Source organism: Triturus cristatus, chromosome 5_2, assembly GCF_964204655.1.
Source record: "Triturus cristatus chromosome 5_2, aTriCri1.1, whole genome shotgun sequence".
Taxonomy (NCBI): Eukaryota; Metazoa; Chordata; class Amphibia; order Caudata; family Salamandridae; genus Triturus; species Triturus cristatus.
Window position 1 is genome coordinate 882,526,798 of NC_140588.1, and position 1,153,433 is coordinate 883,680,230.

The following is a 1,153,433-nucleotide window of genomic DNA, read 5'->3' on the forward strand; positions in this document are numbered from 1 at the left end:
ATTGCTAATATACATATTTTCATTGCTAAGGTACCTTTATAATTAGGGCTCCCGGTTTTATGGTATTGAACAAGTTACTTACCTTCGGTGACGATATATCTGTAAGAGACCTATATTAGTTATAGATTTCTTACCTTAGAATTACCCACAGGCATCAGACTGGATCCTGGGGATTTTTTCTCTGCAGTACCCCCGTGCGTCGGTAGGTAGCGTTGGTCGACTCCGCGCTTGTCATTGGCGGCCTGATCACCGGAATGACGTTGCGGTATCTACTTGCATGCCGCCCCTGCGCGCTGACGTCTGTTCTTTTACACAACATTCCACGCTAGAAAGGCAAAGACCTCACCCTACCGGCATCTGGGGGCCCGCCAAGTATATCTGCTGGGTACACCTCACCTCCGAATGCGGTGTTTACGCGCGGAGATCGGCCTAGACGGGGGTGGAGGCGTCAGATTACCTCTTCATGCCTGGCCTTCACTGAGACTCCGGAACTCTACGAGGAGGTGGGTGCCATTTACTCCTCTGACTGGGGGCGCGAGGGGGCTCCCAGTGCTACCTGTGCGTCCATGGTCTCCCGCTCCACTTTGTGACTCACGGGGGCTTGGCCTCCGCCCTGTGGCCCCTCAACCCCCACTTTGGCTCTTTACCTACAGACACTGCGTTGGGGACTGGGCCCTCTGGTGAGGACGCGGAGGCGCGGACCGGACGGCTGTTGGTCCTGGCCCTGGGGTGCCCTGTTGGTTGGTACTCGCCCGGTGTTATTGGGCACACCCAACGAGCGGAGGGGGAGCTCCCGGCACCACCCCCCCACTCCTCCGTGACTTGGATGCCTTGATGCTCCTTCTGCGAGGCCCGGTCTGACCCCGCTAACCGGCCGCCGCAGTCCACCTGCCCCTGACTTGGGGAAGCTGTCGTGCGAACCACCTCCATTTTGTGGGTGAACTGGGGGTGGGGCAGAGTCGGCCGCACTCACTGAGCAGCGAGGGGGGGCTCCCCTTTTCTCCCCCCTCCCATCTTGTCTTCCCTTGACCTGGCAGGGTCCGCTCTGGGATTGAACAGTGACGTTCCCCTCCCCCGCCCGATTTGGCCGCCATTTCGGGCAGCGGAAGGACATTGGATCCCCGCATTGTCCTGGCGAGTCCCCTGGTGCTGAGGATTGGTGCCTGGGTGGATTTGACTCCCGGGCCTGAGCACTGACTGCTTGGGTGTTGGATTCCCCCTACCGGAACTCATCGACCTGGACCTGCCCACCCACCGGGGCGCCTAGCTCTTGAACTTGCAGCAGAGATGGGTCACGATCATGCCCCGAAGACTCCCGCCCCGCAAACCCAAACAAAAATGGACCACTACACTACCACTGACCGGAGTCTGGCGGAGGGGGCGACGGGTTGCCCCCCTCGCCGGGGGCGACCTCTCAACCATCTTACAGGCCATTAGCACCTCGCAGGTATCGGTAGAGAGTAAGATTGGCGAGGTATGGGTGGACGTGGCCCTGATCCGCCAGGACCTGCGCAACGCCACAGCGAGAATTTCGGAGACCGAGTCGCGCCTCTCCGTGGCTGAGGACGAGTTGGGTCAGCTGAAAACCCAAGTGGCCCGCCTGCAGACTCAAACCTCTGAATTACATCGACGGGCTCCCGGCGTAACAATCTGCGCCTCATAGCGTTCCCTGAGGGAGTGGAGCTGGGACGGGTGGACACCTTCGTGGAGACCTTGGTGAAGTCATGGATACCCAAAGACGCTCTCTCTGTGTGGTTCGCAATTGAACGCACCCATGGCTCCCTAGCGTCCAGGCCTCCTCCCGGGGCGTCATCTCGCCCCCTAATCATTCGGATCCTCAATTTCCGGGACAGGACTGCAATTCTTCGGGAGGCGTGGGTCCATGGCCCCCTGAAATACCAGAACAATACGATATTATTCTTTCCGGACTACACCAGGGAGGTGCAGGCCCAACAACGCACCTACACGGAGGGTAAACAAAAACTCTGCAACTTGGGACTACGATATGGTCTTCTCTTCCCGGCCCGTCTCCGTGTCGTTTTCTAAGGCGAAGCAATCTTCTTTGAAACTCCGGAGGCGGCCTGGACTTGGCTCACGGAGGAGCACACATTGCGGACCCGGCCCCATTTCCCCATCGCTTTATCGACATCTCCACGGTCGCACTCGTCTCCTCCCAAACCACAGCGAAGGCCTAATCGATCCCACAGGAGGGGGCCTTCACGCTCGCAGGATCCCAATTGCTGATTTCCTCTGAGGTTCCTCCAGCTCTTGATGGCCAAAACTGAGACAATTCCCTGATTGACTTAAACCATGATCATGACCCATCTGAGATGCTGCGCCCAGTCAGACTCCGACCTATACTGACTCGAAGAGGTCTCCCCTTCACCCCAGAACATGTGATGACCGACACACAGGGCCGCTATGTGGCCTTGGCCGGTAGGCTTGAAGGACAGGTTCTTAACCTACTATCCACATACATCCCTCCAGCCACACTACCCTCTACTCTTCAGCATCCAAAAGAGGTAATCTCTCTCCCTCAGGGTCAGACAATAATTGGGGGTGACTTCAACGCGGTTATGCAGCTTTCCCTTGATACGACAGATGACCCCTCCTAATCGCGCCTCGCCTAAACGGCTTTCGGATTGGTTATCTGCCCTGGGCTTGTGCGAGGCCTGGAGGATTTGGAATCCCCGCCTGGTACAATACACTCACACTTCCGCTGCCCATCATACCCACTCCCGCATTGATTTGATCCTGTTGCCAGCTGCCGACTGGTTTCTGGTGTCTCTATTCTCCCCCGTGGAATCTCGGACCACTCCCTTATCTCCCTTCGTTTGGGGCATGCCTCCGGTGGGGTGCGTACGGTCTGGCGGTTAAACGCATGGTTTTTACAAGATGCGGAGATCAAAGGGCAGCACAGGCTGCTCGCCTGACCCAGCTTGAGGCTCGGGCCGCGCGGCTGGAATTGAATCCTGGAGACACGGACAATGCTCATCCCGCTAGACAGCTCGTGATGCTCCGGGAGGAGATCCGCCAGGTCTCCCTAGACTCGGCCAAGACGCTGTGGTGCTCTTCTGTGGCCCGTGTTTATGGGTGGGGTGACAAATATGGTCTCCTATCCCAAGGCCAAACGAATTATCCCTGTAGTATGTGACGCTGCCGGTACCCATCACTGTACCTTGCCAGCTATCGCCCAGGCTTTCGCGGGCTATTATGCCCAGATCTACTCAACCCCCTGGGACCTCTCTGGTTGAACAGTCGGAGCAGGCAGGGGTTCAGCTCCCCCGCCTTGCGCAGGCCGAATCGACGGACCTTGACCTTTCCTTTATCCACGAGGAGATACATGGAGCTATCTCCCTATTGCACTCCGGAAAGACAGGGCCAGACGGCTTCCTGCAGGCATACTAGGCGACATGCCACGACTTACTGGTCCCCCACTTGGTCGACCTCTTCCAGCACGTGGGTGAGACGGGCTCCTTCCCCCCCCAGAGACCGATGTGGTTACTATCGTGGTCATTCCAAAGACCCAGCCACCCTCTCTCTCTCCTGTGCGGACTACCGCCCGATCTCTCTCATCAATACCAAAATGAAAATCTTTGCCACTGCCTTGGCTCAACGCTTTCGTCCCCTGCTGCACGATTTGTTCCACCCGGACCAATGCGGCTTTATGCCTGCCCGCGGCACCCGGCATTGAATAAGAAACCTCCATCTTGCCCTCGCTCACCGCCACCTACTCACCCCGTATCTGGCCCTGCTCCTCATCGATTAAAAAAAATCCTTTGATACGGGTGACTGGAGCTATTTGGAGGACGTTCTCACTACGATGGGATTTGGCCCGAGTTCTGACCAACGGTGCTTTCTCGGAGGAGTTTTCCATCCGGAGAGGCACCCGTCAGGGATGTCCTCTCTCGCCGCTTTTATTCGCGCTGGCGATGGAGCCCCTGGCCTGCCTCGTACGCAATGATCCCCAAATTCGAGGATGGTCTTGGGATCCCCATCAAGTTGATAAAATTGCCCTATACGCAGACGACGTCCTCCTTTTCCTAGCTGACCCGGAGAACTCCGGCCCACGCTGTTTGGAGGTCCTCCGTGCCTTTGAGAATGTCTCGGGCTTACAGCTCAGTCCGGCGAAGTCCCCTCAGGTTCACCTCCATCCATCGAGGGCCTGCTTCAATTGGTAGTCAACCATCCGCTTACGAAGACAATCGTTCAAATACTTGGGGATTTGGGTGACCTTGCTCCCAGAGCTGGAATGGGCTCTCAACCTCACACACCTGGTCATGAAGGATAAGGCCGACCTCAATCGTTGGCACTCTCTCCCACTTAACCCCCTCGGTAGAGGGGCACTTTTTAAAACGATGATTCTCCCCCCGTTTTTTCATACATTCTCCAAAACATCACCTTTCATCTCCCGGGTGGTTGGTTGTGCGAGTGTGATGGAATACTCACTCGGTTCGGGGGTGGGGGAGGAGGCCACGTATAGCCTTGGCTCGCTGCTGGATACCACCCTTCGACGGGGGCATGGGTGTGACTATTACTTGCCCACTAGACTCATTGTTGTTCACGACTGGTTCGCTGGAGGCTGGTCCGACCTGGCTTACCGGACCGGGCTCAGAACTATGGACTTTCCACAACTTCAGGCCTACTCTTATGGGGCCCCCATACCATCCCACCTATCACTAGAGCAATCCTAACGGCCTGGCGCGCTGCTCTGCGCTACACGAGATGGGATAAGAAGCTTACTCAACATACACCCCCGTGGTACAGCACTTGGTTACGTGAGGCATCGATTCTTCAGGGCTTTCGGCAATGGGATCAGATCAGGATTTCACTCCTAGGGGACATTTGGGTAGGGGACCACATCAGAGCCTTCTCTGACCTGAAGCAACGTCACTCCCTTAATACCACCCAATTTAATAAGTATTTGCAGCTCAAAACACGCTCTCACTGCGCACATCCCACCGACCACCTCAATTCCTGAATTCAGTCCGCTAGAGGCCCAGGTCATGATGGGGAACTTGGGGTTTGGGGGGGGGTTCACGGACCTACCGCTCCCTAGTGAACAATAGCCCTGCGAGCCTACACTCACTGCGCACCCGCTGGTAGGGGTGGCTGGGTCCCCTAGACGAAGCAGACTGGCAAGACGCACTCATGGCTCCCAAAACTCTGATGACCTCCTCTAAACTGCGTCTCATCCAACTTTACTATCTCCATGCGGCATACCTTACCCCCGCACGTCTGTACAGGGCAAGACTGCACTCCTCCCCAGCCTGTACACGGTGTGGCCACGCCCCGGCTGATATTTGCCACATGGTCTGGCAGTGCCCTATTCTTGACTCATTCCGGGTGGGTGTGGAATCAGAGCTCATGTAGACCTTGGGATGGCTGGTCCCCCACGACCCCTTGCGTCTTCTCCTGGGAGTATTTGATGGCCTGGGCGGTTCTAGAGCCGACAAACGCTTCTTGGGCACACTGCGGTTGCGGTGGCCAAGCGAGACATTGCGGCGGCCTGGTCTCAGGTCAAACCCCCTACTGTACGTAAATGGCGACGAGGGGTGGACTGATGCGCAGCCCAAGAAGAACCCCTCTTTGAGGCCCGGGGATGTCCTGAAAAGTTTGAAAGGGTTTGGAGCAAGTGGCTAAATTTGTTGTTTTGGTTGTTGTGCAGGTTTCTCTTCTTTCTTGCTACATCCACGAGGTGGCCTGTTCCGGGGTCTTTTACTCCGGTCTACTACCCTGTTGTTTACTGGCGATGGACTCCGATACATTGTGCACGCTCATGCTGTCCTTGTGTGTTTTGTTTTTCTCAAATGCTATTAAATATGATTACCAAAAATAATAAGCGCAAAGCCATGCAATACACTGACCACTGGTGCACAAAACTAGGTCCCTGAAAGGGAGTCCCTTACTTCAGAAGTCAGTTCGCAGAACGGGGAGAATGAGTGGGAGGAGGGGGGTCGGGTAAGGAATCAATACCTAGTATATGTCTCGTACAGATATATATCGTTACCCAAGATAAGTATCTTGTTTATCTGAAAGAGACTATTAGTTCTAGATTCCTTACCTTAGATACCCCCGCAATACCAACCCTGGAGGTGGGTCTGCGTACTAAGTTCACACCAGAAAGTCCTGGAAAACTGAACGGCCAAAGAAGCAGTCTCTCCGGACTTGACTATCCAGGCAATAATGTTTAGTGAACGTGTACAAAGATGTCCACGTAGCTGCATGGCAGATGTCACTGAGGGGGACTCCACGTCCCAAAGCAGTAGTGGCTGCCGTCTCTGGTGGAATGGGTGCACAGCTCTACTAGAGGCTCCTTTTTTGCCAAGGAATAACAGATTTTAATGCAAAGGATGACCCATCGAGAGATGGTTCGTTTTTGCACGGCCCATCCTTTCTTGGCGCCCACATATCCAACAAAGAGTTGATTGTCTACCCGGAATTGTTTTGTGCGATCCAGATAAAATGATTAGGCACATTTTGTATCCAGACGGTGGAGTCTCTCCTCCTCCTTGGAAGGATGCGGGGGGCGTGAAAAAGGTGGGCAAAGGGATGGTCTGTCCTATGTGGAAAGAGGTAACCACTTTGGGTAGAAAAGAAGGCCTAGACCGAAGGACAACCTTGTCCGGATGGACAGCAAGGAAAGGAGGTTTATAAGATAGGGCCTGAAGCTCACTCATCCTGCGAGCGGAGGTGATGGCAACCAGAAAGGCAGTCCTTAAAGTCAGAGTCTGAGAGGACAATTATGTAGTGGCTCGAAAGGAGCACACATCGGGTAAGTCAAGACAAGATTCAAGTCCCACTGGGGCATTAAGAAAGGATAGGAGGAAAAAGGTGAGTAATGCCCTTAAGAAATCTATTTACAATAGGGGAATTGAAATGAGAAGGCTGATCAGGAAGGCGAAGAAAGGCCGAAATGGCCGAAAGATAGCCTTTAAGAGTGCCCATAGCAGAGCCCTGCTGGGCCAAAGAAAGAATGAAGAGGAGAACCTCTGAAAGAGGGACAGAGAGGGGATCCACAGCCTTTTTTGGTGCACCATGTCACAAATTTGTTCCATCTACAGGCGTATACTGTTTTGGTGGAGGGGCGCCTGGCTGCCAAGATAATGTTACAGACTTCGGGAGAAAGGTCCAAAGCTGTCAACTGTCGCCGCTCAATCTCCACGGAGATGGAGGCTGGACAGGTTCGGGTGGGGAACCGTCCCCTGCTGCTGCGACAGAAGATCGTCCAGAAGAGGCAGTTCAATCGGAGGATCAAAGGCTATGTTCTAGTGCTCGGGATACCAGACTCTTCAAGAATGACTTGGGCCCGGTCGCGCTTGATCTTCTTCAGCACTCTGGGCAGAAGTGGTATAGGAGGAAAGGCGTATAGAAGACCCCAACTCCACTCGCGACGAAGAGCGCCGCCGAGCGAGTTCCGCTTTGAAAACTCCAACACGCAGAATTGCTGACATTGTGCCTTCTCTTCGGTGGCAAATAAATCTAACCAAGGCTGTCCCCACTGCTGAAAGAGATCTTGCACCACCTCCGAGTGAAGATGCCATTCGTGATCCATCATGCACCGGCGGCTGAATTTGTCCGCCCTGGTTTCAGGGAACCTGCCAAGGTTTGAACCCTCAAGGACATGCCTTGATGTTCCAGCCACTTCCAGAGGCAAAGGGCCTCTTGACATAGGGTCCACGACCCCACCCCGCCTGGTTTATTGCAGTACCACATGGCTGAGTTGTTGTCCGTGAACACCTGCACTACTCTTCCTTTGACAGAAGGAAGGAATGCCTTCAGTGTAAGACGAATCGCCGGGAGGTCCAGAAGGTTAATGTGGAGTCCAGACTCCGCCTCTGATCTCCCCCTCTCCCATGTGGCCGCCCCATACCAGGAGTGATGCATCCATCACCACTGTGAACTCTGGTTGGGGAAGGGAGAGGGATCTGCCATTGACCCAATCCTGGTTCATGAGCCACCACTGCAACTGGCATGCAGTCCCTTCCGAGATCTTGATGACATCGGAAAGATTGCCCTGATGCTCCACACACTGGAACTTCAAGTCCAACTGCAGAGCCCACGTATGCCACCTGGCATGATCCACCAGCAGGAGGCCATGAGACCCAGCAGCCTTGGGGTCATTCTCACCGAAATCCGGGATCGTGGCTGGAACATCGGTATCAGAGCCCGAATATCACAGACTCACTGCTCGGGAGGAAAAGCCTGAAACTGCGCTGTGTCCAGTCCCACTCTTATGAAAAGGAGCTTCTGAGAGGGGTGGAGGTACGACTTGGGCACGTTGACTGTGAACCCCAGCGAATGCAGGAGGTCTGCCGTAATCTGGAGGTGGGAGACAGCCTGGAGGGGAGCTCGCCTTCAACAGCCAGTCGTTGAGATAGGGGAAGACTGGAACCCCTGATCTGCGCAGATGAGCTGCGACCACCACCATCACTTACATGAACACACGAGTGGCACTGGTAAGGCCGAAAAGGAGCACTGTAAACTGAAAATGCTCATGGCCTACCGTGTACCGTAGGCAACGCCTGTGGGCTGAGTGGACGGGGATGTGGAAGTAAGCGTCCTGCAAGTCCAATGCTACCATCCAGTCTCCATGGTCAAGGGCAGACGGGACCTGAGCTAATGTCAACATTTTTAACTTCTACTTGTGGAGGAAGCGGTTGACGTCCTTGAGATCGAAGATAGGGCGCAGGCCTTTGTCCTTCCAGGAAGTAGTGGGAGTAACAACCACGACCTACTTCTGGTACAGAGACTCACTCGATAGCTCCCTTGGCCAAGAGAGCCATACCTTCCTGACGAAGAAGGGCCAAGTGATCCTCCGACATGCAATGGAGCATTGGTGGCATGGAAGGAGGGTTAGTCTCGAGGGGAGGGAGTAGCCCCTTCGGACTATCTGCAAAACCCACCTGTCCGACGTGATGTGCCAGTGGGGGAGGTGATGGCTGATCCTGCCTCCCACTGGCAACCGGTGGTCCTGAAGGGTCTGACTAGGAAGGTTTGGAGGCTGCTGCAGAGGGGGGACTGGTGGACTGACCCGCCCACTGCCCCCCAGACCCACGGTGCTGGGTCCCACGTCCCCAGCCGCGCAGAGGCTGGGTAGCTTGTGCTGGCCTGTGGCCTGAGTGAAACGTGGTGGGGCACCCCTTCCATAGCCACGAAAGGGGAAAAAGGCAGACTTAACGGGGCGAGAGGTGGCAGCGATTCCCAAGGATCTGGCCATAGCTCCAGAGTTCTTGAAGCGCATTGTCCGCCTTGTCGCCAAATAGGCGACAGCCTTCAAAGGGCATGTCCAAAAGGGTCGATTGAACATCCCCAGAAAAGCCAGTGGACCTCATCCAGGCGTAGTGCCTCAAGGCTTCTGCCGTAGAAATCGTTCTACCCAGTGAGTCGGCGGTATCCAGCCCACATCGAATGGCGAACTTTGCTGCTTCTCTACCCTCTGCGACCGCACTGGACAGTACAGCCCAGGCCTCCTCAGGGCACTGGGGCAGCACTTGCACAACCGTGTCCCACACCGAGTGGGTGTGCTGGCCCAAGAGACATGCAGTGTTCACCGACCGCAGTCCTAAGATGGCGGAAGAAAACATCTTCCCAAGATGGTCCAGCTTCTTATATTCCCTATCTGGGGGAGCAGTAGGGAATGCGCCTTTGGATGTTGAGGCTTGGACCACCAAGCTCTCGGGGGTAGAGTGTTGGGAGAGGAAAGTTGGGTCCCTCGGGCCGGGTAGTGGCTTCGGGCAATCATCCTAGCCACAGGATCCCTTGTGCTTGGCTTGTATGGAGTGCCCAGAAGGATGTCTGTGAGGGCCTCATTGAACGGCAGCAGGGGCTCCAAAGAGGCCGCTGCCTTCTGAAGCACCTCAGTCAGGAGGTTAGTTCTGACTGCCACCGTAGGAAGCTCAAGGCCTCAGCTGCCCTATACACCACAGCGTGGCCACGGTAGGGGGAGAAAGCATGCCAAGGTCTGGGAAGGTATCCAGACCACTGGCCTCACCCAACTCCTCTCTCCAGGCCAGCATAGAACAGTGGTACAAAAGTACAGGTCACCGCCGGTACCGGCATCAGCCGACTCCAGTCTGGCTCTGTGTCCAAGTCGAGGGGGAGGCCAGGGTCGACGCCGGCCTCGGACACAACCGGCGTCGGAGGTGGCGGAGGTATCGTCGTAGGAATCTGTGACATGGGCGGTGTCGTGATGTTGAGCGGCACTGATCTGGGTCTTGGCCTGGATCCAAGGGGGCCCTGCGGCGCCGAGGCCCGAGCCGCCAGCATCGAAGGCTAGAGCCCCCGAAGGCACGCTGGCAGAGTTAGGTGCCCAAAGATGGAGTGGAGGGCTTTGTAAGATGCAGGGGACGCTTTGGCTCACAGGAAGAGAGGGACAGGAGGAGCTGGCCCAGTAGGCTCCGCGGACAGAGCCGAAGGATGACGACCTTCCGTGTCCCGCGTCGGGACGGCCGATGGGCAGGGAGAAGGCAAAGAGACTGTGCTTCTTCTCTTTCTTCTTGTGTTTCGACTTACCCGATGATGAAGACTTCAAGGAGGATCGATGGTCATGACTCGGCGACCGGTCCCACGACCTTCCTCTCAACTGGGACCTCGAGCGGCGCGGAGCTGACTGCCGGGCCTCCAGTAGCTTTCGGGACCGCTCCAGCAAAGACTTTGCGTTCATGGCCTGACAGTCTGAGCACGACTTCGGGTCGTGGTCACGCTCCAGGGGCACACAAGTTGTGGGTCAGTGACCGACATCAACTTCTGACAGGAGTCACAAGACTTGAAGCTGGTCAAAGATGGGACATCCCTATGTGCACTAGGAGTCGAACTACTCGAAAAAGATGTCGTAAAAATTCGAAAAAGTATTAGTCAAAAAATTATTAAGGGTACCGCTCTCTCCGATCTGCGCTGGCTGGTGTGGAAAAAGAAAGAACGGACGTCAGCGCGTAGGGGCGGTGTTTAACTAGATACCACAATGTCTTTCCGGTGATCACGAAGCCAATGACAAACGTGGAATTGACCAGCTCCACCTACCGACGCGCGTGGCACTGCTGAGAAAAATTTCTTGTAATCCAATCATACATCTGGGGGTAATTCTAAGGTAAGCAATCTAGAAGTCTATTTCAGATTTTTTTTTTTTTAACATTTCCATCTGTATTTATCCATATTTATATTTTTTGCTCATTTTATCTGTATCCACTTTTATTTATATAGCAAGCAAAAAAAGACGCTGCAGCTAGTATATTTTCACATTTATTTAAATAGCCAATGCATGCTTGCTCTCGGTTGTTATAGATTTATATATTAAGTATACTTATTTCATTCATCTGAAAACTTTGCCATTGTCGTACAAGCACATGTTCAAGCTCCTAGAGTCAGAGTGCTCGTGAGGACCATATCAGCTGTTTCCCTTTACAACCCGTTGCCAGTTGTGTAGCACTTTTCATGATGTGTGTAATTAGTAGTATACAAAGCAGGATCGATGACAAGTTGTGATCCACTGTTGTATGTGCTTCCCAGGAGCTACTGTACTTAGGTTTTTAAACGATCTTCTGTAAAACACTGAGCAGGATTTCCCTTAATAGCTACAATGTGCAATGTTCCAAAACAATAAAGACAAAATAGACCAACGGTGTCTAATTCTTGAGAAAAGTTATATGTTACCTATTCCGGTCAGGGAAAAGCAACCAGCAGTAATTGTTTGCCACCCACCGCACGCCAGGAAGACATGCCGATCTCGCACCCCATCCTGCCCAGCTATTTATTATTTTGGGAACTTCTCTCTACACACCCTGCTTAGCCTCCCACACCCCCTGCAACTAAAACCTTCAATCTCAAAATCGTGCACTCTGATACCCTGGTTGTTTAGAATGAATGCGCGCTCAAGCTTCAGAAAAGTCAGAAGTTTAAACATCAATAAACAGAGGAAGATAGCATGCAGCACGTAGCGGGGATCTGCACTAGCCCCATCCAGCTGTAGTTTCTCCCTTAACACCAGTCAGGAATGAAACCACAACACCCGCAACAGATGTAGAGCCCAAAACCAGAGTCTCAAGGCAGCACAGAGAAGTGTTATTCAGGAGTGAAGGATCGCTCACCTGTCCACTTAAAGCGAGGTTGATACTACGAAAGACCATTTCCCCTCCCTCGCTTCGCGCTATTCAAATAATAAAACATAGATGTTCACCCTCCCTTTCACTTACATTGGCTTTATACTGGCTGGGGGGCTGACATGCCCACACAGTGACACATGGATCTGACCACGATTGGGTGAAAGAAACGAATTAGGAAATGTCAGCAGGGCTTTGGGGCAGGCAGAGTGCATCCAAAGATCTACATCAGGCAGAGGGGCGTGGCAACCCTGGGCTGTAGCACGGCTGCGCAGCACAAGTCTCTGAATCAGTTTCGCCAGTATTTTACTGTTTCTATTTATATATACAGACAACGGAAATCTAGTTTTGCCATCTGTATTTAAATTAGATATCTGTTTAAACGGAGAACTAGGAGCCTTATTCACAATGTAAATACGAATGGCAAATTACGTTAAACCTTTGCAAACACATTAATTATTTCTCAATACACATTTGTTGCAAAGTCATCCTGTGCCCTGGGTACCCCCATACGTTTTGCTGACTGGTACTGGTGGTAACTGAGACTGACTGACCCTGGGCTCTGCCTAACCAGACCCAGGGCTATGCTGAAATAGACACTTGGAATACATTAAAAACACCTACATACACTAGGGTACACTAAGAGTTGGGGTACCTCTGTGATGGGCATGACCTACTCTATAAGGCCCTAGTACATAATAGGGCAGGGGGATTGTAACTACCTCTAGGTCCCGAGCATATAATAGGGCCTGGCAGTTTAGAGGTCAGAAGCCCTTTCTGCACTTGCATGTGTGCACTGCTGATCCTGAGGTCAGTTTAAAAGTATTCCTCTGTTGCAGGACTGCTTTTTAGAAGTAAATTGTGCTCAAACTCGACTTTGGTGTTTGAGGCACTTAAAAAGGGATAACCTACAATGTTTGGGCATATTAGGTACCGTCATGGTCTCCTCTAGCTGTCACAAGGGTGGGGAGGCTCAGGTATTTATAAGGCGGACCCTAATAAAATGAGTTTTATATGCCCTGAGTTAAGTGAAATTGCTAGTTTCACTCCCCACATTGCGATAAAGTGCTGCACGAAATCGACTTTGGTGCTAGAAGCACTGTGGAGGGAGGATCTGCAATATTTCTACATATTCAAACCCCCTAAAGTCTCCCCTAGGTGTTTCAGGGGTTGGGGGTCATGAAGATATAGGCAGAGTACTTATAAAATATGTTTTTGTTGGCCCTGGTGCTGGAAAATGCCCAAGTCATTTTACCCATTGCAAATCCCCTGCCCCATAGGTTAACATAGCCAGAAGTAATTAACTACTAACTCTTGATATGAGAAGGCTAAAAATACCTTTCAAAGACTTCCCAGAATGGTATTAATAAACGCAACATGATATTGTTGAATTTCTCCTCAAATGTACAGACAAGAAGTTAGAAGACTTTCTTGTCTGTAAGCCCAGATTCAGCCTTCCAGTGGTCTGTCTTGATTGCTCAGAGTTAAGTGGATTAGCCAGGCTTCTTTGAAGAGGTGATTTAGAGCCCCTGGGGTTTACCAGCTCTGCTGGGAGGGAAGTGTTATGTTACACAGGTATGCCAGAGCAGGGGGAGGAGTCGTAAACAATGGAATTCAGATGCTAGGTTTAAGCAAGGAATGAGCAGATGCAAGGGGGAGAGACTATGGAGATTAGCCAACCTAGGGGTGTGTTCAGCCAGCTCTTCACTCCTTGCTGGAAAATCAGCCATTATGAAATTGGAACAGTTGGTGAATTCTGGGACAAAATAGTGCCATACTGCAGGAAGTGGTCATACCTTGGGACGGTACCCTACACCCCATTGGACAGGAGTGACCTCCTGCTTGACCCATAGAACTTGGAATAAGTATCTGAGAGGAGCAGAGCCTCTCAGATCTGCTACTTGATACCTAAGAAAGCAAGAAGGGCCATGCTGAGAAGTTTGATGTGCATTTTCTAAGGCTTGCACTATGAAAATTGCACCATCTGGAACAGCCCTGTGGACTACCTAGCTGTAAAATGACGAAGAGTGGACTCCCTCCAAGCTGCAGGTTAACAGAGCTCACCTGGAACATCACCACCAAGAATCCTCAACCTGAAGCACGACCAGTGAATTGGTAAGGATTTTGTCCAAGTGGATTGTGGGAACTGAAGTCCTCAACTTTCAAGGACCATCTTGGAGCTTCCAGACCCTTGGAGTGAGTTTGAGACACTTTGGGATCCTTTGGGGAACTTCAGGAAGAAGTTCCAGAAGTTTGGAGCAACGTTGGTATAAAGCTCCGTAAGGGGACTGACTCAACCTGGCCAGCCAAGCTACCTGCCTTCAACCGCGAGCCGGCCTGCCGTCCATGTTTGTCCCGCTGAAAAGCTACGTAGGTCCTACTTCCAGAGTTTGACCAGTAGTAGGCGAAATCCAAGGCCGGTGAACCCTTGCCGAATCCTGCCTGGTGAAGAGCATCGAGGGACCCCGCGAGAATAAGCTCCGTAAAAGGTTCTGAGTCCGAACGAACAAAAGGTTGACTAGGAGCAACCGCGTGTTGGCCTGGATCCTTGGTTCATCCACTGGAACATTCTGGAGGTCCGACTTCCATAAGTTTGACCGGTTGCTCGTCGCGAGGCAATCCGGCGAACCCTCACCGAATCCGGACTGGCTGAGAGCTTCAAGAGACCACGGGAAGAAAAGCTCAAGAAAAGTTTCTAAATTCCCTACATTAGGTTTTTGTCATTTTGTTGTCATTTTAAAGATAATTTTTTTTCCTATTTTTAGAACACAAGTTATTGTTGGACCCAATTCCGGTGAAGGCTTTGTCCTGTACATACAAAAAAAAAATGTCAACTCACCGGACGTAATACTCAAGGTGCGAGAGGCGTGGGAATCCGAGGTGGGATTATTAGAGGATGATGATTGGGTGTAGGCAGTGCAGAGTCTCAGAAAAGTGGCAATCCAGGCACGATTCCGACTTGTCCAATTGTGGATACTGCATAGGTCCCACTACACCAGCACACTAATATTTAAATTAGGGCGCATTTTAACCGAGGAGTGTCAGATGGGGTGTACTCTGACGGGAACATTTTTTCACATCCTATGGGACTGCCCGATCATACAAAATTATTGGAAGAAGTTGGTTCGGATTATGTCCGAAGTGTTAGAGCAAGAAGTCCCCATGGATGCCAGGTGGCATATATTGTGTGTGTCGAGGAGCAGAATTGGCCTAATTATCACAGAATCAGGTTACTGGTGGCTGCAATGGTCGCTAAGAGGATTATTGCAGGGGCATGGGGGGCAACTCAGCCGCCAAAAGTCTCTCAGTGGAAAAAGGACATGGATTGATGCTGTGCAGCGGAAAGGACAATATGAAAGCCGGGGATGCCCCAAGATATGGGAGAAAATCTGGCAGCGATGGGGAGATTATAGAGGGTCCAGGGGGCATTGACTAGTTAGATGGAGAGGGTGCCGGGACAGGGGGTTGGGATAGGTGGACTACAAAAGGACTGTTGCTTTTACATCATGTCTTCGTTTAGCAGAATATGTATGCCATTTGAAACGCATGTAACCCTATTTATTATTATGAACAGGTTTGTGAATGCTGACCACTGTTCAATAAAAAGTTTTTTTTTAAATACATATTTCCTATTTTTATATATTAGTGTTCGCATTGTGTCCTAATTATTTACTGAATGGGTGTTTTAAATGCTGGTCTTTGAAGTTAAGCCTGCCTGCTCGCAGCCAAACCACCAAGGGTTGAGCATAGGAATAATTTTCTAAGACCTATTCTGAGTCCTATACTGTGACAGTGGACTTATTGCCAGCGGCAGATATACATTTTCTCCTACTAATAATCCACATTCCAACAACATTCGTAACACATTTTAGCGTTAATTGTATATCAATGTTAAGTGAGTCTTGTATAAAGATGTGGTGTACATGTAATTCTACAATAGTTTAAAATACTGTTCTCTATATTTACTTGTATCATAATATCAGCTTTGTGGGACAAAATGCTCGCTCTGCTTTAATATGGGTAGCTGAACAAATAAAACTTGCTGCTACACGCACCACATGACTTTCATTTTTAATTTAATGTTCTGTGTTTTGACGTAATGATTCAGTAGTTTGTTTCACATATTTTTGAAAAATACTTTGTACCCAAGTAGACAGAGTGTGCAAAATCTTTGAAGAAAGGCTCACCAATGTAATGTGGATCTTGGTACATAATAGAAAGCACAATTTTTTAAAATATCTGATAGAGATGTCTAGCCGCAGATTCCTTACTTTAGACTATTCCCCAGGCATCAGACTGGATCCTGAATTTTTTGGGAGAGCAGTACCCCTGCATGCCGGTAGGTGGCGTAGTTTGGCTCTCGTTGGCGTTGTTGGCATCATCCCCACTAAAAATAATGTGCACCGTGCCTCTAGAGGTGCCACCCCAACGCACTGACGTTAGTTCTTTTCTTTCCGCGCCAGTCAGCGAAGATCCATAGAGAAGCTACACCCAGTCACTTTTTGACTGACCTTTTTTGACCTTTTGTCGAAGAATGTTCAAGACTTGATTTCCTGGTGTGAAGGATGTCCACCAGAAAGGCAGGTTTGAAGCCATGCGATGCATGTCGTCGACAGATGTCTGTGACTGACCCAGATTTGGTTTGTTTCTGGTGTCTTGAGCGAGACCACAATGCCAAGGCATGTGAGGACGCGCCATGCATCCTAAGGCCCTGAGGGAGCTCTCCTTCAAGCTCCTCGCTGCCCTATATTAATTCACTACACGATGCTCCAGGTCTCGGTCACAAGGAAGGTCCAGAGATTGTTTGCAAAGTTATTCTCTGCAATCAACGTCCCACTCCAAATAGTCTGGTAAGTCCCACGAAAAGAAAAATAAGTCGAAGCGTTTTTCTACTTTACAGTGCAAGACTACAGTGCAAGACTTGAGATGACTCGCAGGGCCGGCACTCAAGGCCTAGCTCTTATAGAACCTGTGCCTGGGCCATCGCCTTACCTCCCTGAATTTCCGGGAGCCAGAGTGACTCCGGCCCAACTTAAGGAGATTTATGAGGCCCTGTACCTCATTTTTGGGTAGCCCAAGCCCTCTGGAGCGCTCTTGGGCCCTACGGGTCCGGAAGAGGCCCCTTCTGGTCTTCCACAGGCTGGTTCAACCTCAGTGACTAGTCTGGAGTGGCGTTGGTAGATTGACCTCTACCTTCCCTGGCACTCGCTCCAGTGACATCGCCACCACACCCAGCAGTGCCCCCCCATCATCCCAACTGCGATACGGATCTGGATTGGCGTCAACCAGGGCCAGGCTTCCCATATCGGAATCAGTGTCTTATTTACATGACAGCATGACAGGCCTGTATTAGGAGATGACTGGGAGAGCTCTACGGACACTTACAAATCTCAGTTCTTAGAAGACCTAGAGGACAACTTGTGTGAGGATGTGGTTGATGCCAGTGGACTGGACACCACACCAGACACTGGCTTGGTCTCTACCCTTACCGTGTCTGCGGAGGAGTGTGCCTCATTTGCAGGTGTTGTGCGGAGGTTAGCTAAGGTCCTGGTCCTTACACTACCCACAGTGACAGTCAAGAGAAACGTCTTGATGGAGTTGCTTGAGCTGGGAGTTACCCCTACTGATCCATTTCTCCCATTCAATGAAGCCCTTACTGAAGTCGTTCAAGCCCTGCAACGGGGCTCCTGTGCCTAGGACAGTTGTCCATCGCCCCGTCCCAGGGGCCCCCAGTTTCCTCATCCAGCACCCCATCGCAGAGAGCCTGGTGGACCAGGCCTCCACCCACAAAGTTAACATCATGCATTACCTACCACTTCACCTAATAGAAAATTCAAAAGGCTGTATACCTTTGATAAGAGCATGTTCTCTACTGCCAGACTAGCACTGTGATCAATTGACACCACATGCCTCTTGGGCCGATACTCCCATATAATCTGGGACTCTTTTGCGCAAGTGTTGCCCATAGCCTGGCAGGAGGCCTGAGCCATAGTCTCTCAAGCAATTGCTGATGGGAGAGATGCAGCCATTTTCACCATAAGATGTGGGCTGGACACTACAGACTACTTTGGCAGAGCAATTTTATCGTCCGTGGCCCTTAGGCTTCACGTCTGGTTGAGAACCACTAACTCTCCGGGGGTGTCCAAACTTCGCCCATGGACATGCTCTATGATGGCTCCCGTTTGTATGGAGAGAAGGCGCACACTGCGCTGGAGCACCTTAACGACAGTACGGCTACAACCTGGTCCATGGTCATTTACATCACCTTTCGCCAACCCTAGACTGCCTTCCACCCCTTTTCTGGACACGGAATGGGCTTCCAACCATGTCTTTACACACCTAGCCACTATGGCCAACAAATCACACAATCTGTCTGAGGCCTATGTTCCCACAGACTACCTGAAGAAGGTGGCCAGAATTTGAGTCAGTCCACCACCCACACAGTAGCCGCTGCCTCCAAACTCCTTTAGTTTACCTTTGACCATCATGGGCATCCATTGGGGGGCATGCTAGGCCATCACCTGGGCCACTGGAGTTTAATAACATCCAACCGTTGGGGGTTTTGCATCTTGTCCAATGGGTCTACTCTCTCTCATTTGTGGCCATGTCACCCACTTACCACAGCTGATGGGGTACCACCTCTCCTTGCTCGGTCAGTAAGTGTTAACTCTTTTGACCAAGGAGACTGTAGAGAAAATGCCAGTATCAGAAGTAGGTCTTGGTTGCTATTCCTGCTACTTTATGGTGCCCAAGAAGGACAGAGGCCTTCGTCCTTTCCTAGACCTGTGCCTTCCCAATCTCTTTCTGAAGGAGAAATTCAAAATTCGTAAGCTTGCGCAAGTCCTTTCTGCCCTGGACCCAGCAAACTGGATGGTATTGCTGGGTTTGAAGGATGTATACTTTCACATCCCCATCCTGCCTGCGCACAGGTGTTACCTGTGATTCACGGTCAGCCAAGAGCACTTTCAGTTTGCTGTGCTCCTCTTGGGCATTACCAGCGCGTCTTGGGTGTTCATGGAAGTGATGGTAGTGGTCGCAGCTCACTTCCAGAGATAAGGTTTTCCAGTCTTCCCCTGCCTCGAAGATTGGCTGTTAAAGGTGCGCTCACCTCGTTCAGTCTGTATGTTAGCCCGCTGGACTCTGGTCTCCGGTTGAGACTCGGCTCCATATCAACCTCTTGGAGCTGAGGGCGATCCGACTTGCACTAAAAGCCTTCCTTCCCTCTGTCCAGGGAAGTGTCGTGCATGTGTTTACGGACAACACCACTGCCATGTGGTATTGCAACAAACAGGGCGGGGTGGGGTCCTGGACCCTTTGTCAGGAGGCTCTGCGCCTCTGGACATGGCTGGAACATCAGGGCATCACCCTGGTGGTTCAACATCTAGCGGGCTCTCTGAACGCCAGAGCAGACTAACTCAGCCGCCGGTGCATGATGGATCACGAATGGCATCTGAACTCGGACGTGGCGCAAGGTCTCTTTCTGCAGTGGGGAGAGCCTTGGTTAGATCTATTCGCCACTGAAGAGAACGCTCAATGTCAGCAGTTCTGCGCGTTGGAATTTCCAAGGCGGCACTCGCTCGGAGACTCTTTTCGTCGCGAGTGGAGTTGCAGTCTGTTGTATGCCTTTCCGCCTATACCACTTCTGCCCAGAGTGCTGAAGAAGATCAGGCGCGACCGGGCCCAAGTCATCTTGGTGGCTCCGGATTGGGCACGAAGGTACTGGTATCCCGAGCTACTCAGTATGTCCATCGATCCCCCCCGATACGTCTGCCTCTTCAGGAGGACCTTCTGTCGCAGCAGCAGGGGGCGGTCTTACACCCGAACCTGTCAAGCCTCCACCTCCATGCGTGGTGATTGAGCGACGACAGTTTATGCCATTTGACTTGCCTCCGGAAGTCTGTGATGTCATTCTGGCAGCCAGGCGTCCCTCCACAAAGACGGTATACGCCTGCCGGTGGAACAAATTTGTGGCATGGTGCACAGCAAAGGCTGTGGATCCCCTTTCCGCCCCTCTTTCTGAGGTTCTACTCTTTCTTCTTTCTTTGGCCCAGCAGGGCTCTGCTCTGGGCACCTTGAAGGGTTATCTTGCTGCAATCTCTGCTTTCTTAAGACTTCCTGATCAGCCTTCTCTTTTCAAGTCCCCTGTTGTCTCCCGTTTTCTGAAGGGCATTACTAATATGTTCCCTCCTGTCCCCTTCGTAATGCCTCAGTGGGACTTGAACCTTGTTCTCACTTTTCTGATGTGCGCTCCCTTTGAGCCCCTTCACAACTGTCCACTTCGTCTACTGACTCTGAAAACTGCCTTCCTGGTGGCTATCACCTCCGCTAGGCGGGTGAGTGAGCTCCAGGCTCTGTCAGCTAAGCCTCCCTTCCTTTCGGTTCATCCGGATAAGGTTGTCCTCCGGACATGTCCTTCTTTCCTTCCTAAAGTCGTGACTCCCTTTCACATCGGGCAATCTGTCACGCTGCTCACCCTCTTTCCGCCTCTGCATCCTTCAAAAGATGAAGAGCGGCTCCACCGTCTGGACCCAAAACGTGCGCTGTCCTTTTATTTGGACCGCACACAACAGTTCCGGGTGGACGACCAACTTTTTGTTGGATATGTAGGTGCTAGGAAGGGTAAAGCTGTGCACAAGCGGACCATCTCGCGATGGGTCGTGTTGTGTATTAAGATCTGCTATTCCTTGGCGAAAAAGGTCCCTCCTGTTGGGCTGAGAGCCCATTCCACCCGGGCCACAGCAGCGACAACTGCCCTGGGGCGGGAAGTCCCCTTGCAGGACATCTGTCAGGCGGCAACGTGGGCTTCACTGCACACGTTTGCCAAGCACTATTGCCTGGACAACCAAGTCCGGAGAGATGGCCACTTTGGCCGTTCTGTTCTCCAGGACTTTCTGGTGTGATCTTGGTTCGCAGGCCCACCTCCGGGGTTGGTATTGCTGTGGTATCTATTCTAAGGTGAGGAATCTAACATGTTTCTTTCAGATGAACAAGTTACTTACCTTCGGTAACGATGTATCTGTAAGAAACATTAGTTAGTTAGATTCCTCACCGACCCACCCAGCCTCCCCGTTCTGCGAACCGACATCTAGGGTTAAGGTTCTTCCTTTCAGGGCCCTAGATTTTATGGCACCAGTGTCGGTCTCTTGCGTGGCTCAGCGTCCCTGGTGCGGAAAGCTATGTATAAGAACTGACGTCCGCGCGCGAGGGCGGCGTTTAAGTACTCTGACGTCATTCCGGCGCACGACGACAGACGCGGAGCCGCAGACGATGCCTACCGATGCGCAAGGGGTATTGCTACAAAAATCTTTCCGGATCCAGCCTGACGCCTGGGGATATTCTAAGGTGAGGAATCTAACTAACTAATGTTTCTTACAGATACATCGTTACCGAAGGTAAGTAACATGTTCTTTAATGTGCTTCTAGGCATTGTATGCAAACAACTAATTAGTCCATAAAATAGTGCATAAAAATGTTTTTAAAAAAATGCAAAAATTGTATTTTAAGCTTTAGAAATCTTACCAAAATATGTTTGCATATATAGTTTGAATAACTATGGGTGTCTGAAAGCCATGTAGTTCAGCAAAAAAAGATGTCTATTGTTTAAAAATTCCAAATTTGGTTGTTTTGAAAAAGGCCGATTTTTTTTTTCCCAGCACACGATGAGCCAAATGTTTGTGAGTCCTGGCTGGGAGACGCAACATCACTGTTGCTTGCCATCGCAGACGACGATCCCTGCAACACCTCACAGATCAGGTCAATCGCGCACAGATGACCTTCGGTTCTATCCACAGCTGATGCTAGGGAAGCCTGTGTGACATCCAAGGCCTGAGTACTTGTTGAGGAGCCGGTATCCGTTCTAACAGGAGCTGAAGCATCCTGTGGTGGCTCTAAGAATGCAGACATCAACATGGGAATACACTGAGGACACAGCAGTACATAGGCTGTTATCCGGTCCAGTAAATCATCCACGTCCGGTGGCACAACCAATGAAAGTGTTGGACAGAGATCCGCAGAACCGGCATCGGAGGACAGGCAGAACACAGTCGATCCAGACTGGTCTAAATGACAGGAACCAAGACTCGCTCAGTTCGCGAAAGGAGAGGTGTGCCCAGGTGGAGTACCATGCAATCACGGTATCTCAGCTCCAGGATCGTTTTTTCCATCTTCTTGGTGACTGGGATGTCCATTGCATAGCAGAAAAATTACAATCGGGATTCCTGATAATAGGAACAGGATCAACGGAAGTCCTTCAAAAATGCTTCCAAATGCGGAGTGTATGAAGTTTGGAAACACTACAAAGACTGTCTGAAAGATGCTTAACAGTCCAGAACCTATGTTCTTAAATAGGTGTACTATATCCGTTGTATCAGACATGTTAAAGATCCGTTGTACCATTTCTATGATATGGAAAGGGTGTTTTGTTCGTACTAGTGTCTGTATCTCAGCTGAGAACCTTGCGACCTGGAGATCAAAGGTATCTCCGACAGAGGGTTAAGGGCACAGTTTTCTGTAAAAGCATGGCTTTCATTCGGCTCAGAGTGTCAAACCGTATAAAGGAAACATTCAACGAAGGCCATAACTGCACCTCCCTGACTGTGTGGGTCGGTGGAAACAACGTTTGCCTACAACAAGTAACACTGGAGTCTACAGTGACAAGATATGCGATGCCCGGATGCATCCAACTACACCCTTGATCATTCAACATCAAGTAACTCCCATTTCTGCTGGTAGCAAAACGGCGAGTTTTATTCACATGGGACAGCCGACTGAGCCCGAAGGCGGATCTGTGGCTTAAAGACATGGTTTACTGCCATGAACAACTGGAATACCTTCAGGCACAAAGCGAATATTCACACATGTTCTGGGGTCTTTCTTCTTGGAAAACTACGAAACACTCTGACAACACCATATTAGGAAGTGGTCGTAGTATGCTGTACCTATGTATGTAACACGGAGGACATTTAGGAAAAACGTGTCATTGGCTGTGATGTTTTATTGTATGTACATTGTTCCATTGTTTGATATTGCATCATTGAAGTAGGGGGAGGGAGTACCTGTATAGCGCTCTGTGAAATGTAGATCTTGTACTGTACTGCTTTTACCCAATAAAAGCATGTCCAGGACTACCCACAGCTTCTGAACTAGTGACTCTTTTACTGCCACATGTTGTGAGGCGTCACGGTTTACCACGAACCATCACCTCAGACCATGGCACACAATTCACCTCACGCCTATGGAAAGCTTGATCTACGGCCCTTTATATACAACGCAATCTCTCTACTAGCTTCCATCCCGAATCAGATGGCCAAACAGAGAGGGTGAACCAAGTTCTGAAACAATATTTGAGATGCTATCTGTCAAAATCACAAGGTTCATGGGTCAACTTACTATGGGAAGCTGAATGTACCTATAATAATCTGTCATGCCTCAACTAATATGTCTCTTTTCTTTGCAAATCATGAGTATCATGCTCGATTTTTACCAATCATAACACCAAACACACAGAGCCAGATGCCACGTGTCATCAAAGTTACAAGAAATTACGAATCTGGTGCGCCAACTACATATCAATATCCTTAAAGCAAAAGAAACCTATAAAAAACATGCGGACATCAAACGGAAACCAGCTCCCAATTATAAACCAGGAAAGAAGGTGTGGCTGTCGAACCAAGAACCTAAGGTTAAAAAATAAATACAAATATCATCCTCGTTTTATGGGGCTTTTTAAATAGTAAAGCGTATTAATTCTGTTGAATACAAGTTGAAGCTTCCAAAAAACATGGCTGTACACCCAGTATTTCATACTTCCTTTTTGAAGGCAGCCGAAGATACAATACCTTATCGACCACCTCCCATTCTTGTAGGAGATCAAGAAGAATATGAAGTGGAAAAAATTTTAAACAGTAAACCTTGTAGAGGAAAGTTATGGTACTTAATCTCGTGGAAAAGCTATGGCCCAGAAAAAGATTCCTGGGAACCAAGTAATGCAGTGCATGCTCCATGATTACTCCAGCAATTTTATAAGTTTCATCCTTATGCACCAACTTAACTGAGGGGGTTTCGTTTTGGTGGGAAGGACTGTCCTGGATTCCCATAGTACCTTGTGCCTTCGTATAATATACTATTATGAGTTCCTGATAGTACCATTACGTCATGAAAATGAACATACTGTAATTCAAAAACATATGTGTAGTAAGTCTTAAGCACAGACAGAGGAAATTGGGACATACAACTGTTTGTTGTAGTTTGTATGCTGTGTGTTTTGTTCTCTTTTTCTTTTTTTTCTTTTTTCTCTCTTTGGCCTTTGTTTTCTTTTAGGACCTTCGTGGAGTTTTCTTTTGGGATGTTTGGTTTTTGGCATGCGTAGTTCGACGCATGTGCCTGCACGGCCACTGTACGGCTGTCTCGCGGCTATAAAAGAAGCCACGTCCATCCGCGGATCATTCAGAGTTGGAAAGTGTTTTCCTGCGGCTCCGTGCTGTCATCCTCGAACAGGCTGAGGCTTCGAGAAGAGAAGGGCGTATCATGTCCAGAGTTCCTGCAGCATTCAGAGACTGTTATTTGGTGCGTGGAGCAGGTAGGAGACTCCCTTTTTCATTTTGCACCACAACCAAGCATCGGCTTCATTTGCGAAGGTGTCTCCAGGGGCTCACAAAGAGCAGTTCCTTACATCGCGTCGCTCTTGGTTACTTTATCGTATTGACAGACAATTGTTTTAATACTGCGAACTACGAACTTCAGAGAGCATATCATTTCAAGAGAACTTTTGCAAAGACTAACCAACGAGTCTAGTCCATTATGAGATGATGCCATTTGGTAATTTAAAACAGAGTCTAAAGTGTGGAATGAAACAATAGTATTGATCAAAATTACATAATTCCATCAGTGTGAATTTGCCATAACTTCTGGAATCTGTGCCAACACAGGTGACTTGGAGATATTAAACTAGACTTTGTGCCAGTAACACAGGTGATTAAGGACACCTCTAAGCTACGTGACACTTCATGATATAATTCATTGCTCATTCATGCAACCAAGAATTGGTTTTATTTTGCAGGTAAATCAGACAATACATATTGAGTGTTTCTACTATATGATGCTGCTTGAATAATTGAATTATCATTTAAACATGCTGGATTCTCTTTTCCTGGTCTCCCTAGGCACAGCACCTTTCCTAATTTCACTTCCCCTTGTCTGGCCATTCTGAACCTCTGTTCCTTTTAATCCCAGTCGGAGCTACCAGACGGTGGGCCTCTTGAGAGTATTGCTCCCAAGGAACCCACAAGATTCTTGACATAAATCCACCTCATCCGATTGTAAGGATAACTGGTGTTTCACCTGGAACAGTGTCGAGGTTTTTAGCCAATCGAGGCATAACTTCCCAACACTGTATGATGTCACCACCCCCGGATGTTCTCTTTGTACATAGCGTTGGTCCAGCCTATGGATACTAAACCCTTCGGTGATACCCCTGAATCTTGTTTGACACCTATTTGTGTCATTGGGCCAAACTAACCATCCCTTCCAATTGGGGTCTGATAAATTGTACTGTATGCGGTCATCTACTATATCCCCCACCATGTGTTGTAAAGTTTTGCCACCCCTCAAAGTGTGTTGGTGAGGGTATCTGAGGTGTGTTCAAATCCTTGTTCTTGGCTAATACAAGACCGGAAGTCTGTTGCACAGTGTCATTCAGAAATATTATCTGCTTTGGAATGAGGCACGCTCAAAATAGTGTGTCTGTTCCCTAAACTTGCCATTCCTTTGAACCTCAGACTTATTTTATGTCTATAGTGTCCTTCCATAAATTTAAACCCTGTTCAGACAGTTGGGAAATGTAGGATGCAGAATAAATCTGCTCTGTGTTAGTAAGCATTATTTCTGTGCAGTTGTAGGTGCAACCTTACAATAATATGAGGTCGGGTTAGAAGTGTTAAACCCTGAAAAATAAGTATAGTTCTGTGCAACCGTTTTCGAACTACCTTTTAATGGTGTTGGGCAATGTTGCAATTGGGGGTATGTGAAAACATTACGTGGGATACTGGATTTGTGTAAAAAGTGATGACCATAATGTTGGTAACAGTACATAGTATCAAAATCAGATGTGTCCTCTAACATTTCAGTGGTCGATAGTTCTAAATCAGACAACATATTATTTACAGTTTCAAAATCCCAATCATTAGAAAATGTACTGAAGGTAATCATTTAATTTAGAGAAATGTTAAATACATTAGGTATTTCTAAAAGTTCTGTGGGAGTAAATACACCATAATCAACTCTGTCCCACTGTATAGCATCGGGAATTGGATCAGCTGTAATGGTCCCGAAGGACAGGTCTCTTTGTTCATGATGAGAAGATGTATGAGGTTTCAGGACCAAGTTCACATTTGATACTGCAGAGCATTCTGTTAGATAATTTCCATTCATGAGTAAGCAAAAGACAGTCACTAGGCCGATCCAGAACAGAAAAAACAGTAATCCTGTTATTATCCAGAGCTGGAGCCAAGATGATACCAGGGATGTCTTTTTGATCAAAAATGAAGAAGTCACACATTTGTTGCTTACGGGAAACTGGAGCTGGCGTTGTTTCAGGTTCACTGGGATCCAGAGAGATGGTATAAAAATCGATGAAGTAGCCAGATGCAGGTCGATCTATTTTTGGTAGCTCAGCAGGTTTTGTTGAACTGGCAGACGTCTCCTGTAGAGGCATATTGATGTAGCTATCGGTGTTAGGCTGAATCGATATTTGTCTTTCATTTGTGTTTTGATCTGTTTCAAGAGGAACAAGTTCCATTTCATTGTTGGAAATTCCATCATTCTGTATTGGTGCCTCTTCAAATGTTATGAGTCTTTCTATCTGAACTTCCTGTATGGTAGTGAGAGGAGAGCGTCTGCAATCTAGGAGCCCACAAGGCCAACTATTCAGTATCGGCCACATAGTGTGGTTTGATCAGATCGATGGAGACAAATCTTTAATCTCTTTTGCCAGCAAGAGGCGGAAGAAGCACTGTTCTTGTTCCTTCGACAGTCGGGACAGGTACAGGCTTTCTGTATGATGGCTCAAATTCTTTCTTGTCCACAATCTTTTCTCTGACCAGATCCCCGACTTTAGGGATCCAGGAAGGTCTTGCCGTGAGTGATTTGACTTCCTCAGTGGCTGTTCTTTTTATTTGCACGTTACTTTGTAGTGCCCGGAATTCATTGAGGTCCTGTAAAACAGCCAAACGTTTATTGATGTCAAATGGTTTTTTATCCGCCACTGTGCTTTCATACTCGAGATCAGGTACCCACATTCTCGTCCCAAATAAGACCTTGTAAGGTGTGCCACCTCCTATGGAACTTTTGGCATACTGTTAAGGGCTCTTTGGACCCTGTATAAGTGATTGGCCCAACTACCACCCAAACCTAATACTCTTGCTGTTAAAGATTGCTTTAAGTCTCTTTTCCCTCGCCACAACTGAATTTCACTCGGAATGGTACGGAGAGGAATACCGCAATGCAACACCCAGACATCCCAATGCTTCCTTGCAAGCCCGAGAGCTAAACGCGAAGCCACGGTCAAAATGTAATGTGCCAACTGCATATGTCCCTATGAAGACTCGCACATTTTATAACTGTTTGAGCATCACCCGAGCGCTGAGGCGAACCCACAGGAATATTGAGCATGAATCCTCTGCCCCCAAGATATACTTGAAAGCCCCATCTGATTGTAGGGGGCTAGAGTGGTCCAAATAGACAAAAGCGAGCGGTCTGTCTGATATCAGGAATGGTGTCTGCGCTGGATGTGCTACGGTGGAACCCTTCATCTGCTGACAGATGTCGCACTTTAGGACAACTTTCTTTGTCTGTTTAGTGAATCCTGGCCACCAATAGTGTTGTTTCAGTAAAAGTGTTGCTGTAACTCCTGCGTGTGCAGAACCTAGACCCTCTTGTGTAGCTAGAATTAAACCGAATCTGCGATCCATGTTTGGTATTACTCTGTCCCTGACTCCTGGAATCTGAGCAAACGGAATGTTATTTGCATCTCACTTGTAGGAGTACTTGAGTGGAAAACCTTTCGGTAAGGCTGTGCAGTTTTTGCGTGAAGCAATGACAGCTACCATTATCTGTCTGTCTATTCTTGTTTTAGAACCAGTGATTGCAGCTACAGCAGCAGTTCGTACTGCCCCTTTTGCGGCTTCATTGGCCAATAAAATCTCTTTAACGTGAACGCCATCACGTTAATGACTCAGCGTATCACATGAGCTCTTGGGAGTTCGTTTTTCAACTCAGCTACCTGTTTCCATTGCGTAATTGTGCCACCTTTTGAGTCTTTAAAACCATTTTAACCCCAGTAGTGAAGATATTCATTGTATGACTGGACACTATAAAAAGAATCGCACACAATCAGTGTGGGGAATTCTGTATCTGTATTTCTAAATGCCTGTAACAGTGCTTTTAGTTCTGCCAGCTGTGCTGTGCAGTTTCCTAGAGACTGTCATCATACTGCCAGAATGGAACTTGCCTTCCTGCATACAACCCTTCACAATAGCACCTGCAGTGCTCTATTGTTATTTACTTCCTATGGCCGGCTGAGCAGAACCGTCAGTGTAAATAATATATCTGAAAGAAACAGTTATAGATTCCTTACTTTAGAATTATCCCCAGGCGTCAGACTGGATCCGGAAAGTTTTTTGGCGCAGTACCCCTGAGTGTCGGAAAGTGACGTCAGTCGACTCTGCGTTCATCGTCGGCGTCATTGTCGCTGGGATGACGTCGAAGTAGCTACATAGACGCCTCCTTTGCGCGCTGACGTTGGTTCTTTCTTTTTCAGTGCCAGCAAGTGCTGATCCGGAGAGAGCGGTACCTCGAGTCACTTTTGGATTGACTTTTTTCTCGACTTTTGTCGACTTCGTTTTTTGAGACCATCGACTCCTGGTGCACGAGAGATGCCCAGTTTTAAGGCTTGCGGTTCCTGTAACCGACTGATGTCTGTGACTGATCCGCACCGCGTGTGCCTCTGCTGCCTGGAGCACGACCAGGATCCCAAGTCGTGCTCCGACTGCCAGACCATAGCCTGAAGTCTATGCGGGAGATGTACCGAAAGCTCCTTGAGTTCCGGCAGCTGGCTACGCGTCACTCAAGGTCCCGGTCGCGTAGGAGGTTGAGGGACCGATCGCAGAGCCAACACCATTCTTCCCTTTAAGTCTTTGCACTCGGGGTCTGGTAAGTCGTCGCTTTTCAACCGACTGGGAGAAGTTGGCCGACGCAACGAGGGATGTGGGTGGTGCCCCTCCCCCAGCTCCATGTGCGGAGCCCATAGGATCGGCTCCCGGTTTCCCACCCTTCCTAGGACCGGGAGCGATCATTGCCCAGCTTCGTCAGTTCTACGAAGCGATGCACGCCATCTTTGGGCACCCCAACTCCGCCGGTGCGCCTTCGGGTCCTGCTGACTTGGCTGGGGGCCCTGGGCCTCCAGCATCGGCGGCTTCGGCGCCACAGGGTCCCCTTGAGTCCAGGCCTGGATCCGGTTCGGCGCCTGTTTACCTTATGTCTCCCCCTGCACCAATTCCACCGGCACCACGTCTGCCACCGGCGTCGGTTGCGTCCCCAGCTGACGTCAACCCCGGCCTCCACCTCGAGGTAGACACGAAGTCGGACCGGCATCGACTGACGCCGGATCAGATGCCGATGGATACTTTTGTGCCCCTGTTCTACCCTCGCTCTTTGAGACCAGATTGGCAGCCAGAGGAGGGTGAGGAGTACTGGGAGGGGTCTGAGGACCCTTTAACCGACCGGTTGGTGTATGAGCAGGACTGGAGAGAGGAACTGGGGAAAGCCAGTGGTTTGGATACCTCACCAGACCTTGGCATGTTGTCTCCATCTACTGTGGCTACGGAGGAGGGAGCGTCATACGCAGTGGTGTTGCGTAGGGCGGCCGAGGCTCTCCACCTCGAGCTACCTACGGTGGCAGTCAGGACTAACCTCCTGACAGGTGCTTCAACCGTCCGCGAGCTCTTCGGAGCCCCTGCTGCCGTTTAATGAAGCCCTCACGTACATCCTTTTGGGTACCTGGTCTAGGCCCAACACAGGGGCTCCTGTGGACTGGATGATTGCCCGACGCCACCACCCGGCACCAGGCGACTCCACTTTCCTCTTCAAACACCCCATCCCTGAGAGCTTGGTAGTCCAAGCCTCTGTCCAAGGGCTCATTCCCTACCGCTCCCCTGGACAGGGAATCCAAAAAGCTGGATCACCTTGGGAAGATGTTTTCTTCCTCCAGCTTGGGACTGTGGTCAGTAAACACCGCATGTCTATTGGGCCGTTACACCCACTCCCTGTGGGAAACGGTTGCCCAAGTGCTGCCTCAGTGCCTGGAGAAGGTCCGTACTCTCTGACAGTTGCCGAAGGGAGAGACGCAGCGAAGTTGACCTTCTGCTCTGGGCTGGATACCGCTGACCCGCTGGGCAGGAAGATTTCTACGTCAGTAGCCCTTCGACGCTACTCCTGGTTGAGGTCAACTGGTTTTTCCAGGGATGTCCAATCCACTCTTACAGACATGCCCTTTGATGGCCGTCGCCTTTTCGGTGACAAGGCAGACAGCGCACTGGAGCACTTTAAGGACTCTTGGGCCACGGCTAGGTCCTTGGGCCTCTCCACCTCCCACCCTGTGCAGTCTGCCTTTCACCCCTTTCGTGGCTACAGAAGGGGTGCCCCACCACGTCCCGCCTAGAGCCACAGGCTGGCGCAAGCTGTTAAGCTTCTGCGTGGTCGGGACGTGGGAACCAGCGCTGTGGTTCTGGGGGCCTTCGGATGGGCCAGTCCACCACACCCCCTCTGCAGCAGCCTCCAAACCCTCCTAGTCTGACATTTCAGGGCCACCAAATGCCAGTGGGCGGCAGTATTTACCATCACCTCCCCCACTGGTGCACCATCACGTTGCACAGGTGGGTTTTGCAGATAGTCCGAAGGGACTACTCCCTTCCCTTCGAGACTACCCCTCCATCCATGCCACCTCAGTACCATCGCATGTCAGAGGATCATCTGGCCCTTCTCCAACAGGAAGTTTCTGCACTCTTGGCCAAGGGAGCCATCGACCGCGTTCCTGTCCCAGAAGTAGGCTGTGGTTGCTATTCCCACTACTTTCTGGTGCCCAAGAAGGACAAAGGCCTGCGTCCTATCTTGGATCTCAGGAATTTCAACCGCTCCCTCTGGAAGGAGAAGGTCAAAATGTTGACACTCGCTCAGGTCTTGTCTGTCCTCGACCCTGGAGACTGGATGGTAGCGTTGGACTTGCAGGATTCTTACTTTCTCATCTTGTCCTGCTGGCCCACCGGCGTTACCTGCGGTTCACGGTAGGCCATGAGCACTTTCAGTTTACCGTGCTCCCCTTTGTCCTTATCAGCGCCCCTCGGGTGTTCACCAAAGTGATGGAAGTGGTCGCAGCTCATCTGCGCAGATCAGGGGTTCCAGTCTTCCCGACTGGCTGTTGAAGGCGGGCTTGCCCCAGGCTGTCGTCTCCCACCTCCAGACTATGGCCGACCTCCTGCATTCGCTGGAGTTCTCAATCAACGTGCCAGAGTCACACCTGACCCCCTCTAGGAAGCGCCTCTTCATCGGAGCGGTTCAGGACACAACACAGTTTTGGGTTTATACTCCCAAACAGAGAGTCCGGAATATTCGGGCTTTGATTCATATTTTTCAGCCTCTATCCCGGGTTTCGGTCAGTATGACCCTCCTGCTGCTGGACCTGATAGCCTCCTGCATCCTGCCAGATGGCATATGTGGGCTCTGCAGTGGGACCTGAAGTTCCAGTGGGTACAACATCAGGGAAATTTGTCTGATTGCATCCAGATCTCCGAGGGCACTGCACACCAATTACAGTGATGGCTAACGAACCAGGATTAGGTCAAAGGCAGATCCCTCTCCCTTCCTCAACCAGAGTTAACCGTGGTGATCGACGCATCACTTCTGGGATGGGGCAGCCACATGGGGGAGGTGAAGATCAGAGGCCTCTGGTCTCCGGCAAAGTCCGGGTTCCACATCAACCTTCTGGAGCTTCGGGCGATTCATCTTGCACTCAAAGCATTCCTTCCCTCTGTCCAGGGAAGAGAAGTGCCGGTGTTCACGGACAACACCACTGCCATGTGGTACTGCAACAAACAAGGCAGGGTGGGGTTGTGGACCCTATGTCAGGAGGCCCTCTACCTCTGGACATGGCTGGAACATCTTGGAATACCCCTGGTGGTTCAAGACCTGACAGGTTCCCTGAACGCCAGGGCTGACAAACTCAGCTGCAGGTGCATGGTGGATCACGAATGGCGTCTTCACTCGGAGGTCGTGCAAGGACTTTTTCAGCAGTGGGGAGAGCCTTAGTTAGATCTATTTGCCACCGAAGAGAACGCGCAATGTCAGCAGTTCTGCGTGTTGGAATTTCCAAGGCAGCACTCGCTTGGCGACGCTTTTCGGCGTGAGTGGAGTTGCTGTCTTGTATACGCCTTTCCGCCTATACCACTTCTGCCCAGAGTGTAGAAGAAGATCAAGCGCGACCGGGCCCAAGTCATTCTTGTGGCTCTGGATTGGGCACGAGCAGTCTGGTATCCCAAGCTGCTCAACATGGCCATTGATCCTCCGATCCGACTGCCTCTTCAAGAGGATCTTCTGTCGCAGCAGCAGGGAACGGTCTTCCACCCGAACCTGTCCAGCCTTCACCTCCTTGTTTGGAGATTGAGTGGCAACAGTTGACGTTGTTTGACCTGCCTCCCGAAGTCTGCAATGTTATTTTGGCAGCCATGCGTCTCTCCTCTAAGACAGTATACGCCTGCCGATGAAACAGATTTGTGGCATGGTGCACAGCAAAGGCTGTGGATCCCCTTTCCGCCTCTCTTTCTGAGCTCCTCTTGTTCCTCCTTTCTTTGGCCCAGCAGGGCTATACTCTAGGCACTCGTAGGCTACCTCTCAGCCATTTAAGCCTTCCTTAGTTTTCCTGATCAGCCTTCTCTTTTCAAGTCCCCTGTTGTAAATAGATTTCTTAAGGGTATTACTCATCTTTTTCCTTCTATTCCCTTCGTAATGCCCCGTGGGACTTGAAGTTGGTTCTTACCTATCTTATGCCTGCTCCCTTTGAGCCACTACATAACTGTCCTCTATGGCTTCTCGCTTTAAAAATTGCCTTTCTGGTGGCCATCACCTCTGCTCGCAGGGTGAGTGAGCTACAAGCTCTTTCTTACAAGCCTCCCTTTCTGACTGTCTATCCGGACAAGGTCATCCTATGAACTAGACCTTCCTTTCTTCCAAAGGTGGTTACTTCTTTCCACATTGGCCAAACCATTACTTTGCTTACCTTCTGCCTCTGCATCCTTCAAAAGAGGAAGAGAGGCTCCACCGTCTAGATCCAAAATGTGCGCTTTCCTTTTACTTGGATCGGCCAAAACAATTCTGGGTGGACGACCAGCTCTTTGTGGGTTATGTGGGCGCTAAGAAGTGTCGGGCCGTGCACAAACAGACCATCTCAAGGTGGGTTGTTTTGTGCATCAAGCCTTGCTATTCTTTGGCAAAGAAGGAGCCTCCAGTGGGACTGCGCGCCCATTCCACCAGGACGACGACAGCCACCACTGCTTTGGAACGGGAAGTCTCCCTTAATGACATCTGTCAGGCAGCTACGTGGGCATCGTTGCACAGGTTCATCAAACACTACTGCATGGGCAGCCAAGTCCGGAGGGACGGGTTCTTTGGCCGTTCTTTTCTCCAGGACTTTCTGTTGTGAACTTAGGTCGCAGACCATCTATTCTAAGGTAAGGAATCTATAACTGACTGTTTCTTTCAGGTGAACAAGTTACTTACCTTCGGTAACGATATATGTGTAAGAAACATAGGTTAGTTATAGATTCCTTACCGCCCCACCTATCCTCCCCGTTCTGCGAACTTACTTCTAGAGTTGGGGACATACTTTCAGGGCCCATATTTTTGTGCACCAGTGGTCAGTGTCTTGCATGGCTCTGCGCTTCTGGCGTGGAAAAACGTGTACAGAACTGACGTCAGCGAGCGAGGGCGGAGTCTATGTAACTACTGCAATGTCATCCCGATGACCCCGACACAGACGAACGCGGAGTCGACCGACGCCACCTTCCGACGTGCAGGGATACTGCTGACAAAAAACTTTCCGGATCCAGTCTGACGCCTTGGGGTCATTCTAAGGTAAGGAATCTATAACTAACCTATGTTTCTTACAGATATATTGTTACCGAAGGTAAGGAACTTGTTCATTCATACTGATCTAGAGGCATTATTTCATTCGGGAGATCAAATGTGTAATCTACATCTGTTGCAGTGCGAGAATTGGCCCATTGTATCCATCTTGGATGTAAGGCTGTAGAATTTGGAACGCTTGCCTTTGTAACAGCCTCTAAGGCTGGGACTGGAGTTACGACAATTATTAGTTTCCCCTGAGCCTGTGCTCTTTCTCTTACTACAGCGGTCTGTACTGCTGTCAGAGTGTTTTCTGTAGAAGCAAAACGTATTTCAGCGTTTGTGTACAAGTGTGATTTGTATGCTATGGGTTCTGTTTCGCCTTCATTGAAGGTTAGGTAGGTATACCCAGATTGACCCGCTATAACACAGATCACCAAATGTGTGGTGTTTAAACGTGTGTGTAGGTGTTTTAAAGCTATAATGTCAGCTTGTACGGAACGAAGAATATCTGTGTATTCCTGTGTCCAATGCCTAACTGAAAAATCAGGTCTTATTAGGTCGTAGAATGGTTTAACTTTTTCTGCGTAATCCAAAATGTAAGAATCCCAATATGGACTAAGTTTTTCAGCAATTTAGGAGGTTGGAGCAATGCACACTTTTCTAAAAAGTTAGCTGCCTGGCTTTTCCATTCACTTGAAAGGTCATATCCCAAAAATAGGACATTGAGGTGGGCTACTTTTGATTTTTTAAAGTTGAATATGTAGCCCTCAGAGGCGAACCCCAAAATTATGTTGCTCACCCTGGTCAAGTGATCCTTTATATCATCATCCGTCAGATAAATATCATCTACATAGGACATTGCCTCATCATCCAAATTCTGAAGTAACTTCGTTACCCTAGCGGAGAACAACCTAGGGCTATTCTTATACCCTTGGGGGAGTCGACAACATTGACATGGACATCCGAGTGCTGAGAATACTGTCATATACCTGGTCTCCGGCGCTATATTTAGGCAGAAAAATCCGTTTGAGATATCTAATGTGGTTTTGTATTTCTTCTGCACAATGTTATTCATTAATGCGGCACTGTGTGCATTCTGTACTGCAAATATTTTAGTGCGTGTGTTCAGATGTCTGTAGTCTAAAACTAGACGGTATGAATTATCGACTTTCATCATGGGAAACAAAGGATTATTCATTGAAGAGGTGCAAGTTTCTATTACACCTTGATATTCAAGTTGATCGAAGATCTCCCTGACCTGTTTTTTCGCTTCTTGTTTTATTGGGTATTGTCTGTGGAGTTGGAGTAGTTTTTACTGGGATTGTATGGTGAGGTGACTCAGCATCCCACCCAACATGGTTGCAATATAATGCTGAGCAAGTGCTACCACCCACTTCTGCGCATATGTATGTTTTAAGTATATTGGAACGAGGTCGGAAAAAGCTAGTAAAATTACTGTTTTTCCCTTTGGGCAATCCATAACAATTTTTAGGCGGCCAATCTTTTTCAGCTAAATGGATTTCATAGCCATAAGTCAGGTTCTCACAAAAGAGACCTTTAATTTTTCAGGGTTTGTCCCCCTCCATTGGGAGCGTTATTTCATGTAACCTATGTTGGACACTTCTCCTCGTATCAGGGGTGTCCACCGTGATATGTTCATTCTACTCCACTGTCACCAGAAATTCCATCAGGTTCTGGCGAGCTATTATTACTTCTGATGCACTGTCTAGCATCGTCAGAGCCCATTCCCCATTCAGAAGTTGGGCATGTCTAACTTTAAGACCTGCTACCTTCTTATTTTTAAATTGAGGTTTTGATTTTGGCTTCTCTTCTTTTGGAAGTATAGTCTGAAGTGATTTATGTGTCTCTAGACTTTGTATGCTCTTCTTGTCTGTGTTCTGACCGTCCTTACCTCTCGGAGTTTTTTGATGAACCCTGAAAGGTAGGAGAGGACCGTGTATTAGTATCCCGATACCTGTCAGGTTTTTTAATGTTTTCACGATTTCTAAGGTAGTACCTCCTTTCGGAGGGCTCCTGTTGAGGAGACCCACCCCTGGATTGTGATCTATTCTCTCTAGTCTTTTGTGTTTTTTACTGTTATCCTATTTATTCTTAGAAGAATCAGGTGCTTGCTTGGTGTTCTCCTTTTCAGGACCACCTGTGAGTTGAGGTTTTGTTGCTCTAGCTCCCAAACTATCTCTACCTAATTCAACATAGGTGTCTTCAATAATTTTAGGTAATTCACGTTCCTGTTGTAAAGGAGTGAAGTCCCTCAGGCCACTGCCGCTACCTCCCCTTTTATGTTTGCTAATATAATAGCTGATACCTGGGCAAAATTACCTAACAATTTCACCCCTTAGTTCAGAGCAGGTTCTGCTCCATACTCATTCTGTATTTGTCTTAATACATCTGGTATTGCTGTAAATGAAGGGATACCATGAGGCCTGGTATATATGGCAGCGAAAATTGTACCCCAAGTGGTACAATCCTCTATCTGAGGAGCTATCTCCATTGGCAAGCAGATTGTTAACATTCTGTGTTTTTCCTGAGGGCTTATTTGCATAAATACTGCCTCTAGCTGTGTTATTTTTTGAGCTATCCAGAATGGCATTTGCTCACGTCTAGTGGGTATTTTACCCATAACGGCGTGTAGCGTTTGTGGTGTTATTTTAGTTGTAGATCCCTGAATTTGTCCTGCTGGTGTAGCCCTTGCTGGCTGTGTGAGTGTTCTCATCACGACCTGTGTCAGGTTTCTGTAAAGTTTTATTATTTCTTTATAAAGTGGACGTAAATCTGCTACTTGTATTGTCAGTGTCTGGGTGTGGTGTGTAGTCCGCTAGGACTGGCCAAGTTGCTCCATCTCTTCCGAGCAGACCGAGTCTCACTTTTATTTTTTGTGAGTAGGAGGGTGCCTTTAAACCGAGTTTATGTGCTCCTGGTAAGTGAGCGGAATTTCAATGTCCTCATACGAACAGTATTCATTTGGTGTTTCATCTTCAATATAAAAATGAAATGTATGTGTTTGTGCATCTGCGTGTGAGAATTTAACCCATGAATAGAACACCTCTGTTCTGTATGATTTGAGTGCCTCAATCTCAAACGTTACTATCCCATCCCTAGCTGTGACTACATAGTCTGCTAGTTTTAAAGTAAGGGCAGTTCTGACATTTTCTGAAATGTTTATTTCATCATCTTCTTTCTCCCTTGCTGCAACCGCATGTTGTGCTGCTGCATTGGCGTCTTCGTTAGCCATTATTTTGAAGGAAAAAAGTTTCAAGGAAACTGAGATAAGGCTTTATGAACAATAGGAACTATTTGTTCTTCGTGCTTGATAAACCTACCGCCAATACATAGGATAAGCCTACTCAGCTGTGGCGGATAGTTCCTTTCCCACTCCAGACGTCGCTGGGGAAAATGTGAGTAAGGGTCTCTGAGAATAGCTTGACTGAACTAATCAGATTTGCCCGTTAAGTAATTACCAAACAAACATTGGCGGTGCCATGTCGTGTAGTTCCTGTAAACCAATATAGGATCTGCACGTTTAGACAAGATAGACTGTGGGATTGGTGTACAGACTGATTCCAGCCACCTCCGCCGGGTATGTTTGCCTGTATACCAGCTAGCTCACAGTGCCACTAGAAACCCCTCTTACCAAGGAGAGAATAGTTCTTGGCAACTATCCAACATGACAGCTCTGTCCCATCAGGGATTGTGGAAACAGTGCAATACTTTTCGCTCAGTCACTCGAGTTCACTTTGTCTCAGAGAGATACACAGAATAAACGGTGGAGACCTTTTTCAATAGGCATTTATTGAACCAGCGTCATTCTAGTATAAAGTGGGTGTGCTGAAACAACCATAAGACAGAAACAGATATAAATGATTATAAGCACCAACAGAGTAAAAGGATGGTAGAGTTCTACCATAGTGCTAAAACGATGAATACAGGCAGGTATAAAAATACATGACCATAAAATGCGTACTCCTACGATGCGACCCTAACTAAATGTACCTAAGTGTACCTAGCATGTATCTAGGTGTAAAACCAAGACTCCCTCAAGGATAAAGTCAAACCCATTACCTGAAGTGAGAGAGACTGTGGGACCCCATCTTGGTCTCGAGATGGACACCCTGCGAGGGATGTCGGACCACTGCGAGCTAGAGGGTCTGCATGCAGGAACCTCAGCGTCATGCATCAGTGTGTCAGCATGGAAGTCCTTTTTCTCCTCTCCTTGCCTCAGCAAAGATATGGTGTTTATATACCCAAAGTGGTACAGGGGATCTACCTTGCTGTGTCATGTCGGATTTAGGATGATGGAAAGAATGACCCTTACGCATAGTTATGATGTAGGTGATGGTGGTCCTGCTGAGTTTCCAAGAATCCTCATGTATAATGGATGAGGCTAGTTTTCAGGGAAAACCCCATGTCATTTGGTCATTACCGTAACTAAGTAAAAGGTCAGTACTAAGAACAGTTATGAAGTGTAATGGCAGGGGAAATATAGGCAAGAGGTTAGGTTGCTACCTGAGCCTATATTGGGGTACCTATATTAAACGTAACAAGTGGAGAGGTAGAGGATTTGTCTTTGGGGCAGCTAAAACCTGGAATGCCCTTCATTTAAATATTAAAGCCATTCCCGATCTGCTTGCTATAAGAAATCTCTTAAAACTTAGATTTTTGCTTCTTGATCATTTTTTCTTCTACTCTATTCTTATACATCTCTCAGCTAGCACAAAGATGCCCCATGGGTATGCGAGCGCTCTACATGATTCATTAACATAACTACAGGGAACCATCTGCACTCGCTGGGCTTCACACTATCAACGTGCCAAAATCACACCTGATTAGCCCACTGAGAAGCAAGTTCAGGCTGTGATACTGACGTTTCATCCTCTGTGCTGGATTCCTGTGAGGCTGACTGAGGCTGCTGGACCTCATGGCCTCCTGCACCCTGCTAGTTACACGTGCTGATGACATTATGAGTACTCTGCAGTGGGACCTGAAGTTCCAGTGGGCACAGCATCAGGGGAATCTCTCCGACATGGTCCAGATCTCAGAGAGCACTGCAAAAGACCTGCAGTGGTGGCTAACGAATTGCAATTTGGTCAGTGGCAGACTCCTTTCCCTTCCCCAACCAGAGCTGTCTGAAGTGACAGGATGCTTCATTCCTGGGCTGGCGTGGCCATCTGGGAGAGGTGGAGATCAGAGGACTCTGGTCTCTGGTGGAATCCGTGCTCCATATCAATCTGTTGGGGTTTTGTGCAATCCAGTTGGTAATTAAAGCCTTTCTTTCTCTTAGGGGAAGAATCATCCAGGGATTTATGGACAACACCACCACAATCAGGTACTGCAACAAACAGGGCAGGGTGGGGTCATGGACCATTTGGCAAGAGGCACTCCACCTCTGGACTTGGCTAAAACACCAGAACTTAACCTAAGTGGTTCAACACCTGGCGGGCTCCCTGAACTCCAGAGCGAATGTACACAGCCATCGATGCCTAGCAGATTGTAAACGGCGTCTACATCCAGAGTTGGCGCATGGTCTCTTCCAAAAGTGGGGAAAGCCTTGGTTAGATATCTTCGACTCTGCCGAGATCGCGCAATGTCAGCAGTTCTGTGTGTTGGATTTTCCAAAGCTGCTCTCGCTCTGAGACACTTTTTGTCTTGAGTTGAGCTCTGACCTCCTGTACGCCTTACCTCCAATACAACTCCTGCCCAGAGTTCTCAAGATCAGGAACAATCGGGCCCAAGTCATTCTAGTGGCTCCGAAAAGGGCACAGAGAATCTGGTATCCCGAGCTGTTGAGCATGAGCACATGTCCTCCGACCACGCTGCCTCTTCGGGAGGCTCTTATGTTGCAGCAGCAGGGCAGGGTTCTGCACCTGAACCTGAAAACGCTTTGCCTTCTGATTGAGCGCCTACGGTTGACAGCTTTAGACCTTCTACTCAGAAGTCTGCAATGTTATTTTGGCAGCCAGGCCTCCCGCCACCAAGACAGTATACGCCTGCTGTTGAAGCAAATTGGTGGCATGGTGTACAGATAAAAATGTTGACCCTCTATCTGAAACCCTTTCCCAGATTATTTTGTTTATTTTCATTAGCCCAGCCAGGGCTCTGCTTTGGGCACATTAAAAGGTTATCTTTCGGCCATTTCTGTGGTTGCCAGATCAGCCATCCCTTTTCATGTCCCCTATTGTATATAGGTTTCTACATGGTCTTCAACATATGTTCCCACCAGCACCTTTCATTATGCCGCAATGGGACTTCAACCTTGTTCTCAAATTGTTTTTTTTTTGTAAATTCTTTTTATGAAACCAATTCAACTGAGATACATCAAGTACATCTTAGCAGGCGACTTCATTCACGGTTTCCGGCAATAAATTCTTATTACAGTATATCATACAAGCAATGTTTTTCTGCGGCTAGGGAGTCACACAAGCCTTGTCCTCCGCCTGCTGGCTGGGTGGGGACCACACATCCCCTCTGTATTTGTTCCAGGCTCCCCACACCCTTTTCCACTTCCCGGGACATCCCCTGGTAATAAACACCGACTTTTCCCTAAACATGCACCAATCTAAATCCTCCTTCCATCTTTCCAGGAGGGGCAGCTGGACTGCACCCCACAATTGCGCAATGTTTCTCTTAGCAATCATGAACGCCAGTGTAGCCCACTGCTTAGTGCATGCGTTGAGGTCAGTCGGCTCCCAGACATTCAGCAAGCACCGTCGCGCCTCTGGCTGCATCTCCACCCCTAATACTGTACGCATGGTATAATGTATATCCCTCCAATACGCCTCTATCCGCTGACAGTTCCACAGTATGTGCATGAAGGTCCCAGTGTCCCCACTTCCCCTCCTACACTCTCCACTCTCCGCCTGTCCCATGCGTACCAACCCGGGGCCCGTTACATAAGTCCTATGCAATATTTTTAGCTGCACTAATCTAAGCCTGGCTGGGGCTGCCACCACCCGCGTGGAGGAGACCGCTTCCTGCCAGTCTTCATCGTCCAATTCCAGGCCTTCACTATTCCACTTGCTCTTAAGCAACTGCAGGGGGTCCTCCATATTATTGATTAACTTCCTATAGATTAGGGAGATAGTCCTCTCTGGGATGTGCCCGTCCAACACCCTGGTCTCAAGCGGGGAGGCCTCAGGCAGTGCATCATCGCTAGGGACCTGCGCCAGCAACACGTGACGAATCTGGAGATACCGATAATATTCAGTGTCCGTCATGCTGTACTGTTTTTTAAGGGATGCAAATGGTAATATAGTGTCCCTCTCCCACACATCTTTGATCCGTGTGATCCCGATGAGATCCCACTTATCAAAGCCTTTGGATTTCCAGAGGATCCCCAGCTTCTCCGAGCTCCATAGCGGCGTGGCCAGCGTAAGCTTACCGTCCCAACCCAAATGTTTATTGACGACGTGCCACACCTGGACTGCATGTGCAGTGGGGCCAGTCAGTGGGAACCTGCCGGGCTTGGCATAGAGAGCCCTAGTATAGTCGCCCCCCGGAAGCAACCACCTATCCATGGCGTACCCGGGATCCTCCGGGCTGCAGTAGATCCCGTGGTTGATCGCCGCCAGCTGGGATGCCCAGTAGTACTTTTTAAGGTCGGGGAGACCAATACCCCCATCATACCAGTGCAGGGTCAGCTTTGTGTATGCGATCCGGGGTCTACCATCCCAGAGAAGGCTCCGTTGGAGACTTTCAATTTCCTTAAAGTAGGACATCGGAACTGGATCCAGGGTGTTCTGGAGAGTGTACAGGAAACGTGGGAGGGCCATCATCTTGAAGAGGACCGCCCGCCCCAGCATGGAGAGAGGGAGGGATCTCCAACGCGCCACATCAGTCTTAAGGCGCTGCAGGGGCGGGCACAAATTCCGAGTAAAGCGCAATTTGGGATCCAGGGTCACATAAATCCCGAGATATCGGAAGCCCTCCGAAGCAATCATTATTGGGCAACTCTGCGGTATCTCTGGCGGATCGCCCGCCAGGACAAAGATCGATGACTTCGACCAATTAACTGTAAAACCCGAGTATCTACCGAGAATGGTTAGTATGTCCAAGAGGCAGATCAGAGACGCCCTTGGGGCTGCGAAATAGAGTAGGATATCGTCAGCGTAGAGGGAGATCTTATCCTCGCAGTCATTGGTCCACCGCAGCCCCCTGATAGAGCGGTCCTGCCTGACCCAAGCTGCCAGCGGCTCTAATGCCAACGCGAATAGAAGCGGTGACAGGGGGCATCCCTGACGAGTGCCCCTGCTCAGCGAGAAGTCCCCGGACTTTCGATTATTCACAATTACCCGAGCCATCGGGCCGGCGTACAGGAGACGGATCCAGCCGAGGAATTTCGGACCGAACCCGAATTTCCCCAACACCGCAAACAGATAGGGCCATTCAACCATGTCAAATGCCATGGTGGCATCCAATGAAACTAGGGCCGCCGGCTCCCGTAAAGAGGAGACTCTACCCAGCACGCCATGAAGGCGGCGCAAGTTGAGGGCTGTGTTGCGACGTGGCATGAAACCTGATTGATCTGGGTGGACCAGGGTATTAAGTACTTTAAACAACCGGGTGGCCAGCAGTTTCGCCAGGATCTTAGGCTCCGCGTTGAGGAGCGAAATCGGTCTGTACGATGCACAATTCGTTCTGGGCTTGCCCTCTTTATGGATGACTACTATATTGGCCACTCGCTGATCATACGGTAGCATTCCGAGCTCCCTACTCTCCTCCAGCATCGCCCGGAGGCGGGGGGCAAGCTTATTTACCGAAAGCTTATATAGCTCCACGGGAATTCCGTTGGGACCCGTGGCTTTCCCGAACCGCACCCCTCTGATAGCTTGCGCCACCTCGTCATCCGTCAGCGGGGACTCCAGATATGCCCCGAGTTCCTCCGAGAGTGCAGGGAGACGTATGTCCGCAATCATGGCGCTATTCTCTTCCTCCGAGTAGACCCCGGAGGATCTATAGCCCGATTGGTAGTAGTTGGCAAATGCGTCTGCTATGGCCTGCGGATCAGTGATAGGGAGCGAATCGTCTCCCTGTATCTCGGGTACCAAACGCGAGGCCCACTCCCTCCCTATCTAGCCACGCTATCAATTTCCCGGCCTTATCACCCAGTTCGTACACTCTGCTCTGAACCTCCCTACACTGCGTCCACGCACTATCTCTGGCAACCCTATTAAACTCCTCCTGCCGCAGCTTCAGCCTGTGGAGGCCCTCCGTGGTCACCCCCCGGGCTATCTCCTCCTCCGACTGCAACACATCCTCCTCCGCTCGCACCAGATCCGCGTGTCTCTCCCTCTTTTTTCCCGCTATCAAAGAGACCACTTCCCCCCTAATGACTGTTTTGTAAGCCTCCCACAGCGTCTGCGCTGAATCAACCGAGCCCCCGTTTTCTTGAAAGTAACTGTCAGTAGCCGTAACAGTTTTCTTTCGGATATTCGGATCCCTCAGGAACCACGGGTTTATCGGAGCTATCTTGCCCACCGTGATGCGTCCTAACTCCAAGTGGAGCAACACGGGGGAGTGATCTGAGATTCCTCGCCCCAGGTGGCGAATCACTTGAAGGGTATGGGACTGCGCTGCTGGGACAAGGATATAATCAATGCGCGACAAACTGCGATGCACACTTGAGACATTGGTGTACTGTGTCCTATCCGGGTTGAGAGTCCGCCACCCATCCATCAACCCCATTGTGTCCAGAAAGGTTGCCAGCCACCTCTGAGATGGTTGCAATTTTCGCGGCGGGTGCCTGTCCATCTCTCCAGCTACCACTGCATTAAAATCTCCCCCCATGACAAGAATACCCAGCGGGAATGTTAAAAAAATGGAGCCCAGATCCTTGAAAGTGTCTGCTTGCAAGCCGGGTGGGACATACACGGAGACCAACGTAGCCGTCCTCCCCTCCCACTGGCCCGAGACCCCGACATATCTACCACGGACATCCGTCCAGGAGGCCTTGATTGTAAAGGGGAAAGAATTCCTGAGTAGTATGCCCACCCCTCTGGATCCCGAAGTGAATCCCGAGTGCGCCACCATCTTGTACCCTCCCCTATGCAGGGCCATGCAGTTATTCCCCACTAGGTGTGTTTCCTGTAAGAGGACTACATCCGGGGTGTGTCTCCTGATGAACTGGTTCACCATCCCCCTCTTTAATTTGTCCCCCAACCCGTTTACGTTCCAGCTGAGGACCTTGACTCCCAAACCCCGCTCACTACTCATCACCATTGCGTTGAGGAAGTCGCTCTCGCTCTGCCAAGCATTCTGACGTCGTCGAAAAACACATTGCAACAAACACAACCATAACACAAATCCCCCACCCACCCCCTCTCCCCCCCTCCCTGCACCCCTGCTGATCGGGTCTCCCCATAACTAACTGGCAGAGTGCCTGTCGCCCCATTCCCCCTCCCCACCAAGAACTAAATGTAGTAACGAGGAGAGAGCCCGCCCACCCACCGCCCCCAGGACCCCAATCTCTAACGGGAGTGCAGCCTGAATGTCCCCCAGTTGTCCATTGCTGCAATGCCATGTTTCCTTTGGTTATGTCTCTGTCCAGTGTCCGTACCCACCTACCTGACCACCAGCACTCTGTCCCTTAGTCCGCTCTCTGACTTCAAGCCTGTTGCTGCAGCTCTTCTTCCTCCCCGCCACGGTGACCTCCAGTTCCACGAGCACGCAGACCGTCAACCCAGTCTGCTGCCACCTCAGGGGCGTCGAAGAACCACACCCTCCCCTCGCTCTCCACCCGCAAACGCGCCGGGAACATCATAGAATACCTAACTCCTTTGTCCCTGAGTTGCTTCTTAACAGCGAGAAATGTCTTACGTTGTTTCTGTACCAGCTGAGTGAAGTCCGGGAAGAAGGAGAGGGTGACATTCTCGTAGCGCAAAGGGGCCGACACCCGGGCCGCCTGCAGGATAGCGTCTCTATCTCGAAAATTGAGGACTCGCGCAATCAGCGGGCGTGGGGGCGCCCCGGGCCTAGGCCGCCCACCCGGGACCCGGTGCGCCCGCTTGATGGTAAAGAATTTCCCGAGACCCTTGGGCTTAAGATGATTAAGAACCAAGTCCTCCACAAAGAGGTCCGGCGCGGGCCTCTCCGATTTTTCGGGTGCCCCCAAAATGCGGACGTTGTTCCGTCGAGACCTCCCTTCATAATCGTCCAACTTGCGTTCTGCCAGGACGCGGAAGCTTTTGAGGTCCTGGACCTCACGCTTGAGCTGTGTCACTTCCTCCGCCAGTTCGGTCGCGTTACTCTCAAGCGGTTTAACCCTCTCATTTACTTTATTGAGGTCTGTCCGGATGAGGTTGACTTCGATGGAGACCGTGTCCAGCTTGTGCTCCACGGACTCCAACTTATGTTGAGGGAGGACTTGACCCCTCCTATGGCGGCCATTACATCCTGCAGAGTCAGCTCCAGAGGGGGGCCCACGGAGTCCCTGCCGGTACTTAGGCCCTGTCTCTGATCCGACGACGGGTCCTTCGGCAACGTGTAGCGGTCTAATTTATTAGACTGAATCTGCCTGGTCACCTTGTTGACCCTTGGCTGGGACTCCTCGGATTCCGCCTTGCTCCCCATGTCGCCGGCCGGCCTGCGACTGATTATGTTGCCACCGGTACCTGCCCTCCCGTGGCTAGGGTGATCTCTCTGTAGCCCCCTCAGGGCCTCAATCCTGATGGTACCTCTCAGTGCGCGCCCCCGGCTGAAGGGATCCCCACCGGTATGCCGGCAGCACGCCGCGGTGTCTGACTGATGTAGTCACCCCCTGCCCGAGTTCCTGGGCGCAAGGGGTCCCCGCTGCGCCCCGTCGTCGCTCAGTCTCCGTGGTGTGTCACCTTGTCTCAACGCTCCCGTGGAAGGCCTCGGGGTAGTCCCAGCGCAGGGGGGGCGGCCGCCGAATTCCCGAACGCCCCCCACCGCCGCCCGCGGTGCCCTTCTGTGTGTCGTGCTAGGCACCAGGACCGGCGACCTCCGGCCCGAAACCAAAGCGCAGCCTCACCTCTCTGGCGCAGCCACTGCTCTCCGGTCCCTCTTGTGATGCTCGCCGGCAGATTTGGCCCCCCAGCAGTTCAGGGGGAGGCCACAGCAAGTCTATATCCCAGCCCCGGCACGCCCCTGCAGAGTCACCAGCTGTGTAGTGGGAAGGCTTCACCAGCACTCTGTATCATCCCCCGGCGTATATCCTGCCACGTCTCCGATGCCCCCGGGGGGAACGCACACTCCACCTCCGCAGCGGGAGAGAGGGGAAGAGACCTTCCACATGCCCCCGAGCTCCGACCGCCCGCCACGGAGCGGCGCCCCTCCGACCGGCGACCTCCGGTCCGCGTCACTGCCGCCACCACACTTCCGCGCAGCTACCTCAGCACTCCGGTCCCCGGCTCAGGAGCTTCGACCAGGCCCCAGCCCACCGCACCGGGAACTCGGCCCCGGAGCATTCGGACTTCGGCACCGCTTTTCAGGTCCGCCCCAGACACGGGCATTACAGGACAGGATCTTGGCAGGATATTGGGTCCCAGGGGTGGCGGCTACGGAGCCCGGAGATCAAGCGTCCATCTTGCTCCGGCGCTTGGCTCCTCCATCTGTTCTTACATTTTTGATGTGTGCTCCCTTCGAGCCACTACATTCCCGTCCAATCAAAACAGCCTTCCTAGTGGCAATAACATTTGCCCGGAGCGTCAGAGTGTCACAGGCTCTGTCAGCACATGTTCTATTCCTCAGCGCCTATCCATACAAGCTTGTCCTTCGGACTAAAGCATCCATTCTACCAAAGGTGGTAACTCCCTTTCAAGTAGGCAAGACTATCACTCTGCCTACCTTGTAAGCTCTGCCTCACCATTCTAAAGAAGAGGAGAGACTCCATCATCTGAACCCAAAAAGGGCATTGTTGCACAAAGAGTTCTGGGTGGACAATCAACTGTTCGTGGGGTACTTCGGAGCAAAGAAAGGAAAGGTGGTGCAGAAACAAACCATCTCACCATGGATAGTGCTCCTGAAGGTTTGCAAGCTCATTCTGGAACAAAACAATACGATACACAACAGTTGACCAAGGTCAAGCACCTCAATTCAAAAATAGTTTTTTGCATGTATCAGAGACAAGTGCAACAACTCCCCGCATCCACTGTTGAAAGATGCCAGTCAATAAGTCGATCCAAGCAAAAATGGAAGGTGCACTCTGAAGAGAGTCAAGCTGGAAACGTGTTTAAAGTTCAGATCAATTCTTCTTTTATTCAAAAAAATGTTGTAAAAACAAGGCACACAGCCAACGCGTTTCGTTCCCTAGTGCCACGGGAACTTCATCAGGGCTGCAACAATTATAAAAACATTTTTCACATAAATATACATATATATACATTGAAAAATACAAAACACAAAGGGTTAATTCATAAATTAATATACTAGACAGAAAATAATACAAAAATCATGAACACATTAATAATAACCATATACAAAAGATACAAGAAAAGTAGAAAACCCAGAAACAACACAAGACTAATATTAATAATAACACAAAAAAACACAATATAGCATATACCAGTCAGAAATGATACAAATATAAAAGGACTTTCAATAACATTTAAATTGATCAAATGCTAGTATGCATAAGATGTTATCGAACGAGGAGAAAAGAAACAAAAAGAATGAGAGGGGAGACAGTAGTTCCTTTGGGAAACATCAAACTATATGCATAGTAGTGAGATTCAATTGTGAGCAGATACAAGTGACAAATAGTAAATACGCCACCCAGAAATTATATATAACCATCCAGATCTGTGCAAATATAGTGAAGTTTAAAAGAGATAAGGATAACAAGAAAATTTTGGACTAAAAGAGAAACCGCCAAAGACCAATAAATAAGCAAGAATATCTCACCTTGCTAAAGATATTGAAACAAGTCTTAAGTGGACTTCAGAGGTCAATTTCAGTGTGTGTGATATATTCAACCACGGCTACGGATAATATGATTCAGTCAGTCCGTGTTTCACTACAAAAATGCATGACAGGAGGTCGTATCACGAAAAGAAAAATATTTCACAATAAAGGAGAGCACAGTATGGAGAACATGTATGTTTCTTGAATTAAGAACAGGATCCCAAAATGCAAGAAAGAAGATCCCCAAAATTGAGTATTCTTGTATAGCACTGAGCAATTATAAAATCTAGTCAGAGATAGTAACTCATAGACAACAGAGCAAAAATGTAACAGACCTAAAGAGGTTAAATAAAACTCTCTAAGCTTGCATGTTTTAATGAAAAATTCATTTTATATGTAATGAGCACCGAACATTGGTTAAACGGCAATGAAAAAAATAGAGTCCAAACGGACAAAAGCACATCCCTCACCTCAATAGAAGGAGAATTGAATACCAGCACAATATATTGAGTGGTAGTAGTAGTAGAAATAACCCGCAGGTAATCAGAAACGAAAGTCAATGGATTCCGTTATCGGATTTCTGAAAGTGCAATGAGACAACATGATAGTTCTACCAAGTCTTAGTTGGACAAATCGTAAGAAACAAAGATGTAAGGTCAAACTAATTTCGTACTTCTCTAATTATGAATGCAGATAAGTGGTGATAGAAAGTCCGCCTAGTGACACTACTTATATGGCTTATCTATTATGCTGTGCCCGTCGTCGTCCATTGGGGTGCGCGGTTTTCGATTGTGGGCATAGTTGCTTACGGGAGTCCGTAGGTGATTGCGTCTGTGGTTGGGGTTTGCGTGGTCCGGGGGATGGTGACGGGTTATGGTTATGATTTTGGATTTTCCTTATGTTATACGTCTTTCCACTATACATGGATTTAGATATAATAATCGTAATAGGCGTGTTCGTTTGGTTGAACAATTCCTTATGCGTATTTGATGTACTTATTATGTATAGACATATATACTACATGATGAGTGTTGCTGTTCAACCACCGCGCGCAAGCTGTGTTATATGATATACATCCTTATTATAAGATTCAAAATCATACATAATAGACAAGCCATATAAGTAGTGTCACTAGGCGGACTTTCTATCACCACTTATCTGCATTCATAATTAGAGAAGTACGAAATTAGTTTGACCTTACATCTTTGTTTCTTACGATTTGTCCAACTAAGACTTGGTAGAACTATCATGTTGTCTCATTGCACTTTCAGAAATCCGATAACGGAATCCATTGACTTTCGTTTCTGATTACCTGCGGGTTATTTCTACTACTACTACCACTCAATATATTGTGCTGGTATTCAATTCTCCTTCTATTGAGGTGAGGGATGTGCTTTTGTCCGTTTGGACTCTATTTTTTTCATTGCCGTTTAACCAATGTTCGGTGCTCATTACATATAAAATGAATTTTTCATTAAAACATGCAAGCTTAGAGAGTTTTATTTAACCTCTTTAGGTCTGTTAAATTTTTGCTCTGTTGTCTATGAGTTACTATCTCTGACTAGATTTTATAATTGCTCAGTGCTATACAAGAATACTCAATTTTGGGGATCTTCTTTCTTGCATTTTGGGATCCTGTTCTTAATTCAAGAAACATACATGTTCTCCATACTGTGCTCTCCTTTATTGTGAAATATTTTTCTTTTCGTGATACGACCTCCTGTCATGCATTTTTGTAGTGAAACACGGACTGACTGAATCATATTATCCGTAGCCGTGGTTGAATATATCACACACACTGAAATTGACCTCTGAAGTCCACTTAAGACTTGTTTCAATATCTTTAGCAAGGTGAGATATTCTTGCTTATTTATTGGTCTTTGGCGGTTTCTCTTTTAGTCCAAAATTTTCTTGTTATCCTTATCTCTTTTAAACTTCACTATATTTGCACAGATCTGGATGGTTATATATAATTTCTGGGTGGCGTATTTACTATTTGTCACTTGTATCTGCTCACAATTGAATCTCACTACTATGCATATAGTTTGATGTTTCCCAAAGGAACTACTGTCTCCCCTCTCATTCTTTTTGTTTCTTTTCTCCTCGTTCGATAACATCTTATGCATACTAGCATTTGATCAATTTAAATGTTATTGAAAGTCCTTTTATATTTGTATCATTTCTGACTGGTATATGCTATATTGTGTTTTTTTGTGTTATTATTAATATTAGTCTTGTGTTGTTTCTGGGTTTTCTACTTTTCTTGTATCTTTTGTATATGGTTATTATTAATGTGTTCATGATTTTTGTATTATTTTCTGTCTAGTATATTAATTTATGAATTAACCCTTTGTGTTTTGTATTTTTCAATGTATATATATGTATATTTATGTGAAAAATGTTTTTATAATTGTTGCAGCCCTGATGAAGTTCCCGTGGCACTAGGGAACGAAACGCGTTGGCTGTGTGCCTTGTTTTTACAACATTTTTTTGAATAAAAGAAGAATTGATCTGAACTTTAAACACGTTTCCAGCTTGACTCTCTTCAGAGTGCACCTTCCATTTTTGCTTGGATTGCAAGCTCATTCTACCTGAGCAAAGCCTTAGCCCCTGGAGGTGGTGGGGCTGTGGCATGGATTCAACTAGGAAATTCTGTGGGACTGAACAGGCAAAGTGCCTGTCACGATGAACCTGACTGTCCAGGCAGTAGTGGTTTGTAAACGTGTGTAGGGAAGCCCATGTTACTGCATGGAAGATACCTGGTAGAGACTCAATGTAGCCACCCATTTTAAGGGACCTAGCTTAACACACCAGTAGTCTTGTTCTTCGTGGGTCTGGCGTGGAAAGTAGTCAGCACACTGGCGCGGCACCACACACGTCACTTCCGGTGCGAACGACACCATGCGGAGTCAACAACGCTGATGAGAAGGACGTGGCAGGGACCCTGCCCAAGTATTGATCCAACCCAGAACCAACGGCAAAAGTACTCTCTGCCAGTACATGGCCCCCCGTGACTTGAAGGTAACTACTTCTTAACCAAAATAGACTGCATCACAAGCTAGATACTGTGACAGTATGACCTTACCAAACGTACCAGCACGATAAAAAGATTCCCCCCCCCCCCCTCCCTGGACCGATCGTCTCATAGAAAATGCTCCTTCACCACGATTGATCTGGGGTAGAAACCAGACAGGCCGCGAGTGTCCTAAGACACACAGACAGGCGTTGGTGAATATCACCCCAATCACAGTTGCTCCAAGTAACGCACACTGTGTCGCGCGACGATGGGAGGCAGGGTCCAACGGGGTATGCAGTACGCAAAACTGGAGAAATATGCCTATACCAAAGCCCAATCTGAATCCACAGATCAAGATCCGACTCAGGCGACAACCCCTACAGCAGCAGAAAAAGCAGACGTCGCGTTACAAGACATCATGCCTACCCTAAAAAACGTGCACACCTCTTTAGATGCACACATAAGCACTATCTCTGTTGAACTTTCATTCATCAGGGCGGATTTCCATAAATTGGCTACTAGAGTGGGAGAGGTCGAAATAACAACATCCACCCTCACCAGTCAACCTGAAGCGGACAATAAGATGATGGCCGCCAAGCTCAACGATCAAGAAGGGCGATCGAGACGTAACAATATAAGACTTATTGGCGTCTTGGAACAACCGGGAGGGACAGCTCTCGACCTGCTAGTCGGAGACCTGATCAAGCACCAACTGCAGCTACGAGGACTCTCAAATTATTTCTCCGTGGAGCAAGCTCATAGTGTCCCAGGAGCGAGACATAAGCCGGGGCCCCCCCCCAAGACCCTTACTAGCTTGAATCTTCAATTTCAGGGATCAGATGTGATATTGCAGGTGGCCCGTATCGCTTCTCCGATACGCTTTGATCACAGCACTGTTACAATCTTCCCGGACTACACAGCGACAGTGACAAAGCAAAGACGTGGAAAGAAGGAGCTCCGAAATTGTGAACTCTAGTATTCAATGCTATTCCCGGTGAAGCTGAGAGTTGAGGCCGAAGGAAAGACATGGTTTTTCATGACTCCCGAAGAGGCGCAGGAATGGCTAGAGGGATGGCGTAAGGCCCCAGTCTCCGTACGATCTGACAGAAGGCACAGACAACGCTTGCAAGATAAATCAGCAGTGCAATCTGACGAGACTAGAACAATGGTAAACACGTCACAACCAAGTGGGGAGGAATGAATACACATACACCTGCATTGGTTCAGGAACTGATTTTAAAGAAGCAAAGGAAACATCGAGCGTAAAGATGACCAAACAGACAGTACCTCCACTATGAAGGACCAACCTTGTGGAACACATCAGTAGAACTTTGCAACAGCTATTTTGCACACAATAATGATGTACTCGGCAGACACTAGTCGAGCATTGTATGATACGGAACTGATTAACTTTGCCCATTTACAATCTGAAACTACACTTTATGAACTATGCTAATGCCAACGAGGTAAACAATAGACGAGGGGAGCTGGAGGCGCCTTTTGGAGACCTATCTCTCCCCCCCCTTTCAAGGTATCGAGTATGGGAACGAAGCACTCTGCAAAGTTGGGGTGGCGGGTAAATTTATGTCCTTCATGCATGGAAGCAGGGATTTGGGTGGGTGAGGCGATTAAGTTAATTTGTTTATATTTTGTGTTGTTTTCATGTTTGCAATGGGTTGCGGTTACACGTCATTACTTCTACACCACATCTCTGACGCATTGTCATTCCAGCTTTCACTACATAGTTACAGGATATGACAGTAATGACTGACTATGACAATATCACATCAAAGCCTTCCCTTGCGCCGGGTGCCCCCCTATCACTGCTCACATGGAATGTTAATGGACTGGGGGATAAAATTAAGAGAGGGCTGGTCCTACAGTATCTAAAATGCCACTCCCCGGCAGTGGCCCGGATTCAAGAAACGCATTTAGTGGGGGCTCCTCCTGTAAAGCTCCAGATAGATGGGGCTTCCAGATGGTGGTGCATTCCGAATTCACTTCAGGTTCCCGAGGGGTGGGTATCCTAGTACGGAAACAATTCCCGCTAGTTAGTAAACGGTCATGGGCAGATGATCAAGGCCGATTCGCTGCCATCTCCTGTCAATGGGAGGGACGTGCATATAATATAGTATCCGTATATATCCCTCCGGCGCTCCAGTCAGTGGCCCTACCGGCCCTTAGTATGTTGATACTCGCTCTCCCAGACGGGGAGCTCCTGATTGGCGGAGATTTTAACGCCACCATTTATGGGGCTCTTGACCGTCAACCCCCCCAGAGATCACAACAATAAGACCTCACGATTTAAGGAGTTCGTTGAGGCACTCGGCCTTATGGATACTTGGCATTTCTGTAATCCCTCCGATCGACAGTTCACCTTCTACTCTGGAGTACACAATAGCCCCTCCCGAATAGACTACGTACTAACACTGGCAGATAGTTTAGGGAGAATAATGGAGCTAACTAACCTACCTAGAGGTATCTCCGACCATTCCCCAATTATACTTAAAAATACATACCAAACGGTGGTTCGTAGCCTTACCTTCCCCATCTATCCCGGATTTCTGCACAACCCTAAAATCCTAAAAGGCATAACTACCACAACACAGCAATACTCCCAAGAAAATGAACACTCCGTCACCTCCCCAGTAACCCTATGGGAGGCCTACAAGACGGTCCTTCGGGGCCAAGCAATCTCGTTAATTACGGGCCATAAAAAAGAAAACAAGAAACAAATAGAGATTCTAGAACACAATATGGCGCACGCAGAAACGCTCTATACCCAAACCCTGACGAGAGATGCCGCCCAGGCCCCTAATTTGAAACAGCAAGAGTATAGGGGGTATCTCTCGGAAGACACGAAGGCCAAGCTTAAGGCTACACAACATAAAATATACAAAGTAGTTGATAAAGCGGGGTGGCTCCTGGCCTGGTTGGACAAGAGAGAGAGAGAGAAAGCTAGTCGATGGATCGCACGGCTACACACAGCTGGTAAGGAAATCATAACTGACCCACAGAAAATAGTAAATGTAGTAGCCGAACACTACAAACACATTTACGCACCGACATCGACTACGAAAATTGGGGGGGCACAAGCTTTCATAAAAGATATCAGAATGCCCACACTAACGACGGAAGCTGCCCTGACACTTGAGGCTGATCTCACAACAGACGAACTACAAATAGCTATAGGTGCCATACAATCAGGGAAGGCGGTGGGACCTAACGGTATACCTATTGAACTCTACAAAAAAACTGCAACCACTATTACTCTGTACCTACTAAATATGTAAGAAGCCAGTTTAAAAGCAGGGGTACTCCCGAGGGACCAATGTACAGTTACGATAGTGGCGATTCATAAACCCGGAAAACCTGCCTGGGAATGCGCGTCCTACCGACCCATATCATTAATGCAGAGGCCAAAATACTCGCTAAACTTCTGGCAGCTAGAATAACTCCCCATCTCACTGCGTTAGTGCATCCGGACCAGTCTGGGTTCATGCCAGGTAGAAATATGGCCCTTAACCTGAGACGTCTCCATGGCGTCATGGCACGTATACCCACAATCCAGGAGGCAGCTGTCATCCTCTCATTGGATGCGCGTATGGCCTTTTCTCTTTGCTATTCCTAAACACCTAGGCTTTGGCCCCAAATTCTGCGCCTGGATACAACTTTTGTACGCAAAACCTCTAGCCCACGTAACTGCAAATGGGCACATTTCAGCTGACTTCCCTTTGGGGCACGGAACACGTCAAGAGTTCCCCCTTATCACCTCTCCTATTTTCCCTTGTACTAGTGCCATTGGCAGCATGGATTAGACGAGACCCGGTTATTCAAGGACTCCATTGGGCGAAGGGATAGGAGGACCGCATATTCCTTTATGTTGATGATGTGTTGCTTTATATGGCATCCCCCAAGCAGTCCATTTACAGACTCTTGGACATCTGTAAACTATATGGTCAATTTTCTGGGTACACCATTAACTGGACCATATCGATCCTCTACATCCTTCATGGCCCCCCACCACAACTCCTGATGGAGTGTAATTTACAAATAACGATGGTAAGTTTTAAATACTTGGGGATCCATATCACACCACTCCCCGAGGAATTCATGGACAAAAACCTAATGCCACCTTTGAAAAGACTGCAACGAGATGCACAACACTGGCAATCCTTGCCATTGACACTGCTTGGAAAAGCTGCACTCTTCAAGATGATGGCACTTCCCAGGTTCCTCTATGCCCTGCAAAATACCCCGTTTTTGGTTCCCCAGCTATTTTAAAGCAATTATGGCAGAAGTATCCAATTTACTGTGGGAAGGAAAACCGGCACGTATCACCATGCATAAACTAGTAAAGAGTTGGTATGATGGGGGGATAGCTCTTCCCAACATACAAATATATTATTGGGCTTCCCAATTGATTGTAATTAATCAATGGCTCCACGCCCCATAAACGGACCCAGCATTTAGCGCTGACAGACATGGGCTGGGGGAAGGAGGAGTAATGAGGGCACTATACACAAGAAAGCGCACTACGCCATTGGAAGGACCCACAGCGCACACTATCCAAATTTGGCACCTATTTCTGAAAAACCTATGATGGGAGGATATTTTAACCCAACTTACCCCACTTTGGGCAACACAACGATTGGGCAGAATCAGATCAGACTTTCTCTCAGGTGGACCAAGTCACCCAGTTCAGGGGGCAGGTTCTGCACACCAACCTCCAGAGCATCTGGAGATTCAGCATGGACACTTGATCTCCTTCCAGCTGCCACCAGAGATGGTTGACTTGATCCTGTCTGCTAGTCACCCCTTCACCAAAACAGTCTGCTCTGGAAGTTGAAATAGATTTGTCACTTTATTGCAAAACATGACTGGATCCCTTGAGAACTTGCCTATCTTAGATGCTTTGTTGTGCGCTCTCTCTGGTGGGCAGTCAACGGATATATTGTAGCCCTGTCAACTTTTCTCTGCTTTCCAGGTCAGCCACCTCGCTCAAATTACCAATCATGATGTTACTGAAGGGAGTGATGGATTGATTTCCTCCTATCATATTTGCCATTCTCCAGTGGGAATTGAGTATTGTTCTGACCTTTTCAATGGGTGCTTAATTTAAGCCCCTTCACAGTTGTGTGTTGAAATTGTCAACTTTTAAAATTGTGTGCCTTATGGCCATTAGATCGGCAAATCGAGTCATTGAGTTGCAAGCACTGAGTGCCCATCCTCCATATACATGCTTTTTTCAGACAACTTCACCCTGTGAACTAAAGCTGCTTTCCTTATCAAGGTGGTAACACCTTCCCATCTGGGCCAATCTATTACCCTACCCTCCTTCTGACTTCCACCCTATCCCACCTAGGATAAAGACAAACTACACCAACTGGACCTCAGCGGGGTGTTCGGTTTCTACATTGACTGCACTACGGGGATCTCAGCTGACAATGACCTGTTTGTGGGGCAGACTGACAAGAAAAAGGGAAAACAGTTCAAAAGAGGACATTATCCAGATGGATAATGTTGTGCATCAAGATAGGCTATGCACTTTTCAAGAAGGAATCACCTGAGCGTATCCAATCCAATTCATCCTAGGCAACATTTTCCACCTCTGCACTAACCAGGGGTGTTTCTGTGGCTTTCATCTGTTGATCAATGACATAAGCTTCCTTTCACTCCCTCACCCAACCAGACTAACTGGATTCAGTGGTGAGAAGGAATGGCCATTTTTCACATTTGGTGCTTCAGGATTTCCTCTCTTGCCCTCTACTTAGACACACCACCTAGGCAAGTATTGTTTTGGAACCTATTCAGCAGGTGAGAAATCTGCAGGTAGAAGTATCTACTAAAAGAAAAAGTAAATTAGGCTGGGTAATCATTGTTCTTGTGAAAACTCTATCAACCTGCAGGTTCCTCATTACTTGGAGATTCCTCACTGATTCAGGCCACCTCTCGGATCTGAAGGATGGTTATTGGCCACAATAAAAAAGGTTCCAATTTAGATTGTTAGACTACACTGTACCATTCAAGGCCATTTCCTTGTCTCTATCTCTGAGGGCACTGGAACAAAATAGACTGGAAACTGATATAGGTGTGCCAAGGTGGGTGTTTTATGGCTCCAGTGACATCACTATTTCCGTCATCAAGCTGAAGCCATTTCCCCATACCAGTGTAGGAGAGCAATGAAAGCTTCCAGATCCATTCGGCGCCTGCTGTTTGTCAACAGATGAGGAATATGCAGGTAGATTATCCACCAGAAAGATTGTTCCAGAGGTTAAGTAAATGTTTGCTCTTCTTATTTTTTTTCACTGTATTTATCTTCAATTACTATAAATGAGAAAAAAATTATCTTTGTTACTTATGCGGAGTGTATTCTTCCACCGTATAGAAGAATTTACAACACCTGTAAGATTAGAGAAGACCAAGCCACAGCAGTCATGATGAATTTGTTGCATCAGACTGATGAGTATTATCTCACTTTCATAACTGGTGGTACAAAAGTGTGTTCCCAAATTACTAAAGCGATCCCCTTTACTGTGGTATCGGCACCTTACAAAATATAACCCAGACATTGGCATTTAGAATAGTCTGTGGTTTAATTATTGTAGTAATCCATGTGGTAAATGTTGAGAAGATTACGTTTATTTCTTCATAAGACGGCAACTGCCAGCCACCTTCTCATCTTTGACCGCTCACCACCACCATTCCTCTTTCCTTAACATACCACAGCATCATCACATATATCTCCACAATGATTTATGATGTTTCCCTGCCACCGAAGTTCATACGCTGGTCTTCCTGTTTGCTGATAGAATCTGGTTGACCATTGCATGTGTCACTGATAACTGCCTGGTTCCCAAAACCCATTGAAATCCAAGGTAATACTCTTCTAATGGCTACTTCTTCCTGCAGATTCCTCATTCTGATGGTTACATTTTCCCACATATTCCTCACCTTGTGAATAATCTGCCATGCAAAAAACTAGTCTAGAAATCTTTTCTCCAGCAATAGCTTTCCAGCGCTTACTGGTGGCGCCATGCGGCTAAGGGAATGATCTCCAAAAAGATATTCCCACAAAAAGTGTCATATGAAGGAGACCTTCTCTTCTTCCTTGAGGCAATGGTCCTGCTCATAGGAAGATATTGTAGTTCCCAGAACTGGACTCTTGGTTGTCATTGAACAAAATCCATGCGTTGAAAGAGGCCGGAGTTATCGGCTCAATCGATCAACCCAGGCTGCACAGGTTGAGGCCTTCCGTCTCGCACTTACACCCAATGGGCCACTCCCCAACACTGAACCCAATACTACTGGTTTAGTGATTGCGACGTTTGTGCCCCTGATGCTTCACGATCCCGCACCTCCCCAAGCCCCAACTCTACAAGGTTCGGCCTGAGTGCCTCAGAAGAAGTCAACCAAAGATAAAAAGGAGTTGGGCCCATATAAAGTGGGGACAAGGCTGGGCCTATCAATAATGTATACTGACAAAAGGGAGGCCTTGTCCACGACTTTCAATAATTGTTCACTGTATACAAACTGAAAAAATCTGTCGGATCCTACTAATAAATTGCTTCACAACCCTAAATACAACAATTATCATATCTTTCTGGATTACACAATTAGTAGTCAGATTACAGCATGACAACAGCATTACATTAAAGTATTGATGATAAAGAAGCATGTGACCTTCATAAATCAAAACTGACCAATTACCAAATAGAATGATATAGATGTGCATCCCAATAAACACCGGTGACAATAGTTTGATATAAACGGAGTGTGCAGAAATGACAATGATTATAATCGAACAAACAAAACAATCTCAATCTTATGGCACACCAGACCATATTATTGAGTTCAACCATGGGTGCGCCAATGCACTGGTTGTCCTAAGAAAATTCCCAGGCAGGTCGGAGGACTTTAAGTCCAGCAGGAATTGACTAAGACATTAAATACGGAAGCAAAAGCGCTGTACTGGTCACCATGCTTTTGTTCAAATCTGTGAATGATTGAACTTTTGAGATGAGTGTTTCTCCTTAACTTTGTTCTTTTGATAGCGAGATGCTGCTGACTCTCATTAACCAGCATTTGCAATGCAATCGGTCTCGCTTTTGGGACCTTATATATACTTAGCTATGCAGCACATTAGCCTGCTGAAACATCTACTGTTCTTTAACATGGAGGGAAAGTAAGCACCAAACTGCGTGACATGCCAAGTATGGGAACATATGGAGATAAATATTGGCTTTCAGCTGGAAATGGTATAGTCCAAAGCTCTGTTTTAATATAAAACCAGGGCCTTCAGTGGTCATATCACTGAAAATATAAGATTTGAAAAAAATATTATTGTCTACGGGTACTCGTGGAAGACCATATTTGTGGACTGGAATCTAGAGAATGCTAAAGAGTCTGGTTTTTTACTGACCTCTGCTGGTCGTTTTCTATCAAGAAAGTTAAATAGAGACAGTTGACCAGAAAAGAAAGACCCTAAGCGGAAGCAAAAAAAGTCCTAGGGCTGATCTCTAGAGCCCACAAAGTATATACACATATAAGTATAAACTAAAGTATATACAAGAGGTCTTGAATGCTCGACCTAAAGAGTGTGCGACTACTGGGGTTGCACGAGTGCACACCAGCACTTTTGCGGCTATATGAGCTATACCAAATCTTGCGCTTCTGTTGTTGTTTCCCATACACAGCATTTGTGGATATTCTCCATGTAACCATGAAGGTACAGCTCGTCATTAAAATGGGCTTTTGCCTATAGGGATTAATATAAAATCCTTTGTCGCACAATTAATTTGGATAGTGTCCCCTCTTTTTTTTTAGTAATTTGTATGGTTGTCTATGAGATAGGTGAGTAAAACAATCTGTTTTGAGCATCTTAAAACATCATGCCTCTCTCCACTAAAACTCAAGGTTCTACATTGCTCTGTAGGACAGCCGTGACAGTGCCACCAGCCCAAGTCCTGAGGTGATTTCTTTTTTTTTTTTTTATTCATATTTAACTTTATTGGTCACATTAACAAAAAATAACAATAGAAAAAAGGATGCATATCATTTTGTCTTTCACAAGCAAAAATAGAACAGATCAAAAAAAAAAAAAAGAAAAACCATTCTTCTATTACATTGAATATAATTACAATACATAGATAAGTAAATACAGATGGATAAATGCACTAAACACTTACATATATGTCATATCAAATCATAACATGTCAAGTTTCACCAATAGTTACAAACAGTACTTTTAATTTTAATCCCACTGCAGGCTAGACCAAAGCCGACCAAATTTAACCAAGGATCTCAGTCCCCTCGCTTTTGCCAGTGCTAGTTCCACTTCGTATACCCCCCTCAGTAACAGCCAAAATTCAATAATGGTGGGGCTGGATTTTTCTATCCACACCCTAGCAATAGTCAGACGAGCACAAACTATAAAAATTAATACAAAAGAATTTGACACATTGCCAGTATCTGGTAGTAGCCCTAATAAGATTTCCTTCTCTGACAAGACCGTTGTTTTGCCAGTTAACTTACTCAGTTCCTGAGCAATCCTACACCAGAAATCGACAAGCTTAGGGCACGTAACAAACATATGTCGTAGATCTGCAGCGAATTCGTTACACTTAGGGCAATATGATTTAATAGAAATAGAAGTGCTTGAGGCAGCCCATTTGGAAATCACTTTTGGAGTGTAATAAAGCATAAATAAAATACGATGCTGTTGTAATTTTAAATTAATAGTAGTGACAGAAGAGTTTATTCTGGCAAGTGAATCTGAGACCTCATCAGAGGTCACCTCTACACCAAACATAGTATTTAATTTAGCTGTAACTTGAACCATATCATCATCAAGTTCATCCATAAAACAGCCATAAACTCTCCCTATAAGGCCACGATTACCATTTTTAAAAATTACACGAAGAACTTCTGTTGTTAAAGGGAGAGCCAACAGTCCTTTCCCTTGCATAAAAAAATTCCTGATTTGTAAATATTTGAAAAATGAGTTATGCGTAAGCCCATATTCCAATACTAATGACTCAAAAGACTTAAAACCATATTCATCATAGAGCTGCCCCAGCTTTATAATTCCCTGTTGTTGCCATAATTGCGTAACTGAATCCGAAAAAATGTCGGGAAGCTTTGGATTGCCCCAGAGATAAGTAAATTCGTGCCAGTCTGGAAGATTAAACTTTTTACAGATGTCTTGCCAGATCTGATAGATATGACGGGTAGTCTTAAATCAAACTGTTTTATAGTAATTGGGGTCTGACATAGACTGCAGTAGGAAGCCAGTATTTGGACCATATGCCAACTGGTATGAAAGCCAGGGTTTCCTCCCCTCAGGTCCCGTTAATAAGGACTGGATTCGACTGACAAAAGCGGCCCAAAAATACATTCTAAAGTCTGTAAGTTTAAAACCTCCCTGCTTGAAAGACAATTTAATGTATCTAAGCGCTCGTCTTGCTCTTCAATAATTCCAGATAAAGCTTCCTACAACACTATCTAAACGCTTAAAAAATGACACTGGGATACTTAAAGGAATGGCACGGAAAAGATAGAGAAATTTGGGCAATATATTCATCTTTACAATATTGCACCTCCTAATGATAGTCAACGGGAGCTTTTGCCACCTACGTAGGTCATTAGTAACCTTTTTCAAAAGCGATGTATAGTTTAAATCAAATATATCATCAATACTTGCGCTGAGGCGGACCCCCAAATATATAGCCGACGTTGTAATACCTAATGAGGATGGGGCAGGTGTCAGTGCATAATTGAGAATATATTGTGTCTTATTCAAATTCAATTTGTAACCAGAGAAAGATCCGAATCTCTGTGCCTCTTGTGTTATTTCTAAGAAAGTTTCTACTGGCCTTGTAGTAAACACAGCAATATCATCCGCATATGCGGTAACTTTCAGAGGAATACCATTAAGAACAATTGGTAATATGGACATATTATTAAGTAAATGTTTAATAAAAGGCTCAATATATAATGCAAATAATAAAGGGGAGAGCGGACACCCTTGCTGTGCACCACGGGCAATACTAAACACAGACGAGGCATAGCCACTATACTTAATCTTGGCAGAGGGTTTATAATAGAGTTTCTGAATAGCCGAGATAAACCTTCGACCGAGGCCGAAAGAGCCCATCGTGCACCACAAAGAGCCCCAGGCCACCCGGCCGAAGGCCTTCTCGGCATCCAACATAATCATCACAATCTGCTGTCCCAAGTGATTTGCAACATCAAATACGGCTATAGCAGTATTAATATGCGCGACAGTATCCCTACCAGGAATAAAGCCGTGTTGTTCTTCGGACACTAAATAATGCATCAAAGGGGCAAAACGGGATGCTAAAAGTTTAGAAAAAATTTTGGCGTCTGAATTAATTAAAGATATCGGTCTATATGAGCCTAAGTTATCAGGTGGCTTGTCTTTTTTGGGGAATACCACAATATTAGTTTTATTCCAAGACGGGGGAGAATCACCACCCGTAAGTATCCCATTAATCAAAACTAGCAAAATTGGAGCTAAAAGATCCCTGAATGTTTTGTAAAATTCGAGTGGTATAGTATGCTCCCCAACTGCTTTACCCGTGGGCAGTGCCCCAATTGCAAGATTGAGTTCTGTAAGATCAGCATTTCTCTCCAAGCTTGAAATCTGAACCGGGTCCAGTCGCGGCAAATCACTCTTGTATGTAAGTACTAGCTAACTGTATTTTGAAACTTGTCGCTTCTCTATACAACTCAGTATAGAATAAACAAAACTGTTCCACAATCTCCTGCGGTTTTGAAAAGACATTACCATTTAACCCAATAACTTTTTTTATATAGACCTTAGCTTTTTGATCTGCTAACTGATGGGCCAGTACTCGTCCAACCCGTTCGCCGTATTCGTACTGCCGAGTTCTATACTTAATAAAATTAGTTGCCACTTTATCTTTAAGTCTTCTGCTAAGCTTTGCAATCATATCTACGACCTGTAAATATATTTGATGCTCCTCCACATCTTTTAAAGCAATGGATTGGGCATGGTGCTGTTCTAGCTCCATATACTTCCTATGCTCACTATCCATTAAATTGAAATGAGACCGATTTTGTTTAATTATATATTGAAGTGTGGCCCCCTTTACATATGCCTTCAAACAATCCCAAACAAATGCAAGAGATGTAGAATGTAAATTATTAGCGATGTATTCCTTAAGGGCTTCTTGCATGAATATAATATAGTCTGAATTATTAAGAAGATGCTTGGGAAATGAAAAATCTCTAAACCTAACACCTTCATCATTATCCAGCATTAATGTAAGCATTATGGGATTATGATCCGAAGTGATCTTAGGGCATACCACCATACTAGATTTCTCCCAAATATTGTATTTAACAAAAATCATATCTATCCGTGAATAATGTTTATGCGGATGAGAGAAGTAAGTAAAACCTGGTTGTGTAGGATATAATACTCTCCAGCCATCCTCTAACTGATGTAAGTAAAGCAGGTCTTGAATTGCTACTCTCACCCGGCTCATTCTACTTCTAACTTTAGTATTCGTAGTATCAATTTTCTTATCCATTATACAGTTTGTCACCCATCACTACAAGATCCCCGGACCAATCTAATAATTCTGAGCTAAGAAAGGTAAAGATATCAGGAGAATCATTATTCGGGCCATATATTGTACTGATTGTCATAATATGATTAAACACAGAAATCTGAGCTATCACCCATCTCCCATTAGAATCAGCCTTAGTTCGCAGAGTTCTGAACATAGAGTGCTTCACTTTCAACAGTACTACCCCCCGGATAGACACCGCCTGTGATGTACAGATAATTATATCATAACCTAGTTGCTTATAATAGTTTCTATCTTTAAAAGCCACATGTGTTTCCACAAGGCCAATGATATCTGGTTTAAAGACTTTCAGCTCTTCCGTAACCAGTCTTCTTTTATTAGCTTGATTCAGTCCACATACATTCCAACTCATAATTTTAAATTTACTACTTGACATAAAATAGATTCATTTTATTTCTACAATTACTTATTCCATCTGTAAATAAACTGACATAATGAATTTACAACCACAATTTTATTACTTTACCCAATGTACCGTGACCCTTTAACCCCCCCTTCTCCCCACCCATCCACCGGACTCTTCCCAACCCACCCAAGGACAACTTCCACCCAGTATCCATGGAAAGGAATCAACCCCCAGACTTAGCTGTCCTAGAAGACAGCAAAAAGAGAGCACCCCCCAACTCCCCCACCGAGACCCGCCACACCCACCGACCCCCCCGACCAGACCAAAAGAAGAATATGAAAAGAAGAACATCAAACCACAAGAAGAACTCTAGATCCATAAGATATAGTATTGAAATAATACAAACATCAAAAAGGGAGAGTAGCAACAGCAATATGCAAAACTCAAACCTTTACTACTAATTGCCATTTGTGAAGAGCTTTTTTTGCATCCTGCTCATTAAAAAAAAAATGAGTGTGTCCATCTTTAATAACTTTCAAACGAGCAGGTTCCTGTAAAATAACCTGAGAGCAAACAGCTTTAAGGGGATCCATAAGTTGCCGTAGGAGCCACCGCCTGTCCATAGTGGGTTTTGAGAGGTCAGAGCGAACAAATATAGCAAAGGAACCCACTTTGACATGAACAGTTGGGCGAGCCTTAAAGAAAATAGCCTGTCGTAACAAAAAATTGCCCAGAGCTACCAATATAGGCCTTGCAAAAATTGTTTTAGATAGGCTACCACTCTTTCTTCCACGAGATAACCAATGTGCTCTTTGGTCTTGAGTGTCCATGTCCCAATCCTCGAAGTCTGGAAATGCTTTTTGAAAAAGACCAACAATGAATGCTCGTGGATCGGTCCCTTCGCTGCCTTCCGGGATCCCAAAGACCGTCAAGTTCATGCGCCGCTGTCTGTTTTCGATATCTTCTAGCTTTAGTTGGACACTGGTCAGCTGCGACTCATGTATACTGACCTGCTTCATAGTGAGAGAGTTATCCTCCTCTATTGCAACCACCCTATCTTGAAGGTCGGAGACCTCTACAACTAAATGAGAAACTTTGGTGGTAACCTCAGCAAGTGATTTTTTAATTTCAGAGCTATCAGCCCTAACTTGTTGATAATGTTGCCGAGCTTCTAATCTTTGAATCTTAAGTGCTTGCATGATCCCAGAGAGAGATTGCTCTTCGTCAGATATTTTATCCTGCAAACAACCCTCAGGACATTTCTCCACCCTAATAGCTCCTGCATCCCCTAGGTCTGATAAGTCACTAAATAAACAAGAATAAACAGGGGTCATGGTTTGGCCAGTAACCACCATTGAAGTTTCCGCTTCGAATCCCATCTCCCGAGATAAAATCTGAGACCTATCCTGAGGGATCACTGCTGCCACACTACCAGGGAGTAAGCCATCTGGTTCCATAATTAACATCCTCTTAGATATGACAGAGGAGAGATCACCTGAAGCAGAGTCAGTTTGGTCATTTAAAACCGGAGTAGTTATAGTTGCGGCAGGGAGGGGAGCAGGAAGTCCTGAATTAGAGAGCCTGGAAACGATTGATCTGACTTCTCCCTTTGTGGAGACCCACTTCCGAAGAGGGCTCAGCTCAAAACTTGATTTTGTAGTATTTGCTACCCCTTTCAGCCGTTCCAGTGTCTCTGATAAATGAGCCTTAGTATTAGTCCATCTCGAACCACCTCGTCCTGTTTGTGAGTTTTCCCTTTCTGAATCCTCCAATTCTCAGTAGTGCTATTAGGAGTGTCAAGACCTGGTTCCTGGGTATCTACGTGATGATTGGGGCTGGAAGACGTCGTAGCTGACTGCCTGGGAGAGCATTTATTAGCCTTCTCCTTTCCATTGACGATGCTATCACCAGCCCTGATTAAATCCACATCAGATAGGGACCCTGGGCTTACAGTAATAGGACCAGAACCAAAACCAGACCGCTGCTGAATGGGGGCAACACTGGCCCGTACTGATGAGGTAGGAATAGTCAGATCTCCGCAGATTACATTGGAAGGAGATGACACTATGCATTCTCGGTTGTAGTTATGACCTCCATTGTGTAGCTCCTTAAATTGCATTTGCGGGAGTGCCTCAGCCAGCGTAAGAATTTCTTTGACCACACCAGGGCTATTACTACTCCCATTAATATTCTCAGCAGAAGAGGAGGTAAATGTTTTAGTTAGATCCTCTGCTTCCCCCCCACCCCTCATTCACTGCAGCGTTAAGCACATCAGCCATTTGATTAACAGGGGCAACCGAGTCCGACCCACAAGAGCGTAATAGTGCAGAAACTTTGCCGGAGCGCAGCAGCTTTAGCATAGGCTTCCCCAACTGGGGGTTAATAGTTACAACTTCCCTTTGTACCCCTTCAGCGTCAAAAGCCGCATCAGACGTATCCCCACATTTTAAACGGTCTAACCTGGCCACCTCTGCTCCTCCTGTGGGACCGGGTGGGGCTGCTGCTGCCTTTGCTGATAGTCCCGCCCGTCCTCGACGGGTCATTCGCGGGGGTGCCACTGCTTTCTGATGTCGATACCAAACCCCCCGACTGTCAGACAAGCTTTTACGGAGGCTGCAACACGCCTCCCGTTTGTGTGCACCTCCGTTCGGTACGACGAAACAGCGCCAGGGAGAAAGTATCGGCGAGGTTGCTCGCGAAGTTCAAACCTAAGCCAGCTAGCTGCGCGGATCCCAAACACCGCGCAGCTGATCTCGGTTACCCGGCACATCGAAGGATAGCAGCTGAGGTGGCAGGGGTGGCTAAAGAGCGATATTCTTAAAGTGAAAAGCCCGTTCTCATTTGCAGTCTTTTTTTGTATAACTCTCCCTTATCTTTCCGCAGTGTTCTTCTCCGACATTCCTTAGTTGGTCAGCAACGGAGGCAAGCAGGAGCCGATAGTGGCGGCCATCAGCTGAGAGTGGGCGGAGGAACTCTCAAAGGCGGAAACGTTCCGCCATCTCCCTTCCCGGGTCCTAAGGTGATTTCTATAGTTCAGAAGTTCAAACGAGTCTACAGCACCGGAGTCAAGGATTTCGGACTTTACATTGCTAAAAATGTGATGGAAGAGCAAAAGTACTGATTAACTGGGCCCTACCACAACTCATTTCTTATTCTTTGCACTAGTGCCCATTCAGAAAGGGATTTCTAGTGTACAAAAGGCTTTCCCACATGTTTTAACTGAGTCATCTGTACTAGTATCCCATAAGAGTGTTATGGTTTTTCAATTGGTTTGAATATAATCGTAATTTCAGCACACTCAGTTAATAACCACAGCATTGTCACTGGGGAGGATGTATCTATTATTCACTTTGGAATTAGCATATATATGTTTTGATTTAAGAAGTTCAAATACCTCTTTATCATCGCTACTTTTAAATAATGTAATGGTATGCTGTACTCTGGTGTATGGTTGCTAAAAGTGCAATATAAAAATATGATTGTACTATTTAAAGTTGCAAAGCAATTTATCTGGCGGATCTGGCTGAATTTTCAAGTCTGAATCTAGTGAATTATTGAAACTTGTCTATAAGAGAGAACCCAATGGTGGACTTATAGATCTGCACCTCATGCTAGTTTCATTAGTATCAAGTCCTGCGCACTGACTCTCCAGCACCAGCTGTTGTGGGGGGTGTCTCTGGGTTCCAGATCCTTCACTGATGAAGCAAATGGGTGCGCCAGGTCATGAAGTCCAAACATTTTCATTAGCACATACAGCTCAGCCTGTATGTGCTAAAGAAAAAAGAAAAAATAATAAGTTCAAAAAAAGGTTTTGAAACTACAAGAGTGTTTGGACGTCATTACCTGGCGCACCCCCATTTGCTTAATCAATTATTGAAACTAGAGGGCAAGGCCTCCCTTTTGTCCGTATACATCACCCACCGAGCCTGCATCTCCCTTTAGGCCAGAGCCTCCTTCAGGGATGACACAAATGCCGCCTTGCCAACTAAGTACTGTGCTGCCATCAAGATGTGCAGAGATTATCCAAGTGGAAAGTAAAGGTATATTTTTACAGATTTTGCCAAAGGCAGAACACCTTTCTAGGGTTTCGATATTGCGCAGATGGAAGATTTGCATGACCTGACATCTATCCCTTCTTAAGAATAACATCTGCACAGAAGGTGATGGCTTTGAGAGTGATAACCTCCTACCCCACTGTAACATTGATGTTGGCTTACATCTTTAATTAAAAGATACAAATGGTACTTTGCTACAAATGATACTCCACCAGAAGAGGACATTAAGTAGAACCCTGGCCCACCTTCAGTTTCTTTATTCACCACTGTGGTACGAAAAGCACCAGCCGTGTTTGAACTGACCTCTTGTTCCCATTTAATGAAACTATTCTACGACCTTCAATGGCTGCATGGGAGCAGTCTTTCTCAGCCTCAGCATCCTGACACCAGAGGTGACATAGACCTGCCCCAGGTGACTCACAATTTCTGTAATCTAATCCTTTGCTACGTCTAGTAGTACAAGCTTCTTCATCGAAACTCAATCCAAATATCTTTTCCACAGCACCTCCAGACAGGGAGTTGAAAAACACTGGAACATGGGCGGTAAGTCTTTTTCTGCTTATATCGAGAGTCCTGATGAAGGTAGAATTGAGCTAAGATGATCCTGATTACACCAAATTTTGACAGAAAGGTCTTGTACACTGATTTGTTGACAGTTTGCATTTAGCCACCTCCTTCTCTACCGCACAAGATGATCTGGCTCTCACTACAGGATGGTAAGTCAATCTCAAATCCTAAACACTGTGACTGCATGTGTTGCCACTTAACAGCTAGAGTCATTTTGCCTTCCCGGTGAGGTTGCAGACGTTATCTTGGCTGCCAGGAAACCCACTATAAAAACCATTTATATGGATCACTGAAACAATTTTTTTTAAAATATATAATAAAATGTAATTGTTTCAAAATCAGTCAGACAACAACATAAACAATAGCATTACTTCCCAATTGGGTCCCGTTATTCCATCTGCCCCAGATCTCCATCAGTTACACAGACATCAAGTTACCTAATGGGGCATTGTCTTATATGGAGGACAAAAACTAATACTCCCATAATTTATGCCAAATCTTGTGGAATTTCCGAGGACAGCCTTTTGTGATGTAAATCAGTTCTTCCTGTTTAGCACACCAATTCATGCTTGATATCCATAGTGCCAGGCTCAGTGGTTGTACTGACTTCCACTTTCTTGCGGTCTCCTTTGGCCACCAACGTTGCCAAGCCAACCTGCTATCATGTGCCCAAGTTTAGCCCGGTAGGAAGAAGTGCCGTTCTTACATGTAGAAGATCCTTTTTTCTAAAGTTGTCTTCTCTTTGCCACATTGACGTTTGACACACATTTACATTTATGACACTTGGACTAGTTTAGTAGAAACACCAACCTTGCTAACACGGGACACTTCATGAAAATACTATCACACTGCCTTGGCATTATGTGCAAGGCCTCTCGCGTGTGTAATACAAATGCATTTATTATTACAAATGCATTTATTATTACATCCATATGGTGACACAGCTATCTGTGAAGCACAAACAATGGTTGCCAAATCACAATCTCGGCCCGAGGCAAGGATGCCATTTTCTATATATATATATATATATATAGCATTTTGTTTCATAGCATAATCAGAGGAGACACTTCTGCTGATCTCAAGTGGTCCCTGCATGCAAAAACTTTCACCTAGCAACTGACTGACATCTCTGTGAGGAGTGTCCGGTTCCTGACCAAGACAAGTTCATACACTTTTACGCAGCAGGTTAAAGGGGTTTGATTATCCAGAAGGGGGTTTTCTTGGCAGATCATATATTCACACCCTAGACACGCAAGTTAGTGTTAGCATCATAGGGGTACACTCAATTATTATAATCTTTTCTATGTATGCAGATATAACCTGTCTGAACAATATGGTGGTCCTCTTTGTTTTATTTAGTAGGTTGACATTTGTCTGCTTCTGTCAATTAATTAATCATCGGAGCCTATATTTTCGATACAAGAATCACTACAGTTCAATAAACATTGAAAACGCCCCTTCATGTATTCTTTGTACATTTCCCAGACCAAAAGAAAGCACAAATGACTGAGCGAAGGTTTGAAGCCTGTCACCCAGGTTCCTGAGGGAATGGAATTTTCATGTTCGTTAGTTGCCAGAACTGTTTGCTCCCTGTTCAGCTTTAGGAGGGCTAACGGTCGCACTGCGAGCTAGCTGGTCCAAGGGACAACATATACTTCCGGGTGCATAGAATCATTCTGGCACCATCCTAAGTTTGTTGTCCGCAAATGCGCAATTTCTACTGATTAGTGAAAACTACACAACACAGCGACCGGTCACCACTGATGCACCAAGTTCGCCAAGAATCCCAAGGAGGTCAAATTGTCGGTGTCAATGTTACAGGTTGAGCTACAACTCTAGATAAGGATCTACCAATTTGGTGCGAATACCGGGTGATCAACAGACATTGCCATACCAATGTTTGCAGGGTTGTAAGTCGGAAGGCCTAGCCATGTCAAATCCTATCTTTCTGACATCATGCTTTTCATACAGCGTCTTGTACAGGAAGTGTTGGCAATGTCTAAAGTTAACGGCTGTCCTGCTCATCTGTGTCTTCCTACTGAGCCATCCATGTCTAAATTGTCACTAGGGGCACATTTACTAAAAGATTTAAGTGTTTCCCTCAGTTCACTGTTCCTCAGTGGCATTTTAATCTTGTGGTGACTTTACTATTGATATCTCCATTCAAGCCAATGCCCAATGGTCCAGTTTGACTTCTCACTTTGAAGACATTATTGTTGGTGGAGATAACTTCATATTGTTGAACCAGAGAACTTCAGGCTCTCTCAGGTCATTCAGATAGTATCTACCTTTCATACGAGTCAGTTTATTACTCTTCCAACTTTTTTACCTCCTCATCATCCATTACAAGAATGGTGAAAAAGATGAATAATTCAACCATTATGAATATTGCAATGATTATATGAATACATATAACTGTATTCCTACATAGCATTACCTATGCTAGAGAGTATTATTCACCCTTTGCTCTCTATGATAGGTGGCTCTACGTAGGAATAAAATTATATGTATTCATATATAAATGCAATAATAATTATGCCAGATACCTTTGAGTGGTCTAACTCTAAATTTACATGTGTGCGTGTTTCCCCCAGAAGCTAGTCTGGTGTAGAATAGGCCGCATTCCCTCTCAGGTTAGTGATGAGATTCAGCTGGACTAGAATTCAGGCAGAGTGACCACGACAATCAATGAAAATGCTCCTCTGCCAAACAAAGGCGTGGGGCAGTTTATATAATAAAAACTGGACCCATTCACACAATGCCTGAGTTCAGATCCAGCTGCCATTGTTGATTTAACCAATTCAGAGATATCTCTGAACAGACAATATGCCAGGGCAGTTTGTGGAGTAAACTTGGTCCTTAGAAAAAATGTTTGATGGTATGATATTGTGTCTACAAAGAAATGCATTTGTCGTTCCCCCACCGGTCCACCGTTGGCGGCTTGGGTGGGAGCTACACACAAATGGGCGGCGGTGGAGGAGGAGACATTGCGGGAGGAGGAGGTGAGAGGGGTCCGCAAGCACCCTATATCTATGGAATGGGCCATGCTATTATATCAGTTCCAGCAGCTAACCCCGGGAGCAGCTCCGAGAGACGGCCCGCCCACACTGTCAGCCCTGCACACGCAGTCACAGACCCTACCCAACCAATCTCTCGAAATACCGACCACATGATCTCATAACCAGCCCCAGCATCAGGTATACTATCGCAGTTTTAGGTCGAACCAAATATGATAGGCAATCGTGAGTCACAGAGGTGCCTTACCCATACGACGTTTCATACCCAGGCTAGAGTAACTCCAGATGTTCTTCCATACCCGTCCCCTAGGTTATATCCCCGTTCCACCCCAGTTCCTGTGCCATATTTGGAACCTGAGACACCAGGGTCTACACATCACGATCTATCTGTACGTTATGCATGCTCCCCGTTGACGTCTCACCAGTATATACAGATGATACGTACCACCATTGGATGTACAGTCTGACATAATTATTCGAAAACTTTGTATGATGTACAATGTGTGAAATATGAAAATGGCAATAAAAATGTTTTAAAAAAAATACAAAGAAATGCATTTGTAAGCCAAACCATTTATGTACTATTGTATGCATGCAAAATGTGCTATAAGTCATCATCTAAAAAATATTTCAACTTTAAATGGGAACATGTCAAAATGGGAGGGTGTGTGTACAGGCCCTATTACCTTCACAACACTCGCCCCGGCTGGGCATGATTGAGGGGTATTTACCACAATCCTAACCTCAGAAGGGAGTATGTGGGGGTAAAAGCCCACTAAGCAACGGGTATTTATTTTTTTGTTTTTAGAAAAAAGGGGATGTAGGTGGGCTGCCTGACAGATCCACTACCGACAAAGATCAAACTGTCTTTCTGCCTGTCCGGGTCCTTGAGCAGTCCCCGTTTCCATAGCAAACGAAGATTGTTTGATTTGGGCATAGTTTCGACATATGGACCAGCATGGTCCCTGCTTTAATCCATTCCTGTTGCGTGCACTGGGATCAGCCAATGGGTACTGTTTTTTTGGGGAGAAGTGTGGGAAAGGAGGGTGGTAGGTATTTTGTGGATTCCCAGAAATTGTGAAAGTTTCTGTAACAGAAATATGAGGGACATGTATGATTTTAGGTAAAGTTTGAGGTTTGTACGGCATTGTGGGTAAGCAAATGTTGTGGGATCCATGCAAGGCACACCACCCTCGACTCACCTGATGTCTAGTTTTCAAAAACATCTGGCTTCGGCCGAGCCCAAGCCCAAATACCTCACGAACCCACATCACCAAAACGGGTCATTTTCTGACAGAAAATGTTGATGCACATTATGTTTTGGAGCTGCTGTGTTGCGAGCAAGAGAACGAGTCACCGATGTGGGGTAGTATATTTATCAGGAGAAGTGTGGGATTACAGAAGACTAAAACATTTGTTATTATGAATTTCTCTCCATTAATGGCTTCCAAATGTAAGCCAGTGTGAAAGAAAGATTACAGTTTGGAAATTGCTCTCCGATTCCCATGATAGTATAAGTAAACCCAAAGTCAGAGGTTCAAATATGCACACATCCTAAATCCAGTATGTTGTGTACATTTAAATAAAATACATAGGTTTCCTTCATACCCATTTTTCTTTAATTAGATTTTACCATATCCCTTGTTGCATGGTCAATACACAATAAATAAGCTGCAGCTCAATTGCTGGCTTTGGGTATTGCATGTTTATAGACAAGCAACTAACACTATATATCCCTGTGGCCACAAGGGTCTGACAGACGTAACGGTATATTACTTTTGTAAATCAGCCATTGGTGCAAACGATTTCAGAATGAAAACTTAACCAATTGCTATTTTTTCCAACTTACTTTCATTTTTTTAAAATTTCAACTATTAGTTTCTTGTGGAAAACCATGAGCAAAATATATAAATGACCCCTTGCTGAATTCACAATTTCTGACGGCTACTTCTACCTGCAGATTAATCACATTTGAATACCCCAGGCACCAGTCTGGATCTGGAATTTCTGATCTAGCTCTCAAGCAGCTATACGAGGGCTGTGACTCCAGCCATCGCCGAATCTGGAGTTGTGGTGATAACACTGGAGCCATATAGCGCCCACCCTAATGCCCTGACGTCAGTCCTGTATTTTTTCCATGCCTTTTGCATGAGGCCAGACCTTTTCTTTTCAACTCTGATGTGAAAAGATTTTCCTCTCCAAATTGTTTTTGTGCAGTGCTACAGTCATGTCATGTCAGAAGTCAGGGTTTAAACCCTGTCATAGGTGCAATGGACAGATGTCCATACCTGATCCACACAAGAACTGCTCATCATGTAAACGTTGCCTCTGAATTAACCCTAAAGCTATCGAAGAGCGACTGGAAATATTTTTCATGGTTTGTTCTAGAGATGATTGTAGTGGGTCAGTAACTGTCCAGGTTGAATTCTAGAACCAGTCCAAGATCCAGGTCACTATCTCAATGATGCCCTTTGTGTAGATCATAGATACTTTCAAATGTATTCCGAGGGGCCACAAAGTATGGTCTGTGGTGAGCCTGAGGGCCGCATTGATGACAGCAGAAAGGGAGTGAGGCTTTGTGAGTGGTTAAATGTTGCAGAATACTTAATTAGAATATTTCATTAGAATATTATGTTCACTTAGCTTGTAATTAAAAGCTTCACCATTTATTTAACACTTTGCTGAATGTTAGTACTCACTGAAGTAAACAGCAGCCCAGGGCTGTCGTTAATCCGGGAGCAAATTGTGAAGATCAGGAGGGCCACATGCGGCCCCCGGGCCGTACTTTGAGTATCACTGGTATAGATCTTCGAGGGAATAGAAAAGCACCATTAAAAGAAGAAACATGCTTCTTCTCCCAAAAGGTTTAGATCAACCGGCAAGTATCTCGCCCATCTGGCATTGCCTTCCTTTCTGGAGCTTGAATTAGTGGTGTCACCACTGGTTTCGCTGCCACGGTCTCCTTCAGTGCAGACCCTGCATCTGTCTCTTCAAGTACAAAGGTCAATACGGACGCCCGCATATCCAGAAGAGGACTGGGTGCTGATCTGGCTTTTTTTCTCCAAGCCATGTTTCTGTGTTTGGGAGAACAGCTGTTCCCTCTGGTGCACCTATTGGCCCCATGGGACTGTTTGTGCACCATCTGGTGCCCATCCCGTGGCACCGAATGTCCCCTTCCAGTGCCACCCAGCCCTAGTTCTGTCAGGTCCCAAGCCACAGCTGTATGCTCCAACGCAGATGGCGACACTGACTCTACCTTTGGTTCCATTTATGGTGCCTCTAGTGCCGCCTACGGCGACATGAACTCTGACACGGCTTGCAGCTTCCTTTATGCTACCGCCGACTTCTCCAGTGGCAGCAATGGGTCCTCCTCCACTACTTCCTCTTGAACCTCATCCAGAAAAGACTAGGAGATCCCCAAACAGAGGTTGTCAGCACCTCTTAGAAGAGTAGCATTACCAGAGTAAAAAAATATGGGGCACAATACTAAGACACTATCCATCATCTTTTTAGATCCGATTCAGTTCAGTAGTCCCCAGATGTCCACAGTGACGGAAATGACACTGACCCTTTGCCTTCCTCCAAAGGTTCAGATTTACGGGCCCTTCAGAACACCAATGGGCTGGATAAGTCGCAGGATATTGACATCCTGCAGAGATTGTGGGCTGTCATGTGGTACTTAAGAAAGAAGCTGGGGGCTTAGGACGCCCTCTTCCTTCAGTGGAGCATTACCCCAACATTTTGCCCAGACATTCTGCGCTCAGCTGCTGCCCCAATGGAACTCTTGTTACCCTTTAATGATGCCCTTATTGAAACACTAAAAAACACATGGTCAAAACCAGCCTCTCCAGGGTCATTCGATCGATGGCCTCCAGCCTCTTGAAGCCCTGCTTTCTGGTCCCTACATCTATCTCCTGAAAGTTGGTGGTTCAGTCATATCACATAGCGAAATTGAATCCTAGAGCTATAGCAACTCACCATTCTGACAGGGAATTTAAGAAACAAAAAGATGTAGGAAAAAAAGTCATTTTCTCTGGGAAGCCTGACGTTACTCCTAATAAATGCAGCATGTATTTTGGGTCGCACCACTCCCGTCCTTTGGACATTATTATCCATTGGTAGTCTCTAATCTACCAGAACATCTAAGAGGCCACTTTAAAGAAGTAATCCGCAATGGACAGGTTGGCTCTTGCCACATCATCAGTGTGGGTCTGAACATGGCATACTGTGTTGCCAAGACCATGAGTTCACCGGTTACCTTCAGACGGTGTAACGCCCTGAACGTCTCAGGATCGTTTAACAGACACGATAATGAGAACGCAACCACTTGTGAAGGTTTAGTTATTTTAATGAAGGCAAAAATAATACAAGGAATAAACAAAGGTTATAGTCACTGGAATCCTCCAGGCTAAGTACGTTACCAGCCCACAGCACGGATGGTCCTAACCGTCCTCTGCATATACGCCGATCCCGGCGTATGCCAACAGAGGGCAGAAATGAAATGGCCGACAATGCCAATCGGTAGGCTGTGAGGGGCACGAAGAGTGTTGGGGAGAATCGAGGAGTCAGGGAAACACCCAGCCGGGGTCTCTACCTGAAGGGAGCAGCCGCTCAACCTCTTCCTCAGACTGCACCGGGACGCGGAGTCACCTCCTGGTGATGCGTCACCGATACCCCAATCACAAGCAAAGAAGACTGAACCGAGAGCAGCCGCTCGATCGATCCTGTGGACTTCCGAGTCTGTAACGCGGCAAACACCTCCTGGTGTGCGTTACAGCTGGCAGTCCCTGTATCTCTGGTCGGGCTGGGAGTTACGACTCCAACCAGCAAAAGCGCCACTGCGCTTTGACTCAGCCGAGTCAAAAAGCGAAGCTCAATGGTTATCCGGTAGAGCTTCCGGGTCCTTCACAGGTGACGATGGGGCAAGACACGGCCCAGGGAGTAACGACTCGACCTACCTCCGTTCTTGCCTTACTGGAGCACCACTCCGGAACACTGCTCTTCACTAAGCAGGTACGTCGGTGTAAACACAATATCCGACAGCGTTGTACCTCCCGGTTCCTCCCTTTATAGGGCGTGTTTTCCTTGAGTTATGTAACAGCTCTCCTGTTTACATAAGGGCGTGTTTTCCTTGAGTTATGTAACAGCTCTCCTGTTTACATAAGGGCGTGTTTTCCTTGAGTTATGTAACAGCTCTCCTGTTTACATAAGGGCGTGTTTTCCTTGAGTTATGTAACAGCTCTCCTGTTTACATAAGGGCGTGTTTTCCTTGAGTTATGTAACAGCTCTCCTGTTTACATAACCTCTCAACCGCTAAGCATCCTGGGAGATGTAGTCCGTTTTCGCTGGTTACCGTTTTCCTCCCCTCGCATGACAGGAATTCTTGACAGACGGCAAGCGTGGTTCTGTTCCGTGGGTTTTTCGTATAGAGTATGACAATCTACACGCCGTTCTATGGTAAAAGACTCTTTGGACAAAAAGGAAATAAAATGCTTAAGAATGAAGACCCATAGCAAAATCTCTTGGACTAAAAACAACATCCTCTGACCTGTGGCTGGGGCCCGGACACTCCTCTGGGTAGTTGTGCGCCTCACAAGTTGTTTCATCATCATCATCATGCAGGTATTTTTCCCTTTTTAAAAAACCCAAGGCCTGTGCCAAAGGATTCTGATACAGATGGAGCTGATCAAATCATCAGGCCAACAACAGCAGACCATTCTGGTCAGTCGGTACAGATGTAGAAGTGAGGTACACAGCCAAAATGTCCAACCTTCTTCCTTCTCCCCTATTCCACCAGGGATGGGATTTCTCTGTGAAAGGAGCATGCGATGCCAGTGAGAAGGTGGGTATCCAAAAGACTGCCTTGAGATCATGCTGCAGGAGGTGGCGGCCCTGCTGCAGAAGGTAGGATTGGAATCGGTGCCAGAGCAAGAAATTGTAACAAAAAATGGGCAACCCAAAAAACCCTTGGAGGCTTGGGTAAATGACAGTAAAAGGTAAGTATGCCAGCAAGGGAATTCTTTTAAACTCTACTTTTTGATGTTCTTGTACATTCAAGAAGTCCTGAATAGTCCCTTCCTATAAACAATTCTTGAATTAAACTTATTTTTACCAACTTGAATAAATCTCAAAAGCAAAAAACAAGACGGGTGTGTACTTTTTTTACAAAAAAATAATATAGATTTATATAGAATAATTCATTAAGGGTACATATTGTATACATAACAGTTATAAAAAGGCGAAAAGAGTACAATTTTACTTTCTGTACAAATCAATCTCTCATTAACACCTTTTGTTGACACCTATTCCAAAATCATGGATAATCTGGACAACGTTATTTGAGGTAGGATCTGTGCTAATACACCATTTATTCATGTATGGAATTAGGTGACCTTGTTGATGTTTCAGTCTATTTGTTTTCATCTCAGACCATCTTCGGGACAAAATTTCATTAAGAGTGTAAAAGAATCTCCTTGTTGGCATACTTACCTTTTAGAGGAAGAAATTGGGCAGAGGTGCTAGTGGCCAAGTGGGGCATCTGTAACAAAGTATTAAATGTGATTATTCCAGTATATTCTAACAACTGGGTGCAATTGAAATTAAACATAGAGGTTACTATGTCCAAAAAGATACCGTTCAATAAAAGCCTTAAGCAAGGCTGCATGCTGGCCTCACTTTTATTTAATTTGTTCATGAATAATATTGAAGCATCACATGTAAATCCTCAAGCATGTCCACCCATGTTTGCGGACAATACCTCTGTAATAGACTATTCTGCTGTAGGGCTACATGACTTGTTAATAACTTTCACAGCTAGTGCTACCAAACTAACCTTAAAATAAATTATGACAAAACAGACGTTTTAACCTTAATAAAAAAATATAAAAAAAGAAAATCATAAGAACCTGGATTTTGGGATGCCAACAGTTCTCAAATACTCTGCCTTAAAAATATATAGGGGTAGCATCGGAATCTAAAGGTCAACACAAAGCCCACATGTCGGAACTGAAAAAGAGGGAAGCAGCCTAAGGTTTGCATTAGCCAAAACTGCACACAATTTGACGGGACCAACAGTGTAATCATTACAAAACGTACTAACTGCGAATTGTTTACCATCACTAACTTGCAAAATAATAGCCTTCCGTCTTATTTCTGACATTGGCTTAACAACATAAAGACGCAATTAGCCTGTCCAATTTTCAAATTACCCAGCTCTATGCCAAGCCCCAATCCCCTTAGAATTCAACCTTGGGGAACAATCATTGAACCAAAAGGCCACACTATTGAGATTTGGGCTCAAACTAAAATAAGCGGATCAAGGTTCTCTTAGATATCATCTCTGCCAAAATCTGGAGGAGGCAAAGAGCACTCACTGTATGGTCAACATATATTAGGTCTATTTTGAACATGCTACAATTGTTACCACCATGAGACTGGAATATATCATACAAAACATTTATAGTGATTCTCAGGAGAGAGATCATTGCAAATCAAGAATAAGGGATGTGTTGGGAGTTTGGATAAAGCAACCTGCACAACTAGAAATGGACACATACATTCATCCAGCCCCCAAATCTATTTGATCATCCCAAATGCATGGACAACGGAAATTAAATGCTTAAGTCTGTGCTGTGGACTGTTTGCAGGTGAAATACCACAAACCTGGAAATACAAAAGAGTAAACCAGGCATGTCTGTTCTGCTAGCCAATGTCCATTGTATATGTCCAGTCTTCGAAAATGAAAGAAAACAGCTTCTATATTACAGATTTCATGAAGCCTGTAAGAACTTGTTCATCAGCAATTTAATTGTGCTTTGGTGGGGTTAATAGCATGCTCATTAGAAGATTTATCAAATTTATGAATATTGTCTCAAAACACACAAACTTTCCTGAACGGCAACCCATGAATTGAAATCAAATCATTTACTTTTGCCACTGAGTGAACAAAATGCCAATTGCACTTTAGGAAAAATGTGTTGCTGTAATGAGGTTTTATGATGACACTGTAATGGAATTGTTTAAATTTCACTAATCTGTAGAATTGTGATTTTTATATTGAATGGTTTCAATTAACTATCAATAAATTATTATTATTACAAGTCCGTGAGAAGGGGCATTGGGATATAGGCTGCGCAAGGTTATGTTGCTGTGTGATCAAAACAATATATTCTTTGTTCTCTATGAGAGTGCTCTAAGGATATTGAACAACGACCACCCCGCATTAACAGTGTGTACACATAGTCCACACACATATAGCAAAAACAAAATCAATTTCCTGAGCCACACTTCTATAGTTTCAGTAACAATTAATCCACGCAGTAGTCTTCTCAGGTATTCTTCTCTGTATTTTAGTCCGAGTCTTGTATAGATCAGCTTGCGCTTCAATTCTTCATCAAAAGGGAAGAGAGGGAATGTATACCCGCTCTTAGAGCAAGAGCAAACAATGATGACTAGCAATGAAAGAGGGATACAGGTGATTAATCTAGCTACTGTTACTTTGTCTGAAGATATGTTATCTGTCCTAAGTAAAGGAATGAACTTCTGCCCTACTTCTAAATGTGACATGTCAGGTGTTCAGATTGATCTGTATAAATTTGTGCGGAGTTTAAAATTAAAAAAGTTATTTGCCTTCAACCCTAACTTAAATAAAAAAGATGCAAAAGATATTATTGTTGGAGATCAATCGATACAGGATGTTCGGGACTCTGCTTTGTTGCTCTAAATCACGGAAAGCGAACATGACCCTGTTACTTTACACCAAGTTCTATTAGATCTGGAATGTTGTACTAATTTGTGTTGATGGTGGTTTAAAACCTAAGTCCAAGTGGACACCACAATTGACAAGTGGTAATAACATTGAGGTCTTTCATAGGATTATCAGTAAACAATTTGACAAATGTGAAGAGACTATGAAGCACAAGTGATTGCTACCACTTTTTAACAACCTCACATTGAAGGAGCAGACCATGTCATGGATGGGGTCATGTATGAAGCAGAAATAATGGGCCAATTCGGGAATGCAAGTTGCTATAAAAAACAGACTTGTAACCCGATATTTGGAATAACTAGAACCATTAATGCAAAGTTGAAAAAATGGAATATAAAGGGCCTACTGAATGATGACAAATATAGATACCTAATGATTTATAAACTGAGATTCCCCTGCTTATACACACACCGTAAGATTCATAAGAATGCCAGGGAGGCCCATAGTGTCGGGAATAGGGGGCCCAACAGAAAAGATCTCCGAATTTGTCAACACTTTTTTGCAGCCTTATGTGACTAACTTGGCTTCTAACATCAGAGATACAAAACCTATTCTGAATATTCTTATGGATATTAATTGGGATGCATCAATGACTCTGGAGACATTAGATGTAGTGTCATTGTACACTAATATTAGGCATAATCCGAGCCTGTTGGCGCTCAAATATTTTTTGTACAAAAGACCTGTTGAATTTCTAGAACATTCAGAAATGTTGATTACGATGTCACGAATGATTTTGGAGCACAATGTGTTTTTATTTAAACAAGACTGGTACCAACAACTATGCGGGACTGCGATGGGTTCTAGATTTGCACTGTCGTTTGCCTGCCTCTTTATGGGGAGATTTTTAGGCGGTGCATGTCTGGGGCCCATCGGGGGCAAAGTGGCAGGAATACATATTGTACTATAGCAGATACATCGATGACTGTTTTCTTATCTGGACATATAGCGAGAAAGATCTACAGGAATTTTTTGATTACATGAACAACAATGTGTTTAACTTGTCATTTACTATGACCTATACCAAAGAGAAAATTGTATTCCTTGATGTGGAATTATATGTGGATGATGGCAAAATAATTGTAAACTGTATAGGAAGAATACGTCTTGTAATTCTATTCTGCATGCAACCAGTGCTCACCCTAAAGCACAAGTTAATGCTATTCCGTATGGTGAACTTTACAGAGCGTGTAGAAACTGCAGTAACAATGTAGATTTTGCAGACTGTGCTAGAGATATGGAATTGAGATTTCTTGCTAGAGGTTACCATACAAATGCTGTATTAAAAGCTAGACAAAGAGCCTCTAAACTGACATGGGATGATACCTTAAAGTCAAGAGTGAAAAAAGACACCGGAGATTCTTCAACATTTAAGACTAGTGACCAGCTACCATCCGTGGTCACACAAGATTTATAACACACTGAAAAGGCACTGGTATCTATTAACATCGGATCCAACTTTATATCGATATATCACTAAATATCCGAACATTGCCTATGGTATGGGTAGAACCCTACAAAATTTAGTTAGTCCTAGTTATCCGAGAATGCAAACATGTGAACTAGCATGGCTACACAAACTCAATATGGGCTCATATAGATGTGGTAACTGTAGTATGTTTAAGTTTGCATTACATGGAACACTTGATTTCCAATACAATGGATCTAATAAGTACCAAATCAAGCAACACATTATTTGTTCGACTAAGTTTGTGGTATATGTTCTCTTGTGGAAATGTTCTAAAATTTATATAGGTAGCGCCACTTATATAAATTTAGGGCACTTAAAAACCTAGATTCCAGATACCCGATTGTGACTAATGCCCTTGAATGTCCAGCACAGAGCACACAGTTGTCACTTTTTTTTCCATAGTATTAAATCAATATCGATTGACATAAGAGGTAGAAATAGATAACTTAAGGTACAGCAATGTGAGGCTCGTTGGATTTTAAAACTGCATGTTGCAGAGATGGGCATCAGTATTGATAATGAGCTACAATATTTCTTGGGATTATAACTGTGATGACTTGTCAACAGAAGATGTATGTTCACAACATCTATTGCTTTCATTGGATTTTAATATTGACATTGTCTTCACATATATAATGTTTGTGTTACAATGTCTATATAAGGTTTACCCTCTGTCCCGGACACTGAGTGGATGGGTTGTCTATTTTGACCTACTTCCGCTTTCCTTCCTCCCTTCTTTGATAGAACTTTATTAAGGTACATATATAGATTATCCTACAATAAAATAAAATGTAGGCTTTTTTTGCTTTTGGTGGTGGGATTTTATAGAAACACGTATTTAATTCCCCTTTTTACATATTGTTTTCAGAGAAACACTCTGGTCGTGTTTTGTTTGTTTTCTGATGCACTGTAATATAGACAACCGTTACTGATTATGGTATAGGGGATTTACTCCACAATACTTGTTGGTAGTATTAGACTCAACCTTGACAGATCACATATATTTGGAGGTTTGTAAGCTTATAAAGATGAGGTTTGGTAACAGTATTAGTCATCACATGATTGGTTACTTATAAATGTAAAGGTTTATAAGCATATAATGTGCGGGTTGCAAACAATACCAGTACTCTCGAGCCTCTGATACTGTGTACTCGCTACCCGGTTGATTTTCATTGGGAATCGGAATTAGGTAATAAGTAATTAGATTTAATCTATTTTCATTTTTAATGATGGTAATAACGATGGTTCATCTGAGTTTTTTATGGATATTCCTGGCAACTTTCCTTTTGATAACTTTATCAAATTGTAGGAGATACTTTCAATATGGCACCCAAGTGGAGCTTTACGTCTCGTTCAGTATATGTGAGTCCTGTTTCCTTGTAAATAGCCACTCCAAGATGGCGCTGATGCAACATGCCAGAAATTGGAGCGACGTACTCTCCGTTTGAGAACAAGATTATTTTAGGTAAGATTCTACATTGATTATATCTGGGTTTGTTTCCTGGAGTTATGTTGCCTGTATGTAGTGCTCACATAAGGTATAGTGTGGTTACATGTAAAAATAGATAGAAATTGAGTTACAAATATAATGGGGTAGTATTTTGTATTAAAATGCATCATTGAGTTAAATAATGTTTTATTCAACAATTTTGACCTCATACTATACAGTTAGTGGTTACATTGGGTGCCCTTTTGAATTAAGTACGTTCGTATTGTGAAATAGAAAGTTATTGATGCTATTTTACATTTGTTTGGATTTGGCTAGATACTGAGTATGTCGATTTACATGATCTTATAGGACGAAACCTGATTTTATGAAAGCTATTATTGGCAAAAGAGAACATACTATTATTCCCCTGACATTGCTTCGAGCAGTGAGTGTGAATTTCGCTGTGGATCTACTTGTTGCATATAACCAATATGAGAAATTACTTGTACACAAGCGTTAATTTGGACAAAAGTAAAATATGTCTTAGTTATACACCGTTATAGGATACAATCTGATTCTTGAACTCTATGAAGGCTGATTTCGGCAGAGGCCATCATTTCCATTACTCTCATAGATATCGTTGTTGGCGGTGAGTGTGTGTTATTTTGGCAAATTAGATATGTGCACGTGGTGTTTAGGTTTTACTCTTTTGTTTCCCCCTATAATAGAAATATTGATGGTGGTGCACTTGGAGTCCGTTAACGCTTTATTTTTTTACCCTAGTTTGGGATTCTCTTTCTTCTAACTTTATTCAACTCATCCCTTCAGGAACTTCTTTAACTTCCTTTTAGTCAAGACACTCCCCTAATTTGGACCAGAGGCTTCTCACTGGATGTACTTTATCTTAAAATTTACTCTGGTGGAGGTCCTTTTTTGATACAGTTTGATTTTGATTTTATGGATTATAATAGAGTTATGTATCTGTTTGTCTTAGCCCTGATGAAGTCTTTGGTTAATTCCAAAAGACGAAACACGTGTTGGCTCAATCTGTGGCTATCTGTTTTTTTTATGAAGAATTGAAGCACAAGTTGATCTATACAAGACTCGGAATAAAATACAGAGAAGAATACCTGAAAAGACTACTGCATGGATTAATTGTTACTGAAACTATATGACTGTAGTTCAGGAAATTGATTTTGTTTTTATTATTGTTATTATTACTCTTGGTACTTTCTGGTTCCCAAAACAGTGCTATCTTCGTCCAATCCTAGACCTCAGAATCCAGAACTGGTACCTGCGCAAGGAGAAGTTCATAATGCTGTCCCTGTTTAAGGTTTAACATTTGCTTTACCAGGAAGACTGGATGCTGTCTCTTGACCTTGCAGATATACATTTTCATCTACCGCTACTAAGATATCACAGAAAGTGTGCTTTGCAGTGGGTTCTGTTCATTATCAATTTGCCGTTCTTCCTTTCGGACTGACACTTTAAGTCTTTACCAAGGTGATGGCAGTGCTCGTAGCCCATCTCAGGAGGTTGAGGATACCAGTGTTCCCATACCTGGGCTAATGGCAGGTGAAGGATTGTTTGCCGCAGATGGTATTGCACCACCTGCAGGTCACAGGTTCACTGCTGTTCAATTCGGAGTTTTCAATCAATGCATCCAAATCTCATCTGGAGCCCTACCAGCATTTCCGGTATCTCCTGGTAGTGACAGTACTGTATACGACCTTGCTCCAAGCTTTCCCTCCTCTACAGAGGATCTGGGACATTCAGGATATGCTTCTGATGTTTCGGCAGGGAACTTAGGCTCCAGTACTGACAGTCAGTTTTTTTTCCTTATTTAACTCATTTTATTAAGTTTCACCCTTATACAAACAAAGAAGTATGATCACTCTTCCTCAGTACTGATACGCCACTGGCACATACCCTCCAAAACAAAAGTCACATAAATCCCCCATATTACCCTTATCTGCACACATCTCCTCTGGTGAACAGTCCTGTTAGTCTTGCATCTGCTTATTGAATTGGCTTCGTGCATCCACCTGGTCACACACAAACACTGGTACTTGAACACCCTGCGGTGGTTCAAGCATCACTGAGCTCTGCTGTCCAAGGATGCTGCAGCAGATTTGGACTAGTCGGTATCAGAAGATAGCCTATCTTGAGGGAGGTCCTTACATCCCCCACCAACGGTGGACACAGTGGTGACAGACGCGTTCACCTTTGGGTAGGGCACGCTTCTGGTGGTTCTGAGATCAGAGACCTCTGGTTACCAGAACTGTAGAGCTCATCCATCGGTCTGCTAGAACTCCAAGTAATCTGGCTGGTACTCAAGGATTTCTTCTGTCCCTTCACAGTGGTCCCAGCTAGATCTTCAGAGACAACATGACCGCAATGTGGTATATCAACAACCACGCAGGAGTTATAACTCACCTATTCTGATGAGAAACACTGAGGATGTGGACTTGGTTGTACCAACACAGGGTGTGGGTGGCAGCTGTAGCGTCCTCCCTAGTCCGGTAGCAGGAAAATGGCCACGCCACACACACACCTCTGTAGTGCACATCTTTATTCTTCAGAGTGTAACCGTAAACTGACTGTACACATTTGGCCATGAATTTTATTAACTACACTAAAACAATTATGTCCTTATTCAATGGAGTCCAACATGGACCAGAAGGGTCCTGCTATATATACTTACAAGGCACTACATCTCCCAAAAAGGAAATGCATATGACACCAATTATAAATAATGTTCTGAGCATGTAAATTGATAAGCATGGTAGAATATACCCATTATGGCTCAAATAAATAAAAAATCAAATAAATATATAAAAATAATCACATGGCTAGAAATTGTGTTTGGTCAGGTTATTAAGCACTTAGAGCTAACATAGAAGACATACAAATCATGTGGGATTTTGTACTTTTGATCAAATATTACACATCTACATCATAGTTCCTTACTGAGTCAGTGAGGTGCTTGAACCAGTCTTCCAGACCTAGTTGTTCGACGCTGATGAAGCGAAGGAGCAAGGATTGCCTCAGACACCAGGGATGCAGAGGTAGGAATAGGAGGTGGGCTCTCTGGACTTGCAGGTCTCACTTCTGACATCTGGAGCCGATGAACATCGAGGTCGGTGCTTGAAGTGTGATGAATCTCTTGTGATGGACTTTCCGGGATGTTGAGCAATCACCATATGTCCTTTGCTCATCACAACCCTCAGGGTCTCAGCATCAGACTTGCATTTCTGTTTTTGCTTGACCAGGACCCAGTCTCTGTTCGTAAAAACCGTGTCCCAAGCACATCGGCATTTATCAGCATAGGTCTTCATTCTGGACTTGTGAAAGGAATCCGTCATATGGATCTCGTCCGCATCTGTCGACCCATGAGTTGTCCAATGCTGCAATTTGGTTCCCATGGCTCTACCAAATATCAAGGGGCAGGGCTTTCATCTGTAGTGGAATGGGGAGTTGAACTATAGGCACAAAGGGCTGAACATAGAGCCAATTTGAGATCATGTCCTTCTAGTTCAGCATACTGAATTACTCTTTTAAAGGTTCCCATGAAGCATTCGACAGCACCATTGGCCTGTGGCCAGAGGGGTACTTTTCTGATGTTTGACATTCATGATAATGAGAAACTCTTTAAACCGTTGGCTGTTGAATGGGGCACCATTGTTGGACTTAAGAATAGAGGGGACACCCCATGTTGCAAAAATGTAATTAAATGTCCCAATGACTTTCTCATGTGTTGTTGACGACAGGTCTTCCACAAAGGGAAATTGTGAGTATTCATTAACAACTACCATTAGATGATGTCCATTGTTAAGGGGTCCAAAGAAATGAACTGCAATCCTCTCCCAAACTGCTTTGGGAGATCAGACATGACTAATGGGTGTTGCTTTGTTTTTGGAGACAAGCAGTTGCACAAATGACAGGCCTTTAATTCTCTTTCAGCTCTTTCGTCAAGGTGAGGAAAGCACACTCTATCTAAGTGGCTCTCTTAGTGGCGACAATGCCGCGATGGCCCTCATGGGCTAGTTCAGTGACTTGTCATAGACTCTGTGGAATGACAATTCTAGAGCCTCTTAAAATAATGCCTTCTTGTGTGACAGAGTTCCTCGCTCACATTTTTTTCACTTTTGGTATCAAGGCCCGATGTATCAAGCCTTTTGGGATGTATCACCCCAAAAGGCCATCGCAAAATAAGGAATCACAAAATTTGCAAATCCCTATTTTGTGAATGCATTTAAGGAATCGCATATTGCAATTCCTTAAATGCAATTCTGGAACCACCCAAAATTTGCAACCTGGCCTTAAGGAATCGCAAATTACCGCCAACTTCAAGTTGGTGGTAATTCGCGATTTCCGAGAAAAATGCACTTTTTTGCATTTTTCAAAGTGCCATGTGGCGCACATATGCATATTTGAGGGGTAAACAGGGTGTCCTTTTGGCACCCTTGAACTTGCATGAACAATTTGCGAGTACCTATTGGATACTCGCAAATTGCGCATGCAACTCCCATTCATTTCTATGGTCCTCTTGGCCCACAGAAATGAATGGGAAGCCAGTCCTTATTTGCGACTCGCAATTTGTGGAGGAGTAGCGGACGATAAAGCTTGTACGTTAGCTGGATCTGGCGTCATCCCCTTTTCATAAAATATGCCCAAAGAATTTGAGTTTTATTTTGTGAAAGTCACACTTTTCTGCATTCAACATGAGACCAACCTCAGCCAGCAAGCGGCATACTTGTGTAAGGGCTTTGTCATGTTCTTTTCGAGTGGCCCCAAATATCAGTATATCATCACTATAGTTAAAAGCATGTGTGAAAGGCTGTATTATGCGGCGAATGACATCCTGAAAAAGTTCTACAGCTGACATCACCCCCAAACTTCGGGGCATATTAACAAGGGCTTTATCTCCGCTTTTTTGGCTTAAAAACCCAAAAAGCCGGGGATAAAACTATCGCCCTATTTACAAGAGGGTGCTAACATGCATAATCGCATGTTAGCACCCTTTTTCCTGACGCCTCCCTTTGCATCTCTAATGAGATGCAAAGTGGGCGTCACTGGGCGTACCCCAGTGGACTCCCTTGTAAAATATCGCTGATGTTCACATTGCGATATTTACAAGGCAGGCCACAGGATTTCAGCTGACGCTGGATTTTGGCGGAAACGGCGGTTTTCGCCAAAAGCTATCGTCTGCTAAAATCCTGACTTAGCTATCCCTAACATAGGGGGTGGATTATGCTGATACGACCACAGGGTCGTATCAGCAAGGTTATCACCATTTTGCAGGGAACATCGCTGGAAAACCAGCGATGTTCCCTGCAAAACTGCGATTTCCCTGCTATCGCAGGAATTTTTATCGCCTTGGAGATGCGCGTTGCTAATAACGCGATTTCTCCGCGATAAAAACCTGCCAAATCCGGCGTTAAAAAATGGGCGCTAAGCGCGCTTTGCGATAGTTATCGCAAAGCGTTGCTAATATGCCCCTTCGTCTTCTATATCTGAACAAACCAATATGGGTTGTAAAGGTGGTAATACCTGCAGTTTTACTGTAGATCAGATCAAGACGAGAAAAGATTTTTGCACCATTCAGCTGTGTAATCATATCTGCAATCTGTGGGCCAGGATGTTGTTCTCTCTCAATTGCCTTGTTAGCTTGGTGCATGCCAACACAGATGTGTATGGCACCTCCAGTGTAATTTTCGGTCACTACCACTATGGCTGAAACCCATGGTGTCGGACCAGTAGAGCGTTCAATGAAATCATGTTTTAACAGTGTTTCCATTTCCTTCTGAACAGCTTCCTGCAAGTGAAAAGCAACCTGATTATGTCTTTGAGCAACAGGGTGAATGTCCTTATTGATATGAAGTTGCACTTTCATGGTGTTAAGCTTTCCTAGTCCATGAAACAATGACGGGAACTGACTTACTATGTCTGCATGTGCATTTATGTTATAGTTGATGGAAATCAGCCCCATGTCTGCTGCAGTACTGAAATTAGGTAAAAATACACTTAACGAGGTACCTTTAAGAACTTGAATCAGTGCTTAGTCTTCTTGTGTCGCTTGGTTGCTACAAATGATCCTTGACTTTGCAATGGTATGGAAGCAGTTTACGTGTATACCTTTGTCTTCGATGGTGTGAGATGGGGCACCGGCGACAGTTCATTGTACTTCTCTGTCGGCATGATATTTATCGATGCACCACTATCGATGATAAAAAGTATGGCACAACCATTTACTTTTAGGGTGATCTTGAGGCAATGTCCAGAGGAACATGCTTGATTTGCATGGTGATCTCTCTTGGACTTGGAATGTTCTCTGAATAAAACCAAGCCCACGTGCTCACATTGTTCACAAGTCGACACCATGAACGCACAGCCAGCTTCTTCACTGTTGCTTGAAAATGATGTAGAAGATCCATTGAAAGATGAATTTGATGACGATCTACTTCACTTAGTTTCCACTTGTCTCGATTGATGTAACCACTTGGTCTTGTGGGCATTGCTAGATGGTTTCTGGAACTTTCAGGCGTCCATTTTCTCTTCTCGACGTGTTGCAGTTGGTTGCTCTTTTTCTTTACAAAATGTTATGAAATATTTTTCTTTTCCGCAACCTTTGCATGTTTGTCCAATGGCAGGACATTTACCTTTGTGTGGAAAGTAAAATCCACATCGGAAAATAAACGTATTTTTTCTTGTAACATCACTTTATTGCCCTCGACCTTGCGTCTCTGCTTACTTTTCATGTTCAATGCTGATTCGCTATGGGCTACTCCAGCTTCCGTATCAGCAGCTTGTCGATCTGCACGATTGCTCCAGACTGTGTGTTTTTCACAGCATACTTCATCTGAACGAGTCAGAAAGGCAACCATCGATGACACTGAGACCAATGGCTTTTTCATCATTAAATTCATTGAACTTGCAATGCTTGATGAGGTCCTCAAGTCCTTCAGCAAACTCATCCATCGTTTCTCCAGCTTACTATCTGGCCTGGTCGAAGATGTACCTTTCATAGATGACGTTCGCCACTGGATTGACCTTAATTCCTAATGCCACCTTAATTTGATGGTAAGACATTTCATCAGCTTGTTGTATTATCTTTATCACTTCTTTCACACCGTCACCTGCAAGGTTCTTTAAATATTTGATGATCTTTTTGTCATTTGTTTCTTCTAGCACATAGATGCAATTGTCGAAATTGTTGATCCAGGCAGTCCATCTGGTACAAATATTCCGCTTTTTTGCGTTCTCAAATGGAAGAGGTGGCTTCAAAAACATGGCAGCCTCATAACCACCTGTGGTACCTCTTGCTGTTGAGAGCAAGGCTTGCTCTGGCTCTGTCGGCTGCCCGCTTGGAACTGCTCCATTCATACTATCTCTCAGCCCCAGCTGTGTGCTTGCATCAGCGTTGTCACGGACGATCTGATGTCGTATGGCCTTTTACATCTTTGGCAGCAATTGTTTCTTCTCCTGTACATGGTTGTCACCACTGTCAACCTTCTGCATCGTATCTGGTTTTCAAAGCAATTGGCATTCCGTGGCGCCTGGATGATTCTGCTTATGGCTCGTTTTTCTGCACCTGGCTGTTGCAGACTTCTGTGCTTCTCTGTACCTGGTTGTCGCTGCCTTTAGCCCTAAAGTACAGTATGTATGTATGCTGGCTCTAAGTTATGTTGCAGTTCAGTACCTCTTCTTTCAGCCTTACCAGCAGGTTCCGGCTCAACTGTATTTCTTCCTAGAAATCCTTGTACCAGCTGGAGTGGCGCTTTGACTCCACATACGCCAACCATTGACTGTTTCACTTCGACTGAAGTGCACGTGGCATGTCCACACAGTTTGGGCATGCCAACTCTGCAAACTCTCAAGGAGAGCACTCTCATTACTTTGTGTTTCAGATCCCCAAACTCGTCGCTAGTTGTAGCGTGCCCCCCCCCCTTTCCTGGTAGCATGCAAATTGCCACGTCATACCCTGAGCTCTGTAATGAACGCCTACATTCTTCAGAGTGCAACCGTAAGCTGACTGTATTGCATTGTGTTATGAACTTTATTAACCACACCCAAATGATTACGCCATTGTTCTACAGAGTCTATCAGGAACCAGAAGGGTCCCGCTATATATATATACAAGACACTACAGCAGCCAACCTTCTGGCTGGCACACTCCGCATCCAAACTAGCAGTCTCATTCATGTTATCTTGCCGATCATGAGTGGCGTCTCCACCCAGAAGTGGTTCAGGACATCTTTGCCATTGGGTCATAACTCAGGTTGCTCTGTTTGGTACTCAAGACAACTCCCATTGCCCACGGTTCTGTGTCCTGCAGTATCCGTTGCAAGGAGGTTTAAGGGATGCATGTTGGTTGGAATCGAAGTGACTGCTACACTAAACATTTCCCTTTACCCATGATTCCTCTGGTTCTGAGGAACATTTGGCAGGGACAGACCAAAGTAATTCTCATCGCCTCGGACTGGCCGAGAAACTACTGAATCTCTCCCTGTGTGTGCCACTTCGTCTCGCGCTCAGAGTGGAACTTTTCTCTCAGTCAGGGGGCCAGGTCCTGCAACCCAGTCTCAAAGAGTTACACCTTCATATATGGATATTGAGCAGGGCAATATCAATTCCTTTCAGCTTCCACCGGTAGTGGTTGACATCAACCTGTCAGCCAGTTGCCCTTCGACTAAGTCGGCCTATTCCGTGAGATGCAATATGTTTATAGCCTGGTGTGCAAGCAGACAGACAGACCCTCTTCAAGAGATGTTAGCTAACATCATCCAATTTGTGTTATCCTTATCTAAACTTCGTTACTCAGTGGAACCAGTCATGGCATACAATGCAGCCTTTTTGGCTTTTTTTTTTAAATATCTCCATGACCAGCCATTTTTATTCAAATCACCAGTGTTTTTGACATTCTTTAAGAGTTTTACTAACATTTCTAGCAGTTCCTCTTGTCAAGCCACAATGGAACCTGAATTTAACATTGAACTTTTATTGGCTGTTATGTTTGAGTCCCTACATAGTTGCCAGTTGAGGATCATATGGCCAAAGACGGTGTTTTTGGTTTTGGTGACCTAAGCTTATGAAGCTAGCGAGTTGCAGACTCCAAGTGTTTGTCCACTCTTCACGTGCTTTTCCCCCCGATAAGCTTATACAGTTAAGAAAAAGGGCCAAATATGATGTTCCCTTTTCATCTTGGTCCACTTGTTATCTGCTGCCCCACCCTCCCAAGGATGAGGAATGGTTGCCTAGTTTGTACCCCAAGCGTATGGTAAGCTTTTATATTAGTCACACGAAGGGCGCCAGTCTGAAAACCAGCTTTTTTTCAGATACACAAGTGTCAAGAATGCTGAGGTGATTCGGAAGAGAACTCTTTCCTACGGGATTGGGCAACACATTGGTGATCAAATGGTCACTCGAAGGAATTTGAGATTATTCCACTAGGGAAAGTCTTTCACTGTGGCCTTAGCTAGGGGTTTACCAGTGGTAGTCATCTGTAAATGGACAATATGTGCTTCCATTCACACTTTCACAAAATACTATTGTTTGGAGTAAGAAGGGCTAGTCACTTGGCCCGCTCACTTTTACAGGATTTCCTTGTTGAAGAAAGTTTCCTTAAAGCCCACTCCCTAGGGGAGTATTACAGGTAAAGTATCCATCAGAAAAAAAAATTACTTCTCTTTGGTAATGCTCTTTCGAGTGGAAACTCTATCTACCCAAGGATTCCTCACCGAAGCCACCTTCCTCCTCTTTTCTGAAGGAAATTTAAAAGTCTTATAAAAAGATGCCAATTTAATTTCTCGCACTGCACCTATTTTCTTATAGACATTAATTTTGTCCCCACCTCAAAAGAAACAGTCAAAAATGGATAAAAACTGATGCCAGGGTGGGCACTATATGGCTTCACTGATGTTAACATGACTCAATTTTTCTTGTCGGGTTTCAGTAGGAGCCAGAACACCCTCTCGGTGCTGGAGAGCTATGTCAGACGTTTCTTGATCCAGACTGGTGCATGGGATATTCTAAGGTGAGGAAGCTATTACATTGGATGTGCACCCAGTTGCCTGCTCACAAGATACTCAAAGCCTACCTTCAGCCAACTACCACACCTACCACCAAGCTATTGCCCAACCGTTATTTATCATCCACAATTTAGTTTGTGGACAGTTTCAGTTTGTTTTTCTCCTACTTTTTGTGGTCGGACTGCAGTTCAGCGGCTAACAGGAAGTTACACTGGGGATTTTTCCTACTCTGGAGTAACAATTTCCTTCCTTCTCCTAGGAGAAATTACACCACATACACTGGCTGGATTTATTCAGTGCAACAAGGGATATCCCTGACCAGAACCTAACACCTGCATCACCACATTATAAATAATAATGGCAAATACCTGTTCACAACTTGAAAAGTACGAGACGCTACAAGGCTCTAGCCCAAGAAAGAGGCCATGGAGCACAAACAGTATTCTTACAGGAGACTCATTTACAGACTGGGAGGACACCAAAATGCAACCCAAATTTTGGGGCAACTCTTTCACACTAACTACTCATTATATGCACGAGGAAAATTAATCTGGTTGAAACTGGGTGTGCCCTTTCAGGTGGAGGAGAATTAGTTGGAGCCGCCGGGTCGATGGGTTCTTTTTAAGGGTCGACTAGGTTTCAACAATTGGATCACCTCCTGGCCTCCCTCAAACACTGCAATACAACAAGATCTTGACCCTGGCCAGTTGGTACACAGAGGAACTCAGACTGCACTGCAAACAACTGGAGCCCAAATGGAGAATAAGCCAGCACAATACAGAAAGGCGCACATTTAAATCCGCCCTGCGATGCTACCACCAAATGATCCGGACCACCAAATACACCATTCAGGCAGGTCGCAGCGATGCTACCACAAACTGAAGCAAAGCAATTTTTGCCATTTTGGAGGGTTTCACCTCACCGGTGGCTGCCTCCAGCTTGATCATCCCCTATGCAACAATCTCTCTCAAAACTTCAGCAACAAAATAACAGCCATTTACAGCAATTTCAACCCGCAAATGGACCCAACAGACCTCGCTAATCATCTGCAGATTGGAGGCGTGTCTAAGATGTCCAAGATTGCAGACAGGATGGTAGCCTGAATCTAAGCTCTGACCCGTCGCCACATTTATTTGTCTGATTCCCCCATTCTGCACATACTGAGCAACTGGGGATCGTTCTCCCAGTGTGGGGATGGCTAGTCTACTCCCATCCTGACCCCAACGCGAGAGATTTCTGCTTGAGGTGGAAATGGCCACAGCGGCGATGTGGAGGCTTACATTTCAAACCGCGGGTGGAGCTTCGTTCGATCCCGGCGTCTGAGTCCAGGGTCCTCGCCACTACGCTAGGAGACTCTACGCCTTCCCTGCCGGACTTGCTACTGGGCCGGCTGGGAACAGCAAGGTGCGTCGGCCCTCTACTTTCCCGCCCGACGCTGGAGTGAGCCGAGTTTGTGCCAGACGCTGGCGACATCACGAAGGATGCACAGTGCTGACGAGGAGTGGCAGGTGATCTCTACGACCGCTGCTGTGATGTCCCCCGACTGTGCCCCTCATGCTTGTCTGTCTCTTTATTAATATAGTGGCCGGCGCATGAGGATCATGATTCTTTTTGCAGCCTACACTCACTGCCACTGGCCCCCAGAACATAACTAAGCCATACCCTTGATGCGGGGCAAGAGCTACAATTGTGAGGCTGAGGCCCTCCCTTCGTGTCGGCTTATTTTTACACGGGGCTGAGGCTGCCTGGAGTGTTGGTGAATGTGGGTGTGCACTGGGTAGATCGGAGAATGATGGCTCTGGAGTGCTATGCCATGGCTCTGGTGATGATGACCGGCTAAGTTGAGCTGTCACCAAAGATACCTTTGATGATTGTGCTGTGATCTCTCATTTTAGCTACACATGGTTGGCTCGTCCTGGGCCTCATTCCACTCTTCAGATAATATCGGATGGGATTTTGTAGTAGTATTATGCTGCAACTATAACAGAAGCTACCATTGTGGCGTTAACATCTGCTGAGGCCCGCTTCTCCCACATTGCTTTCTGATGCCGGAACATGTTATGGCTGCATTGCAGTAGGTCCTGTGCTTCACCAGTGGGCTGACTATTACTTCCCCATACACACTGCATCCCCGAGGGCCTTCACTGTGATGTTGACATTTGCTGAGCTTAAGGAACACATTGAGATGTGCTGACTTACTGCTGCCTCTGCTATAGTTACTGGATCTGTTTCTCGCTCATGTCACTGTGTGAGTACTGCAGTGTACTTCCACTGGGTTCCGACACGTTTGTACCCTTTCACGTACCACGTGGGTGCATCATCTGGGGTGTCAGCACCACCATGTCCAATACGGAAGCTAGTAAGAGTGGCAAAGGAGCTAATTTTGGCACTACCTCTGCCACTGACTCTCAAGCACACCATTCCTCAGTAGAGCAAAGAAATTTACTAACTGTTGTGGCTGTTAACAACCTAAGGTCCACCTTAGAACCTAAATTGGACTCACTGATGATTGACGTAGAGTTTCTTCTTGATCTTCATAAAAAACTCAAAGACAAAGTGAAGGACACTGAGGCGGAGTTAGGAGCATTTCGTCCATCCATGTCGGAACATCAGCAACAGTTTGAAATGATGCAGAAGGAGGTAACTCAACTGCAGGCTTGGGCTGATGATGCAGAGGACGTTCCAGATGGAAAAATATCAGAGTGGTGGGCCTTTCGGAGGACATAGAAGGCCTTTGGACCTTTACCTGGAAACATGGCTAGAGGAGCAGGTCTTGAGCGGGAAGTTCCCCAAGTTCTTCTCTGTAGAGAGAGCGCATAAAGTGCCAGGTCTTTACTCGAACCCAGGAGCCCCTCCGCGACCCATTGTGGCAAGGTTATTCCATTTTCGAGTTAGAGACAACATTTTGCAACTTTCTAGAGCCAAGGGTCCTTGGACTGTAGAAAATGCCACAGTTTTGATTTCCCAAGATTATACAATGGAGATACGGAAGTTACATGATTCGTTCTGTGTGGAGAAACAGTAACTATGCACCGGCGATATCAAATATGCCCTGCTGTTCCCTGTGAAACTTAGTCATTTTGGACAATGGCACACTGTTATTTCACTCTCCGAAGGAGGCGTGGGCCTGGCTGGAAACCAGGGGTGATTTTCAGTGCACGTCCCAACTGACCCGAGACAATGCTTGGAAACCTCAACGAAGTAGGAGATGCTCCACCAGAACTGTTCAAGGCAAACCATTGAAGGTACAGGCAGAGCGGAGGCCCTACTGGCATTGAGTCAAACGTCTTTACCTAACTCAGATAACAGGGCCTCTGTTCATGATGCTGGGTCATTGCCGGAGGCCATCCCAATGGAACTAACAGGTGGTCCCTTGGTCACCCCCATAACTGTGGACTTGCTGCAAAGTACTTTTTTTTATATACAATTTTCATTAAGTTTGTCAATATTTCTTCTGTAGTTACATTTGTATACCTTTTACAAAAGATAACTTATACATGTATAGGAAAATACAAGGCATACAATTATAATGGCATTTGTAATGTTGCTTATGACCTAGTTCAAGAGGACACTATCATAGTCTACATACTATGATTATAATAACAGTTGCAGCCTATTCCATGAATTCTAATTAGTACCCCATATTTTATTGTTACTAATATTTATGAAACAAACCTAAGAAACCCCCCCCCAACACACCAAAAAGTGTGGCAGTCGCTCTCTCCCCTTTGCAGTTCAGGCTCCTGGGAGAGCCTGGAGCCTCTAGCCTTGACTCAACACCGGAGGTCTTCAACACAACAGCTTCGCCAGATCAACCGCATCCGAGGCAGTGGGGTAGTGAGGTTCCAATTCTGCACCTCTGCTTGTGCTGTTCAGCCAGGTCTCACATAACGCAGCGGGGCCCAGTCATTCTGCGTGCCTCTCTCACCGTACATGTCCCGGGGCTCCTAGGGCCTCCGTACCTCTATTACGTTGCCGCCTATTTTTTGCCACATCTGGCAGGATCAATCCTCCAGTCCAAGCCGTCCAACACACACAGTGGCCGGCCAAGTCCGTAGGGTTCTCCGCTTTCACCCAGTCGCAGACCACGCCTGTCCGCAGCTGCAGGCCCAGACTGGCGGCCTCACACAGCAGTCTAGTCCGGCCGGGAGTCTGATCGCAGTTTGTGGTCGTGTCGTTGCCAGTACACAACCGGAAATGGGTCACCACCTGCAGGAGTGCCACGCATGGGTGGTTATATAGGGGATGGAGGAGAATTAACATCCCCAGCCCACGAGCTCCGCGATCAGGCGCCCGCCATCTTCTGTGGCTGGTCACACCCACTTGCTGCAAAGTACTTGATAGAGAAAAAAATCTTTTTTGGTGTTGTGTTTCAGGTGCTTAAAGCTTTCGTGAAAGCCAGGATAGGGAAGATTCGCCCCATGCGGGAGGTGGGACAGGTACTCGTTCACCTGTATTAACAAAGGGGACTCACTAAGTGATCTTGAAGATGGACCATCTTGGATCCCCCTCACTACCGATTAGACCTCTGTTTGGTAGCCCACTCATTGATGGCAGTGTCTGGTCAGGACAGATTGAGGGTGTGGCCTGGGACTGTGATTTTGTTGGGGATTGTTTATTGGAATGTTATTATTGTTTTCTTCCTATATTGTTTGAAACATAGCTCAGCGTATCTGCTGTCCTATCACCCCCCTATAATGCAGTTCGAGTCTGGTGCCTTTTATTACATACTTACTAGATGACTACAAAGGATTATAGCATGCTCAGGTGGAATGTTAGGGGTATGGACACATACAGGAAAAGGCAGGTGATATACTCCTACCCTATACAGCGTCATATTCAATTCACCTGCTTGCAGGAGACACATTTACCTATTGGGGAGCTCCTGAAGCTACACAAACAATGGTGTGGCCTTATGATGGGTACCACTTACTCCGCTCATGCCGGGGAGGGAGGTCCTCTCATGGTTTGCACCAGGAGTGCTGTTTGTACTGGAATGCACTAATATTGACTCCAAAGGCAGATATGAAATCACTGAAGGTGCATTGGATGGGGAATCTCTTACTTTAGTGGCCATTTATGCACCTACTGTTGGTCAGTCGCTTTTCTTTACCTCCCTGCCCCTGCCCCTTCTCCTTTAAGCACACTCACCCACATTATGGTGCGGAGATTTAAATGTTGTTCCCGATCTGGAGCTTGATAGGTCCACACCTCCTCTTCTAGGGGCACAGTCACATACTACCTCCAAACAACTGCACCAGTGGTCACGAAACATACAGGTGTATGATGTTTGGTGCACATTATACCCGCTGAAACTGGAATATTACCATTACTCTGCGATGCATCCTTTCCACACCAGAGTAGATCTCATTTTTGGTACTGGGGCTCTTGTGACTAAATGCAAGCAGGTGGAGTATTTGGGACGGACATTAACTGATCACTGTCCCCCTGCTGGTGACCTTTCAATGGGGGAGACCACGTCTGGAGTCCATGTTTACCACTTGAAGAAGGATTTAGTGGATAGTAATCTTGGCCAGACACTTAAATCCATCTGTCAATCATTGGCCTTCTGGTCGCAATTACCGCTCTCACCCATGGGTAGGATATCCATTGCAAAGATGTTAGTACTCCCACGTCTTCTTTTTTGTGGCACTTCAGCTGATACTGAGGAAGCCCTTTTTTCAAGAACTTGGACTACTTGCATCCTTAATTTATGGCCCCAACAGACATAGAGTTAAGGTCGAAACGATGACCCCTACGTTGGAGATGGGAGGTCTGGGTGTTTACAATCGTGAGCTCTGTTATGCGGCTGCTCAGTTACAATGGCCACTATGGTGGAACCATGCTGTCTCTTGTCCTGAAAGGGAAACACTGGGTCTTGACTGGGGGGGGGGGGGGGGGGGTGGGAGGGGCGCTCCGTTCTTGGGTGGTTACTGATGTGTAGCTTTCACTGAGATGTGTCCATTGTTTTGACAAACATAGCTACATGGTGCTGGTGGAAATCCATTCATAACTGCCCTGTAGGAGTCCTGTATGCCCCTAGCTTACCCTTATGGAAACCACCACTTTGCAGATCCTTATGGATGCTCTACTTAGTGGACAACTGGCGACAGCAGGTTATAGTACTTGAGGAGACGTGATAGTGGGAGGAATTTTACGCATGTTTGAGGACTTAGTGGAGGCCTACCCCGAGGGCAGTTTCGGGAGTACTCAGTCCTACGGGATGTGGCTGGCAAGAGGTGCAATGAGGAGAGAGATCTATATTGGACAGCTGGTCCCCTGGAGCTGATGTTGACTTCTACGATCTGGCATCTGTTCTATATGCTACTCTGAACCGAGATTTGTTTGACCCATGTTCCCATGCCCTTAGATATTGGTGAGCTGAAAAATTGACCACAGGGTGAACGAAACCTGTTTAGCAGTTATGTTTTAGCTCCCTTAAATTTATATTGTGGAACGCTCGATTCCGATTGACGCAATTCAATTACCTGCACCATACATACCTTTCCCCAGATAGAATGGCCAAGATGTACCCTGGTACCATTGCTCAATGTCCCAGATGCAGTCATGATATAGCTGACTTTCTTCACATGGTTTGGACAAGTCCAGTGATCTCGGATTACTGGCATTCGGTGACCTCTTGTATTTCCACCATTATGAACTCCATCCTACCATGTGATCCCACTTGTTGTCTCCTTAATGCAGGGGTGATAATCAAAAAAAAAGAAACAGTTAATGTGTTTCCATAATCTAGCACTGATTATAACAAAGGGACGTATAGCCAGATCTTGAAAAGCATCAGCTGCCTCCTGCCATTCTGACAAGACAGGCGGATGTGGTGCGCTGGGCGTCCACTGAGCTCGTCATTAGAACTGACACACGGGCTAAAGATGAGAGATGCCATCTCAAGGAGCAACGGGTCGATTACATTGACAAACTGAATATTATGTTGTCCCCTAGTGACTGAGATCCTGTGATCAACTACAGGCTGATCTCCCTGCTACCGTTTCCACCAAGGTCTTAAATAAAATCATCAACAGACGTCTCACCGAAAACCTCAACAACCACCAACTCCTCAACACCAATCAGTCTGGGTTCAGACCCAACCACAGCATGGAAACAGCCCTCATTGCCACCATGGATGACAGCCGCATAACTCTCGACAGAGAAGACATGACGTCCCTCATCCTCCTGGACCACTCTGCAGCACTTAACACGATCTCCCACGCACACACAAAATCTGAATCCAGGGACATGTCCTCCCATGAATCATCTTCTTCCTGACTGGAAGGACCTGATTAGTCCATCCCGCACCGTACACCTCAGATGCTAGCGACCTCATCTGCAGAGTCCCGCAAGATCTTCCCTGAGCCTGACCCTCTTCAACACATACATGATCCCTCTAGCCAGCATCATCAGTTCTCACGACATCAACATCCTCTAGTACACTGATGACACGCAATTCATTCTCACTCTCACAGACAAGAAATACCCATTACCTGGATCAAGTTAAATGCTTGCATAACTGAAATGGATGAAGACTAACAGTCTAAAGTTGAACATCACCAACACTGAAATCGTGATCCTCGGGAAGAGCCCTTCAATTTGGGACTCTACTTTGGGGGCAACAGAGCTAGGACTGACCCCCACCACCCACACTAAACACATCTGGATCATCATTAACAGCAAACTCATCATGACCACCCAAGTCACTGACTTTCATACCCTGAAGAGGCTGATTAAGATTTTTAAATGGCTCCCAATCAGCACTCGGAAGACCATCACGCATGCCCTGGTCACAAATAAGCTGGACTACAAGAACACCCTCTATATTGGGATCAACAAAAAAACTCACCAGAAGGCTGCAGACCATTCAGAACTAGGCAGCGAGAATTGTTCTGAATCTTATGAGCTCCACTGGCTCCCCATGCACACAAGAGCACAATTCAAACTCCTCACCCATAATGTCAAGGCTTTACATAACGCTGTCCCAGCATACCTCAAGAATTGCATCTTTTTTTTCACAAACCTTCCAGATGCCTCTGCTCGTCTCGACTCCTAGTTGCTCACATCCGACGCATACAGAAAAACCTCCTCTCTTTTTGAATTCTGGAAGAAGCTGAAAACCTGGCTTTTCAACTAGTCCCACTCAGCCCTATGTTTGGCTAATTTCACATCTGCTCTGCACCAGGATACCATCTCGGGTGATAGGGCACTCCACTCTACAAATTTGCATTACAATCAGTCAATCCATCAGGGTCTTATAGAGCGTGGCTACTCACCTATGAGGGTCTCACTGCGCTGAAGGGGGGAGGGGGAGGAGCTGATCTGTCAGGGTGCTGGGGTTCAGTCGAAGACCCAGGCCTTGAGATCCTTCCTGAATTGGGTTAGCAACGGGGAATTCCTAAGGTGGAGAGGGAGGGTGTTCAAGGTCTTGGCGGCAAGGTAGGAGAAGGATCTATCTCCAGCTATGGTCTTGTGGATCCGAGGGAGGGTGGCCAGAGCCGGTTGGGCAGAGCAAAGGTGTGTGGCGGGTACGTGGAATAAGAGGCAGTGGTTCAGATATGCAGGTCCTTTCGTCGTGAAGGGCTTTGTAGGCATGTGTGAGAAACTTTAAGGTGATACTTTTGTTGACTGGGAGCCAGTGGCATGCTCAAAGGTGTTTGGTGATGTCCCTGTGGCGGGGGATGTTGAGGACCATTCTGAATGTGGTGTTTTGAACGTTCTGTAGTTTTCTGAGGAGTTTCTGGGTGACGCCGGCATAGAATGCGTTGCCGTAGTCGAGTCTGCTGGTGATGAGAGCGTGGGTGACCGTCTTTCTGGATTTGGTGGCCATCCATCTGAATGTCTTTTGAAGCAGGCGGAGCTTGTGGAAGGATGATGAGGATACAGTGTCGATCTGGTGGTTCATTAAAAGGAGTCCAGAATGATACTGAGGTCACATCTGTGGTCCGTGGGGGTTCCCAATGCGATGGGCCACCAGAAGTCGTCCCAAGCTGAGGAGGTGGGTCCCAAGATGAGTACTTCGGTCTTGTCCGAGTTTAGCTTGAGGCAACTTTCTTTTATTCAGGTGGCAACGGCCTTCATTCTGCTGTGAAAGTTGGTTCTGGCGGCTGTGGGTTCGTTGATGAGGGACAGGATCACCTGGGTGTCGTCGGCATAGGAGACTATGTTGAGTCCTTGGTTCCTGGCGATGGCAGTGAGGGGTGCCATGTAAACGTTGAAGAGGGCGGGCCTCAGGGAGGAGCCCTGGGGCACTCCGCAGATGATCTCTGTGGGTTCTGAGAGGAACGGAAGTAGCCTGGCTTGCTCTGTTCGGCCGGTGAGAAAGGAGTGGATCCAGTCCAAGGCCTTGTAGCTGATGCTGGAGTCGTGGAGTCTCGTAATTAGGGTGTGATGGGAGATGGTATCAAAGGCGGCCGAGAAGTCCAACAGGATGATGGCTGCGGTTTCGCCCTGGTTGAGGAGGGAGCGGATGGGGGCGAGGTGTGTGGTCTCGGTGCTGTGGTTGCTTCGGAAGCCGACCGGTAGATGTCCAAGATGTGGTCCTCTTAGATGGGCTCAGAGAGTTGAGCATTGATGGCCTTCTCGATTGACATTGGTTGGGACTCATAAAATAACTAGATGGTCGCCCCATAGTGTCGGGCAGTATATATTTCGCAAATTTTGACCAACCCTCCTTCCCTGGTGAACTCTCCTAGCTAAATGGGTTGGTGTCCCATGGGTTCTGGGAGGGGACTTCAACATGTGCTAGGTGTTAATCTAGACTGCTCACACCCGTTGTTTCCAAACTCGCTGGTTATACGCATCTCTAAGGCATTGGGCCATGGCTTCGAGAATGGCCTCTAACAGGCTCATGGGGAAGAAAGAATGAGGCATGAAAGAATACTTTTTTTCTTCCTCCTATCATGTGTTACAGAACGCTTGACAGTGTTGTATGATCCGACTCATTACTGTTTGCCGTCAACCACACCACATATATTGGGTAGACTCTATCAGACCATAATCCCCTAGGGGTGGGCTACCGCTGGGGAGGGGTACTAACATCAGTCCTGACTTGGAAGTTTCAGCTCCTATGGTTAGAAGATACAGTTACTAAATAGGAGCTGAGAGACACATTGGTAAACTATTTTGTGAAAATTACAGCAACTTCATCCTTAACAGAGTGTGAGGCTTTCAAAGATGTGTTATGTTGTGCTTGTATACATATCACAATGGTAGCTTGCAGCTCCCTCAACTCAGAATTTAATAAGGTTAAAGGTTCCCTGCTGACACTGGAACGGGCGGTAATGGCTGACCTGGTGTATACTACAGCATTGCGAGAGGCTCGGGAAGGACATGCAACACAATGTACATGGCAAAGACACATACAGAAGGGTATAAAGTGGGCAGACTGCTACTATACCATGCAGGAGTCGGAGGTCAGCTCGCTCTGCCTGAGGAGTATGAATGCACAGGCAAGTGTGTCTGTCTGCGTGTGTGTTTGGCATTGTCTGTTTCCCTGATCAAAATGGTGACTCCCTAGAAGCTGTGTCTGGTGTCAAGGTTCACAAAATGTATATGCAGCTCTGCATCATACCGGGTTCATCTCTGGTGCAACTGTGTTCATTCCTGACATAGTGGTGGGCTTGTTTCTCCTGGACATATTCTAGGCAATCTTGGTCTAGGTGTGCATCTTACAGCCATCACTGATATAATGTGAGCATGGCCGGCCTAATTTTGACCACTCCTGGCACATTAAGCCCACGACAATCGTTATGTGTATATCTTGGCAGTCATGACAGACAGCTTTCATCCGGTGGTGCTTCTGGTATAAAGGTGAGCATTAATGGAATACCATAGGAATCCTTGGCATTATGGTGAGCACCCATGGCATGTGGTTGTAGTCCCTGTACATATGAAGCAGATTCTGTCCATGTGAAGCATTTGTACTTGATGAGAATGACAAACTAAAATTAAAATAAAAACTAGTATTTTGATAGAAAAAAAAAAATTTCAGGAAAGAAATTTGGTAGATTGAGTTTGCACAAAATGGAATGGTTTCTCACAGAAATATTTTTATTTTTCTGATATGCTGATGAAGAGAAATGCTGTAGGAGAGATAATAGTTGCACTTCTAAAATCTATTTAAAGCCGATAGCTGAATGTTAATTCAAGCTAAGTTGGAGAGACTTTTTTCTGGGTTATGCCCTTTGTGCCAGAGGGCATGTGATGTTTTGGCTATTTCATTAGTCATGTGGAGGATTTTCATATGGCCTTTCTGTTGGTAACCCTGTCAGATACGGTTGGGTAGTCACTAGTGTATTGTTAACAGGTGTGTCACTATCATACTGTGATAAAATTTGTTAGTAGCTCAAGATGATTTTCCTTGAGCAAACATAGCTCTTCATATAGAAACGGTTGGAGATCTCTGAGAAGCAAATTCATTTCTTCTGGTAACCCTCACTGAAATGTGTGGGTGGTCACTGGTGTATTTCCAACACAATTTGTTAGTAGCTCAGGATAATTGTCCTTGAGCAGAAGTAACTTTTCATATAGGAAAGGTTGGAGACTCCTGCCCTAGAAGCAGACAGGTCATGGAATTAACTGTCAACAAAACAACGAAGAAAGACCACTGGTTGGATCAAGGATAAGCATCCCTGTTACAACTGTGGGCATTGCAATAATATCATTAAATATCCTTAAGTGTACCACTGCCGCAAAGGAGAAAGAATTAACATTAAAGTGAGTGTAATGTGCGATTCCCTTCACTTTTGTGTATGCCTACCTTATGCCATCATTGACATCGGAAAGACTGAAAGGAAATTAAAAACTAGGCTGTCTGAACACAGAAACAACGTAATAATTTATAATCCAAAGTCTTGAATTGCAGTAACCTTCAAGGAAAGTTTTTCCAAAAGCAACCAATTAAGATTTTGAGTCTTGGAAACAATACCTCAGATGCTAATGAGAGGTGACAGATGGGCAAGATTACTGGAAAACCATAGGTTTCAGGGGCGTTGTAGTTAGCTGGACATTTCCCTCGTACAAAACCCTAGAAATTCCCTTGTTATAGTTAGTTCAACTAGCTATAACTTGCGCCCCCGAAATGCACTGCTGATGACATCACATATTACATCACTCATGACCTAGTCAGTGACATCACTGATGACATCATCCAGTGAGTATGTGTTTCTGTACAGTTTTAATATGTTTAATATATATAGGGAAAGGCCTGTTGAAGAATGAGTGGGTGTACAAGTGTGTGAATGGATGATTTTCTAGGTGCGTAACTGACTCTATAAGTGAGTCATTAAATGTATCTTACTGCAGACTAGTGACTAAACTGTGTGAATGTCTGTGTGTTGGTGTATAAGTGGCTGCATGGTTTTGTGAATAGCTATATGAGTGTCTATATGGGTTATTGATTGGTTGTCTGAGTATCTGTATGGGTGCCTGAGTGTTTGTGTGGGTAGGGTGTGTGTGACTGTGCATAGATGTGTGAGTGGGTGATTCTATGGGTGCATGGTTTTGAGAGTGCAACTGTGATGGACTGTATGGTTGGGTGAGTGTATGTATGGGTGTGTTGGTGATTGAATGTATATCTCAGCTGTACATGTGTCAGTAACTACATTTGTGAAACGCAGTGTATATGTGTGTAAGAGTATATAACTATCTATATGTGAGAGTGTGTGATTGCGGGAGTAGCTGTATGGATGAGTGTGTGCTTGTATTAGTAATTGTATAAGAGCGTCTGAATTTGTTAGTATTTTTATGAGTAAGTGAACTTGAGTGTGTTTAACTGTATAGGTGAGTAAATTGCACTGTGTTTAATTATTTGCATGACTGACTAGGCGTGTCAGTACCTCAATGGATGATTGGCAGTGTGTGAGTGTCTATATAGGTGTATAAATGCATACAATAGTCTTGTACGGAGTGACTGTAAGTATGAGTGACTGTACAGGTGAGTGAGTGGAGATGTATGTAGACCTAAGAGTAAATGAGTGGTTATGAAGTTATTGGTATTGGAGTATCTATGGTTTTCAAAATGGCCGTCTGAAATTTTGAGCCGGTGTATCAAAGGTTATATTAGGGTGTGAGAAGATGCACTAATTTATCACATGGATGACGTCATCAGTGATGTCATCAGTGATGTCATTTGAGATGTCATCAGTGATGTCATCAGTGATGTCACTGACCATGTCATGAGTGATGTAATATGTGACGTCATCAGCAGTGCATTGCGGGGGCGCGAGTTATAGTTAGCTGAACTAACTAGAACAGGGGAATTTCTAGGGTTTTGTACGAGGGAAATGTTCAGCTAACTATAACGCCCCTGAAACCTTTGTTTTTTTCAGTGAATTTCAAAGGTTTTTTAAATGCCAATTCCTAACTATAACGTGCATGAAACCTATGGTTTTTCAGTGAATTTCAAAGATTTTTTAAATGCTAATTCCTATCTATAACTTATCTCTAAAGATATCATGTTTAATGATTTTCATTGGATTTCTAAATTTTTCAAATTCAGTGTCAATTTCATTAATTATGTTTTTTATCACCATTTTTTAAACTTATTTTGTCAATTAATTCTTTTAAAAATTAAAAAATATTATTTGTTTTTATTGGGTTTTTCAAACATATTTTTTTATATTTTTAAAAATATTTTTTAACTATATGTACAAAACTTTATTTTATATATTTTTTTCCATGTTTTTTGGATCCGGGCACCCTTTGCGCACCGTTCTCGATCCCTACGCGATAGCATCCGCGCATGGTATGCGTTGGGTACGTGTTTAGTGCGCGATCGCAATGCGACCGGTACACGACTCCCAGCCTATACGCGACACGTTCGATGTACGTAACGCGACGTTTACGCGCATCCGCGATGCGTCCTCTGCGTCTGACGCGGAAGGTGCGCGGATCCCCCGAAATATTTAACATTTAAAAAGACATATATATGTATTTCATGTGAATATTAATCGAAGACAAACTCTAAACTAGTCTTAAAAGTAATATATTTTTACATCTAATCCTATATTTCTTTTTAATTCAATTTTGCGGATGCACGCTGGGTGCGTGATGCGTAAGCGCAGGGTGCGCGGATCCCATGAGACCTGCAAAAAAAGAGATTTGATTGGTTCATTACACTTCCTGTTCTAACTATTGAAAGACCCCCCCCAATTCAATCATTCTTCTTTCACCTTCTTTGGAGGAGCATCTCTTTGCAGAGAAGAAGATTTTTGGGACTAAGATTTCACTTAGCTCTAACTTTTTTCAACCAAAAATGGCTTCAGGGCAGCAGGCATCACCTGCATCTCCTCATACATCTGAGGATGAATTTTTGGAGGAGACACCACGCACACCACGTTTTTCATCTATGGCGTCGAAATTTTTTACTTTTCCCGAGGGGCAAACGAAGGCCAATGCCACCTTGGTCACGTGCAAGATTTGCAAAAGAGTGCTGTCGCGAGGGGATCCTAACAAGAAATACTCGTGCGGCACGGCAAGTATGATGAAGCACCTAAGGACCCTTCATCCGAACAATCTTGCACGAGAAGAATGCCGACGGATGAGAGACACTCCTGCGCCTTTCTGAGTTTCTTTTCTTTTTCTTTTTTTTCTGCCATGATTTCTCTATTTTAACGTTGAAAAACAGTATCTGTAAAAAAGAATCACAAATAAATGTATATTAATAACTTTCAAATGTATACTATTCCATTACTGTACAAACACATTTTATATAAAAACTGACTAAGAAACTATAGCCCTGAACCACAAGTGTGACGATGGTTAAAACACTACATGCATAGTGCATACTACTACGGCGGAGGGTGGCCTTGACTGCTCTGATGCGGCCTAAAATCGAGGGAGGACTGGCGGTCCCTGATTTTGAATTATACTACCTGGCGGCACAGCTACAAGTGCTGACACAGAACGTTGCTAAAGTGTTCAGAGGCCCGGAACAGGAACGGGGACCGGCATCCAGAGGCACATTCTATCTTATATAGTCATGCAACAGAAACTAGACCTGAGAGGCTTATCCATTGAGGAGAGAACTCTTCGGTTATGCTGGCAAAGGAGCATGAAGAGAGCGAAAGCGCTGCGACCTTATGCACCGGAGATCCCTTTGGGGATGCTGACGGCGTTGCTGCATGGAGGCGACTGGTCCCCGTTGGCGGAGTGGGAAGAGCTGGGGCTGCAGATGGTGGGGGACCTCTACGTCGACGGGGCGCTGGCCCCCTTCGAGGTTTTGCAGGGGCAGTTTGGCCTCCCGGATGGGAGTTACCTCCTGCATGCGGCGGTGAGTGCGGCGATACAAAAACATTGGAGGGGAGGGTTGGCGGAACCTACCGCAACCCTGACCTGCCAGTACGTGGTGATGGCGGCGGGAACGATTAAGGCGGTGACCTGCCTCCATTCTAGACTGTTGCAGGAGGGGCTGGAGCCGCTCACGGCATTGAAGGAGCGGTGGGAGGAAAGCATAGGTAAAGCCATTCCGGACACGGTCTGGAGCCACATCATGCGGAGGACTTGGAAGGGTAGTGGGAATGCCCGTTTTCAGCAGGTGCATTTCTTCGTCCTCCACAGGGCATATTTGACCCCGGGAAAGATTAGACGATACTTTAAGATGCGGCTTGCCCGAGATGCTTAGCGCTGGGGGCCGAACTAGACCACCTACTGTGGGGGTGCCCGAAGCTTGGGACGTACTGGGCCGAGGTGGGGGAGCTTTTGAATGCAGTAACTGACCGGGAGGTGGAGTTTGACATGGCGGCATGTTTACTGCTTTGGTTCCCTCACACGGCAAAGACGAAGGTGACGAGCAAATTCATTGACTTAGGTCTCATGTTGGCCCAGAGAGAAATTACATGGCACTGGAAATCCCGGGAGGGCCCATCAGTCGGGCGATGGATATCCGAGCTGCTGAAATGGTCTAGATGCGAGAGTGTGCTTAGAAGGCGGCAGGCCACCAAGGCGGATAACGAGAAGGGGTTGGAGTGGGTAAGGGCTTGGGAGATGATCGTACAAGCTCTGCAAGACCACCGTCTGGAGCGTGCGGAGCGCGAACGTTCGGAGAGCGGAGTTCCTTGAGGCTGGGGAGACTGTATGCAAACCCCGATGACTGGCACGCATTACTGTTAGGAACCACTGGTAGGGCCCACATCAGCAGCAGTGGGGGGGGTGGGGTGGGTGGGGGGGGAGTTACTGGGGTATGGTTGTAGTGTTACGACGAGGGCCGGCAGGAAGGACCCCTGATTGCTGACCACCGGGGAACGGGGCGCATGGGCAGCTCTCCTTGGGCACCTAGAAGGTGCTGAAGGGCAGGCCTTAGGCACTGCTCACAGGGGTGGGCGCAGATGGGGACGGAGGCTGCGGACACGGACAATACTAGTATCAACCGCGTCGAGGGGTTGCTTCAGGCAGGCGGTAGTTGGCTTTGGGGAGAGAATCTGATAGGAATAAATGCAGAGGCTATAATAGGACATGGACCGGGCTTTGCTAGGAGGAGATCATTATGATAATATGAATCACTGTCTTAACACGCCGCCCGGCCCCCGGGATGTGGGCTAAATGGCTGTGTGCATTGCTATAACGAGGGGTGTGATTTGAGTTTATACGCGGGTGCCGGTTGCCCTAATGGATGTTTTGTTTATAATGCTGCAATAAAAACATGTTTTAAAAAAAAAATGCATAGTGCATACTACTTTGAAGCAGTTCATGCCCTGAAGCCTACCTCACTAAAAGACTACATGCTAACTGACTGAATGATTACAATACTATAAGGAGACACACTGGGTGAGTAACAGGGTGTTTGCTAGAAGTGTATGAATACTGACTGGGGAATTGAAGGTGTGAAAGACAACTGTGTCGGTGGTTAAGAGGACTGCATACATAGTGGATAGGCGTTTGAAGCAGTCCATGTGCTAAGGCCTGGCTCACTGCATGAGTACTTGGGTACTGACTGAATGATTAGAGTACAGCAAGGAGAGTGCCTGAATGAATGTATAAGTGGTTGGCTTTTGGCACAGTGAATGGATTAGTACTTGGTACTGAATGGGTCACTAGAGGAGTGCAAAGGGAGTGACAGGATGTTTGCTGGACTGTATGGATACTGACTAGGGAATTGAAGGTGTGAAAGACAAGTGTATAGTATGTTAGAAGACTGCATGCATCCTGCATAGACATTTGAAGCAGTCTATGTGGTAATGTATGCTTCACAACATGAGTACTTGGAAACTGACTAAATCATCAGACTACTGCGAGGACAGTGCATGGGTAAAACTTTTACATTTTTAGTTCTGGCGCAGTGAAGAGAATAGTACATGGTACTGCACTTTAGTGTCAAACCCTGACTCATTTTATCAATGCATAAGCAAAGACTAGCTTCTAATGCTACTAAAACTTGACAACGTGACCGGTTTTAAAACAGTTATCTGTCAGCAAATACACGATGTTACCAAATGCTTCTCTCACAATCTTTACCCAAATGCACACAGACTCAGTGTGATTCTAGACCAGCAACACTATCCTAGGAGTTTACCAAAACTCATTCACTAGTCTAGAAGAGGTAAGGGTACTGCACACAATCTACATATTTAAGTACTGCAATTTAGTGTCAAAGCCTGACTCATTTTATCAATGCATAAGCAAAGACTAGCTTCTAATGCAACTAAAACTTGACAACACCACAGGTTTTAAAACAGTTATCTGTCAGCAAATACACGATGTTACCAAATGCTTCTCTCACAGTGGTTCCCAAATGCACACAGACTCAGTGTGATTCTAGACAACAACCACTATCCCTAAGAGTTTACCAAAACTCATTCACTACTGTGGAAGTGGTAAGGAACTGCACACAATCTACATATTTCAGGACTGCACTTTTGTGTCAAAGCCTAACTCATTTTATGAATGCATAAGCAATGACTGGCTTCTAATGCTACTAAAACTTAACATGACAGGTTTTAAAACAGTTCTCTGTGAGCAAATACACAATGTTTCCAAATGCTTCTCTCACAATGCTTACCCAAATGCAGACAGACTCACAGTGTGATTCTAGACAACAACCACTATCCCCTGAACTTTACCAAAACACATTCACTACTCTGGAAGAGGTAAAGTAACTGCACACATTCTACATATTTCACTACTGCACTTTAGTGTAAAAGCTTGACTCATTTTCCAAATACATAAGCAATAACTGGCTTCTAATTCTACCAAAACTTGAGAACAGGAAAGGTTTTTAAGCAGTTATGTGTATGCAAAGATATGAAGTACCCAAATGCTTCTCTCACAGTGGTTCCCAAATGCACACAGACTCGCAGTGTGATTCTAGACAAGCAACACTCTTCCTTGTACTTTACCAAGACACAATCACTAGTCTAGAAGGGGTAAGGTGACTGCACACATTCTACATATTTCAGTACTGCACACCACTGTGAAAGTCTGACTCATTTTGCAATTGCATAAGCATTGATTGGCCTCTAATGCTACTAAAACTTGACAACAAAACAGGTTTTAAAGCAGTTATCTGCCAGCAAATACATGATATTACCAAATGCTTTTCTCACAATAGTTGCCCAAATGCACACAGACTCAGTGTGATTGCAGACAAACAAATATCCTTTGTACAAAATACATTTACTAGTCTACAAGATGTAAGGTGATTGCACACATTACAGAAAATTTCCGACTACACATTAGTACCAAAATGTTTCTCTCAAAATGATTCCTAAATGCACACAGACTCACTGTGTGATTCTAGGCAAACAACACTATCCCTTGCACTTTACCAAAACACATTTCATAATCTAGGAGTACTGCATTTTAGTGTAGAAACGGGACTCATTTTGCAAATACATAAACAATGACTGGTTTCTAATTCTACCAAAACATGAAAACAGCACAGTTATCTGTCTGCAAACACATGAAAAACACAAATGCTTATCACAGAATGGTTTATAAATGCACACACACTGACAATAAGATTCTAGACCAAAAAAGTACTCCCTGCACTTTAGCAGGAGAAACACATTAGTCTGATTAAAATCAAAATAGACCACATACATCCCCTCACAATTAAAAAAACTCACCTTTCAAGTTGTTTGGAGGATTAAGAAGTATGTCAGTCACACACCGGATTTTCTTATACAGAATATCTGCACTGTGCACCTCTCAGCAGAACCAAAGAATGGCAAAGTTTCCCTCATTTCCCACACATATACATGTAAACATCAAATCACATTCCTTCCCACAAATTCAAAAGCAAACACACATTTCTATTGGTTAAACATTTCAACCCTTTCCAAATGACATAAATTTCAACCCTTCCCCCAATCTGCCTTCTGCCCGTTACCATGGAAACAGATCATGGAACACTGTACTGAGCACATAGGTCACAAGTTCAGCACACAATGTTGCTAATCAAGACAGCAAGTGTGCTTGACTTTTCAACATAACAGCTTATCATATATAATGTTCCTTACAATCAGTTTCTGTTAACCAATAAGAATCATATGTTTAAAAAAAAAGAAATATACACCCTACTTTTCAGTGTAGAAGGTTGTCAAACAACCAATGATTTCTTGTCTTTTTTCAAAACTGCATCTTAGCCACCATTTTAGAAACATCTTACTTTCCAAACTGCCATTTCATTTACAGAGACCATCAGAGTGCATCCAGACCTCCTTTCAAGATGCTTATAGTGTGGATTGTGGAACACAGCTATATTTTCTGGAGCCAAAGGTATGCAGAAAACAAAGGCATTCACAAAGACCTAGGTTTGCCAAATGTAGACATTAAATGGATTGGACAGAGAGGGTTAAAGTGGCACCAATTGATGCCATTGGTGAAATCCTTCATGCATATCCAACATCCTGACCTCAAAATAGTGCACTGTGGTGGCAATGACCTAGGCACTTTGACTGGGGTAGGTCTGGAAATCCTTATGAAGGACACCTTTGCAGAACGGATTTCACTTTTCCCCACAACTGCCTTTGTGTATTCTAACATATGCCAAAGGCAGAAATGGAACTGGTCCGATCATTTTTGTCCACAAACTGAGAAAGCTAGGAAACTTGTGAATAAATCCGTTTCTGCTTTTCTCCGAGACTATAGAACGGGGTCCATTTACATTAACAATCTGCGCTTTCATATGCAAGAGATGTATAGGAGAGATGGAGTACACTTTACTGATGAAGGAAACCGAGTCTTCCTCAACAACTTTAGACTCTGTATAGGTACTTACTTATAAGTACCAAAAACTCTCAATGAACACCACGGCTCTTTTTAGAGCCACTCAAGAACAAAACACTTAAGCTTGATCTTTATCTCCCAAAAATGTAAAAAAAAATTCCTTCGATCCGCGCACCCAACGTGAGATAATCCGTGCACCCAACGCGTTAGGATGCGCACACCCTGCGCGCATTTTGCAGTTTTTCATTTTTTTTAAAAAAAAGGAGGCCCCAGGGGGTCCTTCTGGCACCCCCTAAGCACCTCTAGAGGGTCAGAGTATTTCCACTCTGCCCCCTTTATATGTTTTACACACTTATTCCCATTGCTTCTTCAGCCTCCCTTCTACCGAGGCAGAAAATGGCCGCCAACAGTTTCTGGTTTCGAATGTAGACAGACACTCGACAGCCAATTAGCATTCAGCGAACGATCGGGAGGGTGCGCGCTCGGTTCGGGGAGGATGCGCTTATGGTGCGGGTAGGGTGTGCGGATCCTCCCCGGCCATAGATATCACTAACTTTTTTACCCTCATTTTCTCAGTAACTACTGAACAGATTCACACCATTTATGCAAAAGGCACGAGTCTGAACTGAGGACTACCTCTTTGCAAAATTTGGTGTCATTCCGTTCAGGGGTTCGGGCTGTAGCTGCGACAACAGATCCTATTGGAAATTGCATGGGGAAAACGTGTTTTGGGACCCCCCTTTTTTCTAAGCCCCCGCTTGACGAATCACCACGAAACTTTCAGGGTCGGAGCGGAGCTGGTCAAAAGTTTGGAAAATTTTGTGAAGATTCGTCAACTGGCGCCAGACTTATTGGGAATAGAATGTTGCGGATTTCCTATGGAAAATAGGTCCTAACTATAACTATCTACTGGCGACCGCCAGTAGATAATACATATATACACACAGCAAAACGTCCCGCTCCTTCCAAGATAAAAAGCAGGCACCGGCAACCAGGAAACAGCGAGGTATTTATTGTTGGGCAGAGATGAACGCTGGACGACGCATTTCGGTGGACACAGCCACCTTGTTTACATAGCGCGGCCGCCATTAACAGGCCTTCAAGTACCACTTGAGTTGCCAAATTAAAAGGTGGCCACAGAAAACATACTGTGCTCACTACACCATTAAGAAGTGAAAATTATAAAGACAAAATGCATAATACAACATGGTAAAACGCGAAAATGTCCACATGATTCCTGGAATTATTAGCAATCACAGAACCAAAGGTCAATGAACATTAACAATTAAAAATGACAAAGTAAATGAATTTCCGAGCAGGGCATTGAAAATGGTGTGTATGAAAATATAAATACATACAATCTAAACCACACCTTGCCACTGAATACCAAATAGAGGGCATACTTGGCGGCACAGCCACGACTTAGGTCCCATATACAATACATGATGTAAGAATGGCAATGAAAACACGTAATGACATAACAGCTACATAAACCCGCATTAGACAATGTGTGTCAAAGTGGTAAAGGAAGCTTAAAGGGGGAAGGTACACCATATATATCCTGTGTGGATAAACATTTAGACTTCATCCCCATTGGGCATACACCACCTGTATCAAAAGTAGCTAGCTTGCTGTAACTTGACATGTCATGGACAAGTGTCCCAAAAAACAGCATAATGACAGGAAAAATCCTTTAATGTAAAGAGAGGAGAGGGTTAGTGGCACGCAGGGACCAACTCGCAAACACCTGCACCAGGGCAATATATATATATATATATGTATATGTGATCAAGAAGCTGAGTGCTTTGAAATGTGTAAGGCAAATAAATGCATCTGAAAGTTTCCTTTAAATTCATCTGCTCTTCGAGTGCGTCTTCAAACTGGGGAAGCTTTGTTTGATGATTTATAGCCAGCAATCCAGCAGAAAGACTGCACCACCCCTGAAGGTCAAGGCGAGGGGGCCACGAGGACATGGAACTACTCCTAGTCTTCCTGAGTGGAACAGCAGAAAAAAAGAAAATTAAACTGAACATTTTCATCTCAGAGGCCCACTGGAGGGCTCTTTAATAAAATTAACACTTTGACACAGCACAGAAGCCTACTAAAGGTAAAGGAATTTTGAAAGTGCACTACTGATCCCAGCATGCAACACTTAGTTGCCGTCACCTGTGAGGCCCACTAAGGCCTAATTAAATGGACATGCAGAGGGGGGTGCCTTTTCACCATTTCTGTGCAGTATCATCATGTCTGTGATCAAGAAGCTGAGTGCTTTGAAACGTGTAAGGCAAATAAATGCATCTGAATGAAAATGCTAGTTTCCTTTAAATTCATCTGTTCTTTAAGTGCGTCTTCAAACTGGGTAAGCTTTGTTAGATGAGATATATATATATATATATATATATATATCTCAAAGCTCCATTTCTCCCTCCTTTATGAAGAAATTACCGCACTCAGGGGGGACGTTGAAAGTCGTTCTTTATTCAACGGCAAGTAATGAACAAACGCGTTTCGGCGAAAGCCTTCTTCGGTGTTCACAGCACATCATAGGAGGCATGTTTAAAAGAGTTACCATAGAGCTTCAAAATAAAGAAGGGACCAACATTTAGTGTCCTAACATCAGTGCCATTTTGAAGTGGAGCCTCATGATGTCGATTCTATGCAATTCATCACATATGTTGTGTTATATGGTTATTTTGTATACCAAATTTTTAACATATTCCTCATGCAGACATCATATTACGCCATATATCGGCATACTCATCTGCTTCAAACATAGGTTTCGCTGAACTAGCCATCAGTGTAAAAATCATAATTTTGCACAAAACTTAATTGACGCGCATATCTCTCTTACACATCCATCGGTGCGACATGATTAGATTAAGCCGTGAATCGGCACACTAATATTGCACATTTTGGCCACCCAAAGAGCCGTGAATCGGCACACACGTGTTGCACAATTTAAAACTGATTATAGTTTCAGCTAATCCTTGGCACTCTTGTATAACACCATTCATAATCTCGACGTGTATCGGCTTTTGTCCCTTCATGTAACGCTAATATCAACACAATTCATAATTTCAACTTGAACTCATTGTTACCGGATTCCAAGGATATCAGAATACACAAGGAAACAGTACAGGAATTCATTTTCAGATTAATTACATCACCACACCAGGCAGGTGTGGTGATGTAATCAGTTTTAAATTGTGCAACACGTGTGTGCCGATTCACGGCTCTATGGGTGGCCAAAATGTGCAATATTAGTGTGCCGATTCACGGCTTAATCTAATCATGTCGCACCGATGGATGTGTAAGAGAGATATGCGCGTCAATTAAGTTTTGCGCAAAATGATGATTTTTACACTGATGGCTAGTTCAGCGAAACCTATGTTTGAAGCAGATGAGTATGCCGATATATGGCGTAATATGATGTCTGCATGAGGAATATGTTAAAAATTTGGTATACAAAATAACCATATAACACGACATATGTGATGAATTGCATAGAATCGACATCATGAGGCTCCACTTCAAAATGGCACTGATGTTAGGACACTAAATGTTGGTCCCTTCTTTATTTTGAAGCTCTATGGTAACGCTTTTAAACATGCCTCCTATGATGTGCTGTGAACACCGAAGAAGGCTTTCTCCGAAACGCGTTTGTTCATTACTTGGCGTTGAATAAAGAACGACTTTCAACGTCCCCCCTGAGTGCGGTAATTTCTTCATAAAGGAGGGAGAAATGGAGCTTTGATTGTGAGCGGTGTCCACTACCGCAAACTGCACCCGCCCGCGAGTGCTTCGGAGGAAGTGAAAGTGGAGGTTGAGCGGAAAATATATATATATATATATATATATATATATTACCTACTGGCAGTCGCCAGTAGGTAGTTATAGTTGGGACCTATTTTCCATAGGAAATCTGCAACATTCTATTTGGAATAACGTTGGCGTCGATTGATGAATCTTCGCAAACTTTTCCAAACTTTTGGCCAGTTCCGGTCTGCTCCCATCCTGAAAATTTCACGGTGATTCGTCAAGCGGGGGCCGAGAAAAAAGGGGGGTCCCAAAACGCGTTTTCCCCATGCATTTTCCCATAGGACCTGTTGACGCAGCTACAGCCCGAAGTGCTGAACGGAATTACACCAAATTTGGCAAAGAGGTAGTCCTCAGTTCAGACTTGTGCCTTTTGCTTAAATAGTGTAAATCCGTTCAGTAGTTACTGAGAAAATCAAAAGTAAAATCACATATATATCTGGGCGGAGCCTAACCACACATCTCATCGTGAGATCTGATTGGCTGTCAGCACTTCATCCTAGAAGTGTTGGCAGCCATCTTGGGACCAATATACATGATAGCACCTCATTAAAAAGCATTGCAGTTAATAAAAGGTTTTAAGACTTTAGTTACATTATAAATCATTTGTTGATGGTACCATACTCATTTTAGGAATTGTGGAGTGTTCTAAGGTGATTTTACCATGTGAAAAAGCCGTCTGCTGTGATATCATGAATCATGTTTGAGAGAAAACTATTTTCTCATGATTTTCCCACAGAGGTTTGGAAGGTGATCTGTAAGCTAAACTGAGAGCATATTTTCTGTAAATTCACATTGTCTTTCTAAGTCATGTGAGAATTAAGTCTGACATTCTCAGTAAAACATGTACATCCAACAAGGGCAGAGACTGTCAGTTGATTCCTTTGTGTTTTACTGCAGCTTCCCAGAGTTTTCCAAAGAACAACTTGAGTGCTAACAGTCCTACTTATGACAAACGTATGACACACCTGAAGCCATCTTGGTTGGAATAAAGTGGTAACTCGTAAAGCATTTAATTTAAAAAGGAACAAAATTAGGGGGTTCATTTTGCCATGATTAGTGCTACAGAAATAAAATATTAGGGCACATTTTGAGTGACTTCTCAAATCCTCTTCTATTTCATTAAAAAATTCTGACATGCAGACTGAAACATGCACTTTCAATACTAGCAGCAGACTTCCCTGGTGAGCAGTAGCTTTACTACAGTGATCTAATAAGCAACTAGAGTGCTAACATTCTGAATTTATGGCAAATGTGTGACACATCTGAATGCCTTCTTGATGGAATCAAAGTAAAAAACTGAAATTCTACATCAGGAGCGGAGGCGAGGATTATGCATAACTTTCCTCACTTTTATTATTACAGCAAGTTAGAAGACACGAGAAAAAAACATAAGACCACAACTCCCATGAGGCTCGGGAGTAACCATGGCCACCAATAGTCCAATCATAAGTAACGATGCAGTCCATAACAGTTGCAGTCCCCGTAGTCCTTCCTCTTTCTTCACTGCTGACCTGTCAGTTAAGTCCCTTCTCTCCTTACTGTGGCATATTGGGGTCTTGGCTTGATGGGCTTATTGTATATTTTCAGCACTGTAACGTTTGTCTTGACTGGTATATAGGTCTAGTTACAGTCGGTGAATCTCCCGCTGGCACTCGCGCGGTAGGCTTCGGCCCGAGCGCGTTTCTTTTTTATATGGAGCGGGTCCACTAGGTGGCGCTGTTTCGCGCCGTTAGCGAAATGCTCCGTTTTCGGTGCCTGTGAAGCGCCGTGTGTGAATTTTGGAGCGATCGCTCGTGCCGGAACCTGGCCCCTTCGCCTGACACCGCCTTAGCAGTAAGACTTACGGGCTTAGCCCTTTCTCCTGCACATTTAGGGGCGGTCTCCTCCGCATTGGATCCTCCACAGGGGGTTTCAGCTTCTGGACACTGGCGAGGGGGAGGGCCCCCCTTAACCTAGTTGGGGCGTTTTTTGGTGTCCTCACCTCCTTTTGAGATGAATGCTCCCAGAGAGCACGATTATACCCCATCTTTGTCTTCTAAAGAGGACAGGCTCTCCCAGGCACGCAGACCTGCAGAGATGGACCGGCTCCTCTCTTCGCCCATTTCCTAGGCGCTGGCCCCTTTGCAGGACAGTGTGGACCGTTTGTCCGCCCATGTGTTCAAGGGCACGGGAATACTAGGGGACGGGGGAGCCGGACCTAGCGATGTGACTACTTCTCACCTGCGAAAGGCCCATAAGCGTGACGCGGGGCACCTTGAGGGCTTCAGTCGTCTGGCGGAAATCTTTCAGAAGAGTGCGCGCACGCTTCGTGATGCACCCTACCGGGAGGAGGTCTTACCCGGGGAAACCGGCGACAATGGCGCCACAGATTACGACCCTGAGGAAGGGTTTCCCGAATTGGGGGAGGTGGAATGTGAGGATTAGGGGGATTCCTCGGATGGGTACCAGGAACACGACAGGTCTTGGCGCCCTCAGTCGTCTGCCTCCTCTGTAGGAGAAGGGGAGGGTCCCTCGTCGGATATGTTTAATCCCCTATGTATCTACAGACCCCGATCCACAGAATGGGTACCGGACAAAAAGGTGGCCGATTACGTGGCGGACAAGAACCGGCGACCACTCAATAAAGAAGTTAGGGCCCGACTCCGGTCCGAATGTCCCAGACCGTCTCTCCCCAACGGAGTCACTCTGACCCCCGAGATTGACCCCAGATTATGTAAATTTTTTTCCAAATATATGAAGGACCCTAAGAAGGGGATAGATAGATAATGGCGGGCTTGCCAAGACAAGCTCTTAGATGTGGTGGGACCGCTGACTAAGGTTATTGAATTAGCGGAGAGGTCCCGTGATTCTGGGGTACCCCTGCCTGCAGAGGAGGTGGCGGGTTGGGCGCAGCGCGCTATGTGCGTCCTGGGCAACGCGAATTGCGCCCTTTCGGCCTAGCGCCGCCGTTCTCTGTTGCTGAAGATTGACCCCAAGCTCGGTGAGCTCTCGTCCTCGGAGGCAGGCCCGATAGCCCAGGGTTCCCTGTTTGGCGATCCGTTCGTCAAAGATTTAGGGAGGTTTGTGGCGACTTTTTCGGCCCTTGACAAAGCACAGGCTTCTATAAAGAAAATTTTTCCGGGGAAGGTTTTCGTTGGGGCCGGAAGAGGCAGGGGTCGCTCCTCCGGCCGCCAATCGAATCAAGGCCCTAATAGAGCCCAGGCCAGGCGCAACAATGGATGGCAGGACGGTCGCCAAGGGACCTTCTACCCCTCCCGGGGCGGCAGAGGAAAGCACAACCGAGGCCGGGGAGGCGCTCAGAACACCGCCGGTGGATACAACGGTAAGCGTGACTTTGTTAACCCCGGTTCGGTTGGGGGGGAGAATTGCCCTGTTCTATCACAAGTGGGCGGAGATTACTTCCGATCCTTGGGTACTGGAAACAGTCAGAGGATTTCACATAGAGTTCTACGGAACGCCGGTTCAAGATGTCAGGCCCCGTCCTTTGGTGTTTTCTTCTCGGGACGAGTCTCTCATAGACCAAGAGGTTCAAGAACTTTGGTCCAAAGGGGCAATCGGCTCTTCAGATCTCCATCCCATGGGTTTTCTGAGCAACATTTTCCCGGTAGAAAAAAAGGACAAGGGTTTCCGACCCGTCATCAATCTCAGGGACTTCAACGAGTGGCTAGTATATCGCCACTTCAAAATGGAGGGGATACATCTTCTCAGAGACCTGTTGTTGCAGGACGATTGGCTGGTGCGTCTGGGCCTCAAAGACGCCTACCTCTCGGTCCCCATTTTTCCCCCACATCGCAGGTTCCTCCAGTTTTTGTGGAGGGCACTGGTTTTTGAGTTTCTGACTCTTCCCTTTGGACTGTCTTCGGCTCCGTGGTGCTTCACGAAGCTCCTCAAGCCGGTGATGGAGCATCTCCGGACTCTGGGCATTCGGTTGATCATTTATTTGGACGATATCCTGATAATGGATCAATCCAGGGCGCATCTACTATTCCACTTACAGATTGTAATCTCTCTCCTTCAGGGCCTTTACCATCAACCGGGAAAAGTCTGATTTAATTCTGCGTCAGAGCATGACCTTTCTAGGGTTCAGAATAGATTCCAGGACGGCGACTCTACATCTACCAGAGCAGAAGATTGGGAAGATCAAACAAGAGTTGAAGAAGGTCCTCCGGAGGGACAGGATTTCCTTGCGGCAACTGGCCAGGATTGTGGGCCTGTTATCTCCCTTGATTCAGGCCATCTTTCCGGGCCCTCTGCACTACCGTGCACTGCAGAGACTGAAGGCGTCCCATCCACAGAGGGGCCTTACCTACTCCCAGTTGATCTATCTGAATCAGGAATCCAGGGAGGAACTCCAGTGGTGGATCGACCATATGGAGGCGTGAAATGAAAGAGCGATCTTTGGGTGGCAGTCGGGTTTGGTGATAGAGTCGGACGCCAGTCGCCTCGGATGGGGAGCCCGGTGCGGCTCGACCTCCGTAGGGGGCAGGTGGACGGAAGAGGAGCTTTCTCTTCATATCAACTGTCTGGAACTCCTGGCGGGGTCCTTTGCTATTCGGTCCTTCACGAAGGACAAGGTGTCTTGTTGTGTGCTCCTCCGGATGGACAACACGACGGCGGTGCAATACATCAACCGCTTGGGTGGCACGCGGTCCAGGGCTCTGGTGGAGCTAGCCAAGGACTTCTGGCATTACTGCCTTCAGCGCCAGATTTCGGTAACAGCAGAGTACCTCCCGGGGACTCAAAACTCGGTGGCGGACTGGAACTCCAGACATTTCCGGGATGCCAGCGATTGGAGACTGGATGCGGCAGTCTTCCAATCACTGATGGACTCCTGGGATCCCTGCCAGGTGGATCTCTTCGCATCCAGATGGAACGCCCAGCTTCCCAGATACTTCAGCTGGAAACCGGACCCTGGGGCGGAGGCGGTGGACGCTTTTCTCCAGGACTGGTCAACGATGCAGGCTTATGCCTTTCCACCATTTTTGTTCATTCAGAGAGTGGCGGCTCAGGTTCGGCGGCAGAGGGCCTCCTTGATCCTTATAACCCCGATTTGGCGCTCCCTAGCGTGGTTCCCTTCTCTACTAGAACTGAGCTGGGACATCCCGATACGTCTGCCGTTCTTCGACGACGTCTTGTTAGACCCCCTGGGCAATCCTCATCCCCTGGTACTTCAGGGCCATCTTCGTCTTATGGCGTGGAGGATTTCAGGCGACGATGGTCGGACGGAGCTCTTTCGCGAGAGGCTGAATTCCTCATCCAGCAAGCATGGGCCCGGGGACCATCAAGAGGTACAGATCAGCCTGGAGGCGATGGGTACGTTGGTGTATGGAGAAGCACCTGGATCCCGTGGGCTCCGGAGTTTCGGACGTCATCAACTTCTTAACGGAACTTTTTCAGGAAGGGCTCGCTTATTGCACCATTAACTCCTTTAGGTCCGCCATTTCGGCAGGCCATGTTCCCATTGATAACAATCCTGTGGGGGAACACCCCTGGGTGTGTAAGCTCCTGAAGGGCATTAGAATTTCTCGTCCTCCGGAGCCTCGTTATGCGGGTCTTTGGGATGTCAATCTGGTCTTGCGTTTGCTGCTGTTTTGGTAAGACAATCAGTATCTTTCTAGGAAGGAAATCTCAGCGAAACTGGCAATGTTGCTGTGCCTTATTTCGGGCAAAAGGGCGTCAGACGTCCGAGCTCTGGATTTCTCAGCACGGATCTTTACCCCAGAAGGGGTCACTTTCAACATATCGAGGAGGACCAAGACGAGTACAAGGTCAGTAACTTATCCTGCTTTCCCAGATGCTCCTAAGTTGTGTGTGGTCAAGTGAAGGCCTATGAGGATATGACATTGGAGGTTCGGCCTCCGGGTGAACGGCAACTTCTGATTGCCATTAAGAAACCGTTCAAGGCGGTGTCTTCCCCGACCATTGCAAGATGGGTCAGGTGGATTATGACTGAGGCTGGTATTGACACTAGTGAATTTGGCGCACATTCTACCAGGGGAGCAATGGCTTCTAAGGCCATTCAGGTTGGAGCTAGATTGGAGGACATTATGAATGCGGCGGATTGGTCTTCAGATTCAACTTTTAAAAAGTTCTACTTTAAACCAATCCATGAAGCGGCCGCATTGGTGGTAAGTAGGCTTTGAACATGCATAATCCTCGCCTCCGCTCCTGATGTAGAATGAGAAATTTCTTAGTTAGCACGAAGGAAAGTTTCAATTCTAATAAGGACGCGGAGGCGAGGATTATCCCCCCCGGGCATGTTTCTCTTGTGCCTTCCCACCCATGGTAGTTTTTGGTGGTGAGTTCAGAGTTGCGTATCAGGGAAGTAATCTTTTGAGTTCTTCTATCGTCACTGATTTTGATGTTCAATACTTGACGTGTTTATGTTTTCAAGGCTTTGTGCTAAATCATGCTGTGACATTCTCGTACAATACTTATCTCTGATTGTTTTGGCAAGAGGTGCAATTGTATTGTTATTATGCTTGGTATGTTGGCCTTGGTATCTTATGATTTCGTAAGCAGTCTTCAAGATCTTGTATATATTGTCCTAGGTTCGGACGCCAAGACGGAATAGGACCCACAGGGCTTAACTTCCTGCAGCAGAGAAAGAGGAAGGACTACGGGGAATGCAACTGTTATGGACTGCATCGTTACTTATGATTGGACTATTGGTGGCCATGGTTACTCCCGAGCTTCATGGGAGTTGAGGTCTTATGTTTTTTTCTCGTGTCTTCTAACTTGCTGTAATAATAAAAGTGAGGAAAGTTATGCATAATCCTCGCCTCTGCCTCCTTATTAGAATTGAAACTTTCCTTCGTGCTAACTAGGAAATTTCTCAGTATTTCCTACTGAGGAGACTGTAGTAAATGAGGAAATTAGGAAACATCATAACAAATAAGTCTCCCAAAATGGCCACCAGAGACAAAAGAGCCCAAATGTAGCCCAAATATCACCCAGATGTAGCCCAAGTATAGCCCAATGACAATGTCCCAGAGTGTTCTAACGAACAACTAGAGCGCTAACAGTCTTACTTATGACAAAAGTATGGCACACCTGAAGCCATCTGGATTGGAATAAAGTGGTAACACTTAAAACATTTAATTTACAAAGGAACAAAATGAGGGGGTTCATTTTGCCATAGAAATTATGATTAGTGCTGCAGAAAGAAAAATTAGGGCACATTTTGACTTCTCAATTACTCTTCTATTTCATAAAACAATTCTGACATGCAGACTGAAACATGCACTTTGAATACCAGCAGCAGACTTCCCTGGTGAGCAGTAGCTTTACTACAGTGATGTAATGGGAAACTAGAGTGCTAACATTCAGAATTTATGGCAAATGTGTGACATATCTGAATACCTTCTTGATGGAATCAAAGTAAAAAAACTGAAAGCATTTCCTACTGAGGAGACTGCAGTAAATGAGGAAATTAGGAAACTTCATAACAAATAAATCTCCCAAGATGGCCACCAGATACAAAAGAGCCCAAATGCAGCACAAATATCACCCTGATGTAGCCCACATGTAGCCCAATGACAGAAGTGTGCAAACACTTATTTTTTGTGTATTTGCAGTTTTTGTATAGTGCAGACTTGTCAGGTATTGGAGTGCTTTACATGAGCATTGGTTACATCACACAAGATCAAATTCATTTTGGTTGTAGACATGGGGAGATTAAGTGATTTGACCAGAATCACAGAATGTTGAGCTGAAGCAGAAACTCCAACCTGGTTCCCCAGTTGCAAAGTCTGCAGCTCTGGAAGTAACACCACATCCTCTCCCCTAGGTGCAACATTTAATCAAGTGGTCAACTGGATAAAAAAACATAAAGATTACAAATAATTTAAAAGTTCTTTGTCGCTATTTGAAAACTCAGAAAATATGTCCTCATTTTAGTTTTTTAGAGCCCTAACCATAATTTTGATGCAAATAAGACCCTCTCATATATGTAATTTCTAAAGGAAATACTCTAGGTATTACAGTTTTTTGATTACATCAAGATGACGTCAGGCGTTCCACACTTGTAATAAATATAGAATGTTAGCAATCTAGTTGTTCATTGGGATACTGTTGAGAGGCAGAGGCCAGGGGCACGGACTCTGAAAATTGAAGGCAGGTAGGAGAGTGCAGATGCAACAACTTGACCACGCTGGGCAGGCAGGAAGGGCAGTGGCAGCACAACAGCCTATGTAGGGCAGTGGAAAGGGGGGCAGGGGCAACAAACCAACAATACAGGACTGGCAAGAGAGGCTGTGGCAATATATTAGACCATTGTGGGCAGAAGGAAGAGGCAGTGGTAGTACAACCATACATGCCAACAGACCCGATTCAGCCAGGAAACGTCCAATGTTTTTAAGCTCAAATTGGCTTTATTTGATCTGTCTCTTATCTACAATCTCCTCTTTTCAATGTAACTCAAAGGGGAAAATCAATACCCCAGTTTTTTTCCAAAATCTCCCTCTTACCAAGTTCAAAATGTTCGCAAGTATGGTACATTGAATCATGGTAGGCAGGAGGAATTGGGGTAGGGACATGGACTCTGATAACAGAGGACAGGAGGGACATGGAGAGGTGCACCAAACTGACCCTACAGGGCAGGAATCGGGGTTTGCAGCAGCACAATACACCACACAGCGCATGCGGGATGGGAGTGCAGCACAACAATCCATAGAAAGCAATAGGGCGGGGACAGGACCATGCACATGGACAACAGAGAACAGAGGGGAAAGAGGCAATGGTAGCTAGCTGACCATAATGGACAGACAGGAGAGAAAGCTGCAGCATAACAGACCATAGAGGGCAGGAGGGACGGATCAGGGGCATTACAATGGAACAGACAAGCCAGGCGGGAGGGAATAGGGGTCTGCACATGGAAACAGAGGGCTGGGGGCAAGGGGGCAGGAGCAGCAAGATGACCATGGAGGTCAGGCAGGATGGGCACTAAAAACAAGACACACCATGGAGAGCAACAATGAGACTATGATGGCATACACACAGACCATGGAGGGAAGGTGGGAGGGGGTCAGGGGCAGCTAGATGACCACACAGGGAAGGTGGGAGGGGCCACGGCAGCACAGAAGACCATGCATGGCAAGCGGGAGGGTTAGTGGCAGCACAATGGCTATGATGGGCAAGAAGGAGGGTGCAGGGGCATGCACAAAGGACCATGGAGGATAGAAGGGAGGGTCAGGACCTGGCCACAGACAGAGTTCAGGGGAAGGGGCCTCACAACAGACCGCGCGGGGCAGGCAGGAGGAGCAGTTGCAGCACAACAGACCAGGGAGGGCAGAAGGGTGTGGCAGTAAAATGGACCATGGAGGACAGGAGGAAGGGGATAGGGGCATGGCATGTGGACAGGCAGGGTGGAGGTGGCAGGGACAGGTTACAGTCATCTGACAATGCTAGGCAGGTGGGAGGGGAGTGGCAGCTCAACAGAACCCTCAGAGTAGATAGGAGTGGCAGGACCATGGAACATGGTGCGCAAAAAGGATGGAGCAGGGGCATGCACAAAGACATCGGAGGGCAGGGGGAAGGAGAATAGGGGCAGCAAGCTAAGCACAGAGGCTAAGCAGGAGGTCAATGGTGGGCCATAGAATTGGGCAATGGAGGGCAGGAGGAGTGGACTGGTACATCATGCTAAATGGAGGGCAGTGGCAGCACATCAGACCATGCATGGCAGGAGGGAGGAGGCTAGTCCATGGATTCAGACAACAGAGGATAGGGAGGAGGTGGATGGGGCAGCAAGCTAACTGTTCAGAGAAGGTGGGTATTAGGAACTTTATTGTTTTTAAAATGTGTGTCTGTGCGAACTACTTAAAATTGAACAAGTATGCAGCATAATCTCACTTTTATTCAGGAAGAAGAGGACGTTTGTGACTGTGACTCCGGGCTCACTTGGGAGAAACACCCCCTGACCCTCCACCCCCCATCGCAAAATGTAATGCCCGTGAAAAGGGTAGGTGGACGCAGTGTTATATAGAACATAGTCCTGAGAGCACGATTGAAAATGAAAACTAGATATAGTATATGGTATAAACTATGCACCAAAAAGTGTGATATAAGATGAACCGGGGCGTGAAATATAATATGCAATACATTGTGCGCAATGACCGATTCATTGGCGAGTGCGAGATAGCACAGGCACTAGCGCGTGCTAAGCGATATGAGCCTTGGAGTGTAATATTCACAGGGCAGTGTTGTGTAACCTAACTAGTCTCTAAAGTTGTAATATAAAATATGTGCTGGGGAGTGTAACGTTGCATATGCACTGTGACAAAGATATGGATCCCAGATTGTAATATGTATGGCATAGCACTGTGCGTTATAACATAGGCATCGAGGAAGGCACGTTAGATGGGGCAATATAACCCGTGCGAAGGCAAGTGTGGCATGACATATTCACGGGGTGGTGTTACAGTGCACATGGGCTAGAGAGTGTCATAGCACACGCACTAGTTGGTGGAATACAACACAGAGGTGTGAGGCACTCGGCGGGCACTGGTGAGTGTAACACAGCATTGGGCTCTGCCAGGAGCACGCTGTGACTCTCAAGTGAGGTTCGTCTCCTTTCCAGAGAGTAAAATAAAAAGTATTACACATATGGCGGTGGATGTGTGTTTTATTAACCGTGAGGGGGGTTTTTTGCATAGTTTTGTCGAATTTTTGTCGAATCCCCTTTTAATGGCTTGGTGTGCGTGTATATTAAATGTGCCCGTCAATAGCTACCCATGTTTGTATAAATAAACGACAAGGGTGTCTACTTGGAGAGTACCCACCGGTGGGGGCGCCGGGATTAGGCACGGTAGGGCGTCAGACACGTCAGAGCTTCACTAGCGGTGTAAATACATTCCATGTGGATTCATTCTATGCATAGTCGCCTTTTAATGAATATCACGCAAATCGTCATGGTGATAGGTACATACGGTTTGTCCAGCATGTCCCAGGTTTTTCTATAAATATATATATTTTTTAAATAATAAAAAACAAAGGCCGGCCCCGGGGGATGGGGTCCCCGGGGCCATAAGTGGCCTGAGGAGGGGGGCAACGCAGCCCCCTCCTAAAGAATAAAAAAAAAAAAAGCCCATGATCCGGGGGTTGGGGTCCCCGGGGCCGATTAAGGCCTTGGGAGGGCCAAATTGTTTTATTCAACAGAAAAAATTAGGGTGCAGGCCCTGGGGGATGGGGTCCCCAGGGCCAGTAAATAAGAAAAAGAAGGGGGGCCACACAGCCCTCCTTCTTAAAAAAATAAAATAAATAAAAGACCGGCATCGCGCCGGAGGCCACGCCCCCTCCTTGCAGCACTCTGCAAACGCGCCCCCTGGCCAGTTGTAAGTTGGGGAATTAATTCCCCTTCAATACTGAGGGTTACTGAGGGTCCCTGAGGGCCAACTAGCCCAACAGGTATCTCCAGTACGCGCCAGGGAACTGCGTTGCAGACAGGTGTTCTGAGGCCACGCCCCTTTTTACACCTCTATGCAACGCAGCTCTGTGGCGCTTACTGGAGATACCTAGTGGGCTAGTTTGACCCTAGGGACCCTTAGGATTCAAGGGGACTTAATCTCTCAGTTTAGAACGGCCACAGGGCGCGTTTACACAGTGGTGAAGGGAGGGGATGGGGCCTGAGGTGACGTGTGCAAACACGCCCTGTGGCGCGTTTTAAGTTGGGGAAATAATTCCCTTTCAATCCTGAGGGACCCTGGGGGCCAACTAGCCCACCAGGTGCTTCCAGTAAGCGCCACTGCTCTGCGTTGCAGAGAGGTGGTGCAGGCCGTGCCCCTTTTTACAACTCTCTGCAATGGAGCTTACTGGACGTACCTAGTGGGCTATTTTGCCCCTAGAGATCCTCAGGATTCAAGGGGACTTAATCACACAACTTAAAAACGGCCACAGGGCGTGTTTACACAGTGGGGAAGGGAGGGGATGGGGCCTGAGGTGACGTGTGCAAACACGCCCTATGGCGTGTTTTAAGTTGGGGAAATAATTCCCCTTCAATCCTGAGGGCCCCTGGGACCTAACTAGCCCACCAGGTGCTTTCAGTAAGTGCCACTGAGCTGCGTTGCAGAGGTGGTCCAGGCAGTGCCACTTTTTACACCTCTCTGCAACGCAGCTCTGTGGCGCTTACTGGAGGTACCTAGTGGTCTAGTTCGACCCTAGGGACCCTCAGGAGTCAAGGGGACTTAATCTCCCAACTTATAACGGCCACAGGGCGTGTTTACACAGTGGGGGAGTGAGGGGACGGGGCCTGAGGTGACGTGTGCAAACACGCCCTGTGGCGCGTTTTAAGAGGTAGTTTTAATCCCCTGCCCTATTGTATAGTAGGGGCTTACAGAGGAGGTCATGCTGATCACAGGGGGACCCCAACGCATAGTGTTCTCAAGTGTATGTAGGTGTTTTCACTGTATTCTGAGTGTCTTTTAACATAGCACTGGCTCTAGGACTGGTTAGTCAGACTCACTTACCACCAGTATCCGTCTGAAAAAGTTGAGGGTACAGGATGATTTTGCAACAAGGCTTCTTTCTGCTCTTCTGTTTGTTCTTTCTGCACGTTATCCTTCTTCCTGCACTTTTCTTCGTCTTCGAGGGCTTCTGTTGCTTCTATCTGCATTTCTTTTTTTTCTTTCCGTGCGTTTTTTCTTCTTTCTTCACATGTCCTATCTCTGTAGGCATAGTTAGAAATTAGCATTTAAAAAACCTTTGAAATTCACTGAAAAAACCATAGGTTTCAGGCACGTTGTAGTTAGGAATTAGCATTTAAAAAAACCTTAGAAATTCACTGAAAAAACCATAGGTTTCTGGGGCATTATAGTTAGCTGGACTTTTCACTCGTACAAAACCATTGAAATTCCCACGTTATAGTTAGTTCAGCTAACTATAACTCGCGCGCCCACAATGCACTGCTGATGACGTCACATATTACATCACTCATGACCTGGTCAGTGACATCACTCATGACATCACTGATGACATCTCAAATGACATCACTGATGACATCATCCTTGTGATAGAGTGGCAGACCTCCTTTCCCCCTAATATAACCTTTGATACACACATTCAAAAATAGAAACTAAAATTTTCAAAACAATGGACATACCAATATCAGTTACAACAACCTATTCAGTAATTCTAAGATCCACATACACATCCACTCATTCACCAACAGTCCTATACAGTCACTCATACATGTACTCACTCATCATATGTACTCATACACCTATACATCCTGTTACACAACGCCACTCATCCATAGTTACTCACACACATAGTCACTCATGCTAATAAAGAATCAAACATCCATTTACTTGCATATACAATTATACACACACCACCACACTGACTTCTACAGAAACTTACACATACTTAGTCTTTTAAACAATCACTTATAGAAACACATACTTATTTATACAGGTACTCTTTCAATCTCTCACTCTCACATATACTCACTTATATACACCAATAGTCACATATACTAGTTTAAAACCTATGTAGTTACTCATAAAGACACTATTGAGACAGTCATTCACTCATTAACACACCCATGCACACACTCATCCACCCATACAGTCCTGCACACATGCTGTCTTCAACACATACAAACAGTAAGTCACTCATTCATGCACCTATGCACTACGTAATACCCCCCACCGAACCATACAGACACTCATACTGATACTCAAAAAACCAACTAATAACCTATATAGACACTCATGTAGCTACTCACCAACCCATGCAGCCACTTATACACAAAGTGAGAGACTGATACAGATATTTACATATTTAAACATTACTCACTAAGCCATGTATTCACTAAGATACACTTAATCAGTCAGTTATACAATCAATTTTTCAAAAACAAATCATCCATTTAGACACTTATATACCGATTTATTCTTCCATCGACCTTGAGATCTACATATATAAAACAGATGAAATTTTCTGAAAAACACCCATTCACTGGATGATGTCATCAGTGATGTCATTTGAGATGTCATGAGTGATGTCACTGACCATGTCATGAGTGATGTAATATGTGACGTCATCAGCAGTGCATTGGGGGCGCGCGAGTTATAGTTAGCTGAACTAACTATAACGGGGGAATTTCAATGGTTTTGTACGAGTGAAAAGTCCAGCTAACTATAACGCCCATGAAACCTATGGTTTTTTCAGTGAATATAGATATATATGTATATATATATACACCCACACCCACACGCACACACGCACATGCATACACACACACACACACCCTTACACATCAGTACGTTCAGATGCACGGGATTCTACAACACAAGACTGCATTCTAACACTTCCCCCTTCTTACGCAAAGAAATAATCAATGAAAGTAAGGTAAAGAAACATCTCAGAAGAAAACATAACTCAAAGGATATGAAAGGGTAACATGTAGAACACATTAGGACACGACAAGTAAAAATGTACCTAATAGAAGATAAATTCACAAAGACTTTTCAGAATACAGATCTCTCTTGCCCTACAGGTTATTTTTGCACCTACCCTCTTATCAAAATTACCAGCCATAGCATTGCTACTCACACCACTAAGACTGCCCTATTCTGCACTAGTATTACCAAACGCTTCGATGGAAACCCACTTTTTCATGCCTCTTATCATCAAAACCATCTATCAAGTCACAGCTGGTAGATCGGGAAATGTTATCCTGCAAAAAAAAAAACTATGTTGGACACTTTACACGGTTGTATGACATAATTTCGACAGACAGAAAATCGACCTACAAATATATCGCAACAAAAATATCGATGTCAAGAATATCGACATCCTATCTACAACATGGTAAGTACAAAAATATCGAAAATTAAATATCGATGTCAAAAATATCGTTATTAAAAATATCGTTTTTTTTTTACTTTAAAAATATATGTAAAATAAACCAAATTATACTTAGAAATTAAATAAACATAATTAAATATATTGTATAATATTTAAAATGTATAATTAATATATATAATTTAATAAAACTTTAATTAAACATATACATATAATATATAATATATATACTTACTAATTAATTTTACTAATAATTTCTGTAACGTATAAATTATTAAATGTTTTTAAAAATTACCAATACATCTATACACATAAAAAATAACATTAATAAATATTTAATAATTACATATAGCAAATAATAATCAATATTTTTTTTTTTTTTTTTTTTTTTTTTTTAAACCGTTTATTACAAGTCTCAAGAATATACAAGTATGGGCCTACAACCTTCCGGCCGGCCGCTAGCAATGACAGGAGCATACGACATACATTTATAAAACACGTGGTGTTGCGGAGGAGCATGCTCAGGAGGTAACAACGTCAAAAGCCACATCAGCCAGACCCCACTATACGGTTTCATTTTAAATTAAGAACAACAAGAAAAACCACACCCACAAGGCAACCCACAATCTGAAATAGCAGCACGTGCTCCCCTAGAGGGGGGATCCCAACTATCCACAGGAGTCTAAAGAGGGGGAAGAGAGCAGAGCGAGGACTGGGGGAACCCAATGCCCGGTACCGGGGGAATGAGTCGGCTAAGGGGACGGGGCTGGCGAGGTATCAGGCAGCAACGGTGGTGCACAGATACCCCCGCGGTAGGCGTTCCAGGGGCCCCATACTTTCACCCATGTCCCAGGCTTACCCCTCGCCACATACACCACCTTTTCTCGAAACATGCACCAGTCCATGTGTTCTTTCCAGGCCGAGACCGTCGGGGGCCTCTGGGATCCCCACAGTTGAGCAATATCACGCTTGGCTATCATATATCCCAGAGTCACCCACCACGTCTGCGGCGCCGAGTAATCAGTCGGTTCCCACACATTCAACAGGCATCTCCTCGCTTCAGGCAACAGCGCCACATGCGTAACCAGTCGAAGCACCTCATGTACACCACGCCAGAACCCTTCCACCTCTGGGCACTCCCACAAAATATGCAGAAAGGTCCCCAAAGCACCACACCCACGCTTACACAACCCATCTTCAGCATAGCCCATACGCAGAAGCTTTGGCCCCGTCATGTAGACCCGGTGGAGTATCTTGAGCTGGACGAAGCGAAGGCGAGCCGGTATGGCCACCTCCTTCGGGGAGGCCACCGCGGAGGTCCAGTCCTCGTCGTCCAACTCCAGCCCATCGGCAACCCAAGCCGCACGAAGGGCAGTCAACAGGCCCGAGCGGTCGTTAATCAGATTTTTGTATATCAGTGAGATCGTGCTGTCCGGGACGTGCCCATCCAGCATTCTATCCTCCAGGGGGGGAATATTCCGGGATGGAGGCAACTTCCGAAAAGACGGAGCCCAGCGCATGACGGACCTGCAAATACCGAAAGTATTCACTGCCCTGCAACTGAAATTCCGTCTGCAGCATCTCGAACGTTTTAAATCCTCCCCTCGTCCAGAGATCCCCCACTTTACTAATGCCTATTATGTCCCACTTCTCAAAGCCCTTAGAGGTCCACAGGGAGCCCAACCGCTCAGACGCGTATAGTGGTGACGCCCGGGTCAAACGGTCCTTCCACCCCATAGCTGCATTGGCCGCGTGCCACACTTGCACCATGACACGCGTGGGGCCCGTCAGACGAGCGTCGGGCGCGCTAGAATAGAGCGCTCGATTGTAGTCGCCACCTGGCAGGAGCATCTTGTCCATTTCGAATGCCGGGTTTAAGGCGGGCCCGTATAGGCCATGGTTAATTGCAGCTAGCTGGGAGGCCCAATAGTACCGTTTAATATCCGGGAGGGCAATCCCCCCGTCATACCATGGGAGCGTCAACTTCGCCAGGGCAATACGTGGCCTCCCGTCCCAGAACAGGCGGCGTTGCAGACTCTCCACCTCACGGAAGTAGCGCGCCGGGACTAAGTCCATAGTGTTCTGCAAAGCGTACAGGAAGCGTGGCAACGACATCTTGAACAATGCCGCCCGGCCGAGCGGCGAAAGCGGCAGGCGCCGCCAGCGTGCGACGTCCTCCTTCAGGCGCTGGAGGGGGGGAAGCAAGTTCCGTTCGTAGCAGGCCTCCGGGTCCAGAGTAATGAAGACACCCAGGTACCTGAACCCCCGCGAGGCGATCTGAATCGGACAGCCCCGCGGGAGGATGGGAGCCTCCCCAGAGAGCACATACAAACATGATTTAGCCCAGTTGATGACAAGGCCGGAGTTGCGACCGAATGAATGTAAAACATCAACCAGTACTATTAGTGATTTACGTGGGGAGGCTAGGTACAAGAGGATGTCATCAGCGTATAGGGACACGCGGTCCTCATACTCGGGGGTCCAGCGGAGACCACGGATAGAGGGATGCCACCGCAGCCACTCCGCCAGGGGCTCCAAGGCAAGCGCAAACAGGAGCAGCGACAAGGGGCAGCCCTGTCGCGTGCCCCGGCCCAGCTCGAACGGGGCCGATACTCTTCCGTTCACCACCACCTGCGCCAATGGGCCCGAATACAACAATTTGACCCAACTGATGAACCCTGGGCCAAATCCAAACTTCGCAAGCATCGCCCAGATGTATGGCCACTCAAGCGTATCAAACGCCATGGTGGCGTCTAAGGACGCCAAAATGGCCGGTTCCCGTATAATAATCAATATTTTTAATGTGAATAATTTTTATTATTAATGATATATTACAATAGCAAAAATAATACAAAACATATGAAATATCAGACACAATAAAACTACTAGTCCAACTCCAACAAAAACAAAAGAATGTAAAATATTGGATACCGTAGGGGTAAAAATTACTATTCCAACTCCAAAGAGTGCAACAGTAGGGAAAGCGTTGGATAGCGTAGGGGTAAAAATTACTATTCCAACTCCAAAGAGTGCAACAGTAGGGAAAGCGTTGGATAGCGTAGGGGTAAAAATTTCTATTCCCACTCCAGAGAGTGCAACAGTAGGAAAAGCGCTGGATAGCGTAGGGGTAAAAATTACTATTCCAACTCCAAAGAGTGCAACAGTAGGGAAAGCGTTGGATAGTGTAGGGGTAAAAATTACTATTCCAACTCCAAAGAGTGCAACAGTAGGGAAAGCCTTGGATAGCGTAGGGGTAAAAATTACTATTCCCACTCCAGAGAGTGCAACAGTAGGGAAAGCGTTGGATAGCGTAGGGGTACAAATTACTATTCCCACTCCAGTAAGTGAAACAGTAGGGAAAGCGCTGGATAGCGTAGGGGTAAAAATTACTATTCCAACTCCAGAGAGTGCAATAGTAGGGAAAGCGTTGGATAGCGTAAGGGTAAAAATTACTATTCCCACTCCAGAGAGTGCAACAGTAGGGAAAGTGTTGGATAGCGTAGGGAAAAGAATTACTATTCCAACTCCAGAGAGTGCAATAGTAGGGAAAACGTTGGATAGCGTAGGAGTAAAAATTACTATTCCCACTCCAGTGAGTACAACAGTAGGGAAAGTGTTGGATAGCGTAGGGGTAAAAATTACTATTCCCACTCCAGAGAGTGCAACAGTAGTGAAAACGCTGGATAGCGTAGGGGTAAAAATTACTATTCCAACTCCAGAGAGTGCAACAGTAGGAAAAGCGCTGGATAGCGTAGGGGTAAAAATTACTATTCCAACTCCAGAGAGTGCAACAGTAGGGAAAGCGTTGGATAGCGTAGGGGTACAAATTACTATTCCCACTCCAGTAAGTGAAACAGTAGGGAAAGCGCTGAATAGCGTAGGGGTAAAAATTACTATTCCATCTCCAAAGAGTGCAACAGTAGGGAAAGCGTTGGATAGCGTAGGGGTAAAAATTACTATTCCAACTCCAGAGAGTGCAATAGTAGGGAAAGCGTTGGATAGCGCAAGGGTAAAAATTACTATTCCCACTCCAGTGAGTCCAACAGAAGGGAAAGCGTTGGATAGCGTAGGAGTAAAAATTACTATTCCCACTCCAGAGAGTGCAACAGTAGTGAAAACGCTGGATAGCGTAGGGGTACAAATTACTATTCCCACTCCAGTAAGTGAAACAGTAGGGAAAGCGCTGGATAGCGTAGGGTTAAAAATTACTATTCCAACTCCAGATAGTAAAACAGTTGGGAAAGCACTGGATAGCATAGGGATTCTATAAACATAATAACCAATTAGTTATAAAAAAATAGCATATTAATAATTAATTTACAAAATATGTATTATTAAATACCAATTATTTAAAATAATTATTTATATAAATAACTTTAAATTACATCCCACACTATTCCCCCTTTAACACACAACACACTACACATACAAAATACACAATACATTTAAATATCAGTGTATCTATTATTTACAATTCATAATACATTCTTTATAATTAATATACTTATTATTTATACATATTAACTACCAAATTACAATTATTCACAAATTAATTATTAATTAACAATACATTAATTAGCAATAACAACAAATAACATGGAATAATAAATTATTTATATTTACTATATTTAACGTACTAATAACAATTAAATACCAATTAATAATTATTATTAATTACAAATAAATAAAAATTATCAGTAATTATTTGAATTTAATTACATCCCACCCTATTCCCCTATAAACCCACAACCCACTACACATAAAAATTCACATAATTAATTTAATCATCAATTAATCACTTAATAAAATTAAATCACCAATTAATTAGTAATTAACAATTAATTAAACAATACCAATAAAAACATATTAATATTAAACTAATTATAACTTATATATTTAACCAATTAATAAAATTAATTTACAATTAATAATTAATTAACAATTAATTAATCAATTAATATATTTAACAATTAGTAATTAATTAACAATTAATTAATCATAAATACCAATTAAACAATACATATTAATTAATTATAATTAAATTACTTCCCACCCTATTCCCCTATAAACCCACAACCCGCTCTGATACTAAAACGCTAAATTATATTTTACATAATTATTAATCTCTAAACATTTATTTTTAAATGTATTAAAATACATTACAATAGTCTTTAACATACAAATAAAATACATATTAAAATACATTACACTAATAAAATATCGATATTCTTGACATCGAAATTTTTGATTACGATATTACTTACATCTATATTAATGACTTCGATATTATTAACTTCGATAATACTTACCTTGGGGTCGATATTCTGTCCATCGATATTCTTGACTTCGATATTCTTTACCTACGATATTTCCAACTCGATATACTTGTAGTTCGAAATTTAAAACTCGATATTTAGACTGCTCACCACTTTACACACTATGTTAACATTCCCCTGCCTTCCATTTGCAAAACAAACAGAATGTAATCCAACTTTGATCACTACCATAGGCTCATAGTATTTTGAATACCCTTTCCTATGCATTTTTTGTAATTCTGACCAGATCACCTGGTTGAATGTCAAATGTAAATATTCCAGATTTCCTATCACAGTAGTTTTTATATTTTGTTTGGTTCTGTTTCATGTAATGTTCAATAGTTGTTTTTTCTGTTTGGAATCAATATTCTCCTTACCCAATGTTTACATCCATATGGAACAAAGTGATGAAAACAGCACGCTTTTCCCTCGTCAGTTAGAAAGATGTTTCTTTGGTAACTAAATAGGGAGTATTGCGGTGATCCCAAGTCATGGAAGTTAGAGCTTTAACAACATCCACAATTTATGCTACTGCCTTTGTGTACAATGCTTCAATATGCAATTCACTCATTCTGCTAAGCCATTAGCCTGTGGATGATACAATGAGATCTGCCTGAACTAAATATTACAGTTCTTAAGAAGTCAATTACATTCAAATTATTGACATCATCAACTAACTTTAATTCAAAACTTTTAATATAATAGTCACTTACACAAATTAAATATTTAATCTCTGATCTAAATCTAGAGAACAGACCTGGAAAAATCAGTCCTTAAATTATTCTGTGGCCTCAAAGGAAAATTCACAGGAGGGAAATGGGCCTCATGTGAAAATAAAGATTTGTCAGCTGATACACAAATATCACAACCCTGTACAAAAACTTCTACATCTGCATCCATGCTTGGCCACCAGAACATTTGACGCCACTCTTCTTGGTCAAAGTCCTTCCAATATGTTCTTCATGGGCAAGACACATAACTTTACCTCTTAACACACCAGAAGGTGCCACCTTGTTTTTGCAACACAATAAATCATCCTCTACAAATAACTATTCTCTGAATTTTCTAAATGATTGTAAAGTAAATTAAATGTTATTTTCTTTTGACCAGCCTAGCTCAATACACCTATCTGTGCACCCCCCCCCAACTTCAACACTAGCAATCATGCAATCTCCTAGATCATTTTCCACACACGCTTTGTTAATTTTATCAATTGGTAAACATGACAGAGAGCAAAAACATTCCTTTTAGTTTGCATATGTTCTATATCAAATTGATATTCTTTTACTAGAGCAGTGAGACATCAAATGTGCTGAGCAATTCATACTCTTTTCACCTGATAACATCTGTATGAGGGTTTTGTGGTGGGTATTTTAAACAATGGATTTAGGCCCAGATCTCTGTACTGGGGTGAATGTATGACATTGTTCTGCATTCTGTCCATCAACTGTTGTTTTTGTATTTTAAATCTGACACCATATATAAACTGCTTACATTTAAAACTGCTCATGGGGGGGAGGAGCCTAGCGCGCAACCAAGATGGCCGCGTAGGTGCGAGGCTCCCGAGGACCTCCGCGACCTCCTGAATTAATCCTGGCGATATCCTGTCCTTGTTGAGGGGACTGTGTTGGGGAACCGGAGCTGAGGCGCCACCCGTTTTTTGGGCTCGAATCGGACCCCGGACGCCGGTGGGAGCATCGATCGAAGGTTGTGGCCTTCTCCTCGCCGGCCCCCCGGATTGGAGTAGTGGGGCGATCCGGGGACAAAGTGAATAACAGCGGCGAACGGGGCTGGGCGACTGGCGTACCCCGCACTTTCACTTTCGCTTTTGCGCCCTCCTAGCTCTCAAGCGGGGTCGGACTGCGGAGCGGGGTGTGGTGGTGTGGCCTTGTCCAGGAGCCCGGCTGACCCGCCGGCGGTGGGTTGACCCGCGGTTCGGTGGTCGCCCCTGCCCCCCCCCCCTGGCACCCGTGACTTGGTATAGCGGCCCGTTTGGGGTGCTTGGCACGACGGTGGCAGAGCCAGCATGTCCACCAAACAAGATGGCGACCGGGCGAAGGTGAAGACGACCCGCCGTGGCACGGCGCACCAGGCCAACAGTATGGACCGCTACACGCTCCAGAAGGGTTCTCCGGAGACATCGCGTGCATCCCCGGTGGGCCCGACGGAGGCATCCGCTCATCCGGTGGATCTGACCCTCCGGGACGTCATGGGCGCCATCGCAGAGATGAAGGCCTCGGTGGACCAGCGTTTCGACACCTTAGCGCAAAAAATAGACTCGGTCCTGGTGGATGTGAGCCTTGTGAGGGCAGACTTGTCCAAAACAAACGACCGAGTCGACTCCCTGGCCCACACCACAACGAGCCTCACGACAGACGTGGTGGCCCTCCAGAAGGAGGTGCGCCGGCTTGGCCAGGCGAGCGCCCTGATGGACCGGCGACTGGAGGACTCCGAGGGTCGGGCCCGGAGGAATAATGTCCGTATTGTGGGGGTGCCGGAGGGACGAGAGGCAGAGGCGGCGGATCTTTTCGTGGAAGAGTTGATCCTGACCCACCTCCAGCCCCGGGGGCTGAGTAAGCTTTTTGCGGTGGAGCGTGCTCACCGGGTCCCCGGGGGCAGACCTAAGACTGGTGCCCCGCCGCGGCCTCTCATTGCCCGGATTTTTAATTTCCGGGACAGAGATGCTGACCTCCAGACAACAGGGACCGGTCAAGCTTGACAACATGGAGGTACATTTCTACCCAGACTTTACCCCGGCGGTCCAGAAGCAGCGGCAGAGCTTTCTTGGTGTTAAACGTCGCCTAAGGGACCTGAACCTCAAGTACTCAATGCTCTTTCCAGCTAAGCTGAGGGTAGAGGTGGATGGTCGCACGCACTTCTTTGACCGGCCCGAGGCGGCTGGGGACTGGCTGGACACTCTGCCTGGAGATCGGGGCCGGGGGGGCGGGGGGGGCGCGGCTGGCGAGGAGGGCCCACCGGAGCAGAATTGAGGGGTGACTGCATAGGCCTTGCTCTGGACGTTGTTCCTTCACCATTTATTGATTGCGTATTTTCCCCTCCTATGGAGGTCGTGCGGGGTCTGTTGGGGGCTTCCCTCCTCCTCTGGGGGACTAGTTAGTATTTTAGCTATGGGGCGACAGGCACACTGCACTTTGGGGGGGCTGTCTGGGCTCATGCAGGGGTGCAGGGAGGGGGGAGTTTTGTTGGGACCGGGGGGTGGGGGGGGTGTGTTGTTTGTTAGCACCGCAGGGCAAACCCGCTACTATGTTGTTGTTTCTAGGATGCTCGATGGGGGACGACCGATTGTTTCGACGTATGATGGGGGGTAGGGATTTGGCTGTGTTGTCATGGAATGTTAACGGCCTGGGGGATAGGATTAAGCGTGGTGTGGTCCTGCAGTACTTAAAACGTATTTCACCAGATGTTGTCTTCCTGCAGGAGACGCACCTTATAGGTAACTCCTTTCATGCAATGAACCGGCGGGGATATCGTTTGGCGGCCCATTCTGGCTTCACCTCGGGCTCGCGGGGGGTGGGTATTATGATCAAGAACTCGCTCCCGTTGGAGATTGATGAGGTGCGCCATGATGAGAGGGGACGCTACACGGTCCTGGTGGGAAGAATGGAGGGTAGAGTGTTTATCTTTATATCAGTGTACGTCCCGCCTGGGTTACAAGCCACCACATTTGCGGACCTGGGGCGCCTCCTTCTGGACCTTCCGAGTGGCCTGCTGGTGGTTGGAGGGGATTTTAATGCGGTAGCCTCTGGGTCTATGGATCGCCATCCCCCTAGGGACCTCCCCCGGGCACAGGCGTGGCTGCCCGGCCTTCTGGACACGCTGGGTCTGGTGGATTGCTGGCGATTAAAGCATCCTGCATTGCGACAGTACACCTTCCACTCGGGTGCCCATGGTAGCCTCTCGCGGCTTGATTACATCCTTGTCCCGGCGGCCCACGCAGGGAGGGTGGGGGAGGTGCGCCATCTGGCGCGGGGTATCTCAGACCACTCCCCATTGTTGTTGCATCTCGATGTCTTCCCGAGGGGGGATGGCAGGGTGGCCCCAATCAATGCATGGTATTTGCGCGACCCCACCATTCGTGCTGATTTGATCAAATCCCTACAGCGATATTTCGATGAGAATGTGGGGTCGGTCTCTTCGGCCATCTCCCTGTGGGAGGCATTCAAGGTAGTCCTTAGAGGGGAGGCCCTCTCCTTTATCTCCCATGCCCGGCGGCGCGAGCGGGAGGAGGTGACCCGGGTAGAGGCCGAGATTGCAGAACTGGAGGGTGACCTGGGAAGCGGGGTAACAGACGACAAGTTGCATGTTCTACACCTAAAGCAGGCGGCCTATCGGGCCCTCGTCACGGAGGCGGCCAGGGGCCTCAGTAGAGAGCAGCAGGGGCGATTGTATGATGTGGGTGATAAGGCTGGCAAATTGATTGCGTGGTTGGATAAGAGGGAGAGAGCGAGCCGTGTGGTGCCTTTGATTGAGAGTGTTGATGGTGCGTGTGTCACTGAGCCGGAAGCCATTGTCTCCTGCTTCGCGGATTATTTCCGCGAAGTCTACTCCCCGGTTTCCCCCTGCTCGGAGGCAGACTCCCATGCCCTGCTTCGGGACATCGCACTGCCCTCCCTAACGGTGGAGGACAGGGATTCGCTGGACGCCCCTCCCACCTCGGACGAAATTGCCTTGGCTATTCGCTCGGTTGCATCCGGCAAGGCCATGGGCCCCAATGGTATTCCCATCGAGCTCTACAAGCTACGCCCGGATGTGTTGGCGCCCCACCTGCGCGCGATGTTCCTGGCGGCCCACTCGCGGGGTTCCCTCCCGCCGGACCAGCGTCTAGCCACAATTGTGGTGATCCACAAGGAGGGGAGGCCCCGTGAACGGGTCACATCCTATAGGCCGATTTCGCTTTTGAACGCGGAGCCCAAAATCCTCGCCAAGGTGTTGGCCAACAGGTTGGTTGGCGTGGTGGGCGATTTGGTCCACCAAGACCAATCTGGCTTTATACCGCACCGCAACACGGCGCTCAATTTGCGGCGCTTGCACGGGGTGCTCGCGCGTGTCCCATTTGTGCGGGAGCCGGCCATCCTGGCGTCCTTGGACGCCACCATGGCGTTTGATACGCTTGAATGGCCATACATCTGGGCGATGCTGGCAAAATTCGGGTTTGGCCCGGGTTTCATTAGCTGGGTCAAATTGCTATATTCGGGCCCATTGGCGCAGGTGGTAGTGAATGGGCGAGTCTCGGCCCCATTCGCGCTGGGGAGGGGTACGCGACAGGGCTGCCCCCTGTCGCCTCTCCTGTTTGCCCTGGCCCTGGAGCCCCTGGCGGAGTGGCTGCGGTGGCACCCTTCTATCTGTGGTCTCCGCTGGACCCCCGAGCATGAGGACCGTGTGTCCCTCTATGCTGACGATATCCTTCTGTATCTCGCCTCCCCGCGTAAATCACTGATCGTCCTTGTTGATGTTTTGCGTTCATTCGGTCGCAACTCAGGCCTGGTCATCAACTGGGCGAAATCCTGTGTATATGTGCTTTCCGGGGAGGCTCCGGCCCTACCACGGGACTGTCCGATCCAGATTGCCTCCCAAGGTTTTCGGTACCTGGGTATCTATATCACTCTTGACCCGGAGGCCCGCTATGAGCGGAATTTGTTACCCCCCCTCCGGCGTTTGAGGGAGGACGTGGTGCGCTGGCGGCGTCTGCCGCTCTCGCCGCTCGGCCGAGCGGCCTTGTTTAAAATGATGTCCCTGCCACGCTTCCTCTACGCCCTCCAGAATACTATGGACTTGGTCCCGGCACGCTATTTCCGTGAGGTGGAGGGCCTCCAGCGGCGCCTGTTCTGGGACGGGAGGTCGCGCATTGCTCTGGCTAAATTGACGCTCCCGTGGTACGATGGGGGGGTCGCCCTCCCTGACATTAAACGGTATTACTGGGCCTCCCAACTAGCTGCAATTAATCATGGCCTTTACGGGCCCGCCTTGAACCCGGCATTTGAGATGGATAAGATGCTCCTGCCCGGTGGCGATTACAATCGAGCGCTCTACGCTGGCGTGCCCGACTCCCGTTTGACGGGACCGACGCGTGTTATGGTGCGTGTCTGGCACGCGGCTAATGCAGCTATGGGGTGGAAGGACCGTTTGACCCGGGCGTCACCGCTGTATGCGTCTGAGAGGTTGGGCTCCCTGTGGACGTCGAAGGGCTTCGAGAAGTGGGACACGATCGGAATCAGCACGGTGGGAGATCTCTGGACGAGGGGGGGATTCAAAACTTTTGAGACGCTGCAGGCGGAGTTCCAGCTGCAGGGCAGTGAGTACTTTCGGTACCTACAGGTCCGCCATGCGCTGGGCTACGTCTTCCCGGATGTCGCATCCATTCCGGAGTCTTCCCCCCTGGAGGACAGAGTCCTAGATGGCCATGTCCCGGACAGCACGATCTCCCTCATATACAAAAAACTGATCAACGATAGATCGTGCCTGCTTACTAGTCTCCGCGAGGCTTGGGTTGCCGACGGGCTGGAGCTGGACGATGAGGATTGGATTTCCGCGGTGGCCTCTCCGAAAGAGGTGGCCATCCCGGCTCGCCTTCGTTTCGTCCAGCTCAAGATCCTTCACCGGGTTTACGTGACGGGGCCAAGGCTTCTGCGTATGGGTTTTGCTGGTGACGGAATGTGTAAGCGTGGCTGTGGTGCGTTGGCGACTTTCATGCATATACTGTGGGAGTGCCCGAAGGTGGAGCGATTCTGGCGTGGTGTGCATGAGGTCCTGCGTGTGGTGACGCGTGTTGCGCTGCTGCCTGAAGCGAGGAGATGCTTGCTGAATGTATGGGAACCGAATGACTATTCGGTCCCGCAGACGCGGTGGGTGACTCTGGGATACATGATAGCCAAGCGCGACATTGCTCAATTGTGGGGATCCCAGAGGCCCCCTGCGGTGTCGGCCTGGAAAGAGCATATGGATTGGTGTATGTTTCGTGAAAAGGTGGTGTATGTGGCGAGAGGTAAGCCTGGGGCGTGGGTGAAACTCTGGGGCCCCTGGAACGCCTACCGCGGGGGTATTTGTGAGCCACCACTGCTACCGGCTGCCTCGCCTGCTCCGTCTCCCTAGATGGCCCCCCTCCCTCAGCCGCGGGCGCGCGGTCCCCCAGTCCCTGATCTATTCCCATTCCCCTCTCCAGAGTTCTGCTGCTGGTTTGGTTCCCCCACTTATGGAGCACGTGCTGTTATTTTGGATCGCGGGTTGCCCTGCGGGTGTGGTTTTTTGGTGTTGTTTTGTTTCAAGAAAAGGGAACCGTACTGTGGGCTTGGAGCTGTGTAGCCTGCACCATTGATTACTCCTGTTTCACTGCTCTGCACTGCCTAGAGACTTTTACTGTATGTGTGCAATATGTTTTTGTCATTCTAGCGGCCGGCCGGATGGTTGTAGGCCCATACCTGTAACTTTTACGAACTGCAATAAACGGTTTCAAAAAAAAAAAAAAAAAAAAAAAACTGCTCATGGGCATGCTAACAATTCCTTTTTTGATGATGGACTGTTTTCAATCTGTTGGCTTTAACGTCCTCAGTGCAAATGCTATGGTATTTTCAACACCCTAGTTGTGTTGAGCCAAAATTGCGCCAACACCATACTCACTTGCAGTCACAAAGATATTACAAACTAAATTCAGACTGAAATATTTTAATGCCTGGGCTGTTCCTATATCACTTTTTAACTCTTCAAATACTTTTTATTTGTATTCGTTCCATTCATATTGAGCATGTCTTGTTAATAATTGCATAATAGCAAGCTTTTTTATGAACTTTGTGTAATATTCGCAAAGACCCATGAAAGATAATAGTTGTTTGTTGCAAGTGGGAGCATGAGTTTTTGTGACTGCCTCCATAAGATTATTTTGGGGCAAAATTCCATCACCTGTGATAAGGTGAACTAAGCACTCTATTCCCTTCTTCATAAAAGAGTCCTTCTCTTTTTGTAAAGTTAATGCCATCTCCATCAAAGTAGTCAATGTTTTTCCAAGTGACATGTTATGTTCCTCATCAGTGCTTCAAAACACAAGAATAGTCCTGGAATGCTGTAATGTCTGATGTTATGGAACAAATTGTGCATTAATCTTTAAAATATGGAAGAGGTGGACGCCAACCCGAAGGCCATCCTTTTAAACCAAAAGGCACCATCAAGAGTTACAAAATGTAAGATTTGTGATTCAACTTGATTTATTGGCACACACACTTTTAATCTAAAGTGGGCTCAGTTATGTCCTTTCACACATACTTTTAAGTAAATTGGAGACATTTCATGCAGAGAAGGAAGTGTTACGCACTTTGTTTTGCAGGACAAACATCATCTTTCAGTTTTATGACATGATGAAATCCTTGCCTGGATTTTGAGCAAAAACAGATATACTTGCATAATAGATTCTGTGGCATCATTTAACTCATTAAAAAACTTTTGCCGCATGCCTTAGTGCATATTCCAGCACTACACTAGGCTAGTACACCTGGTGCTGAGGAAAGCCACCGTGACTTAAAAAAGCACTCATAACTGGCTGAATCATGTTGTTCGCACACCGTGATGTGTGAGACCATTTGTTGTGTAATAATCCAGACGCGGATAAGGAAAAGTCTTCTTTACACACACACACACACCCACACGCACACACGCACACGCACACACACGCACACACTTCCTTGTCCAGCAGCAGTAACAGTACTGACTGGAACCAAGGACCAGAACATAGAATGCACACAACAACATTCCACTACATCATTAAACTCTAAGAGAGAATGTAGATACAACACATCCCCCTCTTTATAATGAAAAAAAAAACAAGAGTAAAACTAAATAACTTATCCCCACCTATTTCCTACAGAAAAAAATAATAAGAAGAAGAAGAAATCACCCAACAATGAAATCCTTCAACCAAGTAGGTACATTTCTCTTCCTTCCACCCCTCCCATCCATTACCTCAGTACTCTAACTTCCAAGATCACTGCCAATTGCAGGTACATCAGGATTTTGGCAACTAGGTCCGCTTATATCAGTAGACCAAAGGGAATGAGTAAATTACTTGTTTTTACTTTTGAACCTTAATTTACTTTTTTTTACATATCACAACTCTTTTCAAATTCCACACTTTGCCAATCTCTAAACGAACAGCATTCTTTAAAACTTTGATAACTCTTTTAAGTTAATAAAATCTCCTAATACCTTTTTTAACCACTATTGGTTTTTTGATTCTTACCCAATCACCAATTTTCACATGAACCTTTTTTACATTATTGCGTAAGCTGTATTTTATGCTACAAAGGTGTCTGTCCTTCAACTAACAGTGTCCTGTACTTCCTGGACAGCCTGCAGCCTGGGCATTTGGCATTTCTTTGCTGAGGAGCCTGTCACCTTTTTGTCACCTGCCAAGACTTTTGCCTTTAAACAGCTCCCAAGAGGCGCAACAGGTTTGCACATTTTTCTGTGTTTTCCTACGTCATTTGGGTCCTCAACCTGCGTACGAAGTATTTTAGTTTGACAGCAAGCTTTGTCTATTTACTCCGTGCACAAGGAGTGCAATTTCTACATTCTGGAGAGTCTGGCAGTGAACTTGACTAATCTTTTGGACACTGATGCAGCGACTTTTGTCTGCGTAAAACGGCACCGCTTTTTAGCCTATCTACCTGGAACTGACGGGACGACTTAGTGTGTGTGGAGCGGCATCTTTGATGACCCGTCGCACTTGTTTAAAGAAGCAAGCACCATGGCCTTGTGAAATCCGGTGAGTGGGGGCACTTTATTTTGCCTGTTTGGACGCTTAACTTGTTACCACTGCACCTCAGCAGTATAACTGCTGCCATTCAAACTGTTCACGAGCCCCCACCGTGCGCAAACACTCAACGCGCGCAGCCTTACCGATCTTGTCTCACCTTCTTCCTCGAGCCCTCCAGCGTTCTTTCTGATGCAATGGTATCTAAGGAGTTAGTGACCGCCGATGGACGCTCTGCTGTGTTTACAAGCCGTGAGCCACTTTGCACGGCGTCAATTACGTGCCACCATTTTGTTTTATTCACAAATTTGATCATCATTTTCCTTTTTGACATCTCGGAGACTGGGCTGCCGTGCTGTGTGCATTTTTCTTTATTTATGTCCTCACACGAGCATTTTGTACCACAGACCTTTGTGAACTGCATGGCGTCATGGGTAATCAGAAAACAATATTTTCGTCTACAAACATGTGGTTCCTGGAGCAGCCCGAGGCAAAGTTATTTTCTTTTGTTCAATACAACTCATCGGTGAGGTGAGGTGTTTTACAGCCAGTGTAATCGATCAACTTGAGTGAGTTTTCGCTCACTGGTGATTTTACTAGACATTATTGGCTGTTCTGTTTGGCATTTGCTCTATATTTTGCATTCCTGGCACGAGAATGTTCATTACTGCTTTTCTTTTGCGTCTCTTGTTAGGCCATTGCGGTTTTAACCTTATTTTAATTGCTGTATGCTAATGTGTTCTCTTTTCTTTATGGTTGTGCTATCTTGCTGTCCTGTGAGATTGTGTTTCCTTTAACATTCTGCGGTTTGTGTGTGTGGGGTGCGTGTACCCCAGTACAGCCAGTTCATTTTCTTTTTGTTTCTTGGGTCAGTGCGTCCCAGTACACTTTATTCGTGGGTGAGTGCATCTCTGTACTTCTTCTGCTGTTTTCATGGGTGAGTGTATCCCACTACATTTTATTCTGTTTCATGGGTGAGTGCATCCCAGTACATATTCTGCTGTTTTCATGGGTGAGCTCCATTTGCCACGTATGTACTTTTCTATGTTCTGTGTTTTGGTCCTGTCAGTTTTTTCAGCGCTGGTTCGCTGTTTACTTCACGGCTCATCCTTGTCTACACCTCTTTTTGTGTTGCCGTTGATAGGATCTACGGATTGTAAGGGTGCCTGAGACGTCAGGCGTACGAGTGTTGTACGTGCTTTGCTTGCCTTGCTTTCTTGTTTACCATTTGGTTTTATATGCTTGATTTCATGTAGTTGCTTTTGTGCGTATGTATGTTGCTTTTACTAGTATTTCAGGGCAACGTTCTACTTTATGTGCAGTGTGCTTTACAGCACAGCCTTACGTTTCTACTTGTGGTTTACTTCATGCTTTGCCTGAAACTGTTTGTCCCTTCGGGTGTGCGTATTTCATGGCTTTCGTTTTGTTTTCTGGGTTGTGCCTTTCCTTTGTGAGAAAAGGGGATGGTGTGTGTGCCATTGTATTACTGCAATTTCCTGCTATTGTATTATTGCATTTTCATGTCATTGTATTATTGCATTTTCATGCTATTGTATTTTTGCATTTTCATGCCATTGTATTTTCATTTTCATGCCATTGTACTATTGTATTTTCATGCTGTTGTATTATTGCGGTTAGGATAGTACTTCTTCCTATCTTTTTCCTTTTTTCATTTTCTTTCAATTGTTGAATTTACATCTTTGACTTTCCTCATTCTTTGTTCCTTTCTTCAGTACTCTTCTTTTGTTGATATAAAGAAAGAGGATATGTTATAGTGTGATTTCTCCCCTTCTTTCTTTACATTGGTATTCCCTCTTCTGTTCAGCCTGAATGACTGTAGAATGATGTCACAGAATGTATGAGTGTTTGGTCTTGGTTAGAGTGTCAGTTGGAGGATTGCAGGCTGAGCAGCAGGGAGGCTGCTACTTTTGGGGGTCTATATTATCATCCTACTTCCCATCTTATTTACCATCTTACTTCATTTGTATCTGGAACATAATAAATGAACTACTTGGAACTTACAACCTGTCTTCATGTGGATCTTTTTACTTCAACATTTATAAAAGGAGATCATCCTGCTATGTCATTTTTTGTTGTTCTATATGCCTATACAGCTTTTTTGACAGCTGTAAGAAAGTGGGTTTCTGTTGCAGTAACCCCCCCCCCTTTTTTTGCCTGATAGCTGATGCACTTTTCCTTGTTGTGCCCTGGGCTCCTGCCAATCGGGTGCCCAGGGCCTGTGTTCCTTCCCTAAAAACTGTCTAACAGCCAAAACCCAAATTGCCAAACCCTAGCCACATGTCAGCCCCTGGTAAATGGTACCCTAGGTACCCAGGGCCTTGTGACCAGGGAAGGCCTCTAAGGACTGCAGCACTCATTGTGCCACCCTTAGAGTCCCTGTGTCTGGGAACAAGACAAAACAAAGAGTCGACATGGCACACATCCCTGTGTGCCATGCCCACCACCTACACTGCCCTGTCATACATCAGCCACCCCTCTAGCTGGGTGCCCTATGCCAGTGGTGTGGGCACAGGAGCATGAGCCCTGTGCCCCTACAGTACCCAGGTCCATTCCTGGGCCCTGTAAGCACAGTGCTGCCATTTAAGAGTAAATGGTGCTGGGAGCTTGTCAAACACGAACTCCACAGCACCATACTGGCAACACTGAAGACTGAGAAGTTTGGTATCAAATTGCTCAGCACATTAAACCCACACTGATGCCAGTGTGGGATTTAATATACCAAGCACCACAGAGGGCATTTTAGAGAGGCCCCCTGAAACCTAACCTACAATCCACGTCTGGTCTGAGAGGCTGCCTAGGCTGCCACACAGCAGACATATTGCTGGACCCCCGGGTAGGAGAGCCCCTGCTCTCCTGGGACTGCAACAATGCACATCCTGGGCGAGGTGCTAGATCTCCTCCCCCAGGATGGGCAGGGGGAAGCTTCAAAGGCATGCCGCCTCTGTGAGCTTCCCTAGGCCGCTTGCAACCCCCACTCTGGCGGGAAGCTTGTCCGGAAACCCCAAATAAGGACAGGGGATGTGCCAGCCTGCCAACCCCACCCCTCAGGTGGGGGAGGCGAGGTGAAGCACATATCCGGGCGCTCGCCATCTTGAAGATGGGAGGCCCTACCCAATCAGGACTAGGCTACTGTCCCCCTCCCACAGGAGAGTGGCAGAATAGGGGGGGTACCCACCCCAGGACAGACCCATTGGTCCCTGCCCTTCACCTACCTGTAACACCCCTAAATCTAGTATTTAGGGGCACCCTGAACCTTCCTTCCCCAGATTCCAGATTCCGAAATACAAAGAAGAGCAAGAAGAAAGAAGACCTGCCCTGCAGCTGCTTTGTCCCCAGCCCTACCGGCCTGTCGACCCTCGAACCTGCTCCTGCTACAACCCGGCATCTCTTGTGGCCAGCAACCTCACAAACCCCGGAGGACTTGGCTACCTTTTGGCTCTAAGCACCTGGGACTCCCATGAGTAGAGGCTCGACTCAAAATCAGCTTCTAATCCCTGGCATCAGCCCAGAACTGCGAACCCTGCACACTCTGCACCCGCCAAGCCTGGCCTGTGCCGGAGTAAACAAAGACCACGAGGACGACCCCACGGCGACTGTGACCCAGAGTCCGGCACCCAAGGACTTCCCTCGACGCTCCTGACGATGCCTGCAGCCTCAGAACCAGCTACCCCCCAACCACGATCAACAGAGGGTAAGATTTCCAGACACCAAAAGGCACCCCTGCCCCGGCGCCCTGCGGCCCCCTGTGCCCAACTCCTGGGTACCTACCTATCCTCCAACTACCCAACTTACCTCTCAAAGTGGTGGCGGCACCTGAAGAATCTTCTTCCCGGAGCTTGCAGTCTTTTTCTAAACCGGAGCTTTCCCATTGAAACCAATTGAGCGCCCGAAGACTCAAAAGCACCCTGCACCCAGCCGCCTGAGTGGCCCTGGCAGTGTAAACTTTGCACCTATCTACTTCCCCATTTACCCTGAGCAAGTGACCAGGAGCCCAGCTCCCACAGCCGTGTGGCCTGCTAGTCAGCAGGCACCAACTAAGGCCCCCCTGCCGCCCATAGGATAACATTGGGCCTAACTCACTCTGCACCCGGTTGCCCCTGTGCCGCTGAGGGTGTAACAACTGTACCTACCTGACCCTGGGAGACCCCCGAGTCTGTGCCCAGAACCTTAACTTTGCCAGTCGAGTACTTACCTTAAAGCCGATAACTCAATTTTCTCCATAGGGTAACATTGACTGGTTTCTTCTGAAATTTCTTCTCTAAGTGTGGAGTTTTCAAAACTTAAAATATTCACCAAAAATCAGCCGAGTAACGAAAAAGAAAATACTCACCTATTAGATGAGCTCCCAGTGCTGGAGATTGGTGCCCAGCACTAACCCTGAAAAATATTCACAACTGTACTTACCAGTAACCCAATTTTCTTCCATAGGAAACCATTGACTGTTTTGGGGGGCGTGGCCAAGCCGGCTACCATGGCGGCTGCATCTAGCTAGGGCTCCACGATCGGGCCGGACAAGGGGTCAATTCCAGACGTTGCACCCCCCGGAAAACGCACCCCTGGGCGTCGGAGGGTCCCGGGCATCAGCCGCTCCGCGGAGGTGAAACGCTGAAGGGGAGAAACGGAGTGGCGGCGCAGTACAGCTCCGGACCGGGACCTGGGATCGCAAGATGGCGGCGGGCGGACCCTGAGGTCCGTGATCGAGTGACCGGAGGACCACTGGACCGCGGGTACAGCCGGCAAAACTACCCTGTGAACCCCCACTGAGCCTAGACCAGTACCTGCATGCCGCTGATAGATGGTGGAGCTCCGGAGACAGGTTGTGAACGTGAGCGTCCCCTTACCTGCCCTGACACGAAGAGAGAGAGCAGCCATGACACCTGCAGTGCCCGTCCCACGCAGCAATCGGCCCCGCAGCTGAGAGGACGAGGCACACCGGACAAGAAACGACGCCTTCCCTGGGGGCGCCTGGAGGCTGCGACATCCGCGGTGAGTGCGGAGCTGCGGGGGGAGCCCTGGTGGGTCTGGAGGCAGGATCGGGACGCCTGACCCTAAGATGGCGCCCGACGGGACATCACCACATTGAGGCCTGGAGCCCGTAACTGAGAGCAGGGGACGCCGGTATTGGGGGAGAGCGGCCTCCATTCCTCCCGGATCATACCCGGGATACCCCACTCTGCGTGACGGCATACCCCCGGAAGGCACCCAGAATTCGGACATTACCAGTGAGGTGGCCTGGGGATCTATTGAAGAGTACCGAGCGGTGGAGTGCCCTGCGGGGGCTCGCTTCAAGAGAAGGCACGATACGAGATGACACCTCCCACATGCTCTGAATAACGGTCCCCGGGATCGACGGACGGCGGCCTCCTCATAGCGCACAGACGGGGGCAGGATAGCGGAGGATCTTGTGGAGCTACGGAGGCCTGTGGCGGAGTACGAAGAGCCCTGGTGGGGGCACTAATCATTGGTGGGAGCGAGATCGGAGACGAGACGCGCCCCCCCTGCCTCCTCGGGAAGAGAGGGGGCCCGCATCCCCCAGCAGACGGGCGCGGAGGATCACGTGGAGCTGGGGAGGCCGGTGGCGGAGTACGAGGAGCCCCGGTGGGGACACAAATCATTGGTGAGAGCGAAACCGGCGACGAGACGACCCCCCTGCCTCCCCGGGAAGAGAGGGAGCCCGTGCCCCCCAGCAGACGTACCCTGACCGCAACCATGGGGAAGCCCCGGGGGACCCAACAGACGGCGGTTCCCGAGACGGCCCCAGAGAAGATGCCCAGAGCCCGGACATGGGTGGGCGCGGTGGAGCCGCCGCCTGACTCCTCGGTTTCCGTCAAGTTGGACCAGGTTCTGGCCGCCATAGAGCACTCCCGAGTCTCCATGGAGGAACGGCTCGGGACGCTAGCGACGGACATCAGCCTTATCCGTGATGACCATCGGAAGCTGGTGGATAGAGTAAAGGACGGAGAGAAGAAGATGGAAGACATACAGCCAACGCTCGATAAACACCAGCAGACTCTCTAGGAGGTGCTACATCGCCTAACCATCATGGAGGAGCGGGCGGACGATTTAGAAGGGCGCTCAAGACGCTGCAACATTCGCGTAATAGGGCTACCTGAAGGAATCGAAGGCACAGACCCCCTGCAATACTTAGAGACTTGGGTGAAATCCTTCACCCCGGATAAGGATCGCTCCGCATTCTTCTCTATGGAACGAGCCCACAGGGTCCCGGCCCGCAGACCACCCCCAGGGGCGCCCCCGAGGCCGCTGCTAGCAAAATTCCTCCATTTCCGCGACAGAGATGCGGTGCTACGCGCGGCACGAGTGGCGGGCACCCTGCGGGTCGACAACCAGCGTGTTATGGTGTTCCCCGACTATGCACGGGCAGTTCAACAACAACGGGCCTCCTTTCTGAATGTAAAGAGACGGCTGCGCGAGAACAATATCCACTACTCCTTGCTTTTCCCGGCCCGTCTCAGGGTGGTCTACGCCGACTCTACTGTGTTTTTCACGAACGCCACGGAAGCTCAAGATTGGGCGGACCAGCACTGCACACGACAATCTAGGGCGGAGATCGCAAGAGACCCGCATCCTAAGCCTCCACGATCCGGAAGGCGGTCGCAACGGCGCCCACGCGAGGGCGAGAGTGGCAGAGCTCGTGCACGCACCCAGGACTCTCCTGACCTCGAGCAAATTGTGAAAGAACGGAGGGAGGCCTTGCAAGCAGTGATCAACCTGCAGGCATCTCCTCTACCGGATGACATTGATCGGCCACCGCATATCTTTACCTCGGAGGAGGAGAATGACAGTGATGGAACAGGGACGGGGGAGGACTCCGTGACGCCCCCCGTGGTCACTCCGCAGACGGCGGACCTCATCCTAGATGAACAATCTGGCTCCCATGCGAAATAAGAGGGGACTCCCGGACCTACCATTGAGCCAAATGTACTTTCTTCCCCACCTATTGAACTCCGGCCCTAATCTCGTAGCCTGCTATAGCAGGTGCAACGTCCATTTTTCCTACTAATGGCCCGATTCGTTTCTTGCCCAGTACGCATGCACCGCCGCCCCCTTCTTATATTGTTGTATCCCCCTTAAGTGGGTAAACAGGTTTGGACGCACCGTCCTTGATGATGGGTCCTAGGCATTGGGGATGTTCCCCGACCCCATTGGTTCAGTTGTATACCCCAGTTGCACACTTTTCCCACCCCCCAAATGGAATGAAACCGATCCAGCCATCTCCCACTTATGCTTACGCGGCGTCAAGGGACACAGACACCCTTAGCCACCTGGAGCGACCGAGTTATGCACACCTCATTAGGCGTAGTCCCTGCGCTTGGCGAACAGACACAGACCATGACTCACCACACGCCACACACTGATGTCACCATCCTCACCCTGAATGTTAGGGGGCTTCACACTCCACGCAAACTATATGCGGTGTATTTCTACGCGAAGCGCCACAACACCCCGATAGTCTTTTTACAAGAGACGCATCTCATTGCAAAGGAGGTCGGGAAACTGCAGTTGAAATGGAGGGGTCTCCTGTGTGCCACAACCTATTCTGCGTATGCACGCGGGGCGCTGGTCTGGGTGCGACCGGGAACTCCCTTCCGGGAGCTTCGGAGAGTGGTCGACAAAGAAGGTAGATATGCGCTACTGGAGGGTCTTCTAGACGGACAGGTAGTACTTCTCGGTAGCATTTACGCCCCTAATGTTGACCAAGACAAGTTTTGGGACCATCTCACAGGGGTCCTTGCCCCATTTGCTTCTATACCCTGGGTCCTGGGAGGAGACTATAATTGCTCACTTGACTTGAACCTTGACCGATCGCACCCACCTCCACTGCATTCCCCGGCGCACAAGCAAACTACTAGATTCCGGGCTTGGATTTCGCACTGGTCGCTCACTGATGCCTGGCGGATGCGCCACCCCCTGGTCCGCTTGTATTCCTTTCATTCCATCCCACACAACTTGCGCGTCCGACTTGATCGCTTCTTATGTACGGCGACTATCCTGCCCAGGATCGCCCATACAGACTACCTGGGCAGGATCATATCCGATCATGATGCTCACATTCTCCAGTTACACTGGCGGCCCCCACACCCACCGGTCCCCACGTGGCGCTTACCGCGGGACTGTCTATCAGACCAGATCTTTCGTCACGATCAGGAAGGTAGCATCCAAGACTATTTCACACGCAATTCGGGGACAGCATCATCTAGATTAGTGGAATGGGATGCGTTTAAGGTGGTGGCCCGGGGAGAGTGCCTGAGGCAAATAACGGGCGTTAAGCGCGTATTGGAACGGGCCCTCACCACCGCGGAACACCGCCTGGCGACCCTCACCAAACGGGACGCTACGTCCGAAGAGGAGACGCGGCGTATAGCAGAAGCCAAAACGGCCTATCAAACGGCCTCCGCGGATCTGCGAAGGTGCAACTTCCGATCCTATGCTACACGGATGCATAGAGAGAGGGACAAGACGGGCACTCTACTGGCGTGGTTGGCCAGGCAAGACACGGAAGTCAAGCCCATCACCGAGATACTGGACCCTGGGGGGGTGTTAGTGCGCTCCCAAGCGGAGATTCTGGGGGCTTTCCGCGACTACTATGCCGAGACCTATAGCGACCCCACCTCTACCCCGCAGGATGTAGTGGATCGCTTTCTCGATCCTTTACCTCTCCCAACAATCACGAGGACAGAGAAGGAGGCCTTAGATGCCATACTAGTGTCGGCGGATGTGACGCGGGCCCTGCGTGCCCTGGCCCGAAATAAAGCTCCAGGGCTGGATGGGTTCCCCCTAGAATATTACACGACGTTTTCAGTGCACCTAGTCCCTCGGTTAGTGGAGGTGTTTGCGGCGGCGCTGAAGAAGGGAGAACTGCCGAAATCTATGCGAGAATCCGTAATCGTGACGTTCCTGAAACCACATAGGGACCCACAGCGAATGGCCTCCTACCGTCCAATATCGCTATTGTCAGCCGATTGCAAACTCTTCGGGAAGACCTTGGCGGATAGATATGTCCAAATTATACGCTCTCTGGTTCACCCGGATCAGTGCGGATTTATACCCGGCAGATGTACGTCCCAGAACATACGTCGAGTCTTCCACATTCAGGATCAGGTACGGGGGATACACCACCGAGCGGCCTGTCTCATCTTAGATCTTGAGAAGGCCTTCGATTCCCTCACATGGCAGTTTCTGTTCTCGGTGCTGCAGCGAGTAGGCATAGGGCCCACCCTTCTAGCCTATACGCGCTTACTGTACACCGGACTGACCTCGCGGGTTCGCCTAGGCCGATACATATCGACGGAGTTTGCGGTTCAGAGGGGCACGCGACAGGGCTGCCCGCTGTCCCCTCTGCTATTTGCCCTGGCGGTGGAGCCTTTAGCCATACGACTCCGGCGGGAAGGGGAGAGCTGGGGCATCCCGATAGCAGACACGGTGCATAGTGTTTCCTTATACGCGGATGACCTGCTGATCTATGTGCGGGACATTGCGGACGATCTGACACCCCTCTGGAAAACTTTGCAGGAATTTACTGCGGCCTCAGGACTACGGGTGAATTGGGATAAATCCACAATTTATCCGCTGCATCCGGAACTACCTCCGCAGGAGGTTCACATAGGAACCCAGCGAGTGCCTTGGAGCGCGGAGGCTCCCCGATACCTTGGTATTCGTCTCTACCACTCCTCCACAGATATGTTCGAGGGTAACCATTGCAAGGCACTGGCGAGCATTAGGGCTACGATCGGATTTTGGAAGAGCCTTCCATTAGCTCCAATTGGGAGAGTGGCGTTGGCCAAAATGATCATGGTTCCGAGATTGCTGTATTTTTTTACCAACCTGCCCGTAATCCCGCCCAGAACTTTTTTCCGGGACCTAGACTCCCTTCTTAGTGCCCTCATCTGGGGGTCCACCAGGCACAGAATAGCCCTGACAAAACTACAACTGCCCACCACGCAGGGTGGCTTGGGAGCCCCATCATTCGAAGCCTACTTCTTAGCAGCACAACTGCAATGGCTGTCTCATTGGACAGCAGACAGGTATACTGTGGAAACTCATACCATCGCCGGACAGGTATCGGTTCCGGAGATCCGTCGCTTGCTCCTCCCTGGCACACACCCAAAGCCCACGTACCCCTTACAGGTGTTGGTCGCAAGTAAGTGCATGTTGCGGATACACCGCATGTCCCCGGGGACCCCGTTGTACTCCCCTCTACTCACTCTGGTAGGATGGCCCAACCGGGAACACTACTACACGAATAGCGCGCTTCGCACATGGACGAGGTGTGGCTTAACGGAGGCGGCGTCCCTTTTCGAGGACGGGCAACTAAGACCGTTCCTTAGTTTGGTGGAGGAATACGAGCTTCCCCCAGGGCAATTCCTGCTTCACCGCCAACTCCTAGATAGCTACCGACCGCATCAGGACCTAAGTAAAGGGGAACCACACACACACCCAGTGCTACACACGATCCTACATATGGGAGCAGGACGCCATCTAACTACATGGCTTTACAAAGCCATACGGGAATTGACTAATAAACCATTGGCGACCCTCCGGGCCACCTGGGAGGCGGAAATCGGGCGGGTGCTCCATGAGGGGGAGTGGGAGAAAGCTTTGAGATACCCTAAGAAAGTCTCCAGAAACGCACGTTTTAAAAACATCCAATATTACATCCTACACAGGGCCTATCTCACACCTGCACGCCTCCAACGATTCTACCCTGACACTCAGTTCCTATGCCCCAGATGTCACGAACAAAATGCAGACTTCCGGCATATGTTTTGGAGCTGCTCTGTCATTCAAATCTTCTGGCACCACGTTCACACCGCTATGAGTACCCTCACTGGGCTAACTTGCATGAACACTTGGGAGGCCAGTGCCATAGGCATCTTTCGCGTAAGTAAGCAGCACAAGGTGCAGACTCGCTTCCTCTCCTTAGCGGTGCTCTTGGCCAAACGCAGCATAGCCATGCATCGACGTTCCCCCACCGGTCCTCCGGTGGCGGCGTGGGTGGGAGCTACGTACAAATGGGCGGCGGCGGAGGGGGAGACATTACGGGAGGAGGAGGTGAAAGGGACCCGCAAGCACCCTATATCAATGGAATGGGCCATGTTATTATACCAGTTTAGGCAGCTCTCCCCGGGGGCGGACCCACCAGACAACGCATCTACACAACTAATCCAGAGTACACAGTCACAGGCCCTACCCACCTGAATCAGTAGACTCCCAACCGCGCGAGGTCTTGACACACCCTAGCTCCAGGCACACTATTACGATTCTCGGTCGTACCGACTAGGATAGGCAAACATGAGTATCAGAGGTACCTCACCATCACGACGCTACATTCCCTCACTAATGTAATTGGATATATTCTTCCATATCCATTCCCTAGTTTATGCCTATGTTAAACCCCAGTTCCTTTGCCATATATGAAACCCGAGATCGTAGGATGTGAACGTCACGATAACTGTATGCATTGTTTATGCTTCCTGGTGACGAATCATCAATCAATACAGTTGTTAAGTATCCTTACAGGATGTATGATCGGACACGACCACTTGAAGAATATGAATGATGTACAATGTATGAAATGTGAAAATGGCAATAAAAATAAGTTTTAAAAAAAAAAGGAAACCATTGACTGTTCTGTGAAATTTCTTCTAAGTGTCGATTTTTGCAAACTTTAAATATTCTTTAAAAATCGTATAAATTGTGAAAACGTAATTACCTGTTTTGGATAAAACTCCCTGTACTGAGACTAGGCACCCAGTACTGGATTACAAAAGTAACGAGAACATACTATACCTGCAACTTGAATTTTCTTCCATAGGGAATCATTGACTGTTTTCTATGAAATTTCTTCTAAGTGTCAACTTTTAAAATAATAAAATATTACTTAAAAATCCTAGTAGCAACTAAGTCTACTTTTATCACTTGTTTCTAAGAACTGTCCCAGGACTGAATCTAGGATCCAGTTCTGGAATTACAAAAGTAATGCTGAGAGTAATCTATTGCAAATAATCTGAAACTTCCATTGAACTCAATGCATTATTGTGTTTAACATTGTGTTGCCTTTTGCAACAACCTGTAACTTTCTACAAAAGCCAATTGCATATTACAAAAATATCTATCTAAAGCATCTCATTCTGAGAAAGTATATTTTGATACCTACTGTTGGTTCTAAAATAAAACAAGCATATATTTTTTATATATAAACCATTGGCCTTAGAGTTCATTTATTGAGTGTGTGAGACCATTTTCTGACTGAGTGTTTGCAACAAATGCTTTACACTGTCCTCTGATACTGCCTTACTGCTCGACCAAGCTACCACTTTAGAGAGTAAGGTTATATCTAACTTTAGCCTCTGCCAAACCTCTGGGGACTGTGGACTCTGTACACACTGTACCTATTTTGGAACAGTATATACAGAGCCACTTTCTCACAACAGCTAATCTCCAATCAGTTCCTTCTGAAACTGCACCTTGTATTGTTCCTTTCAACACACGGTTGAATCTTTCAACTGTGCCATTTCCACTTGGATTATAAAGTGCAGTAGTTTTGTGTTGTAAGCCTATTCTAGTAAAATACGTTTCGGCTGCTAAAGAAGTAAATTGAACACCATTATCACTTAAACGAGTGATAGGGATACCTTCAGATAGAAATACACCGTCTAAAAATCCTAAAACTGTGTCAGTGTCTGCCTTACTTACAATATCTATAATGGGCCACTTGGTAAATAAATCATTAAGACGATAACGTACTCTTGTGACTCACCAACAGGACCCATAAGATCAATAGCAATATTTTCCCAAGGTTGATTTGGAATTTCAACGTCAGACATAGGATGCCTCAATGTGTGGAAAGTTTTGTCTGAAGAGGAACGGAAAGTACAGTTGTTTACAAACGTTTTAACAGCCAGAAGGATTAATTAACCATATATTTTGTTCTTACAACACCAAAATGTCCTTCCTGGTATAGACTTAAAATCCAATTCCTCATGCCAGCAGGAGGAATTACTCTGCAACCTCTATAAACTATGTTATTATCTAATGAAAGCTCAGATCTAATTTCCCAAAAGGCTTTACATTCTTTTGACAGCAACTCTCTTTTTGGCCACCCATCTGACATGTACTTGATAATTTCTAGTAGAACTTGATCTTCTGAATGCTTTTCAACCCAATTCTTATGTTCAATAGCAGATGAGCCAGAATCATGCACCAACACAACTCTATAAGTATTCCATGGATCATCCTCACATATTTCTAAAGGATTTGGTAACCTTGACAAGAAATCAGCAATTAAATTCTCTTTGCCTGGGACATAAACCATTTTATAAATATAATCTTTCATGCTCATCGACATTCTAGCTAATCTTGCCGAGGAAGATGAAATTCCTTCAGTAGAAAGTAGTTTTATAAGTGGTTTATGATCACTACGAATGACTGCAGGTGTACCCCAAATGAACTTTCTAAAATGATCAAGTGCCCATGCTAATGCCTCTCCTTCAATTATAGGGTACTTTTCTTACGTGGGTGAAATAGATCTTGATGCAAACAAAATGATGTTTTCCTTCCCCTCTGTATTCTTTTGAGAAAGGACTGCTCCTAGACCTTTATTATTTGCATCCACAGTGATGTAACTATCTGAATTGGGGTAAAAACTTGTCAAATGTGGTACTTTTTCTAAACATTGTTTGATGTATTGGAATTCTTCTTCACATAAAGAATCCCAACAGAATTGTACATGTTTTTAAGAAGTTGTCTAATGTTGAATACTTTCCCTGCAAAGTTTGGAATACAATTTGTACAATATTCCGCCATTCCTATGAAGGATCTTACCTCGTCCTTATTAGTGGGAGACGGAACATTAGCAATGGCATCAATTAGGGCTGGTTTAGGTTTAACACCTTCCTCGCTAATAATATGGCCTAAATAAGACACATATCTTTCAGAAAATTTACATTTGCTTAACTCAATTGTTAATCCCTTGCTTTCTAAAATACTTAATAATTTGTGTAACCTCTCATCATGTTGCCATTTGTTTTCCCCAAAAACCAAAATATCATCCTGAAAGAATAATACACCAAATAAGTTATGCATAAGTCTTTGGAATACGGCCGCAGACTAAGCCAATCCAAATGGCATGCGTTTGTATTGGAAACATCCAAAGGGTGTGATAAAAGCCTTGATTTTCCTAGACTTCTCAGATAGTAAACTCTGGTGATACGCACTTGAGAGATCGATGGTTGAAAACCATGAAGCACCTTTAAGGCAAGAAACCATTTCTGTTATTTTAGGCAATGGAAAGCGATTTAATTAGTATATTATTATTAACATGGCTTAAGTCAACATATAAACTGATTTTTCCTTTGCTTCGTTGAGCTACCACAACCGGAGAAATCCAGTCAGAAGACTCTACAGGTTCTATCACATCCATGTCTTTTAACCTTTCAAGTTCCTTGGCCACTTCTTCCCGTATCATAATAGGTACCATTCTCGTTTTGTGTATTTTAGGAATTGCATCCTGTTTAAGAACAATTTCATGCTCAAATCCATCCAGAATGCCTAATTGTTCTTTAAATACTTTAGGAAATGTCCTTTCCATCTCCTTTCCCATTGATATGCCTTCATCCACAAGTAATACTTTGTCAACGCTATTAGGGTCTAAACTTATATGCAAGTTCCCTTGATCATGCAAGCCCAGTACTGATGGGCTGTTTTTGGTAACGTACAATTTTCCTCTCGCACGTCTGTCTTTGAATGCAAAGGACAACCATCTGTATCCAATAATGTATATTCTTTCACCTGTGAAACTTTCAGGATTAATATCAGATGGTGATAAGTACTCTCCTACTTTTCCTTTGAATTTTTCTCTCCATACATATTCATTCACAATTGTAAAAGGTGAACCAGAATCTGCATATATTTTTATTCTAACACCACCAATAGACATGTTGCATTCAGATTTTCCTTTTGTGCTTTTGTCATCAATGTTGGGTACGACCTTCCTTTCTGTAAGATTTAGTACATTTCCTTGTTTATCATTATCCTCCTCATTCTCACTACTGCTAGAACTTTTAATATTGTGAACACACTTCACTTTAAAATTCTTCTTTCTGCAAACTTTGGCATAATGCCTCATTACACAACAATTCATGCACTTTTGTTTGATAGCAGGGCATGACTTACTGTACGGTAAATGGTCTTTACTACCACAGCGATAGCATTTCCAATCCGTATTAGTTGTTTTCCAATCTGTATTACTTGATTTCCCTTTTGAATCATATTTCTTGTTATGGTCAACTTTCCTACCACCAACTTTACATACACATGAGTCATCCTTCTCTGAGTGTTGTAATTCTGTTTCACACCTCTCAGGCATTTCTGCCTTTCGTACTATATTAACTACGTCCTCTAGAGGTGAATCACCATTAATCCATAAATGATCCTGAATGGTATTGTTATTGCTATGCATCACTAGTTGGTCTCTTATTAAATCATCATGGTTAGCACCAAACTTGCAATCTATGGCTAGCTTTTTAAGTTCAGCTACATAGTCATCCACTGCTTCGCCTTTAAGTTGTTTGCGTTGAAAAATTATATATCTAGTGATACCAATGCAAACTTTTGGTGTGAAATATTTATCCAAATATTGTAATGCTGCTAAAAAATACATTTGCATCACCACCAACAACACTCTTAGGCATTCTGCTATAAGTCTTTAACCCTATTGGACCTAAGGAAAGTAAAAGAATTATTTTGTTCTGCTGACATTTTTTTTTTTTCATCTATTGCTGCAATGTAATTTTCAAAATACTCCTTCCACTCTCACCATTTCATAGTAACTTCATGACCAGTTAACCAAAAATTATGAGGAGGATTAATTGTAAAGTTCTGTTGTGCCATTTTGTTTGAAATAGATTTAAATTGTGAAAATTATATCTGTAGTGTAAATTATACTTTGTCCGTTAGAAATGTTCCTGACTCTTAAACGAACAAATCTGTAAAAATAAGCCGTAAATGAAATATAATAATTTTCCCACCTGTTTCCTGTGTTAAATTAAATCATAATTGTCCAGAAGTCCTTATTTCAGCATGAAGTAGACATCAAAATGGACTAGAAGTCGTAGCGTAGCATTTCGAAGATACTGACACGAAGGAAAACAAAAACAAAAAAAGGCCTCTCTCGGGTCACGTTGCGTGACCCTGATGTCGCTTACGTCGTCAATAGAACACTCCTTTGTTCACCGCACGTTCAGGACAACTCACATCATTGCATTGTGGGACTCCGAATGCAAGATGCGCGAGTCGTTTTGAATGCCGCACTTCTCCGTTGAAAGATGCAGGAGATACGTTTCCCCCAAAGGCATACAACAGTGAAAACACAGCAGATCGGTTATCCCACGCTGTGTAAGAGGTAAAAATAAATTTCCTTTAGGGAGGTTTTACCTAGAAAACAAGCAATCTTTCCGCTGAATATCCAGGTTAACTCCTTGTCTTTGTGACCAAATTCCGTAAAAGTAAATTTCCTCTAAAATTCTTCCTCTTGGAGAAGATCCATGGTCCATTCCGCCAGCCCGTCGCCAAAAATTGTTGTGTAATAATCCAGACAAGGATAAGGAAAAGTCTTCTTTATTCACACACACAGGAAACAGGTGTGCCTTGTCCAGCAGCAGTAACAGTACTGACTGGTACCAAGGACCAGAACATAGAATACACACAACAACATTACACTACATTATAAAACTCTAAGAGAGAATATAGATACAACACCATTATTGTCTCACCCTACATCCACTGCTTTTAATTTACCTAGCCACGGTATCCATTAATAAGAATCTCGATTTGTATGGACAAACGTTTTAAAACCACTCACAAATTCACAACTACTAATAAAAATCTAGCTCCACTGTAATCAGGTGTCGCAGCACACCCATGATGTGCGAAACCTCTTGAGTGGGAACCCAATGATGAAGCATGACATTAACTAGGTTGGTGGGTGAGGGTTCTTTTGAATAACCGAATGGTTCCCCTGGTACATGAGTGAATGACATTCAGGACAATAGGGCCTAAAGATAGCTAGCTCGTTCTTGTTTGTTTTTGATGTATTAAAGAAGAGGAACAATCCCTTTTGCATCTTCTCACTCTCTTTTACTGATTATTCTGCTATTTGTCATGTGACCAGAAAACCAGCAGAGGGACTTGCTAACTAAAACAGCATTCTCTGCCATTTAACTGGTGGTTGGGTTGATGGGAACTTCGTCAATTTGCCCAGCTGTCATCTACTTAAATAACACTAAAATGTAGCTAATGACCGAGTACACAGGAAAATATCTTTGCTACTTGCCCATCTTCCGACCAAATAGTCTCTTGTATTTAGCCGGTGATTGGCTGGTTTGCAGAGAAACATGTGACATCCTTGTTAAGATGCTTCCGGTGTCATGGTAACTGGAAGCATATTACATAGCATCGTTGTTGTTTGACAGGTACCTGCTTGCTCCTGAAGACGTATTCTTCAACCTTCTGTCCAAGACCCATCTATACATTTTGGCGAAGATGGATGGCCAGGACTAGGAGCAAGCACAGGAAGGCAGTCATCATATTTAAAGAAGATTTTGGGTACACTTTTGGATTTCTCGATCTTTCTGGTGATTCGTTATACTACCCAATTCACTTAAATTGAGGAGACCTTCGATGGAAATGCCCCCTTTCTAATTACTCTGAAACCTTGTCAAGTTTATCCCTCGCCGCGTAGGACTATACAATTTAATTGCGGACTTTTGAACTGTGTTACTCATTCCCTGATGACTAGAACACTGGATGGTTTGACTGCTTTGGGTACTTCAAAGTCAGCTAGTTTTAAACTGTGTGCGGATTACAAATTTCGGTACGTTTAAAGAAAGTGAGACTCGTACCTCAAAGAAACTGTTGGAGGAATCCTCGGTCTCTCTGCATCTTTCAAAAGGATACCGGATTCCATCCTTCACGAATTCCGACGGAAGCATCATTCTAGCTGCGAATCTCCTGAGCGGTCTTGTAACGTGAGTTGTACACTCAGAGACGTCTTCATCCGAACGCCACCAGAGCCGCCCTGTGACCAGTGTTGCCAGATTTTTAGACCCGTCCCAAGCCCAATGCAGCTCAAATATAAGCCCAAAATAAGCCCAATCAGACCAGTTGCAGCCCAAAAACCAGCCCAAATTAGCAAGTGTCCAATTAAGTGCAAATCGACATCAGAACCAATTTTAACGACAAATATACATTCTATTCAATATACAGATGGTGGGAGGGTGTTAACTGGGCACCTGCCTTAATGCTACTCATTTTTAAGACCAGTTCTCCCTGTGACTTTGTCATGTGAAACAGGCACTGCTCAGAATACAATAGTAGAAAACAAAGAATAAGCAAGGCATAAATAGTGTTCTGTGCAATTTACAGCTCCCTCTAAATTGGATTTTTAATAGTCTGTAAAACTCAGTGTCATTATTCATTACACATTAAAAAGCTACATTGGAGTAGGTAATCGAATGTATTACTATTTGTTTTTATTTTAAAAATCTGCACAAGCCCAGCAAGGCACATACTTTGCACATGCTTCATTTAAATTGTTTTTATCATTAACATGGCCATGGATGCAAGGCAACAATAAAAAATGTCCAGCGAACTGGTGATTAATGATCCTGCTGGAGAGCAGCCCTTTGCCTATTTGTAGTTTTGAAATGCAGATAGGCTGTATTTTATTTGGATAGCTCAGTGGGTTACTGCCTTTGTCACTGAGATTCTTGTGTTACTTGCAGTTCAGAAATTACAATCCTAACATAGGACAGTGACCTATGAACTGTCATCAAAGAGCTGCATACAAACCTGGATGGTATAGTTAGAACTTTTTTTTGTGTTATTATATAGTTAGAAATTCCCCAGTCTTTCATTATTTTAATGTTGCCCAAATGAGTTTGGGCTGATATACATTTTTATTAGTAAAGCCAACCCCCAACCACTGGGCATGCTTTAAATCCCGAGTTTGTGCTTTCCCAGCCCAAACCCTCTTAAAATATACTGCCCAACAGTATGGATGACATTTAATTCCTACACCATGTAATCCTCATTGACTTATGTGACATTCCCTATAGACTGAATGACATACTGGTATGATTCATTGTCTCTGTATATTGTGTGTGTGATGTAAAGTACTGTGAGTGACACCCTACACTGATATGAATAGCGCTATACAACAAATGAAATGCATATGATAGGGGGCTACAGAGACATGAAGGGCACTGTTGGAGGTTGGTAGCAATGGTATCTGCTGAAAAAGAGGTCATTGATGAGGCGCCAAAAAAGACTTTCGCACTAGCGCTAAACACGGCCCTGTCATTGCCTTTCTGTTTTCATTTAACTATCAGTCAGGTCATTAGGGCAACTGTGCAACATATTTAAGTGCGTGCCAATTATATTTATTGTTATATTCAATGTTTTAAGTTTCAGACATCCCTTTTACTTTCAAATAACTCTCGACATGCTCTGTGTACACACAGAATTGATCCGTTGGATCATGGTGACGGCAAGAAAATATAATGTAATCTAGGGCTTGTAGGCTACCACAAGAAGTGAGAAATTGGGCCCGCAGTGGCCCACCCAAATGCACTCTTGGCCCACCCAACTAAAAATTCCTGGAGCCGGGCCCGATTGTGTCATGATGTCTCACTGTCACTTACCTGGTCGCTGGTGAGTCACGCGGTCACCGGTGGTGGGTGGCTGGCAGACTGTACTGGAAACTAACGCTGCCTGGCAGCAGGCACGGTGGCAGTGGCTTGGCCTGGGCCCGTGGCTGGGCCTGGGCGCTGGCGGGCCTGGGGGCTGGAGTGACTGGGGCTGGAGCGAGGTGAGCCTGGGCCCGGGTGGCTGGGGCTGGGCCGGGGCCTGGGCCTGCTGATGAGTGCACTAGTCGGAGGAGTCTCGGTCTCTCGGAGGAGTCGTTGTCTCTCCAGTCCTACTCCTCCTCAGTCACACACAGTAGACGTGACGTCAAGTCTTCACTGCCTGCGCGCTGCACTGTGTGACTGCTGCCTGTGCTGCACTCCGCACTCGTCATCGTCATCAGCATCAGCAAGCATGAAGCAGACACTGTCACTCACTCATCGATCGCCGCCGTGCCGAAAAAGACCGTGCTCACGTCGTCAGCCCCCGCATTATATGGGATCCGCGGGGGCTGACCTAAAATTAATTCCCAGGGCCGTCATTGGTAGCGTTTTCGCGCACTACAACATGACGGCCCTGGAGACCCCCCACATTGGCTAATTATTTGCCACGGCCCACGAGGGGTACGGCGGTAAAGTTAGGTGGTGCCTGCGTGGTCTGGCTCTTCTCTTGTCGGTGTGACGTCACGTAGAGTGTGTGTGCACTGTGCTGCTGTGCAGACTTGGTGGCAGGCAGGTGCTGCAGCCGGGCCCGGCAGGCAGCAACAATGTAACAACTAGTATTGCTAATGCTGACTGTTGCTGGCCTGGGGCTGGGCCGGGGAGGATTTAACAACTTTGATTGACCGCCGCGATCTCATGCATGTGGCGATGGTGGGCGCCCGCCCCAGGCCAGTATTTCCCGCACAACTCCATTAATCCAGCCCAAAAAGTAGCCCCCCACCAGGCATGGGTTTTTCCCGCACAACTGGGGAAAAAGTCGCCCAATTGTGCGGGAAATAGCCCAATCTGGCAACCTTGCCTGTGACGTGAACTGTGCACTCCTGATCCACGCACGTCCTCACATAAGGTCACGCAACGTGACCCTGCGTGGCGGCCATTTCGGCGCTTGGCTGTTTCTTAGCAACCAGCCGTACGATCTTCTTCCGAAGATAATAAAGCCTTCTTCCACGCCATATAAGAGGGTCTAGCTGCTCGGACATCGTGGGACCTCCATTTTTTCAAGACAGTATTATTTATTCTAACTTGGATAGCATACTTACCATAATTTATTTTTATTTCTTTCTCTTTCGTCGGTGATATGCACACCGCATATTCATTCTAACTATATACAGACAGAGGTTTTCGACCAGTGTTCTCCGACAAACTTTGCACACGGTGATGTGCACACCTTAATATGGCATTTATTATATGTACATTGGTTTTGCTATTATATGTCTTCTTAGAAACTTATTCAGACAACCTTTGCACACGGTGATGTGCACACCTTATTCAAACATTTAGTAAGCTCTATAGCCACTGTGGTCACTATTGGAACTTAAGTATACAGTATAGTACAGACATTTTTACGTGAGATTATAGTTTCATTATATAGTACCTTATAATGGCATCTCAAGGATGTGGGTTAGTTCCACCAGTACCGTTTTTACCGTTTTTACCTCATCCAGGTGAACCACTACTTAAGTGGTCTGACTGGAAAGACTATTTCCTCAATTATATATCTGCTTTAGAGGAGGAAAACGAAGATGAATTTACACCATCTAGGAAGAAAAAAATGTTGTTGCATAGATTAGGCCCAGAAGGTTCTAGAGTTTATTCTCAGATGGAAAAGTAGGTAAGACCCACAGAAAATGCTAATGTTTTTTTAGAAGCTCTTGAAGACTTAGACGCTCCTTATCATCCCAATGTATGTGTTGGTATAAACAGATATGAGTTTTTTCAGAGGAAACAAAACAAAAATGAGTCTGTTGAAGACTATGTTTCCTCTTTAAATAAATTGGCTATAAACTGTGAATTTGGCACCTTACATGATAGTTTTATAAGAGATCAACTTGTCATGCACTCCAACAATTCTTCTATTAAGGAAAAGTTATGGGTGTATGGAGATTCACCATTAAATGAAATTTTCGCCATTATAAAAAAAGCAGAGATGTCTAAAAGGTATGCTAAAGTGGCTTTGAAAAATAATGAAGAGGGACAGGTTGTCAGTAAAATTTCTCACAGAAAAACAGATGCAAAAAAAAAAAATGATAAACGTGCCATCACAGATTTAAGTAAGAAATATACATTGTCTAGCAAAAGTGAAGTAGATAACAAACGTTTTGTTTGTTATAGATGTGGTTACAATGGTCATCTTGCCAATGACGAGAAGTGTCCTGCCTTGAGAGCCAAATGCACTTTCTGCGGAACATTTTGCCATTTTACAAAGGTTTGCAGGAGAAGTTTAAATAGCAGTAATAAAAAGGTTGTTGGATGCGTTGATGAGAAAACTATAGAAGGTGACAACAACACTGACTCATCTAGTGATGATGGCATACTATGCATAGAAGAGGAGTGTGATCCGCAGAGTGTTGTTTTAGATGTAAATGTTAAATCTAAAAAGAAACCCGTGTGTGATATAATAATTGGAGGTGCACTACTACAAATTGTACCCAATTCAGGCTCTCCCTACACCATCATTCAACGCACTGTGTGGGACAACTTATTTGCTAAGACATTAAACAAGAATTTAGAACCACCCGACATACAGCCTGTGACTTTCCAATTTAAGGACAGAAAAACATTAGGCAAGTTATATGTAGCTGAAAAAGGACCCTCCGTTTTAGGTTGGATTGACCAGGGAGCACTAGGAATTATTCTCAATCCTAAAATGAAGATCAGGTAATGTTATTGGATGAAGGTGGCAAGCAATTTGTGGACAACATTGCCAAGCAATTTCCCACAGTCTTCTCTGGAGAAGTTGGGAAATTAGAAGGGTTCACACACAAAATAGTGTTAAAGGACAATGCGGTTCCCGTAAGTCACAAACCAAGGAAATCCCCATTAGCATCAGGGAAGGTGTCATGGCAGACCTTGATGCATTAGAAAAGAAGGGCATAATCAAACCCATAGAAAGTGCGAAATGGTTGGCCTCATTGGTCGTAGCACGCAAACCTGATGGCCGTTTGCGTCTATGTTTTGATTTGAGGGACTTAAATAAGAACATCCTTGTTGAAAAATTCCACTTCTACCAAGAATAGATTAACTTTTAGCTCAATCAAAAGGCATCGAGTGGTTTTCCACAATAGATTTAACCTCTACATACCACCAAATCCAGCTACACGAGTCTAGTAAAAATTGAACTGCCTTCATTACACCCTTTGGATGCTACCGCTTTATTAGAATGCCATTTGGCTTAGCCTCGGCGGCTGCGGTTTTTCAAAGGTTAATGTAAAATCTTTCAAAAATCAGAAGGGGGTAACATATTTTCAAGATGATATTCTAATTATGGGATGTGACAGGAAAGAACATGACGAGAGACTCACTATGGTGTTAGGCATCCTAGCCAAAAAGGGACTAACTGGTGAGTTAAAAGAATTTAAGTTTGGATTGAAGTCTGTTACTTATTTAGGACACGAAGTAAGTGGTGATGGAATTCCTCCAAAGAAGGATCACTGCAATCACCAACGCTCCTGTTCCAAAATCTAAAGATGATATAAGATCTTTCCTTGGCCTAGCGGAGTTTTACTCTAAATATGTACAGAATTTTGCTACTAAAACATATAACATTAGGCAATTACTCAAAGTGAGACAAGAGTTTTATTAGAATGAAGACCTTCAGAAAGATTTTGACATGATCAGAAATTAATTAGTGTCTGGTTTTCCGTTAAAGGTATTCGATAGTCTTGCCCACAGTATCATTACTACAGATGCCAGCGGAAAGGGACTCGGAGCAGTTTTGTCTCGGATTAATGAAGTAGGTGTAGAAGTAACAATTGCTTCTGCATCTCATTCTCTATCTCTTGCTGAGGAGAAATTCTCAGTTATTGAGAAAGAGATATTACCTATGGTTTGTTTGGGAGACAAAATTCACACTGCGCACTGATCACAAACCTTTGCTAAAAGTAATAACATCTGAGGGTATACTCAAAGCTACTCCCAGACTAGCAAGTATGAGTTTAAAGTTGTTAGAATTCAATTACGAAGTTGAATACTTACCAGGGAAAAGGAACCAAGTGGCTGATTATCTCAGCACATCTCCATTACCTGCACAAAATACAGAGTGTTCTGATTGGGATTACTTTAATGTAGCTATTGTGTATGACTCTGCCAATGCCATTACTAAAAAAGAATGGGAGACGGAATATGAACACGACAAATCTTTAAAGGAAGCTGCTAAGTATGTAATCAGTGGTTGGCCTAACAAATGTGATCTACAAGGTGACCTTAGAGCAATGTGGGAAATTAAAGATGAATTGCCCATTGATAATAGTAACTATCTATGTGGAGGTGAAAGAATTGTTGCTTCTTTGTACTTATGTCCCAGAATTTTAGAAATGAATCACGAAGGCCATCTAGGGATCGCTAAACTCAAAAATAAAATAAAAATGTTTTACTGGTGGCCAGGGATTGATAAAGATTCAGAACATTTTGTAAAACGGTGTTCCATTTGCAAAAACTCTGACAAAAGTCAGCATGTATTTAAACCTAGTATTGGCATCAGACATATCCCTGACCATCCTTGGGAAGATTTAAGTATTGATTGGCTGGGTCCTATTGATCCAGCGGGTTACCAACCTCAGGTACTCAACTACCATATACTCACCTGGGCCCATAAACACACACTCATTCATATAGGCTAGTAGATACCGCTGGGGTCTATTTATTGTGCTAATACCTGCAAGACAAATTTATCTAATCATTTCTTACCAAACCTCTTGATCCAATATATTTTTCGCTGGTCAATGGACCTTTTAGTTAACTAAATAGATGAAAATTACATAGAATAAACCTTCTTTAAATAACCACAGACTCTTGAGAGTTTTAAATGTTTATCTTGCAAATTCATGTGGGCCAAAACCAAAATACAGTTAGAACACCATTTTCTCCAAAGAGAGGAAGGGAATTAAATTTGATTATAATAATCGTTAAACAAAGTTATTACGATGACAGAACCTGAATAGGGAAGAAACAGAGAGAGCAGTACAATGAAATACTACACAGAATTATAGTTACCTAGAATGGTGTGAAAACCAACCCCTTGGCCAGGGAATTGGAAGGGGTCCCCTGGGACAGATCAGGTGACAAAGGCTCAGGACAGGATAGATGACCTCTTCTAGATACGACGCCTGCGTCGCACCCCTCTGACACTATCTTCCTCCTCGATTCTTCCACTATCTTCTTCTATTATGTGCCTCCTCGATTCTTCCGCGATGTTCTTCTAATTAATTAGCTCAAAAGTTCTGAGACCTCGTTTGGATCTTCTTCAGTATTCTTCTTAATTCTCGGACAGCATTCTCTGTCTCGCTGTGGCAACGAAACTAACGAAACTACCTCAATTATACCTTTCTAAAGGCATGTGCCACCCCTAAATGTTTCAAATGTATGATACTCCTAACTCTGATTGGACAGGAAAAGGGGAGATGATCATCACACCATGCTTAGTTTAATATTTTTCTTTAAGCTCATTGTTCTATGTTCCCGCCTCTTGATTTACTTTCCCCATGCTTTATTCCGCACCCGAGTTCACATTTTTATCCATCAAAATTATACAATTTAATAACTTCTCCATTCACTGGTCAGGAAGAGGGTTTACCAGGACAAACAGAGGTCGTGGCCTTGGATGAGTTTCAATTCATTCGTCATGGTTCCTGATGGTTTACAAATACGCATGTGCAGAAGACATGGGGCATGGACATCTGTCATCCTTTAAGACCCAAAATACGAACTAATAAAGAAGTCAGAAAGAGATGTATTAAATTCAAATAAAAATGATTTCACTGTATACCACCTATCTGTACTCTAACTCCCTTTACTTATATAAATCTTTCGCATTCGCGTTTTATTAAAATTGCAAGGTTTAGTTTCAGCATAAGCATGTGCATTAACATGTGAGTTCCAAGCGGCCATTTTGAAAGTGAATGCGCAGCTGCAAAGATTTCCCTCCAAAGCATAGGTACGTCATTACTACGTAGATGTAGTTGACGCATGCGCAGTAAAGATTCCCACATTAGCAGCCATTTTAATCACTCTCGGGTTACTTGTTAGTACGACACATAGGCAAGCTTCCCTTAAGCTTAAGTGTACGAATTTTATGATGCATTATTAGTATTTACGAACACAATTATTACGGTATTACGAGTTATTTGAGAAGATTGCTTCTGAGCAAGTCTCTTTTATACGAGTCCTTGCTCCATCACTATCATGGATGATCAGGGTAAAGCTAAACATATCTTGGTTGTTATTGACAACTACTCCAAATGGCCTGAAATTGAGATTACTGAAAACTACGATTCGAAAGAAGTGATACATTTTTGGGAGAAATTGTTTATACGAGAAGGTATACCAAAAAACATCCTTAGTGATAAAGGCCCACAATTTAAGTCAGAAAAATGTATAACGTTTTTAAAAAGGAATGGCATTAGTGAGAGAAAGACCCCTGTATATTATCCAGCCGGTAACAGCATAGTTGAGCGCTTCAACAAGGTGATTATGGGTAGTATACTAGCTTCTCTGAATGCTGGAAAAGATTGGGAAAAAGAATTGTTTAGTACTATCTGGGCATACAGAATTACTCCCACGAGTTACAGTTCATTCAGAATTTTAAGAGGCAGAGAACCCTTTACGAAAGACAATATGGCGTGGAATTGTAAAAGTGTGTGCGGAAAATGGTCACCTGCTGTTGTCCGCTCTAACTTACGCAAAATACACGAATGCTACAGAATCAATTTTGAAATAAAACATTGCACTAAGGAGGTGAATCTGAAAGTTGGAGATTTATTTAAAATAAAGCTTGGTACAAAGGTAAAAAAAAGGGGGAAGCAGATATTCCGCACCTATGAAAGTCCTAGAAACTTATTCTAAATCAGGCAAATTAAATGATAATAAAATATGCATCACAGTAGGATGGCTAAATGTGATAAAGATCACATCTATTCAACTTCTGGCAAGGAAAACAAATCATCATCCATGAATTGGATGTGGGATGATGTTACTGAAATTGAGAAGGCTCATAGTGCCATTATCGGCAACTTTCCCCCACCCACAGTCTGAACATACATGAATAAATAAATACACAAGACAACTTTTGTTATGGGAAATTATTGTTGCAGGTTTATTCCATACAAAAGTATGCAATATGGTGGGTTATCTTACGGGCGATCCAAGGGCCAGCAGCTGTACCAACCTATACTGCCCTCGCCCGCCTGATGAGCCAGCACTGTGGGACACCCAGTCAGTGCTACACCTTTTGGTGATCCTCCTCCAGATCACGTGACATGTTGGTCTCTTATTACTCACGCCCATTTCAGGGTGGAGCATAGCTGGGCAAACCCCCGGTTGGTCAGGCCCCAACCACCCGAAGGACTAACGGGGCGCCGTCGCGGTTTTCCAGGAACCTGCCCTGAGGCTCCTGGTCTTTGGCTGTAGCACCCCTACTGTGTCACACAGAGGTACCCTTACTGTACCCGTCTGCGGCAGAGGTACCCTTACTGTACCCGTCTGCTTCCAGATCGCCCTGTAACTCCGCCTGCAACACAAAAGAAAACATTAAAACATTCCGAGTACCTTGTCCACCAGCCTGTCGGCTGGGTAAGAGGTGGGATGGTAGATGGCGTGACTGGTGCAACAGAGGATGCCAGGATGGGCGGGGGATATATACCCTCCCCCACCTCGGTGCACCGGATGTGACGGTCATATGGCGTCCCGGCGAGCGGACTCCTACAGGAACCCAACCACTAGAGAGGGCAGAGCAGGTGCCCAAATGGCACTAAAGGGCCGCCCTTTTGGAATGGCCCCCTGCAGGGGGCACGGACAGCCGCATAGTGCCATTATTGGCAACTTCCCCCACCCACAGTCTGAGCATGCATGAATAAATAAATACACAAGACAACTTTTGTTATGCGAAAATATTGCTGCAGGTTTATTCCTTCTTCTTTTTTTTTTTTTATAATTCATCACAAGGAGTAAATAACAAAGGAAAAAACAGTAGACGAAAACGAGCTTCTAAAAAGAATCATACTACAGTAAACAAATGAACAAATAAAGGGTAAGCATAAAAACAACAGAGGGGAAAAAGCACACAAAAAAAGAGAAATACAATAGTTTGACATGGGACAATTAGTCAATTTAACATAGGACCCCAAATTTGATGAAACTTCTTTCCAGAACGGATACCTCTACTTTTGGCTATAGCCATCTCCCTTTCGAAGATCTCCCTTAACATTACCCACCATTCATAAGCTTTGGGTGGAAATTTAGATCTCCATGCGTGGGCAATGCAGAGTCTTGCTGTTGCTATAATAATTAAAATAAAAGATCTTAATCCCAGAGCTACGTCTGGCTTGTAGCCAGGTATCAAATCTTTATCCGTTAGATGTATTTAAATTTTTAAGCGGACAGTTATTATAAAGAAGACGTCCTTCCAAAATACAGTCAAGCCAGGACAAGTAATAAACATATGTAGGATATTAGCAGCAACCAGTCCGCATTAGGGCATTTGCATGTGTCATATGAATTGATACTAATGGGGTCTGTCCATTTAGCTATACGTTCTGGGGTATAATAGAGCATATATGCAGTTTTAAATTGTTGGAACTTAAAATTAATAGAACATATCGCAGTATCTAAGCTCTCCAATGATTCTTCAATATCCCCAGGACCTACATCTTGTCTCCATATCTCACTCCTTTAAGACGCTGTTTTAAGGCTGTCGTTCTCCCATATTTGAGATAATAGTTGGTAAGCCTTACTGATGGTCAATTTTCCCTCTGAGTGTAGGTAATTCAGTATATCCGAACATGTAGGGTACCGGATTTCTTTACTCCCACATAGACAGTCTCTAATCTGTAAATATTTGTAAAACATATTTTTGGGGATGCCGTATGACTTCTGAAGGTCTGAGAACGTAAGGAAGCCAGTAGCATTATATAAATGATTGAGTTGATTAATACCATATATGTTCCAAGATTTCGCTTGCATATCATGAAAAATTTCCGGAAGCAAGGGGTTGCTCCATAATGGCATGCAAAAATGCGCCAAAGGTAGATTGCACCTAGCTGTTATATCCCGCCATATGTACGCTATGTCCCTCAGTGTCTTGAATTTTACTCTTTTAAAGTAGTTTGGGTCGTGGATCCTGTATAAAAACATGGTACTATCATTACCAACGGCAAGACTATAGCAACAATGTAGCTTATTAGGAGCGAGGAGATCGCTAAGACGTCCTGCAAAGGAGGCCCAAAAGTATGTTTTAAAATCGGGTAATCGTAATCCTCCATATCTGTAAGGTAGTTTTAAAAATGTTATAGCACGTCTCGATTGTTTATAACTCCAAATAAAACTGCTGATAGCCCCCTCCATTTTTTGTAAGAAATAATTCGGGACACGCAGCGGTATTGCCCTAAATAAATAAAGAAATTTGGGCAAAATAATCATCTTAATGATATTACAACGTCCTATAAAACTGATAGGAAGTTTATGCCATTCCTTCATTTTAGCAACCATATCTTTAAATAAAGGCTCATAGTTCATTTTGATGACCTGTCCTAGGTCTGCGGAAATCTGTACTCCTAGATAGGTTGCTGACGTGACAATCCCAATCATTGCCCTGTTTGCCCGAAAGTTAAAAATAATCTGGGTCTTATTAACATTTAATTTATACCCAGAGAAGTCCCCAAATGTACTGGCTTCGATTTGAATAGCCTCTATAGCCCTGGCTGGGTCCGCAGAGAAAACGGCAATGTCGTCAACGTAGGCCATCACTCTTAATTCTTCAGAGCCTAGTAAGACTGGAAGGATTTGTGGGTTAGTAATTAATGATCTAATAAATGGCTCTATGTATAAGGCAAATAGTAAAGGTGATGGAGGGAAAATATTGCTGCAGGTTTATTCCATACAAAAGTATGCAATATGGTTGGGTATCTTACGGCGATCCAAGGGCAGGCAGCTGTACCAACCTATGCTGCCCCGACCGCCTGATGAGCCAGCACTGTGGGACACCCAGTCAGTGCTACACCTTTTGGTGATCCTCCTCCGGATCACGTGACACGTTGGTCTCTTATTACTCACGCCCTTTTCAGGGTGGAGCGTAGCAGGGCAAACCCCTGGTTGGTCAGGCCCCCAACCGCCCGAAGGACTAACTGGGCGCAGTCGCGGTTTTCCAGGAACCTGCCCTGAGGCTCCTGGTCTTTGGCTATGGCACCCCTACTGTGCCGCGCAGAGGTACCTTTACTGTACCCGTCCGCCATAGAGGTACCCTTACTGTACCCGTCTGCTTCCAGATTGCCCTGTAACTCCGCCACAGCTCTGGAGGCGGCTGCCAGAGCCCCCCCACCAAAATAGCTCATTTCTGACCGGCAACCTGCTTTCTAGGGCCTCTTGTATGTCCAGTGGTACGTGTCCAAGCCCACCTGTGACAAATGCACCCTATGTTTGTCAACCTAACCTTAGGCGTACGCCTGGATGGCAATGGTGACAACGGACCCCTTCTTTGTCAAAGTAGCCTTTAACATTAGCCTGAATCAGCTTGTGTCTGATGAAACCCAGACCCCTCTGGTCTGCAAACTTACGCCATGAACTGTTCACTCTTACAGGGATGTTCAACGGCCTCCTCTGATTTAGCTCTGTGCCACCTCTGCGGGGAATCATCTCAGACCACCAGAGCTCACATTGACCCATGTAATTGCTGATCTCGCCAAAACAGCTCATGTCTCACCCCCTTGACATTAGCCTGGATCAGCTAGTGTCTGATGAGACAAAAGGCCCTTCTGGCCTGTGAACCTATGCCAAGAACTATTCACCCTCCTGCGGGAAAGTTCCACTGCCTCACATGACCCAGCCCCGTGCCAACTCTGTGCGGGACGATTTCAGACACCATGGCTCACATTGCCCCATCTATTTGCTGATCTCACCTAGCTGCCGTCCTTCTAGCACCGTGTATGCTTGAACACCTGTGTCCCCTATCTATGGGACACAAGCCCACTTGTTAGGTAACCGCTCCCACCCCGCCTGCCTACTTTGGCTAATAGGGCGAGGAGGATTACGCTTAACATTTGCACAGTCCCTTTGCTTTCTAAATCATGACGAACAGGAATTTTCATAACTAGAAGTATGTGACAATGAGCAAGGGTGCCCTCCTGCCCTTGCCATGCATCCCTTATTCCTTATGGGAATTTCGCCAGCTCACCTCCCTCCGTAGTGAAACCCTCTAGGCATACCAGCTAAGAGAATCTGTCTGATTTAATACAGTGCGCACTGTTTGCGATATGGTGCCTAACATTAAGGATTGACTAAGTCCTACTTTATCCCCATCCTAGAATATTCCCGAATAGGGGGGCAGGGACGTTCACACTGCCCACCCTTGGGCAACCCCAGCGGTGGAAAATTACCTGCTCCGTTAAATTTTAATTTTTGTTGATCGCTGGACGTGCCAAATATTTTTTTACATAGTAGCCTTTTGTACTTGAGACCCTGTTTCCCCATTTCTTGGGACAGCAGCACACTATGTTGGCTGACAGCATCACCACCCAGCGAGGCTACTATAGCTAACCGAGCGGGCATTTGAGCTTAACTGCAGGAACATGTCGCCTACCCTTGGTTCTGGGGTGCACTTACTTTGCCCCGTTGACTAGACGGTTGCACCAACCCCTTTGATTGCTAAACCCTGGTGAACACCTTAATGGTGTCAAATCTAGTTTGAAACAATATATGTCTTGTGCCCACTATGGGAGACACCTCACCCTTTCGTGCAATTACAACTTACACAGCGCACTTCGCTTACTTACCTGCCGTCGGATCCCAGATGCACAGTACCTACTGTCCATCTCCGACCCTGGATGCTTTAAACCTGCCAAAGTGTCGGAAACCAAGATTTCCAGTTCCCTGTTTAGCTGCAGTACACCTTCAGTGGATCCGCTAGGAGATACCACAAACCGCATTGGTCATGCAAACCTTAAGTACACAATTTTCACCTGGGCGTACCTCTAAATGAGACCTGCTCCACACAGCTGTAAGGCCAGAGACACACATATATTAAACCTATTTACTGTTTTTTGTCACTTGACACCCTTCTGGTTGGTGATGCGGAACCTCCTACCCAGCATAAGCTGACCGTCTAGCGTTGCCGCCACACCACCCATGTCCCTGAAATCACCCTCCACCCCCCTGTGCAATAGTCATATTGCTAAGTGGGCAATAATTCAACATCCCTCCTTTCCTGCCGGACTGTTGGCTGTTCAGTTTGATCTGTGGTGGCTACACCCAGACTTCCCAGGCAGCTTTATTGCTGATAATGTGACCTGTTGACCTTGGGGGAATCTCACGCTTGCAACTTGTAACTATAGCGATTGTTTAAATGAAATGATACTGCGTTTCTGAATGAACTATGCACAGGTAATTGGACTCCCACATGCGCAGTTGTTGTGAACAGCAAAGTGGATGGCCAGGATGTGTTGGGGACCTCCCCCTACCAGTCTCTGCTGTAGTTTTCCCTTAAACAGAACGGCCCGCTGTAGCTCAGCAGCCCCGTGAAATTGTATCCCAAACCTTCCTATGTGTAGTTCACGTGGTGAAAATTGTGTATACTTTTAAAACCACTGGTGGGGGGGGGGGGGGGGAACAGTGAAGTGCTGGGCCTACTGCCAGCATCTCCCCTGCTCCGTCATGGTTTCCTAAGCACCAGTCCCGTACCCTCCTAGTCTACCCTAGGATTTAACAGGGTTGACCCCCCAACCTGGGATGCGATGACCTGGTAGCCACTAGACCAGTATGTGAGTACTATCGGGGACCCAAGCTATCATCTATCTAAAGCAAGGAATGGCCACCTGCAGCGCTCAATTGCTCCCGATAAAATGATCTTTACCGGCAGTTAGCATAGCTCAATTATTGCTTGATGTCCTGTCTGGGTCCAACCCAACACTCAAAGAAGTGCTTGCTTCCTAGGTGAGTTGATGCAGCCTGACATACTATGCTACGAGCAGAGTGCATCTGGCTGCTTGTCTGGCCTTCCTATATGCCCAGGGATACCTAAGGCAATGCTTCAATTCCGAACTGGTGTGACTGTGCAAGAAGTGTAGTGAGCCTTCGCCTGCACGAGTCGCCCAACAGACAAGTTGGCCCTGACTAACCTTGTGTTCTGGTGCCAGATTTGGGAAGGCGTTTCCCATGTTCTATCAACTATTGGGCTGTTGGAATGCTGAATGCAAGGTGGGGATGCTAACCTGCCCCAAACTCTGCGGACACCACAGCTTGCGCAAGCTTGCGAGATACTAGAACATTTTTAGGCGTTCAGTAAATGTGACACATTGGACTTGTCCCTCAAACTTAAGTCAGGCACCTCTAGGAGGTAAGGTCTGGCTCTCCCAAACTTCTGCTAATCTATACCAGGGGGCAGACCAGTCCGTGGGAACAGGGGGCGAACAGTACGTCCAGCTACCTGCCCTTTCTAGGATATGGGAATGTCTTGTGTTCCTTACTACGTTATTGCCCCTTGTGTTTCCCCAACTTTCTAAAAGCCCGCGCACTTGAAAGGTGACAACTCCCCACACCCGCTAGGCTGCCATGGCTAAAGGGCTGGTGATTATAGCTTAATTTAAGCAACATGCCCATCATTAGTTGCATCGACCAGACATTAGCGCAGGCAATTTTGGTGATAAACTACGGTGCCAATTGAATGATGTCACTCTGGCTTGTGAATGTGTGTCTATTGTGCATCAGATCCAGAGTGCCCTGCTTTGTTTAGGCTGGGTGAAACTTGCCTGCGCCACCTGTCCAGCCTATGGCAATTGTGCAGAACTCCCGCTTACGGCGGTCGCTGCATCTGTTAACCTCGCAACATTTGCGTTCATATAATAATGAACATGGCACAATCCCCAACCTTGACTCGCAGTCAAAAGATGGGCTTATCTTGGGACTATTTTGTGCTCATGTTATGCAGAGTAAAGATAACTGACTGAGCCTTAGACCAACGGACCTCTAGACCCATACAAGGTGACCACACCATGAACAGATCCGAACTTTGCCATTATGGTCACCCCGCATTCACCAATCAAAAATTTATGTGAACCAGGATTCATGTGGTCAACAGACGAAAACACCCCCTGAAAAACCGAAGCACTGCTTCCTCCAGTTTGACTGTGTCCACCTCTGTAGCCCAGGGTTTAGGTGGTATGAAAACTGGGGGTCTCTCAAAAAAAGGGGGGGTGGTTGATGTGATGAAGGGCGTGGATTAAACATCCAAGCTGGACATCTTTGCTTAGCATGGTGTGCTGCATAGTTCTGTCTCTTCTATCCTTGTGTCCAGATGTATAATCAACCGTAACATGACCCCTATAACAAGCCAGGACTATTGACTTTCAATGGTTGTTAGTTCCATAAGGTAAAGAAGCAACAACGTATGGCTTTGTTGTAAGAATATTGACCATGACCTGTGCGAGGGTCAGTAGACAACACTGGCCCCCGCTAAACTGCCAGAGTGAGCGCACCATGCGCACAAGAGAGGCCCTTATGTGAAACACGGATGCAGCAGCACGGATGCATACACCTGCAAAAAGAACTATTGATGGACAGAATGCTGAATAATGTCATACATTCACCCCAGTACAGAGATCTGGGCCTAACTCCATCGTTTTTTGCTCACAATGCCATTTCAGTTTGGACCCAGCCTTATGCAAATCAGTCTTGACCCTGTGCCCAATGGGAACACTCCAGCCCGAACTGCCAGGCCAGGTCCTCCCTGGACTGGAAACAAGCATCCTAGGACCGGTTTTGGGGTTTCACCCCTCTTCAGCCAGGATAGCTTGATTCCAGTGGCATGGAGAACACGGGACTCATGTCTGAGCATACCCTTCGACGCCAGCAGCGCAAAGGAAGCCATGGTTAAGCTTCTGGAGTGCTACTCCAACCAGATGCATCCCAAATATTGGGTGCAAAACCGAACATGAGAAACTATAATTAACAGTACCACCAATTAACTACCTGCCCTCAGCACGCTACTCGATTGTTCCCCCTAGCTGAGATCCCCAAGAAATTGGACAATGACCCATGCACGTGTATGTAGTCAGCGCCTTCCCCCGCTACACATCACGAGGGAGGGCGCCATTAAGCCCTTACATGAAACGGATGGTGGTATAGCATCCAAGCATCCCTCGCTCTGCGAGCCAACGTAACTGTCCATGGCACTTTAGCAGCTGTTTGCAGCTCATACCACCCAAATTAAAGAGGGTGAACATGAACAAAGTTCAAATCTAAGCACCATTGGCAGGAACATATTGTATATTATGTAAACGATCCCTTCTAACAAAAAAATATAAATTAAACAAGCATTTTCATCGCAAGTCACTGGACAGCAGAGCTAGTGGACGGCATCGCTCTATTCTGTTATCGACTGGCATAATATTAGTAAAAACAGTGGAGCACTCGAAGGCCATTCATAAATAATATGTTCCCAGTGCTCCACATCCTTCAGTTATAATAACAGTAAAACAGTGCAGCACTGCCTGCCACCCGGTGGCCTACATAGCCTATGGCACCAAGTGCTGTGCTCGACCCATAGGAAAGGAGACGGAACTTGAGTGTTGTTCTTGCCCGCCCACGTTAATAAGGTGCTGAAGGACGAACATGGTGAAGGAGGGCGAGTCTTTGAGCTTGAGCTCGACACGCCATTTAAATAACCAATGGATGCGGTGCCCATGGTAATGGGTGCCAGGCCCGTCGGGAACAGCACCTTGCATGCCCCCCCCCTCCTCCGCCCGGGAATTACCAGCTCTACTGGACTTACCACGGCCGAGAGCCGCGCTTACATTGTCAAACTGCCTCATGCAGCAAAGATGCCCAGCACTCTTGCGGAGCGCCCATGCCTCGGGCTTTGCTACGCCCTGCCTGCCGCAACTCAATCAATGTTGCCCGCGCGTACCGTTGAGCACGTGTAAGCCCTACGCCGTCCTCAGCCCATGAGGGAAGGACACCTGATGGACCCCGTTCCCTGCCCCAACTGCAACCGGATATGCCATCAGGGCAACAGGGCACCGAGGGGCAGCAGGGCCTCTCAAACTTGGACTCTTGCCCTGGGACGGGCTCGCATCCGGAGAGAAACAGAGTGCCAAGACGAAAGCACATGGTAAATGCACTTATACAAGCTCTGAAAACATGTCCATGCAACCCTCGCTTTCAAAAGCTACCCGATGGAATGCCCCCCGCCCCCGAAATGGTGCCACTTCAGGACTCAGACTTCGAATTCTGACCTCAAACCAGAAATCCCAAATCAGAATAGGACATCACACTTAGAAATTGAAAACTGCTTCCAGGCACCTGGAGAATGTATGGTTCTCTTCACCAGGCTGAAAATCGAAAAGGTAACTCTTTTTCACTGAAAAAAAATCACTCCTGGTGGACGAAGTAAACAACTAAAATTAAATAGAAGGAACACACCATTAGAGAATAATGGCACAAAAGAAAACCAGGAAAGGGCATATTTGAAACAAAAGTGGGATTACACTAACACTGTCCTACAAGAGAAACTGCTAACAACCATGGAGCTAGGCTGCCTTTCTCTGATCTCCATATTCGGCAACCTTGTCAATACATAACAACAAAGTACGGGCCTGCCGGCGACAACATTGGACGGGAGATGAGGGGAATGCATCCGCTTTGCTACCCTGGGTGACGGGAATGATGAAATGCGGAGCGTGTCCCCTGTATCACACGCCCTCCGGAAACAGGAAGTCACAAGTGTACCCCAGTCAGATGTTACAGAAACACCTGTGGCAGGGTATTCCGCCCCAGAAAGCATCCCGTGGAAGTACGGAATCACCGGGGAACACCCACCCAGCCTCCATTCGACGCGCAACAATGCCTAAAGTCTCCGTGAATGGTGCTACCGATCACAACACCCTGTTGTGAAATTGCGAATGTTGAGGCCCCACCGGAATACATGAGGAAGTAATTTGCTTACTCCTCCAGGTTCCAACCTGGATGCGGCATGGTAACAGATACTCATGTGTACGGCGTGCATGGTGGTCGCCATCTCGTTGCCCCTCATTCAATCCCTTTTTGCCGGGAGGCCGGGCGACCCACACTCTTGCACCCACTCATGCAGTACTGCTCTACGGGCACCCCAAAGCATCCCCTGTCTCGGACCAACCGGCACACGCCACGCTCCGCGCCACTGCATATCAACCTCCACGTGGTGCGCCGGTTGCAACCAGCCCACGGCACCAGGCTGGGCTGGCGCAGCACCTCGCAGCAAATTGGTAGGGGGGGCCAGGCCACACTCAGACGGCCGAGCGCTCCAACACTTTAATTAACCTCTGAGCAGCATACACATGAAAACAAAGAAGCACCTTGACCCCGGTCCAATGCGGTACCAAGCGCCACCGCAGATCAAAATCTACCGCGGTGCGTTGGGTGAAAACACCACAATGCCTGGCGAGCTGGCAACGCACAACAAAATCACATTCATCGCCCTAGATGGCTGAGGCCGTGTTTTTCCGCCAGCCCGCTCCCCTCCACAAGCTAGTCACAAATTGACTCCTGAGGCTGTGGGACTCTCCTAACGTTTGAGCCGCACCGAACCCCCTTTTGGCCATGGACTCAGTCCAAAGTCTCACATTGATGATGAAACCTCTAGCATCTAAGGACCGCCAATGAAAGGCGCCGAACCGTGAGATCCTGCGCGCTCACGCTCGCATCATGACCCTCAATAAACCCCCACAAGTCATCACATCCTGTGAGCCCCCGCTCAGCAACAGCCCTTTACAACTAGCAACGGGTCACAACCCACTCAATGCAGGGGGACCGCCACGTGGTCAGCCTCCTCCAACTGAGGCATTAAAGAACCAGGGCTGCGACGCTCCATGTGTCGGCTGAGGATATTTGCCGTGGGCCAAACCCCCCCCCCCTAGCACCCGACCCTCCGCCCCATCCACACATGCTTCCCGCTGCCAACTCCCGCCTGGCCCGTCCTCGACTCCTACAGAGCCGGCAGAAGTCAAAGTGTCCAAACGCGGCTAGTGGATGTGGGGCGGGAAGGAGGGGGTGTGCACACTCACCTTAAACCCTGCAACTGACCGACCCCGCGATCCCGATCCCTAAGGCTGCGCCAACGAATTACGGAGACAATGCAAACTACCCTCAGACGGCGGAGACAATGCGAATGACCCTCAGACGGCGTGGCTGGTGCAACAGAGGACGCCAGGAGGGGCAGGGGAGGCATATATACCCTCTCCCCACCTCGGCACACCGGATGTGACGCCCATTGGTGCCCCGGCGGGCGGACTCCTACAGGAGCCCAACCACTAGAGAGGGGTGAGCTGGTGCCCAAATGGCACTAAAGGGCTGCCCGTTTGGAATGGCCCCCTGCGGGGCCCGCGGACAGCCGCATTCTGCTTCTCCACATCCTACTTCCCATAGAGGAAGTACCATTGTAAGTGCTACACAACCTTCTTGTAGTGGAATTAAAAGAACACGTGTGGGGAGAGAAGTGAACTCACCGGTAAAATATAGAAGTTATGTCATGTAATGCCAAATAGTGTATAAGGGGGAGGGAGGGTCACTTATGTTAATTGTGATTATATAATTATATACTTTTTATCTCTATTTTGTGTTCAATTTCGCACCTTGTTCACTCTTTTCGCTATAATGAAATTAATGTATAATAATATTGTTTATTTCTTTGGTTCAATATAAAGAGAGAAGATGTGACATCCTTGCTAATATGCTTCCAGTGTCATGGTAACTGGAAGCATATTACATAGCAGGATTCTGGAATAGGAGGATAGAGTCGGTTGGTGTGGGGCTATCGTTGTTGTATGACAGGGACCTGCTTGCTCCTGAATAAAGACGTCTTCTTCAACCTTGTGTCCAAGGCCCATCTTTAGAACAAGCATTGGCATAGCCAATAGGTCTCGCTTTTGGGACCTTATAAGTATTTAGTTATGCAGCATAATTATCCTTGGTGCAACAACATTAACTGTTGCATAGTTAAATACTTATAAGGTCCCAAAGGCGAGACCTATTGGCTATGCCAATGCTTGTTTAAGTTCTTCCTATAAGTGAAATACAAGAAATACAGGGTTACTCTCTTTCAAAGTGTATTAGTATTTGAGACACATTAAAATATGGGTTTTAAATGCAACGTATGGAATTACTGAAATTCTCAGAACATAGTAGTATTTGCACTGTATACTTCAATATTCTTGAAAGGAAACAAAGATTTGCTTAGCTCCTCAATGTGCATTTGTATGGCCGACCCAGGTGTCAAACACAAGGGACACAGAATAACTTATTTCCTAAGAATGTAGTTGTGCTGACTGTTGTCATCAGAGCCACAAGGAGTGTTCAGTATTTACTAAAAATGCACTTGTGAAGTCAACCCACATGTGATCCAGAAGTCACACAGATAAGTAAGTATCATACAGATAGCGGGTATGTATTTGTGAGAACAGCTTGATTGTGTTTCTTATTATGAATTCAATAACGTCTGAAAAGCAGCAGTTTAGAGTGAAGGGTGGAAGGTCAACTTTTTAAGAACTAAAGGAAGAAAAAGACTAAGAAGGTAACGTAAGGGAGTGGTTGTGCCATTGAAGTAAACCCAGGTGCAATTTAAAACTCCTTCATGGACTTCTTTGTTTCAGTGATGCTACCGTATATGTGTAACCCAAACTGACCCGCACTTAACTTAGGCATCTACTCCATTCTAGTGGAGGAGTGCTTCAGAGAGATCCATGTGGGTTCTTGGAAAAAAGTCATACGGTAAAGACGATTTTTAGATTTGTTAGAGCAATGGAGATGGACCTCATTGTAATTCTCCACTGTCTTCTGTCTGTTTAGAAGGAGTTTCTCCCCAAAAACTCCAATTAAAAGTTTTCTTTTGTTATAATTTCTCCTCCCTTCGGCCGTGAAAGTGAAAGTGATGGCAGGGATGCGCTCTGTGGTGGGGGAGGGGCAGAGCCAGGCGCTTGGGAGAGCAAGGCTTAATGAGCCATTAAAGCCACATGGCGGCTGAGTGCGTGCACGCGCTCGTGAACGCAAGCTTGAGGCCAGGAGAAGATTGTAGTAGCACTTTGAAAAGCCACTAACTAAATGTCTCGCAGGGCAGTGCATACGCTGGCTCAGCGAGACCGAAAAAGTCAGCTACTACACCAACCAGCTTTATTATCCACACCAACACTAACCTAGTTACATTCAAACGTGCTACACACATCCACATAAACTTGCCATTTCAGCAACATACACACTGGCCTGAACCACAACCATAAGCAAAAGGTTATCTTTACAGACACATTCCTCTGCCACACTTTGTAACACGTACAGCAAAACATTATTTTTAGGCAAACAGGACAAAGGCTGACAGACTGCTCCATAGTGTTTCTGCCATAGGATAAAGTGCACCTTATACTGATCTACATATCATCCAATAGAGAGTTTCCTTCCTAACATTTAGGTGCAGGTACAGGAGTGTCACAGACAACAATTTGCACAGTTTGACACACACTGCTCTTTTCTCACATAATGCATGCTACGCATTCAGCCATAAACACAATTGGCTGTTAAAGACATAGGGCACCACACTTGTCCTGGCTGGGAATAACTGGGGGGAGACAAGGCTGGGGGATGGGGCAGAGGGCACAGAGAACAACTCCAAGCTGAGCGCCCATAGTAGTGATACTCAAAGTATGGCCCAGGGGCGGCATGCAGCCCTCCTGACCTTTGCATGCAGCCCCCTGGGCAACAGCAACACTGGGCTGCTTTTTACTTGACTCTACACAAATATTAAAACAATGTTAAATAAACAGCAAGCATTTATTTAAAGGTCAAATATATTTAAAGAAAGGAAGTAACTAGGGTGTACTGCACCCCTTAACTTTAGGAACACCTGTATTTTAAAGACAACAAATATGATAAGACTCTTCAGAATTCAAAAAGTGTATTTCATAAATCTGCAGAACTGTTTCACCTTAGTACATCAGATTTTAGCAGTGCATTAAGAAGTATTTTTTTACGCCCCCACCCTGACGACAATGCCATTAGTGATTAAATCCAAACAAGGGAATAGGTTTTGTACAGCACGCATCCTGAAGTCATGTATTTTGAGCGCCTTTTATGTGCAACAATGAAAGAAAAGGCAGGAAATTGAAATAAAACAATTTCCCAGGATCACCCAATTGGGGAAGCTGGCATTCCTCCCAGGTCTTCTGGTTCTACATTGTGCAATTCAGTTTAGCAACTAGTTGTACATGATTTGCTTCTTCTACACCCACTATAAGCCCTCCACTGCCACCATCAGTGCGGCCCTCGGTCATACCAAACACCAAACTTTTTGGCCCCCCGGGGAAAATGTTTGCAAGTACCCATGGTCTATGAAAACAGAGAGACAGCGTGTGCTGCTGTCAGCTTTAAGAACTCTTTAAAACAAAGGAACTACGGTCAGATGGGGTAATAAAGCCAGCACACAGCGTCCACAGCAGAACAAATTCTGCCATCTCAAGTCACCATGAGCACTGCACGTAGCACGCAGCCAACGCACCGAACTCAGTCGCCCTAGTTTCAAAACACCAATCAGAAGTAGGTCAGGCCGAGGTGCTGTGAGGTGCCACATTCATGATACCGTCGCAAGTCATTGGCTTTTCCTTTCCTTTAAAAAACAAAAACAGAGAAGTATTGAAAGAAGCTTTAAACATGTTATCGGGTTCGCTGGCGATGCTGTCATCTTGGGCTCCTCAAATATATGATGCATCTTCCCCTGCTTAGGCTGCACCTGGCACAGAAGTGGAGAACTTGTACTTTTTAATTCATCAATGCAATCTAGGAAAATTAAAGCTAGTACAGAGCCCGCACGTAATAGGCTGTTTCTATTCTCTCGCTCTTTCACAGTAGAGGTCCGTGGAGAACAGGAGCCCAGGATAATTCCATTGTGGCCAGCTAAAGAGCCAGCAATGCAGCCAACCTTTCTTGTTCCAAATGATTCAATTTTGCCAGCAGGCCGTACCTCCATTGGCAAGGAAATACAGGTATAAGGCATCCCACCCACCGCATCTTGTATGGAATGTCTCATAAAACAATTCACCCGTGCATGGGCAATCCTGCTGGGCTCAATTAAACATCATTAAACAGCTGAACTGAATATCTTGAAAACGTCTGGTTGTGTTGCAAATGAAGGGTGTCTTGCCATCGCCAGAACCATAACATCTTTTGTTAGAGCACACACGCTTGCTCTTTATTTGAGAGGTAAATCACTAAAGCAGACACACATATTTCTCGTTGCTTTAAATTTACGGCTCAAAAAAGCACTGGCTTACTCATCAAAAATGAAAAACATTCTGCAAAGAACCAGAGCAACAACTTGTCTAAGTACTATTGCAGCGTTACTGAAGAGGAAACCATATGAAGCAGGCAGGGAGCAGTAAAGGCCCTTTAAAAGTGGGCAATAAAAGTTTTGAGTTTCATATCATCTTACATAAAAGGAGAATAACAGCAGGGCAGGAAATTTCGGTAGCAGACTCGACAGAGGTCAGGGGGCTCAGACGAAAACACCTCCCCCTTATTGAAAACATTAAGCAGGCTGGCCCGTAGCCAGTAGCCTTCGAGGCAGGAGCTAGGTGGCTCTTGAAAGCCTTCTTACAACAGACTGTTTTGCCTGGTTCGCTCTGATGTTTCTAATTTGTCTCGGTATCTCGGCTTCATGGCGTGGCCGGCTCGTACATCAGCCGCGCTCTGTTTGTGCAAGCCCGTAGGAAGTGTCACTGGTGTGTTTTTTAGGAAGTCGGGGCATTTATTCAGTGCCCACTTAGGCCCCGTCTTGTCACAAGTGGGTGCTGGCAGAGATGCTTCAGTTTCCCTGTACTGAGAAGAGGAAGGAGAAGAAAACAAGCATTGGCCGCACGCGCGCCTCGCGCTTAAAGTAAAAAAAAAAAAAACAAGCATTGAAAGCGTGCGTGCGTCATCGAGGAAGTGTCACTGGTGTTTTTTTTAGGAAGTCGGGGAATTTATTCAGTGCCCACTTAGGCCCCGTCTTGTCACAAGTTGGGGCTGGCAGAGATGCTTCAGTTTCCCTGTACTGAGAAGAGGAAGTAGAAGAAAACAAGCATTGGTCGCACGCGCGCCTCGCACTTAAAGTTAAAAAAAACAAGCATTGAAAGCTTGCGTGTGTCATCGCGATCGCTCTGAAAGCGAAAGTGATCGTGATGATGCACGAGTTTTCAAAGTGCTGCTGAAGGCTAGCGGTTCACGCGTGCACGGTCGCGTGAACGCAAGCGCTAGGCCAGCCAGCAGCACTTTGAAAACTCACATACAAAATGTCTTTCCGAGCCAGCGCATGCACTGGGCTCAGCGAGACCTAAAACAAGCATTGGCATAGCCAATAGGTCTCGCCTATAAGTGTTTAGCCATGCAACAGTTGCATAACTAAATACTAATAAGGTCCCAAAAGCGAGACCTATTGGCTATGCCAAGCGGCCGCGAAAGTGAAAGTAATCGCGGTCAAGCGCGCGCGCCCGCGCACATGCACTTTAGCTCTAGGCTCGCCTGCTAGCACTTTTTGGAGCCCTCTCAAAAAGTCTCGCCAGACCAGCGCATGCACTGGGTCAGGCGAGACCTAAAAACAAGCATTGAAAGCGTGTGTGCGTCATTGCCATCGCTCTGAAAGCGAAAGTGATCGCGATGACGCATGAGTTTTCAAAGTGCTGCTGAAGGCTAGCGGTTCGCGCGTGCACGGTCGCGTGAACGCAAGCGCTAGGCCAGCCAGCAGCACTTTGAAAACTCACATACAAAATGTCTCTCCGAGCCAGTGCATGCACTGGGCTCAGCGAGACCTAAAAAACGCTCCTATTTATCCGGTAATGTCCTACAGTTTGCTGTGCAGGATGACGCCAAGGTTGCGAAGGTCTGTGGGGGTGGGTGAGGGTCCAACAAACCTTGCCCCTCGGGGAGGTGTTGTTCCCGTGGTGCAGTACTTTAATTGTGTCCGTGCTGAGTTTTACACAGGTTTTTATTCATCCACATTGTGATTTCTTGATTATTACGACCACTGAATGAAAAGTGAACACACCTACCAATGCTTTTCTCTTGTTATAAAATATTTAGTCGGGAGAGGTGGTGGGGGGTTCCCCTCAAAAAGTTAAAAAGCTTCCAGCACATATGAGACTAACTGACTACAGTCAATTATTCAAACGAGCGTGTAGGCAATAATGTAGAAGAAACATGGGCATAGAAAAAGGACATAATTATCAAGTACCCAGCAGCTTAGGTTTGTCCACCGACCATTTTCGAGATCGGCATCTCCCTTCGAAAACAGTTAAACCAACATAGATTCGCATGTAATGCTACATTTCTGTAGCTGATATATACCATAATGCCAATACCGCGTGTAAGATATTAAACAACTTTACCTCTACAGTCACCTTCACACTTTTCTTTGTTCTTATATTTTGACGAAATTAGTTTTCCAGCAACTTTGTAAATTATAATAAACTGTATTTTACTGTAACGTTTTAGACGATTTGATTATTTCTCTCACCAATCGGTTTAGAGCTGCCCGTAGCAAGAAGCCGTTTTGGTGACGTCGTTATTTCCTGTACGTTGTTATGGTTGTCCTTCTTCCATGTCGGCGCTAGTGCAGGTCCTGCTGGAGCAGGGAAGTGACAGCGGCTCGGATTCCCAAGCTTGCGCTTCCTGTGCGCTAACTCGGCCAGATAACAGCTTGCAGGAAGCGGAGCGCATCCTGCGGAAGCCATGGACAAACTGCCGCCCTATGAGCCCAGTACAGTGTCTGCAGCATCAGTAACCTCAGCCAGGAAGCCCCCCAGACCTGCCGCCCCACCAGCTGTGCCGGTGGTAGCAGCAACAGCGATCCGTCAGCCTAACATCAGTGTCCGCCAGCCGAGCTTGGAGACCCTAGACAGGTGAAGTGTCCCTGCTTTACTCGGGGGTGGTACCTGAGTGACAGCGTAAAATGAGTATCTTGTTGATCCGTTAGGTGAGTCCAAATGAACAAGCAGCGGATCTGCAAAGAGACGAGCAACCCGGGGACACTATAGCCAGAAAAGCAATGGGAGGTTTGTGAAAATGGACAATCTGGGTGCCCTAGTCCAAAAGTGGGGTTCAGGGAGCACTGCAAAAAGAGTGGTACCCAAATAGTGGTGAGAAAACGGGGCGGCCAGGTGACGTTGAAAAGAAGGGATGCTACGGAGAACTACAAATCGAGTACTTGTACATCTAATCTGGCAAATGAAGCCGTTTTACGTTGTACTGTAATGTACTGAGGATCAGCAAGGTGCATTTCACCTGTTTGTAATTATATATGGCGCTTGCTACCACTGATGGGGGCATTTGGGAGTGGGAGGAGGCAGAGACTCCGAACTCGATGGACCAAACACTCGTCTTTGCGCCGTGAGGCACTTATCATTTGTGCCATTAAGACTGTAATTGGATATTACAGTCTGGGTCCCTTAGAGGGTATAGTTCATACTAAAGAAAACTATACACACACATCAACTGACAATCCGAGCGAAGGTTCGGTCTGGTACTTAGTAGTAGGTGCATCTTTGATACTTGGAAATGTAATTGAAAACAAGGTTACACTGATCAGGGGATACTTCTCTCACATGGAAGATCCAGGGTTAGTGGGTAACTAGAAAGTGCTGCAAGAATAGCTGCTGCCAAGGAACACTGGGTGTGTACAGAGAGAATGGCTACCAGTGGATACTACCCACAGAGGTGGCATCCAGAGAGACTGCATAAACTAGAGGACGTGGGATTCATGGGGCAACGACGTGCTATGACAAACTGGCGATGAAAACCGAGTGAGAGCTTGCAGACGTCCATTTAGAGAGATTTTTAATTGCTCTTCCTTCTCAAGTGCTGATACCAAAGGGAACGTGGCTCCACGAGGAGGATAAACTGTTACCAGACAGCTCATAAAACATTGTGTTAGGTTTGCAGAATGCAGCATTTTAATACGCGATGCATAGCTAGTTTAGAGCTGCACTTTGACTTGTGGGGCCGTTTAAGGAGTATGTGATCCGGGTAAGCGATTCCTAGCACTTCAGCGGACTTGTTAAATTGAGCTAATAGCACGCCTTCCTCAGTGCTATAAAATGCTGCAGAGGGCCTGTAGTATTGACACAAGTTTGACCTTTGTTGTATTCGACGAATAGATCATTTATGACCTTTATTATTCCGGTTCTATCCCACGGTGTTGGCAGTACCAGAGTATGTCAGGGATTTTGAACTCTAGGTCTGATGATATGTTTGGCTGCCATGCTTTCCAAGCTTTTGCAATGAAGGAAAAGCCAGAGAAGTTGGACTTTGTTTCACAACGAGCCTTAACGTGTCTTTTGTACTTGTGACATGACTGTTGCATGTATGAGTTGCGGTCGTACTTCCCTGTAGATAGCAAGATATTAGATAATCTCTTAAGGGGGATGGCCACTATGGACACACTTTATGTTTCGTGTCTTTGTGAGAGGGTGCATTTTTATTTAATGACCATATTATTACCCTGTGTTTGGAGTGGGGTAAATTCAGTAAAAAGCGTTTATTATGGTCGGTGGTACAGCCAGAGAAGCAACAATAGTTATTCCGGTTGTGCATCTAGTCAGTTTGTTTAGAAAAACACACAGTTGTTGCAGACTTCAGTGGAAAAAGGCATTTTTGCTCTGTGCTAATAAAAGGATGCAGTTTTCTTTTAAATCTTTAATAATTAATTTTTAACTTTCACAAATTCTCCCACGTAATTACAGGTGGCCTTTTTGCCTGAAGCATGTTGAATTGCAACTTCGCCAGTAAACCTACAATAGCTCATCCTTTTGTTGAAGTTAGGACCATGCTTTTTTAAGAGCCTTGCCTTTTCATTTAATTAGGAGGCCGTCATTGGTTTACTAGGATGTGAAGAATTGTTCTCTGCCTCTATCCTTCTCTCTATACCTTGTTTTGAATATAATACAGTAGTTGATGAGAGTAGTTCTGATATGGTTGTTGTGTCAGCGAGGGCAAGCAGTTGAACAGGACTGGAGCAGGTCATGGATTTTGAAAGTGTTTTAACGGTGGGTTATGGGTTGAGATGAATGCTCAAAAAGGATTTTTCAGGAAGAAAGGCAGAGGTGAAATCTTGCTTGTCAGTGGAGTCTTCAGTCATTATGGGAGAACATTTAGCGGGGGCAGAGTAATAAGTGAGGGCTTGGGTCTGGAGGGGCAATCCAGGAATTGGAATACAGTGTGATCCGGGAAGTAGGTGGGAGGTGAAAAGGCTCAATTTGACTATGTAAAAAGGACATAGACAAGAAAAAACGTGCTTTTTTATATTAGATAGCTGATTTTGAGATCTTGGCTTGGAAATCACCATGGGTATGTGATTTTTCATTTTGGCGATTTCGTTTAATCTTATTGTATTGAACTATTGATCAAATGCAGCAAGATTGCGACCATGGATTTGCATTGTATTTTTATGGCACTTTTCTTTTATTGTCACTCTAACAAAGATTTCAGACCCCGAGAATATGTTGACAGTTCATAACAATTAAACAACATTAGGTAAATGACATACAGCACATATGAGAACCAAAAACCTTTTCAATCCTCCTTATACCATCTTGCTTGAAATGTGGTCCAGAACGCTTGACCACACGTGGAAAAAATGTGTGCATTTATCTTGAAGATTTATGCTACATGCATACATGCCAACATTTTAGAGAAGGAGATTAAAAAAAAGAATTGGCAGAATACTTTTTCCCTATTGACGTCTGTTGAGGGCAAGGCAATGTAAGACGAGAGAAAGCCAAAATAAAGCCATTTTTTCCTTCAAAAATTGGGAGTCTCCTACCTGAATCGGGTCTGTTGGAATACATGTACAAGTGCAATTCGAACATGCTGATAACTGTTTTGTATTCTGTATTTCAGTTAAAAGGCCAACTTCCAGTAACAATAAAACAAAAAACTTAATGTTCTTGGTAGGGTGCATCATTTAAATATTTTTAATCCCATATGAAGCCTTGATTTATACAAACATTGTAGCATACCTTTATTGGATGAGCATCTCGTGCAAAAGATATCTAATCTATATGTGGCTTTTAAATATTTTCCGACAGTGAAAGCAAATTTCCTATTTTTTGGTTGTTTTTATAGCTAAGTAAAGATTATATCTCTTAGATAATATAATAATACTTCTTGGAATCTTTTAACTATGAAATATACACGCTTAAAATTTTTGTTCAACCACATAGCTATTGAAGGAGCGTTATGGCTCAAGTTCCATATCCCCCTTCTTTGAGACCATCACAAATACGGGTCGTTTTAGTTCGCTTAGCATTTAACCCAAGTTGGACATTCACTTGGGTGTTATTATGTAGAGTTTTAAATATTGACAGAAGGCCATGTGGAATACTAAGTGCATCTAGCTATTTCATAGTGGTGGACCTGTGCTTTTCAAAAACTTTAGAGATGGCATTTATTCAAGAAGTTAACCCATGAGAAGTTGGATATTCCTAATCCCCTCGTTTACATATTGGTTTCATTAATGAGCCCAAGCAGTGTTCCTGTGGCTCACCCTTTCTATTATATATGTAAGTAACTTATAAAGGGGTTGGACCCATAGGTGTGGGTTTAGCTTAAGGCCCAGATTCGATAAATCATCTAGTCTGGGGGCTCAATCATTGCTAATGCCCTTAATTATGCTGCCAGTTTCTGAAGATGCTGTTTTATATCTCCACCAAATATTTCATTCATAGCCCGCATTCCTTTGCTCATTATGAATGAATGAAGCATATAATGTGATGAAATGTTTCACCCACTGCTCTGCAGCAATATATCGGCCAACTTCAACACGCTTCTACCAAACTCTGTCTGAGACCAGCATCCAGAAGTGCTCAGAATCATTTGATTTTGTAGTATTAAAAGTAGTATCCATCCTTGCCTAGGCTTTGAGGCTCCCTTCTTTTTCCTTCTGTTCAAATATGTTTATATTTATTAATTCCCAGCATTTTAATAGGCCAATTCTGCCAGTTTAAGTATTTTTCTAAGTTATTTGCGGTCTCTGTGGCATTCATAATCTAATCAAATATTTACAGTATTCATCCTCCTGTACATGCGTATCATAGTTAACTGTACCAAGACATTAGCCATTAACCTTTCAAAGCTTTCAGTGTTAGTATTTGCACTATGTGTGATGGACCGTTGAGTTTTTTCTGGCTGCTGCCAGTTTCCAACAGTTTCAAATTGTAATGTTCACCTTTGCGGTTTTATATCCTGTCCGTTTATCCTTCTGGCCCTAATAATAATCTAGTTCTCAGAAAAGGGGAAGCAGAATATGAAGATGATCACTTCATAGTAAGAGTCGTCCTATTACATTTTCCCTTTTACACCTTCTAGCAGTTTGAAATTCTGGGTTGCCAGCCTTTCCATCAATCACTTTTTCATCAAGTTTAATTTATTCGTCTATTGAAATCACCTCCTATAATAGTGAAAGAGTTGGGCATAATTCATCTTATGTTTCCTACCTCTCTCAGTTGTGGACAATTCATCTGGAGAGAAGTAAACATTTACAGTTACTATTGAGTCAACATTTGTAACCGTTTTAAAAAGTATCAATAGAATAAGTATTAGTCTATTACTAGTGAAAGTGGTATAATAGCACACACACATATTAATGTAGGGTTAATAAAAAATGCAGGGCACCCTTTTTTACATAAGAAGCTGCACTATGAAAAGTGAGAAAGCAATTCATGTTTGGAGATGTGAGGGACCAAGTCTCTTGCGCTTTTATAAAAGAGCAAGCAATACGTTTTTCATATGTGACAACCTAACTCATCCACCGATTATCCCCAAGTATGTTCTATGACGCAATTGTGAAATTGATATTCTGATATTTCACGCCTTGTTCCTTTCTTCCAGTTTTTCTGAAGCAATCTGTCATGTTTATGTTTTGAATAGAATAATGCTGGCTGCTTACAGTTTTGTCTCCAAAGTAACTTTAATGTTATAATTTGTGGTTCTAGTTCTTTGTGAATGTTGCTAATTAATTCCCTTTCACTCAACTGACGAGCAGTCCTATATATTTGTTCCTCTGGTGAGAGAAAAAGGGCTTACAGCTGCTCCGGGTCTGTTCCTCCACCTTTCCAGTGTAATCATTGGCAAGATTGAGGCTATTAGCATGCCAACACAGCACATTTCTCCCTCCTGTCAGTTGCCATTTCCAGGTCTCGCCTGACCCAGCGCATGCGCTGGTCTGGCGAGACTTATTGAGAGGGCTCCAAAAAGTGCTACTAGGCCAGCCTAGAGCTACAGTGCATGTGCCTGGACACGTGCGCCGCACTTTACCGCGATTACTTTCGCGGCCGCAGGGCCGCTTTGATGTTTGATCGCGATCACTTTCGCGGCCGCACGGCCTCTTGGCATAGCCAATAGGTCTCGCTTTTGGGACCTTATAAGTATTTAGTTATGCAACTGTTGCATGGCTAAATACTTATAAGGTCCCAAAGGCGAGACCTATTGGCTATGCCAATGCTTGTTCACATTATCAGAGAGTAGAAAGCTTCTTGTGTGTTGTGTTATTGGCATTAAACACACACCTGATTGCTTTAATATCCTTTCTTGAAATACCATCCATCTTTGGAATGGTTGCAATGATTTTTTTTCCAGTGTGCTCCTATTTAATGGTTAAGTTCGGGCTGTGAGTAAGATACAGTTACTTGCATTGTTCTTGCAAAACAGTTTTTCCTTTAGCACCTCATTGTTATGGTTAAATTCAGCCTTTGATTCAACATGTTGTTCCTGGCGACCACAGTGTTAAGGGTTCCTTTACTACAGACTCCAACCCCTCTTGCCCTCGTTATGATCGTTTGGCGCTTCTATCTTGGCCATTAAAAACAGATTTTTCTTTCTATTTTTTTAAGGTGTCCTCCATTTTATTGAGATATGGTTGACGTCTTTTACCATCAGCGTTTTTTGATCAGACCCTGTAGACAAAATACATGTACAGTGTGGTCCAGCAGCCTGCTACAATGTAATGAAATAAAGCAGTGACTCATCTGTAGATTTTCTATGGGACCATTAATCTGGTGATAAGTTGCCCTTTTCTCCACTAAGAAGCGGCAGTTCCAGTTACTTAAATCCATCCTGGGCTTCTTTGATGCCCCTACCAGGCAGATCATCATCCAGGCCCTGATTATGTCAAGACTTGACTATGCTAGCTCACTGTATCTGGGAGCGAACCAGTCAGAAATACAGAGGCTACAGAGAGTTCAGAATGCTGCCGCAAGATCTCTTCTCGGTCTGCGTAGAGTCTGCTCAGTGACAAGTGCCATTCGCCCTCTCCACTGGTTGCCTGTGGCTAGGCGTATTGAGTTTAAGGCTCTCTGTATAGCCTTTAAAACCCTGAAACTGGCATCTCCGAAAATCCTGACCGACCTGCTTCTACCCTATGTCCCCTCCTGCCAGCTTCGCTCCATTGGACAATACCTGGTGGTGGTCCTCCGAGTCAGGAGGGTTCGTGCCGGAGGTCGTTCCTTTCGACACAGAATAGCCATCCTTTGGAATTCTTTGCCAGTCCACATTTGGAGGCTTAATAACGACCTCAAATTCAGGAAACCCATTAAAACCTTTCTCTTCCCCACTCCGCAGGTCTCCCTGAGCCCTTTCCGAGTTCTTTCTCCTCACTGCTGTTCAGCGCCGGGACGCCTCTTTGCCGGGGCAGCTGTTGCGCTTTATAAAACCGCTAACATAACATAAACAGTTGCAGCTAACTGCCTTAACAGTACTGTGCATTATCATGTCTTCTGGTATACAGAAAGAATCCACATTAATTGGAAACAGATCACCTCCAGGTATCCTTTTAAGAAAAATGAGATGAGTATCTGGATGTCTCCAATTGACGATTGAGAACACAAATGTCCCTGCACCGTCTTGTGTGATGGTGTTCATGTTATTATAACTATGTGGTTGTCAGGCGTACTCATGTTATACCCGTGGTGCAGGCTCTGGTCCAGTGATGTAACCACTCCTGAGGCTTGAGCCGGGAGTTGGAGGGAGATTGCTGCATTGCGTGGGTGAAAATCAGCTCATTTTAACACTATAACGGTAGTTTTTACTTCTACTCTTGTGTTTTTAACTGCATTTCGTGTGGGGGCAATTTTAATATTGTGATATCTATGGTGCTTTTTAAAAAACAGAGACACTTTTAACTTGGTTTTAACTTGGTTTTAAAGCTCAGGAAACGCTTAGAAAGTGGCGAGGTTACTTACCAAGGAGCCTTTTCGTCGCGCCCGCCATCTTGGGTGTAGCGTGGGGAGCAGTCTAGCGTCTGACTCCCACACGCTATAAACAGGGCGATGGCGCGAGCGCGCTCTGTTACCACTCCTGAGGCTTGAGCCGGGAGTTGGAGGGAGATTGCTGCATTGCGTGGGTTAAAATCAGCTCATTTTAACACTATAACGGTAGTTTTTACTTCTACTCTTGTGTTTTTAACTGCATTTCGTGTGGGGGCAATTTTAATATTGTGATATCTATGGTGCTTTTTAAAAAACAAAGACACCTTTAACTTGGTTTTAACTTTGTTTTAAAGCTCAGGAAACGCTTAGAAAGCGGCGAGGTAACTTACCAAGGAGCCTTTTCGTCACGCCCGCCATCTTGGGTGTAGCGTGGGGAGCAGTCTAGCGTCTGACTCCCACACGCTATAAACAGGGCGATGGCGCGCGCGCCGGTGGCGCGCCAAAGGCAAGCCAGTCTGCGCCCGTCCGCGCCGAGTGCCACAGCCCCTGTGAAACCGGTCATAGGTACTTCCTTTCGGTATGTCTACTCGAAATTGGAACTTATGAGTCTAAGAGGGAGAGGGAGGACACCTAATTGCGAGGTGTGGGCATTCAATACAGAGAAGCCTCTCCAATTGAGGGCTTGTGTCTCCTGCAATTCCAGGCTACCAGACCTGCTATATTTGGCACCGTACAAGGATAACGAGACTGGGCTTTGGCACCGAAATGCCCAGGCCCTGGCTTGCAAATGTGCTTTGGTAAATGCCAGATTCCTGATTAAACACAGCACTGAATGTGCACATTTCATCGAGGATAATTACATCCAGCTGACGTTTATAACTGAGTCCTGGACCGATGATGCCTCAGGCCCGGATCTATTGGAAGCAACACCGCCAGGCTTTGTGTGCCACGTACTGAACAGGGGAGGGGGGAAAAAAGGGGGGGGGTTGGCTATAATCTACCCCAGATCTTTTAAGGCAATCTTTCACCCTATAGCCAACGCGGGATATGAAGCATTGGCCTTTAATTTTAATATATCGAGTCACCACACTTTCAAAGGCATTTTATTATACAGACCCCCGAACAATAAGCAGACATTTGTTTCTGCTATTGGTCACTTGCTGGAAGACAGCATCTGTCAGAGGTCTTATACAGTTTTGGGAGACTTTAATTATCATTTGGAGGTGCTCCTAAACCCTGACACAGCCATGCTTCTAGATATTATGAACAGCATGGAACTTACACAACAGGTTATGGATCCTACTTATTTGGCAGGACACACGCTTGACGACATTTTTTCCAACCACCCCGGCCTGCAGGTCACAGAAGTCAGACCTTTGTTATGGACTGATCACTCGGCCATCTTGTTTGACCTTGCTAGTCAGGGACACGCACTAGGGGGGGCCAAAGAGCAAGAAACTTATTGAGTTCCGACCCTGGAATAGATTAGATACAGGGGAACTCCAAGATCTCCTCTCTGCCTCCATTATTCCTGCAAATTTAGAAGCAGAAGAAGGGGCGATCTCTTATACAAGTTGGGTTAATACTGCCTGTAGCAAACTTGCTCCATCTAGGAGCATTAGACCCAAAAGACTCACTCCGTCGGCCCCCTGGTTTTCAGAAGAACTGAAACAGGGTAAACATACCTGTAAACGGCTGGAGCGTCTATGGAGGAAAAATTATAAGGAATCTGATAAGGTGGCATATAGGAAAGGTTTAGTAAATTACAAACAATTATTGTTTGCCACTAAACAAAAATTCGCTAAAGACTCTGCCAAAGCCCTTTTTAAAACTGTTCTGGACCTGTCCTCCCCGCGTTCTGTCCAATTGCAACCAAGCACAGTACTCTGTGAAAGGATCGCATCCTTTATCTTAAATAAAGTTGAAGTGATCTTCTCGACCCTGAATGGCTCTTCGACAGTGGGGAGTGACGAGGGTGATCAGAGGGGGAACTATGCCCCTAATGTAGTCCTGGAGAAATTTGAGGTTCTACCTCTTGTCCAAGTACGCTCTCTCTTGGAAACAGTTAGATCGGGATCACCCTATGACCCCTGCCCGGTGTCCATCGCGAAGTCAGTAGCCGAACCTTTGAGTAAAGCTCAGACCCCAGTGTTCAATTCTATGATTGAGACCGGATGTTTCCCCAGGCTCTGGAAAAAAGCATCAATCTTACCCCTCCTTAAAAAACCCAACTTATACCCATTGGAACCCTCTAATTTCCGCCCTATATCTAGGCTCCCATTACCAGCCAAAATGGTGGAAAAAGCCCTCAATACACAACTAGCGGCCTTTCTTCTCAGATCTCAGACGTTAGATGAAACGCAGTATGGTTTCCGAAGTGGCCACAGTACAGAATCAGCACTTCTGAAAACCACGGATGAGATCAGAAGAGCGGTAGATTCGGGAGGAAGCGCAGCCTTGATACTATTAGATCTATCTGCTGCCTTTGACACAGTCCACAATAAACGCTTGTTGGATCGGCTCTGGGCATCCGGTATCCAGGGCAAAGCCTGGTACCTCATAAAATCCTTTCTGGCTGACAGATCCCAGGTGGTTTCCATGGGTGACTTCCGTTCAAGACCGTTTATCTTACCGTGCGGAGTCCCCCAGGGTTCGTCCCTGAGCCCGACCCTGTTTAATATCTACGTGTCCTCATTGGCCCCCATTATTAAAACCTTGGGTTTTGACTTAACATCCTACGCAGATGACACTCAAATAGTGGTTCCTTGCAGCCAGGACAGGAGGGCAGCTTGGTAAACAGATTTCACGACTGCATGATGGCAGTGAGCCACTGGATGGCGGAAAACTGCCTAAAGCTGAACTCCGATAAAACAGAGGTCATAGTGTTCGGAAATGCACCAAACTTTTGGAATGCTAAATGGTGGCCTGCTAGTATGGGGAACCTCCCAGTCCCAGTTCAAAAAGTAAAAAATTTGGGAGTAATTGTAGATGACAAGTTGAACCTGGGGGCCCAAATTAATTCAGTCTCTTCTTCTACAACGTTTGTGCTGCGGACAGTGAAAACAATTCTGCCTTTCCTGCCGTCAGGAAGCCAGAAAACAGTGGTCTCTGCCTTGGTGATGTCAAGACTTGACTACTGTAACAGTCTCTATTTAAACATCCAGGAACGTTTTCTGAATAAGCTACAAAGGCTTCAAAACGCAGCGGCCAGTCTACTGACCGGGATCCCCAAATTTGCACCGATCTCCAAAGAAATTCAGAAGCTACACTTGCTTCCAGTCAGGAAATGGATACTCTTCAAAACATTAAGCACGGTTTTTAAGGCTGTCCATTCGACCGGGCCTGACTATTTGCAAAAGCATTTAAAGTAGTACATACCCACTAGAAATCTGTGGTCCTTGGGTGCTAAATTGGCTTCTATCCCCAAGATAAAAAAGCTCTCATGGGGAGGCCGAAGATTTGTCGTGGGGGCAGCTAAAGCCTGGAATGATCTTCCGGCTCAGCTCAGAAATCTGCCTGATCTACTGTCCTTTAGAAAGACATTAAAAACATGGTTATTCATCCTCTAAATCTGCGCACTCCACAGTAAGCTCCTTGGTAATTTAGCTACATAGGATTTGGTAACAGCGCCAGGACACCCCAGGGTAACCGTTGCGCTATATAAATTAATTTAACATAACTGTAGTATGTCCATTGTACCTAGCAACTCAGTTTACTCATTCCTTGTGTTATGTACTCCATTTGCATCTACCTTTCCATTATTGTTATGCTTCACTCCCTATTTCTTAGGCCTGATATTTGCTTGTACTATAACTCCCTACAATATATTTTTTGTTGTTGTTGTTTTTTTTTTGATAATCAATTTTATTAATTTTTGAATGTTACAAGGAAAAGAGCACCATTCAGGACTACATCTTAAAAGGCAAGACCAAGGCAAAATCAATTCACATTGGCATAAAAGGATAGACACACAAGTCCAGTATGGGCATATCTACTTGCAATCTGGAGATCAAATCAATCCACATTAGTCGTCTAGCACTCCAACCTATTTGCACCACATTCGGCGAAATTTCTTAGGACATCCCCAGGCCACATAAAGAGGCCGTTTCTGCGCGGCACACCAGTCCACCCCCCTGCGCCAGCACGCCAATGTGGGCGCGGTGGTATTCAACCAATGAGCAGCAATGTCCCTCTTAGCTACCACCAGTGTTGTATTAAGGAAGAGTTTCTCAGCCCTGTTGCCATCCTGCCCCTCGGTAATGCCCAGGAGAACACGTGTAGGATCAAGAGGAACCTCCCAGCCCAAGACCTCCGTGAGTTCTTCTGTTAAGGACTCCCAGTACCTCTGTATCACAGGACAAAGTCATACCATGTGATAAAAGCCTGCATAGGAGTGGGGGCAGCGGGGACAGAGGGCATCAGATCGAAGCCCCACGCGGTGGAGATGCAGCGGTGTAAAATAGGCAGCGTGTAGGAAGTATATTTGGACCAGCCGAAGCCTCGCTGAGACCGCAATTGTTCTAGGGGCATCAGGGCGTCTCTCCAGTCAGTGTCCTCCAGAGCCCAAAGCCAGTCCTCCCATTTGTCCCGGAGTTGAGAGAGGGAGTTGGGGGTATTATTGGTGAGGGAGCGATAAATGCGGGAGATCCCTCCTCTTCCCAAATCACCGGTCATGACCTGAGCTTCAGGTGGACTATACTCAGGCAAGGAAGTGCCATCTGGGATATCGGAGCAGAGGGCATGGCGCAGCTGCAAATATCGGAAAAATTGAGGAGTAGATGGAGTGTCTGGCCTGCATATCGCAGGACAGCTGCGCGCTTGATCTTGTCTAGCAGGCCATTAACATTCCAGGACATTATATGGAGCGACGACGCCCCGCTAGAGTCGCCGGACAGGGGGAGGCCGTGTAAGAGGCCGGGCCACCGGCCAGCATGGCAGTGGTCGCAGAAGTGAGACAATGTCTAGAGCCAGTGGATATGGTGTCATAGCAGTGTGTGACATGTGTTCACCCAGATGTAAAGGAACAAGGTTGGTGCAGAAGACAAAGAAGATAAAAAACACCCTACAATATTTTTAAGTGCTTCATGTTCTCTTGAAAGTTATGCCACACTGTATGTCTTTGTTCTTTGAGTACCCTTCACTCCTGATCTGTGAACCATGTGGACTTTTACTGTCAACCCCAAAATCCCACTTTAAAGGTGCAAAGCTCCTCTACCAAGAAATAATGTGTGTGCTTATTCCCATCGTTACCTTACTTATTGAGTGACCGATTATTGCTGCACACCTTCTGAGCAACCCTGTCATTTTGTCTGATCATTGCCACGCACTATTAAAATGTTAGACTTCGCTTCAGATACCGCTTGTTGCTTTAAATGATCAATGTCCGTACTGCTACAACTAATTGACACCTTCAATGCACAACTCCACCTATTTTGTTTGAACAATTAGTGTCTTGTACCCCTGAATTGGGAGTGTTACCACCTCATTTAATGAGTGACTAAACCAACCAGCTACCAGACAATACATGTGTTCCTGTACATCCACTAAATGGCAAAAACCTATGATTACAAAGAGAACAAACCTAAATACTTCCCAGTTTCTGTCTATGAAACTCAGTCTGTAACAAGTCACTGTATTCTCAATGTCCCCACTACTTTTTGAAGCTCACATGAGACCTGGATAGTTTCCAAAGATTCTGCCACACTTGCAGCTTTGGACACCAGCCACATTGCCATCTTCCACATACTATCAAGTATCATGTAGGTGTTGAAGAGTAGGCATCCTTGTCAACACCGATAATCTCACTAACTTGAACTGGTGAACCTTTGTTTTAGTGGTTGATCTTGGTCGTATGGGTGCTCCACCTTTTGACATTCTTGAATTTGACCCTCGAGGTTTGGTACCTGTATAGAATGCACTGTGCTAGCCATCAACTGTAATGCCTCATTCGCAACCGGTTATCAATTTGGACTAAAACTAGTCCACAATAAACTCTGAAATTACCCCGAGAAACTCACTAATGGATTTTTGATAACCCATTATTAGGTGACATCAAGACTTTTGGAGGTAGGCCTATTTGCAACCAACTAGGAATAGAAAATGAAACTCAGAAGAGTTTCATACATTAAAAAAAGCGAGTTCCTGATTGCGATTCTCAGGAAATCTCAATTCGGAAATTGCTATTTATCACTTTCATACATATTGTTTCATTCATAATTGCAGTTGCCACATTTGTCTACCTGTGAATGAAATACCTGTTTGTTTTCAAAGTTAAGGGACATTGAGTGTGAGTCTGTTTAGTAGTAGTTCCAAAACATCTGCCCGTTCCTGTACTAAAGCATTAACTGTTCACCGTCACTACCCTCGGAGAGAGTTAACTTTACAAATGAAGTAACTTTGTTTACCAGTTGGAGTAATATAGTAATGGAGAGATTCTTACCAGTGGTAACACCAGTAGTTAATGACAGCAGTACCTTCCATGGGTATTGTCCAGTAATCACGGAGTACATCAGGACAAGGTGAAAGTCCTCATACAGACAACACTTTATTTACCGTTTGTCAACGTATTTGGATTTTTAATGCATTACGAAAGTTCATTTGTGAAAAGTAGGCAGGAGATCACATTTTAAATTCATATTTAACTTCCTTTTAGGTGTATTACAGTTCAGCTTTGGCTTTCTGTGAAAGCTTACACATAAAAACACAGTACATAGAGAAGGGTGCAATGGTTTGCCTCAGTCAGCTGCTGCTTGTTTAATTTGTTATTTGCAGTTTAGTTCAACCCACATTGCAGCCATTGTGTGTTGCAGCAGTGATTCATGATATTGTGCTTTGCCTGGTCCTTTTTTCATAGTCTCTAATTCAGATCTGCCAGTCTGAGAGACTGACTGCACCACTGGTAATCAACTGTGATTTGATGCCACACACAATGGCTCTGGAGTGGATCCACCACTCTGCAGACCCATTTGCTGTTCCTCTTCTGATGGATCGTTTAGATTCTGCTCCTCTCTCAGATGGCTACAGGTAGCAGCACTCGGCAGTGCCCCTCAGGCCAGTTGTTGAGAAAGTCGTGGCTGTGCAGCATGAGCCTGTCTGCATCATAAATGGCTCTCGATAGGCTGAGCTATACGAGAATATAAGGATAAAGGCAGTGCTGAAAGAGGTTCCGATAGCTTCCAGGGCAGTGACCATTAGTGGCAGCGGGAAATGGAGATAGAAGAAAAACAGCAGAAGATCCAATCACCAAAGGCATAGGATAACTCCTCATACCCTCTGTCAGTTATGATGCACACTCCTGTTCTACTTGTGATAATTCTTTGCATATTGTGGATTCTCATGGCTTAATGATCCAACTATTGGCATAATTCTGACCCTGACATTCTAGTGGGTTACTGGCATAATTATGGGAATTCTTAGCAAAATGGGACCATTCTTGGCATGGGGGTGGCCATCTTTGGCACAGCAATGACCCTGGCATAATAGTAGCAACTCTTTGCATAGGGTCGATACCCATGACTTGATTGCACCCACTTCTTGCATAATGCTTGTGGTGACATTGTGGTAATCATTATAATATTGTGGGCATCCATGGCATAATGGCTGTTAATCTTGGTGAGAGGCTGACCCAGATATAATATTTTTAATTCCTTTCATAATGTGCATAGCCCTGACATAATGCAGTCTACCCATGAAGTAATTCTGGTCTTGGCTGACAATGTATTCATGGTGGCTTCTCTTGGCCAATATATGCAAGTTAAGCTGTAGATAGTAGGTTGAAATATTATTTGATTGGGTTAGAGAACAGCGGGCCCTTCATTTACAAGTCCAAGTGTTAGGTTGAGTAACAATTCCCGCTCATCCACTGTAATCAATGTAGCCTTTAATTAATCTATGCTTTCATTCATAAATCCCTTCACCCATCCAGTCATCCATTCAGGCGCCCAATCTTTCAGGCACTCTGTTGAACGGTAAAAAATGTATTCTGTTAAGTTAGCCTCTACTCCTCTTCCATTTTGTCTGCCAGCCCCCATTTTTGTGTTTCTACGGGGACTTTCATAAAGTCAGAAGTTACGTGTTCACTTAAAGCTGGTTATACTGATAATGCTCGCATGTCACAGTAAGCATCCCTGCCCTGCTGAAAGGCCTACGTGCACAGATGTCTAATCTGTTTGCCCACCAACACCTGTAACCTCCCTTGCCTATCTACAAAGATGACGTGGGTAGGGGTTTATCAGGATTCTACAGTTCAGCATGTAAGCATTGTGTAAGGGGTTGTGTAAGCGTTATGTAAAATGCCATAAGAGGGTTATGTAAAGTGTGATGTAACCTTGACAAAGGGGTTTTTGTTGAATTCCTATGGTACCCAAAATGTATAAAAGGCAGGTTTGAAACTGTTCTAGTTCGTTCCCTCTCAGGCACTTGTAGTGTCTGTATGATGGAGCCATCTCATGAGATATAATAAACTTGTGTTTTGTTTCCACTCCAGTGTTGATCCTCATTTTATGAACCCGTAGACAAAAGGGTGGCCCTGCACCAGTGAGGTAGATACGATATCTCACTTCTACAACTCTTTCACTCTGTTCATCTATTATCCATCCACATTATTCACCAAACATCCAATCATCCACCCACCAATCCTTCCATTCTTCCTACCATTGACTCATTTACCTTCTCGCAGAACTATAGACATATACTTGCCAATCCACCAAGGAGATAAAACAGCCAAACCTATTGACCTTGTAGGTGCTTGTTCTTTTATGCTTGTTCTTGCATGTTTCAATGATTTTTGTTTTCTTGCGTGGTTTTTGTAGAGCCAACAAACTGGAATTCTCCAATCCTGACTCCATACCCATGAGAAGTGCCAAACCCCTTCCACCGAAAACTGGCATGATTTTTGAAAAGGATGGAGGGTCCTTTGACACGATAGGGGCTTACATTCTTCTGACAAATTATCTCGAATGGGACACCATATCAAAGAGAAAGTATTCTCTCCTATTAGATGGTCAGTCCTTTGTGGAATGAAAGGGGATCTTGTATAATGACTAACAAGTGGTCTATAAAATACCAATATCATTCTGTCTCTCCGCTTTAGACCATTAAAAAAAATAATCTTTTTTTTTTTTTACAGTGTTTTATGTAGCGCGAACCTGACCCGAATCGGGTATCAGAGCGCTTTACATAGCACCAGTTGCATTACGTGAGGACACATTCATTTTTGTTAGGCACGGGGGGATTAAGTGATTTGCCCAGAATCACAGTATGTTCAGCGTCATTGCCGAGACTCGAACCCAGTTCCCCAGGTTCGAGCTAGACCGCCCTCGCCGTTAGGCCAACTCCTCTCCCCAACTTTCTTAACTGCATAGCTTAGTAGTTAGTGTAAGGTACAATTGGAAATGTCAAATTCTGCATGTCTTATCGAGTTGACACCCAAGTTTGGTTGCGACTCTCAATCTCTTCCCTCCACTGTAAATACAAATATGTTAAAGGTCACTTAGATATTTTGGTTCAACCTGGACAGGCAAGGCCTGAAATAAGTAAAGTACTTTGATAGAATCATAATTTTAATAGTTGCTATATGTACTAGCCAAGTTAAGATTGATTATGCCACGCTGTAGTTCTCTCCTAATTTCCTGAACCAGAGGCATCAGTTCACTGTATAGCTCAGATAGCAAAGCCATAAATTGTATCCCAAGATATTTTATTTTAAACACAGATTTGGCCTGAAGCTAGCTTATATCTTCCCTTTGGATGTAGGTATTTAGGGCCTCAAATATATGCAGTTTGAGTCTAAACCCTGACATGTAGCAGAATCTCTGCAGCTCTTGAATGCTTTAGAGATCGAGTTGATTCTGACCAAGATATCTGCAAACTGGGTCCATTAATCTGTCCTTAGTTTAATCCCCCTGTTATATACTCCCTGCCCTACCCTCTGTGCAAGTGGCTACAGATCAAGAACAAACAACAGGGTAGAGTGCGCAACTGTTCTGGTGCCCTGCTCTACAGCACTCCTTGAGGAGTCCCCTGCTGTTTGTTCTTATATTGGCCTATGGTGCTGCATTTCCCATAGGGCCATGTTTAAGAAATACAGTCCAAAACCCCTGGACCTCACAATGTTTCTGAAAAAGTTCTATCGAACTCTGTTGAATGCTTTCTTAGCATCTAAGGACAGCAATATTACATTTCTTGTCTTTTACTGGTTATATCTAATAGATGCACCTCTTTTTTAGTGTTATCTCCAGCTTGCCTATTTGCTACGAAGCCCCTTGTATTAGCTGCCACTCTAAATCTCTGTTTCTGTGTAGAGGTGCACTTTAGTCAAAATTTTGGTGATCTGTGGATGGAGAAGCAGGCAACGCAGTTCAATGCCTTCTTCAATGTCCTCTGCCATATTTGACTGAAGAACTGATTTATGCACCGTATGGATGTATTACTCAGTATTGTTGACTTCAACTCCCTGGGACCCCCCATCAGATTCTGACAATGTTGCAACAGGGGCTCATCTCTAGGCCTTCTTCATGACCCTGAGAATTACTTTTTGTGCCACTTAGACTTGTGCCTCACTCGATCCTTCCAGTAAAAACACTCATACACGGTGAGTACTTGTGAACCTCCTAAAATTCTCATTTTAATTCCCCTGTCTAGTAGGAGGATTCACCCCCAAATGCCTCGACAGAGTTCCACTATAAATTTCCATTTTATAACTCCGTGGCTATAGCCTATCAAAGCTCGGGTGTTGCCTGAAAATTCCAGTTGTCTAACCTACAAGTGTCTAACCTACGTAGGATGCAGTGGCTCTTTTTCTGCCCGTCTTAATTGACATTGATCCCTCAGCAAAATCTTCTGCTCCTGCTACGTTGCTCTGACATTACAGTGTAAAATGTTCAATCTCCAGATTTCTTGCCTGTTGACCTACTAGGTCAGCTATGTATGTTTTCCTTGTTCGGACCGTAATAGAACTCCTTGCGGGACTGACATGTACTTGAGAATTCAGAATTGCTGGTAAGTAGGCCAGGGGTCAGATGTGAAAATAAACCACATTATATTTTCACAGTTTAAACATTGATATACTTGTGAAGAACTGCACATGTTTAGGTCTTGCCTAGCGGTGCAGCGCATGCGCTGCTCGCTTTGTGAGGCATGCAGTATACACTACAGGTGAGGGAAGCCCCGCCCACTCCCCAGCCCACTTTTTCATTGGCTTGTGGCTTTTTTCTTTCTAAATGCTGCCTTCTGATCGGTTTAGAAGCTGCTAGTCCCGCCTTATGACGGCCATGTCTCCTTCCACGGCTATTGGCCCTTTTACTGCGTGTTTCCTGAGCATTACTTCGCAGCTGATCGGCATTTGGGCTTCTTTTTGGTAGGATGGTAGTTAGTTTTGGCTTTGTTTTAAGGAGGATTGGGCTTGTTCCTCTGGTGAAAGCTGATGCTGCTGCTACAGCGAGCTCTGTGTACAGGCAGCATGCATAAAAGGCACACGCACTGGGCACCTGGTGATTTGTAGCTTTTAATTACTCCTCACGGCGCCCGCTTTCACTTTTAAATATTGAGCGTAAGGGCAGCCTTTACTTTAAAATACTAAGTCTGAGCCCGCCTTTACTTCTACATCTAAGCGCGACGGCCGCCTTAATTTATCACACATTCACTTTGATTTCTAAGCGTCACAGCCGCTTTCACTTTTAATTATTAAGCACGACACACTCCTTCACTTTTAATTTGTTAAAGCATCCGAGGCATTCCGTGGTCTAACTCACATTCCATTCAAACATGGCCGTGAGCTTTGCTGCCTCTAAATCACGCCCCCGTTTGCAGCTCCCCGTTAGTGTGTGCTCCACCCTTGTTTGTGCGCATGCTTAAAATCAAAAGCATGCGCACGAGGTTTGGTCATCCCGAGCCTCAGGGTGCAAACAAGTAAGACACTCCTCCCACAGAAGAGCATTATTACTGCTTTGAAGTGCTTCTCGAGCTTTTTTGTGTTCATTTTTAGGTGCTTCACGCGATTACCCTTCCCAACCTGACAATAACCCTAGCTCTAGGACTGTACCTTGGACAGCTGTGCGTCCTCTGCCCTAGGCTAGGTTTCCAACGAGGCCCTGAGGCGCCTTAATGCTTCCAGACCTGCAGGCAGCGCGCGAACCCGGGGTCTGCACTGTGCAAGGGAGGCATGCATTGCTTCTCAGCATATCGGCTTATGCGATCTCCACGGAGGTAATTAAACGCATGACAGAGGTCCGTTATCACATCCCTGCCTCCAGCACTCTTCACAGGGGGAGTTCAGTCCCGAAGCGTTCGGGGACTCGCGTGCTTCAGTCATTCCACTTGATTGTTGTTTTGCTGCAGGTTGATGGGCAACGCATTCTGTCCTTGCCATGACAACAGCTATTGTGTTTCTTTAGGGCACCATTAATTTTTCAAGACTCGCAGGCAGCGCGCGAACCCGGGGTCTGCACTGTGCGAGGGAGGCATCATTGCTTTTCAGCATATCGGCTTATGCGATCTCCACGGAGGTGATTAAACGCATGACAGAGGTCCGTTATCACACCCCTGCCTCAATCGCTCTTCACAAGAGGAGTTCAGTCCCGAAGCATTCGGGAACTCGGGTGTTCCAGTCATTCCTCTTGCTTGTTGTTTTGCTGCAGGTTGGTGGGCAACGCATTCTGTCCTTGCCATGACAACAGCTATTGTGTTTCCATTAGGGATCTGTTGGGGGTGTTGTAATCTGGCCTTAGCAGTTTGGGCGTGGAGATATGAGACAGCGAGGTTTGAGTGATTTACAACCAGTGTTTGAAGTGGTGAGAACAAGTGTGTCTTCACGGAGTCCACTTCCTAAAGAGAAGTGTATGTAGAGTGTTTGTGTCAGTAAGTATAGCAGCTCATCTGTGATTGGGATGCACTGGCACTGAGGCTGAGAAGTGCCACATAGCGTGCCATTGCATATATAGAGGCACCACTGAGGAATGCTTCTGTACACTTGCACATACATCACTGCTGACAAGTGGCAGTACTGTGCTATTCTTGGTAAGGCAGAACTGCGCAGAAGAGGTGCAAGAATTGTGCAATTATATGTATAACCGCATTGTTGAGAAGTCCATGTACTGTCTGCAATATAGGTGGAGTAATTTATGGTGTTTAGCGTGGTCATTTTGTGACACGGTTGAAGGTACTCCTTCAAGCCCCTTTAAAGCTCTATTATGCTTCTTTTCTATGTGTACTTAGGTACCGTGTATGGCTTGCAGTTTATTTGTGTAGTACCATATATCTTACTATAATTTATTCTATCCTGTACATCGGCACTGTTGTTTTTCGGAATGGCCTAGAAACCTACGTTAGCTGTCGTGCCAGTCTCATGTTTTTCCAAAAAGATCAAAATAAAAATACTAAGAGGATTTCAGTTCAAATACCTGTTGAATTGTCATTCACATGTGGCTTCTGCTCACCGCAGCATGCAACATGGGACAACGGCTCGGCTCACCTCAGGCATTGGGTGTCTCATACTGTTAATGGCAGCACTGATCACATGTGAACAGCAGCCGGAAAACGAGACTGGTGTGTCTGTGCTGCTGAACAACTCCTTTACTCGTCAAACGTGTTAGTGTATTGCATATATTTGCAGTAAATAAATGAATAAATAAATAACACTGCCCAAGGTCAAAATAACTAGCTTTTCTTGGACCCCCTTCTCCCTTGGCGGGTAAAAAAGAAACAACTGGAATACAAAGGGCCCCTCACACTACTGGGCTACGGTGCCACTGTGCCTGTTGAAGTACTTGCAGCTGTTTACGGCTCTCTCCCCGCTTCCAGTCTGTCCCCGCTGACCCCCGATCCGAGGCTCCCCTTCACCTCAGCACCCACCGGCTCCAGCTCACGAGAGGCATTCCATGCAGCGTGAGAATGTGTTTCTAAAAGGAAAGGGGCGCACAGCTTTTCTTGCGCTGTCTGTCCCTGGAAGCCGCATATCACGTTGCACAAACATGCCAGCTCTGTTAATACTTGTAATATCCCAAAGGCGAGACCGATTGGATTGCAAATGCTTGTTTTGAAGAGCCACTAGATACCAAATAATTTTTTACATTCTTCTCGCTGTCCTTCAAACAGAATTAACAGAAAACGTCCTTTGCATGATTGTTTTTAAAAAAAGTAAAAGGGGGGGCAGAGGGGTGGCATTAAGGTTTGACTGCAATAGTGTTAAAAAAAATTACCGTTACATTATATGTGATGTCCAGTAGCACTGGATAGTGTGAAGTTTGATTAATCAAACAAATGGTGTCATAGTGACATTTTTCTCATCTGATCGCTTTACTTTATTCCTACAGCCCTACAGGTTCTCATGTGGAGTGGTGTAAACAACTTATTGCTGCTACAATTTCCAGTCAGCTTCCTGTTCCATCAGAAAATGTTTCCAGAGATTATAGGGTAAGTTTTGTTTTCCTTAATGACCATTCCAGACTCTCCAGGGTATGGTGCCACAATAATTTAATTTTACATCATGAAAAAAGAAAACATGGTAGAAGCACACACACGCCTTCTCTTTCACCATAAATTAATTTTTAATCAAAATATTCAGCATTCAAGCATTTGTAAAGCCAATATATCTGGTGCTGAGCACCAGCCTTTTCGTTTGTCTATGCCCGTTTATTTTTTGCAAAGCATTATTGTTGGGGAAGCTGCTGGGGCCTCATCAATCTGGAAAAAAAGGCTAAAAACAAAAATAATATTTTGGTCTTGAAAATAACACATTTCCATAATAGTCACTTGCACCTAAGGAAACTATTTTGTATATGGACGTGTTCCTTGAGAAAGGGAAGAATACAATTACTCACAGCGAAGCTGGCATTTTGGTAAAGTTTGCTGACCCGCTGACCCATGCTTTATGGTGTAATGGTCAGTTGAAAAATGTGAATGACACAATAACATCCCTGTAACATTTGTTTTTTTCACTGAATATATATACATAACTATATATTCACTGAAAAAAGCCAAAGGTTACAGGCACATTATAGTTAGGATAATATTTCACTCATACAAAACCAGATAAATTCAGCAGTTATAAATAGCTGAACTAACTATGACTCGCGCCCCCGCAGTGCACTGCTTATGACCTCACATAATACATCACTGATGACATCTCAAATGACATAATTGATGACATTATCTGGTGACTGTGAGTGTTTTTAAAAAGTTTGAGTGTTAAATATATATACACCAAGTTGTATTGATGAATCAGTAGGTGAATGAGTGCCTGTATGGATCATTTAGTGGGTGCGTGAGTGACTGTATAAGTGAGTGATTATACATGTCTCTGAATCTAAGGGTGAGTGACTAATCTGTGTGAATGTCTGTATCAGTCTGTCAGTTGGTGTGTAAGTGGCTGCATGGGTTGGTGAGTAGGTACATGAGTGGCTATATGGATTATTGATTGGTTGTCTGATTACCTGTATGGGAGTATGAGTGTCTTTGTAGGTGGGTGAGGGGGTGTGTGACTCCCTGCATGGATGAGTGAGTGGGTGAATCACTGGCTGTATGGGTTCAAGAGTGCGTCTGAGAGGGCCTGTATGGGTGAGTGAGTGTGAATATGGCGGTGGCGATGAGTGAATGGATGTGTCAGTGGTATATGGGTAGCTGTATATGTGAAAGGTAGTATAGGTGAGTGTTGGTGTATGTAAGTGACTATGTGTGAGTGAGTGATTTGTGAGAGTGGCTGTATGGGTGAGTGTGTGCTTGTGTCAGTAACTGTACAGGGGAGTGAGTTAGTATCCGTATGAATAAGTGAGTTGGTGTGTGTATAACTGTATATGTGAGTAAATGGCTGTGTAACTGACTATAGGTGAGTGAGTAGGTGTGTGAGTAGCTCTATGAGTGGCTGTATGTGTGTATGAGTGAACATATCAGTGGGTATATTAGTGAGTGAGGTGTATGAGTGGCTGAATGGGTAACTGAGTGGATGTTTGTGTACACCTATGAATCAGAGAGTGGGTGTGGAAGTACTGGCATGGGTGTGTCAATAGTTTTGAGAATGCTAGTGTAGAAGTTGGAGTGGGTGTATGAAAGGTTATATTGGAGTGTGGGTGGGTGCATCAGAGAATCTATGGATGATGTCATCAGTGATGCCATTTGAGACGTCAAAAGAACAATTGATGGACAGAATTTTGAACAATGTCAAACTTTTACCCCAGTACAGAGATATGGGCCTGAATCCATCGTATGGCTGGGTCTAAAATGGGGTGACATTGTGAGCAAAAGAACAATGGATTTAACCCAGATCTCTTGACTGAGGGTGAATATTTGATTTGCTCTGCATTCTGTCTATCATTTGTGTCTCTTTTGCTTTCTCGCCCTAAGTGCACTGGGTATGCCCAGATGTGGGTCCCAGGCTCACTGTACCACTGGATTCATTTTTGCCTGGCTGATGAGGGGTGATGCCCCGAAACCGGTCCCAGGATGCTTGCTTCCATTCCAGGGAGGACCTAGCTTGGCAGTTCGGGCTGTACTGTTCCCATGAGAAACAGGGTCAATACTGATTTGATTATGGCTGGGAATAAACTGGGGGTGGCATGGCTCTGCATTCAGTCCATCATCTGTGTGTCTTTTGCTTTCTCGCCCTTAGTGCGCCGGGTATGCCCAGACGTGGGTCTCGGGCTCACTGTGCCACTGAAATCAATCTAGCCTGGCTGATGAGGGTAATGCCCCGAAACCAGTCCCAGGAGGCTTGCTTCTGTTCTAGGGAGGACCTGGCTTGGCAGTTCGGGCTGTACTGTTCCCATGAGGAACAGGGTCAAGACTGATATCCATACGGCTGGGTCTAAACTGGGGTGGCATGGTGAGCAAACGAATGATGGATTTAACCCAGATCTCTTGACTGCGGGTGAATGTTTAATTTGCTCTGTATTCCGTCCATCATCTGTATGTCTTTTGCTGTCATTTGAGATGTCAATAGTGATTTGATCAGTGATGTCACTGACCATGTCATGAGTGATGTAATATGTGAGGTCATAAGCAGTGCATTGCGGGGGCGTGAGTTATAGTTATCTGAACTAACTATAACGGGGGAATTTCATTGGTTTTTTACGAGTGAAATATCCACCTAACTACTGAATTTCTCTGGTTTTGTGCATGTGAAATCTGAGCCAAACTTTGGGTTTTTTCAGCGAAAAATATAGTGTGTGTGTGTGTGTGTGTGTGTGTGTGTGTGTGTGTGTATAAGTATATATATATATGTGTGTGTGTGTATAAGTAATATATATGTGTATATATATATATATGTGTGTTGTGTTTGTGTGTGTGTGTGTGTGTGTGTATATATATATATATATTATTTTTCTAATAGGTCCTAAATTATGCTATTGCCTATACATGGCAAAAAAACAAATAATTTGTAACAACCATGTGGTATTTAACATGTATGATTTGACCTGAATATTTATTCCTGGGTTGAATGAATTGAATATAAGGTGTTGTATATATGTAGATATGTATATAACTGATTGCAATTTGTGATTATTTTCGCATCATTGCATCAAATGGTTAATGATAAACTTAAGAGACCTTCAAATATGGCCGCTATGTTGATTTGAAAAACACATTCCCTCGTTTATGTTGCCTTTTCCATGAACTGCGAGTCCTCTCTTGATTTTTATGACTTTGTTGATACATTTTTTTATAAAGTTGCATCACTTTGAAATGAATTTTGTGACCTTAAGGAAGGCGTAGCCGAAACGCGTCTGTCCATACATTCGAGTAACTAAATAAATCTTTAAGAACTTACTGTGTCAGTGTGCGCCTCAATCAGTGACCATTGGATTTGGTCACACACTGGGAATATATATATATATATATATATTACCTACTGGCGGTCGCCAGTAGGTAGTTATAGTTAGGACCCTGTTTCCATAGGAAATCCGCAACATTCTATTTGGAATAACTTTGGCGCCGGTCAACGAATCCTCGCGAAATTTTCAAAATAGGTGGGGCGCTACGCTCCGCTCCTACCCTGAAAGTCTCGGGGGGATTCGTCAAGCAGGGGCCGAGAAAAAAGGGGGGTCCCAAAACGCGTTTTCCCCATGCATTTTTCCATAGGACCTTTAGACACAGCTACAGCCCGAACGGCTGAACAGAATTACTTGAAATTTGGCAGAGAGGTAGCCATAAGGTCAAGGAAGTGCCTTTTGCAGGTCTGGTGTAAATCTGTTCAGTATTTCCTGAGAAAATAGCATTTAAAAGCATATATATATGTGGGCGGAGCCTAACCACACATCTCATCCTGAGATCTGATTGGCTGTCAGCACTTCATCCAAGAAGTGTTGGCAGCCATCTTGGGACCAATATACATGATAGCACCTCATTAAAAAGCATTGCAGTTAATAGAAGGTTTTAAGACTTTAGTTACATTATAAATCATTTGTTGATGGTACCATACTCATTTTAGGAATTGTGGTATGTTCTAAGGTGATTTCACCATGTGAAAAAGCCTTCTGCTGGGATATCATGATTGAGAGAAAAATATTTTCTCATGCTTTTACCACAGAGGTTTGGAAGGTGATCTATAGGCTAAACTGAGAGCTTATTTTCTGTAAATTCACATTATCTTTCTCAGTCATGTGAGAATGAAGTCTGACATTCTCAGTAAAACATGTACATCCAACAAGGGCAGAGACTGTCAGTTGATTCCTTTGTGTTCTACTGCAGCTTCCCAGAGTGTTCCAAAGAACTACTAGAGCGCTAACAGTCCTACTTATGATAAACGTATGGCACACCTGAAGCCATCTTGCTTGGATTAAAGTGGTAACTCTTAAAACATTTAATTTAAAAAGGAACAAAATGAGGGGGTTCATTTTTCCATAAAAAGTATGATTAGTGCTGCAGAAAGAAAAATTAGGGCACATTTTGAGTGACTTCTCAAATCCTCTTCTATTTCATTAAAACATTCTGACATGCAGACTGAAACATGCACTTTCAATACCAGCAGCAGTTTTCCCTGGTGAGCAGTAGCTTTACTACAGTGATCTAATGAGCAAAAAGAGTGCTAACATTCTGAATTTATGGCAAATGTGTGACACATCTGAATGCCTTCTTGATGGAATCAAAGTAAAAAACTGAAAGTATTTCCTACTGAGGAGACTGCAGTAAATGAGGAAATTAGGAAACTTCATAACAAATAAGTCTCCCAAGATGGCCACCAGAGACAAAAGAGCCCAAATGTAGCCCAAATATCACCCAGATGTAGCCCAAGTATAGCCCAATGACAGAATGTCCCAGAATGTTCTTAAAAACAACTAGAGCGCTTACTGTCTTCATTATGACAAAAGTAAGGCACACCTGAAGCCATCTTGATTGGAATAAACTGGTAACACTTAAAACATTTAATTTAAAAAGGAACACAATGAGGAGGTTCATTTTGCCATAGAAATTATGATTAATGCTGAAGAAAGAAAATGAGGGCACATTTTGAGTGACTTCTCAAATCCTCTTCTATTTCATTAAAAAATTCTGACATGCAGACTGAAACATGCACTTTTAATACCAGGAGCAGACTTCCATGGTGCAGTAGTTTTACTACAGTGATCTAATGAGCAACTAGAGTGCTAACATTCAGAATTTATGGCAAATGTGTGACATATCTGAATACCTTCATGATGGAATCAAAGTAAAAAACTGAAAGCATTTCCTACTGAGGAGACTGCAGTACATGAGGAAATTAGGAAACTTCATAACAAATAAATCTCCCAAGATGGCCACCGGAGACAAAAGAGCCCAAATGTAGCCCAAAATCACCCAGATGTAGCCCAAATATAGCCCAATGACAGAAGTGTGCAAAACACTTATTATTTTGTGTTTTTGCAGTGTTATATAGTGCAGACTTGTCAGGTATTGGAGTGCTTTACATGAGCATTGGTTACATCACACAAGAACAAATTCATTTTGGTTGTAGACATGGGGAGACTAAGTGATTTGACCAGAATCACAGAATGTCGAGCTGAAGCAGAAACTTCAACCTGGTTCCCCAGTTGCAGAGTCTGCAGTTCTGGAAGTAACACCACATCCTCTCCCCTAAGTGCAACATTTAATCAAGTGGTCAACTGGATAAAAAAACATAAAGATTACAAATAATTTAAAAGTGCTTTGTCGCTATTTGAAAACTCAGAAAATATGTCCTTATTTTAGTCTTTTAGAGCACTAACCATAATTTTGAAGGCAATAAGACCCTCTCATATATGTAATTTCTAAAGGAAATGCTCTAGGTATTACAGTTTTGATTACATCAAGATGTCAGGCGTTCCACACTTTTGTAATAAATATAGAATGTTAGCAATCTAGTTGTTCATTAGGATACTGTTGAGAGGCAGAGGCCAGGGGCAGGGACTCTGAAAATTGAAGGCAGGTAGGAGGGTGCAAAGGCAACAATTTAACCACACTGAGCAGGCAGGAAGGGCCGTGGAAGCACAACAGACTATGGAGGGCAGTGGAAAGGGGGGCAGGGGCAACAAACCAACAATACAGGACTTGCAAGAGAGGCTGTTGGAGGGAAGATCTATTACGGGTCAAGGAAGCTAGGGGCGGTCCCCAGATCCCCGGGAGCCACCACAGAACTGAGCAGGAGAGTGAGTCAGGGACAAAAGGGGCACCTTAATTTGAGCCGGGGTGCCTAGGAACGCTTGCTCCAAAAATGAAGAAAACAGACATATGAGACATGGAATTGGAGGCAGAATACAATGGCAGTTTAATGAGAAGATGCAACTTCAAAGAAACCGCAGAATAGAGACATAAAGTACAAAATACAGAATCCAGATAATCATACAGCTGTCATAATATTCTCTGTATCTCAATTAATGTACTGACAGAGAGAGAGAGAAAACACATCTATAAATGCATCATGAGAAACAAGTTACACCAAGGAAAATGTTACCTAGGAACACTCACGTTTACTCTTAGAGCAAGCATTCCTGCAATTACAATACAAAATCTTTTAAATGCAAAAGTAAAGAGAACAATGGTTAAACATAACATGACATTTCATATAGGTAAAATAGAATAAGATACTTCAAGCAAAGCAGAGCAAGACATTTTAAGCAAAGGAAGACAAGAGCTCCCAGCTCTTGGGGAAAACCTGCACTGCCTGTTAACCTACATACAGACGGCGAGGTAGTCCGTCGATATCTGTGGGTGCTCCCTTTTTATATCATTTTGTGGGCTCCTTTGCACGCTACATCTACCTACGTATGCTACCCAAAAGCTTCGTCTGCAGATTTTACCAGACATTTCGTCATTTACCCAGTTAATGCTGACAATGGACTGGGTGAAAAGGTCAGTCTCTCAGGCCAATCGCTTATCGTAAGTTCCATAGAGCAAGCAGAAAATAATGGGTATTGTACGGGAATTCAATATATTCATGTATAAAATCTCCTCAGTTCTCCTAACTTGACGCTCTGCGGTTGCCACTTCCTTAAAAGCGGGAAACCTGCCCAGGAAGCAAGTACCAGTCCAGGATGCAGCCTACTGTATGTCGACAGCTTCAGGGGGATGTTGAACTTTGATACCGAGCACGGAGCACTCGGGTAGGGTGGGGGCTACTAGTTTGGATCAGAAGGCCTCGCAGACCTGCCTTCAGACTGCTATACACTAAAATTGCAGAGCTATGGTCAATTTAACAAAGAGGCCTACATATTGAACAGAAGGGCCTACACAGGGGTTTTATGCTGGCTGAGTGGTAAGGATGTCTCAGGATAATTATATAGCAACACAGGACCCGCTGGTCAATTTAATACGGCCTACAAATGCAGCTGGCAGGGCAAGGACAAGGGTCTCATACTTCAGGTGTGGACAGAACGGGCCAGGGGCCCCCTGTGATACAAAATCTACCCTCCTTCAAGGCTGTGGCAATGTAATAGACCATTGTGGGCAGAAGGAAGAGGCAATGGTAGTACAACCATACATGCCAACAGACCCGATTCAGCCAGGAAACGTCCAATGTTTTTAAGCTCAAATGGGCTTTATTTGATCTGTCTCCTGTCTACAATATCCTCTTTTTCAATGTAACTCAAAGGGGAAAATCAATACCCCAGTTTTTTTTTCAAAATCTCCCTCTTACCAAGTTCAAAATGTTCGCAAGTATGGTACATTGGATCATGGAAGGAAATGGGATAGGGACATGGACTTGGATAACAGAGGACAGGAGGGACATGGAGAGGTGCACCAAACTGACCCTGCAGGGCAGGCATCAGGGTTTGCAGCAGCACAATACACCACACAGGGCATGCAGGACGGGAGTGCAGCACAACAATCCATAGAAAGCAAGAGGGAGGGGACAGGACCATGCACATGGACAACAGAGAACAGAGGGGCAAGAGGCAATGGTAGCTAGCTGACCATAATGGACAGACAGGAGAGGAAGCTGCAGTATAACAGACCATAAAGGGCAGGAGGGACGGATCAGGGGCATTACAATGGAACAGACAAGCCAGGAGGGAGGGAGTAGGGCTGGGGGCAAGGGGGCAGGGCAGGAGCAGCAAGATAGCCATGGAGGTCAGGCAGGATGGGCACTAGAAGCAAGACACACCATGAAGAGCAACAGTGAGACTGTGATGGCATACACACAGACCATGGAGGGAAGGTGGGAGGGGGTCAGGGGCAGCTAACTGACCACACAGGGAAGGTGGGAGGGGCCATGGCAGCACAGAAGACCATGCATGGCAAGTGGGAGGGTTAGTGGCAGCACAATGGCTATGATGGGCAAGAAGGAGGGTGGAGGGGCATGCACAAAGGACGATGGAGGATAGAAGGAAGGGTCAGGACCTGTGCACAGACAAGAAAGTTCAGGGGAAGGGACCTCACAACAGACCACACGGGGCAGGCAGGAGGAGCAGTTGCAGCACAACAGACCAGGGAGGGCAGAAGGGTGTGGCAGTACAATGGACCATGTAGGACAGGAGGAAGAGGATAGGGGCATGGCATGTGGACAGGCAGGGTGGAGGTGGCAGGGACAGGTTACAGTCATCTGACAATGCTAGGCAGGTGGGAGGGGAGTGGCAGCTCAACAGAACACTCAGAGTAGATAGGAGTGGCAGGTCCATGGGACATGGTGGGCAAAAAGGATGGAGCAGGGGCATGCACAAAGACATCGGAGGGCAGGGGGAAGGAGAATAGGGGCAGCAAGCTAAGCACAGAGTTTAAGCAGGAGGTCAATGATGGGGCATAGAATTGGGCAATGGAGGGCAGGAGGAGTGGACTGGTACATCATACTAAATTGAGGGCAGTGGCAGCACATCAGACCATGCATGGCAGGAGGGAGGAGGCTAGTCCATGGATTCACACAACAGAGGATAGGGAGGAAGGGGATGGGGCAGCAAGCTAACTGTTCAGAGAAGGCGGGTATTAGGAACTTTATTGTTTTTAAAACATTGTGTCTGTGCGAACTACTTAAAATATGAACAAGTATGCAGCATAATCTCACTTTTATTCAGGAAGAAGAGGACGTTTGTGACTGTGACTCCGGGCTCACTTGGCAGAAACACCCCCTGACCCTCCACCCCCTATCGCAAAATGTAATGCCCGTGAAAAGGGTAGGTGAACACAGTGTTATATAGAATATAGTCCTGAGAGCACGTAATATCTGACGTCATCAGCAGAGGATTGCGGTCGCGTGAGTTTATAGTTGCCTGCACTAACTATAACGGGGGAATTTCAATGGTTTTTCACGAGTGAAATGTCCAGCTAACTATAACATGTTTGGTTTTTTAAGTGAATTTGCAAGGTTTTTTTAAATGCTAATTCCTAACTATAACGTGTGTGAAACCTATGGTTTTTTCAGTGAATTTGTACGGTTTTTTAAATGCTAAGTAATGTATTTTTTTTTTTAAGGTTTTTCACCATGCGCGTACCGTACGACCGCCAGTAGATAATATATATTTATATTATCTACTGGCGGTCGCCAGTAGATAGTTATAGTTAAGATCGTGTTTCCATAGGAAATCTCAAAATTCTATTTTGAATAACTTTGGCGCCGGTTGACGAATCCTCGCGAAATGTTCAAAACAAATGGGCGCTCCGCTCAGCTCCTACCCTGAAAGTCTCGGGGTGATTCGTCAAGCGGGAGCCGAGAAAAAAGGGTGGTCCCAAAACGCGTTTTCTCCATAGGACCTTCAGTCGAAGGTACAGCCCGAACGGCGGAACAGAATTACTTGAAATTTGGCAGAGAGGTAGTCCTCAGGTCAGGGAAGTGCCTTTTGCAGGTCTGGTGTCAATCTGTTCAGTATTTCCTGAGAAAATAGCATTTAAAAGCATATAAATATCTACACGCGCGCACCGTGCGCGCAACGTGCGCGCACGTGCGCACACGGTGCCGTGCGCGAGCGAAATTCTGATTGGTTGTTAGATATCGGTAAACATTCGAATCGTTCGAAATCAGGAAGTGTCGGCTGCCATTTTGTCACTCGCACTGAAAAGGAAAGGGGGAAAAAAGGGGGAAAACGTGAAAAGGGGGCAGGGAAGAGAGTTCCTGACCCCCTAGCCTTCGTCAGGGGGTCACAGAAGGACCCCCAAGGGGAAAAAAAACATTTTATTTTTTTTGAAAAAAAATCGCGGGGTGCGCACACGGTGAAAAACCTTGAAAAAAAAATAAAAATTGATATATACATAACTTAGCATTTAAAAAACCGTACAAATTCACTTAAAAAAACCATAGGTTTCACACACGTTATAGTTAGGAATTAGCATTTAAAAAACCTTGCAAATTCACTTAAAAAACCATAGGTTTCACACAGGTTATAGTTAGGTGGATATTTCACAAACCAATGAAATTCCCCCGTTATAGCTAGTTCAGATAACTATAACTCGCGCGACCGCCACTCTATCACAAGGATGATGTCATCAGTGATGTCATGAGTGATGCCACTGACCATGTCATGAGTGATGTAATATGTGACGTCATCAGCAGTGGATTGCGGTCGCGCGAGTTATAGTTATCTGAACTATCTATAACGGGGGAATTTCATTGGTTTTTTACGAGTGAAATATCCACCTAACTATAACCTGTGTGAAACCTATGGTTTTTTAAGTGAATTTGCAAGGTTTTTTAAATGCTAATTCCTAACTATAACGTGTGTGAAACCTATGGTTTTTTAAGTGAATATATATATGTATATGTGTGTGTGTGTGTGTGTATATATAATATATGTATATATGTATGTATATATATATATATATATATATATATATATATATATATATATATATATATATATATATATATATATATATTTTTATTGTTTACACATTCGCCATGACGCGCTTCGGCCCAGAAAGCCTTGATCACATCACATGACATATTGAAAGGTGTACTGCTATTTAAAGTGACATTGTGCTCATTAATTCAACAAATATAAACAAAAGACTACGTAATAAATTACCACAAATTCAGACTTTTATTGGACTAATAATCTCGATGTCTGTTTCCAAAAGTCTCACAAAAAACACTGAACTCAAAGTGGGTGCATATGTTTTGCAAGCTGGGGACTCTTGTCTTGCAGAACAACTTATTTTAGAATGATTCAGAGCACTTACTGGATTTAAAATATTTATTAACAGCAAATCCGCTCGCTGACGCGTATCGGCGTGTTGCCTTCATCCATGCTTGAAAATACTGTTACCTCATTGCACAGTCTCTGATTGGCTTAAATGTTATATCCACCATTCTCATTGGTAAGTTTATGGCCAATGAGAGGAATGTACTGCTCCCACGATGATTATATGACTTTCGCCATGATTATATGACTGCCATGCTGTTTCTGTATCGCAACCACTTCCGCGATCACATAAGTCTGCATATGGGCTCAAATGTCCTATTAACACTCATCCTCGATGGGCTGACTCGGATATCGGTGGCTGTACCCCACAGACAATACTGGCCGTATAATTTTTACAGTCCCTGGTGCACTATATTTACTTCTCGCCATTGCCGCTGGATGAAACAACCTAATGTGCACGCAGGTGTGCGTCAAATGGCTCGACATCTTCAAGTTTGAATAACTTACGACCTCCATCGGTCAACGGGAAAATCTGTCTGCGACGCTTCTAGTGGTATGCCAATGACCTCTTTTCCAAAGTCCCTAAAAACCGCTGAACTTGAGGCAGGTGCCTCTGTTTCGTGAGGTGGGGATTCGCGTGTTGCCCATGTACTCTTTTTACACTAATTCGGAGCACTCACGGGGTTTAAAAAAAAATATATATATATATACATTATATATATATATATATATATATATATATATATATTACCTACTGGCGGTCGCCAGTAGGTAGTTATAGTTAGGACCCCTTTTCCATAGGAAAACCTCAACATTCTATTTTGAATAACTTTGGCGCCGGTCGATGAATCCTCGCGAATTTCTCAAAATAGGTGGGGCGCTACGCTCCGCTCCTACCCTGAAAGTCTCGGGGGGGATTCGTCAAGCGGGGGCTGAGATAAAAGGGGGGTCCCAAAACGCGTTTTTCCCATGCATTTTTCCATAGGACCTTTAGAACGAGCTACAGCCCGAACGGCTGAACAGAATTACTAGAAATTTGGCAGAGAGGTAGTCCCTAGGTCAAGGAAGTGCCTTTTGTAGGTTTGGTGTAAATCTGTTCAGTAGATTCTGAGAAAATAGCCTTTAAATCAATATATATATCTGAGCCCGCTTACGGTACGCTTACCGTACGCTTACCGTAAGCGTACGGTGGCGTGCGCGAGCGCGATTCTGATTGGCTCTTAGATCTTAGTAAACATTCGAATCGGCCGAAACCAGGAAGCGGCGTCCGCCATTTTGTCTCTCGCACTGAGTGTTGTTTATCAAACATGATGGCCAAAAACATGTTACTGGGCTGTTATGACAACTCCCTCCCACATAGTCATGTTGAGGGAGTCCCCAAACATCCCCCAAGAGCAAAAACGGTTTTATTTTTTTTCCGGCAATTTCGCCGAGTACGCTTACCGTACGCTTACCGTAAGCGTACGGTAAAAAAAAAAAAAAAAAAAAACCACTATCCACACTTACCCCACCCCCTGTGCTTTTGGTGGCCGTAGGCCACCAAATGTACAGGGCTTATTAATAGGTAAAAAAAACTAAATTTTGGCAACATGAAATTATAAAATCGAAATAAAAAAAACACTATCCACATTGACCCCACCCCCTGTGCTTTTGGTGGCCGAAGGCCACCAAATGTACAGGGCTTATTAAAGTTGATAAAAACCGTGCACGGAACGAACTGCGTTAAGTGGGCGCGCACGCCTCGAATGGCGTAAAGTAACTTAGCATTTAAAAAACCGTACAAATTCACTGAAAAAACCATAGGTTTCACACACGTTATAGTTAGGAATTAGCATTTAAAAAACCTTGCAAATTCACTGAAAAAACCATAGGTTTCACACATGTTATAGTTAGCGGAAATTTTACTGATAAAAAACCAGTGAAATTGCCCCGTTATAGTTAGTGCTGGCAACTATAACTCACGCGACCGCAATCTTCTGCTGATGACATATGTGTCTTTATGAAAAAAAAATATTTGTAATATATGTATAGCTAAAAATGTATGGAAGAAGACATGGGCAAATAAGTGTCTAAATACAGTATTAGCATCAGCAGAGGATTGCGGTCGCGTGAGTTATAGTTGCCAGCACTAACTATAACGGGGCAATTTCACTGGTTTTTTATCAGTAAAATTTCCGCTAACTATAACATGTGTGAAACCTATGGTTTTTTCAGTGAATATATATATATATATATATATATATATATATTTTTTTTTTAAACCCCGTGAGTGCTCCGAATTAGTGTAAAAAGAGTACATGGGCAACACGCGAATCCCCACCTCACGAAACAGAGGCACCTGCCTCAAGTTCAGCGGTTTTTAGGGACTTTGGAAAAGAGGTCATTGGCATACCACTAGAAGCGTCGCAGACAGATTTTCCCGTTGACCGATGGAGGTCGTAAGTTATTCAAACTTGAAGATGTCGAGCCATTTGACGCACACCTGCGTGCACATTAGGTTGTTTCATCCAGCGGCAATGGTGAGAAGTAAATATAGTGCACCAGGGACTGTAAAAATTATACGGCCAGTATTGTCTGTGGGGTACAGCCACCGATATCCGAGTCAGCCCATCGAGGATGAGTGTTAATAGGGCATTTGAGCCCATATGCAGACTTATGTGATCGCGGAAGTGGTTGCGATACAGAAACAGCATGGCAGTCATATAATCATGGCGAAAGTCATATAATCATCGTGGGAGCAGTACAGTCCTCTCATTGGCCATAAACTTACCAATGAGAATGGTGGATATAACATTTAAGCCAATCAGAGACTGTGCAATGAGGTAACAGTATTTTCATGCATGGATGAAGGCAACACGCCGATACGCGTCAGCGAGCGGATTTGCTGTTAATAAATATTTTAAATCCAGTAAGTGCTCTGAATCATTCTAAAATAAGTTGTTCTGCAAGACAAGAGTCCCCAGCTTGCAAAACATATGCACCCACTTTGAGTTCAGTGTTTTTTGTGAGACTTTTGGAAACAGACATCGAGATTATTAGTCCAAAAAAAGTCTGAATTTGTGGTAATTTATTACGTAGTCTTTTGTTTATATTTGTTGAATTAATGAGCACAATGTCACTTTAAATAGCAGTACACCTTTCAATATGTCATGTGATGTGATCAAGGCTTTCTGGGCCGAAGCGCGTCATGGCGAATGTGTAAACAATAAAAAAAATATATATATATATATATATATATATATATATATATATATATATATATATATATACATATATATACATATATACATATATTATATATACACACACACACACATATACATATATATATTCACTTAAAAAACCATAGGTTTCACACACGTTATAGTTAGGAATTAGCATTTAAAAAACCTTGCAAATTCACTTAAAAAACCATAGGTTTCACACAGGTTATAGTTAGGTGGATATTTCACTCGTAAAAAACCAATGAAATTCCCCCGTTATAGTTAGTTCAGATAACTATAACTCGCGCGACCGCAATCCACTGCTGATGACGTCACATATTACATCACTCATGACATGGTCAGTGGCATCACTCATGACATCACTGATGACATCATCCTTGTGATAGAGTGGCGGTCGCGCGAGTTATAGTTATCTGAACTAGCTATAACGGGGGAATTTCATTGGTTTGTGAAATATCCACCTAACTATAACCTGTGTGAAACCTATGGTTTTTTAAGTGAATATATATATATATATATATATTCACTGAAAAAACCATAGGTTTCACACATGTTATAGTTAGCGGAAATTTTACTGATAAAAAACCAGTGAAATTGCCCCGTTATAGTTAGTGCTGGCAACTATAACTCACGCGACCGCAATCCTCTGCTGATGCTAATACTGTATTTAGACACTTATTTGCCCATGTCTTCTTCCATACATTTTTAGCTATACATATATTACAAATATTTTTTTTTCATAAAGACACCTATGTCATCAGCAGAAGATTGCGGTCGCGTGAGTTATAGTTGCCAGCACTAACTATAACGGGGCAATTTCACTGGTTTTTTATCAGTAAAATTTCCGCTAACTATAACATGTGTGAAACCTATGGTTTTCAGTGAATTTGCAAGGTTTTTTAAATGCTAATTCCTAACTATAACGTGTGTGAAACCTATGGTTTTTTCAGTGAATTTGTACGGTTTTTTAAATGCTAAGTTACTTTACGCCATTCGAGGCGTGCGCGCCCACTTAACGCAGTTCGTTCCGTGCACGGTTTTTATCAACTTTAATAAGCCCTGTACATTTGGTGGCCTTCGGCCACCAAAAGCACAGGGGGTGGGGTCAATGTGGATAGTGTTTTTTTTATTTCGATTTTATAATTTCATGTTGCCAAAATTTAGTTTTTTTTACCTATTAATAAGCCCTGTACATTTGGTGGCCTACGGCCACCAAAAGCACAGGGGGTGGGGTAAGTGTGGATAGTGTTTTTTTTTTTTTTTTTTTTTTTTTACCGTACGCTTACGGTAAGCGTACGGTAAGCGTACTCGGCGAAATTGCCGAAAAAAAAATAAAACCGTTTTTGCTCTTGGGGGATGTTTGGGGACTCCCTCAACATGACTATGTGGGAGGGAGTTGTCATAACAGCCCAGTAACATGTTTTTGGCCATCATGTTTGATAAACAACACTCAGTGCGAGAGACAAAATGGCGGACGCCGCTTCCTGGTTTCGGCCGATTCGAATGTTTACTAAGATCTAAGAGCCAATCAGAATCGCGCACGCCACCGTACGCTTACGGTAAGCGTACGGTAAGCGTACCGTAAGCGGGCTCAGATATATATATTGATTTAAAGGCTATTTTCTCAGAATCTACTGAACAGATTTACACCAAACCTACAAAAGGCACTTCCTTGACCTAGGGACTACCTCTCTGCCAAATTTCTAGTAATTCTGTTCAGCCGTTCGGGCTGTAGCTCGTTCTAAAGGTCCTATGGAAAAATGCATGGGCAAAACACGTTTTGGGACCCCCCTTTTATCTCAGCCCCCGCTTGACGAATCCCCCCGAGACTTTCAGGGTCGGAGCGTAGCGCCCCACCTATTTTGAGAAATTTGCGAGGATTCATCGACCGGCGCCAAAGTTATTCAAAATAGAATGTTGAGGTTTTCCTATGGAAAAGGGGTCCTAACTATAACTACCTACTGGCGACCGCCAGTAGGTATATATATATATATATATATATATATATATATATATATATATAGATATATAGATATATAGATATATAGATATATAGATATATAGATATATTTCTGCTAAATTCCACCAGACTTTGCTGAACTACCGGGTGGGTGCATCCGTTTGTTGTGCCAGTGGCACTTATGGGAAAATGCAAAGAAAAGACGGGATGGAACACTCCCTGGATCACATATTTCCTGTTTATTCAGCAGACGCTTTTTGTCGAGAATGCCTTACTCAATGCTGATTGCCAAAGTAAAGCCGGCCCCTGTGTCTTTTGTTAGTTTAAAAATCCAAGAAGCTGTTCTTATTGGTGGATGGAGGTGTGGCAAGCAAAGGAGGTCTAATACCATCTGGTCCCAATACTATGTAGACCGCAATGGCTACATGATTTTAGAATCATTCCCACTGGAAGTACCTGCAAATATCACATTAATAATTGATCCCATTGTCCCAATACTGAAATATCGCTGAAACGTGTCTGCTGAGTAGGAAACATTTTATCCCATAGGTGCTCCATGCCGTCTTTTCTTTGAATACATATATACAAACATGCATACACCCTTACCACTCAAATGCCCATGCTAAACCCTAAAATTACCCTTGCGACCCAAAACCCACACCCATCCACCCTAAAAATACCCCTGCCTGCCACTCAAAGCCGATACCCACCCTTGCCACCCAAAAACCCTCATCGACCCTGAACCCTAAAATTACACTTGCCACCAAACCCCCCCCCACCCGCCCCAAAAATACTCTGCCACCCGGAAATACACGCCCACCGTAAACACTAAAATTACTCTGCCACTCAAAAACCCATACCCACCCTAAACCCTAAAATTACCCTTGCCACTCAAAAACCTATACCCACCCTAAACCTTAAAAATAACTTTGCCACCCAAAACCACCCTAAAAATACCCGTGGCACCCAACAACCCATACCCACCGAAACTTTAAAAATACCCTGGCCACCAAAAAGCCCATAACCACCCTAAACCCTCAAAATACCCTTAGCACCCAAACCCATCTGTCATCAGTGATGTCACTGGCCAAGTCATGAGTGATGTAGTATGTGAGGTATAAGTAGTGCATTGCGGGGGCGTACTTTATAGTTATCTCAGATAACTATAACAGTTGAATTTCACTGGATTTGTACGAGTGAAATGTGAACCTAATGATACATCCCTGTAAACTTTGTTTTTTTCAGTGAATATATATATATTATATATAATACACTTATCTGTGAAATACTTACAATTTCGTTGTAAATGCATATTAATTGTAAAAGCCTGCGTGGTAATGGCATGCAGGGTTTAGCCGCCGTTGTAAAGGCTGTTTCACCCTTGATAAGCATATTGTGTAGCGCACACATTTACAGTGTGGGTCTCTTGGCCTTATTTACAGTTTATTTTTATGCATCTTAATGATGGTCATTTTACCAACTATGAAAGGTAAAAAGTCAGTCATAGATTGGTGCGTTGGAGGTATTAGTTCACTGAGCCGCCACCCCCGACTTACTGTAGTCAGTTTGCCAAATTGTAACGTCTTGTCTTAAATTATGATTACAATATATATTTTATGTAAAAAGGTTGAAGGTGAAACCTTTCTAGATCTAGTAGCTTTATTAAGTTACTCACCCTTTCTAGTGGCAGTTTGTATAGTTTTCTTGTATTTCTCTGGGGTTGTAAGAGCTTTGTGACATAGCCGTCTTTCTCTCTCTGCATTCTTAGTTGTGCACTAATAGAATCAGCAAAGTGGCTGGTCTCCTGTGCAAAGTGGGAGTGCGTGCATTTCTGCCTCAATGTTTTGATATTTGTGGGATAGGCTTTGAATATAGAGAGCTCTGTTGAATCTTGGTTTTTTTCCCCACAATGCAAGAGTAACAGAGTCTAAACCAGGCCAGGAAGTCCAGTATGTGGCACCAGTTAAACACATGACCTTCTGTGTTTTTTACTGTGCTGAGGATAATTCCTTCATTGTTTTTAAGTCCCTCAGGGAATCTCACAGCATATTTCAAGTCAACTGTCTCGAGGGATGACATGAAATCTCTCATGGTAGCCTCTGAAGTGAAAGGATAGCTGTTCCCCGACATGTTCTATACTGATTTGAAGGGTAGCTCATTAGAGATGAAGTATTGGGGATGCTGTAAACCTCTCTGATCCAACTAACTTCGGAGCAGTAGCGCTGCGGGAGTTACTTGTTGCAATAGTTCTGTGGTGTGGCACACTCTGGCTTGTTCCACGACTGAAACAGAATTGCACTTATGATACATTACATTGGGACAACATCCTGTGAAAGGTTAAGGTATACATCATGTCAGGATAGCAAAGCTGTTCCACCTAAGGGTAGTTGAACTCTCCAGTAGTTTACAAAGTCACATGATATGTTTTGTCTATTATTATGGCGTGCATATCACCCAGGAGGGTCTTCTGGCACCAGAGAAGGAGCGTGGCTCCCTGCCAGTGCCATATTGGAAGAGCGGAGGTTTTTTTTCAACAAAATGATAGGATTAAACTGGCTGCTGCGACGTGCAGGAAGGGGGGTCATTCTAGGCTTTATAAGCTAGGTGTGAGAAAGCACGTCCACCGGCTCTGGCTCTACGGATGCGGGGAACATAGGTGAGCAGGAATTCGTCGACTAGAGATTTCCGTCAGTGTCTAGATGCTGATGTGGTTGTTCAGATATACAGGGCCTAGATTGTGTAGGGCTTTTTAAGCGTGTGGGAGGAGCAAGAAGAGTGTCCATTTGTGACCTCTGAGTCCGTGGAGGACTTTGAGATGCATGGAGTTACGAGTGCGCGGTGGGTGATTGAGAATGAGTCTGGCTTCAGTCATTTAGATGACCTGAAGTTTCTTGGTAAGTTTTGCGGTGATGCCAACTTAGAGTACATTCCTGTAGTCCAGGCCTTGAGTGACGGTTCTTTATGAGTTGAGTGGGAGCCATCTGAAGATTTTTCTGAGGAGTTTGAGTGTGTGGAAAGATGAGGAGGTGACCAAGTTGATCTGGCTGGTCAGAGAGATTTGATTGTCAAATACTATCCCTAGGATCCCAGGACGGTTCACAGGTTGGACGATGGTACTAGTGCAAATGGCTACCAGGCTGCACTCCAGAGTAAGGTGTCTTTCTCTTAGACCACCACCTCTGTTATGTCTGATTTGAGCTTCAGAAAGTTGGTCTTCATCCAGTTGGCTACTTTGGGTTGTTAATTTCAGCTGAGTGTTGGAGGTCTTATGGGAGAGGGAGAGGCTGATCTGGGTGTCATTGATGTACGAGAGAATGATGAGACTGTGGGCACTGACAATGTTGGCGAGCAGTGCCAAATAGATATTGAAGAGTGTAGGGTTGAGTGACTGGATTCTGCTTACAGTTTGGAAGCTTATAAGTTGTATCGATCCAAGCTGACAGACTAGGGACATCATATGTGGAAGGAGCTGATCCCTCAGAGAGCAGGTCCATGCATGCCAGTTTTGTGAAGGTGTTGTATAAGGATGGGGTGAGAAATAGTGGTGAATGCAGTGGAGTGGTAGAGGAGGATGAGTACCGCTGTCTCTCTCTTTGTCCATGATAAGGTAGATGTCATCAATGGCTGAATGAGGATCATCTTGGTGCTGTGATTGGGCCCTAAATCCAGATTCTGAAGGGTCCAAGAGACGTTTGTCGTTGAAATAGTTTGCCAGTCTTATATATTATAATACTTTTTTGAGTTCTCCTAGTAGAGTAGCAAGGAGATGGATGTTTAGTTGTCCAGAGTCTTTGGCTCCACTTCAGGAACACAAGGTTAGATTATCTACTGTTATCGCTTGCTGAGGACTAGATTGAATGTCTTATTTGTAAAGTGTGCTGTTGCCCAGGAACCGGGTGTTCGTGTGCTGATGGTAAGTAAAGAGAAAAAAAGTTAAACAGAATAAAACAGATCTATTCTTAGGATTTTGCTGGGAGCAGAATTGAGTTTGCTAAACGGATATTTGGAACTAAGGCATTAAGGCTTTAGCTGTTAAGTAAACAAAAGTTATGCCACCTCTCCAAGCCTTGTAGATATTTGAAACCTTCACAATAAAGGAATAGGAGGCATCTGGAAGGATGGTCCTTATGAAAGCAGAGTTGTGAATAGTTTGGATCCACAGATTGAATGCCTCAAAAGTACAGAGTGTTAAAAAAAAATGCTATCACAGATCAATTTGATAGAAATGCTGGGTCTCTGACTTAAGCCTAAAATTAAACGGCCAGCAGCATTTTAAATGATCTGAAGACAGTGAGTCAGATATTGGGGTAGTCCTAAATAAAGTGAGATACAGCAGTCCAGCATTGAAAGCACAAGGAATTGGACAACTGTCTTACTCGAATCAGAGGGAACAAGGGTAAGGAACTTGTGTAGTCTTCTAAGAAATAGCAAACGAGTAGAAGCAACATTCTCTGTTTGTGTGGGCGTTGCTCCAGCAATTGGTTCTTCCAGGCCTAATTCAGCTGACCACCAACTATAGCTTGTTTCGTTTTCCATGAATACAGACATCATTTTAGTCCATCCACGAAGAAATAGCTACCCCAAAGTTGTTGGAGGTGAGATATGCATTAATGTGTAAAAACATAGAATCTTAATAGTTGTCTTCAGCCAAATGTTCATGCAAAAAGCCCTTGTCAACCTCCTCTGAATTGGATTAATGTTGACTCTGGACAGCTTTGTCCACAGCATATTTTGCCTTGATTGAAAGCTGCAGAATCATTTATTAGGCAGTATTTAAAATGTTCTTTGCTCAGGTATTAATCAGAAATACGTTGGCATCACACACACACATCTTGAAAAGCCTGTTGCTCAATGGGTAAAATGCATTAATTGTTTACACATTTTTCAAGATACCCCAGCAAATGATTTGTAAACAGTTTCCCCTCACAATGAATTAGGGTAAAGTTCTTTGGATCATGTGTGGAATCACTCTCGTAGATATGGACTACTGTTCTACCCTGTAAGTATTTTAGTAGCTCACGAAATGAAAAACCCTGCTGGAAAATGAGCAGGAATCCTTTATCCTAAAGTAGTGGATCTATTCATTTATGATCTAAATTCCATTTGGGCTGGGTGTCATGAGTGCTTAACCTCAATCATAAGATTTTGTGTTCTGAGACCCAGAAATCCAGTCATGCACATTTGAATCTATAAGCAAAACGACATAGCAGCTTATGGAGGGGGCTGCTGAGCTCTAAAGGTTGCAAAAAAAAACATTTGAGCCACAGTGATGTACTTAATGCCTCTTTCCCACGGTTGATTACATTGTGTTTTTTTGCCACAACCAGGTTTCCTCTAGAATTGCTGCCCCTTTATCACAGTGGGTGATGATGGGAGTTTAGGGGGTAGCGGGTTGAATGTGGGTGGAGGTGTCCTGTACTTGGCTAATCTAGTGTGTGAGTTTGGCGCTCTTCGGTGCATGCACATGCTCTTTGACACTTTTAAAATGGCCCTGCCTGATGGCAAACCAGCTTTTCGCATCAAACTCCCTGTACCCCAAGTAATCTCTATTGATGAATGGTGCTTTGCTGCACATGCACACCATGGGCAAAAAGGCAGGAGAGCTGGAGTGGCTTTGGGGGTGGTGCACTGGGACTGGCATCGTCCAGTGAGAGAAATTGTTAAAAACTACCGAGGAGCTGTTCATGTGAGGCTGAAAGCAGAGTTTTGGAGCAGAGAGTGAGTTTCTGTAAGGGCTAAGAAGCCTGGCGTAAAGGGGCTGAAATTGTGTTCACAACAGTACATGGTTTGTGGGAGACAGTGGCCATTTTGTGAGGCCTTTGGTGGTTAATGTTAGGACTACAGAGCTCCTCAGGGTCCGGGCGACGTAACAAGGGTCCACCTCCCGATATCCCCGGACCAGAGTGGAGAATACCTTCGTTGACTACGAACCGTTCCACAGATACCGAAGCCCAGAAGGTTACAGAGCCCAGAGACGATCAGGTGAGGGAAAAGGAAAGTGGGAAGGGACAGCAGGGAATAGAACCTGTAAGACAAAAGAAGAACATTCATATAAGAGCAACACTTGATAGCTACTCTCATATAGGTCTCACTAGTGCCATTAATTACCATGGGCTAAATGGGAGTCCTTCCCCGCGATCTCTGAGATGCCTCTCTCAGGGCCACAAAACCATATCACTCCAGTACACAGACCTCTCCTGTGTTTCTCAAATGTCAATCACTCAGTGCCGGCCACGCACCGCAATGGCCCATAACCCCAGTCTTCCTTCAGACTAAGGAGTCCAACTCCAAACTTTATTCCACTGGATTACTCCAAGAACCTCCGGAAGGCTTCCACGGTGTAGCACCGCCGCCGGCGTTCTCACAGTTGTAGCGCTCCCTCACCACATTAGGATCAACACGCTAAGAGCCATTACTCTGTAGTTAATTGTTACCACGGGTACCCCCCGGTTGCGATCACCAGGTGTAGAGCCTTGTAGGGACTCGCGCACTCCGCGCGCCCCCTGAGTACAATGTTAGGTGTAAATACCCTTGAGTTCCTTTTGCCCAGCCGAGCAAGTAATTCTAAGCAATATGCCCCCTCTAGGTTGCCTGGATGGAGCCTGCCCTCCTTGGGGTAATTGCGTGTGTCTCCGGGTTAGTTTGCTCACTCGAGCAGTGAAACAGGAATGTGCACCTCCACGGGTGCTTCAGGGACGTACAGCGCCTCCGCTGCACTCTGACCGTCGTGCTCGTCCGAGCACGGGACTAGGAGCGTGGGTTATTTGGGAGGGAGCCAGGGACGGTTCCTACCTGCTCCGATGCCGATAGTTTTCGCCGCTTGCAGCTGGGACACGCCCACCGCGGACCTTCGTCTGACGGCGGCTTTGGACTCGTTCTTCCCTTCGTAATTCGCAGCGAAGCACTGCTGCTGCGTACTCCGACCTTCCTCCTCCGAAAATGAATAACGCACATCGCCGGCCAGGTTGGACGCCGTTATAAGGGCGTCTACTTCCGGGCCCCGGGTCTGCTGGGAGTTGTAGTCTTAAGCGCTGGGTAGGCGCTTCTGACTACGATTCCTGACAGTTAATTGCTAGTGATGGATAGGGCAAAGGTTTTTGAAAATAAGTAATTGGGCATCCTGGGTCACTCAGAATTGTGGTATCTTCATTAGGGGAGTAAGAGAACTCTGCTTTGGAACAATTACTGAATTGTTGTTTTGAGAGAAAGACTTGTCTGTTTTGAATAAGTGTACAGTAAGACCATAGCTGTGGCCAACAAAAGTTTGAGGCAAGCTCTAAAGCCCATATGGTGGAAAAGCAAAACATCCTACCTTCAGACACCACTAATGGAAGTACTCTCACACTTCTTGCATACAAGTTCTTACACACTAATAACAGAACTTAGACATGTTACAGTTGCAGCCTCACACTACTGGCAGCACTGTCACACCTTTCACGAACTTGACATTTCACGCTTTCAGTAGCACTCGTATCCCTCATCGATCAGTAGTCTCATATCAGAGACCGGTCTCCCACACACCACACAGATTGGCAGTTGCAAACTACCGGAAGCATTCTTACACACCTCACAAACTACAGGAAAGCCAGTCGGCCTGACAGATTACCAACAGTGTCTCTATTAATTGGTGAGTTTGTGTGTTTGCTTTTGTTGATGGATGAATTCAAGAATGAGTCAAAGAGCTGATGAATAGATGCTTGAGTGGTAGGATATGTGAATGAGCTAATGGAGGATAAGTGATTGAGTGTTCAGATGGATAAATGAATGCATGGATGAGAGCATAGTGGCACTTTCAGTTATAAGCTAAATTTATCGGCTTTCCAAATGCTTGTAATATATTTGTTTTTTACTAGAATATTGTATTTTTTTTAAACAGTTTGTTAAAGGAGTGTCTGAAATCTCCTGCTTAAAACCAACATTGTTTTCTTTTCTGGCCAATCCTGGTTATACCATCAATGCAGCATGGATCGAAACTTTAAAACCAGCAGTAGCTGTTTAACTCAGTTCTCCTTAAAAATAATTGCAAAGCTGGCAGACTATCTAAATTCAATTTGTGTAAGTGACTAATAACTCAAAACCCATACAAGATATCAGCAGGTCCGACAAACCATGCTTGAAAGAACCGGTACATTTGAAGATCTTGGCATGGATCTCTGTGGGCCTGATGATCTTAGGCATTCATGGATCTCAACCAAATTGCCTGAATGACCAGTGTTTTTTGTTAGTCCCTTTTCCAAGATAAGGCAAATAACTTGTGCATAATGATTGCTTTCAACCCACAGGTCAAATGTAAAGTTTTGTTACAGTGCGCCTTAGGCAGCACTCGCCATCCACCTCTTCTGCTGCTGCTGGTAGAGCCCTCCTTTCCTGTGGCACTTCATGGTTCCTGCCAAGTGTCCAGGCAGTAATAGAAACAAGAACAAAAAAGGTAGGGGGTTGGACGACAGGGTATCAGATCAGGTCCAGGCAAACGGGAAGAGACAACCTTGGGGCACAAACACACCCAGCCGCATCCGTGGTCGACCAGCAAACTGCATCAAGATCATGTGCAAGTTCCGTTAGTGTCCCGTCTAGGAAGCCTTCAGTTTCCACAGATTCCAGTCTTCAGTTTGTTGGAGCAATTTCAGCATACTAAACCAGTGTTGTTGTGTTCTAATCTGAAGCAGTTTGATTTTTGTTTTCTCGCTCTGTCTTATTCTCGTGTGCTGTTTTAGCACATCGCCTGTCCAGCTGCCAGTGTTTCTGTCATCAGTACTGCATAATGTTACCACAACATAATTCCACCAGAAGTTTTTAAATGAAAATAAAACGTACGAGCCAAGAGCTGAACAATCTTTTCCCATTTCTGTGAAGGTCACTTGTGATTTCGGGGCAGAAAGATAGTTTATACAGCTTCCAGAGAGAACAACACCAGCATTAACAATTTCCTCGGCATTCGACACAGTAAACCATGCAAAAATACTAGATCGCCTGAAAATAAGGATGGGTTTAGAGGGTACCGTCTTAAAGTGGTTTAGTTCGTTCTTAGAGAACAGATTGCAAAAAGTAATAGTGAACCAAACACTATCTGCATCATCCAGCAATTCTATTGAAGTACCACAGGGCTCAACACTATACCTGGCTCTTTTTAATCTGTACGTAGAGCCACTCACAGAAATCTTACGGCAATCAAACATATCATTGCACATGTACCCAGATGATACACAGCTTTACTTCAAAATCTCATGAATCGGACACTAAAGAGACCCGTCCATTGGTTAACTAGTAATCACCTCAAGCTTAACCCGCAAAAAACTGAATTCCTTCTGATTTTCCCCCAGAAAAGCGCTGCAAACTTGTCACGGCGTTAAACTGTACTCCGAAGATAGTTGATTCAACCAAATCTCTTGGAATTATGCTTGACAAAAACCTGAACATGCTAACATATTAACACAATGGCAAAAAAGCGCCCTTTTTCACCATTTAAGCTACCTCAGAAAACTGAAACCTTTCATATATAACTCCGACCTTAAAACAGCAGTCCAGGCACCAGTCATTTCAAGGATCGAGTACGGTTGCACAACACTAGCTCATCTTCCCAAGATTTCAGCAGTACCACTAAAAGCCTGTCTTAATGTGGCCACAAGACTCATAAGGGGCTCTAAAAAATTCGACCACATAACCCCTCATGTGAAAGCGCTCAACTGGCTGCCTTACGAAGAAAGAATTCAACTAAAAATGGCATGTATCACTCACAAAGCGATACACTACAAAACACCAATGTACCTAGTCCAGAAAATCACACTATCAGGTGGATGCCGCGTTTCCCGGAGTCTCGGATATCTATTACTGAAACCAGCCCTCTTCCGAAAGAAAATAACTTATGACCGAGCTTTCTCTGGTGCAGCTCCCAGGATTTGGAATGCTCTCCCCCTAACATTAGAACATTTTTGTCCATTTCTGCCTTCACAAATGAAGCCAAATCCTTTTTTATGAGCAAATTCCTTCCATAATTACAGCAGACTTGACTCTATCAGAGGACCTTCTTGTTCACACACTTTCTACTACACATCGACCATTAACCTCATGTGGATTCTTGTATATATGAATGTTATAGGTCAAACGTTTCCTCTCAAACCATTATACAATCACTTATGATCTCGTAGCATAACTGTGTCTAGCAACTTGATGTACACTGTTGATTTTACAAAATCTGCATTTAATTAGTTTTGTGCTAAGTTTAAAGATATGTAAATGTAAAACGCTCTGACACCCTACTTAGGGTCATGTTCGCGCTATATAAAACACCAAATAAATAAATGATGGTTATTATTCTTCTTCAGCACCCAATGAAATTTCCGCAGGTCCAAAAAGTCAACTGAATACTTACTGCTGTCAGGCAGGGGGCTTTGTCATCTCTTTCATGGCTGTTGAAGACAGACTGCTCTCTGCAGCACTGATTGTCTCGTCGCTCAACATCCTGCTGCTGGTTGGGTGTCCACTTTGTAGACCCTCTACTATATCCGTGCTCAGTTTGGGAACTTACCCAAGCTCAGGATATGGCTTTTGTTCACAGTGGGAACCCATATCCGGCAAAGGACAATGAACCCCTAACATCACTAAGGAGACTTTTAGTGTCATGCTGCTTCTTGGTGGCCGTCTTTCTACCTGATTTCATCTAAATTATTTGTGATTATTTTGCTATAAGCTACTTTACTATTTCTAGTATCAGAAAAGTAATGCACACACCGACTAACCCCATTCTGTTGTATTCTTTCAAATATGTTATTGTTTTCACCATATATCGCAAACGTCGGAGGGTCTATTCCAGTTGCTGCCATTTATTTCCACCACCAATTGTCAGTTTATAATATATTTTTTAAAAGATATCCGAATGTACGAACAGTTTCTGTAGCTAATCAAGTTTGGAAATTAGCCCTTAATAAACATTTTCTATTGTATTTGCTTAAAGTTTTGATACGTTCGCTCTTGTTTTTTTTGTTACTTTTACACACACATACTTTTGTTGTCATCCTTGAGTTTCAGTATTGATGTAATAATCCCTTCAATGCAAATTGAACAAATGTACCTTGGTGACTCAGTGTTAATAAAATATATTTACTAGTAGGCTTTCAGAGGGAATACATTGCATAAAGATCTGCAGTAACTTAGTAGAACAATCCGGTTTCAGTGCCCAGGATTCGTGTCAAGATCTCTCTGTGGGCCCTGTCCAAATCTGCGGCCCCACAAGGTTCCATTCTCGATTCTCTGGTCCTCTCCGCTGTCCAAATGTCATCCACTTTTACTGCAATTTCTTCATGTGATGCCTCTGCTTGCCAACCAGTGGCCCTATATTTTGAAGTGTTCCTGGAGGCAGCAGTGGGCTTTTTATATCAGTATCTCCAGTGCTGCGCATTGATCCGAGTCCGGTGCCCACGTCTCAATTTTCAAGACTTCCCCCCACACCTCAGGTCCCCGTAATGTTCCTCATCACCACGAACACTAAGTTGATCAGAGCCATTTCGTATACGTTGGAGTCGCAGTCTGTTATGTGTAGTAGTACCATTTTGAATTCGGTGCTGAGAACCTCCTTAACATTTTCGTTTAATCTTTGCATTACCTTCCTCCAGTACTGCTGTATTTTAAAGCAGGACCAGATCATGTGTATTAAGTCTCATACATCTTGATGATGTCTGAGTCACTCAGGAGAGTCTATTCTGCCCATCTGGTGCCTCTGCGTTGATTGGTGTATGGTGCTGGCATTGGACCATGGTGTGTATCACGCTGTAGCAGGGGCTGCTCTCCCTCTCAAAGAGATCTGTGTAACAAAAATGCATGGTACATCATTTTTGTGTACAGTTAGGGACTATGTGGACCTACCAATTTTAGATGGTCAGTATATATATATTTTTTGGGGAATATTTTTATTAAGTTTTTGCAAACAAAAAGATGGTCAGTATATTTGTTTTGATTTTGACCAAGTGAAAAGTTGTTGCACAGATTTAATTTTTTACTTCGATTTCTGTTGATATTTTTCTTTGTAACAGATATTCAAATAGAATATAGAAAACACTGGTTCATCAAGTACTTTATTTTCTGACACAAATATTGGGGGAAATGTAAAATAGAAATAAATATAACTAAACAAATGGAAAAAATTGAAAAAAACAGTTTTCAAAATAATAAAATAATACATAAATAAATTAGCATTATATACAGCAACACTTAAGTCTGAGTTTAAAAAAATGTATCCATACATTTACCTATGGGACTTTATATAATACAGCTGTATATATGCTTATTTTCCATATACATGTTTTTATGTAGTTATGTATCTATATATTTATTACTGTATTCCCACTATAGAAGAAGAAACCCTTCAACTTTATCCTATTCACTACTGTCTTTTCAATATACTCAGACTCATCCCAAACCTAATTGTACTTCTGTGATCTCCTAAATAACACTTTCTAGACTCTTACCTCCTTTATTCTGTTCAATCCAACTAACAGACCCACATGTCCACCACTCCAGTTCACTTATATTTCCCTGTACTAATCCACCACTGATCCACTTTAGGTTCTGAAACCTACTCGCTGAAAAGTGCTTTTACGCTTTTTCAGGGGTAGTAAGCGCTATATAAATATCATTACAATTACTATATACAGAATAATGTATTGTTTGTATGTATGATGATTTTTATAGTGGAAACCTACAAAGCAACAGAGCGATGTACAATTAGGAGTATAGAAACAGTGAAATGTATATTGATGAGGGGGTTGGAGGACATAGGAAGACCTAGTTCTGGGGGGTAGAAATCAGAGAGGAGGAAAAGAAGGTAAATCGACTGGAATGTCTCAATCCACCAGGATGTAGGCGTAATAGGAGCAGTGGGTCTGGGGGGAGCAGGAGAAATGCATAGGCATAGCGTCCTTCTGGCAGTTGGACTGAGTGGTTGCAGAGGTAAGAAATGTCTGTGGAAGAGCAAGTTATCCATTATTGGGGTATCTTTCATTGATTCACATGCCTGAATCATTCCCTGTTGCCGAGGCGGGAGTCCCACGGTAAATACAAAAGTAGTGCCAAAAGTAAATAATAGTAGTAGGCTAAAAGAAAAGGCCTAAGGCCTACATCCTAGTAGCCTATCTACATCATTATAGTAAAAGGAACCAAACTTGGTTCTAACCAATCAGCTACCAACACCCTTTAGAACCTTCCCAGCAGAGGCAGTTCTCCTCAGATTTTCACTGCACATCGCGTGGAAGGGAGTCTCCCTGACTGCCACTCAGTTTTTTCTAATTTTTCTTCAGAATGTCTGACAGGAAAGCTCTTCTCAAACTCTGCAGGACCTGTGATAAAAAGAGGGTCCATGTGGATGATCAACATAAGGACTGCATTAATTGCCTTTATTCCAAACATGAGGCAAATAATTGCAAGATTTTCCGTACCTTCCCTACCAAAACTCTTAGGGATAGAGAGACAAGGCTGTTCTTGTGGCTCAAATCTTCTTCGGCTGAAGAGGATGACAGAGCGTCTACTTCCAGCAAGAGAGCCAGGTCCCATGAAAGTTCTTCAAGTGATGCGAGAAAACACTTAAAATCACCCCATGATGTTTCTGACCCTTCACAGAGGTCACCAAAACTTTCCTCTGGGTCAACGCTGTCTCCGTCATCCACAGCAGGCAAGGACTCAAATAAGGCTTCCACTTCAAAAGCTGTAAGTAAAAGCCATATTAAATCTGTCACGGTGACTACTTCATCCACTATCTCTGTGACTTCTTCTTCTGCCTCATCATCTACGGCTACTATTTCAACTACAGCCATTCAATCGCGTATTCTGTCTACAAAGATCTCTATTTCTACTAAAAAAACTGTTTTTGAGGAGTCGTCGACGAGAAAGTTGAAATCACCGTCGACGACCGCTTCGACGTCGAGCTCATTGATAGTACCATCGACGAAGTCTCCATTGTCGACGAAGATTTAATCTTCGACGAAGTCTGCACCGTCGACGTCTGTCTCGTCGACGACGACGGCAACATTAAAGAGCCCGTCGACGACGAGCCCGTCGAAGACGGTTTTACCTGTTCAATCCACAGTTTCTGCTGGTTTAACTCTACCTGCGCAGTCAACGCCTAAGTCATCAGGTTTTTACCAGCTTAAGAATTTCCAAAGACAACCAGATTACAGCAAGATCTCACCACTTATGCCTTCACATCTCCTAGACACTTATACTGAAGAAGATGACTACGAGGATGAAGAGGATGAGGGACCCTTTGGTACGGCTCACCATCTTTCTGAATTAAATATCAAGTTTCAGGATGACGACGAAGATGATGACTACCAGGAGCATTATTATCAAGAAGATATAGTTGTTCCACATCATAGATTCCATCATCGGGAAGGACGCCAGAGGGAAATGAGTCACCTCCCTCCAACTCTCATTCAGGATTTACAAGCCATGCTGGCGGATTACCGACAAAGTTTTCCCCCACAGCAGACAGTTCCGGAGAACCCACCCATACCAGCGGTGGTTCCTGTTCGATTGACTCAACTGGAAGTTCCTGTTGCACCTGTCCCTCCTTCAGATCAAATGGAAGAAGTTCAAAATGACACTACCTCCTCCGAAGAAGGGGTTGGAGAGGGTGAACTACCTGACAATACTAATATTCCGGACCCATGGGATGACTACGTAATTCCAGTGCCTTCTCCACCTCTTCCTCTGCCGTCTGATTCCCCACCTGAGCACACCGGGGGGCTTCCATAATTTGATGCAACGGGCTGCAGCCAGATTTCAATTGCTGGTAACAGTCGAGCAGACAGAATGTTTCCTTCATGATTTCAAGGAAGAGTCTAGGAAAATCACGAGAGCTGTACCTATAATAGATTATATATGGAATGAAGGGGTAAAAATCATGAAAACCCCTGCATCTGTTCCAGCGGTACTTCAGTGCATAGGGAAAAAATATCGTGCTCCTACCAACAGTCCAGCTTGCCTCATTGGTCACCCGCGTCCTGATTCGGTGATTTCACAGGCCGCCCAACAGCGATCTAACAATCCTGCAACACCTATCACCACACCACCTGATAAGGAAGGATGTCGTCTGGACCTTATAGGCAAGAAATTCTCTACCATGGCAGCGGCCTCCATCAGAGCTGCCAATTCTTTAGCTATTATCGATCGTTACGACCGCCAAATGTAGTCAGACATGACTAGTTTCATTGACCTCATTCCAGAAGACCGTAGGCAAGAGGCAAGAAAGATTCTGCAGGAAGGGGAACGTGCCGCATCAGAATCTATAGATTGCACTTTAGACATCGTAAACACCAACTTCCGTCCGCTTGCAGGAGCGGCAGTGCTTCGCCACCTGGGATGGCTGAAGGCCATCACTTTCAGACCTGAGGTGCAAACAAAGATTCTGGGCATGGCTTATGACGGAGAGTCCTTGTTTGGGAAGCACATTGATGAGGCCCTCTTAGCCATAAAAACGGACATGGATACCGCACGATCATTGAGTACCCTTCATTAAAGATGTGGAAATTTTAGAGGAGCAAGAGGGCATGGTTTTTCATCAAGAGGAGGATACCAGAATTAGCAGAACAGGCAGTATCAATCCCATTATAGACAGCCCTACAGCCAGTCCTCATACCGTCAATCGTCCACGGCTAGTTTCTCTCGTCAAGGTGGTCGGAAGAGATCACAAAATCAAGGCAGAGACACTAGCAGGAAGCAGTGATTTCTACAGGGCGCCAGCCATATTACCCTCCTTACCCGTGGGCATGGAGATTTCAGCTTTTGTACACAAGTGGCGAAAAATCACGTCCGATTAATGGGTTCTAGACCTAGTAACCAACGGCCACGCCCTCGAATTCATCAAGCAGCCACCTACTACTCCGCCCAGGGGTCCCCCTCCCCCTCGTCTTCACTTATTATTCAAAGAAGCCTTTACGATGCTCCTCAAAAATGCCATAGAGAAGGTTTCATCATCTCAAAAAGGAGCAGGTTTCTATTCTCGTTTCTTCCTCATCAAAAAGAAGTCAGGGGAATGGCAACCAATTTTGGATCTCCACAAGTTAAACAAGTTGCTCAAGAAACAAAGTTTCCGAATGGTCACGCTTGCCGAGATTTTAAGTTGTCTAAACAAAGGGGATTTTATGGCTTCTCTGGATTTGGAAGACGCTTACTTGCACATACCTATACACCCCAAACATCGCAAAAATCTTCGATTTACTGTGGCTGGCGTCCACTATCAGTTCAAAGTGCTCCCTTTTGGGCTGAAATCGGCCCCAAGAATCTTCACGGAGTGCTTGGCACCAGTAGCGGCAGCATTGAGATCCCGAGGAATGCAAGTATTCCCTTATTTAGACGATTGGCTGATCAAAGGTCCTTCAGAACAAGATACAAAGGTTGCCACAGAAGAATGTTTACATCTTTTCGCTTCTCTGGGGCTGACCCTCAACGAGAGCAAATCACAATTACGCCCTCTCCAAGTCATACCTTTTCTCGGAGCACGGTTAGACACGGTCCAGTGCAAAGCATTCTTGTCACACGACCGCCAGCTGTGTCTTCAGAAATTGGCAAGGCTAATTGCAAAAAGAAAGTCAGTTACAGTCCGAATGTTTGCTTCGCTCCTCGGAATGTGCTCTTCTGCGATACATCTCATTCCCTTAGCACGGCTCAAAATGAGACCTCTTCAGGACGAACTGCATTCCCTTAGCACGGCTCAAAATGAGACCTCTTCAGGACGAACTGCACCTCCAATGGCAGCAGGCCATAGGTTCGTTCGACGATACTATCAGGATCACACAGCGCATAATAACGTTGGTGGTCACAGGCAAAGAATTTAACCCAAGGCCTCTCTTTTCTACAGACCATTCCAGATTTCGTTTTAAGAATCGATGCCTCCATGGAAGGATGGGGAGGTCATTTGCAGTATCTTCAGATTCAAAGGAGATGGTCTCAAGTTCAAAGGCAACAACATATCAAGAGTCTGGAGCTCCGCGCCATCTTTCTGTCTCTCCAAGCGTTTCTCCCAAGGATCGCGGGGTCCTCTGTGCTGGTTCGTACCAACAATACGACCAGCATGTATTACATCAACAAGCAGGGAGGAACAAAATCAGTTACACTCTCGAAGGAGGCTCAGGAACTGTGGGAGTGGGTCACATTCCACAAGATAACACTGAGAGACGAACATGTCAGGGGTCTCCACAATACCCTGGCGGACACGCTGAGCAGGTCTCTAACGGACGGTCACGAGTGGGAGCTAGAACAGGAGCAAGCGAACACAGTGTTCCAGGTTTGGAGCAGGCCTTCGCTGGACCTATACGCAACGAGGGTGAACAAGAAATGCCGATACTATGCCAGCAGGTTCCCTCAAGAGGGAATGCCCTGTCCATGTGATGGTCAGGGATTTGTGCTTACGCTTTTCCCCCAATACCATTGATTCAGAAAGTGCTCCGCAAGATGAGGTTGGAGGGTTGCCGTTTAATACTGATTGCACCCCATTGGCCAAGACAATATTGGTTCCAGGAACTTCTCCTATTGTCCCAAGACAGGCCCATTCGACTAATTCCAACGCCTACAATGTTATCGAGGGACAGGGGGCAAGTACTTCATATGGACCCACAGTCCCTGCACTTGCACACATGGCTCCTGATTTCTTAGAATTTAAGGACCTCAACATGTTCCACAGGACTGTCGTGAGATTTTGGTCAAATCCCGTTCCCAAAGCACAATTAAGACTTATCGCCTCAAGTGGAAGCGATTTTGCTATTGGTGTGAAGTGAATAATATTAATCCAATTCAGGCTCCTGCAGAACAAATACTCCTGTATCTGCTTTCTCTCGCCAAGTCTGGGCTTACTTTTTTATCAATTAAAGTACATCTTGCGGCTCTTTCCAGATTCAGGAAGTGCTCAAAACTTCCTTCTCTTTGCTCGTCCTCACTGATCAAATAATTCATGAAAGGACTTCTCCGAGTTTTCCCTCCAGCGCGAGCACCCCCTCCAGAGTGGGAACATAACACAGTGTTAGCGCAATTAATGAAGCATCCATTTGAAACGATCCATAAAGCGGATCTCAAATTCCTTACTTGGAAGGTCGCCCTTTTATTGGTTCTCACCTCTGCAAGAAGGGTTAGTGAGATCCAAGCTTTCACTATCAAGGAGCCCTTTTTGCAGTTTACTAGTGACTACGTAATCCTTAGAACAAATCCCAAGTTCATACCTAAGGTACCGACACAATTTCACTTGAATGAGCCGATAAGATTTAAAACATTCTTTCCGGATCCATCCACTCCAGCCGAAAGAGCATTGCACTCTCTGGATGTTAAGCCCTGTTTAAAATTCTACCTACAGAAAACTAGGGACATCAGACAGTCTAACCAATTGTTCGTGGCCTATGGTGAAGCAACTCTTGGGAATGCAGTAACAAAGGCAACTATAGCCAGATGGTTAGCATCTGCTATTCATTTCGGCCATGTCAAAGCTAATAAGCTTTTGCAGAGGAAAGTCCAGGCTCATTCGACAAGGACTATTTAAACTTCCACAGCTTTGTTTGCTGGAGTGACTTTGGAAAATATCTGTCGTGCTGCGACATGGAAAAATGTCCACACGTACACAAAACACTACTGCCTTCAATCTTCGCATCAAGAAGATGCAGCGGTGGGACACCATCTCTTTCATTAAGATCAGATTCAGGTACTTTCTTTTTTATGTTTAATCCATTATTTTTAATATTTATGCAAATATACAGGCTGATAAGTCTAAATTTGTGCTTATTTCTATATGTTTATAGGTATATATACGTATATATGTGTGTGTAGATACATATGTTTATGTAATGTCTTTTCTATACTTTTTGCTTATTAAGGAATTTAAAAAAAAAAAAAAAAGGGGGAGGAAGAATATTTATATATGACGTTTTCCAACCTTTCTGGATGTTAATTTATGAGCATGTGTCTCCCACTGTTAGACCTGTCTGCTTCTGGGAAGACTCTAACCAGCATGATTTATTTTTTGTTGTCCCCCTTAGCCTCCCAGGGTTTCTATTTTTTATTTTTACATGTGTCCATCAGGAGTTTTCAATGCTGTCAGGGGGCTAGATGCTCCTTGGCGATGACGCCATTTTTTCCTCATAACCTGTGAGGCCTAGTCAGGCCCCTTGAAAATCTAGGGACATCCAGAAACCTAAAATAGTGGCCACCAACTGCCATAACGGACACTACTGGAAAACAGGCCATAGGCTAACATAGGGAATTTTCTAGAAGCAACCAGTGACTTCTGCAGGTCCCAGGCCACCCTATAAAAGGCCAGTGACCAGCAGCCATTTTGGGCATTTCTTGGAATGACCAGTGTGGAGAGAGGCGACTGGAGGAGGAGGATTGTGCACCAGTTGTGACAAGATCGACCTGCGGGGCCGGCTGTCGCTTTACTGGGAAGTGCCCCCACCTTGGCTGACCAAACCCCACTGTTTCAGCAATCATCTTCAAGTTATCAGAGACTCTGCGACGAGTCTGTTAAGGACTGACATCCCTGAAGTGTGGCTACCAGGGATCTGTTCGACCCGTCCTGAAGGTCGTGGGTATTGAGTACAATTGAGACCCAGCCCAAGCTAACTGACCCTAGATTCAGGGGGTAACAGACAAAGATACGCGTGACTGCAGCGCCCCAGTTCAACACCCTCCCCTGTGGGTGAAAGCGGCAGAACCAGCTGACGTCCCTACCTGGAAGCGACGCTGCCGCCGAGAGCATTTCCTGACGTGAGGGCATCGGAAGAGGGAGAGCCCATCTGTCTTGCCTCGTCATTTGAAGAGCTCCGTTGAGGCGCCGGAAGAGGCGGGAAGCGAAGCAGAGCCCAGCTGATCGCCTGCGAGGTGGTGAGGAACGCCGTCGCATCGGACGAGGTGCGCAGAGCCGGAACCGGCAAGAAGGACCCAGCGCGTCAAAAGAGGCGGGCGCTAGGCGGAGTCAGGAGAGGCCGGTCGCGTCATCGGAGGTGCGTCAAGGCAAAGCTCCAGCCAGCGGTAACATCGAAGAGGCAGAAGCGCCGCATCGGTCACCTCTGTGAAGCGCCTCGGTCTGAGGTAGGCTTCTCTGACACGCCTCGACATCTGCGGGAAGACTTCCCTGGCACCGCGTGACCCGGGCAACACCAGCTGCATTGACCAGAGCCTAAAAGTAAGCCGGGTAGAGAGGGAGCGGGAGGCGGAAGCATCGGGTGTCTAAAGACATCAAAGCGGGGGATTTCAAAACAAGGCAATTGACTTGAAAGCCGCCAGAACTACATACGAGGAACTGAGTTACAGAACTGCCCAGACCACTTAAAATCTATCTCCTAACTAGATAAGAGGGGGAGAGCGGTGTGCAGGGAAAATTACAAGGCTCACTAGTAAAAACCCTTATAGCCTGTTATTAATTGAGGAAGTAGAACCTCCACCAGTAAGGTGCAGCCTGTGAATTGACCAGGGGGGAACCTTGTTGGTTCTGCTTTGTCTTCTTTTAGCCACATGGCTGGGGGTTTATGCTGAGAAGATCCACCCCTGTGGTAGAGGTCTGTTGAGTTGAGAAGAAGGCTAAGAGCGGAGGGGTAATGTACCTGCTTAAGAGTGGTTAAATAACATATTGAAACTGTAGAGTGCAATCTCCTATCTGTAACCTCATAGTGGAGTAGTGTATTGTACCATAGACAGCCACTTATCACAAATGTAATGTACCTTTGAATCTCATATATTGACCGGGAAAAGTATTGAATGTGATTTGAAATCTATGAGAACTGTATAAATGAATTATACACGGCTTTTATTCTAAACAAGAACAAGAAAGTATATTATTTTTATAAAAGGTAACGGTATTTTTCCAAACAGAGGTGTTGTGTCTTTATTTTAGTGGTTCATCACTGTGTTACTGTGGGTAAGACTTGTAAGTACTTAGCCAACGCCTTGAGCTGTAGACCACTACTGTGCCAGGCTACCATATGTGGGCTTGGGTAATCTAGGTCCAACACCCACCATCCGCAAAAAACAGTATATGGGTATACTGCTTGCTATTCTGATTCAGGCATGTGAATTTATGAAATATACCCCAATACTGGATAAGAAAACAAGTTACTTACCTGTAACTACAGTTATCCAGTATTGGTATCTTTCATAGATTCACATGCACGCACCCTCCTCTCCGAGGAGACAGTTCTCTATATCTGGTATACTTATTTCTCACTTGTGCTAGGAAAATCTGAGGAGAACTGCCTCTGCTGGGAAGGTTCTAGAGGGTGCTGGTAGCTGATTGGTTAGAACCAAATGTGGTTCTTTTTACTATAATGATGTAGATGGGCTACTAGGATATGAGCTGTAGGCCTTTTCTTTTAGCCTACTACTATTATTTACTTTTGGCACTACTTTTGTATTTACCGTGGGCCTCCCGCCTTGGCGTCGGGGAATGATTCGGGCATGTGAATCTATGAAAGATACCAATACTGGATAACTGTAGTTAAAGTTAAGTAACTTGTTTTCATCTTGTACTCTTGTATTGTTTTTTAATTGTTTTTTTTAATGGATATTGGTGCTGCTTGATGGCGGAATGGTCCTTGGTGGATCTCAACTCTGTAGGTGTTCCAAATTCTCGAGGCATAACAAGAGCAGACTGATCTCAACTAGCACGAGTTTGATATTCTCAAGGTTCAGCCAGAGAAGGTAGATTTCAACTGAGACTTTTCATATGCTCAAGGTCTAACAAGAGAATGTTTGGTGTCTGGTCTTTTCCTTCCTACCTTACCTGGTCTCCAGAATGGTGGCTCTGTTCTTGCATGTCTAATGTAACCCTTCAGATAGTTTGGTTTGGTCATTATTGACTGTCATGTCGGTGATGCAGCTGGTCTTAAAGACTGTTCTTACAGGCTGAAGGTGGAAGGGGAAATCTCTGAGCATTGGTGTTATCCCTCAATCATCTGGAGACCTTTGAGGTGCTTCAGCATGAAGAATGGCCTACCTGGGAGCCGGGTGGGTTAAGGAATGCTGACTTCTAGAACGTTACCTCTTACAATACGAGCTCAGGACCATAGGCAGCCATTCTAAAGAAGTCACCCGGATGGAATGCCTTCAGTCTGGAGGAGTGAAAGTTAATTGGCAAGTGATCTTGAATTTATACAAATGGTGGATGTCTTAAGTCTGAGGTTATCGATGTAGAAACCAGGGTATCTGGAGCTATTGACAAGTTGTCATACAACAAAGTAATCTAGATTCATCTCGTGTAGTTAAGTACTTAAAATTTAATTTATGATTATTTCTATCATATTTTGCAGTCCATTTAAAACCTGCAGAGAAATATTTGTGTCGCAATGTATTTGCTCTCTTGTTCCAGCTATGCCATTGCAGCTATAGAATAATTAATCGTTGTTCTGACCAGAATGAATCCACCTTCCACTTCCCATAAGTTTTAGGATATTTTTCTTCAGACTTGTATATATCATGGGTAATAAGAAATGTTGTTCCTGCGACCCCACTGGGCATCTACACTAGAATTTGTTTTCCACCATTTAGTTTCAAGTGACATTATAGACCATGAAAGTAAAACTCTCATTGTCTATAATGTCCCTTGGAACCCCTAAATGTCCTCCTTTATTGATAGTTACCTCTCAACCTTTGTATGTTGTGTATTGCAGAAATGTTAATTTGTTTAAAATATCTACGTCGACTAGGTCCTTCAAAAATCGTCTTCTGAAAAACATCCACTTGTCCCAGTTGATAGCATTTAATCAGTTGAAAATATTGGAAGCATTCTCATGATATCCAAACTATGATAATAGCCGATCTGGTTATCCCAGAGCTCAATATGGTCAGGGTTTAGATTCTAGTAAGGCTCTGATCAGATGTTTGTGATTTCATGGAAAAACGAATTCATGGAATACCATTACAAAGAAACCATTTCATCTAAACTGTTTATTGGAAATTTTCTGAGTGAATGGCATTTACCTTTTCATAGAAAGCAATTTATACGCTGTCTTTTTGGTCAAAATTCGGTTTTGAAATCCTATTTTTATAAGTTTAAATGCAATGGTTACATGTCCTATTTTCAGAAACAGTTTTTTCGGTGCTTTACTTCAGGGTGTTTATATCATATTTATATCTTTTACATTGTCAAACAATTACTTGGGGTGGTTTTAATTCGCTGACCCATCACGCCTTTAAACACCATCCATCGCTGACCTCCCACAACCCCTAAAGTTCATCAATCCCTGCCCCCTTTAACCGCTCATCATACGTAAACTATTCTCATCCCTAAAGCCTACAAACACCTTCTACAGCAAAAATCCACCATCCCTGAACCATAAAATCACTCACTACTCAAACTTCACTCATCACTGAATCCTAAAAATAACCCTAACCGCCCTTAAACACTAGCCATCTATGACCCCCTAAGAACTCCTCATCACCCTAAACTACTCATCCCTGAACCCCAAAAATCCCTTTCTACATATAAACTCCACCCATTCCTGAAACCTTACAACCCTTCACCACCCTACACTCCACTTCATTCTAAACCCTAAAATCTCTGCACCACCCCAGCCGCTAGCCATATTTGAACCTTAAAAACCCTCACCAGCCTTAAACCCCGCCCATCTCTGAAATGTAAAATCCACTTTCTGGGCCCTCATCACTCTAAGCATTAGCAGGCCCTGAACCCAAAAACCACACAGTAGTCCCTAACTACACCCAAGTTTAATATATTTTTGAATTTTTCTTTAAAATTATCTTCTTTGGGGCGTGGCTTGATCGCAGCATAGTGAAGCTCCGTTCACCCATGCCATAATCCTTCAATTATCCAGCAATATCCTACTCTGAGATGACTCGCGAGCTTCACTGATTCCCCGAATGGTCCCGGAGCACCGCGATGCCTTCGGCTTAGCGATCGGCTAGGTGGCTGCTGAGATCTTTCCCTTCCGACGTACGGATTATGGCTCTGGCTGCTGCAGCCCGCACGGGGCCTACGGGGTGAGATTAAGGTGCGGACCCCGGGCTTGTCATCCAGCGACAGACCCTAGTGCAGTGGAGCCTGACGCTCTTGACGTGCCGCCCCCGGGGTGAAGAATAGTGCGGGCGTGCAAAGAGCCCAGCCGGACCGTCCCTCCCAGCCTTGCAGCTGCCATCTTGCCGGCGAGGCCCAAGGCGCATTGGCGCCGGCCCTTAGGTGCGGCCCGGATCGCTTGTGGGCGCTGTGCAGTGCCCTGGAGTGAGGCATCGGGGCGGGGCGCCCTCTGTCCCTAACTGGCTGGCTGCGAGCCTGGAGAGCTGCCGAGGCGATTTTTGGGTTGGACCGTGGCCCCCGACGGTGAGTGGCCCGCAGTCCTCTCTTCCTCGCTAGAGACCGGCGTGGGATTGGCCGGGCCTTGGGGCAGAGTCCGAGACCTTCAACGCGCATCGGCGCCCTGAAAATAATCCTGCATCCTGCTGAGCCCACCGGGTGGTGACAATTTCTGCCTCCTACGCGAGGGCCTGGGGGAGGCTGCAACTGAGACTGGGCAAAAACACAGGGCCCTTTACCCTCGAATCTGCGAGCCCTGTGGGTTTGCATTTGCCGCCCGGAGGCCTGTGTGGTGCCCCCCCCCCCTGGATCTGGTGTGTCTGCTTGGTGAGGGAGACCGGAGCGGCTGCTCCCCCTCTGTAACCTGTACTACTCCTCGGCCCGATCTCCTGGCTACGTCACACGCATTTGCGGGGCTGGGCCTCTGCGGTCTTGGTTCTCCTGGTGCTGTCTGGAGGAGCGGCCGCCCGCCTGGTGAGGTGAGCTCTTCGTCCCGGTCCGTTAGATGGCCCACAGTTACACATCAGGATGGGCAAGGGCGGGCCGGGTTGGGCCGGCCCCAAGCAGGGCACCATCAATCAGTTTTCCACGGCTGCCGGAGGTGCCACGGGCGGAGATGGGGGCAGCCCGGCTCCAGATAACGCTGCCCTCCTGGCGTCAATCAACAATGCCTGGGATATGTTGGACGCAAAAATTGGCGCTGTGGGGTCTGAGGTATTCTTTCACCGCCAGGATCTCCGTAAGGCAGTTGATCGGATCACAAAGGAGGAAACAAGGGTCTCGACGGTAGAAGATTCTGTAACTTCCCTTCAAAAGAAAGTCAGCAAGCTGACTGTTGTCACGCAGGAGCTGGCCTCTAGAGTAGAGGACGCGGAGGGCCGCGCCCGGAGGAATAACCTTCGCTTTGTGGGTCTGACAGAGGGCTGCGAAGGAGTATCCATAACAAGCTTTATTACGAAGTGGCTCAAAGATATCCTACCTCTGGATCTGCTATCCTCTGCCTTCATAGTAGAGTGGGCGCACAGGGCCCTGACATGGAAGCCTCCACCAGGTGAGGCCCCAAGGTCTGTTATCGCCAAGATCATGAACTACGCTGACAGGGATGCTGTTCTGCGCTTCGCCAGGACACACAGAGACCGCTTTATATATGAATCCAGCTCCATCTTGGTCTTTCCAGACTACATACGCCTAGTCCAGCAGCAACGCCAATCTTTCATGGCCGCAAAGCGCAGACTTCGAGAATTGAACATACAATTTATGCTGTTATATCCGGCCCGGATTCGGGTAATATAACTCCAAGTCATATTTCTTTGATACCCCAGAGGCGGTCTATGCATGGTCGGATGAGCGCCCACAGCTCCGAGAGAACTCTCCACCAGCCTTGAAATTTGACTCTTCCCGCTGATCCAGAACTCAGCAGCCACGTTGCAATAAGTCCCAGAAGTGACGAAGCCCAGGTTCGGAGAGAGTTTCGCCGAGTCCAGAGAGATTGTCCTGACTGCTCCACTTGCCTAATAATGTTGCATAGAAAATGTGTATATTGAACTTTGTTTTAGTGATGTCGTCCTCTGAGTGGGCATGGGACCCGCTTTGCGGGCTGCTAGACCTAGATCGCTTTGCACTCTCCGTTTCTTTAGGTTGAGAGGGTGGGATGGGAACCTTTGGTATGGTATCTGGGGGCCTCCAGTTGGGGGTCCTCTGCCATGTGCACTGCAACAGATGCTCCTTGTTTTTGGTAGTGTCGGGTGGGGGGGTCCGTGTTCCGGACATGTTGGTTTTTTGGTTTATGTATGGTTAATACGTGCAGATGGTGCGCTCAGGTACGTTTTGTCTCCTATGCAGATCCCCTAGCTGTAGGCAACTTTTTCCTAGAGTCCAATGACATCAGACGAGGTACATCCCCTAGAAGACTTAACAGTGGTCTCCTGGAATGTTCGGGGATTATTGAACAAGATGAAACGGGGGGGGGGTTATCTTGCGACAGGCAAAGAGGTATGGGGCAGACATCCTACTCCTGCAGGAAACCCATCTACTGGGCACGAAGGCCCCTTGCCTCGCCCGTTTTGGATTCCATTACATATATCACGCAGGGTTCACGAGAGGCTCCAGGGGGGTGGCAGTTCTTGTACACCGCAGAGTCCAGTTCCAATATATAGCACATCGAGGGGATCCTGGTGGTCGTTTCCTGTTTGTCACGGGTAAGGTACATGGTGAGCAGATCACGGTTGGGAGCATTTATGCCCCCCACCTTTAGGTGCCAATTTTATCGACACTTTATTAGGGGCCTGGGGATCCCTCCCGACTGGTTTGACCCTGATGGGGGACGACTGGAATGATATCATGGGGCCTTCCGAATGACAACGCACCTCCGACACCCCTGTAACACATGGTCCGACCAAACTGTTTACCTTGGCATCGACATTAGACTGGGCTGACATAAGGCGCGAATTTTACCCTACCGAACATGAATACACATATCTGTCAGCGGTCCATGGGTCACAGTCCCGGTTGGATTACTTTTTTGTTCCCCGGGTTTTTCTCCATAGATTCTCTCAGGTGCAACACCGACCTCGTGGTTTGTCCGGCCATTCCCCAGTCATGCTGCGTTTCCACACGTGCTCACGCAGGCCTCCATTCCGCTGGCGTATGTCCCCTTGGCACCTCCACAGCCCGGCCTATCAGGAAATGCTCGACGCAACGATCACTACATACTTAGCCGACAATGCCCCCTCCGCCCCCTTGAACACGATTCTATGGGAGGGCCCTCAAACCGACCGTCTGGGGTTCTGACATTAGCTATCGCACACAGTAGAAACGTAAGTGACGTGAACACCTCGATACCCTGGATGCGCGCCAGGCGACTGTCTACCCACCTCAGTGCCAATCCCTGTCCCGTTATTCGCCGTAATCTGCTCCTAGCACAACAAGAACTGCGTCTATACCTCCTGGGTGAAGCCAAAGAGTTCTGGGAGGCATCTCAACATCGGATAGATCAGTGGAGGGATAAGTCTAGTAAAATGCTACATAGACTGTGCCAAGCAGACGGCACCCCGGCGGTCATGCTTGCGATCCAAGGTCCAGACGGGTCCCTGTACACGGCGCCGAGAGAGGTAGCGGACAAATTTGCGCAACACTTTCCATCTCTCTATGCCCGCAAGGAGCAGATCTCTGCCGAACTTATAGCAGAGTTTCTCACGGATATTTTGCCTCGCCGGCTCTCAGATTCAGTGCGGGAGACCCTGGAGGCTCCCATCACGTTAGAGGAACTATCTGGCGCGCTCGGTGCGATCCGGCTGGGTCGCGCCCCGGGCCCCAACGGGTTCCCCATGGAATTCCTTCGGTCCCACATGGCCCTGTTGGGACCGTACTTGTTGGCGACCATAGCGGATGCAGCAGACTTGGGAAGTCTGTCCCGGGACTAGCGACATGCGGAAATAGTGCTTTTCTTAAACCTGGCAGACCCCCTGAGGACCCATCCTCCAATCGTCCCATCTCCCTAATTAATTTCGAACCCAAGTTGCGGGGGAAAGTCCTGGCCGATCGCCTGCGGGGGTGCATTACCGATCTGATTCACCCCGATCAGTCTGGCTTTATGCCACAGAGGGCTACGAGACATAATATCAGACGCGTGCACAACGCCATCGCCGCGGCCCCTACTCTAGGTCGCCCTGCCGCCCTGTTACTAGCCGATATTGACAAGGCGTCTGACTCCCTAAGCTGGGTCTATCTTTTTCAGCTGCTTGAAGCAGCCAACTTTGGGCCCCGCTTTCTGGCAAACATACGCCTGTTCTATACGAACCCGACAGCTTCGGTCCGAATTGCAGGACACCGCTCCTGCCCTTTCCTGATCCAAAGGGGCACCCGCCAAGGCTGCCCGCTATCTCTGGTACTGTTCGCCCTGGCGGTAGAGCCCCTGGCGGCCTGGATAAGAAGCGACCCGGTGCCCCGGGGGTTCGATTGGTCCCGATCACAGTCAGACCGTATAGCGCTATACGCGGATGACGTCCTTTTCTTCATGACGGACCCATGGTATTATGGATCTCGCATCCTAGAAATCCTCCGGGTCTTTGGTAGCACTACCTGTTTGCACACCAATCCCGCCAAATCCGTCTTCTTCCCAGTGTGTGGACATCAGGGCTGTGAAACATGGGCAGCGCAGCTGTCCCGGGCCACAGACGGGTTCAAGTACTTTGGGATTTACATCTCCCCAAGTCCCAAGATCTCTTGGGCACACAATATCGCCCCCTTAACGGTTAGCCTCAAGAACGAGACGGCAGTATGGTCTGCTCTCCCATTGTCCCTTTATAGGCGTTCGGCCATTTTCAAAATGGTGTCTTTACCTCGGATTTTGTATCGCCTCCAAAATTTCCCATATCCTATCCCCCGTTCCTGGTTTGCACAAGTGAATGCCATCCAAAATAATTTCCTGTGGGGGGGTGGGTCGGTCCGGGTGGCTTGTACTGTTGTGGGATTGCGGCAGCTGCCATTTATTCCTATTATGTCGCATCCCACATCCTAGCAATCAATGAACTATGGTACATTTCTCCCACAGACCCGGCGTATGCTATAGAACATGCTGCCATGGAACATGTCCCCTTACTCCACTTACTGTACAGCTATACGAGGCTAGATCATCTTCCGCCGGCTGGCAGACTAGCTATTCAGCTGTGGCGGGTTAAGACCAGGCAGATGGGATGGAGGGGGAGACTAACTCGACAAACCCCACTGTGGCAGGGCACATGTCTTAAGATTGCGACCACACTGAGAGGGTTTCGGGGTTGGGACCTGGTAGGGATCTCGACCCTAGGAGATGTCATGAGGGGTCACACATTAATATCATTTCAACAACTACAAACGGAGTGCAGGCGTCATAGGTCGCAATTTTACAAATATTTACAGTTCCGACATGCCCTCTCCCCCCAGATTCATAATGTGGAGACCCTCCCCGAATTCCAGCCCTTGGAGGGCCATCGATTAATGGGGGACCTTGGACTGCACAAAATCAGACAAATCTATTGAACTCTGACGACACCCCCCCCCCCCCCACAACTCTGGACAAGATCCGACTGGCCTGGCAGGCTGATACCCCGGAATTGACGGACGACGACTGGGCCGAGGCGATTGCCAGCCCTAGAAGCGTGGCGATCTCCACACGCTACAGACTCATCCAGTTTAAATATCTGCTCTGCGTTTTCTACACTAGGGTACGTCTGTGGCGGATGGGGGTCATTCAGTCCCGGTGTGCTTGCGGTGTGTCAGCGAAGAGGGGTCCTTCTTCCATACTGTATGGCCTTGCATCCCTTTTGGAACAGTATTCGTTTGTGCCTCACTGAGATATTGGGGTGGGTGCTTCCACTGGACCCACGGCTGTTTCTATTACATTCCATAGATGACATTGGGGGGAACCGCTATAAAAAACATCTACTGTCCCTTGCTCTCACCATTGCCAAAAGAGACATAGCGCAGGGTTGGAAGACGTCATCTCCCCCAATTATAGGTAAATGGAAGGCCGCACTAGACCAGTGTATGGGGCGGAGATAGCTGTGTTTGAAGCCCGGGGCTGTCCCCGGAAACACCGTAAAATATGGACATGCTGGGCAACATTTCGGGGAATAGACTTGCCCCCCCTGCCCGATGATGAAGGCTGCCCCTCGACCCCCGCTCTACAACGCCTCCAACCATTGTGTTTGATTACAGTATTATTTTTTGGGGATGACTCTAGGGAACTTGCTGCATCATGTACTGAATCTGGTGATTTGACTGCTGTCTGCATAATATTTTTATCTTTTGTTTACCTGCATGTTTGGCAGGTGTTGATTATTTTAGTGGTAATAGCTATTGCTCCAAATGTTGTCCACTTATTTGTTTATGCCAATGTGGGGCTTCGGCCCGATTTATTGAAAAATGACCAAATAAAATTTGTTGTTAAAAAAAAAATATATATATCTTCACTTTAAAATGTTTCCTTCAATTTCCATTTTTTTATTTCCTTTAAAACTATCTTTCCTTGAAATTGGTTGGCCATGATTTGATTTCCTCCAATGTGGTTTCTTAGTTTTCGTTTTCCTTTTATTCACAAACATCACACTGATCACACGCCTTTCTTTTTATACTGGACTCTGAACATTATCAGGGCTGGTTTATTTGTCTCTAATCCTTGAATATTTGCAGGATCTGTTTTTTGCGTAGTACAGGGAAAAAGGGTGCACAATATTTTCTCTCTGCTGAAAAAAGAAATAAAATTGTTAAGTGAATTTGCACTCAGCAGAATGTTTTTTTTTTTTTTTTTTTTTGAAACCGTTTATTGCAATCTCAAATATATACAAGTATGGGCCTACAACCTTCCGGCCGGCCGCTAAAGTGACAGAAGCAAATGACATACATACAATGAGGCACTTGGCTTTGCATAGACGATAAAGCAGGAGGTATCAACAACGCGGGCCACATAACTCTGAACCCACAATACGGTTTCGTTTTATACAACACAACAACATAAAACCACACCCGCAAGGCAACCCACGATCGAAAATGACGACACGTGCTCCTCAAGTGGGGGACCCCAACCATCCAAAGAAATCCAGAGAGGGGGAGGGAAACAGATCCGGGACTGGGAGAACAATGTGCCCAGGGCTGAGGGAGGGGGTCAACTATGGGGATGGAGCTGGTGAAGCGGGAGGCAACAACGGCGGCTCGCAAATACCCCCGCGGTAGGCGTTCCAGGGGCCCCATATCTTCACCCATGCCCCAGGCTTACCCCGCGCCACATATACCACCTTTTCTCGGAACATGCACCAATCCATATGTTCTTTCCAGGCCGACACCGCCGGGGGTCTCTGGGATCCCCACAGCTGAGCAATGTCACGTTTAGCTATCATATATCCCAGAGTCACCCATCGCGTCTGCGGAACCGAGTAATCAGTCGGTTCCCACACATTCAGCAGGCATCTCCTCGCTTCAGGCAACAGCGCGACATGTGTAACCGCTCGCAGGACCTCATGCACACCACGCCAGAATCGCTCCACCCTCGGACATTCCCACAGAATGTGTAAAAAGGTCGCCAAAGCACCACACCCACGCTTACACAATCCATCCTCGGCATAGCCCATACGCAGAAGCCTTGGCCCCGTCATATACACCCGGTGGAGTATCTTAAGCTGGACGAAGCGAAGGCGAGCCGGGATGGCCACCTCCTTCGGAGAGGCCACCGCGGAAATCCAGTCCTCGTCGTCCAACTCCAGCCCATCGGCAACCCAAGCCTCGCGGAGGCCAGTCAGTAAGCCCGAGCGGTCATTTATCAATTTCTTGTAAATGAGGGAGATCGTGCTGTCCGGAACGTGGCCATCTAGCACTCTATCCTCCAGGGGGGAGGACTCCGGGATGGAGGCCACGTCTGGGAAGACGGAACCCAGTGCGTGACGGACCTGCAGGTAGCGAAAGTATTCACTGCCCTGCAGCTGAAACTCCGCCTGCAGCGTCTCGAATGTTTTGAATCCTCCCCTCGTCCAGAGATCTCCCACTGTACTGATGCCTATCATGTCCCACCTCTCGAAGCCCTTCGAGGTCCACAAAGAGCCAAGCCTCTCCGACGCATACAACGGTGACGCCCGGGTCAAACGGTCCTTCCATCCCATAGCTGCATTAGCCGCGTGCCATACTCGCACCATGACACGCGTGGGTCCCGTCAAGCGGGAATCGGGCACGCTAGTGTAGAGCGCTCGATTGTAGTCGCCACCGGGCAGGAGCATTTTGTCCATTTCAAATGCCGGGTTTAGGGCGGGCCCATAGAAACCGTGATTAATTGCAGCTAACTGGGAGGCCCAGTAATACCGCTTAATATCCGGGAGGGCAATCCCTCCGTCGTACCACGGGAGCGTCAATTTTGCCAGGGCTATACGCGGCCTCCCGTCCCAAAACAGACGGCGCTGTAAGCTTTCCACCTCACGGAAGTAGCGCGCCGGGACCAAGTCCATAGTGTTCTGGAGAGCGTACAAAAAGCGCGGCAATGACATCATCTTGAACAATGCCGCCCGGCCGAGCGGCGAAAGCGGCAAGCGCCGCCAGCGCGCGACGTCCTCCATTCAAGCGCTGGAGGGGGGGAAGCAAGTTTCGCTCGTAGCGGGCCACCGGGTCCAGCGTAATATAGACCCCCAGGTATCGAAATCCCTGCGAGGCAATCTGGATCGGACAGCCCCGAGGGAGGACAGGAGCCTCCCCGGAAAGCACATAGACACAGGATTTAGCCCAGTTGATGACAAGGCCTGAATTACGGCCAAAGGAGCGCAGAACATCGACCAGGACAATCAGTGATTTGCGCGGGGAGGCTAAGTACAAAAGGATATCGTCAGCGTAGAGGGACACGCGGTCCTCATACTCGGGGGTCCAACGGAGACCTCGGATAGAAGGGTGCCACCGCAGCCACTCCGCCAGGGGTTCCAAGGCCAATGCAAAAAGGAGCGGCGACAGGGGACAACCCTGTCGCGTGCCCCGTCCCAGCACGAATGGGGCCGAGACTCGACCATTCACCACCACCTGTGCCAATGGGTCCGAGTACAACAATTTGACCCAACTGATGAATCCCGGGCCAAATCCAAATTTCGCCAACATCGCCCAGATGTAGGGCCATTCGAGCGTGTCGAACGCCATGGTGGCGTCCAGGGACGCCAAGATGGCCGGCTCCCGCACGAACGGAACACGCGCGAGCACCCCGTGCAAGCGCCGCAGATTAAGGGCCGTATTGCGATGGGGAATAAAGCCGGACTGGTCTTGGTGGACCAAATCGCCCACCACGCCGACCAGCCGGTTGGCGAGCACCTTGGCGAGGATTTTAGGCTCCGCGTTCAAGAGCGAGATAGGCCGGTAGGATGTAACCCGGTCCCGCGGTCTGCCCTCCTTGTGGATAACCACGATGGTAGCCAGACGCTGGTCCGGCGGGAGGGAGCCCCGCGAGTGAGCCGCAAGGAACATTGCGCGGAGGTGGGGTGCCAGTACGTCCGGTCGCAATTTATACAACTCGATAGGAATGCCGTTCGGGCCCATGGCCTTGCCAGAAGCGACCGAGCGGATGGCGAGGGCAATTTCGTCCGAGGTGGGGGCGGCATCCATCAACTCCCTGTCCTCCATTGAGAGGGAGGGCAGCGCGATGTCACGCAGCAGGGCATGGGAATCCTCCTCCGGGCAGGGAGAAACCGGGGAATATACCTCGCGGAAATAATCCGCGAAGCAAGAGACAATGCCTTCCGGCTCAGTAACACGTACACCATCCATTCTTTCAATCAGCGGGACCACACGACTAGCTCTCTCCTTCTTATCCAACCACGCAATCAACTTGCCAGCCTTATCACCCACATCATACAATCGCCCCTGTTGCTCTCTGCTGAGGCCCCTGGCCGCCTCCGTGACGAGGGACCTATAGGCCGCCTGCTTAAGGTGTAGAACGTGCAGCGCAGCGTCAGTCACCCCACTCCCCAGATCACCCTCCAGTTCAGTAATTTCGGCCTCCACCCGGGTCACCTCCTCCTGTGCGCGCCTCCGGGCATGGGAAATAAAGGAGAGGGCCTCCCCTCTAAGCACTGTCTTGAAAGCCTCCCACAGGGAAATGGCCGACGGGACAGACCCCACATTCTCCTCAAAATACCGTTGCAAGGATTTAATCAAGTCAGCACGAATAGTGGGGTCGCGCAGGTACCAGGCATTGATTGGAGCTACCCTGCCCTCCCCCCTCGGGAAGACATCAAAGTGCAACAGGAGTGGGGAATGATCTGAAATACCCCGCGCCAGAAGGCGCACCTCCCCCACTCTCCCGGCATAGGCCGCAGGGACAAGAACATAATCAAGCCGCGAAAGGCTACCATGGGCCCCCGAATGGAAGGTGTATTGCAGCTGAGTGGGATGCTTTAGACGCCAACAGTCCACCAATCCCAGCGTGTCCAAAAGGCCAGACAGCCACGCTTGTGCCCGGGGGAGGTCCCTAGGGGGATAGCGATCCAGAGTCCCAGAAGCCACCGCATTGAAGTCCCCCCCAACCACCAGAAGCCCCCCCGGAAGGTCAAGCAGGAGGCGTCCCAGGTCCGCAAAGGTGGTGGACTGTAACCCCGGTGGGACGTACACTGAGACAAAGACGACTACCTTGCCCTCCATTCTCCCCACCAAGACAGTGTAGCGTCCCCTCTCATCATGGCGCACCTCGTCTATTTCTAGCGGGAGCGAGGTCTTGACCATAATGCCCACCCCTCGTGAGCCTGATGTGAAGCCCGAGTGGGCCACCAAACGATAGCCACGTCGATTCATGGCACAATAGGAGTTACCAATGAGGTGTGTCTCCTGCAAAAAGACCACATCAGGCGAAATCCGTTTCAGATATTGCAGGACCACACCCCGCTTAATCCTATCACCCAGTCCGTTTACGTTCCAGGACAACAAAGTCAGGTCCCTACCCCCCATCACATACAGAAGCCATCATTTGTCCCCCCGAGAGCATCTCAAAAACTCCAATACAATGAAGGGTTTGCCTTGCGGTAGAAACGAACCACACCCCACCCCAACCCACCCATCCCAACAGAACTCCCCCCACCCTGCACCCCTGCATGAGCCCAAACAGCCCCCCCAAAGTGCAGTGTGCCTGTCGCCCCATAGAAAGAAAACGAACTAGTCCCCCAGAGGAGGAGGGAGATCCCCCAAGAGACCCCACACGACCTCCACAGGAGGGGAACTTACCCTAACAGTCAATGGTGACAATAACACAGTCCAGAGCAAGGCCTACCATTAGTCCCTCAGTCCTGATCCGGCGGGCCCTCCCCACCAACCGCTCCCCCCCCGGCCCCAATCTCCGGGCAGAGTGTCCAGCCAGTCCCCGGCCGCCTCGGGACGATCAAAAAAGTGCGTGCGGCCATCCACCTCCACCCTCAGCTTAGCCGGAAAAAGCATCGCATATTTGAGATTCAGGTCCCGTAGGCGACGTTTGACACCGAGAAAACTCAGTCGCTGCTTTTGGACCGCCGGAGTAAAGTCAGGATAGAAATTGATATCCATATTGTCAAGTCTGACCGGCCCTTGTAGCCTGGAGGTCTGCAGGATAGCGTCCCTGTCCCGAAAATTGAAAATCCGGGCGATGAGAGGCCTCGGAGGGGCTCCGGCCTTAGGCCTACCCCCGGGGACCCTGTGGGCACGTTCCACTGCAAAGAATTTACTCAGCCCCCGAGGCTGGAGATGGGTGAGGACCAAGTCCTCCACAAACAGATCCGCTGCCTCTGCCTCGCGTCCCTCCGGCACCCCGATAATGCGGACGTTATTTCTCCGGGCCCGACCCTCGGAATCCTCCAGTCGACGATGCATCAGGGTGCTCGCCTGGCCAAGCCTGCGCACCTCCTGTTGGAGGGCCGCTACGTCAGATGTGAGGCCCGAGGTAGAGTGGGCCAAAGAATCGACCCGGTCATTTGTTTTTGAGAGATCGGCTCTCACGAGGCCCACGTCCACGAGGACCGAGTCGATCTTCTGCGCCAGAGAGTCAAAGCGCTGGTCCACCGAGGCCTTCATCTCGGCGATGGCGCCCATGACGTCTCGGAGGGTCAGGTCCGTGGGCAGAACAGGAGCGTCAGTCGGGCCCGTAGGGGATCTACGCAGCGCCTCTGGAGATCCCTTCTGGAGGGTGTAGCGGTCCATATTGTTGGATTGATGGGCCGCGCCACGACGGGTCGACTTCACCTTAGCCCGGTCGCCATCTTGTTTTGTGGCCATGGTCGCGGTCCCAAATCGAGCCAATCTCCTCAAAAAGGGGGTAGACAATCCCGTTCAAGGGCTCCGGGGGGGGGCGACCACCGCTCCGCAGGACGGACCGCAGCCGGCGGGCCGGCAGGGCACCCCAACGCGGCCACACCACCGCACACCGCTTCGCGACCCTACCTCGCCTAGCAGCAAGGAGGGCGCAAAAGCGAAAGTGAAAGTGCGGGGTGCGCGAGTCGCCCAGCCTTGCCCGCCGCTGTTATTCACTTTGTCGCCGGATCGCCCCACAACTCCAGTACGGGGGGCCGGTGTGGAGAAGGCCGCAAACCTTAATCGGTGCTCCCGCCGGTGTCCGAAGTCCGAATTGAAAACGGAAAACGGGCGTCACCTCAACTCGGGTTCACAAACACAGTCCCCTCATCTAGGACAGGATTCGGTCAGGATTTATGCAGGAGGTCGCGGAGGTCCTCGGGAGCCTCGCACCTACGCGGCCATCTTGGGTGCGCGCTAGGCTCCTCCTCCACTCAGCAGAATGTTGCTTGAGCGGCTATACTCTGGTATACTTACTGATGTGAAAATAGAACTTACAAACGTTTGCAGTAAGTAAGCCTAGAAACCTGCAACAGTAATTTCAACATCTTATATATCTCATATAGATACATCACCTGCCTTGGCAGTAGACAATCCTCTTTCCCACGACTATACCGTGGCACTGTAAACTGGCAAAGGGTTTGTGCTGCAGAAGTTTGAGTCTATCCATCCTGTGGCCAAAATAAACACGCAGACTTGTTGTTCTTGACCCTAAACAATATGTCCTGGCTGTCGGGTAACAGTAATTTCACACTCCTGATATAACCCCTCGCATGAGCACTCACTTTAAGCTGATTCCACGTATCTGTTGTGCAGGAGGAGAATTGCACACAAAATATCTGTTCAGCCTTTCCCCTACCTTCCATGAGCTTCTTCAAATGTATTAAAAGGAACCTGGGATCTGCCACCCACCCATACTTCCCCCTTCCATTAATAAATCTGGAAAGAAAAGAATGCCACCATCATCCAGTTCCCTCAATAAGAAACCTGACAAATATTCTCAAAAAAACCTGGCAGCTTGCCTTTTACCCTAGCCTTCTCTGGCCATTACACCCCACCCGAGAGCTGTGTTCCTTCCTGTTAACGACAGAAAACAGATGAGGTGCTGTGTTGCCAGCTGTGGGCCTGCATTGACCTGTAGATAGGTAGATCGCAGTGCCAGAGCTTCAGCTACTAATCCCCCATCACCTTACATTCTGCAGAGACCCAGTGGAGATGGGCAAGTTGATGATTCATCATATACTCTTCCAAAAACTTTTGTTTCTCCATTGGCAGCATGGACTGCAGAGTAGCACCCTCTCTTATACAGCTGACTCACTGCTCTAATATAAGAGCATTTGAAACTGGGTTTCCCAGTGCTGTTCAGTCAGACCAGGAGATCACCTGTTTCGGATACGGTCTTCTAAGTTGGTGAGGGATCTGTGTACAACATGGAGAACTGAAGACAAGCATCTGTACAGTTTACTCTAATTGTAGGGCAACTCCACACTATATGAAAAAGTAAGCAGTTCCCTTCACTCACATGGACAACTGTTGAATACACCTTTGTATATATTGCTTAATCATTGTCACTTAAAAATCAATTAATCAGTTTTGGGAAAATGTGGCTTATCACCTGTGAGAGGGTATCCAGGCACTGTGCTGCAGGTGTTCAGTCGAAGGGCCAGGTCTTGAGTTCCGTTCCTGAAGTCTGTCAGAGATGGTGCGGTTTGCAGGGGAAAACGTTTTTGGCTTTAGTGGCGAGGTTGGAGAAGGAACGTCCTGTGGTGCGGCAGCGACGGATCCGTGGTGTTTGGGCAAGGGCGACTTGGGCGGTATGGAGGTTTCAGGGCGGCAGGTGGAAATTCAGACACTTGTTCATGTATGCAGGTCCTTGGTCATGGAAGGCTTTGTAGGCATGTATCAGTAGCTTGAAATGGCATCTTTTCTGGACGGGGAGCCAGTGGAGGTCTCTCAGGTCATGAGTGATGTGGGTCGTTTTGGGCAGGTAGAGGATCAGTCTGGCTGCCGTGTTCTGGAACGTATGGAGTCTTCTCATGAGTCCTTTGGTGGTTCCTGCATAAAGTGCATTGCTGTAGTCGAGCATCTGGTGATGAGGGACTACATCAATGTTTTCCTGGTGTTGATTGGTAGCCACTTGAAGATTCTTGGAGCATGTGGAGTGTGAGAAAGCAGGCTCAGGAGATAGTGTTGTTTATTTAGAGTCTGCTGTCTCGGATGATGCCGAGGTTGCGGCCATGGTCTTTCACGTTGGTGTCGGGCCGAGTCCGATGGCCACCAGGAGTCGTTCCAGAGAACGGTGTGTCTGCAGAAGATCAGCACCTCAGTATTGTCCATGTTGAGCTTCAGGCACTTGTCCTTTATCTAGGCTGCAACGCTCCTCATGCAGTTGTGGAAGTTTGCTTTCGTCGTTGTGGGTTCTGCTGAGAGCGAGAGGACGAGCTAGGTGTCATCGGCATAGGGGATGATGTTGATGTCGTGGGCTCTAACTATGTCTACTAACGGCGTCCTGTAGATGTTGAAGAGGGTAGGGCTGAGGAATGCACCTTGAGGGACGCTGCAGATGGTGCACTTGGGCTGTGAGGTGAAAAGAAGAAGGCAGACCCTCTGAGTGCGCCCCGTGAGTACGATGCCATCCATTTGAGCGCGTCATCTGTTTTGGATCACGTTGATGAGTGTGTGGAGGCAGACTGTATCGAAGGCTGCAGAGCGGTCTAGAGGGATTAGGGCAGATAATTCTCCTTTGTCAAGTAGTGTGCAGATGTTATCAGTTGCGGCGATCAGGGCTGTCTCAGTGCTGTGATCGGCTCTGAAACCTGATTGGGAGGGGTAGAGTAGGTTGTTTCTTTCCAAGTGTTTAGTGAGTTGGAGGTTATGGCCTTCTCCAGGACTTTGGCTAGAAACGGGAGCAGTAAGGTGGGGCAGTAGTTCTGGAGATCACTGGGGTTTGCAGAGGGTTACTTGAGGAGGGGTCTGACCTCTGCGTGTTTCCATGCATCAGGAAGGGTGGCTATGGTGTTAGCTGGTGACTGATCTCGTCGATTCCGAGGTAGAAGAGTTGGTGGGGGCAGGGGTCGGTAGGTGCTCCCGAGTGAATGAATTTCATTAAGGCAGTAGTGTCCGGTGTGCTGAGTTGTATGCATGAGGTGAGCAGGTGGTCAGCGGCGGTATTCATGGGAGTGGGAAAGTTTGATGTAAAAAGTTAACTTGCAATAAATCAGTGGAACACTTCTGTGATGTAAGGGAGCCACCCATTCTATCTAACCATGTCTAACCCAAACATCATCCAAGTCCACCTTGGAAATACCTTGCTATACCTGATGTAGTAATATCGCTAATTTCTTTCCGTCCCCCAATGATAATGTTGAGTGTAGTTTTGTATTGATAGTTCTGTGGTACCAAATCCCCTGTGTCAATAGTACTGCTTTCATGATGGAGCCATATGTTTGGAACTGTCCTGACAGTATATTGTATGTGTTTGCCACCCTCATACAAGTTCCCAGGGTGTAAAATCCTTGCTACTGTCAGCCCTTAGAACCAGATGGACAGTCCAGTCTGGTGAAACTAGGTCACCTCCAAAAGTTGTATGTCTTGTTCATATGCCATTTATGTTTTGCTTTGAATTCACCACCTCTTCCAGCAGTGAAGTTTTGCATGCATTAGTTTGGAAAATGTTGAAGGCGTGTTCTTGTCCCTAAGCAGTGCACTGACTGTTGTGTTTCATCACAATTCCAATTCCAAATGACAGATGCCATCTGGTTTTTCATCTGATAACCGCTGGTACAACTATTGTAGCTGTACTGGCAAGTAATGCAGTTCATAACTGGGAACGTCTAGTCCACCTTCCTCAAAAGGGAGCAGAATCTTACCAAGAACGCTTCTGCAAATGCCTCTGATCAAATCAATTAACATAAAAGTGCTTATCCTAAATATAGTGTGCAGTATCATGACTGTTATTTATTTTGAGGAAGTAAAATAATCATGGCAGTATGATCAATCATGGCAGTCAGTATCTCAACTCTGCCCATTAGTGACTGTAGTAGCAGCTTCCAAAAGGAGGCCAATACATGTAATTCCGACAGTCTACAAGTTTGCTCTCCGCGAATGACATATTAATCTCTTTGATAAATTTGAACCCCCACATATACAGAAGTAACTTTGTACAGGGCTATGCAAGTCTCGTGCCAATTTTTGCATCTGTAGAGGGACAAAATCTGCCCATTTGACGTGTAGGCCCAATACTAAACTAAACCTCTCCATCATTTTGATAGTTAATTCTCTGTTATTCGTAGCTGTCCAGTTTCCAATGTGTTCTCTGTTAATGGCCCTTCCTATGAGCACCCCTCTGTAAGCTGTATGCAGGGATCAGTTGTGTAGGGTAGAGATGTCGTAGGGAGTCGCACACTATGGTATTCATCGCCTGCATCACATCCCTCTGGCTTCTTTAAGTAATGTCTAAAACAAAAACTACTCAGGTTATCCTCCATTGCCACCCTCTGGCCACTCAACCCTCCTTTTAACACATTTGGAATAAAGAACACCTGGTGTTATTTCACTCTCCTCCACCTTACCAAAAACTACCCCTACATCCTGCCATTTTCTCCCACCTTCATCTGGTCTTCCCACCGTCGAGGCCCTGCTATATCTCTCAGTAAGATAGTAAGAGTGGTCTCTAGCCCATGGAGATGGCCAGAGTTGCTGTCACTGCATAACGATAACCAGCTCAGGTTTAGGTTTGTGCTAACCAGTGGGAGGCAGTGGAGATGCCAGCTGGCAATTTATACTGAAGTCTCATCACGTACTTAAAATCAAACAAAGCTTTGAAATCCCTGTAAATAAACTCCAAGTGCACGCATAGTTTCCATTAGCATTAATTTTGTGTCTGTTGAGGCCTTAATAATATCTGAATATGTTTGCGCCCACAACAGTGCTCCATTGATTAATTAATGTATTTGTATTTTTCTGTTTGGTATCCTGGTGAACATGTATATTTCTTATTATTGAAGGATTAGTTGGTATTGCAGAAGAGAGCCTTTCCTGAGAAAAATGCAATTCTTTTAATTTTCTGTGATGGGAGTGATTTATTTATTTAGTTTTCTTGGGAAGCAACAGAAACTGTCGAGTATTGCCAGCATGGAAACTCTGCAATCCGAATGAGGCTATACTTTTGGTGACAGGTCATAGGACAACATCTCTAGATGACATGCTACTCAACGACAGTGTTTATATAAATGAAAATAGTCTCCTTGTTATTAACTTTTCAAGGTGCACTACCGAGCTATTGCCTCAGTTTCAATGGAAATATAAATGATTATGACTTCTATATAATTGTAGTCTCTGGTACTTAAAACCCCTGTAAATATTAGCTGTAGATATAATTGGTCTTGGTTTGACCGATCACAAAATGTAGGGCTTCCTGAACACTTTGGATCAGGGTTCCTCCATGCCCTGCGTCAGGATTTCATTGTACTTCACTGTAATTTGAAGGAGGCTGTAATGTGTTTGGCGAGTGTGACCAGATGAATGAATTTTAATCATTATAAATGAGGTTCCTAATCAAATGTTGAGTCAGAGCAACGACGTTTCAGAAACCGATCTTGATGATGAAAATGTATAAAGAGCGAAGTCATTTGAAATCATGATAACCCATTGAAACGCTCCGTCATTTCCAATTTGTTTAATTATTGGAACTCTTAGGAGGCTGCCATAACAACTAAAGTAAAACGTTAAAAAATGTGTACACGTTGCTTATGATGCCCCTATGTATTTTAACAGGTTTACAGGCGGCCACAAATAAGGGTAAGATTACATGTGGCTACCAGCATATTGGCCTTCCGATGTGTCGTCCATGCTGTGATAAGGTCTCTGTGTGCGATGTGTTTTTGCTTACAATCGTTGCATTTTCTGTCCTGCAAAATTGTTTGCAAAGCACAGCAATAATTGTCTTATCTGTATGCAATAGACCTGCTTTGTGTGCAGAAACAACGTCCACGTCCCATATAAATCAAACTTTGTGCAACAGCTGTGGCTTTTCTTTAGTCTTGGGATTACATCTAATCATGTAATGATCAGGATTGCATTACTGTGCCATTGTATGCTGCGTATGTTGTCCACACCTGATCATCTGAGTACCAGCTTGCACACAAAAGAAATCCATTTAATTTTGGTCTTCAATGTCTGATTGCTCGAAAAATCTTGATTTCTCCTCAAGTTTGCGCTTCTGATCCAATGATTAGCGAAGTACTCTAGCAGATGTTTGTACCAAGTGTTGGATGGGCGATATAGCTGACCATTTGTTAACATTGACCAAATTCTGTATTGTGGATTGTAAATAGTGATCCCACATTGAAAAAAGAAACCTCAAAGTAGCTCATTACTCTTTATAATTAAACATTGATAAAATACAGATGGACCACTCTTGTCTTTGCTACAGTAGTGTTGACCATAAAAATATCAGACTGAATAGGACTTTATTTTCAAATACATTCTGATATGTGCTTTTGAGCTGTTTTCCTCCCCACCTTCTCAGATTTTAGAAGGGCTGCCAGCAAAACCTTTGCAGAATCCGTTTCCCCGGAAAAGACTTTCACACATTACTGCTTTACAGATTGAACCACTGCACCGTTTTTGTCACCCTTTCAGATAAATTACCTTTGCTGTGGAGGAAGTTATAGTAAGAAGGTGTTCAAGGGCTTTAGTAAGAGTACCAGAATAACAGATCTTATGGAGACACTTCAGAGTCCCAAACATAATTGAATTCTTTCAGATTTGAAATTATTTGTTCGTTATACCATTCGTTCCTGGATCATATTTTTTAGATTGTTTTTATGCATCACCTTTTTCTCATCAGTCCTTGCCTTTTTAAATCTTTATTTTGACAGTTTATTTTGATGAGTCCATCTAACATTAATCTTCTTTCTTTAGGGTGGGGGCTGATGCCCATAGACAATGTGCATGCAGGATCAGCCAATGTCTCCTACTTCCTCACTACATTTATTAAGTTAATTATGGTGACAGCCACTGAGCTATGGTTTTTGAAATGCGGAGTTGCTCTGGTGGCATACCTGAGAACTACTATGCTGTGTCTTCATTTTTTTCAATTTAAAAAAGTTTAAACTAAAAATATTTAAAAATCACAATGAAAATCGTTACCTTTTTTAAGTGGCTATGTGGTGTTCCATAGATGATGAATTTGATTAATTCAGGCGCAGGGCACAATTGATGAGAGACCGGAGTGGAGATGGGGGTTAGGGGAGTTGCATCTTCAGTGCTAGGAATATTGAACTGGCCTTAGGGAAACTAATCCTTTATTGTTCTTCTCAAAGGGGAATCGCCCACACCACTCAATTGTCACTAAGCAGTTTGTCCACTATCAAATATTAAACAGGTTTTTTTACCGTGGATGGTGGCAGGCACCCCAATTCACTTAGAAGCCACCTTGCTCCACCTGTTATTGACACAATGTCATTGCTCAGGAGTTTGCCCTTTTAAAATCTAACCTAATTTGATGGCTAATCTTTATCTTCCTGCTCTGAAAACGCTAATAACCATTGTCTAGCATGTCTGCCCCCAATTCTTGATGTGCTCACCCTGCTGCTTTTGAGTCCTTGCCTTCTCCAACTATGTACTTCCTCCTCTTCCTCCCGCTACTTTTGCTGCTCATACTCCCTTTGCTCCTGTGATCCAGGACCCTTTGAAATCCCATTTTCTAGCTAGAACGCCCAGTGTTGCGAATTTCATCAACATCGATGTCTCACACAAACGTTCCTGTATGGACACTGAGCGCTTTTCTTTTCTTAAACTCGGTCTTCCAGCAGTAATTAATCCTCTTTGTACACTGGTGGCCCAAACCCTCATGCCATTGTCAAAGAAATTGTTCAGGTCTTTCTCCCTCACCAACTAATTTTATCTTTTAAACTGAGGTTGTACCGAAGTGCCTCAAAGCAGCACATATCAAACACCTTTTAAAAAGAACAAGCAAAATAAACTAAGCTTGATCCATCAAATCGTAAGAAATATTGCATAATCTTTGATCTCACTATTCTTGCTAAGGTTATGGAGAGATGTGATGTATACTTGATTAACCATGTTGTGGAAAATTACCTCTGGTCATGTTTTAGGGCTAGTCACTGTACTGAATCTGAAACATTAATGGTAATTGAAGATATTCTTCACACATTTGAGGAAGGTCATCACTGCTGTCTTACCCTCCGGGATTTTACAGTGGCGTTCAGGACCATAGACCATCAAATTCTCCAGGACATTGTGAATAATCGGACAGGCGTGGAGGAAACCACTTTGAAATATTTTCACTGTTATTTCTCAGAGTTCTTTTATCTGGTTAAAATGTTTTTATCACACCCTTATCTTTTGCGGTGTACATCAACTTTAAATGAATGTTTTAAAGATATTTGTGGCTTGTTTTATGAATATGCAGGTGACACCCACTTGTATCGCAAAGTGGACTCCCTTGGTACTATAACATGGTACAAAGGTAATATATTTGTTGCACAGCATTCACAAGTGGATGGAGCTAAATAGTCATGAATTTGTCTGGCTAATAGCTCCAGTTTCTGCTCTGATCGTGTGATGGAACCAAAAAGCCCAGTCTCAAGTGCAAATAGACGAAGCGCAAGAATAATGCCATAAATTAACTAAGGCAACCAACAGTCAATTTACCAACATGTCAATACTGTTTCTTCAGACAAGAAATTGCCTTAGAGTAAAAAGTCAAGAATTTGTTACTCATTCCCTACATTAATTCTAAGAATGTCATCCGTTTTCCTGAGAGGGAAGAGTAGAATAGAATATCTGTTGCCATGTGTGATAATCCTCACCTCCATGTCTTTAATAGAATTGAAACATTTCTTTGCATTCTCTAGAAAATGTTATATTCTACAAGGCTGGGAGGCGAGGCTTATGCATATTCAAAGATTGCTGTCTACCAATAAAGCCACCCTCATCATCTAAAGTAAAAATCCTTAAATGTGGTGTTGGAAGACCATTTGCTGCATTCATAATGTCTTCGGTTTGACTGCGTAAGGAAAGGCTTGGGATGCCATGGTGCCTCGTTTCAATTTGGCCCTAAAAATGAACACATCAGTATTAGCCTTGGCCATAACCCTTCTACCAAAGGTGGGTGAAGAAAAACTGGCTCCAAAACGTTCTTGATATATAGTGATAAATGCTGAACATGTACATGGCAATACTCACCTGTCATCTTCTTGTATGCTTTGAGGAATTTAAATACACAGAGGTTCTGCTCAGTCTGAAGAACGGGATATAAAGTAGAAAAAGTCTTTAACTTCATTTTCCTGGTAATAATGACCAGTACCTCTTCGGGAATAAACTCACTGCCTGTTAGATCCAGGACCTTAACATCTGAGATCCTCCTGCAAGATACTAGGGAAAGGAGCATTTGCTAAGTAAGCTCCTTTCAATTAGGGATTTTAAAAAGGCAATGAAAAGAAGAAATTCAGTTCAGTATTCATATACCTTAATAAAGAACATTTGGATGTTGTAGGAAAAGCTAATGTAATACCAATCACCAGTCTTCATACTAAAGGGAGTTCACCCCTAGGCATGACTTAGATGGGGACGTGGCCACCCAAAATGGTTGACCTAACTGTGTTAATTGTCCTTTACTCCAGCCTGATTGCCGATTCAGAAACAAATGTCTGCACCCATGGGATCCAGATCCCGTCCCATACACCAGCGGGACTACCATCTCCATGCCAAAGCATAGTGCTTAAGTGTACTCTTTGCTCAAATGCTCAGCCTCGAGCAAAAATCCAGGGATTTCGAAGTGTCTCTGGTAATCCTTCATGCATTTGGATACAAGGACCTCAACTGGTGGAGTGTCCCGTTGCAATCCATCAGAAAATTCAGCAGGATGGAATGAAGGACTAGACAATCCAAGGAATGTTCCAGTAGAACTGAAAACTACAATTGAGGCATCCGTAGTTGACAAGTTGGGTGTGCTGATTTATCTGCACAACCAAGTTGTCCAATTTGTGATTATCACAAAGTGGGATAAGGCATAATTGCAACTCTTACCCCAGTCTTGCAGGAAAATATTTACTGCCTCTGCACCCAGATACGGACTCCTGTTAAAATATCTCAGGAGTTAATGATCCAGTCTCCAAGCAAAGTAGTTTACCTCACACAGCTCCCATCTATCCATCATTTCTTGGGAAACACCTGGATGAAGGTTCTGTGCACCGAAGTCCTGGAAGTATGTGGAATTCGAGTCAACGCCCACCTGCTGTTAACCTGGATGATATTTTGTTCTCACAAAGATTCATATGTCCAAGCAGAAATGCCAGAAATCTCTGCTAGATCCTTCTATGCCTTTGATTGGGCCTCCCAGGCAGTTGCTATATATTACTGCTGATATATTGTTCTATTTTAATCAGCGTGCAACAGGTAACTCTGTCCTTAGATTTGGAATGGCCTCAAAACCGTTCTTCCATTGTGTGGCCTCTTCCATCAAATGTATCCTCACTGAGTGACTCCCCACCTCAAATTCGTGGCTTTGAGTCTTTGAAGTCCTGTGTAGTGAAACAGCCCTTGAAAGTAACCAGGACCGAGGAGTCTGGGAGATTTAAAATCTTGGATCCATACATCTTTTTGACCAACAAATTAGCTTTGTTGAAAGACCCTTTAACAAAAGGATTACCAAATAGGCCACCAACATTTACCTGTTCTGCATCAGATTTGGCCAGTTTTTCACGTTTAGGGTCTACCTTATTGAGGAAGGAGAATTTGAGCACACGGAGAGGGTGCCAATTACATTTCCTAAAAAAGCAATTTACAGGCTTGGCCCAGCAGGATAAAATATTTGGTGAGAATTCTTTTTTCCGACTACTTGGTCTCTTCTGCTGTGTTGTGGGGTTTTGTGTGGAGACAAGAAATGTCAAGGAGCTTATCCTGACTCGCCTGCAAATACCTATCTATACATTATTTGGTGTTCTTTACATATTGGGCCATGAAAGTGGCCATCGTACCATCAGTTGACAGTGTGAGGGCAGTCTTTAACATTTAGGGATGGATGTCTGCATTCTGCCAAAAGGCGCTCCAAGAACCTTATCCAAGATTTCCTCCGTCTGCTCTTAACGTACTATGACCATTTTTAAATATACTGCAGATTCATCATACCAGATCCCTATCTCCTTTATCTGCCCCAGACCCAACAAGACTGGGATGTTCTGAGACACACATTTACCACGAAGGCCTGCTTGGACTGGGTTCCAATTTTGGCCAGTTCTCCTGATCCTCCTCGTAAGACCTACCGACCGCCATTAAATGATGAAAGAGGCTGATAGGCGAATTTAACACGTTTTCCACAGCACAAAGCTCAATAAAAACAAGAGACCAAACTGGAAATCTCCATAAATGTCCCAAGAGGGGCACTTATCTGGCTGCTGTACAGCAACGAAACAGGAAGTGATGATTCGCCTGAGGGAGAATGTTTCTGGGTAGATGACCCACTATTAGTTTATGACTGTTGATATTCTGTGGGTTGCAGTCCCAGAAGATATTGTTGTTGGTTTTATTCAGAGTTTTGGTTGCTGAGAAATAAATAAAGACAGATGTTGCATATTCCACGACTCCAGTTCTGACATAGAATCTATTATGCCCTACTTATTCAACTGAAGAATGGTCATTTTTTTTTATTTTTTTTTTAAGTCTCTTCTTAAAAACATGCTCCTTGGGAAAATCGGTATTTTGATGTTTACTCTCTGCAGTCATGTGTCCCATCTCAATGTCTAGGCACCTGACACTTATTTTCCTATATTAGACTTCTTTCTGAATCGGTTTACCTTTTCATATTCAGACATGTTTTCTTTCTCCAATTAGGTTGAGATGTCTTCCTTTATCTATTTATTTATTTATTTGGTGTCGCTTTCCTTCCTACTAGACTCCCCCGCCACTCGTATTTGCTTCACCAGTATGTCTCTATATGCTAATTGAATATGTGCTTTTTGTGCTGTTTAATGCATTGCTTGCATGGTTGATTTGCTTTTTGTCCTGATTTTAACATTTTTGCACTTGCCTGTCTGCAACCAAAATGTGATTTTTTTTATTTTTTGTATTTTTTATTCAGCTTTTCCAACCGACTTCTATGTTTCTTTTACAACATACAGTATGCTACTGTGATACCGGCTTCCTTCCTTTGTCAGATGCTACTATTGCTACCCTACATGCCTTGTTGTAACTATATTCAGTTGGTTGGCCAGCCCTGCATTCTTGCTGGCCTTCTCAGATTTATGACTAGTCCGAAGTGACACCATGCTGGTGGAGTCTGTGTAACACAATAAATGAAGGCAAATTCACACTTGCGTTCTTAAACTGGTTGCATTTACTTATAATACGAAGAAACAGAGAACTGTTCATTTTGTAATTGTGTTTAGTGTCGAATTCCTGAAACATTCAGACGTGTCACTCAAAAGGGTGCTTTACTCATGCAAAATTCGGCACGTGTTTAATAATGTCCTTCCTGTTTATTTTTACGTTTACCTCCTATTTTCAGTGTATTTTAGTGTGTTTTCTCTGCACGTTTAGATACAGTTTGGATTGATTTTTAAGCATGCTGCACTGGACACTTTGTTATATGTTAATTTGCATGTCCTCTGCTCTAAAATTGCTTGTTTTAAAAAGACAGTACATACTTTGAGTTGTTGTGCCTGCACCAGTAATTGTACATAATGACAGCTTTATTTTTCGCGCATTCAAATGATGCAAAAGGCCATCCGTTAAAAGACCATACATTGCAGTGTTTGCATGCCGCATCATCATGGCCGTGTCTCCCGTTTAGAAAAAACGTTGTTTGTCAGGGTTTGGTGTGAAAGTATTTACTGTCTCTTTAAAAGGAAAATGATTCTCTCCTTTCACCTGTTGTCTGCATGTTTTCCTATTGCTGCCTCATGCTATGCAGGAGATTCAGGACGGACGCAATGGTTATCATTCAGGAGGAGACGCTGATCAGGGGGCAAGTTATTTTGTTTATTAATTGTATAAGGAGTGTGTTTTTGTTTGTTTTACGTATGCCATGCCCACTGTTCTAAAGGTGATGTTGCCATTACTATCAGTGAAACGAATCCTTCCTTGGTTTATGTTTAGCCATATGGTTACATACATCATTTGCACTCTTGATTTTACAGCATTTCAAAAATAGTGTGACCACGAGCTACATAGCGTGTCTCCCCTCCAATTTTAGGGTGGTATTTTCTTAGCCAGATCTCATGCCACGACTGAATTCAGCCAGTGAGATTCAGCGTTGTGGTGTTACATTTGTCAGGGATTGTGGCAAGTAGCTGAGAATGAGGGTTACATGGCACAAGCCGAGGTGAAATGGATATCTGGGTGGTTCTTCCGGTAGAGACATTTTCTATATATGTTCCAAACCCTAAAGCATGTATATAAACTCCAGAGTACTTTTGAGTTTATAAAATCTCTCCTGTGACTTTACAGTACATTGTGAGCTGGCTATCTGAACTCACCTTGGGAATGAATGCACGAAGACTAATGGAGCTGAAGTACTTTCTTGTTTCTATGGAGTACTGTCTTGGAGCTGAAGCAGAAAAAACCTAATGCTCATATATTATATATATATATATATTTGCTACCACACAATGGTGCTTGCTGTAAGGTGTCCTCACAGGTCAATAACATAAGACTGAAATTAATTTCTAATGTTGCAGGTTCTAATGTTGCAGAAAATTGCATTGTATGATTCCCTATCCAGAAATCATGACTCTGCAATGAGCTAGTAGTTTGATCATCTAGCACCGGGATCAGATACCAACAGCAGGCAGAAATAGTCCCGCTCAGCGGGGCAGAAATATAGAAGCAAAACTGGAAGATCTCAAACAAGAATATGATGATAAATAGGACCACAGACCTACCAATAAGGACTAAGACAATTGGTGGTAATAGACCAGACTGACGCAGGGATAACACGGATAGGTGTAGGGACACCCCTTGAGGTCCAATACTGAAACTGAATGGGAAAAAGAACAAGCGGAGTGAACAATAACGGCCCATTTAACGCAACCTAAGGGAAGAAAGCATTTGGTTAGTTAAACAACTTGGAGACCGAGGAAACTAGAGCGTAGTAAAGTTGGAGCATAAGTGATAGTCACTGTATCCTCATGACTGTGTTGACAAAGCAAATCTTGCAAACAATCTGGGGCTTCGAAGGTACACGATTTGTCTTTATAAGTAATTTTGAAAAAAACACGGAGGAACCGTTCAGGGACTTCAACTGAGGACGCATCTCAAGCAAATGTTTCCTGCTTGGCTGCTGACAAGATTTGCATCAAATCAGTAAACTGTAGAAAAAGAATGATGATCCCTCTAGGTCTTGAATTTGAGGAATCTGTTGGTTTGGGGCCTAATCGATGTGCCCTTTGAATGCTAAGAGGTCCTCGGTCTTGCAGATGAACAATTGAGGAATGGCCTTTTACAAGTAATCAATCATATTTGATCCTTCTGACTTTTCCGGTATGCCATAGAGCCAAAGGTAGTTCCTCCAATTCCTATTTTCCAAATCCCCTGTGGTTTTTTAAGGTTTTTTTGAGTTGTTCAATTTCTTTTACCAAGTGATAAACATTTGGGATGGAATCTTCCACATCCCTCATCTGTTGTTCAATGGCAGAAATGTGTTGTCCGCGAGAAGACCATTTTCCCTCAATATGCTGAAATGAAGCACTAGTTTCCATGACACAGGTCTTTAAAGCGTAATTTTCTCCATATAGTTCTCCAAAGAGAATGGTAAAGGTGACTTAGAGGGAGATTCTACGTTTGTTTTGGATGTTTGACCAATCCAGAGGGTTTCTTTGAAATGGCTCCTGATGCAGAGGTAGGTGAGGGCACTTTGTAATCACAGTCCCCCTCCATGATAGCTGAAAGATATTCTGACCCAAGGTCCTTTTGATGAGGAGATTTCCTGATAACAGGTTTGGCTGTAGAGAAGGATGGCTTAGTAACACACTTCAGTCTGCAAGGCTCACCCATGAAAAACCAAAGGACTGTGAAATATCACACCAACCCATAGAAGTGGTTCATCAGTAGTTAAATGAGAGAAATATGGGTGCCAGCATTGACTATTGTGAGCTGAAGCTGAATAAAGATATAAATATAGTAGAAGAAGAAAATACCTCATGAAAGCGAATTGACAACATGCAGGATAGCTGAGGCTGCTATGGTCGAACCTCCATGTGAACTCTCCAGGCTCCAAATTACATGAATAGTGAACCGACATCCAGTAATCATGAGCAGCCCGTGCATGTACCCATGGAGTCCAATCCCCTCACCAGGGAGGGGTACTAGAGCTACATCCACAGAAAAGGACTTCTAAATGTCCATGAGTACAGACTCCTTCATCCTTGAAGGAAAAGAAACTGAAGAGCCTCACCTACAACTGGCAAAATATAATAGTATTAAGAGCTTGGACAATGACCTCACAAGATGCAAGAGTCAAGTAGTCAAAATGGCAGCTTCCGAAAAAGATCGAACAGCCACCATGGGCCCTTTGTATGAAAAAAAACTAAAAAATGAGCAAGGAAGCCTAAAAATATCACCACCCCCTTTTGTACCGCTTTGTTTGCCATAAGTTGTCGGGGTATGCTCAGACGTGAGTCCCTTGCTCACTTTGCCACTGGATTCAAGCAAGCCTGGCTGAAGACGGCTGAAATGCCAGAAACCGGTCCTAGGAAGCTTGTTTCCGGTCAAGGGAAGACATGGCTCGGCAGTTCGGGTTGGACTGTTCCCATGAGGCACAGGGTCAGACTGATTTGCATATGGCCATGTCTGAACTGGGGTGGCAGAGTGGGCTAAAGAACGGTGATGTATCAAACCCAGATCTGTTGACTGGATGTGAGTGTTTGATTGGTTCTGATGCTCCGTCCATCACCACCCCCTTTTGTACCGCTTTGATCACCATAAGTTGGCGGGGTATGCTCAGACGTTGAGTCCCTTGCTCACTTTGCCACCGGATTCAAGCAAGCCTGGCTGAAGACGGCTGAAATGCCAGAAACCGGTCCTAGGAAGCTTGTTTCCGGTCCAGGGAAGACATGGCTTGGCAGTTCGGGCTGGACTGTTCCCATGAGGCACAGGGTCAGACTGATTTGCATATGGCCATGTCTGAACTGGGGTGGCAGAGTGGGCTAAAGAACGGTGATGGATCAAACCCAGATCTGTTGACTGGGTGCGAGTGTTTGATTGGTTCTGATGCTCCATCCATCACCACCCCCCTTAGACACATTGCACCCACCTTCTGAAAGCTGAATCTCTGTCATAATAATGAAAACCTGGACGGAAGGAGCCGCATCTCCGTCCGACCGCCGGTGCTACCTGGGAGCTTAAAGGGAAAGCTGCCCTCTGTATGTGTCCCCAAGTTGCCTGTAATTGTGTCACCCTTCTTAGCCCTGCATTGTGCTAGACCTTACTGTGGTCATATTTTACATAGACTAATGCAGCTTGCATTATGTATGTCTCCTGAAGACATACATGTGTGTTTCTACTAGAAAACAGCAAGAAGCTAAACTCTGGGTTTATTACTTTGATTTAGACTCTGGCAGAGGTATTGCCTCCACCCATGTTTCTGCCATGCCAGGGTGCGGCAAGGAGGTGCCAAAGCAATGATGAACCATAGTATGACAGTAGTGCTACCCCCAGCAGAATAGGGCCGGGAGTGAAGATCCTAGCGGTCATGTCTTGAGCACATGAGTTATAACTAGGATTACCTCCAAGTAGGAGGGGTGGGTGGTTAGTGTCCATCTGCCTGTGTGTCTATCGGTCATGAATTTAAGGAGACTAAGGGGACTTCTCTGAGGCCAGCTGCACACTGCCACCCCCTCCATCATTTTCCCTCCTTGGATGCCTATGTCTGAATTGTGTTCGATCCTGATATTGCATGATAGGTACTCCAGTACAATAATTGGCAAAATCCCAGCTCACCGAATGAAGACAAAAGACACACAATTGATGGACGGAATGCAGAACAAATAAAAACGTTCACCCCCAGTCAAGAGATCTGGGTTAAATCCATCATTCTTTTGCTCACCATGCCACCCCAGTTTAGACCTGGCCATGTGCAAATCAGTCTTGACCCTGTGCCTCATGGGAATAGTCCACCCTGAACTTTCAAGCCAGGTCCTCCCTGGACCGGAAACAAGCATCCTAGGACCGGTTTCGGGGTTTCACCCCTCTTCAGCCAGGATAGCTTGATTCCAGTGGCACAGTGAGCCCAGGACCCACGTCTGGGCATACATGGCGCAATTAGGACGAGAAAGCAAAAGACACACAATTGATGGATGAAATGCAGAACAAATCAAAACATTCACCCCCCAGTCAAGAGATCTGGGTTAAATCCATAATTCTTTTGAAGACAGCACCCTCTGTATTGACCTCTTTATGCCATGGTAAAGTCCTGAAAGAAAAGATTGGGGATATATACCACATACATGACGTCAAGCTAAAAAGAAACCAGAAGAGATCGTTGGTCTTCGGCATGTACTCTAAAATAGTACAATTGTGGAAAAGGGCTCAGCTGTAGAAGGGTAATAGGACATCCTGCGTATCCCTTTTAGCCTACCATACGTCCTAAGAGAGAGAACCATTTCAGTATTATCTGCAGGACCCTAAACCCATCTTCTGGAGATTGGAGAACCCACCCAGGAAAGGAGAACAGTCTTGTGGCCCTAACAGTCTAAGCGCTAGCAGTCCGTGTGATCAACTACTTTGTGCACAGTGTAGTTGAATCGGAAACATAGTCTATAATCATCTTGATAGTATTTTTGCACCGGGATCTTGTCAGAGAGTTTTTTAAAAAAAGCTCAAGTTGACTCTTCCCTGCACCCGGTTGCTGAACTGTAGTTAAAAAAAGAATAAGATTATTTGGGAGTTTATAACATTTAGTACTAATAAAAAAGCGAAGAAATTGTCAGATTTTTGAGCTTTGCCTCGAGGGTGCAACATTTTCCCAGAGGAACCCCCTTGTCTGATTAATCTGTCCAGATTCGCTGCCGATCACTACACCGGTCAGAGGAGGTCCGGGTCTTCCTGGTATACACACTGTCGCATGGGCAGGGGTGCTCTGCCAGCCGACCTATGTCATCTGGTCCAAATTCTGTTCTCTTATCCCGATTTGTTAGTGCCCTGTTAGTCGCCTAGTGTGCCTAATTGTTTTAATTCTCATTTTTCATAATTTCAAATGTGTATGGTGGCAATCTATTTTCTTTGTACTTATTATAGTTTGTAGAATTCGCTTTTGACTAGCAGAACATGAAGCAGAATTAGTTGGAATATGATGTTGATGAAAGAAGTGCACAATTAAAAATTAACAAACATTGGCAAAACCAATAGACCTAGCATTGAGAAATGTGACATATTTTTTGTTTTCATGGTTTTTGTTTTTGTGAGCATAAGCACTATGCAGAAAAGAATGCAGGAATATACAGACTAATAAATGACAGGAGTGATCAAGCAGCCCAGGCACAGCCTTGACAGTGAAGTGCCCTCCTTTTCTGTTGGCTGTCGACATATGATCAGGCACAATATGTTGCTCACAGTGCAAGACTGACCAGAGATGTAGTGTGTTGACCCATTGCCCATGCTCTAGCGAGTAGACGCAAATTGTGAGTGATGCTGCAATAGACCAAAGGATGACGAGAGCTGACTGAAAGCCTCTGTATGTATGTGAATATGTCCTGGATTTTCCAATTCATTTTTTGGAAAGCAGGCTGACAAAACAGCTAACGCTGTGTGTAAGCCATTCCTAAAATAACCCAAAAAACGGAAGTGATTGTTAGTTATTGAAACCTGTCTTACAACTGGAAGGTGAAATATTGAAATTGGATGAGGTGATTGTTTGACTCCTGTCGCTGGATCCTTTTTTATACCTTTTCTCCTTACTTTTGTGGTACAGCACATTTGATTAACTCTATGTATAGATGCTGTTGTATAGAACTTTGTTTGTTAACGTGAAGTTGTATCACTGAAGGTTGTTCGTGTAACTTCAGAATAGTGTGTTACCTACACAGTAGTTACCATCAACATTAGACATCTAGGCCGATAGGCAACACGCAGTATCACTAATACAGCACTTTGTTGGCCGCAACATTCAACACTCCCCGCTTAATCACACTACATTATTTTGTAATAATGTATCCAAACTCAGATTTTTCTTTGCCTTCTCTGCCATTGCTCTGGGTAGTATTACATGTTAATAATAAAAAAAGTAAACGACCCCATCCAATCTAATCCACAACCTTGTTTCCTCTTACTGATACAATTATTAGATAATTGTATTTTTAGTGTTACTTCAATTTTATTTATCCTGTTACTGAAACGTTTGTCATTTCAAAAGATGTACCAAAAATGCCTGAGGTGGCATGAAGGCCTTCTTCGAGTTTATTCACATAATACTGTGTTACCTTTGAGTTACAGCTCTTTTACAACATTGGAATTGAGGGAGCTCCATTGACAGCAATGACGTGGATCAGGACAAATAATGGCTGGTATAAACCTTCTGCTCCAATATTCCAATGTGTGTCTTTCTGTTTTCCCTTTTTAATTAGGACATTCTACACTCTGGGTAGAATGCTCTAATAGTATTGATATCAAGCTTACGGCTCAGATTTATGAGAGCCTTCAACAATCATTATAGCCCCCGGCAGCAGGCCATAATGCTATATTAGAACATTGGAATTTTGAGAGCTCCATTTAAGACATTGGAGTAACAACGGCCTATATGAACTGATATAGGCAAGCTGCTCTCAACATTTCAATGTACTAATAAACAGCCGTTGCCTTTCTCTTGCCACTGCCTTTCCAAAATACATGGAGCTGGCGGGGCAAAGCAAAAGGCAGAGGCTGTGCTGCAGAGCACACCTGGGCCTTCCCCCCTCCTTTCTCCCTAGCTCAGAGTCACTGAAGCCTCGGAGGGAGGAGTAATGCTGCTCAGTCCCTAGGTCACCCTGGGTCAGCTGAATGCAAATAAAAGCAGTTTAGCCAAACCGCGGAGAGGTAGGGGTTAACTTCATCCCCCTTTCATAGCTGTTATGAATTTTCAACAGATAACATCCATGGCCCTGCACGTGTTGAACAATGAAGAGCTGTGAATCAAAGGCGTTGGAGCTGTGGGGATTTCAACTCCCTTGAGTTCCGATGCTTTGTTTTTATAATTAGGACATTCTGCCCTCAAGGGGTGGAATGTTTTAATAACGTTATTGCCTACTATAGCTGGGCTGTACCGGCCATTATAGGCCCGCTCCCTGGTTAACGCTGGAGCAGGCCTTTAATGGTATGTGTAGACCGCTACGGCGGGCTACAAGGCTATAGTATTACACTGGGAGCCTCATATTCTTTTTCTTCAGTGTTGTTGCGTGCTGAGCATGTGCTCAAGGCATTTTTTAGGATGGTCAGCTAAGCATATCTTTTACTTTATTCCTAATCCTGTTTGCCATCTTTGCGAGTGGACATGCATTTAAACTTTTTTTCTCTCTCCTCGCACATTCTCAGCTAAATGTAGCATTTTATTGATGTAAAAAAGCAGTTACCAATGGCAATGACAACTACTATTTTTGCCTCTTGAGTGTTAATGTATCTGTCCCCGAACAATCTTTTAGCAGTCCCATTGTAAGCCGTAGTAATTCAGTGTAATCATGAAGAAACGTAGCGCAAAACTCTCCAATAAACAGTCAACATGTCTGCAAGCTATCCTCATTGCAATACACTCTAAAACAGGGTACATCTTTTCATTTGAGATTTTTTAAGTGTACCCGTGAAAATGAAAAATGTGAAATAATGCTTTCTTTTGATTTTGGTAGGCGCTGAGGGATGGCAATAAGCTAGCACAGATGGAGGAGGCACCACTTTTTCCTGGTGAATCAATCAAAGCAATTGGTAAGTGGAAAGATGCATATGCAGTAAAAATGCTGTCTTACTGCTTTGTATGCACCTGTGTTGTTGGTGCACATGTTACTTTGACGAGTCCTTCTGGCTCTTAGTAATGACGTGACATTGTGAGAAAATCAACAGTGTTTCTTGTAAGATAGCAAATTCTATTTCTTGTTTGAGTTTGCATCCACAGCACTAGAGGAGCAAATATTCTCCCCAGATGTGCACCACCTGATGGAGGGAAAAGCCTGTGCATACAAAAAAGTCTCTGTTTAGGAACAGTGTGGTACAAGAATTTGGGCAATGATCCTAGCATTTAAAAACATATATATATATATATATATATACACCCTAGGTCACGAACGAGCGATCTACCTTGAAGGAAAGGGCACTTCTGAAATTTCCTATGGTGGCCACCATTCTGTATTGAGGAGAGCCTCTTTTAAGAAGCTCATCAGAGCTTGTCAGAGTCACCTGCTTCGGCGGGCAGACAAGCCACAAAGGTGTGCACGTTCTGGAAAATGTACATCATGGCAATCATTTAGAAGACATTGCATCACCTACCTGGGCACAGAATCCTACTCACACCTCCACCTTTGGCAACAGAGCAGTATGGTAGTGGTCTGGAGTAGAGACCAGTGGTCTGGAGTAGAGACCAGTGGTCTGGAGTAGAGGCAACACATTGCATCCAAAGGGTAAATGATACTGGAACTAACTCTTGCGCATGAGCGAGCCAAATAAAATCACCTGATGTGGACCAACCATAACTACATTAAGGGATTTCATAAGAGGATATTGAGAATGTAGAACAGTGTACCATATGTAAAACTTCAACCACAAATTAAATAAAAAGACGTAGAAATAAATGACTTTTCTCTACACTGATATTATTAAGGCATATGTGCGAATTAATCTGTGAGGAGTTTTCATAAATATGGTCCTATGTTTGAAAAGATAATCATTCTGAGAATACGTTTCAAAGGATCAATATTGTCTGAAAATTTAAAGCTAAATCTGTTAACTCGCATTTTGACTTTTTGCAGGTAAATATGATTCTGTGAACCGTATCTCTAATGCTGCAGTGCCCCTAATTTAAAACACAAAATAAATAAGTTTGCCCTGAAAACTGATAAGCTTTTATCTTAAGTCATTCAGTAAGCCATGCAGCTTCTTAGCCCGATGAAGAAGTTGAGCATTAGAGAATTATTTTGTTCCCTAATTTGGGTGAGAGAGGGGTTGGTGTTTTCAGTAAATCTAGCCTGTCAACAGTGAACCTGTATGGATATCTATGTCCTCACATACCTTCAAATGGTCTGATGTTCATCTATACTCCACATGATCCACAAAATCAAGGAATTGCACAGTTATGTACCCACTACCAAAAAAGGCCTGCCTCTCGTATGTGCTCTGTGGGATCTTTAAGAACAAGGAGATTTCTCTCTCTTAATCCAAGTATGAGGCCACGTTAATAGTGCATACTTTTGCACTTAAAAAATTGAGTTTTCTCAGTAGTTTCAGGTGCATCGCACTAGGGCTAGGACAGAAGCTGTAGACATAGTCTAATCTAGAGGACAGAATTGATCACGTGGACACAAGCATCTCTTGAGTAAAAGGGAAACAAATATTCTATTACAAAAAAGTCCTAGGTTGCAGGAAACCTGAACTCTTAATAGCATGACATCAGGAGTTAGATTTAGGAACACGTATGAAGTTATCAATTTTGCTTATTTCCACTTCTGCTTTTTGAGACGTAGGCACATGTTGATGGAAAAGAATTTGAATCTAGTACTAAGCTTTCTGCTTGATAATACATTTATATTCAGTGAATGTTCTCCCAAACAGTGACTTTAATAAACAGCTTGCAAATAAGGTTCACTTATGTCAGATAGGATTCCAAGGTTTCTGATGGATGAAAATTGTGTTGGGCATTTAGCCATTGATAAAGGTCTGAGAGCTTTGGTCAGAGCCTGCGACTGTTGCCTAAGGCAACCTCCTAGCCTTTCACTAAGCTTAGTTTCTGCAATTGTTTGTGCAACTAGGTGTCAGCAAAAGTAAGAGTGGAAATTATTTATTCCTGTAAGTTCGTTTGATTTTTGCTTTTTTAGGTTACAATCAGCCTTTGTCTTTTTCTCCCAAGACCGACGCTGTACATGACTGCCAAAACACCAAAGATTTAAGACCCATTATCATTTAGGTGCCACTCTGAAGCAATGATCTGTATGGCCCCAAGCGCAAGCTCAGTTTCACCTAACAAAACGGCCACTAGATGCCATGTTGTCAATCCAACACCATCTTTTAGCCATGTGTAGCTGTCTTCCAGGAACGGCCTCAAAGTAGCTCTGGCCCTAGTTGGGTATCATTGGTCTGTATGCAAAAGCTAAATCAATGAAAAAGGGAATACAAGAAACTAAGGTCCAAGATGGTTCTAGTGTCCTTCAGTAGCCCTCTCCCTTGGCTTCTAAGCAATCCTGCATCCACTGCCTGCTTTGAGGAGAGCCATATGTTGTTGTGCCCTCCTGAAAGAATGCAAGTGTCTGTCATGTGTAGGGCACAGTCCTGGATGTAATTTGCTCCGACAATCCGCTCCAGAATTTAGCAGCCTCCTCCCTCATCTGCTATCTAAACTAACATCAATATAAAGAATAAATTAAAGAATGCATTGGATTGTTTGGGTTAGTGGTGATATTTTATATACTGTTCATTAGTATATAATCTTAGTTTTTCACGTTTAGTTTTTAAAAATATCTCTAATAACCTAGGCACTTTTGTCTGACGCTGCAGAGAAATTAGCTGAATATTTAATCTTCATCGCATAACCATATCATAATCTCTGCATTAACTCCTGCAAGCTTTGCTTTTCCACAGTGAAAGACGTGATGTATATCTGCCCCTTTATGGGTGCAGTGAGTGGAACACTAACCGTCACTGACTTCAAAATGTACTTCAAGAGCGCTGAAAGGGTGAGTTGTGCAGATTATCTTACCTTTCATTCTTTTTATTTATTTTGTGTATTTGTACAGTGCAACAGGTCACAAAACTATCAAGAGCTTCGAGATGATATGTTGGTATGATTGGCTAAAAGAGGGTTGCACGAGGACAGTTGAGGAAATTGAGATAAACCTTTTCTCCCTTAAGCAGCAGTTGTATGGAAACAGTACTGATTGTTCCAAAGATGTTAAAGCTCTGAATATCGAAATATTAAAGCCCGAATAATTACACCTCCTCAGGCTGCAAAACAAAAAAAAAATGTAGTAACGTGACTCAAAAATGAAATCTTTTCAGACGTAGGTATCCGCCAATATGTTGTGTGAAAGTTTAATTCAAACTATTCAGTGGCAACATAATTTGCACAAGAAAAGTTGGGGTGGAATGCGTTCAATGGAACGGTTTTGGCCTCATTCAAAGAAAAAGGTGGCGATGATGAAAGGGACGTGAACATACCCTCATACGTCATTTGAACTCAGCTGTGCCTTTCGAAAGAGGAGGTTATTGAATTGTTAGTAGGTAGTACAGCAATGTTCATAGCATGCATTTGACAATTGTATGGGTAGTACACAAGAACTACATTTACTGATGGCACTCCGACAACGGACATTTTACACTATATCATTCTGGAACTTGATTAACAATGCGTGATGTATGTGGTTAAATGCTGAAATAACATGAATAAAAACAGAAACATAATCACACCTTATGTCTTTCAAACATGTTCAAAGAACTGAACAATTCATATTAAAAATTGAAATGCCGCTACGGGGGAGATTTGGTGTGGTGAACTGATAGGCGATATTTGCACAGCTGGTTGTATGTGTTGTCCCATTTTAAGTGGAACTAACTGTGTCGGGCTGCAAGAGAATAAATGGCTGCCTTACCATCTCTTCTTTTTAGGTCTCGTCTATGCTGCGTGCATGTGCTGTATAGGAACATTTGGCGATTCCCTTGCGGGAGCGAGCTTTCAAACCATATGTTTGTAATTAACTCGCTCGTTCCCGCAAGGGAAACAGGCCCAGGCTCCCTCCTCTATCCCCTCCCCCTGCTGCTTTTTACTTTCAGCGTGCGCTTGTTATCATTTGGTCTTTTACACGTTCGTCTCCAATGTACACAACGAAAAGCAGAGTGCGCTTTCTCACTTTATGTTTAACTTCCCACCACCTTTGTTGTGAAAGCAGACCCAGCTAACATGTCATGGGGTCACACTCAAGTGCATGGTCCGACACCCTAACATAACGGGCATTTGTAAAGCGCACGTACACTCAAGTGTATCTTGGCACTGAATATCAGATGTTTACTGTTATCCAACTCAATGGTACTCATTGTATCGAACTCAGAAGGATGAAAAGCTAAGTGGACACAAAGCAATCTCTCCACTATTCCGATCCAATAGTGTTGGATAACACTCACTGAGGTATCAGGCGTTACTGTTACCCAACTCACAATTTGTAAATTTGGCTGCGGCATAAGGAAAAAGAAACCCTTGACAATCCGCATCTTGGACACGTTGCAGCGTGATCAGGGTAGATTTCACTGAGGGCAAGGAGAGTTGAGTCCTGGGCAAAACATGAAACTGAACTAGTTTAAATCCGATATCAACTTTACAAGGTTTATTATAACTGACGCAATATTGCATTCTGCCAAAATAAGGGCCTCATTAAGACGTCCTCGTTAACTTCGAGGGCTATACCAGCAGGTCACTCCCCAGGATTTAACAGGGGACACGCAGCCACTGGCAGACATATTCTTATCTGTTCTAGCAGCTGCTGCAGGGGTGCTGGCCCCGTACCCATAACTAAACCAGTGCATACGTGTAGACGAATGTTGTCAGATGACCACCTATACCTCCTGACTTCCCTCAAAGTACGCAGATAGCTTGTCACAACTTGTGCCTTCATAGAATGCCCTGTGATGCCCGAGGGTGCCATGTGCATTCAGCAGTGTAGTTAGAAATGTACTCTGGGCATCACCAGAGGACATGCTTTTGGATTTTTGGGTATAAGAGTAATTATTAATCTTGAGATAACAGTAGGTTAATAAGTTACATTACAGCTTGGCGGAAACCGTTGAACGTATGGGGGTAATGCCAAGTACGTAGCTTTCAATGGTGGAGCACTTGCACTGGGGCAGAAAGGCCTGAGGGGCCCACCACTGAACCCTGTTTATTGTTGTGTTTTAGCCTTCAAACAGCAGACAGGGGGTCCATATCCTTCCTTGCACTCAGGGATCAGTTTGTGTCATTTCAGTCTGTATTTACGTATGCTTGGATTGTCTTTTCTTTACCTAGAAAGGTAGGTCTCTACTGCTCTAGTGTCTTTTTTTAGGTCTTGCCTACGCAGCGCATGCGCTGCATAGGAAAAGACCTTTAGAAATCGGTCCGGTTTTGCAGGCAAAAAAACGTGAACGCGTTGCATTGCATTGCTTTGAATGGCAACGCGTGCACATTTGACGATTTCCTTGCGGGAGCGAGCGGCGCCATGTGTTAGCAATTATCGCGCTCGCTCCCGCAAGGGAAACGCTGATTGCTCTCGGCCGCGCTTTCCCCCACCCCCTACTTGCGCGAGGCGTGCGCGCTTGTTGTGTGTTTGTTTTTGCGTATTCCTTTGGCACCACATCCCTTTTTTTTATTGGCAGCATTTCGGTTTTTTTCTGGACTTGTCTGCGCCTCGGGACATCTTTAGCAGAAGAATGGGGATGTCGGCCGGGAAGGACTATGACCATCTTTTCAAGCTGCTGATAATTGGCGATTCCGGTCAGCCAGACCTTGTAGTTAGACGTTTAATTCCGCACTTTATTTCTGTCCTCTTTCCTCCCGCACCTCCCAGCTCACTTTTTCTTTCATTCTACCTTTTATTCTTTTACTCTAGATCCTCGCTTTTATTCCCCCCCCCTTTCCTGAATGTTATTTCATTTGTCTAGTTAGGAAATAGTATTTTTAAGCCCCCTGTCAATTGAAGGTCTCTTGTGAACTTTGTGTCCTGCGATTAAAAGCTAAAGATCCTGCTGTGTGCTTACGACGAGGGAGGCTCGGTGGGTATGACACGGTCACATGGGGGCAGCAGTTCTAAGCAGAGCAGTCCATTTCCCAGTTCCATGCACGAGTAACCCGCCCATTTCACTTTTGGCTGCCTCACAGTCTGATAGGGGTAGTTTATTGGGACTGCAAATCCCATAATGCAAAGCAAACGTCAGTGCTACTCGCGCTAGGAACTGAAACACTTGTAAGCAATGGTTGAGTAGGGGATGGGTTGGATGCGATTTAGGGTATGTGGGTAAAAAGTTGATGCGAGGGGTACTGACAAGAAGGCTCGTTGGAGTTCTAAAGAGACTGGGGTACCCCCGGGCAGACAGACCGCTACTGCTGTGGAAGTAGTAAAATGTTGCAGACCTCCTGTAAATTATTCTGGTAATCCTCTCCAAACGTATTGCAAGCATCAATCGACATACATTTCACACTTGTGGGGATGGCACCATCGACATTTTCAAGGCTGAATGTATACGGTCATGAAAGTAATTACAAGTATCACAAAATAAACACTCTAAAATAATTACATTGGCGTTTGTACAGCGGTTGTCACTGGTACAGCAAACCATGACATTGCAATTCAGTTTCTGTGGTGTAAGGAAATACCTGGTGAGGTGATGGACTACTACTCGTTTGTTTAAAAAAAATTTGCTCATAAAAAGGGGTGGCATGTCTTTTGAAAACATAAATCAAGACCTGAGTGGGAACAAAGTCAGTGAGAGAGAGCGAGCGACAGAGAGAGAGAGATTTATATATATATATATATATATATATATATATATATATTGAACGTACCTCATCTGCTGGGATGGGTCGGTCGGTGCTCGTGGCTATGAACCCGATTCTTTATCCTCTCCTCCCCTTCCCACTTATTTTGCTCCGTTACTGTGTGTCTTGCCCATCTTATTTTCAACCTCCCCCACATTCTAATAAACATGGTGGCCGGCTGCGCTTTCCCTTTCGTGTCGCTGAAGCCAGCCCTGGATTACTCCCGCCGAGCCGTTTAAGACTAGGGCTGAAATGGACTTGAACAGAGGCAAAGAATACATCAGCGGGAGCCAGTGGAGTTGCACCTCTCTAGTGCACTGACCAGAGAACTTTTATCTACTGGGAGAGCATCAACCATCTGACGGGAAAGAGACCAGTGTCTATCGGCATCCACTCAACAAAGAACTGGCAGTTTCTGAAGTTTTAGAAGGAGGCAGGCCCTACTCTTCTTGCCTTTTGCTCGACATCATCCTCACATCTGCAAGTGCATCAACTACTGGACTGGAAGCATAACAAACTACACGGAGCTGTAACATTTTCCACTTCAAATGTGTCAAGTTTTTAAAGGCATTTGTAATAATCTTGAATTTCATGAACTTTGAGAATTTTTTAAATAAAACAAATAACAGCCGAACTGTTAAAATTTGGTTTGCTTGAGAAAAACTTTTAGCAGGAAAGATCTCTCGCAAAACTTTATTACAAGAATATTCTCCCCCACAACTTTGGTTTGTTTAACTGACATTACCTAAGTAGAGTTTAGAAAAGAATTGTGATTAAACAGCCTGCAGTTGTTTTAGCCCAATTTCGCCAACCACGGTCATGTTGAAACAGGAATACACAGTTTCTTTTCATGACTTTGACTGGCATACAGCGCCGCGCCTTCAGAGAAGCACCGCAAAGGCAGCACACCAAAAACTGTGTAACTTTGCTGTGCAGTCTCCATGTTCAATGCGCCAGCACAACAAAGTTTTTAGTTATACAAACACAAACTCCCATGGCGCCTGTTTGCATTAGTAAAACGAATGTCTTTACATGCTGGGAGTTTTCTACCAGGGTGTGGGGATCATTTTTATGTTCTTCTGTCTTGGCTGCCAGGCTTTCCCCATCTGCCTCAAACATAAACAAGCATTGGCATAGCCAATAGATCTCGGCTTTGGGACATTATAAGTGTTTAGCCATGCAACAGTTGATGTTGCACCAAGGATATTGTGCTGCATAATTAAATACTTATAAGGTCCCAAAGGTGAGACCTATTGGCTATGCCAATACTTGTTGCAAATGTTGTTACCAGTAGTCCACTTATAAGGTCCCAAAGACGAGACCTATTGGCTATGCCAATGCTTGTTCTTTTAGTCCTTGTCAGACTGCATTAATAAGTCCATTACAAGTGTTTCTTTATTCTCAAGGAGGAGTTTTCAATTATCACCTCTGTTCTAGTTGTGCGTTGTATAGAACCAACCATTGTAAGTCATCAGGTGTGTGCTATTTTCTGTAAATAGTGAGCCAATAGATGAGGTCTGTATGGCATCTAATCCTCAATCTGTGCTGCGTGATAATTTTGTGCACCTCTGATGATGGGTAGATCATTTTGGTGGTGTTAATATTTGTAGAAGAAATCTGTAGGATCACAATGATGCCATACTTGAATTTTGCACTTTTCTTGTGAATTGCCAGAAGTGGGAAGTAGCATTTAATTTCTGCCAAATTCCAATTGCTCCAAGTAGAAAATGTTTTGTGGGCATGTATGCACCCAGACCAACTTGTTCCGTAAAGTGTGTCTCTGGTTATAATCAAAAGAAATATTTCTAACTGCGGTTTCAATTAGACTAAAGTATTTTGATTCTGATGTATTATGTTTGTTGATAATATTAGCCTTGGGACAGTACTTTACAGCACACAGTAGGTTTAGAGTAACTTTTGCTTGTTACATAGGTTCACAATAAGTAAATACAGTAATGTTAATCAGTTAATATGGTTAATAGACCATAGGCTGATCCATCTGCCCATCAGTGTAAAACAAATATCCACTGTGGGCCCTTTATAATGCATTCAGAGCTTACCCCCCACACACACCTACCAAACCCTGCCTCACACCCCTCCTTTAATCCAGAATCTCAGACTGTCTCATTTCAGTTTGACAAGAGATGGCACTTCCCACAGCTCAACTTTGTAAAGATTGAAATAATCTATCTTCAAGCCTCATCTGCCTTCTCAACCTTCCCATGCACCATCCAGACACCCTCTCCCAAAGCCCATTCTTTTTATAAACCGTGTGCAGTTAGAATCTTTCCTTACCTCAACTATAAGAGTGACCTGAATAAGACACTCAGTATAAAGAGAATCTGCAGTCACCTGTTCCTCCACACTAACAAATCCCTTGTCAACACTCAATTTATGAGCAGAACAAGCTACTGCATTAGCCTGCTTGTACTCCCCTATCAATATGTCTGCTTCTCTCAGCAGATTCTTCATCTTACTCACTAATGCATAGCGCAAATTAGCCTGAAACTCGCCCATCACTGCAAACTGATCCAAAGCTAGTTACCTGTCTTGCAAAAATGGGGGATGATACAAGTGTCTGACGAGGTTCTTAGAGCTATCCCAAACAGTGCCCCCACTTATCGCTCTCAACTTCTTTGTGATGTCCCTGGACTAGTCTAATTCTTTGCTTATCTGATCCACCTCGCAGTAATGAATTCACTCTGTCAGGCATTGAGAGCCAGATCTTTCCAGGTGATTGGCACTTTCAACTGTAAAAGCCCATATTCTAGATGCAGAGAACAACAGTCCACAATAACAAGTTAATAGATAGCCTAAGACCCACACAGAGTTTATAGTAAAACAATATGTGTTCATGGCATGTGTAGCTGTAGATACACATGCTCTGCATATTCCTTCCATCTAGTTTTGGTCTCAGTTGTGTGCAACAGTTTTTTTCTTCTAAGAGGTCTTTTAAGTCAAGAGGTATAGTGACGCCTAATACTTGTAATGCACATTGGCATCAGCTTCATTGTTAGATTATTTTTCTCTACAGTTATTTGGGTGCGTTTTCACTGAACTCTGGGTCAACACCTCACAGTGTTCGTCGTCGTTTGCTTTAGGATTCTCCATTCCCATTGGTGAAAATAAGAAGTGCTTGTAGTACCTTTCAGTGTCGTCGTGACTTTGGTTGAGCTCTGTGCCATGGTTCTACTCGACACCCTCCTCAGGACCCTTGCCCCTTTCAAGGCTTTCTACTTCGTCTTTTCCCTCGAAAATGTGATGGAAAGAAATCCATTTCAATACTCGCTGTCCCCGGAGCACGAGACCTCCTGCTCCACCTGCCTCACATTCTACTCCAAAAGGACATTGCTCTACCGATACAATCAGCTTGCCCTAAGACCCTTGGCCCTGGTAAGCAGGTCCCCGCTCAGTCAGTGATCCATTGGTGCATTGCCAATTCTGTTGGCCTATTCTCCAGTTATAATCGGGCCCACTGGGACAAGATGGAGGAGCTCCTCCAACATCTCCTGAAACAGTAAGGAAATCTGGTATGAGCTTGTTTCTTAGAGGAAGATCATCTTGAAAACCTTCATTCGGTGTGCCTTGCAGCAAAGGGTATCAACTCCAGAGTGCTTATTCGGCACCATGCCTGGCTGCTTGTCTCTTGCTTCAAGTCAGAAAATACAGCAGTATCTGCTCAACCTGATCTTCGATGGGGAGCAGCTCTTCAGATCACAGGTTGACAAGATGATCAAAAGGCTAAAAAAAAGGACACAGATACGGCTAAGGCAATGGGGGCTCCCCAGACGCCTTCTCCCCGGGGTTCCTTTCGGAGGTCCCAGTATAGCGGGGGTGCCAAGACCGCCTCCTCGTAAGCCACTACCTCCTATCGGAGGCCACAGCAGACTCCCTTCACGGGTCTCTTCAAGGGGGGGCTACAGGGGTAACCACTCCAGGGGCAGGGGAAAAGCCAGTGTGGCTAAGAGAGGTGCCTCTGCCAAACAGTGACTAATTCTTCCGTTACCCCATTCACACTACACCTGTCAGGGGTAGACTGCAGGGTTTCTTGCATAGTGGAAAGCGATCACCTCCGATCCAACCCAACCAAACATACCTTTCCAAGATACCTCACCGCCCCCCAAGAACATCAGCGCCTCTTTCAGGAGGAAGTAGAGGCTCTCATTTGTGAGGGGTCATAGAGCCTGTGTCGCCACATCAACGCGGCAAAGGTACTGCCCTGTACTTATTTATTCCCAAGAGGGACGTGTCACTCTGGCCTATACTCTACCTCAGGCCCCTCAACGAATACATCCTGTCACAGCACTTCCACATGGTCACGCTCCAGGATGTTCTTCCTCTACTACCTCAAGGCAACTTCATGACCGCGCTTGACCTGAAGGACGCCTACTTTCACATCCCGATCCACCTTTCACATCGCCGGTTCGTGGTAAGTGTCCAGCATTTTCAATTCAAAGTGGCAATCTTTGGGGTCAACCCCAGGGTGTTCACAAAGTATCTTGCCGTGGTAGCCGCCCATCTCAGAAGGACCAGCATACACCTTTTCCTTTACTTGGACGACTGGCCGATCAAGGATGCAAACGAATAACCGTGCTTGGCTCATACCCAGACCACCATAGAAATATTGCACAATTTAGAATTCAACTTCAACACAGTAAAGTCCCATCTTCAGCCCTTTCAGGTTTAGCCCTTGTTGGGGCAGTCCTTAGCTCAGTCACCGGAAAAGCTTATCCCAACTAAGCAGTCGTTACTCCCCACTTTTCAGCTAGCTCGCTAAATAACGGACAGTCTTGTGCCGCCTCAGCATGATGACCTCCTGTATTGCCATAGTTCCCCATTCCAGAGTACACATGCGTCCATTGCAACAGTGTCTAGCTGCACAATGCTCACAAGCGGATGGTCAGTGGGAAGATCTTGTGTTGATTTGGGCTAGCACCCACTGCTCTGGGTAGTGGTAGAACAGCAATAATCTGTTGCATATCTGGCCTTTTCTCGACCTAACGTAGACCTCTTCGCTACTACCAAAAACGCGAAATACCCAAGCTTCACCTCCAGGTTCCCACACCCTTGGTCCATGGGCAATGCACTGTAGATAATCTGGTTAAGGATATTTGCTTATGCCTTTCCGCCTCTCCTACTCCTTCCATTCATAGTTTGGAGGCTTCGACAAACCGTCCTCGCTCTCATCCTGGTAGCTTCTATATAGGCCCGGCAACCCTGGTTTACCACTTTCTCCTCCTGTCCTTAGTTCCCAACGAGAAGCTGCCCAACCGGCTAGTCCTTCTCACCCAAAATCAGGGCACAGTCAGGCACCTGAACCCCAGGCAGTTTAATCTCGCGATTTGGCACCTGAAGTCCTAGAGTTTGACTACCTCAATCTGCATCCTGAGTGTATGCCCATTCTCAAGGAAGCCCACAGGCCCACAGTGCGGGCCTGCTGAGCGGTCAAATAGAAAAGATTTGTCCACTACTGTCTCCACAAACACATACCTCTCAAGCTGACAATCCAAGACCTAGTCTGCTACCATCTTCATTTGCAAATGTCATGCCTTGCCTACATTTCTATCGGACTTAATTTAGATGCAGTTTGTGGTAACTCTTTCATTAAATATCTACATGTGCACTGTATTGTAATAGAATGTTGTAGACATTCCAGGTAAGTGATGATCTGACTTGGAAGTTCCAGTCTATGTCGGTTGACCCAGACCTGAAAATGCACAGCTGTGTGGATGAGTTTCTCTATATAAAGAAGATTTGAACCTACACGAGGGCTTTGTGGGTGGATTTTGACAGTAGCAATGACTAGGCAAGAGCACCTTAAAACAACTATTATTCATTCAAGTGGTGAGGGATTTTGCGTGCCACTTCGCTTAGAAGAGTATTTACTGGTCTTATCATAGACTCTGCGCTTAGCATTTTTTTTGCCCTACGTATCAGCGAAAAACTTGTGCGCTCGACTCCTCTGTGGCTGGCTCTGTATCTGCATGCTTTCGTGGATTACTTGAGAGCATATTTTGATAACCTTATTAATTGTGGCTTAACCGCTCCACAGTTTGATTCTCCTATGCATTCCCAGATCTCTAATTAAAAAATGTTGACTCACAATATCGCACGGTTCTCTCACGCTCCCTTGCATGCCTCGTGCGTAACTGCCAATGGTTATATCTTGAGCTGTTGCGCCGGAGCACATTGCTTCGTGCTGGCCTGTGCGCTTCATCAGGCCATGGCTCAGTAAGCACACCACCTGGGGTTCTCACACCACCCAGTGGATTTTACCAGGTGGCATCTCAAAGACACAGTGTTCCTCACGAGGCATCGCAAATTCAGCCGCTCTTCAGCGCTGTCTAAATCTCCATCCTCAAGGATATTGCCTTTGAACTGGAATATCTAGACTGCCTGCCTATTTTTTCATGAACTTTGATTTACTATTGCAGTATGCTTATTGGAAATCTTTTTTCTGTATGGCACAAGTACAAGAGGAAGCCTGATTTTAATGTTACTAATTACATTTTTCAGGACTGGATTGTGTAACGCAGTCTGGTTTGGTTGACTATGTTTAATGTACACAAGTCCATTTACAGCGAATTTAAGTTAAGTTACCTCTGTTTTTCGTCAAGTGCTTAGTCATTATATTTGGTTTTGTTATCCTATTAACCTTCGTTATTTGACAGAATTTGAAAAATGCAGAATGTTGTTCCACCTCCACCTACATGAGGAATTTGTGAGTGGATCTTTACACAGTAGCTGCCTGGCTTCAGAATAGGGAACACACTTCACTGTTCAGGATCCCTGTCATCAAGGCCTTCATGGAAGGACTTAAGCAGATTATTCCACCAAGTGTACTCCCTTCCCCTGTATAGAACCTCAACATTCTTCTCACACGAATCATGGTCCCTCATTTTGAATCACCTCCATTCGTGCTCACTGCAGTTCCTCTTTTGGAAGGTGGCCATAACCTCTCTCAGGCGAGTCAGTGGGCTTCAAGCTCTCACCCTAGAGGAACTCTTTCTTCAGGTGCACAATGACCGGATTGTCCTGTGGACAAATCCAGGTAGTATCTTCTTTACATTTTAATCAAACCATCGAACACCAGGCATTCTTGCCACACTCAAATACCACAGCCAAGAGGGCACTTCACACACTAGACATTAAGAGGGCCTTCATGTGTTACAATGATAGGCCAAAACCCTTCTGCTAAACACAACAGCTTAAGGTCTCTTTCTTAAAACTACGCAAAAGCAGTTTTCTCTCCAAAGCGGGTATAGCCCGGTAATTGGTCAAATGCATCTAAAACCTGTTACTCCAAAGCCAAGAGGCAATTGCTTTCCCCATCCATTCCTCACTCTTTACACAAAAAGGGGGCATCCTTGGTTTTTCTAGGCTCCATCCCTATAGCTGACATGTAAGATAGCTACTTAGTCTACCCCACACACTTTCACCAACCATTACTATGGGATTGTGTTAGCTTTCCAACAAGCTAATGTTGGCCAGGGTGCTCCTTGTATACTTGCCAGTCTTCTGCTGCATCCTATCGGCTAGCTATCGCTTAGGTGAGAGCTGCTTTACAGTCTAAACAGAGCATTTGGATTTAAAGCTACACATGCCGCGAAAAGAAAATGTTACTTACCTTGTAAGGATCTGTTCGTGGCATGTAGTGCTGTAGATTCACATGCGCTCATCCTTCCTCCCCAGAAGCCTCAGGTTGTTGCAGATGGCCATCTTCCTTTGTCTCTCCTTTGCTCCATTTAAACCTCAACCACTGTGCAGGAAAAGACAACGTAACAGTCAAGCTGATGCCCATGAGCATTACTTGAAATAGGAGGAGTTACTATACCTCGTGACTCAAAACACTTCTTTGAAGAAAAACAATTTGCACACATTTGCCCCCAACACTAGATGGAATGAGTATGCAGAACATGTGAATCTACAGTACTAAATGCCATGAATAAATGCTTACAGGGTGAGTACCATTTTCCTTTTTTAAGAAAAAGCAGGAATTCAGTAGATTTCTTACATTATTTCAGTTTTACCGTTCTTTTATATTTACTAAATACTTACTCAGTTATTGACACATAAAGGCAGGCTGTTTTATTTTGGTGACTCTGTCCATAGCATATTTAGATTTTAAAAAGTAATTGAGCAGTTGGTAAATTCATAAAAATTAATAGCATGATGGAGAAAGACATATAATGGACTTGTTTCATGCTGTGGGCTTGCCTCTATATACGTAGCACCCTGTTGCCACTTCTGAGCGTCCATACATCATAAATTAACAAATGACTTGTTTAAGATTAAAGAATTGGCTTTGATGGCTCCTCCACAAAGTACTAAAAGCGTAGTTTTGAGACAAATCTGCTTGGAACCGAGTCACATGACCATGAATGACCATGAACCTAGGTTTAGAGACGAAAATGGCTCCCTTAATGCTTGTCATGTATTCAAAGAGAGTACCTGATTGGCATAATGTGTTGTACTTTTGTGTGAAGGTACACCTCCTCTATGTACAATCATGCAGCAGTAAGCCCCACACAAAGGGTGGGGGGGGGAGTGGTCCAAATTTAAATTTGAGAATTTTATCCAGCAAAAGTCTGGAGTAATTCTCCTTCTTGAGAGGCAAGATAAACTGACTATCCCCAAACTTTGTGGGGGAGTAAGTAAAGGAGTTTCTCTACCTGGTGAAAACTTTTCCCCCCAAATAATAAGATCTGCACAGCTGGTTGGTTTCCCAAAATGCAGAGTTGTACTGTGCCACCAGCGCCACATTGGGATAACATAGTAACTATCAGAATTGTCACATGACTTTCTCAGGAGTATGCCTTGAAACTGGCTCATAAAACAGCTTTCCTAGCCTTATACTGGGAATGTTTTGGAATACCTTAAAGTGCCACATTTAGACTTCTGAGTAGAAGCACATTTATGGGTGTAAATGTCCAACTTTTTTGAGTTCAGCCCGGAATGTTTAGTGTGCTTTGAGGGTTTCATATTAAAACTTGAACTTCCCCCACACCAGATTCCTGTCCCTCCCTCTTGCAAAATAAATGAATTTTGAAGCACCGGGTTCCTGTTAAAAGAAACAAAAAGATGAATACTATATAATTAAACCAAAAAGTGATTTGAACTATTCTAAAGATGTCTCTTTAGATACTACTGGAAGGCACCATTCACCTGTTATCACTGGAGCACTCTCTAAATGAAAGTCAGGATACATATTGGGAATACAGTTTACTTGCATGCATTAAACGTACAGGGTGTGCTCACGTGTGGTTTTGCTTGTTGAATCATATGCTGTCCTGATCTTTATATTTTTTAAAGCAACTCTTTATTGGCTTTATTTAGGGCGCAGAACATTGCAGATCCGCTCCGGGGATTGCATTTACATTCTAGGACAACACCCACATTCAACCCACCGCGGATACACATAGACCTGGTGTTTTATTTTTTTTTTAAACCTATTTATTTGTCAAATGCAAAAGGAGCGTAACCCAGAGGCTTCCATAGTATCAATATACAATATTATGACTTCGACATTTTTCTCATTGAATTAAGAAGAAGAGGAATGTAAGGGCATGCATATAAAATAAATCAAACCCTAACAAATAACATACACCACCCCCCGCCCCCACCCCATCGCACTGTCAACCTTGCAAAAACAACATACGGAGTCGGAGCAACATTCCTACACTCACTGTGATGAGAACACTATGCCACCCGGTACATATATAGTACGGACCCCCCCCCCCAGTGAGGGGAGGAGGAGACTACAACCTATGCGATCCCTGCGCTGTTACAGGCTCCAGTTCCAATCCCCTATAATCTGCCCAGCGCTTCCAGATCTTATAATGTTTATGCGGGCACCCCCTTGCAATAAAAACAGGGGCCTCTAGGCCCATGCAAAAATCCAGTCCTGCCTTCCACACCCAGACGGAGGGTGCAGCTGTCGCCTTCCAGGCTCTAGCTATGTCACGCTTGGCCAGGGTAAAGCCTAGAAGCATGAGGTGTCGTTTGTAGATATTACCACCGATGTCATCCATAACATGCAGGAGCACTAGCCTAGGGAAAGAGGGAGATCCCAACCCAGAAACTCTGAAAGGCATGTCAGCACACCCCGCCAAAATCAAGCTAGCGCAGGGCAACCCCATATGGTATGTAGCAGAGTGCCCTCCTCATGCAGGCAGCGAAGGCACTCCGGGCAAGCCACCACGCCTGGCCTGTATAGCCTGACTCTTGTAAAATAGACCCTATGGAGGTAATTTAAACTGGATGAGTCGAAGGCTCCTAGCTATAGCCGCCCCGCGAGGGGAGGCGAGGGCCTCCGTCCAGTCCTCCTCCTCCTCAAGTGAGCCCACGTCGTCCTCCCATGCCCCACGAAGACGAAGACGTGGAACAGTGCCTAACCAGGGATTGGTAAATTTTTGATATTTTGTGGTCTTGCAGGTCCCCCATGAAAACTTTCGCCTCCACCGGGCTAAAGTCCGCCAACTCCTCCAGTCCCACCAAGCTAGGGGAGAGAGCATGCCGAAATTGAAAATATTTTTCAAATTGTGTATGCGGCATCTGAAAGTCCTTCTGAAGGCCCTGGAACGATTTCACGACCCCCACATTACATCACCCAGGGTAGAGATCCCGATCGCATCCCAATCCCGGAACCCAGGCAAGGCCACCAACTGCGGCAGACGCCATTTTGCCATAGCGGCGTGTCCCTAGTCTGGCGGTTTCACCAACCCATCCTCCGCAACGCCTGCCACCATACCTGGAACACCAACTGTGTCACACTTGGTAAAGAACGCCGCAGGGGCGCAGAATAGAGGAGCGTGTGTAGCGAGTGATTGCCCATCAACCGTCGCTCCACTACATATGCCGGATCCGCCCTATCCCCATACCACCATTCATTAAGGACCAGCAAGTGCGAGGCCATATAATACGAATCCCTCACGATGACCAAACAAGTCAATGCCATCTCATCCTCATGCTTCAACACCCTGCACCTGCTCCGAAAGATCTTCCGATGGATCCCCACCGAAACCAGAAAGACGGTCACCCAGGCCCTCGTCAACAGCCGACTGGACTACGGGAACGCCCTTTACGCAGGAACCACAGCCAAACTTCAGAAACGTCTTCAGCGCATACAGAACGCCTCCGCACGACTCATCCTCGACATCCCTCGCCACAGCCACATATCTGCCCACCTGAGAAACCTGCACTGGCTCCCCGTCAGCAAGAGGATCACATTCAGGCTCCTCACCCACGTACACAAAGCACTCCACGACATGGGCCCCGAATACCTCAACGACCGCCTCTCGTTCTACACTCCTACCCGCCAGCTCCGCTCCGCCAGCCTCGCCCTTGCCACCGTCCAACGGATTCGCAGAACCACCACTGGAGGAAGATCATTCTCCTACCTGGCCGCCAAGACATGGAACTCCCTCCCCGCACACCTACGACTGACCCAGGACCATCTCACCTTCAGGAAACACCTCAAGACCTGACTATTCGAGCAGTAGCGGCCCCCCCTCCCTTCAGCGCCTTGAGACCCTCACGGGTGAGTAGCACGCTTTATAAATGTATTGATTGATTGATTGAAAGAATGTCAGAGGTCGCAAGCCCCCCACAATATGTGGATTGGAAGCAAGTACGGAGAGCCACCCTGGTGACCCCCCCCCACCCCATAAAAAGTGGCTCAGGGCCGCATTGATCTGGCGGAACCATCCCTAAGATATAGGATATGGATGATTTCGTAGCTGGTATAGCAGACGAGGAAGAGAGACCATTTGAAAGAATGACCATATATAGACATGGGCATGTGGGACCAAATTTTGATATCTTCGCGCACCCTGCTCCACACCGGCGCTAGGTTCCTATCCCAGGCTGTCGACCGTAAATCAGAAAGGAACACACCCAGATATTTCAGGCCCCTCGTGCACCACCTGTCCCGCGGAAGCCCAGGTGCCAGGATCAGCCCCACTGCTCAAGACCCACAAAGTAGACTTCCGCTTGTTCATAAAGAGGCCAGCAGTCTCTCCGAACACCTGCATGATGCGCAGCAGACGCGGGCCAGTCCTGTCCAGCGGAGTAAGAAAGAACAGGACATCGTCCGCATATAGAGCTATGCAATCCGACAGTCCCTCAGCCCATTCGAGACCAGCTACTTGCGCATCGATACGTACTCATGCGGCTAGCTGCTCCATCGCCAAGGCGAACAAATATGGTGAGAGGGGGCACCCTTGCCTCGTGCCCCGACCAATAGGGAAGACCGATGAGACAGAACCCGCCACGCGCACAGACGCCGTCCTATCCGTATACAGTAGAGTCAAATAGAACAGGAGGCGAGGTCCTAAGTTTAATCTGCGTAGAAGTGCGAAGAGATACTCCTAGCTCAATGAATCAAGGGCACGATCCATATCGGCAAGCAATAAAGCTACGGGTACCCCCAAACTCCCGGCTGCCGCAATCGCTGTGTGCGCTCTACGGATATTATGGCGGGTCGCCTGCTGGGGCATAAACCCGGCTTGGTTCGAATGAACTATAGACGAGATATGAGGACGGAGACGATTAGCCTGCGCCTTGACCAGAACCTTGGCCTCGATGTTGAGAAAATAAATGGGACGGTAGGATGCATGGTGCTCGGGAGGTCTGCCCGGTTTGTGAAAAACCACAACCTCTGCGTGCTGCCAGTCCCTGGGTAGACGACCAAGCTCCCTGGCCTCCTCCACCACATTACGATAATGAGGACCAAGCTGTAAAAAGTACAGTTTCAAAAACTAATTCGGGAAGCCATTAGGACCCGGCGCCTTGCCGGACCGCAACTCTTGGAGGGCAGCGCCCAGCGCATCCTCCGAGAATGGACGGTCCAGTTCCGCACTAACCTAGTCAGTCAGAGCCCTGGGTGAGAGATCATCTAAAAAACGGCCAATAACCTCTGACGGCAGACATTCCCTAGGAGCATAGAGGTCTGCATAGTATGCCGCAAAACTTTCGGCGATGGCCAACGGGTCCGATCGGTATTCCATCTAATCTACGACACCCGGGAAGGTCAGGGAGCCCGTAGCTCCCTGGCACAATTTATGGAGGAGTTTGCTTGACTTGTCCCCCCCCATTGGTATATTCTGCTCCGGGTTGCCAGCCATGCCTGGCGGGCTTCATCTAGCAAGAGGGACGAATAGTCTTGTTGCGCCAGCAATAGCTGGCGGCGTACCAGCTGCCCTCCTTCGTCGCCACTGCGTGCTTCCAGATCCAGAATTTTAGCTTCCGCCCGAAGACGAGATTCCCTACGGACCGTACGCGCCGCCACGCAGAAGGAGACGTCTACCCCGCGAAGGGTGGGCTTCATCGCCTCCCACAAAGAATCCGCCGTCGGTATCGACCCCACATTATGCAGTAAATACTGATCGATGGCGTCCTCCATATGTTCCCTGTACTCCTCGTTTTGGAGATTCCATGTGAAGAGGCCCCACCGGAAAGGTCCACGTGCCAGTCCAGCACGCAGGGTAATGTTCACCGGCGAATGATCAGATAGCCCCCGAGGAAGAATATCTGCCTCCGCCACCCTGCCAGCATCTCCCCGGGAGAAAAAGATATAATCAGTATGAGAAAAGGAGTCATGAACTGCTGAGACATAGGTGAACCCCTGCGTCCCGCCATGCAGCCTACGCCATGGGTCCCATGGGTCGTCCCAATCCTGGCCCACTACTAGGGAATTAAGCTTGGTAGGGTGGCGAACCGCCAGGGCCCCGCCGGGCCTCCAACGATCAACGACAACATCAAATACGTCGTTCCAATCCCCACCCACCACTGCCAGGCCCACTGGAATATCCGTCCACACAGTCACAAGTTTCTCTACAAATCCCCAAGACAGCGGTGGCGGAGCACAAACACTACCCAGTATCATGGACTCGCCCCTCACCGTGCCCTGTAGAAAAAGGTATCTGCCCTGTGCATCACCCCACGTCCTGTTGTGAATATATGGAACTCGTCTGTGAATCAATACTGCAACTCCCCGGGATCCCCTCACAAAGCCTGCATGAAACACTTGTACATATCCGAAGCGCTGAAAACATAGTGCTTTTGACCCCAGAAGATGTGTCTCCTGCAGCATCAAGATGTTGGCGCCGGCACGCTTAGCCTACTTGAGGATTGCTCCGCGCTTAATTTTATCCAGCGCCCCTCTAACATTCCAGCTCAGTATGCGAAGGGACCCCATGGAGTCCAACCATCTACCCTCTGTGGAGGCCATCTATAGACATCATAAACATAACGAACTCTGGTGGCCCAGAGCATGCAGTGTAGCCAGGCCCCGACATGCAATTGAGCAGTGCGATTAACACATCAACAACCATTCCCCTGAACAACCCAACCAACTCCCCGCCCCCCACCTTATACCTCAAGAACAGTGAAGTATCTGTCGCGGCGGGCATAGCAGGCAGACCCCAACAGGAGGCACCACCCCTCACCTGTCAATGGATCCGCAAACTACAGCCCATTGTCCTCTGGCCCCTATCCCTGCTCGGAAATATCCAACAGAAATACCGGCCCTCTTCGGGTCCCTCTGGCCAATTCTACCCCCCGTAAGAATCATATGGGCACATGCATCAAGCTAAATACCGGTCGCAAACGGGCAGATTCTCAGAATCTGCCCCTTTGCGACCGGTATTTTTGCATTTGGGATGCATCATCCCAAATGCAAAACTCGCAATATAAGGAATCTCTAGATAGCGATTCCTTAAATTGCGATAGCATTTAAGGAATCTCAAATTGAGATTCCTTAAATGCTATGCATGATTGTGAAAATAATAGCGATTTCGCTAATTGCGGGAGCAAATTACCATGAAGTAGGACTTCTTGGTGATTTGCTAAAACTTTGAAAAAAGCACTTTTATGCTTTTTTCAAAGTTTCATGTTGCGCACACACATGCCCTTAGGGCATGTGTGTGTGCAACATGTGTGCACACATCATTTCAGGGGTGCAAAAGGGTGTCATGTTGACACCCTTGCACCCTTGAAATTGCGGGAGCTATTTGCGAGTACCTACTGGTACTAGAAAATAGCGCTCGCAATTTCCTATTCATTCCTATGGGCCTGTAGGCCCATAGGAATGAATGGGAAGCTAATCCTTATTTGCGACTCGCTATTGTGAGTCGCAAATAAGGAATGTGTAGGAATCGCAATTAATATTGCGATTCCTACATGCATAGGAGTTTGCGAGGTTCTTAATAGCGAATCCTTAATATTCGCTATTAAGGACTCGCAAAATCCTATATTGATGCATGTGCCAGATAGTTACAGAATCACAAAAAGCAATCAGTCAGCTGGTGCATCTCGACCCGAGGCAGATCCCACACGTGGTGGGACATCGCCGGACATGGACCGCTTTCTGGACCTGGAGCGTCTGGACCCCTTCCCCCTGACCCCAGGCAAATTTCATAGCGCTCCACTCGAGGACGATTCAGAGTCCCGGGCGGCGAGTGTGGGCGCAGCCGCACCGTCTCTTCCGTCCAATAATGCTCTGTGTTTATTTCCCGTTAGAGTTCAAAAGGCCGCCATACGATCGCAAACATGCTATCCGAGTGCAGTAGCTTTCACCCCGGGCAGCAGGGCAGTATATGGGAGACAAGGGTGGTACTACTGTCAGGCAGCGGCCGCGCAGCCGGTCCTGCTGCCGAGGTGGCCTCTCAGGTGCACTCTCCGATTTTCTCGTACCCCTGGGCGCCAAACAGCTCAGTTCCGCCCCACTTGACAGTGGCCTCCAGGCAGGCAAATCTCGATACCCAGCAGGGCACCTGACATCAAGGGCGTCAATAAGTACAACCCAAGCCCATCACTGTAGGTCCTCAGCGCCAATGGAAGGCGTGCGACATGTTCCATCAGTCCCCGCAGGTCCTCCAGTAAGCCCTACAAATCCATAGATACGAACTTCAGGGCCACCCAGGGGAGCCCAGAACATTCAATGGGCCACAGTCCGCATTTCGCACCCCCCACGAGGTCCGATAGCACCGCCGAACCCCCACACAGATCTGGGGGGGGCAGTGGAGGGAAAGGAAGGCAGATGCCCCGAGAAAGCGCCTCAGCCGGACCCAGGCCCACAAGGAGGAGGCAGCCCTCTGACACCAGGCCTCCGCACTACGTCTCACAGCCCCAGCGGGTGACGCGACCACTCACCACGCATCAGGCAGGCCCTCTCCGAAGCCCAATCCGGCTGCTGAACATGGAGTAACGGTCCTGAGCAGACCGGGAAGCGCCGGGGGTTCTCAGTGGACGAGCGAGACCCCGCCCGCGTCCACCCAGGGGCGGGCCCGCCGCCGCAGCCCCAAAGTCTACCAAATTGCGACTCCAAGCCGCAGTCCACCAGGTGCCAGCGGGACCCAACAGCAATCCAGGGAAGGCCTCCGGTATAGCAGGTACCCTAAATGACCGCACCGCCAACCCCTGCCAGCGTCAAACGCCCTCAGACCGGACACGGGTCCCAACCCGACAACCACAGGATCACCAGTGGGCCGGGTACTCCTCGGCCGGGCGGCCCAAAATGGCGGCGACTGCTGCTAGTGCCTCTGCAAGCGGCATCTCTCTCCCCCTGCGGCCCGATAGACCGCCGGTCAGCGGGGGGGCTTCGTTTGCTCCACGGGGACACCCAAGCACGATCGGGGACCCGCTCCAGCGGCAGAGGGGATCCCGCTCGACGGCCCCGGGGAGATCGAGCCAGCCACAATAGCTCCGCCCCCTCAATCATTAAATCAATCACTGCATTTGTAAAGCGTGCTACATACCCGAGAGGGTCTCAAGGCGCTGGGAAGGGGGGGGGGGGGGGTGGTGGTGCTACTGGTCGAAGAGCCAGGTCTTGAGGAGTCTTCTGAAGGCCAGCAGGTCCTGGGTCTGTCGTAGGATGGTGGGGAGAGTGTTCCAGGTCTTGGCGGCGAGGTAGGAGAAGGATCTGCCACCGGCGGTGGTTTTTCGGATGCGAGGGACTGTGGCGAGGGCGAGGTTGGCTGAGCGGAGGCTTCGGGTGGGGGTGTGGAAGCTGAGTCGGTTGTTGAGGTAGGTGGGTCCGGTGTTGTGCAGTGCTTTGTGTGCGTGGATCAGGAGCTTGAAGGCTCAAAGACCGCCGGCAACGTCTTACTCGAGGCCGCGGTCTCAGCACCGCCCTCAGGCCAGTTCACTGCCAAACCGCCGCCCCAGGATGTAACTCGGGTCAGCCAGTGCCCTCAGTCTGCATCGCCATGTCTCCCAGCCGCCAGACACATTAAGCGGGGGATATCATGGCCAGAGGGGCAGGATCAATGCAGGATAAAAGAAGGGCTGGACGGAGCCGACCTAAAGCATGTCCGCCATGCTGGATAGTTAGGCCACACCCCAAAGACCTGGTGTTTAATGCATAATAAGACCACCATGTCCCCCATATCTCAGAGTGTTTCTTGGGGCATCCTCAGTCCCGGTATATTGGCTCCTCCAACTTTGCGTAGCGGTCCATGCCCGCCCTCCACTTCCTCAATATTGGAGCCACTGGTAACTTCCAGTATTTGGCCACTTCTATTTTGCCAGAAGTGTTCCCAGGCCCACCAGCGTGTGGGCCCTTCTGGCCCCCCACCCCAGGCCCTCCACCAGACACAGCAACGTGACCTTGAGGGATTCTGCGATGTTCTGGTCCAGTACCTCAGACAAAGTCACAAAAATAGGCATCCAGCATTTGTGGATAATGGGACACTTCCAGATTATGTGGTAGAAATCCCCAGAATTCTCCCACATCAAGCGCAGGCAGGGTCGGGAAGCCTCAGAGCTCTCCACGGGCGCTTAGGTGTGCTTCTCTCCACTCCACCTTCTCCAACGGGCCCAACCATCCCTCCTAATGCTCCCTCAAGGGTGATAGTGTACAGGGGGAGTGAGAAGACCAAGGCCCTGTATACCTCAGATATACCCCCTTTAATTAATGGACCTATAAGGAGCCTGACCTCCAGGAGGTTGTAATCAGGGCGGTCCAGCCAGTGCTTACTTTTATCCCGAGAGTGTGTGGAAGAGTTTGAGGTAACAAAAGAACTGTTATTTGTGGAGGGAGACTTCATGTGGTCGCCCTTCTAGATGTCCCTTAGTCGGGAGATGCCAATGTTATTCTATCCCCTAAACCAATCCAGTCTCATCACCTAGTCCAGCCATCTGCTGTTCCACAGTGGAGTCTCTAGTGTCACCCGCTGGTTGCATCCCTCCCATCGCATTGCAGCACTCCAAGTCGGGAAGACCACTTTAGTGATCTCTTGGCGCGAGCGAGGGGTCAGTGTGCCATAGAACACGGCCATAAGATTGTCGTAACCGATTAGGGAGACCTGTAGTTTAAAGGCCAAGTCCTCCCATCCTCCAGTCATTTGCCACAACGGTATGTGCTGCCCAACAATAGAGGCGGATTCTGGCCATTGCCAGGCCACCCTTGTATGCAGAACAGACACATTTGTTGAAGGAAATCCTGGGGGTTTGTTGTCTCATAGGAGTTTCCACGATAGGAAGGTCATGGCTCCGAACCATTGGTCGGGAAAGGGAAAATTCCATAGGATGTAAAGGAGGCGTGGGAGGACCATCATTTTATACGGGTCCACTCTGCCAAGCCCATTAAGTGGAAGTTTGATCCATTTGTTTAGGTCTGCCTGAACGGCCCAGGTAGGGGGACTAAGGTTGAGGGCCAGGTCCAGCTCCTATGTCATGTAAATCCCTAGGTAGCGAAAGCTTAGATGCCATATCGGCAGGACTGCGTGTCAGGTCTCGTCAGCGTTGTCGCCGCTAAGAGGGATCAGCAGAGACTTGGGCCAGTTCATTGGCAGACCTGTTGTGTCCCTGAAGGCGTCACGGATAGAATGAAGGTAGGCTCCTGTTTCAGCTGGACGGGCCACAAACAGAAGAACCTCATTGTAATAGAGGGATATTCTGTCCTCCAGTAGTCAACCCCCTAAACCTGGGCATCACAGCGTCTCAATGAGGTGAGGGGTTTCATGGCTAGGGCAAAAATAAGGGCTGACAGGGGACATCCTTGCCTGGTGCCTCGGTAAATAGGAAATCTGGGAGAGGGTACACCTTCCACCAGCACAAGGTATGGACGTAGGCTCAAAGTGCCCCAGCCGATTTTGGTCGACACCTCCTAGAGAAAGGTCCAGCGTAGGGAATCCAATACCTTCTCAAAATCCAAGAGCATCAGTGCCGTTGCGGAGTGTAGTTCATGGAATCTGGCCAGGGTAAGGTGAACTCTAAGGATGCAGTGTCTAGTTCCTTGGCAGGGGGATGGGTCCACATTGGTCTGGGTGGGCCAGGTGGCCCAACACGTGGGTCAGGTGTTGCATCAGCTATTTAGCGTATATTTTTACTTCGGCGTCCATAAGAGAGATGGACCGGTACAAGGTGCACTGGTCTGGGGGCTTGCATGACTTTCACAGGACCGCAATAGTAGCTAAGTCGATGTCTGGCGAGAGGTGGCCCCACTTGATTACCTCGAGGAGCATATCTAAGAGAGGGGGCAAGAGGGGAGTACGTAACCTGAAGTAGAATTCTATAGTGTATCCGTCTGAGCCCCGGGTTTTGCCTCGATTAAAGGTCCGTGAGGGCATTGCTGAGCTCTTCCACTGTCTGGGGTTGTTCAAGGGCCTCTTTCAGCCGGGGTCAAAGTTGGTAGGGGGATATCCGCAATAAGAGGTTTTTCCTCCTCGCATGGGGGGCTCAGTCTCACAGCTTAGAGGGATCTATAGTAGTTTGCAAATGTGGCCGACACCTCCTGCCCCGATGTGGTCTGTGTACTGTCCGGACCTAGGATACTGGGTACTACCCTCGATGCCCACTCCTTGATAGCTAGCCAGTGCAGAAGTTTGCCCAACTTGTTGCCCCATTTGTACACCCTGATGGCAGAGGCCTCCCAGCATTTATGGGCTTTGTCCAGATAAGGGCAGAGGGTAGCAGGCAGCAGGGCATCTCCTGCATAAAGACAATGCTGAGAGTACAAACCACATAGAAGCAGAGGCCATTCACCCCTGTGTAGTCCTTTGAAGAGGGATGGGGAAGAAGTGAAGGTTTCGGGGTTTGGTTACTTGATACCATTGTAAACACTTCTTGCACCCAGTCTTTCAGAGTATGCGATATGCATGTGCAGGCAGCCAGTACGAGAACGTTGGCCATTTCCTTATGGTGTTTTACTTATCTAGGGAAAAACTAAGGAACTCGAGTCCGACGTACTAAGCCTGGTCAGAAATGAATTTATATTTTTGAACACCAAGTGGTTTGTGACAAGGGCTTCATTTTGCGATAAAACTGATGCACTATTGAGTCTAATTGCAAAACATGAATTTCCAGAAGATCATTAAACCTCCTGCCTGATTGATACTAATGAGCAGGAGGTGTTTTTTGATGCCCCGTGTGAATGCTTGCAGATGCAGAAATGGAGGCCAGTTATACCTCTGTCACTGTTTGCATTCCTTGCATCTGAACTTTTTTCTTAAAGCAGCACTTGCCCCTTAAATGGACAAGGCCTGCTTTAAAATAAAAAGTTTGCATGAAAAGGATGAAAGCTGGGCAAGCCTGCAGTGGTCCTTTCGACCACGGCTTGCTCCCCCCAAGGCCGCCCTCCAGCATTGACTAAGTGGAAGCAGTCCCATGGTGACTGCTTCTACTTTATGAATTTGTTAGAACCCTAAATGAGTTGGCAGCAACATTTGACTGTTTTACAACAGCAGTTACGGTAACAAAGCTTTGATACATAGCTTTGCAACTCACAAATATGAAGGGTATGCTCCTTACATCATCCATTCTATATTAGAATAGGTGTGCCTCGCAAAAGCTGTTTTGTGAGCATGTCAAAAATTTGATTTTTTTGCTGCCAGAAAGCCTGAGATTTTGCAAATTTCAAGCGTTGCGATGAACAAATCCATTCAGAATCTTGGTCTCAGTGTAATTTTCTCATACTAATTTGCTTAAACCCTACTAGCCTTATGTCAGGAGAAGAAGAAAATCTGAAAAAAGGTGTGTAGGATGGTTCATGGCTCAATAAAAATGTTCTGCCCTCAGAAGGACAATACTCTCTCCACCTTTGATCCCACCAACATGTATATTTAAGTTTTTAATGGATGTGGCTTATGAGTAGTTTAAGGAACTGCCTCTTTTTGTATAGTCACCCCTAAAGTTTTGGACTGATGCTACAGTTTATCTTACTCCGAGAGTAAACTAAGGACTGCTAACCAGACCTCAGTGCCTATTCCGTAACCTTAAAATGTGTATGTTTGATTGGCTTACACACAATTGGCATAACTAACTTACCTGTAAGTCCCTAGAATATTGTAACCAGGGCATATAAGTTAGAGGGTCACCCCAGGGACTGCAGCACTGGTTGTGCTACTCTCAGTGTGACAACAGAAAAACATGGCTCCTAGTCTGCCACTGCAGACTAGAAAGGCAGTTTTAAAACTGCTACCCAGACTTTACCATTTAAAGTAATGGCAAAGCCAAGTCCTCCCTTTTTAATATATGTATGCCACCTCCTAAGGAAGGCCTAGCAAGCTCAAACTCAGGGTGCTTTGTATTAAAAAGTGGAACATGTATTTTACATGTACCAACAGTAAAAACCTGCAGTTGTCATTTTTACTGTGTTAAAGACTAGTAGCCCCATTGGCAAGTGCAGAGCTGCCACAACAGCCTTCCAAACTTCAGACTGGTACTACTGAAGTTGATAGTGTAATGTATCGAACAACTTGTTATATTAAGCCCGACTCGATACTTAAGTCGCAATTAATGTAACTTACTGCAATGTACAACTTTGCTACTTTGTTGCCCTAAATCCCCTGAGCCTGTCCACTGTTGCATAAAGACAGCTGTCCCTTGAACAGCTTTCTGCCCTCCTGGATAGACATGCAAGTGACTCTCAGGAAAGGAGATAATAGAAGCCTGCACAGGATAGAGGTGTTACCCCTCCTTGACAAGAAACCACACATGTGTTAGCCCAAAAGGCGAGCTTCAAAGGAGAAGCCGCCTTTGAAGGGCAAATGGTGAACACTTGGGAGAGGGGCTCAGTGGTGGCTGGTGATGTTAGAAAGTGGTGAGACGTATAAGTCCCCTTTGACTTTCACTGAGTGAGCAAAGCAAACACTGGGGGAGTTGAGCTTCTCGTTGCCAAAAAACCCCGAACCTAGAACAACTTTAAACCTCTTGTTAATGTTGAACATCTGAATATGTTAATTTCAAAAGCATTTCTCATGATGCCCCTCCACATGCTCTTTTGACTCAAGGATCTGTCTCAGCTATAGCTACGAAAGAGGTGTGGTGCAACGGCCAGGGCGGCTGACTCCGTAACACGGGGCTCACAGTTCGATCCCCGGCGCCGGCGGCAGGTTAACCCAGCACCTTGTGACTCTGGGCAATAGCTCGCTTAATCTTCATGACGGCCCCCAGCGCCGGGACACCTTGCCTGAGGTGGCTGCGCACTTTACAAATGCTGGTATTATTATTATTATTAATAAAAAAATAACTACTGTGGCTGCAGACAACTTACTTTACTGCAGTGTTATGGATGCACGGTACACAACTCAGCTGTCATCACAGACTTCTTCAGTCTGTATCTTCGCGCTCACAACGGGAGCCCCAGCAGAGAATAATTTATTATTAAGAAGAAAAAAAAAGGCCAATCGTTGTGTGCTTTAAAATAAAGCTGCACCATGATTGCCCATGTGGTAAGTCTTCCTGCCCCCGCATTGTCTGACTCTACTGGAGGGCTCTGTGTGCAAAAGAGCCAATGCTGAAGTAGCTGTCCGGCTACTTATTATTGCTGAGTAAACGCCCTCCAGAAGATTGTTCATATGGCATTCAATAGAGAGTTCATTATATCATATATTGTATTTAACTTAATCTTCCCCAACTTTTAGCCCTTTTATTTTTTGCTATCTCTATCTTTTGTGTTGATCATGACCCCGATAGTGAGTACACCTACTGTTGTTTTTCTCAGAATTGTACAAGTCTCAACCTTTACTCACATTTGTACGAAAACGATTTTATCTCCGCTTCCTGGGTCAACTATACACGAAAGACCTACTTGGACGTAACCTCTACCTTTATTGTTCCTGTGCTCCTTAAGCTCCTTACAAATCAAAGTATCAACATTTTGTGTTTATATTTTTGTTGTTTTGCCTAAAAATTTCAATAAAATATTTAGAACCAAAAGAGAGTACATTATATTGGTTGTTATTCCAGGCACATCTCGTCTCTGAAGGCTCTCCTACACTGAAATATGGCATTAAAAATCTGCCTTGCTCCAATGGCTACCTTATACATGGACGTTTATTTAGCAGAAGCTTTGGGCCGCCTCATGGATGGTTCACGTTCTGGGTGATCATGGTTTGCTCCTCATTCTGCAGCCTTCTCTCTTACAGACTTCCAAAAGTCTTGCTTATATCAGGGTCTGTTTTCGGTCAGACAATAAAATCCTTACAAGAAGTTGCTCTATGGGAGATGAAGTATGCTAATCAGTCCTCAAATGGATGCGCGCTGATATTCAAGCAAAGTTTTCAGCTCGCAATGAGCCCCAGAGAATTTGGCTGCCTTAAATCCAACACCGATGCCCCACATATTGAGCCTCTGATTCAGACACTCGTGGCCCCCTCCTTTCTTGGGGTGGTGCAATTCAGCGGCAGGACGGCCGCTTACAAAATGTGCTGCTCGTGGGGAGAATCCAACGTTTTAAATTGCACTCGGACACAAGTGAGCTTTATCCCCAAAAGCTTTATTTTAAAGGTACAGGCAGTCTTATTCACCGGTTAATTATGCATAGTCCACATTCCCAACATGTTTCGAGTTTACCTCTTCTTCCTGGGGCACTGCAGACACAGAGCGCATGGCATCTTCATCTCATAGTTTAGCAAATATCGTTCACCGTCCTGCCACTGAATTGCACCACCCCAAGAAAGGAGGGGGCCACGAGTGTCTGAATCAGAGGCTCAATATGTGGGGCATCGGTGTTGGATTTAAGGCAGCCAAATTCTCTGGGGCTCATTGCGAGCTGAAAACTTTGCTTGAATATCAGCGCGCATCCATTTGAGGACTGATTAGCATACTTCATCTCCCATAGAGCAACGTAACTCATTCAGAGTCCCAATTCATGGTGAACGATATTTGCTAAACTACGAGATGAAGATGCCATGCGCTCTGTGTCTGCAGTGCCCCAGGAAGAAGAGGTAAACTCGAAACATGTTGGGAATGTGGACTATGCATAATTAACCGGTGAATAAGACTGCCTGTACCTTTTAAAATAAAGCTTTTGGGGATAAAGCTCACCTGTGTCCGAGTGCAATTTAAAACGTTGGATTCTCCCCACGAGCAGCATATATATATATATATATATATATATATATATATTATATATATATATATATATATATATATATATATATATATATATATATATATATTATATATATATATATATATATTACTTGCCTGAAGCCGCATCGCGTTGCGCCTCCTGTTCATGGTCCAGCAGCCCCTGGGACAGACTCCCATCCAGTCCTCGTGCTGCAGAGCAGCCTGGGGATTTGCTTGAGTAGGCAAGAAAGACGATTTGCTCAGACTAGGGAGTCTGTGGGGTTTCTGCAGCCCAGCTGTTCAATGCAGCCGGAGCTGGAGAAACCTAAGTGTGCATGTGTGTTTTAGATGGCCGACCAAACACACATGCACACTTTGGGAGCGCACATAGCACTTCTCCTCCCCCTCCCATGCCTCGGCTCTGCTCCTCTCTACAGCGCTGGCTCAGAGCCGGCAAATGAAAAATTAAACCATGCTAGATCATCGTAATATTTTTTCATTTGCAGGTTCTGAGCAAGGCAGTGGGGCGGCGCTCTTCCACCATTGCGGAGGTGCTGCCTCGGTTTCCAAAGTCCCGTGATCCCGGAGCAAGGGTACTGTGGAGTTACTAGAGAGTCTTCTTTATAGACAATTTAAGAAATGTCTTACATTAAAATAAGGCCAACTCACTATAGTAGACCCATAGCTCAGTTCTTTACAGAGAGACGTTTTCACCCTGAAGCCTATATGCATCCAGAGCCGAAAAAGTCGCACATCCACCCATAACCCGTGAAACACATAGTTGCTACTGTTGTCTGTGCAAACAAACTCATGGACCTAGTTATGTGCTTCTTGCTTATGTGATATGTAAAATGTATGCCCAAATATGTAAAATAATGCACCTGCGCATGGTTTAAGTTGTCTAGCCTAACATTGTTCTAGATCCCTTTTTGATGGTGGAACATCGTTAACTTCATTTCTGGTGTTGGTGTTACAAATCTCATAGCTTCCGCAAGGCACTAGGTGTCTTAGAAACCAATTGAGAGTCTTTATCCAACAACAACATTGCAATTTTCATTCACCCTAGTTTTGGGACATCATTTGTGCAGGCTGCGAAAGTTTCTACTGTCTCATTTATATAAAATGAGAACGGGCATTGGAGGCAGACAGCAACCCTGCCAAATGCCTTACTTTAGAGGGTATAAATTTGTTTTTCCACTACCGTGTCCATCGTACCCTACAATGTTCCCAACATGGAGCCTGGCTAAGATATATAAAAGGCCAGCGGGCTAGACCCTGAGAGTGCAGTAAGGACCATAGATGGTGCTGTGGGACATAGTCAAAAGCACACTTTAAGTCCACAAATACCACATAAAGTGGCTCTCTCATAAACACTGCATACTTTGGCAGGAAAAGATAGAACTAGACTGCCAGTTGGACCGTGTTGGTTTTTCATCTAAAACTAGTTTGGAAGGCACAAGTCGCCTCTCTACCGGCCTCGAAAGCAAAGAAGCTAGACATAGATATTCGCCCGGAAGAAGTCCTTCAAGTGATACAGGGGCTAGCCTCCAGCAAAACACCCGGGGACGATGGCTTTTCAGCGGACTTCTACAAGGCCTTTGCCACTAGCCTTACTCCACTACTTACCTGCCTTTTTAACTTGTTTAGCCACACCGGGCACTGGCTCCTACCATGCACATGTAGGCAGTGATGCCCAAGCCGGGTAAGGACCTGTTAAACTGTTCCTCATACTGCCCTATTTCCCTCCTGAATGTTGAGCTGAAAATATTCACCAGCATCCTTGCCACTCGCCTGGCCCCAGATATGCAAGGTCTGGTGGATCCAGACCAGTCCGGCTTCATACCGGAACGCAACAGCGGCAATGGGACACGCCGAATGTGCCATCTTCTAGACCAGATCCAACGCACCCAGCACCCCACCCTGCTCCTGTCGGTGGACGCAGGGAAAGCTTTCGATAGGGTCCACTGGCCACACCTGCAACTGGTACTCAATAGATTTGGTCTTGGCGAACACTTCTTGAAGTGGGTGGACTGTATATACATCTGCACTGAAGTCCTTCCGGATCACGTGAGGAACCCGTCAAGGGTGCCCATTATCGCCTTTGTTATATGCTCTATATATGGAGCCTTTTGCGGAACTCATTCGCCAACATACCACTATAGCTGGGATCCGGATAGGAGACAGGGAGCATAAAGTCTTGCTGTATGCGTACGACGTGATGCTCTTCCTCACGCAGCCGTTCGCCTTGCCTCCTCTCCTCCAGGAGGTGGCACAGTTTAGCCAAGTCTCTGGCTTTAAAATTAACATTAAAAAACGCAAGCTCTCAGCTTAACCATCCCCGAAGCCGACCAAACACAGCTGGCGGCGAAGTTCCCATTTCTATGGGCATCAGAAGAAGTCTCTTATCTAGAATTCCAGATATTCCCTACGGTAGAAAAGACAGTTCAGGTGAACTATGCAACCCTTTTATCTGAAACTTGGAGGGAACTTCTGACCTGAGGAAACGTTCGATGTCATGGCTGGGCAGAATCGCCACCATCAAAATGATTCTACTGCGACACATCCTATATGTGATGCAAACCCTTCCCCGGCAGCCTCCGCAAATGATGGTGACCAAACTGCAACATCTCATTAGAGATTTTATCTGGGGAGGAAAGAGAGCCAGTATGGCACGTAATCAAATATATCTGAAACAGTAGGATGGAGGGCTGGGTGTCCCACATCTAGATCGCTACTTTCATACTTTCATGCTGCCCAGCTGCGCTATAGGATTGAATGGTATAGACCTGCATCGGGGAGTTTTATTGATCGCGCAATTGCAGGCATACATATCTGGAAGGAGCCTTGGCTACCCAAACGACAATGTCCAATCAGGGTTTATGTCTCCCCAGTTTTGAGGACTACCCTCAACGTGTGGTACAAGGTGCAGGAGCTCTATGCCCTTTCAACCCCCACATCTCCACTGACCCCCTACATAGGACACCCGGAGTTGTCCAACCCCCCGAGAGGCCCCCCCCCACCAGCACGGAAATAGTTGCATCAAATGGCAAGAGGCTAATTGCAAGATAATCAGCGACCTCTTTGATGAGAAGGGAGTAATGGACTTCACTCAACTTGTCTCTGACCTTGGAATTCCCAAGGATGCACACTGGCAATATCTCGCCCTGCGACACTGGGTTACTCAAGCACATATATGGCCTAATGCTAGCTGGCCACTCACCAAGTTCGGAAAATTGTACATACCCGCAGTTCCGACAAACGCGTGATCTCAGACATTTACTCCTTTTTGCTCATACCTAAGCAAAGCATTAAATCCCCAGCACAGCATCGATGGGAGCCTGAACTAGAGCACACATTCTTCCCTAGGGAGTGGCATGACATAATCCATAGGGCAAGAGCTTCCACCTGTGGTACCGCTGGGAAGGAAATGTTCCTCAAAATAGCGCATTATTGATAGTACACTCCAACTAGAGTATCACAGTGGAAGCCTGGAGGGGCCAACCTTTGTTGGCGCCGCGGTGGACAGGTAGGCACTCTCACACCTGTTACGGCACTGCCTGAAGATTCAAATCTTCTAGATCTCAATACTGTTGGACGTTGACATCATTTACTACACAGACATCCCCAGATTCCCTAGCTATATTATACTGGGTCTTCCCAACCCATTGACCTATCCCCTCAAATTGTGCTGGGGGAGAGCAATCACCCTAGCACTGGGCGCCGCCAAACAAGTGTTGCTTTCTAAATGGGTACGGATGGCATCCTAACTAAACTGGAGTGGCTACATAGACTGTGGGAGGCATGGTGAAAATCATAGTAAGCCTCACACTCAAACTTCCCCGCTTCGACAATACCTGGGGTACTACTATAGACTTTATCCACAGAATTTACAGAACTCTTCTGTCCGAAATATCATGGAGTCCTTTGACTCACCAGATGAAGCCCTATCACAGTGGACCGTGGCCACACAAGATAATCTGGCCCCCTGGAGTACATGGACCCCCTACACCGTAACAAAGATGATCCTTCGCTAACCAGCCTCCCCGTCTACTCTTCTCTAGCCCTATCCTCTTTCACACCACCTATGAATAATTAACAACATCATATTGTCTCCCCACCGGCCAGTGGATTTAGGTGGCGTTTTTTGTTATTTATTTATTTTGCAATCTCAAATAAAAAGATTTAAACCATAAAACTAGGTTGGAAAGGTGATTGATCTGCTCATCATTGGCCCACTTTTCTGTACTGCTGAATAATGTGTATACAAAGAATTTTTGGAGATGATCTAAGAGGCTTATCGGACAATAGATTTCCAGGTTATTTCCAGCATCTTTTTTATGAAGGAGTACTATTTCAACTCCCAGCCAGCTTGCAAGAAGGTGTGTTCCACTTAATATAGAGTTGCTCAAAGTGTAACGTACCTGCTAGACCAACTGGGATTTTATCATGACCAGGTGTCTTCCCCCTTTTTGGTTTGTTAGTAGCCTACATATTTTATTTCAGTGTAAACGGGTCCATATGCATCACCTCTTTTGGGTTATCTATAGGGGAAGAGGACTGGTCCATGTGGGCTTCTCATGGTGTAGTATTATACAGTAAAGTGTGCATACCAGCAATTTTCTGTAATATGTAGCTCAGGTCTTGACGATCTGCTTATTACCAATGGGGTAAGTAGCCCTAATATACCTGAATCCTTTGCTCTCACCGCATCAAGGAGGTCTTGCCAGCTAGTGTATTTCTCCACTATATTTTACTCACTCATTATGGTTTTTTAAATGTCCCTTTTTTTTAAAATATCCTCACTCCTGACATATTTGATTGCTATCAGTTGTGAAGCACTTGCTAATGCACACTTTTTTTGAAACCATTGTGTTTCAGATGCTGATTTTTTTATTTTTTTTAAAGGGAAGCTAAGTGATCAACTACCAGGTTGTGTGATTGTGTGCATTGATTTAACTTGAGTGATGCAATGTCTTCTGAGCTCAGAATGGAATTTATAAAGTTAATTACCTTGGGTATAATTGGACCAAATTGCACCTGCTCCCATGTTATTCTCCTGCGGTTATTTGAAACCTGAACGCTGTGCCAGTCTTTGGAGTGAATTAATATGGGTATGAAGACAGATTGTATTAGGCAAATAATGAAGGGACCACGATCACTTTCTGGGTGGAGTCTGTTTTCAAGCCTATTATGGTGTACCAACTAGATTGGCACAGTATGTAATTGGTTATACTTTTATGAACACTGTTGTTGGGTGTGTCTAGGAGAGCTAGATTTAGACCTCCCATTGCAGGCTCGAAGACTTTGGGTAACATCTAGTCGCTGTCATTTTTTAGATAAGATTTAGATATAATAAACCAATGCCTCACCGACCACCTGAGCAACCACCAGCTCCTCAATGCCACGCAGTCCGGATTCAGGCCTAACCACTGCACAGAAAAAGCACTTCTGGCCACCTCAGAAGACATCCCCATGATCCTTGAAAAAGAGACACAACAGCCCTCATTCTCCTGGAACTCTCTGCAGCGTTTGACATGGTCTCACACCCCATCCTCCTTAGGCGTCTGCCAGAAATTGGTATCCAGTGTCGCGCTCTCCGCCAGATATGCTCCATCTTAATAGATAGAACACAGGCTGCTAGCCTGGCACTTTACTGCGTTTAAGCCCGCAAACTCAGTTGCTGAGTGCCTCAAGGTTAAGATACACGATCCCTCTGGCCAGTGACATCTATGCACACAACATAACCGTCTCTCATATGCCATGAAACTCATACTCTCTCTCTCGGACAAAGCCCTAAACACAAGAACAAGTTCACTGCCAGCATGGCAGAAGTCATGAACTGGATGAAAGCCAACTGTCGTAAGCTCAACACTGACCAGACAGAAGTACTGATCTTCGGCAAGAACACCTCACCATGGAACTCTAACTGGTGGCCAGCTGAACTCGGACCCATAACTAGCACCCAAGCGAGGAGCCATAAAATAATCATCAAAAGCAAACTTCACATGACCACACAAGTTAACGCCGTCATTGCATCCTGCTTCCTAACCCCGCAAATGCTGAGGAAGATCATCAAATGGCTCCCAAATAACACTAGATAAACTGTCACTCTAGCCCTAGTCACCAGCAAGTTGGACTACGGGAACACTCTCTACGCTGGGATTGCTAAGCAACTCACCAGAAGACTACAAACCATCCCGAAGTTGGGAACCACACCTCCACACAGAACTCACATCCGCACTACACCTCAGGGAGCTCCACTGGCTCCGGATACACAAATGCGCTCATTTGAAAATCCTCACACACATTCTCGGCACTACACAACTTAGGCCCCACCTACCTGAACAGTTACATCGCCTTCCACCAACCACCCAGACACCTCTGATCCGCAGGACTCTTACTTGCACACATACACAGAATCGGATTAGAAGGATGGGCATCCGTCTCTCCTAAAGCATGGAACAGCCTCCCACTCCACATCAGCACCTCCTCCTCTCTTTTTAAATTCTGCAAGATTCTGAAGACCTGGCTTTTCAGTTAGCCAACCTACCATAAGGAGGGCTAGGCACACATACCTGCTCAGAGACAGGATACACTCGTGGGTGATAGTGGGCTTTACAAATACACACAATATAAAACAACAGTGTCTTGATGTACTTTTTTGATTGACTTGAAGCAGGAAATACTTCTTTAACTCACCAGCTATATGTTATGGATTTATAGCCCAGTTTTCCTGAAAAATTCAGATTACTATTTATGGTAGCTAGGTCACAAGGGTTTCCTCAGTTAGGAGAGGATGTAGCCATAGTTGTTGATGCATAGTACACAAAGACTGACATATCTTTTATCTTGTGTAAGATGTTTAGGGCATCACAATGGCCTGAAGGCAAATATTTCACCAGCCAGTCACCATCCATTCACTCTCCTTTAGCCTTAACAATGCCTCTGTTGTCATCATGCATGTCATAATTTACTGTTACAATTAATCACTCAACTGAGTTACTGGAACCAAGGCCCTTAACATTAATCCGCCTTCCACACTGTAATTCAACCCTGTTGTGGATGGCATCTTTATTTAAAAAAGGTGGATGTCTGGCAGGGTCTTCACAGGAAGAGCTACTTCCCTGATGCTATTTTGGCACATGAACACCCATATTGCCCAACTTTTCATTTGTGGCTAAACAGCAATGCAGCGCTACTTATGCTTTGAGTCGGTCGAAAGAAGTCTGATGCCTACCCCTTCTGCTGATATCCAATGGGTATACACTGTCAGTTATTGGTCTGGGATCATTCTAGGCAGAGTTTAGCTGTACTGCTAAAGCAAAGCAGAGCTATGTTGCACCATAAAACATCTAAAGTAAAGTTACATGCTACTACTCAAAGGTCTTAAGCTGAAGAAGAGCTGAAGCTCTTGTCTATAGGGTGTTATATTGCAAGTAAGAACATCAGTATTCATAACATACAGAACACAATTAAAGGTAATTTATGGTAAACCCTGTAGTATATATACAGCCTTTTTTGCATGCCACTGGCTAAGGAGTGTAATGAGCATGACTGTGACTGTGTAATCAGTTATGGTATGCATAGTGCTTTGCACCCCATAAGTGGTGACATTTCAGGCTTTATTTGTTTTGTGTTTGCTGAACCATAATTTACCTGCCTTTTTTCAGTTACTTTCAGTTTGTTTTTTAATGATGTACCGCATTTGCTTGTCATGTGCCCATTCTGCTCTGTGCACAACCTTCTGCCAGGCCCTACACCCAACCCACTTTGGCTGTGTGCAGCTGGGGTTGGTCGCAGGGCCTGCCTGGCCCTATACTAGGTTTAAATAGCTATCTGTCAAATTTTATCCATATACACCAAACAGCACCTAAGTCACCAGTGGATGAAAATGTTACTACCCTCCATTTATCTTAGCCCACATTTGACAATCTGCTTAAAAGTTGACATGAAAAAAACTGAAATCTAAAGCTTCTAAATGTCTACTAAGTTTAATGCAGATTCATCAAACAGTTTCAAATTTATTATCAAATAAACACTTCTTTCCACTTGAAATCTGCCCGCCTACACCTCTGCTTGGAGGACCTACATGAGAATGTGAAACCCAAGAGTAGGCTAAACTCTAAGTCTCTGCCAAATTTCATGCAGATTTATCAGACGATGCAAATGTTATTATTTAATAAAAAATGATTTTACCAACGGATGAACTTTGGCCCTCTTGTCTGCAAATACGTACCATTGTTATAGTCTAAACCCTGGGGATGGGTAAGAGTGAACGGGACGTTGTCCTCGGCATTCTCAATTAAAAGAAGTCTGAGACAGGGCTGCCCCCTCTTGCCCCATCTCTTTGTTTTAGTCATTGAGGCCAGTTCAGTGGTATGCGGTGGTATGCTCACTTAGAAGGCAGGTTCTCACTTTATGTGGAAAACGTCCTGCTGTACCTTAGTAATCCAGACACTTCCTTGCCCGGACTGATGCAAATACTCCAGATCTTTGCTGGTGAATCCAGCCTGAAAGTCAATTGGACAAGATCCACATACATCCAGGTAAGTGGGATGCATGAAGATATCAGGGAAATGGCCACCCTACAATGGGCAGACCAGCACTTCAAATGCTTAGGTATGCATGTATCACCCATTAGCAACACAGCCTGGGACCTAAATTTAACACCTCTCCTATCCCAACCCTGCCATGACATATCCACTTGGGAGACCCTGCCCCTTGCCATAGCAGGCAGAGGTGCCCTGTTTAAAATGATATCACTCTCTTGCTTGCTCTACGTACTTCAAAATTTCCAGTATGTCATCCCCAAATCCTTCTTTCTAACACTGCAGTCAGCAATCACCAAATTCTTATGGACAGGTAGCCAAACAAGAATCACATTTCTCAAACGTGTGGCTGGTCCTTACGACAGAGGTCTAGGCCGTACAACTCTATTACTGGGCTAGTCAGGCGGTGCCAATCAATTTTTTTGCTGACCGAACCAACCCGGCGATAACCTTCGAATTTCTGTCTACTAAACAACATGGGATACTTAATTTATTATTTGCAAATAAACATATAGGAAACTATGATAAATATGGTAGACTAATAAATGAACAAAAGAATAAAAGTGCATTCAGTAATCAAAATAACCATTAAAATTACAAATTTACATATTTCAGCTCCAATTAAGTTGCCATATGACAACTTAATTGGAGCTGAAATATGTAAATTTGTAAATATTGTATATAATAGTAGACTTTTTCATGATTAATTTTGTCTCGTGCATTTTAGTAAATTGATATTCTTTGAATACACATGAATATTACAGGTTATTGGTTCTCTTTTTCTATTATGTTTCAGGAACTAAAACATCAGGGCTACCTGATGAAGGCAGAATGCCGAAACGCGCGTAGTATGATTAAGTTTAGCCATGTTCGAATAATTAAACCAAATTTATTGTGACCTTATGACCAAATTGGATTAATTATTGGTTATTTTTTTCTCAGTTTTTTCTCCCTTTGCTGATTATCAATTGCAAATGTATGGATACATGACATTTAAAGAATCAAAAGAAGTGTAAATATATACACAATAGAGGTGATATGAATAATTGTATGAAAAGGATATGTATTCAAATAAGATGATGAGAAAAAATTACGGATAAACTGTATATATATGTATAAAAGTGTAGATTTGTATTAATAAATGAAAATATATAATTGTTTTTTTGGTCATTGTTGGTTATTTTGATTACTGAATGCACTTTTATTCTTTTGTTCATTTATTAGTCTACCATATTTATCATAGTTTCCTATATGTTTATTTGCAAATAGTTATTGTAGACCCTGATATGGGAAACTAAATTAGGGGTACCCCTGTTATATTGCATTATATACTTAATTTATTATACAGTCCTCACCTACAGAAATCTCTCCCCACAGCAATACAAAACTTTCTCTGACCTGCTGCCACCAGTGATTGCGGTGGGCCAAATGCCATAGTGTGCTGACTGCAGAAACACCTACATGGCATAGAAATTGGCTTCGCCACATGGCACAGCTAGAGGGGTTCCGCCAATGGGATGCCATTGGAATCTTGAAACTGGTGGACGTTTGGGAGAGCATCGTCATGTGCACATTTTAACAAGTGGCAGCCAGACCTGACACGCACAAAACGCAATTCTTCTGACACTTGCAGCTGCTTCACGCCTTAGAAGCATACCATGAGAAACTGCAACCTCTACCTGCCCACAATCCCATAGATGCATGCAACACTATGGAAAGACACAATGAGAAAGGAATTTCCCCAAATGTACTCCACTTTGGTTAACAACACTCCATACCCCATGATAATTCTCAAGGAACACTGGGAATACACTGTAGGCGCATTGGAGGAAAAAGATTGGGAGGTGGCTAAAACTGCCCCTACAGTATTCGTGGTCTCCATGACACTGAGGCTGTTGCAACTTAAATACCTGCACAGTGTATACTACAGCCCCGGGCATTGAGCAGGGTGAAACCAGGTATGGATCCCTGCTGCCAGCATTGAGATACAGAGCAGGGAACTTTCAAACATATATGGGACTGCCCCAAAATACGAAGGTACTGGCACCAAATCTGTGGCATCCTATTGCAGGTTGTGAACAGACCAATAGAACCGGAACCCAGTATGATGATACTGGGCCTGATGGATGACTGGGGTGGTACGAGGCACACCATTTTGCTGGTGTCCATGGGCTTCCTCTTAGCCAAGAGAGACATGGCAAGACATTGAAGATCTATAATAGTCCCAACACTGACTGAATGGACCCATGGAATGGACTACTGTGGCAAAGCAGAACAATGTGTATATATTGCGAGGGGTGCCCACACAATGCTTACCAAAGTATTGGGGAATTGACTCCATTATTCTGGCTTTGCCATTGATTGAAGTTAGATTCAAGTTCGAAAGACTGAGTATGTATATTTTATATGGGCTTGGTGAGTGCAGAAGTTTTTATCTGACATTTCTTATGCTAATCCTGTAATGAATATGGCTGAAGAGCAAACCAAATGTATAAAAGCAACACACTGTATACAAAAAAATTATTTGACCTTCCTCCCTTTTATCCTGCTCCCAATGGATCTGCACAAAAATTGAAATAACTGCATGGTTTCATCAAACAGCACTAAAGTTCTAAGCAAATGAATATCACAGTGTGGCTCCCCCCAACCCTTTTAATTTTGCCCCACCCTTGATGGATTGGCACAACCCCTAGTATAGCAATTGAAAATGTATCCTTTCAAGCTTCTGCAAAATGTTGTGCAGATCCATCTTAGAATGGCAAACTCATTAGCAAATTAGCTCTTGTTTCCTTTCCTTTCGTTAATAGGGCCCCCTTGATGGATCTGTACGAATAGAAACATACCAAAGTAATCTCGATCTATTTAGTGTCTCGGAAATTTCATACATATTCGTCAAACAATGCAGAAGTTATAGGCAAATCAACAGATGGCTTTTCAAATGCCAAGATATACTAAAGTGTTCATTTTTCTAACGCTGTTATCTAAAACACTACGGCACAAATGTACTCCAAACTAACAAAAGCATGCTTCCACAGTACAACTTTACATTTATGCCAACGTTGGTGTAAATCTGTTCAGTGGTTTTGGCTGTATGCGCAAGCAAAAAATACTCTGAGCTGAAATGAGAAAGTGCATCTTTTGTGCTCCCCCTTAACATTTTTCCCTGCATAGAACTGAATGACTTTTAGTGTGCGAACCTTAATTGACTATGCTAAGTGAGTGCCAAATTAAGTGCAGATCTGTTGGAGTTCAAAGTTAAAAGGAAACCAAAAATGATTTTTCAGTGTAAAGAGCGGCTGAAGCATCAGTACAAACACAGTGCCAACTGCCTCTGTATAAAATATATATTCACTGAAACAGACAAAGGTTAAAGTAAAGTTATGGTTAGCTTTGGTTATAAATCCTCAACATATGTCTGAAAACTTTTCAGAAATTCAAATAAAACACAATAGTTAAAACACAATAGTTAAAATGCAGGTATGTGTACTAAATGAAACCCAAAAACCACAGAAATTAGCAAATTATGGTTTAAACCATACAATCAATAATTTGCATAGCAACAATGCAAACCGTGACTTGCACACCACTGATGCAATTGCAAATGTTGCAAGTAATTTTCCCAATTAGATTGCATCTCACATTACCCTAATCACTTTGAAAGAGATGGCAGTGACTATAGCATTATTTATCGGTTTCAGTTTTTGTTGTTTTTTAATTACATTTTCTATTAGGTGTTGTTGTCGGTGTAACTCTTGTAAGGGCATGACCATTGCATTTGTTGTTTTCCTCTCCTAAACCCATATATATTTTTAAAAATGTATTTAGGTACGTCTTTATATTTTCTTTGTATGATATGTTTTATTTTTATTTGTAATCTATCCCTAGATACTTTTATGTTTTACTTCAATATTGGCATTTGTTATTGTTGTTTTAGAACTGTTAAATTAAATGTTCTTCTATAGCCTATATTGTTAATGTACTCATTGTTTTTTTTTCCTTATTGAATATACATTTATATATATTTACTTTTATACACACCCATTTTTAGTTAAGACCCACACCAGTCCATGCTTTCAGACTGTGCCATGCAAACAGCTTGTGATTCAAGTATTTTCTCTTGTTCATTCTTCCTTTTTCCGTTCATTTTGTTTAACATTTCTCCATGCAAACGGCAGTAGTTACATCACGAGTTCTTGATGTACATATTCACTGATTATAGTGAACATTATTAGCCTTAAGAAACAATGGGAATCACCAATTGAAGTTGTGGGTATTCACATGCAAGTTGTGGTCTATTTAATGTTGAAGTTTGCCACATGGACTTTATATATCCCACCAAAGATAACTTTAATGAAATAATACATTTTTATTGAAATACAGAAATTGCTGAAGCAATTATAAAACTGTGCATGCAGCATTCATCATAATGGACTAGGTTTTCCATTGGGGATATAAGTGAATGATCCTCTTCTACTCTTGAGCCAAATAGCATAGGAGGGTCATTCATTATTTATATTGGTTGCCAGCTACAGTGACTAAGAAAAGTCAGGAAGCATATGGCATGCTTCTTTTAGCAGAACCGTTCAGGAATGCTGTTGTACGACTCAGATTCCCCTGCTGCGATCTGTATTCTCCTTTATTTTTCTCAGTGTTATGTTAGCAGAAGACAAAGTGCCTATCGCCCCTGTAAATCGATTGCATTTAACCTTCAGTCCCATCAAATTGTATCTCCAGCATGATTTTATTTTCAGATTGTCCAGTGCATCGCATAACAAACCTGTATGATATTGCTTCTTTCTGAGTTCCAGTTGTACAATATTAGTCTTAGCGCATCGATTTTACTTATGGAATGCCTTCATCATATAACTAGTTGTACCCTATTCCTGTGAGGAAAAAGATGCTCCAGTCCATACAAGCTCACATGTCAGCTGCTGTCTTGTCAGAATGTCCTGGGAACTGTGGTAGTAGTGGCGACAGTTATGGTGTTAGAACAACCAGTATGATTTGCTCTTGCTTTAAAAGCTCTGTATGAAATCTTGGATTTTCCTTTTTGAAAGCAAGTTGTATTTTGAGCATTCTTTCAGCAATACTTTGCATCTGCAGAGTCACTATTACAGTGTAAAATTTCAAGATCTCCTTTTCATCTGGTCACTGACCCTGCCACACTCTGTTACAGACACCAGTAATTCCTTCGTTGGAGTATTTTGTAGAAAGGCTGAATGAGAACTCATTGTTGCCGTAAAGCAATGGACACCTTCCTCGTTATAGAATTTTAAGCTGTAAGCAGCATTGCACAAGACCAGATGATATTTCCCTTGTTATACTTTATATTACTTTCCATCCATTCAGGCTTCCTGTTTCTTGCTTCTGCATTTAAACCCTTTTTAGTGTCTGTGGCATTTGGTGATTGCTGTCAGGCATGGGGCAATCTGTTCTCTCTCTCTCATGGTTGTATCGGCATCAGAAGGTCACCCAGAGAAGTGTCTGCTACCTGGTTAGAAGATGGAGCAGGAGAATGGGAGAGCACTAAAGAGACCAGCTCAGCAAAGGGTTGTGGGATGAGTGGAGAGTTTACCAGTATTCTTGTCTCCCCATTCCTCCATCTTGGCTTTGGCACTTTTACCTGCCTGCCATTTCTGTTTCCACAGGTGCAACGGACACTCTGCTCTTAGCAGCCCTTCTATAAAACTAGCAGAGCTAAGCAGCGCTAATAGTGTTGTCTTGAAGGCAGAGTATTTCATCTCACACCGTCACCTGTAGCCTCTCACTCCCCCAAGGCAAATGCAACTAAATCCAGGCTATAGAGCAGCCATAGAATTCAATTTAGAAAGGCAGAATGCAGTCTTCTTCCTAATGTTTTAAATGACAAGTGGTCAGTAACCCCAGCCGAGGAGAGATTGGGAAGAGGGCAAAGAACCTGGACCTTGGTGAAGTGCATGTTGGTAAAAACATTGCTCAGTCAGAAGCTAAACCTGGGTTTAAGCCTTGCAAAGTTGTTCATCATCCAGCACTATCCAGAGACTCTGTCAATATGGTCTGTTCCCCCACTGTAATGAGACCTCAACCAAGGGTTTAAAACTTAATCCAGACCTGTTGAGGCTAAGTGTACCCAGAAAAAGCAACAATTAATGAAAGAATTAAGAGTTCAAAATACTGATTCTAACAACGTCCACAACAAGAACATGTAAGGGAACTCGCAGACGAGGACATCCAGGGAGGCTGCCCCTAGAAGATTTATAATGCAGGGAGAGGAGCATGGCCCAGACAGCAGCAAAAGGAGAATACAGAGGCCTTAATTAAAGGTGCACACACCGCGCAGTCTACTCTTGTTGAAAATGGAAAATCCTATTTAGAATCCATATCCCCAGTGCCCATTACAAAAGAGCTTATTGGAGATTCAAATTGGAAATGAAAAAGGCCTTATTCCCTGTAAACAAAAGAAGCAATATGGAAGTTTACCGTGAAAAACCGAGATCAGTATGCCACCAAAAGACAGAAGTACTCACACCGGGGATTGCAGTTTTACCCTGTCACAGAAAAGCACAGCAAGAGTGGTGGAGAAGACAAACAACCATAGCCAAAAATTGTGGAACGCACATGTCCAATCATGCTTTACAGAACTTAGCTGTTAGCCTACTTAGTCCCTTCCACTTCACATGCTCCTTCATAGCAGATATTATCGCCATATTTATACATGGTGCATTAAGAAATGTTCTATTCTGACCCTCTATCCAAAGAAGGTTAACATTGTCAAGTTATGGCTGCATCTGTTTTCAATCCACATTTTCTGTAGTGTTGTAAAATTGTTTACAGCATATCAGGAATACTGCATTCGCATCTTGATCCTCAGTAAGCATCTTACCAAGATCTCAATGCTAACCCTAGAAATATTGTCTAGCTTAATTTCAGACCAAGTCCAGTGTGGCCTGCTTCACTGTACCACTTACCTGCCACTTTTTGGTAAACCAAAATCAGTTCCTGTCTGGCAGCCTTATTAGTGGCATCTAGACTCTCTTTACAATTGTTACACACTTCCTCATATTTAATTTCAAGAGCCTTCAACAATTTCTTTAAATCCCATATTCATTAAATCACTAAAATATATATATGCAAATCTCTCTGATGTACACTTTGAAGGTATCCCACACTAAGGCATTTTCAGGCAGAAATCCCACAGTAAAGGTGTCATCTAGTGAATGATGTCACAAATGGTTTTAAAATCTAATCAGTTGTCATCAAACAAAGAGATATCCTGAAGCCCCTATTGTTATGAATATTGATTATTTAAGATTTGTGTTTGCTTTTCACCTTTCAATGGATGTTCTCTTTAATATCAGCTAACCTTTTAATCAGTATTTCTAGTAGAAGTGGGCAAATCAACAAATTGACAGGGAAAACTGAGCCAAGGATCTGGCTTGGCTCTAAGAGCTTGTGTGTGAGCTAAGCCATAAATATGATTGCTATGTAAATTGTGCAACAAAACTCAGTTCAAAATAATATAAAATCTCTTCAAAATTTATAAAAGTGTTTAATAAGCGGAAGCCTGGTTACCTTAGTGCATCAGATTCTCCTTAGTACATCAGCTTACATCACTGCACTGAGAGGCATTTGTTAAGTGATAGTTTTAAACATGAACTTGCAAATATTCATGCTCCATCCCTCCCTGATGAAAATGGCATTGATGTACTAAGAGGAAAGTCAGGCAGCTGTCATGTGCTCCCTATGTGGGGCCAAGATTTGTATTAACATGGAGCAGCATTCTAGTCTAATAAATAAAAATAGAGGGTTTTGTTCAGTGCACATCCTGAACTCATATATTTCAGGGTGCTCTGTTACGCAATAATGAAGAAAAAGGAGGCATGGTGAAACATTTGCCTAGGATCACACAATTTGCGGGTAAGTTTGTATTGATCCCAGATTTTCTAGTTTCACAATGTGCAATTCAGAAACTATATGGGTATCGCTTACTCTTTGCATTTTTACATGAAAGGTTAATGCTTAGTTTTTTCCCCTTGGTGTATGAGGTTAGAGCATGGGTGACTGGCAAAAGCCACATAAAAGCTTGGCTCAATTTGGGCGCGAGGGTCCTAAAGGACCTCGATGAGAGGCATGATCTGCCTTGATCCTAGCTCGAGCTTTCATAGACTAGCCCCCCTCTGACACATTCCACTCACTTGCAACTTGTATCTGCAAAAACCCTGCTCTCCAGATTTCCAGTTAACTGATACTAGGGAGAGACCACAAAGCGTCCTTTGCAATATCTTGCCATTTTCTACTGTATGCATTCGCTCTTTTATATCAACAACAATTCAGCTCTAGAAGGTGCTTCATGGTCTATAGTGTTTTGTGTACCCACTAGATTTAGGATGCATATGTCACCATAAACACCCAGTTCACAAATATCTCACCATTACGTTACGAGTCTGGTAGATTAACATTTAAGTGCCAAGAGATTGCAGACTCCGTCATTCATTGTTTTGAAGTTACCTATGTAAACAAAATTTAAGAAACTATTTAAATTCATACTACTTCCTCTTCTACTGCGCAGATCGAGAACACAGGATTCATCCTAGGACCTGTTTAACTGAGGACAACGTTTAACTGAATAAGCTTTGCTCTTTCAGTCTTCCTGTGGAAACGTTTTTGCTGAATGTCATTATATGCATCACACCACAACAATGATGTTCCAAAGATTACTAAAGCCTTGAGAAAGCCCCAGGCCTACAAGCCACTGAGGGCGAAACACGTGTCGGCTGCAGAAAGTTACCAACAATGCAAACATTGGAAGTATGATGACAATCCTAACTAGAAAATAAAAGAGAAAATCATTGCAAACAATACAAGACCTAAATTGTCTGTCTATACATGACATCAATACATTGACATTACAAATACAATTTAGGAGGCCACACTCAATTTATTCTTAACTCCACTTCCTTTTAGTCACCTCATCCAATTATTTGTCATCTCACTTTGGGCCACAAGCATATATACATATCTTATCTCTGCATCATCCATTAGTGCGATCTTCATGAATATCAGGTGCTATTTTGTCCATACTCTCATTACAACCATTTATGCCCCAAACTGTTATTTTAATGTGTAAGAGCCCTACTCTCCCCTACATTTACTGTTCACAAAGGTATACACTTACCACTGGCATCTTTTGGGATCTGCTGGTCACAACTTTGAATCCCCTCAAGTGATCCTTCCATACTTCCGAGATCAGTGAATTAAGTGCAAAAAACTGCGTAACAGTGAGACTTGTTTTTTCTGGTGTTAAAATCAGCAGAAATGTTGAATGCATTACTATAGGAAATAGAAGCTATTATTATTTGAAATTCTTAGCTATGACTTAGACTTCTGTCTTTTTTTCACATTAGTATTTCTACTGGCTCTTACTGTCTTTTCTTGTGTTCTTTGTCATTTGTTATATTTATTTATTGTTCCATGTCATTAATTATTTTAAAGCGCTTTGAAAAAAAGTGCTGTAGTAAATTCAATACATAAATGTATTTTTTTTTTATAACCAAATGTTCTTAATTTTAACAAGTACCAGCATCATCCACCAACAATCGATTAACGTCACCACAGTGTGTTTCGTATATTGGAACGTAATATATGCAACTCTAAATACCAACATCATTACTCCAGCAGTCTATGATTTGCCCACCACCACCCCATATCTTATCATGCTTCGGGGGTATCCCTGTGCTTCATAGGTCAGCTTTTTCTGGCGGGCACACCAATCCACCCCTTTCCTCCATACTTCCCATTAGGGGGGCTCCTGCCGCTTCCAGGTGTGGGCAATATCCCTTTTGACCACCAGTGTGGCTACTCCAATAAATGCCTTTTCCAGTCGCGGACCCCTGACTTCCTCTAGTAGACCCAGAAGATCGGCCCGAGGGCCAAGATCAATTAGGCGGCCCAGTACAGCAGAGAGCTCATGTCCTATCTACCCTCCCTCCCCCCCCCCCCTAAAAAACAGATTTGGGCACGACCAACCATATAAAAAAAACGTTCGCTGCAGGTAGGGCGCACCTCTCACATGCTGCCTGACCAGCTCGGCCTGTCCGCTGCATTCAGATACGTCACATGGAAATAGTTAAGCTGGACCATTCGGAGGCGTGAGGAGATTGCCAACTCTCCCGCAATTGGAGGTAAAGATAGAATTGCATGTGGGAAAGCTGGTAAAGATCTCGTTACTCCTGAAACGACATCAAGGTCTCCCCTCATCGAACATCATCCAGATAGGTAACCCCAATTCTGAGCCGCTTTGTAAAACCCTGAAGGTCTAACACCTGCTTGAGCCACGTACCCTGCCACAGTGCCGTCATTCCGGTAAGTCTGCTATCTCAGTGGATAAAACATAGGGCCACTCTCCAGCAGAGTATTGTCACCGCGAAGAGTATGTAGGATCTTGTACCATGGAGTAGTTTAAGGAAACTGTCAAGACCCAGGAGATGTAGTTTGATGCGAAAGGTGGGGACGTCCCAACACCCATAAAACCGGTCATTGATCGTTGCCATTTGTGCAGCAAGATAGTAACTGCCAAGTTCGGCTATTCCAAGGGCCCCGTCATAACGGGGAATTCCACGCAGAGCTGTTAGTCACCCCCCACCCAGAAGAAGGTGGTAATCCTCACTCAACGTGAGTGTTTGAAACTATTTCTGGGGGAATCAGGTAGTTTGCTACGACGTATAGGAAGCTAGGAAGGCTCATCATCTTAAATAAGGCTATGTGCCCATAGGGTTCAGAGGCGGAGGCCCCACAGGGTTCAAAGGCGAGGGTTCCACTTCCACTGATCCTTATTCAAGGCCGTCAAAAGGCAAGGCCGTCATAAGAGGTTGGAAATTAAGGGTCCACACCAGGTCTGGGAGGAATGAGATGCAAATCTCAAGGTATTTAAAGGAAAGATGCCATATCGGCACCTCAGGGCACCAGATGTGGCCGCCTGCATCACCCTCAACCAGCAATATATTATTATTTTTATTTTTATGGTCATTATTACCTCATCACTTCTAATAAATAAGCATTTACCTCCTCAAGTTCCATTGCTGGATACTTATTGACCTTTACAATCTGATTCACCTTCATTCCTCACCATACAAGCTGCTTTGAACATTTTTTGTTATCTCTCTCTTTCTTTTACCCCACACCTTTCTTTCATGGATATTTCTGCCTTCATGTACCACTGCATCCTTTGTTGGGGCTAAAGAAATGAGATCGGCTTCTGGATTCTGCTATTGAAGAGACCATGCGTTCCATGTTACTTCATGTCTTCTTAACTTCCAGGAGTGATTTTAGAACCATTTTGAATGGGGGAGATGAATTCTGATAAAACCATTAATCTGGAGATACTGTGTGCCATGTCCCTATTATCTCTTATCAGTCATAGCGCTGTTACACATTCTTTGTGTTTGAGCAGATGAGCTTTTAGAAAGAACGCCAGGCTTTAGAATCCTCACCAAAGACCTTAATGACCTCTCAGCTTTGAATTGCTTGTGGTAGTGATCGCACCAAAGAACTTAATGACCTCTCAACTTTAAATTTCTTATGGTAGTGATCTTCACTAGAGTTCCTTTAGAGTCACTCCTATCAGTGTCCATTTGGCTTTGCTCAAAATGCATACATTGCACCTTCATTGGTTCTCTAATTCCTCCTCTTTAACCTGCATAGGAGGCATAGCAGATTCCCAGTTTGATATTACCACGGTTTCAGCAATATCTCCCAAGAAGGATAAACTCTTTTCAGAACTAGCCATCTGCCTCCAAGGTTATGCCGTCTGGATTGCATATGTTTAACATTTCAGTGCAGTATATCTAATATCTACAATGGTACTCCAAGCACTCTAGGGGTGCACCTTGTTTTCTGGCTGACTTTAACTCAATCCAGCTAAAGAAACAGCATACTCACACCCCTACCCATAAACGGTATGAACACTTTTCTACAGTACTTAATGAGCAATAATTTACAACAAAAGTGAATCATAAATTACTTGTGCATACTGATTTCATACTGACTATAAAGCATCTTGTCTTATGTCCCCCAATTTAACTGTATTTTCCTGAGAACATTGAACAGTACAGAGACCAGAATCCGTGGGTTGCTAACAGTTGTACCAAATAGACTATGCGGAGTGTGCAGACACAGTCTGTAGCGGCTGTTAAATACCTTTATGGAATCCCCATGGAAAAGTGGACAGAAGCTAGGTGGCAATCCCTGAGGAGAGGAGGAAGGGTGAATACAAGATCTACTGAAGATAGTAAATAGTAAAAACCAAACAAATACATTTTCTAAGCTCTACGTTAATGCAATTGGCTCCTTGGGTGAGCCGGAGGAACAATGAGAAAGGGGTCCAAGCCCATTGAAGACACCCTAGACATAATAAAAAGACACCAATGACAGTGGGCTGCATTAAAAGTTGTCACTAAATTGTATTTATCCTGTGTTTTAAGTTTTTTACTTTAGCTCTTAATCTCCCACCACTCAGTGTGGCTCAGCATTCCTCTTCATAGCTGCAGTTCAGGCGTTGTTGGAGATAATATTTAAGTTGGGACATGCTAACTACATAATCCTAAGAAGGACTTGTTCATTTAATATGATTGAGGCATGAACAGAACATACATGGGGTGTGACCAGAGCATGTGAGAAGGGCATTTATGCCAGTGGTCTCACTGTGTGTAGGTCTAGTCAACTTCTGGTATATACCACGTGTTGGTAGTTTCCACATGTTTAGAAAGGGGAAGCCTAAGGGTTCACATGAGACATTGGCAGGTAAGTAACTTTTTATATGTCGCGCATGTTATCAGGCTACGACTGGCCATTTAAAAAAAAAAATAATTCCTAGTGTGCAGCCCAAATCTATAGTGTCTGCAAGATACTTAATGGGAATCTCATTGAAATAGTGGACAAGGTTCAGATTGCAATGCTTGCGTAGGAGAGAAGTTTATCACTGACATTGGAGTTATTTTGTTCGCTTTTCAGCATAGTACTAATAATAATGAGGAATACATTTCTGCACAAAGTAAATTGTGTTGTATTAGTCTTTAGGCTTTGCCTACAGACCGCTTTCTCTGCCTGTTATTAAACACCATTTTTTGTAATACTAACACTTAGAGTGGGCTTTGGGTCAGCCCTTTACTTATCGTTGGTTGGTCTTCTTGCCAAACTAATTTACGTGCTCCTTATTTGATTTCTTGCTAATGTTGTTCAGTATTGGCAACAACCTTTTTTGGTCTGGTGACCTTTTGAATTTGCTAGAATATGTATATTATACTTACATACAGGAGCTTTCAGCCACCTCTCTTCATCCATTGGTCTGTTATTGTGTTATTCAATCAATCAATCCATCAATAGTTCTTTATTCGGATGTTAAAAACACCATAAAAGCACATGTACACAATACAGAGTCTCCTTCATTTTTTTTTTTTAAAAAGCAATTAAATCAATCAGAAAGAACATTTGATAAAGATAAAACAGTATAAAAAAGTCATATCACCTAACAGATACATCACTTCTAAACGGACGCGGTTTAAACCTGATCTTTAGTTAATCTTAGTCTCAGTGCTACTTTGATAAAGTTCAATATACAACACAGAGTCAGTGGGTCAGCTGCCCTTTGTAAAAACAATAATGCTGAATTCGCCTGAGTCAATTTAGCCCTTTTCAGTATATCAATAAAAAAAGTTTGCCTGGGTGTGGAGTAATAAGAACAGAAAAATACAAAATGAAGGGTGTCCTGCGGAGACCGATTGTCGCAGCCGCAGGCACCCTTCTGCTCAATCGGTACCCTGTACCCTTGTGGGTCCGCCAATAAATAAGGTAAAAGATTGAGCCTAAAACGGGATATTAAAAATCTATCCTGTGCATTATACAATAAACAGAGATAGGGTTCCATTCCCAATGTGCTCTTGATCTGACTGTGCAAATTCACTGACCTCTTGGACCCTTCTTCCATCATTCTGGCTGAGTTCCTTTGGGCCACAAACAGACTTTTTACCATTAGTTTGTCCTGGGCTCTAATCACTGATGGATTGGTGAAAAGTTCTAAGTGACCCAGCTTCTCTAAGGTAACCATTACATATTTAAACCAGGGTATCTTCATACATTGCTCTCTTCCTAGACAGTCGCTCAATATTAGTCTACTTAACTTCGCTTCTGTGTTTAACCAAATATTGAGCCACGCCAGGATCGGTCTGAGCTTGACCGTGTCTTCGATATATGGTCTCCCTAGCTCTCTATGGGCGATGATCGCTGGGGTACTCTGTGGGATTTTAAGTAAGGACCGCAGTATTTTATTTTCCTCCCGCTGTAGTTGTGTGGTGTTAACAAAGCCCCAGACTTCAGCTCCATACAGAACTTTAGAACAACAGATGGAATTATACAAATGCAATACTTGTTCTGGGGACCATCTACCTAGTCTGCGCCCATAGCTGGTCACTGCACCATATGAAGATATCAGTTTCCCACATCTCTCTTCTACCAGGGATGTAAATTTTAATCTCTCATCAAACAATATCCCTAGGTAAGAGAAGAGTTGTACACTTTCCAGTGTGTGAGACCCAATTCTGTGTATAAATGTAGTCCAAGATTTTTTCCCTGCCCTCATCACGAATGATTTGCCCAAATTTACTGAGAGGTCTAGGGATCCCATGAACTTCACGAAGCCATCGATTAAAATCTGTAAGCTTTTCGGGGTACGGGCTAACAATATGGCGTCATCAGCGTATAGTAAAACTGGTATTTGGCGCGTTCCAATTCTCGGGCAGTCAGTGGTTAAAGCAATCAGGGTCTGCTCTAGCTTATTAATATAAAGAGAAATAAAAAGGGCGCAAGAATGCATCCTTGTCTTACCCCGCTTGAGCACCCAAAAGCTTCAGTAAGGCCCCCTTCATTGTTATAGCGTACCCTAGCTGTGGTATCTCTGTGTAGCTCCCTGAGAATGGTGATCAATCCCTGATCGATACCAAGTTGGGTCATCATTAGCCACAATTTCTCCCTATTTACATGATCAAAGGCAGCCGCCAAATCCATGAATCCTAAATAAATGGATTCGTTACTTGTTATGGTATACTTGGCGACTAGCATGTATAAATTAAGACATTGATCACTAGTGGATCTCCCAGATCTAAATCCATATTGAATGTCCGAGACAATATCATTGTCCTCGGTCCATTCAATTAATCGATTAAGGATTACCCTTCCCAAGATCTTTGCGGAGACATCAATGAGAGAAATAGGCCGGTAGCACTGGGGGTTATCCCTATTACCCTTCTTAAAGATGGTAATAATGGTAGCAGTTGACCATGATCGCGGCAGACCAAACATGACTGCTGCATTTATTACCCTGGTCATCAAGGGGGCCCACAACTCCACATTGCTGATAAACAAGTCAGGGGGGACCCCATCGGGGCCTGGAGCCTTATTTTTTGATAGGCCCTCGATTCCTATGGTGATTTCAGCTAGGGTGAACTCAACTATATGGGTCTCTAATGTGACATCCTCCACAATGACAGTGGCCGTCTTCTCGTGATTGTACAGACTCTTAAAGTGTGCGACCCACTGCTCCGGGAGGATGTTTGCACTGATTTCGGGTGTGTTGCTTTCATGAAAGCAGGGTTTGTTAATAATACTCCAAAATTTAGAAAGATCCCTAGATTCAGCCGCTTCCCTTAAATCAGCCCACACTTCTCCCTGTAAAACCAATTTCCTTCTTTTTATTGCAGCCTTGTATTTTGCTCTACACTCAGTAACCCTGTTGTTATTCCTGGGCCTTTGTTTTAAACAGCTTTTTAGCTCTCTGAGTGCACGAGAGCAATCATTATCAAACCATTTCGGTTGAATTGGGGTTCTTTTTACAGATCGAGTGGTCAAAAGCTTATCCACCAGGCTGGTGATCTTCCCGAATGCACACAATAATTGAGAACCCTCAATTGCTAAATCAAGACAATCTTCAATTGGTTGTTTCCCTTGGTCCATCAGATCTCTATAGAATGCTACACCCTCAATCTTGGCCCACTTGAGCCGCCTTCCTTGGTCTGTTGCCCTCTCATGAACTCCAACCACTGTGCCTATCTTGGCTACTGCCTGATACTGTAATTTCATTATTAGGGGATTGTGGTCACTGAATAGATTCCACTCTATTCCAACCGCTATGACCATGCGCTTAAGGGATCTAGACACCAAAAAATAGTCAATAAGTGACGAACACCCTCTGCCTTTAAAGGTAGGGGGAAGGGAGCCATCACTTCCCATAGCCATCATATCCATGGTATGCTCCATGTTGTGGCTAATCAGGAGTTTGCTCAATTCTCTACCTGCTGTTGTGTGGGCAAAATGAGGCCCCTTAACCGAGGGGCAGCGCGACCAGTCTGGATTTATGGGAACCAGGAAGGAGCATAAGTGGGTATTTAGGTCACCCATAATTATATAATGTGGATACATTACTCCATTTGCTTGTGAGTTATCCTTGCTCAATAAGGTGTCTAATATTCCCACAATATCCTCTTCCTCGTTTGTTTCACCCGGGTTATATATGTTGAGTAGTATCAGGCCAAGACCTTGCCCCTCAAACCTTACGGCCTGTATATTGCGAGATGGGCTTAATATATTTGTCCACTTGCCTTTTATCCTTAAATCCACGTATAGGGATAAACCCCCAATGGCTCTGCCAGATCTGGGGTAAAAAAACATTTAAAGCCCTGTATATGGTAAGGGCTATTTTCGGTTACCCAGGTTTCCTGGAGGCCTATTATCTTGAATTCGGTGATATATTCTCTCCACTCCTGGATATGAAACTTGCTTGCCAAGCCAGCCGTGTTCCAGGAAATAACATTTAAACCACGCTCTGGCTTCCTTGCCTGGTCCATTTGTTGGGGAGTGACTTGTAACCTGTCAAAGTCTCCTGTCACCCTTAACTCCTCGCTTATGCCCTCCTGACCCTGAGGTGTCCCACCTTCATCTAACTCCCTTGCCACTTTGTTAATTCCAAGCAAATCACCACTGGTAGCAATTAACTGATCGGCTGGGTCAGCCTCTCTTCTTTCTTGGGGCAATACCAGCGGATCTGAGTGGATCATTTGGGAGTTACCTTCTGTGGGTGCAACCTGTGCAATGATCAGTTCGTCCACCCTATCTCCCAGCTTGTTGACCTTACCCTCCTTACATCTGTGTAACATTGTCGACTCGGAGTGGGTTAGTCAGTCATTAGCTTCTAATGACATAAGGGGGGCATACCTGTTTTCCCACCTGACCTGGTCAGCTTCCCACAGCCTCAGCCTTTCTCCCTGACAATCCAGAGGTTCCTGGGGGTTTAAACGGGTTAACTCCCCTTGGCCACCCTCATGTTGACTTCCTATATGTTGGACATTTGGGCGGGGATAGAAGTAGTCTAAGGGTAATGGTTTTATGATTCTACTGTTAACCCCTATATCCTCTCTGAGAATATGTTTGACTACACTACTATCCCTAAAATTGATAATTATACAGTTTCCTGGGATATCTTTATTCCTATTTCCGAGCCAGTTCACCCTTCTCACTAGAAGAATCTCTCCATCTTTACCGTGTGGCAGGGGTTTATGGCAGCCCAACCAGTGGATAACCTTATTTTTTAATTCCTGATGGGACTCCTTCTGGTCGACTTTAAGTTCTGGTGCCCCAGCCAGGATAACAAACTAGTGGGCATGCTTCTGGTGGTAGATTTAACGTTGGGAGGGAAACTGTGTCAGCTGACCTTAGTACGCTCGTTGATTGTTGACTGATCTGATTCATGTCAGCTGTGCTTAGAGGGTTTGGGTAGTTCCTGGATGGCACATTAGAAACTTGCCCTGGCACTTCCTCTTGTTGAACCTTCCCCTTAAAATTTGTGGGCTTGGTCTGCGGCAATGTGTGAGTCTCACGTGCTAGAATCTGCGTGACTTGGGCTTGGTTCACCTCTGAGTTATTGAATTGTCCCTCATTCGCAGGGACACAACTGATGCCACTTGCACTAGGGATAGAGACTGTTTCTGGAACTGACCTAAATACCCTTTCCCTGCTTTTTATTTCATTAATTATCTTGTCCAGTCTACTGGTAAGTGGTCTAATCTGATTAACTATAAAAGTTTCTAATTGAGATTGGAAGTCTGCCATTATTTGAGATAACCATAATGGTGGGATTGAGTATTGTTTAGGCTCATCATCCCTCCCTGGCCCTTTGTTGGTTATCGTTTTTGGGGGGGCATTGCGGCTTTTTGATTTGATGGGCCTACCTTTCGCTGGGCCGGCTTTACGTTTCCTACCTGTCTCTGGTGGTAAACTCCTGATATGGGCCCCACTATCCCTCTCCACAGACCGCTGAGCACAAGGGAGATCCGAAGCGTTCATTTCTGGAGGTGGGGGAGGGGAAGAATCCAGATTATCACTCACTGTTATTTGGGCCGAGGTTGGTGTGTTTATTAGTGGTGTAAGGGATAAGCCTCTCTCCGTGCGTTCAATCTCGCTAGAAACCGCCCCTATAGCTTTTTGCAGCATTCGGTCAATTGCCGTTGGATGAATCTGCTTTGGCAATAGACCCTCTACCGTAAGGGGCAGATCTGGCTGGGTAGGTTGCCTCAACCTAGATTTGGTTGAGCGTGTTCTAACTGTACCTGCCATACCTCTGCTATCCTTTGGTGAAACTGCCAGGTGACCAAATCAACTTGACACCCACAACTTACTTCACCCTACCCCTTGCCTACACCAACCATTAAAACCTTCTATGCCCCAAGGAGTCACCAGCTCCTTTACTTAATATCTTTAACCCCTTCAAGACAATCCCACAGTACTAGAAAGGACAAATGGGCCCTCGGGGGCTTAATGCGTCCGTAATGTCAATCCAGCCACCTTGCCTCTGGAGTACACTGCCACCGTGTTGACCCCAGTAAACAGAAAACAGTATTGAGTCTCCAAACAGGGGTAATTCCAACTGAGACTGTTCTGCCGCCACAGTACTTACAGTTCTCAGCTTACAGCTGCGCGATGATCGTGCTTTGATTGTCAGTCTTCCTCGTCACGAGAACGATGTGAGGGGGGTGGCCCAGCCCTGCCTCTTCCTGGCGATGACGTGCAAGGACGGGCCCGCCCTTGGCCCGGGCTTCGCACGGGCGCTGCCCGCGCGCGTCCCGCGCTGCGGGAGGCGTGCAGCGAAGAAATAGGCAGGTGACGCCTGCCACTGTCGTCACCTGCTGCGCCGCTCCGGGGGACCTGGGAGATGAAGTATTGCGCCAAGCCGTTGCCCTCACGGCGGACCTGGAGGTCTGATTGCAGGTAAGTTCCCCTAGCTGGTAGCTGCCGTTGCCCTCACGGTGTCGGGAGGAATGTCAGGCTCGCGCCTCCTTGATCTGCGTCCCCTTGATATAACGAATTCATATCGTGTTATTCACATTTTGCTTCTGCCCACTTCACATAGTATGGGGCAGTGGGTCAGCCTACTTAAACCACAGGTTGATTTCACTTTGAGTTTCTCCATTTTGCTCTATCACAGGGAGCACATCATCACACAAACTAGCCCCCTTCAGTGCCAGTGTTTTTATTTCTACTTTAGGATTACTTTGTGTTTAGAACCTGGTATTTTCTTTTGTAAGATATTTTATTGTGTTTTTCATTGCGAACAGCACATGTAACAAGACAAATCGTTGTGGTACATAGTGGGAGTGAAACAATATATTGGAAAGAAACAATATTATAAACATGAATACAAACAAAATCACACTTAGTTGTCAGCTAATGTTTTGGTGGGAGGGATTGGGTGAAAATTAGTGAAGGAGACAGGAGCATGTTGCCGTCATATAAACACTGTTGGGGGGGGTAAACTAGAACTGGGGAAGGGAGGGAAAATGTGCAAGGGTTGGCTCTGGCAACTAGGTAGTTGCAAGGAAGTGTTGCGGAATTTGCTGTTAGGAGCAAGGTTTAAACATGATCAGACGGGCTCATGTGGGTCAAGTGATTGGGTAGGAGGGAGCCGAGGTAGGAGGGAGTATTTTTCCTAGGCTTTTGTTCAAGTGCAAGTCCGGATGTAGGAAATGTGGGTATTCATTGGTCCAAGAAATTTAATTAGTGTTGCAACATCTGGGGGATCTATCATGTCACGGTTATATGCTTAGAGCCTGATGCGATAGCAGGACACTTCTGATGTGATCACTGGGCCCATTCAATCTATATCCGAACCCATATCCTGCCAATGCTGTTGTAAATTCCTTTTGGAGTGCTTTGCTTTTCTTGCTTTTGCTATTTCAAAGCATACCAGATCGTGTCCATTTTAACCTGTTCTGTATTAAGTTAACACAAGGAGATGATGGACAGATTACTGAAACTTTTCAGACACTCACCCCCAGTCACAGATGTGGGTTGAATCCATCATCGTTCTTTAGCTCACTTTGCCACCTCAGTTCGGACTCAGCCATATGCAAATCAGTCTTGACCCTGTGCCTCGTGGGAACAGTCCAGCCCGAACTGCCAAGCCAGGTCTTCCCTGAACAAGAAACAAGCACCCTGGGTCCGGTTTCGGGGTATTAAGTTATCCTCTTTTTCCTTTTTTCTTTTTCCTTCTGTTCTACTTTCTTTTTCTCCTTTCCTTCTTTCTTTTTGTCTTTAGCTTCATTCCTCCTTACTTACTTTCTTTCCTTCTTTCTTGTTTAATTTCCTTCTTTCCTGCCTTCTTTCTTTGTTGTCTTATATTTTTCAGTTTTTTTCTTTCCTTCTTTCTCTCCTTCTTTCTTTCCTTGTTTCTCTCCTTTTCCTTTTTTCTTTCCTTGTTGTATTCCTTTTTTTCTCAGAGGCACAAGGCTTGCAGCCAATTCCAGACATATTGACTTTTTCAAATCTGTGTAGGCCAAGAGCTTTTATATTTTTCTAAAATGATGTGCTAGGAGCTAAGAAAAACAGTGGTATTGGCCCTAGTCCTATCACGCCTAGATTAGTGCAATGCACTATTCATACACATTGACAAGGCGCAGAAGGCTAAATTGCAGTCTATACAAAATGCCGCTGCTCGGATATTCTTTAATAACCCAAAAGGCCACTCTACCTCTGCTGCTATTAAGTCGTTGAATTGGCTCCCAATAGAGCAGCAAATGGAATTCAAATCCCTATGCCTGGTTCACAAGACACTATATGGCGGAGGGGCAGCTGACCTCCGTAAATCTTTCCACTAGTATATCCCTACGAGAAGCTTCAGATCCTCAAACACTGGTCGCATCTTTACCACCAAAGTCTGCAGTGCAAGATGGGGAGGTAGGAGTCTATCGCACTGTGCAGTCAGGCTATGGAACCAACTGGCTACTACTGTGAGACTTCAACCAAACAGGCATATGTTCAGGAAACTGCTAAAAACGTGGCTGTTCCCCGCGGTATAAAACAGCCAGTACAGTTGTTTGCAGTCCTTCTCTTTTCTCACTCATTAGCGCCAAGACGCCTCGGCATTCGAGCGCTTTATAAACTCTATCCGATCCTATCCATACCATAGTTACTATTAGGGGTTTATAGCCAGACCTCATCCATTAGTCTGTGGTTGGTGTCATTTAAATTTTTCTTCTACTCACGCTAGAATGCATTAGGTGCAATGCATCAACCCACTTCAGCCATTGGTTGACTTTACTATGAGTTACAGTATGCCTTCAGTGCCAGGGTGTCCTATGGTAATGTTTGTTTTATTGAGACCAAAAAAACGTTGTTGCCTGTGTAAAAAGATAACTTAGGACCCGGCGTGTTCCCAAATAATAAGGTTTTGCAAAAGCCATGACAAAACAAAATCAGAATTGCCAGAAGGCTGACCACCAATGCCAGTTCTATTGGCTTTACCAGTGCTTGTTTCTGTTTTGCTGTGACTGTTAAGATTAGCAACAAACATTGGCAAAGCCAAAAGGTCAGCTATTGACATATTGGCTGTGCAGTTCTCGCTGTATATCGTAATTCATTTCTGAAGTGGATTATGCATATCCCCCTTCACTGCCTCCCAATAGTTAATGCAGATTGTTTATCTGATTGAATTCAGAATACATCCTGTTCCCTACTGTATATTTCGGTAAAAACAAAAAAAGTAATGGGTGTCGGAAAATAGGAAAAACATCCTGACTTCAGCAATTTGCATTTTGAAGGGTGGCATCCCTAAGTAGCTCACCTGTTATGCAGTGTTTTCTTAGAAAAAACATATTATAACGTAAATCGATATACTTGGCTAAAAATAGGTGTTGTAAATGTAATGTGGAAGTTCAAACTTATAAAACAAGTGTTGATGAAATCTCAGCTTCCCGTCAACAGCATTCCACTGCATTTCGACAAACTCATACATGCATGCACTTCCAAATTGCACTCCCACTAAATTCTTGAATTCTGTGTTAGTCATTTATTTTCCGTAGCTTGTAACCTCTTGAAGGTAATCTAATAACGTATTTACCTGCGCTCCTGTCATTTAGTACATTTTAAGAAAATGTTTATTGCTTTTTTTATGCATCAACTAATGACAAACAATGAGGCATACATACAGAAGATTCCCAAGCTTGTATACTTATTGACTGTTGTGTGATGTTACAACGCATTCTGTTGCAACGCATGCCTTTACCATGTATGCGTTTGGAGAATGCCATAACCACGCATAACCTTTACCAAGAATATACCTTTACCACGCATACCTTTACAACAAATTTAGTTGTAACAGATCCGTGGTTAAGGGTATTTATGGAAACAGCCGCGTTGTAGTTACTGTTTCCCCTTATTGACATCTCTGGGAGACATGATTAGACAATTGTGTGAACGGAGAAAAAATAATGTTAATGGGATTTGTAAAGCGCACAAATACCCGGGGGTATCTTGGCGCTGAGAACACAGTAAGCCCGATCAAGCGTCTAATTCTGGCATAGCCAGGTTTTTAGTCCTTTCCTGAAGATTGTGAGGGAGCTAGTGCTTCTGAGCTCACTCGGAAGAGTGTTCCAGAGTTTAGAGGTGCCATATTGAAAGCTGCGGCCACCCCAGTGAGATGTTCGGATTCTGGGTACTGTCAAGAGTCTGGCCCCTGTAGAACGGAGTTGTCTGGTTGGTTCATACAAGACAAAAAGGTTTTGAAGAAAGGAAGGACCTGTGTGATTCAGTGCTTTATAAGCCAGACACAGGGCCTTAAATCTGATGCGTTGTAGTACAGGGAGCCAGTGCAGGCCGCAAATCTCTTTGGATACAGATTTGTGCCTAGGAATGTTGACCAGTAACCGTGCTGCTGAATTTTGAACGAGGTTTGAACGATCTGAAGCTTTTTTAAACACTGCTTCTGTATGTTCAAATTGAGCCCATTGCAGTGATCCAGTTTAGACTAGATTAGCAATGTTACCAAAGTTTTCCTAGTGTCCGGGGGGATATAAGGAAATATCTTCCTTATTTTCTTAATAAGAAAGTGGTAGGTGGAGATAATTGCATTTTTCTGAAAGTGATTGTTTGCTGTCAAACCACACTCCCAAGTTCTTGGCCTTAGTCGCTGTTTCTGGTGATTCTCCCATCTTTGCCGGCCACCACAGATTGCCCCAGTTTGGCTGCATGTTATCAACAATTAGGACCTCCGTTTTTTTCAGAATTGAGTTTAGGACAATGTCCATCTAATAATTGTGCTCATGCAGTTCTGAAATTGTTGGGTAGGAGGGGCCTGTTTTCTATCTGGGTGTCATCGGCATAAGACGTCAGACTAAACCCAAAGTCCCGGATCAGGGGAGCCAGTTCGGAGATGTAGACATTGAAAAGAGACGGGCTCAAGGAGGAGCCCTGTGGTACACCACACTGGAGGGTATAAGGCTCTGAATGATACCCATCTACTGATACTGTTAATCTCCTGTCCTTGAGAAAGGAGGACAGTAGGGCTAATGCCGTACCCCTGACCCCCAGATGCTCCAGCCGCTGTTGCAGGAGCGAGTGATCAACAGTATTGAAAGCGGCTGACAGACCGAGGAGCACAAGGGCGGCTGTGCCTCCTCCATCCATCACCGCTCTGATCTCCCCTGTGGCTTTAATGAGTGCCGTTTCCGTACTGTGCTCTTGGCGGAATTCAAACTGGGAGTGATCGAGCAGGTTATTTTCGCGAATAAATTGGGCTAATTGAGTATTCATAATTTTTTCAATTATTTTGGCTGGCAGCGGCAACCGGGCTATAGGTCGATAGTTGTGCGTATAAGTCACATCCAGGGAGGATTTTTTTTAGCAGCGGAAGGATGGAGGTATGTTTCCATCTGGAAGGAACATCGCCAGAGTCAAACATAGAGTTGAAGATTTCTGTGAGCTCAGGGCTCATCAATTCTGCCATTTCTTTCAGAAATGCCGGCGGGCATCAGTCGGAGAGGGATTCCGACTTTGCTTCTCTTATATATTTTTCAGATATAAATTCTGAATTGATAGCAATTAGTTACTGTTAAGGAGGTACTTTGTATTCCTCGGGAGACAAAACATTTTGCCAAAATAATATAGCGCCAGGGAACCTAGTCAAGTCAATGTAGATTATTCCAGTATCACCCTATCTTTGTACATTTTCGGAGGCAAATCCTGTTAGAGCATATCAATGTATTTACCATCATACACCAATCTATGTTTCTAGGCCAGGAGGAAAAATTGGGAAATGTCTTGCTGCCCCACAGTTTGCAATGTTTTATCTTGCCATCAATTCTCTGATTTTGTAGAAGTTTCATGTATTTCAATAGCATAGGTCACCCCATATGCCAGCAGCATTTCTCTTGCAATTAAATCTGTGAGGGTATTTAAACCTGCAAAAAAGTGAACTTTGATCTTAATCCATCTACCTGTATCACAGGGCATTGCCATATGTTGTTGAGGAGCGCACCTTGTTCTCCACAGACATTGAAAACACGTAGTATCGGTAATCCTATCAGATTTCACAATGTGTGTGCAAGAACAGGCAATTCCGTGAAAGATTTCCAACTCCACTAGATTGAATTGTTTATTTCAATATGGCATGTGTCAATTACATCTGAAGGCTTGGGAATTCATAAACGCAAATTTGTTGCACAAGCTTTCATTCCTTCTGGACACAACACATTTCCTATCTGCAAGAAGTAAATCATGTGCTATTTACGAACTTTATCCAAACTGCCCACGTCTCTTAGGATATCACGGTAAATTTTACAGTGTTCTTGTTTTTTCTCACTTTTTAAGCTGTAAGATATTATGTTAATATAATTGTGTTTAATTTATTAGGACCCAAATTTTATTCTTGATGTTCCACTTGGAGTGATCAGCAGAGTCGAAAAAATTGGAGTCCAGAGTCATGGAGATAACTCCTGTGGCATCGAAATTGTATGCAAGGTATAGTTCACAATCACACAACTTCTGTATTTTTAACTATTACTTAGCTAAATTGTTGACAATTTAACAAAAGATTTTTAGCTGTAAAAAGTTATGTTAACTAATGTGAAGCATTTGTATAGGCCACATTTGTCCTTAGCATGGGCTTGTCACACTGTGGGCTGCCTTTAATGTATCTCACACTGATGTGGGGATTTCTCGCAGGGTCACGTAATGATGCATTTAGGTTATTTCATTTTGTCCAACCCTAAGACTGTGGCAAGTCCTTTGTGTAACCTGGACATATTGCATTGAGTTCCATAACAAAAAGATTACGAATGGTCATATTAGATGCACAACCACTTGGGCTAATAAATGTGGGAATTAACAGTTTGCAGCTGTGGAAAAGATGTGCATAGTTTTTAATTGAGAGGGTAACGTTTTGAGGCCGTTTTTCAATTCCAAGCAATTCTAGGTATTCATTATACATCACAGAAAAAGTACTAGAATTTTCCTTTCCAAATTTACATTTGTGGGTTGTCAAGCAGGGCAATAATGTTTAAGGATCAAGAAGAAATACAAGTCTGGAAATCAGTTGAAGTAAGAGTTATAGATGAAAGCACGTTGCCAAGTTTAATGTTGTATGGTAAATCCAGGGATTAAATTATTTGATCATATTTTGTGAAGCGAGCAGTCTAAAGACAAGGAAGTGATCCACAAATACATTCAGATCACCCAAGTGCTTCTGCCTTTAAAGGTTTTGCTTTTCTTACATTTGCTCTTAGTAAAGTGGCTCTAAGAATCATCCCAATCCTGCTCCAATTTAGGAAAGAATTGAAGACACACCACTTTAAAGAACACTACATAACAATGTTTTAACAATCCAATAACCAGCTACTCATCCTTTTACTAATTGTCTGTATGATTCCTATGACTGTGTAAAGGGCTCTGCTACCTTTTCAGCTAGTTTCATGCTTGCAAATATCACATGCATAGATATATACTACCAGACTAGAGTTCATACATGAGATTCTCTAGACATCTGGAATGAGTCTATCAAAGACACTGCGTCATTCCACAGATGTTTGAGATACTGTGAAGAAGATGAACATTCTCCTCTGATTGGCCCAAAGAGAAAACCTCCACTAGATGGCACTCACTGAAAATAATAGAACAAAAGTGAAGGAGCCCTATTGAAGAATATACTGGTCCTATGGGAAAAAAACATTACAGACAAACCTGAAAAGAAGCTATTGAAACTTTACAGTTATAGAACAGGTTTGACTCTTGGTGCTTGTATGTATAAACTAAATGAAGGTGTGCTGTAGCAGCATCTCATAATTACAGAAAGGGAATCCTTTGAAAACCCAAATCCTGTAATAGAATTAAGCACTATTTAAAATGCAGAGGATTGGAGACCGATTACGAAATCACATTTGTGATTTAAGAATCAAGTTTGTACAAAATGGGTTGTATAATATTTCATATTGGTTCATATTCTGTATTTAAGATGACTCCAAACCAAAGCAAGTAAGACATAATCTATCTATATGTAATTGGGATAGAGCAGTGCTTCCCAAACGTTTTAGGACCACTACCTAATTTTAGAATAACAATGTTTTGCGACCCACCTAGCTTTAATGGACATGAGGAGGAGTGATTGTTTATTGTAATAGTAGCCATGCTTCCAAAATGCTGTGTAAAAATAGCATACTCTACATTTTTATGTGTTCCTCTCTAACAACAATTGTTTGTAAATGTCACGACCTTGACCATGCCAAGATGTTGATCTGCCCATAAAAGTGGCAAGTGGTGAACTGCACTGGAGCCGGAACGCTTTTCAGAGTGGGTTGCTGGTCTGTGGCATGTGTTCACTAAAATCACAAGGTTTCTGAAAAAAATATGGTGTTTATACCGGTGATTTTAGCCAATTTGAAAAACTCCTATGGCAGAGTACAGAGTACGGGGTAAGGCCTCATATGTGTGTGTATGTACATATATATATATATATATATATATATATATATATATATATATATGTGTGTGTGTATATATGCACAGTCCCCTCCTAATCTGGAATCGTAGTGGTATGTAAGAATGTTTAGCCTCCGAAATACGGTCGCTAAACATTCGCATTTTATCACCTACTTCAAGTAGGTGGTACCTATTAGCAAATGGGAATCCCTTTCTCTTTGTGAATGTTTGTAAAAATGTTTTTTAAGAGCAGGCAGTGGTCTCACAAACCACTTAAAAAAAATGAAAAGAAAACCTTTCATTTTCTGTTTTTAAACGCAACCCGTTTTCTTATAAGGAAATGGGCTGCATTTTTGTATTTATTATTATTGCTTGTATTTAAAAGCAGTCACAGACATGGCGGTCTGCTGACCCCAGCAGGCCACCTTCCCTGTGATTTTAGCGATTCCTAATGGTTCGCAAATTGCGACATACCTCAATAATATTCATGAGGTAGGTAGATTTGTGACCCACTAGGAATCGCCAAATGAAACTCTTGAGTTTCATAGTGTATAATTAGCGATTATCTAATTGTGATTCACAGAAAAGTGCAATTAGGTAATTGCTATTCCCAATATTGATACGTTTGGCCCATAGTTCAGCACCGTTGCCTAAAATGGTGCTAGAACAATTTTCAGAGCCGGGCTGCTGATATCAGTGTTACATCACTGAAGTCATAGGGATTGTGAAACATACTAGCTTCATACAAAGAGTATCAAATGTACTGACCAGGAGAGTGGTATGGGTGTAGTATGTAGCTGGTGGTGCATTTTGGAGCAAATATATTGCTGAAGCATTGTGCTGTAGCACAGTGTCATTTACAGACTGCACACTTTGGCCATTAGAAACAGAGTTCCCTTTAAGAAAACTCTTTGTAGTCATAGAACAAAAAATAAACACCAACCCCTAAGTTAAAAGAATAGGCAGTAATTTGTCAGAAGACATAGCCATACATTTGACCTCTGTCTTTGAAGCACAGCATATGTGATAAGATAAATACAAAAGTTAAAGGCTCTTTATTTATGGCTCTTTCACAACCCACCAGAAATCAGTTGGCAACTCACCAGTAGGTGGCGATCCACAGTTTTAGAAATTATTGCATAGGGTATGACAATCTGCATGAAGTAAGCATTTGCAAATTTGCCTCCCTACATATTTTCAGATATGTAAATATTTCTTGAACCGAAGTGAATCCATATTTGACACTGCATAGGGTGTTGATCCATTTTGTTCCATAATTCTTGATGTCTTTTTTTTTATTTCCACCTCGATTGAATAGTAAGTACTGGATCCTCACCAGTCTAACAAATCACCGACTAGCGTGTATTTCAAAGGTGCGTTGCAGTGGGGTAGATGGCATCCTTTTTGATTAGTGCCTTGATAAGTTCCACCCAACTCTATTTCATGGGTTCTTTTTTTCTGGCCTCTGTGTAAACTTTTTCCACCACGCAGTAATTCATATAGACAAAATAATTTTTGTTTGGTTCATAAATTCTCTGATGATGTATTTCCTAATGCCATCTGCATTGTAAAATGTAGTGCATTTGTCCTTAACATATTTGCAGCAATGTACAAGAAACACATTAGTAGAAACCATTAAACAGCAATAGCTGGCTCCATAAAACACCCAGAGTAGTGAAGTGTGTCACTGCTGCTTAGCTTAGGATGTGATGTGATGTCCCTGCTTCACAAAACGTGTGATCAGCGTTTAATTAGGTAAAACCGTTGCTAAATCAAGGTCTATTTTTGCAATATCCCACTGTTAAGTATAGTATAAACATGATTCTTTTTCATACTATTCTTTGCAATAAAGCGTATGGTAGACCAAGGGAGAATTTGGTTTACCAGGGACATTATTCCAGATGTGCTACTTATTGGTCACAATTTGCAATTAATATTTTTGCAAACCTCCGTAAAGAACTTTTTTTTTTTGATAACCAACTTTATTGATTTTTGTAAGAGACATTCGTGAAAAGACAAGAGACCAACAAGAAGTTCAGATCTCTGCGCATATGAGAAACAGTGTCCTTGCGGCATTATAAATGACCTTGATGAACAATAGGAAGCAGCATAGCACCCACCACATCTCGCAAGTGACGAAAGAGAGCATTAGTCTTCTATCACCCCCACCCATTTACCCCACACCTTGCGATATTTCTTCGGACATCCCCTGGCCTCGTACAGGGGCCACTCCTGCGCCGCGCACCTGTCCACCCCCCTGTGCCACAGTGACTTTGCGGGGGCAGTCACGTACAGCCAGTTCTCTTGGCCACCATCATGGCTGTATTCAGAAAAAGTTTGTTGGCTCTAGAGCCGTCCAGCCCTTCAGTGATTCCCAGGAGTACATTCGTTGGGTTCAGAGGCACTTCCCAGCCTAGAACCTCATTAAGTTCCCCTATCACCGATTCCCAGAAGCGTGTGATCACAGAGCAAAGCCATACCATATGGAAGAAATCGGCCTGTGGGTGGTTACAGCGTGGACAGGATGCCCCGGGGCAGAGCCCAGTGCAGTGGAGGTGCTGCAGTTTGAGATAAGCGGTGTGTAAGTAGTATATTTGGACCACGGGAAGCCGCGCTGAGTCTGTGATTGTTCTGGGGGCCATTAGCTCATCCCTCCAATCTTCATCATCTAAGGACCCAAGCCATGCCTCCCATCTGTCTCTGAGCCGTGATAGCGTATTGGGGGTATTGTTCGTGAGGGAGCGGTAGATACGAGAAATCCCCCTTTTCCCCAGGTTGACAGTCATAACCTGGGCTTCAGGTGGGCTGTGGGCACGTCCCAGTGGGTATAAACGTACCCACTGGGACGTGCAAGTGGAGAGCGTGGCGCAGTTGCAGGTAGCAGAAAAACTGTGAGGGATGCAGGGAGTACAGGTGCTGAAGGTCCTGAAAGGTATGTATATTGTCCTTCTTCCAGACGTCCCCCAGCTGTGAGATCCCAATTAGGTCCCACGCTTAAAGCAAGAGAGGCCGGCGACCTCTCGGATCTGGGTGCCCTGCCAAAGAGGGATGTATTGAGTCAATTTACCCGACCAGTGGGTGTGGCGCAGAGAGGCCCGCCAAGCCAGGAGTACCCCACCCGTGACCTCGGGTAGGGTTCTGGGGACAGTGTTCCCGTATAGCATCCCCTGAATGGTCGGCAGACCTAGAGTGTGCAGTTCCAGTCTATATGCCGGGTCCGACCAGCCACCGTTGAACCAGTCATGCAGAGTAAGGAGCCGAGTGGCTAAATAATAGAGGTACCGGTTAGTCATCCCCAGACCGCTGTCAAAGGGCGGGATCCGTCACTGAGTGAGGGCCAGACGGGGTCTCCGACCCCCCATAGGTACTTGATGGTCAGGCTGTCCATTTCCCTAAACCACGCACGCGAGAAGGGAAGGGGTGTGTTCTGAAGCATGTAGAGGAACCTTGGAAAAATCATAATTTCGAAGAGGGCTATTCTGCCCATTGGGTTCAGCAACAGTGTTTGCCATTGGAGGAGATCAGCCCCGGCTTTCTTCACTAGGGGAGTGACGTTGAGCACCCAGGCGAGGTCTGGGAGGAGGGCTACCCAGATCCCAAGATACTTGAAGGACTGTCATCGAAGGGGTATCGTGGACTGTCATTTAAAGCACTAGAGAGAGTGAGAGAGAAGAAGTGGGACCAGGACGGACTCGGTGGAGTTCAAGCAAAGACCGGAGGTCTTTTCAAAGAGGCTCAGCGCCCGGAGGCACCGGAGTCCAGACTGCGCGGGCTTCGCCAGGTATAAGGGGATGTCGTCCGCGTAGAGAGCGATTTTGTCCTCCTCTAGTCCAGGTCATTTGAAACCCATAATCCGCTCGTCTGAGCGTATGAAACACGCCAGGGGCTCCATTGCCAAAGCAAAGAGGAGGGGCGAGAGGGGGCATCCCTGCCTCGTACCCCTTCTGATGGGGAAGGACTGCAGTAGTGCTCCATTGACCAATACTCGGGCCCTCGGCCGGCAATAGTGTCTTTACTAATTTGCAGAAGTTTGCCAGTCCACTGAATCAAAAGCCTTCTCGAAGTCAACGAGAAGAAGAGACAAATATGGAGTCAAGCGCTGGCGTTTCGCTAGGGCGAGGTGGAGACTCCTGAGGCAGTGTCTGGTGCCCCGCGATGGCATAAAGCCGCATTGGTCAGGATAAACTAATTGGTCAGGCACGGTCGTATACGATTGGCCAAGACGGAGGCAAACACCTTAAGCTCCGAGTTGATGAGCGAAATAGGACGGTAGTTGGAGCAGTGCTTCGAAGGGGGGTTGAGACTTGGGTATCACCACAATGGTGGCCATGTCTGATTCAGTGCGGAACGAGCCTTTATCAGTCGCCTCTTCGTGCAACTCAAGGAGGTGGGGAACCAGCGTGTTCCGATAGGTTACGTAAAACTCCTGTGGGAGTCCATCTGGCCCCGGGGTCTTACCGGAAGCCATGTGAGAAATTGCCTCGTTGACCTCCGGAGTAATTAGGAGGTCCTGCACCTATGCCTCAGGTTCACTAAGTTGCGGGAGGAGGAGGATCCGTTCTCGACGGAGCAGGTCTGAAAGTAAGAGAGTGAGGGGTTGCTCAGCGTAGAGGGCGGCATATTATGCAGGGAATGCACTGGGCCACTGCCACCGGGGATCGCTGGACCTCGCCATCTAGGGATATCACTTCAGGAATGATGCAGTTGGCCATCGGGTATGTGGCCAGCCTGTGGAGGAGCTTCTCATTCTTAGCCTCTCACCCGTAAACTCGCGCCACCGAGGATCTCTATAGCAGTCTGGCAGCCTCCAGGGAGGTCTGCCGGATCTCATCATGCAGGAATGCCAGTCTCCTGTCCAGGGCCTCGGTCCTCTCTTTGGGCGGCTGACTTTCAATCAGGGTGGCTTGGGCTTCTAGGAGGGTAAGCTGGGAGTCCTTGAGTCCTGCGCGGTTTGTTTAAGTTTGAGCTGGCCCTTGGCGAAACTGCGAATGGTGGCCTTACCGGCCTCCCATAGAATACCAGGGGAGGGAATGGAGCCTTGGTTGGCAGTGAAGTAGTGACTGAGCTCGCTGCCCACGAGTCACGAAATTCTTGGTCCTGGAGAAACCAGGCATTCAGCCTCCAAAGCGGGCGCAAAGACCTACCCGCATCGTCACCGGAGAGTGGTCGGATATACCTCTGGGGAGTATGGTCACCTCTGCGATCATCTGACAATCTAGGGCCGGCATAAAAATGTAGTCGAGTCGTGCATGAGTGTGGTGAGCTGCTGAGGTTTGGGTGTAATAATAATAATCCACATTTGTAAAGCGCGAACAATCACCCGTAAGGGTCTCTAGGCGCTGGGTGCCGTTGGGAAGATTAGGCAAGCTATTGCCCAGAGTCACATGGTGCTGTGCTAATCTGCCGCCGGGGATCGAACCGTGACCCCCAGATTCCGGAGTCAGTCGCCCTGGCCGCGGCGCCACACCTCTTCCAGTAGTGTGGTGTAGTGTCGGGCCACGGGGTGCCACAGTCTCCAGGCGTTGCAGAACCCTAGGGCGGTCGCCCAGTTCGATGAAAGCTTGGCCAGGGAAATCCTAGAGGTCCAGCCGCATCGAGGGCAGGGTCCATGACTGCATTGAAGTCTCCCCCTATAATGGTCATACCTGGAGGCAGGGCAGCTATCAACCCTGCAAGTCGTTAGAGTGTGGGAGCCATCAGCGACGGTGGAGAATATACGGACAGCAGGTTCAGAACTCGGTCTCCCACGGTCCCTACCAGGACGACGTAGGTACCTTGAGGATCCACCGTGACCTTACGGAGAGCGAATGGGAGGGCGCGGCGCACAAGAATGGCAACACCTCTCGATCCCCTAGTAAAGCCAGCATGCCAAACCCTATCATAGCCGTAACGTGCCAGGAAGGGGCAGTTGTTGCCTACCAGGTGGGTTTCTTCGAGTAGCAGTACATCAATAGTGCGGCGCTGTGCATATCGCAGGACTGCTGTTTGCTTAACCCTATCTAGCAGCCCGTTGACATTCCAGGACATTACGTGAAGTGACCCCTTCCCTTTGTGGATGTCGGTCATGGGGGATGTGAGCGCTGGAGGATACATCTTGAGTGAGAGATAGGCGCGTGCGAAGTATGCGGCCCAAGTGAGACACCGGGAGAATCCCTGCAGGGCTGACAGTGGGCGCGCGGGGTATGCTGGTGGTCAAGGATGCAAGTGTGGTGTATGACATGTGACAACGAAGAGCCAGGACAACGGTCTCTGCTGTGCGTGCGGTCATTGCGCTGTTGATCAAAGATGCTAGTGTAGCGAACAATATGTGACAAAGAAAAACCAGGAACACGGTCCCCCACCCCCAACTATACCCCCTCCCTATACTTCAGGAACAGAAGCATCTGTCGCCCTAACAAACAAGAACTAAAAGAGAACCAAACTAGAACGCTTGGGAATGGGGAACCGTGAAGGACCTCTCCTCATAGCAGGATGTTCTGTGACAGTGTCCATCGAGAGATAGAAGTGATAATAAGCTGAAGTGCCAGGGCCGCAGAACTGGTTATGGCCGGAAGGTTATGGTGGGATCAAGAGGGCCCCGTGGGAAGGGTCTGGCTTCGAGAGAGGTCTGTGTCCGCTACGTCCGGCAGCGATGGGTGGGGTGAGGCGCCCCCGGGGCGAGGAGCCAGTTCGCCGCACGGCGAGGAGATCACTCTGGGGCGCTCCGGATGCTGGATGACGGAAGGGACCCAGTGGTGAGTCCAAACGGGCCAGTTTCGGGCCCCGCCTCCTGCGTTAGCGGGTGCGCTGCAGCCATGAGCCAGGCAGGCCTCGGCGGGTACCTCCAGTACTGTCTTTGGGAGACGAACTCCGGACGTTGAGCCTTAAGGGGCGCTCCTCTGTCACCCACGTCCAGGCCTCCTCGGGGGAGTCGAAGAAAGGGTTCTGTTCTGGAACACTACCCAGAGGCGGGCCGGGAAGAGGAGCCTGTATTGGATGTTGAAGGCACGCATCTTTTGTTTAACTTCTCCAAACGAGCGACGCTGGCTATGGACCTGCGGGTATAGTCGGGGAAGATCATGATTGTCTGGCCTTGATACTTGAGGTGTTGCTGCTTACGGGCTTCGGCCAGGATGGAATCCCGGTCTCTAAAGTTAAGGATCCACAATATTATTGGTCTATGGGGCGCTCCCGGTGGTGGTTTGGGCACAAGAGATCGGTGCGCCCGCTCAATTGCGAACCATGGGGAGAGGGAGCCCTCGGGCATCCATGAGCGCAGCCAGCGCTCAGTGAAGTCAGCTGTCCGGCCTTGTTCTGCACCCTCCGGTAACCCCACCATGCAGAGGTTGTTTCGCCGCGGCCTGTTTTCCGCATCTTCAACCCGTCTGTGTAGCTCTTGGGTGTGAGTCTGGAGGCGAGCGACCTGGTCTTTAAGTTGTTGGACATCATCCTCTACCGTGGATATATACGGGATTCCGTTTCCTTGTTCCGGGTCGTAGCGTTGTGGAGATATTGCCGGTTAAGAGTCATGTCAACCCGGACTTCCACGATCTTGCCCTCCACCGAGGATTGTGAGGTATGGATGGCTTGAAGGATAGTGGACAGGTCTGTAGCAGAGGGGGTGTCTTTGTCAGCGGTCCCTCTCATCACCCTAGAGTCTGTGGTTGTAAACGGGTCCATTTTAGTCTGTGTGGCGGGGGTTTGCGGTGCCCGGTCTCTGCCCATGGTGGCCGCTCAGCAAGGCTGGAGGTCAATGTAGTCTTCTGGTGTTCCAGTGGGGGGGGAAGGGAGAGAGGAGGAGGAAGATGAGGGGAGGGCCTAGTCCACCTGGCTCCACGACACCCGACCGACGGCTGATGCTCACTCCCAGCAGTCCCCTCCGCGCCCCCAGGCGAGGATTTAGACGTGCGTGTCCCACGGTCGGGCCGGCATCAGCGCCGTGTCCGGGGCGCAGGGACCGGCCGAGTATAAAGTGCAGGGGTAGTGTTTAGAGGAGATGCAGGGGGCAGGCCAACCGGGGGGGAGGAAGTAAGCCCCGCACACCCCGCCGCCCAATGCGGCGGCTGAACCCCTCCGGGAGGTAACTGTCTATTCCGGGGTCGCAGCCGAGTGCCGCAGACTTCACAATGATTCCACAGGGAGTGATGCACCAGCCCGTTGTCACTGTCCGGATTAACAGCCGAGGCGTCCTTCTCACACGGCCGCTGCACCGGGGGAGAGTGGGTGGTGGCAGTCTGCCCGGATCCATGGACCACCACTCAAGCAGGGCGCAGGGGAGCCCCGTGCAGCATGAACCCCAAGCCCCGATGGGGGGGGGGAGGGCAGGACTCCGATTCGTTTATCGCCCGAGCTGACAGCAAACACTCCCTCTTGTCCTCCGCCCACCCCAGGGTCCACGACTAAGCACGGCAGGCGGGTCAGGCTAAGGCAGCACCCCAGCTCCTCACCTCCTTAAATCGGGCTCCTCGATAGATGGCCCTCTGGCTCGCTGTCAGTTCTGCGCAACAGGTTCCTCAGGGCCTCAACCCCAACTCAGGCGCGCCGATCCCTCTTAGGGGGCCATCGCTCACCACGGGGCCCCTGCTGTGCGCAGCCGAGTCCCTGTGTGATGTCGCGGGGGGGAAGAGTCTGTCACCTCCTCCGCCGCTGTCTGGCTGACAGCCGAGGGCTCGCCGCACTCATCGTGGCACCAGGAAAAGTGCGCAGGTCCGGCTGCTCCAGCTGCCGGCAGCAGGCCCAGACTCAGGGCCCAGCACTTGGCCAGTAAACCAGGGCAACTCCGGGCTCCAACGGCTTGGATCACCAGAAGGGCGTTAGGTGGAATGCCAACCCTCTGACCGTCTGATCGACAGCCAATCTCCCACTTCGGCCCTCTGGCACCTCAGGATCAGCCCCAGAGTGTGTGGTTGGCGGGGCCCTCCCAGGCCGCTCTCGGCACCCCTCCCCCATTTTGTTTATGTAAATATTTTTTATTGATTTTCCAAAACACAATCAACATAAAGCAGCAGTGCAAAATCCAATATTGTACATCATAGAGAAACTCAAGCTGCACGCCCCCTTATCCTCATCACCTCCCTACCCCCCGCTACCGGTGTGCCTAAGTTGTCCTCATCATAAACATTAAAGGAACATCCAAGTCTCCTGAGGCAGGAAATTCAACGACAGTAGTGCGGCACAGATATCATACTTCCATTGGATCACATCGCTTGCTACCCCATGCATGCCCATATTTATTCTCCTAGTGCTATGTTGTCATTTGGGCCCTCTTGGCCTTCCAAGGTCGAACCGTCTTCCGAGCCCGTCTCGGGTGTCTGCAGCAGTGCAACTAATACCTCCCACGCCCTCTCTGCTTCCAATGCCTTTTAATTATTAGTTCGCAGGGCCTGTTGCAGTCTTAGTGTTCCTTCGCTCAATGCCCATTTGAGGAATTCCGCCCTCCATCTCCCCATACTGGGCCCTCTCACTGATTTCCAATGCATTGTGATCTCTCTCTTAGCCAATATGAGGCCCAAATCAAAAAATGTGCTCGTCAATTTAGTTTTAGAGGTATGCAGGAACCAGTGTAATAAACAAACACCCAGATCCGGTTCTATACTACGATCAGTTATTCCACACAGCAAATCTAGCACTTCCTCCCAATACGCTCCCAAACAGATACATCCCCACATCATATACTGAAAATCAGCCCCCTCCAAACTACACCTCGGGCATTGAGCAATGGCCACATTAAAGTATTGGCGAAGCTTAGCTGGTGTTAAGTACGCTCTATGCAGCACATAAAATTGCACTAATTGAAACCTGGCATTCCTCGTGCTCTTCCAGGCCCTCCTAATCAGCTGGGTCCACGGCTTCTCTGGAATTTCCCTGCCGAGGTCTGCCTCCCATTTCCCTTGTATATTTAAAAAAGACAAGGGAACGCAAAGGGTAATCAAGGACCTTGGGTAATAGTTAATTACAAGAAACAGTGGTCCTCAAATGATTTGAATAAGGATGAAATAAATATAGTTCAGAATCGATACTATATTCTGGATGTCCAGCCGGACAAACAGTTTAATTCTTCAATAAAACGATGCACATATAAAACAACACAATATTAGTGGGACACAGTCCTGTATCCAATAAGAACAGTGACATTACAAAACGCACAAAGACATTTCAGGCAAGACAAGGAGACGCTTGTTTATATTATCCAATGTTTTAAGCTTTTTCAAAACAGCGAATGCACTTCTTTACACAATGGATTAATGTGCATGCTGTTTGTATAAGGTCGACGACGTTTCGATCCTGTTAAGAAGATACTAGGATCATCATCAGGACAATAATGTGTACATGCCTGATTGTTTAAGGAAATTGCCTGTGGGAAAACAAACAGGGGTGATGTAGAGAAGGAGATAAGAGGTGATTGAAGAAAAAGAGAGAGAAGAAATTAGGGCGGTACGATAGCAACAGTGACAAGGTTCAGTTGTGGTACCAAGGAACCATGCTAATGTGTGAGCATGCATCGAGTTACAGTGAACTAAAGACAACGGAGAGTATACCGCAAGATATGCTGGTGAAGTGCGTACTGACAACAGCTACTCCGTGCGAATGACTAAAAAAGGGGCGCGAAGTTAAGTCGCCGAGGAGGGTCAGGCATTACATGGTGCCTACGAATTGCTAGTTATGTGTTGACTAAAAGATACCGCAAGTAATGTTGGTGAAGTGCGTACTGAAAACAGCTACTCCGTGCGAATGACTAAAAAGGCGCGAAGTTAAGTCGCCGAGGAGGGTCAGGCATTACTTGGTGACTACGAATTGCTAGTTATGTGTTGACTAAAAGGTCCACAAGGACGGGCACTGCAATGGAGAACGCTCACCGTAGTAAAGAGTCCGTATGCACAATGAGACTAATGTCTTGATGTCTTGGAGGTGAGTAACGCGCTAGAGACGTGAATAGGTAAGGTCCGGCAATAGCATCAGCAAAAAGTGGTCTTAGAGTGAAATGCACTGGAATAGAAATTGAACGCGTTAAATAGGAAGGCCGTGAAAATGGTGGATTAAAACGGGGCAGTGAGGGAAACATAGTACCTGAAGTGAAAAGAATCAAAATTGCAGTACAATTGTTGACAATCCAACGGATGTGGTACTGGTTCGTATTCGCGTGACATTGCACTACGGAGGAAACGCTAGATATTAGAAGACGATAAGACAAGGGCGCAGCAGAGACGGTGAAAGAGATCTGCGCTTACCGGAATCAAGCCGGGTCCTCTGATGTGATAATCCGAGTGACGAAGCAGCGGTGAAACGGACGCGTATAAATGCTGCGAAGGTGTGTGAGGGACTAGAGCGTGTGAGCGCGGCGCCATGTTGGGAAAGTAAAATTAGAAAGAGAAAATTGACTTGAAAATAAACAGTGTACTGCAATTTCGATTCTTTTCACTTCAGGTACTATGTTTTCCTCAGTGCCCCATTTTAATCCACCATTTTCACATCCTTCCTACTTAACGCGTTCATTTTCTATTCCAGTGTACTTCACTGTAAGACCACTTTTTGCTAATGCTATTGCCGGTCCTTACCTATTCACGTCTCTAGCGCGTTACTCACCTCCGAGACATTAGTCTCATTGTGCATACGGACTCTTTACTACGGTGAGCGTTCTCCATTGCAGTGCCCGTCCTTGTGAACCTTTTAGTCAACACATAACTAGCAATTCGTAGTCACCAAGTAATGCATGACCCTCCTCGGTGACTTAACTTCGCGCCTTTTTAGTCATTCGCACGGAGTAGCTGTTTTCAGTACGCACTTCACCAGCATTACTTGCGGTATCTTTTAGTCAACACATAGCTAGCAATTCGTAGGCACCATGTAATGCCTGACCCTCCTCGGCGACTTAACTTCGCGCCCCTTTTTTAGTCATTCGCACGGAGTAGCTGTTGTCAGTACGCACTTCACCAGCATATCTTGCGGTATACTCTCCCTTGTCTTTAGTTCACTGTAACTCGACGCATGCTCACACATTAGCATGGTTCCTTGGTACCACAACTGAACCTTGTCACTGTTGCTATCGTACCGCCCTAATTTCTTCTCTCTTTTTCTTCAATCACCTCTTATCTCCTTCTCTACATCACCCCTGTTTGTTTTCCCACAGGCAATTTCCTTAAACAATCAGGCATGTACACATTATTGTCCTGATGATGATCCTAGTATCTTCTTAACTGGATCGATATGTCGTCGACCTTATACAAACAGCATGCACATTAATCCATTGTGTAAAGAAGTGCATTCGCTGTTTTGAAATAGCTTAAAACATTGGATAATGTAAACAAGCTTCTCCTTGTCTTGCCTGAAATGTCTTTGTGTGTTTTGTAATTTCACTGTTCTTATTGGATACAGGACTGTGTCCCACTAATATTGTGTTGTTTTATATGTGCATTGTTTTATTGAAGAATTAAACTGTTTGTCCGGCTGCACATCCAGAATATAGTATCGATTCTGAACTATATTAATTTCCCTTGTAGCATGCGTATTGGGGTCCAGCTTTGATCGGCATGAGGCGAGGGGACCTGGGGATTGAGTTAGGAAGGGGATGAGGGTGGCCCCCAGACAAATGCCAGAGGCCTGGCCACGAGGGACGATTTGCTTCCGTAGAGAGGAGGTGAGCAACTGCAACTGAACTCCAAGGTCGGGGGGCACATCAAGGGTGAAATGGGGGACAGGGGGGCACTGACATGGGGGTGGGAGGGGGGGGACGAGTTGGGATTGGGGATTGGGAGGGGGGCTGCTCTTACGGCACGAGGGAACCCGTGATGTAATGAACAGTTGTTGTTGATTTGGAAACTAATAAAAAATGTTTCAACAAAAAAAAATTGGGGTCCAGCTTTTCAGTCAACATGCGCCTATATAGGCACATGATCGCCTTAAAGGTGCCCGCAGCCATTACCACATACTGGCATGCCATTGAGCTCTGCGGTTCCGACAACCCCACCTTCCAATATCTTTGTATCGCCAAGACTAGTGCTAAATGCAGCAGATAATCCCCTCGAGGGAGACCATGTCTATCCTGCAGAGCCTGAAAGGACAATAGGACTCCGTCTTTATAGAGGTCTCCCAGTACCTGAAGTCCCAGCGCCTCCCATTCGGCTAATGTCATCCAGTCCCCGCCATGCGGTAGGGCCGTGCACATTCCCAGCGGAATCTCCAGGACGTACGGGCGGGCGACCCCTGTTCCGCGCTGGCTTCAGAACCAGCACAATCTCAGAGTCTGCTCTTCATTAGTAAGTGGCTCGAGGCGCATCTTTTGCTGAAGCACTATAAAGCACCCCTCACCCCATCCGGGCGCGATCAGCAGCGGATTGATGTTCGGCTCTCCAGTCTCCTGCCGGGTCGGCACCAGCAGCCCCCCAGCCCCCCGGGGTCTCCCCTCTACGCATGGCACAGCAAGCTGCCCCAGAGCTCGGGGACGTCAGGCGGAGCCGGGAGACCGCTCTGGGCGGGGCCGCCATCTTGGAGTCGCCGCAAGCCGGAACTACTCTTCAAGGGCTGCCTGCGGTGTCCAGACGCCACCCACACCGCCTCCAGGAAGGGATCCGGGCCCAGGACAGCTAGGCAGCAGGATTCCGAGGTGGGCACTCGTCGATGGTGGCAGATAAAGGCGCGGATGACGGAGGGGTCCGGAGCACTTCTAAAGTGCGACCGCTATCTTGACGCTCCTGACCACGCCCCCATGAAGAACTTTAAGAACCGACCTGTGCTCTAATACGTTGACTCTTAAAATTACAAATTGCAATGGGCCTTAATGTGTCCTACCTCATAAATATTAATAAGTTGCAAATTGCGACTCAGTATGATTGAAAGCCATCACAGGTATAGTAGCCTGCTGGGGTCAGTAGACTTTCATGTCTATTATTGCTTTAAAATAAAGCGATCTTTTTAAATGCAGCAAGTTTCCTTTAAATTTGTTTACGAGTTGGCAGTGGACCAGTGCCTGATTGTCAACAAACTTTTTATTTTTTTACATTCAGAAGCGTGTACATTGAAATGTACTACTGTGGCCTTCAATGTGGCCTACTTTCCAACTTGCTGTTGTGATCATACAGTTCAGTATCTAGGAATATGGTATTGCTCCTGGGCGTTTCCGGTGAAGAATTGACATTATAAGAGTTATTGTTCAGGAACGTGTGATAAACGGAAAGGTCTTCAACTCATCCATTCCAAATCTTGAGGTTATCTTTAAGGAAATGACCCTAATATATTATCTTACCGTTGACATTGATACAGAATTTTGTTCTTATTCAAGACAAATTGTCTGAACAAGAAACTGGCAGATTATGTATGCTACTAGTTTTTCAAACTTCGAAATGTATTCATGCTGAATATTAGAATATATGCTCTTAATGTCCATGGAGAATAGTAAATATTTTTTCCAAAGGCATATCATATAGCTGTTTCAATAGGTCCTTGATATCTGTAATGTAAACAGAAAGTGTACGGCCTAAAGGAGCAAGATGTGCATCTAAACTTACTGTTTCTTTCTGTGTGTGATCCTGTGCCCCATATTATGGGGCATCAGGAAGGAAACTTACCATGTTATGCATTTTTTGTCGGGGGGGAAAAAAAGTGTTATTGGAAATGGAGTTGTTCGCTATTTATATTCTTCCTCATCTAAAAGGTTGTTGTGAAAAATGTTTTGATTTCCCTTGCAGACTGCAATGTCCCTTAATTAATCATATGCATGTTTATATTCTAGTTGTTTTTTATCTTCATTATCATAGTCACAAACGTTCATGAACATGACGTTGACTCTGTTGTCTGCTTGTCTGATAATAATCCCAGAATCACATTTTGAACTCCTGAGTGCTTGCATTTTACCTTTATTGAGATTTACACTATTTTGTTTTCACATTTTCAGTACAATACAACATAACAAATTGTCATGCACTCAGTGATTACTTTGCATTGCAAATATATAGAGTGACTTAACTTGTACGTATACATTACTGACAGTGACCCATGCATATTCGAGTATATTACGCATAAAATAGAATTAGTCTTCCCCTTGGCTCCGTAGGTATGCAGTTAGCGTTCCCAGATGTCTTTGGGATGGGAGGCCAGAGGGAGCTCCTCCGCGTAGCCTGTCAGCTGATCCCTACAATACACAAGGTCTAGTAACCAGCGTTCGTGTTTGGGGCTTCCTTTTCCTCCCCAGTGGATCGCTACTCTTCTTTTTGCCACCAGCTTTTGGTTTGTCGGATGATTACCTTTGAGCAACCCGAGCAGACACCGCTGGAGAGCACTCCACCAACTCACCCACCATATCTGATATTGTGTGTGTTACTTTTGTAAAAAAGCAGAAACTTAAAATGTATGATTCTTAAATTGCCTTTTGGTGTTAATCGGCCAGTAAGTGTGCAGCATGCCTGGCAGTCATCCGGTGCGAGTGGTGTAGCAAGTAGATCCCTCCATTTTGTGTATGACGTGTCCTGTGTGAGGGGGCATCTGCCTGGGACGCATTGTATAACCGCGTTACTAATTGCTTGCGGGTGTCTGTCGTAAGTAGCAGCTGAAAAGCCCCTACTGCAGGCGGTTCCACAGGGAACCACAGGTACACGTCATACAGAGCAGCCTTGAAGCTGCAATACAGAAGTGTAAGCATGTGGGGTCTATCTGCTTTGCATTGTAGGTCAGACAGTTTTATGAACTACCCACCCTTGTATGCAATACCCGCCTGTGTATCCCTGCTGCGTTTAGGAGAGCCAGCGAGTGTGTCTCTGTTGCCACCAAGATCCTTGGGTGATATGCAAGCGCAGGCACATATATTGGCTCCACATGCACTAGGGCATGCCAGGCTTGTGAGGTGTAGTGTATGGTTTTTATTTCGTGTTTTTTAATCTCCTTCTGTTCATGTACGATCATGGCCCCTAGTGGTATAGGATGTGCTGCATCTGTCTCAACTGCCATGTGAGGAAGATACCTAGGGGCTTGTATCCAGTAATGTGCGAAATGTGCCTGTGCGCATAAATAGTAGAGTTTGAAATCCGGAGCCGTGAAGTCCCCTTTTGCGAAAGGTAGTGTTAGGGTATCCTATTTTAATCGGGATTGCTTTCCCACCCATGCCAGTCTTATCAGGTGCGTGCGTAGAGTTGTAAAAAATGCTTGAGGGAGTCATATGGGAATGTTTGTGAACAGATATAAAAATGTTGGGAGTATAATCATTTCATGATCGCTATTCTATCCCCGATTGATAGAGGGAGGCGGATCCATCTTAACACCTACTCTTTAAACTGTGTTACCGCTTTACCATAATTATACTGCCATACTAAGTTTGGGTCTCTATGGACCCATATCCCCAGGTACTTTATGGGCTCATCCCCCCACTCCCGGGGAAATTCCAACTGCACCGGAGTCGTGCAGTCAGTTAAAGGGAGTATAGTTGATTTCATCCGGGTGTCTTTCATAGCATATGTATTCCCTAACTAAGTGTTCCAGATTATTCGCAAGATCCCTCACATAGAGGACCATGTCCTCTGCATACATTGAGATCCCCAAGTGCGTTAGCGGAAAGCCAGGGCAGTTTGTGCATGCCGCGGCCATAGAATGCACGCCAGGTGTTCTAATGCAATAGTAAACAGCAGCAGTGACAGCGGGCAGCCCTGTCTTGTGCCCCTCCGTATCCCAAAAGCTTTGGAGGTGTGACTAGTCACGCGTACTTGCGCCGCAGGTTCAGTGTATAACAATTGTATCCAATGTGTGAAGGCCTCAGGGACGCCCATTCGGTGAAGTATGGTGAACAGGAAACACCATTGGATGGAATCAAGCGCCTTAGCGGCGTCCAGCAGGACTGCCGCCGCAGGAAACAATGGATCCAGGTGGTGCAAGACTGCAAACAGAGTCCGCAGACTATGTGCAGTGGAGCGTCCAGTTAGGAAACCAGTTTGGTCCGAAAGGATCATGACCGGTAATTGGAGTCGAAGTCGTGCTCACAAGGATTTTAGCGTCTATGTTTATAAGAGATAGTGGCCGGTAAGATTTACACCGCTGAGCCGGCTTGTCGGGTTTCAACAGTATGACTATTAAGACCGCACTGAGGGTCAGTGGTAGTAACCAATTTTGATAAGCTTCTTCGTACAACGCATGAAGATATGGGGCCAATAGCTGTGCATATTCTTTATAAAATTCCCCCAGCAGTCCATCACTCTCGGCTGCTTTGCTATTTGGAAGTTTAGTTATACCCTCCTTTATTTCTTCACTGGTGAGTTGGTGTGCTAAGAACTCTCTCTGCCCCTGGCAGTTCGTGCTGGACCGTTCCCATGAGGCACAGGGTCAAGACTGATTTGCATATGGCCAGGTTTAAACTGGGGTGGCATGGTGAGCAAAAGAATGATTGATTTAACCCAGATCTCTTGCCTGGGGGTGAATGTTTTGATTTGTTCTGCATTCCGTCCATCAATTGTGTGTCTTTTGCTTTCTCGCCCTAAGTGCGCCAGGTACCCAGACGTGGGTCCTGTGCTCATGGTGCCACTGGAATCAAGCTATCCTGGCTGAAGAGGGGTGAAACCCCGAAACCGGTCCTAGGATGCTTGTTTCCGGTCCAGGAAGGACCTGGCTTGGCAGTTTGGGCTGGACTGTTCCCATGAGGCACAGGGTCAAGACTGATTTGCATATGGCCAGGTCTAAACGGGGGTGGCATGGTGAGCAAAAGAATGATGGATTTAACCCAGATCTCTTGACTGGGGGTTAATGTTTTGATTTGTTCTGCATTCCGTCCATCAATTGTGTGTCTTTTGCTTTCTCGCCCTAAGTGCGGCAGGTATGCCCAGACGTGGGTCCTGAGCTCACTGTGCCACTGGAATCAACCATTCTGGCTGAAGAGGGGTGAAACCCCGAAACCAGTCCTAGGATGCTTGTTTCCGGTCCAGGGAGGGCCTGGCTTGGCAATTCAGGCTGGACTGTTCCCATGAGGCACCGGGTCAAGACTGGGAGAGCCATACCAGCGCAGTGTCCTCTAAATAATGTTGTGTTTCATCTTCGCATGCGGAGGGCCGGTTTTCATACATGCGCTTATAAACCTTAACAACGTTCTTCAGGATGTACAGATGATGTCCCCTTCTGACACCACCTGCACAATATGTGTTTTCGCCCAAGGCTCAGCAATTTTTCTCACAAGTGCACGGCCCGGCCTTCCGCCCTCCCCGTAGCTGTGCGCCGTCCACCTACGCAACATATGTTTAATCTCCTGTTCTGCTGTCTCATTGTATTCTGGTATCCCGGTGCATATCTGTGCTAGTGTATTAGGATCTGGGGTGCATTCATGCAGTCGCTCCAATTCTGAGAGTTTCGCTTCTATCACTCTCAAGCGATTTCGTATCGCTTTCAGCACACCAGCCTGGAGCCCCATACATTCCCCCCGGATTGTCACTTTGAATGCCTTCCAGAGGGTAGCCGCACTTTCCACTGAACCTACATTATTTTCGAAGTATCTGCCTACAGGTTCACGTATGCCCTCATGGAACTCATGGTCTAGCAGAGCTGATGACTGCAGTCGCCACTGAAATTGCAGTGGTTCCCGCACAGGAATATCTATCACCAACTGAACCTGAGCGTGGTCCTAGAGTGTTTTGGGCAGGTGTTGGACACAACAGTTGCATACATTCACCTCCTTAGTACACAACCAGAAGTCCAGTCTGGACCAGGAATTATGTATATATCAACGATATGTCCCCTCCCTTACTTCGGGGTTCCGCACCTGCCATAAATCAATGAGACCATATTCCCGCATCCCCTCTCGAGTTACAGCAGCAGCGCGTCCGCCGGTGGCTGGAGACATTGAGGAGCGATCCTGCAGAGGGCGTAGAGTAGTGTTAAAATTCCTCTCACCCCCGATATAACTGTAGCTGGTTGCAGTGTGTGTAAATGATTCCAGACAGTTGTGAAGAATTTGGGATAATCTATATTAGGGCCGTACACATTGACTATCATTATTACTGTGTTGTGCAGCGTCCCTTGTAGTATTATGTACCGTCCCTGCTCTTCCTTTATCTCCTGTGTGACTACGAATGGTACCTGGCATTTGATAATAATCATCACTCCCCGGGAATTTGAAGAGTATGCAGCTGCAGCTTTTACCCCCGCCCATCTTGCCGCTATCATTGCCTCCATTTGGCTTGTGAGGTGTGTTTCCTGAAGTCGCGAAATTTGGGTGTTGTGGTGGTGTAGGTATGCCAGCACCTGTCTAGTTTTCTTCGGATTATTCAAACCGCTTACATTCCATGTTACCTAAGATATGGTCCCTGATGCTGATCTTACTGTGCTACCTGCTCCCCGGTGTGTCAGTGTGTAACAGTACATCAATTTTAGCTGAGATCACCATCAAGTAACAATTATAATCACATATATTGCACATGGTCAATCAGCAACAGCCCATATCTCCCCCCACCCCCCACCTTGGCGACCCAAACATGCCAAAGGATTTCCCTTGCCCTCTTAACTGAAAAACAAAGAACATGATAGCAATACATACATGCCTATTTATTTCCCATTTTAAAGATTTGTGTAACTTATGGAGCATACTTTCTAGGGCCCCCAGTGTCCCACTTCCCCAGCTGAGCAGGGCTAGCCGGGGTGTAGCTATAAACAGCATGCAATCAAAAAGAACTTGCACAACTTAGCTTGAGTAGTCACTACAGTCTGACCGTATCCCTGCTTACGTGAGTCCGGTTCAGGGAGGATTACGACCCACCATGCCGCAGACAATATTAGCCGTGCCACTCCCATGTGAAAATGATCCCTACCACTTGTGACACTGCGTCTCCAGGAACAGTGTCATCCCGGTCCCAGTCTAGATCTGAAAGCTTTCATGGTCCAGTTTGCCTCCTGGCCGTCCTCAACCTTTATTGTATTGGATTCTTATTCAGCGTCTCGGTTCCAAACTGCATTTTTCTCCATTCACTCTGCCCGTTCCAGCTTTTTTAGGTATGACATTGCGTCCTTCAGGGTCATGAATATTTTTGCTCTACCGTCTTGCTGTATCCACAGTCTGGCCGGGTACAGCATGGCATACTGCAGTATCATGTCTTGCAATTTCCGTTTCACTTGCTGAAATTCATGGCGCACTGCCTGCACTGATGCAGTAAGATCTGGATGTAGCGCTATCTGGTTCTCTTGGTACATTGTAGTAGCTTTTTCATGTGCCAAGCGCAGTGCTGTGTCACGATCTCTTTAATTCAACACCTTAGCGATGATTGCCCGTGGTGTCGCACCGAACAGGGGGCCAATGATCTATGTACGCGCTCCACAATCAGCATAGGGGAAAAATGCTTAGCTCCCAGCATCTCCTTAAGCATGGATTCCACATGTTGCTGAAGTTTGCCCATATTCATGGACTCTAGCACTCCAGTGATGCATAAATTATTTCTCCTTGACCGGGCCTCCAGGTCCTCATTTTTTGCTTGGATGACTGCAAAACTTTTCTCCATCCCCATGCACTTATCGGCCACTGTCGTGAGCCCCTCCTCTGCCATAGATAATCGTTGTTCAGCTTCCTGGATTCTGGCACTATGCTTATCCAGTTTACTTGCTATATTTTCCATTCTCAAGTTCAGTGCGTCAATTTTGTCATCAATGGACTGTATGTAGGCTTTGTTACATTGCCTGCAATCTTTTTTCCAGCGTGGAGCTATTTCCTTCTACCATGTCCTGCTCTGTGTCGGAAGACATGTGAGATGTTGTCTTTGTAGTGTGTCGCCTTTCGAAGTTGAGGGTCGTTTGTTGCTTATCCACTTTGCCCATGTTTCCACCGCACCAGTGTGCTCCACCTTAGATCGAGTGGATCAGGGCCTTTGCACGCTTCTTGCCTTTTTTGCAATGCCCGTTGTGGCCAGAGCTGTTGGTACGTCCGGATCTGCTATCTCACTCTGCCACTCATGTCATCAAATAGCCACGCAGCTCACGCCCATCAACCTGGTCTCTTTTGGGTGTTAGTAGACGCCGGCCGTTTGCAGTTGCAGGCCTCCTACACGGCACTGGTTCGTCTCCAGCCACTATTAGGTATGCGGCTACTGTCGGCGGAGCGGCACCTCTACAGTCCCGCCACAGCCGCCAGAATGCACTGGTACTCCTCTTATCTTCTGAGGCTGTGCCCCCGGGATTATCCCTCTGTCAGGGTCCACCACTGCCTCCACAGCTCTGTGTAGTGCCACTCTAGGTGCTTCCCCTTTTCTTAAGGCGCTCCTCGCTGTCTGCCGCTATTTCACCACTCCACTGTGGTCCAATCAACGCTCTGTGGTCGTCTCAGTTCGCTGCTCCAATCACTTACTTGTGTCCAGGCCTCGCACCCGGTTTCTTTCACAGCACAGTAACTGCGGCCTTGTTGGACTCCACCTCACTTTAGACAGCTATGGATTAGCGCTTGTGGTCGCTGCTGCTGTGTCTTAGCGCCCGGTCCCAGGCATCAACCCGATTCCACCACAACAGCCGGGGCTGTATGTCTCAACTGTCTCCTCGGAAGTCAGTGTTCTGTGTTGTTACCACCTCTCTACGTAGGTCAATGTAGGGGGCTCACCAGGCATTTCCCATGCGCCTTATTGTGCTCCGCACTGCCAATGTGTGCTGTAGCCCTGGATTGCCTTAGTTGCCACCTTACCACATCGACTGAGTCAGGGCCCCGCAGTCCTCCTAAAGAACGATGCTTAGGCCGCCTGTCCTTTCCGGATCTCTTCACGCGGTTCGACACATCTTCAGGGGCGAATTCCCCCAATATGCAGCCACGCGCGCCAGTCTCTCCTTCGAGTCTGCTAGCACCACTAAATGTATCCGCTAGTGTTGGCTCATCGATGCAGCGCACCCCGACACGGACGTCCCGTGCGAGTCCGCTGCTGATACCGCCACGTGATCTCTGCTCTTACGTCGCCGTCATAGCACTATCCCTGCCCCTGGGGTGTTCGCACAGCCGCCGCTGCACAGTACCTCAGCTTTCCACCCAGGGCACCTTGGCCGGGTCTCAAGACGCGATCGCTGTTAGGCAGCTGTCGCAATCGCCATTTTAGTTGGGTCCAGATCACTTCAACGAAGGTTCTGCGCTTCTCAAACACCCAATCCGGCGTCCCCGTGCCCCATCATATTCACAAGCTTGTATTTTGTAAGTGCTTCATTGTTGTGGTTTCGATTGCAGCCGAAAATAAAGTATTTTTAACAGATTGCTTGCCCCGGCCGGCGGAGCCACACTAAAGCGCGGCCATCTTGCTCAGGGCTCACTAGCGCCCCCATTGAGATTTACACTATATCCTGAGTTTTTAGCTCTAGCCAAATCATTTGCAACAATATAAAAAAAAATATAATTTACATTGCCAGATTTAAAAATAAGGATAACATTGATTGCCTTCTTTGAACCTGTTTTCAACATGGCTGAATCAACAATATCAACATTCCTGGCAATTTCCTCATTCTACCTAGGGGAATTGTCACCTAATCCTTCCACATGCTGTATATGCAGAATGTCTTGTGTTTTCAAGGCCAAACCTACAGTTACAAGTGGGTTTCTCTTAATATTTATGAGGAATATTGGCAAAAAAAAATATTTTCCCGTTTTCATTTTCTAGTGAATCATAGTAACTTTAGTTACTTTATTAATGTGTCTGCTGGGACAAAAAGATAAATATTTCCTAAATACACTGTTTGGCAGTAAAGTTCTAGAAGAAATATTTATTACTAGATGTATTGACTGCTATGCCTGTGATCTTGCTCATTTTATGTTACTTCTTTTTTTGCCTCTCTTTCTCTGTCTTTTATATTGTCCCTTTTTCAATTTTGTTGTCGATTCCTTGTTTTTGAGACAAAGGTGTTGTTTGTTAACCTCCTCTTCCTGAATGCCTGTATAAGTGAAGAGACCTTGCATATTTTGTTATGTTCTCTATTCTCTCTAGTAGCACAGGTTTCAGAACTGCTAGAGAAGTCTGACTACGATATGAAAATTGATGTTTGTACAGCAATATTTGAGTTGGTCTTTTTCATACTTTCATCAATTTATTTTGCATAGGAGTATTCTGATCATAGTCTATAGTCCTGTTCATCACATTTGAAATTAGACCATTTTTACTCTTGATTTCCTCTTTATATTTAGAGGGGACTTCCTTCAAGATATTATAGTATTTCTTTGTTTCCACTTTTAGTTTGAGATTATATATTTCTGCTTTACTTTTGTCTTTTTTTTTTTGGTGTAGTTATATTTTGCATTCTGCCTGCGCTCTCAGCATTTAGATTAGATTCCGGAGGCTTCATTAAGACTGCTGTTCCATTTTTCCGCTTGGTCCTTATTAAGTTTCTTACGGCGGAGAATATATTTATCCTAAGATTATGTGATAGGAGGATGCCCACCTTATATTAATGTAGGACATGCATATCCCACTAATTGGATTTGGACAATTCTCTTTTGGATAAATACTCTAATCTAAGAAACCATTCTTTCAATCCTTTTAGTTTGGGTCCTCAGCTAGACCTTTGTTTTAAAAATATAACTTGCCAATTCATCTCTTATCTTTATAACTGTAGATACTTTTTGAATTTTTTTAATACTTTCCTGTTAATTATTGCTAAGTCATTCCCATATATCAAGAACAGGCAATTTGGGGGAGAAAACGGGTCCAGTGCTAGAGGTGCACTCTCATTATACCAGTTTCCACTCTGGTGGAATAAATACAACAGATCAAGGAAGGGTTTTTGAGGCGCAAACTAAAATAACTAATATCACACATATAATTATAAAGATGATTTATGAATGTATTACTACAAAACTATACTTTATCCTAGCCTTTATACTAGTATTATAAACTAAGTTCTGGGGTGTGTTTGATTATGTTAAGTTGCTCTCCCTCTTCAAGGTATTGAGTACAGTGGGCATCGGATCCATTTTCTGGATCCATTTGACCAGAATCTTTGTGGGAAAGGCAGACTAGGTCAGGATGTCCTCTCACCGGTATGCTGTTTGCTTTGGCTGTAGAACCATTGTTTTTTGGATTCACTGAAGGTTCAGAAGATTGTATATCCCAATCCGTGGATCGATGACAATCTCTTTTTTGGCAAGCCTGCATGTTTCCATTCCCAACCTGTTGGAAATGTTGAAAGACTGTGGGTGCTACATAAGTTTTAACTTTATTTGGTGCATGTCCAGTCTTTTCCTGGTGCATCATTGATCATTTGCCTGTCAAGCAGCAGGTTCTTACTTGGGTTTTAAGAAAACTAGGCACCAATATAGCTTCTGTGAAATTAATTGAGCACATTACTGCTGATCTTTAGGGATGACTGATGCCTTGCACAACCACATTTAAGAGGTGTTACTGGGAAGTCCAGCTATACTTACTGAATGAATTGTTCGTAGTCCCCATTGAAGAACCTTCATAAAAGCAGGACAGATTCTCCACAGACACATACCTACACTATATATGTATAAAGGAGAAAACTACCTAAGAGCCTGCCTCAAATGACAATCCGAGCAGTTAAAGCATGTGCCACTGAAAATTGGACAGTGGTTTTGAAAGTCACACTGACAAAAGAAATCCCACTATGGGCAGGTACATCTCTGGGTGAGACAACCAAGTTAACAGGACAAAGTGCATGGAACCTTATAGGTAAAAATTAACTGGGAGTTTGGGTCACATGGAAAACAAGGACAGTGATGAGGCATTATTATATCTAATGGAGATGGTTCTTCAGTCATAATTTAGGCACGTCCTCTTCGAAATAGTACTCTGAATATATTGCCACAGATCAAGACTCCACTCATGGGACTGAAAGAGTCAAAGAGGCTCTGGGCATGTTCTTCCACATGACTATTCTGGTTCACTCATTCTAAGCGAAAGTTCATTTAGTTCTGATCATTCCACCCCTACATAGCAGTATTGTAGATAATAAGAGAACTTGATCTGCCCAAACACAAATTAAACCTGTGCAGTGTTGAAATAATGGCTGCCTGTAACAATATAACCTGGTAATGGAGGAACAACATAACACCCACTCTTCATACTAAGGGAAAGGGCATGGTCTGGTCATTGTTATGCAGAAATTATATTTATGTAAATATTTGAGCTGCTTTGAGAAAATGGAAAAAAAAACATGGGCCCCTAGAAAGTCTTCGGAGCAATGATAGGATCTAGTTTCTGTTGAAAAATATGGAAATAGTGGCTCAGAAATTATGCAGTGTTGAAAAGGGTTAGCTTACCATCTACATTTAAACCTTAAAAAGAAGATAATGGAAGAGCAGCTTACTGCCAATTGAAAGTTTAAAACACATAAATAAAATCATGATTCAACAAAATGTTGGTGGCCATAGTTTATGTTGGCTCAGCAAACCCCAGACGTCTAGCTCAATATGTATAAAGTGTCCCCAATGTGCTCCAAGAAATTGGAAAAGCAGCCACACAAATACCTCTGATATGTTTCTTTATTTCCTTCTTTCTTCCATCTAACCAACAAGTCTGTCATCATCATCTAGACTTCTTCAAGGCTAGAAAACAGTATATACAATAAATATGTTGTCTCAGATAACAAATGATTCCTTCATCAAACATTCCAAATGTGATTCCAGCTTCAGGTTTGAGAAAGTCTAAGCTATGATGCCAGACAAAACATGTGTTGGCTAGATGTTTTAAAAGAAGGAAAGTATTGGAACAGATCTCTGATCTATCGTGCAAGACTCTACGTGTGTTCCTTGCTTGTTCTCACAGACTTAACAGTAATAAAAATCAAGGCTGTCATTTTATAGAAATGCAAGTTAAGTCTAGACTACAGTCCTTTGGTGCTACAGGTTTCACGATGGATACTACTTCTTGCAGATTGTTAATCTCAACCCCATAAATGATTCCATCGGAGTCAACAAGCATTCCAAATGTAACTCTAGCTTCATGTCTGAAGAATTCTAGGCGATGATGCTAAATGAAACATGTGTTGGCTAGATGTTTTAAAGAAGGAAAGGAAGGAAAATAAAGGAACAAATCTTGACTGCAGTGTGCAAGACTCTAGATGTGATTCTTGATTTTGCTAACAAAGACTTAACAGTGACAAAAATCGAGTTCAATCTAGTGACAAAAATCAACTAAAATCTAGATTACAGTCCTTCTGTGCTACAGGATTCACAATGGATACTTCTTCCTGCAGATTCCTCACCGCATTATTATCTCGATGTGTCAAGTTGTATCCAGATTTCTTTCCTCAAGCAATATCTAGCCTGCACCAGGTGGCACCACGCAACACCATTCGCATTTCCACCTTGCTAAAAAGCTATAACACTGCCCTATATGTGGTGCAACCTGGTGCACTAGCGGTAATCCCATACATTTGCTCTACACCCAACTTTGGCTTTCAGAGGAAGCAAAGAGCTGAACTACATTATAGTCTACAGAGAAAGAATAGTCATGGTGTACAGTGAAAACCTATTATGAACTGCACTAACACAGAAGGTAAAGACAGAGGATGGTGATAAATCTGTGGCAAACTGCAGTAACCACCAAAACAAGTGTTATAAAAGGTAAATCATTTCCTGATGGATTCTTCTAACTGCAGATTCCCCACCTTGTGAACAAACCCAGGTGCCAGACTGGATCCGGAAGATTTTTCAATATACCCCTCCTCACTAGTGGATGATGATATGGGCTGTCCATCGACATCTCTATGCCGTAGAAGTGATGCCTGGAGCCATACATAGGTGCTATCCGTACAGGAGACGTCATCTTTTGGTGACCGTCACAAACCAATATCTGTGACAGATCACCATGAGGTACAAGTCTGGTGTCCAGGGTTGGGCCATGACTTCTAGTTGTGCGATTGTGTGCCCTTATGAATCCAAAGGCGATCCGGGACTGTGAAGCCCTATGTCACCGTAAATCGTGTAAAGTCTGCTCCTGCTCAAAGGCTAGGTTTCAGGCCTGGTCGCGTTCTCAGGTTTGTACCTGTGACAGATCTTTTCGCATTCCAAGTCTTTGTGTAAGTGCAAGTCGAAAAAGAAGTAGCACAAGAAGTCTAAGCACGTTGCGTCACAGGTTGCTTCCTCTGAGAAGTCACAAGGCCATCAAGGTGTTCCACTGCCTCATTCCTGGTCCCCTACCAAGAAACTGATCCTGCAACTGATTACGATCTGATTTTCTGGGGCCATCAGCAACACCACAACCGACTGCGGTTAAAGATAGCCATGATTCGCATCTTCGGCACCTTACTGGTTCCCTTTGGCCCCACAAATCTGCGAAGGCCTCCAGCTGGGTTACCACAAGCAGGTCGTCCCTCGGTGTCAGCTATGCCTTCTAACTCTGCTTCAGGTTCAGCTCTGAATCTGGCATCTATTCCACACCCAGCGCCATGTTATATACTGGTTCCTGCCACGTTGACACCGGAGGAGAATGGCAAGCCTATTGTGCTGTCAAACACTGAACTGAGTCCGTCGCGATCTTGGACGATGCTGTTCGTGACTTCAGTGCCTATGTGCCTGATGTCAATCCCTACTGACTCAGATAAGATGATGCTTCTATCGATAAGTCACCCACTTCAGCAACTTTTTGAGTCGTTTTGAGTTTTGTGACCAGAGCCAACCTGTATTTGATGAGGATGGTGGGGAGGATTTTTCCCCGCAATACTATGACAACTTTTAAATGGACCTTCAGGAGGCCAGTGTCCCTTGACAGAGGCTTGGAGTTCCACCCCACAGTCCCTCTACTGAAGAGTCTGCATCCTTCGCCATAGTCATTACACGAGGTGTTTAGTCTGCAACTTCCTTCAGTTGAAGTAAAGATGAACGTGCTAACAGAGGCTCTGCAACTAGGACAATCCTAACTGGAGCCTCTGCTTCTTTTTAATGAGACCTTTACTTGCATCCTCATGGGCACTTCAGTGAAACCTTGCTGTTGCCATCAAGTCAGCAGACAAATGCCACATTGCCACAGGTCAGCTTCAGGCATCCCAGCTTTTCTGATTCAGCATCCTGCCCCAGAGAGCCTAGTGTACAGGCCTCCACCAGCACGGTCAATTCAAATTATTTCCCTATGACTACGCCAAATATGAAGTTGAAGAGAATAGAGGCCTTTGAGAACAGAATGTTCTTTTCTGCCAGCCTTGCTCTTAAACCTGTCATATTTGCGGGACGCTACTGCCATGCATTATGGGGCATTGTGACTGAAAAATTGCTGCCAGTCCCAAAAGAAATCCGGGCAAATTAAGCACAGAATTCAGAACAGCCAGGATGCAGTCAAGTACATCATCTGGACACAACTGAATGCTTAGACTTAGGAAAGTGGGGTGCTGCGGTACCACACATGGATGTGATCAACAGGATTTACTGGTGATGTCAACGCATCACTTACGGCTATGTCCTTCAACTGGTCTTGTCTTTTTGGCATGAAGGATGACTCCACCTTGGAGCAGTTTAGAGTAAGTTGAACAAATACACGTTCTCTCTGCCTTTCCATGCCATTTTAGACCATTTGGAATGGAGGAGTCCAGCTAAGGATTAAATTTGTACATAGAATGAAAAATCTCCTAGCTAACGTAACGGAAAGTTTCAATTCTATTAAGGACTCGGAGGATTATGCGTTAGCTTTCTTCACTTTAATAATAGCAGCCATTCAAAGTCAAAACAAACAAACTACTATTCCCATGCAACATAGGGAATACACATTTTAATCATAGATTGTCCATGGCTAGAGTGCCCTCTTTAATGCACCAATCGGAAGTCCCCCCGGGCTTGACAGTCCTTTGTTTGTGACCACCCTTCCTCTTTCGTCGCTCAGTCAGCCAGGAAATTCACATCAGGAGTCTTGTTTGCTCGAGTCCCCTGGAAAAAATAAAGAAGGCGTAAGCGACAGTCATGGCTAAGGCTTTTCCCTGTGGAGGAAAGTGACAACGCATATACGCAAACAGCATACTAGAATGTCACATAAACACTCTACTTACCCCAGTACGAGGGAGGGAAGACAACGAAGATGTACCCTGGGTGGGAAAATCCTCGCCTCCGAGTCCTTAATAGAATTGAAACTTTCCGTTACGTTAGCTAGGAAATTTTTCGTTCTATGTCAGGACCGGAGGCGAGGATTATGCTCGTTTAAAGCTTGCTCACGACTAGCTGAGCCATGTTAATAACCGGTTTGAAATAAAACCACCTAAAGGTTGAGTCCGAGGACCAGTCCGTGCATTGAGGATGTCCTCTAGATGAGCTCCCGGGGTAAAGGCCTTTGAGGCCATAGCTCCTCTTGTAGAATGAGCACCAAAAATACTCAAGTCTATGCCTGCTTCCTGCATGATCCAATGAACCCAACGTGCAATCTTGGGAGAATAAACCGCCTTATGAGGCTTCTTGAGCGCAATAAGCAACTGGCGCTCACCAGGAGGTCTCAGCTCCTCCGTCATCTCCTCGTAGGCCTTGAGACAGGCCACAACACAGAGCTTGGGAGAATCAGGGAAAGCAGGGTAGGAGACAGTAGTCGTCCCACACTTGGTGCGCCTACGAATGGTGAATGTGACACCGGTGGGAGAAAAAATCCTCCCGGAGACATCCAGAGCTCTGACATCTGAGACCCGTCTGCAAGAAATCAGGCACAGAAGCATAGCCATCTAAGCTGAAAGTTCTTTCCTGGACAGGAACCTATTCGGTTGCCAAGACTGAAAAAGTTTTAACACTCTATTAACATCCCATAACTGGGAATACCGAGGTTCCGGGGGAAGTGACAAGACGTATACCCCTAAGGAGTCTACAAACCAAGGGATGTTCCCCGACAGGTGTACCATCAATTAAAACGTGACCAGCAGAAATGGCAGACCTAAAGGTGTTGATGGTCCTATATGCGAGGCCCTCCTCTGCTAGGGAGGCCCAAAAATTCAAGATGGCGGTGACATCCGCTGCCACAGGATTGAAACTTCGTCGCAGACATCAATGACACCATCGTCTCCAGGAGGAGCGATAACGCTTGAGGGTACTGTCTGCCCAGGCCTTGGACAGGAAAGTCTCTGCCGCTCCCGAAAGCCCCGGGACTGTCCATCGTCCCCTGTAATCCGCTACGCCATTAGCGTTAGGGAACCCTGCTCGATCAATGGGTGAGGGCGTCCGTCCGGACTCAGAAGAAGAGTAGGAAACTGGGGGAGTAGGATCGGAGAATCCCAGGAAACTTCCAGTAGAACCGGAAACCAGACTTGAGACCTCCAGATCGGCGAGATCAGGACAATGGACGCTCCCTGCCGGCGAACCTGGGCCGAAGCCCGGGTTATCATTGCAAACGGGGGAAAGGCGGAGCCCGCGTCGTTACTCCAATCCTGAAGGAAGGCATCTGTCCGCTCTGCTAGGGGGTCCTGCTTCCAACTGTAACAGCGGGAAAGCTGGAAATCCAGACGGGAGGCAAATAGGTCGATTGAAAAAGGACCCCAAAAGTTCTGTAGATCTGCAAACACCCTTGGGTGCAGCTTCCAGAGACTGAGATCGTGAAAGTGGCGCGAATGAAAATCCGCCACCTGGTTGTCCTGGCCGGGCAGGTACTCTGCCGTGACCGAAATCTGACGGTCCAGGCAATACTGCCAGAGATTCGCCGCCAAGTCCGAAAGAGCTCGTGAGCGAGTGCCCCCAAGATGATTGATATATCGGACTGCGGATATGTTGTCCATTTTGAGGAGGACACAAGAACGAACTGACTCTCTGGTCCAACACTTGATGGCGGATGAACCCGCCAAAGCTCCAGACAGTTGATGTGCAACCGCTGTTCCGACGGAGACCAGACACCTCCCGTGGTGAAGTCGCCACACCGCGCGCCCCAGCCTGATCTGCTCGCGCCTGACTCGATAATTATATCAGGCGCCGAACTGAAGATGGCCCGCCCATTCCAAGCTTCCATGTGGGTCAGCCACCATTGCAGTTCCTCCCTAGTTTCCGCTGTCAAGGCCACCTTGAATGAATAAGGGCGACCCCTGCGGAGATGATCCGCCTTGAGGCGTTGTAAGGCTCTGTAGTGAAGTGGCCCAGGAAAGATGGCCTGGAAGGGATGTCGATAGGAGACCCACTATCCGAGCCAATTGTCTGAGGGAGATTCGAGCCAATGTTAAGGCCATCCGAAGTTCGTGGCGAAACTTCGGCAGCTTGCGCACAGGAAGGCTGAGGGTGGACGCCACGAAGTCGATCAGAAAACCTAGGAAAACCACTCTTTGAGAGGGCACCAGAGTAGATTTGCGTTCGTTTATCACAAACCCCAGATTCTGGAGAGGATCTACCGCGGTTTGCAGATGTCAAGACAGGGTGCACGGATCCTGCGCCATCAGCAGGATGTCGTCTAAATAGACAATGAGTCTCAAGCCTGACGCTCGCAGGCGTTCCACTGCCGGCCTCAAGACCTTGGTGAAACACCAGGGAGCGGAGGACAGACTGAAAGGAAGTGTGGTGAACTCGTAGGTGTTGCCGCGCCACTGAAATTGAAGGAACCTGCGATGAGGAGGGAAGACGGGCACCGCTAAATAAGCGTCTTTGAGATCGAGGCGTGCCAACCAGTCCCCTGGGCGCAGGATGTCTTGCAAGAGATGGATCCCCTCCATCTTGAAGTGGCGGTAGACCAACCACTCATTGAACTCCCGCAAGTTGACCCCCATCCACCTTGTCTGCCAGAAAGAGGTTGCTGATAAAACCTCTTGGATGCAACACGGCTTTTTCTATAGTGTCCTTGGAGAGAAGGGCCTGGACCTCGTGGTCGATCAAACTTGCGTCTACCGCTGAAAAACAAAGTGGCCTGGGAGGCACTTCCTGCAACGGGGTGCCCAGGAATTCGATATGAAAACCCCTGACTGTCTGAAGAACCCAAGCGTCCCCCGTGATAGAAGTCCACATTGGGAAAAAAATGCGCCAGACGACCCCCACTTTTAGGCGGGAAGAAGGGAGAACACTCACCGGAAGGAATGGAGCCGCCACCTCCTCCTCTGCCGCCTCTGTTCTTGCCTCGTCTACCCCTGGTGGGGTAGATGTTTCCGAAGCGGGCTTGATCCTGATATTGTCCCTGGTTAGAGCCTTGTCCTCTGGTCTGGTTTGGACGGCCGGACGAGCGGCCCCTACCTCGTCCGGCCCCTCTGAAAACCCGTGGGCGAAAAACTTTCCTGATGGAAAACTGAGCTCTATCTAGGGAGGTGAAGGTGTTTCCAAGAAAGACTGCCACTCTCTGGGCCCATGAGGAGAGATTAAAGAGCCCGAAACTTTGGCTTCCTCCACCATGTCTAAAATTTTGGTAATTGGCCCCAAGATATCCAATAACTTATCTTGGCAGGCACGCCATGATTTGTCTATACCTTTTTTGGGATCTTTAACGAATTTCTGCAGGAATGTCGCCATTCTGATGTCTATTTCGGGGGTCGCAGCCACCTTCCCGTCTAAGGTAGGGCGAGGACACTCTGCCCTAAGGCAATTGCGAGTGGCTGGCTCCAGCGGTCGGCGAATCCTGTTGGCCACATACTGGGCGACTTTTTCAGAGGGTGCCCAGTCAGTAGAGCGTGGATGCAAAACGTCACCTGGGTCCAACATGTCGGCACACAAGCTTGTGTCCGTCGCAGGAGGTTTGGCAGGGAGCCATGGGCGGGACCGCCCCGGAGAAGCGTCCGCATCACCCTGATCTTCAGGGTCCCCTCCTGAGGAGGTAGAAGGTAGTGGAGGAGGAATAGAAGCGGGGTTTATCGGGGTAGTGCAACTAGAAAGGAAAGCTTGCTTAAGGCGAGCAAAAGGGTCAGAACCTGCCCCCGCATCTCTAGCCCGCTTAGGCGGAAGTGAATGGTCATCTGAGTTAGTATCGGTGGCAGACAAACCTTAGGCTGAGGATTGTGCGATCCTGGCTAGTTTTTCACAGGCTTGATCAATTTTTCACGAAAGTCTCTCTTCTAAAGGAGTCATGGCCAATTCCACCGCCTTATGGATGGATTCGTCCACCGCATTATAAAAATCGTCTCCCCAGGTCATAGCCCCCAAGGGGTCTTCATCCCACTGCTCTTCATAGACAGCGTCGTCGTGGGAGGATTCCATAATGTGCGGAAACAAGTCTGGCCACAAATCCTGAAAAGGAGGTTATCCTGAGTAAGGGTGGCTGGGCAGCAACAAAATATGGGCGGGCAAAGCTCGCAATGACAACAGGCTTGAAGCCTAGGACCCAATTCGCCCTGGTGCAGAAGGTATTGTGAGGGCAGTCTGCCTAACAAGGGTCCCTGCAGTAAACTGCGACACTGACTCTGCTCAGAACAAAGTGTAAATGGTCTAAAATTACAGACCCCCACAGCAGGAACACCTCCTGCAGATCTGCTTAATGGCAGTTACAGACCCGAGTCACCGGGCGTTCACGGGGTGTAATATGTGTAAAGAAAAATGCCTAAAGGCAAAGTACAGACCCTTGTCAGGGGCGTATGAGGCAGACTCTGGACAAGGCTCGCTCCCGGCGGTTGCAGCGCTGGGTTCCGATGCAGTTTGGAATGATCGGAATCTCCAGCGCGCCCGCCGCGTCAGAGAACGTCAGAATGCACCCTCTAGTGGCATCGGAAGGCGACCGCAAGCTCGCACCATTCACCGCCGCTTGGGAAGTGACAAGACTCCCGCGGCTGTAGCGAACGCCGAGTAGCGGCGAAACGCTAAAGAAAACAATCCTAAAGCAACACGCAGAAAAGGTTACGATAAACAAGAATCACTAAGTGGAGCGCGCCTACAGAAATGGCGCGCGCGCTCGCTCCACGTAACCGCTCCGTGAGGGAAACGGAAACATCGGAACGTCGCACACAGTAGAGCTGCGCTGACAGCCAGGTAATAAGCTTAAATTCGACAGATAAGCCAAAATGATTGCTTTAACAGTGAATAAACCACCAAACTTAATATAGAGAATAACCCAGTATTGAAGGTAGAGAAAGGTGACTTAACTCGGCTGCAGCAGCGAAGAAAGAGGAAGGGTGGTCACAAACAAAGGACTGTCAAGCCCGGGGAGGACTTCTGATTGGTGCATTAAAGAGGACACTCTAGCCATGGACAATCTATGATTAAAATGTTTATTCCCTATGTTGCATGGGAATAGTAGTTTGTTTGTTTTGACTTTGAAAGGCTACTATTATTAAAGTGAAGAGAGCTAACGCATAATCCTTGCCTCCGGTCCTGACATAGAATTTGAATACACACTATATATGTTTGAGGGCCCTGTTGTTTCCTTGGGTGTGTATCGATATTGGACGACTTTCCGTATGGACTGCCACGGATTATTGAAAACTGCAGCCATATATTTATAAAAAGTGATTGTATATAGAAGAGAAATCTTTTTGCATATTCTATGTGTTGTGTTTTTTTGTTTACTTGTTTAAATGTCTGTTCGCCTGATAAACAATATTTGATACTTGGAATTGGTGTCTGCTCGAGAGTTTGAAATTAAACCAATGTAGATTGGTTGGGACAACAATACCCAGTAATAGAGATTAATTAATTATTCTCTATTATAAAAAGATTTTTCTGAATTTGTTCCTACACATTATTTATTTTATGCAAGCTTTCTATGCCTGCAAGGCAGTGCCCCCAACATGTTTGCCCTTTTGAGGCATGGCTAGGTTTCGCTTGACACAACACCAAGGTCTCCCATAGCAACAGCAGATGGCCCCATCTTTTCGAGGTCCAGCAGGCAACATTTAGGCCACAGGGCAACAAACTTCTCACTCCCCGGCCCCCATGGCAACAGTCTCAAAGCAAGTTTAGTTTGCTTTTAGCAGCATACATCCCCGCTGTGGGAGGCATGGTCACTCATTTTCTCCATGGGCAGCGATTAATAACTTCCAACATCTGGGCCCTGCAGATAGTTCAGCAAGGCTATGTCCTTTTCATCACATTGCCCATTCTACTTAAGTAAATCCAGGCATTTAGGCCAAAGGAGACCTAGGGCCGTATTATAGCAGTGCCCCAGGCGTGCAACGGGCCCGGGGCACTTTGGTGTTACAGAAGGGGCACCAGATGCTTGTGCGTCCCGTTCTGTAATACTGAAAGCGCCGGCACCCATACATCACGATCGCTTCCTCAAGAGGGCGTTCCCTCATTTGCATGTGGGCGTGGCCCCATGCAAAGGAAGGCATCCCTTTTCCTGTGTGCCCGCTCTGTATTACAAACGTGGGCGCAGAGGTAAAGGAGCTCTCAGAAGGCTCACTGACAGTGCACCACCTAAAAGATGGCGCAATGTCAGTGCTCCCCCTGATTGAAGCCCTCTGACGAGGCATCCCATTGAAGGTGGGTGAAGTCACTCACTGCACCCGCATGCAAGGGGAGCTCGGATCTCCTTTAAAATTGCAGGTGGGTTAGCCACCTGCACTGTGAAAACATGGAGCGACTTTAAAGCAGCCGCTCCATTTTTCACTTGAATGCGATGCCCCCAGGGCAGCGTGAGTTCGCGGCTGCCCTGGGGGCAGGGCATTCCTCATAATGAGGCACATTTTCCTTGAACGGTGCACCCAGCGCTAACCAGGAAATTGCACCGCATACATTATACTGCCCTTAGAGGATAGTCCATCCTCAGAAATTTGAACTGATTATTATTATTGTTATTTCCTTGTGCCAAAGAAGGGCAAAGGCTTTCAACCCATATTAGATCTTCTCTTTTGCAACTTCTTACTGCATAAGAACAAATTCAAGATGCTTACCTTAGCCCAAGATCTCTCTTCCCTTGACCCAGAAGACTGGATGGTGATGTTGAACCTGCAAAATGCTTATTTCCATATTCCCATTCTGCAGGCTAACTGATGTTACTGATGGTTCAAGGTGGAACACAAGCATCAGATTTTGCCATGCTTCCTTTTGGTCTCGCCATTGCCTCACAGATGTTCATGAATGCGATGGTAATGGTAATAGGTTATCTTCAGAGGTCAGGAATACCAGTCTTCCCCTACCTCAATGACTTGGCAGGTGAAGGCGGGCTCCCCAAGACAGCTGAAGACCATCTACAGATGACGGTGAACCTCCTTACATCGATGGGGTTCACGATCAACGTTCCAAAGTCACACAACATTCCTTCTCAGAGGCTCCTTTTCATATGAGCCATCATGGATACGGTGTTTTCAGGCCTTCCCTCTGGCCATTCAGGGTATAGCCGGATGTTTTAATCTCAGTCCTGGATCTTTCAGTGAGAGTGGCTCTAAGGCTTCATGGCCTACTGACCTGCTGCATCCTGCTTGCCAATCATGCTAGATGGCATATATGGACTCTGCAGTGGGATCTGAAGTCTCAGTAGGTCTGGAGCTGAGAAAACCTGTCAAATTCCATCCAGGTTTTAGAGAAGACAACAAAAGATCTGCAGTGTTGGCTGCTCAAGTGCAATTGGACCTGGGGCACAAATGGACCAACCCCCTACCCCACCCAGAGCTGATGGTGATGACAGTCGCATCACTAATGCCCTGGAGAGGTAATCTGGAGCAGTGGAGATCAAAGACCTGTGGCCTCTGACAGAGTTCTGCGTCACATCAACCTGCTGGAGCTGTGTCCCATTTACTTGGTGTTGAAGGTCTTGCTGCCATACATGAAAAGGAGGCTGGTTCAGGTTGACCACTGCCAATTGGTATTGCAAGAAGCAGAGTGGTCGGGGGTCATAGGTCCTGTCCAGACGTTCGTCGCTTCTGGAATTGGCTGAATTATCATGGTATTTCCCTGATTGTGAACCACCTGGTGAGATCTTTAATCTTCAGACCAGAGTAACTCAGCAGGTGACACCTAGTGGGCCATGTTGGAATTCCCAAGAAGGCTCTCTCTCAGACTGCTTCTTCTGCCCCGAGTTCTGGATAAGATCAGGAACTACAGGGCCCATGTCATCTGAAAACGAGCATCTATTCTCTAATAAGGCTGCCGCTTTGGGAGCATCTTCTGTCTCTGCAGCAGGCCAGTCTTGCACCCAGGCCTGCAGCACCTACACCTCCATGTGTGGAGGTTAAGCAGCGGCAGTTGAATATTTTTGATCTCCCACCCGAGATAGTAGATGTTATCCTAGCATCCAGACATTCTTTCACAAAATCCGTTTATGCAGGACATTGGGACATGTTTTTGGCTTGGTGTGGTACCAGTCCAAAGTGCCAGATGTGCTACTGTTTGTTTTGTCTTTGGCCCAGCAAGGTTATTTGCCATCCCTGTTGGCTTTCTTGTGCTTGTAGGACCAATCACCCCTCTTCAAATCACACATCTAATGCAGATCCTTAAAATTTTGGTCCATTTTTTTCCTTCAAAACCTTTTGTCGTGACACAGTGGAACATTGACTTGGTCCTTACTTTCCTGATATGCACCTCTTTTCAGCTGGGACAAAGTTGTACACTTTGTCCATGAACGCTTGCTTTCTCATTGCCATAACATCAGCTCTTTGCATGAGTTAGCTTCGAACTCGTCGTTTGAGCCATTTAACACCACTTTCTTTCCGTACAAGCTAGTGCTTAGGACCAAGACTAACTTTCTTTCAAAGGATGCACTGGCTTTCCATGTTGGACAGTGCATCACACTTCTGACATCTTTTGCCAAGCATCATCACTTAAAAATGGAAAAGCCGTTCCATTGTTTGGACTCCAAGAGACTGCTCAGCTTCTGCATAGATTGTACCAAAGACCACAGAGTGGACGCCAGCTCTTTGTGGGGTTCTCGGGGCAAGGAAAGGCAAAGCAATGCAGAAGCGGACTTTATCCAGATTGATAATTCTCTTTATTAAGATCTGATAAGTGATGGCGAAGAAGCATCCTCATGAGGGGTTAAGGGCCCATTCCAACAGGTATCTCATTCACAAAAGGGCAAGTAAGTTGAATAGAATGGGTAAAAGAAGGAAAGGACCACTAAAAAGACCTACTAAAACATCCCAAAAATTTGGAGTAGACCCCTAACACACTAAATAGTGGCATGCTTCAACATATGCGCCCATCCATATCCTGGTAGGGTGGTGCCACCAGGGCAGACTCAAACAAGAACAGGAGTTCTTATATAAAGTATTTCTCTGGACAAAGCAGGGATCCAGTTGAGTGAGAAAGTACTAAAAATGTCTCCCAGTATACCCCAAGAAATTCCCTTTACAGGTTGAGCCTAGCCCAGCGCGCATGCGCTGCTCGACTTTATGTAAGGGCTTTCCGAAAGCTCACCACACGCTCGTGCGTGTGCTTTTGGCTTTGTCCCAGACTATTGGCCTTTGCGTGCGTGTTTTTGACAAAGACTACACGCAATTGGCCAAAGGCTGTTTTTGTCCCACCCATGTTCCCTCCACGGCCTAATGCTTGCGGTTACGCGCAGCAGCAGCATATGTTTCCAATTATCGTGCCCAGACGCGGGCGCGATAATTGCAAACATATGCTGCTGCCCGCAACCGTGCGCACACACCAGCAGCTCCCGCATCTCGTTTCCCCTGGCCGAGACCCTGATGAACAACATGGTGATTCCTGACAGGGTAAAAGCGATGAATGGACATGCGCAGCACTTCATAGACACATTGCCAAAAGAACACAAACACCGGCATTTGAAAAGCAAAAAAGACACCACGCAGCTCGCCTTCTCACTAAGACATTCCGGGTGGGCCGCACTTAAGGACTTCATCAAAAGTGCACCAAGTAAGTACCGGTCATGCTATCAGCCGCCAAGTACAGGTCATGCTATCAGCCGCCGAAGTCTTCTGTATATGCGAACGATTAAGAATCATCTGGAAGGGAGAAGCACATTTTCTTACTCTAAAGCTAGAGAGGACGGGGGCTCAGAGAGGCCCCCTATTCTGTGAGTCTGGCCACTCATTGGTTTATTGTTTCTCGTGTTCCATCAGGCTGCATGCTGCTGTGTTTGCTAGACAGTCTCATCACGGGATTGGGGTTGGCGGTGTTTTCAAGCGGATCTCTGTTCCTGATCACACATAGTTTTTCTGTGCATGAGAGTTTTCTTTGACATCCGTTTTTAGGTCTCGCCTGAGCCAGCGCTTTAGCGCTGCTCTGGCGAGAGCTATAGAAAGCGGGATTTGGAAGTGCAAACGAGTGCTTTTCAGGCCGCCAACTACAGTGCATGTGCACCGGGCGCGCGCACCATTTGGCAGCCTGCTGATCACTTTCGCAGCTGCTTTGATCAGTGAGCCGCGCGGCCACTGAGAACATCAAAGCGGCCGCGAAAGTGCTCACCATATGCCAGCCTTCCCTGTGTTGCTCTAGGCTTTAGCACTCACCGCCCCCCCTCCATGTTCTTTTGTGTCTGCAGTTACTTTTGAAGCTGGAAGCGCTGTAGTGCCTATGCTTGCTAACGGAGCAGTGCTCTTCCACCCTTAAAATCTTCAACTGTAGTGCCTCTATAAACAAGCATTGGCATAGCCAATAGGTCTTGCTTTTGGGACTTTATAAGTATTTAGTTATGCAACTGTTGGATGGCTAAACACTTGTAAGGTCCCAAAAGCGAAACCTATTGGCTATGCCAATGCTTGTTGTTTCAGGGGAGCGTACTTGTTTGTGCCTTGAGTGCGTCTGCAATACAATCTGAAAGGCTATCTCCCGCCCCCCTCTAATTAGTGCGTTCGCTGCGCTCACTCACGCCTGCTCAAATAATGCTGTTACACACACAGCAGTGGCCACTGGCCACATTCGTTTTCATTCAAATAAATCGAAGACACTACAGTTCCCAGAATGCATTTCTTTTTTTAATAAATGACGGCAGGAGACTGGCTCTAGTATGCTAGCCAGGGAAAGGCGGGGGAGGTTCGGAAGTACACAGTACACAGTGATATTTCCACCTCCTTCTCTCTGCAGTAAATTGCAGCCCAAAGAGCTCGTGCCAGTTCTCAGGGCCCTCAAATCCCAGGTCAAACATATTCAAAGGGCTGTTCCATCCCCCCCCCCCCCCCCCCCCCCACGCTTACTCCCTCTCCCCACAGCTATCTTTTATGGGACAATAAGAGTGCAGCCCCCGTCATCCAGATGGGCCCATGGGCAATATTAACGCCATGCAATGCGCATTAAAAGTCTATTATTAACACCGAGTGAAGAGTAAGTGATGAACTAAATAGAGTGTACAGTATCTCCTGCCACTAAAGTTATCAACGCCGTCAGTTTGTGTATCGGTACTGGTGTGCGTTTTTTATCTGAAAAGGTCACATCTTCTGCTCTGTGATATTTACTGTTACTGCCGCATGCCACTGTTGGGGGAAAGCGGGGATATTTTCTCTATCCTCTCCAGTTCTCCGGTAATCCTCTGCAATGACAATCTGTCACTTGTATATTCACACGGTAGCAATGACAGAAATATCGTGTAAAATATGTTCAGAGTCAGTGAAAGTCGTGCTCTATGTTTGGGGCATCATATTGTTACAAGATTCAAAATGATTCATTTGTTTCAGTGTGTCTTCTTCGTGAAAAGGCATGTCTCAAGCATCACTGACAGCCTTGTACAGAGAATCTTCAGACCTCACATCTGCCAGGGGCATGTGAGGGTCTTTTTGTGCTGATTGAGTTAGTGACGGAAGGGGCGCCTATAAATTTTCCTATGACAGAGAAAAGGCTCTTACTAAAGGGACAATCTGGATGAAGGATTTGCCAGAGGACAGACATTCTTTCACTTGAAGCCTATTCTTTAAGGTCAGGTTTTCTTTAGTGGCTTGTATAAAATTGCTAGCCTTTGGTAATCCAGCCCCTTCATGGAAGATCCCGTCACTGTTCTCTTATTCTGAAAGACGATTAACGCATCAGACGCCTTGTATTTTTAAAGACCTCTTTTAACTAGGTTTGAAGTACAGTATGCTACTAATGTGGGTATTTTAAAGAGGCAAGGGAACCCAAGTGGTCTGGAAGCTGTTCCACATTTGCTTTTTAAGCAAGATTTTTCAGCAGCACACAATTCATTACTTTGTAGTAGTGCTTAGAAACATAGTTATGCTATAAAAACATTGCCATAGCCAATACGTCTCGCCTTTCAGAACATACAAGTATTTAGTTATACAGCACAATATCCTTGGTGCAACAATATCAACTGTTGCATGGCTAAACACTTATGAGGTCCCAAAGGCAAGACCTATTGGCTGTGCCAATGCTTGTTAATGAATGGTACCATGGGCATTATTAAAACCAATGCAGGTTATTTAATTGAGCATTAATCTCTCAATTTCCCCTGGTTGTACCAACATGTTTCAGCCATCGCTTCGGCAGCGGTCTGAGTGGCTTACCTGGGTGGAACCGGCCACACTTCGTCCTTGACGCAAGTGTGACTACAGGATGGGTCCCACCACCAGACATGCATCATTCCTGTACCACCCTAAAATAGGGTACTTATAAAACAGAAGATTCCTGCTCAGGTGAAAGCCTTATACCTCATTGAAGTGTATGGAATGCTTGAAAAGATAGGCAGGAACACATATGCAGCCCTAACAAAGGCCCTGGACATGCACAGGCTCTGAGCAAGGGCTGAAACATGTTGGCACAATCGGGGGAAATTGAAAGACTAATGCTCAATTAAATACCCTGTATCAGTTGTATTCATGCCCACGGTACCGTTCATTAAAAAGGGAATCTCTTGGGGTATACTGTGAGGCACTGCAGTAGTGTTGTTGAGATTCTACAACACTGACTTGACTGTGCTAAACAGTGGAGAAGGTGAGTAGAAGAAAAACAAAATCGCAGCTCAGGACTCCTTTATAATTGTAGTCCCTTACATAAAGTGCAACTCAGAATTAATTTATAGATAAGTGGTAGTACTTACAAATGTGGGCCTAATGGCAGTTCAGCCATGTCTCAGCCTAAACAGTGAGGAAGGACTAGCCTGCCGAAAGTATCTGCTTCAATAAGGCATGGCAATTTAGAACAAACCCTACAAGGGACCTATTTGAAGTTAGCGGTGGGCCAACCTAGGTATTTTGATGATTGAGTTAAAACTAAATCGGAAGGTAACCTGTGTACATACAGTAAGTCACAGGGCTGTCAAAAGATTAGGAAAAAGCTGGGATCTGACATATTCACTTTGGAAAGCTTCATCACAATTGAGGTGCTGAAGTGAATTGAGAAGTCTGTTACACGTGTGTTACAATCTTACCAAGAAAATAACCTAAATTGTGAAGGTCAACAATTTAGATGGGGAAGCTGCATTTCTCAATGCTACCTTGACAGCACTATGAGAGTCGGTAATCTGTGTGCCCAAGGCATATTAAGGGGATACGTGGATATGCAGCGCGTTCACACCGCTAATAAGCAAACGTGTTGATACAATCATATAAGTATGTGAGCAGCATCAGGTACAAGATGAGAATAAGTATATTTTAGATAGTCCTCCTGTTGGAAACCGGGCAACCGGGTTAGCAGTCACCAGGTTCCCAGCACAATGGTAGCTTGGCTCGAGCGGTTGGGGTCAGGCACCGTGTGAAGCGTACGTCACACCCTCACAATAACCATGCGTTCATCCGTTCCAAAAACGACACTACACCGTAAAAATAATGCAAGTCAAGTTGAAAATAAATATGTCTTTATCTTATTTTCTCTTAGTTGCAGGTTTCATAACATAAATACAATACAATGGGATTTTCCTTCAAAAGAGCAGGTCAAATAAATAATACCACTTAGGAATTTTCAATAAATAGGTTCAGGTCATCATTACACAAAGAATAAATAGATGTGCAATAAATACAGATGGCAAATAAATACAGTCAGACAATAAATACAGTGCAGGAATAAATTAGTGGATGACAATAAATAAAGCACCTCAATAAATAAGGTAAAACAATCAATGACAGTTACAGTTCAAATCATTTTCATGAGGTCACTTGGTCTTACTTTGCCCATACACAACTTAAGGACACTTGGATGGCATGGGGGTGTCCCACCTAGATTGATCAAGGCTGGGGCCTAAGCTGAGGCAGAACAAGAGTAACCTAAAGATCTGGCCCTCCAAACCACACAACCCTTTATGGAGGTCACTGTACCAGTCTCAGTTCACCCCTGGCACTCCCAGGCTGGTTCTAACACCCTTTTAGCCCCTAGGATGGTCTTTTAGGGCTCCACGGGACCTCAGACGCCCCCTCTACCACTTACTGTCCTTTTCAAAATCATCGGCTCCGCTCGGCACCGTGTCGACGCCGTGAGGCGGCTCCGGATCGATGTCGTTGGGCGGCCTCGACTCGATGTCGCTGGGCGGTCTCGACTCGATGTCGTCGGGCGGTCTCGACTCGATGTCGCTGGACGGCCTCGGCTCGATGTCGCTGGACGGCCTCGTCTCGATGTCGCCTTCCGGCGTCGCAGGGACTCGGACTCCCCACTTCCTGGTGTCTCCGGAGTGCGATCTCCACTCCCGACCTCCGGCGTGCTTCACCTCAGTCTCCGGCGACTCCGGTGGGCGGACTTCACTCCCCCGTCGACGCCTCACCTCGACCTCAGGTGACTCCCGACTCGACCTCCGGCACCTCTCCACGACCTCCGTCGGCGCCCTCACTCGACCTCGGGTGATTCCCGACTCGACCTCCGGCGCCTCTCCACGACTTCCGTCGGCGCCCTCACTCGACCTCGGGTGACTCCTTACTCGACCTCCGGTGCCTCTCCACGACCTCCGTCGGCGCCCTCACTCGACCTCTGGCGGCTCCGGGTACGACGTCTGCTTTCTGTCAGCGCCGCTTCTCTACCTCCGGCCCCAGGTCTCCAGGCTTCTCGACGTCAGGACTCCAGGAGGACACTGCTGAACAGGTCAGGAGCTTGCTGTTCTTCTTCTTTAAGGCCTGTTCCAAATATTCAGTCCTTTAAGATGGTTCTTCTGATCTTGATCCCACACAGGGCTTTAGGTTGGGCTTGGTCAGTAGAGACTAGCATCAAGGGTGGGTTTCTGGACCCCACTCCAAGCACTGGTTTCCACCTCTGCTGCCTTACTCCGACCTCCTTCTATCTCTGTCCTCTCTCTTCTCCAGTCAGTTGCCAACTGCCACTCTGAGATGGCCTCCCAACATTCTAAACTGCCTCCCACTGTCACAGGGTTCTAGAATGTTCCAGGAGGTTCTGGTGATGTCACAGGTGACAATGGATGGCCACCATTTTGTGTCTCAGGCCCTCAGACAGAAGTTCCAGGGGTAGGGAAAATGGCTCCCTGACCCTGCATCAACACTAAAAAGTCTGGTGGTTCCCAAAAAGGAAAAATTATAACAGGGTTTGAGGCAAAAGTGGGACAAAATAAATAATGATGAGGAGGGACCACCCAAAGGGCTGACAGGTCTAACACGTGTCCCCCCCAGCTGAAAGTGGGGAGAGCTACCCAACCCCTTGGGAGTTCTCATCACTAAGGCGGAAATACCTTGAGAGACCGTCTGCATTGGCGTGGTCCACTCCAGGCCGATGTTCCACCTGAAAGTCCATTCCCTGTAGGGAGATAGACCACCTTAGCAACTTGGGATTCTCCCCCTTCATCTGCATCAGCCAACGAAGGGGTCTGTGGTCGGTCTGAACTAGGAAGTGCTAGCCAAACAGGTATGGCCGCAACTTCTTCAGAGCCCATACCACTGCAAAGGCTTCACGCTCTATTGCACTCCACTTCTGTTCCCTGGGAAGTAGTCTCCGGGATAGGAAGACCACGGGTTGATCCAGACCCTCTTCATTGAGTTGCGATAACACTGCCCCAATGCCATGTTCCGATGCATCCGTCTGGACAATGAACTCCTGGGAAAAATCTGGGGCCCTTAAGACCGGGGCCTCGCACATGGCTTGCTTCAGTTTCACAAAGGCCTGCTGGCAAGCCTCCGTCCAGACTACCCGTCGAGGTTGTTTCTTGGACGTAAGCTCCGTGAGGGGGGCCACAATGGTCCCATACCCCTTCACGAAGCGGCGGTAATATCCGGTGAGGCCCAGAAAAGCTCGGACCTCAGTCTGAGTCTTGGGGGGTTCCCAGGCCATGATTGCCTCGATTTTCGCCTGGAGGGGTTGCACCGCTCCCCTACCCACCAAGTGTCCAAGGTACACTACCGACCCCTGCCCGATCTGGCATTTACTGGCCTTGATCGTTAAACCAGTGTGTTTCAGGGCCTGGAGAACAGCTTGCAGGTGACGCAAGTGATCCTCCCAGCTGTTACTGAAGACGGCAATTTCGTCCAGATAAGCAGCAGAGAAACTCTCCATTCCAGTGAGGATCTGGTTCACCAGACGCTGAAACGTGGCAGGTGCGTTATTGAGCCCAAAGGGCATCACGCAGAACTGGTAGTGGCCCTTGGGCGTGGAGAAGGCTGACCTTTCCTTAGCTCCATCAGTCAGAGAGATCTGCCAGTACCCAGAAGTAAGGTCAAAGGTACTCAGATATTGGGCAGCTCCCAGCCGGTCAATCAGTTCATCCGCCCTCGGGATCGGATGAGCATCAGTCTTGGTTACGGAGTTCAGTCCCCGGTAGTCCACACAGAACCTCAGTTCCGGTTGGGCACCCGGTGGTACAGCTTTTGGTACTAATACCACCGGACTGGACCAGGGGCTGCTGGAAGGTTCAATCACTCCTAGCTCCAGCATCTTAGTGACTTCACTGTGAATGCTGGCCTTCACCTTGTCTGTCATCCGGTAGATCTTTGACTTCACAGGTGGGCTGTCTCCTGTGTCCACGTCATGGACGCACAGGTGAGTCCTACCCGGAACAAGGGAGAACAACGAAGAGTACTGCCCCAGGACCTGGCGGCAGTCCTCCTGCTGTTCAGGAGTTAGGGACGGGGAGAGAATCACTCCCTCCACCAACCCATCCTTCTCTTGAGACGCAAATAAGTCGGGGAGAGGCTCGCTTTCCACGTCCTCTGCTCCGTCAGTCACCATTAACAATATGACTTCGGGCCTCTCATGGTGGGGTTTGAGGCGGTTGGCATGCAGCACCCGTAGGGGCTGACGAGGGGTCTTCAGGTCCACCAAGTAGGTAGCCTTACCCTTCTTCTCCAACACCTCAAAGGGTCCTGACCAGCGATCCTGGAGGGCGCTAAGCTCTCCTGGTTCGATCACCCACACCTTCTGGCCAGGCTCCAACTCCACCGGGTGAGCATTGTGGTCATACCACGCCTTCATCACTGCTTGGCTGGCTTCTAAGTTGTCAGAAGCTTGCTTCCACAACTTAGCCATTTGGCTCCGGAAGGCCAGCATGTAGCTCACCACGTCCTGGGGAAGCTTTCTGGGAGTTCTTTCCCATCCGTCTCTCACCAGGCCGAGAGGTCCACGCACAGGGTGCCCATACAAAAGCTCGAAGGGGTTGAAGCCCACTCCCTTCTGTGGCACTTCCCTGTAAGAAAACAATAAACAGGGTAGGAGGACGTCCCATTTCCTCCGCAGGCTTTCAGGCAGACTTCTGATCATGCCTGTCAAGGTTTTATTGAACCTCTCCACCAGACCATTGGTCTGGGGGTGGTAAGGAGTGGTGAACCGGTAGGTCACTCCACACTCCTTCCACATGGCCCGCATGTATGCTGACATGAAGTTGGTCCCCCTGTCGGACACAACTTCCTTGGGAAAACCCACTCGGGTAAAGATTCCCATCAGGGCCCTAGCCACAACAGGTGCAGTAATGGTCCTCAGAGGTATAGCCTCTGGGTACCGTGTGGCATGATCCACCAGAACCAGGATAAACCTGTGACCAGCTGCAGTAGGCGGATCTAACGGACCCACAATGTCGATGCCCACCCTTTCAAAGGGGGTGCTAACGACAGGAAGTGGTTCCAGGGGAGCTTTCAGCTTCACCCCTGTTTTCCCACTGGCTTGACAAGACACACACGTCCGGCAGTAGGTGTCGGACGACACTTTCATTTGAGGCCAATAAAAGTGTGGGACAAGCCGGACAAAGGTCTTGTCTTGCCCCAGGTGTCCTGCCAAGGGGATCTCATGAGCCAATTCCAGAAGGAAGGCTCGGTAACGTTGAGGGACAACCAAGGCCCGTGACGATCCGTGCATGGGTGCCTTGGGTTCACTGTAGAGGAGGCCATCCTCCCAGTAAACATTGTAGTTCCCCTCAACGTTCCCTGCTGCCTGGGCTTCGGCCTGTCGCCTCAGTCCCTCAAGGGTAGGACACTCCCTCTGGCCCTTGCAGAATTCCTCCCTGGTCGGCCCTCCCTCCACGTGCCACTCGGCCGGGATGGGTAGGTTCTCCAGTTCGGTAACATCCCCCTCCGCGGACTCCTGGTCCACCACCTCCGGTGGCCTATCCGTCACACGGGGCGCGGATGCCGAGGTAGGCTCCTCCTGCCCTCGGTTCTTCCCTTGGTCGGCAGCCGGCGGTGCCTTTGTTCCAGGCTCCCGCCTAAACGAACTCCCCCTCCGGGTAGTCGCAGACCTTGTGCTGACACAGGCCCAGTCAGGTGTACCCAGCATCTCAGCATGAGTCCGGTATTCCACCTCCTTCCAAGCATTATGCTCCATGTCATTCCCCAGCAGACAATCGACTGGCACGGCAGGGCTTACGGCAACTCGAAGTAACCCTGCAACCCCTTCCCATTCAAATGGAACCTCGGCCACCGGATAGTGGCCCATTCTGCCGTCAGCCATCGCGGCAGGGTGGAGTGCATCGGTAATCACCTGCTCTGGAGACACCAGTTGGCTACGTACCATAGTCATACTGGCTCCTGTGTCTCTCAGAGCCTCCCCTCTTTGGCCGTTGATGGTGACCCACTGCCCATACTTTGTGGTATTTGCGGGCACCTGGATCTTAGGAACCATCTCCCGTTCTCCCAGGGACACTAAAGTGACACCCACCCACTCCCTTCCCTTATCTAAAGGCATCTCCTCCCCGAGCACTACACTAGCTACTCCGGGGGCCTTTCCTCCGATGGGAGGGGGTGGTCTTTTCGGGCACTTCACATCTCCCTTATAGTGTCCGACACCACCGCACTCGAAGCAATGGACAACCCTTGGCTGCTGACTCTGGCCAGGATTAGGGTTTCTGGGTGGGTTAGCCCTAGGGGTGAATCCCGTTCCCTTCCCTTGGAAACTATTTTGGGGGCCTTTAGAGAACTCCGTTTTCTTTTTCCCTCCCTCTTTCTTCTGGGGGGCGCCCTGTCTGGTCTTTTGAGAGTCCCCTCCAGTCCCCCTTGTGGACACCCGGGTACTAGCCCAAATGTCCGCCGCCTCAGCAAGCTTCCGGGGATTGGTCAGCTTGCTATCCACCAGGTGTTGACGCAGTTCAGGGAAACATTTTTCGAGCAGGTGTTCCTTCAACATCAAATCAAACAACCCCTCGTAGTCCCTCACCTCGCTGCCCTGTATCCAACCCTCTAATGCCTTCTTTGCATAGTCCAGGAAATCCACCCAATTCTGTGTGCCCAGTTTGTGGCTACCCCGGAACTTCTGTCGGTACTTCTCGGGTGTTAGTCCAAACTTCCTCACGAGCGCCACTTTCATGGTGGGGTAGTGGGTCTGCTCATCCTGCTCCAGGGCCAATAATGTATCCCTACCAGCTGGAGGCATGTATCTATACAATCCCCCTCCCCAATATTTCTCTGGAACCCCATGGACTCTTAAAGAGACCTCATAGGCTGCTAACCACCTGGCGATATCATCTCCCGCACTATAGCTAGCTACTATGTCTTTTGGCAAATAGGGTTTGGATTCCCTGGTGATTTCTCTTTCTTCACTGCCACCATTAGGAACAGGGTGTGCCCCGACCCATAGGATCTGGAGATCTATCTCCCTGAGCCTCAACTCGTGAGCCATCCTCCGTTCCTCCTTTTCTTTCTCCAGCTTCGCCAATTCCCATGTGAGCTGTCTTTTCTCCCTCCGGTCAGTGAATTCTGCTTCTAATAAGCCGTTGCTAGAGACACTGCTGCCCTTCCTTGAAAGTGTTCTGGGCCCCGCTACTAGGTCCCCCACCTCAGGTTGGTACAAACCAGCCCCCTCGCTGTCAGGCTCTCCATCCCTGTACTCCTTCTCAACCTTACTTTCTCGCCGTGCCTCCCCCCAAGCCCTCAAGCTGGTCTGGAGTTCACCCTTCTTTGCACCTTGGGGACAAAACACCCCCTGTCGCTGACAAAACTCTCTGAGTTGGGCCACAGTATAAGTTTCCACATCCTCCAACACAAACTCCATTTTGCCCACTCAGGATAGAAGACAGTTGCTTACAGAAACTATGCAGGGGGGTACCTTTTGTAATACCTCCTCCCACCACCAGAAGTAAATTTGGAAAAAACAAAACTCAAAATTAGGAAGTCCGCTTGGAGAAAACTCCCGGTGTAGGCCTATGGACTACCCACAGTTATTGTCGAGTAGACGCAAGCACAGCTCAATCCCACCACTGAACACCAATTTTATGTTGGAAACCGGGCAACCGGGTTAGCAGTCACCAGGTTCCCAGCACAATGGTAGCTTGGCTCGAGCGGTTGGGGTCAGGCACCGTGTGAAGCGTACGTCACACCCTCACAATAACCATGCGTTCATCCGTTCCAAAAACGACACTACACCGTAAAAATAATGCAAGTCAAGTTGAAAATAAATATGTCTTTATCTTATTTTCTCTTAGTTGCAGGTTTCATAACATAAATACAATACAATGGGATTTTCCTTCAAAAGAGCAGGTCAAATAAATAATACCACTTAGGAATTTTCAATAAATAGGTTCAGGTCATCATTACACAAAGAATAAATAGATGTGCAATAAATACAGATGGCAAATAAATACAGTCAGACAATAAATACAGTGCAGGAATAAATTAGTGGATGACAATAAATAAAGCACCTCAATAAATAAGGTAAAACAATCAATGACAGTTACAGTTCAAATCATTTTCATGAGGTCACTTGGTCTTACTTTGCCCATACACAACTTAAGGACACTTGGATGGCATGGGGGTGTCCCACCTAGATTGATCAAGGCTGGGGCCTAAGCTGAGGCAGAACAAGAGTAACCTAAAGATCTGGCCCTCCAAACCACACAACCCTTTATGGAGGTCACTGTACCAGTCTCAGTTCACCCCTGGCACTCCCAGGCTGGTTCTAACACCCTTTTAGCCCCTAGGATGGTCTTTTAGGGCTCCACGGGACCTCAGACGCCCCCTCTACCACTTACTGTCCTTTTCAAAATCATCGGCTCCGCTCGGCACCGTGTCGACGCCGTGAGGCGGCTCCGGATCGATGTCGTTGGGCGGCCTCGACTCGATGTCGCTGGGCGGTCTCGACTCGATGTCGTCGGGCGGTCTCGACTCAATGTCGCTGGACGGCCTCGGCTCGATGTCGCTGGACGGCCTCGTCTCGATGTCGCCTTCCGGCGTCGCAGGGACTCGGACTCCCCACTTCCTGGTGTCTCCGGAGTGCGATCTCCACTCCCGACCTCCGGCGTGCTTCACCTCAGTCTCCGGCGACTCCGGTGGGCGGACTTCACTCCCCCGTCGACGCCTCACCTCGACCTCAGGTGACTCCCGACTCGACCTCCGGCACCTCTCCACGACCTCCGTCGGCGCCCTCACTCGACCTCGGGTGATTCCCGACTCGACCTCCGGCGCCTCTCCACGACTTCCGTCGGCGCCCTCACTCGACCTCGGGTGACTCCTTACTCGACCTCCGGTGCCTCTCCACGACCTCCGTCGGCGCCCTCACTCGACCTCTGGCGGCTCCGGGTACGACGTCTGCTTTCTGTCAGCGCCGCTTCTCTACCTCCGGCCCCAGGTCTCCAGGCTTCTCGACGTCAGGACTCCAGGAGGACACTGCTGAACAGGTCAGGAGCTTGCTGTTCTTCTTCTTTAAGGCCTGTTCCAAATATTCAGTCCTTTAAGATGGTTCTTCTGATCTTGATCCCACACAGGGCTTTAGGTTGGGCTTGGTCAGTAGAGACTAGCATCAAGGGTGGGTTTCTGGACCCCACTCCAAGCACTGGTTTCCACCTCTGCTGCCTTACTCCGACCTCCTTCTATCTCTGTCCTCTCTCTTCTCCAGTCAGTTGCCAACTGCCACTCTGAGATGGCCTCCCAACATTCTAAACTGCCTCCCACTGTCACAGGGTTCTAGAATGTTCCAGGAGGTTCTGGTGATGTCACAGGTGACAATGGATGGCCACCATTTTGTGTCTCAGGCCCTCAGACAGAAGTTCCAGGGGTAGGGAAAATGGCTCCCTGACCCTGCATCAACACTAAAAAGTCTGGTGGTTCCCAAAAAGGAAAAATTATAACAGGGTTTGAGGCAAAAGTGGGACAAAATAAATAATGATGAGGAGGGACCACCCAAAGGGCTGACAGGTCTAACACGCGTCCCCCCCAGCTGAAAGTGGGGAGAGCTACCCAACCCCTTGGGAGTTCTCATCACTAAGGCGGAAATACCTTGAGAGACCGTCTGCATTGGCGTGGTCCACTCCAGGCCGATGTTCCACCTGAAAGTCCATTCCCTGTAGGAAGATAGACCACCTTAGCAACTTGGGATTCTCCCCCTTCATCTGCATCAGCCAACGAAGGGGTCTGTGGTCGGTCTGAACTAGGAAGTGCGAGCCAAACAGGTATGGCCGCAACTTCTTCAGAGCCCATACCACTGCAAAGGCTTCACGCTCTATTGCACTCCACTTCTGTTCCCTGGGAAGTAGTCTCCGGGATAGGAAGACCACGGGTTGATCCAGACCCTCTTCATTGAGTTGCGATAACACTGCCCCAATGCCATGTTCCGATGCATCCGTCTGGACAATGAACTCCTGGGAAAAATCTGGGGCCCTTAAGACCGGGGCCTCGCACATGGCTTGCTTCAGTTTCACAAAGGCCTGCTGGCAAGCCTCCGTCCAGACTACCCGTCGAGGTTGTTTCTTGGACGTAAGCTCCGTGAGGGGGGCCACAATGGTCCCATACCCCTTCACGAAGCGGCGGTAATATCCGGTGAGGCCCAGAAAAGCTCGGACCTCATTCTGAGTCTTGGGGGGTTCCCAGGCCATGATTGCCTCGATTTTCGCCTGGAGGGGTTGCACCGCTCCCCTACCCACCAAGTGTCCAAGGTACACTACCGACCCCTGCCCGATCTGGCATTTACTGGCCTTGATCGTTAAACCAGCGTGTTTCAGGGCCTGGAGAACAGCTTGCAGGTGACGCAAGTGATCCTCCCAGCTGTTACTGAAGACGGCAATTTCGTCCAGATAAGCAGCAGAGAAACTCTCCATTCCAGTGAGGATCTGGTTCACCAGACGCTGAAACGTGGCAGGTGCGTTCTTGAGCCCAAAGGGCATCACGCAGAACTGGTAGTGGCCCTTGGGCGTGGAGAAGGCTGACCTTTCCTTAGCTCCATCAGTCAGAGAGATCTGCCAGTACCCAGAAGTAAGGTCAAAGGTACTCAGATATTGGGCAGCTCCCAGCCGGTCAATCAGTTCATCCGCCCTCGGGATCGGATGAGCATCAGTCTTGGTTACGGAGTTCAGTCCCCGGTAGTCCACACAGAACCTCAGTTCCGGTTGGGCACCCGGTGGTACAGCTTTTGGTACTAATACCACCGGACTGGACCAGGGGCTGCTGGAAGGTTCAATCACTCCTAGCTCCAGCATCTTAGTGACTTCACTGTGAATGCTGGCCTTCACCTTGTCTGTCATCCGGTAGATCTTTGACTTCACAGGTGGGCTGTCTCCTGTGTCCACGTCATGGACGCACAGGTGAGTCCTACCCGGAACAAGGGAGAACAACGAAGAGTACTGCCCCAGGACCTGGCGGCAGTCCTCCTGCTGTTCAGGAGTTAGGGACGGGGAGAGAATCACTCCCTCCACCAACCCATCCTTCTCTTGAGACGCAAATAAGTCGGGGAGAGGCTCGCTTTCCACGTCCTCTGCTCCGTCAGTCACCATTAACAATATGACTTCGGGCCTCTCATGGTGGGGTTTGAGGCGGTTGGCATGCAGCACCCGTAGGGGCTGACGAGGGGTCTTCAGGTCCACCAAGTAGGTAGCCTTACCCTTCTTCTCCAACACCTCAAAGGGTCCTGACCAGCGATCCTGGAGGGCGCTAAGCTCTCCTGGTTCGATCACCCACACCTTCTGGCCAGGCTCCAACTCCACCGGGTGAGCATTGTGGTCATACCACGCCTTCATCACTGCTTGGCTGGCTTCTAAGTTGTCAGAAGCTTGCTTCCACAACTTAGCCATTTGGCTCCGGAAGGCCAGCATGTAGCTCACCACGTCCTGGGGAAGCTTTCTGGGAGTTCTTTCCCATCCGTCTCTCACCAGGCCGAGAGGTCCACGCACAGGGTGCCCATACAAAAGCTCGAAGGGGCTGAAGCCCACTCCCTTCTGTGGCACTTCCCTGTAAGAGAACAATAAACAGGGTAGGAGGACGTCCCATTTCCTCCGCAGGCTTTCAGGCAGACTTCTGATCATGCCTTTCAAGGTTTTATTGAACCTCTCCACCAGACCATTGGTCTGGGGGTGGTAAGGAGTGGTGAACCGGTAGGTCACTCCACACTCCTTCCACATGGCCCGCATGTATGCTGACATGAAGTTGGTCCCCCTGTCGGACACAACTTCCTTGGGAAAACCCACTCGGGTAAAGATTCCCATCAGGGCCCTAGCCACAACAGGTGCAGTAATGGTCCTCAGAGGTATAGCCTCTGGGTACCGTGTGGCATGATCCACCAGAACCAGGATAAACCTGTGAACAGCTGTAGTAGGCGGATCTAACGGACCCACAATGTCGATGCCCACCCTTTCAAAGGGGGTGCTAACGACAGGAAGTGGTTCCAGGGGAGCTTTCAGCTTCACCCCTGTTTTCCCACTGGCTTGACAAGACACACACGTCCGGCAGTAGGTGTCGGACGACACTTTCATTTGAGGCCAATAAAAGTGTGGGACAAGCCGGGCAAAGGTCTTGTCTTGCCCCAGGTGTCCTGCCAAGGGGATCTCATGAGCCAATTCCAGAAGGAAGGCTCGGTAACGTTGAGGGACAACCAAGGCCCGTGACGATCCGTGCATGGGTGCCTTGGGTTCACTGTAGAGGAGGCCATCCTCCCAGTAAACATTGAAGTTCCCCTCAACGTTCCCTGCTGCCTGGGCTTCGGCCTGTCGCCTCAGTCCCTCAAGGGTAGGACACTCCCTCTGGCCCTTGCAGAATTCCTCCCTGGTCGGCCCTCCCTCCACGTGCCACTCGGCCGGGATGGGTAGGTTCTCCAGTTCGGTAACATCCCCCTCCGCGGACTCCTGGTCCACCACATCCGGTGGCCTATCCGTCACACGGGGCGCGGATGCCGAGGTAGGCTCCTCCTGCCCTCGGTTCTTCCCTTGGTCGGCAGCCGGCGGTGCCTTTGTTCCAGGCTCCCGCCTAAACGAACTCCCCCTCCGGGTAGTCGCAGACCTTGTGCTGACACAGGCCCAGTCAGGTGTACCCAGCATCTCAGCATGAGTCCGGTATTCCACGTCCTTCCAAGCATTATGCTCCATGTCATTCCCCAGCAGACAATCGACTGGCACGGCAGGGCTTATGGCAACTCGAAGTAACCCTGCAACCCCTTCCCATTCAAATGGAACCTCGGCCACCGGATAGTGGCCCATTCTGCCGTCAGCCATCGCGGCAGGGTGGAGTGCATCGGTAATCACCTGCTCTGGAGACACCAGTTGGCTACGTACCATAGTCATACTGGCTCCTGTGTCTCTCAGAGCCTCCCCTCTTTCGCCGTTGATGGTGACCCACTGCCCATACTTTGTGGTATTTGCGGGCACCTGGATCTTAGGAACCATCTCCCGTTCTCCCAGGGACACTAAAGTGACACCCACCCACTCCCTTCCCTTATCTAAAGGCATCTCCTCCCCGAGCACTACACTAGCTACTCCGGGGGCCTTTCCTCCGATGGGAGGGGGTGGTCTTTTCGGGCACTTCACATCTCCCTTATAGTGTCCGACACCACCGCACTCGAAGCAATGGACAACCCTTGGCTGCTGACTCTGGCCAGGATTAGGGTTTCTGGGTGGGTTAGCCCTAGGGGTGAATCCCGTTCCCTTCCCTTGGAAACTATTTTGGGGGCCTTTAGAGAACTCCGTTTTCTTTTCCCCTCCCTCTTTCTTCTGGGGGGCGCCCTGTCCGGTCTTTTGAGAGTCCCCTCCAGTCCCCCTTGTGGACACCCGGGTACTAGCCCAAATGTCCGCCGCCTCAGCAAGCTTCCGGGGATTGGTCAGCTTGCTATCCACCAGGTGTTGACGCAGTTCAGGGAAACATTTTTCGAGCAGGTGTTCCTTCAACATCAAATCAAACAACCCCTCGTAGTCCCTCACCTCGCTGCCCTGTATCCAACCCTCTAATGCCTTCTTTGCATAGTCCAGGAAATCCACCCAATTCTGTGTGCCCAGTTTGTGGCTACTCCGGAACTTCTGTCGGTACTTCTCGGGTGTTAGTCCAAACTTCCTCACGAGCGCCACTTTCATGGTGGGGTAGTGGGTCTGCTCATCCTGCTCCAGGGCCAATAATGTATCCCTACCAGCTGGAGGCATGTATCTATACAATCCCCCTCCCCAATATTTCTCTGGAACCCCATGGACTCTTAAAGAGACCTCATAGGCTGCTAACCACCTGGCGATATCATCTCCCGCACTATAGCTAGCTACTATGTCTTTTGGCAAATAGGGTTTGGATTCCCTGGTGATTTCTCTTTCTTCACTGCCACCATTAGGAACAGGGTGTGCCCCGACCCATAGGATCTGGAGATCTATCTCCCTGAGCCTCAACTCGTGAGCCATCCTCCGTTCCTCCTTTTCTTTCTCCAGCTTCGCCAATTCCCATGTGAGCTGTCTTTTCTCCCTCCGGTCAGTGAATTCTGCTTCTAATAAGCCGTTGCTAGAGACACTGCTGCCCTTCCTTGAAAGTGTTCTGGGCCCCGCTACTAGGTCCCCCACCTCAGGTTGGTACAAACCAGCCCCCTCGCTGTCAGGCTCTCCATCCCTGATCTCCTTCTCAACCTTACTTTCTCGCCGTGCCTCCCCCCAAGCCCTCAAGCTGGTCTGGAGTTCACCCTTCTTTGCACCTTGGGGACAAAACACCCCCTCTCGCTGACAAAACTCTCTGAGTTGGGCCACAGTATAAGTTTCCACATCCTCCAACACAAACTCCATTTTGCCCACTCAGGATAGAAGACAGTTGCTTACAGAAACTATGGGGGGGTACCTTTTGTAATACCTCCTCCCACCACCAGAAGTAAATTTGGAAAAAACAAAACTCAAAATTAGGAAGTCCGCTTGGAGAAAACTCCCGGTGTAGGCCTATGGACTACCCACAGTTATTGTCGAGTAGACGCAAGCACAGCTCAATCCCACCACTGAACACCAATTTTATGTTGGAAACCGGGCAACCGGGTTAGCAGTCACCAAGTTCCCAGCACAATGGTAGCTTGGCTCGAGCGGTTGGGGTCAGGCACCGTGTGAAGCGTACGTCACACCCTCACAATAACCATGCGTTCATCCGTTCCAAAAACGACACTACACCGTAAAAATAATGCAAGTCAAGTTGAAAATATATATGTCTTTATCTTATTTTCTCTTAGTTGCAGGTTTCATAACATAAACACAATACAATGGGATTTTCCTTCAAAAGAGCAGGTCAAATAAATAATACCACTTAGGAATTTTCAATAAATAGGTTCAGGTCATCATTACACAAAGAATAAATAGATGTGCAATAAATACAGATGGCAAATAAATACAGTCAGACAATAAATACAGTGCAGGAATAAATTAGTGGATGACAATAAATAAAGCACCTCAATAAATAAGGTAAAACAATCAATGACAGTTACAGTTCAAATCATTTTCATGAGGTCACTTGGTCTTACTTTGCCCATACACAACTTAAGGACACTTGGATGGCATGGGGGTGTCCCACCTAGATTGATCAAGGCTGGGGCCTAAGCTGAGGCAGAACAAGAGTAACCTAAAGATCTGGCCCTCCAAACCACACAACCCTTTATGGAGGTCACTGTACCAGTCTCAGTTCACCCCTGGCACTCCCAGGCTGGTTCTAACACCCTTTTAGCCCCTAGGATGGTCTTTTAGGGCTCCACGGGACCTCAGACGCCCCCTCTACCACTTACTGTCCTTTTCAAAATGATCGGCTCCGCTCGGCACCGTGTCGATGCCGTGAGGCGGCTCCGGATCGATGTCGTTGGGCGGCCTCGACTCGATGTCGCTGGGCGGTCTCGACTCGATGTCGTCGGGCGGTCTCGACTCGATGTCGCTGGACGGCCTCGGCTCGATGTCGCTGGACGGCCTCGGCTCGATGTCGCCTTCCGGCGTCGCAGGGACTCGGACTCCCCACTTCCTGGTGTCTCCGGAGTGCGATCTCCACTCCCGACCTCCGGCGCGCTTCACCTCAGTCTCCGGCGACTCCGGTGGGCGGACTTCACTCCCCCGTCGACGCCTCACCTCGACCTCAGGTGACTCCCGACTCGACCTCCGGCACCTCTCCACGACCTCCGTCGGCGCCCTCACTCGACCTCGGGTGATTCCCGACTCGACCTCCGGCGCCTTTCCACGACTTCCGTCGGCGCCCTCACTCGACCTCGGGTGACTCCTTACTTGACCTCCGGTGCCTCTCCACGACCTCCGTCGGCGCCCTCACTCGACCTCTGGCGGCTCCGGGTACGACGTCTGCTTTCTGTCAGCACCGCTTCTCTACCTCCGGCCCCAGGTCTCCAGGCTTCTCGACGTCAGGACTCCAGGAGGACACTGCTGAACAGGTCAGGAGCTTGCTGTTCTTCTTCTTTAAGGCCTGTTCCAAATATTCAGTCCTTTAAGATGGTTCTTCTGATCTTGATCCCACACAGGGCTTTAGGTTGGGCTTGGTCAGTAGAGACTAGCATCAAGGGTGGGTTTCTGGACCCCACTCCAAGCACTGGTTTCTACCTCTGCTGCCTTACTCCGACCTCCTTCTATCTCTGTCCTCTCTCTTCTCCAGTCAGTTGCCAACTGCCACTCTGAGATGGCCTCCCAACATTCTAAACTGCCTCCCACTGTCACAGGGTTCTAGAATGTTCCAGGAGGTTCTGGTGATGTCACAGGTGACAATGGATGGCCACCATTTTGTGTCTCAGGCCCTCAGACAGAAGTTCCAGGGGTAGGGAAAATGGCTCCCTGACCCTGCATCAACACTAAAAAGTCTGGTGGTTCCCAAAAAGGAAAAATTATAACAGGGTTTGAGGCAAAAGTGGGACAAAATAAATAATGATGAGGAGGGACCACCCAAAGGGCTGACAGGTCTAACACCTCCTAAACTATAATTGTGTGTAAATGACTGTGATTGAGGTCAAACAAACTTGTGAAGGAGCAGGGAGAGAAAACAAGGGTGACTGAGGTTGAGACCAGATCCTGTTGGAGGGAAAGGAACAAATAGGATATAGGCAGCCCGAAAGCAAGTGTTGTGGGATACAGATGTCCGTTGTTGGGTTCTTTGTTACAGTTGAATAGTACTTCTTACAAGGGGCAAGGAACAAAATAGTACCTAAAAAGGTCCTATTCATTAGGCTTGAAAGCATCAAAGTGGAAGTTTCCCATTCAGTTAAGTCGCTCAGTATTGTTAGATGAACAGACATAAATGAAAAACATTTCATTTTTCCAGCTAGAACATATGGATATTATATCAATGTAGTTTTTTATAAGAAATGTATATTTTTATATTTGCATTACACGCACATAACCAATTTCTTCCGAAATTGACATTATTTCTTCATCCTATTCAACTCTTGACTCGGCAGCAGTCCTTAAGACTACCTATCTGGCCTGCCACTGAAATCTTAATGTGTTGCATTTAAGGCAATAAACCTAGACTAATGTCCACACATGTCAGTTCTTAGGGTGTGCAATCAAGTTCAAAGTGTTTTTGCCGTGTTCCCCTAAATGTTCCTACATTTTGCATGGCATTCCCGGTACGCATACTTTACCGTTTCCACTGCTATGCACCAATCCATGCTAATGAGCATAGATAGTCATGTTCATTGTGGGGATCCACCATTTCTCATAAATTTCGCTGTACGCTACTACTATAAATAAACATATAAGCAGTTACCTATATCTGGGAATCTGATTTACCCACACACACCCAAAACCAGTCTTAGCTTGCAATATGGGCGCTCTCCAACATTCCACGTCATACTGGTTTGATTCCCTTCAAGATGAACTGTACCCTCAGATATGTCCTACTGTTCATAGTGTGTGATAGAATGTGCCAGGCTACCTTTCTTAGGTAGCCTAATATTGAGTGAGAAAAAAACTGATTTAGACCAATTGATTCGAAATCTGAAAATGATTTGTGAAGTCGGTGGGCAGAGTAGAGGCGTAGCACAGAGGTATGCTAAGATAGCAGGAAAGTGGGAAGGGTAGGAGGGAGACAAAATGGTTTGGGGAATAAGGAAGGTTATCAGAGTTTGAAAGGTAGGGAAAATAGTTGGTAGGATCGACAATAGGACAGAGTGATGAGAGGGATTATAGGGTTTGGGAGGTAAAGACCTTTCTGGGAAATGGATGAGCTTCCACGCTTATCGAGATGCGGTGCATAGCTTTTGTCCGAGCAGGCTGTCCTCCGTAAGCATCTGTTCAGAAAAAACAGTCTGGGAGTCAATTTTTTCACAGTGAGTAGCAGAAGCCTGATGTCCAAACCCCGAGGTATCTTTGGAGTGTGACGTCCTCCTTATAACTTAATGAAATATTTAATTTCCAACTTCCAGGAATGTAGGTGGACTTTCTAAGTCCACCTAGAAGCGGCAAAGGGACAACACACAGTCAGTTTCAGCTTTCAAAAACCATCAGGTTATTAAAAGTCTGTGGTGTCCACCTGAAGGCAGCAAATTTGAAACCCACAGGATAAATGATATAACAGATCTTAAGCACTGAGCCCAGGCCTTTAAGTGGGCTCGCCTTGCCAGGGCTCACCACCGGCAGTTCTAAAAAGCAGGTGCTGAGACGGGTCTCTATCGGGCTCTACATTTTTACCCTCATGATCTGGGTGAAATAAAATCGTAACTCTGCAGAAGGACCACCCTTCACTGTTTTTGGGATAACTTCAAAGAGACTCCTTATATTTCTTTCACAGTCTCATCATTTCAGAACTGAAGCATTTTCATATTATATGCACTGAAGCCATAGTTGTTACTTATTTAGTTTATGCACTAACAACCATTGACAAAGCCAATAGTCCTGGCTTGTTGTAGGTGTAATGTTACATTTAGTATTATATATTTGGATACAGTGACAGAAGAGGTAAAATACTAGTCCTGTGGCACACTATGCTAAGCACAGATTTCTATCTTACATTTTTTAAACCATGCCCTTAATTACATCGACCACGCCCCTTTGAGAGACCCCTCAATTTTTTCATCCCACTTAAACCCCTGACTGAGCCCTTTCATGAAAACCAGGAACGCTGGAACTAGGAACTCTGATGGTGTTATGGCTGCTTGTGCTCCAATATGTATCCCTATTGATAATTGTTTTGTAGCTTCACATGCTGACAAATCAAAAAGATATTGGACGTCTTGAAGAGTTCCATATAAGGGATGAAGCCCTGTTGCTGGTCTGAGTGCCTTTTTACTTTTGCATCCATGACAAGAATAACCGTGTAATATTTATTTCAATGTAGTGTTTTTCATAATGTGGAGCTTGCCTCAAGAAGCTACAGAGGGCGGTCCTTAGCAACAGAAATCATTGTGCATAGCATTACTCAGATCAAGTATGCCTTTTTAGGTCTCGCCTGACCCAGCGCATGCGCTGGTCTGGCGAGACTTATTGAGAGCGCTCCAAAAAGTGCTACCAGGCCAGCCTAGAGCTACAGTGCATGTGCGCGGGCGCGCGCGCCACTTTTACTGCGATTACTTTCACTTTAGCGGCCGCTTGGCATAGCCAATAGGTCTCACTTTTGGGACCTTATAAGTGTTTAGTTATGCAACTGTTGCATGGCTAAACACTTATAAGGTCCCAAAAGTGAGACCTATTGGCTATGCCAATGCTTGTTTATATGTGAGGGGAGAGCTGTAGACACATCAGGAGAGGGCGTTTTGCAGTTGTGTGGTCACAGTAGTGAAGGCGTGGAGACAATGGTGCGTCAATACACCTGCCTCGTTCTCAATTCAATTGCCTGTTTTGGTTCTGTTGCGTGTCTGCTTTATTAATTGTAAACCACATCAAAGAATTTGACTTGTATGTTGATGTTGTAAAGAAAATAATCTTTTAAAACAAGTATCGATGAGTGTAGTAAATAACAGCAGTTTGCGTATTTGTAAAGTCCTGCCTCCTTGGTGTTGCAGTTCATTAAGTTGATTGTGTCTTTTGGACAGGATATGAGAAACCTGAGGCTTGCCTATAAACAGGAAGAGCAGAGTAAGCTGGAGATATTTGAAAACCTAACAAAGCATGCATTTCCCCTCTCTCATGGTCTGGTAAGTAGCACCCAGCCTTGATGTACTCTGTCCTCAAGTCTGCCGTTCTCATTGTCAAACGTCTATTCAAAAGCATGTATTAAACTGAGGGCTATTGGGTTTGATTGTAAGCGCTGTGATACATTTATAGTCTCTTTATGAACCCTGTTCGAGGTATAGAACCAGGAAACGGTTCAAAAGCTCTGAGTGTCCTTGATGCATTGTGCAGCAGTAGAAATGAATGTCTTTTTGCAAGACCTTTGTCCCTCAGAGTCCATGCATACATGTTCACCTCTTACTCTCCATTAATACAAGTGCTGAAATAAAGGGGCATTTGAGAATTGTAGAATTCCTGTACTTTGATGGACCCTGTGTCTGGGCCTTCATGGATTGTCCTCACCATTAGGAACCCCATAATTCCACTCGCAGTTTAAGGAACTATTTCAAAAGAAGAATATCTTAATGTAAATGCCCCTCTCTCACATACATATCAAGTTCATTTTAGACTGTGCCTTTGAAACAAATCATTCCAGGTGTAGTAGTGCTCCTGGTTTCAATAATGTTTAGTTTTAGATACCTTTTTCCATCTTAATGCACACGATTGAGCATTGGCACACAGGCTTTGCAGCTTCTTTAGGTGTAGGGCGAAGAATCCCCAACGGACAGCAGATGTGAATACTAAGTAGTTGTAGGAAGGGATGCTGCAAGAGGGCTGGGAAGGCTCCACCTGTGCAGATCCATTTGCAATCAGATCTAACACTCTAACAACCTTTGGATGGGTTGCATCCCTCTCATATTGAATGAGAGGGAGCCACCTGTTGAAAGCTCTACTGCAGTTAATGGCCAAGAACCTTACAAGTGATCTTCATAACTCTGCGTCTGTTTTTTTCTTGTTGCTTCCCTTTCTTATTGGAGGGAATCGTAACTTGAGAGAGGAGCAAATCATTTGCTCCCTACAGATGAAAAAATGTTTTCGTAAAAAGTATTTCAGTTCAAATATTATCCTGTGTTCTAAATAATGAACCTCTCCCCTTCCTGTTTTTAAGAACTTAAAGGATTCGCCACTGAATCACAAGGTATCCTGCATGCTAGGAGGAATTAGTACTCTTGGGCGAGGGACACTTAGTTCTCTGGAAAGCAAAAATCCATTGATTGTGATGAGGATCCCTTTGATTCGGATTGTCAAGATTACAGTAGCCACTGATGCCCATTACTACCTTGTCTATCATTTTCACATTCCTTGCTTTTGGAGAATGTACCAATGAGTCCACCTATAAAGCTGGAAATTGAGTTATCACACCCACGGTAGAAACTTATTATTTATTGCGTGCAGTTTCTGTACTTTTTTGTAGGAATATTATATTTAAAGGACATTGAGAATGCAAAAAAATGTTTCTGAGCTCCTACAGTGGGCAACACATAATCCTAAACTTGATATCATTAAGATAGCATCTCATGGACATTCGATCCCACAGATCCCCGAGTAAAACTCTGCCTGACCAATCCTACAAAGGCAGTCTGAAATCTACCTAGTGAACCTCCAGAGGGGAATAACCTCTTGAAATAACTTATAGGCCTAGAGAGAAGCTAGTGCCCTTGTAGATGTTATGGGCTCGAAGGCACTCTTCATGTAGGCAGAAAAATCGAAACAAAAAACACCATTAAGGTAGCACTTATATGAAAGAATGCTACTAAGATATAGAGGTATAGAGCCCCGGTTACCGCTCCAATCTGAAAACTGTTGGACATGGTGGGTCATAGGACTAGATTGTCTATGGGAATGCTTAGGACATGGCTGTTGCAGCCACATGATGTCTAGCTATATTATTAAAATAACATTAATGCGTTCTTGCTCCTAATCTCCAGAAAAATAAAATATATGCCCTCTGAATCAAGTAACCATGGTCTTGCATTCAGAATAATGAGCGCAGATCTACATGATCCACATTCTCAGTCCAGAAGATATTGACAACCGTCAGAGGTGTACAAGCTCAACGTGGTGGTTAACTTAGTCTATGATCCTGATACTTCCTCCTTACCACCCGATCATGAGCCCACATATACCCAGGCAACCTTCTTATATGAAGAGAGCCTTCCTAAGAGATCCCTGCTAGCAAAAAGGGAGCTGAATCACCCCATCATCAGTATTGGAATCATCTATAGTAAGCTCTACAAGGCAGACTGCAAGACTCCTGTCATGTTGTACCTATTACCCTTTCAGAATGTCATTCTATGTGATGCTTTATATCTTACCCACTTCCCTTTCAGAATTTAACTCTATGTGGTGATTAATTCTAACAGTGGGGAGAATGGAAAGCCAAGAGTAGCAAACATGAGAAAATTCGGAAACAGCTGTCATGGCAAAATAGAGTCATGGTCTATGGGACAGGGATAATAAACCAAAGGGCAACCTGCGCCATTTCAGGCTTTCAGTAATTTCCAAGCAAACAGATTGTTATGTGGATAAATGGTGAAGTACCAAGACTGCACTTAGGCCATCAACTTCATAATCCACATATTTTTCCTTTGTAGTATCAATTGCATTTCTTGTCTCGCCCCAATAAATAAGAACAATTAAGATGGGTGAGTTGGTAATTATTTTCACATGCTAGTCTTTGCTGTGTATGCCACTGCTGTGTATGTCTGTGTAAAAAGAAAAATTTTTGCACAGTCATAAAATTGCTAGCTGATCATTCGATAGAATTACTAAAAGACTTTGACTGGGGCACCTCAAGGGAGGCTGCAGAAGAGTAGAACTCCTGTTGTATATTTTATTTTTACAACCAACTTTATTTTGATCATACAGCAAGTACTTTCTAATGTTACAATCAGTGAAAGCTGCACATTCAGAGTCACAACAATGTATGAAACGATTTTGGCGGAGGTCGATATCTTCACACTGACAGTCCATAGTAAGATCACAATTTCCCACATACCCTGTCATGTTTCGGAGGACATCCACGCGCTACATAGATTGACTTTACTTGTTGTGCACACCAGTCAACGTCCCCATGCCACAGCTGGATCCAGGGGGGCATAGGTTGCCTCCACAGGCAGGCAACGTCCCTCTTGGCCACCAGGCATGCCACCCCTATAAAGATTTGTTCAGCATATGGACCTCCAAGCTCCTCCACAAGCCCCAACAGTGCGTTCCGGGGCCACTAGTCAATTGAGCACCCTAACACCTCCCAGATCTCCCGCACCGCCCTATCCCAGTAGGAGCATAGTGGCAGGAAGTCCCACGCCACGTGTAAAAAAAATCAGAGGCAGGGACTGCACAACGTGCGCATGCAGCCTGGGCAGTAGATAACATCTACTGCATGCGACTAGGAGATCTATAAGTCGCATGCAAGTAAATTCACCTGGACCAAACACAGGCACGAGGAGATCGCCAGCTCCCTAGGAGCCCCGTTATATACATTTTATAATTCTTTTTATAGATTTTAAACCTGTGATGAAGAAAAAAATAACAGGCAGTTGTGTGAACTTTAGGAACATAGACCCATGATGAATGTGTGCATTGCATGGCAAGGGGCGTCAGGTATCAACCATACATCATAAAATAAAGTCCTGTTTCACAGTTAACAACGGCATCACTGCAGACCATGAAATCACACAGCAATAGCAGAGTTGAGACATGGGCCCCATATTTTGGCGTGTTTGTCTAGCATGCCACAGGGTTTATACACCATTTCCTCCTGTTTGGCACAGTGATTCATGCCACTGGTCCATTCTATGACTGTTGGGCTGTTGGGGCATATTGATCTTGTTAATGCAGCTAAGTCCCTTTAAGCAACCCGGTATGCAATAGATACAGGGTCTGAGTTCTGTGTGGACCAGCCAGGGTACCCATTATACCAAGGAGTATCATTTTGGGACCCAGGTCTAATGCTCTGTCTACTGCATGTCCTAGGAATCTACAGACGGTTAGCCAATAGGCTTGAATGACAGGACAGTCCCACACTATATGGAAGAGAAAGTACCCGATGTTCAATTTGCACCTTAGACATAATGGTGTTTTTGCCCTTCTCATACACGAAAGTTGTGAGGTAGGAATAATAGTATCTGTGTAGATATTTAAACTTATTAAGGCAAAATGGCAAGTAGTCTGCAGACTATTTTGCCTTCTGTCCAGTCATCCTCGTCACGGTCACTCTAGTCAGATTCCCAGGTTTGCCTTAGTTGTCATATGGGGTCAGGTGATTAAACACAATACATCAGAGCACACCCGATCGTTATATCTATAATCCAACTAGGAGGTCGGAGAAAGAAAAAAACAATGACATTTTTTTTGCCACTCAACGTGTTCCAATTATACTGATCAGGTGTCCTTTCAATTGAATTTCGAGCAAAATCTTGAATCAGGTCTTTCCGTTAACTTTTATTTCCACTTTTCAAAACACGAAGAGCAACAGCAGCCGACGTACGTTTCGTTCCCTGGGCTTTTTCAAGGCTGGCCTCACCTATAGTTTGGGAACTTTCGTGTCCGATTGGTGCTGAAACTGCTGTGTTAAAATAGCCTCCGTATTATTTGTTGCCGAAAAATTTACAGATGAAATCTCACCCAATGACGGGCAATATAGAAGTAATGTCGGGATGTCGAATCCTTAACAAGCGCTGCCTCGCATTACTGAGCACCGCTTCATTCTTTTATAGCTCATGAAATTTTTCAGACCTTTATGTATCTTCCTGTCTATGTCTGTGGTCTTGACTGACAGCTACGAGTTTTTGCCCTTCTCATACACGAAAGTTGTGAGGTAGGAATAATAGTATCTGTGTAGATATTTAAACTTATTAAGGCGAAATAAAGTAAAAATGGCAAGTAGTCTGCGGACTATTTTGCCTTCTGTCCAGTCGTCCTCGTGAAGGTCACTCTAGTCAGATTCCCAGGTTTGCCTTAGTTGTCATATGGGGTCAGGTGAATTCATCACTAGAGCTTTGCATAGTTTTGAGATGCCCCCCTCTACTAGGCCCCTCGATAATCAATTGGGTTTCTAAAGGGTTGTATCCTGGGACTGCTGAGAGCTTGCCAAGATATGCCCTTAATCTGCTTATTCTTTGAATGATTTAACGTGATCCCCCTTTCAAACATCACCAAGATTTGAAATGGCTGCCAACTTCCACTGTGTGAACTTAGTTCGCCTGTCTGTGCACGTTAAGTACCGTGCCAGATGTGAGTTTTTTCCGTGAGCGTAGTGTGCCATGTATTATATTTGAGAGTGGCTTGCCAGCATAGGATGGGAAGCCAAGCTATGGGCTGTAGTCTGCAAGGTGACCCCTGCCATACATCAGGTTCAGTAAACCTTCCTTGTTAACCAAGTCCTGTTCCAGCCTATTAATCGGGTCGCCTCGATCTCTGTAGAGCCAATCATTGTTAGGTAACCATAAGGGCAGCCCAGTCATCTAAGTTCACAACCACTCCTTCTTGTCCTGATTGTTGTCCTTTTTACGAATGAGATACACAGGGGTTTACCAGCCCATAGGCATTCAGATCTTTGAAAAATGTGGGTGGTAATATGTAGAGGCAATTCTGTGTAAAACATAACGAAATTGGGGGAGAGAAATAATTTTTTAAGAATGCACCGCAGCCAGCCATTGTGAGAGGGAGAGATGACTCGCTTTTAGGATTTTTTACTTTAGAAAAGAGAGGTGCAATGTTTAGTTCGCAAAACGTTCTGTCATAAAAGATACCAAAAGTGGGTGGTAGCCACTGGAAGTCCAGTACCGGAGAGGCAAGAGGGCAGACTCTTCTTCACCAATGGGAAAGTAGATTTGTCTCAGTTCAGCTATAAGTCCCGATGCCTCCCCATAGATTTGAAGGACTTCCATAAGGCAAGGGACTGTAATATTGGGTTGCTTTACATAGAGGAGCATATCGACTGTGTATAATGAAACTTTGACCACACAGCCCCCTCACCACTGAAAGCCCCAAACACGGGTATCCCCGCTAATGAATTCCACAAGCGGCTCAACCACTAGGGCGAACACCAAGTGCGAAAGAGGACAGCACTGCTGCATGCCCCGTTCAATCGGAAAAGGAGGAGACAATAGACCATTGACCCTGACTTGGCCCATGTGCCAGTGTGTAACATTTCATCGAGTGTGAGAAAACAGAGACCAAGTTGCAGCTTGTGAAGTATTTGCATCATGATTGGCTTCCGGGCTGAATCGAAGGCACGTTTTATATCCATATGCAAAGGGGCACTATCCTCAGACGTTTCTTCTTTGCGTGCCAGTGCAATATGAAGGCGTTGCAGACAGTGCCATGTACCCTTATTGGGCATAAAGGCATTTTGGTCCTCGTATATCAATAGATGGATAACCTTGACCTGTCCAATGTCCATTACTTTGGAAAGTATTTTTGATTCAATGTTAATTATTAAGATGGGTCGGTAGGAAGTACAGTCTTCTGAAGGTTTGCCGGGCCTCCTACTGTGTTTTTAGTGGACAAATTGAACCAGTGAAAAATTACGCAGGTAAGAGAATGCCCACTTTCTTAGATAGAACGTGTGTCTTCTATTTACACATCCTCTCCACCCTATGCCTGTTTATCTTTGTTTTTCAAAGCATATTTCATAGAATTTCAGTCATCACTGTGCCTAGCGAGTTATTCATATATATGTATAGATATATTTGCAGAAGTTGGCATTATAAAACAAAATAATATTATATGAACTAAACAGTGTAACGAGCTACAGGAAAACTTGTCTGTGCCGCTTTGTTTCAACCCCATGCAGTACCTCCTCCCACCAAACAGCTGACAATACATCATGTTATTTATCTTGACCATAGGACCGAACCTCCGAATCAAGTGTTAGAGTCATCGATAGCAGTGAGTCCAAGGTAAGACCTCTGTAGTCTGCCCAATGCTTCCAAATGTGTAAATACTTCAGGGGACATGCCGTGGCTCGAAATACCGGCATCTCCAAACCCATACAAAAGTCCATGCCCTTCTTCCAGAAACCTATACCTGTTTTTCTACAGCTAACTTTACGTACTTTAGTGAGAATTAAACATATTCTATAAAGCATTCTACATGGTATTTTGTGGGCAGTCTGTTCTTGTCACACTTTGAAGAGGTTGCAGCTACTGCCAGTTGTCCAGGTTGTCATTACAATTTCTATAGTATGTAGCTGCCCCTTAGTTCACCCTGTAGAACTGCTACCTTGTCTAATGGGTAGACAAGTTGGCACTTTTGTGTATCTGGATCGTTTGTATCCTTGGAGGGAAGTGCTGGTGTCATGTGTGAGGGCCTGTCCTATTCCAAAGAACATGGTGCTGCAGCTAGGCTCGGTGATGTCGGGAAGTGTTGTGATAGGGCGGGAATTGTGCCATGCTATAAGGTTGGACGGCCTCAAAGTTGTCGGCTTTCTATGGAAATAGTTTGGCCTCCTATTTGGGGGGCAAAAAAGGGAGCCCAGATTATGTTGTGCCAAACTTGCCACAGCAGCTTACTTTACTAAAATACCAGATAGGTGTATAATACATGTGAAGTTGCCATATCCGTACAAACCGTGGTGATGCAGTATTGACAATTTTGTGGGGACAGAACTCCAGTGTTGATATAATCCTCCAGATTGTGAGGTGGTCCTTGATTTCTTTGGTTGAGGATTTGCAATCTACTCCTCAGGGAATCCCGGGGTTAAAGGGATTGCATGATTGTTCCTCCAAGGAGCACCTTTGTAAATATCAAGACCCTCATAAAGTACAGGGATGTGTTGAAGCTTGTAACCGGCAGAACGGAAAGGTCTGATGATATGTTGATGAAGTTGGATTGCTTCCAGATTAGTTATAAAACATTTAGTTGCCTTCGTTTACAGGTTATGCTATTGATGGCATTCTATGGTTGTTTCTTTAAGAATCCCTTTCAAAAGACATTTCATGTCTTCATAGTTGTCTCCCCGTCTCTTCACGATTATCATATAATCCATTAATAGAGCTATTTTGTAAAAAAGAGTGATCAAGGCCATTGAATGGTCATATGTGAATCTGTGTTACTTTTTTGTTAGTTTAAGAAAGTGAAACTTTGGCCTTCATTGTGCTGTCATAAACCTTGCCCAACCAAGTCTAGTAAGATTTTTAAATGAAATATAGTCGGTGTAAGTACAGATTGGGATAATAGTCAATACAATTTGAAAATGGGACCCCTGACAGGATTAGTATGGAATTGTATGCTCACTTTTCCCCAAACCGGCAGCTAGAATCGTGATAGTAAGCAATTGGTCCCTAATATGCATGTTCTGAGTGATCGCAGCTGTAAGTTATCTGGCATCTTGACATTTTTGTCCCAGCACACATGATAATACTGAGTGATGCCTAGAACCAATCCTAGAGACTGGCTTTTAAATCTGGAAAGACGCAACAAGTATACTCTGTAGGTGACTTGTAACTGTCATCCATGTCCTGGGACATGTACATTAAGCAGTGGTGGCAGTGTGCCATTTCTACATCATAATACTACATGGAACTTTTTTCTGTTTAGGGTTAAGTCTGGTGCCTACAGGCTCACTCAAATAAAGTGTTGCTTGAATGTAATGTCCAGACCCTGCACTGATATCGCAATGTGCGTGTCATATGCATGGTAACTGGTAGCAGGACTCGAACAGAGATCAGCTGGATCCATTTTGGATTCTCCTGGTAAACCAGTGCACAAGAGGGAGGTTCGAGTGCAGCCTCCTCAGATAATGACGGTGTATTGCTTCCATTTCAGTGTGTAGCCTAAGACACTGAAATATTAAACAAGGTGACCGGGCTACTTTACAAATTTTAAATCACTGCATGGGCCTATATGAAGCAGAGGAGAGGCTTGGCCTCAACTAATGTAAATGCAGTGTGCTTCTTATACTGTCACACCGTGTTGACGACATGCTGCTTTGGCTTAGCTTGACAAGGTACAGTTTTGCTTCTTTGTGTGAAATATTTTATTAAATCAAAAAACGTTATTTGTTTAATATTAATTTTGCTTGAAACACTTATTCACTGATGGTGTTATTTTCTCTTCAAATATTACCTGCACGGTGTCATGACCCTGTGACATATTGTGATTAATTAAATTGAAAATAAAGACTATCTGCTCTGCAGAAGGAGAATTTACTTTAGAAAGGGAGCTAATTCAAGCCAGAATGCTGACTGTAGTAAAAGCACACCCTGACTGGACAATTACTATAAAAGTGTGGCACGAACTATCCCATTTGATTCCATTTCTTTTTTTTAATAACCAAAGCTGAGTGCTCCACAGATTACTCAACAAACTACTGAAATCCATGGCTGGTGTCCATGACAGCTAGTTTCCTGTTAGTGGTGAGACATCACTTGAAGTCTGCACCATCTTCCTGGAAGAGCTTTGGGTCTATCTGTTGCCTAGGAGCCTTAGCTGGCCTGCTCAGAGAGGGGGAGGAGTGCCTGACCCTGCAGGGAGATGACTGCCTTAGGAGAAGTCCAGTTGCAATGCGTGAAGCTTGAGATAGCCCAGAAGGGCAGACTGAATCAAGGTAGTGTTACCGGCAACAACTAAAGACGAGTTTTCTGGGCTCCCCGTACGTTTCCTGACCACACTTTGTATGCCTGCACAACCAACAGCCTAAAAGTGTGACCATCTACATAGCTGTGATGCTGCAACCCGCCTACATTAGGGAAATGACTTGTGCTGACTCTGTCGGGAGTTGACACATCAGTCAGAGGACATATAACTGTCAGTGATGAAGAGACTCCTTCTTGTTTGGGTGGTGAGATCACTTGGGCCTGTACTGCTGCTTTTTTAGATCAGCTATGTTCATTTACCAACACCAAGAAAAGGAGGGGGGCTGCACATGTCACTATTGTGAACCGCAAGGAGGACTGCTTGTGCTGCTGTTGTGTGTGGTCCTCAAGCTTGAGATTCCTGAGCGCACAATACGTCCGGTAAACCAGCTAAGTGAATTCAAACACTGACTGTGCATCTACTGCCAAACAGAATGTGTATTTTTTTCCATTTCTCATCGAAGCCCTGGGAGAACGTTTTATTAATGGGACATCATTTACTGGCCTCCTGGTCATAGAACCAGGATGGCTGTTGCATATGCCATAGCCTACTTGTACCTATACCATGATCTTGCCTAGTCGTATTTTGTGTGATTATAATCTCATAGCACTCATATTAGAACCTTGTGTCTGATTGGCATTACTTTATGTAGTAATACATTTTGGTGTGTAATAAAAGTACTTCTCTTTTTTCATAAAGGAAAGCACTAGGCTGCACTTTCATTGTCTCTGTTGCATAGCTGTTTGAGTTCTGAATCTCTACCCTCTCGGAGCAGGACCACAGCTGATAAGCATATGGCTAGTTCTAATCTGAGGTGGCAAGGTGGGCAAAAAAAACGATGGACTGTGATGCAGTCAGAGTGGCTGAAATGAATTCAAGAATTCCATCCACCACTTTTTTGTACTTGAATGGCCCGGGGACATCCGTGGCAAAAGGCTGTAAAATCCACATTTGAGGCTGGGTAACCCCTGGATGCTCGATGACCCTTGAATGGGCTCTGACACCAATATATTCATTATATGACTCTACTTCATTGGGTGAGAGTAGGGAAACAAAGCAATGAAAAATGTTGTCAAAATAATGGCCTGGGTAAAAGAAAATTGAAAGTCGCACTGTATTCAGTTTAAAATGTTAGGGCCTTAGGTTTTTTTTTAACACGCACTCTACCTGAGAGAAGTGTGCTTTCCTTCATGTAATTGCTGGTATTGCTCTCTCTCCAAATCGGTGCAAGAGCATCATGCTCAGAACACTTCTCCTGCACGGCAGTCGAGGGAGACTTGTGCCTGAAAGACAGCACAACCGCAACACGTGAAGGAGAGCGAAAACCGTTCATGGAAGGAATGAGTCCACAGTGGTGCAAGCATAAGACTTAACCATGGACCTACCACAGTGGATACCAGAAACATAGTTTTGGGGTTACACCACACTCCTCATTGTTATTCAGTACCAGCCCAGGTATTTGATAGTGTTAGAAGAGTCTCTAGTTGGCAGTGGTTTGTACCCTCTGCAAGTAGGGGCCCTCACTCTAGTCAGGGCAAGGGAGTCACACAGCTAAGATAGTCCCTGCTCAACCCCTTGGTAGCTTGACATGAGCTTTCAGGCTTATCTGAGAGGCAATGTGTAAAGTATTTGTACACACGCACACAGTAACACAGTGAAAACACTTCAAAAGGAGTCCACACCAGTTTAGAAAAATGATTTCAATAAAACAAGACCAAAACAACAAAAATCCAACATACACAAGTCAAAATATAATTTTTAAAAGGTTAAGCAAGTTTAGTCAATAGAAATTAATGTATGTGTACGTTTTAACACAAAGTACTTTAGATGTGTCAAAAATCGAAAGACGGTGTAAGGTGCAGGGGAGATGAGGCGCCGGGAAAAAAAACAATTTGTTGGTTCCTTAATACATAGGGGAGCTGATGTATCCGTTCCCTACTGGCAGGGAAGGTGGTGTGTCGGCTTCTTACTGGCAGAAGAGGCGATGCGTCGGTTCCTTACCGGCAGGGGAGGTGATGCATTGGTTTCCAGACAAGCGGCCTCGGTTCCTTACTACGGTGCGGTGTTGATAAAGAATCTGGGCCGAGGGATGATGCGTCAAAAATCCACACTCGCTGTGTCAATGGGACAGTGGTGAATCAGGCACTGTGTCACTTTCCCAGCAGCAAAGCAGGCCCTGGGTCGATTCCACAGCCGCGAAGTAGGTGCTGCGTCCGAGCGTTTGCAGTGCAAGCTGTGGTCGGTGCGTCGAGCGGGCACCACACTTCGGTGAAGGCAGTGACGATGCATCAATCTTTTGCAGCGGTGCCTTGATCTTTGTCAGCGATGCGTCGAGGAAACAGGCGCTGGGAGTCGATGCGTGGCGTTTCTTCTTAAGATCACCAGGTTAAACTTCCAAGGGCCCAGCAACAGTATTTGGCACCACTTGCCAAGACAGGACTCTCAGCAGAAGAACCAAGGCACTGGCAGGTGAAGTATTTGATGGCTCTGAGACTTCTTAACAGGAGGCAAGTTCAACACAAGCCCTTGGAGAATCTTGGAAGCAGGATACAGAAAGCAAAGCCCAGTACTTTCACTCCTAGGCCAGAATCAGCAAGCTTCGGGCCAGCACAATAAAGCAACAGGCAGAGTGGCAGTTCCATCCTACAGGATCCAGCTCTTCTTCCTGGCAGAATGTCCTCAGTCCAGAGATGTTCTGATTTTGGAGTGACAGAGGTCCTGTACTTGTATCCCTTTCTGCCTTTGAAGTAGGCAAACTTCAAAGAAATGTCTTTATAGTGCAAAGACCATGCCTTTCCCTGACCTGGCTCCAGACACACTGGAGGGATGGTGGAAACAACTTTGTGTGAGGACAGGCACAGACCTATTCAGGTGTTGGTGACAACTCCTCCCACCGCTCTTGCTCAGAAAGGCCCATCAGACTGGTGATGGCCCTTCAGGATCAGCTACCTTTGTGTGACTGACTACAGTGAATGCACAAGAGCCCAACTGTCAGTCAACCCAGATGTGTATTCTACAGACAGACAGAGGCACAAAGTGCTTGAGCAAGAAAATGCTCACTTCTGAAAGTGGCATTTTCAAACACGCAATTTAAAAAAAAGTCACCAAAAGATGTGTTTTTAAATTGTGAGTTTAGAGACCCCCTAACTCAAAATCTCTATCTGATCCCAATGGAAAATTACACTTAAAAGCTATCACAAGGCAATCCCTATGTTACCTTATGGGAGAGATAGTCCTTGCAATAGTGAAAAACGAAATTAGCAGTATTTCATTAATAGGACATGTAAAACACACTAGTACATGTCCTACCTTTTAAATACACTGCACCCTCCCACAAGGTTGCCTCCGGCCACCTTAAGGGTGACTTGCGTGTAGTAAAACGGAAGGTTTGGGCTGGTAAGTTGGTGCTTTTGTCAGGTCAAAATGGCAGTTTAAAACTGCACTCACATACACTTGAGTGGCAGGTCTGAGACATGTATGCAGGGCTACCCATGTGGGTAGCACAATCAGTGCTGATAGACCACTAGTAGCATTTGATTTAAATGCCCTGGGCATTTCTGGTGCACTTTACTTGGGACTTACTAGTAAATCAAATATGGCAATCATAATTGGTCAAGGTTTAAAAACTCAATAAACTATTTAAAAAATAAAATAAAATATGGCAATCATGGATAAACCAATCACCAATACATTTTAAACCGAGAACATATGCACTTTAGCATTGGTTAGCAGTGGAAAAGTTCCCAGAGTCCTAAAGCCAACAACTGGTCAGAAAAAATAGGAGGAATAAGGCAAAACATTTGGGGATAACCGTGCAAAAAGGGCCAGGTCCAACAAATAGGTTGGAAGGGGGATGAATGGCCCTGGTGGGCTTCTCTGTTTAAGAGTTTTTGTTATCAGAATGCAGTGGACATATCCTTGGATTGTAACTCAAGGTCAAACTAGAAGTATTGCTTAGTGCACCATGAAGTAATTACAGAGGCTAACTATTCTGTGATAGCAAGGAACTGTTTGCCATTGTGAAGGAGTTTTCCAACCCCGTAGCCGCCGGGAACATCATAACCCCCTCCAAAGAACTATGCGACATCCTGACTGACTTCTGCAACAACAAGATCTTAGTCCTCTACGAAAACTACAACCTTAACCGCCGCCAACAGCATCAGCCTGCTCTCACCCAGGAACACAAACCCAGAACACCTGCTCACATATTGGGACCCTCTCACAACTCAAGCCACAATCTCCATCATAAACTCTGTGCGCTCTGAGCACCCATGGACCCCTGTCCCCACAACATCTTCAACCTCGGGAGCAAGAAGATTGGCGACGTGCTCAAGAAAGTCCTGAACAATCCATCACCTCGGCCTCCTTCCCTGAGGACTGGAAACACACCGAAGTGAGACTCCTCCTGAAGAAACTATCCGCTGACCCAGCAGAACCGAAGAACTACCGGCCCATCTCCCTGCTCCCCTTTCCAGGGAAGGTTCCTGAGAAGGCAATCAACCAGTAACTCACCAAACACCTGGAACACACAAATCTCCAGGACCCCTCTCAATCCTGATTCCGGCTGTCTCGAAGCCCTGATCGCAGCCACCAATGACATCAGGGCCCTCCTGGACCACTGTGAAATGGCAGCCCTCATCCTCCTGGACCTGTTAGCAACCTTGAACACCATCTCCCATCACTTCTTGATTAACAGACACCACCACATCGAAATCAAGGGAAATGCACTCAAATGGATTGCCTCAGACCTCACTGGAAGAACCCAGAGAATCAGTCTCCCAACATTTACCTCGGAACCCAAGAAGATCATCTGCGGCATCCCCCAAGGATCGTCCCTCAGCCCCAACCTCCAACACATACATGACCCCCCTGGCCAGCACTGTCAGATCACACGGACTTAACATCATCTCCTACGCCGACAATATCCAGCTCATCCTCTCCCTGTCCGAAGACCCCGCCACCACCATAACCAACTTGCACAGATGTATGATGAACATCACCGATAGGATGAAGGACAACTGTCTCAAGCTCAGCTTGGACAAGACTGAAGTCCTCATCTTTGGGAACAACACCTCTCCATGGAACGACGCATGGTGGCCTGCTGAACTTGGCCCATCCCTAGCCCTGACAGACCTCGCCCACAACTTGGCATTATCTTGGACAGCAAGCTATCTATGAAAAAATAGATAAAGGCAATCTCATCCTGCTTCCACACCCTACTCATGCTCAGCAAAATCTTCAGGTAGCTACCAGTCAACATCAGGTGGTCTCTCAGACAGGCCCTCGTCACCAGCAGGCTGGACTATGGGAACACACTCTATGTAGGGATCACCTCATGCCTCCTGAAGAGACTACAAACAATACAAAACCCAGTGGCTAGTCTCATCCTCAACCGCCCCAGAAGATCCCACATCTCACCACACCTCATGAAGCTACCCTGGCTCCCGATCCAGAAGAAATGCCAGTTCAAGATGTTGACCTCCCCATGCAAAGCCCTGCACCATGAAGGACCAGCTTACATCAACAAACGCATGACCTTCTGCCAACCGACCAGACACCTACCATCCTCCTCTCTCTTCCTTGCAGACTCCCCCTGTATCCGCCAAAGCAACAGCGGGGGACGTTCCTCACACCTGGTGGCCAAATCTTGGAACGACTTTCCCCTGCCCCTCAGGACCACCTCTTTGCTTCTGCACTTCAGCAAAAGGACTCAAGACCTGGCTGTGCCTATGAACAGATCACCATGAGGCTGTTATCAACTCCAGCGCTTTGAGACCGTCACAGGTGATTTGCCACACTCTACAAATCCTTGATTGAGTGATTGATATTCCATTGCCACCATGTCTTTGGAGTGCTCTGTATAAGGGTTGATTTAGACTTTAAACCCTCTGGCATGCGTTTTGGTGGTAGAGAGAGTATTATGCCTAATTACTTCAGGCAAGTACAGTCCCCATGTGAAAACGGACAGTCAGAATGCTTGTGGTCGCAAACATGGCGAACATGCTGTGGGATGCTCTGTGCTTTTCAGGGATGCCCAATCATACTTTGAGCTCTCATCTTGGGCGGAAAGCCGACTGCCTTTCCTTCCCTTTGCATCTGACTTGCAGTTTTCTAGGAAGCAGCCTGATACTCAGATAGGCAGCCACTAACTGTTCATTTGTACCTTGCATGCCCAGTCACTTCTCCTGTTCTCTCTCTTGCAGGTAGTCTCCGTCAGCAAATCTGCAGAATACCTGCAAAGGCACTGTAGAGCCACTGTTACTGCCAAGTACTAGATACAGTAAGATGGGATAGCTCGTCTATTTGTTATGCTTGGTGTTGCATTCCTCTACATCTGTATTAGCATGTACTGAAAGATTTGTAAGCAATCTCAACATCTGTGTGTTGTCATCAACCAGTCACTATCTATTTGTGATAGGTTCCAGGAGGGGTGTTTGGCAGTGCTTTCCCTGCCCACAGAGACGTTCCCTGCATCGGTCTGGGGTGGGACTACGTCCCCCAGACCTCTTTGCTGCAAGCAGGCACCGAGGGGAGGTGACACGCTACGAGAGCGCTTTCCAGTCCCGCAGCGTGGGTGCATGACAGTGGTTTCCCTTCCCTCAAAGATGTTCCCTGCATCGGTTTAGGGTGGAACTAAGCCTCCCGGACCTCTTTGCTGCAAGGTGGGCATAGAGGGGAGGCAACGCGCTACAAGAGCACTCTCCGGACCCACAGCGCAGGACGCATCTGTGGCAAAGACTGGGCCAAGACCGGGCCCGTCTATGCCTGTCGACGCCCGGAGGAAGCTGGGCTGGCCACCACCTTAGATATTTACTTCTTATTGCCAAATAGCTTGCTGGGATATGTACTTTAACCGATTATAACCAGATTCTAACTGGTCAATTTAAGCAGAGTCCAGTGTGAAGAAACAGAAATATATGGCAGGGCTCAATCAACCCCACCCCTAGAAAAGGTCACTACGATTGATAAAATGCTCTTGGGGTTATAGTCACCGAGATAGAGCTGACGTAAAGGAGACTTTCCTTAAGAGGAGGAGAACTTGCTCAGAACATTCCCCCTTCCCTCCTTTCTACATCATCTGTGGTTGTTGCTGAAGCTCCATCCATATCACAGTCAAATGGTGGTCATAACTTTAAAGATATTTCTCCGATGGTTACAGTTGATGCTGGTCCATCCAATGAGGAAACCCAAGAGTAAATACATCAAGAGGGAAAGAAAGCTAAATTGGTTGTTAGGAATAAAGCGAACACCTGTGAGGGCCCAATCGTTTTTGTTTGCCCCAAAATGCCATAAAAGGAATCTTGCAAAATCCTGGTTCTTTGGTGTCCCTGCAGTGTGATGCATCCACAGGACAACTGATACCCTCCATAGACAAAGTAACTGGGAAGAACGAGAGTACTGACTTTAATAACTGGGGGTCTGCCACCTTCCAGTGTTAATCTTGGAAGTTCTAATTTGGATGATCACATAATAGTAGCTATGAGAATTGATTTAGTGAGAGGGGGCAGTATGGAGCCATTTAGTAGCATAGAGCCTCCAAGGGCTGTACCCGATCTTGGGATCAAGCAAAAAAGAAGGGTAGTCTCATGGAACATCACAGGGCTAGGTTCCAAGCTGGATAACCAAAACTGGGGAACGTATATAAATTAATTTGACATTTGTGTTTTTCAAGAAACCTGGCACATTTATAGAGTAACCTTGTTGGCTTTGCCTCATTTAGGGTTGAGGCGAGGTCACGTGCTAGGAGTAGACCCTCTGGGTGATTGATGACATGGATTGGGCCGCATGTGGGTTGTTTAGTGTTGGGGTCTGAAACAATAACAGATGAGAGTCTATGTGTATCCGTTAAATTCCCGACAGGATGTACAATTAGTATCTATAATATTTATTTAAGACCCTCAGCAAATCGACAAGAATCTTTTACTATTGATTTGTTAATCTCTCATATGGCTCGACTTCATCCAGATAGTTTTAAAATTGTGGAGGTGATCTTAATTGTCAGTCTGAGCCTCTTGTCTTAGCTATTCATGCCCCACTGTCTGAAGAGGACACGATTTGGTTAATCCCTAGCCTTAACATTTGTCTGATTAAGAAATGGTCCCCATTGGCAATTCAATTAAATGCTTTATCATTGAACCATAGCAATTGCGCCTGCAATGGGAGGACAAAGTCAGATAGAGATGGGAATCATACTTTCAATATAACGCATAGCGCTAGTTTAATTGATTACATTCTAGTGGATGTTAAGCTATGGCCCTTCCTATTGGACTTTGTTGTGATGCTTAGGCATGATAGTGATCACAACTCACTTGAGATGATCCTGGAATTTCCCATGCTCAATTGCTGGATGGCAGATGGCTGCCAACCCATAATGAGCGTAGAATCCATTGGAGCGCAGTGGTCCGATCCGAAAAGTCCATGAAATCTATTTATAATAAGGTGGAACAGACCCTGGGTGAGCTTTGCAATCTTGACCCGGCTTTGAGCCTGGAGACTGTACTTTCAAAGGTCGGAGAAGTGCACAATGCACTTTTTGAGAGCTTAAAAAAGGAATTTCTTAAAGAAGTGAGAAACCAAGGAATAGTGTATTATCCTGGTTCAGTCGACAGTCTAGTTTGGCCAAATGCACTTTGATTTGTTCCATCAAGAGCAATGTGAAGGGTGAGATAAAAGTCAGGAGAGCTGCCTTTAAAACTGTACTTGTTGAGTTAAAAAGGGATTGGGAACCAAAATTGGGGGCTCTTGCTAGAAGCTGCGAGAGACAATAATCAAAACACTCTTTGGAACCAAACAGCAATAGGTAACAGGGAGGTAATCACCATGATAGATAATAATATTGCTGCAGAGGCCTGGATAGCACATTTTTCCAATTTATACCAAATAATGCCAGGCGAGGAAACATTGTTGGAAATATTAAATATTCCTTCTCATTTTGAGCTGGAGGGGAGCAAGGTGGGTTTCCATCTGATATCACGCTTGGAGGAGGAACAGGCTATTAGAAAGAGTGTACCCCATAAAGCTCCCAGTATCGATAAGATACCTGGGAACTTGTTACGATCAGAAAGTGATATCTGGTGCCCCTATTTTACAGTGTTGTTTAATGCCATCTTAAATGGGCTAAGTATTCCCAAATCGTGGGCAGAGGCTGAGATTTTCCCAGTATATAAGAAGGGGTTTCCTCTGAATCCTGCCAACTATAGGCCCATCAGTTTGATAGACACCACCCAAAAACTTTTTGGTAGGATCATACCCAGTATTGGCTTGACGAGAACGATATAATTTGTCCATTACAAGCGGTTTTCCGTTCTAGCACCTCTACTGTACTTCAGGTGTTCAGGCTGCAGTTGATCTATTGGAAAGCTGTTAATATAGACAAGGGAAGTTTATATGCTGTCTTTGTAGATCTCAGAGCAGCATTTGACTTAGTCCCAACAACCCTACTGTGAAAAACGCTAGTAGAGTTGTGTGGCATCATTGATAGATTACATCAAAATAATTTTACATAAATCCGGTGTTGGAAGTTGGGAGAAGTAACAGAACCTGTTCCTGTAAAGAGGTGTGTAAGACAGGGCTGTGTATTGACCTCTACCCTTTTTACCTTACATCTAAATGATTTAGTAGCTTTTCTCAACAGTTGTGACAATGATGCCCCTAGATTAGCAGACCAGAGGGTTCCGGCCCTCATGTTTGCAGATGACACCTTTCTCGTCAAAACCACTGATGGGGTTACAGAAAACATTTGACTATTTTAGCAGGTTTTGTACGTTGAGGTGTTTGGAAATAAATACCAACAAAACAAATGATATGGTTTTTAATCCATGCCATACCACACACCCCAATCCTATTTCAGAGGATATTCCACTCAAACAAGTTCATCTATTTGATTATTTGGGTATTACCCTAGATGAAAAGATGGACTGGGCTCATATAGCAAAGCAGAGACGTAAATTGGAACAGCATGCTGGGAAGCTGAAGTTACAAAAGGGGTCCCATTATAGATTTGTCTCACCAGCCCTCCAATTACGCTCCTATCAAGCAGAGGTAGCTCTCTATGGTGGTGAGATCTGGGGGCACAATCTTTTTAAAATCTTTCTTATTGGCTGAAAATCGATTCATGAGGCACCTTCTGTATCTACCAGCTAGCAGTCCCTTGATCCCATTGAGGTTGTACGCAGGGTTTAGACCAATTTCAGAAAAGATTGAACTTTGACCCTTGATTGTTTTGGAGACGTTTGTGGGCTATACCCGAATTATCGCTTTATAATTGTGGGTTGGAGGAAATACTTAGACATCCTCTTGCTGCCAATCTACCTTGGATCAAATTTGTTAAAGAACCCTTGGTGGGTATGGGCCTTGCTAATCTTTGAATTGAGCGCATGGGCTATTGTCCAACCATAAGTGTAAAGGAACTAAAAAAATCAATTTGTCTTACAAGTTTAATATTTTTTTTAACTCATGCACAAGGCCCTTAAACAAATTCTTTCTTAGTGGTTAAGGATATTTATCTTATAAAGCTTTTCTTGATGAAATTAAACCTAACCTGGCTTAAAAACTGTATGTCCAGTTTAGATACGGAATATTGCCACTTCGTGTATTGATTTCAGGATGGGTGGGATCCCCAAATCCAAATGAAATGGGCTGCCCCTCATGTGGATGCGAGAAAGAAACTGTACCCTACTTGCTATTTTTTTGCCCGGCATACTGAAGGGCAAGGTCAAAATGGTTGATTCCCATTTGTAGGAATCTTGGTACTACAAAAAATGAGGTGGCCTATAGGTTTCTTCAAACAGACACGGCAAACCATATGGTTTTTGCTGTCTCTAGATTTGTAATGTTTGTGTGGCAGATTAGGAAGACACAGGCCACAACATTCATTTTAACAGATATTAACACCTAAGATTTTGTATGGTACTAAATGTATGATATTGGTTAAGCTCATTTGTGAATTAAGTGGTGGTATTTCCTCTGGTTTGTTGAATTATGCATTATTTTTTAGAAATGATGTAGATGCGTGTTTTTAGTGTCCCTTCCTATTAATTATTTTACACTAATTACTGTATTATGTATCTCTTTTATGTTAATTTACCGAAATAAAGACTTTGATGATAAGTTCCAGGAGGAGGTTATATTTCTGTTGCATGATAATTTAATTTTTAACAATGGGATATTTTTTTTAATTTAACGTGTTTTTTTCCTTTTTATTCGAATGTAAAAACGATATTGTCACACTCCTGCTTGAAGCTCTATTTCCTATGAATCTGAAGATAGAGAATGTGTATGAGTACAACTTAGGTCCCATTTGTTTCTATTAATTTTTATTGACGTCGTACATCTTTTAAAACAACACAATATTTTCTCGAACAGCTCAGAATAAACAACCCTATTATGAAAGTTTATGCCATCACCAGATCGTCCCACTGTGTCACACTTTAACCCACCAATAACCTCAAAAAGAAAGAAATGGGTGGGGTGGGTGATGGGCCAAAACTGGAGGAGAGGAGGAAAATCAGCAATTCCTATTGTAAATACTGTAGCACACCATATGATTAGGAGGTACCTCAGACCCACTAATTGGCCAAAATGTAAGGGGATTCCATGTCTTCCTTCAAACACACAACTTCACAGTTGACCAACACTCCAAAGATGAAAGGAGGAAGAAGAATCCACACTTTAAAATGTCCTCCTTTCCTATTGCCTTAAAATGTTTTTTTGCTGATTGCATCATAGTACAACCATGATAGCTGCAAAATAACTTTTTTGACTGCTGATACTTTTGACAGTGAATATGCATCAAGGCAGTATAGTCCAGAAATATTAAGATGCTTTTGCTCTCAATGGATGCCTCTCATTGCTCAGATTCTCAGAATCCCTTCCATGCTTCCAAGTTCTGCAGTGACGGAACTCCCAGAGTCTTTATCCTAGCTCTTGCCTCTCGACAGTCTGCCTTTCTCACTAAGACTCAGTATATTATCAGCCATTGTCCTCTTAAGGATTTTGAGGACCCTGGACAAGCATTATTTTGGGGACCCCCATACATAACAAATTTGGATTTTATTACCAATTTACTGTTAATCTAATCCTGCATGATCCCAAACAGTACTAAATTATATGTTAAACTTTAACATGGTCACAGAAACAGTTGGAATATGTGTTGGTGGGACCCCAGAAATCCTCACAATGACACTGAGCAGAAAGACAATAAGCGACAGATGTAGCCAGAGATGAAGAAAGGTTTAGATAAAGAATTAAATTAGATGGAGGTCTAATAGAGAGAAAGTTGTGTTATGTTATATTGATTTGTATAGCGTACTAATCACCCAAGAGGGTGTCCAGATGCTTGGGCAAGTGTGTAGGTTTGTGGTCCCCACAGTGCTTATACGAAGAGCCAGGTCTTCAGCTATTTGCAGAACTCAAGAAGTAAGGAGAAGGCTCTGATGAGTTGAGGGAGGTGGTCGTTCCATGTCTAGGGTGTGATGTATGAGAATGAGTTCACTTTCCTAGGAAGCCCTTGGAAAGTTGGGGGCGTGGGCAATTGCCCTCTTTGCCCATGTCTTAAAACATCTCTATTATCAGCATCTCCATTTCTAAAAACCTCTGGATTTCGACACTTAAGGACCCCTCCACTGATAGCTTTCTCAAAACTATAGAATTTGAATATTGCTTGCATGTGACTCTCCTCCACTTGATGGAACTGTGTCTCCATGTGAATCGAAACTGAAATATGTAATTCCTAAAGCTTCGGTGTGTCTTACTGTCATCCTGCAATGATGACATTGAAGCTTCCAACTGTATAATCTTAGCTATGCTTTCTTGTACTTCATCCTCCATTGTAGCTAGTGATTGCTGAAGAGAGACCGTGTTAATGTTGATCAAGGTTACGGTATCCTTGATGTCAGTTGTAGTGTGCTGTAGATCTCTTAAGATTGCTAAGATCAGTGACTTTCCCTGTCTGTCTTAGTTGGCTTAGGCAGCACAGGTGCACTTTCTCTCTGATGTGTCTGGTGCTTGACGAGAAAAAGTAATTTTGTCCCTTTTGTTTTTAACTGCATCATCTTTGGGTGTGGCCTTGGGGAGGAGATAGCTTGAGGTCAAGACTTTCTTTGGAAGTTAACCCTGAGAAGTATTATAACCTAACTGGATTTCTATGGCTAAGATAACCTAGCCAACCAAGCGCCAACGTCCAGTCCCAGGTTCTGTTTGATCCCTTCTTCCCCGCTCTAGAGTTGTCTACTGCCACCTGAGGCTCTCCTGAACTGGTCCGGGGTCTCTAGGTGAGAATTGTGGCCCCTCCTCACATTCATTTAGGGCCCGAGTGGCCCAATCATCAGGTGGCTCTCTTTCGTCCTGCTCTCCCCTTGCCTTGGCCATACTGCGTGGCTGCCGCCATTTTGGTATTCCCTGCTGTAGGATCGCTGACATCCACACTGCCTGTAGCAGCCATACTAGCCGGCACTCTTGCCCAAGAGGCTTCAGAGGCATCAGATCTATGTACCTGTCCTCAAAAGGACTGGGGTGATTGCAGCAGAGGCTAGGGAGAATCAACTTGGAGTTCTAGCATGGCTCCCCTTACCGACAGTACAGTTTTTAATGCAGTAACGAAATCCATTAATAAACATTGGAAAACCTTGCATACTAACAACAGGAGATGGGAAAAACACCCTTTTTCATTCAAAAGAGCCAGAAGTTTGAAGGATTCTCTCATCTCCACTCGCCCAAAGCAAGCGAAGCGAAACCAAAACCCCTCAGTACTAAATGCCTGGGGACTCCCAAACGTGATTGGGCATTTCCCATGCGGAAATTGCAGCGTCTGTCACCTAATGTCACCTGCCAAAATCCTTGAGCTGGAACCAAATAAAACCTGGACGCTTAGATCACACACAAACTGTAATTCAATTAATATAGTGTATCTGATCATGTCCAGGTGTGGTTTAAGATATTTGGGGATGACAAGTATAAAAATCAAGCAATCGGTGTAAAAAGAGCACCACCAGAATGACAGAACATTTTCTGCAAACTAATCATTCTACCAATGAACTAAAGTGGACGATAGTGGAACAGATCAAACCCAGTGCACACACACACAAGCTGCTTTTTGAAAAAGAGCAAAGCTGGATATATAGACTTTCCACTCATAAACAAGGGCTGAATGATAACATCCCTTGGAATTCCCTGAACCGGAAGTAATACCCACTAACCAGGCTATTTGAAATAACATATACCATGAGCCCATTTTGGGAAATAACACATGGCACATGCATTGTAATAACACCACTGACATGTACTTTCAATCGATGCGCAGGTGAATATTCTCCTATGTACTGCCCTACCACCTGCACCCCTTCGAAAAGTACTCACTATACCATACAGCTGTTTCTCTGTAGAAATGTAAAAATTAGAGGTTTCCTGCTCGACCTCAGTGCGGCCTTTGACACTGTGGCCCATAAGATACTGGTCGATCGGCTGAAGAAGGGAGGTGTGTCTGGGAAGGCCTTGGGCTGGCTCACTTCTTTTCTGAACAACCGTAGCTTCCAGGTGAGGCAGGGGAAATTCTACTCCAAAGTGATGGCACTACAGCAGGGAGTCCCCCAGGGCTCTATCCTGAGCCCCACCCTCTTTAATCTTTACGTGGCTCCCTTGGCTGAGATTGCTGAGGGCTTCGGGATCAGAGTGGTGTCCTATGCCGATGACACCCAGCTGGTAGTGTCCCTGACTCAAGACCAACAATCAGCAGCTCCCAACCTGGTGACATGCCTCCAAGAAATTGCAGCCTGGATGGACGTAAACTGCCTAAAACTCAACGGTAAAAAGACCGAGGTGCTGATAGTGGGGAAAGCCCCGTCAGTATGGTCATCTGCGTGGTGGCCACAAGATTTGGGTCCTACCCCCATACCTTGTGCCCAGGCTAAAAACCTAGGGGTCTGGATTGACACCCACCTCTCGTTTGACTACCATACCAGGCGAGTTGCTGGAACATGCTACGGGGTTCTAAAAAGTCTCAGGAAAACCCTTGACATACTGCCCACTGCGGCCAGGAAGACCATGGTCCACGCACTTGTGACGTCCCGTCTTGACTATGGGAACGTCCTCCTGCTGGGGGCTACTGATAGGTGCACTCAGAGACTCCAATGCGTCCAGAACGCAGCGGCTCGATTAGTCCAGAAGCGCCCTAGGAGTGCCCCCTCTAAACCGGCCCTAGCCTCTTTGCACTGGCTCCCTATCCGGGAACGAGCCCGATTTAAGGCATTATGTGTGTGCCACCGCATTTTGCGTGGGACTGCTCCTACCTACCTGCGTAACCTCCTCAATCCCTATAATCCTACCCGTAGCCTCAGGTCTGAGGGACTGGGCCTACTGTGTGTCCCTATGATAAAAAGAGCCAGGATGGGGGGCCGTTCTTTCCGACTTCTGGCTGCTCAATCCTGGAATAAACTTCCTGTATGCCTCCGACTCGAACCCGCTGAAAGTATTTTTAGGAAGAAGCTAAAGACTCTCCTCTTCCCCCTCAAATAGGCCGAGTATCTGCTCTTGCTGCTCCACCGCAGCGCGGGGACACACTGTTTTAGTGTAACCAGGCGCTTTACAAGACCCTTTAACATAACTCCCATTCATATCCAAAAGACCGAAATTCAAACTGGTGTGCTTACTGATGCAGAATATGTATACTTAGTACAGTTACCCTAAAATGGTCCATGGCTCATGCAATCACAGAAGCTTGACCAACTATACAGGCAATCAAATACACATATAAGAGGCTTGGCGGAATTTACCCAATGGTTCGATATAAAGCCATTGCCCCCTTCTAATGGTTGACACTTATTCCATTCTATAGGTCTTGTTGCTCTCAATAAAGCTTGACTTGAAACCGACAGTTGGTGAGGGAGTTTACTATGTTTCCTAGGATATACGCCAACGCCATCATGCATCACGTGTTGACGCCAATGTCACCGCTTCATCGCCTCACCGTGTGACCACGTTAGACGTGGTGACGCGGACGCCAGTCAGCCTGACGATAGCCTTTCAAATACGACCGGCAATGGGACACAGTTATCCACGGGGTCCTTGACCCAGGAGCATACCAGGTGCCAGAAGCGGGCATTTAGTCTTGGTGTAGTGAGTATCTTTCACCGACAACAACCACGAGTTAAACTCTGAACATAATTTAGCCTCCTCTGACGCTTATGCCTTTAATCCTAATCTAGTGTGTGACTACAGATCAACACGCCCCGGTAGGATCCATGGGGTAGGAACCCACTACATCCCATGTAAGCCCTGCTTTCGCCATTTTTCTCCTCCATGCACGTGTGTGCAGGAGCTCCACGGCTGTGTGATGCTCATTGTTTTTAGCCATTCACGTTCGTCTCCTTAGCAAATTGAAAAACATCGACCCGCAAATCACGGTCCGTTGATTGTTTTCTTAAAGGTCTGCTAATATGCACGTGGAAGGTGTAGTTAACTAGAAACCCCTAGTCTTTTGACTCACAATAGTAATCTATACCTTTCAAGTCCACACGATAAATTTCGGTCATATTAGTGTTTAAAACATGCACTTCACTTTAGGCACTATAGATACTAGAGCCTAAATAAACACATTGAACAGCACGTATGGCAGCACAAGGTTGTGTTTGGTGCAATGCATTGACGCAGTTCTATTCTGAAGCAAGAATTTGACCTGGATGTTTGCACATTTCTTTTTTTTTTCTCCCAGAACCGAAATACATTCTCTTTCAGACAACGCTGAGAGTTTAACCGTAAGTTTGCAGTAACAACTGCCACAGGGAAGGGTGCACCTTAGCGTGTGCATACCACCGTGACAGCACTGGTCCTGAAGAAAGCCTCGCAAATTGGCATATTGAGTCTGCAACATGTAGACCGACCACTATCACTTCTATTGCTTGTGGATGCCATTGGTCAATCTAACCATAAAAGACATCTGTTTTCATTTTAATCTTGCCTTACTATTCCAGTATTAAATTTTTTTTAGGACTAGTAAAGGCAATTTTATCATTCACTGGTTCACTCACCTTGCACTTTGAAAAAAACCTGCTCCGCAGTAATCAGACGTGGGAACCCCATGATGAAGCATGTCACCAAGTAGGTTGGTGAGTGAGAGTTCTTTTAAAAATTAAGTGTTATTCCTTTTGCCTTGTTCAATATAGGTATTCGTATTACTCTTTTGTTAATTAAATATAATCCATCACTCTCCCAGCTTTCTTTGCCCATCCTCACCCCTCAAAAGAGGAGGAGAGACTCCATTAGTTCAACCCCAAAGAGAGCTTTAAGCTTTTACATCTATCTCACCAAGGACCATAGGTTGAACAATCAGTTTTTTGTTTAGTTCTCCTGATTAGGATTATACATCAGAAGGACAAGTAACCCTCAGTAATTCAATTCTGGTGGCTACTTTAACCACAGATTCCTTATCGCTCTGCCATCTCCCAATTCTGTGGAGTGGCCTCTTTTTACTATTTAACAAGGCCCCAAGTTATAGATCAGCACACTGGTACTATCAGTTGTTTTATGCTCCACATCTGAGCATGTGGAAAGAATCAATAGAAACCCATGTTAGCATGCACGGGTGATGGTTATATGCAGCTTTACAATTTCTGGGTTAGTACGGAGCTATCGCCACCTTGCAGTGTCCAGAAGTATTGCTGAAATAGCTTTCAGATCCAGTCTGGCACCTGGAGAAAGTTTTAAAAGTGAAGAATCTGTAGTTCGATGGAGTATCCTTCAGAAACAGTGTTTCTGGAGATAAGTGACTTGTTGGTCTTTATTAACACCTATATTGTTGGCTCACTCTCAAACTCCTTAAGAATATGCATTAATATCAGACAATCATGAAACTGAAAATTCAAGTACATTACTTTGGAAACTGTAGTCTCTTTTAAAATCCAACAGAGTGTTATAAGAACTAAACCTGTTGAAGACATTGTTACATGTAGCTTTTTCATTTTTAAGCCTGGCATTAGCCAAAACCTTTGGATTTTACTAAAATATGTACAATATATCAGCCACCTCTCCATCTATTGGTTGGCTGTTGTCTTTCACATTTCGCTTCCGCCACTACAGCATATAACATAGGACAGTGGGTCAGCCTACTTAATCCACTGGTTAACTTCACTTTGAATGACCACATTTTGCTCTTTCACAAGTAGCACGTACGTCTGCACACAAGCTAGTTCCCTTCAGTGCCAGTGCTTTTGTTTTGACTTTAGAGTTACTTTAGTGTTGCTTTTGTGTTAAGAGCCTAGACACTTCTGATCAAATCCCTTCATTTTGGAGTATTTTGCTTTTCTGACTACTGCTATTTTACAGCAAACCAGATTGTGTCAATTTGAAACTGTTCTGTATTAAGTTATCCTTTTTTTCTTTTTTTTAATCGTTGTCCTTCTTTCTTTCTTGCCTTTTTTCATTCTTGCCTTCTTTCCTTCTCTCCTTTCTGTTTTTCTTCCTTTTTGACTTCCTTCTTTCTTTCTTGCATTTTTGCCTTCTTTCCTTTTCTTTTTTCTTACTTCCCATCTTTCTTGCCACCATTTCTTTCTTTCTCTTTGTTTGTTTGTTTATTTTGTTCTTTATTTCTTTCTCTCTCAAAGGAAAGTGACTTGCATCCAATGCCAGACTGATTTACTTTTTTAGGTCTGTGTTTTCCAAGACATTTTGATTTTGCTAAAAGTATATGTATAACATAGTTACTTATAGGGGTTTCAGCCAGGCCTCATCTACTAGTGTGGGGAGTCTCATTTACATTCTTCCACCCACTCCAGCATGCATTAAGGGGCAATTTGTCAGCCCACTTCAGCTATTGGCTGACTTCACTGCAAGTTACAACATGCTACTCTTTCACAGGTAACACATCCACACACAAACTAGTTACCTTCGGTTCCCAGGAAGTACTATGGTAATGTGTTGGCTTTTTAGACCCCAAAAGGTTTTTGCTTGTACCAAATGTTTTTTTAGATTGGTGACAGCCCTCCATTTCCCCAAACATTATTTTGCAGAAACCATGACAAAACAAAACAAAAATTGTCTGAAGGCTGGCAGCCAAAGCCAGACCCATTGGCTTTGCCAATGTTGTTTTTAAGTGTTACCATGTTTAACAAAGCAAACTGGAAACAGAAAACAATTATGACTCCAGGGAAATTGTTATATGAACATCTTTGTTTTACATCATTTTCATTCTTCCCAAAGCCAGTTGATGACATTACCTCAGGCAGGCGCTAAGTTTCCTAATTTAGAGGCAAGGACATGTGACTTAATAAGTCAGTGGAAGAATAAGTAACATCAAAAAAGGAAGACAAAAGCCCCTGGAAACCCACAGGGGTTTCCAATTGTGGATCCGATCATGCATGTAGATATGAAATTATCAAGTGACTGTTCTCATTCAATGACTACAGAATGGCCAGGTTAACAAACCTGCGAGTAAAAATGTAAAAAAATATACTCCATTTTGCTTATGCTTGTTTATGAGGTAGTTTTTGGAGTTTTGGGAAATCTCAAAGTTTTCATGCTGTTCTCCTGAGAATTAGTAACAGTATAGAAAATGTGCGAATTGTTGTAGCGAATCATCATAAGGAACCAATTGTGCTTATGTTTGCAGTATCTTTAGAACTTAAATTCACATTTCATTATTAAGAATTGTATTGATTTCATTATTCAATTAACTTTGCGACACTACTTTCAGCCTTCATCTGAAACATTGTTTTATGTAGATAGGTAACTCTTTATTTTTAGACCTCTGGTTCATGTTGATATTTGTGTGGAACCCAAGTGCATTTCGAGTAATCTAGGCTCTTCTTCAGAGTACATTAAATAAAGGAAAGCTTCCACTGCGAAAGCCCCCCTCCACCCCAATTCTTTTGATCCTCCAGATCAATGGTGTAAGGAGGACTTGGAAGCTTTAAGTATGTAAACTTACCAATATAATGCAAAGGGTCATTTGCACCTGCAACTTTTCCCCTTGTTTTCCACTGGGAAAGAAAAAACCTCTCCTGAAATGTCATCAGTTTTGGTGGTGTTCCCTCCTCAGTCCTGTCCCAAAAACATATTAACTCCTGTCTTTCATGAGCACATGTCTCAACGTGTTTGTGATGTTAGAAAGCAGAGCAGACATAGGCCTACAAATTTCCACGTCTTACCTGACTCCAACAAGTTTACATACTTTAAGACAGAAATACTTAACAGGTGCCCCAGATACATTTGTAATGAGCAGACAGCAGTCAAGTGTTGTGTGACTCTGCAGTAGTACATGTTTTCTGGTAACAATTAAAAGATAAAAGACTAGAACAGAGTTTAGGCATGGTTAACATGATTGCATGCTCAATTCTCCAATAGAAAATAGAGAAGCAGCCAGGGAAGCTCATAGGCCTCATTGTAGTTTTGGTTACACCGCCCTTACTGATGGGGAATGGACGCCTGCAGAGAACAGTTTTCAACAAAGGTATTTGGACGAACTCCTCTGCAATGTCAGTGACTTACTAGGGGATTGTTGCAGATGCCTTGCTACAACACCTCCCTACCCCAGGCAGATGCCTCCATTATACTTCATCCTGTAAAAAGACGCACTACAATACTGTTTGAGGGTGCAAGGGCAGTTAGTAGGTGATGGGATGGGAAGACGCAGATGGGAAAGGAGCCTGATGATATCATTGTAGCCCACTTTTAGGGATTATTTCGGTCGTTAAAGGCCCCCTGCCACAGTTACAGGTGATGGTTTTAACAACTAAAAGTAAAATATTCAAAACAAGGAGAAGCAAAATGACAAACATTTCAATGTTGGAACTGTAGGCTTATACCAAACATTAATTGCCCCCTGCCACTCTGTCCTGTATGCTGCTCCCAACATTCCAAAGTTCTAAAGTACTCGTGTTGTCCCGCAGCGTGTTAATGAACTCTGATGTGAAGGATGCTGTACTATTCGGCATCTGTCATTTTTCTTTGAAACTTAATATATAAAAAAGTTTTAAATAAGAACTAAAGACACCCAAATTGATCTACTCTAAGGATAAAGCTTAGTCCTCAGTCCTAAAGTGATGTGATCTTTCATACTGCTTACAAGGTTCAATAGGTACTCTACGCGATTTTGGTTATGGGTCATTAAAAGGGTTAATGGCTGAACATTTCTTTTATGACTGCTCCAGTGAAATTTAATGTGTGTTTCTGTTCCATTAATAATGTCTGTATGAAACTTTGCTGTTGTGTTTGTGGAGAACATCCTGACTGATTACATTTATAAAATCATGATTTTAATTTTAACGTTTCTGTACGTTTTGAGCACTAGGATGCACTTAATAATGTAGTATACGTATTTTTTCTTTAAAGCCTCTGTTTGCCTTCAGCTATAAAGAAAAATTCCCTCTGAATGGTTGGAAAGTGTATGATCCAGTTGCAGAATATAAGCGGCAGGTGAGTTGTGCCATCAGTATATGATGCTTGCTTTTTTCATATGATATGTTGAAGTAGAAGTTTTACTGCCCCAGGCTCTTGTTCAGATTGCCAGTTAATCCTTTAAGAAGACACTTTTCCTTCTATCAAGGTGTTGGGTAGCTTGGTTTTTACATGAGTATGTCAGTAATCAAATGGGCAATGTAGGTGACTCAACGGCAAGGATTCGGGCACTTGATGGGCCTTGTTGCGTGTTGGGGAGCCTATGTGTCTGCCGAAGACACATTCTCTAGGGTTTACCTATGATTTCCACCATGTCCACAGTATTGTTGCTTTCTTGGAGGTTTTTTAAATCTCTATAGCCACAGCCATGTCATCTTTTCAGGAAAATACCTTGCTGTAGCAGTAATATTATGAGTACGGCACTACATCTCCCTATCATATGAATTATGATTTTGTTAGTTGCCACATAGTTTTTTTTCTGGCATTCACTGATGGTGTGTAGAGCAGTGTAAGAGGACATTTGCTACTATGGTGGATGTTTTTAGGTCTCGCCTAGCATTGCAGCGTATGCGCTGCTCGCTCGGACAGACCTAAAGTGAGAGAGGAGATTTCAGAAGGGGACTTGAAGCCCCGCCCATACTTTTTATTGGGTTGCGTCAGCGTTTACGCTAAACGCTGGCTTCCCATTGAAAAGGATGCTTTTGGGCCACTGCCCTTTCTCCCTTTAGATGGTCCATCCGGACTGGGTTGTCTGCTTCACGGCTGTCGTGAAGCACTTTCTTATCTTTAGGGGGGGCATCTGTTTCTAATTAGCATGGCCTTAGTGTAGCCATGCTAATTAGAAACAGATGACCCCCCCCCAAAGATAAGAAAGTCTGCAGGCACTACCTCGGGATCTTGTCCCTGAAGTGCAAACATGCCTCCGAACTGGGATTTTGCAAGTTTGCACAAATTCACATTTCATGATATCTCAAACTGTTGTTCCGTTTGTTTCTAAGAGCTCCCAACTTTGGCACAAAGGGGACCAAAGTACAGGAATATAAACCAATGTGTCTAGGAGCGCACGCAGATAATCAAAACATTCTTCATAGACAGCGCTTCATACTGCTGTATCACCATTCCAAAGTGCTTTACATAACAGATGTTATTTTTAGGTATTCGAACAGCACCCAATGTATCAACCTCAGATCACAGAAGGTCGAGTCTGTTTTAGGGGGATTCGATCTTCAAACATTGCAGCGCACAGCCGCCTTTCATTGTCGCACAGAGACTGTAAGTAAATGCAGCCCCACTTACCTATCATTTTTTTGGGTCATATGTGTCAGGGAATTTTTGGGTATCGGAAGAGCCATTTTTAGTACTTTTGGAAATTCCAGGTAAGGGAAGCGGGAGAAGGAGGAGGCTGTAACATCCGCAGGGTAGAAAACAAGCATTTGCAATGCAATAGGTCTCGCATTTACGCGACTTTAAGCTATTGACATTGTGTAAATTACTATGCATTTTATTTGTTTTTAGAACGAAAACACAAAAAAGGCATTCTCATTTGCAATGTCAATAGCTCAAACTAGCGTAAATGCGACACCTATAGCATTGCAAATGCTTCACGTATGGCGGCCACGGGCTGTGCATTTTTTTTGTTCTGGACGGCTGCCTCCTCTCCAGCTCTGCATACTCGTTAAAGTCTACTTAGATTGCTAGCTACACCAAACGTCCGTTAAATCAGACCAATATCGGAGTTCTCCGTTATTTATCTTTTAAGGGATGACATTTGTTAGTAATTGAATTCTAGGTTATGTGAAAGCCAATCCTATATCTACACATAGCTATGAAGTGACCGGCAATACGTATCAAAACGTGTAAAATGCCATGGAATTGCACCATTGGCAGCACTTAATCCGTTCCCAATGCTCAGTACAAAATTAAAAAGAGCTCATTAGCTGTGGAGTCCGCAGTTGCATCTGTTAAATCTTTCATTTCAATGAGGGTGCCCACCCTCGCTCTCTGTCGAGTGCATTTTTTTTCTTCCTAAAACGAGGAGCATGATTTTCTTCGTAAGCACGAAGCCTCCCAGCTCTGTGTACACTTTTCATATGGCATAAGACAAGACCAGCCCTCCGTGTGCACACTTCTATGAGGGAAGACTACCGTACTCAAGTTTCTCGAGAACAGACATCTTACCCCTGTGCACACACCTCTCATCAGATGCCGTGCTCCTGTGTTCATGACACATCTCGCTGCTCATTCATCTCTCATCCTAACAGATTATAGCTCCGTCTTCATTCACATTTCACATCAGAGATTGAGTCTCTGCTTCCACTTCACATCTCTCTCCACATACATCACGCATCAAAGGCTTAGTCCCTGTCTTAATTGAACGTCTCTTTCTGCATTCACCTCTCAAAGTCTATCTCACCCTGCCTTCTCTTCACGTCTCTCCGAGCATACCTGTACTATTAAAGGCTGTGCCTGTTTGTGTCCACTTCACATCGCTGAAATCAAAGGCTATGTCTCCCCTGATCACTTCAGTCACTGCGCACACAGCTTGTCGTTCCTTGACCGAGATCAGCGATTCCGAGGTGGGGGTAACATCTAACCAAGACAGTGGTGTGGGAGGCCCTATGGGGTTGGTAATTTTCTTATTTGCACATTACGATTTATCAGCTCAGCAAAGTTACTGCAGACCAGCAAGACAGCCCACAGATATTTCAACTTCTCAAAGTAGCACAAATCCTGCAAGGAAACTGCGTAGGAGAAACGGCAAAACTGTCCCTAAAAAAGCTATAATTGTACTTACTGCTATTCATGTATGAATTAGGGAGTTAAATTTAGCCCCAATATATTACGTTGGCTTACAGTAGTTAGTTCCTCACTGACATCAAAACATGATTCTCAGGTCTCGCTTAGGCACGCATGCGCTGTCTTCCAGATGTGGAATTCAGTCTACATTTTTTAGGTCTCGCCTGGTGTAGGCTGCGCGCATGCGCAGTCTCGCTGGCGAGATTTAATGAGATGTGGGTATTTTCTGTAAGGGGCATTAGGCCCCTCCCCTCTTTTCCATTGGCTGGCGTCACCGTTTATGCTAAACGGTGGCCAGCCATTGGAAAAGAGGTGTTGGTGACGTATTTGCTTGGCTTTCTGAGCCGTCCCATTTGGACGGCCTGGCCTGCTTTGCGTCCGTCACAAAAGGTTTCTTATCTTTATGGGGCCAATCACATGGCCCCATAAAGACAAGAAACCCATTAACAGGCGAGGCCGTCCAAGTGGCTCAGCAGAAAAAGCCGATCAAATAAGTCATGGCGATCTGCTCCGTACCCGCGGTCGACACCCGCCACCAAACCGCCACAAACCGCCGCCGCCATGTTAAACAGCAGCTGCCTTCTTGGAGGAGCGAAGAGGAGCGCCGTGCTGCAGCTGAACGTGTGCTGCGGAGGGCCACGCCCCCTGCTCGGGGAAGCGGACTGCGGGTGTAGCGACGGCTACAGCTCGGACTCCACTTCCAGCCCCTGCAGCCCGACTGCGCAGTCCCCGCGCTTCCTGGTACCGGAAGCCTCCCCGCCTGCCACCGTGGACAAACTCTATCGCCGCACCCTGGAACTGCTTCAGGACTACTACCACGAATGCGCAGAGGTGAAGAAGTCCAAGGGAGCCACTGACCCCGCCCTTAGCACTCTGCGGAGGGTAGGGTGTTCCGTCGTGGACAAGCACCGGATTGCCTTCGATGGTGAGAAATGGGGGAAGGGTTTGTACAAAGATACATTGACCAGTTAAAATGTTATGGTTCAAATCCTATGGTTGGTTTATTGAAAATAGCAAGAACCCAGGAACAAGTATTGAACCATAGAAAGGTCTCCATTATTTTCCGGTAGCAGTGGCCATGAAAAGCAGGTGGGGCTGTTCAAAGGGTAGTCAGATCTCCAAGCTATTCGATGCTTTTACCCATGAATAGCTCTGGTTATATTGTAGGCTTCCGGCTTCTGCCCCTAGTGGGGCAATGGGGAGCTGCATACAGGTTTGACAAGAAGCGAAGCACACGCCCCCTATGGTCTACACTGAGCCATCCGGCTCTCTCTGGTAACAGATGGCCTGCACAAAGCTGAATAATTGAGGATTGCTAGCAGCTGCTCACATTAATGTTTTTAATCTATTGTTTATTGCTAACTAAACCATATGTGGTCTCAGATCTCCATTTAGCGCTGCCCCTAAACTCTTGTCGATTTAATTGCGCTGTCATGAGTTGCTTTCATTGTTAAACTGGACTACTTTCTGGCCTTACAGCTTCTGTCAATGAAGCCATATAGGTAGCAATCTTTTTAAGAGGTTGCAGTAAATTGTCACCTCCCAAGGCATGTTTGGGTCCTGAGCTCCTTCATTTTCTGCACCTTCACTGGGTAGAGTACGACTTCACCTAATGGTTTGCCCCCTTCCCTCCCTCCTTTAATGTGCCTGTTGGTGGGGAGTTTGGTGTCCGGCTTAATTTCATACTGTGCCTTTCAGTATCACTGTGGGAAGCTAGCTCCTCACTGGGCCAGTATGGCACCTACGAGTTCATTGCCCCCTTCTGGTCAGTTAGTGAGCGCAGGGCTATTCACCTCTCCACCCGGCCCGCGGGATCATCAGCAGACCCGTGGGAGACCGTTGGGTACAACAGCGCTGGTTCTCCGCTCCCCTCCTCCCAGCGGCGCTCCAGCCCAGAGTTTCCATCTCGACACCTCCTCATTCACTATTTATTGTTCCAGAGAATCCTGCCTGCTATAAATAGCCGAGCCCCATATTTCCGGTTATTAATAATTCTTTACTGTCCTAGTCGCTCACTCAGTGTATTAGAAGCTCCTTGGGTGTGTTTTGGGCTCATTCTGGAGTTATCCGCTTTATCGTGTTATTGATGCCACTAGTCGTTGCTCACTTTAGCGCCAGATGGCAATCGACGGATTGGGTGTGTTTCTAGTTGGTGTTCTTTGTATATTCTCTCTGGTCACTGCTCGACATAGCCTTTGTTGCAAGAGCTGTGTTGTGTAGGCTGAATCTCCCTTGGGCCTGGCGGCTTTCTGCGCATTGCTCTGCTAAAGCTTCCTTACGGTTGGCATCCGTCTGGTCTGGTGGTCACTGAACTCTCTCTGGTTGTAAAGAGCCTGAGAGTTGCATGGTCCCACTGGACATTGTGCCCTGACCTTAGGGTGTATTATGAAAATTGAAGCTCCCTTAATGCGCACATTTGTTCACTCATCATTCGGAATGGTTTGCTCAGGGTATAAGTAGCCTGAAGGTTTCTAGCTTTATCTGCAGGTTTACAAGGTCTGTGTTTTATAAAGCTGCCTAGCCGTGTTTCTTGGTCAAACTTTCTGTCCTGTGGATCCATGATAGTGGCTGAATCTGTCTCAGACTGGAGGATTCAAAGAGGACAGCTGTATTTAGTGTCTGGAACTCGGGGTTTATTAGGATCTTAGAAACTGTGATTGTTGGAATCACCCCATACCCCTCTCCTTGCATTGCGCTAAACCTCACATCTCCATAATGTGAGATGATGGGATTTAGGGTGATTCTGATCATTGCCCACCTCTATATTGGCCGGTGGCACTCATAAGCCTTTGGTTCCTGTAGTCTCCTGTGTGAGGTGATGACTGTAGCTTTGAGTCTCCATGCTTCCCCCTTATTTTTGCAGTGCCTTGATAGCTCCTCAGTTTGGGTCTCCCTTAAATATTAACTGCTTGTGTTCGTGCTGTTCTTTCATGGTGTCAGAAGCTTACTTTGGACCAGCGTCCCTGGTGCGGTCCCTGTCTGACCATGTCATTCTTCCCGATTAGTATCTCCTACTTCATTAATATAAGTAATGTTCTCTTTTGTTCTGCGAGATGCTCTCTCAATCCAAGTAATTGTTTCTTTTTTTGCAAGAATCTCCTCATGGTTAAAATCTCCCTGGATCATATGCCCTGAATAATTCAGGTGCATGAGGCGTAGCATGGTGTCTGCCTAATTGGCTGAGAGCTGGCACCTCCATTGTCATTAATTAGTTAGTAGCTGGTTGGGGCCTACCATACTATCGTTCTGAAAAACAGAATTATACTTAATATTGAACTTTCCTGTTTTTGGTTTGCCCTGTTAAGACTTCGTAGTGGCAGAACATTTTTCTTGGACCAAATCATTAATATGCCACACATCTTGAGAATGTTTCTGGAAGAATGAACACTTAATATTTCCTGACTCCACAATCTTCCTTGAGGACTACTAGTCTGTACGTTCCTACTTTGCTATGCGATGACTCCATGTGAGCGAATGTTGTGGTCTACAGAAATATAATAGGACGTTCCAAAGTAGTGCTCTTGTGTGAGACCAGAAACCTGGCGATTGATTTGGTCTTCATGTTTGGGTTCAGTGTATTCCACAGTCTAGGGTCTTCTACTCCCAGTAACCCTACCCAATATTGCAGCTGTTTGGAAGTTTGAGGGTGATGCACTGGGCTGTTGGTGAGTGAATGTTTCTGCTAGGGACATTGTAGGAGAGCTAGTCTTTTCACCAATAGGCCTTGTGGACAGGGTACAGGACCCATTCAAGGGAGCTTAACAGAGGGCTTTCTAGTGCTGCTTTAATATGGTCATCCTTGGAAAGGTTGAGGTACATTCTGACTAATTGTACCTTTCTCGAGTTTTTGTTCACCTTGCATAGATAACACCTCAAACATTTATCCAAGAGTGATGTTTTGTGTCCTCTTCTGTTATCAGTTTAGTGTAAACCTAAATTTTCGAAACAAATGATTGCTTGTTGATCCTTCAGCCAGTGCCTGACCTGTAGTGCAATCAAAGGTTGGGCATTAAAGGTGATCCCAGTTTCTTCCTTACGGATATCTATTTTAATGCTCGAGCTCCTGCATTAATGTGGCTTGAACCTCATGGTATTTCGCGTTTTCCATATTGGCAAGCATCTTCTGTCCTTTTAAAGAAGATGAACTTTAATACTCATTATAATTAAGGTGAACATTTTTGGTCGTTTTTTTGATCGGATGGTTTCTTCAGGTCAAGCAGAACCATGTATAGATTTTCTCCCTTGTTTATAAAAGCTGAAGTATTGTGCAACTCACTGTCTTGTTTTGTCTCATTTGATCAATATTATATATTTGCCATTTTGCATTGAAAAAGCTGAGCAAAAGGTGCATTTCAAGAGAAAAAGGTCTCCATACATTTCCTGTCTTGTTTGGGTTTGATTAGATAAAAAAAGACATGCATTTGCAATGCAATAGGTCTCGCATTTACGGGAGTTTGAGCTATTGACATTGTAAATGACAATGCCTTTTATCTATGTTGTAAAAACCAAAACATAAATAAAAGGCATTGTCATTTACAATGCCAATAGCTCAAACTCGTGTAAATGCGAGACCTATTGCATTGCAAATGCTTGTTTTTATAGCCGCAGATTTGCTGTAGATTGCACTGGCAGCAGTACGGTGCAGAACGAGTGAAGTCACTGTAACTGAGTTGTCACTCGCCGCTGATATCTGGAGCGATCTAAAGGTTATGGCTCATTAACCTTGTACGGTCTTAGCGGCCTTCTGTAGTTCTGTAATCCTTAAACCTGGAGATAAAAAAATCTTGTCCACACTAGGAGTGTTGCGTGAGGCGCTATGCCACATTATTAATTTGAGGGAAACAGCACAAGTATGAAGTGTGCTTTTCCATTAAAATCCCCACCTCTCCCCAAATATAGAATCGTCTTTAGGAAAAACTAAACTAATGAACATCATTGAAAATTCACCTCATTTCGGAGCCAAATCGCTTTCTGTTAGTTGTGGCCTAGTTTTAGTACATTTTGAATAGGTGCTTTTGAGGAGAAACTACATAATTATTTTTTTAATTCATTGAATATAGTTGAGTCACTTGAGCGTTGTATTTACTCTATAAGCCACACATTGAAGGCCTGCCATCAACTGCAATAGAGCCAGGCCTTCATTTGTCTTTAAAAGGCTATTTTATGCAGCACCACAGTCCCGCGTGTAAACATGCTTTTTAGGTAAAACAAAAATAGGCAGCAATTGAGATTGGACCCTGTCCATTCTGCCCCTCCATGTTGTGGTCTAAATATGTTTTTCCTAAATCGGAGTTCACTATGTGCCCAAGGGACTCTGGAAACACCCATGGATAACATGAAACAGCCTAGCATAAAAGTATTGTACATTATAAACTTATTGCATTAAGCAACCGCCTAGGAAACGTACTAGCATTAATGACCTCAGACCTTGAAAACGATGCCAACATAGGGAGGGGATGTGGCATAGAGTCACAGTTCCTAAAATGTACCCTATGCCTTCTACTGCGTCCTTGGATGCTTGCAAAAATAAACATCAATGGATTACCTGTTTATTTCCCTATTATGTGTATGCTCAACTGAATCACCCTGGTCTATTTTTGAAGCAGGTTATATTCAGATGTTGCCCTGTCGGGAGGTGTCCCTACTTTTCTGTGCTTAAACCCTGCTACATTTCCCATTATTAAACCTCCGTAGCTGGGTAATCAGGCTCCCAAATCAAATCCCCCAGCTTTCTCTTTAGTCCATTCTTCTCTAGTCTCCTCCGCCCAAATTTCTTTTTTCTCTGAGTTTTGTATAGTGTTCACTTGACCCGAAGGTATCAGAGCGCTTTACTTGAGCACCAGCTACGCTACACGAGGACACATTCAGTTTTGTTAGGCACAGGGAGTTTAAGTGATTTGCCCGGAATCGCAGGATGTTGAGCGCCATTGCCGATACTTGACCCTGGTTCCCCAGATTGGAGATCGACCACCCTAGCCCGTTAGGCCACATCCTCTCCCCAAACTTCCAACTGCTTTCTGTTTCCCAGTCCCTCTCATATTCCTTCTCCTCTACCCCATTCTTCTCTAACCATCCCTTTCTCCCTGTCACTCATGCACACTTCTTCCTAAACCCTCTTTCGCTCTGTCTGTTTCTTACGCACATATCCTGCTGTGGTATCACACTCTCTCCAGTCATGCATCAACCCCAATCCTTTACAGCAACTCCTTCCCTATTTTACAAATTCCTTTTTCCAAAATATTGTTGTCATTTATTTTCCACCTCCCCTCCTTCCTAACCTATTTTCACTTTTCTGGTTCTGCAAATATAATCACATCACTACAAACAAAAAAGTAAAAAACATAGTAATTTAAACCTCCAATAGCTCTAATTTTCACAAATGCGAGATGTTGCATTGCAAATGCTTGTTGAATTAATGGTTTCTTTTATTCTGGGCGTTTACCACAGTCCTTACTGTGTTAGTCACATGACTCCTGTGACTAGTGTGATATTTCTTCTACAGTTCTGAGAAACCTTAAAGTGACTGTCCAAGACGGGTACATTGTAGCTTTAAGACATTCCGAGGGCATTCGATTTGAAATGAAATGAAATGAAACGTGGATTTATAAAGTGCGAATTGATGCCCTGAGGCGTCCAAGCGCTGCCTGAAGAGTGAGGTAGGAGTATCCGAGTCGGTCCACAAGAGTTAGTTTTGGGGGGAGAAAAGAAAAGTCTTTAGTTGTTTTCGAAAAGAGGGTAAGTTGGGATTGGATCTTAGCTGAGGGGGCAGGAGGTTCCACAGCTTGGCGGCGTTGTACGAGAACATCCTGCCGCCCGCTCTCGTTCTCCTGATTCTAGGGACTATTGCTAGGAAAGCCTGGCCTGAGCGAAGTTGTTTCCTAGGGTGGTATTGAGTGGTAAGATTACGGCAGATTGCCGGTCCTTTGTCCCAGAAGGCCTGGTGGGCAATACACATTAGCAAAACAAAATGGACAAGTTTTTTGGTGATTTAGAGCAAACGTTTTTCGCTATCACCTTATGGGAAACTTGAAAGGAGAGTACACAACGGTTGTAGAAAAACCCCTCACCCACCTACCTAGTAGGTGGCATGCTTCATCATTGGGGCCCAACTGGGTTGCCTAGTACAACCCAGCTGTGCTACGACGCCTGAGTTACAGCGGAGCTGTATTTTTGTATTTGAACAGAAAGTGACGTGCTATGTGAGGTGTAGCTATGGGTTAAAAATGTCTCTAAGGAATGCCCTTTTAGAAAAAGTTTTATTAGAAGGGTCCCAGGACAAGTGTTAAAAAATTATTCGGGATCTCTAATAAGGAATATTATTTTCCTTGGTATCCCTTGTAAATAAGGTCTACTAGTTTCAGCCTACTAGATGGTTCTGGAGGCTTTCGTCAGGACCGAAAAAATGGTGAATGGCCGCAAAAACATAGTAAAGGCCAGGTGAAGTGTAAATATCAGCACACGCCCTAAAGTGTGCTGTGAGTGTAGTGGCGATTTACTCACAATATCTCCGTTTGAGAGTACCTGTAAATAAAAGGTTAATTAGTAAGGAAACATAAAACAGTTGTTTACATGCATCTCTATTGAATGCATGCTCCTTTAAACTTATAGCCGGTGGTATAATGCCTGTTGCATGGTGGGCATGCACGACCACTAGAAAGGACTTGCGTGGCTACAATGTGCCCCAATGGTTAGAAATACACGGGGAATCCATCAGTGGATAGACATAAAGTGAGTCAATAGCGTAGTATACTAGGGCACATAGTGCTCATAATCTCTATCGTCTATTGGTAATGTATGCGTGCTTGGTGCAATTATTTCTTACATGAGACACACTCTATTATTTTGTGACATATAGTAACACTCGTAATGGCTATCACGGTATATTGGAGACATACGTGTGAATAACATACAACGTTAATTTGATTGTGGCGCGTTGTATCTTGCTATAAAAATAGCGTGACGGCTATCGCACAGACAACAATATTTAAGACAACAACATTTAAGACAGACAACATCAAGGCTGGTAAGGCGTTCTCACTTGGGTATCGAGGTGGTTATGCCTCTGGTATCCGATCGACGTATAAACTCCCCTCTTGACCCTAATGGGATAGAGAGGTAATGGCGATGTATAGGTCGGAAGGTTGAACAGCATGAGGCTACGTGGGGTATTTAACACTGTGCGTGTAGGCGGCATTCATTATGTGTGGAACTCGTCTGAGCCTGTGTAAGGGGCTATTAAAGGAAGGACAATTAGTATGCCGGCGTGCTCCGTGTTGGAGCCTAGTACTCACGTTTGTCAGGGAAAGTAAGGTCCGCAGTACCTAGAACGTCGATCGGGTCCGCTTGGTAAGCCCCGTACTGATGGTTGGGTGGGGGCTAAGAAGGAAGCGGAATGGACGCGGGATGTCACGTGGGCGGCCCTGGAAGACTAGAGCGTAGTGACTGAGAAAGGTGGAAACAGCGCATGCTTGAGTGCGATGTGAATGGAAGTGGGAAGCTGTCAAAAAGGTTACACAATAGATCCAGTGCATGGTGACTGTGGATCATCGTTTTTGTATCTCGTTCTGCTGCATTGCAGGGGATCGCCTGGTGAAGAAACACGAGCGGGATGGGCATAAAAGGAATAAAAGTATGCCATCCTGTTGCAAAAGTGTGCTCGGGTGTCTAAAAGTAATGGGAATGGCTATAATACAAATGGTCATATGTGGTGTGATAGCGTTACCAATTGGTACAAGGCATCCGGATGGGGAATACAAAGTCTAGTAGATAAAATCCTGTTATGTGTATTAGAGTTGTGAATACAACTTAGAAGGGAGTGACTACACACAGGTTGTGTGAGCAACAAAGTCCCAGTGTAGCGGACGGAAAATGAGAGAGAGAGGTCGCAGATGTGTGATCTGTTAATTACATGGACTTATTTGTAGTGTATGTACTTTTGTTGAGACTGGCAATGCTACGAAGACACGTGTGACGTAATGACGTTTACATGGGGTCCTGAGAATAGAGATTGGGGTGCCAATAGCAGGGTGTCAAATAAGCCAGTGTAATTAAGAGGGGGCATATGTCTATGATGATAATCATACTGCAATTATCCTCGAGTCTGTTAGGGAACGTGCAGTTGAAACCATGATTAAGTCCGTTACATACATTGGTTCTAGAATTTGATCATGAGCGATGTATGCTGTTCCAAGGTACATTATCGTTTAGCCCTGAGATGTGGGTTGAGAGTCTGTATACCCATCGTTGTTCTTTTTCGAACAATCGTTCCTGGATATTGGTCTGATTAGACTCAAGTTGTTCAATTATGACCCAGGACATGTCGTTGGTGGTATGTCCCTGAGCTAGATAATGTTCTGTGAGTTTCGTAGTGCTGCGTTTGCAACGGATGTTGCTGCAATGTTCACAGATTCTGATTTTGATTTTTCTGCTGGTCATCCCGACATACCGTAATTTACAAGGGCTTGTAATGAGGTAGATTACATTTGCCGAATTGCAGTTGGTATGTTTCATGATGGTCCAGATTTTGCCTTGTTCAAGGTGTAAGGTTTTAGTTGTTTGAGTAAGATGGCAGATACTGCAGTTACCACATGGGTAGTGGCCTGTCACTTCTGGTAGACCCCATGCATTCCGTAATGTATTGGGGGTGTTCAGGACTTTTTTAGGTCTGGTAGATACAAGACTGTCTCTAAGATTATGAGACCTTTTGTAGGAAAATAGTGGTTTGTCCCATTGTAGTTTACCTGAAGTTACCATTTTCCAATTACTTTGAATGAGTTTGGCTACTTTGTTTGAGATGGAATTAAAGGTAGTTACGCATGTGAGCGGTATAGTAGTTGGCGTGTCGACTTTGGGTTCCAATAGACTGTCTTGGTTTTGGTTCCTTGCTCTTTTTTGCGCTCTTTGGATGATTTTGTTGGGGTATCCACGGATTTGTAGTTTTTTTGTCAATTCTTCTGATTGTGTTTTAAACTCTTTTATTTCACTGCAATTTCGGCGTAATCTAAGGTATTGACCAAACGGTAAATTGTCCCTCAGTGGCCTTGGGTGAAAACTCTGGAAATGTAAAAGGGAATTTTTGGCCGTTGGTTTGAAATGGGTTTTTGTCGAGAGCACCCCATTTCGTGCTTCAATCTCCAGGTCCAGAAAAGTGATGTTGGTACGACTTGTTGTGTGAGTGAATCGTAAGTTAGGATCGAGTGTATTTATCCAGTTTAGAAATTCACTGAGTCTTTGGCTTTCATTTGTCCATATCAGGAATACATCATCGATATACCTCTTGTAGAAAGTGATGTCCTGGATATATGGTGATTGATGGTTAAGGATATGTAGATCTTCAAAATTAGACACATACAGACCCGCTACACTGGGAGCGAAGGTGCTCTCCATAGATGTACCGTATTGTTGGAGAAAGAGGGTGCCTTCATATTCAAAGAAATTGTCTTTAAGAGCTATTTCTGCACATTCCATTATGAAGGATTTAGGAGTATTGTAATCCCAAGTCGTTTTGTCAAGGGAGGTGTGGATGACCTCGAGGGTGTCGTCTTGAGGTAGGCTGGTATAAAGGCTTTCTATGTCCAGGCTTAGTAGGATGGATGTAGTAGGGTTGAACTCAAGATTGTTGATTTGGTTCAGAAGGTCTTTGGTATCTCTTAAGTAGGCAGGTGTTGATTGAACCAATGGTTGCAGATAGAAGTCACAAAAGCGGGAAAGGGGTTCGAGTAGCGAGCCTATTCCAGAAACAATCGGTCTGCCAGGAGGTGGTATTTTGTTTTTATGAATTTTTGGAATAGTGTAGAAATATGGAGTAGTAGTGCCACCAGAGGTAAGGAAGGATGCTTCTTGTTTGCTGATATCACCATTGGATTCTGCTTCATGTACCAAGATGCCGATTTTGGTCTTTAGTTTGTCAGTAGGATCTTCTTCCAGTATTTTGTAGTTCTTTGGGTCGTCTAGGAGGCGTGTGCATTCCAAATGGTAAGCATTCTGGTTTTGAATATGGGCAATACACATTGCCTTAAAGGTGATTCTTTGCCGGACCGGCAGCCAGTGCAGGCTCCTCAGTCCAGGTTTGGCTGATAATCTCCGTGGCAGCTGTAATAGTGTGCGAGCGGCGCAGTTTTGAACGATCTGCAACTTACGAAGTGTGTAGTCAGGGGGACCGAGGTACAGAGAGTTGCCAAAGTCCAGTCGAGACTGGATCAGGCCTTGAACAGCAACTTGCTTGGCCTCCATAGGTAAAAGTGGGAGCACTTTTCTGAGCATCCTAAGGAGGCCAAAACAGGTCGCAGACAGCCTGGTAGCCTGGGTGTCAAAAGTTAAGGCTTTATCCAGCCATACCCCCAGGCTTTTTATATTGTCCTTAGGTGCAGGCGGAGTGCCTAGGCAAGGGGGCCAAAGGGGATCAAAAAACGTTGGAGCGGCGGGGCCCAGGAGCATCAACTCAGTTTTATCCCCATTAAGTTTGAGGGAAGATCTCGTCATCCAGCCTTTCACGTCCTCCAGACATTGCCTTAGTCCCATTTGCACGGAGCGGCTGTCCTCCTGTGCCAGGGATACCACTAGCTGAGTGTCGTCTGCATAGGAGACGATCTTAATGCCGAACGGACGGACAACCTCAGCCAGTGGTCGCATATAGATGTTAAATAGCGCAGGGCTTAACGATGAGCCCTGCGGGACCCCACAGCTCAGGGGTTTGCTAGAGGAGACAATATCACCCTCAAAGATCTGAAAGGATCTATTACTCAGGAAGGATTTAAGCCAGCATAATGCCCTGCCTGAGATTCCCATTTCAGAGAGGCGACAAAGAAGCACATCGTGGCTAACCGTGTCAAAAGCTGCGCTCAGATCAAGGAGGATCACTGCCACTGATCCGCCTTGATCCAAGATCCTTCTAGTTTCCTCGGTTACTGCCAATAGGGCAGTCTCCGTCCCATGTTTTGGTCGGAAACCTGTTTGGGTGACATCCAGCAGCTGGTTGGTCTCCAGAAAGGCCGTCAGATGTATATTAATGTGTTTCCCCAGAATCTTACTCACCCAGGGGAGCAGGGAAATGGGGCGATAGTTGCTAAAATCGCCAGGATCCAGGTTGGGTTTCTTCAGTAAAGCACGGACCATAGCCTGCTTCCAGAGGGGTGGAACTATGCCGGAGGTAATAGAGGCATTAAGGAGGTTCTTGATGCTAGGGAGAACCACCTGGATTACCGAGATCATAGCCTCTGGGGGGGCTGGGTCACAGGGTGACCCTGATTTCACTTGCCGTGCTAGAGACTCCAGGGAGTCCTGTTCCAACAGAGGGAAGTGTTCCAAGATAGCCATGGGTTGATGGGGGATTCCACCTGACAGGGCCATGTCTGAGAAGCGAGGTGAGAGTCGGTGTCAGAGAAAGAGGAGTATATTTGAAAAACTTTTTGGTGGAAGAAGACTGCCAGGTTGTTACAGTGAGCTAGCGATTTACAAGGTAGCGTAGAGGGCGGTGGGGGTTTTGTGAGACTCTTTACTATTTGAAAAATTTCCTTGGGTTTTGATTTGGCCCGCAAAATTTGAGTGGAAAAATAAGTTGCTTGGGCTAGTTTGACCTCATTTTTGTAGGCTCTGATCGCCTTTCTGTAAAGAGTTTTATCACCTGAGGAAAAATCAAGGCGCCACCGTCTTTCTAATTTCCTGCAGTGCCTCTTTTTTATCCTGAGTTCCTCGGAGAACCAGGGGGCGGTTTTTTGTGAACGTTTCGTGGTAATTTTACGAAGAGGGAGTGTAGTCTCCAGAGAGTGCGAGATCCACTCTTCGTACTCCTGATTGGCCGTGTCGGGATCCGTGTTTTATGATTTATGAGCGGTATTGATATGGTGGTTTTTCAGATGGAGATGTAGTAAGCCTCTCTCGGCCCATGGGAGCCGCAGCCCAAACCATGTCAAACAAATATCGAAGAAGAGGCTCAGTCTGTCTTTCCATTTCTTCCATCGGACCAAAGCATTCTGTGCCTTCCTCCACTTCTGTATATGGCTTCTTAATGTCTGTGATGAGTGCTTTAGCCGTACAAACCCTATACATTCCTGCTTCCATAGCTAAATAGGATCTAGGATACAGTCACTTAGGAACAGTCAACATTGCAATTCAAATCACTTATTTCTACATCCTCTGTCATGGAGGTCCTGTCTGCCAGATTAGCTAACAATTAGTCCTTGGAATCCGAATTGGGGCAGCAACTTTTCGATATCCATTAAGCAGATCACAAATATATCATAATGCTAGCAACATAGACCTGTATCTGGATGCTTCTATTCTGTGAACGTAAAATCACATGTATATTGGTGAATACGCAGCCCAAACTGAGGTCAATGCTGGATCTGCCTCAGCACACAACCACAAGAGATATTTGGAACATCTGGGGCTGGAAAGCCTTAGGACAGAGTGAAGTGAGTCCCTTTCAGTGGTGCCTTTCCTCATTTGAGGAGCTGGTCTCCTCATGTCTAGAGGAGTTACTTTACTTAAGCAGTGCGGACACTTATGAAATCTAGTTAAATAACTTGATTTCATCTCCCCTCCATCAGCTTTCTTGCTCTCATCTTTCCCAAGTCTGCATTTGTGGTTGTAATGAATGAAGGAGACTGGGAAGATATCAATAGAGCATGCCACCAGATCACTTTTTTGCACAACTGCTTCCACGTGATTGCCATAGTGTACAACACATTTGAGCTGTGTACAATAATCATCTTATTTGTTACTCTTACCTGCTATTCTTATTCCCATCTAAGAGGGTGTCTTTCTGTACAACTTCAGGAAACTGAAAGCCTGTGAATGTCTGGATACAGTCCTTCTGCACAAGGCAGGCTATATTCTGGACTTCCTTAGGATAACCACCTCTCTCTGGTGATTGCCATAAAGCCTAAGAAACCAACGCTATACTGTGCCCTTGTCCATAACCACAGTTTGGTGATTGCATTACAGTCAAAATCAAATAGTTACTTTGTTCGATTTTAAAAATAAAATCATATAAGTAGTCACAAAAAATGTCACATCATCACATTAATACATAAAAATACATCTTATTACATCTGTGAGATAAAAGTATATATTCAGTCCAAAGAAAATAATCTTTGTAAAAACAAGCAAGAAAAGATGTCTATGGCCAACACCCGGATACCTTTCCCTGGCGTCCTGCCCAGTAGACTCCATTAGGAACCTGGACACATAAAAACACATTTTCTGTGTTGCTAAAAGTTGCAAATATAAAAGGGCAGCTCTAACCTGAAAAAAATCGGTCTCTAAAAATAAAGGTTTTATAAACATCGATCAAAGAGTTTTATAAAAAAGGGCAGATAAATTTAATGTGCAAAGTATCACAAGTTGAAAACTGATCACAGGAAAATAAGGGCAATTCAGTGTGATTATACCATGGTTTCTCAGGATAGAGCAGCTGATAAAACAAGCTCAACCTAAAATAAATCAGAAGACGATGCTGAAAATTTGGCATTTCATAAAGAAGATAAGACTATCCCGGGTACTGTTTTTACCATGATAAATTTCCTGTATGATGGTTTGACCCCAGGGCTGAGGCTTCCCTCTCTGCTGCCACCCTAGGCGGAAAAGTCTGCTTCAGCCACACAATATCTTGTTTAATTATGCTCTTGGGTGGGAAAATAGCTCTGGTCGCCCAAGAGCACTAAAATGTTCCTTGATGTAAACCAGCCAAGGAATATTATGCATCTTGTCCAATTTCATACGGTCCTTAACGACTAGTCTTTTGAGACTCAATTCTTCCTTCCACCAGACAGCACACCACAACAAGAGGGGAGGCAAACAAATAAAATCTGTGATATAATTCACCCTAGCTCATCGAGAAGGATCTCAGTTGGGGTATTTTGCCCTACCCCCAGAAGAGCCCTAAAAATGTGTTCTCAACCACCATCATGGAGCCTAGCTTTGAATAACCCCAGATCTCACAATCAAAAGTGGAGATTGGGATGCACTTGACTTTGTAGATTTACAACAAGGTTTTAAAAGGCTTACAGCCTAAACATGAGGAAATGTAATTTACCCCGAGCGCACGCCCTCTTTAGGCTTCCAGTGTTCTTTTTTTATTAGGTGTTGCCAATCAAATAAGGAATCTATTAAAATTCCTAAATTGGTAAAATTATCAGCTTTACTTAAAGTCTGGCCTGCACAGAAAAAGTGGCTCTTTTTGTATTTTTCGGCCCCAATACCATCACGTGAGTCCAAACTGCCCATAAAAGAGGTCAACGAGACTGCTAGTGGTGTGGGCTATTAACACAGCATTGTCTGCATATAAAAGAGCCGAAAGCAATCTACCCCTGACTCTTTGCATATCTATGCCCTGCATGGAAAGAACCATCTCGAAGCGGTTAACATGCATAATAAAAAGAAAGGGCGCCAAGATACAGCCCTGATGAACCCCTGTTCTAAGTGCGAAGTGCTCTGTGCATTCCCCATTGCTACCATTGTGGACTGAGGCCGTCAGCCCCAATGCAATTCTGAAGAAAATCCACCAAGCACTGTTCCACGCCCATGGATCCCAGCTCCGCCCAGACCTTATCCGTGTTGACCTTATCAAAGGTGGAGCTGAGGTCCATTACAGTCCATTCACATCTATCTTGGGGACCGGAATGAATAAAGTTGACCGCTCAGTACATCCGTTCACAAAGAGCTGCTTCCTGCACAGCATAATTGTCCATCATGACGTGTATCTGTCCACCATGTGCCTATTCTGCTGCCACCAGAAGCGTGCCCAAATAATTCCTGAATCTATCAATGTAGGGTGACTTGAGCATGGGTTTGGAGGAAAAAATCAATGTTGATCTAATACTGAAGTCCAATGTCACATTTGAAGCAGGTACAAAATGAGAGGATGCTGTGAATGGCAGTGGCTTTGTAGCACCCAGTAAGTGTCAGCAGGGCTTGCATGTGCAGCATTTATTGCTTAAATTATTTTTCCCAAAATGCTCGCCGCAAGTAATAACTAGTGTGAGGATGAGGGACGTAGAGATCATGGCGGGTACTACTAGAGTGGCCTGTCTATTTACTGAAGTGTCTTCATGCTCTTCAGTAAAGCCCTTGCACGAGCAGCTCTTACACCTGTCTAGCAAGAAGACTGTAAGAACGAGTAAGAAGCAAAGCCTAGGTTCTTAAGTTTATTCTAACAGCCCCACACCAGTGTGCGGTTTACAGGTTGGCGTTAGAATGACCGTTGGCTCGGTTGGCAGCAGGGACAGATGTGGGCTTAGAATTAGGAATGTTGGGGAACCAATAGGAAGGGGTGGTGACAGAGATTGCTCTCGCGCAGGAGAATCTGACTACCGAAACTATCACGCGCTAACCTTAGCGCGTGACCTTAACAGTAAATACAGCAAAGACTAAAGCTGTCTCAAATGCCAGACCTAATAGATAACAAGCATTTGCAATGCAATAGGTCTCGCATTTGGGAGAGTTTGTTGCTATTGGCGCTGTGAATCAAAACGTGTTTTACCTATGTGTTGTGGTTTGCAGTGCAGTGGCCTTTGGGACCGTATAAGTGTTTAGTGATGCACATTTCAGCGTAAGTAAATAAATACATACAAAAGATACGCAGGATCTGACCTTGTGTAATGTAATAGGGAGGGAGACAGCAGAGAGAGAGAGGGGGGGCAATAGAAAATGAAGGAGAGACATAACGAGGAGGAAGAGAGTTCAGGAAACACACTGCACATGTCTGGAGCTGCAGTAAGACTACTCTGGCATTGACACCGAAGCTGATCCCTGGGAGTGGAAGGGGGGTACAGCGGGAGACAAGAGGAAGGGAGAGATTGAAGTAAAGATATGGAAAGAGAGCACAACTGTGAAAGTGGTCCCACAATCCGTGTCCTGGTACCTGCAGGGTTAGGCGAGACAGCAGAACAGAGAGAGAGGGCTGCAGAAAGAAGAGCAGAGAGGATAGGGTGTCCCGGTTTTTGGCTCTTAAGATCGGGTCACCCTAACCCGACAGCCAACTCACTGAGCTACCTTACCAACGAAAAGACTGAAAGACATGGCAAAGACAGAAAATGCTTCTCTTATGTTGCAAGCAGCATTTATCTTAAATCCAAATAAGAAATCCCCATTTTTCGTCATGAGTGCCACTCAAAACAACGCCTTAAGCGCTCGACTGTTGTATGGGCAGTCTGTTCCCTGTGTGCGTGTGCTGCATTGGCACAAAGCAGGCTTGTCGGCGCTATAGAAATGTTGGGCATTCCTAACCACGCATCAATTTTCAATTAGCTGTAAAAGGATCACAAACTAAAAGCCACTTTAATATTATACACAGTGAAACTCTTGCCCCAAAATCCCCTGCGATGCCCCTCCCACTGCAAATCCCTCTCCTGCGATGTCCCCCATGGCGCTAGGGTTGCCTCGTTGATAACTGTTCTAGGTTGGGGCTATGTGGGGTCCCTAACACAAATGTCAACCCATGAATCACATTATCTGAACGTCTATCCCCTCCCAGCTGAACAGTTGCCACTGAGTTGCTCGAGGCCTTGAAATAACTTCATCTTTTAACCACAGATCACAAAGAGTGTCGGCAGAGCCGCCGCAGCTCAGGTGCAGAAATCCCGCATCACAATGATAGCAGGCTTCCAGCCCCGCACGCGTCTTAACGAGTGGTGTAACAATGTGTAAGCGTTGCTGGCAGGCTCCAGGCAGTGACCTCTGCCCCCGCGGAGATTCCGCTAGTCCTGGCATTCACCCGGTGATGGATAGTTCACGTCACTCTTCATTAATCTCAGTGAGGAGAGACGGGCAGCCTGGGCTTTCCCATGGCCCTGGCTCTATTGGCGCAGAGGGACCAGCTGAACCCTTAACTGGTTGCGAAACATCAGTAAACTGGACTGTGACCCCAACCAAACACCAAAGACCCGATTAGGGATCACCTGGACCTCACCAGCCAGACCAATCTGTGGCCGGGTGTCTTGTTGGGTGGTGTGCTTCTGAGAACGGTTGTTGTATAATACATATGTAGAGGCACAGAGTGTGATAAGCTATTTATTACAGTGTTTGCGTATGGGGAGGGGCAGTCATCATGTGCAGCCCAGCTATGCATGGTCCATGTTGCCTCTTCCAGGGCCGGCTTTAGCGCTGGTGGCGCCCAGTGCCGCAAGTGTTTTTGGCTCCTCCTCTCCCACTGATCCCCCCCCCCTCCCCCCCCCCCATGACCTTGTACTCAGATTCCCTCATTACCGCTCGGCAAAATTGCCCCCACGTCTCTCCATAGACGCTGGTAAAGTCTGGCTTTATTAATAAGAACGTAGATCTAGCCCAAAAAACACTTTTTAGCAACATTAGGAATAGATAATGAAAGACTGGGTAAAAACCATAATGTCCTAACCTGTTTTATGCAGGTTGCATGGAGGTCTTTGATGACAGTTCATAACAGTCACTGTTCTGTGTTAATGTTGTATCTTATGAACTACGGCAACAAAAGGATCTCTGTGACAAAAGCAGCAACCCACTGAGCTAACCACATAAAATGCAGATCTGTGCAGCAGGCATATTAACCCTCTGCGAGTCAAAGCTGCCACTAGATAGAACTCCGATCTCTCTCCCCTCAGGTCCGCGCCCTGTGTTGCTGCACCGGTCACACCACCCTGAAGCCGGCCCTGGTCTCTTCATTCCCTCAATGGTAATAAACATTTCATTACTCGATGTAGATCTTAATGCATGGTTTATATCGGGCTGTGTGTACCGGGAAATAATACCATGAAGGCGCTTGGATGATGAGGGCCTTTTTATTGAGTATAGAAGTAGCGGACCCACAGCAAAGCGGATGTTATCTCCAAGGAAAGAAAGACAGGAACAGACAGTGAGAAGAATTCTAGAACATTAGGAAGGAGAATAATAAAGGAAAGAGGAAAAAGGGCAAAGATGGAAATAGAAGAAAGATAAGAATGTTACACATCTTCCCCTTAACGGAGTAACAAAAACAAACAGAAATGCCAAAACCTAAAATCCAAGGATTCAATGAAACATTCCATTTAAACACTTAACACATTTTTAAAGGTAAATATGTCTCGACCTGTACTTTTACTAAGGAGAAATTATGACATAACAAAATCTTTAAAATGAGCAGGTAATTTACAAATTCTTCTAGAAGATAAAGTAGAATCACAGCAAGAAGTATTAGCAGGAGTATTGACGATATTATCATGAGAAACAGAAGTAAGCATGTTTGAGGATAAACAGGGAGTTTCAAATAAAATGGAATCATCTGAATCAGGAGTAATTGCAGTCTTAGAATGAATCACAGCTTGATCGTCAGAGATGGGAACAAGTCTATTTTTGTTCCACCATCTTCCATCCTGAAGTAAACCAGCACTAAGTCCAACTTTCAAAATTTTGTAAGGAGAAGTAAAAGAAGATTCTCCTTTTTTGACACAGAAAGGTTACTTGATAAGCACCCATGAATCAGAAATAAAATCTTTAGTTTGAGTATGTTTGCGAATATCAAAATTAAATTTTTGTTTACTTTGTGCTAAAGCAACAGAATGACGTAAAGTAACATCTTTATTTGAATTATTGAAATTGTTGGAAATCGAAGAATGTTTCTCCAACCAGGACGGTAGAAGTAAAGTGCGACATTTTCTGCCTCTCAGTAATTCGAAGGGAGTGAAACCAGTTGTTGAGTGAGGTGAAACATGATAAGCATTGACTTTGTCTTTAAGAAAGAGATTAAAGTCTAAACCAGAAGAGAGCAGTTTGAACTCCTTCTTTAAGAAAACGATTAGCTCTTTCAACGAGGCCATTAGCAGCAGGACTATATAAAGCTACTTGAATGTGTCTAATGTCCATACCCTTCAAAAAATCTTGCATGGCATTAGATACGAAATGAGTCCCATTGTCCGTGTCTAATTCTTTAGGAGGACCCTCCAGGGAAAAAACATTCTTAAGAAATTGCAAAACTGAATGAGTGGAGGCTGACTCAACAAAAGAAAAATATATCCATTTGGAAAAGTAGTCAATGAGTACTAATAAAAATTTAGAAGAATTAGGCAAAAGATTGAAGGGACCAGTGAAATCCAAAGCAATTTTCGTCCAGGGACTGTCTTTTAGAGAAACTGGACAAAGGGGATTCTGTGTAGTCCTCCAATGTTTATCGGAGACCACACATTGGGGACATACATCTACAAAAGAGGACACTTGAGCATTCAAGGAGGGCCACCAATAATGTTCTCTGAGCTTTTTACACGTGGCGGTAACTCCTAGATGACCTGCATGTGCAATCGAAATGAGTTTATTCGTGAGAGAGGAAGGAGGAATAAAGCAACCATTTCTGGTACAAATGTCATTTTCTAAAGATAATTCTGAAGAAACTTGAGCATAAGGTTTTAAATCATGAGAAATGTTACGAATGGGAGGCCAACCTTTAACGATGAAAATAGAAAATCTTTTTAAGACATGATCAGTAGAAGAAGCTTCAAGCCAATCTTTTTCCGATATGGCACCATTTGAGGGAGAAGAGGCATCAATGGATGCCACAACACAGTCAAATTCATCAACAGTGTCATCAATTAATGGTAATGGTAGATGAGAAAGGCAATCAGCCCTGACATTTTTTCCTCCTTGTATGTATTTAATAGTAAAGTTGTACTCTTGCAATTTTGAAAGAATACGTACAAGACGAGCAGAAGCTTTGCCTAACCCGTCCCCTTGTAAAAGATAAACAAGAGGTTTGTGATCGGTATATATTGTAAAAGGACTACCCCAAAGATAGGTTTTAAATATGGAAACAGTCCAAACACAGGCTAATGCTTCTCTCTCAATTGTACTATATTTGGACTCTGCATTAGACAAAGATCTAGATGCAAAAGCAACTGTATGATTTTTACCAGAATTTTGTTGACCAAAAACAGCACCAAGACCATTTAAACTGGCATCAACTGTGACAGTACAATGAAGACCATGAACAAAAGGACTAAGTGCAGGGGCATTTACAACTAGATTTTTTTATGTTAATAAAGGCTGTGTTAACATCATTGGACCAAACCAAAGCAGTACCATTTTTGAGAAGAGATCTCAACGGTTGAACAAAAGAGGCATAATCAGGTACAAAGCGAGCGTAATATTCGTAGAGACCTAAAAAAGATCTGAGGGCATCTTTGTCAGATGGAGGTGGAGCCTTAAGAATGGCTTCTACGTTACAGAACTTGGGTTTGATACCTTCGGGTGTGATAGTGTGACCTAAATAGTCAATTTGTTCAGCTAAAAATTTACATTTATCAGGTTGAACAGTAATACCCCTTGAATTTAAAATGGAAAAGACTTTATGTAAGGTATCCAAGTGTGTTTCTTTGCTTTCAGTAAAAACAAGGATATCGTCCTGAAATGCTTGAACATTTTCAACATCTTTAAAAAGAACATCCGTGACTTTTTGGAATACTGAGGCTGCTGAGGCTAAACCGAAAGGCAACCTCAAATATTTGTATGCTCCGAAAGGAGTGACAAAGGTGGTAAGTTCCTGAGAATCAGCATGCAAGGGTATTTGGTGATATGCCGAATGTAAATCAATTGTTGAAAAATATTTAGAGTGACCAATGTTCGAGAGCATTTGTTGGATGTGAGGAAGAGGATGGCAGTCAACAATAATGTAGCGATTTAGGGACCTGAGGTCTACACATAGACGAAGATCCCCAGTCGTAATAATGCCATCTGCAGTGAGTTTCTCCAATTGTTTTTTAAGATCATTCCTGACACTAATAGGAACAGGTCTGACTTTGTGGGTGACTGGTGTGGCATTCTGTCGAAGTCTAATGATATGTTCAAAACCTTTGATATTACCAATGTTACTACTAAACACCGAAGGAAATACTTTTTTGAGTAAATCAATAGGACAAGACTTTCCAAAACAATTGTCAATGGCAAGAATAGGAAGATCTCCTCAAACAATAGGATGTTTATGGCCAGGTTTTAGAATAATACCTAACCTGGCTAAATCTCTCCAACCCACCAAATTTCTGCCTCTGACTGCAACATAAATTTTAGCGTCAGTGGATCTGCCAAGAGTTTGTAAGGAACCAATAAAGAAACCAAGAAGATCAATATCCTTTTCACCAAAAGCTTTGGGAGAAATGTCTGGAGCTTGAAGAGGAATGGAATGACCCCAAATGTTAAAGAAAGTGGTATCAGTTAACACAGTGATGGAGGCTCCAGAATCAGACATAATCTGTAAGGATTTGTAATTAATGAAAGCTTGGCAGAGGGACCGTTTATAATCATTAGAATCAGAGGGTTCATCTATGGATAAAAGAAGATTGGAAAATGTATTAGTACAGTCAGAGACAGAAGAAACAGAGGCTGAGGTGGAAGGATTTTGTACTTCTACATTGTGAATTTTAACAACTGGAAAAGAACAACGAGATTTACAAAATTCCTGAAAATTACCTGTTTTCTTACATTTACTGCATTTCTTTCCCAAGGGAGGACAAGAGGGAAAATCTGCAATATGGTTTTTGTTACCACAGCGAAAGCAAAAGGTGCGTTTAACTTCCTTGTTAAGTCTGATGGCAGAAACCGTTGAAAATTCAGAATTATCTGAAACATAAGAAATAGGAGAGTGACCCTCTTGACCTGACAAAGCTTGAGAAGAAATTATGGAACGTTCAATACTTTTCCCTATGTCAATAACTTCTGAAAGAGAAGGATTACGACAAGATAAAAGGCGCTCTTGCATTTTTTTAAAAAGCAATTAAAAACAAATTGGTCTCTAATAGAAACATCTGTATAATTATCAAATTCACATGTAGAGGCGAGGACCCGAAGAGCAGCCACATATTCTTCAACAGTTTCATCACTGGCTTGTTTTCTTTTAAAGAAACTGTGTCTTTCGAAAAGAACATTGGGTTCATCCATAAATTGTTTTTTAAGTCTTTCTTTAGATTCAATGTAAATGTTCCAGGTACCATCACCAGAGGGTCTAGGAAAAGGAGGTAAATTATTGAAAAAAAATTGTGCAGCAACACCCAAGTGATTATAGAGAACAGCGTTTTTCCTTTCTGGAGAATATTCTGTTCCGTCAATGGCGACAAGATAATTTTCAAAAATATGGATCCATTGTCTCCACACAATTTCAGGTTTACCCGGCTTTTGTAAAAATGGTGGAGGATGTAGAGCGTTGTCCGAAGATGACATAGTTTAGATAAAACTTAAAGAAAACTTCCTAGGGTTTGAATAAAAATCTATCACAAACCACAGTAGAGCAATAGACAATGTAGTATAATCAAAGGAAGTTGAGTAAATACAATATGATGTCATAAAGAATATTTCCTTTAAAAGGTAGAACTTTGGAGCTGTATAAATGCTGAAGAAAAGAATTTTGCCTGCCAAAAGTAAATGTCAATAAAGTATTCAGCATTTGTAATAATAGCCTTTGTCTATTGCAGGAAATAACATTCCAGGGTATTCAGCTTTTGTAATAATAGCTATTGTGTGTTGCAGGAAATGACATTCTAGGCTGGAAGTATGAGAAAATTCCTTTGAAGCGCTAGAACACTTGTAAACAATTAGTTCTAAAAGAACTCTGAAGACGCTGCCATAGACGCAGGAGAAGCAATTTGTGATGTACACTTCCGTTGCCAGGAGACCTTCGATCGTAAGCACGTGTAGAGCAGCTTGCAGAGCGCGCTAAGGTTCGCGCTAAAGTTCCAAAGTGAAGAGCATGCAGGAACAGAGCGCGTGGACAAAATTATCAACTCGCGCTGGCTCGAGAAGACAAAGGCACTTGGTTGCTAGGAGGCGCGTTTAAACAAAGTGCGTGATGTGCCGTAACTTAGCTCGCGCTAACTTGTTAGTTGAGTTTAAAAGGAAAGCAGCGCCGTAAATTGAAATATTATTGAAACAGACCTGAATCCGTGTGGTCCGTAAAAGTTGCTGCGGGTCCGTGGTAGAAACAAAGTATCCTTGTAGAAGCGTAGGCTCAGCGATACAAAGTTTCAGAAGTCCGTTGCGGTAGTTTTCATGGTTTAGAATGTCCGTAGGTGGGAAACAAGAAACAAAGTTTCTTTTTTACCCCACTCCTGGTACCAATTATGTACCGGGAAGTAATACCATTAAGGCGCTTGTATGATGAGGGCCTTTTTATTGAGTATAGAAGTAGCGGACCCACAGCAGAGCAGCTGTTATCTCCAAGGAAAGAAAGGCAGGAACAGACAGTGAGAAGAATTCTAGAACATTAGGACGGAGAATAATAAAGGAAAGAGAAAAAGGGCAAAGATTGAAATAGAAGAAAGATAAGAATGTTACACTGTGTAGTTAGGGTTTGTTTAGTAGTTGCAAATATTTAACCAAAACTAGAACACAAAGGGTTAAACCCATTGACTGAAACAAAAATCGCCCTGTAATAGTCTGTGTGTCTGTTAGGGGAGCACCTTTCCTTTCATGTTACTGCACCTTGCAGTCTAAGACAGCAAGCAGCGTTTACTCGAGTCAGCTGCGCCGTACTGTGTAAATAACAGCGCTATAATGTTAAATGTGTGACCTTGTGCGTGATTATCGCACTAACTCAATCTTATTGCCCCACATTTATTTTCACTGCAATGGCATCAATCTAGATTTGTTTGTATAAATCAGGATTAAATCATTTTTGGTTGATCGTCTTTCAGGTGCCAGTTACAGCAAAGTGTGGATCCCAGAATCCTTGGCTCCATCCTTCACACTCTGGGCAATCCCAGACTTACTTGGAACCAAACCTCGAACAGCAACACGGGCCCTCAGAGCAACACGGGCCCTCAGAGCAGCATGGGCCCTCGGAGCAACACACACGGGTCCTCGGAGCAACACACACGGGTCCTCGGAGCAACACACACGGGCCCTCGGTGCAACACACACGGGCCCTCGAGCAACACACATGGGCCTTCGGAGCAACACACATGGGCCCTCAGAGTGGCACGGGCAGTCGTAGCAACACACATGGGCCCTCGGAGCAACACACACGGGCCCTCAGGCCGGCACGGGCAGTCGGAGCAAAACACAGGTCAACACACATGGGCCCTCGGAGCAACAAACACTGGGCCTCGGAATGACACACAGGGGCCCTTACAGCAACACATACTGGCCCTTGGAGCAACACAAACGGGCCCTCAGTGCAGCACGGGCAGACGGAGCAACACACATGGGCCCTCAGGGCGGCACGGGCAGTCGGAGCAACACACACGGGCCCTCGGAGCAACACATACGGGACCTGGGAGCAACACGGGCCCTCACAGCAACACACACAGCAACACACACTGGCCCTCACAGCAACACACACTGGCCCGCAGAGCAACAAACACGGGACCTGGGAGCAACACGGACCCTCACAGCAACACACAGGGGCCCTCAGAGGAACAGCAACGCACACTGGCCCTCAGAGCAACGCATACTGGCCCTCAGAGCAACACAGGCCCCCAGAACAAGGTGAACTCAAAGCTGGGGCCTATGTGAGGGGCCGAGGCATGTATGAGGGGCTGGGGCCTTCTCACCCCTAGAAGGTGCAGTACTCCAAGGTTTGTTGGCTGCGGAGTCCAAAGCGGGGGTCTCCGCGGCTGGGATGTGCCCCCCCCCAATGTCTGCCCACCCACCAGGGGTCTTTGCGCCGCTGAAGCGCCTTCGAGCTGTGGACAGAGCAGTGATGGGCGAGCTGTGGACAGAACAGTCACGGGTGAGCTGTGGACAGAGCAGTCAAGGGCGAGCTGTGGACAAAGCAGTCACTGGCGAGCTGTCCCCGGGAAGGACGACAACATATTACTTCCTGTCCCTAGATGTGCAATCTAGACTCAAAACATATGGGTCCGAGAACTTCTCGTAATTACATTGTGATCGCTGATAATGGACCTCTCGATGACGTCATGTATTGAGGGATGAGGTCACATTTAAAGAGAGGATGAGCTATACCAGAAGCATTGCACGCGTGTCTCTGCAGATCTCCATCCACTCGGGGTGCCACAGCAAACCACAGGAGAGATGGTGACCCATTGAGAGGTGAGAGAGAGAGCCACTGCTCGTGCCTGCACTGACTGGTTCAGTGCGCGTGCACAATATCCAGTCCGGGTGGGCGAGCCAGAAAGGAGACATGGAGGGGAGCAAAAAGCCTCACTGCAAATCAAAGGCGCACGTTTCACATAAAGTGTGACATGCGCCAGTGAAAAGAAGTGGCGGAGCTTCCACCCCACTTCCAAAAGTAACCCGACAACAATAGACCTCGCAAACGTTCAGCGCATGTGCTGCGACGCTAGCGAGACCTAAAAATTACAATAGAACATTGGTATTGTGCTAAAAGTTCAATATTTGCAACACAAATTCATTTACACAACTGGAAAACCAAACAAATAAAGTCAGTTTGTCCAATTATACAGTATTGTTTGGAAATATTCCATAAAATACAGAGACTATCTTGGTAATTGTTTTTTTTATGTAGTCTCACTATTTATACAGGTAACGTAAGGAACTGGAAGTATATTTTCCTATTTCCTCATAATTGAAAAACAAAACGTTTATTTATATATGAGAACATGTGTAAACGGTGTTACAGTGACATCGTCTATGAGGTAAACAAATCTCATTTGGTCTTTGGTGGGCACAAAACATCCAGGCCAGGTTTATTGACAGATAGAAAAACAAAATGTTATTTTCTTGAGTGATTGCTAAGTCTGGCTAGAGACAGCTCTAGGTCTTGCCAGAATTCATATGACAGCAGAATAGAGAATATAGAGAGGGGTTTTCACTGTTCATTTAAGTAGGTATTTTGCGTTGATGGAGAGCAAGCAAAAACAAGTAATTCCTCTTTGCAATTTTACCAATGAGATTGCCTGATACAAATGCTGCCCTCAGTGGTCCCTGTCACAGCAGGGACTACATCAGCCTACTACCACAATAGCAAAACCTATCACTACAGCAGTGACTGTAGTTGCTGAAACAGTGGCCACATCAAGAACCACAGAAACAACATGGTAGGAGCAACATTCATGACTGCTGTCATCACAGCAGGGACAACTGCTTCAACGAATACTGTAACCATGGCCGGCACCACAGCAGCAACAGCTGCCAGCAAGGCAGGGACAAAAGCAGTGCCCATGCTTGTAACGGCACCAGGAACAATAGCTACCACCAACGCAGCAATCACAGCTGCCAGAGGAACACCACCTGCAAGCACAATGGGGCCCGGGTCAATGGCCGTAGCTGTAACGACACCAATGACCACATGATGAAACAAGACTGTCACAACAGTGGCAAACAGAGCAGTGACTACAGCAATAACCACAGATACCAAGGGAGCAGCAACAACAGGAGCCGTCAGAGCATTAACTACAGTAAGGGCTACACCAGCATTGAGAAGGCCACAACACTATTCACAACAGCAGCGACTCCAGCCTCTACAACAGTAGCATTAACAGTTGCAACAGTAGTGGTGTGCAGAATTTTTTATATAGCGAGAACTTGACCCGAATCGGGTATCAGAGTGCTTTACATAGCACCCGTTGCATTACATGAGGTCACATTCATTTTTGTTAGGCACAGGGAGATTTAGTGATTTGTCCAGAATCACAGGATGCTCAGCGTCACTGCCGAGACTCAAACCCAGTTCCCCAGATTCGAGGTTGTCCGCCCTAGCTGTAAGCAAACTCCTCTATCCAAGAGTGGAGACTAAAGCATTGAGGATAGCTTCCACAAAAACTGTAAACATAGCAGCAGCCACAGTAGTAACCACAGTTACCCCCTAAATAGAGACAACAGTAGCAGTAAGCCCTCAAAAGTGCACAGCTCCTGGCATGGTTGGGGCAACTCCGGCCACAACAGCAGGGACGGCTGCAGCGACAACATCCAATACCATTGCAGTAGCACAGCCGCTTCCCATAATCGCGGTCAGTGGGTACCGCATTTGACATCATGGCAGGGACAACAACTGCTAGCACATCAGGGAAGACCACTTTAATCACTTTTGTAAACACTATAGGGACCACAGAAACAACAACAGCTGCCCCATGGCTGGGACAACAGCAGAAAAGACAGATATAACAACAGGGACAGGAGAATCTGCTGCTACAAGACCAGGAAAAAGATTAAGAAGCACTGCCACCACAGCAGGGACCACAACTGCAACCACAGCAGCAATATTTACAATTGCAGCAGGGACCACATCTGTAATGAAAGCAGGGATGATAATTGCCACCATGGTAGGGCCCAGAGCAGTAATCACAACTATAACCACAGCAGGGACCTCAGAGTCTACCGGAGTTGCCACAGCAGCAGCATATATAGCAGTCACAATAGCTTCTACCACTTTAAGGACCAAAGCCACCACCTAAATAGCGACAGCAGCTGCAAGACTTAAGCATCCTTCAAAGATATAACCACGACAGACACCACAGTAGTGAATACAGCTGCCACCACAATAGGAACTACAACAGCAACAACATTGTTAATTACAGCAGCAACAACAGCTGTCTAAACAGCTCGGACCACAGCAAAATCCATAGTATTCTGAGCAAGGAACATAGAATCAACCACACAGCAGTAACTACCACAGAAACAACTTTCACAACAGTTACCACAGCAGGAACTCATCAGTGACCATGTCTACCACCATAGATCAGACAATAGCAGCAACAGCAGCTGCTAGAAAATCAGAGACAACAGCATTAACCACAGTTATAAACACAGCAGGTACAACTGCAACAACAATAGTTGCCACAATAGTGGGAATATCAGCAGTGACAACACTGCATCTACAGTAGGCGTAGCAATTGCAGCACATCTCCCTGCCAGGGCGGGACTACAGCAGCAACCACAGTCTTAACCACTGGAAATAAGAACAAAAAGGCAATGAGTGGAGACCTTAAATTGATTTAGGTTACTGGTGATTACTCTGAGCTGCATTACAGTCCAGGGTGTGTTTTACTCACTGTAAGAAATGGGCTTACTGGTTGGGGGGGGTGAAGCTCTACTCAATCAGCAACCACAGTCTTTATCAGCATGAAGTCACGAGCAAACCCAAAATTACCTGTGCTCAACCCTCTAGTAGCTTGGCACAGAGCAGGCAGGCCTAACTTAGAGGCAATATGTAAAGTATTTATGCAGCAATTCAAACAGTAAGTAAGGGACACACAACACAAGAACAACCCCACAGCAATTCAGAAAAAAATATGGTTATAAGGTTGGGTTTTGTATCAAAAGATCCCACGGGGTCAGACATCAACTAAAACGAGATATCCATACAGAGGAGCGGCTGCTGGGTACATTGGAGTCGGACCTACACGTGGCTCCTCAGAACATGGAGGAGTGGCGTATAGCACGAGAGGCTCTATGGACACTTGACGTAGACTAGAAAAATTCACGTACACTGCGTACCGACAATGCCTACATATAGAGGACGATAAAATTGGAGCCCTACTAGCGAGACCTTTGCAACTCTGATACTGCAATTACAAAATAGCAACGGGGATATGATATGCACCCAGGGTGCGATTATAAACACACTAGCCCAACACTTAGCTGACATGCTGGCAGCCCCCACTACTAAAGAACTACTAGCCGCCACTCGATGTCTCAAAACAGCCAAATACCCCGGAAGCGACAAACTCCCGGCTGAGTTCTATAAACGATTTGCGCCGTTGCTAGCAGATAAACTACTAGAAGTATATAATAAGTCCCTTGAAATACAGTCCTTGACCGCATCCATGGGAGAGGCGCTGGTAACTATGATATTGAAACCTGACAAAAGCCCTCTTCTGCCCGTCTCCTACAGGCCAATCTCACTCCTGAATCTCAATGTTAAGCTCCTGAGCGGGATCCTAGCGACCAGGTTACTGCCCATATGCCCCACCTTGTACACCCGGACCAAGCTGGGTTTATATCACGGAGGAACACCACACATAGCTTGAGACGCCTGGCACGCGCCGTTCCTTGCGAACGAGGAATGTGCGCTGGCAATGCTTGATATTGAAAAAGCATTCAATTCAGTGTGATAGGAGTATGCCTGGGCAGCTCTCCGAAGAATAGGTATAAGGCTGGTGTTTATTCAATGGGTCCAACTGCTATATAAAAACCCAACAACCCGGGTCAGGATGGTATCAGAACAGTTTACATTGACACGAGGTACCAGACAGGGCTTCCCCCTGTCGCCGCTTCTTTTTCCGGCGGCGATGGAACCCCTGGCAGCGAAACTGAAGGAGAGAATGAGTGGTTGGGGAATCCTCTTGGGGAATAGTAAGCTTGTAATGTCCCTATACACCGATGATACATTATTGTATTTATGGCATCCCACACAGGTGGTGCCGGTCCTTCTTACTGAGCTGGAGAAATTTGGGGCACTTTCTGGACTCCGTATTAACCCTGGGAAATCGAAATTAGTCCCTGTAGGGAAATTGGCAGAGAAATCGCCTAATGATCTTCCCGATGTGGGCCTGCCATGGGTAACTAAGGTAACAAAGTACCTAGGGATCTGCCTGATGTATACGTGCCCTTCCTATCTGGAAAAAGATATAGTGAGGGTAGTGGAAGGTATCCGCACCTCCGCAAGGTTCTGGAAAAATGTACCTCTTTCCCTGATGGGGAGGGTAGCGATTATAAAAATTATTATTCTTCCACGATGCCTTTATGCCATTCAGCACTCCTTTTATGAAGTACCTAGGAGATACTTTACGACTTTGAACAGTCTGCTGGTGGATCTTCTGTGGGGGAACAAGTGTAAGCACATATGATTAGGAACCCTTCAAAGAAAGTGGGAGGATGGTATAAGAACCACAAATTGTGTCAAGGCAATGTCCAGAGGATGTAGAAGTACTGGGGAGCAAGGAACCTCCCAAGGTGAGAGACTAGGAGCCCCACGGAGAGCGTGTGCAGTGTGTGAACACAACCGTGTGCTTCGTACAAGTCTATGTGCAAGTCACGGTTGGAATTTTAAAGATTAGGGACCCTTCCCAGTAGACCCTGAAGAAACCCCGTGGAAGACAGAAGGTTGGAGATCCACCCCACCAGTGGATACCGTGGTACCCAAGTTACCAATCCCAGGGAAGCCGGGTACATAGGTGTGAAGTGGCGTCGGAAACCGCAGACAAACTCAGTGGAAGACTTCATGAAAGTGCCGCTGCTGGAAGAAGAGAAAGTGTCCGGAGGACTCCAAAAAGAGGAGTACCGGAAAGCAGAGGGGACAGTGTCTGTCACTCGGGAGTGACCAGGAGGCTTGGAAGATGGGTGCTTCAGGAATGATGATGGTGACCTTGACTCTGCAGCTGCGAGCTCCAGGCGACACAGAGGATGACAAGGACTCGGATGCGGGCTGTCCCCCGAAGTATGTCGAGTGCTATGGGGTCGGTGTCCGGCGGCAGTACCAACAAGCCTTGGCAAATGCAACCCACGTAGGAAATCATGGTGGTGCTCAGTTGGGACCAGCAAGGTCCAGGAGACTCACCACCACCAGGGGAGTCTGGGCAGGCCCAAACACTCAGGAGAGCCCAAGGAAAACAAGGATGACCCTCAATTAGACCCACAGGCCAGAGGCACAGGAGTCGCGAGAGGACCTCGAGCAGCTCACCGAACGGAGTAGGCCATGGTGCACATGAGGCAGTGTGACTGAAGATCATGGTGCAAGAAGTTGCCAGAGGTTGGGGCTACTTGGAGCCCAATGCACTTGTCACAGAGTTGCCAACAAGCATATGTACTTGCAAAGGTACGCGGTGCACAGGGGTTTGGTGAATGCAGCCCCCACAAGGGATTCTAACCTCAGACTTGGAGAGAGGGCAGCTAGGGCCTCGGGAGACGTAGATAACCACCACCTGTGTTGTTGAACCCTTCGGAGACGGCAGGAGCTCAGGATCAGCAGACCGGTCAGCAGTGTTGAGGTGCCTGTGAATGCAGGGATGTGACTCCTTCACTTCAAGCTAGATTATCTTCAAGTGTCTCAGATGGTCCACTGGTCCTGCATGGATCCTGTATGGTGCACAGGCACAGACGATGCAGCAGACTGAAAGGGAGATGAAGTCAGGCCCAAACAAAGTCCAGTGAAGTCCAGAGTGCCCAGCCGGTAGAAGTGCAGTGGTTTCAGTTCTGAATCTTGTCCACTACGAATCTTGGGACCTACACCCAGGTAAGCCCTTAAGTACCCTAAGGAGAGGGTTGGGAAGATTCAGGGGACCCTCCCAGGGGAGGGTCTGGACAGGGGGGAGGCTACTTCCATGTCCTTTGTCCAGTTTCGCACCAAAGCGGGAGCCAAGGGCTTCCAGGACTGGTTTGAACTGGACTATGCACAGGGACACCAAATGTGCCCTCATGCAGACTTTCAGGCGCTGGCAAGCACACCCACCCAGCCCTAATACACTAAATCCTGTCACCTCCCTGTGACAGGATGCCTATTGTTCTGGCTTCCCCTGCTCAAACTTGGCTCAGCAGCAGGAGGGCAGAAATGTGTGTCTGTTCAGCAGCAACCATTTGGTGCTGTCTCGGACTAGAAGGCTGGTACCGGGAACACCAAGAGCCTAACGGAGGGCTTTACCAGTGCTTTGAATCATACCCCCAGGGTGTGATTCCAACATGTTTGATACCAAACATGATAGGATTCGTTGCAGCCGTTTTCGCGATGGTCACTCGATGCCCCTCTATATATTATATGGCTGCTTCACTGACAACCTGGGAGAATGGACTCTTTAGGCTGCAGGGGTGTCCTGCTCATGCAGGGGCACCCTCTCTCTTAGAACCAAGCACCCTGCCCTCAGGATTGTAAAGGCCTGCTAGAGGGGTGATTTATAGGTTTTAAGTGCAGTGACCCTTAGATATAGTAAACCTATATCTCTCAACATACACAGGCTGCAATGGCAGGTCTGTCGTTCCATTTTGAATGGTCTCTCATGGGTGGCATAATACATGCGGCCACCTATGGGAGACCTTTGGGGTACCTATGCCCTGGGTACATGGTACCATATACTAGGGACTGACAGTATCCAATCTGGGGGTACATAACACAACAGTTTAAGGAGAAAGCAGATAGACTGGGGTCCTTATTAGCAGGATCCCAGTCAGACTAGTCGAAAACAGTATCACATCAGCAAAAAGTGGGGGTAACCATAAGAAGCAGATCCTTCTTTCCTACAAGTGGCTGCTGGCTGGCACGTATGGTGGCGCTCCCCTCTCAGAGCTACTTCCCAAAACGTACCCATATATAATGCGGCATGTAGCGGAGGTGTGGGAGGCCACGGTCCCGAGGCAGGTTCGGCACACACCTTATTCTCCAGACATGCCGTTTTGGTTCATAAAACCCTTCAATAGAATTGTGAACTCAATGTCAGTCCGAAAATGGAGGGACAGAGGTTGCCTCACAATGGGAAATCTTAATTTGTAATTGGCAGTTTCTATTGAGAGAGGACTCTGCGACCGCCTTTGACTTAGGAACTGGGCTGTTTCTCCAATATCGGAAGATATCAGCCGTTGCCCGAGAGTTATGGTGCTCATTTCCCGAGGAGCCCCCAGTACATCGGTACTAATGACACTGTTATCAATGACAGGAGGACCACAACTTATTTCACACATTTATAGAGCACTTTGCGATGATCTCCCCACCGGACTCCTTCCATTGCAGACAAGATGGGAGGCGGTGCTGGACGAACCAATATCAAGCTGGGGGTGGACAAAGATACATGAATGGGTACGAAGGGTGTGCTTTAGCGTACGATTCAAGTTAGTACAGTACAATGTGGTGCACTAATTATATCTAACCCAGCAGACATTAAGTAAAATATACCCGGGTCGCCCAGACACATGTCCTAGATGCGGTGAATCAGAAGCTCACTTTATACTTATGATGTGGGCATGTCGAACATTAACACAATACTGGGAGAGTGTACTAGAAAGGCTACATATAGCCACGGCAGGCACGCAACACCCATTGGACTCCAAGGGCTTCAGCCCCCCCCCCCCGACCCCCCCCCCCCCCCCCCTGTCGTGTGTGGCAGCCCCGGATGAGACAGCTTCCCGGGCACACACACAGCCGCATCCGAGCACTTCACAGGTATTTAAAAGACCATTTGCATGTTAATGAGGCCTCGCTGTTGTTTCACCCCTTTAAGAGCCCCTGCAGCTCCACTCTGCCTATTGCTTAAAGATTCAGCCCCACCCGAAATTGTTTCTTAGCCCCCCCCCCAAAATTTGGCTCTAGTTGCGCCTCTGAGCCACAGCATTGACAATTCCTAAGAACATACGAGCCGTGCGGCTTACTACCCACTCCTAAAGAAACAAGCATTGGCATAGCCAATAGGTCTTGCCTTTGGGACCTTATAAGTGTTTAGCCATGCAACAGTTGCATAACTAAACACTTATAAGGTCCCAAAAGCGAGACCTATTGGCTATGCCAATGCTTGTTTTAACTGCTGCAATCTATTGAAGCCTCACGGAGAACATCAAAGCGGCCGTGCGGCCGCAAAAGTGATCGCACATGCACTGTAGCTCTAGGCTGGCCTGGTAGCACTTTTTGGAGCCCTCACAAAATGTCTCGCCAGACCAGCGCATGCTCTGGGTCAGGCGAGACCTAAAAACTAAGCAGGAGGTTTGTGCTCCTATGGTTGGTATTAGAAAAAAGATGAGTGGCAATCATGTGGATGAGTCCGGTCCCGCCTCTCATGGATAGATGGGTGAAGATATGGGGTAATGGGCGCAGCAGAGTTAATTCGGATAAAACAGGTTAGAAAGGATGAAAAACTCAAAGATGATGTACAAGCATTGGTAGTAGCTATGATTGTGGATTTATGAGATCCCCAGGCCTCAGATACAAGGGAAGATGAAGGCAGTAAGGGGAACGAGGGGTAATATCTGATGGGAAGAGATGAGTGGTAATAAGGTTAAAGGGCAATATTCTCACACTGATGTTTACTCACCCCATGACACAGATAGGGTGGGAGGGGAAGAGGAGTTACAACTGTTATGATTGGCATGGAACTTCTAATATGAAAATGTAGATGACCATATTAATAAATACACTAAATGAAGACAGGGATAATGGAAGGAAGGGAAGAGACAGGTCTGCATAGTATGAATCTTATTATTTAAACTGTTGTATTAAACACAAATGCCAATAAAACTATTTTAAAAGACACGCATCAGAAATGCAATCGGTATCTCATTTTTAGGTCTCGCCTGAGACCGCGCTTTAGCGCTGCTCTCGCGAGAGCTTGTGTAAATGGGGGATCTGGAAGTGCAAACGAGTGCTTTCAGGCCTCCAAATACAGTGCATGTGCGCCGGGCGCGCGCACCATTTGGCAGCCTGCACACCGTTTGCTTTCACTTTCGCGGGCCGCACGGCCGCTTTGATGTGATCGCGATCACTTTCACACAGTGCATGTGCGCCGGGCGCGAGCACCATTTGGCAGCCTGCGTGTACATTTCGCGGGCGCTTTGATGTTCTCAGTGAGCCGCGCGGCCACTGCCAACATCAAAGCGCCCGCGAAATGTACACGCCATTTGCCACCCACTCCCTTATCCCACTTCCTGCTTGTCTTGTCCGATAATTAGTTTATCTGCCATGTCCCAAGAATCCGGCTTTCGCACTACTGATATCCTTAGTTTTAATTTTTTTATGAAAGGGCAGTTATGTGCTCTAAACACTCGTGTGTTTACTGGAGCTGTGGAGAAAGGTGTTTCTCCACTTGTAAAAATGTTTAAATGTTCAAATGCACATTTTGTTACATTCATTCATGCCTGAGAAGTAACTGTTGGACACAAAAACGGACACGAAAATCTATAATATCATACATCTCTATGCTTGTGAATCCGCTAAAATGAGAATTCAATATATATATTAGACGTGAGTCCTGTACATGATTTTGAATCAGGCCATCTGAGACTTAACTTGAGGTCAGTGGTAACATACAAAATGAGAAAATTAGATTCCGAATGCAGACAGCCTTGTCTCAGTCCTCACAAGCTAATGATCTGTCACACCTCATTTAAGCTAAAATGGTGGAGAACTTTCACCCCCGACCTGCTCGGAGACAGGAAGCAGGAGTCCCTCTGGATGTCATGATTAAATCTGCGTTCAATTAGCCACCCGGAGGAGGGGGGTGGGGAAATGCGACAGAAGAGTATTTTTCACGACCCCATTAGCCCTAGCCATTAACCACATAACGGGTTAATGCATGCATTCACATTTTCCCTCCACATGTGCTGATTTGAAAGCCTATCCACTGCTGTTTGCCCTTTTTTAAATCTTAGCGCACTTTCGCAGCAGAGCACATCGCCTCCCTACACAAAGAAACATACTTCAAATAACATGAGACGTATAACAAGGACTATAAAATCCCAATTTACGTCAGTCTGTGCAAATCAGTTAGGCACAAAATAAGTACAGGCATTTAATATTTCCACGCGGTACTTCGTTATATACAAAGGCCTTGTCCCTCGAGGAATGGTAATGAAAAAATTGTATGCTTCTGAAGGCAGAGAGGAGAACTTCTCTAAGCATTTTCAATTCCGACAAATTGTTTCCAGCTGTACTGAAAGCGATAAGACGCTTTTTGGGCACAAGCGTGGAAAGTTATGCTTTTCAGAACATTACTTTCAGATGCCTTCCGATTGAACTGAGAGTGCATCACGCTATGTACCGCCTGCAGGTCACACTGAATACTACAAGTCCCACAAGTCTTTGTAAGTCTCCACAAAACAACCGCAAGGGTCCTACATATCTGAGAAAACAGCTTTAGCTCCCAAAAGCCCGGAGTGAATTTCCTGTAGCTGTCTCCGCCCCTACCACTGAAGCACTATGTGCAGAAAACTGATTAGAAAGAAATTCACAACAACTGGAATTAACAACTTAAATGATTCCCAGAAGCCACGCTAATGAGCCGTCTACCCTGTCTCGAATCTGAGGCCCACAACAGGTAACAAGCATTGGTATAGCCAATAGGTCTCGCCTTGGGGACCTTATAAGTGTTTAGCCATGCAACGGTTGATATTGTTGCACCAAGGATATTGTGCTGCTGCATAACTAAATACTTATAAGGTCCCAAAAAACGAGACCTATTGAATTCGCTTATGAATAGGTTTATTCTTATAGAAATTGATTTTAATCATTTTATCAACCTAGGAAGGATGAAAGCCGTAGTAGACTTTGCACACCTTCTGACCTGGAACCTGTAAGATATGCAGACTCACCGCAGCTTGGACATAGCCAGCCGGGCTACCTTCACGATTATTGTTAAGGAAACTTCCCTATTCATTTGTTCCACGGCCTCACCGGGTTTAGGACACAGCGCCTCGTAGGCAGAGGCCCGCAGTCTAGCCGCTGCATAGCCTGCCGCTCCCATGTGAGAATAAAGCTAACCTCGCTGGGTGTATTTCTGCCTGCGCTGAGCTCAGCCCGATCCACTAATTAAATTGTGTTCTGCCCAAGGGCGCGCTCTTGTCCTTGCGTGCGGCTCTGTGGTTGGTTGGAGACGGGGGGCAGAGAGCGCCACTGCATCACCACAGTGCTCCTGCCATGCAGGGGTGCAGAGTCGGGGTAATGAACTGCCATCGGGTGTCAGAGGCTGCAGTATAAACACGCGCTCCTCAGTGCAGATAATGGACCGCGCGAGAACCTGCCAGCACTCCCTGGCATGCGGAAAGAGACGGGCGCGGGCTACAGCTCGATACAACCCCCTAAGTGGAATTAATGAGTGTCTCTGCAGGGAGCTGGAGTATTCGTCCTTTATGCAACTTTATTACCTGTAACTCTGCTCCTGTTGTCTTGCTTTGGCAGTCTCAGCATATGAGGTCAGGGATAGAAAGGGCATGGCAGAAATTCATGCTGTATACTCAAAGCTCACAAGTATCATGCCTAACCTAAAGTGGGATAAGGGAGAAGGTAGGGGAGAGAGGCACGCAGGCTGGCAAATGGTGATCACTTTCGCGGGCGCTTTGATGTTCGCAGTGGCCGCACGGCTCACTGAGAACATCAAAGCGCCCGCGAAATGTACACGCAGGCTGCCAAATGGTGCGCGCGCCCGGCGCACATGCACTCTCCTCTTACTCTCCAGCTGCTGGAAGGTCAACAGGCCGGCGCTGCTGAGACCCGTCCTGAACAAATACCGCACTTTTATATTTATAAACTGGAGCTGCTGCTTATCTCTTGGTTTTTCTATTTCACAAGACTGCGCAGGGTGTTCATCTCTCCTCTATAAAGATCTGCATAGAAGCTAGAGGTCACGTGTGCAATACTGCTAGGGAAGACTCAGACTTTCATTCTATCAAGGCTGATAACATGAGTAGTGTTGGCTTTGGTGATTTTAACACGTGTTACTCTCAGAACAACAAACCAGTAATATCCTTGGCAAAAGAATTTTATAAATACCGTGTTCTTTCGTCACTATCTGATCAACGTTTCATAATTTAACATGTTTAAACCACTGTTAAGATAAATTGTTTATAAACTCGGACGCTTGTCTATTGAATATTTGTAGTGCTTCCTACATCATGACAAAAGTATGTAAAGAGCAGTAAAGGTGTCACTGCTAAAATGATAATTTGCCTGGCTCCTAAAGCAAGCATGGCCAGCACTTTCAGTGGGTAAAGTGAGAGCATCATCTAGTGGGGGTGCAACATTACAGCATAAGGCTAAAATATGGCATATGAGGTTACTAAATTCTGATTTATAATGAAGCGTTGATAGCACCAGGCACCACGTCTGCAAGCACACCCTCACTGTGTCCATACTTTAACAAGCATTTACAATGTAATAGGTCTCGCAATTGCGAGATTTTGAGCTATTGGCATTGTAAATGACAATGCCTTTTATTTGTGTTTAAAAAAGCTGCAATAATTGTCATTTACATTTACTATACCAATAGGACAAAGTGCGAGACCTATTGCATTGCAAATGCTTGTTTTGAGTTAGAGCTACTGGCATAGCTCAACAGCTACCGGACAGAAATTACTGTTTTGCAAGTGCCGAACAGAGCATTGCTCCTCGAAAAGGCCTAAAAACATAAAACGATGTTGATAACCTACAAAATAAAAAGGCAGATCAGGATGACCAGGAGGAACCGCGGACATATTGGGATGGCCAACGCAAGCAACAAAAAAATAACGTATTTCTAAATGGCACAACGAACAAATGGCAATTCATGGCCATGCCAAAAGTCGATAAAGGAGATGATAACAACAGGTCTTGCTGACAGTGCATGCGCACTGCCTAGACTCGAGCTAAAAATTCAGAAAAAAAATACTAAAATGTAATAAATAATTTAAGAATAAAACAACAAAAATTCAATCAGTAGAACCGGAGATTTACAATTTTAAAGATTTAAGTGAAAATAGTGCCAAAAAGCCCAAAGCGACAACTGTGGTAATCTGGTCGAGCTGGACCAGAACAAAGTCACAAGTTCAGGCTACAGGAACCAAGTTAGGCCTCCTGAACAAGAGTGCCTTAAATCCTAGTTGGAGAGCATTGCGAGATCCTGTGTTGAGGATGCCTTTGACGAGGATCTTGCAATGCTTAGGCCTGCGTCGAAGGTGCATTGCACAGCGGCTGATGTAGTGCACTATGGGGCTTGGGATGGAGACTTGTGTCATCGTCGACGAGGGGCTTGTGATGCGAAGACCTGCATCAAGGATGCGGCGCGCAGTAGCAATTCCAAAGCAACTGTGGGCTGCTATGCAAAATCCTGCGTCTGGGATGCATCATGCAGCTGTTCCAATGTGGAATTCTGTGAGGTGATGTGTCTTGCTGCATCTCCGATGTGGAGTTTTGGGAGGTGATGCAGCGTGCTATGTCGATTCTGCTGGGACCACAGTTGGGCTGACAGAGCCGCTTGAAGTCCACTTCAAAGGGTCCAGGACTGGGGTGGCACCACTTGGGAGGGTATGACTCCCTGCTGGCAGAGTCCTAGTGCGCTGTACAAGGTTGTTGGAGCCTTTTCTGTCCCTGAGGTTCTGATCAGGAGGCCAGCCAACTAGCCTTTGGAGTCATTCTGGTGGTCCTCTGTTGAAGATGCAGGGCCAGTCCTTCTCACTCAGGCAGGACAGGAGGGCAGCAGAGTGGCAGTCCTCCTTCCAGCAAAGCAGTGCAGCAGTCCTACTTCTGAGTCTCCCTCAGGTCCAAATCTGTACTGAAGAGCTTGGTCTCGGGGACCATTATTTGTACCTGGTGCCCACTTTAAAGTAGGAGAAGGTTCTGGAGGTCTTCATCCCCCTGAGGTGTCAGGAATCCTCTTGCTTCCTGCCCTGGACCCCCTAGTGACAAAAGTCTAGTGGTAACCCCTTTGTGAGTGTGTTCATGCAAAGTCTTTATGATGTGCAAGTGTGTTACATGACAGCTCCTCCTCCTCGTTAAGTTAGAGTGGCCCATCCTGCCAACACTTAGCCTTCCTTTGTCTCACTGTCTGGGAGCAATACACAAATACCAGCTACACCTAGTCATGTGACCGAGGGACAGACTACAGGCATCAAATGGTTAGAACAAGAAAATGCCCACTTTCTAAACTTAAAACAGGAAAGCTGTAACCTAGGTAGGTATCCAGTCCCGGGAGGCACTACTTTGATACAGAATGTCATGTAATAAACACTTTTGACTTCGTTTTTGACAGTTTCTTCCATACTTTTATTCCAATGTCTCAATTTTTTGTTATTCCAACCAGCATAGTTGCATGTAAATAGAGGTGTGCATAAATATTCAGACTATTTGTGCCTCATCTCTGATCAGCCTGCCTCTTTCTGCAGTTCATGTGTCTGTCTTATTATTTTACTCTCCTGCTTGCTATGACCACAACAGGAACAACTATGCAGCAAGTTACACAGTGACATGGTACAAATACTATAAGCGGATTTGAGCATTCCTTTGTTTGTATTCATTAGCACTTTAAAATCAGACTTGTTTTCTTTACCAGTGCTTGTTTTTCATTTACCCCCAGTTGTTTTATTGTAATGGTGATATCATCTACTGCTCAAATATTTGATGTGTGTCTGTCTTATCTGGTTGTGATATAGATATTACAGACATGTAAGCAGCTATGTTGTATCGCTTAACTTCTGAAATGTCACATTACTTTTAAATTGGTACACTTTAGTTAATTAACAATATAAGCACCAAATTATATTGTGTAATTTTTTGAATCTATTGAAAACATTGCAGTCCTTCTTTCTTAAACTGGAATAGGAATTATGGCAGTACATAATATACAAAGATGTGGAAACAGATGATTTTTTTTCATAAGTGTATTTTTTCCTTGTTTGTAGGGTTTACCCAACGAGAGCTGGAAAATAACAAAAATCAACAGCACCTACGAGTTTTGTGATACTTATCCTGCTAGTTTTGTTGTACCAACTAGTGTAAAAGATGATGACCTTTCTAAAGTTGCTGCATTCAGAGCAAAAGGACGAGTACCAGTGAGTGATATAATTCATATTAAAAATAAATGTGTGCATTATTGTAGTGTTTTCGCAATATCCTGCGAAGCCAACTTATGAGTTACCTGTAATCATACTCTTCGAAATTTAAAGTGCCGTGAGAGCTTGAGAATAGCTTGAGATAGGTAATTGTGAGAGCTTGAGCTAGGTAATTGTTTTGTAAACATAACAGTGTTAAAAAACATTGTATAAACATAATGAATTCCAACGTGAAGGCAGTAATTGTTGGGGAAATAGTTGAAAATAGTTTGTATTTCTGGGTAGCAATGATAATAAAGATTATTATATTATTTAAGGAACATTGGACTTTAGTCGATTTTAATTTACGACAGATTGTTGTCAATGCTACTTTACAGTCTTGTATTGGTCGTACACATTGGAAAAAAAAGAAACTTCACTGAGAAAATCCCTCTCTTTGTGTGATCACCTCGATTTTTTGCAGACTGATGTAGCTTGTTTATGAACTTTGAACACTAGGGCATTGCTGTCCAGGCCCCAGTTAATCTACTATGACCTCTAAAACCTGGCATGATTGGCTAACTCCTAATTAAAATATTTAACCTTCCAGTAAGGTATAGTACACGGTGCAGGAAAACACACCAGTGACATGGAAAGGTAAATTTCACTGTGGGCTCCATCACATGTTGTGTCTTCTGATAGCCTGACAAATAGTATACATAGCTGCAGGCCTGTCTGCATAGTCTGACTGCTGCAGCTTTTAAATCTGCAGTCAAACTTGTCAAATTAACCCATTTGACCTAAATAGAACCCTGCTTCTAAATATTAAATAAGTCACCCTTAAGCTGGCTTTGTGTTTTTTTAAATAAAACATGTAAGTCAATGGTGAAATCAAACTTTCAAAAATATATAGGAAAAGTAACTTTTAAAAAGTTAGACTTTGTTTGCCTGTAGGCTAAGTAGCATTAGCCTGCTTGCAGCTGGCACTTGTCAGTGTGTCTCCTTAATGAGGTTTGAAAACAGCTCTAAGAACAGAACAAGCATTTGCAATGCAATCAGTCTCGCATTTGTGAGAGTTAGAGCTATTGGCGTTGTAAATGACAATGTCTTTTACCCATGGGGTTAGATTTGGAGTGGAGTGGATGTATGTGGTTTGGAGTGGAATTATGTGGTTTGGAGTGGAATTGTTAGTTGTGAAATTGTGTGGTGTGTAGTGTATTTGTGTAGTGGAATTATGTGGCAAGGTGAATAGATAGGGGTGAGAGCTGCACAGAATAGATAGAAAAAAGATAGAGAGGGACAGGTTATTTGCGCACAAAGTGATGAATGAACTTCAGACAGAGGAGCAGAAACAGTGTGCGAGAGAGAAAAAGAAGAGAAGAGCAGGTCACAGACTCTTAAAAAGGGTGTGTGTGTACGCAGACGACAGAGACGGAAGAGAGTGTGGGTTTAAGGGTTGGAAATTTTGAAAAGGCACAGGAAAAAAACTGTGCTCGAAGACCTGAAGTGAACCCATATGAGAGAGGGGAAGAGTGTGTGAGTGAGAGTATGAGAGAGGGAGCGATACGAGTGGGAGGGGCACAAGAAGGAAGGGGAGGAGAGAGGTGGGCCAGTGCATAGCGCGAGAAGGTACAGGTAGATAGCATGTGTGAGCAGGTAGTATAGAGAGGAAACGGTGAGTGTGAGGGAGGGATGAGAGGGGACAGTGGAATTGCGAGACGAGAGTGGGAGTGTGAGAGAAAGATGAGAGGTGCAGAGGGTGTGTGGGAGAGATGACAGATGGTATTGGAATTGTTTATTGTGGAATGGTGTGGAGTTGTGTAGTGGAAATATGTGGCATGGTGTGCTGTGGAATTATGTTGATAGTAATTAAATGTTATTAACTGTAGTGGAATTATGTAGAGAGATTGTATTTTTTTTTTTGTTTATTCATGCTTTTCTGTTTTCATACAAAAACCTCAGCAAACGATATACAATCGCTCAAAATGCGGCATTGGCATAATATGCATATGACATTCATATACATTACGTAACTTATACTGCGTCACAGTACAATATCCAGGGCATGCGGAATCACAAATACCACAATCTCAGAAAATACAGTGCAGGGCTAACATGCGTGAGAGAGCAAACGACCAGCTTTTGGGCCTCAGACATCAGCAACTGCCAACAAATAGGACGTGCGTGGTCCCCATATTTCCCGTGGCTTGGGCTTAGCGGGCAGTTCCTCTGCATAACACGTGAACTGGTCCCGGCAGTGGGTCAAATCCTGCAGCCATAGCTTAGTGGTCGGTACTGCCCTACTTCCCCAGCACAAGGAGATCCTACGCTTAGCCAATAGTAACGCTATGGAGACAAAGTTTTTGCTGGATGGTTTCACCTTAACACCAACCCCCAGCACACACACCTTTGGACCCCATTCTACCTCCTCATCAATCATTTGGCCAAGAACTCTCGTAATCAAACCCCAATATTCATTTATTTTGGGACAAGCCCATGCTAGGTGATAGAGTCAGCCCCCGGGGCTCCACAACGCTTACAAATGTCTGCCGGCTGTAGCCCGTATCGATGAAGCTGTGCCGGCGTGTAGTAGAGCTGAGGCAAGTATTTATAGTGTACTAATCGCAAATTACCATTTGCTGTCAGTTTACCTGTTAGGCGGCAGCTATCCAAACAGTCAGTCTCAAATAACGGCCCCGGAAGCACAGCATTCCACCTGGCCAATGCAGCTGCCGCTCCCGGTGGTACCTCCCTCTGTGATGCGTTATAAAGTCGGGTAACTAATTTGGCTCTAGACGTAGCAGTGTATAGCAATTGCAATGCCTCCAGTGCCGGAGGCTCCGTAGGGAAAGTAGGGTATAGGGCCCGCATCGCAGAGCGCAATCTCGTGAAGGCAAAAAGATGCATAGTGGAAACGTTGGCTCGGGCACTGATGTGATCCAAAGCGATGAATCGGCCACTCAGGAATACATCTGCCATTGCGGTCAGCTCCAAGTCTTTAAGGAGCTGCCGCATGCCAGCCTCACCAGAGACCGAGAAGTCCGAGTGGTAGAGGAGCGGCATCCCGGGTGCATAAACGGCAGCTTATGCGCTCGCCGACCTAGTTCGCACCAGGCCCCAGTCCCCAGCCGTAGTCTGCACAGTATCAACTTCCCCCTTTTCAAATACTGTATAGTTATTTACTATCATCTCCTTGAGCGGTATAGGGCTCACCGCACCGGCCTCCACCGCCACATGCGGACTATAAGCTGGATCGTGTTGCCAATAATAGGCATAGTGCGCCTGCGCACAAAGGTAATAGAGGTGAAGGTCAGGCACCGAGAAGCCGCCTTGATCATATGGAAGGGTTAGATTCTCCCACCTAAGGCGAGGCTTTCTACCTCCCCAGGCTAGCGTGATCAAGAGGGAGCGCAGCCTGTCGAAAAAGTGTCGCGTCAGATGCACCGGAATGTTCAAGAAAAGATATAAGAAACGCGGGAGAACTACCATTTTTATCCGTGCTATCCGATCCGCGAACAATAGCGGCAGCTTAATCCACCTGTTCACCTGCCCCTCAGGCCGCGCTATGGCAGTGCCGAAGTTAGCCTGTATAACAGCCTGCGGGTCCCTACACAGCCAAATTCCTAAATATTTCACAGCGTCTGAGCACCACGTTAGGGGGTATTCCACGTCAAATTGCTGCGTACTCTCCGTGAGTGGCAGTATGGTCGACTTGGACCAGTTGATCCCCGGGCCCGAGTATCGTTCGAACCGAACATATTCCCGGATAAGCTGCGCCAGAAACCTCGCCGGTTCCCGGACATACAACACCATGTCGTCCGCATACATGGAGACTGCAAGTGGACGCTGCAAAAACCGCAAAGCAGTCTGGGCATGACGCTGTCTTAAGATACAAACTAGGGGCTCTAACACCAGAGCAAATAACAGCGGCGATAATGGGCATCCCTGCCGCGTACCCCGCTGGATAGGGATTACTTCAGAGAGCTGCCCATTAATCCTAACTCGAGCCCCTGGATTGGTATATAATAATTTAATCCAGTTTGTGGAAGCAACGGGAACCCCCATACGATGCAGGACCGTTATCATATACGACCAGGATATCGAGTCGAACACTTTCGCAGCGTCTAGGAGGACTGCTACTGCTGGTAGCCTGGGTTCCAAACATGCATAACCGCAAAAATCGTACGCAAATTGTGCGACGTGGATCGAGTGGGGACAAACCCTGACTGATCCGGAAGGACCATAACAGGAAGGAGCAATTGCAGTCGAGTGGCTAATACTTTTGCTAACATTTTTACATCCGTGTTTATAAGAGATAAGGGACGGTAAGACTCGCAGCTGTCTGGGGCCTTCCCCGGCTTTAAGAGTGCAACCATTAGCACCTCTCGCATGGTTGGCGGCAAGCACTGAGCTTCATACGCCTCTTCATATAACTGCAGGAGACGTGGGGCCAACTGATCTATATATTCTTTATAGAACTCGACCGGCAATCGGTCAGTGCCTGCAGCCTTTCCATTTGGCAAAGCTGCGATAGCATCGCGCACTTCACCCAATGTAAGCGGGTGCATGAGGAAATCTTGCTGCCTACGGGACAGCCACACCAGAGCAATATCCTCAAGATAGCGCTCGAGCTCGGCCGCATTAGCAGTGGGCTTATGAGCATAAATCCCGGCATAGTGATCTGTAAAGGCACGCAACATACTCGGCGTGTCATAGTGTATGCCCGTATCAGTGGAGATTGCTTGGATCGTGTATGCTCTATTCTGGGATTCCAATATACGACTAGCCAACACCCGACCCGGCCGACCCCCCTCCCCATAATAGCGTGCCTTGCACCGACGTGACCTGTGGTTTATTTCTTGGTCAGCTATTGCATTGTATTCCACTATTTTCTCCTTAATGCGCACCAACGTACTGAGGTCCGCACGGTCATCATATTTGCGTTCTAAATCACCTAGCTCCTTTTCCAGCGTAATCATGGAGCGACGCAACGACTTTAACACCCCGACCTGAAGACTAATACATTTCCCCCATATAGTTACTTTAAATGCTTCCCACAGCAATTCGAAAGTCTGAACGGACCCTGTATTCAATTCGAAATTCTCAGAAATAGCCTCCCGGATCCCCTCCCTAAAATCCTGATCTAGTAATGAGGACGATTGTAACAACCACTAAAAGGGGGGAGGGGCGTGGGACGGCAAGGCCACGTCCAGAGCAACCGGCGAGTGATCCGACAGCGTTCGAGGCAGATGCCTCACCAGCATGGTCCATGTACAGACCTCCGGTGTACCGAGCCAGTAGTCCAAGCGGGACCAAGACTGTCGCGCATATGAATGACACGTACCCTCTCTATCCTGTGGGTGCCTAAAGCGCCAGATGTCTGTAAGATTCAAAGACCGCATCCCATCCTGCACAGCTACAGCAGCTCGCCGGGGGGGAGAGCAGTCGCGGACATCCGATCTAATGCTGGATCTAAAACCACGTGAAGGTCACCCCCACAGATATTCTCCGCAGGTGATAATAGACAGAGTTTACACCATATTGTATCAAAAAAGGCGGGATCATCCACATTGGGAACATACAAATTCACAATAGTCAGTTTCGTGTTATACAGCAGACCTTGCACTATAATAATGAGTGCTTCAACATCTTCATCCACATGCGTCGGCACAAGCGGAACACCCCTTTTTACAAGGATCATAACTCCCCGCGCATACGAGGAATAGGAGGCAGCCAGTCGCACCCCCGCCCACCTGGCGAGAGCCTGTGGAGTTTTCTGTTTTGTAAGATGAGTCTCCTGCAACAGGGCAATATGGATATGATTCAGGTCCAGGTAAGATAACACCTGTCGCACTTTCTTGGCATTGATAAGACCCCGCACATTCCAGCTAATCCAGGAAACGTTAGACTGTTGCATAGCCATCATGCCCGTACCCTTTAGTCACTGAGCCCCAAACAGAATCGAGAAAGCTTGAGTTACACCATACTGTGCTCGCTATTCCAGTCCAGCCAATGCCAATCCAATACAATATTGAACCCCAACCACCCTCCCCACCCACAGCAGCAAGAAACACATACTGCAAGCAACCCCCCTGTGAACATAAAAAAAACAAAATAATCTTCCTCTCACCTCCCACATTAAGCAAGGAATGGAGAAAAACAGTGCCCCGTAAGGACGCCCAAAAAAACCCCAACCACAAACAAAACCTTGTAGGGTATTCCCATATAGTGGGTCGCTAGTAACCGTTCGGCCCCCCGCATAAACAGGGTGGACCGAGATAAGTAGAGACAGGCTAACCAATACATGACGTCGCATCAACTGTCATTAGCTAAGAACCTCAACCAAGCAAGGAGTCAGCATCTGGTGCTGAGTACTCCCCAGGGCCCGAACCACTGCTGATATAACTCCCATCTATGCACAGTCCCCATCAAACAGAAGAGAAAATCCTATGTATGGCTTTCATAATGTGGAGAAACCGAGACCAATCAAACGCTTTACACATTTAAAATCATTATCAGAGGACTAGCAGTATAGTTCTTAGTTCTAAGGAGCTCCAACAAAGCCACAGGGGCTCAGTCTTCCGGATCAGAGTTCCCACCCTTCTCCAATGGCCTCTCCTGTAGTTCAAGTCACCAGATATACTGAAGAGCGTCGTTCAGTGTCATAAAAATACGTGCCTTTCCATTGTGCTGGATGCGTAAGCGAGCAGGGTACAGCATGGCATACTGAATCTTGAGGGTTTGCAGCTTTTTCTTGACCGTTTGAAATTCCCGGCGAGCTTGCTGTACTGCAACCGTAAAATCAGCGAACAGTTCTACCTTCATCCCTTGGTACTCCAGCCGTCCCCTTTCCCTAGCCAGCCGGAGCGCAGTGTCTCTGTCCCTATATTTCAATAGTCTGGCAATTATAGGGCACGGTGGAGCGCCTGGGACCGGCGGAGCAGCCAGAGAACGGTGGGCCCTTTGAGAAGTGCTCCGCCCTCAGCAGTGTTGTGAGCATCGTTTCGACATAGGACTCCATGGGGCCAGTGTTGGTGGTCTCCGCAACCCCAGTAATGCGAAGATTATTTCTGCGGGAGCGCGCTTCAATGTCCTCATTCTTTGCCCTGATTACCTCCAGTATTTTTTCCATGCTGGCACATGTAGCACTAATCGCCTCCACGCGATCCTCCGCAGTCGAAATGCGCTGCTCAGCCTCTGTGATCTGCGAGTCGTGCTTCGTAATCTTCGAGGCCATGGTATCCATACGCATGTTAATATGGTCAATCTTGGCGTCAATGGTGTGCAGACTCTGTTGCATACTGAGCATCATGCGCTCCAGTTTGGTAGTTTCACCCGCCTCCAGGTCAGGTTCCGCGTCCGAGGCGATGGGCGTTGTGGCTTTAGTGTGTTTCCTGGCCTCAAATTGCAATTTGGTTTGCTGCTTGTCAACTTTGCCCATGCTGACAGATCTCTAGCTATCAATCCAGCAATCCGGGGGGCGCCACCTCCAGTGCCGGCCCTCCGCTTGCGAGCTCCCGGAGCAGAACCCCGCCTTCCAGCAACAGTCGAAGGCGGAGGCCGGCTGGCAGATGGCGGCCTCCCGCCTGTCCTTCCTTCGATCAGCGAGGCAGCAGCCAGGCGCACCAGCAGCGGGGGGCAGCGCCAGCGATCTCTCCAAGCGCCAGTGGCCAGGCAGGTGTCCCAGAGTGCGGTGACCTTCCACAGAGCCACAGCAGTCGCACCTCCGCGATAGCCAGGGACAAGGCGATCAGCCCACGCTCCGGGGGACCGCCATTTTACTGCATGCGAGGTCCAGCCAAACGACCTGTGACGATGGCAGTCAGAAGCGACCAGGGGCCCAGGCAAACAACCAAAGTGCTCCACGATGGTATGCAGCCAGATACTGCTCCAGCTCAGCCATGGATGGCGCCAGGTAACGCAGATATTTGACGGATTGTTATCTCGCCCAGCAGAGCTGCACTAGTGTGCGCCCCCCAGAGAGATTGTGTGTTATAGAGTTAATTACGGCAAATGGTATTGTGTATTATGGAGTGGCATGTGGTGGAATTGAATTATGTGGTCTGCTGTTAAATTCTGTCGCATGATGTTGAAATCTGTGGTGTGTATTGGAGGTATGTGGTATGTTGTGGAATTGTGTTGTATAGTTAAAATAAGTAGTTTGGTGTAAAACTATGTGGTGTGTATTGGTAATGTGTGGAGTTGAATTGTGTGGCGTGGAACTGTGTGGCGTTGAGTGAAATTATGCTTATTGGAATTGTGATGGTGTGTAGTACATTTATGTGATTTACTGGTATCTGGCATAAAGTGCATCGCGTAGAGCATAAATATGTGGAGTGTAATTATGTTGCGCTGAGTGGTATTGTGTGCAGCGTAATCATGTTGTGTAGTGCAGAATTGTGTGCAATTTAATTCTGTAGCGTGTGGAATTATGTGGGATCGTTTTTAGTGGTATTATTTGGGCAGAGGATATAGTCTTATGGCTAGAGCAGTCAACCTCAAAGCTGGGGAACCGTGTTTGAGTCTCGGCAACGACGCTCAACATCCTGTGATGCTGGGCAAATGACTAATCTCCCCATGCCTAACAAAAGAAAATGATTGTGTCTGTCCGTAACAAAACTGGTGCCCATGTAAAGCGCTCAGATACCGGATATCTTTGGGTCTAGTTCGTGCTATATAAAACTATTTTTAAAAAGTCTGACATTCTGTGGCATAGTATTATAAGGTGTACGATTATGTGGCCTGTTACAAAGTGGAATTTATTTTGTGGAGTGTAATTATGTGTTTTGGAATCTAGTGAAGCTATGTGAAGTGTAAATATATGATGTGAAATTAAGGTTGAAGTGGCATGTGTAGTGGAATTATGCGGAGTTGAATTGTGTTGTGTGGAGTGTTATATTGTTCGAAGTGGAGTGGAATTATGTAGCATAGTGGTATTATGTGAACTGGAATTTTGTGGCATGGAGCGTAGTTGAATGAAAAATTTCCTAGCTAGCGTAACGGAAAGTTTCAATTCTATTAAGGACTCGGAGGCGAGGATTATGCTCTACTTTCTTCACTTTATTAGTAGCAGCTTTTCAAAGTCACAAACTAACATTCCCATGAACCACAGGGAATAAACACAAAAAATCATAGTGTCCACACTGTAGAGTGCCTCCATCTGTGCACCAATCAGGAGTCTCCAGCCCAACTATAGTCCTCTGTTTGTAGCAACTCTTCCTCTTTCGTCGCTCGGTCAGCCTCCGCATTCACTTAAGGAATCTTGTTTGTTCGAGTCTCCTGGAATTATAAACGAAAGCGTAAACAATAGAAATGTCTAAGGAAAGAAATCCTGCGGAGAAAGTCCAACAGAGCATATGCAACAAGCCACAGAATGTCACGTACTCCAGTATGCTACAAAGACACAAAGTCACGTAAATTTATTACTTACTCCAGTACGAGGGAGGGAAAGAAAAACAACGCAGATGTACCCTGGGTGGGATAATCCTCGCCTCCGAGTCCTTAATAGAATTGAAACTTTCAGTTACGCTAGCTAGGAAATTTTTCATTCAATGTCAGGACCGGAGGCGAGGATTATGCTCGTTTAAAGCTTGCTCACTACCAGATGAGCCTATCAATAACCGGTTTAAAGTAAAACCACTTAAAGGTTGAGTCGGAGGACCAATCCGCTGCATTAAGGATGTCCTCCAGACGAGCTCCCAGGGTAAAGGCCTTGGAGGCCATCGCTCCTCTTGTGGAATGAGCACCAAAAGCTCTCAGGTCTATACCTGCTTCCTGCATGATCCACCAAACCCAACGTGCAATTGTGGGTAAAGATACTGCTTTGTGAGGCTTCTTGAGAGCAATAAGAAGTTGCCTCTCCCCCGGGGGTCTCAACTCCTCCGTCATCTCTTCATAGGCCTTTAGGCATGCTACAACACAGAGCTTAGGAGAATCAGGGAAAGCAGGATAGGAAACCGTGGTAGTTCCACACTTGGTGCGTCTACGAATGATGAAAGTGACCCCGGTGGGGGAAAAAATCCGACCAGAGACATCTAAAGCTCTGACATCAGAGACTGTCCTGCAGGAAATTAAACACAGAAGCATGGCTAATTTCGCAGAAAGCTCTTTCCTAGATAGAAATCTATTCGGTTGCCAAGATTGTAAGAGGTTCAACACTCTATTGACATCCCATAACTGGGAATAACGCGGCTTAGGGGGCAACGACAGGCGTATACCCCTGAGGAGTCTGCAAACCAAGGGGTGTTCCCCAACCGGAGTACCATCCAGCAAGGAATGGCCCGCCGAGATGGCAGATCTGAAGGTGTTGATGGTTCTATAAGCTACACCCTCCTCTGCTAAGGAGGCCAGGAAATTTAAGACAGCTGAGACATCTGTTGCCAATGGATTGAAACCCCATCGCAGACACCAATGACACCATTGTCTCCATGTGGATCGGTACTGTTTGATAGTGCTATCTACCCAGGCCTTGGCCAAGAAGGACTCAGCCGCTCCCGAAAGGCCCGGGACTGACCATCGTCCCCTGTAACCCGCCACGCCATTAGAGTCAGGGAGCCCTGTTCGATCAACGGATGAGCACGGCCCTCCGGACTCAGAAGAAGAGTCGGAAACAGGGGGAGTCGGATCGGAGAATCCCAGGAAAGTTCCAGAAGAACTGGAAACCAGACTTGAGATCTCCAAATCGGCGTGATCAGGACAATGGTCGCCCGCTGCCGGCGAACCTGGGCTGAAACCCGGGTTATCATTGCGAACGGGGGAAAAGCATAGCCTGTCTCTCCCTTCCAATCCTGAAGGAACGCATCCGTGTGCTCCGCTAGAGGATCCGGTCTCCAACTGTAGAACCATGCAATCTGGTAATCTAGGCGAGATGCAAAGAGGTCGATCGAGAAAGGACCCCAAATGCTCTGGAGATCTGCAAACACTCGAGGGTGGAGCTTCCAGAGACTTAAGTCATGGAAGTGACGAGAATGGAAATCTGCCACTTGGTTCTCCTGACCAGGCAGGTACTCTGCCGTGACCGAGATCTGTCGTTCCAGGCAGTAGTGCCAAAGATTTGTCGCCAGGTCCGAAAGCGCTCTCGAGCACGTGCCCCCGAGATGGTTGATGTACCGAACCGCCGATACATTGTCCATCCGGAGAAGGACACAGGATCGAACCGACTCCCTGGTCCAGCACTTGATGGCGAAGGATCCCGCCAAAAGCTCCAGGCAGTTGATGTGTAGTCGTTGTTCCGACGGGGACCAGACACCTCCCGTGGTGAATTCTCCACACCTCACGCCCCATCCTGATCTGCTCGCGTCTGACTCTATAACGATATCGGGCGCTGAACCAAAGATGGCTCGTCCATTCCAAGCTTCCATGTGGGACAGCCACCACTGGAGTTCCTCCCTGGTCTCTGCCGTCAGGGCCACCTTGAATGAATAAGGACGACCTCTGCGGAGGTGCTCCGCCTTGAGGCGCTGTAGGGCTCTGTAGTGGAGCGGCCCGGGAAAGATAGCCTGAATGGAGGCGGAGAGAAGCCCAACAATCCGAGCCAGCTGTTGAAGGGAGATTCGAGTAAGCGTTAAGGCCCTCCGCAATTCGTGACGGATTTTCGTCAGTTTTCTCGCAGGAAGACTCAGTGTAGATTCCACTGAATCGATCAGGAATCCGAGAAAGGTTACGTTCTGAGAGGGTACTAGAGTAGATTTGCGCTCGTTCACCACAAATCCCAAATTCTGGAGAAGGTCTACCGCGGTTTGTAAATGCTGCGACAGGGTGTTCGGATCTTGCGCCATTAGCAGAATGTCGTCCAAATAGACTATAAGTCTCAAGCCGGATGCTCGAAGGCGTTCCACTGCTGGCTTCAAAACCTTGGTAAAGCACCAAGGAGCGGAAGACAGACCGAAAAAAAGACTGGTGAACTCGTAAGTTTTTCGCCGCCATTGAAATTGGAGGAACCTGCGGTGAGGAGGAAAGACAGGCACTGCTAAGTAAGCATCTTTGAGGTCGAGACGCGCTAGCAAGTCTCCCGGCCGCAGGATGTCCCGAAGGAGGTGTATGCCCTCCATTTTGAAGTGGCGGTAAACCAGCCACTCGTTGAACTCTCGTAAGTTGATGACTGGGCGCTGACCTCCGCCCACTTTGTCTACCAAAAACAGGTTGCTGAGAAAACCTCTTGGGTGTACGGTAGTCTCCTCTATCGCGCCTTTGAACAAAAGTGCCTGAACCTCCTGATCGACCAATGTCGCCTCTACCTCGGAAAAACGAAGCGGCCTGGGGGGCCTTTCCTGCACCGGTGTTCCCTGGAACCCCCGTACTGTCTGCAGAACCCAGGCGTCCCCCGTGATAGAAACCCACATTTGGAAAAAATGCGCCAGCCGGCCCCCCACTTTTAGAAGGGAAGAAGGGAGTACACTCACCGGAAGAATTGGAGCCACCGCCTCCTCTGCCACCTCTGTTCTTGCCGCGCCTACCCCTGGTGGGATAGAAGTTTCCAAAGTGGGCTTGATCTTGATACTGCTGGTTGGAGCCTTGTCCTCTGCCCTGATTTGGCCGGCCGGACGAGCGGCCCCTACCTCGTCCGGCCCCCCTGAAAACCCGAGGTCTGAAGACCTTTCTGATGGAAAATTGGGCCCGGTCTAGGGAAGTGAAGGTGTTAACAAACTTTCCCAATTCCTTGATGAAGGATTCCCCAAAGAGGCCCCCCTGGGCTACAGGGCCCGCCTCTGTGTCTGCTAGGTCTCCTAGCTTAGGATCCACCTTAATGAGAAGTGACCTGCGGCGTTCAGTGGACAGCGCGCAGTTGGCGTTACTGAGGAACACCACAACACGCTGGGCCCATGAGGAAAGGTGATCAGAGGAGATTAACGAGCCAGAAACCTTGGCCTCCTCGTCCATATCCAAGATTTTGGTGATGGGCCCCAAAATGTCCAGTAACTTATCCTGGCATGCCCGCCATGATCGATCTATACCCTTTTTCGGGTCTTTTACAAACTTTTGGAGAAAAGTCGCCATCCTGGGGTCTATCTCAGGAGTCGCCGCCACTTTCCCACCTAAGGAAGGGCGTGGACACTCCGCCCTAAGACAATTGCGAGTAGCCGGTTCCAGCGGTTTCCTAATCCTGCTGGCGACATACTGCGCGACTTTCTCCGAGGGAGCCCAATCAGAGGAGCGTCGGTGTAACACATCATCTGGGTCTAGCATGTCCGCACACAAATTGGTGTTAGTAGCAGGAGGTTTGTCAGGGAGCCACTGGCGGGAATGCTCGGGGGAAGTATCCGCATCTCCTTGGTCATCTTGGTCACCCCCCAAAGAAGTGGAAGGCACGGGGGAAGGAGTAGTATCGGGGTTCGCTGGCGTGATACAGCTAGATAGAAAAGCTTGCTTAAGACGAGCAAAAGGATCAGGGCCCGCCCCCGACGTCTTGGCCCGCTTAGACGGAGGGACATGATCATCCGAGGTAGGCTCGGTGGTGGACAAACCAGAGGCGGACGACTGCGCGGCTTTGGACAGCTTTTCACATGCTTGATCTATTTTTCGGGATAAGCGCTCCTCCAAGGGAATCATGGCCATTTCCACCGTCTTAAAAATAGACTCGTCGACCGCCTCATAAAAATCGTCCCCCCAGGGAAGAGCTGCTAAGGGATCTCCTCCCAGTGCTCCTCATAAACTGACTCGTCATGGGAGGCTTCTATTATGTACCGGGAATAGGTGGACGTCCACTCTAGGTAGGAGAGCTATCCTTAATATGGGTGGCTGGGAAGCAGCCAAAGTATGGGCGGGCAAAGCTCGCAATTAGCAGGTAAAAACCCTGGACCCCACACAGCCCTGGTGCCAAGAATATACAATGGGCAGTCTGCCTAACAAGGGTCCTGCAGAAATAGAAACTGCTGTACAGACTTTGAAACCCCCAAAGCGTTTTTGGCCTAAAAGACACTGACCCCAAACAGGAATGCTTCCTGTAAGCTGCCTCAAGGCAGAGACTGACCCAACGGGTGTCCTTGGGGCGTCAGGAACTGTTGAGAAATGCCTATTGGCAAAGTACAGACCCTTGGAAGGGCATAATGGCAGACAAGGAACAAGGCTCGCTGATGCGGCGGTGCAGCGCTGGGTTCCGATGCTTTGGAATGCTCGGAATCCCCAGCGCGCGCGCCGCATCACGGGGCGCCTCTAGCGCCCCCTGGTGGCGTTCTCCCGCCACCGGAAGCCCGCACCAAAAACACCGCCGCTAGGGAGCCCTCAGGAACTCCCGCGGCTGAGGCGAAAACGCCGAGTAGCGGCGTTTCAGCAAATAAAAGCAACGCGCACAATGTCGTCCAAAATAAAGAAAAAACAAAAGGTACTTGCCGGGAAATCGCGCGCGGTTGCTACAAGCGTCCTTGAGGAAACGGAAATCGCCCGCTACGCGCCGTAACTCTGAGCGCCGATACCGCAGTAAGAGAACAACAGCTCATGAAACAGGCAATAAATCATTAAGCAAATTGTTAACCGGCATAAAATACTTTAACGTATAAGGGCAGCAATAACTGTAAGACATAAGTAGAAAATTAAGGGAAGGTGACTTAACTCGGCTGCAAGCAGCGAAGAAAGAGGAAGAGTTGCCACAAACGGAGGACTATAGTTGGGCTGGAGACTCCTGATTGGTGCACAGATGGAGACACTCTACAGTGTGGACACTCTATGATTTTTTGTGTTTATTCCCTGTGGTTCATGGGAATGTTAGTTTGTGACTTTGAAAAGCTGCTACTAATAAAGTGAAGAAAGTAGAGCATAATCCTCGCATCCGGTCCTGACATAGAATTATGTTGTTTATTTTATTGTTTTTTTAGTCATGTGGCATGGAGTGGAATGATGTGGAGTAGAAGTGTGTATAGCTGAATTGTGTAGCATGTTATTCTGGGATGTTAAAATGTGTTGTGTGTAGTGGATTTATGCGGCATGGTTTCGTTTGTTGTGGCATTGTTCCGGGGTCACGCTCATTTCCAGTGTTGGAGCGGGCTAGCCGCTCCAAGGTACACTTTTTAAAATTGATGGGTGAGCGGACACACGCAGTCGGTGTGCAGCAGGCATGCCTAAGGCGAGCCCATCTGTGCCCGTCGGCGTCCGGCCAGGGCCTGGGGCCAGAAACCCTGATCCTTTGGAGCGAGGGTAACTTCAACAATTGATGGACGGGATGCTGAATGATTCAAACATTTCCCCATGCCACTGGAGTCAAGCTAACCTGGCTGATGAGGCGTGATGCCCCAAAATCGGTTCTATGATGTTTGTTTCCAGTTCAGGGAGGACCTGGCCTGACAGTTCGGGCTGGACTGTTCCCATTGAGAGCATGGTCAAGACTGATTTGCATATGACTGGGCTCAAACTGGATGGCATGGGGAGCAAAACACGATGGATTTAGGCCCATACATGTGTACTGGGCTGAATGTTTGACATTGTTCAACATTCTGTCCATCAATTGTTCTTTTTGCCTTTGCAGCTAGGGGTCAGATCTTACGCTTCCACTTTTCTGCATGGTTTAAGGCCTACACCTAAAACTCACTGTCAAGTCTTTAACCCGTACACCCTCCCTTCTTCATGTAAATCCTGCCACTTCGTTTGCTCCTCAACCACCTATCCAAGGGTTGCTACTCCTTTAACTGAGTTGCAGGTTAGAGATGCCGAGCGTGAGGTTTACTCCAGACACTGGGCTGAGCACTTCCAGTCGCAACAATTTCTCTGTTTTAGCCTGAACTGCAGTTCTCTCCCTAAGCACCAGCTGCACGTACTTAACTTTTTTTGCGACGTCAGTCCGAATGCAGTATTTCTTACAGAAACCTGGCTGCATGAAGGTTCCCTAACTGGTATCCTTACAGCACTTCCCACCAATTTCTCTCTGATGGGGTTAAATAGACCTCATAGAACTGGTGGAGGTATTGCCATCATTTGTAAAAAATATTTTAAATTTAAATAGAGGATATCCAGATCTCTAATTGTGAAGCTCTGCTATTTACTCTTTCCTTTACTCCGAAATGTACGTTCTTTGGGGCACTGGTGTATTGTTCCCCTGGGTATCCCAGGGAATGGTGCTCCGCTCTACCTGATCTACTGGGCCCCCCACATTCTGAGGACAGCCAATTTCACTTTGCTTGGCGATATTAATCTCCATATTGAGGATGCTAACAACAGTATAGCCTCAGCTTTTTTCAGTGACCTAGGCATACACAATTTAGCACTCCTCAACTCTGCACCGACTCACATTGCGGGGCATCTTTTGGATCCCATTTTTTCTAACTTAAACGTTCTGACAATCGCTCCACCTCTTCAATTCTGTTGGTCGGATCACATTGCCGTGCCTTTCAGAATTAGGGTCCCCCTCTGTCTCCTTCTCACGGCCTGCTTTGAAACCCAGAGCCAGGTACTGGTCTAAACTTAACATTTCCAAGTTAAGTAAGCTGCTTCTTAATACGAAGCTCACCCTTATCTCCCAACCTGACTCTTATCAAATTTATGTTCACCAATGGCTTACTGAGGCCATTGACACCATCTTGCCACCTACTTGTCAACTCCTGCTCCTTGGTTTACTGACACCCTTCAACAAGAAAAGAAAAGATGTAAAATCTTCGAAAGACAATGACGGAAACTTTATGCTGTAGAGGCCAAGTTTGAGTATGTGGCGGCGCTGAAAAATATCAGTAAATGGGCACTTGCCAAGTACTTTACTGAGAAGAGTGCCAGCCCTCAACACTGTCAGAAGACTCACTTTAGGGTGTAAAAGATCTTTCTGCTGCTAGTAACAGCCTGCCTGCACTCTCTCTTTCACAAAATCAGTGCTACGTGGTAGCCAATTTTGTATGTTAAAACTCAACTATGCACATTTGTTGAGACTCATCTGCTTCTTCATCCTTCGCTGTCTGGTTTCAGGGCTGTGCACAGCACCAAATCGGGTCGTCTTGGTGTTACGGAATGTCTTAGACAACATCTTGACTCTGGAGGCCCGGCTGCTCTAATTTTGCTTGACCTGAGCGTGGAGTTTGACACAGTGTCTCATTCTATCCTGACTGGCAGACTCGAGTCTTTGGCAATAGAAGGCTTGGCCTTGAAGTGTTTGATCTCCTTTTTAGAGGATCGCACCTACCAGGTCCCTTCGGCCAATGCAAGATCTAAGACACTAACTCTGGCCTCTGGCATCCCTCAGGGATCCATTTTGATCCCCTTGCACTTTAACATTTATGTTCGTCCTTTAGCAGATTTAATTAAGAAGTATAGGCGTACCCTCTTTTCATATGCTGATAACACTCAGTTCATCTTTTCGTTATCAGCCGCCCAAAATCATGACCCCTCGTTGCTCCAATTGGGCCTGAGGAATATCTCCTCATGGATGAATAAAAATGAGCTGAAGCTTAACGGTGATAAAACGGAGGTTCTGGTTATGGGAAACAACCCTGATCTCTGGGGACACAGCCACTGGCCGGACTCCCTTGGGCCGTTACCCACCCCGGCTACTAAGGTCAAGAATCACGGCTTTATTATTGATGATAAGCTTTCCTTGAAGCCACAGATATCTAAAGTTACTGCTACCTGTTTTTCTGCCCTCAAGTGGCTGAAAACGATCATTTGGCTTATTCCCCTAGCGGCCCAGAGAACGGTTATTCAGGCCCTGGTCATATCCAGATTGAATTATGGCATTGTGCTGTACCTGGGCGCGGATAAGACTTCAATTCCTCATCTACAAATCATTCAGAATGTGTCAGCCTTGTTACTCTTTCGGCTACCGAGGTACGCCTCAGTCTCTCCTCTGCTTCAGGAACTGTACTGGCTTAAGATTGCAAAGTGCATTTAATTTAAAGCACTGCGCTGTATGTTCAAGGCCAGGCACAGCCTATCTCACTTATACATCTAAGGACTGGTGACTCCCTATGTGCCTACGCGTCTGCTGAGATCATCCAGCCTCTTGCTGTTCGCTACGCCTAGGTTTTGACTAACCCGCATGAAAGGACGTCCCTTTGCTTACCGTGGTCCTAAGCTGTGGAATTCTCTCACAGCCTCTCTTAGAAACTGCAACTCCTTACTTGCTTTTCGTATGAATCTGAAGACTTGGCTTTTCTAGCTGTTTGTTAGGGTCACTGTTAGCTGCCTCTATTCTGCGCTGGTAAACCCCTCGGGGTAGCTGTGCTCATTATAATTCCCTTAAATAAATTGTGTGACACCTTCATCCAGTTCTGATACTTTACCCAACTGTGCTTTGCATTTTGGACCTTAGACATGCAGCACATTATCCTGGTTGCTGAGCGGGGGGTGCTTGGACTGCAGGAGGCTCGGTAGGTAGAGCGGAGCTTCGAGTGTTCTTGGGGATGTACAGGGGTCCTACCTACGCCTCTCCCGCTTCCGGGAGGGGGCATTCTATGGCCGCCTCTTTCCTGCACCCATGAGACCCGGAGAACCGAGAGGACAGATGGAAGCGCTGAGAGGTTCGATGGAGCACAGAGGAATATCTGAAACCGCAGGCATGTTGTGTGGCTGGGTCTGGGCGCGTGACTAGGTCTGCGTGAGTGCCTAGGTCTGCATAAGTGCCTAAGTCTGCGGGCGTGACTAGGTCTGCGCGGGTGGCTAGGTCCGTGCATGCAGCTTGGTCTGTACATGCGGCTTGGTCTGTACATGCGGCTAAAGCTGTAGCCAAGTTAAGGTCAAATGCTGCTTTGGCTCCAAGACAGAGAGCGGGGTGATTCCGATCACATTTGCATTACCTGACTTTAACATGGCAGCGTGGACTAGAAGGTGCCACAGAGAGCTCAGAGCATCGAGCAAGTCCGATAAAATCAACCAATCAAAAAAGACCTTGAACACAAGATAGAGAGAGCACTGAACCTAAAGTCAATTGCTTAGCGCAGGCGCAACTAGCCAAACACCAGTGGAAGCGATCTACTGCAGAAGGTGGCTGAAAAGCGGTAGGTATTTTGTAAAATGTCCTAGCTATCTAGAATGGTGACGCACTGTCACCATTATTTATTTAGGTTTAATGAGACATTAACTTGAAACTCGAGAGAGGATGTGGCGTAATTGCCAGAGCTGTCGACTTTAAAGCTGGGGAGCTAGGTTCGACTCTCGGCTCAACATCCTGTAATTCTGAGCAAATCACTTAATCTTCCTGTGCAGGAGGGGCGGTGGGAAGATGCAATTAAATACGGGGGCCAAGCTGAAAATTACCCACAGTGCTCGACCTAAAGAAGCGGTGGGCATGTAGCTGTGCACACTGAACAAAGAAAATACATGGAAGCCAGTATCTGAGCGCGAGCCGATGCAAACAAAACAGAAAATAGTGCACCAAAATGAACGTAAATGGGCAGAAGTGAAAGCCTACAAGTACTAGGGCCAGTAGCAATGGGCGGTACAACACCTCAAGAGGAAGAACAAATGTAGCGAATGACCACAGAAAACAAAGGATTTTTGAACCCCATACAAAGAACCAATGAAAAGCGATCGGTGTGCCAAAAGCCCATAGAGCAGATACAGCATGTCTCAAACTAGGCAGCGCATGCACTGCCTAGGCAAGACCTAACATTTCTTAGACTAAATGGCAGGAAATCCAGGGTTTGAGGTATGTGACTTTTCTCAGCTCAGAATTGGCAGCTGGGGAGGATTTTGGAACTTCATTAACTTGAAAAGTACTAGGCTGAGACTTGCTCATTGATAGTGAAGCAGAAATGTAGACCTGCGGAATGAAGGCCTTGCTTTCTAGGGTCAGTTGTAGCCAAATTTGCATTAGCTCAGCGGGAGGGAGAGTTAGGCCTAGAACTTGTTTGGTGTGGATGAGCAGGCAAGAATTTCTGATTGCTAATTTCCCTGCACACACACCTGGCTGAGACACTAGCAACTTCCCAGGGCAGATGGGTGCTGCATATTCGATTTTACTCAGAATAGTGCACTGTTTGATAGTTTGCATTACGGCAGAAATTATGTGCAGGCAAATGTGACAAGGATTGCCTCTTGGAACTTTTTTTCATTGGTTAGGGAATGCCAAGGAGTCACCCCACCTACTGTCTAGTGAGCCCTACAAAAGTGGCAACTTAAACACAGCTCTTCAGAACACTTTGTGTTTCTGTTGGAGAAGACGACTGGATATGCTGTCTGTGACCTCAGGGGCTGTACCTGCTCCAAATTGGACCCAGGACTGAGAAATGGACTGCAGTGGTCAATTGACTGACCACCTCTGTACTGACAGGAGCGCAACAAGCTGCAAGACCCCTTTTTCCTTGCAGGAAACTATTGACCAATATCATCTGGATCTGGACCTGGACTGGGCCCTTCTGGGGGTCTCTGCCTGAGTGAGTTCTGGACCCTAAGTTTTGTCCCTGAGGTCTTGGGAGCCTTAGAAGAGACGAAGAGGAACTGCTACAGACTGCAAAGTTGGGATTAAAAACATTTCTAAACTTCCAAAATCTCTCATCATAACTTCAGCAGGATTTAGCAACAAATGTTTCTGATTTCAAGGGGACATCATTTAATAGATACAGCTACCAGGCTTGCCCTGCTAGAGGATTTTGAGCTCCAAAAAAGAGACTAAGTCTGTATGTAAAAATTGTGCCCAAGTGTAGATGTGAAAAGTATCCAACTGTTGAGAGGACTTGAATTTTCTGCTCAGAGCTTTTCCTACCAAAACCAACAGCTTCAGCAGGGCATTGTCCAGCTGCTATCCAACTTCGAGAGGACTTGTAGGACAAAGCCTATAACCTTGCCTCCTGCAGGATACTGGCTATTTAGATTTCAGAAGTCAAAAGGTAAACCTTTTGAGCAGGATGACCCACTTGGTGTATCCAACTTCTGCCCTATAGCTGTTGGGCTGAAATTTCTCCTAGGTCCCAGTTAACCACGAAGAATGTCATTTGATTTTGCGCTTTAGTTTTTCTTGGTGCTTTTTTCCCTAAAACTATTAAAACCCATATTTCTGGTTACTTTTATTTGATTGTAGTGTTTTGATGTCATTTTTCCTATTAATTTATTCTCTGTTTTTATGAACTGTTAGTTGGATTTTTTTTTGGAATGTTTTTCTACTTTTTGATTGTTTTGCTCCTGCTAAATACTTTACACAGTTTTCCTTAAGTTACGCCTGTCTGCTCTGTGCTATTGTTATCAGGAGTTAAGCCCAAGTTTATTTATTAAACTTGTGTCGGACTGGACAATATTTTGGGCTTCATACTTGAGAAGGACTTGCATCCTCCCCTACTAAAAATCAATTTTCTTACAGTCTCAATTAGTTGTGGACTATGCAGCCTGTTAGGGAAGGATGCAATAGAACAACATTACTATGAAAGAGTAAGATCACAATCTCAGTAAGTCAAGAATTCTATACTGGCTCTTTATTTTCTGCAACTGTATCAAGCAACAATGGGCGTAGCTGCTGATAGTTCTAGATGGCTATATTGGAAAAGTTTATATATATATATATATATTCAGTGAAAAAACCAAAGGTTTCACACATGTTATAGTTAGCTGGACATTTCACTCGTAAAAAACCAATGAAATTCCCCCGTTATAGTTAGTTCAGCTAACTATAACTCGCGCGCCCGCAATGCACTGCTGATGACGTCACATATTACATCACTCATGACATGGTCACTGACATCACTCATGACATCACTGATGACATCTCAAATGACATCACTGATGACATCATCCAGTGAATGTGTGTTTTTCTGAAAATTAAATATGTTTTATATATGTATATCTCAAGGTCAATGGAAGAATAAATGGGTATATAAGTGTCTAAATGGATGCTTTGTTTTTGAAAAATTTATTGTGTTACTGACTGATTAAGTGTATCATAGTGAATACATGGCTTACTGAGTAATGTTTAAATATGAAAATATCTGTATCAGTCTCTCACTTTGTGTATAAGTGGCTGCATGGGTTGGTGAGTGGCTGCATGGGTTGGTGAGTAGCTTCATGGGTGTCTATATAGGTTATTAGTTGTTTTTTTGAGTATCAGTCTGAGTGTCTGTATGGTTCGGTGGGGGGTATTATGTAGTGCATAGGTGCATGAATGAGTGATTCACTCTTTGTATGTGTTGAAGACAGCATGTGTGCAGGACTGTATGGGTGGATGAGTATGTGAATGGTTGTGTTAGTGAGTGATTGACTGTCTCAATAGTGTCTTTATGAGTAACTACATATGTTTTAAACTAGTATATGTGACTATTGGTGTATATAAGTGAGTATATGTGAGAGTGAGAGATTGAAAGAGTTCCTGTATGAATAAGTATGTGTTTCTATAAGTGATTGTTTATAAGACTAAGTATGTGTAAGTTTCCGTAGAAGTAAGTGTGGTGGTGTGTGTATAACTGTATAAGCTAATAAATGTATGTTTGTTTCTTTATTAGCATGAGTGAGTATGTGTGAGTAACTCTATGGATGAGTGGCATTGTGTAACAGGATGTATAGGTGTATGAGTACATATGATGAGTGAGTGCATGTATGAGTGACTGTATAGGACTGTTGGTGAATGAGTGGATGTGTATGTGGTTCTTAGAATTACTTAAGAGGTTCTTGTAACTGGTATTGGTATGTCCATTGTTTTGAAAATTTCAGTCTCTATTTTTGAATGTGTGTATCAAAGGTTATATTAGGGGAAGAGGAGGTCTGCCACTCTATCACAAGGATGATGTCATCAGTGATGTCATCAGTGATGTCATTTGAGATGTCATCAGTGATGTCATGAGTGATGTCAGTGACCATGTCATGAGTGATGTAATATGTGACGTCATCAGCAGTGCATTGCGGGCGCGCGAGTTATAGTTAGCTGAACTAACTATAACGGGGGAATTTCATTGGTTTTTTACGATTGAAATGTCCAGCTAACTATAACATGTGTGAAACCTTTGGTTTTTTCACTGAATTTGCAAGGTTTTTTGAATGCTAATTCCTAACTATAACATGTGTGAAACCTATGGTTTTTTTCAGTGAAATTGCAAGGTTTTTTAAATGCTAATTTCTAACTATAACGTGTGTGAAACCCATGGTTTTTTCAGTGAATTTGTATGGTTTTTTAAATGCTAATTCTTAGCTATAACATATGTGATTCCCATATTTTTTTTTTTTTATTATTTTTTTTTTATAAATTCTTATATTAAATGTGTTTTTTTTAAAAAAAACAAGTTTTTTTTTAACTTTTTATTCTCTTAAAACACTGTTTTTTTCTTTAAAATCTGCAATATTGCAAGATTTTTTTTTTTGATTTTTTTACCAAACAGGTAAGATATATTAGTATAACTTTGAAATTTTTTTTTTTTTTTTTTTTTTTTAGTGCGCGTACGGTAAGCTTACGGTAAGCGTACGGTTTACGCAATGTCCGTAATTTATCTACGCTGTTTGCGTATAGTTACGCAATTTGCGTAGCCGCGCGTACTGCGCGTGGGGCGTGTACGCTACACGCGCACGTTACGCGGAAGTGTTGGGGAGTGACTGTTATCCGCATGCGCGCGAGCGCGTGTCTTTTTTACGCGCATGCGTACTTTTGCCGTAAGCGCACCGTAAGCGTACGGTTGGTCATGTGATCATGAAACACAACTTTTGATTGGTTGAAACTACTTTCAGTTCTAGAACTCTCCTACACCACACCCATTCCCCTCATTTCTGCTTGTGATCCCTTAGGAGAAGGAGCTGGGTTGTCTTTGTGATACGATGGCAGAACAGCAGAGCCCTTCTGAGAGTGAGGCTAGCAGCACTACCTTGAGGCAGAGAGCGAGGAAACAAAAGACCTCTTTCATATGGGAGTATTTTACTTTTCCAGAGGGCCAGCAAAAGGTAAATGCACCCTTAGTGACTTGTAAGCTGTGTGGCCGTGTACTTTCAAGAGGGAATCCCGACAGGAAGTATTCCTTCGGGAATCACACCATGATGAGACACCTTAAGGATGTACACAGAAGGACTCATGCTCGACTTACTGAAGGTAACCCTTCAGTAAATCAACCAAGCACATCCACAGCAGCTCAGCCTGGACCATCATCTGCAGTGCCAAGTCCTTCTTCTGCAGGTCAGGTGAGCCCTTCATCTGTGGGGGGAGCATCTCCTTTTTCTTCTCCTCAGGAAATTAACCCTCGGTTTCTGAGGGTTGAAATACGGTGCGCCACTTGTCATGATCTAATTTGTTATAGGGAGACCAGTATTTCCCTAGTGAACAATAAAATAGATCAGCACACTTGTCGTACCGTCTAATATTCCCATTCTTTCTTTCCTCTGTCCCTGCATGAACACAACGGCTCTTTTAAGAGCCAACCTTACCTTTCATCTATTTTTTATATATGTTTTTAAAACTTTTTTTTGTTTTTTTTTTACCGTACGCGTACGGTACGCGTAATTATTATTATTTTTTTTTAAAAACACTAAAAATCAATTATCACATTACAAGGTCCTTGAGAGACTACAAAGAAAAACTGAAAATGTGATTGTGGAGAAGTGGAAAAAAGGGACCATGATATTTTTGACTTACCATACCCACTCAAAAAAATAATTATTCATTTAATTTTTTTTTAAATTGCTTTAAAAATGATTCTAGTTTTCGAAAATTATCTATCTCAATCTGAAAAAAAAGAAAAAAGTATTAATATTTAATAAAACATTTTATAATACAGTACACATATTTACATATTTTTCAAAAAAAAATTTGCCTTTTTTTTTTGCTGTTTTCAGAATATATTGCATTTCACTATAAATTGAGAAAGCAATTGCATTCATCATTTAACAGCGGGCAAAAAAAAAATAACAATCTCAAAGATTGTATAAAAAAAGCCCAGAATCTCTTTTAACTTAAACATAACATTATAGAAATGCATAATATTCTAAAAAAATATCATCTAATATCAATACTTATTTCTTTAAAATACCGTCTGATATTTTTGTTTCAGAAGTATAATCCCAAAAATATATCTCAAATAACTCCACAATACATCTGGTTCCATTTCCTTTAGGCCAAATAGTAATTTTAAAATTCTTTTTTGATTAAATTTCCAATGTTAATCCAATAAAAAACTAAAGTTAAAATTGTACAGATCTCACCGATTCTCTGTAACATTTTGGTTTCCGAAAGATTTATTAATAGTTAAATAAGTCCACAATAGAATTGTTTTTTTTTTTTTTTAAACTTTATTTTTGTGCAGGCATGAAAAGAAAAATTACAGATGTGGCACGTCCCGCTCCCCATGACAAACTTACATCATGTTATGAGATCAAAAGCTGCTATGCGCCCCACCCTGCGGCCGGGCCGCAACACTGAGGTATGTCCAGTAGAATACACATATATCTCACGGTACGCTTCTCACCCGCCATCCCACGATCCTGCTTTTGTATTATTTTTCTCCCACAACATCCCGCCCCCCCCGCCCCCCATCCCTCCCCACAGAACCCATAGCACATCTCCCTCCAGGGTGAACCGACCGCTCCCATGTCCCTCCAACTATGTGTCACCCGTCCATCGGTGCCATGCATGTAGGATGTGTTAATGCTTGACCCCCTCTCTCCACCTAGTATAGGACCACGTGTGTACGGCCCCTCCAGAGGACCACTGTCACTGTCTTGACCCGGCCCTCCTCGTTAGCAATTGGTCCCTCCCGCCCATCCCCGCCATTTCCCTCTCTATGTGTGTCCTCCTATGGGTCCCACCTCTAGGCCATGGTACTGCCTCCATTTGCTCCATATCTTTCGAAATTTCTTGGGACAGCCTCTCGCTTTGTATGTCACTCTTTCTGCTGCCATATAGAGGTCCAGCCCTCTCCTCCATTCCTCTATCTCCGGCCTCTCCGCCACTCCCCAGTATTTCGCAATATCCCTTTTCGCTACCACCAGCGCCAGTCCCAGGAAAATAATATGTGGACGCGGTAGATCTACTTCGGTCACCACTCCCAGTAATGCCAGTTTCGGGTCTAGTGTCAGCTCCGCTCCCAGCACCTCCCCCAATTCTGTGAAGATGTGAGACCAATACGTCTGAATTTTCTCACAGGACCATAGAGTATGGTAGAAATCTCCCAGCTCCGTTTTGCAGCGAAGACACGTGGCGTCTGTTATTCTACCCATCTTGTGGAGACGCCTCCGGTCAAAGTATGTCCTGTGTAGTATATTTAATTGGATCAGCCTCAGCCTTGATTTAATGGCGACTTCTCGTGGGTGCATCAATATCAGCTCCCAGTCTAGGTCCTCCAGCTGTCCTACGTCCGCCTCCCATTTATCCCTGAGTTTCGTCAGATTTCCCAGCATGTTGTTTGTGAGGGTTTTATATGTAAGCGAGACTGCCTGGTGAACCATCTGCTCCTGTAGGAGTCTCCCTTCCAACGGTGAGTATTCCGGTATGCCCTGTAGTGATATCTGCTGTGACTTCCAAGCATGAACTAGCTGCATGTGCTTGTATCGTTGTGTGTGGTGTAGTCCGAATTCTGCCTGCAGCACCGTGAACGTCTTCAGCTCACCTCTACTAATCACGTCCCCAATGGTGGAGATCCCTATGTCATCCCACCTTTGGAAGCCTCTCAGTTTATGTATTTCCTTCAACCATTTACAATGCCACAGTGGCGTCTGGCGCGTTGGCGTCCCTTCCCATCCCGTGACTCTAGTCGCTCGGGCCCATGCTCTAAGCGTCGTCAAAGTCGCTGGCAGGAGCGTTTTCTCCGCCTTTCCCCCATACAGATAGTGAAGTATGTTATGTGCGGATAATTTACACCTCTCTAGGGCATAGGTTGGGTGATCTGCCGGTGCGTGCAGCCAGTCATTAATGGGGGTCAGGTGTTCCGCCCAATAATACGCCTCCAGGTTCGGTAGTGAAATCCCTCCACTGTATTGATGTCGCTGGAGAGTCTGGAGCGCAATGCAGAATTGTTTACCTTTCCGCATGGCCAAATAGTAATTTTAAACATCTTTTTTGAATAAATTTCCAATGGCAATCCAATAACATTCCAAAATTTAAATTGTGCAGATGTTACCGATTTTGTCTAAATTTTTGTTTTTCCAAAGTTTCATTAAAAATTAAAAAAGTCCACATTACAATTGGTTACCTTTCCATTAGGCCAAATGGTAATTTGTAAAATCATTTTTTTTTTAAATTCCACTGGTAATCCAATAAAATTGTAAAATTGTTTTGTCCAGATGTTGCCAAATCTCTCTAAAATTTAGGTTTCAGGAAGATTAGATAGGAATTTGCTAAATCAAAAGGCAAACGTTGCTTAAAAATCAATTGGGAATCATTACACAGTGTCCAGCCTTTTTCACATTTAAGATAAACTGTGTAATGTCCAGAAGTTACAGTAGGTCCATCATGGAAAATTATTGCAACTGTTACAAAAGTTTTTCCTGAAATTGATAATTGCTGTCCTGTAAACTTCTTTATTAAAGTATCTAATTTTGAACCATCAGCTTTACAGCGTTGCATCATTAAAATTACATACTGTCCGTATTCCTTTAAAATTAACGTTGAAAACATGTCAGATTGACACTCACTGCATTCCATGCTATGATTAGCATCTTTAACTAATTTAGCAAAAGTGACTGTTTTACTTTCTGGCAATGTTAAATAAATAAACCTTTCAGAATCAACATTAGAGCCACATATATTATAACAGTTTTCACAACTATGTTCCCATTTATAAGAGAGACCAAATAAATTTTTAATGGGAACCCCTTCTTCTTCCAGTACCTGAAGAAAAAACATCAAGAATTCCTGTGCGTCTTGCTGTACATTTTGAGAAAACTGTGTTCGTCCTGAACATACATCTAAAAGTTTTCTAATTTCAGTGGCACTTTCTATTTGAGTTTTATCATTACTCAGCTTTTGAAAAAGGAGACTCAACTCAGAACAGAATCTTTTTCTCTGATTTACTATTATCTGCTCTTGCACACTTTCCAGATAAAATGCAACATTCAGCGCTACATTAGCGTAGCAGTTGACACCAGAGCTATTTTCAAAATGACATCCTACAACCTCTTCTTCATTTTCCTTTTTCTCTTTGCTTGCAATTACATCACTCCTCTTTTTTTTCCTCCTCTCTACATCTTCATTACAGATATTCTCATTTCTCCTTTTACGAGAAACTACACGTTTCTCCAACACAGGATACTGACCTAAATGAGGAGCATAGCTTCTTCTTAATCTATTATACTCCTTTACACAATTTGCATCAGCACTAACTTTTGAGTCATCAAAGTCTATCATGAATAAACCTGATAATGTTTTCACTCGTGACAAAGCAACATATGCCATACCTTCTTTGAACACAGTTGAACCAATGTTCACAAATGCACAATCTACAGTCAATCCTTGAGACTTGTGAATAGTTACAGCATATGCTAGAGAAAACGGAAACTGCTTCCTACGTACATATAAATCTTTCACAAGCATGAAACGAACTGAACAACGACAAATGTCTTTAACTTCTTCTATCTGATCAAATTTTATTTTTAAACATTCAATTCCATCTTTTTTCTGATAATTAATAAAACCCACAACTCTTCCCATAGCTCCATTAACTAAACCTTTTTCAACATCCAAATTTCTCCTTAAAAATACTCTACAGTTCATGCAAACATATAGATTTTTTTCTAATCCAGCTGTTTTGGAAATGTTCTTCTCTAGTGAATCCAATTTATTTTTCAGTGTGCCTGTTAATGTGACAGTAATTCTTCCATCCTCAATTTTGTCCACTGCTTCCAATTTCCTGATATCTTCCTTTTCCAATTTCAAAAGCTCCTCATTGAATATTGAGCATTCACGTAGAGTTGGCATTAAGCAGATGACACTTTTCTTTTCTGCAATGTTCTTGTATATCTTCTCTGCAACTATTTCTTCCTTTGGAAATAAATTATGTAGCAGCCGACTCTGTAATGCTTTTTTGCCAGCTTCAGTGAGTAGTCCAATTCTGATATCTTTCAGAATACTTCCATATTCTTCATCGTTTGCTTGCCTCATATTAGTAGTTAGTTCCTTGTACTCAAAGAAGGACCAAATATTTGCATTACCGATGCTTCCCAATGACTTCTTTGTGTCTTCATGTGTCACAGTTTTAAACACTGGTTGTCCTTTAACTGGAGTAAGTTGCAAAAGATCTCCAAAAACTATGACGTGTTTTCCTCCAAATAACACGTCATAGTCTGTCTTCAGAATTTGCTGCATTCTTAAATGCACAAAGGCAAGCATTAAGTTTGATACCATGCTCACCTCATCAATAATGAGAACTTGCATCTTCTTCAATACTCTTGAAACTTCCAAGCATGCTTCTCCAGTTAGCTTGTTGTATTGTAATTTGTTCTCATGCTCCACTGGTAACATTAGCAAACGATGTAAAGTGATTCCTTTTATGTTATATGCTGCTAACCCAGTTGGAGCAGTAACCACACAAGACAAAGTAGAATCCGTTTTTTGCTGTAGGTAGCTTCTGATGACTTTTATAAGGAAACTTTTTCCAGTTCCAGCTTGTCCGCTTACATACATCCTGATTGGATGAAATGATGTGCATGAGCACTCTTTTTTTTCATGTAGAAATCCGTGATCAATTTTGTTTCTGATCTCTTCATAAATTTGTTGCTGCTCTTCGTTCAGTTGTCTTTCCAAATTTTGTAAGTCTATAAATTCTTCTTGAGCTTGATTCATAGCTGTTTCCACTTCATTCATGGCTATTGATGCTTCATTTTCAACGATTGGTTGTCCTAGGGGATCTTGACTGAGTGTTCCTGAACTTTGGCTGTCCTGAGAACTGTCTCTAGCTACTTCTGCTGCAATTGTAGTTTCCTGTTCAATTTCTTCATTTAACATTTGCAGATAAGTTGAGAATGTACTGCATTGTATGCTGTCTTTGCAAGCATTAAAAGAATCTTCATAGCTTTGAAATTCTCCCAGTAGTTCATCCTCTGTACGCCATGGTTTAAACAGCTGTAAAAGAGCCAAGTAGTAAAATTCCTTTTTGTCAGTAGTGTCGCAACTCCGCTTCCTGTGATTTATCAAACTTCCTTTTGTTTGCTTTACCAAACATCCTTCCTCACCAATGACTTTATATTTTCCATTGTTGATGTCTTCTGCGGCTTTCCGTGAATAAATGTAGTTCTGCAGCACTTCATACAGACACATGTTCTCCAGATGATGACTTCTCTTTGGGTAATATGTGTCCAACATGTTTGATTTCAAAATATCTGTACTTTCTGGGTCATTCTCGGCCAAATATTCAATTTCTCCAACAGATTTCAGTACCCGATTTCTCATTGCTGCAAGGCCTAAACTTGCCCAAATTATTCTTCTTGATTTCGAGTAGAGACTTGCAGAAGATAACCTATCTGAACATTCGTAGGATCCAATTTCTCGATGCGATAACATCTTCAAACTGAAACTGTACAGCTTCTTACTGACAGTCTTCTCGTGAGAAATCTCTTCCCACATTTCCTTCAATTCTGTTTTTTCTGATTTCGTAATGTAAGACGTTACATATCGAGCAACAGCAATGGAATTGTCAGCTACATACTGTATATCCATGTTAGCATTCCACATGGATAAAATGACTGGGTTGTAGTCATTTATATTTTTTGATTCTTCTTTTCTTTTAAGGTTGTAGGTATTCTTAGGTGATTTTCTTGTGATAGTATGTCTCACAGATGACATAAAACTGTTTACTCTTCCATTTGAAAGAACCGGTCTAGGAAATCCAAATCGACATTTAGGGCCTCATGTAGGTAAACAAATACCGGTCGGTAACGGCCGATTTTCGGTAATTATACCGTTACCGACCGGTATTTAGGCTTTTGGTATGTAGGGGGACAATTTCTGTATTCGGAATTTACCGAATCGGTAATAATTACCGAATCGGTAATTTTACCGATTCGGTAAATTCCGAATACAGAAATGAGATGTAGGGGGAGTGTGTGGGTGTTGTTATGAGTCGGTATTTACCACCAACTAATAGTTGGTGGTAAATAATGAATGGATGTGGAAATGCATTTCATAGCGCCTACAAGTGTGCAATGTGGCAGACATACATGCCCTTAGGGCATGTATGTGTGCCACATGTGCACACATGGCCGATTCAGGGGTGCAACAGGGTGTCAATGTGACACCCTGCCACCCTTGCATGTGTTCCCCCCATTACCGAATCGGTATTTACCGATTCGGTAATGAGGCATACCTTCCCATCAATGGGAAGGTATGCCTCATTACCGAATCGGTAAATACCGATTCGGTAATTACCGAATTTTAGCGAATCGGTAATAATTACCGACTCATTACCTACATAGCATTTACCACTTCATAAATACCGATTCGGTATGATTCGGTATTTATGAAGTGGTAAATGCAAGCCCACCTACATGAGGCCCATAGTGTAGTATTTATCTTTGCTCTTGTATTTCCGTCGACAGTATTTTCCACACCGATGACTTTGGAAACGTAAAACTTGCTCCTTTAACTTTTTATCTTCTTTGCTTTTTGGTATAGCACATGTTGCATATTCTTCAATGTAAGATAACACTGCTTCATCAGCATCTGTTCCAAACTTTGGGGCATCCTTGATCCACAACAGCATATGAATATGAGGAGCACCTCTTGCCTGGTACTCTTTTCTCCAAAAGAAATCCACTACTTCTCCTAGAGGTGGATTTTTTTTATTGCAGATGAACGACATCATAGCCTCAAATCTATGATTGAAATATCTGCAAACATTAACCGGATCCAATGAGCACAGTTCTCCTGCTGTCTTGTATTCGATGTTTTTAATGTTTGAATTTGCCTCTCGTAGAAAATCCAGTAAATCATCCCAAGCGTACTCAGCACAGCTTAGAGTAACGAACCATGTTGGTGTTCCTAAATTCCGTAACATGCATTTTAATTCACCATGACATCGGTACCAATATTCATTTGTCCCACGCTGACAAGCCATCAGATTGATCAGTTGTGTTTCCAAATGATCATCTCGGTGCTGCACTTTCTCCATAAAATCCTTAGCAGACACATTTTGTAAATGTACTCCACTTTTTAAAATGTGATTTACTGCATAAGACAGTGCAGACAAGTCGCTTTCAAATAAAAGATGGAACAAATAAGGAATACTTTGTCGAAATCTGGGATCTTCGGCATATAGTCTTGTAGTCCGCTACTCAGAAGCTGGAATCTGTTCTGGACGTTCATCGTATCGTCCTCCTTTTCCTGTAGGAAACAGCTGGGGAAAACATCGAGCTTCCAAGCTCTCCTCCCATACACTCACGGGAGTTCCTTTTGCTTTCTTCATCTGAAACAGATCAATATTGTCTCCCATAACTTCTTTTGAATGAAGAGGATGTATGCTAAAATGTTCATAAATTTCTTCTTCCTTTGACTTGTCCACTTTTTCAATTTGTCCAGTTGGTGTTTCTGTGTCTTCTTGTAAATCTTCTTCTTCTTACCATTTGTTATTCCTTTTCAAATACAAATTTGCTCTTTGTACTTTCCGTACATCTACCAGCTCCTGCCAAATCTTCTTATTCTTTGTAGGTACACCATTAACCAGAATAATTAATGGTTCAGTTTCCAAAGTATCCGCATCAATAGTTTCCATATTTTTTTTCAAATCCAAGGGCAAATACACCACTCTACCTTTTAAACCTCTCAGTAAATCTGAAGGAGGTAATTTACCAGTTTTGGGCTCCATACGTACTATGGTCTGGAACGGATGAACACATTGAATGAGTATAGACTCATATGTATTTAAATCAGAAAGTTCAGCAGGAATTGCATCCAATTCTAAATTATTATGTACAGCTCTGGTCTGCATTCTATTTTCTTCTAACTTATTATAACAGTATTTACAAATACGCTGAACTTCACCCAATTCAAAACAATTTTCAAGAAATATATATGTGGCAAAATCCTTCCACTTATAATTATCTTCATTTTCACTTTTTCTATAGAGATCAACATACCTGGTTTGTTTTCTATAATGAGTTCTGCGGCAACAAATACAAGTAATATTTGGTCTTTCATTAGAGATTATTGCAAATTTTGTTATGTGATCATTAAAAATCTTACATACAGAGGGTTCTACATTCTCTTCCACTTCTTCCTCATTTACTGTGTCCTTTTCTGCACTGTTTTGTTCAGGACCAAAGTAACAAAACTGAATTTCATCAACAACCTTCTCTACATCTGATACCGATCCACGGAACAGAGCCCTATTCAATTCATCTAACTTTATTGCTGGACTTTTAGCAAAATACAACCGTCTCACAAACTTTCTCATTTCAGTATGATGAACAGCCAGCATCCTAAAATGATGGAAAACACTAATACACACTTTTCTAGATAGACAAGCCAGAGAATGACCCTGCAAACCAGTATTCTCTCTCACTCTGCATGGATCCAGACTTTGAAGCACCTTAATCTTCTGTTTTACACTTTTTTTTACTATATTCTCTTAGAAACTCACGAAATTTATCAATAGATTCCTGACGCACAGTGCAAATACTACTACAATTCCAAGTGTACACTGGGGCTTTAGGACGTCTCCCCATAGCCTCATCCGCCATCACTTGTACCTCATCTCTTGGAACCATTATCTCCTTCTCCATTATGCAACCATTTTTCACTTCGTAAGCACGACCTCTAGTGTCAACTGCATGCAGCAAACTATTACTTTGAAAATAGCTCTCTTCATTAAAAAAAGGTTCACTACTTGAACTATGCATCCATTTTCCTAAAAACACTTTACAAAAGTTTGTTCTGTTCACTACTCTTTTCCTTTTGCTTTGTGATTTCAGTACATTAACCATTTTATCTAATGTACGCATCCTAATCAAAATTAAAATGAATAGTTTCCTTTTTAATTCTAATGCCTTTGCTGCAATGGCTTCAATTTCTTTTTTTCTCTTATAAAACTTAGCCTTTTGCTTATATTTCTTCACATCCTTTATCAAATTGGACATAACTCTTCTCTGAAACATTTTTCTACGTATCTCTTTAAACGCTGTTTTTCTGTTTAAGTTTATCTTTTTAGTTGCAGAAGGTATATTTGCATTAACTAAATGCTAAATTTTTTCCTCTCCTTTTCTATTGAAAACATTTTTTCCAGTACAGACATTTTGTACATTTTTCCTTTTTTTGAATATGTTCTTTAAAAAATCTTTTGTTTGCTTACCAGAAGATTTTTTCTTTTTCCCAACATGAGCATCTCCAACTAACTTAGGTCCTCCAGTTGTCTTCAAATATAGGTTTTTTTTGTGGTCTTTCTTTACTCTGGATTTTGTAGGCATCTTAAATTTTGTTCACTGCTCTTCAGCAATACCTGAAAAAAACTAAAAAAAAAATCCTTTATTTTATTTAAATATATTACTACATTTTTTATGTTCTTTAGAAATCTTAAAATACTATAAACCCCTTTCCTATAAATGAAAATCACAATAACACCTTCACAAATTAAATTTCTAAAAATAATTCCTGTGTGCACACAAAGTCATGCTTTGAAATTAGGCAGAAAACTGCTTTTTCAGACCAGCACCATGTGTAACCTGGTTGACTGCCTACACTCCAGCAAGGGCAACCAGCCTTAGTGATGCTGAATGTATTTGCATTACTGACTGAAACCTCAAACCCCACTCGCTTGTGAATACTGTGCATGATTCCACAGGGTAAGCAGCTGGGTGTGTGCTAAGAGTCTGCTTCTGCACCAAAAAATGGCTCCCCCTTTCCATCTAATGCAACTGTGAAATCACCAGAGCAATACGCAATAAATCTCTGCCTGTAATTCCTATTTGCACACAGAGTCATGTTTTCACATTAGTCACAAAACAAAATTTCTTTGCCAATTTGAAAGCACACTTACTACTCTTTTTTTTGGCAAGTGATAAACACTTTTACAGACTGACACATTATGAATCCACTTTTCAGATTCTTAAAAAAGCACATGTCAAACTGCTTTTTCAGACCAGCACCATGTGTAACCTGGTTGACTGCCTACACTCCAGCAAGGGCAACCAGCCTTAGTGATGCTAAATGTATTTGCATTACTGACTGAAACCTCAAACCCCACTCGCTTGTGAATACTGTGCATGATTCCACAGGGTAAGCAGCTGGGTGTGTGCTAAGAGTCTGCTTCTGCACCAAAAAATGGCTCCCCCTTTCCATCTAATGCAACTGTGAAATTACCAGAGCAATACGCAATAAATCTCTGCCTGTAATTCCTATATGCACACAGAGTCCTGTTTTCACATTAGTCACAAAACGAAATTTCTTTGCCAATTTGAAAGCACACTTACTACTCTTTTTTTTGGCAAGTGATAAACACTTTTACAGACTGACACATTATGAATCCACTTTTCAGATTCTTAAAAAAGCACATGTCCAAACTGCTTTTTCAGACCAGCACCATGTGTAACCTGGTTGACTGCCTACACTCCAGCAAGGGCAACCAGCCTTAGTGATGCTGAATGTATTTGCATTACTGACTGAAACCTCAAACCCCACTCGCTTGTGAATACTGTGCATGATTCCACAGGGTAAGCAGCTGGGTGTGTGCTAAGAGTCTGCTTCTGCACCAAAAAATGGCTCCCCCTTTCCATCTAATGCAACTGTGAAATCACCAGAGCAATACGCAATAAATCTCTGCCTGTAATTCCTATATGCACACAGAGTCATGTTTTCACATTAGTCACAAAACGAAATTTCTTTGCCAATTTGAAAGCACACTTACTACTCTTTTTTTTGGCAAGTGATAAACACTTTTACAGACTGACACATTATGAATCCACTTTTCAGATTCTTAAAAAAGCACATGTCCAAACTGCTTTTTCAGACCAGCACCATGTGTAACCTGGTTGTCTGCCTACACTCCAGCAAGGGCAACCAGCCTTAGTGATGCTGAATGTATTTGCATTACTGACTGAAACCTCAAACCCTTAAAGTATTCTTTATTTTTACCAGTACACCTTAATTTATGGTGAAAACATAGTCCATATTATTTTACATGTTCTTCACATTTAAATTTCTCCCAAAACAGAAAATAATAAACACAACTTCAACAAAAGGAATCCCATTTCTATTATTCATTTCTTAATTTACCATATACATCCCCTCTCAAACTCTAAACTCACCTTTAAAATTAGTTAGTTGTGAAAGAAATGTGGCACTCAAACAGCAGATTATCAGAGCCAGGATCTCTGTTCTTTACACCTCTCTCCTCTCAGCAGAACCAGATAATGGCAAACTTTCCCTCTCTTTTTCCACACATATACATGTTAGTTTCAAATCTCAGTGCTTCCCCCTTTTTTTCAAATGTAATCACACATTTCTATTGGTTGAAAACCAACCCTTTTCCAAAAGTACCCTTCCCCCAACTTGACTTCTGCCTAGTACCCTTCCCCCAACTTGACTTCTGCCTGCTACCATAGCAACAGCTCATGGAACACTGATGTGTGGAGTTAGGTCAGAAGTTCACCAAACAATGTTTCAATTCCACAGAGCAAGAGTGCTTGACTTTTCAAACCTAACAGCAAATCCATAGTACTGTTCTTTGGTAACACATTTTTCTGTACCAATACAAAACATGCTTCTATTAATTTACACATACAGCCTAGTTTTTATTGTAGAATGGTATGAAACAGCCAATCAGTTCTTTTTTTTATGAAAAAAATATGTATGCCTCCATTTCCAAACTGTCTTTCTTTTCATATTGCCATTCTACTGAAAGACACCTCCTGAGTGCATCCAGTTCTCATTTGAAGATGTTCACAGTGTGGATTGTAGGGCACAGCTATGTCTTCTGGAGTGAAAAGTATGCAGAGAAAACAGATATGGTGAGAGACCTTGCTTTGCCAAATGTAGACATTAAATGGATTGGTCAGAGAGGGTTAAAGTGGCACCAATTGATGCCATTGGTGAAATCCTTCATGCACATCCAACACCCTGACCTCATAATAGTGCACTGTGGTGGCAATGACCTAGGCACTTTGACTGGGGTAGGTCTGGAAATGCTTATGAAGGACACCTTTGCACAACTGTTTTCACTTTTCCCTAAAACTGCATTTGTGTTTTCTAACATATGCCAAAGGCAAAAATGGAACTGGTCCAATCATTTCTGTCCGCAGATTGACAAAGCAAGAAAGCAAGTCAACAAATCTGTTTCTGCTTTCCTCCGTGACTATGGTATGGGTTCCATTTACCACAACAACTTGCGTTACGACATGCAAGACATTTATAGAGGAGATGGTGTGCACTTCAATGATGAAGGGAACAGAGTCTTCCTCTTGAACCTTAGACTCTGCATCGGTACTTACTTGTAGGTACCACTAAAAAATCATTTCATAAACACAACGGCTCTTTTTAGAGCCCCATAATATCTAAACACTTAAATCTGAATTTCATTTATTTTTTTATTTTTTTTTTCTACCGTACGCTTACGGTAAGCTTACCGTACGCGTACCCCGCGATTTTTTTTAAAATCAATAAATGTTGTCTTTGTACTTTTCTGTCCTTCTTTGACCCCCTTACAAATGTAAGCGGGTCTGTAACTCTCCTCCTTGCCCCCTTTTCAAGGTATCACTCTTTTTTTTTCTGAGTGAAACACACGAAATGGCGGCCGCCGCTTCCTGGTTTCGACCAATTCGAATGTTTACTAAGATCTAAGAGCCAATCAGAATCGCGCTCGCGCACGCCACCGTACACGTACGGTAAGCGTACCGTAAGCGCACCGTAAGCTGGCTCAGATATATATATTGATTTAAAGGATATTTTCTCAGAATCTACTGAACAGATTTACACCAAACCTACAAAAGGCACTTCCTTGACCTGAGGACTACCTCTCTGCCAAATTTCAAGTAATTCTGTTCAGCCGTTCGGGCTGTAGCTGTGTCTAAAGGTCCTATGGAAAAATGCATGGGAAAAACGCGTTTTGGGACCCCCCCTTTTATCTCAGCCCCCGCTTGACGAATCCCCCCGAGACTTTCAGGGTAGGAGCGGAGCGTAGCGCCCCACCTATTTTGAAATATTCGCGAGGATTCGTCGACCGGCGCCAAAGTTATTCCAAATAGAATGTTGCGGATTTCCTATGGAAACGTGGTCCTAACTATAACTACCTACTGGCGACCGCCAGTAGGTAATATATATATATATTTATTCGTAGAGGAAGCTTCACTAAGAGATTCATCAGTTATATAACGTATATATTTATATATGCATATAATACAGAGGCGCTCTGTAGTTATGATGTTGTCAGATTTCCTATTGAAAATGCATATTTGTGTTTTCTTAGTGTAATGAATGTGCTTTTCAGAACGCCCTGGTCCCACTGTTAAACTAGATACAACTACCGGATCCCTGCTTGGTAGATGGGCAGGACAGGGACGGTCTGGGGAACATCCCCCCCCCTTTTTTTTTTATTCTGGCCTTTATCCCACCCCCTCACCCTGGGCCACACTAGCAGAGCATTCTCTGGCTTGACACTCAGGAGCCTGTCCCGTCGGGGACTGATTGGAGTACAGCGGCTAAGTTTATGTTTATGGTTATGGGGTAGAGTTGCGGGTTGGGTACTGAGGGTGGGTGGTGGTACCGAAACTGATGTTTTATATAGAGTTCCGAGAAAGATTATGTAAGCCAGATTATTGTGAACTCATAATCGTGTCCTGGATCGCAGGTTCATGAATGGAGTGGCTGTTCTCCACACTACAATGTCACGAAGAAACGTGACAGACACTGCTGTTGATCTACATGTATGAATGTAATCCAAAATCAGAAATGTATAATGTAAGACGATATGTATCTCAAAACCCTAATAAAATTGTGTTAAAAAAAATGAATGTGGCTTTCACTAAAAGGACACACCCAAACACAGCACTCCCACTTTGGAGGCAAATATACCACTGCACCTTTAAATAATACACTTTGAGCAGCACCCCCTAAAGACAAGGAAAGGACGCAGCACTCCCTTTAGGCGAGGCAACAAAACAAATTCAGGTGCATTAAAAATAACACACACAAGTTTATTAATGAACGGTAGGCCAAATATATCAATAAATGCAGATTCCCAAATGTCAAGTGACTAAAATGAACAATTGAAATAAAATGCAGTATATACCAGTAGCAAAGAGTAGAAAATATATATATAATGGTTAGGAACACCTCACCGATTAAATTTGCATCATCCTTGCCAACTCATGCTGGGGAAGCCCTTCAACAGCCCAGGAAGGAGTTCAATCAGGACTCCAGTTCCGTCACCTCCACAGCAATACGTCTATTCTGTGGTTAACTTCCACCTGGCCCCCGAAGGCTCTCAGCTTTAATACCATTACTCAACGTGAGGCGAAGCTTCTAGAAAACCTAGCCCCCTTCTCATTAGGAAAAACCGAGCTGGCTGTACCAGTCTGCGTCAAGGCCAAGACGGAGGCTGGCCAAGCTCCCGTAATTTGACTCCGAGGCAGAGTTGTACATTCTCACATCTTCCAGCCTCTATCTTGACGAAGCTCCCACAAGGCCTTCCAGAGTACATTAAACAAAAGCAATAGCTCAGAAAAACAGAAAGACCTTGAATGTGAATAACCCAAACAACTTGCAAGCACTGCTATGCACGTAGAAAAGCTTGAAGCAAGGAAAAGTCAGAAAACAAGATGGCATGAGGCCATGTCAAAGCCAACAGTAAGCACTTATAATTCTCATAACCCAAACAACTTGCAAGCACTGCTGTGCACGCAGAAGCAAGGCAAAGTCAGAAAACAAGATGACCTGAGGCCATGTCAAAGCCAATAGTACAGTTCTACTCCGTGACAGCTCCCACTAAAAGACAGCAAGATTACAAGACAGAAGAGAAGCAGGCATATACAGGACCGTCCTACATTAAGGCTAGGGTAAAATAACACACTAAAGTCAATTAATATGGTGGTAGTCGAAGGTCATCATAGGGTGCCAAACCTCAAGAGTGGCTCTTTCACTACACTCAGTAACTTTGTTGTCCTTTGATAAATCTGCACAAAATGTTCCCCAAAAAAAGTACATCCGCTTTAGATTCTTCATTGCAAGTCTTTTGCAGATCTGTCTAGCGGGCCTGAAAATGGGAGGGGTGTTCAAAGTGACATTTTCCATTTTAACACCCCAAGGATTTTTTGCTCCTCAATACAGAACAAAATGGCTGAACAGAATTGCACCAAACTTGGCATGTAAATAGAATTTTACTTAGAGAAGTGCCTTTGCTTGGTTTGCTCTAAATCCGTTAAGTAGTTTTTGAGAAACTGATATCTGAAACATCAATTTGCGGACCCTCTGTGGATTAAATCCAATTTAAAAAAAAAAGAAATGCACACCATCGGACTTGGGAGCTTTTTCTCTCATCACCATTACAGATTGGCAAATCTGCTGCTCATCAATTTGTTAGTGGTAACAGAAAAGTTTCTGTTGCTGTCACCGTTACCCATTATAGTGCCTGAGCACTGTATTTGGGAAAAGAATACAAGGTCATAAGAGATCAGGATGAACCTTCTCTGACCCCCACTTCCTTGTGATTAGGCCCCCAAAGGGACCCCCAATGCCAACAATTTTTTTTTATTGTGCCAATTGTGCACAATCTAGAAATTTGGGACCAGGAATGATCCAGGATTTACAAATCCAGCATAATAAGCAATCATTGGAAAATCTCATATGTCCCACCTTTGGCACAAGTTGGCTTTGCCAGTTCCTTTTGTAGGTGCAATACTGCATGGGCAAAAGAACATTAAAACATAAAAGCCAAAAAGAACTTAAGATGACGCAGCCCCAGCGGCCACTTACTTTTGTACGCATTCACACATGTAATGATGTATACGCCGGCACCCATCATTACACGTGAGGGCCTACAATATGTCGGTGCCATTTTTCTTATTTACAGATTCAAGATGGATTGGTAAATAAAAAAACAAAGGAAAGAAAAAGAAGTAGCGCAAGAGTGCAGTAGAGCTGCAAATGAGGGAAGGCAACATGAGGACAGAGGTAAACCCATACGAGCGAGAAAGCAACACATAGCATAGAGAAGGAAGGGAGTTTGGTGGGGCAGTAGTAACACGATAGAGAAAGCAACAGGGCCCGGGGAGCTATTTGGTTGGGGGGGAGCATAAGAAGGAGAGAACTGGAAAGCACATGCTGTCTCATGGAGCACTTAAGCAAAAAGAAAAAAGTAGTTCCCTTAACGTGATCAGTGGAAGGATAGACGCCATTCAATCATAGAGATGGTAAAAATGGAGAAGCTGCTATGTTATGTTTTGAGTATTTATAAAGCAATCTATTACCTGTGAGGGTATCCTGGCGCTCATCAGGGAAACAGCTTGTCTCGGCAAGGGCAGGGTGAGGTGGGTTGTTTTATTAGCCAGCCTTCATCTTCTTGCACAACTCAAGAACAGAGGAGGAGGCTCATGTGAAGAAGGGGGGGTGTGTGTCTGTCAGTCCGTCTCTGTCTGTCTGTCTCTGGGGGCGTGGAAAGAGATGCTGTTCAGGTATATGGGACTATGTTATTTAGTTTCTTCAAGGTGTGAATTACAAGTTCGAACTGTGCACGTTTCTGTAACGGAAGCCAGTGGAGCTCCCTGAGCTGTAGTTTGATCTGTGTTCTTGGATGTTGAAGGTGAGTCTGGCTGTTGAGTTCTGGATGGTTTGTAGTCTTCTGTTGAGTTGTTCGCTGATTCCAGCGTTGAGGGTGTTCCAGCAGGAAGGCGTGTGTAATGGTCTTAAAGTTCTTGTTAGGGACTCAGTTGAAGATTTTCCTCAGCATTTTCAGGGTATGGGAGCAGGATGCTGTCACTGCATTCATTTGAGCAGGCATATCCAGATTGTGATCTATGCAGCAGTTGCGGCCAACACAGAAAAAATACCAGAGGGGTGGGTGGAGTGGGAGCAGAGGGGTGAGGGGGCCAGTGGGAAGCTCACGGGGGTTAATATGAAAAATAAATTTAAACCACTTATCTGGTGCTGCCGGCCTCCCTGCGCTCCTCGGCTGCAGTTCCTGGTCAGCATCACGACTTGCATCCAATCCCTGCGCTGCTCTCAAGCATGAGAGCAGCCTGGGAATTGGCCTGAGCGGGCTGAAAAGACACTCGCTCAGGCACATGGAGTGTGTGCGGTTTCTCCAACCCGCCTGTACAATACAGCAGGGTTTGGAGAAACCTAGGTGCACATGCACATGCCAATTTGTCCATCCTGAGATGGCTGGCCAAACTGACATGCGCACTTACAAGTGCACATACCAAAACCCCAATCCTCCCTGCACATGCTGGCTCAGAGCCAGTAGATAAAAAAGAAAGCGATAGTAAGATATTATTTTATTTTTCAGCGGCTGGCTCTGAGACAGTAGGGTAATGCTCCTCTGCCTTTGCGGAGGAGCCGCCGCTGCTATAAGGGTCCTGAGGTTCCTGGAGCGGAAGTTCGCTGGCCACCAGCTTGAGTACGATGGCAAGTTTGAAAGATCTCCACTTCTGCCTTGCCAGTGTTAAGCTTAAAGGCAGTTGGACTTCAGGACTTCATCCAGTTGGCGACTTCGGTCATGCAGGTGGTGAACTTCTTCCTTGTATTGGAGGTCTTGTTCAAGAGGGAGAATGAGTTTGCGGGCTTCCGAGAAGTACAGTGCCAGGCAGAGTGCTTGTGTTGAATTTGTTAAGAAGGATCAGATTAGTCGGAGAGCGACTTCAGGGATACCTATCTCGTGGAGGTGTTGGATGAAAATGGAGTGGGATACTGTGTCAACTGTTGCTGAAATGTCCAAGAGGACGAGGGCTGCTGTGTCTCCTCTGTCCAGGATCATGTGGCTGTCATCTTTGGCAGTGACGAGCACTGTTTCTGTGCTATGGTTGGGCATGAAGCCAGACCGCATGGCATCGATTAGTTGGTAGTTGCTGAGGTGGTCGCTGAGGTGTTGGTTGATGATTTTCTTTAAAACTTTGGCCTGTAAGGTAGGAGGGAGATTGTGGGTACCATAAATTTTTTTAACTGTCGGTTTTTCAGCATCTTAATAATTCTATATTCTATGTATTATGTTTTTAAGTGTTTTTATTTCATGCCTTTTTACAGTTTAAATTATTATTTGCTTTTATGGCAATTGCCAAAATAAAGCATATTTTTGCTTAACGTATGTCCCGGTCCTGGATGCACAGAAAAATATGCTCCTGTTGGAGGTGGAAAATTAGTGCTTTTCCAGGAGGCAGTTTGGTGAGAACACCTCCAAATTGAGCAGGAATATAGGATATGTAGCTTTGGGATGATTGCATGTGCCGAAATGCATTTCGATCACATGCGCCGAAATGCATTTCGAACACATTTAGACATATGTAAGATTCCACACGGTGGTAAAATCACATACGTAAATGTCTGGCATTATTATTCATACTTCACAAATTCTATGAATGTTTTGGTTTTCTTTATCCTGAGTTGAGGTCTTGACAGAGGAAAGCAGAGGCAGAAACCTTTTCACTCTCGGGCTGAGCTCCAGCTGCCCTCCGTGTATATCTCTAGTGTACTCTACTTCACGCATCTTAAATCACTCCTTACCTGTTTGCAACTGAATGGGCACATGTATGGATACCCGTTTAACACATACATATAATAATAACCCACTGTATAAAAACAGATAGCGCGCAAATATATTTGTGTTCTCCTGTTTTAAAGTGACAGATCTGTGAAAAGTGTAAGAACAGGTTATAAGAATATTGGGTTAGCTGAAAACACGGCATGACATTATTTAATATTTAGTTGTTTGCTCTTTCTAACTAAACGGATGCAAGTGTGTTTCTTCATCCATTCTTTAGGTGCTGTCTTGGATTCATCCTGAAAGTCAGGCAACAATCACCCGCTGCAGTCAGCCCCTAGTGGGTCCGAATGACAAGCGCTGCAAAGAGGACGAAAAGTACTTGCAGACCATCATGGATGCCAATGCTCAGTCACACAAGCTCATCATCTTCGATGCCAGGCAGAACAGCGTTGCTGACACAAACAAGGTAACGCTATGGATGAGGCCGAGAATGACAACCAGAATGTTCACACAGACCATTTTGCATCAGTAGGCCTATTGTCTTAAAGGGGACAAGTCACGGCTGCATGTTTGAATCACTATAAACTAACTAAACTGTGATTTGTAAGTTTGAATCACTATAAACTAAACTGCGATTCGTACGTTAAAATCACTATAAAATAACTAAACTGTGATTTGTACCTTTGAATTGCCATAAAATAACTAAACTGTGATTTGTACGTTTGAATGGCTATAAAATAACTAAACTGTGATTTGTATGTTTGAATGGCTATAAAATAACTAAACTGTGATTTGTAGGTTTGAATCGCTATAAACTAACTAAACTGCAATTTGTACGTTTGAATCACTATAAACCAACTAAACTATGATTTGCACTTTAAATTCACTATAAACTATCTAAACTGCTTTTTGTACGTTTGAATCGCTATAAAATAACTAACCTGCGATATGTACGTTTGAATCGCTATAAAATAACTAAACTGTGATTTGCTCTTTAAATTCACTAAAAACTAACTAAACTGTGATTTGTACAGTTGAATCGCTATAAAATAACTAAACTGTGATTTGTACGTTTGAATCACTATAAACCAACTAAACTGTGATTTGCACTTTAAATTCACTATAAACTAATTAAACTGCTCTTTGTACGTTTGAATCGCTATAAAATAACTGAAGTGCTATTTGTATGTTTGAATCAGTATAAACCAACTAAACTGCAATTTGTACGTTTGAATCACCATAAACTAACTAAACTACGATCAGATGTTTTTACCTAATACCACTTGCAGCAAACACCTGCATTCCTCTATTAAACAACTGAATGGTACAAATGGGAATATTTTAATCGCTTCCCCTACTGAAGGATTCACCCACTCTCTCTTTCTAACCACAACTTCTGCACAAAAATACCTTAAATCAAGGAATATCTTTATAATTTTGAATCTACAGTCTCATCTAGTCGCAGATGTGCATTTTAATCTCTCGGGTTTCATACTTTGTCAATTAGTCTTAATTCTTGTTTGATTGTGTTGGATTGGTTTATTCATAGTACTTGTCAAGTATACTCACAGCGTAATCTTCATTTTTAATCATGTATTGAATGATCGCCCCCCCCCCCCAGTTCTCTGAAACATCTGACGTCGGTATTGTACTGTAGACCTTTCAATCCCTGTGACTGAATCTTCTCGGGTTCTGCGTCAACAGATGGCTTTTATCAGATGCTTTCTAGACGTGGGAGTGAGAGGCGCCCTACAGAGCAGATGGATGCCTAACAAGAAAGAGGCCTACCTAGTCTTGATCATTTACCATAGCATCATGAGTTCAGTTGTACAAGCAAACTGGAAACGGAGGCTGCTCCTCTACAGACAGTCTGAAATCGGTTGCTATTCTTAGATCTGAGCGAGAGAGATTTCCTTCTCACTCAAGTGTGGCTGAAGTGCCTCAATCGTTAATTTAAACAAAAGAAATCGTTATGCTTATTGGTAGTATATTAAGTTGGATAGGTACCCAGCGACTCTAGCATCATACATGCTCAGGCAATAATTTATATAGGTCTTCCACCAGATTATCGAAGGAAGAAATTGTGCGGGCATAATTATCAAGAACAAAAATATTGTTTAAGAACTTATAGATAAGTACAGGTTTACTACTTAACTTCACAGATATGTTGCTTAATTATACATATCTCTTCAAGTATGTAGATAAAGAGTTAAGAATAGTAAATCTGTGTCTATCCATGTGCACGTACCTTCACAATATTTTGGGTCCACAATATTGTTCCCTCGATATTTGACATAGTCGCTTGAATATAACTGATATACTTATTCTGTTGCCCTCTAGTTCAGTCAACATTTACCTAGGAAGATGTTAGTGCTTGGGTCACATGACCCTTCAGCTATTTACTCCAATCAAAGATACACTTTAGTTTTCCTGTCTTACTTCCCAGTGATATATATGAGACAAGGACAAAACCCTGTATGCCCAAGAACCGAACCTTGGTATCAACCTGGGTATTAACACAACAGTTCAGTGGGTCTCTTTTGATACCAGCCTGTACACTCAATGCAGACTTATGACTTTTTATACAACAAATAACATAGCATAAAAGAATTTCCATGATGATACAAATTATTATTTGTTTGTTTGAATCAATTCAAAGACGTTTTCCTTGGGGTTAAGGAATATAAATATGAGTACAGCTCAGTTCTCAAAAGTTCAAGTGTGGGGAAAATCAGCTCTACGTGATAAACACACACATGTGTATGTATATTGCCAATAACTTTGGTGCCGCTTTACAAATCTTCACAAGATTTCTGGAAACCGTCCCCTTTTTGGTTCAGTTGCTGTGTTGAAAGTTTCACCGTCAAGTGGGGGCCGAGAAAAAAGGGGTTGCCAAAATGCTTTTTCCACATGTTAGGTCTATGAGGATTTTTCATTTTTTTAACACTAGTACAGCCCGAACCGCTCAACGGAATTACACCAAATTTGGCTGAAATCTAGATGTTGGTCCAGAACGTTTGCTTTTGTGATTTGGTGTAAATCTGTTCAGGAGTTTCAGAGATATTTAAGTTTAAAAAATATAGATATCTTGGAGGCCAAAATCCTACTGAAATCCTACTGAAACCCTACTGAAATTTGATTGGCTGCCAGCACTTAAAACAGGAAGGGTTGGCAGCCATCCTGGGACTCTGCTTGAAGCAGAGTCCCACAGATAAAAGTAAAACAGAAAGACAAATGGGCATGGTAGGAATAGCCTGACCCCCCCACCCCTCCCCACCCCACCTCCACCCCAGATATGGTGGGGTCCACACAGGGACCCTGCCATGCATTAAAAATAGATTTATTTTTCAGTTTTGCCTCGAATACGCAGGTGGCTCTGCAGATTCATGACAAAATTGGAGAAAAAAACAGCACAGGCTCCCGAGCATCTTTTAAAGGAAGCCCCCGAAGGCCAAATCTCTGTGGCATATGCAAAATAAAGGAGGTGGGGCGCATGGCGCCTCCCTCCTAGGGTTTAATCAAACACGGGGGACCACCACCTCGCCAGGGTTTTTTATTTAAATTATACGGGGGGATTCCCAGCACGGCACCCCCGCACCTTGAGGATCACCACCTCCCCGGGGCTTCTTTAATTAAATGGGGGGCCTCTCGGACCCCCCCTCAGCCCCAGGGACATCCACCTCCCTGTGAGTTTTGGCAAATTGAAGCAGTTTGCTATGGCTTGGCTTGAGCTTTACTGCTACCGCCAATCCATAGCAAACACTGCTCTTCTTTCAGCAAGCAAGAGCATTAAAAATGCTCTTGCTTGCTAAAAGCAAACCAGAATTGCTTTTAGACAGAGGGAGCTGCATGTCCAGAAGCTCCATCAGTCCAAAAGCAATGCTGGCTTCTGCCGGACGTGGGGAGCCGACAGGGACCGCTGGGGCGTTCAGGCTCCCCATGCGGTCTGCATCAGTGACAAGTACAAGTGGGTGCCCCGGGTGGGACCAGGGCCCCCACAACAGAGGTCGGGCTCCCCTCCCATTATTATTATTGAGCAGTAGCTCAGAGACATTTGTCCAACCAAAATAAAATGAGGTATCCGTCCTACTAAGGAAAACAGCTTGAAAAAAACGATATTCAACATGTTGGATATAATAGAAAATCAAGAAGATTAGCAAAACTGGAGGATATTGAAAGACCTTGGTCAAATAATGGGAATGAAGGGCACTAACCCAGTACTATTAAGGAACTTGTCAAGGTTACTGAAACAGAACAGCAAATTAATAAGAAATTGTAGAGAATAAAATACTTAACCATGCAATTATGAAATAACATGGTAAGAAACCACATACGAATCAAACAACATTCCCAAAGTCAACTCCTAGAGCGTTAAAGCAGTTTAGAAATAAGCTGCTGACTGGCAGTGAAGGACATGGTGATATAAGCATGTCAAGTACTAGACTAACAATTGTTGAGATCCTGGTTGATTCAGCAAGTCCTCATATCACATACTAGCAACAGTCGATTTGTAAATTTTGAAATTATATGTAATACCCACAATGTTGCATAATAGGCTAATGTGATCTGTATAAATAGTGCTATGGAACAAAGACTCACTTACCGTGACAAAGGCCCTTTGAGGCTGAAACGCATTGGTGAAGCGTTACATGCGTGATTAATAAATCCTGAATACTGTATTCTAGAGTGCAGCGTCTTTGAAAGAAACATATATATATATATATATATATATATATATATATTCTACTGGCGGTCGCCAGTAGATAGTTATAGTTAGGACCCTGTTTCCATAGGAAATCCGCAACATTCTATTTGGAATAACTTTGGCACCGGTTGACGAATCCTCGCGAAATTTTCAAAATAGGCGGGGCGCTCCTCTCTGCTCCTACCCTGAAAGTCTCGGGGGGATTCGTCAAGCAGGGGCTGAGAAAAAAGGGGGGTCCCAAAACGCATTTTCCCCATGCAATTTTCCATAGGGACCTTTAGTCCAAAGTACAGCCCGATCGGCTGAACAGAATTACTTGAAATTTGGCATAGAGGTAGTCCTCAGCTCAGGGAAGTGCCTTTTGCAGGTCTGGTGTCAATCTGTTCAGTAGTTCCTGAGAAAATCAAAAGTAAAATCATATATATATGTGGGTGGAGCCTAACCACACATTTCATCCTGAGATCTGATTGGCTGTCAGCACTTCATGCAAGAAGTGTTGGCAGCCATCTTGGGACCAATATACATGATAGCACCTCATTAAAAAGCATTGCAGTTAATAGAAGTTTTTAAGACTTTAGTTACATTATAAATCAATTGTTGATGGTACCATACTCATTTTAGGAATTGTGGTATGTTCTAAGGTGATTTCACTATGTGAAAAAGCCTTCTGCTGGGATATGAAAAATATTTTCTCATGCTTTTCCCACAGAGGTTTGGAAGGTGATCTATAAGCTAAACTGAGAACTTATTTTCTGTAAATTCACATTATCTTTCTCAGTCATGTGAGAATGAAGTCTGACATTCTCAGTAAAACATCTACATCCAACAAGGGCAGAGACTGTCAGTTGATTCCTTTGTGTTCTACTGCAGCTTCCCAGAGTGTTCCAAAGAACAACTAGAGCGCTAACAGTCCTACTTATGATAAACGTATGGCACACCTGAAGCCATCTTGCTTGGATTAAAGTGGTAACTCTTAAAACATTTAATTTAAAAAGGAACAAAATGAGGGGGTTCATTTTTCCATAACAAGTATGATTAGTGCTGCAGAAAGAAAAACTAGGGCACATTTTGACTTCTGAAATCCTCTTTTATTTCATTAAAAAATTCTGACATGCAGACTGAAACATGCACTTTCAATACCAGCAGCAGTTTTCCCTGGTGAGCAGTAGCTTTACTACAGTGATCTAATGAGCAAAAAGAGTGCTAACATTCTGAATTTATGGCAAATGTGTGACACATCTGAATGCCTTCTTGATGGAATCAAAGTAAAAAACTGGAAGTATTTCCTACTGAGGAGACTGCAGTAAATGAGGAAATTAGGAAACTTCATAACAAATAAGTCTCCCAAGATGGCCACCAGAGACAAAAGAGCCCAAATGTAGCCCAAATATCACCCAGATGTAGCCCAAGTATAGCCTAATGACAGAATGTCCCAGAGTGTTCTTAAGAACAACTAGAGCGCTTACTATCTTACTTATGACAAAAGTATGGCACACCTGAAGCCATCTTGATTGGAATAAACTGGTAACACTTAAAACATTTAATTTAAAAAGGAACACAATGAGGGGGTTCATTTTGCCATAGAAATTATGATTAATGCTGAAGAAAGAAAATGAGGGCACATTTTGAGTGACTTCTCAAATCCTCTTCTATTTCATTAAAAAATTCTGACATGCAGACTGAAACATGCACTTTTAATACCAGGAGCAGACTTCCATGGTGAACAGTAGTTTTACTACAGTGATCTAATGAGCAACTAGAGTGCTAACTTTCAGAATTTATGGCAAATGTGTGACATATCTGAATACCTTCATGATGGAATCAAAGTAAAATACTGAAAGCATTTCCTACTGAGGAGACTGCAGTACATGAGGAAATTAGGAAACTTCATAACAAATAAATCTCCCAAGATGGCCACCGGAGACAAAAGAGCCCAAATGTAGCCCAAAATCACCCAGATGTAGCCCAAATATAGCCCAATGACAGAAGTGTGCAAAACACTTATTATTTTGTGTTTTTGCAGTGTTATATAGTGCAGACTTGTCAGGTATTGGAGTGCTTTACATAAGCATTGGTTACATCACACAAGAACAAATTCATTTTGGTTGTAGACATGGGGAGACTAAGTGATTTGACCAGAATCACAGAATGTCGAGCTGAAGCAGAAACTTCAACCTGGTTCCCCAGTTGCAAAGTCTGCAGTTCTGGAAGTAACACCACATCCTCTCCCCTAAGTGCAACATTTAATCACGTGGTCAACTGGATAAAAAAACATAAAGATAACAAATAATTTAAAAGTGCTTTGTCGCTATTTGAAAACTCAGAAAATATGTCCTTATTTTAGTCTTTTAGAGCACTAACCATAATTTTGATGCCAATAAGACCCTCTCATATATGTAATTTCTAAAGGAAATGCTCTAGGTATTACAGTTTTGATTACATCAAGATGACGTCAGGCGTTCCACACTTTTGTAATAAATATAGAATGTTAGCAATCTAGTTGTTCATTAGGATACTGTTGAGAGGCAGAGGCCAGGGGCACGGACTCTGAAAATTGAAGGCAGGTAGGAGGGTGCAAAGGCAACAATTTAACCACACTGAGCAGGCAGGAAGGGCCGTGGCAGCACAACAGACTATGGAGGGCAGTGGAAAGGGGGGCAGGGGCAACAAACCAACAATACAGGACTTGCAAGAGAGGCTGTGGCAATGTAATAGACCATTGTGGGCAGAAGGAAGAGGCAATGGTAGTACAACCATACATGCCAACAGACCCGATTCAGCCAGGAAACGTCCAATGTTTTTAAGCTCAAATGGGCTTTATTTGATCTGTCTCCTGTCTACAATCTCCTCTTTTTCAATGTAACTCAAAGGGGAAAATCAATACCCCAGTTTTTTTTCAAAATCTCCCTCTTACCAAGCTCAAAATGTTCGCAAGTATGGTACATTGGATCATGGAAGGAAATGGGGTAGGGACATGGACTTGGATAACAGAGGACAGGAGGGACATGGAGAGGTGCACCAAACTGACGCTGCAGGGCAGGCATCAGGGTTTGCAGCAGCACAATACACCACACAGGGCATGCGGGACGGGAGTGCAGCACAACAATCCATAGAAAGCAAAAGGGAGGGGACAGGACCATGCACATGGACAACTGAGAACAGAGGGGCAAGAGGCAATGGTAGCTAGCTGACCATAATGGACAGACAGGAGAGAAAGCTGCAGCATAACAGACCATAAAGGGCAGGAGGGCCAGATCAGGGGCATTACAATGGAACAGACAAGCCAGGAGGGAGGGAGTAGGGGTCTGCACATGTAAACAGAGGGCTGGGGGCAAGGGGGCAGGGCAGGAGCAGCAAGATAGCCATGGAGGTCAGGCAGGATGGGCACTAGAAGCAAGACACACCATGAAGAGCAACAGTGAGACTGTGATGGCATACACACAGACCATGGAGGGAAGGTGGGAGGGGGTCAGGGGCAGCTAACTGACCACACAGGGAAGGTGGGAGGGGCCATGGCAGCACAGAAGACCATGCATGGCAAGTGGGAGGGTTAGTGGCAGCACAATGGCTATGATGGGCAAGAAGGAGGGTGCAGGGGCATGCACAAAGGACGATGGAGGATAGAAGGGAGGGTCAGGACCTGTGCACAGACAAGAAAGTTCAGGGGAAGGGGCCTCACAACAGACCGCACGGGGCAGGCAGGAGGAGCAGTTGCAGCACAACAGACCAGGGAGGGCAGAAGGGTGTGGCAGTACAATGGACCATGTAGGACAGGAGGAAGAGGATAGGGGTATGGCATGTGGACAGGCAGGGTGGAGGTGGCAGGGACAGGTTACAGTCATCTGACAATGCTAGGCAGGTGGGAGGGGAGTGGCAGCTCAACAGAACACTCAGAGTAGATAGGAGTGGCAGGTCCATGGGACATGGTGGGCAAAAAGGATGGAGCAGGGGCATGCACAAAGACATCGGAGGGCATGAGGAAGGAGAATAGGGGCAGCAAGCTAAGCACAGAGTTTAAGCAGGAGGTCAATGATGGGGCATATAATTGGGCAATGGAGGGCAGGAGGAGGGGACTGGTACATCATACTAAATTGAGGGCAGTGGCAGCACATCAGACCATGCATGGCAGGAGGGATGAGGCTAGTTCATGGATTCACACAACAGAGGATAGGGAGGAGGGGGATGGGGCAGCAAGCTAACTGTTCAGAGAAGGCGGGAATTAGGAACTTTATTGTTTTTAAAACGTGTGTCTGTGCAAACTACTTAAAATATGAACAAGTATGCAGCATAATCTCACTTTTATTCAGGAAGAAGAGGACGTTTGTGACTGTGACTCCGGGCTCACTTGGCAGAAACACCCCCTGACCCTCCACCCCCTATCGCAAAATGTAATGCCCGTGAAAAGGGTAGGTGAACAGTGTTATATAGAACATAGTCCTGAGAGCACGATTGAAAATGAAAACTAGATATAGTGTATGGTATAAACTATGCACCAAAAAGTGTGATATAAGATGAACCGGGCGTGTAATATAATATGCAATACATTGTGCTCAATGACAGATTCATTGGAGAGCGCGAGATAGCACAGGCACTAGCGCGTGCTATGCGATGTGCGCCTTGGAGTGTAATATGCACAGGGCAGTGTTGTGTAACCTAACTAGTCTCTAAAGTTGTAATATAAAATATGTGCTGGGGAGTGTAACGTTGCATATGCACTGTGACAAAGATATGGATCCCAGATTGTAATATGTATGGCATAGCACTGTGCGTTATAACATAGGCATCGAGGAAGGCACGTTAGATGGGGCAATATAACCCGTGCGAAGGCAAGTGTGGCATGACATATTCACGGGGTGGTGTTACAGTGCACATGGGCTAGAGAGTGTCATAGCATATGCACTCGCTGGTGGAATACAACACAGAGGTGTGTGGCACTCGGCAGGCAATGGTGGGTGTAACACAGCATTGGGCTCTGCCAGGAGCGCGCTGTGACTCTCAAGTGATGTTCGTCCCCTTTCCAGAGAGTAAAATAAAAAGTATTACACATCCGGCAGTGGATGTGTGTTTTATTAACCGTGAGGGGGGTTTCTTACATAGTTTTGGTCGAATTTTTGTCGAATCCCCTTTGAATGGCTTGGTGTGCATGTGTATTAAATGTGCCCGTCAATAGCTACCCATGTTTGTATAAATAAACGACAAGGGTGTCTACCGGGATTAGGCACGGTAGGGCATCAGACATGTCAGAGCTTCGCTAGTGGTGTAAATACATTCCACGTGGATTCATTGTATGCATAGTCGCCTTTTAATGAATATCACTCAAATCGTCATGGTGATAGGTACGTACGGTTTGTCCAGCATGTCCTAGGTGTGTCTATAAATATATATTTTTAAAAATATTAAAAAACAGTGGCCGGCCCTGGGGATTGGGGTCAAAAAAATATAATTAGGAGACAGGCCCTGGGGGATGGGGTCATCAGGGCCAATAAATTAGAATAAGAAGGGGAACCACACAGCCCCCCTTCTTAAAAAAATTAAAATAAATAAAAGACTGGCATCGTGCCAGAGGCCACGCCCCCTCCTTGCAGCACTCTGCAAACGCGCCCCCTGGCGAGTTGTAAGTTGGGGAATCAATTCCTCTTCAATACTGAGGGTCCCTGAGGGCCAACTAGCCCAACAGGCATCTCCAGTATGCGCCAGGGAGCTGCACTGCAGACAGGTGTTCTGAGGCCAAGCCCCTTTTTACACCTTTCTGCAACGCAGCTCTGTGGCACTCACTGGAGGTACCTAGTGGTCTAGTTTGACCCTAGGGACCCTTAGGATTCAAGGGGACTTAATCTCTCAACTTAGAACAGCCACAGGGCGCGTTTACACAGTGATGAAGGGAGGGGACGGGGCCTGAGGTGACGTGTGCAAACACGCACTATGGCACGTTTTAAATGGGGGATATAATTTCCCTTCAATACTGAGGGCCCCTGGGGGCTAACTAGCCCACCAAGTGCTTCCAGTAAGCGCCACTGAGCTGCATTGCAGAGAGGTGGTCCAGGCTGTGCCACTTTTTACACCTCTCTGCAACGCAGCTCTGTGGCACTTACTGGAGGTACCTAGTGGGCTAGTTGGACCCTAGGGACCTCAGGATTCAAATGAACTTAATCTCCCAACTAAAAACGGACACAGGGCGTGTTTACACAGTGGTGAAGGGAGGGGACGGGGCCTGAGTTAACGTGTGCAAAAACGCCCTGTGGCCTGTTTTAAGAGGTAGTTTTAATCCCCCTGCCCTATTATATACTAGGGGCTTACAGAGGAGGTCATGCTAATCACAGGGGGGCCCCAACGCATAATGTTCCCTAGTGTATGTAGGTGTTTTCACTGTATTCTAAGTGTCTTTTAACATAGCACTGGCTCTAGGACTGGTTAGTCAGACTCAGTTACCACCAGTATCCGTCTGAAAAAGTTGAGGGTACAGGATGATTTTGCAACAAGGATTCTTTCTGCTCTTCTTTTTGTTCTTTCTGCACGTTATCCTTCTTCCTGCACTTTTCTTCGTCTTTGAGGACTTCTGTTGCTTCTTTTTTTTCTTTCTGTGCATTTTTTCTTCTTTCTTCACATGTCCTATCTCTGTAGGCATAGTTAGAAATTCGCATTTAAAAAACCTGTGAAATTCACAGAAAAAAACATAGGTTTCAGGCACGTTATAGTTAGGAATTAGCATTTAAAAAACCTCAGAAATTCACTGAAAAAACCATAGGTTTCAGGGGTGTTATAGTTAGCTGGACTTTTCACTTGTACAAAACCATTGAAATTCCCCCGTTCTAGTTAGTTCAGCTAACTATAACTTGCGCGCCCGCAATGCACTGCTGATGACGTCACATATTACATCACTCATGACATGGTCAGTGACATCACTCATGACATCACTGATGACATCTCAAATGACATCACTGATGACATCATCCTTGTGATAGAGTGGCAGACCTCCTCTCACCCTAATATAACCTTTGATACACACATTCAAAAATAGAGACTAAAATTTTCAAAACAATGGACATACCAATACCAGTTACAACAACCTCTTCAGTAATTCTAAGATCCACATACACATCCACTCATTCACCAACAGTCCTATACAGTCACTCATACATGTACTCACTCATCATATGTACTCATACACCTATACATCCTGTTACACAATGCCACTCATCCATAGAGTTACTCACACACATAGTCACTCATGCTAATAAAGAATCAAACATACATTACATACATATACAGTTATACACACACCACCACACTTACTTCTACGGAAACTTACACATACTTAGTCTTTTAAACAATCACTTATAGAAACACATACTTATTCATACAGGAACTCTTTCAATCTCTCTCTCTCACATATACTCACTTATATACACCAATAGTCATATATACTAGTTTAAAACATATGTAGTTACTCATAAAGACACTATTGAGACAGTCATTCACTCACTAACACACCCATACACACACTCATCCACCCATACAGTCCTGCACACATGCTGTCTTCAACACATACAAACAGTGAGTCACTCATTCATGCACCTATGCACTACGTAATACCCCCCACCGAACCATGCAGACACTCAGACTGATACTCAAAAAACCAACTAATAACCTATATAGACACCCATGTAGCTACTCACCAACCCATGCATCCACTTATACACAAAGTGAGAGACTGATACAGATATTTACATATTTAAACATTACTCACTAAGCCATGTATTCACTATGATACACTTAATCAGTCAGTTACACAATCAATTTTTCAAAAACAAATCATCCATTTAGACACTTATATACCCATTTATTCTTCCATCGACCTTGAGATATACATATATAAAACATATTTAATTTTCAGAAAAACAGACATTCACTGGAGGATGTCATCAGTGATGTCATCAGTGATGTCATTTGAGATGTCATCAGTGATGTCATGAGTGATGTCACTGACCATGTCATGAGTGATGTAATATGTGACGTCATCAGCAGTGCATTGCGGGCGCGCGAGTTATAGTTAGCTGAACTAACTATAACAGGGGAATTTCAATGGTTTTGTACAAGTGAAAAGTCCAGCTAACTATAACACCCCTGAATCCTATGGTTTTTTCAGTGAATATATATTACCTACTGGCGGTCCCCAGTAGGTAGTTATAGTTAGGACCACGTTTCCATAGGAAATCCTCAACATTCTATTTTGAATAACTTTGGCGCCGGTTGACGAATCCTCGCAAATTTTTCAAAATAGGTGGGGCGCTACGCTCCGCTCCTACCCTGAAAGTCTCGGGGGGGATTCGTCAAGCGGGGGCTGAGATAAAAGGGGGGTCCCAAAACGCATTTTTCCCATGCATTTTTCCATAGGACCTTTAGACACAGCTACAGCCCGAACGGCTGAACAGAATTACTTGAAATTTGGCAGAGAGGTAGTCCTCAGGTCAAGGAAGTGCCTTTTGTTGGTTTGGTGTAAATCTGTTCAGTAGATTCTGAGAAAATAGCCTTTAAATCAATATATATATCTGAGCCAGCTTACGGTGCGCTTACGGTACGCTTACTGTACGCGTACGGTGACGTGCGCGAGCGCGATTCTGATTGGCTGTTACATCTAAGTAAACATTCGAATCGGTCGAAACCAGGAAGCGGCGGCCGCCATTTTCTCTCTCGCACTGTGAGGGAGGGGCTGTAAACAAAGGCAAAAAACATATAAAGGGGCTGTTTAGACAGCGCCCATGCACATAGCCATGTTAGTTGAGTCCTCAAAGATCCCCCAAGGCCAAAAACGGTAAATTTTTATTTTTTGAAAATTTCGCCGATTACGCTTACCGTACGCGTACCGTGCGCTTACGCTAAAAAATATTTTTAAAAAAAAAAAAAAAAAACACACTCTCTCATATTATTGTCATCACTTACAAATTAAATTTAACAGATTACCTATCACAAGGAAGCGCATAATATGTCCTCCATGTGCGCACGGTGCGTAACGTGCCCACCTTGCGCACACGGAACGAACTGCGTTAAGTGGGTGCGCACGCCACGAATGGCGTAAAGTAACTTAGCATTTAAAAAAACGTACAAATTCACTGAAAAAACCATAGGTTTCACACACGTTATAGTTAGGAATTAGCATTTACAAAACCTTGCTAATTCACTGAAAAAACCATAGGTTTCACACATGTTATAGTTAGCTGGAAATTTTACTGATAAAAAACCAATGAAATTCCCCCGTTATAGTTACTGTAGGCAACTATAACTCACGCGACCGTAATCCTCTGCTGATGACATATGTGTCTTTATGAAAAAAAAAAATTTGTAATATATGTATAGCTAAAATTTAATGGAAGAAGACATGGGCAAATAAGTGTCTAAATACAGTATTAGCATCAGCAGAGGATTGCGGTCGCGTGAGTTATAGTTGCCTACAGTAACTATAACGGGGGAATTTCATTGGTTTTTTATCAGTAAAATTTCCAGCTAACTATAACATGTGTGAAACCTATGTTTTTTTCAGTGAATATATATATATATATATCTATAGACATATTATCTATTGGCGGTCGCCAGTAGATAGTTATAGTTAGGACCGTGTTTCCATAGGAAATCTGAAAATTCTATTTTGAATAACTTTGGCGCCGGTTGACGAATCCTCGTGAAATTTTCAAAACTAATGGGGCGCTCCGCTCAGCTCCTACCCTGAAAGTCTCGGGGTGATTCGTCAAGCGGGGGCCGAGAAAAAAGGGGGGTCCCAAAACGCGTTTTCCCCATGCATTTTCCCATAGGACATTTAGTCGAAGGTACAGCCCGAACGGCTGAACAGAATTACTTGAAATTTGGCAGAGAGGTAGTCCTCAGGTCAGGGAAGTGCCTTTTGCATATATGGAGTCAATCTGTTCAGTAGTTCCTGAGAAAATTGCATTTAAAAGCACATACATATCTATAGCCTCGCACGGTGCGCGCACCCTAACGTGCGCGAGCGTAATTCTGATTGGTGGTTACATGTCAGTCAACGTTCGAATCGGTCAAAATCAGGAAGTGTCGGCCGCCATTTTGTTTGTTGTGGGTGCGAGAGTGAAAAAGAGAGGTGATTAACGTGAAAAGGGGGCAGGGTAGAGAGTTCCTGACCCCCTAGCCTTTGTCAGGGGGTTGGTGAAAAACCATTAAAAAAAAAAATTACAATTAAAAAAAAAATTAGCATTTAAAAAAACCGTACAAATTCACTGAAAAAACCATAGGTTTCACGCACGTTATAGTTAGGAATTAGCATTTAAAAAACCTTGCAAATTCACTTAAAAAACCATAGGTTTCACACGTTATAGTTAGGTGGACATTTCACTCGTGAAAAACCAATGAAATTCTACCGTTATAGTTAGTTCAGATAACTATAACTCGCGAGACCGCCACTCTATCACGAGGATGATGTCATCAGTGATGTCATGAGTGATGCCACTGACCATGTCATGAGTGATGAAATATGTGACGTCATGAGCACTGGATTGCGGGCGCGCGAGTTATAGTTATCTGAACTAACTATAACGGTGGAATTTCATTGTTTTTTTACGAGTGAAATGTCCACCTAACTATAACATGTGTGAAACCTATGGTTTTTTAAGTGAATTTGCAAGGTTTTTTAATTGCTAATTCCTAACTATAACGTGCGTGAAACCTATGGTTTTTTCAGTAAATATATGTGTATATATATATATATATATATATATATATATATATATATTCACTGAAAAAACCATAGGTTTCACACATGTTATAGTTAGCGGAAATTTTACTGATAAAAAACCAATGAAATTGCCCCGTTATAGTTAGTGCTGGCAACTATAACTCACGCGACCGCAATCCTCTGCTGATGCTAATACTGTATTTAGACACTTATTTGCCCATGTCTTCTTCCATACATTTTTAGCTATACATATATTACAAATATTTTTTTTTGTAAAGACACATATGTCATCAGCAGAAGATTGCGGTCGCGTGAGTTATAGTTGCCAGCACTAACTATAACGGGGCAATTTCATTGGTTTTTTATCAGTAAAATTTCCGCTAACTATAACATGTGTGAAACCTATGGTTTTTTCAGTGAATTTGCAAGGTTTTTTAAATGCTAATTCCTAACTATAACGTGTGTGAAACCTATGGTTTTTTCAGTGAATTTGTACGGTTTTTTAAATGCTAAGTTACTTTACGCCATTCGAGGCGTGCGCGCCCACTTAACGCAGTGCGTTCCGTGCACGGTTTTTATCAACTTTAATAAGCCCTGTACATTTGGTGGCCTACGGCCACCAAAAGCACAGGGGGTGGGGTAAGTGTGGATAGTGTTTTTTTTATTTCTATTTTTTACCGTACGCTTACGGTAAGCGTACGGTAAGCGTACTCGGCGAAATTGCCGAAAAAAAAATAAAACCGTTTTTGCTCTTGGGGGATGTTTGGGGACTCCCTCAACATGACTATGTGGGAGGGAGTTGTCAAAACAGCCCCGTAACATGTTTTTGGGCATCATGTTTGATAAATAACACTCAGTGCGAGAGACAAAATGGCGGACGCCGCTTCCTGGTTTTGGCCGATTCGAATGTTTACTAAGATCTAAGAGCCAATCAGAATTGCGCTCGCGCACGCCACCGTACGCGTACGGTAAGCGTACGTTAAGCGTACCGTAAGCGGGCTCAGATATATATATTGATTTAAAGGCTATTTTCTCAGAATCTACTGAACAGATTTACACCAAACCTACAAAAGGCACTTCCTTGACATAGGGACTACCTCTCTGCCAAATTTCTAGTAATTCTGTTCAGCCGTTCGGGCTGTAGCTCTGTCTAAAGGTCCTATGGAAAAATGCATGGGAAAAACGCGTTTTGGGACCCCCCTTTTATCTCAGCCCCCGCTTGACGAATCCCCCCGAGACTTTCAGGGTAGGAGCGGAGCGTAGCGCCCCACCTATTTTGAGAAATTCGCGAGGATTCATCGACCGGCGCCAAAGTTATTCAAAATAGAATGTTGCGGATTTCCTATGGAAAAGGGGTCCTAACTATAACTACCTACTGGCGACCGCCAGTAGGTAATATATATATATATATATATATATATATATATATATATATATATATATATATATATATATATATATATTCACTGCATGCCGTGGTCTGGGAGGAATAGCGCGAGGTGCCGCCGTATCATCGAGGCGGGGGGAGGGGCAAGTGATCAGCTGACTGGACGAGGTCGCCATTTAAAGATCTTTCGAGCTGACCCCCAGATTTGGAGTGAGAACATGAAAACGGGCACTGAGGAAAGCTAACAAGGGCTGAAACGCGTCTGCCAGCGTTTCATGGACTCGTAATGCCAGCGCTTTATCACCAATAAAGCCACTTTTCTGCACCCCGGAGCTGTCCCGCACTCTTTCTTTTCTAGAGGGAGTATTGGTTTGGTGTTTTACCAGCGAGCAGGCTGCTGGTTTAGCGGGACGCCCTCTCGTTCAGGAGCTACGCGGTGTGCCTGCAGCTTTTGTTGTCGCATGGAACTGCAACGCGTCGCCCCCCCTGGTACAGAAGATTTCCACATGGAGGTTATCGTTACCGGGGAGAGAGGAGGCAAGATTGAATTGCCTGAGAAGGGATACAAAAAGTGACTCGATCTTCCGGACAACTGCGGTGATGTGGGGTTCATCAGCCACATAGTGGGACATCACATGGTGTTGTGCAATACCCCATCACGGTATGGGACTGCTCTGAGGACTTCATCTACCAGCATGCCATGGTCTGGGAGGAATAGCGCGAGGTGCCGCCGTATGATCGAGGCGGGGGAGGGGCAAGTGATCAGCTGACTGGACGAGGTCGCCATTTAAAGATCTTTCGAGCTGACCCCCAGATTTGGAGTGAGTACATGAAAACGGGCACTGAGGAAAGCTAACAAGGGCTGAAACGCGTCTGCCAGCGTTTCATGGACTCGTAATGCCAGCGCTTTATCACCAATAAAGCCACTTTTCTGCACCCCGGAGCTGTCCCGCACTCTTTCTTTCCTAGAGGGAGCATTGGTTTGGTGTTTTACCAGCGAGCAGGCTGCTGGTTTAGCGGGACGCCCTCTCGTTCAGGAGCTACGCGGTGTGCCTGCAGCTTTTGTTGTCGCATGGAACTGCAACGCGTCGCTCCCCCTGGTACAGAAGTTTTCCACATGGAGGTTATCGTTACCTGGGGAGAGAGGAGGCAAGATTGAATTGCCTGAGAAGGGATACAAAAAGTGACTCGATCTTCCGGACAACTGCGGTGATGTGGGGTTCATCAGCCACATAGTGGGACATCACATAGTGTTGTGCAATACCCCATCACGGTATGGGACTGTTCTGAGGACTTCATCTACCAGCATGCCGCGGTCTGGGAGGAATAGCGCGAGGTGCCGCCGTATCATCGAGGCGGGGGGAGGGGCAAGTGATGAGCTGACTGGACGAGGTCGCCATTTAAAGATCTTTCGAGCTGACCCCCAGATTTGGAGTGAGAACATGAAAACGGGCACTGAGGAAAGCTAACAAGGGCTGAAACGCGTCTGCCAGCGTTTCATGGACTCGTAATGCCAGCGCTTTATCACCAATAAAGCCACTTTTCTGCACCCCGGAGCTGTCCCGCACTCTTTCTTTCCTAGAGGGAGTATTGGTTTGATATATATATATATATATATATATATATATATATATATATATATATATATATATATATATATATATTCATATTCCAAATGAACGGAGTTCCAAACGCGCTCATGGGGAGCCAGCAGTTGGCCCATCTGAATGAATGAATATATATATATATATATATATATATATATATATATATATATATATAATTTCCAACAGACGACTCCTTCTGAAGTTCAAGCCCTTTTAGAGGGGTGGCGCGGAATCGGCGGAGAAACCGCCAATCAATATTCCAAATGCGCTCTCAGAGCAAATTAACACCAGGAAATCAACAGAGTAGATCAACCAAAGGGGAGGTTTATTAACTTCATATGAAGTTAATAAACCTCCCCTTTGGTTGATCTACCCTGTTGATTTCCTGGTGTTAATTTGCTCTGAGAGCGCATTTGGAATATTGATTGGCGGTTTCTCCGCCGATTCCGCGCCACCCCTCTAAAAGGGCTTGAACTTCAGAAGGAGTCGTCTGTTGGAAATTATATATATATATATATATATATATATATATATATATATATATATATATATTCATTCATTCAGATGGGCCAACTGCTGGCTCCCCATGTTAGATCATGGCTTCAGCAGTGAAAGCTCCTCACAAGCACATTTGCACCCATGTGCCTTGACACATATCCTCTGTGACCCTCTTAAGTCCATGATCTCAAGGTCAGTGTTTCTCACATCTACAGTCTGAAATTGATAGTGATATTTCTAGGCCTACATGTGTCCTTATCCACATATACTTTGAATATTCCAATGTTTACATTGATAAGCAAGGAGCTGAAGGGACGAGGGTTCTTGTTTATCTGAGCTATGCCTTGACCAATTGTGTGAATATTCCATCGAAAAGGAATTTATTCTGCAAACCTACTGCTGACAGGACAGTCCATAATAGTCCTGTAACTACAGTTTTAATATATACCTATAATCAGTAACAAGCTAAATTCACACCATTTCTTATTATGAAGTCCATACAATTTATGCCAATTTCAAACGTGAACATCTACACCTTCATGCATAATTTTCATCGCATGATTTTTGATCAAATGAGGACACCAAAGCGGTCTCAGCTGAGCTAAAATAGAAATTGTTAAATGGTTGTGTGGAGTATTCCTAGAGACTTCCATCCCCACCGCAAAGCAGAAGGATCTTCTCTACTAATCACACATTCATATGGTAAGAATGTTCCCAGAAATTGATATATGCTCACAGATGGTTTAGTGAAGAGCATGTGTTGCTCAGTTCTAATGTCTAATCACAGCTGCTGCCACTACATACCTTGATTTCTCCTATATTCACGCCAGTGAGTTGTAGACACCCCAAGGCTATCCTGACATCTAGATAGCTTCAGAAACAAGAGGCCACATTCATCTAAAACATAGCAAGAACAAAGTCCAGTTAGAGGTCAGTAATTAAAATGCAATTTAAAAATATCCATCCTTAAATGACTTGGTACAACCAATTTAAATCTGATAAAGTATTTTAAGAAATGTAGTCAAAGGACAGTTTCTTTATGTTGCTTCTCCAGATCATGTGAGTTTTATTTTGGCTTGTGCTGAACCTATATCTTAGCCTCTTCAATTGTGAGGAAGTAGCTTTTGCGTCCAAGTACTAAATGAATTGCAACCCAGACATGAGCTATGTACTGCTCTGTTTTGCTTAAAATGTTGTGAATTGTTATCTTTTGATTGCTCAGTTGTCAAAGAGTCATTACATAGGGAGTTGCTAATGAAATTTCACCATCCTGACTGAATGTTTTTAACAGTCAAGTCTATAGACACCTGGGCACGGACTGAAAACCAGCTTCCAATCTGCTACTTTTAAATTAGCGGTAGCTGACGTTAGTATGTTGTCTATACACATGTATGAGCAGTGAAAAAAAGCTGAGCTCCCACACTGCCCATACAGAGATTTTCACAAGCATGGAATGGTTACAGTAAGGAAACCCTTTGCTCATCTTTTATATCTGAGCAATGTGGTCCTAGAAAAAATAGCAAGTTGTTGCTTGTAGCTAAGTGATGAGAACAAGTCGTAGCTCTCAAGATCTACTTTACTTTAGACTTTTAGAACTCACAAATGGAGCTTTTAGTCCTGTAACTCTTGAAAATGTCCCACAAAACAAACTTAGTAAAGCAAACTCAGTACCTTTTAAGAGCTTTACAAACTATTTTTTTCTTGGGCCCCCATGCCACTTGAAATCATTTGTAGGTTGTTCTACATAAGTGTTCTAGATCTTCCAGATTCTCCCCAGCTGCACCCCGGTCAATGCATATCCAAACATCAGTAAATTTTACAATAATAGTACAAATGAGGAACCACCACTTCTTGTGTTGAAGAATAGTGTTCTTATATCTCATTGGGATACCAAAGGGGATGATGGACGGAGCGTTTGAGCAAATCAAACACTCACCCCCAGTCAACTGATCTGGGGTTGATCCATCATCATTCTTTAGCTCACTCCACCACCCCAGTTCAGACATGGCCATATGCAAATCAGTCTGACCCTGTGCCTCATGGGAACAGTCCAGCCCGAACTGCCAAGCCATGTCTTCCCTGGACCGGAAACAAGCATCCTGGGACCGGTTTCGGGTTCATAACCCTCGTCAGCCAGGCTATCTTGAATCCAGTGGTAAAGTGAGCAAGGGACCCACGTCTGGGCATACCCTGCCAACTTAGGGCGAACAAAGCGATACCAAAGGGGATGATGGACGGAGCGTTTGAGCAAATCAAACACTCACCCCCAGTCAACTGATCTGGGTTTAATCCATCATCATTCTTTAGCTCACTCCACCACCCCAGTTCAGACATGGCCATATGCAAATCAGTCTGACCCTGTGCCTCATGGTAACAGTCCAGCCCGAACTGCCAAGCCATGTCTTCACTGGACCGGAAACAAGCATCATTGGGCCAGCATTCATGCTATACTGTATTCACTCCTCCTCCTTACATAAACTCTCTTCCCTTTAGAGCACACACAAATGCTAATCTATCCGAATTGTGCTCACAAGTAGTGTAGGCTATAATGACCTGAATGTCTAAAAGACTTGTGAATTGATCAGTCCGTTTACTGCCACAATCTTTACATCGTTGATGTGATCTAACTGCTCCTTATCCTTTCAAATTCCTTCCTCCTCCTTTCTAATTTTCTGATCTTGCACCGTCCGAATGGCCTGAAGCAGATGTATTGCCTCTTCTGAATCCCAAAATATATGTAGCTCACTCCCTCACCCTAAATGAATGATAGGAAAAATGTGGAATATCACAATACATATATATTCGCTACCTACCGGCAAGGACTCAAAGAGAATGCAAATGCTCCAGACTCGCACGCGCTATAAACAAACTAAATATATATGTTTGGAAAAACCTCTTGATTGGAAAGAAGCGTTCTACTGTGAAATTCCAGAAGGTTCTTGGGATGTCTGCATTCCGGCATTCCAGAATTGTGTATACTTGTTAGTTAAGTTAATGCAAACAAAACAAGATTTCCCATGTACAGGACCTTCCTGAAAAGGCAAAAAAATTACTTTCAAAAGGTGGGGGAATGCACGAGGATCTTGGACTGCTCTGTACGGGCACATTCATTATTTGGAGTAAAACTAATTGTGGGATGAAAATTAGGATCATTCGAGCACAAGGCATATCAAGCCAGAGGCAATTACTTTAACTTTGAGCCTGGGTATTAGATTAAATTGTGCAGTTGCATGCAGAATGCCTTATATCTTATGTTTTTTTAGTATTCAACTTTAGTCAAGCTTTTCAAATTATTTGGCTTTGACTTTTAATAGATAGAATACTTTGGTGCTCTGAGTATGTAATACGTTGCACTTGTTCATATGTTGAACAGATATGCCAATGCAATATCATAACACGGAATTAACTGGTGACGTTTTCTTAAGCGCTTACATTCTGTATTCAACACTAGATCACAAACCCAAAAATGATGAGAAGGCTGTCTCGAGAGATCACCGTATTCAGATCTCAGTTGTCTTGTTCCACTGAAATTAAAGTGCTACTACTCACAGATCTAAAGACTTCTCCTGATGGTCGTGAGCATTGAAGGAGAATTCTCACAAGGAGATCACGTATTTCCTACAAGCAATTTTATCAATTCTTATAAAATCTTTTCCCCTCTGCAGCCCAAAGATTTTATGTTTTTCTTTTCAAAAGAAGCTGATTGTAAATACGATGAAGGTGAACATGGATGGCTAACTCAGCCTTCACGTACCCCTTAGAAAGTATATATAATAATTTATGCTAGGTTATCAGCAGCTTTAGCGAGTTGAAAATGAAACCGTGCTTCTTCCAGGGAGACATCGGTTACTCTGATCTAAGATGCTTAGCTTTGCCAATTGATACACCAGTTGTTTTTCGCAGCTTCTTTAAAATCGGATCACCAGTTCCGGGCTCTGCTTTTTGGCACGAAAGTATACAAATGTTTTACATTTTTTTGTTTTCGTGGTCGGTTTTGAAGTCCTTGTGACTTTCCTAGAGAATTTTAACTGGGAATTCCCTATTTTATTTTAGTATTGATAGATTTTTTGTGGTAGTTCCCTCGCAATACCTTTACTCCTTCCAAATTAGCCCTTACCTGTGCGGAAATAAATTCTTTAAGGACCTGCATACTTCTTGCATAGTGTGTTCTGTGACTCTTCTGTCACTGAAAGTTGTCTTAAATGTCCGAGTATGCCAAGGAGGGCTCGGAATTACAAGGACGAAAAGGAAAGCTAAAATATTCTAGAAGATGATAGCAAGCATGAAACTGGGCCAGAGTTCTAGTGGTCTGAAATGCCTTGGTGAGGTACAGACTACATCCTCTGCAGGCTAACAATTCAAGCAACTTCTACAAAGGGTCATCTGAAAAGCTACTGCATTCGTCAACATTGCTGTACCTGATACACCTTGTCAAGTTTTTTTTAAATTATATTTAATATTTTTTCTTTCTGCAGTACAAAAGCAAATCTTGAGTTGTAGGAATACATAAAACATATCCTACAGTGTTCATTACATAATTTAGCTCGGATGTGTGGACTCAGCCCTCACATTTAACTTCACAATTAAGCCTGCAATCTCCCACCTGTGCCTACATATCAAACACTGCTCCTGCTCCTTTCAGCTCGCATTGCAAATGTTACATGCCTCATGATGAGGGCAGTTCATCTTCTGGAGGTGCCAACTCTCTTACCACCGGCTGCCATTCACCCATATCATCTCCTAACCTATCACCAGGGCACAACGGTTTCGTATGACTCTCCTCTGCTACTGACCCTTGAGCTATGTCGTTCAATGAGGCTGCCCCAGTTAGCGCTGTGCTGGTCATCCAACTCAGCCTTCTTTTTACCTCTGTGGCCACCTAATTTTAGCCATCCTTCTTTTTGTCTCTGTGGCCATCCAATCTATAGACAGCCTTATGTTTGCTACTAACAGCACAATCTGACACATCTCTTGTGCTTGGAAAGCAACAAACACAGAAAACAAGCCTTTGGAGACCACTGCAGCATCAAAATTGCACGTTCTGTAAACATTGTGTCAAAGAGTACCTTGATTTCCACGGAGGCAGCAACGGAAGACAGGTCCCAATGCCCCTGCACCAGTACAGTCACCAGTCACTGAGTAACGGCACTAGCACGGGGGAAAGGGGAAGTGGGAAAAGAAGAGACTGCCTCAGGATGGTGTACAGCCTTTTCTTTACGGGATCCTCTCATGGAAGTTTTCTATCCTCCACTGGCAACCCCTGGCAAGGAGCACCTAATGCACAGATGGGAACAAAGGTTATTACACCATCCTACACTATACCTTTCCTAGGGACAGTAATGATCATACTAACTCCTACCTAGTAATTCCTGTAGGCTTGCTTCTCTTCTGAATATGATTATTTCTAATGCTAAACATTAGTCATATATCTGTCTTAGTCAAAAACTTTTGGATTTGGTACACTCAGTTCTCCACAGCATGCGGTGCAAGAAATATGCTTGGAAGTACGAAACTCTCTTGTCTTTCTGTAGCGCCGGTAGTCAGAAACTGCTTCTTGCTATTCGCTTCGCTCAAGCATTGAAAGTTCTGTTTCTCAAGAAGGCAATTCGACAACGCGCAAAAAGGAACAGGGAAAGGGAAAGAAGGGCGGAAAGGAAAAAGGAAAGGTCGCCAAAGGAAGGAAAGGAATGCTGTTCCCAAAGCGCTAACACTCTCTTACTGACTTGAGTTGTAGTAGACTTGGCGTCTTGTCCTCTGCAGGAAACTTGAATTCTTACTGCTACCACACTGAAAAGCTGCCACCAAAAATGCGCTGAGTGTTGGATGTTAGTGGCTGCTCAGAAAGCCATTACTGACAAGTAGCGGTGCCCTTGGCTCCGTGACTACACTGCAAAAGCCTCCCTCAGAACACAGAGAGACGACCGGAAAGGGTAATGACCCTTCTAGAATGCTGAAAGTCCGCCTCCTACTCAATTAAGAGGAGCGGACCAAAAACGAAACTTCTCACAGAAAGTCGCGATTGAAGTGCGCTGGTTACCGCACGCTCAACCGCCTTGTAACGTCCTGTCACAGATGCGTAGCAATTCAAGGAAAGAGCAGCGGCCATCTTGAAAGGTTCAAATGCCCACAGAAACACTAAGTTCCAGTAAAGATTCACCATTTGTGGCTTCACAAAAGTTCGCTGCCTCTTCGATTTTCGCAGTTCGCACTGAACTACAGATGCTACATTAGTCTGATTCCTGACAGTACCCCCTCTCAAAGGCCGATTTATCGGCCCAGGTTTGAAAGGGCATCGTTTGTGAAATCTCCGCAAAAGTCAAGGAGCATGGATATCTGTAACTAACTCCCAGGTCCTATCCTCTGGCCCGTAACCTTTCCAGTCCACTAAGGAGTAAAGCCTTCCTCTTGTTCTTTTAGAATCTAGTATATCTTTCACTTCATATTCTGGATGCCCATCTCTCACTAGGGGCGCTGGAGGCTGAACCAATCTTATGTTTGGAGAGTATTTCTTTACTAAAGAGACATGGAAAACTGGATGAATACCAGAATTGGAGGGCAATCTTAATTGTACAGTGACAGGACCCAATAGCTTTTCAATCACATAAGGTCCCACAAAACGTGGTTGGAATTTTCGATTTCCCTTTAAATGGAGGTGACGCGAAGACAGCCAAACCCAATCTCCCACTCCGTATTCCGGTGCAATCTTCCTATGTTTGTCTGCCTGTCTCTTATAACCCACTTTAGCCTTGACTAAATTGGACTCTGCTAATTTGCGAGTATTAAGTAGATCTTTCATTAGGTCTCTTACTGCTGGAACCCTCATGTCCCCCTGCCCCGTGAAAGGGTTGGGATGTCTACCATAGTTTAGGAAAAAAGGAGAAAACTCAGTGGATACATTTTTTGCATTATTAAATGCAAACTCTGCCATCCATAACAAATCAGACCATTCACCCTCCTGATCCAGAAGGACCAATCTAAGATATTGCTCCAACTCTTGGTTGACTCTTTCGGTCTGCCCGTCTGTTTCAGGATGATAACTGGTCGAAAGTCTGATCTCTACTCCTAAACCTTGCATGAAGGCTCTCCAAAAATGGGACACAAACTGGGATCCCCTATCTGAAATCAAAATTTTTGGAACCCCATGTATCTTGACAATGTGCTCACTGAATTGTTTTGCTAACTCTTTTGTGGTGGGAACCCCTCTTAGTGGTATAAAATGGCTCATTTTAGTGAAGGTGTCTACAAAAACTAACACAGTATTGTACCCGTGACTTGGAGGCATATCAACTATTAGATCCATAGTGATTGTGTGCCAAGGTTGGGAGGGGGTGGGTAAAGGGTGTAAGAGTCCTGCTGGTGCTTGTCTCATGGCTTTCCCTTGCGCACAAGTTTGACAAGTTGCCACATATTGTTTGACACTGGACTGAATCTCTGGCCACCAAAAATATTGTTGAAGGAGTTCAAGAGTCTTTAGTACCCCTTTATGACCTGCCAAAGGTTGATCATGGCATGCTTGCACTGCTTTCAGTTGAAGTTCTGTAGTTGGTAAGTACAAGGCGCCTTTGACGTAAGGCAGCTGTTCAAAGATTTCTCTGTCAGCATCATATTGAACCCAATCTTGTATCTCTTCTGGAGTCAATTTTTTCTTTACTTCTTCTTTAAAATTCACCAAATCAAGAGTACAGATGATCTTAGCTTCTGGAATGATAGTTTCTTTGGTCGCAGAAGGTTCTTGAATTTCGGTCTGAATTTGAGATAAGGCATCTGCCTTCCCGTTCTTATTTCCCGGGCTATAGGTAATCACAAAATCGAAGTCTGCAAAATATAGAGACCATCTTAAAAGACGTGGGGTCAAAGATTTAGCAGATTTCAAAAATTGTAGATTCTTGTGATCAGAATAGACGGTAACGGTATGTCGCGCCCCCAACAAGTAGTGCCGCCACTCTTCAAAAGCGTCTTTGACTGCAAGCAATTCTTTTTCTGCAATTGTATAATTAATCTCTGCAGGTGTTAATTTTCTAGAACGAAAAGCCCCTGGATGAAGTTGTCCGGTATTCTTATGGCGTTGAGACAAAACTCCTCCAATGGCCAAATCTGAAGCATCCGCTTCAACAAAGAAGGGTTCTGCAGGGTCCGCATGCAGCAAAATGGGAGCAGTGGTAAAACTCTTCTTAAGAAACTCAAAAGCCACCTCTGCATCTTCTGTCCACTGAAATGTTACACTTTTCTTTAAGAGTTTAGTGATAGGAATAATTCTCTGTGAGAATCCTTGAATGAAACGTCGATACAAATTTGCAAATCCCAAAAATCGCTGTACCTCCTTAACATTGCTTGGAGAGGGCCAATTTATAACTGATTGAATTTTTTTTTAATCCATGGTCACTCCTGCCGAGTAAAGGACAAATCCTAGAAACTCAACTGTTCGAACACTGAAAGCACACTTTTCCAGTTTCACATACAATTGATGAAGACGCAATCTATCCAAAACCATCTTTACATGTGTAGCATGTTCTTGAGGAATCTTAGAGAATATCAAGATGTCATCCAAATATACTATTGCAATCTTGTCAATCAAGTCTCCCATAATGTCATTTATGAAGTGTTGAAAGGCTGCTGGGGCATTACACAGACCAAATGGCATAACTTGATATTCAAATAGTCCATATTTTGTGCGAAATGCCGTTTTCCATTCATGGCCTTCTTTTACCCGAATGAGATGGTACGCCCCTCGAAGATCTAGTTTTGTGAAAATTTGAGCTTCTTTTACTTGATCAAGGAGAACGGAAATCAAGGGCAAAGGGTAACGGTTTTTGATGGTCACATGATTCAATGCGCGATAGTCAATGCAGGTCCTGAGAGACCCTTCCTTCTTAGGGATGAAAAATAAAGGAGAGGATACTGGGGACTGCGAAGGTCTAATGAATCCGTTGGCTAAGTATCGATCCAAATACTCCTTGAGGTAACGATTTTCACCTTCAGTTAGGGCATAAATTCTTGAGCAAGGAAGAACCGCTCCCGGTTCTAATTCAATAGTGCAATCGTATGGACGATGCGGAGGTAATCTTTCTGCTTCTTTTTCACAGAATACTTCTTTAAACTCTTGATACTCAGAAGGAATTTCGGTAGTACTGATGATACAAATGGATTCTCCTCCGCAAAATAGTAAGGATGCTTGCGATAGTTCAGAATTGTCGTCTGGGTCATGGTAACAATGTTCTGAACAATATTGTGAACTCATCTGAACAGTTCGGTTTTCCCAATCTATAGTTGGATTATGGGTGGTGAGCCATTGAAGCCCCAGAATCATTTGAAATTGGGGCGCATCTATGAAGTTGAATTGAATGATTTCACTGTGGCCGTCTGCTTGAATCAACTTCAAAGGCTCCGTGTGTTGAGTGATGGGCCCAGATGAGAGGTTAGTTCCATCAACAGCCCGAACCAATTCACTCCTCTCCTTTGGAATGCCTTTTACTCCAATTCTGTGTGCGAATTTTATGTCGCAGAAATTTCCTGTGGCTCTGGAGTCAAGCATGATAGCTACTCCAGAAATTTCTTGCTTCCGAAACTGAATGGTCATATGCAGAATCAAGTGAGGTGTCATAGTTTGTAAAGTATTCATAACATAGTGTGAATTCGGAGCCGTCTTATCTTCTGACACCATCAGAGTGACCCCGCCTACTGATGGTGTTGCTCGTTTCCCTTCATAGGAGTCTTAGGCTTTTTTGGACACTCCTTCACAAAATGCCCAAAAGTTCCACAATACATACATCATTTTTCAATCTTCTTTGCTCCTTCTCTTCCTTACTCAAGGGACCTCTTATCATTCCAATTTGCATCGGTTCCACATCAGAAGGAGACACTGGTGAAGTCTTACTCGTCTCTGGTCGATTTCTATCAAATCTTGGAGGTAGGAAGCGAAATTCTTTTCTTTTTTCACCTCTCCGTTCCGTCCAACGAAAATCTATTTCTAAGACCAAATCCACTAGGGCTGATAATTCAGTAGGTCGATTAGGAATTTGTGCTAAAGTATCTTTTATTTCTTCTCGTAATCCTCTATAAAAGAGAGCTGCCCTCTTCTCTTCTGGCCAGTCTGTTTCCACAATCAATTTATTAAATTGAGTTAGATAAGCCACTAAATCTTTACTTCCCTAGCGGAGTTCCAGAAGTTCATTGTCTATTGCTTGAGAGATTTTTCTTCTGTCAAAAATTCGGCCTTAAACCGTTCCAGGTCATACAAAAATGGGTGGTCTTTGGATACCAATGGCATTGCCCAATTAGCCGCATCACCACTCAAATAAGAGAGGATAAAGGCTACCTTAGATTGAGCGTCGGGAAATAAGGCAGGTCTACACATGAAATGAAGGGAACATTGTGTCAAAAAAAAGTTGAGCCTTTTGTGGGTCCCCAGAATACCTTTCAGGAGAAGCTAATGGAATTAAAGGAGAAATAGAATGGACAACTTGTGCAACTGTTCTAGGGTTGGCCTCTGAAGACAAATTGTGGGAAGAAGTCTGGGGTATGGGAGTGACTTCTGCTACTAACCCATTTACTCTTTATGTTAATAAAACTGTTTCCTGTCGAGAAGCTACTCTGTCCTCTTTTAAACTTTTGTTTTCCTCTCTTACTGCTCCTAACTCCCTTTGGATGGCCTCTAACATTTCACCCAAGGATTTTAAACAAAAATCTTCCGTCATGCTGCTCGGGTGGAAAATAACTTGTGGGCACTTCAATCTGTCAAAGAGTACCTTGATTTCCACGGAAGCAGCAACGGAAGACAGGTCCCAATGCCCCTGCACCAGTACAGTCACCAGTCACTGAGTAACGGCACTAGCACGGGGGAAAGGGGAAGTGGGAAAAGAAGAGACTGCCTCAGGATGGTGTACTGCCTTTTCTTTATGGGATCCTCTCATGGAAGTTTTCTATCCTCCACTGGCAACCCCTGGCAAGGAACACCTAATGCACAGATGGGAACAAAGGTTATTACAACATCCTACACTATACCTTTCCTAGGGACAGTAATGATCATACTAACTCCTACCTAGTAATTCCTGTAGGCTTTCTTCTCTTCTGAATATGATTATTTCTAATGCTAAACATTAGTCATATATCTGTCTTAGTCAACAACTTTTGGATTTGGTACACTCAGTTCTCCACAGCATGCAGTGCAAGAAATATACTTGGAAGTACGAAACTCTCTTGTCTTTCTGTAGCGCCGGTAGTCAGAAACTGCTTCTTGCTATTAGCTTCGCTCAAGCATTGAAAGTTCTGTTTCTCAAGAAGGCAATTCGACAACGCGCAAAAAGGAACAGGGAAAGGGAAAGAAGGGCGGAAAGGAAAAAGGAAAGGTCACCAAAGGAAGGAAAGGAATGCTGGTCCCAAAGCGCTAACACTCTCTTACTGACTTGAGTTGTAGTAGACTTGGCGTCTTGTCCTCTGCAGGAAACTTGAATTCTTACTGCTACCACACTGAAAAGCTGCCACCAAAAATGCGCTGAGTGTTGGATGTTAGTGGCTGCTCAGAAAGCCATTACTGACAAGTAGCGGTGCCCTTGGCTCCGTGACTACACTGCAAAAGCCTCCCTCAGAACACAGAGAGACGACCGGAGAGGGTAATGACCCTTCTAGAATGCTGAAAGTCCTCCTCCCACTCAATTAAGCGGAGCGGACCAAAAACGAAACTTCTCACAGAAAGTCGCGATTGAAGTGCGCTGGTTACCACGCGCTCAACCGCCTTGTAACGTCCTGTCACAGATGCGTAGCAATTCAAGGAAAGAGCAGCGGCCATCTTGAAAGGTCCAAATGCCCACAGAAACACTATAAGTTCCAGTAAAGATTCACCATTTGAGGCTTCACAAAGGTTCGCTGCCTCTTTGATTTTCGCAGTTCGCACTGAACTACAGATACTACATTAGTCTGATTCCTGACACATTGTTTCTAATTCCATCCAATACTGTTCTATCATTATGCATGACATTCTGCATATTTGTTGGTCATCTTAATCAGTGTTTGTTGTGCGATGTAATTGGAAACTGGTGTTGCTTGATGCTTTCTTTTCTGACTCCATTGCCTTGGACCAATGTTTAGTGTTTAAATGTTCTCCACAATCATTATACCATTTATTGTTCACTGGCAATTCACTTTGTGTCATTTATATGGTAGGAATATGTGCTTGTTTGAAGTAATGTTTTTGCCATGTAAAGAAACATGCTGCAATTTGCCCAAAGTAAAGCTTGTTAGAAATAGTTTGTGCTGGAATGTTAGATATAAAAATATTGCTAGTTATTCAAAACCAGTGTGTTGCACGTAGTCATCCCCCCTTCCCATATAGAGGCAGATTATGATGTTGGTCGGAAAGCCTCAAATTTCAATTCCAACAGCCTAATAACAATGTAGGCGGTCGGAATTGAAACCAGCTGGTCATTCCGGCTGGATTCCGAGGCCCCAACATAATCCCTGTGGATGGCGTTTCCACCGTTGGGATTACGATTTCGGTTTCTGACAGGCTTTCCATGTCGGACTTTCCGACATGGAAAGCCTGTCAGAAAGCGACTTTGTGGACCCTAGAAGGGCCCCCATTCCTTCAAGGCCTCCGGTTGGGGGCCAAGCCGGTTAATCCCATCACCGTGTGGTGCCTGCCATATGGTGCAGGGATTAACAGAATCTCCCATTTCTCCATGGGAGCTTGTGCTATGGCCGGATTACGCCCGCAGCATAAGCTCCCATAGAGAAATGGGAGTATGTAACCACACCATGTGCAATCACATTGTAATGTCGGTGTCTGGACTGCCAACTGGCGGTCGGTCGGTCCCGAGACCGTGGCGATGTCCGCCCGACTTCGTAATCAGGCCCATAGTGTTTATCTTTTAGTTCTTTGAAAACACTGGCTGATGTAGTAGTGGAGGTGGCATTTTAAGCTTTTCAAAAGTGTGGGGTCTTGCTGTGTGAACGAGGTACAGATCACCAGGATTTTAGACTTCACGCGTATTTACATTTGAAGAAAGCTAGGTGAGGTATGGAAAATGTTACATCATGTCAGTATAGAAGTGGGCAAGTTTACAAATCAAAATGAATTCCTTTAAAATCGAGAAATGTCTCAGTCATGCCTGCTTTTAAGGCATATGGTCAGATAAATAAATTATGTACTTGAAGGAAAGGTGAGGAGCACAAGTATGTTGCTGCTTGCTCTGGGGTTGGATGTTGTGTAGTAACCCGTCTTTTTCAATGCCAGGCGAAAGGTGGAGGTTACGAGAGTGAAAGTGCCTATCCGAATGCCGAGCTTATCTTTTTGGAAATACACAACATTCATGTGATGAGAGAATCATTGCGGAAACTAAAAGAAGTAGTATATCCAACGATTGATGAGGCACGCTGGCTATCAAATGTGGATGCTACACACTGGCTGGAATACATAAAGGTAAGGAGCTAAATAATTTAAGACAACAAGTGCATTTTAGTGATATTTTTCCCTTTTTCAAGTCTATGGTTGTGGTATTTGTAATTCTTCAGTCCATTGATTTATATAATTAATCTCATACTGTTAGGACATGAATGTGCCTACTGCCCAGCATGCCCCACTGTTAGTATCTGGTATCCATGTTTTTGGATTTTGACCCTAGACCAATACTTACGTATTGTGTGTGTGATGGCCTGGGACACAAATACTGTGTCAAAAATATCATGATGTCAAAAATATAGTGAGACAGAATTCAGAAATTAGGAATATAGTGGCTTAAGGTATTGAATCTGCAGTTGCGATTTTTAATGTAATTGCCTATAATGTTGTATGAAATGTTCTTTTTAAATTTAATTAGAAAATGTTACTTTAGTAGTGGCCTGTAGGGCGATACGGGTGGGAATTTTTATACATTTTTATAAATTATTAATATAACATTATTTTGTATTCAATGCATTTAATTGATAATTATGTGAATTAAATATTTTAATTATTTGTAGATTTTTAATTGAGTGATCAATTTATTTTTAAATCTCTAATTTTTATATTTATTCATTGTATTAATTTTAATTGTTTGATTTCATTTTTGTGTAATAGTAATTTATATAATTTTTATATTATTTGTACTAATTCTAATTGTTAGCATTTTTTTAGGGGAGTAGAGTGGGAATTGTTTAACTGATAAGTAATTATTGTTCTAACTATAATATAAAAAAATGATTTTTAAATATAATTGTAATTATTTTGTACTTAATAAATATGTTGGTTTTAGTTATATTTTAAATTTTAATTTTGTCTGTATTTAAATGTTTTATTCAACAAATTTAGGAGTGGAAATTCGAAATCTGACCCCTTCAAAGTCCAGCACTTTCCCTGCAATTGCGAAGATTGGAGTCGTAATAGTAAATTTGGCCCCCAAGAAATCCAGCAATGTCCTTACTGTTGCTCAGAAATTGAGAGGGCATAGTAAATCTGAACCCTCCAATGTCCAACACTTTACGTACTGTTCCTAAAATTGGAGTGGGCTTAGTAAATCTGACTCCTCCTAGTCTAGCCCAGTCCTTTGCTTACATTCGGGTGGGAATAGTAACTCTGACCCTTACAATGTCCAACAATTTCCATACTGTTGTTTAGATTGTTGTGGAAATAGTAAACCTGGCCCCTACAAAGCCCAACACGTTCCCTACTTTAACTTGTGTTGGAGTGGTATTAGTATATCTGACCCTTCCTTGCTATTGTTCAGGTTGAAGAGAGAAGCTTTACTGTTCCCACTCGGGAGTCCAGCACTTTCCTTACCGTTGCTAAGTTTGGAGTGTGGATATTAAATCTGACCACTCCGAATTCCAACACTTTCCCTGCTGTTTTTTAGTTAGAAGTGGTAATATGTATTCGATTTGTTTCTATTTTTTACATTATTTATACATTTAAATAAATTATAATTTATTTTATATTTGACTTTTGAAATATTTGTTTTATAGTTTTTGTTGTATATGTCTAATATTTTTCATGTTTATTTTAATAATTCTAATGTAATTTATCTTTATTAATTGTCTAAATGATTCATGTTTTTAAAGTTTATATATATTTTATAAAAATATTTTAAATATATCTATTTTGTAATTGTATTATTATTTCAAACCTTAATAGCTCAATTAAATTACAAGTTGTGCTATATAGTAAATTTAATACACTTACCTGTTTTGGACAATGTGCTTGTCCATGATATGTTTTTTCTCAAATGTTTTTGTAGTTTGCTTACAAAATATATAAACCTGATATTTTTTGCAATATTTGTGTATCATAATGTTTTTGTATTGAATATTCATCATACAGTCCCCTCTATAGTCTCAGAGAACTAGTGTCCCCGACACTGGTTCACAAATGTAGTGCCGTAGTGGTGCCATATTGTGTTAAAAAAAAAAGGGGGGAAGGGGGAAAAAATTAGCATAACAGATAGATTACATAGATAGATACATCCTTAGCAGCCATATCACAGTACCAAGATGATACAGTACAACGTCCAGAGCAACTCAAACATCATGGAGCATCTCTTATTGTTGGCCGTATGCAACAGCCCCACACAAGGTACATGAGAACAGACCTGGGTAGGCATAGGACATAATTGTACAAACAAGTGCGTATCCATCGTACAGTAATGACCAGTGGTCAGTCATAATGTGCAGTTGACAAGGATATGCGGAGTGTTTGTGGCGTCTACCGGGTGTTTGAGGAGATACATCTTAAGAGGGTCCCGAATATCTCGAGGGCACGAAGTGAGAGGAAGGAGCTCTGCATATGCATATGTTTGCTCTTGCCAAAATAACATGTCGCTAATGCACTCCTTAAATTTGGGTGCCAGGCCACGACCCCATCTGCATGCTATTCTTCTAGCCAGTAGGAGACCAAATGAGACAAATTTACGATGCGCCACAGCCAGCTGCTCCGTGTAGCCAAGTAGCAACAACAGGGGAGATAGTTGGAGCTTCAGAGAGGTCATCAGCTCCAATGCAGCAACCACTTGTCGCCAATAGGCTTGGACATTGCTACACTCCCAAGAGAGATGCAGGAAGTTGGCAGCCTCCACCCCGCATCTGTCACACTTGTCAGTGTCCCGTAGTTTATATTTGTGTAGTGTGACCGGGGTATAGTATGTGCGATGCAGAAATTTATAATATGTAATGCGTAGGTGACTGCTAGATGAGACCCGCTCGGTCTGAGTGCAGCAATATGTCCATTGTTGGTCGGTCATATTGTCGTCTTTTTAAATCATGACATGACCAGACATTTTTACCTGTGCCACAAGAGTGGAAGCCTACTAGCCACTAGTGCGCAGTTCCATGACTACAGAAACATTTTTTATCCTACCGCCAAGATTCCAAGCACGTAGGTATATGCATTTTGTGTTTGATCAGCGTGATACACATAGAATGATTGTCTTAGTGAACTAGAGTAGCAGAAGACTACAGGTTCAATTTTGGAAGCTGCTCTCAAATGTTCATGTGAACAAAATGAAGTTGAGATTTACATTCTTGCTAACATTTCTGAGACATTCCTTAGACTGGAGTGAGGGGATCTAAACAGTGAAGTGGAGAAAGAACTGAACCCGACTGACAAGCCCTAATCCGGGTGAAACTTGTCTTGGGTTGCTTGTGTTCCAATTCAAGGAGGACTTGGCCTAGTAGTTCAAGCTTGACTGTTCATATTGGAGCAGAGTTGAGGCTGACTTGCATATGGCTGGGTCCAAATTGATGTGACTTGGTAAGCAAAAGAGAGATTGGTTTGAATCCTACCCCTTGTGATTACCGGTGGGTAGACAAATTGAAAGCATTGGTTCTGTCACCTTTTGTGTGTCTGGCGTTGCTTCCTCAGATGGTGTTTGTGTATTGCAGACATTCCAGAGACAGAAGGCAGATAACTTTAGCTAAATCCCCTAACTGATTACCAAATGTGGTGCAGATCGCTCCACATGTGCAAAGTTATAGCCAAATTATAAATGCATTCCCATACAAAAGTGCATTTGAACCATCACTACATGGTGGCGACTGTTATTGTGTCTTATTCGTGTGTGTGTGTATATATCTTTTAATATTAAAACAGATCAGGTGATACTATTGGGTGGCTCTTCCCGTACTGCCTGTACTCTACCAACTTGATCTTGCTTTGGTGAAAATTAAGATTTTTCAGTTTTAAGTACAGACCCAAGGTACACTGGTCAAATACAAGGCCGTGGTATGATGTGTTAACTCTATACCCGCTTAGGCAAACCTTCTCAAGTAAATGGGAATTGGGCCCAGAAGAGCATAGGCGTTGGACACGCTTAGATTTCCAACATAAGTCATGCAGTCAAACAATGTTTTAAACTTTATTCGGGTAAGGTTTACAGAATTTTACCATATTCGTTGGAGAAAATGTACATTACATATCCTTTTTCCCTTCGCTGCCAAGTCCTTTTCTGTACAACTCTGTGGTTGCATTCATTGGAGACTGGTTTGATGAACTTTGACCCTAAATCTAAATTTGTGTCAGTGACATACTGTTCTAAGAACCAACTGAGGCTGCACAAACACCATGTTTGGCAAACTTCTGATGAATACTTGTAGCTGCAGATTCTTCATTATAAGGATAACCTCAGGTGCCAGGCTGGAGCCAAAGATTTAATTAGCAGTGCTCCTGCGCTCTGGTAGGCGAACTGTCCTAGTAGTGATGAAGGGGAGCCACATATAAAGTCAGTTTCTTTCTGCAAAGTTGAAGAGGGGTCTGTACTTTCAAAATTCTTCAAACATTGTGATGGGGAAACAAGATTCAAGCTGTACCAAGACTGCAAGAAGCAGGAGTCCATACTGGATCCGCATTCTGCAAGTTTTTGTTGCTTGAGATCCGGCCGAGCCTCTCATTCATGCAACAAGTGTGCCCATAGGCACCCAAAGGCGATGTGGGAGGCAAAGCTCCACATCGCTGAATATAAGAGGTCAAGGTCAAAGTCAAAAGAAATCCCTCTCCCACTCCAAGTCAAGGCCATGCACAGATGATCAGTGCGATTGTGGCTCCCTCTGGTCTGCCTTTTTTCCCCATAGAGCTACAAAGGTCTCTCATCAGACTTTTACTGGCGGGTCTGTACCTGACGCTGGTCTGCCCCCTGAGTACCTGTTAATGAGCCCCCTCTGACTCTGGTGCTGGCTTCTAGACCAGCAACAGAGTCCATGCCTGTTCCTTATTTCCTGGCCACAATAACTAACTTCCACTGTGTACGATCTGACCCATCAGCCTCTTCTAGGCCCAGGCCAATGGTGCAACCAGTTGTTGTGCCTCCTGACTCTATTGCAAGACATCTGCCAAGACACTAGTGCTATCAGAGGCTTGAAGCTCTCTTTGGTTCTGTTTTTGACCCTGTGCAGGACGCTCCTAATTTTTCGCGGGACACTGATGAGAATGGTGAGGGAGACAACTTACTTCTTTCTTATTATACTGATAATGGCATTTATTTAGACCTTCAGATTACCCATGGGGTAAGCACATCTCCTGAAACAGTTCTCGCCACTTGAGCCACCAACAGTGGTGGTTCCAATTACCCAGATTTGAGGCCAAGATGTATTGTGTTTTAATGGGTTGACATATGAACCCCATACAATTATCAGACTGGTGAAATAGTAAAGTACATTTCTGTTTATAATCTTTTCATGATATTCTTTGCGAGGGTACAAGAGAAGCTAATTTGAGTTTGTACCAATGTAGCATTATGTTACTACATATTTTATGCCACCATTTGTGTATGCAAATATGTCTTAATAAAGTGCACTGTGATGTATTATTGAATGGCCATGCACTATATATGGCTATTTTCTGGTCGTGTAATGAAGAAATCGGAATACATTTTTTACTACTTCTACTCAGTAAAACCTTGAACAACAGGGACTGTGTAATGTTACCTACTAAGATGCAATCATGGACCCTTAGGGTCTTTTCACATGCTAGATGTGGTAACGAGTTGCTTCATTGAACCTGATTCAAAGGTCCCAAAACTTCGATACATTTTATTTTTGTTTATCAACATTTTTAATTCATATCAATTAATTATTCATAATTGAGCCAAGTAAAAAAAGCTGTTCTTAACAGAGCACATTGAATGCATTACACAGTACTGTGCGTCCTCAGGAGAAACATGCTCTATATGCTTACATTAGTTCATCCAAAGCGAGAACCAGCCGTCCTTCAATCCTTTTCCATGCAGATTTGAAAAACTGCAGTTCCTCCTTGCTTAGTATAAACAAGCAAATAAGGGGCTCATATTGGGTTTCCAAACAAGGAATACTTGAACTGCAAATACATTACATAAATTCCGTTGAGTGCTTAGCGACTGGCTACTACTGGTTTATCAGGGACTAGCCACTCTGAATGAGGTCCTGAAGAACAAAGACGTTGACCATAAGCCAGTCCCTGTACTTTGAGGGTCCTTATGTTGAGCACACCCACTAGGGTCTTCAATCACCGAACATCAAAGACCTGGATTACATCCTCCAACAACAGAGACACACTGAGAGCAGAATATCTCTGACTTTACTTAGTGAGGTCCTGGATAACAGTTGGCCCTATGCTGACCACACTTGGATTGTCATGAAGAGTAGCTCCTAAACTCTGATTCAGGTTATCAGTTGTGCTGGAAAATCGCACTCCAAAAATGTGTTCCCCTAGCAGATTTCAACAGGAAAATCCTGGCATAATTTGAACAGAGAAAACTACACCGAGTGGGCGAAAAACATGCACAAAGCTGTGTGCAAACTCCAAAGTCAGCCAAGCACCCAAACAGGCAAAGTTCAGTCCCCACGATCACAGTATTCACCAGGAGACCCAGTTGGTAAAGCTAACAAACATGTAATGAGGGGCCTTATGTACAAAGATTGCACTTGCAAAAAGTGGTCACAAATTTTGTGAATGCAGTCTGATTGTGCGAACCAACCTATGTACATATTGGTCAGTTCACAAAATACTGAATCATGGGGGGGTCGCACAAGTACATAGCTAATTGATATTAATTATGTAGGTCGCAATTTGTAACTGCTTGTGATTGGCTACAGTAACAGGAATTGTGACCTGCAAGGTACAGCATATCACCATCCTTATGATTGCTATCCAAAACGGATAAAAAACAACACTTAAAGCTGCTTTATAAAGAAAATGTTATCCATTTTGGAAAACCTCAGTGAAACCATGCGGAGGTCCTATGGACCACTGCCTACTCTCCCTGAAATGTCATATTGATTCCCAAATGAACAGGAGTCGCAAGTGGACCTTCTCCCCTTTACAAAGCAGTTAACACCCTATTATTGGATTCTGTAACAGATCAATGGTTTGTGACCAGCATTACAGTCGCAAACCATTGATACATACTTTATTGACACGCAATTTGGAAGGAATGCCTTTAACACTCCCCTTCCAAAATGCAATTTAGTATGGTTTTCTAACCCCGTTTTGAGATTAAGTAAAAGGTTTTACGAATCACACAATGGGGTTAGTACATTAGAAAAATTGGAATGGATGTCGCAAACCCTGTAATTCAGGGTTTCTCGAGATTGTTAGTGCGGTCCTACATACCTTTGAGAAGATCGCGGAAAGATGAATAGCACCAAAGACCTCCAGTCTCTACAATAATGCACTTTCGTCTCATAAAAGCAGATAACATACACTTTGAAGCCAATTAGAGATCCTTGCAAAAGCTTAGCATGAAGTTAGCTGCCTATCTCTATCTGGAAGACCAATACTGTTGCTTTGAGACCTTTCTACTAATCCACCCTTAGGATTGCATCCAAATACAAGTGCCTAGGGGAAATCTTCTAATCAACATGATGTTCAGACTCCAATGCCAAAATGTAATTCAGATATTAAAGCTCAATAACCTAAGGATATTTAAACTGTTTATTCAGCTCTACAGAATGCACAAATGTATACTTTTTTTTACTGCAGATGCTGCTTGCTGGAGCAGTGAGAATTGCTGATAAAGTAGAGTCTGGTAAAACCTCGGTTGTGGTGCATTGCAGTGATGGTTGGGATCGGACAGCGCAACTCACGTCCCTGGCCATGCTTATGTTGGACAGCTACTACCGAACTATCAAAGGCTTTGAAGTTCTGATAGAAAAGGAGTGGATAAGTTTTGGACACCGGTTTGCTGTGGTAAGATTGAAGTGTATATATATTTTTTTTTATTTATTTGCCAGATGTGTGTTGGTGCACAGTTTTGTAACTTATTATATTGGCCTTGTGACTTCATCTGATATATATTCTGTTTGAAACATTCCAAAAGCTTTAGGGAAAATCACTGTTTATAATATAGTTGTGAAAAAGCACTATTTTATATACAATTTTCATATAGCTTTGCAAAGTAAACTGTGTGTTTTTATATTATATGTATTTTCCAGGTACTTGTATTTTTGATTGCTACTACTACCAGCAGATTCCTTACCTGTTGAATATACCTAGATGCCAGGTTAGATCTGGAATCTTTTCCATAGCTCTCCTGCGCAGTTAGTGGGTGAGCACAGCATAATTTTTCGCACCAGAAGCAGCCCCATGGTGATGTCAGCAGGGTCATATAATGCCCACTCTTTGTTCCTCCACTAGGAAAGAGTTAGAAAAAACTGCAATAAAATGATTACACCTTTACAAATGTACAGAGCACTTGGCCATGGGTTTCTTGTGCATACTGGTATGTGTGAAGGTCAGCAGCAAGTCTGGTAAGCTACAGTCAATTGTCCCCAAACCTATCTGTCTCTAGATTTTTACTGTTTCTGACTCTTCAATCATCTCTGGTATTTTATCCCGCAGTGCTACAGCTTCAAATCATGCGCATCTTGTTACTGGCTGTTTTCAGTAGCTGCCACATATAACCTCTCTACTTTATTTTTGGTGACAACACATGTTGTGTGCACCTGTGCTTTGTTTACTACCATTGATATAAGGTCCATGGGGGATACCTGCTTTGTATGCACAGTCTGTGTGCCTAATTCCTGCAGTAGAGACTAGATTTCTTGGCTAGAGGTGTCAAGAAAGAGTCCTGCGACTCCGAAAAGTGCATTGAATGAGGCACCCTCACTGTAAATGAGGCAGCAAGTCATTCTACCCGGAGACATTCCATCCTTCCCAGTAAAGACATCCTCTCTGACTCTACTCAAGAGCTTCTCTTTACCCCAAATGGGGATGAAAGGTGGAGATTGTACATCCATTTTCTGCTGGTTGCTGACAATGTGTTTGTGCTGGATTTGGTAGTCTATGTCCAGCGAATTGGTTCCCAATATTGGAGTCCACTGCCTCTCTTGCTGTTGAGACTATGAAGGGCAATCAAGTTGGGCACCAGCTCAATCCTGGCACACATATTGATTAAAGCAGTTCCTCTACACTCCCTGGTTATTGTTCTTTTCTGTCCTTCCGTTTCATTTCCTCTATTTTGGCAGCTGTAATATCTCCCTGCCATACCCCTCCCCTCCCCCCCTCCACCCCATCTGGCTCCCTCTATGTCCCCTTTTCCTTTATGTTTACAATGAAACCCATTCAAGCTTGCGTGCTGTGGCTCGTTGTTTCCTACCTAGTCCTGTTACTTTAACTTTCGTTTTAAACCTAAATCTCTTTCGACATTGTCATTTTCTGCCCCTTTTCAGTATATTTCGATGACATTCATGTTTGTTTACACTTAAGTCTGACATCCAAGCCTCCTTTACATGTCTTTTGAAGTTCTCTGTATTTTTCCTCAGGTTTGAAATTTACACACCTTTATACTTTTGTATTCCACATACACTTTTTAGATCCCCAGCATGTGCATGCTTCCTTGTTCTGTGACCTAGGATGTTGGGTTAACTATGATACATTTCAGGTTCATTGTACTGAGACATTTGATGACTTTAGTTCCATGCAAGTGCTACTTGCATCTCAATAGAGTTGTTCTGTGTACAGCGCACCAACACTTGTAGATGGTACAGTAGCTCTTTAGGAAATTAAGTGATAGATTTATTATACAATTACTCCTTCCAGTACATGGATGGAATTTTATCAGTTGAAACAGGTTCTACTTTACAAATCCATGTCAAAATTATGAAAGATTGGGGGGAGGAGCCTAGCGCGCATCCAAGATGGTCGCGTGAGCACAGGGCTCCCCGGACCCTTTCTGCTCCTCGGAATATATCCTGAGACTATCCTGATTTGGTGTATGGACTCTGGGAGATGAAGACCAGCTGAACATATATCTCTTTTCAAAACTCTAATCGGACCTGGGAATCCTGAGTTGTCGTCGTCGGAACTTTTGGGACCCACCCGACGGAGGTGGCCGGGGTGAAGGTGACCCGTGGGGCCGGGCTGCAATTGAACAACAGCGGCCTCAGCGCGGTGCCAGTTACCGATTCAGCACTTTCGGTTTCGGTTTTGGCCTTCAGGAGATCAGCTGGCGTGCGTGCTCAAGGTGGCGAGGTGCCTCCTGGGCCTCTGCCCGAGGCTTGCTTCCATTTGCTACTGGTGGGCCTAACGCCTCCGACCCCTACACCGACAGTTTGTGGTCCTTTCGCTGGCGCCCGCACACCCCTTGATCGGAGGTCCCATTGAGAGACTGCGCTCACATGGCGGGCAAAGGGGGTCCGGAGGGGCGCAAGACCAAGGCTTCACTGCGCGGGGGAGCGGTCCAGAGCAACAACATGGACCGCTATACCCAGGGCAGGGGGTCCCCTGGCGCTGCTGGCCTCTCCCCGGATGCTGCAGGGGGAGGCACGACCGTCTCTGCGGAACCTTCCCTACAGGACATTATGGGCGCCATCGAGGGCATCAGGGAAACTATCGCGACGCAATATGAGGCCCTGGCCCGTAAGATCGACACTGTCGCGATCGACGTCACCCTGATTCGGGCCGACCTCTCTAAAACCAACGAGAAGGTCCAGGCCCTTGATACACGGACCTCCACCCTGGGTGCGGAGGTGTCGGATCTGCGGGCCGCGCTTGGGGACATTAGAGTGGTCAACGACCATATGGCCCGGCGGCTTGAGGACTTCGAGGGACGGGCCCGACGCAACAATATCCGCATCATTGGGGTACCGGAGTCCTCCGACAGCCGCCCGGTGGACCTCGTGGTCGAGGAACTCATCCTGCAACAGTTGTCCCCGGTTGGCCTAAGCAAATTTTTCGCTGTGGAGCGGGCCCATCGAGTTCCGGGCGGCCGGCCGCGGCCGGGGGCCCCCCCGAGGCCTATCGTGGCTAAACTGTTCCACTACAGGGACCGCGATGCTATTCTGCAGGCTTCACGGACCCGTGGCCCGGTCCGCTACGAGAACTCGACCATCAACTTTTATCCGGACTTCACGCAACTGGTCCAGAAACAGCGGATGGGATTCCAAGGGGTGAAGCGCCGTCTCCGCGAGCTAGGCCTGAAGTATTCGATGATCTACCCGGCGAAACTTCGAGTGGAGCATGGAGAGCGGACAGTCTTTTTCGACTCTCCTGTGGCCGCAAGTGACTGGCTGGACTCGCTGCCGGACGGGGGTGGCCGGCCCTCGGGGGGCACCGCAGGTGACGGGTCCCCTTAGACTGACCTTTGGTCCTTGCTTTTGCGGTTTGCACTGTACAGTTGGGTCTTACTTCTTTTGCATACTGTGTCTTACCAGGACCCGTGAGGGGTGCGGGCGGGTTCGGGTCCCTTTCCTCCTCCGGGGTCTTTTTGTAGAATGGGGTTAGTGGGGCGACAGGCACACTGCAAGTTGGGGGGGGTCTTTGGCCCGCAGGGGTGCAGGGTGGGGGGCGTTGGACTTGGGGTGGGGTTGGGGGGGAAGAGGGGTTGTTTAGTTGTGTGTTTTTTGTTTACAGGGCGAGGTATTGATTTTTATCCATATTTGGGAGCGGTGCTGCGGGCTGGGGGCCTCTTGATCTATTGGAGGGGATGGGGGGAGACGGGTTGAGGCTTATGTCATGGAACGTCAATGGGTTGGGGGACCGTATTAAGCGGGGTGTTGTACTGCAATATTTGCGTCGTTTGACTCCTGATGTGGTGTTTCTCCAGGAGACGCATTTGGTCGGCAATGTCTGCCATGCGATGAACAGGGGGGGATACCGCCTCGTAGCCCATTCTGGTTTCACAACTGGCTCCAGGGGGGTGGGCATTCTCCTGCGAACCTCCCTTCCGGTGGAGATCACGAGGATAGTCTCGGATGACAGAGGGCGTTATGTGTGTTTGATTGGGAGGTGGGAGGGGCAGCCCCTTACCCTGGTTTCAGTCTACGTCCCCCCGGGCCTCCAGAACTCCACCTTTACTGACTTGGGTCGAATGCTGCTTGACCTTCCGGACGGCCTCCTGCTCATGGGCGGGGACTTTAATTCTGTGGTTTCGGGTGAACTGGATCGTCACCCACCGAGGACCCTCCCCGCTGCCCAGTCATGGCTGGGTGGGATGTTGGAGACCTTCGGCTTGGTGGATAGTTGGAGACTAATGCATCCGACCCAGTGCCAGTTCACCTTTCATTCGGGGGCGCATGGGAGTCTCTCCAGGTTAGACTACTTCCTTATGCCCGCGGCGCAGACTGGTCGGATTCGAGAGGTCAGACACCTGGCGCGTGGTATCTCCGACCATTCTCCGCTGTGGCTTCTCTTTGACACCGGGTCGCGGTCCGCAGGGCGGATAGCTCCCATTAACCCCTGGTACCTGCGGGACCCTGTGACTCGTGACAGCCTGGTTAAGGCCATGGACCAATACTTCAGTGAAAACGAGGGGTCGGTGTCGTCTGCGTTGTCCCTTTGGGAAGCCTTTAAAACTGTTATACGCGGACACGCCCTCGCCCAGATAGTGGTGGCCAAGAAGGTTAGGAGCGAGGCGGTGGTGAAGCTGGAGACTGACATCTCGGGGCTGGAGTCGGCCTTGGAGGCGAATGTTACTCCGGACGGGCTACATGCCCTTAGCCTGAAACAGTTAGAATATAGGTCCCTGGTCACTGACGCGGCCAAAACTATGTATAGGGAGCAGCAGGGCCGATTGTATGACGCGGGGGACAAGGCGGGAAAGCTGATTGCGTGGCTGGACAAAAAGGAGAGAGTGAATCGTGTGGTCCCCGAGTTGCGTGCTGCGGATGGTGTGTGTGTGACTGAGCCGGATGAGATTGTGGAATGCTTCGCTGACCACCTCCGGGCGGTGTACTCCCCGGTGACTGACAGGGATGAGGATGACTCTCGCCTCCTACTGAGAGATATTGCTCTGCCCGGCCTGTCCGTTGAGGACCGGGAGCGGCTGGACGCCCCCTTATCGTCGGATGAAATAGCGACCGCGATTCGTTCCCTTCGCTCGGGCAAGGCTATGGGTCCTAACGGTCTGCCCATTGAACTATACAAATTGCGTCCTGATAAGCTTGCGCCCTTCCTCAGCCGCATGTTCCGCGACTCTCTTGCGGCGGGTTCCCTTCCGGCCGACCAGCGCTTGGCCACTATAGTCGTTATCCCCAAGGAGGGCAAGCCGCGTGACCGCTGTACTTCTTACCGGCCTATTTCACTGCTCAATGCGGAGCCTAAAATCCTGGCGAAAGTCCTGGCCAATCGATTGTTGAGTGTCGTGTGCGACCTTATTCATCCGGACCAATGCGGCTTTATCCCGCACCGCAACACCGCTCTTAACTTGCGGCGTCTGCACGGTGTCCTCGCCAGGGCGGAGTTCCTCTCCGAACCGGCCGTGCTGGTTTCTTTGGATGCCACGATGGCATTTGACACTATTGAGTGGCCATTCCTCTGGGCCGTCTTGGATAAATTCGGCTTTGGAGAGGGATTTATTGGCTGGGTGAGGCTCCTTTACACGGGACCCATGGCTCAAGTGGTGGTGAATGGGCGGGTCTCTCGGCCCTTTGCCCTCGGCAGGGGCACGAGGCAGGGGTGCCCGTTGTCCCCGTTGCTTTTTGCGCTCGCCCTGGAGCCACTCGCTGCCTGGCTCCGTTGGGAGCCCTCGCTTAGAGGGATCCGGTGGGGCCCGGGCTTCGAAGATCGGGTCTCGCTGTATGCGGACGACATTCTCCTGTATCTCACCTCACCGCGGCAGTCACTCAACGTCCTCTTTGACGTTCTGACCTCCTTTGGGAACAATTCGGGTCTCACGATCAATTGGTCTAAATCCTGCGTTTATCCCATCTCTGGTGGTCCTCCTCTCCTGCCGCCTCGGCTCCCGATTCAAATATCTCTGAGCGGCTTCAAGTACCTGGGGATATACGTTTCGCTGGACCCGGTGGCTCGCTATGAGCAGAATCTCCTGCGTCCACTTCGGCGACTGCGTGAGGACACGGCCCGATGGTGCAGGCTGCCCCTGTCCCCGCTGGGTCGGGCCGCGCTGTTTAAAATGATGTCCCTTCCCAGGTTCCTCTATGCACTCCAGAACTCCTTCGACGTTATCCCGGTGGCCTACTTTCGGGAGGTGGAGAGCCTGCAGAGGAGACTGGTGTGGAACGGGCGGGCGCGTATTGCTCTTGCCAAGCTCACTCTCCCCTGGTATGACGGGGGCATCGCGCTTCCTGACATTCGCAGGTACTATTGGGCCTCGCAGCTAGCGGCCGTTAACCACGCCACGTATGCGCCCGGCTTGAATCCGGCGTATGAGATGGACAAGTTCCTGCTTCCCGGCGGGAACTACAACAGGGCACTTTATTCCCGCCTGGCTGGCCGGACCCTTACGGGTCCTACTAAGATTGCTGTGCGGACCTGGAGGGCTGCCACTGCGGCCATGGGCTGGAGTGAGCGAATGACATGTGCTACTCCCTTGTTTGCCTCCGACCGCCTGGGCAGCTTGTGGACCACCAAGGGGTTTGACCAGTGGGACACGATTGGTATCAGCAAAGTGGGAGACCTGTGGCACAAGGGCGCGGTCAAGACTTTCGCGGTGCTCCAGGCCGAATACGAGCTGACCGACAGGGAGTTCTTCCGCTACGCCCAGGTTCGACACGCCCTGCTCTCGGTCTTCGGGGAGGGGACCAAGATCCCTGTTTCCTCGCCCCTCGAGGACCGCATACTTGACGGACATGTCCCTGATAGTACTATTTCTTTAATTTATAAAAAATTGATTAATCACCGGGCGGATCTCCTGGTGCACCTTCGGGAGGCTTGGACTGGGGATGGGGTCGAATTGGACGACGAAGATTGGCAGTCTGCACTGTCGTCCCCCAAGGAGGTTGCCATTCCGGCGCGTCTCCGGTTGGTACAGCTCAAGATTCTCCACCGGGTGTATGTGACGGGTCCGCGCTTGGTCTCGATGGGATTTTCCGACGACGGGCTCTGTAAGCGAGGCTGTGGGCTCAGCGCCACCTTTTTTCATATCCTTTGGGAGTGCCGCGAGGTGGCGGACTACTGGCGCCGGGTCCACACGGTTATGGGACGGGTCACCGGGGTTGTGCTGCTGCCGGAGGTGCGTCGCTGTGTCCTGAATGTGTGGGAGCCCAATGACTACAGCGCGGCTCAGACTCGGTGGGCGGCCCTAGGGAACATGATTGCCAAGAGGGATATAGCGCAACTTTGGGGCGCTCAACGGCCGCCCACCGTGTCAGTATGGAAGGAGAATATGGACTGGTGTATGTTTCGGGAGAAGACAGTGTATGTGGCCCGTGGCAAGCCGGGGGCGTGGGGTAGAATTTGGGGTCAATGGAATGCGTATCGCGGAGGCATCTGTACGCCCCCCCTGGTAGACACTGATATCGCCATGTCCCCCTGACCCTTGATGGCTCCTGGCGCTTTCTGTAACAACTACATATGGACGTTCATCTCCCTTGACCCCCTTCCCCCCCCCCCCTCCGTCCCCGGCCTCCCGGTACTCCTCTCTTTAGCGGATTGCTCAAATGTTCTGACTGGAGTTTCCCGGGGGGAGCCTGATCCGCACTGGTATCCCTCATAACTCGCCTTTTGTTTTTATTGTTTTTCCTTTTGTTTCTGTTATTGTTGGACTGACGCTTGCTGTTCTTCGAGAACTATCTTGAGCCACTGCGGGGCAGTGCCCGGGGAACTGATTGTAGCCTTGATATGTGTATACTTCCTTATGTACCTAGCGGCCGGCCCGGGTGGTTGTAGGCCCATACTTGTAACCGTATTATTGTTCAATAAAAACTTTTTCAAAAAAAAAAAAAAAAAAAAAAAAATTATGAAAGATTGTTTTGGTTCCACTAATCATCCCATTGATATTTCATAGAATTGATTGTTACTTGAAATGTATTTTATTCAAATAGTGCTCTGTCCAACTGCCTATCTGTCTCAGGTTTGCACATTGACCAAGTCCTTGGTGCCAGTGTGCCTAGAGAGCCTATCCCCGGCCATGTTTTAGAATATTGATCTAGAACAGCAACTGAGTATGTCATTTTCCGTTGTAAAAGTGTGTTGCATGAGTTCGTTAGACCAAACAACTCGATATATTACATCTGAGAGTGATTCTTTTGCAAAACCAACTCCACATTTGCCCTCTTCTACCTTTTTATCAAGTTGATAAACTAATAAACGACTTCAGGGATCTCAGACATTCAAAATCTAATGTTGTTCATCTGCATCACATACAGAACTTTATGCATTTAAATCACTTCCGTTATCTATGAAACCAGCAGAATAACTTGCAAAAACGTTTTTGTATATAATTTTCTAAATTACTGAATTCTTATTTTTGTGGAGATTTACTGCAAGGATTTTTGTGGTTATTGGTGATCAAAACACAGTGCTGCCCAACTTCTTCGTTAGGAAGACTCACTATACGGTAAGAACATCAGAGTAATTTATTAAAGAATTTTCTTTTTGCCCTATGACCTGCATTAAACATCAGCGCAGGGAGGCCACTCATAGGGTATCCCCCTTATTCTTTTTGACCAGTAAGTCACATCCGGTAATAAAGTGATGGCAACTAACCTAGTGTCGTAAAATATAACGTTGGACCCATTATAAATTCAGCCATCCCCAGTTTTTGCTCAAAGCTTACCAACTCATTGAGATACTATGACAGAAGACTTTATCATCTTCCGACTGCAGAACTATTAGGTGAAATCAGTAAGTACTAGTGTTTATGCTTAGTCAAAGCTATATTCCTTCTTTAAGAGCATTTAGAGTTGTCAACAGTAAGGAGAAACTTTATAGATTATTCCATCCTGCAAACGCTTCCCTGGAATAATTAGCTGAATATTCTCAAATTTTGATTTACTCTTTCCCTTATTATAGGGCTGGTCTCTTGCCATTCGTTCTCTTCTATCCTCTATGAGGTCCCAACATTTTGTGGCTGTGGTCCAGCATACTAAGAGAGTGGCATTGGTATCCTTGCCTCTTCTTTCCTTACATGGTCTTCTTCCATTGGTTTAACCACATTTTAATTAAGTTGGGACTCAGCCTGCCTTACTAGCTCTTTGGCAATGGCCTGGTAAAGTTGCTTTCATCCTGCTCTTTTGTAACACTATTCAAACAGTACCCCTAGTACTGATACAAGTTATTGCTGGAATATATAAAAATACTTCCAGGATTTATTTCTTCTTAGAGATTTAAGTTTAGACTTAGATTTTTGCTTCCCACTAAAACCGATAAACATCTGATCGGAAAATTGGTATGGCTTTCCTGCAGTTCTTTTTCAGTTAGCTTTAACTTTACCTTTAGAAACCACTGCTCTTGGTTTGCTTTTGTTTTGGGTTATAGGACACATAGCGAATGGAGGAGAACCTGCTTGGAGTTTTGTGGGAAACTTGCAGCCTAAATTACTTTGGATTTTAGTGAATCTTTCCTACTCCTCTCAATCCTGATTGTTATGTGTTGCAGTACCTTGTTTTTATTATTGTCCCCAAAGGTCCTGCAGCGTGATTTGTTAATATTGGGCCTTCTGGGGAGGTGTCACTGACATTCGGACAAAGCCTTCTTTCCCGGGGCCCATGTCTAGCTTACCAAGCGCACTTAGGACAAGAAAGCAAAAAACACACAAATGATGGATGGAATGTGGAACAAACCAAACATTTACCCCCAGCCAAGAGATCTGGGTTAAATCCATTGTTCTTTTGCTCATCATGCCACCCCAGTTTAGACTCAACCATATGCAAATCAGTCTTGACCCTGCTCCTCATGCGACCAATCCAACCCGAACTACCAAGTCAGGTCCTCCCTGGACCAGAATCAAGCATCCTATGGAAAAAGGCAACATTAGACACGGGTGGGGAGAAAAGCTGACACTGAAAACACCACTTTGGGAGCCTGACGTATTGAAAGACCTACCACACATAGAGGGGTACAGGAAATGGGACCAACTGGGCATCTCCAACATAGGGGATGTCTGGTAAGATGGAGAAGTGATACCATTCCGGGACTTCCAGATGCAATATGGTTTGGCAGGCAACTATATCTTTAGTTACATGCGGATAAGGCATATACTATGAGCCCATACCAGCAGCCTGGAAGAAATGGAGATAAAAAAAACTGTTAGAAATGAAAGTGCTGGGGGCACCCTTGCATAAACACGTGGTGTCACAGATATACACCACACTACTTAAGAATAGTTTCCCCCCTTCACGGAACTCAGGGATAGCTAGGAGCATGACTTTGGGAGATTTGAGGAGGATGCCTAGCCAGAAGTGTGTGGTTACCCTAGGGAAGTGGCGATCCGTGCAGACTTTAAGTTGGTACAGTTGAAGCTTTTTCCATAGGTCATACTATACTAGAACACAGCTGTTGGCAGAATAGAGAATGACAGATGTCTCAGAGTTTGTAGGCAACGGGGTACTCTACTGCATACTCTATGGGCCTGCCCTTGTTTACATGAGTATTGGGACACAATCAGCAAAACAATACTGACAGAGCGGGGCCTCAACCTGAACCTCAATCCAGCCTTGGTAATGCTGGGTATATGGGGCGAACAATCGCTAGACAAATATGCTAAACTGTTTATTAATGTGACACTAGCAGTTGCTAAGCGGGACATAATCTGCAATTAGGGAACAGAGTCACTCCAACGGTCGAGGCCTGGAGATTGAATTTAGACCAGTTTTCCTTGTTGCGTACACCATTATATCAGCCACGAGACGCCGACCAGAAACACGAGGAGTTGGGCCTGTGAAGACACCTCAAGGATGAAGCAGTAGTGTGGGAGTCGGATGGCTGGGTCCAGGGTTGACAATGGGGGGGAGGGATTGTTGGATTGATCGCCTGGACTCTAGCCGAGTGGAGTGATACCTTGGGGTGTGCAGGAAGGGGTAGGAATCAATTGTTACGGGCAGCGCTAGAACGTGTAATTGATGTTTGAACCAGTTTTTTTATAATGCGGACATGGCTGTGGGCAGGTGGTTCAATGGAGATTGCAGTCTCGTCTTTAATGTTTATTTGTAGGCTTTCAGACTAATAAAAAACGTTTAAAAGTTTGTGGTAGGCACTTAGTTCTCTGGTACTTCCATGGGTAGTCTGCATAAGGTTTCATATTAGGTACGTAGACACTATATCACTACATTCGAAAACCTAATTAAAAAATCCATGGAATCTAATTTAGATAAGAATAAATCAATATATAAGGCAAATAATAAAGGTGAACTGGGGCAGCCTTGCCGCGTTGCGCGGCTGATTGTGAAAGACTCTGACTCTCTACCAGATAGGCGTATACACGCAGTAGGTAGTTGATATAAAGACTTGATTGCTTGGAGCATGCACGGTCCAAATCCCTTCAAGCGCAGAACCTCCCAAAGATATGGCCAAGACACCCTGTTGAATGCCTTCTCTGCATCCAACAGGGTGATTCCAATAGAGGCCTTCGTAGCTTCTGCCCAGTCCATTAAAGCTATCACACGCCAGACATGGTCAGTCATGTCGCGGCCAGGGATAACCCATGCTGGAATGGTGAAACCAGATTGGCAATAATACTCGACAGACGGACAGCTAAAATTTTGGAATAGATTTTACTGTCGGCATTGATTAATGATATAGGTCTGTAAGAGGATGGTAACAAGGCAGGTTTATCTTTTTTTAAGAACACTGTTATTATTGATTTCTGCCAGGACAGAGGGGCTGATCTCCTTTGTGCACTTAGAGACGTCACCAACAATTGGTCTTTTAAGACCGACAAGAAAGTTCTGAAGAATTCAAGCGGGATCCCATCTGGTCCCACCGCCTTACCTACCGCGAGCGATAAAATTGCTGCCTCCAGTTCCTCATGAGAGATATCGGCCTCTAGCCCTTCTTTTTGTTCTGGAGTTAATTTAAGGAACTCCTTATCTCCCCAAAACCCTGCGATTTTGCCTTCTATATCTATGGTATCTTCATTTAAGTACAACTGACTATAAAAGTTATTAAAAATCTCCAGGACTTTCGCGGGTTCTGTATGGATTTGCCCATGTTCATCCTGAATTGAGTCAACTCTCCTAGCAACCTCTTTCTGCCGTAACCTTTTAGCGAGCAAATGACCCGAATTCTCTCCCACCTCATACATGTCAGAGCGATGTACTGCAATTTGGGCCGCTAACTTAGTGGCGAAGCTTTGATAAACCCTCATTTTTTGAACGGCCAAGTCTGTCGCTATTTGATCAATCAATCAATCAATCACGACATTTGTATAGCGCGCTACTCACCCGGAAGGGTCCCAAGGCACTGGGGGGGAGGGGTACGTTACTGCTCGAACAGCCAGGTCTTGAGCTGCTTCCTGAAGGAGAGATGGTCTTGGGTTAGCCGAAGGTGGATGGGGAGGGAGTTCCAAGTCTTGGCTGCCAGGTAGGAGAAGGATCTTCCTTCGGCGGTGGCTCTGTGGATGCGTGGTACGGTGGCGAGGGCGTGGCCGGGCGATCGTAGCTGGCGGGTGGGCGTGTAGAAGGTCATGCGGTCATTGAGGTACTTGGGGCCCAGGTCGTGGAGAGCCTTGTGTGCATGGGTGAGGAGTCTGAACGTGATTCTCTTGTTGACGGGGAGCCAGTGCAGGTCTCTCAGGTGTCCAGTGATGTGGCTTTGTCGGTCGATGTGCAGGATGAGTCGTGCGGAGGCGTTCTGGATGCGTTGGAGTCTTTTTTGAAGTTTGGCTGTGGATCCGGCGTAGAGGGTATTCCCGTAGTCCAGTCGGCTGGTGACGAGTGCCTGGGTAACGGTCTTCCTGGTTTCTGTGGGGATCCATCTGAAGATCTTGCGGAGCATGCGCAGGGTGTTGAAGCATGATGAGGAGACGGCGTTGACTTGTCTGGTCATCGAGAGGGAGGAGTCCAGGATGAAGCCCAGGTTGCGCGCGTGGTCCGTTGGTTTGGGAGTGGTGCCCAGGGCAGGGGGCCACCAGGAGTCGTCCCAGGCGGAGGGGGATGATCCCAGGATGAGGACTTCCGTCTTGTCTGAGTTCAGTTTCAGGCGGCTGTTCTTCATCCACTCGGCGACGTCTTTCATCCCTTCGTGTAGGCTGGCTCTGGCGGTGGCGGGGTCGTTGGTGAGGGAGAGGATCAGTTGGGTGTCGTCGGCGTAGGAGATGATGTTGAGGTTGTGTTGGCGTGCGATGGCTGCGAGGGGGCTCATGTAGACGTTGAAGAGGGTTGGGCTGAGTGATGATCCTTGTGGTACGCCGCAGATGACTTCGGTGGCCTCTGATCTGAACGGGGGGAGGCGGACTCTCTGGGTTCTTCCGGCGAGGAACGAGATGATCCACTCCAGTGCCTTCTCTTGGATTCCGATGTTGCTGAGGCGCTGCACTAGGGTGCGGTGGCAGACAGTGTCGAATGCAGCAGAGAGGTCCAGGAGGATGAGGGCCGCTGTTTCCCCGTTGTCGATCAGGGATCTGATGTCGTCGGTGGCTGCGATCAGGGCGGTCTCGGTGCTGTGGTTGGCCCGAAACCTGGACTGCGAGGGGTCGAGGGATCCGTTCGTCTCGAGGAAGGCGGCGAGCTGTCTGTTGACGGTCTTCTCGATGACTTTGGCAGGAAAAGGAAGGAGCGAGATGGGACGGTAGTTCTTGAGGTCGGTGGGGTCCGCCGTTGGTTTCTTCAGGAGGGCGCTAAGCTCGGCGTGCTTCCAGCTCTCCGGGAAGGTGGCGGTGTGGAAGGAGGTGTTGATGATGTCCCAGAGATGGGGTGCGATGATGGCGTCGGCCTTGTTGAAGACGTGGTGGGGGCAGGGGTCGTGGGGGATCCGGAGTGGATGGTGTTCATCGTGCGGGTGGTGTCTTCGGTGCTGATCGTGGTCCAGTTGCAAAGGGTGGTGGTGGCAGGCGTTGGTTCGGTGGTAGGGTGCGTGGTCTGTGCATCAAAGCTGTTGTGTATGTCGGCGATCTTGCGGTGGAAGAACGAGGCGAATGAGTTGTAGAGGTCTTGCGAGGGAGTGATGTCGTTGTTTCCGGCGCTGGGGTTGGAGAACTCTTTGACGATGCTGAAGAGTTCCTTGCTGTCGTGGGCGTTGTTGTCCAGTCTTTCTTTGAGTGCTGTCTTCTTAATGGCGCGGATCAGCTGATGGTGTTTGCGGGTGGCGTGCTTGAGGGCGGTCCTGTAGTCTGTGGTCTGGTCGAGCCGCCAGGCTTTCTCGAGGGTGCGGCAGTTCTTCTTGGAGTCCTTGAGTTCGTCGGTGACCCAGGGGGTTTTCTTGCTGCCGGGTCTGTTGGGAGGGTTCTTTAGTGGTGCGAGGTTATCGGCGCAGGCGGTCAGCCACTTGGTGAGGTTGCTGGCTGCTTCGTTGGGGTCCGTTGTGCTGGTGGGAGGGTTCTGGTTGAGGGAGACGGTGAGCTGCTCGGCGGTGATCTTGCTCCAGCTCCGGCGAGGAACCTGTTGCGGGTGGTGGTGGGTCGTGGTTCTTCTGAAGCTGAAGTGGACGCAGCTGTGGTCGGTCCAGTGGAGTCCGGTGGAGTGGCTGAAGGAGATGTGTTTGCTGGATGAGAATACGGGGTCAAGCATGTGGCCGGCGTAGTGGGTGGGGGTGTTCACCAGTTGCTTGAGTCCGAGGTTGGCGAGGTTGTCCAGCAGGGTGGTGGTGTTTCTGTCATTGTTGTTCTCCAGGTGGAAGTTGAGGTCCCCTAGGAGGATGTAGTCAACGGAGGGAAGGGCGTGCGGGCTGATTAAGTCTGCGATGTCTTCGCTGAATTGTGTGAGTGGTCCCGGGGGTCTGTAGATGAGGGTGCCGCTCAGGGTGGTCTTGGGGTCGGTGTGTATCTGGAAGTGGAGGTGTTCGGCGGCGGTGAAGGTTTCGTCGGAGTTGGTCGAGATGTGGATGGTGTTCTTGTGTACGATGGCGATGCCTCCTCCCGTCTGGTTGACACGGTCCCTCCGGGTGATCTTGTATCCGTCCGGGATGGCTATGGCGATGTCGTGCGCTGAGGAGGCGTTCATCCAGGTTTCAGTGAGGAAGGCGACGTCTGGTGCTGTTGCGTCGAGCAGGTTCCAGAGTTCGACGGCGTGCCTGTGGACGGAGCGGGTGTTGAGCACGATGCACTTGAGGTGGGTGTTGCTGGTGTCTGGCTTGGCGGGAGCGGTGCAGGTCCGGAGGCAGGTGAATTTGCAGTCTTGGCAGGTGAAGGGTCCGTGGGTGTGTCTCGGGGTGGCAAGGTAGCAGGCGGGGTTCCGGCCGGCGTTGAGTGCATTGAGGGTGGTGGGGTCGTAAGTCCGTCGTGTTGGCTGGCGTTTACGGGGGCCAGGGGTCCTGGCGCTGGGCGCGGTCAGGCGCAGACGGGCTTGCCTTTGGCGCGCCTTCGGCGCACAATCGGCACGCCCGCTGCGCGTCAACGCTGGGCGTGGGCGGCATAAGTAAGGAGCCGGGAGGGCGGGTCAGCTGGGTGGTGGGAGCGGGGCGACGAATGGGCTGGCGGGGGGCGGGGCTGCAGGGAGGCAGCAGCGGGAAAGTCTGGGGCAGGCGGGCAGGCGGGCGGCTCAGCGGCGGCTGGGTCGCTCGGTAAGCGGCAGGCAGGAGAAGGCTGCAATCGGTGATCATAATCCTGAGTAGTGCTGACTGCCAACATAAACTTAACTTCTAAGACTCGCAGTTTGTTCATCTCGTCCTCCTGTTCTGCCGTCAATCTACGTTGTTTATTGATAGAATAACTAAGCACCCCGGCCTTAAATGCGTCCCATACCATACCAATTGGGGCAGATCCGCAGTTGAATTAAAAAAACTCCACTATCCATTTAGACATTTGTTCCTAATAAGCCAGGTCAACCAATAACTGACGCTCAAATGTCCAAGGTTTTTTAGAAGGTCTATACAGTGTTTCTGTTTCTAATTCCAAAGTAACTGGATTGTGATCAGAAATTATTTTCGGTTGAGTGTCGATCCTAGCGTTAGTCAATAGTTCTATAGATGTAAAAAAGTAATCCAGTCGAACATGTTTCTGGTGAGAGGCGAAGTAAAATGTATGACCAGGGTCGCCAGATCTTTTCAGCCACCAAACATCTACTAAACCAAAATCGTTAAGAAGACCCTTGGTAGCCTTAAAAACCTTATTCTTTTCCCCTTTATACTGAATATTACTACATATGTTTTCATCTCCTCGCATGTGTAAATTAAAGTCCCCACATAGGATTACAGGAGATGGCCAGGAAGCCAGTTCAATACTGATATCGTTCAGCATATCGGGGTCATCAGAATTGGGCCCATACAATGAACATAAAGTAAAAAAAAGGCCGTCTGTCCTCAGCTCGATAATAGCCCACCGGCCAAATTGATCAGACTATTTTTTTTTTTAATCTGTTTATTATTTGAAATATAGTACATTTCGCTGTCATCTGTGAGCAGCGTACAGAAGAACAAAACGTTTTAACAACATTACAGTTCCGGACAGATTCACAAGTCACAAAGTGCACATCGGAAACACAGCGAGTGCCCTGCAGCGGACACGTCGCAATGACAGTCGTGTAGCAACAACCTTAGCAATATATATGGCGTAAAAGAAATCAATCAGCATCAGTCGGCGTCGCCTCAGCAAGAAAGCGTCTGAGCGGCCCCCAAATATCCTTCGGTTTGGAAGAGGTGGGCAACTCCTCTGCATACAGTTCTAAGTTTTCCCTGCAGTATACCATGTCCGACCGCCACCTACTTAATGTTGGTTTAGCTACACTGTCCCACGTAAACAGAGTGCGCCGTTTGGCCAGCAGAAGAGCAACCCTCACAAATCTGCCCACCACGCCCTTCAGCTGAGGCACATAAGTCAGCAGACACACCGCAGGCACACAGGGAAGCAGAGCCCCCGTCATTTTGTGAATGTGATTCAGCACCTCTCCCCAGTACCCAAACACTGGCACACAGCTCCAGGCAAGGTGCAGAAAATCTGCATCCTCCTGCCCACATCACCTACACTTATCCGACTCCCTCAACCCCATTCTGTGCAGCCTGGACGGGGTGTAGTATATTTGATGTAAAAATTTAAAGTGGATAATTCGCAGGTTGCCATTAGGGGTGAGGCGGCCCGTTAGTTGACAAATCCGCTCCCATTCCTCACCCGTGATCTGGGGATCCAGTATATCATTCCACTTTGCTAGACTGTTATCAGGGCCATTAACTGTCTCCTCCTGCACAGCCCTGTATAGTTTAGTGATTAGTTTCTTTCTAGACGGAGTCACCAGCAGCAACTGCAGGGCTTTGAGTGCGGGGGTTCAGCAGGGAAACAGGGGTAGTGATCTTTCATGGCCCGTTTTAGACGGTGGCAAGTATACACAAACAAAGGCGTGGGGTTTTGTATGTATGCCAGATCACTCTGTTCTAGATAGTGTCCTTGTGTGTACACGTCTTGCATATGAGTTATACCAGCTTCCTTAAGCGATGTTAGAGGACCCACCTCCTGTGTGACCGACAGGGCAGCATGGTGCGCCAATGGCAATGCCGGTGCATACAGCGGCAGTCTCTGCGTCCTACGTCCAATCGCCTGCCAGGCCTCAATAGTCATGTCCAGTGTGTTAATTTCGGTGCGTGGCGTGTGCCGGGCAGTGTGCGTGAGTATACCTCTAAGTGGGGTGGGATGGGCGTCCCCGTCCTCCACCGCCACATGTGGAATGAAGTTATGTGGTTCATACCAAAAGTACGCATATTGCGCAAAGATAATACACGTAAAAGTCTGGCGCTGCAAATCCCCCCCTGTCGTACGACAAGGTCAGTGTTTTCCAGCTAATTCTAGGGTGTCGTCCCCCCCAAATTAAGCGCAGTAGTTGGGTGCGCAGCGTTTAAAAAAATTGTTGAGTCAGTTTAACCGGTATATTGCAATATAAGTATAGAAAGCGTGGGAGGACAACCATTTTTATCACAGCGATGCGGTCTGCCAGGGACAAGGGGAGGCGCAACCATCCATCCACCTGCCGCACCAGTGCGTCATAAGCCCTACCATAATTTTCCCTGCTCACTACCTCGGGATCACGGTGGACCCACACCCCGAGATATTTCACTGGTTCCGTCGTCCAGATCAAGGGGTATTCCATTTGGAGCTGGGACATTATCGTCGTAAGCGGTATGACAACTGACTTATCCCAATTGATCGCGAGCCCGGAGTACAGACCAAATTTTATGTATTCCCGGAGGACCGGAGCTAAGTGTGTCTGGGGATTTCTGATGAACAAAACCATGTCGTCAGCGTACATTGATATGCCAACCGGCCGGTGATTAAAATTGAGGGCGGATGCCCTATGACATTGCCGAATCTTACAAGCCAGTGGCTCAAGAACAAGGGCGAACAGCAGAGGGGACAACGGGCACCCCTGCCTCGTACCTCGCGCAATCCGAAATGGCCCAGACGTATGGTTACCCATGCGCACTACAGCCGATATGTCCGTATATAAGAGCCGAATCCACTGTATCATGACCTCTGGGAAACCAGTCTTACGTAATATGTAAAACATATAGTGCCATTCTACGGAGTCGAAGGCTTTAGCCGCATCCAGCATGACAGCGGCCGCTGGCAACTCAGGATTAAGGATGTGGAACATGGAGAAAATAGTCCGTAGATTGTGAGAAGTGGACCTTTCCGGTATAAACCCGTACTGATCGGGGAGCAATAGACGGGTCATCAGCGGTTGCAGTTTTGTGGCTAGAATCTTAGCCAGTATTTTTGCGTCCATATTAATCAGTGAGAGGGGACGGTAGGATTCACAAGTGGAGGGTGGCTTATCCTTTTTGAGGAGGGTTATGATCATGGCTTGTCTCAAAGACGGAGGCAAGATGCCAGCCTCGTGCGCTTCAGCATATATTTCCAATAGATGTGGGGCAAGTAGGTCAACCTAAGCCTTGTAGAATTCGGCCTTGTAGAAATCGGGCCTTTTTGTTGGGAAGAGAGATAATAGCGTCGCGGACATGGTGCACATCTATAGGCATGGATAAGTATTCCCTGTGGGAGTCTGAGAGCCACGCACACGCTATGTCCGATAAATAGTCCGTCAAAGCCGACCCGTCTACCTCCCCCTGTGTTTTATAAAGTGTCTTATAACAGTCCTTAAATTGATCCACAATAGCCTGCGGCGTGAAATGCTCTGTCCCAGCAGCATCCACAATCTTGTCAATCTGCTGATGATTTGCTCGAAATTGTAATTTAGCGGCCAGATTTCTGCCAGGTCGCCCCCCCCTCACCATACGCCCTAGCCACATGCCTTTTCCCCCTGTATTTTACTTCTGTGTCCGCCAGTTTGTCATATTCCGCGAGTAACTCTTGTATGCGTGCTAGCGTGGCAGTAGACGGCGCTGCATAATATTCCCTCTCCAATCCATCAAGAGCAGTCTCAGTTTTAGCAAGCTGCCCCCGTATGTCTTTCAGAATACCTGCGGTGGTGCTAATGCAGACCCCTCGGATCGTCACCTTGAACGCCTCCCAGAGAGACGCCTGGCTAGCCACAGAGCCTGTGTTTTCAGTGAAATAATTCACTATAGCCTCCCTAACTGTGTCCGTGTATAGAGGGTCCCGCAGTGCCTCCGCTCGAAAGCGCCACGTGAAGGGGCGATGGGGGTTCGTAAGGATTTGCAAGTGTAGATATACAGGGCTGTGATCCGATAGCGTGCGTGGCAGGTTGCCGACACCGATCACCCATCTGTTTGTCTCCTCCCCCAACAACCAATAGTCCAGCCGGGACCAACTATTGTGGGCAGGTGTGATGTGCGTACCCATGCAAGCCCGTTCATTCCTCAACCGCCAGACATCCACCAGTCCCAACTCCACCATTGCCTCACGGACACATTGAGCCACTTTAAGCGTACGGGCACCCACCGGATTCGATTTGTCAACCTGTGGATTGAGATGTGTGTTGAGGTCACCCCCCCAGAGTACCGCAGCATCCGGCCAGGAGCGCACCGCAGCAAGCATCTGCGTAAAGGGGGATGGGTCATCTACTACTGGACCATACATATTCAGAATCGTAACATAGGTCATGCCCAGCCTACCCTGTACTGCCGCCCAGCGCCCTTCTGAGTCAGTAGATGTGGACGTAGGTAGGAAAGGGACACCTTTTTTGACCAGTATAACCACTCCTCGCGCATAAGCTGAGTAGGAGGAAGCGAGCCGAAACCCCGCCCACCTGTGTGCCATCGCGGTCTCAGTGTGTTTAGTGAGGTGCGTCTCCTGCAACAACGCCACCTGTATATTGTGCCTATCTAAGTAGTGTAGGACATGCCGTATTTTCTTTGGGGTATTAAGCCCGCGTACATTCCAAGTCAAGCATCTGTATTAGTCACGCATTTTCTGTATGTAGTGGCACTGCTTTAGAACCGACTGTCACCCCCCACCCCGCATCACAACACGCACCGCCAAAACAAACCCACAACACAGCAATAAGAGAGAAAGGGGGGGAGCACCCATTGGGGGGAACGTAGCGGCCTCAAACACCTCCCAGTCTTTTGGGGAGGGGGCCGCCATACTGTGTCTAGTGCTCCCAACGGTTAGTCCACCACTCGAGGCGCCTTGTATTCACTCAGCGTGCAGCTCAAACTCCCCAGCCACAGCATGAAAGCATCGCTACGAAGGAAACAGCCAGTGAGACCCAGCAACCCCTCCCGCACCATAATAGTCAAATGGCTGAAACAACATGCATTTGACATCTAATAGGACCCTGGACCAGCGGTGGCCGCATGTCTTAGCAGCAATACACAACAGTAGCTGACAGTGAGCTGCAGAAGAGACAGTACGAGTGCAACACATTAACACAGCAAGTAACATGGAGAAACCAGCAATAATACTACTCAATTCAACTACTCAGCGGTCTAGTAGATCAGTCCTCAATGCGGACCTAGCAGCGGCCCAGTGTAGAGGTAAAGCCGCAATCAGTCATCAATCTTGGAGGTAGGAGTGGAGGGCTGCTGCCTCTTCCTCAGTGACCTAGCATGGTCCATAGCTGATTTCGGGTTAGTGAATATCTTAGCTGCGTCATCATTGCCAATTCGGAGACTCGCCGGATATAACATCGCATATGGGATTCGTTCTTTCATGAGTAGCTTTTTGACACCTAGAAATTCTTTACGTGCTGCTTGAACCATGGCAGTAAAGTCAGGAAAAAAGGAGAGGACTTTGCCTTGATAGTTAATAGTGCCTTTCTGACGAGTGATACGAAGCAGTGCGTCCCTGTCCCTGAAGTTCAACAGTCTAGCTATAATGGGGCACGGTGGAGCACCCGGCGGCGGACGCGCATTCAAAGATCTATGGGCGCGCTCAATGGCAAACATGGCTGAGAGATTCGTAGGCTCACATATGTCCCGTATCCTAGTCTCAATGTAATCCTCAAGCCTGCCTACATTGGTGGATTCCGGCAGACCCAAAATCCGTACGTTATTGCGCCGAGAGCGCGCTTCAATATCCTCGTTCTTGGCCTGTATCACTGCCAGCAGCTGTGCGATGTCCGCAGTCTTGTCGGAGACCTGCCTGAGACCATCCTCGTTGTCCGAAATGCGCTGCTCCGCCTCACCTAGTCGCACCCCCTGCTTGTCCAGCCTGGCGGAAATGGAGGCCATGCGACCACTGAGGGCCTCTATCTTGCCATCAATAGACTGCAGGCTGGCTTGAATCGCCGACAATGTTTTCTCCAAGGCCGTGGGGGCCGGCGCGGCAGACTCCAACTCCGAGTCCGATGTCACGGTGTGTGACGATTTGCCCCCTTTGCGCGACTCAAACGTGAGCCGCGATTGAGCTTTATCCGGTTTGCCCATGGCCACGTCCCAGTCTCCACCGGCCCGGACAAGAAAGTGGCAATAGGGCAAACGGGGGATGGAAGCGCGTCCCCAGGCCAGCAAGGAGCAGAGCACCAGGCGATGGTAGGACTCAACCGGGGGGGGGGGGAGCAGCGTCCGCCGTCCGCGACCACCTCAAGGGTAGGCCAACTCGGTGCGCACCACAGTGCCAGCAGACCCGCGCGCCACCAACTCCCTCGATCAGCGCCGTAGACCCCACCGCCACCAGCATGCAGCTCGCCTCCGGAGGTCTCCCAAAGGTCCCACAGGGATCTGGCGTCGTCTGCTACGCAATGCCCAGCTCAGCCCCCCAGGCAGTGACTCGCACCCCGTAGCGTGTGTATCCAGTCGCCAGGACGGGCACCCGGGCCCCCGCAGATCAGCACTGGGCAGTTCACTCAGGACACAGGGGGGGGGGGGGGAACTCGCCGCCGAGCCGACAGCTCGTGTACACCTCATCCCAGCGCACACAGTTTCCATGCCCGCTAAACCACCTCTCCTTTTCACGACCTCACAGCACGCAATGTCCGCAGTCGGCGTAGGCGCCTGGGCACTTGTACACCAGCACCGGGCAGTCCAAGCAGGACACGGAGGGGGGAGCTCGCCGCCGGCCACAGGGCCTACTCACCCGTCCGAAGCCGGCAGCTCACGCGTGTCCCGTGCTGCTCGCCCTGCCTCCGTGCCAGCCGAGCCACCATTCGTCTCCTCTGCTGTTGCGTGCGGCGTCCGGGGAGCCCCGAAGTCAACGCCGCTCGCCAACGCTACCGCCCTCCGACAGTGTCCGTGCACACTATGCTAGCACCAGATAGGCAGCGCGGGGGCCCCAGCGCGATGTCGATCCTCGCCGCCTCGACTCCTCTGCTCTCCGCAGCCGTCTCCCAAGATGGCGGCCTCACCCAGCGCAGCGCTCCAGTCGCGATCTCGGACCACGGAGCCGCACACTGACATAAGCCTCCACCAGCTCCCGATCCGGAGCTTCAATCCTCCACCTTGGCGCTCGGTGATGGGCACCCGGAGAGTAGGATAATGCAGGAGGTTTAAGGCGGCCGGCGGAGCAGCACTACAGTGCGGCCATCTTGCCTCGCGCCAAGCCACGCCCCCCCAAATTGATCAGACTTAACACGTTTACACTCGCCCCACCCGTATTTTTTAAGGATAGCAACACCTCTTGTATTAGATCCTTGCCGTGTACAGCACAATAGTTCCAGACCCAAATCTTTGAGCCAGGCCCTGTTGTTCCAAGCAATATGTGTTTCTTGAATACATAGCAGTTCTACCCTCATTGTTTTGAGAATCTGAGCCATAATTCCTCTTTTTTTTCCTGTTATTCAGTCCTCATACATTCCAAGAGCAAATGGCGAATTTACCCATTTTTAGTCAAACCTTGTTTTATCATAGCTGAGAGACCCCACGAATACTGTCCCCAAATATTAGTATATATGAAGCTTACTTCCGCCGAAGACTCTAAAAAGCAAAATGTAGCTGAGGTATATTTATTGGACCATGACTTGCCCACTTTCAAGTGCCTCCACCCTACCACTGTGTTCCTTACCCCGAAACCCCCCCACACCCTTCCCTCCCTACTACTACTCATACCCCCCACCTGCCCTTGAAAATACCCAAATGAGGCAAAGGGACTGAATAGTCCCTATTGGTGATGGAGAGAAAGGAATGAGCGCTCACCCCGCCCCCGGTCTCCCTGAATAAGCACCAGACTAAGGTTTCGGAGAGAAAGCTTTCACTACTATCACAAAAGCACATTATCCCTTACAGTGTCCCCAAAAATTCTTTTGCAGCTATTTCAGAAGTGAAGAATAAGGTTTTTTCTTTAAATATAACCTTGAGCTTGGAGGGATTTAATAAAAAGGCTTGCGCTCCTTTCGCTTGCAATGGCGAGATCAATTGGCGTAGATGCCATCTTAGTTGTACTGTGGCCTGACCGTAGTCAGGGCACACAAAAAACTCACATCCTTTAGCTCTCCGCTTACTGTTAGGCCGTGCTAGATCATATAGGTGCTCACAGGGTAAAAAATTGCTCAAGCAAATCAGAATTGCCCTTGGTTTTGCCACTGCCTCTCTAGAGCCCCCCCCCCGCACCTGTAAGTGAAATCTGTGCACCCTTTGGAGCTCAAGCTCCCATTTCCAAATGGTTAACTCAGGAAAAGCTTCAGTACATAATTCAATCACAAACTGACGAATGTCTTTCCCTTCCAATCCTTCAGGGACGCCAAGTATACGCAAGTTGTTTCTTCTTGACCTGTTTTCAATGTCGATTAACTTCCAATTGATGTCATCACGGATCGATTGAGGGGCGGAGACATCAGCCTTCTGGGATACCATCTCATCCTCTATTGAGGAGATTCTTCCTTCAGCTTCTCCCATTCTTACTGACCGTTCAGTACAAGATTTAGCCACACGTCGGACTGTATTTTGCAGTTTGCGCACTGCGCCCTGGACACGCAGGCTCTCCGCCTTTGTCTCCTCTCGGTGCGACATGATGGCTTGATATATTGTCGTAAGGGTAATGGCATTATCAGGTTCTTCAAAGTTAGGACTAGGGCCCGCTCTACTGTCGTTTGTCGCTCCAACTTGTGCTGTTGTATAAGAGTCTAAGATTGGTGACCCATCATTACTTATTACCTGCCCTGGCATAAGATTACAATGCCGAGACACCTCTTGCTCCTTTTGCACTGTATTTCCCCCCCTAGCAGCGACATACTGATCTCCTCTTCCTCGAAAGGTGCAGAGTTCGCTATGCTTCTATCATCCGCCCTGTCAAGATCCACACTTTCCCCCTCTGAGACGACGGCGACATCGGACATGGAGTAAAATTTCCCCCCAGACCCGCAAGAACCCACCTCTGTAGCCACTTCTGCTAAGGGGATCTGATTATCAGATACGGAGTCAGCGGCTTCTGAAGAAACTAAACCGTGAGCATTATTAGCCTGCTGATCTCCAATACTTTCACACAGGGAATTCAGATGGTCATTAGAGGGCAGAGCGGAGGGGAGAGTCTCCAAACAGTTTGTTGCAATTTTTACTATGCCAGCTATAGTGCTATTACTTTTAATGTTTGAAAGCGGTAGGATCGGTACTTGATCCAACTTTGTATTGGGGCCAGGGTTTTTTTTTTTTAAAATCTCCGCAATTACCATTTTTGAGCCAGCGACGTCCACGACATCGGAGGCCGCACCGGCCGAGGGATCTCATAGTTCCGTAGTTCTCAAATCGGTAGCTGTTCGGTCCCTTCTGTGCATTGTGCGCAATCGGCGGTCCGCCAGTGGGGGCCTGAACCAGTGAAATCGGTTGCACTATGGTCGTAGTTGCAGCGAACGCCGCACGAGTCTTTGGTCCTCTGGAAGCCGCGCTGGAATTGGCATTTTTGGGCCCCATCCTCGATGAATCCCCGCTCCGCTCCAGGCCTTTGAAATCGCTCCGGCCCTGGAAATCAATTGCCGCAACCCTCTTCTCCTCCTCCAGCTGCCGGAGTCTGGTCGAGGAGCCACCGCCAGTACCGCTGACACGAACGCTGAGACAGCAACCACCAAACCCCGCAGTGAGTAGATAAAATCGGCGTTTGTGGGGGGGAGTGGACAGCAGCTGCAACAGCCACTGCATACCGGACTCCTCGTTTGCCTCTCCTCACGGTAGTCGGCGTTTATGACGAAGGGTTGATAACCGCAGCAACAGCCTCTGCTTGCAGGACTCCTTCTTGTTTCACCTCACGGCATCGAGCACCACGCTCTCAGCAACCACCTTAGACACCTTAACTTCCTTGCGAACATCAGCAGACAGGCAGGACGAGCAGGGAGGGGAATCCTGGAGAGCGCTTGAGTCCCACCTCACTCGGACACAGCCGTGTCCGCCATCTTGTCCGAACATTCAAAGGTGTGTCTGGCTGCCAAAATTAAATCTAAATTAAATCAGTGTAATGATATCAAACCTGTGAAAGTATGTGACATTGAGTACAGAGCTCTGGCATACGCAGACGATATTGTCATTGTCACTAATGATCTTCCCTCTGCCGTGTCAACAACCGAAGACCTTGCTTTAAAGTTTGGGCTCTTGTCTGGCTATAAATTAAACCTAACCAAAACTCAGATTCTATGTGTTGGGGGTAACTCTCCGGACGGTATTCCTAGCGTCTTGGAAGCTACCTACTTGGGAATTAAGCTTTGTTCACCTATTAATAAGATCCCTGAAATTAACATGAACCCAGTATTAGATAGAGTGAATTCTACTTTAGAGAGAATAAACCATCTTCATTTGTCGCTGCATGGAAGGTCGAATGTGTTAAAGATGCTCCTGTTGCCCAAATTTCTGTATTTGTTCAGAACCATTCCACTTGAATTCCCAGCAGCTTGCTTAGACTTGAGAATATTAGCTCAAGATTTTTATGGGACCACAAAAGGCACAGAAGGGCATACAAAAAGATGGTGCTCCCTAGAACCTCTGGGGGTTGGGGGATTCCGCATTTTATGTTTTATTATTGGGCGGCAGTTCTGCAATTTATTTCCCCTTTGGTTGTTGGAGAAAGGGCTAGGCCGCTGCCTTGCCATAGGCCATCAATTTTCGAATCTGGACTGGGTGAAGAGGCCAATTGCTGTTGGTAAAATTTGTGGAACCTACCTATTTAAAAAAAACTAACTTTAAAATTTATAAGGCTGCTTTTGCTGTTTAGAGGCGGGTTAAGCGGCATCTAGGTTTGCTGAACGTAAACGCCTATACCCCTTTTCAAGCCGCAGGTGTACTTCCTTTTATTTTTCGAGATCATACTATTATCAGGTGGTCGCAGAAGGGGATCTGCCGCTTAGGAGGTCTGTCTAGATGGCCAATTTTTGTCCTTTACAGAGCTACAACTACAATATGGTTTACCAAAACATGATTTTTTTAAATATCTGCAAATTTGTAGTTTTTTGAATACGCTAGGCCCGGATGCTATGTCCCAGTTTAGAAAATTTCCTTTAATAGAACGGCTGGGGAAAGGGATGCCCATTGTTTTTTTTTACTCTAATTTGATAAAGCTATTACCAGATGATTTACAGCACTGTCAGGAAAAGTGGGCAAGGAATCTAAACACAGAGGGAATTGCTTTAAACACTTCTATCACCTTGGTAAATGAAGTATTAATGACCGGTAGGATGCGTGCACAACATTACATGGCCATTTACGATTTATAATATACACCGGATAAAATTGCTAAATGGGGTACAGGAGCTGGAACCAAATGCAATAGGTGTGGTACTCACGCTACAGATGCTGTGCATATGTTCTACTCGTGCTGCAAACTGGTGGATCTGTTATCCTCATTTCAATGTTTCCTTGCAATATTAGTGGGATCACCAGTCTGCATCACAGGGGAGATGGTACTGATAGGAATTAAAATAGATGTTGATGCGCAAATAAGATCTAAATCTCTGACCTCTTTTCTGTTGATTTGAATGGCGATCTTGCGCGCTTGTATCACGAAAGATTGGATCTCCCCTGATCCTCCGTCATTTTTTGCCTGGAGGGCTAGACTTCTTGCAACGTTTAATCTTGAATCTGCAATTTATAAGGCTAAGAGGTATAGAAAGAGAGTAAAGGGGGCAAAAATATGGGCTCCGGTGGCAGAATGGATTGAAGAGACTGTGAGATAGGGTATACTGTGTATTTCAGCCTCGGCTGAATATCCTCTACTTCTAGGACCTGCCCCATTTCTCTTTATTTGCTATGGTTCGCTTTGCTGCTTTATGGATTTGTGTTATGTACTAGCTTGATTTGATTCTTATGTTTTTGTGGCCTTATCTGCTAAACATTGTTTTTTGCAGTATCGTGATTTTGTTTCCACTTATCCACTGCTGTAGATGTTGAAATGTGATTACACCTTGCATAAAATTTAAAAAAAAAAAAAAAAAATCCATGGAATCACAACACTGCAACGAAATCCAAAGACTGTTCATCTTAGCGTTTGAAATGTATCTCCCAAACTGTTAGTGTATTTTGATCCTCCATTGTTGAAGATGATCTTTCATTTTTGGCTTTGGATGCACCACAGAACCTCGCAGGAACATTATGAATATCTTCCTTGGGCAAATATGGGCCATAAGCCTCAATGTTCACTTTAACTAGAGCGTGTAGTGTTTGGCAGTAGGCCTGGGCTAAAATTCCGTTCCGCTCGCAGAAATTGCGATAATTTGAAATTTTTGCGTTCCGCGGAGAGTGCGAAAATGTCAAAATTTCCGCAATCCGCATTTGACTGGAAATGTTTTGCTTGCTCGCGCTGTAAAATAATACATTCTCGCGTGCCCGCGATCACCTTGCCTGAATCCCCGCGTTCGCCGACAAGTTTTCCCGGTCCGGTTGCGTTCTCCACAGGATGTTGGATTGTTGGTAGCCATTTGCGCTGTCTCGCGACAGTTCGCACCCGCAGTAACGTCATTCGCCGCGCGATCACGTCTTTCTTCTCGCGATCATGCACCGCGAGACAAGTGAAAACAAGATGGCCGCGCCCGCGAGCAACCGCATGGGTAAGTTGGCGAGCCGCGACCACGCAGAAAATAACGCGAACGGGCGGGAAAAAAACTTCTGCATCTTCGCGAAATTTCCGCGTGTTTGCGGAGATTTTTAACATTTTCGCGATCATTTGCGAAAGTGAATTTCGCAAATTCCGCCCACCCCTAGTTGGCAGCTATTTTACTGTCTGGGGTCAGATCTCTGGCTAGGAAGATGCTAGCAACTCATTTTTTTATACTTCTTCATTATGTGTGTAGTGTTTTATGCTTTTGTATATTAAAAAGTTATGAACTGACCCTGAACATTGGCCTTAGCGACTCTTACTACTGTGTGAACTGCATTCTAGTTGTCTTGCGTCATTTCATCTCCTTGTGTAAGTTTTGGCTACTCGACCTCTGCTCGCTGAGAGTTGAGTGCTAAATGGGAGTACTTTGTCATTCGGTTGAAATGCGTGGGTCCAGGCACCAATGTTAAACTACGTCATATTTTTAACAATGAGGCCCGTCTGGTGGCCCCAACAATACTCAATACGTCTCCTTTACATTCCGAAACAGCAAAGCTGCTGGCCGAGTTCTCTGTGAGTACCACGTGCAGTCATCCTTCAAGCCTTGACACGCTGCACATCTGGTGAGGTCATGAGGCCTAGTAATGGAGCTGTAGAAGTCCCTGGATGGGGCACGTGACATCTGCAGCCCTTTCCTCAGTCCCCTCTTAACGAATGGCAGACCGTCATGCGATGTCCCACTCCCAGCGCTCTATTATCGATGTACATGAATCTTGGCAGACACGGACACGACGAGTCACTTCCCTGTAAAACCATATATATATGTATATATATATGTATAAGATGTGTGTTTGCTGTCGAATTTGATTTGGTATGAAAGGCTTTGGTTGGATGTATTGCTGTGCAGCATTATTTTCGGAGTTACCTTATACGCCATGTACCTTTGACCCTCAGCACTGGATTGCGCAGAATCGATTGGGTGTTATGTACTTATTATTTGACTTACTGTCATGTCATTGTTGACTGTTTGTTGTTTTATTAAATAAAGGAATAATTAACAAAAAATCTTGACTGACTCTCGGTCAGCTAAGGAGGCTAAAAAATCGGTATACACGGCGTTATTGTGCCTTTGTTTAACTTCTTAAAGCTGTGCAGTTCTTATCTGGATAAGTTTAATATTTGTGTTCTAATCAGATATGTATCAATCAGAAAAGACCTTGTAGTATTATTCATGTATTTATGTTTCACTACTGTTACTTTAAATGATATGATTCTAGGTTAGAACCATGCTATGTCATACATGTAGTATTCTGCTTTAGGCAGTTATCTGTTGGCTTCTACCTGTTCCAGTCGCTCTTATTATTACTCTAACTATCAATATATAATTTATTGGATATTTGATTATTAAAACAGCTTTGAGTGAAATCTGCGCCTTCTGGAAATTCTTGCGGACATCTACACAACTACAATTTGGTACCAGAAGTGGGGTGGATTTCAATCGTTGCAAAATTTGGTTTCCATGGTGATTTTGTATTGAGGAAACTTAGCCGGACCATTTCACGGAGACTGGTATGTCCGTAACTTTCCATTCCTTCAAGAAATTTTGAGAATTAATCTGTCACATATATGTTGTGACTTTAGACAAACAGACTTGTTTATCAGTAGATTTGTGGTTCTACATTTATCCAACCTTGACGCGCAGAGATTTAGACCTTCTAGGGGCAAGAAAACCATGCGAAGCAAGTCGGAGTTTACCACAGATTTAATTTTTTTATTCTGCTGAACGATACTGGCCAAGATGGGAGACTGTTGCTGACTGGCATTGTTTAAAACAAGACGAGCGGCATTGCTTACCTCGAGGCTTCATTCTAAACCCACACGAGAAATAGTCCTGTCTCCAGCATTCCAGCGCTTTGACCTCATACGCTCCATGTTCCTTCCTCTCTTCTCCCCTTGCCCCATTGCATCCTGGGAGACGTCGTGACGTCTTACCGCGCACGCACGTCGGCGGCCATCTTAAATTGGGAAAAAGAGTTTGGTTCTATGCTGAGAATCGAGATTTCAAAACGACTAAGTGAACGGTCCCAGCTTTCACTTAAAGCCTTAACGAAACGCCGTGATCAACACAGAAATCAATTACGCGCTCCTAGTCTTCATAAAGGAAAAGGTACAATGTTCTTGCTTGTGTGACACACGGTGATTCACACACCTTTATCTTTGCTGTTTGAGTTTTCAGAAGTTTAGCGACATTTTGATACACAGAACTTATCATTTTCACCAATTCTGAACTTAAATCTCATTCATTTATGAATAACAAATTTTAATTGTAAATCGCTCAAAGAGAAATAAGCCAACTTCATTACTTTGAGCGGGAGAAACAAAGCTTTATTTATTTTAAATGGTTTCAAGTCAGGGCGTCATCCAGCCAGCACCATTCTTATTGAAACCAGGTAGACCTGTACTTAAATGGGCAGAATGGCTTAGAGAGAACTATCTGACAGCAATCGATGCAGATAACTACTCGCCAGAAAGGACATTGGCCTTCTTAGTTAATCATTTGGGCACAGCAGGTAGAAGAGTTTTTGATAACTTACCAAGACATCCTGCTCCTTCTTCAGAACGGTACAAAAGGGGGTGGTGATGGACGGAGCATCAGAACCAATCAAACACTCACACCCAGTCAACAGATCTGGGTTTGATCCATCACCGTTCTTTAGCCCACTCTGCCACCCCAGTTCAGACATGGCCATATGCAAATCAGTCTGACCCTGTGCCTCATGGGAACAGTCCAGCCCGAACTGCCAAGCCATGCCTTCCCTGGACCGGAAACAAGCTTCCTAGGACCGGTTTCTGGCATTTCAGCCGTCTTCAGCCAGGCTTGCTTGAATCCAGTGGCAAAGTGAGCAAGGGACTCACGTCTGAGCATACCCTGCCAACTTGTGGCAAACAAAGCGGTACAAAAGGGGGTGGTGATGGACGGAGCATCAGAACCAATCAAACACTCGCACCCAGTCAACAGATCTGGGTTTGATCCATCACCGTTCTTTAGCCCACTCTGCCACCCCAGTTCAGACATGGCCATATGCAAATCAGTCTGACCCTGTGCCTCATGGGAACAGTCCAGCCTGAACTGCCAAGCCATGCCTTCCCTGGACCGGAAACAAGCTTCCTAGGACCGGTTTCTGGCATTTCAGCCGTCTTCAGCCAGGCTTGCTTGAATCCAGTGGCAAAGTGAGCAAGGGACTCACGTCTGAGCATACCCTGCCAACTTATGGCGAACAAAGCGGTACAAAAGGGGGTGAGTGTTTGATTGGGGTGGCAGAGTGGGCTAAAGAACGGTGATGGATTAAACCCAGATCTGTTGACTGGGTGTCAGTGTTTGATTGGTTCTGATGCTCCGTCCATCACCAACCCCTTTTGTACCGCTTTGTTCGCCATAAGTTGGCAGGGTATGCTCAGACGTGAGTCCCTTGCTCACTTTGCCACTGGATTCAAGCAAGCCTGGCTGAAGACGGCTGAAATGCCAGAAACCGGTCCTAGGAAGCTTGTTTCCGGTCCAGGGAAGGCATGGCTTGGCAGTTCAGGCTGGACTGTTCCCATGAGGCACAGTGTCAGACTGATTTGCATATGGCCATGTCTGAACTGGGGTGGCAGAGTGGGCTAAAGAACGGTGATGGATTAAACCCAGATCTGTTGACTGGGTGTGAGTGTTTGATTGGTTCTGATGCTCCGTCCATCACCACCCCCTTTTGTACCGCTTTGTTCGCCATAAGTTGGCAGGGTATGCTCAGACGTGAGTCCCTTGATCACTTTGCCACTGGATTCAAGCAAGCCTGGCTGAAGACGGCTGAAATGCCAGAAACCGGTCCTAAGAAGCTTGTTTCCGGTCCAGGGAAGGCATGGCTTGGCAGTTCGGGCTGGACTGTTCCCATGAGGCACAGGGTCAGACTGATTTGCATATGGCCATGTCTGAACTGGGGTGGCAGAGTGGGCTAAAGAACGGTGATGGATCAAACCCAGATCTGTTGACTGGGTGTGAGTGTTTGATTGGTTCTGATGCTCCGTCCATCACCACCCCCTTTTGTACCGCTTTGTTCGCCATAAGTTGGCAGGGTATGCTCAGACGTGAGTCCCTTGCTCACTTTGCCACTGGTTTCAAGCAAGCCTGGCTGAAGACGGCTGAAATGCCAGAAACCGGTCCTAGGAAGCTTGTTTCCGGTCCAGGGAAGGCATGGCTTGGCAGTTCAGGCTGGACTGTTCCCATGAGGCACAGTGTCAGACTGATTTGCATATGGCCATGTCTGAACTGGGGTGGCAGAGTGGGCTAAAGAACGGTGATGGATTAAACCCAGATCTGTTGACTGGGTGTGAGTGTTTGATTGGTTCTGATGCTCCGTCCATCACCACCCCCTTTTGTACCGCTTTGTTCGCCATAAGTTGGCAGGGTATGCTCAGACGTGAGTCCCTTGCTCACTTTGCCACTGGATTCAAGCAAGCCTGGCTGAAGACGGCTGAAATGCCAGAAACCGGTCCTAGGAAGCTTGTTTCCGGTCCAGGGAAGGCATGGCTTGGCAGTTCAGGCTGGACTGTTCCCATGAGGCACAGTGTCAGACTGATTTGCATATGGCCATGTCTGAACTGGGGTGGCAGAGTGGGCTAAAGAACGGTGATGGATTAAACCCAGATCTGTTGACTGGGTGTGAGTGTTTGATTGGTTCTGATGCTCCGTCCATCACCACCCCCTTTTGTACCGCTTTGTTCGCCATAAGTTGGCAGGGTATGCTCAGACGTGAGTCCCTTGCTCACTTTGCCACTGGATTCAAGCAAGCCTGGCTGAAGACGGCTGAAATGCCAGAAACCGGTCCTAGGAAGCTTGTTTCCGGTCCAGGGAAGGCATGGCTTGGCAGTTCAGGCTGGACTGTTCCCATGAGGCACAGTGTCAGACTGATTTGCATATGGCCATGTCTGAACTGGGGTGGCAGAGTGGGCTAAAGAACGGTGATGGATTAAACCCAGATCTGTTGACTGGGTGTAAGTGTTTGATTGGTTCTGATGCTCCGTCCATCACCACCCCCTTTTGTACCGCTTTGTTCGCCATAAGTTGGCAGGGTATGCTCAGACGTGAGTCCCTTGCTCACTTTGCCACTGGATTCAAGCAAGCCTGGCTGAAGATGGCTGAAATGCCAGAAATCGGTCCTAGGAAGCTTGTTTCCGGTCCAGGGAAGGCATGGCTTGGCAGTTCAGGCTGGACTGTTCCCATGAGGCACAGTGTCAGACTGATTTGCATATGGCCATGTCTGAACTGGGGTGGCAGAGTGGGCTAAAGAACGGTGATGGATTAAACCCAGATCTGTTGACTGGGTGTGAGTGTTTGATTGGTTCTGATGCTCCGTCCATCACCACCCCCTTTTGTACCGCTTTGCGCTTTGTTCGCCATAAGTTGGCAGGGTATGCTCAGACGTGAATCCCTTGCTCACTTTGCCACTGGATTCAAGCAAGCCTGGCTGAAGACGGCTGAAATGCCAGAAACCGGTCCTAGGAAGCTTGTTTCCGGTCCAGGGAAGGCATGGCTTGGCAGTTCAGGCTGGACTGTTCCCATGAGGCACAGTGTCAGACTGATTTGCATATGGCCATGTCTGAACTGGGGTGGCAGAGTGGGCTAAAGAACGGTGATGGATTAAACCCAGATCTGTTGACTGGGTGTGAGTGTTTGATTGGTTCTGATGCTCCGTCCATCACCACCCCCTTTTGTACCGCTTTGTTCGCCATAAGTTGGCAGGGTATGCTCAGACGTGAGTCCCTTGCTCACTTTGCCACTGGATTCAAGCAAGCCTGGCTGAAGACGGCTGAAATGCCAGAAACCGGTCCTAGGAAGCTTGTTTCCGGTCCAGGGAAGGCATGGCTTGGCAGTTCAGGCTGGACTGTTCCCATGAGGCACAGTGTCAGACTGATTTGCATATGGCCATGTCTGAACTGGGGTGGCAGTGTGGACTAAAGAACGGTGATGGATTAAACCCAGATCTGTTGACTGGGTGTGAGTGTTTGATTGGTTCTGATGCTCCGTCCATCACCACCCCCTTTTGTACCGCTTTGTTCGCCATAAGTTGGCAGGGTATGCTCAGACGTGAGTCCCTTGCTCACTTTGCCACTGGATTCAAGCAAGCCTGGCTGAAGACGGCTGAAATGCCAGAAACCGGTCCTAGGAAGCTTGTTTCCGGTCCAGGGAAGGCACGGCTTGGCAGTTCAGGCTGGACTGTTCCCATGAGGCACAGTGTCAGACTGATTTGCATATGGCCATGTCTGAACTGGGGTGGCAGAGTGGGCTAAAGAACGGTGATGGATTAAACCCAGATCTGTTGACTGGGTGTGAGTGTTTGATTGGTTCTGATGCTCCGTCCATCACCACCCCCTTTTGTACCGCTTTGTTCGCCATAAGTTGGCAGGGTATGCTCAGACGTGAGTCCCTTGCTCACTTTGCCACTGGATTCAAGCAAGCCTGGCTGAAGACGGCTGAAATGCCAGAAACCGGTCCTAGGAAGCTTGTTTCCGGTCCAGGGAAGGCATGGCTTGGCAGTTCAGGCTGGACTGTTCCCATGAGGCACAGTGTCAGACTGATTTGCATATGGCCATGTCTGAACTGGGGTGGCAGAGTGGGCTAAAGAACGGTGATGGATTAAACCCAGATCTGTTGACTGGGTGTGAGTGTTTGATTGGTTCTGATGCTCCGTCCATCACCACCCCCTTTTGTACCGCTTTGTTCGCCATAAGTTGGCAGGGTATGCTCAGACGTGAGTCCCTTGCTCACTTTGCGACTGGATTCAAGCAAGCCTGGCTGAAGACGGCTGAAATGCCAGAAACCGGTCCTAGGAAGCTTGTTTCCGGTCCAGGGAAGGCATGGCTTGGCAGTTCAGGCTGGACTGTTCCCATGAGGCACAGTGTCAGACTGATTTGCATATGGCCATGTCTGAACTGGGGTGGCAGAGTGGGCTAAAGAACGGTGATGGATTAAACCCAGATCTGTTGACTGGGTGTGAGTGTTTGATTGGTTCTGATGCTCCGTCCATCACCACCCCCTTTTGTACCTTCTTCAGAAGACACAGATTGTAACTTTTATGTTGAAGGGAAATTGCGTATGGCCAAACAGTATTCTGATACCTCAAGTGTGCTACTGCAAAGATTTAATTTTGCAATGTGTAAGCAGTCTTGTGAGGAATCGGTAGAAGATTACATAGCAACATTGAGAGTGCTAGCTGAAAAATGTGAATTTGGTCCTGATATTGATACTTATATTAGAGATCAATTTGTATTTCATTGTTTCTCCAAGAAGATTCAAGAACGTTTACTTAACTTGTGCAATCCGACTTTGGCCGAAACAATTGACATAGCAAAAAGTATTGAGAGGTCGATTGTTACGTCCAAAGTGCTGTCTGGTCAGTCTAACCAAACGTTAACCCCTCCTACACAGACAGCTATACAACCTCCTTGTTCTTCCAATGTGAGTTTAGTTTCTGATGACAATGCTGTATGTGCCATTAATAATAGGCAAACATATTACAAGAATAGGAATTACAAAAGTCAACCTCCAAGAGGACAATTAGTTTGTTTTCGGTGTGGTCCAAGAAGCCACATAGGGAACAATCCTGGTTGTCCTGCCTTAGGGAAAAAATGGACTAAATGTCATAAGATTGGACATTTTCAACGAGTCTGTAGAAGTAACATGAATGCTAATTTAAGCAAAGTTAAAGTGTCTAATATCTCATTGGAGGGTCAAGAAGTACAAGACTACACTTCACAATTTGCAAATGTCGTGGTCACCATTGAAGTGCCAGAATCATTGGGGAAACCGATTAAGGGTCCTTTGGTTGACCTGATTATTGATGGTGGTAAAAATATCCGTGCTGACTGCCTCTCTCGCATACCTTTGCCCGATTGTAGTGAAGGTGAAGATGACTTCCACAAAGTTTGTGTAGTTGGTACCATAGATGCTGTCTCTAAATGCAATGGCAGCATATCACAGGAGAAGTGGGCTTCAGCAATGGAACATGATGAAACTCTTAAAAAAGTGGGAATTTTTAACAAAAGTAAATGGCCAGCTAATAAAGGTTCAAGTAATGATATCAAAGCTTTTGCTCAAATTAGTGAACAGATATCATTTGAAAATGGAGTATGTGTGAGAAATTGTTTGTTTGTTCCACCTATATCTCTAAGAGAAGTTGATAAATATTGCACACAATGGTCATTTAGGAATTTCTGCAACACTTAAGGCTCTTAAAAGCATTTACTGGTGGCCAGGAATGGACAAACAAATGGCACTGTTCATAGATAATTGCCCCACTTGTGTTGTCTCAGACAAACATTGGAAGGTTCACACGGAGCCTTTAATTAATGTTCCTTTCCCAGATTTCCCATGGGACAAAATTGCTCTAGATTTTTCAGGGCCTTTTAATTTGCTGCCTCTAGAGAAAAGATACTGCATAGTTGCCATAGATTACCATTCTAAATGTTTATATTATTCATTTGTTCAAGCACCAAATTCAAACATTGTTGTCTCATTTCTTCAGAACATTTGTAAAATTGAGGGTACCCCAAACTACTTTGTCACTGACAATGGGTAACATTTCACTTCTCAATGTTTCACTAGTTTTCTGGAGAGTTCTGAGGTAAAACACTGTTGTGTTGCTTTATACAGCCCTTCCTCAAATGGTTTAGTTGAGAGGGCAAATCATCTTATTAAAGAAGGGGTTCAAAGTGCCATTGCAATAAATGTAGATGTAGGAGTTTTCTTACAAACGAAAGTTTGGGCCTATTTGACAACACCTCATTCCACAACTGAAATCACACCATTTAAAGCACTCAGAGGAAGGGAAGCTAGATCTAAACTCATACCAAATTGGTTTAAAGAATTGGGAGTAGGCTCAGCTCTACTTGAAAAGAGGAACAACATGACAGATCATCAAGAGGTTAAATCCAGAGTCTTACATAAGCAGTCAGTTCAAAAGAAGTTTTATGATAGTAAATCCACTCATCATGTTCCACCGCTCAATGTTGATGATTGGGTTATTATAACAAAACCTTTTTAAGTTTGTACAGGGAAATCTAAGTTTACCTTACCAGTCAAGGTCGCCAAAGTTACGAAATCCTCTGTATTTTTAGGAAACAGAGGTTGGTGGAATAAAAATAGTGTTGTGAAAGTTTCTGACAAACAAGTTGAGATTTTCAAGAAGATATATGCAAACAGATGTGATGAAGATGATGATGGTTTTCTTTTTGGACCGGATTTGGCTAACAACCTTAATGCAGATAATATCATTGTCAACCCTGCTTTAGGTTCAACAATAAGCTCGCCAAGTCGGTCTTCAATCTCTTTGGATGTTGTACCCATGCGTGATCATCGCATTTGCAAGATTCCGAGTAAATTTAATGATTATGTATTCTATTAATTATTTTCACAATATTTATATATATATTTTTTTTGTTTCATTATATGGGGGGGAGGGTATGTAGTATTATTCATCTATTTAGGTTTCACTACTGTTACTTTAAATTATATGATTCTAGGTTAGAACCATGCTATGTCATACATGTAGTAGTCTGCTTTAGACAGTTATCTGTTGGCTTCTACCTGTTCCAGTCGCTCTTATAATTACTCCAACTATCAATATACAATTTATTGGATATTTGATTAGTAAAACAGCTTTGAGTGAAATCTGCGCCTTCTGGAAATTCTTGCGGACATCTACACTACTACAGACCTGTGGCTGATTTCCTACCCCGGGAGCAGCAGGGTGGGGCACAAGCGGTCGCCTCTTGTAGGGTGGTAAAGGAGCGTGACATTCACTTTAGTTTTCATCAATAGATTCCTTTAGTAATCACGATCCATGAAAGTTTCATGTTATTATGTGTTTTCATTGATTTTCATCTGCTAAAAGTAACTCGCAGACCTGCTCCTTTTCAGAGAGTGGGCCACGGGGATGACAACCACGCGGATGCAGACAGGTCGCCCATTTTTCTACAGTTCATTGACTGCGTGTGGCAAATGACAAAGCAGGTAGGAGGCTCAGTGAGGTGGGAATTTTTGCTATTTTGCTTGAAGTCACGCTGTGAGCGATAATGCCCTAGTGTCTAATTATTTAGGAATGTGTAAGCTGGTTATATCTCTAGTTTGCTGCTGTCGTAAAAACAAAAGATTCGCTGGTGATCTATTTTTTATTCATGTGTAACTGTAGCAAATACTATGCGATCGATAGGACTATTTTCAATACGTTCTGGACCAATTTTTAACCCGTATATGACATTGGCAGAAGAGAATGGACTTGTTTGTGAGTACCACTACCCATTTCCGAGGAAACGTGTTAGTGACTCTTCTGCTAAATACCCTTTTGAGAAATTATTTAGAAACGTTTTGAAAATAAAGCATGTTATAATCTCTGCTCTTTGTGTTTTTCATGACTGCAGATAGAAAACTGAGAGTGTGACAAACAAGCATTGGCAAAACAATATTGTAACCTAGAAAGTTGTGAAAATGCGGGTTATGCAACACAGTTTCCTCTGTGTGAAAGTTAGTAATAAGTGGTTGTGTTATACCTGAGAGTCTGCAATGGCTGTACAAAAGCCTGTCTCTAATTTCATTATTACAGTCAAGTTGTTACGTCTTTAGCCACCTGAAATAAATGATGCAGCTGCTAAACTGTAATGATTTATTACAGTTGAGGTGTGGCACCATAATGCATGTTGCCAGAGACAGCAGCCAAGGTGAAAGCAGGTAACAGAGATTTGCAGATTAAACATTCAAACAATGAACTTGCTTTCTCTGGACAGTGATCAGTGTGAAAACGAGGTTTATAGCAATATGTTCATTTTCTGCACATATAGGTAATTACAGGAAAAATAGAAGCTCTCTGCATGTTTCTACACATTCTGAGCTACACCATTTTTAACCTGACTTTCATTAAACTGATTCTAATATCTTTTTGCTACAAATTACTGATAACCTTTTGGTGTTTAATTTCGCACTACAGTTTCTGCTTTTATTCTTCATGTCTGTAATCTTACTATCTCTTTTATATGAAAGAGCAAGTCATCAAGGATTAAAGAGGCTTGAGGGCAGAAAGATGGTATGACCATATATTATAAAGAATAAAACACCCTCTTCCATATTAAAAGGAAATTGCATGTCACCTCGGAGTTCCATGACCTGATAAAGAAGCTCTGGTTTGGCCTCATTCCTCTTTAGGCTCACAGAATGCCTCGGCGGCAATATCCTTTTAGTGTTCATGGTAGAGAGTACTTTATACGGTATCACACAAAAAAAGGGAGAGGAAGGGCACTGGTGGGCTCACACCTGCCCTTACTCACAGAATCACAACACCAAGAAATGGCCTGACACCCTGAGTTTTGCTCCAAACCTACTTGCACAGGAGAACTAAAAACTCCCTAATGTCTTTTTCTCGCTACCTACTAAATACTAACTCTCAGAGTGAGGGCAATTCCAAGAATTGGACAAGGTAGGCTCACTCACATAATGTGCCATGCTTCATCATTTGCCACCTCGTCCCACCCTGGCAAGATGGTACTACCAGGGCGTACTCAACCGGGGAAGGGGGGGGGGGCTAGCCTGAGGGAGTAAAAACACCAAAAGCTATTATCAGGAGGCATATACCGGTATGATGATCTATACCAGACTGATTTGGTAATATTCTTATGGCAATGTGTTTCTGCCTGTAGTTAGCCAAACTGTCTTAGCCATTCATCAGGGCCAAATCTATGTGTCCCTACACCACAGGAAATTCACTGCAGAGTTCCATAGAAGGTATGAAGAGAGGACCTACCTCTCCAATGAAATATTCAGATTATTTGCCCTAGTTATAAAATGTTAGTTGCCGCATGGTCTGTTCGGGGTGGGTGTCTCCTGTTGTCACACTTTCATCAAGGTAGCGCACCCACTATGGTCCTTCCATGCCCCTTTGAACAGCCAAGTGGTACTGGCAAATGATGAAGCATGTCACATTACATGAGTGAGCCTACCTTGTCCAATTTTAGGTCTCGCAGACCTAGCACTGGAGCGCGCATGCGCTCCTTGCTCTGCGAGGCTTATTGTCATCAATAGACTTTCATAAGGGGACTTTAAGCCATGCCCATCTTTTTGATTAGCTGGCGTCACCTTTTATGCTAAACGCTGTGTCGTGATTGAGAATGAGGGTTTTTCATTACTGCCCTGTCTCCTTCATGGACGGCCCATCCAGACTGGAGATTCACTTGCTGCGCTACACAGTTGGCTACATTAGTCAGTAGTCACTATGCTTTTTTTAATCAGTCCTGTGTTCTCTCCCGACCACTAGTTTCCGTCCCTCTCTGCTCGTCAGGCTTTGTTCCTACCCACCCCCCGGCACAAACGTCCGCAAGTCGGACGCGGTCTTAATTTTAAACTCCTAGGCGGTCTGCCTCGGCCGCACTTGTGTTTTTTCTCTCCCTCCACCTTTCTAACCCCACTGACTGCTATGGTCCTCAAGTGGTCTTTTGCAAACAGACAGCTAAAAGCTGTTGACTTTTTTCAGTAAAGCACTGTCAATTATTTATCCGACTTTTTTTTCCACATAGCACAGATCCTAACAATCTCTCCACATACGCAAAAATATACGCCTTTTCCGAAGCTTTGGAGAAAGAGTTGTGTAAATTCAGAAAAAAATTAAAATGTGAGCTGCTACTGCCACTACTGCAAACCGTGAAACATGTTTCAATCGGGAGTACTCAATACTATAGCGCCGACATGCTTCAGTGAGCGTGATTAGCACGGACAAGAGTACAGGCTTGAGGGAGCTCCTGCAGCTGAAGAACCTGAGCCGGAGGAGGCGGGTGACGGGGACTGACGTGCTCCGAGAATCTCCCTCCCACAGATCCCGAGGAAAGTCGAGAGGGGAGAGTGAAGGAGGGAGAGCGAGCCGAGAGCCACGCACGCCACCAGCGCCTCTTTTGCTGCCCGTACATGTTAAGGAACGTGGATCGCTCGTTCGCCTCTTCGCTCCTCTCCAGCCGGAAACCTCACCTTGTTTTCATCTAGGCTCTACCTGGTCGCTGCGGTTCCCCTAACATGTGTAGCGCCGCTTCGCAGGGCTGGAGGTGCTCATTTTGGGGTGCGCTGCAAGAAGCCTGAGGGGTGGCTTATTGGCTACAGGCAGCGGTTGTCTAGTCCGGAGGGAGGCTCTGCATCCAGCTGGCCTGGTGAGTTTGTATAACTTTATCAATCTTTGTGGGGCAGTTAGTTGCAGAAAATTGACCGCGCGTTAGTTCCACGCACTGGCTCACACTGCTCTTCTCCTCCTAACGCTTCTTATGCTTCATGCTGCTCCACAGCTATTGCAGTCCAATCCACAAAATTCCACTACTCACCACAAACATACACTCCTTAACACATGAGTAAAATACATCGCCATTTACAATGCCAAAGGCTCTAACTCAAACACATGCGAGACATATTGCATTTCCAATGCTTGTTGGAATTGCCCTTGCTCTAGGAGTTAGTATTCAGTAGGTAGTGAAAAAAGACATTAGGGAGTTTTTTCTGCTCATGACCAAATAGGTTTGGAGAGAGTACTTTATCCCATGTACATTATGGCCCCAACCAAAGTTCCATCTTGTAATTTGTCATTATTTGTAGCAAAGGAATATTTGAGTGTGCTTTGTACTCGCCAATTACATAGTGAGTCGTTATTCGAGTGAGCCACCCGTTCAAATGAGAATTAAGAGGCATTCTCTCCACATTACACTTTTAAAGTTTTCTGTAAAATATTACAATTTGCTTTTTTAATGGCTCTTTATTCATGTTTCTTGACATGTCTTGGTTATGATAAAGTGCATATACATTACAGAATTACTCCGCATTAACGCAGTTGCCTGCTATACAGCTTCTCATCCCTATTCGGTACACGGTCCTATGTGTACAGATACTAAACACCCTCTTTCACCTATTTCCAAAACGTCTGTGCTCCAGCAAATTTCATGCTGTTTTCTCCACACTTTCAGTTAAAACTGCAATTATCAACCATAGCTATATGTTTTCCGGTCTGATCTCTCCTCCATCTGGTGAAGTGTGATCATGTTATGGGTATCTAAATCTTAGCATATTTCTCATTTATCTTCCACTTATAGGTGCTCGTTACCTGCTTGCAGCCTGGTATGTGCCCATTCCACCTATCATCCTTCAGAGAGTTTGTCTTAATTTGTCTCTAAAGCTAACATGTTTGTGTCCCTTGCGAGCCCTGAGGGCCCCATCTCTCTCTCTCTGCATAGTTCCGTCTGGGCATCCTCTTCTGCAGTCGCCCAACACCTCAAATCCGTTAACTAGGTGCCTATTGCTAGCTGTGGGGATCTCCAGGACATGGCTGAGCAACACTATAACAGAACCAAAGCAAAGCAGATGAATATCATTTGGTGCTTAGTCCTCTTGGAACTGTGTATTCCCAACAGATACTCCATGGAATTTGGCTCTAAAGTTTTCTTGATGATCTCACCTAGTTCTCGCAGCACTCTCTCCCAGTACTGCTCAATCATTGGGCAGTGTCACACCATATGGTAAAACCCTGCATTATCCTCCCAGGACCTCAGACACGCGTAACTGGCCCCGGAATACATGTGATCAATATGCCCTGGGATCAGGTACGTTTGGTGGAGGTAATTAAACTGGGCATATTTCAGCCACGCATTCCAACACACTTGTTTCACCGCCTTCAGAGCCTTCTCCCATTGTTTGCACGTGATTGCCATACCTAAACTCCCCTCCCATCGCTCACTGGGCATTTTAAACGTTGGTAGATGCTAAGGAAGCATAGCTGAGTGTAACCTTATCACCTCTCCCCTCCCCATATCTGGGGAGGGTCAGTATCAGCTGCAATGTGTCAGATGCAGTTGGTTCCTAGTGATTTAGGGGCCAAAGTTATCCAAGTGCCGTCACTAAAATGCCCCATATGTGAGGAAGTGGCCAGGTCCTACACCAAACGTGTCCCTAATTGAAGTCCGAAGTATACCTTGGACATACAGGTTCCCTACAGTCAGTATACCCGCTGCTGTCCACGACTTCTTCCCGTGCATCATATCCAGCAACCAGATCACTGGCAGTTCCCAAAGTGGAACATCCGGAACATACGGAAATCCACGTCCCTTGAAGTGCACGTAGCCCTTCCAGCAATATTTGGCTATCACTGCCAGCTTATAGAGGTGCTTCCGGCTGTGCCCTTAAAGCATCTACTAATGATTCAGTTTGGGTGCATTTAGATTTCTAAATTCTGCCTCGCAATCGGGGTTCCGAGGGCCACTGAACCATCTCATCACTCACTGGAGTTGAGCTGCTGCGTAATATATCTCATAGTTCGGGCGCTTCGTACCCCTTGGTCTGTAGGGTTGAAAAGGGTCTGCAGGGCTAGGCTCTTTCTCCTCGCCTCCCATATCACTACACTAATTAAGTCTGTGAAGAACCATCTTGGACCAGTAGCCCAGTGAAGAAGTACAGTAGCTTTGGCGAGCAAGCATTTTTGCTATGGCTGTCGTTCCCATAGGTGACAGTGGTTCTGTTGTCCCGAAGTTACTGGACTGTTGTATCGTTTACACTGCCCCTCCCAGGTTACCCTCATCAGGGCCTTATCCTCATGATAGACATTCACTCCCAAGTAACTGAAGGAATGATGCCACCATTCAAGTCTCAACACCGGAGCTACTCCTTGTTTCGGCTCTGACAGTGGACACAGCAGGAATGGACAAGACTTGCACAACTTTATTCTAAACCCAGAGTATTCACCATGCTCTTCTTAGATACATTACAGTCGGCAGTGACTGTTGGGCATCCCTTAGGTAGATCATAGCGTCATCGCATATAGTGAAATAATTTGCCATCTGTCACCTGAGTGGATGGTATAGGAAACATACAAGGGGCTCCCTGGGCATAGGAAAACTGAAAAGTGACAGCAGGCATCCCTGCCGTGTTGCCCTATTAATGCCTGAGACTGTTTGGCATGTGCACACTCTTACCACTTGACTGATGTAAAGGATACAAATTCTGCTCTGGAATTATGGGCCAACCCCCATCCGTGTCAAAACGTGCATCAAATATGGCCACCCAGGGGTTTCAAATGCTTTTTCTATAGTGAGGGAAACCGCTAGCTGTTGTGATGCGCCACTCCTGTTTAACACCGTCTATTGAACTGAATAAATGTAGATTCAGGAAGGTGCTCCTGCTAGGAACAAACCCATTCTTGTCTGAGTGAATCAAAGAGGACGCTAACCCCAGCAGCTAGTTTGTGAGAATTTTCCCTAGAATTTTGTTAAAAAAAATAAAATAGGTTGAGCATTGCCAGCGGCCGTTAGGGGCAGATATCCAATGGATCTCTGTTCTGCTTACATTGGACTACTATAAGTGTCTCTCTCATATAGTTTATAGAGCCAGAGAAATGGCCCAAACGATTGGCCTCCTCATACACCTTAAGTAGTTTGGGGTCGAGGAAATGCCTGTATGCAGCATAAAACTCAGTGGGAAATATATCTGTCCCCGGGATCATTATGTGCCATCTGATCTATTGCCAGTCATTTCTCCTCTCTTGCCTGAGGTTCATCTAATATATGGAGTTGTAGGTGATCCAGCTCAGTTATCTCTGCGCCCTCTAAATACTCTTGCAGACCATCCGGGTGGTACGTTTCTTGGGCTGTGTAAAGCGTGTTGTAATACTTCTCAGAGGCCAGCTTGATAGCGGCCTGCAAATTATCTACCTCACCATATGAGGTTCTTATGACTCAGGTGGGAATCCTTTTGTCTCTGATCTAAGCAGCAAGTTCAGCAATTTCCCTGACTTGTCACCTTTGGGGTGCTGACGAGCACGTATTCCCTGTAGTCCACACACCTAAGTCTTTCTTCTAGGTCCATACGTTTCTCCCAGTGTGTCCTAAGAAGCTTGGCATCTCCAAAACACTATTTAGGGTCCAATTCAGCATTTTGGATCTCCCTTTCCGCACTTAAAATATTTCTGTTCAGTGTTGCCTTAAGTTTCAGTTATTATACAAATGCCCTTTAACACCACTTTGAAAGCATCCCACTCCAGCAGTGTGTTGCTTGCTGTCCCCTCATTGTTTTCAAAGTATTCTACCAGCGTCTTCCCCACTGTATCATGGAATACTGAGCCCTGTAGAGCTCAGGAATTTAAACGCAAAGTCCGTATCAGTGCTCTAGATCTGCCCAAGCGTATCACTATTTTGTGATAATCCAGCCTGGTGTTCAATTTATACGCTGCAGAGTAGTAGGAGTTATCTTTCTGATCAGCAGTCATGTGTCTCCAGGTGTCCCAGAGGCCCCAACCCTTCATCCAGCCCTCAAAGTAGACCGTAGTTTTGGGTACCCTGTAGTGGGGAGTAGAGCGATCAACCCCCAAGTCTGGGTCACAATTTTTTTTTTTTTTTTTAAAGTTTTATTGTGCAGAGAAAAGGTTACAAGCACGGGCCTACAACCGCCAGGGCCGGCCGCTAGTAGTTAAAGTGGTCAAACAGATCAAAAAACAATGACTGGCCCACAGGGGCTCCGCTATATTACAGTAGATCAGACTGCACATAAGGGAAATCAGGATACACACTTTTAATATAAATAACAACAAAAATAAAGAAAAACAAAAAGCAAGGCGAAACGACTTGAAATGGGCGTCGAACCACAGCCGGGGGAGTCCAAACCCGACCACCCGAGGGCGGTCAATAAAAGGAGGCATGAGAGGGAGGGGGGGGGCCACGGGAGAACCAAATCTGTACTCCGAAGTACGAGCTAGGCAAGGAACCCTCAAGGATCAGGGGGACGAGGCAACCCCAGACGTATCCACCAGGGGGGGAGCACAGATAGACCCGCGATACACGTTCCACTGCCCCCAAATTCTACCCCATGCCCCCGGTTTACCACGAGCCACATACACAGTTTTCTCCCTGAACATGCACCAGTCCATGTTCTCCTTCCATACGGACACGGTGGGAGGCCGTTGGGAACCCCAAAGCTGCGCTATATCTCTCTTTGCGATCATGTTCCCCAAGGCCGCCCACCGAGCCTGAGCCGCATTATAGTCATTGGGCTCCCATACATTCAGAACACAGCGACGCACCTCCGGCAGCAGAGCGACCCCGGTGACTCGTCTCATAACATCATGCACCTGGCGCCAATATGCCGCGACCTCGCGGCATTCCCATAGAATGTGGAGAAAGGTGGCACTGAGCCCGCAGCCACGCTTACAGAGTCCGTCGTCAGAGAACCCCATCGAGACCAAGCGGGGGCCCGTCACATAAACACGATGGAGAATCTTAAGCTGGACCAGACGGAGACGGGCCGGGATGGCCACCTCCTTAGGGGATGACAATGCAGTCTGCCAGTCCTCGTCGTCCAACTCCACCCCATCTCCCGTCCATGCCTCCCGAAGACGCACCAAGAGGTCAGCCCGATTATTTATCAGTTTTTTGTAAATCAAGGAGATAGTACTGTCGGGGACGTGACCATCGAGTATGCGGTCCTCGAGAGGAGAAGAAGCGGGGACCATGGTCCCCTCCCCAAAGACCGAGAGCAGGGCGTGCCGAACCTGTACATAACGGAAGAACTCTCTTTCACTAAGCTCGTGCTCGCTCTGGAGCGCCGCGAAGGATTTAACCGCACCTTTAACCCATAGGTCCCCCACTCTGCTGATGCCGATCGTATCCCAGCGCTCGAAGCCTTTCGTTGTCCAGAAGCTTCCCAAGCGTTCTGAGGCGAATAAAGGAGTGGCACACGTTAAGCGCTCACTCCAGCCCATCGCTACGTTCGCCGCCTTCCACACACGTACCGCAATCCTAGTAGGGCCCGTAAGGGTCCCACCAGCGGATCGAGAGTAAAGCGCTCTGTTATAGTTACCGCCGGGAAGCAGGAATTTATCCATCTCATATGCCGGGTTCAAACCAGGAGCGTACGTAGCATGGTTAATGGCAGACAGCTGGGAGGCCCAATAGTACCGTCTAATATCAGGAAGCGCGATGCCCCCGTCATACCAGGGGAGAGTCAGCTTTGCCAAAGCGATACGCGCTCGCCCGTCCCAAACCAGTCTCCTCTGCAAACTCTCCACTTCCCTAAAGTAGGCCGCCGGAATGACATCGAAGGAGTTCTGGAGTGCATAAAGAAATCTGGGAAGGGACATCATTTTAAACAGCGCCGCGCGACCCAGTGGAGACAAGGGCAACTTACACCACCGAGCCGTATCCGCCCTCAAACGCCGGAGTGGAGTCAGGAGATTCTGCTCATAGCGAACCGCCGGATCCAACGAAACGTACACCCCCAGGTATTTAAAGCCGGACTGAGATATTTGGAGCGGAAGCCGAGGCGGCAAGAGAGGAAGGCCACCAGAGATAGGATACACACAAGATTTGGACCAATTAATTATCAGACCCGAATTTTTCCCGAAGGAAGTAAGGACATCAAAGAGAACATTGAGCGACTTCCGCGGCGAGGTGAGATACAAGAGAATATCATCCGCGTACAATGAGACCCGATCCTCGAAGCCCGGGGCCCACCGGAGCCCCCTAATCGAGGGCTCCCAACGGAGCCAGGCAGCGAGCGGTTCCAAGGCGAGAGCAAAGAGCAGCGGGGACAATGGGCACCCCTGTCTAGTTCCCCTCCCGAGAGCGAAAGGCCGAGAAACCCTCCCATTGACAACAACCTGGGCCATTGGTCCAGCATAAAGAAGCTTCACCCAGCTAAGAAATCCCTCCCCAAAGCCAAACTTCGCCAAGACGGCCCAAAGGAATGGCCACTCAATGGTGTCAAAGGCCATCGTGGCGTCTAAGGAAACCAATACGGCCGGTTCAGAGAAGTACTCCGCCCTAGCGAGGACGCCGTGCAGACGCCGTAAGTTGAGGGCGGTATTACGATGAGGGATGAAGCCGCATTGATCCGGATGTATCAAGTCACATATAACGCTCAGCAAGCGATTAGCGAGGACCTTAGCAAGGATTTTGGGTTCGGCATTTAGTAGGGAAATAGGCCTATATGAGGCACAGCGGTCACGTGGCTTACCATCCTTGGGAATCACCACTATAGTAGCCAGACGCTGGTCGTCGGGAAGGGAACCCCTCTCGAGCGACTCCTGAAACATATGACGGAGGAAAGGCGCGATTTTATCCGGGCGTAATTTATACAGTTCAATCGGCAGGCCGTTGGGGCCCATAGCCTTACCCGAGCGAAGGGAGCGAATCGCAGTAGCAATCTCGTCGACAGACAAAGGGGCATCCATCAGCTCGCGGTCCTCGACGGATAAGCCGGGCAGGGCAATGTCCCGCAGCAGAAGACGAGAGTCGTCCTCATCTCTATCAGACACCGGGGAGTACACAGCCCGGAGGTGGTCAGCAAAACACTCCACAATCTCACCAGGTTCAGTCACACACACTCCATCCGAAGCCCGAAGCTCCGGGACCACACGATTCACTCTCTCCTTCTTATCCAACCAGGCAATCAGCTTACCTGCCTTGTCTCCGGCCTCATACAACCTACCCTGCTGCTCCCTATACATAGTCTTGGCAGCGTCAGTAACAAGAGACTTATATTCAAACTGCTTCAGGCTGAGGGCATGCAGCCCATCCGGAGTGACACCCGCCTCCAAGGCTGCCTCCAGCCCCGATATTTCAGTCTCCAGCGTCACCACCGCCTCTCTCTTAACCCTCTTAGCCTCCACTATCTGGGACAGGGCATGCCCACGGAGCACTGCTTTAAAAGCTTCCCACAGGGACACTGAGGACAACACCGACCCCTCATTCTCAAGAAAATATTGATCAATCGACTTAATCAGGCTATCACGGATCTTGGGGTCTCGCAGGTACCAAGGGTTAATAGGAGCGATCCGCCCAGCGGACCGCGTCCCAGTGTCAAAAAGCAACCACAGTGGGGAATGGTCAGAGATACCCCGGGCCAGGTGTTTAACCTCTCGAATCCGGGCAGCCTGGGCCGCGGGCATAAGAAAATAATCCAATCTGGAGAGACTCCCATGGGCCCCGGAGTGAAATGAGTACTGACACTGTGTCGGATGCATTAACCTCCAACAATCCACCAGACCGAAGGTCTCCAGGAGTCCGCCGAGCCACGCCTGGGCAGCAGGGAGGGCCCTGGGCGGGTGGCGATCCAGGTCACCCGAGACAACGGAATTAAAGTCCCCACCCATAAGCAAAAGACTGTCAGGAAGCCCAAGCAGCACACGACCCAAGTCTGAGAAGGTGGAGTTCTGAAGGCCCGGGGGAACATAGACCGAGATCAAGGAAAGGGACTGCCCCTCCCACCTCCCAGTCAGAGCCACATAGCGCCCTCTATCGTCTGGGACTACCCTGGTGATCTCTAACGGAAGTGAAGATCGCAGGAGAATGCCTACCCCTCTAGAACCAGTGGTGAAACCAGAGTGGGCCACGAGTCGGTATCCCCCCCTGTTCATGGCATGACAAACATTACCAACCAGATGCGTCTCCTGTAAGAACACCACATCAGGAGTCAGACGACGCAAATATTGCAGCACAACACCCCGTTTGATACGGTCCCCCAATCCGTTGACGTTCCAAGACATCAATCTCAACCCGTCCCCCCCCATCCCCTCCAGTAGATCAAAGGTCCCCTAGCAAATAGCGCAACACCCAAAACTGAACCATAGCCATTACCTCGCCTTGAAAACAAAAAACACAAATCCAAACAACCCCACCCACCCACCAACCCCCCCCCCGAATCCAACACCCCCCACCCTGCACCCCTGCGGTCCAAAAAACCACCCCAACTTGCAGTGTGCCTGTCGCCCTACAAACCCCATTCTACGAAAAGACCCCAGGGGAGGAAAGGGACCCGTCCCCGCCCGCCCCCCACACAGATCATAATGAAACAAAATGCACAAAAGAAGTAGAACCCAGCCGAACAATACAAAATGGCAAAGTCAAGGACCAAAAGTCATTCCGAAGGAGACCCGCCACCCTCGGCACCGGCAGAGGGCCCAGTCCGGTCACCCCGGTCCGGCAGCGAATCCAGCCAGTCACTCACAGTCGCAGGAGAGTCAAAAAAGGTAGTCCGATCTTCATATTCCACTCGGAGCCTAGCAGGAAAAAGCATAGAGTACTTGAGACCGAGGTCCCGGAGACGGCGCTTCACCCCTTGGAAGCCCATCCGCTGTTTCTGGACAAGTTGGGTGAAGTCCGGGAAAAAGTTAATGGACGAGTTCTCATATCGGACCGGGCCATGGACCCGTGAGGCCTGCAGGATCGCATCTCGGTCTCTGTAATGAAAAAGTTTCGCAACAATAGGCCTCGGGGGGGCCCCCGGTCACGGCCGACCACCTGGAACTCGATGGGCCCGCTCCACGGCGAAGAACTTACTCAGGCCAGCGGGGGCAAGCTGTTCGAGGATGAGCTCCTCAACCATGAGATCAACCGGGCGGTTGTCGGAGGTCTCCGGAACGCCGATGACGCGGATGTTATTGCGTCGAGCCCGTCCCTCGAAGTCCTCCAGCCGCCGGGCCATCAGATCGTTGGCCGACTTGAGATCGCCGAGAGTAGTCTGCAGGTCCGACACGTCCGTACCAAGGGAGGACGTCCGCACATCCAGCGATTGAACCCTCTCGTTGGTCTTAGAGAGATCCGCCCGGATTAGCGTAACATCAATGGCCACCGTGTCGATTTTACGGGCCAAGGCCTCGTACTGCGTAGCGATGGTCTCCCTGATGCCAGTAATGGCGCCCATGATGTCCTGCAGGGACAGATCCGGAGAAACGGACGGGCCACCACTGGCATCATCCGGGGGGACACTGGCCGTCCCGGGGGATCCTTTACCCTGGGTGTAGCGGTCCATGTTGTTCGTCTGGACCGGTCCCCCACGTAGGGATGTCTTGGTCTTACGCCTCTCGGGGTCTCCCCTGCCCCCCATGAGAACCACGTTCGCCGACGGGGACCACCGAGGAAGCGTCGAGGGGGCACAGGCCAAGCAGACGCGGGCCGCACCAGAGGCCGCAATGCGGCGGAGCGAAGGGACCACCGTCGATGGGCACACTGGTAGCAGGCGAAGACACAGGCATCAAGCGAAGGCAAAGTGAAAGCCCAGTCGCACCAAGCAATTTCACTGTCCAGCCCCTCAGAGATCCAAAAGTGAAACCGAAAGTGATGGGACGGCCACTGGCACAGCCCCGCTGCCGTTGTTGTTCAACTACGCCCCGGCTCCACAGATCACCTTCGCATCGGGCATAGCCATCGGTTGGGCCTCAAAAGTTCAAACCACCATAACTCAGGATTGCCAGGTCCGATTTGGTTTCCGAAAGGAGTTTAGTGTTCAGCCAACATTCGTCTTCCAGATTCCATCAACCAGTCAGGATCAAGTCAGGATAAATTCCGAGGAGCAGCGAAGGTCCGGGGACCCCTGTGCTCACGCGACCATCTTGGATGTGCGCTAGGCTCCTCCCCCCTGGGTCACAATTGAAGTCCCTGCCCCATATTGTAGGTGGAGTCACACTTAGAGCAAAGAAGGGGTCAAGTAGTCAAGAAATGCAGAGTGATTAGAGTTTGGCACATAAATCACCAGCAAGGCCATGGGTACTCCGTCTAGCAATTCCTCTACGACCACATATCTACCCGGCTTTGTATAAGCACAAAGGGAACTGTCGGAAATATACAAATCAGGGCCCTCCCCCTCCCCCGGCAGATGCAGAGTATGTGGTGCCTGTTACTTGACCCCCCAGCTGCTCAACAACGTCTGCAACTCTGTTGTGTTCATGTGTGTTTCTCATATGTAAGCTACATCAGTGCTCCTACACCTGAGGTATGTATAGATCTTGTGTCTCTTTTCCGGAGTGGCCATACCCCTTACGTTCCATATCAGGAGAGTGTAAGACCATGAATACTGCTTTCGCCTAACGTTGCTTGCTACACAATGGCCCTGTCAATTGCGAACACTTCGTTGGTGTCTTCATTATACCCCGTGAAGGAGCAGTGGCAGGAAAGGACTACTAAACAACAAACTACAATAGTAACATACTCAACTCCATCAGCCCTGGTGGGGTGGCAACAGGCCTCCTGCCACTTATGTGACAGCCTCGTGGCCATAACAGTCTCGCCCTTCAGCTTAACCAAGTTCACCGGTGTGTGTGGTGGGTATCTCTGCGTACTCATACTATCAAGGTGATGCGCCTCGGGGCTGTCCTCTGTGCACAGTGTATAGTGTTCCTGGGAGACGAACAGCATCTTGTCTGGTCACCAGTCTCATGAGGTCAGGTCATCTACAACCCCCAGCCCACGTTTGCTCTTCATGCTTCATATTATGGTGTCTGCCGTCCTGGGTGTCTAGCAGGCCCCTAGCGCATTTCCTGGTTAGTATCCTCATTTTCCACATCATCCAAGTTTGTATCCCCCTCTCCTTGTCAGACGGGCTGGCCTCCACTTGTCTGTGCCTCCGGGCCATCACTTCCTCCAGAACCCAAGCCCTGTCTTTAGCTGCTTGCTCTTTCGTGGGTGTACTTTTCAGCAACGGGTCCTCCGCTTCCTAGGGTGCCCAGTACTTTCGCAGGTCTGGGTTGGTCTGGGGGATCTCCACCTGGATTGTAGCCATTGCAATGCATCCTGCTATGTATGGAAGAACCAGGTGTCGTCATCTGCCGCAATCCTGAGCTTCACGGGGTAAATAAGAGCGCATTTGCAGTCAAATTGTCTCAGTTGTATTTTCCCCTTAGCGTAGGCATTGGACTTCCAGAGTGAAGCCAGGAAAAATGTTAATTGCACTGTTGCCTAATTGCCAGATCTTGGTCCTGGAGAGTCGGAAGATGAGGTCTCAGTCTCTGTAGTTAAACAGGCGTGCAATAACCGGTTGTGGCGGATCCCCAGGTGATTCAGGTGGCCTAAACAGAGGAAAAAACTGTTTTCTTACCTGCCATGACATTGTCCATAAGCCATTGCTAAAGGAACAGCCCCATGCTTGGGATCATTGTCTATTCTGGGATCCAGACTATATGGATATTATTCCACCGGAAGCGACCTTCTGTATATTTTACTCAGATTTTTAGGATGTAGACTCATCTGACAGTTGTGATCTGGAGCTCCTTGAAAGTGGGACGCAGTGATGTGATGAATGACTCTGTATTTTCGACCCTATCAGTTAGTTTCCTATGGTCAGCTCTCAGAAAACCCATGTTCACCACTGCTACGACATCTATCTCTGCTTTCTGGGCATTACCAGAGTCCCCAATAGCTTGCTCCCAGAGTGTCTCACCTCCAATGCTAGTAAGCGTGTTCACAGGCCAACTAGTGTGATGTGCCCCTCAGCAATGTGCATCCCATAGTTGCCCATATCAAAGTTGTGCTCGTATTTAAAGAGGCCTTCCGACTACACCCCTCTTTTTCAGGCAAAGTCCCGCAATCGCGCCCCCTCCACCCACCACCAAGAGTAGCAGGCCGTGATGATGGATTCAACCCAGATCTGTGACTGAGGGCGAGTGTTTGAAAAGTTTCATCACTCCGTCCATCATCTCTTTGTGTTTGCCTTGTTCGCCCTAAGTTGGCAGGGTATACCCAGACGTGGGTCCCTTGCTCAATGTGCCACTGTATTCAAACTAGCCTGGCTGAAGAGGGTTGTTAGCCCGAAACCGGTCCCAGGATGCATGTTTCTGGTCCAGGGAAGACATGGCTTGGCAGTTCGGGTTGAACTGTTCCCATGATTTGCATATAGCTGTGTCTGAACTGGGGTGGCAAAGTGAGCTAAAGAATGATGATGGATTCAACCCAGATCTGTGACTGGGGGTGAGTGATGGAAAAGTTTCAGCACTTCGTCCATCATCTCTTTGTTCTCCCTAAGTTGGCAGGGTATGCCCAGACGTGGGTCCCTTGCTCACTTTGCCACTGGATTCAAGCTAGCCTGGCTGAAGAGGGTTGTTAGCCCGAAACCGGTCCCAGGATGCATGTTTCTGGTCCAGGGAAGACACGGCTTGGCAATTCGGGTTGAACTGTTTACATAATTTGCATATAGCTGTGTCTGAACTGGGGTGGCAAAGTGAGCTAAAGAATGATGATGGATTCAACCCGGATCTGTGACTGGGGGCGAGTATTTGAAAGGTTTCAGCACTCCGTCCATCATCTCTTTGTGTTTGCTCAAGCCACCACTGGCACTACCAACACGCTGCCTTCAGCACCTCTAAGGCCGGCACCACCGTCTCATCAAGTGCTGCTGGCACTGATAGGCCATGCCATGCGATTCCGGTCGAGGATCTCCTGGCAGGCCTCTTTGGGATGCATCGCTCAGTCTTCAGGTGTTCAGCTAGTTCCTGGCACTCCACACGGCCTCAGTCTTTGCACCCACAGCTCTCCACCACTGTTCACAGCTGCCGGCGCGGTCCCGGCTCACTCGGTGGCTCAGTCTTCGTTGTGGCAAGGGGCACCCCTCCACTGCCCACTCAGCACAAGCTGACCGCTCGGTCCCTTTCAGGACCTCCCTGATGATTGCAAGGATCCCTCTTAGTCCCGAGAGCCACGCAACTCCCCCACAGCCCAGGACACGCTGCCGCTGTTGGCCATCACTCTGCGAACTCCACTGCTGCTTGTTAGCAGGGACCGGTAGGCAGATCTTTCCTCTTCGGAAGGGGGGGCCCCATGCACTGCACTGTCTCCTGATTTGCCCCAGTTGGAGGATTTTGTAGGAATTCTTGCAAGGTGCGGGGAATCAGCTGGAGCCTCTCCTAAGTGTGACCTACTCCGTTAACATCTTGAAAACACCCCCTAAAATAGTACAAGTTTAAGTGTATTTTAATTATTATGAGGTCAAATTGTTTTTGCAGACTATTTCCACATTTGATACTGTTATTATGGGATGTTTCTTGTATATCGTCTACTTAGATATTCTACTGGAACCAGTGGCATAGTGAAACACCCGCAATTCTAGCTCCAGCGGGGGTGCCTCCGGACATATGATATTGTTGTTTATAACCCCTCTTAAATGTGAGCATTGACAAGTAGTTCACAAAATAGAAGCTAATAATTAACACGAAGAGAGAATATAGCATTAGACAGCTTTGAGGTGGCAATGGAACCAACAAACAGCGTTACACCGAGAAAGAGTCATGATAACATTGCGTAGAAACGAGGTATATGGAATGTGAGCTCGAAAGAAGAAAGGAAGATAGAATGGCAAAGGGAAAAGAAAGATGGAAAGAAAGAAAGCAGTATGAAAATAAAGTTGGGACGAGCAAACGCAGAATTGAAAGAAGTGCAAAAAAATTAAAGGAAAGAAATGAGGGGGAAACTGTTCAGTGGAACAACTTCAGGGGCTCTTCCTAGAAAGGGCAGCGATTGCCAGCCTCACACATTCACCCAGTTCCCTAGTGTTCAAAGTGATGGGTATTTTATTTTTCTGGGTACTCCTTTGACTGGAACTATGTTCTGCTGAATTCAGTACCCCTCAACCCCCTCAAGGATCAGTGAGGGTGTCGTTGGTAACACCCATAAGCGGGCAGTCGCTGCCTGCCCTGAAGAACTTCACTTCTGCATTCCGCTTCCATAAAATAAGTTGGAGTTTCAGTGCTACAATGAAAAATTTCCTAGTAATCATGACGGAAACTTTCAATTCTATTAAGGACGCGGAGGCGAGGATTATGCTCATCTTTCTTTATTTTCCTTAATCCATCAACTTCAACTTTACCAATAAAATACTACAAGTCCCATGACTCCTGCAGTTCAGAGGTCATCCATAGTCCACCAATCCGCAGTCCTCATGGCTCACGAGGGCTTGCTGCTGCTAACACCCTTCCTGTTTCTTGACTGCAACCCTGAAAACGTCGAGGCTTGTCATTCACTCTTGGAGCCTTCAGATCCTAGGAGAAACCAAACGCGAAAACAATGAATCTATTCTCCGAAACTGTGTACAAAATCAGAGGGGCACTGTACAAGCACATGTTACTAAAGCAACAAGTCAAAACATTAAAATCATGCATGGTAACACCCCTACAGTAGCACACAACCTCAAAATCATATAATTATCCCATATGTCGGGGAAAAACACCCTGATGAATCTCATGTAACTCCATGATTCGGGCGGGTACAGGTCTCCTTGGGAATAATCCTCGCCTTCGCGTCCTTAATAGAATTGAAACTTTCCATCATAATTACTAGGAAATTTTTCATTCTATGTCAGGACCGTAGGCGAGGATTATGCTTGTTCAAAGCTTATCCACCACTAATAACGCCATATTCATGACTGGTTTTAAATAGAATCTTTTAAACATGGAGTCCAAAGACCAGTCTGCAGCGTTAGAATATCTTCCAGTCTGGCGCCCAGTGAAAAGGTCTTAGAAGCCATCGCTCCTCTCACCGACTGTGCACCAAATTGTGAAGTATTTATACCCGCTTCTTGCGTCACCCATCTGACCCAGCGGGCTGTGGTTGGTGGCAAAACTGCTTCGAAAGGGTTCCGTAAGGAAATCAATAACTGACGCTCCCCCGGAGGGCGAGTCTCCTCCGTCATACTTTCGTATTCTTTGAGACATCTAACCACGCACAGCTTCAGGGATTTATCAAAATCTGGGTAGGACACAATTCTCGACTCCAACTTGGTCCTGCGCATAATATGAAAGGTGACACCTTCAGGGGTAAAAACCCTTCCTGAGATGTTCAGCGCTCTGACATCGAACACTCGACGGCAAGACACCAAGCATAAGAGCATAGCCAGTTTGGCTGAAAGTTCTTTGCGGGATAAATACTTATTGGGTTGGCAAGATTGGAACAGGTGTAGTACCCTATTCGCCTCCCATATGGAGGAATACTGGGGCTCCGGAGGGAGTGAAAGACGATTTCCCCGCATCAATTTGCAAACCAATTGGTGTTCCCCAACGGGGTCCCCCGACACCGGGAGGAGTCCAGCTGAAATCACCGATCTGTATGAATTGACAGTACAATATGCCAGGCCTCGGGCCGCCAATGAGGCCATGGGATCCTGGTCGTTCCGACCACACCAACCGACCCATCTGGTCCATGCTGACTTATAGCGCTTGTTAGTGCTGTCGGCCCAAGCTGATCCCAGTAGCGTTTGAGCGTCCGCCGATAGGCCTGAGCCTCGCCTGCGATGCCTAAAATCCGCCAAGCTACCAAGGGCTCCGTCCTTGCTGGATTAGAGGGTGTGGGCCGCCCTGGGGATCCCTCAGGAGAAAGAAATCTTGGGGTAGAAGGATTGGAGAATCCCAAGAAAGTTCCAGTAGAACTGGACACCACACTTGCGACCTCCAATACGGAGTGATCAAAACCACCCTCGTCCGTTGTCTGCGTACCTGTATCGTGAGTCTCATTATCATGGCGAATGGGGGAAAAGCGTAACCCGTCTCCTTGGACCAACCCTGGAGGAAAGCATCTGTTGCTGTTGCTAGAGGATCTGGTTTCCAACTAAAAAATGGTGGAAGCTGGTAGTCCAGCCGGGACGCGAAGAAAACCACCGAGAACGGGCCCCACATGTCATGAAGTCTCTGAAAAAGCGGTGGGTGCAGCTGCCATAGACTCATGTCCGCCCAACTCCTGGAGCACCAATCCGCTATTACGTTGGAAGCTCCCGGAAGATATTCCGCTGTCACCGAGATGTTGTGAGAGAGGTAGAACATCCAAAAATCTTTGGCTAGGTCCGCCAAGGCTTTGGACTTAGTTCCCCGAGATGGTTGTTGTACCGGACCGCCAATACGTTGTTCATCTTCAAGAGCACGCTGCAAGACGCTTTTTCCTGCGTCCAACATTGAATGCAAGGGACCCCGCCATCAGTTCCAGGCAATTGATGTGGAGTTGACCTTCGTCCGCCGACCACTTTCCTCCAGTAAAGGAGCCCCCGCACCTGGCCCCCCGGCCTGATTTGCTGGCGTCGAACTCTTATCACTAAGTCTGGCTCGCAACCGGATATGGCCCTGCCGTTCCAGGCATCCATATGGTCCAGCCACCACCTCATTTCCATGCTCATTAGGGCCTTAGGGCAGCAGTCGCGCTTTATAAATCCCCTTTCATTTCATTTCCTTTCATACCCTCATCAGGGGCACTTGGTCAGAGTATTGTAGGCCCCTGCAGAGATGCGAGGCTTTCAGGCGCTGCAGCGCTCTGTAGTGGAGCGGGCCCGGGAAAATCACCTGAATCGAGGAGGCTAGAAGGCCCACCAATCGAGCGATCTGCCTTAATGAGGTCGAGGAACAAGCTAAGCTCCGTCTCAATTCACTGCGGATCTTGGTCATTTTCTTTGCGGGAAGACTCAAGGTGCGCAAAACTGAGTCGACAACGAAACCCAGGAAGGTTACCTGCTTGGAAGCTGTCATGAGCGACTTCTTGGAATTGATTACGAAGCCAAGATTGTGAAGGAGGTCTACTGTCTCCTGCAACTGCTGGGAGAAGCGTTGAGGACACTGCTCCAACAGGAGGATGTCGTCCAGATAAATAATAAGGCGAAATCCTTTGACCCGTAGCGTTTCCACCACTGTCTTGATAACTTTGGTGAAGCACCAAGGGGCCGAGGACAGGCTGAAAGGGAGCGAGGCAAACTCGAACACCCAGTCTTTCCGCAGAAACTGTAGGAAGCGACAGTGAGGTGGAAAAATGGGTACCACCAAGTACGCGTCCGTTAGGTCCAGTCTGGCCATCCAATCATCTGGCTGGGGGAGATCTCTAAGCAGATGTATGCCCTCCATTTTGAAATGGCGGTATATCAGCCATTGATTGGATTCTTTCAGATTTATGACTGGACGCTGGCCCCTGTCCATCTTGTCCACCAGGAAGACATTGCTGAGGAATCCTCTGGGGTGAAGCTGCGTGGGGACTACCGCTCCTTTTTGCAGCAAATCTGCCACCTCCTGATTTGAGGTCTGCTTGATCTTTTGCAAAAACCAGTGGTTGAGGGTGGGTTTCCTGCACAGGGGAACCGTAGAACTCTATGTGGAACCCTTGTATGGTCTGCAGCACCCATGCGTCTGAGGTAATAGCCCTCCAATTGTGCACGAAAACCGCCAACCTGCCACCCACCGCGAGATGTGAAAGGGGAAAAGTCTCACCTGAGTTAGGCATGGCTTGGCCTCTGGGCGCTCCTCTGTCACCGCGGCCTCTGTCGCTGCGTCGTGATTGAAAGAATTCTTGGCGGCCCGGATCCTGGGCTTTCTTGCCGTTACCTCTTTGAGGGCCTTGGGTGAAGAAACGGCTGGTTAAACGTCCTCTACCACCACCGGCCCGACAAAAACTCTAGGGTGGAAGACCTTTTTAATGGAGGACTGTGCCTTGTCCAATGATGTAAATGTAGTGACAAACTTTGTGAGTTCTTTAATGAACGGGTCTCCAAAGAGACCGCCCTGCGCCACAGCGCCTGCCTCAGAAGAGGAGAGGTCTCCCAGCTTGGGGTCGACTTTGAGCAGGAGAGAGCTCCTCCTTTCAGTAGAAAGGGCGCAGTTAGCATTGCCTAAAAAGACAATTGCGCGTTGGGCAAAGTTAGAAACACTTTCCGGGGAAAGTGCGGTACCTGACAATTTGGCCTCTTCCGCCAACGCTAGGACCTTGGTGATGGGGCCTGCTATGTCAAGCAACTTATCCTGACACGATTTCCAGCATCGGTCAATCCCTTTTTTCGGGTCACGGATGTAATTCTGTAAGATGGTTGCCATCCTGGGGTCAACCTCTGGGGTCATTGCCACTTTGCCCGGAAGGGCAGGACGCGGGCACTCTGCCCTGAGGCAAGCTCTTACCTCCTTCTCTAAAGGTTTACGCAGGCGTCCCGCTACGAACGCCGAAACTTTGGGGGAGGGGGTCCACACTGAGGACCGGGGGTGCACGTGGTCTACAGGGACTAACATGTCAGTGTGTTCCTCTTCGCCCTTGGCCATGTCAGTGGGTGAGGGCTCTACGGGGCGCCACGGTCTGGAGGGGCCTGCCTCATCGGCGGATTCTTCCACGGAGACTTCCTCCTCATCTTGTAAAATAGCGCTAGTAGTGGTGTTACAATCTGGGATCACTGGATTTGGGCACCCCCAAGTGTGCTGTTTTTAGACCTGTAAAGTCACTAGGGGCGACTCACCCTTGTTTGAATGGGTATCTAATGCTCTGGGCCCGCCCCAACAAACGCTCCCCACCAAGTCACCAAGTCACCAACAGCGTTTAAATTCGCCTTACGGCGTTTGCTACAGACCCGCTTCCAAACGGGCGTCAGGGGAGACCGGCAGCAATTACAGACCCACACTCGTGGGCGTCAGGCTTCCAGAGCTCCGAGGCGGTGTGCAGGCAGCGAGGGCGTTCGTCCGACCCTCGTTGATTCCGCCGCTAAGCGCGCGACGCGGAACAACTAGGCGGATATGCGCCCCCTGCCATGCGAGTGTACCGCACCTCTGCCTCAAGCAGGGCCGCGAGCAGAGCGAAGAGAGCTCCTGCGGCCCCAAGCTGAAAACAAACAAAACAGAGTATAAATACCCATAAAGCGCGCTCTCGCTCACAAAGCATAAAGCGCAACACACAATATGCATAAACGATTAAAATACCAATAAAATTCCCCCAGCCTTGACGAGCGAGAGGAAACAACACATCTTGCTGGAGAGCAGGAAAGAAAGAGGAGGAAGGGTGTTAGCAGCAGCACGCCCTCGTGAGCCATGAGGACTGCTGGTTGGTGGACTATGGATGACCTCTGAACTTCAGGAGTCATGGGATTTGTAGTTTTTTATTGTTAAAGTTGAAGTTGCTGGAGTAAGGAAAATAAAGAAAGTTGAGCATAATCCTTGCTTCCGGTCCTGACATAGAATTAAGCTAAAAGAGAACATAACCATATTGGATAACATGCTCTGTAATTTAAACAAAAATCGGATTGTGTTGATTTGCCATATGGGAGTTTATGGGTCGACTGTATGCAGCTCTCACCTCTCAAACACCTCTTGTTTCCCAGACTTATTCAGAGGGCATTTTCCTAATGCAGAGGCCATGCAGGCCTACTGTAGAAAAACACCTGGAGCAGATCTAACTCCGGAGAGAATGGCCTCAGAGAAGCCTCTAGTCTCCATTCCACCTGCCATCTGTACTGTTCCAGTCCTCCTTGAGAACCATGGCGGTCCTTTAAAAAAGATCCCAGGCGTAGTAAGAGAAATCGTCAAACACCATTGACTTAAGCTATGGTTTTTTTCGAAGTCAGATCAGGACTTTAGGGAATTTCTTTGGAGACAATTAATGGGATAACAGGTCCACTCTGCTGCCCTGGCATGGTGGACCAGCTGTCACTGTGTTCTGTTTCGCAATACGGATTATGCTTCAGAGGAAAAAGCCTCCCAGCTGGGCAAGAATGTCTCTACCATCCGAGCCATATGGCGGCATGCTTGCCAAAGCCTAAGAAAGGCCCTAAGTGTTCTTCATCAGTAGCTTCACCTCAGCAATTAAAAACAGTTTTCCCTGTTTCTCATGTACGGTTGATCGAATATGTGTTTCATTGTTTATACAGCAGATGCCACAGGTACTGGTAAACAGACATGGCCTGGCTGCAGTGAAACATTGACCTAGCAACTAAGTTTCACAAACATATGCCCCTTGGCCATATTTTGTGATTGTGGGTAAGTTCACCTCCCTTGATATCTCTGTCCGATGACATTAGATGGAATTCAATCAATACACTAATAGTGAACTGTGAACAATGAAGCATCCACCTATTGCAGTTAGAGCAGCGAGTGAACCTGAGTATTTTTAGCTGCATTTGCAGGAGGAGATTCCTGCCAAGAACTTTCTTAAAATAAACAGTCAAATTGTACATTTTCCAACACATTTTTCCAAGGAAAGGAAATTGTCTAGAAATGCGTTGCTTTCACTGCTAGCTGTGGGTGGGAAATCATAGAATATCTCAGTACTTCAGGATCTGCTCCAGCTGCCAGCGTCAGCATTTTTTAGGTCTCGCCTGACCCAGCGCATGCGCTGGTCTGGCGAGACTTTTTGTGAGGGCTCAAAAAAGTGCTACCACTGTAGCCTAGAGCTACAGTGCATGTGCGCGGGCGCGCACGCCTCACTTTCGCGGCCGCTTTGATGTTTGATCGCGATTGCGATCACTTTCACGGCCGCTTTGATGTTCTCCGTGAGGTTTTTTTTTCTCCTGTTTATTACTTCTATGTAGTAATGGTGGCACCCGTGCGCCGCCATTACTACAGAGCAATAATAAACAGAAACAAGCATTGGCATAGCCAAAATGTCTCGCTTTTGGGACCTTATAAGTATTTAGTTATGCAACTGTTGCCTGATTGAAACACTGGATACTTCCAATGCCAGTTTATAGTAAAAATGTTGCACCCAACACCTTGTTTGGCATTGAATGTACACAATATAAACTCATAGAATCCTCTTGTAATTTTATATCTTGAAATGTAACTTTTGACACGTTTTTCTAACATATAAAGTTGAACATTAACGCTTACTAGCCACAATCTTTCTTCCTCTTTGCTGTTCGTTTCAAGAAGCGACCAACATGGGGAAAATATTGTGACATCATCAGATATGTTAGCTGCTGCACATAGACTGAACAGTATGAGGGATAGGTCAAAACCTGAGGCACCCCAAGAGAAATGGGGAAACACCAAGACCTAAAATGGGATGGGGAAGCCAGTGTCCAGTGAGAAAGGAAAAATCTAAGGTAGCTCGCCCCTAACATTATTCTGGATGCAATGGTTGATCTTCTGAAACACAGTAGATATTAATAGAACCACTTTTACCTGAGAACGTGATTAAGCACAGGTTGACCAGAAACTTACTCTGACTCACTAGCAGTCCTTAAGCCAACCTGATGTGCATCGTGTAGGTCTGTCGATTCCAAATGGTTGGAAATCCCAATTGGAAATTAGTTATTTCGCTATGTTTGGCAATGGCTTAGGACAAGCCTGAAGTTTAGAGCATCAAAAGGATTCAAATGGTTGCTTTTACAAAAGACGGTAGATTGTACGTCTTTTTTTCTTGGATGATGGACAATAAAGAGTGATTGAGAGTATTAGTGAAGAAAGTAACAACAGTGGGAGCGAGCTTCTAAAAACCAGACATGAGGTAGAGCTTATCAGAAGAACTCTTTAGAGAGAGGCTTGTGTAATCTGTGAGTTGTTCAAAGTCATGAGTCTGGGGAACCTGTCCCAAGGCTTTGAGATTATCATCAGAGAAGCCCACTTTGTCAATTTTCTCCCAGGAGTGAACATTCGATGGAGGATCAGCTAGCCTGGTCAATATTAAGGAAGAGGCAATAGAAATAGTGAATTTACTCAGCTAATAGTTTGTCAAGCCCAATGGTGTGATACCCTTGGTATCTATCAAGTTAGAAGTCAGGTCAATGAGTTCAAGACTATGGTAAGCCGAATGAGTAGCTATCAAAATGCATGGAAAGTGTCTGTAACATTTAATGTTGCAGATTAAATTAAGTGATGATGAGAGTAATGTGTCATCCACCCTGCTATAAAAAGTTTCCAAGAGCCAAAGGAAAGGAAGAGAGGAGGGCAGCTTGACTGGCTAGGTCAAGAAATGTACTTCAGGACTGAGAGGTGTGTGCACCAAAATGGAAATAATGGAGAAACGGAGAGAGTTCAGTAGAAGGCCAAGTGTTCAAATACAGAATCATTGTCGTTGTTTAATATCTGTATGTTGAGTTCATAGCGGTGGCTGTGGATTATAGGACTCTGGAGGTTACAAGGAAGCTTTCAATATGAGACTTATGTGAGATAAGCACCTTTAGTGGGATTTCCTAAGGATCTTTCATGTTTACTTAGGTGGGGTAGGGCATAGTGCAGTTAGGTATGTGGAGAATTACTAAAGTAGCACACATTTTCTTGGCCCGTTGGAACAGTGGGGTGAACATGTGCTTGTCTTTGGTACACCAGCAGTGCAGACATGCCACCCACTAGTATATATTCCCACTGGTGGAGTCTTCAAGCCCCAAAAGAGGTCTACAAGTCAGGCAAGCATCAACACAGCTGGGTGAACGGAGACCAGGCAAGCCAACAACTCCAGTCCATCAGATTTGACAGACATGACCAGAGGCAAAAATAAAAGAAAATGGGGGGAAAATAAAATACCAGAGTATGTAAAATAATAGGGTTCAAAGTAAATCAAAGTGTGATCTCTGTACAGCAGTAGTGTGTGCCCAGCTAGCAGCCTGTCCAACAAGAGTGGTTGACATTACTGTATTCAAGTAGTAAACAGTCACTTTACCACCATTTGACCGCACACCTCAAAAATACATGACACTATTTTCAAAATGCCTTCATTATCTGGTTTTCTTACTTTTATGATTCCTGCCTAACCTCACAATGTCAAGCAGGACTGGTTTTATTGTCCCTGCTGCTGGATTCAGTATACCTACGACCACAAACAGGATACCATGGAAACATCAGAATTGTAAACTCCATCAAAGAAAGGCACAGCGTGCGCAGCAGTGCAATATTGAGATTCCCTCATACAAAGAATAGAGTCAGCACCAGCATCAGCGAGTTAGGATTGCCTAGGCCCGGTAAAGGCAAAGCATGGCAGCGGCTGTGCAGACTTTCTTCAACCAGGACACACATCACATGGCAGCAGTGCAAGCTTCGATACACAGAAAATGCAACAGAAAGGTTGCAGCAGTGCAAGTATGCTCTCACACTGAGGTTTTTAATGGATGGAGGTCGGTTAGACATTAATTATTTCATGTATAATCCCAGAACTATGTAGACTATACTCTGATCCTTCTCCGAACCACAGACAGATTGGGGAGTCGGAGCATTTTTCCTGAATGTCTCTCACATTGATGGAGGGAGAGAGACCCATGGTTAAACAAATACCAGATCAAGCTTCTGATAATAAACTGCAGAAATATCAACATCCTTTATGTGACATTGCCACTGTTGTTTCAGTTATGCTCACCAGATGATGCACAAGGCCAGCATCCTGAGAATTCAATGCACCTCTCCATATTGCATAGGTTACATTGGGTTGACAATGATACTACATCTCCTAAGTTGACTTGTTAATTTCATTGCATGCCAAGTAAAGGTGTAAGTAAGAATAGTAAATATATATTTGCTTTGCTATAGTGGTAGGCATTGTAGTGAATGCTAAATTATTGAAGATCTATAATCACATTGATTGTGTCATGCAACCAGGCATTCTATTTACCTCTTGTCGTTTCTTTACTCCCCAAGTCAACAAAGTCTTGGGGAGTAAGAATTGTAAACCATCAACCGAAAATGCTAAGCAAGTTTCGAGACCAAGCCTAAATGCTTCTCATTACAAGTGACAATGTTAGTTTTTGCCCATGTGGCCGCCACGATAGGGAGAGGAGGGCTGCATGTCGCTTGCAGATTAATATAACCTGAAAGTAACCCTCCTTTTTAGGTCTTGCATGAACTAGCGCATGCGCTGCTCTAGCGAGACATTTAGTAACTGGCTTCTCTAACTGCTACCCAGAGGCTTTTGGCAGCCACCAGCTTGCTGTTACGCGCACAAGTGCGCGCGACGTGCACAGCTGCCATTTGCCACTCACCAGCCTGCCGTTGTGTGCGTGCGCGTCGTCACTTTCAGGGCCGCGACAACCCGCCCCCCCCTCTTCCTTATTTATCAGAACACGATAACAAATACACAATTCCCGGGCTCTGTTCCTCGCACGCTCTGTTCCTCACGCACGGCCAATGCTTCTTATACAGGCTTTAATAACTCACTTTTAAATTTTAACCATCTGCAAAGTGGAAAGTGCTCACAAGACAGCATTGTGAAAGTGCGCGACGCTGCATATGCTTTCACTTTTGCCTGGTTTAAAGTGTTGCACTCACCGCTGTCGGAGATTTTAACACCTGCGCTGTCAATGCTTGTTCCCTCCAATCGCTTTTACGAGCTTTCTTTCATATTCCTGAAGCCGATAGCCTCCTTGTGTGCACGGTCGCGATCGCTTTTACTTTTGCGGCTTTTCCAGAAAATGCCCCCATCTGCCTTTACCGTTCTCCCCTCCTCCTCGCAAAGCCCAACATTTGTCATCTCCTTTAATACTTTCGCGGCCGCGCACACACACGCGCTTTCTTTCATATTCCTGTAGTCGATAGCTTCCTTGTGTGCGCGGCCGCGATCGCTTTTACTTTTGCAGCTTTTCCAGAAAATGCCCCCTTGTGCTTTTTATCATCTGCACCCTGTTTGTTTTTTAAAAAAGTAGTATGTTTGCGCATATGTACATTATTTAAAAAATATTTTTTAAATCCCTTCAGCAAAATGACTGCGTGTTGTTATATAAGCAAACGTTCTTTTACTCACATTGCACTTTGTGCATGTTGTCTGTATGTGTTTCCTGGAAGCACTCAGGGCTACAGTCTGCAGTTCTTATTTATGCTCCGCAGGGGCGTGGGGATGGTGGGGTCTCCTGCCAAGACCACGGTTGGATGTATCTAGCGCCGGACTTTGCTGTTTTTTTTTACGGGCAATCCCTGGTCATTGTGTGGGCAGCGTTGATTTCCCGGCTCCCTATTTCAGGCTAACTTGTCATGCTGTGCCCAGCTCAAAGTGAGTATCTAACGTTGTTTATGCCACTGCGTTTTCTCTGCTGATATGGCCGCCATGTTTTACACCAGCCCATAGGGAAGGCTGTGCATTCTCAGCCCTCTCTCTTTGTTGGTGGCTCTGTGCCTCTCACCGGAAACATGTGAGCCGGCATGCAGTAGATGCCTATTTTGTGCGGAGCGAATAGCAACATCAGAGCTGACTGAAGGAGCGTGTTATTTAGTTCTGAGCCCCAACTATGATGGTGGTTTTCATCTACAACATGAAGGGTCATTCGAAGCATTTCAGACGAAATTGTGACTTTTGAGCTGAAAAATATGAATGCAAAGATATGATAACGTTTATGTGAACATTAAGGCTTCCTAAGTGTAAGGCTACCTTTGAGATCAAGGTGTATAACCCGTAGTTGCTTGCCACCCTGTTCCTCCCACCCTGGCCTCCCACGTTGTGTTGCTTGAAAGCGCTGCAGGCACACATTTTTACTTTCAATCCAAGGTCCTGCTGGCACCCACTGTCGCCCCTTGTGGTCTTGGGCACGGTTGTGTCGCTCCTTCAGCTTCTGTTAAGGCAACTGTAATTAGATGGAAACTATTCAATTTAACCCCTACATTATTGTGCCCCCGAAACCATGTGTAATAGTGCGCTCCCGTAAAAGCAACTATAAATGTTTAGAAAAACTACAGTTTGAGTCTCAGATCTCGGCGCCGGAGGACCCCCCTTGTGGTCGCCCCTGGTTGTCATGGTCACATTACTGTCTCTCATGGTCACATTACTGTCTCTTGGGTCAACTGTAAATAGATGGACGCGATTCAGATCAACTCCTACATTCTTGTGCCCCGGACACCATTTGTAATCTTATTTCTTCCTCTGGTGCTGGGATCTAAGACTCAAATTTCAGCTTTTATAAACCTAAACAATGGATTTTACCGGGGAAACAAAGGCGTACTGGGATAAAATGGGCTGACTTCAGTGTTATGACGGGGACTGGCTCATTGTCAAACACAGCATAAAGCCCCCTGGACAGCGTAACAAAAACACTGTTACAATTGTGAGTTAGTCAGGTACAGCATGCTTTAACATCACGCCTTTACATAACAAGCATTGGCATAGCCAATAGGTCTCGCCTTTGGGACCTTATAAGTGTTTACCCATGCAGCAGTCGATGTTGTTGCACCAAGCATATTGTGCTGCATAACTAAATACTTATAAGGTCCCAAAAGCGAGACCAATTGGCTATGCCAATGCTTGTTGATACTTAGCATGCAGACAAGTCTGTCATACACAAGCGTGGCCGCCGATGGCGCGAGCCCTTAATTCCCTCAGTACTGAAATAAATAAATGAAAATCGGTGGCTGATAAAGAGGGCTTTTTTGCAATTTGCACTTAGACTGATTTGTCGCAAATGAGTGGAAGTGCCGATAGTGCGGGCTTTCATTTCTTCTACACTGGTGTAAACATTTGGAAACAGTGGAAAAGTTTTGCCGACAATTTGGGTTTTTTACATTCATCACTTAGCCTAATTTGTCATATACGAGTGGAAGCGCAGAGAATGCAGGCTTTCATTCGTTTTACATAGACCTAAATATCAGAAAATAGTGTAGTGGAAACATCCGCTTGAATTCCAAATTAGAAAAAACTGCCTCTACTGGTCTTCCGGTTGAACACATCAAAGCCTAAGTCAGAGTAGAAGGTGCTAGTCTGACAAAGGAGCATGGACATGCTATACAGCCGTCGAGAACTCATAGTCTTAATGTATATAATGTATAAGAGGAGCAATAATGAACGTTTAAAACAACCTTTCAGTTCCTTTTTAGGTCTCGCCTACGCAGCGTGCATGCGTTGCATAGGCAAAAAGACCTTTTGCAATTGATTCACTTTTCGCCCTTAAAACGTGCACGCGTTCCATTGCCTTCAATGGCAACGCGTGCACGTTTGGCGATTCCCTTGCGAGAGCGAGCTTTGAAACCATATGTTTGTAATTAACTTGGAAACACATGGTGCCCCTGGCTCGCTCCCGCAAGGGAAACACTTTGTGTGCCTCCCACTTTCCCCCACTTGTGAGCGCGAGGTGCGCACGCTTGTTTTTCTTTCCAATGCTCTTCTGATTTCACGTCTTGGAACCGATTCTCATTCTGATGTCAGGCAGGGGCGTGGGAGCTGTAAATAAAGTTTGAAGCACTTTACGTGTATTGCCAGCACAAATCACATCGGGATGTTTTTGTTAAAGTGACTTTTCATTTTGTTAGTGCTTCTTCGAGGAGGAAAACGTTGGCAGTATTGTTGAAAGGAAACTTCTGACTAGATGTCGCAAAATATATTTCCTGTTGGCGGTCGATGTGAAACACTTTAAATGTATTTTTGAAAAAAAAATGTTTTACTTCTGTGATTGGAAGAAAACATTCATTTTTTTTCACGAAGCATTAAATCCCATCTAGTCGTAAATAGTCGTCGTAATAAACTGCGCTTTTTCTAATACAGTTAATCGATTCGTTTGAATTAAAAATGTTTCCTGCTTTTATAAATTGCAAAATGTACTCTTTGTTCAAATTGTTTAACATTCGCAGAAAGTTTTGTGTTTTTTTTTTTGTTTCTTGTCCAGCTTTGCCGTAAGTCTTTTGATTTTACTTTCAATAATTGCAAATACCCCCTGCTGCTGTTTATATTTCATGCACACTTATTTGTAATACGAATTGGTTAGACTTGAAACACGAATCTGCATATCCGATATTACTGTGTTTCTAGACTGATGCGACTAGGACGCACGACTAATGGAGTTTAACAACACCTTCCCTAAAGTTCAGAGAGAACGAAAAAGTTGTGGAACTTCACCAAAATATTATTAACTTGGTGTAGGAGAGAGTCGGGTTTTTACAAAAAAAGTTTACCTTTCAACATCGCTAGAGTATTTTTTTCCGGACAAATCGAAAGGTTCAAGGGTAGACCCAGATTGTAAATCCGATTGTATCCCGAGACTGGTCCCCAGGTCGATTATATGCTGTGTTTTTAAAATCGTAACTACATTACGTGGTAGAAGCATGCATGACACGCACAAATGCAAAGTTAACTATGTACAATTTTGAAATAAAAATTATTATAACTAAAAAAACAACAACAAAAGCGGTCTAACGAAATAAAATATTACAACTATTAATAATGAACAGCAACAAAAAGGAACATACGGGTATATTATAAATATGTGCATATGGGTACAATAACATTATTATATTGTATTCCAAAATAAAATTATTATTACAAAATAATATATCCATTGACATATGTCTTTTCACTTGACCGTTTGAACCAAAGGGAAAAATCCCTCACACTAGACCTAATAATTTCGGTAGCAAATGTTCCAATTTCTTGGCAAAATGTGGTCTACAACTCTGCCTTGTTAATAAAATGTTTACCTCCTATACACAAAACAAAAGAGTCCCATCCAGCTGTTTGTGCTCTGGGCCCCAGCGCCCCCTCCTACGCCCCCTGCTGCTCCCCCGGCCCCCGTTTCCTACCCGATTTCTGTTTTCTCTGGAGGCAGCTAATACTGACAGGGATTTGGGGCAGAGACTGCCATGCCAATCAAAGAATGCATGGCAAAAGGAGCAGGCCAGCTGGATAACGTCCTGCCCGACCCTCCGTCTGGGCCAAGCTCCCAGTCTGAGGAAGGGCGCACTCACCCCAAGAGAACGGGTGGACCCTCATTACCATAGTATCCTCAAACATCCCAAAGCTACCACCATCACTCTGTATCCCCAATCCATTCTTCCACTAAAACAGTTCTCCCATCCGCCATGTCACATCTCTTCACGCCACTCTGGGGGCAGGGTCACCCCTGTCCCCACCACAATCCTCGGTCTGAATGAATCTACCATCCGCCATGTTTCCCCCCCCTACACCAGACAGCGATCCAGATGCCCCTCTGCCCCCTCTCATCCCCACACACCCCACAGGTAGCAGAGTGCACTCTGTCTCCTCACCGCAACCCTCGATCTGAATCCAGCCGAATCCCCACACGCACTGCGGAGAGCAGGGATCACTATTTCTCTCCATGCAAGTCGATGCCTAATGTTCAATTATGAACATAAACCCCAGCGAATGTGGCGTAACAACCAGAGCTGTCGACTTTGGACCTGGGGAAGCGGTTTGAGTCTTGGTTCAACATCCTTTTATTCTTGGGGTAAATCACTAATCTCGCCCTGCTTCCAAAAAAGTGAATGTGTTTTTTGTGCGATTTAACTGGTGCTCATGTAAAGCGCTCCAATACATTAGGTCGAGTTTGTGCTTTATAAAAGTGAAAAAAAAAAAAGTTTGGTTGCAGCTGACAAATGCCCTTGTGCAAGTAATTGCTTCTTTGCTAAATTGTGTCCCGCAAGTGACTTATGTTACAGAGAAGAAATACTTATGATGCGTTTTCGAAATGTTTTTCCAGTTCTGACTAATGTAGTAAAGCACCCGGAAGCTGCTTTAGCCCCCCCCTTTTTGCGTTTTTTAAGCAGTCTTTGGCCACAGCCAAGCTGCCTTTGCACCACAATGGTACACTCAGAGAGCATGCTGCTTTGAGGGATACATTTATGTAAGCGTGTCTGTGTGTAAAGAAGAGTGAACTTTTCCTAGAGAAAACACACGGGCATGTGGCGAACTTTATAGGTGAACAAATGTCAGGCACAACAACCATTGTACTCTCAACTTAGCCGTATTGCTTCTACAAATTGTACTGGGATTGGTTGTTCTTTTGCCCAGATTATTCGAGCCCCATTAGCAGTATCTCCACTCACCTCATTGAACACAATCCGAACAGCCTGGAACCAGAGTTTGCCACACGCAGAGGGAACACGTAGCCACTCAATATCAATTTTTGCTTTGCCTTCCTATGTGCACGTGGAAATCCTTAGGCCCAGTTTGATTCCGAAATATCACCTTCATGTGGGAGATGCACTGTGAACCCCATATATACAGGTAGACTGCATCAATCACAGGCTAAAAAAGTATATTAACCCCTTCAGCGCTGCGCGGATTCCCCCGCGGTGCTGAAGGGTTCGAGCGCGGGCGGGGCCATGACGGAACGGTTCCGTCATGAGCACAGCTCAACCGATGCTCATGACAGAATCGTTCCGTCATGAGCATGGAAGGGGTTAATGATTGACTGCGGGCTCTGTGTTTACCCTGTATTAAACACAACAAATAATAAGACAATCATAGTTGACAAACGTAGCCAGGACTGTCCCACAACTGGTCTTTTGACAAATACATTGTATCAACGCATTTCCCCTCCTTAGATTGGTAGAAAACGTCAAGCGGTACTTTTACATGGCTGCGGATTATTCACAGGAGTGCCTGTACGCAGTGCCTTCCCAAAACCAGATGTAGAAACTCCATCAATGTTATAATTCCACAGAAGCATAACAGAACCCAGCAAACACACATGACAAACCAGACCCGTTCACTTGTAACATCAAAAACTTCATGATGAACTTCTCTTACAGTACACATGACAGTCGTGCAGCCAGGGAGGACCCTGAATGCCATGGTTGCTGTGACCTAGCAATGGTGCTATGGGTTCCAAAGCAAGCAGGAAACAAGCATTGGCATAGCCAATAGGTCTCGCTTTTCGGACCTTATAAGTATTTAGTTATGCAGCACAATATCCTTGGTGCAACAACAACTGTTGCATGGCTAAACACTTCTAAGGTCCCAAAGGCGAGACCTATTGGCTATGCCAATGTTTGTTAGGTCTCGCTAACCTCTGCCTGAAACCCGCTAATACCCTCACTCCGCGAAAGCATCACCGTTAGGGTTACGGATATTGCTTGTGAAAGAGCCTAGAAGCTGTTCAGTGCTCTTCGAGACCCTCTTCTTCCTCACACAGAGCTCTAAACTCATCTCGGCCGTGCCTCTCTCCTGTCTCCCACATCCTCTCACTGTGGAACCCTCGCCTCCAGGGCTCCGTTTACCCTCTCCGCCATCCCCGCAGCTCCCCTCTTCCCCGAGGTCCTCCTTACTCTACGGAAGTCCATCCGTAAGAGAGGAAGGACTCTGACCTCCTCTCCCCTCCATTCCCCAAGCTTGCCCCTTCCTCACCAGTCTCTCATGGCCAAGGTCTGATCCCTCCCTCACACAAGCCCTCGCCGCTTTAGAGTCCCTGTACTACAGACGCATCCTTCCCTCTGTCCTCACTGCGTCGTATGGACTGTGGATTCAATGGACTCCTGATAACAAGTGGTGGTATGTGGCGGGTCGCTACTCAAGAATGGATGGCACAGGCTGGGCATAGATTAAACTAAAATCCGGTCCCTGTTCAAGCGTGGTTGTTGCAGCAGCCCAAGCCAGGTTCCTTACCAAATAATTAAAATAGTTTATACTATGGCTGGTCTATCTTCACAATTTTAACTGCTTCAGCCAAGTCTTTTCCATTTGTACTACGAGAGTAAAACTATATCTCAGACCACTGAACACCATTATTCAAGAAATCTAGGAGCCATGGAGCACCCGCCAGAGGCAGACCATTTCCTGTAACTGGCTCACTGTATGCTCGCTCTGGAACCATGCTACAACCTATGCCTAAAAGCTATTAAACAAGGAGCTAGTTTCACAACAGCCCAAGGCAAGGGATAAGAGGACTTCACCCCATGAATTACACCTCTGTTTCCCACTAATATTTTCTGTGTACACTTCTAGAGGACATGGTTTTAAGGCATAGAAAGGACAGCGCTAAACAAAGCAAAGAGTTAAATAAATAACGTTAACAAGCATTGGCAAACCCCATAGGTTTTGCCTATACGAAACATACCGGTGCTGTGCAACATATTTAAAAATAATTGACAGCAGCGCATGCTGCTATACCGCACGCTGCTATACCGCATGGCTCAAACCAAAGAAAAACAAAGCGCTGTGGCACGGCCAGGGTGTACCGCATCATAGCTTTTTTTTTTGGTTTACTTTAAGCAATGTTTTTTTTATTTTTTTTTATTGGCATTTCAAAATTATACAATATACAAACCATAAAAAAGAAACCCCCAGACTGTAGCATAGTAACATTCGTCTTACAGTGTCTTCAGAATCGGCAAGTAACCAGCAGTTCACATATATCCCCGGTAATGCATGGTACTTAATTAGTCTATAGTGCATACTTGGAGATAATCAGTTAGGTATGTCCAGTAGTCTTTAGGCTTGGCCCCAGACGGCAGTTCCTCCGCGTAGATGTGGAGCATGTCCTTACTGTACGTCAGGTCACGAAGCCATTGTCGAAGCGTTGGTCAGGTCTTACTATCCCAGCACAGGGAGACTCTACGTTTTGCCACTAGCAAAGTAACAGTACAAAATTTACGCTTGCGTGCCTGCATATTCTGATCAATGCCCAACAGACATGTGCGAACCGTACAGTTTATAATTCCGCCCACCATTTTACCTAGTGTCGTGGTAACATTGAGCCAGTAGTCATGCACCGCCACACAGCCCCATGCTAGATGCAGAAAATCAGCACCCTCTGCTTTACAACGCTTACAGGTCGCGTTTAATCGGAGGCCATTTGCATACAACCTGGCCGGCGTATAGTATGTTTAATAGAGAAATTAAAATATACCATTTTCAGATTACCGTTAGGCGTAATCAAACTGGTGAGAGCGCATGCCGCTGCCCAGTCCTCCTCAGTAAGTGGGACCTCCAGAACCTCATTCCATTTCCCCATCGCCTGAGTAGTTTTGCTATCTATATCAGCCTGCAGCCTACTGTACAGATTGGACACCATATGCTGATTTTTGGGCGTATTGAGTACCCACTGTAGTGTGGACATCTGTGATGGCTCTTCCGGGTAGGAAGGGTACAGTGTTTTGATCGCATTTTGTAGTCTATAGTATGTAAATCGGAATAAAGTCGTTTGATTACTAATATATGTGAGATCAGTGAGCGGTCTACACACCCCATCATAGTAAAGGTCCCCCATTTTGTCTATACCTGCCTGTTGCAGCTGTTTCTGACCCACCTGCTCTTGTGTGACGGATAGATCGGGGTGATGTAGCAGCGGCAGTACTCGTGCGTATAACGGGTATTTGCCTGCTAATTTCCCCATTTTATGTCATGCAGCAATTGTGGTATCTATGGAGTTGATGTCTCGGCTGTGAAGTGGAGGCCTACGATGTGTGATGATGGCTTGCAGTGGAATTGGAAGTGAATCCTCTTCTTCTATGGCTACATGAGGAAGATACGGGACCCTATGGTACCAATAATGCGCAAACTGCGCTTGTGCACGCAGAAAATACAATAAAAAGTCCGGGACTGTGAACCCACCTTGCGAATACGGCAGTGTGAGTGTATGCAATTTGATGCGGGCATGTTTGCCAGCCTATATCAGTTTGGTCACCATAGCGGAGATTCTTTTGAAAACCTGTGTTGGGGGTGTGATTGGAATATTATTGAACAGATATAAGAATTTTGGTAATATAACCATTTTGACAATAGCTAAGCGATCGGCTAACGTCAAGGGCAGTTGAATTCAACGCCCAATTTTGTCTTCCATGGTATCTAACGCCCTGCCGTAGTTGTAGCGAATCACCACCTCTGGATCCCGATGAAACCAAACCCCCAGATATTTAACTGACTCCGATTGCCATTCCAGTGGAAACTCAGTAGGGTGCTTGACCATGGAATCTGTTAGTGGTATTATTAGAGATTTGGACCAATTAATTTGCAATCCTGACTGCTGACCGAAACGGATATATTCTCTCAGCAATGGGGCCAGGTTCTTCTCAGGATCTCGCACGTACAGCATCATGTCATCCGCGTAGAGTGATATATGCAACGGCCTTTGTGGGAATTGGAGTGCCGAGTAATGGTGACCCTGTCGTATCTTACAGGCCAGGGGCTCAAGGGCTAGGGCAAATAATAATGGGGACAGCGGGCAACCTTGCCTCGTCCCCCTATTGATTTGAAAGGCCTCGGACACATACCCATTCACCCTGATTCGTGCTGTAGGGTTCGCATATAGTGTCTGCACCCATCGTAAGAACCTACGCGGAAATCCCATGCGATTCAGTACGGTATATAACTACGACCACTCAATTGAATCGAATGCTTTCGCCGCATCTAAAAGAACTGCCACCGCCTTAGTGCTAGGGATTAAATAATGAGATAATGCAAACAAAGTCCTGGTGTTATGTGTTGTGGATCTGGTCGGGATAAATCCAGACTGATCTGGCAATACCAGTCGCGTCATTAGGGGTTGAAGCCTCGTAGCTAGTAGTTTGGCCAGAATTTTAGTATCCACGTTTATAAGTGAGAGCGGTCTGTAAGAGTCACTGCTCTCCGGGTCCTTGCTGGGCTTTAACAGTGCAACCAGCACTGCTTCTCTCAGCGTTGGCGGTAACAATTGTTTGTCATGTGCATTTCCATACATAGCGACTAAGTGAGGTGCTAGTTGTCCTGCAAATGTCTTGTAAAATTCACCTGTGAACCCGTCGGGGCCAGGAGCTTTTCCATTAGGGAGGGACTTAATAACCGCCGTGACCACCTCCACAGTAATAGGCAAAGATAAGTACTCCCTGTGTGTGTCGGATAACCATGCAACTGCAATGTCATCTAAATATTCCAGTATTTCAGCCTCCCCAGCAGTGTTTCTCATGTCATATAGTCTTGTTGTAGCACCCCTTTGTTTTTTTTTTGTTTTTTTTGAAACCGTTTATTACAGAATCCCAAAAATATACAAAGATGGGCCTACAACCTTTAGGCCGGCCGCTAGCAAACAGAAGGAGCATGTAATACAGACAATAGAACGCACGCTGCGGCACAAGGGAATTCACAGGAGTTGAAAGAAGCGTTGGCAGCCACACCTTCCGGACCCCACATGACGGTTTCATTTTTATATAAATAACAACAAAAAAGACAAGTCCACAAGGCAACCCACAGTCGAAAACAACAGCATGTGCTCCCCTAGGGGGGGGACCCCACTGATTCATAGGAATATCGAGGGGGGGAATAGGTCAGGACGGGGACTAAGTAAACTCATTTCCCAGAACCGGGAAGACAAACAGGCTAAGGAGACGGAGCCGGTGACGGATCCGGCAGTAGCGGCGGGGTACAGATTCCCCCACGGTAAGCGTTCCAGGGGCCCCATACTTTCACCCACGTCCCAGGCTTACCTCTCGCAACATACACCACCTTTTCCCGAAACATACACCAATCCATGTTGTCCTTCCACGCCGAGACAGTTGGCGACCTCTGGGAACCCCACAGTTGCGCAATATCACGTTTGGCCACCATATATCCCAGAGTCGCCCAGCACGTCTGCGGCACTGAGTAATCGGTTGGCTCCCATACATTCAAAAGACATCTCCTCGCCTCAGGCAACAGCGGCACATGCGTAACTACCTGCAGAACCTCATGCACACCACGCCAGAATCGCACCACCTCTGGGCATTCCCACAGAATATGGAGAAAGGTCCCCAAAGAACCACACCCACGCTTACACAACCCGTCCACAGCATAGCCCATACGCATCAGACTCGGCCCCGTAACATAAACCCTGTGGAGTATCTTGAGCTGGACGAAGCGAAGGCGAGCCGGTATGGCCACCTCTTTCGGGGAGGCCACTGCAGACACCCAGTCCTCGTCATCCAGCTCCAATCCATCAGCCCCCCACGCCTCACGAAGGCCGGTCAGCAGTCCCGAACGGTCATTGATGAGCTTTTTGTAAATCAATGAAATCGTGCCGTCCGGGACATGCCCATCTAGCACTCTATCCTCCAGAGGGGAGCACTCCGGGATGGAGGCAACGTCCGGAAATACGGAGCACAACGCATGACGGATTTGCATATAACTAAAGTACTCCCTGTCCTGCAGCTGGAATTCTGTCCGCAGCACATCGAACGTTTTAAATCCCCCCCTCGTCCAGAGATCGCCCACCCTGCTGATGCCTATCATGTACCACTTCTCAAAGCCCTTCGAGGTCCACAGGGAGCCCAGCCGCTCAGATGCGTATAGTGGCGTCGCCCGGGTCAAGCGGTCCTTCCACCCCATCGCCACGTTAGCCGTGTGCCACACCCGTACCATAACCCCCGTGGGGCCCGTCAGCCGCGCGTCATGCGAGCTAGAATAAAGCGCCCGATTATAGTCACCGCCCGGCAGTAACATTTTATCCATCTCAAAGGCCGGGTTTAGGGCGGGCCCGTAAAGGCCGTGATTGATCGCAGCCAGCTGGGAGGCCCAGTAATATCGCTTGATATCTGGGAGGGCAACCCCCCCGTCGTACCACGGGAGCGTCAGCTTCGCCAGGGCGATACGCGGCCGACCCTCCCAAAACAGTCGGCGCTGCAAACTCTCCACCTCGCGGAAGTAGCGCGCCGGGACAACGTCCATTGTATTCTGCAAAGCATACAGGAAACGTGGCAGCGACATCATCTTAAACAATGCCGCCCGGCCGAGCGGCGAGAGCGGCAAGCGCTTCCAACGTGCGACGTCCTCCTTCAGGCGCTGGAGGGGGGGGAAGCAAGTTCTGGCTATATCGGGCCTCCGCGTCCAGGGTAATGAAGATACCCAGGTACCTAAAACCCCGCGGGGCGATCTGAATAGGACAACCCCGCGGAAGGATAGGATCCTCCCCAGAGAGGACATATACACACGATTTAGCCCAGTTGATGACCAGGCCGGAGTTGAGGCCAAAGGAGTGCAATACATCAACCAGTACTATCAGTGATTTACGTGGGGAAGCCAGGTACAGAAGAATATCATCAGCGTAAAGAGATACGCGGTCCTCATACTCGGGGGTCCAGCGGAGGCCACGAATAGAAGGTTCCCACCGCAGCCACTCCGCCAGGGGCTCCAGGGCAAGCGCGAAGAGGAGCGGTGATAATGGGCAGCCCTGCCGCGTGCCCCTGCCGAGCTCAAACGGAGCCGACACTCTACCATTCACAACCACCTGCGCTAGCGGTCCCGAGTACAACAATTTCACCCAACCAATGAATCCCGGGCCAAACCCAAACTTCGCCAGTGTCGCCCAAATATATGGCCACTCAAGTGTGTCAAACGCCATAGTGGCGTCCAGGGATGCCAAAATGGCCGGTTCCCGTATAAACGGGACACGCGCGAGCACCCCATGCAAGCGCCGCAGGTTAAGCGCAGTGTTGCGATGGGGGATAAAGCCGGACTGATCCTGGTGAATCAAATCGCACACCACGCCAACCAGCCGATTGGCCAACACCTTGGCGAGAATTTTGGGCTCCGCATTCAGCAGCGAAATAGGCCGGTAGGACGTGACCCGGTCCCGCGGCCTCCCCTCCTTGTGAATGACCACGATAGTAGCCAGACGCTGGTCTAGCGGGAGGGAACCCGCCGAACGGGCCGCGAGGAACATCGCACGGAGATGCGGCGCCAGCGTATCCGGTCGCAGCTTGTACAATTCAATGGGAAGACCATTGGGACCCATGGCCTTGCCGGAAGCGACCGAGCGTATGGCGAGAGCAATTTCTTCAGAGGTTGGGGCGGCGTCCAACGACACTCTATCCTCCTCCGAAAGGGAAGGCAGTGCTATATCCCTGAGCAGGGCATGGGAATCCTCTTCCGAGCGGGAGGACACCGGGGAATAGACCCCACGGAGATATTCTGCAAAGCAATCAACTATTTCTTCCGGTTCCGTGACACACACACCATCCAGTTTCTCAATCAACGGGACAACTCGACTCGCCCTCTCCTTTTTATCCAGCCACGCAATCAATTTCCCAGCCTTATCACCCACATCATACAGTCTCCCCTGTTGCGCTCTACTGAGGACCCTGGCCGCCTCTGTTACGAGGGCCTTATAGGCCGCCTGCTTGAGTCGGAGGACATGTAATTTGTCATCCGTCACCCCACATTCGAAGTCACCCTCCAACTCAGTTATTTCAGTTTCAACACGGATCACCTCCTCCCGCTCGCGCCTCCGGGAATGGGAAATAAGGGACAGGGCATCCCCCCGAATCACCGTCTTAAATGCCTCCCATAGCGAGACCGCAGATGACACCGACCCCACATTCTCATCAAAATATCGCTTAAGGGACTCAACCAACTCTGCGCGAATGGTGGGGTCACGCAGGTACCAGGGATTAATCGGGGCCACCCTACCCTCTCCCCTCGGGAGAATATCGAAGTGCAATAAGAGCGGGGAATGGTCTGAAATACCCCGCGCCAAATGGCGCACCTCCCCGATCCTCCCCGCATGCGCCGCCGGCACCAGGACATAGTCTAGTCTTGATAGACTGCCGTGGGCCCCGGAATGAAAAGTGTACTGTTTCTGCGTAGGATGTTTCAAACGCCAACAATCCACCAGCCCCAGGGCATCCAATAGGCCAGACAACCACGCTTGGGCACGGGGGAGATCCCTAGGGGGGTGACGGTCCTCAATTCCGGAAACCACAGCGTTAAAATCCCCCCCAACCACCAGGATCCCCTCCGGAAGGCCAAGGAGGAGGCGCCCCAGATCCGCAAAGGTGGTCGTCTGCAACCCTGGCGGGACATAGACAGAAACAAAAATAATCACTCTGCCCTCCATTATACCCACCAGAACCGTGTAACGTCCCCTGTCATCATGGAGTAACTCATCAACTTCCAACGGGAGCGAGGTCTTGGCCATGATGCCCACACCCCTTGAACCCGACGTGAAGCCCGAATGGGCCAGAAGGTGGTAGCCCCGCCGGTTCATAGCACGAAAGGAGTTGCCAATGAGGTGCGTCTCCTGCAGAAAAACTATGTCAGGTGATATTCGTTTCAGGAACTGCAGGACCACACCTCGTTTTATCCTGTCCCCCAGTCCATTAACGTTCCAGGACAAAAGACTCAGTCCCCTACCCCCCATCATAAACGAAAGCAATCACTCGTCCCCCCGAGGGCACTTTGGGAATAGCACGACAATACTTTTGCCTTGTGGTACAGATGAACAACACCCCACCCCAACCGCCCCAACAAAACTCCCCCCTCCCTGCACCCCTGCATGAGCCCAAACAGCCCCCCCAACTTGCAGTGTGCCTGTCGCCCCTATATAGATGAAACTAGATAAACCCCCTAGAGGAGGAAGGAGTACCTCTTCGAGACCCCGCACCACCTACAAAAGAGGGAGAACGAATACAAAAAACGAGAGACCCTAAGCTTGGCCGAAAGCGGCAGCATCTGCGTCCAGAGTGAGTCCCAGTATCAGCACCTCAGTCCCGGTCCAGTGGGCCTTCTCCTCCCGCCGCCCCCCCCGCCATCCCGATCCCGACCCCCAGACAAAGTGTCCAGCCAGTCCCCGGCCGCTTCAGGACGGTCAAAAAAGTGAGTGCGACCATCCACCTCCACCCGCAGCCTGGCCGGGAAGAGCATGGCGTATTTTAAGTTCATGTCCCGAAGCCGCCGCTTGACGCCCAAGAAGCTCAGTCTCTGCTTCTGGACCGCTTGGGTGAAGTCAGGATAAAAGTTCACCTCCATGTTCTCCAACTTAATCGGCCCTTGCAGTCTGGAGGCTTGCAGAATTGCATCCCTGTCCCGAAAATTAAAGATACGGGCAATAAGAGGCCGCGGAGGGGCTCCGACCTTCGGCCGTCCCCCGGGAACTCTATGAGCCCTCTCCACAGCAAAAAATGTACTCAGTCCCCGAGGCTGGAGATGGGTAGTGAGCAGGTCCTCCACAAAAAGATCCGCCGCCGACTCCTCCCGTCCCTCAGGTACTCCGATGATGCGGATATTATTCCTCCGGGCCCGGCTTTCGGCATCCTCCAGGCGCCGATCCATGAGCGCACTCGCCTGACGAAGCCGGTGTACCTCCGTCTGAAAGGCCGCCACCTCAGTCGTGAGGCCCGACGCGGTGTGGGCCAAAGAATCGACCCGATCGTTGGTCTTCGAGAGATCAGCTCTCACCAGGTTGACATCAACAAGAACCGCGTCGATTTTATACGCTAACGTGTCAAACCGCTGGCCCACCATGGCCTTCATCTCAGCAATGGCGCCCATGACGTCTTGCAGAGTCAGATCTGTGGGCAAGTCCGGGGCATCCGGGGGGCACTCAGAGGACTTGTGCGGTCCACCGGGAGATCCCTTCGGGAGGGTGTAGCGGTCCATGATGTTGGCCTGATGTGCGGCGCCACGCCGGGTCGACTTGGCCTTCAACCGATCTCCATCTTGTTTAGTGGCCATCGTCGCGGGTCTCACACCCTCACCAGCCACGCAGTAGAAAGCGAGCAATCAAGGCCACGAGCTCCGGGGGGCCACCCCAGGACTGCGGGCCACAGCAGGCAGGCAGGCAGGTCTCCCAGCGAGGCCACCCCAACACCAAGAGCGCCGCGATCCCACTTGCGAAGACAGCAAGGGGGCGCGAAAGTGAAAGTGTGGGGTACGCGACTCACCAGGCCCAGCCCGCCGTTGTTGTTCACTTTGTCACCGGGTCGCCCCCAAACGCGAATCCGGGGTCAGGAGAGAGGTAGGCCGCAAACTTCAATCGGTGCTCACTCCGGCACCCGAGGTCCGATTCGAAAACGGGAAACGGGTACCACCTCGGCTCAGGCTCACCGACACAGTTCCCTCAACCGATGCAGGATGAAGTCAGTATAGACGTAGGAGGTTGCGGAGGTCCTCGGGAGCCTCGCACCTACGCGGCCATCTTGGTTGCGCGCTAGGCTCCTCCCCCCTAGCACACCTTGTTGATCCCTAATCGACAGTACTGTTTGCTGTGGCCTACCTGCACGTATTTTGTCAGCTAGTACCCTACCCGGCCTGCCTCCCTCTCCGTAAGAGCGCGCTACCTGTCGCTTCGTGAGATACCTTAATTCATCATCAGCATACAATTGGTATTCAGAGAGGATGGACCTTGTATCCCCCAATATTTTGACATCTTGTGTGCTTTCATATTCCCGCTCCAGTGCCCGCAGAGTATTTTCCCGTTTTCTTAGCTGCCCACGTATATCCTTCAATATGCCAGCACTAGTACTAATGCACACTCCCCGGATCGTCACTTTAAAAGCCTCTCACAGTAGGCCAGTGTCATCAGTGCTAGGTGTATTCAAATCAAAGTATTCAGTTATGGCCTTACTTAGTGTGTCTGTGAACGTGGTGTCCAACAGTGCTTTGGAGTTAAAACGCCATATGTATGGTGGGGGCATATAGTATGGAATATTTATGGTCAATAGCACCGGATTGTGATCGGATAGTGTTCTAGGGACATGGCTCACACCTTGAGTCTATAGGAGTGCCTCACTTGTCCCCAACCAATAGTCTATACAGGACCAGCTATTGTGAGCCGCTGTAATGTGTGTGGATTCCCTCTTGTCGGGATGACGAGTGCGCCAAATGTCGTGTAGTCCCTCCTCCTTCATAATGTTATGCAGTCCTTCCACAGCTCTCTGATGCGGCTCTCTAGAGAGCGCCCGATCTATCCAGGGTGTTACATAGAGCAGCATTCAGATCTCCACCCCAGAATATAGTCATACCTTTCAGCTCCTGCAGTTTACGCCATACTTCTCTATAGAAATCAGGATCGTCCACATTCTGGCCATAAGGCTATACTCTGACCTCGGAGTTTTCCTGTTATGATAACATAACGTCCTACCTCATCTTGCATCGTACCGTCTATTTGGAGTTGCGTCCCTTTTTTGACTAATATGATGACCCCCCTAGAGTAGGATGAGTATGACGATTTCTGTATTTCCTCCGCCCATTTTCTTCCAATGGTACACTTAGCATCAGGGGCAATGTGCGTTTCCTGAAGTAGGGCTATATCAATATGCAACCTATCCAAATAGGCAAACACTTGCCTTATTTTTTTGGGATTGTTGAGCCCCCTAACGTTCCACGTCAGGAGATTAAGTTGGGTGGGACGTAATCTATCTGCGGGCATGGTCACACACTAAAACATCTCCTAATATCCGATACCCTGCCTCCCGAAGGTACATTAGCTGTGACTTTATAACATGCTGGTAACCACATTTGTAAGCTCGTCTTGTTAAAGCGTTACACTGCGTCTCTCGCACTTCAGTCTGGATAACAATCACCCACCCCATCCTCCCCCCACCCACTTCAGCACCCCAACTTTGCCAAAGCCAAGTCCCTAACAGAATAAACAACATTTCAAAAACATTTTAAGGGGAGCTTCCGCTTGAGGGTACCACCGAGGGCACACATCTCCATCCAACAACATGGATGTGGTCAGGCGTACATTACATATACAGATCCAATAGTACACTGTAGTGAGCAAATACCATAATTCCACCATGGTCCCATATAACACCGTTCGGCACATGCCAGGAAACAAAGGGAACAGGGCGTGTAGTGCAGCCCGAAGCAATTCAACACAGGTGATGCATACCTCCCCACCGCAACTAACTAGGGGTGCCCGGGATCATGCCGCACCCCATCTCAGCTTAGCGCTGACAACCTCACTGTGCCTCAATCCCCATCATCAACAGTGTGCAATATACATGTAGCGCGCATAAATTCTAGGTGCGTACATTAGTGGAAGGCATCAAACGGACATGCATTGTCCAGCAGCAGAGTACGCTACTTCAGTTCCTACCCTTCTGGCAGTTCCAGAGCGATCCCCCGAAGAGGACCTGAGGCATACAGACCCCACAGGGAGCTTCCGCAGTAAACAACAATCACGCCGTGTCTTACATCACCCCTTCGAATTTGGAGCAGCAGCCCCACCGTGAAACCAAGACTGTCCCATCTTAGAAGAACACTCCAGTGGGCCTCACTCGGAGTCTCGGGTCTGTACCTCCTGCCTACGCTCCCTGCGTTGACCAGACAGCTTTTTGATAAAGTCGTGAGCAGCCTTTGGAGAGTGGAGAATCGTCAACTTGCCATCTTGCGTCACCCGGAGCCGAGCTGGATAGAGCATTGCGTACTCCACCCCCAGCTCCCTCAGTTTTTTTTTCGCTGGGCTGAATTCCTTGCGCGCCAACTGTACCGCCATGGTGAAGTCTGGGAAAATGCCAATTCGTTACCCTGATAAGTAACTTGCTGCTTTTCCCGTGCCATGCGCAATATGGTGTCACGGTCTCTGTAATTCAGGAGCCGGGCCACTATAGGTCTTGGCGTGGCACCCGGTGGGGGTCTCGCCGCCAACGATCTATGGGCACGTTCCACTATAAGGACCGACGAGAACTGATGAGCGTCTAACACTTCCCGCAGCAGGCCTTCCACAAATGTCTCCATTTGCCCGGTATTGGTGGATTCTGGAATTCCCGCGATTCGGATGTTGTTGCGTCGAGACCTCGCCTCTAAATTCTCCACCTTTTTGTTTAGGGCCTCCACCACTTTCTCCATATCTACACATTTGTGCGCGGTACTTTGCGACTCGTCTTCTACGGATGAAATCCGTTTCTCCGCCTCATCCAACCGCTCGCCCTGCTTCTCCAACTTGGTTGAGATATTATCCACCCTAGTTGTTAAGGAGTCCAGCTTGCCATTTATGTCCTGCAGTCTGTGTTGTATTGCCTTGAGGATTTGCTCCATGGGTTGACTCGCCTCAGCTCCTTCCTCCATTCCGGCATCTAAGGGCACCGATGTACTTTTCGTGTGGCGTTTTGCATCAAATGAAAGCTTTGACTGTTGCTTGTCCGACTTGCCCATGATAAGTGCGGCACACCCAGGCCACCACAATGCCAGGTATACGTTAACACCACTCGCAGAGAACCTTCTGCACCTCTACATCACCACACTTTTGGCAGGGCTTCCATTTTGCAGCACCTCCTTGTCTGGTGCCGTGGCTCCAGTCAGCACCTCACGTCAGCCTTCAATTATAGCAGTCATATGTCGGTACTTTGGGCGCAATCCCACCACTGTAGGCCACCGCTACGATGGCTCTCAGTATCCAGAAGTTGCTGCTCAACAGTATCTATCCAACACGGTGTCCTCAGATGCCCACATTCATCCACTATCACCACGGCACCAGTCCGCCAGCGGGGCCATCCAACAGGGTCGCCGATCTCTGCCACTCTTCCCAGCACCACTTCACCACTTCACTCTCACAGCAGGGTTCCGCGCTCATCTTCATTCAGAGGCTGCACAATTGAGGCTCAGGAAGGCTTCCTGCACTATTTTACACACCCTCGTCGTCACCATTCCAGGCGGCAGTGCATTTGCGCATATTTCAAAGCGCTGCTACAGAGGAGCATGCTCATGCAGTCGGCGCGGCACTCGGGGCATAATCTCAGCATGGTCTTACCGCCCGCACCTTCAACCGGCATCTCCGCTGCCCCACACGCTATTCAACCTACCACATGGCCAGGAGTCTCCAGCCCGAGACCCACCGATGTCGTTCCACCGCCATTTTAGTTCCACATGTAATGCCCCCCGCTCCGCAGCAACGCAGTGCATGCAGCTCACAACGCGGTTCTGCAGTCGGTAGGAGCAGCTTCTCTCGCAGCGCTGATTGTGTAGGGGCCAGTCCTTGTCTCCGCAGCCGTTGTCTAGGCTGCTCCAGGCGATGTCGGCGGCGGGATCGCTACGTCGCAGGGCGCTGCCATTTTGTCACGCTGATCGGCACTCGCACGGGGAGATCGGCAAAGGGCTCAGAACAGCCTCCTCCGCGCGTTTTCAGGCTCACCACGCCTGCAGTCCCTGCCCCAGCACCTCCGACGCCCCCATGCGCGTTTTAGCGGCGATGGGTGATCTGCAAATCCATCTGTTACGCACTGTTCTGACCTGACCGGCGGAGCTGCCTCAGAAGTCAGCCATGCCGCTGTGCGCCCTCTAGCGCCCTCCTACTCTAAGCAATGTTATACTGCATCACTTGCTGTTGTGCAACATCTTAAAAAAAATATTAACAAAGCCAAATAACTCTGCGGGACTTATTTGGCTTTGTTAATGTTTTTTAAAGAGTTGCACAGCAGCGCAACTGCAGTGCAACATGACTCAAAAGAAATAAAAATTAAGCGGTATGGAGTGTTGACGGTCATAGCGCTTTTGTTTGTTTACTTTAATTCATGTTGCACAGCATGTGCACAGATGTGGCATTACGGTCAGAATGGTGCTCATGTAAAGCACTTCAATACCTTTGGGCAGAGTTTACGTTATAAACCTGCAAAAGTAAAACAAGCATTGGCATAGACAATAGGTCTCGCCTTTGGGACCTTATAAGTGTTTGGTTATCCAGCACAATATCCTTGGTGCAACAACATCAACTGTTGCATGGCTAAACACTTATAAGGTCACAAAGGCGAGACCTATTGGCTATGCCAATGCTTGTTAACCCAAGTCGTCTAATTGAAATTTCCAGATTGGGAATCCTGATGTGACTGCAATCATAACAGCGGATGTCTAAACATTCAGAATTCAGAAACTGCCAGCAAACCTTCCATCACTGAAAAGAGAGGTCCTGATATTTTGCATCCATGGTTTGTCTCGTGAAGCACATGCAATTATATCAAGTTCACTCAAAAATAAAATATATAATGGGCACATAGAGCTTCTTGTCTTGACTTGTAGTTTTATTTTCAGTTGTTTTTCTTTTTTCGTTACATCTTCTTTAGCCAACACGTGTTTCATCGTCTCTGGGATGTATCCCTACAACTTCATCAAGGCTATTCTGTATATGTGTCCTCTGTTTTCAAACCTATGTGGTTTGGAAAGACTGCACCGGAGGTTGTCGGTACGTAATGCCCGTCAAAGGCGTTAGTGCAGAGAGTTGATGCAACAATGTGTGGTTGCGGTATAAAGTTGAGCATTCTCCCCAGTATAAGTTGCAAATCAATCTACAATATGTGGCTTGTACTGCTTAAATCAAGTATAATAATGGTGCCCTTCTGCTTCTTACAGAAAAATTCACAGCACCACTTTTTACAGCTTGTCTGGAGCCGACTCGCCTGGACTCGTCACGGGAATACAACCTTGAAGGAACTACATCTCCACGAGGCTTTAGTTACACTCGCAAAAACTGCTGCTGTGAATTTATCTGCAAGAAGCTGAAGAGCAACATTATTATACTTGATTTAAGCAGTACGAGACACCTATTGTAAATCGATTTGCAACTTGTACTGTCTGGGGAGAACGCTCAACTTGATATAACATTAATTGAATGATCAAATAAACCGGTTTCATACAAAAAAAACATACAAGCCTGCTAATAAAATCCTGTGTTTCCTTACTCTGTGGCATGCTTTTTGTGTACTACTTAAGATATTTTAGTTTCTTGTCAGAACGTCTTAGCAGTTGATTGGTAATTGTTATGTTGCTCTTTAACACTATTAGTAATGTATTCAGGCACAGTATCTATCAGCACAGTTTATTTCCTAATATACGTACGGTAATGTGTGTTTGTACTGAATAAATCAAAGCATATGTGTAGCATGCTTTTGCTTGACACCCTTGCTTTGCTTAGAACACAAATGCAGGCAATATTGGAAGGTAACGTCCCTCTTAAGTCTGTAATACCTGTATTTACCCTCACAAAACCTGCTGACATAAAGGTTTTTCGTTTAGTTTCCAGCAGCATTCGAGTTTAATGAACTGTTCCTGATCACCACGTTGGATCACCTTTACAGCTGCCTCTTTGGGACCTTTTTGCACAACTGTGAACAGCACAGAATGAAAGAGGTAATTCTGGCCATTTTTTTCTCTATCTTGTGTGGCCAAATTAGAAATTGTTGTCCTATGAAGAGCATGGAGATTGTTTGCTTCTAAACCAAGTTGCCTTGCTTGATGTAAAGTTATTTGTGTTTTGGAGAAAGTGAAACCTGCTCAATCGGTTTGTATAGAAAATATGTGAGCAATGTTTTCTTTACATTACACAAAGCCACCAACACTAGTCCGCGTGGCAAGGTTTAATTCTGATGTCGTCCAACCATGGGATTACCATGGAGACTGGTAGTATGAGCTGGGTGTTGTTAGCATAGGATGTTGATTGCGTGGGAGCAGATGATGCTGACGGGTGGAGTCAAGTAAGCGTTGAACAGAGTGGGGCCCCTGGAGGAGGAGGAGGAAACCTCAATTACTGGCACTACCGTTGCTCACAGGCAGCAGCGCTGCCAGCAGCAGGGCAAAGTGGCTGTTCAGTACGACCGCAAGGAGCAGGGGAAGCAGCTATTAGTGGTGAGTGGATCTTGGAGCAGAGACTAGGAATCCAAAAAGGCTGTTTATCAGGGAGCCTGCACAGTTCAACTTATTAAAAGTGGTGCCGCAATATTGATTCAATAGGCATACCTGCTTTTCTTGTGTCCTTGCCAGGGCAGGAAGAACTACAATCCTTCTCTGGTTTATGACATGGCATCCTAGTTTTAACAGCACTTCATTTACGGCGTACCTTGACCTAGAGAATAAACGGCATTTGAATTCTATGGATGCTGACATGAGGTGCGCTCAATCAGGAAAAACAGCACATCTTTAAAACCTGACTACATGCGTAATCTGTCAAAGGGACTGTGATATGTATTGACTTAGCAGCGCACATAAGTTTTGTGCGTCGTGAGTTTAAATAATAGAGGTCATGCAGGGGGTGCAGAGTATATAGCAGGAGTAGGTGCAGGACTGCAATATTGCGGCACCACCATTAATAAGTTGAGCTGTGTAGTCTCCCTGATACACAGCCTTTTTTGGATTCCTTGTCACTAAATTTCCAGTACCTGATGACGCGAAGGGAAGCGTCCCGCGTCTTGGACTCTGCCAATACTCCTTGAAGGTGGAGCCTTTTGCCAATCTTCGAATGGTATGTCAACCATAAAACTCCTAGTGCTCCACTTATTGTGGTTTTTTTCATAAACGTGAGCTGTCAACAATTAGGATTGCTTTTCATTTTTTTAAATGCATTTAGTTTTCTTTGAGGACTGGCTTGGAATTTCCACCCCATGCTCTCTGTTTTATGCAGTGTCCCACCATGTACAGATCATGCCCTAAGGAAGACCTTCGCTAAAATTACCCAGACCCCTACCGTGCTTAGTCTATCTCTCCATCCCACCCCAAGGGAATCACCCTGTGTTATTAAAAGGACTCCCTAACACTGGGATTCCAAGCGGCATGCGGCATCATAGGGTCCTCGCCTGGATACCTAGTATATCTGGATGGGCTCAACCTTGGTAGCCAAGGGAGCTCTTTGGATATTGAGTGGGATCCTAGATTAAAAATAGCCTAAGGTGTCCTAAGGGTTACATTGTATTTTCATTGGGCACCCTGATGGAGTTAAAGACAGGTGGGGATGCTCCAAGAAAATGAGTATCCTCTGTATCCCTGGGTCAACATGTTTCAGCCATCACACCAATGTCTCATTGGGCTAATTGGCTTTCATCAGGACCTCACAAGGATCCAGTTAGTATTCTATTTGTGCGCATTCAATTGTGAAAATTCCATTCGCCATACTCATACATGTCATACATACTGACACATTTGGTCTCTATTTGCAATTCTACTAACTGGATCCTTGTGAAGTTCTGACAAAAGCCAACTTGCCCAATGAGGCATTACTGTGATGGCTGAAACATGTTGACCCAGGGATACAGAGGATTCTAAAGTGTGTGCATAGCAGTGAGCTAGGTTTTGAGGCCCATACGTGGGAGTACGTTGCTTATTGGTGATAGACCAAGCCTCAGTGCTAAGAGCCTGGATTTATGGACGCCTTTAATTGTTTCAAACAGGTAGCTCTGTGGAATTGGTGACTTGCAAATATTTAAACATGACCATGAGTGCTTGCGCTTTTTGAAGCGTTCCTTATCTTTCGCCCACAACAATAATTTTATTTGTGTATTCATTGCAAGTTTAAAAGCATCATGGGATATGTTTGCTTCCCAGAAATGATGTGCGTCCACCATCTTTAAAACCTCACTTCTGGCATGGGCCCATCAATACATTTTCATGCCATCTTGAATCGCTTTCCTGATAAATGATCTTAGTGTATCCGGCAAGCAGTCTCTTAGTGATGACATATACTTAAGAAGGACGCCTTGCTGTACAAGCTCTTGATCAGCGACCCTTGACCTTCCCTAGTAGGTCGCCCCGCTGCAGCTCCGCCTGCACCCCGCTGTCATCTACTGCCGCCGTTTTAAGTCGAGGCCCTCCACCACCCGCAGGCTTCCACCTGCGCCTCATCCCTGGTGGCCAGTGGTGGCCTTAGGTTCGTATCCGCTTTGTTGTGTGTGCCTGTAACTGTCTGCCCGCTCCTCTTCTGTGCCTCCCTGCCCCCAGCTCGCCGCTTTGCTTCTGTGCCCCCTTTTGATTCTGTACCCCTTGCCAACTTCTGTGCCCCCTTTTATTCTGTACCCCATGTGCTGACTTCTGTGCCCCCTTCTTGAGTCCATGCCTGTCTCCTTTCCCCCGTCCCCGCTTCCCCTGCGGCCCCGCCCCCTCCGTGCCCATTAGCTCCACCCAACACTCGCCTCCCGCCTCCTCCTCCCTCCCCACCTCCCCATATATGGCGGCCGCGCGCAGCGGGCGCGCTGCTGGCGCGCCTAAGGCAAGCCCGTCCGCGCCTGGACCACGCCCGGACCACGCCCAGCGCCAGAACCCCTGTCCCCGCACCAGCTACAAAGACTGCCTCCGCTACGACGCCAACACCCTCGTCGCTCTCAACCCAGGAAGGACCCACACCTGCTGCAAGGCCACCCCGAAGCGCACCCACGGTCCCTTCACCTGCCTGAACTGCAGCTTCTCCTGCCTCGAAGGCGCCGAGATCCCCGCCACGACGGAACCCAACCAGCTTAGATGCATCCTGATCAACTCCCGCTCCGCACGCAAACACGTCATCGAGCTCTGGGACCTACTCGACACCGCATCCCCGGACGTCCCCTTCTTGACCGAGACCTGGATGAACGAAGCCTCCTCATCGCCGACGGGTACAAGATCACCCGCAGAGACCGTACCAACGGGGCCGGAGGCGGAATCGCCATCGTCCACAAAAACACCATCAGGGTCTCAACAAACACCAACGACACCCTCAGTACCGCCGAACACATGCACTTCCAGATCCACAAGGACCCCAAGACCATCCTAAGAGGAACCCTCTTCTACAGACCGCCAGGACCCCTGCCTCAATTCTGCGACTACATCACCGAGCTCATCCGCACACACGCGCTGACCTCCAACGACTACATCCTCCTTGGAGACCTGAACTATCATCTGGAGACCAACAACTCCTCCACCCTGATCGACAACCTCGCCAACCTCGGACTAAAACAGCTCGTCACGACGCCGACCCACATCGCCGGTCACACACTTGATGCCATCTTCTCCTCAAGCCCCCACGTCACCTTCAGCCACGCCTCCGAACTCACCTGGACAGACCACCACTGCATCCACTTCTCCTTCCAAAAACCCCTCACACACCAACGCACCCTACAGACCCCCTGCCGCTGCTGGGGCAAAGGTCACTGAAAAACAACTACAGACAAGCCTCGCACTCAACCCTCCGATCAACCCCACCAACCCTGATGATGGTGCACTCACCCTCGAATGCTGGATGAACAACTGCGCCAACACCGTAGCCCCGCTGAAAAAACTCACCAACAGAGACACCAGCAAAAGAGCCAGCTGGTTCACCCCGGAACTCCTCGACTCAAAGCGCACCTGCCGTAAATTGGAGAACATATGGCACAGCTACAAGACGCCGGACAGCTGCGCTGCCCACAAAGACGCCATCCGCAACCACCACCACCACCTCATCAGGACCGCCAAAAGGACCTCCTTCACAGACCACCTTGACAACAAAGCACACAACAGCAAGGAGCTCTTCAACATCGTGAAGCAACTCTCCAACCCCAGTTCCAGCACCAACGACATCCTGCCATCGCAAGCCCTGTGCGACTCCCTCGCCACCTTCTTTCACCGAAAAATCACCGATATCCATGACAGTTTCAAACCCCGGACAACCCTTGCAGGCCTCGTCGCACCGGACCCACCGCACCCCACCGTCCACGACTCCCTGACAACCTGGGCCAACGTGAGCATCGAGGACACAATCAAGACCATGGGCACAATCCACTCCGGATCCCCGTCCGACCCTCTCCCACACCACATCTTCAACAAAGCCGGCAATTCCATCGCACCCCACCTGCGCAACATCATCAACCTCTCCTTCGAGACCGCTACCTTTCCTGAGAACTGGAAGCACGCAGAGATCAACGCCCTACTGAAGAAACCCAAGGCGGATCAGAGCGACCTCAAGAACTTCCGGCCCATCTCCCTGCTTCCGTTCCCAGCAAAGGTAATCGAGAAGATAGTTAACACCCAGCTCACCCGTCACCTCGAAGACAACAACATCCTGGACCCCTCCCAATCAGGATTCCGCAGCAACCACAGCACCGAGACCGCCCTCATCGCCGCCACAGACGACATCAGGATCCTTCTGGACAACAGCGAGACGGTGGCCCTCATCCTCCTGGATCTCTCCGCCGCCTTCCACATCGTCTGCCACCACACACTACGCACGTGCCTCCAAGACGCAGGGATCTGGGAGAAGGCCTTGGACTGGACCACCTCCTTCCTCTCCGGCAGAACTCAGAGAGTCCACCTCCCCCCATTCCGGTCTGAGGCCTTCAAGATCATCTGCGGCATCCCACAGGGATCCTCCCTCAGCCCAACGCTGTTCAACGTCTACATGGCACCACTAGCACGCATCGTCCGACAGCACGATCTCAACATAATCTCCTACGCTGACGACACGCAGCTGATCCTCTCCCTCACCAAGGACCCTCTCACCGCCAAATCCAACCTCCACCAGGGAATGAAGGACGTCGCGGACTGGATGAAGGAAAGCCGACTTAAGCTGAACACAGACAAGACGGAGATCCTCATCCTCGGGTCCAACCCCTCAGCATGGGACGACTCATGGTGGCCCGCATCACTGGGGACCCCCACCGGCCCCCACCGACCACGCATGCAACCTGGGAGTCATCCTCGACTCAAAACTCACCATGACCAAACAAGTCAACGCAGTCTCCTCCACCTGCTTGAACACCCTCCGCATGCTCCGCAAGATCTACAGATGGATCCCTACAAACACGAGGAAAACAGTCACCCAGGCCCTTGTCAGCAGCAGACTCGACTACGGAAACACCCTCTACGCCGGAGCCTCGTCCAAGCTCATCAACAGACTACAAAGAATCCAGAACGCCTCTGCACGCCTGATCCTCGACGTCCCGCGCCGCGACCACATCACCCCCCACCTGAGGAACCTGCACTGGCTCCCCGTCGACAGGAGAATCTCCTTCAAGCTCCTGATCCACGCACACAAGGCACTCCACAAAACCGGCCCAGCCTATCTCAAGTCGACTCTCCTTCTACGTACCCAACAGGAAACTCCGCTCCGCTGACCACGCCCTGGCTACGGTCCCGCGCATCCGTAGAACCACTTCCGGAGGCAGGTTCTTCTCCCACCACGCCGCTAAGACCTGGAACACCCTCCCCCTCTACCTACAACAAACCGAAGACCTGCTGACCTTCAGGAGACAACTCAAGACCTGGCTTTTCGACCAGTAGCAGCAGCTCCCCCCACCCCTCCCCCCAGCGCCTTGAAACCCTTACGGGTAAGTAGTGCGCTTTACAAATTAACTGATTGATTGATTGATCTTGTAGTCTAAACTCTAAGCGAATCTGTGCTGGTGAAGTATGCTGCAAAAAGTGGAAAAACTTCCACTGAGAGTTGTTCAGAAATACGTTTAGCTTCCCTGGGAAGGCTACTGACCCATAAGCAGATGTTTGGGTCAATTTTGCTTTGATTGCCTGCAAATTTGTTTTTCCAGGTTGGCGTGTGTATTTTATTATGTGTTTTTTTTTTTAAGTGGTGATGAGTGAAGCCAGGCTAGGTTTTAGTGTGTTTAGATGGAGTCCCGGAGTTGGAGCCAGAGCCCTAAATATTTTCCACCAAATTACCTCCCAAGTGCCATTTTCCCTTCTTCTTATGACCACCTCCAAAGATTCCTCTTTTGGTTTTTTTAAGATTCACTGACATCCATTTGTTTGTACAGTATAGAGCCAAGTTTTGTAAGCCAGTTGGAAATAAGTTCAGAAGACCTATGGGCTACATGCATCAAAATTATAAATTGCGAATACCTAATTGTGAATTCCTGAGAATCGCAATTAGGTAATCACAATTTACATTGCATGAAACTCAGTGTTTCAGATAGCGATTCTTAGGGGGTCGCAAATTGCTCTACCTGATTAATATTATTGAGGGAGATCGCAATTTGTGACCCCCTGGGAATCGCAAAAATCATGGGGATGGTGGCCTGCTAAGGTCAGCAGACCACCATGTCCGTGATTGCTTTTAAGTAAAGCAGTTTTTTTTTGTAAAGCAGCCCGCTTTCCTTAAAGGAAAACAAGATACTTTACAAAAAATAAAATTAAAAGTTTTCTTTTCATTTTTTAAGATCAGGCAGTGGTCCTTAGGACCACTGCCTGCTCTTAAAAATGCTTTTACAACCATTCACAAAGGGGAAAAGGCCCCTTGGGGACCCCTTCCCATTTGCGAATGGTTTACCACCTACTTGAAGTAGGTGGTAATATACGAATATTTTGCGACTGCATTCACGGTCACAAAACATTCATGCATACCGTTGCGATTCGGTATTTGGAAGGGATGCCCTAAACACACCCCTTCCAAATACCGAATTGCATACCCATTTTACTGAATCGCAAATTAGGGTTTGGTGCATCTGAAAAGCATTTTTTGCATTCGCAAAACGGGTCAATTCTGCGAGTCGGCCCATTTGCGAAGGCAATGTACTCCATAGTCAGTAGCATATTGTCCTGACATCAGCAATTGTTGCTCCAATTTTGAGGAATGTGAGTGCGCCTTGTCCAACGTTTTGCTTAGGTCAGAAATAGAGGTTGAACATGAGTGGGGCGAGTACACGCCCTTGTTTATGACCTATCTCAGTTCTAATTGCCGAGGATAGTCCCTTATTCGTGCCATTGTTAACCTTGCCCAGGTTTCAGAGTACAAGATCATTACCACACGTAGAAATTTTGTCAGGATGTTCCACAGCAAATTCCTATCCACGTGGTCAAAAGATTTAGAGAAATTAATAAATCTTGTGTAGAATGGTTGCTTTTTCTGAGTATATTTCTCTGTCAGCATGAAGAAAGCCACAAGATTGTCGGTCGTACTTGACTTGGGCCGAAAGTCTGTTTGATTTCGTGGAACCAGGCCTGATTCTTCCGCCCAGCATTCCAGTTCTTGTAATAAGATGCTGGAAAAAATCTTTAAGTCGGTGTCTAGTAATGCGATCCTTCGGTAGCTGTCTGGACCAGAGTAGGGGACTCTGGTATGAAGTTTTCTTGGAGGCAGAAGTTGTACTGCTGGAGGAGATGTTTACCCCAGAACCCCAAATCATACTTGTAATTGATACTGGTAGTCTATTTGGGTCCAGCGCCCCATTTTCTCAGAGTTTCTTTATTTGTGCTTTAATTGTGGTTTAGATAAAGAAAGTTGGGGTGTCACTCTTGTCATCTGCATACAATGTTCTTAATTCTCTAGAGTAATAAAGGAATCCAATGTGGGTTAGCTGGCTTGTTGCAGAACATGGTTGCCAGACAAAAAAGTGGGACCAAGCTCTAGCTGTTTAATTAGGGCCCACAAAGGTGGTTGTTCTTTGATTTACAGGCTTGAAGAACTTTGATCCAGACATGCTCGCTTTGCCTCCCAAATTGCTTTTTTGTATTCATTCTTTAGCTCTATAAATGCGGGCAGATGAGGTCCGGATACGTGTGCATGCTGCTTTTAGTGAATGTTTCTGATGTTTCAGTGCGCTGGTATACCACTTGTTTTTGGCCAGACGTTGGCTGGTCAGTCGTAGCCAGTTATTTGCTCCCAGGAAGCTTTTGAGTTCTTCCTGCATATTTTTCCAGGCAGCTAGTGGATTCAGTGCATCCCATCTCTTTTGCAGATAAGTCTGTTTCCAGCGTTTGTATTTTTCCTGAACAAGCTCAGACCATCTTGCGCGCCTGGAGACCCATGTTATTCCTCTGGGCAACATGTTCATTGTCATTTAGGATTTCTACAATCAGGGGTTGGTGGTCACTTTTGCAGCGTTCTTTCACTATGAATGTTGTGACCCTTTCGAACTCATAAAAGAAGATGAGCACCTGGTCCAGCGCTGACTCCGCTAACTTGTTTTTTTTTGTGTTGCCACCATTGGGCGGTCTATGGCAAACCTCCCATTTAGTACTTTTAGGGCCATAGCTTCGATCGTGGATAACAGCTGGTGATCGAAATTATCTGACTTTACGTATATTAAAGCCTGCCCTGGAATGCCTGGGCTTACATCCAGGGCTCTCGCTTCCTTACGGCTCTTGTAGTGTTTTGCCAATTTTAGGTTGAAGTCGCCGGCCAATATCCATTTGGTGCTGGCATGACAACTATTTAATTCTAGCAGTGCGTGTTCCAGGGATACATTTTATCTTTTATGTCCGGACCTCCTTTGGGTTCAAGTAGACATTCACTATTAAGACTGATTCCTTTTGAGTGTCAGGTTTCCAATCCCTAATCAGTACTGCTTGCATGAAGGAGGAGTCTGTTCTCAACTGAGGTTGTATTTGGAGCTTTGTTAAGAGTCACATAGATGCTCAGCCCACCTTTTGCCCTGCCTTTTGCTCCACTTTTTACAGCAGGTTTGTGGAATTGTGAGTAGCCCATGCTCCAGGTCTCCTGGAGGCACATCATATCAAACGACCGTAGGTGGGTTTCTAATTCCGTGTCTAACGCAACCTTGCTCGCTCCTGCTATGTTCCATGATATCTTGCTGTGGTGGCTTACAATGGAACTTCTTGTCAATGTGTAAGTACTTGGATCATTTATGGAGAGCTTCTGTAAGCCAATTGATGTTCAAATTGCGGGTCAATGTCAAACCAGTGCATCTAGCCATGTGCTCTACTGATACTCATTAAGCCTATTATGCGTTCCGAGGTTCAAGAAGGCGCGGATTGGAGGGAGATCATTCATGGTTGCGGCTACTAAGCAATGGAATGCTTTGCCTAACTTTTTGCGGTAGATTGAATCTGAGCCATTTTTCAGGAAAGCACTGAAAACCTAGCTTTTTAGCCTAGAACCGAAGGACTAGGTTAGCGTGAGCATTTCTTGTTGCTCGCACTTCTGTCTTGCGTCAGCGCAGGGACACCTCTGCTTGAGGTAGCTGTTCGCGCTTTTTACAAATGCCGTTATTATTATTATATGATGATTTTTTACTTGTGCCTGGTTTGCTGAAGCTTATCTGAGGCACCTTTTGCGTTTAAGACAATTGACGTGTTCTCTGGGATCTACAGTCATCCCAGAGATGTGCTGTTGGCTGCAGGGTCAGCAAATTAGGGTACTTCTCTGAGAGAAAATAGCGTAAAGTGCTTCCCCATTCTTCCAGCAAGGCACTGTTGCCTAGTATGTACACCATGATTTTTGCCTTTTGAAAATGTATTTTGGTAGATTCCTTTTTCTCGCCTGGTCCTGGCACCAAGAACACTACATAGTCCAAATCTTTAGTGTTAATTGTATCCAGTCCTGGGAGGGCACAACAAATTTTGAATATGTTTGACCTATTTAAAATGTCCCACGGTCCTCAAGATTTGTAGCTGGGGCAGAAAACTAAGGTGGCCGCTGATAAAAGCATGGCGGTTCTCTCAATTTTGGTTTTCAGCAGTTCGAGGTTATTGCTAGAAGCAGGAGGGTTGTTATCATTAGAACAATTTGGCTTTTGGACTTGAATAGAGCGCCTCTCGGGCCTTCTTTTATGAAGCTAGTGCACACAGGTGAAAAATGGGTGTTCATTGTGGCCAACTGGCTTGATTGGCCCAGTCAATTGGTTGTATTAGTGACTTGCTTTAGCACTATTAAGGATTATCATAGTGACTGTGGAATTGTTGCAGGTTATACCCAGGTAGGTTTTTTGCTATATTATGAATCTGTTGGTTTTAATGCCTTTTTTTTTCTTCTTGTTTACCAATAGGTTATTAGGCTATTATACCCTATAGGCAGTGTTCCCTGAAACCTCTGTGCCGCCAAGCGCGCTGTGTCTGGTCTGAAGCGCGCACATCACCGTGAGCATTCGCGCCGTACGCTTTTAAATTGCGAGCGGCGCGAAAAACTGTTATTTGCTGATTGCGGGAAGCCTATGCCCGCAGGGGCTCCTGCACTTGCCGCATTTCTTTAATATTGGAGCGCTGCTGAGGGCTCTTTGTGGGCCTTTGTGAAAATATTTGTTAATTGCAACACCGTCATGCGCTGCAATTAACAAATATTTTCAGAATGGCCCACAATCAGCCCCAGCCGCGCATCTATTAAGAGAAGAAATGCAACAAGTTCAAAAGCACGACGTGTCTTTACACGTCGTGCTTTTGTACTTGATGCATGTCTTGTCTTAATGAAACACGACTGCGGGCTGATTGTAGGCCATTGTGAAGGTCTCTTGCTTCCTGCCCAGACGAGACAAGGAAGGTGTCCGCTTCTGCACTGACGCTGGCAGCTGCGCCATTCTTTCTTACTCTTATTCCCTCTCTGTCTGTCTAGCTCCTCCTCACCTAACGAAAACCGTGACTCAAGAAATGGTTCTCACCCTCGTTCTTTCTGTCGTTCATTTGTTCCCTTGTGAAATGGATGCAAAAAAGAAAAACACTTTTGCTGGAAATGCCGTTTTGACATTTTTCTATTCCAAAGTGCAGCCTGGGAAATAAAAGGTTCAAAATATGAAAAATCAATAACTAAACAAAGCAAGACGGAGTGTTCTTAAAGTGGCCAGATCGGTTTTATTCAAACCCCAAAAATATTAGCGTCACTTTACTGAGTTTGCCAGTCAAGCACTGTTTTCCCCCGGTGGGGAAGTGCACCAAACCTGGAGGTACTGCAATACCTGGTTGATGGGTGCTTTGTGTTCACAAATGTGGTCTTTTTAAACCATACTGCTTACGTTTTGTGAGCAAATAAGCAGTGGACATTGAAATGGGTCCTTTCTGGGCCCTGTAGTTTTCAGGCAGAAGCACTCACTGATTTCTGAATAGTGAGTGTAAAAGCGTTAAGTTAGGCATCCAGTTGTTTATAGCAGGTCAAATTGGATTGTAGTTGAAGGCAGTGTGAATTTCTCTCAGTGGGGCAGTATGGTGTTCAGAGAGGGAGCGGATGTAGTACTGGGGGCAGAGCTGCCACATTTAGAACTGGGGAACCAGGTTCAGCCTTCATGAGCAGACCCCCAGACCACTCTCCCTGAGGGAGCACATTTCCATGCTAGACCTTAGAAGGCCCTGCAAATCCGGAAAAGCCCTGGTGTCTTACCACTAGCAGGTGGACACTAGCATTGGCAAGTGTGGGTTCACCTTGAAGGCTTACCCACCACAATCCATACTGAAGTTCACCTCCAGTCTTGCAGGCAGGCCTACGAAGTAGCGGACCCTAGAGCAACAGTGACTCAGTCACTGAGGTCACAGGATCCCCGGAGAAGAGCTGGCTCTAGGGCAGTGCGACCGGTGTGACCGCAACGGCTGCTGACTTTGAGTGGGGGCGTTGTATAGTGTGGTTTTAAAAGCACTTGCTGCCTCCTTCCTGACCTACAGCAATTTGCGGCAATAATAAAAATGTCATGATAACTCCGGTGAATAAAAGTCTTCCTAGAGCGAGTTCGGAGTTTTGTCTAGTGGAAGTTTTGACTCATGGAAAGATAGCGCAGAGGTTTTTTACATTTTTTTTAATTAATTTATTTCAATTTCAGATTCAAAAAGAGCACATACAGATGGTTATGCTGTAGCAATTGATGACACATTAACAGTTCGTACACTCGGGGTGGCAGGAGATATCGACAATGAATTAGATGGCAATCGTAGAAACACAAACACTTGATAGTAATCAATCAGGTTTACAATGTGGCAGTGGAGGATTACAGTACATTAATGACATGAGCAATCAAACATCAGTGATAGTCAACAGGTATGCAGTTAGTGGGCCCCAAATATCACGAGGTTTGGAAGTTCTAGGCAATTCCTCAGCATAGATAGCGCAGAGGGTTAATCTGCCTGCTGCTAAGAATATGTACCATGCCCATCACAAAGTGCACATATTGTAAATAGGTCAGTGGGTTACTGCTTTTGTCAGTAAGATTCTTTTGCTACTTGAAGTTTATAAGTTAAAATCCTAACAAAGAACAGTGAGCTATTAACTTTAATCTTAGAGCTGCATACAGACTGCAAGGTATAAACTAGAGCTTTATGGTTTTTTTTCCCTAAGCCTTTGATTATCCTAATGTTGCAAAAAGTGTTCATGTGGATGGAAATCAATAACGATTATTAAAGTGACCCCCAATCATGGTATTAAGTTTTAAATTCTGAGTTTGTGTTTCTCCGGATCAATCACTATTAAACTATACTGCCTACTAATATGGTTGTCATGTGACTCCTACACCTTGTAGTCCTTTGTCTTATGTAACATTTCCCATACAGTGATTTACACACGTAAAATTGATTGTCTCCGTGTATATTGCCGACGACAGAAAATCCATGGCTCGGAAACAAATGGCTTGTGCCTCCACTTTTAAGCATATTTGGGACATTCTGTGATTAGAAACATATCCCACTTTGTGAATTTATTTTAATGTCAATAATTCATATTAATCGTTAAATAATCATGTGTATCCATTGGTTGAATTACATAGCATAATAAGCTGTAACTGGTCAGTGAAATGCCTAACAAATACTAAAGATTGGGATGTTTTGCAATCCTGGCCACACCTCTAACTCCGCCCACTGATCCAATCATCAGGTTATTCCCGCCTTCTGATTCTCCGCCCACAGTTCCCCCACTTTTTTTTCCCCACTTCGACCACTGATCTGATGCAATGACAGAAGAAGCAAAATATCAGTCGGGTGGCACACTATTCTAAGCACAGATTTTTCGCTTAAATGCTTTTAAGCCATGCCCTTAATTGCATCTGTCACGCCCCTTTGATAAACCCCCCTAGTTTTTTCATTCATCTTTAAGCCCGGGTCTACACGCGCGGTCGGGTTCTTGGCGCACATAGCCTTGGCTGAAGCGCACAGAGACCTTACTCTGCCGCACATAGAGGAAAAAAATTAGAGGGAACATTGCCTATAGGTACAATCATTTTCACCAGAACACATTTACACTATTCAAACTGTATAATCTGCCCGGAACAATGTATGAATTTATTTAAAAGTAAGCAGTAATTAAGTTCATTTTATGAGTCATTTGACCCAAAACAGATTATTTTTAGATTTGACACCTTTGCATTTTAATTACCTTTTATTGAGCTACACGTGAAATGATTGTATGTTTGGGTAGGTTTGAAACTTGGATAGAAAGCGCTTACCAAATTATAAGAGGATTAAATTACTTTAAGATGTGCAGTGCATTTGTTTCAGATTATACTGACTCTCATTACATATATTTAAATGTTTTAAAACCTATTTTATCTTGTATTGCCTCTGATAAAGGTGAAGCAAATAAATACATTTGAATGTGGTAATGTTTTGATTAATGATAAAGTTTTAAAATGCTTAATTCTTCTCTGGTTAGGAGCTACACATAAGAACAATTTCATTGTGGTCCTACGTCAACAGTCAAGTAGAGGAATTTACAAATCCCTTCTATGTAAATTATGAGAATCATGTGCTATATCCTGTTGCCAGTCTGAGCCATTTGGAATTGTGGGTGAACTATTATGTGCGATGGAATCCAAGGATGAGACCTCAGGTATTTATAACAACGAATAAACTTCCTTTTTGGTTTCTGCTTCCTATGTCTTTTGATGAGTATTTTGCATTCTAAAATAATCAGATATCATCCAGCTACAAGAGCTTCCTTTAGAGCTCAAGCAAACACATTGTAAGGTGAATATGAATCCTGTGTGATCTGGGGAGTTGTAATGACATGAATGCAAAGCTTGCTACATGCTTCATAACATGGGTTCATTTGTGCACTGTCAAGCTGTTGTGCAGCAAACTAAATAATGTCTCTGTAGTGAGAGAAGGCACAATTATCTATTTTTTAAATTATTTTTTTATTTTCAGTTTTAAAGAGTTACAGAATACATACAATAAGCAATAACACTGTTATAATTTGTTGCATCAAAAACGTTGCCATCATCAACATAGTAAACCCCCTGCACATTCCTTTTAATTTGTGCTGGCCTGTTTCAACGCCAGTTCCCTTGCATAGTCAATACATATTCCTTTTTTGGTCTAGAAAACAACAGTAGTAGTAGTAGTCGACCGGATATCACCACTAAGGGAGTCCCCCCTCGGATCTAGCCGCAGATGCCTCCTGAGATATTTGCGACATGGGTTGTTGTGTGTCGTCCTCCAAATCAAGCCCAAGTGCCGCCTCTATGGATCCCATATTTTGCAGAATTTCCTGGAGCATCCCCTACTAAGGTACGTGGTATGCTCAGCGGCCATATATAGGTCCATTCCTCTCCTCCATTCCAGGACCGTGGGAGTTTCAGCCACCCCCCATCGTCTGGCATATCCCTCTTGGTGATCACCAGACCCATGGAGGCGAAGTTCAGTTGGGCCCTGGTGATGTCCACTTCACTTGGGATTCTGAGCACCACAAATCATGGTTCAACCGGCAATGTCACACCCAGGACCATCTCTAATGTCTCAATTATCTGTACCCAGTATATCTGCCACTCGGGACATGCCCATATTGTATGGAAAAAAATCACTTTTGACCGTTTTGCAGGTGGTGCAGTATGGTAACTCTGCCCTTCCTATTTTATGTAATCTGTCCCTGTCGTAATAAATTCTATGTAACACCTTGTATTGAATAAGGCGGAGCCTTGCCTTAATAGCTACCTCTCTGGGGTGCATCAGTGCCACCTCCCAATCTGTCTTCGAGTGACCCGACATCTTTCTCCCATCTTGCCCGCAGCCCTCCCTGTCCGTCCGGAATATTATTGTTAATTGTTTTGTAGGTGTAAGAGACTGCCTTTTCTACCAGTTCTTCCTGTAGAAGCCTTCCCTCTAGTGGGGCACACTCCGGGAGGTGTTCGCATTGGATATACTCTGCCTGCCATGCGTGACGCATTTGTGCATACTTGATGAATTGGGATTTGTGCAAGTTGTATTCCTGGCTGAGCCTTGTACGTGGTTTTAAGTTCCCCCTTTTCTATGATATCCCCTATTGTAGAGATTCCCAGGGGATCCCAGGCCCCAAACCCTTTTAGTTTTTGTAGCTCTTTAAACCAACCCCCTTCCCAGAGCGGAGATGTCCACGCAGCAAAGTGACCTGTGTCGCAGGCAGTAAGTGGGAACCTCCATTCCCCCCAAAGAGGTAGATGCGTATGTGGTGCCATTTCTTCCTTTTCTAAGTGGTATGTAGGATGGTCCCTGGCCTTATGAATCCATTCATTTATGGGTACCAAATGTGATGCCCAATAATAGGCCTCTACATCTGGTAGCGCGATCCCTCCGTTATAGGGATTTCGCTGCAGTGTTTTGAGCGCCACTCTGGGGTGACCCCCTTGCCACAGTAGAGACCTAAGTCCGCTGTCTAGCTCTGCGAAGGTGCCCGCGTGGAGTGGATTGTATGTATTTTGGAGGGCATACAGCAGTTGGGGTAAAGTAATCATTTTAAAAATGGCCGCTGCTCCAAGCAGGGAGAGAGCAAGGTCTCTCAATCACTCCGTGTCTAATTTAAAATTGTGCAAAACCTTTTTCCCTACATGTCTCCTGTTGTGGGGTCTCGAATATCCCCAGGTACTGAAAGCCCTCCTGTACAACCCTCAGTTCACCGGGTAGAGAGAGGCCAGTCTATTTGGGTGTTAGTCGGGCAATAAAGTGGACTTGTTTCAATTTATTTTATAGCCGGAGTGACTGCCGTAATCTACTATGGTGTCAAACAAGGCTGGGATTGTCGTGATGGGATTAGTGATATACAATAAGATATCAGCGTAGAGGGAAATCTTTTCTTCCCCATCGTCTGTGGGAGCCCTTTGGAATCCACGGATTGCAGGGTGTTCTCAAACTCTGCAGGCAAGGAACTCGAGGGTTAACACGAAGAGAAGTGGCGAGAGAGGGCACCCTTGCCGTTTCCCTCTCTCGATAAGGAACGGTGCCGAACACGTTCCGTTAACTCGCACTGCAGCCACGGGTTGGCTATAGAGGAGCGCCACCCAACTGCGAAATGTAGGCCCTATCCCGAATTTAGCCAGAGTACAGTCCAGAAATGGCCAGTTTACTGCATCAAACATCTTTTTCAGCGTCAAGCAATAGAAGTATATGAGGATTAGCCCGGTCCTTCACCTTCATTAGCCAGTTATGAGATTCAGGCGGGAACCTCGGCCCGGCATGAATCCCGACTGGTCATCGTAAACCAGGGTCGTGATGAACCTCAGGAGGGGAGTCGCCAGGATGGTAGCTAAGACCTTCGCTTCCGTGTTTAGTAGCGAGATGGGCCTGTACGAGCCGCACTGATTGCAAGGTTTGCCCTCCTTGTGTATATTCACTATGGTTGCCAGTCTCAGATCAGGGAGTAGGATACCTTCCCCATGTGAGTCGGTGAAGAGCCGAGGTAAATGGGGGCCTAAAAGGTCTACATAGCGCTTATAGAATTCGGCCAGCAACCCGTTGGTGCCAGGGTCTTCCCCGGACGAAGTTTCATCACAGCCTCCTGAATTTCCATCAGGGACAGATCACAGCCTCCTGAATTTCCGTCAGGGACATATCTGCTTCTAGTTCTTGGGATTCATCCCCTCCCGGTGCTGGAGTAAGAATTGCTGCTAGGTACTCTCTTATCTCTGCATGTGATTTAAGGTTACGGGCCCGATAATGCATATAGTAGTTTATTGTTCGATTACTTAAAATCAGGCAAAAAAAAAAATAATTAATCTTAAATGCAACAAAAAGTAGTTCAAATTGTTAAAAAGATAGTGATGTGAAATAAATACATATATATCTATATACACATACACATATATATATATATAATGGGACTACAAAGAGGTGTTCATGCTATTGGTTGACTCTGCTGGGCCCCCACCAATGGGAGCATAATGGATCGTTTGAATGCCGGCAGGTGTCAGTTTCTGGTGTTTGGCATTTGAGAAAGTCAGTAAAGACGAAACGCGTCATGCCTGCCACGCTGCAATAAAGATGTTCTCCTTGGCTCCCCGTTGTGTCCCTCTGGTCTCTTTCTCTTCGGAGTGAGGAATCTTGCTGTGGATGTATATATACCTATACATACTTTTTTTTTTTTTCTTTTTTTTTAAAGAAGCAGCTAAAGTGTGTTTAAAAACATAATGACCTTGTTGATTAGTTTAAAACCCACCCCCAGCCTTCAGTAAAACATGCAAAGGCTCCACCAGTAAACGTCTTGGAGTTTGATAGGGAACGCGGGGTCCCAGATTGGTCATGGATTTAAAGATCGTGGCGATGGTTCCTGCAAACCTACGGAGTTAAGTTTTTTTGCAGTTTGGAAATCAAATTTTGTAGACTTAACATTGAGCATCGTTTTGTTGGGGTTCATTGCTGATATGATGGCTTGCCGATCGAATGCCGTGCTTGATCCATTCACCTCGCCAACAACCGCCTTCTAGCCTTGAGAAATGTAGGGCAAACACACACCACGTGCTCAATAGGTTCTGAGTGATGACCGCAGCCCCTACAATTAATGTCCTCATTTCAGCGTCGCCATGCAGGCAAATGTTTTTAAAAAGGCCATTCGCCCATCCTCAGTGCCATAAGTCTTTTCTTCCAGGCAGCTGCATAAGTGCTCGAAAGATATGGGGCCTGTGATCTGGGTTTGAGCTCAGTGATTATAGACCAGGCGTGTTTTCTTTTAGCCAATTGTGCCTTTTTCCGATGGAAAGACCAGAGGCGAACACTTCTTTTAATGGACAGTTTTAGTGCCTGCTGGGGCGGATTAGTTCCCCAATAGTCCACGACATCGAGCAGATTCAAGGAGTGTTCGAGGATTGACCTACTGATATTTCTTGCCACAACTTGGCCTCCAGGCTTCCTTCCCTTGAATTACGCAGTTTGTGACACAACTTGATGAATGCACCTGCTCCAACACCCTCATGGTTCAGAAGGCCAAACTCGAGCCTGATCTGAGCCAGAGATGCCGATTTCGGAAGGTGCCAGGCTCGTTTGTAGATTCTAATTGTTGTTTTATTCAGCATTGACGAGTTGCTCTACAACATTATTTCTTGACCATAGGTTAAACAGTCTGTAACCTTTGCCTTCATGACTGTCAGGAGGTGGGATAAGCTTGGGCCAAGTAGCTGTGCCGAAAGTTTCATTGTTGCTGCTTCGAGGGATAATGCTTTTGCTTTGACCGCTTCTTTCTGTTTTACAAAAGAGCCCTTGGAATCCATGTGAATGCCCAGATATTTATACAATGTCACAGTTTCCATTTTTTTGCCATCAAAGAACCACCCGCCAGTTTGCTGCTTCCGATTCCCGAAGGTGATCGCTTTCGTTTTTGAAAGTTTAAATTCCAGAGCGTTACTTGATGTGAAAGAAAGCAGCTGGTCAAGAATTCTCTGTAAACCGACCCTCGTGTGGCTGAATAAAACAAGATAGTCGGCGTAAAGCAAATGACTAATTCGGGATCCACCAAGTGACGGGGGATGAGAGTTGACCTTGTCCAATAGATGGGATAAATCATAAATGAAAAGATTGAATAAAAGAGGGGCCAACTCACACCCTTGTTTGACCCCACAGAAAGTCGGTATTATTCTTGAGACGTGTGACCAGTCATCCAACTTGATGCGGATCCAGGTGTTTGAATGAAGTTGGGTTATTAATTTTAACAGGTCACTCGGGATTCCCCATTTTTGTAATTTGTGCCATAACAGGGCCCTAGGCACCTGGTCGAAGGCCGCTTTAAAGTCAACAAAGCAGTAGTGTAATGACATTTTTAAGAATGCTGCTTTCTCCCTAAGTACAGATAGGGCCAGTAGGTTGCTAGTAGTGCCCGATTTGGCCACAAAGCCAGTCTGGTTAAATGGCAGCCGCTGAGTTTTTTGCGCCCAGGATGACAGATCTTCCAACAGAAGGCTGGCGTAATATTTGGAGTCTACATCGAGGAGTGCTATCATCCTATAGTTTTTAGGATCAGCTCTTCTGCCTCCTTTAAAAATTGGGTGAATTATTGCTCCTTTCCATGATTCTGGTATATCATAAGTGTGTCGACAATGCAAAAATAATGGGGCCAGATGTTCGGACCAAAGCGTGGGGTCAACTTTAAACAGAACCTGCGGGAGCCCGTTAGGGCCTGGGGCCCCGTCCGACCGGGCGTTGCTAATACAGCGAGTAATATTTTGTCTCATGCCTTTGTAGGAGAGCCAGAAGTTTGAAAGTAAAGGGTCTTGCTGAAACTTGGTCTCCACGGTATTGATAAATGAAGTAGAAGCATTGGGTTTATCATGTATGGTTAATGCGGCATTTCTCGTTTTCCATGGTGAGGTGATGTTCAATTGATCCCTTCCTTTATTTTGATCTTTGAAGTGCTCTGTTAGAAAAAGAACCCATTCTGCTTCGCTTATTATTGGCGCTGCATTGGACAGTTACGCCCAGTGTCCTCCTGTTCACCAGTGACCAAAAGGGTTTAGGATTGGAGTTTTTACTGGCGTGGACTAGTTTCAACCAGAACTGGTCGGTAGCTTTATGTTAGTCCCTGTTGATAGATATTCTCAATGCTTTCTGAGTTTGCTTGTAGATGGCGAATGCATGAGCATGACTCTGACGTTTCCTGGCGAGACGTAATGCAGCATTGCATTTGGTCTTTAATGTTTTCGTCTCTGCTGTAATAAGAGGTTGTACAGGGTTTGAAAATTTACATACTAAAGGCGGGAATTGGCTCAGCAATTGTTGGACGAGGAGCTCGCATATTTTGATTGGGACAATCTCTCCTGTGCTCCATTCTCCTAGAGATCTGCATTTGTCCATTATTGCGGGGATTAGATGATCCGTCCATTTCAATCTTTTAAGGTTCTCTGTGCATATGCCAGTTGTAGTATGAGCTATTGCTGAGTGATGAACAACATTGAGGGATAGACCTATTTTTTGGGGGCGATGGTCACTAACTCCCAAAGGTGCAATATAAAAGTTCTCTATGAAAGGGAGCATTTCGAAGTTTCCAAGAGTAAAATCAAGAAATGAGTGGGAGAGGCCGTTTGTTCGAGTCCAGGCTGGTGGAGAATCCATAGAAAATCTCCCATTCAATACAGTGAAACCCAGGCTGTTGAGTTGTAAAACAGCATATTCACCCAGCTTGATCGGCCTAATGCCTGATGGTTTGAGAAGGGGCACTAGGTATGACGGGGAGTATTTCATTATATTCCTCTGGAGTGCTTAAGTATAAATTGGTATTAAAATCTCCAGAGATTAAGCATGGGACTGCACCATGGTCTTTTATCAGGTTGGACATGATGTCAATCAGTCGGTTGTATTTGGCCTTTTTCTTGCTGGAGTGGGGTGCAACATAAATGTTAAGCAAAAAAAGCTGTCTGGCTGGGTTTGAACTGCTAATTCTGATGCCAATAATCCAGTCTTCATTAAATTCCAACACATTGACATTCAGGGATAGTTTACAGGCGACATAGATCGAAAGGCCGCCTCATGGCCGGCCATGCTTGTGCACTCTTATTGCTGGTAACCTAAATTCAAGATAACCTTCAATAGGGGAACTTGTTACAGACCAGGCTTCTTGGAGAAGTATGATGTGTTTTTTTTTCAGGAATTCCAGACTGTCGGGGGATTGAAGTTTCGTATCAAGGCCATTAATGTTCCAGGAGCATATCGACAAACTGGATCGGATAATATTTCAATCTTTATGGCCTCGAAACAGGGCCCCTGGCAGCCAGGCCCAATCGGACTTTACAATGGATTGGCTCTCTGTGGCTAGCTCGCCACACTCTGTTAGAGAGCTGCTTCGAGCTGATGTTAATATTGAAAATGGTAGATTTACTGGTTGGATAGCAGGAACCAAGGCACTAGATAAAATTGAGGGGTACCGAAGATCGGTAGGTGTTACTAGGTTTATACCCCAGCTGTTAAATTGCTCTTTCTGTGCTAGTACCTGGTCCTTTATTGCTTCGGTTGCCAAGGTTATCAAGGTTGGTTCAATTGATCGGTTGCTGTTACTGGGTTTAAATCCAATAGATGTTATGTCGCTGGATTCCAGTTTGCTTAATTCTGGAATTGATTTAAAAAGTCTAAGAATGTTCCCACGATTCAGAATGTCATGCGCGCCTTGGGAAATATACTCCGGGACTAATAACAATTTGGTCTGGGTCCCTTCTTTGCACAGGTGGCTCTCTGTGGGGACGATGGTAAGAACTGGGGATTTTACAGTGTTGTCCGGTCCCCATTGGTTTCCAAAAGGTTTTTGCAGGAAGCCTGTCTTTTTGCTAGAAAGGTTTGGAGACACTTTGTTAGAGATAGTTTTACTGCTAAAGGAGTTAGGGCTTGCTTTGTTAAGAGTGATTTTACACTTGGTGGCAGGACCCTGGGTCGTAGTTGGAGTTGGTCGACGCCTTTCCTCTACGTCGTGGCTGGGATTACGTGTGGCGTGTGCTAGACCCTCCGAGTTCTTCCCTGGTCTCGTCTTGCCTGCTGTCAGCAGGATAGATGTACTAGCACCGGGGGTAGCCATTAAGTTGTCGTTTGTGGGTGACGGGCGGTCCTGGTCTGTTTCGGGCTCCTCGTTGGATGGAGGAAGGCCACCTTTTGGTGATGTTTGGAGAGTAGGCTTAAGAACTTCAATCTGCTCAGACCAAGTGTTTGATGCAAGTTGTGGGTTTGTTAATATAGTTTTTTTATACAAAGTTGATTGTTGGTCCCAGGGCTGGCTGATATTGGAACTAGTGCTGGATGAGTCCAGTGATAAGGTTGAGGTGTTTTTTTTTAAAGTAGTGGTTTATTGTGTTTCGACTTTCGGTTACTTGTCTGTTGCGGTTTTTCCGGAGTCTTTTTTTTTTTTCTCGCTTGCTCATCTTGTGGGAGTGGGCTGCGTTTACTTCTTTGCCGGCAGCAGAGCCGGAGCTCTCAGGAGCCATGTTGCCGATTGAACATATGCTCTTTAAAGGAGTCACTTGATTTAATTTTAAGGAGGTCAAGTTAGTTGTTGAGGATTGACGGATTATGCAGTTTGTTTTGTCCACGTTTTGAGATTCAAAATGGGTTGGTAGTGCCAGGGGTTGTTAGTTTGACAGATCTCTAACTTTCTTATAAGGTTTTATTGTTATCAGGGCCTTGATTCCTATTGTTTGGTTTCTGAACAACTGTGTCCGATACCACGGGAGAACAATAATCCTGGGATGGAGTACGGGTCTGCCCTGATAACGGGAGTTTCTTGACTTCAGTTAAAACTGACGCAAGGAACTCAGGTAACGAAGAGAGGCTGTCGATTATTGGTGAACAACAACATACCGCCTGCACCAAGTGGGCTTTAGATTGTGCTTTTGTGATCAGGGTGTTAAGGCCCTCTAGCTTTTGGTTAATCCCGTCTGTGAAAACGGCAAGTGTGTTTGAGGTCCACCTGCAAATCCAATTTATCGGAATGATAGTTTAAAGCTGAAACTGTTGATTGGAGTGTTTGCAAGAGTTGAGACCAAAGAATGTTCTCGTTGTTCGAGTAGCAGCTCTCAGTGGCAGGAGGCTTGTTGTGATCGTCATTGAAAAAGGACAGGTCAAATGAGTTTTTAATGATCGGGCTACCTGTTGGGGGGCCCGTGTGGTTGCGCTGGTCAGGTGGCTCTGGTATGAATTTTGTGGGTGATCGGAGGTCCTCACATAATTTAGGCCCTGTTTGTAGTTCCCTTAGGGTGATTAATGCTGGTTTACTCCCAGCTTTCTCGTCCAAAGCCGTAGTTGTGGTCTGTGCATTTGGTTTTAACGGTGGTGACGAGCTTGTATTAATAAAAAGCTGGTCGTCCTTCATTAGAGGGGTATTTTGAGGTGAGACTGGGGTTGCCTTTACATTGGATGATAGGTGGTCGTGTTGGAACACATTAAATCCTTGTAGAGGCAATAGTGAGCAGCTCTCGAAAGCATTTGGAGCTGGGTATTCGTCCTTCGTTGGAATTCTTGAGGAGGATTTATTTTGAGGCAAACTGAGGCCTGACCTGTGGGGGCCATCGTGAATAATAGCCTCTACTTGGTTTGAGTTCCGATCTGAGAGCTGAGGGGCGATTGTAGCTTCCAGCACAGTGATGTACGAAGTATTTGAAGTAAGGCCTGGCTTTTTTGTTTCTGCAACGTTTTTAAAGAAATCCCTCCATGTCGCCGGTTTGGGGGAAGTGGCCACACAGACTGTCATTCCTGGTTTTGTATCTGAAGGTTTGGAGCTGACAGAAGCAGATGGCCCCGACAGTGTAGGTGGACAAAAAGTGCCAGGGGGAATCGAAAGGTGAGTTGATGGTGACTGAGCATGTCCATGTGTCGCACTGGGCTGAGGTATGTCCAGGGATGGTGCTTCCGCCATGTCTGAGTTATCACTTAGGGACTCTTGCCTTATAGCTTTGGGTATGGCTTTGGATTGCAATTTCCTGGTTTTCCCTGACCTCATTGCAGGGTTGTAGTGAGGTAGTATCCAGCAGTTCCCCTGTTTTGCCTCAGTGCCTCAGTCCCCCAGTGCCCTAATACCTCAGTGATGCCTCAGAGCACACGCTGGTTAGATGCTTCCCCTGCCTGGGGCAGTTAGAGCAACTGGGGCAGGCTATGATGTTAGGCTCCCACACACGCACACACTTGCGGGGAACTTAAAGCTTTAATCGGCTTATGTTGCAGTCGATACTGTCAATGATGAAAATGTGTGAAATCGCAGAGCTGGCTGGGGCCGTCCTCAGCGCAACCACCGGGTTGCAGGAATGCAGACGGGGGCAGGAGCCGGGGGGTCAATATAGCCAGCAGGCAATTAAAGGCTCCTGAGAAGAGCTGGGGAACACTGGAAAACACACTCGGTCTGGCTGCGCCTCCGCGACAGCCCCACTACCACTGCCACAGCCGAGCCTGCTTGGGTGTCTGGTGTGCGTAGATTGCAGGAGACATGCACTGCTGGCACACTGAGCTTGCCGGCAAAACCCCAAGCTCCGGGTGCTTAATCTCCGCTGCTCAGCTCAGCTTGGCTAGACCTCAGTGCCCCCACCTCCTGTTTAGCACTGTAGAGCCGAGAACGGGCGCCGCGACTGCCTCTACCTGCCCCCACCTGGGACTCTTCGGGAGACAGTCAGGCCGGATTCCGCCACAGCCACTATCAGCCTTTGCCTGAGGACTGTGGCAAGCGTGGGGGGGGCCGGTGCAGATGTAAGTCTAATCACGCCGGAGCCGCGCAGGAGTTCACCGCGGCCGCTGGCTTGGCCGGAGAGCAGGAAGCGGGAGCCTGGAAAACCTGGAAAAGCCGGAATCTGGAGTGTTTATTGATAAAGGTCCCTATAGTATTCGGCAAACGCTCTCACCACCCCTTCATCTGTGGAGTGATTAACTCCCTGGCAGTCAGTGATTTCCCCTACCCATCTGGCTTGGATCTCTTTTTTGCTTATCCAGGCTAAGAGCTTCCCTGCCTTATCCCCTACTTCTTTCAGGTTTTTGGAATTGTCTATAGCTAATTCTTTATATCCGTGTCTCAGAGCAGTCAGACTGCGGGTCGATTCGGGTCTTTTCTTTGGGATTCTTGCTTGTCAAGGTCTAGTATCTTATGTTCCATGTCTTCTAGGCACCTGCTTCTTTCTTACAATCATCTATTTTAACTTTCCTTTGCACCACGGTTAACCATCTTCAGCATGAAAATATAAGCAGCCCTTTTCGATTCCTAATTCCAAGCAGAGTTGCAGGTTTCTTTTGTGCTAAGATGCAGAAGCTCAGAGTTCTAACATTTTTCCCCTTCATCATCTTTCTAACCCAGAAGAGCGTTTACACCCCCTTGAACTCAGGAGGACCCATTGTTTGCTGACAGACCCAAAGACCACCATCTGGATAACCAGCTTCTTTATTTGGGGGTGGGGGGTTATATAGCGCAAACTAGACCCGAAGGAATCAGAGCGTTTTACATGAGCACCAGTTACGTTACAGACGGACACATTCATTTTTGTTAGGCACAGGGAGATTACGTGATTTGCCCAGAATCACAGAATGGTGAGCGTCCCTGCCAAGACTCAAACCCAGTACCCCAGCTCTGAGGTCAACCGCCCTAGCCGTTACTGCACTCCAGTAGCTTCTGGTCCAAAACAGACACACAATTCAGGTTCCTGTATATAGTGCACAAGAATTTTCATGGCCTTTCACCTCACCGGTTTTCCATGGCCACCAGTATCCCAGGTGCCTGAGAACACCTTCTGTGAATCCACTGTCGGCAGGACCATACAGTATCAAAAGATTCATCAGAAGAACCCTTCATGTACAAGACACTGGAACACCTTAATTCTCTTTTAGTCAACATAAAGAAATTTGTTGAAGTTCAGAAAAAATCTAAAAACCCACCTGTTCACTTATCTAATGGCCTGACAACCACAAATTAGACATTTAAGACACATATACTGCCTACTGTTAATTGCCAGATCTTGACCTAAACCAGTCAGATGCCTTTGATGAATTATATAGCAATTGAAGGCTTTTCCATCTAAACTACATTTGCAGATTGCATTCCATTGATTTGTTACTTTCTATCCGTTGTATTGCCTATCATCAATGACTTTCTGAGGATAAGAAGAGGGTTTCAGCCCTCCCATATATTATGTCATGCTCTCCCTTTTTTCCCCTTGTCATCTGAGACAGCAGTAATGAAATAGGTTAGTGCTTTGTAAAACCCTAAATATAAAAAAGTCAAATAAATACGGCAGTTTCCAAATAAACTTCTTCAGATTTAGCACCCATATTACACAGGGGAGAGGAGAAACTTCAGCAGTTCTGAAAGGGTTTGCTTTCTCTGACTTGGGTATATGTTTATCCTTTCACAAGGCATTCGCAATTTGTATATGCTTATCGGGGTGGTAGGTTCCTACAATTATAATATTTCTTTTATTCACACACTCACTTACCTCTGTTGTGCCGATTGCCCGCCAACCTGCCTTGCCGCTCTTTTGAGACACTTTTACTAGGCTGTGGTCAAAAGTGGTCTCTCTTTTTTCTACTTTTCGTCGGGGGGCAGCCACTCAGAGTCTGCTTCCCTTCGCAATCTCCTTCCCCCTCTGGGGTCGTCTCCCCGCTGTGCCTTGGGGTTCTTTTCTTCCTCTATGGGCTCATTCGGCCCCTCCTTCCCTTCACCGGGGTGAGATACTGCTGGCCTGAGTTTTGTCACCCAAAGCACGTTTGAGCTCGTTTGCGCTCTTTTTTGCTCCTTGGCTGCCGCCTCTCTGCCGCAGCACACCTGCCTGTCCCCCAACGCCACCCCCCCCCCCCCCCTCCCCTCCCCGCCGATCCGCTATGCCGCTCCCGGTTGGATCTGGCGGTACAGAGACGGGGTCTATTCACCACGTACTTCTCGCCACGTACTCCACGTTTTCATAGCTGTTTTTCTGCTGTGACGCCCGCGGTCCTGATCCTTGCTCCACAATCAGCTCCACGATCAGCGACCTGGGTTGCGCACGTCTCCGCTCAGCTGCTCGGCTCTCCTCACACGTTGGCAGGCTGGCTGGCTATTCGCTAGGCACTTACAGAGCAGTGATGAGCTCCAAGCGACACAAGGCATTCATTTTTGGAATCTCGGGCGAATGTGGCTATACACTGCTCCAGCTGTTATTGTTATGTCTGATTCTTCTGTGTCCTCCCTGGTCTGAATTCCCAGACTCGAACATTTTGGGACATCTTTCTGAGTGAGTCTTAAAAGAGATGAGTTTTCAGAAAGAAGAATCAATTAAGAGACCATGTTTTTAGGTTGAGCTTAGGCAGTGCGCGTGTGCTGTCTGCAAGACCTGGTGTATTCAATGAAAAGACTTTGATCCTGCCTGCTGCTTACCATAGGTTTACTGCAGCGTCGCCCTTCTTTGCTGCCTCCTAATTGGTTAACGCACCCCAAACCTCACTTCTGTTGGAGGCCGAGGAGCACCGGCCAAGTACAGTTTCCTTCCTCTTTCATCCTTTATCTGGTGTTTTGTGAGAAATTTCTTTTTTTTTTTTTTTAAGTGTTGCTTGCCCGTTGCTGCTTATTCTTTGAATTGCTTCTGTCACGTTTGTGTTCCTGTATACATGGTATTTAAGCACTAGTATAAAATTCAGTTTATGGTATGAACTATCACACGATTATTCTCATATAAGAAACACATTTAATCATGTAAATACTGCCTACTGCTGTTTACCAAGTGTTTGAAAAATTGGCATGCTTATTATATGTGTGCTCGAAGCGCTTGTTTGGTCCACAGTGGGTACTGTAAATTTAACATAAAAGACCCACTGTTCCATCCACAGCACTTCCACAGAGCAATGTAGAGACCATGCACTTCGGCATCTTCAGGCAGTTGTGGGGCAGGGGAGGTAGGTCTAAAGCACTTTTTGAGGGAACTACAGTACAGTGTGCTAAACATCTCGATCACACTAGAGTTCAAAGCGGGTTTTGCTTTGCAATCCAGGAGCAAACATAGATCCTTGCGCCCACCAGCACCCTGGTATTCAGAGGAGCTGAAAATCCAACGCTCCAAATGCAAAGCCCTGGAGAGGAAATGGAGGGCGTCCTATTCAGCTTCCTCTAAAGTGATCTACAAAGAAGAATTAAAACTCTATCATTCAAACTGCAAACGTGCTAAGGCCTCCTACACTGTTTCCACAATCACTTCAGTGCAAAACTGTCCCCGAACTCTTTTTGCCACAGTTAAAAAACTCACAGGAGCTGATACTGTCCCCGCACTGCCGGCTTTAGATGCCACACAATGTAATGCCATTGCAGACTTTTTTGTATCTAAGGTTGAGGGCATCCATCAATCTCTTGCTTCCCTTCCCTCTCCAACTGATTCCTCTCTACACGGTCCGTATTGTAATACCTCCACCCCCCCCCACTGAGTTTATTTTCAACTGGACACCATTTGACGACTCTTCTTTCCTATCCTGCTTAAAAAGCATCAGGTCTGGATCTCCGCGGGACCCAGTCCCCATGAAGATACTCAAACAACTTGACCTTGAACCACGAAGATTCCTAATGAGGCTATTAAACGTCTCGCTTACCGAATCTCGAGTGGAACAGGACTGGAAACATGCCATGGTCGTCCCCCTGCTTAAAAAATCTGGTGCTGACATCACAAATCTTGCCAACTTCAGGCCTATATCCCTGCTGCCAGCCTGTTCTAAAATCCTAGAACGCCATGTTAACACCCAGCTTAATGAGTTTGTTGAAAACATGGGATATCTCCATCCGTCCCAATCAGGCTTTCGCGCTAATTACTCCACCGAATCCGCACTCCTAGGGGTAACTGAGCGACTCCGACACGGTATCGATGGCGGTGAGACCTTTGCGCTGATTCTTCTTGACTTAAGCGCTGCTTTCGATACCGTGTCCCACTCCATCCTATTGGAGTCTCTCGGTTCCCTCGGTGTTGCTGGATCTGCGCTCGCCTGGGTGTCCTCATTTCTTAATGAGCGCACCTTTCAGGTTTTCTCAAACAAAGCTGAATCTGCGATTCATTCCTCTGCCTACGGCGTCCCCCAAGGGTCTATATTGAGCCCTCTGTTGTTCAATATTTACATCAGACCACTTGCTTCCATCGTAGAGGACGCCGGTCTGTCTATATACTCATACGCAGACGACACGCAGATTGTGTTCTCTTTGTCTAGCAGCAGGGCTCAGGACACCTCTGCCCTCAAAATCGGCCTCTCTCGCGTTGCAGCTTGGATGCAAATGCATCTGTTAAAGCTCAACGGAGACAAGACCGAGGTGATCATACTAGGCAAACAAAAAGATCTCTGGGGTCCACGACATTGGCCCTGTGACATGGGTCCTCTGCCTACCCCCGTGCCTGTTGCTCGCAACCTCGGTGTCCTAATCGACGACAAACTCTCGATGAGGCAGCAGGCAACTAAGGTCGCTGCGATCTGCTTTAACACCCTTCGCTGGTTGCAAAAGATCATATGGATGCTGCCTGAGTCCACTCGTAGAACTGTCGTACAGGCCCTTGTGATGTCCCATATCGACTATGGCAATGTGCTTTATCTAGGAGCAGATAAAGCTACAATCAATAAACTCCAGGTTGTACAGAACTCAGCCGCCCGCCTGCTGCGTAATGTCCCAAGGAGAATGTCCGCAATGCAGGCTCTACGTGACCTCCATTGGTTAAAAATCTCGGATCGAGTGGCCTTCAAAACTTTGTGCATCCTCTTCAAAATTCGCCAAGGCTCCGCTCCGGCCTACTTGCACAATCTTGCGCAGCCATATCAGCCTGGCCGCCTTTTGAGGTCATCCAATAGTGGCAATCTTGTGATTCCCAGAATCCGACTGGCAAAAATGGGAGGCCGTTCATTCGCATATCTGGGCCCCAAGATGTGGAATGCTCTCCCAATGGCGCTTAAAACAGAAACCAGTCTTCTGGCTTTCCGCAAAAAACTGAAGACCCTCCTGTTCTAGTTCCAGATTCCTCCGGTCTAGTGTCTCCCTCTTGCAATTACTTGTTTTCCGATTTCTCCTCCAGTCTATCCCTGGCGCCTGGAAACCCACTGCGGGTAGCTGCGCGCAATATAAGTTCAATAAAATAAAAATAAATAAAAAAATTAATTGGCTTGTCTGTATACATCTCCTGGCACTGTGCCTCGGCCTGATTCCAAACCGCACAGCTATGACTGCTGCCTGGACACAAGGCCGACTCGTGCCTCACCTTTCCTGCCTGTAGATGAACGTGTACTTGGTAATTGTTGTTGACCTCCTCATGTTTTTTTGGGAATTGGGGTTGCTTTCTAATAAGATTCTTGAAGACTTCTGGCAGGGTTTCTGGCGTGGATGCATTGCCCTCTTTACATTAAATCTGCTTTTTCTGTATAGTGCTTTCTTGCTGTGGTTCACCTGTTTCGAAGCGCCTCTAATGTTTTCTGAAGCTATGGAAAAAGGGAGAGAGTACAACAATGAGTTGTCCACAATTCAACACTTTGGCCATGTCGGTGAGCTGAGACTGGAACTCGGATCTCATGGTTCATCTTTTGCAGTCCACAATTTGCCACACTCCACATTTCCCAGATACAACATCAGAAGTGTGAATTCCTGAGATCAAGGCTGTTGATGTAAACACTCTGAACGTCCTCGGAAACGAGTTACTATGTCAGCAGACATGTGCGGACGGCGCAGGGCACAGTGAGTTGAATGGGGGTTTCATAGATACGACGTCATCAAGGACGCATCTGTCCAAAAGTTCCGACATTAGGCAAGATCTGACGAGATCAATTTCAGCCCTCTGGAAGCTTATTGGGCCCAGTCCATTAATCTTGCCAAGCCAGTAGCCTACAGGGAAGCCCGATTAGTGGAGGTTGCGACGTAGGTCTGAAAAAGCATTGTTTATCTTAATTATGGCATGAATCAGGCTGGAGGGAGGAACCATATGTTTCTTGATGGTTAGGTCCAGTGTTTCCGGGTGACACAGGAAGTACATATGTACCCAAGTGTGCAGCTGCCTGCACAGAGTCAATCTTATTGAAACACTCATATCCTTATTCTTTTAAAACTGGGGCCCGCTGGGCAAAGCCGAATGAGTGCTTCGTCCACGGAAGTGATTCTTCCCAGAAATATAATGGATCCTTTCATTGTTCCCATAATTTATTTTCCAAATTGGGCTCATTATTTTTAAGGGTATATGTTACAGAATGCATTATTTAGCTATATTGAAGCCCTGTGGCCCCTATATTAATTTCAGAAATGCCAACAGTGCATGACACAGCACCTCCTTTCCTTGGCCCCTCAGTCTCTGCCTGCTGTCTGCCTAACAAACAGTTTGTCATTTACAACGCCAATAGCCCTACTTCTCGTTACCTTTATTGTTTGGACACAGCAGCTTCGGTGCCCATTTTAATTTAAACTTTAAAATACGGTATGCAGTCAGATGATATTTTCCCTGCCTTCCACGACGTGAAACTGTTTATCCTGTTCTCTGCGGGTGTCCTTCCTTTGAGCCTTTATGAAACTTATATGTATCTGGCTGCCAAATTTACTTACTCACCGGTTGCTTGTCAGGGTAAGTCGTTTGGGGCTAAATGGAGGGGCGTAAGGGGGTTGAATTAGAACAAACGCAAGTAATTTTTACAGCTTTTTCTTCTTATAGCGTACCTTTAGGCCCACCGTCTTTGTTCCTTTTCCCTCACTCAGCAATGGTGTCCATGGTGAGCAACTCTTACTGTGATACAGTTCCTAGTGCTTTGCGTCGGTCGCTGACATCACATCTGTTTCCTGATCCATAGGTTGACTGCACTTAAAGTACCCTGATATTAACAAACTATCCACAAATCTTTTGTACAGTGCAAACTCTCCTATAGTCCCGCCACATTGCTTAAGCCTGGTTTACAGTAATGGCATGGGTTGGTCACTCTAGTGGTGTATATCTGTTAATATCCTTAAGGCGAAATGGGCTCCGGACAGTTTTATAACAAGCTTTCACGTGGGTTTCAGATTTCCTGAGGAATGCATTTGACGTCATACAAGCCTTTCCAGTGTTTAGCATAATGCCTACCGATTCTAATCCAACCCACATAATTCCACTCCACTCCACATACTTCCACAATGCTCCAAACAAAAACACATGGGTAAAAGATATGATGATTTACAATGCCAATAGCTCTAATTCTCGCAAATGCGAGACCAATTGCATTGCAAATGTTTGTTTATCTCTGCTACCAGAATTTGATACATTTTCTGTCATCTAAAATATTAATCAAAACCATCCCTTCGACTCACTCCCAGTGCACGATTGGGACTTCTCTTTAAATATTTTGTATAGAATGTATTTTGGCTTCTCTGTAGTAGTGAAAGTTCGCGAACCGGATACCATGTGGTTCTATGATCCTAGGTAGTCCCACAACAGTAGACGGCCAGGTATCAACTAGCAAACATTCCTGGCATTGAGAGGCCGGGGCTTGAGTTATTTCAAGAGATGGTCAATCTGCAGGAGCAGAGTGTGAATCAGAAACAATCATTGGCATAGCCAATAGGTCTCGCCTTTGGGACCTTATAAGTGTTTAGCCATGCAACAGTTGCATAACTAAATACTTATAAGGTCCCAAAAGCAAGACCTATTTGCTATACAAAGCGGCCGTGAAATTGAAAGTGATCGCGATCACGATCAAACATCAAAGCGGCCGTGCGGCCGCGCCGCCATGCACTGTGGCTCTAGGCTGGCCTGGTAGCACTTTTTGGAGCCCTCTCAATAAGCCTCGCCAGACCAGCGCATGCGCTGGGTCAGGCGAGACCTAAAAACGCCCCCAAAGGAGCAGAGTGCAGTCCTGCTCTTATGAAGCGATCCATGGCCATTTAAAATCCAGTATTACCAATCTGCTTCTCTGCAGTAGGTATTGTGCCATAGAACATTTTAAGGAACGTGCAACCTGCAAATGTAGGGAAGATCAGCATTCAAGCAATCATGTTTCAAGACTTGTTTTAAGATTAAACAGCTTTCTGTTCAAGGGTTGTCTAGAATGAACAGGTTGCTGCTGAATTATTCGCTCGCTTAGTCCTCTGCTGCCTTAACTCTGCCCATGGTTATTTCTGTATTGCTTCTTGTGTCTCGCCACTAGTGTCCCAAGATAGGTTTTCAGTGAGAAAATTATACACAAAAGGATATAGCAGAACCGACTCTAGAGCCCCTTCCAGACCCCAGTCATTCTGACTCATCTATCCATCTGTTCTGCGCTCGTATTTTTTTGCTTTGCAAATAGGAAGGCGGGGCAGTTGACCCCTGAGACAGTGCGCTGGCCATGGAAGCCTGGCTTGGTCAGGTGGCTTTGATAACGAGCCCCCCACGTAAGCACGAGCCATTAGCTCCTTCACCGAACATTTGTCTCTCTCTGCTTCCGGCTGACCACCTCATAGATGAAATGTAAAATGGAAACACAAGCCAAGGAAAGAAACCTTGTGTCTCTTTACACACTTTTTGCATGGAGCACAGTATACTGATAATAATTAGGGCACACAGTGTTAAGTTTTTCTTTAGTTTTTTTTTACATTTCCGTCTGTATTTATCCATGTTAATTTTCTGGCCGTTTTATTGGTTTTTATCCATATTTGTTTTATATTTTGATAATAAATGGAGTCGTAAAATGGTATATGTCCACATCTATTTAACTGATAAACATGCACTCGTACTTTGATGCCTGTCGTGTTTTAGTAAATTAAGCAGCCAAATAGAACAGTACACTACACCGACAGGTAAATATCAGCATAACATATAAATATATGTATTTTATTTATTTCATTTGTAAAGCGCTCTGTCACCTAACAGGCATCCTGGCGCTAGCGAACTCAGAGTACAGTGTAAAAAAAATGTGCCAGAAAAAAAAACCAGACAACTTACAAGACTTTGGGGAACAACCAGGTTTTTAGTCTCCTTCTAAAAGAAAGAGATCACTGATTTGTCTCAGTTCCAATGGGAGTCCATTCCAAAGTCTAGCAGCTGCTACACTAAAGGTTCTACCACCCGATTTAACTTTCCAGAACCTTGAAGTCTTAACCAGTCTCGCCGACGAAGAGCGAAGGCTTCTAACTGGAACATACCACTCAAACTTCCTCTGCATAGAGATAGGTCCCAGCCCATGCAGGGCTTTAAACACTAAACAGAGGGACTTGAACTGAATTCTCTGTCCCAACGGGAGCCAATGAAATTCTGCCAAGGCCAAAGAGGAAGAAGACCTTCTGGGCCAGCCTAAGACTAGCTTGGCTGTCGTTGACTGAATCCTCAAAAGTCTGTCCAGAAGAAATTTCGGAGACTCTATCAAAAGGGCACTGCAGTAATCTAATGTGCTTAGGATGGTGCTTCGTGCCACTAGCGCACACGCATTGGGAGGCAGCAGTGGAAAGATTATCCCCAGAGATCTAATGATAGCCAAACAGCTGCCCACTGTTCTAGTAACCTGAGCCTCCATTGTAAGTTTATTGTTGAACATAACACCCAGGTTACGGACCGTTTCAACTGGTCTAACTACGGTCGAAGTTTCGCTGGGCCAAAAGTTGCTGGGCAACACAGAGGGAACCTTGTCAGCAGAACAATAAAGCACCTCGGTCTTACCCGCATTAAACTGCAACGTGTTTCCCATAAGCCACAGAGCCGTGTCACGCAGGCAGCAGTGAAACACTTCCAATGAGGTCGACTGATCTCCCTCCAAGGAGAAAATCAGCTGCGTGTCATCTGCATAATTTACAATGTTAATATTATGCTCTTTGATGACCCCAATTAGGGGTTTCATATAGATATTAAATAAAATAGGGCTGATTGCCGAGCCCTGTGGCACGCCATGTGAGAGATTAATAAAGGCAGATTGGTAAGGGGGAGGGACACTGCTTGCTTTGTGTCTGTAAGAAAAGACTGAAACCACTTAAGAGCACAGCACATCACCCCCACCTACCTCAACCTTCTCAGCAGAGTCTCATGGTTGACCGTGTCGAAGGCGGCAGACAGGTCAAACAAAATGAGAACAGCTGCCTGACCCCTGTCTGCCCACATCCGAAGCTCGTCCATCACGGTCACCAAGGCTGTCTCCGTGCCATGAGCAGGCCGAAAACCAAACTGGACCTCTTCCAACAATTTATGTTGTTCCAGATGATTAGAAAGAATACTGCTGACCACTCGTTCTGTAATCTTGGTCGGAAAAGGCAAAAGAGAAATAAGCCTATAATTCATGGGACACTCCGGGTCAAGAGAGGGCTTCTTTAACAGAGGTGTCACCAGTGCCTGTTTCCAATGGGACGGCACCACTACACTAGAGAGGGATTGATTGCAGATTGACCATAGTGTAGGAAACAGCTCTGCCTCAAACTCTTTCCAAATTTTATGTGGCACGGGATCCAATGGGGAGCCAGAAGAGGTACCCCGAGCCACCTTACAGAAGTCCTCCACATCCAAAGGCCCAAACTCTGTTAAATAATTAACGGCCAGGCTTTCTGAGATGTTAATAGAAGCATCAGTGCCTCTCTCTACAATATCACTGAGACCCATAGTGTCAGTGATTCCAGGTGGCGGTTGCTGACGATTTCCCCCCCCCCCCCCCCCCCCCCCCCTAGATCATCAATGATAATTTTAATTTTGTCATGAAAGAACCTGGCTAAATTGTTACAAAGTTCTTGATAGGGAGGTATCCGCTTCTTAGTGCACTCAGGGCTAGTGAGGCTATTCAAGATGTTAAGAATGCTTTTTGAGCTATTGGGGGCAGTAAGAATCAAATTAGAAAAATATTCTACCTTGACACTGTTGATCTCCTGCTTATAACATACAATCTTCGATTTCCATGTGTGTTTGTCCTTGTCCAAATAGCCCCGTCTCCACGTCCTCTCAGCACGTTTACAAACTGATTTCAGGTTTTTTAGATTATCAATAAACCAAGGGGCCGATGGTCTACCCTTGCTTCTATGATTTTTTAACGGAGCTAGCGCATCTAGAACTGCAGTAATCTTCATGCAGAGGGATACATAGTTCTTCCCCACCTGCTTGTCTGCTGAGAAGCAGTCTTCTACCTGAAACAAAGGGGCTAAACCCCTCTTACGCAGGAGAGCCTTCCAATTTCTACCAACGTAATCATTCAAGGTACCGGCTGCCCGACAATTATGAGTTGCAATGTCCACAAAAAATTTGATCAAAAAGTGGTCTGACCAGTCCATATGCAAAATTTCCACGATGTTAAGGTGACGAGCCTCTGAGAAAATCAGATAAAGTATGTGCCCACCCTTATGAGTTGGCTTTGCCACCTGCTGAAAAAGGCCCAGGCCCTCACATGAGTGGAGAACATTAGAGTAGCCTGAATCAAGGGGTCCGTTCAACCAAAGATTAAAATCACCCAGAATAACCAATCTGCGGTGAGCGGCGGCCATATTGGTAAAGATCTCCAGCAACGACTGTTGCTGAAGCACACTAAAAGCCCCAGGGGGTCTATAACAGATAATCCCTGTTAAAACTTGAGCCCGATCTTTCTTACCAGCAAAGCCAAGTAATTCAAAACCTTCAACCACATCCATATCGATGGTGACCAAATTCCAGGTGTCTTTATAGATCACACCGACTCCGCCACCCCTCCCCTCAATCTTGGTTTATGGCAGATTTTGTAACCGGGCGGGCATGCCCAACCATGATCAACTTCACAGTCTAAGTGGGTCCAGGTCTCTGTCATGAACAGAACCTCCAAATGATGAAGTTCCAACATCAATTAAATTTCCACACTGCTTGGGCAGAGATCTTACATTTAGTAGCCCACAGTTCAAAAGATCTTTATTCAGAAAGTCAGAGGTCAGAGAAGCAGACTCAGCAAACCTAAAGTCCACCTTATCTCTACCCCACTCACCAATATAGTGAAGCTCTTCACTAGTATAGCTGACGGGGCGACCACCTCTATCAGGTCCTAGATTTCCAGCAAAAGGGGCAGCATGGCTGGCGCTGAGCGTGTCCTTAGCGCGGACGTTCGCAGATGGGCATTCCTTTGGCGCGCAGGCGCCATCATCTATATTTGTTCAAACCCGGCGTGGAGATTGCGGGTCCGCTCGCACGTTCGGACCCCGCAAATCAGGGAGAGCGTAAATAGTCCTGGAGGAAAGGTGATCACGAATATCGCCCCCTAAGCAGCACAAAAGAGAATTTAAAAACCAATATCCCTGGTGAGTGAAACAGCCCCCCATTAAAAGCGAAAAATGCACAGGGAGTGAGAACCGCACCACCTGCTCCCTGCCAACTCAAACAAACACAGCCTCTGAGAAGCCTGTCAAGCGCTGCGAGCTCGCGCCGTCATCGTTATTTATTCAAACCCGGCGTGGAGAGCTGCAACACTAACTCCCAAGATGGCGGGTCCGCTCGCATGGACGGACCCCGCAAATAAGGGAGAGTGTGAATAGTCCTGGAGGGAAGGTGATCACAAATATCACCCCCTAAGCAGCACAAAAGAGAATTTTTTAAATAATACCCCTGGTGAGTGAAACAGCCCCCCATTAAAAGCGAAAAATGCACAGGGAGTGAGAACCACACCACCTGCTCCCTGCCAACACAAACAAACACAGCCTCTGAGAAGCCTGTCAAGCCTGTATATGTTAGCATATACCTGTATTTAAATGAATCTGATCCTGTTTCTAATTCCCCATGGTGTCTATCTTCTTAGCAGTTGGACTGGAATTCATGAAGGACAACAAGGAGAGTCAGTTACAGGAAGCACAATTTTCTGCATTTTTCAGCTTTTAAAAATAAATACATACAGGAAATAGATTGTTTTCTGTCTGTATTTATCTGTGAAAAGGAAAACTGGAAGCCTTAATGATCATTTGAAGTTTTTTTCTGTATTTTTCTGTAAAAATTGGTAAAAACTGAAAACTGGAAGCCTTAATGATGATTTGAAGTTATCATGCTTTGCCAACGACAAATGTTTGTAAACTCTTACCTGACTGCTGACAGGTGCTATATTGCCATCCCAATGGTGCTGTGTGCGATATAGAAGGCCTATTTAATAATAATAATAAATAAAAGCTCTCTGTAATGGTGGGTTTAAACCAGTGGTGTCATTTGTGCCATACTTTTGGGTGCTCACCCTTTGTTTTATTTTTGAAACTACAAACACACCTGAGGATGGTGAATGTAGTTGAGCACAACTCTATCTTCGATGACGTCTTTCTGCTTCACTTTAAGCTTAGTCACAGCCACAAGTTCGGTGTGACACAGTTGCAGCCCCTCTCCTCACCCCATGCACGTCAACAAAACATTTTCCACATAGGCTACACTTTTCAAATCATGGACAACAATGGAGGGCGAACTTACGAGGCCACCGAGAAGCGCGTCAGTGGGCGCCATAGAAAATACTTCTGTATCATACTCATGCACGCAAATGTTTTTGTGGAATTACACTTAGTAAAAATAGCTGGTGCATAGCTATTGCCTTAATACATAGTTGAGTGTGGTTATTCAAAACCTACTGCGATCAGAAATTCGCTGTTTCTTTGAGAAGATTATTTTTTATTGTATTTAATATATTTTTATTGTATTTCCTAGAAAAATATGGAGATGTGAGAATTCACAGCCACAAGGCCTTATTACTGGATATGCATGATTGCAAATAAAGGTAGCAACATTAATGAATTTGGTAGCCCAGCGAACATTGACTCTCACATTCACAGGCTTTGTAAGCAGGCTCACAACACAGCAATACAGTTTGATCTCACTTTTTTATTACATCAAATGGGTTCTGTTGTTGTGATCTTTTTGCACAGAAACTGGCTGCTTTATGGATCTGATATCGCACAATAGAATTCACCTATAGCCACGTTTTATCGTTTGCTAAAGTAGAACAGAAAAACATGTTTGTGCAGAAATTGCTAGGCAATAAATAGCTGGCCTTGAGCAAGCGATACAGTCAGCTGTACTGAAAAGCACAGTAAAAAGAAGCACTTTATCCTTGCAATTGAATAATAGTACTGTTACTTTTGTCTACCGCTGCATTGAAAAAGTGTGTCCGAATACAAGCGATAGAATATTAAAAATTATTTTATTAGCAAAAAGTGGCAATTTGAAAGAGGTAATGAAAAATAAACTGTCCAGGTTTGGAGTAGGTTTGCAGTGGCATTGCAGAGGGTATGAAAAACTAGTAGGAAAGCCCTTGTGAGCCCCTGCTACCTTGAGCACGCTTGGCCATGCCTTACCATTGTCCTCTCACCCCACCCAGAGGTCATACGACTGCAGAGCCAGATGTATCGAACTGGCTGCCACCTGACCTTAGCTACACATGGAGAATGCCGCCTCCATTTCATGCTGTAGTGTAGACAGTAGGTTTTATTTATATGTTTTTGTAATAAAGGTATTAACTTTTTACTTATGAAATCTACAGTCACTAAAAACATAAAGAAATTACTTTAAAAATAGCTTGTAATTAAGTTAACACTGCCTGCTTGAGATCATGTCTTGGGGAGTGAACAGCAGTGTATAGTGGTGTTCCTGTCCCTTACAAGCACAAGCTGCATATTCTGTAGCCTTGTGGGATATCAAGTCACATCCTATCTGCTTGGTCTAAATAAACATTATAAAGTCTTAATAAGCCTATGGATCAAGATGTCTCTGTACATCTCCACAGCTTAGGCGTTCTGTAGTAGTGAATGTAACTAGAGAGTTCAGGCATGTGACTACAACGTGATGTTGAAGCCATGAGACAAAGCTGACACAAGACTTTCACAACCGGGGTCAGAGACTGAGTAAGAAAGTTCGGAATCATCCACCGAATATCTTCAATCCTCTGTGGAAGAGGAAAGGCCTTCATGTGGCTCGTGAACTGTACTGCCATAATGAAGGTCTCTGTTTGGGAGAGGAAAGTCTTTCGGCCGTTGATGGTAAAGCCCAAGTGTTGGACATGGCCCTTTTTGCAGGGTTATCCCAGAACCTTATACCTTTCTCCTGTATTTATTCTGAACTGTTTTTGTTGGTTTTATGACTCTGGGCGCTTTACCACTGCTGATCAGTGCTAAAGTGCATATGCTCTTTCCTATCAACTTAGTAAGATTGGTCTACACCTGTTTGGCATATTTAATTTCCATGTAAGTCTCTTGTACAGTGGTGTATCCCATGTACCTAGGGCCTGTAAATTAAATGCTACTAGTGGGCCTGCAGCGCTGCTTGCGCCACCCACAGAAGTAGCCACTCAAACCTGTCTCAGGTCTCTGCTGCTGCAGGGCCTGCGTGTGCAGTTTACTGCCACAGTGTTGTGGCATTTTAAGTGTTTGCCAAGTTTGAAACTCCCCTTTTACTGAATATAGGTCACTCCTAAGGTAGGCCCTAGGTAGCCCTATGGGCAAGGGGCTAGCCCCACCCTCTTTCATATATATTTGTCACCTCTTGCACCTCTAGAAGAGAAAGATTATCTCTTACGCTGTTGACACACAACTGATTTTTACATGTGAAAAAGGAGCCGACTTTGATGGAGACAGAGGTATTTAACTGGCTCAAAATAAATCAGTTGAAATGTAATCCAGATAAAACAGAGGTTGTGTTTTTTGGCCAAACAGCAGTGTGTAATTGGAGTACATGGTGGCCGGATGATTTGTCCCCTCCCCTTTCAACCCAGGAGAAGGTAAAAAAGCTCGCCATTATCCTCGATAACGCCCTTTCTATGGGTCCACAGGTTCAAGCACTGATAGGCTCCTGTTTCTGTACACTCCGTATGCTAACACAAATTCCTACCATTAATGTCTATGGATAGTAGAAAGATTGTAGTTCAACCCTTGGTGACATCAAAATTAGATTACATCAATAGCCTGTCCCTTGGCATGACTGACTACCTTATTCAGCGCCTGCAAGTGGTGCAAAACGCTGCGGCTAGGGCAATCCTGAGACCAAAACCCAGATCGCATATGACTCCCATCCTGAAGTCCTTGCATTGGTCGTTGTTGGACTTGGCCCTTTTTGGCAGGTTCGCCCCTAAACTTTTTGCCTTAGCTCTGACATGGTGTTGGTGGTTTTAGGCCTCTGGGCACTTTAGCACTGTGGTCCAGTGTAAAGTACGTGCGATCTCTGTTACATTTGTAAGGTTGGCCTGCCCTCCCATAGGAATGCATTGGGGATTCCCTGATCAGTGTGTGTCCGTGGTAATTCCTGTTATGAGAGGAACAGTGAGGTCAAGTCTGGTATGTATGAAATTGTGTGAAAAAATGCTGCGCAATGGTGTGCACAGATTTATTGTGGTTATTTTAGAAATGCCACTTTTAGAAGTTGGCATTCCTGTGTGCTATGTGTCTGCCTACCTGATGTGAATTGCATGTCTGGCCTATGAGTGACAGGAGCTGAGAGGTGTGGGTGGCTCCAGGAGGGACAGGGTGAGTCAGCGCTAGGCTGAATGGGACATCTGGGCTAAGAGTAGTGGGGGGGTAATCCCCTGACTCTGAATAGGATGGTGCCTGCCTTAGTGAATGCTGGCTCCGCCCCCTGTGGTGTGTCTGATCACCTAGCCCCCACCTGACAAAAGGGGACGAGGAGCTTCCACAACAAAGTGCTCCAATTACCCCTGAATCAGTTGTGTCTGGTTCCCCCATGCCCTGCCCTTGAGACAAGGATTTGCTAATATAAATATAGGGGCTGAGACCCCATGAATAGGTTCTCAGTTCAGGCTGTGCTGTGCTGTTCCTGACTTGGGGGCTTGCTGCTGCTGGGGCCCAGGAGGAACCGCCATGGGGGCTTACCTCCCTGCTGGAGGGTCCCGTGTGCTTGCCTCCCTGGGCCCAGCTGTGCACCATGGGCCTAGAGGAATATTTTGTGTGACCATATTCTTTTTCCAGGACCTGGGGACTTTGTTTGCCTCCAGCGCCTCATGAGCGCTGTATTTTGATTGTCCTGGAAAGGAGGACAGCGTGGGCTGCGCAGCACTGTGCTGCAGCCCTTTGGAGAGGGAATCCCCATCGTAGGGATCCCCTTGTGATGCCTGAAGCAGCGGGTGCCCACCCCGCGTTTTTCTTGACTCTCGTGGGTGCCCAACCCGCATTTGGATTTCTAAATGCCTTTATGATTGGAGAGCAGGTACCCACCCTGCTCTCATGTCATTTAAATTACGGGAGCCTACCCGCTGTTATACCGCATTGTGTAGCCTTTACGGGTGCCCACCCCGCTTATGTGCTTGGTTTTGAAGCGGGAGCCCACCCCGCGTTTCACCGCCGCAGCCCTAAGTGAAATTGACCGGCTGGAGGCTGCCAATCGCAGCGCGGCCGGAGAGGAAGTCAGGCTTCCGCCTCAGCTGGGGGAAGCCCCACGTATGCTGCCATGGAGAAAGGAACTCCTGTGCCGGAAAGGAGAAGCTCTGAGGTTGGCCTGCGGGGCTCCCGTGTCGAGGGGAGAGCCCGCGTGTTGCAGAAGCCAGGCGGGAGCCCACCCGCACTCGCGAACCAACCAGGAAGTAGACGGAACCCAGCGCGTGTGAAGCAGGGCTCCCGTGACCGATGAGAGCCCCGCACGCCTGGAGGGAGAAGTCCCGGGTCCCAGGAGGGGGCTCGGGTGAAGTGAGGAGAGGACCGGAGCCCGGGTGAAGGAGAAGGAGGCTACAGAGCCTCGCTGGCTCCCTCCACTACTTTCCAAGTCTGCCCCCACCTGCCAGAAGGAGAGGCAGGCCTACGGAGATCACCGGCAACTGGAGGAGTCATGCACCAGAGCCCAGTAAGTGAGGGCTCTCTGTGGTTGGTGCCTATTTTCCATGAGCGGACCCATCGTTGCGGTCCGCTCCAACGAGGGGCATATTTGTGGTTTAAGGGCCCAGAGGGGCCCGTGTTTTCCCCAGTGTGGCTATGTTCCTACAGCTGCCCCGTTTGCCCTCTCGTTGCAGCTGCCATCTAGCAAAGTTGATTTAGGGAGGCACAGTAGTGCCAGTGCTGATGTTGTTCGCCCAGCTGCCCTGTAAGAGCGCAGACAGCTGCAACGTTTGTCCATTTGGTTTTAGATAAGTCCCACTGGGGACTCAGAGGTCACAGTGAGGACCCACGCCTACAGTGAGATTCACAGCTGCGCAGCAATTAGTGCCAGCTGCAACGTTTAGGCTGTTAGTTCTTTGGGGGCATGTTTTAGGAGAGAGGAGTGAGATGCACTCCTTTTTCTCAGCGCAATTGTGCACATGGACTATGCTGCATTGGCAGCAGCCCTGACATTCTGGACACAGGGCATTTGAGCTCCTTTGTGAAGGCCAGTTGGCCAGGAGGGTCAGTGATTTATGCGATATTAGGAAATGTGAGGCTTTACAATGATTTATGCCTCGAATGTGGTTTTATGATTATGAGGTTTTGCATACTGTTATGTTTGAGTTATTCTCTACTATGGTTTAGGTATGAGGTTATTTGCCTACTGTGGTTTATGCTAGTGAGATTATTTCCTAATGTGAGTTATGCTTAGGAGGTTATGGTCTAATGCGTTTAGACTTATGAGAAGGTTGCATAATGTATTTATGTTTATGAGGTTGGCGCACAATATAGGTTTGTTTTGTGTTGACATTTTTTATTGAATTTTATAATGAGAATACATCATAGGAATAAAAATAAATAAGCAAGAAATTGTAAATAAATAACGAATCACAGACAGTATAACAATAAATATACAACATTTGATATTTGAATAAATCATGTCACAATGTAGTTTGATGCCTAATGTGATTCATGCGCAAGGTTATTTATGCATCCTCTGTTTTACGTGCAGGATCTAATGCTAGGTTCCTAACTTTACCAGTAGTTACTGGTTGTGTTTGACATTTACTACATGTTATACATTTACTAGTTCACTTTGTGATGGTTCTGACAGTGGCCCTGTCATGTGTACATAATCCCCTGTAAATATTGCCTAGTGCCGGTTGGCACAGTGTATATGGTGTGATTGCTACTCTAATGAGTTTTATGATAATACAAAGGCTATTTTTTATATAACCTTGTGTGGAGTTCCTTTTGTGGTGTGCCTAGTATGTTGTTGCTGTGTTCGTGTTGCGCAAACGCTTTACACATTGCCTCCGGGATAAGCCTGACTGCTCGTGCCAAGCTACCAAGGGGGTGAGCAGGGGTTATCTTTGGCGTGTAACTCCCTTGCCCTGACTAGAGTGGTGGTCTCTGCTTGGCTTTGGACAAGCCTTAGCCAACCAGAGATCCCATTTCTAACAGTCGTGCATGAAGGAAAGGATCAAATTCAGAGCATGGTGATCCTTTTCCAAGCACTACACGGCATAGGCACTAACTACCTTAATAAGCGTGTTAATCTCTACAACCCAACAAGGACCTTAAGATCCTCCAATGCGGATCTCGTCCGCACCCCCAAAATTCACCTGGCCCGCATGGGGCAGATCTTATGGGTTCTTGGGTGCTCAAACATGGAACAGTCTGCCGGCTACCCTGAGAGCCACTGCGGACCGTCCAACTATTATGAAACACCTCCCTACCGACCTGCGCCTGACCCAAGACCACCTCTCCTTCAGGAAGAAGCTGAAGACCTGGCTGTTCGAGCAGTAGCGGCACCCCCCCTCCCCCCCCCCCCCCAGCGCCTTGAGACCCTACGGGTATGTAGCGCGCTTTACAAGTGTCACTGATTGATTGATTGATTGAAATCTGAAATAATTTCCGTTAGCATAAGCTGAAGCCATCTTGGTTGTGGCATCCATTTTGTTGGCTTTGTAATACTCCCATCCTCTGCTGCTCATCTTTTTCCCTGCCTGTGCTGTCTATTTTAGTTGACTTCCTGACTCAGCTAAAAAGCAATATGCATGCTAAGAGTTTGTAGCTGCCAGAAAACTTAGTCTCAGACTCATTTGTCAATCATTCTCTGCTGATGTAAACTGTTCTGTTCCCCCTCCCACTTTGCTGACTAAGTGATCTCCCATCTGCCCATGTTTGTCGGAATCTATTCCTGTGTAGGCCTGTACCTTCTATTTCTATCCACATGCTTTCCAGTGCAGAAAAAGCTGTATATAAGGCCTGTGTTCTGTGACGTCAATGTACTACCTCAGGCAGCACTTGAGAGTGCTGTGTGGACGTGGTCCCACTCATGAGTGATTAATAAACTTGTTATTTGAATTTCAGCTTCAGTGCCAATCTCTGTTTTGTTGGTCTAAGGACCCATGGACAGAGAAGGGTGACCTCTGCACCGGTGTGCTCATTAAAAAGCACATTTCCACAACCTGGCTCTTTAAGAATTATCACATGCTTCAGTGATCTGCCAACTGTCCTCTCAGCGCCAGGACACACTAGTTTGAGTAGCTGTGCGCTATACTAAATCCGCTCAGTCATTCTGTGTAGGTAAAAGGTAGGACATGTGCCTTTGATGTGTGGAATGTCCTGGTAGTGACAAACAGCCTATTTGGTTTCTTACTCCTGTGAGGCTTCTCTTCTCAGAGGTTTGTTTTGGTAATTCCCTGACATGTGTTTCAGTGGTAATTTCTGATATGAAAGGGGTAGTGAAACCATGTTTGGTATGTTTGGAATAGGGGTAATAAATCCTGCTTATTGGTGAAAGCTGATTTTGTATTACTATTTTAGAAATGCCACATGTAGAAGTGAGCATTTCTGTGTGCTTATTGCCCTTTGTGCTTTGCAGCCTGACTCCAATCAACGTCTGGTCTAGACTGACAGGAGCTGGGGTTGCGCATTCACTGTAGACAGTCACAAGGAGGGTTAAGGTGTGTCCTGCCTTTCCTGGATGACTCATAGCCAGGCTGAATAGACCTGGTCTGCATTTAGAGTGGTGGGAGGAGTTGTCACCTGCACCTGAATAGGGCTGTGCCTGCCTTTCACAATGCTGTCTCCGCCCCCTGTTGTGTGTCTGGAGCCAGGGCTGAGGATTGAATGAGGCTGTTGTGCACTTCTGAAGATTGTTTGAAGTGCCGCCGAAACAAAGAATTTGTGGGTATAAGTAAAAGGGCTTTGACCCCATGATTTTAGACACTGCATGGGGCTTGTAACCGGATGCTGCTGGCTCTACAGACTGCACCTTGCCAGAAGGAACTGTTATGTTGTCAGGAGGAACCACCATAGGGCTCCCTTGCTTGTTGTGCTGATGACCTTAGGCCTGCTGGGCTACAAGAAGAACTGCCTCTTTGTCCTGAAAGACCCTGTTTACTGGCCTGCTGCCTACATTCCTGCCTTGGTGCACCCAGTGTTCTCCAGGAACTGAGTGATGTGCCCCCCTTTCCTGTTTTGCTTTAAGCTCTTCCTGCATACAGCACTTGGAGACCGCTTCTGATGAGAGAGTATATGTGGGGAGCGCTGCTTCACCCTCTAATGCAGGCATAGCGCTTCTTTTTTTCCCTCCAGCGCATGATGAGCACTTTGTTGGGGACAAGCTGAAGCGCGGGTACTGTTTGGAGCGCGTCACCTGCTTTTCAAAAGCATTCCGGGGCTGGCTTCATTTGTATGCTCCGTAGCCCTTTATCTGTTCACAAAAGCTTTTCGTGATCGCCTCGCCACCGAAACTGCTGCGTGAGGCCGGAGACCTAGCCAAGGCCACAACCACCCGGGGAGGAGCCTGCGCGGCAGAAGCCCCCTCCATTGACTCTGGCAACCAGGAAGCAGCAGCTGAAGTAACCAGTCAGAGACCGAGGGCTGCTGCTGACCAGGCTTTGGTGCAGGCGTTGCAGGAGCGTCCCAGCTGCACCAGGCCGACTGGCAGCATAATTCCACGAGCCTCGCGCCCCTTCTCCTCTGAGGTCCGGGGAGGGATCCCAACGTGGGGATTGTGTCCGCCCCTTGTAGCTGGGCGCCCTCATCAGCGGAGACCCAAGGAGGGCTCCCAACACCGTGGCTGCGTCCACTTCTTCCGCTCACGGAGCTGCATCAGAGGCATCGGGCTTGCTTCTAGCCCCTCCTCAGGGCTGAATCAGGTACGGGTCTGAGGCGCCAATAATGTGGTTATAGAAAGTGGATGCCTGTAGGGAAGACTGCCTGAAAATTCCCGTAACCCTACTGTTAGGCGCGCGGTTGCTCCTGCGGCCTACTTGGTACAATTCAGCAAGCTAGCTACCTGTTCTTTTACAGTCAGCCCCTCTAGGATTACCGTAACCCCGCCAAGAGGAGTGCCAGGGTCCCGGACTCTGTGAGATTATTGCTGCTGATGTGTTTAGGGTGGCATATGGTGATCTGATGGTTACGTGTGTCTTTACCTTACATGCTGCATATATGTGTTCTGATATGGATGTGTGATGTTTTGATGCCTTCTGTTGGCCCAAATAACGGGTACTATTTAAGAAACTGCAGGATATATACAGTGATGGTGTGTGGTGTTGTTTTCAGGATGTTTTCATGATGTGTGCGACCTAGGATTATTTACTTTAGTGCACTAACTGTGATGTTATGACGATTGCCTGATTGGCCAAGTGATTTATGATCTATGTGATGTCATCACAATTGCCTGGTTGCCAAAGCCATCTTAATGTGATTGTGGTCTAATTTGTTTTCCGTCTAATACAACAGATATTTTTATATAAGCTTGTGTGGAGTCTCTTTTTGGTGTGTGCCTAGAGCTGTAAATAGTGTGTGTTGCGCAAATGCTTTACACATTGCCTCTGGAATAAGCCTGACTGCTCAGCCAAGCTAACCAAGGGAGTGAACAGGGCTTATCTTGGGTGTGTAACTCCCTTACCCTTACTAAAGTGGTGGGTTCTGCCTGGCTTAGGTGCATACCCCAGTCAACCAGAAACCCCATTTCTAACACCAGGTTATAGAGGAGTAACACTATCCGCTTGAGCTGTTCTTGACCAGCCAGGTACTCTGCTTTCACCTAGCAGTCATCCAACTATGGAATTTGGTGAATGCTTTACCTTCGCAGTCAAGCCGCTACAACCTCCAGCAGTTTTGTTAAGTCAGTGGTGCAGTCATCAGTCTGAATGGTCTGTAAGAAATATGCAAACCAGTTGAGTAAGTTTCCTGATATCACCATTCTGCTTTCTAGTAGTTCTGACTGGCTGTTGTGATTGACCGTTTCAACCACCAACTAGAGATCTAGGAGGATGAGTAGTTAGGAATTATTGCAGTCTAGCATCTTGAGGATGTCGTCCATAATATGTACGCTAGCTGCTTCTGTGCTGTGTCCGGGATCTGAATCCTGATTGAAATTTGGCCAGTACGTTGAACTGTTCAGTGTGTTGAAACAGGTGGTGGTGTACACAATTTTCCCACATTTGGCAAGAAAGGGTATAGTCAACACTGGATGAAAATTGTGCAGGGTTATGGGGGTCCGCGTGCATATTTTTTTAAAGGGGTGTGACTTTCCCCACCTTCAGGCAGTCTAGTATTATACCTTGGCTTAGCGATGATGTTACTATCATCGTCAATAGGGAGGGGGGTATAGAATAGGATTTTGCAGACCTAATCTTTGTTTAGTGTTTTGATCTTGCTCCAGGTTATCTGCTTTTTAGTCTTGGGTGGATGGTTGGTAATTTGATCCTCCACTGGGGATGGAAATTCGCATTTGGAAAGATGATTGTTGATTATCGTAACATGAAACTGTTCTCTGTTGTAAGTGATTGATTTTTCAATCTCTAAAATTTTCTCTTTGAAAAAGTTGAGAAAGCTTGACTGTTTTCTTTTGAGTTAATTCTGGTCCTGGTTGTTGATTGACAATTTCAAAATGTTTACTTGGTTGGCTTATTTCATTATCGAGTTGTGATCTAAAGCATGATGCTTTTGCTTTCCGAATTTGTTTTTGTAGTTATTCCGTAATTCTCATAGTTTTACTAGATGAAATGTCAAGGGTTTGTGTCTCGACTGACTCTAAGCGCACCTGAGACTCTTCCTTTCATCATTTTCATTTTGATTGTACCAAATGTTAAATTAAGTGGGATTCATAAAGCGTGCAACTACTCCCGGCGCTGTTGGAACAGAAAGGGCAAGGAAGAGAACAAAACGGCTCTCTAGCCAGGTTTTAAGCATTCTCCTGAACAGTCTTTCATCCTCCATATGCCTGACTTCTAAAGGAAGGTTGTTCCAGCCCCCTGGCCCTAAAAGAGAGAAAGACCGCTCTCCAACTCTTGCAAGGCGGACTCTCTGAACTGTGGCCAAGTGGTTGTTGGAGGAGTGCAGCTTCCTCAAAAGGCCGTATAAGGAAATCCTAGAAGACAGTCTGGACCCGAGTGGCAAAGTGCTCTGTGCAAAAAAGAGAGCGGTCTTAAAAATAATCTGTTTGTGCACAGGAAGCCAGTGCAGATTCTGCAGATGAGGAGAAATGTGCTCCCTTCTAGGTAATCTGAGAACGAGTCTAGCAGCAAAATTATGTATAGCTTGAAATTTCCTCCACAGATATTGTGGGAGACCAATGTGTAGGGCATTGGCATAGTCCAGCCTGGACACGACCAACGACAAGATTACCATGATCCGTACTGGGACCGACAAAGTGTAGGAATTTCTTGAGCATTCGTAGTATGCCAGAACATTTGCCAACCACAGAAATAATTTTTTTATGGAAGGACAATATATTATCAAATTTCACACCCAGTTTAATGACTGTTTCCACATGCCTATTGGGTGGAGGTGTCACATCTGGCCAGTGCACTTCCACCTTGAGCTCAAAATGATGCCCCATGCTGAGCACTTCTCTGTTTTCGGTATTACACTTCAGTTGGGAGAAACTCATCCAACAGAAAATGGCCAAGAGACCTAGCTTTAGATCATCTTGTTCAACTGGCATTCCTTTTGTCAAATGTGAAAATAATCTGGGTGTCATCAGCATAAGAGATTATTTTGGGCCAAAATGACTCAACCAGTTCAGCGAGTGGAGTCATATAAATATTAAATAATGTGGGGCTTAAAGCTGACCCCTGAGGGACCCCGACCAAGACATTTTTGCTGCCCGAGGAGAAGCGACGTAACCTAACCTCTTGCTTCCTGTCATCTAGGAAAGATTTCAACCTCTTCCAAGCCTGGTCTCTGATGTCAGTCTCCTGATACCGGTCAAGCAGCCTTGCATGCGGGACCATATTGAATGCTGCAGACAGGTCTAGCAGTACCTGGACTGCCCCACTGCCGTCATCGATGGTGCCTTTGATCAGTTCAGAGACCTCCAGGAGGGCTGTCTTAGTGCTGAACCTTGGTCTGAAGCCAGACTGACTAGAGTGTAATAATTTATTAACCACAATATGCTTAGAGAGTTGGCCATTCACAAATCTTTCTAGCAACTTGAATTGCGCATGCAAAATGGAAATGGGCCTGTAATGTCAGGATCTGCACTTGGCTTTTTTAAAAGTGGTAAGATTTTCGCCTGCTTCCATATAGACGGAACTGTAGCCGTGTTCAGGGACTTATTTAGAAGTGTGTTCATAGTAGGATTAATAACGTCCCCATCCAAAGCCAAGAGGAAAGGAGGGCAAAGATCAGTTGGTGAGCCAGATTTAAGATTAACAATAGCCCTTCTTGAGACTTTTAGAGAAGTCTCATTAAACTCTGTCATCAAACAGGAAAGCTCATTAGGGGATTGAGTAGATCTGAGAGCCTCCGCATCCAATGGCACAGCTGTTATTAGACTATTCTGGATCTCCTATATTTTGTTGTGAAAAAAAGAAGCCACACCTTCGCACCATTTGGCAGAGGGAGCCTTACTTCTGTGGCATGCAGCTGGGACCCAGAAATCTTTTTTTATAATCTTAAAGATTGTTCTCGATTTGTCACTTGCCATTTTGATCCTACTTCCATAGTATTCTCTCTTCGAAGGGTTTACCAGTGTCACATTGCTCTTGAGAGCACTTTTTTACAATGCTTTAGACTCCACACTGTAATTCTTTCGCCAATCTGTTTCCGCCCTCTTTAATAGATTTTTCTTCTGCCTGAGCTCATTACAAAACCAGGGGCCCAAGACCCTGTTTTTGCTATGCACACAACCTGTGACAGGTGCAAAATTCTCCACTCTGGTGCGCAGCCAGTTATCCATCTTGACCATGTCAGTCCATGGAGCCCGAAAGAATCGGTTTGTTGTTTTCCAAGGCAGGCAGCGAGCGGATTTGAGCGATCTTAGAGAAATGTCTCATCAAGCGTGAAGTAACATGGATCCCGAGACTGCCCTGTGGTGAGATGAGCCAATTAAATTGGATCCCATACTGACCAGTCCAAGCCAGAGGAGTAGGGTCCAGCATAACTAAACTGAAAGTGGAGAAAACCAAATCAATGGTGAGGCCCCCAGAATGAGTGGTGTTGGCAACCCATTGAGAAAGTCCCAAAGGTGGGAGTGTTTGTTTTTCTCTCTGTTGAAGGTAAGTGGGGCTACTGTCTCCATTATGTTTGTGACTGTTTAGGTCTCGGCTTGGCGTAAGCAGCGCATGCGCTGCTCTCGTCTAACGAGGCTTCTTGGAATCAATACGATTCCAAAAGCCTCGTCCCTGCTCCGCCTTCATTTGTGATTCGTGCGCCGTTTAGCGTCACAAATTATGCCAAGGACAGTGCAATGACTGCACTAAAGGCTTGTCACTCACTGTTTGTTGCCACCCTGTCTCCTTTGATCCCCGCCCACCTGGATTGGATCGTTTACGGGCGGATTTACACTCTTTCCTTTAAAGGACTCGAAGCACTTTTTTTTCTCATTTGCAGCGCTGTCCACATGCTTGTAATGGCTGCTCGGACAGCCTCTCCTGCTTCAGCCCCCCACCCTCGCAAAATGTGGAATTCTGCTGCTTACTTTAAACTAGTCAGCACGGCGCCCATTTCATGAGCGCCGTGCTGTTTCTATGTTTTTTGTGTGACTGCTCCTGATGTAATGGCAGAGCCGAGTCACAAGCTCTTCACAGCACAGATGGTCTGCCTTTCAGTGCTCCGCTCGGAACTCAGCAGTGCCATTATTTTAATATCTACTTTGAGCAGCGTCTGTTTAATTCCCCCTCGCCTTACCTGTGTGGACCGCGTCCCCCCATTAAAAGCAACGATCCCCCCCCCCCCCCCCCCGGGTGCCTCCTTGGCCAGGAAATGTAGTGGAGTGGGGCGTTATGGCGCCCTGGGTTTCACCACACATGAACAGGAGCTGTATTTCAGATTTCTAGGGCCACGCTGTACCTCCTTGCCAGTGGCCCTGTGTGGTGCAGGCTCTCCTAGTAGAGCAAGGGGACTTCTACAGCGCAGTGACGCTGCATGCAGCCCAACAAAGTTAATCTCTGGGCTCTGAAAGTGTTCTGCCTCCTCCATATTGCTGACGTCGGCAGGGTCATCGAGACGGCAGCAACATGGACGAGGCACAACACTTTCGGACCCAGAGATTAACTTTGCTACCAAGGAGACATCCGGAGCTCAAAGTGGATCCATTGAAATAATGGCACAGCTGAAGTCAAGGTGGCTAATAATGCCCCCCAACTCAATGGGGCTTGTATGATTAGCTTTAGAAGGATGAATAGCTGGGTTGGCCCTAGTGGGGATTGAATGTGTGATCCGCAGAGGGTGAACAGCCCACAGAGCTACCTCCGTGTTTGATTTGAGCGGAATGAGACAGACAGCAGGGATGAAGCACGACCAGCTCGCAGGATGCAGAGTTCGACAGGGACGGCTCCGAGGTGACTGGAGAGAGAATAACAGAGGTGAAATATATCTGCAAAACGGTCGACAGAGCTCGAGACAAGGGCATCCGGGAGGAATCCAAGCCGGGAGCTGGGGCTGTGCATGCAGCATAGTGCCTGCATAAGCTGAAACCAGCGGGTGATAAATCTAATAAAGATCACATTAAAATGTAAATAGGAACGCTAATTCGATCCACATAAGCGCCATTAATGAAGGGGAACGGTGTAAAGTCCTGTCAGGACAGATGTGCAGCTCGGATTCGCCCTGCCAGCATTCTGTCTGCCCCCGCCACAGCTGCAGAAGGATTCATGGCAGGATTACTGGAACTACAGATGCGGCAGGAGAAATGCGTGACTATGTGTCCCCCGTGTTTGTAGTACCTGATGCATATGTACTGTGTCTGTGTGGAGTGTGTGTGGTTTGCGTGAGGATGTGCACATCTGCCATCATTGCTCGTCTGTGTGGTGTGTCTGTGTTGATGTTTCATGTCTGTTGTGTGCATGAGCTGTGTGTCTGTCTGTGGGCGTGGTATGTGTCTGTGTGTGTTTGTTGGATGTGTGTGGTTTTGATCTTTATCGGTGGTTTATGTACCTGTGTGGTGTTTATGCTTGGCGTAAAATGTAAGTGGTGTGACATGTCTTTCGTATATGTGTACTCTCTACTACTCTCACTAGTACTCTCTCTTTACTACTCACACTACTACTCACTCTCTACTACTCTCTACTACTCACTCTCTACTACTCTCTTCTCTACTACTCTCTCCTACTCTCTCTCTACTACACTCTCTCTCCCTCTACTAATCTCTCTCTCTACTACTACTCGCTCTACTAATCTCTCTCACTCTACTACTCTCTCTCTACTACTCTCTCTCTCTCTACTACTCTCTCTCTCTACTACTCTCTCTCTCTACTACTCTCTCTACTACTCTCTCTCTCTACTACTCTCTCTCTCTCTACTACTCTCTCTCTACTAATCTCTCTCTACTACTACTCTCTCTCTACTACTACTCTCTCTCTACTACTCTCTCTACTACTCACTCTCTACTACTCACTCTCTACTACTCACTCTCTACTACTCACTCTCTACTACTCTTATCTCTACTACTCTTATCTCTACTACTCTCTACTTGCTACTACTCACACTGTACTCTACTACTCTCTCTCTACTACTCTACTACTCACTCTCTACTACTCTACTACTCACTCTCTACTACTCACTCTACTGCTACTCTCTACTACTCTCTCTCTACTACTCTCTACTACTCACTCTCTACTACTCACTCTCTACTACGCTCTCTCTACTACTCTCTCTCTACTACACTCTCTCGCTCTGTGTTGATGTTTCATGTCTGTTGTGTGCATGTATGCTAGTATCTGTGCATGAGCTGTGTGTCTGTGGGCGTGGTATGTGTCTGTGTGTGTTTGTTGGATGTGTGTGGTTTTGATCTTTATCGGTGGTTTATGTACCTGTGTGGTGTTAATGCTTGGCGTAAAATGTAAGGGGTGTGACATGTCTTTCGTATATGTGTACTCTCTACTACTCTCACTACTACTCACTCTACTACTCACTCTCTACTACTCTACTACTCACTCTCTACTACTCCCTTCTCTACTACTCACTCTACTACTCTCTACTACTCTCTCTACTACTCTCTCTCTACTACTCTCTCTCTACTACACTCTCTCTCTCTCTCTCTATACTACTTTCTCTCTCTCTACTACTCTCTCTACTGCACTCTCTCTACTACTCACTCTCTACTACTACTCTCTACTACTACTCTCTACTACTCTCTCTACTACGCTCTCTCTACTACTCCCTCTCTACTACTCTCTACTACCCTCTCTCTACTACTCACTCTCTACTACTCTCTTCTCTACTACTGTACTACTCTCTACTACTCACTCTACTACTCTCTCTCTACTACTCTCTCTCTACTACTCTCTTCTCTACTACTCACTCTCTACTACTGTACTACTCTCTACTACTCACTCTACTACTTTCTCTACTACTCACTCTCTTCTACTCTCTTATCTACTACTCTCTACTACTCACTCTCTACTACTCTCTACTAATCACTCTCTACTACTCTCTACTACTCTCTCCTAATCTCTCTCTACTACTCTCTCTACTACTCACTCTCTACAACTCACTCTCTACAACTCTCTCTCTACTACTCTCGCTCTACTACTCTCTCTCTACTACTCACTCTCTACTACTCACTCTCTACTACTCACTCTCTACAACTCTTATCTCTACTACTCTCTCTCTACTACTCTCTCTCTACTACTCACTCTCTACTACTCACTCTCTACTACTCACTCTCTACTACTCACTCTCTACTACTCACTCTCTACTACTCTTATCTCTACTACTCTTATCTCTACTACTCTCTACTTGCTACTACTCACACTGTACTCTACTACTCTCTCTCTACTACTCTACTACTCACTCTCTACTACTACTCTCTACTACTCACTCTACTGCTACGCTCTACTACTCTCTACTACTCACTCTCTACTACTCACTCTCTACTACGCTCTCTCTAACTCACTCTACTACTCTATCCTACACTCTCTCTCTCTACTACACTCTCTCGCTCTGTGTTGATGTTTCATGTCTGTTGTGTGTATGTATGCTAGTATCTGTGCATGAGCTGTGTGTCTGTGGGCGTGGTATGTGTCTGTGTGTGTTTGTTGGATGTGTGTGGTTTTGATCTTTATCGGTGGTTTATGTACCTGTGTGGTGTTTATGCTTGGCGTAAAATGTAAGGGGTGTGACATGTCTTTCGTATATGTGTACTCTCTACTACCCTCTCTCTACTAATCACTCTCTACTACTCTCTTCTCTACTACTGTACTACTCTCTACTACTCACTCTACTACTCTCTCTCTACTACTCTCTTCTCTACTACTCACTCTACTACTCTCTCTCTACTACTCTCTTCTCTACTACTCACTCTCTACTACTGTACTACTCTCTACTACTCACTCTACTACTTTCTCTACTACTCACTCTCTTCTACTCTCTCCTAATCTCTCTCTCTACTACTCTCTCTACTACACTCTCTCTACTACTCTCGCTCTACTACTCTCGCTCTACTACTCTCGCTCTACTACTCACTCTCTACTACTCTCTCTCTACTACTCTACTACTCACTCTCTACTACTCCCTTCTCTACTACTCACTCTACTACTCTCTACTACTCTCTACTACTCTCTCTACTACTCTCTCTACTACTCTCTCTCTACTACTCTCTCTCTACTACACTCTCTCTCTCTCTCTACTACTCTCTCTACTGCACTCTCTCTACTACTCACTCTCTACTACTACTCTCTACTACTACTCTCTACTACTCTCTCTACTACTCTCTCTACTATGCTCTCTCTACTACTCCCTCTCTACTACTCTCTACTACCCTCTCTCTACTACTCACTCTCTACTACTCCCTCTCTACTACTCTCTACTACCCTCTCTCTACTACTCACTCTCTACTACTCTCTTCTCTACTACTGTACTACTCTCTACTACTCACTCTACTACTCTCTCTCTACTACTCTCTTCTCTACTACTCACTCTCTACTACTGTACTACTCTCTACCACTCACTCTCTTCTACTCTCTCCTAATCTCTCTCTCTACTACTCTCTCTACTACACTCTCTCTACTACACTCTCTCTACTACTCTCGCTCTACTACTCTCGCTCTACTACTCTCGCTCTACTACTCTCGCTCTACTACTCACGCTCTACTACTCTCTCTACTACTCTACGACTCTCTACTATTCTCTACTACTCACTCTCTACTACTCACTCTCTACTACTCACTCTCTCTACTCACTCTCTCTACTCTCTACTACTCACTCTCTACTACTCTCTCTCTACTACTCTCTCTCTACTCTCTACTACTCTCTCTCTACTACTCTCTCTCTACTACTCTCTACTACTCTCTCTCTACTACTCTCTACTACTCTCTCTCTACTACTCTCTACTCTACTACTCACTCTCTACTACTCTCTACTCTACTACTCTCTCTCTCTCTACTACTCACTCACTACTCTCTACTACTCTCTCTACTACTACTCTCTCTACTACTCTCTCTCTACTACTCTCTCTCTACTACTCTCTCTCTACTACTCACTCTCTACTACTCACTCTACTACTTGCTCTCTACTACTCACTCTCTTCTCTACTACTCGCTCTACTCTACTACTCTCTACTCTAATAACTCTCTACTACTCTCTCTAGTACTCTCTATTACTCCCTCTCTACTACTCACTCTCTACTACTCACCCTGTACTACTCACTCTCTCTACTGCTCTCTCTACTACTACTCACTCGCCACTACTCACTCTCACTTGCCACTACTCACTCGCCACTACTCACTCTCACTCGCCACTACTCACTCTCACTCGCCACTACTCACTCTCACTCGCCACTACTCACTCTCACTCGCCACTACTCACTCTCACTCGCCACTACTCACTCTCACTCGCCACTACTCACTCTCACTCGCCACTACTCACTCTCACTCGCCACTACTCACTCGCCACTACTCACTCGCCACTACTCACTCGCCACTACTCACTCGCCACTACTCACTCGCCACTACTCACTCGCCACTACTCACTCGCCACTACTCACTCGCCACTACTCACTCGCCACTACTCACTCGCCACTACTCACTCGCCACTACTCACTCGCCACTACTCACTCGCCACTACTCACTCGCCACTACTCACTCGCCACTACTCACTCGCCACTACTCACTCGCCACTACTCACTCGCCACTACTCACTCGCCACTACTCACTCGCCACTACTCACTCGCCACTACTCACTCTCTTCTACCTCTCTCTCTACCTCTGTCTACCTCTACCTCTCTCTCTACTTCGCTCTACCTTTCTCTACCTCTACCTCTCTACCCGCACACATATGCACATATATATATATGCATATGCATTTATATATATGTTGTGTATATATACATACATACATATATAAACATATATATATATATATACATCTGCATATCTATATAAATACAAATATAAATGCATATGTATACATATATACATACATATGCATGTTCTGTACATGAAAGTTTGAAAAACACTAATAAAAGCAAAGCTAAAAAGCCACCTAATTACAAACAGAATTGCTTTAACTTAAACGAAGGCGATTTATGTACCTGTGTGGTGTTTATGCTTGGCGTAAAATGTAAGTGGTGTGACATGTCTTTCGTATATGTGTACTCTTTACTACTCTCACTACTACTCCTCTCTCTCTACTACTCACTCTCTACTACTCTCTTCTCTACTACTCTCTACTACTCTGTACTCTCTACTACTCACGCTGTACTCTACTACTCTCTCTACTCTCTCTACTACTCAATTACTCACTCTCTACTACTCTCTACTACTACTCTCTACTACTACTCAACTACTCACTCTCTACTACTCACTCTACTACTCTCTACTACTCTCTCTACTACTCACTCTTTACTACACTCTCTACTACTCACTCTACTACTCTCTCTACTACTCACTCTCTACTACTCTCCCTCTACTACTCTCGCTCTACTACTCACTCTACTACTCTCGCTCTACTACTCTCTCTACTACTCACTCTCTACTACTCTATCTCTACTACTCTACTACTCACGCTGGACTCTACTCTCTACTACTCACTCTCTACTACTCACTCTCTCTACTCACTCTCTCTACTCTTCTCTACTACTCACTCTCTACTACTCACTCTCTCTACTCACTCCCTCAACTCTTCTCTACTACTCACTCTCTACTACTCACTCTCTCTACTCTCTACTACTCACTCTCTACTACTCTCTCTACTACTCACTCTACTACGCTCTACTCTACTACTCACTCTCTACTACTCTCTCTCTACTACTCTCTACTCTACTACTTACTCTCTACTACTAGCTCTACTACTCTCTCTACTACTCACTCTCTACTACTCTACTACTGACGCTGGACTCTACTCTCTACTACTCACTCTCTACTACTCACTCTCTCTACTCACTCTCTCTACTCTTCTCTACTACTCACTCTCTACTACTCTCTCTCTACTCACTCCCTCTACTCTTCTCTACTACTCACTCTCTACTACTCACTCTCTCTACTCATCTCTCTACTCTCTACTACTCACTCTCTACTACTCTCTCTACTACTCACTCTCTACTACGCTCTACTCTACTACTCACTCTCTACTACTCTCTCTACTACTCACTCTCTACTACTCACTCTACTACTCTCTACTACTCACTCTACTACTCTCTACTACTCTCTCTACTACTCTCTACTACTCTCTACTCTACTACTCACTCTCTACTACTCTACTCTACTACACTACTACTCTCTCTCTACTACTCACTACTCTCTACTACTCTATCTACTACTCTCTACAAATATCTCTCCTACTACTCTCTCTACTACTCTCTCTACTACTCTCTCTCTACTACTCTCTCTCTACTACTCTCTCTCTACTACTCTCTCTCTACTACTCTCTCTACTACTTACTCTACTACTTACTCTCTACTACTCACTCTCTACTACTCTCTCTACTACTCTCTCTACTACTTACTCTCTACTACTCACTCTACTCTCTCTACTACTACTCTCTACTACTTGCTCTACTCTACTACTCTCTACTCTAGTAACTCTCTACTACTCTCTACTACTCACTCTCTACTACTCACCCTCTACTACTCTCTCTACTACTACTCACTCGCCACTACTACTCACTCGCCACTACTACTCACTCGCCACTACTACTCACTCGCCACTACTACTCACTCGCCACTACTACTCACTCGCCACTACTCACTCGCCACTACTCACTCGCCACTACTCACTCGCCACTACTCACTCGCCACTACTCACTCGCCACTACTCACTCGCCACTACTCACTCGCCACTACTCACTCTCACTCGCCACTACTCACTCTCACTCGCCACTACTCACTCACTCGCCACTACTCACTCACTCGCCACTACTCACTCACTCGCCACTACTCACTCGCCACTACTCACTCGCCACTACTCACTCGCCACTGCTCACTCGCCACTGCTCACTCGCCACTGCTCACTCGCCACTACTCACTCGCCACTGCTCACTCGCCACTACTCACTCGCCACTACTCACTCTCTCGCTACCTCTCTACCTCTGTCTACCTCTACCTCTCTCTCTACTTCGCTCTACCTTTCTCTACCTCTACCTCTCTACCCACACACATATGCACATATATATATATATATATATATATATATACATCTGCATATCTATATAAATACAAATATAAATGCATATGTATACATATACATATATACATACATATGCATGTTCTGTACATGAATGTTTGAAAAACACTAATAAAAGCAAAGCTAAAAAGCCACCTAATTGCAAACAGAATTGCTTTAACTTAAACGAAGGCGATTTATGTACCTGTGTGGTGTTTATGCTTAGCGTAAAATGTAAGTGGTGTGACATGTCTTTCGTATATGTGTACTCTTTACTACTCTCACTACTACTCTCTCTCTCTACTACTCACTCTACTACTCACTCTCTACTACTCTCTTCTCTACTACTCTCTCTACTACTCTCACTCTACTACTCTCTCTCTACTACACTCTCTCTCTACTACTCTCTCTACTACTCTCTCTACTACTCTGTACTCTCTACTACTCACGCTGTACTCTACTACTCTCTCTCTACTACTCTATTACTCACTCTCTACTACTCTACTCTACTACTACTCTCTACTATTACCTCTCTACTACTACTCAACTACTCACTCTCTGCTACTCACTCTACTACTCTCTACTACTCTCTCTACTACTCTCTACTACTCACTCTACTACTCACTCTCTACTACTCACTCTACTACTCTCTTCTCTACTACTCACTCTCTACTACTGTACTACTCTCTACTACTCACTCTCTACTACTCACTCTCTACTACTCACTCTCTACTACTCACTCTCTCTCCTAATCTCTCTCTCTCTCTACTACTCTCTCTCTACTACACTCTCTCTACTACTCGTTCTACTACTCTCTCTACTACTCTCTCTACTACTCACTCTACTACTCTCTCTACTACTCTCTACTACTCACGCTGTACTCTACTACTCTCTCTACTGCTCTCTCTACTACTCTCTCTACTACTCTCTCTACTACTCACTCTCTACTACTCACGCTGTACTCTACTACTACTCTCTACTACTCACTCTCTACTACTCTCTACTACTCTCTCTACTACTCTCTCTCTACTACTCTCTCTCTACTACTCTCTCTCTACTACTCACTCGCTACTACTCTCTCCACTACTCTCTCTACTAACTACTAGTAGAGAGAGTAGTTGAGAGTGAGTAGTAGAGTAGAGAGTAGTAACTCTCTACTCTACTACTCACTCTCAACTACTCTCTCTACTACTCCCTCTACTACTCACTCTTTACTACTCTCTCTGCTACTCTCTCTACTAACTCTCTCTACTGCTCACTCTCTACTACTCACTCTCTACTAATCTCCCTACTAATCTCTCTACTACTCACTCTCTACTACACTACTCTCTCTCTACTACTCTCTCTCTACTACTCACTCTACTACTCACTCTAATACTCACTCTAATACTCTACTACTAACTCTCTACTACTCTCTCTCTCTACTACTCTCTCTCTACTACTCTTTACTACTCTCTCTCTACTACTCTCTCTCTACTACTCTCTCTCTACTACTCTCTCTACTACTCTCTCTCTACTACTACTCACTCGCCACTACTCATTCTCTACTACTCACTCTCTACTACTCTCTACCTACTACTCTCTACTACTCACTCTCTACTACTCACTCTCTTCTCTTCTACCTCTCTCTCTACCTCTACCTCTCTCTCTACCTCGCTCTCTCTCTCTACCCGCACACATATGCACACATATATATATATATGCATATGCATTTATATATATGTGTATATATACATACATACATTTATAAACATATATATACATCTGCATATCTATATAAATACAAATATAAATGCATATGTATATATATACAAATATACATATATACATACATATGCATGTTATGTACATGAAAGTTTGAAAAACTCTAATAAAAGCAAAGCTAAAAAGCCACCTAATTACAAACAGAATTGCTTTAACTTAAACGAAGGCGAGACCTATTGCATTTTCAATGCTTGTTTTGGTAGTAGAGCTCCAGCAAAGTTCATTGGAAGTATTATATTTTTGCAATGTTTTTCGGGGTTGACTATTGTCAAATTTAGTTTAGATATTCACACGCAAAGTGATCGTGCAGATAATTCAAAATTACTTCACTGTGATTTGAAAGCTAAGTTATTTGTGGAGTAGCAGTATATCTCTGTAGGACACACAGTTCAACAGTGTGTGAAAGTATTTAAGCAAGGTTGTGCTATAAAATGAATTTTCACTCTGTCAGTCAACTGTTATTTCCAGTATCATAATGCATACTTCTTGATTACCTGCTTACTTCAGCTTTTACATAGTTTATTGTTATAAATGTGTTCAAATGCACTTACTCTTTTTCCAGCACAGACTAGTTGTCAGTCCTAAAATAATAGAACCGATAATTGCACGGCAGCTGCTATATTACGTATATCTTTCAACTTGTTTCGCTTGTCTTCTATATCTAGATGCCAATTCATCAGAATCTCAAAGACCTGCTTATTATTAGAGCTGAACTTCAGAAGAAGGTTGAGGAATTACAACGTGAAACAACTACAAGATCTATTTCATCTTCTTCTGATCGGGGTTCGTCGCCATCCCACTCGGCCACTCCAGTCCACACATCTGTCTAATGTGTGTCTGAAAAGACTAGAATACTGAAATATGTTTATGAAAGGAACAGTGATAAAAATGTCCTTCCTTTCAAATAATTGATATATTTTAAAAGCCTTATGTGATTGTCTTTTGACAATATTATGTTGCAGTACTCTTAAGTGCAAATGTATAAAATTCGCCCTTTTAGAGGCCTGCGACCAGCGAGCAAGTCTTGACTAGGTACACACTTTGTATATGTTTTTTTTTTTTTGTATATGAATTGAATTCATAGGAGCTTGTTTCACAGAAATTTGTACAGCTGGGTCAGACAGAAAATTAAATGAAAAGCGGAGGCTGGACGGGAGTGTAAAGGAGTTTTGAAGTGGTCGGGGATTTCAATACAATTGCCATTTTTGTTACTTTTTATTTATTACTTTTTTTGCAGACATTCTGAAAAGTATTGGTGGTGCTTATTGAATACAGTGTGAGCTTGAAATCCACTAGCTCAAACATAAGTTGGGCCTATGTATGCCTAAATCCCTTGGTCATTAGCAGTGGCCAATATGCAGTCCTGTTCCGAAGGAAATAAGGGAATGTGATGTGGATGGTTCTAGGCAGCCCTGTGGCCATCACAATTCTTTACATCAATAAGAGTCCTTCTTTAATACTGACGTGCACATCAAGTTATTTACATGCCCATAAAGCATAGTCTTAGATGCATTGTGTAAAATGAAGCTCTGAAGAAGGCATGTCTGCAAGTTACATAAGGAATTCATTCATGCACATCTTCCTCTATTCTATCTAGTATATTTTACCTCGCTAAATTTTCACTTTAAATTTGTTCCCTGCTCAGTGTTCTGTTACTTGTCAGTCTTACTGCATTTAACCATGTTGAATTTGGGGAACAAAACAATACCACACCTGGAGGATACGCTTTGCTTAAAATGGTGCATTTACAATGGATTTTATAGCATGGTTTTACTAAAATGAGGAAGGACTTTGATTCTTGTAAGGACGGAGGGATTTTATTTAGTGTTTGATTTTAGTTAAAACGTTTGCATACATAACTGTATTCTGTGTTTTTATTCTCCTCTTCAATTACACAGACTGACTTGGGTTGAGGTGGGACGATGAACCTATTTTTTTTTGTAGTTCCAGCCAACGTTTTCTCGAAAATAGTTGCACATGATAAAAGGTGGATTTTGCCAGGTCTTAATAATTTATGTATTAAACAAAATGTATATTATATGCACGTATCATTGACGCCTTTTTGACAGTGACAAACAAAAGGAGAACCATTTCCTAGTGGCGGCTCACAGTGTATAGTGTGTTTTGTACTAGAGCATGTGTTGTAATTACGTAATTCGTGGTATGTTCATTATTAGATGTATACTGAACTACTGCACATAAGTACATATATTTTGTTGTCATTTGTGAAGTCTGAATCCAAGCTTTGACTTTTAACATTCCATTATCTTCAGAAATATTTTGATTGCATTTCTTACTTGACATGTTAAATATATTGTTGTATTTCCTTGATATTGTAAACAGAAAACTGTGGTATATTGATTTATTTTTGTAAATTAAACCTTACAAAGTGATTATTTCTGTTTTGATTTTTTTTTCTTGAATAGTCTAGTACCCTCTGCATACTCTCTAATTTGCAGTAAATATTTATTTAAAAAAAAATTCATATTAGAATTATCATTGACGCTCACCATTGTACAAGCTGAAAAGGTACACCAAGAAGTATTAGCTTAGTGACTGTGGTTCAATGAGAGTAGATTTATTGTTGCCAAAGCTCATTCTGTTTATTCCTGCACAATGCCGTCTCGGTGCAGGAACAACTACCACCCCTTACCTCTACTTTAAGTCCTGAGTTAATGTTTTAATTAGGTTCATACGAAATTAGCGCTGGCTGCTGAGATAAATATTTTTACTATGCTACTAAAAGCAGGTACTTGTGAAATTCTTAAATGTGTCATCTGCTGAAGAAATTATGTATTTGAAGAAATTGCTATCCTGTGTACTTCTAGGTTCCACTTTGCATGAGATTTACGGACATGTAACAAAGGATACAAAACAATGCATCTTCACTCTTGCTTTGCCTCTTCCCATTGTCTGCTGAATGAGCCAAAACATCAAATTGTCCAAGAAAGATATTCCTAATAGTTCCTGCTCTATCGCTCATGCCTTTTATTGGTTTTCAACAATGACTGCACATGATGTTGCTTGAAAAGGAGCTATTTGTATCCGGGCACCTTTTTATTGAGATTGGCTTCCGAAATTTTGGAACTGGCCTACTATCACAGCAAAAATACATTAGAATGCTTATCAACAAATGTCTCCCGATTACTGTAGAAAATATTTAGTATCTTGTGTTTCTCTGAAGACGCTACAACCCGATCAGAAATTTGGAAATCGGAGGTCTATTTCTCACCTGCACAGATGTCTTTTTTTATAATTTTCTGTTGACTGTTTAACAAAAAAGATACATAGGGGAGGATAGAAATAGCCTCGTTTTCATAACAGATACGTGCCCGGTCTCTTTTGCAGTATACATCATTTTAGATTCACATGCTGTGAATTGATTGTCCATTAGTATGTGTTTTTCCTGTGGAAAGGAAGAGGCACTATGTTTGACTTGCTACTGCTTCCTTCATTGTTTCTATCCACACAGTAGTATTTAGTGAAGGTATGTTTTGATGACCATGTTATTGACTTACATGTCTTGCCAGGATACATTAGGCAGAGAAGCTACATTTGCCCCCTTCTTTCTAGTAGGGTGTACCTCACTCCCAAAGATGTGTTTACTAAATTATAGGACATTTGTATTCTTTGAATTACCCATCTGGCAATAGATCATTTAGATACAGCTGAACTCCATGCTTGTGGTGCATGGCCTCCAAAGAATTGTTTAGTTTTATTGATGTTCTTTGAATTACATTATGGCCCTACTTGCAGCTTACTTGTGCATCACTCTCCCTGCTACATAAATTGGCTTTTTAATAAAAGGGTGGTGGTTGTGTTTTCTGATTTACATGAAAAGATGGTACCACCTCATGTACATTTTGGATACATTCTCATAATCACTTTCTTGTTGTATAATTAAATATGGCGTGACTGCCTGTATTTCATTGATTCTTCTTATAGAGATCATGGCAACGGCCATCTTTCGTGTTAAATATTTTAGAGACGTTTATGCATTGAGTCTAAGGTTAGTCCTGCTAATACTAGATTTCAATTTCAGTGTGGTGGTAGAACATGCTGTGGAAAATCTAGCATTTTTGTGTCTTCCAGGAAAGCTTTGGATGACTAGGATTGATAAAGCTTGCTGTTTTTTGCATACTCTTGGTATATGTGGTAATGGCTGGTAAATGAACCCTTAATGATGAATAGCTAAGCTTGCGCTTTAGTAAGTATAGATGGAATCTCTCAATTCCAGAGTCATCTTTTCTTCATGAAAGTTGCTGCGTGACCTTAATTCAATGCATATCGCCTTCTGGTGGATGGTTTACGTGCCTCCTTTATAAAGTTTAAACCTTTTTCTAATAGATTTAAAAAATTAAATTGAGCTATTTGAAGGGCTAGCTTCGTATTTGGATGAAAACCCTTCTCTCTTACACATTTAGGTTTGTGCATTGGAATGTTGATAATATTGCCCCCCTGCCATATACATACAGTGTGAAAATCAGTGTGCATATCCCAAAGGATTAGAAAGGTATTCTGGGACCTACCTAATGAAAGGACTGGCAGTTAGACATTGTTTTGGTAAATATATATTTATTCATGTAATTGTATGAAATGTATCTATCGGAAAATAGGCTTAATACTCATAACATTTTATTATATGCTGTTTCTATAATTGGGAACTTCCCTCTCTTAAATACATGATTCCTGTTGTTTAGTATCTATTGCCTACCAGGGAAGGATGGTATGAGTCATACGTTTGCAAATGAGAGACCAGAGAGGCATATTTTACTGTTGAGCAGACTAGTAAAAGTCAGTGTTTTGTTTGAGTTTGGTCACTACCCAATGTTATGTGGGACAAAAAATCACACATTTGTATTGCACCAGCAAGATGCATGCATCACTTTGGTGAACACTGTAGGGTGGTAGTTACTCGCTAGTTTGTATGAACATAGAGGCAAATACCACATGGTTGTGGTAAACAGTTCAGCATGATTCAAGTGTTATACCAATAAGCATGTTGGAACTTTAGACATACATCATAGGTGAAGATATATGGCTTATGGAATTTAATAACTGTAAAGTGGTGTTATACTATGACCCTTAATAGAAGTAATTTTTTATTGTCTTTAGAGCATAATACCCCTAACAGAATGATGATATACGTGTAACAATGGGGGTCTTGAAGGCATGAAAATAGTACTACCACCAAAACGTGTGGTGACCATTCTTAGTATCTCAGTCATGACCCTACAACTGTGGAAGAGACCAATGTTAAATGTCTTTTTTGAGGTTTCAAGGATTATTTGGCACACGTGAATGAGTGTTACAAGTATGTTTTTCGAGGTTGTAGATGTGATTGGAGATTGTGAATGATAAATTGTATTTCTTATTATGAGAATATGTATAGTGTGAGATGTATTTTCTTTATATATTGGAATGTGACATAACATATGGAAGCACCCTATATCTATATTTGCACATAGTAACAAAGAAATGCATATTTTTGATTAAATATATGTTCATGGGTCAGTTACTATTTTGTGATTTGTCCTGTGACTGAAGAAATACAGGCTAAACAGGAATTTTTGTGATATATCATAGACTCTCTTTAGACCTCACCTCTGGATATTCCTGTACCACGAAAAGTAGTGGGTGCTGCTAATGTGATGACTTAGCGAATGTCAATTGTCTTTGAAATGCGGTTGTATTGGGTTGTCCACCTTGTCTTTACTGTCTGAGAAGCTTCTCTTTTTATGTGTGCATCTCTTGATTTTCGGTGCTCCCAACACTTAAGCTGTTTCATTTGCATTCTTCATGTCTTTCAGAGAGTTATCATCTTCTAGTTTAAATACATGACTATCTGTAAAAGACATATCTATTACACTAGATTAAAACTCTGGTTTGAACGTGCTATGCGTAACCATGCATATCTACGCAAAGCAATCCCCATTGGTTTGTGAGTTGCCTTCTTGTTGTGTCAGCAGAGTACAGTGCTGATTTTAGACATGATTTGAAGATAATTCTCCCCTCTTCTCCAAAGATTTTACTTTCTTTTAAAATCTTCAAGCAAGTGTTTATTATGTCCTCCATATCATTCCACTGTTGGTGCATCTGTTAAATAACACATTAAGGTTAGCTATTTGCCACTGAGTACCCGTCGCCCTTTCCATTTTTCTCACTACAGCTTCCAGTCTCTTACTATCTTGTCTGGTGGTATTATTCCTGTGAAGCTGGAGATTGTGCCCTCTTTCTTGCTATAGAGACTATAAGAGAATTGGGTTCCAGATGATTCTAGTATTTAATGGGACTTGTGGTTGTGGGTGAAGCCTTACTTCTTTTCTATAACTCTGGTAATCGCATTTGATGTGGCCGGCCTTGAGAAGACCTTGCTGATCTGCTGAAAAAAATATGTATCCGCATTTGCAGGCATTATTTCTTTCTATGCAGAGAACTTAAGAGTTTCTTGTAAGAAACATGGCTCCTTTTGTTCTACCTTCATTTGGACATCAAAAGCTGATTTCACCTCATGATACAGGGAATTACCATCTGCAGGGATACATGTCTGCCTCCTCTTGTGGGGGGAGTCAGCGACTATATCCTCCCATATTTCTTCCACTTTTTTTGTATATAATGTCGTTGTGACATAATTTGCTCACTACCTGCATCATCTGGCTCATGCGTCTTGGCTGTCTTTCAGTTTACTCTTTTCCCTATGTTTTGGACACTTTGGGCCATATGTAGGTAGCCTAATACCGGTCGGTAACGGCCGATTTTCGGTAAAAATCCCGTTACCGACCGGTATTCAGGCTTTTGGTATGTAGGGGGGACATTTCAGGATTCGGTAATTTACCGAATCGGTAAAATTACCGAATCGGTAATTTTACCGATTCGGTAAATACCGAATCCTGAAATGAGATGTAGGGGGAGTGTGTGGATTCGTTATTTACCACCAACTAAAAGTTGGTGGTAAATGACGAATGGCTTAGAAAAAGCATTTTTTGGCACTTGGAAGTGTGCAATGTGGCAGACATGCATGTATGTGTGCCACATGTGCACAAATGCAGGAATCAGGGGTGCAACAGGGTGTCACTGTGACACCCTGCCACCCTTGATTGTGCTCCCCCCATTACCGAATCGGTATTTACCGATTCGGTAATGGTAACTGGCTTCCCATTGATTCCTATGGGCCTCCTGGCCCATAGGAATCAATGGGAAGCCAGTTACCATTACCGAATCGGTAAATACCGATTCTAAATTACCGATTCTAAATTACCGACCAATTACGATTCGGTAATTTTTACCGACTGATTACCTACATAGCATTTACCACTTCATAAATACGGAATCGGTAAAATTCGGTATTTATGAAGTGGTAAATGTTAGGCTACCTACATAAGGCCCTTTGTCTCTTGCGTTGGTTGTTTTCATTCCTAAGGGGGTGTGTGTGGGTGTCTTGCATGCGGCAAAATCAAATTGTCTGTTAAATGAGATTTACAATGTCAACATTGAGTGCCCTCTTTCTCGTCTTATTGCCAAAAAATATTTTTCTTTTTGCTGATTATCTTTTGAGATTGAATGCCTCTCGGTCGCTTTTCAAGCCTGTTCTAAACTTGAGCCTATGTCCTATAGGATAATCCTTTCTGGTGTATTTTCTTTGTTCCCAGTAGGATGAGAAGTTTGATAACTTCTAACTTTTTACAGCATCCAGGGTTTGTCCTTAAGTTACTCTTCATGTTCATTAAAAGATATTGAGTTCAGCATTTTTTATATGGTCTTGGATAACTTTTGATGATTCTGAAAGCCTTTTAGCGTGTAGCAACAGAGATTTATGGCTGGACCTCTTCTTAGGTACTGAAGTGAGGCCAAGGTGAGTTGATCGTAGGCATCTATTAGGACAGAATGGGGAAATAACATTACGATTGATAGGGGGCCCACTCCCCCACAACGACTTGTGGGCTATGCATAGAGATTTAAATGATATTCTTTCTGTGGCAGCCAATGTTGGGCATTCAGCGCAGATGAAGCGGATTGACTGTTGGGAATTTTAAATAATAGGCGCGCAGCACAGTTTTGAATAATTTGTAGCTTCTTAGTGGTAGATCGAGGGGGCACTAGATACAGGGCATTTCCATAGTCCAGGCGGGAGAGAGTTAAGGCCTAGACCATGAATCTCCTTGCCAGGAAGGGAAGATGAGGGAGGACCTTCCGAAGCATCCTGAAGATGCCATAGCGGCCAGCTTCCTTGCCTGATGAATTTGAGGGACTTGTCCAACCAAATGCCTAAGCTTTTGATATTGGTTTTGGGGGCACGAGCCGGTCCAAGATTGGTGATGGAAGGGTTGCCCAGAAACATAAGCTCCGTCTTCTCTCCATTAAGCTTGAGGCAGGAGAGTTCCATCCACTTAGCCACTTTTTCTAAACATGGACCCAAACGGGGAGCCGAATGCTCAGAATGATTTAGTGCCACCACTATTTGCGTATCATTGGCATACATAACTATCTTAATACCGTGTGGGAGGACTAGGTCAGCAAGGAGACGCCTGTATACATTAAACAAGGCTGGACTAAGGGATGATCCCTGGGGTACTCCACAACTGAGTGGCATACTCTTAGAGGTGATGCCGCCTTGGAAGACTTGGAAAGTCCTGTCATCCAGGAAGGACTGCAGCAAGGAGATAGCGTCCGCTGAGACTCCAACATTCCTCAGTCTATTGATTAGGGGGGCGTGGTCAACAGTGTCGAATGTGTCACTGAGATCCAGAAGAATAATAGCCACTGTGCCTCTCCAGTCTAAACTGATTTTTGGATTCTTCGACCACAGAAAGAAGAGAGGTCTCTGTTCCATGTTTAGGTCGGAATCCCGTTTGGGAGGAGTGCAGAAGGTTGTTAGTCTCTAAGAACGAGGAGAGGGTCAAATTAATGTGCTTCTCAAGGATCTTGCTAATCCCAGGAAGAAGGGAAATGGGCCGATAATTTCCCATAAAGTCCGGGTCTAAAGTAGGCTTCTTCAGCAGAGCCCATACCATAGCGTGTTTCCAGGAAGGTGGCACTGAGCCAGTGGAAATAGAAGTATGTATCAAATGGAGAATAGCTGGGAAGACTACATCCGCAGCCTGGCTCAGGACATGGGGGGCAGCTGGATCACGGCGGGGAGCCAGTTTTTACAAGTGCTGAAATGTTTTTTAAGGTGTCCATGTTCATCAAGAGGATTTCTTCAAGCAGATGCTCAGAAGGAAGGGGGTCCGCGTCCCTGAAACAATGAGTACTGGAACAAGAAGACTGGGGAAAGGTGTTTTATATATATGCTGTACTTTTTTATGGAAAACTCTAGCAGTTCATCACATCTAGCGGGGGAAATATCCTGAGACCTGTCTGGGGAGGGCTGCTTGAGAAAACTCTTAGCAATGCGGAAAATCTCCCGCGGGGAGTTGGATGCTAGATACATTTTTTCCTCATAATAGTGGGGTTGTGCTTTTTTGATTTCTGATTGATAGACTTTAATGGAGCCCCTGTACTGCTGCTTAATAAGTGCATCATAATCCCGTCTCCATTTTCTTTGAAGTCTTTTGCAGGCTTGTTTGTATTCCCGGAGCCGATGGGAATTCCATGGGGATGAGATTTCTCCTGCTTTTTTATGGCTGGTTTTCTTTGAGATGGCTTGGTCCAATGAAGCCTCAATCCAGTAAATACATTTCTCATTGGATGACGTAGGGTTGGAGTCAAACATGGGTATAGTGTCTTTTAGAACAGATGTCCAAGGTCCTAGGGGGAGCTTAGACCAAGGACAATCCCACCTACTGACAGTCCCAATGGGTAGAGATGGTCTCTGGATGACCCAGGATAAAGGTATCAAAAGGTGGTCTGACCACGGCAGGGGAATGGGATCTCCCACTAGGAGGTCGATATTATTTGTGAAAATTAGGTCTAGAAGATGACCTTTTGGAATGGGTGGGCCAGGGACTAACTGCTTAAACTGGATGGCTAGTAAGTCTTGGACTAGAGCAGAGGCGACTAAATTGGAAGGGTCGCCCAGATGTAAATTAAAATCACCTGAAAGAATGGAGTAAGCCTGTGAAATCTTTTTAGTGCTGTTCTATATGTGCACTTGGCCTCTGCGTCATACTTTTTACGCCATAGTCGCTCAAGTCGTTTACATAAGCTTTTCTCCTTGTGGAGTTCCGGCGAAAACCAAGGGGCTGATGGTTTGTTTCTGGCCGGTTTCAAGGTTTTAACGGGGGCTACTTTATCAAGAGCTAGAGTAATCCAGTTGTCGAAGGCCGGTGCATCATGATTGGGATATCCTGTGAGTAGGGGGAGCGTTTTCTGTAGTACTGAACTCATACGCTCGGGTAGAACCTTCCTCCAATTTCTTCTATCTTCAAACTCTAAACTAGGCTGGTTGGTGCTGACCAGGCCAGTTAGAGTGAAGGGAACCAGTCGATGATCCGTCAAGGTCAGTGGTAGAGGATCCATCACCTTAAGGGTATGATAGTTGGGAAATATCAAGTCCAGCGTATGGCTGGCTGCATGGGTAGGTGCAGACACCATTTGTGTCAGATTTAACCCTGTGAGTGTATCGGCCATTTGTAGGGCCGAGGGGCAGTTATCGTTGTCCATGTGGACATTAAAGTCACCAAGAACTAGAAAGAATATTTTAAGGATAAGTCTGCAATGGTTTCAAACAACTCCTGCCAATGAGAAGGCAGGGAGTCTGGAGGTCTATAGACCAGCAGTCCTGCATGAGAAGAAGTAGGAGACACTCTAATGCAAAAGGACATCGCCTCTATAGATCCTGCTAACTAAATCTTTCTTGACGAGATCTCCCAATCTTTTCTAAGAATCACTGCCAATCCACCCCCCGTCTATTACCAGCCCGGTTAGCTGCTACCATCCTGTAGCCATCCGGGATGGCCAGTCCTATATCGGGATTAGAGCTCTCTTTTAGCCAGGTTTCAGTTAAAAACATAATATCCCAAGAGTTAGCGTCAAGATTGAGCCAAATGTCATCCGCATGTTTTGGCGGGGATCTGCAGTTGATTAAACAGGCTTGCATCTGCAAACACGGTATCTGTGGATATGCTGTAGATGGCAGTAACGAAACACCAACCGTATTCCTGCCAACCTTCCCTGGTCGCCTCTATAGGCCAAAAGAACAAAAATTACATTGTGGTCCCAAGTAGTCTATCCTACCCTCCAGTGTAGACAAGTCTATACATGATGGGCACAAGCATCCCACTCGGGAAAAGGCGAGTAACTCTTCTCTAGACCAATATATTCTAGCTGCGGTGTTGACTTGGGCAGCGTGGCTAGCGCTAGTCGCGTTCCAATCGCGGATGGGCGCAGACGGGCTTGCCTTTGGCGCGCCCGCTGCGCTCGTCCGTTTCAGCATGGCACTTATATAGGAATTCCACCCCCGGAAATGCGAGTGAGAGGGGAGGAGCCACGTCCCTCCGCAACAATCGGCACAATAGCCGTGGCGGACCGGGGACGGGCGATGCAAATCTCAAGTATGTGCAAAATAAGCAGTTTTTTAAAAACAACATGCAGCAAATACAGGATTGATTTAAAAGTTTATAAAAGCAGTCTCAGTGAGTAGCATGCATTGCTACTGACCGCTACGCGAGCCCTCCAGTCTGCCGCTTATATGGGAATTCCACCCCCCGGAAATGCAAGTGAGAGGGGAGGAGCCACGTCCCTCCGCAACAATCGGCACAACAGCCGTGGCGGACCGGGGACGGGCGATGCAAATCTTGTGTGTGCAAAGCAGTTTTTTAGAAACAACATGCAGCAAATACAGGATTGATTTAAAAGTTTATAAAAGCAGTCTCAGTTTCAGCGAGCAGCATGCATTGCTACTGACAGCACTACAAAGATTCCACAGGCTAAAACGCAATATCCTGAGGAAAAAGCTTCCGATAACTCCTCAAGAGAAGTTTTTAAGATTGTGAAGGGTTTCTTTAAGCCACAAGCCTTAAAGAGCACGATTGCTCCATCAGCTAGTTTATGTGAAGATCTAGCTAGTTCTTTTCAGGAAAAAATTCAAACTATCTACGCTTCTTTCCCTAAGATAATTCCATCTAGGCTATCAGTTAAGAGCTTGCCTACGACCCAGCATGTGGAAAGCTGGTCTGATTTTCGCCCTTTTAGCCTTGATATCTCTATGCTGGATCTTTGCAAAGTTAAGTCCGGCTCTCCAGCCAACCCCTGCCCACCTAGGTTCTATAAACTTTTGGCCTCTTGGCTGAACCCTCTACTCAACTACATTTGGAACTCCTCTTTGAAAACAGGCACTTACCCAACTAAGTGGAAAACAGCTTTTTTCCAACCAATTCTGAAGAAAGAAGATGCAGACCCGGCAGACCTAAAGAATTTTAGGCCGATTTCGCTTCTCTCTGTACCAGCTAAGGTACTTGAGAAGGAAGTCCAAATACAACTGACCGAATTCTTAGAGTCTCACAAACTTCTTCATGACTCTCAGTCGGGTTTTAGGTCGGGCTAAAGCACCGAGACGGCTCTGCTGAAAGTGGCGGAAACTATAAGGGAAACTGTGGACCAGGGTAACTGTGCGATGCTAGTGCTGCTGGATTTATCCGCAGCATTTGATACGGTGTCGCACCAGATCCTCCTAGAAAGACTAGCGTCTTTGGGAGTGACAGGAACGGTCTTAAGCTGGTTCCGCTCCTTTTTGGGGGGACGATCCCAAAAAGTGTTCCTTCGCCCGCATGTGTCCTCTTCCAACCCCTTAGTATGTCGAGTTCCGCAGGGCTCAGCCCTGAGCCCTTCTCTTTTTAATGTTTACCTGGCCCCCTTAGTTCCAATTATTGAACAACTGGGGGTAAAGGTCATCTCGTACGTTGATGACACTCAGCTTGTGTTCTCTTTCAGGGATCACTCAGAGGTGGCATTTACCAACTTCAAGCGGTGTCTGCTGAAAGTGGTGACTCTGATGACTGATAGCTGCATGAAGTTAAATGCAGAAAAAACGGAGGTACTATTTTTTAATCAATCTTCTCCCCCCAGGTCAGAACTCTGGTGGCCCTCAGAACTGAATCCCCCACCCCTTTCTTGCAACCTCGGCTAGGAACCTGGGATTTAAGTTTGATTCTAATCTATCAGGCAAATCTCAGATCTGCCAGGTTTCTTCCACATGTTTTTGGAAGTTGAAAGCCTTGAGAAGATTCTTAAATCTACTGCCGATGGACGGCAGAAAGTCAGTGGTCCACGCAGTAGTCATTTCACAGCTGGACTATGCAAACAGTCTATATCTGGGTATGCCAGATTACCTAATCAGGAAACTGCAGACTATACAAAATGCGGCAGCAAGGCTTATTAGGAACGTGCCATACCACCGCCACCACATCTCCCCCCCACCTCCGGAGCCTGCATTGGTTGCCGGTTAAGAGATATATAGAGTTCAAGGTGTTGACCCTGGCCTACAGAGCAACTAGAGGTTCTGGTCCACAATACCTCAAGAAAAGACTCCGGAAATACCATCAAACTAGGGCTCTGCGGTCAAATCATCAGGAGTTATTGGTAACTCTGCATTTTAGTAAAGCTAGATTGGTGGCTGGGCCTTTTCGGTAAGAACAACCTTCTTATGGAATTCTATGCCGGAACATCTACGGAAGGCCAAATCGGAACACATATTCAGGAAAGCACTGAAAACGTGGTTGTTCAACTTGACTTAAGCACTCAGTCTCTTGATCACATCGTTGCTCCTGCTGCTAGCGCGGGGACACCTCCGTTGGAGGTAGCCGTGCGCTCTACAAATGGCATTAATAATAATTAATAATAAGAAGGGGAGCTAGCCAAGTTAGCAGTGATTTCTGGTAGCTGTTTAAAAAGTTGACCATGGGCTCCTGGCGGGCGATATTTTAAAATACCCGAGAAAGTGTGGGTAGGTGAGAAGGTGATTGTGAATGAGAAATTTTCACAATCGGGTAAAAGGTTGGGTTCAATCCTACATTTGAACACATTTTTAAGTATGATGGCAATGCCACCCCACTTCCCTTTTTCGCCTTCTTTCCTCTGGATGTAATAGCCAGGTGGGAGAGTTTGTACCAAGTCAGGTTCAGAATCCTTATTAAGCCATGTTTCGGTTAAAAACAGGCATTGGGGAGTTCCTCTTCTATGAGAATGGAGAGTTCAGCGGAGTGTTGTGTGTATCTACAATTTACTATTTTTAAAGGGACCCTCTGTGAGACAGGACTGGTTTTAAGGTCAGAGTGTAGCTCGAAGGAGCAACTGGTGCATGCTGAGTCCCTCTTACCTAGATGCATGGAGTGTAGACATTTTTCCTTAGTTGATTACTGCATGAGTAGAAGTTGGTCGGAGGAATACGTATGAGTATTTACAAAAAAACGGGCAGGGGAAGTGGCCCCTGGCCCCGGTCGGACACGCGCAGACGGGCTTGCCTTCGGCGCGCCGGTGGCACACCCACTGCACGCATTTGCCCAGCTGGTCCCATTAGTAGAGGATGATCTCGTGAACATTAGAGGGCTAACGAAGATGGCGTCTCCGAGTGTCACCACTGGTTGAAAAGTGCAAGTGCAAATAGCGCAATGGAAGGTAAAAACAGATTCCCACAATTTAAAATAATTTAGATTCAGTTATAACAGTTCATGTGATACCCAGTAAAACCCCAATGTTAGCGAGAGCGAGATGTGAGCTAAGTTACCCCCCCCCCCCCATCACCAGTAGTCTGAGGCAGCGCTCAGTTACTTTAGTATAACATTTTCTACTTTTAATTCAACCTAATGGCTCATAGTTCAACCTTTTTCTGGGCGATTCCACCAGACTACTCCAGTCTATTTCAGACTGCACTATTTTGCCATAGAAACTGTTTAAAATATATCACACATCACAAGTTGAAAGAAATGATTAGGAGGTGATTATGTGTCTGAAGTGATTTTAAAAAAAAGATTGTGATACAGCATGCCAATATTTACACTAAAAGAAATCCTCCAACCTCACCCAAAACCATGCAATTGTTACGTTAAACAAATCGGGATTTGTTTCTTTTTCATAGTGTAACATTCTTGCAGATTTTTCTCTTTCTGACAGAATAACCTTCAAACAAGCACGGATGTAGAAGGCCAACAGTTCACTTAAGGAAAGTAGTTCCATGATGGCAGACAGACCGTGCTGCTGATTATTGTGTATGGCCCTGCATTCCTTGAGTGAAAACCATGCTCTCTGCAGGTTGCATGTACTAATGCTAATGCTAACTACGCTGCTCTCCTTCTTTCACCACTACTCTTACAAACAGTTGTAGCATGTTTGTATAAAGATTGTTGTCTCCTCCAAATATTTCAAAGCATTTACCTGTTGGGAGGAGTTATGGCCCTGCCCAAAGTAAACGGGTACTCAGCCACACTGCAGAACCTAAGTAACATTGGTAGTAATCCTTCGCAATCCGGTCAACATCATCTGCCTCCTCTGTACACATTAGAATAGGTTGTATCAGGCAGCCCCCCGGTCGGTTTGACCAGGCTCTTCTGTCAGCAAGCCACTGTGGAACATATTACTTTTATTTGAATCGTATGACTCTTAAAAGATGCAGCAGAGAGGTTTTTTGAAAACACGTACAGTACTAAGTTCTGGCTTAGCTATGATAACTATCAAAACAAGAAAAGGTAGTTCCTCTGGAGGGGCTAATTAGACCCTGTATTGTGGTTGAATCAGCTTTGTCCGATCCAAGTGGATCAGGGGGATCAGAGTGGTCAGATCGCAATGCCCTCACACACCTGGTATGGTGTCATGCTTCATCATAGGGCGCTCCTCGTCAAGCCAGCGCAACAATGCCTTACGGGTCTGTGGGTTGTTTTTCGGAGATCTTTTGATCTGTTAACGCTGTAAGGTGATTGCGTGCGAGGGGCTAAGAATAGGGTGGTGATGGGGTGACATAAAAGGGTCTAAGGGAATCCAGAAAAGTTTTAATCCGGTTGGGATCCCTTGACACAATAAAAACCAACGATGCTCTCTAAGGGTAATTATGTACCCTAATAGCTATCAGGTGAAAAGAGTAAAGGTAATGGGGTTGACATGTTTCATGCCTTATTTGCCAGAAGAGTCAATCGGTATTTCTTCAGGACCTATACATTACCTACCTTAAGTATTGATTTCCAGGGGTCAGTAAATTGTATCCTGTACCCACTAGAGGTTAAAGATACTTCACCTGTTTTGATGCAGTTGGGACGGTTCCACGTATAGATATATGAGGGAGAGAAAGAAGAATAATGGTCATAAGGTGTTTGCCTGTAGATCTAGGGATTACTTCACACAACATAGTGATCAGTTATTCTGTTGCGCGCCCAACAATTACATTATACTGATGAGATACAGGTGTTTATTACAAGTGAGACAAATAAAACACACTGAAACAGTTGCAGAGCAGTTCTAGAGCATAGTCGTTCATTGTAACCAGTATTGTTTGCGTGAAGAGTAAGATTTGAGGAGCTTTTTAACAGAAAAAAGTAGAAAAATGTTTTCATATACTTATCAAGTATCTCATTTTGCCAAGATTTCATGGGTTGCATTTGGCAGCATGCGTTTGATATTTTAAAATGTACTCACCCAGGATTCCGGGAAAAAGTACCCCTTAGGTGAGGCAGAGGGCCATGGTTCACCTACGGAGAGACTGCTACACCCGATTGGTGCCAGAAAATAGGGCCAGTATAAAGTGTTTGAAAACCCACCATGAATAGAAAGAGGAGTATTCAGTTACAAAACTCACGTGATCCTTGCGGGAACAGTGCCCTTGACCTACCCTCCTGCCAGTCTGTAGGTATCGAGTGAGGGGAAGGTGCTCGTTTTAAGGAGAGAACGACTTTTGGTATTTCTTTACACGCAGCTGTGATCGCTTATTGTGATTAAGAGGGCTCTGGTTTTTTGAGACTCCAGATCGGACCACAGTTGTGGGATGGTTTTGGGATGGGCGAAAGGATTTTATTTTCCACCCAGGTGTAGCACGAATCTTACGTGCACCATGTTACTGACCCGGACATTCGATCACAGCGCAGGACGTCAGTGGTGTCTAAGTGCGACGTACTGTGGTGCTAGTCAGACGGGGGTGGTAGGAATGTGTGCACAGTGCCAACGGCCATCTTAAAGTGGGCACTCCTGCATCGAAGAACCTATTCACAAACTGTAGCACAATTAATTTCTTCAACATTCTTTTTTTAAATAGACTGGTTATATTTAGACTCTGTGTTCAAGTTTAAACAAAAGTTCAACAGAACGAGTCCCCTTTTACTTCGGGATTGGGAACTAGATTTTACTTTGAAATGAGAGGAAGTGTTTGGTTCTAAAGAGTTGTAAGAGTATAGCAGAAGAAGTGTGCCTGATATCCAGAGAGTAATCAGGGTCAAGCCATTTTACAGATTTATATATAGATTGTAAAGAAAATTGATAGAGGATTTGTAGAGTGGTTCCCAATGCAGTCACCTGTGGCAGTTTTTAGAGGACTAGTCTGGGTAGTATATTGGAATGTAGAGGTCAGTTGTTGCTGGGAAGTGTAGGAGAGAATTTTAGTACACAGATAAGTATTCAATGTCCATGATATCTGATGGGAAGTCATTGGGTTGTGTTGTTCACTTAATCAAGTTTGTGGAAAGACGGAATATCCTCCGTTGCTCTCTCTTAAGAGCGATCTTTGGTTCCATCTATTATTCGCCTCCAGGATGGCCTCCAGGTCGTCAGGGATGTGGTCTTTTTCTAGGAAATGGGAACTCATTTTCATGGCAGTCCTTTTGCAGCAGACCGTGCTCCGGTGTTCAGTAATCTGTAGTTTTACAGGTCTGGTAGTCATGCAGATATATTGGAGGTGGCACGGGCATTGGATCAGATAAACACATTTCTTTGTATGGCAATTTGTATGTGTCTTTTGGATCCAAACCTAAGTGTTGTCAAGGCGTATCTCCTTGGTGTGTTCTATAAATTTACAGATGCCACACTGTCCGCATGGAAAATGTCTGGAGACAGGTGGTAGGTCCCATAACTTATTCTGTTCCTGTTTAGATCTTCCACATGGACTTGTATGTACCAGTTGGTCTCAAAGGTTGCTCATTTGTTTGCATGCAAACCGAGGTCTTGGTATATCCAGAGTTTTAGATTGAAGAATGTGCCAGTATTTACATATGATTTTCTTAATCTGATTGGAATTAGGGGGGAAAGTTGTGACACGTGATAGCGTCCTCCTTCTGTCTGGTTCTGGGCTCCAGTGGAGCTTCCCTATGGTTATTTCTTGCCATCTTTCGTACTCTTTAGATGATCAATGGGGGGTAATTACGTGCCTCCACATTCTTACTCAGTGTGGCCGCCTCCTTCTCATAGTCTGTGGTGAAGTTGCAGTTACGGGTAGGTGCAGGAACTGGCCGAAGGGGAGATTATCACGGAGCGCTTTTGGGTGGTGGCTGCTGTATAGTAACAGGTTGTTGCAGTCTGTTTCTTTTCTGAAGGTAGTGGTAGTTAGTAGTCCGTTGTTCACAGTGGTCATAAGATCCAAAAACGTGACTGTGCTGTCAGAAACAGTTTTGGTGAAGTTTAGAAAAGGGTTGAGGGAATTGATCCATTGGTAGGAGGCCTCACATCTTGGAAGATCGCCGCTCCAAAATATTGTGATGTCGTCTTTGTAGCGTCGCCAAAGTTTTATATTATCCTGCAAAGGATTGTTATTGGAGGTGTGAAAGCGTTTAAACTCTGCCATATATAAGCAGTCCAAGCCGCGGATGAATGTGCTGCCCATGGAAGTCCCCTGGATCTGGTGGAAGAGGGCCTCCTAAAACTGACAGAAATTTTCTTTCAGGGCTATGGTTGCACATTCCATTATGAAGCTCACTTGGGTGGGGGATGTTCATGTCTCCACCAGGAGGCAAGTCTCCATCACTTCTAGTGTTTCTTCCTGTGGGATGTTGGTGTAGAGGGCTTCCACGTCTAGGGTCATCAGAAGAGTAATGTCATTGAAGTCTGTACTTGCTGCAATCAGATTCAGGACATCTCTTGTGTCCTTCAGATAAGATGGAATTTTTTTCACCAGGGGTTGTAAAAAGTAATCGCAAAATTTGCTGGGAAGTTCTAATAGGGATCCAGTCCCTGACACAATTGGCCTCCCTGAAGGGGAGAGATGCCTTTGTGTATTTTGGGCAGGATGTAAAAATAAGGTTTTCTAGGGTTGGTATTCATTAGAAATTCTGCTTCCTTGTGGAAGATCCAACCTTGTGACTCAGCCGAGTTGACAAGTGATTGTATTTTAGTCTTTAAAGTTGGTTTTGGGTCTCTGGTTATTTGACTAATATTTTTCATCAGAGTTGGCGTAGGCACTCATGATTGTAGTCGCTTGTTTGCAGGATCACAATGGCACCTCCTATATCAGATGTTTTTTTTATGATTGAGTCTCATCAGACAGGCTACTGATTGCTGTCCTCGCTGGGTATGTCATATTGTAGAAGGGCCTCTGGTTGTCAAGTATGTACACATCTTTAATGAGGGCTTGTTCAAAGGTCAGCATCTCGCAGGTTGTCATGCCCTTGTGTGGGGTAAACCTGGAAAGGAGATGTAAGCCGGAGTCTTCAATTTCAGGCGGGCTTTAGCCCTAAAGAGAACGTCCAGAGTCTGAGTTTCCTGACGAGTTCGTGCAACCCATTTGTCAGGCGGAAAGTATCCTCACGTGGTGTTGGTACAAAGCCGAGGCCTTTTTTCAGGACGTTTTGTTCAACGGGTGTCAGACTCCAAGATGAGAGATTCACCACTAGTTTTTTAGGTTGGTCTTTCTTCTCTACTATAAGACCACTATGTCAATGTTGCGCTCTACAAGTAAGGTACTTGATAGCGCACAGTGGACATGTTTCTGATGGATACATCTGCCAGTGGATTCCTCACCTTGTGAATATCCCCTGCGCCAGCATTCCACGGAATTTTTTCCCCAGCTCTCCACGCCGACGTGGACGTCATAATACCACAGCTCCGCTTGCAACTCCGTATGAGGTCACCGGAGCCATAAGAGAACCACGTCGGCGTGATGACGTAAGTTCCCTTTTTTCCGCGCCGTCGACACGTAACGGTTTTACAGCACTCTCCTGTTACTTTGTAGTCTCCTTGTGAGTTACTGTTTCTGGATTAATCATGTCTTCGTCGAGGAAGTCAGGATTCAAGCCGTGTAGGGAATGTGGGGGTCACATGTCCATCACTGACCCCATGAAGACTGTTTATGGTGTCTTTCGTCGTTCCATGATGTGGAGGACTGTTCCTGCTGCAGGAAAATGAATCCTAAGGCACTGAAAGAGAGAGAAGCAAAGCTTTTCATGGCTAAGGCGAAGAAGGAGGGCAGAGGTAGGAAAAGAGACAAGTCGAAGCCGGAGTCATCGACTTCGCATTCCTCGAAATAGAGAAGACACAAGAAGTATGGGAAGCATAGCTCTCTGCGCCGATCGTCGAAGAGTAAGGCTTCGAGGTCGCCGTCACCTCGACGTCGAAGTAAAGACTTCGTCTCTCCTTCGCCTTCCCCTTCTCCTCGTGTTTCTCCGGAGAAGTCACCTTTCCCCAAGTTAACTCCGGCGCAGTCTCCAGTGCCGGTGGATTCTCCTGCTTCCGATGCCGAGCCGGAGCAGGTTGTTAATCTTTCGCCAGTGCCAGAAGTGCAACCTGCGGCTCCAGTAGAGGATTCTTCGGTTCCGGTTCCAGCTACTCCTCGGCCGGATTCAGGTTCGAACCCATACCCGCACTTCCCGACTCCGTGTGCGGATCCGACGCATTTCCTTAATGCTATGTATGGTGTTTTCCAAAGAGCAGCCTTCCCATCCGGTACACCTTCAGGTCCCGTGGGTCCAATGGCGTTCAGTTTGGGCGTGCCGCAACACTATGCTCAGGCACCTTTTATGCCCTTCTTGCCGATGGCTCCATCATGGCAGTTCCTGGCGCCGTCTGGAGAGTCTTCCACCCGGCCTCGACTTGCCTTCATCGGAGCTTCCCTCGGCGCCGACTCCAGCTGCACCGCGTCTAACGCCGCCGACTCCGCGTACGGCGACGCCAACGCCGTGTCCTCGGATCCGCTCTCGAATAGAGGCCCAGAGGATTATAGAGGAAGAGCAATATCAGGCAGAGGAAGTGGAGGAAGGTGAAGTGGGTGACTCCACTGATGAATTTGAGGGCATTCAGGAGGCAAGTGGATTGGACACTACTCCTGAATGGGAGCATTGTTCTTCCAGGTCTTCTCCTCAAGAGTTGGCTCCTTACCATTTGGTCTTCAGGAAGGCTGTGGAGTTGTTGGACTTACAGTTGCCTTCTGTGGAATACAAGCCAAACCTTTTGACTGAAGTCCTTCATTCACCTTCTTCCATTGTTGAGCCTTTGTTGCCCTTTAATGAGGCTATCTTGGAGCCTGTTATGGACGTTTGGCGCAAGCCACTTTCTTCACCTGCGGTTTCCAGATCTGTGGCGAGGAGATATAGAGTGGCTCCGGGGGATCTGAGCTTCCTTTCCTCACAACCTTCTCCAGAGAGTCTTGTAGTGCAGGCATCCTGTTCAAAACAATCTTCAAGTGCTTTTCCACAGGCTCCAGCTGACAGGGACTCAAAGAAGATCGAGCAGTTGGCTAAAAAGGTCTTCTCTTCTGGAAGTATGGCGCTTAAATCAACAAATGCCACTTGCTTATTGGGCCGCTCATGCTTTGATGGACTCTGTGAAGCAGTTAGCTCCTAAACTGCCTGATGAGGAGAAGAGCTCTTTTATGGAGGTTGTTGCAGACACTCAAGCTGCCGCTAGGCAAGTTATTCAGTTGGGCCTAGATACGGCTGATTCCGTGGCCAGAATTATGGGATCTTCTGTAGCCACTAGAAGGCAAGCTTGGCTTTGTTCTTCCGGCTTCTCTGCGGATGTTCAGGCCACTTTTGTCGACTTACCCTTTGATGGGGAAAAGCTTTTTGGGGAAAAAGCGGATTCCGCCCTACAAAGATTCAAGGATAGCAGAGCTACTGCAAAATCTTTAGGTTTGCAGACGCAGTCAAAAGAGTTTGGCTTCAGGAAGTATAGGGGATTTGGGAGGTCATCCTTTCGTTCCTTCCGTCAACCTCAGCAACAGCAAAATCCTCTCTACAGATCCTATAGAGGAAGACAAAGGGGTCGGCAGATTGCGTCCGATCTTGGACCTCAGAGTCTTGAATTTTTACCTGAAACAGGAGAAATTCAAAATGCTAACCCTTGCACAGGTTCTTCAAGCGTTGCAGCAAGAAGACTGGATGGTGTCGATCGACTTGCAGGATGCGTACTTCCACATCCCAATCCTGAAGTCGCACAAGAAGTATCTCCGTTTTACGGTTGGGTCGCAACACTACCAGTTTGCGGTTCTCCCGTTTGGTCTTACTACTGCACCTCGAGTCTTCACCAAGGTGATGGCGGTGGTGGCTGCCCATCTCAGGAGGTCGGGGATTCCGGTTTTCCCCTACCTGGACGACTGGCTTCTGAAAGCAGAGTCCCCAGGGATGGTGCAACATCATCTGCAGGTAACATCTCAGCTGTTATTCAACTTGGGTTTTTCAATCAATGTGCCCAAATCTCACCTGGTGCCCTCTCAGCTCAACCTGTTCATAGGGGCGGTACTGGACACTACTGTGTGTTGAGCATTTCCTCCTCCACAAAGAATTCTCGACATTCAGGAGATGATCCCTTTATTCCACAATGGAGCGGTTGTTCCAGTTCTGAAGGTCCTTCGCCTGCTCGGTCTGTTCGCCTCCAGCATTCTGTTGGTCAACCATGCAACCATGCACGCTGGCACATGAGGGCGCTCCAGTGGTGTCTCTGCAGGCAGTGGTGTCAGCACAACGGAGATCTCAGGGAGTCAATCAGGATTTCCAGAGAAGCTGCAGCAGATCTATCTTGGTGGAGCGTGGAGGGCAACCTGTCTCAAGGAAAACCCTTTCATCTTCCTCCGACGTTGGCCACAGTGATAATGGATGCCTCCACCCTGGGGTGGGGTGCTCATCTGGGGGATCTGGAGATCAAGGGTCTTTGGTCTCCAGAGGAAAGATGGTCTCATATCAGTCTTCTAGAATTGCGGGCGATACGTTTGGCGCTCAAGGCCTTCCTCCCTTCCCCTCGCGGTCAGTCGGTACAAGTCCTGACGGACAACACTACCGCGATGTGGTATGTCAACAAGCTGGGAGGAGTAGGGTCGTACCGTCTCTGCAGAGAGGCGTTGGGACTCTGGTCCTGGGCTCAGGACCATCGGATTTGCTTGATGGTGAATCATCTGGCCGGGGTGCTGAACGTACGTGCGGACAGTCTCAGTCGGCAGTTTTCCACCGACCACGAGTGGAGGCTTCATCCAGAGGTAGTTCAGCATGTCTTCCGGACGTTTGGGACTCCTCGGTGGACCTTTTTGCCACTCACGAGAACGCGCATTGCCCGTCATTCTGCAGTCTCCAGTTTTCGATGCAGGGGGCGTTGGGGGATGCGTTTCAGTTGAGTTGGGGCTCACAACTCCTTTACGTGTTTCCTCCCATACCCTTGATTCCTCGGGTTCTGAGGAAGATTCGCCAAGACCGGGCCCAAGTCATATTGATCGCCCCAGATTGACCGAGAAGGGTGTGGTATACAGATCTTCTCCACCTCTCCTCGTGCCCTCTGCTCCGTCTCCTTCTCAGGGCAGACCTCCTCTCGCAGTCGCAGGGGCAGGTTCTACACCCCCACCTCCAGAGCCTGCACCTTCATGCCTGGAGATTGAACGGGGCAACCTGAGTTCCTTCTCTCTCCCGTCTGATGTGGTGGATGTTATTTTATCGGCCAGGCGACACTCCACCAAGTCCATTTACTCCTACAGGTGGTCGAAATTTGTTAAATGGTGTGGAGAGAGATCCATTGACCCAGCCCATCTTTCTAATGTGCTTCAGTTTGCTCTTTCCTTGTCTCAGCAAGGTTGTGCTGTGGCCACAATTAAGGGCTATTTATCAGCCTTATCGGCTTTTCTGTGTCTTCCAGATCAGCCGTCAATATTTAAATCTCCTATTGTATTAAGATTTATCAAAGGTCTCACTAACAGGTTTCCACCTACTCCCTAGTGATGGCACAGTGGGACATTAATCTTGTGTTAACTTTTTTGATGGGGGCCCCTTTTGAGCCCCTTAATAGCTGTCCTTTGAGACTGTTGTCCTTTAAAATGGTCTTTCTTGTAGCCATAACCTCGGCAAGGAGGGTAAGTGAGCTTCAAGCTCTTAGTTTGAAACCCCTGTTTTTGTCCTTACATGCTGAAAGGATGGTCCTCAGGACCAGGGCTGCTTTCCTTCGTGAATCGGGGGCCAGATGGCGAACGCAGTGGCGTTCGAGTGAGAAGCTGCGAAGGTGCTCTCGTTGTGCTCTTGTTGTGCTCGCCTCGGAGAAGTTTTGGGTTTACTTTTCTGAGCTGGAGTGCAGCGGTGGTATCTAGTGGGGCTAAGCGGAGTCCTGATTTTATTCTGGATGAGTATGCTGCAAATCTGCATATTTGGCCCATTCTTCGGTTATCCGCTGCAAACGACTGTGAATGGCGAGAAATGCTTCTGAGAACGCTACTTATGAGCTAGGAACACTGTCTTACCTGGAATGCGGTCAGATCTTCGATGCTGCTTTCGGCGCTCATTACAGCGGGTTTGGCGTTCCTCGACCGTTGCTGTGTGTCGACTCTGGAGATCGGAGCAGCTCGTGGAGCCCGTGGTGCTGCGGAGTCCTAAAGGCGGCTCGGATCTTTGTTTCTTTGCTCAGGGAGGGACGCGGTTTCTCCCGCTGTGTTATCAAGAAAGGAGTAGACACATCAGTATGGCACCTAAAAATCCGACCTCTGCTATAAGCTCAAAAACCCAGAAGCCAAAAACTAGAGCGGCTACGGCTGCCGCGTCGAACCCTAGTCAGAATGAGCCTGTTGCCGATTCCGTTGCTGATAGTAGGTCTAATCTACGACTTCAAGCTTAAGTAACTGATCCTGGAGTAGAATTATGCTCTAGCACATCAACCGATCCTATCCTGCCTATTGATTCCAGTGACTCCTCTCTGTCACAGGCCGGTCAGGCCGCTCAGCTGGATTCTGGGACATGCAGGCCTGGTGCAATACCAAAAATACTGGGAATGTTCAGAAAGAAAAAGAATCAAAACAGCGATAAGACCACAGCTAATCAAGTTAATTGGATAGATGGTGTTGATCGTATAGTCAAGGTCATCGCCAATGGGAATGCAAGTCTACCCCAGATTGATACTTTTGCCTCTTCCTGTGCTAGAGTGGCTGTGAATGAGGGGACCGGGGGTATTACAGACGGGAATTTGAATGCGGTATTGGCGAACCATATTTTATATCACCGCCCGGCAACAACCACCTCTGTCAGTGCTCTTCAAATGCAAGTGAACTCAGCTGTGCCTGCTGGAGTCAATACACAGGAGGTCCCAGTACTGGCGGGGGATCGAGATTCAGATACAGTTGACTCCGCAGGGTACTTCTACTCTATGTCGGATTTATCCAACGCTCTGGAATCCGAGAGTCTTGAAGGGGACACAGATCGCTACGGGGAAACGGGCGATGCTGCGAGTGCTAACAGTTTGAGCAGCTCAGTTCAGGATCTCAGGAGTTCTCCAGATGAAGACGACGAGGAAGCAGAGGGCCCACCAGACAGCCCAGAATGTGAGACAGAGGAAAATACCGTGTTGACGGTACAAGGAACTAGTGGTGGCTCTCCTACTATTAGGTCTTCAATGAATACAGTCGACTCCCAGACCCCTGTGATCACGCTGGGTACATTATATCAGGATATGCTCCAGCATTGAGAAGAAACTAGAACCGCGAATTTACGAACACAAGGGGCTGTACGTAAGTTGCAAAACAACCTAAGGCGTGTGGCTAGATCGTGTAATGAAATGACTGCCAGGGTGGTTGAAGTTGAAGGTAGGATTTCTGAAATTGAAGACACGATGAACACCCAAAAACTACAGCTATCTTCCTTGGAAGACTTAAAGGTAGAAATTAACTGGAAGTTGATTGACCTAGAAAACAGATCACGCCGTAATAATTTACGTATTTTGGGTATTCCTGAGGTGAGTGAGGGGGGGAACGTTAGGCAATTTGTTACTGAGCTCTTTGTGGAAGCCTTTCCAGAATTATTGCATTGGAAGTGGGACGTGAAACTCCAAAGGGCTCACAGATTTCCGTTTCAAAGGAACACTAGATCCGGCAGTAATGTGAAACCAAGAGCTATACTGATATGTCTGAATAATCTTTTGGCTAGAGAGGCCCTGTATGATTTGGCTAGACCGGATCGAAAGCGTAGGGGGAAGGGCTTGGAATTCTTTGTTCGGCCTGATTACTGTCATGCCACTGTACAACAACGCTAGCAGTTTCGTCAGCTAATACCATCTTTTCAGGCTAAGGGTGCCCAAGACTTCCTCCTTAATCCATCCAAATTGAAGGTAATTTATAAAGAGAGAACGCACTATCTAACATCTGAGGGAGCAGCTAAGGAGCTATTAGCCTCATTTTGAGCACATCTGCTGTCAATTGTTGGTGGGGTACCAGTTTTCATTTTTCTGTGGTCTATGTGCTTTCATCTTAGTTAACTTGCATTAATTCTACATGCTCGCTTTTCTTTTCACTATGTACGGTATAATATACGGTGGAGAGAGAGCCACGAGGCACAGGATGCTTCTCACTACATCACATGTTAGGGATTGTCCAGTCCCTTGGCCCTCTTTGGGTAGGGGTCAGGTTAGGGAAAGGGAAGGGGGGGTGTGGAGTCGGGTGGTGGGTGAGGGGCGAGGCGGGGACAAGCATGGTTAGAAAAGCTGGCTCGGAGAATGACTTGTGTTATAAGATGACTATGAATCTGAATAGGAATACTTTCTTGGAGATATATATTAAGCTTAATGTTAAACCAACTGGAGCTATAAAAAAAAAGGGTATTTTCTTTGTTCTTTTTTTAAAAGGGGAGATATGTGTTAACTTAGAGTTATATAGGGGCTGTATGCTGTTTGGTTTAATATCAACAAGATGGGTAAATTGAGGATCTGTTCCGGGAATATCTGTGGTCTAAACAATAGGGAAAAAGGGGGTTTTGTGCCCAACTAATACACAATATGAGGCTGGATTTATTGTGCCTCCAGGAAACGCATCTGGTTTGGAATGATAGACATCTATTTAATGATCTGGGTATGCAGTTATTGCAATGCACCCGTCAAGGAACTACTACCAAAGGTGTGGCCATCCTCATGAGGAAAGAATTGGGTAGTCTGAAACGCTCTAAAGTAGACCAGTATGGCAGATGGATGATCATTGAGATCTGCATCAATAGTAAAGTTTGGACCATTTGCTCAATATATGCTCCAAATACTGATGATCCTGATATACTGAACTTTTTAAGCTTAGAACTAGCTGATTGGCCGTCTACTCTAATTCTCTGAGGAGATCTAAATATTCATATGGAAGGGGGCCTGGATATACGGGGCACCTCAACATTTTTAGGTTTAAAAAAAAAAAGACATTCAAGGCATTAAGAGCTCTAATTTTGGATTTTGGTTTGTGTGATGTGGGGTTTGATAAAAATCCTTTGTCACCGGGGTATACTTTCTTCTCTGCCCCACACCAGAAGCTCCGCCGATTTGACTATTTTTTTGTTACTTTAGGGCTTAATAACAATATCAAGTTTCAAATTTTCCCACGAATAATTTCCGATCATAACCCGGTGTTGATAGAGGTTAAAATAGCTGCGCCAGGCTCACCCTTGGCGAGAAGCTGGTCTTTTGAGCGGAAGCTACTTGCAGATCCATTATATATAGAACATATGGGGAAGTGGATCAGGGAGTTTTTTGAGCTTAACAGAGGGAGTGCTTCGATCCAAAATGTTTGGGACGCTTTCAAAACAGGAGTACCTGGGGACATTGTCTTATTCGATCAGAAAACAAAAAAATATTCGGAATAAGATGGATATTTATTATAAAGCGATACAGGAATGGGAGGAAAAATTAACTACCACTATTAGCTTATCACAAGACACAGAGCATATTAAAACTATCCTAGACATACACAAAGCCAGACTTTATGAGGTACTAGCAACTAAAGTGGCTGAGCAGGCGGCAATATTTAGATCACAGATTTATGAGATGGGGGAAAATTCTGGTAGGATTCTGGCAAAAACAATAAGACAAAAAGAGGCGATTAATGCCGTCACTGCCATAAAGGATGATACTGGACAGTTCCATAATAATCCTGAGGAAATTCTTGAGGTATTTCGGCAGTTTTATTCACAGCTGTATGAGCAAGATGCTCTACCTTATTCTAACGAGCTTTTCTTGAATTTCTCCTCTCTGGATAATGTTGCAAAATTAATCATTGCCCAAGGTCAGGCATTGGATACTGACATTACATGGGATGAAATTGGCCAGGCCCTACTTTCTCTTGCTGTGGGTAAAGCGATGGGACCTGATGGCATCCCTCTGGAGTTCTTTAGGCTGTTTAGGCATTTATTGAAACAAGATATGTTGGCCACTTTTTTAGAAGCACAGAAAGGGATAGCTCCAGCCTCCTGGAGACAATCGACAATAATGGCCTTTCTGAAAAAAGATAAACCTGCAACCAACCCGGCCTCGTATAGGCCAATATCGTTAATTAACGCAGATAGCAAAGTTTTTTCAAAAATTATAGCTTCAAGAATATCAGGGATAATTTCTACCATAGTCTCTATGTGGCAACATGGCTTTATACCTGAGCGGGATACCACGGATCATGTCCGCAGGGTTATTGCTCGCATGGACTGGGCTCAGGGCACTAATACACCTATAGCAATCACCCTGTTGGATGCTGAAAAGGCATTCGACAGGGTGGCCTGGCCCTATCTTTGGGATATGCTTTTTTTGAAGGGGTTCGGACCTATTATGATCTTGGCCTTGAAAGCTTTGTATAAATCCCCCATGTCTTGTATTAAAATTGGGACAAACTCATCTGCCTTATTTCTTATCTACCGGGGAACTAGACAGGGCTGCCCAGCCTCACCGTTACTTTTTGCCATTGACATTGATTTTTTTTTTAAAGAGCTGAATCAAACTGAGGATATATCCCCAGTTCTGGTTGCGGGAGTAAACTATAGAGCTCCTGCCTATGCCGATGATGTGGTGGTGATCACTACAGATATTGTAAGAGCTATCCCAAAGGTGGAAGAGCTGGCAACTAAGTTCGGTGTATTTTCTGGGTACAAACTCAATATGTCTAAAACGCAAATTCTTTTTGTGGGCCAGAATCCTCCGGCTCATCTTAATATCGTTCCTGTAGCGACATATCTGGGTATTAAGATTACTACTCTAGTCTCCGCTAACCCGGAACTCAATTATAAATCAGTTCTTAAAAAGGCTAATTCTACGTTGGAACGTATTAACCATTTGTATTTGTCTTTATATGGGAGGAATAATGTGTTGAAAATGCTTATTCTCCCTAATTTTTATACTTATTTCGATCTGTGCCTCTAGAATTTCCTCTCTCTTTTATTAAACAACTTGAGAGAATGGCGGCTAGATTCCTGTGGGGTTACAAACGTCAACGTAGAGCATACAAGAAGATGATTCTTCCTAAGGATAGGGGTGGGTGGAGCACACCACATTTTCTGTTTTATTATCTGGCGTCTGTATTACAGTTTATTTCTCCCTTGATAATTGGTGCCAAGACGCAAATACTAGAATCCCATGCTCCGTCAATCTATGAGTTTGCCTTGGGAGTTGAGGCGCGTGGATGTTTGTTAAAAAATATAGAACCTAGCTATTATAAAAAAACAAAATTTAAGACCTTGAAAGCAGCGTTTTTTGTTTGGAATCTAATCCGGCGCCATGTAGGGATTCCAAAAATTGTGAAATATACCCCCTTGATGTCTCCACATATTTTTCCTCCCATTTTCAGAGACTATACAATGACGAGATGGCGGAATAGTGGCATTCACTCTCTAGGTGACTTATGGCACAATAATCACATTATAACATTTTCAGAACTTCAATCTAAGTTTAATCTTACAAACGTTGATTATTTTAAGTACCTCCAGTTGCATAGTTTTCTAAAGAATATGACCTCTCTGGTTCGTTCGGGACTTTTGGAGATCCCTCTTATTGACTCCTTATATACCAAAAAAAGGATTGGTATATATTACAATTTATTATTATTATCCTTTTGCCCTGATGATATGCTGGATGTCCAACAGAGATGGGCGGAGAAGATGGACTGCGATAATAATATGATTAAGATTTCTATTTCGCTTGCTAATTCTGTTTTGTTGACGGGTAGACTGCGTACACAGCACTATATGGCTATTTTTGATCTATATTATACCCCTGCAAAAATTTCGAAATGGGGGTCAACAGCTGAAACTGCATGTAGTAGATGTGGGTTGTTTGCTGCGGACGCAGTTCATATGTTTTGTCGTTGCCCATTATTAACATCTCTGTTACATGAAATTCAATCCTTTCTTACTGTAGTACTTGGATCTGCAATAACAGCAGAATTAGTATTGACAGGAGTGTCTTCTGAGATACCGAATGAGTATAATAGAAACTTGGTATTCATTTCTATGGCAATTTTTCGGGGCTGTATTACTCAAGAATGGATTAGTCCTGAACCACCATCTTTTTGTACCTGGAGGGCACGTTTATTAGCAATGTATAATCTGGAATATGCTATCTATAGAACAAAAGGGAGTAAACAAAAAGTTATAGGAATTAAAATCTGGGCGCCAGTCCTGCAATGGATTCAGCGGTAAGTAGGTTAACTCTTAGTCCTCTTCCTGCCCCCTATCCATTTAAGCATATCTGTTGGGTTTTTTTCCTTAGATTTCTTCTTGCTCCTGTATGTTTTCATAATGTTTTTTTTGTTTGTTTTGTTTAAACCAGCGGTTTGAGATTGATTGGTAAACACAATTTGTATGTTTATTCAGATCCATCTTTTTGTTTGTTTGTATCTGTTTTCCGACCCGCTAGCATACTGATTGTATTGTAACTGCCTTGCATTAAATCAATAAAATTAAAAAAAAAAAATTAAAAAAAGATTTATCAAAGGTCTCACTAACAGGTTTCCACCTACTCCCTAGTGATGGCACAGTGGGACATTAATCTTGTCTTAACTTTTTTGATGGGGTCCCCTTTTGAGCCCCTTAATAGCTGTCCTTTGAGACTGTTGTCCTTTAAAACGGTCCTTCTTGTAGCCATAACCTCGGCAAGGAGGGTGAGTGAGCTTCAAGCTCTTAGTTTGGAACCCCTGTTTCTGTCCTTACATGCTGAAAGGATGGTCCTCAGGACCAGGGCTGCTTTCCTTCCTAAGGTAGTTACTCCCTTTCATCTGGGGCAGTCCATTGCTCTCCCTGTGTTTTAACCTCCCCCTCACCCTTCCAAGGAGGAAGAGAGACTTCACCGATTGGACCCTAAAAGAGCTGTGAGCTTTTATTTGGACAGAACAAAAGACTTTCGTTTGAATGATCAGCTCTTCGTGGGCTATTTTGGACACTCTAAAGGCAAAGCTGTTCACAAGCGCACTCTGTCCAGGTGGATCATCCTAACCATCAAGATCTGCTACACCCTGGCTGGTAAGGTTCCTCCTGAGGGTATTAGAGCTCATTCAACTAGGGCTAAATCTTCTACCTCTGCTTTGGCCAGGGTTGTTCCAGTTGCAGACATTTGTAAGGCCGCGACTTGGGCTTCTCTCCATACTTTCGCAAAGCATTATTGCTTAGACTCTGAGATGAGGAGGGAGGGCCATATTGCGCGCTCTGTCTTGCAGGACTTTTTGGTATAGGAAGGTGGACACCCTCCTCCGGAAGTGGGACTGCTGTGGGAATCTATTCACAAGGTGAGGAATCCACTGGCAGATGTATCCATCAGAAGAACAAGTTACTTACCTTCAGTAACGCTTTTTCTGGTGGATACAGTATCTACCTGTGGATTCCTCACTGGCCCACCCGCATCCCCGTTGTCCACCTTTGTATACCTTAAAGGATGCTTTGTTTGGCATGTTGTTTTATATTGCATATTCTATCTTTCTGGTACACTTATGGTGAAATGCTTTATGTTCTTCAGCTTTCCTTTTTGTATGTACTATGTATATTTGTTTGAATGTTGTATACTATCTATACTTTGATTCTGTTGTCGGTCAACCTGTTCGCCTCAGAGGCACGTAAAAAATGGGTGGAACTGACGTCATCACGCCGACGTGGCTCTATTATGGCTCCGGTGACGTCATACAGAGTCGCGAGTGGAACTGTGGTATTATGACGTCGGCGTGGAGAGCTGGGGAAAAAATTCAGTGGAATGCTGGCGCAGGGGATATTCACAAGGTGAGGAATCCACAGGCAGATACTGTATCCACCAGAAAAAGCGATACCGAAGGTAAGTAAGTTGTTCTGTGCTGGAAACAGGTGTTGCTATCATTAAGCCAGATCAATAATGAAAATGTTATCAATATTTTAGAGATGAAAGGCTGTTAGCCAAGTTGTGCTACATGCTTCCAAAACCTTGTGATTGCATGCATCCATCTCCAACAGGTGCATTGAGAGTGAACAATCTTACTAGCTTGCTAGTCGTGTTTTAAAGAGATTGGATCAGGGTAGAGCAAAAAGGGATGGTGATATAGAAGGATAGGGGACAAACAAGTCAAGGGACAACATGACGAAGATAATTTAAAGTAGCAGCAGGAAGATGGGAAGCAAAGAAGGGAGCAAAGAAAGAATGGTTGAAGCAGATGTAACAGTTGAATGGTGAGAGGCGGAAGGGAAGTAGTATAGTGGCTAGTTTTCCTTCCTTTTAACCAGAAGATGTTGGCTATAATTTGTTGACATGTTTAAAGTAATAACAGAGTACAATACTTGCTACCCCAGATAAGAAATGGTGCAGTCAACAATTTGTTTTTGTGGTTTGGACCCAGGACTGTCTACTGGAATTATCATTTTGATTTTCGCCTGACATTTATTACATGACAAATGGTGATTCATAAATAGAAGTTACACTTTAGCAATCGATATAAGATAGATAGGCTATTTAATTAATATACTTTTAAAGGTGACAATATTCTAAAATAAGAATGCATTTGTACGCCGTAAGTAAACATTGTTTTGGTATTGACTCAGTGTTCAGAGAAAATGTATAAATACATATTTTTGCATGTTCACCGACACCAGGTTTTAATATCAACTTACTTATTGGTAACTAGGCTATGGAGCGACTGGGGATGGGGGATAACGCTGTAAAAATATTGGGCAATTTACATTTTCTGATATCAGAAAACAGAATAATGCAGTTTTCCTGGACAAATTCCATCAGGTGTGCCTTATACTTGGGCTTTCCTGTTTTCTGTTTCTATTTTTGGTAGGTTCTGGTGGGGTTGTTTCAATGTTTCAAATACGTTAAAAAAACTGTGGATATCAGTTATACATTTTCGGGCCATTAAATACCGAGAAATTGTGTTTTTCCGGTGTTTATGGAATGTTTTGCTTTTATTATTGCTTGTTTTCTGCACTGATTGTGCATGGTATATATACAGTGTGCATGAAGTCCAAATACATTTTTACAAATTAAACTTATTGTAGTACACCATACAAAACTTCTTCAGTGAGTCTTTGGTCATGCGTGCTTGCTCTTTCCTTCCCATGTAAACTTTTATTTGTGAAAAGGCCCTCTCAGCATTGCCACTTGAGATGGGCAACGCCAAAACAGGCAGTACACAATTTGCTAACAAAGGCCACTTACATACCTTTCCATGCCAATACGTAGGAAATCTGAAAAATGCGATTCTCTGGGACATGTTCTGCAACATATGCGTTTGAACTGGTCTCATATTTCCTCAGTGTTATTGAAGCAGTAAGAAATGAAGCAGCACTTTTAAAGTCCAGAGAAAATTTCTAGATCTAGAACTTGTGCAGAGTACCACAGTGAGGCTTCATATACTTCAAATACCATGGTTGGTGAAGGAACATGTCTATGCATCATTGCAAGCCATTTCTCGTACTTTATAAAATAAAATTTCCTGAATTGCTCCTCAGCATTTCTTTGCGTACCAAGTGGCAAACGCTCTAAAATGGAACATGTTGCAGTGCCAAAGTTACTAAAAGTGTCGCCCAGCCTACTCTCCAGGAGAAGTTTCACATGTACGCTGATTATTATGAACACTTGGTAGGCAAGGTTGTTATCAGACTCTAGTTTTTTTTAATGTCCACTACAGCAGTCCTGTTTTCCTGTGAAAAAAATCTAAGAATGCAGTAGAGTGTACTTTTTTCCATATCACTATCAATATGCAACCGAAGATCCTCACATTTCTTGCCTTTGGCATCATCACTAAGCAGAAATTCTGTAAATGATTGCCACATGGATAATATAGCATTCATGGCCTCTAGGACTGTGAACCTCCGGCTAAATGACACAGTTGGGATGACTCTTTCTGTGATGCCACACAAAGCACAGAACGAGAAATATTTATGAACTACAAAGTCAAAAGCATTCTTCATTAACTCTGAAGATTGTAAAGATGCTTTTATCATACTATCTAGCAAGTGGCAAGGATCTCTTACAAGGAAACATTTCAGCTCAGGTATCGATTTTGATAGGTCATCAGACAACTTTTTTATATACGCAGCTGAATTACTGCAAATACAAACAATATCACTTGGTGAATATGAACTTGGTAAGAACTTTTTGCAGCAGCATTCCAAGTGACACTGCGTTCTATGGGGGATATTCTCAAGAACGTGTAATAACCATCGCAAAAGTAACTTAATGCAACCTTCAACATCGTAGTCTATCGCGCGAAATTTACACCGTGTTAACCAAGTATTCACAACACGGCGGCACTATGCGATAGTCTCCAGATAACGAGTCAAATGAACGCGTTAAAATCAACGCCACGCTGCAAAAATGCGATACACGTATGCAAAAAGAGCTGCGATGAGGCCAATCGAGATACAAAAATCCGCGAAAACCAGCTATAGGCCTGCTATTCACACACGTCAGGCGGGAACAATCACCATAAAAGTAGGAAAGAACAGCCAAATAAATGCCAAACAACAGCGAAGTACAATGGGCGTTGCCGGACCAAGCACTGAGGAGAACCAGAACCCCCACAAGCCCCCCGGAGGACCAGCCTGGGACCTCTGGGTCAGTGAAGGCAAAGGAGAAGAAGAGTAGGAAGAGAAGGTTCAGTCCGCAGGAAAATAGGATCCTGATAACAGAGGTGGTAGAACACCATCAACAACTGTTCGTCACCTCCACTGTGTCATTGGCAACAAAAAATGGACTATGGCAGTCCATCGTGGACAAGGTGAATGCAGTCGGAGTGCTGAAGAGGACAATGGAAGAGGTCAAGAGGCGCTGGAATGATGTCAAGTGCAAAACCAAACTGAAACTCGCCAACAACCGGAAGGCCGCAATGCAGTCTGGAGGTGGGAGCCTAGCGCCACAGGAGGAGCTGGATGACATGGAGAAAATGGTGTCCACGGTCATCAGTTGGGAGACGGTGGCAGGAGTTGGGGGCCTGGACACTGCTCGACAGGACTGGACACCACAGCAACAGGGTAATGACCAGGGACTGGAGGGAAGATGGGCACAATGGCACACATGCACAATGAAGCATAGCACATCTGCGGACAAACCATGCCCCAGACCACCAACTCCCACTAAGAGAACAATGTACCGAAGTATGCAACATGTCAGCACTGTACAAGCACAGAAGTCAAAGGCACACCACATGAAAGGGATAAGGGGCAGCAAAATCAGAGCTGCAGGGACGACTACCCCAAAATGCAGCACACACACATAACGTGTACAGCACACCAACACTGACAACAATGTTGTACAAACAGCAAAACACCTACAACAGAACACAGGACACAACTGGTGCCGCTTGGGTGCAGACACTGGCCAATCACATTTGGCATTGCAGGGAAATGTGAGTTGACAATGTACAAGTACAAACACACATCTGTGAATTTGTCGAAATGTTCACTGTCCCCCATCAAATAGGCAGCTCCTTCCAAACAGCCACAATGTACCCAGTCATGCTGTCTGTATGAAAACATGTACAATGCGACAACATACATGTGGACACACTGTTAAACTGCATCTCCCCTTCACATTGCAGAGGAAGAATCAACACCTCCTGCAGATCAGCCCGACCCTCTCTTCTCTGATGCCGAAGAGGACCACCACAGCTTCGACTCCGACACCCTCCAACAGCTCGTGGACAGCCTACACAGCCCACTTCCAGGAGCTGGGTAGCCCAGCTGCTACGAGGAGACCCCACCCCTTGCACAGACCACACAGCAGGCAGCACCCACCACCACGGCTGCCTCCCAGGACCCCACAAAGAACACATGGCCTTCCAACGCCGTGTGTTGGCGTGCCAGGAGAATCTGGCTGAACAGGTGCGGGTGGGCTTCGACCGCATGGCAGACAAACTAGATGCCATACTGAAGAAATAAAAACCTTCTAAGGGGTTCACTGATACACCTGGTCCTTTAAACCAACAAAGAAGAGATTGGCACGGAAGCTGTAATATCAAGAAAACATATTTATTAACCTCACATGAGGGTGATTGTGTCACACAATACCCTCTGACCACTGTAGGAGGCATTCTAAGGAGTACAGAGAACAGGGGCCTTATATATGCATCGGTTACATAGTCAGCATAAAACCAAGGGGAGGTCCTGGCACATACAAGCATGCTCATTGACTAATATGGGTATACAAAATGTGCTTGCTCGACAAAGTGGGAGGGAAGACTAAACTGCTTACATCAGTAAGAATAGCCTGACAGTTCTATACTAGGAGCAGGTGCATTCTACCAGCTAGGCCTTTCTGAGCATGTGCAAGGCTCTGGAAGAGGGAGAAAGCACATGGCTAACTAAAATGGCTGCCAGGAACAAAATGGCTTTTAGCTCATGCTAACAGCAGTTCCTGAAAAAGTTTAATCCCCGTTGGTTGTGACAGACCGCTTCTTCTCAGTAAGAGAGTTTAAACACAGCTGCTTGAAAGCTCTTTTTGTGGTGCAGGAAATTTGAGCATGGTTGAGTCTATTTAAAACTGAGGCATTTCAAGCCAGCACAAAACCTATCGTCTTTTAATGTCGTGTTCATTTCAGCAGCAACCAATTCACTCAGATGGCGTGAATGCCTTTTTAACATTAATATATAAGGATAAATGCGGTAACATTTTATATTGAGTCCTACGTGTGTAAAACACACAATTTCGTTTTTTGTGGCAATTTGCACATCCAGACTTTGTTACTATTTTACTTTCAATGTGCTATTTAGCATATGTTACATAATTCATTTCTTGAATTTTAAAATGTAATTCATTCAATGACATTTTGCATGACAGAATGATGACAAAAAACACATTGAGCTCATTCCAGACATTTTCAGAAGGGGGTCATACACTCAGAACACACAATACAGCGCGCTTAAGGCTAGCCATTCTTACACAAAGAGCGCAATCGCTACTCACTCACACAAGTACCACCAATGTCAAACCACATAGACATTTAAATACACAATTAACCCACAAATCAACACTTAGGGCATAAACAAAAGATAGCCCACAGACTGTACTTAAACCAAACCATTTGTAAATACTAATTGTAAGTCATATTTACAAGAAAAGCTCACAAAAGTAGTTTAAAAGACTGCACCAAAAAACAGCCCAAAAGACTGTTCCATGTTCAAGAAGCCAAAATACACCAAATTTGCCAATTTTGGCTGGCAGAATACTCAAAAAGTGCTCTGCATATCACCACTTATGAAGGTTACCAAGTGCACAGACCAGGATCCTTTTTATGTACATATTTAATTCCATGGGGTACTAGTCACCAGGGAAAAAATATGTTTTTATATCTAAACCTATTTATGAATCCCCTCGAGGGGAGCCGGCTGATTCCATTCAAGATTCACATTGGTACCTCCAAGAAAGCAGCACATTCTTCGGTGTGCGCTTAAAACAGGCATGACAAAAATATTGTAGTATATACAATATTATACAGCAGTGACACTTAACACAATATGTGCGGTTACGAATTATCACAAGTTAGAGAAAAATCTCCTCATTACCTGCCTACATAAATTGCAATTCACATATATTTCCAAATTCCAAAGTCTTTGGCCAAACAAAACAAATCACATGTCGACAACCTTACCAAGCACAAATCTCCATCATCATTTTAGAATACTTACGCCAAAAAGGTTCTCAGTCGGGAGCGGCAAACATTTGGATGATCAGATCAGAAATATACTGGGCTGCAGAGACAGAGAATCTCCGTGCGCAGGATACCTCCTCAATAGATTCCGGTCCTGTCCTCCTCAGTAGATTCCTGTCTCCTGTCAAGACCACTCCCTTGGATAGCCGCTTCTCCGATGAGGTCCCTGTTCGGGCGCCATTTGAAGACATAAAAACCTTCTAAGGGGTGCACTGATACGCCTGGTCCTTTAAACCAACAAAGAAGAGATTGGCACGGAAGATGTAATATCAAGAAAACATATTTATTAACCTCACAGGGAGATTGCATCACACAGTACCCTAAAGCCACTGTAGGAGGCCTTCTAAGGAGTACAGAGAACAGGGGCCTTATATATGCATAGGTTACATAGTCAGCATAAAACCAAGGGGAGGTCCTGGCACATACAAGCATGCTCATTGACTAATATGGGTATACAAAATTTGCTTGCTCAACAAAGTGGGAGGGGAGACTAAACTGCTTACATCAGTAAGAATACCCTGACAGTTCTGTATTAGAAGCAGGTGCATTCTAGTAGCTAGGCCTTTGAGCATGTGCAGGCACTGGAAGAGGGAGAAAGCACATGGCTAACTAAAATGGTTGCCAGGAACAAAATGGCTTTTAGCTCATGCTAACAGCAATTCCTGCCATCTTTAACAATACGTGGGTGTCTAAGTCCCATCAGGGACCACTCACGGTCCCTAACAGACAACCACAGTCCACTCCATGCTCTCCAACGGACCATGGCTGACATCGCTGGAGTCCTTACTCAGAGAATAGAACAACTGTCCAGTCAGAGTGGCTCTAGCAATGTCACACAGGAGTTGGGAAACACGCGGAGGTTAATGGAGACCATGGAGCGGGCGAATGCAGAATGAGCGGCTGCAACGGCTGCACACCAGCGAGTGGTACCTGGGTTCCTCAATGACCTCAGGACCATCCTCATGGCATTGCTGCCACAAGGCCTGGCACTGATGCATGCTGCTGCTATCACTCCATCCACATCTCCGCCCCCTGAAGTGTCAGTGCCACACAGTGCGGCAGATCTTCCACCTCTGGCCACTGATGTGTCACTGCCACACAGTGCTGGAGATGGAACACCACCACCCACACGTGAGGCACATGAAACAGCAGAGGACGCAGATGATTCTGCCCTCGTGGTAAGAAGGACGCAGTAGCATGCATCTACGCCATAGGGCCGGTTTCAGCTTGGTTCTGCCCTCTGCATCATCACCTTCCACTGTCCCCCGATGCACTCTGCGACACTCACCTTGAACCTCGACATGGACTGCCATATGCTGTTTGATCGCCAATGACACAGCAATCAGACAGCGGACTGAACACTCCCTCTTCCTTTGGACTGTTCATTCCCTGAGGGACTCTGGCTGGCCCTCCACAGGCCAACATAGCCATGTGGGGTTTACATGGCCCTGCACTGCTCCAGATGCAACACTCCACTGAATGTGCATTAAACATTCATATTCACACAGATGTGTCATGTCTATGGTCTTTCAAGTGCGGAAGTATGGATGAATGTAGGCTCACTGGACTCCTTACGTCCATGTGGCTCATGTCGTAGAACTGGGGTCACAGGGTGAAACATTGCCGAATGCGGTCCAGGTGGCGCTGACACAATAACAGGGACACACGCATGAGTTACTTCCTTTTCCAGCCCAGTACAGAACCACGCACAGGGCCCCGGGGTCATTTACGAACCCTTACGCTGGACTGCCATACACCAGGCCAGCCCACTCCGCTTACGCTTACAGGGGTGGGGGACAGCGCTATATGTGCCAGGTCTTCCCTGTAGTGATCTGCTGCTCACAGGTCTAGTTGTTAGCATGCCACAGCCATTCCCTCACAGCTGGTTTACACCCACACCACACCGAACCAGCACACGCGTCACAGGACATGTGACCCTGCCAATAAAAAGGGCCGGGCACACTTGCTCGACACCATTTCCACTCTCTATCTGGGTGCATCTGTGTGGTGTTAATGGAGGCATGAGGGCCTCGGGCCCTGCAACATCACATTCCCCAGGACAGGAGGTGACATGATGGCGTCCGCAACACGATACCCAATCATACAGGGTCCATCACTTTGGGGCACAGACTTGGTGGCACTGGATATATTGCGGCTGGCACAGGCACACCGCCACGGGATGGTGACTTTGGGTGCACGGAGGTAGGGGCACCTTAAGTGCTGAGCGGGTGTGCAGCCTGCAATGATGCCTAGTCCCGGCGGTCCGTACTGCTCAGGATTTGTGTGCCCTGCTGGACCACAGTGTAGGCCAGAGCCAGCGGGCAGCACGGGCCTACCGCCACGTGGCGTTGCATCCCGGATCACAGAGTTAGTGGCACCTCAAGGGCTGAGCCGGTGTGCAGCCTCCGATGATGACGGGTGCACAGGTATGTCCTCTGCCATGGCAAAATCAAGACCCAGAATCAAATGTGAGACCTGGTGGCCTGCGGAGCGGTGCTGCATGATGTGGAGGGTGCCATGTTCGAGGGCCCCCGAGCTTGGGGCTTGCACCGGCACATGGTGGGCCCTCATTGCGACACCCCAGTGGCGGAAGGTGAGCAGTGAGGCCCGGGTGCGCAGGGGCGGACATGCACCTCTGGGTGGCGGGAGGGGCTGGGGTGCAGCTGTCTGGGTGCGCAGGAATGGGCAGGCGATGATGTTGTGTGCAATTGTATGTACTCTGCCATCCATGTATCTGGACTCTGTTTCAGTTGGCACATCTGTAAAAGTTGGGGGACCTGGTGAACTGCACTACATACCGGCGTCAGCAGGTGAGCAGTGAGGCCTGGGTGCGAAGTGTCGGCACTCTCTCTCTCCCTGTCCCTCTCTTCTTTTCTCTGTCTCTCTCGCCCCCACTCTGTCCGTCTATCTCCCTCCCTCTCCCTCTATCTCTCTCTCTCTCTATCTCTCTCTTTCTCTCCCTCCCTCTCTGTACGTCTATCTCTCTCTTTCTCTCTCTCTCACTTTCCTTCGCGCGCGCTCTCTCTCTGTCCTTTGATGTGCGCCAGACACACCTTCTCATCATGATTGTTGTCTTGCAGGCTGTGACCTACAGATTGTCCCGAGGGGAGCCGCCATGTGTCTTCATTTCTGTTCAATGTGTTCATTTGAATACATTTTAATTTGTTAATTCGAAGGTGAATGTGTGAAGCTCATTTTTGTGTCGACACATGCATGTTGCAAAATGTGATTGTGCGACATCAGACGGATTATTTGGTACATGATTCGGTGTAGTTGATGTGGCATGTCTTAGACCGGGGGGGCGGGGAGAGGGGGTCCTGGAGGTGGTGGGGTTGGGTGTTGTGGCCCTCTTGGGTGTCCGGGCCGCATGATCAGTGGCTCCATGGCATCTGTTGGTCTTCAGTTGTGGCTGTGGGCTGGGCTCCCTTTTGTGGTGCAGGCTGTCGTCTGACTTTGCACCAGGTCAGAGCAGGTGTTGATTTCCTGATGCTAACGCACCATATCGCATGTTTTGTGGTCTTATCGCCGATCTGACTGGTCGTTGAGAATGTTGCGAAGTGGTGTTGATGTGGCTTTTTGCACGAGAACGCCTACTCTGCATCTCATTAGCGATAGTTGCCGGGGTCATCTGTGGCGATGCTTTTTGCGGCTGCTATTGCAGGTAAACTGGTGCTATGAGCTGTTAGCACCAGCTTGTGAATGGGGTGATAAATTTATCGCGACTTTGGCTGCTCTAAAGTGCTGATAACTCGGCGATAATTCCTTGAGAATATGCCTCTATGTTTTCTAAAAGTCTGGTGTCAGGTTTTCACCACTATCACAGATGCTTGGTGACAGCACTCTTTTCACATACACCTGTGACTACACCTTGCAATGACTGTTTAAAGCCTGGGGTGCTTGGCAATTTATCTACTATCAATACTGACTCGCTAGAAAAGGAGGCTGATGTATCAAGGGGTTTTACCCATTCTCTGTGGGAAAATGTGATGGTACATATTGGGAAAGATTCTTACGAAACCAGCCATTTTACCTGTCAGTGAAAAAAATCAAACATAGCCAAAATATCAAATATTATTTTGATATTTCCCCGATTCTCTACAATTTATAAAATAATTAAATAAGACCTAAAACAGGTTTCTAAACTCTAAGTGGGATATTCTCAAGAACGTGTGATAACTATCGCAAAATTTGCTTAACGCAACTTTGCACATCACAGTCCATCGCGGGAAAATAACCCAGTGTTAACGTAGTATTCTCAAATCAGCGGCACCATGCGATAGTCTCACGATAATGCGTCCAAATGACCGCGTTAAAACTAATGGAAGGCCAAAAAAACACAAAACACGAACGCGAAAAAAGCTGTGATGTGGCCAATCGATAACCAGCAACAGTCCTGCAATTCCCACGCGTCATGCGGGATTATGCACTATAAAAACACCTAAAAACACAAACAAAATAATTCAAACTGAGTAGCACCATGGAGGAAGCAGGAGCAAGTACACAGGACGACCAGAACCCCACAAGCCCTCAGGAGGACCCACCTGGAACCTCGGGATCACGGAAGGGCAAGGAGAAGAAGACGAGGAAGACTAGGTTCAGTCTGCAGGAAAATAGGATCATCATCACGGAGGTGATAGAACACCACCAACTGTTCGTCACCCCCAACGTGCCATTGGCAAACAAAAATGCAATATGGCAGGACATCCTGGACGAGGTGAATGCAGTTGGAGTGAGGAAGAGGACACTTGGAGAGGTCAAGAGGCGCTGGAATGATGCGAAGCGCAAAACCAAGAAGAAACTCGCTGACAAACATCAGGCAGCAATACAGACTGGAGGTGGCAGTCCAGCGGAACACCAGGAGCTAGATGAGATGGAGGAAATAATGTCCACAGTCATCAGTGGGGAGACGGTGGCAGTAGTTGGCGGGCCGGACACTGCTCGACATGACCTGACACAACAGCACCAGGGTGAGTACCGAACAGGGACTGGGGACGGGGGAAGATGGGCACAATTGCATAATTAAGTAGAGCACACTGCACACCCACAATGACTCTAGAGCATATCCCTGATCACCTTGGCACACTGCAGCACACATACAAACAGCAAGTAGGCCCACGTCCACCCTGGGCATAAAGGTGTCCCACCCCACACCACCAATCCCACAACCAACCCATGCACATGTGTGAAAACCAGCAAATCTGTGTGTCTGTGAGCCACGCTGACAATGCAAGTGACACTGCATGACGAATAGCATGGCTGCAGTCCAATTATCATGGCATGCTGCACGCCATGACACTGAGGTGGCCTAGTGTGGAACACGTCCGCAAAGGAGCAGGTCACACACTGACACATTCACATGCACACACACACATGCACACACAACCCCTGACAGCAACAACACATCTGCGGATAAACCATGCCCAAATCAGCCAAGTCTGCAACATCTCAGCACTGTAGGAGCACAGAAGTCAAAGGCACACCGCCCCGAAGGGGTAAGGGGCAGTAAAATCACAGCTGCAGGGGCGGCTCACCAACAATGCAGCACACACACATAGGAATAACAGCACATCAACATTGATGACAATGTGGTACGAAGGGCAACACTTCCACTGCAGAACAGAGGACACAACTGGTTCCGCATGTGCGTAGAAATTGGTCCATCACATCTGGCAGAGCAGGAAACTGTGAGATGATAATGTACGTGCACAACCTCACTTCCCTGATGTAGTTAAAATGTCCACTGTCCAGCATGAAAGTCAGCTACTCCCAAACAGTCACAATGCACATTGTCATGCAGTCTGTACGTAAACATGCCCAATGCGTCAACATACATCAAAAATACTGTCAACCAGCATCTCCCCTTTACAGTGCAGAGGGACAATCAACACTTCCTGCAGAGCAGACATCTCTTCAATGATGATGAAGAGGATCCCCTGGGGGCGTGGCTTGGATGCCGAAGGGAATGGCGGCGTGAGCTCAGAGCTCCGCTCCCGATCCCCGCGAACATCCTGAGAACAGCACGGAATCCGGCGTGCACCGGGCCCCTGCAGCGGCGCTGAGTGCGGGGAAGGCGGCGGCGACCCGCAGGACGTCCTCCGGCGTAGCTTTGGGGGAGATAGACCGGTGGAGGAGAGAGTGCGGACCTGGTGAGCGACGTGGCCTAAAATGGCGGCCGAGACTGCGGACCTGCGCAGCTAACGGAGGTCGGGATCGTGGAGATCCTGTAGGACCAGGGACGGCGTGAGGAGACCCAACCGGGCTGGCCCTGACGGCGGGGGAAGATCGGAGCTGAGACCCTGAACCCTGCTGGCAGGCGCTGGGCGAGCAGTGGCTTGGCCGTCGGAGGGCGTGGATTGCCCCGGCGAACACCCGGAGGCCTGTTGACTGCCGGTGCTGCGGATCGCGGCAGCGGAAGCTGCCCAGGGAGGACGAGGATTGGCGGACCCCGTCTGTGGCCCCGTGGACGGATTGCCACCCCGGGCGGCCCCGCGCCGGGCCAGTGGGCCCGCGACCCAAGCAGCGGAGGCGCTGGCGGAGCTGGCGTGAGGGGACTGGCGGCTGCGCGGCAGGAGAGGCGGCCGGTGCTGCTGGCAAAGCGAAGGTTGGTGAGCGGCCGGGGGGCCCTGACGGCCATGTCCCCTGCACTGGGAGGAGCCCACAGTGATCGAGGGGGGAGCTGCCTGATGGAAGCTTGAGTGGGGGCGAGACCTGGGGGGCACTGGTGCTGCTGCGGCCCCTGGACTGGCGCGGGAGCGGCTGAGGACGACGACGGGGGGACGCCGGATTGCGCCTCTTTTAAGTGGCGGGGCCCCCAGCGAGGGCTGAAGTGGCAGACTGCAGGGGAGGTCGGCTGAAAGGTGACTGAGCGCCCTGGCGGCGGAGCTCTGCGCCCTGCGGCCTTGAGGAATTGGCAGGCTGAGGCGGGGACGGCAAGCGCAAGGACTGCAGGGGGAAGCACTCGCCGGAGAGCAGGCCCTGAGGGGGTGAAGTGCTGGGCTGCGCTTCCCCATGCGCTTGGAGGGCACCCTGCGCGAGGGCGCTGAATGCCAACGAAGCAGCGGAGCCCTTGGAACAGAGGCGAGCAGCACTGCGACGGACCCGGAGGTGGGTGGCTGGCGCCCGCTCGCACCCCTGTGAACCTTGGGGGAGACCTACCTGGAGGAAGGCACCGGCACTGCGGGGGAACCGCGATCGGCGGAAGCGACTGCATGATGGGCAAGCCCAGAGTTAAAGGAGGAGAGGTGGTGTCTGAGTCGGAGGTGAGAGATGGAGCCGCCCAGAGCCCTGCAGACTTACAGCAGATGCGGGACTGTATCCTGGAGGCCATAGCGGCCACGAAAGATGCACTGCAACAGGACATAGCTCAAGTGGCATCCGGCTTGGGGATCCTGCAAGCAGATCACGGTAAACTAAAGAACAGGGTCGCGGCCGTGGAAGACACGCTACAGGAGCTGGTGCCGGCACGCAAGTCCCTGGAGGGGAGGCTAGGTCAGGCGTTAGACCGCATACAAGTCCTCGAGCGGCGGGCGGAGGAGGCTGAAAACCGCAGCAGGCGTAACAATATCCGCTTGGTGGGTCTGCCAGAGAAAACGGAAGGGGACGACATGGTGGGGTACCTGGACGCCTGGCTGCGATCAGAGGTGACTCCGGACGGCCTCTCGCCCTTCTTCACACTGGAGCGAGCGCACCGGGTGCCGGCGAGACCCCCCAAGCCAGGCCAACCACCGCGCCCAGTGGTGATGAAGTTGCTGCACTACAAGGACAGGGACTGGCTGCTGCAGCGAGCTAGGGATGTGGGTCCATTCCGAGTGGATAACAGCAACGTCACAATGTTCCCGGATTACACATTCGAAACTCAAACTGCGTGTCTCCTTCTTGCCACTCAAGCGAGAGCTAAGGGCTGGGGGAATTCAGTACTCGCTCCTTTTCCCGGCCAAATTGCGAGTTGTGATCGACAATAAGACGATGTTTTTCCCCACAGCGGAGGACGCCTGGGCGTGGTGGGAAGTTTACAAGGCGGGGACGGGTGGGGCAAGACCCCGAGTGGCAGAGGAGCAACGATTGCAACCAGTGCGGAAATCGCGGAGGCTCCGGCAGAGGAGGCGGAGGGATGGAAGGCCCACAGTCTCGCAAACTGAAGAAGAGAGGAGGGCGGCCCTGCAGGCGGTAGTGGACTTATCGGAAACGGCGGCGACCCAGTCGACCCGCGGGTCGGGCTCGGAAAGCCGCGTCACAAGCTCGGACACGGACCAGTCGGAACTTAATGGGGCCAGGGGCCCGGTGGTGACCCCGCAGACCTCGGGAGAAGTCGTAGAAGGGTGAAGGAGGGGCCCTCCCATGCGGCTGGAGCATAGGGGCCGAGGGATCCGGCTCTTCCCGAGGATGAGGCAGGCTGCGGACATGTTTGGATTTTCGTGAGTGACAATGGGGGATTGAGGGGCGGGGGGGACGGGATTGTGGTTGCCGCCCTTGGTGCCGGGTCGCACCCTAGAGGCCCATAAGGCCACCGCAGTGCAGACTGCGGCTTCGGCGGGTGGTTGAGCAAGGTTGCTCTTCCTTAAGTTTGGATGGGAGCTGCTTTTTCGAAGTTAGGTCCTGTTCTGGGGGGGATGGGGCCGAGAGAAGTTGGGGGGACTCGAGGCGGGGGAGTTGGAGGGGGGGTACGGAGTTCTTTAGGGGGAGGGAGGGATAGTGTCACGTACTGCGGCTGGACTTGGAGGGGTGTGGCAACCTGGCCTTGGACATGGGACTATGGCTAATACTGGACTGGTGAAATGTGTGACATGGAATGTACGGGGACTCCACACAATGGCACGAAGACATAAGATTCATGCTTATTTGGTGCGCAGGGGTTTTCAGATCGCGCTCTTACAGGAGACGCACTTAACAAAACAGGAGGGCATAGCGCTGCAGCGTAGATGGCGAGGGCAGTTATTTAACACCACGTACTCCGCTTTTGCGAGGGGCACTCTGATCTGGATACGAGCGGGGACCCCCTTCCAGGTAATCAGGCACACGATAGACCCAGAGGGTAGATATGTGGCGGTTGAGGGTAAACTTAGGGGTCGAGACATAGTGCTATGCAGCGTATATGTCCCTTATACGGATCAGGGGCCATACTTCGCGAGACTTTCTGGAGTGCTGGCCAGGTACTTGACGGGTCCTATCCTGCTGGGGGGAGACTTTAATTCAATAGCGGACCCTGCGCTTGATAGATCTCACCCGCCTCTAGAGGCGTCCCCGGTTCACCGGCTAGCGAAGCGTAGGCTTGAATGGCAGGGGAGGTGGGGCCTGGAGGATGCCTGGAGAGCGCAGCACCCAACACTGAGGGACTATTCATATTATTCGTCACTGCATGACCTCCATGTTAGGCTGGACACCTTTTTGGGTTCCCCGACCGTGATACAATCAGTCGCGCATACAGAGTACTTGAACCGAACACTCTCCGACCATAATCCCTTGCTACTGACGCTGGACTGGATGACTGAGATTTCTAGGGTCCCAACGTGGCAGCTACCGCCTGAAACACTTGACGACCCGCCATACCGGGCGGCACTCGGGGACAAGATTACCCAATACTTTAATGAGAATAATGGGTCCACGGCGCTCAGAGCGCTAGAGTGGGACGCTTTCAAGATCGCTGTTAGAGGACATTGCATAGGGAAATATGCCGGGGTGAGAAGGACTCTGTTGGAGGACTTGGACAAGGCAGAGGGGAAGTTGAGGGTGGCGGAGGTAGCACGGCCTGGTCACCCCGAGCTCCAGGAGGTGGTGAGTGAGGCGAGAGAGGCGGTGGCGGTTGAAGTGGAGAGGCTCCGTAGCTTAGACTATAAGAATTATATGGTGAGGGCACACGCGGAGGGGGATAAGGCGGGGACGCTGCTGGCCTGGCTGGCCAACCCCAACAAACGTAGCCAACCGATCTTGGCCTTAGAAAGGGAGGGAGGTGGAGTGGTCACGGCCCAGATGGATATATTGGATAGTTTCAGCTCGTTCTACGGGACGCTCTACAAAAGCGCGCTGGAGGGACTGGAGGAGGAAATTGACGCCTTTCTGGAAGGGCTGCAACTGCCGCGACCGGGAAGACGCAGAGGCCTTGGGCAGAGATATTGACCTTGCGGAAATCAGGGGGGCAGTGAACTGAATGGCGCGGAATAAAACCCCGGGCCTAGACGGCCTGCCCATAGAATTTTATGATAGATACTTGGACCAACTGGCCCCGCGGCTCCTGGAGGTGTATAGGGAGGCCAAAACAAGGGGTAGATTGCCCCAATCCATGTGTGAGGCCCTGATGATCCCACTCCTGAAGCTGGGAAGGGAAGGAACGGACCCCGCTTCTTACAGGCCGCTGTCGATGCTGACGACGGACTATAAAATTTTGAGCACCATACTGGCGACCAGGCTGCTGAGGCACATGCCGAGACTGGTTCACAGGGACCAGTCGGGGTTCATCCCCGCGAGGAGCACCACTGCCAACATCCGCCGCCTTATCCGGTTGATGGGGGATCCGCAGGAGAACGCACGGACGCCACTCGTCTTATCAGTAGATATAGAGAAGGTTTTCGATAGCCTGGAGTGGGGCTACCTGTACAAAGCCATGCAGCGTTTCGGCCTTGGGGAGGGATACATCGGTTGGACGAAGGTCCTATACGCCTCGGCGGTGGCAAGGGTGCGGGTGGGATATCTGGTATCGCGCCAGTACTGCGTGGGCCGGGGCACCAGGCAGGGGTGCTCGCTTTCCCCGCTATTATTTGCGCTGGCAATAGAACCCCTCGCGGCGGAGGCCAGAACGGGCTGCTACTACAGGGGGCTGGACTACAGAGGGGCCCCGCAACTCATCTCATTATACGCAGATGATCTGCTCCTGTTCTTGGAGAATGCGGCGGAGGCGCTGGATGGGGCGGAGAGGCTTCTCGCGTGATTTGGCAGGTTCTCTGGACTGCGGGTGAACTGGTCCAAGACCTGTTTATTCCCGTTGCGACGGGGTGAACCGCGACCGGCAGTCCGGCCATTGTTCAATTGGGAGCCTGATTGCCTTAAATACCTCGGAGTACATATATACCATACTGCCACAGACATGCTGGAAGGCAACGTGGGGCGCTGTATCCGAGCACTGAAGGGTAGCATGTCCTTCTGGCCCACATTCCCGCTCTCTGTAACGGGGAGTAACTCGTTACTGAAAATGATTGCGTTGCCGCGCCTTCTATATTATTTCCGCACGCTACCAGTGTGGATACCGGGCTCTATTTTCCGTCAGTTGCGGTCGTTATTAGTCTCGTTCCTATGGGGCACGGGACGGCGCAGAGTTGCGATGGCGACTCTGACCCGGCCAAAAGACGAAGGGGGCCTGGCGGTGCCTGACTTTGAGCTTTATTATCGGGCGGCGCAGTTACAGATCTTTACACAAGAAGTGGCACGGGTGTACCGGGGGCCGGAGCAGGACAGGGAGGGCGGCACCCCCCGACACGTACTGGCGTATATTCCGCTACAGCAGAGGCTGGTTGGCGGAAACTTATCCCTGGAGGAGCAGACGTTCCGGCAAAGCTGCGTCGGGCTGGGGTGAGACGTCCGTATGCGCCGGAGATCCCGCTGGGAATGGTAACGGCGCTTCCGCACGGTGGAGACTGGTCGGGATTGCAGGTGTGGGAGGAGGCGGGCCTCCAAATGGTGGGCGACCTATACGAAGAGGGAGTGCTGATCCCCTATCAAACGCTGCAGGAGCGGTTCGACCTCCCGAGGGGTGACTACCTGATGCATGCGGCGGTGACGAGCGCGATGCAGGCGCATTGGGGAAAGGGGCTCCTGGAGCCCGCTCCATCCGCAGCCTGCCAGTACACCATGATGTCAGCCGGCACTTATAAGGCAGTGACTTGCCTGTACTCCAGAATGCTGCGCGAAACCTTGCGACCGTTGGCAGCGCTGAAGGCAAAATGGGAGCTGGATCTAAAAACTGAGATCCCTGACACTACATGGGCGGGGCTAGTGCGGAGGGCTAGGAAAAGTACCAGGAACGCGCGCTTCCAGCTGATACACTTTTATATCCTCCACAGGGCCTTCCTTACACCGGGTAACCTTGGGAAGTATTTCGGGGTGGCAGATGCGGCGTGCCCTAGGTGCGGAGTGGTGGGAGCGGAGCTAGGGCATATGTTGTGGGACTGCCAGCACCTGCGCGAATACTGGAGGGCAGTAGGTGAAACACTGGCCGAGGTGACGGACAGGGACTTGCAATACACCAAGGCGGTTTGTGTCCTGCACTGATTTCCTCACACACCCAAAAACAAGAATACAAGTAAATTTATCGACATGGGCCTCCTCTTAGCAAAAAGAGAGGTGACGAGACTCTGGAAATCGAAGGCGGGCCCCACACATGGGAGGTGGATTAAGGAGCTACAGAAGTGGGCGGCGAGTGAAAGCACGCTTAGGTACCAACTTGCGACTCGTAGGGCTGATGACAGGGCACTAGCGGCGGCCACAGCATGGGAGGGGTTGGTGCAGGCCCTGCGCAATAGCGTGATGGAGGAGGACGAGGCGCCCTCTGAGCCTGAGGTTCCCCCCCGGAACATTCCACCCGCACAAACACAGTGAATGGTTATGTACTTCTGTAATGTACCCCAGACTAAACACTAGGGCCGGGAACAGTCGCAGTCGCGGGCGTGGGCACTGGATGGTGGGGAGGGAGGGAGGGGGGGGGGAGGGGCAGTGTTGGGGCGGGGGACGAGGGGGGAGGGAACTCTAAAGCGGAACGCAGACACCCTACTATGTTCGCGGCAAAAGTACAGATCGAAATATGGTTCAGTATACTGGTACCCTTGATGTCGCTGCCCGGCCTCCGGGATGTGGGCTTACAAGCTGTGTATGACTGCCTAAATGACCATGTGAGATATGGCACTGGCAATAGCGGTGCAGGACAATCAAGAATGTACGCTGCTTATTATATTGTTCTGCAATAAAAACGGTTTTACAAAAAAAAAAATGAAGAGGACCCCCTGGACATTTGCCCCGACACCCTCCAACGGCTCATGGACAGACTCCACACCCCACTCCCAGGAGCAGTGCAGGCCAGCTGCATCGAGGTGACCCCACCCCCTGCACAGACCACACAGCAGGAAGCACCCAGCACCTCACCCAAGAACACAGGTGTAAGACTCACCAGAGGGTGCCGGCAGCATGCAAGACCAAGGTCTGAGGTGCAGATGTCCTTCCGCATTATGTATTGAGACAAAGGTGCTTTCATCCCCAATGTTAGTCCGACAACTGCCTGCATTCTGGAAATGTGGTGTTGCTTTCGCGCTGGAAATGAATCTAGGCCTTAGGCTTATGGTGCACCACTGGTGAAACACACACAATAGTTGGCATGTATGATCCAGAAGTTCGAGCGGTCTTGCACTCCTTATACAATCCCTTCGTGCGTGGCCGACCTCTGGGTGCATGCTAAATTGCAACATTGTCGATTGCGGGCCGTGTGGTGGCGACAGAGACACGCATCAGTTGGTTTCCTGTCCAGCTCAGAAATTAACCACGCCCAGGGATAATTATTCACACCCCTACACTGGCCTGGCGTACGCCGACCCAGCCCACTCGGCTTGCGTATAAAGAGAGGGACAACGCCGCTACGTGTCCCAGTTCTTTCCCACTGCCGGAGGTGACATGGCTGCGTCCGCCTGGCATATCACCGGACTCAATCATAGAGGATCCATGGCTTGCGGTGCACTGAGTTGGTGGCACCGGATGCACTGCGGCCGGCACGGGCCTACCGCCACGGGACGGTGACTTTCGGTGCACTGAGGTAGAGACACCATAGGTGCTGAGCGGGTGTGCAGCTCGGACTGGTAGGGATTTGTGTGAGCCCTGCTGGACTGCAGTGTAGGCCTGAGCCAGGGGGGAGCGCGGGCCTACCGCCACATGGCACTGCCTCGCAGTTCGCAGAGTTGGTGGCACCGAATGAGCTGGGTGGGTGTGCAGCCTGGTGGTCCTCTTGGAGACACGCCGTTGGCGGAAGGTGAGCAGCGAGGCCTGGTTGTGCAGGGGCGGGCAATCCCGCTGGGCGGCAGGAGGGGCTGGTGTGCAGCAGACTGTGTGCGCAGGTGCGGGAAAGCGCTGATGGCGTGTGCAATGATGTAGACTCTGCCATTCATGATTCGGTAATCTGTTTCAGATGAGGAACCTGGTGGACTGCAATGTGTACAGGCACGTGGTTGGAGACACACCGGTGGCTGCAAGTGAGCAGTGAGGCCTGGGTCTGCAGTGTCGGCACACTCTCTCCCTCTCCCCCTTTCACTGTCTCGCTCTTTCTCTCTCTTACTCTTTCTCCCTCTCTTCCTTTCACTCTCTTCCCTTCACACTCGGTCTCTTTCTCTCTGTCCTCGGATTAGTGCATGACACACCTTATCTTTAAATTTTGTCTTGCAGGCTGTGACTTACAGATTGTCCAGAGAAGACATGCCATGACTCTTCCACATAGTTCTAGGTGGTTTAATTTGAATGAATTGTTTTGTTTTGAAATTCAAAGATAGATGACTGATTCGCCTTTTTCTGACCGCACATGATTGTCGATTGTTGTGATTGTGCAACATCAGGCGAATTGTTTTGTTCTGGATTTCGTACAGTTGATGTGATATCTCTTTGTCTGGGGGGGGCTCCGAGCTGCATGATCAGTGGCTCCATGGCATCTGTCGTTCTGCAGGTGTGGCTCTGGGCTGGGCTCTCCTTCATGGTGCAGGTTGTCTTCCGAATTTACACCAGGTAAGAGCAGGTGTTAAATTCCTGCTGCCAACGCGTCTTATCGCATGTTTTGTGAACTTATCGCCGGTCTGGCTGTTCATTGAGAATGTTGCGAAGTGGTGATGTTGCGGCTTTTTGCACGGGAACGCCTACTCTGTATCTCATTAGCGTTCGTTGCAGGTGTCATCTGTGGCGATGTTGTTTGCAGCTGCTATCGCAGGAAAAGTGGTTATATCGGCCGTTAGCACCAGCTTGTGAATAGTGCGATGAATTTATCACCACTTTGGCGACGATAAAGTGCTGATAACTCAGCGATAGGTCCTTGAAAATATGCCCCTAAATCATTAGACCACAAAAACGAAAAAAGGAAGTAGAAACAATATTTTAGTGACATCCCTAAACAACAAAACTCAAACATAATACTGTTAGCCCAATCTTTCATGTTGCTACCTTGCATAACAAAGTTACATTGTATTGACCCCTATAGGAAGAAATAAAAATGACTTTCACTCTCCTTTTCCTTTCTTTGAATGGCATTAGTTTGTGGATGTGTGTTTTTTTTTTCAGTGTTTATAGGTTTACACTGGTGAGGGCTATTTCCCTTTCAGCTGCGTTTTATCTGTTATTATAGGTTTAAACCTAAAACAGGATTGCCTGTTCATACTCAATGCTCTAAATCGACATTCAAATGCAAAACTCTTTCGTGCCCAAATCAGAATTTCTGAAGGTATGTAATGAGCATAAACATGATTAAAAAACCTTAAACATTCCTTTTTCCTCACTTCCCCAAATCAAGAATGCCACGGCCCAAAAAAGCACTTTAAAAACAGCAATTTTTTCGAATTGTTTCACTCCCGTAAAATATGTGGCAGAGCTCGTGGTTATTCTTTAAAGTTTGGAAAAGAGCTAGTAAGGTCATTTCTACAGAAGATCCTGTTGAGAAACTCATCCCAAATAGGCACTCTTTGCAGTTCTGTGTTCTGATAGTCCTAGTGCTGCCTCTTCCTGAATCGCGGTGGCACAGGCAGGCCAGGTCCAGTTGTTGACTTTTAATCTCAGTGTTTGAGAATAGATTGACAAATTTATGTGTGTATGCAGGCACTTAAGATGCATGGGTGCGAAGCCTGCCTGTTTGCAGGTGACAACTTGTCCCTCTTTGGGGTTGTACTGAACTGTACCACGCCTCACAATACAGCAATTCATTACTTGTTTCAATGATAAACAGGGTCTTTATTCAGCTAAGAGAAGTATATTTCTCTACACGTGGTCCTTTTTATTGAGTAGGGAGAAAGCAACAATTAATTCTCAATACTGATCGTAGGCAGATTAACTAGAATTCTGAGCACCGAACAGCCAATGAGATTCCTGTAAATAGTGCTACAGGTTTCCTTTTGCACATAGTTCAGATATTTAATTGGCCATCAGCTTTAAACAAAAATCCCTCCACTACCCATTTCTCAACCACCTAACTGTCCATCTCATTTTGTTTTGTTCCTCCCATTTATAAAACAATTGCATGCAAATGACTGCAGCCATAACAGCAAGCTAATTCAGCCCAACAGATCAAGGGATAGTGCATTTTTGTAGTGTGTGTCAACGGCGGATTAAGCAGTGTCGATATTTATGTAGAGAGTTTAGTAGGGAGATTATGACACTGAACTAGAAAATTAACAGATTCATGAACTAATATTATATTTGGAGCCAGTTAACACTAGCCATACTTTCTAATTATGCATCATAACATGGGCATATAAATTGGATGAGGCACAATAACTACAGTTGTTGACCAACTTTGTGGCCAATATTTAGTACGCTCCCAGACTATTATTTTGAAAATATTTTGATTCCACTACTGAAGCTGAGCTGTCTTAAAAGCTGCCACGTTGCCAACAAAAAGTCAATTACATTACAAGCTTAGCTTTGACCACTGATTACCAATTGGTTTCCCTTTCTGAGTAATTGCTGCTTTGTGAATTAATTCGTAATTGAGTATACCAACAATGGTCAAGCATTTCAAGTTTTAACATTCCCAAAGGAAGCACCCTCAAGACTGAAGAGAACACTACGGGGCCTATTTATTAAAAAGCCATGCAGTGCAGCAAGTCACTTTGCTGCAATGTGTGACAGGGAAAGGACAGGAATGCACCATATGTAAGGCAAAACAGCTAATTCCTGCCTTTCCCTCTGTGCTGGCACCCTTTTGGCAACCTAGCGCCAACACAGGCACTCTTGCACCATGGTGAAAGAGTGCCTGCATTACATGCAGGACGGTTTTTGTGCTGGAAAGAACACCTTCCTGCACAAAATCAAGAATGAGAGTCATTTTCCTCTTTCTGTGTGTGGAATGCAGCACACATAGAGAGAGGAAGTAGCTAGGAGAAATAACGGTATTTCTCCTTGTTACAACTCTCCTGAGAAAGCGTATCTTTTTAGTGCATTCCCAGGTTTACCAGTTCTGGTAAATCTGGGAATGCATCAAAAATGATGGGAGCTGAGTGGGAATACCCCTGCAATGCCCGTGGAACGCCTTTCAAGGGAAGAGTGAGGCATTCAATGCATTTTATGATGAGGAAGCTATGAACAGAGATATTGATGGGTGCTGATCAGATTCATTCAGACAATGAAGGCTGAGAGAAACTCTTAGTCTGGAGTGAGTGTTGATAACTGCCAGAGCCAAAGCGCTGTTGAAAGACAAGGCTGGAGGTGCCCAAAGTGAATCGTCATTACCATAAAAAGAAAGCAAAAGACTGGAGGACACAATGTGCTGTCTACAAGTAAATAGAAGTTATGTTTTAGATGTGGAAATTAGTTTCCACACAAAGGTAAATATCCCGCCATTGGACAGATATGTAAAGGATGTGGGAAACAGAATCCTTTTGTGACGGTTTGTAAAGTGAAGGAAAAAGCAAGTATGTCAAAGCGCAAAGACAAAATGGCCACCAGAAGATTCCAGAGGCAACGTTCAACGCACCCCTACAAGGCCAAGATGCGATATTAATTAAGGCAAATTGACACTGAACGAAGTTGATTCTCATCTAAATTATTGACAAACAGTTCCTCTGCCTCAGTATCCAGTTAAAGTGAGGACGACGGTTGTACCATGTCAATGTTTATCACAGAGAAATTAGCACATGTCGGATTGGCTGCATGCGAGGATAAATTGCAGTCAATGAGAAGTTGACATGCCAAAGCACCAAAGTCATACAAACATTATTCGAAAATGACATTAAAAATAAATGACTGCTCAATTCCATCCATCATAGAATGCGGTGCATCAATAAATGTAATAAAACACAAAAAGATATGTTCTCCGAAAACTAAGAGGGTTGGTTAAGGGAAGATCTTACTTTTAAGGACGAGAACCCTCACTCATCCGAAGGTGACATGCTTCATCATGGGGCTCCCTCCTCACACCTGGCCTGCAAGATCCCACGTGTGGGCTACAACTCTCAACCGAAAGAGAATAAATGGAGAGGAGCTGAGGTATTTTCAATGGGGGAGGCCAATGAGATACATGAGTGAGGGTTAGAGTGCAAAAGAAATAGGTGAAATGTTTTAAACTATCTCACAGGGCTCAATAATATTATTTAATGGTACCCCTGGACAGGATTAAAAGGAAAGATGACTAGGGTATCACAGCAAATATACCCCTGTTGGAGGTCAAAATGTTTCTGCCCTCATTCAACTCCAGCCGGAGTTCATGGGTATTCTTCTTGAAACACATCAGATAGTTATACTGGCTGTTAATGTGTAGAGCCGTGAAAGAAGATGGGTGATTAGTACACCATCTCCATCGGAAAGGAACAAAAATAAGAATCGCCTTATAAAACAATAGTGCACAAAGGGTTCCTAGGGCACAATCTTGTTTAACCCCCTAAAACAGTGTGTGATAAGAAAGTGAGAGCCAAGACTGGGTTACCTGATGGAGGGATAAAGTTTACCTCTCTTCAGCCATAAGGTACCCCACAGCAGTCTTGGCTATTACAACTAAAAACAAGAGAAGAAAAACCAAGCACATGGCAGTGATGTTAGGCCAACCAAACACCTAAAGACAGATTTACAAGCCCCTTGTGTGCCCGGTGTGTCACATTTTGTGACATACAGGTGGTGCATTTTACTGCTCCATATTTACAAGGACAGGAAAAGCCACCCTGCATGACTTTTCCTGTCCTTGTAAATATGGCCCCTTTACACGCAGCACTTTGAGTGAAAGGGGTGTTCCATTGGTGTTGCTGGGGGTGTTCCCACGCAACACCCATGGATTCAGACACATTTCCAGATTTATGAGGAATCGTAAATCTGGAAATGCGTGTGAATGCTTCTCCTCCCCAGGGGAGGCGTAGGGAGGCACAACGAGGAGAAATTCTGCAGAACACATAGAACGAGGAAATAACATCTGGTGGTTGTTTATGTGCAGGAAGGTGTCCCTTCCTGCACATAAACAATCATTGAAACAATGACGTTTTTCAACCTCTGTGTGAAAATGTTTTAGCAAGAGCGAAAGGAGAATGGACTCCGAACCTGAAAGGCTGCACTTTTAGTCACTTAATGCACTTTATTGATTGCACAGAATGTCATTTTAAGAATCAGTACAGTCTTATGGTAATATCGCAACCTCTTAAAGTAATTAATTAAATCATTTTTTTTTTTTTTACACAAAAAACGTTGCCAATCTATTTGGGCTTATGTTATTGTATAATGAAGTGGATTGCAAAGGTTATTTTAACTAAGCAATAAAGTATTATTATTATAAAAAACCTCTGTGTGTGCTAATGCAGCACACATAGGAGTTGAAAAATGGCATTTCAGATTGTTTTTGTGCAGGAAGGGAACCCTTCCTGAACAAAAACAATCTCCCCACGATGCAGGCATCCTTGTACCATGGTGCAAGGGTGCCTGCGCCAGCGCATGGCAGCTGTTTGTGCGCCAGCGCAGAGGGAAGCACAGAGATGCAACATATTGTTGTAAATATGTGTCATCCCTGTGCTTTGAAAGTAACTTTCTCGTAAATCTGCCCCCTAGTTTCATCTGATAAGTGGGGCAAGGGACAAAGGGCCATAATATCAATAATACATATTCCATCTAATTGTGTCAAAAAGGAGGAGTAGGTGAATATTTACAAAAGGATAGTATGTCCAGCTAGTTGCACACAAAAATCTTATGACAAAAATGAAGAAAACATCTGAGTCACACATACCTCATATCTTAACATCGCCAATTCTTTCAGAATGTAAGGCTGTGTATAACATCTGTAAGCACAAATTCCGCATATAATTACAAAATACGTCCCAGCTAAAATCACAGTTAAGACCCAGAACTGAAAATATCGAAGAATGTTGTTTAAAAATGCGTGGAACATAACACAGACTCTCGTACCCAAGTACGCGGTATATAGCTGTCTAAGGTTAACGAGCCTGAAAAGGAACCCAAAAGTGAGCACCCAAAGAAACGGGGGCATTAGTCCCCACCCCAACCGAATGAGAGAGTGCCCAGAACATTAAGGATCTAGAGCTCATTGTAATTAGTGGTTAATAGTTCTAAAGTTGCGGGTACAAACAAATGTTGTCCCACCTTCTCCAGGCAAAGTCTTTGAGCCAATTTCTGTAACCGTCAAGCTACCTTAACGCCACTTAAGATGTCCGGTTAACGGGCATGTGATAGAACCCAAAAGTGAGAACCCTTTGTCCCCCAAACTGAATAAGAGAGTACCCAGAACATGAAGGCTCTAGAACTCATGTAATTAATGGTTAAGAGTTCTAAAGTCGCGGGTACAAAAAATATATTATAATTCTCCACCATGTCCAGGCAAAGCCTCTGAGCTGATCTCGGTAACGGACAAACTCCCGTAACGTCCGTCCCGTGCCAAATCGTTGATGATCACTCACCCGTTTAGTAGTCCGAGTGCACTCTGGCGGGGTCCTGGCGAGAGGATAACTCATCGCAGCTGAGAGTTTTAAAAAGGGGAGACAAGCGGAAGTGACGTAAAACGTTACGAACATCTTCTCCGCCATGAATCATGGGAAGTGTAGTCTCTGACCTACAAACGTGTCAGTGTAGAGCCCTGATTCACACTAAACCCGACTGAGACAACTTTGGATTTGTAGCGAATGACAATTTTTACATACAGAGTGAATGCATTGTTACCCCTTCTATCTGTCACTAGTGCTGTTGTTTGAACCTTACTTGACAACCATTAGCTGAGTTGGACCACTTATTCTCTTTCGGTGGAGAGTTGTAGCCCAAACCTGGGACCTTGCGGGCCCGGTGTGAGTAGGGAGCCCCATGATGAAGCATGTCACCTTCAGATAAGTGAGGGTTCTTGTCCTTAAAAGGAATAATCTCCCTTAACCAACCCTCTTAGTTGTCGGAGAACGTATCTTTTTGTGAGTTTCATACATTGATAGGGAGTGGTACTCTCTCATTCGGGGTCTCTCCCCTAGACCCGAAGTGTGTTTTTGAATCAATAAATGTACTGCCTGAAGAGAAATACCATGAATTGTCACCATTGCCTCAACTTACACCATCAAAAACCAAAGTGTTTACTTGGGCTGCATCGAAGCCCATAAAAAGTCAAGGTGTATTTGTAGCAACATTGAAACACATGAAAACAAAGGTGTAAGCACCCATCGATGTGCTCCAAGGTACAGCCGCAAGTGCCTGTCTGCTCACTTTCAGTAGCGCTGCAGATATGGGACTGATTTCTGTGAATTACAACCTGAATGCTCACCATGAAATAGTAAGTCAATTTTCTTCATAGTTTTATGCTTTGGGAAAGCTAAAAACTATGAAAGTGAAGTTACACATTAAGAACGATGTCCGTCCTGTTGCTCTGAGACATAGATGTGTCGCTTTTCACTTACAAGAAGCTGTTGAAAAGAACTTGAATCATTACTTAGGCACAACGTAGAGCGTTCAACTGGTCCAAAGTCATGGGTTTCTTCCATAGTGGTCCTGCTCAAAAAGGACACTGAAGGAGCTTTAAGCATATGCGTTGATATGCGCCAAGCAGACAAGGCACTTTAACGAGAAAGACATCCAGGTCTTCATATCGCTGACATGATGACACAATTAAATGGTGCAAAGGTTTTCTCTTGGCTTGATTTAAATAAAGGCTATCATCAGTGGGAACTCGAAGAAGATTGCAGGTATAATACAACCTTTTCTACACACGTCAGTCTGTTTATGTATAAAAGACTCAGTTTTGGTGTGTCATCAGCTGCAGAACATTTCCAAGACATCATTTGACGTGTCATACAGACGGTTGTGAATGCATTAAACTATAGCAATGACCTATTGATTTTTGTAGCTACACAAAAGGAGCATGATAAGACTCTCACCCAAGTATGTCGCTTACTGACTGATGGAGGCCTGAATCTGGATGGAGACAAGTGTGACTTCCACAAGACCAAGTTAAAATTATTAGGCCATATATCTTTTCTGATGGGGGTATGACACCCGATCCTTCTTAAGTACAAGCGCTGTTGAATGCTGATCCCCTCAAGATGTTTCTATGTTACGTTCATTTCATGGCATGGCCATACATTGTTGAAGATACATACGAGACTTTGCAACCGCAAGTGCTCCATTACGAGAGTTAATGACGAAATTGTTTAATTCAAGTGGTCACAAGAAAGTGAGAGTAGTTTAAAAGAAAATCAACCAAGCCATCGATTCACACTGCTTCTGAAATGGCCTATTTCAACCCAAAGCTTCATACAGAGCTTGTTGTTGAAGCTAGCCCCGTTGGATTAGGCGCTATCCTGGCACAGCACAGCCACACCCCCATGCTCAAAGGCATATAGTGGCATATGCCAGTAGAAGTTTGTCCCAAACAGAACGTGTTTACTCTCAACCTGAGAAAGAAGGTTTAGCCATGGTATGGGCTTGTGAACATTTCCATGTATTCCTGTATGGAAAACCTTTTACACTGGTAACTGATCATCAAGCTTTATTGACTATCTTTGGTAATCCAACAGCCAAGATGCCTCCTCACATTGAACAATGGGGATTCAAATTACAAGAGTATGATTACACCTTTGTACATCATCCAAGGAAGGATCAAAACCCTGCTGACTACTTTTCCAGAGTGCCTGTACAAGGTCAAGGTACTCCACCCAAGATGGTTGAAGCCTACATTATTTTCATTGTAAAGTCAAATTTGACAGCTGCCAAATCGTTAGCCCAGATCATCACTGCTACGAGCCATGATAGTGACATGCTGAAGCTGAAAGATCTAATTACACATCAGTCATGGAACCAACATGCTCGACCTCTCACCATTGATTGTGAATACCAAAAGTACAAAAACGTTATAAAGATGAACTGTCTATAACTCAGGAAGGGTCAAGAATCCTAATTCTGGAAAGTTTAAGACAGAAAATAATTGAAGAGGCTCACGAAGGACATCATTGTATTGTTGCCACCACGAAAGCTCTCTGAGGCAGAGTTTGGTTTCCATACTTAGATGAAAAGGATGAAAAGGAACTCAAGGCCTGTCATCTATGTAACTGCCTCTCAGCGAACATTACTCAACATACTCTCTCCATGTCAGAACTGCGTAAACATTGCATGGGAGAGAATAGCCATCAATTTTTTTGGTCCGCTCGATAAAGGACATCATCTGATGGTAGTTGTAGATGAGTACTCTCGATTTCCATTAATAAAGGATCTCTCATCCACAACTCATGAGCGAAACACAGAGATAGAGACTTGATGGCACATTTTTGGAACATGGGGCGTTCCAACCATTTTGAGGTTTGATAATGGCGTGCCATTCAACAGTCGAGAAGTCAAGAATTTTCTGTAACATCTGAAGGTAAAGCATTCGAAGAGTACACCTTTGTGGCCGTAGGCCAGCGGACTAGTTGAGCGTTTTATGAGCACACTAAAGACAGCAGTACAGCGTGCAATTCTTGAGAGGCTCAATATTTAAACTGTGTTGAATTCCACCCTACGAGCCTATCGTTCAACACCTCTCTTGACCACGAGTGAAAGTCCAGCAACTTTGATGTTCGGGAGAGCAATGGCAACCCAGATACCTCAATGGACCAACAAAAGAGAAGGGGATGATAATGCAACTCGAATAAAGGACTTGATTCATAAAGAAAAGATGAAAGCCTACACTGACAAGAGGCAACATGCAAATAACATTGAGTTTAAAACAGGAGATCTTGCCTCCGAAGGAGAAAATCTGATGCTCCATATGATGCTGCACATTTCCACATTGTGTCCAACAAGGGACATATGGGGACTGCCCGCGTCTCAGGAAGTCTGTTACCAGAGACTCTGCTAATTTTCTGCATTTGAATCATCGGTCTGCTGATCCAGGACAGCAAAAGTAAGACTGAATCTGAGAACCCAGTGCCTGCTGTTACTTTTTTACCGTCTTTGAAGTTCTCTGACAGGGAAGATGACAGACCGTATAATTAAAGTGCCAAGAAGGTTCAGTGAAGAAATGTGATTGTATATATTAGTTAATTTGTAAAAAAAATATATATATTTAACAGAGGGGGAAATGTGGTGCCTTGTGTCATTTTACAACTGAACCCTTTTGGCTCCTAACGCACTTCATAGAACTGTGATGCAGGTGTCGGAGCACAATGCCATGAAAACTTGTTTTAGAACGTTGAGTTTGCAGTTGCACACAGCAGAATAAAGACGTGAAATACTAAGCTCCGTGTGTGGCATGGTCATGGGCGGGTACCCAGGCTGGTTAGACGCTTCATGTACATACCTCCTTTTCATCATTTCAGAGTCGTGACTTTACTCTTCTTGTCAGGCTCCCATCATGCACTGCCTCTCTCCTGATGCCAAGTGTTGCTACTGCCAAACTTTCACTCTCTCTTCCTGCATATGAATTGCAATCCAATTTCTCACGTTTGGTTCAGTGATTGGTAAGACTCCACCTGAGAAGTGCCAATTGCGGACTCATCCAGGGGGTCCAGCAGTATTTCTAGTGAATCAGTATCCTAAAACTCCCTGGTAGCCAAGTCAACTAATTCTAAGCGTACATCAAATTTTTCCCATGCTACATTTGAGTGAAAATAATGTTTTCCCTTTTCCAGTTAGTTTCGGAGGAGAAATACTGTCCGGCATAAAGGATGTGGTCCGTATACTGTAAAGGGCACTGTTGCTTGGCTGCCATGAGGACTTGACATACTTGCTAGTGTAGTGAAGAGCAGGCCATCATTTGTGTCGGTCCGCTTTCTTATGGTGAGCCCTCCTGATGCTATACAACCTCTATAACTTTAAAGACCGGTCAAAGGACACCTTTGGAGTTCCATCTAGTGAGGAAAGTGGTCATGTTATCTTCGAATTTCTATGGGCTTCCTGAGAATCTGATGTCTTTTCAATTTCTGTCCCCCCAGTGCCTCGCCTTCTTGAGAAGGTTCCAGTGGTTCTCCTCCCTATCCAGTGATTGTGGCAGTTTCAGATCAACACTCATTAGCCTATTTGCCACTGAACAGGGTCTTATGTTAAAAGATCAAATGTTGTTTATTGCCGACAGACTAAGACAAGATAGATAGCTTTTCCATTTCTGTCCAGGCAATGGTCTTTGTCGGTAGTTAGAACCCTCAATCAGTGTTGTAGTAAATGTTCTCACAAAGGGTCACAGATAAATCCCATAAAAAATCTAAGTGGTCAGGGATGTTATACCATTTAACAGATGACAGTTGTGTCAAACAAGGGTGTGTACTACAATTTGTTAGTGTAAGGAACCATACTGCCAGGTATTAAGCCAGTTATAAATAACTGCCAGAGGTAAAAATAGCTGTTACTACATGGAAGACTCAATCCTATTTCTGTTTTTAATTCTAGCTGCAGTTTCAGTTTAAGGTTGGTTCTCAGAACGTTCCCCTATTACAAAAGGGGTCCCGCCTTACACCCGCCTTGAGTCACAACCTGCTCTCTACTACACGGATGACTTGGTCCTATTTCTGTGGAATCCCTCAGAGATAATGCTAGCTAAAGTTTTACTTGCAAGCCGGTGCTAGACAGCCCCACGCCACACCACCACCACCCATACAGGAGGGATCTTCACTCTCAGGGTCCTTAGGTCACAAATGATAGGTCTGAGTCCAACACTCACTTCATGTCCTGCATCAGGGTACCAACTGATCTAACCCTTGGGACCACAGGAGTGTCATATCAGGTACAGATACCCCACAGCTACCAATGAGCAAGGGGGCCCCAAGATTGCTCCAGCAGCCAGGTGGAGGATTTCCAGTCATCCTCATCTATACTCAGGAAGGTATGCTCTGATCACGTAGCACAAGACTGGCCTCGCCCAGCTGCCCCGGTCCACTTTAGGGATGGTGGGTCTACATACACTGAAATCCGATTGGCCGCACTCTGCTAGTCCTACCAGCGTGTTACCCCAAAGAATTATGGTCCATGAAGTAGCGTCGGCGGGTACGCCTATGCCAAAAGATTAAAATGAAAATGAGTGTCGCGTTAGCCATCCCTGGACACGTGTTTCGAGGTAGTTGCCTCTCGTCAGCAGGGAGTAGGTATGTGTGTAGGGTTGCTGCGTAGGCTGCCAAAAAATATTCTCAGGTATAGTACCACTCAAGGCGACCAGGTGCGTAGCCATGGGCTCGTCAGCCCCACCGGCTCAAGGGAGCCTGAATATAAACAAAAATCCAATTGGCCGCACTCTGCTAGTCCTACCAGCGTGTTACCCCAAAGAATTATGGTCCATGAAGTAGCGTCGGCAGGTACGCCTATGCCAAAAGTTTAAAATGAAAATGAGTGTCGCGTTAGCCATCCCTGGACACGTGTTTCGAGGTAGTTGCCTCTCGTCAGCAGGGAGTAGGTATGTGTGTAGGGTTGCTGCGTAGGCTGCCAAAAAATATTCTCAGGTATAGTACCACTCAAGGTGCGCAGGTGCGTAGCCATGGGCTCGTCAGCCCCACCTGCTCAAGGGAGCCTGAATATAAACAAAAATCCGATTGGCCGCACTCTGCTAGTCCTACCAGCGTGTTACCCCAAAGAATTATGGTCCATGAAGTAGCGTCGGCGGGTACGCCTATGCCAAAGTTTAAAATGAAAATGAGTGTCGCGTTAGCCATCCCTGGACACGTGTTTCGAGGTAGTTGCCTCTCGTCAGCAGGGAGAAGGTATGTGTGTAGGGTTGCTGCGTAGGCTGCCAAAAAATATTCTCAGGTATAGTACCACTCAAGGCGCGCAGGTGCGTAGCCATGGGCTCGTCAGCCCCACCAGCTCAAGGGAGCCTGAATATAAACAAAAATCTGATTGGCCGCACTCTGCTAGTCCTACCAGCGTGTTACCCCAAAGAATTATGGTCCATGAAGTAGCGTCGGCGGGTACGCCTATGCCAAAAGTTTAAAAGCTCTACTGACGACGGATAACAATCCCGAAACACGTGTATAGAGATGTCCAGTACAACAATGTATTTAATCGAGACTATCTTGCAAGCATCTACGCTTGATGAACTGCATTGCCCATGATGCACAGGGGCGGCCCGCTGAAAAGTGTAACCAGTGTGATCCCACTTTGGTTTCCTTTAAGAGGCTCCCTCGAGCCGTTCGAACTGACGAGTTCATGGAGAAGCACCTGCATGCCTGGAGAGGTACCGTAACCTGATAATATTTTGGCGACCTTCTCAGCAACCCCAAATAATTTTGCCTAAGCTCTACTGACGACGGATAACAATCCTGAAACACGTGTATAGAGATGGCCAGTACAACAATGTATTTAATCGAGACTATCTTGCAAGCATCTACGCTTGATGAACTGCATTGCCCATGATGCAGAGGGGCGACCCGCTGAAAAGTGTAAGCAGTGTGATCCCACTTTGGTTTCCTTTAAGAGGCTCCCTCGAGCCGTTCGAACTGACGAGTTAATGGAGAAGCACCTGCGTGCCTGGAGAGGTACCGTAACCTGATAATATTTTGGCGACCTTCTCAGCAACCCCAAATAGTTTTGCCTAAGCTCTACTGACGACGGATAACAATCCCGAAACACGTGTATAGAGATGGCCAGTACAACAATGTATTTAATCGAGACTATCTTGCAAGCATCTACGCTTGATGAACTGCATTGCCCATGATGCACAGGGGCGACCCGCTGAAAAGTGTAAGCAGTGTGATCCCACTTACTTTAAGAGGCTCCCTCGAGCCGTTCGAACGGACGAGTTCATGGAGAAGCACCTGCGTGCCTGGAGAGGTACCGTAACCTGATAATATTTTGGCGACCTTCTCAGCAACCCCAAATAATTTTGCCTAAGCTCTACTGATGACGGATAACAATCCCGAAACACGTGTATAGAGATGGCCAGTACAACAATGTATTTAATCGAGACTATCTTGCAAGCATCTACGCTTGATGAACTGCATTGCCCATGATGCACAGGGGTGACCCGCTGAAAAGTGTAAGCAGTGTGATCCCACTTTGGTTTCCTTTAAGAGGCTCACTCGAGCCGTTCGAACTGAGGAGTTCATGGAGAAGCACCTGCGTGCCTGGAGATGTACCGTAAGCTGATAATATTTTGGCGACCTTCTCAGCAACCCCAAATAATTTTGCCTAAGCTCTACTGACGACGGATAACAATCCCGAAACACTTGTATAGAGATGGCCAGTACAACAATGTATTTAATCGAGACTATCTTGCAAGCATCTACGCTTGATGAACTGCATTGCCCATGATGCACAGGGGCGACCCGCTGAAAAGTGTAAGCAGTGTGATCCCACTTTGGTTTCCTTTAAGAGGCTCCCTCGAGCCGTTCGAACTGACGAGTTCATGGAGAAGCACCTGCGTGCCTGGAGAGGTACCGTAACCTGATAATATTTTGGCGACCTTCTCAGCAACCCCAAATAATTTTGCCTAAGCTCTACTGACGACGGATAACAATCCCGAAACACGTGTATAGAGATGGCCAGTACAACAATGTATTTAATCGAGACTATCTTGCAAGCATCTACGCTTGATGAACTGCATTGCCCATGATGCACAGGGGCGACCCGCTGAAAAGTGTAAGCAGTGTGATCCCACTTTGGTCTACATACACTGAAGTCTCTATGCCCTGGATCAACCATAGCTAGCGGTAGCAACTGTGTTGCTGGGGGTCTGATGTTTATGAAAGGTGTGATGGCTGTGATACTGTGTTTAATGTAAAGTACCTGTTGTCTTCTTTATATGGAAGCATTCACATTGTGGGAACTGTATGAAGCACAGAAGTATTTACAGGATACATAAAAATGTAACCATTCTTCTAAATTCCTTAACCCCATTCAGGCATACTGTACAAGGCATTTCTTGAAATTGAAATGAGATTTATAAAGCGCGATGGCTACCCGCAGGCCTCCCAGCTTCTTGGTTTTCCTAAGAGGGTCCAGACCACATGTGCTGGTGCCATACCAAACTTTTAGGCCCTAACACTTTCAAATGTCACCAGCTGCCACTGCCTTAGAGGCTTTTACTCTTTCTGAGAGTGCTGCAGAATGCAGCTCACTTAGAAAGAGGTAACAAGGTTAAGTAAAGCTATTTCTCCTTGTTGCACCTCCCCTGGGAAGGCGTTGGATTTTGACGCACTCCCAGGTTCACCAGTGTTGGTAAACCTGGGAATGCGCCAAAATCCATGGGTGAATAGGTGGGAATAGATATGCTCCACCCATGGAACGGCTTTCCGGGGCAGAGTAACGCAAGGCAGCAACTTGAGTTGCCATGCAGGACTTCAGATTTACCAAGCAAGGCAGGGCCACACATGGTGGCCTCACATTGTTTGGTAAATCTGACTTGTTCGATGCAACAGTAATGCAATTCCTTGATAAATCTCGCCCAGAGTATGTAAGGTGTGAAGCACAGAAGGCTGCACAGCATTGTCGAGGATGGTGCTCTATAAGGCTCTGATAAGGCTGAATGTTGCTCTATGGTGGCAGTGAGGCTAGAATTGTGTTCAGAGGAAAAGGTGATGGACAAATCAGCAACAAAACAAACATCTTGAGAACTGTCAGCACCTATTTGCGCTTGGGAATAAGAAGTCGGAAATACATGACAACAATTCATACATAGTAAAACATTAATTTAATTTCAATGACGGAATTCCTGCATAAGTGGGAAATATTACATTTGGAAAACACATTGCTTGATACTTTTCAGTTTACTGTTTCTTCAGCAAGGGATACAAATTCACAATAATGAATTACTGGAATGGGCACTGGTGCAAGAGATGAGAGAGGTTTTAGAGCATAACATGACATGCTACTTGTTAAAATACAATTGGCTGCTAGTTAAGAATAATAATACTATAGTAAATAGACTTATTGCCGCAATAGAACAGTAACGAAAAATGTAAACTACGATGCTTGCCATATGTGCCCGATAAACATTCTTGCCCAAGCTGAGGGATGTCTACACCTTACGACTGAACTTTGAAAGGTATGAATGTTTATGACAAATATTTAACCTACGCTTTTGTTAAGAATCCATTCTCTATGAATTCTAGCAACTGTTTATATGCCAAAAAAACAAAATACATGAACCACACAGAAAAATTAATTTACAAAAATGTACAAAGCTGTCTATTTAAGAAATGGGAAAACATACAGGGAAGTGCTGAATGGAAAGAGTGAGCGGGCTCATTTAAGCTTTGATGAAAGACTAACACCCCTCTCCCCACAGCAGTGGATGTCCTGCTGTGACAAGAAACTGTGGTCTTCCAACCTCATTTAGGTGTGGGAGAGCTGCCTGGTTTCTGATGCATTGCCTCAGCTAACTGCCATCAGACACCTTTATCTGGCTGCCCAGCTCTCATTAGGCTACAAGGTTTCTCGAAGCAAAGGAGAAACCTCTCTAGGACTCCCACAATACTGGTGAGAGAACTTTCAGAAATAATGCCACAGCACAGCATAAGAAAGCTCCCCAAACGGCTCGTCAGCCCACCTGACAGATCCTTAATAAGCATCTGACTTTAATAGGAACCATATAAATACTTTGGGGCAGATTTACTTGAAACTAACGCAGCGCGGTGCCGCAAGTAATTTTGCTGCGCTGCGTTAGTTTCGAACCACAGGGATGCAACATATTTACAACACTATGTCGCATCTTTGTGCTTCCCCCTGCGCTGACGCTCACATTGCTGTCATGCGCCGGCACAGGCACCCTTGCACCATGGTGCAAGGGTGCCTGTGTCGTGGGGAGATTGTTTGTTTTTGTGCAGGAAGAGGCACCTTCCTGCGCAAAACAATCAATTTATGTGATTTTCTCTTCCAATGCGTGTGATAGAATGCAGAACGCATTGAAAGAGGAAAGAAACAGGAAGAAATGAAACAATTTCTCCTCGTTGCACTTCGCTACGCAATCCCGAGGGTAGTGTAGCATTCTGATGCATTTCCACATTTACGATTACTCGTAAATCTGGAAATGCAGCAGTGGACATGAGTGTTGCGTGGGAACACCCAGAGCAACTCCCATGTCACGCCCCTAACAAGTTACGTGTTGCGTGAAAAAGGGCGATATTTGCAAGCACAGGTAAAGCCATGCAGGGTGGCTTTACGTGTGCTTTTAAATATCACACACCAGGTTGCGCTGCCGGTGCGTCACGCACCGTAACGCTCCGGCGGGGCAAGGGGTTTGTAAATCTGCCCCTAACTGCTTGGGGCATTATGGATTCTGGCGAGAATTCATAAAGTATCACATTTGAGGCCCTTGTTATGAGCAATGTATGAAGATTCAAAGATGAGAACTTAGATTAATACTATACCACAATCTGAAGTCTTAGTCAGTTCTGTCAGTCCCATACCAGGCAGGGAACTAAAGTTACTAGTAACTTAAATTTAAATGTAATCCTTCATAGGAAGCCAATGCAGATTGCAGAGGACACTTTATACTGTTTGCTTGATGTGACTGAATTGTTGACATTCTGCATAGAGTGATGCATAGAGATCACTACCATTATGTCAGTTAAGAGCACAAATGGATCCTTGTCATGTGGTTTGCCCCTTTCCTGCTTTTTGTACCCTCCTAGAATATTTTTTTTTAATTTATTCATCTACTGATTATCATTCATGCATATATTTTAGGATGCATGATTTACAGAATAATTATGTTTTGATATAGCATCAGCAGTGCTTATATTATGTATTCCTCAAATGAGATTTATATAAAGAAACACAATAGGTTTAGGAAAATTTGCAAGTGAAATCACACGTTTTCTTTCACACCTTACATCACAAGGCAGAACAATGTTGGGAATCAGTATATCAGATAACATCACAGACACAAGGAGCAAAGAAGCTCCAGCATTTCGAAGGAGCAAGGATGTCAGAGTCTGCTTGCAGGTTCAAGACTGGTACTGAGGAGCAGATTCCATCCCTGATTTGATTTAATGACTGCATCTAATATATTGTCAATTTTCATTGGTTTTTTCCTGTTGTACATTTATAATTTTCCCTATGGTTTTTATATTTGCAATAACGCTCATCCATATAATCTGCACTAAAACCGAACTTTAATATTTAATAACACCTTTTAAAAAGGTAAATAGTGTTGATTTCGTGTAAGTGTCCATCTTTTGGGGGGAAGGTGTTCCAGAAACCACCAACATATAAATGTATTCCTGGCAGTCTTTGACAGAATTGATGCTAACTCGATAGGTATTATAATCAAGGAAGTTGTGAGATGTGCGTGGGTCACAGCCTGTCTGTCTTCCCAGCTCAAGTTGGTTCAAATGTGCACTTGCCAGAAAGCATCGGGAAGTCTAAGTGGATCGATCACACACACACACAAACATACATACATACATATATATATATATATATATACACACACACACACACACACACATATATATATATATATATATACTTGGATCTGTAAAAAAAAAATGGTATCTTCTGCTGAGTGTTTTAACAGAGGTACAACTGAAAAACACTGCCTTCCTTACTATGAAGGGGCTGTATGCCATTGTATTATTAGGTTGTGAAAAAATTGGGTGACGGAGGGCCTGATTTACAAGGCCTGGTGAATGTGTAGGTGTGACTTGCTCTCATAGTACTCCTCTCTTACTCATGAATTTCAGATTACTGCAAGAGGAAAGCACAACAAACTCTTTGTGACCTTAGACCAATGTTCTTTCTAGGAGGCCTAATATAATATAACCAATCTGTTCCACTATGAATTGCCCCGACCAAAATAAATGACTACATTGTGCCATTTTCACAATTCTCCAAGTAGAGATTCCGTAAGTGAGGTTCACTGCATCCAGGGACCTTTTCGGAGTTCTAAAGAAACGCCATTTTGAAACAGCCTTTATGAATGTAGAGAAGCATGGTGCTCCTTGCAAGCTAGAAGGAGAAACTTGCTGGTGTAAATCATATAGTTGGGAAAGGCTGGAGGGACCTGGATACACCACAAAGACAGGACACTCATGAATGATCACAACAGGGATAGCAGTCGAGAGACAGGACAATGTACATTTACTACAACAGGTACCATTCTTAATTACTGGTTAGACATCTTCCCCAAAGGAAGATCATCAAATCGTCTTATTGTGAAAAGGGTTACTATGACCCCCAAGAGATCCACAGGCACCCAATTAGACAAAAGAAGATCCCTCCTAACAGCCAAAGATTCTCCTCTGGTTGTGGTCAAGAAAACTTGCCCATACTCCAGGAAGGCCAACTCAGTCTTCCACCCTTCCAAGCTTGGTAAATTGAGTACAACTAAACTATTGAAATGTCTGAGAAGTTTGAGATGAATGTATTTCATTGGCTTCTATATGTTATCATGCCTTGATCTAAAGATAGGTAAAAGGGGAAAAAACCTATTTAAAAAATCCCAATGAAGACCGCAGCACTGTGGAAAACGTATTAAAGCAAAGAATAGCATTTTCTATTTGAAAAACCCCACCAAAGCAACCAGGGAGTCCTAAAAACCAGAATCTGAAAGAGACACGTTAGTGATAGATTCCTTACCTTAGAATATCCCCAGGCGTCAGACTGGATCCGGAAAGTTTTTTGTAGCAGTACCCCTGCGCGTCAGTTTGTGGCGTCGTGCGTCCGTCGCTAGCGTCATAAACGCAGAGATGACGTCACGGAGACTACTTAGGCGCCACCCATGCGTGCTGACGTCAGTTCTTTCTTTTTCCGCGCCAACAAGCGCAGATCCAGATAGAGCACGTACCTTAGTCACTTTTTGACTACCCTTTTTTGAGACTTTTTGTCTCCTTTTCTCCTTGGTGCACGTAGGGATGCCTGGATTCAAGTCTTGTGGGGCCTGCCATCGCAATATGTCGGTGGCAGACCCCCACAGTGTTTGCCTCTACTGCCTGGAGACCGACCACGACTACCGGTCCTGCTGGGACTGTCGGGCCATGGCCCCGAAGACATTGAGGGAGCGGCGCCGGAAGTTGCTGGAGGCCCGGGACTCGTCCCAGCGCCGTTCCAGGTCTCGGGACTGTTCCCGAGAACGCTTGTGGAGCCGCAGTCGTCGCTCCTCGGGCTCCAAGTCTTCGCCCTCGGATTCGGGTAAGCGACGACATGAAAAGAAGTCGAAGAAGCGAGTTCGCTCTCTGACGTCCCCCAGTCGGTCCTCAGATGCGGACGAGGGGGACAGGAGTTCTGCCCCTGCGGCTCCTTTGGAGCCTGGGAGTCCCACGTCCCACCCGCCTTACCCGGGTCCGTCGGCAACTCCCGAACAGGTGCAAGAATTTCTTGCTACCTTGGACCGCCTTTTTAGGCCTTGGGCTCCCGCTGGTGAGCCTTCGGGCCCCGCGGTCCCATGTCTGGATCCTGTGGGGCCGCCGGCGGATCTGGCTTTGGCGCCACAGGATCCTGCGCCGTAGGCTCCTGCCCTGTCGCCGCAAGGTCCAGCGCTGCCGGCTCCGGCGTCACCCTCTGCACCACCTCCGGCACCGCAGTGGGTGCCGTTTGTACCGCCCTTGCCCCGGTTCCAGGACCATTTTGTTCCTACCTGGAATCCGCATTGGGACGCGGTGCAGGCTCGGCCCCGGCCGGCTCCATTCCCGGCGCCGTGTACAACGCCGTATGTTCCTTCTCCGGCTCCAGCTCTGCCGCCGCGGTCTGTTCCCCATGCAACAGAGGTGGAGGACGACTGGGAGGGGTCCAAGGACCCTCTTGCCCGTCAGTGTGGTTCTGAGCAGGACTGGGTGGACGACTTGGAGGACGCCGGCGACCTCGACGTCTCTTCTGACCCGGGGTTTGCCTCTTCCCCGCCTTCCATGGAGGAGGGCGCCTCCTACACGATGGTGCTCCATCGGGCAGCTGAGGTCCTTAACCTAGATCTTCCTACGGTGGCCCTCAAAACTAATCTCCTCACTGAGGTGCTCCAGGCGGCGTCCACTTCATCGGAACCCCTGCTTCCCTTTAATGACGCCCTCACTGACGTCTTGTTGGGCACTTAGTTGCGGCCAGCCACAGGGCTCCTGTGGATAACAGACCCCGCGTTTCTGACCCCTCATCCTACGCCTGAGAGCCTGGTCATCCAAGCCTCGACGTCGCAGAGTGCCTTTCCCACAGCCCCGCCGGATAAGGACTCTAAGAAGCTGGAGCAGTTCGGTAAGCGGTTGTTCTCCTCGGCCAGCTTAGGGCTGCGGTCAGTGAACATCGCCTGCTTATTAGGCCGCTATTCCCATGCGGTGTGGGATAACGTTGTGCAGGTGTTGCCTCAGTGTCCTGAGGAGATCCACGCTGTCCTGTCCCAAGCTGTTGCTGAGGGCAAGGATGCGGCTAAGTTCGCCATTCGGTGTGGTTTGGACACCGCGGACTCACTGGGTAGGGTGATTTCTACGACGGTGACACTGTGTCGCCATGCCTGGTTGCGATCTACCGGGTTCTCGCCCGATGTCCAGAGCTTGCTCATGGACATGCGCTTTGATGGCACCCGCCTGTTTGTCGATAAGGCCAACAGTGCACTGGAGCGTTTTAAGGACTCACGAGCAACGGCCAAGTCCTTGGGACTTTCGTTCCTTTCGTGGCCACGGCAGAGGCGCCCAGGCACATTCCTTCAGCAAGCCTGTGCAGAACCAGCCGTCTGCGCGGCCGCAGTTTCCGCAGGTGCGGGTCTGAGAATCAGCGTGGGGGTCAGTCCACCTCCGCCCCCGCTGCTTTGACCTCCAAACCTTCCTAATCCGAGCTTTGTGGAGCGGTTCTGGATTCGACGCTGTTTCGGGTTTATCCTCCCGAGCAGCGAGTCCAGGATATTCAGGCTATGATTCTGATCTTTCAGCCTCTGTCCCGGGTTTCAGTCAGGATGACGCTCCGGCTTCTGGGCCTGATGGCCTCCGGCATCCTGCTGGTGACACATGCAGATGGCATATGCGGGATCTGAAGTTCCAGTGAGCGCAGCATCAGGGCAACCTGTCCGATCATGTCCGGATCTCGGAGGGCACTGCACGGCAAATGCAGTGGTGGCTCACGAATCGCGATTGGGTCAATGGCAGATCCCTCTCCCTTCCCCAACCGGAGAACACAGTGGTGATGGATGCGTCCCTCCTGGGATGGGGTGGCCACTTGGGAGAGGCGGAGATCAGAGGCCTCTGGTCTCCGGCGGAGTCCCGGCTCCATATCAATCTGTTGGCGCTTCGGGCGATCCGACTTGCACTGAAGGCATTCCTCCCCTCTGTCCGGGGGAAGTGTGGTGCAGGTGTTCACAGACAACACCACCGCCATGTGGTATTGCAACTAACAGGGCGGGGTGGGGTCATGGACCCTATGTCAGGAGGCTCTGCGCCTTTGGACATGGCTGGAACATCAAGGCATTAACTTGGTGGTTCAACTCCTGGAAGGTTCTCTGAAAGCCAGGGTGTACGAACTCAGCCGCCGGTGCTTGATGGATCACGAATGGCATCTGTGTTTGGATGTGGTGCAAGGTCTCTTTCAGCAGTGGGGAGAGCCTTGATTAGATCTATTCGCCACCGAAGAGAACGTGCAATGCCATCAGTTCTGCGCGTTGGAATTTCCAAGGTGGCACTCGCTCGGCGATGCTTTTCGTCACGAGTGGAGTTGCGGTCTGTTGTACCCCTTTCCGCCTATACCACTTCTGCCCAGAGTGCTGAAGAAGATTCAGCACGACCAGGCCCAAGTCATCCTTGTGGCTCCGGATTGGGCACGAAGATACTGGTATCCCGAGTTACTCAGCATGGCGATCGATCCCCCAATCCGACTGCCTCTTCGGGAGGATCTTCTGTCACAGCAGCAGGGGACAGTCCTTCACCCGAACCTGTCCAGCCTCCAGCTCCATGCGTGGAGATTGAGCAACGACAGTTGACAGCTTTCAATCTTCCTCCCGAAGTCTGTGATGTCATTCTGGCAGCCAGGCGTCCCTCCACTAAAACGGTATATGCCTGCAGATGGAACAAGTTTGTGGCATGGTGCACAGCTAAGACTGTGGATCCCCTTTCTGCCCCTCTTTCTGAAGTCCTTCTGTTCCTTCTTTCTTTGGCCCAGCAGGACTCTGCTCTGGGCACTGTCAAAGGTTATCTTTCGGCCATCTCCGCCTTTTTACGGCTTCCAGATCTGCCTTCTCTTTTTAAGTCCCCGGTTGTTAACAGTTTCCAGAAAGGCATTACGCACACGTTTCCTCCTGTGCCGTTCATAATGCCTCAATGGGATTCGAGTCTTGTCTTGACATATCTGATGTGCGCTCCATTCGAGCCCCTTCATACCTGTCCTTTGCGCCTTCTCACTCTCAAGACGGCTTTCCTGGTATCTATTACCTCTGCCAGAAGAGTGAGTGAGCTCCAGGCTCTTTCTTCCAAACCTCCTTTCCTTTCTGTTCATCCGGACAAGGTGGTTTTAAGGACCCTTCCTTCTTTTTTGCCAAAGGTTGTCACGCCCTTCCACATCGGGCAGACCATCACTGTGCCCACCTTCTTTCCGCCTCCGCATCCTTAGAAAGGGGAAGAGAGGCTCCACCGTCTGGACCCAAAACGTGCGCTCTCGTTCTACCTGCAGCGCAAACGACAGTTCTGGGTGGATGACCAGCTCGTTGGCTACGTGGGCGCCAAAAGAGGTTGGGCTGTGCACAAGCGGACCATCTCTTGGTGGGTCGTTCTCTGCATCAAGGCCTGTTACTCGTTGGCTAAGAAGGAGCCTCCTGTGGGGCTGCGTGCCCATTCTACCAGGGCAACGGGAGCCACTACTGCCTTGGGACGCGGCGTCCCCTTGCAGGACATTTGTCAGGCAGCTACGTGGGCCTGGCTGCACACGTTTACCAAGCATTACTGCCTTGATAGTCGGGTCCGGAGATACGGCTTCTTTGGCCGTTCCGTTCTCCATGACTTTCTGGTGAAATCTTGTTCGCAGACCCACCACCGGGGTTGGTATTGCTGGGGTATGTATTCTAAGGTAAGGAATCTATCACTAACACTTTCAGATGCACAAGTTACTACTTGTGTAATGATATATCTGTAAGAGACATTAGTTAGTGATAGATTCCTTCCCCATCCATCCTCCCCGTTCTGCGAACTGATTTCTAGGGTTAGGGTCCTAGTTTCATGGCCCCAGTGGTCAGTGTCTTGCATGGCTCTACGTTCCTGGTGCGGAAAGTCGTGTACAGAACTGACGTCAACGCGCATGGGTGGTGCCTAAGTAGTCTCCGTGACGTCATCTCGGTGCTTACGACGCCTGTGACGGACGCAGAGCCCCACGACGCCAACTACTGACGTGCAGGGGTACTGCTACAAAAAAAACTTTCCGGATCCAGTCTGACGCCTGGGGATATTCTAAGGTAAGGAATCTATCACTAACTGATGTCTCTTACAGATATATCGTTACACAAGTAGTAACTTGTGCATTACATTGGTACTTGTGACAATACCAACAAACGACTGTCTAAAAGCAGCACTCATTCCAGGTCCTCCCCCCTAAAAATGTGGGTGGAAGTGATGACATTATAGAATTCTAAACAATCCATGACCGGTGAACAATTAAACATTTGAACAACTAGCGAGGCACAATTTTCCACTGTGGAAAGGCTGATGTAGGAGGACAATTCAAGTAATGCTATGCTACCAACAGTAGAGTTTCAAATAATCCAGGATACTCAGTAATTATTATGAGGCACTCGAAATAGTCTGCTTAATAACTCAAAGTCTATCTACAGAGCTAACAATGCCAGAGCAAACCACAATAGTAACTGGTTACCTAACCAGCTTGATATTAACTGCTTTCTCAGAAAGGCCTCGTTATTGAAGGCGCCCCAGGATGAATAGCCTTCAAATATCCTTCCTAATATACGATAAAGCCATTTGTCTCATAAATATCAGATTGGGCTTATGTATGCACAAGGAGTAAAACAACAGGCTGCATGTGTGTCCTACCTTCTGACAAAGCTAGTCAAGGGTGGCTCTGGTTACCCTAGAAGAATTGTGTGACTACTTGGATGCTGAGTCCCCTTAGATTAAACTGCATTACTGTACATATTGATTTGTTTAGATACTTCATTAAATCTCATGTGCCCACACACATTTAGCAAAATTAATATTTTATCACATTTAGACAGGTGCTAAGTGAATGTACTAGCAATATGTTTATTTGTGCACTCATTTTTTGCATGATACGGAGCATGCGCACATTCATCATGTAGAAGCCAAGAGCCACCAAACAACATTTAACATTTTCATAATTCCATTTTTGTGAAAACTTCATACAAGCATGATTTAATGTACCTGCCTGCAGTGTCTTATTGTAGCACTGTTTTGTGTCGTGCGCACTTACTTTTGCTGTATCACCTTGCAACTGTTGCACAAACTTGCAAAAAGCACCGATTCACAAATTGCATTTTGTTCATTTTAGTGAGGATAGTCCATGGGCTCAGTGACTTTGGTAATTCATACACAAAATTACCCGCGCAACTTCCTTTTAGTGCAAATCCTATAGTGAACTGTTTGTTAGAAACGTCCTTGTATTTCATCCAAGTGAGTTTGTTAAAACCGTCCTTGTTTTTCATCCAAGTGACCATTAGTCAAATGTAAACTTAAAACTCCCCCCCAAAAAAACCCTACAGTAGAGTGGAAAACTGCCAGCTTCCAACTGACCACACCGCATTAAATAGCTTAAAATCAGTATAAAATAAAAACACGACTGTAAACTGCAAGCATTGATAACCCCGGCGGCTGGGTTGCGTCGACGCTCCTTCCTGGTTTAAACCTGCGCAGTGTCTGGTTTTGGAGGCTCAGCCGATTGCGAATCCAGGGCTGTGTATTTAACTGTGAAACAAAAAGAGAAAAAGGGTTACGAATAAATATTGCATAATATTTAATAAGTTCATCCGTTTTTTTCAATTACTACTATATTCTATTACTCAAGTACCTCCGAGACTGCACTTGAAGTCTAATTTGATTGTGATTTCGAACATTCAATTACGTGTTCCAACTGAAGGCATACCATGAAAAGGAAAATAAACAGTATATACATATATCCCAATCCACATATTTCAAAACATTCTTAAAATCAGCAATATAATCTGAAGGGTGGAGGTGGAAAGAAACAAGCAACACGGACAAGGATGGGAGTGAGAAGGTAAGAAGCAGCATGTGGGGAAGGGAAGAAGCAACATGTACATGAATATTAAAGAAAACAGTACCTGAATCACAGCAAAAAATAGATGGACAGCAGAAAGACACTAATCAAACTAAACTACATTAAAGCTTCTCCTGATCTCTTAGGATTCAGAAAATCTCTCAAGACCTGGTACATTAATTCTCCTTATTAGGCCTTCCTAACTTAGTATAAGATTGCCTTCCAGCGATCAGCGCCAAGACACCCTCACGGGTAATCAAACGCCTAATAAAATTTATAACATAACAAATCATTCAGTACTTGGTCCATGTTCCAAACTAAAGAACAGGAAGTGACATCGGCAAGCCCTGCCCAATTAGGATGGAGCAACTAAGAGTGACAATGAAGCCAACAAATGGTAAGCCTTAACATGGATTTTGGCAAGCTCCATCCTCTTATAGTAAACAATACGTCTCGCAGCAACAGTACATGTGCTGTCGGCAGGCAAGACCTAAGCACGGATGATGGCATGAGCTCATGGAGGTTAAAACCACCTATTATGTATGCTAAAAGACTTGGGGGCATATTTACTAAACGTTTACGCGCCATAGCGCAGCGAATAAAGTTGCTGCACTGTGTTGGGTGAAAGAGAGCGAGCAGAACAGTGCCATATTTTCAAAGATATCACGCAGTTCTGCTCTCTTAGTACTTGTGCATTTGCGGCTGTCTATTGCCACACTGTGGTCAAGATGTTTTTTGTGCAGGAGAGGGTACCTTACTGCATGGAAAGTATTATTTGAGGCTATCTCCTCTTTGTACATGTGCTGCAGAATGCAGCACACATGCAAAGGGTAAATAAAGAAGAAATATATGTGGAGAACAATTGGAAACTGAGCTTTCTAACCTTGAACGTGTCCACAAATTACACCCTACAAAGCAAACTCTGCGCAATGTCACGGCACTCCGAGGTAAACTTCGGGCTATCTACAATAATAGGGCTAAGCTCACGCTGCTTAAATTACGACATCTGTCCTATGCTCAAGGTAATAAAATAGGCAAACATCTCGCTAGGCAGCTAAAAGACAAGCGGGAGAGAGAGTACATAGGAGGTGTTAGGGGATCCACGGGGGCGGTTACACACAGGGACGAGGAAAAAGCTGAGATCTTTGGCTCCTTCTATGCCAACTTGTATACTGGGGAGACACTGGACTCGGAGGCCCAACAGGCACACCTTCAGTCATTGAACTTACCACAGGTTTCTGCAGAATGGAATGACCTACTTACTGCCCCTATTACTGTGGCTGACGTCACCGCCGCCATTAAAGCCTTAAAGCCCCACAAGGCTCCTGGTCCAGATGGCCACACTGCCCTCTTCTGTAAGACATTTGCCCCTGACCTCAGCCCACATCTGGCTCGTCTCTTTAACCAGATGGCGGCGGATGGCACGACCTCCGGCACTATGGCTGAAGCCGTAATCTCGGTGATACCTAAATCAGGGAAGGACCCCCAGCGATGTGCCTCATATAGACCAATTGCCCTACTTGATCTGGACGCAAAACTCTACTCCTCTATCATAGCCAAGCGACTACATGATCTTATGCCCGACCTCATTCACCCTGACCAGTCGGGGTTTATCAAAGGCCGTCAGACGCATGACAACTAACGTCGAATTATACACCTGATAGAAAAGGCCATCAGACGCCAGATACCTGTGGTTTTAGTCGGATTAGATGCCGAGAAAGCCTTTGATAGGGTTGACTGGCTGTTTTTATTCCATACCCTTACAGCATTCAGCTTTTCTTCCAAATTTCTTACCATGATTAGGGCTAACTATCTCCTCCCTCACTCTAGGGCGGTGGTTAATGGGATACAATCCTCTTCCTTTGCCCACTCGCGGGACACCCGTTAGGGTTGCCCCCTTTCCCCTCTACTTTTCGCACTCAGTATAAAACCATTGTAGTTAGCGATCAGGGCCAACCCGGAGATCCGGGGACTGCCTTTCACGGGGGAACAACATAAAATCTCCTTGTTCGTGGATGACGTGCTTATGTCCCTCTCCGATCCTGCTACGTCCCTTTCGCACCTCCAAACTGAACTGGATTGCTTTGAAGCAGAGGCAGGGTTTTAAACCAACCTCGACAAATCATATATACTCAATCTGACTCTCCCACCTTCAGAGGTCCTCAGACTCCAATCCCTTAACCCTTTACCTTGGGCCACTTCTTCCATCCAATACTTGGGGGTTCAATTAACGCCGAAAATAGAGGGGCTTTATGCTGCCAACTTCCCTCCGATCCTTACATGTGTGCCAGCGGAACTCTTGAAATGGAAACCTTTGTTTCTATCTTGGTTGGGCCGCATTCACGCCATAAAAGTGACACTTCTTCCTAGGCTCCTTTATCTATTTCATGCTCTACCCATAGAGCTGGAGGGAGACTTCTTTAGAAGAATAAAGACTGATAGTTCGCTTCATTTGGCAGGGGGGACGCGCCCGCTTCTCCTACTTCGTCGCTCTTGGGGGGAGGGGGAGGGTTGGACTTCCTGACATGCACCTATATTACAAAGCGGCTCAGCTAAGAGTCTTGGTGGAATGGTCTAAACCGGAATCTGATCAACACTGGTTACATATGGACCGCAGTGTGACAGAAAGGACTGTTTGGGATTTGGTTTGGCGCCCCAAACAGGACCGCCCCAAGAATACGTACATCAGCACGCCCACACGCACCACCTTAAGGGTCTGGGACTCTGTTAAGGGAGACGATAGATGGACTTCGTTCCCCTCGCCTTTTACGCCGCTTCACTTCAATCCGGCATTCCCCCCGGCCTTTTATGAGGGACCCTTTGACACCTGGAGGAGAGGAGGTTGCCTAGCATTGACGCACTTGTTTCATAATTTTGTTCCCCTCACTTTTGACGCCTGTAAGCAGGATTTTGACGTAGGCAATACAGAAAGGTACCACTATACCCAATTGATGCACTGGGCCCTCACTCCTAAGGTTCGGGATGTCGCTACCCGTCCCCTTACAAAAAGCCTTTCTTACTAAGGCCACCTCCATGAATGGGAGGGATTTCTTTCATTTACAGCTTCCTCCTCAAAACTACGCTATCCCCGCGCCCTCACTATATATGTCGATGTGGGAATGTTTGATACAACGCCCTATTTCAGATGGGGAATGGTCGCATCTGTGGTCTGACATTACACGATTCAACCGCTCCTCGGAGCTCAGGGAGGCGCACTTGAAGACTATGATGGACTGGTACCTGCACCCGTCCAAGCTTAGTCAGATCTTCCGCACCGCTTCTGATAGATGCTAGAGAGGGTACAGACTACTTGGGGATTTTCGACACATTTGGTGGGACTGCCCAACTATTCGTCCCTTTTGGGAAGAAATCCTGGTGCATATAAAAGACATGCTGGGCTATCCCATCCCCACTACTATGGAGGGGGTTCTTTTGGAGCTTCGTGATGCCTCTCTGGCACATCAGACTCGGGCTGACAATATAATCATGTGGCTTTGTACTGGAGCAGCTAAGATCATCCTGGCAGCCGCTTGGAAGAGGAAGGAGGCGCCGGCTATCTCTCTCTGGCACTCTCGCCTCTGGCGACTGCTTAGTCTAGAGCGCATGTCTGATATCTTCCGGGATGACTACAAGAATTTTGAATTCAAATGGGGCCCCTTGGTCGCTTTTCTGTCACAAGGTCTTCCTTCGGCTGTTTGTCCTTCCACCATTAGATCCCTGCACCTCTTCCAATTTTGATCTGATCCCTAGTGCCATAAGGGACTCTTTTTAGTAAATGCTGCCGTCACCACGGGGAGGGTGGTGGGTGGGTATAGGGGGGGGTTTATTTCATTTCAGTTGTACATGGTTAGGGACATGATTATAGGTAAAGTGTATGCATCCGATGCAATCTCTTCCAGTTGGAAAATGCAGGGACATTGCCACCGCAGGACGCAGAAACGTCACCTATGGACCTGCCTGCTCATATTCTCTGCTCCTTGAACTTTGCCCCAGACTCCAATATTCTCAGAAACTGTAATTTTCAATTGCGCTGGCCGTTAGATAGGAGTTGGTTTCGCATTGTACATTATATGCTAATCAGCGCTTATTCCCTGTTGAATTGTACTGCTCCCCTGCGTGGGATGTCATGGTGGTATTTTTCTCGGATGTATGTTGAAAAAACTTCAATAAAAATATTTTTGACAAACATAGATATGTGGGCAAACAGGAGTCAAACAGAACATGAAATTCCAAATCCCCTTGAACTAACTACAGGACAGGAGAAAAGATGTGTGGGGAGCACTGTAATCTCCACTGCAAAACCCAGATGAAGGCGCTCCATGGGGTTTTAAAAAGGTGTTGTTGATCTAACGGATAAAGAAATTCTCTTGCGAGTTGCTGCCATTGCCAAATCGTTCAGCCAGTCATTGTGAGCAGGAGGGGCCTTTTGTTTCTATATATTCAGGATACACATCTTGGTGACTGCCAGACTGAGTCGATCCATCTTTCCTCATGACGTCAGGAAGTTCAAGGGTATCATGTAATATTACTGGTGGACGGGAAAAGTCTATATCGTGTCACTTTTCCTTTTCATTGTGGATTCAACATTTTGCCAATATATCCAGAGGGTGGATCACGACCAAACCACATTCATCATGTCTCCATTAAGATCTCCAGGAGTGGTGGCAGAACTCCGATTGGCTCACTGCAGTATTTGTTGAGATCAGTGCGAGTCATGTAACAATCTGAAGATGCTGAACTTAGGCCTTGCTTCACGAAGGATGCTGTTAGGAGTTTCTAGTAAAGTAGACAAGTCTTCATCTGTGCAATCCGTGGAGAGTTTGATTTACCATTTCCTTGAGGTACTGCCGCATTACAGTCCAGCTGTGACCCCTCTGAAGTTGCTCCTTCTCTCAAGGTAAAGATATATGGGGTAAATAGAGAAAGGCACCAGGTAAGTTACATAGTTTGGAAGGAAGACAGTGCTTCGGTTGCATCTATCTCCAGTGGTGGTCCAGGCTGACACTGAACTTACAATGGTCTGCAATGACTTGAAGGACTTGAACACCTCCCTAGTTAGTAGATGGTCAAGCAGAATTATTCCCTTCCTCAACCACTCCCTCCAGCACACTGTGTACATCAGAAAGAAGTAGCCTTCCTGAGATTGTTATTAGGAGGCAATGAAATTGATAAGACATGTACTGTGGCAGACGTCTGCACCCTTCAGAAGAACCCCTGCTGCAGTCATCGGATGCCTGTGCCCAGCCGCGAAGCAGCAGGAATCCCCTCCAGAGCACAGTAGAGTGTGCTCACCTGCATCACTCATGCTTTCTACCAAGCAACAGTGTGCTAAGCAGTTGAAGCCCTACTTGCATGGCCTCCCGTAACTCTTACCTATTGTTTGTGTGGGTGATGTTCACCAGACTAGCCTATACGCTGCATATGGGTAGAACTAGGAGTGGATCTCATCTCCCATACTGAAGAGACTGTCAAGGCTTAATGTTTGCCAGTGATGTTATCACAAGGTTAAGTTGGGGACTAGTAAAGCGAGATGACAAAATGGAGAATGAAAAAGCATACGAAGAGGGGACTACGCTGAGAAAGTTGCAGCAGGGACGGCAGACTAAGGGAGAGACAGAGGGGCATATTTACAAGCTCCTATCACCACCACAACAACGTCACTTTCAGCGATAGGGGCCTTGCCTTATTTACAAGGCAGCGTTAAGCCACTTAACGCTGCCTTGTAAAGAAGACCCCCTTTCACGCTATGCTTAACGTGAAAGGGGAGGGCAATGGGTGTTGCTGTAGGTGTTCCACCGCAACACCCATTGATTCTGACACTGCCCCTAAGTACATGGGAGGCGTAAATAGGCAGCGCCAAAATTAAAATCAAGGAAAACCTGGTCTTACCCTGGCGCAACTAGGAGAAATGTTTCATTTCTCCTTGTTTTTGCTGTTTTAATGTGTGCTGCGTTGTGCAGCACACAAGAAAACAGCAAAAGGCCAATGATTGTTTATGTACAGGAAGGTCTCCCTTCCTGAACATAAACAATATGTTTTTTTTAAAGATGTTTTGCAAATTCTATTTGTGCTACATTAAGCAGCACACATTGAAGTTACAAAACCGCATTTATAGAGTGTTTATGTGCAGGAAGGGTGACCTTCCTGCACATAAACAATCTTCCCCTGCACCCAGACACCCTGTGTTGGCGCTAGGCTGCTAAATGTAGCGCCAACGCAGGGGGAAACGCAGGGCTGCACCATATTCTTGTAAATATGGTGCAGCCTAGCGTTTCTGAAGTGGTGGAGTGAGGCGTTAAGCCAGGAAGGCTAACGCCTCACTGCGCCACTTCCCTTGTAAATATGCCCCCAGACTGTGTTGAACGAGGGCAAAAACGTTAAGGTTGTTGAAGAATGGAAGAGTTGCATCCTCTTCCTTCTCTGCATGTGGTCCCAAGCACAGGCGGTCTGTACAGTACAGACAAGGTCAGCCAAGCTTAGGGTTCTATATTGAGGTGCGAGTGGGACCTTCTGCAGTAAACGCACACGCGTATCAAGGTTGGGAAAGGAGTGCGGGCAGAGCATTCTGCTGTAGGATTCCAGGGGCTGCAGTTAGGATTGAATGCCTCATGGTCATGCAAGGCCCAGCTCCAACGCTTGGGTGAGATGGCAGAACCCTACTAGGCACAGGCACTGCAGTCGAGGATTATTGTAGTGCATGGGTGCTGGAGCAAAGGCAGTGTCGGTATCTGCACTGCATGAGTGCTGCAACTGTTGAGGGAAGTAGCCATGCTTCTGCAGTGCACAGGTACTGCACCTAAGGGCGAAAGCAAGCAGGACACACTTCTAGTTTAAAGGTGCATCATCTGGGGTTTCCGGCAGTGTATGTTAATGCAGTGCACAGCAGTGCAATGCTGCTATGCAGTATCTGAATGTGACTTACTGCAGTGGGCAGGTGTTGCAGCTGGGATGGAAAGCAGGGCATGCTTCTGCAGTGCACGGATGAAGTGGCAAGGGGTTCTGGCAGTGTATTCTCCAGGGGAACACAGGTAATGGGATGAAAGGGAAGACATGCCCCTGGGGCAGACATGTGTATTTTGTGCTACGAAAACAGTGATTAATGCCGAGTTAGCCTCCTTCCATAAGTATGTGTAATCTCATGTCATTTTGCTGTAATTTCGTATAATTACGCTACAACAAATCATGCGAGTTATACCCACCTCGAAGGTTAATTTCTCCCTTAGTCAGCAGAGGCACTACACGCACTTAGTATGTGGCACAAAACCTGATTCTCTTAAACGTCACCCATTGCTAAACCTCATAATTGGTTGTCATCGGTCACTCCTGCCCCATTAGCAGCAGAAGACTTGGGGTTCCAGCATGGAGCCAAGTAACAGCAGTGCAGAGAACTAACCCTCGAGCCTCTCACACCTACCAGTACCTCTGCTCCTTCTGCAGGGGAGGCCCGCCGGAAAAGTAACTTACATATTTCTGGATTTGAGGGATGAGGGGTAAGGGAGCTCCGAGCTGTACAGCATAAGACTTTTGACCGCTGTGACATGACTGGTAATGACACCATCTGTGCTGGAATCATCAAAAATCCACTAAACTTGCAAAGTGGAAGCTGATGGAAAGATAGAAAAAGGCTTGTAACACTACTCAAGACTTCCCACAATTCCAAGAATCTGCAATTAACAGCTAGGGCGAGAAGAAAGTCTCTGTTGAGCTTTATGCTGAACTCCAAGATACTGATGCACCCACACCAGAGAATGGATTCTGTTTAATACTTGATCCAGTTTATTCCTCAATGACCTTTATCAGAAACTCAACCCCGCTTTTCACATCCTCTCCTAGCTTTTGCATTTCTCTTGCATGAGCCTCAACAAGTTCACATACATAGTACGCACAGGCGTCGCCAAGCTTCCTTACCTCTATAACTTGCTTTTCCTCCTGGTAGAACTTCCAGCTTTATGAAGAGAGCAAAAATCTCTTTTCCTTTCTATCGCGATATGCGCCCTACTCATATCCTACACCTGAACACATGGGGAGCCACTCTTATTACTTGAGCTTAATACCCTTTGCCCCCTTTACATCCAGAGAATGATGTTTTTACTGTACCAGTGGACTTGGGCCTTTTTTTCTTGGGACTTCACCTTAGTGGCCCCTCTACTCACAATATCCAGTAACACACTTGGAGATCCCCTCAGCCTTCACCTCTGCTACTAGCTGCATTGTTGCCCAGTAGGCTGCTTGTCGGCTTCCCCCCCAAATATTTTTCCACTTCCTCCACTATACATTTGTATGTGGAACTGAGGTTGCTGAGCTTCCCCACTGCTTCTTCGGCAATTAGATTGATGATAGTTCTTAATCGTGAAACACCAGAGGGACACTGCACCACAGGTGGCATTCTTTTGAGTACTGACTTGATGGCATCCAGTGGCCTCCAGCTCAATGTGAGGGAAGAATGCCTGGTGGGCTTACAGGGAGCGCACTGTCAATGCCTCCGCCTCGCTCCATGCTAAGGTTTTGCACACAGGTGTGAATAGGATTATGCTCCCTTTATTAAAATTAATACTGCTCGAGAATGTACTTTGGTTAAAGGAAGAGACTGTAGCTGAAGTCAGATTTCAAAGGAGTGGCCCAGTCGTGCTCACGCTGGCTCTTTCGAGACCTGTCCTTACCCAGGGCTTGTGCACAAGTGCAATGCATGGCTCTGTCTGTGATCAAGGTGAAAAGCCCACCCTAAAAGGATACATGGATGTGGGAGCACCATAATAGGGTCCTGGACAGTTCCGGGGCTTGAGAGGTCTGTGTGGCCAATGGACTGCACCCTGTAAGAAACTGATAAGCTGACTAGTAGCTTATAGTCATTGATGGACGTCGATTCAGCAAAAAGCTACGACACTCTTTGACCACTCAATGACATCTCAGGAAGGGGGTAGACAAGCAAATACAGCGAGCACCTACATTTCGCCAGTATGTCTCATCTTGGAAACCGATGCAAATGTAACAAGAAAGGCAGGACGAAGCGTCTGTTTAGAGCAGGTAAGAAAACACTCGCATAATGTGTGAGGGGGAAGGGGTTACTCCACAGGAAAAATATTTTGAGTAAAAACCATAAGATTAGCAACCTGTCATAACTTATCCATGAGAGATGAACCAGACTCTGGGCTAAATCCATAATTCAAATTTCCATCAGTAGGCCAGACATGGATTAGGGTCCTTTAACCCCTGTTCCCACTGCTAAGACATGCAGCAAAAAGCCACACCTTACTTTCTTGCCACTACATCGATGGGAAAGGAAACCCAAAATACGCTTAGGTTCTTAAGACTCTCATTGTAGCATGACACACATTTTCTTCTAGCTCGTTGGAAGGGTACCCTTACTGGGAATAAAGTGATCGGCAGGTATCATACTAAGGGTATTAGATTTTGTAGCAGGATAGTCATTAAAAAGACATAGCGCACAACACAAAACATGTGTGGATAGCTGCAATTCTACACAGCTTGAACATGGAAAAAGGCAATGACCGGGAAGTAAATACTTCCAAAAGAGGTTCTTAACTGAATTTGTTTTGAGGGGGATACATGAAGGATCATGAGCTAACCATGACCACTGAGAGTCTTGCTGATAAAGACCAGGCCATTAGGTTCCTACATACATCCAAGCAAATGGACATAACTTCTATGAAAACCTACAGAACCAGTAGACACAAAGGATCAGAGTTCTGGAAACAATGCCTTCTCTTCGTTTCCATCCCAAGAAACAGGAACCTCATTTAGGCTGTGCCAAATCCTTATTAGGGCTCAAGTTAGAGGGGAATTTAAGCACTGAATTTATTTTAATTGCTTTTCTGAATTTTAAGTTAATTATTCGTAAACTCCCTTTTGTTGCAGGGTGATTTTTTCACCCTATGAATGTGCTATCTAAAATAATAAGACACTTGTGTGAAATGCACGAACTGAGTTAGAGTGGCACTTTATTCGAAGAACAAGTTCAAACATTGAATGTTAAAAGCACATTCTCAATCAACAAATAACTTATTATGCAGATCTTTATGCCCCCAGGGAATGCCTTCCGGTGTAGGTAGTCGGCCCTTTCTCGATGATTTGACGCCCAGGACCATCTCTGACGATGTGCGCGAGGAGCTGGATCTCCCGCTCACGGAAGAGGAGCTGGGTGCGGCATTGGGCGAAATGCAGCCCGGGAAGGCCCCTGGAGCCAATGGCTTCCCATGTGAATTATTTAAACGCTATTTTTTACAATTGGAACCACATTTCAGGGGAGTGGTAGAGGAGGCCAGGGAGCGAGGTTGCCTGCCCCGTGATTGGAGACACGCGGATATCGTAGTGTTTCATATGCCCGGAAGACCTCCGGATCAACATACGTCGTACCGCCCCCATCTCTCTTCTTAATGTGGAGGCTAAGGTGCTGGCCAAGGCTCTGGCCAACCGCCTTCGTACACATATTACATCTATGGTTCATCCCGATCAGGCCAGGTTTATGCCTCAGCGGTCGACCCGACACAATATTCGCCGCGCCCACGTGGCGGTGGCTACCGGCCGTGGGTTGGGGGAGCGAGCCGCGCTGTTGCTCGCGGACATGGATAGGGCCTTTGATTCCCTCAGCTGGGTGTATTTATTCGCTCTCCTCCGTAGATTACATTTTGGACCACGCTTCTTGTCCTATATATCTCTCCTATATACAGACCTGACTGCGTCGGTACGGGTGGCGGGTTCTGTCTCATCCACGTTCTCTATCAGACGGGGCACTAGGCAGGGGTGTCCGCTGTCCCCCTATTTGTTCGCCCTAGCGATGGAACCCTTGGCGTCCTGGGTACGGATCGATGCCCAAGTGACTGGTCTGGAGTGGGCGACGGGCCTGTCGGATCGCATTGCTTTATACGCGGACGTCCTCTTCTTTCTCACGGATATTGACAGGATGGGACCGCACCTTCTGCGCTTTATGCAAATCTTAAGGGAGACCTCGGGCCTATATATGAACCCTCGCAAATCTACTCTATGGGTCATTGGGGGAGGGGCAGGCCCTGGTGCCTGGGCCTCCTTTGTTCAAGTGGCCTCTGGGGGCTTGCAGTACTTAGGAGTGTTCATATCGGATTCACCACTCGTCTCATGGGAAAGGAATCTAGCCCCCGTATGGGATCGTGTGCGCGAGGATTTTAAAGTTTGGTCCCACATGCCTCAATCAATATATGGTCGGTCAGCCATCTTTAAGATGCTGTCACTTCCCCGCCTCCTTTACCAATTGCAAAACCATCCATATCCGATCTCTCCCGGATGGTTCCGATGGGTTAATGCGGGCAGTTTTTGTGGGTGGGGTGAGGCGAGAGTGGCCCAGCGGACGTGCTTTTGATCCATGTATTGTGGGGGTTTGGCAACCTCTGATATCCTGTCTTATTATATGGCCTCCCACCTATTAGTCCTCTACGAGTAGTGGTATGGGGATAGTGCGGATCTAGCCTACGCGGTCGAGAGATGTTGTATGGGGGAACACACCCTCCATACTATACTATATTCGGCGTCGTTACATAGCTCCTTGCCCCCGGCTACGAAACTTGTTTTTCAGCTATGGTGACAGGCGCTGCGGAGGACCGGGTGGCTAACTCAGGAGACTCCCCTTTGGCACAATGGGCGACTGCCACAGCTGGCTACTTTGTCAGGTTTTCGAGGCTGGGATCATATCGGTATTTCTACCCTTGGGGATGTAATGCGGGGCTCGGTTCTGAAGTCTTTTCAGGATTTCCAAAAAGACTTTCAAATGGCTAAAACCCAATTTTTCAGATACTTACAGTTCCAAAATGCTATCACTCCATATATCGAGGGGTTGGGGTCCTTGGCTGCGTTTAGTCCCATAGAGGCTAAGATATTTATGGGGGACCTACACGATCGCAAAATCTCAAAGATCTATCAGTCCTTGGTCACACATTGCTCCACCACATTACAGAGTCTTAGGGAGGTCTGGGAGGAGGACATAGGCCCGCTGGAGGAAGAGGTCTGGGTGGAGGCCCTGGCCTCCCCATGGGGGGCATCCATAGCAGTGAGCCTTCGCCTTATCCAGTTTAAATATCTTCATCGGGTCTATTTTAGGAGGACCAGGCTCTGGAGGGCGGGATTGGTGGCCTCCCCGGTGTGTCTCCGATGCCAACACGAGGAGGGCAATCTACTGCATACTATCTGTTACTGCACTGCCCTAGCACAATTTTGGCGGGGAGTTTTGTCATGCCTCTCTGAGGTGCTAGGATGGGACCTCCCCAGCTCCCCAAAGCTGGTCCTGCTACATGTGATGGATGACATAGGAGGGAACATATACATGTGCCATCTTATGCTACTGGGGTTCACCTTGGCAAAGCGGGACATTGCTAAAGCATGGAAAGCTCCGAGGGCGCTCTCGGTATCAGTTTGGAAAAATGGCATGGATTTCTGTATGGGGCTAGAAATCCCTATATTTGTGGCTAGGGGGTGCCCGCTTAAGCACTATAAAATTTGACGGCGATGGGCAGAGTATCGAGGCCTGGAGTTGGAACCCGTTTCAGTATCCAGACCCACAAACTTGGCGTCCCTCCCGGTATAGTGCATAAGTAATATTGCCTGGTGGCTGTAGGGGTACAGTATCTAGATAGCTGGGAATGTGTCCTCCGGTGCTGCTTTTGGGTAGGCGTGGGTGCGATTGGGGGGGGGGGGGGGGTTAGGGGGGGTTTGTTTCTCTTTATTTCATTGGGTACTATTGCAACTTTATTGCTCTCAATTTGTCCTATTTTGCTCTAGAAAGTGTCAAAGTCATGTCTGTATACATCTTTTTTGCAAGAGTTGCTGGGTGGCAGTGCTCTGCATTATCTTTGTTATTTGACAAATAAAATCTGTTTAAAAAAAAAAAAAAGTAGAGGGTTTTGTATAATTCTGGACTACTTTACTAAATGAGCTGCAATTCATTTTCTTTGCACGATCTCCAAAGGTAGCACGAAAACTACAGGAACTTATATCTTTTGTTATTCTGCAATACTTCCCCTAATGAAGAGGAAGGCCTTTTGTGAGATTGTCCCCCTCAAACCACCATTGAAGGGACTTCTTTACTTGATCTGTGAATCGCATCAACATGTTGAAGTTCTGAGTCACAGGAGACTAAACCTTGTGTAGATGAAGAACTAATTGATACATGTGCAGATGAGCCCCCTAGAACCATAAAAATATAGGACATATGACCATGCAATCTTAACAACATCTTTGCCACGACAAGATCCTCTGTTGTATAGCCAGTACTATGTAGCCTGGTAGAAATACCATGTTCAGATCTGTCCTGATACGAATTCCTAGGGGTAACCTGTCCATGGAAGGATCCACCTGATATCTGCCCAATTAATTTGGCACTGATGGTGTTCTAGACACTTCTGCAACGCTTGCAGGCCCTTCCCGATCTGTGTTGTGAAAGGCTTGTGCAGTAGCCAATCCTCAAAGTATGGATAAAGGCTCGAACACTGAAGATGGTACAATACCAGCAATGGTGCTACTATTTTTGTGAAGACTCATGGTGCTGATTCAAGTCCAAATGGTAGGACCCGAAATTGGAAATGGCTGTCCTGAACGCAGCCCCTCAGATATCTCTGACTGACTGTTTGGGGATAGGAATTATATGCTAGATAAACTAGAACTGACAAAGTATGGAGAAACTGATTAATGCAGTCGGTTTATGGTAGATAGGTTCCATACACCCTCCCTCCAGTTTCCAGGTTGCCTCTAGTATGCTGGCATGAGGCGCTGAAATGTATTTCGGATAGATAGGACCCGCAAATACAGAATTTATTTCTCCGATTTCCCAGAGGCAATAATACGAAACCGGGTGAGCTGCATTCAATGGTTTCGTCTCCGGACAGGCGAAAGAGTGCTCATTACAACACTGCCCATTAACAAATTTTCCTGCGACAGAGTGACCTTTCACCCCCGGTTCAGTTTGTGTCCAGATGGATGTAACACTATCGGCGATCCACGGAGGTTTCCTTAAAGCCCCCAGTCCTGATGAGGCCCAGAGGAAACGGGCTGAAACGCATCAACTTGATAGATATAAGAAGCCCTTACAATTTTGACTCTTATAAATAGGAAATTGACCACACCATCTAAATAGGAAAAGGGGTTGAGACTCATTATTACCCCAATTGGTGTTGGCATAAGGGTTATCTCGATGATACGGGTTACAAATCATAGTTGTTCAAAAACATTGTTTATCGGTGCCCCATAAAAACCTAGGGCAACAAGGATTCTGTTTGTAAAAACAAATTTTTCATGTATGTCAAATTTATTTGTATGTAATTGTCAGTACAATTTTTTGTATTGATTTTTCTGTATCATAACTTTGTGTATTATTCATTTTAATGTAAATGTAGATATTTGATATGCTTTTTAGCAAATATATGCATAGAGATAAAAATCTGGATATCAGACCAGACCTTTTGAAGAGAATATTTCTCCATTGAGGGATTAATTAAGGTTTCCTTCAGGTTCACAAACTACTTTTGTTGGTTGATCAATTCCGCCGCATCAAGTTTTTTGTTCTTTTGCTGAAATGAATTAAGTGTCATGGTGTCCCCATTACGGTTACCCCATTATGGCACGGTTCATGGTTCCTGTACATGTCAAGACTCCCCCGGTTTGCCTAGTGGGACCTAACTGGAATATCCACCCTGGATGATATATGGTCTTGTGACCACATCAAATCATTTGAAGACCTCAAGACAGCATTCTCACTCCACACTTCTCAGTTTTTTACACTATCTCTGACCAAGATATGCTCTCTCATATCACAGAGATAAACTGATGGGTGTCCAAGGTTACAACTTACTGGTGACAAAAGACTGCTAGAACAATCAGGAAAAAAATGATATTTCCAGACTCTAAAGAGCCCTGGTGACCAACGCCCCTTACCTTCTGTTAAAACGGAGGCTTAAGTGGGAATGGGATTTGGGCGGGTTGGGGTACGATAAGTGGACTGCGACTCTGATGGTCCCATGGTCCTTGGCTGTATCCTCTCGCCTGCATCTAGTTCAATTTAAGTACCTTCATATTTACTACTACGCACCAAAACATTGGCGTATAGGAAGGACTCTGCACCTTAATTGAACCAAATGCAATTTAATGAAGGGTCACCTATTTCATATTATTTAGATTTGATTTGGATCACATACTGGCACAAGATATGCTCAGTCCTCGGCAGCGTACTAGGTCGACCAATGACACCAGAAGGATAAGTTACTTTTACCTGTAATCCTAGTTCTCTTCCAGGGGTATCCTCATCAAAGTCATAAGCACTGAATATTCCCGCCCACGTGCGGGGACCCCGGAAATGATAAAATTATATATGAAAAACACATATATATACAGCTCTGTATATGTATAAACATATATTATTTTTTCCAAGCAAATGCAGCCCCCATAGTAGGCTAGACAATGTAGATATAAATATCCAATAACACACCATAGGTATAATAATATACCTAAATCTCTTTTTTTTTTTTTTAATGTGGTAAAAACTCATGAGAAAGAAAAGAAAACACTGTGCAAAACACAGATCCATAAAAAATTGTTAGCCTGCAGGCTGCATTGCAATACAATACCATAGAGACTGAAAAGCCTTGTACAGGTAAAAACTGGCACCGTGCCTTTAAGGCAGCCCTGATTCCAATATCCCATCATGCCTCAGGGGTGACAGTTGGGTCAGTTGTTCTTTCCGGCTCCTTCAGTCAGGACCCTGGGGTGACAGTTGGGTCAGTTATTCTTTGTGGGACCGTAGTCCTAAACACAAAGATATACTTCTTCCATATTTAAGAATACAGTCCTCTCATTTGCCTGGGGAGGCGGGTGGGTTGCTTATGACTTTGATGAGGATACCCCTGGAAGAGAACTAGGATTACAGGTAAGTAACTTATCCTTCTCTTCCAGGGGATCCTCATCAATAGTCATAAGCACTGAATAGAATAGCAAGCCCATCTTCCACCGCAGGCAAATGAGAACTGCACTATACATTGAAGATAACAACCGAAATAATCAGTTGTTGAACAGATTCCTCAAGGAGGCTTGCCCTACTTGAGTGTCTGCTCTGGTGTCCGAGTCCAGACAATAATGTCTCGTGAATGTATGGACAGATCTCCAAGTAGCTGCTTTACAGATCTCGGAGAGTGGGACATTATTGAGAAACGCAGCAGTAGCCGCTTTCCCTCGTGTGGAATGTGCCTTAGGTAGAGGCCACAACGGTTTCTGAGCTAATTGGTAAGCTAATTTAATGCTTGACACAATCCATCTGGCAATAGAACGTTTAGATGCTGCAAAACCTGTACGGACAGCACCATAGTTCACAAACAGTTGGTCAGAGTAAAATTTGAGAACTCGTTTAACATCCAAAGAATGCAACGCCCTCTCAGCTGGCGAGGAGGGATTGGGAAAGAAAGTTGGTAGTGAGATAGACTGATTCACATGAAAATCGGACACCACCTTAGGTAAAAATGAAGGATGAGTTCTCATCACCACCCTATTAAGGTGAAAAACCGTATAGGGTTCTTTTGAGCAGAGGGCCTGTATTTCACTCACCCTATGTGCTGAGGTGATAGCTACCAAGAAGGCTGCTTTCCACGTAAGGTGCTGTAATGTAGCCTTATGTATGGGTTCGAAAGGTGGACTCATAAGCTTTGAAAGAACCAGATTCAGCTCCCAAGGAGGCGAGGGAGGCCTCACTGGGGGGTAAACCTTCTTGAGTCCCTGCAAAAAATCTTTTACCACTTGAATCTTAAGAATGATTTTTGAGATGGAGAGCGCCTATAGGCCGTAATGGCCGCCAGTTGCACTTTGATGGAGGAGAATTTTAACCCCACCCTGGCTAAGTGAAGCAGATAGGGTAATATCACTTCTCCTTGACATTTAGTAGGATTATGATGATTTTGAATACACCAAAAATAAAATCTCTTCCACTTAGAGAAGTATGAGTGTCTCGTAGAAGGCCTCCTAGCTTCCTTCAATATGGTCATACATTCCTGGGGTAGGTTTAAATGACCATACTGGAGGACTTCAGGAGCCATGCTGTTAAGCTCAGCGAGGGAAGGTTGGGATGGTAAATCCTCCCCTGCATCTTGGTTAGCAAGTCCGGCCTGCACGGCAGACGCTTGTGCGGCCGGATCGATAGGTGAAGGAGATCTGGGTACCACCACTGCCTCGGCCAGTCCGGTGCTATTAAGATCATCTTGGTGGTCGAGTGTTGCAGCTTGGTCACCACTTTCGGGATTAGCGGGAGAGGAGGAAAGGCGTACACAAATGTCATTGACCAGTCGATCAAAAGGGCATTCCCCAGAGACCCTGGTCGATAGTACCTTGAGGCGCAGCCTCGGCATTTTGTGTTGTTTTCGTCCGCGAAGAGGTCTACCTGCGGACGGCCCCACTCCTCGAAAATGTCCTCTAGCACTTCGTCGTTGAGGACCCAGTCCTCTGGGTCTTGAAAATGTCGACTGAGTGAGTCCGCTTGAACGTTGAGCTCGCCTGGCAGGTGCACCGCCGTTATGGAAATGTTCCTTGCCAGGATCCATTGCCACAGGGATTGAGCCTCCAGCGAGAGCGTCCTGGAACGAGTACCTCCCTGCTTGTTCAGGTAGTACATTGTGGTGGTATTGTCCGTTTGTACTAGAATGGAACTCGTCCTGATTGAGGGCAGGAATGCTTTGAGGGCTAGGTGGAGTGCCCTGAGCACCAGCATGTTGATGTGATACAGCTGTTCGCTGCTGGACCAAAGCCCCTGAGTCTGCAGGGATCCCAAGTGCACACCCCAACCCTGCAGCGATGCATCGGTGATCAATGTCTGTGATGGGGGTTCTTGATGAAAAGGAATGCGTGGTTTTAACCACCACTTGATTGACTGCCTGGCCGCTGATGAAAGACAGACTTTTTTCTCCCACAGGGAATTCTTTTGGTTCCATTTGTCCTCCAGATCTTGTTGGAGAGGACGCATCCGCAATCTGGCGTTGGGCACTAGGAATATGCAAGATGCCATGGCCCTTAGCAGAGATGATATCTGCCGCGCTGTAGACAGACTGTAAGCTATAACCTTCCTGCCTTTTGGGGCAAGGGATAACCGTCTCGCCTCCGAAGGAAACACTTTTCCTACTGCGGAGTCTATAATTGCTCCTAGGTAGTGAATCTCCTGCGTTGGTGTGAAGGTGGATTTCTTGTAGTTCACCCTGAGTCCCAATCGGTGGCACAAATTCAGGCAGCGTGTCAGCTGTGAGTTTACACTCTGAGGCGATGGACCTTTGAGTAACCAATCGTCTAGATAGGGATAGACGAAGACTCCTGCGCGCCTCAGTGCAGCCGCTACTACCGCCATGCATTTTGTAAACACTCGAGGAGCTGATTTCAGGCCAAATGGTAGAACCTTGAATTGGTAGTGAGAGGTCCCCACTACGAATCTTAGAATTTTCCGATGTCTCTGGAAGATGGGAACATGAAAGTACGCGTCTTGCAGGTCCAGCGAGCACATCCAATCGCCTCGACGGAGATGTGGATATATTTGCCGAAGCGCAAGCATGCAAAACTTTTCCCTTCTGATATGCTTGTTGAGTGTTCGTAAGTCCAAGATGGGCCGGAACTCTGCTTTTGTATTTCTTTTTTGAATTAGAAAATATCTGGAGTAGACTCCTTTCCCTCTCTGCGCCCTGGGAACTCTTTCTATTGCTGATTTGAGCAGAAGGGTCGCCACTTCTTCTCTTAGCATCTTGAGTTGATGAGATGAATGTACAGGGTGGATCGAGGGAGGGGGACTCCGGAAACGAAGCGAGTATCCATGTCGCAGTATATTTAGAACCCACTTGTCTTTGGTGATAGATTGCCACTCTCGGAGATGTTGTGCAATACTTCCTCCCACCGGAGCGGTGGACGGCATTGGAGGAAACGATCGCTCATTGCTTTCCTTGAGCCTGGTTTCCGCCGCTGGACTGGCGGTTATTTCCACGTCCCCTAGATTATCTGCAGGACTGTAATTGCTGCTTTTTCTGCCCTTGCTGGTCTTGATTTTTCTGCCAGTGGGGGGTTTGAACCCTCTGTTGGTAGCTACGCCTGTCGGTTCCCATACGACAACGGAATTCTTTTCGTTTCTCTAGCCCCACGGCTTTCATGGTCTCGAGTTCTGATTTCATGTGAGCCATCTCGTCATCCGTATGTGAACCAAAACGCGAGCTCCCAGAAAAAGGCAGATTCAAAATTCTTGCTTGTGCTTCAGGCTTCAGAGCCGTTAGCCTTAGCCAAGATGATCTTCTGGCGGAAATCCCATGAGCATAAGAGTGCGCTGCCAGCGTTGCTCCATCCGATGCTGCACTTATCACCTGATTTGAGACTAGACTGCCCTCTTGCAATATCTCCTCAAAGTCCTTACTATCTTCAAGAGGAACTTTTTCTATAAATCTTTGAAGAGAGTCCGAGAGTGATCTGTCGTAGCGCCCCAGAAGCGCTGAGGCACTGGGCACTTTTATGCTGGAGGCCGCCGACCCACATACTCTTCTCCCCCAAGAGTCTTGTGTCTTACTTTCCTTATCCGGCGGCACTGTGGATGACAAAGCCACTGAGTGAGTTTTTCTGGATGCAGCAGTGATCACAGAGTCCGGTGGAGGGTCCTCCTTGAGAAAAAGAGGATCCTCCGGGGCTGGACGATATTTTTTAAGTATTCGTGCCGGAACGGATTTGATAGTAGCCGGCGTGAGGAAGATATCCATGACTGGTTTAAGCAACCCAGGGACCAGAGGCAACAGTGGACGAGACGCCGCTCGTTCGTGAAGGGTCTCAAAGATGACAGAGGAAGTGGTTTCCTGAACAGGCATTGGAATGTTCAATTTTGACGCTCCTCTGCACAAAACATCTTGAAAGGTGCTAATGTCATCCACTGGCGAAACTCTAGATGGTGGCGTATCAGAGTGTGGGTGAATAATCTCTTCTGGACGACTGGCTTGACGAAGAGGATGTAGGAGACCTACGTCGTCTTCTCTCCGATCCCACCGACTCTCTCCTGCGAGAGGTGGACCTGGATCGTCTCCTGGGCGAACGTGAGCGCCGTTGATATTCTCTTCCTCGAGAATAGGAACTTGCTGGTCTTAACGGTTGAGCCAGATTCCTCAACCTTGCTAAGGAAATACTAACCGCCTGTGCCATAGAAGGTTCCTGAGGCAGTACTCTGGTGGGGCTGTGACTCAGAGTATGACCCTCCTCCTGTCTTAATGGTCTCCTCGGCGTTCTCACTTGAGGGCTCTTTTCTACTGGAAGAGCTGGAGAGAAACTCCACACCTCTGGCAATCCGGATGTTGAAATAGACAAAGGAGATCCTGAGCCTTCTGAGGCTGAAGGTGAAATTGAAATAGGTCGAGATGAACCATGTTCCGATGTGGTATAAATCAGTCTATGTGGAGATTTGCGTCTCGACACTGGTTTGAACGTCGATCGAATTTGTGACGTTTTGCGGTACTCCCCCACGGAGGACCGTCTCGACGGTGATACGCCTATCACCGGAGATCTGGACTTCGACGCCGAGTGGATAACCGGCGATGTGTCCTGCCTCGACATCGAGAGCATTGTCGTCGACGGAGGACTTGTCCTGGACGGAGGCCTAGAACCCAACGGGGAACTTCGCCTCGACGTCAGTATCTTCTCAGACGTTTTGGAGACCTTTGACGACGGAGGCACCTGCCTCGACGTCGATCCCGATGGAGGCACCCACCTCGACGTCGATCCCGACGGAGGCACCCGCCTCGATGTCGAGTGTTCCGACAATGATCCTCGTCTCGACGTCGGTAATGTTTTCGATGGCGATTCAGGTCTTGACGTCGAAGATCTTCCCTGATCTTTTGACAACGATCTTTGCCTCGACGTCGCTGTAGATTTCGACGCCGAACGCCTGCGTTCTTCTTGCGACGTCGACTTTTGCCTTGATGTTGATTTCGACGTCGATCGACGATGTCCATCCTTCGACGCCGATCGATGTTTTCTTGACATCGAAGTTGCAGACGGCGAACGAATGCGCTTCGCCGCCGGATCGAGTGTCGACGTAGATTTTCTCTTTGAAGCATGACTCTCCTTGGACTCCTCACCTCTCAACGACGATCCCGCCGCTGGAGTCTTCGACGCCGAGCCCGACGCCGATGGAGAACACACAGGAATCAGCTGCTTCAACGTCGACCGTTCAGAAAGGCCATAAAGCCTAATTCTCTCTCTCTCTTTCAAAGTCCTCTTTGAAAGATCCTTGCAGTGACGACAGGACGCAGGAGAGTGTGAATCCGGTAGACAGACGATACACACATCGTGTGTGTCTGAAGAAGCCTTCTTTTTGCCACAGGATGGACAGGGCATGAACAAAGAAGGCATTTTTCTGACAGAAAAAAATTCTTAAATCTTGTCAGAAAACACAGGAAATCTGCTTCCCCAACAGGATATATTAAGAGGAAGCAAAAGAGTCACTAGAGAAGTAACAATTCTTGACTAGAAAGTCAAAAATGAAGAGAGCTGAATTCCAGGGTCCTGACTGAAGGAGCCGGAAAGAACAACTGACCCAACTGTCACCCCTGAGGCATGATGGGATATTGGAATCAGGGCTGCCTTAAAGGCACAGTGCCAGTTTTTACCTGTACAAGGCTTTTCAGTCTCTATGGTATTGTATTGCAATGCAGCCTGCAGGCTAACAATTTTTTATGGATCTGTGTTTTGCACAGTGTTTTCTTTTCTTTCTCATGAGTTTTTACCACATAAAAAAAAAAAAAGAGATTTAGGTGTATTATTATACCTATGGTGTGTTATTGTATTGAATATTTATATCTACATTGTCTAGCCTATTATGGGGGCTGCATTTGCTTGGAAAAAATAATATATGTGTATACATATACAGAGCTGTATATATATATGTGTTTTTCATATATAATGTTATTATTTCCGGGGTCCCCGCACGTGGGCGGGAATATTCAGTGCTTATGACTATTGATGAGGATCCCCTGGAAGAGAACCTAAGATGATTTTATTTGGACTGATTGAGATTGGAGGAGGTCCACGTCATTAAGGTTCTTTTGTTGCTGCGGGAATATTGACGGCTAAGAGAGACCTAGCATGCCACTGATGTGGCGCTGAGGCCCCCACTGTGAATGAGTGTACTAACGACATGGACTTCTGCGCAAAGGCTGAGGAGCTGGTACATAAAGCCTGTGGCGCCTTGAGAGAACATTCTAAAATATGGAGCCAGTGGTAGGACTACTCACAGCTTTAATCTGACTTGGTTTTGTCATCTGCTCTTCCCTCCTTTGTTAATATTTGCCTTGACTCTATTATGTCTTTCCCATTGCGTCTGTCCCTGTACAGGATCTCCATGTTGTGGTGCTATCCATAATTATATTTTAGTGCTAGCTACATAATTCTATCTCCACTGTTATGTATGTTATACAAATGCAAATAAATACATTTAAAAAAAATATTTGATCTTTTTCCATTCCTTTCAGAATGGCTGATCATTTGGTTTCCTCTTCTATAGCTTTAAACATAACTTTAAACTCCATCATCAGCAACTGTGAATTATATGCTTTATAAATCCCAGCTCTCAAGGCCAGATAAGATCTAGCATATGCTTTCCTAAGTGATGAATCCACTTTTTTGTCCATTGAATCTTTAACTATCGCCTCATCCCACTTAGTTGTTCTTCCAACAAGACTCCCCATTAAGGAATCTGTAGACATTGTCTGGTAGTTTTTTGCCCATCTCTTTTAGGCGATGCTGGTTAATTTTAAACCTGAGAATACAAATTGAGTAAGGATCTTTTCATTCTCTTTGAACTACATCTATTACATGTGGATGAACTGGACGTTTCAATGGAGGAGCCATCTGAAACTACTTTAGTAACAATACCATAACCTTAGTGGAAGTGGGAAACCCAAGCCCAACCTGAGAGGCTGGAATCTGAATTTTTGACGATGCGCCCAAATTGACAGGCTGTAACTGTTACCCAACTTCCAGTTTGAGTATACACACTGGGTTCTCACTCCACCAGTTTGAATAACCTCACATGGATCTTGCCCTGTTGCCTCTCTGCATGTGGACCTAACTACTGCCCATGCTCTCTAGGATGGAACTAAACCTATTGCTGTGTGGATGTTCTGCTGCTGCCCTTGCCAGCATTAAAGATGCTGGTGAGCTCAAGGAGTTCAGAGATGCTGTCCCACAGCACCCAGAATCACTCTCCACCAATAACCTTAGACCTCAATCTTGACTTCTTAACCAAGCTATCCAAATAGTCAAGAATGCTATGTAAGCCATCATTCTGCTCCGGACCAAGTTCAAAGCATCCCAATCAGTAGTGAATTATTGCAGTGCTATTGGTGTGTGATCCTACAACTTCATGGATCTCAAAAAAAGCACTACCTCTCCTGGGATAGAGCTCTTTCTAAAATAACCTCCTTTTTACCATCCATCTACCCACGGAGCTACAGAGACTGAAGTCACCTGATGTGGAGGGACATGATGAGCACCCGCACCTGTCCCCTCACAGTCCTGTTAGACCAGACCGGTAAGTGTGGGCAGGTAGGTGGTTGGAGCCTCCAGTGCACTAAGCGAAGCCAAATGAGAAAGGTATGGTCAAGAAAGGAACAGTTTTCCTTTTGATCGTGCTGGTGGCCTCTTGGCACCTATATTGACAGATAGGTCCAGAAAGCAAGCAGAAAACTTACAAGATCTAGACAAAAATTGTTATGATGCAGAACAGGAAACCTGTAGTCAGACATTTTGGACCAGGCTGATGATGATGCACGCTTTTGTGGGAGTACGGCGAGTCAGCAAACAGCAGAAAATGTGGGACTTGGTGTAAGCTTTCATTTCACTAAATAATTGAGGTCTGATGTTAGTGAAAGCTGCCTCACATTTCTACTGATTATCCTATAAAAAATACAGACGCAAGAAAACCCTGAAAGACCAAATGTTTCTTTTTTGGGGTAGTTGTATGATCAAGTAGAGATTGCTAAAGGAGTCAAAAAACACTTTTATTGTATTTTCAATACGGTGTCCTTATTAATCCCAGCTGGAGTCTGACATGGAGAACTTAGAACCTACCCTGCCACAAACAAAGGCAGATAGAGTAGCAATGGCGGCTTTGCTCTGGGTCTTGGATCCCTTCAAGGACGTCTAGAGCTTTCAGAGGAGGATAACATTCAGTTGAACAAGTTACTTACCTTCGGTAACGATGTATCTGTAAGAAACATTAGTTAGTTAGATTCCTCACCTTAGAATATCCCCAGGCGTCAGACTGGATCCGGAAGATTTTTCGTCAGCAATACCCCTTGCGCGTCGCTAGGCGTCGTCTGCGGCTCCGCGTCCGTCGTCGGCGTCGTGCGCCGGAATGACGTCGGAGTACTTAGACGCCGCCCTCACGCGCTGACGTCAGTTCTTGTACATAGCTTTCCGCGCCAGGAACGCAGAGCCATGCAAAGACCGACACTGGTGCCAAAAATAAAATCTAGGGGCCTGAAAAGGATAACCTTAACCCTAGATGTCAGTTCGCAGAACAGGGAGGATGGGTGGGTCGGTGAGGAATCTAACTAACTAATGTTTCTTACAGATACATCGTTACCGAAGGTAAGTAACTTGTTCATCTGAAAGAAACACGTTAGTTAGATTCCTCACCTTAGAATAGATACCCAAGCAATACCATCCCCGGTGGTGGGTCTGCGAACCAAGATCACACCAGAAAGTCCTGGAGGACAGAACGGCCAAAGAAGCCATCCCTCCGGACTTGGCTGTCAAGGCAATAATGCCTGGCAAACGTGTGTAGCGAAGCCCACGTCGCCGCCTGACAGATGTCCTGCAAAGGGACACCCCGTCCCAAAGCAGTAGTAGCCGCTGTGGCCCGAGTAGAGTGGGCACGCAGCCCAACAGGAGGGTCCTTTTTTGCCAAGGAATAACAAATTTTGATGCACAAAACGACCCACCGAGAGATGGTCCGTTTGTGCACAGCTTTCCCCTTCTTAGCACCCACGTATCCAACGAAAAGTAGGTCGTCCACCCGGAACTGCTTTGTGCGGTCCAAATAAAAGGAGAGCGCACGTTTTGGGTCCAGGCGGTGGAGCCTCTCTTCCTCTTTGGAAGGATGCGGAGGCGGAAAGAAGGTGGGCAAGGTGACAGACTGCCCAAGATGAAATGGAGTCACCACTTTCGGAAGAAAGGAGGGACGAGGCCGAAGGACAACCTTGTCCGGATGAACAGAGAGAAAAGGAGGCTTTGAAGATAAAGCCTGGAGCTCACTCACCCGTCTAGCCGAGGTGATGGCTACCAGAAAAGCAGTCTTAAACGTCAGCAGACGAAGAGGACAATTATGAAGAGGCTCAAAGGGAGCACACATTAGAAATGTGAGAACAAGATTCAAGTCCCACTGAGGCATTACAAAAAGGACAGGAGGGAACGTGTGAGTAATGCCTTTTAGAAAGCGTATAACTACAGGGGACTTGAAAAGAGAAGGCTGATCAGGAAGCCGCAAGAAGGCAGAGATGGCAGCAAGATAACCTTTCAGGGTGCCCAGGGCAGAGCCCTGCCGGGCCAAAGAAAGAAGAAAGAGGAGAACCTCCGAAAGAGGGGCGGAAAGGGGATCCACAGCCTTTGCTGTGCACCATGCCACAAATTTGTTCCACCGGCAGGCGTATACCGTCTTTGTGGAGGGACGCCTGGCTGCCAGAATGATATCACAGACTTCAGGAGGCAAGTCAAATGGCATCAACTGCCGCCGCTCAATCTCCACGCATGGAGGTGGAGGCTGGACAGGTTCGGGTGGAGGACCGTCCCCTGCTGCTGCGACAGAAGATCCTCCCGAAGGGGCAGACGTATCGGAGGATCGGTCAACATACTGAGTAGCTCGGGATACCAGTACCTTCGTGCCCAATCCGGAGCCACCAAGATGACTTGGGCCCGGTCGTGCCTGATCTTCTTCAGCACTCTGGGCAGAAGTGGTATAGGCGGAAAGGCGTACAACAGACCGCAACTCCACTCGTGACGAAAAGCGTCGCCGAGCGAGTGCCGCCTTGGAAATTCCAACGCGCAGAACTGCTGACATTGCGCGCTCTCGTCGGTGGCGAATAGATCTAACCAAGGCTCTCCCCACTGCTGAAAGAGACCTTGCGCCACTTCGGAGTTCAGACGCCATTCGTGATCCATCATGCACCCGCGGCTGAGTTCGTCTGCTCTGGCGTTCAGAGAGCCCGCCAGATGTTGAACCACTAGGGTGACGCCCTGGTGTTCCAGCTATGTCCAGAGGCGCAGAGCCTCCTGACAAAGGGTCCACGACCCCACCCCGCCCTGTTTGTTGCAATACCACATGGCGGTGGTGTTGTCCGTGAACACCTGCACGACACTTCCCCTGACAGAGGGAAGGAAGGCTTTCAGTGCAAGTCGGATCGCTCTCAACTCCAACAGGTCGATGTGGAGACGAGACTCCGCCGGAGACCAGAGGCCTCTGATCTCCGCCTCTCCCATATGGCCACCCCATCCCAGGAGGGACGCATCCGTCACTACGACATGCTCCGGTTGGGGAAGGGAGAGGCTCTTGCCCTTGACCCAATCGCGGTCCGTGAGCCACCACTGCAACTGCTGTGCAGGGCCCTCCGAGATCAAGACATGGTCGGACAGGTTGCCGTGATGCTGGGCCCACTGAAACTTCAGGTCCCACTGCAGAGCCCGCATGCGCCGCCTGGCGTGATGCACTAGTAGGATGCAGGAGGCCATCAGCCCCAGAAGCCGCAACACTAGCCTGACCAAAACCCAGGATAGAGGCCGAAAGATGGGAATCAGGGCCTGTATATCCCGGACCCACTGTTCCGGTGGATGGACCCGGAACTGCGCCGAATCGAGAACCGCTCCGATGAAGAGGAGCCTCTGAGAGGGACTCAGGTGTGACTTCGGCACGTTGATGGAAAATCCCAGCAAATGCAGGAGATCTGCCGTAGTCTGGAGGTGGGAGACGACTGTCTGGGGCGAGCCCGCCTTCAACAACCAGTCGTCGAGATAGGGGAAGACTGGAACCCCTGATCTGCGCAGATGAGCTGCGACCACCGCCATCACTTTCGTGAACACCCGAGGGGCACTGGTGAGGCCGAAGGGGAGCACGGTAAACTGAAAGTGCTCTGGGCCCACCGTGAACCGCAGGTAACGCCGGTGGGCCGGCAGGACGGGGATGTGGAAATATGCGTCCTGCAAGTCCAACGCTACATCCAGTCTCCGGGGTCTAGGGCAGCTAGAACCTGAGCCAAAGTTAACATCTTGAACCTTTCCTTCCGGAGGAAGGCATTGACGTTCCGGAGGTCCAAGATAGGGCGTAGGCCCCCTTTGCCCTTCTTGGGAACCAGAAAGTAGTGGGAATAACAACCACGACCTACTTCTGGACTCGGAATGCGCTCGACGGCCCCCTTGGCCAAGAGGGCCGAAACTTCCTCGTGGAGAAGATTCAAATGATCCCCCGAGATACGGTGGTGATGCGGTGGCATGGCTGGAGGGGTCGTCTCGAAGGGGAGGGAGTAGCCCCTTCGGACGATTTGCAGCACCCACCTGTCCGATGTGATGGACCGCCAGTGGAGCAGGTGATGGCGAACTCTGCCGCCCACTGGCGTGGAATGGGCCTGAAAGCTCGGACTAGGAAGGCTTTGAGGCGGATGCTGCCGGGGTGGATGTGGGCTGACCTCGTCGTCCTCCAGAACCGCCTCGGCGGAAACCACGTCCGCGCGCAGGTTGGTTCTGCGGCTGGTGGCTAGGCGCACGGGAGGAGGCACCCCTTCCTTGGCCACGAAAGGGGCGAAACGCAGAAGTTTGCGACCGCGGGGCCGAGAGGCCCAAGGACTTGGCCGTAGCCCGGGAGTCCTTAAAGCGATTCAGCGTACTGTCTGCTTTCTCGCCAAAAAGGCGAGTGCCATCAAAGGGCATGTCCATGAGAGTGCTCTGGACATCGCCCGAAAATGACGTGGACCGCAGCCAGGCGTGACGTCTAAGCGCCACTGTGGTAGAAATGGCCCTACCCAGCGAGTCCGTGGTGTCAAGCCCACATCGTATAGCATGTCGCGCGGCATCCCTCCCATCGGCCAGAGCCTGGGTAAGTCGTGTCCGGACCTCCTCCGGACACAGGGGCAGCGCGTCCTCCACCGCATCCCACAGAGAGTGGGAATAACGGTCCAAGAGACAAGCGGTGTTCAAAGACCGCAGGCCCAAACTAAGGGAGGAGAACAGCTTCTTGCCAAACTGTTCCAGTCTCTTGGAATCCCGGTCCGGCGGGGCGGTCGGGAAAGAGGATTGGGAGGTGGAGGCCTGGATAACCAGGCTCTCAGGGGTAGGGTGTTGGGACAGAAAACTGGGGTCGCCCGGAGCAGGGCGGTGGCGCCTGGCGACGTTCCTGTCCACAGGAGGAACTGTGGAGGGCTTGGACCAGGTGCCCTGCAGAACGTCAATGAGGGCCTCATTGAATTGCAGCAGAGGCTCAGTGGAGCTTGCTGCAGACTGAAGCACCTCAGTGAGGACGTTAGTCCTCACAGCCACGGCAGGCAGCTCGAGCCCAAGGGCTGCGGCCGCCTTGCGCAGCACCACAGAGAAAGCAGCTCCCTCCTCCGAAGCCACAGTCGGAGGAGAGACAAATCCAGTGTCTGGAGAGGTATCCAGGCCACTGGCCTCCCCCAGTTCATCTGCCCAGTCCTGGGACAGTTGAGCCTGAACGGCCATAGGATCCTCGGATCCCTCCCAGTTGTCCCCATCATCCGATTCCTGGTATACAGGAGAAAGTAACGGAGCCGGGTGGTAGACATAATGTGTCTCTAGCGGCGCCGATCGCGGCGTCCATCGACGCCGTACCGGCGCCGGGCCCGGAGTGGGACTGAACCGGGGCTCGACGTCGAGCGGAGTCGACGTCGGGGGTGGTACCGGTGTCGACGCCGGCGGAGGAGGCGTGACTAGGTCGACCGGCGTCGGCGGGGACTCGAGAACGGGTCCCTCGGGCGCTTGCGGTGTCGAGGCCGGAGCCGTCAACGGCGCCGGGGCCGGAGCCACCGGCAGGCAAGGCAGCCCAGTCGGGTCCGCGGGGCCCGAAGGCGCACCAGCGGGCGCCGACGGCGGAGCCAGGTTCCTCATGGCCGAGAGGAAGGCACTGACTTCCGCCGGCGTCGCGTCAGTCCCATGGACCGGAGGGTATGGGGACGTGCGCGGCGCCTGCGGCTCCGCCGGAGCCGCGGGGGTGGAACCACCCTGACCCTCGGCCGAGTCGCGCGACCAGCGAGGGGAGTCCGAAGAGCGGTGTCGCCTCTTGGACTTCTTGGAATGCTTCGACTTACCCGAAGACTTGGATCCCGACGACCGATGGTGACGTCGGCTGCGGCTCCGCAACCGATCCTTGGACCTCCTCCTGGACCGGGATCGAGAGGCGCGCGGAGCCGAGTGGCGAATCTCGAGAAGCTTATGGGACCGCTCCCGTCTAGCCTTCGAGGTCAGGGCCTTGCAGTCCGAGCACGACTCCGCGTCGTGATCGAGGCCCAAGCAGTAAAGGCACCGGCGGTGATGGTCCGTAACCGACATCAAGCGGTTACAGTCAGCACAGGCTTTAAAACCAGGCATCCTACCGGCACCGGAGTCGAGACAAGATCAAAAAGGATCAAAAAGTTAGTCAAAAATTGACTAAAGGAGTAGCTCTCCCGGATCTGTGCTTACTGGCGCGGAAAAAAGAAGAACTGACGTCAGCGCGCGAGGGCGGCGTCTAAGTACTCCGACGACGTCATTCCGGCGCACGACGCCGACGACGGACGCGGAGCAGCAGACGACGCCTAACGACGCGCAAGGGGTATTGCTGACGAAAAATCTTCCGGATCCAGTCTGACGCCTGGGGATATTCTAAGGTGAGGAATCTAAGGTGAGGAATCTAACTAACGTGTTTCTTTCAGATCATGCAATACACTATTCTCCCAGTTTAGAAGCGGATGGTGGAGGTTTTCCAATGCAACATGACAAGATTTGGGGAAAACTACCAACCTTTAATTCCTATATAGAAGAGCCCACTTAATGACCCCCTCAGTTACCTCAAATGGAATGAAAAGATCAGATGTTCTCTAAACTAGCAGATGCTACTGAATTTTGATGGAACACTCAGTGTAGGGAACTAAATGAGGCTCTATGTAGATCCTCAAAGACCCTGAACCTAGTCCTGCAGACCGATAAATACCACAATGATAATTAGTCGGTGGTAAGTCTTTTCAAGCATTATCTGCAGCAACAATGGTCGATGAAGACTTTGCTGAGCTCCTAGAGCCCTATCATGAAAAGGTGAGCTGACATAGAGCAGAGCCGTGTGCTTGAGTTTAGGACATTGCACTGTATAAAGCGCATACACTAAAGTTGGAAATTCCTGAAAGTGCATAAGCAGGAGGGCACAATTACGACCTACGCCATCTGGAGTAGAACGGGAAGTTGGTAAAATCACAGTGAGGTTTTGCTAACGATAGTTTCACAAATATTTGAAATCAGTCTCTAAGGACCCTAGCAAATCTTCGCAATGGAGCTTGTATGGACCCATATTGAGTGTAGCGATGGCGCGCTGCCCTTTTCATTCCAACAGGCTTTAAACCTGTGGCCTTGCAGAAGCTCTGCTGACTCCTGCTGACTTTGTGCTACTTGGAAACCTCGAACCAGCCCAAGGATTCCTGCATTTCAACAGATAGTCTGTGCCCACTCTATTCATCACCATTAGATCGCAGCAGGCTACTAAATAATCAACCTCAACAACGGAAGTTCAATAACTAAATTTGTGCGTCGCCATTTCTGTTCTAGTTGTTCCCAGCTTCACAATCACTGAAGCCTAGCAAACATTAACTGATCACGAACATTATACAGTGCGATTTACTAGGGGCACTGCTTAAACACCTAAATATGGTCTCATTATGAGCTGCCCAGAATTAGATGCGGCAATACCAGAGTGCTGGAATCTTTGATTCCAGTCGGTATCCCCAAGTGTAAATCCAGGGGTTAGAAATTTCTTCCCTATGAATGGAGAATAACATGAAGACCCCGGAATACTGGTGGAGGGTGCAAGGGGGAATTAACATCACACCTATATTCTGCACCTGTTTACCACCTTCTTGGAGAAGATGGAAATGTGTTATCTGTTAGATTCTTTAGTGAGAGGGATATCCTAGCAGGTGAGGGAAGAGCAGGGTGAGCATTTGCAGCAGGAACAGAGGAGATGGTGCAGCATGTGTCATAAGTCCCAGCAAAATCGCACATGGGTCTAGTATCCATATAATTACCTGGTCCTGAGTTTGCAGACCCAATAATTCCAGTCCTGAAGACAACAAACTATTTGGAATGGCCTGGGTGGATATCGTCCCCGGGAATATCACCACAGGTCATTCGTAACAAGGGCTAGAGTGTTCTAACTGCTAGAACGGATGCCAGAAACTCACGCAAGTTTACCATTCTTACATTCGTTTTAATTAATGTGTTATGATTATTACTACGTTTCGTGCTTTCTATAGATTTGCACTGAAAATATATTGAAGATGCACAACTTTGGGTACATATTTACAGCTATTGTTGCTTTAATAACTGTGTTGATCTGTCCCTAGCCTCATCCCACACATCCTCTCAGGTTAATCTTTGGTCTGGTCATCTGTGTCTACCCAGAGTTAAGGATCTTACGTGAACACTGCTTTCCGTTGGGGATGAAAACTTTGAGAGAGGGGCTGTGTATGAGCACTCTATGGTAGAGAACCCTGCTGCTCATGCAACTCCTCTCGTGAGGAATCAGGCCTGAGAATAACTCCTACTTCAAAATGACTGAATGTCGCATTCTTTTCCACAAACCTTCCAGACACTGGCGTAACGAAACTTGAGAGGGCCCCCCTGCAAAGGACATGGAGGTCCCCCTCTCCCCCTCCGTACGCACTCAGGAACTCTCGGCCAGTGGGTTAGGCTGAGGGGGGCCCTGTAGCCTGGCCCCCCCCACACTATGGGGGGTCTTTGTTACACCTCTGCTTCCAGATACCTCCAATCCACTGGACATGTACTAGCACACACCTTACAAAAGTAGACTAGAGGGTCATGCCTTCTATTATCTGGCTCCTAAAGCAGTAATGACGGATTTAACCCAGATCTCTTGACTGGGGGTGAATGTTTTGATTTGTTCTGCATTCCGTCCATCAATTGTGTGTCTTTTGCTTTCTTGCCCTAAGTGCGCCAGGTATGCCCAGACGTGGGTCCTGGGCTCACTGTGCCACTGGAATCAAGCTATCTTGGCTGAAGAGGGGTGAAACCCCGAAACCGGTCCTAGGATGCTTGTTTCCGGTCCAGGGAGGACCTGGCTTGGCAGTTCGGGCTAGACTGTTCCCATGAGGCACAGGGTCAAGACTGATTTGCATATGGCCAGGTCTAAACTTGGGTGGCATGGTGAGCAAAAGAATGATGGATTTAACCTAGATCTCTTGACTGGGGGTGAATGCTTTGATTTGTTCTGCATTCCGTCCATCAATTGAGTGTCTTTTGCTTTCTCGCCCTAAGTGTGCCAGGTATACCCAGAGTTGGATCCTGGGCTCACTGTGCCACTGGAATTAAGCTATCCTCGCTGAAGAGGGGTGAAACCCCAAAACCGGTTCCAGGATGCTTGTTTCCGGTCCAGGGAGGACATAGCTTGGCAGTTCGGGCTGGACTGTTCCCATGAGGCACAGGGTCAAGACTGATTTGCATATGTCCAGGTCTAAACTGGGGTGGCATGGTGAGCAAAAGAATGATGGATTTAACCCAGATCTCTTGACTGGGGGTGAATGTTTTGATTTGTTCTGCATTCCGTCCATCAATTGTGTGTCTTTTGCTTTCTCACCCTAAAGCAGGAACAGCCTCCCTCAACACATCTGAGCCTCCTCCTCCCTTCTTGAACTCCGCAAGAAGCTGAAGACTTGGCTGTTTGAGCAAGACCTCCAGGGTGAGCCTCATACACTTACCACAAGCGCCTGGATACCCTCACGGATGATTAGTGCTATAAAGATACACAGAGCACATACATGCCAACGCTCCAAATTCAGGCCAGAGACTACCAATTTCAAGGCTAGTCTTCCGCCTCCCGATTCCTGTATGCAACAACCCGATTCCTCAGCAGGCTTCTGCAGACAGGGACTGGTCTTGTGTGACTCAAGAGTATACACTGCCTGTAACCCACTCCCGCAGGCCAGGGCACAAAAAATTTGTCACACACACTCTACCTACCATAGCGCTCTCTCCGTGCTCCTGACTGGTAAGGGAATAAAATGAATATTTGCATTTGGTCCCAGTCTTTACAATAGACCCGATTCAGGTTTCAATAGAAGTCAATGGAGGAAATATATTCTCTAGATTAATTGAAAAAAAATCTCCCAATTTTCTCTTATAAAAAGTTGCCATGTATGATAACAGATCCCCTGGACCCCCAATTAATGGGTTCCCCGAGTACATTTTTTCCAGTTCCAGCATTTAATATCACACAAAGGAGAAGCTTGCTTGTGCTAATGTTAATCACGGTGCCTTTTCTACAATATACAAGAATGCTGTCGCACTAAAGAAACGGTGATGAGCGCGCTCACACTGGGGCGCAAGAGAAATAGTGAAGAGAAGGTCTCTACAATAAATACAGGCTGGCTCTCGGTGTCCCCTTGCGGGTCTGGGCCGCTGAAGTGCGTCAGAGCCGAGGGCCGAGCGGGTGCCTTTCATTGTCTCGGCGTCGCATGCAAACCCAATGCTCCCGAACGCGCTCAGTCTGTCTCCTTGACCCTTTGAATTTTTAAGCTGAAAAGAACTTTTTTTTTTTTTTTAACTGACAGCGCCTGTGAGGTATTTGCTTCTGAAACAATGCAAGCCGTTATGCGATATTTCATGTTTACACAATGCAGGGCGGCTGCATTGCTCTGGCTGCCTGCGGACCAATCACCGCGACGTAATTGCTATTTGCATAACTTACGTTCTTCTGCCAAGGAATCGGGAACCGAAACCTCGGCAGGGAGTCCGCTCTCTTGCACGGCTATGAATCACAAACGGACTTTTCGCTCCTCTCTCACCACCACCCCTTCCTCTGTCTTTTTTTCTGCTGGCTACAGCATATGTTACCTCCGCTCGAGTGTTTCGTAGTGGTTTGTCCTCAGGGACCTGCGGGGATGCGCTCAAGTAAATGCGAGCGACAACCATGAAGGGCCAGAAATGAGTGGATCTTCGGGCTGGTGAAATGTGCGTCATGTAACGTTACATTACTGCTTTGATGTCTAGCGGTACGAGGATCTCAGTAGGAGAAACGTGCAAAGTAAACTTTCTAAAATAGAAACCAGCAAAATGAAGAGAATTTAAAGGGAATGTAAATATACTTAATCACACAATGCATTTTAAACGCAGACCCTTCTGCGTGTCAGCTCTTTTCCGAAATATAAAGAGGTCTAGATATTGAAATTACACAAGGGGGGTGTTGTCTGCAGATATTCCTTTTAAATATTGTAAAAGGCACTAGGTGCCCTGCCACTAACATTACAGAACATCTGATGTGCCCCCACCATGAGCCTGTCTATAATTGAGGGAGGGGGGGGCAGGAGGCGAACGGATTAAGCTGCCACTAAGCATCCCTCTGTCACACTGACAAAGTCGCTTTCATGCATGGACGTCATTTAGGGGTGCTCATGGGTCGCTCCTGCGACCCCCCTGGCTTGACCCCTGCACTGCCTTTGCGACCCCTAGCTTCAGAGGTAGTGAAATCAGCACCAGGAACACAGGGCCAGCTTTGTCCTTATTGACATCGGTTGGGGCCCGACTCTCCTGGTTTTCTGTCAATCTTTTTATACTAATAGTAAATAATGTTATATTATTCACTATTAGGGTTATAAAAATGGAGTCCAAGTAGCTGAAAAATTACTTTTCCTTACAGATGAGGTAAATTAAAAGAAATGCTTTTAAATGTGTGCATGCTTGCAGGCGTTCATGTATTAGTGCATGTGTGTGAATATGTGTGTGTGAGTGAAAGCGAAGGTCAAAGGGCATGTGATGTTCCTTCTGCTACCCCAGCATTTTGGTGACTGGACGTTCATGTTGCCATGCACTGCTGACGTTTATGAATTCTTGCGGGCCTGTACACAGCATAAGGGAGTGGACCCAGCAGGTCTGAACACTACAGCAACTTCTATTCCACTGCTTCACCTGGAGCAAAGCGGGAGACGGAGGGAGAACACGACAGACCAAGACCTGTAATTCCACCAAATCCCGCGCGTCTGGTAAAATCCAGGGGATGAAGGTTCAGGCTAAAGCTCAAAACCCACCATTTCACTTCTTTAGTTTTGTGGGAGCTGTGGTAGGCAGGGTGAAATGGGGAGATGCTCTTTCCGCTGTTGAGACGGAAATGGGGACGCTGTGGCGCAATAGGAAGCTAATTCCTACTTTGCGAGGAGTAATCACATCAAAGTGAAGCTAATAGCTGGATGTTTTAATTCTGCTGGTTACATAAACTCTAATCAAAATATACTCATTGATATCTCTAATAAATAAATGTTTTCTGCTTTGATCAGGATAAATGAAAAAGAAAATGTCCTGCGCCTTTTATTATTTCTCTGCGAGGGACACGGTCTACTGTATGGTGTAAGGTGAATCTCCAACTTGCATCCCTTGGCTCTTAAAAACGCCCTGGGCACATACAAACAGTGAGGCAGCAATAACTCTTAGTATTATTTCAAGTCCCAAGTTGTCAGGGAGGGATTTAAAGGTCAAGGACACTGATCTATAAACAAAGTTGTTTTTTAAAATGTATTTTCTTAACCATGAAAGCATGCAAGAAATCAAGACCTTTTAAAAATATATGGGACATTTTAGTAATCAGACTGGGCATATAGGGAGCACTAAAACCCTCAAAAGGGAAAACCCTCTAACTCTGTCCAGCACTATGTCTCATGCATCCACTTTCAATCAGTTCAGACGGTTAATAGGGGTTATATCTAAATTATTTACAAATATCTGAAGCAGTGAGGTGTTCCCTGCAAACAACTGCAACACCACATGCTCACTTTACCTTAGCTGAACAGAGGGACGGATATTACCGTCCATCAATACTAATCGAAGTCTGAATGTACTCAAAGGGAAAGACTGCAAAACTATTAAACCGACAATCCCATAATGAAATAAATTAAACCATCTGAGATGCAATTTGTTCATCAGTTTGCTAGACTAGCCAAGTCAAGCCCTTGGACCCTTCTGCGCCTCAAAGCCTCTCCCAACATTTTGGATTAAATCATGGAATAAGACTTCCTTCATTTTCCTGGGCAAGCACACCTTCAGCGTGCTAAAATCTACCCTCCATGCACGGTTTAGGAGCACGGATGATTGGTAAATTGTTAACATCAGTGGTAACAGCCAAAACCTTCTACAAGCCTCAAACTGAAACATTGAAGCTGTTCTGGTGTCAACTTCTAGACAGCTCCAAAACGTACGTATTTGACTAGGCAGGCTCTACATAGTTGGTGAGCCAACCGAGTGTTATATTCTGCACCCTCCGAAGGAGTAAAATAGGTCATTACTGGTGTAATTTTAGTTGCTGGATACAACACATATTCTAATTCCAGTTCTATTTCAACACACAGTTTATGCCATCAAAGCAATGCCTCTATGTGTGTCTTATTTCAATGTCCCTTGCAAGAAGGGATGAGCATTTCTTGAATGTTCTCCTCTTAGCGTTCATCGATGTACTTTGGAGCTCAATTCAGCCTCATTTACTATAGGACGTCTAACCACATCCTTCCATTCATTCATTGATTTCATTTACTTGGGTGCATTCATATCATTGAGTGCCATTCAGTCTTTATGGATAATCTGGCTAGAGTAAGTTCATTAAAATGCACAGCAAATATAGTCATCACACTAAAATTCTTGTGTTTCCCAGCCCTAGGGCTTCGCTGGGGACCCTTTAAATACGAGTCCGTCATAAAACTCCACTGACCTGGAGGATGACCAGACCTTTTAGCAACAACGTTTTTTCCCCCTTTTTCTAATCCCAGTAAAACGTACACATCTTCCTTGCTACCCAGCATTCTGATATTTTATTGAGGCTACTCTGTGAATTAAAAAGACGGCAGCAATATCGGGGGGAATAAAACCAAACACAAAGTACTAGGAACGTTCTGAATTATTAAACAAACTGCTCACAGATAAGTCAAGAAATGTATAGACTGTGAGCCAGTTTCTGATCAGAAGCAGTTTTTGACAGGGTCGGAAGCCTAGGCTGATGTTATCCCAGTCACACAAGTCCTCTGTAGGAAAGTTAATGCATTGTGTAGGGATGCCACCACAAACACTTTCCTTTTGTGTTCCATTGCCTTCTCTACTAGGGCTAAAGGACTGAATCAATCGTTCGTGAATGTCACATGAGTTGGTAGAGATACTATTTTGTGGCAACGGAGAAATTGCCCTAATTCAATATGATGTAACATAATATGTTATTATCCTGGACAAGCCGCAATAAATATGTGATGTTACTGCCAAGATAACCTATTCAAAATAAAACTTTTCTGCTGTAAATACAATTAAAATTTGCAGTGCTTGAAAGGCATTAAGCGTTGTTTCAGGTATGTATTAGGATGTATTGGACTAGACTTATCATGTAAGTGTCCCTTGTTAATTTGAATATTTAACACTATACCATATGCAAATTATTTATATATTTGTGTGTGTTTATTTATTTTGTAACACTATTATATCGTGAGGATAAAACCCATAGAGGGACACTGCACTCCATGTAGGAACTGTCGGGAGAACAGTAAATAGGACGAACAACATTACCTGTGATTCCAACATTATCATACAGAATATATGTGTAGAGATTTACAAAAGATAAAAAATAAAATAAAACACCTACAAAGCTACAAGCAGTGGTGATCCTGGGCAGAGGGGCAAAACGGTGCCGTAGCTGACCAGACTAGGGTCTTTTTGTATAGGTGGAAGTGGCGCTGACACAACAGGCTTTTCAATCTCCCTTCTGAAAGTTTCATAGGGCATGGCTGTCTTAATGGACAGTGGGATGGAGTAATGGAGTTCCACACTCTTGATTCCTGAATTTTTAGAAAACAAGAATTTTAAGGAGCAAGAGGCCCATGTTCCAAAAATGGTGCTGGCTGTCTGAAATTACCAGTTCTATAGCAAGATATTAATTCCCAAAGACAGAACGTCATGTGTGGTGCATACCAGTTCAAAGACACTCCTTGCCTCAATGGAAGCCGCTTCGGAGAAATCGGAATAGGCAAGATGTGATGAACTTTCTTGCTTAGTCGGACTGGCTGGCAGCTGGGTGGAGGGCTTCCTTAAGGCTTCCTTAAATGGTTCGATATACAGTCTGGGAATTTCTATGAGTAGGAAATTACCATAGTCCAATCTCCGCAGCATTAGGGATTGAATTACTAGTTTGAAAATTCTTACCTGTGATAAAAAGGTTTGACTTCGCTGTTACGTACTAGTTGCATTTGAGCCCCTTTGGCCATTGTGCTGATGTGTGCTTCAAGGCCAAGCGTCTTGTCCAAGAAGAAGCCAACGCATTTAGCACTCTTCACAATGGAAGGGTTGCAGTTTAACACTGCAAGTGAGTTGGTCCAGGTTTGGAAAGTAGTTGGTAGCTCAGTGGTAAGATCAGGAATAACTGTTCTGAGCAGCTTTATTCTAAGGTGGTAGTGGGGCATCGAGGCTTGAATACCATCAGGCGTCAGGGCCATAAATTTCACATCTTTCCTGGAGATTATTTTCAGATATACGATTGCCATCAGCATAAAAGTGGTATGAGATGTTGGAGCAGCTGAGACTGAGGCCAAAACTCTTGGAGCAGGGTTGCTGGTGTGGAGCCAAGGTCAGTCGTCGTCTGCTTCTCCATTACTGCACGACTCTTCAGTCCTTTTTCGTAGGTCATCAAATCGGAGGAACAAGATTCAGGGGGGCCCTTAAATACTAAATTTGAGGGCGTTACTGAGGTCGAGGGCAGTAACCAATGGCTAATGTCCCCTAGGTTGACAACATCATTTGGGAAAAGGGGCACATCCCTGTTTCTGTTGGGCCTAGTTCTCCAATTCAAGATGGAGTAGCTCCTGGCGACCCTAGTTGTGTGCCAGGCTGAGGGGGACACTCGTACTCTGCTTACTAATTTTCCCGCCTGCCTTCCGCCAAAAGTAGGACCTAGACAGGGGGGGTGAGCATCTCTACTAGTTGGAGCTGCACAAATCAGCACATCACAATGTGAGAGCCTCTGAGGCTCACCTCCAAGTGTTGCTGTTCCTGCCAGGGGGAGGTGTGAAGCACCTCCACCCAGAGCATGCTTTGTTACTGACCTCCGAGAGCACAAAGGCTCTCACCTCATGAGGGCAGAAACCGGTCTGGTGGTGGCTGGCTGGCGGGGACCAGTCAGCCAATACACTAGAAGTTGGTTGTTTTCCAGGGGGAATCTCTAGGATGTCCTCTGTGAGCATGTTATAATAAATCCAACACTGGCATCAGTGTGGGTTTATTATGCTGAGAAGTTTGGTACGAAACTTCCCAGTTATCAGTAAAGCCATCTTGGAGCTATGGCGTTCGTAATGACAAACTCCCAGCCCATGTACTCAAAATGGCTTCCCTGCACTTCCAATGTCTGTCAATGGCACAGACACTGTAGGGGCATAGTGTTCAGGCAGCTATCCCCACACCTGTGTTATGGTGCATCCTGCCTTAGGGCTGTAAGGCCTGCCAGAGGGGTGACTTACCCATGCCACAGGCAGTGTTGGGGGGGCACGGCATACAGGGATGTGTGCCATGTCGACTCTTCAGTTTGGTCTTCACCAAAACATGCATCCTGCACTGGCAGTGCGTGGGTGTTAAGGTGATGAGTCTCTAAGGGTGGCATAATGTATTATCAGAATCAATGGTAACGCACTCCCCGCCCTACTGTACGCGGACGATGCGGTCCTAATGGGCCGCACACCCAATGCATTACGCACTTTAGTCCGGGGCTTTGTTGATTTAATGGCTGGCCTAGATCTTTGCACTAATTTTAAGAAATCGTTTTTAATGGCCTGTGGTCCAAAAAGGAATCTTACTAACACAATTTCCATAGGCCCGACCGTTTGCACCGCACTTGCATTTTCCCTATCTGGGGCTGGTATTTGCAGCCAATGGCTCTTGGGCCGATCATGTGGCACTTCACAGGAGCAAGTTGTTAAAACCCAACAACGCAATTCTCTGCCTCCCGCAACCAAAAAAGGCTGAGGTGGTCTTCTCTATAACCAAGATTTTTAAGTTACAATGTATCCCTATCGCTACATATGACGCTGAAGTTTGGGGTTTTACAAAGTGTAGCAGTATCCAGATTGAGGAAAATAGGTTCTGCCAGAAACTTCTGGGAGCCCCGATTTCTTTTCCACAGTATGTTTGTCACAAGGAACTGAAAATGTCATACGCCCAGCTATATTCTGGCTTGCTATCTGGCAAAACCCAGCAGCGACTCTTACTAGAGATATAACCGTTTGCCTCAACTGTGAAAAGGGTAGGAACATACCTTGGAGAGCTTAAGCAGTGTGAATCTCTAACATATCTTTTTAAATCCAACTGATGTGTCGGGTATAAACCAAAAATCCCTTCGTACAGTACAGCAATGCAAGACACGGAAAGGAGATTCAGAAAACATCAATTGCAAGATATATGTCCTTAGAGGTTGCATCTTCTTTGTCATCACATTTGCCATCAAGCTTTTTATTAAAACCTACTGGCCGTCGGGAGAGAAGTTTGCTTTTCCGCCTAAGAATAGGCACCCTAAAATTTCTGCTCGGTTTCCGTTTGGGGTTCAATGCCAACCTGGATCAAACGCCATGCCCATGTGATAACCATAGCAACCAATGAATACTACACTTTTTATTTTTTTCTAATTTCTATAAAAAAATATGCAAAAAGGGTTCCGATTCCTTTTTTTAAGAAACCCACTATTCACTATAAAGCTGCTGATAGAAAAATTCTTAGGTTAGATGAGGATGATTTAGTTTTTCGTGTGGGTTCCTTCTTGAAAGCGACAGTTCGCTCACGTGCCTCAATATTCACTCATTGATGGCTGCCTGTCATCCTATCACGTGTATTAACCTGCTATTTCATGCTTATTGCTAAACACTTGGACTCATCGGTTTATCTACTAAATTCTATACTCACTTTTGACAGTTTTATGCATATTTTATAAATCCATCTTCGGGATTATTTTAGGATGCCTATCATTTTTATTTGATTGTATTTTATAAACTATTGTATTACCATGTTGCTATTTGATCTGTATCTACGGGTTTCGAATTGGGAAATATTTCCAAGAAGTATGTACCGTCCAAAGTTTTATGCAACTTACTAACGTTATTTGACCTGTGCTTTTACGGATATATTCTTATCCGACTAAAGATTGATTAAAAAAAAAAAAAATGTACTATGCTGCAGCCCCCAGATGCCCTCTCTGGTCATAAGGCCCTTGGTACCAGGGCTACCTTTTACAAGGGACTTACATGTGGCCAACAGGTGTGCCAATTGTGGAAACATATGTACAGTTTTGGGAAAGAACACAAGTGCTGGGGCCTGGTTAGCAGGGTCCCAACACACACTCAGTCAAGTTGGCATCAGGTATCTGGCACAAAGTTAGGGAGTGATCATGCAAATAGGGGCACTTTCTTACAGTGTCCACTACTGGAGGTCTTATCTGGAGTGCTGGGTCCATTAAGTTCTCACAGTCTCATCTAGAATATTATTTTCCTTTCTAGAGGCGATATAGGCATCACTGCGTTACTGAGTCCAGTTCTAGTGATGGCTCTGGCTTAGTGGGTCCAGTTCTGAAGACTACATCTGGTATTTATATAGCATTTATTGATGGAAATGCTTGCTTGCGTATTAGAGTGGGTAGATAGATGGATCAATGGGTGAATGGGTGAAAGAATGAGTAGATGAAGGGGTAGACCAGTGCCCAGATTCATGTATAGATGTATGAGTGAGTACATGGGTCCAAAGGATAGTGGAATGAGTGGATGGGTTAGGTGAATGAGTGAAAGGGTGAGGTGAATGAGTGAATGGATTGTTGAGAGGGTGTGTAGGTGGTGTGTAATAAAAGTTGTGATTCTGTGTGTAGGGTGGTGTGTTTGAGTAGAATGCATGAATAGACAGACGAGGGAGTGGATGGGTGAGCAGAAGGACAAGATGATTTATAGATTGCAGGTGGTGGATAGATGGGTGAGAGGATGAACAAATTGGGTGAGCTACACATAAATCTTTGCTTAGTTCCACCTTCTAAGCTGCTGGAGTACAACTTGAAAGCATTTTGACTGGATCTATAACATGGAACAACGTGCCTCGAAAACTGAGAGCAGAACCCAGCTCTGAACACTTTAAATAAAGGTTGACAATATGGTTGTTTTATGCACTTAGCACTGATTAGCTTTTCAACTTGTACCATTGATTTTGTTCATCTATGGAAACAGGTCCCAAGCAGCGACCGCATACACCAGAGTTTATCAATGTGCACACATTATAAACTTAAGCTAACGGAAAACAAAACCATAACTTGATGAGAAATCATATTTATTTTTAAGTTACTGATACAAATTCCAGTTGGAGTCCCCAGAAATAAAAATAGTTCCCCGTTTCTTTGTATTATGATTACATTCAGATTACAAAGAAATAGTCTGTCTTCCTCCTTTTCAATAGAAATTGCTTTTTAGTTGGAAATTCTATGCTTTCCCGATTAACTTTTTGTATTGCGATCACAAAAATGCACCTTTTATCTAGCCTGGGTTCTGATTTCTCAGTGGGATGTCTTAGTAAAACAATGATCCCTGTGAACCTAGTCAATTGGAAGTTGTGATCACCAAGATGGGAGATGCCATAGCAATGAAGAGAGGCACCCTACAACTTTAGGAAGCAAATACATTCATCCATATGTGAGACTTTAACTTGCCCTTTAAGAAGTCATTTAATACATGGTGCACATTCAGGCGCCATTATCTGCACTTTCAACACTTCAAGCAGGTAAATGACTCACTCACCTTGGGGTTCTTCACTGACCACAGCCTCCATGTTTTCTCCCTTTACATATTCTGCGTTAAGACCTTCTGTGAAGTCAAACATAGAAAGCAAAACAAATAATTTACGGTAAACCATCAGGGTTTCCCATCATAACATGTCAGTAGATTTTCATTCCACTGATTCATAAACTTCTTTTCTTAGTTTTCATAAGTTTAAATCCTTATCTTCAACCATCTCCCCTCTTCCCATTTCATTAAAAACAGCACCTACTGAAAAAATTACACTACTGCTTCTAACCTTTCTTAGGTTTCAATGCACCAGAAAAAACACTTATGTCATTTTGTAAGTTCTGGACTGGGCTTTAGCACATAAAATATCTCTCTGCGCTGTTCAATGGAAAAAAAGTCAGTGAAAAAAAAAATACCAAGTTGCAGAACAAGTGTGTAAGAATGTTTTGGACTAAAGTGCAAATAAGCCAACTTTTTGAATTTTTGAAGGGTACGTGAGATACTCCCTTTCATTTCTTTCAGGGAGCGATTTCTATAGTGGTTCACTCAGACATTTCCCATGTGTGCAACATGCAGGCCATAGACATACATACACAGATGCGCTTGTGATAGTAGTTCAACGATACTGAAACATAGCTGCAAAATGGACCTACGTCATTTGTGACGCCTCGAGCCAGTCCGTGCTTTTAGCCAAAAGCAATTCACTTTTACCAATTTAAGTATGGGATTTAAAAATCCTGTCGTGCAGAGCACTGGCTATTAAAAAAAAAAATCAGTTTAGATTAGGTCATGAGGTGAACAAACGGTTATGGAACACAACATCTGGTAATGACTCCAGTCTGATGCAACGTAGGAAGTAATAAGTCAACCTGGGGTCGTATTACAGAAAGTGCCCAGGGGGCGCAATAGGCATGTGCACACGCTTTGTGTGGCACTTTAGTATTACAGAAGGGGCCGCAAACAAAGCCCCTTCTGTAAAACTGATAGCGCTGGGGCATTCGTAGTAGCGCATTAACTCACTGGCATAGGGGCGTGACCCCATGCAAATAAGGGAATCACCACCTCTGCACCCACCTCGTATTATGAATGTGGGTGCAGAGGCAAACATGCCTTTTGGAGGTACACTGAAAGTGTGCCACAAAAAGGTGGTGCACTTTCAGTGTGCCTTCTAAAGGCAGCCAGCCCTCTGTAGGGGAGAAAGGGGGTCCCATGGACCTCCCAGACATCTTCTTACTGGCGGGTGCAGTCACTCACTGCTACCGCCTGCAAGGGGGTCTCTTCCCTTTTCAAAGTGTAGGCGGGTACCACCTGCACTGTGAAACACAGAGCGGCTTTGAAGCAGCTGCTCCGTATTTCAATTGAATGTGGTGCACCTTCCCTGTTTGCGGCCAGCATACCTGTTTTAAGGTGTGGCGAGCACAAACAGGGAAAGTGGGCCCTTATCATAATATGGGCCCTATATGTTAACATTCCTCACCACTGTCTCTAGAGTTGTCGCACTCCCAATAATGAAAGTGCAATATAAAACACCAATTTTCAAATTCTGGAAACCGTAATCAAACTACTTGGGAAATTTCCTCTTGTAACCCACCTATATAGAGTTGCAATTCATACCCATTATGTAAAATAAAAGTGTGCATTTAAAATATGACAAAACAAATATGGAGGTCCTTTTGCTGCTGCCATCACTGATCTGTTTTAGTTGCACAAAGAGTACTTGCACTAGGGGTGGGCAGAACTCGTGGAGTTTCACTCAACGGAATTCCTCGGAGTTGCTAAAGACTGCAAGATTCCGCAGAGTTTTGTGAGCGGGTGGAATTGGCATGTCGTGCTGATTTTTAGTGCCGGGAGGTTGTCCTGTGCTTCAAAATCAGTGCGAATTGCACCACATGGAGCACCAGAGGGTGCGGCTTTTTTGCTGCCGCTAGAATAGATTTTCTACTCAAGCTGCAGCTTTCTCACCACGGTCGTGATGGCTCATGACCATCCACGTTGAAAAAATCTCACCAGGTGCAGTCCTAATACCAAAAAAATCACACTAGGGAACGCGAATTCGCGCTTGCCAACTGATAGCTGATGAGCCGCATGCGAGAAATAACTACTCCACGCACTACAACCACAATTCTCCCATTTACCTGCCAGACAAAAGAGAAAGCAAACGACACACAATTGATAGACGGAATGCAGAACAAATCAAACATTCCCCCCCAGTCAAGAGATCTGGGTTAAATCCCTCATTCTTTTGCTCACCATGCCACCCCAGTTTAGACCTGGCCATATGCAGATCAGTCTTGACCCTGTGCCTCATGGGAACAGTCCAGCCCGAACTGCCAAGCCAGGTCCTCCCTGGACCAGAAACAAGCAAGACAAAAGAGAAGGCAGTAGTGAGGATCTTTCTCTCTATCTTACTCCACTGCCTCTCCCTGTTTCACATTTTATTTAAGCCACCTGAAGGACTAATGAGCCCAGTTTCCCCCACCCCCTCTATTTTGGATTGCTCTAACCAGTGGCTCCCTACTTCTATCCCGTGCCCTCTCAGTCCTGGCTGTCCACATCCCAGTTTCAGAAGATTTTGGGATTCCACATCTGTATTTGTGGTTTATTTTTTCTCCTGCTAAATTCCAGCAGCTACGACCAGCCAAAAGTTAACGAAGGTTGAGTAATTTAGAGCACCGGATAATTACCAGGTGGGATAAACTATGCACAACGCGCCTACCTGAGTTCAATACTGGTCACGCCGTGAGGGGAACGGCTGGTGATTCCTACTCCTGCTGTGGGCCTCTGAAGTTCCGTATTTTGCCAGCGCCGTGAGGGGAACGGCTTGCCTGCCAACAGACTACACTACCCAGGGGCGACCGCGACCACGAGGCGCACGGAGAGCGTCATCAACGGGCGCCAAAGCCCATAAATGCGAAGAGCGCCTCCCGCTGTGCGGGACGCGCCTTACCTGAGCCTAATACTGGTCACGCCGTGAGGGGAACGGCTGGTGATTTCTACTCCCGCTGTGGGCCTTTCACGTTCTGCATCTTGCCAGCGCCGTGAGGGGATCGGCTTGCCTGCCAACAGTGACTACACTACCCAGGGGCGACCACGACCACGAGGCGCACGGAGAGCGTCATCAACAGGCGCCAAAGCCCATAGACGCGAAGAGCGCCTCCCGCTGCGCGGGACGCGCGCAGGCTCGCCCGGGCCAAGGGCGGGCCCGTCCTTGCCCGTCACTGACAGGAGCAGACTGGACTGGGCAACCCCCCTAAGGTCGTATTCCTAGCTTATGCCTCATGCATCGTTCATATTGTTAATAATGTCCTGTATGCCGGAGAGTGTTGTGACAAGGATATAGTGTGGTAGCTAAACGGTTTATTGTCCTTATACTTCCTGTATACTCTGGATTGACCTGTGAAGTCCATAGCGCCATAGTTTGCTATCGTGGCCGTTTGCTATCACCATGCCATCTAAAGATACGAAAGGGAAAGCGTCTAACGCCAAATTTAATGGAACTATGGACCAATTTATCACTAAGGTCAACTGCGTCATCGATCAGGAAATTACGCTGCTGGAACGCCGCGTATCGCAGGATCTCGCGGCGGCCAGGAGGTCCTCGTTGGGCCACATTGCCAATGTTTGTACTCCTGCCCAACAAACTACTAAAAGTCTTGACACTCCATGCCCTGACATTGACATTTCGACTTCGGACTTGTTACCGAGTGGAATAGTCGCTGTATCAATGGGTGAACAGTCCATGGTCTCAGATTCATTATTGAGCTCACCCTGCCCATTACCTTGCCCATTACCATCTACACACAATATGATCTCAGAGCCATGCACTAGACAACTGCGCGACAGGCATCCTGGGGCTATCCCTAAAAACAAACCAGGGCGTACCCCCACAAATGGTGGGAAGGTCAAGAAAGGCAGTAAAAAAACAAAGCCAGTAAACCATCAGAGAAACCCCAGAATGTTTAATGCCCATTTGGAGCAGCCCCCGACGACTGCACCTGTAAATAAAGATGCACCTTCAGCTCTTTTAACACCTGCTAGAATGGCACGTCAGAATGCAAGGGGGGGGACAAATGCCATAGTTAGGGACGAGGGAATGTCCCCAGATCTGTCTAACTTTTATGACGTGATCAGATCCCTCCTCCGTCCCATAGAGGACAGAATATATAAGATTGAACATCATTTATCTAACATCGAACAAGGGCTCATGGGTCATACTGATTATAGAAGTAACATCAACCAACCTGGTGTTCCCAAACCGCTGGACAGCATTAGAGCAGAAACCGTATTGGCTGTTCCCCAAAACCTTACAATACTGCCCCAAATCCACCAGGACCTAATCGTAATTAATAAGTCTACAGTTGTGCCTGACTGCGAGCAATATGCCCAATGTGATGTACCTCAACATAAACATGATACTAGGCCTTTTGGATCCGAGACACCTAGGAGAGAAAATATTCCAAATTTACCTCCTGAAATTGCCCCATTTGTTGATATTCTAACAGGGGTCCCCGTATTGGGTAAACAAGAGGTCGAATCCCCCATAACTTTGAGAAACAGGGTTGTGCACTGGCTCAATAAAAACAGACCACTTCCATCGCACAAAGCGATGGTTAGGAGGGTGCCATGGGTAGGTCATTTGGCGAAAAACATAAGGGGGGTTGTATTTTAATCAACTTTGATGATCCAAATATAGTTGATTATATTTGCAATTGGAATGATTCCAAACAGGTGTATCTATCAATGCCCTCCCTTTGACTTATTTCTATCCTCCTGGACATTTTGCCACAAAATCGGATGGATGGAAAATTGTGTATAGGAATGGGAGGGGCCCACCTCAAGGGCGTTGGCTTAGACCCCCCTTTCCCCTAGACCCCATTCTTTTGCAAAATCGTTTTAGTAGCCTAGAGTCTGTCGATTGACTGAGGGGCAGAGGAGTGGCATTAAGTAATTCCCTGCTCTCCCTTGGTTGCAGTATACCCGATGATACATCCACCTTTTCGAGGGCAATAGATGTCCAAAACAGTCATACCACGAAGTGGAAAGCTTTACCGGGGGTTAAACCGAGTGTTCAATCTATGAAATCCAATATGGTGATGTCAACTGTAGTGCCCTCGAGGACATTAGTCGAAGAACAAAACATCCCTGAGGAAGGTGTTGTCAAATTAACAAATAGCCGAACAACACCAAATACTGCTATATTACCAGAGGCAGGACTTAATATCATGACCTGGAATATAGCTGGCCTTAGTGTAAAGTTAAATACCCCTTTTTGGAATGATTTTATTGCACAAGGGTTTGACATTATATGTCTCCAAGAAACCTGGTATAAAGAACCTATATATTTGGAAGGTTATACCTCACATTGGGTATTGGCAGTGAACTCAGCAGTTGGAAGGGCGAAAGGTGGCCTCCTAACTTTAATATCAACTAAGCTAACTACGTTTAAGCCTAGTACTTACTACGAGGTGGCCCCTTATGCTCAGTTATTACGTTTGGAGCACGCCACTGGTAAGGATTTAATTATTATTAACTATTACAATAATACCTTTGACGCACGTAGGGGTCCCATTGTGTATGAAATAGGGAGAGAGATTGATAAGTTGCTGGCCTGTTCTAGGAACCAACCGATTCTTCTATGGGTCGGAGATTTTAATATACAGGCTTGTCCATATGCAAATCAAAGGACATGTGGCATTCTGGGGGAAAGAGACGATAATGTTAGTCTTTTACATATGCGCTTCCCCCATGACGATTATGGAATCGCACTCAATAATTTGATAGCCAAATTGGACCTAGAACTACTTGATTGCTCCCTGAAAAAGGGCAATATTAAATGCCCAACTTTCAAAGGTAGGGGTACCTATTCTAACATTGACCACATTCTGGTCTCCTGCAATACTGCGTACACCGATCTATGGATAATAGAGCAAGCAGTAAGCGATCATAACAGTATCTCTGTAACATTATTGACGTGGGGAAACGTACATTCAGACCCCATTAGTCTTGTCAGAGATATAGCTGCAGTAAGACCAAATGGGGTAAGAATTAAGTGGGCCAATGTTAATTCTGTTAAACTTCTGGGAGAAGTTATAACTAAATGTTTAACAGAAATCGACTACTGCCTAAGTAACGAGATAGTACCTGTCATACTGCTCTCCAAATGTCATAAAATTTTTTTTTTTTTTTTTTTTTTTTTGAAACCGTTTATTGCAATCTCAAATATATACAAGTATGGGCCTACAACCTTCCGGCCGGCCGCTAAAGTGACAGAAGCAAATGACATACATACAATAAGGCACCTGACTTTGCAGAGACGATAAAGCAGGAGGTATCAACAACGTGGGCCACATGACTCTGAGCCCACAATACGGTTTCGTTTTATACAACACAACAACATAAAACCACACCCGCAAGGCAACCCGCGATCGAAAATGACGACACGTGCTCCTCCAGTGGGGGACCCCAACCATCCAAAGAAATCCAGAGAGGGGAAGGGAAACAGATCCGGGACTGGGAGAACAATGTGCCCGGGGCTGCGGGAGGGGGTCAACTAGGGGGATGGAGCTGGTGAAGTGGGAGGCAACAACGGCGGCTCGCAAATACCCCCGCGGTAGGCGTTCCAGGGGCCCCATATCTTCACCCATGCCCCAGGCTTACCCCGCGCCACATACACCACCTTTTCTCGGAACATGCACCAATCCATGTGTTCTTTCCAGGCTGACACCGCCGGGGGCCTCTGGGATCCCCACAGTTGAGCAATGTCACGTTTAGCTATCATATATCCCAGAGTCACCCATCGCGTCTGCGGAACCGAGTAATCGGTCGGTTCCCACACATTCAGCAAGCATCTCCTCGCTTCAGGCAACAGCGCGACATGCGTAACCGCTCGCAGGACCTCATGCACACCACGCCAGAATCGCTCCACCCTCGGACATTCCCACAGAATGTGCAAAAAAGTCGCCAAAGCACCACACCCACGCTTACACAATCCATCCTCGGCATAGCCCATACGCAGAAGCCTTGGCCCCGTCATATACACCCGGTGGAGTATCTTAAGCTGGACGAAGCGAAGGCGAGCCGGGATGGCCACCTCCTTCGGAGAGGCCACCGCGGAAATCCAGTCCTCGTCGTCCAACTCCAGCCCATCGGCAACCCAAGCCTCGCGGAGGCCAGTCAGTAAGCCCGAGCGGTCATTTATCAATTTCTTGTAAATGAGGGAGATCGTGCTGTCCGGAACGTGGCCATCTAGCACTCTATCCTCCAGGGGGGAGGACTCCGGGATGGAGGCCACGTCTGGGAAGACGGAACCCAGTGCGTGACGGATCTGCAGGTAGCGAAAGTATTCACTGCCCTGCAGCTGAAACTCCGCCTGCAGCATCTCGAATGTTTTGAATCCTCCCCTTGTCCAGAGATCTCCCACTGTACTGATGCCTATCATGTCCCACCTCTCGAAGCCCTTCGAGGTCCACAAAGAGCCCAGCCTCTCCGACGCATACAACGGTGACGCTCGGGTTAAACGGTCCTCCCATCCCATAGCTGCATTAGCCGCGTGCCATACTCGCACCATGACACGCGTGGGTCCCGTCAAGCGGGAATCGGGCACGCTAGTGTAGAGCGCTCGATTGTAGTCGCCACCGGGCAGGAGCATTTTGTCCATTTCAAATGCCGGGTTTAGGGCGGGCCCATAGAAACCGTGATTAATTGCAGCTAACTGGGAGGCCCAGTAATACCGCTTAATATCCGGGAGGGCAATCCCTCCGTCGTACCACGGGAGCGTCAATTTTGCCAGAGCTATACGCGGCCTCCAGTCCCAAAACAGACGGCGCTGCAAGCTTTCCACCTCACGGAAGTAGCGCGCCGGGACCAAGTCCATAGTGTTCTGGAGAGCGTACAAAAAGCGCGGCAATGACATCATCTTGAACAATGCCGCCCGGCCGAGCGGCGAGAGCGGCAAGCGCCGCCAGCGCGCGACATCCTCCTTCAAGCGCTGGAGGGGGGGAAGCAAATTTCGCTCGTAGCGGGCCACCGGGTCCAGCGTAATATAGACCCCCAGGTATCGAAATCCCTGCGAGGCAATCTGGATCGGACAACCCCGGGGGAGGACAGGAGCCTCCCCGGAAAGCACATAGACACAGGATTTAGCCCAGTTGATGACAAGGCCTGAATTACGGCCAAAGGAGCGCAAAACATCGACCAGGACAATCAGTGACTTGCGCGGGGAGGCTAAGTACAAAAGGATATCGTCAGCGTAGAGGGACACGCGGTCCTCATACTCGGGGGTCCAACGGAGACCACGGATAGAAGGGTGCCACCGCAGCCACTCCGCCAGGGGTTCCAAGGCCAGTGCAAAAAGGAGTGGCGACAGGGGACAACCCTGTCGCGTGCCCCGTCCCAGCACGAATGGGGCCGAGACTCGACCATTCACCACCACCTGTGCCAATGGGTCCGAGTACAACAATTTGACCCAACTGATGAATCCCGGGCCAAATCCAAATTTCGCCAGCATCGCCCAGATGTAGGGCCATTCGAGCGTGTCGAACGCCATGGTGGCGTCTAAGGACGCCAAGATGGCCGGCTCCCGCACGAACGGAACACGCGCGAGCACCCCGTGCAAGCGCCGCAGATTAAGGGCCGTATTGCGATGGGGAATAAAGCCGGACTGGTCTTGGTGGACCAAATCGCCCACCACGCCGACCAGCCGGTTGGCGAGCACCTTGGCGAGGATTTTAGGCTCCGCGTTCAAGAGCGAGATAGGCCGGTAGGATGTGACCCGGTCTCGCGGTCTTCCCCTCCTTGTGGATAACCACGATGGTAGCCAGACGCTGGTCCGGCGGGAGGGAGCCCCGCGAGTGGGCCGCAAGGAACATTGCGCGGAGATGGGGTGCCAGTACATCCGGTCGCAGTTTATACAACTCGATAGGAATGCCGTTCGGGCCCATGGCCTTGCCAGAAGCGACTGAACGGATAGCGAGGGCAATTTCGTCCGAGGTGGGGGCGGCATCCATCAACTCCCTGTCCTCCATTGAGAGGGAGGGCAGCGCGATGTCACGCAGCAGGGCATGGGAATCCTCCTCCGGGCAGGGAGAAACCGGGGAATATACCTCGCGGAAATAATCTGCGAAACAAGAGACAATGCCTTCCGGCTCAGTAACACGTACACCATCCATTCTCTCAATCAGCGGGACCACACGACTAGCTCTCTCCTTCTTATCCAACCACGCAATCAACTTGCCAGCCTTATCACCCACATCATACAATCGCCCCTGTTGCTCTCTGCTGAGGCCCCTGGCCGCCTCCGTGACGAGGGACCTATAGGCCGCCTGCTTAAGGTGTAGAACGTGCAGCGCAGCGTCAGTCACCCCACTCCCCAGATCCCCCTCCAGTTCAGTAATTTCGGCCTCCACCCGGGTCACCTCCTCCTGTGCGCGCCTCCGGGCATGGGAAATAAAGGAGAGGGCCTCCCCTCTAAGCACTGTCTTGAAAGCCTCCCACAGGGAGATGGCCGACGAGACAGACCCCACATTCTCCTCAAAATACCGTTGCAAGGATTTAATCAAGTCCGCACGAATAGTGGGGTCGCGCAGGTACCAGGCATTGATTGGAGCTACCCTGCCCTCCCCCCTCGGGAAGACATCAAAGTGCAACAGGAGTGGGGAATGATCTGAAATACCCCGCGCCAAGTGGCGCACCTCCCCCACTCTCCCGGCATAGGCCGCAGGGACAAGGACATGATCAAGCCGCGAAAGGCTACCATGGGCCCCCGAATGGAAGGTGTATTGCAGCTGAGTGGGATGCTTTAGACGCCAACAGTCCACCAATCCCAGTGTGTCCAAAAGGCCAGACAGCCACGCTTGTGCCCGGGGGAGGTCCCTAGGGGGATAGCGATCCATAGTCCCAGAGGCCACCGCATTGAAGTCCCCCCCAACCACCAGAAGCCCCCCCGGAAGGTCAAGCAGGAGGCGTCCCAGGTCCGCAAAGGTGGTGGACTGTAACCCCGGTGGGACGTACACTGAGACAAAGACGACTACTTTGCCCTCCATTCTCCCCACCAAGACAGTGTAGCGTCCCCTCTCATCATGGCGCACCTCGTCTATTTCTAGCGGGAGCGAGGTCTTGACCATAATGCCCACCCCTCGTGAGCCTGATGTGAAGCCCGAGTGGGCCACCAAACGATAGCCACGCCGATTCATGGCACAAAAGGTGTTACCAATGAGGTGCGTCTCCTGCAAAAAGACCACATCAGGCGAAATCCGTTTCAGATATTGCAGGACCACACCCCGCTTAATCCTATCACCCAGTCAGTTGACGTTCCAGGACAACAAAGTCAGGTCCCTACCCCCCATCACATACAGAAGCCATCATTTGTCCCCCGGAGAGCATCTCAAAAACACCAATACAATGAAGGGTTTGCCTTGCGGTAGAAACGAACCACACCCCACCCCAACCCACCCATCCCAACAGAACTCCCCCCACCCTGCACCCCTGCATGAGCCTAAACAGCCCCCCCAAAGTGCAGTGTGCCTGTCGCCCCATAGAAAGAAAACTAACTAGTCCCCCAGAGGAGGAGGGAGATCCCCCAAGAGACCCCACACGACCTCCACAGGAGGGGAACTTACCCTAACAGTCAATGGTGACAATAACACAGTCCCGAGCAAGGCCTATCATTAGTCCCTCAGTCCTGATCCGGCGGGCCCTCCCCACCAACCGCTCCCCCCCACCCCCCCGGCCCCGATCTCCGGGCAAAGTGTCCAGCCAGTCCCCGGCCGCTTCTGGACGATCAAAAAAGTGCGTGCGGCCATCCACCTCCACCCTCAGCTTAGCCGGAAAAAGCATCGCATATTTGAGATTCAGGTCCCGTAGGCGACGTTTGACACCGAGAAAGCTCTGTCTCTGCTTTTGGACCGCCGGAGTAAAGTCAGGATAGAAATTTATATCCATATTATCAAGTCTGACCGGCCCTTGTAGCCTGGAAGTCTGCAGGATAGCGTCCCTGTCCCGAAAATTGAAAATCCGGGCGATGAGAGGCCTCGGAGGGGCTCCGGCCTTAGGCCTACCCCCGGGGACCCTGTGGGCACGTTCCACTGCAAAGAATTTACTCAGCCCCCGAGGCTGGAGATGGGTGAGGACCAAGTCCTCCACAAACAGATCCGCTGCCTCTGCCTCGCGTCCTTCCGGCACCCCGATAATGCGGACGTTGTTTCTCCGGGCCCGACCCTCGGAATCCTCCAGTCGACGATGCATCAGGGCGCTCGCCTGGCCAAGCCTGCGCACCTCCTGTTGGAGGGCCGCCACGTCAGATGTGAGGCCCGAGGTAGAGTGGGCCAAAGAATCGACCCGGTCATTTGTTTTTGACAGATCGGCTCTCACGAGGCCCACGTCCACGAGGACCGAGTCGATCTTCTGCGCCAGAGTGTCAAAGCGCTGGTCCACCGAGGCCTTCATCTCGGCGATGGCGCCCATGACGTCTCGGAGGGTCAGGTCCGTGGGCAGAGCAGGAGCATCAGTCGGGCCCGTAGGGGACCTACGCAGCGCCTCTGGAGACCCCTTCTGGAGGGTGTAGCGATCCATGTTGTTGGATTGATGGGCCGCGCCACGACGGGTCGACTTCACCTTAGCCCGGTCGCCATCTTGTTTTGTGGCCATGGTCGCGGTCCCCAAATCGAGCCAATCTCCTCAAAAAAGGGGGTAGACAATCCCGTTCAAGGGCTCTGGGGGGGGGCGACCACCGCTCCGCAGGACGGACCGCCGCCGGCGGGCCGGCAGGGCACCCCAACGAGGCCACACCACCGCACACCGCTTCGCGACCCTACCTCGCCTGGCAGCAAGGAGGGCGCAAAAGCGAAAGTGAAAGTGCGGGGTGCGCGAGTCGCCCGGCCTTGCCCGCCGCTGTTATTCACTTTGTCGCCGGATCGCCCCACAACTCCAGTACGGGGGGCCGGTGTGGAGAAGGCCGCAAACCTTAATCGGTGCTCCCGCCGGTGTCCGAAGTCCGAATTGAAAACGGAAAACGGGCGTCACCTCAGTTCGGGTTCACAAACACAGTCCCCTCATCTAGGACAGGATTCGGTCAGGATTTATGCAGGAGGTCGCGGAGGTCCTCGGGAGCCTCGCACCTACGCGGCCATCTTGGGTGCGCGCTAGGCTCCTCCCCCCAAATTTCATAAAATTAATACCGTTATTGAAGGCTTATTGACAGGCAGGAGCAGGCCACCGAAAACCAGGTCAGTTGGCTGGTTTGACAAGAATTGTATACAGGCCCTGTCGAAATTAAAAACTGCTCTGGCCACCAAACCTAGAGATAACACTCTTGTCAAAGTTGAACGTCATAATTACAAGAACTCTTTGGAAGCCCGGAAAAAAGAAATACAGGAGGAGTTATGGCATAAACTCAATTTAGCAGCTAACACAAATAACAATGGATTATTTTGGGAGACAATTAACTGCACTTTCCTTAAGAATGATACCATCCCTGAATTAACGTCACATGTAAACTGCAACGCCTGGATTGACCATTTCACTAATATTTTTAACCCAGATAGGTTGGTTTTAGATTTTTTAGCAAATCACAACTCTGAATGGCTATCGTCACCTTTATCTATCAGATTGGATGAGGTCTATTTGGGGCTGTCAAAAAGTAGAGGGGGTAAAGCCCCGGGCCCGGATGGTGTCCCTGTGGACTTGTACAAACAGGAGATGAATTTATGGGCACCAATCTTAACCCGCATTTTTTTTTTTTTTTTTTTGAAACCGTTTATTACAGAATCCAAAAGATATACAAAGATGGGCCTACAACCTTCAGGCCGGCCGCTAGCAAACAGAAAGAGCATATAATACAAACAGTAGAACACACGCTGCGGCAGAAGAGAGATGACAGGAGTTGAAAGAAGCGTTGGCAGCCACACCATCCGGACCCCACACAACGGTTTCATTTTATATATAAATAACGAAGAAACAAGTCCACAAGGCAACCCACAATCGGAAACAATAGCATGTGCTCCCCTGGGGGGGACCCTACCGATCCACAGGAATATCAAGGGGGGGGATAGGTCAGGACGGAGACAAAGTGAACTCAATGCCCAGAACCAGGAAGACAAGAAAGCTAAGGAGACGGGGCCGGTGACGGATCAGGCATCAGCGGCGGGGTACAGATTCCCCCACGGTAGGCGTTCCAGGGGCCCCACACTTTCACCCATTTCCCAGGCTTACCTCTCGCAACATACACCACCTTTTCCCGAAACATACACCAATCCATGTTGTCCTTCCACGCCGAGACAGTCGGTGACCTCTGGGAACCCCACAATTGCGCAATATCACGCTTGGCCACCATATATCCCAGAGTCACCCACCACGTCTGCGGCACTGAGTAGTCGGTTGGCTCCCACACATTCAGGAGACATCTCCTCGCCTCGGGCAGCAGCGGCACATGCGTAACTGCCTGCAAAACCTCGTGCACACCACGCCAGAATCGCGCCACCTCAGGGCATTCCCACAATATATGGAGAAAGGTCCCCAAAGAACCACACCCACGCTTACACAACCCGTCCACAGCATAGCCCATACGCATCAGACTCGGCCCCGTAACATAGACCCTATCGAGTATCTTGAGCTGGACGAAGCGAAGGCGAGCCGGTATGGCCACCTCTTTCGGGGAGGCCACCGCAGACACCCAGTCCTCGTCATCCAGCTCCAATCCATCAGCCCCCCACGCCTCACGAAGGCCAGTCAGCAGTCCCGAGCGATCATTGATGAGTTTTTTGTAAATTAATGAAATCGTGCCGTCCGGTACATGCCCATCTAGCACTCTATCCTCCAGAGGGGAGTACTCCGGGATGGAGGCAACGTCCGGGAATACGGAGCACAACGCATGACGGATCTGCATATATCGAAAGTACTCCCTGTCCTGCAACTGGAATTCCGTCTGCAGCACATCGAACGTTTTGAATCCCCCCCTCGTCCAGAGATCGCCCACCCTGCTGATGCCTATCATGTCCCACTTCTCAAAGCCCTTCGAGGTCCACAGGGAGCCCAGCCGCTCAGATGCGTATAGTGGCGTCGCCCGGGTCAAACGATCCTTCCACCCCATCGCCAAGTTAGCCGCGTGCCACACTCGCACCATGACCCGCGTGGGGCCCGTCAGACGTGTGTCGAGCGAGCTAGAATAAAGCGCCCGATTAACCCGCATTTTTAATGCTGCCATAGAAGGCAACCTTCCTTTGACCTGGGGACAATCCATTATCATCCCCTTATTTAAGAAGGGTTCCAGGTCCGAGGCACGGAACTATCGTCCTATCTCCCTCCTGGACTCATCAATTAAAATTCTGAGCAGAATCCTTCTTAACAGACTGGAGATATGGGCAGAGGAAAATACTATTTTATCGCCAGTCCAGTATGGGTTCAGGAGGGGAATAGGTACGATGGAGCAGTGCTTGAACCTCGACCTCATTATAAACAAATATGTTACGGTCAAAAAAGGGAACTTGTTTTTATGTTTCGCGGATCTTAGCAGCGCTTTTGATCTGGTCGAACATTCTATTTTATGGCCCATACTCTTGGAGATGGGTGCTCCAAAAGATATTGTACATTTTTTGGCCAGGTTATATGAAAGGCTTTCTTGTAAAGTCCGTTTTGGGCCCGATGGGGAATGTACTCCTTTTTTTAGAGTGACTAGAGGCATTAGGCAGGGTTGTGTCCTGGCTCCTTTGCTTTTTTCTTTATTTGTTAATCAAATCGACACAACCCTCAGACAGGTTCCTGCGGATGCCCCCCGAGTAGACGGCGATCCCATTCCAATACTGCTATATGCGGACGATGCCGTCCTCTTGTCACGTACCCAAATCGGCCTTCAACGCTTAATTGGTAGTTTCCAGAGGTTTATTGACAGCAGGAAACTGCTAATCAATAAAGAAAAAACATATGTTATGACTTGTGGGAAGAAGAAAGGGGCCAAAAGGACTTTCCTCCTGGATGAGGCAAAAATTCAATCTGTTAATAACTTTTGTTATCTTGGTGTCACATTTTCTGGCGATGGGAGATGGGATAACGAATGTGAAAATGTTCGTCTCAAAATGGTAAAGAATACTAATGGCGTATTTAGATTTGCCTCTAAGCTTGGGAATAGTAGAATAAGGGACATGATTTCGGTTTATAAAGCCAGATGTTTATCATCCGCTTTGTATGGGGCTAGTGTGTGGGGTCACAATACCCACTGTGGTAGTCGTATCCAACCTGACAAACTCATTCTTGAGGCGTCTTTTGAGTGCCCCCGCATCAGCCTCTACAGAGCTAATCCATAGAGAGGTGGGTCTAGATTACATCAAAGATCTTGTAGCTCTTCGTCCCTTGGCTTTATGGCGGTCCATCTGGTCTAAAACCGAAACCATATTTACCCAAAAAGTAATTAGAGATTGTCTAAGGCTGGACCATTGTTTGCATATACCCTGGCTCAGACATATTCATTACTGGTACAAGCTCCTTTTTAATTTGGATCCTTTTTTAATGCCGGAGGAAGCTGGCGGTATATCCAAATTAGATCTTAAGGTGTCCTTTTTATGCCATATAAGACAATCTAGAGATCTCGTCTGCGCCAAACAATGTACCACTGTTTTTTATTGTGAAAATAACATGAGTGAAGGTTTCCAGCCATACTTAACAGAAGTCACAAGAAGATCTCACCGTTTCGTTCTTACTCGCCTAAGGCTTGGTATAGTACACCATCTTGTGTCCTTCCCCATCATTAGGCAGCATAGCAATACCCGATGCCCTTGTGATGATTTATCCAAACAGAGTTGTTGTCATTTTATGCTGTTTTGTAAATTTTATACGTTTTTAAGAAGATATTTTTTAAGGCCTATCTTTTTAAAATACAATGTACGGTCTACCAGGAATGCAATGCAGTTAATGTTTAACCTGGAAAGCGCAGATATATGTTTTTATGTAGCTACTTATATCCTAAAATGTATGAGCGCTAGAAAATCCATCGTTATCTAATTTTTAGGATCTTAGCATGTTGCACTTGTCACTTTATTGTGCATCGTAGAGGTCTCTCTTGCAATGCCCTGTATATGTCCCGATATGGGAATTGCACTTTATACTGTATATTTTGCACATTACTTGGCACTTTAGCAACTAGGATATGCAAAATGTATTGAGTTTATCAGTACCCTCTTCATCTGTATTTACATTGAATATCTTATTATGAATTGGCTCTTATATGGGGACTATATTGTAGTTAATATGCCCTGTACATACCCATGCAATTGGTTTATATATTCTGATTTTTAATAGTTTCATTGTATGATTGCTGTATGTTTTATATTTTATGTCTGCTATATGGTTGTATATACAAGCCGAATAAAGCATTTTTGGACTGAAACTATGCACAACTTGGAATGCTTACAACTGCGTAGTCTGGGGTTTGCACAGCAGTTGGAAACCTCTGACCTACTCATTACCAAGCCCCAGCAGTGACGAGCTGCTTTATGCACACAAAAAAAATAACCAAAGAACTGTTCTTTCAGATGAAATGCACTAGGTCATGACCCCTGTGATAATACCACAAACTATTCAGAATACTCCAGTCTCAGCATGTCTGCTATAAAGACAGTACTAAAATAAACTACATCTGTCTTTCTAATTACCATTAATGTGAATCATTGACGCGCATCGATGTCCAGTATACAAGTACACTCATGAGAACAAAACTACTGGAAAAATCTTTTGCCAAATCACTGTGCAAGGCAGTTGTGATAATATTTAATGCTCATACATTAGTGTTTACAGGCTAATATCTTAAAGCTCAATCCAATGGAGGCTGAGATGATCATCTGTTGTGTTCGTCTGTGTAGGGTGGTCCTTCCACTAATCGAGAACCTTCACCGAGAACCTGGGATTCTTAATGGATAAATATCTGACGCTAAACACCAAGGAACAACCTAACCATACTATTACCTTTATTAGACTTTTCACACCAGCGGGACCCTCAGTGAGTGGACTGCAGTGACTGCATTTATTTAATTACACCTGGACTTTGTGAATGGTGTCTTCCTGGGCTTACTGAAATACTTCCTGGATTGTGTGCAGACAGTACAGGATGCAGTTGCCAGACTGGAGCTTGGGCAGGGACTCTCTTACCATATTATGCCTTCTAGCTGCACTCTAGATTGGGTTCCGAACTATCAAGAATGGAGTTTACGATGCTTTGAATGTATCTAAGAGTGGGGTATGGAAACTTCCTTTCTCCCCCATTCTTTTAAAGAAACTAGAGTTCTAGTTTCCTGCTCAGACCATTAGGACCTCCCAGGCTTGTCTTCTTGCTGAACCTTACCTCCGGAAGTCATCAAGTTCTCCAACTTGATCCTCAGTGTTAGTGATGTTCTTCCTCTTGATATCAGTTCACCTGTCTATGTTAAATCCTTTTGGATGTCTTAAATCTCACTTGTTCCCTAAATAGTTCATGCATTTCAGTTGGGGCAGCTACAGGTTAGTAGAGCCAAGGCTACGCATGGTGATTTTGTTCTTTATAAACACGTTTTACATTACATTACTGTTCAATGCTTTATTTCCAAGAACGCATGTGTTGTTTTAGTCTTCAGACAAACGGATACGCTTTATAGTCCCACACGTAGTAGATTTTTCCATGTACTATATTCCCACTAAACGAACAGACTGATTTACCAGAAGCAAATTTAGATGCCAAGCCTTACTCCAGAGAGCACATTTCCTTAAATGAATAGAGAAATATGGCAACGCATACTAATCCTCAGAAGGCCATGCTCACTACAAATGACTTCCAAACCTAAGCCTGTGGCTTGAATCTTTATCAAAAAGCTACAACCCACGATTTGCATTTCTATGCAATTTCTTTGATAAACCCATCCATTCTGAGAGCTTCACGTCGAAAAGTGTGGCTCGCATCAGCTGTGTTACATCTGCTTAGGGTCTTAATTAGCAACTCATTAGGAATACTTACACATTTATGGAGACTGATCATTGCATACTACTGAGGAGAGAGGGCTACAAATAGAACGCAGATCCTGCAAACAGGCTGCTGCCAAGTCAAAAACAAAGCTAAGAAATTGTTCAGTACAACAAGTCGAATGTTTGCATTCACATATTTATTGTGACAATACAAATATTTTTGTATAGAACTGATGCATAAGCTTTTTAAGACCTGGCTGTTTATCCAGATATTAGTCTAAGTCATGCACAAATAATTAGTTTTACATGCCGGCAAACTGATAGGATGCTAAAGTGTTGAATCTGCGCAATCCACCAACTTCCAGGTCTGCATAACACTACTGTATGATTCGCGGGCATTGAAAGCAATCCAGGTGAAGAGATGAGGGGGCGGGTCATCACGGTATGATACTAAGAGTAGCATGCTTTTTTCCCACTGGTGCACTTGGCAATGCATTTGTAAACATATGCAACAGACATTACAAGTGTAAAAAAAATTTTTAAAAAAGGAATAGAATGCCAAGGTCTAAGGGAGGCATGCCCAAGTTTAAAAATAAGTAAAAACAAGACACTGCAAAAAAAAAAAAAAAAAAAAAAAAAAATGAAATTAAAGCAGAACTAAAAAACAGAAATTGGCCTTCCATTGAGGCAGATGTGGACTACTTTTTAGGTGGGTGTGCAAAGAAAAATGTGGTCACTCAGCAGAGTAGAGAGCAAAAGCTAAAACTGGTCGACCCATTGTTCCATGTTGTATATTGTGGTGGGCGGATGCAACGCGTGAAGGACACTAAGAGAACAACAGATGAAAAGAGTTAACCAAAAGCCCCTGTTTCCATCTATACATGTTCTTTTGGGACAGGGGGAGCTGCAAGATAGCCATTACCATACCTAAGCAGTCAGAAATGTGGAGTCTTAAAATTGGGGTGCAGATTTCCAATTGTTTTATGACTGACTCAGGGCCTTTCTACTTCGTAGAAAGATGCTTTCTCTTTGCTTGAAGAGCCCAGCTTACAAGTTACTCAGATTCCCCAAGCAGAGAAAGAAAGTCTGCTATGGACAGTCAATCAAGTAACTTGTAAAGCGCACTACATACCCGGACGGGTTTCAAGGCGCTGGGGGAGGGGGGGGGGGGGAGGCTGTTAGTGGTCAAAGAGCCAGGTCTTGAGTTGTCTCCTGAAGGTCAGCAGGTCTTCGGTTTGGCGTAGGTAGAGGGGGAGGGTGTTCCAGGTCTTGGCGGCTCAGTGGGAGAAGGATCTGCCTCCGGAAGTAGTTCTCCAGATGCGTGGGACCGTGGCCAGGGCGTGGTCAGCGGAGCGGAGTTTTCTGTTGGTACGTAGAAGGAGAGTCGGCTTTTGAGATAGGCTGGGCCGGTTTTGTGGAGTGCCTTGTGTGCGTGGATCAGGAGCTTGAAGGAGATTCTTTTGTCGACGGGGAGCCAGTGCAGGTTCTTCAGGTGGGGGGTGATGTGGTCGCGGCAAGGCGCGGGACGTTGAGGATCAGGCGTGCTGAGGCATTCAGGATTCTCTGTAGTCTGCTGATGAGCTTGGACGAGGATCCGGCGTAGAGGGCGTTTCCGTAGTCGAGCCTGCTGCTGACCAGGGCCTGGGTGACTGTTTTCCTCGTGTTTGTAGGGATCCATCTGAAGTTCTTGCGGAGCATGTGGAGGGTGTTGAAACAGGTGGGGGAGACTGCGTTGACTTGTTTGGTCATGGAGAGTTTTGAGTCGAGGATGACTCCCAGGTTGCGTGCGTGGTCGGTGGGGGCCGGGGAGGACCCCAGTGATGTGGGCCACGAAGTGTCATCCCAAGCAGAGGGGTTGGACCCGAGGATGAGGATTTCCGTTTTGTCTGTGTTCAGTTTGAGGCGGCTGTCTTCCATCCAGTCAGCGACGGCCTTCATTCCCTGGTGGAGGTTGGATTTGGCAATGAGGGGGTCCTTGGTGAGGGAGAGGATCAGCTGAGTGTCTTTGGCGTGGGAGATTATGTTGAGGTCGTGTTGTCTGGCGATGCGTGCTAGTGGTGCCCTGTAGACGTTGAACAGCGTCGGGCTGAGGGAGGATCCCTGTGGGACGCCGCAGATGATCTTGGAGGCCTCGGAGCGGAACGGGGGGAGGCGGACTCTGAGTTCTGCTGGAGTGGAAGGAGGTGGTCCAGTCCAGGGCCTTGTTTCGGATCTCTGCGTCGTGGAGGCGGGTGCGTAGTGTGCGGTGGCAGACGGTGTCGAAGGCGGCGGAGAGGTCTAGGAGGATGAGGGCCGCCGTCTCGCCGTTGTCAAGCAGGATCCTGATGTCGTCTGTGGCGGCGATGAGGGCGGTCTCGGTGCTGTAATTGCTGCGGAATCCTGATTGTGATGGGTCTAGGATGTTGTTGTCTTCGAGGTGTCACGTAAGCTGGGTGTTTACAATCTTCTCGATGACTTTAGCTGGGAACGGGAGCAAGGAGATGGGCCGGAAGTTCTTGAGGTCGCTCGGGTCTGCCTTGGGTTTCTTCAGTAGGGCGTTGATCTCTGCGTGCTTCCAGTTCTCAGGAAAGGTGGCGGTCTCGAAGGAGAGGTTGATGATTTTGTGCAGGTGGGGTGCGATGGACTTGCTGGCTTTGTTGAAGATGTGGTGTGGTAGGGAGTCGGATGGGGAACCGGAGTGGATTAATCCCATGGTCTTGATTGTGTCCTCGATGCTCACGTTGGCCCAGGTTGTCAGGGTGTCGTGGGCGGTGGGGTGCGGTGGGTTTGGTGCGGTGTGGTCGGCAGGGGTCATCCGGGGTCTGAAGCTGTCATGGATGTCGGTGATTTTCCGGTGAAAGAAGGTGGCGAGTGAGTCGCACAGGGCTTGTGATGGTGGGTTGGCGTTGGAGCTGGGGTTGGAGAGTTCCTTCACGATGGTGAAGAGCTCCTTGCTGTTGTGTGCGTTGTTGTCAAGGCGGTCTGTGAAGGCGGTCTTTTTGGCGGTCCTGATCAGGTGGTGGTGGTTGCGGATGGCGTCTTTGTAGGCAGTGTGCCTTTCTGGCGTCTTGTTGCTGTTCCGTGTGTTTTCCAGTTTCCGGCAGGTGCGTTTGGAGTCTAGGAGTTCCGGGGTGAACCAGCTGACTCTTCTGCTGGTGTCTCTGTTGGTGGGGTTTTTTAGCGGCGCGATGGTGTTGGCGCAATCGTTTATCCAGCGTTCGAGGGAGAGTGCACCATCATCCGGGTTGGTGGGGTTCGTCGGAGGGTTGAGTGCGAGGCTTGTCTGCAGTTGTTCTTCAGTGATTTATCCCCAGCGACGGCGGGGTGTCTGTAGGGTGCGGTAACCTCCTTCCGGTTATGTAGCCGAAGAAAGACACAAAAACAAGCCATTCTGTAAGCCACCGGACATCTTAAGTGGTAGCATACTTAATCTGAAGCTGGCCTGCACCTTTCCAAGTCAACACCATTGGAAGCACAACTTTTCACAAGGAATGTACCTCATTACTTCGAATGTATTACTTCCAAGCTGTACTAGTCCGAAATGTTTACTTTTCAATTTGTTTTTTTCTCTTTACAAGTTTTTTTTTATAATTTCAAATTTCTGTTTAACTTCACTTTCGGTTTTCTCTTACAGGGGTGTAACTGGCGTACCACCTATTTCACTTACTTCACATGTCTTTTCTGTTTTCGTTTTTTACTCAGTTCCCCCATCTTCTCAGCTTCCTTATACATTTTTAATTTTTTTAATCAAATCAAAACTTTTATTTGCATTTTAGATATACGACATATGCATAACATGGTCAAAAATAGTCTTTAACAGTGCATTTTTCATGATGAAAGAACAACACAAATGGATGTAAACACTTTGTCCAAGCCAAGCATTGCTCATCCTTAGCCACCTGTCATGTACCTGAGTCAATTGCCACCCAAGAAGAAGAATCATGTTATTCCTATAGGCCTGTTGTTTCTGCAGTGCCCCAATATTTTCTGATGGTTCCTTGATCATCCCCTACGCTGTAAATTGGAATCTCCAAAGCCATACAGTAGTCCATTCCCCTGGCTCAGCACTTAAGTTCTGGGATGGGGTAGGGTGAGGCAAGAGGGTCAGCGTTACACCATGTCTCTCTTGGCCACGATATGATGCAGCCTATATTGAGGAATGAATTTACATATCTATTTGTGTCTTCGTCAGAAAGGATGTTAAGAAGAACAATTTGTACTGAATGCTTGAGCACCATCCAGTGGTCTAAGCCAGGGTTCGGCGACACCGTCCCAAAACAGAAAGTCTCTACAGATCGGTATTGTGTGCAGCAAAGTATACCCTCTGCAGGAGCTCTCTTGAGAGGAGTCCCATTGGAACGTCTAGTTTGGCACATGTCATGCAAGTGCAGTGTAGGTACTTATACTGAATTAACTTGAATTCCACTGCAGTGACTGCCTCTCCAAAGGTCAACAGGTCCTCTTGGCAGTCGACTGATTATAGGGGCGTAATATCAGTCTCCAATCTAACATGGAGGACAGAAAAAGAGTCAGTGGTGACAACTACCAATGACCTATAAATTTGTGAGATTTTGTGTCTAAGTCGGCCATTAATAATTTGTCTAAGTCAACCATTAATAATTTGTCTAAGTCGGCCATTAATAATTTGTCTAAGTCAGCCATAAATAATTTGTCTAAGTCGCCCATTAATAATTTGTCTTGCAGCAGATTGAAGTCGTAGACATTTGCCAGATTACCTAAGAGGGGAAAGAGAGAATGGAAGAGTCACTGGTATCAGAAGAACTGGTGTTTATGCAGTCTGAATTCCTTGTAGAGGCCTATAAGTGTGCACAGCACATGGAACACCACGTCTCCCAATGTATTCAAGTCATCTGGGGAAAGTGAATCCCACTTAGCATAGAGAGACTGATAATAATCAATGTGGGTGTTGGGTGTGGGTTCCCCCGTAATTCTTGCACCCCAACAATTTACCTCAACTGAACGCCGACGCATTGATAAATCTGAGATGGTGTTGAACCTCAATGTCATGAGGCAATGTGTCCCCGAGATAAGGCCCCTCCCAAAACATCAAATGATCAATAATGCAGTCAATTAAGTAAAAGGACCCACTCAGTTCCAGAGTTCTAGATCAGCAGAATAAATGTAATGTTTACAAAATTCAAAACATGTGGTACAGATTAATTGTCATGAAGGCTCACACCAAATAGAACATTACAGAGAAGGGCAAAATCATACATTTTCAAAGTCCCCTGTGGGCAGCAAAATCAATAGCGAAAAGGACAGCAACCCTAGTAGAATAGGAAAGTCTTCTGGCTCAACCCCAAAATCAGGAATTTATGTAGATAATCTTCTCATAGGACAGAATAGAAAATGCTAATTCATCATGATGAGTGCAAATTTAACATTTCATTAGGAAATCAGAACAGAGTTTTATGAAGCAGCATAGGGCCATATGTATCAAAAAAGAGTTTCGAGATTCTCAAATTGCGATTTTTAGCGAATCGCAATTAGAGATTCGCAAAATGCAATGTATGTAGGATTTGCTAAACTTTTTGCGAATCCTACATATTCCTTATTTGCGAATCGCAAATTGAGATTCGCAAATAAGGAATACCTTCCCATTCATTCCTAGGAGCTAGGAGGCCCATAGGAATGAATGGGAAGACATTCTCAATTTGTGATTACCAATTAGAAAATCGCAAATTGAGAATGCAATTTCAGGGTTGCAAGGGCATGTATGTGCGACATATAGCACTTTTAAAAAATCAAAAAAGTGCTTTTTTAAAGAAAATCGCAAATTACCACAAACTTGAAGTTGGTGGTAATTTGCTTTAAGGCCAAATAGCAAATTTCTGGTGCTTCCAGAATTGCATTTAATGAATCGCAATTTGCAATTCCTTAATTGCATTTGCAAAATAGAGAATCGCGAATTTTGCAATTCTCTATTTTGTGATGATACATCTCAAAAGGCTTTTTCCAATTCGCAAACGGGCCAATTTTGAGAATCTGCCCGTTTGCAAATGGGAAAAAGGCTGGATACATATGGTCCCTACTGCCTTAGCACCATCCCACTACATGAATAGTGATCCTGCCCGCTCTATGCTATTGCCATCCGGAGATGATAGAACAAACTAGATAAATGAACAGCAGCAAGTTATTAAGAATGAAATGGGCACAGTGAGCCTGGGAAGGACCATGACATAAGTTACAGTTTTTTTGTGATCATGGTAGAAGATTGCTTGCAGAACAACACAAACAATGCCAGCAGAAATAAACAAACATGATTCTGCCCGACTGTGTGCTGCAGGAATAAACCCTGAAATGTGCAGTGGGAAAACAGAAAGACATCCATTTTAGAAAACATGGCTGCCAGGATTCTATTGAGTCAGGAAAACACTCTTCTGCATGGAAACTCGTAAAAAAAAAAAAAAAGACTTCATATATGCACATTGTTAATAATGCACAAAAATATAAATGCACACAAATCCTTAATATAAATCAAAGCCCACGCTATAGCTCGGCTAATGGTCCCTTCAATTTCCAACTCGGGGTGATGATCTGCCTTTCAAATTGGTTTTAGTTTGTCTCATATGGACAACCAATGAAGGAATTTCTTGGCTTTGTTCACCCACTCGTAAAAGCAGAGAGTCTACGGAGCCCTAATTGATTATGACATAAAATGTAACCTCCTCCTTTGCGAATTCCCTGAACTTCAAGTCTGTAAACCACTAGGTGTCTAATCTCCACCTCCCGCCCTACCTCCCTCCCCTATTCATAGCCCAGTATTGGTGTCAGAGGAGAAGGATGGGGGAGGCCTCGGGCCAGGATGTTTGTGTATTGAACTTTGTGGCGGTCCAGTAAGGGTATCAGGAAATAGTCAATATTCAAGAAGGGCCTATGTGCCTCAGAATAGAAGGTAAATTCTCATTTGTCATAGTGAACATGGCACCATAATTTGCCTAGATCCATGGATTTAGGACAACCATGTGGCCTATAGTGTGCAGCACTGTGTTATCTGTAGAGTGCCCAACCCAGTACCCCCTTTAAAACCACCTCCCTCTATCAGTCTGCTAGGTGGGGCGTGTGTGAGAATGGATGTAAAGGTTTCCGGGAATGCTGCTGTGCTTGGGGGAGGAGTGTAAATATTTACTAATACTGCTCGTGCATGCCTACCAAGCCCTCCACAACATGGGACTAAAATACCTGAACAACCACCTAACCTTCCACCAGCCACCTGTAATCTGCCACCATTGTCACCCTCATCCATCGTACCTGAGCCAGAGAACACTCATCCCACCTCACAGCCAAAGCCTGGAACGACCTCCCCATCCACCTCCAAACATCTACCTCCCTCGCCGACTTCAGGAGTACAGCTTTTCTTTCACTCTGTTAAAAGTTCTCCTTTTTTAATGCGGTCCAGGAAGATGAGAATATGTTTAGATTCATACATCACTACTCCTTTAGTGCAAGGGTCTCTCTACTACTGTAATTGAGCACCCAATCAATGCTAGGGTGTCCTGAGGACATTTCAAGGGAAGGGCCATATTTATTTGAAATGTTTTATATAGCGCAAACGTGACCCTCGCAGGTATCAGAGTGAATGAATGCAAAAACATTAAACAATAAACATAGTCTATATACATACAGGATAAGAGAACAGTATGCTTGTAGAAAGGAGTTCTGAAGGACTATTCTAGAAATGTGTTCATAAATAAAAAAGTTTGACTTCTTTTTTGAAAGATGTAGCTGAACGGATCATTCTTATTTCAGGGTGGAGAGAGTTCCAAATTCGAGGGGTGATGCCAAAGAAAGCTCTGTTGTAGGTTTTCTTCCTGAAGAGGCTCTGTGGCTTCAGCAGGAAGGTTTCTAGAGGATCTTGAGCCTCCAGCCAGAAAGTTCAAGCTTCTTAGCGAGATAGCTTGGGGTACTGAAGTGAGGAGCTTTGGGAGTCATGCATGCAATTGTTGTCTTTCAACAATCAAGGCACAGATGAGCATCTGGGATACATGAATGGATCCAAGAGCCTAAGAAATGTTCAGGGTGCGGGAACCCTAGTAGGTCGATCCACCACTCAATCCAGCAGTTTTGCAGGAGGCAGCTAGTCATTCTATGTTCAATTTGATACTATGGACAATATCTACCTGTTCTGAATCGTCCTTTCCATCACAGTAACTCGTAACTGCGCTCCTCAGGTCTTGCGGCAACTGTGAGAAATCCAATCCCACCTCACAAATATTCATTTCTAGTGCTATGTACGTGTTACGAACTGCTTCCATTATCTGCTGGTGTGTTTCAAAGCCACTTCTCATGGCGGTGTGGTTGCCAGTTCATTGGTACCAGTCTTCAGCTAGTAAATTGGGACCCAGTCCCACGACATGTGGGTCATGCCAATAGGGCAGGGCTGGCGGTCGACAGACACACCCCTCCAGTCTTTTCGGGAACCTGTAATACTTACAACCTGTATCACTTCATCCATGGGGGTGCCTTTGTTCTATCCTCTTCCAATATCCTTCCACTCCATTTCATCGCCTAAGAGGGTATTATCAGGTGTCCCCGGGGTCGGTGACGGCAGGTTTCGGTCAAGGGGCTGTGCACACCACCTGGGGCCAACCAAGCCCTGCTTGCTGCCACTGTGACTTTTCTTCCAGATGGGTATGGGCCCAGGGACACCATTATCTCTAGAGGTCATTCTGCTGTGTCGTTTCCACCCAAGCCGGAGCTGCTCCATACCGTCTGTTCCCACCATGTGGCTCATCTCTACAGTTGGGCCTGCTCCATCTTTTAGCACTGTCTACCATTGGCCTGGGAGTCCCTCACCAATCTGGTCTTTGCAGCAGCTGCTGCTGTTAGATTTGGATCTCGAGCTCTCTCGGGTGCATCGCTGATAAACGCCTCTATCTGCAGCCAACCCGCTGCAGGCTCCTCAGCACTTTCCTTTGACTGCGTATCCCTCTCTCCGCCACCTCTTCAGAGAGCAATCAATCAATCAATCAATGACATTTATAGAGCGCGCTACATACCCGTAGGGTCTCAAGGCGCTGGGGGACGGGTGCCGCTACTGCTCGAACAGCCAGGTCTTCAGCTTCTTCCTGAAGGAGAGGTGGTCTTGGGTCAGGCGCAGGTTGGTCGGGAGGGAGTTCCAGGTCTTGGCGGCCAGGTAGGAGAAGGACCTTCCTCCTGTAGTCGCTCTTCGGATGCGGGGGACGTCGGCGAGGGCGTGGTTGGTTGATCGGAGGTGGCGTTTGGGAGCGTAGAAGTTGACTCGGCTGTTGAGGTAGCTCGGGCCTAGGTCGTGTAGGGCTTTGTGTGCGTGGGTGAGGAGGCGGAAGGTGATTCTTTTGTTGACGGGGAGCCAGTGAAGGTCTCTCAGATGTCCGGAGATGTGGCTGGTTCGTGGGATGTCGAGGATGAGTCTGGCTGAGGCGTTCTGGATCCGCTGGAGTCTCTTCTGGAGCTTGGCGGTGGTACCGGCGTAGAGGGCGTTGCCGTAGTCCAGTCGGCTGGTGACGAGGGCCTGGGTGACGGTCTTCCTGGTCTCGGTGGGGATCCACCAGAAGATCTTCCGTAGCATGCGAAGGATGTTGAAGCATGCCGATGAGACGTTGTTGACTTGCCTGGTCATGGAGAGGGAGGAGTCCAGGATGAAGCCCAGGTTGCGTGCATGGTCTGTCGGTTTGGGTGCGGTGCCCAGGGCGGGAGGCCACCAGGAGTCGTCCCAGGCGGAGGGTGAGGAGCCCAGGATGAGGACCTCCGTCTTGTCCGAGTTCAGTTTCAGGTGGCTGGTCGTCATCCATTCGGCTACCTCTTTCATCCCTTCGTACAGGTTGGCTCTGGCGGCGGTGGGGTCGTTGGTCAGGGAGAGGATCAGCTGGGTGTCGTCGGCGTAGGAGATTATGTTGAGGTTGTGCTGGCGTGCGATGGCCGCGAGGGGGCTCATGTAGACGTTGAAGAGGGTGGGGCTCAGAGAGGATCCTTGAGGGACGCCGCAGATGACTTCGGTGGCCTCTGACTTGTACGGTGATAGACGGACTCTCTGTGTTCTTCCGTCGAGGAAGGAGATGATCCATTCCAGCGCCTTGTCCTGGATTCCGACGTTGCTGAGGCGTTGTACTAGGGTGCGGTGGCAGACAGTGTCGAATGCCGCGGAGAGGTCTAGGAGGATGAGGGCCGCTGTTTCTCCGTTGTCCATCAGGGCTCGGATGTCATCGGTGGCGGCGATGAGGGCGGTCTCGGTGCTGTGATTGGCTCGGAAGCCGGACTGTGAGGGGTCGAGGGATCCATTTGTCTCGAGGAAGGCGGCCATCTGCTTGTTGACGGTCTTCTCGATGACTTTGGCTGGAAACGGGAGGAGCGAGATGGGGCGGTAGTTCTTGAGTTCGGTGGGGTCCGCTGTGGGTTTCTTGAGAAGAGCGCTGAGTTCGGCGTGCTTCCAGCTCTCAGGGAAGGTGGCGGTGTCGAAGGATGTGTTGATGATGTCTCGCAGGTGGGGTGCGATGACAGCGTCAGCCTTGTTGAAGATGTGGTGAGGGCAGGGGTCAGTCGGTGATCCGGAGTGGATGGAGTTCATCGTGCGGGTGGTGTCTTCGGTGCTGATCGGGGTCCAGGCGTGGAGGGTGGTGGTGGGGGGTGGTTGTTCGGTCTTGGTGTTCGTTGGTTGGTTGTTGAAGCTGTTGTGTATGTCCGCGATCTTGTTGTGGAAGTAGGAAGCGAGGGAGTTGCAGAGGTCTTGCGATGGGGTGATGTCGTTGTTTCCTGCGCTGGGGTTGGATAGCTCTTTCACGATGTTGAAGAGTTCCTTGCAGTTGTGTGCGTTGTTGTCCAGCCGGTCCTTGAAAGCAGCTTTCTTGGCGGCGCGGATCAGCTGGTGGTGCTTCCGGGTGGCCAGCTTGAAGGTGGACCTGTTGTCTGGTGTAGGATCCCTTCTCCAGACTTTCTCGAGGGCTCGGCAGTTCTTCTTGGAGCTCTTGAGTTCGTCGGTGAACCACGGGGCTTTCTTGCTGCCGGATCTGCAGGGCGGGGTTCTCAGCGGGGCGAGTTCGTCCGCGCAGTTGCTGATCCACTTCGTGAGGTTGTCGGCGGCCTGGCTGGGGTTCGCTGAGCTGGCGGGAGGGTGCTGGCTCAGGGAAGCGGCGAGCTGGTCTGCTGTGATCTTGTTCCAGCTTCTGCGGGCGGCCTGATGCTGGTGGTGGTGGGTCGTCGTTCTCTTGAAGGTGAAGTGGACGCAGCTGTGGTCCGTCCATTGAAGCTCTGTGGCGTGGCTGAAGTCGATGTCTGTGCTGGAGGAGAAGACTGCGTCGAGTGTGTGTCCGGCGAGGTGGGTGGGGGTGGACACCAGCTGCTTGAGTCCAAGATTGGCGAGGTTGTCGAGCAGGGTGCTGGTGTTGCGGTCGTTGTTGTTCTCCAGGTGGAAGTTGAGGTCCCCCAGGAGGATGTAGTCAGCGGAGGGGAGGGCGTGCGGGCTGACGAAGTCGGCGATGTCCTCGCTGAATTGGGTGCGTGGTCCCGGAGGTCGGTAGATCAGGGTGCCTCTGAGGGTGGTGTTCGGGTTGGTGTGAATCTGGAAATGCAGATGTTCGGCGGTGGTCAGGGTGTTGTCGGTGCTGGTCGTGAGACGGATGGTGTTCCTGTGGATGATGGCGATGCCTCCTCCCATCTGGTTGGCGTTGCGGTCCCTCCGGACGATCTTGTAGCCCTCTGGGATAGCGATGGCGATGTCGGGAGCTGAAGAGGCGTTCATCCAGGTCTCTGTGAGGAAGGCGACGTCCGGGGCAGTGGTGTCTAGGAGGTTCCAGAGTTCGATGGCGTGTCTGTGGACGGAGCGGGTGTTGAGCAGGATGCACTTGAGGTGGGTGCTGCTGGTGTTCGACTTGGCGGGTGCTGGTGCGAGGCAGGTCAGGATGCAGGAGAACTTGCAGGCGTGGCAGCTGAAGGGTCCGTGGGTGCGTCGTGGTGTGGCTTGGTGGCACTCTGGGCGTCGGCCGGTGTTGAGAGCGGTGAGGGTGGCGGCGGAGTACGTCAGGCGGGTCGGTCGGGGTCTTTGTGGGCCAGGGGTCCTGGCACTGGGCGCGGTCCAGGCGCGGACGGGCGTAGACGGGCTTGCCTTTGGCGCGCCTTCGGCGCACAATCGGCGCGCCCACTGCGCGTTCGCACGGTCGCCATTTAAGGCGAAGTGCGCGGGTGGGCGGGGCAGCTGGGAGGCGGGAGCGGGGAGGGAACAGAAGGGAAAAAGGGGCGTGGTCAGCGGTGGTGGCGGGAAGCGGGGAGCGGGGAGGGAAGGCGGAGGGCGGCGAGGTAGGCGGGCAGGCAGGAAGGAGAACGAAAATACGGGCAGAAGTGGCCAAAAAACAACAGGCACAAATGCTTAGACAAGACGCTAACACGGGAAGAAAATACAGTGAAGAACAAGCACAAATGATTTACAAAAACAAAACAAAACAGACGGCAGCGGCGTCAGCCGGCAACGAGGCAGGCAGCGAGGCAGAGGGCAAAGCGATGTGGCACACGCGGCAGCTGGTGGCCGTGCGGCGCGGGGGTGTCCCACAAGTGGGTCACACTCACCTGCGTCGCACGGTCGCCATTTAAGGCCAAGTGCGCGGGTGGGCGGGGCAGCTGGGAGGCGGGAGCGGGGAGGGAACAGAAGGGAAAAAGGGGCGTGGTCAGCGGTGGTGGCGGGGAGCGGGGAGGGAAGGCGGAGGGCGGCGAGGTAGGCGGGCAGGCAGGAAGGAGAACGAAAATACGGGCAGAAGTGGCCAAAAAACAACAGGCACAAATGCTTAGACAAGACGCTAACACGGGAAGAGAATACAGTGAAGAACAAGCACAAATGATTTACAAAAACAAAACAAAACAGACGGCAGCGGCGTCAGCCGGCAACGAGGCAGGCAGCGAGGCAGAGGGCAAAGCGATGTGGCACACGCGGCAGCTGGTGGCCGTGCGGCGCGGGGGTGTCCCACAAGTGGGTCACACTCACCTGCGTCGCACGGTCGCCATTTAAGGCCAAGTGCGCAGTGTGGAAATCACACATCATTCACCGCTCCAAGTGCCCGAAGCCTCAACCTCTGCTGCCTGCTCTCCTATCTGCCCAGGCCTCAAGCTAGTTTGCATTCCTGGCCACACACTAGCCAACATTATTAGTTCCTTCGTCTACCCTCCTCATATTGTATTTCCTCCAATGTGTATGGCATTCATATGAATGATTCACTTTGCTGGAGTTCTTTGGTGAAATTATTTCTGGAGTTCTAAGACAGCATGTCCACCACAATGGTGAGTCCGGCCACTCAGCTTTTCTTTTTATTACCCATCTTTATTCTTAAATGGTAGTCTTCCAAACCACCTTTTCTTCCTCCTCGCTATCATATTCTTTATCCCATTTTTCTTCTTTCCTAGCTCCCGACCTTCCATAATTTTCCTGTTTCAAATATTTTTTTTCAAAATGTGAATATTTATCATTTCTAAAGAGAAGTATAATTTAATAAGTGCTGAATTTCTAAGTGATAATTTCTTAGTGTTGAGATAAAACCACCACACAGCCAAGCATAAGCACATGTTCGCAAAAAAATTGGGAATTAAATTTGTTAGCTGTTTATGTAAATCTACAGGGAGCGTGCTTTTTTCTGAATTTTTCCCCCTCAATACAGCACTCTCTTTAGTGCGTATTTCCAGTAGAGGGGTTGGCCTTGATAAATTGACTAAAGTCGAGCTATGCTTAAGTGTGATATCCAACATGTACCCCACTCTTCCAAACACTGCAAAGTTATTGACTGTCTGACTTCACGTTTGCACAGGCCCACTTAAAAAAAGCCGCATTTAGGTACTGTATAGGTGCCAACAACTTAAAACACCTCTATCACTCAACAGAAGATATATTACTGATTAGGAGAGAAGACTTCAAATTTTGCCTTAGGGAACCAGGTTTAGGTTGTTAAGAACAAATCCTTAAACAGTTAGGCATATAGTTGGAACCAAGACAAAAAGCTAAGCTTATTTATGGGTGCTAGACATATTTAGGAAATATTTAGGAGAGCCTGATAAAGACATATTGGCTTTTAGAACTTCTGGGATTTTCCTTGAATAACTGTGTGTGCTCACCAGGTTATTTTTACACTTGTTCTAGTTACATGGAGAAAGGGAAACTACCAATTGACCAGAGGACTACGATAACATCGAGAGACCAGAAGCACTAGTGTAGACTGTCTGCTTCCTATTGGGGTATGGAAGCACTGAATTTACTTTTTGAAATGTAATCTTTAACTGATGGATCATTCTTTTGTTGTATAACTCTTTGATTTGTAAACTGTTTAACCAATGACAGCTAAGTCTTGTGTGAATTGCCACTGATGCAAATTCTAATATCAACAAGTAGAAGGATGCCTCATTCGCACTGGGGTAAAACCATGTAAGTGTTGCAAAAGCATGGTGCTGAATGCCAGTTAAGGACTACTGTGCCAGCGCTGCTAGGGCAACCAAGACCCTTGAGAAGGATAGCGTAGGAATAGAAGATGGAAAAAGGTTTGCATTTATATAGCGCTTGTTACCCCTGATGGGGTGTTGAAGCGCTTTTTAGGCGAGTAGCACGCTACTCCGGAACCCATAAAGGATTAGGATTGACTTACTATAGTGAAATGTTGGAAATGGGATTTCTGGCTAGCTGAGACTTGCGCCAAAGCGAGGCAGAAACCACCACTCTAGTCAGGATAAGGGAGTTACACGTCTAAAAGAACCCCTGCTCACCCACTTGGTAGCTTGGCACGAGCAGCCAGGCTTATCTTAGAGGCCGTGTGTAAAGCATTTGCATATAACCAACACTAATACAGCGTACGCACTACAAAAGGACACCACACCAGCTTAGAAAAAAATTCAATATTTTTATATAATTAAAATAAGACCAAAACCGATAAAAACTCCACAATATTATACTTAAAAGTTCACAGTTCAAAAACTACGTTGATTAAAAAGAGTTCCACGGCATCATGAGCAAACAAATCCAAAAACAGTTCTGGCTGACCGCGGGGTCGTGGCCAACTACGGTGTCGGGAAGACCCGCAAACAGTACCTTTCAGAAATGCAGGGCGATGGGGCCCTTGAAGTCACTCGCGTTGCAGGTCGAGCTCCCCTCTGATGGGATCAGGAGCGCTGGCGCCAACAGGCGTCGGTTGCTGCGGTACGAAGTGCAGCGTGCGGTGCGAGCAGCGACACGGTGGCGGCGTCAGATGGCGTCGTCAGTGAGACCAGGTTTGCGGTGCGAGATGGAGGCGGTGATCGTCACGGTGCTAGCAGGTCACGGTGCAAGCAGCGGCGTTGTTGTTGCTGGAGCGCTGTCGTCGGCTGACGAACTGGAGTCGATGACACTGGCGTCGGTGTGCCAAGGCTGCGGTGTGGGATGAGAGCGGTGCGTCGTGTAACTTACGAGCAATGCCCTCGAACCACGGTGCAAGCAGTGGCGCCGATTTCGGCGGGAGGTGGCGGCATCAGGAAGGCCACGGCATCGTCATGTAGCGAGGCGGCGCAGAGTGCGGGCCCACAGGTCGCAGTGCGAGCAGCAGCTCAGTGATTGCGTCAGCAGGCGTCCTCGGTGAGGCCAGGGACGCGTGGCGGCGGTGCCCTCTGCGGTGCCAAAGCTTCTGCGTGAAGCAAGGCGGTGCGGCGTGTGGTGCCCACAGGTCGCGGTGCGAGCAGCCGCTCGGTGATGGTGTCAGCAGATGTCCTCGGTGAGACCAGGGTCGCGGTGCGGCGGTGCCCTCTGCGGTGCCTTCAGGCCACGGGTTCGGCAGGGTCGTCGTAGACGTCGTCGAGTGGCGTTCTTCGGGTTGCAGCACAAAACACACAGTCCCCAGTGCTGCGGGTCGAAGAACCTGAAGTCATTGCTGTTCCTGAGACTTCGTGAAGAGGGGGCAAGCTCTACCTCAAGCCCTTGGAGAGTCTCACCAATTCGGTTGCAGAAAGTCCAGTCCAGGCCTTTCACTGCCCATGACAGAAGCACCCACTGCAGGTCAGCCCAGTAAAGCACGCAGCAAAGCGGTCGTTCCTCTTAGCAGTTTCTCCAGTGCTTCTCCTGTGCAGTCTTCTTGATCCAGGTGAGTTCTAAAATTCAGGGGTCTGGGACTCAGCATTTGTACACAAAAATCCTTTGATCTGGCAGGCAGAGGGTGCCGGTGTCTGGCCAGAACTAGTTGGGCCTTCTCTGGCGTGAATTCCTGGCAGGAGGTGGAGACGGCTTTGTCAGAGGCAGACCAGGCCCTTTGAGGTGCAAGGAAATTCCTCCCCCTTCCCCCACCGCAGCCCAGGTCTAATCGGCCCTTTCCTGACCTATCCTCCGGCCCCCCAGCCTTCTGTCCTCTAAAACCCAGACAGGCAATCCACATTCCAGCAGAGGCATACAGAAGGAGAGAGCAAAATAATACCCACTTTCTAAAAGTGGCCTTTATGAACTCAGAATGAAAAGGGCACCCTTGCTAAAGGCTGTGTCTTTAGACGCTGAGTTCAGGCATACAAAACTTCATTCACTTATCCCTTTTTCGGGCTACATACGTGGGTGGCACAATCCTTGTTGCAGGCCCACGAGTAGCGGTCGACTCACAAGCCCCGGCACCCGCAGTGCTTTTTACTGGGGACTGACAAGTACGTTGAACATCCAATCATAACACAAATTACCACAGGAGCACCAGCACTTTACCACTGGTCAGCAGTGCGAAAAGCGCGCAGAAACGTTATACCAGCAAAAACAGTCAAAACCGGGAGGGCAGCAAGCCAAAACTTGGGGGAAACACACCAAAAGATGCCAAGTCTAATATGAAATATGAAAGTAATTTCAGTGGTGGATAGGTTAGTCAGTTATTTGGATTCAGAAGAATAGAGGAGGGATAGAAGAGGGAATGTATCTCCTCTGAAATGCCGACAAGCTATAGAGGCAATGCACAAATTTGTATCCGTGGTAGACAGACGCCAGTGTCTTAACCAGATGAGTATCTTACTGGTTTCATGAATTAAGAGAAAGTTGGACCCTTGCTTAGAAATTGATGTGTCTGTAAAAAAAAATAAGAATGATTTAAGGAGGTTATCCGCAAAAGGTACAAGTATATCTTTTGATATTGACCTCGTGAGACCATTTCACATGGGATTCAAACACCTTCTGAATTACTTGCCTGATAACTTCTTCTAAAGATGAAGGGCCCGATTTGTTTTCAGGGGTGTATGGAAACTGTTAAAATCGATCCGAGGTCCTAATGCAATGAATAAATAGTCAACGACTGCAACAGTTTTGTGCGAAGCTAGTTTCCTTTTTAATTTCCAAAATCCAGACTATCTTGCAAGAAATTTAAAATGTGCATCTGACCAAAAATCACTGTGTGGCAGCAGTGGCTCCAAATGTCACTGAGCGCTGGTTCACTTTTAAAACCATAATTTATGGCCTCCTTCTAAAACGGCTCAACTGTCTACAATGAGGTTCTCCTGACATCTGCCTCTTTTTGTTTCTTAAACCCCCGCACCCTCCACTGATGGTTCGATTACTGAAATCTTGAACACCTCATTGTCATCAGGCTGTGTACCGGATCTCTGCAAAGAAGGAGTTGTGACTCCACTTTTAAAGAAACACACCCTGGAGAACTCACTAGTAGAAAACTATCACCCTATTATGCTGCACCCTGCCCTAGACGAAATCATGGAAAAACCTAGCGTTTGAGCAGAAATTCTCCATTTGAGAAGTGTCAGTGCCCCTTGATCCCTGGGAGTTCGATTGGCTTCCGTTCAAAAGCTATCTGTTTGAATGAGAAGTCATCTTGTATTTTCTGTACGCAAATATATTTAATAATAGGCAACTGTTTTAGAAGTATTGCTTGCTCGATATGTAGATATGTGTGAGACATGAGTGATTTTGTTTTACAAAATGTGTTGGGTGTTAAAGATCTAAAAAGAAATGTTATGCTAGTTTTGTATTTCATGAATAGCAAATTAGTATGAGGATTATTAATAAAAGAATTTGTGTATATACCGTGTCTGTCCACATTGTGATTGAATCACTTGGTCAAATGGAAATTCTTTTTGATGGCATTATTTCCTTTACACCTGTTCCGTTGAAAAGTATTTTTTTCTTTCGGGGGTAACCCCATAACTTTTTTCAGGAAATGGACTCTACCTGGGCCTTCCAGACTGCATTCAACAAACTCCAGGACATTAAAAATGCGGTCATGAAAATTGACAATTTTACTATGTACCTTGGGCCAGGAAGAAAACATACTAGTTTCCGGGTAATCAGAGGGTACATTTTCATAACCCTTTGTATCATGTGCAAAGTGTTCTAAACCTGGAGAAATATTGCCTTAAGGATAGTGTTTTAAAACCGCAGCCTTTCCAATGCTCCAAGCTCATAGTTGCCGTTTTTGGTTCCAAGATAAAGTGGTCTCGTATTGTGGGTTGCTTGCTACGTTTGCCTGGACCCAAAATGTTGAATAGTCTTCCGTTTAACTAGTTAAAACAGCCTAACCATCTGCATTTCATGAAATCCCTCAATAAATTACTAGAAAAGTAATCATTTGACTCCACTTTCCCACTACTCTTTTGGTCTCAGTAGGTTCAGTAAGAGCCTCTACGAGTGTCATGATGAGTTGTGAACACCGTGACAAGTCCCATTGAAACCTTTTGTATTTTTATCATGTGCTTACCTGCAAATTCTTTTATCTCTTTCTATGAGAAAGAGTGAAGTTTTAGACACGCGCATGGAGGTGTTAGCCTCATGTCCGAATCCTATCTAGGTTGACATATTTCTGTTGTTTATATTATGGTCGCTGCCATAACATTCCGGACGCTGGCAGTGAAAGCTGACATGTTTCAACTGTTTTAGTTAGAACTGCAAATTATCTACATGTAAATTGAGGTGAGGCATTTATTTTGTCGTTGGGACTTTCGTGTCTCCACACTTAGAAACATGAAATAAAATCGCCAGATACTATAAAAAGTCAGGAATGTGACCATTAATTGGAGAGGCTTCACAAGGATTGTTCGTGGGTTCCTATGGCCCTTGTATGTAACAAGGCATCTATAGCCAAAAATAAATGTACTCCTAAGGTTTAAGCTGTACGCGGTGCAAAGGCGGACACAACTCTCCCAACTTACGTTGTATACTGAAGCAGAATTTCTTTTGTTGATATGAGATGTAGCTGGACACTGCCCCAATCAATGCCATAGCCAGCGCACTGGCTATTCCTGCTATTGTCCCGGTCTCTGCAGCACTGTCTAAGGTGACAAACACAACAAAAAACATGGCTCACACCCAATGTAAATCAGTACAACAAGAAATGCTTTCAGAACTTCTAAGATTCTAGTCTCTTCTGCAAACAAAATACGCAGTCACAGGAATATCCTTAAAAAAAATAACATTATAGTTTATGGATCTATTCATCTAGATACCCAATTTCCAGTATTTACACATCACGAGTGACATCTTGCTCTGTACCCAACAAAAAGGATTACATTGAAACAATTAATCTACTGAAACAAGACTTACTAAGTACAGGAAGGTTGCACTGAGGGGTTACTTACTGAACCCGCTGTCGCTGCTACCGCTTTCTCCCCCTCCACGGCCACCACCTAAAGAAGACAAATGCAGTACATTAAGAGTGCCTGGAGTACATTCTCCAAGCATAGAAGTGTAAGGCTGAAGCTTGAACAAACACTCAGAGGGACTCTGCTTTGGAATCTAGCAGTATTGCTACACCTAGTACAGGCAGACAGAGCAGATCATCACAGCTAGGAAGATCCCACGCTGCTGCTAGTAGGGAACAAAGACCCTCCATGAAATATGCACAGTCTTGGACCCACACTCTTATTGTACTCAATTACCTGTTTAACGTCCGAGAAGTATTAAATCATAGTTTCTGTATTACAGGCTGCATTCTTTTTTTATTGCTTTATATCAATATATACAGTTTGAAGTAAAGATTTTAAATACCTTAATTCAGTCATTCAACATTAAAATAAACATCAAAGCAGATTGTGCAATCACATGGACGAGACTAGAGCATGACTAGGAAACAAACAAACCTGAAGAATATAGTAATACCAGCACTATATTGCATGCTTTGAATCTGGCCGCTCTACAGGGGTGTTGGGACTGGGTACCTCCTAAAAACAAACTTTGATAACCTGAGACCAAATGCTGTGTTTTCACATCAGTTTCTGTCACATTAGCCTTCTGAGGTGGAAAGCGAGAGGCAGAGGGAAAAGCTTCCCTAGCGCACTGATGTGACCCTTTGGAGGGATGTCTCTCTCAGGTGCAGCTGGTTTGCTCCTGAGAATACATGCTGTGATCGACTACTCTAGTCTGAGAGGACAGAAGGGTGGAGCTTCACTTCGAATGTGGGATGGAAGTTGGAAGAGCTGATGAGGTGATTTGCACCTTGGCCCGAACGCCGCTTCATGCAGCAGCACCATCAGCCTACACTGTCAGACCACTAAGAAATCTCTCACCATTCCTGTAGATGTGCCCAGCTCTGAATGATAAGTTAAACATTCATATTAATAACACTAGGTTAACGCGCGGAACAGCATTAGCTAAACGTAACATAGCGCAACTATGGGGCGCGGGACTATCCCCGACACATCAGCGGTGGTGCCGGGATATGAACCGCACGATGGTAACAGAGAAATCGGTGTATATTCATCGGGGTTGCCCCCAAAAGTGGACACGTATATGGGGAAAGTGGAATCGATTTCGGGGCGACATTTGTGAACCTCCCCCGATAGAGCAGGAATCAGATGATAGTGATTGATTGGGATGAAGGGACAGGACCAGCTATGTATTACCGCTAATATTGTGTTTCTGAATACCAGGAGATGCTAGATGCTTGTGTGCTACTACACAAACTGTACCACTATTGAACATATTGAACTCATTGTTGACAATTGCCATTGAGTGATCCACTGTAATACTGTTTGACAGTTCTAGTATGTTTCAAATGCCGATAAAAATGTTAAAAAAATAAATAAACAACACTAGGTAAAGACCAGTTTCACCATCAGCAATGGACATTTAAATATGTGGGTGAATTTTGATTACAAAAGTAAGGGGATATGTGCTTGAATTTGGATCGGTAATACTGACACCTACTCTTAAAGTCCATTACTCTTGCAGAGTACGCGAAGCACGTCATAATTATAACTACTGCCATAGACTCAATTCCCTATTTGCTTTTCTTTCCTTCTCGAACGAAGATTCTTACAGCATTTTCAGCTTATTTTCAATCATGGGAGGAAACATTTTCATTGAGGAATATTCCTCTTACTAACAAGTGTAAATATCAACAAAAAATCCTAAGAAAGATGCATAATCATAGCCCAAGTGGTCGCAGAACATTGTGTACATCTTTGTCCCTCCACAGTCCGTGCCTAACAGTACATTCTGGCATTCTTTATCTAGCAGCTTCCCAAAGGTCCACAGCACATTTAGTTTCCCTCCTTGCTAAATTTCAATTTATGCAAACTAACAAGGAGATAAGCATCATTTCATGATTTTAAAAGTTTTTTTGTCTATTTATGAACTTCCTGATTGGCATATTAAGTAAGTACCGTTTGCCCCCAGGTATGACTGCCAAAAGCAATAATCCCAAATGAGGAATTAACAACCTCGCTTAATGCCCATCCGCAAAATAGCCCATGGGCACAATTCTCTGCATCAAACAGTTTAGAAATGCATCTTAGTAAGTTAATCATCAGCAAAAACAGTTCGCGCTCTTCTCTGCCGTTCCCTTGTACGTTTTGCAAACATTCACACTCCAAATTAATCCTTACTCAAAACAGCATTATGTCGCGGATCTCCCGCTCCTATGGAAATTAACATATGACTTTTCAGTGAGAGACTTTCTTAGCTGGGCAGACGGAAAATAGTATTACAGAACATGCCATATGCCCACGGCACATAGGGTGCGGACACAAATAATGTACTGACATCACCACGTTATCCTAACGCGTTTCGTCATGATGGTGGAAACATATTTCCTAAAAGGGATCCTTCTTCCTAAAACCATTACAAATAATGCAGGATCGATTTTTTTTCTAAACAAAATTTCTCGCTGCAGGCAATTTGAACGCATTTATTTTTTGTGTTCCATTACTGTTATTGAATTTTAACAAGAAAATATGGTTACAACAATAAGTAAATCAAGAGATCATATGCATTTTAGAAGAGAGAGTCTAGAACTAGCAAACCCTAGAGAGGACAAGAACGGTTCACTGGATCTTAACTGCAGATCAAGAATTCTGGAAGAGAGATCTGGGTCATGAGCCTGCGCGTGAATTATTTCTTATATAACTCCTGTGTTCTTCCACCCAGTACGCTTAACACACGGGAATTCTCCCAACATCTACTTACATTTAAAAAAAATGTCTTTTGTGTATCGACCCAATGTTTTTTCAACATCCAGTGGCACTCCTTTGTTAGTTTTGATTTGCGAATCTTACAGAAAAACCTATTTTTCATGCAACAGCGCAGCATTCTGCCCCACAACACATTAAATAATGATCTGAGTCAACCTATTCCAAAACCGCTATGCAGTAGCCAATGACCAAGTCTTACTGAATTTGGCTCTACTCCTTGAATACACTAATTAAAATTTAAAATAAGAACCATACTTGGAATATATCCATTAGAGTACTTTTTAATAATCAGTATATTAAGGTACAATAACAATCCACTCAATTCTCAATCAAAGCATAACAAAGCGCGTACGTGTACAATTGAGGGTTAGCCCGCTATCAAACTAACACGTGGTTATGTCCATGTAAAACTCGAGGGACAGCCTTACTTCAAAAAGTACAAAATCTTCTGTTGAAGGTAGCACCATCTTGACTAATCTGAAATCTTTGCCTGTGCATGCATGCAAGCAAACTTATGGTGCAGTTTGTCGCGTCCCTTCCCTAGCCATGTGAAGATGGATGGCAGAGCAGCCAGGAGCTGCTCCTGGGTGTTGTAGCCTGCCAGAGAGTGGGTTATTATCTGGGGTGGATGGTAGTTCACCCCAAGCAATAATGGCAGTATTCTTGTTCTGTCCAGCAAAGGTTTCAGTAATTTAAACCAAAGCTCAATCTGTGGTAGATGTGGTATTAGACAAAATAGACAGCAAGGAGGGATTAAGGGACACCAATTACCCCCATAGTCATCTCCATTTTGTAATCCATTTTAATCCTGTCCGGGGAGTCAATGATTGAAGACGGTTGAGGGCATTACTGAGACGGTTTTATTACTCTGTCTTTGTGTATTTTACTGCGTGGATCCCAACATATTTGTTTGTACTGTCTTCCCCCTCCCTTTCTATGCCAGGTGTTGGTCTGCACAGGGATGATGTAGCAGCCTGATGATTAAGCATGCCACTATTAGTGGGTGAGGGCATTTTTACAAAACATTGCGTTTTCCCTAGGTGGGGTGTCGGCTCCAACAGAACACCCACATTTTCCTCCTTTTCCTCTTTGTGTGGGTACAGGTATGGTACAGAGCAGACAGGTTTAACTTAAGAAAATGTGTAAAGCATTTAAAAGTAACAAACCAGTTACAGATTCGAAAACACCATAATGAACATCCCAACCCGCCTTAGAAAATATGAGACTATTTTAATGAGTAAAATGACATGAAAATGACAAACATCCAATAAGGGTAACCGGAGATATGAATTTTTAACGTTTTAAATAAAAATAGGACCAAAAGCTATTAAGCGCCAACTGAGGTCATCTGGCTGCGCTTGACTGGTGCCTAGGCATGAGTTGAGGCTGACTGAGATGAAGCCTGGGTTGGATACAGAGACCATGTTCATCCGGTTTGGAAATGTTACCTTCTAACTTTGTCTCTGAAACTGAAGCAAAAAAATCCAATGCAGGGCAAAGCTGCAGGCTGTGGCAGAGATGGGTTCACGAAGGTCCAATAGTCGTCGGTCGGAGTCCCGCTGAAACTGTTGACTTTTAGCAGGAAAGCTCAGAGTGGGAGAAGTTCAAAATTCATGCCCAAGAAAAATCCCTCGCCATCTGGATACTTTAGGCGCCTTTGCCAGGTGAAGAATTCTACCTTCGGACTTAGTGACCTGTTTGGCGAGCGGATTTCTCCAGTAGGGCAAGGCTGAAAACTTAAGCCTAACAGGGCGGCACGAGTCAGATACTTTTACAACGTCCAGATGAAAGGGATTTGATGCTGTGGGAAAGCTCAGAGAGGGAGCAACCTGAATCTTTGGCACAGCCACAACACACCTTTGTTGGGTTGACTTGTCAGGTTTGTCCCAGTCTTCTGTCCGTTCTCCAGACAAAAAGTCTTGAAAACGTTTTTAAGTCCCAGGTTTTAGGGTTAGACTGGAGGAGTACACTCTGACACTAAGCAATGGTTCCAGGACCTCAGGAACAAGACTTGGGGGTCAGGCCTCACTTGACTGAAACCACCAGCAGGGTCCAGGGCAGGTCCCGTTGAAACTAGTTAGCTGGTCTGCTTCAAGAAAGTGGGCTTCTTTCATCTTTAATGTCCCTGTAGCTTTACAGGAGATCAGCCAACTGAACCTTGGAGTCCACTTCTTAGTCCTGGGTACAAGTAGGAACAGGTCCAACTCTTAGGGTTCTCCTCACAGGTCACAAAATCAGTTGCAGACCTTCTCCTGCCTTCCACAAGATCAGTCTTCCACTGGTCTAGTAGTGTTTTGTAGAGGGTGTGCAGGGGAGCCACGTTTATGCCTGCCACTAGCCTGTGTGTGGAGGTGACTTCTGGTACCTCCCTGACCAATAGAAGGGTAGGGCTAATCCTACCCACTTTTCGCTATGTGCCCTATTGCGAACAATCCAAAAGTGCCCTTCTCTACCTAAACTCAACATTTATTATGTTGTGTAAAAGAAATCCATTTCAAGGTTTCCAGCACCATTTAGCAGCCCACTTTACAGCCAATGCTGGAAAATATGTGCAGTAGATTAATCCAGTGAGAAGCAGCTTTTCTGGTCTTGCCAGACTTACTGGTAAATGGGATCCTTATGGTGGTACATAAGGTAGTGAAGCACCCGCGGCCAGTGACGGATTAAAAGCTCAGAGAGGGTAGCTCCCCTGGTGAAAAGAAGATATGTTTCTTGCAACTATCACAAAAGAACAAGAAATGTATATCTGAGATTCAGAAGTGACACAGTTGGATGCTAAACTTCAAATAGAAAACACTGAAAATCCATGCCTGTGACCTGCCCCCGATTTAAAGAGTCCATATACAAGGAGTGGGAAATATGTGGCAGGATGTAGTTGAAGAAGGGTACTCTTTTATACTGTCACAGAGGTGATGGTGAATTGTAAGAATGATACCTCCATCTGGAATTTCCAGGCTTAAACAAAAAAAGGATCGGGAAATTAGCCTGGAATTGGGTCAATCTACCTTAGTATGATGTTTTTCAGAAAAAGGAAGTACATCTGGAATAAGGCCTTCCAAATTGAAAATAATTAAGTCTTTCACGCTCACTGATACATCTGCTGAAACAGTGAACATTTGGTCCCACACATTCACAAAACATACCCAAGTTTTTCTAAACTCATCAACAGAGGCTGAAAGGCGGAGGTAGAATCTGCTGAGGAATCAGGAAAAGAAGGAGGAAGACCCACCAGTACGCAATCCTCAACAGACTGTCACGTAGGAGTTACTCTCTTTTCTTTTGTCTGCTTTCAACCCTCAAATTCTTACCCATGTTCTAAGGTAGTACGGATGGGAATTTTGGGGGATGTGAGCGGCAAGTGTAGAGTCGTTTATTTGTGGAAGGCTGCCATTCTGTTCTTTCGCATGTTTGCATTCAGCGCAGTGATATTGAAATGTTACTTTCACTGCATGCTTTTACACTGCTGGTGTCTCCTTTGGGGGCGCTGAGAGCGTCTAAAGCCCCTCGAGGAGCTTACCAGTGATTTGATTAAGTACCGATATGGGCAGGGAATCACCCCGTGACTGAATGTGTAATGTAAATACAGTGCTCAGGCAAGCGCTTCAATACCCTTGGGTCGATTTCGCGCTATATAAATATGCAACATTTTCGAAGAGTTTGATAAACTGCAATTCCTGTATTGGTGGTTTGTAATGCTTCGGCGACTTCTGAGCAAGGCACCGAGGCTGAGCTCCACCTTGCACCCATAACCTTAGCACACTTCGGTCCGGTTATTTCCTTCTCTAGAGCACATATAATGTATTAAAATTCGAGAACACTAGGGGAGTCGAAATTAATTTCTGTGTATTATGCCTTATAATAATCACGTAAATAAACATCGCAGGAAGATGTCTTGTGCAGTTCCATCAGACCTCAACCTGCGTTTTCCCTTAACCGCTCCTAACAGCTGTGCGAGGTGCTTAAAAAACATGACTTAGGAAACTAGCTGCTTCCTTGCACCGAGAGCCAGTTGTGCATTAGTGGAAACTTTAGCCCGGGTGTTTTGATGCAAATGTGGCAGTGCGCCTGGGCATCTAGTCGATGGTGGGCTGCCGCTGCAGACCCGTGACTAGATGCAGGCCATAGCATGCGGGGACTGCGAAGGAATAAACGCGGAAATATTTTCAAAGGAATTGTTAATCATGTTTCCCCTTTGTAATTTCTAGTAGGGCAGTTAGTGGCTTGTTTAATTAACATCTGATGCCAGTGTACTTGTGTTCCTGGCATATAGGTCAGTCGTGTGGGTGAGTTCTTCGTGGCAAGTAGACTAGCAGTGTTTTCCCCTCAGTTGCACTTTCACTAATTGCGGTGATGTCTGGGTCGCATAACCAGTTTGTTGCTACCGCCCTCACGTGGCGCGTTTTACCATGCGTCCCTCTGCTACAAGCCAGTGCTGTGTGCCAGCACTGCCACCAGTGCAGTGGTATTTTGCACGTGATAGTGTTGCTCATAGTAGGGGTTTCACTTTTTATTAGCCTGCCTCGGTGTAACATAGGGGGTTATCATCGGGCAACCATTCATCGGGCGTATTGTCAGTTTTGAGATCGCGTCATTAGCTGTTTCGAAATTTCACTGAAAATTTGATTTAATGGGGTTTCATTTTTTAATAGCCTGCCTCCGTGTAATTAATGACGCACTGTATGTGTACGCGGGCCAGGCCCTCGACCAGAGACATGTCATGTGGTTTTTATGACTCTGAATTAAATCTGGGTGGCAGCGGAGCTCTAAAGTTTGATTTTATGTTTTAACTTCTTTAAATATGATTCTGTACTAGTATGAAAGTTGGCATGCTAGACCTGGCTTGACATCGGAAGCAATTTTAGCTGTGGACACTAAATGGTAAAAAACGTCACACCTTCTGGCATGCGTGCCTTTGCTACAAGCCAGTGCTGTGGGCCAGCACTGCCGCCAGTGTTGGGGTAATTCTGCATGTGATAGCCATTGGTTGGGCGCAACAACAGTTTTTTGAGATCACTTCAATGGCTGCTTAGAAACTTTACAGAAAGATTAACTGGGAAGGGGTTCACTCTTGTTTTAATAGCCTGCATCTGTAGTTATTGATACGCCGTATGTATGCCCATAGTAGGTTGCCCATACTAGGTTGTCATCGGGCAGCCATTTTTCAGGTGTAACATCAGTGTTGAGATCACTGCCATAGTTGCTTGGAAATTTCACAAAGTTTTAATTTAAAAAGGGGCTTTCACTTGTTTAAGAGCCTGTCTCTGGGTAATTACCAATGCGCTGCAGTATACGTGAGCCAGGCCAGCGAGCAAAGATTGGTTCAGGTGGTGTCCACACCTTGTTTGAAGGAGTAAGGCAGGAGGTCGTGTAATCTCCCGGTGCCTAACAAATATTAATGTGTCCTCATAAAGCGATAAGGCTACGCTAAGTGCTCGCTACACCATGTCTTATTTCAGCTATGCTATTTGTCAAATACGCTCTGAGTCACTCAGCTTCGGGTCAGCCAGCCCTGAAGTAAGCCGGCATACTCTTATACTATCCGTAACGCCGAGGGCAATTACTAACAAAAACATGGAAACGGGAATTTCACCCGGCCAGATGGCTGTTATAATTCACTGGTGATAAGGCTAGCAGACTAGGGTTCCTACATGTGGGAGGCCATTTTCGTGACCAATTTGTCTGACTGTGGTTTTAATGAGGGTATGTTTCCTGGTCATAGACTAAGGTACATGGTAGCTGTCAGAATGCACTCGGTACGAGCCGGCGCGGATCTTGTGATCTGGCCCCAATTTGGCAGTGGGGCCTGTGGGTTTCAGCCTGTCATGGCCAGATTTCGATGGCCACCAGCTAATGCAACTGGTGCTACGCTAGGGCTCCCAGTAAAAAAATCTGATTTCAATGTCCTGCAGGTTAGGCAACTGATACTACGCTAAGCACACTCATTTGGAAGTGTGATGTACTGATACTATGCTTAGCGCTCCCGATGTCTCTTTGAGAATCTGATGTTCTTCGGGTAATACAGCTGGATAAGCTAGACACTCTTAATTGGATTTTGATTACAACTGTCTGTCCCTCACTTACTGGAACTGGTGCTATGCTAGGAGCTCTCATCGAAAGTTGGATTTCAATGTTCTTACGTAATGCATCTGGTGCTATGCTAGGCGCTTTTCATTAATTGGAAGTTTGATTTTCAATATGCCTCACCTAATGCAAAATGGCACTGCTAAGCGGTCAGAACTGAAAGCATGATTTCAGCGTTCTTTGGGTAAATGTTACCGGTGCTATGCTAGGCCCTCCTAATTAGTATGGGACTTTTCAATGTTCCTTCACTTAAATGCAAATGGCGCTAGGCCAAGCGCTCTCATTGAAAGTCACATGCAATGTTCCTTATGTAATGGAACTGAGGCTATACTAAGCGGTCAGAATTGAAAGCCTGAGGTCAATGTAAAGTTTTAAAAGCTCTGTTTCAGGTCAGCCAGCAAGGTATGTATATATATATATGTATATATATATGTATATATAGTATATCACCCGTTATTCTTGTAGTTCAAACAAAGCCTTGCGAATGCGAACATATCCCTGCTTGTCAAAATAAACGTGTAGACAGCCTGGTTGGCTCGCTCTAATTGCAAACCACACATTTTTTACTAGATCTTGCTCGTGGAGTTCGAATGTGTCTGGTCAATATGAAGCGCGAAGAACGAATTGCGGCGCATCCATGAAGGGTCCATTGGTTGGCCACGGGATGGTCCTTGACGTTTTTTTCCAGATTTAAAGCATGACTGCTAATTCTGGGCATTACATTAAAGCATTCCAAGCCGGGGTGATGTCACGTCGAAAAACTCCAAGTCTTTGATGTCAGTCTCACGAGGCGCAAGCCTCTGTTTAGTCACTTACATACAGTATCAGTACTTGTAATGTCACTCCATCCCAGGCCTTAGACCTTCGAGAGTTCACTAGGCACGCGTGGGCGGTTCCAACTGTGAATTAGGAATCTGTCAAGTAGCCATGGGCACGCCAGTGCTGTAACATATATGAATAGGAATTAGGAGTCTGTTGTCAAGTTGCATCTAAGCGCCCGTCGCAGAAACGCGTATGCATTGAAAGCTGTTTATGGCACACTATAGCTCTGCACCCGTGTGCCGGTGCACCTTCACAAGATATGCCTGTGGTTTGTCACATAGTTATGCACCCTGGCACTCATACACTCGTGATCACTGATATATTGTATCACACATAATTTCGGCACCCTTGGGTCTAAACGCTTAGGCTTTAGTATGTCCGTGTCGTGTCACACGGTACCTATGTGCCCCTTTATGTGTTTGTGCAATCAAGCTTTATTTCCCTGGGGTTCATCACGCGTCCCCCCCCCCCCCCCCTTTGTGCTCGTGCATGTGTATTATTAGGTATTGTCACACAGTTCATCAGTGCCCTTGTGCCCGAACACTTATCCAGTGGATGTCCGTGTTTCGTGTCACGGTATCTACGCTTGGGCGCATTCTGGCATTAGTTGCCTAGGTCATATCATACAATACCTGCGCACCCTGTGCTTTTACATTTTTCGCACTAGATTTCTCGTAGTTTGCTGGGATCTGGAGGCTGCCAGTCATTGACCTTGCCGTAGGCTCTAGAGGGGACACGCAGAAAGTGAATATATGCATTGTTAGATTTACGGTAGGAGTGTCATGTGTATTAGAGTTAAGGATAGCCGTGTGACATCATCTGTCTAAGAATGTATCTGGCCTTTCTGTGTAATTGTATATAATGTCAATAAATAATGTTTTTTAATTTTGCAATAAATACGGCCGGGGGTTACACCCCCTAATCCAAAAATTGGTGTGGTCTCAATACTTGCCTTGAGGGAGGGAGACCTGATCCGGACAAGGGCTGTGGGTACCAAAGGTAAAGAGGGGACTTGGGAGGAGTACCAGGCCATAATGAGTACAGCAATTAGCAGCAGCTCGTGGCAGCTTAAAAACACTGCGAGTAATGACATATCCGAGAACTAAGCAAAGACACATGGTCTCAGAAACCCCAGAAGCAACAGACCAACCCTACCAGTCTGCTATGGAGAACACAGCCCAGATAATAGACCATGGTACATAAGGAAACTGACAGACTTGTAAGAACTCCCAATGACCCCAGGGACAAACCTTCAAAGCGAACAGGTAGTAAGCTGCTTAAATGAAAGACACGCCTGGGAGACTCACACACTACTCTAAGGGCCTGGTTACGAGTTTGGCGGACGGGTTACTCCATCACAAATGTGACGGATATCCCGTTCGCCGTATTACAAGTCCCATTATATGTTATATAATGGAACTCGTGATACGGCGGACAGGATATCCGTCACGTTTGAAAGCTGCTTAAATGAAAGACAAGCCTGGGAGACACACGCACTACTCTAAGGGCCTGATGACTAGTTTGGCGGATGGGTTACTCCATCACAAAAGTGACGCATATCCTGTCCACTGTATTACGAGTTCCATTATATATGCGGGATATCCGTCACGTTTGTGATGGAGTAACCCATCCGCCAAACTTGTAATCAGGCCCCAAGTGTCACAACAGTGCAGCAAGGCAAAGTTCAGGGCCTACCCTAAAATGTGAAGTGTCCCTGGACATTATCACAGGGTATACAGAGCAGTAATCTCAATCATCAGAGGGCCACCTTCCCCCACAGAGCAGGCGACACTGCAACATATGCTGAGAGTTATAATAGCATCTAGCTTGTTCTACATTGTATGGCCACAGCGTTCCAGTTCCCATTAATAGAGAATTGTGAAATTAGCCACCACACCAATGAGAACTGAACCTTCATCTGAGGTGGGCAGGGGCAGATTAACATCCAGCTGTTAGCAAGATCATAAGAAACGGCCATCTGCGCAGCAGGGCAATTGCTTTCCAAGACCAAATGAAAGCACAGAATATCTATAGGAGCCATACCTCTCATGTTTCACAGTAAGTGTTCGAAGGGGATACCAGATATCTCCAGCATACTTTCCCAAGTGGTAAGGCTCATCCCAATAAACAAAGAATAAAGAAACCAAATAGAGTTCTGTATCTGACCACAAGTGCATTATCAAAGCAGAACCTCTCCATGGCATATCAGAACCAAAGGGAAAACGTGAACCACCGACAGGTACAGGATAGCATGGAGCATCCAACTCAGAGTCGGACACATTGAAACATGCCTTCGTGGCTAAAGAAGAGGCTACATTCTTGTTAAACTTTAAGGTTTAACATGGTTGTTATGGCTACCACTAATACTGCAATCACAGTGACAAGGAATATAAGGAAGAGCACAGTAAGACAAAAGAGAGTCCCTTTCTTCTGAGTGCATTCCATTTAGGCATACACCAGCCCTAGAGCAAACAAACAGGGCCATCAGGAGTAAAATAATAGGCTCTTGGCTCCAAAGCTAATGGGGAGAGAAGTTGGCCTAACAGCTAGGGCGCTCGACCTCGGACCTGGGGAACTGGGTTCGAGTCTCGGTAATGACACTGAACATCCTGTGATTCTGGGCAAATCACTTAATCTCCCCGTGCCTAACAAAGAATGAATGTGTGTCCTCATGTAACGTAACTGGTGCTATGTAAAGCGCTCTGATACCTGATTCGATTCGGGTCAAGTTCGCGCTATATAAAACTATGAAAGAAAAAAAAAAGCAGTTCGTAACCCATAAGTCCTTACCCAAGAACCCAAGAAAAGGATCCATGTGAAACAGGTCATAAATACCGTGACCAGTTCCAGATATCTGCTTATCATGAAAGTTCATGACTGGGTGCAAAATACACAAAACACAATCTTGTTACTATGTGCCATCGAGAATTAAAGTGGCACTGTGTAGTAATAAACAGTCTGAAACAGAACTCCAGAAACAGTAGTAATTTATTTTGCTAAAGCCCCTTGCACACGGCACACAATTGGCTAGTTAGAAGCTGTCCTCCTAACTGAGTAAATAGACACCAACAAACAAACACAAATAACGGTGGAACACAGATGACAAGTCTCCATGGCGAAAGTAAACATTGCACAGGGCACAATGAACACAATCTCGGTCTATCATGCACTGATAACTCATGTGACATAGAACAAAAGATATCACAGGGCGGGTGTCAGCACAAGAAAAAGACAAACTTCAAATTTACACAACAGAATGAATTTAACATAAATTAATATTCAACCGTAATAAAACATTAAGTATTAAAAACTTTGTACAAACTGGACCACATCATGGCTTCAGGTCGCGGGGCTGCTCCCTCACTCTGCCTGCTTGCGATGCGATCATGTGCCCTGTGATATTGTTCATACCTTACTGGACTGCCCCACCATCCGTCAATTCTGGAAGGGTGTGGGTTACATTCTACGGGAATGTATGGATCTTTCATCGCACTGCCATACCCCCAATTCTCCTCTATGGCCTGACGGACCTCCCCAGCTGACCCGCCATGCCCGCTGCCTACTCGTCACCACCTTACGGCTGCCAAGATCTGTATCCTGCGACTTTGGCGTTCTCTGTAAGTACCGTCGCATTAGGAATGGCTCACGGTGATGTACAAGACTGCGTCCTATGAAAAAGTCATTTACAATGTAATTGACAAAGCAGATTTGTATTCTCACATGGTCCCCCTTTCTGTAGGAGGACCCCCAACTCACCCTGACTCGATTCCTCTTCGCCACCGACCCCCAGTATGTTGTTGCACCCCTCCACGCTTTACTATGCCGGGGCTCCGCCTGACCAGATCTGACCCTCTCCCCCCCCTTTTCCCCTACTTCGTAGCTCTGTCTTCCCCATATCCGTTCCTTTTTCCTGCCTTTCTTCCCTTCTTCTCTTTTCTTCCTTTCCTCTGTAGCTTCTCCCCTTCCCTTCTCATGTATTAGTACTGTTTGGTATCAGTGAACGTACCACAATCAACATTTGTATCTCCTTCTGCGTCCATGTAGGACTTACATGCCACTGTATTTACCTTATGTTTTTCAGGACTTCTTTCATCCCAATAAAAATAATTGCTATAAAAATATTTTTTGAAAATTGCTACACACTGCCAACATAACATCAAAGTAGAACCAAAACCAGCATTTTGGAATGCTGGACATTTATATTGAATTCTGGGCACTTTAAAGTTACATAAATGACACAAAGGGCCCGATAAAGATGTCGGGCAGAAAGCCATCCAACATATATTTGGAGGCTTTCCGCCCGACAGCAATGGTTTCCGTCCCACTGTCGCATTACAATACTGGCCGACGGAGGGAAATCTGCGGGGGTATTACGATCTGCTTCCGATGGGCTCACAGAGTCCATTGGGGCAGCGGGCGGAATGATAATCCCATAATGACGGTGGAGCCAGCCTCGGCTATGCGCCAGGATTATGATTTTGATTTCCACTTGCCCTTTAATGGCGGTCTGTCTGCCATGAAAAGGCATGCAGAAAGTGACGTTGGGGCCCCTAGCAGGGCCCCCTTTTCCCCTGGACCTCTGCTGTGGGGCCTGGGGGCACCTGTGGTGCCACCCTAAATATTCCTGCACCGTGTGGCAGGCACTGCATGGCGCCTGCCACACGGTGCAGGGATGTTTGTAAACATACATTTTTCAATTTTAGCTTGTGCTGAGGCTCTTTTCAACTGAAAATTTGATGTTTCCGACCGTCCATAGGGCGGTCGAATACAAATACAGTGGGTGGAACCGCCAACCTATGGTCGGCGGTTCCATTCTGCAACAGTGTCGGTCGGACGCTCGTCTGACCGATATCGTAATTAGGCCCAAAGTAGTGTAGAAAGTCTTTGATGGTCTCAAATAAAACAGCACTTTGAATTCTCAGTCTCAATTGAATGCAGTTTTAAACTGCCATTTTGACCTGGCAAAATACACCTTTTGCCAGGCTAAAACTTTCCTTTTAGTACATATAAGTTAAACCTAAGGTAAGCCCTAAAGATCCCACAGGGCAGAGTGCAGTTTATTTACAAAGTTGGACATGTCCTGATGGTGAAAATCTCCTAAATTAGTTTTTCACTACTGTAAGGCCTTTCTCTCCCATTGCATACAATTGGGTTAACACATTACATTTAATAAGTGATAGCGTGTAATCGGGAGAAGGTAGGAATGCCATGTATAGACAAATTAATTGGAATTTAAAACCCTCTTTAAAGGTAATGTCGGACTGTAATTCACAATTCTGAAAATGGCACTTTTAGAAAGTTGGCATTTTCTTGTCCTAACCATTTGGTGCCTGCAGCCTGTGTCCTGTGTCACATGACTGGGTGTAGTTGGCAGGAATTTGCGAATTCCTCCCAGACAGAGAGACAAAGGGTACTAGGTGTTGGCAGGATGGGAATGGCAGAACCGTTCCCTGCCCCAATTACATTTCTAAGGGGCTGCTTCCAGCACACTCGCAAAAAACTTAACACCAGCCTATTTTTACCCCAGACCCTTCGGAGCCTGGGCAGGAGAAGGAAGGAAATTCCAGAACCAGATGTGGGGGGGGGGGGGTTGAGAGGAGATACAGAGGTTTCTTTTACTGTAAAGGCTGGCGCAAGGCATAAATATTGGACCCTCCGATCAATTGTTCAGTACACTCCTGGATCTGTGGAAAATTGTGTACGGTCTGCCTTGTACTCAGAGGACTGCTGTATAAAATTGGGTTACTGGGCGAGGGGTGTGAAACCCTATTCTAGCAGCAACCACAATTCTTGTCTGGAGGAAACACAAGCAAACCACAAATTAGCCTGTCCTTAACCTTCTGCTGGGTTGGCAGAAAAGCAGCCAGGCTTAACTTAGAGGCAGTCTTGAAAGGAAGTGGAGATCCCATTATGATATGAGTGACAGAACAGCCTCCAAACAATCATTACTAGACTATAAAAAAATTAATGCATAACGAGAAGACTCGCTATTTCATTACAGCCATATTAGCTTAAAAAAACTCATCCAAAGAACTATTTGCTACATTAAAAATGCTAGACAAACCCTCTGAAATAGCCAATACACCAGTAAGTCAGACTTTCTGCGCCCATAGCCGCAGCTGAGATTAAACAGGCGCTCCAAGCATTAGCCACCTGTAAGGCTCCGGGGCTAGACGGTCTCCCGTTGGAATTCTATCGGACATTTGCAATGCAGCTAGTCCCCCAAATGGCAGCGCAGTTTCAGGCGGCGGTAGATGTAGGCAAGCTGCCACAATCCATGTGCGAATCGGTTATAGTCTCCCAGAGACCCGCATCAAATGGGCTCCTATCAGCCCATCGCCCTCCTACCAGCTGACTACAAACTCTTTGGGAAGATACTAGCAGATAGATACGCCACAGTCTTCCCGAAACTGATTCATCCAGATCAGTATGGGTTTGTTCCGGGTCTGAACACATCCTACAACATCCGGCGTCTGTTTCACGTTCAGGACCAGATCCGAGACCACCTTCGTCGCGTGGCCTGCCTGGTCCTGGACCTGGAAAAGGCCTTTGACACTCTTTTATGGCCTTCCCTCTTTCGAGTCCTATGCCAGATGGGAGTGGGACCCCCCCCCACCCGCTTGCTTACACAAAGCTCATTTATTCTACAACGACCTCTAGAGTGAGGCTTGGACCCCTTATATCGCCGTCATTCCCTGTACTCAGGGGCACACGACAGGGATGTCCGCTCTCTCCTTTGCTCTTCGCCATGGCGATGGAGCTGCTGGCAGTCCATCTTTGCGGGGAGAGCTGGAGCTGGGGTGTCCCCATAGCGGACACCACCTATGCGGTTTCGCTATACCCGGATGACGTGCTTATTTATATCCGAGATGTTGCATCAAATCTCACCCCCATCATTCACCTACTGCAAGAATTTGAAGCAGTGGCAGGCCTCAAAGTGAATTGGTCTAAATCAACGGTGTATCCTCTTGTTGACGCTTTCCTTCCTCATCCGTTACGATTAGGTGGCATCATGGTCTCATGGAGCCCTCAAGCTGTACGGCACTTAGGTGTTCGGTTATACCACACACCGCAAGACCTTTATGAAGGGAACTACCGCAGGGTAATGGCTGGTATGAGGGCTTCCGTCCATTGAAAAGATCTTCTTGCCGTTATTGGCAAAATCGCAGGGGCCAAAATGATATTGGTTTCGCGCCTACTTTACTATTTAACTAACCTTCCGGTGGTCCCTCCGAGAGCCCTCTTCCACGAACTGGATGCCCTCCTAGGCACTCTTATCTGGGGTTCGGGCCGCAGGAGAATTGCCCTTGCCAAGCTCTAGCTGCCCCTGACGCAGGGGGGGTTGGGCGCCCCCTCTTTTGAGGCCTATTTTCTAGCAGCCCAACTTCAGTGGGTTTCGAGATGGACAGCAGGCCATGCGCTGGGCGAAAGTCACAACCGCCGGGCCCACTCCAACCCCAACCATACTGTGCATGCTGCTAACTGGGGCAGAGCCATTACGGGACCAGCCACTCCAACGGACGGTGGCACAAGCCAGTTTGACACGCATACACCGACTAAATCGTGAGGCACCCATGTATTCTCCTGTCCTGCCGCTGGTGGGGTTTCCTAGAGGCCGGGCACATTACACTGTGCGGATGCTTCGCGATTGGACAGCACACGAAGTTACGGAGGTCGGGTGTCTCTATTCGAATGGAGAGCTGCAGACATTCGCGGAACTGGCAGTGGACTTGGAGATTCCTAGGGGACAATTTCTACTGCATCGGCAACTGCTAGAAGACTGCTGTATTATGTGGCACACAATAGATACTGAGACCCCATACACCTGGTGATACACACACTGTTACCGATGGGCCCGGGACACCACCTGGTCACCTGGATATTCAAAGCGGTTCGGGCCCTGAAGATGATCACCCTCACACCCCTTCGGGAAAAATGGGAAGCTGAATTCCAGAGGCCCCTACACGACAGGGAATGGGGCCAGGCATTAGAATTCCCCAAAAAAGTATCCCGTAACTATTGTTTTAAAAGCATACAACTTCACATACTACATCGCGCCTATTTGACACCCGAGAAACCAACAGTATTACCCAGATACGCCCTTTACGTGCCCCAGATGCCCCCATGCCCGCTGCATCATTTCTTCACATGTTCTGGGACTGCCCAGCGCTCCGCAATTATTAGTCCAGCGTCCACTCCACTCTTCTTGCAGTTACGGGACTCACCGACATTTATAAATGAGAGGCCTGCGCACTGGGCATACACAAGTGCCGTAAATCAATGAAGGTGGAGACGCGATTCACGTCTTTGGTGCTGTTAGCTAAACGCGGCATAGCAATGCACTGGAGGGCACCGGGGGGACCCCCGACAGCTGCTTGGCGGGGGCGGTCAACAAGCAGGGGGCCACGGAGGAAGAGGTGCTACGCTCTGAAGAGCTTAAAGGTACCCGCAAACATCCCATGGCATGGGCTAAATTATTACACTCCTTTAAACAGCAGGCGGTGGAGGAGCTGCCATATCAGAGCGCTGGTACCCCCGCAGTACATACGTACACCGTGGCATCCATAACAGCCCCCCCCTGTAACACAGCCACTTAATGGGCTGGAGACAGCAGCCCGGGGCATACGATTCCTATGCCACTCCCGATCTGAGGCCCTGGACCCCCTTACACAGCGCCGCACACTCAGCAGCTCAACATGGAAGCGTTTACCCAGTGGCCCCGACTATAAGATACCATTCTGGACACGGTGTACCCCTGTTCTTCCCCCAGTTTGAAGATTTCTGATCGTTATCTGCAAGTATAGTAACAATTTATCCACAGGGCTGGAGCTGAGAATTCACGTCCAGTTTTCAGTACAGACCATCTCTCATGGACACATGCTTTATTCCCATGTACCTTCTCACATTAGCGGTGCTACTCACTGAACTGACAAATAGGGTACGCACTATGGCATGGCAATAAATGGCCCAATGAGCTGTAACCACCATGATGTTTATTTCTTGCGATATCTGATACATATGTACCGTACTATATAATGAAATGCAAATAAAAACGATTTTTTTAAAAAAAAAGCCAGACTTTCTGTGACTCCCTGGCCACCTTCTTTCAGGACAAAGTCAGATCAATCTACTGTGGTTTCTCTACATCCCTGTCTCAGCGGGCGACTCCACTACAATATGTGTAAGTCACTCCTAGCAAGGAAGAGGAGGTCTCTTTAGCCACTTCAAATCCTATCGAACTTCCAGAACTACTTCATTTTCCATCCTTGAACTCGGATCAGGTTGCCAAATGACTTCTGTCTACCGAATCTGGATCCCCATTAGACCCATGCCCCCCCCAAGATTTTTCATCTTCTACCACAATCAATTGCCTCTCACCTCTCCCCCATGTTTAACCATATGTTTTCCTCAGGCATAATTCCTACCAACTGGAAGTTAGCATCAGTTCTCCCTCTTTTATAAAAAGCTAACTTGGAAGGGGGGGATCCTAATAATTACCGCCCAATCTCAAGACTCCCCCCTGCCTGCCAAAGTGGTCGAGAAGGCCATGAACAAAGCAATATCGGAATACATCGAGAAACATGCTTTCTTGGATCCCGCCCAGTTCGGCTTTAGAAAACACCATAGCACGGAACTAGAATTGATCTTGGCCTCAGAACAGATCAGGCAAACGGTTGATGCGGGGGGGCAACGCAGAACTTGTGCTTCTTGACCTATCTGCCACATTCGACACTGTGAGCCATACAAAACTATTGGAAGCCCTTGAGAAGATAGGCGTAAAAGAAAAAGCGTTCGCCCTGCTTAGATCTTTTCTATCTGACCGAGAACAATTTGTAGCCCTTTCTGAATTTAAATCGCACAATTTCACACTGCCTTGTGGGGTACCCCAGGGCTCATCGTTGAGCCTCACTCTTTTTAACATCTACGTTGCCCCCTGGCGCAGTTGATTAGATCTCTGGGTTTTTCAGCAATTTCTTATGCTGACGATACTCAAATTGTGGTTTTGGTGACAGGCGCGCCTTCTGACACGGCATCACAGTTCCATACCTGCCTCCATCAAGTTGGTGACTGGATGGCCGCCAACTGTCCGAAGTTAGATTCCAACAAAACTGAAGTTTTACTCTTTGGGCGCAACACCACTTTCTGGTCTCCAGCACTTTGGTCATCGGAACTAGGCTCTTTGCCCACCCATACAAATAAAGTAAAAAACCTGGGAGTCACCTTTGACTCCAAGCTTACATTCGATGGTCATATGAACGAGGTTACTTCTGCATCCTTTTACACATTAAAACTACTGAGAAAAATCCTTCCTTTCATCTCTGTCAACCTACGCAAGCTGGTGATCTCTGCTCTGGTCTTGTCCAGAGCCGACTACTGTAATGGTCTTTTAATCAACCTTAGGTCTAAATGCCTGACTAAACTACAGATTGTACAAAATGCCGCTGCACGCACCTTGTTGGGTATTCCCAAGCATAAATCAGCCACTGCTGCCCTAAAAGAACTACACTGGCTACCAGTGAAGAGACGCATTGAGTTTAAGGCTCTTTACATAGCATTTAAAGCAACTCATGATATAGGACCAGCCTTTTTTAAGAAGAATTTTCGGTAGTATGTTCCTACGCGCAGTTACGTTCAGCTCAGTCACACAACTTGGTGATTCCTAGGTTCAAGAAAAGCTCCTGGGGTGGCAGAAGCATTCCGGTCGGTACAACCTAGACTCTGGAATTCTCTTCCCTAGAGGTTAAAAGATGGAACTCACTTACTGGTTTTCAGGAAAGCACTACAGACATGGCTGTTCAACCTATGACCCTGAAATAAGACCTCACTGCAGATCTTTTTTACCTGATGATCTAGCGCCTTGACACTTTCGGGTAACTGTACTGCGCTTTATAAATTTCTTTTTCATTTCATTCATTCCATTCATTTCATCCATTCCATTTCAATGTGTAAAGTATTTATGTAGCACAAAAACAATAATAACGTGAAAAAATAATGCAAAAATCTCAAATAAATTCAGAAAAATCGAGTACAATTTCAATTATTTGACACCAAAATGACACAAATCCAATAAGTAGAACCTGAGATGTGTTAATCAAACTATCTTTATAAAGCGCTGTTAATCACCCGCAAGGGTATCCAGGTGCTGAGAGCCAAGCTGCTCGGTGGAATCAGTTGAACAACCAGGTCTTGAGTTTACCTCTGAATTCCTATAGAGATGTCAGGTTCAACAACTGACCTGCTGCTTGAGGCATGCCTTGTTTATCAGAGGACTGCCCTGCTGCTTGAGGTCTACCCTGCTGCTTGAAGGAGACAAGACCATCACATTGAACCTAGGACTACCAGAGTAACCCAAGGGTTAGTTGGCTTAGCCCCCTTTCTGGCCTACAGATACACCACAGGCTCTAGAGGCCTCCCTGCAACTGCCCAGCTGTCCTACTGAACTACAACTGGACCTGCCTGAGCACTGCTGGCCTCTGCTGGAGTGAGTTCCTGGTCCCAAAAGGTTCCACCCCATGTCCTAGATCCTTGGCTGGCATCAAAGGAGCTCCTCCTGCAAAGAATAGGAGAAAATCTTAGGTTTTGGTCTATTTGCGACCACGAATGGGCCTATTCACACCAAGATCTTGCCACCCGCGAAGACCACTAATGCAAATCTCCAGTGGACCCGAGTATTTGCGCTTTAATGACCATCAGACACAAGTGGCAATGCACGATCTGCAATTTGTACCACAGAATCAACAGCCTGCAGTGCCTGCCAATGCAAAGCTCCAGCACTAACTGTGTGCTACCCCTAACAGGATCTTTGCGATACAGCGATGACCGTCCACGACGCTGGCCTCCTCTGCGTGGTACAGCGACGAAGTTCTGCGATGTTCCCCCCTACCCTTCGCAGTCTCCTCCACCACAAACTGGACTCTTTGTGGCAAACTTTGAGAAGGTAACTTCTTTAGCAGGACTAACCGAACCCCTGGATCAGGCTCACGCTCCATCGCAGTCGACCTGAATTTGTGACTTTCTCCCGGTCCAGCATGACCAGATGACAGCAAATGGTGCTTTTAGTTTTTAGGCGCTATACTGGACTTTCATATTTCACTATACTAATTCAACACTAATGCTTTATGGGTTCAGGAGTAGCGTGCTACTCGCCAAAAAAGCGATTGAACACCCCATCAGGGTTAACAAGCCCTATATAAATGCAAACCTTTTCCCTCTATCTCTCCGCTATCCTTCTCAATCCAAATAACTGAATAATATCCAACACTCAAATTACTTTCATATTTCACTATACTAATTCACCAATAATCCTTTATGGGTTCCGGAATAGTGTGCTACTCGCCGAAAAAGCGCTTCGACACCTCGTATGGGGTAGTAAGCGCTATATAAATGCAATTACAATTACTTATCCTAATCATTGAAACTGCATATCTCCATTTCTACTGATTGGATTGTTGTTGTTTTGGTGTTAAACTATCTATTCAATTCGATTCTTTATTTCTAAATTGGTGTGGGATTTTCCTTGTGTTGTGTTTTGTTTTCACTTTATTACTGGTTGTGTGCTGCATAAACACTTTACACATTCCATCAAGTTAAGCATGACTACTTTCTGTCAAGCGACCAGAGGGTTAAGAGCAGGTTAATTTAGTGTCTTGTGTGATTCACCCTGAGAAGGATTGTGGTTGTTGTTTGAGAAAGGTTTTCACCACCCTACATCAATAACCCAATTTCCCACACTGCTCATATGTAAATAACACATTGGCTAAATCCTCTCCTGAGCAGATTCTAAATTCTTCCTTTTAAATTGGCTCCACCTGCAGCCTGCTTCACTTCCAAATCAATGAGACTTATACTAAATCATCAGCCTCTACCTTGGTCTTATAAAAATAGGTCCCGTATACTACTGCACAGTATCAGAAACCAAAGTAAATCCACACCTACTCTGAAACAACTACAATAGCTTTTCTTCTAGGGCAAAAGTCAAAACCTTTGGTGCAACAAGAGGAGTGTGTGTCTACTTGCCCATGTTATCAGCTAGAGACAGGGGGGAGGAAGCTAGATTTCAGTTTACCAGAGAATATACTGCTCTACAAGCATGGATTGGAATGAACATTTAAAAAAAGCACATAGAGGGTTGTGTTTCGCAAACCTATTTCACATTATGAAATATTCCGACATCATAAAGGTACACACTAAAGCATACAAAAAAGTGATGAATGAAATGCTTGATTTAATCTTAGCCACTGGTAATTACTCTGGCCCCATCCCAGTCCATCTATATTTGCATACCAAGCCACCTCGGTCTGGACCCAGTTATGTGCAAGTCAGTCTTGACCCTGCTCCAATGGGAACAGACCAGCCCGAAATACATGTTGTCACATATTACTGATAGAATGATAATTCACGTCAGACTTGGAGTAAACAGTGGCTTTATCAAAACCATCTACATCTAGGTGCCACCGCATTCAGCAAACCTGTACAGCTGTGTTGCATGAATGCAAAGTTAACCTTAAGCGTCAACTGAAAACCACCAGCAGATGTATTCGCCATGGATTAGAAGCCTCTGTCCTTTCTACACACCGAGGATTAAATGGAATCTGCTTGCATCATTAATGAAAAAACAACGAAGCACCTAAATACACCTTCATGCTATTAATGCTTGTGTCTTTGTCAATAACTTTCGCAACATTCAGTCAAAGCTGAACCCTTCCTCATACGAAGAGTATGTTGAACCCAAGTCTAAATTATTCAGTACCTCACTTTATGCATCATCTACTAGTGCATAATTATTGTACCACCCTTTAAAGGACCCATCATTTAACTCTATCTGGATCTACCACTGGCTTCGACCGGACAATGCCTTCCTTACCTTTGTTCTTATCTGGGTGGTAGCCGTCATCAAGAATGTCATCAAGATCCTTGTCTGACCATTCTGCAAAGAAATAAGCAATTTTAGTACAAATTCAGTTATCAGGCATCTTCATGTTTTGTTTTTAGGTAATTCTGTATTTTATTTTAATTGCTTAGAAATGAACACAAGAGGGTTGATGAGCTGCAATGGGCTCTTGCTCGAGACCTTTCACGATACAACACAGCCACTGAGCTTCAAAACAGAAGGGTACAAGTAGCCTTTTTCCCTTACCTACAAAAATCTTTGAAACTGTTGAAAGCAAGCCTTTAAAATGTTTCAAGCATTGCATACTCGCATGGAGTGAAATATAAATGTGCCTCGAATTAGAGCAAGTTAAAATAAACTAGACACCATGAAAGGTAAAAAAACACAATGCAGACATTAATAACGTAGTCTAAAGTTCTAATGTTTCTGCAAGTATGGTTCTCTGTCAGTGCATCAACTAATGAAGTAGTGTTCACCAAAAAATCCAAGATTTTCCATTACTTTAAAATTAAATGACCCCAACATATAGTGCTAAACAATTATGATCCAATTGTCACCTGTTACAGACGAAACAACCCCACTCCAATCACAGATCACATACAGGTCTACAGCTAGCCACCGTTTCAGGAGATGATGCTTCTTTCTCAGAAAAGAAACTGACCATTGCCCTATGAACTCATTTCAAGCATACACAAATCCACTGAAAGCAAGCGAAAAAGTTACATTCACGCTTTATGCACATTTTTTCTGATAATTTTCAAGGCAATGCTAATAAAAAGCAGCGTGGTTGAGTAATATTTCAAAGGTGATGTGAGCTGTGTGTGAGGCTTTCATCAGCTGTGGAAGGTGTGAAAGAGGATGTTATTAAATGTTCCATTCGAAGTAACATTTTAAAAGTCACTAATAAGAAGGAAAATGAAAGAATGTATTGACATGCCATGATCACTTCTTGTATTTATTTATTTGTTAAACTTTATTTATTGCATTTTTTAAACTTCGTACACAATATCACAGCAAATATCCCATTGCAGCAGATATACAAGACTGAAAGTTCGCATGAACAAGAACAAAAGACCAGCACGGCGAGACAAACCCTATTCGCTGTTGGACGTGTTGTAACTTCTTGCATCGGCATGACACGTGCTTAGCCCCTTCTGTGCCACGCCCTTTCCCCCTCCTGTGCCGGGCGTTTTATTAGTGGGTGGGGTTCATGACGAGATAGTCTCGTCATGGGCACAGCGCGACCGTGCTCCATGACGAGACTATCTCGTCATGGGCACTGAAGAGGTTAATTGTCCACGGGTGCACGGTCCCTCATGCCGTTTAGTGAAGATCGTAGAAGAACAGATTATTCCAGGCTTTCCAAATAACACTTATTACCTTACAATTAGTTACAATTGTGACAATAAATAAACCTCCCCAAAAGCAACCACCTCATATGTCTACACCTTCTGGCTCACCAGCTTCTTTCCCAATCAAATATTGCTTGTATAATCACCAAACGCCCTTAGGGTGACACTGCGGGGGGAGGAGCCCATTGTATGCGTCGGATTGTGTATTACAGTATAACATTTCTGCATTCCAGTCTTAAATGAGTGGTGTGCGTCCTTTGGCCCAGTGCATTGCCACCCTACGCTTGGCCAGTAACAGTCCCATTGCACCAGCTTTCCACAGTTAGCTTATGCCATGATCACTTCTATTTAATTAGCACATCAGTGCACATTATGCTACTATCCATTCAATAAGCGTTCTTACCAATTTTAAAGGAGAAAATTTCACTTGATCCATTTTCCCTGAAAATGTATTTGGACCTCAAAGGCTGGTCCATCACAAGCAAAGTCAGAATCGGTGGCATGTCAGGCAGTCATCTTTGTGAAAGGCTCAATGTGGCCCTATCAGCCTACTGTAAAACAGAGATTTCCACACAGGCTATGTAATTTAGTGTACATTCCACAAGTATTTAAATATGAAGTGTTGGACCGGTCTCTCTCTGCAGGGTCACCCCTAAACCTTTTGCCTTTTACTCTCCACTTTTTGCTGAATTTGTTTTTGTAAGCATTAGGACTCTGTGCGCTTTACTGCTGCTAACCAGTGCTAACTAAAGTGCTTGTGCTCACTTCCCTAAACATGGCATGATTGGCATATACCTAATTGGCATATTTAATTTACATATATGTCCCTTGTAGATTGGTATACCATATACCCTGGGCCAGTAAATTAAATGCTACCAGTGGGCCTGCAGCACTTATTGTCCCATCCATTGAAGTAGCACTCTAAAACATGTCCAATGACTGCCATGTCGACTTGGCATTTAGACCCCATTCCCAAGCCTTAGCGGTGACTTTTATATAATAAAAGGAGAGTTTAAGGTTGTCCCTAGGTAGCCTAGAGGTCAGGGTGCTGTGTAATTAAAAGGTTGGACATGAACTTTAAAGATTTACATGTCCTGGTTGTGAAAAACCCGTAAATCCGTTTTTCACTGCTGTGAGGCCTACCCCTCCCTTAGGATAACATTGGGGATTCCTTATTACCTTTAATAAGCTGCAGTGGGCCAGGACGGAGGCCGAGCTGAGCACAGCCTCACTTACACCTGAATAGCCTGTGCTCTGCCTTCACAAAAAGGGCCTAAAGACCCTCTATTGTCACTTCAGCCAGCTTGGAGCCAGGGTAAGTGAGTCAGGAAATTCCATGCACTTCTAAGAACTTTTCCCGAAGCTTCTACCACCTTCCAGAAGACGGGCATCAGGATATAAAAATAAAAATAGGACCTCTTCAGACCAACTCACCAGTTGAGTACTTGACCTGCAGAAGGACTCTCAGAGGACTGTCTGCTACTGTGTCCTATTGTGCACTCTGCCAGACTGCTATTGTACCTAGAAGGATGGCTTTGCTACCTGGAGCCTGCTTGGAACCCTCACAAGCCACCCCTGCTGTGAAACCCTGCATCCTCACTTGCACCCATGACTCCCAGAGTTGACTCCAAGGGTTAGTTTGCAGGCCTCCTGTTCAGAGCCACAGGGACATAAAAGGCTCCCACCATCTTGAACCCACACCTGGACCCAGCCTGAGTGAGTCTTGAACCCCCAAGAGGTGTCCCACCAGTCCTGGACCCCTGGTTGTGGTTCCAAAGGTGCCCAGCAGGCCAATCTCCAAAACCACATTTGGCCTAAAAAGTGCTCTGAGTACCAGGAGGAGACTGAGACCAACCTGCTCAACTATCCACCTGAGGTGCATCACCGACCAGATTGACTTTGCGGCTTCTTTTGCTACGTTCTTCAATGCAGCAGAAAATCTGTTTCAGAGGTCCTTCGCCAAAGGGTATCCGACCTCGGGGAACTGTCTTCAACTCCAGCCCTCTGCTTCTTCACACTAGAGTTTTTCGACTTCCATTTTGGCGAACAACTCCTAACATGGAAATCTTCACTACAGCTTCAACCCAATGCCATCCAAGGATGACGCTCTCTTCTCTGACACCTCCTGCAGCCATGCCCCGCTCAACTTTATCTTCTCAGATATTTTTCTTCAAGAATTTTTCTAAGTCCGAAGGTAAGCGCCGACTGAGCCAAATACACTTCTATTCGAACAGCACTCCATCACAGTCAGCCTTAACTCTCGTCTTTAATCCGGTCTCGCACGCCTAGATGTCTGCGGTTGGCGCTGTGATCTTTTAGGCACTAGATTTCACTTAAAACTCTAGAAACTCCTAACTCTGGTTCTACTGATTTGATTTATTGTCATTTGGTCTTAAATAATTTAATAAAATATACTCCATTTTTCAAATTTTTGGGGGGATTTATCTTGTGTTGTGTTTTCACTTTAATACTGTTTATGTGTTGCATAAATACTTTACACGTTGCCTCGAAGTTAAGCCTGACTGCTTTTTTGTGTCAGGATAACCAGGGTTAACCACAGGTTCATTTTATGACTTTTTGTGATTCACCCTGCAAGAGATTGCGGCTGCTACTTGACTAGGGCTCACACCCCTGTCAACCAATAACCCAATTTCTCACATGAAGTAACTAATGAATGCCTCCCAAAGTACTTTTAACCAGTTATCTAGTTTGAACAGATTTCAGCACGGTAGCAGGTAGACACTTACGGGGATGTTTGTGGTGCACTCCTCAGGCCTGCTGCTAGCGAGGCTACAGACCGCCAGCAGCTCAGTTTTGGAAGGACCAACAAAAGGGACACCCTGAGGGACTTTGTGTCATAGACCTCCTGCTGCATCAACTAATATTTGGCGCCTGGCTTTTAATCCAGCAAGGAGCAGCCCCAGTACATCAATAGGAAGCCAAATGAGTGCACTGTGGTCGCTCCAGAGACCTGCCCAGACATTGTAACTGTTTTAAACCTGTTGAATTTGTTTTTTGCTTTTGGTTCTCTAGTTGGCGACAATGAAATTCTCACTATCTCTGCCCTCCACACTGGCCATATTTAGCTTTAGAAGGGCAGATTGTTAGTCTGCAGGGTAGAATAAGGGGAATCAACAAGTTATATAAAGAAAGCTAAACAAAAAGTTCACCTCACTGATGCTCATATTTGTGGAGAAAGAAGGTTTTCGCATTTAAATAGAATAGTATCGAGTCATGTAAGCAAACTATTGTTGCTTAGCCTACCTCAACTAATCACAGGTCAAAAGAGCTTTAATATTTTTCTTGTGCTATAGGCATCACTCAAGGAAGGGACAGCTCCTCTATGGTTGCTGAGGTGCATAAGTGATTCAAAATTTTGAAAAAAAAGACAAGCTCTGCCATTCAAAGACCACATTTACCTAGGCGTAGGTCTTAAGTGACGTACTGTAAAAATTGTCAGAGATTGGACCAACTAGGATAAATAGTGGTCCAGGAGTTTACGGAGCCGATCAGGAAACTGTATCTAACTGGAGTATCACAACTTGTTAACAACATTAAAGAATCTGGCAATTCCATTCTTAATAACGTTATCCACTGGTTTCATCATAAACAAGGTTACCTGTCTTGACTAGTGACGTTGTTGTCCAATGAAATCCAAGGTACAACATGAAGCCTTGCACAAAATAATTAAGGTAATCTCAAAAGAAATATTAGTTGAAGTGTTGCTCCCAACAGATAAAAACATCACAAGTCAGAGTACTCCACATTCAAAGGCAACATTCAATAGTGAATATGGTCTTTTTTGTGTGATTCTAGATCAGAGGAGGGACCATGGACCCAGTGACTGGGTAAGAACTTGGCAGTTATCAGCCCACTGCTCTGAAGGTTGGGAGCGAAGAGAAAAGTGAACATAACAGCTTCTGTTCCTGAAGGACTATCAACCCAAGCACGGACTGTCATGGCTGGGCTAAAGTCCTCATTAGTTTTTAACTTTGCATCACTTAACAGATCACAGCAACTATTACTGTTTGCATAAATAGGTATGCACTATTCGGGTGCTTCTTTTGTTCTGTGAAAGATGCCCTACAGAGGGTCCACTTCAGCCACCCCTGCCGAAGGCAATGGTACGGGCTGACCTGCTCTCCCTCGATCTTTGTCCAGAAAATGGTGTTAATTCCAATTTCCCATCGACAGTCTAATATTATGGAAAACAAGAGCAGTTTAAGTATTTTTTAACAACATAGCAGGGTTTAAAGAACTTCCAACTGACAATGTTTGGTGGAACTTCATTCTGTCCATGACATATGCTGTTTCCAGGAACTCTGTTCTATGCATAGCACTGAAAAAGGAGGATTTTCCACGTATCTCTTCCAGCCAAAACCAGCTTTAAAGAGCGTTAATTAGGTGGATTATTAATTTGGGTTACTGTTGAGCTAATCTGTTCTCGAAAGTTAAGGGATACTGACAATTGGGACATTTTGAACCTGCTACGACATTTTGAGGAGAATGGCATGGGGCTAGACTTAGTGAATGCACACTTAGTGATGTGGAGATTAAAGGAGACTTAGATATTGCAGAAGCTGTTCTTGGCTATGAAGTTAGCAGAACTAAATGTGGTCATCCTAGTGTGAGACTTCAGTGCATCTACTGTGGTTGACCTGAAGTACAAGGTAGGGGTCACATTTTTGGATGAGGTTCTGGGAATTCCTCAAGTTGTGTTCCCCAAGGTAAAATCCACAAAAGCGGGACACCACTTGTATAACATTTTGCAAAATCATGACGTCCGATATTAAATGGCTGCTCTGAGGCCAATATTCCAATGGAACCTACATTCCTCTAAGGCAGTACAAGAGCCTAATTGACTTTATTTTTACCACTGTCAATCTCTGACCAAAGGTCAGTGCCTTATGCAGCTGACAAAAGTGGATCATTATCCAGTGGTGCACATCCTTGTCCTCCAACTGCGATAGCGGACTGCCACAGGATAACAATTTAGGACTGACTTCCAACTGCAGATGTACACACTGAGCTTCACTTTTCCTAGACATTCTCTTGCTTAAACTTTTTGCCAATTTGCCTAATTTATATGAAGCCCTGTCTTGTGAGGCTAGAGCAGTTCTATTCTGAAGTCTTTTTGTAATGTGACGACGACTACAAGCAAATTGTTAAACAACCTCTCCAGCAAATCTATGCCAAATCAATCAGCATCGGAGTGGTTCGACAAGGTATATAGTATGGCAAAAAGAGAACTGTGTTCCTCTGAGAATGGACAACCTCTGCATAGACAAGAATGATGAATGGTGTACAAAATCATTGTTTGATAAACTAAAAAAAGAGGGTGTGATGGAGCATCCACCTTAACGTCAAGGTTATGTCTGCTTCTGTACAACATTTTACTGTCCTATAGGACAACAGGGGACATGACCAACGTAAACCTGGTAAGCACGTTTAGGCTGCAAATGGATGTTGCAAATACCCCTTGACCTGCAATAAGGCCAGTAGTTCTTTCAGAGATACAACTCTCAAAAAGAATATAAAGCACATTGCCACGACTTCCTGCTAGTTGGCATTTACCCATCTGATTTGAGAAGCTGTATTGCTTTTTTAGCAAACAACGTTCATGCAGTTATACGGTATGAGCACATTCATGATGGCAATTGCTTTGGCAATCTGATGAGCTGCTTATTTCTTTTTAATTGCGAACACAGCCTTAAAAAAGAAAAAGAAAATAACATGCACAGAAATAAAAAGAAAAACATGCCACCACCTAAATGTGGCGGCCATATGCTTACAACAAAATTGTTACCTTTAAAAAAATAAAAATTAACCACAATATTAATAAAACAGGGTGGGTTCTTCTGTGCAGTCATCCATCTTCTTATATGGTGCTGTTCTCAAAATACCCGATAGGGTGATAGTGAATAAAATACTATTATGCATGGAGGAGTGTGAGGCGCCGTCTGCTGCACAAGCTAATATTCATAAAGGTGAGAGCACCCTAGCCCAATATCTTCGGGCACAGAGAATTGTGAATAAATACATTTTTTGAAGGAGATACACTGGTTTCAGTCTTCTTTATTGACCTTAAAGCGGCAATTGATGCAGCCATTAATCGATTTGGGAGCCGTCAGTTAATTTGATGATGGACATAACTTTAGTAAGTTTCCTAATATTAATGCAACACAACAATAGTTTGTTTTGTTTTGGTAGAAAAGAAAAACTATGTGACTTACTCCTGTGCCTCAAGGAAGAGTGTTGGTACCCAGCCTCTTATTAATTATGTTAAAGATTCTTTTTGTGGATGTGGATGCCGACGTCAATAAAATAAACGGTTGCCCAGTTTTAGTGTTGCTATTTGAGGACTCTGCTGAGTTGCTAGCACTATATACAAAATCAGCTAAAACTTCAAGAAGGAGTAGTTTCTTTTCTGTAACTCCAGTTCTGTAGTAGGGGTATCTCTGTTATAGTCATAATCTAGTGAATAGTCCCGCCCATGTGCGCGGACCCCGGAGCAATAAAAAATAATCTCTAAAAGGTGACAAATCATGCAGACCTGCATACACCTTTAAGAGAGAATTTAATTTAAAGACAGATAATGCAGCCTATACCCACAGGCTACACTGTCCAGTACTTCAACTAGAATTCCACCAAAATCCACAAACAGCACTGCCTGTCCAGTTTTTCTCCCCATAGGAAAAAACCCTGCCTCTACCAGCAAAAGCCACTGGAATGATAGAGAAGAAGGAGTGGACAGACAAGCCCCATAGGCTGCCATTATGTGGCTTGGAACAGGATACTGTGCCTTTAAGAAAACTTTCCAGTTTTCCAGAACTTTCCCCAGTATCCCAGAATGCCCAGCAGGTCCCATTTACTTTCAGTTCTTTTTGAAGGCGTAGCACGCCAGACCTGTAGCATTCTCCATATGAATAAGTATCTCTCCACCGGGGAGGAGGGCGGGCGCTTATGACTATAACAGAGATACCCCTACTACAGAACTGGAGTTACAGAAAAGAAACTACTCCTTCTGTAGTAGGGGATCTCTGTGTATAGTCATAATCTAGTGAATAGAATGGCAAGCCCATCCCCACACAACAAAAGCGGTGGAGAACACATAAGACACAACCACTACTGTGCGAACAAATTTCGCAGCGAAGCCTGCCCAACCTGAGCATCTGCCCTGGCATCCGAGTCCAGACAGTAATGCGCAGCAAAGGTATGGACCGACTTCCAAGTGGCCGCCTTACAGATTTCCGCAATCGGAACATTACGCAGCAAAGCCGTCGTGGCAGCTTTGCCCCTGGTGGAATGAGCCTTAGGTTTACCCCCTAAGGTCTTATTAGCCTTTTGATAACACAACTGTATGCAGGACACAATCCACCGAGAGATGGACTGCTTAGAGGTCGCAAGACCAGTCCTGACTGAGCCATAATTAATAAACAATTGGTCAGACCTACGAATATCCTTGGTCTTATCCAGATAAAATTTCAACACCCTACGGACATCCAGGGAATGGAGAGCCCTTTCCGCTGGCGAAGAGGGGTTCTGAAAGAACGTAGGTAAAGTTATGGTCTGATTGACATGAAAGTCAGAGATAACCTTAGGAAGGAACTTAGGGTGAGTACGCATCACAACCTTAGCAGAATGAAACACAGTATAAGGTTCTTGACAACATAATGCCTGAAGTTCACTCACCCTGCGGGCCGATGTAATGGCCACTAGGAACGCCGCCTTCCAGGATAGGTGCTGCAATGAAGCCTTGTGAATAGGTTCAAAAGGCTCTCTCATCAGTCTGGACAGCACCACATTCAAGTCCCAAGAAGGCGAGGGAAGTCTGACAGGAGGGAACACCTTCTTCAAGCCTTCCAAAAAATCCTTGACCACAGGAATCTGAAAGAAGGACGTCTGTGAAGGGCACTTCCTGTAAGCAGTCAAAGCAGCCAGATGAACCTTAATGGAATGGAAATTAAGGCCAGACTGCGCCAGATGCAAAAGGTATGGAAGGATGACATCTTCCTTACATGTTGTCGGATCAAAGTTCTTGGACTTACACCAGATACAGAACCTCTTCCACTTGTAAGCATAGGATGTCCTAGTGGAAGGTCGCTTAGACTCCTTCAGAATGTCCATACAATCGTCTGGTAGATTCAGATGACCGTATTGCACTATTTCAGGAGCCATGCCGCCAAACTCAAAGACGAGAGGTTGGGGTGCACCATCCGCCCCCCGAACTTCGTGAGAAGGTCCGGCCTGCACGGCAACCGCATGTGAGGAAGGAGAGACCGGTGAAGAAGGTCCGTGAACCACCACTGCCTGGGCCACTCCGGGGCGATCAGGATCATCCGCGCCCTGGACTGGGACAGCTTGATGAGCACCGCCGGAATCAGGGGAATGGGTGGAAAAGCGTACAGAAAGCTGTTCGACCAATCGATCCATAGCGCATTCCCCAGCGTCCCCCGCTGGTAGTACCTGGATGCGAAGTCTCGGCATTTGCTGTTTTCGGCGGTGGCGAACAGATCTACGTCTGGAGTCCCCCACCTTGCGAAGACTTCTCCTAGTACTTCGTCGTTTATGACCCATTCGTGGTTTTCCTGAATCAGCCTGCTCAAGGCGTCTGCCTGAGCATTCTGCACCCCTGGCAGATGTGTGGCCGTGATCGTCAATCCTCGGGCCAGCAGCCAGCGCCAGATCGCCTGCGCCTCCTGCGACAGAGTGCGCGATCTCGACCCCCCCTGCTTGTTGAGGTAATACATCGTGGTTGTATTGTCCGTCTGTATCAGCAGCGAGTTGGTCTGGAAGGACGGAAGGAAAGCCTTCAGTGCCAGGAAGACAGCTCTGAGTTCCAGGAAATTGATGTGGTACGTCGATTCCAAAGGAGACCACTTCCCCTGAATCTGCAGGTCCCCGGAATGCGCACCCCAGCCCTGGAGAGAAGCATCCGTCACCACATTCGTCGTGGGAATGTCCTTGTGGAAGGGAACCCCCTTGAGGAGGTTTTCCGCCGAACACCACCACTTCAGAGACTGACGAGCATGTAGAGACAGTCTGATCTTGTCGTCCCAAGAGCCTGTCTTCTGATCCCACTGATCCTCCAAGCACTCCTGCAGTGGTCGCATCTGTAGACGTGCGTGCGGAGTGAGGAAGATACAGGAGGCCATCGATCCCAGCAGAGACGACACCTTCCTCACAGTCGTCGATGGAGCAGTCCTGAGGTCCTGAGCCTTCCGAAGGAGTGATAACCGTCTCTCCTCCGAAGGAGACACGCTTGCTGACCGCGTATCTATGGAGGCCCCCAGGTACTGTATGCACTGTACCGGAGATGGGACCGATTTGGACATGTTGACGTGTAACCCCAGCTTGTTCAAGAGCTCGCACGTCCAACGGAAGTGTTCTTGCGCTTCCTCGAAGGATGACGCCTTGATCAGCCAATCGTCCAGATACGGGTAGACAAACACCTTGTTCCTCCGCAGGTGTGCCGCCACCACCGCCATGCACTTCGAAAAAGTCCTGGGAGCAGACTTTAGCCCGAATGGCAGTACTGTGTATTGATAGTGATTGGCGCCGACTTGGAATCGCAGGAACTTCCTGTGCTTCTGTGCTATGGGCACATGGAAGTACGCATCCTGTAGATCTATGGCACAGAGCCAGTCTCCCCGTTGCAGCTGAGGGTAAATCTGGTGCAACGATAGCATGCGAAACTTTTCTCTGCGAATCCACTTGTTTGCTTGTCGCAAATCCAGAATGGGCCTGAACTCGTTCTTGTCCTTCTTGCGAACGAGGAAGAACCGAGAGTACAGACCTCTTCCCCTTTGAGGCAAAGGTACTTCTTCTACCGCCTTTTTTCTCAACAAGATGTCTGCCTCCGCCTGGAGCTCCCTCAGCTGGAAGCGAGAGCTGACCGGCGGAATCGCTGGAGGCGGGCTGATGAACCGAAGACTGTATCCATTGCAAACAATATTCAGCACCCACTTGTCCTGAGTAATTTTTCTCCACTCTGCCGGAAAAAATCGAATGCTTCCCCCCACTGGAGTGGGTAACGGTTGAGGGGGAAGTAACAGCTCAGGGCCGAGACCCGGCCGGGCCCTTGTTTGTGGTAGTAGCCTGCTGGCCACCTCTGCCCCTCTGGCGCTTCTGGAAGGGCTTGCGGAACTGCTGCTGTTGTGGCTGCTGCTGTCCCGAGCCCTGCCCACGCCCTCGGCCTGACGACCCGAACCTCCTCTGGAACGGTCGTTTCTTTTTCTCGGCCTTCTCTAACCCGACGGCCGTCAGGGTTTCCGCTTCAGCCTTCATGCGGGCCATTTCATCGTCCGCATGCTTCCCGAACAGGGTCTCCCCCGAGAAGGGCAAGTTGGCCACTCTCTGCTGCGCCTCCGGCTTGAGGGACGTCAGGCGCAACCAGGAATGCCGCCGCTGGTGGACGCCATGACAGTAGGCGTGGGCGGCCAATAGCGATATATCCGCTGCTGCGCTGATCGTTTGGTTAGAAACCAGCATGCCTTCGCGCACCGTCTCCAAGAAGTCCTCCTTCTTGTCTCGTGGCAGGAGGTCCGCATATTGCTGCAGGGATTCCCACAGGGCCCAGTCGTAACGGCCCAACAACGCCCCTGCACTCGCCGCCTTCATCGTGGTGGCAGCGGTACCACACACCTTCCTGCCCGCAGAGTCCAGCCAGCGGCTTTCCTTGTCCGGTGGCACCGTGGAGGCCGGGGCGGTCGCATGTTGTTTTCTCGCCGCCGTCACGATAACCGAATCCGGTTTCGGGTCCCCTCTCAAGAATGACGGATCCGACTCCGGGGCCCTATATTTCTTCATGAGCCTGGACGGAGCGGCCTTCGCTGTTGCGGGAGTGAGGAACAGTTCCAAAGCTGGTTCCACCAGTCCAGGCACGAGAGGCAGGAGGGGGCGAGACAAGTGTCTTTTATGAAGCGTCTCAAATATCACGGACGTCGTGGGTGTTGGAACCGTCACCGTGATATTCAGCTTCGCAGCCCCTCGCAACAGCACCTCCTGGAACGAGACCAAGTCGTCCACCGGCGACACCCTAGTCCCCGGGGAGTCCGACAGCGTCGGGGAAAGGTCCCTGTCCGAGGAGCGCGACCTGGACCTATACCTTCTGCGGCGTCGTCTAGAGTCTGACGAGGATCGCCCTCGGCTCCGCGATCGTCGCCTCCTGTGAGAGCGGGAGCGCGACCTCTTCGGCTTAGGCCTGTCCGCCGGTCTCGCTGGTCCAGGCGACCGTGGGCGTCGTGGCTTCGGGGTCCCTTGCGGCGGAGTCGGGTACCGTGGAAGGGAAACCGACCTCGGGGGGACCGGCGGCGGCACCGCAGGAGTGCTTGGCAGCAACAGAGGCCGGGGTGGCGGAGACATCCGCGGCCGCGGAGGAGGCGGTGGAGGAAGTGGAGACGGTGGTGGAGGAGGTGGCGGTGGTGGTGGCGGTGGCGGTGGAGGAGGCGGTGGCAGCGGTGGGAGAGGAGGAGGAGGCGACGGAGACCTCCGAGGCGGGGTATACACCACTGAGTACACCGATCCCGGCGACTCTCTCTTCCTCGACGTCGACGTGTGCCTCGACGTCGACCTGCGCCTCGACGGCGATCTTCTCGGCGTCGATCTCCTCCTCGGCGTCGACTTATGTCTCGACGGCGACCTTCGCCTCGACGGCGACCTCCGCCTCGACGGCGACCTCCGCCTCGACGGCGACCTCCGCCTCGACGGCGACCTTCGCCTCGACGGCGACCGTCGCCTCGACGGCGACCTTCGCCTCGACGGCGACCTTCGCCTCGACGGCGACCTTCGCTTTCTCGACGGCGACCTTCGCCTCGACGGCGACCTTCGCTTTCTCGACGTCGATCTCCTTCTCTTCATCGACGGCGAGTTGCGATCCGTCGACGCCGAACGCCGACGCCGGGTCTTCTCTCGACGTCGACCGCTGGACGCAGTCGAAGACGGCGTCGTCGCCGACGACGCCGATGTAGTCGACGGCGGCCTATTCAGGTCCCTCGACGCCGATCGTCGACGCCGTTTCTCCCCAGAGCCCTGGGGAGACGGCGAACAGACGGTGGTCATCCTCCTCGACGTCGCCGTCGACGCCCTCGACGTCGACGGGGAGTGGGAGCGTTTACTGGTCTTCCTGCCCCTGGGGAGCCCCCCAGAGGCCTCAGCATGGGCCAAATCAGCCCCTCCAGACCCACCTGGTGCCTTCAGTCTTCGCTCCTCCAGAGCTTGAAGCCTGATCTTCATCCTGTCCCTCAGGGTTCTTGCTGAAAACGAGTGGCAGATGGTACAGCTTTCAGGCACGTGGGACTGGGGAAGGCAAGCTATGCACACCTCGTGTGGGTCAGTTTTAGCCTTCTTTCGACCACATTCCGGGCACTTGTCGAACAAGCCAGGCATGTTGACAGTACCAGCTATAAATCACAAGAAAAAGTGACAAAAATTGCCAAAATCTCAATGAAAACCTTGAAAAAGGTAGAGCTCAATGCTCCAGGGTCCTGCTAGCAGGAGCCGGAAAAAAGAACTGAAAGTAAATGGGACCTGCTGGGCATTCTGGGATACTGGGGAAAGTTCTGGAAAACTGGAAAGTTTTCTTAAAGGCACAGTATCCTGTTCCAAGCCACATAATGGCAGCCTATGGGGCTTGTCTGTCCACTCCTTCTCTATCATTCCAGTGGCTTTTGCTGGTAGAGGCAGGGTTTTTTCCTATGGGGAGAAAAACTGGACAGGCAGTGCTGTTTGTGGATTTTGGTGGAATTCTAGTTGAAGTACTGGACAGTGTAGCCTGTGGGTATAGGCTGCATTATCTGTCTTTAAATTAAATTCTCTCTTAAAGGTGTATGCAGGTCTGCATGATTTGTCACCTTTTAGAGATTATTTTTTATTGCTCCGGGGTCCGCGCACATGGGCGGGACTATTCACTAGATTATGACTATACACAGAGATCCCCTACTACAGAACTCACTGATCATTTTACTAGAAATAAACTGGTAGTTACCAAGCAAAAGGGGTGTCTAGGGGTAATGATTGAGGATACGATTCTCCGTTCATTTATATGGCTTCACATGAGTAAAGACTAGGGATGTCAGAAATGTGCGAAGTTTGTGACATTTTGCCACATATCTGCGTAACTACGCAAAACGCAAATCAGTCATTTAGCGATACATTTTAGTGTGTAATGTGTCCTCACAATTTTTGATGGAAGGATGCATTTCAAGTAAAAAAGCAAAAAATATAAAAGTATCGCAAATAGCAAAACAAGTTTTGTTGTTTGTGTGTTTGCGCAAGAAGCATAACAAGAAATTTCTGAAATTATGCCAGCATAATTTATATTTCACCCAGGCCTCGTTTAGACTTGACTATTTAGGAGTTTGGTTTCGGAGTTTGCTAAGCAGACGATCATTCATTAGTGCCACAAATTAAGAAAGAAAATAACATACTAGTTTTACAGGCTATTAACTACTTTAAATAAGGATCTAGAAGGAATATGCTACTTACCAGTATGCATCTGTTCTTGGCATGTAGAGCTGCAGATCTACACACTATGCATAGATCGCCATCTGGTGTTGGGCCCGGAAGTTTGCACTTGTTTTTGTCCTGGAAAGTCTTTGGAAGTCACGAGATAGGGGACTCCTCCTTTGAATCAAAGTGCGCATGGGCATCGGCTCCATCCTCAGATTGTTTTTCGCCAGCAGGGAAATGATGGAGCTTTATAAGAAACAGGAAAGATGCCCATGTATGCTGTATCTAAATAAGATAATACTGGAATAGATAAAGGTAGCCGGGGAGGCGGGTGGGCGTGTGTAGATCTACAGCTCTACATGCCAAGAAATGATGCATACTGGTAAGTAGCATATTCCGTTCGAGGCATATGAACTGCAGATTACACACTATGCATAGATTGTATAGCAGTATCCCCTCCTAGCGGCGACTACCAGTATCTGTTGCAGTAGTTTGAAATAGTGTTTTGAGTACAGACTGGCCCACACTAGCTTGTTGTTTAGTTTGCACATCTACACAATAGTGTTTTGTGAATGTGTGCGGTGTAGACCATGTAGCTGCTCTGCAGATATCAGACTCCCCAGGATATAGCGGCATGGATTAGCAAATTTAGCGGCACAAATATGGAAATTTAGCGGCATTTTTGCGGCACTTTATTTTACTCATAATCATTCATTTTCAGCCTGAAATCAATGGAAGCTGTTTTAGCAGATTATTCCACTTTGAAATAGGCATGTTTAAAGTGTGTGCAGCTCTACGGAAGCACAGCTCCAGTCCTAACCTTGTGGGAGTGTGCTGTATTTCTCCCTGGGATGTTCTAGTGCCCATGTATGCACCCCTGTCGGGCATCGCTGCCTACGGATCCGAGAGGCAGGACACCTCTTACTCAGGCACCCTCTTTTGCCAATTGTGGGTGCCACTGATGCCCGCAACATTGGTAGCAACATAATATATATATTTTTTTCATTTGCTGCAAAGATATTGGTATCAGATGACAAATGTGACAGTAAATTCCTTCTAGGTTACTCAATTGGTTACATAGAGGTTGCATTTTAAAATATCTTACAGGGTTAGGATACCTGTTGGAGAGACCATTGTGTGCCCTGCAATTTTGAGGGGATTTTAATAGAGGTAAGATAACTTTTGCTCCCAGCTGAATGTTGAAATAAGAAAGCCCTCCTACTGCCTGCACGTTGCTGCACCCAGCCGAATACAAACAGCTTGCAGGCGCTGCTGAATTATCAGACACCAGGACAAATTCAGCATTTTTCTCAGGGAAATTAGCTGCCGGAAGTGAGATCAGGTGGGTTTCCCCTACTTTCCAGCACTGGTTGCCCTCTCCAAAGAAATTGATAGTTCATGTTGCCTGATAATTGTAGTTTTCTTGTTGGTTACGTTGAACAGTGCATTCTGCACAGACAGGAAACCTTTCTTCATGCAGCAACAAGGTTCAATGGCCACCGCCCGTCTTCCCTTTCCTTGGAATTTTGTGAGCATGAGTATTGACACCCTGGTGCTTGCAAAGGCCTATCCAATAAGGCACACGTACTACATCGCAGACAGCTGTACTGTCAACAGACCTAAAATAATTCTGTTATTTCCATTTCAATCATTGACTCATTCCTTCTCTCTCTTCGTTTTCTTGCTGTTCTGTTATTTTTCTCAATCCTTGTCGCTCCTCTTTCTTTACTCTGTTTTCATTGCCCCTTCCCTTTCTCTTCTCTTTATTTCCTACCTCCCCTTTCTCTTTTCTCGTTTTCAGTTTTGTTCTTGCTTCCATCACTTCTCATCCCTGTAATTCCTACTCCAGTGCTTCTTATCATTCTCTTTCAAATGCTCTTTCCTCCTTACTTGCTCTGTTCTCTTCTTCGTTGTTTTTTCTCTCTTTTTCACTCCAATTTTCTGCCTCGGTTCTTTTCAGTGCACGGCTCTTCCTTTCATGCCTTTCCCTCCTGCTTTCAGTTTGTCCTTCCTGCCTCTCCGACGCATTCACTTCCCGCACTTCTCCTTTGTCTTCCCATCTCTTCTATCTTTGTCTCTGGTTTATATTCCATCTCCCCACTTCTCCTTCTCTTTGCCCACCTCCCCCACTTCAGCTCTCAAGCTCTCACCACCCCCCTCTATTTCATTCTCCTTGCATCTCTGTTCTCCTGTCCCACCGCTCTCTACATCTTGTACTCTTTCTCCCTTCTTCTCCCATCTCTTCTTTTCCCCATCGCAACCTCGTTCTGCCCCCTTCAAGGCCTCTCCCTTTCCTCCCCTCTTTAGCCTCCTTTCGCACACCTAATTCTTCTATCCCATCTCTCTTTTGCCATCTCTATCTTCCTTCCCACCCTCTCCAACTCACACCTTCCATTTCTTTCCAACCTTCCCCTTTCTAGCTCCTTAACTCTAACTTCACATCTCACACTTCTCTCCCCTTCTTGTCTCTTCACCTTTCCCCTTCCTCCAATCTCTCTTCCCTTCGCCTCTACATCATTCAGCCCTACCCCATTCACGCCCCCTCACTCTTTCTCCTTTTCCCTCTCCATCTCTTCCTCTTTCAATCATCATCCTCACATTTCATTGGCAGCTCCCCCCTCTCCACGCTGCACATCTTTCCGTCCCTCGCAGTTTGTTCTTCATTCAAATGCCCGCAGATGCCGCTGGTCACAACAGCCCCCCTCCCCCCACACCTCCTTCGCCTGCTCCCCCCACAGGATGCGCAGGCTGTCCGAAATCCTTTACCGGCATCTACCAGAGATTCACCATGGGTGGGAGGGGGCGGGGGTTACTTTTAGGAGTGAAGCCGCACCCTGTTCCCCACGAAGGCGGTGTGCAAGAATACACACGTGGGGCCAACATTCCAGCTGGTCGGGCGAGATCTGCGAAAAAGAGACCTCCCCTCAGCTCCTTGAAACATTAGGCAGACATTATTGTAACGTGTATCTGCTGATGCCTGCAAAGGCCTAACAAATATGCCACACATATTGACATTGCAGACAGCTGTCCTGTCAGCACAGACACCTAAAAGGGGCCTCCTTCCAAGAGCTGCCCAACCGTCCAAATTTCCCAGGCAGTTTTGTAAAAATCGCGGCATTTTTACAAAACTGCCGATTTCGTGATTTTTTTGCAAACCGCGAAATCCTGGAGGGTCTGTCTAAGGGAATGTTCCCTAAAAATGCCATTGAAGCCCCTATCTTTCGTGTAGAGTGGGCTTTAGGAGGAACAGTTGATGTACGTTTTGCTTTGTGGTAGCAAATTTGTATGTTTGTATGCATTTTACAATCCACCTAGCTATCCCAGATTTTGATATGGGGTTGCCCTTGTGTGGTGGTGAGAAAGACATGAAAAGTTGTTTGGTCTTACGAAAGAGTTGTTTTCTCTCGATGTAGTAAAGCAATGCTCTTTTGACATCTAAGGTATGAAGAGCTCTTTCTGCGACTGTTAGAATACGGGCAGCTCCACAGATTGATTGAGGTGGAAGGGAGAAATGACTTTAGGAAGGAATTTAGGATTAGTTTGGAGAGCAACCTTATTATGATGCATCTGCAGAAAGGGTTCCTGAATGGTTAGTGCTTGTAGTTTGCTAACTCTTCGTAAAGAAGTAATGGCTACTAGGAAAGCAACTTTCCATGTTAAGAATTGTAGCTCACATTTATGTAGAGGTTCAAATGGAGGACCCATTAGTCTTGTGAGAACGATGTTTAAATTCCACACAGGTGAAGGTGGTACTCTGGGGGGAATTATTCTTTTGAGGCCCTCCATAAAGGCTTTTATGGCAGGTACTCTGAAAAGTGATAGATGTTGTCTATTTTATAGATATGCTGCTATGGCAGCAAGATGCAGTCTAATTGCCGTGTAAGCTAAGTTGCATCTTTGGAGGTGTAGTAAATAGCCGATGATGTGTTGGATAGACACATCTAGGGGATTGGTGTTGTTGTTATGACAATATATCACAAAACGTTTCCACTTGGCTGCATAGCATGCTCTAGTGGTAGGCCGTCTAGCTTCTTTAATGACGTTCATACAGTCAGGGGGAAGGTTAAGATAACCCAATTCTAGCACATCAGGAGCCAGATCGCAAGGTTGAGCTGAGCTGGGTCTGGGTGTCTGATCTCTCCATGGTTCTGGGTTAAGAGGCGTGGAGAGAGGTATAACTTCTGGTGCGGAACTACGGAGAGTTCCAGCAGTGTGGTGTACCACGGTTGTCTGGCCCATGTTGGAGCAATTAGGATTGCGCACCACTAGTGGAATGAGTGGGAGAGGTTGAAAAGCGTACGCAAATCTGCCTGACCAGTTCATCCATATCGCATTGCCTTTGGACAATGGGTGTGGATATCTAGCGGCGAAGGTTGGGCATTTGGCGTTTTCGTGGGTGGCGAAGAGGTCTAGCTGTTGAAAAACTTGTGGATGAAGTTCCCACTTGTGGATCTGTTGTGTTGGATGGCTCAACAGATCGTCTATGGTGTTTTGGACTCCTGGGACATGTTGGGCTAGGAGAAAAATGTTCTGAGGTATAGCCCTCCTCCATATGTTCTGTGCTAGCTGAGAGAGCTGCAGAGAGTGTGTCCCGCCTTGTTTTTGTATGTAGTACATGGCTGTCATGTTATCCCTACGGACTAAGACAGTCTTGCCTGATATTTGTTTTTGAAATGTTTTAAGGCTAGGAATATGGCTAGTTACTCCAGGTGGTTGATGTGGAGTAACTTTTGTTGAGGTGTCCACCTGCCCTGCATGGTGTGATGTAGTAGGTGAGCTCCCCAGCCGGAGAGCTATGCGTCCGTTGTCATAACTATTTGAGGACCCGGCTCTAGGAACGGTCGTGCTTTGGAAATGTTCTTGGTGTTCCACCACTGCAGAGAGCGATGAGTACGACGTTCTACCAACACCAGATCTGTTGACTGACCTTGAGCCTGGTTCCATTGGCGTGTGAAGCACTCTTGGAGAGGACGCATCTGGAGTCTTGCATGAGGTACTATGAATATGCAAGAGGCCATCATCCCTATGAGTTGCATGAACACTCGAGCTGGAAGAGAGTGTTGCGGTTGGAATTTGGTGAGAAGAGCCTGCATGCTTGCTATCCTGGTGGGACTGGGATAGGCTAACGCATTTGAGGTGTCTATTGTGGCACCAAGGTATTGTGTGTGGAACTGTTGCAGATGGGACTGGTGTGGTTTACTGTGAACCCCAGGTCGTGGAGTAATTGGATAGTGGCGTGAGTGTGTTGTACACACTGGTTGTATGAGCTGGCTTTTATGAGCCAGTCGTCCAGATATGAGAAGACGTGAATGTGCTGTCTTCTTAGGTGTGCTGCGACCACCGCTAGGCACTTGGTAAACACTCGTTGTGCTGTTGTGACTCCAAATGGGAGTACTTTGAATTGATAGTGTTGACCGTCCACTACGAATCTGAGATACTTCCTGTGAGCGGTATGAATGGGAATGTGGAAATAGGCGTCCTTGAGGTCTAGGGTAGCAAGGAAGTTGCCCTGTGAAAGCAGAGGAAGGACCTGTTGGAGTGTGATCATGTGGAAATGGTCTGAGTGTATGTATAGGTTTAGGGGTCTGAGGTCTAGAATAGGCCTTAGAGAGCCGTCCTTCTTTGGTATGAGAAAATACAGGGAGTAAACTCCCTTGTTTTGTTGGTGCAGGGGAACTGGTTCTATTGCACTTTTTTGTAGGAGGGAGATTACCTCCTACTTTAGCAGTAACAAATGTTTTTGTGACATTGGACGCTGTTTGGGTGGTATGTTTGGGGGGTAGATGTTAGTTCGCAAAAGTAGACTGATAGAATTATCTGTTGCACCCATCTGTCTGAGGTGATGTTGGTCCAGACAGGAAGGAATTGTTGGAGTCTTCCCCCGACTGGAGTGGAATGGTCTGGGGGAAGTGAAGGAAGTCATTGGGTGGGGGTGGGGGTGGAGGCAGAGCGGGAGTTGTTGGTTTTGCCTCTGCCTTTGTTGTTGTTCCCCCTGTAACTACCTCTTTGGTAACCTCTAGTAAAGGTGGATTGGGTGGAAGCCTTGTAAGAAGTGGAGGGGCTATCCGAGGAGTAGCCTCTGGGGGTGCTCCTTCAGGATGAGCGACGAAAGGAATGTCTGGGGGCTTGTGACTAAAAGGCTCTCATAGATTTCGCTGTGTCTGTATCCTTCTTCATTTTTTCAAGGAATACATCAACATTAGGGCCAAATAGGTGTTACTCATCGAATGGCTGATTGAGAATGGAGCTCTGGTCTTCAGGTTTGAAACCTGAAATGCGTAGCCAGGCATGCCTACGCAGAAGGATACTTGTGTTTATTGCCCTTGAGGCGGTATCTGCTACATCTAAGGCACAACGGATGGAGGTGTCAGTAATGGTTTTACCATCTTGTATGAGTTCATTGGCCCTATTTTTATACCTGTCTGGGAGGTGCTGCATTATGGACTCAAGCTCATCATAATGTGCCCTGTCATACCTAGCTAACAGCGCTTGAGTATTGGCAATGCGCCATATGTTTGCCGCCTGTGACGCAGTTCGTTTGCCAGAGGCGTCCAGGAGTTTAGACTCCTTATCTGGTGGCGGTGCATCACCTGATGATTGGGAATTGGCTCTTTTTCGCGCATTGGAGACTAAAAGGAAGTCTAGTGGTGCGGGGTCTTTAATGTAGGCTGGATCATTAGGGACGGCCTTATACTTTTTTTTCGATCCTAGGGTTGATGACTCGAACCCTGGCCGGGTCTTTAAAGACCTCTGGTGCATGCTTAATGACTCCCTTAAGCATGGGAAAAATTGAGGTGGACTTTTGCGTCTGTGTGTAGGTCAACCCCGTGGTACTGGGCATCTCTGTGGAGGAACTGGTTAAAGCCGGGAAGGGGAAGGCCTGGAGGGATAGATGTCCTCTTGTGGGATGTAAGGGACGTTTGGGATGCTATAATCAACTGGGGAGCCAGTAGGACTAGGGTCCTCTAGTGGTTGATCACCCGCACCTCCCCCTGCATCATCCGAGGTGTTATCATCATCATCATCTACTGGAGTAGGGGATGGTGTAGGAGAGCGGTGTGGTGGGGGAGGAGGGGGAGGAGGAGGGGGAGGAGGAGGAGGAGGAGGAGGGGGAGGAGGAGGAGGAGGAGGAGGGGGAGGAGGAGGGGGAGGAGGAGGTGGAGGAAGAGGAGAAGGGATCCTTAATGGAGAGGTAGCAAAATCTCTCTTTTTAGGTGGTGGAGCCGGTGCAGGCGTATCTAGTGGTCGCTTCTTGAAGCTAAGCATCAAGTGGCCAGTCTTAGGATCCTTTACAATCGTTTTTTGGGTAGGATCTGGGCGAAACAGTTCTTCTGTGGGAGGCAGATCCTACGGTGCCGATGGTGCTGGTTCCGTAGGCTTTTTCGGCACCGACTCGTTAGCGGTTCTGGGTTTGGAACCGTGCGGTTTTGCAGTGTCTTTGGTCGATGGAACCTGTTGTTGCCTCGGTTCCAAGTTTTTTTTCAGCTTCGAAGCATAGGAGTCGGGGCCCTTTGGTGGCAGTTTTTTGGTCGGCTCCGAGTGTGTTGTCGGTGTCGAGGAGCCGGTGCCAGTCTTCGACGCCGAGTGCTTGGATTATCGAAGCAGCGGTCGGTGTGGATGAGGAGGAGGACGGCTTCTTTTTCGGTGCCTGTGGATGTTTTTCGGCAACGAGGGTAGGCTGACTCGAGCCTGAGTCACCTGAAGGCTTAGTAGGCATCTTTACCGGGCCCGGAGGCGGGGCATGGGAAGCAGTCTCTTGGTGTGCAAGGTGAAGGTGTGTCCGAAGCCTTTTTAGACGGTGTCGAGGAGGGGTTGGGGTCGGGGTCGACATGTGTACTCACGACCCTCTGTGCTGGAGTGATGTCCTCGACGTTGGGGTCATCGGCTTCGGAGGCGCTGACAAGGCCTTCTTCGGCCCGCCCCTGCTCTGGCACATTGACGCCCTCTTGGAATATGTCATAGGGGATCGAAGACGATGAGCGAGCCATGGTTCTTCTAGCTCGTCGGTCCCGAATCGTCTTCTTGGAGCGGAAAGAGTCGCAAGCTGGACAGTCTCTGGACTCATGCTCCGGTGAGAGGCAGAGGTTGCACACCTCATGAAGATCGGCGTGGGGAAACTTCGACCCACATCGAGGACACTTTTTGAATGGTGTCCTTTCCATGAGCCAGATAATAAAGCCCAGGTAGGCCCGAAGGCCTTCGTCGACGACCGGAATCTAAGACTTCTAAGTTGTTGAGAGTCGCGTGGATTGGGAAAACGCAATCGAGACAATACCGTCGAAAAGGGAAGGATTGCGCACCGAAAGAAAAAAATGGAAATGGTTACGAACTGGAGCGCGAGAAACCCATCCGAGCCCGATGGCGGAAAAAAACAATCTAAGGATGGAGCCGATGCCCATGCGCATTATGATCTAAAGGAGGAGTCACCTATCTCGTGACTTCCAAAGACTTTCCAGGATAAAAACAAGTGCAAACATCCGGGCCCAAACCAGATGGCGATCTATGCATAGTGTGTAATCTGCAGCTCATATGCCTCGAACACAAAGTTTCCCAAAAAAAAAAGCCTTAGAGTTTTACAAAGTTAGGAGCTTTAAGGTACCCAAGTTTGAGGACCTACATATAAGTCGCTGAGCTGAAATTTCTTAAGATACTAATAGGCATGACCGGAAGCACCCCACCAATCTGCGTAACAGCAGAATTTGGAATCCGTTAAGTTTGAGAATCTACTGGTCTCAGATCACAGCTCCTGTGGTTAAGGATCAGGATGAGCCTAAATTGATAAAGTTATCTTAAGATCCATAATATTGCTGGACACGCCACATAATACCTCGGCTAAGGGTGTATAGGAGGTGCAAACTCTGCTCAAGCAGTTACAATTTTGGATGCCGGAAAACATCAAGCGTACTAAAGAGGTGATAAAGTGTTCCTACTGGAGATGGCTACCTGCAAGCAAAAGGAGCTGGCTTCCTGTAATTCAATGCTTATAAAATACTTGGAAATAAAATTTCATGAAGAATGTGGATTCTAGGTTTACTACCCGTCCCACTATTTTGTCATCTGTTTAAGAAATTTAGACTGAGCAATTTGCAAGTGCAAACCTTCACAATGAAGGGTTAGGCACTTCTCCAATCTACGGGTGTTGTTTTAAGGAAAGATTGTACTGCCATGTGCTGAGCTGCAGTCTAACATGAGCAGCAACATTTTTAGGCAGTTCAGCTGTCCTCAGAACAAATCGTTTTTATTTTACGTTCCCATTTTAACTGTAAATGATATGTTTAAGAATAATTTGTGCAACACAGTGACATGCGCAGCCCTCTTGGCACGGACAAATCCATCTCTTGCAGTGTGAATGGACACACCACTCCAAGCACTTCAATTTACTATAAACTACTAACTGAAAATAGAAAAGCCTTCAAATAGGTCTAAAAAACCCGATGTTCCCAGCCACTAGAATAATAAATAACAAAATAAAAATGAAAAATCCGACCTTCAGACCCACTCGTCAGTTCTCTACTGGACCTGCAGAAGGACTCTCAGAGGACAGCCTGCTGCTGTGACCAGCTGTGCACTCTGCCAGACTGCTGCTGTGCCTGGAAGGACTGCTTTGCTGCCTGGAGCCTGCCTTGAACACTCAGAGGCCAGCACTGCTGTTGAGCCCTGCATCTTCATCTGTACTCTGGTCTACTAGAGAGGAGTCCAAGGGCTATTTTGCTGGCCTCCTGTTCAGAGTCACAAGAACATAAATCTCCCACCATCCTGAACCGACACCTGGAGCCAGCCTGAGTGAATCCTGGACCCCCAAGAGGTGTCCCACCAGTCTGGGTACTCTCACTGTAAACCAGATCTAGCTCAAAACAGAAAAAGCTAAAATGACCCAAAAAGGTACCATGCTTTGCTTTTTGATTCTGCAAACCTACTTTCTTGCGCCCAATTCTTTGACTCCTTCACTGATGTGGCTCAGTTCTACCAGGACTTCCAGATTCTCACTTTTATTCCTTTCCGATTTTTTCGAAACCAAACCCTGGGCCTGCTTTACTTGTAGTCTCCATTGCTGCACTTCTCTCTTAATCTCCCCTGGCTGCTCACTGCCCAGTCTAACCTCTTCAAAAGTCTTGTCCTACATGGTCTACAAATCTACGCCCCGCCTGCATTTTTCTTCCCCCAAATGTCCTAACTTCAGCAGAAAACATGTTATGAGTTCCTTGAAAGAGTCTGAGAGGCATCTAGTGCCCGTCATTGTCAATATGTTGGTGAAGACAAGTGCGTGTCCACAAGTGTCATTTTGTGTTCATGTGTGTGAAGTGCAGGCACGCAACACCCATTGGGCTCAAAGGGCTTCAGCCCCCCCACCCCCGTCATGTGTGGTAGCCTAGGATGAGACGGCTTCCAAGGCGCACACACAGCCACACCCGAGTACTTCACAGGTCTTTAAAAGACCATTTCCGTGTTTAACGAGGCTTTGTGGTTTTTCACCCTTTCTTAGAGCCCATGCATCTCCACTAGGCATATTGCTGGAGGAGTCAGCCCCCGTCCCCCAGAAATTTGGCTCTAGTTGCGCCTCTGGTCAAGTGTGAGTACCCGGGCTTCTATGGCACTTCTCCGTAGTGAATGCTGGCAAAGCACAGTGCTAAGAAAAGAGCAAAGCTGGTGCCTGCGGATGCCTTGCATGTTATGTTATATAGATGTATACAGTGCACAGCAACTCTCAAGAGTGCATGTGCAGAGTGGACCAGTACAAGGGCAGGCGAGGTAAAACTGTTGCCCTTATCAGCCATAAGATTCTGTGATATGTTTACTATTAACCAGATGTTCATGCAAAAATAATACCATATTTAGTTGCACTTGAATTTCAGAAATGCAGCTTAAGCTTTCAAATGATAACCATTAGACAGTAACAGCTGCTGTGAATTGCAGTTTCCAGTGCCCCATTAAATTGTGGTTGCGTTTGCAGTATTGTGAATCAAACTAGTGCTTAATAAGTAGAAAAATGAAATAAAATAGAAAAAGTGACAGTGTGCAAAGTTTTTCAGGCCAGCCTTCATTCCACCTCATGCCTCTTTCTCCCACTGCCCTGCACCTTTCGTCTTTCTTCCTCTTGCAGGTGATTCCACCTCCTGCCTCTTTCTCCCACTGCCCTGCACCTTTCGTCTTTTGCTTCCTCTTGCAGACTCTTTTTCATTCCTGCTGTCTCAATAGGTCACTGTTTTCCTCCTTCCTTCTCCTTGTTCTGACTTTTCCTTCTCCGAGTCACATGCTAGTGATGAAATATACGTCCCAGTGCCGAACAAGCATAAGCGAAGCGGTCTGTCGCGCCTTCATAATGCGAATGTCAAGCTATTGGGTTTTCCAAAGCTCACTCATAAAGCATGGTTTATAAAAACTGAAAGGAAAAAAACTCAGAAATACTGAGGAAACGCACATACATCTTAAGGCACCTCGACGCTCAACACTAAATTCCGTATTTTCAATCTTTCTAAACGCCAAGGTTTATTTTTCGAAAACATTTCACGCAGGAAACTGAAAACAATTTTAAAAAATCGTGCTGTACGTGGAAAAGTACAAAATAAAACAGAAGATTAATTGTAAGTGGTTAAAATAACATAAGAGCTGAGTGGGGCTCTGAATAAGGAAGCATCCACATTTAAAGAGGAAAGCTTGCCAATACCAGCTCAGAACTGGAACAAATACTTCAGGTATTTGATGTTCGGTCTCAGCCTGGGGCACATCACTTGCCCAAATGCGGGCTGACACCCATACTGTTTTCTCTTCAATGGCTTCCCATCGAAGCAAGATCATTTTACAAGATTGCCTGTATCACCCACAAAGCCTTGCACACTTCGTCCCCGCGATACCTGGCAAAGAAACTTTAAATCTCTGGAGGCTCTAGACCTACACGTAATGCGGAAAATCTACTGCTTGAATCCCCCACCTTCAAAAGGGAAAGATCGATGGCAGTGGTGTCATTATGGGGGTGCGGACCGCACCGGGTGACACCCTCACGGGGGGTGACACCAAAGGGCCGGTCCGGTCGGTGTGGTGCAGACTGCAGAGCAGTACTGCAGAACAAACCAGAAACGCAACGACGACGCAACCTAACTTCTATTGAGCAGGAGGAGGTGCCTGTGTGCAGCGCGCACTGTCTCCTCCTCCGCCGCATCTGCGCGCCTCGGCAGTGACGTTGTCACTAGAGGGGTGCAGTCGGCAATGTTGCTTTAATGTTTTGGAATACGGGAATCCGAATCCCGCATGCGCATTGGGCCCCAAGTGCATCACGAGGGGCGCCGAGGACTCGGGAGGTGAGGAGGTCTCGTCTCACGTCGCCGCTATAATTTAATTTTATTCTAAGGACAGGAGCCGGAGCGGAACCTGGTTTAAGGCTAGCTGCCGGCGCCGACTGAGGTAGTCCCCCCCCCTGTCTGCCACCAACACCAACTCAGCAGGTGAGTGTGTTTGTCGAGACATATTCCCTCAGTGTTCATGGCAAACAGTCATTGCTTTTTTGTACAATTCAGTCTGCAAACATGCCTTCACACAGGAATACTTTCCTCCAGCGGTGCTGCTAAACTGCTAAATAAATGTGACCTTTAAAAGACTGTAATTTCGCTTACTACCCCCTACAAGGCGTTGAAATGGACGTAGCTCACGCGGACTGCACAACAGCGAGCAGCACACACCAGCTATATACAGCCCTTCATTTGTACTTATCTGTAACATGTCAAACTTGGAGACATTTACAAATATTTTGGAAGTTCCTTTGTTTTCGACGACATTCTCTCGACGGCATTGACACCACCTGCGTCTCCCCCGCCATCCCATGAAGCAGTCTTCCAATTAGCAGTATTGCTCGAGACGTTTCTGTCATGAGCACCACAGAGCAATTTAGGAGACACTGAGAGCTGAGCGGTGGGAATTACGCATTCCTCCCTCTTTTCCATACTAAGCCCAGGCTGGGTCTGTAGAGAATTTGTGCCGGAATTAAGAGTACATCGCCCTAACTTCTTGCTATGGCTGTGTAGTACTGTGGCCTATTATTGCGTATTGGTATTACTATTGCCTATTTGACACCGAGTAACTTTTGCCTACCGTCCTGTGCTGCTGCGTGGATATTTCCATTTCTGTTCAGCATTTGAGAAAAGAAGTTTGTTTTTCTGATTCACCTTTCCTGACTCCTACAGCTGCTTATCAGATCAGGCTAGGACACAAGGAGTACTGCAGTAGGTCAGAGAATGTGGTACTGTTTGTTTTTATTTTAAAAATCTGCACAGGCCCAGCAAGGCACATTATCATGGCCATGGATGCAAGGCAACAATAAAACATGTCCAGAGAACTGGTGATTAATGATCCTGCTGGAGAGCAGTCCTTTGCCTGTTGGTAGTTTTGAAATGCAGATAAACTGTATTTTATTTGGATAGCTCAGTGGGTTACTGCCTTTGTCACAGAGATTCTTGAGTTACTTGCAGTTCAAAAGTTACAATCCTAACATAGGACAGTGGCTATGAACTGTCATCAAAGAGCTGCAGACAAACATGAATGGTATAGTTAGAGCTTCACTTTTTTTGTGTTACTATAAAGTTAGAAATTCCCCAGTCTTTCATTATTTTAATGTTGCTAAAAAGAGTTTGGGCCGATATGCATTTTTATTAGTAAAGCCAAGCCCCAACCACTACGGTATGCTTTAAATCCTGAGTTTGTGCTTCCCCAGCCCAAACCCTCTTTAAATTTACTGCCCACCAGTATGGATGACATGTGATTCCTACATCTTGTAATCCTCATTGGCTCATGTGACATTCCCTGTAGACGGAATTACATACTAGCGAGAAAACCGGCCCTGTCATTGCCTTTCTGTTTTTATTTAATTAGCAATCAGGTCATTAGGGCAACTGTGGAACATATTTTAAAGTGCGTGCTAATTATATTTACTGCTATATTTAATGTTTTAAGTTTGAAGGTAATTTTGCTAATGTTTTTTACGGGAATAATGAAAGTAGAGCTGGATGGGGCTGATATGGGGCTGATATGGGGCTGGGGCCCGAAGGTCAGCTGTGAGATAAGGTACACAGGAGTGGGATTGTCGAAAAGTGGATAATCGGGCCTGGAAGTACTTGTGTTAAAACCTGGCCTGTTGGAATTTGAGGGTTTGCACTTACATCCAGACATCGCTCTTACTTTCAAATAACTCTCCACATGCTCTGTATACACACAGAATTGATCCGTTGTATACTGGTGACTGATTGCAAGTAGATATAATCTAATCTAGGGCTTGTAGGCTAGAAGAAGACAAATTGGGTCCGCAGTGGCCCACCCAAATGCACCTTTGGCCCACCCAACAAAGAATTCCTGGAGCAGGGCCTGATTGACAGGGCTTCCTCTGCTTTCATTTTTCATTTTGCAACAAAGAAGCGCACTTTTATTGCTAAACAACAATGACTGCAAAAGTTCCGAAAGACAATTAGATTTTTGTTGGAAGCTGCTATATCATCCTGTTGCTGCACAAAGACAGGGCCCGCAGAGCAGGGGGAATAGCTGCATTCAAGCTTGCAATTTTACCCGTTCTTTCACTTTACATGTGATTTCTCAATATGTTCAAACTGCGTTTTTATGACTTTTAGATCAATTTTTGGTGTTCAATCCTGAGCTTCTTTCATGTTACAAAGAGAGCCGCCCCATCTCCTGTCATTTCGGCCCCCTCCCTGATCTATAACCTACTTCTCTAGACTTGATAATGGAGGAAGGAGTGCTGTAGCGCCGTTACATCATGCATCACAAACAACTTGCATTGCGACCACCCGTGCACCTTGTTGAATTCAATTTTTCTTCTATGGCCTTTGTAAATATAGGACCTACATTTACAAACGTTACTAAGGATTCTGTATGGTCCCGTTATTTGCCAACCGTGTCCACTGGCGGACTCGGAGCGGAGGAGGTCCATGCGGTAAGTCATGAGGGGGTGACACCATGAGTTACCCGCACCGGGTGACACCAACCCTAGTGACGCCACATTCGATGGCTCAAACCTTCTCATGCAATGCGGTCGGAATCTGGTACTCGCTTCCTTCACTACTCCGTACCATCACCTCTATCCGAACTTTCAAAACCGACCTCAAATCTCTTCTCTTCAAAGACACTTCCAGAATAATACATCCTTCTTCATGTTCCTAAAGGAAATTATTACAATGTTGTAAATATGTAATCTATGCCTGTACGATCCTAATCCTATTGTGTTTTTGATTTTTGTGCAAGTATGTAAATTTCCTCATGTAACTTTCGTGATTCTATTGTGAAGTGCTCCGACACCTTTGGGTAAAATCCACGCTATATAAAATTGCATTAAATAAATGAGTGGGTGCAGCAGCTCATCCCTCTCCCAGTGCCATAAACACTGCCTGTGTGACGTGTGTAACAAAGGAGATAAAAAAAAAAACAAATCTGTAACTTCTGCTCTTTAGTCAAACCTCTGCAAAAGTATACTCGTTGCTGTGCTCTTGGGGACCAGCTATGAAATACAGTAAGACGACATGGAGCAACATGGCGAGAGTGGGGATGTGGGGGGTAGCACATGTAAGAGTGCAAGAAAACGCATACAGTCCCAAGGAATGCAAAAAAAGGTAGCTCCTTGATGTGACTCATGGAAGAACCCAAGTAATCCAGTCCGAAGGATGGTGAAGAAGCTGTGCTCCAGTGGAGGGGCAAACTGAAGAAGAGGAAGAAAATCCATTGAATAAGAAACAAGCAATAGAGACTGAGAACAAAACCCAAACAAGCATTGGCATGGCCAAAAAGTCTCGCTTTTGGGACCTTATAAGTATTTAGTTATGCAGCACAATATCCTTATTGCAACAACACCAACTGTTGCATTGCTAAACGCTTATACGGTCCCAAAGGCGAGACCTATTGGCTATGTCAATGCTTGTTTGTTTGTTGTAATTTACTAACATTTCCACTGGGGATCTTCATAAAAGTTGCAGCTTTTCACGAATATTCAAAAGCTTAATTATGTGTAAATGTTTAACACAAGTGCACTTGTCCCAACACTTGCTTTCCCACAGGAAACATATTTTCCAACCGTTTCTAGATTAGGAATGGGCCATGATCATATTTGTGAATAGCAACAAGAAGTGGCCATAAAATGGGGCAGTTGCTGCAGGCCTTTTCACCAGAGAGATAAGCGGCAGCATTGAGGAATCCTGTGTAAGTGACACGTGCTGCTCAAATTACAGTTTGCAAATGCTGCCTGAGATATCCTGCCACATCTGTGCTGGTTTCCAGGCGCTGTGTCATGCAGCTTCCTATTTAAACATTCTCTAACCTCATCCTTGGGGGGCGGGGGCAGATGGGGGGAGGGGCTATGGGGCACCCAGCTCTGGAAGCAGATGAAAAGATGCAGAAAAAGCATTAGCAAAGCCAATAGGTTGCGCCTTGGGGCGAGCTATTGTCTTTGGCAGTCGGGTGGGGGTGAGTAACGGAAGGCTCAGGAGGGAGAAGCAAGATGAGTGCGCGCAGGGAGAGAAAAAACCGGTGGGGGAATGTAAAAAAAATAAAACACAATGACGCAGCCAGCATTGATCTAGTCATAATGTTTTTTTTTTTTAAACAAAGAAACAGTACCTGAATCACAATGCGAGTAGCTGAGGCAAGTTAATTAAGTTTGATTAATCTGTGGTAGGTGCATGCGCCGCTGACAAAAAAGGAAGTGACGCATGGCAAGCAACTGCCCAACTAGAAGGCAGAAAATAAGAGTGACAATGCTGAAAACAAAAGGCAGGTTCCAAGTCAGCCCACTAAAACATACAAGAATCTTGCAAGCGAGAGCGCATGCACTAGCGCATTCTCTCAAAGGCGAACAAGTCGAGCTGCATGTAAACTGGTGCGCGTGTAAAGCGCTCCAATGCCTTCGGGTCGAGTTTGCGCTATATAAATGCGCGCGTGCGCACTCTGTAAAACTAATTAAAACAAGGCGGAAGAACCAGCAGCGTGACAGCGGGCCGAGCTTACAGACTGAGCAGTGGGGCGTCCGGTGGCGAAACATCGTCCACGGGACCATATGTGAGGTGAGGAGCAGCAACGTGGAGCATTTGGCAGGCCAATAGGCAGGCGACACCCGGTAAAGGCTTGCCAGAGAGGGGCGGCTTCGCGAGTGCACAAGCGGCCGCTGTAGAAGCAGAAATAGTCAGTAGCAGGCCCAGCAGTGAGTGAGTAGCGACGCACGGGGAGAGCGCACGAAGCAAACTACACTCAGTGAGCGGTACCAGTCTCAGTCACCGCGGAGGCGGTGAGAGAGGAGAGCGGAGAGAGCATGTGGCAGCAGTCATAGAAGAAGGCAGTCAGCGGACCAGCGCGACCTTAAAGGACGGGAGGGTGCGCGCAGGATCAAACGAAACAAGCATTGGCTGAGCGCGAAAGTGAAAGCAGCGCGATGCGGCAGGGGAGGGACGGAGGAGCGTTGAGGAAGCCATCAAGTGAGAGGAAAGACAGATAATGCTGGCGGTTGCGCGCGTGCACGCGTGTGAACATAAGCGCTAAGCCAGTCAAAGCAGCTTGTGATAGCACTTTTTAAAGCCCCTACTAAATGTCTCTCCGAGCAGCGCATGCGCTGGCTCAGGCGAGACCTAAAAATGACGAGCATTGGGCTGAACCAGTTCTTGAAATGGGTACCTGCTTGTTTCTGAAAAGGGCCAGTACTCTCCAATTAAGGTGCAGGTACTCTCCCTCTCAAAATAAAGTGCCGGTACTCTGTACCGGCCCATTTAAAGCACTGCCGCTGAACCAAAGCCCTTACTTAGTGTTGGTATTGTACCCAATAGGTACCTGGCAGCAGACAGCCTCATGCAGTAGTGAGCACAGTACCCGCTGCCTGCATCTAACTGCACCCCTGGGTGTGACAGAGGTTCCATTGTCGTAATTAAATCCTACCTTCCAAAGTGTATCCTTTGTACAGCTTTCACTACAACTACAGTCAGGACCACAGGAATTTTGGGGCAGTGGAGGTTCAAATTAGGGCTCAAGAGTGACTAAATTATTTGGCAATCAGTCAAATTATGTGGCATGGATGTAATGAAAGAGAGTTATGTAACACATCCTATTGAAATTACTGCCTAACAAGTTTGACGTTTTAACACACAAGTATAAAAGGGCTTCTAGACCTATAAAAATGCACGAGTTTCTTAAGATAAAAAAAAGAACTATACACATTTAGAGGTCTCTGTTCAAAATGTTATTCCCCAACAATAAATCATTTTGGCTTGTATGGATAATGCATCAATTTCAATTAAATTGTACCATATGTCTTCTAGAGTGAAACAGATTGTGTGACCCATATCCAATTTTGCAGAAATCACACCCTAACATACAAGCATCTGGATTAAAAGGTATGCCGCATTTATTTGGTGGATCCTGTTATGTTACCCTTTGATCACACTAAACAACTTTTCAAAGCACTATTAAGAAACAGCACTGCGCAAGGCTTCTTATTGTGTACATGTCTTCCTCGTAGGTACTTTAGGGTTTAAGGCATTCAAAATTAACAAGAAATGTAGAATTTTGTGATTTTCTTAAGCCCGGGTGCCCCATTGAAACACCTATTACTTTCAGAACTAAGTCTATAATGTGAGGCTCACAGTTAGATTTGACGTGCCGACTGCATAGCGTGTCCCTGACATGGGAGGACTGAAACAGAGACTTGCCCCTCTTGAACTTCTTGTGCTTGTGTTGTGGCATGGGTTGTATGTTGCAATGACGACTTACTCTACCCCGCCTACCTTTACAACGCGGTCTCTACAATGACCGCGTCTTAACCACAAATTGCTTTACCATGACTTTTTGTGGTAAAGGCATGCATTGTAAACGCCTATCTGTGGCTAAGGTTACCACCCCCTACCTCTCCCCCTGAGTCCTAAATAGACCCCCCAACCTCCTAAAAACTACCCAAACCACCATCCCCTAAAAACTACTCCGAACCCCACACCTAAAAACTACCCAAACCCCCACCCCCTAAAAACTTCCCCAAACACCTCCCACCCCTAAAAACTACCCTAAACCCCCACCCCTAAAAACTACCCAAACCCCCACCCTCTAAAAACTTCCCCAAACACCTCCCACCCCTAAAAACTACCCCGAACCCCCACCCTCTTTAACTACCCTGAACCCCCACCCACTAAAAACTAACCTAAACCCCCACCCCCTAAAAACTACCCCAAACCTCAAAAAAACTACCCCGAACCCCCCACCTTCTAAAAAAATACTCCGAACCCCTCTTACCTGTCCTGTTCGCTTTCTCAAGCTCCTCTCTCCCTGCCCATCCCGAACACTAGACCGACTTTGCCTTAACCACCCACATGCGTGGTTAAGGAAAAGTCTTTGTTCGGGCAAGTTGTTGTTCAGCTTACGAGCTTCAGGAACTCGTGGCTCTGGCATCGTTGTTCCAGATGTTTCCCTGTGACATGATTTGTCTTGGACTTCGACTTGTCCAAAGTCAGAGACTTTGAGCGAGACCAGGATCTGGAGAAGAACCAAATATTGAGTTGGAGAAGGAGAAGGTCAGACCCTAAGGAGTGAGACCAGACTCAATGTTTGTGCTCAGTGATATATAGTTTTGCCTTTGTCCCACTGCCTGGTGGCATTAGGGTGCATCAGGAAGCACATGTTGCATCACCTTGAGTATTGCCTAGACTCTAGACACCACTGGCAGACATCATGCAGATCTGTGATGACATCGGTTTCCGGCGGTCGCGGCATGATTTGAAGCCTGTCATTTTCAGAGAGACATTTTTCCTGGCTCACTTTCTGTAGAAAAAGATTTTGGTATACGTTAAAACAAGTGTTTAATTTGAGCTGGTGGTTTCTGGTGCTCTGCACCGGCACTTAATTGTCAACACCAGCACTAGTTATTGCTACCTGGCTAATTTAGATATGACCACAACAACAGTTAATTATTAATTTAATATATAGTCAAAATGGCTATCACTGGTCGTCCAAGCCATTCGTATAGCCTTGGGGGCCTGAAATAGTCTGAATTGTCACACTTGTAAGAGTTTGATGGTTAGTAATTGTGTTTTTACTATCATTGCCAGCATCGCAGGGGCATGTGTGGTGAAAGCTGAAGCGGCCTCGTCACGAGAGCCCTGGCACTTATTTATTTAACAGATCAAGCACTGGAACCTGACAAAGTAGGGGGCTGAGCTCTGGATCAGTGTGGATGGGAGGGGAAAGAAAGGAACTGATGTCAGCTCGCAGGCCTATATGCTGCTGTGCCACGTCACTTGTGGTGGCGGTGCGAGGTAACGGCGGAGTGTAACCGCACCACATGCTGGCATACATGAATAGCTGGAATCACGTCTGGTCTCAACCGAGGATGCACAGCCATGAAATGAGATCAACTCACGAATCATTAAGTACCAACACTATTTTTCATTGATAATCCATTTTATTTTCTCCAAATTTCATCCATAGTCCATTTTAACCAAAATGTATTCATGATCCTATTTTCAGCCACAAGTTCAACATACATCTATCCAGGCTTTTTTTCAAAACACATGGGGATTCACCATTCCTGACAGTGCAACGTTGAAAAATCCTAGATTTTAAGCTTGAATATTGAGCACTTTCTATAATAAACGAAGTGTGGTAAATATAAAAAACAAATATAGCAGTTTACATAACCATTACATTTATAACGTTGCCTGGTTCTGAGAACGTTGTGTTGCAATTTTAGCTTATGTGCACAAAATGATTTAAAATATAATGTTTATAGAAGGTAGGGTGACCAGCTCATTCCATGTTTTCATGGACACTGTTCCTAGTCCTTTGGAAAATCACTGCATTGAGATGTATTACTGTAATAAATTCAATAGAACCAAACCAAGCATCTAGCAGCCACAAAACATTAGATTGTGAGAAAAATTCCACGACCGGAAACAAAGTCCATGATGAAATTGAGATGGCCATCGTAGAGGGAGGAGAGGCGAAGAAAGACACACAGTTCCAACGAGAGTGTTTTGAAAAGGCCATCTCTCCCTCTTTGTTAGGGAGGGGGCAAGCAAGAAGGACACATGTGCTAGTATATTCTGACCCCCCCCCCCCGCACACCCATTGAATCGTGCTGTCAAGTCTTTAGGCTCTTTATTTTTATTATAAATGAGCAAAACCGACTGCAAAATGTGGTTGGGGACAAGATATCCCCTCATAGATCATGTTGTCCCTTAACTGCTGCACATTACATTGCAAAAGCAAATTTGGCAAACCCCCACAAAAACACAACCACAGAATGGTTATTTTTTCCGTTACAAAAAATCACATCAGACTCTGTTTTTCTTTTAATTGTCCTCCACTTGTCTCAACGTTGAAGTGGTACTGTTAGTGTAGTTTATTCCCACCAGGCAAAGTTTAGTCTTTCAAAAGCCACAACCGCCCCTCAATCACCGACAACAAAAATATAATTCCATTAATATTCAGATTCGTAGATTAAAAAATAAAATTTCTGTAAGGGATTTCAATTCAACGTTTTCTCTAGTTCTCTTTAATTCTCATTATCAACTCCAAGGACTCCAGACTCATCTGGATCATACATCTCCACGTGGCCAGCACCTTCCTTTACCTGTGGCTCACCTACTCAACCACCAGATACATGAACACCCACCAGCAACCACGTCTCCTATTTGAAGATCATTTAAACCAGGGCCTGGTTCACTCTGTTTCACTTTAGGTTTGCAAATATCACAAAGTGACTATGAATATTATATCTTGCACATTTGCTTGAAACAAATAACATCGAAAAAATATATCACTGTAAAACGAAGGACGAAAAAGGTCCTCCAACTTTTAGCGTGACTTTGAAAATGAAGTCAGGACACAAAGCATCAAACAGTAAACGATACTTGAGAATATAAAGCCCCAAACATCTTTAAACACCAGGCACCTAAAGATGGTCTAGCATAGTCTGAAGCAACTGCTGTAGTGTTTTGCCATCCCTGCCATATCAAAACCTTCTATACAAAAAAAACCTCTAGAATGAGGCATTAAGCTTGAAACAGTCTGGTCAAAACTTGCTATCTTGAGCCTTACTAGGACTACATTTTTCCACACACTATTCACTCTATCAGTGCTCGCTGTGGAACTATAATGTGAATCACACTTCTTCAGCAACACTCATGTTCATTCAGTCCTTCTACTCCCATCTTCTGCTCACAGGGCCAGATGCAACGAGACATACTGCTCTTCCGCACATCAACGATGCATCAATAAAGCAGCTTTGCTCTCAACACTAAAGGGCCTGATTTAGATCTTGGCGGACAGGTCACGCCATCACAACGGTGACAGATATCCCGTCGGTCGAAATATACATCCCATTTTAACCTATGGGATTTATATTTCGTCGGACTGGATATCCGTCACACACAGTCTGTACTACAAACTGCAACGATCTAATGGTCAAGACATTTTACCACTTCTCTTTTCATGGCACGCTCAACTACTGGTAGCAAAAATAATTCAAAAGCTATAATAAGCAATAACTGTCCTTGTGCAACATGGGGCTCAAATAATAATAAAAATAAAATGTCTGAACAAATTCTCCCGTAGTCAGTGTTTGGCAAAAAAATGTCACTCAATGCAGAACCAACCTGGATATTCCTACAAAAAGAACACAATATAGGCCGCCACAAACGACAACACATCATACAATAAATGTCTCAACACAGAGAAAAGTCCACATTACTTGATATGGTGTCCGATTTCCTCAGTCATCCAACCCAAGCTAACCACATTGAACACTGCTCATCAGCCCACATAATACTAGAAACCTTTTACTCAAAGCACTCCGCAAACAAGTTCTAAAGCCATATCCACATCTCTGTCACCTTGGAAAGTCTCAACCAGAACAGAAACAATTATTCTTGCTATACTCCTGAGCCTTAGAAACAGAGGGCAGTGTATGCCACCACTGAGTACAAACGCAGTCCCCTTCTGCATGAAACCTCCAAGTATAAATGTGCATTTACCCGATTATGCACACTATTCATGCAAGGATAGTGTGGACATTGACATTCATGTGCGGCGTGGTGGCAAACCGAGCATGTCGAACATCTATACTGCAAAAGCCAAAGTGGTGCACTGCACTAAGTAACCCACTAACTTAGAAAGAGAGCAGTACACAGTCCTGTCAAAGTTTACACAAACGTTTTAGAAGCGGCCACTATATCACAAACGATGTAGTTTCTTATATTCAATAACAATATTTCTCGTAGATACTGCATAGCTTCCCGCAGAATCATCGCTTTTTGAACCTCCCGAAGTGCCAGATTGGATCTGAAAATGTTGAAACTGCTCTTCTTCGTGATTAAGTGCTGTTATAGTCACTACACCAGGCATCACTCTATAAATGACATCACCGGAATCATATAAGCGACATCCTGTTTGTTTTCCCATGTCCACAGAGGAAGATGCCATTCACTGCATCAATCTTCAAGTGGGGCCTTATTATTGTACTCAATACCCATCATCAGATATGGGCACAGGATCACGGAGGAACGTGCAGCACCTGAAAGATCATTACCAAAGGTAAGTAACCTGTTCTTTTGATGAATACTTCTACCTGCAGATGTCGCCCCTCTTCAATCCATACAAGAGCAGTACTTCCATCGTGGAGAGTCTGATGAAATAGTCAAACCGAAAAAACCTACAGACCAGAGCTTGCAAAGGGGCTATGCTTGCAGAACCAAGGAAGGAATATTTGGTAAAGATACCAATGTAGACGAAAGTAGTGTTCCTATTCTGACAGATGTCCAGAATAGAGCACAACGGGAGAACATCGAAAAAGGGGCCTTCCCCTAGGTGGAATGGGCCTTGATGCCCACTTCAGGCTCGTTCTTGACAACAGCACAGTGAGTCTTAATGCACAAAACGATCCACTTGAAAAGTACTCTTTCCGAATGGATCTGTGCAAAACATTTGGAGCAACCATCTGAGACCTCTCCACAGCGCATAGGGGCAGCAGGATAGGAGGCAGGTCACATTTGAGGAACGCAATGTTAGGCGTCATGATTAAAAAACTTTTTCATTATGGCCTCTATCTTATTGGCTCCATGGCCAGGGGAGCAATAGGAAATGAGCCAAGTTCTGCATAGAGGTGTAACTTGTCTGCGCTACAAGACTCTCTGGTGAGGGATGAGCGGCTGGCAATGGGAGTGAACCTGGCGGTACATAGCTGGAGCAAATGATGGCTTGACCCACAAAATTAAAATAGAATAGACTGCGTTAAGGCTTCAATCAATGAAAGCATGGGCCCCATGGCAAATAGCACTCCATGGCCACGTCTAGAGAGATACCTAGGCTCCTCACATTCTGTAGGGCCAAATATTCAACGATAGCAGTGTTTGCAGGAGTGCAAAGATTGCCCACCTCAATGCTATCATCACTGTTATGTGGTAGCAATTCAGGCATCTGAATCTGAACCAAATAGGTTAAGCAACCAACAATAGTATTGGTCCTTTGTAAAGGCCTATAATGAGACTCCTCCACTAACTGCTGAACATGGCATCTAGAGCATATCACTATTTCTTTGCTGACAGAAAAATTAGTTACAGGAGACAACGGTGCTTTTAGGGGTACATCCGGTGAGGCCTTCGGTGAAAGCACAGTGCAGAAACAGTACTAAAAAAAGCCAAGCAAGGCAGGCTGGCAGGGGACTCAGCAGCTCCATGAGGCCCAAGTGTGCACCAGTGGGAGCATGGCAGAACAATGCCAGCATCATTTGTGAGACATTTGCCTACAGTGCATGGTCTGGCAAAGCTTTAGGGAGGGACTTGTGCTGCCATTCTAGAGAACAAATGTATGAATGGGAGTGCTGACTCTACACCAAAGAGTCTCTCCTCCGATCTATCCTTCAATTTCTTGGATTATTTGCTGGTGAACGGCAAGCGGGTGGATGAGGAGCAGGACCTGGATTAGCAGCAACATGAGGTCTGATGTTCAGCAGAGGCATGCCATAGACAACTTGGCATCCTGCTCTTCAATGGTTTTTGTGTGTATGAAGGTGCATTTTTCACATGACCTTGGGCTTTGATCCCCGACACAAGAATACCTTCCGAGGGTCTGAAATGGACACTCGCTTGTGGCTAGACAGAAACAACTCTAACCTTAACTGAAGGATATCTAGGGGGTTATATACTGACAGCACTGCAGATAAGTGATGATCTTGAAGGGATAATGCAAACAGGGCAGCCCTGAGGATCCACGCTGATGGAAGCAGAAAAAAGAAAATGACGTATGTGTGCCACAGTGGTGCTTGTATGGATCTGGTGATCAAAGCAAACACAAGGAGATGCCTCGTGGGAACAGTCCAGCCCGAACTGCCAAGCCATGTCTTCCCTGGACCGGAAACAAGCATCCTGGGACCGGTTTTGGGCTAACAGCCCCTGGCTTGGCAGTTTGGGCTGGATTGTTCCCATAAGGCACAGGGTCAAGACTGATTTGCATATAGCTGGGTCTGAACTGAGGTGGCGAATTGAGCTAAAGAACGATGATGGATTCAACCCGGGATCTGTGACTGGGGGTGAGTGTTTGAAAAGTTTCAGCATTCCATCCATCATCTCTTTCTGTTTGCTTTGTGCTCCCTAAGTTGGCAGGGTATGCCCTGATGTGGGTCCCTTGCTCACTTTGCCACTGAATTCAAGCAATCCTGGCTGAAGAGGGGTGTTACCCCGAAACTGGTCACAGGATGCTTGTTTCCAGTTCGAGGAAGACCTAGCTTGGCAGTTTGGGCTGGACTGTTCCCATGAAGCACAGGGTCAAGACTGATTTGCATATAGCTGGGTCTGAACTGAGGTGGCGAAATGAGCTAAAGAACGATGATGGATTCAAACCAGATTGGTGACTGGGGGTGAGTGTATGAAAAGTTTCAGCACTCCGTCCATCATCTCTTTGTGTTTGCTTTGTACGCCCTAAGTTGGCAGGGTATGCCCTGACGTGGGTCCCTTGCTCACTTTGCCACTGAATTCAAGCAATCCTGGCTGAAGAGGGGTGTTACCCCGAAACTGGTCCCAGGATGCTTGTTTCCGGTCCGAGGAAGACATGGCTTGGCAGTTTGGGCTGGACTGTTCCCATGAAGCACAGGATCAAGACTGATTTGCATATAGCTGGGTCTAAACTGAGGTGGCGAAGTGAGCTAAAGAACGATGATGGACTCAACCCAGATCTGTGACTGGAGGTGAGTGTTTGAAAAATTTCAGCACTCAGTTCATCATCTCTTTGTGTTTGCCATGGATCTGGTGATGCCACTTCCATGGTGGTGCTCATCAAAGGGCGCAGAGTTGAATGCCACCAACCAGCATAGGAGAGCAGTTTCTTCGGATCCAGTCTTGTGCCTTGGGCAATTCAATAGATGAGGAATCTGCAGGTAGAAGTATCCATTAGATTGATAGATTCCATGCACCACATGTCCATTTCAGGAGCTCACGTTTCACACACCCACAGATATTCACAGTACCTCGCCTTCCAACTTACTGCTGGGTTTGCACAACCAGCCTCCGATACACTTTTAGCATAAATGTTTGGAATTAAACTCTAAATATGGATGCAATTACCTTTAAAACAAAGGATTAGTCCCATTTCTCAGTGTGACGTGAAACACAGGAGCAGTGGATACAGGAGCCCAGTTAATCGTCATCAGTAATGAGTGAGAAAAAGTTAGCAACACCATGCACAAAGGAGACGCAGCTCAACAGGTTTGAACAAAGCAAGGAGTTACATCCAAAGGAAGAGAAGCAGAGGTTTACACTGTAGTATGTCCTCTCAGCCCGTGCAGGAGAATGGGTTAGGTAAAAGGGCACTGAGTAAGTGCCAGCGAGTCAAGAGCGCTGGAAGCAGAGACCCAAAGAGAAGGGCAGGGTACAGCTGGAGAGCTGCAGCCAGTGGAAGACTCCTTACCAGGTTTTGTACCGCCAGAAGAGCTATCTGTCTTTTTGGAGCCTGGAATAGGATTTACCATTGTTAAGTTCATAACATGTAAAATTGATAGACAAACATTTTATAAAGCATTTTGTTTGCAACACATATTAAAGTTGTATGGAGTGCAGTAGTGAGTGCACACAAAGAAAGCATTTAAAAGAAATGCCCATCATTTAAAAAAATAAAAGATGGATGGGCATACGTGGCTTGACACTTATGATTCAATTTCTAAAATCTGTTACATCTTAAGGATTTTCCTTTGTGGTAAAACAATATGGTGGTGGTAACGATTGTTTACTGACAGAATGCATATTTTTACAAAAAGAAAAAAAGAATGTAAATTTTTATTTTATTTTCGAAACTAAAGACTATAGTGAGAAAAAAAAGGCTGCTAACACAAAACACTGGCGCCAGAATTAATTGAACCGGTTCTCACTTGGCATCAGAGTGCTACAGGAATGTGTCAGCGAACTCTGGTATAACAATGTAAAAACATTCACATTACAAAAATCTATTACTTCAGCCTTGCTCCTCTACATGGTAACAAAAGTCGCTGAGACTTGCAATTTATTTATAAGGTACGGCAAGGCTACTTTATCTTGCATACTATGTTCAGTTCTGGAAGCCACATATGGAGTGTTGTCAAGTTATGGACACAGCAGCTGCAGCTGGGGCTCCAAGCAGGTGAAATAAGGGTCCTGCAGATGTATGCAACTTTATGGTAAAATCTTAGATAGGTTTGTGATAGAATTTAGGGCCATAAACCAGAACGGGATTATACATTTTTCACATCATGAGCTTTCAATTATGACTTTTGAGCATCGGTTCGGCCAATAGGTTGCTTCACTGACTGTATCTGCAGCCAGTGAGACAACAATGTGCTTGGCAAGAGACAAGTCATTGATGCAACATTATACTTGTAACCATTACACGTTTAATAGACACATTTATAAGCAAGATGTAAATCAACGACCTCAAAATTTACAGATGGCATTCTTCCCTGGTGATGTTTAAGTGTTTTATATATATAATCTGAATTGTTGCTACTAGCAAAATTCCGTTTAATCCCTTATGCCAATTACCTTACTTGCTGGGTATGACTTAAAATAAGAATGGTAACTGAGGTCCGTTGATGTCGCCTTCCTGAACATGTATTTGTAAATAAATTGGTAGTTCACGTTTCCTGCACACTTCATCTGTATTTGTCTTGGGAGACTTCAATTTATAGGTTTCAAGTAATACAACTGTGATTCCATTAAACACAGTTGTATGGGATCTTCTGATCGTTCACTTTTGCAGCCCCAGCCTATGAACATTATTGAGGTACACTCAATCTTATTTTCTTTTCTTCTTGCTTCTACCCTACCTTTCTATCTAATCCAGCTATAATTTCACCTTCTGATGATTTTATAATATCTTCTGCCTTTAAGTGTACTGCTCATGTGCTGCTATCTGTAGCTGTATCTGCAAAAAACCTTTGGCAAACTCTTTCTCCATCCTGCTAGCAGCCTTGGTCCCAGTCACTTTACCCTTTGTTGACTCATTCTCTTCCATATCTCATCTAGATTAATATACCTTCTCCCTTTTCTCTTCTCTCTCGAAGAGTGAATATCTGTGCTATCTTTTATCCCTTCAAACATAATGCTAAACCTCCTCAACCTTGGCTGTCCCCTGAGATAAAGTCCCTTCGTAAAACTATATGTAATTTTGAATGCCTTTGACTCCCTCTCTGTCACTTATAACTTTACCTCTCTAACTTAACTCTGCTAAGGAACACTTCTTTCAGTCGCTCCCATGATCCTCTTCGTCTATTTAGCACAATTATTTGTTTGCTTTCCTCTCCTCCAGCTAAGTCATGCCACTCTTTGCACACTGCTGATCAACTGGCTTTGTATTTCACATCAAATATTCCTAATATCTGTCCTTTCTTTGTTTTCACCCCATCAGCAAGTTCTTTCTCTTCTAATCCGGACTTGCGCTCATCTTTGCGAATTTTCTCAACCTTCTACACAACCTAAATTGTGAGACTTCCAAGGGCGTGGCCAAGATGGCGGCACTGTAGGACGCGAATCTCCGTCACTCCGGCCCCGCCGATTCCCAGCTTTCTAAGAGCCCCATTCCCCGGTCTCTAAATAGCTGGCATCTGACTGGTTCTAGCTCCTGCCTCCTACGACGCTACAACGGGATCCTCCGATGGCTGCGTTTTAAGCTCCCCACTAGGCTCTTGTTGAGGCCGCGACGGAGCTCCCGTAAGAGACACAGCCGACGCGGCTTCAGATCTAGCGTGGCCTAGGCACGCATAGCAGCAGCATCGACCAGAGGAGCCCCAGAGCACCTACTCTGACTGCAGTCCTGCGCTGCACTCCACCGGGCGAGCCAGTGATCAGCCAACCTCGCGCTTGCGTGGCCTGACGAGCAGCCTGCACGACGCCCGCCATCTTGCTGCTTTCCCTGCACTAGCTGGGCCCAGGCGCAGACGACAGCAGACCCAGGAGCTCCGTGCTGTGCATCGCGGACCTGTAGAGGACTTCTGGGCCGGCGCTCGGCCCTTGAGGTAATTCAGTTTTCGTATTTAGCTACCATTTTGTGTCTTTCCGCCATTTTGTGTTGCCCTCACTCAGGCAGTGCTGGAACGAGGTGTTGTTTTCCCTCATCCTACTGCAACGTGTCAAATAACCTCCTGCCTCTGTTTATAGCTGGTGTCAGGGGCACCATTCTTTCCTGACTTTATCTTATCCTCTGGCCTTCGCTATTCTTTACTCGTATTCTCTCATTTCACAACTGTCCTGCGGGGCATACAAATGTGTCCTGTCACCTGCAAGTCGACTTATAAACACTACCACTGATTAACTTGTGGGGAAGGGTGACAAACACAGTTGGAAGGGAGGCTTATTTGAGTTACTTAATATCTTGTTTGCACATTCTTCTCATTGGTTAACCCTGTATGCATTGGGAGTGTTCTTTGTGAATGTGTGTGTTATAAAAGATTGTGCGCCACGAAGTAAAGTGGCAGTCTCCTAAGAACATACCGAGTGTACTTCTGGGACAACTGTACTTAGCTGCAGCTAATAAACCAAACCTTCTACGCCTAACGGAGTGTCCCGTGTCTCTGTTCGAAAAAGCAGGTGAACTCAGGAGATTAAGGCGTATCCTGCGCCGCCAGGCCCATAAGGTCCAGGTTCTTCAATTTGGCGCCCGAACGTGGGCCGGCTTCAGAGGTAGCAGTTCTGCCCAAAGATCGTGAGGAGCCCCGCAGGAAAATTCTGGAGGAATCGCGAACCACGTCAATCGACCCCTGTATGTCGAAGTGGTCCGAAGGTCTTTTGCAGCGCGGTTTCTCCTTTCTGAAGACTGCTGCCCTGACTGCCGCCCTGCTTTGGTCCCTTTGATGATGTTTGGTATCGCGAGACAGACGGGTTCTCTGTTGGCGTAAGAAGACACTTAGTTAAGTATTGGTGGGTAGCTCCCACTATTTTGTTTTGTTTTTATTTGGGTCTTTGATTCGGCTATTGCAAAAGCCGAAGCAGAGGGGTGAGTACGTTTGTGCTGTATTATTTGATTTAACCCCTTGATTTTGTGAACAGTCCAGTGAAATAACGATGCCTGGTCTGAGTAAGTTTAGGAAGTTCTGTTGCCTTGGTTGTAATAGGGATTCCCGGCTGGAGGACTCTTGTCCGATTCCTCCGGTTGGAACTCCCACCCATGAGCTTTATTCAAAACATGGTGTCGGCCCCATTGCCTTTAATAAGGCATGGATCCGATACACGAAGAACGATGGCGTTCTACAGTGGCTACAAAATGATAGTTTTGAGCCTGACATATTAGACAATTTGGAAGCGATATTGTTCAAAAGACAAGCCCGGCCGGCAATGTTTGACTCTTTCCGCCTCTGGCATAAGGAAGCCAAACAGTAAGAAATTAAGCGGGCAAAACGAGATAAGAAAGCACAAAATATGACGATTATACAGGCTGCACAGCAGTTTAAAGATAATGAGATTGATAATGCAATGGACATTTCAGAGAGACAGCATCGTATGGCAATAGATAGATGCTATCCGGTGTTGCCTAATTCCCCTTCTGATAAAAGTAAGGATCTAGGGGAAGACCCTTTGATGTCTCACCTATTGAGATTGCCTCCACCCTATGTACAAGGTGCTAATGCACCCCTGTTGTTACAACCTGTTCAGTTGCCTGTTGTCCCCCCACCTGATCCGGTTCTTCCACATTTGCCCCTTCCGGTATTGCCACTCCCTCCTCTCGTGCCACCGATTCCTTTGTCTCCATCTCCTGAACATCAATATTCTTTGCCTTCGGCTCCCCTTATAACTGCCAGTTCCTCTCCTGTATCGCCTAATACCTTGTCCCCTGTCCTTCTCCTACTGTGCGCAAACGAATAACAGATACTGTCTCTGGTTTTTTGTCCCCTTTCTTTGGGACTCTGAACATGTCTCCGGCTTTCTCTCGAAGACAGTCTCGTAGTCAACTTCCAGGTTCCGACGAACGGGTGGTATTGGACTCTCTCGCTCGCAAATGGATTGAGAAGGGTCCCGAGTATAGTGTGAAAGATATCATGATCACCTTTCATCAGTGGGATGCGCCCACGCAGAGATATGTATTTAATGTTATGTGTGACACTCTTGCTAAAGGATGGTAGGATATGGATTTGGGTTTACTTCCCCAGGGTCTGTTGGATGTTCAGGCTAATTTCGATAAAGGACTCATTGTGGGTTCTAAGGTTGGGGACGCCGTAAGGACACTTGTTACTTTTAGGTCGTTATTTTCTTCACAAACGTTTCTTGATTCTGATCCTGCTGTTCGGCAGACATTGAAACATTACCCAATGAGAGAGGTTCCTCCGATATGGAGGGAAGAGGTTGCGCAAGCAGGTAATAATCCAGCTATTCCCGCTCACTTCCAGCGTATATGGGTACATGTCCCCTGGAAGAGATCTGATGTTTTGGCCCTCAAACAATCTTTACCGGATCCCCGTAAAAATCCTGCGGGTTACTATAAACAATTGTCCCAGACTGTTGATGCCTGTATTATGAATTTAGCCGATATTGACATGTTGATGGGAAATGTAGTCCCACAAGCGTTATGGGCTCGGATTCGTAGAGAGGATCACGCTCAGGAATTGGGTGGTACATGGAATGCTATAACTGCCTCGGATAGAGCAAAAGTGGGTGGTGCTAAGCCTGATGTTTTGATCTCAGAACTCCCTGGTAGGATTATTACTTTAATGAAAACAATGATGCCCGCCTTACGAGTTAATTGGGATAAATTAGCTGCGTGTAGACAGAAGAAAGATGAGTGTCTCCGATTTCTTCACTCGATTTGAGGAGACGTTTATTGATCACAGTGGTCAGGATATGACTACGGAGGGTGGACAGCGATTATTTGTAGATAAATTCGTATTTAATTTGCTCCCCGAGTTGTCACATAAATTAAAAGACTCTGAAAGTTCATGGGCTGTTTCTTCTTCTGCTCAGATATTGGCTACTGCTCAATATTACGAAAACAGGGACAAAGAGGAAAAAGACAAGCAAGAGAAAAAGACTAAAGAATTAAAAATGAAGGTTCTTCAGCAACAAGCTTATCCTCCTCGCTCTGCTCAGCGCCAGTTTCAACAGCCTCCCCAGTTTCAGAGGGTGTTTCAAAAGCCTGAGCCCTATATTCCGTGGCCTTTGTTAGGTCCTAACCAATGCGCCTATTGTAGGGAGGAAGGTCATTTTAAGAATGGCTGCCCGGTTTTATCACAGCGTAATGGAGGACTATCTACTCCACGAGGTCGTGGTGGTTCCCAGTTAGCGCCCAGGGGTAGAGGTCGAGGTATGTCGCCCCAGACACAGCGTTCCCCTCACCTCCACATTCTATGAACTACTTTGATCAGCAAAATACTTAGTCTACACAGTATTACAATGATGATTACTATGTTGAAGGTGAGAATGATGGTCTTCACGCTAACTAGGACAGCCATAGACAAAGTGAGTTGTATCGATTCCAGTAGATCAGAATGGGCCTTATGTTAATGTCACTACAATGGGTGTTTCAGAGCCATTTCTTTTAGATACTGGTGCAATGAGAAGTTCTATTATTCACTCCAAACTCCCTGGAGCACCTTTGTCTGGCTTAACAAACGTATCCGTAGGATTTTCTGGCGTCCCAGTTCATAGCCCGGTCTCTTGTCCTCTGCCTATTTCAATTGGTTCTTATAATTTGGCAGCTCCGCTTCTTTTAACGACTGGTCGCGGCGAAAATCTGTTGGGTTTGGATTTATTGAAAAGATTGCATGCAACGATATATTGTTCTCCTTCTGGTGTACATCTCGTTTTGGGGCGAAAACTGACTTCTCCAATGTATTTGTCTAAAGATCAATTTCCACCAGAATTGCTCTCTCTCCCTGCAACACTTTGGGCTACGGGTCCAAATGATGTTGGTTGTCTTGAGATCCCACCCTATGTCGTTACCCTCAAGCCCAATGCTAAATTGCCACGCATCCCTCAATACAAAATTCCCAATGATGGTGAAAGAGCACTTTTTGCTATTATTTATGATTTGGTTCAGAAGGGTGTGGTTGAGGAGACGAGGGGAAATGTTTGCAATAGTCCTGTTCTCCCAGTTCTTAAACGCACTGATCCTTCTCAGGCTCCTGTTTATTGTTTTGTTATTGATCTCCGAGAGGTTAATAAAATTGTTGTACCGCAGTTTCCTGTTGTTCCAGATATCACTGCCCTGTTAACTATGATACCTGCCTCGGCAGCTTGGTTTTCTGTTATTGATCTGAAAAATGCTTTCTTCAGCATCCCCATTGCTGAAGAGAGTAGGGATATTTTTGGCTTCTCTTTAGGAGGCCGAAGTTTCCGGTTCAAGCGCGCACCCCAAGGCTATTGTGAAAGTCCCTCCATCTATAGCCAAGCTCTGAAGTGCCAGCTTGATGCTTTTCCTTTGCCGCCAGGTGCTACCCTTATTCAGTATGTGGATGATTTATTGATTGCTGCTGATTCAGAGGATATTTGCAAGAACGTGACTATTGCACTATTGCGTCACTTGTCTGACCTTCACCATAAGGTTTCAACTTCTAAATTACAATATGCCCGCCAAGAGGTTACCTATCTAGGTCATCTCTTGTCGAAGGAGGGAAGGCGACTGACCCCAGAAAGTATTCAAGCAATTGCACAAATGTCTGTGCCATCCACACAAAGAGAAGTGCGTGCCTTTCTGGGCATTACCTCTTATTGTAGACAGTGGATTCCAAATTTTTCTTTGTTGGCTAAACCTTTGTTGGCACTCACTTTGAAAGACACACCCCAACCCCTTCCTTGGACTGACAAATGTCAGAAGAGTTTTTCTGATTCACGTGCTGCTCTGTGCTCTGCTCCTGTGTTGGGTACTCCGGATTACAATAAGCCCTTCACGCTCTATGTCCATGAAAGAGAGGGTTGTGCGTTGTCAGTCTTAACACAACGATTTGGAGACAAGCAGCGGCCATGTGCCTACTTTTCGGCTACATTAGATCCAGTAGCCAAGGCATTGCCTAGTTGTCTTAAAGCTACAGCAGCAGCAATTTCTATTCGTCAATCTGCTGGAGTGGTGCTGAATAACACTCTTATTGTTATGGTACCACATGCAGTGGATACTTTGCTAAATAGGACGGAAACGCAGCATCTTACAAGTGCTCGCTTGTCTGGGTATGAGCTGACGCTCTTGGCTAGTCATGTACACATCAAACGATGTAACTCTTTAAATCCAGCCTCATTGTTACCTCTTCCAGAAGAGAAAGGTATTCAGGAACAACATGATTATTTCTCTGTACTGAGGAGGAGACAAAACGTAGGATTGATTTGAAAGATACACCACTAATGGACCCGGATGGGATCCTATGGGTGGATGGTTCTTGTTTTAAACTCCCTAATGGTGAAACAACTTCAGCTTATGCTGTTACCACCTTCCATACAATCGTGGAGACAGCACGCATCAGACATAATTCAGCTCAGGCGGCTGAACTGATAGCTTTGACCAGAGCGTGTGTGTTATCTAATGGGAAGAGAGTGAATGTATATACCGACAGCCAGTATGCGTTTGGTGTGGCACATAGTTTTGGTCGTTTGTGGAAGGAAAGAGGATTCTTTACCTCTCACGGTACTAAAATACAGCATGGTCAGTTGGTAACTGATCTTCTTGAGTCACTTGCTTTGCCTACCCAGATAGCAATCATAAAGTGTATTGCGCATAAAAGGATTACTGATGATGTTGGTCGCGGGAATGCTTTTGCGGATGAGGTAGCGAAAGAAACAGCCAGAGATGCTATGAGTTGCATTTATGTTGCGGGCCCTGCAAATTGGGTCAAGGAAACAGGAATGTGTGAGGATACAATAGAAAGTGTGAGATCGATTCAAGGAGAGGCTACAGAGAAAGAGTTGAGTAAGTGGAAAGAGAGTACAGGAATGTTAGACGCGATGGGATGTTGGATAGAATTGTCAGAACATCAGCGTTGGCTGTTACCAGATGCCTATGTACTGCCTGTAGTTGCTATGGCACATGGTCCAGCCCACATCAGTGCGAAAGGAATATGTAAGCTTCTGGCTCCAGTGTGGCTGAACGAAGGGATTCCAAAATGTGCAGATAATTTAGTGAAGCATTGTATCGTTTGCTTGATGCATAATCCAGGAAAGGGAACCCCAACTCCAGCAGGTCATTTTGCTCCCCCAACATATCCTTTTGAGGTGTTGCAAATTGATTATATTCACATGGAACGATGCAACAATCTCAAATATGTTTTGGTGGGGGTGTGTGCCTTCTCCAGATGGATAGAGGCCTACCCCCTGAAAGACAACACTGCTTTGTCCACTGCCAAAGTTCTTCTAAAAGAGTTCTTCCCTAGCTTTGGTTTGCCACGCATTGTCTGGAGTGACAATGGAAGTGAATTTGTGGGCCAAATTATGAAAAAGGTGTGTGCCGGTCTTGGTATCGGGCAGAAATTCCATGCGGCGAACCATCCCCAATCAGCGGGTTTGGTAGAGTGCTATAACGGCACTCTCAAACTTAAGCTTGCAAAGGTACAGGGTAGCACGGGACTTGCCTGGCCCGATGCTTTAGCTTTGGCTCTCCTATCCACTAGAACAGCTGTACATTCTCGTTTGGGACTCAGCCCATACAAGGTTGTTTTTGGGCGCCCGGCTAATGTTTGGGGAGTCCCTCGCCCTAAAAAGTATTCTGACATACAGTATCCAATGCTGATTGACTACTTACATGACCTCACCACTAAATTACGTGTTCTCCACCAACAGGTTCAAAACGCTTTACCAGAGGCCTCCACAGACCCAGGTCATTCTATCCAACCGGGAGACTGGGTCTGTGTGAAAAAATTTCAGAGGACAAGGAATTTGGAACCTCGTTGGAAGGCGCCTCGACAGGTTCTTCTGGTGACACGTACAGCAGTGAAAATCGAAGGGAAAAAGAACCGGATCCATGGCGTGCACTGCAAGAAGGTGCCCTTGCCCTTACCTTTTGACCAGTGGGTCCGTAAGGGTGCAGGTGATTTTGAAGGCGAAAGGGTCCCCCGGTTTGTACCTTTCAGTAGTGCACACCTAGATGGAACTCGGTCGGAGAAAGAAGATGACGACGTTTTACAAGAAGCCGTACCGCCACATCTCCGATTGAACACTACAGATCCACAGACACTATTTCAGGACCAAACTGTACTGAACAGAACTCGATATAATTTAAGGCCTAGACTGGTCAAGGACACCTGAGATTCTCATCTCTTTCGTGACATGTATCATCTGTCCAGGTTGCAGGGTCACGGTAGGAGTCTTGGTTCGTGACCTGTATAGTGGCTAGGCCCCCAGGACTTGCAGTGTCATAGGACGGCTAATAATCACAGCCAAGTGAGTAAGGAAGATTGCCGTGAGCAACAATTTTAGAGGATGGATGCCAAATTGGGAAAGAATAATAAGAAGGAAGAGATGAGAAAGAAATATTGTAAATTAGTGTACAGTCAATGTGGCATAACATTGTGTGTTCTTATGTTTTCTAGTATCTTATTGGCTTGTATAGGTTGGATTGTTCATGCTATGCAGCACAAATCTGTCCCTACTTCTATGTCCTTGCCTTTTCATTCTACTATCTCCCCACATCAATTACATACGCTTCCCCAACATGAACTAATCAGGAGAACAGAATATTTTAACAATTCATTTGTCCAGTTGTTGCATCAACACCAATTGGTAGTCAACACAACCGACTGTTGGGTGTGTGGACTTATGCCTCATACCACAGACAAAGGGATGCCATATTTAGCCCTTCCATTTTCTTATGAAGGTTCCGCTTGGACCTATTTTGTGATGTTTTCAAATGCATATCAGAACCGATTTAGACGTCCAGTTGGTTCATATGGTAGTGGGCAAGATTTTAGTCATAGTTCTCTGATAAAAGGAATAGTGGCTATGGCTAGAATTGTGGAGAATAGTAGGGTTCCTATTGATGAGAAACGGGCATACGATGGTTGGAACGGGACTCGTTATGCTACTAGCCTTACAGATAGAGTTAAACAGGGAAAATCTCCACCAATTTGGACTGTGCCTCATCGAGGTAACTTTTGTTTACAAATGAATGGCCAGACTACTGACACTGGACAAGGAAAGAGTGTTTGTTCCCATACATACATTCACACATCTCAGAATTCACCACCGTTAGTGCCATCCCAGGGCACGTATTTTGTCTGCCACGATAGAGCGTACACGTGGCTACCGACGGATTTCTCAGGAACATGCTATATAGCCTTTCTTCTCCCCCCCTACATACACTGCTCCTTCGGGACATTATAGAAACAGATATGGCAGAGGGATTATTGATTCTAAAGACACGGCAGGACAAGAGGGAGGTGATTTTCTTAAAGGATTTCTTCCTTTTTGGGGCCCAATGGCCAACAGTAGAAACATGAGACAATTGGTTTGTGTTGTTGAGACTACAATAGATGTCACTGTGGGAGCCTTGAGTAATCTCACAGCTGAACTTCAAGCGGATCGTCTCATGACATTGCAGAACCGGATTTCTCTGGATGTTATTCTTGCGGATCGTGGTGGAGTTTGTAAATTGATCGGATCTAGCTGTTGCATTTATATACCCGACTACGCCCCTGCGGTATACCAAGCCATCGCCAAATTATATGTGATCTTCGAGTCGATTCATCAGGACGAAGGAGATTGGTCTTTATTGGAATGGTTTTGGGGATTACTGTCCAAATGGGGATGGAAGGTATTAACATTCCTTGGAGTGGTTTTGGCCATCATTTTTTCCTGTTCTCTCTGTATGCAGTGTGGCCCGCCATCTGTGGTCTTTGTGCCACTGTGTGTGTCCCAAGGCCTGTGCCACGGAAGACGGAGAGCATTAAAATGATGTTGCAGCAACAGCTTGATGACCTCATGGCCATTGACGTCGACTCAGATTAAAATGAGTCTGTGTGTCTTGCCTGAGTAATGGCAAAAGGAGGGTCTTAGGTAATTCAGTTTTTGTATTTAGCCACCATTTTGTGTCTTTCCGCCATTTTGTGTTGCCCTCACTCAGGCAGTGCGGGAACGAGGTGTTGTTTTCCCTCATCCTACTGCAACGTGTCAAATAACCTCCTGCCTCTGTTTATAGCTGGTGTCAGGGTCTGGCCGACTCCACTAATCCTCGTCTGGTTTGACTGATCCCTGTCTCGACTATCTGTTGGTTCGCACCATTCTTTCCTGACTTTATCTTATCCTCTGGCCTTCGGTATTCTTTACTCGTATTCTCTCATTTCACAACTGTCCTGCGGGGCATACAAATGTGTCCTGTCACCTGCAAGTCGACTTATAAACACTACCACTGATTAACTTGTGGGGAAGGGTGACAAACACAGTTGGAAGGGAGGCTTATTTGAGTTACTTAATATCTTGTTTTCACATTCTTCTCATTGGTTAACCCTGTATGGATTGGGAGTGTTCTTTGTGAATATGTGTGTTATAAAAGATTGTGCGCCACGAACTAAAGTGGCAGTCTCCTAAGAACATACCGAGTGTACTTCTGGGACAACTGTTCTTAGCTGCAGCTAATAAACCAAACCTTCTACGCCTAACGGAGTGTCCTGTGTCTCTGTTCGACAAAGCAGGTGAACTCAGGAGATTAAGGCGTACCATGCGCCGCCAGGCCCATAAGGTCCAGGTTCTTCACCCTGACTGATGTATACTACGTTGCCCAACACGCCGACGGTACATCAGAGCCGCCCAGAGAAGTGGGATTGCCCCCAGTCCGCCATCTTGCCTCCTTCCCTGGCCTGACCGAGCCTACGGGCAAGAGACTGCTGGGCCGGACTCTGGGCCCTCTCCACACGCAGCACAAGTACCTACCCCGAAAGTCCTTTCATCATGATCCAAGATTTGGCACTCAGCCCAGCTATGGTGTATATAACAACAGGAGTATAACCCATAAACCACGTTGGGATCAGGGTAGGTAGATAAAGAGAAAACAATATCCCAACTGGTAGCACTATAAAAGACAATTAGACATGTATGTACAATACATTACGTGGAAAGGAACGAGGGAGACTCAGAAATAGTTTTGAAATGTGCACATGGCATCATATAATTAAATTAAAATTTAGTAATTACAGTTGTAGCAGCACTGTAGGCAAATAATGCGTGAAACAACCCGAATTGGACTTGGTGCTCAATTGTGTACGTGACACAAACAAGTGGCGACGCAAGTGACAATTGTGATATCAGTGAAAAACGGCGCAAATTGTGGATGTGAACAAATAAAGTGGACGTTGTGGCTCAAAAACAATTTACAATGCTAGATTTGCCAAATTGAAACAATTGAGTCACAGAAGGGCATGCGCCATCATTTGCACTGAGGAGTCAAAGCTATGGACCACTGAGGGAGCACCGAGCTATCATAATCAAATGGAGGAAAATTAAAAAACCGGGTGGGCTATATTTAATGAGGTCCAGTATACAAGCCCTGAAGTGATTAAACGGAAAGGGTATACAGTTCCTCTATTTGTATAGGAGTGTGTAGAGTACACTCTCCTTTGAATTCAGACAAAGTGGGGGGTAATGTCTAGTAAGCCTGAAGGGTACTAGCCTGTGTAGGGTGGGGGAACCCACATTGGTGGAACTAAAACCCTCACACACCCAGCAAGCTAGGTGTCATGCTTCATCATCTGGGTTTTGCTCCTCGTCGGGTCGGCGCTGCAATTCCCGACGGGCACCCAGGGATGGGGCTCTTTGGCGGAGATCTTTTGTTCCTTGCCGAGGGTGAGTGCAAGTGAGGGCCAGGTAAGTGTAGATGTTTGTGAATGTGGTTTAAAAAGGGTTGGTTAGTCTGAATATATAATTTTATTCGGTCAGTAAACCACCCTGTTAAAAATGAAATGAGAGGCGGTAGTCTTGACTAAATGGGTCAGGGACTACTCTACTCTACTCAGGTGGTCAACATGTTTCATGCCTACAAGGTCAGGGGAATCCAGCGGCAATTCATCAGGACCGGTGATTATAACTATCTACAAGATTGTGAGGGTGTGTTGCTAATATTTACAGTGATATCTGGATAAAACTACCCTAGGTAAGTGTCGGAAAAACTAGACTCTTACGTGCTGGACTGGCCTAACGTATTAGAAAGTGCCACTCCAGTCGGTACTTGGCGAGCCTCTTGGGATTGCGTGATAGCCTAAGTTTTGTCGCCCAAGGGTGGTTGTAAACCTACCCCGCTCCGCCGAAACCGGGAGCACCGAGCTAGCCAGCCGGCCAGCGACACACCGGTGAGTTCCGCACTCGCCCCGTCAGCGCCTTTCCCCGTCCCTGCTCGACACCTGCACTCCGCACTGGCAGTGATATCCGAGGCGTAGCTCTGCCTGGAGGTGTAACCTCGACAGCTCATCGCTCACTCCCCTCCTGGGCTCTGCTGCGGGCTGGGGCTGTGAGTTGCGAGGTCGGCACACTCTGCATATAGGACTGCCTGACGGGCGTCCCTCTCGGCTGGTGGTGGGAGCCGCGATAGTCATTGCCGCCGGCCCTCAGTGACGCCCAGACCACCGCGAGCATTAGTACTCCATGACACTGCGGACCGCAGGGCGGGCCCCACACCGGTTGGAGAGCTGCAGGTTCATAACCGCCTCCGGAGAGTGTGATTCGTACCAGCTATATCCCTCAGAGGCTCCACGGACCCGCTCCCTGGCCTAGTGAGGACGCCCGGGGCACATCTGAGCATGGACAGCTTACAGAACCATAGCATTACAGGCACTCCCTAACCATCCTCTTGTCGCGGACGCAACGGGATGGCCTCGGCCCGAGCAAAAAGGGAGAAATCCCTCAAAGAACGGTTACTAAAACTGGCCGGCGGCCCTGAGACATCCCAGGGAGCACCCAAAGACCAGGGACACTCTGACTCGGTGGAGGGTGCAGACAGGCGAGCCACGAAGGCCTTTATGATGGAACTGTTCTCCGTCATTAAAGAAGACATCCTTGACCTGAAGGGTCAGCTCTCTGCAGACCTTAAGGAAGTGTGTCGCAACGTGGATGAAGTTGACGAAAGAGTAGCTGTCCTGGAAGAACATGAATTAGCGCGAGAAGAAGATCTGCACCAGCTACAGCAGGAAATCCTACGGCTGCGGGATCAAAATATGGATCTCCAGGCCCATGCGGAGGACTTGGAGAACCGCTCTCGGTGGAACATTCGCATCCGAGCGGTACACTGGAAACCGGAGGGCAAGAATCTTCGATAATATGTCCGATCCCTCTTCCGACAAGTACTGGGGGACGAAGGTCCGCAAGAAATCCAGATGGACAGAGTTCATCGTGTGGGTCTGCCCAGAGGTGAGAAAGCCCCCCCCGCCGGATATACTCGTTTGTATACACAACTTCCAGCTCAAAGAACAGATCTTGCGTAAAGCTCGTGCAGCCCAGCCGATCCAATTCCATGGGCACTCACCAGCCCTCTTCCAGGACCTCGCAGCGTCCACTCTAGCCAAACGGAGGGAATTTCGATTGGTCACTTCCTACCTACGTGACAAAGGTGTTCCATATTTCTGGGGCCATCCCTTCCTCCTTATCTTTAAACACCAAGGAAAGCTCCGACAGCTTCGTTCCCTCGCTGTGGCCCTGGACCTGCTAGGGCTGGAGGCTGATGCAACCATGGAGCGGGGGGGCGGCCCCAAAGACCGGGCCGCACGACGACCCCCTCGATGGCGCATGGTTGTTAAGCCGGCAGCATCTGCATAGCCGGACCCGGAGGAGATGACGAAAGAACGCGAGGCGGTGCTTTCCTCCCTCTTGCAACCACACACTGTCCAGATACCCCTTGAGCACTTCACCCTGGACTGAGGGGATGGAGGTAATGGATCGCGGCTGGAGGGACACAGGAGAAGACTACCCTTCCTGATCCAGAATTGCCCCTCTGTGACCCGGAATCCGACAGGTACTGTGTTCTCCGGTGTTTTGCCGTGGCCATGCTCCCTTTTGGTTTCCCATACCTGACAGACTTATGTCTATCGTTTCTTTATTGCCCTGAGTTCTTAAGGGCGGTTTTCTGTTCTCCCTATGGACGGACTTATGGCCTCTGTTCTTTCATGGAACTATGGTACTTTGAGATATGTTATTTTTGTTACTTTTTTACTGGGGTTTCTTTTGGGGATTTCCCGTGTAAGGCATTACGATTTTGGCTCCTCCTGCTGACCCTCACGCTCTTCAACCCTGCGCCCGTGCTGCGCTTCCTCTCCTTTAGGAGTTCGTCCTGCTTACTCCCTCCCCCTGACTATGCCTAGAGACCTGAAAATCGTAAGCCTCAAAGTCCGAGGCCTGAACCACCCCACAAAACGCGCTGCGATCCTTTCCCTCCTCGAACAGTCCGACAGAGATATCGGTTTGCTACAAGAGACCCATCTACTCGCTAAAGATACTCCTTGTATGCGCTCCCAGTGCTTTCCGTGCCAATTCTGGTCTTCCAGGGTGGCGATAAGAAATGGGGTAGCCATCCTACAGGGGGCTAAATTTAATGGCAAAGTTTATCCACCTTCTACAAATCTAAAGGTAGGGTCCTGGCCCTTATGATACAATGGGGGTCCACTGTCTTCACCCGGTTTAATATTTATGCACCCAATACACAGCAGGAGGCTTCTCTTTGCAGACATGTGACTGAGGGTCTGGCTTCCCCGTACTCTGCATTGATAGTGGGGGGAGATTTAAACTTAGTCATGGATAACGACTGTTACCGTTCTGGGCAGTGCTACACTCAGATAGGAGCCCTCTCTCCAGGGGGACAGCAATGGTTAGCAGAGAGCGGCCTTCATGATATTTGGCGCCTTGTGCATGCAGGCACACGCGATTACACCCACTACTCTGCAGCTCACAAATCATATGCACGTCTGGATATGTTCCTGGTCTCCAGCGCACTCCTTCCTAGGGTCTGTGATACCTCAATAGCTACACGTTCCCTCTCTGATCAGGCACATATTTCTCTTTCCCTGCGTCCGGTTGGGGTTGGACATGCTCCCGCTAGATGGCGTTTGCGCGTAGGCCTCTTGCACTCCCCAGACATTGTAAAAGAAGTACATACCCAAATATTGATCTATCTCCAACACAACGATACCCGGCGAGACATCCCTGGCTACAGTTTGGGACACTCTCAAAGCAGTGATATGTGGGGAGTTTATGGCTATTTCCTCAGCTGAAGCCCGTAGGCGTAGGGAAGCCCACTCGGACCTTGAAAACGAAGTTGCTGAGCTGGAAGCGATACACAAACACACAGGAGCCCCGCGGGTGAGGCGGGCGATGGAGAAGAAATGGACGCTTTTAAAGCGCCTAGACCTTGATAGGGCGGAATATGCCTTGATCCGCCTCAGACAAGTTCTACATGGGGGTGACAGATGTGGGAAGATGTTAGCACAAAAATTGCGTGCCAGAGCAGTAGCAGGGTCCATCCCCTTTAAGCGTCCTACAGGTGAAGAGATCCACCTGGACTCCCAGATTGTTGAGGAGTTCCGATGCTTCTACCGCTCCCTCTATAGTCTAGAGGGTCCGGACAATCCTAATGCCCGGGACTACCTGGACTCTGGCAGCTTCACTGGGCTCCCGAAAGCAGAGGCAGACCCTCTCGAAAACCCCATCCGCCTGGAAGAGATTATCTCAGCCATCTCTAGGCTGAAGCTGGATAAGTCACCTGGCCCGGACGGCTACCCAGCCCTATTTCACAAAACATTCTGCCATGAACTGGCTCCCCTCCTAACTCGTTCAACACTTTCCAGGACAGCGAGGCGCTTACGACATCTATGTGCGCGGCGGCGATCTCTGTCATTCTCAAGCCTAATAAAGACCCTGGGCTCTGCAGTTCGTACCACCCCATTTCGTTGCTCAACATTGATGCGAAACTCTTCATGGGCATACTCTCCTCTCGGCTAAATCCCTTAATGGCCGGTCTCATCAATCCAGATCAGGCAGGATTTATTCCCACACGACAGGGTAGCGACAACACCAAGCGCCTTCTTCACCTCCCCGACAGTGTTTCCCGCTCTCAGGTTGGCGCTGTACTATTCTCTGTCGATGCCGAGAAGGCGTTTGATAGGGTGAGCTGGGAGAATCTATTTGACGTCCTTCGAAGCTTCGGATTTGGCCCCCGTTTCATTAAATGGGTACAGTGCGTCTATCACGCCCCACGGGCGTTCGTTAGAGTAAATGGGGTTTCCTCATCCCCCTTTGAGATCGCCCGGGGCACGAGACAGGGGTGCCCCCTCTCACCCCTTTTATTTGCCCTTTACATGGAGCCACTTGCACAGAAAATCCGCGATCACCCGGGTATCCACGGCCTTAAGTTCGGAAGCGACGTTCATAAGATAAGCCTCTACGCAGATGATGTCATCTTGTCCCTTACCTCCCTTCCTACACTGGTCGAAGAACTGGAACCCTTTGGATGGCTCGCTGGCTTCAAGGTGGACCTTGGTAAATCCCAGGTCCTTAATTTATCCCTACCACAAATACAGGTTGAGGCCCTTAAACAGTCTCTGCCCCTGCATTGGTCCTGCGACCCTGTGCCTTATCTGGGCATTCTTCGGACTCCCTCGCTCCCACGTATGCTGGAGCTGAATTACGCGACTTTGGTGGCGCAGACACGGAGGGCACTCGATGGGTGGGTCAAAAACAATTTGTCATGGTTCGGGCGCATTGCTGCAGTCAAGATGACAATTTTGCAGCGCATACTGTACCTCTTCCAGACCCTCCCGTTGACTCCACCACCTAAAGCCTTGCGAATGCTTCAGCTTGCCCTGAACAACTTCATCTGGGGCAATAAGAAGGCACGCCTGTCGGACGCGCAATTATCACGCCCCAAGAAAGAGGGCGGGGTGAAGATACCACTAGTCCACAGGTACAAGCCGCGCACCTGCGGTACGTGCTGGAGTGGAACTGCCCTCTCGGAAAAGCAGTGGACCTTTATGGATCAGGCAGTAGCGGGCGCGAATATATGGTGCGAAATCTGGCTACCCCGTCGATCGCGGTCGTGGGGCCTTTACTCCACCCCGGTTACGGCAGCTTCTATGAGAATTTGGGATGCAGTAGCACTCTCAAAGGGTCTCACTACCTTCCCCTCCCCGATGACCCCAATGGTGAACAACCCGGATTTTCCCCCGGGTAATAAAACCGCGGTTGCCCAGAGATGGAGGGAAGCTGGTTGTAAGCACCTGGGTCACTTATTTGATCTCGATTGCATCATCCCATTTGACCGAGTTCGCCAAGACCTTGACCTTCCTCGCGCTGATGAATATTATTATCTGCAACTTCGGCACTGGGCTACCTCTAAGGGCTACCTATCCCAGGTCTCTCGTAAGCTTACCCCATTCAAACAATGGATAGCGTATAAGAAAGATGATAAACATCTTATAATGGAGCTTTATGTTCTCCTCACTCAGCGCATGTGGGGGAACCGCTCTAGTGGCCAACTGTGGTGGGAGGCGGAACTCGGACAGGCCCTTACGGACAAAGAATGGGACAACATTCACTACAGAGCACATCACACAGCATACAGCACGGCAGGGTCTGAATCTGCATATAAGGTCACATCCTATTGGTATCTTACCCCGGCTAGGATACATCAATGGAACAAGAACCACACTGAAGAATTCTGTCGAGGCTGTAGCTTGTTTGGTTCTCTGGCTCATCTTTTGTGGCATTGCCAGAGGTTAGAGCGATTCTGGTAGCAGGTCCTCAATGATATTGATGAAGCATTTGGCACTGAGATACCTCGCTTCCCGGCTTACACCCTACTGGGACTATCGAATCCACTCACCTTCCCATTGAGGTCCCTCTGTGGTAGGCAGATGGCATTGGCTCGCCTCGCAGCGCGACAGGCGATATTAGCACATTGGGACACTGCAATAGTTCTGGACCACTTGGCGTGGATCCATAGTCTCAGGATGATCCTGGCCATGGAGCGACTCTCACTGCTCCAATCCCAGAAAGGCGAGAAGTACGCCGACCTCTGGGCCCCTTTCATAACCCTGTTGTCAAAAGATCTTCGTGAGGTCACCTGCCACAAACGCCTATAAGTGCTTAGCTTATTACCCCCTTCTACCGAATGAAAGAGGACCGGATGGGAGAGCGGGAGGGATTGAGAACGGGCGACATGGGCTCTGGAAGTCACCCTGCAGCTTTGGATATCCTGGTACGGGTCTCCCTTTTGTTTTATTCCCCCTCTTTAGGGTTGGCTGGGGACGGGAGTTGTTTTTCTATTTGTTGTTTCCCTTTGCTAGTAGGCTCTCATTTCCAGCCGGGCAATGCCCTTTGAACATACACGCTGCCCCGGCTTAGTTGCTTTGACCTTGTGCATTGCCAGCCTCCAGGATGTCGGCAGTATCAAGACAAATTATGTTCACATTCATTGCATTATCTTTGGCCGCCGGCCCATGTGGTTGTAGGCAAATGGCTGTGTACAATAGCGAGTCACCTATCAATAACTCAATAAACAGATTTGTTCCATAAATTGTGAGACTTCCAGGCTATTTCAGAACTCAGAGTTTATACCAACTTAGGGCAAAAAATACTGCATCCTCCTGATTCACTAATCACCCCTTTGGTGAAAAATGTGTATCTTTTGCTAACTCCTTATCTTGTCACCCTTTTCAAATTATCTCACTTCTAGTCTTCTTCTCCTCTTCCTTCAAAAGGGCTACTCCTCTTCCTTCAAATCTGCCAGCTATTTTGTTACTTTAAAAAGTCCACTCTTGACCCTAATGATTTCCCTCCAATTTCTGGCCTATCTGTTTTGCCGGACTTTGAACTCTGTGCATTTTGTAACGCTGCTAAACATGAATGAAATGCCTGTGCTCCTCCTTTAAACATGGTTATACTGGCTAATTCATGACTGACACATTTAACTTGACTACAAGACCCTAGGATATGGTATAAAAAAATAACCCAGCGCCTAGAAGTTAAATGCCACCAGGGGCCTGCAGAAACTATTGTACCATTCACACAGTGGGCCTGTAAAACATGGATTCAGGCCTATCATGCTTAGCTTAGCTGCAGCAGCCGAAAAAACTTACTATGAAACCTGCTAAATTAGCCCTTTTTTACGAGCGGGAAACCCTCTTGTTAAATATTAATAAGTCACCCCCAAGTACATCTTGCTACCCACAAGGTAGGGTGCCCTATATTTAAAAGTGGAACATGTGTAAAATTAAAGTTGACATGTTCCTCTAGAGTCTAGACTCAAAAGCTGTTTTCACTGGCAGGGCTGTAGCTGAATCCAAGAAATAGTCCGAGTACAGACTATAAAAATTAATATGTAGTTTTTGACAAACAACAGCTAAAGAGAAGTCATTCAAAGCCTATTTTTAATATTTATTAAACATCCAATTTAATGGTACATTTGGATTTTTATTAGATATTTAGGAAAAGCGACTTTAACAATGTTACAGTTTACCTGCCAGAACCTCCAGTAGGCTACTTAGCATTGGCCTACTAACAACTGTGTCTGCTAGTGCCTGACCTTAAAAAGGTGCAAAAACAGCTCTCGGAGCAGGAACAATGGTCCGAGTGTGGGGAGGTGTTGTTCTAGCCTTAGGTGGAAGACCAGTTAGTGTGGACTCAGGAACTTTATTAACTTGTAAAGGGCTTGCCCTTTCACAAGTAAATGTGAGGTGAAACCTGGGGAAGGCTAACCCGTGTTTCCCCCCAGCCAGGCTGGCTCCAAACCCATTGTTAGGGAAGCAAATCCAAGAACCAGTTTTGAGTGACAACACAGACAGGAGCTATTAGTTTTCCATGGCACACATCTTAGCAACCACACAGGTTCCGCACATGGAAAAAAGGGGCTCCCCATCTTCGAGTTTAGGAGTAAGGTGCACTGTGGGATTGTTTGCAGGAAGGAAACACAAACTGCTGAAAACCTGGGTGGGGTTACTCCATGCACTTGTTCTTGCTTTTGTTCTTTTATCACTCTTGCTCCTTATTTCTGGATTAAAATCCCATGTAATATTCATTCAAACACTTCTCCATATGTCTTTAAGATGCTTTTGAAATACATTTGAGAATGATAAAGTGATGGCTATCTTGTTGTATCTACTGATACTCTTATTTTAGTTTGGTACTGTACAGTTTGTTGTTACTTGCTTTTTAAGCCCCTTGAATAAAGGTATTATAATAAAGCAATCAATAAATAATGTTTTATATCTATATCACACATTTTGTTTTACATTCACCAAATTCAAATATGGTGACGTGGACATGTATTTTTGTTGGGCAAGTACCTATCTTGTTAAAGTCCAGATCCAACACAGAACAAGCTCCACATGCTTATAAGAATAAAAAACCCAGCTGTCATCTATCAAATGCTGCAATGTAGGAGTATGATTTCTGAAACAAAAGTCATAAGTATGGTTAAGGATGCTAGAAGTGCATAGTGTCTTGTTTGTGTGCTTCTGCCATGTGTTGGTTTTTTATGCCCAATCCATAAAAGCATGTAAATAGCAATGACTGATATGCCGTTTAGGACTGGCACTGCAATTGGTGGAAGACTATTTAAAGTACCAAGGGGTTGCCTCATAGCTATACTCCTGCACTATTGCTATCTACACTCACATACCGACACACACAACGTTTCAACACAATCTGTAGCACTACCCCCAGGTGAGTAGCAGGACATGTAACCATTAATGCTAGCTGTGGCATGTGGAATTGCTTGTCGCAACAACCACAATTCCAACCCTATACATATCTTGATAAAGCACGCCTGTACCTGCCATCTAAGATGACGAGGTTTAGTAGACTCTTGTAAAAGAGTGCTATGCTCATATGTGTGATAACACTACAGTAACAGTGATAATAGTTTGAATCAGTAGGCTAGTGAAATGATAACTCTTGTGAAGAACAAATGGACAACACCTTGACGTTGTCGTGTATTCAGATGACTAACTTGTAAACTTACTTTGGACATTGACAGCATGGAATAACCAAATTGAACTCCTATAGTGATGCCTGAGTGTGTCCAGAAACACAAATGGATATAGGAGACTACCTTAGGTTTCATGTGTGTTACTGGACGCTTGCCTAATTGACTTTACTATGAATAACGAGGTCTGACATAATCGACTCAAACATTCTTGCATTCCCTGCATGTTCTCCCAGTTGACCCATATGCGCTGGCTGACTGTTGAGAGATCCTCTGCACTACGTTGATATTTAGGCTTAAGAGCTGTGGGCCCCAATACAGGTACATCCGAGTTGGAGCCTGTTACCTACCTTGTGTTTGCATTACCATAGGTTGCCCTTTTACTTCTTCACTACTGCCCTGATGAAGACCCACATGCAAGGTTGTAATTCAACATATGTGACAGTTGGGTCGAAACATTGACATAGTCTTTCAAGCCTGGAATTAATACGTAGATCCTAATGAAAGGTGTGTCAGTGACCCCCGGCTCTTTGCAGATGATTATCAATTTTTGAGCAGATAATTGTTTTTCAAACAGGCATATTACATTGGCTAAGTTGAGGCACGGTAACTATCATTAAAAATTGTATATAGAACCCTTTGACTAATTATCATTCTTCTTTTCTACATCACCCTGCACATGAGCACTTCTATGATCACTTCTTCTATGCACCTTTTGGAGCAACTGTGATATAAATTTCTTATGAATATGTATGTATTAATTGGAAAACATTTGAAAAAATATAAATTTATTTTTATTTACTTTTTATTTTTCAGAGTTTTATATAGCGCAAACTTAACCTGAATCGGGTATCAGAGCGCTTTACATAGCACCAGTTACATTACATGAGGACATTCATTTTTTTTTTGTTAGGCACGGGGAGATTAAGTGATTTGCCCAGAATCACAGGATGTTCAGCGTCATTGCAGAGTCTCTAACCCAGTTCCCCAGATTCGAGGTCGACCGCCATAGCCGTTAGGCCAACTCTTCTCCCCAAATTGAAGTTTGAAAATATCACATGTGGTCTCCTTTCTCTTCCTCTTCTCCCACGTCATGATCACAATACGTTCTCCAATATTATATTGTTCTTTTCCAATGATTTGCCAGTGGACCACGTTGTTGCATGTGAGAGAAATGTAGAGCATGTATTTTTCTTCTGGATTATAAGTCTTTGTGTGGGATACGTCATCACTATAGATTCTGGTAGCATGCTGTAAGAACAAATTATTTCTCCTTCAAACAATGCTTTATCTCCTGCTATTTCCTCCACACCTTAGCCAGACTCATGGACTCACTTGTGTCTGAGTATTGTTAGTTTGTGTATTCTAGAGTGCGTAGTAAGCAAGACTCATTTGTTCACCATGGGCGGCAAAGAGGACAGCACGATTCTTTTCCACATACATGACCACGTAAACAGTTTCAGGATCTGCGAGGTTCCTCTTGTACTTTTGAATTTAGGGTTGAGGCTGGCAACTTAGCTGTTTCTGACACTGGGCATAGTTGGAGCAGGTCATTCCAATGGCAAGAGAAAGTGGTATCAAAACCTTTCAGTTTCAAGCGCACAAGAATAATGTAGATCAGGTGTGTGTAGCTGAAAAGGGAGTGGTGTTGCTGCACACTCTTCCCTGACAACCATGTGTGTGTGTGTGAAGCTATCTACAGCTACATAATTAGGAGCGTATAGGTTGTACACATATCTGCTTACGTAGGAATCTGTTTCTGCCACTTGCTTGTGCAGTGCCTATGTTTTTTTTGCTATACATTGTGACTTGCAAGTTTATTAACTACTGTAATAATAGATGATGCTGGGAAAGCATGCATCCCCATTACTGGTGTTTCTGTATGTGTATTTTACATGTCTGCAAGTTATTTACACATTGTAGCTCAATGCCACAGCTGGGAAATTATTTCCATATTTTAGGTTTCTAGTCATTGAGGACATCATTTGAGGCAGATTGCTAGCAATGTGTATGCACACATGTGCAATTTACGTATTTAGAAACTCAAAAGCAAACACAGGGAGTTGATGGACGGAGTGCTGAAACTTTTCAGACACTTACCCCGAGTCAGAGATCTGGGTTGAATTCATCATTGTCCTTTAGGTCACTTCGCCACCACAGTTCAGACCCAGCCATATGCAAATCAGTCTTGACCCTGTTCCTTTTTTTCTTTTTTCTTTTTTTATTGGTAGTATGTATGTGAGGATCAATGTACAGACATCATATTATCAGCATAAATGCGGTATATTGTTGCCCAGCTGTAAACAGCAACTTGGCGCCGTTCCCAGCTCATGGAGCGCTACACCTCTAGGAGGTGCCATAAAGGAGTTAGTTTTACAATGTAACCTAGGCAATATTGCTGGTAGAATTTTATAGGGACCTTTAATATCCCTCTATCACAATAGTCCATTTGCAATTGTGTCCTGCAATCACTTTACTACTTTTTTGATTTGTGTTTTATTTAAAACCGAAACAAAACAAACAAATTTCTATTGCTATTTGACAGCTTCTGGCCGAATGGGCGACCCTCCCCAGGTTGCAGCAGTGTGTCTTTCTTCTGTATTTAGGCAAGGTTCTAGTGTGGTGCAGTATCGCATGTCTCTGACCCCGATACACAATAGTGGGTACATCTGTGCGGGGGATAGGGAGCACGTGTGGGGGGGGGGGACACTCCAAAGGTGGACTGGCAGTGAGAGCCTAACTTATCTGTGGGGCCATCCAGGCAAGAGCCCGGGGGCCTATTGGATCGGGGTGTGGACGTATATGTGTCACTAGGGTACCACCCCTACGTGGGGGACTTGACCCTGTTCCTTATGGGAACAGTCCAGCCCGAACTGCCAAGCCAGGTCTTCTCTGGACTGGAAACAAGCATCCTGGGACCGGATTCGGGCTAACAGCCCTCATCAGCCAGGCTCGCTTGAATCCAGTGGCAAAGTGAGCAAGGGACCCATGTCTGGGCATACCCTACCAACTAAGGGCGAACAAAGGAAACACAAGGAGATGATGGAAGGAGTGCTGAAACTTTTCAGACATTCACCCCTAGTCACAGATCAGAATCTTTCATCCATAAGGAACAGGTCAAGACTGATTTGCATATGGCTGGGTCTGAACTGGGGTGGTGAAGTGACCTAAAGAACGATGATGGATTCAAGCCACATCTGTGACTGGGGGCGAGTGTCTGAAAAGTTTCAGCTCTCTGTCCATCTTCTCCTTGTGTTTGCTGAGAAACTCAAACGCCCATACTGTAAGTGTGTGAATAAGGGACAGAAAAAGGGGGTGGTCAGTTGCACGTATGTTTTAACACCATCTTTAGATTCCATGTTTTTCTAGGAACACAGAGAAGATGAATTCATGGAAAACTATTGCCAACGTGGTCAACAGCCTTTAAGGAGTAATTTAGTAAGGATTTACAAACACCTGTGAATGTTTTTCACACAACTTTCTGCATATGAAAGTATACCTGAAATATCCAAGTATAAGTGATTCAGTAATTGAAGGAAAAATGCACCAATGAAACCCTTTTTAGTTCTCGCCTAGCTATTGCGATAGCAATCGCTATGCAAGACTCTAGTAAGGGGCTCCCAAAAGTGCTCCCAAAAGCGGATTGCATGGCGAGCATGCGCAAAATCACGTGCATCGTGCCGCCATGCAATTCGTTTGGCATCGTACTTCAAAGGGTCCGCTCCCCCGCCTGTAATGCGCTCCCCCACCCCCGCCAAGCGCGCGCGCCACGCTCCGCCGTGTCACAAATTTGCTTGAATGCATTTAATCGGCAAACAGTCCTTCCCTTGTGTGTACTTGGCAGCTAGATAAATGAGTGTACAGTGTGGCGCTTTGTTTGTTAGAGGTGTGAATGAGGCATCTCTTGGAATTCTTCTGAAAGATTAACTAAATTACATCCACGTTAACCTATTACTTTAGACCGTGACCAGAATTCTGGGCCCCACAGGTTAGGACCTTTCCACATGCTTCCATTTCGATTTTGAATGCAGTTTTGCGCATGTCGTTTCAATAGTTGGTCCTTTTATATTTTAGGGTATCTTTATTCCTAATGAAACCATTAAACACATCTGTTATGGAGTTTGTAATACGAGATTATCACGTCCAATGTACGGTGTAAGAAAGCAATATTCTCGTTTGTGTGACTCGCAGATCGTGGACTGTTTCTAAGTATTACATGAGATACTGTCCGTGGCTGTATGTCTTGGCGTTGCTTCTGGTTCATCTAGAAAATTAATGGTTGTCGAATCTTGATCTTAGTTATTGAGAACTCCCGTGGAGTTCCACTACATTTGCAACACGATTTAGACTGTTTTCATTGACATTAAATAATTTAATGACAGCATTTTAAAGGACAGTTTTGTTGCATGTCGTTTCAATAGTTGATCATTTTATATTTTTGGGTTTCTTTATTCCTAATGAAACCATTAAACACATCTGTTATGGAGTTTGTAATACGAGATTATCACGTCCAATGTACGGTGTAAGAAAGCAATATTCTCGTTTGTGTGACTCGCAGATCGTGGACTGTTTCGAAGTATTACATGAGATACTGTCTGTGGCTGTATGTCTTGGCGTTGCTTCTGGTTCATCTAGAAAATTAATTGTTGTTGAATCTTGATCTTAGTTATTGAGAACTCCCGTGGAGTTCCACTAAATTTGCAACACGATTTAGACTGTTTTCATTGACATTAAATAATTGAATGACAGCATTTTAAAGGATAGTTTTGTTGCATGAGTAATTATTTACGTTTCATGCCAGGTTGGTCTAACGTTTTGTTAGGCTGCAAGGTTTTGTAAGTACTGCTGTCAAGGTTAACCTAGTGCTCTATATGTCAATGTCACTGTACAGTGCCCATACAATTGTTGTATCATCACCGTCGAGACTTAAAAAAAAAAAAAAGCTTTGAATACGTTTCAAGGGCTTTTCATGCAGATTCCAATTTTTAAAATGGAAATGTCTATCGTGACAGGTGTCCAGAAATGCCCTTGGCGCGGCCTTTGTTGCTACAAGGAACCTCCACGTGTCGTCCGGGACATGGGTTCAGAAGACTGGTGAATGAAAGCCTATTTAACAAGCATTTGCAATGCAATAGGTCTCGCATTTGCGAGAGTTTGAGCTATTAGCATTGTAAATGACAGTGCCTTTTATTTATGTTTTAAAAAAAACAAACTTAAATAAAAAGCATTGTCATTTACAATGCCAATAGCTCAAACTCGTATAAATGCGAGACCTATTGCATTACAAATGCTTATTCACAAGGGTGATGAGTGGGTAGGAAAGGCCGGGTTAAAAAAAATATTGCTGCTCAGAAGAAAAATGGGAATGCGGTGTCAATACTCTGCGCCTGATTTACAGTTCGGCGGACGACTACTACATCACAAACGTGACGGATATCCCGCCCACCTGTTTAATAAGCGCCACCGATGGGCTAGTAATACGATGGGCGGGATATCCTTCATGTTCGCGACGGAGAAACCGTCTGCCAAACTGTGGATCAGGCCTTTTGTCTCCAAAAGCAAAATCTTTATACTTTAGAGACACTCCTTGTAGTCAGACGTATATCCTTTCTACTTGCATAGAAATACACCCATAAACAGACTCTGCATTTTAAGTACTTTGTGCTGTCCTCATTACATACCTCCTCCAGTGCCAGGCTTCGGTTTCCCTCCTTTGTCGTCATTTCTGTCATCCAATGCATCCGACAAGTCGAAATCTGAAGGATTTTTTGCTACAAAATAAAATGTATTGAAACATTAGGTACTAAACTTTTCTGTACACAACTTTAACTTGTGTGCAGAGGAACGAAAACCTGGAAGTGAACATTTCACACATTCTGATACACACATTATGAATCTGCATGGATTTACACCCGCAGATGGAACGTCCTACTAGGGAAAGTCTGCTAGTAGTTCAGCAGTCAGAACATTAGTTTTCGGAAATGGGCAGAGTCGATGGGGCCTGGCCATACTAAAAGCACGTAACACCCCAAAAGGGAAAGCTTTGCGGGTATTCACAAACATTTTACAAAGCCGTTCCTCAGCGGCGTAGTTCAAAATAATGCCCCCAGCCCCCTGCAGAATCTAACGCGGGGCCTCTGAGTCGAACATACCTCACAGATACTCATTTTCCTTGGCCTAAAGATGGCGCCCCTACGCAGCAGGTGCTTGTGTTACGCCCCTGCCATTCATATCCTGAAACATTTGTAAATATACTTCAAGACAGCCTGGTGTGAGTTTTGAGAGTGGGAATGGAGAGGGAAGAGAGCCAAGTATTTTCTAGAGGAGAAATAAAATGTGCTAATGCACATTTCGGCTGAACATACTTCTGCAGCTTTTTCATAGTAGTACATTTAGAGAAATAGAGAACTGGAAGAAGTCTATGACTTGTGCAGACTTTCTGAACTACTCCTCCCAGGGAATATTGGGATTTCCCAGACGTTTGGGAAATCTGCTGTAATCGTTGGTATACGGTAACAAAAAGAAGTCATAAGACTTACCACAAAAACACATTGTGAATCATTATAAAAGGAGTAGCTGTTTGACTTCCATGTAAATCTATGCAAATTAATCTATGAGGAAAGTTAATTGGACTTCCAAGAATATCATTGCTAAATCATTCTCCAAAGGAGGAACATGACAATGCTGTGCTTTGGGACTGAAACATGTACAGAAGAAGAGAGTCCAGAAACATAGGTAACAGTTCGACAGAATCACCTACATGGCTGTTTTGAAATTTCCAACTAAGTATTAAGCTCACATCACCCCACTCATCACTTTGAGGAATTATTGAGAAGGCAGGGAAAAGCTTGAGAATGTGATATACAGATTACATACAAATATCACTACATTTTTTATCAATCCACCTATTAAGTTATCGGAAGCGTTAGAGGAGGTACATTCAGCATAGACAGAGCACATTACATTTGCGATATAAAGCTAGTAGTAATCAGTTGTCGTCTAAAGTAATTCTACTCTATGATATTTTGAATACTTCACCTCCCTTTAATGGGGTGCTGCCTCAAAGATCAGAAAGTTCCTCAGATCACAGGTCAAGAGCAAATAAATTTCAAGGTAAACAATTAGGAAGTTACTATACAGAGAAACACTTCTAAAACAAACTCAAACCTGCTTAAAACAAAAATGGAGTAACTGGGCATGGAATGTCACGCCAGACTTAACTGTATGAACCAGCCTTCTTTAAAATACTACTAGCTGAATGGTGATGGAAAGGTGGACCCGAGTACATATAAAGCAAGAATCAGTTGTGGTGTTTGGGTCTTTCCACTAGCACAGAGAAGTGAGTAGCATTTGCATTATCAAAATGTAAATGAGGAACATTCACCACGGAGCTTGCAAAAGTCCCCCGTAGATGGTTTGCAAATCAATTTTATGATGATTTACTGTAGAAAGCATTGAAAATAAATATCTAATACACACTCTACAAAAAGGTTTTTTTGTTATCAAAGTTGGGAGACTGGGCTCTTGGATTTTCCAAGTAGGTACTATAATGTTTGTATCCTATAAATCTAATACTAAAAACAGAATTGTGAGGGTTTTGACATTGTTTAAAACAATGATGTAGACAAGAACTATCCAGTTTACATTATCAAAGATAGGGCATGGGTGAGGGTAGTGCAAATTATTACTTAATTCCTTAGAAGTCTCAAGATAGGTGTTGGTCATAGTTTTTAGGGATGTGTTAAACAAAATATTTGGTTTTTACTATAAATTATAAATGTAATATACTTAGAGGGGTTTTCAGCCAGTCCTCTTTATCCATTGGCTACCTTCATTATGAGTGATGACATTCTGCTCTTTCACAAAAAGTACACCCACGGTCTGGTCTCCCTGGAATACGTACTGCGGTAACATCTGTGAGTCCCCCAGCTTCCCCCCCCCTTGAGGAAATGTTGACCCAATAAAGTGATAATATTGTCTTTTCCTGCTCTGCTGCACCATATTAAGTTGCAAGAATGTCTATGGGTCCCAGGCTGTACCACTGTAACTCCAATAATCGGAAACTGTGACGTGACCAACATGTTTATGTTTGTTAATAAAAAGAATTAAAAAAAAAAAAAAAAGTACACCCACACACAAAGTTCTTCCCTTAAGTACCAGTGTAATGTGTGCTTTTGAGACCAAAAAGAATTTTTCTTTTTGACAATGTTTTGTTTCATCTTGGCAAGGGCCCTGCAGCGACCCAAGAAATCAAGCTGTACAAAACCCATGACAAAACTAGCATTAACACAGGTAAAAGTCTGACAGCCAAATCCAGGACTACTGGGTTTTCTAATACCGTTTTAAATGTATACCCGATATTCCTATGTTAATTGTGGCATATTTATAGACCACATGGTACATTTAACAACTGTACATTGTATGTTTACTTTCTTTCATGTCACCATTGGGTAAGAAGCTTCCTTTAATGATATATGGCAGTATTGGGAAAACTGGTAATGCTTGTAGGTATTTTACTGTAATTGTCTACTGTGTATGGCATGTAAGGCCCAACCTATTACGTCATAATGGTGGGATGTAAGTTTCTAAAGTGGAATAATAAGGACAGTCCCTGTAAAACAGAAAAAAACCTTTTAACAATGCTTCTGGAAAAAAGGCTGTGGTTATCTTTCTGCAACAACTATCTTTATTTAAAAAGAGGTACATTTAATAGAGAAATTTCAAGTATGTATGAGAGTAAAAATAGCAGTGTCTCAATTTTATTTAAGGACACAGACAGTAGCTGTGCTCTTGTAAATATTTAAGTAGATTGTGTACTACTTTAACTCCAAGAAACGGCTATTTGGCAAATATATACCCTTACCATATGCCAAATGTTCGAGCTTAGAGAATGTTATATGGGGAGTTTTATCCACCACATTAACATAGGGCTCCCGGTTTTCCGTATTTACGGATTTATACATATAAATACAGACGGAAATCGATATTTCCTTTGTCTGTATTTATATTTATAAACGGTAAAATACGAGTAAATGTTGCCGCGCTGCCGTGCCGTTTCTTTGCCACGCCCCCTGCTTCCAGGAAATGCCTTCCAGTCCCTTTCGATCTTCCAATCAGGGTCCTTTTGGTGCCCTCGTGTGGGCCTATGGGCTCAGGATCTTGCAGTGATGACCGGCCTCTTCAGCCAATCCTGGTCTGGTGTAAGCGTCACTGTGTGGGCGTGCCATTCCTACTCGCCAGGTAAAGTGTATTGCGACGACGATGGCGGAATGGTAGTGTTTTTTCTCTGCTTCATTTGTTCTGCTTTCCATGAGCTTGTTTTGTCCCCTCTCCCACGTTTCTTTTTCTTGTTTCTCTTTATTTTCTCCCGTCGCTCCGTTTTCCATTCTTCTCTTTCCCCGTTAATCGCTTTCTTTTTCTTCCTCTCGGCGGCTCCTTGAGTTACTCACTCTTCCTTGTCGTTTCCCTCCCCCCCTTCTCTTTTTAGCGCTCTTTCACCCTCACCCTGAGGGCAGCCCTGCCTTCCTCTGCTTGCTTGCTTGCAGTGCGTACTGTCAGTGATCTCTCCACGCCCCTCTTCAACTGGCCCCCCTTCTGGACTCAGTCCTTGCCAGACAAATAAAGCGCACGCATCAGCTAGAAGTGCTGGGAGGGAGAGGCAGAGTGGACTCGCTATCCGAGGCAGTGCAGGGGCAGAGAGGACTCATCCATCGGGCAGTGCTACGCAGAGTGAGGCACTGTCGAGAATTTCTCCTTCATCTCATATTAGTGAGATGCTCTTGTCATTTTTATAAAATGGTAGTAAAGTAGTACAGTACTCTCGTGGAGATACTGTCAATCTCTGCCATCGCCTATGGAAGTCTGCGGGGAGTTTGTAACACTTTTAGAGAGTTCTGGTGACTTTCAGTGTCTCTGAGATAAAGAAAGAAAGGTCTTTCGAAGAATCGTGCAGTATCGTTGCTCACATGAAACAAGGAGAGGTTTTGACAATGGGGAGGGTAGGGGGAGATGAAGGGGGTGGTTAACGGGGGAGGAGGGGTGCATACCGGGATGATTTGAAACTGGCACAATGAAGCGGCCAGTGTTGGTTGCTTAACAGCGCTTTTTAGGTCCAGATAGCAGACACGGGGGAGGGGGTGGGCATTAAGAGTACAACAGATGGAAATGAGACCGTGGGAAGGAGGGAACAAGCAAGATAGGAGAAGAGGGGAGGAGAGAACCCATGAGGGATAAGGAAGAAATGGAGAGAGAGATTGGAAGTGTATCAAAGAAAGCTAAATTAGGATAAAAACATTGGGGTGTGGCATAGGACTGCTGAATGTATTGTGTTGACCAATAACAACCGGGCGCAGGTGTGCCTTGTCAATGTAAATAAATGTGGAAAAATACTAGCTGTAGCGTCGCGTTTTGCTTGTGGCAAAAATAAATATGGATAAATACAGAAAAAAAGCCCAAAAAATAAATATGGATAAATACAGACGGAAATGGCAAAAAAATAAATACCATAAAACCGGGAGCCCTACATATGATGAATACTATCAACTTGATGAAAAAAATAAATTCCAGGTTCAGCAAGAGGGTACTATTATTTATTTATTTGAAAAGACCCAGATGGGTATCGGAGCGCTGTACAAAGAGAAAAACTGACGTTGAGGTGAATAAGCAGTATAAGTACAATAAAATAGAGCAGCATGAGAAGAGCCCGAGGCATACGAATAGATGTGGGTGGTAGGGGAGGAAGAGGTAGCAAGTGAACAACATGTGGAAGCCCAACTGGATGGGCCGTACAGTTTCATCATTGAATTACTTCCAGAGAGCGACAACATACAGTTTAAATCCCAAGAAACTCCCCAAAAAGATTGTCAAGCACGAAAAGGAAGTATCTAGCAGATGACAAAGAGGCTATTGCTGATGAAGTTCTTCCAACATCCCCTTTGGTTTTGCTTTGTTCGCCCTAAGTTGGCAGGGTATGCCCAGACGTGGGTCCCTTGCTCACTTTGCCACTGGATTCAAGCTAGCCTGGCTAATGACGGGTGATTAGCCAGAAACCGGTCCCAGGATGCTTGTTTCCGGTCCAGGGAAGACATGGCTTGGCAGTTCGGGCTGGACTGTTCCCATGAGGCACAGGGTCAGACTGATTTGCATATGGCCATGTCTGAACTGGGGTGGCGGAGTGAGCTAAAGAATGATGATGGATTAAACCCAGATCAGTTGACTGGGGGTGAGTGCTTGCAATGTTCAACACTCCGTTCATCATCCCCTTTGGTTTTGCTTTGTTCTTCCAACAGTAGCCATTTGACCTGTTTTTAGAATGAAGCTGTCGAGGGGTTGGCTCTGATCTCCGTTGGGAGGGTATTCCAAATTCTTGGAGCCAGCCCTGAAAAGTTGCGATTGTAAGTTCTTTGTTTGTTGAACTTCGGTGGTTTCAGTAGTAGGGTATTAGAGCTTCTTAAGTTTCGCCTGGAACCGGAGAGCTCAAGTTTTTTTGCCAGGTAAACAGGGATATTGAAGTGTATAGCCTTATGTGTCAGGCAGGCTATTTTGAAATGGATCCTTGCTTCAATGGGAAGCCAATCCAGCTGGATTAAGTCAGGTGTAATATGATCATGCTTTCTGGCGCCTGTGATAAGTCTGGCTGAGGCATTCAGAGTAGCTCTTAGCGGCGCTAACCTAGATTTAGGAAGCCCTGCTAGGGTCACCAGACCGTATTCTACTCGTGAGATAACTAAGGACTGGACTGCTGACTGGAGGTCCTCTGGAGGTAGGAAGGGTTTGATTTTCCTAAGAGTGTGGAGCTGATGATTGGCACTCTTAACGGTGGCACTAATGTGGCCTTGCATGTTTAGAAATCTGTCTAGGGTGACACCTAAAGAGCACGCGGAATCCACCATATGCGGGGTCCAAATGACTGTGGAGATTTGTTTGATCCAGTTTTCCGTTGGGGCCTCGTGGTTGCGGGGGGTAATAAGGAGAAATTCTGTTTTGGACGAGTTAAGTAGCAGATGGTTATGTGTTAGCCATTGTTGAGTTTTTTGAAGCGCTCCATTAAGTGTTTATGTCGTCTGGAGAAGAGATCTTCATATACAGTTGAGTGTCATCCGCGTACATGCGTACTATGCAATATATAAAAAGATCTGGGCAATTATATAATTTTGAATATCATCACCCTTATCAGCAACGATAAAGGGAACTTACTCCAATGAATAGTCTCATCTGTAAACGTCCGGCACAGTGGATTCAGGTTATGTTCGTAATGGGCAGTCCAAGCACTAGTGAGCTCAAAACCTAAATATCTAGATCCCGCTGTTCATTAAGGTGATGGCCACCTCTTGGATACAAATTCCATTGCTGCACTGCAAAAAGGGTGCATTTATCTCAATTAACTAAGGACCCTAAATATCTTCCAAACATGCATAGGTCGCCAACAGACATGGTATGGTGGAGTCACTCTTAGCCATAAAGAACAATGCATCATTCACATAAACGGATATTTGATCTTCCGTGCCATCCCTCCTGCATGTCCAGGTCCTGTCTCATCCAGCATGTTAGAGTTTCTGCTGTGAACAGCAGCAGTGAGAGGATACCCTTGTGTGCCCTCCCCCCCCCCCTAAACTAGGAGACATTTAATGTCAGTTTCCCGTTGACCCTTACTGATGCATTCAGGTGTTTCAATAAGAGGGAGGCCCACACAATAAAATTAGGCCCCACATCCATTGCCAACAAGACTCCAGACAAGAACTGCCACTCCGAATCAAAAACCTTTGCGGTATCAAGGGATCATACAGCCAAGGAACCTTTTGATATTTTTAGCAAAATCCAAACAGTTGTGGAGATAGTAGAGATTCTGTCTGGTGGCGCTCTGTGGAAGGAATCCTGACCGATACGGATGTCTCAAGGAAAACAGAAGAGGCAACAACTGGTTCACAAACATTTTTGCAAGAAAATTAGTCTCAACAGTGTCAAGTGAGACTGGGCGATACAATTGAAATATTGATCCATTCTTGCTCTGTTTATTGATCAGCACTTCTAGCACGTGACTTGTATCAGGTGACACAACCTCCTCTTCTCTAACGCCCTAGAATAGATACAACCACTGTGGATTAAGATCACTCAATCTTATAAACAGTTTAATAGCCAGACTGTTATAACCAGCGATTGTACCTGAATGCATCTGTCTTATGGCTCTAACAAAGGTAACCCATGAACGGAAATGGACTTTGAGTCTCTGCCCACCCATGATGATCTTGTAGGATTAAAAGGTCTGATGAAGCTATGATGTCCTGTATTTGACCTCAGGACTTGGCCATCTGGGTGTCAAGCATAGCTCTATAGCCTTGTCCCAAGCAGAAAGAGGGGATCAGTGACATAGCCTCCTTAACCCCTTCGCTGCTGCGGACATTCCGCTGCAGCGCTGGGGGGGGCAGGGGGGCAGCGCGGTGGGCCTGTGCTCATGACGGAGCCGCTCCGTCATGAGCCACAGTTGAGCTGTGCTCATGACGGAACGGTTCCGTCATGACTCCGCCCATTTGCGTTGTCGCCCCGCACAGGCGGGGAAACAGCGCCGCGCAGGCGGAGCGGCCGCCGACAGGATTGTCATGACGGAACCGTTCCGTCATGAGCACACGCCAACCGTGGCTCATGACGGAACGGTTCCGTCATGAGCAGGGAAGGGGTTAATAAATACTTATTTGAAACAACAAAATGGGATTAACTGATTAAAGAACACAATACCAATCTCGGAGTATCCCCATACTTGCGTTAACTCAGTTCCAATATGTCAACCATTATATCCTTGTTCTACATTCAGAACAGGTTGGATCTCTCCCTCCTCTTCAAATGAGCAGTTCAACAGGTCAAGCGGAGTAGCAGGGCCATTTCTACCATTAGGCAAGACTAGACGGCCGCCTAGGGCAGCTAAAGGGGGACGGCGGCATAAAACATGAGTTTGGGAATCCCCTTGAACTGCCTTGACCTCGAAAGCACATTGGGTAGCGCCTTCTACAATTCGACGTGACGTCACGTTCGGCGCCACGGGCGGGGGCCGTGCGCGCTGATGTCCGACTTCCGATTCGCTCTCGACCCAATCGGAGTCGGACCTCTGTCTGTGCTCGCACCCTGTGCTATCTCCAAGGTGCCTGCCCGCATCTAGGAGCATCCGTTCTTCTGAGAGGTAATGGGGAATATGGGTGTAAATGATGTAACTTATCATTAGGGGTATATTTGTAGAAACCAAAACAGACATCGTTTGCTCTATTTTTAGCAACCCCCTCTTGAAGGACCACATGGACCAAAATGCATTGTGGCAAAATCATGGAGATTACCTCACAATGACTATGGAAAATGTTTGCCATTGTCCAGCACTGTATATATGTTGATTCTTATTTGAATTTCATATCGACAAAAGTTGAAGATTTTGTTAAAATATTTGAATATAGTGAATTTATATTTTGAATGAATCGGGAAATAATACATTTGCTTAAATTTTCATGAACTAATGACCGTGTGGTTCACAAATTCATGAAGTCTGTATTAGCGGACACCATGAGACTACTCCCAGCATAGGGAGCAGACATCATTTTCATGTTGTGTGTACATAGACAGAGCACATTCCCCGGTTGTATTGGGGTTGAGAATTTAGAGACTGGGCAAACTTGTATGGATTCTCGAGACACATCTTGAGGATGAAGAAGGAAGGTGGCTTCAAGATCTGATGTCAATAGTTTTCTGGCAGTATGCCACCATCCAGTCTTTCTTCCATTACACTATCATTGATGCTGCAAAAGCCTGCTGTGCATTTAGGATGATGAGTGAAGATCTGTAGGAATCCATTTTAAGAATGCTCTTTTATGAGAGATTACATTATCACTTTTCCACCTCATTGGGTTGTGTCAAAAGTTCTAGTTTATGATGTGGCGACCCAAGGCATCACCTTAACGGGTGTTTGGTAATTGCTACCCAGGTGGTGGATAATGAGCTAGTCTTGTATGACTGACTAGTGAGCGTGATGTTTCCGACTGGTTCTGTCTTTTTCTTTTTTTACCTGTGATGTTCTATTACTTGGCCAGGATGAGCGTTTATCATTGGTGGTGATGTCTGAAACCAGTCACAAAACACCCTATACTCAAAAATATTGAAGTGCATCTAGTGATTGTGTGTGTCATGTGTATGTCTTCAGGCAAAACAATTTGTGTGGTCACTCTAGATTTCCACCCTCTGTCCCAGCTATACAGATCACCTAGTTGACAGTGGGCATTATGTGCTCTGCTTCATTCGTTAGAAGCTGGTACATGGGTGCGCGAGGCATTGGTGGTGTATCCTGAGAAATTTCAGGTCTTACAAAAGATTAGTTGGCCAATTGTCTGTTCAATACTTGAAACAGTTCGTAGGTGCCCATAATTTGTTTCTGGCTTGGGGATCATTTCATTGGCTGAGACTGGATGACGTTTAATTAGTCTAGTTATCGATTAGTTCAAGGAGGCTGCAGCAATTGGCACTTGTCCTTGCCCACCCGATGGTCGGGATGTGCTCTGGTGGCACCTGCTATCCCTGGCAGCACTTCCTGGATCTAGTTCTAGAAGACTTCAGCAACACTGGGGATGCAGAAACGTTGGCATTTGTGTCACCTAATGGTAACTTGAGTTGAGAATTTTGTCATGTACCAAGAATCTAGATCTAGCAGAAGCTAGTGAGATCCAGAATTGAAATAAATCTGTGGAAACTATCTCTACCTGTGGACTTTAGCCACAAGATCATCTACTGTGGTGGAGTCGCGGCTTTTTTTGATTGCTTGGTTAGCGAGGTTTATATCTAATGCATTAATTCTTCTAGCCAGGATGACAGGGGGAGAGAGTGATGGTAGTAAAAGGGAGGGGGCGGCATTTTTCAATTCTTACCTAGTGCAGCAAAACACCTAGAAACGGCCCTGCTGAGTAGGTCTCAGTTGGTTGAGGAACTCCTGTTTACAAGACTTAGTCAAACGTTTTTTGAGATAATAAGTAGGTATGCCTTTGGAAATCACATTGATAAAAGCGGTGAAATTGAGAATGCTGTCAAAATACTTCTCCATTTCCACTAACATGCAAGCATTAATTCATAAACCACAATTCAAATTGTATACTTTACCTGGCTTTTTTGGGGGCACTGGTGCTCTGGTGGCTTTTGGCTTTTTTGTTGTGGTTGTGTGTAACAAGTCCCATAAACTGTCATCTAAATGGCAAACAAACATACAAAAAACATTAGAAATTGTTTGCATTGACAAGAGAAAAGGGAAGAAAAAAAAAATCATAAACATTACAAAGGTTGCAGGCTTTACCATGTACGGTTCCATCTTTAGTCAGTGTACTTATATTCTTGCACGGTGCCTATTTTACTCTTGAGTTTAACTATAGCGCCAACCCATGTGTTACACAAATCGTGAGATTTATTCTATTTTTTAAATTTGGAAACATCAAACTTTATTGAGACACGGAGGCATTAAGAAGCAACGTGTGCGCATTCGAAGAAACAAGACTCCCTGTACGCAATCTTAGGTTTTACAAAAAAATATGCATTGCAGTAAATAAGCGAAACTTTATGGTTTTCTCATGTGTTATTCTTGAAGCCAAATTACAAACAGACAGATTACCCCAACCTCCAACAACGGGAGGAAATCTGCGAGACTGTATGTATATACAGAATATGCTGACCTACCTGAACCTTCACAAATGTAACCACATCAATCCGGCATTAAAAGCACTCACTGCCCCCTGGTGGATGCAGATTAAGCTTAAAGGACTCATTCATTGTCCACTAAGGGTACAGGGGGTATAATGTTTTCATTAATTATCCCAACCTTTGACCCTCAAGTACTCACCAATTAGGAGCCTTCACTCAACAAGTGTATAACTCAGTCCAGAGCCCTGGGTTGTGGAAATCACTCAACCCAAACCTACTACATTTGAGTCTTTATGCAATAAAAAGGTGGCGACTTTAGAACAGAGAGCATAGCTGTACCTACTGATCTGACTTTGTGAACCTCAAAGTGACAAAATTGCATTTTTCTCTTCAAGACTTTCACTGCTATGAAATAACCAAAAGAAGACTGGAGTCGTGGACAGGTCTTAGGCCAGACCCTTTACGTCTCTTCTGCCATCCTACTCTAAACACCTTCTCTACTATAAATCCTCTTGATCCACGTTGAATGTCATACTTTCCTCCTCCACTGGTTTACTGTTATTTGCAATGATTGTTCTTAGTTGCTTCTCTGTAGCTTTAGGGTTGACTCCATGTTATAATCCTTGATTGTTTAAAAGTGACTAATGGGTTGCCTGATTTGTCACTCCTAGTAAGCTCTGTATAATACACCTTGGATGTTTAACAGTGCCTCCAAAACGCTGGTCCTCTGTCACTACTGAGTAAAATTCACTTAACACGGTTTGGTGGAGCCTTAAATGGGGTTCTCTTCTGCTGCTCCTCTGTCACTCCTGGGCAGACCTGCCTAATATACCTTGGCGGTCTTGAAATGCAATGCCTCCATTCGGCTGCTACTCCTTCGCTCGAGTAGACTATGTGGAACACTCCTTGGAGTTTTAACAGTGCCAATAATGTCACCAATCGGTTGGCTCCTCAGACATATCAGAGTGAGTTCTTAGCCCATGATGGGCCTCACTGATGCACATCAATGGTGAATTCTACTTTTTGATACTGTACAACCAGGCGGATCATGCACTTTTGCTAGGTGCATAGATCACCCACTTCATCAACAAATTTCACCAATGTCACCAACATGTCCCACATAGGTGAAGCCCTCAATCAATCAATCAATGGTCTTTATTCGATTATAAGATATAATCATAAAAGTACAAACAATTATTTTAATATACAGCATTACAACCATCAGCAGTTTCAAATAACAAATTGGCCTTTCTTAAATATGGGTATTATGATTCTTGGAGCCAAGAGGTAGGGATTTTATAGGATACTGCAACGTTCAAAGCAGAGGTAACAATGGGGGCCTACAGATCAACATTACCTGTATACATGTCCATGGGAACCCCATCCAGTCCCAGTGCTTTATTGGAAGGGCTACCACTTATGGCCATTATTATCTACTCAAATGAAACCTAATTAATAGAGGAAAAGAGAGGGGGGGCGCTAGAGGGCACACGGCAAGATGGCCGCACCAGTGCTCCGTGTAGCTGGGAGCTCCAACGACGTATGGTGCCGTGTGGGCCCCGGATGACCGAACCCTCCTGAGCGGACGGCGGCGGAGGAAGGCTCCTGTGCCCCTGGTGCTGGCGGCGGTGAGTGGGGCACGACCTGCGTTGGGCCTGTGTTTGTGGAGGCGGTTGCGGGCCTGGTGCGGTCCGCAGCCTGGGCGCTGCTGCCAGGTGCTGGGGTGGCCGTGGCAGTGTCGCTGGGTCTAGCTGCTCGCTGCTGTGGGCCCGTGGGCCTCTGCCGGGGTCGTGCTAACTGTTGCCCTGGTGGAGTCCTGCTTAATTATCCCCTACCTGCTGCCTGGGACCGGACCGTCTGTGGACTGAGATACAGCTTGTACCTGCAGACTCGCACCACTGCAACCTACCTGCTTTCCCCCTGCTGCGGAGGCTCTCGATAGGGTGCGGGTGTGCGTCCCTCCGCTCCACTACTGGTGGCGTTACTCTGTGTACACTGCGTGTTGCCTGCTGCTCGGTTTGGGGCTCCTATGCGCTCCCCCCCCCCGGGACTGTCTCTTTCTAGTGGCCTGGTCCCCTGCTTCTTGCTCTGAGCTCCTTCCCTTATGCCCTATGCTGCAAGGCCTAGCTGGCCACATGTACCTGTGGACTCCCTTGTGATATTGCTTGCTGGCATTAGAACACTGAGCTCTCTGCTGGTAGGAGGAGTGGGGCCCTGGTGCTGTCCTTGCAACGTGGTCAGGCCCACGCCGTGACTTCTTTGCGCGGATTGCGCTCACCTTCCGGTCCTCCCCTGCGGTGGGGGACGGTGGGTTCACCATTGCCTGACGGGACAGCCTGCAGCTCATCACATCGCACTACTGCTTTTCGGCCTGAGGGGTTTTAGCTCGGGGGCCCTCGCCCCACTTTTTCACATCAGATGGATTCCTCTTGTGGTCACTATGGGTCGGACTGACAAATCCCAACCCCGCCTCACGTTTGAGGTGCTCAAGTCCACCAAGTCTTTACAGAAGGCAGCATCTGACTGAGGCTGATGCCCAGGATGGTGGACCTTCTACCATAGAAACCACACTTGTCGCCATGCAGCACAGCCTCCGATCCATAGAGGGTACAATGGCGGCCATGAACCATGTCGTCACAGCTCAAAAAACAAAACGCTTGTATGGGGGAAGTCGAGCAGAGAGTATCCGCCACAGAGGATGGATTGAGCAACGTTGCGGGGAAGACCCTAAATATGGAAAAGGTTCTTGCTATTATTCAGGCCAAGAATGAAGATTTGGAGGCTTGTTCCAGACGGAACAACATTCGTATTACGGGGCTGCCAGAGTCCACGAATGTAGGTAAAATGGAGAGCATTGTTGAAAATTTGATTACGGACATCTTTGGCACTGAACAACTTTCCGCCATGTTTATTATAGAGCGGGCCCATCGCTCCTTCGCAGCTCGACCTGTCCCGGGCGTCCCACCACGCCCTGTCATTGCACGAGTACTCAATTATAGGGACCACAACACTATCTTGCGTATGGCCAGAGATAAGGGAACAATTGAACACCAAGGAAACACACACTCTTTTTTCCCCAGACTTTACTGTTACTGTACAGGCAGCGTGAAGGGAGTTCGGGGCTGTCAAAAAGTTTCTACAATCTGTCCCCTATGCCATGCTCTATCCCGCCCGCTTGAAAATAGGCCCAGATGGGGACTACAAGATCTTCACCAATACCAAGGCAGCGCTGGAACATGCAAAATACTTAAAGAGAAGGCGACGCAAATCTCACACGCTATCTGAGACTGAGGACCAATAGTACAATGGGGGCAGTTTTTTGTTCTGTGCCATATCACGTGCCTGATTGGGCAGCCCTCTTTATACATCCGTGGAAGTGTTGTGCTTTCTATGCAATGTATGACCTCTCTTATTGCAGGTGGAAGTTCCTTTATTTTTTTATGCATACTTGACTTTTTTGCCTGGTAAAATGTCGGGTATGCTCCTGGATCAAGCACAGTTGTTGTTCTGCTCAGCCACCTCCTACTTGTTAGGAGGCTAGTAGTTCTCTGATGCCCCCCAATGGGTGAACCCCATTTGTGCTTTGCTCTTCTTGTTTTTAGTTGGGGATGGGTGACAGAGGGTTGGGATGGCTTTGGCGAGTTGGGGACGCTGAAGTGGGAGGGGGCTCAGGGGGTGGAGGGTTTGGGGGGGGTCTTTTGGCACTTACAGTCTATGGGTGTGGTATAGCTCTGTTTCATTTGTATGCTTGAATATATGTCTTCTTCATATCCAATTGTTAGGTTTCTATCTTGGTGCAGGTCCCCATGAGTGGTAAAGTACGGTTCCTAACTTGGAATGTACGAGGTTTGAATACCCCCAAAAAGATTCACTCTGTCTTTGCTTATCTTGACAGGATGGGAGTGCAGATCGCCTACTTGCATGAAACACATCTTACGACAATGTCCGAAAATATTGTGGGGGGGGGGGTCGTTGGGCGGGGGTGCTTGTGGCCTCCTTTTCCAGCTATGCATGTGGGGCGATGATTCTGGTCAAGTGTGGGGTTCCATTCTCAGTTATCCGCACTGAAACGGATGACTCGGGCCGGCTCGTCTGGGTGAATGGCTGTTAGGTGGAACCAATGTGTTGTTGGTGAATGTGTACGGACCAAACGTGGATGATCCAGCCTTTTTCTCCGATGTGTGGCGCCGCATTACGTGTTTTCCAGAGGTGGAGATTATATGGGGTGGTGACTTTAACATTTGTCTGGATGTCTCTCTTGACCGTAAGGGAAGTGAGGTGTCAAGGCCTAAGCAGGCTTCCGAGATGCTATTGGGATTGATGGATGCGGGATGCTTGAGCGATGTGTGGCGACTGCGACACCCTGGGGCGCGTGAGAGCATGTTCAGCTCTTCCGTGCATGGGACCTGGTCTCGATTGGATTTTTGGTTGACTACTGAAGCTGTATGTACTTGGACGACTGAAGTGCGTCACATGGCCCGGACACTTTCGGACCACTCTCCTGTACTCTTAGAGTTGCGGGTTCCTGCATGTGAATGGCCTCCGTTCACTTGGCAGCTGCAGCCATCTTCCTTAACTGACTCAGTCTTCAAACATACGATTGGGGAAGCCCTTCACAATTTTTTCAGGGAAAACGTGGGTTCCGTAGAAAGCGCTGGTGTTCTCTGGGAGGCTTTTAAAGTAACTATTAGGGGGGTTTGCATGGGTGTGCAGGCAGGCGTCCTGAGGGATTTAAGGCATAGGGTTTCAAAACTAGCTGATGAAATTTACACTTTAGAACGTGCATACGATGTGGACCCTTCCCCTGCGACGCGGTCTGCGATTCGGGAGCTGGTCACTTAACATAACGATCCGGTCAATCAGGAGTTAATCCATAGGCCCAGGCGCAGCAAAGCCCGATACTACGGTGAGGGGGGCAGGCCTAGCCACTCACGCGCTCAGAAGCTGACTGCACCGCGTAGCCAGGAGCACATCACTGAAATACTTAGTGAGACAGGGGAGGCGCAGTACACAACTGCAGATATCAGCGAGACTATACTTAACTTCTATGCCGGCCTTTATGACAACAAAACTGCAAGATGACTTGCATTCTTATCTCAACGACGTTGCTCTGGGATGGCTGTCCCCCGGTCATAGGGAATATATTACGCAGCCCTTTGACGTGGAGGACGTGAAACTCGCCATTATGTCTCTTCCCACATGCAAAGCTGCGGGTCTTGAGGGTCTCCCTAGTGAGTTTTACAAGCTCTTTGCTGATGCTCTGGCCCCTAGACTGCTGGCGGTCTACGCGGAAGCATACGATACTGGTCGTCTCCCACCCTCCCTTAGGGAAGTTCTCTTAGTTATGCTATTGAAACCTGATAAGGCACCCAATCGCTGTGACTCATACAGACCCCTCTCGATTATCAACATTGACGCCAAGATATTAGCTAAAATGATTGCCCTCCGGATACAGCCGCTGGTTCCACTACTGGTGCTTCCGTACCAGTCATGTTTTGTTCCTGCTTGTTCCACCACACACAACCTATGCACGCTGTTTGCCACCCTGCATTACTTCGACTCTGATTTTCAGGCTGTAGCTGTGTTGCTCGACGCAGCGAAGGATTTCGACTTCCTTCAATGGGTTTATATGTTTAGAGTCCTCATTAGAATGGGCTTCCCTCCTTTTTTCCTTCAGTGGATCAGAGTTCTTTATACTGAGCCGGTGGCCAGGGTTCGTGTCAATGGGTGGGTGTCCACTACCTTCCCTATTCGTAGAGGCACCAGGCAGGGCTGCCCTCTATCACCAATGCTTTTTGCATTAGCTCTGGAACCTCTTGCGTCAGCTCCATGCATCGGCCGCTTTGCGATTTCGGCAGCGCCCGCTTATTGTCTCACTATATGTAGGCGATATGCTGCTATATGTCCGTGAACCCCCCACCTACTTACATGAGTTAATCCATGAATACGTCAGATTTGAGGGATTCTCGGGACTGGGGATTAATTGGGCCAAGTCTACGGGTTTTTCCCCTGACGACAGGCACTTGCGAATTTGAGCTGGATTTCCCGCTGACCTGGACCCAGTGAAATACCTGGGTGTCTGGTTACACAGGGACCCTGCGCTGGTTATTTCCATGAACTATGGCCGTAGCATCTCACAACTTATAGATAAAGGTGAGCGCTGGACCCGGCTGCCCCTATCGCTCGCAGATCGTATTGCAGTGACGAAAATGACTTATTTTTTTTTGTGTGAATATATTTTATCGATTTTAAACAACCAACGTCATTGAGAAGCTATACAGTTGCAAGCAAATAACTGACAATATAATATATCACAAGTCGCTTCTAGGTGTGTCCCCCACCCACGTCCCTCCACCGGTGTGCTTCAAGGGCATGGTCGTTAAGCAATTAAGGCGCATCAGAATCCAATACAATAGCAATCATGAACAGAAATACAGTACAGGGCTTACATATACCTTAAAGATCACCATTTGTCCCATTGATCGCACCCTGGGTCATTCTCCTTGTGCTGACGTGCCAGTTGGTTCCTGTCAGTCCTCCAAGTCCGAACTCTCCTCCGGACCTGGCTCTGGAGCCTGTAATATTACAACTAAGGCCTCCCACACCCTTGTCGCTTCCTGCGCCTTATCATTATTTGTACGAAGGGCCTGCTGTAGCCGAAGCGCACCTTCGCTCAGCGCCCACTTGAGTAGTTCCGCTCGCCATCTCCCCACAACCGGCCCCCTCGCTGACTTCCAATGCATGGTGATTTCCCTCTTGGCTAAAACGAGGCCCAGATCTATAAATTTACTTGTCACTTTCGTTTTTGCTGTATGCGGGAACCAATGCAACAAACAAACGCCCAGGTCCAGTTCTATTATGCGATCAGTTATTTTACACAGTAGTTCCAGCACCTCTTTCCAGTATGTTCCCAAACTCGTACATCCCCACATCATATGCTGGAAGTCGTCCCCCTCCAAACTACATCCGGACATTGACCAGATGCCGAACCAAAATATTGATTAAGCTCGGCTGGGGTCAAATACGCCATGTGCAGGATATAGAACTGTACCAACTGAAATCTAGCATTCCTCGTGCTCTTCCAAGCTCTTCTGACCAACTGGGCCCGCGTTTTTTCTGGGATTTCCCTGCCAAGGTCCGCTTCCCACTTCTCTTGCAACGCGCTCAATGGCTCCAGAGCCTCCGTCATCATGCGTCTGTAAAGGCACGTAACAGCCTTGACAGTTCCCGCCGCCATTACCACATATTGGCACAACATTGAGGCCCGCGGTTCGTTCAGACCCGTCCCCCAATAGCGCTGTATTGCCGAAATAAGCGCTGAATGCAGTAAATAATCCCCTTGCGGGAGATCGTATTTATGCTGAAGAGCCTGAAATGTCAACAGGGTTTCATTCTCATAGAGGACTCCTAGCATTTGTATTCCCATGTCTTCCCAGTTAGCCAGTGCAGTCCAATCCCCACCATGTGGGAAGGCCGTGCACATGCCCAGCGGTATCTCCGGAGCATACGGGCGAGTGAATCCAGCCCGACGTTGGCTCCGATTCAAGCACAGCTGCAGCGTCCTCTCTTCCGCGGTGAGCGGTTCGAGACACATCTTCTGCTGAAGCACTATAAAGGACAAGATGTAGCGTGGGATTCATAGCCCCTCAGGTCCATCCGGGCCTCGGAACTCCCGGGCCATCGCCTGGGTAAGCCACTGCAATTGCGCTGCTAAATAGTACCATTCGAAGTCTGGCACTGCCAGCCCCCCTTCCGCTCTCGGGCGTATCATTGTGGCCATTGCAACCCGTCTGCCCGATCCCCAGATGAATCCTACAGCCATAGAGCGGAGCTGTCGGAAGATGGAGCCTGGCACCCAGACCGGCAACATCCAAAAATAATACAGTAAGCGCGGGAGCGCCACCATCTTCAGGAGCGACACCCGATCCGCTACCGATAGTGGCAACGTGCTCCAAAATAAGGTAAACATTGGGGATCCCACCGGATGCCCGCCACCTGCGGCGGATTCAGCACTGCCGGCGCCACTGGGAACAAGCAGTTTCACCCCCAGTCCCGAGTACCGCCCAAACATCTGTAGCAAGTGTCGCGCGCCCTCCAAAGCCTTAACTGTGTCTGCGAGAAAAATCAACAAGTCATCCGCATAAAGGGAGATAAACTGCATGTCCCCACAAAGGCACAAACCTGGATAATGCGTCCCCAATCGGGCATGCGAAGCCAGGGGCTCAATGGCTAGGGCAAATAACAATGGAGAGAGTGGACATCCCTGTCGCGTGCCCCGTCCCACTTGGCCGGCTGATGAGATCATCCCACCCGTCCGCACCCGAGCCGTCGCCGACCTATAGAGAAGTTCCGTCCACCCTACAAAGGCGTCCCCCAGTCCGAATTCACGCAGGATCCGATACAAGTATGGCCACTCTAGGCTGTCAAACGCCTTCTCAATGTCAACTGAGAGGACCGCCGCAGCAGGGGTTGCACTATGGTCCTCGCCCAAAATCCGCAAGAGGCTTCGCACATTAGTCGCAGTATTGTGCTTTGGAATAAAGCCCGCCTGGTCCGAATGGACTAGCTGCGTCATATAAGGAAGAAGCCGGGTTGCCAGGATCCTACTCAAAATCTTGTAGTCGGTTGTTAACATCGATAGTGGACGGTAGGCTGACCTAGATAACGAGTCTTTACCCGGTTTCAGCAACGGGATAATGATGGCCTCGCGAGTGGAATCTGGCAATCTCCCCAAGTCCCAGGCTTCCCGATAGACCGCCAGCATTTTGGGGGCAAGGATATCGACAAATGTCGAATAAAATTTAATCGGTAGACCATCTGCTCCCGGGGTTTTCTTACGCGCCATATGTTTTATTGCACTACGCATTTCCCCCCACTGAAATTTCCTGTCCCAACGTATCTCTCTGATCGTCCTCGAGACGTGGCAGTCGTATCTCAGCTAAGAACTTATCTAATCCATCACATACAACCGAAACCTACTCTCATATAGATCCGCATAGAACGTCAAGAACATCTCGTTAATCCCTTGTTGGGTATATTCCAAGACGCCCGCTGGAGTGGTTAAAGCCAGAATGGGCGTGCCCCTAGGGGCCGGATGAGCCAGCCACGCCAAGAGGGAACCCACCTTATCTCTCTCGGCATGTGCCCGCACCAAATACTCCTTGTGGTCAAAGCAGCGCAACCTTTCTACCTGAGTTGCCACTTCCTCTCTTGCAGTGAGAACTTCGGCCTGAGCCCCCGGGTCCTCAGAGTGGGCCCTCTCTGCTCGACGCAGCTGCTGTTCCTCCCTCTCTATGTCCTGCAAAAGCGCCTTCTGCACTCCTGCCGTTTTAGCAATACATAAGACCCGCACCACCACCTTAAAGGCATCCCACGCTAGGGCTAGGGTCGACGCTGTCCCTTCATTCTCGAGGAAATAATGCTCAATACCACTTGTACCTCCGTGCGAAACACCGGGTCTTCCAAAGCCTCTGGGCGCAATCGCCAGGAAGAGATTGCATGCCGTTCCAGAGACCACCTCAGCGACAAAAGTAGTGGATTATGATCAGGGATTGTCCTTGCCAGGTACTCACTATGGCGGACCAACGCGTGGACGTCCGGGGAGCACAACACTGCATCCAGCCGCACATGCAAGGCGTGTAGCGCAGAATAATAATAGTCCCGCTCACCAATATGCTGTGCCCGCCACATATCTATCAGCCCCCATTCTGCCTGCCAGTCCCTCCGGAATTTCGAGAGGTATGGGTGCCTGGGGTAGCGGTGGATGTGACCTATCCATCTCAGTATCTATGACTGAGTTGAAGTCGCCCCCCAGGATCACGGAACCGGTCAGGAATGAAGCCAGTCTCCCTGATAGTCGAGCAAAAAAAGCCATCTGTTCCACATTAGGGGCATACACACCGCACAATACCACATCTCTCCCATCTAACCTGCCCTAAACAGCCACAAACCTCCCTTCAGGATCCACTATCTGCTGGGTCGGCTGGAAGGGAACCCCCGCCCTCACCCAAATCAGTGCGCCCCTAGCAAAAGTAGAATACGTTGTATAAAATAGCTGCCCCCTCCACCGGCGCTGCAAAGCCTGGCCTTCAACTCGATTCATATGGGTTTCCTGGAGGAAAGCTATTTGTACCCCTCTACGCACCAAATAAGCATGAACCCTGTGGCGTTTCAACATTGTATGCATTCCCCATACATTCCACCTAATACATTTGAATTCAGGCGATGTTCCCATAATGTGGAGTATCTCTGTTCCTCAACTGGCCTCCCTGCATTAGCACACCAGTGGCTCTAACAATCCCAGAAAAACCCCAAAATGTTGCCTCCCTCCCCACCCCAGAACAGGCTCTAAACAGCATTACCCATCCAAATTAACCACAAACAGCCCCCCTGGTAACTACCAGGGATTCACTCTAAGAGTGAAACTGAGGGGGAGCTTTAAAGCCAAGAAGATCTGGCCCGCTGCTTCACTGCATCGCAACGCCAACCCCACTATAACAATAAAAAATTCCCCCCAACCCCGGGAAGGCCCCCAGACAGACGGCCAACCGCACAGGGCATATATCACCTCGCCCACCAAACCTCTGAACCGCACCCAAACATCCCTTCCCAAAAGCAACAGTGCCTGGACCATTCAACCCCTCTTACTAGCCACTTGAGACAGTGCATAAAGTCAGACATCAGTGATCTCGTCCGCCGTTCCTGGAGTGACATGCGGTAGAGTGACACTCCCCGCGTATGTCCCATCCGAATCCGTCCCCGCCGATCCCTTTTCCGAGTCGGTCACTCTTAGCGGTGGTGTGCCGCTCGCCTGCGAGATCTCTGTCACGGCTTGCAGGGCCGCCGACCTCTCTTTGTCCGTCTGTGTTGTGGAAAATTTCTGTGTCCCAGGATGCCGTCGTCTGGTACGCCTTGTGCGGCGAGGTCGCGGTGCCACCGCTGTCCGAGCTCCTGCCCCTTCTGCTCCATCCGTCCCTACCCGGTAAGTTTCCAACCAGCTCCATGCTTCATCAAGGTCCTTATGGAAGAACGTTTTGCCATCCAAAGTCACTCGCAGGCACGCCGGGAACATCAGGGAGTATTGAATGCCTTTGTCTCGGAGGGCCTTCTTGACCGCCAGAAACGAAGCTCGATGTCGCTGTACATCAAAAGTATAATCTGGGAATAGTGACACATTATTATTGTCCACTCTGTATGGGCCTGTGGTGCGCGCTTTATGAAGCAGTACATCCCTGTCCTTATAATGAAGCAAGCGGGCCACCACAGGTCTAGGCGGTCTCCCAGGCGCCAGTGGGCGAGCAGGAACCCTGTGCGCCCTCTCCAAGGTGTAAAATGGTGTCAGGCCTTCAGGGGCAACCTCAGTGCGCAGCCACTGTTCCAGGTAGTCTACCATGCTGTCCCCTTCCACTCCTTCTGGAAGGCCCACTACCCTGATGTTGTTCCGTCTATTACGCCCTTCGGCATCTTCGGTCCTCTTTTCCAGCACTTGGAGCCTGCGATTGACTTCTCCCATTTTAGCATCCTTTGCCTTCTGAACCGGTTCCAAGACCTCCAAGGTAGCCTCAACTGGCTTCACTTGGTCGGTCAGCTTCATGTGATCTGCCCTTAGGAGTCCCAGTCCCAGTGTTACTTGAGCAATGTCTTGTTGGAGCGCCTCCTTTGTATCTGTAATTGCTCGGAAGATCTGTTCCACCTGCTGTTGCATCAGTCCTTCCGGGGGCGGCTCAACCACATCTCTCTTCGGCTGCTCCACTGCCCCTCCTCCGGTTCCGAGGGAGCCCCCCCTGTCGGCCCCACGGCTACCCCATGGGTGTCAGATGACTTGGCTCCCAGTCCTGGCCTCACCATCCAGTGCCTCCTATAATCTAGTGACATGGCTCCCCCCGTTAGTCGGGAGCGTGGGGTCTCCGAGTCGTCGGCCCCCTCCGTCCATAACGCTCCCGGTGTCCTCACCTGTCTACACTTCCTGCAAGCATCCAGACTGGACAATCCACTCTCAGGTGAAACCCCTTGCCACCAGGCAAGGGTGCATCAGATCCAGCAGAACCACCGCGGCCTCGTAAGGATCCCCCCACGCTTGAGATAATCCAGCGGGGTTCCCCTGCCCACAGAGCCAGCCTTCGCGTGTGCGGTGTGTACCGGAAGTGTGACTGCTGGGTGATGTGAAATCCTTAAAACTGGGCAACCGGCGGCAGGTTGCAGTAGCGACACTAATAGCCAAACAAGCAGTGGCGCAGTGCTGGGGCGCCAAGACGATCCCTACAGTGCGCAGGTGGATCCGGGACCTGACCTACTGCAGGGAACAATTGGAGACTTATGCGGAGGACTCTGCCTGAGTCATCCCGGCCTAAAGGCTTTTGGGCCCCGCTGACAATCTATCTATTGAGTCACCCTGACCTGTGGTTCTTCGTTTGATTTTTCTATATAGGGGTATACCGCCTTGGAGACTATTAAACGTTTCTCTTTTTTTGTTATTGATGTTAACGAATGTATATATCTCATTACCCCTCAATTCTTCGTTTACACAATGCCACATCCTTGTAAGTGCCGGAGGGAGGAGCTGGGTAGGGCGTGTTGTTAGCTCTTGGAGCTCCTGTTCAGTTTACTTTTGTATCATTGCTGTCTCTCATTACTTCGAAAAATTGCTTGTGTTGATATATGCTTTCTGGATACTGAGGCTCCCGAATGGAGCATGTATATTGTAATTGCGAGCTCTTAATAAACAAATAAAAAAAAAAAAAAGGAAAAAAGGGACATGTATCGTCAAACTCTTCAGGCATTCGGTTCTCAAATGAGTACATAAGTTTGTAATGGTCAGTCCAGCACTGGGGAGTAATGTTTGAGCCCAAACCCTCGTCTTTATTCATGGGATGCTGTTTGTTATTTACAATTGCCCAAAACTTTTTAGGCTCCCTTTCCTGTCGTGCAGCAACAAGGCCACTCCAATCTTCTTCCTTGACGGCAGCCTTACACTTCTTAATTGTGAGCTTATAGTGCTGTGTAGCTTTAAGTTTGCTCTCCTGGTCTCTAGCACTGGAATTTAGGGCATCTCTCAAATTTTCATTTGCGACCCTACACTCTCTGTCAAATACCCGGGGCTGGTGGCAACTGAATGGCTGTGCATGATTAAAAGTAAGGATTTATTATGACATTAAGCATTTCAAATGAGGGAATAGTCTCCAGGGCTAAGCAATCTTCAGATAGAAGACAGTCCGCGATCAGACTTGCACTGATTACTTTGGCTGTTACATGGGGGCTATCTAGCCCCTTCTATCTGAGCCCTTGTCTCTTGTCCTTGATTACCATGTTGGTTACTCCTTTCAACAGGATTGTTGTTGCACTGTGATAAATACAGAGCCAGTTCTATAGGGTTGTGCTAACTGAAACCCCTCGAAATAACACCCCCAGTCACCTCAGTTAGTCAACTCCCAGGATAAAAAGACTTAACCTATAGTGGTGCCCTGCCCCTAGCCTATAAATATTGGGATATATGGTTCTTGCCTCCCTCCTGATTTTGGCCAAGTTACAAAAATTTAATTCCAGTATACTATTCAAGAGTGTGCGCACTCTACAATCGATTTCACAACCGGGCCCTACTGAAGTTGCCACGGAAAAAGGGTCAGAGGCAGTATCACAAAAAACAATTTTAGCATTGAAATCTGCCCCTGCCCTATTCCCCACCACAATGACCGAGAACCCATCCAGGTTGTGCACTGCTCTATGTTTAGTATCCCAATAGCAATAAATAGCACCCTAATGTGGTAACCCAATTGCATAACCGCATTATAAAAGTTGATCACAAAAAAGTTAAAAGTAGTGGGATGAATGACCCATAAAATCTGTATTCCTGGGTGGATACATATAATAGGGATAGTTGTCCACACCACACCATGGTCGCCAGCCCCTCCCAGGTCTTCCTCCTGTCGAGCATATTGGTGGGATAATGAAGGTTTCAAACCTATCCTTTGTAATCACCCCCTATTTCCATGTTTCTTGCAACATTATGATGTCAAATTTTGAAACAAAGGAACGCCAGTTCGGATCTTCCTGTTTGGATCGCAGCCATGCAATATTCCAGGATATTAGCATCATCTGGGAGGTTACAATTGATTCGACAAAACTGGGCTGTACTGAAGAGTCCCTGTTTCGGTCAACCCCATCTATTTCCCCATCCTCTGGCCCCAGTCAATCCAGTTTCTCCATACCAGATAAATCACTGAATCTATTAGAGGTGGAAAGGAAAGAAGCAGGAGTAGATCCAAGAAGGACCAATCCAACCCACCCTTCTGGCAAACAAAATGTCCCCAAACTCTGCAAAATCAAAGTCCATATTCTCATTTAGCCAATGACAAACTTTATTTTTAAGACTGACATATGTTTTTTCTTTGGTTTAAGATGGGACATTAGTCCGACCAAGACATAGGGACTGAGTTTGAATGGAGGTTAAGACGATTGGTGTTAGCTACTAGGGGGCAAAGATGATGCAGCTTGGCACTCTCAGTAGGCTCATGGTTTAAGTTGACAGCACCGTTTTCCATTGATCGAACAGGCCGAGGATCTCTACCTCGCAAACTCGGAGTGAGGTGGCTTAGACCCCCTTAGGTCCTCCTTTGATATCAATACAGAGGGGGATGACATACTGTGAGTGCTGGCATGCTCTGCTAGCATGTTGTTAATAGAATCGCAGTTAGGGAGTTTTAAGACAATAGATTCAAGGTTGGTTATTTTATCTATTAGATTGGCTATGGCTGCTAGGATTAAAACCTTCAATTTATCGAGCATCTGATTAAATATATGATCCCATGTTGAAGCACCGGGGCAGTTCCTGTGTCCTGAACCTGGGGGATCTTTTTTATCAGTAACTTATCCGACCCGCTTTCCTTTTCCTTTTCCCTTTGTCTTTATTTTTGATTTCCATGGCCCCAACCTTGGCGTGCCCAGTGGCGCTGGTCTGGTATTTCCTTTCCACTGATGGGCCTCCCTCTGGTGAAGAACTAATCTCCTGAGAGTTTATTTTCAAAACGGGATGTAAATCCGCGCAGTTATTATCATTGGTTTCCAACTGCTTAGTGGGCGATTCGAATATGCTATTTGGGCCTTTGCCCCTTTCGGGGCAGGAAATAGGCAGCATATTAGTAGGGGGCACCCTGCTCCAAGGAGAGCCATCGCTCAGCCAAGTCTATTTCTCTGGCAACGACCCCCCAAGTTCTTGCCAGAAAAGAGGCAAGTGTAGTATTAGTAAGCAAGGGCGATGATAAAGCAAGCTTGGCCCCCTCTGTTGTTTGTCGCTTACCCTTCCCGACCCCTGTATGTTCGGGTAATCAGTATTAGTAAGAGGGGACAGAGAGAGCAGGGAGAATGGGGAGAGGTAGCTAGGAAAGCAGGTGGCAAAAATATCTGAGTTTCTAGCAAAGGAAAGAGCAAACAGCCCACAGTCTTTGCAATGACTGAGATCCAAGCACAGGCAGCCAGGCAACTGAGTCCAGCCCTTGAACAAAGTCAATCAGCCAAACAGGATGTACGAACAGGAATGTTAATATTGTACCCGGATTTTAAAAAAAGGAGCTCATCAGCAATCGACAACAACCAAGGGGGGTGGCATTCGCTGGCTCTTTCTGGCCTTGACGAGCGCAGGATGGGCCTGCCCTTGGCACAGGCTATTTCCGGGTCCGGCCCAGGAAACGTTGTAGATTGTCGCACTATAAAGTGCAGGGGCTCGGTCACTGCACCTCCTCCAGACGGTGGCCTACTGGGACAGGTAGTCCCTTTAGATTCAAAAGCGTCACCCACACCGTGCTGTAGAGGGGTGTGATAAGGAGCGCAGGGGCTCGGTCATCAGGCCCTCTCCTCCTCCTACTGGTGACCTCCTGGGACAGGTAGACCCTTTAGATTCAAAAGTATGTCCCACACCGGGTTGTAGGTGGTTGAGCTATAAAGCGCAGGGACTCGGTCACCACGCCCCCTCCTCCTTGTGACGGTGTTCTCCTGGGACAGGTAGTCCCTTTAGATTCATAGGCAAAGCCATAAACACCCTTTCAACCATGCACTTCGAGAGGCACCCAGGGATTCAATGCAAATCAGATTGCTTTATGACCTTGCCAAGGGTGAAACGCTATATATATTATGCAACTGGACAACCCAGAAAAACAGGTTAGGCCTTGCAAGTGGTATGTAAAATACAATATACATACCAATACAACATAATACAAATCCACTATAATCTCTATGAGATTCATGGTAGCTTTTGAATGGAAGGTGAAAAGGCTGCTTCACTCTTCTTTGAGGACATGGAAGAATTATCGACCTAACCTACCATGCTCAATTTATTCACCTCTGTACTGTCTGAAAGATTCTCTCAAAGCATCACTAGACTTACAGGAAGACCTATAGGCCAATCAAGGATCCTTTGTCTTTTAATTGGTTCCTAGCCAATTTCCTTTTCGTTGAAATGTATCCACTTAAGACCAATCATCCCAATTATTACAATGGTGCTTTGTCCCTTTGCAAATTCCATTCTCATTGAAAATAAACCACTTGAGGCCAATCAACTGAATAACAGTGGTACACTTATTCCATTGCTTCAATTTTGACACATAGTAAGCACCTGAATATGAAATTAAATGGTTGGCGATCAGGATGGAGGACTGTCGTATTGCAGAGAAGAACTATATTATGTAACAGTTTGACCGGAATGTAGAGATTAAACCTAACTTTGAAGGAGATTGGGAAAGTTTAAAGAATTTTGAACAAAAATAACCAAAACGTGCAACACACGGCCCAGATAACCTCTTAGGGCTGGTGTGGCTCATGGGGTGTGCAAAAAGCTTAAGCAGTTTTATGTCATGGTCATACTTCTATGGGAGGTAGTATCCTTGTCATCATTAGCGCCAGTCTATCCTCTCAGACCCATCATTCAAAAACCTGAACTCTGAATAAGTAGTGTAGGTGAGAATGCAAATCAGCCCTCCAGCTCACTAGTTCTAAACAAGGCTGGGTGGAAGAAGAGGCAGTGGTTAGAGAGGGTGTCGAATTCAGAGGATCGGAAGGCTGGAAGGTAGGCTATTTCAAGCTCCTTGGTCACAGTTTAAGGGACACAGAATGGATGAAATTGGATGGAAGTGGCAGTCAGATAAGGATTGGAGTGATAATGGCTTTGAAAGCAGCAGGGATGCAACCCATTGAAAGACACAGGAAGGGGCAGTTTTCAAGTCTTGGGTTTTTTGCAAGTCACTGCAGTTTACATGTATGACCCCCAGAGCAGGAACGTAGTAGGCTGGTCTTCAATAAGTTCCAAATTGGCTGTGCCAGCCAGCTATGGGAGTGTGGCGGAGTATTAGCGTGGTAAAGAGTCACAAGAAATGCTTAGAAAATTAAAGGAAAGTCATGACACCCCTAACAGGTGTACCTACTCTTGGCACCCTGGGGAAGAGGGCAAGTAGTGGCTAAGGAGGGAAAACTGAGTCAATAAATCAGAGTGCTGGCAAATTGCAGGGTTGAACATCGCAGATCATGTGCACATGGAAGGGGAGGTCCAGGGATACCACCCAGCCTGGAGTTAGCCTTCAGGAAACAGTGGTGCAGCAAAGGCCCTTAATGGCCCACTTGTAAAAACAAAAAACAAAAACAAAACGAGAGAACACAACAAACCCTAGAAGACACTGGCAGCAACAACAGTAGGGTGACTGTAATATTTACAAATTCAAAGTCAGTGGCACAATAGAGAAATACACATTGATTGGCTTGAAGGCATATGAAGCTGGGTACTAGGACAGTTCAGGTGCAAGGCTTCACTGGTGCATTGGAAGACTGAAAGCAGTGGTTGTGGTTTCTGGGCAAGGAGATGAGGAAAGGGTCAAACCTGCCATAGTCTCTACCACAAAGCGATATACTGAGAAAATATATTACGATGTAGCCTACAACAACCAAAGAACAATACAGTTATGAACTAAAGGTCCCAAAAATTCAGGACAATTTTCAGCAAAAAACATAATGCTGTAAAGAGAAAATTAGTGCAAGAAGAAGAAAATTGTTGGACAAGGAAAAATAATTAAAATAATGAAAATAAGTGTTCCACGGAATGGTAACTAAGGCAAAGGCAACCCTTCTGTAGTCTCTAGATCCTGCAGCCCTTTCCATACTCAAAGGGGTTTGTCTGATTATCTTGTCCTTCCACTTCATCATAGCAAGTACCCTCAAACACTTTAAACCATACATTGCATGCAGGCATCACCTACCCCACCCTGTGACCCCCCCAACCACAGGCCAGTCCCTCCTAATCGAGGGTTCCTCCTGAGAGAAGGACCGCTCATTCATCATTATGAAGTGTGAGGCACAATAAGACAGCTGCACATGTGGAAGTTAAAATCCACCCTAGAACATGCTCTCACTTAGCAGGGATATTCTGCTAGACTGACTTGATTCATTACCTGTGGTACTCACACACCTAATGGCAATGCAGCAGTATTGCCAAGCCTCTTTGGCAGGAAATCTCAAAGACTCTATAGGAATTTCCGCAAAGATCAAGGTAAGAAACCCATCTGAGTGTCAGCTTTTAATGAAAGTTCAACAGCCAACAAGTCCTGAAGGAAGTGAGGGCCTTGCAAGTCAATCTTAAAGTTACTTGAAAAGACTAACTGGTGGCCAGCCTAGCTGACCTATGCACATAACACACTAAGGTCTTCTGCTGAGTGTCCTGATTGTGGACCTTAAGGATAATTTCTTCTTTGGACACTCAAGTGATCATCGCATGTACGGTATTTTAGAACTTGTAAATAAACCTGAAAACAACTTAGCCCTTTTGAACCATCACTTTTAGATCCCTGTTCATGATAGATGTTTGCACTCCCAAGTGTGTCTAATACATCATAATTTTAAGGAAAATGAATCCGCCTTCCCTCCAGGAGCATGTCCATATGCACTAAAGTCCAAACTTTGTGCGGTTTAAGATTAAACAACCAATTCCTGCTGCACATGGCTGAAGAATATGTGCAGTGGGAGTAAGCCACCAGTGGTGGGCTGGTTGCTTCAGGTGGGTTGGGCGCAGTGAATAGTGAAATCTGCACATCACATGGATAAAATGCATAAATATAAAGAAATGATCATCACTCTGACATTAAGTTTGCCTAATTCGTAGAACTTATATTGATTCCGAAAAACTCTCAGAGACCAGGAAACGCTCCAAAATCGTGCAGCAAAATGGGGGTTTTGTATTTTGCAAAGGATCCACCAATAAAAAAAATAAACATAAAAAAACAGTTAGAAACAAAAGGTAGCTTTGATGAGAGCATTTTGTTCATTACATGTTCTCTGACGTCTTGGAGACAAAACAGGAAGCCTTACTTGAGGCTGTTAACAGCAATCCCATTGCCTTCTGCTGTGAAACGGACTGCCTCTTTTCGACATACAACACACGTCAAACAAAAAATTATTGCTATACAACCAAAGCTAGGCAGGCATGACTGCTGACATATTTATGGGATTTTATTTGGGGACTAAACTTGTCAAACCATTTCCACTTTACCCTTTGACAAGAGAGGAGTAAACTTTGCAAATGTCTTTTTTTTCATTCCAAAATAAAAGGCAACTCCAACAATTGTACCAAATCATTCCCCCCACAATTCACAACCAGGAAGTGAGGCTGCTCACATGTCAAAGCTTTCCACCAAAGGCCAAAGTTGACGCCATTTCAATTCGCTGATGCCAATCCATGCAATGTCCACCTGAATAAAATCCATATGCCCATCAACTATGCAAGATCTGGCTTACTCTTGATTGCAGAAAACAAAGGAGCGACCTAGACAGAAAACATGCTGCTGCAGTCCTTGTCAGCCTCAGAGAAAAAGCTGCAGAATGATAAGTTTTCACCATGAACCAGTGACTTGAATGCTAACAAAATCTCCTGGATAAACTATGTTTGGTTTGATAAGCTACTTTCTGTCAAGAACAACAAGCAGTTTCCCAAAAATGTGCAGTGGAATGTAAGCAGTACACCGGGACTCTCACTTTTTTTTTTAATGAAACACTTTACGTTTTCATCTTTACAACTGGGCTTCATACATTGGAAAGCATAGTCTGACCAGCAATCTGTCAAACTGAGAAGTTGTTCCCAATGACTAGCAAGGAGTTTAACGCTGCAGTCTACTGAAACACAGGTTATGCATGGCGAACATGTGACCTGACTAGAAACAAGCTCTAATCGGGTAAACTTTGAAACTGCTGTCACGTAGAAAAGGGTCTTGCGTTCTTAGTTAAAGACATTAATGCTATTCTAAGGTCAACCAATGTCTGGTTACAAAATAATACAAATAAACAAGCATTTACAGTGCAATGGTCTCGGCAGTGTCAAAGTTAGAGCTATTGGCACTGCTCATGACATTCTTTTTGTTTATGTTTTTATTTTTAAAACATTTAAAGAAACGCCATTGTAATTTACAATGTCAATAGCTTAATCTATCTCAAATGCGAGACCTATTGCATTTGCACCCACACACAGAGCCACACACACAAAGCCACCGACAAACACAGAGCCACCCAAACAGAGCCACCTACACAGAGCTATTCCCATAGAGCAACCCAGACACAAATAGAGCCATCCACACAGAGCCACCCACACAAAGAAAGAGCCACCCACGAATAGAGCCATCTACAAAAAAAGCCACCCACACAGAGCAACACACACAGAGGCACACACATACACACACACACAGAGCCTCCCACACACACACAGAGCCACACATACAAGTGTCTGCCAGGCTGGTTTTCATGACTCTCTTGTGACTTCTTAACGTTTTTGCAACACCTTGTCCACCAATGTATGGGTTCTCGGAGTAAAGCTTTCCCTACATGGTGACGCTCATCCATCCTGTAGGACTCCTTGCTTCCTTGCCTCCTATTCCTCAGTGTAATGTATACATTACAGTCACAGAGCAGCATAGCGTATCAGATCCGAGCAGTACCATATGGCATCTAGTTATACGTCTCGGCCTATCATGGCATTATAACAAATCGTAGCCTAGTATCACCAACCAGCGCTGGCGTTGCCCAGGATCACACTGCGCGATCGCGCAAAACATCACATGTGCCGTAAAACACTACTAGCACACCACAATTTGAAGTGGATAGTTTGCTTTCTGTACCTAGTGCTTTGAAGAGGTTCACAACACAAGGCATGATGTGGTGAATTCGGACATCCGAGTCGCTGCTCTCATTGGTGCATATGATATACGTGTTTAAACCGTTGTATCTGTGTGCTAGTTTTGTGCTGTCTGCTGTGATCTCCGCGTGACCCATAGGTCTGAATCCCAGGATGTGCGTCTCAACTCTTTCTCCTCAGGATGATAAAATGGGTGTCATGGAACTCACTTTTATTGTTTAGTGCTAAAAAGGACAACTGCCACAGCAACTGCTGCATAAAATAAAACGTATATTTGTTTTTACTAAACTAACGGTAACAACGCAGAGACAACAACCGGTTCAGTGGACTAATGTATCCACCGATCTGTGTTTAATGCCACGGTACTGGGTTTAAATTCTGTTTGAACCACTTAGCCTTTCATCCTTCCAACGTTGACAAAATGAGTACCACACAACGTGCACTATTCAAACAACAACAAGCTTCCCCCACAAATCGCTGCTATGGAAATAGTGCTCTGTCCCTCTGCGCAGTATTTCCTTGGAGATGTAACATTGCCTTCAATAGGTGAACTCGCTTTTATCGTGTCTTCAAACTCACAACCCAAGATGTGCACTATAGTCCAAACGTCAAAAACAACAGCGCTGGCGTTGCCCAGGATCACACTGCGCGATCGCGCAAAACATCACATGTGCCGTAAAACACTACTAGCACAACACAATTTGAAGTGGATTATGTCTCCGAGCCCTCTTCCCCCACACCCCAGAGTGAAGGGTGTGCATCCCCCCTCTGTGTCCAAACCTTCCCAGTACATACCTTCTCTGTGGGGGTGGGGAAGGCGGGGGAGAGCCGACACCGCAGGAAGTTAAAAGAGTGGGTCCCGAGAAAGAGGAGCGGTAGTGGAGGGGGCAGAGGGTGGTAAAACGAGATAAGAGCAGGGAGAGAACGAGACGCAGAAAAGGAGACGGGGCGGGGTGCGAGGAAAGGGTATGAGAAGAGAGAAGATAAGAGAAAGTAAGATGAAGAGAGAGAGATTGGTGAGGGAAGTGTAACTGCTGGGGGCGGGAGGGGGGGCAGGCACGAAAGAAGAGGAAGCGCACGTGAAAGATAGGAGGGAGTTTGAGGGAAAGAGTGACCCAAAGGAAGAGAGAGGAGATAGCTGGGTGGTGGAAGAGAAACGTGTGAGGTGAAGGGCAGCAGGAGGAAATGAGGTGTCACAAGGAGGGAGGGAGTGACACAGAGGGAGGAAGTGACACAGCAGGACTGGAGGGGCAGAGAGGAACTGATAAGGAGAGCGCAGACCAAAGGAGATGAGAAAAGAAGAAATGTGACGCCAAGGAGGGAGCTCCAGAGATGAACAGAGAGGGCGCGTGGCCGCGATGGGAGGGAAGTAAGGGGGGGGAGGTGAGCGTGTGAGGGAAGGGGAACAGAGTGGAGGGAGAGAGGATCTCAGAGCGTGGATGCTACCAGTTTCAGCCGCCCCCCTCTCCTGCTCTGACCATACAAATAACACACCCTGAAGAGCTAATGACCTTTTAACCCACAGAGCTGGACACAGGGCACCTCCGAGGGCGGTTGGGGGGGTGGAGGGGTGGCAGGTGGAGGGAGGTGAAGGCTTCACCAACTCATGGGTAATCATTCACACCAAGGCTTGCTTCCATTTAACCTTATTTGATGACTCTGCTTGACCACAGACTTTTTAATGTCATTGCACCAGCTGATCCTGGGGTTTTAGCCCTAAAAACATGGATCTTATTTCATAATAAAGAAGGCACGTCTTTATCAGGGAGCATGTGAGGCCATTGTGCAACTCTGGCTCAGTTGCAGTATTTTTAACTTCAATGCCTGCCTAGCAGGCTAGCGCGCTATAACAAACCCAAAAGATAACAGTGCAATGCTCTAAAACATCCAGAAAAATAAATACCCCGACCCCACCCAGGAGGATGAAGAGACAAATGCGTCCGGACGCCGGGACACCACTGCCTTTCTCCGAGGCGAAGCAGAAATGCCTCGGAGAAAGGCAGCGGCGCTTTCGGATTCGGGGGCGTGTTTTGCTGTTATCTCCTCTTGCCATTGGCTGGAGGAGATAATTAGACTTTCTGCAAAAAACACGCCCCCCGATCCGAAAAGGACTTGGCCTGATCGGAGTGACGGGACCTCTTCTTCAATGGCTGGCCAGCATTGAAGAGGCCAGCCAATGGAGAACAGGGGAGAAGAGGGGCGGGTTCAAGCCCCTCTTCTCCAAGTCATTAAATCTCGGATCGAGACTGCGCAAGCGCAGCCTTCGAGCCGAGACCTAAAAAATAGACATTTACTCAGAACATTCATATGAGAGTAGAATTCCATAATCAGCCAGAGTTCGCCTTACCAAAAAGGTAGGAGATTGCAGAGCATGGGAGAGGAATAGCAATACTCATCTGGAGACTTGGCACATCCCAGAGACATCATTTAACGAAGGTGTTTACATTGCGATTATACAGCAAGTGGAAAGTTAAAATGAACAAAGTAAGGATGGTCAGAGTCCTACTGATCTGGTCAGATGCTTTACAAATGTGTTAACAGAGCAAAGCCCTACTAAAAGCACATTCTCCATGGTAGTATAACTTCCACACAGAGTGACAGACAACAGTTAAGCTGATAACCACTTTTTTTTAGTTGATTACCGTAGAAAGAAAAGTTCACTACAGTGCAAGGCGACTGTCAGTGTCTCTGACTCAATGTCTCATTCACTTTTCTACTTGCTCACTCCCTCATGCACTTTGTCCATCTGACATCCTCGCTCAAACCCTCATTTGACTCAATGATCTGTCAGCCATTCTCCCTCTTACTATCACAAACACTAAATCACTCACTGCTTCATTTGCACTCAAGTTTTCAGTCACTGACTCACATTCATTTAGCCACTCACTCACCCTTTACTCACTCTTTACTCAAGAAAAGGCAAGTCATTTGTTCACTGATGAATAGGCGCTTTAAAAAATTCCATTTGCGTTTTTTTTGAAAGTTTAAAACATAACAAGTTTGCAACTATGTTGGTAAAACAAAGTTAAACACTTGTTTGAGGCACAACAGTTGCAAGATATATATTCTTTAAAGAAAAGTCCATCTTGGGACAAAAATAAATAAATAAATAAAAAGAAATCAAAACAAATATAAAATAGCAGGCTTCACTGAAAAAACAGAAAAAACATATTTCATCAACCATGCTAGGCTGTGAGCAAGGCCAGCTAAGGTTTTAACTACGTAAGCAATTCTTGGGCAGGTAGCAAAATGCATTGTGCAGTGGGGTGTTGGCTGTCCACAGGTCAGAGGATGTGCGCTGAGAGAAACAATAAAAACTTTTACCAAACAAAAAAATGGTTTACATTGTTTAAAAGGAGAGAAAATATATTTTTTGGTGCGTCACTGAGTGCAAGTGACAGTGAGTAAAAGAGATGGATATAACAGATGAGTAAATAAAACAATGCATGCAAGAGTAAGTGAAACGGTGCATGAACGTGAACATGTATGTGAGAGGGATTGTGCAGCGGGCGTTGGCCACACAAAATGACCGCTGGTTGGGTCCTGAACTCAAAATACTGCAGGCGGCCAACCTCCACTGAGCACAGTCTTTGGACATGTCTGGTGGGTGGGCTGGCTGCAGGGCTTCACCTATGGCCAACCAGGGTTGCTCGACGATGGATCTGGATGAGGCCCGAGCGATTGCCAGTGGCTAACTTTAATTCAAGCACTTCCTCCATCAATATGTTTTTGCTGCACACCCGCAGCATGCAGCCAACACACATTGTGGCCAGCCAACCCATTGCATGCAACCCTTGCTAAGTACAGCCTCCAGACAGTCTCTGCAAGCAACCCCTGCAGGTAGCCTACTCCACCTGCTTGCGGCCAAGCCCCACTGAGCACAGCCTTTGGCTGTGTACACTGGAGGCTAGCGGCAGGCAGCAAATCCAGGAACCCAACCCCTGCTGCTCATAGGGCTTGCATTGCACAACTTGCCTTTGGCTAGTTGGTGTTTTTTGGAATTTGCAGTTTACCTACATCTCCAATATCATAGGAGGTTCACTGCACTTTTGTTTGTACTACAGACCCCAGCTACCATTTTAAAGGCTGTGGATCCGCGGGCCCAATAAAGTTATCAAGAGACTTTTAAACTTTCTTTTCCCTTCAAATTGACCTTTCAGGGTCCGCTTACTTTGGCCTGGAGAGTCAGGGTGTATCCACCCTGCACCTTTGTATGGCCTTTTTTCCTGCAGGAGGGATCTTTTCCCACATCCTGAAATGGGTGCTGAGAGATAACTCTTTGCCTTGCAGCAGCCCATCAGAGCTCTCGGAACCACAATTTCCACTCTGGAACCACAGTACGGAAAGGTACGATGGGAGAAAAGCCTCCCTCATCCAATGGGACTCCTTTGTTTTTTACATTTCTGGAAGAAACGGACATTTGCTAACACTTTAAAGCCTGTTCACCAACTTTAAAAAAATGCTTTTATCTCCAAAACTACTGAATAGATAACAAAACTAACGAAAGCACAAATTTGCATTAAAGTTCTACTTTCATGCAAAGTTTGGTGTGTATCCGTAGTTTGGGTTATAGATGCGAGCAAAATGTCCTACAGGAGATAAAATGGCAAAACACGTCTATTTTCATCCCCTCCTTACTTTGTTCACTGACAAAATGACATGCCTGAACTTAGCTGACTACGCCAAGCGACTGCCAAATTTAATGCAGATCCTTCTTTGAGACTAAAGTTAAAGGCACTTCAAAAAATGCCTTATCAATAGAAAGTGTAGATGTATAATAACTAAACTGTGGCGACCACCACTGTGTTATACAAATATATACATATTCACTTAATAAAATAAAAGTTACAGGGACATTATAGTTATGAAATAGAATTTAAAAAAACCTTAGAAATTCACGGAAAAAAACAAAGGCTCCAGGGACATTATAGTTTGGCTGGGAAGAGGTGTGGCGCCGCGGGGGAAGAGGTGTGGCGCCGCGTCCAGGGCGACTGACTCTGGAATCTGGGGATCACGGTTCGATCCCCGGCGCCGGCGGCAGATTAGCCCAGCACCATGTGACTCTGGGCAATAGCTTGCTTAATCTTCCCGACGGCCCCCAGCGCTTAGAGACCCTCACAGGTGATTGTTCGCGCTTTACAAATGTGGGTTATTATATTATTACAAAAATGTGGGCTCAGATTTCACTTATACAACACCATTGAAATTCAGCAGTTATAGTTACCTGAGCCAACTATAACTTAAGCCCCCGCAATGCATTACTTATGACCTCACATATTACATCACTCATGACTTGATAACAAGGAACCTCTTCAGCAAAGGGGACTTCATCCCCCAACCAGTTGCACGCCAGGAGGAGCCTTTGCAGACTGGTGGTGAAAGGAAGCGGGCCTCAGGTGACTTGCCAGTCAATCGTTTACAATTTTTTATTTATTTATTATGGGAGGGGGGCCACGTGCCCCCCACCACAACCCTGGGCTGACTTGGGCCCTGGGGACTCTATCCCTTGGGGCCAGGCCTTTTTTGAATGGGGAGGGGGGCCAAACACACCCCAAGCCGATTTCAGCCCTGGGGACCCCATCCCCCGGGGCCCGACCTCTTTTTAAAAAGAATAACTAAATAATGGGAGGGATCTCCCCGCCTGGGGCAATTTCAGTCCAGGGGAACAGATCCCCCGGGGCCCGGCCTCTAGTGTGGGTGCCCTGGACCCACCCAGGACACCCACTTAGCAATGTTGGGGTCTGTGGGGGAGCCTGAAGGCCCCTGCAGTCCCTGCCGGCTCCCCACCTCCTGCAGGAGCTGGCACTGCTTTGACAGAGTGGTAGCTGCTCAACATGAAGCTCCTTCTCTGTCAAACCAATTGTGCACCGCTTTGAGCAAGTGAGAGCAAAATGCTCTTGCTTGCTCAAAGCGGATCACAGTTTGCCATGGGTTGGCGGGAGTGGTAAAACTCCCGCCAAGCTACAGCAAACAGCTATGTCCCAGGGGTGGGCACCGTGGGACATAGCAGGAGCCGGGCCTGGGGGGTGGCGGTCCCCAGGGCCATCTATCACTCCAGGAGGGGGGCAGCACACCCCCCCTCCAATCTTCAACTTAGCCCCAGAGAGGTGCCATGCGAGACACCCAAATTTTTTTAAATACTGCCCCAGGATTTGGCCCACCCAGGGGCTTCATGAAAAAGACACACCAAAGGCCACGCTTTTTTATTTTTATTTTTTATTTTGCCGCTGGTCAGAAGATGGCTGCCAACACTTCCTGGTTGAAGTGTTGGCAGCCAATCAAATTTCAGTAGGATACGCGAGTCAACTGCAAGGACTCGTGTCCCCAGATATCTATATTTTTTAGACATAAATATCTCTGAAACTACTGAATGGATTTACACCAAATCACAAAAAGCACGCTTTCTGGACTACCATCTAGCTTTCTGCCAAGTGTGGTGTAATTCCGTTTAGCGGTTCGTTCTGTAGTCGTGTTCAAAAGATGTAAAATTCCAATAGACATAACATGGGGAAAACGCGTTTTAGGATCCCTTTTTTTCTCAGCCCCCACTTGACAGATCACCCCGAAACTTTCAACACAGCAGCTGAACCAAAAAGGGGACTTTTTAATACAAATTGTAAAGATTCGCCAAGCGGCCCCAAAGTTATTAGCAAAACAAAAAACTGGAAACTTTGGTCCTAACTATAACTACCTACTGTCTTTTGCCAGTAGGGTAGATTATATATACAGACAGCACTGCGCAGTTGGACCGGGAATGCTAGTGCAATCTCTACAAGAACTCTGTTCACCACCATAAACGAAATACTGCGTGCACCACAAATCTGGCTGCCCCATAGGCGTTTAGACCGAAGCCTTGCTCAAGGGTCTGTGGGGAAGCCATATCCTGAGTGCTTAATTCTTCACCAGGCGAAGGCGGCAAAAGTATCCAGCTGGCAAGGGACATTCCTTGGGCATGAAATTTTAATTTATCCTGCTCTGAGCTTTCCCGCTCCATTCAACAGCTATCAGGCCTCATGGAACCCATTCTGTTGATATGACTGGAGTGTGGATGTGAATTAGTATGTAACACATTTTGTATTGTCCAAATTTTATGAATGTTTTGCATAAATATATGCATCTATCTTTACTATGGAGTTGTTGCCCGTATATGTTCAAGTTTTACCATACCTTATATGAAACATTGTGAGTTGACCTAGGTTTTGTACACTTTCTACTTTTTCCTACCTAGAGGAACTCTTTTCCACCTGCAGGGGGCCCTTTTTCTTTACATTGCCCATCTTGGCTACAGCTGGCCGCCTTGCCCCGCTGAGGATTTTCAACTTCCATTTCAGAGTCTAAGTCAGAAAGTAAAACTCCTCACCAGGACAAACTTGTTTTCTGTGTCCGATCCATGCTCCATCGTATTGGCATTAACTGGTGCCTATGTGCCGGTCAAGCGCAACCAGATCGCATAAAGCTTTTTGCCGCTATTTTTATTCAAACCTTTAGAAATTCATATAATTGTTTCCCTACATCTGGTTTTTGTAGTTTTGGTATCTTTGTAAAGATGAAAATATATACAATTTTTATGCAGTAGAGTGGGATTTTTATTGTGTTGTGTTTTCAACCTTATAAGTGTTTTGGTACTGATAAATGTTTTACACATTTCTCCTACGTTAAGACTACTCTCTGCTACAGCTACCAAGGATTCAGCTCAAGTTTAAATTATTGAGACATAACTGGATCTAGTGAAGAACAGTGCCATTATTACTTGAATGGTACTACAATCCGTTTATACGAATAATCCACTTTCTCACAGAAAGGCTGATCTAACTATAATTACACTGGTGCTAGTGCCACCAGTGTAATATAAACACTACATGTAATAAAAACAGAGGCAGCAATATCAACTCTGTTGTTGTGGTTTAGTCACACTTTGCATTGAAATTTTTATATTCTAAATAACTTTGGCACCATTCAAATCTACACAAAACTTACTGAAAATGATATCGACTATGGATTTTTCATGACAAGTTTTGTGCAGATAGAAATTTGCAGGGGCCAAGGGACAGGGGGAGGGGTTCCTAAAGTGGGGTTTCCCACTTTAATTCTCATAGGATACTTTGCGCCTTCTTTCAGTGAAATTTGGGTTTCATTACTTAACCATAACTGTGAATAAACTCTGTTGTTAAGGTTAATTATTTAGGATTTTTTAAAACATATGTTGAGATGTTATAATCAAAGCTAACCATAATGTCGCCGGGAGGGAAAAACATATCTCCAGGCGCCCACAATCTTGAGTGTGGAAAGGGGTCATGATCCAGAGTGGATGTATGTGGTTTGGAGTGGAATTATGGTTGTCGAATTGTGTCTGATGGAATTGTGTGTTGTGGAGTGGATATGTGCAGTGGATTTATGTGGCTAATGTGCAGTGGAGTTATGTGGATAGTAATTATGTGGTATTGAGTGTAATGGAGTTATGTGGCGTGGGACTGTGCACCATAGTGTAATTATGTGGAATGGTATTTTGTGTTGTGGAGTGGTATGTAGGGGGGTTTAATTATGTGGTGTGCTGTTGAATTTTGTGGCATGATGTGAAATTCTGTGGTATGGACTGGATGTATGTGGTGTGTTGAGTATTTGTGTTGTTGAGCTGAATGATGTGGCTTGGTGTTGAATTATGTGATGTGGAATGGAAATGTGTGGACTTGAATTGCGTGTCATGAAGCTGTGTGGCGTTGGGTGGATTTATGCCGATTGGAATTACGTGGCATGGTCTGGAGTATTTATGTGGATTGTTGCTATGTGACAGTGGTTTTATGTGTTGTGTAATTTAAGTGGTATTGAGTAGAGTGGAATTATGCGGAGTTGAATCATGTTGTGTGTAGTGGTATGGTGTTGTGTTATTTATTTCATGCTATAACATCAAGATAGGTTAGGTGAAGTCATTCTATGTAATTGAAGCCAGTTTTCTTTTGGTTCAGAAAAATGAAATCGTATTTACCTCGGCATTTCCTATAAATGTATCACCTACCGCCAGATAATTAGCATCTTCAGCCACTGACTTTGTCAAGAATTTAAAGAATAAACTTGGTGGGTGGGGCTAAAATGGACTGCTGGCAAATAGCTAGGATGCCAACATACATCGCCGTTAGCAGTGACCTTCAAATGTACTATATTTTCATAGATTTGAATAGCTATGAAATAATAACCAGTGCAATATGTTTATCAACATCTGCCATATCTGAAAATAGTCTATCCTTTAACCCCTTGTATGCCCATGACGAGCTGGACTCGTCATGGAACACAGTCGCCCTGTGCCCATGACGAGTCCAGCTCGTCATGAGGCATACCCTAGGGAATCCCTCTGGTATGGGCACCAGAGGGATTCCCTTTCTGCCAAAATAGCCTCGGGAGCTGGGGAAGAGCTTCCCCAGCTCCCGAGCCCCCCCCCCCCCCTTCACTGTAATGACGATCGGCGCGCACGTCGCGCCGACGTCATTACAGTGAAAGTGAAACTGAAATGAGCCAAGAGGCTCATTTCAGGTTTCACTTTGTGCGTGCCCAGGGGCTATCTCAGCTCCCTGAGCACGTAGAAAGACGGGAGAGGTATCGTTGGAAAGGGGAGAATCTCCACTTTCCAATGGTACCCCTCCCCAGTGGATCCCTGCTTGGGGATCGCCACAGGAGGGCGATCCCCAAGCAGGGATACACCCACTTGACACCAGGGAGGGGGGAGCAGCCCCTTGGGCAAGGGCCTTTGCTCCCCCCCAAATTATTTTGGGCACATTTAGTCTTTTTGCCCCCCCTAGGGGCAGATGGGGGCAGTAGCCCCCAATCTGCCCCCCCGGGGGGGAGAAAAGCCCACTAGACACCAGGGAATTTTTTTCACAATCAAAATAGGGGTGGGGACTGCCCAAAACGGGTAGGCCCATGCCCCCACCCCACCCCCAAATTATCACAGTCTTTCTGCCCCCCCGGGGGGCAGATGGGGCATTGGCCCCTAATCTGCCCCTTCGGGGGGGCAGAAAGCCCACTATACACCAGGGATTTGTTTTCAGGTTTTTTTTAGGGTGGGGGCTGCCCGAAACGGGCACGCCAATGCCCCCACCCACCCGCCACCATTACAGCCTTTCTGCCCCCCCGGGGGGCAGATGGGGCATTGGCCCCCAATCTGGCCAAAAAGACCACTAGACACCAGGGAATTGTAAAAAAAAAAAAAAAAGAAATAGGGGTGGGGTCTGCCCAAAACGGGCTGGCCCATGCCGCTACCCCACCCCCCAATTATTACAGTCTTTCAGATGGGGCATTGGCCCCTAATCTGCCCCTCCAGGGGGGGGGGGCAGAAAGCCCACTAAACACCAGGGATTTTTGTTTCCCAATTGTTTTTACGGTGTGGGCTGCCCAAAACGGGCACGCCAATGCCCCCACCCTCCCCCCCACAAAAATGACAGTCTTTCTGCCACCCAGGAGGCAGATGGGAGCTGTAGCCCCCAATCTGGCCCCCCCTGGGGGCGCAGAATGCCCACTAGAAACCATGTTTTTTTTTGTTTTATTAGTGATGGGGTAGGGGCTCCCCAAAATGGGCATGACAATACCCCACCCCCAGAGAAATTCCAGTCTTTCTGCCCCCCCGGGAAGGCAGATGGTGGCAGTGGCCCCTGATCTGCCCCCTGGGGGGGCAGAAAGCCCACTAGGCGCCAGCGAGTACGCAGGCTTTTTTTATGCGTGGGGGTGGGGGCTGCCCAAAATGGTCATACCAGTGCCCCCACCTCCACAAAAAATAGCCACAGTCTTTTTGCCCCTTTAGATCATATCAGGATGAAACCCCCTTCCCCGATTCACCCCAGGGCGGCAGAAAGGCCACTGGGCTCCGGATTTTTTTTAGCAATGTGCATACCTGTGGATTTTGGGCCCTAGCGCAGTTGGCACGTAGGCAAACCTAGCAAACCTGTACATTCTTTAAAACTAGACACCGAGGGGAATCCTGGATGGGTGACTTCACTGGCTCTCACCAGGTTCTGTTACCCAGAATCCATTGCAAACCTAAAAATGTGTCCAAAATAACACATTTTTCTCACATTTCTGTGGTGGAAAGTTCTGGAATCTGCGTGGGTCCACAAAATTCCACCCACCCTGCGTTCCCCAAAGTCTTCAGAGAAAAATGGTACCTCACTTGCGTGGGTAGGCCTAGTGCCCGCGTCAGGCAAGGGCCCAAAACCTATTGAGGAAACATCAATATTACCTATCACAAAACAACCTGGTTTTGCAAAGGGGGTCCTATGAGTTTTTGGCCCCGGGCTTGGCGGCCACCTAGGGAAACCTACCAAACCCACACATTTCTGAAAACTAGACACCCGGGGGATTCCAGGGAGGTATGGCTTGCGTGGATCCCCCAACGTTTCCTTACCCAGAATGCCCTGCAAACCTCAAATTTAGCTGTAAAAATCACATTTTTCACACATTTTTGTGTGGGAAAGTTGTGGCATCACCGGGCTGACACAAATTTCCTACCACCCAGCGTTCCCCCGGGTCTCCCGATAAAAACGGTGCCTCACTCGTGTGGGAGGCCCAATTACCCGCGACAGGCAAGGGCCCAAAACGTATTGAGGCGACATGAAAATTGCCTACCTCAAAACGACCTGGTTTTGCAAGGGGGGTCACTTGGGTTTTTGGCCCGGTGCTCGGCGGCCACCTAGGAGAATGTAAGATCCAACTCCAAGACAATGTGAATTAGTTGAATAAGAAGTTTAATCCAGGATAAAAGACCCCATCCACAAACAGCTTGTACATCGTTCAGGCTCTGGTCTCAACTGACTCTTCCCTGAGCCTAACATTCCAATCACCTAGCAACATCTCAGGCTTCCATGAGATGCTGCTAGATACTACACATCTCCCTTCTTCACAGACAATTAACAGCAATGCCTACAACACCAATAAAAGTTACACCAGGCATAGAATCTAACAACACATAATAATAAAAATCAGCATACATAGTCTTTCAGATACTTCGGTGCAGAAACCATCCTTGGAGATTTCCATGCATGTGACAAGGATTCTTGTTGTACAATGTAACAATTTTCCTTTGTGATGGAAAAGCTGGGTTTCTTGGAACTTCTTTAAGTCCCGGGACAAAGTCCTTTCTCACCACAACCACTCTATTCAAGTTCCACACCCGGTGATCCGCTGTTTTAACCACATTGTTAAACAACTTAATAACCTGAATAGGTTTAAGGAAAGCTGCTTTACTTTCCCCCATACGGGGATTCTTAATCAGTACCCAATCCCCCACTTTCACTATTGTTGTTCTCACAGACTTTTTCACATCATGCAAAATCTTTCTTTCTTCAATTTTCTTCTTTTCAAACAACCTCCAGTCATCTTTCTCATTATCCTTAAACCGATTAGGCTGTAAATCATTTACCCAGGAAGGTGTCACTAACTAGTTGGCACACCTGCCTCTAAACAGCTCAAAAGGTGTCCTTTTTGTGACAGCATGAGGTGACAGCCTATACACTCTAACTTTTTTGAACACTTCTGCTCTCCAATCTAGACCCGCTGATCTTGCCATTTCAATCGTTTCCTTGAGAACCCGATTAAACCGTTCGACCATTCCATTTGTCTCTGGGTGATATAGAGAAGACTTCTTGTGTTTCACACCATAAGAACTCAAAAATTCTTCCATATCCCTCGAGACTAATTGCACTCCATTATCTGTGAGTATTGCATTAGGAATTCCTTCTCTATCAACAATTTTTTTTTAAACTCCTTAACATGTTTAGATTCAATCCCACGCGTTATAGCTATCTCTGGCCATCGAGAAAAAAAATCAACTAGAACTAGAATATACCACTCAACACCAGATACAGAGATCGGGCCTACAATGTCCAGTCCAATTTCCTTCCAAGGAGCATCAGGTCGATCCCTTATTACCATAGGTTGTGTTCTTGGCTTGTTCACTCTGTCACTAAGTGCACACTGCATGCAGTCTCTTATTTTCCGTTCAATTAGTAAATCCATACCTGGCCACCAGTAAGAGGAGCGTAGGTATTCTTTGGTTTTAGAAATACCAAGATGCCCATCATGGGCCAAAGAAATTAATTCATCTCTAAGAGAGGTAGGAGGAACCAATCTCACCCCTCTGACAAGAAAGCCATCCTGATCAGCAAGTTGATCCTTAACGTGCCAAAACTTATCCACTTCCTCATCCTTACTCTTTACATTCCAACCCTCTTTTACACAAACTTTGACTTTAGTTAATACATCATCTTCACTAACCGCTCTCAACCATCTTTCTTTCTCTATAATTCCCCCTTCAATGAAGCAAACCATTTCTCCATCCTCTTCATTCTCTTCCTCTAGAGTTGAATTGTCACACACAACCAATCTTGACAACGCATCCGCTACCTTGTTTTGTATGCCTGGAATGTACCTGATGTCAAAGTTATAATCCTGTAAAGCGACTACCCACTTTGTAATTCTACTGGAGATCGCATCTATACCCTTATTTTTGAAAATCTCACATAAGGGCTTGTGGTCTGTCCTGACCTCAAAGGTACCACCCCAAAGCAAATTTCGCATTTTCTTTATAGACCAGTGGACTGCTAGAGCTTCCCTCTGTATGACTGAATACCGCACCTCTGCACCTCTTAAACTCTTTGACAAAAACAGAATCACATTGTCTTCACCATTATTCTTTTGCATCAACACCGCGCCCAAACCTTTTACACTCGCATCCGTTACTAACACTGATTTCTTATCCGGGTCGAAACTGCTGAGTTTGGGCGCTAGATCTAATTCCTTTTTGAGCAAACAAAATTCCTTTTCACACTTATCATCCCAAACAAACTCATTTCCTTTATGTAGTAACGTCCTCATTGATACACAGAGGGAAGCAACATTTTTAACAAATTTACTATAGAATTCGGCCATGCCTAGAAAACTCAACAGCTCCTCTTTATTGCTTGGAGCTGGCATATTTCGAATGGCAGTTACTAGACTCTCCTTAGGTGATACACCCCCTTCTCCAATCGTGTGACCTAGATAATCTATCGATCTCCTTTTGAACTTGCACTTTTCTACTTTAACAGTCAATCCTGACTGATCCAGTCTCTTCAAAACTTGTAATACCTTCTCATCGTGTTCATTATCATCTGTGCCAAAAACCAAAATATCATCTTGATATACCCTGACACCGGGTTGTCCCTTCAAAACAGACTCCAATGCCCTCTGAAACACTGAAGCCGCTGAGACCAATCCAAATGGTAACCTCAAGAAACGAAAAGTCCCAAACGGCGTGATGAACGCAGTCAAGTCTTTTGAATCCTCATCCAGTTTGATTTGATGATATGCAGACCTGAGATCTATTGTACTGAAAACTTTCGCCCCTTTTAACAACATCAACATGTCTGCTATCTTAGGTAACGGATATTTGTCGATCACCACACACTTGTTTAGCTCTCTAAGGTCCACACATAAACGAAGAGAGCCATCAGCTTTCTTCGCAGCTACGACCGGAGCAAGCCATTGTGTTGCTTCAATTTCTTCAATAATTCCCTCTCTTCTCAATTTCTCTAACTCAGTTTGAACCATTTCTCTGACAGCCACCGGAATACTCCTTACTTTGCAAGATACTGGATTTGCACCTTCCACAAGCCGAATATGATGTGTGTAACCTTTAAGACACCCTAAGCTACTACTGAAAACTTTGGGAAAGCGTTCAGTTAGCATACTCGTAAATTGATTTTCACAACTCATGTCTACTTTGGCCACAGATGCCGATCTAAAATTCTCTTTTAATAAAATAGGTGGTGATGAATTTGGATCTAGCTTGACACCAAGGTCTCTCTGGAGAAACCAGCTTAAAATGCTGTCCCCTAACGGAATCTCCTTACCGCGTTGCCTTCCTCGAGCTGCTACCATAGCTACCGCTCCATATCCCATCCTCGTCGCCAAAATGTAAGATCCAACTCCAAGACAATGTGAATTAGTTGAATAAGAAGTTTAATCCAGGATAAAAGACCCCATCCACAAACAGCTTGTACATCGTTCAGGCTCTGGTCTCAACTGACTCTTCCCTGAGCCTAACAATCCAATCACCTAGCAACATCTCAGGCTTCCATGAGATGCTGCTAGATACTACACAGAACCTACCAAACCCATACATTTCTGAAAACTAGACACCCGGGGGATTCCAGGGAGGTATGGCTTGCATGGATCCCCCAACGTTTCCTTACCCAGAATGCCCTGCAAACCTCAAATTTAGCTGTAAAAATCACCTTTTTCACACATTTTTGTGTGGGAAAGTTGTGGCATCACCGGGCTGACACAAATTTCCTACCACCCAGCGTTCCCCCGGGTCTCCCGATAAAAATGGTGCCTCACTAGTGTGGGAGGCCCAAGTACCCGCGACAGGCAAGGGCCCAAAACGTATTGAGGCGACATGAAAATTGCCTACCTCAAAACGACCTGGTTTTGCAAGGGGGGTCACCTGGGTTTTTGGCCCGGTGCTCGGCGGACACCTAGGGGAACCTACCAAACCCACACATTTCTGAAAACTTGACACCCGGGGGATTCCAGGGAGGTAAGGCTTGCGTGAATCCCCCAACGTTTCCTTACCCAGAATGCCCTGCAAACCTCAAAGTTAGGCAAAAAATTCACCTTTTTCACACATTTTTGTGTGGGAAAGTTGTGGCATCAGCGGGCTGACACAAATTTCCTACGGCCCAGCGTTCCCCTGGGTCTCCCGATATAAACGGTGCCTCACTCGTGTGAGAGGCCCAAGTACCCGCGACAGGCAAGGGCCCACAACGTAGTGAGGCGACATGAAAATTACCTACCTCAAAACGACCTGGTTTTGCAAGGGGGTCACCTGGGTTTTGGCCCGGTGCTCGGCGTCCACCTAGGGGAAGCTACCAAACCCACACATTTCTGAAATGTGGGAAAAGCTGGGAAAATGGTGATTTCAGCCCCACAAACCCTTTTTTGATAACACTTGCAGGGAAAAACCCAGATGCTTTCATTTGCTGCCCGTTTTTCCCATTTCCCCCCCCCCAAAAAAAACGAAATTTTGCTGTATTTTGGCTTATTTCTGTGACCCCTCCAGGGGAGTCCACAAACCCTGAGTACCCTCAGAATCCCCATGATGTTGGAAGAAAAGGACGCAAATTTGGCATGGATACCTTATGTGGTCAAAAAGTTACAGGAGCCTCAGCGCGCACTACCACAAATAGCCAAACAAGGGCGTGGCACAGGCGGGGGAAAAGGCCTGGCAGCGAAGGGGTTAAATAAAAAAATGCCTTCAACCAAACCTGTTACCTCAAATCCCAGTGTAGATTTTGCATACATAACACGCTGCTGTACTGTTCATTAGTAACAGGCTCTTCTCCGTACATAACAGCTTTCTAAAAATCAATTATTAAGGTACACATGCAGTACATAATCTACATTTCCGACACCACAGTTAAGGCGAAGACAGCTTCCGTGCGAAAGAATGTTTTTGGAACATACACTCAATCACTGCTGTCCATTAACAAAGGTTACCTTAATGTCCGTCTTCTCCAGTGGGATACAAAGAAATGCAACAGTTCAAGACGTTTCCAAGGAGTACATCTAATAACATTGGAATGTACCAAAAAATGAAAATCCATACAGACAGCACGCCTCGCTGTACAATCACCAAAGTTTAGTGGCAATCCACCTTTACTTTGCAAAGCGAACGCCAAGTTTGATGGGCACAAAACACACCGGCTACCAGATGCCCGCATCATTGTTGACCCAAAATGTTAAACCCTGGGTGAATGCTGCTCTTCGATTTCACTGCAATCATAACAGCAAATAAACAGAATAAAAAAGGCACAGCTGATAAATGCCAGACCCTTTCGATATACGTGTGCTCCCGCTTTCCCCCAAGCACAATTACCAAAAATACAGAAAGAGAAAGAGGCAGACCCGGTGTGCAGAGCTCCCGGACACAGGGGGTGGGGCGATCAATAAACACAACGCACTTCTGGCCTGCAAAATTCGTCTGGCGAGGCAGCCAACCCGCTGCCAAGTAAAACAAAAAGCACTCACTTCCACCAGCCACAGTGACAAATACAACGGTATGCTTGCACCCTCCACGCTCCAACTGAGTGAGTAAACCTAAATCATGATGTAAACATGGGAAACATTCAGATTAAAGTAGTAACCACCTCCCCGAATAAACACAGTAGTGAAGGGAGTGACAATATAGAGGTTTGCGTGTAATGAGCTGACAATTGACAATGTGGCAAGATAAGAGCAAGATTTACAGCTCTGTTTACAACAGAGCTCTGCAAACCACGAGCACTGGGCCGGAGTGCTCAAACTTAAAGAAGGAAGTAGTGCTCACAAACTCGGAGTAACAACACATGTAACAGGGGCAGGCCTTGAAAATGGGCGGAGCTTTTAAACCCATATGCTGAATACAACATGTCTCACAGAGACAGCGCAAGTGATGCCAAGGCGAGACCTAAAAAAAAGAAAGTGGCCGGACTTTCGAAAAACACATGCCAATACAACTACTAGTCATTCTGAGACAGGACCTGGGTGAGTGTTCTTCTAGACAGTGCCACAGAAGTTACAATAGTACATCAGATGCTTCAGAGTTTTCTGGATGTGTATCCAACTAATGACTTCATACAAATCGAGACTCCAGATCAATAATTAAATCCTCCTGATTGGGTTTACAATCTAAGAGTACAAATTGAAGGGGACATACCACATATTATCAAAGCAGTCTTCTGGACTCAATTATGCAATGAAGATGACATCATCCTAGCTGAAGAAGACTCGCCCCAGCTTTCACTGGGGAAGAACCTCGGGGGTAGGAAGTGATAAGGGTAGCCTTCTCTACCAAAGTACCTGAATATACAGGGTAATGTATGCCAGTGAATGAGCCTTGAGACAAGCTCCAGCTCTATACAGAAACCAAGCGTGGAGGAATGAATACTAGTTCACATGTTATTCCCCTACTCCGTGAACCACAATTCATAATACCCTTTAAAACCAGAAGCAAAACATGGTATCAAAGCAATGATACACCAACTGCTGGATCAAGGCATAATTGCGCCTTGCCTTTCACTTATGAACACACTCTGTAAACCAGATGGATCCTATATAATAGTCATACTATAGAAACCTGAATTCTCACACCCAAACATATGTAGTGCAAAATGCACATAGCTCAGGTTTAATGCTGAACCTGGTACGGAAAAAACCTAAAACTACCCTGGATATTTCCAATAGGGTTTTCAGTCAAAACATAGCGCCTGAAGTGAGTAACCGAATTCAGTTTCGAGGGAGTGCAGTTTTCATTTCGACGTTTGTCTATGAGCTATAATAATAGTCCTGGCTTGTTTTCACCACGAATAATGGAGATCTTACACCAGATCCTGAGTAATTGTCGTATGTTGATGATATCTACCAACTGACGATGACTTGAATCTACACCTTACAAGGGTAAACAGACTAGTGACTATGTTAAAATCACATGGTTACAAGTTTAATTTCAAGAAATCGAAGATCGCCTACCTGACGGTGACCTTCCTTTGATGTGAATTCTCCAGTGAGGGCAAGGGTTTAATTCCAGACGTACTCGAGAAGTGCGGTATTGCAGCCTCCCGACACTTTGAAAAAGTTGCAATCCCTGTTGCTTAACTTTGGACGTACTTATTTGCCTCACTATGCACAAAGAGTGAAGCCTCTATATGAAATGATATCTCCTACATTTTGCTCCAAATCATGGCTGAACACACATACTGATATCTTGCGTGCTCTACAAGCAGGTATGCTTGAGAAAAAATATTTCCAAACTAAGGACAATAAAACAAACCTGGTTATCAGTTATACCCACTCACTGCGGTTACACCTACATAACCTACAATGAAGGACAGACTGTCCCCATTGCCTAGAAATCTCACTTGTATTTCCTGGCTGAAGCACGATTTGCTTCCATTGCAGAAATCAGGATGGCTGTACAAACAGCTAGTCTGAAGGATTGCCGTTTAGGCGCAGGTAAAACATATAGTTATTGTTTTTCCTGTACCAGCAATAGAAGCGGCCACGAAGGCAAGCATTCCTATTGCTCATGCCCTACACTCGAATTGGGTGCAGTGGGCCTCCTCTTTGAGTGCAGTAGACGTACATTTTCAGTATGATCATTCTCTTCGTACACAATATTTTCTCCAATATGAATGGGATACTGCTCTGACTCCAGATTTTTTACCTGTTGAGTCTTACCAAAGCATCTTTTACACAGATGGCTCTTCTCAACCTGTTGTAGGAACCAAATGCAAGTACACCATAGCCTGCAATGCAGTGCAAGGTGTAATGAAGGATGGTGAGCTCATTCCACAACGCACCCACACCAAACTCTTAGGTGACAGTACTGCACAACATGCAGAGTTGCATGCCCTGCTATTTTCATTATAAAAGACTGACTCATCAGCTCCCACACTCATTGTGTCAGACTCAGCTTTCTGTATGCAAGGTTACAATGACGATTTGCAACATTGGCGGCTGAATGGATTCAAGGATTCAAAGGGAAAGCCTATCAAAAATAAACTGCTTTGGGGAAAGGTAGCCGTCTTACGAAACAAGATTCCATTGGTCCATGTGAGGCACACTTTAGGTCATCAGCGTACTGGTATTCACGCTAAAGGGAACATGGCAGCTGACCACGCGTTAGGAACTTCAATTTAGACTGTCCGAGTAGATGTCCTAACCAGATCTCAAACGAAGATCGACACAGATATTTAAACAGACATGAATGCAACTAGGCAAGTTGGGAAACCTTCTGCAGGTTTTCCTTCCAAATACTCCTACACCTTAAACTGAGATAACATTCTGGCAGTTACGATACCAGGAGTGGGAGAACGAATAATACCTAATAATCTGTCCAGAATAGAATTGATCAAAGCAGCACACCTTGTAGAGTTATGCCAAAGTCATAACTTACACAACAACAGAAAACCCTGCTGCCTCTTCTCATTGACCAACCTTGTCATGGGTTAGCTAATGAGAGGAGGACCTTCCCTAACTCGTTACAGAGTGGGGTCAAGAAGACGTACTGATTCCACCGAAGACTGTGCCGAGTTAGGGATGGGTGCTGTCAGCCCTCCTGAGCACTTTAGCACTTAATCCCGAAGTGCACAGGGATAACTATTTGTGACGCTTCCCCTTGCCATGAGAGAGAGGACCTTTGTAGAATAGTTACCGGGCTAATGACATCATTGCCATCAGGGCTAGTAGATCTTCAGTTCACAAAACTTGGCTCAGGTTGCTAGACCATGATATGTCTAACAGGCAGACCTTTTCTTCAACCTGACAGACATTTATTGTGCTTTGAAAAAGCAGGCCACCTCTGTTACTATGGACCCAGGCCTTACCACTGTAAAGAAAAATGGGACATGGAATTTGCAATGAAGTAAACTGCATTTTCTAAAGTTAATCATGCTGTATGTACTATGTTAAGAATGACCTTTGCATGCAGTCTTAAATGAGTGAATGCACGTTTATTAGTGCAACTGTTCCAAATAACATGTTTCACTGGGACACATTAATTTTCATCGGCTCCGCATAAATATGTATGCCAAGTAATTCCTTTGTAGGAACACAGAGTTGGCATTAGTTTTATTTAACAAAATAAGTTACCTGTACTATCACATGCATAAGGAAACGTGCAAAAAAAACAAAAAAACAACGAAGAAGCTGAAATTTACCTGCTTTCTTTGGAGGGGCTTTAGTGGCTGGTTTAGTGTCAAAGTAGTCAGACAAGTCAAAACCACCTGTTAAACAAAGGTACATCACAGCTCATTAAACACAAAACGAAGGCCTGCACACCCAACTCTACACTGGATCTAGGTTACCTGTCTACAATAGTATTTCAACCAAAAACTATGAGGGACGTATCGCACAATAACTCACGAACCACAACTTACTTGTTTAGCAAAAAAGGCCACTTTATTAAGACAGGTGCCAATGATAATTTTCTGCAACGCATTTTGCCATTATCCAATGAAATAAAATTCCCCAAGTTTGTCTTCACCTATCCACAAAACATACCCCCAATGTAAAACCCCACTCCGAACCAGAATACTGACCCCTGTGTGCATCTTCTCCTAATTCTCATTTCCTGTTCACGTGACTGATCCCCCTCCCCCTCCCCCCCCCCCCCCCCGTTGGAGGATGGACAATCCCGCTCAAGGCTGCCCACCCCCCCCAGCAAAAACCCACCTACCCAAGGTCACTGTCTGGCCTGAAAAATAAAACAAAACCTGTCTTAGCATGGCAAGAAAGAAAATAATGCAGGCTTTTCGCAAAAGGGGAATAAACATAGTGGCTCCAAAGAAAAAAAAGGGGGGGGGGGTACCGACAGATAGAAAAAAGGGGATGGGTGGGTGGGACAAAAATTCTATGGCCCCCTCCTCCCCGCTCCCGGGGGCACAATGACTTTCCCGCCCTTCTCTCCCCCTACTGTGGAAATGTGGATTTTCCTAATCAGTTATGTCCCCTATCTTGGACCCCAACGGTTCTATATGCATGTTACAAGTACATGTATGTTCCCTCCAGTTCCAGTTTTTAAGACGCAAACATATGTGTGTCTACCGTCGACATGTTCTCTGTCAGATCCGCCATCAATGGGCTGGATATTTGATTCCTAAGTATGAAAGGCCACCGACTTTATATGGCTAAGTTACTCCATTTTTACAGTTCAGGCAAGTAGGCCCGATTCTGTCCTCAAAGCCTTTCCCTGCTCTCTGTCTCTGACAGCTTCAGTTTGAGCTCGCATCTGTATCCATGAACTTTGTCCTACTCCCTGTGCAGCTAACGGTGCCTGCCTCGGCCAGTCTTCGCCTGCCTGCCAAGAAGCTGTATTTCACCTTCGAATTATCTATTTTGCTCTCCAGCCGATGCATTCCTGTCTAGTGATTTAGGTAAACATTTCCTTTAGCTCACAAGCAAAGGACTCAGCCTTTCCGTCCTCCTGCAAGTGATTCATAGCCCTGTTGCCATGGATTATTTTCTGCCCCTCGCATCTCATATAGACACTTAGGCGCTTGTACACGCGCACACAGTTAGTATAGAATAGATTCTGTCCGAGAGTCCTTCCTTGTGGATAACATAGTTCTCTAAACATAGGATGTTAGATATGATTTGGGATTAGGTTGACTTGACCCCCCAGACTTCTCGTCTCCACATGTAGAGCTAAATGTCAAGTCCCCTTCACCCCCTAGTTGCACGTCACTCACACGTCATACTGCTGCGCACGCATCTATGTTAAGTATTATCGTATAGATCCACCTATGTAAGATAACCAGAGCCAATCATGTTTCTTTTATTCCTTATTACGCCTAGTTTCGATTACGTACCTGTGATGTCACTTTTCTTATCAAATGTTACGCCTTCTACATTCGTTTCATTGTAATGTACTTATTATAAAAATGCATGTCTGTCAATAAAGTATTGTACTTCACTTCCTGAACCCTCGTGGTGACGGAACCTGAAGGCCGCGACTCGAGTCGGCCATTTTTGATGGAATAAAGCCCATTTAGAAAACCTCTTATACCACGGATTCTGCCTCTTGTTATTTTGAGCTATTTTACTTTATTTAAAGATTCCGTATGAAATTCAGTCCGGTAAAGAAGATTTTATTTACCACATAATGGCGCCCGAACAGGGACACTTTCTCATCTCACGCGCCGGCGGTGCGTTGCAGGCCCGGTCTCCTGCCACAGCTGGACGGACCATAAACGCGTACCAGCAGGATTTCCTGTAAGCTCCCTCCGGTCAAGCGGGGGCGACTGAGGCTGCGATCAACCCAGACGAGGCGGTGAGAAGTGCGAAGTATCCCGACCAGAGCCTAGCTGAGAGAGCAAGATCCGAGGTATACAGAGGCCCACCAGGTTTCTCGAAATCCCGATGTCCAGAGGGTCCGCTGTCCGCAGTCATCGAGTCCTGTCCATTCTCTGAGGCCTTCCGTTTCAAGGAGCTACTCGGTGAGTACCATCGCCGGGGAGGCGTGTTGACGCGCACATAGGTTGTGCCGGTCAAGACGGATTTGGGTACACAAATCCGGTCTGCACTGTTTAGCAGTGTATATGTACTGTTTAGCAGTATATCAAGTATTCCGAAGTATGCAGTTATTGTCAAGAATTCAGCGTGGTGATTAGTTAGGCAGACTGTCATCATTGTCGGTCATTGTTAAATGTTTAATGTTTAATGTTTTTCAGAAATGTCTTGCATATTGTGGTATGAATGATTGTTCATTGTACACTGTTCATTATTGGGGTTTTTTTCGTATTAAGTAAGTTCAAGAGTAAGTATCAGATCAGTTGTCAATATGCCGCTCTTCTCGAAGTTAAGACAGATTACTACCAGAAAAGGGGTGCTTGAAGAAGCAGTTCCTATTCCTCCTAGGGACACTCCAGGGCATTTTATGTACCATAAGCATGGCTTAGATGCCATATTGTTTCTTGATCTATGGGTAGATTATACCAAGGAATTGCCGGAAAGTCAAAGGTGGCCCGTAGCGGGAACCTGGGATGCAGAATGCATCCTGAAAGTGGAGGAAGAGTTATGGAAAAGAAAGGTCAGACAGTCACAGAAAGACGCTGTTGAGTTATGGCGTAAAGAATCTCATAGACGAACAGAAAAAGCACGTAGACAAGAAGAGAGGAGTAAAGAAAGTTCAAATAAAGTTCAAGAAAATCTATTAATTAAGGAAGGTATCCGAGTGAAATCAGAACAAGTAAATAGACAAAGAAATGCCCTTATGAATGGTATGTATCCCCTTCTAGCCGAAGGACTACCTAAGGCTGCTCCAGAGATGCCAAAAGACTTGCCACCCCCATTATTTCCAATTAAGGTACATCCAAAGGGGCATCCCAGAACCGCAGAAGATGTTTTTCTTTCCTCATATCTAGACGACGCAGCTCCCGAGTATGCTAACGCCGCACCACATAGACCGTCTGGTGTAGGTGTTCAACGTCGGGATCAGGTATCTGTCCCCGTGCAACAGCAAGTCCCGACACAAGCTTCGGCAAGCACATCTGTTTCCGCATCTGTCTCCGCAGTCGACTCTACAGAGGTATCGACACCCATAGTTGCTGTGTCACGTTCAACGAACCCATTCACACCCGACGCCCCAGATGGGGCCACGGGAGGTGCTAGCATTACCTTTACACCACCTAGAATAAATAAACTTGTCTTTCAAGAGTCAGCGCATTCACGTACACCTAAATTCGTAAGTGAACGTACGCTTAAAGAACTCCTTGTAAATTGTAGATATGACCCGGTAGTTGGTAAAGAGGATGAAATGGTCCTGGCATCATTACGTATCAGGCGAGCCGCAGAGTATTTAGCAAGGTTACCAGGAATGACTACGCATCTAGATAACATATATCATTTTGTTCAAACAGGACGAGATCCAGGATGTATTAACAGAGCTATGGAATTCCAGAAAGTAGAGATACAGGGGGAACTGTTACGTTTCCTCATAAACTGTGTGATCAGAAATCAAGACCGTCCGGGGGTAGACCCGAATGCAATGCTTATTCTTACAAGATAGAGTCAGAATATATCAGAAGGGAGACACGATAAGCAAAATTGTATAATAGCCATGTGCCGAAAAATCCGTAAAGAAATAGAGCGTATTCATGAAGAGAGATTGGGAACAGACGAGTTCGAGCAAGATGAAGTGTCCGAATCAGGGAATTCCGCAAGACAGTCAGAGACCATAGCCTATGTAGGCAGAGGAAGATCCTGTGAAAATACTAGATGTTTTTCTGATCCCATACACTCAGTATGCCCAAATAATAGCAGAACGTATCCGACGCCTATTATAAATCTGAAGTCTCCTGAACATTCGTTTCAAGCCGCAGATAAAATACTACGAGAACGAAGGGGTTACCACCTCCTCGATTCCATGGATGAGCAAGAATTAGCCAGATCAGCTGTTCACTGGATTGAAAGTCCTGAAAAATATGGTGATGAGACCGTAGCACACACGTTTTTTAATCTCAGTATAGATGAACAACGTTTAGCTGGAATCTATATGATTCAGCAACTCCTCATATTATATAAGAGCCAACATGCTGACCCTGGTCCTTTACCTGATATATTAACGGAACTACTCACGAACAGATGGAGAGGTTCTAGTAACAAGCTAATTAAAGAGATATTAGTGTCACGTAAGCAGTATGTCCTTTTTGTAAGTCCGGATTCTCTCTCGCCGCCTCGCAGAGAAAGAGCGCCGTACTATATGGATAGACAAAATCCCCTACGAGAAGTGCACCCAATAAAAGGCGAGGACAATGAGTTTCACCGTGTATTTGTTTACACACCCATATCAAAAATGGAATTATTAGAAATGAAAAAAGTAGTACCTAGTCATGACAAAGACCCAGCGGGTTTCCACCGAGAAATTAAAGACATGTTACTGATGGGAGAGTATACCTTTCCTGATATTATGACGATATTAAAGGTGCTTTTGCCTGCTGGCATTTATGAAAAACTGAAAGAAAAAGAGTGGGAAGTGGGTGACCAAAAGATAGACTGGACAGCATTAGCAGAGGAAGAAAGGGGCCGAACTGCAGGTTCAGGGCTCGGGGATAAAGTTAAACTGTTACCAGGTTTACTAGTACAGGTACTGCCACGTTTATTAACTACAAAAAAGGAAGATTGGGGTGCAATCACAGCCTGCAAACAAAAGCAAGATGAAGACACAAGCGATTATTATGCTCGATTTGAAAAATGTTTTGGTATAAATAGTGGTATAAAAGCAAGTAGTGACTCATATCCACATTTATTTGTGACAAAATTAGTGGAAAATGCATTGCCTCCAGTAAAGAATAGAATATTGAAATTCGAGAGTACCTGGCAAAGTAACACTCCGTCGCAAATGCTACAAATGTTACAGTATCATCACAATAGAATTAGGGATGAACAAGAACACGAGCATAGACGCATGAAGGATACAAAAATGAAAATGCTAGTTTCTCAGACAGTACCAGCAGATGGTCACAAAAAGGGTGTGACACATTCTGGTGATTCTGCAGTTCCTGTAAAAGGAACCTGCAATTACTGTAAACAACTAGGCCATTATGTACACGATTGTCCAGTCCTGAAACGTAATATAGCTACAGGTATTGCAAAGGAGAGACCACGATTAGTTAGACAAGATCAGAATGAACAAGGAGCTATGCAGCATGGACAGTCCATGCCAGTTCAACAGCAATCCATGCCAGCCTCACAGCAACCCATACAGTTTGTGCCAGCTGCACCACCGTTGCCTGCTACTGCCACACAAACCACAACACGACAAATGTATCAGACTGCACAGTATGAATACCCTGAGTATCAGCGTTACGCATGAACCAGCCTAGAGAGGGAAGTTGACTTACCGCTTATCGAGATTCCTGTAGATCAAGAAGGACCTTATGTACATAGTGAATTATTAGGTCAAGATAGAAAATTCTTACTCGATACAGGGGCAAGTCGAACAACCATAAAACGTAGTGAAGTTCCAGGGGCACCCCTCTCAGGCTCTCAAAATGTTTCCCTTGGTTTTTCAGGAAAACCTATTGTTAATGAAGTATCACAGCCTCTACCACTTACGATAGGACCTTTGACACGAACTACAGATTTACTGCTTACTAAATCATGCCCAGAAAATCTGTTAGGAATTAAAACTCTGAAAGCACTAGGAGCCATAATATGTTGTTCTCCGGAAGGAGTAAGGTTGTTTTTACGTGATTTTAAAGGTCACTATGTGTCTAGAGACATGGATCCCCGACTACAGACTTTACCAGTACATCTATGGGCACAAGGCCCTACGGATGTTGGCTGCATGAACATTACACCCTATCGAGTCACACTGAAAGCAGGAGTGGTACTACCACGAATGCGACAATACAAGTTACCGCATGATGCTGTAGTGGCTTTGCTGAAAATCATTGATGAGCTGATTGCCCAGGGAGTAGTTGTAGAAACAGACTCCAATGTATGTAATTCACCGATAATTCCGATTCTTAAACGAACTGATCCTACTGCCCCACCAGTGTACCGATTGGTTATTGATTTGCGTGAACTAAACAAGTGCATTGTACCACAATTCCCTGTGGTCCCTGATATATCATCATTGTTGACAGCAATTGATTCCGAAGCGACATTCTTTACTGTAATCGATCTCAAGAATGCCTTTTTCAGCGTCCCAATAGATCCGGAAAGCCAATACTTGTTCGGATTCAGTTTAAATGGGCGCAGCTTTAAATTCTCACGCGCTCCCCAAGGATTCACAGAAAGCCCCAGCATCTACAGCCAAGCACTGAAACGAGAACTTGACAGTATCCACATGCCAGTCAATACTGCACTGCTTCAATATGTCGATGATCTGCTGATCACCGCAAGAAGTGAACCTGAATGTGAGAAAGCATCACTGACAGTTTTACAATTTCTAGCCGAAAAAGGGCACAAGGTGTCCCCCTCTAAGCTGCAATTCTGTGCCCAGCGAGTTGTTTATCTTGGACACTCGCTGGACAAGGAGGGGAGGCAGCTTACACCCGACCGCATTCAGTTGATAGCTAACATGCCAATACCCAAGACACAAAAGGAGGTGCGGGCTTTCATAGGCCTCACTTCATATTGTAGGCAGTGGATCCCTCAGTACGCATTTCTAGCAAAACCACTCATTCAGTTAACCACACAGGAGGCAGCCACATCGACTGTTCTCCCTTGGACTCAGGAACATACACAAGCTTTTGAAAGCCTAAAGGAAGCTTTATGTCAAGCACCTGTTTTAGCAACACCATGTTATAGCAAACATTTTACACTCTTTGTTACAGAACGCGAAGGTACTGCCTTGTCAGTACTCACTCAGGATCAAGCAGGATCACGCAAGCCATGTGCTTATTTCTCCAGTACATTAGATCCCGTAGCTCAGGCTTTGCCTGCATGCCTGAAATCAGTGGCAGCGACAGCTTTAGCAATCAGACAAAGCGATGCCATAGTATTAGGACACCCATTGACAGTACAAGTACCACATGCAGTAGAAGTTCTTGTGAACCGAACACAAACACAACACTTGACCATAGCAAGACTTACCGGTTATGAACTGACATTGTTTCAACCACACATAGAGATCCGACGGTGTAATACATTGAATCCTGCTACACTATTACCTGTAATTGGAACAGACCCACTAGCTCATGATTGTGTTGAAATCATAGAAATAAAGACGAAACCTAGACAAGACTTGACAGATGTTCCATTGTTAGATCCAGACCTGACGTTGTACGTAGATGGATCGTGCATGAGAACAAGTACAGGAGACTTAGTGGCCGCGTATGCAGTCACAACAGACACTGAAGTTATTGAGACAAATTGTATAGATACTTTGTCAGCCCAAGCAGCAGAACTTATTGCTCTAACACAAGCCTGTATTCAAGCCACAAATAAGAAAGTTAATGTATACACTGACTCACGTTATGCATTCGGAGTTGTACACGACTTCGGCGTGCTGTGGCGAGAGAGAGGTTATTTAACCTCCCATGGTGCCCACATTCAGCACGGACCCCTCATTCATGCCTTGTTAGACGCAATACATCTACCCACTGCTATATCGATTATGAAATGTAAAGCACACACGAAGGTTACTGATACCATTTCTCAAGGCAATGATTTAGCTGACAGAACAGCTAAACAGACTGCTCAGAATAGCACATTAGACATGACAAAGCCAATAGTTAAGACACCAACACAGTGTATGACAATTAAGGATCCCGCACTTGACGTAATTGACATACAGACACATGCCACAGCAGAAGAAATAAAGAAGTGGACTGAACTAGGAGGGATCCAGACAGATCAAGGATGGATGACGAAGGAGAAATCTGTATGGTTTCTCCCTGATTCCATGGTTCAAGCCATTATAGCTACAGTTCACAGTCCAGCACATTTAGGAGAGAAGGCTATGCTAGACAGCATTCAGCACATTTGGTTCAACAAACATTTACGAGCAGCAGCTAAACAAAAAGTTCGTACCTGTATGATATGTTGTCAGTTTAATCCAGGAAAGAGTGTTCCCGTAGAGCAGGGTGGATTTCAGCCTCCTGACCATCCTTTTGAAGTCCTCCAGATGGATTATATTCAGATGGAACGTTGTCGAGGATTCAAATATGTTCTCGTAGTTGTTTGCGCTCTCTCCCGTTGGACAGAGGCGTATCCCGTATCAGATTACACTGCCCCGACTACTGCCAAACAGCTAGTTCGAGAATTCTTCCCACGGTACGGTTTACCACGTGTTGTATATTCAGATAACGGCCAGCCTTTCTCATCCGAATTAATGAAACATGTCTCGCTTTTGTTGGGATATCAGTGGAAATTCCACTGTGTCCGACACCCCGAGGCAGCAGGTCTCGTGGAACGACATAATCAACTTTTAAAAATCAGACTGTCTAAAATATGTCAGGAAAAAGGTGTGGACTGGATAGTAGCTTTACCAGTTGCGCTATTTTACATGAGGATGGTAGCACACTCTCGAACAGGGCTATCCCCTTATGAAGTGATCTTTGGTAGACCACCGAATATGTGGGGGACGCCTATACCCCGTAAAATAACTGATGTTGACTGTAATATGCTGACAGATTACCTGGCTTCCTTGATGTCTGCACTACAATCTTGTCGTTCACAGGTAATCGCAGCTTTTCCCGACAACACCGAGGTGAAACCTCATGATGTAATTCCCGGCGATTATGTTCTCGTCAGGAATTTTGATCGGAAAACCCAACTGGAGCCAAGGTGGAGGCTTCCTAAGTTGGTCCTGCTGACAACCAGAACAGCTGTGAAGATCGAAGGGAGAAAAGGCTGGGTGCATTCCAGCCATATAAAGAAATTTCATGGACTTCCTCCGGACACAAACAATACTCCCCGTGTGTCTTCCCCCATTGACTCAAAGCTACCTTTGGCTGAAGCCAGTAGCACCGAACTCTATAAGCAGAAACTCAGGTCCAGATCCAAACTGTCGGACGATTTGATTGTTTAAGTCCTCTCCAAGGTGAAGCGGTTGAATCTGTCCCGACATGTATCCCTTAGGTCTGAATGATGTAGAGTCCAGAATCATAATGAAACGACATGCTTATTGTAAATTACTGCGTAGCCACTGTGTTGTGACTTTATTAATTTTGTTTTCCGTGAGTTTTTTAATAGTTACTGCAAGCATATTGTTGCATATGTATTATCCTGTTTCTAAACGTGCTTTCAATATAACTGATGAACATTCTTTTAGTGACCTACCCCCACATGAGTTGTCCTATAGACTTGCGCTGCGCAATAACACATTCATTAGTATGTTGCATCATTCCCATCAGACTAGTAATGCCACCAATTGTTGGGTGTGTGGCCGACTCCCTCCCTATCAGAATTATGAAGGAGTCCTGCCATTCTTTCCACATCCGTTCACACACAATGGCTCCTGTGGAGCATGGTTTAGTTTATTAAATTCCATAGACCCAGACACAGCAGTTTATCAACAACATTGGATATGGGGAAATCTGAATCTAGTTTTATTCAAAGTCTGTCACCCTAATAAGGAGGGTCACCCCAGTAGAACAGGAACTGATTTAGAAAATGAAGTGTATAAATTAGGTAATTTTACGCCTAATCTTATGATTTTGAATGTCAAAACCGAAGTTGAACTAATTCTGCCCACTATGTCAGTATTTCCAGTTAAGGGTGAATTATGTGTAAGAAAAGTTGGTTCCATACACATGGGCCATAGCCAATGCGTTACTACAGTAGAATATAGTGATCAAGGTAAATCTTCATTTAGAGCTTCTCGCCATTCTTACTTTATATGTGGTCAGACTGCATATATGCGTCTGCCTCTAGATTGGGATGGTACCTGTTACATAGCATTCCTTTTGCCACCTGTTTTTCTAGCTCCCCCTGATTATTATCGAAATGTTCATTTAGTACACAATAGAGAGCGAAGAGATCTCCCAGTTGTCGATTATACTGAGACGGCATGGGACAAGTATGTAGATTTCAATAAAGGTATCTTTCCCTATATAGGTACAATATCAAATAGTAAGCTGATACGCAGACTCACCAAGACTCTTGAAGCTGTAGTAAACGAGACTATAGCCGCCCTAGGCAATCTGACAGAGGAACAATCAGTGATGAGAATTGTTGTTCTCCAGAATCGTCTTGTCCTTGACGTCATCCTGGCCGATAGGGGCGGAGCTTGCAGGGTCATCGGATCCAGCTGCTGCATATTCATACCAGAAAATTCGCCATCTGTATATAAAGCTATAACACGCCTTCATAAGATTGTAAGCCAGATACACGAGAATCCAGGCACTTGGACGTGGTCCGGGTGGTTTTGGAGTGTGATATCAGCCTGGGGATGGAGAGTTCTATCCTTCCTAGGTATTGGCCTTCTTATGCTTTTCAGTTGTTGTTTATGCCTGCAATGTGGACCAGCGATTTGTGGTCTGTGTGCCACATCATGCATTCCATATCACAGTTCTCGTTCAAAATGCCGGAAGAAGAAGGAAGAAGAAATGATGCTCCATGAGCAAATCGATGGAATGATGAAGATTGATATCTCTTGAAGGGCAAGTAGGGGACAAGGAGGGAATGTGGAAATGTGGATTTTCCTAATCAGTTATGTCCCCTATCTTGGACCCCAACGGTTCTATATGCATGTTACAAGTACATGTATGTTCCCTCCAGTTCCAGTTTTTAAGACGCAAACATATGTGTGTCTACCGTCGACATGTTCTCTGTCAGATCCGCCATCAATGGGCTGGATATTTGATTCCTAAGTATGAAAGGCCACCGACTTTATATGGCTAAGTTACTCCATTTTTACAGTTCAGGCAAGTAGGCCCGATTCTGTCCTCAAAGCCTTTCCCTGCTCTCTGTCTCTGACAGCTTCAGTTTGAGCTCGCATCTGTATCCATGAACTTTGTCCTACTCCCTGTGCAGCTAACGGTGCCTGCCTCGGCCAGTCTTCGCCTGCCTGCCAAGAAGCTGTATTTCACCTTCGAATTATCTATTTTGCTCTCCAGCCGATGCATTCCTGTCTAGTGATTTAGGTAAACATTTCCTTTAGCTCACAAGCAAAGGACTCAGCCTTTCCGTCCTCCTGCAAGTGATTCATAGCCCTGTTGCCATGGATTATTTTCTGCCCCTCGCATCTCATATAGACACTTAGGCGCTTGTACACGCGCACACAGTTAGTATAGAATAGATTCTGTCCGAGAGTCCTTCCTTGTGGATAACATAGTTCTCTAAACATAGGATGTTAGATATGATTTGGGATTAGGTTGACTTGACCCCCCAGACTTCTCGTCTCCACATGTAGAGCTAAATGTCAAGTCCCCTTCACCCCCTAGTTGCACGTCACTCACACGTCATACTGCTGCGCACGCATCTATGTTAAGTATTATCGTATAGATCCACCTATGTAAGATAACCAGAGCCAATCATGTTTCTTTTATTCCTTATTACGCCTAGTTTCGATTACGTACCTGTGATGTCACTTTTCTTATCAAATGTTACGCCTTCTACATTCGTTTCATTGTAATGTACTTATTATAAAAATGCATGTCTGTCAATAAAGTATTGTACTTCACTTCCTGAACCCTCGTGGTGACGGAACCTGAAGGCCGCGACTCGAGTCGGCCATTTTTGATGGAATAAAGCCCATTTAGAAAACCTCTTATACCACGGATTCTGCCTCTTGTTATTTTGAGCTATTTTACTTTATTTAAAGATTCCGTATGAAATTCAGTCCGGTAAAGAAGATTTTATTTACCACACTACTTATGACCTTCCCTCGCGCGCCTCCCTGATTGATCCCCTATCCTACACCTGGGTGGCCGCTCCATTGTGCGAAGCCACCCAGGGGGAGACCTGGCTCGCGCCCTGCACCCCCTGGGTCCCCCCTTACCATCCGTTTCCGCGACTAGCGACAGACATTTACCAATCATTAAAATCCAACTTAAGACACTAAACAAATGTGAGGCCAGGATTCAAAACGTTCGCCATGGCAATCGTCTGTCACGGTTAAGGAGAAAAACACGTCAGGTACCATATTCTATATCAAAGCAAAATGAGGAAAAAGATCCCCCTTTTTATACTCAGTGAAAGACTTTCTAATTGATGTTACCATTCTAAATATTCAGGCAGTCCAATTCATTTTTAAATATATTGGAGTTGGGGGGGTCCATGTGGGTAACGGTTTGTGATTTTCACGGAAATATCTGCGTAACTCGTTTTACAGTCGGTGCAGTCACTTCCTGTCTCCCCACTCGGATCATAGGCCGTTGATTGGGCGGGATTTGACATGCAGTCACAGTGGATATGTCTCCCAGTGTAGCGCTGACTGTTTAAGGGGAGGGCCCAGGACAGAGCTCAACCTGCTGTACACATTTTGAGTGGCCACTGGAGTGCAACCTAACGTTTCCGAGTGACTACAGAGTACTGTAAGCTTGTGTACTGCGACGCTGTGTAAGAAGGCTGTAGGAGCTCTTGCTGCTTACAACAACTCTATGGCTGGGTGTCAAGAAAACAAATATGATTACCATCAAATTAACTCACTACTCACCCATTAAGAATTAAAACAAGAATAATAAGCATGTTAATGAAGGAGACAATGCAACATGTATTATAATAACGGAGCTGAATGTATAAATACTCAAATAGCAGGATATTCAAAATCCTAATACAATAGGCAAGTCAATGGAGGGAAGCAATAAATAGACCCAATTAATCACAAACAAAGCAAGCATAATCAGGCAGAAAAATGTAACTATGGAACGTTGTTACAGCTTAAGAAAACAATTTAATGACTAAAGCAATACTGAACAGCTATTAGAAGTTTTAAAAAAATGTAATTAAAAAAGCAATAACAAGCAAACCTATTATAAGTATCAGCGTCCGAAAGACGATACCATTTCCTTAATACTCGCTGGTTATGACTCATTCTGTGTAATTTAACACTGGAAACTCTTATGTTACAAATACATGAACAATTGGTTTTCTAATAAGTAGACAATACATTAACAGTTATATAGATCTGAAAATCGTCTATGGGGGTCAGGCCGACCATGCTCCAAGAGTCCACACCTTAGCGAGCTCAGGATCAGAACAGAGTACAGCCACTCTCTCACCTGACAATGGTGATCCACTTTGGATGGAGCAACAAAAAAGAGCCATGCTGTGATGGATTTTGAGTGGTACGGGTGGGATTCTTTCCAGCAACCTTCGTGAGGCCAACACCTGGCCTGAGGTACTGCGAGCTGCGCAGATCCAACTGACCCGATGTGGTCATGGGCAGGATTATTTCTGTGGACTCTGTGAGGCCAACACTTGGGTTGCAGTGCTGCGATCTCCATAGGTCCAATTGACCCGATGGTGATCACCTGAGACACCTGTCCAAAAAAGGGAGGTGGGCAACCTTATGAGCATCAGGACTTTGGTTTCTGTTGGCAATTGGCATATTAGGGATAACCTCAGTGTGGTGCAATTTATCTGGGACTGTGGATAGCTCAGAGGAGCATGGGTGACACCAGAGAGAAGGTGCATTGTGTGATGGGGAGGAACTGAAGTTTCTCCACCGCTGACAGATTCTCTCCCATACCACCTTCGCTGGATAGTCGTCCAGATTCCTGCAGCTGGAAAATGTATTAGTGCGGCCCATGGTCTGGACTCTTGACAATGTGGAGCAGAATCACCTCTTCTGACTTTGCACTGTGCTGCTGCCATGGTGGCAAAGAACATGGTTAAAGAAAGATTTTTCTCCTCATGACTGAGACCTTCTATATAAAAAAAGTCACATTTTATGTAGAAGTACAAGAAATGGAATTGTTAATGAGTGACCAGACCCAACCCTTGTTCAATCTTTTAGAACAGTGTTTCCCAAGCTGTAGGTTGTGAGACGGTTTTTGGTAGGTCGCTAAAGTCCAAGCAGCAAATAAAGATGTCTTAAATTCTGCATTTATCTCTTCACATTTGCTGTGCTTCAGGGACAGAGGTCAAATGACAGGCTATGGGTGCTGACAAATTATTTTTTTTAACATGGGGATTGGTGTTTACAAACCCCTCTAGCTCTGCGGTCAGAGAATGAAAGGTAAAGTCAATTATGTAACAATCTTGCAGGGGTAAATGATTGTGAAAGGAAAGGCTGTGGGATGTCGTTTTTTCATAACGCACAACTAATTTTAAGCACCTGTAAATGAACTGTACACAATCAGCAGTTAAAAAAGCAAAAATGAAGCACTTTTTTGTAATTCTGAAGCGTGATGGAAGCGAAGATTGTATTGGGATCAGAACAAATCAAGCCACATTTCCTTGGTGATGCACAAATGATAGCTAATCACTAAAACCCAATATCCACACATTACAACTTGTGAGCAATATAGCTTTATTAGTAAAACTGAATGTCTGTGCAAATTTAGTGGCGATTTCAATGGAAAATATGCGGTCTGTAAATGACAGTGCGCTACCACACAATGCTTTAGTTACATAAAAAATAGCCCGCCTCATGTCCTTTTAAAGCTAGGTTGGTCACAAATGTTTGTCGTTCTAAAATGTGGGATGTGGTTCTAAAATGTTTGGGAAGCACTGCTTTAGTGAACAGAAGGCAGAAGAGAAGAGAGCGGTCAGTGGCACTGAGCAGAAACTGGAGGGCCTGGCCGGTAGAGTGATGACAATGAAGGCAGTAGAGGAGGAAGAGGAGGCGTAAGCTTTTGGAGTTGCAGCAGGAGCACAGCCATGAGGGGATCCTAAGAGCTTACAGACGTTCCTCAATAAAGTGTGCCATTTGGTGCCACGTCAAGAGGCACAGTGAAGGCTGTGATGGTAGCAGAGCAGAAAGACAGGATTCTACTGGTGGGAGGGAAACCGAAGACGGTGACTGCTCTTTCCCTCCACAATGGCTAGAAAAGTCAAGCGGTCGCGTGTCAAGCAAGCTTTACTACAGAAGGGTTGTCAAGCACCGGTGGGCCACTCAGTGCACTTCAAAGTGGTGCATGAAGGGAACCAGAGTGACTACTGGCACGGACTCCAAAAGCTGCCTGTTTGCCAGAGTGAAGGACGCATTGCCAACCCCACAGTGTGTCTGTGCATGGGCATGCCTTTTCAGGGGTGTGGCATTTTCACGTGTAGCAGAAAGTTTCTTGTTTTCACTCTGCTGTCCTTCTCCCCATCAGCCATTGTGCTCAATACTTTGTTAGTTGTAAGTGGAAAAACATACCTAGGTGTTATGACTATTATTCTCTTTGTACCCGTATGGTTTACTTTGTTGGGGATGATGGACTTTTATCATTCGCTGTGACGACAGTATACAATGGTTGGCGAAATGTTTCCGGCCAATAAACAGATTTAAAGCTAGAAAAGTTTCCAAATTGGATAAAATATTTTTATTTGACCTCAACGTTTGAGCAAAAGTGTTTCTATTTTGTACTAGGTTTGCCTTCTCAAGGATCTAAGAATCACCATGCAGGTTTCTGGTAGACTACCAGTTTTTCATAATATTTTCTTTGGCCACCATAAGCCTTCCCTACGGCCCTACTTACTGCTCTTTCCTAGTAACACACAAATGATCTTTTGACTGAAAATATTATTTCTTTATTAGGTGACAAAGTTATATCACATTTTAGGATGAGAATTATTCGAATTTCATTTTATTTACATCACTCTGACATCAGTGGGCAGTCGAGAAACTTATGACAAAATTCCGTGTGGGGTTTGAAACCGCCAACATTTCCCAGAGACTAGCAATCCAATTCTTAACATTTTGCGTGGAGTCCAGTATACTTGCATCAGAACTTTTGACTTAAACAAGACTCTTGACATATTGACAGGATATCTGTATTTAAGCTGCAAGTGCTAGATCTACTGGGTAAAGTATTGGCCTGAGCCAGTTCCCTCCCCAAAGCATGGATGCATACAAATATAAAAGAACAGGTTTAAGCTCACCTGTTTATGATCAAATACATTACAGTTTTGTAAACGGTACATGTGCGATGATACTTGATACAACAAACAAACCCATCTAAGCCAGTATGAAATAAAAGAAAAGAAATCTGAAAATACAAACTTCGGTCAGAAAGGCAGAATGTCTACTGAGTAAACAGTTACATGTTTAGATACCGGTCCTGGCTTAGGGGACTGGGTAGATGGTCTGAGTACAGAGTGTGTCCAGGTCTGTGCCACTGTTATTCTGCTGCAATCAAATCCGGGGCATAATGACCTATGATCCTGAGGGCGATTATGAGGGCTTTGAAAATCGCTGTGTAACATACAGAGCCAAAGTAGAGACTAGGCGATGGGGCTCATGTCTTGAAAGTCTGGTTAGCAGCCAAGAGCCTGCATTCTGCACCAGCTCACCAGCAGCCACCAAATGGATGACGCGTCTCCCACACGTCATGCCCTTGAGGGCTGTGATACGCCAAAGGTCGGCAGCGTGTTATTGGCACCATCCAAGAAGTTGCGCCACTTTCTCCTACAGAGTGCTTCTTTCCCCTTTGAGAGGCTCATGCTCGGCTTGGTGGCCTCATGCATCTCCTCAGTCGAGAGCGCCCGCGGGAAGTCATCATTGACCAACATCCTTAAAAATTCCTCAGCTCCCTCATCATCTTCTATTTCCCCGGCCCCAGCCTGTGCTTGCAGGTGCCTGGATAGGTAGTCCGCTTGGTTGTTTACACCCGGGCGATATACAACCTCAAAGGTGTAAGGTTGGAGCTGCACAGCCCACCGCTCAATGCGAGGGGGCCCATTCCCGGCTGTGCTGGCAAACAGCAGGAAAAGTGGTTTGTTGTTAGTCACAACCCGGAACTGCTGCCAACTGGCCCGCCAGATCGCCAGTGCCTTGTGCTCAATCTGTGCGTGCCTGGTCTCTGCCTGTCAGTGCCCTACTCACATACGCAATGGGGACCCAGGACCCCATGTTCTTCTCTTGCATGAGCACGGTACCAAGCCCAATGAGGCTTGCATCTAACACCAACTCAGTCCTGCATTTTGAATTAAAATATGCCGTGGTGGCATCTGCCAGCAGCGCCTCCTTCCCCTTCCAGAATGCCAGGTCAATGTGGGAGTCCCAATCACACAGAGCATCATGCTTCATGAGGGCTCTTAGTGGCTCTGAGCGGGTAGGTAAACTTAGAATAAAGCGCCAGCAGTAAGTGATTACCTTAAAGAAACTCCTCACCTCAGATGCATTCTGCAGGATAGAAGCGTTGCGGATGGCATCAAACTTCTTTCGGTCTACCTGGAGGCCTTCACATAAGAACGCGATCCAGCAATTTCTCCACCAGAGAACACAGATGGAATGGCACCCTCCTGGGTTTGAGGACCATGGGTCTCACAGTCTTGTCAAATAGTAGTTTTACCTTTATGTCTTTCATACATACGCCCCTGCACCTCTAATATCTGGGGGAATTCTTAGAGAATGTCCCCAACATGCAATTCATGTACCTGCTATGCAAAGAAGACTAACCCCAAATCGTCTAGAGTATGGTACCCATTGAGAGTGTCTGTGCTGCAGCTGGTTACGTAAAATTCAGCACGGGTCGATAGTTGAGCGGTCGACCGCCCTAACTGGAATCTGGCGGCGTAGCGCCCGCGCTAGGAGTACCGTGCTGTAATCAGCTAATGGATATTTATCAAACTGCTTGTGTGTCTTTGTGAAATAAATTAGTCTGGAGCTGGGCTGTGACCCCAAGGTTATGTGTGTACGCTTCCAGTTCTGGTGCTATGTAGCAGTTTTAAGATCTTCTTAGAGCTTCTCATTGCTCAAATGGGTGTAATTTCTGATATTTATATGTTTCCGTCGTCTTCATTGCTTGATTTTGCTTGCGAAAAAAGTGTCACTCATAGTTGTTGAAATGTCACTCATAAATTACGCTGAAATTATAAAAAAATGTCACACATAGCAATTTGATACATTGGCAGCTCTGCAGCAGGCTGTAAGAGTAGCCTAAAAAACACATATGGCACAGAAGTTTTTACTTTAGAACATAGTGGCACTCTCTCGGGTACTTACTTACTCCTGATGATGAATGACGTCTTGTGGCAGCTGAACTGGGCTGCGGCGACGAGCTGGGATCGGATCCCGCGTGGATGTGACTGATACTGTCTCTGCGCTGGTGCGGTGACGTGAAACGCAAGCAGCTTAGACAGCTCCAATATTGCTGCACAAGTTCGCCGGCGACTCAGGAGGCCTGCCTCACTCGAGTAAGCCACAGGTAGGCCTGAGGTCGTGGGTCGAGTGGATCCCATCATGCTGCTTTGAGCAGCTCTCAGCCTTGCCATCAGCACTTAGCAGGCTGTTGACCGAGATAATTCAGCCGCGGCCGGCTTCGGTGGGAATCGATCCATTTCTCAAGATCCCCACGGCGACATGGTCCAATAGCTCAAAGCTGGCTCCCAGGCTTCCGCGCAGTTCTGAATTATGACATTGTCTAAAGTGCAGCCATAACTTTGTGAAATGCCACCCGCTCGCACTGAGGGCGGCAGGTGAGCTCAGCAGGACTGCAGGACCTGTGGCTCCTTCCCCGCCTTACCCTGTGTCTCTGATGCACTCGTAGACAAGGCATGAGCACTGACTCCTGTGAGGTCGTCGGCAGTTATGCGATTGCCAACTCTGACCTTGGGGTGTGTCTGCCTACAATAGAAAATTTGAAGCAAGCAGAGTGCAGCTGCGGGCAGATCCTGAGCTAGTCCTCTAGCCTGTTGGGAGCATTGCGCTCTGCCAGACTGTAGCTCGGTCACGCATTAGAGCACAGCTCCGCTTGTTAGGCGCTATAATGCGTGATTTTGTATTTCAGCGCGGTAATGCGGACCACCACACTGAAATCCGTAAGACTAACGCCTGATGTGTGGTACTTGACAGACTGTACACACACCGCAGACATGCACGTTGAAAAGTTCTTTTTAAAAAGCACCAAGAGAATGAAAAGTACCATAGCATTCATAGTTTAAGGCTAACAGGTAAGTCAGAAAGTCACGAGGGTCTGTGTGAGTGAGAAATTCAAGACAGAAAAGAGGCGAAACAAAAAGAGGAATACAGTGCAATGTTATTCACTTATAAAGCACGCGTATAGTACATAGTGTGTGTAGGAAGGTGGATATCTGACTATGGTTACCCCCAACTTTTTGCCTAGTGTCTAGCTGGTTTTTCGACTTAGTTGGCCTGAGATCCTGCCATTCAGGGTCTCAGGCTGTCTGCTCTCTCTTTAAAATGGACTCCATGTACCCTAGGTACATTCCCAATTGGTAAGGATCACCTTATTGGACCCTGTACAGTGTACCCTAGGTACCCAGGGCATAGGTGTACCCTAGGCCTCCCAGGGGCTGCAGCATGTATTATGCCACCCCTGGTCTGGCCTTCCAATCAGACACAACTGGCTGATCACTCAGCTGGGGCAAGGTCGTGTAATCACCCCTTGCTTGGATATAGTATGCCTATATCTACCCTTATATATAGACACATGTGTACCTATCAGTCACTCCTATGGCAGGCCTTAACAATCCTGGAGGCAGAGTGCTTGGTAACATGTGAGATGGTGCTCTAGCATGAGCTGAGCCTGTCTGCAGCTTTCGGAACCATGTCCTTATAGCTGTTCTATGATATAGCCTACCATATACTCTTAAAGTGCCTTATAATCTTAAACGGTTATGGTAACTATGGTTTGGCTTTATCAAAACATGTCGTGTAAGGTGTCTAACACTTTGGAATAATACCCCCATACCATTTCTGGTGATGAGGATATTATTCCCCCCTTCTAGAGGGAGAGACATGTTAAAATCCTACTTTGCTGTTTAACTCTAACCAAAGCCTCAGCATCACAAAATGGATGCTGCTGCCACAGACACAAGTCTGACCTCCTGCTGCTGGGAGTGATCCCAGCCAGGGAGGCCTGGACAATAGGTTTCCTGCTTGGGGAAGTGCTAGCACCTCCCCAGACAGCCTTTAGTGTATTGGGGCAGGGTGGGCTGAAAGGAATGAGACATGCCTGGGGCACACAAGGTGTTCCTTGCATAGTCCAGTTCAAACCGGCGCTGGGGCACTCCAGCCCCAGCTCTGGCGCGAAACTGGACAAAGGGAAGTGGGTGTAACCACCCCCCTCCCAGGTCCCACCCATAAGGCGTGACCTAGCAGGTATCCCAGCCCCCCAGATTAGTATAAGAGTGGGAGTTGGGCCTCAAGACTTTAGATTATCCTGAACCTGCAAAACTGAACAGAAACTCTGGACCTTCGACATTCGACGAAAGAAGAAGACTGAAGAATCTCCCTTGTAGCCAAGGAGTGGCTACCCTGTGCAAACAGGCACCATCAAGAGACTACCCTTTGCTTTGCCCACGTTCTACGAGGAACCGACTGCAGAGCCTGACCAGAGCCTTGACTTCCAGACTTCTCCGACCCTGATCCACATCTACAGCAGAGCTGAGATCCGTGGAGGCGACGAGCGACGTGGGACCGGCTACCTGGAAAAAGTGGCTAGTAACTTAAAGCGCAGCTTCTGAGGTACCCTCGAAGTTGTGCACCGGGGATTGAGAAGCCCCAACCCCAAGCACCATCTGCACCGAAGGTCAGCCCCCCACACTCCACGAGTCCTGCGTGGGGCCCTTCAGCATTTTCCTGCTTGCCGCGTCTGTCCGGTTGCTTGCCCGCTGGCTAGTGGCCTTTGTGACAACGCACCCTGAAATCTTCTGCGCTGGTTTGGCTCCTCCAGACTGGCTCCCGCTTCTCTGCAAAGAAGAAGCACCCCAGACCTTCCTGGTCTGCACCAGAAGCAAGTCCTTCGTTCTTCGTGGGTTCCGCTTGCCAAGGCTTGGTGAGTCCTAGTCCAACTTCGACGCCGCCGACAGCAAGAGCCTTCGTGGGACAGCTCGCCTCCTGGTCCTGGTCGTCCTCGACGCTTCCTGGTCCTCCTGGCTGCAGCGACAAGCTTCACCTTCACCTGCAATCTTCACGACATCACCTGGTTTCTTCCTGGTTCCACGTGGTCACTGGCTAGTGACCTTGACTCTGTCCCTTCTGCTTGCAGGTCTCCTCTCTTCTTGATCCCAGCCTTGGGATCCACCGGACACTCTTCACTGACTGCCTGTCAGCATCTTTCTTCAGGCATCCATAGGAGTCGACGACGAAAACCGACGCATCTTCACCCCTATGCACCCGCAGCCTGTGGGCTAGGTAACTTGGGTACTCCAGTGCTCATCAGGATAGTGACTATCCTAGTGTCTAGTTTTCCAGTCTCAACTTCCTAGCTACTCCGGAAGTGTCCTAAATCTATCGTTTTCTAAACTGTACTATTGCTAGTGACTTTTACGCATTACGCGTGAGTGTTTCCACTCTGCACACGAATCCCGTGGGGCTCCCACTTCCTAACTAACGCTAGTGTAGTGTAGCCCCAGCGATTCCCTAGGCCTAGGCCTATTCTATTTCCGTGACAGTGGTCCTTATACCACTTACTTAGTATATGGTTTGCGTGGCCCCTAGGGCCTAACTGTATTACTTACCTGTGTGACTTAATGTATGCTTAAATAAGACTGTGTTGTACTTACCTCTAATCTCATAAAGAGTGCTGAGGGTTTGACTAGAATAAATACACTTTATTTTATATATATATCTGTTGTGGTGTCCTTTCATTTGGTATTCAAGGGATTATATATGGTATCACAGCTGGCTTCACATGCCATTCAGAGTTTAGCCTAAGACTGCTCTTGTCCATGCTACCACTAGGATAGCTGGTCTATAAGGTTGACTTTACAACCAATCACCATAAGGGTATTTGGACTGATGTAAGGTGTACACTAGAACTAGTGACATCATACATCAGGCCAACTTCTCACAGTGATCTCATGGCGATGAACCCAATTAACTGATGATAATAACAATGGCTGCGGCAAACCAAATGGTTGTTGAACTTGAGCCCAAGTATAAAAAGCAATATGAAGGAAAAGAGAAGATAGCTAGACATACAGACAGACAAATACATAAGTAGGCGGTCGAGTGGGATTGGCGAGAGAGAGGAACAAAAAGAGTGAGAGAATATGCATACATATGTGCTCGACATAGGCAGAGCTTTCCTTTACTAAAACACATTTACTTTTGCACTCTAAGGGCAAACAGACCTTAACGAGCCCCCATTTCCTTGCAGAGGAGAAGCATGCTTACTCATGTGCATTAATCTAACTGAAGGGATGTGTTTATTTTAAGATAATTGGGCTGTTGACACTCCTGCAGCTCTCCAAAACCACAGACCCCACACTAAGAGCCTTTCCACCACGCAAGTGCTTCGAAATCCCTGCACATATATACATAATTCCCCATCAGAGAAACTAGGTATTACATTCGGACTCCACAATAGAGTGGAGATGAAGCTGGATGGGCCCTGGGTGGATTCGTACAGTATGTACAGCAGCACGTCTAGAAGACCATGAATTAAAATAGTGTGAGGCAAGGTAAAAATCATGTATCTCTGCACAAGTCATCTTCTGACCTGATCATTCTGTGAAAACATGTGGTGTTGTCATTTACGTTATTCACGTTGTGTTTAATTGTCTCATCAATTCTTTATGAAGTTTTTCACTGATTATTGTTGTTGGTTTTGACATGATATTGATGTTACATGAGCATATCAAAAAGTAATTGAATCATAAAGGTGTAATAAAAACACCAAACCACCTTAGTTGTTAAAGTAGTTTTTTTAAAAGTGGTATCATTTTGAGTTACACACCCAAACATTGTATTGTATAAAACACATACTGAATACACCATGTCTTCCAGACAGCACATGCACGGTCTAGGCTCGGCCTAAAAAACTCAACTAAAATAAGCTGTAGAAATCGAAGACAACAACATCACTACACGTGTCCAACTTTTGCTTTTACAGTGCTGAGACTTTTTCAGAGCAAGCTCTCTTTGGTGAACTCCTGTCAGGGCTTTAAGAGATGCAAACAATGAATCCTCAGAAAATCAAGGATGTTCTAGTTATTTCAGCAACAATTTCTTTTCACCTCTACCAAATGCGCAGATGCACAATCTCTACTCACTGCTCAAAAACAAAATCGCATTATTGCAATCTATCCTTAGTTTGTGTCTATACACCATCACTACATGGCTGGCGAAATTCAGTAGTTGGATTATAACCACTTGGCTTTGCCTGAAAGTTTCAAGCCTGAAATTTTTAATGCTGAACCACGCTCAGAATAAACAACACATTTCATGACTGAATGCATCCTTCATGCCCAACTGAAGGCGGTCAGTAACCTATGTACACAAATATATCTTTCCTTCCACCAATAAAAACATGTGGACAACGTGTCACCATATGAAACTGCCTGAAACCGATTACCAAATGCCACATCTAGCTATTGGCTTTACCTATGCTTGTTTTACGTTTGTGGGGACTGGGTCATCAAAACGAAGCAGACTTTCAATAGGGCGATCTGTTTTAAAGTTGAACTGAAATAGATCCTTTCTGCATGTGAATAACACAGCAGACCCAGAATCTGGCATCATCTAGTCATACGAGTTGTGTTCGCTTTCTTATCATGAAAAAGGAAGGCACCTTTGCTTTAAAATCTATAAGCAGGGGTGTGGCCACTTGGGGAATTAAGAGGATATGAATACACAAATTCCTCTCCAAACCCGGAAGATTCTGCTACAGTCCACAACTCACCAACACCCTAAAGGTTCACGATCTCTAAACAAAGCCCCAAATCAGTGTGGAAGACAAAGCGGAATCAAGGTTTGTACCCCGGAGCCTGCAGGAAAGCTGGGAGGAGCGACCATATTTAAGAAGCCTGGTGCATAGTTGGAAGCAAGGGCCTGGAGCGACAAGCACTTAACTGAGAACAAACTAGTGCGAATTGAGGTCGGGAGGCCCAGTAATCCAGAGAAGATCAGAAAAAGGATAGAGGGGCCTAAGACCCACCAGACAGATAGCAGTGAGAAGTGGTAGAGAAACTAAGCTCAGCTTTCACCAGGGCCTCCAGTGACAGACAACTCCAAAGATCAGAGAGCAGAGCGCTTCATCACACAGAGAAAAGCCCAGCCCCAACTGAGTCTCCAGTGGCAAGTGACTAGTTAGACTAGAGAGGGAAGCATCTTACCAAGAGCCGGTGAGCAGTGGAAACGGGAAGAGAACCAAACTGAACTCAAACCTGTTGAAGGTAACAGAGAGAAAGAGATGAGGAAGGAGAAGGGCACCTACACACCTATAGAGGTGGGTGATCAACATAAGGAGATGTGAATTTAACAATGGGGCCCAGCCTCAGAGACCCACGCTATCCATTAGAGAATGGGTGGGGACTTGTAAAGTATGGCCCCCACTGTAACTAGATTAAACCTCAGTTCAGCCTTCCCAAATGAAGCCCTGCAGCTGTAAGAAGGACACAGTGAAACAAAATTAAGATGTGCACCGCAGAGCCTGAGAGAAACTTCAGGCAAAGGGCAGGAGCCATGAACTGTCGCCAACGGTTGCCATATTGAAAGAGTCTGGGGCAGAGAAGCAAGCTAGGGCCTGAAGGGACAAACACTTAACAGGTGGTAAGCAAAATCAAATTGAGACTGAAGGAAACCCGAAATTCTAGTGAAGAACAGGTGAGGGTGCATGGGGACCGCAAACTCCCCCCACGAGAGCAGTAGTGCGGAACGGTATTAAAATAAGTTTCATTCTGCAAATCAGAGAGAGGATCACCTCGTCATGTAAAGTCAAGACAAGTCTACACTGGGCTTAAGGCACTAGGCAACTTCTTAGACCAGCGAGCGCAGCACCTTATCCAAGAGGCAAGCTGGCCTGTATTAACAGGCAGAGAAATGAAGGAGAAATAGAAAAGGTGACTCTCCAACCAAAACCTGTCACCAGAAAACTTCCTCACATCGACAGAAATGATTCAGGGAAGGAAGAGGAGCACTTACAGACCCTGCTGAGTTGGATGCCTAGCCTAAGTCCAACTTTCATAGACGGGAGCAGCCTCAGAGATGTGCTACGGGTTACTGAACCAGGAGCACCAATTTAGTATTTTGCCCACCACAAATAAATTACATGCTAGCGCAGCCTGCAACATGAAGTAGACTTAACCAGAGGGGTGGTCTATGGACTACCAGGAAGTAAGTTCTTGGAGCAGTGAAGAACCCAAAGTGCAAAGTAAACATACATATGACTGAGTACTATTTATTGGAGATCACTGGTTAGACAGAAAGGGGGGTTGGGTCCGAGCAGAACTGAATGAGCTCCATACGATATAGCCACTTACTGAATAACTAATGAATTAACACAACTGAGACAACTGACAGTTCACAATAGGGAAGCTAAGCAAGCGCAACATAGTGATGAGTAGGGAGCGCGGAGACACTCCCATTATGGATGTGCTGCTAATAGAGGAGGAAAGGAGACAAAGAATACAAAGCTCTGTCCTCTAATGTGTTTTGCCCGGACAGAGCGACTAACTCACAGGGGAGAAGCATCATCACCCAGAGCTACCTGCAGCAGTTCCAGAGAGAGACAGAGGAGGAAGGAACCATAAGGAGGAGACCCAAAGAGCACAACTGAGAACTGAAAAGTAACATAAATGACCTGTATTCACGAGTCGATGACAATGGTCAACAGATCAGAGGAGGTCCCCCACATGGGAAATAGGCTTGTCACCCTTGAAGAACCTATGAAAAACTTCTGCTTAAATAGGGAGAACTCGAAAATAGTTGAGTCAAAACAACATACGAATTAGGGGCCTTCTGATGTGAGCAGAAGGGTTGGTTATACAGGCATACATACAGAACCTCCCGCACTACATAAGAAATTAACTTAGCTGATTAGACTGAACGCACAGAGCAGCAGTAGTAGCCCCTGGAGAGATGCACCCCCAGATATCTTGACACAAGTACACTTTTATGAAGAAAAAGAGTAGATTCAGTTACTGATTAGAGCCACTGGCAATGTAATTTTTAATTTTTTTTTATTCAAACGCATTTTATTGAGTGTTATAACATTATCAAACAATTGGCACATTTATGGTTGCAACTAAAGTGCATGAATTCAAGACCATATATCAAATAGTTGAGTCTCATTAATAAGCATCCCAGTATGACAGACGAATAACAGGAGGATCACAAAGTGCACTGCAGGTAGTAGAGCCATTGGGGTGCAGGCTGCAAAAGTAGATTCATGGTTAAATCAACAGTCCTAATAGAGGGTCAAAGCCAGGGATTCCACTGGGGATGTTATCTGCGAAGGGAGACTGGTGTCCCTTTAGCAAAGCAAACACAAGGAGATGATGGATGGAGCGCTGACATTTTTAAGACACTCACCCCCAGTCACAGATCTGGGTTGAATCCATAATCATTCTTTAGCTCACGTCGCCACCCCAGTTCAGACCCAGCTATATGCAAATCAGTCTTGACCCGGTGCCTCATGGAAACCGTCCAGCAGAACTGCCAAGCCAGGTCTTCAAGGGCCGGAAACAAGCATCCTGGTAACACCCCTCAGCAGCAAAGCTACCTTGAATTCAGTGGCAAAGTGAGCAAGGGACCTACGTCTGGGCATACCCTACCAACTAAGAGCAAACAAAGCAAACACATGGAGATGATAGAAGGAGTGATTAAACTTTTCAGACATTCACCCCCAGTCACAGATCAGAATTTAAGGGAAAATGAGGCAAACACAAGGAGATGATGGACGGAGCACTGAAACTTTTCAGACACTCACCCCCAGCCAAAGATCTGGATTGAATCCTTTAATTCTGTCTTCACCCCGGCAATGAAAGATGGTCAATTTGGAAAATGAAGGGAAGACGGAAGTGTGATGGCAGGCTCACTATTTGCAAATGGACAATACAGCCATTTCAAGACCTCAAAAACAAAACAACATCCCAAAGTCTGTAAGATACTCATGCTTACAATTTAGACATTGAATCTTATACTTATCGGTTAAAAACAAGTTGCCACACTCGTGGACAAATTAGAAAAATGGCTGAAATATGGGAGGTATGATCTCAAATGTATATAAGCAAATACTGTACACATCCGAGAAAGCTAAAACTACAAGTCAAAGACGATGGGAGGATGAGATTGAGAGAACACGGTCACAAAAAGGAGTGGGGTAGACTATGACCGGATAAGATTTTCAGCCGAAAGTGGGAAAAAAAGGAAAACTCAAAATATACTTTTGGAATTAGTTCATAACACCAGGGAAAGTAGAGGTGTGGGACAGGAACACAAACAGTACTTTGAGGTGCCGATGCCTAGGGATCCAGGAGTGATGCTTTTGACCTCCAAATCCAGGGTGAAAGATCCCACAAGGCACTAAAGGACAAACGGCTTGCAATCACACTGGTAGTAGCAATACAAGCGATCTCAACAAGGTGGGAGAAGAAGGAGGCACAGACAGTCTATGACTGGCTGACAAAATTGGGCCTTAGTTATTTAGATATTATGCCAGGAGCGCAGACAGGTTATTTAGATGTGTTACTTGAGAGTACTGTGACTCACTCCAGAGGACCACTCTTAAATGCCTCGGTAGAGATCTTTCTAATTTATCATATGTGTGATCTCTGAGGCGTCATACTATGTAAAAGCTTTGACGTTCAGCAGATTTAAGAGAATGGTCTGAGAGACTGTTATAATGAAGAGTGAAATCATTTGTCATGGGCAGAATCCTTACCGGACAAAGGATGTAGGCCATGGAATGTGTAGTTATCTAAACAAATGAAAACTGTTAAACTTAAAAATCTATAAATAAATTTGATCCAGAACGAGCACGGAATCCTGAAAAAGTGTGGTGCCTGGGAAAAATAAGCTGTGCAGCATCACTTTTCAGACAACCTAGTCCATGTCAGAAGGATTTTCTGGGATCTCCTTCCTCAATAAGTGCAGTCACACAAGTGACTATTTACAAATATACCGTTTTTTTACAAGACTTCTGAAATTCCTTGTGTGTATGTATATATGCGGTATTTTCAATGCTCAAATGTAGCCGAAAGGCAGCGGAGCACAGTATAAGGTCTGAGACCATCATAAATTCAATGAGTGAGAGGAGAGGTAGGTGGTTTATGAATGGTTAATTCACTGTGATGTAGTGTTTTTTAAACAGGTGGGTCTTCAACTCTCACCTAAATTAGAGCAATACTGGGGCAGTCCTGATGGATACAGGGATGTTGATCCAGATCCTAGGTGCATAGATGGAAAAGGCCTGCTGCCGTGTTTTTTCTCTTTAATATTTCTTAGTCTGCCGTCTGATGGTGTCCTGGTGCCGTGAACCAGCAGCGATGGTGAGCTGTGTCTGCAAGATAAGATTTGGGGGGTGCTGGTGGTAATGGCTTTGTAAAGGATGCCACCGGTTTTGAACATGGTGCGGCCGGCAAGGCGAGCCACATATGCGCTTCTGTTACACTGGCAAGCTTTGGGGATATGTGTGAAGAAGATCAAGCGCATGCACAGTGGGGGTATAGAATTTAAATTGCATGCAAGCGCAGGAACTATTTGACAGTTCTTCACTCTGAACAATGCCCTAGTACAAAGACGCGTATTCTTCGGCTCAGCGTGTTCTCTAGCGGCAAATGTAATGTCTGACTCCACTTAAAGCAGCTGAATAGCTTGGAAGAGCGGGCATTCAGTAACTGCCTATTCTGACATCATCTTTTTCAGTCTTTTACAAATGCTTCTCCCTTCATTGAAATGAAGCCATTTTCTGCCTCAAGCAGACATTTCAGCACATTATTGAGATTTTTCGATACCGACAATAAGCAGTTACCTACCCAAGGGAACTATTTAAATCTACACTCAGCTGCTATGGGTGTGGGTAATATCTCTGCCAGAGCAGGTGCTGCACACCTTTGTATTTTGAAACAGCGCAAACTGTGACTGAGAAATCAATTATACTTTGCTCTGTCCTGCATAGAGATGGCAGTAAGGTTCAATAGCATTTCACCTAATGTCTCCTACTGGATAATCAGAAACCTCATTTAAAACAGAAACAATGATACCAACTAAAACAGAGGGTCAAAGAGCATTTCACTTGTTTAAATCTATAAAAGATTAATCCATCTAATTTAATGCTTTAAAAAATCTCATCAATTAAATCAGCATTTCTAACAGTAGTTTACTATCAAACAATGAAAACGTATACTGGGGTCACTTACATTTCCCATCTTCCTCCCCTAGCTAATTGCCCTGCCCCCAAAACAACAAACACTTTTTATACAATTCTCCAGCAAATTGAAAATCCCCCGTGCCCAAATCCTACCTTCACAGCACCCCTCCTTTGAAAACCGTAGCCAATTGCATTCTGCCCATTTTCTCTTCTGTCCAACTCCCTGCCCGCACTCACTCTTGCACCAAACTAAATACAAATTCCAGGAGCATCACAAATTTAATGCACCTGAATTTTTATTTCAGACTTTTTTTTTTATTTGCTTAGTTTCTACTACACTGTTGGATTTGGCTCTTTTCGCAGGGTCATCCCAGAACTTTTTGCCTTCCTCCGGTATTTTATCTGACCTGTTGTTGGTGGTTTTAGGACTCTGGGCTCTTTATCACTGCTGTTCAGTGTTAAAGTGCATATGCTCTCTATGGTAAACTTGGTAAGATTAGTCTACACCTGTTTAGCATATTTAATTTACCTCTCAGTCCCTTGTACAGTGGTATCTCATATAGCCAGGACCAGTAAATTAAATGCTAAAGGTGGTCTTGCAGCGCTGCTTGCGCCACCCACCAAAGTGGCCTTTAAAACCTGTCTCATGCCTCTGCCATTGCAGGGCGTGCACGCGCAGTTTACTGCTGCTGTGACGTGGCACATAAAGTGGTTGCCACGTCTGTGACTCCCCTTTTACTACATATCAGTGACCCCCTAAGGTAGGCCCTAGCTAGCCCTATGGGCAGGGTGCGGTGTAGGTAAAAGGTAGGACACGTGCCTTAACTGTGTGGCATGTCCTAGTAGTGACAAACAGCCTATTTGGTTTCTCACTGCTGTGAGGCTGCCCTCTCATAGGATTGCATTGGGGATTTCCTGATATGTGCTTCAGTGGTAATGCCAGACATGAGAGGAGTAGCGTGAGCAAGTTTGGTATGTTTGGAATAGTGGTGATAAATGCTGTGTACTGGTGTTCGCAGATTTATTTTCACTATTTTAGAAATGCCACTTTTAGAAGTAGGCATTTCTGTGTGCTATGTGTCATTGTGCCTGCCTGGTGTGTATTGACTGTCTGGCCTTGGAGTCACAGGGGCTGGGGTGCTGCAGTAGCTCCAAAGAGTCTGGGTGAGTCAGCGCTAGGCTGAATAGGCCTGATCTGCATTTGGAGTAGTGGGAGAAGTAGCACCTGAACCTCAATAGGGCTGTGCCTGCCTTCCACAATGATGGCTCTGCCCCCCTGTGGTGTGTCTGGGGCCAGAGCCTACACTTACAATGGGGAGTGTTGTGCACTTGATAAGTGCCCCAGAACTGGTTTGGACTGGGCCCTGTACGAGAGCAGAACAAAGACCTTAGGTAATATAAATATTGGGGCTGTGACCCCATGTGAAATGAACTGACTTGTGTTTGGGGAGCACTCTGCCAGGAGGAACCCCTGTGGGACCCAGTTGCTGCCTGAGGGGGTTGGAGGGGTTGCCCTCTGCTGGGACGTCCTGCGTGCTGGCCTGCCTGTGTCCAGCTCTGCCCTTGTAAACTTGTGGCGTACAGCGCGGTCTTCAGGTGGGAGACAGGCTGAGCACTCATTGATTGCGCCCTCTGAAATTCAGTATGTGGTGAGTGCTTTAATTATCATTTTAAACTTGTGCGATCACCAAAGTGTGTGGTGGGCACTTCACAAATTGCCCCCTGAGCCGAGAAGCGGGCTCTTTCTGGAAAACGCGGCCAGAGCAGCCGTGTCCCAAACTGGAAGCCAGGCGTGCTTCCCGAGCCTGGTTGTGGGTGGGGCCTACTGGAGTGGAAAGCCTAGCAGAGGGGAAACCGCTCCACAGAGCCCCAGGTGTTGCCCGGCAACGGCCTCAGAGCCAGAAGAGAAAGGCAGGGTCAGCGCCACAGCTGGAACCAACTCCAGCTAAGAGGGGGTCGCAGAGGAGTCCAGGGATGCGCCTGGACTCCCAAGGCTGTGGGAAAGTGAGCAGAGTGGCACAGGTGGTGCAGGTTCCAGCAGAGACTGCGTGTTCATGGTGTTAGTCTGCGGGTGTGTGGTCAAACAGGAGGAGCACTGCTACACAAAGGTGAGCTGGGAGCAACAACGGTACAGCGAGCTGGCGGGCCGATCCCAGAGTGAAGCTGCAGGCGGGAAACACAAGGAGTCCTCCCGCCGACGTGTGAGTGCATCGCCCAGACTTTGGCAGTGAGGGGGCTCCCACAGTTTTTGGGTGGTGCGGGTGCCTCCCCCACTAAGTGTGGACCTGCCGGAGGGAGTGTGGTTCTTTGGGCAGTGAGTGTGTTGTGCAAACGCTTTACACATTGCCTCTGGGATAGGCCTGACTACTCTGCCAAGCTACCAAGGGGGTGAGCAGGGGTTATCTTCAGTGTTTAACTCCCTTGCCCTGACAAGAGTGGTGTTTTCTGCCTGGCTTAGGCGCATGCCATAGCCAACCAGAAATCCCATTTCTAACATTCACTAACTACTTTTATTAAATTAGATTTGAATAGAATACTATTTCTATGCTTTAAACTCGGTTAAATGAGTGGTAATAGATTATGAAGTCCACTACCTATTTACTGGGTTCTAACTGCTGGCTCACTAAGAAACTGTTGCGTACAAATCATTGCTGCATGCCCTATGCCTCATACAGGACGGCGAAATGGACTTTATTTACAGCTTTGTAAAACAACGGCTGTGTATTGTTAAGACTGATTTAGACTGCTCTTTACTCTTAGACAGTGATAGCTGATAAATCTTTAAAAACAATTATATCTAAAGGCTAGACAGAAGCACCATCAGCCTTCTAACAGCCCAACAATGCCTGCTCCATAGTACTTTGTCTCTTTCCACTACACCATCTTTTATAGACTTGGGTTTGACTGTCCACATCAGAACAAGAACCCAAGGTAAGAGGGAAAAATTCAAACCTGCCATTAGCATGTAAAGGCTGGGCGTTGCACTTTCTCCACAATTAGACAACACTACCAGAACTTTATCCAAACTACCTCCTAAAAAGCACCTGTTTCTTTGGTACACTAAGATGATACAAATAGTTGCGTCAAAGCCTGTGTCACGACCAATTGAGCCTACAAATGAACACATTTTCACATGCATTGCATTAAAATCTTGTAGTGTTTCGTGTAAACTCATAAAAAGAGTCAATATAATTCTAGCATCCACTGTTACTTGTCTACTTATATGCTCCACTCTATGTCCACAGCTGTATTTCGTTTGAGCAGATCTTGAGTCAACTGGGCAAACATTTGCAGGATGAGGTGGCAGTCCCCTCAGTGATACCTTTTATCCTCAAGCTGTGGCCCCAAGCCATTTTCACACATTTCTAATGCCAGTGTGTCCAAGCTTATGCATTTAAATGTTGCCCTATCTACATCACGTTTAACTTCTTGGATAGCTGATCAGATGTCATCAAGTCTTTGGCCACTATGGTCTCCTTAGTACTTGCACTGTGATCGTTTTTGCAGATTACTTACTGACTTCTTGATTTATTTCATCAAGGAATCTTTAATGGGAGAATTTAGAAAAATGCCCGAACTAATCTTACATCATAATTGGATAAGCTGTTTTAGACATCTGGCTAGGTCAGTTGCGTCCCGCTTCGATACTCCTTACTTTTTGAGACTCGAGTTAAAGGTGTTTCCTGTTTTTTGAAATAAGATGGGCCTACTTGGCTCAGTCATTTATGCAAATGTGCACTGATTGCCCATATTCTTCCAGTGCGCAAGATTGACATTTTGACAGTTCTCTCCTTTTTTCAATGATGGAAATAATGCATTCTGGCTCCTTTCGCCAAGAGAAAACACGTATTAATGGAGTTAACTGAAGATTCCTTGAATGTCTTCTCTATGAACTATCAATATTCTACTCAATTCAACGAGTGACAACAAGCGCCAGAATGACTCAAGCCTAAACACTGAAATATATCAGAAATCAAGAATGCAATTCGGAGAATGGATCGAGAATTCGTAGTAAGGCTTCATGTAATTTTCCTCAAATGTCTGGATTCAAAGTGAAGCTGCTGCCATTAGCCCAAGAAAAAGACACATTGAAAATTGATACAAGTGCATACGTGCAAATAAAACTACAAACAAATTAACATAATTTTCAAGAAATCGAGCTCTTATATTAAAAAAAAAGCTCATCTATTTGTTTATGAAGTAGTAACTTTGGCTAACTTTCCTCTACAGGAAAGCGTTTAAGAAGTATATATTTAAAATTATGAAAAACATCTTTTGTATAGTGCCTTTTTCCTCAGATCACGTAAGCTTTCTCTAATTGCACATTCTTACTGTGCCATTGCTGCTATTATTATTTTTTAGAAGTACAGGTAATGAAATGTCACCTTTCTCAGCTTCCTTGCTACTGTGAAATTTTTCTAAGAGTACAGTTTACAAATTTAAATTTAAGTCAGATTAATTAGCCACATTTAAATTTACTGCACCAAGCAGAGAAGCCAGTGGCGTAGCTGGGGAAGCAGGGCAGTTTGCACTGGGCGGCACTCTTTTTGAGGACAGTGGTGGTGAGCAAGTTGTGTCTGTTGACTACCAACATCCCCCCACACCCCGAGAACAAGTCATCAGTCGGCCCCCACCCCCTCGGAGCAAGTCCTGCCCCCCCCCCCCCCACCCCCGCTCTTACCTGCACCGGGCGGCAGTAGGTCTAGCAACATCACTGAGAGAAGTGAGGGGTAAGGGTATTTGTTTAATTTAAATTAACAATTTGACGGGCGGATCTAGCTGTGCTCCCACATGGCTCGCCATGCTCGGGAGCTCCATAGCAACTCTAATTTTGGAGCTGGGTTAAGACAACGTGGGCGAAGTGGTCCACTGGGTCTACCTCCCCATGACGGAGGTGGTGAGCTGCCTCAAGATTTGGGGATCCGAAAGCTCACAGTGGACCCTCTCAAGATTGTGATTTCAGTAACCTGAGGCAGGACTTGAGGCAATCAGTCCTTGGCATATCTTAACACAGAAGCACTGTGAATCTCGTCTTTATTTTGTATTCCTTCCGTATGGGTTTCTAAATGTGACAATAAAAGGGCCTCTTTAGCTTGGTAATCTGAGAGGTTTCCCTGCGGAATCCTGCTTGGTCTGTGGAGTCCGTTGTCCACTATACTGTAGATCAGGGTTCTGCAACGAGTAGCTCGTGAGCTACTGGTAGCTCTCTGGCTAGCTACTTGTAGCTTTCCTGTGTGCAGCTAAGACTATTAAATTAGAAGCTTTTGTTTGGTTTTTATTAATGTATGTACACCAAAACTGAAAAGCGTGTATTTGAGATGAAAATGTGGGTATTTTCAGAAGTAATTAATAGATGTTTTGAGAAAAAAAGGCAGAATTTCCTAAATAAAAACGGATTTGTGAGTTGGGGGGACCTATTACTAATATGATTCCCTTGGTGCAGCAGCAATTGCAGCTATGGCTGTTATGTATTCCACTTGGACAAGGCCCTTCTTACACTGGTGTAGCGGGGTTGGTCCTTTCCCAGGCTGCAGGAGTTTTGGCGGTGGCGGCCTCCCACCCACTCTTACCTGCGGCCATCACGGGGAAGAAAACGCAGGAATCACCAGCACCCCCTCTTACATGCGAGCGGCAAAAGTAAGGGCCGCCACAGGTGGCAAATGATCTAGCCACGCCACTGCTTTCTTACATTACTGCTGGCATCCATGTCTGATGAGCTAAGGTTACCACTGCTCGTATCTTGCATATGGTTGCCACTAATATAATCTTTTCTGATGTGGTCACTAATAATGCTAGTAGCTCAGGTTGTTTTGGTTGGAAGTGTTCAGACAGGGCAAATTCGAATTTTCTGGATACTTTTGTCATGTTCACCCAGTCAAGATTTTTACCTTTGGACTTAGTCTCTTTTCGGGAGTTCGGAATTCTTCAGCAGGACAAGGTTGCAGGCAGTATCTGACAAGGAGATCCACAAGGCTGTATACCCGCTCGCCGAGGGCCTGCTGATTCAGACTTGATACTCTGGAGAATCTCCAAGTGGGAGGAACCTGTTTCTTCAGCCCAGCAAGGTCCTGGTCCTCTGGAGGACTCAGAGCTCAAAAAGGTTTAAGTCCTAGCTTTTCAGAGGTGATAGGAAAAGTCCAGTAAGATACAGCAGAGGGTCCCAGAACCTTAGGAACAGCATCTAGGGACCAAGATTCTATCAAGTGGAGGCCACCAGCAGAGTCCACGTCGAGTTCAGGTTAGGTCCAGGTGGTACTGGTCAGCTGGACACTTCAGGGAAAAGGCCTCTTGCAGCTTCTTGCGACCCGGTAGTTTACACAGGAGGTCAGACAACGGACCCTTGGAGTCGACGTCTTTGTCCTGAGTACAAGTGGGAGCAAGCCCAGCTCTTCAAATCTCATCACAGACCTCAAACAGCAGGTAAAGTCCTTCTGTTCTTCCACAGACCCATAGTGGACTGAAGAGGGTTCCTGTGGATGCCACGTTTGTGCCTGGCTCTAGCTAGTGGGTGGTGGTGACTTCTAGCCCCTCCCTAACCAATGGTTAAAAGTTCCCAGGGGTAACCCTATCCACTTTGTCAGCAATTCCTGTATTCCCTACCGCATACTATCCCACAGTGCCCCTCACTCTTAAAATCCAAGATGGAGAAACTCTTCTTTCTTTGTGCAGAGCCCATGTGTCCACCCAGAGATGGGACCATTCCTCTCCTCCTTGATCACTCAAAACCAGTTCTCTGGCAACTCGCGCCAATCCCCATGGCCCCAGTTGGGGTTATTGTCTGACTGACTCAGAGGACAAACGCTGGGACCTTTCTGGGTGTCATCTAACTTTAGCTTGTACCAAGAACGTAGGTGCCTAGGTTTCAGATTGCTCATGTGTTACATTTTCATAATTATGAGTGACATTCAACGACTATTAGTGACTTTCTCGCAAGCAAAATAAAGAAATGACGATGAGGGAAATATATAAATATGAGAAATTACACCCATTTGAGCAAAGAGAAACTCTAAGAACATCTCAACACTGATGCAAAAGCATCAGAAATGGAAGGGCACAAACCTACTAAAAAGCATTAACACAGCCAGTCCTCACAAAATACAGTTTCGTGAATATGCGTGGTTCATGGTCTTTTGTGAAAACTAGACAAAACGCTGCTCTTGCTCCAGCACTTCATTATTCACTAGAGTGAAAAGAAGAGCCTTCATTATGTAGATTTTTTGTCATTAATAGCATCCCAGCACGGAGCAGCATCTAACATCATCTTATAGAATCCTCATAAGGAAAGATTCTACAAGATAACTAGGCAACAGTATCCATGGCATAAGTGCCAACTTAAGACATCTCTACACATCTTCCCCCTTCAGAATACAAAACAGAAAAATAGCATATAACCAGAATGACCCAAGAAAAAAAACGATAAAGTTATATAAATGGAACTGTATTACACATGGTAAATATTTCATGGTTCACATACTTTGCAAACATTTCCTAAACTCCAAGTGGAACCATCATCCAAAATCACAACATTAGATTTCACATTTTTAACCTGAAAAAATCTTAAATATTTGCTATCATCTTTACAAACCCCTTAATTCTTACGCACAAAAACCCAATCACCCACTTGAACACATAACTGTCTCACACCCTCCCTCAAATTGTAACTACTTATCATCCTTCTTTGTCCTCTCGCCACATTTACTCTCACTTCATTGCGATCAATCCAAACTTCATCTTTTCTACACAACCAAACAGAACACTCCTTTTTCCCTGGTTCTCTTCCTTTAAGGGGTACAAAAGGAGCCACACCAGTAGCTGAGTGTGGAGTGACCCTATGTGTCCACACCATTTTTCTTAATTCTTGTTACCAGGATAACCCATTAGCAAGAGACAATGAATGTTCTTCATTATGAACCGATTAACCCTTTCCACCAGACCATTTCCCTGGAGTCGAAAAAGAGCCACCCTTCTCATGAGTAATACCCATTCGTTTAAGATAATCTCCCATCTCCTTTGAAACAAATTGCACTCCATTCTCAGACACCAAGGAGGCAGGAATTCCTTCCTCTCGAAAAACTCTTTCTAAAAACTTTATAACATTGGCAGTGTTAATCTCACCCATGGTTTCCACCACAAACCATTTGGAATGATAATCCACCAACAGAAGAATAAATCTATCTCTTGTTCCTAGCTTGCTGACCGGACCAATAAAATCAATGGCTAATTTCTCCCAGGGTGTCGATGGAAATTTGGTGTATTCCAAAGGAGGTTGACGCACAAGTTTAGACTTATCACTGTTCACACAAAAACGACAGTCTTTCACTATAGCTTCGACATCACTATCAACTCCAGGCCACCAGAATTATTCCCTGACCCTGCGTTTAGACATACCTTGACCAGGATGATCTTCGTGAACGATGTCAAGAACCCGTTTCCGTACTCCTTCTGGAGGTACTATCTGCCACCTCCTCATAACCTTTCCTTTGTTTATGCTCAACTCATCTCTTACTTTGAAAAATTCTCTCAATTCCACATCATTACTATTGTCAGACTCCCATCGTTGAACAATCTTTGATTCTACTTTCAGTAGCACTGGATCACACTCCTTGGCCTTATTCCACTCTTCACAAGACAAATACATCACTCCTTTATTGACATCAGCATCACCAACAATGTCACTACAAATCTCATTAAGAGCCTCACTCAAAGGCATCCTCGAAAAATAATCAGCAATTACATTTTTCATTACTGGGGCCGCTACTGTGAAGGCAGTTTCAGATTTTACAATGTAGATCACAACCTGTGGTTTAAAAGACGTCAGAAGGGGTACTCAATCTTTCGATAGAGAATACTCATTTAACTCACCTGTTGACCTTATATCCTCACATCTGGTTGATCTGTCCTACAATATGGAATACTTGGATATAACTGGTTCAGATCATTGCTCCTTGCTACTACCTAAGCAGTGCGGTAGACCACACATGTGTATGCCTTCTTGGAGTCTCCAGCCCAATGCCTTACAGTACACTATTTTTAAAAGTTCGATATGTGCGAGCCTGGGTTAGAACCTGTTGATCTATTTTTTGATGTTACAGATGAGTGGTTATGGACCAGTGCGACTTTTGGGGGGGGGGAGGGGAGAGTAGGAGGGAGTTGGGGTGGTGAAATATCGTCAAATGCTCCTATGTATTGTATTGTTGTTCATGGGGGGGGGGGGGGTGGGGGGAGAAAAGTGGTTTGCTGTAATGCTTGTCTTTGGTTCGCTTTGGCAGATGACTCTGGAGTGCAGAGCCCTTCGCAATATATGTAAATTGACCAATTAAATATGTTTTTTTTTTAAAGTGCGATATGAGATGACATAATGTACAATTTTCAGGACAACAGTGGGTTGTTGGGTGACAAAAGTGGTAGAGTGGAAGGCCCTTAAAGTCATGATCAGAAGCACAAGCACTGTAACTGTGTGGAGCTATGTCCAAGTACTGTAACTGTTTATGGAGCTACGGCCAAGTACTGTAACTGTGTGCGGAGCTACTGCCACACTATTTAGGGAGAGAAGAGCACTGGAAGACCAGCTGCAAGAACCGGGGACGGAGATACAGCATGCCAACGCCTTGAAGTCTGCACGGTTGTCTCTTAAAAGAAAAAGATGCCGAATTGCAGTATAGAACATACTGCTATTAAGTACTAGATAAAATCCTAGTGCCAAGAATCTTCAGCATAATACCTGCTCTGATTCACATTGATCAGAGTGGCTTTATCCCAGTACACCTGTGTGGCAAAATCGTTTTTTCTGCATGGTCATTTCTGATGTTTGTCCTGTTTCTGGACCATATTGTGCTGGCACTAGGATGCTGTGCCACAGTGGGTGTGCACTGTCCCAAACATGGTACTGTAAAATTAGAAAATTGGATTCAGCCAGTTGTGGATTTAACTCTCCACTAACACTAGAGTAAGTTGGAGCACAATTTGCACCAGTGGAGTGGACGTTGAATGTCACATAAAGGCGGCATATCCACATAAATGATAAAAATGTATGGTTTGAGGAAGCACCAGTGTGCTCTGGCTAGGCTGTAGTTTAAAAGAACTGTAGTGGCACATGACTGGGAAAGGTGCCTTTGCCCTGTAGGGAAAAAAAAAAAACTATTTTTGTGCAAATATGTAAGTTACTATTAAAATGTGCTTTGGAACCCTAAAGGGCTCGGTACGAATATATACAAATGTGGCAAAGTACACATTGAGGATAGTAAGCATTCACAGCGAACAATTTTCTAAAATATGTTTTCACTGAGTAGATACACCTGCATTTTCTAGGAACAGGTCTAACTGTAAACAAAATCATTATTTTATAAATGTGCCTGGAAAAGTACTATAGCGATATTTAAAAGTATGTTTTTGCTTAGTTCATAAAATCTAATTCAATGTTGAAAGTACATTATTGATGGCTTTAGTGGACAAGTAACATTAAAAAGTGCCCTTCGTGCTGCCCAAGAAAAAGCTGAAATGTAGCTGAGAAGCAAACTCGTTCTAAACCATCCTTGCCCGGCTATTAACAACCTTATTCGTTGAGGAGTATTGCTTGGACTCAAGGCCCAGGAACGCAGCGAGATTTTCAACAAGTGGAGCGCTAGCAGGGATCAGCCACTCAGGCAGGGGACATGGACAGTTGTAGAACACGTGACAGCCTTCACACTTCTTTGGCTCTATGATGCCAAATGAGGCGGGTAGGAGTTGGTGCCATTCACCTGCATGGCCCATCTAGACTTTCTGGCTCTAAACCCAGAAGGGCCCTGTCAGAGGAGAGGACACCTAATCTAAATAGCTGTGTCTCTGGGGGAATGAGTCGAGTGCCTCAAGGTAAGGCTGGCAGCATACATCTTGCTTTAGGGCTCATGGAAGGATTTGCAGTGGGAGAGGTGGTGCAGCAAAAGGAAGGGGGAGTTTGCAAGAAAGTAGTGTGAAGTATGTACATTTGAGTAATAGTACAGGTGGGTGGGAATTGTACAAATCTAAATCCGGCCCCTGTCCCAGGTAACCATCTAAAACCAGAGGCAAGGCGAGAGCATAGCACTAGGTTAGTTGACCTCCCCCCGGAAGTGGCTCCATATGTAGTCATTTTGACAGGTGTCCCGCCCTTAGAGGAAGGCAAGACGGAAGATTTTTACCAACTAAACAATAAAGTCCTCTTCTGGCTTAGCCAAAATCGATCGCTTCCCCCGTTCCATGAACGGCGCAATCATTCACATCAGGCGTTTGCCCTGGCTGGGCTGTAGAACGAAAAACCTATTCGGTGACATTATTATTGTTAATTTTTCAGATCGAGGAACTGTAAGATATATTTTAGCTGAATTTCAGGAAATTGGGTCAGGGGGCATCATGACACGCGATCTGCTATTCTTCTATCCAAGATCGGTTGTAGATTCCATACCTAATCTGGGACTTTTAACTAGCTACCCTAATGAGCGTTTTAGGTATAGCCGTAATAATGGTTTGTTTAACATGAATTCCTTTATTGGTCTCAACCCATTTTACGGTCAAACCTTTTTTAGCTCCCTATAGGTTTGATTACCCATCAGGACTTGACATAAATGACTGACTGGTTCAATTCACGCAGTCCCCAGTCTGTCCGTCCCGTTCACTTCCTGAAAATGAAAACGAAGTACCTCAGCTCCACTCTGCTTGTAGGCCTATGGAGGTCCATCACTCCACATCCCTGTGTACACTGGATTTCCAATTAGACCTAGATTCCTCAAAGGTTTTGACAAAACCCTCTGGTGGAGTTACTTTAACTGTGGTGGGTTCGGTTAACTCCGCCCTCTCCCCCAAAATCAAATTTCCAGTCGATGATCTTCCTTCTGGGGGGGGTCCAGTTAACACCAACCTTGCTCTCAAATTTATTTTCTGGAACATTGCAGGACTACGCACTAAGGCAGACAATCCATCCTGGCTCTCCGTCATCAGGGAGCATAACATCGTTTGTGTGGTATGCTCTGTACAGAATGTTATCACTCGTGCGGGGTTCCATGTTCCACTTGCAACGGGTGGTGCATTGGAGCTACGTGCGTCTTGGATGTGGTTGTCTAAGCTGTTCTTCCCTACTTGGAATAAACCCAACTGGAAACCTGATTTGGCTACGTTATTCCTTTCTTCACATTGGCGACGATCGGGATTAAGGGAGAACAGCGTTCACTGGACCAAGACGGAACATTTTTTTTTTTTTTTTGTGTGTGTCCATTAAAGTGCGTTTTCGTACGCACCGGCGGCTGATTAATTAACCGTGCTTTGATTGCACCTGCGGCAGAATTACTGACCCTGAGTCAAGTGTCAAGTCAAGTCTATCTGAGCGTTGCGGATAAAGAAACCGGTGTTCGTTTTTAAACTAAGTAGTTACCCGTTTCCTGTGGATAAAGAGACCTGCTCTTAACTGAGAAGTTTTGCTCGTTTCCGGATCTTTGGTGAAGACCGTGGCTCGTGAGGGTGTACGGCTGGAATTGGGATTAGCGGACATCATACATTTCGTTACGTTATTTTTAAACTTTCATGGATCGTCAAAAGAAAACAACTCACATCTAACGGTGTTTGGAACGCCATGGTTCAGTCCTCGCGCATCTGCATCTTCACGATTGAATGACGATGAACAACGCGCTACACGCAACACGCGCAACACGCAACACGCTGAGAGCGTGATTTCATCATACGTTTGGCAGCCATTTTCAAGGGATTACTCAACCACTAGCGCGTTTTATACTGCAAGTCTACAACGGCTGTTAATTATTGTTAATGTTTCGTTTTGTTATTGATTCTATTTTGTGCCATATGCTTCAGGGAGATGTTTTATTCAAAGTGTGAAATGATTTTGTGAAATATATCCACAGTATTTTTTTTTTTTTTATTTCAATTGCATTTTTAGTGTAGAGTTTCACTTCACATTTAATATGTCAAACATTTCCGCCCCCCCACATTTCCTGCCTTCTGCAGGCGAACCAAAAATGGAATGGGACCTATGGTATCCCATGTTTATAGCCTATGTAGAAGTCCTGGAAGAGGATGGTTGTACTCCCAAAAGGAAACTAGATCTGTTGAGACACTGTCTTGGGGGTCAAGGTATTAAAGAGTTTGACGACTTACCCCCTTTGGAGAGTACTGAAGGAGTAAATGTTTTTGAGGTCGCAGTTAAAAAAATGAGTATTAGATTTGGGAAAAAAACCAATGTTGTAATGGAAAGATTTAAATTTTATTCCCGCGCACAGAAAGAAGATGAGTCTATTGAAACTTATGTATCTGCATTACGTTCATTAGCAGGCTCTTGTGCATTTGATACTATCAATTATGAGCAAGTGTTAAGGGATCAGATAATGATGAAAACAAAGAGTAAAAAAATACAAGAACGGCTGTGGTTAGGAACCGAGTCGTCATTAACTGCCGTAGTGAATATTGCCAAAGGCATTGAACAATCGGAAAAATTTGTTAGTGAAATTAGGGGCCAGGCTCCAATATGTAACATTAAGGTACAAGATCCTGTAGTCGAGGTATCACTTGTTAAAAACCAAACTACAACTAAAAGGCCACAGTTTGTCAACAGAAAAGATTTTAGTTTTAAAGACAATAAGCCTAACAGAAGAAGTCCCATCATATGTTATAGATGTGGTAGTTTTGACCATGTGGGCAACTATAAAGGATGTCCTGCGTGGAGTAAAATTTGTATTAAGTGTAAGAGAACAGGTCACTTTGGGAAAATGTGCAGGTCAATGCAAAAAATTAATTGTGTAACGTATGATGAAGAAGAAATTTCCACAGACTTCAATGAATTTAATTGCATCTCTTGTGTGACTGGGAGTAGTTGCAAGGGCTTTCCATCTGGTACAATATTTATTGATGGCAAAGAAGTGCTTATGATGATTGATTCTTGTGCATGGTACTCTATCATTGGTATGGAGCTGTTTAAAAAATTGTGGGGTAAAAAGCAATTGTTGCCTCCGGATATCAAACCAGGTAGCTATTCAGGACACAAAATAGATCTGGAGGGTTTTATTTGGGCAGATTTTGACTTTAAGGGAAAGAAAACCAAGGGAAAATTATATGTTGCAACCAAGGGAGTATCCATTTTGGGATGGCCACATCAACAAGAGTTGGGGATCAAGTTGGATCCTAATGCCTCGCCACCTGTATATAGCATTGGGGTAGAGGATGAAGCATTTGTTCACACCATAAAAAGTTTGTATCCTAAAGTATTCCAGGATACTCTTGGAGAGTACACTGATTTTAAACACAAGATTATCCTGAAAGATTCAGCTCAGCCCGTAAGACACAGAGTACGCAATGTACATTTGGCCTATCGCACTAAATTGAAGGACATATTAGGTGATTTGGTGTCAAGAAATGTTATTGAACCAATTGAATCTTCCCCTTGGGTTTCTCCGGTGGTTCTTTCGCTCAAAAGTAATGGTGATTTACGTTTGTGTGTAGATTTACGCAGTTTAAACAAAGAGATCTGGATCGACAGACATCCTTTGCCAAACATACATGAGATGATATCAACACTCTCTGGTGCGTGTGTGTTTTCCACTGTAGATTTGGCAAGTGCGTACCATCAGATTGTTTTACATGAGGAATCTAGGTCTTTAACAGCCTTCATCACACCCGAAGGCATGTTTCAATTTTTAAGGATGCCTTTTGGATTAGCTAGTGCAGCTTCAGTCTTTCAAAGGATCATGAAAGAGGTGTTGGAGAATTGTCCTGGTGCGATTGCGTTCCAGGATGATATTTTAATTTTTGGGAGAAATTTCGAGGAACATGATGCTAATTTAAAAAAGGTTTTAGATGCTATACAAAACAAAGGGCTAACATTGAAATTCTCTAAATGTAAGTTCAGGAAAAGTAGAGTAGAATATTTGGGACATGAAATATCGAGTGAAGGAATTAAACCTAAAGTAGACCATGTCAGGAGTGTCCAAAAAGCACCGGCTCCTACCAATAGAGAGCAGTTGCTATCTTTTTTAGGTCTGACTGAATTTTATAGCAAATTCGTGAAGAATTATTCTTCAAAAGTATTTCCTCTCCGTGAGTTATTAAAGAAAAATGCAAAATTCATCTGGGGTAACCAACAGAATTTAGCCTTTGAAATTCTAAAAAACGATATCAGTTCTGCTCCTTTCTTGAGACCATTTGAAATTGGTGGGGAATGTATAGTGGCTGTGGATGCTAGTAGTACAGGTTTAGGGGCGGTTCTGATGCAGAAGAACTTTGGAGAGGAGTTTGTGATATCTTATGCCTCTAGGTCGCTACGAGGGGCAGAATTCAACTATTCCACAATTGAGAGGGAGTTGCTCGCTTGTACTTGGGCGGCACAACATTTTAGGCAATTTTTGTGGGGAACAAAGTTCCAATTAAGGACAGACCATAAACCTCTGATTAATATGTTAGCAGCTGGTGGGGGCAGAACACTTACAGCGCGGTTAGCAAGACTAGCCGCAAAATTACAGGAATATCAGTGTTCTGTGGTGTATATTCCTGGCCGGATGAATGTACATGCAGATTGTATGTCACGTTTGTCTTTGCCTTGGTCCGATGTCCCAGATTTAGAGGGGGGAGAAGAAGAATGTGATGTAGCATTCACTATGGAGGATATTAACCACAGTTTAGGATCAAGTTGTTTTTCAAAAGAGTTGTGGGATAGAGAAATGTCTAAAGATGTCACACTGAACAATGTGATAAATTATCTCTGTGCTGGCTGGCCGGAGGAGAGGAAGCTAAGTGGAGATATCAGTTCGTTTTTTAAAATAAGGGACGAACTTATGTTTTCACATGGTTTTGTTAGTAGGGGTGATAAAATAGTACCCCCACTAGGAATTAGAAACAATTTGATTAATCTTTCCCATGAAGGACATATGGGCATGTCATGTACCAAAAGACGTTTAAGAGAATTTTACTGGTGGCCTTGCATTGACAGCATGGTTGATAAATGGGTTAGGAATTGTGCTTTCTGCTCCAAAAGTGATAAGACTGTCAAACCACTTTCGGTGGGTGTTTCACCGATTGAGTATTCACAAGGTCCATGGGAAAAGCTGGGTATTGACATAATTGGTCCTTTGGGTCTTACACCTGTGAAAAATGTTTTTGCATTAGTGCTAGTGGACTATTTCTCTAAATGGCCGGAAGTCAAAATTGTGGACAAAATCACGACGACTCAAGTTATAGAGTTCTTGGACAATGTTTTTAGCAGGGAGGGTTTGCCTGCTGAACTTGTTTCTGACAATGGCCCGCAATTCATTAGTAAAGAGCTAGAATTGTTTTTAAATAAGTGCGGTATCATCCACAAGAAAGTGTCCAATTATAATCCTATGGCCAATGGTCAAGTGGAACGATTTAATAGAGTGGTAAAAGAATCTATACAATTGGCTGTAAAAAGTAACTTAGATTGGAGGAAAGCTTTGAGAGCTACTTTGCTAACTTATCGTACTTCTCCTCATTCTGTAACTAACTGCTCTCCATTTGAGATGTTAAGAGGGAGAAAAGCAAGTTCGAAACTCAGACCTTGGTGGTTAAAATCCAATGGATTTAGTGATCCTTTGGTAGATGTTGAAGCTGTCAGAGAACGTGTTCTAAGATACCAAGACAAAATGCGAAGGGGAAGTTGCACAAAACGACTTTCCAATCATAAAATTAAAATTGGTGACTTGGTACGTGTCAAGTTTGGGTGTTCTGACAAAAAATGGTCTAAGTGGTCTGATCCCCTCAAAGTAATTGAGGTTTTTAGTAAAGCTGTTAGAGTTGAAGGTGGGAAGATCTGGAATTTTAGACGAGTATCCATGTATAGGTCTAACAATGATTCTAGCAAGTTAGATGTCATGCCTAAAAAGGATTTGGGATCTAAGGTGAATTTAGATGATTGTCAAAATTTCTTTGACACTTTTGATGGTTCTTCTGGGCAAGATTTTCATGTTCTTCCTGCGAATGTCCAAGAAACATGTGGAGTTCCTTTGGATTCAATTTTAAGCCCAGATGATGTAACAACAACCTTAGCTTTTCCTGTGAATCAGTATGATGAGGTTTCTGTTCTAAGGAAAAGTTCTCGTGTTAGGAAAATACCTGTTAAATTGAATGATTTTGTTAGATTTTGATTTCTTTCAAATGTTAACTGCGTTATAAGTTTTTTTTTGTTTACATGAATGTTTTTTTTTTTGTTTGTTTTTTTTATTTATTTTTTTTTAAGGGGGAAGGTGTGTGGTATGCTCTGTACAGAATGTTATCACTCGTGCGGGGTTCCATGTTCCACTTGCAACGGGTGGTGCATTGGAGCTACGTGCGTCTTGGATGTGGTTGTCTAAGCTGTTCTTCCCTACTTGGAATAAACCCAACTGGAAACCTGATTTGGCTACGTTATTCCTTTCTTCAGTTTGCCTGCAGGAAACCTGGCTGACAGCACCTATTCACCTGCAAGGTTACAAAACCTTTAACTCATTTGCTGAACCATCTACATGTGGGCGAGCGAAAGGTGGCCTGGTAATTTATCTCTCGAATGAACTTTTAACCACAGACATCAAAGTTATTAATACCAATCCCTATTCCCAGATTATTTTGATAACACTTGACAAAACACAGGTGTTTTATATAGTTAATTTTTATAATAATTTGACCCCCAAGGATATACTTCCAGTCCTGGAAAACATCTATCGACTCTTATTTGAAGAGCGTCTCAATCATTCTAATTGCAGTATTTCCATAGTCTGGGGTGGAGACTTTAATCTTAACCTCTGTAAGGGAGGTGATTCCAACATCTGTGGTATTGAGGATGACCTAGGTAACAATGTAACGCATTTCCCTCATACTAAACTAGGGAATTATCTGACCGAGATAATATTCAATTTAGATCTCGGATTTACTAACGATCTTGTTTCCCCCCCAGTCCCTTTTACACCTACCTTCAATGGCAGGGGACTAACTAGTCTGATTGACTTTGTTCTGGTTTCCCAAGCTTCCAAAGATCAGCTACATAGCGTTCGAACTGGGATCGACCCTAGCAGCGACCACTTCCCTAATATTCTCGCCATCGCTATCCCGGAAATGTTAGTACCACCCAGTAAGCAAACTCTCTTAATACAAGACACTTTAAGGGTAAATAAGCTGAACGGGTATGCGATCAAATGGTGTAAAGTTGATCCCGAAAAGACTACTTCAGCAGTCTTGAGCCGCATACTCCCGCACATAGAAACGTGCTTAAATTTACAGTCGCTTCCCGGTCAGGTACTGGAAAGTTTCTCTCTCATTACATCTGAAATTAAGAGAGAGCTGTTCCGTAAAACGACGGGCACAAATCAAACAAAAAAGGGTTGGTTTAATTCTGCAACAAGGCGCTCACATCAACTATTGAAGAAAGCTCTTACTAAAACTGTCAGGGATAGCGAGGAAGTGAGAAGATTGAGAAAATGTTATAAGCAAGCACTAAAATCCTGCAAGGTTGATATCAAGAAGGAATTATGGGCCAAGCTGCATCAGAGTAGCTCTCTTAAAGATTCGGCCACTTTCTGGAAAATAGTAAGAACTCCCTTTTTGACTGATCAACAAGACACCCCAAGGATCGAGGTAGCAGTGGGTGAGGCAGCATGGGTTGACCATTTCTCAAGGATCTTTGGTCTCTCGGATGATTCTATGCCAGAGCCCCCCCCAGATAGTGCAGGGATACGGCTTACCCAAAACTACAGTAGGTCTCCTCCCACCCCTAATTCTAACCTTCATTTTGGCCACGATGAGGTACTTATGGCGTTGCAGGCCTCTAAATGTGGCAAAGCCCCAGGTCCTGATGGGGTTCCTGTGGACCTATTCAAAAACAACTTAGAACTATGGTCCCCAATTCTCACCAGGGTCTTCGAAGCAGCCACTAAAAATCGGCCCACCAGAGTCCTGGACAACTTCTATTCTTCTTCCTATCTTTAAGAAGGGCGACCGTAATAGTCCTGCCTGTTACCGACCCATTTCCCTCTTGGATTCTACCGGCAAGGTGATGGGTCGGCTGCTTCTTAAAAGACTCCAGGATTGGGCTGAAAGCAATCAAGTGGTTTCCGACCTACAGTACGGCTTTCGAGAGGGACTTGGGACAGTGGAGCAGGCACTAAACCTTTCCCTACTGATAGGTAAATACGTTGGGGCTAAAAAGGGGAGGTTGCATTTAGCATACGTCGACTTATCGGCGGCATTCGATTGCGTTTCCCATAGTAAGTTATGGAAACTCCTTTTGGCTATGGGGATAGATCCTCTTCTGGTGAATTTTATTCGGAATCTCTATTCAGGGGCCTCAGCTAAAGTACGGTACGGTCTGGGGGGGGGGAAGTCACAGCATCATTTCCAGTACTTAAGGGTGTCAGACAGGGATGCGTTTTGGCCCCCTTTCTTTTTAATCTATATACAAACGGTTTAGAAGCTGCGATGTTGGCAGGAAGCCAGGACTTACCAGCGATTGGTCACCGTTCAATACCCGCGTTGCTTTACGCGGATGACGCGGTGATCATGGCCAGGACCCCACGCCAACTCCAACTTCTCCTCGATAGATATTGTGACTTCATGGCAGCCCTCGACTTAAAAGTAAACATAAAGAAAACGTTTGCCATGCACATGGGGAAACGCCTTAGACATTCCGGCTGTATCCAGATAAACAATACCATCCTGGAGACTGTTACTGCATACCCCTACTTAGGTATTCTGATAGACAATACCTCTAGTTGGGGTCCCACCCTCCAGGCCAGAAAGTTGGGGCTCCTCAGGACTACAACAGCTTTGGTCACATTCGCACAAAAACTAGGCCAGCGCCCTTCCCGGGAGTTGATTCAGATTTATGGGGCCAAGTGCCGTCCAGTGGCAATGTATGGGGCAGGGGTCTGGGGTTACATCGACACGGAACCTATCCAAAAAATAGAAAATGCTTTCTTGCGGTACCTTTTGGCCGCCCCCAAAAGTTCACCAATTTACGGTTGCCACATGGAGTTGGGGGAAGATTACATTTCGGATCTTATTGCAATCCAACCAATTCTTTTATGGCATCGTCTTTGGGTTACTCCAGAATGCAAACTGACTCGGCAGCTCATCTCTGACTGTCTCACCTTAGAAGGTTGGAAAAATATCTCGTGGCTGCTGTATGTTTATAAATTTCTGAAAGATGTAAACCTGGAATCTTTTCATACTTCCTGAGTCTTCAGCGGACATTTCACGCAAAAATCTGAAAACCGCGTGCTTATCTCATCTACGTGAGCTGCGCCTAACATCAGAGATCTCAAAGCCCACAAATCTCCATCTTGCCGCTGTACAAGCCTCATTAGGAATTCAGCCATATTTACTAACCAGTGCCACCCATTATGAAAAATATCTTTTAACACGATTCCGGTTTAACACTTTCTATCGGTTGATTACCTTCCCGAAGACAAAAGATTGGTCCAGAAAATTAATTCCGTGTCCCTGTGATGGCCAATCTGAACAATCATTATTGCACGTAGTCCTATTTTGTAGTTATTATGATTTTCCACGTCATAAGTGGATTTTACCTTTACTAAAAGTCATAGGCTTACGCCAGTGTCGTCCGGCCCTTCTTGCATTACAACGTTTGGACACTGAGCATAGCATCTTTTTAATATCCAGTTTTCTAAAAGCTTGCGTTAAATATCGTGAAAACTATGACCTTTCTTAATTCGCTAGATTGTAATGAATTAAAAGTAATTATGTGTTATATACCTGTTGTATTTACAATCAATGCATATTAACTTTTTCATGATTTACTTGAACATTTTAAATCTCAAAACTTTGTTTTTAATTCTTGTATACTTTTCTGGTTACAAATTTTGTATCCGAATAAAGTTTTAATTGATTGATTGATTGATTGAGTAATAGTAACTTGCTTCAGCCATGTTTTCTTGTTCATACTAAGCTTAGCCACAGAAAGTGCCCATCTCTGTTGAAGAGCTTTTCCCAAGCCTTGGCTCCCGAGGTAAGGAACCAAAGCCTAGTTTGCTCAGCCGAAATGTTTGCATAATATTGTTACTATTTGAAGATCATTTTGTTTGTTCTTATGAGCTCAGACTAGACGTGCTCTATTTTTTTTAAAGAATGAACCACATGACCCTATTTGAAACTTTCAAGCATTAGTGTTTTGCCTTTGCTCACAAAGCTTGCTCTAGTCACATGTACTAGAGGAAACTAACTATTTGACTCTGATTCACATGCTATTTATTTTTCTTTAGTTAATAAACTCTTTCAGACTTCGACTGGGAGGTGAGGAGATTTGTTTCAACAGTACAACCTGGCAGACTGAATTCTCCAATCATTTGCTACAGCCCAGGGGACAAGAGAAGCCTACCTTGGTACTGCAGGAATTACCAGCATTTGGAGGTAATTGGGCCTTAATTGTTATAAACTTTTGGAGGTCTGGGACAGGGTGCTGAGGCTTCTCCATGGAGGGTGCACCCTTGGCAAGCAAGAAAATCAGGTCCGTACACGGAGCGCTTTTTAGCGCACTTAAGGCTGGTTTAGTGCCACATAATGGTAAAGATATCAGGTCTTGTATAGACCTGCCCAGCTACATCTTCCAGCCGTGCACTGCTAGTGGGCTTTGAGAACTAAAAAAAACTAATTTGCAAGGAAAAAAATACTTTTGTCAGGAGCAAGGCAGCAAATCTGTCCCAGTGGCGAAGGGAACTTGGCAACTACGAAATCCAGCTTTGTCCCACTCTGAACATTTGGAGCCATTACCAAGGGCTTCAGCGAGAGCTCAAGAGAACATGTGCTACTTGGGAGACCCTCGCCAGCTTCAGCATTTGATCTTGCCCTGCTGGAAGACTTTGAGCTCAACAAAGTAGACTAACACCCAAGGGAAAAACTTTGATCAGTGCAGTAAGCTCGGTGTAGCTGACCTTTGGCCTGAAATCACACCTAGTAGCCAGTCATCAGCAAACTAATACTTTAGAATGACCTGCACTCCATAGTGGTTTGCCTGAAATCATACTCCGATATCTGTCATCTTCAAACCAATACTTTAGATCAGCACACTTTTCTGGGTGTTTGTTCCTTAAAAATGTAATAATTCATATCTCAAGATCACCTTTGCAATTTTGATTTTGGTGCTTTTTTGCTCAGTAATTTTCTACATTTTTATAAACTGGATTGTGAACTTTTGATAGTCAAATAGCCTGCTTAGCTGGAATAGGTTTTGCCACTCTTCACCCTATGGTTGCCAGAAAATCTATAGTTCAGGCTCTTGTGATTGCAAGATTAGATTACTGGTAAATACTTTACATTGGAGCTACCCAAGACAGGATCTTGAAGTTGCAGAGAGTGCAGAATGCAGCAGCCCGATTTCTATTGAATCTCCCAAGACAGGCGCCTTCAGCCCCGGTGCTGGAGGAACTACATTGGCTGTCGCTTAAAGAAAGAATATCTTTTAAGGTTATGTGTCTCTGCCAAAATATTTTTAATGGCAGAGGTCCTCAGTACCTCTCTAACTTAGTGAAGCCTTATTCACCTGGTCGGAGCCTTCGATCTTCTCGTATTACATTAGCGGTGGTCCCCATTGCAAAGATGGGTAGCTGCTCCTATGAGGTTTCGAGCTTCTAAGTTGTAGAATACCCTGCCCCTTTGAGATAGGAATCTGCAGAAGCAACTTTCAGGCAAAAGCTAAAAACAGGTCTGTTTAAGCGGAGCTAATCTGTTCTTATTGTTCTCCGTTTTCTGAGCCTTAGATTTTTAGTATCTTTGGGAGACTTGATTTTTCTACCTTTTTACTAGGTTGACCTTTTGGTGGTTAGCTAGGTATTTCTGCTACTGTGGGGCGCAATCCAAACGAGGGGCCACTCCATTCTGGATTAACTGGGCACTTTAAAAACTGCTAACAATTTTAGTGTCCCAATCTATCATGGCTGTCACATTTCTTTGATGGTTTACCCAATGGAATCTGTGCAGGTTCTGTGGCATCGCTGGACTTCGATAAGACGTATAATTTTCTGGACTGGGACTACCTCTTGTGATCCTAACACATATGATCTTTGGGCCACTTATGATGAAAAAGGTATTACGTAGTTACCTGCAGAGAATGTGTTTTGAGGAAAAGAAAGCATTGCAAGCTCCAAAATATTTCATTATATTCAGATGACATCCTGCTTTACTTGCATGAGCCAATGTTTGACTTGGCCCTAATGACCAACCTGTTTGGTGACTTCTCTGGTTTGATAGTAAACTGGAGCAAATTGCACTTGTTCCCTATGCAACTAGGTGTTAACCAATGTTGCTGTCTACCAGGTGGCATGCCTCTTCAATGGGCACCAACCATGATTAAATATCTTGGGGTTAATGCTTACAACTCAAATAGGGGTACATACAAAAGCAACCTGTTATGGGATGTGGCAAGACCACGGGGTCTGTGTTCTGCTGGAAAAGAGTAGTTGACATTGGAATTTGGAGCGGAGGGGGAGGTTAGTGTGTGATCTTGAAGTGGATGAAACAAATCACACTCAAACATTTCGAGACCTTTTGCTCCACCAACCAAATTCCCCTATCCAACACTTGGAAACAAAGAATTCTTTGCACAAGTGCCACTCCCTAGTTCTGCCTAACCTACCCATTTTCTTTCCTTATTTTCTCCAGAAAAGCCCGCAATATCCAATGTTTTGTCCCCAAGAGCTCCTCAGGCCAGCCCACACCTATTTTCCCCATCTCACACCATGGACACACTTGTTAACACCATACAGCATATATACAAGATACTGACTAGTCAGACTTGTACCGATATACCATTGAAGGAAGAGTGACCTGCAACAATGCTGTGTAAACTAAAGGTGTTTTCTCAACTATGCAACAGCACTCTTGCACCAGCATACATACCTAACGAGAAAAGTAAATACCAAAAAATTAATGAACAAACATTGTGATGTGGATGTCTAGCTGTACTGACATTTTTATAAAACACTGTCTTCACCTGTCCGTTTGATAATGTCCCATTAAATTTAGAAACAATTCTGCCCCATGCCATGCTGGTTATGTGGTTGGCTGATACTGGAATTGAAGTTACAAAGGAAGACTCAAAGCAGATCCTCCATTGATCTCCCAAAGATTTCCGGGAACACAAAGATCAAAAATAAACCGTTCCAAAAGAATGCCTTGGTGCAAGGATTTGGAGGCAGATGGTTTATCACACAGTGTGGCCATGCCTATCAAGGACAACATATTGGGGTCAAGTTGTGGCTATACTGGAGGGGACATTGAAAAGGACAGGCCTGCTAAAACCGGAGTCATGCATGTTGGGCATTATGATCTGCCAAGCAAAAAAGAAATTATAATAAATTCCTAGATCTTGCTTGGGCCCAGCAAAGAAAGTTGGAGCTATGGTGTGGAGGTCTGCCACGGTTCTACTGATTGCCCTATGGGTACAGATAGTTGTGTATTTGGCAGAGTTAGAGGGTGCAATCCTCAGGCCCAAACAACACAGACAGTGAGATGCAGCGGATGCCACTTTGGCCTGGGTAGAGATCATATTATCCTTCACTAACAAGGAAAATAACGCCCTAACGTGGACAATGCACATGTGGAGGCGAATGGCCTATAGGAGAAATACAAAACACACATGATGACTACACAGACAAAACAGAGCGTGTGTGAACTTAACAAAGAAACTAAACCACCCCCTAGAAAACTGTATCAGCATTTCCTACTGCTGATAAAGGGACTTGAGAATACTATACATCTCCCTCTCAACACAGGACAAAACAAACCAAATACACAGCACAAGGTAGGGATGGGAGTGGGACGAGTATCTCGCTGCCTGTCTAGGAGTAGTTTGCTGCCTGTCATTTGAGTTTTGGAGTAGGCTGCCGTCTCCTTGCTGATGCTGCATTTTAAAACTCTGTGCACTAGTCTTGTGCAGGCAGGAAAGGTGACAGGAGCAGCACACGGCCACCTTCTTAAATAGACAATGTCATGCTACTGCCTGGGATGTCCAACATTGTGTGTCTTTTGCTTTTACTGCCTGGGAAGAAGGCATGGCATAAAGTAATGTCTCAGATAACTGCATACAGTTTGAAAGCCTTCACCCGGAAATCTATTTCATTAGGCTCAACGTAAAAAAGGTTTATTAGATCACATCCAAAGACGCATTTTTCAGAGCTGCATTACATTTACGTTTCTTTTCTTACTTGTTCCTTTCTTTATTCCTTTCTCTTCTCTTTCACTCTTGGTCTACTTTCCCTCTATTTTCTCCTACCTTTCTCTCCTCCTTTCTCTATTCCTCTACTCCTTCCTTCTTTTCTCTCCTGCTTTGTTTCTTTCTTCCTTTCATCCTTTAGGTCTTCCTTGCTCTCTTGTTTCATTTATTTCTTCTTCCATTATATCCTCATTTGTTTTTCTTTATCTCATGTTTTTCTTCCACTTTCTCTCCCTTCGGTCTTGACTACTTGTTGTCTTTCTTTCTGCTTCCAGTTTTCCTTTTTTAGTCTCATCTTTTCTTGATCTCCTTACTGTCTGTTGCCTCTCTTTTTCAAATTTGTTTATTTCTTCCTCACCTTTTTACCTTTCCTTTCTTTGTTTCTTTTTCCTTTCCTCTGCATTCTTTCCTTACTTCCATTCTCCCCTTTCCTTTCATTGCCTCCTTCTCACACTAGGTCCTTCTCTTCTTTGGTCTTTCTTGGTTATTCTCCTTCTCTTCTTCCTTCCTCCTTCTCTTCTTTGTTCCCCCTTTCCTTATCTTTTTTCCTACTTTACTTTTCTTCTTAAATTGAGTTCTTCTCTCCTTTCCCACTCTTCAATTTTTTTTGTCCCTCCACATGCCTTTCTCTAACTTTTCACTTTTTCTTTCCCCCTTTCCTCCTCTGCTGTTGTCTTTCTTTCTCTTCTTCAATTCTCCAAGAGTGCTTAACTTACGGTTAGCCTGTAGCTCGGCCTGGATATCATTGAACCAATGTAGCTATCACTGTTGAAAAGGTTGGAGACCGCTGGATACATCCACTTTTCTAGGCCCCTAGCTGAATCAATGTGGTTACGAGGAGGACAAAACGACACGTTTTGCAGTTATTACCTCTGTAATATACACTTTTTGTTGAAAATCAATAGAAAAAATATAGCAGGAAAAAACGCCCACCGGGTAATCCATCATGTTTAGGAATAACTACTAAGTACAGTTACATGACACGAACAAAATCAGACAGGCAGGTCCATCGGATCGAGAACCGTCAGATTCCCATCAGACACGCAGCTGAAACATCTCCTTCAGGGACTGTGCAATAAAAGGCTTTTTAACCACCGCGCCATTCAATATCCTTCCGGTTCCGAATGCCCATCAGGCATTTTGCCATGAAATGCCCATCGGATTATGTATCGCATAATGGCACCCATCGTGCCATAAAGCATCTGATGCTGTGTCACGAGAAGCGGTGACAGCCCTCTGCAATAAAGCTCCAGGTCATGAAATGCGCATTTGACACAATCTCCGGGGAAGGAGCATCATGGCACGCGAGGGAGGAATCCGCTATAAAACGCAAACCAGAAGACACTGGACTATAAATAGCCTTCAAGCACTATGTCCTAAAATGGCCTCTTGGGAACACCTCCTAGCTGACTTGCTACACATTCTTGACAGTTTCATTAAATTGTAAACCAACTTTGGTGGATTTCTGGTGCTACGATGGATAACGATCAGCTTACTTTCCAAAGCGAGACAAGGAAGGTATCAGAAGACTTTTAAATTGTGTATTACGAAATAATTTTAACACAGCCAAGTAACATCAGTTAATTTTGTTATATGTTTTTTAGTTTAATAATTTTTTTTTTTTAAGTAAGAACATCGTACTCGGGCTGGAAATTACCATTAAAAACATATCGCAGGGCTCATAAGTACCGTGTTCTCCAAGCAAATGTACATAAAAACCCTGAAAATTCTGCATTATTTTCTTTTTATGGCATACTGGACTGTGAAATGTCCTTCAGATTTTGTTAAAACTAATTGCCATCACATATGCTTATTTGAAAGCCACCAGCTCCCGGAAGTTGAGTAGACAAGATCTGCACCAAGAGTGTAGTGAACACCCTCAACAGAAGAAGGAACAGGTCACATAACTTTGCTCTGGTACAGAAACAGTGCAAATTCATTTTGAGCTAGTTCGCTGCCTGCGTAAGATGCAATGGAACTAGCAGAATTTGTGCAAAGCAAAACACTACCATTTTTTCTGAAGACAAGACTAAAATACATTTCCTCCACGTTTCAAATTAATATGAAAAATGACTTTGTTTTGGCCACAGTAGTCCGTGCCCTGGTACCAGTCTGACCCTGTCGGAGTGGAGGTAGAGTGCCAGCGGCGTGCAATATCACATTTAACAGCCAAAAACCGCAGGTCCTCAAAAAGAGTGTCGCAGCGGAGCGTCTCAGTTGTAATTAAACCTGATAATTAAGGCCTTATCGCAGAATTTTTATGCGATGTGTCAACGTCCTGATCGTGAGATTTGGATGTTTACAGGACAGGCAAATTATGAGTTAATCTGGTAATGTGAGGCGCATAGGCGTCGCAGTCGCAAAATACTGGTGCTCTCAAAATGGATCTGCATGGATGCAGATCCATTTTGAGAGCACCGCGATAAGGCCTTAATTATCAGGTTTAATTACAACTGAGACGCTCCGCTGCGACACTCTTTTTGAGGACCTGCGGTGCTAACACGGTAAATTGCCTGTGCATGTGACATTGAAGTACCATTGAATTACACTGAATCTCCTCCTGTTACATTGTTTTATGTATATGTATAGTACCCAAATGAAGAAAGAGAACCTCTTATCTGACCTGTCTTGTTCTTGTAGAGTTAATCACTTGTGTACTATAAAGACCCCCAAGGTGCAAGGTTACTCAAAAAACATTTTCATTTTTTTATATAAGGTATTTATTATTTACTTTTTTTTAAAAAGAAAAGGATATACATAGCAGAGCATTCATAATTGTTAAGTTGGCATCTAATTCATATGTAGAACATACATTGCTTCACACTGTGTTTCCTCATAAATTACATTTCATAGATACTTGTGAACATAAGAAACAAAACTATATAAAAAGACTTATGTTTAGAGACCCCAAAGGAAAATCAAAGAAGCCGTCACATCAACATTCTCACCTATCATTCACTCCTGCATACTAACAGACATTCTCCATAGGTAAATTTAGATTTTTCATTAAAAACCAACAAACCATCTCTGGCAAAAGATCCTACTTCAATTCTAGTGCAAGCAAAATTAGTGTGTATACATAAGTTTTAGACAGTTCTTGTTATGTCCTAAAATTCTAGAGTCATGAAGTTTTAAATAGAATTCTTCTGAGGATCTCCCAGTGTATGGTTGGTGCTCCTGGTCGACGTACGTTTCGGAGACTGACTATAAATACCACGTCTCCTTCTTCAGGACCAGTGTGTTGTTACAGATATCTTTTAACATCTGAACGGCGAAAAAGTAGGGGTTCTCTGTGTGTTTATTGGCGTGGCCTCTGATATCCAAACACCTGTTCCGTGCTCCCACTGGTGTGATGGACACGATGGTATTCTAGAGGTTTAACTCCTTTATGAGTTTATGTATATATCCTGGTATGTAAAGCCATTGCTCATTCCTACATGCTATTTATTCAAAGGCACAACGAAAACGATTGGTCCCACTGTATATGGTATTTGTATCAATTTCATCCAAGTTATTTAGGTGCATAAGTCCTTAAAAAGGTACACTGCATGTCAGTCCTGTTGGCTTACGCAGTTTGACAGGCTCGTTATGTTCAGGGGTACAATCTCCTAGCTAGCGTAGCTTGTCGTTCGTCGCTGCCGGGTTAGCTAACCCCTACTTTTTCGCCGTTCAGATGTTAAAAGATATCTGTAACAACACACTGGTCCTGAAGAAGGAGACGTGGTATTTATAGTCAGTCTCCGAAACGTACGTCGACCAGGAGCACTAACCATACACTGGGAGATCCTCAGAAGAATTCTATTTAAAACGTCATGACTCTAGAATTTTAGGACATAACAAGAACTGTCTAAAACTTATGTATACACACTAATTTTGCTTGCACTAGAATTGAAGTAGGATCTTTTGCCAGAGATGGTTTGTTGTTTTTTTTTTTTTTAAACCTTTATTTTCAAAAGTCTGGACACAGCTATTCAGCCGACAACCCGGAGGTTCGGCAGCTTCGGTAAAGAGGAACAGAGACGCGTCCACAGTACAGTGAAGGAGGAGTGCAAAGATTCCATTTTTTAAATAAACACAAAACACACAACAACCCCCAGCAAGGCAAGAACACTGAATGCCCATGGTAATAGCCCCCCAGGGGAGGCAGGACCCCAATCATCTACCATTTACAGTACCGTGAAAAGAGGAAGAAGGGGGACAGCAGAGGCCAAAGAAGTCCATTAACCATACTAAGCTGGAAAGAAGGTTAGGAGGAAAGCTGTTCCTCGGGGGGATCCAGATCAGGGGCGAGACAAATGGTTTGTTGGTTTTTAATGAAAAATCAAAATTTACCTATGGAGAATGTCTGTTAGTATGCAGGAGTGAATGATAGGTGAGAATGTTGATGTGACGGCTTCTTTGATTTTCCTTTGGGGTCTCTAAACATAAGTCTTTTTATATAGTTTTGTTTCTTATGTTCACAAGTATCTATGAAATTTAATTTATGAGGAAACACAGTGTGAAGCAATGTATGTTCTACATATGAATTAGATGCCAACTTAACAATTATGAATGCTCTGCTATGTATATCCTTTTCTTTTAAAAAAAAAGTAAATAATAAATACCTTATATAAAAAAAATGAAAATGTTTTTTGAGTAACCTTGCACCTTGGGGGTCTTTATAGTACACAAGTGATTAACTCTACAAGAACAAGACAGGTCAGATAAGAGGTTCTCTTTCTTCATTTGTCGTCCTCCCCTCCTCTTGGACCTAAAAGTACTTAGGGGAAACCTTTCGCTCATATGTATAGTACCCATACAACTACTTTGAAAAATATAAAATATTTTCTTCTTTATACACCCATGTCTATATATTTTTTGATTCAAATTGTTCGATTGTGATTGTTGAAAAATGAAATTTAAGAAGTAATTCGCTAATAAGCAATTGATAAATGCTTATACTGTATTAGGTATTTGGAATTATACGACTGTGTATTCTAAATAAATCCCTTATTGGCACCCTTACCCATCCATTTAATTTTGCCCAGGCCCACAAGGGTAGATTGGGTTTCCCATTGCATTGAAACAAAACTCCATTATTCCCAGCAATGCAACCCTGTGCCGGCTTAACGCATGGTCACGCAGAGCAGTTGCCCGGGGGGCACCACAAGCATAAGGGCCCCAAGCAGACCAAAATTTAACACTATTTTTCCTTTAAACATTTTAAATCCTGTGAGTGGTTCTGTAGGAAGGGCTCAGTGCACTGCTTTGCCCGGGGCAGATAATGCTGTTAAGACGACCCGATGCCGTCTTCGAATCCGGCTCTGTGGGAGTGGCCAAGACGCCTGCTAAGGCATCGTGAATCTGCTGGCAATAGTGGCAAATACAACGACAGTCCCAGGGCATATGATAAAATGTACCCCTCTCCTTTTAACAGCATGCACACTCTGGGCTGCTGGCCCTGCCCAGCCTCCATAGCCTATGGGGACTATAATAGATTCTATGGAAATAAATGCACTGGATGAACCAAAGATTTAAGTTCCTCTTAATGTTGGTTCTCCATCTCAAAGGCTTTTAAACAGAGCAACATCTGGCATGTGTAAGACCAAGGAGGACTCACTGAGAACGGTTGACAGGCAGATGGAGGGGACAGAACGTGTGCCGGACTTGGACAGGGAATAGCAGAACATGTGTTCTGGGCCAGAGTAGATCACTGAACCTGAACAGGCTACATGGAGGGTGTCCAGTTTAGAGAAGATCTATGGTGATTGGTGCAGAAGGGGCACAGTGTACTAGGTAACATAACCAACCTTAGAGAGGAAGAGGCATCCAACTGTGCTTGGGAAATGGCAGCTGACAAGAATAGGAGAGGGCAATGCTCAGCTTTGAACGGAGACTGAAGGGGAAGGAAGTAGCTCCTCCAGGTAGCAAACGGACCTGTGCTTGGCGAGTAAGGAAATACGACGGAGACAGCGGTGCCTGAAGGAACAAGTGTAGTTCCCCGAGATAGACCTGGACCCGGATGCAGGACCATTCTTAGGGTGAAGGGATTCTCTGGGGGAGGGCATGCTGCAAGAGGGAGGGGAGAGATGACACCCCACCTGCAGTGGAGCCATAAGGTTTCACTTGAAGACTGCATTATGAGAGTGCTGCAGCAGTAACACACGTGTCTAGTGTGCAAATACAGACTATATTTAAGCTTTAGTGATGCGAGAGAGAGTTAAAAACCCAGGGTATGTTTGATTTCTTCCACTGTATGGTATTTCTCTCTCAATGCAGTACATCATTCCCTCATACCTTTGAAGGGCCCACATGCCACCAACTTTGTTCATGGTCATTTGATCCCTGCCATTTAGCAAGCATTAAAGAAGATAGTCAGTAAAATCAAATAAGGAGTGCACCTCTATGGAAAGCCCTAAGCAAGAACTGCTCAGAGTGCACCATAACCAACAACAAACATTGGCAAAGCCAATAGGTCTGGCATGGACTGCCTGACTTTGTCAATACTTTCTTTGTTTTGCCACGGTTTTTCTAAATCTTTCTCTTTGTGGATCGTCAATTTAAATAAGAAAACATTGTCTAACAGTAAAAACATTTGTTTTGTCCCATAAATTACACATAGCCATAACAGTCGCTGGCACTGAAGGGGACTACTTGTGTGTGGATGTTCTTGCTCCTTGTGAAAGAACAGACTGCCTACACTCACAGTGAAGTTAGCCAATGGCTGAAGTGGGCTGACACACGACCCCATGCTGTATTCTGCAGGCGTATGAAGAAAAATGTCAATGGCACAATAACAGACCAATGGATGAAGAGTGCTGGCCTGCAAGTATGTACCTTATACATATAATTTTAGTAAAATCAAAAGATCTTGTCTCACGTCAGACCTTACAATTATACCAAGTGTAACCATATTTTCTTGCAAAACGTCTGGCCTTGGCAATCATGCATTGTATTTATTTATGTGCTCTTTATATTCATTACAAACATGCAGTCCAAAAAAAAGAAGAAGATAGTAAACTTATCAAAATAATGTCCCAACCACCAAGGCCTGGATTTAAAGTGCCTTCCATTTCAGGTGTTTACGCATATGTGATCAGTCAAAATGCAGTAACATGCAGAGCAAGCAGGCAACAGAAGTAGTGGGCTGAACACTGCCCCATTAGGTCTGCTGTTATATTATGTTGTTTTGTAGAGCACACTAATCACCCGCAAGGATACCCAGGTGCTTGAGCAGGTGTGAAGGCTTGTAGTCCCCTAAGAATTATTTGAAGAGACAGGTCTTCCTTCAACTTCTTGCGAAACTCAAGTAGCGACAAGGAGGCTCTGATGTGTTGTGGAAGGTCGTTCCAAGATTTGGGGTGATGTAAAAGAAAGAGCGATTACCTGCTCTGCATCTGTGAATTTGGGGGTGGGGTAACGAGTGAGGCTAAGTATAAGTGTTTGGTTGGGTTGTAGGAGTGTATGGATCTGCAGAAGCAACATATCCTGTGTTGGGTACAACTTTGTAGGTGTGCGCTGGAATTGGCAGTGTTTACGGATGGAGACCCAGTGTAGCTCACTGCACAGCAGAGAGATGCGGGTTTGGTGGGGAAGGTTGAGTACGTGTCTTGTGGCTGCGTTCTGGACGATCTGAATTCTGTTCAGGAGTTATTTGGAAATTACAGCACACAGTGTATTACCGTAGTCAAATTAGCTTGTTCCAAGTGCTTGAGTGACGGTTCGTCTGGTGTTCTGTGGGAGCCACATGACGTTTTTCATAACATTCTCAGGATGTGGATAATCTCCAGATTTCTGGCATGGTTATTAAGTGTTGGTATGGGTCCTAGTTCAGTCAGTCACCAGAGGGTGTCCCACAGGGAGTTTTTGTTTCCAAAGACTAGCACTTCCATCCTGTTGAAATTCAGTTTGATTTCATCCATTCTGCTACCAAAGTCATGCAGTTGGTGTAGTTTGTCCTCATGGTGGGCATCTTATACATTTGGGAGAGAATGAGTTGGGTGTCATCTGCATATGAGATGATGGTGATGTCTTGAGACCTGATAATGTTGGTGAGTGGTGCCATGTAGAACTTGAACAGGGTCAGGCTGAGGGATGAACCCTGGAGCACTCTGCATAAACGTTTTATCGCCTCAGATGTGAAGCCTGGCATCTGACTCTTAGGGTTGTCCCTGTGAGGAAGGAGTAGATCCACTTGAGCGCCGAATCTTGGATACCGCAATCGCGGAGTCTTCTGATGAGTGTGTTGTGGTAGACTGTGTCAAAAGCCACAGAGGTTGAGCGGGATGAGGTCAAGGATGGTCCCGATATCACTGGTGACTGTGATAAGTGCTGTTGTTCTTTCTGAAACCTGATTGAGTGTTGTCCAGTAGATGGTGGAGCGGGAGGTGTCTTGTGAGTTTTTGCTTATGGCTGTTTCGATTACTTTTGCTGGTTAGGGAAACTGGGAGATCGGTTGGAATTTGGGATGGGGTTGACGGAAGGTTTCTTGAGGAAGGCGTTGACTGCTGCATGTTTAAAGGCTTCTGGGAAGGTGATGGAGGTGTTCATGATGAGGATTAGAGCTGTTCGGATTGGTGATGTGCCAAAGTTATAGATGTAGTAGGGGCACAGGTCCAAGGGCCCCCCTCCGAGAGGATGGTCAGCATGATTGCAGCAATTTCTTCACTGGTGAAGGACTTCCATCTGATCGGGTGGTTGTCATGACTGGTGATTGGCTTATTAATGAGTTAGCTGGAATCTGTTTGGGTGCATAAAGTTGCAAAAGATGTTAGTGATTTTGCTGTGGAAGAAGTTAGATAGGTTGTTGCAGAGTTCTTGAGAGAGAGTGATGCTGTTGAAGAAAGCCGTTGCTGTGGTGAAATATTTGATGATTGTAACGCCCTGAACGTCTCAGGATCGTTTAACAGACACGATAATGAGAACGCAACCACTTGTGAAGGTTTAGTTATTTTAATGAAGGCAAAAATAATACAAGGAATAAACAAAGGTTATAGTCACTGGAATCCTCCAGGCTAAGTACGTTACCAGCCCACAGCACGGATGGTCCTAACCGTCCTCTGCATATACGCCGATCCCGGCGTATGCCAACAGAGGGCAGAAATGAAATGGCCGACAATGCCAATCGGTAGGCTGTGAGGGGCACGAAGAGTGTTGGGGAGAATCGAGGAGTCAGGGAAACACCCAGCCGGGGTCTCTACCTGAAGGGAGCAGCCGCTCAACCTCTTCCTCAGACTGCACCGGGACGCGGAGTCACCTCCTGGTGGTGCGTCACCGATACCCCAATCACAAGCAAAGAAGACTGAACCGAGAGCAGCCGCTCGATCGATCCTGTGGACTTCCGAGTCTGTAACGCGGCAAACACCTCCTGGTGTGCGTTACAGCTGGCAGTCCCTGTATCTCTGGTCGGGCTGGGAGTTACGACTCCAACCAGCAAAAGCGCCACTGCGCTTTGACTCAGCCGAGTCAAAAAGCGAAGCTCAATGGTTATCCGGTAGAGCTTCCGGGTCCTTCACAGGTGACGATGGGGCAAGACACGGCCCAGGGAGTAACGACTCGACCTACCTCCGTTCTTGCCTTACTGGAGCACCACTCCGGAACACTGCTCTTCACTAAGCAGGTACGTCGGTGTAAACACAATATCCGACAGCGTTGTACCTCCCGGTTCCTCCCTTTATAGGGCGTGTTTTCCTTGAGTTATGTAACAGCTCTCCTGTTTACATAAGGGCGTGTTTTCCTTGAGTTATGTAACAGCTCTCCTGTTTACATAACCTCTCAACCGCTAAGCATCCTGGGAGATGTAGTCCGTTTTCGCTGGTTACCGTTTTCCTCCCCTCGCATGACAGGAATTCTTGACAATGATTGAGAAGATTTCTCTGCTGCTGTTGGCGCTCCCTTCGATGCGTTCAGCTAGTGCTCTTTTTGGTGTCTCTAAGTAGATGGTGGTATCCTCCGAGTGCAGCTTTAAAGGTGGTTTTATCGGGGTCATGTTGGCTGGCTCTTTTGGGGTCCTGTGTGCACCAGCTGGCATTCAGTAGACGAGGGTTCTGTTAAGGATGACATTTTGGGAGATCTGAAGCTCCAAGTGCAAATGTTCCATAAACAGAGTGGCATTCTCCTTGGTTGTTGAGCACACGATAGTGTCTTTGTAGATGATCACGAGTCCCCCTCCTGGCTTCTGATGGTGGTCCTATTATGCAACCATGTAGCCTGCTGGGATTGCCGTGGCATTGTCGGGTGCAGAGGTTGTGCTGAGATAGGTTTCTGTGACGAAGAGGAGGTCCGGTGCATTGCTGCTCAGCAAGTCCCAGATTTCGACTGCATGTTTGCTGAGTGAGTGAGCGTTGAGTAAAACACATGAGAGAAACGTTTTGGGATGTTGGTTTGCTGTTGCATGATGTGTTGTGTGGGAGTGCTGCTATGGAGGCTGGAGTATGCGTGGGGGCGTGGGTTTTTGGCTGCCTTTGAAGCTGCAGTGGATACAAGTGAAGGTTCCCACTGTGTCAAGCGAATGGTGAGCAACGTGGTGAAAAACCTGGAGGGGCGGATGGCCCGGAGCTCTGGCACTGGGCGCAGTCCAGGCACAGACGGGCTTGCCTTTGGTGCACTCTCCACTAGGTAGGTCCTGGGAGAGGCACTGGGGCAGTGGGCAGTGCTATGCGGCAGAACGGGAAGAAGATGGGGAGAGCAGGCATGAAGCGGGGAGTTGGGGAAAAGGTGTGGGAGAGGGCGTCGCAGGGGCCTGAGAGCACATAGATGAGGAAAAAAGGAGAAGAGAGCTGTGAGGAAGTACCCGTCTGCACAAGACCCTTGCGGCCCCCTCCTGGCATGAACCCCCTCCAACGTTCTCCCTTCCGGTCTCTGCCATACGGAACCATGTCTGCAGCGTCCGTGACAACGGCGACTCCGCCCCTCTCTCTGTTACAGGAACCTATCCAGAGAGACAGCAGACCGGAAGGACTACCCCTCGACCCCGGCAGTCCCTCCTCCCTGCCGGAAATACGATCGATAAAAGACGGAAGAGGAGAACCAGCAGTCGTCGGAACATCGTGGCAGGAGGTATCGACTCGAGACGTGGAGAAGGAAGAAGAAGAAAGCGGCGAACCCGAAGAGTGGTCCGAAGATTGGTGGAGCCCTACGGAGGTGGCTGAAGAGCGGCCGTAACTCGGAGGAGAGTTACGGCGGAGCGCGCGAGTACAAGTTTCCCTCCTTTCAGCGCGCTAGGCGTCCTGTGTAAATATATCCACACCAGTGTAAATACTCCCTCTACTCGAGACACCCCCTATTCACCGAATAACCTGTGTAGATAGTATACAGCACTGCACCCTGTACATACAGCCTTCACGACCCCCATTCCGAACACCTCTGTGCCTTTACCAAACCCCCTCCGACCCTTCTCTTCTCTTCACCCTCACGGTCGTTTTCTCTCCTGTCTCACCCCTGGTTATGGTTACGGCATATAAAAGCGAGTCTCAGCAGGACTAACGGCTCCCTTTTCCTTTCTCTTATTGCCCTCCGAGGAGCCACCTGTGGGTTACCGAGCCTGTGCTTCCCCCTCCGACGTGACGTTCCCGAAGTGTCAACACCGACGACCAAGGAGGAAGACTGCGAACCAACGCATCGCCATTTTTCCGGCTGGAGGCGTTTTCTGTTGTTTTGAACTCTTCGTCCCCCCCCCCTTCCAACTGCTTTGTGTGCAATAAAAGCTCAACATTGCCCACTATATCCGGCCTCCTTGCCTGCTTTTCCAGCCCGCCGACCGCCCACGATCACATTTGGTGTCAGAAGTGGGATTTCCTGGAGATATGGAGGCCGTAATGAAGAGGATGGCGGACTCCCAAGAGCAGTTAGGACAGCTAATGGAGCGGTTCTTGAAAACCACCGAAACCGACCGAGGTCAACTCCACGACGTCTTGAAAGGACAGGGGGACACCCACGAACAAGCTATGGGGAAACTTACAACCGTTCTGGAACACCAAAGACCAACCACCTCCCTCCCCTCTGTGGTTCTCCAAAAATATGTGCCGGGAGACGACCCCGATTTTTTCTTTAGAAATTTCGAACGCTTAGCACAAACAGCTTCGTGGCCGAACGACCGCTGGGGACATTACCTGGGTCCCTTGTTGACTGGTGAATTGCAGGCCGCGTATCAACAAGCCAACATACAGGGTACCACGCCGTATCCTGATATCAAGAAGTGCATTCTCGAACGACTGGGCATCGATGATGAAACTTATCGTATAAAATTAAGGCAGATCAAGGAAGGACCACAGGAATCCCCCAGAGCCCTGTCGTTTCGAATCAAAGACTTAACCCATCGGTGGCTGAAACCAGACACCGCCACCAAAGAAGAAATCCTTGAGAAAATATGTCTTGAACAGTTTCTAATCTCGCTGCATCCCGGTACGCAAAGGTGGGTAAGACAACATGTCCACCTTACCCTGGAAACAGCTGTGGAAATAGCGAGTGCCTACAGTCGTGCTCAAGAGCTACAAAGAAGCAAGGAGGAACATCCCCCTAAACTGCACCCTTCGACCAGATCCAGAGTTCACCGTCCGCCTCTTCCACGAAGAACAGAGCCTGTACCTCAGCTTCCTGTCCCCCTGATGCCGCGACCCATCAACCCTGGACCCCAATGTTACAGTTGTGGGGGCTTTGGACATATCGCCCGAGTCTGCCCCCACAAAGAAGAGCCGATGGAGGTTGGCCTTGCCCGAAACTATGTGTGTTCGATTCCGGGTAGTAAACCGCCTCCGTTCCATTGTCCAGTGACTATCGACGGACAACAGCTCATGGCTCTAGCAGACACTGGGTGTCGACAAAGCGTTCTTAAGCCCCAGGTTTTGCCTCATCCTGTTACATCCCCATCGGGTACAGTCGCCATTCAATGTGTGCACGGCGACACGAAAATGTATCCCACCACCCAAGTGAAAGTTCAACACCCCAACGATTCCGGCACCACCCTCACAGTGGGTTTGATACCAGCCCTTCCGGAACAGGCCATCTTAGGGAGCGACTATTCGGGCCTACCAGGACTTCTAAGGGACACTACTGATTCATTGTCCCAATGGTGGGAAGAAGCCCCTTTTCCCCATGGGCCGACCTCCCCTATGTTGAAACCCAAAACCCCGAAAACCAAAACCCAAAAGAAAAAGGAAAAAAGAGAGCACGCTGGGGTTTTTCCTGTAGTCTCGGAGGAACACCCCTGGCAGACTGACAGGGAATTCAGGGCCGCACTGCTAGAAGACCCTAACCTCCAGGAAGCCTGGACAAAAGCGTTGGACCACGAGAATCCCCTTATCGTAGGTCCTTACTTCTATAAGAAGCATGGGTTGTTGTACCGTAAGGGGGGAACCCAACAAAAGCCCCAACTCCTAATCCCTGGCCCTTTCCAAAGTAAGGTCCTGTTTTTAGCACATAGCCATCTCCTGGGCGGTCATTTTGGTGAGGAAAAAACAAGCCAAGCCATCCTAGAACGATTCTATTGGCCGGGGGTATACCAACACATAAAAAGATACTGTAGGGAGTGCCCGATATGCCAAAAAAATAGCCGGTATCGGCCGCCTAGGGTACCCCTACAACCTCTTCCTGTTATCGACGTCCCCTTCAGTAGAGTAGGGATGGACATTATAGGACCCCTGTTACCCTCCCGAAGTGGCTGTAGGTACGCACTAGTGATCGTGGACTACGCCACGCGGTTTCCTGAAGCCCTACCCCTGCGTCAACCTACAACCCAAAACGTTGCCAAAGCACTCATTACGGTATTTGAGGGTGGGATTTCCTCGGGAAATTTTAACGGATCAGGGCACCCCTTTTGTTTCGAGACTTCTGAAACAAGTCTGCTCCCAACTAGGGATCAAACAGATCCGGACCTCAGCGTACCATCCCCAAACAGACGGACTCGTGGAGAGATACAACGCCACCCTAAAGCAAACACTAAAAAAATTACTAGGACTAGAGGCTAAGCGTTGGGAGGACATGTTACCCCTTGCCTTGTTCGCTATTCGCTGCAAGATCCAGAGCAGTACCGGTTATTCCCCCTATGAATTACTGTATGGTCGACCCCCTCATACCCTGCTGGAGATGGCCCAAGAAGCTTGGGAAGCAGAACCCGACCGTACTAGACCCCTCCCTGAATACATGGAAAACCTTAAAACCCACTTGTCTATGATGAGGGACATCGTACACAGCAATCTGGAGAACGCACAAAGAAAACAGAAGGAACAATACGATAAGAGTACAAAACCCCGGGTCTTCTCAGTGGGAGATCAGGTTCTATTAATGATGCCATCCTCTGATCAAAAACTCCTAGGGCAGTGGCAGGGCCCGTATACTGTTCTTCGCCAGGTAACCCCCGTCACCTATGAGTTGGACCTCGATCCCACACGCGGTACCACTCAGATATATCATGTAAACCTTCTAAAAAAAATGGGAAGGCCCTCGTCCCGTCCTCTCCACTACAGCGACTCACGCTCCCCTCTCGTTTTTCCCCTGCATAGACCCTGGACTAACACCACAGCAGAGTCACGAGCTTACGACTAGTCTATACCCCTTACGCAGGGTGTTTTCATCTTCGCCCGGACATACCACTGTTACAGAACACAGTATACGAACGATACCGGGAAAGGTAGTACGGCAACGTCCGTACCGAGTCCCTGAAGCCCACAGGGCGGTTATACAGAGAGAGATAGAACAAATGTTGGAAATGGGCATCATAGAACCCTCGGTGAGTGACTGGAACTCCCCGATAGTCCTGGTACCCAAACCGGATGGGTCTGTCCGATTCTGTATCGACTTCCGTGAAGTCAACAAAATATCCTCCTTTGATACTTATCCATTGCCTCGCGTCGATGAGATGGTCGAACGCATAGGGAAGGCCCAGTATATTTCCACGTTAGATCTCTGTAAGGGATACTGGCAGATACCCCTCAGAGAAGAAGACAGAAAGAAAACAGCGTTTTCTACCCCTGAGGGGCTGTACCAATTTCTCGTTCTTCCGTTTGGCCTTCATGGGGCACCGGCCACATTTCAACGAGCCATGAATCATGTGTTGCGACCCCACACTTTGTATGCGGGCGCCTATCTCGACGATATCGTCATTTTTAGTGATAGCTGGACACAACACCTAGAACACCTACACAAGGTCATCACTTCCCTGGGCTCTTATGGTTTCACCATCAACCCTGCCAAAACCACCCTAGCAGCACAAACAGTGAAATATTTAGGATACCTCCTAGGTGAGGGCCTGATACTACCACAAGAAAGCAAAACCGAAGCTATCCACTCCCTCCCCTTTCCTCAAACTAGAAAAGACCTGCGTGCGTTCCTGGGCCTTCTGGGATACTATCGTAGGTTTGTACCTAATTTTTCCCAAAGAGCAGCCCCGCTCACGGACCTGTTAAAGAAATCTGTGAAAACCGAAACACTCCTACAGAATCCAACCCCCGCTTTGTGGCAGGCCTATACTGACCTGAAAAACGCCCTGACCTCCAGTTCAGTATTAGTCAGTCCTGATTATTCACAACCGTTTCTTCTACAGACCGACGCATCAGAACAGGGACTAGGGGCGGTGTTGTCACAAAAAGACCCCTTTGGGAATGAGAAACCCGTCCTCTATCTCATCCGAAAATTATTTCCCCGAGAGAAGAACTATGCGGTAGTCGAAAAAGAGGCTCTAGCCATTAAATGTGCCGTAGAAAGCCTCCGCTACTACCTAGAAGGGCGGGACTTTACCATTTTCACTGACCATGCCCCACTGGAATGGATGGCTCGGAACAAAGGACACAACGACAGGGTCCTTCGCTGGTTCCTGGCGCTCCAACCCTATCACTTCACCACAGTACACCGGAAAGGAGCACACCAGGGTAACGCAGACTACCTCTCCCGCTACCCAATGTCCACACCCCGTACAGGAAAGATAGCTAGGGAAAGGGAATGTGAGGAAGTACCCGTCTGCACAAGACCCTTACGGCCCCCTCCTGGCATGAACCCCCTCCAACGTTCTCCCTTCCGGTCTCTGCCATACGGAACCATGTCTGCAGCGTCCGTGACAACGGCGACTCCGCCCCTCTCTCTGTTACAGGAACCTATCCAGAGAGACAGCAGACCGGAAGGACTACCCCTCGACCCCGGCAGTCCCTCCTCCCTGCCGGAAATCCGATCGATAAAAGATGGAAGAGGAGAACCAGCAGTCGTCGGAACATCGTGGCAGGAGGTATCGACTCGAGACGTGGAGAAGGAAGAAGAAGAAAGCGGCGAACCCGAAGAGTGGTCCGAAGATTGGTGGAGCCCTACGGAGGTGGCTGAAGAGCGGCCGTAACTCGGAGGAGAGTTACGGCGGAGCGCGTGAGTACAAGTTTCCCTCCTTTCAGCGCGCTAGGCGTCCTGTGTAAATATGTCCACACCAGTGTAAATACTCCCTCTACTCGAGACACCCCCTATTCACCGAATAACCTGTGTAGATAGTATACAGCACTGCACCCTGTACATACAGCCTTCACGACCCCCATTCCGAACACCTCTGTGCCTTTACCAAACCCCCTCCGACCCTTCTCTTCTCTTCACCCTCACGGTCGTTTTCTCTCCTGTCTCACCCCTGGTTATGGTTACGGCATATAAAAGCGAGTCTCAGCAGGACTAACGGCTCCCTTTTCCTTTCTCTTATTGCCCTCCGAGGAGCCACCTGTGGGTTACCGAGCCTGTGCTTCCCCCTCCGACGTGACGTTCCCGAAGTGTCAACACCGACGACCAAGGAGGAAGACTGCGAACCAACGCATCGCCATTTTTCCGGCTGGAGGCGTTTTCTGTTGTTTTGAACTCTTCGTTCCCCCCCCTTCCAACTGCTTTGTGTGCAATAAAAGCTCAACATTGCCCACTATATCCGGCCTCCTTGCCTGCTTTTCCAGCCCGCCGACCGCCCATGATCACAAGAGCTTAAGACAAAATCAAAACAAGCAGAAAACCGGAGGTTTGAGAAAAACAGCAAAATGGCTGAAAAAGAGCTACAGCAAGAGCAACAAGCATTGAAAATGCAATAGGTCTCGCCTTTAATTAAGTTAAAGCCATTTGCTTTGCTAATGGTATTGTATAGCAAAGCAAATGGCTTTAACTTATTGAAAGGTAAGACCTATTGCATTTTTAATGCTTGTTTTTTTTCTTTTCAGTCTTGGCACTGTGCTGGGATCGGTGACAGTAATGTTGTCTGCTTGCCCACTTTATTCTCGGCTCCTTTCTTGGTATCACCTTCTTGTAATCTTTAGAAAAGCGGCACTCTTCTTGCCCGCTGGGTTTGCCCTAGTCACCTCCAAGTTATGAGCACGAGGGGCAAATATGAGTGTATACAGACCATTCAATCATTAGCCTCTCTTTAGAAACACTACCCCCCCCTCCCTTCTTCGGGCAGGTAAGTCGTGCCATTTCCAGGGAATTCCAAGGTTAGGAGACAGAGACGACCATTGACATGACAACATGTCAGCCCCTACGCCTCACCTACTCCTGCTCTTCCTCTTTTTACCTCACCTGATTGTGCCCTCATAAGCCTTATCTGTTTGCGAGTTGCTGGGCCTCAACTTTCCGCGCTGCCAGATGTTCCTCACTGACCCTCCCATGCCTACATGTTTGTTGTCCCTGGCCCTTCAGATTGTGGAAAGCCCTCTGCCCACACTCCTACCTACTCTCACGTGACCACCCCTCCAGTACCCAGTTTGTCCAACCAGATTTCTAGTCACGTAACAAGGCTGTCACGAACTATAGCTTAAGTGAAGAGCAATGGTCACCAACTGACTAGACAGCACATTTTTGGGGAGTTTTATATAGCGCGAACTCGACCCGAAGGTATCAGAGCGCTTTACCAACTGCGTTACAGACGGATACACTCATTTTGTTATTTGCCCAGAATCACAGGATTAAATCGACTACTGTAGCAGTTAGGCCACATCCTTGAATCCATGCATGGTAGGGGCATGAAACGCCCCCGTACTCCTGGGTCCCGGTGCGACTGCAGCTGCTGCGCCAGTGATACCTATGCCTATGCATTTGTATCAAGTTTTTGCCCCATACTGTACTTGAACCCACGATTCTGACCTGCCCCCGGGTACACCCCCTGATTGGACACTGGCAGCCTGATGAAGAGAGCGGACTCGCATGTATATAATCCTGTGAAAGGTGAACTCCGTTTGTCCCTTACTTTTCCACATTGCAATGGTGTGTGCCCATTAGAAAGGAAACCTACCATAGGACAAAATGCCGTAAAAAGCTAGCAGTGTCCAATGTAATAACAGCACGGAACCGCGAAAAGCTCCGCAGTGTCCAACAGCACCAAAATAGTACATAAAACATACGCTTGTGTGTGCTTCTTAAAAAACGTACCGATAGACAGTGCACAGAGGGGGGTTAGTTGTAAATTTAATAGTTCTTGCTTTTTTTTTCTTCTCAAGATTATTCATGTAGTATACTGTATAAATGTCAGCATATTGATTATGTTATATATGTAGCAGTACGTCTCTGGGTTACAGAGCACTGCAAGATCTTTGTTGTTTGACGCAATAAAACTTGTTTAAAAAAAAAAAAAAAAAGTACCGATAATCAAAGCGCTGTGAAAAGCTCCACAGTGCCCAGCGACACGCAAACAGTACACAAAGCATATGCTCATGTGTGCGCGTATCTTTAAAAACCTATGGAAAAACAAAGCGCTGTGAAAGGATGAGCAGTGTAATAAACATATGCTTGTGATAGCGCATTTAAAAGGGCAAACCTACCGGAAAAAAAGCTTGGTAAAAAGCTTTATGCTGTCCGGTGCAAAGATATCGCCGCGCACAACGTTTATGACAGCTTCAAACATACAACCCCAATAGTATACCGATGCAGCTGCCTACTGAAAAACAAAGCGCTGTGAAAGCTTATCAGTGTCCAGCGGCACGTAAACAATTTAAACAAGCTGATCACAGCAAAAAGACAGAAGTGGATGCCTGCTTGTGCCCCGGAGGAACTGCAGGGTGCGCGCTGGTTCGGAGCTATGAGCGAAGCAGCATTTTCGTTGCTATAGCAACAAAATGGCGTGGGACTGTCCACAGTCCCTATGGACAAGCGCATGCTGTCTGCTATGGACAAATGGCAAGAGCAGCCATGTTTGTCCATCCAGGCGCGTGCATAAAAGCCCTCGGTAGAATCGATTCCAAAAGGTACTCGCAATAGCGAGGGCAGCGCATGCGCTGCTTTCGCTAGGCAAGACCTATAAACTGGCTGAAACAGAGGGGGGTGAGCAAAAGAGAAAATGGCGGAAAAGAGCTGTAGCAAAAACTGGATGAAAAGCGGAAGAGCTAAAGCACAAAGGGCTGCAAAGAGCTTGCTGTCAGGGCAATAACGATGAGGGATGATGCCAAACCCCTGAATTTGCGTATCTTTTAAAACATGTGGCTGTCGTAGAGCCAAAGCTCTCACTATGTTAGACCTAAAAGTGTTGAAAAAGCTTGTTAAATTCAGAATAGTAGTGTAAATGAACATACAAAACTTTAATTGTTGCGTTCGATGTGGGACTGAGAGGCTCTTATATACATACACTATGGGAATGCTCAACAGCCACACATAATGGAATGTAATAAAAACAGATAAGATATTAGATGTGAAAATACCATTGGATCCTAAGTATCTATTTTTGGGTATTCCTACGGCTAAAGATATCCCTAGATCCAAGCTCCTTTTCATTAATTTGGGACTTGTGGTGGCAAAGCGAGATGTTGCTAAGCACTGCAGGGCACCTGAACCCACTGTACTGCAGGATTGCAAAACAGGGTGGCCCTCTATATGGCAGCTAGAAAAGTAACATATAAGGCTATGGGATTCCCGAGGAAGTTTACTAAAATATGGGGTCCCTGGTTGCGATATTATGGTATTGTCATGGGAGAGGCGATGATCAACCCAGACTCGCACAACCCTGAAAATGTATGAGGGATTGGATGCGGCTTGGTTACTCTACGGATACCAATCTCTTATGTCACAGAACACAAAGAAGTGTCGATGTAGACATGATGTTGCATACATCGACTCCCATGTGCCTTTGTTTTTATTTGTATGTATACCATTGGATGTGTCGAATATAGAATATTGCAAGGCAAATATATTTTTTTAAACAATCTGTAATCATGCCTCTCAGTACAGCGACATGTTACATAACAGGACACTGTAAACAGAAGACAGGCAACACCATGCCCAAATCTGAAATCACATTTTGGGAACAAATGCAGTGCACGATAAACCCGGAATAAAGCAATATTCACAGCAATACTTCCATTCACCGTCAGTGTCGCCACCCATCTCTCCCTAGCAGAAGCCTTCTTTTGTACACAAGAGAGGAAATAAAGACTGAGTCTGCTGTGTTTAGTTTATAAATCTCTTTAGGCCGAGTTTCATAAGATTATGCTGCGATCTTCAGTGGGACAGAGAGCAGTGGGGCAACATGTTACTTCAATGCACAAAATATCACGACACTACTGACCTGAGAAGATTGCGTTTAAAGCCATAAGCTTTACATGTTAATTTTTATGAAAAGTTTCAAACTATCTCACCTGTGCCTCCGGATGGCTTTTTGGCCGGCTTGGATGGTTTGGGGGTAGCTGCAAATAGAGGAATACAAGGACGATAAGTTGTGGATAGCATTTTAGGACAAATGAAGCAACACGATATACTTCTGGATGTAAAGTCACATCAATATATGTCATATCTGTCCTCCGTAGAGCAGGCAAAGTTTTTTCGTTTACATTCAGGATGCTATCTATCATGCCCACAAGTACCTTTACAGCATGCTTTAGTGCTAGGACAGGCTGGGACCACTGGAACAGGAGAACAATGTCCACCTAGCACTTTTAGGTCTAGAGAAGCAGCTTTGGTTGTCCAGAAAACCTCATGTCATCAATTCTAGGGAGGAGATGTGGCTTTATGGCCAGAGATCGTCCCCGCCACTCATAGTCACACCCCCCCCCCTTCATTCACCCAGTTGCCATCCCTCCACCTGCACTCACAAACATAACTATGCCTGCACTCCTACAAGCATAGCGCTCACCTTCACTCACACAGGCACAACCCTCAACATTCTCTCATACAAGCCTACATCACATCCTGCACTCGCTTTATCCCACCTTGCGCGTACACTAGCACGCTGAATGAATGAACATTTTTATTGCCCAATGACTTAAAATCATTGTAATATTCCAATTACCACAATTACAAAGTAAGAAGGTAAAATGAAGTGCAAAACAACATATTATAGCGATGTCATACAATTTACAATCAATCCTGTCGCCGTGTTATGAGTAAGAGGTTAGGGAGGAGGCAATTGTGTGCTACGCTTTACTGTAATTTGTTCCTTTTCAGTGTGAGGTTGGTTATGATGGGGCCTTGGCCTCGTGTGCGAAGTTATTGTAAAGGTGTGTAGGATCTTGACTTGTGGTTCCAATCCTCTCTCGTGCCACTATGGCTGTTGTGCGCGGTACTACTAAAACTGTATTTGTCTCGGGACGCCGGTATTTTAAAATCATGTTGCATCCAACAAACATTATAGATGACAGGCAAGTGATTGTTAAATCTGGAGTCGGTGGGTTCATTAGAGCAGTGACAAATTAATTAGATAAAGTACGGGGACTCTTAAGTGTCATTAGCACTTATACCTGCTAGGACCTTAATTGTTACGGTAGTACAACTTGCTTGCTTTTAAAGTGCTAAGTCTATGTCTCATGTGGCCTTATGTACCATGCGTTGCTAATTAAAGGGAGTATGCTCTTGCAGGCGCCGAAATGTGCGGACCTCCTTAAAGTGACATGCAAAGTGGAAGAGTGAAGTGCTTAATGTTCCTCGTGCACTAATAACACTGGAACCCAGTGAGCTCGGTGGAGCAATCTGCAAATTAGTCAGATAAAGTGCTGGGACTCTCAGTGTAGACAACCCTTATTCAAGGTGTGCCTTTGAGGTTTTCAAATAAAGAGCTCGCAGTCATTTAAAGTGCTGAGTCGATGTGCAGCAGGGCGTGCTGTACTAAGATTTACTGTTTAGATGTTGTATGTTGCTCCGTGAGCTAAAATGTGCGACCCTCCCAAAGTAATATGCAAAGTGCCAGAGTAAATGTCTTAATGGCCCACCTTTGCTATTGCTGTGGGCTCACTGCTTACCCAAAGTAACGCATAACTCACCTGCACTTTTTTTGGGCACACCACTCACCCTGCACTCATATAGGCACTGCACTCACCCTGCATTCTTATAGGCACATCACTCACCTACACTTCTTTGGGCACACCACTGATCCTGCAGGCATATAGGCACACTTGCTCACGCTGCACTCATATAGGCACACCCAGGGCCGGTCGAAGGATTTGTGGGGCCCCGGGCGAAATAGGAACATGTGAGGCCCCTATAATTTGCATTAAAATTAACCTGACAGGAAGTGACATCATAGGAGGTAATATCAATTGGCCATTAATTATATGGCATTGTTTGAAGCCGCTTTGCAAGAAGCTACTTAGTTTGGATATCAGTAAAAGGGTTAAAAATAGCATCAATACTCCTAATAAAATACGTAAATATATTTTCAATCTCTAATGAGTGAAAATATATTAAATGAACTGAACTTAGTTATTGTTCTCTTGAATGGGATGAAGGAGAAGGATATGCAAACAGGGCATCCTGGCACTAAGAGATGTCCAATGGAGTGGTGCAAACCGTACCAAAGTGGAGAGAGAACAGTTTTAAGTGTTTTTCCAAAGATTGGAGTCACACCATAGCTCAAGAGGGAGAGAGTTCCAGTCCTGCACAACTAGAATGGAGAAGGATTTGACTCCAATCAGGGCTATCTAAATTTTGGATGGCACAGAGTATAGGATTCTGGAATGAACAGTATGGAGTGCTATAAAAAGAGAGAACCTTTTTAATGCAGTGCACAATCTAGTGAGAAGATAATTGACTGCACAACACCTTCATGGTAGTGAGAGGGGAGAAAAGGGATGATTTTGTGTTGCTTATGAATGTAGTAAAAGCAAGTGGATGAAACGTGGATAATCTGTTCCAAAAAAAAAAAAAAAAACAAAGAAGAAGATGCTGGCAAATTATTCCAAGATTTTTATGCTGACTCCGCCAATGTAGGCAATTGACCCGGCTCCACCAGCCACACCATATGGCATGCAATCCTTGAAACATGAGAACCCTTTTGAATTTGTCTTCATTCAGAAATCAACTGCTAGCATACAAGTCCAAACATATTCTTGGGCACAGACCAGATTGCCACTGAGGGAAGTAATGTTTGGGTATCAATATGCGCAAGATAAAAGCAAGAAACCAAAGGACTGTATGAGTAAGGCTAACTACGAATGATATTGATTGAACAGTGGAGATCCAATAAATTTCACAAGTCAGATGTTTAGTACATGATAGAAATAGTTGGCGAGTGGATTGTTTCAGATTTCCCAAATCGGACAGAGGTAACCCACACTAGGGGAATACCTTACATTCCAGGTTGTACTAGTTGATTTGTAAGCACTGGCTGGGACACAGTGTCAAGTATGGCACAAAGGTTTAGTAATATTAAGACTGCTCTAACTCCATGATTAAGAGCTGGGCACAAATCATCTGACACAGCACAAATGCTACTTTAAACTCCTAGAGTAGTCAGAAGCCAACCGGCACATTGTCAATGAGTAAATTACGTTTTATGAAAGAGATTTGGAAGTGGACATCTTTTTTCTAGGATTCAACTTTCTCTTTTTGGCCGTCTAACTTTCACCTCTCCCACTTGTCTCACCCTGCCCAACCTCTTGCATCTTATAGTGATCCTGCTTTTTTCCATCCACCTCTCACCAATACTTCTCCCTCTACTCTGCTTATGTTCCCTTGCTGGGTCTGTCTCTCTCATATCCACACATCGTATCCATACACGCTCCTTCAAGTCTCATCTCTTCCCCAGCCTCATAACTTCTTTCTTTGTATTGTTTTATTTACATCCACCTCTCCCCTTCCATCCTCTTGGAGCATTTTATCTTTCTTTGTTGATGCTGACCCTTTTAATACCACCTCCCCCTTAATGCTCTACTCTTTTTCTCATATTTCCTTCAGTTCTCTGTGATTGAATCCAGAAATATAACACAACTGACTAAAAACAGCCAGGAGTATTGGTTTTGTCAATGGTTGTTAGCTGTTTAAGATAAATGAATAACAACAATAAATTATTTTATGTTCACCCTGTCTCTGTTTTGACCAATGAGCACCTCCTTCACACACATTTGCACAGAATCATAACTGCAACTGGAATACAGGACCATTGCTCTGTGTGCGCAGCAGAGAGGCCATGCATTGAATGATCATGTATTCTGGACACCTTTTTGACTGACAGACAGGCACACTGTAGCCTGTTATAAACACCTTGAGGCGACTCAGTACAAAGTGTGCACCATACAAAAGTAATATGCTGTGAAATGAAATACAGAATCACACATCCTGGAAAAAGCTAACACTCATGGGGAATGCACGTGAAATTTAAACGGGGGCTAAACTGCTGCCATGGATTACCCTAACAGGCAGCGTGAGACTGGGACAGAAAATAGGCGCTGGCACAAAAATAAAAGTAACCACCATTAGTGAATTAGTTAGGTAGAAAAGTGTTCCATGTTTGCAAATTAGGGAAGTTTTTAACTTGTAAAGACATAATGTATACGTTTTTTGCAAGGTATGGAAGACTACATAGATTTGATTTTGCTACAGGCAACGTTTGTTTTAATATCATGAAAATGAACAGTAAAAATTGGCTCACCTGACCATAAAGCAGACCAACAAACTGCCACGACAACGGCCTACATACTTACCGGACAGATTAGACCATCACACACTGCCTAACTGCCCTTTAGGCCAGTCCAACCTGGCGGTGTGCCTGTCTGTTTGCAGTGTGAGCATTGTGCCTATATGCTTGCTGGGTGAGCATTGTGCCTATATGCTTGCTGGGTGAGCGGTGTCCCTATATGCCTGCAGGGTGAGTGGTATGCCTATATGAGTGCAGCTTGAGCAGTGTGCCTATATGAGTGCAGGGTGAATGGTGGGTCCAAAGAAGTGTAGGTGAGTGGTATGCCTATATACCTGCAGGTTGAGCGGTGTGCCTAAATGAGCGCAAGGGGAGTGGTGTGCCCAAAGAAGTGCAGTTGAGTAGTGTGCCTATATGCCTGCAGGGCAGTAGTGTGCCCAAAGAAGTGCAGGTGAGTGGTATGCCTATATGCCTGAAGGGTGAGTGCAGTGCCTATATGAGTGCAGGGTGAGTGGTGTGCCTATATACCTGCAGCATGAGCGGTGTGCCCAAAGAAGTGCATGTGAGTGGTATGCCTTTATGCCTGCAGTGAGAGTGGTGTGCCCAGGGCCTGCGCTAGGCATGGGCAGCATGGGCAGCGTGGGCAGCTGCCCAGGGCCCCGCGCTTGCTCGCAGCCATGGGGCCTTGCACTTTTAAAGATTCCAAAGTTTCGAGGACCAGGGGGCCCCCAAGGGTTTCTATTTTTTCAATTGTTGCAATTTCCCTAGCTGGCCCCTCTTGCAGGGCCTAATCGCTGCATCTGCATGAGGATAGCAGTGATTAGACAGATACTTAAAGAGCCCTTACTGTGAAGTGCACCCCGCCCTTGTATGAATGAAAAGCAGGATAACCTGCAGGGCGCCAACAAAAGATAGATAGAATGGCGGCGCATCACAAGGGAAACTGCTCACCTAGGATGAGGGGGAAAGGGAGCAGAGCAGTGAATCAAAGGGGTAAGACAAACGGAATAGAGTGAGAGGAGGGGGAGAGCAGATAGGTGTGAGTACGGCGGAGAGACGAGAGGTGCACGCAGAGGCGCAGATTCAGCATGTAAAAGTGGCTGGAGCAGGGCTTTAAGTGTGCTGGGCACCTCGAGTCTTAAACCCGGTGGTAAATAAAAACGGGACATTGAGACGGGCTCCTATCGGGCCCTATATTCATGTCCTTAACTTTAGCTGCAAAAGCAATGATCCAGTGACTGCACAATAAATGTATAACCTAAGTGATCTTCTTCAGCCCTCTGGGCAGAAGTGGTATAGGCGGAAAGGCGTATAGAAGACCGCAACTCCACTCGTGACGAAAAGCATCGCCTAGCGAGTGCCACTTTGGAAATTCCAACTCGCAGAATTGCTGACATTGCGCGTTCTCTTCGGTGGCAAATATATCTAACCAAGGCTCTCCCTATTGCTGAAAGAGACCTTGCGCCACCTCCGAGTGAAGACGCCATTCGTGAACCATTATGCACCTGCGGCTGAGTTAATCCGCCCTGGCGTTCAGGGAACCAGCCAGGTGTTGGAACCACCAGGGATATGCCCGGATGTTCCAGCCGTGTCCAGAGACGGAGAGCCTCTTGACACAGGGTCCACAACCACACCCCGCCCTGTTGTTGCAGTACCACATGGCAATGGTGTTGTCCGTGAACCCCTGCACTACTCTTCCCCGGACAGAGGGAAGGAATGCTTTTAGTGCAAGATGGATCATCCGAAGCTCCAGAAGGTTGATGTGGAGGCCGGACTCCGCCGGTGACCAGAGGCCTCTGATCTCCGCCTCCCCCATGTGACTGCCCCATCCCAGAAGTGATGCATCGGTCACCACTGTGAACTCTGGTTGGGGAAGGAAGAGAGATCTGCAGTCGACCCAATCCTGGTTCGTTAGCCACCACTGCAATTGGTGTGCAGTGCCCTCCGAGAGCTGGATGCAATCGGACAGGTTCCCCTGATGTTGAGCCCACTGGAACTTCAGGTCCCACTGCAGAGCCCACATATGCCATCTGGCATGGTCCACCAGCAGGATGCAGGAGGCCATCAAGCCCAGTAGCCTGAGGGTCATCCTGACCGAAACCTAGGATAGAGGCTGAAAGATCAGAATCATAGCCCAAATATCCCGGACTCGCTGTTCGAGGGGATAGACCCGAAACTGCGTAGCGTCCAGAACCGCTCAGATGAAGAGGAGCTTCTGAGACGGAGTCAGGTGCGACTTCGGATAGTTGATGGAGAACCAGAGCGAATGCAGGAGGTTGGCTGTAGTCTGGAGGTGGGAGACAACAGCCTGGGGCGAGCCCGCCTTCAACAGCCAGTCATCGAGATAGGGGAAGATGGGAACCCCTGACCTGCGCAGCTGAGCTGCGACCACCGCTACCACTTTTGTGAACACCCGAGGGGCGTTGGTAAGGCCGAAGGGGAGCACAGAAAACTGAAAATGCTCGTGGCCTACCGTGAACCATAGGTAACACCTGTGGGCCGGCCGGACAGGGAAGTGAAAATAGGCGCCCTGCAAGTCCAACACTACCATCCAGTCTCCAGGGCAGACAGGACCTGAGCTAGCATCAACATTTCGAACTTCTCCTTCCGGAGGAAGCGGTTGACGTTCCTGAGATCCAAGATAGGACGCAGGCCTTTGTCCTTCTTGGGCACCAGAAAGTAGTGGGAGTAGCAACCATGACCTACTTCTGGGGCAGGAACTTGTTCGATGGCTCCCTTGGCCAAGAGAGCCATAACTTCCTGTTGGAGAAGGGCCAGATGATCCTCCGACATGCGATGGTGCTGAGGTGGCATGGATGGAGGGGTGGTCTCGAAGGGGAGGGAGTAGCCCCTCAGACTATTTGCAAAACCCACTTGTCCGACGTGATGGTGCGCCAGGGGTGAGAGGTGATGGCGAATCCTGCTGCCCACTGGCGATTGGTGGCCCTGAAAGATCGGACTAGGAGGGTTCTGTGGTGGCTGTGGTGCTGGCGCGGGCTGTGGTGGACTGGCGCGCCTGCTGGCCCCCAGAACCCCGGCGTTGGTTCCCACGTCCCCAGCCGCGCAGGGGTTGGACAGCTTGCGCCGCCTGTGGCTCTGGGCGTGACATGGCGGGGTACCCTTTTCGTAGCCACTAAAGGGGCGAAAAGCAGACTGTGCAGGGCGGGTGGTAGAGAGGCCCAAGGACTTGGCCGTAGCCCGAGAGTCCTTAAAGTGCTCTAGCTCGTTGTCTGCCTTGTCGCCGAATAGGCGACGGCCATCAAAGGGCATCTACATAAGAGCAGATTGAACATACCCTGAAAAACCAGTCAACCTCAGCCAGGCATAGCGTCGAAGGGCGACCAACATGAAAATCATCCTGCCTAGCAAGTCGGCGGTATCCAATCCACAGCGAATGGTTAACTTTGCTGCGTCCTTGAACTCGGCAACAGTCGGGAAGAGTACGGTCCGGGCCTCCTCAGGGCACTGGGGCAGCATGTGCCCCTCCGTATCTCACACGGAGTGGGTGTAACGGCCCAACAGACATGCAGTGTTTACCGACTGCAGTCCCAAGCTGGAGGAAGAGAACATCTTCTTCCCAAGATGGTCCAGATCTTTGGATTCCCTATCAGGTGGTGCGTTAGGGAATGCGCCTTTGGATGTGGAGGCTTGGACCACCAAGCTCTCAGGGGTGGGTGTTGAGAGAGGAAAGTGGGGCCAGCCGGGTGGTGGGTCGGGCAATCATCCTATCCACGGGAACCCCTGTGTTGGGCATGGACCAGGTGCCCAAAAGGATGTCAGTGAGGGCTTCATTAAACGGTAGCAGGGGCTCCGAAGAGCTCGCTGGTGGTTGAAGCCCCTCTGTCAGGAGGTTAGTCCTGACTGCCACCATAGGTAGCTCGAGGTTGAGAGCCTCAGCCACCCTACGCAACACCACAGCGTAAGACACTCCCTCTTCCGTAGCCACGGTAGGAGAAGACAACATGCCAAGGTCTGGTGAGGTATCCAGACCACTGGCTTCCCCCAGTTTCTCTCTCCAGTCCTGTTTGTAACCCAGCTGGTCAGTCAAAGGGTTTTCAGACCCCTCCCAGTCCTACTCACCCTCCTTTGGCTGCCAATCTGGTCTAAAAGAGCCACAGGGGCACAAAAGTACCTGTTGGCGCCGGATCCGGCGTTGGTCGACGCCGGTCCGGCTAAGTGTCTACATCGGGGTGGAGGCCGGGTAAACACTGGCTGGGGACGCAACCGGCGTCTGCTGTGGATGTGGTGCCGGTGGAATCGGCGCCGGGGGAGGTGTAATCAGGTCGACCGGCACAAATCCGGATCCAGGCCTGGATCCAATGGGGCCCTGTGGTGCCAGAGCCGCCGGCGTCAAAGGCCTAGGGCCCCCAGCCGAGTCCGTGGGCCCGAAGGCGCGCCGGCAGATTCGAGCTGGCCAAAGATGGCATGCATCGCTTTGTAAACGGTGCGAAGCTGGGCAGGGGTCGCTCCGGGTCCCGGGAAGGGAGGGAAACCCGAAGTCGACCCTTGGGGCTCCTGCATGCGGAGCCGCAGGAGGGGCACCGCCCGCATCCCTCGTCGCATCGGCCGACCGACGAGGAGGAGTCGAAGAGCGACAGTGCTTCTCCGACTTCTTCTTGTGCTTCGACTTACCTGAGGAGTGCGAAGACTTTGAAGAAGACTGTGGTGATGGCTCCGCGACCTGTCCCCCCCACCTCCCACGTGACCGGGACCTCGAACAGCGCGGAGCCGACTGCCGGGCCTCGAGAAGCTTTTGGGACCATTCCCGCAAAGACTTCAGATTCATGGTACGGCAGTCGGAGCACAACTTGTGGTCGTGGCCACGCTCCACGCAAAACAGGCACACGTGGTGCAGATCCGTTACTGACATCAACTGGCTGCAGGAGCCACAAGCCTTGAAACCAGGCATCCCCGACGTGCACTAGGAGTCGAAGACTCAAAAGCGATGTTGACAAAAGTCGGCAAAAAGTCAGTCAAAAAGGGACTGGAGGTACTCCGGATCTGCGCTGGCTGGCGCGAAAAAAGAAAGAACCGACGACAGCACGGGAGGGCGGCGTCTAAGTAGCTACCACAATGTCATCCTGACGACCACGATGCCAACGACAAACGCGGAGCTGACCGACGCCACCTTTTGACGCGCACGGGTACTGCTGACGAAAAATTCTCCGGATCCAGTCTGACGCCTGCGGGTAATTCTAAGGTAAGGAATATATAACTAATTGTCTCTTTCAGATAGGTGGGCTTACTCTTGCTTTCACTATCAGACCTAGATGAGCTATACAGGTGAGTTTTGGGCAGGCAACCATTAATGAGGTACGCATGGCACCAGATGAGTCTGTATTAAAACAATTGCATCCTGGCTGAAATAACAAACTAAATCCCTGAGCGCAATAGCACAACATTTTTCATACTACTAAACTGTGTGAGGGAGGGGTGGGGGCTGTCCTTGCTATGCCACTGCAATCTCCGCAGACCACACACTGAAATATGTCCTTAAAGAGAGAGTTCTCTTCTCAGTCCACTGCCGTGCTGTTTATCAACAAGAGTAACAATGTGCTGCTTTCCTTCAAAATGTGCCATCAATCAAAGAAAGGAATGCTCCCGGACACAAGTTTTTGTTTCGCTGTCATAGTTCACTTGCTAAGGCAGCATTACATTACGAAGGCTGTCAAGTTTTTTTGTGTTTTTTTTTTAATCTATCAGAAGCTAGACCTTGGGTTGCTCGGCCTTATGTGAACTGCTGTATAAATAGATGGACACTGCGGCATTTCAGTTAAAGGGGGTAACTCACGACAGTCTGAGCCTTTTATTTTCAGTCTTTGCTAACAAATACAGAAGGATAAGGATGCCACTAAGTTGGAGTCTGCACTTTATTCTGGTCCAAGGGCTGGGTGGGGACAGGAGTTTGGTAGGGAGGAGTCCAAAAACAGGACAATGGGTGAAGTGCTGCATCTTTATATGTGAGAGGCAGGAAATGAAAAGTATTGTTTATGCGTATGTACATTTACTTCACATGAGAAATGACCACAACTTACATATAATGAAAGTTTGTGAGTTCATGAGGAACGGGCACGTTGTTAGAGAACCGATTACACAAGAAACAATCACATTAACATCCTTGACTGTCGAAAGTTTAAAAACTCACGCAAAATGTAAATAATGAACAAATGTAATGAACCTGACAGAATCTGTTCGTCTCCAAGAAACATTTCAAAACAGGATGAAATGTAACTTCGCTCAAAAAAATCCCACTAACCTGCTACTCCTCACCCACAGGCAAACACTTCATACAAAGTAAGTCACGTGCCTTAACTAATGCAACCACTGAGGTTGGCAGGCCTGAATTAATCTCAGCCACTGGTAATTACTCTGGGCCGCAACCCAGTTTATTGTCTTTTTTTTTTACCATAATGCCACCTCAGATTAGACCCAGCCATATGCAAATTATCCTTGGTCCTGCTCCAATAGGAACAGTCCAACTAAAACTGATAACCCAGGTACTTTCTCAACCCGAATACAGGCAACCCAAGACCAGGTTCGGTCTAGCTGGACCTCTGAGCCGGGTGTATCACCGGTCCCACGTCAGCATACCCATTACAGTTAAGTTATTAGAATAACGAAATCAAAAAAGTGACTGATGGCATGCCTGCATTAATATCCGTCACTGACAATCAAAAGGGGCCACATCCTAGGCCACAGTTTTTTACCCCCTTATGCCACCTCAGATTAGACCCAGCCATATGCAAATCAGCCTTGGTCCTGCTCTAATAGGAAGAGTCCGGCTCGAGCTGTCAAGCCTGGTCCTTCCTAAACCGAAACAGAAGAAAAAAAAGCATTGGCATAGCCAATAGGTCTCGCCTTTGGGACCTTATAAGTGTTTAGCCATGCAAAAGTTGCGTAACTAAATACTTATAAGGTCCCAAAAGCAAGACCTATTGGCTTTGCAAAGCGGTGGGGCCGCGAAAGTGATCGCGATCAAACATCAAAGCGGCCGAAAGTGAAAGTAATCGCGGTAAAACGAGGCGCGCGCGCCAGCGCACATGCCTCTAGGCTGGCCTGGTAGCACTTTTTGGAGCCCTATCAATAAGTCTCGCCAGACCAGCGCATGCGCTGGGTCAGGCGAGACCTAACAAGATCGATTCTGGCACAGTCGGGCCTCTTCAGTCGGTGAAACTTACACAATTTACACCAGAATGCTTGTCACATCACATTACTTTTATCACTGACTTCACAATTCTTACAACATTCTCAACACTATATATATATATATATAAAAAACAAATTCCCATAAATCCAGCTTCTGGTACAGACCACAGCACGCTGGGAATAGGTATTAGTGCAGGTTTATTCCATATGGATCGGCATAAATATATCTCTCGTCATTCATGCCCACCACACCTACCTCATATACACAACTCTTGCTTCTTCCACAGTCTTGCACTGTGCTGGTGTCACTCACTTCCCCACCTTTAAAAACCTTCAGAAGACCCAGCCACGGAACATTAAAGCAGCTTTAGGCCACATTTTAAACTGCTTTCACCTTACAACTACTGTTTAAAGTGCACATTGATCAGAGGAGAAAATACCAGCTTTAGTTGATTTTCTTCCTTTTCATACCAGCCAGGACATTAAAATACTGGTAATGCCAGTTAAAATAACAACCTGGTGGCAAACATAGCCAGATCAGCAGTTGTGGCATTTGGTCCACTTTATTTTACCTAGCTCGCCCAGCCAAAGTATAGTGCTTCTAGTTTTCACCAATGCTTCTGGTGCTATGAGCTTTAAAATACATAATTTATCAAACATTTCTGTAAAAATTAGCCCACTGAGACTATCCAAATGCTTCTTCACGAAAGGGCGTGATCTGGGAATGTGGGCCACTTTTTGGGGGGTTCTCAGGCCGAATTATGATCCCAATCTGACCCTGGTGGTCACAACAAAAAGCGCTACTGCTATAAATGGTACTTAAATGACACACTGGAGCGGGGTACTGCAGCAAAAAAAGCCATCCAAAAGTGATGACCCGGGGAACTTGCATACAAACAGGTAGCGTGGCCCCACAGAACACTTTAAGAAGACTTGAAAGCAGCTGAGCACAATCAGGCCACCCTCAGTTAAGGGGCTGAAGCTAACCCGTTACTTGCACCCCGGTGGGCGGAGGCAAAGACCGCTTATGTGGCCCTTCTTGAAAACCTGAGACGCTATAACTTAAAGGCCTACGCCGCCAGGGTGCAGCGAGAGGGTGACAGGCCCGGAGCACTACGGGCATGGCTCATTCAACAAGACTCAGTGTCTCCTCCTATCACAGAGGTGAATGCCCACACTGGAGACAAGGTCCGTACCCAAACTGAAATCTTGCGGGCCTTCTACAACTTTTACTCTGCAATATACCGGGCACCACTGGGCAACCAGACGAAACCAACGGATGCTTTCCTTGCCGGTCTCCCCCTACCCCGGATCCCCGCTCTTGCGAGGAATTCTCTTCAGGCGGAGATTTCTTCAGCTGATTGGAAGCAGACAATCCTCGCCCTGGCCGGCAATACAACCTCAGGCCTAGACGGCCTGCCCCTAGAATACTATAACACTTTCTCAACCATCTAGGTGCTGCCCCTAGAATACTATAACACTTTGTCAATCATCTTGGCGCCCCTGTTGGAGGCAATGTATCAAGCCGCTTTGAAAGATGGTGCACTCCCCCACTCTCTTTTGATCTTGATTCCGAAGCGGGACAGGGATCCCACCCAGTTAGCCTCCTATAGACCAATCGCTATACTTGGGGCGGACTACAAGATCCTAAGCAAAATACTGGCAGACCAAAATGCTGTGTTCCTGGAGCTCATGCATCCAGATCAGAATGGCTTTGTTCCCGAAGCATCTTCCAAAGCATCTGCCGTCTTTTTCATGTCCAGGATCAGGTAGGGGGTTATTTTCCCCGTGCTGCCTGCCTTGTGCTGGACTTGGAGAAGGCGTTTGATACCTTGACCTGGCCCTACTTATTTGCGGTGCTCACCCACTTGGGTGTGGGCCCTAGACTCTTATCAAACCCCATCTCCCAGGTCCATTTGGGCATTCATATATCAGCCCTTTTCCCAGTTGGCCGAGGCAAGCCGCAGGGCTGTCCGCTCTCCTCCCTACTATTTGCATTGGCTATGGAGCCCTTTGCCATACGACTCCGGGGGTGGGATGGGAGGAATTGTGGCATCCCTTTGATGGGCAGGATGCACATTGTGTCCCTATACGCAGATGCTTCTTTACATAAGGGACATAATGGCTGACCACGACCCCCTGCACGCCATGCTTGTGGAATTCGCTGCAGCACATGGGCTGCCGGTTAGCTGGATGAAATCTGCTGTTTACCCACTCAGCCCCGAAATCCCACAACAAGAGGTACGTATTGGAGTTTCCTGCCTTGTGTGGCAGGCACAAGCGCTCCGCTAACTGGGAATTCATCTCTATCATAATACTCGCAATCACCGCAGGGCCCTGAGGGGCATATTCTCCCAAGTAGGCTTCTGGAGGACACTTCCCCTAGCCACAAAATTTCCAAAATAGCCTTGGCAAAAATAATCATTCGGCCTCGCATCCTATATTACTTTGCGAATCTTCCAGTTATCCCGCCTCACTCTTACTTTAGGAAGCTGGATACGCTTCTCTGTTCACTCATCTGGGGGTCTGGTAGTCGATGAGCAGCCTTGGCAAAGATGCAGGTTCCGGCAGATCAGGGAGGCCTTGGAGCGCCATCCTTCGAGACGTATTTCCGGGCTGCGCAGCTCAAAAGGCCTGCATGAAGGCCGGGCTCCTGCCATTGCCGGATATTCGATGCCTACTCCTACCGGGAGCTCAGCCTGCTCCGACCTATCCCATACAAGTGGTGGTAGCAAAGGCAAGCATGGCTAGGATACACATTCTCTCCCAGAATGCTCCACTTCATACCCCCTTGCAGCCCATGGTTGGCTTGCCTCGAGGCGAGGGCTATTACTCAGCTGAGGAAGCGCTTGACCACTTAGTCACTTCTGGAGGTGGAGGCCCTATTTTCGGAGAGCCAGCTACTTCCCTTTGCTCGTCTGGCAGAGGAGAGCGGGTTCCCTGTGGAGCAGTTCCTCTGTCACGGGCAACTTGTATACTCCTGCCAGCGTCTCTGGACCTATCCGGGGGTAAAACCAACTATCCACACGATGCTTCACGCTGTGCTGACCATGGGGCTGGGTCGCCATCTTATCACATGGCTATACAAAGCTGTGCAGGAGTTGACGGCCACCCCGCTCGACACACTCCGCCGAAATTTGGGAGGAGTAGTTTGTATAGGTACTCCATCTAGAATTCCCAAAGAATGTCTCTCGAAACTCACGTTACAAAACCATTCAATTCTTTATCCTTCATCGGGCCTATCTCACACCAGCACAGCTCCATCGTCACTTCCCAGAATCACAGTTTGCCTGCCACAATGCCATGCACCTAACGCGCCCCTTGTACACGTTATGGTCATGCTGTGTTCTACGTCATTACTGGGGCGCTATTCATGCTGCGCTGCGAGAAGTCACAGGACTTCTCGTTAGGCGTTTTTAAGAGCAAGAAGGTGCAACCGTGCTTTGCTGCCCTAGCCCTGCTCTTAACCAAGCGAGCAATCACACTACACAGGCGAGCGCCAGCGGGTCTCCCAGTGGAGGTATGGACTGGGGCAGTGCACAAATGGCGGGCTACAGAGAAGGAAGCATTTCGGTACGAGGAGGTGCATCGGATGTTCTGATGCCCCATCTCCACACCAAGGGCCATCTTGCTTACACACGTCTGCCAAGCAACTGACAAAACCGCTGACCCCTCGTAGTTATAGTGCCTACTAGTGACATCAAGGTGGGAGCCTCTCCCAGCAGATTTGACTATTCCCCCCCCACCCCCCCCCCAAGAGGGCTGCCCTCCCCAGTCCCCCATTATCCTCACTACTGCCTAATATCCAGAGATCCCACTCCAGAGTTCCCTGTGCCTAGACCTGCGCTTTCTATTACCATCACAACACTGGAACTACACCAGCACCCCCTCCTCCTCCCCGTCCCCCCTGACCTTTGTTCTCAGTTAACAGTTTAGGTACAAGCTTGAGTGAGATAACACAATGATAAAACAATGCATCATTTCTCACAAGGGATACTTCAAAGCTCCTAGACTTGCTTCTTATTACGAACTGTTGTTTAATGCATAGACCTGAATAACATGCTCCGCTTTTGGTCTATAACGGCATTGTCCATGTAAGGACACTCCGATGTATATGGCTGTACTCTGCAGTGATATTGTACCATCGAAAAACCCAATAAAAATGTTTGGAAAACGAAATGTAAGAAGAGGGGAAGTAGGTCTTAAACAGAAGCAAGATTAACAGAGACCATTGAGGTTGTGATAAGCTGCTATTTAATTTGCACTTTATAAATGCAGATAGGCGTAATATGAATTGTTTGTCATTGGCAAAAATGTTACCATGTTGTTTTAATTGAGCTGTATACATACGTGAGATCTTGCGAATTGTTATTTTAGGCTATTCAACAGAATATCGTCCATGAATTGTGTGTATATTTCTATAAATTTGTATTTCTTGGAAATAAAGTATTTTGGCTTTGACTTTTACTGAGCAATTTGAGGGGATGGTAAAGAAGAGGACACCGAATGGCTTCAGAAGCACAGACAGGAAATCTGATCGTTTTCTAGTTTATGAAAAAACAGATCTAGTTTTGGAATGTCCCTGAACTGGCTTGTTCCTGGACAGGCTGGCTCCTCTCCCTCATTAAGGTGACACTAGAGCGGGACCACTTTGAGCAGACTTTCTCCTGCTGGGAGAGGATGGTGCCTCATTTTAAAAGGCAAGGGCAAGGCCACGGGTGGGGGCTGGGGAACCTCCAGCAAAGGCCATTGTGTAGTTTTTGTCTTCTTTGAAATCTCCTGGAACACAGCTTTCTGGAACTTCATCCAAAAGTCAAAAAAACTGTTGAAATGTTGGGAAGTGTTAAGGTTGACCTGTGCGCTTAGCGCCTGCAACTACTGCTACTGCACTTGAGGGGGCTGGAAGCAGAGGAAGTCTGCTGGCTATTTGCCTAGGCCTTGGAATCAGATTTTTCTGTTCGCCGTGATTCAAAGGCTATTCTCAAAGGGTCAGGGAAACTGTTGTCCATAGGGAATCCCGCATTAGAGACAACCTTAGAAAAAGAAATCAGTAGGTCAACTCGGACTGGACTTTTGGTTGTGACCCTAAAAGTATAAAGATAGAAAAACCCTCGGCGGTGACAACATGCTGTCTTACCACATTGATTAAGTTTGAACTCCAGAATAATGGAGGATTCAGAAGTTAAAGGTGATGACTGGAGAAACTGCTAGGCTCCATCGCTGTTGGTCCACAACTTTGCCAAGCTCTTCATTACCACTGCACCATATACTAACACCGATGTGACTTTAACCGCTGTTTCAGGAGCATGACCTTTGTTTTTTCTTTAAGATATATACCACCTTAAATCTCCAACCAATATCTGTCATTATGGGACCTTTTACTCATTCCATCTTATCCCTTTTTTACTAAATGGGTATGAGAATTTCATGTGTTCAATTTCTGCACACAATGTTTTATTTGTGGTATGAATAAACTTTAAACTCATTCTCCGAGGGGGGGTCACAGCTGCCCAGGGTAATACTGATTCTACATTGAAATCTAATATTCACTGCTCGGGGGCTGGATTACCTAACTAGAGAGCTCATGCATTAGTCCATCAATAAATAGTCTAGCTTCCTACACTCCTCTTTTCTAAAGAAACTCATACTCCAGTGCAAAAATAGGATAAATATCAAGCAATATCCGCACTTTGGCCACCACTGCAACATTGATAAGCTTTATCCTTAGCCAAACAGAACGATGTTATGTCACAACTAAATAAAACGACTTCCGCCTAACCCCTCTTACTCAAGAAACGTAAATCAAGTACTGCCTTCTTCACACATTGACGGCAGCAATACTCTACTAGCTTATCGCCCCAAAACCCCAATAACACCACTCAAGGCCATTCTCCACGCAGTAGCATGCTTCACACAGGTGCCCAGATTTTGAAACCTAGCACTTTTCTGCTCTGGGAGATCTTCATAGGCCTTCCTAGAAAACCAGAATCAGCCTAAAACTCAAAATGCATCTAACAAGAAGCACTTCATCTTAGCCCACGTAGCTACCTAAAACAAACTCCAAAACATGGATAGAAAAAAGAAAAACACTAAGAGCAAACTTAGCCTCCAAATGCAAATTCCAAAGACCAAAAAGTATAAATGACCCATATCGGTCTTCTCATGCTCGACTCCCATATTATGGAATCCACTCATCTGAAGAGCTCTGATAGAATATACATGTGTTTACTTCCCTTCCACAAGGACCTGAAACCCCAGCTTTTCAAACCTGGCTGAAGGTTGAAAAATGATCAACCTTGAAATACCTACTATGTTCTTCTGTGGTTACTCTTCCTTGACTGTATTTCTTGATATTCATAATGCATTTTGTTTTTCCTGGCTCCATGTCATATGTTATAGCAATATTGTACAAACAATTGAACGAAAGCTTGAAAAATACCCTAGACAAGACTTTATCAACGCTCTGTCTGTGAGTGAAGGTTATATAATTGAACACATTCAAGTGAATTGTCTGCACGAAAATTGAGGCAAGCCATTCCCAAGGATCATTAGGTTTAGTCAAACGGGCATTAGAAACATGCCACTCTGGTGCCAGAGTCAGAAACGCAGCTATGAAACCACACGTCTTTATATTACCACAGTAACGGGCGGCCTCAAGCATACACTTCAAGAATCACTTTTTTTTTTTTTTAATATAAAACAGTTTTAGTGGCATTTTAGATCATCAAGGATTACCACTGAAAGCGCCACTCTCAACTGTAGACATCATCTTGGGTAGACGAGGTGCCACCATGTTGACTGACTGTAACTGAACTTCTTGCTTGGGTCCGGACAGGAGCGGAGGAGAAGCAGAGATGATAGGACATGTCAGAGATGTGCCAGCCACTACAAGAAAAGGCAGACCACCATTGTGGAGTAGTGGCATCCTGGAACCAGAGAATATGGAGCTTGTGGAATGGTGGTATAGCAGCAATACAAAGGCAGCAGGCCCCCGAAGCCAGGGAAACAATTACATTTTGGATAAGAAACATTGAGATGCAGCTTATTTAAACAGCGATGGCCGAAGCTGTGCTACTTTGGAGAAGACGACATGTCTGAGTTAGTAGAAAATCCAAATGCTTCATATGGACTGACCTTTTTAAAGCCACATACTATGACAAGGGTGAGTCCTGGCCCGAAAGAGGAACACAGCCACAAGACATAACCCCACAGGAAACAATGCACTGGAGTCCCATATCCTCAAGCAGACAAGAAATCCGAGTCCATGGAGAAATAATATCATCCTTACAGACTAAAATGAAATATGTATCCTCATGCTTGAAGATTCTTTGTCAGGAATCACAAGTGACAGTAGAAATGGTATTTTGGCAACTGCAACAGACAAGTGATGCCTCACAAACTGATGTCAGACAATATTGATGTAAGTCAAGGAAAATAAGAGGGTAAGAGACTTCTAAGATGCAAGGAGAAGCTTCAGTGGAAATTCAGTCTATGGTGCTGCACTCGGGCTACACAGTGCGATGGCATTCGCCTCTGCACGGATGCAATCATGCCTCAAGAAAAATGACAAACGCTTTAGACTGTGTGTGCTTGAATGTGAAGTTTGTTATGTCATTCTGAGAGAGGTTTAACGTTTTTGTAAGGGTTCTCCGATGTAGCTTCGTTAACGGAGCTTAAGAGGAGTATGTGAAGTTGGTGACAAATTATCTACATCCCTGTTCTTGTTGGGACAGAAAAATAGGGGGAGGGCAGTGGGGGGAAAGAAGGTAGAAAAAAATGGAAACAAAAAATATATATATAGGTCAGGGAGCAACAGCTCAGTAGCACAGACAGGTAGGAAGAATAGTGATACGAGAAAGAAGTAAACATTGGATTAAACCTTGTCGCCAATCCAAGCTAGATAAAAATATAAGAGTCCACAATTTATTAGCGCAAGATGAATGCCCAGAGAAGAATTCCAAAGTAATTAAAGATCCTGAAGTGAACGCCTGTAACCATAAAATGTGCTATAGCATCTGAATATCGGTAGTGTCTAGTGGCACGCCTTTAGACAATATCTGTGTGTCCATCCAATAAAGCTTGCTCTTGACGCAGAGATGGGATGCAGGCGTCAGGGTGATACAAGCGATGTGTGTAATGACTCTGGGCAGCTAAATAGCATAAGCAAAGATCGGGGACCCCAAGACCTCCGCGCTTATCAGGGAGCGTAAGGGTGTCCCACTGGTCACGGGGGCGCGCACCGGCCCAAACTAGTCATGTGAGGACTGCGCAGAGGGTGTAGAAGTAAGGTTTGTGGCAGGGGAATGGGGATGTTGGAGAAAAGATATAAGAAGAGGAGTAGTATGACCATCTTAAGAATGGCCACACGCTCTGCCATCGCGGGGCCGCAGTGGCGTTGCAGGACCTGGTTTCTGTCTCTGTGGAGATGGTATTTTGTGCCATCCATAGCCCATTTGAGGGGAAATTCTGCAGTTGGCGGTTGGGTTATATCCATCAGCAGGAAGAGCTCCGATTTGGTTCAGTTTATGCGACGCCTGGAAAGACTCGCAAACCGCGCAATCTCTTGCATACGTGGGGTGAGGTTAAGGTGTGGATTCCTGATAAAGAGCAGAATGTCATCTGAGTAGAGGGAGAGTAATAGAGGCCCAAGAGTAAGCTGCAGTCCACGCGGTGAGTGCAGTATATGGACAAGAGGTCCACTGCAATTATAAATAGGAGGGCTGGGATAACGGGCAGCCCTGCCGAGTACCACGCAGGACTGGGAAGGCACCAGTAAGGGCGCTGTTTACCCGTCGCCAGGCCGTGGTTTTAGTGTACAGAAGCATGATCAATGTGAGGAACGGAAGGGGAATACCAAGTTTACCAAGAACAGCTTTGAGAAAAGGCACCTTGAGAGAGTCAAAGGCCTTTTCTTCATCTAGCAGGGCTATGGTTCCCGGTGTAGAGGGGAGATTTTATTAAGCACAGCAAAGCTAGTACAGTGGTTTAATGAGGCTGAGCGATGCGTAACAAAGGCAGATTGGGCTTGGGAGATAATTTGTCATACAGCCAACCTAGATACAAGTATTTTGGCTTGGATTTTATTATCTATTATTTTATTACTAAATGTTGGGACAAAGGGCGGTATGAGGCACAACAGCTGGGATCTTTGCTAGGCTTTAACAAAAGGGTCAGAAGCACTTCACGGAGTGTGGGTGGTAGCGTACCGATGGCCATTGATTCATTATACAGTGCCAGGAGGTGCAGAACGAACTGCTGTTTATAGGTTTTGTAGAAAGCCCTGGTTAATCTGACTAGTCCTGGCACCTTTGCTCCGTCCAGGGCGTTGATGGCTTGCTTTACCTCCTCCAGGGTTAACAGTTCACTCAGAAACCGTTGCTGGCCATCTGTGAGCCATACCATCGCAATGTCTTCGAGATACGACACAAGGGGCATCAGAGACATGAGAGGCATAAAGGTCCTGGCAATAGTTCTGAGATTTGGCCTGGATGCGCATCCTGCCCGTAACAGTCACACCGATATCCGTTCAGAGTTCAGCCACATAATTGTACGACCTGTTTGGGCGCAATAAGCGTGCATGGGGACGGCCCGGTCGCTCTCTCTCTCTCCCCATATCAGCGGGCCTTAGTGTGCTTACCCATACACACAATCTCCCTTTGCACGAGTTCCCCAAATTACGCCTATACAATCGAGTATCTCCAGCTGCCTCTGCTGCGCCCTTCAAATCCAGCCGTTCACCCTCGGCTCACTGCAGTTGGGTACGCATTTCGCAAAGGATGGCCACATGTTTGGAGATTCACCCTCTCCCGGATGTACGCCTTGAAGGACTCCCACAGGGTGGCTTGCGTAGAGACTGTTCCGGTATTTAATGCAAAATACTCAATAATGGAGCCTTGCAGTTCGCTATGAAACACTAAGTTATGGAGCGCATCGCTGAAATCGCCAGCTACATTCAAAGCCGCAGCCATACGGAATCTGAAGTTTCAAAAGGCCAGGACTATGGTCCGAGAGTGTCTGGGGGAAGGGTGGACAGCAACTTCAGAGGTCCATGAGTGGACAGTGGTTGAGGGAAACCAGTAGTCCAGCTTTGTCCAGACAGAGTGGAGCACCGAATAGAACGTAAAGCCAGGAGTGGACGGACGGATGGTGAGTTTGCCACACCTTGAACAGTAAATATGTGTCAGTGATGTGAAGAAATATTTCCCAAGCACTGGTTTTATCAGCAGGCTGCACGCTAGTAGAATCTAGTAGTAAAGTGTGCGGCATATTAAGATCTCCACTCAGAATTAGGTGGTCCACTTCAAAGCCATCCAGGCAAGAATATAAGTGACAGAAAAAGTCAGGGTCATCAAATTTTGGGGCGTAGATGTTCACCAATAGTACATTTTTGTCGGTAAGAGAAGATACCGACCATCCGGGTCCGAATCATATATCAGAGAAATGGAACAACTCTATGGATCAGGATAAAGGTGCCGTGAGAATACTAGCTATAGCACAAAAAATAACGGTGCTGGCCCCAGCTCTTGGCAAAACTATGGTCAGTGCGGGGAGAGGTGGGTCTCCTGGAGGAAAGCAAGCTTGATAGAATGCTTATTTAGGTAGGACAGTATCAGCTTTTCGTTCCGCAGGTTGTTAATGCCACGTATGTTCCATGAGATGAACGATAGGTCAACTACTCTGACCATAGTGAAGACTGTTGGTGTGTAGAGAAGGTGTAGACCTAGTACACAAGCAATATGTGCTGCACATGATGAAGTGTAGTGTGGCATGCAACATCTAGAGACAATCTAACTACACCAAAAAACAACCCCGCTGACCAAATTACCCCCACCCACACTAGATTAGAAGACATCCAGCGAATCCCAAGTGAACAAGTAGGAAAAGAAAGAAAAACAATACGTGAAGGTTGGTAATCGCCATGAGGGCGTGGCAACAACTCGGCTCTCGGCTGCCCAGCAAAAGAACAATTATGAGGAACTGGTGAGCTGCAATCGCTATTATAAAAATCAGTGATCTAGACTAAATGTGATACTGTGAATAGCAGTGCCCGACATGAGGGGTCTTCGTCCCATCAACGCAGGATTCTCCAGCATCGAAGCAGGCATCTTCAGGTGGACTCAAAGCAGGGAGTTGAGGGCGACCGCCTGGGTCCCCCTGGCCCATGGTGAACGGGCGAGGAGTGACTAGTTGGGGAAGATCCTGCACAGACGCTTTTACAGAAGGCTTCAACGTCCACTGGGATATCCAAGATCTTAGCGTGTACGTTGTGTTCCACCCGCAAGCGAGCTGGGTAGAGCATGGTGTCGCGAATCCAAGCTTGCAGAGGAGATTTTTAACATATTTCAACTTTCACCTAGCCTCTTGCACATTGGAGTAAAGTCGGGAACATTGAGATATTTGCGCCGTGGTGCTGCATGGGACCTTTCTCGCGGGCCAAGCGAAGAGCAACATCTCTGTCACTATAGTTGAGGAGGCAGGCTATGAGATATCGCGGTGGAGCTCCCTCCAGAGAACGCGGACCTAGAGAGCGATTTGCCTGCTTCACCGCAAAGGTGACCGAGAAGCTGGAGCATTTATAAAGGTCCGTCAGGAGTTGCTCCACAAAGACGTCGGGCCAGCCCATGTTGGTGGTCTCCGCAATTCCAGAAAAGCAGATGTTTTTCATGTGGGACCGTGCCTCGAGGTCCTCATTCTTAATGGCCACCTGCTTAAGTATAAGCTCCACTTTTTCAAGGCGCTTCTGCATTGTAGTAGTGGTGTCTTCTAGTCCAGAGATTCTTCTCGCCGTACCTTCAATCCTGGTCCCGTGTCAGTCCAGCCGCTCCCCCTGCTTGTCTATGCGACCTGCAGGGGGTCGAACCGCACCTCCATAGCGCTAAAGCCCGCTTTGAGCGCAGCCATTATGATTGAAGCATTAGACGAAGCGGCCTCATCAGGGCAATGGCCTGCAGGTTCCTCTGTATCTGAATGAGAGCCACGGCCCCCCGCTGGGCCAGCGCGGTCAAATGTGAGCCTTTGTAGTTTAGGGTCGGAGTAGCCCCTGTTTCAGTCTCAGTGGGTCGTGGGCTCAGCAGCAGAGGCTCCTGTGTCCTATCCTGGGGCATAGCTGGTGCCGGTCTGCGTAGGTAGGGTAGGACCGGTCAGAATACCGCAGTCCTAACGTCTGGCAGCCCAGGGGTACGCGCAGCCAGAATAACAGATACACCGGCCATTGTACCAGGACTCACAGGCCCCAAGGGAGGAGAGGGGGAATGATGCAGAGTTATATTAGGTGTAGGCTGTACAATGTAGGGCGCCGCATGGTAGTTCAGCGGTGAGGGAGACTCCAAGTGGTGTCTCCCAGCGGTCCCGCAGGTCATTCGAGGGGCCACAACAGCTCTCTGCTGAGGAGAAGGCTGCAGCAGGCATCACGGGGCCTCCGGCGAGGGACATGCCCCACACCCAATGCCACGGGCAGGTTGTAATTTGAAGCATAGACCCGGTGCCAGAGTCCGGGACAGGGACCCGAGTAGGGTCAACACTCACCACCACAGCCCGAGTCCAGCAATTGGCCTCCAGTCGCGGGCACACCTCCTTAAAGTGCAGGTCATGCAATATCGAGGCGATCCCCACTCCAGCCGCAGCACGGCCAGGCACACGGCAACGTCCAGGCCCGGGGTGGGTCTCAGCAGGTTCCGGCCCGCAGGCCTCCTAAAACATTGCTGGCCATCGGTCGCTTATGCCCAGGGGGTCGGCAAGCAGGTCACTCCCTCGAAGGTGCCAAGCCTCCGCTCCGGTGTTTTATGAGGGAGGAGGGGCTCACGGCCGACGGGATCAGGCGATCCCGGCCTCAGGCTTGCCTGCGGCCCGTCCCTGTGGAGACTCCAAGGCTGCCTCAGCCGCACAGGTTCACCACCCTCACTCCTCCAGAAATGCAAGCCCCTACCTCACAACTCGATGGGTCCCAGGTCCACCAGGTCTCCCGAAATCACTGCTAGCTTCACATTGTAGCCTGCAGGTGATTTTGCATCGGTTACCGCCAAAGGAGAGCTGCCAGGACTCACAAGAGTGCGGCCATCCTGTTGGAGGGTGTGGCCACGCCCCTTAATTACTCCTTAATAGTCTTTCTCAGTAAACTCTTACTGTGAAATTCATCCATGGTCGCATAACCCTAGGGTCCCAAAATATTACACCTTTGGTTGGATAAGTACTAAATCCTTCTACAGTGTGATGTCTTTAAAAAGTTTTTTTTTTCAATAATATGAAGAAATCCCTTATTTAGTCTTTTGTATCAGATCCATGTATCAGCAACATGCCACTTTTGATTGGCTATAAAGTTTCTTTTATTGCTTCAGGTATCAGGCTTCCAACCATGTTCACAAAGTAACAATTTTAAATGTCTCGGATCAAAAGGTTGAAAGCAAGGTTTAGTCAGCACTTGTATTAGAGGAATTGGGGTGCGTGCAACTCTACTTTGCGAAAAACAGGATTTAATCCTCTTGTGAACTGATATGAATCGTATCTACTGATCCAAGAATGTCTTTGTATTTGCAAAAATGGCATGCAGGTGTACATTTAACATGCAGTACTGGATCTATGCCATTTAATCTGAAATAAAACACTGAAACTTCAATACATTTAAAGTGCATAATCTAAACCAAAAGGTACTTTTTAAACATTATACGGGTGGGTTAAAAGCCAAACCAATTTGCTTTCTTTTACAATGGGGGTCACCCCGTAATTAGTGCTTAATTTTAGCCGGTGCTTGCCGGTGGGTGCCACCGGCAGTATACCAAAAAAACGAGAGAAAAATGGGCAGAGAATGTCTGGTAAGAGATTAGAAGCTTGAGGTGGATTAAAGACTACCAGCATTGGTATTTGGCATGCCGACGTTTAATTGCACCAGCCGCAGGCTTCTGAACAGAGTTGTGAGTGCCAGCACTCTTTCTTTTAAAAATCAAGCACTTCATTTAATCCTTTTTTTTAAGCAACCTGCCCTCACCTTTTGTTGTCCTCTTTTCATTCCCTGGGGTATCCAATTGAGCTTTCCTTGCCATTTGTTCCATTTCTTGCTATAATGCATATAGGGTTAGTGCCCTTACTATCATTACACATTTTATTAGGAAAAACACAGCTTTTCATTTTTTTGTTATAATGATTTTCAAGAAATCAAAAAAAGTGAATACTGCATATTATATAGTTTAAGGGCCATGAAGAAACCGTTTTGTGATTTCCTAATTGCGAATCCTTGCGATGCGCAGTTAGGAAATCGCAAAACGGCATGCATGAAAGTGTGTTGAACACTTTTTGCAATTCCTAGGGGATCGGAAATTACCTACCTCATAATTAATAATAATGAGGTAGGTCGCAATTTGCGACCCCCTAGGAATCGCAAAAATCACAGGGATGGTGGCCTTCTGGGGTCAGCAGACCACCATGTCTGTGATTGCTTTTAAATAAAGCCACTTTTGTAAAAATGCAGTCCGTTTTCCTTTAAGGAAAACAGATGCGTTTCAAAAACAAAAATGAAAAGTTTTCTTTTCATTTTTGAAGAGTAAGCAGTGGTCCCATGCCTGCTCTTAAAAACTGCTGTAGCAAACATTTACAAAGGAAAAGGGTGTCCATTTGCGAATTTCAGTAGGTGGTAAAATACTAATGTTTTGCAACCGCATTTCGGTCACAAAACATGCCTACATACCGATGTGATTCGGTATTAGGAAGGGACGCCCTAAAAACTCCCCTTCCTAATAGTGAATCACAAACCCATTTTGCGATTCGGTAACAGGCTACCGAATCGCAAAATATGGTTTGCTTCATCTGAAAACAATTTTTTGCGTTTGCAAACCGGCCGATTCTGCAAATCGTCCCGTTTGTGAAGACAAAAATGCAAGTGCCCCTAAATGCTTTTGATTTTTTGCAGCGTCTATTTAGGTAAAGCATCACTCTTATTGGTACCGGTGGTGCGGAAATTTTTGTAATTTACTTTAACCCTTTCGCTGCGGCAGGAATTCCGCCGCAGCGCTGGGGGGGGTTTGGGGGCAGCGCGGTGGCTCATGACGGAACCACTCCGTCATGAGCCGCGGTTGAGCTGTGCTCATGACGGAGTGGTTCCGTCATGACTCCGCCCACTGCGCTAATCGTCCGCACAGGCGGGGAATTAGCGCCGCGTGGGCGGCGCAGCCGCCAACGGCCGCAGCATGACAGAACCACTCCGTCATGAGCACACGGCGACCGTGGCTCATGACGGAGTGGTTCCGTCATGAGTGGGGAAGGGGTTAATGACATTTCAGTGAAATTACACAAAATTACGTCTATATGTAAAATGCAGATCCGTCATTTTGCACTGTATTTATATATTTTTCTCATCATTTTTCTACACGAGGGCACATTTAAACCAAACACATCAAATAACACATGTTCACATTCTGTTATTCCTGTGAGTTGATGGTAAAAAAAAAATTGGACTGCGATTGGCACGTAATTATGCGAAGTAATGGCGTGATTCCAGGAATTTCAAGTAACAAACACAATACGAAATTATGCCCGGCATAATTTAAATTTCACCCAGGACTGATCGGCACTTTTAAACACTAGCGCACTACCCTGAAGACGTACACGGGTGTTACTTTGTTCCACTGCCACTGGGTCTCCTTTATTAGTTGTATTCCTGGTGTAAAAACACTGACTGCATCACGGTTACAAAGGACATATCAGTTCATTAAGGTCAAAGTTACGAATATACTGAAATAAAAAAGGCAAAACATATTTTGGTGCTACTTACGTTTTCTTATAGTATCATCCAGTGCATCTTCTAAACTAAAGTCATCATAGTCTCCACCATAGGCTGAAACACAAGAACATACATTTACTTGTCTTTATATTTCCTCTCAGCCTCACAGCACAAATACTACTACTACACATGCATACATCACAGACCTCCCTTATCCCCCCACTCTCTCATGTGTACATAGCAAACCACTGCTTGTAATGCAGGACCTGAACCATCAACACCCGGACCATGCGTTCTTACTAGAGCCTAGCGCCCCTTGCTCCTGCTGAGTCTGTGCTGATGTCCAGCAGAAGGTGCCCCTCCCTAGTCATGGGTGAAAACAGAAGGCTCTTGAACTTCAACCAAAGCACAATATTTGACCGGTGGAATTCAGATTTACAAGCCGCTGATCCCTGGAGGATATATGTAAGTAAAATATAGAATGTGGTCCTAGGCTCGTCAAGCATTAGGAATACCACTGGATGTAAATTGAGAACATCCTAGAAAACGGGAAGGTCTCTGTAGATCGAGAGGTAAGAAGATCTGCAGACTTAGATGATTCAGAATCCAACAGCCTCATTGAGATGTTTTTAAAGATTGAAATGAGGGATGTGACTGCAGGGCCAAGAGGGAAAACTTGGCAAGCAATCTCTGCTTCTGTACCTGAAACACTTAATGCACTATCAATTATAAGTGACTGCCATGGAACATATACCCTGTGAATTGTGGTACAGACCAATACCACAGATGTAGAGGCCACCAACCTCTTCATGAACAAGGAGACATTGGTATAACAGGTGATAAATGTAAGAAAGCATACTTTCATCTTATAAGCAAAAGAGGAAGGACTTTTGAAGGACTTGACTGAAACCCAATTAACACCAGAACAATTTGTAGCAAGAACAGTGTTTTCAAGAAAGCTGAACTGGAGATTTGCAAGGTGCCCCTGAACCTTAAGATCTAACTATTAAAATGAGACTCATTCGCTTGTTCGCTGGGGCGAAACACTTTGAAGGGTTTCGCAAAGTTGCATGTGGGTTTAAAACTAGAAAGTGTGCATCAATCTGGAAAACTCCAACCAGTTTAGGAAAGAGGTGAAGACTCACCTCTTTATAGAACACATCACAAACCATTAACAGTGCAGCTCCACTCTCAGAAACCATTACCCCTTCCAATCACTTGTTGACTGCATCGTTACCCTTGATCAGAGCTCCACTGCCTCTCGGCTAAACTCACGCTGAGCACACATCGCACATACCAATGCACACCTAGCCCTTGATGACCTTCGTAAAGATCCCAGTGCTGTGTTCTTCTTGCAAATAGTTGGGCTTACGCACTGGAGTAAGAAGTCAAATATCCCTCACAAAACAGTGCGCTGCCAAACGTGCTAAAAGCAGCAGGGGTCTAAATTGAGATTGGCCACGTAAGGAACAGAAAGAGGGGGGGCTCCAAACCCCAATGAAGTATCACTGAATGCCTTGCCACATAGGCAAAGTCTGCCTAACTACGAAAATACAAAAAGAGAAACCAATAGTGTGTGGTGTAAGAGAAGATGGCCACGAACAACACTAGCAAATACTTATTTGAAAATGTACCCATGGCACTGCCCATGTCGTGGATGAATAAGTATTGGGAATTAAATGCTCGGAAGATCGAGGCGCATGGACTATACAGTAAGGTCAGAATTACTATTTTACCTCCAGTCCTAGAATATTTAGGGAAAGAGCAGCTTTCCCCCAAATATTCCAGGAGGCGTATTTATAATTCCAACTCCAGTCCTGGATATTTTTTGGGAAAGTTATACATTCCCCAAGTAATTTTAGGAATGGTTGAAAAGTAGTGAATTTGAATGGCAGAAAGTGTTACCCTGAGAGCACAGCTCAGGGTAAAAAAAATAGTAAATACCTCGTTGGTCAAGTACAGCAGAACTAGTTAATATTTCAGAGGCCTTAGTCACAAGATTGGATGAAGTAGGATAGGGGACAGTGAGAAATTGTTCAGTACTCCACAGGTAAGCAGCATGTTCCTATGTACCATATGACGATATATACCTTTTCTTACTAGAAAGTTAACAATGGCAGTACGCAAATAACCCTTGTTTAATGTTTAAGAGCGAAAGAAAAAGTAAGCAAGTGTGAAATATTTTTTGTTCAAAAAGTGGTTACCGAACTATGTTTTTGTGTTACTAATAAAATTGCTTAAAATGTTACGGATAACAAAGTTAGCATTTAAGTTTCTTATATACAAAGAAGTGAGTGGAACCTCGAAGAATGAAAAAAATAGAGTTACACATTCTTCAGTTCACACCCTAAGTCTTCATTAATCAATTTCAGAATAAAGTGGCCAGTTCAGAATGAGAACTTTCTTGAAAAAGTACTAACTACGACTACAACGCATAATTTATGAATGAGAAAAATGTGCCAGATTCACAAAAGCAAGTAGAATTTAAGTTGGAGCACCACGTGGGAAATGCTAAAATTGATGCCTATTCTATGCAAACCTGAAGAAAAAGCGTACCCCGGGGCTTAGGCATGGGATTGCAATACAACTCATTGCACACTTGCCAGTTACTCATAAAATATACACAACCCAAAAGAACACATTTTACTTCAGTGTTTGCGTGGTCCGGTATCCTTATAACCCAATACATTTTTCCTTTAGTACCATGAGGTAACAAACAATGGAACGAACCTCGGCACTTTAATTAATTCAAATATTCATTCATGGATAGTTTGTTCTTTTCATACGCAAATCAATTTCGGCAATCTTCAAACAACCATAGCTTACTGTTCAGTCATATTTTTAATGTACAAAAAGCATACACATTTGACAATATCAAAAGTACAATAAATTCAGAAGTAAGAATTATAATAGCAGTGCATTCCAAAGGTGGAGGGCACAGTACAGTGAGCCTCTGGTTGAGCGTTGGATCGGCAGCCGACACGGGTTTCGTTACAAAGTAACTTTTTCAAGGCTTAGATACTCAATGGATAAGGTTCATTCATATTCCATTACCTTCAAAAGGTCTTCCAATAAGGATAACCAAACCCTATTTGACTACTTTATCTGCTTCGTCCAGAACGATAATAGTGCCACACAATTTTAGTGGATCCAATGATTGACTTCAAGTATACAAAGCGGTGGCCCATATATTTCAGCCGACTATTTTTTGTCAGAAATACCTAGTACGGCCACGAAATATAGAAACCAAGTAATGTAATCCTCCCAAGTACCTTGATAGTCCAAAAAGCAGTCAATCATAGAGGAAATAGGTACGTCTTGTAGTATCCAGGGCCAATAAATCCGTATCAATACAAGGAGTGAAGGGCTATGATATGCCCCTGTCGGTGAAAATTCCGCTGTGCATTTGGGGCCGTCTCTTCGTTTCTTCGATACAACAAGACAAACCTATTTCCTCTATGACTGTATGCAAATAACCAGTATTGTTACTGTCCAAGTTAATGATTTTGAAAAGATTAATATTAGAAGAACTAAAGGACTCAACCAATCCGGACGGAATTTAATTCACTACCCGTATGCTACACACAGATGAGCAATAACCGCATTGGTATGCCCTCACTATTTCAGATCCACAATTTCATCTTCTCGTTATTTTGGATCCATGAATACAAATTTACACTAATTTCAGATTATCATTATTTTAGATGTCTTTGAATGTGAGAGGTCAGTATGTATATGTAACTGTAACTATGTAATATTGGCCAATATTGCGATCAAAGGGTTCTTGAGGCCAAAATCAGAGTGGATTATAAATATTACGAGAACCCTGAAATGCATTGTAGAACTATATTACACGTATCTAGCTCTGTATTTTTTTTTATAGTACATGAATTGCTAATTGATTTTAGTGATCATTGGTAATATTTGGAGCATCAGAGTATCATTCTCTCATAAATTTTAATAATCATTTATGCCTGAGACTGCAGATATGTTTGTCAATGTTTAAAAACACGTCTGTTCTTTGGGTGGGGAATAGATAATGTGCTAATATTTAAACTGTGTTTCCATGAAATATTACCTAAAATAATGAGCCAATTTGTAAAGTATAATGTAAGGAAATTAAAAGTGTGATCTAAAATGTTATTTTCTTTTGCAGTACATTGACATTATCGAGTAGGTGTAATAAGACTGAAAAGGGTAGAATAACGTGCCGTGTGGGAGAGCGTAATGCTGTGTTAAACCATCCATTTAACTTTATTTGGTTATGGAAGCTAAATCGTGATGTCAGCCCAGTGAATTACATCACATAATTCACAGTGAAGGTGTGTTTTCTATAAAACACAAGTTCTGAAACTTCTGTCAAGCATTCAATAAAAAGCTTACCCATGCTATCTATATTCCACGTTTTCCCTAAGCGTTGTCCCTAAGCAGTAAGCCCCATTCCTGACGTGGTGGGATATGTCGGCAGGCTCAGGTAACCAGCACATACATCCTGAAGTGCTCTTCCGCAATGAAATGCCGAACCCCTAAATCAGTGCTGCTAATGATTTACTGTAAAAAAAATAAATCAACAACTGGCTCCAACGTGTTTCGACTTAAGATCGGGTCATGATCGTGATGGGTGCAATCATAAACCTTGTCATTTGTGTAAATACCGTGAAAGTGATACCATACTAAAGACACAAGTCCTTCCTTCTTGAGTCGCTTTTCTGTTGTTGTCCATACTTGTTTGGGTTATAAGCAAACCTCATAATTACTATAGGGACCCAGTGGGCATAGACTATTCCATCTCCTAAACAGGATCCATATCAACATTTAATACACATTTGACTTTATGCAAGTTTCTGTTGTGTAAAATTATCACTTACACATAATGAATAGAACGGCTTTGTGATTTGAGTTACCCCACAGACACATACCTTATTTACCACCCCATTGGCCATGTGATTGCATGTAATTGCACGTTAGTCTCTTATCAGACAATTAACAAATGCCATCTCATAATAAGCATGATAGTAATCAAGACTATCCCATCAGAACATTTGTGCATAAATTTCAGTTTAATCCTAGGCCTTTTGATGAGGTGTACGTATGCGCTTCAAAGACCTCGAAAGGAGCACGGATGTGACTGAGTTACAGTATTTTGGCATCAAATTGGGGACATTAAATAAATACTAGACAACCTAACTTAAACTGGATCATCTCTTTCACCAGCGACCAGTGCAGCGATTTCCTGGCTGCTGGGATTTGTTCCCGTTTATGGAGAACCAAGATCAGACCCCTTCTGCATTTGGCTGCAACAATTCAAGCTGCTCCTACCCCCTTCTGCTCAAAGGGATGGGAATTAGTGGCAGGATGTGTCCGAGCGCCATCTTCTGCAAGAATCAATTGATTCTACGGGGATGATCCTGTGGCTGATGGATATACCGACCTCAAGGTTACACCAGGTTTTGCACGTTTTCTACTAAGATGTTCTAGTCAAAAAGATCTTGAGGAATAACCTTCTCAGAACCTTTTTTTCTGCCACGAATATAAGGTGTGTCTTCCTGCACTTCACTGGGTGGCCGTGTTGGCTCATACATTCACCACTAACCCATTCACCACTAACCCTTTATGGGTTCGGAGAAACGTGCTACTCACGAAAAAGCGCTTTGACGCCTTGTTAGGGGTTGTAAGCGCTATATAAATGCAATTACAATACAAAACAATGCAATACAACACCTTTCCAGGCTCAGAGTCTGTAGAGAATTTAACATAAGCCTGAGTGTTGACTCCCTCGGACTTTATGCAGCACTGAGTGATCTCTGAAGTTTTTAAACAGGTGATTTGGATACATGTTAAAAGCAAAGGGGAAAGAGTGGAGCCTATCACTCCTGTGACGGACGCCAAACTTAAAAAATCCACATTTGTTAAATGTTGCACTTTTGCTTGTATAATGTTTAAAAATGCATGTGAACTATTTTTATGCACCAGATGAAGTTTGCACCATGCACATATGCGTATGTTGTGTCTTCATGATACAGCATACTCACAATTTGGGTGAAGCACAAAAAAATGTGTATCTGAACTCCCACGATCAGGAACTCGCATGGGTGCTAATTTCCAAATGCTCTGACTTCATGAAAATGTCCTGGTTTATGCTTGGAAATGACACAGTCCTAGCATTCCAGGCGAGGAAAGCTTTGGTGAATCCTGACATACAACCAAGCAGAGGTATTTCACATGCATACATGTACTTACGGTACAAATGCACAGAGGGTGGCGGTAAACCGCACCAATTTTAGGGGGTGGTGAAAGCCCAAATGAACCAATTTAAGGGATCCCTTAAAATGCGTACATTTGGACCATTTCCATGGTGGGAATGGTTCAGAATAAAGTTTATGAACACCCATATGAAGCATGTTTGCCTAAGTGTGCAATTTCACGCCGATTACAACCGCTAGGAGTAGATTAACTCACACACGCCGATTACAGCCGCTAGGAGTAGATTAACTCACAAGAACATCTTTTTACAAATTGAAAACCACCTTTTGTGAATTAGAAAAGTAGTTTCATACCTGCGAAAAGGCTAATTTATGATTTAAATGAAACGTAATATACTCAAGTAGCTTTGTGAATCGAGCACCTCCATTCACACTTGCCTTAGGACATTCGCCGAGGTTTATTTTATGGAGCCGCCGATGAATATGGCGCTGGCATTATGGGACATGTACAAATGCTGCTGTTTAGACCTAGCAGGGGAATGCAATCCGCAAGCAGAGAAGCTTCCTGCCCGCTCTTCAGCAGCTGCCCAGCTGCCCGCAAGAACAGATGAATTACCATAAATCCGGTGCAGACCCTGGACAGCTCCTGCTTCAACAGGATATGCGGCTCTCGTCAAGGAACGCTTTCAAGACTGGAGGGACAGCGCACCCTGAAAGCATCCACCGCAGAGGCACGGAGCAGGAAGAGGTACAGTCGTTTCAATGCACCGCAGAGGCACGGAGCAGGAAGAGGGACACTCGTTTCAATGCACCGCAGAGGCACGGAGCAGGAAGAGGTACACTCGTTTCAATGCACCGCAGAGGCACTGAGCAGGAAGAGGTACACTCGTTTCAATGCACCGCAGAGGCACAGAGCAGGAAGAGGTACAGTCGTTTCAATGCACCGCAGAGGCACGGAGCAGGAAGAGGTACACTCGTTTCAATGCACCGCAGAGGCACGGAGCAGGAAGAGGTACACTCGTTTCAATGCACCGCAGAGGCACTGAGCAGGAAGAGGTACACTCGTTTCAATGCACCGCAGAGGCACAGAGCAGGAAGAGGTACAGTCGTTTCAATGCACCGCAGAGGCACGGAGCAGGAAGAGGTACACTCGTTTCAATGCACCGCAGAGGCACGGAGCAGGAAGAGGTACACTCGTTTCAATCCACCGCAGAGGCACGGAGCAGGAAGAGGTACACTCGTTTCAATGCACCGCAGAGGCACGGAGCAGGAAGAGGTACACTCGTTTCAATGCACCGCAGAGGCACGGAGCAGGAAGAGGTACACTCGTTTCAATGCACCAGCACACACAAACACTCCCCGGCGCTACGGACTATTTTTTTAAATAAATCTTTTTATTGCATAAAATGAAAACGTACTGCGATGGCAATTCACATTCACTACATAACATATTGTGATACAGTCCGACAATGAGGTGGGGGCGTCTACTGTGGTCCAATGCACATCTCTTAATTCTTCCTCCCTCACCCCGTTTCCACATCCCTCATTAGGTGGCTTCAAACAGTTCTCTTTGCCCTCGTTGGGGCACTGGTGTGCAGAGCATTCCCCGGTGTTCACTCCACTGCCCCCAGATTTTAGACCATTTGTTGGGACAGCCCCTAGTTTCACACCCCGTCCCCGGCGCTACAGAATAGAACACAAACTCCTAGCCGGCCAAAACTGCTGTAGAAAGAGGTAGGGAGGGCTTCAAGTGGGATGAAAAAAACTAAGGGGGGGGGTGGGGGGGGGGGAGTCTCTCATAGGGGCGTGACCGTTGTAATTAAGGGCTTGGTTTAAAAAATGTAAACTAAAAATCGGTGCTTAGCGCAGTGTGCTGCCCCACTGGTACTTTACTGTGATGGAGCGCGATTGTGCTCTTTCGTTTGTAGGGGTGCATCATAATCGCGAGTAGTTTGCACCTGCATTTATGTTTGTTGTGTTAACATTTGGATCATTAGAACATAAATTGTAATAACATGTGAAGGTGAACGGATATAAATAATTCATGCTATGTAAAGAGATTAACGTGGCAGTTGTGTCCTGAATAATGTAAACCTCAGTGTGCGCTTATAACGGATTAATGAAGTCTGCACATTAAAATGTAATGCATTGATTTAAACGTACACCATACTAAAGTATAAACATAGATGTGTTTAATTGAGCTTTAATGTGTAGGATTATGTAGGTTGCTTACAGTTATTCATGTACTTGATGTATTTACATAACATGTTAATTTAGAAGTATTTAGTAAAATGTTCAATTCTATGAGGCTTCATAAGGCCTACATGTTATTCTCTTAAGTTGGCCAGTTTCTGTAAGCCGGAAATGCATTTTCCCTGGCTCTCATAGTCCTAATGTTCATGTGCATGCTGAATTTTTCCTTTCTCACGTGTCTGTTGCAGGTGGTGAGAGACTCATCTTTGTTAGTTAGAATAACGCTTTTGTTATAGGAGTTAGGCTCAGGGAGGAGAGGATACAAATTGTGCAAGGAGCCCTGATAATGTGAGACGGTATTCTTTCTCACTGAAGAAGGCCTGGGAACATTGCTTGAAATGAAAAAATAGAAGTGCAGGTACTCTGTACAAGTGTACCTGTTTGTTTCTGGGAAGTGCCGGTACTCTCCAATTAAAAGTATTAAATTTCTCTTGAGAAGTGCCGGTACTCTCCCTTTCAAAATAAAAAAGTGCTGGTACTCAGTACCGGCCCATTTAAAGCACTGGCTGGGAATCAAGGCCAATGAGCTGGGAGCATCGAAACCAAATGGAAAATTATCTATGAGGAGGGAGCCCAGCGGGAGGAGATCGGACGATGCCCAATGGGTGTGTTCTATGATTTGATGTTTTGAATTAGGGACAGTCAAATCAAATCAAATAAACTTTATTCGGTTTTACAAAAAAAACCATAAAAGTTACACATAGAAGAGTGCATAAAAACAGATACATAAAACAGTAATTCATTAAAACAGCGACAGAATTAGGGACAGTGCCTTGGTGGTTGAGTCAGGGCTTTAAGTGGGCCGGGTCTCACCAGTGCTGAGCACCAGCAGTTTTTTAAAGGAGGCCTCCAAACAAGTTCCTATCGGGCTCTGTTTTGTGCCCGGGCACAGGTCTTCCATTTTCTCCGGACTGTAGTGACAGCTGGCACATCGATGTGCGCGTGCTCACACTGCTCACTAGTGGAGAAGTTACAGCATGACGTCATGCCAGGTGAGCGTTGTAGGGGAAGGGAAATCCTTTAAAGAGAGTCATTTTCTCTCTCGATTTCACCTCTCTTTTTGAAACTCAGGAGCAGCAACATTGTCGTGGTGTCACCAGGGCTTTAAGTGGAAGCTTTTTCAATATTATATAGAAGCCACGGTTGCTGCTTATGTATCTTTTGCAACTAACAACCATTGACAAAGCCAATAGTCCTGACTTGTTGCAGGTATGATGTTACTTGTTGTATCATATATCTGGTTGTAATGACAAACAGCAAATACTCCCTTAAACATACTGGCCACGCCCCTTTGAGAGACCCCCCCCCCCCCAATTTTTTCATCCCTCTTAAAGCACTGGGTTGAGCTATGAGAAACGGAGAAGAGATCGATGGAGGGAGAAGGAGCATCTTTGAACGAGCTCTGTCGCCTTGTGCTGCTTGACCCATTCAACATTAGTGGACATCTTAGGAAGTCTTCACGCGCTGAGACCTTTTCCTGAACTTGCCTGAGGAAATGCTAAGTAGGGATGTCACGTTAGTAGTAGTGTAGGGGCAGACTAATGCTTTGTACTTGTGAACCTTAAATGAAGACTGATCTTGAAGTGGGGGCAATCATTGCCCGAGTTCTGTTTTTGGAAATTGTAATTCTTTACATGTTCCAGAGAGGGAATATTGTGCGCAGGTTCGGATTTGTATTAGTTCCCATGTATTTCTACAACCTCGTCTTGAGGTGCCTGTATGTCCAGTTATTTTTTGCTTTGCAATAAACTCACTAACTTGGAACCTGGAGTTCGTGATTCTTCGGAGTCATGATTCTTTGAACTTGTGATCCGAACCCGATGAGTTATTTCTTCCCTCTATACTTCCCAGCAGGTACAAACGGTCCATTGACAGAGGGTTCCAGAGTACGTGGTCACAGGGAACCCGGCTCCTTGAACTGCTTCTGTCCTTGCATCCAGATATATAACACAACAAGTAACATTACACCTACAGCAAGCCAGGACTATTGGCTTTGTCAATGGTTGTACGTTGCATCAGATAAATAAGCAACATTTATCGCTTTGTTGTATATAATGTTGAAAATGCTACTCGCTCTTACGGCGTAGGTTCGCAGGTTCGAGCCGGACATCCTGTGATTCAAAAAATGAATATGTCCTTGTATAATGTGACTGGCGCTCAAGTTTGCGCTATGTAAAGCTGGAAAAGAGAATTTTTGAAGTTACAGCACAGGAAGTGATGGGTTGTACTATTGCAGAGTTAAGGTTTTTTTTTTCTCAACCCAAGGGTAAATATGGAGAGCCTTTTAGGGACCTGTCTCGGCACCTGCTTTTAAAAACACCGGCAGGACCCGGCCCACTTAAAGCCCCGGAGGTTGGTCTTCAGCAGCAAACAGAACGTGAAACTGATTCCAGTCAGAGTCAGGTAGAGAATTCCACGGATATGCAGCCAACACAGACATCTCCGCCTCCATTTTAAGTAAGCCAGAAAGAGGACTTTTTGGCATGTCGCTTATGTGAGATTTACGAAGTTACAAGTGGGGTATATTTGACAAATGTGGTCTTCAGGAACTAGGGTTCAGAAATCACACAGAGCTCTGTCAGCAACGTGAAATGACTTCAATGTAAGGAGCATTGGCCTGCCGGGGCCCCATTAGTGGGTGCTACAATGAGAAGTATTCAGCACCCTTGTTTGGCTGCATGGGAGGGGCCCCCTAAAGTAAAAGAGGACAAAGCAAGGGGTGCAGCAGAATGAACAGAACTGACATCAGCCGGAGAGCGCTATGAGTGTGTCAGGCCTCTTGACAAATCCACAACTGGAAACAACAATTACAGATCACGTTTCAATCACTGCTTGAGCGTGGGGGCTCATAACACATAAGCAGTGTAACATTATGTGTGTATACACAAGACAGCTGTAACCCTACCTCTACAACAGCTGTAGGACCCTGAACATGTACTGCACTGAACACATACCAATGTCACTGAAATAACAAGGCATACACACACCCCCTTGCAAAGAAATGACGTGTTTGTAAACGAAGATATTTCAGGAAACGTTTAAAACCAGTTAAGACTCACAGTAGCATGCTGGCACAAACTGGGAGGTTTGAGAAAGACAATAACATGTAACAAGACAAGCTAAACCAATCCTAATCCTGTCGCTATCAAAGAATCCAATGTTAATTAGCAAATATTAGAAAGGAACAAAGGGGCGAATCATTTGTGTCAATTCATACTGAAAACCCACAGGCAATTTTGGTAACAAAAGCAAAGATTAAAATGTTTAATCCAGAGATGAATATAAACGTAGACAAATTAATTTTGCCCCGATTGTCCAATAAGGCCATAAAAGTACTTTGCATAGAAAAATAAAGCCGTCTCTTTGATTAGAGCTCCATGTTTCCAGAACAGATTACTCATTGCAGAACTAGCCTTTCTTCCACTATTTAATACTGTCCTTGCTATATGACCAAAAGTCTTGTGATAGAGGACACAGAGACACAGTATTATATTACAGTATAATGGCGTTTATAGAGCACTTACTGACCCTGAGGAGTGGAAGCGCTTTTTCGGCGAGTAGCATGCTACTCCGGTACTCACAAATGATTAGTGGTGAAGTAGTATAGTGAAAATATGAAAGTAATTTGAGTGGTGGATATGTTAGTCAGTTACTTGGATTGAGAAGGATAGTGAGGGATAGAGAAGGGAAAAAGGTTTGAATTTATATAGCGCTTGCTACACCTGATGGGTGTTGAAGCGCTTTTTCGTTCAGTACCATGCTTCCGAACCCATAAAGGATTAGTGGTGAAGTAGTATAGTGAAAATAAGAAACAAATTTGAGTGGTGGATATGTTAGTCAGTTATTTAGATTGGGAAGGATAGCGAAAGGGTAGAAGAGGTTAAAAGGTTTGCATTTGTATAGTGCTTGCTACCCCTGATGAGGTGTTGAAGCGCTTTTTCGGTGAGTAGCACACTTCTCCGGAACCCATAAAGGATTAGTGGTGAATTGGAAAAGTGAAATATGAAATTAATTTGAGTGGTGGACATGTTAGTCTGTTATTTGTGTTGAAAAGGATAGTGGAGGGATAGAAGGGAAGGATTTAGAATGTATTTTTGTTTTAGCGCTCATAGCAGTACGAGAACCTTCAGCTGGCTGTAGGTTCCGTTTTGTTTAATATCTTACAAATGTGGCTGGATGAAAACGGAGCACGGGTGATGTCACAGGCTCAGTGACTCGTTGCTCCAAAAAACATTAGGCGCTGAAAAGGGAACGCTTTCGTAGCCTATATTATCCATCAGCAAGCAGTGGCCAAAAGATGAATGAGCGGACTTCTATCAGGCACTTCATGACATCATCTGGCAGGACAAAGGTTTCCAAAGTAGCCCTTTCCCAACCCACAGATAAGATACGAGCATGGATAATGGTGTTCACCACAAGACCTCTAAGGAGATGCTTGGGAATGTAAGCATGTAAATGACAAAAGGGAAACAGAGAATGTGCAGAGATGCACATACTCTGAATAAACACTGTACAAAAGACAATCATCTGAACTACTGCTAGAAATAGCAGTCACGGTACTAGACTAATAGGGGAAATTCAGTACAAGAGGTTTACCATTTTCAGCAGAAGACCCTTCCTAAAAATTACAGGGAATCACCGGAGTGGTCCACCAATACTTATGATTAACGTTAAAAAGTTGTCTTGAGTATGGAAAGGATAACTATTGAAAAATCATGCCAAAGAGGCTTGAGACAGAAAAAATATAGAGTGGTAACTCGCCAGCCAGGTTAAAGAAACAGCGGGTTCAAGTCAAGAGCAGACAAGGAATAGGCAGAGTGAATAACCCTGGAAGCCGGCTTCTGACAGCAAATTCCAGGTTTCTAATCATCTGTTGAAACATTTTTATTATTTTCCAAATCAACAATTACTGCTCATTACACAACGAGTCCCCGTGTCCCAATGGAGTAGCGCCCCTCCTAACCCAAACTCGTTCCCACCCCTCCCCGCCCCCATGTCAGTGTGCCCCTGTCCCCTACCTCACCCCCGATGTGCCCCCCCTTCCAATGAAATCATGTACGGACGCTCAATCCCTCTCTGTGCAAGCAGATCTTCCCTCTTGTCCAGGCCTCTGGTATGTGTCCAGGGATATCCTTCATTCCCATCTCATCTCATTCCCCAGTCCCCCTCGCCTCTTGCCTATCCGACGTGCTCCCTCCTTCCCCTGCCTCAGATAGCAGCCCCTGGAGTTCCACCACCAACGCTTCCCATGCCCTGGCCGTCGCTAGCGCTTTCTCATCGTCTCTTCTAAGAGCCAACTGCACCCGGAGCGTACCCTCCGCCCCCGCCCATCTCACTAACGCTGCCCTCCACCGCAAAAAGCTAGGCCCCCCCCCCGGTTTCTAATCATCTGCCAATAAAATCCTGGATTCTATTATCTGGAATCCCCCATTGCTATTGCTCAATGACCTGTCAGTCACCAAGTTCAAAGTTTTGGGCAATCCGGAATATTCTTACAAAATCACTGGAACCTCACACACCAGGGCCCATCATGGGATGCTCCAATGAACCATGTAGATTTTTCCGTCAAAACCCATTGTAATCAATTACCCCGAAGTTGTCTTACGATTTTTGCAGTATTATATGTTTGAGAGATGCGGGAGAAAACCTCTATACAATATAACATTGATAAGATGGCAGAGTAAGTAAAATGTTTGCTGCAGAATTCTACTGGGTTGGAGTTTTAATGAGTTAAAAGTCTGAAACCCAGCAAGGCCAACTCAGCCTTACATTCTTCGAAGGCCAGTAAAACTCTAGCACCAGTAATTTGGGTAAAAGTAACACGAGTTATTGACGGGGGCAACAAGCTATTCATCAGCAAGAACAACACAAACAGTCTGAATGTTTCCTTTTCTTCTAGATGCTTTGAACTGCAGAATGTTCATTTTACAACATAGTGTAGGGCTCGGACCCACGCCATCCGAAGCGAAAAATTGCAGTTCCGACTCACAGGAACTTTGAGTTATTACTAAATGCCAAACTTTTACATTTTTGTATCCTTTTCTGTCCCAGCTCAAGGTAAAGGATCAGATGCCTAAGGACAGGTGGCTTTTAAATGCTGACCTTGAAGAGCTTCCACTGATTGTAAATTTGGGAAAAATATCCCTGTTAAAAGCAGTTTCATTTAGCAAATTGATGGAGTAATGTTTTAAATAAAGGCAACTGTGCATGTGGCATACATCATCAACCACAGGGAAGCTCCAAGTTCACATTTAATACCAGGCTTAGAACTTCTGATTTATAACCTTTAACCCCAAGAAGAGGATCCTTCCTTCTCATCTGCAAAGTCGACAAGCAAACAATAAGGAAAAACATTTAGTGTGGGAATGATTGATATTGGCTTACTGGTTGAGGGGGTGAACCCTTACTCAAGCAGAATCCACAATCTCTGTCCGGGTGAAATGCAAGCAAACCCCAAATTTACCTGTGTTAAACCCTCTGGTAGCTTGGTGCAAAAGCAGTAAGGCTTAACTTAGAGGCAATGTGTACAGTATTTATGCAGCACTTCAAACAGTAATAAAGTGAAAACACAACACAATAAAAAAATAGAATAAAGTTTGATACATTATTTGACATCAAAACAACAGAAATCCAATCTGTAGAACGAGAGATATGCAATTTTAAAATGTAAGTTAAAATAGGGCCTAGAAACACAAAGCATCAACTGTGGTTATCTGGCCGCACCGGACTGGGACAAAGTCACAAGTTCAGGCAGACTGCGATAGAGCACAGACCATGCCATATAAAGGCACCAAGTTAGGTTCACTGAACAAGGGTACCTTGAAATTCTTGTTACGGAGCAATGCAAAATCCCACATTAAGGATGAGTCACCCAGCAGCTGTTCCAAGGAGCTGCAAGGCTGCGATGTAAGATCCTGAGTCGTCGTCGAGGATGCAGTCTACGAGGGGCTTGTGATATGAAGACCTGCATCGAGGAAGCATCGCGCACCAGCTAGTTCCAAAGACGTTGCAGGACTTGCAATGCAGAGTCCTGCATCGCTGTCAAGGATGTCTTCACCTAGAGGCTTGGGATGCGAAGGTCTGAGTCGATGATGTGTCACACAATGGCGGTTCCAAGGAGACTACGGGCTGTGAAGGAAGGGTCGGCGTTTGGAATGGCCGCAGCTCGACGCATCCCCAAGTCGCTGCGAAGAGATGCGTTGCACTGCATCAGTTCTGCCCTTAGTACCACAGCTGGGCTGGCAGATCACCTTCAGCTCCACTTCCAAGGGTCCAGGACTGAGATGGCACCACTTGGGGGACAAGACTCACAGCAGACTGAGTTCAGGTGCTGGGTTCTAGGTGATTAGAGCCTGTTCTGTCCCCGAGGCTTCTGATCAAGAGGCCAGCCAACTGGCCCTTGGGGTCCCTCTGGTGATCCCGGGTTAAAGATGCAGGTCCAGTCCTTCTCAGTCAGGTAGGACAGGAGGGCAGTAGAGTGACAGTCCTTCTTGCAGAGCAGCACAGAAGTCCTGAGTCTTCCACGTGTCTGGAGGTGTATGAAGAGTTGGGTCTGAGGGTCCGATATTTAGATCTGGTGCCCACTTTGAAGTAGAAGGTTCTCAAGGTTTACAACCGCAGAGGTGCTTGGAAGTTTCTGCCTCCCTGCACTGGCCCATGATGGTCTGGGGTCACAATAGACTAACTTACACCCCACAAAAAGCACTGCTCATGAGCTCACATATTACACCACTCATGACATGATCAGTGACATCTCAAATTACATCACTGATGACATCATCCAGCGAGTGTGAGTGTTTTGTAAAAGTTTATTAGTGTTAAACATATATACCAAGGTACCCACAAAAGTTAAATTAGTTTACTTTGTGTACTAATGAGTGATACTATTTCTAACATATTTTATGTGATTGCCTGTGTGACTGTGTGTCCGTATGTGAGTGGGTGTCTGAGTGACTATTTGAATGCGTAAGTGGGTGTTTGAGAGGCTGTATAGGTGTGCGAGTGTGTGTATGGATCTGTGAGTGAGTGTGTAATTAGAAGTGTGGGTGTGTAAGTGGTTGTGTGAGTGCTTTTATGGGTCTGAGTGGCTGGGTTTGTGTTTTTGGGTGAGTGATTGTGTTGATGTGTGAGAGGGGGTGAAGGTGCTTGTATGGGTGAGTGGCTATGTGAGTAGATATATGAGTGAGTGGGTGTGTGTGTGGCTCTATGGATGAGTGGGCGAGTGAGTGGGTGTGTGAGTGGTTTGGGTGTGTGAATGGGTGCATGAGAGGTTGCTTGGGTGTGTGAGTATGTGTATGGGGGAGTGGCTGTATGGCTGGGGATTGTATGTGTGAGTGACTGTGTGAGTGACTGTGTGAGTGACTGTGTGAGTGACTGTGTGAGTGACTGTATGAGTGGGTGTATGAGTGGGTGTATGAGTGGGTGTATGAGTGGGTGTATGAGTGGGTGTATGAGTGGGTGTATGAGTGGGTGTGCAGGAGACTGTATGGGTGAGTGACAGGGTGTGTAAGTGCCTGTAAGAGTGAGTGAGTGAGTGGCTGTTTGGTTAATTGAGAGGGTATGGGAGTGGCTGTATTGAAGAGTGACTGTTGAGTGGGTGTATGGGTGAGTGAGTAGACATGTGAGCGCTTGTGTGGATGTGTAAATGGATATGTAAGTGGTTGTGTGGATGTGTGAGTGGCTCTGTTGAGAGGCTGTAAGGGTGAGGAACTGGGTGTGTGAGTAGCTGCATAAGCGGTTATGTGAGTTGCTGGATTATTGGTTGTGTGAGTTGTGGTATGGGTGAATGGGTGGCTATGTGAGCAACTGCATGGGTGAGTGGCTGCGTGACTGTATGTGTGAATGGGTGTGGCTTTGCGTATGAGAAAGTGGGTGTGAGTAGTTGTACGGGTGTGTGAGTGGCTGTATGAGAGGTTGTGGGGGGTGTGAGTCAGTAAGTGAGTGGTTTAGTGGATGATGTCATTTGAGATGTCATCAATGAAGTCACTGACCATGTCATGAGGGATGTATTATATCAGATCATAAGTATTGCATTGCGGACCCGGAAGTTATAGTTGGCTCAAGTAACTATAACTGCCGAATTTCTATGGTTTTCTATGAGTGAAATCGAAGTCTAACTATAATGTCCCTGTAACCTTTGTTTTTTAAGTGAATTTCTAAGGTTTTTAAATTTTTATTTCTTAACTGTAACCTTTGAGAGTGATTCTGTGAGTGGGTAAGTGGCTGTATGGGTCTGTGAGTGAGTGCATGAGTGTGTGTGAGTGTACGTGTCGGAGGAGGTCTGTGAGTGGGTGCATGAGTATCTGAATGGTTGTGCGAGTGGCTGTGTGGGTCTGTGAGGGGGAGCGTGAGTGTGTGAGTGTGTCAGTCAGTGAGTGCGAGTGTCTGAGTGAGTATTGTGAGTGGGTGTATCAATGTCTGAGTGAGTCTGTCAGTGGGTCTGAGAGTGCAAGAGTGTGTGAGTGGGAATCTACTTGTCTGTGTGGGTGTGTCAGTTGCTGTGGGACTGACTCGGCCACAAAGGAACCACACCTGCCCTTCTATCCAACAAGAATCCACAGTTTTGCACACAATATCTTCCCAATTGGAGTACTTTCTACTGGTTAATTAGTAAGTGCTACCTCCTTGGGTAAATGTCCAGGACGTATTCTACCGCTGGTAATGGAGCAAGACAAAATGTCATCAGTGACCTTGTGTGCATTTTGGCAATGTGATTGTTCCTCCTATAGAAAAGACATCAAGACTACAAAGAGGTACATCTCCACCAAACAAGGGTCTACCCTCTTAACTATAGGAAGTAAGTGCTTCATTGTTTGGTGGAGATGTCCTTATAATCCTCAGCATCAAGAACTCCTGACCAAAATCATCCGGAAACATGCTGGGGGCCGCTTGTTAAGCTGTCCATCATCCTGGCAAAAGGCAGGAAGACCTTTGCTTACTACTAAAGTGGGCAGGGCCAAACAGACGAAGCTTCCAACTGATTTGCACATTTGTATACTCATAGTAATTAAAAGGTGAACCATAGACTCTGCTCTCATCAGGACAAGACAAAGAACCCTATTGTCACATTCACATACAGACAGTGCTCCAATAGATCAACGATGCAGCCACAAAGGATTTCAGGTTGTCTTTCAATACGGAATTTCCGAGAAAACACACTTGCTTTACCTATGCCAAGCCCAGGAGTTAAGATAATTTGTCCTTTTCAGAAGTGGCGCTTCAACAGGGGCACCTACTATGTTTATATTTGTAAATGCCTCCCGTTGAGGTTTAATTTCTGACAATAACCATTAGGGTATTTTCTTTTTCCAGTGCTTAATTTGTAAAAAATTAAGTACCAGGGCTCTCATCAGGAGGCTACACCGCCCATAGCCCCTGACTGCGCTACCAATGATAGTACCAGACTAGCTACTAATCATCGCACTCCTACAAGTATGTCAATTCAGTCTATTCCAAGCCCCCAAAGCCATACGTTTAGCATGGGCGGCAGGTAATAGTCATTTTTAACATATAGTGAATTAGTAAACAAATGTTGTTGTGCTCACTGTAAATCAGACAAACAGCCCACCATGTGCCAGACTGTCGTAAGTGCCGAAGCTGCCAATGAAGTGCTGGTGCCGAGCACCGGAAACCACCGGCTCAAATTAAGCACTGGCTTTTGATTGGCGGGAGCTGCCAAATATAAACAAAAGCCTGTGGGAGGTAAATAAGCTTTAGATGGGGGGACCCATGTGCCCCCCCTCCATTTTTCTTAAAGCTCAGCATGCCCCTGGGACGTGGCCCAGCCGGGGGCTTTCTTTGAGAAAAAGCGCAGGAGGAAAGGTTTTCCTTTGCTTACCCTATTTCTTGCGCAAGTTCTGTTTGGACATCTGCTCCTTTCTGCTCCAGTACTGGGAAAACACAGAAACCTTGCACTTGCACAGTCAGTCTCAGGTACCAGGTTTCAGTCTGGTTGTTCATTCCACCCTTTACCAACTCTGTGATGAGCTGGGAAAGGGTGGGGTGACAGGCTGATTGAATTGTAACCACAGACACTGCAGAGATTAGCCCTGCAGCACCCATGGCTATCATTATCTGTGACGCCTCAGTATGTCATATATACTAGAGGCATGCCAGGGCTCCAAGGCCAGGAATGGAATTTCTCCAACCCCGGTTTTCTCTTTCGGATGGCTGGCGCATGCACCCATGTGCACCTGCGCCAGCCCTCAGACAGAGACTGTTCCTGGACAGGAGTTCAGCATTTTTCTTTTATTATAATAAATTGGCATAACAAAAACAAAAGGGCCAGAAAACAAGGAGGGTCATAGCCCCAGAGGCCAATAAAAGGAACCAATACTGCTTCTACTGACTACAGTTGCTAATACCCAAGAGGACAAATTCTGTCTTGGTGTGATTTCCCTTCAAATATATCAGATATTCTCAAAATGGATGACACAGACCAGTTTTAAGTGAGAGATTCCAACACCATAAGATACAAATCAATTTCATCCAAGGATGGGTCTATGGAAATACTCTGATTACCTAGCCCAACCACCCCAGGTTCCACAAAATAGTTCAGTATCATGGGGCAACTAGAGATACAAAGGATGCCACATGCAAATGGAAATGGGGAGGGGGGGGGGGAGGGGGGGGGGGGTTGGTAGGTTCTATATTACTATGCACATCTAAAAACCAGTACTCAAATTATATTAGACATGGTGGACCATGCCACCCTCCTCTCAACTCAACTGACCACACTGTTCTAACACATCGGACAGCTCCAACAAGTAAGTATGGCCACCCATTATCGAGGTTCTGACGATATCCATAAATAACGGATAGTTGCAGCTTTACTGCAATACCTGGGGAATAACTATGGAGGAGGGGGCAGCAGCATAGTTACCAGGAATTGGAGGAGTGTTATTGAGGGCGCAAGTTGCGGGCGCGGGGTGGAATAGCTGCAAACTCATGCCATCTCATGGAGTGCTTAAGACAAAATAAACAAGCATTAGCAAAGCATATAGGTCTTGGCAATGGCCTAGTTACGGGCATTGTCAATGGTATAGTTTGCATAGGAGCTCCAACACACCTCACACGTTCCTGTGCATTTCACTGTAGAAAAGTACCTATTTGATTGCCCCAACACAGCCTATTTGGGCAAACACAATGTAGGCAGCAGGATAATCTCTAGGCCATGCTGTATTTGTTGGGGTTGTTACCTACAGCTGTAGATGGCGATGTAAGGCCATAGGAAATGCTGGGTTGTCACTCCCGAGGCATTCAAGCACCTCCCGCTTCATACAAACAGGAGGCGACGCTGTGCATTAAGACACACGAGTCGCTCGAGGGCTGTGGGGGCAGCTAGCACAAGCACTTATATTTCATTGTTGTTCGGTGCTTGTAGGAGAGTAGGATCTGCACTTATGTTGCCCCCACTTATTTTCTGATGTTAACACTGGTTTCTGGCTATAGTCTGGCTGGGACCCTGCTAATCAGGGCCCCAGCCTCTCTGTTCTCTCTAAACAACTTGGAGTGTATATTAGATGTACTAGTGATTGGATACTGTGGTACCTTCTGAGCCCCTAGTATATGGTACCTTGGGTACCAAGGGCATAGGTACTTCACAGGCCTACCAGGGGCTGAAGCATGTATTATGCCACCTCTGGGATGCAGACTAAATCGGACACCACAGGCCTGCTATTGCAGCCTGGGTAAGGTAGTGTTAGCACTCCTCACTGAGATATAGGTACCCTATATCTCTACCTGCACACACATATAAACCTATCAGTCACCCCTAAGGTAGGCCCTGTCAATCCTGAGGGCAGGGTGCTTGGTTTCCATGTGAGGGGGTGTCTCTGCCTGAGCAGGGCCCCTCTGCAGCTCTCAGAGTTCATTCTCTGTGGCTGTTTGTGGATGCGGTTAAACCATATACTCTTAAGTGCATTATAACCTAGCGGTAAATGCTAACTTTAGAATGGCTGCATCAAACATGTCGTGTTTGGTCCCTTCTAGAGGGATGGACATGTACACACTGTGGAAACACAGTAGAATCCTAGGGCCCCAGCCATATTTGTGCTTAACTTGTTGTGAAATGTTGATTTGTGCATATGTTCCTGACTTCTAATCTCATAAAGAGATTAGTAGTGTGTCTAGTAATAAATACATATATATTTTATATATATACCTGTGTGGTGTCCTTCCATTTAGTGATTCAAGAGATTATAAGGTAAAACAAGCTGCTTTCCATTCCTCTAAAGACTTAGCCTGAAGGCTGCTCTCCACAGCGACCACTAGGATAGCTTTCTTTAAAAGGTTGTCTTAAACCTACTACCATAAGAGCCGAATTGTGCTGGTGCAAGGTGGCCACTTAAACTAGTGACCAGCATATACCAGGCCAACTTCTCACAGAGCTCGACTGTCAACCTTCCTTGTTGGGCATTACTGTGGGCGAGGTGCGGTGGGAGATGGCAGGAGGGACACTCCCCACTCTGAGCTGCCGGTCTTCAGTCAGGGAGCAGGGAATGCAGGGAAACAACGTACAGCAACATTGCGGGAGGAGCTGGCTCTCCATTAACTGTGCCAAAAGGCAGGGTATAGGGGAGCATTGGCATCAATACCAGAGAGCACTGTGCGCACCATTGACAGTGACATAAAATATTATGAGAGAGCAGAGTCAGTGCAATTAACCTGTTACCTATCCGCAAGTAAATACCAGTTTGCTAAGAAAAATGCAGTGTTGTTTAACAAAAGTTTTAAAAAAGACAAGAAACCGACAGGCTCAACATTTTCTAGTAATTTTTGTGTCACTAAATAAAATACTTGACTAGAACTCTAAACTATACCGCTCAAATCAAATCAATGAAATGGTGAACATGGGCTCCTCAAGCTGCCGGAGAATTACTCATTGTCTCTTTTCTATATCGACACATGAAGAATAACACACCTGCGAACCAATGAGGTTTCAAAATCCCAGATGCGACCCCCAGTAAGCACATGCACGCTATCTTTTTCTGACATGGAGAAAGCAACTGCTACAAAGCTTTGCTTTAACTACATCTCGGGGAGGGCTAAACACCAGAAGAGGCATGACGTTTGCATGCCCTTGACAAATGGGAAGAACAACAAATGGAGTGATGATTGTGCCAGTAAATGTAAGCCCAGAAGTAAATATAGCATGTTTCACTTCGAGGCCTAAAAAGTAGGTCCCTAAAAGAGAGCAGTGGAAGTACACAGTTCACTGCCACT

General features: G+C 46.0%; 2 protein-coding genes across 9 annotated transcripts in view; one reads left to right on the plus strand and one right to left on the minus strand.

Annotated features, from left to right (window-relative positions):
* The first annotated feature begins 191,836 nt into the window (after positions 1-191,836).
* MTMR1 (myotubularin related protein 1) lies at positions 191,837-725,831 on the plus strand. Of its 6 annotated transcripts, XM_085608016.1 has the most exons (18): positions 191,837-192,157; positions 213,766-213,865; positions 272,006-272,029; positions 279,168-279,221; positions 287,065-287,140; positions 290,000-290,094; positions 351,968-352,075; positions 415,116-415,217; positions 421,989-422,039; positions 446,035-446,118; positions 490,081-490,230; positions 533,899-534,087; positions 565,746-565,931; positions 573,429-573,635; positions 611,969-612,061; positions 661,900-662,013; positions 675,905-676,081; positions 724,104-725,831. In XM_085608016.1, the coding sequence occupies exons 1-18, from the start codon at positions 191,988-191,990 to the stop codon at positions 724,266-724,268; spliced, it is 2,145 nt and encodes a 714-aa protein (XP_085464142.1). In that variant the 5' UTR covers positions 191,837-191,987; the 3' UTR covers positions 724,269-725,831. The 6 variants fall into 6 exon arrangements, with proteins under 6 accessions (XP_085464142.1, XP_085464144.1, XP_085464147.1 ...); XM_085608018.1 differs by lacking the exon at positions 421,989-422,039 and having other exon boundaries at positions 191,840-192,157; XM_085608017.1 differs by lacking the exon at positions 272,006-272,029 and having other exon boundaries at positions 191,867-192,157.
* Positions 725,832-800,843: 75,012 nt separating this feature from the next.
* CD99L2 (CD99 molecule like 2) overlaps positions 800,844-1,153,433 on the minus strand; it is a 495,976-nt gene continuing 143,386 nt past the window's right edge. The window contains exons 2-12 of one of the 3 annotated variants that reach the window (XM_085608025.1): positions 1,130,806-1,130,868; positions 1,103,692-1,103,739; positions 1,028,605-1,028,670; positions 986,203-986,286; positions 975,762-975,851; positions 947,662-947,703; positions 905,918-905,980; positions 882,319-882,366; positions 881,893-882,012; positions 844,900-844,965; positions 800,844-801,537 (exon numbers count right to left, since the gene is read on the minus strand). In XM_085608025.1, coding sequence (XP_085464151.1) covers positions 801,473-801,537; positions 844,900-844,965; positions 881,893-882,012; positions 882,319-882,366; positions 905,918-905,980; positions 947,662-947,703; positions 975,762-975,851; positions 986,203-986,286; positions 1,028,605-1,028,670; positions 1,103,692-1,103,739; positions 1,130,806-1,130,868 — 755 coding nt within the window. In that variant the 3' untranslated portion in view covers positions 800,844-801,472. The remainder of the gene's footprint in view (positions 801,538-844,899; positions 844,966-881,892; positions 882,013-882,318; positions 882,367-905,917; positions 905,981-947,661; positions 947,704-975,761; positions 975,852-986,202; positions 986,287-1,028,604; positions 1,028,671-1,103,691; positions 1,103,740-1,130,805; positions 1,130,869-1,153,433) is intronic. The other 2 variants (XM_085608023.1, XM_085608022.1) reach the window with 2 other exon arrangements.

Coding starts and splice junctions, on each gene's coding strand:
- MTMR1 (XM_085608016.1), top strand. CDS start 191,988: ATGGACAAACTGCCGCCCTATGAGCCCAGTACAGTGTCTGCAGCATCA. Junction 192,158..213,765: donor AGCTTGGAGACCCTAGACAG/GTGAAGTGTCCC, acceptor TTATTCCTACAG/CCCTACAGGTTCTCATGTGG. Junction 534,088..565,745: donor GCGTTGCTGACACAAACAAG/GTAACGCTATGG, acceptor TTTCAATGCCAG/GCGAAAGGTGGAGGTTACGA.